This window comes from Coccinella septempunctata, chromosome 5 (assembly GCF_907165205.1).
Source record: "Coccinella septempunctata chromosome 5, icCocSept1.1, whole genome shotgun sequence".
Lineage (NCBI taxonomy): Eukaryota > Metazoa > Arthropoda > Insecta > Coleoptera > Coccinellidae > Coccinella > Coccinella septempunctata.
Genome location: NC_058193.1, coordinates 31557697 through 32707403, shown reverse-complemented (window position 1 = coordinate 32707403; position 1149707 = coordinate 31557697). Strand labels below are relative to the sequence as shown.

The window sequence follows — 1149707 nt, the reverse complement described above, 5'->3', positions numbered from 1 at the left end:
TACGACGAGTTTGTCGAACCCCGGCTCGTTATTAACGTTTACTGCACTTCATTTTATCGGTAGTTTGATTGTTTCTAGTTCTATGTCGAGTTTCACCGTTTAACCTCAATTTTTAGTTCATTTGGTGAAGGCAAGTGTTTCATTTATACGCATTTTTTTAGTTTGTGACTAGATGGAACACTCGCTTTCAACTTTTGAGTTGCACCGTTTCTAATTTATCCCATGCCCTTTTCAGTTCATTCTTTTTTCAAGTGTGGCCGAGTGAGAAACGCTTTTTTTTCGTTCATTTCCTGTCGCAGCCAAGCTCATGTTTCTATTAATAAAGCCGATGAATGGATCATGTCGAGTGCGTAGTAAGAGTTATCTTTACTACAATGACGAAGTTTGTTCCTCAACGTGAATATCTTGTGGATTATGCGTTTCATTGAATTGTAAGTCCTGTAAGTTATTCGATTAATTGCATCGTTCGTCATGTTATTCTAGGTGGGGCTTCTGATTCATGACATCGAATCTCCGCTCACACACTCACCACATGTGCTTGTAAAATCGGGCATTTCCTGTTTGAATTTTCGGTTGCGTTTTGACGTTATTTCTTACTTCCAAAGAAATTTTATCTTGTTTCGTTCTTTTGTAATTTCTATTATGTAACTGAGACGTAAATTGTATTATTTTTCCATTTTAACTGTGTATTGTTTGCATACTGAAAGCGGTGGAATCCTTGAAAAGAATAATGGCTTGGGATTGCATCCAAATTATTTTAAGCAACCGATTTCCTGGACACCTTCGCCTCTCCACAAAGGATTCATATCGTTTGGTCCAATGGCGGCTTTATTTTCGTCAATATTTCAAGGTACACTTATATTTCTCCATTTTTCTCATATTACTGAATTCTTGAAATACTTACGAATCTATTTCATTATAATAATCTTCCGAGAAGTTTGTCTTCGTCAGCGTCACGTGTTGAGAGGAATTATATATAATTAGCGATATTATTTGTGAATAAATTATGTTCAGATGAATAATACGTTATTCATACGTATTCTTCAACCAGAAAAATGGTCGAATATATTCTTCTTTGGTGATCTAGTTGTATGAGTTTTTTCAACATCATAAAGCTGGTTCAGCAAAGCAGAATGTATCTGACACTTCTTCACTTCAGTAAAATAATTACCTATATCTTAAAGGACCTATCTAGCCTAGGGGAGAAAAGATATCAGCTCGAAGGAACTACTGGTGTGATATGTATTTCTACATATATCACAGCCAGTAGTTACCTAAGAAATGGTGTTTTTGTAGCATTCTCCTTTTCATGGATGTCACTTGGTTCTGTAAAATTTACATTGTTTATTGCAAGGTAGGTAAGGAAGAAACCAAGATCGAAATGTTTTTCAAGGTAATAAGGACCAAAGAAATTATGGAGTCTGGATTGGATAGATGGTGCCATTTCACTGAATGGGTATTCAATTCTAAGGAACTCCTGGTGTGATATGCTTTTTTCACCATATCACAGCCAGTATTGCCTTAGAATTGATTCTCCATAAACATCAGTATGGGGGTGTGCAGCAACAACAACAAATTTTCTGTATGTTCTAATCTGTAGGATAGGTAATGTATATATGTATGTGAGTATTTCATCCATTCCTCATTTTCAGCACTATTTTCTCAACCATTTGTTGTTCTTTATTGTTCACTACCTGTAAAACTTTTTTAATACTGTACTATACTTTGTTTACTTTTATAAGTGGGTTGTTTTTGAAGGGGTAATCATGTATTTCAAACGAATATTTATCTGTTACGCTATTTATGATGACTTCAGAAATTCAATTGATAAAAGGGTTTTTACATTAATATAATGACATTATTTTTTTCAGAAAAGAACAAGCTCATACTACATTCACATAAATTTGTATTTTAACAAGAATTTTCAATAAATGTCTTGAAAGGCAATTAATCTAGTTCTTCTTAACTGCTTCCAGAATAATCTCAGAGCTAGGATCTTGGGAGTTTTACAAGATTTTTTTATATCCATTGCATTTTCGCCATTGGATAAAGTTAACGAAACATATCCTGTAACGTCTAGTATTATTTAATTATTTTGTCATTCCAATGTTGAGGCTTCATAGTAATTTTTTTCAGTTAAAAAGGGAACTGGGAGACAGCAGGATTATTTGATAGATCATAATAATATGTGATTGTATTTGTTTCATAAATTTTACTGAATATTTTATTTTGAAATTCTCGAATTGTAACCATAAAATGAATATGTATACTGAAAGATAATTGATAAGGTCAATAACATCTGAGTTATTCTGTACGAAGGTTACGTTGGCTTCAATATTGACGTGCAACAATTTCATCCATAATTTTCCCTCTTTCAGCTTTCCATCGAACAAGGCGTGATAAGAATAACCTCGAAGGAACTTCTGGTGTGATATGTCATTCAAAATATATCACAGCCTGTTGTACCTTCGATGAAAATTCTTATTTTCATCAATGCAACCAACAGAAAATGATACAGGTGTTACTTTAATATGTTTAAACCTTTACTACATGTCATCCATATCGGTGTATACTTCTTCGCACGTTTTCGTTAGTTTTTTAGTAGAAGCACACTCGTAATGTCCGCAGATATAACAGTACGGCCGATCCTTCGTTTGCATAATAATTTCGCTGCATATTTTGTGTTTAACTTCGTTGTCTGCCGAAGGACATGTTGGTTCGTAGCATGGCTCCTCCAGGTTTGCGCAGACGCACTTATCGTTCGTCACATCTTCACCCACGGACGTTTTGTGGCATTGAATTGTGTTGCAGATCACCTCTTGGTCTTTTGTGAATTCCGTTTGTTCATCCTTGCAGATACATACTTCTTGCTCTTCATCGTAGTACTCCATCGTAGTATCACCGCTCTGGTCAGACTTGTTCTTTTTTTTACAAGTGAGACTATGACATTTGACAGATATCGATGCATCTTTTGTGTTGCATATGCATTTTGTCACAGTTTCTTCAGAGGAAGTCTTGTATTCGTAGGGAGGAGGTACGAATAGTTTGGGAATCTTCTTCTTAGCCATCTTCGGATACTTCTTCTGGAACGGACATTCTGGAGCCAAGCAACTGACTTCTTGCGTCGTTGGCAAACCGCGAACCTTACAGATACATTTGGGATCGTATCTTAGGGGCTTCTTGTTTTGCGTTAACGTTTTAGAACCCCTTGGTTTCGATACGCAAGTCTTGGCGTCGCAAGGTGTGTCCGGTTCCAACCTGCACAGACAAGAACGATCGATTTTCTTCATTTTACACGTTTCTGAGATGCATCTAAACTCGTGCTCCGTCTCCTCGAAGTCCTTGGGACAGATGCAGGGTGGTGGATATTCGACATGCGTTTCCCTGTTTCGACATTTGTGTACTTTGCATATCGGCTCAATGTTAGCATCCTTGCAGACACATTCCTCATCTTTCGGGCCATGATCAACGCTCAACAACGACAAGTTGCTCTTGGTTTTCTCCCCGCCATCTTTAGCGTTGCATCTCTTATGACAGCTCACGATCTTCCATGGAGGTGCAGCAGAGCAGACGCATTTGTTGCCCTTTTCTACCGGTACCACTTTCTGTTTAACCTTCTCCTTTTCTTTGATCACTTTATCCAAGCTCATTCTGGATGTCGACTTGCCTCTACGACTAGATTTCCTTCCCAACATCAGTTCTTTGCTGCTAGATTTCGTTTTGAGAGTGGTCTTCATCACGCTGGTTTTCTTCTCCCTGAATTTCATGATGGAATCTGGGTCGGATTTTCCTGCGCAAACCTGGCAACGGCAGGTAACGTCGGTCCATACCATTTCTTCTTTGCATAGACAGGTCGAGGTGATTTCTCTGATGGGCGGGTGGCCTCTGAACGTTATTTTTTCATCGTCGGCGGTTCTTATTCTTATCCTCCTGTGATGGGGGCAGTTCCACGACTGACAAGTGGCTTGGGACCAGGGCAAATTCGAAGCGCATATGCATGTTGTGGAGATCTTTTTGGGCGTTTTAGTTGGGCAGACATCGGAGGTGCAAGGCGCTTCGGAATCCTCGGTACTGCATACGCAGTATTCATTTTCGGCTCCTTTGACTTCGGGGAATCCTGCAAGAAGAGGGTTGGTTGAGGAGCTAAACGTGGACATACGTCTCGGTTCGAAGGAACTCCTGGTGTGATATGTCTTTTTACATATATCACAGCCAGTTGTATTCTTGGAAGTGAGGTTTATGATCATCATTACCTGGGAAATTTCTATAACGATATTATAGATGTACATACGTATGGTGGGTGAGTTTGATACAGTTTCTTTTTTTAATGGGCCTCAAAAGATTTGATTCAATGAGATGATTTCATTATGACCATTATATGCCATAAATCACCAAAAATACTAAGAACCCTACTCTTGAAAGTATGTAAGTTGAACGCTCACTAATGAATATTTGACCATTTCAGAGAATAAAAGTATTCTTAATATTTTCTCATTTAATTAGCAGTTTTCGAAGAATTGGGTACTTTGGCTGAATGCAAAACTACTTGAGAGATTCACAGATGCCAAGTTCCATCAGATGTTGCCATAGTTCGTTATTAAAACTTAAAATCTTTTCATCTAGGCCGAGATGGAAAAAATGGTAAAGGAAAAAGGCTTCTCAATGACTTCAAGAATCTACTGCTGCATGTATGTACAAGTCAAAGGCTCATGAATAGTAAGTTAACTGTTGCGAAAATAATTATGTGATGATTCCTTGTCAAGAAATAATAGTTCATATAAATTCCCAGACCACTTGCTCTGTTTTTATAATATGCACTAGATGCGCACCAGTTTTACTAATGAAATTTTATATTACAGCGAAGTAGCACTGGAATGATTGTAGTGACATCAAAATATGCACTCACGCTGGACTAGTTTTACCAATAGAAAACAGACATTATATGGGAGTGAACCGGGAAGGCAATAACAAAAAAATTTGGTGTCCCATATGATGTTTCCATCAAAAATTTTTCAATGGTTTTATCTGAATGGGGAAAAAAGTTCCATGGGAAATAAACTTCAGGGGTGTCTTTTTCTGCCTCTTCCAATTATAGGGGAACTCCACCAAAGTTTTTTTAGCTCCCATAGAATGTCTGCTCAATCTCATCTCTGTCAGATTTCTGGTTTCTTAGAAGAAATTGTCTTCCTTAGGGAGCTGTATCTATCATCTATGAAAGACCCCTTAAATTTTTCGCCTAGGGTTAAAATTTGCTATAAAATGGTACTAACGAACGACAAGGCAAACCTATTCATGTTATTTGAAATATGTTGTAGAAGGGACAGCCGGATGGGGACAAAATTTCAGCCCCTCTACCTGCATGAAAATTTATTACAGTTTGTCTAAAACCATTCGTGCCTAAGGACTAGTTAACAAAGGTCATCCCGCATTTAAAATGACTTGTTGCTTTATTATCGCTCATGAAACATTTTGGGGTAGCTCCCTTTGATCCCTTTGTCAACGATAGATAGGGGCTTATAACGAAGGTTAAAAAAACATTTTCACACACTCTTGTGCGTCGTGACTCTAGAAGGGATTCGGTAAGTTACTGTTTCCAGAAAACCGCATTCTTTTGTGGGCCAGTGTGTTTCAACGATACCTGAGTTGTTTACATTCTACCTTTGGATCGGGCATTGTACCTGTTGCAACAAAAATGAAAGAAAACCAGTTCCATGGGTGATGAAGTAGGTATTTTTTATGAAAATAAGTGGACAACCGCCGAGTTCAGGAATGGAGTGCAACCTAGTGTTTTTAGACCTTATTCACTGCCTACGAGCAGTATTTTCAATCGGTGTATCATGTATAGGGATAATTATACCTGAAAGCATCCCGTTGGATCTGGTTCGGAATTCAGAGAGAAAACTATGATAATTCGTTGAAGAAATGTTGAAGTTGGAGCAGTGTATCGCTAACCTACGATTTGAAAATAGGCCCTATGATTTATATGGAGTGTTAACTGAAGATTCCCAAAATGCAGGAGCTAAATATTAGTATTTTGTTGAGAAATATGGGGTCAAATACGCACCCCTCATGAGACATGGAGTGTCAAAAGTAGCAAATCGGGAAATTTATCATTTTTTGACCAGAAATCAGCCTTTAAATTCTTTCTCAACTAATCATTTACACCCTGCATTGTGGTACCCATTATTGAAGTTATATAGGAAAAACCCATTATCGTTAGGCCCTTTAAGGGTTGTAGCACCCTTAATTCTAATTTTTTGATCTATTATTCCTAGAAACATTGCTCAACATTTTCGATTCATCTTGTATAACCAGAACCCTTGGGTCTTGCTATTTCATAGAATGTAATAAAACATTTCATAAACTACCAAAAAAAGAATCAAAACAAACTAAAATTTAATAGACCTAAATGTAAAAATTTGCTTTACCAATAAAGTAATATTATATTGTATGAATGTTTTTTGTATTATATTTCTAACCTTCTGTATATAGGGTTCAGCTCTGAGGCTTTAAGAAATATAAAAAAATATTAGACGAAAACAAAAAAAATTCGTTACCTTCAATCAGAGACCCGTGACTTATTTTATTTTTGCAGTTTTCACTGGGGCAAATAACGTCAAATGTCTTTGTGCACACGCAGATGTCCTCATTCACACCCAGTATGCGATTCAGGTTGAAATCTGAACTGCTTTCTTGCACTTTGACTTTGGGCATTTTTGCCGGACATGGATCGTTGACACAGGTGAGCTTGGTCCAGGGCTGGGGACTGAAGTTCTCACATATGCACGCTTCTCCTGATTTGGGGAAGAACTTTTCCGTAGAACCGTCTAAAAATAGAAGAACGAACTATGAAATCTCGAAGATTCGATTTTAGAAAAGGCAGGTTGATGTTTTGTTCCAATTATCATTATGCTGAAAATATATGAAGAATTTGGTATGACCTATTCAACAAATGCGAAGGACTTAGGGAAATGATTCCTCGATGAAAATAAGCATGGGTAGTTCCTATAAATTTTTTTCGGAATCGACCTCCCTTCCAAGATACAGCCTTTGGAAGGCGATGACGAGTTGACAGTTTTTGATTTTTTTTAAGGGTTCTAAAGAACACTGAGTCATAAAACTATACATAATATGAAGCACCAAGTAGATGTTACTCCTACAATTTTTTTTGAGTTTTTGCACTTGGGTGTAAGCCATTGCAATGCTGATTTTAAAACCGGAAATCCCAATTGGATTAGATGAATATAACAGAAGATATCGCAGATTGAAATTTGTAATTTTTGAAAAATGACATTTCCAAGATGAAAATCTAAACGAAGGGAGATAGGCTTTCGAAATTGCTCGCAATAGATTCAGCTGGTTTGAAAACCTATATTTCCATACCAAAATTTCAAATATCTGGCCCTGTTTAAGAGAAAATAATTTTTTTTGTTTTTCCACTTTTCATTTTCGAGTTGACTTCGAAGAGCTCTCCGGAATGCAATTCTCTATTGCATCATCAACTGTTTGGTTTTCTAGAATCTTCAAAACGAATTCGATGCACTCCATATCCTAGGACAATAATAGAACATCCTGATTATCAGATACAGTAGCAAATAGGTCATTTTAGGGGGGTCTAACCCCTTGCTCATTTTTGACCCAAAAAATCGAGATTTTCGATATCGGGTTTTTGTGCTAGGGTGGAAGCCTTGGCTACGCTGATTATAGAACCAGAAATCCCAATTGGATCAGATGAATATAACAGGAGATATCGCAGATTGAAATTTGCAATTTTTGAAAAATGCCATTTTCAAGATGAAAATCTAAACGAAGGGAGATAGGCTTTCAAAATTGATCGCAATAGATTCAGCGTGTTCGAAAACCTACATTTTCATACCAAAATTTCAAATATCTGCCTCTGTTTAAGAGAAAATAATTTGTTTTGTTTTTCCACTTTTCATTTTCGAGTTGACTTCGAAGCAGTGGCGGCTCGTGATCATGAGAGCTGAGGAGGCTAATAGTTTTCGAGGAGTGTTGGAACAAACTCTTATCAGTCAATAAAGTATACTTTTTCCATATAATAAAAAGTTGCCAGTTCTAAGACTAATTTTCAATGCAAGGGGATGCTATATGCTCCTTTGACTTGTTATGCCTTTCGATAGAACACGGTATATTTTTCAAATCTGAAAACCCCGTTTTGAACCATGAAGTATATTCTGTTTGATGAGAAAATAGTAAATATGGCCAGCAGAATAATTTTTCCCGTTTAATCGATCCAGTTAACCAATCACATTTATCGTACCAAACAACACTGAAACCTCTATTCTGACGATTTTCGGTAGACTTTAGTGTAATTAAATTTGGTGGAGGTCTTGTAAAGGTTTTAACAACGTGTACAGTTAATTCTCAATATTCAATTCCATTTTATTTTTTGATCCGTATCAGTACTTACCCTTAACGCCCTAACAGAACAACCTATCTTAACAAGAATATATCACAAATTTCCCGAAGTTCCAGTTCTCCACGAACTCGTTACATTCAAATTGAAAATTGAAATCATAACAACTACCGCCGGACAACGCCCCTACCGCCGGAGATCATGCGAATATAGTCGAAGACGGCACGAAAGAATCGATGGAGAACAGGGGAGCTGTGCCTCCTCTGGTACATTTTACGGGCGAATATGGTACAGTAAGTCAGCTGAATTGTTCGGCTAGTATGTGAGTCCAGAGAACGTATGCGTGAGTTACACTATCAACGGAGGCAGCAGGCCCAACGGCCTCCGTCCGAATAGGCAGTCCTAGGAAATATTCACATTCGACGACTCTGTAATCTGTGGACGCGGCGGACGCGTACGCGGCCGTTGGATTATATGATTGTTATGCTGGATTTTTATGAGCGGAGGACCGAAAAATGAACTAATTTTTATCTGAATATCTAGTTCAGGTGTTCGGAAAATTTATATAGAAAATAAGGACATGCCCAAAATGAATGTTTTTTAGCTCTAAGCTTCATGAGGAGGCTTAGCCTCCCTTGCCTCCTCTGACGAGCCGCCCTTGCTTCGAAGAGCTCTCTGGAATGCAATTCTCTATTGAATCATCAACTGTTTGGTTTTCTAGATTCTTTAAAACAAATTCAATGCACTCCATATCCTAGGACAGTAATAGAACATCCTGATTTTCAGACAGAGTAGCAAATAGGTGATTTTAGGGGGGTCTAACCCCTTGCTCATTTTTGACCCAAAATTTCGAGATTTTCGAAATCGAGTTTTTGTGCTAGGGCGGAAGCCTAGGCAACGCTGATTATATAACTGAAAATCCCAATTGGATCAGATGAATATAACAGGAGATATCGCAGATTGAAATTAGCAATTTTTGAAAAATGCCATTTCGAAGATGAAAATCTAAACGAAGGGAGATAGGCTTTCGAAATTGCTCGCAATAGATTCAGCGTGTTCGAAAACCTATATTATCATACCAAAATTTCAAATATCTGCCCCTGTTTAAGAGAAAATAATTTTTTTTGTTTTTCCACTTTTCATTTTCGAGTTGACTTCGAAGATCTCTCTGGAATGCAATTCTCTATTGAATCATCAACTGTTTGGTTTTCTAGATTCTTCAAAACAAATTTAATGCACTCCATATCCTAGGACAGTAATAGAACATCCTGATTTTCAGACAGAGTAGCAAATAGGTCATTTTAGGGGGGTCTAACCCCTTGCTCATTTTTGACCCAAAAAATCGAGATTTTCGAAATCGAGTTTTTGTGCTAGGGTGGAAGCCTAGGCAACGCTGATTATAGAACCAGAAATCCCAATTGGATCAGATGAATATAACAGGAGATATCGCATATTGAAATTTGCAATTGTTGAAAAATGCCATTTCGAAGATGAAAATCTAAACGAAGGGAGATAGGCTTTCGAAATTGATCGCAATAGATTCAGCGTGTTCGAAAACCTATGTTTTCATACCAAAATTTCAAATATCTGCCCCTGTTGGAGAGAAAATAATTTTTTTTTTCCACTTTTCATTTTCGAGTTGACTTCGAAGAGCTCTCTGGACTACAATTTTCTATTGAATCATCAACTGTTTGGTTTTCTAGATTCTTCAAAACAAATTCAATGCACTCCATATCCTAGGACAGTAATAGAACATCCTGATTTTCAGACAGAGTAGCAAATAGGTGATTTTAGGGGGGTCTAACCCCTTGCTCATTTTTGACCCAAAAAATCGAGATTTTCGAAATCGAGTTTTTGTGCTAGGGTGGAAGCCAAGGCAACGCTGATTATAGAATCAGAAATCCGAATTGGATCAGATGAATATAACAGGAGATATCGCAGATTGAAATTTGCAATTTTTGAAAAATGCCATTTCGAAGATGAAAATCTAAACGAAGGGAGATAGACTTTCGAAATTGCTCGCAATAGATTCAACGTGTTCGAAAACCTATATTTTCATACCAAAATTTCAAATATCTGCCCCTGTTCAAGAGAAAATAATTTTTTTTGTTTTTCCACTTTTCATTTTAGAGTTGACTTCGAAGAGCTCTCTGGAATGCAATTCTCTATTGAATCATCAACTGTTTGGTTTTCTAGATTCTTTAAAACAAATTCAATGCACTCCATATCCTAGGACAGTAATAGAACATCCTGATTTTCAGACAGAGTAGCAAATAGGTGATTTTAGGGGGGTCTAACACCTTGCTTATTTTTGACCCAAAAAATCGAGATTTTCGAAATCGAGTTTTTGTGCTAGGGTGGAAGCCTAGGCAACGCCGATTTTATAACTGAAAATCCCAATTGGATCAGATGAATATAACAGGAGATATCGCTGTTTGAAATTTGCAATTTTCGAAAAATGCCATTTTCAAGATGAAAATCTAAACGAAGGGAAATAGGCTTTCGAAATTGATCGCAATAGATTCAGCGTGTTGGAAAACCTATATTTTCATACCAAAATTTCAAATATCTGCCTCTGTTTAAGAGAAAATAATTTTTTTTGTTTTTCCACTTTTCATTTTCGAGTTGACTTCGAAGAGCTCTCTGGAATGCAATTCTCTATTGTATCATCAACTGTTTGGTTTTCTAGATTCTTCAAAACAAATTCAATGCACTCCATATCCTAGGACAGTAATAGAACATCCTGATTTTCAGACATAGTAGCAAATAGGTCATTTTAGGGGTGTCTAACCCCTTGCTCATTTTTGACTCAAAAAATCGAGTTTTTGGGCTAGGGTGGAAGCCTAGGCAAAGCTGATTATAGAACCATAAATCCCAATTGGATTAGATGAATATAATAGGAGATATCGCAGACTGAAATTTGCAATTTTTGAAAAATGCCATTTTCAACATGAAAATCTAAACGAAGGGAGATAGGCTTTCGAAATTGATCGCAATAGATTCAGCGTGTTCGAAAACCTACATTTTCATAACAAAATTTCAAATATCTGCCTCTGTTTAAGAGAAAATAATTTTTTTTGTTTTTCCACTTTTCATTTTCGAGTTGACTTCGAAGAGCTCTCTGGAATGCAATTCTCTATTGAATCATCAACTGTTTGGTTTTCTAGATTCTTCAAAACAAATTTAATGCACTCCATATCCTAGGACAGTAATAGAACATCCTGATTTTCAGACAGAGTAGCAAATAGGTCATTTTAGGGGGGTCTAACCCCCTTGCTCATTTTTGACCCAAAAAATCAAGATTTTCGAAATCGAGTTTTTGTGCTAGGGTGGAAGTCTAGGCTACGCTGATTATAGAACCAGAAATCCCAATTGGATCAGATGAATATAACAGGAGATATCGCAGATTGAAATTTGCAATTTTTGAAAAATGCCCTTTTCAAGATGAAAATCTAAACGAAGCGAGATAGGCTTTCGAAATTGACCGCAATAGATTCAGCGTGTTCGAAAACCTATATTTTCATATCAAAATTTCAAATATCTGCCCCTGTTTGAGAGAAAATAATTTTTTTTGTTTTTCCACTTTTCATTTTCGAGTTTACTTCGAAGAGCTCTCCGGAATGCAATTCTCTATTGCATCATCATCTGTTTGGTTTTCTAGAATCTTCAAAACGAATTCAATGCACTCCATATCCTAGGACAATAATAGAACATCCTGATTTTCAGATACAGTAGCAAATAGGTCATTTTAGGGGGTCTAACCCCTTGCTCATTTTTGACCCAAAAAATCGAGATTTTCGAAATCGAGTTTTTGTGCTTGGGTGGAAGCCTAGGCAACGCTGATTATATAACCGAAAATCCCAATTGGATCAGATGAATATAACAGGAGATATCGCAGATTGAAATTTGCAATTTTTGAAAAATGACATTTTCAAGATGAAAATCTAAACGAAGGGAGATAGGCTTTTGAAATTGCTGGCAATAGATTCAGCGTATTCGAAAACCTACATTTGCTCGTCAAACTTTCGTATATCTAACACCGTTTACCAGAGAATCAAATTTTAAATTTTTCCATTATTCAACTTTCGAACTAGGTTGTACCTAGCAGAAAAATCATAGTAGATTTGAACGTGGTACATAATCCGAAAAAGCAACCTTTCTATTGATAACACTCGACATTTCATCCACTCCGGCGCAACCGTTCGGTCTTGAGGAAGTTTCAACTGATCCCATATTTTTGGGAATTTTTCGAAGGTCAACTTGCGAGTAGTTTTTCTTCTAGGAAAATTATCGTAGATCAAAATGTGATACATATTGCCTCGTGCCTCGTCCTACAAGCCCCAATACACATTTACCTTGATCCAACATATTTTTCCTTGCGATTTCGACAAAGCTGGTCCTGCTATTCCTGGCGGCGGCCCTGTGGGGACAGACGCAAGTGTCCGATTCGCAAGGGCATTTGATGTTGGGGGCCTGGACTTCCACGGAAGACATCTGAGGGGCCGCGCTCTTCTTGGAGGAGTCCGATAAGGCGCCGCTTCGTTGTTGGGAGCCTTTCGAAGTGGTCTTCAGGATAGAGGGTAGCTTTTTGGCGCTTTCCTGTCCAGAAACTGGCGGTTTGGATTCGGTGGCGGGAACCCCCTCTTTAGGTATCGCTATCTTGGCTTTCGAGTGGCTCGCGGGCGGTTCCTTGGCCCCCTGATCGGTGGTCGACTTTTCGTGCACCCTGGTTTCCGCGGTTTGAGAACTGGATGCTTTCTTCGTCTTCATGGAATACCGTTTTTTGAGACTGGCTGGAAACAGGTGCGGAATTGTGGAAAAGCTTTTTTGATTTCAACGGTAGATTCTTGGGGTCAAATGAGACACTTTTTTCCTTCACCATTTTTTTTTATTCGGCCCAGATTGAAAGTTATAGCCAAAATTCCCTTCAGAATATAGGATAACAAGTTACATCCAAAGACTATAGAGTAATCTTCGGTTACATCTATGACACTACACACCTCTGTGGAACTTTCAACCAGGGTTGATTCAGTACCCAATTTTTCGAGTTTCATGCAGGGTGTCCAAGCCATGGGGCAGCAGTCGATTACTCAGATTCTATTAACTTTACAAAAATAAGTTTGAAATAAAACTTTCCCCTGTTTAAGTAGAGTATCTTGAATTTTTTAGAACTATACAAAGTGTTTCGTTTCTTCTGCACAGCTATCAACGTCGTGATTTTAAACCGAACACCCTATATATTGTTACATTTTTGAATTCCTTGTTAAATTTGAATATAAGTTTATCAATACAGATATGTCTGAATTCTCAACGGTTTTCGAGAAATTTGACTTTTTATTAATATTTTGACAGTTTCAGCTACTTACATGAAGGACTATATAGCTCTGTCCCTATTCTATGTAATTAATTCAAATTTGGACTGTGTCTAGTCAATAAATGAAACACTAACGGCCGGTTTCATAATCAAACCTAAAGTCGCTTTAATTTTAAAGCTTCCTTTAACCCTACTAAAAATGGCAGTAAAGGAAGCTTTAAGCTTAAAGTGACGTTAAATTCGATTATGAAACTGGACGTAATAATTTTCTCTGTAAATAACCATATTATATACAGGGCCCACGAAAACGTGTAGATCCATTATCAAAACAGAAATTCATCAAAATCTTCATATTTTTAATTGGCAACCCATATTTTTTCTGTTCATTATTTCAACATTTTTAGTTCTCTTTTAGTTGCTTCAAATAATGAAAAGAAGAAATATGGGTTGCCATTTGAAAAAATGAAGATTTTGACGAATTTCTGTTTTAATAATGGATCTACGTTTTCGTGAACCCTGTATATAATATGGTTATTTACAAAGAACATTTTTAGTGTATCATTTATTGACTAGACACAGTCGAAATTCGAATCAATTACATAGAATAGGAACGGAGCTATAGTCCTTATTTATGTAAGTACCTCAAACTATCAAAATATTAATAAAAAGTCAAATTTCTCGAAAACCGTTGAGAATTCAGAAATAGTTGTGTTATCAAACTTATATTCAAATTTAACAAGGAATTCAAAAATGTGTAAATATATAGGGTGTTCCATTTAAAATATTGAAGTTGAAAGCTGTGTAGGAGAAACGAAACACTTTGTATAGTTCTAAATAATTTTAGGAGATGCTCTAGTTTATTTGTTTATTTTTATTTATTTTTTTGTAAATTTAATAGAATTAGAGTCATCGACCGCTGCCCCATGGCACGGACACCCTGTAGATATTTTGTATTTTTGATTATCAATAAATTACTCGAAAACGGCGCATTATGAGAGAAAATATGAAAAATACTTTCATTTAATAAAACGTTCAAATATTCATTGGATCATCCTTTCTTTGTGGTTTTTCAACAGCCTATATATTTTCAACAGAGCCGAATTGTAAAAAATGGTAAAGGGAAAAACTGTTTCTTTTGTCCTCAGGAATCTTCTACTGGAGAAGGCTTAACCAAGAAGATATAGCTATAACCTCTTGGCTTAACCTTCCTCTCAAACAGGTCCGGATTTAGATTTGATAAGGCCCCAAGCTATTTGGTATAGGTATATGGGGCCCTTTAACAGTCCCAGTATATGCCTGTTCCAAATATAAAATAAACAGTTTATTATTTTCGTTCTCACTCTCTTCTATCTATTGTGAATTTTATACAAGTTTGTTGTGGACTAATGAATTTGGGATATGCCCTAAATAGGTCTACTATCACTTAGCGACAGTGTATGAAAAAGATTTTTACGTCCACTGAAATTATCCATCAGATCCATTTGTTCACTCCTGGGCTTCCATTCATTCAAGGACAGGATTACTGATTGCTGTTCCTCTGTGGATTCGACGCCCAGTTTATCCCTCAGCTCCCTAGTGAAGGGATCAGTGCAGTACTTGCATCTATCCCTTACATACAGCTGGAAATATAGGATAAATCGTTGATCTCACACATACAGGCTGATGACTAGAATGGAATTGTTATCCTTAGCATCTAGCAAACAGTAAGAGACGAGTATGTACCCATATTTTGTGTGGTGTGTGAAATACGCAAACAAACGCCCCTCCACATGGTATGGACGAATAATGGACAGCAGTAATAAAACTTTGAATCTAGTGCAAAAAGTTAATTTCCTCTCGAATATCCACTTCAATTTTTGAACAGCGTGGATTATATTGAAGCGTATAGACAAAACTGCGGATTTAAATTCAACTCCTGAACTGACCACTAGGCTAATCAAGTCAAAAACTCTCACTTTCAATTGATCAAGTTTTCTCTTCCGTATTTCTCTCAAAGCTTCGGACCATAACTTCGCCCCGTCAACGTTAAAGTTCAGCTTTTCCGTCCCAGCCGAGGATTTCTTGATTTCGCCGAGTGTTTCCTTGGACGACTTCGAAGACTTTCGCTTCTTTTTTTCCGCCGGTCTTTTGCCGTTCTCCAGAAGCGTACACTTGATCGGCGCCAAGTTTTTCTTCATGACGCTCTTCCAGAACTCGATGCATTTCACCGTTTCTGGATCGTCCACGTCCCTCGTCTGTTCGAAAGTGAAGGTCTGGAAACAGGTTGGTGAGTAGAGGCTTAGTTTGGCCATTATCTACGAATAAAGCTTTCCTACGAGGATAGACTACACGCTTTAAGCCTTGAGCAAAGCACATTTATCGTTCTGCGTATAAAAACCTGAAAATTCTGCGATTGATATACGTCAAGATTGTGAGACCAAAAATCGCTTATGGGGCAAAAGTCTAGCATGCCAAGGCAAGTCAGAACAGTCCTGGAAAACCTCTGATCTTGAAACGGGGTCGGATTACCTTGAATAATGATTCTCCTGACCTGTAACTGTCAACTTTCTCAAGTCCTTCATCTTCCGGAATGCTCGCAAAGGATATTCTGGAAGTATCCCTCTCGGGAATCCTCCTCAGAACAGTTATGTTCTCCATATCTGTATAGCAGACGCGGGAACCTTTTCTGAGACATTTCCTTATTGTTTGTACCTCCCCCGCCCTACTCGTCTTAGGTAGTATCTTCTCGGTACTCTTTAGTTTCGTTTTCGAACCGTCTGGAATTTCATTTTGTTTTGGGTCGATGGATTGTTTGCTTAAGTTCTTGGTTTTCGAAGAAGATACATTCCTATGATCACTTAAACTTCTTACGCCTAGGTTTTGTTGACTCGAGCTTCTAATAATCCGTGCTTCGCTCATGATTTTTCTCTTTTTAAGTATGTATTTGTGATGTTTTTCTGACAGTTTAATGATGGTGAATTCATTTTCGCTTTTTTTTTAATTTTTAAAATTTACGTATGTGTTCTGTGGGTTGGATCGCAACGTAATTTTTGCATTTATTTTATGAATATTCTAAGGGGGACTTTTCTGTCGGATAGTCTGGATAGTGGACGACTCGATAGTGTTTATTTGTTGCTCCCTTTACATCAAACTATTCAAATTTCAAGAGATGCATGAGCTTTTACCCAAAGATATTACACATCTTTACTTTTACCCAAAGATATTACACATCTTTGCTTTTACCGCTCTTATATTATTCAGTGACTCAGGACTCAGGTTAGTGATCACAGATTATCCGTCAGATTCAGGTTAGGATCATCTGTCAGAGTGGTTTCATTGAGGTTATGTTTCCTTTTCGCAGATTTTTTTTTGTTTACATTTAAATGGTTTAACAACTGATATGATATCTTCTCTTGGTCCTCAATTTTGAAATTGAAATCCACTTATTGCATGCATTATGGATGAAGAAAAAAGGCCATGTGGTCCTGGACCGTCTGATTTGCAAGAAGATCCTGAAGAACCAATAATAATATCCACTACCACTTCTGATTTGAAAGGCTGTAAGTAATAAGATAATGTGAGAAAATTTCGATGAAAAAAATAAAGTAGGACCTAAATAAATTGTAGATCATCCCAGAACTGGAATCAAAGAAGAAATTACTAGTCAGGTGAAGAAAGTGAAATTGTATCCCTGTATGAATCCGAATTTATCTAGTGAAGAAAATAAGGCTAAATTGAAAGAAGTATGGCAAAAAGGGAATAGTTTCCGGTCGGACGAAGTAGAGATTATAGTAGATCCGTTCAGAGTGTGTGTTATCGATAACTTTTTGGAAAGTCCGGATTACATTGATGGAATTCGTTCCGATTTCAATGTTTTGGATTGGAACAAAAGAAAGATGGATTTGTACGAATTTTTCCAATCTAAAGATCTAAAGACTTTGGATCTCGATTACATCAAGGGATTTTATGAATTGCTTAAAAAATCTGTTATGACATGGGCAAGTATTTTTATTGCAATAAGTAAATGAAACGATTCTAATGAATTTTTTCAGGTAGCAGAAATAACAGGCTATCCGCTGGAAGAAATATCAGCAACATGCAGCTGTTACACAAATACAGATTATCTCTTAGTTCATGATGATCAAAGGGAAGACAGAATGGTAGCTTTTGTATATTATATGACTAGTTCTAATGGCTGGGATTCCAGTAAGGGGGGCAGTCTGGATCTGTTATCTAAAGATGAGAAAGGTCTTCCAGAGAAAGTTGTTAGAAGTATTTTACCAAAGAATAATCAACTAGTATTCTTTCCAGTCACAAATGATTCTTATCATCAGGTAAGTTGTAAACATACATCTTTTGTCATCTAGTCTCCGTTTTTCAATTCATATAGGTCTTTCTTCTTTAGGTAGCAGAAGTTACCACCCTAGAAGACACCCGATTGACCATAAATGGATGGTTTCATGTAAGAACACCACCAGTCTTCCAATCTCCTCATTTTGAATATCCTGTAAGTAGCCTGTTTGGAAAAAGGGAACTGAAACCTGTTGAAAAAGACTTATTGCTTGAGTCTTGGATTGAAGAGAGTTATTTAAACAACGAAGATGGTACACTTGAGGATATTCAAAAGCACATTGAAGAGAATAGTGAAATCTCACTCAGAGAATTTTTTAGGAAAGAAGCTTTGGATGAAATCGAGCAGTGTTTGGAAATTATCGAAGAAAATGGTGAGTATGAATCATTTTGAGCTGAAATCCTTGTTTGAATTATTACAAATCACTTTTACACAACAACAGTATATAACAACAGTATGTATATGATTTGTGAAAAAAATTTTTATATTGTTTCACATTGAAATACTCCCTGTTTTTTTGTGGTGATACTTATATGAGTACTAATTTTTTTTTCAGGTGAAAAATGGAAAAGAGCTGCTCCTCCAAATAGAAGTTTATATGATGTGCTGGTAACCGATGACTCTTTGCCCCATTCATTAAAACGGTTTTTAGATCTTTTTCAATCGCAGCAGTTCTTCGATTATTTGAAAATTATTACTGATGTGAAGTTTAGCTCCATGAAATTTGAATTTCAGAGATGGTTTCCAGGAAGTTATTGTGTATGTATAAAGTTGTTTATTTAAAATCTTACCTTTCTGATTTTCACCAATTGATTCTAGTTATTATCTGATTACAATTGGAGTAAGGAAGAATTAGATGTTATTTTTTATATTCCATCTGGTGAGGTGGAGGGTATAGTTGGAGGAAGAACACAATATGTGAGTATAGATGAAGAAATACAAGAAGCGCTCATCACAATAGAACCTTTGAAAAATAGGATGAACTTGGTGTATAGAGATACGGCCAGATTTACAAGCTATTTCAGTAAGCAAAGTAGGTGCGAAAAGTTTTATTTGTTAATATGTACGTTTTCTGAATAAAGTGATTATTTGAGTTGTTGCATTTCCAACTTTCACTGATGAAACAACCAAAAATCATCTTTTACATGCTCCTTATTCTTGATATTGAATTTAGCTGCCAATAGTTGAATAAAACATAGACAATTTCAGTAAGAGATAAAGTGAAATTTTCTTATTCAATATTCCTCAGAAATATCGATTCTTATACTGCTGCTTTCTTCGTTAATTTGCAAGGTGTCCCATGTTTTGTTTCTTTTGAGTTATGTCCATTTCTCAACTTTGGAGATCCTTAATTCCTTCTTGAACAAATGGATTAAATTTTGCCATTTCCACCTGTTCCTCAACATTAAACCTTTTCAGATTAATTGTTTTATTATGCCAAGTATTTCACGAGGGATTTGGAATAATTGGGAGACAATCGCAATATGAAGGTAAGATTTTCATATTTTCTTCCTTTAACTGATTTTCTTTGTCAGCCCTTTCGAAGATAAAATCGGCATATATTTTGAGGTTCATAAATAACAGGAAAGAAATAGACTCAAGTCAACTCATATATTTTTTCTCATGATAATAACAAGTTTACAACAAATTTATACATCAATTTTAACACGTTCATTGCCCTGTGCACAGATATGCTATAATTATTGAAATTTTGTTTGCAGTTTGATGAAGCTTATCTGGGGTACTGTTGAGTTCAATGATATGTCATGCTTTATCAATTTTGTACTAAAAAAATTTTACAGGCGAACATGTTAAAAACACAACAGTTTACCAGAACCTAGTCATACATTTTGATGTACTGCAATCAAAACGACACATCTTATATTAACATACTGCAGATGTCAGCATTTGTTCACAACATATCTAATTGTAACAATTTTTGATAGAGAAATATTTCGATAAAACCTTCTCAAAAACAACAACTATAAGAATAGGAGAAATTCATCGGTTAAAAAAAAAGTCAAATAGAAAATATGAAGTTTATAGATACCACACCTATAACGAATATTAATAGACAATTCAGTCTTATAACGTTACATTCCCCTGATTTCACAGCCTGCTTCGAAAATTCGCATTCTTTTGAATATCTATAAAACAGCATCTGTGAAAAATGCATTATAAAACGATTCTTACATTCTCACACTCACTACTTTTCAATTTATTCATATGAAACAAAAGAAGTAATAGTTCTTCAATATTTATAATCATGTTGTTAGTATTACCACAGCAGTTTTTCATAGAAGCCATGGGGAACATAAATCTGGCAATGCCCACACGTTAAATGATTTTACAAATATTTGTTTTTACTGCTTTTTTCTCTGAGAGCTCACTTTGAACCAATTGAAGTATTATGCTTCTAAATAAACGACTGTGATATTATCAAGGCAACAATTTCACTGTCATATGTTCCCTCTAATCAGTCATCTCAATTACATCTCAGAAAAACTATTAATATATATTTTTCACAAAAAATCATCATTTTCTCTACAAAAATTTATAACAATTTTGTCTCTTTGATAAAATATTTTGTGTTTATCAAATTCATCTTGTATTTGTGTTAGGTACAACACAACACATTCAATAGTCTTCTTGAGGAAGTAAAAATATCGATATTTTTGTATGTCTTGTAAACAGAGAATGGCAAGAGAGACAGAATAAATATCCCCTTTCTCTTAAGTTTATGCATCCCTGAGAAACAGATCTTGGTGCTTTTATGAAACGAACTAAAGTCAATGCCAAGTTGTTCTTGGATAATCGCATTTGTATTTGGGGCCGTCCAAGGAGTTGTTGAAAGCTGGTTGAAAGTTTACGTTTATCGTTACAGGGTGTAGTATAACTTCATCTGAAATCTCGTAGCTGGGGAAATATGGCATAAGGGCCTTGTAGTCCACTGTCAGGGGTACGTAGAAGGATCCTTTGGTGTGCAACATGAAAATCGGTACTTTGAAGTTCTTCACGTTCAGACTATGCAGAGATGGATCATGGGGAGAGCAAGGGTTGGTGGTTTCATTGCTGGATGCCGACTCGAGTTTCAAATGGTTATTCGAGGATAAGGTACTGTCTGAGGGAGAGGTCCTGTTTGTATTTTCAGCGTCTGATGTTCTTGTACATGTTTCACTTGCTGGCGGGGAACTGTGCGACATACTGAAACATTAAAATATATTTTTATGAGTGATTTAGATTATTAGCAATTGCTGGAGAGCAATGAACAATCATCAGCTAGTACCTTCTATTTTCTATGCTGTTGAGAGAACTCCTCCTGTCGTCATCCAGTTTAGGCCTTTTAGGATTACTTTCCCCATTCAAATCCTGATTGAACCGCAATTTTATGTTAGTCTTGTATTTGTATGATATCCTCCCGTTTTCTCCATGACCATTTTCATTCTCTTCGTGGTTTGTTCTGGTCGAATAGGTGTTGTTATTATTAAATGTATTGTTATCTTTAGTGTTGTTATTGTTCTGTTCGATTTCGACTTTCATCGTTTGAAATTCAGGTACTTGTATCGGACTTCTGTCTACCATTGGTGGTCCTGATCCCATAAGTCTGTCGGTAACTGGCATATTTTGTGGTGCATGGCTGGATCGATGGGGTAGGTTTGCGCAATGTTTCTGTAGATGTGTGAGAAGGCGAACGCATATGGCTTCATTGGAGAAATGACCTTCTACTTCTACCATGAACCTCATGGTTTCTGACATGCATTCTTGGTAGCCTAACCTGAAAGATTGATAATTTTTTTGAGTTGGTAATATATAGGTATAGTCCAGTTTTAGACGGTAAAATGTAAATTAATCATTAATATTATAATTTTATGATCATGTCCTGATTTGCATGTAAAATTCGCTAGTTATTGGACTACATTGTACATGCTGTATATAAGGTATATTATCGTAGATTTGAATGTGATACATATTCTAAAAGAGCAACTCCTCTAGTAATGAATCTGAGAATTTCGCCCACCACGGTGCAACAGTTTGGTTTTGAGGATGTTTTAACTGAACCCAACTTTTTGGGAATTTTTCGAAGGTCATCTTTCGAGTCTTTTATCTTCCAGGAAAATTATCGTAGATCTAAACCTGATACATATTCTGAAAGAGCAACTCTTCTAGTATGAAATCTGAGAATTTCATCCATTTCGACACAACCATTCGGTCTTGACGAATCCTCAAGTGAAATTCGCAATTTTTGAAAAATGCCATTTTCAAAATGAAAATCTAAACGAAGGGAGATAGGCTCTCGAAATTACTCGCAATAGATTCAGCGTGTTCGAAAACCCATATTTTCATACCAAAATTTCAAATATCTGCCCCTGTTTAAGAGAAAATAATTTTTTTTGTTTTTCCACTTTTCATTTTCGAGTTGACTTCGAAGAGCTCTCTGGAATGCAATTCTCTATTGAATCATCAACTGTTTGGTTTCCTAGATTCTTCAAAACAAATTCAATGCACTCCATATCCTAGGATAGTAATAGAACATCCTGATTTTCAGACAGAGTAGCAAATAGGTCATTTTAGGGGGGTCTAACCCCTTGCTCATTTTTGACCCAAAAAATCGAGATTTTCGAAATCGAGTTTTTGTGCTAGGATGGAAGCCTAGGCAACGCTGATTATATAACCGGAAATCCCAATTGGATCAGACGAATATAACAGGAGATATCGCAGATTGAAAATTGTAATTTTTGAAAAATGCCATTTCCAAGATGAAAATCTAAATGAAAGGAGATAGGCTTTCGAAATTGCTGGCAATAGATTCAGCGTATTCGAAAAACTATATTTTCATACTCAAATTTCAAATATCTGGCCCAGTTTAGGAGAAAATATTTTTTTTTGTTTTTCCACTTTTCATTTTCGAGTTGACTTCGAAGAGCTCTCTGGAATGCAATTCTCTATTGAATCATCAACTGTTTGGTTTTCTAGATTCTTCAAAACAAATTCAATGCACTCCATATCCTAGGACAGTAATAGAACATCCTGATTTTCAGACAGAGTAGCAAATAGGTCATTTTAGGGGGGTCTAACCCCTTGCTCATTTTTGACCCAAAAAATCGAGATTTTCGAAATCGAGTTTTTGTGCTAGGATGGAAGCCTAGGCAACGCTGATTATATAACCGGAAATCCCAATTGGATCAGACGAATATAACAGGAGATATCGCAGATTGAAAATTGTAATTTTTGAAAAATGCCATTTCCAAGATGAAAATCTAAATGAAAGGAGATAGGCTTTCGAAATTGCTGGCAATAGATTCAGCGTATTCGAAAAACTATATTTTCATACTCAAATTTCAAATATCTGGCCCAGTTTAGGAGAAAATATTTTTTTTTGTTTTTCCACTTTTCATTTTCGAGTTGACTTCGAAGAGCTCTCTGGAATGCAATTCTCTATTGAATCATCAACTGTTTGGTTTTCTAGATTCTTCAAAACAAATTCAATGCACTCCATATCCTAGGACAGTAATAGAACATCCTGATTTTCAGACAGAGTAGCAAATAGGCCATTTTAGGGGGGTCTAACCCCTTGCTCATTTTTGACTCAAAAAATCGGGATTTTCGAAATCGAGTTTTTGTGCTAGGGTGGAAGCCTAGGCAACGCTGATTATAGAACCAGAAATCCCAATTGGATCAGATGAATATAACAGGAGATATCGCAGATTGAAATTTGCAATTTTCGAAAAATGCCATTTCGAAGATGAAAATCTAAACAAAGGGAGATAGGCTATCGAAATTGCTCGCAATAGATTCAGCGTATTCGAAAACCTATATTTTCATGCCAAAATTTCAAATATCTGCCCCTGTTTAAGTGAAAATAATTTTTTTTGTTTTTCCACTTTTCATTTTCGAGTTGACTTCGAAGAGCTCTCTGGAATGCAATTCTCTATTGAATCATCAACTGTTTGGTTTTCTAGATTCTTCAGAACAAATTCAATGCACTCCATATCCTAGGACAGTAATAGAACATCCTGATTTTCAGACAGAGTAGCAAATAGGCCATTTGTGGGGGGTCTAACCCCTTGCTCATTTTTGACTCAAAAAATCGAGATTTTCGAAATCGAGTTTTTGTGCTAGGATGGAAGCCTAGGCAACGCTGATTATATAACCGGAAATCCCAATTGGATCAGACGAATATAACAGGAGATATAGCAGATTGAAAATTGAAAATTTTTGAAAAATGCCATTTGCAAGATGAAAATCTAAACGAAAGGAGATAGGCTTTCAAAATTAATCGCAGTAGATTCACCGTGTTCGAAAACCTATATTTTCATACCAAAATTTCAAATATCTGGCCCTTTTCAGGAGAAAATAATTTTTTTTGTTTTTCCACTTTTCATTTTCGAGTTGACTTCGAAGAGCTCTCTGGAGTGCAATTCTCTATTGAATCATCAACTGTTATGTTTTCTAGATTCTTCAAAACAAATTCATTGCACTCCATATCCTAGGACAGTAATAGAACATCCTGATTTTCAGACAGAGTAGCAAATAGGCCATTTTAGGGGGGTCTAACCCCTTGCTCATTTTTGACCCAAAAAATCGGGATTTTCGAAATCGAGTTTTTGTGCTAGGGTGGAAGCCTTCGCGATGCTGATCATAAAACCGGAAATACCAATTGGATCAGACGAATATATCAGGAGATATAGCAGATTGAAAATTGAAAATTTTTGAAAAATGACATTTGCAAGATGAAAATCTAAACGAAAGGAGATAGGCTTTCAAAATTAATCGCAGTAGAATCACCGTGTTCGAAAACCTATATTTTCATGCCAAAATTTCAAATATCTGCCCCTGTTTAAGAGAAAATAATTTTTTTTGTTTTTCGACTTTTCATTTTCGAGTTGACTTCGAAGAGCTCTCTGGAATGCAATTCCCTATTGAATCATCAACTGTTTGGTTTTCTAGATTCTTCAAAACAAATTCAATGCACTCCATATCCTAGGACAGTAATAGAACATCCTGATTTTCAGACAGAGTAGCAAATAGGCCATTTTAGGGGGGTCTAACCCCTTGCTCATTTTTGACTCAAAAAATCGAGATTTTCGAAATCGAGTTTTTGTGCTAGGGTGGAAGCCTAGGCAACGCTGATTATAGGACCAGAAATCCCAATTGGATCAGATGAATATAACATTAGATATCGCAGATTGAAATTTGCAATTTTTGAAAAATGCCATTTCGTAGACGAAAATCTAAACGAAGGGAGATAGGCTTTCGAAATTGCTCGCAATAGATTCAGCGTATTCGAAAACTTATATTTTCATGCCAAAATTTCGAATATCTGCCCCTGTTTAAGAGAAAATAATTTTTTTTGTTTTTCCATTTTTCATTTTCGAGTTGACTTCGAAGAGCTCTCTGGAATGCAATTCTCTATTGAATCATCAACTGTTTGGTTTTCTAGATTCTTCAAAACAAATTCAATGCACTCCATATCCTAGGACAGTAATAGAACATCCTGATTTTCAGACAGAGTAGCAAATAGGTCATTTTAGGGGGGTCTAACCCCTTGCTCATTTTTGACCCAAAAAATCGGGATTTTCGAAATCGAGTTTTTGTGCTAGGGTGGAAGCCTTCGCGATGCTGATCATAAAACCGGAAATCCCAATTGGATCAGACGAATATATCAGGAGATATAGCAGATTGAAAATTGAAAATTTTTGAAAAATGCCATTTGCAAGATGAAAATCTAAACGAAAGGAGATAGGCTTTCAAAATTAATCGCAGTAGATTCACCGTGTTCGAAAACCTATATTTTCATACCAAAATTTCAAATATCTGGCCCTTTTTAGGAGAAAATAATTTTTTTTGTTTTTCCACTTTTCATTTTCGAGTTGACTTTGAAGAGCTCTCTGGAGTGCAATTCTCTATTGAATCATCAACTGTTATGTTTTCTAGATTCTTCAGAACAAATTCAATGCACTCCATATCCTAGGACAGTAATAGAACATCCTGATTTTCAGACAGAGTAGCAAATAGGTCATTTTAGGGGGGTCTAACCCCTTGCTCATTTTTGACCCAAAAAATCGAGATTTACGAAATCGAGTTTTTGTGCTTGGGTGGAAGCTTTGGCAACGCTGATTATATAACCAGAAATCCCAATTGGATCAGATGAATATAACAGGAGATATCGCAGATTGAAATTCGCAATTTTCGAAAAATGCCATTTCGAAGATGAAAATCTAAACGAAGGGAGATAGGCTTTCGAAATTGCTCGCAATAGATTCAGCGTATTCGAAAACCTATATTTTCATACCAAAATTTCAAATATCTGCCCCTGTTTAAGAGAAAATAATTTTTTTTGTTTTTCGACTTTTCATTTTCGAGTTGACTTCGAAGAGCTCTCTGGAATGCAATTCTCTATTGAATCATCAACTGTTTGGTTTTCTAGATTCTTCAAAACAAATTCAATGCACTCCATATCCTAGGACAGTAATGGAACATCCTGATTTTCAGACAGAGTAGCAAATAGGTCATTTTAGGGGGGTCTAACCCCTTGCTCATTTTTGACCCAAAAAATCGAGATTTTCGAAATCGGGTTTTTGTGCTAGGGTGGAAGCCTAGGCAACGCTGATTATAGAACCAGAAATCCCAATTGGATCAGATGAATATAACAGGAGATATCGCAGATTGAAATTTGCAATTTTCGAAAAATGCCATTTCGAAGATGAAAATCTAAACGGAGGGAGATAGGCTTCCGAAAATGCTCGCAATAGATTCAGCGTATTCGAAAACCTATATTTTCATACCAAAATTTCAAATATCTGGCCCCGTTCAGGAGTTTTTCCACTTTTCATGTTTGTGCTATATCCTCTGCAGTGAACTTGATAAAGAGTTCATTGATTCTCTGTCGCCTTTCAAAATTTCAAGTGAATCCATTAATATTCAAAGAATTATTAGGCGATAACCTTCATTTATACCTATCTGGACTAGTATAGTGACAAGGATTGAATATTGGACACGTGCCATGATTTCTCTTATGGCTCCACTTATTGTTATTAGTATATTTCGTAGATTCTTCATTGAGATCTTTTGAAGAAAAATAAAATTCACCTGAACTGTTCACTGGGGTCGGAGTCCTGCTGCAAGAACTTCATGTGCTTGATGGCCATCTCGATTATTTCAGTTTTTTCTATTCTACCCCTGCCTTTTTTCAAATATTCGGTCGGGATCAGCCGGGAGAGATCTGCGAGGCAGTTGTTCATGCGGTCCCTCCTTCTTTTTTCGATTATTCTGTGAGACATTGGATCTTGCTGAAAAAAAATGGGAAAATATTCAATGATCGCTTCATTTCACATTATGGGTCTGCGACTCCAAGTTTCTAAATAGGCCGGACGTATGTGTCGAGAATTTAAGCTCTCAGGACCTTTGAAGTGATGTGTAACCCGATCACATTCCATATGGTCAAAAACTACTGGATGGGTGGGTGAAATCCACATCAAAACTCTATACATATATACAAAATCAAGTTTGCTTACCCTTGTATTCTTATTTCTCTTGAAATTCCCGTACTCTAAATCGTCTTCGCTACAGTTGGCAGTCGAAAAATTCAAATTCCTGCAAATAATTTGATATGATAGGAAAAAGTCGATAATATTATATGATCTGATTACTTACGAATCGCAGCAAGGAAATATGCTTCGTTCTTCTTTGTGCTGACTATTTTCGTCTAATAGGTGATTCCTGAAAAAGAAAATTGATGTGAACCTTGCAAATCTATTGACTTGTGAAATTTTCATGATGATGGAGTTATGACACAAAAATAGTTGGAATTCTCCTAAGAAAAACCGGTTTTATACATGAGTTGGTGCTCTTTTGCATAGCAAAATATATGTAATATTAATATTATAAAACTCATAGTGACAATCATCGACTATAGACTTGAAACTTTTTAGTGTAATTAGTCCACACATTGGTTCCATTATCATGGAAAGAAAATTCTTCTAAGATCAATAGAATATGAGTTAAAATAGTCTGTTTGAACAGCGAAAGAAAAAAACGGGTTGCTTTATATTTTACACATTCTGTATATTGAGTTAATGTATTCGGGGTAGGTATAAACTCAATGATATTGAGCAGATTGAAATCTTAACAAATCAAATTTCAACGCTTTATAGTCTCTCCATCTTGGGTATCCAAATCAAACAATTCAAAGAAATATTCCAGATGAATAATAATCCTTTATGAGCAGTTTATATGAATGCTCCATCAGTTTTTAATGTCATTCCACCATAAAAAAAAAATACCAATGACTTAATCAAGCCAGTTCCCACGCGTCTTTAAAAAAATCACAAGGACAAAGAAAACAGCTCTTGTAGGTAGGTACTTGCTCTTGTATAATGGATTGATATTTTATTATGAATAGGTAATTCTTCGTTATATAACGTTGAATTTACTCTTATGAGTCATTCAAAGACGACTGCAAACTTTCTAAATGGCATAAATATCAAAAGTTTATTTTATTATTGTCGTTTGAAAATCATTGGTAATTGTGAATATTTTATCCCTTATATAAGTGGGTAGGTAAAACGCTTTCATTATAGAGAATAGTGGAAAAACACCTCTACATCTCTTTATCTCCCCAGATCAATAATTGTGACATATACGTTTTGATTATTGCAGTGCAGAATGATATCCAATTTTCACTGCTATTAAATCACATAACGATTGTTCCGCCCTATCATGATTTCAGTTGGTGAACTTAGGAACTCAATGAAATTAGTTTCAACAATGGAAATGTTTTCCACTGATTTTCATCTCAAAGAGCAAAATTGCGTAGTTTTTACTGAGGATATTTGTGCTCAGAAGGAGGTTGGCATTTTGTTTGTTACTCATAATATTGTTTGTTTGGAGTTTTTCTTTTAATCCCCAGAGAAGTATCTGCTAATGTTTTCAATCATGGGTTTTGAAAGGTCAACAATGTTATGAATTGGCTTTCTTCTACCAATGTACACTTTTATGGCTGGAAACCATAAGGATGAAATTCATACTTCATAATAGTAGGTCCGAAGGCTAAAAAGTAAATACCAGGAACTACATAATAATATATAAAATATTGTTATGGTTCTCTCAATGAAAGTTTACATTGAAGTGTATTTATCTGTATTTCCTTACTAATATTCAACCATGTACAGTGGTGAAATATTGTGAAACAGAACGATACAAATATCGAAAATTGGACCGCGTTACACAGGAGAGTCATCAAGGTAGGCAGTTTATCATGTTAAATGAGAAAAATGTCATACGTAGGAGGTCAAAATGTCGTTGATCAATTAAATATTGATTCCAAAACATTTTTTCGTAGGTGTTGACGACCTTGCCTATGTATTTCGTATAAATAATTCTCGATATAAAATCGAGTATTAAAACCATACCTTCAGAACAGGTCCGTACTCGAGGATATCAATCGAAAATGACGAAAACGAAATGAGAAACACTATTTCGTGTGGCAAACAGTCTTCTCTTAATTCCTGCAAAGATTGATAGTGGGGACCAAATGGCCAAAATAAGTTGAATGTTGGAGATTAGAAGGAAACTATGATGAAATTTATATAACAGTGATCCTCCTGTAGCTGTCGACTCTCATTGACTCATTATGAGGGTAAAGAATTGGGGAATAAACATGAAAATGGATTCTACTAGACGAGATTTTCTCCACTAATTATTTAGTTATGGAAATTGGAATGTTTTCATATTTTACTCGCTTTGAACTTGCAACTACTTTTGTGGCGGAGTAGCATAAGCTCGTTCAGCTCTAAAATTCGAAACTGTATGTAAAATTTGCAACGTTTCATTGGACAGCAAAAAACATCAGTGTTTTTCGACAAATTGAAGATTTGTTAGACAGTGTTCAATTTTGTTACTTCAATCTAGGTCCTCTAGCACCAATTTATCATTTCTAGCGTGATAGTAACAGAAAATTAGAAAAATTTTCAGTTTTATACAATTTTGCGAAACCATCGATTGTCACGAGGACGACCCTGTCCAGATATCTCTTTTTAAATCCGGCGTAATAAATTGGTCCGAAATTACGAATACGTGCCTGCATTCAAAGGTCAAATAAGCTATGAAATTATTGGAATTAATTCCACTTACCCTTCATAGTTAACGTGCAAATTTGTATTACTGCCCCAGTAAGACCTCTGCAGATTATTCATCGTGGAAAATCACAAAGTTATTAAGCGTGGAAAACACTGTTGCACCGGGAAAACGATCGGAAAATATCACTACAAACGCACTACGAAATGCACTTGTTTTGGCGCAATCACATTTCCTTCTATTTTCCGGACGTCCGAAAGGAACCTTCTTGGTTGGAAAGCGTCGGAAAATGGATCATTTTCATCGGGAAATGCGGGCAGGTTGTTAACTGAAGGGGGGGAAACCACCTTTCTCGTATCGTTCTCTAATAGGAACTGACTGGCGTCGGTATGAAAATGTGAAAACTCAAAACATTCTAGGCTGGTACACTGAATTACAATTGAACAACCTGACACGCCAATAGACACGTGAAGTCTATCTTCGAGCAATCCCCGACCTATTCGCAATCGTATGTCGCCTTCCAACAAGATACGTGACTGCGATGGCCAGTGCCGGACTCGCGGAAAACCTATCAGGAGAAAAATTAGCGTGTCCAAACGCACCCTATTACTATTATTTTTTTTTTTGGGATATGCACTGAGTTCATGTGTTATCGATTCGAAAATGATATGAAAACTCAATGAAATAGGCAAGAATAACAGCGTCTTTCAGTTTTTTTTCTGAAAATATCAAAGGCTTACAGATTTTTCTGCTTTTCCATCATATCCCATACATATTCAATGGTATTTGAATCCATTAAATGGAATTGTCATGTTGAAAAATTAATATATCTCTTAGCCACAACCCAATAACATCTCACGGAAAAACAAGACTTACCAAAGTCTTTATTTCTATGTTAGTCTCGTGATTATCAGCATTTTCATTTGAAGTTATTGGTTGAGAAAGTATTAATTCAATTTTCCTCAAGGCCTTTCTTCTTCTAATTACAACGAAACTAGAAGAAAACCAAAGATTATGGTGAGATTCTATTTTCGAGAGCTTTCCATCGAGCCCACACATGATATATGTTTCCAAGTTGGATGGGGTTGCAGCCCACTCAACCAGGACCAGTTCAATTCACTTTCCTACCTCTCAGAGCGAATATTTTAGCATACATACATACAGAGTTGGTAATCGTTTCCTGTCAGATGTCGCTAGAGTGTATTTTTACATCCTACATCATTCCATGTTCGTCGCGGAATGAGTTGTGTTGCTCTGACGATCTCGAATGAGACCGAAACCATGGTCAGCATCTTCTCCTTCTCGACGAGGTGGTACTTCTGTTAATACTTTAAAGATAAGTCGATATAGATCGTAATATTTATGATTTTATATCAGCAGGTATCTAACTTAATGTCTTTGATTTGATTGATCATTCAGAAGGCGAAGCCCTTGTATGATTCATTTGTACTTCCAAGGAGGTTTTAGAATTTCGGTGTTTGGTAAAATGTTATACTTCTTCAAGTATTGTATTTTGTTGATCATTTCTTCGAATCTTATTGTTCTTACCTCAAAAACTCTCACTTTGGAGACAAGTAGGTACTACAATTACCTATTTCAATAATGAATCATGTTTAGTTTAAATCCAAAAATCTGTATCAGTGAAATATATCAGAAAAAAAGTGGTCAAACAAGTTATAATTGTAGAGGTGTTCAATCTGCGACTCATTTACTGTCATTGAATAATGAAATAACTGCTCAAAATTTTCCCCTACTGGCGGTTTTCCGTAAATATCTGCTAGCGAAATCATTCGGATATTCTCGACAGTGAAGAATGATCGATTTCATGGAAGTTCCAGCACATTTTTTTCGAGTTAATCAATATGGTCGTCAGACTATTTTATACACCTAAATTGGCCAATAATTTACTCGTTTGTAAATGTCCGTAATAATGGTATAAATACTTTGTGCATATACTTTAGCGTTACCGTATTCATAGCTTATCGTTTCGCCTTGAATTTTTTTTTATCGAACAGAGCAATTCAGTTCCTGACTGGATATTTTTGGAAAGCAAAAATTATCCATATACAAAGTGTCTGTAAATAAATACGAAGGACTTCACTACATGATTCCTCGATGAAAATTAGCAGGGTAACCATAAGAAAATTTTTTTGTACAAAATCTTTCCCACGAGAACAATTTTCGAAGGAAAATTAATGCCTTCATATTATATAGATTTTTATGACTCAGTGTTTTTTAGAATACGTAAAAAAAATTAAAACTCTTAACGCCTTCCAAAGGCTGTATCTCGGAAGGGATGTCGATTTTGTATTTGTATTTTTCTTCGCTGAAATCCCTAATTGTGGATAACGTATAGTCCATTTTCGAGCGCTTTTTGCTACGAACAAGAAGCTCTATCATTTTGCCGAAATGTTCTGACGTCTGATACGATTTTCGACAAAATGTTTCAGTTTTGACAACTTGTAAATAAATTACTAGAATTCCGCTAATAGGCATTAGGGGAATTTTCATGAAGTTGATTTCTTAAAATCCCAATATCTTATTCGAATTCCAGGAAATTATTATGCATCTATACTATAGCTATATCTCGATTACGAAATCACTCTCGATGACCCTTGAATGCACTACACGAGTTTCTAATTATCGAAATATTTTCATCGGTTTAACGTTCTATTTCATTGGCCAATTTCCGAAATATCGATTAATTTAATCACGGAAAAATGCAGATGTGGGAGACAAAATTCAGCAGAGGACTTTACAATGGCATGTGTGTACTTATCAAGTCATCCGTTGATGATCGATTTCACGTTTGATTGAATTTACTCGATTGTTCGTGAAATTGAATTCGAGCCTTTTATGTATATTGAACGGGATTAAGATTCTTCAATATTTGTTTCACTACCTGTATTCAAATCTGAATAACTCGCCGATAATTGTAGAAATAGTTGTATAAAATATTATTATCCACCATCTATATGCATAAAGTCATCATAATTGATGCGTTTCCTTGATCATTATTCATAAACACAGATATTTTTCAAATGAAATGAGATATTTTAGAAAAGATCTCTTGATGGTGGATAAAGTATAGTATTCAACCCGCATGTACATATGGACATTATAACATGCACGTTGAATAATATACTACATCCTCTTTTAGCTCATTGTTAATGAACTCATAGTTTCAGTTTCATTTGATGAAGTATTTTTCCTTCCCCTGTGTACGTTTGACAGATTGGCCTTTATTAGTTATATGTATACACGGTGGCTCAAGTTATTTTGCCTGCTATCTAGAGGTGTATTTTTTCTGACATATTCTGTTAAATGAGACTGTAGAAGTGACTGATGGAGAACTGGAGATTTAGCTCCCTACTACCCGAATTTTGATACTACGCTTTTCTCTTATGCACAGGTGCATAAAGTAGATGGCCATCTACACCTAAAATGATTATTCTATATCCATCTTTATTCCGAATACTGACTGTTCACATTTTAATGCAACTTGGCATGTCCATTTTGCGCATCTGAGAGGAATGTTTCATTACTTTTTCACCATCAACACAAAGAATACCGATATTGATCTGCAACGCTGCTTTCTATCTAACACCATTCCAGCGGAATATTTTTAGCATAATAGAATGAAAATCAGCCAGACGCTCATATTGTGAAATGTAAAAGATCACGTAGGTCGTAGAGAGTTGTAGCATTCGTTGTTTTTCATTGATGGCGCATGATTGTAATCTTGAGTCACGTTTTTCGTAACGTGGGAAGCCACGTGATGTCGAGGCTGTTTGATAAGCTAGAGACAATGTTGCCGAGGTGAAACTTTCGTCTGTACCGTATAAAACATGCTTTTGAAGGCGAGCAGGGAATTTCAATTCTTTATTAAGGTCGATTTGTTGATAATCTGGATGCCATAACTCGCCTATTTATGGACGCTGTCGAACGTAAGGGTGATGCACAGAACAGACTTACTTTATGGGGTGATGGTCGATCGTTAGTAGGTGATTTGGCCCCCAATGAATCAGAGAAAATTGAAAAGATTTTCAAATCGTCTATTGTCATTTTGAACCCGAAACGACTAATTTGTTCGACTCGTAGAGATGAAAAGGTTACAAGTGGACTTTGTTCACGTGTAAATCAACTGTGAAATCTGAAATACGAAAACCCTTGATTAGATCACAAGGGGTCATTGGACACCCATTGCCATTCTTCTAAAACAAGCCTGGACTCGTCTAGATGTAGAATCTACACAACAATCAACAGATTCATCAATAAAATGGTTACTTGAGTTTTTGTAACAAACTGGCGAATGCGCCAAACTCTGATTACTTATACAGTATACAATATACTGAGTGCGTTGATACATTTTAGGGCATATCCGGTAAATGTACATTTCCTGTATACTGACCTATGAGAACAGTTAGGTTTGATATTTCTTTTGCAAAATAGTTTGAATCCGCGAGAACTGTATTGGACACAAAATGGCGGATGCGCATTAGTTAAAAATATAATCTAACGCTCAATAAAATTTCGGAGTTGTGATTCAGATAAGGCCGAAAATTACAACTATGATTTCATCGGACAAATATCATTCAGTCTTTCAGTCGGAATATTTATTATCCAGTTCCTGTCCATATTTTCTTTGCGCCTTTCCTTTGGGACTCCCTGTGTAATGTCACATCCTTGAGAAATGAATGAATAACGACTAGATGATAATATTCATATCCAATCAATTTTTTTCAGGAAAATGACAAGATCCGGAGAATTATATCACCCGTCGTTAGTATGCAATAAATCAACTTACGCAATAAAATGATGTTGATAGCCTTCATATTATTGTTTGCACACAGGTTGGAGTTCGGCAATTGACTTTTCGAATAGAAATATCAATTTTACTATTTTGAATCGGGATTAATCTTTATTCCTGTTCTTATCTCGGAGAAAAACAACAGAGGAGTTGTATTCTTTCTATTCTACTTGTATTCATTCTAATCTCGTGGTTCATTGTTGATATCGTTTTTCTTAAAACAATTATCGAAAGAGATTATAGAAGGACGAAAGAATTAAATCAAAAATTGTTATTTTGTGGAAGATAAAATATATTCCTTGCTCTTTATCATAAGAAATATTGATTCCATATCGAAATTTTCATTTTGGTACAAAAAATACCCTTATTATTTGAAAACTACCATCAAACAAGATGTGGCTTGTTTTGGGTGAAATTAATCAACTGAAGTTAATTGAAAAATATCTATAGAAACTTTTTTGCTGCAAATTAGATAACTTGCACACCGTGTATATTGGCTGAACCCGAAGTATTATTATATCCTAAATGGGGGATTTGGTTGCTTTTCGTGGGCTTTAAAAAAAATTTCACGTAATGCTGGAACTCAGAATGGTTCAAGCCGGAAGTCCAGGGCCACGCGAGGGGGAATAAAAAAATTCCACGGTTCGCAATTTAGATCACGTTCGACCCGAACGTTTTCGCGAAACGTGGATGATATGACGCGTATTGGAATTCTGAACGTGATCGTTACACAACCGCACGATTTTTTCTAATAGAACTGCGCTGTTCACTTTCAAACCTTCATTGCAGAACGAAAAACAGCCTCATAAATATTACTTTATTTCGTTATGTAACGAAAAAATACGACGATTAATGACTAGCTCGGTGTGCACGTGTATTGGAGGATTTTATGTAACTAAACACGTAGAATCCAAGAAAATACCAAGCTCCACGTTTTCCACACTCACGTAGATGGAAATTCACATGTGATCGCATGTATGGGGCGAACAGCGTTATCACAATGGTGAATATATCAACTATAGATTTTCCAGGTCCACCTCTGGTGGAAATGATTCCAAAATATCAGGAGTAAATAAATTCTTCCTCGTTTTTATCAAAATTGAAAATTTGTTGTGATAGAACGATACATAACGTTTTACTCAAAGTATTGACTATCACTATCTACTACGATGAAAATGGTTTGAAATCTACAGAAGTTCTTTTTCATAATTCAATAAGAGAATTGAAAACCGAAATTGGTGGATTCACTAGATCAAGCTCTCCTCAAATAAAAAGCTGTTCATCATCTCTCGAACTAAAAGTGAAAATTCTATGTGCAGGCTAGAATTCTTCTACAGTTTCATGTCAGCTTGTTATTACCCAACACAGATGGCTATGTGAAATAACGCATTTTTTGAATCGGTCAGATTTATTACAACTTCATTTTTAAGTTATAAATTGTATAATATCAACTTTTACATAGGAAATTGGTTTTTGGGAAGGTGAATAACTTTCCATATTGAAATTACAGTTATATAAAACATTACTACTACAATTTATTTCCATAGATAATCTGTATATATAAATGCTTGCATTTATATAAATCTTTCAAAGGTGATCAGAATTACAAATATTTTCCCGATAAAGCTCAAGAATTCTATAGGTCAACTTAATAAGTATTCAATAGCTTCAAATAACTATTTCCTAGATTGAAAATATGATTGTTACTGTTGTAATTTTCATTGTCACTACCTATATGAGTATATTGTGCAGGATGTGGAGTTTCAAACTCTATAATATCAGAATTATTCAACTGGTTCCATCAATCATGTTCATGATGTGGTATCTCCTCCAATTTATAAATTTTTTTATGAACAAATTATTTATTCTCAATATTGAGACTGAGATTATTAATCACATTTTTTTCAGTCATACCCTTTGTACTGATTGATAAATATTTTCAATAAGTTCTTAGACCTTCAATAATTCTCTTGAGTTCAGGCAAAATAGGTAATGGCCTTGCTGGCCAGATTTTACTACTTTTTATAGCAGTACTTTCTTTCTCTATTTTTTCTAACTGAAGTATATACGGGTAAATTCTTTGTTCTATCCACTCTGTGATGGTGAAATTATCGAAAACACCCTCCATCGCTTCGAAACTGTTTCTCACTAATGACAACATGTTATGGTATAATCTAGGAAGTTCAGAGACAATTTCCTCTATTCGCAATGGGGAGCTGAATTTTCTGCGGCTATTATAATCAGTCAGCCAACCCTTCTGTTCTTTTGTTTGTTTAACGAAATCTTTAGTTTCAGACTCGGCAGCATTGAGCTTGTGAACTAATCTAAAAATGTGGCTACCGGGGAACAAGCATCTTCCAAGTTTGTCCCAGAGAAAAGGATCGTACTCCAATGAAATGAAAGGTGATACAGAATTCTCTCTAGGACAACTCAGAGCAGATAGAAATATGGATTTGAGGGATGCATTGAAATAGCCATATGTAACTGCTGTCAAACTAAGAGCTAAAGAAGGTACTGCTGCTGGTAATGTCTCACATAAAATAGCAAAGTGGTCATATCTTTGCCATCCCGTTAGCACTAAACCGACAAAACCCCCTCTGAAATCTTCAGCTTGATGGGACATTAAGTCCAACCACCTTAGATTATTTTCAAGGTGCCTTTTAGCATCAGGAACATACAGACTCTCCCCAAATGCCCCCTTGAAGGCCGAAGCAGCCCAAACTCTTGGAAAAATGGCTGAATATTTTGACCAAATGAGAGGCTGCACAAACCGATAGATATCTTCTGCATACACCCAAATCATAGGTTCCACAAGTGCTCCAAGATTCATGTCTAGTATTGTCTGTTGAGAGATGTGACGGAGCATATCGTCCCATATTATAAGTTTCAGGGATGGAAAATTCTTTAGAATCATGGTACTAACATTTTGGACATGTCGTAAAAACAATGTTTCACGTAATTCTAAACGACATAATTCACATTCTGCCATTTGAAAGACTTCGTCACAACCAATATGGAGATATTTGATTTTTGGGTGTAGAGCCATGACCTGAAAGAGATTCGGATGTGAGCTTCCTGGATGATAATTTTCATGATATAGGATAATATAATTCAAATACTCACTACTAGGAATAAAAAGAAACCATGACAAACACTTTTATAAAGTGGGGAAATGGCACTATCACTTGCCCTCAATCAAAAATAATGAATTCTATAAATAAAACAACAAAGAAATCTTGAAAGAAAACAGGCTGAATCAAATGGGTTTCAAGTTTACCTGATTAACCATTTCTTTGATAAATTCGAGAGAACCGTTCCTCTTAGGACAGAGTGCCTGTGGACTATCAGGCACCTCTCTCAAATTCCGAAAATCTTGTAGTTTAAGAGCAAACTCAAGATGACCAAAAGTTTGTATCAATGGAATCACTTCCAAGTGAGATTCTTCAGCAAGATTCAAAATTTCAGCAATTTGTACTTTAGTATAAGAATTTTTTGCACTCATATTCCTCAAAACGCCATCATAAGGAAACATATCCTCATATTCTGGAACAAAACAATTAGGTATTATACAACAGCACTCATGTCATAATCCACACTGAATTTTTAAGGATGTTTGATTTTTAGACCCACCTATAAGTATTCCAGTGGCTCCTAGATTTTTTATAAATGGAAAAAATCTTCGATAATAGGATATTAAAGGTGGAGCACCCTTCAAATCGAGATGAACAAGTCTCTTTCTTGGTATGTATGGATTTTTAATGTAAGAGTTAACAAAAGGAATCCCCAAATTTTGCTCTGTTTCCATTGATGCTATATTCTTAACGGAATCTAAATAATTCAGAAAATTCTCATCTTTAGCTAGGATTCTCTCATGTTTGTCCTGAGAATATTCATCAACGTTTAAGTTATCACTGGATTCATTCTTGCTGAGGAAATTAACTCTACTCGAATCCATCGTTTCTTTCAACAGTTTGGGGAAGATTTGTCCAACAATTGGCTCAACATCTCTGTTGTAGTGTATACCAAATATTATCAAAATCAGGAGAAAAGCAATTATTAACATTGATGATTTTTTTCGCCTCACTGACGATATCAAATGTAATAAATATTTATTCATTTTTATTCCTGTGAATTGTTTATTCATACATTTTTTCAAATTCAAATTAAAGCTCTGCATATACCCTGTATACCCCTATTTCTGTTGCAACTTGTGCACAAAACAAACAGTCGTTGCGAATCATCTTCGAACGAAATATTTTAAAATGCGAACCAAACAACCTTTGTCCACAACACAGACCACGAACGACACAAATACACGGCGGTGTTTACAGGGTTGCAGGCAGGGGGTGAAGCGAGAAGAGATCTAACCTAAAATCAATAAAAATTTCCATTTATTCATTTTCATAAATACTCTTCCAGATATTTGAATGAATTTTTTATACTTAGTCCCAAGATCTGAAACTAAAAATATTCATTGGCGATGGACCGGACATCATTATTACTGAAATTACCTCCAATACGCGAATAAATGTATAAATGGAAATTATTAAAAAAAAAGCTCTATTGTTACAAAAAATAGGCAAAACAGTGAAGGGAAGTTAAAAGCTTCTTCGAATTCATAACCAGGCCGGTCTCCCTTTCAGGTTACAAACTCGCTATCGCTGCTGGGTTCCCATGTATACAAATTATTCTTCAGATAATTCCTGAATTTCAAATCAGATCAAGTTGAACACAAGTATTTGGTTTTAAAAAACCGCTTTAATGTTAGTGCAAAATTTGAGGTTCATCTGGCAAACAGTTTCTGAGATACATGGGTTTTTTCAAATTGTTCTATTTTATTGTTATATTTTATAATAATTCTTTTGTTTATTATATTTAGAGAAGACTAAAAATAACAAATTACGATTTTATTCCTATTGCATGTCTGGTGATCAGAAGAGGAGATAATAAATAAATTAAAATTCCTTATTCGGTCTTTATCCCATCATAAAATATTAACATAGTTTGAATTTTAGATTAAATTTCTTCATTATTATCATTTGGACAAACAATATTCTTTGCACTTCTTCGTTCAACCACAAGATTTTTGTTTCCAAAGCTTCTAAAAGGTTCAAATGTTTCATCATTATCTGAGCCAATTTTTCTATCTAAAAATTTTATAATTACATGTTAATATTTTTCTATAGAATAGTATTTGTTACGAACGGGGTTTTTCTTGATATTTTTCTTCTCTTCTCTTATTTCAGAATTCATGTGTTCTACCATATCTCCAATATTTGCCATTTTTGTTCTAACACATAGTAAAAAATCATATCTACAATTGAGAAGGATGAGTTTAGAAAATTTTTCAAGACTGAATTATAATGTTTACAAATCTACTCTAGCTACATCTTTGGGGGTTAAATACTCGGGGCCCCTAAAATTATTTTCGAAGCAAGTTATTCCTCTATCCAGGTTTTGCTGTTCTAATTCTAAATAATCCAGTCCATTGTTTAAAAATTGTTGATTACATTGAGCTCCGGTTACAGCTAAAAATATGTTTTGCAACTGAAATGAATTGATAGAGGTAGATATTGTAATATGTAATATGGAAATATGGATTTACATTTTCCTTGTTCTTTTCCACGAACTCTGTAAATGTTTCCACGACAATTTGATTTCTGAATATTTCCTCATAAGTGCAAAGTTCTTCGAAAGATTTTGTGATGAAATCATCAAATGCATTGAACGTGAATTTTGCTGACTGTGTCATGCTAAAAAGTAATTGTCAGGATTAAGATGTTTAAAAACATCAGTCAGGATGAACACTTGGATCAGATTTATGTTTGAATTGAGTAGATAATAAATTATTGTTATATTTGCGAATTTAGACCTTTACAATGCAACCCTATCAGTGTAGAGTAGGCAAGGATTTTTTTTTTGGCGTAGGAATAGTGGTGAGCTAGAAGGAGGCTTAAATCATAATTTTTAAGGATGGGCCCAAGGGATGCTGAGTCCGCCTCTGGATTCAGTATGCTCATAGAGAGCTGCTCTTCCTCATTTCATTTTCCACAGAGTTTTCATGAGTCATTTTTGACAAAAACATGACAAGAAAGATAATGGGGTTATGTTTGTTTAAAATTTTTTCCAATTATATTATTCCTTTTAATATGTATTTTTATTATGAAAAAATTAAAGAGTAAAATTGAGGAGGGACCCGAACTTTAGGTAGAGATTTATGTTATTGAATAATTCACATGAACTATGGAAGTTAATCCCCTTAGTGTAATTTTGGTCAAATCAGATAGTAAGGGGGATAGATTGTTATTCAGGTACCCTTTCAATGCTAAACAAAATAATGAGAGGTCAGGAGCAAGAAGAAAAAATCCATATACTCTAAATGTAGTTGAGGATCTGTTACAACCTCCACAATCTTCCTCCAATATTAATAAAGGGAACTTGATTGGTTTGGGCGATGAAGTATTATCTTCTTTATTTGCTGTCAAAATGGAGCTTTACAATAAAAAATTTGAACTTAAGGTGAACGACGTAAGGTTTGTTAGCCATCCAACACAACTTCAATTGAGAAATAAGCTAAAGGATGGCTCAGCTCATATGTTGATCAATATTGTATTTGCGTTACAAGCAGCAGCTAGTCAATCAGTAGGTAATAATATAATTTCAGTTCGATAGGTTGTTATTAGTAGGTAATTAAAAAAATGCATCTGATGTCTTTTAGTTAAGTGTTATCATGATGTAAGTCAGAGAATGGGAATTGCTTTGAGACATGAAGAAAGGAGAAGGGGATATGTTAGTGATCAAACGCAACTTATGACTTCTACTCACGATGATGGACTACAGAATAGCCAAGAAGCGTTTGGTATTATTTTGGAAACAAGTAGCCTAGCTAAAAATATTAAAAAAATATATGATGATCTCTGTGGCAATGGTGAATTTGTTAAAATACAACTTTTCCATATTCTCATTGGAAAAATTAATTTTTAGGACTCATAGATATAAGAATAAATGGCTGGATTCCTTTGAGTTTTTGCCTGCCACAGAAAGCTCATCAGTGCCATTTAGGAGGAAAAATTATAGAACCTGAAGATATCAACAGGTAGGCGTTTGAGGGTTTTTAGCCATTTACATTCTTTGAAATATGAAATTTTCAGATGTTTGAATGCATTACGACCCTATCATAGTCTGTTGCTGTTATATCCTGTGACAGAATTGAACGATTTCTGTTCTTTAGATGGTTCACCAACACTTAAGCGATTGTTATCTCAGTATTCTCCTTTAAAGAACCTGCAAACTTTAGCACTTGATTGTGATCTTACACTCACCCATGTAAGTAATCATAACATGTATATGATATAGATACATCTGTTGGTCAGATACAAACTAAAAATGAATCGACATCTTTCAGGTTTTTGAATTGACTGCTCATTTAGTGTATTGGGCAAAAGCAACAGTCATATTTCCTATTTGTTCCACTAATAAATATGTGATATCTCCTGATGCACGTCTTCATAGGAATTCCCCATTAATGGATAAATTCAGTGAAGCTTTTCCTGGACATAACCTATTGAAAGTAATCAGTGATTACTCCCTGCCAACGTCATTAGGGCAAAAGTGCAATCCGTTGTTCCACCCATCTAAGCAGAGTCATTTGGTGCAAACCATTATTTGGATGTTACAACATCATCTCCTTTTACAATTGCATACCTATGTTCAATATATGCCTTTGGATAATATGATGAGACCTTCAAAGTAGGTATCAATTGTTGTAACTATTGATTTTCAAACATTAATCACAATTGGTTACAAATTGGCTCATAAATTCTATTGAATAGTCCAATACGTGAACTAACTTGAAGACTGGAGAATTTGTAGCGCAACCTCTTCTTCAGGAATGGTTCATCAAAGCATAGAACTGTTAGCACACCACCTCTAAGAAGTAATACTGCAGTATCAAGTCCTTATCCTGAACATTCCAGAGCAGAATCTGAGAGTGGAACATCAACCGTTTCAGAAACACCAGAACCAAGAAGTGAAATAGATGTCATACCCAGAAGTATCATGTGAGTTTGAAAATGTTTATTGCAATCGGAATTCTTTATGAAAAAAATAACATTGATGGTCTTAAATCCTCAGTTTATATGCTGTATGATTACTTTTCTCAGGTTAGGTGACATGAGTTTCACTTCTAATGAAGAAGAAAAGCAGGATTATCAGGAGGAATTATTGCTGGACTTTCCCGATGAAGAAAGAAGTTCCGTTTTCAAGGTTCTTCTCCGTATAAAAAAAATGACACCCAAATTTATCTGGTATTTTACAGATTCCTGCGACTAATAATCCCGAAGATCTTCGTCTCTTCGCGAGGCTTTGTAGAAGAAATTACTTCAGAGGCGAGCATCACATCGAGGAAATAATGTATTTGGAGAATTTACGAAGGAGCCAACTCCTTCAACTTTTAGATAAATTTAGGGATGTTTTGTTGACTTACGAAACTGAAGATCCCGCCATAGCAATGTTTTCCTGTGCGTCATGATGTTTATGGAGAATGAGTGTTTAAAATTTTAATCGTATATTTTTCAAGTGTAAATTATTTTAATGCAATTTCAAGAATTTGTCACCAATGAAAATAATGTCAATAAATGATTTTTATATATAGTAGTACTTGCTTCAAGCGATTTTTTTACTGAATTTCTTGGGGGGAAGGTAAGATTCAACTTCATACACTAAAATGATTAGTGGAAAATGTCCAGTACTGAAAGAGTTTATAATTAAAAAATAACATAAAAAGCTAAATATGTACATATCTAATTTCAATTATACTAATCAATATCACAATTATGGAATATAACAGATGCATGTAGTCTTATCTAAAATTTCAGTCGTTCGAATAATACTGTGTACATAATTATCTACACTGAGTAAAGGAGAAACTTTTTATGATGAAGGCCTGAGATTTGTACTATATCAAATCTTCGTATCATCACTGTTTCCCACCTTGTCAACTTAGGCGTTGATATCGATATTCGGTTCATACCTGAAAAAAAAAAAGTAAATTAAAGGAATCCAGATTTTATTGTGAGTATATTGTGTTCAAAGTAGAACATAGGTAATTAGGGAAAAAAAGTATAATTAGGACCACATTATTCTTTTCACTTTTGAGTTGCTGTTGGAGTTTTTCTGGTTTTATTTATTATCATACGTTATATGACTCTATTGAAGAGGAAATATATTTATACATTTTACCCCTAACAGAATTATCTGTAATAACTTATAATACAGCTTTACTAGCTTTTATTCTGAAAAAAACTTGATGAATGTTTCATCCATTACCTGAAGACTTCATCAGCAGCACCATAGGAGTTTTTTCCAGAATTTTCTCCTAGCCTTCTTCTGATTCCGCAACGCTATGGTGATAGCTAAATCGAAGGCTTCTTTCACGAACATCCCTGTTCTTGCCGAAGTCTCTATGTATGGAGCATTCAACAATTCCGCTAAATTGATAGCCTCCCCACTGGAAATAGGCCTCTGTCCGTCAGATCTGAGCCTTTTGATCACTTCTGGGTTTTTGCTAAGATCCGACTTAGTGCCGACTAAAACTATAGCACCATCGCGTTTTGAAAGTTCGTTCGCCCATCTAGTAGAGGCTGATACGAAGGTTGAAGGGTCCACTGTCGAAAAGCAAAGAAGAAATATGTCTGAGTCTGGGTAACAAAGGCTTCTGAGAGGATCCAGCTCATCCTGAAACAATAAAAGATCTGGAAATATTCATATGCAGTTCGAAAGGCCTGCGAGATATCCAGAAACGACCTCGATGGTTTGAAGAGCAGATACGTTTGATGAGCGAACAGTTAAACGATATATTATCAAGCAGTATACCTAATTGATTTGAGATTGTCGAAAATATCGATCTTAACCATATAATTTTTGCGCAATATCATATATAATAAAATAATCGATACCTATGATGAATTTTTGGCGAATAAACAAAGGTAATCTATATAGCATCTACGCGATTATCATTTATATCGATTGAACAAATAATTGCAACAAGGTATGGAGCCACTGCCAAGGATCCTGAATAATTTTGCAATAGCAATAAAATAAAGATGGAATTAAATTCGGTTGTGAAACTGGATATGATGTAATCTCCTTATTGATTTTTTTTATTTCTTATCAAGTGAAGGAAATAATTTAAGTACTACTATTTCAAAGTCAGCAGAGTCTTAAATGTGGTTTTAACAATGGGATGAAACTAGAAATTTTGGAAAATTTATATATGAAGTTTCTGAGAAAAATATCAAAAATTGCTTTTCAGGTACCAGTGTACCACTAAATACCCAAACAAGGGGGCTGTCCAAAAAAGTTATATGAGACCCACTCTTAGTTTTCGGGACAGTAGCTTACATCACACAATATATGTTCCTCATTCTTGGTAAATATGCGAAAATAAGTTTTTATTTGTTCATAAATAACGTTGTTTACATGCACCCAATAAAAACTCATTGTCTTCCCTCGACCAATATAGTTAATTTCAATAATTATCGATGAAAAATTGATAATGACTCATCGTCAAGGTCCATATCTTCCGTGCCATTCAAAACACATCTGAATTTCAAATGAGAAAATTTGAATTCAATATCGAAATATATTTTCGAATGATATTGAATGCCCGATAAAGTTTCCCGTAGGAATTTTACTTCCAACTGAAGGCTGCCTAATTTCAACTCATTTATTCCGCTAAAGACTACATAATCTTATTTTGAAACACGATTCGAATGTGTATAATGAAGATCCTTAGGTGATGGGATGACCTGCTGTTACTTCCAAAGCTTTGAAAACCGGATTCATAATGAGTAACTTGAGTTATCATAAAACACCTGCCTGAACTTCTCGAACTGGATATTCCTGGCTATATCCTATGATGAAAAGCTTTCTACAACACAATATTCAATGTTTTTTTTTAATGGGAATCATTTACGAGCGTTCAAAAAAATTCGTCATCAAGAAGGCTGTTTTTTACTGTATAAAATGCTGTCAAATTTCAAAGCTCACTCCACGACAATTTCTTCAAGGTTCGTTAATTCGAAAGAAAAGATTCTTATTATCAGTTTTATTGGAAGTACCTATAATTTCATGTCTTTTGTACATTTGGACGATGGAAACCTCTCGAAGGCTTTCCCAGCAATATTCGATGCAAAGAAGCAACCTCCAACCGAAGATTATCAGCCTGAGTGATTCGTTCCCATTTTGCGAAAATTTATGGACCGTTTCACTTCTTGATCTGACTTATTTGTGGTCGGGATGAATCACTGGTGAGAGGTTGAATTGTACGATTACTCACACCAACTAATTATGCAGTGGACAGAGTCAAAAATAGAAATAAACACCTTCCTTTGTTGGTCTCCTCTTTGGAATAAGATTTGTTACTCAAATTCTATTCTCATTTGAAAGAGACAGATGCTCGTCGTAGTTTTTAAATTGTTTTGCAGTGAAAGTAGCCTCTAAATTAGAGCTGTTCACCTTCTTCACAAACGACGTTTCATTAATGAATATTTATATTAGAGAACAAAAAACTTGACTTAACATCCAAAAAATCTCAAGGTGAGCCTTGATTTTTGTGACTTCCCAGAGAAATCTTTAGAAAGCATTCAAAAAAGTGGCTGAGAAACTGGACCATAAATGTTTGAAAATACGACAGTGTTCTTCTGAAAACGCTTGGGTTGAAAGCATTAGACCAGGATTAGGTTATTTTCAAACCATACCGACTTTTAAATATCCTCTCTATTATAGACACCTGCAATATTCGCTAAACTAGACGCCCAATCAAATTTGGCAGATGGCAAATGGCCACGTTTCTGATTTCGGCATAATCACGTACCAAGTTTCAACTAGAAACCAGATACATATCTGGTTTCGAACCTACCTGGCCAGCTGTATCACAGAGTTCCATGGCTATCGGTTTGCCATCCACCTGTACTTCCACTGCAACAAACAAAGGGATGTTAGTCATATCATTTTTGCTCGTATTTGGTTTACATTGAGAGCGCCTCAATGGTTTTGTATAGCGATTCAGGGGAAATGATGGTTTTGTGATGTTCTTCATCAATACGTAAATAGGAATTTTATTTTGGATATGTGAAATTGAGCAATCTTATCTCTCCTTATAATCCAAACCAGAATTTGCACTATGGATTTCAGCTAGGACTTCCAAATGAACATATAAATTCACCCTTCAGTCCACTTGAGGGGTCCTCAACACCACTTTAAAGACAAGTGCTCTCCAAATTTAAATATTCAGCATTTTGTCGAGTGCATTGCACCTCAAATATGCCCATAAATTATTTCAGGGAAATGAGTATTCTAATTCGAATGACAAACAACAGGGGAAAATTCATCCGTGACCATTTTTATTATTTCCCTATCAATTTTGGAAGAATCATTGAAAATTAAGCTCAAAACTATTACTTGAAGCTATAAACGTTCATGTAAAAAGTCCACAAGAACTACAGATTTAATCATGGAAATTCTGACAATTAATTTCAAAATTCCGTCAACTTCCCAGGATTCCTTCTAATACTAGCATTGTATCTTTACTGCTGGTTATTATTTTCAGTTGAAAACACGTGTGAAGGAATCATTTTGGTGATTTATAGTTTCCATGAATGAAACCAGGTGCTCTTAAGCTTCCATACACTTATATCAATCTTAAGGATCCACTTTTTCTTCATTTCTTTGTGCACGAGTGTAACATAGGGCAGGTAAATCAGGAGCTATAGAAATCACAACATCTGTCGTTACCTCTTTCGAGCTAAAATCTTGCAAGGACCTGTATAAATAGGATCGGAACTGAAAATAGGCCTCGAACAAGGACTTAATCCAAATTCGGGTGATTCATTGAAAGCTCGATATTTTTTAAGGGAGATTCTGCTTTTTGTAATCTTTTCAAAATGTTTTCTGGCCAAAATGCTGTTTCGTGATTGAATGATGTACTATCAAAGTTTAAGAGTAGAAAAATATTTCGATCTTATCATAGTTTTGAACAGAGGTTCATATTTCTTCTTGAAACCTTTATGAATTGTTCAAAAACAGTTTCAAATTCTTCCTTAAAGGCAAGAATTCGTTACTATACGAAAAATCGTTTAGAACTCCTAAGGTACCTCGAATAATTTTTTAAATTAACTATAAATTCAACTTGAGGCATCTCCTTGGAGGTTTCAATAGGTTTTATTAGATCAAGGTCTCAGCCCATACATTATTATTATAGCTAACTGTGGTGGGGAAATTATTATGGGTAGGTATACTTATATTATGACGAAATGACGTATGGATAATAAGGTATTCTGATTATACAGTGATTGAACAAGATATAATAAGAGGTTTGGGATTGTACTGAGATTTTTTCAATTAAAATTTAAAAATAGTACTGCATCACAAGTTCCACTTGATCTTTCTCTTTTTTTGTTGTTGAAAAGAATGACTTTTATATTGATCTTTACAGGGTGATTGTTTATTAATGCCCTGTCCAACCTTCAACTATTTTGCTCCACTGATTTATAACCAACCGTCCTTCACAATCTAACAATTTCAATAAAAAATCACTTGGTTTTTTCTAACTGCTCAGAATTTCTATATTGCTCAGATATTTTCAAAATGATGGAGCAATATGTTCGTTCACATTTTTTATACTCAGATTCGAACCCAAATCTGACATTTTCCATTCTCAAACTCCGACAGAACTTCAAGGAAGGATATACGTAATCTGTTAGGAGTTGATCTGAGTAGTTTTGGCATTTGAGGTCGAAGGAATATTAGTTGTTAATCTTGAAACTGTCGCTTCCCATATTTGGTTAACAAACTTGAGAAGGAAGACCGATCCCAAATAAGCCAGCTAAATATATAATTAATCTCATTTCGAATCTTTGATAGAAGTGTTTTTTTTTCATTATTTGGTTTGATGGAGGTCATTGTTACGATAGACTGCTCGATAAATGACCTGATTCATGTGACGGACAACGATTTCAAGCTGTTCTTAGAATGGCATGAAGTGTTAATGGATATCTGAATTGAAAGCTCATTATTCGAATGATTGATTAATTTTTTCAGACGTAGTTAAGATTATATGACGAATACACATCATACTTTCGATTTCACTGGAATCGTTTGCTTAGTTTCTTAATCTGAAAATGCTATTGGGTTATTACTTTTTTGTTGAATAAATTATGTACCTGTGTGGTCTTCCTATTATATGTTCGACAAATTGAAAAACAGAATCAATATACTGATTGATTCTTTACAAGTGAAGGATATAGGAGAGTCAATAATACAAAAAAATCTCGAGGAAGGCATAGATTTTTGTCTTCTGATTACCCAAGAAGTATGCAGTATGTCAGATTTATTGAAACTCAAGTTTTGTGCTGTGAATAAGGAATTAAGTTGCGTAGTGTATTTCATAAGGTAGCGAGTTTATTAACCTATTAATTAGTGAAGTAGACGGGCAGTCTGACCTTTAAGGAATTGAAGAAATTAGTGTTAATAATATCAATCATTTCGCTGCCACTAAGATGGCCTTTATAGAACGGGACTTAAGGTAGATGAAATACGTTTGGATTTATTGAGGTGTTGAGAGCCATTAAGTCGAATATGCCACCTTCAGTCCATGAATAAAGATGAAATATTCCACCTTGAATTATCATCGATCGTAATGTATCAGAACTGGGATTTGAAGAGAAAGCCGATAAAGCAAGTGACAAAGACAAGTTTATCGTTTTTGGTTAATTAATGTATCAAACTTTTCTTCAAATTATTATTTCCTGGACTGAGAATGGGATAGGTAGAGTTTGAATGAACTCTATTCAAAATTCAACATCGCTACCTTCCTAATATAGAAGCTACAAAGGCATGATACCTTCTTATGAGGTAGATCTTGCATGATATCCAAAAAAAGAACTCATTATTATTTCATAAGCACCTCAGTTCACCGTAACCGATCTCTATGAGTCATCGCTCATCCTAGTTCGCCCTCATCTCATCAATTCTATCAGGTAGGCCGAATATGGACCCCCATCAAAAACGCCGACGCATTGGCGTGGTTATTTGGGGTACATCGGGGGGCGAAATCAGCAGTGTCAGTTAGTACAGCCCAAAATTAATCTGACCGTACACGCTAAGCTGTGTGTACAGAAAGGGAAGAAAAGTAATTTAGCTAGTTTCCCTTCAGTCGTTCCGGTTCAAGAAGTTCACACAGAGACAATGTGTAGATTAAAAAAAAGAAAAGAATACCTAGTCTGCCCGCAGATTTTTGAAAAATACTGATGATGAATCGATGAAATTATGTTCAAACAGTGGCATATGACATTGATCCCCCTAGCTCATGGCTTAAAACTACGACTACTAAGATTAGAAATGAAGTAGAACAAATACACTTCTCAACATTTCTTGACTTTTTCTCAAGACAAGACAAGAAGTTTATCATTAAGACATGAATTCTTGTCTTGTTGACCCCTAGATGTGCTGTGGTCCTATGAAATTGATAAATTGAAGTAGGCTGCGGATAGTAGCATAGGAAACCATGTGATATTGGTTGCTAAACCTCTCCCAGCTTCTCAAACATAAGGTATAAAATACAACCCGCAAAAAAATTAACGCACATTATGGAAATCTCAAATTTATTCTACAACTGAAGGTGTTCTCAATGATAATTATTTTTATCAATATTATGCATGCGCGTTGTCTTCACAGATGAGTCTAGATTCTGCCTCTACCATTGTGATCGACGTTCCCTTGTATACAGACGTCCACATGAAAGATATGCTCAGTGCAATTTCCTGAATACTACTGGTTTCGGGGGAGGATCGATTATGGTATGGAGTGAAATATCTTTGACTGCTCACACAGACCTAGTGGTCGTTGATAATGGAGCTATGAATGCTGATAAGTATATAAGGAACATTCTTGAAGAGCATGTAGTGCCATTTGCCTTATACACTGGTGAAAATTTCATTTTTATGGACGATAATGCCAGACCCCATCGTGCGCGCATCGTTCAGAAGTACCTTGAAGAGGTTGAAGTCTCTCGAATGGAATGGCCAGCAAGAAGTCCAGATCTCAATCCGATTGAGCAGGTTTGGGACAACCTCAATAGAAGGCTGAGAAGTTCAGAAAATCATCCAGCTACTCCTAATGACTTAAGGAATCCAACTCGGAGAAATCTGGGAAGGATTAGATCGGAACATTTCAAAATCACTTATTTTGAGTATGAACCGTAGTTGCCGTGCTGTGATTAACGCAAGGGATGAAAATACCAAGTATTAAATCACTTATCAGCATTTCAGTATTTTGAAAATTGTTCATTTCTCCTCTTTCAAATAAGATTCGGTGAAATCCTGAATTTTTCATCCATTCAATGTGTCTTGTTTCGTTCAAAACCTTCCCAATAGAACATAAAAATAAGTTATAAAGTCAATGTAGAGTTAACTTTCATTAAAATTGAGATTTTCAGAATGTGCGTTAATTTTTTTGCGCAGTGTAGTTTATAACTCAGTAGGAATTTTTACGTTTTTTTCATTTGATGGCATACAACTTCTTCAGATACAGAATTTAGGAAATGGAAATTGCAAAGGCGTTGAACCGTACAAAACAACATTATTCCAAGCCTGGCCACCAATTGCTTAATATGCTAATTATATCATGAAAATGTCAAAAGGAAGTTGTGTGAATCACTAAGAATACATAATGGAAATTAAACACAATTTGTGGAAACTTGCTTAAAACTTGATAAATCAGAAGATCATGAAAAAAACCTTGTTCATTTCACGCATAGGTTGTTTTTTTGAGAGTCTCTCTTTTGACTAACCTAAACTGACTGTGAAACTGCTTATTATGGCAACCCTTTATCGCACATGGGTGCTATTGGGCAGCAATTTTGGAACATTCATTGTTCCTTCTTTGCTGATTTAGGAAAAAACGTGTACAGAAGCAGATGTTGCCAGTTTTCTCTCAAAGTATGAGGGAAATGAGGTAAATTAACGTTGTATCGGCGGGTTAAAGGCCTCTTCTTGAAACTGCAGCTAGTAAGCTCGGCCGAGCTAGCGTCTGACGGTACAGTAACCCGCTATAAAGTACCCATGTATATGGTAGGAAATAAAAACACAAGAAGCGGAGATGTAAAGTTCAACTTTCTTTGTTCAATGATCGCGTTCGAATTGCCCGTGGCTGACCGGCGAAGAGAATGGAGGAACCGGCTGGCTAGCTGTCGGTTGCCACTAACACGAAGAGTATCTACGCTCACTTCTTCCATACCTGTAGCTTGTATTGAATGGCCTTTGACAATCATTTCGCTACCTGCATCCCCGACATCGGTAATATTTTTTGTTGATCTTCAACTTGTCGTTTGAGATACCGGTAGAGGTCCGATATGGGGGACTCTGGTGCAGGTAGGGGGTGAGAGGGTGTACTTTTGCACCTGGCGCTTGGTTTACTTCAGGCAGTTCGGGAACATTGTTTGTTTGGTCTCGAGTGGTGTTCCTTGAACGAATTTGTTCGCATCTAACTACACTGCGCAAAAAAATTAACGCACATTCTGAAAATCTAAATTTTAATGAAAGTTAACTCTACATTGACTTTATAACTTATTTTTTATGTTCTCTCGGGAAGGTTTTGAACGAAACAAGACACATTAAATGGAAGAAAAATAGGATTTTACCGAATCTTATGTGAAACGAGAGAAATGAACAATTTTCAAAATACTGAAATGCTGATAAGTGATTTAATACTTGGTATTTCCACCCCTTGCGTTAATTACATCTCGGCAACGACGGTTCATACTCAAAATGAGTGATCTTAAAATGTTCTGATCTAATCCGTCCCAGATTTCTCCGAGTTGGATTCCTAAGTCATTAAGAGTAGCTGGATGATTTTCTGAACTTCTCAGCCTTCTATTGAGGTTGTCCCAAACCTGCTCATTTGATTGAGATCTGGACTTCTTGCTGGCCATTCCATTCGAGAGACTTCAACCTCTTCAAGGTTCTCCTGAACGATGCGCGCACCATGGGAGTCTGGCATTATCGTCCATAAAAATGAAATTTTCACCAATGTATGGGGCAAATGGCACTACATGCTCTTCAAGAATGTTACTTATATACTTATCAGCATTCATAGCTCCATTATCAACGACCACTAGGTCTGTGCGAGCAGTCAAAGATATTAGACCCCATACCAAAATCGATCCTCCCCCGAAACCAGTAGTATTCAGGAAATTGCACTGAGCATATCTTTCATGTGGACGTCGTATACAAGGGAACGTCGATCAAAATGGTAGAGGCAGAATCTAGACTCATCTGTGAAGAGAACTCTTTCCCAATCGGCCTCTTTCCAATGGATATGCTCTCTCGTAAAATCCAAACGCACCCTTCGATGGGCTGGGGTAAGAGCTGGGCCACTTGCCGCGACACGAGGCCTTAAATCATATTCTCTGAGGCGATTTCTTATTGTCTGAGCACCTCATGTTTTTGCTCAAGCTGAATTTGAAGGAGGCGAGCGGTTGCAAACCGTTGTCTCAACGAAGAAACTCTCAAGTAACATGCTTGAATGGCAGTTGTTACCCGTGGTGTACCCTGTCCTGGTCTTCGGACATTCATACCTGTCTCCCTGAATCGCTGCAACATTTTGGACACACTTGTATGGGAAACTCCAAACCTTTCTGCAATTCTTGTGTATGTCCACCCTTCTTCTCGCAAAACTACCGCTTGGGCACATTCCTCTTGGGTCACATTGCGTGTTTCGCGTTGCATAACGATCGTGTGTAGAAAATCAAACGAAAGAAAAACTATTGATCACTAGAATTGATCGAGAACAACTGATTTTAGAATGGAGCCAATACATTCAAAATATGATAATATAATCTTTTTTTATTACTGCTGGGAAAAAACATCTGTATTGAAGAAAACCGTTGACAGTGGATAACATATGCATGCATAATTCTGATAAAAATAATTATCATTGAGAACACCTTCAGTTGTAGAATAAATTTGAGATTTCCATAATGTGCGTTAATTTTTTTGCGCAGTGTATTTACGAGCACTGACTTGGTTAGCAATAATATACAGTGTGTTTCTTCATCAAGAATATGGAGAGCCTATTCATAAAATCCCCAATAACTAATAACGAAATAAAACCTGCTGTAGATTTATCTAAATATCAGTTATGATGTTTCTTATCTGGATCGAGATCAATCACTGAGACAAGGCCAATGCACCATCCCCGACCTTACGAAAATAACACTGGCTGCTGTTTGAAAACTCAATCAGGTGCCAATTGAAGGTAAGCTCAATCTCGTTTCCTCAACTCACAATTATTAGCAGTTCCAGACGTGTTTCCATCGGTGTTTAACTATTCTAAATGAGTCATGACATGACTTAGAGACCAAACAATAGATATCGAAGCTGAATCGATTGTTTTACTCGGAATTATATTCGCAGGCACGATTATGATGAGCACCAATGATCGATACATTGATAACGGAAACGCAATTTTAATTATTGACGAACAGATGGGTCGATATACCATTTTTCGCTATGTAGTGACATTGAGGATTAAAATAGGATACGTCGTTTCCTGTGTCCTTTTAAGACGGATTGTGGTGCTCAGGTAATGAAACTTTTCCCTATGAGGATGAAGATATGGGGGGATATTGTTGATTTTCAATAATCAAGCTGCAAGAATCGACAAGTTGGAACAAGTAGAGGTGGATAGCACGTGATATAATGTTTTTATCTCAAGGATTCGAGATTCGTTTAAAAATTGTTGACAATCAAAAATGATTTGCTTTTTGATGTACCTGATTTGAGTACAAACTAATGCCGAATCGAAAAAGTGAAGATTATGCTTGTTGGAATCAATGACCTTCAAATCAAAATCGATTTGGTGCCGTAGCACTGACTTCCTCGTGATTTTGTGATCAAATCACACGTTTGGTTTTGCAGATTTCTCAATTGGATTTTACGGTATCGAAAATTGAAATGATCTCTCACTTAGTTGCTTGAAATTCATTAAGATTCAACTATATTTTCGATAATTCATTCGAAGTTTGCTAACAACTCCTATGGGGAATCCAAAACCTCTTTAGTATTTATTGTAAGTTGAACATAATATAATATAATCATGATTCGATCGTTATAGGTGCAAATCTCAGTATCACGAATTCTTGTCTGCTCTTGAGATTCAATCGAAACAGTTAACAACAGGTGACTTTCCTAATAGCTAGCAGTAATGACCATAATTTATACGTGCAATTGGACTTCAACATCAAGAACTGCATGTGGTCTGTGAATGTATCGAGAATCATCCTTCTATGTTGGCACTTTAGCGTTTTCTACTGAGAAAACTGGTTTGGAATGAAGAAAAACTATGGATCTATTGAGAAACGACCGGAAGTCGGATACAAATTAACATCGAATCAGATAAATTGGTCACGATAAGGCACAGAGTTTAATAGATCCTGATCGATCTATATCGACCAGGATTTTATTGAAATCTTGGCGAATTGGTTGTTGGGAGCGCTTTTTTAATAATTCGTAGCACGTTGTCACTGGGGTTTTATAGACCCCCTCACGTAGGCATGTGGTTAAAAGAAGAACAAAGAAAACGACTTCCGTTCCACCTGTGAAGCAGGCTTAATCGCATTGTGCAAACCAACCGCCAAAGTTATGATCTTATTGCGTTAACCCAATATAACTTTCTATTTAGGTGAATGCCAATTCTTTTTTTAATGACCGTTATTTGGCTCGTGGTAGACTGAGCGACGGCTTATTGACGAGGATTACAGAATACTTTCATTTTACTCAATTTCTAGCGCATAATAAAACGTGAGTTTATCCGGACTCGGTCGAGGACTTGGCATATTATAGATAATGATATTCAGTTATTCATTAGTTCGAGATTGTTCACATTAGGCAATGACCTTTCTGTGGACTCTTCTATTGAAGAAAGTGTTATAAAAGATATATGGGAAAAATTGTTTTGTGATAAGAGAGGTCTTCCTTGAGTCGTTATATTGTGTGCATTTATGATTAATGATCATTATCGGTGCATACTGTTTATGGTTTGTTTGTCGAGTTCAAGTAGGAAGACTGAATCGAATAGAATTGATAATTAAAAAACTATTTTATGAACTATGGGTGCTATTATATCAAATCGATTCGATTAGTCCAAAACTACCAGTTTTCTACACTGAAAGCCGTTAAGATCTGAAAAATAAAAGTGAATTATCATTTATTTTTATAAAAACTGAAAACCGCATTGCTTTTGATCGATGCAGTGATTTTCTGGCTGGATTATTAGATTCCTAATTCAGGGTGTGAAAGAATGGTTGCGAAAAATGAGGTGATTCTTTTTCAGGAAATAGTGTGGCTCTTGAACAACCCCTATTCAGATACAGCCCCCTTTAGATGACAATTCTGGTGGTATTCCCCTCTGTAATGTCAGCATAGCGTACAAGGTACAATAAAGTTCGACGATAATTCTAACCTATACAACTCACTCTACGTACCTGTTGATAAATTATTTTTTTTCCCAAAAACCGTCACTTTTAGCAAGAAATTACAGAGACCCTATCGATAAAAATGAATCCAGCTATCAAAAATTGATTTTTTAATTGTTTAATATAAATGAGGAATAACGATTCTTGCGAAACAAATTTTAAATTCCCCCATAGAATGCTCAGTTTCATATCACTCCTGGTTTTTAAGAATAAAATCAAAAATTGACTTTCAGATGCCATATTTAGGGAGCGTAACTAAACTCAATTTTTTTTTTATGAAAGACCCATGTAAGTATTCATTTACACTCCATATGTACAGATATATTGACTAGGGCTTGCCAATACACATTTTCATTTGTAGGCAGTGGACATTTTTGAAGTGATAAAATACCTATGACATAAAATGATATTAGGCTCAGTTTTGTTATTCGCAAAATAAGCGAGATAGTAACGTTGCATCGTTATACACTTTGAAAGGATGATCCTTGAGTTATTCAAATAATTTCTTATCTATCCAGATTAGCGAACAGAACAAATAATTTTTTGCGATAGTAGAAATTTTTCATCAAACAAGTTCAGACATAGTCATGTTTGCATTGTATTTTTCAGGCCAAAAGTCAAATTATGATTTTCGCATTTCCTGTATGCGTTACAAGTGGTTTCAATCATTTATCTGAAACACAACTTTCATAGGAAACGTCCCAAAACGAAAAGTTCTGAAATTTTGAGACTGTTCCAAAAGTTCCTATACGAAAACCTCCACTTTGAAATCAACAAATTGAGTCCTTCACTGGATTACCAAAAGATACGAATGTGCTCACTTAGAGACGTCCGCATTGATGCGAGACATTGAAAGATGCACCCTTCTAAGTTTCCTTTGTGCAGATTTTCGGATTTCCCAGATAAATAGCACATTTTACTCCTGGACCAAAACATCCGCGTAGAGCTACGCGCAAAATGCATCTTCCCCATTGTGTGCGAGCTTCTGATAAATCCACAAAGACGCCAAACCGTAATCACTATACAGGGAGGCTTCTACGTGATATAATAATGTAAACAAAGGGAAATTCAATTCAAACTGTTTTCCCGCAAGTTGCAGGCTTCGCGGATTTCAGAATAGAAGGGAGGCTGCTATATTTATATCCTCGATCTACTTATGATGGCGCAAAGTTCAACAATGGGGAAGATTTTGGGTGGATTTCCCACGAAGTGAACAGAGGGCATTATTTTGATACATGTTTTTGATGGGGAGGTGTTACATTGATGGAATATTGTTTCAAACCGTATGTGGAGTTGATCTATCAATATTACCACGTTTTTTCGAACTCATCGTCTGTATACTGGTGCTTTCTTACATTCGGTTGACATACATCAAAATACCTACACTAATACAGTGTGTCTCGTTGGAAAGAGATGAAGGACTGTTTCTGTTGATTCATAAAAGAGGGATCATGTTGTAGGTATGATGAAATCAAAATTACAAAAATGAACGAACATGTTATTGCTCTTTTTTGCATATTTCATCAATTTCTACCCAACGAAAAAGTTATGTTTTCGAAAACATTTGAACAGGGTTAAATCGAATATTTATTCAATGATTTCATCCACAGTTTGCAGTACTCAAAGAGCAGTTGATTAAATGATGAAATGTTACAGAATTCAAGAGGTACTTACTACTTAAAAATCAACTGTAGACAATTTCAACATCTTATTGTGTAAAATTCGTTGAAATTCACCCATCACTGCCAATTTAATATTTGTTTTTCGTATTTTTGAGAAAATTTCAATCTTCCATAACCATTTCAAGGCTACTTGCAACAATGAATATTGATTCACTGATTTTCAATTTCACAGTGTAAAAAATTAAGCTGGATGGCCAACTTTATTTCGAAAGATATTGAAAATCTTTGCAGTTCAACTCGAAAGAAATCTCTGTAAACGAGCAAAACATTTCAGGCAAGGTAGTAAGGTAGAAATTATGGGGTTTATACTTCTTACACAAATAGACCACCCATTACACGCAAGGTTTCATTTGAAGTACTTAAATGCTTTTATGAACCATGTCAAATACCTTTCCATTGTGCCTGGAATACTTCCTTTGACTCCGAATGGCAACAGAAATACCTAGAATATTTTACCACTTCTCTCAGTGAAGAGCTGTCGATTTTTGAAATAATAATTGTAGTACGTATTTTAGTTTATTTTTATCATTTTGCTGTCAAATTTTTTTCCACTTCAATATCTTTCCACATAATAATTCAGGGTCTTTATGATGATGACTCCAACATCATAGTGGACGTCTAATATTCTAATTTCAAAGATTATAGTACCTAATTTGGTTGTTTTGCAAACAATATTGAATGAGAATTGAGAATAGAGATAAGAGTTCAGTTCTTCTCTAATTTATTCAACGATTTCAACTATTATAATAGTTATTAATATTTTTTATTGATAAATACAAAATTCAATCAATAAACGACCGTTACTGTAATCATCAATGAAATCTGAGAATGTTGGATGCACCTACATCTCAATATATCCTCTAAAATTCAATATTGACTCATAACAAGCATCAAACTATGGTTTGAGTCCTGTTAGATGGATGAACAACATGCTCATCACCTCTCTATAATATTTATTTTAATTACAGAGTGCTCCACCTTACAATTTGCAAATGGTCAGTGCACAAAAACGATTTTTTCAAATATCCGGTATCTTCTACATTTTAAATTGCCAGCTCTGGTCATAGACCTTTTTTAACAGTTACACGGTGAATGATCGTTCACCCAGAACTTTTCAATTTCCATAAAGCATCGGCGAATTGAATTCGCATCAGGTCTCTGAACTGAACCTGAGGTTAATGATATTTTTTGATTTCATACCAGGCTGACGAATCGGTTTATTGTGAAAATGAAGAAAATAAGATCGTATATAAATGGTTCTTCGAATCATAATCGAAGCCATAAATATGGAGAAAAAGCAATTCAATTTGTTTTAATTAATTTGATCCCAACTGCGAAGAGATTATTTCTGCTACCCAGGACACTTCGGTTGAGTCCTCTCAGATAAAGAATATACCATAAGTATATAAACTCTCTGTGTCTGTTCAGTTGTTGTGGAATCATTATGTTTTTTCGTGCTTATTTTCATAGGTTCACGATATTAAAAGATCAGTGCAACAAAGGGTATACAAAACCATTTTTTTAGTTGATATTGTCCAGGGTTACATAATAATAGAAGACGTGAATACAATAATTATGTTCGCTCATGTCATATAAATGTATTTCCTGATAATCGTCTGTGAAACATCAAATTAACACCTCACGTAGAATTCCATGAAATGCAATGGTAGTTTCTGCAAATATATCCACACAAAGAGACAGGCGTCAGGCATCCATTTCTGAGAAATATGCCATTATATCCGCAGAGGCAATTTCTATCCCATTATCGCTTATACATCGACCAAGGTTCGTTTTTTATAGAATCCCATGGATAGTTGTTCTTTAGTCGGCAACTCTACAATCAATTATACCTGTAACTTTTTTAGAAATATGTATGAAGCTTCTTATAGTGGAAGTTTATCCTCTATATTTTCAAAGTAGATGAATGTTTTCTGCTTTCATTTTTATCTGGGACTTTCAATTCAATAAGACAATTATATCGATGTAGCTTCTTAATCTAGAGCAGAAACCATAAAACTGCTCTCAGATGAATCATTGGAGTTTACTGAAACTAGTGAATACACAAACTAGGTATCATAATGAGATTTGTCCCTGTCATAGCCCGTATCTTCCACATAAAAACTAGGAATTAGCGCAATAGGGATTTCCGAATTCATTATCTGAAGGTATTAAATCAGATCCTGCATTTTTATGAGGACTCCAAGTATTACGTTTCAGGAGATAAATTGGACGATGAGATGTGATCTAAGATAAGGTTTCCAGAATTGATGTCTGTAACTTGATTCCTAATGGTTTGTAGAACATCTTCTGCGCCATTAACTGGAAGGTTTTCGTTATTTTTCGACCTCTGTTTTGACGTCTCTGATATCGCTTTACCTTGTGTGTTGATCGAGTTGTTAAAAGGAACAATTTATTAGATGAAATATGGAAGGGAGTAAGATAGGAAGGAATGGAAGATGAGAAGGAGTTATGGACAGCTTCTTGAGTTTATTCGACGAAGAATGAAATGTAGGTACTAATCATATGTGATTTTAACATGAGATAACTTGACACTTTTTGGGAAATAATCATATTTTTCTGCAAAATAGCGTTGATTGTCAATGGATGCAAATCTATTTGACCTTTTCTAGGGACATAGCAACAATTCTAAGCCTGCTTCAGTTAGATACATTTATTACAACGACACTAGATTGATCTATCCTGATCTGAAGTGTCACTTCTTCAAGAATTCCTGCTGAATCACTATCGCGGCACGAGCTAAGTGATAATTCCATGTAAACCGTATTTGAACTTAAACCTTTCCATTTCACTCTTCCACAAAGCGAACTGCAATAACTTTGTTTTTACAATTTCTAATCTTGGACCATCGACTTCATTATTTCCTTTTTATCGCTCGAGCATCCCACTTGGATGTTTTACAATCATCTCCGGGCAGTTTAGACAGTGTGTTATTGCCTATCCATACATTTTTCTCCTTTGGGAGTATCAAACGAAGTCAACTTTCTCTTCTTGGGTCGAGGTAAAGACATTGAATCATCGTATCTTTCTTCGGGTTCCGACTGATGTTTAATAAACTACCTCCTTTCTAGTTGTATGTCAAATCGAACAGTTAAAGTCAGAATGGAAAGAGGCAGTTATATTTCTTACGATTTTGTGAATGATTGCGATAGTGAAGGTTGTACCATAGGTTCATTCATGGTTTGATTTGTGTGGAGATGATCTGAAAGTTGTTCTTGGTTCGTTGAACTTTCGCCTTGTTGAATTTTTCTTCGTCAGGGTAAAAAGATCAGGTTCATGATTTGTTAACTTCGGGACAGTTGTAGATGACCCCATTTTCTGAGAGAGAAGCAAATATGCGTTGTGGGCGTGTATTAATATGGATTGAGCTTTGTGCAAATTTTTAGGAAGGAGTCGAGTCTGTATGTCCTGTGGGATTTTTTTCTGTAGAACTGTGTATCTCTCTGTAATGGTATTTTTGTTGTTTATTTATAACTAATAAAATGGTAAGTTTTTCCAAAGTATAAGAGCACAACCCAGACGTTTTAGTATTGAAGTTCTTCAGGTGAGGTAGACATTGGATTCAATTAAAATGCAGACAACATCGAACATCACTTACTAATTAACTGCTATGGTAATGTATCCACTTGTTCGGTTATGGTTATCTCATTTGACTAAAAGATGTTACCTATCTCTGAATATTCAAGTAGTTGTTCGTATACAACAAATTACGTAAGTATCATTTGGTAGTTACCTTTATAAAATTATTGAAACCGCTTGATAACTATTTCACAAGAATCGAATCAAACTGGTTCGTATATTAAGCTGCATTCCAAAAGTGTAACAGTGGAAGTGAGTTCAGATTTTGACTATCATTGGGTCGAGGTATATTGATCACAATATATTTCACAACTGAATGCATCGGCTGGAACTTTTCAGAGCAGAAAATGTTGGATTTGTATTTGAGCAGACGAGGCGTGTATGAACACGGTTTGATCGACATCCGCAAGGTATACAGGGTGATGACAAATGTATGTTCACCAATGGAATCTCCAAAATATGCCAGATGTGAATTTTTTTTCTCGATAGAGAAAAGTTCTTGAATGTGATGTCTCTCAATTCTTGATATATCTTTTTTCCAGGCTTAGGTAGCATAGAATATCCGAAATATATGATATTTTGATATGGTTTATTATATCTTATTTCTTTTGTAACGAAAGTCTTAACGTCTTAAAATTGAATTGTTATTTAGTGGCTCCCTTTTATTGAAATGAATGAAAATTATAAAAATGTAGTAGGACTTATAAAGTAGGTAGGTCATTTGGATTTAAAAAAAGACTCTCTAATCCAAAAAAAAACATACTTGAGTATCGTGTTTCCTAGAGTTTTTCAAAGAAATTGAAGATGTACACCATAGTAGCTTCTGTGAAAGTGATTTAAAGTTGAAGAAGCAGCTATTGAACTGTAGCTTCTCTTCGAATGAGTTTGGAATTATCCAAAGCATAATAAATTTGTAGTTTTTTTCCATAAGATCAAAATCTTATATCAGTAAATCATTCACATTTTGGTTGCGGTAAAAATATAGGTACCTAATTATAACGAGATTTTAATTTTTGTTGTTTTCGAAATTAATAAATAAGCGTTGATAAAAATTGATAAATTGATATCTAGATAAGTTTATTACGATATGACTACTATTCTCACTTGAATGAACTTTCGCAAGCCTTTACAATGGTAGACCTCACAATAAAGAGAATGGTGAAGATGACTCCACATAGTTCAAACAATTCGCGTGAGAATAAAGAACAGTTTTCTGTGGGAATTTTTTGATTATCTAGCGCTTTCGAATCTAAATCGTCAAGAAGATCTATTAACCGTTTCATTATAGGAACTCTTCGAGAAATTTTCAAACTTACCGTTATATTTATCGTACGCTGTAGGAACATATTCGTATGGAAAACTGTGTGCACTATAAGAAGCAATCAAAGAGGTTTTCCCAACAGCATCATCCCCAACCAGAACGCACTTAATCTTATTCTTCTTCTTCATTTTTTCCTCTTTCTCATCCTTGCTCTTCTTGTTTCTTCCGCACGTGAAACTTATGGTTTTCTGCTGGTGCAGAAGGGGTTCCTTGTTGTAGCAGTGCAGGGTGACGTTACTTTGGGGGGGCATGTTGGGGTTGTGATAAGCGTAAGTTGAAGATCGCGGAAATTCTTGTGACAGACAGAGCGGCGCGTGTGACTTAAATCATGCTCCGACGAGGGTTTCGAACGAACTGGTAATCAGCAGAGAAGCGGATCGCACACTGGATTGGATTGGATGAGGAACAAATAACGGAACAACCTGCTACGAACAGAGATCTTGACGATCTTCGATCCAGGTGATTTCTTGTCGAAATGGGACTTTCAAAAGGCTCTATGTGCGAATATTTACTGAAGTCAGTAAAGAATGAGAGTTTTCCGGAAATTTTCTCAGTGGCAGAATGAAATCATTCATTGTTAATATCACGAACTGGATTAATTATTTTTTTTTAAGTGATAATATAGGTACGTACTTAAAAGAAAATGAGCTTCTCTCAATTGCGCCAATTTTTGAAAAGCTTCATGCCCAATTCTTTATTTAAGAACCTTCGTTGAACCGGTTTGGAGAATTAAAAACGATAGTATATTTTTCAAGGGCTATAGGTACTCACACGTATGCTATCGGATTAAGTATCGAACATATACAAAGCCATTTATTGCAGAAAACCCCCAAAATAATTACATTCTGCAAATTCTATTGGTTTTCGAAACTAGATGATAATATCCTGAGAATAAAAAAAAATTTTCTTGTAAAGTATAGGTACATGGCTTTTATGAATGCTTAATCAATTCTCTACTCAATTATACAGGGTGTAAATGAACAGTTGCCAAAAATTGGAGTGATTTTTTCTCAAAAATAGTGTGGATCTTTCATTTAGATTTTTTTTGAGTAGCCCTGTTTAAAAACAGCTCCCATAAGATGGCAATTTCGAAGTAATTCTCATTTTTTTTCTTAGAAACAAGAAAACTGATAGAAAGAAAATGAGCAAATAGGAAATAGTCTCCTAGATATAGGTCCCTTACTAAAAGTAATGGTTTTTAAGAATTTTTTTTATCTCCAGATAGATACGTAGTCGTATAGAATGAGATGATCTTTGAACTCAAAATATCCAGGCAAATTATTGAAAATGGAAGTCGACAACGACCGAATATTGATATCATGGAATTTAAACTTACTTTCAAATGTGCTAGATTCTTGAAATCAAGCGGACTCAAGATGATGCATGAATTTTGTGGTTTAATGAAAAATTGTTAGGTATAACACGGTTTTCAGATAAAGTAAATATTAATTTTTGTGAAAAGTCAAAAATACAATATAACGGTTACAAAATGGTGGAAAAGTATTTTTGACATTGAAGAACTCAAGATGGCATACTTTCCGTCACTTTTGCCTTTATAAGAAGTAAGAATGATGAGTAGGATCCAGATCCACATGAACTGACGAAAAATTATGGTAACTTCAAATGTCGGACCATTACTGCAGATACTGATCTATATTGCAGAATTGATTAAATTCGCGTGAAAGATACCATCTGGTATACAGAATTATCCTCTGTGGCTTAATGTAATAAAAATTGCGTTAATTACACTGTTTTTCCATACAGTGAAAAATGTTCTATTCGAAAATCGTTCTTTAACATCACAGATATCAGATGTGGTCGATATTTTTCCAACACATTGAAATGAATTTGATTTTATTCATAGTTTTGCTGAATTTGTCCCACCAGACGTGGTGCAAGGTGTGTTGGTTTACAGTTCCTCGATACCATAAGTGGTGCTTATGTGAGTTAAGATTATTTTTTAATGGGAAACCTGCTAATTTTCTTTCAGACCCAAAAATCTTTCGAAATAATGCGATTCGAATCTTGTTCTAACTATAAAGAAAAAGATCTACCGATGCAGTTGACGAGAGGTAGAAGATTGGGACACAATTACAACAATCGTAGTCTGGAATTGACGATGGTGATCAAAGAGACCATTGGTGGAAGAATCGAGGTAATTGGAAGTGTGACAAGCATTCGAAATAATAATATAGTAAACTTTTTAAAAGGGCACCATAAACCTTTGGAAATGCGATTTGACAGGATCACAGAGTTCCTGTGAATACTATGTGAAAGACCTGAAAGTGAAGAAGATTTGCGAAAAAATACCGATGAAAGATCAGCTTTGGAGTCCCTTCACCCAGAATATATCACCACAGTTGGATTGTCCCATGAAACCAGTAAGATTTGTTGGATTTTTTCAAAGGGCAATTTTATTTTCACACTGCTATTCTAAAATTTCGAATTTTATTTTTGAGTTATTCTACATTTCAAAAATGCAGGAACAAGGAATATGGAATCACTACCTATATTGAAAATTTGTACCCCTGATCCAGTAAATATGCACTATCTTTGATCTAACATAATATATGGAGGTAGCCTTTTCAAAGAAACTTGAATATCATCGCTTCATAGCCTTCTTGAGCAAATTTTTTTATTGAGAGATTAGATTTTTGGAGTGTACGAAGTGTTTGTCTTGAAATATTAAATTTTCTTTTCAGGATACTTACCATGTGAACTGTCCATTCAGTAACGATATATTTAGGTTCATGCCAGTTCCAACAGGAATATGGAAAGCAAGAGGACTGTTATTCAGCGACAATAACACTGTACTGTGTATAGATTTCGATAGCAGAGTATTGGAAAGAAAAGTTTGACAAAAAGTTTCACTTGCCAGAACAATTTTGTATGTCTGTATCCAATAAATATTCAGATCTTCATCTGGAATGATGATGATACTTTTACTTGGTGCTTTTATTTTATTGTCACTTAGCAATTACCTACCGAGTAATCTTACCCAACCTATCCTAACATAGCCTCACCTGATCTGACATAGTTTTACGCATCCTAACCTGATCTAATTCAACCTATGAGGCTTTTCGGCATTTTCTCAGAAAATTTATTAAAACCGAAATATGATATGAACCTATATACAACACTTGTGTGTCCCTCAGCAGTTCTGTTCTGTGAAAGTTATCAGTTAATCGGAAATGCCATATTTAAATGCTATGGAGTCAAAGAACAGTTGAACAATAATCACCAATATTTGAAACAAAATCTCTTCTTCCTTTGAAGAATTGGAAAAAGAAGAATTTCGTGTTTCATATTCCAAAAGTATTCTCTGGTTCGACAGGCAATTTACTTCATCTGAACGTCAAAACCCCAACATCAATTTCGGCCTTTACCATCAAAAATTCGCAATAACATGAACCAGCGCCCATTTATCTCTACCCAACTGAACATCTTCGACGAAAACCGATGCGTTTTTTGTGAGTCGAGCTTCAAAATCGCTAAAATTCAATTCCCATCTCAAACGAGGAAACATTGCAGCTCCTAGTATGATAGCAGGACAGCCAGTTATGATATCGCAAGAGCAGAACAGAAAGATCTGCGACAGTTTGACAACCGCCATAGCATCGAATCAACCACGAAACACTTCTTGCTTCTGCGCATGTTCTCCTCCAGTGTACCCGAATCAGCAACAGATTTGGTCATGCCCACTGCAGGCACAAAAGCAAGGGATACCTGGTGGCGTGGCTTTCAATTTTTCTCAGCCGAATTATTGCTGTCCACCATCTTGGTAATACGCGGAACTTTCTCCAAACTTTTTACTTCTAATCCTCGACTTCTCAGTCTTCCTTCAGTTTACACCCCTCCACCACCACCATGTCCTCAGGTCGTAGATTGTCCTCACAAGACTCCTCAGTCAATTTGTGTCGATTTCGGAAAATTTGGGATGGAAGCTATGGCATTCCAACAGAAATGTAGGCAACAATGTCAAGGATTCACTTATGACAAACAAGTGGGGACCAGTGACCAGGTTATCTTTCCAAAATGTAAGGAAAAACTCATCCTACAAAGCATATAAGAATCGAATATTTAACAGACGATAAGAACCTGTTAAAATCAAACTAAAATTCCTGATAACTCAAGATGAAAGACTATATTTTTATTTCAGGCAATACTTGCTGCTGCGGCGTACAGTCCGTGACTTTAAATGCTGAACAAAAAGAAGAATTATTCAATAAAATCGACCAAAGCGACTCAAAATCCAAACTTAAAATTTGCGCATGCGATCCTGTGGAGAAAAAACGATGTTGCTGTTTTCCAAAGCCAGATCCGAACAAATTTGGAAGTGTAATACAAGATTGTACTTCATGTTCGACAAGGAATAATGATTAATTCATTTCTAGGCCAAGAATCTCGTGATAGGTGAGCGAAAGGAGAGGTCCTGTAAAGATTACGATATAGTCGAGCAAGCCACAAGAGAGGCAGATGCTGAGGCTTACCTATGTTGCAATTGCTTGGATAAATGGAAGAAAGAGAATGAAAACAGGAGACCTTCATGTTTGAGTGAGTAAACTCAGTCTTTCAATCATGAAAATCATAAATCCTTCACAAATACCTGATTGATATTTCAGAGAAAAGATGTGAGTGCTCTGACGAGGTAAAAACCGAGTATTTTTCAGACTCTGAGAGTTAAGTTGTGTCTTTTCAGAAGCAGAAAGAGAATAAAGATGTTTCATTTTGTTTCCGAGGAAGTACTCTGGAAATAACCGAAGAGAAGAAAGCCATCAGACCAAAAACGGAAGAACAACCCATCGTCCAGTCCAAAATCGAATTTAAACAACCATCGTGTTTATCCGATGAGGACAAATCCGAGATAGTGAAACAGATCAATGAGATGAAAAGAAAAAGAAAAGGTATAGTGAAAATGGCACAAGATTTCAGAATAACCGCAAAAGATTATCTAGAACAGTTAGACAAGGATATAGACCATTACAGAGAACTATATAAAACTACCAAAAACGAAAAGAAGGAAAACTTCATACAGAGATATCGATGTGAGCATTTATTTGACAATTCTGAATTAGAAACAGTAGAAGAAAGAGAAGAGGAAAAATCGAGAAAGTGGATACGAAATATTAGATCTGCAGCGAAAACCAAAAAGGAGGACAACGAAATACATCAGCAGAAAGAAAATATTCCTCCACAACTATTACGTGAAACTGGCGAGGAAAAAGTTATCAAGATAATTCCTGCAGACAACGAAGAAAATGAAACGGCAGCTCCAAAATCTGTTGAAGAAAATTCACCACTAACAACTGAGCCTAATATTGAATCTTCTGATCCTGAGAACCCAGAATCCAAGTTTTATGATGAGAGGATCGAATCAAACCATGATTCCAATAAAGAAGAGCAGCCCTCTTTGGATGCGAGCTCAAAGAATGTTGAAAACAATTCGAATTCAGAAAAAAGAGAGAGTAATTCAGAAGATTCGAATGTCAGTCAGATGAGACAAATAGAAAATGAAAAATCAGAAGAGATTGCTCCTCCCAAAATCGATAATATGAATAATCTTGAGTCAGATGAAGTGGCAACTCCTTCCATATTCTCTGAGAAGTCTAATTTGGAGCCTGGAACAAGTCAAGGTGGAAAAGCTGATATTCCTTCAGACGTTACTGATGATGATAATATCCAGAATCCCTCTGAAAAAACCAGTTCTGATCAGATACAAACAGAAGAGAAAATTACATCGATAGAAGTAACTTCTCCAGATTCAGAGCAAGCGGTGGTTGTTGAATCTTCTAAAATGAATAACGCGAGCCAAAACTCGACTGATAGAAACTCCCCCAAAGGTGAAACCATCACTGAAGGATCCAACATATATGAAGAGAAAAACCTGGAAGCTAAAGAAGAGCTGTTTGAAGCTACTTCAAAGTCTGAAAATCCTGAAACGATTATAATCAACGATGGAAAATCTGGAACCAATAAGTCTTCAGAAGATGCAAATAACGTAACCGAAAAACAATCTGGGAGAAAAACAAAAGTTTGTGGTGGAAGTTGCTCGAAATACAGAGAAAATAAAAATATTGATGAAGGCCATGAAGGGAATATTGTTGAAAGTAAACTGGATAATAAAGAAGAAAACGATGAATTTTCTAACCGAAATAAATCAAAGGTTAAGCAAAACTATAACGAAATAAGTGAAAACAAAGATGCTTCAACTTCGAAAATGAACGAAACAAAACAGCCTGTTGACCATGTTTCATTTTCAGCTCAACAATCTGGGTCTGACGAAATCATTGTGATTAACAAGGAAGAGAAATCAACTTCAGATCCCCAAAAGTCGGATGATGGAAAGAGAGGAAATTATTGTAGCGAAAACAGTGCTTGCAGAAAAATCATTCAGTATATGTACGATCAAGATGATGATGAACCTAACAGAAACAGATGTGACATCAGAGAAATCTACGAATTTTGCAACTGTTGCAAGTGTTATGAAGACGATGGTATATGTTACAAAGAAAGCAAGAATTTAGTTTTCAAACCCTGCAGTAGAGAAAGAAGCACCACGAATTCGGTTGGAAATGTTCTGTCGAATATTTATTCTAGTGCCCTTGAGAAAGCTGGAAATCTCCTCAGTTTCATAACCAGTTTTAGATCGCCATGTTCATCTGGTCAGCCTTTCTACGAAAACCCACATATCTTGACCAACAGACAGGGCTGCGGTGCTGGTTGCTATGCCAGACGTATAAGAAGACATATTGCCAGTTTGAACGTGCCAAGAAATGTCTGTCCTTGCAGGATGGATACTAATAGATTCTGTGGGAAGACGTGTTATGATTACGATAACAATAGGTGGTACTCCTGTTGCGAAGGCTTCAATGATGGGCAGAAAGTTGTTAAGATAACCTTCAAGGAAACTGCTGAAAGAAGAACTGTTCGTTTGGAGAACAACTGTAGAAATAGTAGATACCATGTGGTATACGAATGATAATATATTTTTGATGTTCGTTTTATTTTCTTGAGATTTCTTTACCTGGATTTGATTACGTACAATATTTGCGGAAATAATAGATTCGTTGTTGAGAAGGTCCTTCAAGGGTGTATCGATTTTCGTTGTACTAGACCAGTGGCCAGCTCGTTCTCCAGGCATGAATTGCATTGAGCTGTCTGGACAGGTATGTCAGACAAGCGATTAACAATCTGGAGCATCTTTCTTACGCTTCGTTGAACATTCGAACCAATTTGGGGCAAATTTTCATAAATTGTCATATCGAAAGTATTCCCCGAAGAGTGGAATGCTTGAAAACGATCTCTTAAGGGACCAAACAAGTACTAGACTTTCAATTTTCCCTTCAGTTGATCGAAGAATATATTTTTTCCAAGATTGAATGGGAAAAAGAGATTTCTTATGGAGATTACTACTAGTGTTTGAGTCCCATGACGAGCTGAAAATGAATATTTTCAAGCTGTTGTTGATTCCTAAATTTTTATTCCAGAAAGAGTACGGTTCTCCAATATAGTACTCTGCAGTGATGGCAGCAGTGCAGATACTAGTACGTCCAGTGAATAGTCTCCATTGAAAACACATAAAAAAAGAATTTTGAACTTAACCTTGGTGAGTGTAGGTACAATCTACACATTCAAAATCAAATTCTGTGGATGCACTTCATATTCGAATAATCTTTCAAATTCTAGTGATGACGTCTCTGTAAAATGCAAAATCACCAAAACGGAGAAATTCAATATACAGCAGAAAGTTTTCTGAAAGAGCTGCAACGATGTGAAAAAATCTTCAAGACTAGACCATGCCTAGATATTTTGGCTCCAATTGAGAATAGGAAATCCAGAGTAGATGATGTCAATGTAAGTACTTGTTTGAAGTTATTCGTGATCTTATTTGTCCTTGGATATTTTTTCAGTTCAAAAGGATATCCAATGGAATACTTAGGCAGGTGTCATTGATGGAAAAGATGGACCTTAAGCTCTCAGAGTTTGGGAAATGGATGAGAGAGGCTAAGGACTTGAATGATGATATGAACCTCAAATACGATATTTCGAAATAACTATCGTTCAGCGCCTCCAATACTTTTTATGTTGTTTAGTGGTACATACATTGAAAACAATAAAAATGAATTTCTTCTTTTTATTTGGTTTGGGTAGTAATACATACTTGAAGTCAAAAGACTTTGAAATAAAAATTTTCACAGATTTTATACCTACTAATGAAAAATGAGTGTGTATTTCGAAAAACTAACTTGGAATAATTTGGTACACCTGGGATTAGAGAAAAATCCGTAATAACTGTTACATTCAGACAACAATGAAAGATAACTGCCTTACTTCTATTTTAAAACTGTATTGGTGTCAAAAGGTGATGAAAAGTTGAATAGGAAAATAAGAGCCTTTTTATAACAATAAATAAATTGTTGTTGATTCGAATTTCGACTATACTGCATTCTATTTATTCTATTTACAAAAATGATCACTCCATAATTTCTCTTGTCTCATAGAGTGAACCTGATATATTTGCTTCTCTCCTTTTATACTTCGAAGTTATAAAAATGCTTCCGAAAGCCGTTGTACCAAATCCAATCCCTATTGCTATTTGACCAGCCAAAAATCCAAATCTCAAGAAAATATATTCTGACAGGAGCGTGTAAATTATTGAAAATAAATATATCGAAACACTGAAGATAGTAGTTCCTAATGCTTCTGGTAAGGGGTACAAAACTTCTGTCGTATACTCGAAGGCTGTCACTGCGAGGCTTCCACCAAAAAACCTATAAGACATACCTTATATTTATATGTACCATTCATTTTCCATTGGAAAAACAAAAATCGATAGATTCAGTTTCAAGATTTTTCAGTGAATTGAGCTGAATGGAGGGGAAGCTGAATATTTTCTGGCATGTTATTTAAACTTTAAATAATATTTTGTATACAACAGGTGAGTTATAAATGTTTAGTCATTGGAAGGTTAAACTTTATTCTCATGAATAAATATTCATTCAACTGACTTGTTGTATAAATAACTATTATTCAGATCATTAAGCTTTGTATCCTGAAGTAACTATCTATATTAGATATTGGTTGGTCTATCGATGTGTTATAAATTGAAAATGCAGATAACTGAATCACATATTGCAAAAGTACTCACCCTGCTATAAGAAAAAAGGCACACGATGCGCCTAAGCATCTTTTTTGTAGGAAGAAAGTGAAAATGAACCACGATAAACAATTCATGGTCATCAAAAATAGCGTTAATTTCCTAAAAAATAATAGGACCTGCAGTATTTCACACTTTAATTGAAAAATACGACAGTTTCAGCCAAGTAGGTTACTTACTTGAATTCATGAGTTTTGTCAAGTACAAATCCGAATATCATTGACCCAAAAACACCACCGGCTAAGATCGATCCCATCAAGAGAAGACCAATGATATTTCCAACGTTCTGGGAAAACATAACGAAGAATAAATTTTTTTATTTCGTTTTTGCGTTCATTTTAATACATCAAAAGATGAGTGAGAGAATAATTCGCTCACCGGGATGTAATGAAGAAACACTTCATTTATTGTAAAACCAATGGAATTCCACAAGCCCCATGCTGTACCAAAACAATAGAGGATCAACAAGAAATCCTTATTTTTGAAATATTTTCCCAGCATTTCTTTATCAACTGTTTTTGTCTCTTCCTCGTGTTTTGCTGCTTGTGAAAGGCTTGGTGGAAACTCAGGCTCTGATCTGAAAACTAATTGAGGTTTTGAAGTTAATGTTGGTCGCTTATTGTACTTTAAGATGAACCTGGCAATGAAATATTATTGGATTGACTTTTCTTGTATGATTCTTCGATTATCCTACGAGACATTTCAACAACCCTAGACTGTCCAAAAAAAGTTTCTTCTATCAGAGCCACATTATGAGCTTTCAAGTTATGAAATACGAGGATGAATTGATATCACTAGTTAGCCTAGACCAGTTCCATGCATAAAAAAATATTGCGTAACCATAGCAACGAACAATATCTCATTAGAAGTGTCAGTGTGAAGTTTGAGGTCAAAAAAGTAAACCAGAGTAACTTGCTTCAGTTTTTTAGGATTGCCATGGAGTAATCATGATTTATTTTTGGTTAAGGGTGGAACAATAACCGGAGATTACTATTCGACATTATTGACCACTCTACGGGAAAAAATTAAAGAGAAAAGACGCGGAAAGCTATCCAAAGGTGTTTTGTTTTTGCAGGACAACGCCCCTGCACACAAATCTCATGTTGCCATGCAAAAAATTCGTGATTTAAGGTTTGAATTACTAGAACACCCCCTGTACAATTTCAAGTAATAAAGACTATTTCTTTTATAAGCAGAACGTTTATTCTTCGAAGCTCTACAATTTTACTGCTCTAGACAAAATCTTGTGTACTCTCCTCTTTTTTTTTATTGTATCTATAGCAACTGAACCCTTGATACTACGATCTTGCATTAGAAAACGGAACATTCTCCCACCTTGCTATTTTATAAACTTTCATGAAATAGCAACATTCGTTTGAACAATTAAAAACTACAAATGACAAAGTTAACCCGAACATTTTTTGACTGTTTGACAACCTTTTCGAGTTCTGAATATTCGACTCAAAATGTTATCTGCTCTTTCTGATACCTGAGTTTCATGCTCTTTATCTTTGATATTGGATATTTCTGTTTCTTCCTCATACGAGTCTAATTCTAATGGAAAAATTCTTTGAACTGACCGAAGAATTTCTCCTGCACTTGTACGTAAACGTACCAATCTTACCGAACCATCCTTACCAGGAAATAATTCCGTAACACAAGCTAATGGCCAATCTCCTCTTTTGGAATTATCATTTCCAACCAATACAACCTCCCCAACTTTCAACTGTCTCACGGATTGTGTTTTGAAACGATGTTTCAATTGACCAAGATACTCAATTCGAAACCTTTTCCTCAGTTGTTCACCTAACTTTTGCCTGTATTTTGCACGTCTGGTCAATTTACTACACTCGACAACATCGCAATCGTTAACACCAATTTCCTTTATATCTTGAATGAACATAGCTGGAGTCAAAGGACATAAATCGTCAACAGAATCAGACAAAAAAGTTATAGGTCTACTATTAATTACTGCTTCACAATCACACAATACTGTAAACATTTCTTCGAAGTTCAAAGAAGCCTTTCCTAGAGTTCTACGTAATAAATTTTTCAATATACGAATCAACCTTTCCCAAAATCCACCCCACCAAGGAGCAGCTGGAGGATTAAACTTCCATATGATCCTCTCCAAAGAACAAAATTTTGTCACAATGGACCAATCCAAACTCTTGAACATATTATAAGCTCCTACAAAATTAGTCCCATTGTCAGAATAAATAATTTTTGGACGACCCCTTCTAGCAATAAAACGACGAAGAGATTGTATGAATATTTCGGTCGAAAGAGATGTTAACAATTCCAGGTGAATTGCTCGATATACGGCACAGGTGAAAACAGCAATCCAAGCTTTCCGGCCGTCTCTCAAATGGACAGGTCCAGTTAGATCAATTCCGATCACCTCAAAAACCGAAACATCCCTAACACGATCTTCAGGTAGTGCACTAGGTAGTGTTTCCAATCTTTTACTCATAAACCTTTTACATATCACACATTTGGAAATAACCGATCTCACCGTTTTACGTCCACCAATAATCCAATATTTTTCTCTCAGCCGACACAACAATCCTTGAACACCTACGTGGCAAGCTCTTTCATGTTCTTCGCGTATCAATCTCACTACTAAGGGATGCTTGGGAAGAACAATTGGATACCGAAAGTCAAAACTATCTTCAAGATTTACCAACTTAGTTCTTATTCTCAAAACACCCGATTCATCCTTAAAAGGAAACAAACTCTTTATAGCATCATTCAAAGTACTAAATGAATCATGCTGAATCAATCTAAAAATAACCAATTCTGCATCATTTATCTCTTCAACTGATAAAAATCCACAATGTTTATCGTTAGGGTACCTACAATTATGAAGGAATCTTCTAATCCACCCCAACATGTAGACTGTTTTGTGGAATACTGAAAAATATTTATAATACCAGTCATCAGTATTGCTATTAACAACGCAAGAAATGGTAAACTTTTTCTTCTCTCGTGCTACTAACTCCTCGTCATAGCAGAAACTATCTGTTGGCCAATAACTTGCTGAATACCTCAACCATTCAGGTCCCTCCCACCATGCAGAATCTAACAATTTTTTAGCTGTGCATCCTCTGGAAGGTAAATCAGCAGGATTCATAGACCCTGGAACAAATCTCCATTGTTCCTTTGAAGAAACTTTCAAAATTTCATCGACTCTGTTACGAACAAATATAGCCCACTGTTGGTCTTGTCTAATCCAACCTAATACTGTAGAAGAATCTGTCCAAAAATAATATTCAGCATCATGGAAAACATTCGATTCATATAAATTTCTAACTAGACGCGATCCAATCGTCGCCGCAATGAGTTCTAAACGCGGTATAGACATCTTTTTCAAAGGAGCAACTTTGGACTTAGCTTGAAGCAACTGAACAACAACGCCCGATTCCGTCTGAATTCGCAAGAAGGAAACAGCAGCATAAGAAGATTGAGATGCATCACAAAATATATGAATTTCTAGTTTCAACCATCTGCTATTCTTGTAAGCTGAAAAGTATCGAGGGATTCTTATTGAAGACAAATATGATATTCCTTCGAACCACTTCAGAAATTCACTCTTGATTGATCCATCCAACTCATCATCCCAACCAATTTTCTCTTTCCATGTGAGCTGTAACAACAATTTGGGGTAAACAGTTACGGGACAAGTAAAACCAATAGGGTCAAATACTCTATGTGCTATCGATAAAATAGTTCTTTTAGTTATTTTCTCAAACTTCAGATTGCCCCAGTTACTGGAATTTATGGCTAATGTATCTTCCTCTCTATCCCATAGTAAACCAAGTACATTAGTAATACTGTCGATTCTATCAGATGGGTAAAAAGAACTATTATGCTCCCACCCTCGCAAATCAAATTTAGCTTTACTCATTATATCTTTAGCTCTCGAAATGAAATTCAAAAGTTCCTCCTCACTATCTACACTGGTTACACAGTTATCAACGTAGAAACTATTCATGAGCTTTTCTATAACATAACATGAAAAGGAACACTTGTCTCTCAAAGAAATCTCCAATTCTTTCTGTAAATGGTATTGAATTACAGCACCTAAAAGAAATGGGCTACTTATTACTCCAAACACTACTCGACGATGCCTGAACACACATAAGTTACCATCAGGTTCCTTCCACAAAAATCTTAAATAATCCCGTTCAGACTCACTCAAACCTATCTGAAGGAATGCCTTTTTAATATCAGCAACAACACCGTATTTTCTAAATCTGAATCGGAATAAAATTGAAGGAATCTGCTCAATTAAATTCATGCCCTTTTCCAAACAACTATTCAAAGAAGGACTGTGTTTCTCATGCGCAGATGCATCAAAAACTGGTCGAACTGGAGTAGTACTATTCATCTTCAATACTGGCCTGTGAGGTAAATAATGACCACTAATACCAGTCTCCCCGTGGAAAACTTTTTCAATGATACCTTCAGACAACCAATCTTTGAACACATCTTCATACTTTGAGTAATACCCATCTTTCATCAGCTTACTAATTGTAAAATTGAGTCTACGAACAGCCAATTTGTAATTTGATGGAAGCGGTGGATGTCCTTCGATCCAAGGAAGATGAACAACATATCTACCATCAGATTCAACTGCTACAGTTTCTTTAAAATGCCTCAATGCTGCTTGCTCCATCTCTTCTCTAGATTTTGATTCAACTGGATCCCTAATGCCTAAAATATCCAAATCCCATAAATCCTTGATTTTCAAATCATCTACAAGCATTGAAGTACTATACATAACATTACCAGTTGAAGTTTGATCGAAATTTGAAACATTATTTTTTCCCATCAGAGTCCAACCCAAAAACGTTTCAATTGCTGTAATTCCTGAAGGTAACTGAATAATTTTACCTGTCAATAATTTACCAGCAACATCTGCCCCTATTAAAATTTCTACTTCGAGTGCCTCATCGTCCCTTATGATCACATCATTATTCAATAAATTTTCTACTAGAGAACTTTGACACACGGAACCGATTCTACCACAAATTCTCTCCTGGTCTAAAGTAAGGAAATTGCAAAAATATTTTCTATCCAAATCGCACAAAAATATTCGATATGAATTGTGACTGCTTTCACCTGTATTCAAACCCCCAAATAAACAGTGAATAATTGTTTCCTCACACTGAACTGGTAATCCTAATTCTTTCGCTGTACGTTTCAAGACATAAGATCTTTGAGAACCTGTATCAATTAAAACTCTGCCTCGGCGTTCAAACCCATTACTTCCTCTGAGAATAACTACGAGTGTTTGTAAAAAAACTCTCGTTGTTCGAGTGAGACTAGTCAATGAATTTTCCTTACAAGCACTAGACTCGTTCGTTGGAAGTTTTGAATTAACGTCTGTCATTGGACACATCACCAAGTAATGCCTTTTTCGACATTTTTCACATCTCATGTGAACTTTACATTTCTTGGCAGTATGACCACGTCTGAGACATATGAAACAGTATCCCTTTTTTAAAATGAGCTGTTTTTTATCAGAAAGAGAAATACCTTGTGAATTCGAACATTCAAAACTCTTATGCTCTGAACGTCCGCAAAAAATACAAGAAACAACTTCGTTATTTGTGGTCACGAGTTCAGAAGCTGTATATGGAGTTGCTTTGTTGTTTTCTGTCGTCATCATCTTCTTCTGTTCCTTCGCCCTGGCAGATCCTACTCCTGACTTCGCCATTGAAACTTTCTCTTCATTCTCAACTTCATTCCTTATAAAATCCATAAGTTTCTTCACTTTGTCTTGAGATTTCGCTGCCGCTGTATCTGCCGAATACGAACGCTGCCATATCCGCAAGAGCTCCTCAGGAAGACAGGATTCTACCAATGGAAATAACATGGCTGAACATTTATCTGATGTGATTCCCAGTGATTCAAGAGCTCTCAACTGACATTCCAACTTGTCATATAACATTGACAGGGACTTTGTGTTTGATGTTAGTAATCCTATCAAATCTCTTATATATAATTCAATAAGGAGTTCTTCTCTTCCGAACCGGGACTTCAGAGCCTCAATTGCCTTAGGATAATTCTCGAAGGTGGGTGGAAAACTCTCCACGACAGTTCTTGCTCTTGACTTAGGTATTGTCGATAGAATTAGGTACTGAAATTTCTCCTCATTGTCCATGGTGGGATCTTCATGTAGTTTCTTAAATAATCCCCAAAAATGCAGCCAATCTCGAATATCACCACCAAACTTTTTCAACTCTATCTGTGGAAGCTTAAATTTTCTTTGGAGCGTACCAACTTCGCCTTCTGAGGAAGATATTTCGCGAACCTTTTCTGTGGAAGATGAAAATCTTTCTTTTATAACATTGAATTTCAATGAATATTCTTCCACACTATCACAGTCTGTTTCAATATCGGTGTCACTCATATTTTCTTCTATCATGAAGTTAAACACCTCCTTGTCTAAGGTCCTGATCTCTTCATATTTACTCTCCAGAACTTGAAAAGCCGCTTTAACTTCATCACTATTAAAATTCCCATTGGAAATCCGGCTTTCAATATTATTGTAGATCTTTGTGAAAATTCTTCGGTGTACTGTTCTTGAATGTGTGTCTTGAATGTGTCCTGTCACGGTCGCCAAAAATGTACAATTTCAAGTAATAAAGACTATTTCTTTTATAAGCAGAACGTTTATTCTTCGAAGCTCTACAATTTTACTGCTCTAGACAAAATCTTGTGTACTCTCCTCTTTTTTTTTATTGTATCTATAGCAACTGAACCCTTGATACTACGATCTTGCATTAGAAAACGGAACACCCCCCTTATTCACCAGATTTAGCTCCATCCGACTATCATCCCTTTCCTCAGATGAAAAAAAGTTTAAAAGGTAGTAAATTTTCTTCCAACGAGGAGGTAATAAAAGCTGTGGAGGTCTGGTTTGCAGAGCAAGAAGAAACATTTTTTTGAGAGGTCTAGAGACGTTGCAGGTTCGCTTTAATAAATGTGTCCATTTAAGAGGAGAATATGTTGAGTAATAAAATATTTTGACATTGAAATTTTGTTTGGTTCTATAGTAGGCTAAGAATTTCTCAATATATCCTCGTACAGCCCATTTCTCTCCATAACTCAGGATTTCGTGGATTGTACTTCTTGATAATAAAATCTTAATAAATTACCATTTTGTACTCACATAATAAAACGATAATGAAAATGAGAACTGAAGCCACATTATCTAATGTGAACATTTTGAGGAAGCCAGCTGCAACTTGCTCGTTATTCAATGTATCTGGCACTAAATACGTTGGTAGGGCAGACCCAATAGCCATACCTGAAATTTTTACTGTATCTTAACTTTTCAAAAAAATTTGAAATCGCAGTCTATGGTTCAACAAAAGAGTCATAGATTTTATCACTTACTCCATTCGCAAAATCTTCAATCAAATAACATAAATTAAATTTTTTTACCTAATTGTAAGCCCACTATGCCAACACCGCAGGCTATCGAAACTTCCTTGGGTCCAAACCAAACACAAGCAACTTTGGGTGGTAAACCCATCATGAAGACCTGAGCTACCCCACATATACATTGGGAGATCAGGATAATGTAAAACCTATCTGGTGATAAGGCCAGGAACTTGAGGAGATTACCAGCGGCTGTCAGACCTGTACTCACTATGGAGACCACCTTCAAATCCTAGAATCGGGAAACTTAAATACACTGATGGTTTTTCTGCATACCATTTCATTTTACGTGCTGCTCTATAAATCGTCCAACAGGAATGGCGAAAACGATATAAGAGAACATAAATACTAGACCTGTGGCATCACAGGTTACGCTGCCAACATTATAGTACCTGAAAAATACATCGAGGTTAAGTATGGTCGTATAAAGTTATTAAATATAAGTTACCTCTCAGTTATATTGGCTATGATGGTAAATTGGAAGATGAGAAAAAAATTCACGCAACAATATGTCGCGAAAATTAGAAGGATGATCCATCTATAAGGATCTAGAGCAATTGTAGACTGATCTTTAGCTTTAAGAGGGGTGTTTTCAGATGAAAACATTATAGAAGAAGCTTGGAATAAATTTTGTTGAGACTAATACCTCTGCATCTCTCTCCTTGAATCAGTTGTGCCAAATAGGAGAGGTTATCAGGTATTGTGGTTTTGATTAGATATTGATTTTTTTCCTTATATTCATCAAGTATGTCATTAGTTCACTTAAATATCTACCATAATCTTTAAACGCTTAGAATCAATGGATGTTCATAAATAAATACATGTGCTCCAAATTTCCTTTAACCCTCCCTTTTGATTCATTATCTACATTGAAAGCGAGCCAAAAAACGTAACACCCTTAAAATTTTAAGTTAACCTGCGTTTAGTGCAATTTACGGGATTTCATCTAACAGTACCAAAAATAAATTGAAGAAATCGAGTTGAGTTCGAAGGGTTGATATTGATATTCAGCAGAAAACATGAAAATCCTATTGATTCAATCGTTCATTGTGTGAATCAGATATTCGATTGCAATACTATCACATTATGAAAGTGAAATTCCTATTTTTCTTTTTGTGCACTCAATTATATGAGATTTAATGCTGAAGGATATAAGAAAATATTAAGAAATCTTTGAGAATAATGATATTAAAATATTTTTTATAATCACCTACATTGTAAGAATGTTTCTTTGAACTTTTTGGGAAGAATTATTTGTGAAATCCACTCCTTCTTTATTGAACTTCAATTTTCTGTGATAATTTAGGATACAGTAAGCTTATGCTGAGTTGAAAACTACTAGGAGGAAAATGAAAGATATTGATTTCTATCTAAAATACAATATATTTCTTATTATAATTTTATGGCAGTTTGTCAACCACACTTCCATAATTGCTTTTAATATCATTCAATAGATTTGCGTCCACTCTTTTGTAATCTGTTGATATTAGAAAACTACAAGCTGCAGCTATGGACAAAAATATCCCAAGTACTGTCTGCCCAGCAGTAAATCCTACAGTCTTGAAAATACACTCTACAACTAGAACGTCTATAATGGCAAAGACGTAAATGGCAGCGTTCAAAAGAGACGCACTGAAGGCTTCTGATACGGGATAGGTCATTTCTGTTGCATACTCGAAGGCTATCACCATTATACTTCCAAAGAAAAACCTGCAAAATTGAAATATATCAGTATAGGAACACTCACCAATATTGTTCCAAGTACTTTAATTTCAAATTTCACCATGTTGCTTTTCAGAGAATGAGTACTCACCCAGAAACAGGTATGGTTAACGACGTCATCAATAAAGACCCGACATGGAAAGATACGACTAAACAAACCCATGCAACAAGAGTTAAAATCAGAACAACATTGGAAACTTTTCTAAAATAATGAAATAAAAGTATTGAGTGGTTACATTCTGGGTCGAACTCACTTGAACGCATGCGTTTTATCCAATATGTAACCGAAAAGTATAGTTCCAAAAATGCCTCCTGCAATGATGCCAGACAGCACCAATATGCCAAGATATTTTCCATCAGCCTTGAAATGGAAAAAAATCAATAAAAATCATAAGGGTGTTCGACCGTATACTCACAGGATAATAATGCAAGAACATTTCATTTACTATGATTCCAAGACAGTTCCACACAGCGAACGACATTCCAAAAGTGATCAGTATTAATTTGTAATCTCTGTTCTGCATCAAACTTTTGAAGGCTTCTGAATATCCCATTTCTTGATCGCCCTTCAAGCGGCTTGCTTGTGAATGACTTGGTGGGCACTCAGGCTTTGATCTGAAAACTGATCATTGCATATCTACACATATAAAACCAAAGTTTGTTCGGTAGTGAAGTGATAACAAAGCGTTTTCTCTTGTAGTCCATTATGTTACAAACTACCCTAAGTACGACCCTGTCGTTCTATTTTTTAAAATGCTTCAGAAATACTAGAGAAATTTTCGTGAACTCAGATAGGTACTTACAACCAAGAAGATATATCTTCTTGCTTACAAGTAAGAGAATTTTTTAATAGGCAACATATATGAGCACATATTCTGCAATACAGTCATCTCTGTGTAAATAATTTTGTGCAGCTACATAGTTTTCGTTGGGCCAGTCTGTAGGCTTCACAAATTTGTGCTATTTTTAATATTTGTGGAAGGATTTTTCTGTTCTGAATCAAACTTTGAGAGTATGAAGCCACTAAGAGTTGATTACATGAATGAAAAACTTACACAAAATAACCAAGATGAGCATCGTGATTGAAACAACATTATCTACACCAAAAACATCAGAAAATCCCTCTGCAACTTCTTCCATATTTGTGGAGTCTGGTACCAACAATGTTGGTACTATACAGCCTAGAGCTAAACCTAAAAATAAGGCTTCAAGTAGCATGATACAGTAAATTGATACTACAACTAAAAAGTGAGAGTTTGATGGTACTCCTTTCTGGATTTCCTTTGCCATCTCCAAGAGACGAATTTTTACTTGGATTCTACCAATTTTTTTTTTACAAAACTGTACCTATTTGACATCCCATGACGCCTATCGCACATGCTATAGACACCTCCTCTGCTCCAAACCAGGTACACGCAACTTTCGATGGTATGCTGATCATGAAAACTTGACCAATACCACATATAGCTTGGGATATGATGATAAGATGAAATTTGTCGGGCGATACAGCAAATAGTTTGAGAAAATTACCAAAGGCTGTAAGTGCAGTGCTTATTACAGCTGTTTGTTTGAGGTTCTGGAAAAAAGTTGTTAAGAACTGATATCTGGTCAAACCTAAACTCTTCTCACATTTTTTTCTATGAAATGGCCTACAGGGATGAAGAAAACAATGTAGCATCCCATGAAAACCAGCCCTGTCGAGTCGGCCAAGAAGCTGTTCACATTGTAATATCTGAAAAAAGTACAAAACATGAAGGTATTGGAATCTTTCTTTATTTGCCAATAACTTTTCGTATAAGCGCGTACCTAACCATATCGTTTTTGTTTTATATTTGTATGGTGAAAATTTTCACATAATTCCTTATTGATTTATACAATCGTAAATCCAATTAGCCAAACATAAGAATTTACATCGTACTCTATCGTAAAATAGTTTTAAATTTATTTTCTCAGCAGTAAATGTCCAAAAATTTGTCACCCGATTGCAATATCACAAATAATTTCATAGGTCTTGAATCTGTGTAGGTGTTTTCAGCAATCAACCGTTGATCGAAACTGTTTGAAAATTTCCACCAATATCAAAAGTAGGAGCTTACCTTTCTGTGATATTAGCTATGATAGTAAACTGCATAAATAAAAAAAAATTCGTTCCACAATACGCAGCAAATATTGCAATTATCACCCATCTGTAGCTATCCAATTCTATCCCAGATTTTTTTTGACAACCCGAGCTCCCAATCTCACCACTACCATCCATCTTTATTTTGAAACAAATTGACTAGCACGTGTAGAATAACACGTGAAAAGAGGAACAACCTAGGTGTTCATATCAAGGAAATCCGAAAAGGATAAAAGTGTTATCAGACGAGCATTGAAACATGGTAGGAAGTTTTAATCACAATTTGATAATTTTCCTCAATTCGAATAACGCCCTCATTTTCATCTTTCACCCAAAACTGTGAGCTCCAGAATTTTTCTACTGTTTGTGCATTTATACTAGCGTATGTACCAAATTCCAGCGTTTTAGCACTTCAGGAAGTATCTTTTTTGATGACCATCAGTCAGACAATAGGTCAGTCATTCGTAGTGTTTTTTGAATATGAATAAAATCTGAGGTACGAATGTTATGCAATTGAAACTTCATATTTTCAATGAGTTCATCACTAACTGATATCTTTGTAAGAAAGATATCATCCAAACCCAAGTTATGAGGGTTCAAAAAACGAGAAAGCTCTTCGAAAAATATAGATATATCTCAGAGGAGTTCATATCTGTATAGGCTTATTATCAAATTCTTCACTACCCAGTAAGAAAATCTTATGTTCTTAGTTTGAGAATGGGGGAAGAAGAAGTCATACTCCATTTATGCTATGAACAGTAGGCGTATATCATCAAGTTTATTAAAAATATCACATCAATTATTATACCTATACTTCCTACACGATTGTAAGATAAAAAATTCAATTCAATACAGAATATACAGAAAATATTCATCATTGAACTTTTAGGGGAACAGTTTTATAAAAACTTGGATGTTTATAAAACGTACAACATTCATTGTGTATAGACAAAACAAACTATATACAAGTACAAACTTTCGCATCATTCGATTAAAAATTTCGGAACATATTTCATACGAACGAACTATGTGCAAATTTCAATTCATTTGTCGAATATGAATATTCAGGTTAGTATATTCAATCAGGCAATGAATACAATCATGGTCAGCTACCTCTTTTAAAATCAATTCATTCGTAATAAGCAGTTAAACATAAATAGAAATTAGCAACCAATGACACTTGTCTACCTATTATATGTCTTCTTCCCTATTCGCTACGTGGTTGCTTGACTAACATTCTTTTCAAATTGGAAGTCAAGAAATACGTCCCAGCAGTTATTCCACAGAATGATGCAAATGACATCGCATGTATCACTTTGAACAATTTATGGTCCAGTAAAACGCTGTATATTATTTGGTAGAAAATCGTTGCTGTACAGAGAATGACTTGAAGGACAGCTATAGGAACTACCTCCGACACTGGGAAAGTCACTTCTGCCAGGTACTGGAAACTGATGCTTACACAAGACGAGCAGAAAAATCTGAAATTTTTTTTATTAGTTTGTCGATAACACTGGGTTTTAAATTCGAAATTTAAGCACCATTAGCAGTAAACAGTAAAGATAGCTTACCCAAACAATATCATGGTCACGAAGGAAGCCCCATGCCATCTCATTTCAAAGCAGATGGCCATAGCTGCATAGCTCACAGCCATACAGAGGAAGATCATGAATGTGAAAAGCCTGAAATGAACAAAACACAAATTGATACATCCATTTGAAAAACTATTGTTGCATCGTGAAAGGTATATTTGCAAATCCAAGCTATACAGGGTGAGTCTTTGACTCGTACAAATATTTTAAAAGTAGATTCTTGAGGTCAAAAGAAACACTCTTTCTCCTACACCATTTTACCCGATTCGGCCCTGATAAAGAGATATAGCCATTTTAACTTTTCATAATGAGCTGTGCCACACCTGGAAGAACAAAATTACCTCCAGAATAACCAGCTAAATCTGTTACACTACACATCTGTGGATCTTTTAACCAGAGTTGTATTCAGCCAAAGTATTCAATTTTTCAACTTTCATTGAACATCAAATTACTCGAAAGCAGCGTATTATATGAGAAAATATGAAGAATAGTTTAATTTTACAAAACGTTCAAATATTCATTAGGTATCGTCCAACTTAGCTTCAAGAGTTGGGTTCATTGAATTTTTGATACTTTATGGTACGTGATGGTCATAATGAAAAAACTGGAAGACGTGGTTGATATCTCGTGTGCGAAAAAGATTCATCAAGTAAATCAAAAACTATATTCCAAAATTCGTTCCATTCGATAAAACCGTTCGTGAGATAGAACTAAAAATAATTTTTTTATGGTTTTTCAACAGCCTGTACCTTTCAAACCGAGCCGATTCGAAAAAAATGGTAAGGGAAGAAAGTGTTTCTTTTGACCTCAAAAATCTACTGTTAGACTCATTCTATAGATACCTTCACCCACGTCAAATGTATTGAAGCAGGTTGTTTTTTTATTATTTTTTATATTGACTCACTTATATTTCAGGGTTTTGTCCAGTATATATCCAAATAAATAATTTCCAATCATTCCACCAGAAATTGAGGTGATCGCAGTGATGTAGGTCAAATCAAGCAGAGAGTCCTGTATAAAATATGATTAGAGTAAAATGTTCATTGCAGTATCGCTGAACTTACGGGAAAATAGTTCAAATAGACGATGTTTTCGATGATCCCGAAAACAGTCCACAAGCCGCAGGCTATTCCATATAGAACTATAAGCGTTAAAAAATCCCTGTTGACAGAAAGTTCGAAAAAAGCCGTATAATAGTGTGTCTTGTGGTCTCCCACTTGGGCTTGCTGAGCACTGGGTGGAGTTGGAGGTTTGGCTTTGAAAACTGAAAGCAAAATAGGTAGACACTTCAAAAGGTATACTTATATGCATATGGGCACAAAAACACAAGTGCAGCTATAGATTCAAAGATACGTAAAGCTTGTCATGATTCAATCTAGTTAAGATCAGAATGATTTTGTTGAGGAAACTGCAGAATACGCTACTCACACGTCTGCAGTAGGGTCAATCCCTATCCAGCACAAGTCAGCTTGAAATTTATGAATTCATTTATAATAATTAATCGGTGACAATCAAATCTATGTTATTTTGGCAAACTTACATATAACAACTGCTATAAATGCGATACCACAAAAGATTGCATTGTATAGTAGCATCTGGTAAATTCCTTGTTGTATTTCGGCATCATTCTTTTTGTCTTCGACGAACAATATCGGGAATACAGCGCCCAACAACATTCCTTGAGAAAAAGTAAGGAAATAGAATAGAAATACCAGTAATAATGGTAGAAAACATTCGATTCACAAAAAAAAAGTTACCAATTTCTCCTCCAAACAGAGCTGCTGCGCACGCCCTGTTCTGTTCTTCCGCAGGAAACCAAACGGCTACAACTTTAGCCGGAAGCATTATAGTGAACACCTGCGCAAATCCGCATATGGTTTGGCCCACTAGAATGATTTTGAAATCTCTTTCGTTTGGTCCAGTTGCCAAGAGTTTTATGACTGCTCCTAAAAGAGTAAACCCAGAACATAGCAACCCGGCTATCCTTAGGTCCTGGAAAAAGTTCGAAAACACGTCCAATAAGTGGCTTCATTTTGGGTTTTCTTAAAAGGCAGCATGCAGAAATGGTTGTAGTAGACAGAAAAAAATCGCTTGTGATGAAAGAAAAAATCTTGTTCTTGTTGCATGTGGATAATTATAAAATTTGAAATTTAAAAGTAAATAAATAATATACTCACATGTTTCTCCACAATTCGAACAACTGGTGCTATAAATACTACTAATGCTACCATAAACGTTAATTGAGATAGACCAACCATAAAACTTGTAGTTTTGAAATATCTGAAAATATGGATAATAGTTTTTTTTAAAATAATTATTACTATTTATAAATTCAATTTTTTATCACATAATTAAGAATATCAAACATGTGTACAGTACACAAAACTTTTCGAGAAATGATTCTTGTGAAATTTTAATGTTACCACCAATATATAAGGCAACCCACAAAATATCAACTGATAGGCCTATACAAGATATTCAATAATTCACTTAGATTCTGAGACATTCATTTTATTTCCGAGTGAACAAACTGTGAAAAAAAAAACAATATGCAAGGGTATGTCGAATCAAACGTTTTACTGAATATCATGCAACATTAGTTATACCTTAGATTAGATTGATCAGATGGCTAGATAATCATGAATACACCTTATAAAATTAAAGCTTAAGGGAGTATCGCTTTGGAACTTTTTCTCATAAATTACAGTCGTGCGAATAAACAAAAATTGTCTCTCAATTTTTCAATTCTTAAAGTTTTTCATCAGCAAATTCCATAAACCGTTTCAGGGAAAATCATTTAAGTTTAGTTCTTCTTGAAATGAAACACTCTTCATTGAAGAGTATGTGAGGAATATGAAAATCTTCAGGTTTTTGTCACAAAACTCCTATACCTAAAGTGGACAAAGAGCCTTTTCTCAGACACCTTTTTTGAGAAGCTATGAGATTTAGAAACAAACGTGCCTTGAAATAGAATTAAAATTTTCTTAACGATTGTAATATTTTCGCTCACAAAAGTTAAGAGGTCCTAGTTTTTAAGCCAGTTTAACGAAAAAACTTTTCTTAACATTCTGATTATGAACTGAATTTAATTTACCAGCAGATACTAATGACATTTTTGTCATTATCACGAAAATTATGCGTGCGTATGTAACACATACAAACATTTCGGTGTTACTTACTCGTGGACCACATTTTCAATGATGGTGAATTGATTGAGTTGATATAGATTAGCACCTGAGTATAAGCCATAAATAATCACAATGAGAAACCTATATTTGTAAGTCTTGAATTGGTTCTCCTGTTGGTCAGTGGACCGGCTTGGCTCTATTTCCATATTTTCCATATTGTTTGATATCGCACGTTTCACTTGAGCCAGTAAGCATAACTGAAGGTAGATGTATTTTACGTCAATTTTCCATTGGTTGTCGGTGACTGAGCATGCGACAATTTCATTTTCGAAACTAGTTTTAAACGATATCTCTAGGAAATAATTAATTCGTATTATTCCTAATCTCAAATGTCTGAAAATGAGTATCGAGATGTATGTATTTATAACACCTTATCGAATGTTTTCATTCATCGAGACTTATCACTCATTGTTAATGGATGTATTTTTTATGACTGCTGAATATTTATGTAAATAAAAGGGAAAAAATTAGAACATATTTAATCTTCCTTCCAAAATGATTCATTTTGAAACAATTATTCTGGATTAACTTTCTCGTCTTGAACTGAGCATGTTGAAAGCTTTAAATCGCACTCATAACATTTTCAAAAATTCATTTCGAATGATGAAATAAATAATAGTAGGCTGTATATTATTGCAGTAGTGAAGGTTGCCAGCAAAAACCTTTGAATGAACACCAGAAAAAATGATCGATGAATTCTCATCTCTTGATTTTCAAGTGTTTAATTATCATTTTATTAGGAGAACCGATATGGGACACTTTAACCCAGAGGTGGAATTTTGCAATCTTGCTACCTAATCAGGATCAGAATCATCATGGATCTCCAAGTATTGAGAAACACTACAAGACCCTTATTTTTGGAAATCTCCCATAGGTTATGGAATTATTCGTAAAGGAAGATCTGAACTCAAGGATTTAGAGTTTTAGATAATTTCAATATAATTTTATTCGAATAATTAACATTCTTTCGTTTTATTTATTCATTTTACACTAAATTCTACGTATAACTTCATTTCGACACTTTATCACAATAATTTTGTTTGAATACTGATGAATATGTAGTTCCTCTTCATGGATTTTCCACAACTGAAAATTCAAGCAGCACAGGGAGTTCCAACTATAGCCTCGTCTATCTTCACTTTGAAAATTCTGTAGTTGGTTTCATTCGGTTGAAGAGCTTTATACAGGAAGGTTGGCATCTTGTCCGATAGGATCCAAAGGTTTCTCTCAGCATCAATCTGAAAATTCCAAAATCAACAAAGGAAAAGTGAAAGAGCTTTTGAATGAGATCTGTTGAAGGTGTTTCGATAGGATTATTGATAAATACTCAATTATAGGAGTTGTAATTGTGCTTCAATGTTGAATCAATGGCATTAGAAGTGTTAAATGCAAAAAGGATAGCTTCTTCAATATTATTTTCTGGCAATGTCATACAATAAGTCTTAGGATTAGAATGAATCTTTGAAATTTGCAGAAAAAAATGTGGTTACTTAGGCTTTACCATTCTTTTCTCGAAAAATTTGAAGGGATTGAATATTTACTGTGGATGAAGCTATTTTCACGTTCGTTTGTCCATTTCGAAGTGTCTACTGCAGAAAAACTGATGTATTTTTACCTTCAAATCGTTAGTGAAGATTAAACCTTCACTGTCTTGGGCCACTGTTCCCAGATTGTCAGGATTCAAAGGTTTCTCAACGTTCCAACAAGCTACCCCATCTTTATTCAGTTGAGTTAGGAAGAGGACGTTCGTTTGTTCGTCCAGATCAGAAGCAGATGATTGAGTCTTTTCTCCACGATTTCCTTCCAGCTGAAATAGAAAGGAGCGATGTAAAGTTCTATCGTCACTTTTTGTATCTGCATTCCTTTCTTCACTGTGCAACTCACCTTGAATGCATGGTAAGAGTCAGGACTTGTAGCCAAAGTTTTATTTCTCAGTATTTCAGTGGAAACCGAGAACTCTCTTATTCCAGCCAACGGATGGAAGAACATGGTGCGATATCTGGAATAATTGAAAAAACCTTGAAAATATTTGCCAAATATATAACTTCTACAACTACAAATCATAACTGAAGAAATCAAAATGTGAGATATATTCCATTTTCAATTACTTCAGATCAAAATTGTAAGAAGTCTCTTAACTTTCACCATCTGAAATGGAAATGAAATCAAATATTTTTTAACATTCTCCACAATCTCAATAACTTACCCATTAGGTTGTATTCTTCCTAAAGCCAGTCCAAACACACCATCCGTCCACTGGAAGTTGATACCACCGACATTGAAATCTCCATTCAGGGGATCGAAATAGAAGAAATTGTGCTTGATTCTCCAAGACTCGTTATCTGCCAGAGAATACACCACCACACCATATCCACCCAAGTCAGGAATATAAGCGAAGGCATCTTCGCATTTATCAGTATTCACATCCACTATCTGAAACGGAAATGGTCTTTTGTGAAACGAAATGAGCTTCATACCAAGTTCATCGAGCTATTATTTCTTCAGATTCCATTATTTGGTTACATCAAACCGAATATAACCAAATAATCTGGTCTTCAACAGTTAAGGATATTGCCCTTTGGAAAAACACAATTTCCATTTGAAATATATAAAGGGTGAGTCTTTGACAATTTTTTTAACACTAGATTCTAGACGTCAAAAGAAACACTTTTATCTATACCATTTTTTCCAATTCGGCCCTGATTTAAAGATATGGCCATTTTAAGTTTTCATCATGAGCTATGCCACTCCTGGAGAAATTTTTTTCAGAATAACAAGCTAGATCTGTGACACTACACATCTGTGGATCTTTTGAACACAGTTGCATTCAGCCAAAGTATCCAATTTTCCGAATATCACAGATATTTTTCATTTTTGAACATACAAAACATTCATAGTCACATTCATAGTCATTAAAAAGCATCCAACTTAGTTTTGAGAGTTGGGTTCTTTGAATTTTTGGTATTTTATGGTACCTAATAGTCATAATGAGGAAACTGGAAGATGTGGGTGATACCTTGTGTTCGAAAAAGATTAATCAAATAAATGAAAAACTATATTCCGAAATTCATTTCATTCTAAAAAACCGTTCGTGAGACAGAACTAAAAATATTTTTGTATGACAGCCTCTATCTTTCAAACCGAGCAGATTTGGTAAAAATGATAAAGGAAAAAAGTGTTTCTTTTGACCTCAAGAATCTAATGTTAAAATATTTGTACGAGTCAAAGACCAAATATCTTGCCAATGCGAAAGAACCTGAATTGGAGAAACCAAACGCGACTCAAAGACTACCAAAGGCTGGTGCAACAAATACACTTGACGAACAAGCTTGGAATGTACCTACTACTTCAACCATTTCAGAAATTTTACCATAATCTCTTCCCAAATTCTAGCATGAGCTTGTCGAGAATGAATTACCTCATTTCTTGAGTTACCTATCAGAAAAGGTCTCTATTGTAACAAGAGTAGTCAGGCGATGATAAGCTACAAGGAAATCTATGACAAACTCAATTCTCCACTCATTCAGATAACACTGGAATCTGGCTTTCGAATAAGGATTTTATCGGTTAGCAAAAACTTACGATATTTGCGAAAAATGAGTCTTCCTTCAAATCCGTAGGCTGCAGCACATAGCGTTTCAAGAGTTTGTCGGTCTTGAGGTCATAAATGAGGATGGCTGGTGTGGAGTGTTGTTTTCCTTCGCCCCAAATGTCAGCTAGTCCTGTGTCCATAACCCAGAGACGATCGCAGGCGTCAACATTGACACGGAACGTTGAGATTATCCTGGTTTCCCCTTGCGCATCTTCACCCTCTGGGAGGGTATTGGAGGACCAGTCTGGATAAGGTGTCAGGGATGGCGTTTTGTTGCTGGTTTTGAGGTCGATGTAGTTCAGGGTTGCAGCCACACCTTTCTTCCATCTGGAAATCGAAAGAAACGTAGGATTTTGGTATTATGAAAGATCTACACTGGGCGAAAAAATTAACGCACATTATCCAAATCTCAAATTTATTCTACAATTGAAGGTGTTCTCAATGATAATAATTATTTTTATCAGAATTATGCATGCATATGTTATCCAATTTCAACGGTTTTCTTCAGTACAGATGTTTTTTCCCAGCAGGAATAAAAAGAGATGATATTATCAGATTTTGAATGTATTGGCTCCATTCTAAAATCAGTCGTTCTCGATCAATTCTAGTGATCAATAGTTTTTCTTTCGTTTGATTTTCTACACTCGGTCGCTATGCAACGCGGAACACGCAATTTGACCCAAGAGGAATGTGCCCAAGCGGTAGTTTTGCGAGAAGAAGGGTGGACATACACAAAAATTGCAGAAAATTGGAGTTTCCCATACAAGTGTGTCCAGAATGTTGCAGCCATTCAGGGAGACAGGTATGAATGTCCGAAGACCAGGACAGGGTAGACCACGGGTAACAACTGCCATTCAAGAACGTTACTTGAGAGTTTCTTCGTTGAGACAACGGTTTGCAACTGCTCGCCTCCTTCAAATTCAGCTTGAGCAAACTCATGAGGTGCAAATTAGCACTTAGACAATAAGGAATTGCCTCAGAGAATATGATTTAAGGCCTCGTGTCGCGGCAAGAGGCCCAGCTCTTACCCCAGCCCATCGAAGGGCGCGTTTGGATTTTGCGAGAGAGCATATCCATTGGGAAGAGGCCGATTGGGAAAGAGTTCTCTTCACAGATGAGTCTAGATTCTGCCTCTACCCTACCATTGTGATCGACGTTCCCTTGTATACAGACGTCCACATGAAAGATATGCTCAGTGCAATTTCCTGAATACTACTGGTTTTGGGGGAGGATCGATTATGGTATGGGGTGGAATATCTTTGACTGCTCACACAGACCTAGTGGTCGTTGATAATGGAGCTATGAATGCTGATAAGTATATAAGGACAATTCTTGAAGAGCATGTAGTGCCATTTGCCCCATACATTGGTGAAAATTTCATTTTTATGGACGATAATGCCAGACCCCATCGTGCGCGCATCGTTCAGGAGTACCTTCAAGAGGTTGAAGTCTCTCGAATGGAATGGCCAGCAAGAAGTCCAGATCTCAATCCGATTGAGGAAGTTTGGGTCAACCTCAATAGAAGGCTCAGAAGTTCAGAAAATCATCCATCTACTCTTAATGACTTAGGAATCCAACTCGGAGAAATCTGGGAAGGATTAGATCAGAACATTTTTAAGATCACTCATTTTGAGTATGAACCGTCGTTGCTGAGCTGTAATTAACGCAAGGGGTGGAAATACCGAGTATTAAATCACTTATCAGCATTTCAGTATTTTGAAAATTGTTCATTTCTCTTCTTTCACATAAGATTCGGTGAAATCATGAATTTTTCTTCCATTTAATGTGTCTCGTTTCGTTCAAAACCTTCCCGAGAGAACATAAAAAATAAGTTATAAAGTCAATATAGAGTTAACTTTCATTAAAATTGAGATTTTCAGAATGTGCGTTAATTTTTTTGCGCAGTGTATTAAAATAGATAAACAAAACAAGTCAATTAGCCTTGATTGACGATGATCACCTACCAGCACCAGATAAACCAATAGTTTTTAAAATCTGATATAGGAAATTACTAACATATGAACTCCAACAAAATTCAAGAGGTTTTGGCCGAAAACATTCACCATTAGCGCTTTGAATTTGAATAAATGCAACCATACAACATTCTGTATACATGTATCGATTTCAATGCTTACACTGATTCCATTTCTACCCCTAAATTATGCCCTAAATCATTCAACTATCTTCTGTGTTATCATGTTATCAACCAAATCATGTTATTGTATGAATCGATTCTAGATTCAATTATGCATGATGAAGATGTATTCAAGAGAGGGGACATCATTCGTTGATTATATGTTATCAAAGATCTAGTAGACTATACATACTCACGAAACCGTTTAAAAGGCGTAACATTTGAATTTCCGTTATGATTTATTCTAGGCAGAATTTGTTCAATGGAAAACCTTAAAATTAGTAAGGGAGCTTCTTTCCTAAATCTGCATCATCACAGTTGAAGGAATGAACAAGGAATCAGCCTTTACAATTTTCGAAACTATTTATTCACACCCTGTATCACTGCAAATCGAAATTCACGGTTAATGAAATATGTGTAATGAAAATAAACAGTTATTGTGAATAAATTATATTAAATGGTTTATTCCTAGAACAAATTAGCATTGAATTGTTATTCCCAATTAAATGTGCATATTTTTCTGAAAATTCCACAAGGTTGTTCACATCAAATTGCTGCTTTGATTATCCTAGTTCTTTCGCAGAAATGCTTGGGAGTGTGAAAAAAATATTTAAATTTTATGTGATGCAACTCGAACGCTGTATAGAATAATTCAGTTTTTTTTCTTCATCGATGGGTGTAAAGTTGAACAATAATGCAATTATTTCGTAAAGAACGACAATTACCACAAACGACCAACTTTTATAAAATAATTACTTCTATTGCTATATGTTACAATTTTGTGCAGCATTGTACTTCATACGTTTCAACATTTTTGTTAATTGTCTCGTACTGAAGAAACAAAATTATAGGTTTACTCGAACATTAGTGGTTTTTAAATTTGGTACTTTCGTAATATCCTTGTGAAAACAGGATAGGTATAGAAAAAATTCTAATATTAGATTTGAATATAAAAATGGTTTTCTCAAAGTAAGTACCTGCTTCCTGATTTGATATTTATTTGGAGATTGATAAATATTTCCCATAGGTGACCATTTGATGATTATTATAACTTTTCCAAACCTGGACCCAATATTGAAAAGTTTCAAATAAAAATTCGAAGGAAAAGATGATAATTTTAAAATACAAACTGAATCATTTGCCAGAAATATTGCAAGATATTCTTGTTATACTTTTTTTCAAGTTTCGTCATTCATTTGAAAAAAATTGGATCAACTAAAATTTTTTATTCTGATCGAGCTGCTTTTGCATGAGATGTGGAAAAATTTACAGTTTCTTTCAAAACTGAAGAGAATTTTTTCGGTTCATTCCCATTTTAACCTTATGCAACTCAATTCTGAAGCTGTGGGTGTTACTATTTTGAATCAAGTCATAAATTTTCAAGACAAAAATACAATCTGTCTTCACTTTGCTGTGGGGTAAGTTAGGAGAAGAATTCAAGAATATCTATTGATATACAGGGTGTAAAGGAATAGTAGCGAAAAAATTGAGCGGTGATTCCTTGTCAATATTTTTTTTGAGAGCCAGTGCTTTAGCCTAAAGAAGAAACTTTTAATGTTTTTCTTAGAAACCGAAAAACTGACAGAAACAGAATAGGCAATAAAAAAATATTTCTGCTTTGAAGCGACTAGAACAATTTTTTTTGCTTTCGGTGGGTTTTTTTGAGCCACTACCAATCAAATTTTCCAACTCACCTAGGGACTGTGACGAACAGCTTATCGTTCCATCTATCCAATCCTAAGGGTAGGTTGTTCTCAGGGATGTATCCCCCTGCTTTGATGGCGGCTTCTTTCGTTTTTTCATCTGGCCAGTTGAAGCTCAATTCGTTCCATTCGAAAACGTTTTCTAGTTTTGCCGCGTCGATGGATGCGACAAAAACGGTAACCGCAAGAATTGTTAGTCGAAGCAGCATGATCACACCAACTAACTGATCTATGCTGTCGGGGAACAACTTTTAAACGATCACTAATAAGTTGGCGAAGGTGTTCCCTATAAGTGGGAGTTATTTACCGAAGAACGACCACGTTTAGGAGCAATGCTGTGTGTTGAGGACAGCTTTGATGGTGAGGATGCCGTTATGGAATGATAACTAGGGTCAACCCTCACCTCAGGCTTTTTGGCTTATGATTTTCCATGAAAAAGAGGAAATTAATGAAGTGCCTGTATACAATCTATACAGGCTGTATATACAAAAATGTTTCACCCTGAGCAACTAAAGAAAACAAACGAAATACCAATTTAAACGGAGAGAAGGGTGTACAAGGATATATTGAAAAATTCTCAGCCTACTATAGAACCAAACAAAATTTCAATGTCAAAATATTTTATTACTCAACTTATTCTCTTCTTAATTGGATGCATTTATTACAGCGAACCTGCAACGTCTCTAGACCTTTCAAAAAAATGTTTCTTCTTGCTCTACATACCAGACCTCCACAGTTTTTATTACCTCCTCGTTGGAAGAAAATTTACAACCTTTTAAACTTTTTTTCAGTTGAGGAAAGAGATGATAGTCGGATGTAGCCAAATCTGGTGAATGAGGGTGGTGTTCTAGTAATTCAAACCCTAAATCACGAATTTTTTGCATGGCAACATGAGATTTGTGAGCAGGGGCGTTGTTCTGCAAAAACAAAACACGTTTGTATAGCTTTCCGCGTCTTTTCTCTTTAATTTTTTCTCGGAGAGTGGTCAGTAATGTCGAATAGTAATCTCCAGTTACTGTTCTACCCTTATCCAAAAAATCAATCATGATTACTCCATGGCAATCCCAAAAAACTGAAGCAAGAACTTTTCCAGCAAATTTTTGGACACGAAACTTCTTAGGTCTCGGAGAACCAGAGTGTCGCCATTCCATCCATTGTTGCTTTGTTTCTGGATCGTAGAAATGTACACAAGTCTCATCCATAGTAACAATTCGGTTTACGAAATCTACATCGTTTTCAAATCGAGCACAGATCGAAGGCGATGCTTCTACCCTTGCACGCTTTTGGTCAACATTCAATCATTTGGGGATCCATTTTGCAGCCATTTTTCTCATATCCAAATTGACGTCACCTTTATGATGAACGCGTTCATATGAAATATTCAGTGCTTAAGATATCCGTTTTAGCCCAATTCGACGGTCTGATAAAATCATGTCATGAACTGCATCGATATTTTCGGGAACTGACACAGAAACAGGAAAATTTACCTCTTTTGAAGCTTGCAGTTCAATTTTTCACGGTCGCATACGAAGGACATTGATCACCAAGGGTATTAAGCATATCTTTCGTAAATCTCCTTACCTCTTAACCCTTTTAATACAGGTACTTGATGATGACTCGATACTCTAATTTTTCACAATTTCGGTGAATATCTTCTTTCTTTTAATTTATTTCGTGATTTTGGCTTACTTTTTTCACCTCAAATTTCACACTGACACTTCCAATGAGTTGCTATGGTAACACAATATTTTTTTTATACATGGAATTGGTCTAGGCTAACTAGATATCAATACATCCTCGTGAATTTCATGTCCTCAGTACTATTTACTATTTTGTAAAAATATGTTCGAACAGGACACTTTTTTATTCATACGCAACTTTTCATGAATAATTGATGGAAGGGGAGCCTACGGTGTTGAATGGGGAGACGTTGAGACTTGAAGAATTATGAAGACTGAATGGTAGAAAAAAATGAGGCATTTCATCAATGGGGTGAGCGTCTATAGGGTGTAAGAAGTCACGAATTGGGTTGTTCTGTGGGCCTTCAAAGCTTCGAATTGCTCTTGATTGCTTTGGCCCCCTTCGTTTAACTTCTTAAGTGTGCCTTCCTGGTCGCTTTTTATAGTATAATTCATCTATCGGTCATGAAGCGAGAAGTGAACAAAACTGTTAGGTACCTCCTACTAATGGATGTACGAACCTAACCTAATCTAACCTGGTGTTTCTTTATGACCTAACGTAGAAAGAAATGTCAGAAATGTGACATATCGATACATTCTGACCTTGGAATATAGATAGTTAGCCTGTTATCAGAGACAACCTGTCTCTACTGTTAGCTGTTATCGAAGAAATCTCAACGAAATAGGACAGAATAAAAATGCCTGTTTCATCTAGATCATTCGTAAATCGAAGGTGAAGATTTTTTTTTAAAGTTTGGCCAAACAAACTGCAACAAATTAAACGTTCGCAAATTATGGATGTGTACGCATGAACAGAGCAACCCTCTACAATGAGATAATGGTCGTTCCCAATAAGCTCCGATCCTCTGAAGAACTACAAATGACAACACAAATCGGATTATTTCGGATAATTTCACGAAAACCGTGATATTCAAAATGGGATCCAATATTTGGATAATAGCATAGATCCTATTATGCACCATTGTATACAGGCTGCAATAATATTAAAGAGTGCGAATAATATACCGGTTCCGATGGATTCAGTGCATGGCGAAACCTATTAATCGACCTGGTCATGTTGAAAGCAAGTTTCGTAATAACATTTAGGGGTCAACTGTTAAACTTTAGAACAGAGAAGAGTGCGAAATGCGCCGAAAATGGGACAAATTATACACTCGATGAATTTGGGTCTTCTTACTATACACATCTCATTTGAACGTGACAAGGGCTTTGAGAACTCGAGGGAAATATTTATTAGAATATCGAAAAAGCTCATTTAGATTTAATATGTATCAAATTTAGATCTACGATGATTTTTCTGATAGATACGCGTGTCGAAAGTTGACCAATTCAAACTAAAAATTAGTCAAGATCAAACGGTTGCGCTGAGCTCGAAGAAATTTCGATATTTATTACAAGAAAAGTTGATCTTTCAGAATAAGTACCACATTTAGATCTACGATAATTTTCCTGGAAGAAAAACTACTCGAACGTTGACCATCGATAAATTCCCAAAAAGATGGGCTCAGTTGAAACTTCCTCAAGACCGAATGGATGTGCCCAGATGGATGAAATTTTCAGATTTATTACTAGAAGAGTTGCTCTTTCAGAATATGTATTACATTCGGATCTACGATAATTTTCCTAGAAAAAAAACTACTCGAACGTTGACCACCGAAAAATTCCCAAAAAGATGGGGTCAGTTGAAACTTCCTCAAGACTCAACGGATGTGCCGAGATGGATGAAATTCTCGGATTTATTACTAGAAGAGTTAATCTTTCAGAATATGTATCACATTCGGATCTACGATAATTTCCTGGAAGAAAAACTACTCGAACGTTGACCTTCGAAAAACTTCCAAAAAGATGGGCTCAGTTGAAACTTCCTCAAGAACGAACGGTTTTGCCGAGATGTATGAAATTCTCAGATTTATTACTAGAAGAGTTGCTCTTTCAGAATATGTATCACTTTTAGATCTACGATAATTTTCCTAGAAGAAAAACTACTCGAACGTTGACCTTCGAAAAACTTCCAAAAAGATGGGGTCAGTTGAAACTTCCTCAAGACCGAACGGTTGTGCCGAGATGGATGAAATTCTCAGATTTATTACTAAAAGAGTTGCTCTTTCAGAATATGTATTGCATTCGGATCTACGATAATTTTCCTAGAAGAAAAACTACTCGAACGTTGACCTTCGAAAAACTTCCAAAAAGATGGGCTCAGTTGAAACTTCCTCAAGAACGAACGGTTGTGCCGAGATGGATGAAATTCTCAGATTTATCACTAGAAGAGTTGCTCTTTCAGAATATGTATCACTTTTAGATCTACGATAATTTTCCTGGAAGAAAAACTACTCGAACGTTGACCACCGAAAAATTCCCAAAAAGATGGGCTCAGTTGAAACTTCCTCAAGACCGAACGGTTGTGCCGAGATGGATGAAATTCTCAGATTTATTACTAGAAGAGTTGCTCTTTCAGAATATGTATTGCATTCGGATCTACGATAATTTTCCTAGAAGAAAAACTACTCGAACGTTGACCTTCGAAAAACTTCCAAAAAGATGGGCTCAGTTGAAACTTCCTCAAGAACGAACGGTTGTGCCGAGATGTATGAAATTCTCACATTTATTACTAGAAGAGTTGCTCTTTCAGAATATGTATCACTTTTAGATCTACGATAATTTTCCTAGAAGAAAAACTACTCGAACGTTGACCTTCGAAAAACTTCCAAAAAGATGGGCTCAGTTGAAACTTCCTCAAGAACGAACGGTTGTGCCGAGATGGATGAAATTCTCAGATTTATTACTAGAAGAGTTGCTCTTTCAGAATATGTATCACTTTTAGATCTACGATAATTTTCCTGGAAGAAAAACTACTCGAACGTTGACCACCGAAAAATTCCCAAAAAGATGGGCTCAGTTGAAACTTCCTCAAGACCGAACGGTTGTGCCGAGATGGATGAAATTCTCAGATTTATTACTAGAAGAGTTGCTCTTTCAGAATATGTATTGCATTCGGATCTACGATAATTTTCCTAGAAGAAAAACTACTCGAACGTTGACCTTCGAAAAACTTCCAAAAAGATGGGCTCAGTTGAAACTTCCTCAAGAACGAACGGTTGTGCCGAGATGTATGAAATTCTCACATTTATTACTAGAAGAGTTGCTCTTTCAGAATATGTATCACTTTTAGATCTACGATAATTTTCCTAGAAGAAAAACTACTCGAACGTTGACCTTCGAAAAACTTCCAAAAAGATGGGCTCAGTTGAAACTTCCTCAAGAACGAACGGTTGTGCCGAGATGGATGAAATTCTCAGATTTATTACTAGAAGAGTTGCTCTTTCAGAATATGTATCACTTTTAGATCTACGATAATTTTCCTGGAAGAAAAACTACTCGAACGTTGACCACCGAAAAATTCCCAAAAAGATGGGCTCAGTTGAAACTTCCTCAAGACCGAACGGTTGTGCCGAGATGAATGAAATTCTCAGATTTATTACTAGAAGAGTTGCTCTTTCAGAATATGTATTACATTCGGATCTACGATAATTTTCCTAGAAAAAAAACTACTCGAACGTTGACCACCGAAAAATTCCCAAAAAGATGGGGTCAGTTGAAACTTCCTCAAGACTCAACGGATGTGCCGAGATGGATGAAATTCTCGGATTTATTACTAGAAGAGTTAATCTTTCAGAATATGTTTCACATTCGGATCTACGATAATTTCCTGGAAGAAAAACTACTCGAACGTTGACCTTCGAAAAACTTCCAAAAAGATGGGCTCAGTTGAAACTTCCTCAAGAACGAACGGTTTTGCCGAGATGTATGAAATTCTCAGATTTATTACTAGAAGAGTTGCTCTTTCAGAATATGTATCACTTTTAGATCTACGATAATTTTCCTAGAAGAAAAACTACTCGAACGTTGACCTTCGAAAAACTTCCAAAAAGATGGGGTCAGTTGAAACTTCCTCAAGACCGAACGGTTGTGCCGAGATGGATGAAATTCTCAGATTTATTACTAAAAGAGTTGCTCTTTCAGAATATGTATTGCATTCGGATCTACGATAATTTTCCTAGAAGAAAAACTACTCGAACGTTGACCTTCGAAAAACTTCCAAAAAGATGGGCTCAGTTGAAACTTCCTCAAGAACGAACGGTTGTGCCGAGATGGATGAAATTCTCAGATTTATTACTAGAAGAGTTGCTCTTTCAGAATATGTATCACTTTTAGATCTACGATAATTTTCCTGGAAGAAAAACTACTCGAACGTTGACCACCGAAAAATTCCCAAAAAGATGGGCTCAGTTGAAACTTCCTCAAGACCGAACGGTTGTGCCGAGATGGATGAAATTCTCAGATTTATTACTAGAAGAGTTGCTCTTTCAGAATATGTATTGCATTCGGATCTACGATAATTTTCCTAGAAGAAAAACTACTCGAACGTTGACCTTCGAAAAACTTCCAAAAAGATGGGCTCAGTTGAAACTTCCTCAAGAACGAACGGTTGTGCCGAGATGTATGAAATTCTCACATTTATTACTAGAAGAGTTGCTCTTTCAGAATATGTATCACTTTTAGATCTACGATAATTTTCCTAGAAGAAAAACTACTCGAAAGTTGACCTTCGAAAAACTTCCAAAAAGATGGGCTCAGTTGAAACTTCCTCAAGAACGAACGGTTGTGCCGAGATGGATGAAATTCTCAGATTTATTACTAGAAGAGTTGCTCTTTCAGAATATGTATCACTTTTAGATCTACGATAATTTTCCTGGAAGAAAAACTACTCGAACGTTGACCACCGAAAAATTCCCAAAAAGATGGGCTCAGTTGAAACTTCCTCAAGACCGAACGGTTGTGCCGAGATGAATGAAATTCTCAGATTTATTACTAGAAGAGTTGCTCTTTCAGAATATGTATTGCATTCGGATCTACGATAATTTTCCTAGAAGAAAAACTACTCGAACGTTGACCTTCGAAAAACTTCCAAAAAGATGGGCTCAGTTGAAACTTCCTCAAGAACGAACGGTTGTGCCGAGATGTATGAAATTCTCACATTTATTACTAGAAGAGTTGCTCTTTCAGAATATGTATCACTTTTAGATCTACGATAATTTTCCTAGAAGAAAAACTACTCGAACGTTGACCTTCGAAAAACTTCCAAAAAGATGGGCTCAGTTGAAACTTCCTCAAGACCGAACGGATGTGCCCAGATGGATGAAATTCTCAGACTTATTACGAAAAGAACTGCTTTTTCAAAATATGTATCACATTTAGATCTACGGTGATTCTTCTTGGAGATACGCTTGTTGAAAGCTGAGCTCAGAAAATTTACCAAAAAAATGGGGTCAATTAAAAAATCCGATCTACCCCACGAACATAAGCTTTCGGATGAACCTATTCCAAGCCCGTTTTCGAACACTTTATGCCTTGGAAGTTTATAATCATCGAGGAAACAATTATCACCTGATCATTTGTGATAATTGATAATTCAGGAAGAAATCACTTTCCTCTTTGAAAAACCACGATCGGAACATAAATAAATACAATAACAAATCGTCATTACTGTCGGATAGAGTAGGTTAGGTATCATTGTCTGTGTGAAATCAACCGTGTTGCGGAGTATGCCTTGAATTACCATTTTGCGAGGTCATTCTGAAATGTTTCGATTCGAATTCATTATCAATAGCTCCTCGAATACATATTACGTATTCATGCAAATCATCCTTCCAATAAATACACTGTACCTTCGGTTCTTTTGAATACGACCATTATGGTGGGGAAAAACTAGTGAAAATGTTGATAATTTCAAGCTCCCTGCTTCGAACTTCTTTCAGTAGACCATAATCTCTCACTACATCCTATTTTGTGAACAAGAAACTCAACTGAATACTGAAAGCCATGACTTGCACACCATTAAATCTCGTATGGATAAACTCTCTTTCTTTACACTCCATGGATTCACGGTATTTAAGTGTAGCTTACGTGGATCGTTTTAATGAAAAAAATACATCATGAGCATAAAAGTCATTTTATTCAGATGAGCTTGGTGCCACAAACGTTCAATATCCTCAGATCTCAATTCTCCCTCAAAACACAGCTTTATACACCAATAAACAGCTGCACGCAGTCCAAGAGATCGCCAGTTGATCGATGCTATCAAAACTCAAACTGCCACATCCGAAAAACTGTTGAAAAGAAATCACTGAGCTAATTAATATTTCAAATACTCGAACAGAACCAAAAATTCAGTTCCTATTGTCGAATGTTCATCCATATCTGCAATTTATGGATGATTACATGTAATTATGAGGGATAATCACGCTCTTTTACCCTATAATTATCCCGGATCCCCTAATATAAAAGAATGGAACTGGGGGACATTTTTTCATTTAGAATTATGACGGGCCAAGCTTTCAAATTGGTAGTTTTATGGATGCTAGTGGTTGTGGTTGAGTCGAAAAAAAATTATTTTATAGATTTCGTCACAGATTTTCTGGACAGGCAGCATACTCCCACCAATGTGAACTCCTATCTTTGTTGGGATAAAAGTGAGTATGGAAGGAATTTTTTTTAATGATGAAATTGCTAAATATGCAGAAATACCAATTCGTTGAGAAAAAGAGGTGCTTACCATGGTTTTGGTCTCATTTGACCTCGTCTGAGCAACATAACTTATACTCCTGCAATCTAAGATCTATATGGATATGCGATATACCATCTTCGCTCTGAGAGTTATGGGAAAGTTAATCTAGTTGATCCTCATTTCTTGTCAGATAGGAATGCCACCGTACCAACTACTGATATCGAATAAATGGACCATCAATTAATTCCATTTTCGTCGGAATATGAGTTGTGTAGCTCTGACGAGGTCAAATGAGAACGAAACCATGGTGAGCATCTGCTCTTTCTCAACGAATTGGTATTTCTGTTAATACTTTGAGTGAAGGTGGTTGCTACTTCGATTTATGTAGTAGGTAACATTTGTTCATTTTCAATAAGGGGTTGTTTGTATGTATCTGAATTAATTTCGATTATTTTTCACTTGTCATACTCTGAAGGCGATATACGTTTTGAAACAAAATCTGCTTGAAAAGCTCTCGAAAAAATATATTTTATGCATATACCGATAAAATTAAACGAAAAATTCTTGAATAATTTGAATTTTTTCGTAACTTTCAGATGAAGTCCTCCTATTTTACACAAAATTATGGAATAGTAATTATAGGGTGAGATTTTTTACCCCAAATGGTTCTCTCATTGATGCATCACCCTTCAAAGAACATCAATTAATCTTGATTGATCTAAGCTGTGATGGCATTGAAAACATTTTACAAAAAGTAAGTTGTCTTGGATTTGTTTGAATTTTAACCATATTTCAATATTCCTCGAAAATATCAACCATATGAGATCTTTTTTTTTGTTACTTGTTACATATTGAACCAAAGAGTAATTATAAAAACACAAGGCAAAATTACTACAACAAAGAAAAGAAATATAAATGAAAAAGATTTTGCATAAAATATGTATAGAATTACAGTCGTAGGTTGCTATCCCTCAGCAGATAAGTGCTGCTGGAGTGAGGCCCTTGATATTTTGAATACGTTTTAATAATTAAATCCAACCAAAAAAACAATAATAATTCACAAATTACTGAATTCCTGCCGCCAAAGCTATACTTGTTTCAATATTGTTTTTTACAGGCTGATGATGAATTTCTCTTCAAACAACCTTATCGTTGGATAGTTTTCGGAAACGCATCAACTGTGGTTCAAAAAAATTTGAATATAGGTGTGGACAGTCAGTTCTTCGTTATAGAAGAAACGGCCGGAATTTTCAAAGTCACAGCTCATTATAAATATTCAAGAGAATCAAAACAATTCAATAGTGAACCGATAGCATTATGGGAGAAGGACAACGGATATCTGTTCTACAACAATCTTGTTGTTGGAAGGAATCGAACAAATTTGAATGGATTGACATTGAAAATATCATATGTACTCACGAATAAGAAGTCAGAGAAACATTTATGGGATTACAGGTCAATACTTCTGAATTTTACGTAGAATTATTCAAACTCTGAAAAATTTCACCAATCATCTCAACAAAATAGCTCTTTGAGAAACAATACTTGACTTTCCGGATCAGCATTATCTAGAAAATCAAAAGATATAGCCCTATGAAGATAGATTGATCTTGGAGATATCAGAAATATTGTAGATGAGATCTTGGAAACATTGGTTGAAGGAATCAATGGTAGAATGCCCCCACAAACTCTTTTTTCTCTCATTAAACGCTATGATTCAATTTTACTCCCAATTAACCTTTTGAACCTTTCAGATTGAGGAATTTTCATTTCAAATTTGTACAGTTTTGTGAATATACTCAGAATGTTCCTATTTCCACTCTATACTTTGAATCAAACTTTTCCTTTTGTCCTACTTTATGGCTCTATCATGTAAGATCAATATATAACCGATTCTATATCGAAAATTTCAGGGAGAGACATGTTGATACCATCAGTAAATTGAATTATCTACTGATTCACCACTTGACCGATTTCACGAATGCCACCAGACAGTTCATCGTGCAACCTAGCTGGGGATATAAGCAGAAAAACTCCTCATTCTACGATGGCATGGTCGGGGACTTACAAAAAGGAATCGCTGATTTAGGAGGTGGGAAATATCCAATAAGTGATATATGGAGGCATCCTAGATTGTTTCATTTCCAGGTACAGCTTCATTCTTCACCTACGACAGGGTTGCAGTCGTGGACTACATAGCAGCAACTTACAAGACATACATGAAATTCATTTTTCGTTCTCCCCCCCTATCATATGTTTCCAATTTATTTGCCCTTCCTTTCAACATCTACGTTTGGTACTCTTGCGTTGGCATTCTAATTTTGACCTGCATCGCCATATATCTCGTGTTATTATGGGAATGGAAAGATCCTTCTTTCAGGAAGAACTTTATAGATGTCGGAAATGATTCCATGAGACCGTCAGTGGCTGAGGTTGTACTTTTGGAGATATCCGCCATAACACAGCAAGGATCTCCTGTGGAACCCAAGAGTTTGTCCGGTAGGATCGCCACCATTATCATTTTTATAGCCGTCATCTTCTTGTACACGTCTTATTCGGCTAGCATTGTCGTTTTGCTGCAAAGCACGACAGACAGTATAAGGACTCTGGAGGATTTGTTGAATTTCAGGATAAAACTAGGCGTAGAGGATATCGTGTATGCTCATTACTATTTCAAGGTGCGATGTAGGTATACCAGATCCATTAACAAGGCGTGGTACAGAAACTTGCTATTTGTTTTTGGACCTCTTGTCCTTGAAGGGTACTTTATGTAATTCGTAGATTCTTGACCTGAATTGTTCTTCCAGACAGCTAAAGAACCTACAAGAAGGGCAATATACGAACAGAAGATAGCTCCAAAAGACCAAAAACCCAACTTTATGTCAGTGCAAGAAGGAATCAAGAGGGTTCAAAACGAATTTTTCGCTTTTCATGTAGAGCTTTCGACAGGCTACAAGGTGATTAGTGATTTGTTCAGAGAAAATGAAAAATGTGGCTTGCAAGAAATCACCTTTGTTAATTTGATAGAACCATGGCTGCCAATCCAGAAAAACTCCAACTATAAAGAAATAATGAAAGTGGGGTAAGTCGGTATGAAATAGGTTAAGTAGGTATCAATTAAAGCAAAACGGTGGTAAATATCAGGAATAACAGCTTATGCTCATCAATTGTTAGGTACCAAAGCTTCTTCAATCCTCTAAGCGTGTTGGTATGTGTGCTGAATCAACTATATAGTTCTCTCTTGCAGGATGAGGAGGATCCACGAACATGGATTGCAGCATAGAGAAGCGACCAGGATCTACACCAGAAAACCACCATGCAGAGTCAGCCATGGAAATTTTGGCAGTGTCGGCCTAATCGATTGCTACTTTGCTTTTATCATATTTGGGGTGGGATCTATTTTTACACTCGTAGTATTAGGAACAGAGGTACTGCTCTTGAAGTATATCGATAGAAAGAAAAGATCATCACCATTCGAAGTTGGTAATGGTCGATAGGATATATTTCTTCAAAAGCTGTAGTATTATTTTCAATCTATAACTAAATGAAGATAACAAGTCGTTAGTTGTAGTCTTGTGGATTACCTACCACTTCAGTTTACTTATTGGATGAAGATTATTATTGAATTTCTCAATAAATGAAATGCTTTATGCTTTATTGATTCTTCTATTTATTATTGCTAATACAGAAAGACAAGTAGACAAGAATGAAAAGGGGCTATTTATATGCAAAACAGTTTTTTTTGATGATCAATTCCGCTATAAAGAATGCCATACTGATGGCAAATCCGACACCAAAGAACAAGAAAGCAGCGTAAGTATCAATAAGACCAGCACTAACGAAAGAGCCAGCTTTGCTTGTACATTTGGGTTTTTCATTGAAGATTCTTCGTCTTTGTGCGTTATAAAATCCATGTTCTCTCATATGGACGAATCTGGAATGATGCAAGAAAAACAGATAGATAAGAGAATGAGTATACATTACTCACCCAACTCTCATGAGTTCTTTATAAGAATGATTTTTTGTAGCAATTATCCAAGGTTCTATTATGGTCGCATAAGAAATCTCTTGAAGTTTACACTTTTCGCTTTCTTGGAACGTATCACCAATCACCTTGTAGGCTGATGTGGATTCTGTGTGAAAAGCGAAAAATTCTGTTCTCATTTTTTCCACGCCTTCTGTTAGAGACATCTTATGTTTCTCTCCTTTCGGTTGGAGCTTCTTGAGGTAGATTTCTCTTCTCACTCTTTCCGAAGCTTTCTAGAAACATTTCAACATGGGTATCTGAAATATCGCAGATCTCCCCTGCTCAAAATTGAAGTGGATACTTTGCCTACATGTACTAATGTATAAGGAGACATAGAAAAACGATTGATATAATATCAAATTAGATGTCTACATTTTCGTAGTACCTTCTCTTATTGTATTCGGCATTGTATCAATGAAAGTTTCAGAAATATTCTGCCAAATGTGCGTCAAAGCATTGGTGAGTGACCGTAATGTATGCGGTGGGTCAGCTAAGCGGTGTAATTGCGGTCGTTGACAATTTAAGCTCGGCGTGGACAATTAACATAAAATTGTGGGAAAATTCTGCCACAAAACGATTTATACTTACGTCTGTGTGCAGGACGATATAGGACAAATTTTCCACTCCGAGATCAATGCCGGAATTCAACAGATCGTCCAGAGTGGTGATAACACTAGAAGTTGACTGTAAAAGAGCAACAATCATACCCGAGTAAGCGGTATAGAGAAACATGAAGGTGATCAGGGTTGAAAAAAACGCGATCCTTCCTGAGATACTTTTCAGTTCAGTGTCACTTCCTTGCTGGCTCACAATACCCATTTGAAGAATGGCCACGTTGTCCGCTGAAGGCCTTACAGCGTCGTGAGATGCCTGAATTTTTTTTCTGAAGTATTCTTCTTTCCATTCCCATCGAACAATAATGTACATCACGACGAAGGTTGAAACAGAAAGGATGAGAGATGAGTACCATACGTGATGGTGAAAGGGTCTTGTGAAGATGTTCGTGACGTAGGAGAGAGGTGGAGCCCTGAATATGAAGAATAGGTAGGAAGGGGTGTTTGGAGCAATGTAATCAAGCCATGGGAGTCGATCGCCAAGGAAAAAGAACGGCATCGCTGAAAAGTATGTTCCTATTAGTTCGACGCTTTGCATTATTCTTTGAAAAACTGAATAACAACCAGAGAGTTGAATCATCTATTTGAGATGCTATAACTGCATCTCCAGTATTGATCTAAATTGAAATCTTATGCTAGGGTGTCCTGTGTTAATAAAGTTTATAAAGACTATGCTGCAATTGTACTCCTATAATTCAGCTTGTTTGTGAAAACTCTCGAACTACTCAACCTATTCAGCTAATTTTTTTTAAATGGAGTCAATACAAATATCAATAATGATTTGCCTTCTACATTTTTCAGGACCTCTAGCACTTAATAGTCTGGGGAAGGTGCTGGAAACAAATAATTCCTGATATACATATTTGTATTGATTCCAATAAAAAAATTAGCGGAATCGACAGAGTAGTTCAGAAGTTATCACTAAAAAACTGAATTATGGGAGTACCTACCATTTAGAGGCACATACAGGGTGTTTTCAAAGGGAAGGATTTTTTTACAGAAGGTAGAACTCATCAAAATATGTCGTTGAACCAAAAATTGTCTTTATAAAATATCCAAGATGGCTGAGATACAACCCCTAGAAGTTCGAAAAAATTTCATTGAATTTCAAGTACGGGACTGTGGAAGGTGACTCCGGCATCTCAAAAACGAGACAAAACTTAAAGATATGGCTGGAAAATGAATGGTTCAGTACCAAGTTCATCGGATTAGATGCATCAGGTCACTTTTGAGAGAATCATAATTGTTGTATCGTGCAATTTAGGGTGAAAAAAAAGTAGAAAATCGAGGCAGTTTCTTGAAAGCGCTTATGTTAGTTATTATGTTGAAAATGTGCTATGATGTTTCCCAATTTCATCCCATTTTTACGACGATTGTTGGCATGTTCGAACAAGAATATTGTGATGGGCGATGGCCATTGTGAAAAAATTCGTGAATAATTTAGACTAATTTCATTGGTGATATTTTGAAGTATTATTCTATTTCTTACACTTGTGCCCTAAGTCTCTTCTGTCAGTTGGTATCGAAATGAGCCATTTCATAAAATCGTGTAAGTTAGTAAAAAATAATGAGAACAATTCGGCAATCTTAATTTTCATCAACACGTGAATATCGAACAAGCCAATATCCTAAATGAAACCACATGGTCGAATCAAGAGATAAGTTTTTCCCACTGCTTTGAGATAATTCAGCTAACAAACGGTCTAGGGTCGTATTAGGATCTATTTCAGTAATAATTTTCAATTTTTCATAGGTGATTTTTGGTGAAACGCTACATTTTGACCAGTTTTACCTTCAGTTGGAAAAAAGCCTCACTTTCAAATACACCCTGTATATCATCTCCGCAGTGAGGCGTCGTAGGAAAAGAATTAAAGCATTCTTGACCCGTCTTTGTTCACACCTGAGACAGAGTCAATAATGCTGGGACACCAAGTATAAACAATCCTGAAGAGTCAGCCCATTATAGAAAAATGTGGTCTCACCTCCCATGATTGCTTTTCCATCTCTTATTTCTTGAAGCATCACCATAAACAGTGAGTAGCTGGAGGAATTGTGTATCAAATAAGATCTGGATACGTTGATCACCGAAGTCAAAAGTTCAGTTATTGCATATGTGAATCTTATGGATGGGTCGATATGTGTGTATCTGAAAGAGAACATATTGCCTATTTTTATTTGAAAGAGAACAATAAGCATATTTTTCCCTAGGAGACTTGTTTGTCTTGATTTTCAATGAAAAGATCTTCGTAATTTTCTTGTGGCCCACTTCAACTATGAAAATACATCGGTATTTCTTCTTGAGAGTAATCTTACCTGTATTCTGCGACGGTTTTATAAGTGATAGGACTGCTGGCCCAAAAGTTAAAGGTGAACTTAGATCCGTTTAAATTCCTTCGAGATCCATATATGCTCAACGACTGATAGCTTCTGAAGGAACTCCCATTGTTCCATATGGCAACTCTGTTGTGCTGAAACTTCGTTGAACTATTACCAGTTTTGTAAATTGCCGTTACAATAAATCCATCTTCGCTCTTTTCCACAACATAAAAATTACTGTCCACTAGGGGTTGAAAATCAAAAGACTCGATTTCTAAAGTTGTTCCAAAAATTATCCATCTGAAAGGTTTCTTTAAAAGGCCCATCGTGGAGGCCTGAAAAGAAAGCTAGTACATTTTGAGTGACTAGTACTCCAGATTGAATTATCACGTTTTGTAGTATACTTTTGGTCTGAGCACAAACAGTATCGATTATGTTCAATTGGACTTCAGCGTCAAGGGGATGGTTAAGAAAATTTGTACCGTTATTGTTGGTCCTGAACTTGTAGCCTTCTCCATAGCTCATTCCCGATAGAGCAGCTAACTCATCTGAAAGTTAATGTTATTTCTGAAAGTTTAAATATATCTTGTCAAGAGTTAACTATGAAAATTTCAATAAAGGATGGTTGTTCGATTTTTGTGCCCTATTATGAAAGTTGATTGAATTTTTCTTTCTATTCCAGTAGATTTATATGTGAAACTAGTGATAATCTCAATCATCCCCAGTCGAAAATTGATAATAATGCCAAAAAATCTTTTATGTTACTTTTTTTCCAACACAAAATTGCATTTATATGATTTGGTTGTCCTTCCATACGTAAAAAATCACGAAGGAACTTTATTTTTTCTTGTGCACAGCAGTTCACTTTCAAATATCCACCACATATGATGAGGATAACTATAAAAGACGACATAGCTGGACAATCAAATAATTCAAGTTTGTTCTCAATTTATAAGAGAGGGCCTTTGGATAAGAAACGCCCATGCTTCGAAAGGCCATCAATTTTGTTTGGATTGTTATACTGAATTTTGTAATTTAGTGATGGAGAATTCATGAACTGTGTACCCTTAATCAATGCTTCTTATTCAATTGTTCAACACATTTCAATACTGATGAGATTATAGACAATCAGTTCGATGTAACTCCTGGAATTGAATTTCATAAATTAGAAATTAGTGTTCCGATAGAATTTGACAATTTTTGATTGATTTTTACCAATATTTTCTTTCAATCTTAGGAAGAAGATAAATATAATGTACACATCACTTGAAATGTAAAGGAAAGTTTTGTTATTTTGAATAAATAGTAGGAATTAAGAAAATTTATTAATTGAAATACTAGGGAACCCTATGCTCTTCTTTCTTTGAAATCTATTCGTCAATCTGTTCCAAATATTGAACAAAAAGTTCATGAATATAATATATACCCAAAATCGTTTATTTTTCCAAAAAGGACGCATTTGAGGTGACTACTTTGTAATAATGAAAAAAATGAATTAATTATGAAAAGAATGCTGGAAGGAATTGCACACCAGATGTTATCAGAAATATCGTTTTCTATTTGATTACACCATTTCTCTGGAAGGCAATACCAGGGATTACATTGATTTTTCTAATCATGAGGGGAAAGGTAAGTGCAATCACGTAAGTTTAGCGTTCATTTTCAATTTTCTTCTGAATTATTCATCTTCGTTCATAAAAATATGAAGTTTGCCTTTGCCGTGCTCATTTCGAAGAAGATCAGCTTGGTTAAAACAAATGAGTCGGTTTCAAAATGGTGTCACCCCTGTTAATTTTTTCAACGGTTTTACTCACACATCTCGTATCAGTGCTTAGTTATCAGGCTGATTTTCCCAAGTTCCTAGTTGATTTTCTTAAAATACAAGAGAACCCTGTTCACTTGAACATACACATGAATCCCTTAAAAAGTGAGTAAATTACTGAGCTTCACAAAAAGTCAAAACGAGAAAATTTTTAGGAATGTTCGCAAGAAAAGTTGAAAGAGAACTTTCTGCGAATCAAATCAAATCGAATATCAATACGAATATTGGGATTTTTCTATTGCTTGCTAGGGATGCAGCAGTTACAGTGAATCTGTTGAGCGTAGAAAGTGAAAACGGTGTGGAAATACTCAAAAATGTGAGTGATTTTGAAATAAATAATAAATTTCATTTCTACAGGAAAAATTTGAGGTTTCAATCTAGCGATCTTTCTAGTCCTCCCAAGGGATGAAAAAATTATAATACTGTGGAAAATTGAGGTACATTTTTCAATTTTCAGGCTGAAACACTGGGATATTTCAGGGCACCTCATAAGTGGATAATCTTTGGGAAAATCTCCACTCTGCAACAGTATAATTTATACTTCAGAGTAGATTCCAAAATATTCGTCTGCGAAGAAATGATGAGTGGATACAACGTTTCGGCTATTTACAAAGTGAACGAGAAAAATGAGCAATATCAGTTGAATTCAATTGGGTTATGGACTCAAAAGAATGGGTTTGTACATAACAGTCCACTCAGTATCTACAATCAAAGAAGAAATTTGAGGAAAACGACATTTACGTTATCATATTTATTCAACAGTCCTATAACTTATAAGACAATATTCGAGTACAGGTAGAATATCACGATCATAGTTTTATGATACTTTTGTAATTTATAATCTGCTTTCAAGCTACTGGTCTACTTAAACCATCAGACTGCAGTCTGATGTTCATGGAAATCATCATTTCCAAAAGAGTTAGAATTAATCAAATCAGACTTTAGTTTCACGAAAAACTCCTATACTATTCAAACTTTTCAGGATGACCCATATAGATAGTTCTCCAAGATTCACGTTCTTGATCACGCAAATATTGATTTCAATATTTAATGTTGAACCGAAATATATAATCCAAACTTCATATGGCAATCCAATAGCCAATTCTACAGAATACACGGGTATTATTGGAGACGTTAAGAGTGGAAGGGCTGTTATGGGAGGTAAGAAGAAAAATAAAAATAAAAGAACTTTATATCCTGACGAAAACCTGAAAAAGGAAGAAATTTTAACGCCGAAATGCTATGAAAGATAGCGAAGTCACTGGCTCTCAACAAAAGGTCCTCTTCTTCGTTCGGTCGGCATCGTTGGTTGAGTTATGCGGTACTGACGAGCTCAAACACACCTTCGATTTCGGCATGTTCTCCATGGCTATACTCAGAATGTAGATTTCTGATATTTTTCGATAATATTGAATTGGGTAAAAAGAAATTCATTATTTTTCAGTAGTGATGGATATCTCGTGAAGTATCTATCGAACAATTTCAAATCTATGTTCGTAGGAAAGGTGATATTCGGAACTTGAGCAAGTAACTTGCTGTTTCTTGTTTGGTCCATTCTGTTGTAAGTTACAAGGTGTTGAACATGGAAGCATTTTAACTTTTAACCAAAGCTGGCTTTAAAAAGTGATTTCCATGTTTCTCTTGCATTTCAAGATTGTGGAAATTGATCTCAAGGGTTTTTGAGAGGGGCATTATGAAGCTGCCTTCAAAATAGCAACTAATTATAGAACAAATTGGTGCAACTTGAAACAGCACCATCCAAAATAGGTCAAATAAAGTCTGGAAGTTCACAAAAAGTGATGAATTTCTTTTCCTCAACCCATTATGAGAATTCTGTGATACTCGACACACAACACCCTTGAAACACTGTGTATTTTTGATTTCCAGCTACTCCAGTATTTTTCGTAGCTAGCAGAGTTTCCTTCTTGGAATATATCGCTCCGAACACTAGATCGTACCTCAATTTCTACTTCAAATCTCCTCCCCTATCTTACGTTTCCAATATATTCGTGAAACCCTTCGACAAAAACGTGTGGTATTCCTGCTTTTTACTGACGGGATTAACACTCGCAACTATGTACGCAATACTGAAATGGGAATGGAAAGAGCCAGACTTCAGGAATCAAATTCAAAATATGCCTAATGCTACAAAACCAACCATCAGTAATGTCGCCATTTTACAAGTGGGGGTGATAAGCCAACAAGGTGAGTCGAACAAATCTTCCACGTTTCTCCTCGTGAGTCAATATTTTTTAGGGAGTGACGATGAACTCAAGAGCAGCTCTGGAAGAATTGCAATGATTTTCTCTCTGGTCGCTTTCATGTTTCTGTACACGGCTTACTCTGCCAACATAGTCGCCATCTTGCAGTCTACCAGCAATTCAATAAAGGATCTGAAGGATCTTTTGAACTCAGGAATTGACCTTGGAGTCGAGAAAGTACCTTATTTCGTGCCGTTTTTCAAAGTGAGTTTATCTTTTTTCTCAACTTCCTTCAAGATTAAAAAAAAAATCAAGAACGGCACAATAAAAATCTTCGCAAAAGGCAGCATTATGGGATGCATCAACATCAACGATATATCATGCCTCACAAATCTCTAGTTAAACCCTTGAATTTCGAGGTAGGGTTTGCAATAGTGTACATCAATGGTAAACTTAGAACATCGATGTTTGTGAAATGTATTAAAAGTAGATACCTACCTTTAGATAATATATCATTTGCATTCCTATTCGTTATGATTCACCTTCTGATAAGAATCATATCTTATTCCAGCATGCCCCTAATCCAATTGGGAAGGAAATCTATCAGAAAAAACTAAAACCAAAGGGGGATAAATTCATGATGCCCCTTTCAGAAGGTACAGAAAAAATGCGTACCCAGTTTTTTGCTTTTTACACCGAAGGAAGCTCGATCAACAAGCTAATGTCAGATTATTTCGATGAAGCTGAAAAATGTAGCATCAGAAAAGTGGAGTACGTAAAAATTAGGGAACCATGGTTGATCGCTCAGAAGCATGGCAGTTATACAGAGCTGCTGAAAATTGGGTGAGCTATCTACTGAATTTCATCTCCATATGGTTTCAATTTCGTTTACATACCTTCCAGGATGTTGAGATTACGTGAGCTTGGATTCTATATGGCAGAAAGGAAGAGAATTTTCTACGAAAACCCTACTTGTCATTCAAGACTTAGTCGCTTTTTCAGCGCTGGTCTTATTGACACCTATCCAGGCTTCTTGTTTTTCGGTGTAGGCTGTTGCATTGGATTTCTGGTCTTTTTCATGGAAATCCTTCTAAAGAAAATCAAGAGGAAGAAATTCACAGCTGAAAAAATCTCTAGAGGTTTATTCAAATTCGGAAAATGAGTTCATGGCTCTCCAACATCCAACATCTAACATAGTTCACCAGATTTTTTTTTTGTTCTTTCATTTTTCGTTTTTGAGTTCACTTTAGAGGGCACTCGTTTGCATATAGGTACTTTCATTATATACTCGCAAATTTAATTTCAAGTAAAATAGAGGGATAAACACTGCTAAATCTAAATGGAAAAGATTTCTACGGAGATTGATGTAAGTTATTAATTTTTTCAAAAGAGTCTTCTTTCATGTACAACAAACAATATGATCAAATACAATACACAATGATAACTATTTGATTGTGTTTTCCCACAATCGACAATGGACACACTGAATTGATTCAGAACTTCCCCAAACGTTTTCGTTTGCGTTTCTTCATCTCCTTGGACCTGAAAACACAGATTATTCATGAAATGAAAAAAAAATCAAAAATACTCAAACCTCAAATGAGCACAATGTTCAGCTACAAACAAGCAGAACGATATAACTATTCCACCGGCTAAAACAACTGCAGGTGGATAGCAATCTACGATGCCAACACTTATGAAAGTGTTTCCCCTATTAGTGCATACAGGTTTCTTTGTATAAATTGCGTCAATTTCCCTATTTTGAAGACCGCTTTCTCGTATGAGGAAGAGGCTGAAACAATAATAAAATTTAGGGCTGTTGGCAAACATGAAGTTTATGGAAATTTCATTACCCTATTTTGAGTGATTCTTTGAAAGAAGAGTTCTTCTGGATAGCTAACCAAGGATCCGGAACCTGAAGGAATTGAATTTCCTGTAGGCTACATTTTTCTCCCTCTTCAAAAAGCTCACCTAAAAGTATGAGTTCAGAAACAGCAAGAAAAATTTCATACTTAGAATACTCACCTACAATTTTATAACCAGGTCCTGTTTCCATGTGAAAAGCAAACAATCCTTGCCTCATGATTTTCACTCCCTCCAATATGGGATAGAATTTTGGAGGTTGACCAGGAGGTGCTACTTTCTTCTGGTACAAAGCTTTTCTTATTGGTTCAGTAGCGTTCTGAATTTCGAAAAAAAAGGTGAATTTCAAGTTGAAAACTCGAAATTACTTCAATTTACTGGGGAATCCCAATAGGGGACAGTTTCATAAGAAAATTATATACAACTCACTGGAAAGTAGAAGTGATTGAACACCGTATCATCAACACCAACTTCCAAGCGTGACTTCAAGAGATCCTCAAGTGTCTGAATGCTTTTGGATGAAGATTGAAGCAAAGCAACGATATTTGCCGAATAAGAAGTGTATAAAAACATCAGAGAAATGAATAGGAAAATCGTAGTTATCCTTCCTGGTAGGCTAAAGGGTATGGCGGAAGCTCCCTGCTGACAAAACGCACCAAAAGTCAATACAGCAATATCAGCAAAGGAATCTTCGAGCTCCAAATGAACAACCTGAAACACGTCCCATATCTCCTAATTAAATTCTTGAATGGTGGAAAATTTCTTACCCGGGAACCAATCTCAAATTGCTTTCGTCTTTTCTCCCACTTCACTATAACCAAGAGTGTTAAACCAGTGAGAAAAACCAAGGTGACTGTCGAAATCCAAACATATTTATCGAAAGGGAGCACGAAAACATTAGTCACATAGGATAATTTTGGTTCCCTGAACACGAATTTTGATCTGGTCTTCGTAGTCATTGCAACATAATCGATTATGGCAACGCGGTCTGCAGTGATGAACAGAGCTGTGCCTAGAATTCCCCTGTTATGAATTCCATCTGAAAACTTTTTGGTCATAATATTCACCTCCAATATCAGCCTTGTTCTTGGTCAGTTCCCCAATCATACCACTCCACTCAGATTTGTTGTTTTTGTATCCCCATGTTGATTCCACAGTGTAATGGAAGCTTGCGTTTACGAAATCGTACAAGTGTTTGACCAGAACATAGTTCACTTTGGCGATACTGTCGATATGCTTTTCTCTGAAATCATTTTAGTATAATTCTTGACACTAAGCATCACCAAATTATACATTTTAGCATCTAAGACATGAAAGCTGAAATATCTACTAAGCATTAAATAACAATGAAACAAAATAAAAACAATGCAATCAAACTGGACAACAAGAGATAAGAGAAAAGATGAATTTCTTCACCTTTTGTCCGTCAAATGCTTCAAAGACTCATTTCTAGTGATGACTATAGAACTCGTCAATATAGTTCCCATGAAATCTTTCCTCCTCCTATGTCTGTTCTCCACGAACTTCGGATCGAACACAAAACGTTCATCGAAGCTCCATTTTGCCATTTGCTCTTCGATAATGTCGGTGGAAACTCTATACCTGAATATTTTCTCCAGCGAGATGGTACCATTTTCGTTGAGCTGAGCCAAAGTAACATCGCTGTCCGCCAATATACTAGCGTTACTGAACAATGCGGTGATGTTACTGGTAGGTTGATGAAAGAGCAGCCATCTCAGAGGAGTCCGGAAGAAATTTAAATTGGAGCTCTGTAATTTTTCAATTTGATTGGGAAGTCGCTTAGGAAGGATACACCAATCTGCTTACCCAATTGACTATCTGAGGTGTACAGTCTAGATCTGCTATGAAAACGTATTTGTTTGAGGGAATGGGATACCTGTCGCTGTTTCCCATGTTTGCGATCCTAACGAAGTAGTTTTCTTTTTTGAAAGCCTTGATCAATGCTGAAGAATCTGAAGAAGCATCGTTAGTGAAAAACAAATCTAATTTATTTTTAGAAGTTTATGATTTGACTCACAAATCAATGTTTATTGAATTTCGACTCCATGAAAAAAAGAATATGTCTCTGGTTTCTTTTCTGCGAAGTATTAGCAAGCTTTAGGGTAGTTACAAAATGGCGAATGCGCATATCAGAAATAGTGTTGAAACCATGATTACCATTTACCGTTTGTATTTATATTGAATTTATTATTTCATATGCTCAACAATTTGGTTCCACGGGTAATAAATAAGTTACTACATAATAATCGATACTTACCTTCGATATCACAAGGAAATATACTGAACATACTCGAGAACCCAGTCAACTTTTTGAAATCTTTCAAAAATTCAGCCGATTTCAGAAATCCACAATTTGTTAAAACTGAAGAATTCATAAGAACAAACCCAGTGATGAGGATGATACCTCTTTTAGCCAAAAAATGTATTTTTCTCATTTTTCGCAGTATCTTCGAGAATTTTAAAAACGTAGTAACTCCTAAGTTTTCGTCTAATACATCCAAGACTGTTGGAAGATATTGAGAGCTTCTTTAAATATAGGGCCATATGGGGGATATCAAGATCAATTTGAATACTAAATTTGGAATAACATGAACCAAATTGATCGTTAGACGAAAGAAATTCAAGCAGAATTGCCTACTATTCTCTTTTTGTACGAAACTATTTTTATGGGTTAATTCATGTTTGCTCGAAGAATATTTTATTGTCGGAAAATTAGGTCAGACTTCTTCGAATAAGCGTACAAGTTCAAGGAAAGTTTTGGAAGGCACTAAACATATCTCACTTATGTAGTCTACTGAAAAAAATTTGGTGGAGTTGTTTTTTCAGCGCTTTTTTCAGGGAATACGATTCGATATAGGGAAAATCATAAGTATTATATGAATGGAAGCTCATAGTTACAACCAATTCAGCTCAGTTATATGGAGAAATTAAGTTAAAAAATAGATACGTTATTCATGTATGTAATTACCACAATGATGATAGGCTTTTTTGTCACATCACCAGAACCATGTATGGATAAGTAGTGTAAAATCGATTTATTTGATGTTGATGTATATTTGCTGAGGGACAGCATATCCTAGATAGAGCAATAGATATGACTCGTTTCGTATATGTACGGTTATTCATTTCATTCTCTCTGATAAAATCTATCATACGATATAGGCTCACACAAAGGAACAATATTTCATACAAAGCTTCGTAATGATGAATACAAGAAAAAAAATTTCACTGGAAATTTCATGTCAATCCAGGAATATTGATCATTGTCCAGTATGTTACCAAAACATGGCTTTGTTTCATGTGTTCCTATTCTGGTTTTCAGTGAGATTAGGCTCCATAATTATTGGCTTCATGACTGCAGTGAGCTATTGAGTTTTTCCATTTTTATTTGCACTTACCTTCTGCCTCATACATTTTAGATTCAAGGAACGATCTGGTTGGTTCATATGTTGCGAATGTTGAATGATAAACCCCATTTTTCCGAACATTTAAAAGTTGTTTCGGATGATTTTGGACTTCGTGGAGCTTTTTTCGAAGAATTGATCAGTGGTGTGGTTAATATTTTCATTTCTCACTACATTATTCGTCAGATATGCTGTTTTTCAGATCCTTCAACCCTGATTAGAAACTCTATTGTCTATTTTTCTTGTTTGATTATTTCTTCTATTTCCCTAATGTGGGGGGCAATACAGGTAAGATAAATGTTATTGTCATATGACTATGTGGTAGAGAAAAAGCTCAAATTATTAAGACCAAAAACAGCACAGTAGCGGTAGTTGTCAAAAAAAAAATTCTCGATCACTTTTATATGGACTGGCTTCACGAAAGAACTCTTCATATATTCTGTAACAAGGCACTTCGTTTATTCTTCATGAAAAATGACTTCATTCCAGGTTCAACTCAAATTCATGTATCCTTTTATTGCATTTTACGTTTTCTATATAGCAATTTTAGCCCTGCAGCTATCAGTTTTCATAATGAGCTTGAAATCAAACGAATCAGGACTTGGAGATATGATTTTGTATTCCAATTTGGGATCATTTGTTCTACGTAAGTTAGAATAAGATTATCAGACTTATAATGTCGAATAACTTGAAAAATTGGTTCTAGTGTTTTATCTTTACACTTTGGCAATTGTCGTCAGTTTCATCCAAATCATCAAAGATTTGAGGAAAAGATTGGAGAAGAAACCACTTTTAGTTAAAGAAGCCCAGAAGAAGATCAATACCATTCATGATAGCTACAATATGAAGGAGAATTATTTTCAGTATGTTAAGTCTTTCACGAAGTAAAACATGGACTGATTTCTGTGAAGAAATTTTAATACGAAATGACAAAAAAATACCTATACTCAAATGAGAAATAAAAATTGTATTTAAAAGAATTGTGATGTTATTTCTGAGGAAATGGACCTTGTGTGTATATTTCACCTTTCTATATTCATGAAGATTTCTTCATATGATTAGATTAGATTAGATACCTCCATTCGAATAAATGACTCAAAATGGCGAATGCGCTTAAAAATCAAATCCTATTGTTGAAATATGATTTATCGAAATTGACATCAAGAAACTGGTTCGCCTAACTGAATCCAACAAGGCAATGCTTTGCAATTAGTCATACACAATAAAATTGAGAAATCAGAAGGGTTTTGCTTTCGAAAAGATGTAGACATAGGTTTTACTGGTGGCGAAACTGTATGTACCATTTTGATTTTGCTTTTTGGTCCAAACTGTTGGCAGAATTGGAGAATTTTGATATTCAGTAAATAAACAAACAAGTGTCACTGCAGGGGGCAAAAATATTAAAGTTATTGAAATTTTGAGCATTTTTTGGTCTGCTTTGTTGTAAGAACAGTGTCATTGGTAATATTGTAATATTTTGCTGGTGCTTTTACTCATTGACGGTACTCTATTACTGAAAATTTATTATGAGAATATAATTCTCTGAAAGAAGAATGGGTAATCAATTAGTGAGCATTGCCCCTTCTCAGATTCTACCTGTAGAAAGATACTTGAATGATTATTCTACACCCGAATTGAAGTTTGTTTACGATAAAAGGTAAGTCATTACTTCAAAAAAGAAATCACATAAATATTGTTGCTTCTCCATAAAGAGAATAGACAATGAGGTACTCATGTTGATTTCAAAATTTATTTCAGTTTGGGTAGTACTAGGTTCTTAAAAGTTGCCAGAGCTAACTTAGAAGATCAAGAAGGGTCCATTGTAGTGAAAGTCTTTGCTATTCATGATCCATCTTTACCATTATCATCTCACAAAGAGAGAATTGAAGTGATCCGAAAAAAATTATCTAGCGCTGTTAATTGTATTCCATTTCAAAAAATTCTGATCAATGATAAAGCAGCCTTCATTATCCGGGAATATGTGAAGTACAGTTTGTATGATAGAATAAGCACTCGCCCATTTCTCTCAAACATTGAAAAACGTTGGATTACTTTCCAAATATTATATGCCCTCCATCAATGTCACAAGAATGGCGTGTGCCACGGTGATATCAAACTGGAGAATATTGCTATTACTTCATGGAATTGGGTACTTCTTGTTGATTTCGCTTCCTTCAAGCCCACTTACCTACCAGAAGATAATCCAGCAGATTATTCGTATTTCTTTGATACTTCAAGAAGAAGGATCTGTTACATAGCCCCAGAAAGGTTTGCAAAGAATGTGGTTGATGAAAATACAATATTGATCACGGAAGCATCTAATCATTCTAAGGATCTGACCCCAGCAATGGATATCTTCTCAGCTGGGTAAGAATTGGAAGAATATAAGAATTATTATGAAAATTTTATATGTTTTATTATCAGGTGTGCTCTGCTTGAACTGTGGAATGAACTTGATGTGCCATTTGAATATTCTGAATTATTAGCTTATCGGGCTGGCAAATATTTTCCTGATGAAGCTTTTGAGAAATTGGAGGATGAGAATCTAAGGGCATTAATATCTAGTATGATTGAAATCGATCCCTCTAAAAGACTTTCTGCTGAAGATTACTTGGCTGCAGAAAGGGGCAAACTGTTTCCTGAATACTTCTTCACCTTTCTTCAGTCTTACATGTTGATCTTCTCATCAACACCTACATTAACTCCTGATGAGAAGATCATGAGATTGAAGAATGATATTGGTAATATACTTTCATTTTTGGGCCCTATGAGAACAAGGGAGGAAGAAATGTCTGATGACGAGTATTTGTGGTATAATGATCACAAAGAATCTGAAGGAATGGTCCTCATCACTTCCCTTGTGACATCTTGCATAAGGGGACTGTATGAGTGTTCATCAAAGTTGTACAGCTTAGACATCTTACTGGAACTGGCCTATCATGCCAATAATGAAACCATACTTGATAGGATTTTACCTTATATAGTGAGTATTTCTGTGAAAATTGTTGCAGGATTATAAAATTCAAATATCTTTGCTAGATGATTTTAGCCAATGATCCAACACCTAGAGTGAAAATATGCGCTATCAATACCCTTACAAAAAGTTTAGGTCTTGTGAGACGAATAAAACAGATGGAAGCGAATATTTTCACAGAATTCATACTACCAGGACTCTCTCATTTGGTGACTGACCCCAATACCAATGTCCGGGCAGCTTTTGCCAAAAATCTACCGATATTGGCAGAAATCGCTTTCAGTTTTCTAGAAGAAATCAGGGATGACTTATTCTATGAAACGAATGGTAAAGAAGATGAGGATAAGAAGGATAATAGTTTCAACTATGAACTTGAACTGTTGGCACTGCATGAGAATTTACAGCATATCGTCACGACTCTACTTACAGATTCTCAGTCTCTGGTTAAACAGACTTTGTTGCAAAGCGAAATATCCAAACTATGCATCGTTTTCGGAAAGTCTAAAGGTAAGATTATTTATAGGTTGGGTGTGAAGTTTTTCAAGACAACTAGGAGATCTACGAAAGGTAAGTTTCCCCAATCAAAATTTCCGAACAGTTTTGTTGAATCTACTTCATGATGAGTCCTATGAAAGAATGGATAGGAACTTCACAGTCCATTTGAAGCCAAACATACAGGAAATAGTACAACGACCTTATGTTCAGCTCTACCATCTTTATACCTTGAACTACACTTCTCATCTTGTTAGACATCAGCTAAAAATTTGAATTTGCTTGCTCCCCCAATTTTCATCAGAAGCATATTAACACAAATATTATTTCAGCTAATGACATAATTTTGTCACATATGATCACTTTCCTCAATGACAAAGAAGATGTGGAATTGAGGTCACTCTTTTACGATTGTATCGTAGAAGTGGCTTCGTACATTGGATGCTACTGTTCTATTATTTTGACTCCTTTGCTCCTACAGGTGAATATTATCGATCTATCAAGATTGATTAGAGCGATTTGAAATTTATCGATGACCTTTTTGCAGGGCCTGAAAGACTCCAGTGAACTGGTCACCTACAAGGCTTTGATTGCTATGGCTAACTTGACTCAGATAGGTGTTATGAATAAATTTTCAATTTGCGAATTGATTTCTGGGACGGTCTGTTTTTTGGTTCACCCAGCGTTGAAGATCAGAAAGGCTGTAGTACATTTCATATCGATTTGTGGGTCTGTGATGGACGCCATCGATGTTCAAAGTAAAATCATTCCAAAAGTGGAAGTGTACCTGAGGTATCCTCTATTACGATTAAACAGGTTGGTGTTTTAGTCTCTTCATGTAAGACCGTTTACAAATAAAGAACTTTCGGACTGTCATTTCAAAATTATCTGGTCTACTTATAATCTACTATCCCTTTCAGATCTGAACTGATCGTTGAAGCTTTGGTTGATCCTATCTCTAGAGAAATTTACGATAGCATTATAGCCTACGCAGAGATAGATTTGCTATTAGACGTGTTAAAAAGGAGAATAGAATTGAGGAAAGGACTGATGAGTGTATCAACAAATGACTTGCAATTTCCAACTCTGAAAAACGTGAATATATCTCATAATTACTATGAATTTCTCTGAAATTTTTTCTTTCAGTTTGTTAAGAGGTTGGAGAACATAGGAATGAATGAGGACGTTGAGGTGTATATCGTAAAAATGGGTCCTAATTTGCAGAAAATTCACAAGCACAAAACAAACGTTGATGCTAGACTGAATAAAAGGCATGAGTTCAAAATGGAATTCAGTTCAGTGCAGTCCTCTGTTAAGGGTCATGTTCATAATTTGGCGGAGAATCACAGTCATCTGAATGTGAGGTTGGTTATTTCCAACCGTTTTGTAACTGTAATTCATCAATGTTGAGTTTTTCAAGGAAGTTGCAAAGGACCAATACATCCGGTTCCATAGACACCAATGTGAACTCAGATTGGAATTACAGTTCAGAGGTACTGAACAAACAATCGGACAGTACCAACTCAGGGGGCCCGCCCTCCAGAGCGACTAACAGCAGGCCATCTTCTCCGCATTTGGATAGCCATGGACAGTTTGGAAACACTGAAGCTTCTTCGAATATAAGTCTGCATGAGAAATCGTATATACAGTGTGAGTTTGACAAAAGTTTGAGTTTAATTTCAATTGGATCTACACAAAAATTCAATTGAGCCAGAATAAGAAAACATTATTTCAGGCGGAAGATCCAAAGCGAGATGTTACCTCAATTTGTTGAACGTCATAGCTAAGCAACAAGAAGATTACACCAAAGCAGTAAGGTGGGTTGTTCTGTGGGGAATTGAGTACACTGTGGGCCAAATTTAGGACAAATCAAATTTTATAAATGAACTAAATGTTTTATGAATGAAAAGGAATTGAAGTTACAAAATGAATGAACGAGTTCAGAAATAGTTGCAGACGTTGTAAATACTCGACAAAACACTTTTTTTATTTTATTTTTGCCTTTCGGTTCTATTAATCATTTAACAATCCTTGGAAAAGCGCCTACTACCAAGTGTTTTCACTTGACATAATTTGGGATTTTTTCTGTGTTTTGTGCATAATATTGATGGTTTGGTCACAGAACACTTCGGTACTTGATGTGTTTTCTGACGAAACCATAAATGTGAGAACAAAACCATAAAAGAATACCAAATTATGTCAAAACACTCCTTGGAAATACAATATAAATTTGATATCATCACTTGGATTTGACTGAGGATTTTCCAAGGATTGAGGCAACCGAAAAGCACAAAAAAAATACGTTTCATAGAAAGTATTATGTCCAATATTCACAAGGTTGTCAAACGTTTCTGAACTTGTCCGTTGATAACAGACATAATCATCTATGATTATGATTTATGATTCCAGTGTTGCCAATGGTGTTAATTTTTTAGGAGCTTCGAGTGGGCGGAGCAAAACGCATGGCAACCTCAGATGCCTCCACCCGATTGGCGGTTGAAGAGTAACCTGGTGGCTCACATGCATGAACACAAGGTGAAACTTTCAAACACTCGTACATTATCCCTTCTTCAAAATTTTTTTTTCGATTACTACAGGGTGCTATCACCAAACTGGCAACTCTGTCGGATACTTCGTTATTTGCTAGTTCTTCCATGGATGGATATGTCAGGTTGTGGGATTGCGCCAAGGTGGAGAAGAAAAGTATCGCTAATAGGTCTGTGCAGCAGTATAAAACGCAGAACGGAACTGGGGTGATTGGTATAACCACCTGCGATGGGGGACAGTCGGTTGCTTCAGCCAATCAAGACGGATATATTAACATCTTGAGGATAGATCCTGCTTCTAGCAGGTAATTCAACGCCCTCTATGAATTAACCAGCCCATCTTGTATAAGTATTGATAATTTTTCTGGTTTCATCTTTGCCCTTTTCCGAATAAAAGTTCCAATGTGTTGTTTTCAATCGGAGGAGATTCATTCCGAACTTTCTCGTAGGATGAACCTCTTGCAGTCGAAACGCCTCAATCTGGACGAAGAGGGACCACCCATGGACATCAATTGCATAGACTACGGTTCCCAGACAACCGTCATTTACGCAACGTTGCATGGTTCGATAGTCGGTTGGGACCTGCGTTGCTCTGGGGTGTCGTGGCGTTTGGAAAACAACTACAAGTACGGATTCATCACGACTTTCTGCCTGGACAAGCACCACAACTGGCTGACCGTGGGTACCAGGACCGGATACCACGTGGTATGGGACCTGAGGTTCCAGATTCCGGTCACCATAATGGAGCATCCTATACGTAAGGGATTTTTTAAATATCGAATACTCTGTAACCTTCAATGATGCGGACGGTAGTTGAATGTGAGGGATTCAATTGGATGTGTATAAATTTTTTTTTCAGAAAATATGAAGGTCAAAAAGGTGGTTAGTCACCCGACCAAACATTCATGGATCATATCTAGTGTGCAGGGCAACAACGAAATAGATATGTGGAATTTGGAAACTGCAGAAAGGGAGAAGGTGCTTTGGGGTAGTTCTTCTCCACCACTCACTTATTCACCAAAGAGCGAGGTGAGTAGTATTATTTTTCAAACATTGATGAGTATTCCAAGGGCTGTCCTTTCTCGCTCAGCCCCATAAAGCAAAACTTGATTTATGATTTTTTTTAACATTCCCTTTCAAAGTCATTGAAGGAAACTATTTAGAAAAACATTCCTTATGGGTGTTTCTACCTCATACAAATCACTGCTGTCGAAGTGATTGTGGACTCTGTTTGTTGGGATGTCCATGTAATACAATCGAAGGGGTTCTTCTGAGTGCGCCACCTGTAGAGGGATACCATGTTTGTAGAACTCTGCGATTCATTTTGCATTCATAATTTTGTATTCATAATTTTTTCTTTTCAACTGATACAATTCGTATTCGTTATTCAAACTATTGCCAAAAGAATAAGTTACAGTGGATTGCATAGAGGCGTTGACTTAGAGTCTGATTCTGTGGTTATTACCTCGCCTAAAACAAGTGAATTGAGATGTTGCTATCATTGCCTGCTAGATAGGCTCAGAGGGAAGAGAACAGCCCTCCCACATCTATATCGTTTGAACGTAGGGCCTCTGAGTTGGCGGATTGAACAATTTGCGCCGTTTTCCCAATTTTCAGGAGCACGTGAATGCGGTCTGCGCGATGCACGCAGGTTGCATCGACGGTTCGCCATTTTTGCTCACGGGAGGCATAGACAAGAGGATACGTTACTGGGATCTGTCGAACACCGAAAGTTCCTATCTGGCCGTTCCTAGTGCCAACGATCAAACCATCTCGCGTTTAGAATACTCCAGCAGGCTTGTGGATGGATCGGAGGTGACCCTAGAATCGATAGAGACGAGACCTATCAAGCTGAACGAGGAGAGTCCGCCAGAACCTCCTGCTATCGGGCACAAGGATACCATTTCGGATATCATTCTTTGTAAGGCGACAAACGTTTTCGTGGCTTCTGGGTCCAGGGATGGTGTGATAAAAGTCTGGAAATGAGGATGTTTATATTTTTAGATTTAGGAGTTAGATGTAGGAATTCCGAATCAGTTTTCGGAAATTAATAAATATTCTGACCTAATTATGTGTTTTCTTTCGATAAAACACGAAAACGAAAAGTTTAATCGGTTTAATGAACGTAAAAGAATGAGTGAAAGATTAGCAGTTGTAAAATGCTTTGTGATAGTCTATATGGGACACAGGAAGGTCTCAGAATGACAGGAAATGAGATAACTGGATTCGGAAACACTCTAGATTGAGGTCGATGTTTACTAGAAAAAACATTTGAAATTGTTCCAAGCCCGACTTATAACACTTTGCAAAACATTCACTTCTCGCTGGGAGAACCCTTCTTGTATCCACCCTTTGATTTGGTCAAGTTGCACAAGAGCCAAACGTCTTCTTGGCATGACTGACGCATCGATATTGCTTCTATTTCTTTCGATTTGCATCGAACTTATGCGTTCAAACGAGGAAAAAAAAACAACAGGTTCAGCAACAAATACCACATGGTTTTTCTGCCACCATAAAGCAGATTTAAGAGAGCGAGAGCTTCATACGGTAAAAAAATAATATGATAAAAACATCATAGTTAGGAAAACCCAGTTTTTCCTTAAAGAACACATATGTATACACATACACAACTCAACAAAAGCAACGAATAAAGAGGAATTTATGCATCAAATGTTGAGTAGTATAGTTCATACTTACTGTATAGTTGTAGCTTCCTCATTGTCAAGACTGTGTGAAGCTAGTGAAAAACACTTTTCTTGTGCGATAAAGAGCACGACTAAAAACAAAATCAGCACGAGTCACATCTTGCGTATCTAACAAAAATAAAAAACGTCAACTTAAAAATATATATTTACAATGCAAAGAATCCAAACAATCGTATTCTATAGCTTTCTAGTATGGACATATAGGGTTCCCAACTTGTCCCGGAAATGCTAGAGCGTCCACCGAATGTATCCTGCATATTGTCTTGTACCTTTCACCACCACCTGGGGAAGGTCCAACATGCCTACCGTAACCTCTCCTGTACCCATTCCCATAACTCCTTCTCACAGGCTGTTGATACTGCTGATAGTTCGTGTTCCTTTCAGGGTTGAAACCCAGAAGTTCGAAAAAAGACGGTGCTCCCTCAGCGCACACCAATATCGACAGACACACCACGAGAATCACGTACTTCATTCTTCTTTTCGTATATCGAAAACTATTTTCCGTTTAATTTCGAATTGTCCGACCGACAGGAAGATCTATCGTTGAATGAGCCGCTACGATGACCCATTTATGTTTAAATCATGTCTTATTTTTCGAAGGGAAGTACCTACGCATTTAGATCTCTCAGAATTGCAGATTAGAATTCATCCGCGATTTATCTGTTTATCGGCCGATGTTAAGGTCATTAACTCTCAACAAATTCATTTTATTTTAATATCTATGTTTATATTCAATGCGTGTGTTAGTTGCTAAAAGGTATTTATCAATAGGATCATCTGGAATTTTTGCATAATTTTGTCGTTGGTACTGCGGATTTTCCGTTTCCCCTTGTCCATATTACAAAATTCAAATAGTTAATCTGGACTCAATAGACAGAGGTTGAGATTTCAAATGGAATCAGAGATTACACTCTTGTTCCACTCAATTTTTGATTTGAATCTACCAATTCGGCTATATTCACAGTCGTATTGATCAATTTCTTTAAGGAGGGCGTCATTTTTTTTTTTTTGAGATTTAGGTACATAATTTTTGTTTTCGTCGACCTCAACAAAAATTATCACAAGTCTTTAGTTAGAAGAGTGGGACGTAGCCGAGGCCAGCAAACGGGTGAGTATTTACTTTCATAAAGGATTGTAGAGGTCGACGAGAAAATTTAATATGCATCTCGGCAAAAAACTGTCTATTGTATCGCCTGCGCATCGGCTATGGAGGGTAGTTACCCTCGATCATAATAGACATTTTTTGATCATGAAAGGAAAATTAAACGGAAAAAATTTCTAAAAAAGGTGTATTCGAAATTTTTCTTACATCCTATCTATAAAATTAAAAAAGACATTCCTAAAGATCGCAGTTCTGAGATTCACGTTTTTTGAGGCACCTCGTATTTGAAGGGTCGTCTTGGCCAAACTTTCCTCTTTAAAAGTTCGTCCTTCACCCTCAACAATTCATTAATCTCTTTCTTTAAGGGTTGAATAAAAGTAAATATCCATTCGTTTTTCGTTGAATCATCGTAGACTTCCAACAAAGCCTTCGACATATCATTTTCGATTTCCTTAATTTCTTGTCCTAAGTGCGACAAATGCGGGGCGATATTATAAATATGGCCCGGACTAGAAAAATTATGATGGATATTGTAACTCGACATCCAACCCTTGATGCTTGAACTCTTTCTCAGCTCCCGATAATCTTCCTCGAGCTGGTGGAGTCTGTACACATTTTCTAAGATATCGCTTCCTGGATACGCGCATTGGGGGCTTCCAAACGAAGGACCCATCAAGGCGTAGGGTTGTTGACAGTTCAGAATTTGGGCGACTTCTTTGGTAGGTCCAAAACGATTTTCCCCATCTCCGTCCAATATTTTCAAATTCATGAGGAGTGATGGAATTGCAACAGGCAACAATTCGCATAGTATGGAGAAGTGGTCGTATCTTTGCCAGCCTGTTAGTATGATTGCTTCGAATTTTAATAAGAATTTGTAATTTTCGACCACGTCCATCCAAGAACGGTGGTTCTGGTTGTAGTGAGAAACGTCAACAATGTATTGATCCACACCTAAAATTAATACATTATCAAGTCATATTTATCTGAAACTTTTAAACAAATGAGTGTCTCGATGAATTTTGAATTACACTTATCCTCTGTGAAAAAATATGGAATCTAGAAAGGTGAAATGGATGTAATGTAGAGGGAGATAATAAATGGAAGATTCGACATAATACTGGTCTATTTACCTGCAGCCCCTTTGAATGCTGAAGCAATCCACACTTTTTTGAATTGTCTAGAGTACTGACCCCAAAGTGACGGTCCTAGTGCGTTGAACACATCAGTTTCGTACTGCCAAACGACAGGTGTAATACCCAACTTATCAAAACCATTTACAGTTTCTTCTTCTGAAAAATTCCTCAGCATGTCGTCCCACATTAAAATCTTCAAAAGCGGAAATTTTCGCCTGAGGAAATCGCGAACGTTTTCAATATGCTTCAAATATAATCCTTCTCCTGTGATATTCTGGAATTTCATCCTTGTGATACATTCCTTACATCTTCCTAGATAATGTGTTTCATCAGCACCAATATGAATTGTTGCAGTGTAAGGATGTGCTTCTATAATTTGGGTTAGCATTTCACTTACAATGTGCAGTGATTTCGTATTTGAAGGACACAATACCTAGAATGGATCCGTTATTATTCGAAATTTTGTTTCCCCAAATATCAAAGTGATATCATTCATTTCATGGCTTAAATCATAAAATTCTCATAATTGTTTTTCCACAAATCAAATACCTTATTGTCCTCCTACCTGTGGAAATGCAGGTACTTCCCGCAACTCCCTAAATTCTTCTAATTTTAAAACGAATTCCAAATGACCGAAAGTTTGGACGAGTGGTACGATCTCCAATCGGTTTTTATCAGCTAAGTTATTTATCATATCAATTTCTTTTCTTGTATATGCATTGAGGGCAGATACGTTGTGAAGAATTCCCTTGAACGGAAAAGTGTCTTCATATTCAATAACCACACCAGCTACTCCATTTTTAGCAAGTAAGGGAAAAAGATACTCATAATAGGTTACTTTTGGTGGAGCACCTTTTAGATCTAAGTGAACAAACTTTTTTCCATTGAAAATTACTTTTTGATCCTGTTTTGTAAGTGGAATGGGTTCGTCCATAATATTTTCTCCTATCGTAGATTGCGAATAAAAAAAGTATATGTAAACTGAACACAGTCCAAACAATGCACAGATAAACAATAATACAACATATTTTATCGTCCAATTATACACCTTTCTGTATGCAACAAAAGGGATATGTTTTTTCATAACTATTTATAAACGTCAAATTATTAATCATTTGTTGTCATCACAAATGGAACACAAAAATTTAATTAAGATAATGCAGTAATTTCGTTAAAGATTTGAGTTGGAATTTGGAATGAAAAGATAAACTGAAACATGCGTAAACATTACTTGCTGATAACAAATTCTGGGGGCTGCCAGTAAATTCAATAAAACAAAACTTTGGAGTTGAATGGTTTTAATACGAGATATAATATACATACATTTAAAACAAAATTCAGAATTTGATATTAGAAATATTATAATTTTTCGGGAGCCAGGGAACTGAAAAATTTGAGGAATTTATAGGTTAAGAATTCTTCATTAATGCTACGTTAGAACTACGAAACAGAAAGACTACGACTGAAACAAAAAAGATTTTTTTTTATATTATTGGGTTCTTTCGATGACATAACGATCCGATTTTATCATTGGAAGTAATGAATGATAATAAAAATTTCGATGGAAAAGATGATAGTTTATAGCAAAGAGGAATTTCTTTCAGTTCTTTCTATTTGACCCATTGAACTCTAGAGAGTTCAATGATTTGACCTAAAGACATATGAACTAAAAGCACAGAATGACATTTTCTGTGACTGCACGCGTCATTTGATACAAATGGCGGATGTTGTATGTGAAAAGCGCCAAGTACTTGCAAAAAGTTGTCAATAAAAATTTAAATAATATTATTAATAGATATATTTGTTTCTTGGTTATTTCCAGGAAATCTCTGTGAGTGAGTATTGATATAACAATGGCATCTGATGAAGAGGTGGAGGAATCCTTTGCCGGTAAGTCTTGGTTGTTTACCGCTTTGTTTTTGAAGAGATAAATTTTATGCACTACTGCATTGTTTTAATTCAAAACAGTGAATCAAGTTTTCCGTAAGCATTTTCTTTTTTTCGTCACCTTGAAGAAAGTATCCTTGCAAGTCCCTTTTTTTCATCTAACTTATACATAATTAATTAGTGTTAACCAGTGCGCCTGTATTTTTTGTCTCTTTTCACTTATTATCTTTCACTCCTAAGCTCTGATAAGTAAGAAAGTGAAATGTGTAATTTTGCCAATTTCCTTCCTTATTTTGTTTGATGTTTTATTTGAAATCTTTCAGCAGAAGAAGATGCTGGTGAAGAAGGTTCAGGGAATCAAATAGAAAATGAGCCAGAATCTGAAGATGGAGCTCCCAAAGAAGTGGTAACTTGGAATTTTTTTTTTAATTCAAAAAGTCATGTGAGATTTGGAGAGTCTTGAGGAAAATTTTATTTTAGGAAGAGGATGATGACTATGAACCAGATGACAGTAGGAAACGTAAGAAGGGTAAGAAACGAAAAGCCCGAGGGGAAGACAAGAAAGGCAAAAAGAAGAAGAAAAAAAAGAAAAATGATAGTGGTGATGTAAGTTTTGGTTAATTGATTCAATCCAAGAATAATTCATTCGTTTACTTTGTAGGAGAGTGATTTTGGTGTGGAAGAAGAGAACGGTGGTGACTCTGACTATGGGTCAAGTAGGAAGAGCAGAAAGTCTAGGGGTTCTACTAAGCATTCTGCACCTCCAACACCTGTTCAAGAAAGCAGTGCTGCATCAGGAGGTAATTAAAAAAAAAAAATATTGTGCTAAATTTCTGAGGAAAAGAAAATATTTTGTTACTGAGATTTAGGAGCTCTTGATTGAATCATTTGGTGGCAGAGAGAAAAATAAATTGCTGTTTTAGGAATGCCCACCATTGATGAAGTCTGTTCAACTTTTGGACTAACGGATGTTAACTTGGAATATTCAGAATCAGATTTTCAAAATTTGACTACATATAAACTTTTCCAACAACATGTCAGACCTTTACTTGCTAAGGAAAACCCAAAAGTAACTATGTTCTTTTTTAAAGTTTTCACTTTTTTAACACAATTTCAATTTAGGTTCCAATGTCGAAACTTATGATGTTGGTAGCTGCAAAATGGAGAGAATTCTCGAACATTAACCCCCATTTACAACAGGAACAAGCAGCTGCAAGTACTTCAGAACCTGAATATTCAAAACCCACAAGGCCAAGAACATCAACTGCCAAGGTATGATTTTATTAGATGGGTTTCGAGATAAAAATGATGAATTTTATATTTTTTTATTAAAATAAGTACTTAATTGTTAATTAGATGGAGGAATATGATGATGAAGATGAAGAGGATGACGATGAAGATAGTAAAAAGAGGAAAAGAAGTTCCAGGGGAAAGAAGGGTGGAAAAAAAACTTCCAAAGTCCCCACTCTCAAAATAAAACTTGGAAAAAGGAAGAGAGGAAGTTCAGTAAGTCCAATTAATTCAAAATTGATTTTAATCCAACAATGATCGTTGTCAAGCCGCAAAAACTATGTTTGTATTATTTCCTTTTTAGGATGAAGAAGGTGAAGGCAGCAATGCAGGATCTGACAGAGATTCTGATGCAGAGTTTGAGCAGATGCTTCAGGATAATGATGATAAGGAAGATAAGAAGGCGGCAGAAGAAACTAAAGAAGAAGAAGGCAGTGAAGCTCAAGAAGAAGCCACCCCTCTTCCCAAAAAGAAGGCTAAAACAAAGTTTGGTAGCAAGAGTAAAAGAAGGAGGAGAACAACCAAAAAAGAGGAAGAGCCCTATGAGGTGAGTGGAACCCCCCTCATTCCTATATATAATTGACCCACATTCTGCCCAGTTGAGGTACAAACATGTATTTTTTTCCTTCCAGCATCAGGATTATTGTGAGGTTTGTCAGCAGGGCGGGGAAATTATTCTTTGCGACACATGCCCGAGAGCTTATCACTTAGTTTGTCTTGAGCCTGAACTCGAAGAAGCCCCCGAGGGCAAATGGAGCTGTCCCCATTGTGAGAACGAGGGCCCTGCCGATCAAGACGACGATGAGCATCAAGAATTCTGCAGAATCTGCAAAGATGGAGGAGAGCTTCTTTGTTGCGATTCTTGTCCTTCTGCCTATCATACCCACTGTCTCAATCCGCCCCTTACCGAAGTTCCCGACGGCGACTGGAAGTGTCCGAGATGCGGATGTCCTCCCCTCAAGGGAAAAGTGGCCAAGCTGTTGACCTGGAAATGGGTAGAGGACAAATCTAAGGAAGGGGACGACAAGGGAAGGGTTACGAGAAGACGAGAGTTTTTCGTCAAATGGCACGAGAGATCTTACTGGCATTGCGACTGGATCACTGAACTGCAGCTCGACGTGTATCATCCCCTCATGTTCAGGATATACACGAGAAAGTACGACATGGAGGAACCGCCGAAACTAGAGGAGCCGATTGACGACAACGATCTACGCGCCAAAAGGATTCTTTCAATGGGAGGTTCGAAAGACGAGGATCTCGAAGAAAGATTCTACAGATACGGAGTGAAACCGGAATGGTTAGTCGTTCACCGTGTTATAAATCATCGAACTATGAGAGACGGACGTACCCTTTATCTGGTGAAATGGAGGGAACTACCTTATGATCAAGCAACGTGGGAAGAAGAGTCTGATGAAATTCCCGGATTGAAACAGGCCATTGAATATTACATGGATCTCCGTGCGGCCTATACGGGCAACAAGAAGAAAAAGGGCAGGAAGGGAAAAACTCGCGAACTGATGGACGACGAGGAAAAAACTGCAGTTAGACGTTATACTCCCCCACCGGAAAAACCTACAACGGATCTGAAGAAAAAATACGACAAACAACCGATTTATCTAGACGAATGCGGCATGCAGCTCCATCCGTACCAATTGGAAGGTCTGAACTGGTTGAGGTATTCATGGGGCCAGGGTATCGACACAATATTAGCCGACGAGATGGGTCTGGGAAAAACCATTCAGACCATCACTTTCTTGTATTCGTTGTACAAGGAAGGACATTGCAAAGGCCCGTTCTTAGTCTCCGTACCACTTTCCACAATCATAAATTGGGAAAGAGAATTCGAAACGTGGGCCCCAGATTTTTATGTGATAACCTACGTTGGGGACAAGGATTCCAGAGCGGTCATCCGCGAAAACGAGTTGAGTTTCGAAGAGGGTGCCTGTAAGGGAGGCCGTCCTTCGAAAATCAGGGCTTCCTCTGTTAAGTTTAACGTTTTATTGACCAGTTATGAGCTGGTTTCTATTGATGCGGCTTGTTTGGGTTCCATCGAATGGGCAGTGCTGGTAGTGGACGAAGCTCACAGATTGAAGAGTAATCAGTCGAAATTTTTCAGATTGTTAAACGGTTATAACATCGCTTACAAATTGTTGCTCACCGGAACGCCGCTACAGAACAATTTAGAAGAATTGTTCCACTTGTTGAACTTCTTGAACAGTCAGAAATTCAACGATCTGGCTAGTTTCCAAAACGAATTCGCCGACATCTCCAAGGAAGATCAGGTGAAGAAGTTGCATGAGATGTTGGGACCGCACATGCTTCGGCGTTTGAAAGCTGACGTACTGAAAAATATGCCCTCAAAGTCGGAATTTATCGTACGAGTTGAACTTTCCCCCATGCAGAAGAAATACTATAAATACATCCTAACCAGGAACTTTGAAGCTTTAAATCCGAAAGGTGGTGGACAATCGGTATCTTTGCTCAACATCATGATGGATCTCAAAAAGTGTTGCAATCATCCTTATCTGTTCCCTGCCGCTTCAGAAGAGGCCCCCGTAGGCCCTCAAGGCAGCTACGAAGTCACAAGTTTGACCAAAGCTTCAGGGAAGTTGGTGCTACTTTCGAAAATGTTGAAAATTCTCAGGGATCAGGGACACAGAGTACTTATCTTCTCGCAGATGACCAAGATGTTGGATATTCTCGAAGATTTTCTCGAAGGAGAAGGTTATAAATACGAAAGAATTGATGGTGCTATAACGGGAACCGCCAGACAGGAGGCTATCGATCGGTTCAACGCACCTGGGGCACCTCAGTTTGTTTTCTTACTATCCACAAGAGCTGGAGGTTTGGGTATCAATCTAGCGACAGCCGACACTGTAATTATCTACGATTCCGACTGGAATCCGCACAACGACATCCAAGCCTTCTCCAGGGCTCACCGTATCGGTCAAGCGAACAAGGTTATGATTTATCGATTCGTAACCAGGAACAGTGTTGAGGAAAGAGTGACCCAGGTGGCTAAGAGAAAAATGATGTTGACCCATTTGGTCGTAAGGCCTGGTATGGGAGGAAAAGGTTCAAATTTCACGAAGCAGGAATTGGACGACATATTGAGATTCGGTACTGAAGAATTATTCAAAGAAGACGAGGGAAAAGAAGATGAAGCCATACATTACGATGACAAGGCTGTGATGGAGTTACTCGATCGTTCGAAAGAAGGTATCGAGCAGAAGGAAAATTGGGCCAACGAATACCTCAGTTCTTTCAAAGTAGCCAGTTACGTGACTAAAGAAGGCGATAACGAAGAAGAAGTCGACACCGAAATCATAAAACAAGAAGCTGAAAACACCGATCCGGCATATTGGATAAAACTGTTGAGGCACCACTACGAACAACAACAAGAAGACATCGCTAGGACGCTTGGTAAAGGCAAGCGTGTCAGAAAACAAGTGAATTACAACGACGGTGGCATGACAACCGACACCCGCGAAGATACCACATGGCAAGAAAATTTGTCCGACTACAATTCCGACTTCTCTGCCGGTTCCGATGAGGATAAGGAAGACGACGATTTCGATGAGAAGAATGACGGTACTGACCTTAGCCGTAGAAGTAGGAGGCGAATGGAAAGGAAGGAGGAAAAAGACAGGCCTCTACCTCCCCTATTGGCTAGAGTTGGGGGAAATATCGAGGTACTTGGTTTCAATGCTAGGCAGAGAAAGGCGTTCTTGAATGCTATAATGCGGTATGGTATGCCTCCACAAGATGCGTTCAATTCTCAATGGTTAGTGAGAGATCTCAGGGGAAAATCAGAGAAAAATTTCAGGGCATACGTTTCCCTATTCATGAGGCATCTTTGTGAACCTGGTGCTGACAATGCTGAAACTTTCGCCGACGGTGTACCGAGAGAAGGATTGAGCAGACAGCACGTTTTAACAAGAATTGGTGTTATGTCCTTGATCAGGAAGAAGGTACAGGAATTCGAGCATATAAATGGAGAATACAGTATGCCGGAAGTTATTAAAAAATCAATCTTGGAACAGAATAAGAAAGAAGCCCAAGATGACACAAAAAGTACGACAACCAGCACTAGTGCCACGCCAGCTACTAGCGCTGCCCCTAGTCCTGCTCCCACCCAAGTTGAAAATGTCGAAAAAGAAAAGGAAAAAGAGGAAGAGGATAAAGAAAAGGAAGTGAAAGTCGAAAAGGATGAAGACAAAGAGAAAGTCAAAGAAGCCAGTGAGAAAGAAAAGGAGCAAGAAGACGTTAAAACTAACACTGAGAAAGAAGGAGAGAAGGCAGATACTCCCCCGGAGAAAATGGAGGTTGACGAAGATGATAAGGTGAAGAAAGAGTCTGAAGAAATCAAGGAAGAACCAGAAAAAGAAAAGGAAGTCAAGCAAGAAGAAGACAAACCTACAGTTAAAAATGAAAATGAACCAGAGAAAAAACCTGAAGTCAAAAACGAAAAAGATGATGTAATAACCATCGATGAAGATAAAAAAGATAAGAGAGCTGAAGATGCGGAGGAGGCTAAGAAACGATTTATGTTCAATATAGCCGATGGAGGTTTCACAGAATTACACACTCTATGGTTGAATGAAGAGAAGGCTGCAACTCCAGGAAGAGAATATGAAATTTGGCATCGTAGACATGATTACTGGCTGTTAGCTGGAATAGTAACTCACGGCTATGGAAGATGGCAGGATATACAAGCTGACATAAGATTTTCAATCATAAATGAACCATTCAAAATGGATGTTGGCAAAGGGAATTTCTTGGAGATTAAGAATAAGTTTCTGGCTAGGCGATTCAAAGTGAGTTTCACTTTTTTATTTCCAATTGTTTCTATAAATGCTGTTTTAAATTTGTGATTTCTGTATTATTATTATTTTAATAATTTGTTTGTTATGTTTTCAAGCTGCTAGAACAAGCTCTTGTGATAGAAGAACAATTGAGAAGAGCTGCTTATCTCAATCTGACACAAGATCCCAATCATCCAGCAATGTCACTCAATGCTAGGTTTGCAGAGGTCGAATGTTTGGCTGAATCTCATCAACATCTAAGCAAAGAATCTTTGGCCGGTAATAAACCTGCAAATGCTGTTCTCCATAAGGTAGGTCTAAACTAAGACTTTAGTTTTCCGGATTTTCAAATCTTATTCCATTTTTAGGTCCTTAATCAGTTGGAAGAACTTCTGTCAGATATGAAGTCGGATGTATCCAGACTACCAGCAACACTTGCTCGTATACCCCCAGTAGCCCAAAGACTACAGATGTCTGAACGGAGCATTTTATCAAGACTTGCAGCTACTGCATCGTCTAACACTCAACCAGCTGGTGAGTTAAGCCTCTTTTGATAGTCGTTAATTTGATTATTCATATGGTGAGCAAACATTATGTATTATTGATACTCTTTATAGCCCAAGTGATGAGTCAATATCCTGCCGGCTTCAGTGCTACCAACCTTCCAGGATTTGCAGCAGCCGCTGCCAACTTTGGAAATTTCAGGCCGCAATATTCAGTGCCTGGTCAACCACCTACAGGTTTTCCTTCTTAAGTGATGTTGCCAGTGACTGGATTAACAGCCTTCTCTTCAAGACACAAAATTCCATGTTTATATTTTTTAAAAATAAGAGTTTCATAGTCTTAAGTAAGGATCTTATTTATTCAGAATGTAAAGTGTGTCCTGTGTTTAAATTTTCTTAGCTTGATGCTGGAAAACGATTGGTCCTTTGATTAATGTAGATAAAATAATGATTGATTTCCGAAAATTGTTTATTAAAACGCAAATTTTCCATTTTCGAATTTTTATTTATATTGAGGCTTGGATGTATCTTACTGTTCGAAGAAAGACTTATGAAAGAAGTATGACTGGAAAGTACTTTAAAAATGTTTTTTGTACATCTGGTCATATTTTTCGAAAAATTGTTTTTTTATAGGTATGAATAGTTTTGTTACAGTTGAAGGGAAGTACAGAAAAAGATGAAAAATTTTGGGCTAATTCTTTTCTATTAGAGCAAAATTTTTATTCTTTTGAACTGAACAATTGGGAATACTTCCAAAAGAATATATTACTTCGATCATAAAGAGGTTCTTGGTTTTTAGCATTCTTATAATAAAAAAATATTTAGAAAAAGTGAAGTTTATTGAATCCTTATCCTTGTTGAGGTTTTGTCAGGATTATTTGATGAATAAATCAACTTATTAAGACTAAATTAATCCTACAACCATGAGATGTTTTGGTAATTGGTTAAATATGAATTATTATTAAAATAGCGAGACCTCATATAAATTTGGCGAAATTGTCCTTGGACAATTGGAGCATTAGAATTTTTTTCGAATGCTCCTGTGTATTCCGTCGCGATTAAACCAGCTTCGAAAGAGCCACAAGGCATTCACAATCGGCCTATTCGTATAAATCTTCATAAATTCACTGCCATCAGGCAATTTCACAGCTGTTAAGAGCTGGTATATAAAATTGCTTGCATAAAAATTTGGTAAAACGATTTTTGGACGTCACCTGTGCAGCGAAACATTCCTCACCTTCCCCTGAACCTTCGAACTTATGTACAGGGGCAGGTGAAAAATGTTTAACCCTTAAAGCTGTATAGGGGACGTTCAAAAAAGTTTTTACCAAATTTTTTGATATAGATCAGCTCTTTATAACTACGAAATTGCCTAGTAGCAATTATTACTAATTTTTGCTGCGGCGGATATTAAAAGTCAGTAAGTTCCCAAACTTCATAATATTCAAGTTTAAATCAACATTGCATAAAAATCTCCAACATTTCAATTATTAAAATTCACAGAGAAGATAACAAATCACTGAACGGCATATCAGGTAAATTCTTAACCATTTTGAAGTTAGCTTTGAAAGTGTCTTTTTGCTTTTCAGTCGATAGATTTTTGTAAAAATCCGAACCAGCCACACACAATATTTCCCGGTCTTCATACTCGTATCTCTGTATTCTGGTCTGGATGTAGGGAAATAAAGCTGTTAACCACTGGTTTCGGCTAGCACTGATGAAAAAACAGGTCAAACACCAGGTTGCCATGGGATAGGAGAAATTTTGTGTGAAATTGGGCAGACTGAACACAATCCAGTCTTGAAGGAGTGTTAATTGATTCTGACGAATTGCACTTTGAAAAAGCTGGAAAAAATATGATATTCATCTATACTTTACATGGAGAAAGAACTCACATGAAACACAACTTTACTCAAAAACTTCTGGTGTGGTTGCTGTGCTGATAAAAACTCCCCTATTACTTTAGTCAAAATATCCGCTGGCGTGAAGAAATCGTCCAGTACTTGAGGTAATAAAGAACATACTATTTCCGCTTCAAAAATATATCCTCTTTTTATATACTCAAATAGCGCAGAGAATTTCTCCACTGTTTGTACTAAAATTTCTGGACTACTTTGTTCGTTGCTAGATTCAACATGCTCAGCGTATTCTGAAAGTAATATAACAATAAAGCATTTGGAAAGCGATATTCGTATTTCAGTACTCCCTTACCTATGTACATATAAGTGAAAAGTAACTGGATCGATGTAACTGCGATGAATGAATTTGAACTCTTCAGCCCATCAAATGCCACTTTCACAATTTTCTTACCGAAATTCTCCAAAATATTTCTTCTTTGTGCGATCAACCTCTGCAATTTCTGAAATAAAATTCAGTCAAGTCTCTACGATATGAAATGTCACTGAATTCCTGATAATTATACAACCAATCTTGATGTAAAGCTAAGTAATCTGACATTTTAAGATCGAATTTAAATAGAACAGCGACCCCAAGCTGTTTAGCAGTCAGGCAGCAAAACCTCGGTGAACCCCAACCCCTCATCCTCAGTTTTCAAGCAATCAGCTTAAAACACCGTATATCCAGCTTGATAAACTACTTCGTCGTTTCGGACCATGCTAAGATTCCGAGTTTTATCATTTTTCTGTTCAATTCTATTCATACCTGCATTACGAATTTGTATTCCACAATGCCTGTTGTGGATTTTGATACAACAGATATAGCATGAGAAACAGCATCTTCAACAAAACCAGGACCTAAATGCGTTTCATCTATATTTTCTATAATATAAAAAGCCACAGACCACATGGCTAATGTATGTTCTTGAGATTGAGGTATACTGCTGAAATTGATCAAACATGTAGAAATTTTAAACTTAAAAATTCACCACACATACTTGTTAGAAATAATAAGATTATTCTGTAGATACTCTACGGCACATGGAAGTATCAACTGCAATTCCTCAGAAATTCCTCCTATTGAAATGTTGTTCAGCTTACATCCTTCCAAAATAAATAACAACCCATGTAGACAAGCTAGCCTCGATGGAATATATGAACTTTTCAAAAATGTAGACAAATATTTTTTTACTGTTTCATACACTTCCAACTCCTTCAAAATAATTTTGAATGAATTTCAATCGCTTTGATATTAGTATAATATGTTACCGGATTCAAAATTGCAGCAGCTTTACAAACACCAACGATCAGATACAGATGCAACAGTTCATCCTCAACAGCATGCAGCTTCAGCAAGTCCATGAATAAATCCATCATCCAACTGAACTGAGATTTATCGGTGAAGAGATCAGAGAGCACTAAAATAGATATTACAGACTCGTGGAGTAGAACCAAAGAATTGATATTCTGAAAAAAATAATAAAAATTTTGGATACATTTTTGTACAAATATAGATGTTTTGTACCTGATACTGCAGAAGTTGTGTGAAAAAATCCTGTAGGAAATGTAAACACGAAGTTATGTCCAGTCCACTACATTCCAATACTTTGTCTCTTCTTTTTAAAACTTGATACGCCAAACACTTATCGTCAATGTTTTCTAAAATACCTAGAGCTATGAGGAAATATTTGATGGACATCTGACCAGATGGAAAGAAATTTTGCATGTTGGATTCATCAAATGGAATATTCATTTTGACATTTTTTCCCGAAAAATAAGGGGATCCATTGTACTTATTCCTTATGCAGGTTTGGATATCCTTCAATTTCTTCATGCTACAAGAAGAAAAATACGCATTCAGGACAAAATAATCTGAATCTTCGTTTTACAAACCTCATTTTATCCCCTAATATAGGTTCATCCCTGGAAACACTCAACAACACCGAATGGTTCTTTTTTCCTGGAACAGGGTAATACATTGTTTGGAAAAGCATTGAAGTGATTCCTTTGAGTGCTAAAGAAATGGTTGTATATATTTCGTTAGATTCTTCAGCACTGTTGTCATCAGATGGGGAATTGCACAAGACACTCAGTAAGCACATCCAAGTCTCTTCAAACTGCTGCCTTGAATTCCACCCAAGAAGTGTTATTCTAAAAAAATATGTATGGGAGAAAAGTCTAAATACAAGAGGGAAAAACTAAAAGTCCCTCATTAAGGAATTTAAGGAAGTTCACAACATTGGCACTCACCTAAACAGATAATCTTCTAAAATTTCCCGGTCTTGCAGTAATTCGACTGGTAGGGAAATAACAGGATTTTGGAAGGAAAATGAACTTGCATCTAGTCCCCTGTCCCATGCTTTAGAGGGTATCAACATACAGGAATTAAATAAGGATAATCTACCCAGAGAATTGATAATACTATTTAAATTAGATATAAAAAAATCAGGAATATTAGATTCTTGTTTTCTCGTCAAGAAAATCCAATTTATTAAGGAATAGAGATGTGAACAAGACTCGGCAATTTCGGAATTTTCGAATTTATTAATTATATTTTCGGGGATTACGCCACATGTTGACTCAAAACAATGATCTTCGTCCTCTGTTAAAAAAAGTTTAATTTTATATACATCAGAAATCAACGAGCAAGACCACGTAAAACGATCTTTTGAATTTAAATATGTGAAACATTTATCCTGTTTCAATATTGAATTCAAACAATCTAAACTGACACTCGTTAACATCACATCAAACGGTCTTTTAGTATCAATAATATAATTTATCAACCTGAATGATATAATATTTAATTTGATAATATTTGAGGAATTAACGTCATCTACTTCTAACAAGGGAATTTTTGGTACTGCTTTGAGGTAGGAAACAACACTAGGAATTAAATAACTGAGGATTTTCGACAATTCTGCAACACTCAAACATTCAGAGTTTAAGTTATGTTCTGATTTCCTGAACAAATCTTTCCCAGAGAATGAAGAAAAATTTCCAGACTGCAAAAGAGTGATTTTATATTTTTAGTTTTATTCTTTCAGCCAAAACAAATACTTTTTTAATTACTAACCTGATTTTGTTTCCAGAAATCTTCAACTATTCTATTCACTTCTTTACACATGTGTTGTATTGAAGCCTTCAGTATATCAGGAATTTCTTCCACTTGGTGATTTTGATGGTGCTCCACCCCACAATCTATGCAGTATTTTAAGATTTGTCCATCAAAGTATTCGCTTCCAATCAGTTCCAACTGTTCGGAATAAGTCAACATACTCAACATTCTGGCAACTTCTTTGCCCATTTTAACATTACTTAATTTGTGTTTTAACTGACTAAGGTACCATTCTTTATCGATGTTTAGGTCCTTTATTATCTCAGGATCTATAATTCTTCTCTGTGCAATAAATGGCTGTTTGAAATCATAAAATTTAATTCCCAGCTTTCCAAGAAGACCAAGCAATGATTCAAATCTGGAAATCATTAAAAGTCCTTTCACACCGAAGAACTACACACTACACTGCTCAACAATTGATGGGGATCCCTGACTTCCATCAATTTATTTCAGGAGTTTTTGCTCTTATAGAGCGAGTAGGAAAAGAAAATTATGAGAACAACTTAAAATATCCCAGTTTTTCCTGAAAGGACTCTGATGTTCCAGATAAATCAACGAAACCACGAATTAAGAGAAATTTATATGTGATCCCTATCAATTGTCGAGCAGTGTATTTGGAGATGTGGGATAGCTATTTTCAGAAACCAAACAATCTTACTAACTTGGTACAGAAGTTTTTTTTGTTGAGATTATGTGTTATTTCTAGAAGATCTTCTCGTTTCAACTGTCTATGGATGCTATCTGCAGACATCGTCAACAGCAACTCTACTTTTCTCGTAGCAAGTTTTGACACCTCTTTTATCACAGCAGAATCACTTATGTATATGAATTTATTCATTAACAATTTTATCATTTGGCCAGTAAGATTAGGATGAGTATTTTCAATGGCTTTTAGGACCTTCAAATTGAAGATCAACTGAAAAAAGGAATATATCATCTACCAAATGTAATATTAAACCATTAAAATAACATAAATGTTGGATTGAAAATGCCTGATCAAAAAGGCCAGAGAAAAAACACTTGAATCCACTTACGTTCGAATCTAGGATGTTGAGTTGCTGGCCAATATATTTCAAGAGCATACCGCTCAGTTTTGAATCCCTATGAATGAATGAAAAAAATTCATTTATCGGAGCCTCTTGATCTAGGTTTATAAGAAGCTCCAAATTATTTTTGAGTACCCAATTTACAATATCAATTCTTTTGGAAGAGTTTTCGCACTGCAAAATTGTATTAGTCAAAGTGTGTTGAAAAAATCCTAAGAACTCACCAGATAATCACAAAATACTATACTTCCACCAACTTTAACCACGTCTGTATTGATTGAACTCAAGAAAGTCATCGTTCTGAAATCAAACGGTGTAAGTTATGACCAGAAGAATTCAGGTGATTCAAACTCACTTTTCACCGTCTTCTAGTGGAAGTTGCAAATTACTGGACCAAAAAGTGAGATCTTCATATCCCAAGAGGGTTAGGAAATAACACCAGTGAAACGTTAAAGTTGGGTAAAAGAAAGTGAGGCTTTGAAAATACTCATTTATGGGTTGAATATTGATAGCATCGCATTCTTCCGCATATTTGCTCTTCTCTATCAGAGAAATAGCAACATTCGCAGTTTTACATAAGAAACCTAAACCAATACATATTGAGTGAAGCAATAAACATATTATTATGTTTTCTCTCACCTGACTGGAAATTATGGAGACAAAACATCATAAAAATTGAAAGCTCCTTAACGAAAAACACATCCTCATCTTCTTCCACCAATAACGTGCATTTTTTAGTAGCTAAAGACAGAGTTCGAAAAATAAATAAAATGAGTATTTTTTCGGGAGCGAGGTACTGAAAGAAATCTGCACTGTTTGTCACATTCAAGGGATCAGGAGTGACGACGATATTCTCAAAAACACTGCTTGGTATGAAATTATTCTTGAGTGCGGATATCTTCGCAAGGATAATATCCTCTTTCACCGGTGATAAAATAATTAAAACTGTGAGTATTCTTCCCATCCACCATGTGAAATATGTTATATCTTGATCCTGAAAAAAAATAAAAATGTAATCATTGAGAATGCTTGAAACCAGTTCACTCACTAAAGATGGTGGTTCTTGAAACAGCAATAATAAGATATCATCAATTGGACGAAAAACATTTGGATTCAGAGCGAAAATAAGCTTTCTCAAGGAATCAAATGATTCCATGGAATCCAACCTATATTTATTTCCGCTTAGAACTGCAAGAAATGAGTTGAACACACTTTGAGACCATCTTAACCACTTATCAGTATCGCTGCAATATTTGCTGTCATCCAATATCAACACAATCAATTCGACGATTTCGTGATATTCGATGAGTTTGAGAAGCATACAAAGAACAACTTCTCTAGTAGTTTCCAATTCTTTCAAATCAGGAGTGTTCAAAACGTTCCTGGTGAGAAATATATCTTTGACAATTGGTATAAGCGCAGGTATGCAGTGAGTCAAGGGACACTGACCACTCGCGGTCAGTCCATCGCACAACTGGATGATTTTGGGTATTCCTATAATACTTTTAGAATGTTGCTTGCTGTAGGAGAGTTGTACCAGGAATTGAAAGATTTTCGGGACAAGTTCTTCAGAATGCCTAGAACAAGATATTCCACAAAAATGTCCAACACGAAGTTTCTTCAAACTTACAAGATTTGACCTTCCTCGATGTGTACGAATTGATTTATAACGAAATTGATGAAGATTTGATCTGCATCCAACAAACAGTAATTTATTTTGAATTGGACGAGTTGACTCAGAAGTTGTAACACTTTTCCTTGAAGTTTAACATCGCTGGTAATGGTATATTGCTGGGAAGAATTAAATAATGAGATGAACATGAAATACACTAAACCTTGTGAATTTCACATTGAAGAAAAAACATGATTATTACTTCTAAAGATCTGATCACCATGGGTTCGAAAATTCTAATATAATTTGCAAGGACTTTGTCGAGGTTTGTAGATATATTAGCTTTTCTTTTAGCATTTCTGTGTAGGTAACCCATCATGGAACTGTCCCCATCTCCTTCCTTCTTATTTATATCCTTCAAAGCGTTTATAGATAAGGAGACTTCATTGTAAGGCTTCAGGAACATATGAAAGTAAAATCCAGAAGCATCGATTTCAGTCTACAAAACAAGCAATGAAAAGTAATGTTCAAAGAGGAATACAACAATTCAACCTTTTCAATTTCGTTTTCATCTTGGACCACATGAATTCCATTAGCTAATAGATTAGTTTCACATATAGACTTCAACAACTGTTGAACACATTCAACACTTCCTGAAGGCTCTATTCTGAATATGGAATTCAAATAGCTCAAAATTTCTTCGGCGATCGATCCAAATTCGGACAGACCACCTATTTCCATGAGTATCGAAAGACTCCTCAACGTTTCTTTCAACATGTTGAGGATCTTTTCTGAGGCAGAAGGTTCCAAGGAAGTCTGAAATGAAGCAACGATCCTTAATTTTTCATCAAAATTTACAATTTTAAATCAATACACTGAAAAACTACCCAAGATTAAAATTAAAAGAAGTTTTTCTCATTTACACACCTTATAATTACCATAAGCAGTCTTCAATGAGTCGTATATCTTCATATAATGATTTGAGTATGAAAAATTTCCGGCCAAATTCTTTTCCTTTTCTTTTTTTTCTGGTTTTTCTTCTGGCGTTTTCGTCGATATAATTTTTTTCTCTAAATCACTTTTTCTCCTTTTCATTGGGCTAGCTGTTGGTAAACTCAAAATAGCCGATTTCTGTTGAGAAGGCAGATGGATATCATCCACAATGTGCTGATAAATGCACAATATCTTGATAATATGTTTAAGGAAGACATCTGAAATATTCGAAAGGATAGATGATTCGAACATGGACCATTTTTTGGTTGGATCTTGTTCAGGCAAAGGTTTCAGAACACATATCGAGAAACCTAAAAGAGATCACGTAAAATTGGCAAATACAATATTGTAATTTTATCCACCTGCATAAATATTGGAACAGAGCATCAATAAGTTCCTATGAAAACCAATGTCGTACACCAATGTAGAATCGGTCATCAAGTCGATACATAATTCCAGCAGATCATTGGTTTGATCATTTTGTCTTGTATTTTTAGGAAAATGACAATTCCAAGACTTTCTGTAAATGGTACATGGGAATACTTGTGACAAGGTAGCCAGTGCTTGAATGGAACCCATCTGTAAAAAAATAAAATCAGGGATATCTTCGCAGACATGGAAATCAATCACTTACAATCATGTATTCATTATTAGGAAATAATGACATTTCTTTTATTCCATGTAGAACCTTCGACAATGACCATTCGATATCCTCTGAAGGCGCCTCATCAATTTTGTTGAATGGAAACGGCATATTTTCCACGAAATGTTTATAATTGAAGGGACATAACCAGGATTTGTTATAAAGGTTAGATAAAAATTCTTTCCTATACGATATAGCCTTCAAAGTTACTGTATTTTCGTGGGGAATTTCAAAGTACAATTGTGGGATCAATCTTGAATCAATAATAAAGAATGAACTTCCCAACCCCAACTGAATTCCAGTTACAGGGTGTCCAGGATAAGATGAAAAACATCTTCAAGAAAGATAGAGAGCACAAAAAATCCCATTATGTAGTATTATTTCTGAGTAATACATTGATATACAAGCTCTTTTTCTAATTTGAATGGAAATCGAGATATGCTCTACAGGACACCCTGTAAGTGATAATCATTCTTATCTAAATTAGGGCTTACCTTGCAATTGTGTTAGATGCAGCATTTCTCACTCGAACATCCGAGTCCTTCAATAACTCTTGCAAACCCAAGAGCATCTTGTTTTGGAATTTATTATCACCAGTTACATAATGTATATTTATAAATGGAAGATGGCACATCAAATCACATAAATTCACCTAAACAATTATATGTTTTCAAAAAAATACGATAATTAAAATTCATGTTACTTACTTTTACCAGCCAGTATGGATTATTGAACAGATCAGACAACTTCGTCAAAATGGGAATTACTTGTTTGCAACTTTGGCTTTCTAAGACATGATGCAAACATAGTTCAAGACTTTGAAGTGTATGTCGTATACATATTGAGGATTCGTCATTCAGTCCCTTGAAAAAATGAACTTGTTAAGTAAGGGTTATACAAGTTTAGAGATAAAATAACACTCACTTTTTTAAATGAGGTGACCAAAGCATCGAAATTCAAATCACTATTCTCTTCATCCTTTGAATGCTCCCGCAACCAGTCGTCATAGTGCCCTCTACTTTTAATAATAACAGACACCAAAAAATTAGCTAATAATATCCTTGTATGACCTCTCAACTGGGGATCATGGTGATCACAATACAATAAAATATCAGATATCGCTTGATCGATATCTTTCTGAGGTTTATCCACCGTTTTATCCAAATATTCAAGAAGAATTTGAGGATATATTTTCCCAATGGAAGACAGACATGTAAGAGCCGAAGATTTCACAGAAACTCTACATAATTTATCATTTATAAGATTATTTGGTACACCCTTTAGCAAGAATGATTTGACAAGTAGCCTACCGCAATATTTCAAGGGCACATCTGGGTCTTCAAATTGCCCAATTTTGATTTCCTTAAACATTTCAAAACAATGAAAATATCCCATTAACAAAAATGGATAAAAATCTGCACCTTTATGTTTGCATCGGTAATGTCTTCATTTGAAGAGCAATTTTCTGTGGAATTTGGAGTTCTTTCCAAAAGGTCTGTACTACTGTTGCTTGTGCAGGTCTTAATTGCATCGAATTCTAAAACAGATTCAAGATCGATTTGTGAAAGAGATCTCGATATTGTACTGCTGCCACTTTCAAGTGACTGGGATTTTTCAAGAGATTCCTTTGGCTTTCCTATGAGGTTAAGGGAAGATAATGTAAGTTTTGAGTGATCTATCCATTTGTTTATATCTGGCCTTAAGGAATCTGTCAGATCTGATTCTGACACCATTGTAGATTCAGAAGATATACTAAGTTGGCCTAAAATATATTTCGATAACAGGAAAAACTTTCATAAAAAATTTCCTACTCACTCAAAGATTTACGTTTATGTGCTGAAAACTGATAAGTAGTACATTTAGACAGACCAACTGGATTCAATAAAGCTTCTTTAAGCTCTTTTGTTGAATTTTGCAACAAAACATTCAAAGTTTCTAATGAAGAAATCACTAGGTTATGATCTTTGCTATTTATGTAATGAAGGCACAACTCGTAAATCTACGGAAGGTTAAAAATGGACAATATTGAAAACAACCGAAATCACTTCCGAGTCTGAAATATACCTGTAGAAGCTTTTCTGTTTTCAGCTCTGCCCATTCTGTTCCCCGCCTTTCTCTGTCTCTTATCTGGTTGGACTCCTTCAAATATTTTTTCCACTGAGGTAGAAGTGTTTTAAGAACCCCCATAACACCAAAAATTAAGTGGGTATCACAGTTTTCATTTAGTGGAAAAACAAAACCTGAAATTGAGTATCCTCCAGTTCAAAAATACATGTTTCTGAAAAAATACTCACCTAGTACAATATGTATACAATACACTATTGACAAATAAGGTTTTGGACAATTTAAGCAAATACTTTGAATGGATTGAGCAGCAGTTCTTTTGATAACAGCTGAGGGATTTGAAATGTTAGCCATAAAAGATTTAAGAAGGTTCTGGAATAAAATATATACTATGAAAAAATAATGGTTTCCAAGGCATTCATTAAAGTTACCTTGATATCATTATCGGTTGCGAAAGGTCCTAATACTTCAATGATTTTTGGTAGACTACTTGCTAATGTTTCATGTATTGATTCCTCTGGCCTTTCAATAATTCTGATTAAGCTAGGGAACAAATGAAGTATATAAGGTTTGCCTTTATGGGGCCTTATACTATGAGCTAGTTTCGAAAACCTGCTGAGAGCTGCCCTCAAAGTTCTGGCAGAATTATTTCTTTTGATTTCCTTATGCAATTCTATGAGAACCTTCGTGATATTTTCGTCATTCAACGCCTGCAATAAAAGTTGTGTAGAAAAAGCATGATAAACTTGATCATGTAGGTTTACCCTTATCATTTTATTCAAGGATTCCTCCGCAACCATTCTAATATCAGAATCTGCATCATCACAAAGTTGAAAGAGACTTTCCATTGTATAATTCAATAATGTGGGAAAAACGGTTGGGACTGTTGTTATTGCATGGCTGCTAATGCATTCTGTTATAACATGGCAATGGTGGATCTTTTCCTTTTTACTGAAAAATTCCAGGTACCTCTTTAATTATGCTTGAACTCATTCTTGTAACCGATAAAATGAATCGCACCCGAGCCAAGTTTCCTGCTATCTTCCCGCGGTACTCATTCAAATGTGATATCATTGAAACAATGAATATTTTAGATAACTTACTTATTTTCCGAGTTGCCATTTGAAATTTGTATTTTCTTCAACGATTCCAAAGATTTCATAAGCTTTTCCTGAGCCGCCATGTTAGCAGACTATTGAGATTTTGATCAAATATCGAATTTGCTAGGCCGCAGATGGAAATACCCAAACCTTTACGAGGAAACAATTTCCATTATTTGTATGTTTACATATCTGAAAACATGACGTGAGCTGTCGCAAAATGAAGGTTAAACGTCAAAATCATATGGGAGTACACAGAATTCGGTATTCAGTACTTGACTTAAGAACGGTTCAAAGCTTATGGCCTCATCCGAAATAAGGAATAATGGTTAAGGCAGATCTTGTGTTTTAATCTTTAGGAGCATGATACAGGATGTAAAGCATGCAGTAATATTTGTATAACATGTATGGGAATACCGTAAACTACATTAGTTCATCCGAACAACCATCAGAAAATCATGATAAAACATTGAATATATTTTTTGGAATTCACTGAACGGTAAATGTTCGTAATTTCCGAGGATATTCACTTTTTGCAGATCTTTTTAGTGGCTCCCAGTAGCGTCCTGGACTGGCGGAACCGCTGGAGACTGTTATTAGATTTCCTTTTCTAATATTTCTTGTCTGAATGAAGTTTCGTTTTTTTTTTCAAGATAGGTTATTGGAGTAACGAGGTTTCGAACCGTGCTATTTAATTTTTTCGAACACGCGTTTCAGAGCTTCACTTATATATATTTTCTTCATTTGAGGCTTTTCATTCGAGAATATTCCACAGTTTCAGTGAAGTTCAGGGGATTCTTCGTTGTCCGATAGATTTCCCCATCGATAAAATGTCCCCATCATGAAAATCTTGCGACATTTTGGCGAATAAACAGATGCCGCCCATTCAGAAGTAATCAAACTTAGGAAATCAATTAAATTTGAAAGGTTCGCGAAACATTTTGCCTCGCCGAAGGAAACGAAACCTCTGGAAAATTCTCGATAGAACCTTTCATTCCGAATTCTTTCTTCCGCATCACCAGTATTGAAAATTTAATCGGCTATAAAAGTTGTTTTCGGTTCGATTGATCTGAAAATTAAGGGACTCGTTCTAAACGATCGGAGCAAAGGCTTGGGGGAGCGATTTTTTAATTATTTTCGAAGCAATATTACTAGGAATACCAACGACTATAGGAAAAATGTTCTATATGAGCATAATTTTCATTATGGAAATAGCTACGATATGCAGAAGATGAATTTCAAAATGTGCGGTAGGGAGAGAATGAATTTTTCTGATATTTCAGAGCATTCTTCAGCTCAAAAATGCATATATAGTTTTTTAGATAGGTATTGATTTGATTTAATCGCCGATGCGTTATGAAAATCCATAATAAAACTGAAAACTGAAATACCTACAATATTTTCACTAGGATGAGTTATTTATTCAATCATTCATTTAATCACTTTAGTAAGTAAACTTTCACCTATTTGTAGATCCAGTTTCAGGGTACTAATGAACTCCATATTATCTGATGGCTTCAAAGAGGATAGCTTTTTGATCCTCCTTTTGAACCTATTTCTAGTAAAGGTACATTTTCTCATACTACAGAAAGGTACCAGGTCAATGAGAAGAGTTTTTTTCTTTTCCTGGCAAGTGTCTTCATTTCCTTTAACCCAAGTAACCCAGCCTATTTTGTTGAGATTCTTTTGGCACTCCCATATAATATTGTCTTTGCTATGGACTCCCTCATCTCACTAAATGTTTATTACATCTGTTTGCTTCGTTATCGTTTTTTCACTGTGGCATTTTCCAAATGTCTCTTTGATATAGTTACCTTTTAAGAGATGCTTCGTTTTTCTTTTATATTGTCGATAATATTCCATTTTTTATTGGCACCTCTTCTTATCACCAGCAAAAATTTCCCAAACCCTTACTGGCCAGTTAATCGAATAGCCAAACTGTTATTAAAATTTCATCGACCAACCTTCATGAAATAATTATGAACTAATCAGCTTTTCGGTTCGGACAAAATGCGTTTGGTGCTAATGTTAACGTTTGTTTATATTTGATGATCAGTTCACTGAACCAGAGTGGCATTATAGTTGGTAAGAGCAAAATTATGTTCCCAATATGGAATTGCTAATGAATTAATCCCACAACAATACCCATATGAGTATAGTGTTGTATCTGTGCCTCAAATTGAGCTTCCGTCTCCTCAGAATTCTCCCAAAACTTAAAGAGATATTCATGACGGAGTTAAGCTGGGATGGATGTCATAATGGATGCGAACTTTGTTGGTGCAAAACATTTTCCATTAAACATAATCTTCCAGCAGGAATTGAATCGATCAGGACATGGGAAAAGATCTGTGAATTTGATGAACTCTAGAGTTCATCCTTGTTACTCTTGCCTAATTTGTTAAATTTTCTTTCTCACTCCCATATCATCGATGACTTGGTGCTAACACAGAGAGACATGTGGGCATGCTGAGGAAGAAATTCAAAGATATTGGTACAATAAAGAGGTTTCATTTGATAGGCAAAATATCCCATTATTTATTATAAATATAGAAAAGGGTGAAGATGAAAGACAGTTTCGATTTTTTTTTTCGATATGACTCAAAATTCTTATTGTTTTGCTGCATCTACGAGGATTAATTGAAGAATTCTTAGCCTACTATAGAACCAAACAAAATTTCAATGTCAAAATATTTTGTTACTCAACATATTCTCCTCTTAATTGGATACATTTATTACAGCGAACCTGCAACGTCTCTAGACCTTTCAAAAAAAATGTTTCTTCTTCCTCTGTAAACCAGACCTCCAAAGCTTTTATTACCTCCTCGTTGGAAGAAAATTTATGACCTTTTAAACTTTTTTTCAGTTAAGGAAACAGATGATAGTCGGATGGAGCCAAATCCGGTGAATAAGGGCGGTGTTCTAGTATAATTCAAACCTTAAATCACGAATTTTTTGCATGACAACATGAGGTTTGTGTGCAGGGGCGTTATCCTGCAAAAACAAAACTCCTTTGGATAGCTTTCCGCGTCTTTTCTCTTCAATTTTTTCCCGTAGAGTGGTCAGTAATGTCGAATAATAATCTCCGGTTATGTTTTTACCCATATCCAAAAAATCAATTATGATTACTCCATGGCAATCCCAAAAAACTGAAGCAAGAACTTTTCCAGCAGATTTTTGGACACGAAACTTCTTAGATCTTGGAGAACCAGAGTCTCGCCATCCCATCGATTTTTGCTTTGTTTTTGGATCGTAGAAATGTTCCCAAGTCTGATCCATAGTAACAATTCGGTTTAAGAAGTCTACATCGTTTTCAAAGCGAGCACAGAACGAACGCGATGCTTCTACCCTTGCACGCTTTTGGTCAACATTCCAACATTTGGGGATCCATTTTGCAGCAATTTTCTCATGTCCAAATTGACGTGAACTATATGACGAACGCGGTCGTATGAATTATTCAGTGCTTCAGATATTCGTTTTAGCCTAATTCGACGGTCTGATAAAATCATGTCATGAACTGCATCGATATTTTCGGAGACTGACACAGAAACTGGCCTTCCCGATCGGTCATCATCTTCAATGGAAGATTTACCTCTTTTGAAGCTTGCAGTCCAATTTTTCACGGTCGCATACGAAGGACATTGGTTACCAAGGGTATTAAGCATATTTTCGTAAATCTGCTTACCTCTTAACCCTTTTGAATACAGGTACTTGATGATGGCTTGTTAATCCAATTTTTCACAATTCGGTGGACATCTTCTTCTATTGTTCGTTGCCATGGTAAGGCAATATTTTTTATGCCTGGAACTGGTCTAGGCTAATTAGATATCAATACATCCACGTACATATCTAAAAATCCCAGAAGAGCTTGCAATTTTTTTCTCGACAAAAGACAAGACAAATTAAACATGATTATTTGAGAAACTGACTTTGAAGAGATAAACCAATGTATGAAATTTGCAGCATTCCTCCAGGATTCTTCGTAATGACTTTACGAACCCTCTTTAATCAAATAATTCCTCTCCACCCCCTTTCTCAAGTCACAACTTGTTTCGTTCGACCTACGACAACATAAATAAGCTTCGTAAATGTCTTCGTGGTCTCATCAGTTCCTCCGCCTGTTGATATCCGCGAGACCCATCAAAACGTACGTAGTACGTAGCGTCGCGGTGCCCTATCGACGCCTCAGACGTCGGAAGCAGCAGGTGCCCTTCCAGTAGCGCTCCGAACGCGTTTCAGCTAGCTTCGAAGTTTAGCTACATAGCCGCGACAAGTTGCGATAGTTGCGAGGAAATATTTCTCTTGCGAGAAACGAAAAAAAAAATTTAATTCGCGGGATATGCTTTGAGAAAGTCGAAAATTTCGCATCATACGGTTGCCAGGAATCGTATAGACTTTGACAGTTCCGGAGACAGAAAGTAGAGATTTTTTTTAGGTGAGTTGATCCAAAGATTGGAAGGAATTGCGAAAGAAAGGAGTAAATTGCAATGAATCCATTTTCTGCTTAGTCTTTTGATGAAGGTATCAATGAATTTGGCAGTTTTCTTCTACACAACAATGTCGCAAGTCATCATTTTTTTCACATATTAGTCAAAAGGCCAGCAGTGCTTCTTAGAAAAAATACGTTTATGAAGATCATCCAATGATTCTAGCATTTTTTGGAAGATCAAAAAAATCAATAAATACTTAGAATAAGTATTTCTATCTCTCAAAATGAAACTACCCTGATGTACCTACACTTTTAAATATTTTCAATAAACTGGGTCAAAATAGAACCCTTCGATATTCATATTCAAAGTTCAATAAAATTTTCATTATTTTTCCGAAATTATTTTGTTTTCTTCAAGGAACAACTGACATTCTTAAGCAATTTCCGAAAATTACCAAACTGCACTAAAACAAACCGAACAGGATCATACCATGCTTTTAAATTCAAAATCAACTCAACAAATATAGAGACATATTCATTTTGATTACACTTTCTTCCTGGTATTCGATGTAACAATGTACTGTTAGCTCAGCATTAGCCAGCATAATTATTTTCATACATACCACAAATCACACTGGAAATTTTCATACTAGAATAACATTTTCTTGCGTGTTTAGAATATTTAATATGCATATTTTTGCATATACCTTCATAATTTGTGGGGCTTATAATGAACCGCATCGCTTTTTTAGGATTAACTGCGATTCAACAGAAAACTCAATGTTTTTTGTCCATATTTTGGAATGGGATAAATTTCGAACACTTTCTTTTTCTAGAACTATACAGGGGCGTCAACAGTGATCGATCGGTTGATAATCAATAAAAATTTTGGACTAGGATGATGGACTCACAGACGAATAAATTCTCTGAGTTCCTTTAGATAGTGCCAAGTTAATGTTCGTGTGAAAACTAGAGTGCATTGAAAATAAAAGGAAAAGTGATTATTTGGTTTCAAGTTTGAAAAAAAACAGCGTGTTTCTGTTCTTATCAGAAAGTATTCATCAACTTCAACGATCCCTATATGTTTCATATCTTGATTGTAGAAAACTTCAAAGCCTTTTGAAATTTCTGTATCCAACAAACTGTGAAGATCACAGATAGCTTATACTTGGAATACGTCTATATGTATTTTCGATTTTTTCTCGGAATTTGTTGAGTGATACCTTGACAACAAGGAATTGTATACGTGATTCCGCTTCAAAAACATTTTACGAACTTCATACAGAATGCAAGAGGTAATAAAGTTACCATTTTTGAAATCATTGCTTAATGATCTGAATTCGGACAGAATACCTACGTGATTTGATCGGTAATCTGATTACCTGTACCTCCATAGATACCTTGATTGAATTGTCAATCGATTCTCATACAGCGGTTACCTTCGTTAGTACTAATTAATGTATAATATTAGGAATTGTTCCGTGATGCACCTCTGTTAATTGGAATCGTGAAAATCCAGATATAATAAAGGATGTAGTTTTGGAATTATATCAATATACTTATGTTTTGGATCCGTTTGAACGTTTGCTGATGAAGACAGTGTGCTTTACTGAAACACTTCTCATTACTAAGACTTTGCCTCGGAAAAATTAAATTTAGTCATTGCGTTTAATCATTGAGTATTTTCTATAAAAGCCCGGTAGATGAAGAGCGTTTCTGGATACTTATTTTATATTTTTCTTCAATAATTCTTATTTAATATATATTTTTTTAATATATATTTTTTTTAAAACATACAAAGTTTTGTGACACGAAATTTTTTGACTCTCTTTCAAGGTTACTTAAAAAGTGGTATCCTGTACATAAAAATTTTCAGACAATTCCATTCTTATGCAATATCAGTCCTTTTATTATACCCGACAGGAAATTTTTGTGATGTTACAGCTGGATTTGATCTTGATCGATTCCAATAGCAAATTTACATGTTTCCTAGACGAGAGCCATTTATAACTTTCACAATATTCATAGCCAATAAAAATATTCGACCCGAAGTGAGATATTATCCTCTTTACGTTTTATATCTGTTTCGAAAATAACTTGGCAGATCATCATTCCTAACTTATTGATTGTATTGGTCTCTCCAAAAGAAATAGACTTGTTATATCATCGATAAGCCATCAATTTTTACGCAAAATGGAAAGATAACCATAAAAATCTCATGAATATTTCATTCTCGATGGGAAATTGGTTTTTTTGGGAGAAAATTGGGAAAATTTCTCTGGGTTTTATTATAGGACCTAAAAACTGCTTCCAAAGCTCGAACACCCTAGAATATTGAGACTCAATCAGATTTATTGAGAAGGGGTTGAAGTCTTTAATCAAAATTTTTGACTTTTAAGGAAGCCATATAGGTGTGAATAAAGTTGAATATTTCAGTTACGATAATCATTGATTAGGCTCACCAAGTGGATTCTGGATCATTAAACTATACCGTTACAGTTTCCCTCATATTGCTCTTCTTGCTTTTAAAATGAATCGCTTGACAGAAAATTGGCCCAAACATAAATTTCATCCCTTGTGGGGTCCAATATCGATTCAAACGATCAGTTCTAACAGTTGACATAAATTCACCCTCAATATATTATCTGGCGAATCTGCTGTGATTCAGCAACAAGCCTATCAGTAAAGATCATGATTTAGTGTCCCAGTCTCAGCCATTAATCGTAGCAACTTAGCATGGAACGGTCACCCTAGAATGTGTGCACTGATGCTCCATTTAATTACTTATCTTGCCCGATGCCTAATGTATTGAAATCGAATATGGGTTAGGTCGAAGTATCATTTCAGTGAGAAAAACGAGTTAGGTAGCTCTGTTATGGCTCATGGCGATGTCAGGGTCATTTTCCATCCCTGGGGATCCTTGGATATACAGCTCTCTTTTGTGTGAAGGGAATGTGTTGAAAGTTTATTCATTTCCTCAACGAATGAATGGAATTTCAGGAAATTCTCAGTGATTTTTGTACCACCACCAACAAAAGGATGATATGGGGGAGATTATTAATGTGAATAAACTGCTCATCAAAAGTTAAGGATATGGAATTAATTGTATGTTCTCTTCAAGCAGAGTTGTTACGTAAAATGTGCATCTTCGGAAGAGAATAACTATCAATATCTTGAACTTTTAACGAGTAGTTTTCAATGATGGTTGATGCTCCCAAATTTGAATCCTATAATAACAAAAAACTAATTTTTCTTTTCCCATTTTTTAAATTTCAGGAGTTAAAATCTCGTTTGATGGACGAACAACCCTGATTATTTTTTAATCATCTTATTTCCTGAGAAGCATTCATTTTCACCGATCGATAGATGGATCAGGGGTGGACAAATCAAATTTGGGTTACGACAGCGTGTTTGGAGCTGAAAATAGACGAAAGCGACCTGAAGAACGGGGAACTGCAAATGAATTTACGGAAACGTTTAATTGGAGAGTTTGCTCTGGTGTGAGGGCTGCGTACCCTGCTCATTCTCGGTCGCAGAAACTAAGTTCTAGTTGGGTTAATTAATAATTTTGACAGCCTCGTAGGTTCTGGACGAATTTCAATAGAATCGTCGTATCTTGCAAACAAGCCATGCAGTCAATTTTTCAACCATTTATGAATAACATCTTAAAAAGGGTCATCATTTTATCGAACGCCAGGAGAAGATACTTAGTGTCAGACAATGTTGCTTGGGGTGGTTCGAATATTCTTAAAATCATACTTTATTTCATAATTTTCTTGAAGCCAGTATAAAAGTATAGTTAACAAGAAGTGGATTCGCCTTTTTACTAGATCTTCTAGATTCTTCAATGTAAAGGATTGATTTAAACATAAATCAACAATCAATAATCAAGGAATACAAATCAAAATCGAATTGGGCATAAATATAGAAAATAATAACTCTTATAGAGGACCGTAATGAGCTAAGGAGTCAATCAACACATCATCAATTTTGTACGGATGACATGAGTAATATTTCTTACATTTGTTTCATTCAATACATTACACAAAAAACGAATTAAATTATACTTTCATTGAAGAACACTTTTTTTGAGTATACAGAGAATAGACAAGGTTTTTTCAGATCTATTTTTAATAGATTTCATTTCTTATTCTTGAAGTTAATCCGGATAAACAACCAAAAGGAAATATTTCTCCTATTTACACCTTTCTCAATTTTCAATGCAGAATATGGGGCCCCATATTGGACCGGTTCTGGAAGTCTTCCTCAAATGATAATTTAATCGATATATTAACATAGAATTAAGCATCCGGAATCAGAGACATTCAGATGTAATGGAACTTGGTAAATCTCGAAAAACCACATCAAGGATTTGTGTAATATGGTGCTGTGTGTTAATAGTTTTGTTTTATATGGCTTATTGCTTAGTAAGTTGATAAACTTTTATTCGAAAGATAATATATCCATATTTGATCAAGAAAAAAATGATTGTTGAAAATTTCTTCCAACAGAATTTTCTAACAACGATGTCTTTCATTGGAAGGACATTCGAAAAGTCGGGAAATGTCCTTGAATTAAGAGAAATATTTCTCCCGAATTATTTCGCTAAGTATTTGGATTTTCGCTCCTTCGTATTGAGTTAAGGATCAACGATAGTTAAGAGTAATGCCATTCCTCTTTTTATGTAGTCCTTTTAACACTCTTGGCCGATACGTATTTATGCCTCAGATGGCTCGTCTCTCTTGCGGCCGTAAAATCCTTGAGACACGATATTTCATCATGTTTGTAGTTAGGATATATAGGCGATAAATCTTTATTTGGTCTGATGGCAAAGAAGCTGCAGAAAAGTCTCAGCGTGTAGTTTTATAAAGAAAGGCCAACTTGAATTACGAAGAAAGATGTTTTTCATTATTCTTGTTCTTTCACGTTTGCAAAAAACTAACAATGGGAGAATTCAATTCTTTTCGAACCAGAATCCTTTTATATTCAGTTAAGGAGAGCATTTCATTAAGATTCGCTTTTATATTTAGTTGAAATTTACACACAAAATAATATCTTAGGTACCTTTTCACTATTTGAAAAAAATCTAACAATTTTTGTTTCAAATTATGCAACTTTATATGCATAATTGTCATGCACCTTCTAGGAAGGGTGGAGGGTAGTTAGGTTTCACTGAATAGCAATCCTAGCTTCTTGTATTAAAAATGAACTTTTGTTCCTGAGGATGACTTGGTCCTTAATTTCACATGAAAAGTAAATACAGAAGATGTGAATTTTGTGCGCAACTTTTTACTGATTCTGTATTTTGTATTTGAAGGCACTATGAAACAGAAGAAAATTGTTGACTCTATGAATGTTGCGACAGGTTTTATTGTGTTTCATTGATTAGAAAATTATATTTCTATATCTATTTGAAATTCACGACCCATTTCTAGAGTTACCCAGAATATACAGATGCAATCTTCGTTTCCGGATAATTCAGCTTGGAATCAGAGATAGACATAAAATGATGTTTCCTAGTCCAGATCAACATTTCGTTATTTACAACCCCAATCAAAACGACCGTTGGAATTCAAACGTAAAATATTATGGGTCCTTCTCTGTTATTGGACGTGTCCTTGTTACGATCATTATTCGGTTTCACCTTATGAGAATTGAGTATTGATCATAACAATAAAATATCGTTTTATGGAAATTGAATTCCGTTGGAAAGCAGGAAGAAATATAGTTAAGATAAATCACAAAGAGATACCTACCCAATAGCCACAGCCTTCAAATCTTCAAGATTTCCTTCATCTTTTGCCATAACTTTGGTAACAAATTGAGGCAGTTATTGTGGGGGGTCATAAAACTATGAATTTTTTCGTGAAATTTCATACTTTTTCTTTGAAATCTTATTATTTTAACCTGGAAAACTTTGCAGCACATATTTTAAAAGGATATTGATTTTTTTCTGAAGAGTAAAACAAATTCATTAAATTTTCTCAACTTTGACGAGCAGTCAATGGAATTTGGTTTGGTTGGAATGAACTTCAATTAATGAACCAATGTTTGGCGTTGCAGATATCCGTTGGGATAAACCCAATAGCCGTTAAAAAAACACTGCCCAGCATCCATATATTCCCCAATCAAAGATGACATGAGTCGAAATTTTAAGCTTTGGTAATTAGGTTACACCGTCATGGAAACGTCGTGTACAATTTTGGCACATCTCTCATCTCTCTCGGAATTATTGATTGTCAGTATCTGTCTTTGATCAAGCCCAGTCGACTGTTCAATCAAATCATCTGACCTTCCAACCATGTGTGCACAGTTAGGCACAAACGGCCATCTCTGATTATATATACGACTTGGATATGCGGCTTCCTATGTAAATATCGTCATTGATTAGGGTGGAATTTACTGAATGAGGTGAAGTGACGAGACACGCTGTAGCCTAAAGCCCGTTTGCAACAGCCGAGAATTCTCTGGAGAATTCTGTACAAAATTCTCGCAAGAAAAGGGCGGAGCCTATTTAGTACGCAACTGAACAGAGAATTCTACCGAAAGTGTGTATGCAACGGTACATAATTCACGGCGCATGAAATCTCGAGTAAATTTTCTAGAGAATTCTCGGCTGTTGCAAACGGGCTTAAGTCACATATGTTAGCCGACTGCGTAAGAAAATTACATAATCTTGAGGATCAGAAAGCGTTATCGATGTCTTTGGTCCTTGTGAGAAGCTTACCTCTTTCATATATTGACTAATGCATCTTGTCATTGTGTAAGATTATGTTTTGAATTCAAAATATTAGCATTTCATTGATATCGAATTCTCTTCCTTGTCCCTTCAAACTTCAAACTTGAAGGCATTATGAATAGCATCCTGAAAAGGATGTCTCGTTAAATATTTCCCGAAGTGTGCTTCGAAAATTCGGATAATTTTGGATAAGATAGGTATAACTTTCTGATCTTCACTGTATACACCCAATAAATAACACTTTACAGTTATTTGAGATGAGTTTTTAGTAAAATTTGCTTGTCTGGTTCCTTTTGTGCAGGAGTTATCCATTCAATGATTCAATCGAGTAAACCTGGGGGAACTCAGACTTTGAGTTTCAGGGAGGGATGCCCTTTTCATGACAGTTGCCGGAAACTGATGAGCAATTTTGTGCCAACTTCCGTCAACCGCAAAATGGTCCACAACCTTTCGTATACACTTACAGGACGATCGTCTACTGAAGAGGCAGTTGGAATGCTGTTTTTGCTGGTATATTGTGCCTTTCAACATCAATTCCCACTTCATCCAATTCATTACAAATCCACTTCTTAATCCGGAAGTGAACACTAAAGAGATGGATCATTAGTGGATAGAAAGGAAATTGATTTCCTGAATTGCTTTACCATTTCACCCAAGCAAGAATACAGACATTCGAAGAATATAATTTCTTCAATAAAAGCTTCAAATTTCGTAGATATAGACTACTCTCAATGAATACTCTTGCCGTTTTTCTAACAGAGAGAGGATATCTCCAATTCAAACTATGCAAAATATATGTACCTACCTATAAAATTAATGCAGGTGCAAAATGGTGAATGCATTGGTAGCCATCCTACAAGTAATGCTCCTGAATGATACACATTTTTCGACCAATATATCCCACCTCCAGGAGTGGATATGGTTAAAAAATATCACACATATATGTCGAATTAGCAACAGCAAACTTTCAGTTGAATTTCAATAGTTAAAACAAAGATATTTATCTGTAGATTGATTTTTTATAACGATAAGAATCATAATTCAATAGATTTAAGTATTGTTGACATGCAAATGATCAATAATCTTCCAATTAGTTTTATACCCTATAAATTTTCCTCTGCAATTTCTCACTAATACTATTGTATGAATAAAATTCAGGAGAGTAAACTAGACAATCTGGAAAATTACATATAAAATTTTTATGGAGTTTCTTCAGATATCTCTCATGGTCCTTCCATACTACACGGAAAATAGTTTTTTAAGCATATGTAAATGTGGATTTCCTACTGAAAATGAGTTCCCAACTGTATTGGAATCGAATGGTCTGCAGTAAAAGATCTGCTGAAATGGAGACGCACAATGAATACTAAGTTTTCGACAACTTTGAAAATACATAAAATGCTGGAATCACGTACTGTATACCAGTAAAGATTACCTGATATTCATTCATTTTATTGACACTAAAGTGGTTTTGCTCGTAGATGCCGGATTATATTTTTCGTGCGAAGAAAAACCCTCAGAAATCTCCACATAAAAAAAATGAGGTAGCCGAGTATGTTTATAGAATAGGTACGCCCTCAAAAGTGTATCATTTTTATTCTCGTCTTTCGAACATTCTGCAACGTATTTTTCACACAATGAATGGGGACTCATGGTTTTATCCTCATTATTTTCAACTATATTCAATTGACTGAAAAATAGTCAAGAATTTGATCGAGATATAAAAAAATGGGACTTAGAATATGCAATGATTAGAAAATTTTCAACACGAAAAAATCTCATAACAAGCAATGCTGATTATGGAGTAGAAAGTCTCACTTAGATCAGAGGAGTATAATAGGAAACATATCATAGAGATTTGCAGTTTTTGAAGAATATCATTTCGAAGTTTAAATTCTAAATGCAGGGCTTTTGAAATTGCTTGAAATAAATTCATCGTATTCGAAAACTTCCGTAGCTGTCTCTAAATCGTTTTTATTTTCCAATTATTTTTTTGATCAGTGACCCAATCCTTTACTATTTGACAAATGAAGCCCTATATATCACTGCTACGTGTCCCTAATACCCTGTTTCGATGAATGGAACAAATTGTTACAAATTGAATGAACACGTTCTGCCAAATCGTTCTAGGAATAATTGATGGTTCCCTAAATATTCTCCTGTAATTTGTACGGTACATTCCAAATGCTTCGGAGTATCGTAAATATATACAGTGCAAAATCCTCTCCATTAGCCTTTCTAATTGAGATTAATGATTTTGTACCGGCGGGACATAGGATAGATTGTTTGTTGAGAATAAAATCGTTTTTTATTTATGGGGAATCCGCAAAGATTGGAAATGCTTGCAAATTTCACACATAGGGTTAGATAACATTGGATTCTTCCTCAAAAACATTATTTCAAAATATCCATAAATGGTAATAATAATCCAATACGAGAAACAACACACGTAGGGTCAAGACCATTAGAAATCTTGTAATTTTTTCTATCAGATTCATAATTTCCTTGTACTGAATCCGTTTTGAGATACTGCTAGCGAAGGAATTTATTTTATTATATTATTTGACCAAAAAACTGTATGAATTATGGAACTAGACAGCATAATATATATCCAGATCTTATGTCCGAGGCACTCTCTAAAAAGTATGCATACATCAGAGTTCGAAGCTTCAGAATCGTTCAGAAAATAAATTCGTTCGTTATCGATAATCTGTTCACAGCGTGTACTTAATCATAGCTGTCAAAAGAAGCTTTCCTCATGCAGTATGGGAAGTTCATGTTGAGTCACATAATCAATCATATCTTTCTTTTACATTTTGGCATGCATTTATTCAATGTCTTATTCGACTTATAATATTGAACCCTTGATGCACTACGGTAATGTGAGTTGAGAACTTGAGCAATTTCTATTCGACTTTGAATTGGTAATTCATTGACTTTTTGAAATTCGAAAGCCCGATGAAAACCTATCAGTGAGATCGAAATTTGTTGCAATGATAATGAATAATTCAAGTTGACAAAAAAATTGAAAATATAGGGAGTTTTATTTGAGAAGAGGAAATTTTGTATCGCCACCCTGTATAATAATGAGCAAGCCTCAATTACTGAATTATTGAGGACTGATTTATTCAGAACAAATTTTATTTGGTAATTTTTGTTGTAATATCTATATTTACTCATATAAGATCACTTTTTTGTGGATACTCTATGTAGACCAAAATAGAAATATACTGCTCAACAATTGATAGGGCTCATGTATAAAGTTCTCTTTATCAGTGGCTTTTGCTGAGTTATCTAGGACATCTGTCATAAATGTGTTCTTTTAAGAAAAACTGTATTTTAGGCTGGTTTCTTTATTCATATATTATATTTTTTTCAATTTAAGAAGTTTTTCCCCTTTGATTAAACATCTTTCACATCCATGTCGCCAAAATCTGGTTATAAATAAATATTCCCTTGGTGAGTTTATCTTATAATCACAATATTTTGTGTCAACATGGTGGAAGATATCGCTCTGATTTCAAGTCTGAAGACAGAATAATCAGTTATGTATCAGTTCATCTATAATTCAGAACATATTCCAATTCATCATCTATGATTCCCTCTACGTCTGCCCAAAACTTGGACTTGTGTTTATAATAGCAATATCATCTATTTACCCAACATTCTGTTGACGTTCCTCCCACGAAGAGGAAATTATAACGTACACCATCTCTATTTCATCTCTTTCAATATCCGCCAAATTTTCTGGTATCGGAAAAATAAACAAGTTTTGGGTTGGATTGGAAGTGTTTGTACTCATATGTGAGTAGAATTGACAGCATATTGTATTGAATAGAGGTAGATAATTGGAGAGATAGAGTTGCATTGAAAGTATATCAATACATTCATTGGGTTTGCCAACATTCGGTTTTCACTGGCTATCTTTTTGTTGGGTGTTTTTCCTTTCATTATTCTTTCCATTTAATCCTTTACTCTCAATAGTTAGTACATTTATTTGTTCATCGTCTCAGAGCACTCATAAATAGCAATTTTTTGAACCATCGGTGGAATCTCTTGATGATTATAAAAAATAATATGACGTAGGTCTCTCAATAAGGATTAAATATCGAAGAAAATCTATGGCAGTTATTAAGTAGGTTTAAATTACAACTCGAACAAACATTTTTGTTCCTTAAAAGTTGTCAATTTTTCCTTTTCTTCAAAGGAATCTGTTTTTTAGGTTGGTTATCTATTTTCCTCGAATTAAAATTACCATAGAATCTACATTCTTTTTAGAATAATGAATTACGAGCACACGTAACTTTATTCGTATGATATATGAATTAATAATGGCATAATTCATCCTGTAAATCAAATTCCTCCAACACATAAAGTAAAAAAGCCATTCCTTTCACACATCATCCCTATTATATCCAGCATTTTCGTATACGCACTTGTTGCTATCTGAACACACCAGATGAATTTATGGAATAACTTCTGGGAACAGAATCCTCAGCTGAGCAAGTTTGTTTTCAGAATTTCCGTTTCCACCAGAGAATTTTCATTTGGTTTATTGAAAAACTCCGATGATGCCTACGCCTGGGTTCTCTGGATATATTCCGTGGGATATTACCGCATTATCGTGGGGTATATTATCGGATATTTTTATTTTTATATTTGACGTCTTCCTCTCATATTTTATTCATCCTGCAGGATAACAAGACGCAGCTGGGAATGCCCTGTTCTGTGAAGAATTTCAATATATTCGCAGGTTGATCTGGAGAGATCTGCTCTTTAGCTGATGGAATATTTCATTAGATAGTTCTGACACAACACCAACTGATGTGGTTATTATTATGTTAGTACGTAGAAGTAGGTCTCCAACTGATCAAAAAAGTGTGACATAACTCTCGAAAACTTGAGATGGATGAAAAATGGTGTAACTCAAAGAAATATAGTCCATTTTCAGACTCTGTCTCATGAATTTTTCATTTTTTCACTTTATATGGAAGCAAATTTATCTCGAAGTTTTTGAGAGAATCAATAGTCTATTTTGATATTTTTTTTTCATACCAAGTGTAGGTTTTCTTAATTTTATCATACTTCATTAATTGAGAGATTTTCGGAGACAATTATTGGCTGTTCCTTCTTCAAGTCATCATAACTAGTTTCATGCTTTTCTTCAAAGTAGTCACAGAGTGTCCTTAAGTACATATAATTTTTCAGGGTGATTTTGCTATATTAAAAGTTGGAAAAAGAGTAAACGGTTTAATAATTCACATATCTGTGAAAATCTGGGAAAATGAAGACCAGAAGTTCGACTGGAAAGCAAGACGTTCAGCTAAGTATTTTTCAAGTTTCGAAGGGTACATCCAATATAAAAATAATTGAGAAGTTTTTGGTCAAAAGGAAACCGCATACTCACTTTTTGGTATCAAAACATGGATCATTATTAGGAGCAGATCAGAGGAGCCTTTTTATCGTGTACAATTTTATTTTGAAGATGAAAGAAACTACTCCTTTTGAGGGATTGCAAACGTTGAATCCACATCTGAAGAGTAGTGGGATGTTATTAAATTCATGAGAAGCATCTACACGACACATATACTAGTGAAGTAGTAACTTTTGAATTATTAAGTGACTTTGTGTATTTCAGAAGTTTTCTACTCATATTCCTGGGATTTCTATAGGTATATTTTTATAATAAGTTGATATCATTCGAATTATGATCAGAGAAGGTTCATTTAGTGCAGCAGACCTCCTATAATAGGTTGGTTATATTAGATATTCATCTGATATCCGTATGATCAAGCTCAGGTGGATGCACTGAAAAGAAAAAAAAAAAAGGATTTCTCATATGCAGATTTGGTCTGATCAAGTGAAGAGTAATTCACGGAAATGAAAGAGAGTAATATCCTACGTTATGATTTGACTCAATTGAAGTAGGAAATTTGTAGTAAGAATATTATGTCACTGTGTATTGAAATAAAGAAAGCCTGCCTTGATATATTCCCTGTTGGTGACTGTAAAGGTCGGTAATCAACTGCATTTTCCCCGCTCGTAAAAAAAAGGTCGGCAGTATATTCCTTTTATATATGGGAATAAAATTCTAATATCTACATGTGAAAGGAAACTGTATTCGATATATGTTCCAGGTGATATTTGCTTCCATTTAATATCCTTCAGAATTCTGTTTACCCTTGATATGCCAACTGTTTCGAAAATATAACGACTGATATTAGGGGCTTCAACTTGTGTATGCATATTTGTCGTACATACATTTCGACTATAAGTTTATTTTGAAAATGAACCAATTATTTGACAAATATCGCTGTAATGGAAAAAATTTCGGATAATATTGTTGCTGTGCTTAGATGCTCTTGAACATATAATGGAAGCTGAAATCTTGTACAGGGTGTGAATGAATAGTTGTAAAAAATTCAAGTAGTGATTGCTTGTCGAATAATATTGTGGGCCTTACATATAATTGTTTTTGCTCATATATAGCATCTTAAAGATGGCATCTGAAAAGCCATTTTAAAATTTTTTCTTAGAAACCACAGAAGCACACTATTTTTGGGAATCAACCCAGCAAGTTTTGAAGTGACTTCCATTGTGAAACTCTGGGATTCCAAATATGAATTGATAGCAAATTAGGATAGAGGACATGGAAGGAAAACTGAAACAGTCATGAGAAATTTTTGTCTCAGAAGACTCTTAGTCCTTGATTCAAAATACCATACTCACATCTAATTGTTTCAATTCCAGAATGGGACACAACAAGCATCCGTGATGGACTTCAGGGAGGTCGGTGAAAACAAAACCAGCTTAGAAAGAATGGACCCGGATTATTTGGTGAGTCTTTCTATCGATAGAAACTGGGAGGATCAGCGATTCTTCTCGGAGAGCAACAAAACAATGAAACAATATGTTATTGCCTTTTTTGCCCTCGTTTTCCTAACGTTGATAGATAAGGGAGAGATGAGACGTAGGGTCCAATCGGTTTTAGAAAATTGTGGAATGCAAGTGATGGAATTATTGAGGTTGCTGGGTATAAAGGTCGGTTTCTCATACTTAAGGAAACATCTCTTTTGATTGTGGGTGGTTCGTTGTTAAATTTTCAATCTTGTCTCTCCAATGAATGGTTGAAATATTTCCAATTAGTAACGATACACTCTGTGAAGTCTCTGTAACTAGAAAAATGAATTTCAGAGGGAAATTTCAGAGGAGATCTCTACTAAACGCTTCACAATATATCATACACTGTATTTGCAATATTCTAACCACACAAATAAGTAGTAAACCTTCACTCAATGTAATCAAGACCTAAATTTCCTCACGATAACATGATTAAACTTCCTCGATACTAGGTTTCACCAAAATTTCTCATACGTTGATGTGGCTAGGACTTGTTTCGAACTCAAAGTTGTGGTAAACAGTGGGGGACTGTTAGGTACAGGGTTAAGTTCATTACACCCCTTGGTGACAACTTTTCTGCGAGCAATGCCACTTGTTTTCCCGCAATGCCAGATATACAACATTGATTTTCTCCAGTACAACGTGTTGAATAAAAAGTTAGCTAGGGTTCGTCAAGAGGCAAAAATTACCATGCTGGAGAATGATTACGTATGCGATAAACGTTTTTCCTGAAGATTTGGAAGCTTTACGAAGGGGTGAGCAGTAAACTGATGCGAAATTAGAGTTTTTTCTTCATCCCGTACAGCACAGTGTGGAGGGGATTGAAAGCTCGGACATTTTGAGATTATCTAAATTGTAGGTTGGGTTGCTGGACTAAATTCATGATTAAACATGGTACTTTTTTGTTAGAATTATTTTAATTTAAGTTCTGAGCCAAAAAATACTCATAATCTCTGAATGTAGTGGTGTTCTTTTATAACTCATGGATTATGGAGTAGAACGACAATGTTTTTCCACAGAATGTTAACGGAAGAAGATTCTATTTTCTCCATCTCCATATACACTGCTAAATAATTGATAAGGATCTGTGATTTCCCATCCTGTCATTTCAAGAATATTCACTTGAAGATGTTAATTTTGATCAGATACCAGAGTATATTCAGTTGATATTCTGGTTTAATTATCAGAAAAAATGAAAGAATAATGAGTTCCGTAGAAAATATGAGGAATTGCAGGTTTGAATAAGAGGTAAAAAATTAAATGAGAAGCGGTTGTATCAACACATTTTTTTACCCACCGTATGATTTGGTGAAACCAAACGTTGTGTATTCATTTGGAAGTATTTAGAGTCTGGTGGAGTATGAATGTGATGATGGAATATTAATTACTTCAAACTGGTACTTCTTTTTTGCTAAATGGCGAATGCGCCGGCAAAATTAGACAGCTGATTTAGCTGGTTTCTCCAAAAAGAACTGATGGAGAGATTGAACGAAAATTTCAGCTAGGAAATTTGTTTCTATTGTATCGCAAAAGAATGTGATATGGCCATGAACATAGTCAATTATGGAGAAATGTGAATTTTGCAGTGCAGTCAAGAGTGTTCTGGCAATTTTGCCATTCGAATACCCCTGTTGACATACATTCGCGCATACCTTATATCCCCGAACAAAAGGGAGATTCAAATCGAATCTATTTTCAGCAAACAACCTCGCCCAGACTCCTCCAACCAATTCTTCTCAGACGTGCTGCTGCATTCGACGAATCATATCTCATACTTTGGATACGTGCCCTTTTTCTTATACTTTTCGAAGAAACGAGAATCCACAGCGCTGGAGTGTGAATTTTTCCGGTAGACAATTGGCGGAATAATAACTTTGATCTATTCTTCCTGAAACCTAGGCGCTTGCAAAGAAATTATAGTTTCCGCGACACCGTCTTTTGATATTCAAATGGAATGTTATGTCACAAAGGAAGAATGGAAATTGAATTTGAATGGGGCTCCGGATAATATTATCTACCTAAAGGAAGTGCAGAATTGTTGAATATCTAATTTCGGGTAATTATTCATAACAAATCTTGAGGAACCTTCCTATTCTGTGATATAGTTCAAATAATGAGCATATGAACAATTTTACCCTTGAGTGCCTAAGAAATGTTCGTTACACGTATTCAAGATCTTCGTAGACGCTCAAAATGAATATTTATCAGTGAATTAGGGGAAAATTAGAATCTACAGATGTAGGAGGTCTTTCGACAGTAAGTTGGAAGAAGAAGTTGAAGATTCGAGTACCAAATTCAGGTTATCTCCAAGAATACTTTTCTGAAGTGAAGCTCTTCGATTATTGCGAAAAATCCCAGTCAATTCAATTATTGTCAACGCCACATTATTCTCTCAAAAGCTTTAGAAGAAGGAGGATATAGGGGTGTTTCAAGAATATGTCTGAATTTATTCAGGGAATCTGTCGAATTTTAGAGTTATCTTCATTCAATTATTTGGTTAACTGATGCCACAATCTACACTGCGCAAAAAAATTAACGCACATTATGGAAATCTCAAATTTATTCTACAACTGAAGGTGTTCTCAATGATAATTATTTTTATCAGAATTGTGCATGCATATGTTATCAACTTTCAACGGTTTTCTTCAATACACAATTCCCAGCAGGAATAAAAAAAAAATGATATTATCAGATTTTGAATGTATTGGCTCCATTCTAAAATCAGTTGTTCTCGATCAATTCTAGTGATCAATAGTTTTTCTTTCGTTTGATTTTCTACACTCGAACGTTATGCAACGCGAAACACGCAATTTGACCCAAGAGGAATGTGCCCAAGCGGTAGTTTTGCGAAAAGAAGGGTGGACATACACAAGAATTGCAGAAAGGTTTGGAGTTTCCCACACAAGTGTGTCCAGAATGTTGCAGCGATTCAGGGAGACATGTATGAATGTCCGAAGACCAGGACAGGGTAGACCACGGGTAACAACTGCCATTCAAGAACGTTACTTGAGAGTTTCTTCGTTAAGACAACGGTTTACAACTGCTCGCCTCCTTCAAATTCAGCTTGAGCAAACTCATGTGTTGCAAATTAGCACTCAGACAATGAGAAATCGCCTCAGAGAATATGATTTAAGGCCTCGTGTCGCGGCAAGAGGCCCAGCTCTTACCCCAGCCCATCGAAGGGCGCGTTTGGATTTTGCGAGAGAGCATATCCATTGGGAAGAAGCCGATTGGGAAAGAGTTCTCTTCACAGATGAGTCTAGATTCTACCTCTACCATTGTGATCGACGTTCCCTTGTATACAGACGTCCACATGAAAGATATGCTCAGTGTAATTTCCTGAATACCACTGGTTTCGAGGGAGGATCGATTATGGTATGGGGTGGAATATCTTTGACTGCTCGCACAGACCTAGTGGTCGTTGATAATGGAGCTATGAATGCTGATAAGTATATAAGGAACATTCTTGAAGAGCATGTAGTGCCATTTGCCCCATACATTGGTGAAAATTTCATTTTTATGGACGATAATGCCAGACCCCATCGTGCGCGCATCGTTCAGGAGTACCTTGAAGAGGTTGAAGTCTCTCGAATGGAATGGCCAGCAAGAAGTCCAGATCTCAATCCGATTGAGCAGGTTTGGGACTACCTCAATAGATGGCTGAGAAGTTCAGAAAATCATCCAGCTACTCTTAATGACTTAGGAATCGAACTCGGAGAAATCTGGGAAGGATTAGATCAAAACATTTTAAGATCACTCATTTTGAGTATGAACCGTCGTTGCCGAGCTGTAATTAACGCAAGGGGTGGAAATACCAAGTATTAGATCACTTATCAGCATTTCAGTGTTTTGAAAATTGTTCATTTCTCTTCTTTCACATAAGATGAATTTTTTTTTCATTTAATGTGTCTTGTTTCGTTCAAAACCTTCCCGAGAGAACATAAAAAATAAGTTATAAAATCAATGTAGAGTTAACTTTCATTAAAATTGAGATTTTCAGAATGTGCGTTAATTCTTTTGCGCAGTGTAGTTGGATATTTCAACCAATATCTTGTTTCCCAATAGATATAGCAATCTTTAAATGAAAAGTCTAACGTCCTGAAAGAAGGACCTGTAATAATAAAAACTTTGAATTGAGAAGTGAACTGCAGAAAAAGTGCTATAAGCTATCGAATTTGACCGCACTATTCCTGGGAAAACCTGAATGTGAAAGATGCTTTTTTTCACGCAAATCAATCGCATTCGAAATGAAATTATTCCCAAACACCCGTCCCTCCCGACAGATCTGTCACTGTCATACATCCCAGCATCTGGACATCCAGATTATACCGCATCAGGTGTGAAAAACGTTCAATTATTTGTTCAATATCACGCGGCTTGTGACAGATACCAATCAAAAATTACACGGAATCATGATTAATGAAAACAGAGGGAAACATAAACAACATTGAAAACGTGGGCGGTAAAAATGTGGATTGGTTCTCCCATTTACACGAAGATATCAGAAATGCGCAGTGTGCATCGAATGAAAAGTGGAGATTCTCAGAACATTCTCATTCATTTCGCGAATTTAAAGTTGAATCGATTGGAATGAGAGAGACTCCTGATCTGCACAGAAAAAGACGAAGGGGATCCAAAGGAATTTTTCTCGAACATTGAGATGAACTCGGAAACGAGGAATGATTCCTCAAACCAGGAATTCCATCCAAAATTTGTTCTGAATGAAGTACGAGGGAATCAAAATGAACCTTTTCTCCGTGTTGTACGTCAAGGGGGTGGAGGACTTTTTCGATACAAGAAAATCTACACAAGATATGTATTATTCATCCTAATATTAGTCCTCTTTAGTGGATAATTTGCGTACATGTGAAGGAAATTGAAAAAACGACTTTGTATTATGTATGTATGTACAGATGCAATTTAGATGTCTCCACTGTTAACCTGCTTAAAATGGCAACAGTAAGCAAGACTGATTAAGAGCGATAACACAGTAGAGAAATCAACAAAATAAAGATTCTAACTTGTATAGTCTGAAGGCTCAAATAAGGATATACTATCTAGTGGAGCACCCTATATCTTTTGGAAGATTGACCGTGCTGATAGGGTGAAACATCTTTCGAAGTAAAACCCCTACTGAACTGAAGGAATCTTTGAAATCTATCCAATCGTTTCAGAAATGATTCATTTGGAACATGAAATGCCTCTTGATTCATCGAAAAAAATGAAGTAACAGTTCCAGTTTGCTTTTTGTCAAACAGAACAATATTTGCTATCTTAACAATTGATAGCAACAATTCATTAACTCATTGTTGATGAAATTTGAATCTGTGGAACCTTATGTTTATTCATGAAGGTTCAGTATTCCTGTTGCAGAGTCAGAGTGTCCTCACGCAAAAACTGCTTTCGGCGATGCACTAAACACGCTAAGTTCTAATTTATAATCCTATTTCCGCTACTGAATCCCCTTTGGAAAATAAACGAATATTGCTCCGTGTTTAGATCTGCACAGACGTGACTTGAGAATAAATTGACAGAAAAGGATATATGTAGATAGGGATGATTCATTCAGATTCAGGATATGAAACAATATTCTCTGATAATTATTAATTTCTGGCGTGGCTGACATGAATCTGGAAACGTGATTGTGTTTATTTCACTCGAGTTTGAGATGAAACAGATAGAGAACCAGATAAAGTACTCAGGAGATTTTGTTCTTGTTAGACGCTCATGAAATTGTGGACTCATTCAGCCTATAGGTACTAAAAAAATGAACTGCACACCAACTATAATACAAAGCACAAAAATTAATAGAGATAGCATATAAATTTATCTTTATACGATGCTTTTGTTAAGTTATCTAGAACACCCTATTCATGTATTGAAACATCCTTTTCCAAGATGAGAAGCTAAACCAATAGTCACTCAAAACATTTTGCTTCTTACTAGATAGCTAATTACAAAACACTCAAAACAAAAACAAAAAGCTATTCATCAAAACATTTCCCTTATAAATCGATATCTCAGTTCTTAGATGTTTATAGAAGCAATGAACTGCATTGTTTCAACAATGAATGAATCCTAATTAATCCTGGAATCAACAAATACACTACGCAAAAAAATTAACGCACATTATGGAAATCTCAAATTTATTCTACAACTGAAGGTGTTCTCAATGATAATTATTTTTATCAGAATTATGCATGCATATGTTATCCACTTTCAACGGTTTTCTTCAATACAGATGTTTTTTTCCACCAGGAATAAAAAAAGATGATATTATCAGATTTTGGATGTATTGGCTCCATTCTAAAATCGAGTTGTTCTCGATCAATTCTAGTGATCAATAGTTTTTCTTTCGTTTGATTTCCTACACTCGATCGCTATGCAACGCGAAACACGCAATTTGACCCAAGAAGAATGTGCCCAAGCGATAGTTTTGCGAGAAGAAGGGTGGACATACACAAGAATTGCAGAAAGGTTTGGAGTTTCCCATACAAGTGTGTCCAGAATGTTGCAGCGATTCAGGGAGACAGGTATGAATGTCCGAAGACCAGGACAGGGTAGACCACGGGTAACAACTGCCATTCAAGAACGTTACTTGAGAGTTTCTTCGTTGAGACAACGGTTTGCAACCGCTCGCCTCCTTCAAATTCAGCTTGGGCAAACTCATGAGGTGCAAATTAGCACTCAAACAATTAGAAATCGCCTCAGAGAATATGTTAAGACCTCGTGTCGCGGCAAGAGGCTCAGCTCTTACCCCAGCCCATCGAAGGGCGCGTTTGGATTTTGCGAGAGAGCATATCCATTGGGAAGAGGCCGATTGGGAAAGAGTTCTCTTCACAGATGAGTCTAGATTCTGCCTCTACCATTGTGATCGACGTTCCCTTGTATACAGACGTCCACATGAAAGATATGCTCAGTGCAATTTCCTGAATACTACTGGTTTCGGGGGAGGATCGATTATAGTATGGGGTGGAATATCTTTGACTGCTCGCACAGACCTAGTGGTCGTTGATAATGGAGCTAAGAATGCTGATAAGTTTATAAGGAACATTCTTGAAGAGCACGTAGTGTCATTTGCCCCATACATTGGTGAAAATTTTATTTTTATGGACGATAATGAAGAGATTGAAGTCTCTCGAATGGAATGGCCAACAAGAAGTCCAGATCTCAATCCGATTGAGCAGGTTTGGGACAAACTCAATAGAAGGCTGAGAAGTTCAGAAAATCATCCAGCTACTCTTAATGACTTAGAAATCCAATTCGGAGAAATCTGGGAAGGATTAGATCAGAACATTTTAAGATCACTCATTTTGAGTATGAACCGTCGTTGCCGAGCTGTAATTAACGCAAGGGGTGGAAATACCAAGTATTAAGTAATTTTTCAGTGTATTTCGATAAATAAAAGAAAATAGTCAGCGTCGGTTTCCAAATACACGTGACTCACAAAGAGCTGCTTGTGTTACTCACATGCTTGTCCTCTAATGAAAACACTATCTACAAAGTGTATTATCAACTTTCATCTCTTGAAAGTTACTCAAGTAAACCAGCCCCATAATACGTATCCAATCTATTCCGAAATCGAATATGTGGAGGGAATTTTCCTCACCGTAATGTTTCCTGAATATCAGCGCTGTTGGGTTCCAGATTCAATTTTCTGACATGAAAGGTCAATGGTATACAGGAAATATCAGTTTTCAGGTACGAATAATCCTGATTTCCGCTGTTAATCACATTCTGCTGATCGAAAAATTGGTATTTCCAGTTCAGGTGAAAGCTATTGAACGATACGTGGAATGTCAAGCTCTAAATCGGATTTATACAAAGCTTCCCAGAGTGAATAAAAATAAGAGAATTTCCCCAAAAGATGCCAAAAAAAATAAGAAAAATTTCTCACCATCCATTGTGTTCTGATCGAAAAAAATTGACCAATGAGTTTCTGTCCGTCAGAGTTCATCCTTCAGTATTCCTCTCAGCTGAAGTTTTTCATCATTCTCATCATAAGTTATTTGTTTTATCCGGACATGTTCGAACCTGCCATCACGTCTCCTCGAACTAACCCTAAAACGTGACAACAATAAAAACTATTGCGCACAGGAAAGGAAGGAAAAACAGTCAAATTCTCGAGGCCACTATAAACCGAAAAACAGGCGTTCATGACGGAAATTATGATGTAATAACCCTAGCTATACCACTTTGATGGAGTCGAGTTTATTTCTTAGGAACCATCTCTGTCTTCCCTTGACGGGAATTTCCGCTTATAGCTCTAGGTTATATCCGGCCTTTTGTGATTTCTTTCTACCAGAAATGGGTCGATATGAAAATTTGTTACACACTGTTACAGGATTATTGAAATAAGCACCCTTGCTCCACACCCACAACTTCAATTCGATATCTTGGTCTCCTATGAGACTTGGTTTACTATTTAATAATTTCAGGGTTAAAATACAAGTACAAGAAGTAAGGGTTTGCAAATTCTACATCATCTCATCAGTGCACCTCACATCAATTAAATCCCCTCAGAATTGAGAACTGGGGTCCACAAATCTCATATCAAGAGGAGATACTTGAAGTTGTTTCGCATATAGTTCGAAACTTCACATTCTACAGAAGATAGGACACAATTCAGGATTCAGTGGATGATCGCGTTTCACTTGGTACAACATAGGAATTTCTAACGCGAAAGAGTAGCAGAACAAGTTCGGCAAACTCAAAACCCAAGGGGTGAATAGAGTTCGTTATAAATGTTAATGGAGACCGGAAAACAATAGTTTTCCTGAGATACCTTCCTGCACATTGACTTTGTTACGTTTCGTCCGTGTAAACATGTGCTATAAGATAAGAAGTTTTGCTGTTGATGAAACAATTTCATTCGACAACTCTTGAAATAAAAAGATAAAAAGGGGGATCGTGCTATGGATTTCCAATTTATTTATAATTGTTTGATACCTCATGAGCTCGTCTCAAGCTTTCTTCGATGCATATTTTCGTTGTGGCAATTTATGAAATTTTAGAAAAAATTGGTACAAAAATTGAGAAAAGCTCTAGTACTATGAAATACACTGAGCAAAAAAATTAACGCACGTTCTGAAAATCTCAATTTTAATGAAAGTTAACTCTACATTGACTTCATAACTTATTTTGTATGTTCTCTCGGGAAGGTTTTGAACGAAACAAGACATATTAAATGGAAGAAAAGTTCAGGATTTCACCGAATCTTATGTGAAAGAAGAGAAATGAAAAATTTTCAAAATACTGAAATGCTGATAAGTGATTTAATACTTGGTATTTAAACCCCTTGCGTTAATTACAGCTCGGCAACGACGATTCATACTCAAAATGAGTGATCTTAAAATGTTCTGATCTAATGCTTCCCAGATTTCTCCGAGTTGGATTCCTAAGTCATTGTGAGTAGCTGGATGGTTTTCTGAACTTCTCAGCTTTCCATTGAGGTTGTCCCAAACCTGCTCAATCGGATTGAGATCTGGACTTCTTGCTGGCCATTTCATTCGAGAGACTTCAATCTCTTCAAGGTACTCCTGAACGATGCGCGCACGACGGGGTCTGGCATTATCGTCCATAAAAATGAAATTTTCACCAATGTATGGGGCAAATGGCACTACATGGTCTTCAAGAATGTTCCTTATATACTTATCAGCATTCATAGCTCCATTATCAACGACCCCTAGATCTGTGCGAGCAGTCAAAGATATTCCACCCCATACCATAATCGATCCTCCCCCGAAACCAGTAGTAGTCAGGAAATTGCACTGAGCATATCTTTCATGTGGACGTCTGTATACAAGGGAACGTCGATCGCAATGGTAGAGGCAGAATCTAGACTCATCTGTGAAGAGAACTCTTTCCCAATCGGCTTCCTCCCAATGGATATGCTCTCTCGCAAAATCCAAACACGCTCTTCGATGGGCTGGGGTAAGAGCTGGGCCTCTTGCCGCGACACGAGGCCTTAAATCATATTCTCTGAGGCGATTTCTTATTGTCTGAGTGCTAATTTGCACCTCATGAGTTTGCTCAAGCGGAATTTGAAGGAGGCGAGCGGTTGCAAACCGTTGTCTCAACGAAGAAACTCTCAAGTAACGTTCTTGAATGGCAGTTGTTACCCGTGGTCTACCCTGTCCTGGTCTTCGGACATTCATACCTGTCTCCCTGAATCGCTGCAACATTCTGGACACACTTGTATGGGAAACTCCAAACCTTTCTGCAATTCTTGTGTATGTCCACCCTTTTTCTCGCAAAACTACCGCTTGCGTTGCATAGCGATCGAGTGTAGAAAATCAAACGAAAGAAAAACTATTGATCACCAGAATTGATCGAGAACAACTGATTTTAGAATGGAGTCAATACATTCAAAATCTGATAATATCATCTTTTTTTATTCCTGCTGGGAAAAAACATCTGTATTGAAGAAAACCGTTGAAAGTGGATAACATATGCATGTATAATACTGATAAAAATAATTATCATTGAGAACACCTTCAGTTGTAGAATAAATTTGAGATTCCCATAATGTGCGTTAATTGTTTTGCGCAGTGTAAATCTACACCTTTTCCAAGTGTATTTCAGAAATCGTCAACTGTATTTCAGATTAGTCAATTCGATTTCAGAAAGCGTCAATTGTATTTCAGATTAGTCAATTCAATTTCAGAAAGCGTCAATTGTATTTCAGATTAGTCAATTCAATTTCAGAAAACATAAAATGTAATTCAGATTAGTCAATTGAATTTCAGAAATCGTCAATTGTAATTCAGATTGAAGTATATGTATTTCAGAAACGGTCATTTATGATTCAGAAAGTACATAGAGATGTAAAAAAGGATGACTTATGTAGATGTCAGGTACATATGTATGTATGTCGAGATGTATGTAGACTTGTTACACTTGTATGGTTTGTGTTATAGGCCCCAGTTGTAATTCAGATTAAATGATTTGTAATTCAGAAAGTACGAATATCATTCAAATTACATAGAAATGTGAAAAAGTGTGAGTTGAAAAAGAGAAATTTTCTTCAGAACGTTGGCAAGCTTTCAATGAAGATTTGAAAAAAGAGATACATTTTGTCCAAATTCCCGCAATCACTGTTAAAACACTGAACTCATGGAATCTGATGTCAATGATACTGAATTCACGCGTTACGCGAGCAGCTGAAGAAGGCCTATACTGTTGCGTTATTTCTCTTTTCAATAATTGTATTCATGATTGAATGTAGGAACTGCTTTAATCTTATTATTCGTTCGTTTCTTCGTTCAATTTGTGAAGATTACCATCAATAACTACCAGAAGCAATCACTCCATGCTTCATGACTCATTCACGAAATCACGAACCCCTAAAATGTCTTCCAAAAAAAGATCTAACGGTTTTTCAAAGAACTTCAGTAATGTTTTTTACATTACATTAAACCGAATTTCCAAATATCACAGTTATCTCACTTTCAGTCTGATCTCGGGATTCAAGAGGATAAACCGTATTTCCAATAACCATTTCTGTAACCTATATGAAATGTGTGTAATTTCGAATTAGGATTTCCGAAATACAATTGACGATTTCTGAAATTAAATAATTGACTGATCTGAATTACAAGTGATGTTTTCTGAAATGCAATTGATATTTTCTGAAATTGAATTGACTAATCTGAAATACAATTGACGCTTTCTGAAATTGAATTGACTAATCTGAAATACAATTGACACTTTCTGAAATCGAATTGACTAATCTGAAATACAATTGACGCTTTCTGAAATCGAATTGACTAATCTGAAATACAATTGACGATTTCTGAAATAAAATTGACGATTTCTGAAATACATTTGGAAATGGTGTATACTGCATTCAAATTTATTTTAGCAGTCGGTTGGCCATGAAATAATTTTCTCAAGTTTTTGTAACTAGAACGAAGTTAGGTTGGCACTCATGAAATGTCGTTAATGTCATAACGCCGTTGCCACAACTAATATCCATTTTTATTACGAAAATGCCGAAAGTGATTGAAAAATGAGCCAGGTTTTCAGGAAGTGCTATTTAGAATTCAGGTCCGCTCATTCAAACAGTTATACCCTGATATTCTAAAATCCACAATACGTCAGACGCTAGCGAACAAATCAATGTAAGAGAATTTATAATATGATGTTTCATCTGAATCTAAACGACTTATATTTAAGCTGAATATTTCCACAATCAGAAAAATTGTGAATGAAGAGGATGACAAAGAATTTCCTTCTATTGGGAGACCCAAAAAAGTGGTGGCATTCGAGAATTTTATGTTTGAGTGAATTAATGCGAAAAGTTTACTACAGGATTTTCGATAAATGTCATCGGAGAATAAGTTCCCTAAAATGAATTTAACATTCTGTTATTGATTATCTGTTAATTCCTTCGGGAGATACCCATTCCCAACCACTGCATCATATGCATTTCATCTTCGGGTTAATATTTTTGAAATCTACAAATGATGTAAGCCAAAGAAGATAACGAACATTAACGCTCCTCAAGCTAGTGCGTATTATGATATTATACTGATCTCTTGTATTTTCCATGCAAATAACTGGATTTGGTATGCCTTCAATCAGTTTGTATAAACTTCAATTATGCTCGTAACATATTTTCCGAAGAGATTCGACATTGTGATAATATACGTAATAACAGAAACTTTTACGTAGAACGGGCAACATAGCGTTGATTTAAAACCCAAAAATGTTTTGACAAGCTTCATAACCCCACATTTTCGTACTATACAGAGTGAAATGTGTCAAATTTCCATGGCCAACCGACTGCTAAAATAAAATTGAATGAAGTATAGTGAAGGTCAAAAGTTGCACAGAAACTGTCTCTGACTGATGCATCCATATTGCTTGTCCATTCAAATCGAACTTATGCGTTCAAACGAGAAGAAAACTGCTTGAAGAGCACTGAGAATCTTATCAAATCTTAGGACGAAGGTGGAATTTCAAATTCCTCTTTAAATTCATCAATACCGACAGCGTGAATTTTGTCTGAGCCCACTCAAAATTCATTTTTATTTAGCGGCTTCGACGAATCTTATTTGGCCTGGAGACACCGTTGGGAATTGCTTGATTATGTTATTCAATTACCAGCCTCTTCAGGCTCCGGAGGTTCTCTGAACCCTCAAGATAAATGTTCGATAAAGCAATGAGCTAGCGATAACCTTCTTTCAATTACCGAGAACGAAATTTTCTGATTGCGAAGGGCACTGGACGCGAACTCATCTATAAAAAGAAAATCAGTCACCGCAGTCTTATAACTAGCTCTAAGCTACGAATTGTTTCACAGATTCCAATCATTAATAATGAAGAAATCCATTAGCTTGGCTGTTATAATACCCCCCATCTCTTCAGCCAACTTTGAAAAGAAGTAGATGAGTAATTAGTGCCTGAAAAGTATTAATCATGCAAAATTGAATGGGATTCTGTGTAATTGGTTTTATGGTCTGTCCTTGCGAGTTTTACGCCAGTTTGGAATTTTCATGCTCTGCCAACAAGGACTCGAGAAATTCGTGTTTTTCTGGGATACGTCCCTCATCTTTTATAAATCTGATTCAAAATTTTAACAGACAGCAAAAACACTAAGGAGCAGTGACTTATAATATCAAAACACTCTTCAATCTGAGTTTGACATAACATCATGTGAAGATGTACTCTTGAAAATACTGCATACATTCTAAATGAGAAGAAATTTCCTTTCTATTCCATGGAACTCCGAATCTCCTTATGACCCCATGGTTGATAAGGTTGATAAATTGGCACACGAACTAAACCTTTATTGAAATCTTCGTCACGTTTCATGCTAGATGGAGCTCAAGTACGAGCCATGTGTGGAAAATTGTAGAAACTATCCATTTTCTTCTATTCCCGGATATGATTCTCTTTTATGCTTCGTTCAGCTAGAGGAGGTTATTACTAGGACATGCCTTCATTTCTGTCCAGAATCATATGGAGAATACACCGTTCGAATACCAAATTTTCATTGGACTCACCATAGTATGAGGGACTTAAATGCTTGAATTGAAATGTCTCTCATCGAGGAACAAATAAATTACCAAATATTTTAGCCTGGTTCTCCAAATTCACAATCCAAAGCTTCCGACACATGCTGCATCATTAAACAACCCTTGAGATTCACTCTGTCAGCTCAGTTACAATAAACTATCGTTCTGAGTGTTTTGACTATTTTTAACTTTTTTGTTTTTCTTTTTGGCTGCATGTAGTTATTTATCGATTCTCTTCTCCATAATATTTCTGTTATATTTCTTTTTTCTCTTCTTATCACATATTTTACGTGGTTTAAAACTTATTTTTTTGAAAATCATATAATCTGTTTTCAGTTTATATCCATTGTTGTTTTCAATAAAAAAATATAGAATGCGTCCAGAATACTCTTGACAAAGGAGCCAGTTGTGCTGTCTAGTATATGGCTAAAATTTTCTTAGTGCTATTTCACTCATTATAATGTTTCGGTTGAAATAAAAAATCGTTCTTTCATTCTATAAGAATAAATAAGCTGTTATACTAAAAGCTTAGTATACAGAACCCCTTAGCTAAATATTGCTGCTCTTAAAACTTTCTGAGGACGGTCTTAGTTAAAAGAAGCTCCTCCTTGAAAATAATTGAGTTGAAAAGATATTTGTTCGAAGTCTATAGGTACCAATTTTTAGCCCTATATTGCTTCTGGTTATCCTAGAGCGTGTGGACGTTTTACGTCAACGCCCTGTATTGAAAATCGTGTCGAATGTGTATCAAAACCCTTATCCCATTCCGAAGCAGACCTTTTTTGAAGTCTGGGTGTTGAAATGAGTAGGATTTCAGGCGAATCCATACATCCCTCGCATCAGATTCAGGTTTTCATTGGGGCGTGTTAACTTAGCAATGCTCACAAGCCCCAAAACCTGATTAATGTAACCTTCACATTCAGCTTGAAGTGGAGTGATAACCAACATATCTGCATATATCCGTCTACATGTTTACGCTGAAATCTTATTCAGAACTTCCCTATCTCGCCCTCGCCTGCTTGACAAATGACAGGAATGGAAAGTGAAATAAATTCCTAGGGTGAGATTACTCGAGTGTTGATAAATGTAGATTCTGCTCCCGTAAATTGTGCGAGGAAAGAGGAGAATCTGAATCTGGCTCTTGGAGGAATTGAAATTTTATTTTTTTTCATTTAGGAGCACTCGTGACCCTTTTTGATTTACCGCCTGAACTCCGGATGCTGGCTTCTCATTATTCTCATCATGGTGGACGGTTTTTTCGGAGTTCTATGAAGTAGGAGCATCGCAATACACATTCTTCCTTATTTCCAAGAAAGTTAAATGAGTATCATAAATCGACGATATAATGCTTCATAATAATAATTATGATAACGATAATGAGAAAAAGAAGAATGATGCTAACCGAGGCTCACAAACATCACCCAAAACCCTTTATAAACTAACAGATAACCTGTGACTCCTGTGGGAAAGTGCTATTGTTAATGCCTGAGACAGTATGGGTCAGGAAATAAAGGGACTGCAAGGATATTTCCTCAACAAGGCTATTTCATTTGAACTCCATTGGGCAGTTTTTGATGTTCTACTCCTCTATTTTCGCAGATGTATACCGGGAGTAATAAATTTGCTCCCTCAAATCTGGAAGTGTTTTTATCTCCATTCAAATTATCCTCCAGCGATCCTCAATAAACACGCAACTTAAATGGATCGCAATATCTTGTTATATTCGCTGCTAGATTTATGAAGATTTAAGTGAAGTACAATATTTATTTACGATATACAGGGTGAGTCGTTGACTCGTACAAATATTTTAACAGTGGATTCTTGAGCTCAAGAGAAACACTTTTTTCTTATACCATTTTTCTGGAAAAACAAAATTCCCCTCAGAATAACCAGCTGAATCTATGACAATACACATCTGTGGTTCTTTTAAACAGAGTTGCATTCAGCCAAACAACCCAATTTTCCGAATATCACAGATACATATTTTTTATTTTTGACCATCAAATTACTCGAAAACGGCGCATTATACGAGAAAATATGAAGAATACTTTTATTTTACAAAACGTTCAAATATTCATTAGAAAGCGTCGAACTTAGTTTCAAGATTTGAGTTCTTTTTAATTTTCGGTATTTTTATTGTACGTCATGGTCCTAATGGGAAAACTGGAAGACGTGGGTGATATCTTGTGTTCGGAAAAGACTCATCAAATAAATGAAAAACTGTATTCCGAAATTCATTTCATTCGATGAAACCGTTTGTGAAATAAAACTAAAATTATTTTTTTTTAATGATTTTTCAACAGCCTGTATCTTTGAAACCGAACCGATTCGGAAAAAATTGTATGGGAAAAAGGCGTTTATTTTGACCTCAAGAATCTACTGTTAAAATATTTGTACGGGTTAAAGACTGACCCTGTATAAGTACATCGCAAATAAGTTTCCTTTGGGAATTCACATGTTCATAACTTTTTTCTGTTTAGATTCAATACAATTCAATTCGAATTAATACTCCGAAATGAACTGTGATATATTCTAGGAGGTGCTTAGCGTGAAGTAGAAATTTATATAAATCTCTGATACTTATCTACTCATCATTTTCCTTAATTTGATGAGGTTCACTCGATATCCCTCTATTGGACGATAAGAAACTCAATCAGTATTCTAGTTCGATATAGCTCCACTGCTGACGGGCAAGGATCTCTAAATTACGAAAATTCCTCCAAGTTTCTCGTCTTTAATGAGAATATCTTCCTGTATACCTCGGTTTCCACGTTCAAAACGTCGGGTTCGCTCATAAAGTCAAAGACAGACGATATTATGCTAGAAAACGGAATAGAGTACTTCATATGTGCGATTTGTATGAAAATCATTGAATACGTTGCTGAATTCTGAATATTTCATTGACAGGGTCAATGTTCCTTCTTCGCACTATCTCAGTTAGAGTTTCAAACGCTTGGTTTATTATTTTCCATTTCCATTTCCTTGAACAATTTCATCCTTTGCTCCGGATTATAAAAAAAATTTCACGACTAAAGCGGGTTTCTAGCCTGCTTCATAAAAACGGCACACTAAACACGAGATTAAAACTTTTATTACGCTGAAACAATCCAAGTAGACGCTACGCCGATTTCGGTTTATTATTTCAACTAATTAACTCCTCCAAACAACTGCAGAAAAGAAATGATCACTCCTCCATTCGTCATATCTAGGATTTTCCCCAAAATAACCCCTTGAAATTTGGCAATTAAATTGAGGAATAGATGATAATGGTCATTTAATTTCTAACGTTGAAAAAATAATCATTCCGAAAGTATGCCACAAAACTTCATCTTCACAAAGATTCTTGAGACAAAAAAATGTAACACCTAATGTATTTTTTTTTCAGAACTACAGGATGGAGACAGATGTTCTCGTGAGTACAAATCATCTTTTTTTTGCCTCATTATCTGAAAAGCCTCCATATCTAACAGAGTTAGGTAGAGAAACACATTGATGCACTCATGTGTAACTCAGCTTCAAATGTTTCCTCATTTATATGAAAGTAAGTATTCACTCGAAGAATACTCAAAGTGAATGTATTATATTACTTAGGTACTATTACCCACACAACATACCTTAAGGTCACAGTGAAATCTACAACAAAAAATCTATTACACTCATCTTTAGTAGGTACTGAGAGAAGAATCTGTAAAATTTTAACGATAATAAGGAAAACAAAATGTTTTTACTGATATGGCAAATAGGTTTTATTTATGTCGATTCTAGATTAGGCATTTCACATCTCATACCATATCGTACCTTCTCCTCAGCACTCTGGAGTGATATAAATCAGAATAAAATACCTTTTCAAGATAACAATATTCCTCTGAACCCAACCTACTTTCCTGATCATTATGCAAGATACTAAAAGATGAAAAATGTTGTGTGGTGACAGGATATCCACTCTGAAAGCGATAAGAATCGAATCCATTAGTGACCCTGCACTAGGAGGAGGCATAAACTTTGATCGACACTTCAATTATCAAAATCGACGGTCACATCATATATTCGGTCCTTTGTCGATGGGAAAGGATTTTTCCAGTTCATTCGAAAGAAAGTGGAAAGTGCATACTTCGAAATGATAGATTGTTATATGTATAGGTGAAATCTGGGGGAATATTGAGAAAATCCACAACCGTATGATGACCATGGAAGGTTTCTTAACTGAAAATTATTCATTTCATGAAAAATCTTCTCGGAAATCTTTTCAATTGGGCCTCAGTAAAAGTGTTCTAAGGACCCATCGCCAAAATAGTCAATACTATGAAGTTTCTCATATCATAAGTAAATCTGGATATTCGAGAGTTGCAGTATTTGATTCTGAGATTTATTATAAAAATGAATATGAGTGAGGGTTGAACGATTTATTTGTGGGTTCCCGGTGTTTCCCCTCTTTCAATATTCGTGAATTGAAAATATAGATGACACCCGTAAACTTCCAAAAGCTTCCGTCGGCTGTACGCCTTATTCAAATACGGAAGAAGCAGGAGACGAAGCACTCAGAGGATTGCAAACATCAACCACCTGAGAACGTTGTGGATAAGACGTGGAACAGCGATAATAGTTGAACACGGAAGTCGGAAGGATAAATAAAATGTTAGGGTTGAGTCTGAATTCACATCAGTGAAACGAGGAAGTTTCTAGGAATGAAATACAACCCTTCTCTTTCCTCATATGTAATGGCTAGTCCATTTTGAATGTGGGGCAACTGCGTTGTACAAGGTGACGTATTATCGAGAAAAACGTCCTTACAATTATAGGTCTATAGTTTCATAAACAGTGTTGAATTAACAATCATGTTTGATATCATTAGAGATAATTCCATGTTACAAGTAAGCCATAGTAAGAAAATAACGATAACTGAGAAAAAAAGGCTTTCAATTCCACTAGCAATAGATCAAGAGTGTCCCAGAACCATACTAAATAATCTGACCCTGAGTTAGAGAAAACCGAATTATTATGTTCCTAAAATCCAGTCTAAAAATGTTCTACCATCTCAAAAATACGATCCGGTATAATACTCAGCGGACGTTAGTCGAAAAAATAAATTACATCCTTATCCCCCACCCTGAAACCCTCGAAACCCACCCACGAACCGAAATTTTCCACATCAATCGATCACCAATATCTCCAACAACATTTTTCTCGCAATGATGCATTCCTCTGGGGTCCAGTTCTAATAACAGACAAATACTGCAATCCAATTCTTCTTCTGGAATACCGAAGCTAGACAGTGTATTCAGCCACTCACATTGATTGATGCTTCGTCTGAATGTTTCCAGAAAAGAAGTTAGAATGTTCAAAGGGGAAGGGATAATTGACTCTGGAAGACAAGGAACGTTTAAATTGGTGTGAATTTTTCCACTGAGGCGTTTCAGGAGTTGATCCCTCTCGTCTTACTCACTACTCGATTTTCAGTGTGTCTGGAAGGTCTCTCATCTCAATCGTTTTTACCGAACTAGGGGTTTATTGACTTGCCCAAAATCCAAGCTTAAATGTCCAGGACCTCATCACAAAATTTTGAACAAACACAGCTATTTAATAACTTTAATTAGTCTTATTCATATTATACGAGGATATATTGGAAAATTCTTAGCCTACTATAAAACCAAACAAAATTTCAATGTCAAAATATTTTATTACTCAACATATTCTCCTCTTAACTCGATACATTTATTACAGCGAAAGTGCAACGTCTCTAGACCTTTCAAAAAAAATGTTTCTTCTTGCTCTGCAAGCCAGACCTCCACAGCTTTCATTACCTCCTCGTTGGAAGAAAATTTACGACCTTTTAAACTTTTTCTGCAGTTGAGGAAAGAGGATGGAGCCAAATCTGGTAAATAAGGGGGGTGTTCTAGAAATTTAAACCCTAAATAACGAATTTTTTGCATAGCAACATGAGATTTGTGTGCCAAGGCGTTGTCCTGCAATAACAAAACACTTTTGTATAGCTTTGCGCGTCTTTTCTCTTTGATTTCTTCCCGTAGAGTGATCAGTAATGTCGAATAGTAATCTCTGGTTATTGTTCTACCCTCATCAAAAAAATTTATCTTGATTACTCCATGGCAATCCAAAAAACTGAAGCAAGAACTTTTCCAGCAGATTTTTGGATACGAAACTTCTTACTTCTTGGAGAACCAGAGTGTCGCCATTCCATCGATTGTCGCTTTGTTACTGGATCGTAGAAATGTGCCCAAGTCTCATCCATAGTAACAATTCGGACAATTCGTCTACATCGTTTTCAAATCGAGCACAGATCAAACGCGATGCTTCTACCCTTGCACGCTTTTGGTCAACATTCAAACATTTGGGGATCCATTTTGCAGCAATTTTTCTCACGTCCAAATTGACGTGAACTATATGATGTTCGTATGAAATATTCAGTGCTTCAGATATCCGTTTTAGCCCAATTCGACGGTTTGATAAAATCATGTCACTGCATCTATATTTTCGGGGACTGACACAGAAACTGGCCTTCCCGATTGGTCATCAATGGAAAATTTACCTCTTTTGAGGCTTGCAGTCCAATTTTCCACGGTCGCATACGAAGGACATTGATCACCAAGGGTATTAAGCATATCTTCGTAAATCTGCCTACCTCTAAACCCTTATAAATACAGTTACTTGATGATGACTCGATAGTCCAACTTTTCGAGTTTCACAATTTCGGTGGACATCTTCTTTCTTTTAATTTATTGCGTAACTCTGGTTTACTTTTTTGACCTCAAACTCCACACTGACACTTCTGATGCATGGAAGTGGTCTAGGCTAACCTAGATATCAATACATCCTCGTATTGATATATAGTTTAAAATGATGTATCTAACTCTGAAATCATATTCCAAATTTCGGTTTTTGACCTTGAATTTCATCAATAGCTCCGGTTACGAATAGAGCAAAAGGCATCAAGAAATGCTTTTTCGTTTCTATTTGCAGTGCTCACAAATCCTGGTGCCATATAACACCAAAGGACCAATCTAATCAATACCCTTCCAGACGGAAGTTTTTCAAACCTTCCAGAGAATTCAGAGTGCAGATAATACAAAAATGTCGACTCTATTTCCACCACCACTTCATTTCCTCGAGCATAACCGTAAAATGGTTTATATTGTTGGGTCAGAGGATGGCATCGAAGCGAAACATCTCTTGGGAAATACGTCTGATGTAATTGTCATCATGTTTCCTGATGAGGTGACGTAGCAGCTGTTTCGTGCAAGTTGGCCATTCAAGTTTAACTCCAAGAACTTGCGGGCAAACCCAAGTGTCTATCCAATTATCAGCATCAGTGTTCAATGCAACTGGCGAATTTACATTGTTATCGACAGTTTCTCTTCGAGTTTAATTTCGAAGTTTGCAGATTGTATTCTTCAGGTCAATTTTTTTATGGGGAATATCAATTGAAATCTTATTTCAGTATGAAATTCCATGTGAATGATAGAGAAATACCTCGAGTGCATGGCCGTAACCCATACCTTGTCTCCGATGACGTTATTCCAGATATTTCAAGAATGATTTCTCCGAACCTCACTCATAGACCCGCCTATCAATCCATAATCCCTCTTGTAGACTGCGGTTAGCCGTTGCGATAGGAAAATTTCAATCTCCAGCTTTCAGCAGAACATCGAAACAATCTCCGAAACTGCTGACATAATGTTCAGTCTGGTTGTTAATCCATTCCTGACATTTTAAACGAGTAGATCGTTAGCAGAGGATGTTTATTGGACAGCTGGAAATCTGGAGAGGGTAGCAGTTTCCGAAGTTAACATAATGAAATACCGAAATGAGGTTGCATATCCTGAAGGATTAAACATTATTATACCCCATTCCATATTCATCCCACAAAAATTCTTCAGTTTCAGTGATATTTCACTGATACAATGACATGTTTGTATTGTAACATTTTCGATCTTAAATTATTCCATTTCCTGTGAATATTGAAGCCCCGAGCTTCATGGAAACCTGTTGCATTGACCACTCATCAATGATAATGGTGTTAAAATCACGTTTAAATTTCGACAGTACGTGTTCGTCTGCTCGGAGTTGTCATAATCACGCCACAATAACTCATTTGCAGGAATGGCCAAATCAAATAGGGTGTGCGCAAATAAGCTTCGGCTTAGCATAAACGCCATCTACGGATGCCATAATTAGCAACAGGGAGTTGCACAATGAGTGTAGTCGTGTATCAACTCGTATTAGAAACGCCACATTTCAAATGAAAATGATGGAAATCTAGCATATACTGGTCTTTCAATGAATAGGTGCCACACTGCATAATTTTCATACGCTGAGGACTTTTTCTGAGTGTCATGTTCCTTATTATACTTGTAGAATGAACTGAAATTTAAAAAGAGAGGGTTGTACAAGGCCATACTATCTATTTTCTGGGAGTTTTCGAACAGGAATATCTTTCTTATCGAAAGCTGATCTTCGTAAAGTTCCCGAAAATATGGGGGTCAGTTAAAAAATGGTCAAAACCGAACGGTTGTGCCGAGATGGATGAAATTCTCAGATTTATTACAAGAAGAGTTGCTCTATCAGAATATGTATCACATTTCCATCTTCGCTTACTTTTATTGAGAGATAAACGACTCGAAAGCTGACCTTCAAAAAATCCTGAAAAATATGGGTTCAGTTAAAAATTCGTCAAAACTGAACGGTTGCGCCGAGATGGATGAAATTTTCAGATTTATTACTAGAAGAGTTGTTCTTTCGGAATGTTTATCATATTTCCATATACGGTTACCTTCATTGAGAGATAAACGACTCGAAAGGAAAACACTCCTTGAAAACGATAACCAAATTTCAAAATTGAAGCCCTTATAGGTCTTCCTTGTTGATCACCCCCTATAATATAGATCTGTGTTATTGCTTTTTTACATCAAGAGTCCCTCATGACATATTTCGCTGGTATCACTCTCATAAATGAAGAAATGTCCGACATTAAAATTTCATATGCTGAAAGGGCTCCCTTATACAACGGGCACATATCAGAATGACCGAGAGTGTATAGCCCCATTTTCCCTGGCATGAATGAAAGACATCTGTTGATTTTTCACCGGGAATCTGTTACGCCACGGACCATGTAGCCGTGTACAGGATTATATTGACGTTATCTATTTGTGGTTCTCCCCCTTCACACAACCCCTCCCTTGCAGACATCCTTCTACACCACTGAGCGGAAGATTCGATACCCATGGATTAGCTTCTCTGCCGGCAAGACATAAGCTCGGACAAATCCGGTGGATCACTTTTTTGGTCCGCCCTCTAGACCTGGAATTGATGCCATTAATCGATGTCTGCAGAAGATCTACTTGAGGGAAATAGTAGTAGGAAAATGTTCTACTTGTGGATACACACTTTTATCGATTGAGAACACAATAAAACAGGACTACTATACTCCATTCACTTTTATTTTAGCACTCGGTTGGCCATGGAAATTTGACACATTTCACTCTGTATAGTACGAAAATGTGGGGTTATGACGCTTGTCGAAACATTTTTGGGTTTTAAATCAACGCTATGTTGCCCTTTCTACGTAAAAGTTTCTGTTATTACGTATTTTATCACAATGTCGAATCTCTTCGGAAAATATGTGATGAACATAATTGAAGTTTGAACAAACTGATTGAAGGCATACCAAATCCAGTTATTTGCATGGAAAATACAAGAGATCAGTATAATATCATAATATACACTAGCTTGAGGAGAGGTAATGTTCGTTATCTTCTTTGGCTGAAGTTTGAATACGTTACATCAGTTGTAGATTTCAAAAATATTAACCCGAAAATGAAATGCATATATGATGCAGTGGTTGGGAATGTGTATCTGCCGAAGGAATCAACAGATAATTACAAGAATCTTAAATTCCTCAACAAAAATCGTTTTGCATCAATAAAAGTAAAAGGAATTAATGGAAGTTTCAAGTCAAGATGAACTTCACCTTTGAACAAAAATTTCACATGAATAAACAATCAACAGGACAACTGGCTCGTATTTGTGGCTGTTCATCTTAATACATTGATAAAATAATAATGATTAGGTATTTATTGGAACCTTAAGACATTTGCAAAATATGGGACAAGTCAAATGAAATATAGAAAAATCAATTTTCGGGAACTTATTCTACGATGACATTCATCGAAAACCCTTTAGTAAACTTTTCGCATTAATTCACCCAAACATAAAATTCTCAAATGCCATCATTTTTTTGGGCCTCCCAATAGAAGGAAATTCTTTGTCATCTTCATTCACAATCTTTCTGATTGTGGAAATATTCAGCTGAACTATAAGTCGTTTAGATTCAGATGAAACATTATATAAATTCTCTTACATTGAATATGTTAGCTACCGTCTGACGTATTATGGATTTTAGAATATCAGGGTATAACTATTTGAATGAGCGGACGTGAATTCTAAACAGTACTTCCTGAAACGCTGTCTCTTTTTTCAATCATTTTCGGCATTTTCGTAATAAAAATTGATATAAGTTGTGGCAACGGCGCTATGACATTAACGACATTTTTTCATGCCATCCTTACTCCGTTCTAGTTACAAAAACTTGGGAAAATTATTTCATGGCCAAACGACTGCTAAATAAATGTGAATGGATTATACCACTGCCTATGTGGTAGTCTAGACTCTACAAGTAGAAGTTGATCTTTGCTAGTAGTTAATGTAGAAAAAGTTGAATTGAATGAAAGCATTCCTCAAGTCCTCCAACAGATAGTTGTAGATTTATTTTGTTACATTGGTTCAATAAATGAGTTTTCACAGGAAATCAACAACTTTACACAAGTTTATGATTCGATTATTGTTTCAATTTCCCTATAAACTAGTAAGTAAATAGAGATTGAATAACCTATAGATACATATAGGAATAAATAAATTGTATTCTTGTGAAAAAATCTTTTGAGATGAACAAGTCGGAAAAATCATTAGTTTCTAACTATTTTCCATTATCGAGAAGCCACGACGAAAAAGAAAAACCTAAATGATGTTTCGAAGGTTTTAGATACAAACTCCATATCTCTATTATTCCATAATTCCCAAACTAGGTTAAGCGGTCACGGTAATAAGATAATTAGCAAATATTTTTCAGGGTGGAAATTCTATACATCGCTAATTCAGCATTATATCCCCCTGAAGTGGTTTGATGAAATTAGGTTGCTGATTCCCCTTTCCATTCGAATTCATGAATTACCTTTATCTGATACGGAAAAACTTCAGCTGTAATTCGAATACGACTGACAAACGAAACGTTTTAGACATTTAAAAGAGAAGAACAAAATCGCAATTTCCTCTATCTGCTCAAGTGTTCAATTCGTACAGCTGAAGGTGCCTGAAGAGAGGATTTACGAATAAATTTTAAATTTCAGTCGTAGAGAGGCAGTCGCAAGTTCAAATTATTGGATGAGCTGGGATTCCACTTGAGATTCCAGCTCTGGACCAGTTTGTCAAACAGTATTAATTATAATTTTTCTAGAAAATTCGTTATTTCTACGACAACTCTACTGCCTCTACTAGAGAAGACCTTTATCGGATTCTACACACTTTCTTCCAACAGGAGTTGGATTCAATTCAAATTTATCATCAAGTTTTTCATCCAAACACAGAGTTTTTGACGTGAAATTGCCCAATAAATGAATAAATCCTGTGAAAGATATCTGAGCTCATTTTTTCTAGCATTCATAAAAACCTGAATCTTTTCAAAAAGTCAATTCCGTTCTACCGCAACTATTCACTCATCTCCTTTTCCAGCGTATAAAATTTGAATGCCATCCAACCCAGCTCCAGTTTTAATTATACACAGGAAAAATTACCCACGTCTCCGAATGGGAATTTTGGAGCTATCCACTGTTTCATTCCACTTGATTGAAATAGTTCCAGTTTTACGAACTTTTCGCACAGATCTAGTTTCAATTGATGGTCGCGCTAGGTTTCTCGAGTTTTACTGTTGAACTTGGAATGTGGCTTTCTTGATTAGAATGAATTTCTCGGGAAGGAATCAGTTGAGGGGGGAGAAACAACGAAATGAGACATTATCGTAAATTCTGCTTGGCGAACTCTGGATTCAAATTCAGTGAGAGGGAAGGAATGGAGCTTGAGACATGAGAAATGTTTATATTCTGAGATTGGTGCAATCGCTCGGATGAATCGATCTATTTTATCCACACTTGCAGTGCATCTTCTTGATTTGATGTGATCGATTGATGGCTATCTTTCTTCAAATTGGAAAAGGGTTATTTCAAAGTCCCTGTTCTAATTCTGAAAACAAGGAAAATGTAGAAATCGAATCATTGAAAGAAGGAGATGTTGATAGCTGTTAATACCTACACTTGCTCAGTGCTGGAGTACTCATTCAGTATTATCTCTGAGACAACCACCAATTAAGCAGCCCTACAGGGAAAAATAAGACAAAATATCATCCTAAAAATCAATGTCTCAGGACATTCAAGGGCTTCAAGAATATTTCCTGTACAAGGCTGTTTCATCAGAACTTCATCGTGTTGTCTGTGATGCTGATAGTTGTTGAACCACCAACAGGATTACTTGAAAATCTTCGCACCAAAATGCAGAAACTGATGGAAAGACTCTTGCATGGTAGGGCTAAACCATAGCCTTCCAAGATATACAAGTATACAGGGTGAGCCTTTGACTCGTACAAATATTTTAACAGTAGATTCTTGAGGTTAAAAGAAACACTCTTTTCCTTTACCATTTTTTCCGATTCGGCCCTGATAAAAAGATATAGCCATTTTAAGTTTTTATAATGAGCTATGCCACCCCTGGAAAAACAAAATTACCTTCAGAATAACTAGCTAAATCTGTGTCACTCTGTGGATCTTTTAGACAAAGTCGCATTCAAAGTACCCAATTGGGTACAGTTGGGTGCAGTTTACTGGACAGTTTTTGCATAATTACTACTGCATTTAAAGTACAGCTTGCTGTACAGTTTCAGCACGTAACTGCCGCATTTGAAGTGCAGCTAGCTGTGCAGTTTTTGCAAAGTGCATACTGCATTTAAAGCACAAACTGCTGTACAGTTTAAGCACGTAACTGCTGCATTTGAAGTGCGGCTTGCTGTACAGCGATTGCAATACCATCGCTGTTTTTAAAGTGCAGCTGTGGCTGTATATCAAGTGCAGTTTGTACTGTACAGTAACTGCACAGTCCAGCGGGACATATACGGTCCTTTTTGGTGCAGTTACTGCATTACCGTCACTGCAGTCAAGTGAAGCAACGATGTGCAGTTTTTGAACAGTGACTGGATTTCAGTGTTTGCTGGGAATTTTCCGAATATCACAGATAATTTTCATTTTTGAACATCAAATTACTCGAGAACAGCGCATTATACGAGAAAATATGAAGAATACTCTGATTTTACAAAACGTTCAAATATTTATAAGATAGCATCCAACTTAGTTTTGAAAGTTAGGTTCTTTGAATTTTTAGTATTTTTATGGTAAGTAATGGTCACAATTCGAAAACTAGAAGACGTGGGTGATATCTTGTGTTCGAAAAAGATTCATCAAACGAATGGAAACCTATATAGCTAAATTTATTCCATTCGGTAGAATCGTTTGTCAGATAGAATAAAAATAACATCTTTTATGGGTTTTCACCAGCCTGTAGATATCTTTCAAACCGAGCCGATTCGAAAAAATGGTACAGAAAAAAGCGTTTCTTTTCACCTCAAAAATCTATTGTTGAAATATTTGTAAAAGTCAAAGACTTACCAACAGTGTCTCAGTAGCGGAACATAGCTGTTGTTATGGTTGTGCCACACATGAAACCATCCAACACATCACTAGGGAATTCTAGAAATTACCTGGCAAAGAGTACAAGAAAAGGCTTGATGCTGTTGCCAAGATTTTTCACCAAGAATAATTCATAAAGCATCAACTTCGAAGGTCAAAAAAGATGCCTTATCACAATAACCATCCTGATTCTGTATTGGAGAATGATCATCACAAGCTCTACTAGTATTGTAGGGTTCTAACAGACCGAAAAATAACTCACAATACATAGACTTGCCTAACAAAAATGAGAATAGAGCACTATTCATCGATGTAGCGATTCATTGAAAAGATTTTGAAATACAGAGTTATCGAGAAACAAACCAGGAGACAACGGAAGTTGAAAGATATCAAAAACCATCCCTATAGTCTTTTTATCAACATGCTTGTTACAGAAGGAAGAAACGATCAAAGATATCTATTGAGTCATGCAGAAAACAGTACTGGCAGAAATGGTCAGAAAAGTACTGAACGCAATAGTTTGATTCCATTTATGCAATCAGTTTTATATGAGTGGACTTGATTGAGATTTTCATTACTGAATAACCACTGGTATATCTATGGGAGATGATTCTCCAACATAAGGGTCCTGTAGCGTTCCTCGAACAACTGAAGAACAGAAGAATCATCACTTGGAAGACTGGACCTGGTCGAAAGATCCTCCCAGTCAAAAGCAAGATTTGACTATTATTATTTCGAGTACTGAAGGCATTTCTACCGACGATGGTGATCCTCCACCAAGATCAGCAGAAGATTTTTGAAGCAGAGATGATGTTCCTCCCAGTGCAATTGAAGGACAAGTTATATACCTATGATTTTTTTTTCTCATTTATCTTCAAGTCTTCGAATAAGTATCGATGAAAGCTTTATTATTCATTTTTTTTTCTCGTTTTCTGCTCTGTTCACTTTGTTTCAGATATAATATAATTTCGAGATGAAGAGAGGATAAAGAAATTTTGTTGTTGATGGAAAAGAAGCCCTTCAGTATTAAAAGCTTATTCTGTAAACATATTTATCATCGCTACACTACTCACGGGGAGACAGGGTTTTTTACTGAGGTTTTTCCCTAAGCTCTTGTATCATACTCCAAATTGTATGGTACCTCGTTACACTAACCTTTGCCCAAACTCATACATATGCTATATTGTTTGATAACCAAAAATGTATTGCTGACATTCAAAAGAATATACAGGGTGTCCGGGGAATAACTGTACATACTCATACCAGAGATAGAGTTGGACTAGCTGGTTACTGATTTACTCTGAAAAATTAATTTCTGGATTTCCCTAGAAAGCTACAGGGTGATTTTCCAACTTCATGGAAATACTTAGACCATCATAAAATCCAAACTTATTGACGGATATTATTGAAACTTGGGAGGTTATTGACACATGCTAAGGTCAAGTCAGAAAGATATCAATTATTTTATTATTCCAGGGCCAGACTCATTAATCTTCATTTGAAGTGTTCAGGAAGAAAAAAACATTGTGTATTTCGAATTACAAATAATTGATTCGCTTTTTAGAAAGAAGCTAAATTATGCTTCAATTTTTGGTATCGCTCAAAGTTGTCACATCAACAATTATTTTTTTATGAATTTTTGAATTTGGATAAAGTTCGAAACATTGAATTTTTCACCATGAAGAGAACTGAAAATCTCATGTTTGAATATAAAATGCGAAAGTATTAGTAGAAAATTCACAAAAAAGTTCAGTGTTTTAATAAGCACTTCAATAACGAAACAATAACAAATGAAAAAAACTAAAATACAGTAAAGAGTACCTAATAAAATAAAAATAGGGACGAATGAATTGCTGAGTCAACGTTATTTCAAAAGTGGTTCGAAATGAAAACCATTAGCATGTATACATTTCTCTTGCCGAATTTTCAAATTTTATACAGCCTTCCGAATCATATCGCCATTATTTCTTAAAATATCGCAACAGTTGATTATTATCTGTTCTTCAGCTGTTCTCTTGACTGGCTTTCTTCAGAATATACCGTATCCTTCAATTTTCCCCTCAAAGTGAAATCCGCGTCTGGTGGTGGCCACCCAGTATATCAACAAATTATTAGAGTCTTCTTAACCTTTAGTGACTTTTTTAAGGAAATTTATTATTTATTTTCGACCTGCACAAGATGACTAAGTCCTGTTCAGGTAAATAATTTGCAATTTTCGAACTTTATCCAAATTCAAAAGTTCATAAAAAAATAACTGTTGATGTGACAGAAGCATAATTTAGCCTCTTTCTAAAAAGCGAATCAATTTTATTAGTAATTCGAAATACAAAGTGTTTTTTTTACCCTGAACACTTTGAATGAAAATTAGTGAGTCCGGCCCTGGAATAATGAAATAATTGAAGTCTTTCTGACTTTACCTTAGCATGTGTCAATAACCTCCCAAGTTTCAATAATATCCATCAATAAGTTTGGATTTTATGATGATCTAAGAATTTCCATGAAGTTGGAAAATCACCCTGTAGTTTTCTAGGGAAATCCAGAAATTAATTTTTTATAGTAAATCCGTAATCAGCTAGTCCAACTCTATATCTGGTATGAGTATGTACAGTTACTCCCCGGACACCCTGTATATTTGATATGCTATTATTTTTTCTGAAAATTTAATGCAAATATCTTAAACGTGGTTAAAATGGACTTGGTGTTTCCTTTCCCCATCTTTCAACAACTCTAAATCGCGATTTACAGTGCTAACCATTTTTTTGATTACTGCGGAATGCTCAATCTCATTACTGTTCCAGACAGCTGTCCTCCATCGTCACTTCCAAGCATAACGACTCGTGGCTCGACTGGCAGTTTTTTATACTCTTAATTATGAATCAACATCACAATCCCGAACGTTTGCTATTCGATATCGCATCCCTGTCTCCACTTTACCACCGTTGCTCTCATACCGCGATCGGAGTATACACAAAGCTGTGCGGTCCCTTTGACGGCCCTAATTGTGAAATTCGCATACATCCGAATATAATTTCCATCCATCTTCGGTTTTCCTCCGCAGGATTGGGCCAACGAAGCCTGAACGGAAGCGGCGGTATTGGGGGGGATCCATCCCCCATTTTCCTTTTTATCAGTTCATTTTCCATTTTCGCCATCGGAAGGACGGGCCTCTAAAGTTCGTAGAGGCTGGGTAGCATTGGGTGAAATACGACCGGACGTGGAACTTTTCATCGTTCGTTTTGTCTTATCTTATCACCGGATTTATGTCACGCCACTGGTTTCAGTATAACCGATATGGGTATAAAACGCAGCAATTGTTTTTTAATTCAGATATATATATATATATACTTCATTCAATTTTATTTTAGCAGTCGGTTGGCCATGAAATAATTTTCTCAAGTTTTTGTAACTAGAACGAAGTTAGGTTGGCACTCATGAAATGTCGTTAATGTCATAACGCCGTTGCCACAACTAATATCAATTTTTATTACGAAAATGTCGAAAATGATTGAAAAAAGACAGGGTTTAGGAAGTGCTATTTAGAATTCAGGTCCGCTCATTCAAATAGTTATACCCTGATATTCTAAAATCCACAATACGTCAGACGGTAGCGTACATATTCAATGTAAGAGAATGTTTCATCTGAATCTAAAAGACTTATATTTCAGCTGAATATTTCCACAATCGGAAAGATTGTGATTGAAGAGGATGACAAAGAATTTCCTTCTATTGGGAGACCCAAAAAAGTGGTGGCATTTGAGAATTTTATGTTTGAGTGAATTAATGCGAAAAGTTTACTACAGGATTTTCGATAAATGTCATCGGAGAATAAGTTCCTCGAAATGGATTTCTCTATTTTTAATTTGACTTGTCCTATACAATGTAAATGTCTTAAGGTACTAATAAATACCTAATTATTATTATTACATCAATGTATTAAGATGAATAGCCACAAATACGCGCAAGTTGCCCTGTTACTTGTTTATTCATGTGAAATTTTTGTTCAACGGTGAAGTTGCATCTTAACTTGAAACTTCCTTCAATTCCTTTTACTTATATTGATGCAAGATGATTTTTGTTGAAGAATTTAACATTCTTGTAATTATCTGTTAATTCCTTCGAGAGATACCTATTTCCAACCACTGCATCATATGCATTTCATCTTCGGGTTAATATTTTTGAAATCTACAAATGATGTAAGCCAAAGAAGATAACGAACATTAACTCTCCTCAAGCTAGTGCATATTATGATATTATACTGATCTCTTGTATTTTCCATGCAAATAACTGGATTTGGTATGCCTTCAATCAGTTTGTATAAACTTCAATTATGTTCCTCACATATTTTCCGAAGAGATTCGACATTGTGATAAAATACGTAATAACAGAAACTTTTACGTAGAACGGGCAAAATAGCGTTGATTAAAAAACCCGAAAATGTTTTGACAACCACATTTTCGTACTATACAGAGTGAAATGTGTCAAATTTCCATGGCCAACCGACTGCTAAAATAAAATTTAATGAAGTATAGTTGGATTTACCATCTTTTCATGTACAGGATGTCCTGAAGTCGATGCAAAAAATTTGGTCACAGATTCTCGACACAAAATTAGGAGATGCCTTTTTTGATTTTTGCCAGGAGGCCTCCTCATTCAGAGTAACAGCTCCTCAAATTTTGCCCCTAAAAAAGTCTTTTTTCATCTCAGAATCCTATCATAAGAAAATCACTGGTGATGGACACCATCACTATACACTACACACACTACACTACACACTACCATCGGTATTCACTAGAATACCGAAGATTTCTCCGTTACTCCTCACTCTGTATATTATAATTTTAAAAGTCGAGTCACAAATAAAATTCACCCATTCATGTCATGATCCTTCAGAAAAAAAAAACTACGACCCCAGTAAGAGCATACCTAATTCAAAGGCGAAAAATGAATTTTCTCTTCATTTCGCGATAAATCAGGGTGGGGTTGGTTATGAAAACAAAACCTCGTTACTCTTTGGTTGGGGTAACTTCCTACGTTGCACTATTAACAAACGGCCAATGAACTCTAGACTGATAAAAGAAAACTGATTCAAGATTGTCATGACATGCGAGGTGGAGTGGAACAAATTGATGGTTTTCAAAGTTCATGTGAATTAATAAAAGAAACAAAGGCGTAACCGAGTAATCGCAATTCAGAACGAGTGGGACTTATGTTTACCTTGTACTGAAGTAAGGGCTTGTTTCCTAACAAGATTATACAAATCTCCATGAGAAAATCTTTCATACCTAGTTTTTTCTAGGGCATTAAATAACTGTTCTGTTGACTGTACATTATATGTTTCCGATTTCATTATCGTACCAGTCATAAAATAGCAACTTACACAAAAACAATTCGAAATTAATGCTGACCATCGAAATTTACTCAATTTGAAAATGGTACAGTATCCAGAAAACATATCTTTTAATATTCAAGAAGATATCAATCCAAGCATTCCAAATATGGAAGTGAAATTACAATATTTTGTCCACGACTGTTGAAAGATTGCTTTTAAACACTGAACTAACATGACTAACGCTGTTTTGAAACGCTCAATTCTCAATTCCCAAAGTTGACTCACTTAGGGCATACTTTTAAGAAGAGTCCCATTCTCTTAGATTCAAACGTAACTTATTCCATTGGCTGATTTACAAAATTCAGCATTCACATTATGAACACTATACATGACCTGTACATTTCAAGGGTCAATTCGCAGAATCATAAACGCATCAATGTTTCGCCAACGATTTGTTATTGAAAATTAATGCATTATCCTTATCTTTTATTTTCTGATCAGTCTCCATTACTCAACTCATAACTATGGTAATTGATGAAGTATTGAATTTCAATAGTTGAAGTTATACCGAATTAACTGAATTTCGAACACAAACATTTCAGTTTGTTTACATTTCCTACGGATTTGCTATAAGTTAGCCATGAAAATGTTAATCATTTTTCCTTCGAACTCAGGAGAAGGTAATCTAGATTTTCTCAGTAGAATTACATACGATAAATTGAAGGAGCTTGTGAGAAAGATAGAGTACCATTTATCTTTATATTCAAACCTATTCTGGATCGAATAAATTTGAAAAGACGCATCAGAAATCAGTCAGGTGATGATAAAGGTTATTGGGTTCTCCATGAGCATCGGCATTTAATCCTAGCAAACTTCGTATTCTAAAAGGCTCGTTACGTTGATTAAAGACACGTGCTCTCATCCTTCACATTCATCGGGATTATATTAGAATCGGCAAAGGAGAAACGTGTCCTCCTTGGAAATTAACCGGATGTGATGTGTGATTTGGGGAATCTACTAACGTAGCTCCGCCGGTGCTGATGTTGATTAGGTGTTCTAATTACTGAAGTATACTGATACCCGAATCAAAGAGGTAAATTATAGACAAAGGATGTTTGGAACGAGTCGAATCAAGCCTGATTGGGTTAATCGGTGGAGGTTCAAGTGTTTGTATACAGATCTGAACTTTCCCAGAATGTGTTTGTTCTTGTGGTTAGTTAAGTATTTATAGTGATAACTACAGCGTTTGGATATTCCAGTAGTTTGAATAAATTCCAACTACGCATTATTCATATGAGATAAAGAATATACAGACCACAAAAATATCACTTTTTCCTGCATTCAGACAATAAGTATCATGACGACCATATTTTGTGTGAGCTCTGCACATAGCATGTATCGCAATACTGAAAAAACATATTAGAAATATGGGAATGCCAGGTTCAATGAATATAATGCTCAGTTAGTGACATAAAGAAATGAATGACATGGGACTTGATCCAAAAGAAAACATGGCGTATACCGACTTGTAACTCGAGGATGATAAATCAAACGAACAATTCTTAACGAAGTGAGAAGAAACTGGGAAGTCTTTTCTTCTTTTCTGGACATTTTACGAATTCTGTGAATTATTTCTCATATTGTATTTCTGTGCTAGTGGTCTTCCATAAATCTCCAGATTCGTGACTTCCGCCCTATAAAAAGTCCAGGGAAGGAAGCTTTTTGTGAGTTGTTCCCAGAATGTGTGGAGGAATTCTCATATTCAACTTTTTTATTGCAGCTCTGGAGGGTCGTTTCGAGAGGGTGAATTGGCCAAACGGTGAACTGTGCTTTAATTTCCCAAAATGATCCTATCTGTCCGTTTATGATGTGTGGCATTTCTATATATATCTAATATTATCCTGCCTTACCGTTTGTTATACTAGGAGTTTAATATACCGAAGTAATAATGACGAATGAGGATTTTTGTTGAGATGAAATACTTGAACATCATCCATTGTCCTCATCCATTTTCAGAATCCTCATGAGGAATATAAGTGCAGTTCAAACCTCTCGAAATTTAGGTTGAGCTTGTATTGATGGGAAATACCAACTTCGAGTAGAATTTTGCGTATTATTGAGCGAGAATATTTGGAGAAAGCATAAAATATTGAGTAGATTCTCATAATAAACATCCTTGCACCTGCTGGTTCACATTCTTCCAACTTAAGCCTTAATAGTTAATCAAACCAATCAGTTACTGTGTTCATAGTCGATATCGTGGAATATTTCAGTCTCAAGTACTGATTCAGTGCTTAAAGCTATCAAAAAGATTCTCTAATTTTTTTAAATTGAATTTTCACTGATATTATGGAACTTTGATCAACTTTTAAGCCGGTTTAAACTAGAGGGATTGATTTTGGGAGTTTTTTATTTAAAGTACTGTTGAAAATTTCATTCCATTTTACATTTATTCCTCTTAATTATTTGAAATTGAGTAGAAGTTACCGAACGTATATAATAATGTTGTAAAGGCCAAACAGAAAGTAGCATGTTTATAAAATTCCAACAGCTGCAAATTGGTGAATGCGCCGGTACCAAGAGAATGATTTAAGACATTTCGAATGCTTCCGCTCCGAATACGCACAGTTTCCTTATTTAAAATATTCAGGCAGCGAAATTTCCTTTCAAACAGCCTGCCGTGATGAATACGCAGTGATTAAAACAGGAAATATTCAATGAATATCAAGAAAATTAAGGATTATGTATCTCAATTAAATTTCGCATTTCATTTTCGCTCTTGCTGTTGCTTGAAAGACTTCCAATCCGGTAATATAAATTTAATGGAGCCTAATAACGTCTCAGAAGATATGCTTGTCAGGGAGGTTTAGAAAGAAAATGGGAAAATAATTATGCAGACCGTGCCAGTGGAGAACTGAACGAAAATATGGTCAGAAAGTTCACCTTGAAAGCATTTTCGTATATATCTACCTTTTAGTAAATTTCCACACAAAGTACAATTTAGAGCATAGCAAAATCAATGCAATAAAACATTTTTATTATGATGTGAAATTATTGAATTAGAAATTTAACTTTTTTATTATTTATTATTTTTCATTTTGTGGTCACTTTTAGAAGTGGTTGATGTTTCTGAAGCATTTTCTGAAACATTCCTTTCTTTACCTGAAATAAAAAACGCAATCACACGAAAAAATTGACATGTACACTTCAAAAACTTCAATATCTTCTACAGTCTATATCATTGACCACAAGATGAATGAAAAAAGTGAAAATCCGAATGGATAAAACCTTTCCTGCATCGAGAAGGCTTCTATCCATTCAGTTAATGGGTATTTCACTTTCGAATTTATCAAATAAAGGTTTTCCTCTAAATATAACTTTCGTTTCTGTTTTTCCCAGAAGATTTACACCAAAATATATGGCAGCAAAGGCACTTTCTCGTCTCGTATCGAATAAACTCGTAATGTGTGTAATCTGAACATTTCAACAGAAACTCATCAACAACAGTATAGCTGTAATTATTGCCTGATTTATCACATTCAATTATCACGAATCTCGATCGATACTTCCACATTAATTTTCCACTGATGACCCTATCAAATAAAGATTATGAAAATAATTTCATCATACACTTGTGACCATTTGACGGTCTACAAATAATCAGAATAAAATTAAAACCAAACTTTCGTCCGCATTTTGGCGCGTGGGAGGCAGAAATTAAACAAACAATGGTCCAGAACGGAAACTGGGAAAGAGTTCCGAGAAGAATTTGGAAAGCCTGTGGAATCAATGAGACTTTTCTGAATCCCCCAAATATGGGATCCATAATCTGTGAAAGGAATGGAAGGTAAATATGGAGGAATGAAAATATTTTCCGTTCAGAAAAAAAGCTTTCAGAAGGGTAGGCAGATGTGATATTGAAAATGTGTGGGATAACATTTCATAAATGAATTTTATTCAATATTATTACCAGAATTCAGGGTATGCAACTTTCTCTTGTTGAATGAAAAAGGATTCCTTTTAAGTACAATATAATAATAATCAACTTCTGACATCTAGAACTGAAACTTCAACCCAACATTTTTGCAGTGCACATTTAGGGAAAACTGTTTCTTTGCTAAAACTGAAGAAAAAAAACAGAAAAAACAGTCATAATTTTCACCCTCTAATTTGTAAAACTTCTGGACAGTAGTAGTACATATAAGTGTATATTTATCATTGTTTCTCCCATACGTTGTTTTTTTTGAGTAACTTTATCTGATTTTTAAGAGCTTCATAATAAAAAAAAGTAGTGGCCAAACTTTTGCGTTCACAATTAATGGTCCAAATATTTCGACGCCATTTTTTTCATGACGCTATTCGAATCCATGGAATAGCTCGTTCATTTCAGAGAGAACAATAGGAGTGAATTCTGTTGGAGAATTCAACTTTTGCCTAGTTTTATCTGGGCCAAATTCAGCTGGACCGAACCCCCATCGTACAAATGCGGTTTTCAACAGCGTCAAACGCATTTGATCCACTTGGGAAGACCGAAAATATGTTCATTTGTTACAGCTCGGAAATCGTTGATGGCTGGCGAGCGAATTTGGGTATTTTCGAACACCCAGAGTAACTACCGTGACGTCGACAGATCATTCATGATAATATCGAATGCGATCAGTGCGAATGAAAATCCAATTAAGCATGAAGTAATTATGAATTCGTGTTGAGCAATTACTGCTGTTCTGAGCATGGCATTCGTTCAAGGCTTGTCCACTAGCTTCGTCAGGTTTTGTCACATCCATATTAATTCTGAATTCAACGAGTATATTCTCTTGAATCAATATCTACTGATGTTGAGAAAATATTTAAAGAGTCACTCTACTTCATTTCGAAGACTCTTCAGATGTTGAAACAGCTGGATATTTCCACAATCAGAAAGATTGTGAATGAAGAGGATGACAAAGAATTTCCTTCTATTGGGAGACCCAAAAAAGTGGTGGCATTTGGGAATTTTATGTTTGAGTGAATTAATGCGAAAAGTTTACTACAGGATTTTCGATAAATGTCATCGGAGAATAAGTTCACTAAAATGGCTTTTTCTATTTTTCATTTGACTTGTCCTATACAATGTAAATGTCTTAAGGTACTAATAAATACCTAATTATTATTATTACATCAATGTATTAAGATGAATAGCCACAAATACGCCTGTTACTTGTTTATTATTCATGTGAAATTTTTGTTCAAAGGTGAAGTTCATCTTAACTTGAAACTTCCTTCAATTCCTTTTACTTATATTGATGGAAGATGATTTTTTTTTGAAGAATTTAACATTCTTGTAATTATCTGTTAATTCCTTCGGGAGATACCCATTCCCAACCACTGCATCATATGCATTTCACTTCGGGTTAATATTTTTGAAATCTACAAATGATGTAAGCCAAAGAAGATAACGAACATTAACTCTCCTCAAGCTAGTGCATATTATGATATTATACTGACCTCTTGTATTTTCCATGCAAATAACTGGATTTGGTATGCCTTCAATCAGTTTGTATAAACTTCAATTATGTTTATCACATATTTTCCGAAGAGATTCGACATTATGATAAAATACGTAATAACAGAAACTTTTACGTAGAACGGGCAACATAGCGTTGATTTAAAACCCAAAAATGTTTTGACAAGCGTCATAACCCCACATTTTCGTACTATACAGAGTGAAATGTGTCAAATTTCCATGGCCAACCGACTGCTAAAATAAAGTTGAATGAAGTATATATACTTAAAATATTCGACATCAATCAATCGATTTTTTGACAACTGAAAGTTACTCGTAATTTATCAACCACATCCTTTTCTGAATCGTGGACCGAAATATGAAAAAAATTTAAAGTTGTCTACCAGATATTAACTAATGGGTATAGTTTCGAGTAAATCAGTGTGAAGTCGATCATTTTTAGTTTTTTCGAACGAAAATATAATGTAGGTAATCCATTTTACAGCATGCGATGCCGATTATTTCAGCAGTATACTATAGTTTATCATAGATAGCCAAGCCAGGAAATTTATTGCCGTGTCTGCTCAGGAGTGGCTATTCTATGAGGCTTGTATATTCATAAAGAACAGGCATCTATTTTCATTACTGTTCCTTTTTTGTCTCGAATAGTCGAATACTCAAGAGTAGACAATATATTTTCGGATCTTTGCAAATTGGAGAATGCGACGATATTACAAGTTTTGTTATTTGTTGCTAAACCTGTATGTCTCATGAGTATCCACCCATTTGCCATACTCTTGAAATGAAAGGATTTTCACCAGAAAATTAGATCGTTCATACCGTTAGTGATAATCTATTTCAGGAGCTTTCAGCCTACAATACCACTACACGCTCTCATAGCTAATCTGGTGTAAGGTAATATTCCGTAACTAACCGCTCTTGGGAGAAGATATAGTAATCACAACTTTGCATATTAACATGAATTTATATGCGTAGTTGGTTTAGAAGATAGTGTTCACTCACCTTCTAAGTGGTTGAGTTGTAGAGCAGCGCTTTATAAGCATGCAAAAACGGTATATGAATAACGGAAAAATGGAGTTTTAAATTATACCCTCCAGATAGAACCTTCAATGTTTCCATGTAATCTAGTGCACGAAATCATAGGAATAAAGCAGAAATTACAAGGAAATATTGGAGCGCCTGAAGCACAATGAGATTAATTGCATAAAAGTTATGGAAACTATTTTCGCTTATTTCGAAACGATTTCAACTTTTCATGACTGCACGTACTATATTGAGAATCACTAAATTTATTCCTTCATTAATAATTCCTTAATTTCTGAACAATATTTCATTCAACCGACCGAATGAAATGGATACAGAATAAAGTGGATACAGTTCAAGTTCAAGCTGAGTTTAAATTTGAACCCAGCACAACTTTGAGTCCAGTTTTCGTTAATTACTGAGATGATAATGCATGATAATCAATGATTACTACAATACTCTTTTCATATCAATATTTGGGAAGACTTTGGAAATCATGTATTTCTCGACCAAAATGCAATAGTAGAAAAATCAACAGTATTAGACGCTTAGGTTTGATAGCGAAATACAATTATTTTCAAGTGTATTTGTTGTTTTTATCCAAGTATGCAATCAGATATCTTACTATCCCAATACGGCAAATCCAATATATTCCAATGAGGAAAACTCCCACCCACTCAATAGATCTGGAGGAAGTTTCTTATAATAGCAGATTAACATAGGTATCCACATCACAGGAATCAATTACAGAATATCAACTGAATAATCACAGTACCTAGATACAATATTGATATAATAGACTTGTACCATCCACACGATTATGTTCAATGCAAAGATGAACAAATACCAGGAACGTACTCGTAATTATTATACTATTTGATATAACAGAATAATGTAATCAGAGATATGAGAAGCTTAGGACTAGAGCAAACTTCATTCAAACTTGTCATGTGATTACTCAAAAGATTAACTGAGATTTCCTGTCTCTTTCGGGTTGGTTCATTATGATATAGCATTGCATATACACAGCTCAAAAATTGAAATGGATTATGTGTTTTCAGGTTTCAATTATTTGCTGACAACTTCTTGCTCCCTTGATTATTGGTGGATTTTCAATGAATATCCTGTAGAATAAACGGGTAGACATCTAGTGGCTAAATATTCGTGCCTTAAACTAAGCATCCCTTCACTACCCAAAATATGTCAAATCCACGTCGTCGTGTTTGCATAATTCATGAGAATTTCAACAAACACAACAACAAAAAGTCCACGATGGGACGATAAAATTGTATACAAAACTGTCCGAATAAAAGTACCCAACCGAGATTAATTTCGACGTTGCTTGTGGAAACTTATGACAGCTATTTCGCAGTAACCCTTCAATCTGCGCATCCTGTACAGAAATGGGAAATGATGACGAAACTTTGCTAGACAGTATCAAATGGGAATTAGAATTTTACGCCCGATAATAATCCAGGCAAAAAAAAGGAGGGGTTTACTGAATTCCGCTTTACCGGAATTTTCCGGTGTAAGGGTAGCAAAAGTTACGGTGGTCGATTTATTCATGAATTCCGCAGCGATTTTTTCTCTGGACGTTAACAGGAATGCTGTTTGGAAAGGTCACAAAGTGCCCCTTGGAAATCCTTGTTGTTCTAGGGGAAATTGGGCATTAATCGGATTCTAGGAACAGAGAGAGGAGGAGATTTTTCTGAACATTGAAAATGAGATTTGACTATAGGTTGATTTGGTGATGCTTCATTCAGACAACGATTGAATGAAGGGAAAGAAGTAATGACACAGCGAAGTTTCAATATCGAACATAGAAGAGTTAATCTGACACAGCGATGCTTCAATATCGAACATAGAAGAGTTAATCTCCAAGGAATATCTCAATGAGGGCCATATAAGGATTGGTTTCTCCAACCACTTAATATGTACCTTATTATTAAGTACTCTTTTATTCCAAGTATAATTCGAAGCTTCAACTACCATTATAATTGTATTGACATGAACATCATCTGCAGACATACTACCTGAACTGGACTGAAAACTGTAGGCTACATAAAATAAACCGAAGCCTTCCAATAATACTATAAGTATTGGGTGATTACAAAGGATTACAATGCCTATTTCCGCTATCCTCACTTCTGAGAAATTGTGTTAAATCTGCACCCTTCTTAAAAAAAATAGACATGCTAAGTCTTTGATTCGTACATATATTTCAATAGCAGATTCTTGAGGTCAAACACTTTTTTATATATTATTTTTTCCGATTCGGCACTGATAAAAAGATATAGACATTTTAAGTTTTCATAATGAGCTATGCCACCCCTGGAGAAACAAAATTGCCTTCTGAATAGCAAGCTGTATCTATGACGCTTGGTATTTCCACCCCTTGCGTTAATTACAGCTCGGCAACGACGGTTCATACTCAAAATGAGGGATCTTAAAATGTTCTGATCTAATCCTTCCCAGATTTCTCCGAGTTGGATTCATTAAGAGTAGCTGGATGGTTTTCTGAACTTCTCAGCCTTCTATTGAGGTTTCCCAAACCTGCTCAATCGGATTGAAATCTGGACTTCTTGCTGGCCATTCCATTCGAGAGACTTCAACCTCTTCAAGGTACTCCTGAACGATGCGCGCACGATGGGGTCTGGCATTATCGTCCATAAAAATGAAATTTTCACCAATGTATGGGGCAAATGGCACTACATGCTCTTCAAGAATGTTCCTTATATACCTACTTATCATTCATAGCTCCATTATCAACGACCACTAGGTCTGTGCGAGCAGTCAAAGATATTCCACCCCATACCATAATCGATCCTCCCCCGAAACCAGTAGTATTCAGGAAATTGCACTGAGCATATCTTTCATGTGGACGTCTGTATACAAGGGAACGTCGATCACAATGGTAGTGGCAGAATCTAGACTCATCTGTGAAGAGAACCCTTTCCCAATCGGCCTCTTCCCAATGGATATGCTCTCTCGCAAAATCCAAACGCGCCCTTCGATGGGCTGGGGTAAGAGCTGGGCCTCTTGCCGCAACACGAGGCCTTAAATCATATTCTCTGAGGCGATTTCTTATTGTCTGAGTGCTAATTTGCACCTCATGAGTTTGCTCAAGCTGAATTTGAAGGAGGCGAGCGGTTGCAACGAAGAAACTCTCAAGTAACGTTCTTGAATGGCAGTTGTTACCCGTGGTTTACCCTGTCCTGGTCTTCGGACATTCATACCTTACCTGTCTCCCTGAATCACTGCAACATTCTGGACACACTTGTATGGGAAACTCCAAACCTTTCTGCAATTCTTGTGTATGTCCACCCTTCTTCTCGCAAAACTACCGCTTGGGCACATTCCTCTTGGGTCAAATTGCGTGTTTCGCGTTGCAAAGCGATCAAGTGTAGAAAATCAAACGAAAGAAAAACTATTGATTACTAGAATTGATCGTAGAACAACTGATTTTAGAATAGAGCCAATACATTCAAAATCTGATAATATCATCTTTTTTTATTCCTGCTAGGAAAAAACATCTGTATTGAAGAAAACCGTTGAAAGTGGATAACATATACATGCATAATTCTGATAAAAAAATAATTATCATTGAGAACACCTTCAGTTGTAGAATAAATTTGAGATATCCATAATGTGCGTTAATTTTTTTGCACAGTGTATATGAAAAACTATATTCTGAAATTTATTTCATTCGATGAAACCTTTTTGAGAAAATGAATTTTCTTATGGGTTTTCAACAGCCTGAATCTTTTTAACCGAGCTGATTCGGAAAAAATGGCAGAGGAAATAAGTGTTTCTTTTGAGCTTAAGAATCTACTGCTGAAATATTTTTACGTCGAAGACTCACCCTGTATTCACGATTGCTCCCTAAGAAACTTGGCCAAGGTTTTCATTACGTTGCAATATACAAATCATTCAATAGAGCACGTTGCACTCCCTGCTCCCTAGCTCGGACTGCCCTTGAAATCTTGAGAAACGTTTTCATAAAAAATCCATGAAAAGTTGTACAATGGATAATAGTATTCGCCCTTCAGCCACAGTTAGCCAAAGCAAGATCAACAATTATTTCGGGTGGCTTGTTAAGAATTGAAAGCACGGTATGTTGCCGACTGAAACGTTAGTTTCGGAAGGTATAAAACGGTTGAAAAGGGCTGAAAATTCCGCTGAAAACGAAACAGAAAAGAGCGTTTCCGACGTGAAATATTGCTTGAGAGCACTCGTGGTTCTAAACGACCCTTTTTCAGAACAACGCAGCCGGTTTTCATCTGAAGAACACTGCGGGTACACAATTGTATCGAAAGTTTTTAATTAATAAATTGCTGTATGCCCCAAATGAAATGTTTAGAGTCCACCTTTTAATTCGGAGCGAAACATTAAAGCCTGTTTCAGTAAAGATCTGTCAGAAGCACAACTGTTGATACTTTATGTGTTACATATTAAATATGTACACATATTTCCCATCGCTTTTATCTAGAAAATGCCTTGAGCAGAGACATTATGTTATAGGATGAAAGATTTCGATCATAACATTTTGAAAAAACAAAAAAATTTCATTTCCTTGACTGTAGTATTTCGTCTTGTATGTTTTCTCCTAAAATTGTTATGATCAAATTTCACGTTGATTCATTTCATAAAGAAATAACTCAATGAATCCCAAATTCGATGTCTAGTGAGGAGATTCCAGAAATTAGAAAAGCTAGAGCAAAACAAATGACACAACTCCGAGCTCTTTCTGGGAAACAAGGAATGATGAAAAATTTAGTCTCCTACGATCTTTCGTCTCTGAATTAGTAAAAATTGAGCTTTTGAGGATTTCGAAAACTTCTCAAAACTTTTTTGTACTTAAAGCAAGGAAACTAAAAGTTCTAGAAACACTTTTTGTGGTATAGATAGTGAAGGGGTGCATATTTGATCCCATGTTTCTTCACAACGAAGAATGACCTCCAGAATTTCTGCTGCATCTTCAGTAGTGAACACTCTGTATGAGAATCCCCTTAAAATATGATATCGCCTTTATCCAGAGCCGCCACTGACATAGTATACTTTTCGATTTCATAAATCTTCGTTACTGATCCAGCTGTCCAACAGGCAAATAAGGCTGCATTCTGCAGTCATGTCACAGATTTTTTCCATTCGCCCATAATAATTCAGACGTTAATATCCAGCATTTTAAGCCCCTCTCACGTCGAAAATAATGAGGTTAACTAGGGCCAACCGCAAATTTCAGTGGTGCTATCGCGATTCTGCTTAACGAGCCTTATATAATTTGCAACCCTCGAATATAATGTGAGATAATCATAAAGTCGGCATTGTATAGCATCTAGTCATTCTCCAGGGGTTGGCAATAAAACTGGGATCTTGTTCTACGCAATTCTGAACGCGAATTTTATACGTGAAAAACGGTATGGTCCCAGAAACTCGCATCAAATTAAGATTCAGGAGGTCAAAACGAAATCGAGATCTCACTTCATAATTTGTTATAAAGGGAGCACAAATCAGGTAGGAAAGCTGAAAAATTTCCCAAGTTTGACTAGGTAGGACTTTTACATTACTTAGATGATATTGAATTTCAACTAGAGATGCAGGGGATTATCCTTGGTCTATGAGCCACTGGCCCAGGGTATTTTTTTCAATCCCTTCTTGATGTACGAGGGTATATTGAAAAATTCTTAGCCTACTATAGAACCAAACAATATTTCAATGTCAAAATATTTTATTACTCAACATTACTTCACCAATGTATGGGGCAAATGGCACTACATGCTCTTCAAGAATGTTCCTTATATACTTATCAGTATTCATAGCCCCATTATAACGACCACTAGGTCTGTGCGAGCAGTCAAAGATATTCCACCCCATACCATAATCGATCCTCCCCCGAAACCAATAGTATTCAGGAAATTGCACTGAGCATATATTTCATGTGGACGTCTGTATACAAGGGAACGTCGATCACAATGGTAGAGGCAGAATCTAGACTCATCTGTGAAGAGAACTCTTTCACAATCGGCCTCTTTCCAATGGATATGCTCTCTCGCAAAATCCAAACGCGCCCTTCGATGGGCTGGGGTAAGAGCTGGGCCTCTTGCCGCAACACGAGGCCTTAAATCATATTCTCTGAGGCGATTTCTTATTGTCTGAGTGCTAATTTGCACCTCATGAATTTGCTCAAGCTGAATTTGAAGGAGGCGAGCGGTTGCAAACCGTTGTCTCAACGAAGAAACTCTCAAGTAACGTTCTTGAATGGCAGTTGTTACCCGTGGTTTACTCTGTCCTGGTCTTCGGACATTCATACCTGTCTCCCTGAATCGCTGCAACATTCTGGACACACTTGTATGGGAAACTCCAAACCTTTCTGCAATTCTTGTGTATGTCCACCCTTCTTCTCGCAAAACTACCGCTTGGGCACATTCCTCTTGGGTCAAATTGCGTGTTTCGCGTTGCATAGCGGTCGAGTGTAGAAAATCAAACGACAGAAAAACTATTGATCACTAGAATTGATCGAGAACAACTGATTTTAGAATGGAGCCAATACGTTCAAAATCTGATAATATCATCTTTTTTTATTCCTGCTGGTAAAAAACATCTGTATTGAAGAAAACCGTTGAAAGTGGATAACATATGCATGCATAATTCTGATAAAAATAATTATCATTGAGAACACCTTCAGTTGTAGAATAAATTTGAGATTTCCATAATGTGCGTTAATTTTTTTGCGCAGTGTAGTAACAAACAAACAGATAAGTAGAAAATTGAGTATTATAAGTTCAACTCGATATCTCCACTATATATGTATACAGTAGACGGACTTTTTCTCCTCTGTAAAGAAAAAAACATTTTTTTTTTAAGCCATTAATGTTGCAACTTCTTCTTTACTGTGAAATACAATTGAAAGGGTGTAAGCTTGCCGTTTTAGAGGTGCACATGAGTGAGAAAAAGATCTACATACGTGTATCTCCACTTCTTTAGAAGTCTATGAATAGTTTTCCTGATGAAAACCCATTTGAAAGGCGGCTAAACTTCTCTGATTCTCCCTTTTCCATCATATCCACTGCAAAAAGGGCCTCAGTAAGTTATTACGCAAATGAGGAAGTGAGGCAATTAAGGAGGACTATTTTGTGAGGATGTAATAACTGAACGCGCCTAAAATGAAATGACGGATCTGAATGGGATTGAAATGCTAGGTTCCATACTGAAAACAAGTTTTTCAGCGATGATTAGTTTTTCATGAAGCTCTTTCTAGAGCACATGCTCATTTGCGAAACTTTATTCTTAGTTCCCGCTCAACTGTAATCGGAATATCAATTTGTTAAAGTTTTCAACTTTTATCGAGAAAGTTTCCGGGCAGAAGAATATGGAATCTTCGCGATTTTGCAGAAGCGTGATAATCACTTCAGAATGGAAAGCCAACATTAGATGAAAATAGTTTCGCATTTATTTCAAGGTAGCTTGATTATCCGGTTGTTTTCCATTGTTAGGATTTGGGCAAATGAATTGAAAATTTTTATACTTAAATGTAGTAGATTGTATTATTATACAATCCTTCCATTATAATTTCATTCGAGATTTCAAGTTGATAAGTAAGAGTCTAATAATATTTGGCTGAGTAATTACTTATTTGAAAGTTGTGAACATTTTCCTTTATAAAATTCTTAATTAAATGGACTAGATTAAGGATTAACGAACAGCACGTGTTAAATAAAAAATTTAATAAAAATAAGTAAACAGGGGCTTGAAGATTTAGTCAAAATGGAATCTTGGGATTTAGGGTAGTTCATTTCTGCTTTGCACAAAAAAGTTCCCGACTTCTATCCCTTTATTTCACTGCATAAATTCAGAAATCTAAAAGGTGAATTCGATTTCAGATAGCTTCGTGAGATCAACTAGAATACAATTTTTAATACAATAAATAATAGAAATACAGCTCTAGTGCTTCAGGGCACGCAAATATTCAATCTAATTTCTAATATAAACGGAAACAACTGGCTTAGAATTATTCAATCTAGATAAAGGATACAGTAAATAAAGGTTTCTTCATCAATATTTATTGTATATGCATCTTGTATTCATTGTATGGGATGAAGTTTCAACAAACATAACGGAAAGATCAAATAATCCTTATGAATTATCCAGAGTGACTGGTTTTTTCAGTTCATAATATTCTGATATCCGAGTTCCTATTGAAAATACCTTAATTTTCATTGTCTTACTTCTTGTTTGAGTTTTGATTCATTGAATCCTTGGATCTTATGATTTTTTGATCTCTGTATAAACTTTGGAGTGTAATTATGAAAAGAGCTTTCTCCCTTCTACTTCATTTCAGAAAAGAGGCATGTTTCTGAAATATAATTGTGAAGACGATGCTTTTCAGTCCTACACACTGCAACGATGTGATGATAGAAGCGATAAAACCAAACTCTATTCCTTTTCAGATTCAATATCCATAATATAATGTATAATATAATAACTAAACGTAGAATAAAATTTGTAGTGACTAGTAACTGAACACTTTTTATTGTTTTGTACTATAAGTTGTCCTGAGGTAGAGTTATAATTACTTCAGTCGTTCTCAATTTACAGATTTTACGAAACCTCCTAAGCTATGGAAAGTGTAATGGAATTTATCCGTCAAGCTGGGATTGTGCCTCCAGGAAATTGAATTTGATTCACGTCTCCATCATAATTGAACTATAGTTGCAAATTCCATCTACGGCATATTGAAATTTTAATGTTCCAATGAGTGATAATCGATGTTCTGTATTAATTGATACCGAACTTAGCCTTTAGCTATTGGAGAAGATAATCCACATGTGACAAGAAGATATGATTTTTCTTATACCAATTGCAACAATAGCTACATTTCACTCTCATTTCAGAGTTGAATATTTTCTAAGCGATGTTCTCTTGGATGTAATTTCGTCATCGATGTATCAATAGGAACAACGCTTGAACCTCTCCCCTGTTGTCAGTTGCCACATAGCAGCCCTTAATTACACAATTCAAAGTCCATTCGACCCTGAGGAGTTTCCAACTATTTGCCCCTTCCTTGATGAACGCTCCTCAAAGATCGAAAGTTATGTAAATGGGGTAAATTTAGCAGTCCGGTAATTTGGCAATCTTCATCCTTGTGTCATATATTGTCGTCTCTGAGCGTGTTCCAAGTGGATCCATTCAGTATAAAACGGATGTCTTGACGATAACCGGTGTTCTACAATTTCCATCAGTGGTAATTTCAATCCGGGATATTACTGACATCGTAATCAGGCACGAGATGTAAGCTTCATAGACGTTGTATAAAGTTTGATCCTGTTCTCGGATGAGTGCTATATTTCTCATTGATTATGAGGAGAACTCAAACTAAACTGCCTCATAAAAGCTCATTTCACAAATTTTAAGATCATCTTGGGATGATAGAACATGTAATAGCCGATGTAATTTACGTCCATCAATAAGTCAATAAATTCTAATCGAACTGAACAAGTATTCAAACCTAAGTAAAAAAAAAACTAAGATGAGGAAGACATATTTCAATTTATCATATATCAACAATCGGAGAACAAAATCAGAAAACGTATAGAATAGATTTGCCATTTGTGTACTATCTCAACTATTGTGAAGCAATTCATTATCCAATTTAGCCACCACAATGAACTTCAACCCAACAACAAATAGTGGATGCTGCTGAAATAGATTACTGTTACAAAAGTACCATATTTGAATTCGAAATTTAAGGTCTACTCGAATTAATGATGATAATCCCTTCGGATGATATCTTTTCCTAGGTAAACAACCCTTCTCTGAGTTCACCTAATCCTCCATCAAGGAATGTGACCTTCTGATCTAGATAATTTGGCTCCATCAGCAACCCAGGTATTTTGGGGCAGATGCAGAATAGTCTAGACACGTATTGGATTCAATAAATCATCCAATAGCTCGGAGAAAGGCAGTCGATAATGATTACACACAATTTCAGGCTAAAGGAAAAGTAATCTATGATTTTTCCATGTAAGATGAAGGTTGCAAATTGGTGAATTCGCCAGCTACAATGATATGCATCTGAATTCTTACGACCTTTCACAATATTTTGTGAGAAAAATGAGTTATCATACTCCAAGGGCTAAAGATAATGAGTTATTTTATCTAAACATAAGATTTAAGATTTTATAGTTATTTAGGCAAATTCTTCGGGTTGCTTACGAATTTTCATTACATCAACTTCATGGCTGATCATGTGTTCGTTGCTCCATAAAGCGTTGAATTTTCACTATATAAAGTTTATAGTTCCCGATAACATCTACACTGCAACTGTATTTAAGTGAACGTGTTCAACATCCAATTTTTATGATTTCCTAGAATATATGTGTATTTATCCATTCCATTAAGGGATCGGTTACGAAACAAATAGGTATTGGGAACATTTTCCAATAAAATTCATGATATTTCTTCTCAATTTCATTCATACAGGTACCTACGAATTCTGCATCCATCAATATGAATATTATGAGATGGCATACCAGATTCCAGCAAGCCATTCGAGCATACATCATTTCATGGAGAGATATTGTACTTCGAGAAAGAAGGGATGCTGCATATATCTTTTTGTCTTCTTCAAAGCTGAACCATACCTTTTTCGACAAGTTAAGAAACAGATATTTTGACGAGAGAAGGAGACTGATTCAACTACTGCTGATGCTATTGTTCAGCTTGAACACGGGATATTCACCACTTGTAATTTCGACTAAAATTGCAATTTTATTTCCATGGAACATATTTTCAAGCTCTAGGGAGATTTGTTCAAAATGTTTCTCACCAGCATAAATGTTAAATCATAAAGTACATACATAAATATTCAATTCTTGCTAAACAAGGGAAACTTATGAATTATCCAGTAGGTAATAAAAATGTAGCTATCGCCACAGTGCGAAACATTCTGGTTGGCTTGTACATCCGGTGTGTGTTCGATGAAATTTTAGGTGGTGATATGTAGATTCTGAACAATCCACCATAGCCCATACGAGTCCAAAAATAGCTGAATTCGCGTTGTTCATTCCGATTCCTTCGGTCGTGAAAAATCTGTTGAATACATTCATTTCCATTCGAAGGGATATGTTCCAACATGTCCCAATCCGCGTAGTAAGCGATTTTCGAATTATATTCGATGGAGATTTATCGACAGTTACAAATTGAAGTCCGTACTTCTGTTTTGTCTGTTTTATGATGACGGAAATGTATCTGGTTTCAATCACGAGTGACGTATGAGAACAAGCGAGCACATGACTCAAATGAGAGCCCAAACGCCAGTTGTCATTGTGAAATAGTTCACATCAATCTTCATCGAACCATTGGAGCACGATTTACTATTTCTCGTTATTTTTGTGGATTGCATTCGAAAATTCATTATGTGTTAGTGTTTTATAAGTTTATTGTAGGCAGCATTGAATATTCGTACAATGTGAGAATTGGCAACAGACGAGGCAAGGAAAATTAGCATTTCTCTTCAGCAAAAATCTCAATGTTTGCGAGATAATAAGCATCTTTTGAATTTGTGAAAAGTTGCTATCTTTCCTTGGATTGACACAGTTCTTTAGAAATCAATACCAAGCTCTGAAAACTAGGTATTGCAGAAAACATGCTTACCACTTCCTTACGAAGCAATGGAAGTTTTATTATATCAGCTTCCACTGAAAAAACAAAGGGGTAAAACAACAGGGGATGCACATAAGACCAACATAGGGTTTTTATGCACCAAGAAAGATTTATCCTGAGTTGGTATAATTTCAGTGCAAGAATCGAATTGTTCATAGGTGATCATAACAAAAGCAAGAAAAGGACACTATGTGGAACTACTTGTATTTACTTTGGAAATGCGAAGCTTTTTACTTGCAAAGAAACCAGAGATTATTTAAAGTTGTCCAAGAAAAAGAATTAAGCTGATTAATAAGAGCTCAAAAACATCATTCAAATGCTCAGAAATATGTTGATCAGATATTTCATTCTGTTATTATGTCGTCTCGATATTATTCAATAATAACACTTGATTTCCATAAATTTGTGTATTCACTGTTGCTGACTGATAGGAGGAAACGTAGAATACATTATTATACATACATGCCGTGTTACAGTAAGGACCCTATCATTCATTATTCCGCTTTCATTTATCGTATAAATGTGACAGCAAGTTTCAACACAACAGAACGTTGTATTTTGAATACATACACTGGTATTTTCTCATCTGAATATATAAACATGTAGTAACACGTTAACAAAATTCAAGCACAGAATGAATTAGTGGAGATTACGCTTGTAACTTGGCAACCTACTTAGTCAATTCAAACGTTTCGTGAAATCATTGAAGAAATGTGAAAAGTTCAATATATTCCTACCTTATCGCAGTTCGAATAAACATTTTTCTTGAATTTTTCAATGATTTGATCAATCATCATCAGGTTCCGTGAAAAATAATTTTTACACATTTCTTTTCAATATTTGATTCCAAAAACTTTCTCTTTGGAATCATCCAATTTAACAAAGTTTTGTTTTATTCAAATTTGGTCATAAATGTCTTGAAGATCGAAATTGGATTTTTTAATTGATATATGAATCAAGCCAAACTTGTAATTACAAACTTAATGGTTGACAAAGGATATGTGATGAAAAATCAGATGAATATTTTTAGCCTTCGCATCACCTTCCACATTTTCACAGCTCTGATTCGATAGAATTTTTCCAAGAGTACCTACTCATTTCGAGGATACCCTCAGAAGAATAGCTGTGTTTGAACGCTCCACTTCATTTCGGAGAGGGTCAGGAAACTGATACTGAAATGGATTCCCGAGATGACTCCTGTCTTCTGCTCACTGTCACCTGTTCGTAAAGTCTATTTTCCGCTCCACAAAACTGAGAGATTGACATGAAGAGAAAGCGTAGTGAAAGTAAAAGAAGTAATTTTTCAATGAAACTCCCTACAAATAAATTTCTGACAATTGTGTGCGAAATTCGAATAATTTGACTCAAATCGCAAATTTACAGGGTAAATAAACAGTCGCGAAAAAATTCATGTGATACATAGCTATTCGAAGAATCAGTATTAACATTCTTTCTCTCTTCCTGAAATACATAGTTGTTATTTTGAATTCAATTCTGTAGTTGAATTTTTAGTAGCATTCATTGGTACACTACACAAGTTCGGGATACCTATCTCTTTTATATCTTTTCAGCGTTTAAATTAACTATTTGATTTTTTTTTAATTAATTGTGTTCTGATACGTTAATGGCAATTTATGGCAGAGTAAACCTCCATTAGATTTATAAATCCCATTAAACTACCTTTATGAATCATATATATTTGACAATTATATACTCCAGCAGCAATTTATGAAAGCAAAATTTATTATTTATGAGGTCAATTTTTATAGCAAACCGAATTTCATCAATTTTAAATATATAGCAGATTCGAACTACTGGATAGCTGTGTGATTTTCGGAAACCACAGAAGGAAACTATAATTCAATGTTTGGTTTAATAATTTTGACATTTCATCAATTTTCCCTGATGAATTGTTTGTTCGAATTGCTGAGAATCCATGAAATGTGAAATTTTTTTTCGGAATATCGAATTTCAGTTTCCTTCTGTGCTTCACGAAAGTTACACAGTGGTCAAGCAGTCCGAATTTGCTCTTTTCCCTTTTATTTTAAGTTTTTTCTTGATAACTCTGAAAGTCTACCTAATCTTTGTTCTGTAGATCATCGGGTATAAGGTATAACCATAATTGTAGGTTTTTATTTCAATGGAACCGAATGTATACATGTATTTTCAACTGTCAATAAATTCATTAATTTCCCATTTCACTTCTCTTTTCGAAGATGAATGAGATTGGAGGTATTCAACTATGGGGTCTTATACGAAATATGTCTCTGTATTATACGCCCCAAAGTTGCGCATAATCTATATTAATGAGAAGTTTGACGAACATCCAAGGTTCATACAACAAGTTTGGGAGAATATACAAAAGCATAACATGATAAAGCAATTTGCATCACTTGTAAATTTCCTTCAACATCAAGCAAGCGTTAAGAAAAGACATTGAACATGCAGGCAGGACTGTATTCGAATGTGCCGATCTTGAATCAAGAGTCAAGACGAAGCATTCAATCATGCATTTAATATTATTGACGTTTTTGAGGGGATATCTCCACCAAGCTCAACACGAGGTGTTTCACCGGAGTATTATGGAATATGATATTATATGAAGTATCATCGATTTGTTCCATCACAATTGTTGAAGGACGTCTTCCAAAGCAATTCAGTTTATACTCAAAAATATTGACATTGAATAGGAGTAAAGAAATGATTAGGTTATGGAAACTTTCCAACAATGGTGGAAAGTTGAGAAATAAAATTCATTCTGAAGTTTTCTCCAACAGTCCTCTTTCCAACAATCTTATAATTAATGTAAGCTTCTTATAATCCTTTTCATCAATGTAGAGGGTTGTATGATGGTGAAAAATGTACGAGATTTGTGTTAAGAAAGCGGTTCAGAGGTAGTTGAGAATCCAGAATGGAAAGAGAAAGGGTATGGTAATCTAGTAAGACATGACCTCCTTGGGTTCCTATGAATGAGTAGGGTAGAGAACAAAAGATCTACATGGTCGCAGTTCCCGGAAGGCTAACACAGCCATAACGACCCCTATTCAAATATTAATAATAACAGCGGTTCAGAGGTAGTAGAGACTGCAAAAAATTTCGGTCCTACCTTGTTAAAGGTAGCAATTTTGAGGCTATCGAACCAAAATTTGGCACGATTATGTGGATCCAAGGTATCTTGTAGTTCGTCAGAACAACAAGTTTTGAGAATGTCCACTTTTGAAACTATTGCTGTGGACAAGCTAAAGTTCGCAATTATGAATCTATCGATATAAAGTTTTCAGGTAGGTGTTCCCTTGTAGCCCATCGAATTTAGTCACATCTGTCAACAACACACTGTAGAATAAACCAAACTCTTAATTTAGCATATTATTCATAGAAAATTTTCTTCTCGACACTAGAAGCACTCGTGACTTCTTTCTTTACTCCATTCACATTTATTTTAGCAGTCGGTTGGCCATGAAATAATTTTCTCAAGTTTTTTTATCTAGAACGGAGTTCTCACTCATGAAATGAAGTTTATGTCATAACGCTGTTCCCGCAACTTATATCAATTTTTATTACGAAAATGCCGAAAGTGATTGAAAAAGAGATAGGGTTTCAGGAAGTGCTATTCAGAATTCAGGTCCGCTCATTCATATAGATATACCTTGATATTCTAAAATCCACAATACGTCAGACGGTAGAGAACATATTCAATGCAAAAGAATTTATATAATGTTTAATCTGAATCTAAACGACTTATATTTCAGCTGAATATTTCCACAATCAGAAAGATTGTGAATGAAGAGGATGACAAAGATTTTTCTATTTTTCATTTGACTTGTCCTATACATTGTAAATATCTTAATGGTACCAATAAATACCTAATTATTATTATTATATCAATGTATTAAGATGAACAGCCACAAATACGCGCCAGTTGTCCTGTTAATTGTATATTCATGTGAAATTTTTGTTCAACGGTGAAGTTCATCTTGACTTGAAACTTCCTTTAATTCCTTTTACTTATATTGATGCAAGATGATTTTTGTTGAAGAATTTAACATTCTTGTAACTTGTAATTATCTGTTAATTCCTTCGGGAGATACCCATGTCCAATCACTGCATCATATGCATTTCATCTTCGGGTTAATATTTTTGAAATCTACAACTGATGTAACGTATTCAAACTTTAGCCAAGGAAGATAACAAACATTAACTATCCTCAAGCTAGTGCATATTATGATATTATACTGATCTCTTGTATTTTCCATGCAAATAACTGGATTTGGTATGCCTTCAATCAGTTTGTATAAACTTCAATTATGTTCGTCACATATTTTCCGAAGAGATTCGACATTGTGATAAAATACGTAATAACAGAAACTTTTACGTAGAACGGGCAATATAGCATGGATTTAAAACCCAAAAATGTTTTGACAAGCGTCATAACCTCACATTTTCGTACTATACAGAAAGAAATGTGTCAAATTTCCATATCCAACCGAGTGCTAAAATAAAAGTGAATGGAGTATATATGTTGAACCCTGATCCCTCTTTATACCAAACGCGAACCATCGGAAAATCCCACAAAGGACATGCAAAGGACTACCAACTAGGGAAGTCTCATAGTCCCCAACAATTCCCATTTCCCCTCTCCTTTTGAGCAGTATGCTACTACCACCCTGGACTTCCGGATGATCAGGATGTACCACAATGCTCATGCATACTTCGTCATATTCCGATTAGATCCGTATGCAAATGAATTAATTCCATTTTCTCCGCGAAATTGGGATTAGTCGGTCACGAATAAATAGCACCATAATGCGTGAGAATCCAGCTTTATGGAACGAACTGAATAACCACAGAACTCCGGTGATGATTTATTTACGGGCATGTGTTCTGTTAACCGGAATATTTTGGGGATAAGTCCTCTACGATTGAAATGGGAAATGACTAGCGATTCACGAGCTGTTAGGTGAAGTGTTAGGAAGGACATTCGAGAAATACACTGCGAAACAATTGATAGAGATCACGCATAAACTTCTCTTTAATACTTACATGTGTTCTTTAGGGAATAACTGGGATATTTTGAGTTGTTTTTATGGTATTCTTTTTTAAACTCTGAAAATTCATTCATTCATTCATTGCTTCATCCCGTTACCGAGATTAAACCTACAAAAAGATTGAAAAAAATCGGTGTTATCCCAGGGCTATTTGCGACTGTGTGCCCTCCTGTGACATGATCTACAGATCCTTCCACACTCCATGCATGGGCAGTCACCAACCAGATCTGACCACCGCTGTATTCTTCTCGAGTCTCCACTATAATTGTGGACCAAAGACCTCCACTGTGATCTGTCTCACGCTAGTTGTTCCCAGTTATGATTGGCAACCACTGATTTTAGGGATTGATGCAGTATATCCTTAAACCACTTATACTGTCCTCTTGGTTTCCGAGCTCCCTCTGTGAATTCGCCATACAGAGCTATTTTGGGAAGCCTTGTGTCTTGAATCCTCAGAATGTGGCCGTTCCATCTGAGTTGGGCTCTCGTTACTTGTGTCTCAATTGTTGTACAACTCGCGCGCTGCAAGATTTGTCTTATATGAAGTTGTTGCGTTGTTCAAGCTGATTAATATGTCTCCTGTAGGGTGTCCAGCTTTCGCTTCCGTAAAGAAGCGTTGGGTGGACCACTGCTTTGTGAACGGCTGTCTTGGTTTTCAGATTGAGGTCGTGATTTTGAAACACTTTGTCCTTTAGCTTCCAGAATGCCCGTGATGCCGAATTGGTACGGTTGTGTATTTCCGTGTTCAGGTTAGCCTTAGTGTTCTGAAGCTTCCCAAGTATTTGAACTTCTCGATCTGTTCTAGAGTTTCATCCTCCATGGCATTCAAGAATAATCCTCATAGAATTTTCTTTTATCCCAATACTATGTTACACATATTATACTGAATAGTCAACAATATTACTTCTCATCTATAATCTGATATACAGACTGTCCCAAAACTAGTGAATCAAACGTCACACCACGATAGAGTAGACCAAATACTATTGAATGATACCAATGTTAGTTCAGCGAAAATATACCGTTTTCGAAATATTCAGAATTTTATGAAAATACCTAAAGTTGCCGATTTTCGAACTATTTTTTTCAATCACAGGGCAAGTTTGTGAAAAAGGATAGCGATTTTAAATCAGATAAACCCTAGATTATTGTTTCATTACACCCAATTCAAATTATTTCAACTAGTTCGAAAACCTAGGTAAATGTAAATTGAAACAATTGTTTTTTCTACATAATTTTTATTACTCAGAATAAACCCCCTGTATAGGGGTGATAATATGGGCGAAAAACGCTGTCCCTAATAACAAATTGGCCCTGTGGTTAGAGAAATAGACCGAAAATCGGCAATTTCAGGTTAGGTTTTTTTGGGAACGGTACATTTTCAACTAATGTTGCTGTCATTCGATAGTATTTGATCTATTCTATCGTGGTGTGACGTTTGATTCACTAGTTTTGGGACAGCCTGTCTATACATATAAACAATGATTTAAAATAAAAGAATATATAGCGCTGGCTCTTCACGCTCTTTGCTCAGATTAATTAATTTTGATAGTTGACAATCTCTTCATCCAACTTCTCCTTAATGACGGAAGAATTTGTACATAGATAATGGAATTCAGAATTGTAGAGTATGCTCATTGAAAGAAAAAGAGTTTGGTAATCTAGTAAGAACCTCCTTGGGTTCCTATGGATGAGTAGGGTACAGAACAAAAGATCTACATGGTTGCAGTTCCCAAAAGGCTAACACAGCCATAACGACCCCTTTTCAAATAATAATAATAATAACAGTAAGATACTAAAAATGTTTCTTAAACTATTCAAAGAGGATTTATGACCCGTGATTCATTCCTCCATTTTAACTGTCATTCTTCCATTTTTCCTCAGATATTTCTGACTAGCAAAATTTTTTCTTGTTTTCAAAAAGATAACAAGCATATATGTGGTGGATATTTTTTCTCAACAATCGATAGGATCTTTCGAAATCTGTAGAAAATTCACCTTCTCGAATTATGTTCAAATTCACTAATATATTTGAGACTACTTGTCCAGAAATCGTTACAGTATTGTTTATAATGAATAAACTATTCAAGATGTTTGTGAAATATGTCACTAGTCAATAACCTTTTCACTACCAACAGGTTCGTTACGAACACATAAAAATCTAATTAGTTCTATTAGTTTAAGTCATTACCTCTTCGATAGAGATAGATAAGAATAAATGGGAAAATTTCAACTGCCAATGATGACTCATGAAGAAGAATGCCAAATGACTATGAATATTATTGGATTTCTACTTCAAAATTGGTAACCTAGACTGTGTTTTTCAAACTTTTTCATGACATGACCTCATAGTAAAGAAAAAATTCGTTTTTTTATATCATTTATATGGTATTTGTGCGAATTGTCATGTTCATTAATTGCAAGCAAAGAAATCGCTTAAATTTATTATGAAAATAATTCTAATACTTTCCTTCGAGATTACTATATTATATTATATTAATCATTGGAATCTATATCAAATATGAGTGAGAGAGTGAGATTTTTTATAGACAGCGTATTATATATAACTATTACTGAAATTTTCGTCATATGGCGCATGTGAGGAGATAAAATTCTTGTATTTAACGTATGGAAATGAAGAGTTCAGTTGATTTCAGAATTTATTCGTGAAATATCAAAGTTATCACAGTAATAAATTGATTTCTCTAGTGATTTTCGGCACGAATATATTCACGCTCAACTACAAAATGAAATTGAGAATTAAATAAAATACTTACCAGTATCGTGGAATAAGAGCTTCTACTCAGGCTGTTTTAGTCGATCACAACACAACACAACACATATCTAAATAAGAATGGATATGAGTAAAATATTCAATACTTATGAATGGACAAAGAGGTATAAAAAAACAAGGCAATAAAAATTGTGAATATGTTTATTGGACAAATATACATAACGAACAATTCTCATCTCCAACCGAATTATTCTGCCTCCAATTTTTTGGAGGAAGTGGCAAATTCCTTAGTGGAGGTCCACGCCACAGCCACTTTGTCGGTGGTGGTGGTATCGTCAGGGATGGCGGTGATGGTGGAACGATGTACCTCTTCTTCGATGTACAGGGTTGGTTTTTCAGGGATTGCATCATACAGATCCAAAAGTCACGATAATTATCGATGGATGATCCTATTGGCGATGATGTGGATGGTGAAACTTCGTAAAATATTCTCGTTGGTTATTTCCTATATTCGAAGATTAACTTGGTGCAATGAAGGTATGGAACTGGCTGGTACTCCAACTAGTTGGCAAACTACCTAACACCTAACCGAAAATTTTCAGGTATTTATATTCACTACAGATGACACAGAATCTAGGAAATCTTGTGGTACCCCCATTTTTAATATTCTGACCAATCACCACAGTTTGAAGTACAATGACCATTGTGAGTGATTCACAAGGCATGCGCAGATATGTTAGTAGTTTCAATTGTTGAAGACAATAACCGAAAATGTGATGGTATTTGCGAGATCCATGTACCTACTGATTACCAACTTAGTCAGTGTTATTTGTATACTATTGTATCTATATGAATAAAAGATGCAATATGAACGAAAATAACTCAACATCATAATATTTACAATAGTTGATAAAGAAGAGTCTGAGTAGTTTCGGTTTGAAAGTAAACTTTGAGAACATTAATTATTACATTTAAATTGGTACACCTCCTACACACCCTGTATCAATTCAGCTCAGTTTGTCTTCTTTATTACAGATTTCCAATGAGACCAACTACACCATCATTCAAGAGGAGGATGATGCTGCTTCTATGATGTCCATTCTTATAGTGGGTAAGACAAATTCCTGTGTAATGAATTATATTGAAATCATATATCTCCTCTTTATTTTTCTGGAATATAAACTACCTCACAATGAGAATATGACTGTAGAGGAACAATATTTCAACAAAAAAACAATCATTATTTCCCCCAATATGGAAAAAATCTTTTTACTTCTTTTTGGAAACGAAAACCAACAAGTTATCTGATTTGCTCCCATAAAAGTGTTTCTAAATTATGTATCTCTCCCAATTCGGTATACTGAGTGTCCGAAATGAAAATGAATTCAAAGCTGTGAGTTGCTAACCAATAATAATGCCCCGCAATAAATCACAACAGCTTTATAATCAGTTCCTCAAGTCGAGGTTGATTTCGACTGGGAACACAAAAGAGGTGGACTAACTTGGCGCTTCGAGGTGTTCTAGACTTCGTAAATAAAGCAATTTGTATGGAAATAACGAAGGGGGGCGCGATGCTTGCAAAATGAAGAATCCCACCAGTGAAATTCTAAAAAAAACTTCCTCACTCCTTCGGAAATTAAGGGGTGTAACTGAATCAATTTCGTTCAAACTTACTTTGGGGAAATTCGATTCAATTTTTGGGATTGTTTCTTCAGTATACACCGGAGTAGGACTGTCCATCTATTTAAACGTTTCAAAGGTTCAGAAGACAATAGACTATTCGACCAAAAAACGATGTTAGCTAAGTTATTATTGAAATAATCATACTATTACTAATAAGAATGAAATTGTGAAACATAAATCATTTCTACACGCAATATACTGGCTGGTTCAACATGAAATCCCGTATTTGCCAGGCTCATACTTTTGCTAATAGGTACGTGGAAAGTAGCACTTGATAAAATACTTCATCATATTGCATAATACTGTAACTACAAAGCAACGATACAACCCACAACAGTCAATTTCCGCTCAGCGCATCCTCAAAACGAGCGTGCAAATTGACCCTCAAAAATTCAACGTGCCAGTGTGATGGAAAATTGCTAGAAAATTCAGCGAAAACCCTTCCCAAACATGCATGAGAACCCTGCCGCAGTTTTTGCTCGGGAATCGAAAAATCTATTGACATTCGGTTTATTCCCGAATTGAAGTCGAAGTAAACTAAAAGCTTATCCTCAGTATCATATTTATTCGTTATACTAACAAGCAGTAACACCGTACTGTGTAAACTGTTTCTTTTATCGAGGTTTCCGATAGTTAGGTTTGAGTTATGATCTGGCTGTGAGAAAATTGGAAATGCTTGAACGAAAACCTTGTGAGAGATAAATAAGTTTCCATTCGATAATGGTTCCATTTTTCTGAATTTTGAGTCTACGAGATAGGTCCTTCACTTAAGTAAACTAGTTGCTGGATACCGTTTAAGAAATTTCTTGAAAAGTATTCGTCTTTCTACATAATCCAAGATTATCGTAATTTTATCAGGATAGATCTCATAATACACTGCGCAAAAAAATTAACGCACATTATGGAAATCTCAAATTCATTTTACAACTGAAGGTGTTCTCAATGATAATTATTTTTATCAGAATTATGCATGCATATTTTATCCACTTTCAACGGTTTTCTTCAATACAGATGCTTTTTCCCAGCAGGAATAAAATAAGATGATATTATCAGATTTTGAATGTATTGGCTCCATTCTAAAATCAGTTGTTCTCGATCAATTCTAGTGATCAATAGTTTTTCTTTCGTTTGATTTTCTACACTCGATCGCTATGCAACGCGAAACACGCAATTTGACCCAAGAGGAATGTGCCCAAGCGGTAGTTTTGCGAGAAGAAGGGTGGACATACACAAGAATTGCAGAAAGGTTTGGAGTTTCCCATACAAGTGTGTCCAGAATGTTGCAGCGATTCAGGGAGACAGGTATGAATGTCCGAAGACCAGGACAGGGTAGACCACGGGTAACAACTGCCATTCAAGAACGTTACTTGAGAGTTTCTTCGTTGAGACAACGGTTTGCAACCGCTCGCCTCCTTCAAATTCAGCTTGAGCAAACTCATGAGGTGCAAATTAGCACTCAGACAATAAGAAATCGCCTCAGAGAATATGATTTAAGGCCTCGTGTCGCGGCAAGAGGCCCAGCTCTTACCCCAGCCCATCGAAGGGCGCGTTTGGATTTTGCGAGAGAGCATATCCATTGGGAAGAGGCCGATTGGGAAAGAGTTCTCTTCACAGATGAGTCTAGATTCTGCCCCTACCATAGTGATCGACCTTCCCTTGTATACAGACGTCCACATGAAAGATATGCTCAGTGCAATTTCCTGAATACTACTGGTTTCGGGGGAGGATCGATTATGGTATGGGGTGGAATATCTTTGACTGCTCGCACAGACCTAGTGGTCGTTGATAATGGAGCTATGAATGCTGATAAGTATATAAGGAACATTCTTGAATAGCATGTAGTGCCATTTGCCCCATTACATTGGTGAAAATTTCATTTTTATGGACGATAATGCCAGACCCCATCGTGCGCCCATCGTTCAGGAGTACCTTGAAGAGGTTGAAGTCTCTCGAATGGAATGGCCAGCAAGAAGTCCAGATCTCAATCCGATTGAGCAGGTTTGGGACAACCTCAATAGAAGGCTGAGAAGTTCAGAAAATCATCCAGCTACTCTTAATGACTTAGGAATCCAACTCGGAGAAATCTGAGAAGGATTAGATCAGAACATTTTAAGATCACTCATTTTGAGTATGAACCGTCGTTGCCGAGCTGTAATTAACGCAAGGGGTGGAAATACCAAGTATTAAATCACTTATCAGCATTTCAGTATTTTGAAAATTGTTCATTTCTCTTCTTTCACATAAGATTCGGTGAAATCCTGAATTTTTCTTCCATTTAATGTGTCTTATTTCGTTCAAAACCTTCCCGAGAGAACATAAGAAATAAGTTATGAAGTCAATGTAGAGTTAACTTTCATTAAAATTGAGATTTTCAGAATGTGCGTTAATTTTTTTTGCGCAGTGTACTAAAATATAATGATTTTCTACTAAACTTCATATATTCCCTCATCAACAACCACTATTTTTCGCATTAGGTATAACAATATGAGCCGGTCAGGGGAAAAGTGGTATAAGTCACAAATTCCGATTTTTGAGTTATACCGATATTTGGGTACCAAAGGCATTGATAGGTATGGAATATTTTGTTAATTAAATGGGTATAACTCGGTCAAAACGACGATTTGACTCATACCACTCATAAGAAGAATAATATGCAACCTTTGGTACCCAAATATCGGTATAACTCAAAAATCGGAATTTGTGACTTATACCACTTTTCCTCTGACCGGCTCATATAATGAAGAAAATAATTCTGACACAGAATAAATCAAATCAAAAAATTTTAACTTCCGGTTGGTTTTGAATACTATCAAATAAAAGAGCATAAGATTGATTCTTCGTAAATGGCCGTTTGAAACTTCTATTTATTCAGAATAGAAATGTAGTTAGTAATAATTGTAAACTCCTATTGAGCTTTTGATGCAAAATGGCGAATGCGCCGCTGCTACGTCTACATCTTTTGCTAATTTGAATATTCAGGTGCCTTCACGGTTGAATTATCCGATATGAATGCCACAAATGACATATATTGTGATTAATTTAGATCGAAAACACGACCAGTTTGTCTATCAATAATAACAGAAGATTTAACACTCATCTACTCGTATATTTTACAAGATATTTGGAAATTGTTGAAAGATTCTCGAATATTTACTTCGATTTTTTTTCAGGCGTATTCCTCGCGGTCCTCATATTCACATCTGTGGCTGGAAACATCCTGGTCTGCGTTGCTATCTATACGGATAGGGGTCTGAGAAGAATCGGAAACCTATTCCTAGCCTCCTTAGCCATAGCGGACCTCTTCGTTGCCTGTCTGGTCATGACCTTCGCAGGCGTCAACGACATCCTTGGCTACTGGATTTTTGGTGCTGAATTTTGCGATACTTGGATCGCTTTCGATGTCATGTGTTCAACAGCTAGTATATTAAATTTGTGTGCTATATCCCTCGATAGATACATACATATCAAGGACCCACTGAGGTGAGTGTAGTCTTGAAACTATTTACAAGCTTAATAATTCATGCTATGAAGTCACTTAGCAATGTCTTTCTTTGATTATCTTTTTCAGAAAGAATTTCAATATACGATGATGTATTGATATCTAGTTAGCCTAGATCAGTTCCATGCATAAAAAAATATTGCGTTACCATATCAACGAACAATAACTCATTAGAAGTGAAAAATTGGAGTATCGAGTCATAACCTGTATAGGGTTAAGAAGTAAGCAGATTTAGGAAGATATGCTTAATACCCTTGGTGATCAATTTCCTTCGTATGCGACCGTGAAAAATTGGACTGTAAGCTTCAAAAGAGGTAAATTTTCCATTGAAGATGATGACCGATCGGGAAGGCCAGTTTCTGTGTCAGTCCCCGAAAATATCGATGCAGTTCATGATATGATTTATATGAATATTTCATACGAACGCGTTCATCATATATTTCACGTCAAATGAAATGAGAAAAATTGCTGCAAAATGGATCCCCAAATGTTTGAATGTTGACCAAAAGCATGCAAGTGTAGAAGCATCGCGTTCGATCTGTGCTCGATTTGAAAACGATGTAGACTTCTTGAACCGAATTGTTACTATCGATGAGACGTGGGTACATTTCTACGATCGAGAAACAAAGCAACAATCGATGGAATGGTGACACTCAGCTTCTCCAAGTCCTAAGAAGTTTCGTGTCCAAAAATCTGCTGGAAAAGTTCTTGCTTCAGTTTTTTGGGATTGCCATGGAGTAATCATGATTAATTTTTTGGATAAGGGTAGAAAAATAACCGGAGATTACTATTCGACATTACTGACCACTCTACGGGAAAAAATTGAAGAGAAAAGACGCGGAAAGGTATCCAAAAGTGTTTTGTTTTTGCTGGACAACGCCCTCATGTTGCCATGTAAAAAATTTGTGATGTTGTGTTTGAATAATTACTAGAACACCCCCCTTATTTACCAGATTTGGCTCCATCCGACTATCATATCTTTCCTCAACTGAAAAAATGTTTAGAAGGTCGTAAATTTTCTTCCAACGAGGAGGTAATAAAAGCTGTGGAGGTCTAGTTTGCAGAGCAAGAAAAAACATTTCTGTTGAAAGATCTAGAGACGTTGCAGGTTCGCTGTAATAAATGTATCCAATTAAGAGGAGAATATGTTGAGTAATAAAATATTTTGACATTGAAATTTTGTTTGGATCTATAGTAGGCTAAGAATTTTTCAATATATCCTTGTATTTTAATCAGAAAACCAGCTCTCTATCGAATAAATATAGTGATTTCAATTGCCTATAATCGCTGGTGAGACACGTGCCTACAGCACCCCTTGCAAATCCCATTTCCGGCCTGTATATAACCACTCTTCAGTGCATGATCGTTACATAATGTACCATGTCGGTCGTGCGTTCCATAACCAATGAAATCGATTTCCAATTTTCCCATTCTATCAATCCACCGCTCACTTATCCTTCCATTTACCAGGGCTTGCTCCTCAACCTTCAGTGTTTTCGACGAGCATCATCCCCAATTTGCCTTTGGATCCCTCTCGCACGGCAGGTTACCTAATAATCCATTAAATAACTTCTTGGGGGAGATGGAGATATCACAACTTCTTACATCTTCGTCGAGATCTCATGTCGATAAATTGGGTCATTAAATCTGAGGGTATTTTCGGGGAGATGTGGACTTTACCCCAATCATCCTTTGGTGGATGCTATTCGATTTTTTCTGGAGCTGTTCGAGGCTTGGAAAAAATGATGCCAGGATCCTTATCCTTCTATCAGTGTATGTTGGAAAAATTTTTGCCTTCTCCCAAATGAAAAAGGTCTAAATTTAAATGAAATTCTTTGAGTATCTCGGTTGGAAATTGAATTGATGTAGCTCTCCTTTGTTTTTTGCTTTTATATACGGCTAAAATGTGCCTCTAAAACTTTGTTTTTGTGGTTTTTCGATTATATCTCCTGTAAGACTGCAAATTTCGGAGAAATGATATGATATGAATGTTCCAGAGCATTCAATTTCACGTTAAATGAAGTCTATCGCATATATTTCACACTGACCGTTTTCATGAAACACTTCCTCAAGATTTGACCAATTTTTCTAAATAGTTTTTTATGTATAGAATATATTTTACCAGAAATATTAATTATTCATCAATTATTTGACATATTCAAATTTTTTTGGAGTAATTTACGATCTATTATATATTCTATTGAAATCAAAAACGAAATTAACCTTTTGTTTGAAATGCGTGTATCCGAATCAGGCAGAGATTTGAGCTCTATTGGCTTCTGTAAAATTCATGCGATCAGAACCGTTAAATCATATGATGCGTTTCAGTTAGCACATTCCGAAATTTATAGGCAACGAGCTGAATAGATCTCAAAATTGCATAAATTTGCAATACATGAATGATATAGATATTCATTACCGATAGGCGGACATCCTGGATGAATTCACCAAATTTCAGGCATTCGGCCATTTACAGTGTGAAGAGACAACATTTCTCTTTTTAATTTTGTCATTTTCTAAACTAACTTGCGTTCAAAAAAATTCGTCGTCAAGTAGGCTATGAAATTTTGAAGGCTGATGTTCGGTGGCTGAACGTATGTCTTTCCTTGAATTACTTCATCTTCCCAAAATGTAAACAATGATGACATTAACCTATATATCGTAATTTTGTACGGAAAGGCACTTTTCAGAAAAGGTTACCTGTAAATTTCACCCAACGTTCGAAAAGCATTTCTTTCATTGAGTAAGATGACAAGAATCCAAACAATCTGAGGCGGTTAGAAAAGTTCTTCGTAAAAATTTTAACCGTCCACTATTTTCATACGTAAGAGACATGAATCTTGAATTGATCGTGGTAGTATGTTTTTTTGTAAGAAGGTTCTAGTTACTTCAGTCATATGAATAGATCACAGTAAGATTCTCGATAATATGTTTATTAATTCTCTATAAATATTGAATTGATTCAGTCATTACTGAAGATCCATGACTAAACTAAAAGAACCGAATTACATGAAAATAGCTATTGGACAATTTATTAAAATTCAATACAGCTATAAAAAGGCATGATGCTTTCTTCTTCATAACGTTCTGCTATTGAAGTTCCATAAAAGAAAGTAGGTCCACATTTTGCCTTTGACTGATGCATACTGTCAGTATGCATCAGTCCGAACTCCAATTTTTCTCGGATGCTACAAGGTTAGGTAATCACAACCTTTTCAGTTTTCTGATAACATGTCAATCTTTTTTTCAAAATCGGGTGGCATATGCCAACGGATACTCCATCCACTTGAGATAATATCTGAAGAGAGGTTTGTCGTTATTACTGAACTCTAGAGTTTTCTCTTTTGGTATACCACTTCCTTTTTTGTTTGAACATACCTGTTTTGTCAACACATCGCAAAACAGTACAATGGAAAAATTCATTCTTAATAATCTACTGCAACATAGGCTTCAATGAAGTCGCCGGAGCAGAATATTTCCATTTTCCTTAATTTTTCTTTCCAATTTTGAAGTAGAATTCAATAGTAAAAGTCTTTCACACGTCCGTAAAAACCATCTTTATAATTTGCTGATAATTTTAATTCAACAACAACCCAAAATGCTAAAATGACAGTTCACCTGGAAAATAGTAAAGCACGAGCTAAGAATTACCTTTAGACACGAAATATCGACGTTCAAAATTCCATAGCCTACTTGACGACGAATTTTTTTGAACGCACGTTATTTGAGCCTCTGTGCTCTCAAACCACAAACGTGAAGGAAGGAATTTCGATGATCAACTTTCGAACAAGCGTATCTCCCAGAAAAATCATTGTAGAGCTGAAAGTGAAACATATTCTAAAAGACCAAATACACTTTCAGTAACAAATCTCAGTGCAACCGTTTGATCTTGACGAATTTTAAACTGAACCCAATATTTTTTCTGGATTTTTCAAAGAACTTCTTTCAAGACTCTTATCTCCCAAAAAATTTCGTTCAGAATTGAAATTAATCGATTTCAGAGGACAAGAGCTTAATGAAGGAAAAAGAATATGATGAAAGCTATTTAAAATATCCCAGCTTTTCCTGAAAGAACGTTATGGATTATACGAAATTTATACGTGACCTCTCCATCAAATATTGAGCATTGTATTTTATTTTTATGGATTCTACGTGACTCTGTTACATGTTATCATTTTTCAGAATCTATTTATAATGAAATGAAGACCAAACATGTATCCAGCAATATCTTATTCTCGATTTACTGCCTTTGCCGAGACGGCAGTATCCCAAAGTAGTTCATAGGGTCTGAGCTGTACGTTCGACGAAATTTATAACGCTCATATTTGAATCCTGTAATCTCCAAAATGGCCGTCAGATCCGAAACCTCAAATCCTTCGAAAACGAGGAACCAGATACTGCCATTAAGCCCGATCCTAGGGGAGTTTGGATTTGTGCAACAGCATGCACTGCAATATACCCCGTTTCTCTTATTAAACAACGGCCCGTTTCATTAACTCGGCGTTCGATCGTGATGAACAATTAATCTTCCACATTTGTCATTTTTATTGCGCTCTGTTTGGTGGAAATCGAGCGAATTTGGGGACGCAAATTGAGCAGTTATAGAGTGCGGGCGAACAGGGGGCGTTCGAAACTTATAATTTCGGTATACTCATTACGAGAAGATTGGGTTGCGATGCGATTAATGAATTTCGAAGAGAGAAGTGCCATTCATTTAAAATTCTCAATTCGCTGGAACTCGGTTGCAAATTGGCGAATGCGCGTCAAATTAAACCATGCTTCTGCCATGGGGGAAGGCTTCTTCCTGAATTCTTCTATGTCTTATATGTGTGTCTCCCTCAGGTCGTTAAAAATACCAAGTTGATGTTCTGAAAGTCAAATTTACCAGCTATACGAGCATATATTGAAAAATTCTTAGCCTACTATAGAATCAAACAAAATTTCAATGTCAAAATATTTTATTACTCAACATATTCTCCTCTTAATTGGATTACAGCGAACCTGCAACGTCTCTAGATCTTTCAAAAAAAATGTTTCTTCTTGCTCTGCAAACCAGACCTCCACAGCTTTTATTACCTCCTCGTTGGAAGAAAATTTACGAGCTTCTAAACATGTTTTCAGTTGAGGAAAGAGATGATAGTCAGATGGAGCCAAATCTGGTGGATAAGAGAGGTTTTCTAATAATTCAAACCTTAAAACATTATTTTTTTGCATGGCAACATGAGATTTGTGTGCAGGGGCGTTGTCCTGCGAAAACAAAATACCTTTGGATAGCTTTCCGCGTCTTTTCTCTTTAATTTTTTCCCGTAGAGTGGTCAGTACTGTCGAATAGTAATCTCCGGTTATTGTTCTACCCTTATCCAAAAAATCAATCATGATTTCCCAATCCAATCCCAAAAAACTGAAGCAGATTTTTGGACACGAAACTTCTTAGGTCTTGGAAAACCAGAGTGTCACCATTCCATCGATTGTTTCTCGATAGTAGAAATGTACTCAGGTCTCATCCATAGTAGGAATTCGGTTTAAGAAGTTCACATCGTTTTCAAATCTAGCACAGATCGAACGCTTTTGGTCAACATTCAAACATTGGGGTATCCATTTTGCATCAATTTTTCTCATGTCCAAATTGACGTGAACTATATAATGAACGCGTTCGCATGAAATATTCAGTGCTTCAGATATCCGTTTTAGCCCAATTTGACGGTCTGATAAAATCATGTCATGAACTGCATCGATATTTTCGGGGACTGACACAGAAACTGGCCTTCCCGATCGGTCATCACCTTCAATGGAAAATTTACCTCTTTTGAAGCTTGCAGTCCAATTTTCTACGGTCGCATACGAGGGAAATTGATCAACAAGGTTTCAAGCATATCTTCGTAAATCTGCTTACCTCTTATCCCTTTGAAATACAGGTATTTGATGATGGCTGGATACTCTAATTTTTCGATTTTCACAATTTCGGTGGACATCTTCTTTCTTTTAATTTATTGTGTAACACTGGTTTACTTTTTTGACCTCAAACTTCACACTGACACTTCTAATGAGTTATTGTTCGTTGCTATGGTAACGCAATATTTTTTTATGCATAGAACTGGTCTAAGCTAACTAGATATCAATACATCCTCATATTATTATTCAAAATACAAAATAAAAATATACAGTCAGCCTGTTAGCTGTAGATAGAATACAACCAATCCAACCCAGTCAATTAATCGATTCAGAAACACAAGATTTTCAAATGTGTTACAAGAAAAACAGCCTCTTGTTGGGAATTGATGAAATCTGCGTAAGAAAGAAATCTTTGAGCAGGTCCTGATGACCACGAACTTGTATTACTTTGTATGAACACAATTATTCACTTTTGGCAATTCAGAGATAGTTATATTATCATCGTTTGTCTTTAATTTTTAATGGACTGGAATGTTTCGTGGGACCATCTCCAATTAAGTTTTAAAACCTGTAAAAAGACTTATTTGGAGTTTCGACTTCTCGCTGCTGATATAGTGAAAAACAACACCTGAAATATCATAAAAACGGTGTATTGACATTCTCCCACAAAAACATCCCATTTTATGCCGTTCTTCTATCCCCTTTTTACGGCTTATGTTATCAGATCTATAATACGTGGTGAAGCAATTATAATCGTCGTTAAATGTAATGGAAGTGTTGAATTGCTGAGGATATGGTTCTGAAGGTACAATTACAACGGTTCTAATGGATTGCTGTGTGCGAAAGACAGATACATTCAACAGAATACATTTACAATGAAAGCTCAGAGGCAGATCCATTGTCTTTCTCAAAGATAAAAACAGCATATTTGCATTTCTTCACCTTTCTGGGAGGAATTTAGAGCTTACGGAAACCAAATTGAAGTGGAGATATAAAGTTCAAAGTTCATTTGTAGAATGAGGAGAGGTTTTCTGTAATTTCATGCAATATGGTTTATGAATATCAAAAGTTGTGGAAGGAAGGAAGGAAGTACATAATTGGAAGAAGTTATTCTTGGGGATTATTCAAATAGAGTGACAATAAGTCTGTTTCCTGCCTTGACTCTAATCTTAGTGGCCCCAAAAAGCATCGGAATAAACGGTTGGGATCTGTAGGCCCTAGTGATTTATTACTTCCAGATATATTCAAAAATCTCTTATCAATTGATGAATTGTATATATTTTTGCGATGCTCCAGTGTATTTCTGGGCATTTCGAAAAATTTTGGTCAGATTACACTCTGAACTATGTTGAAATAGTTGCAGACCATTTCAGCTATTATATTTTTATCATAAAAGCAGTTAAGCTCTTATTCCTCTGATTCAACGTCTGAGAAAAACGTTATGACATATTACATATGATTATGTTTTTTACAACCCTTATTCTGATGAAATCGAGAATATTCCGATATGGTAAATTGGCCTAGGAATGTTTTATGCTTAGTTATTCAGGACCAAACACTCCGTCAGTTCTGGTAACATCTTGAGGAGTTAACACTTTCACTAAATTGCTTCTCTGAAATATTCTACATAACCTGAGTGCTCTCCCTCAACTCAAGAAGCACCAGAACTCGTAATTTTCAGGATAATGGCCTGATTATGCTGGTATCGTTTCCTTTGCGAAAACTGCCGGAAGAGATCCGATAAAAGAGCCGTTAAATATATCTTGTGGAGAACGTATCACTTGATGGTGTCTTGTCAAGTTTATTGGGAGAATTGATATCAGAAACGGTCACATTCCAGATGGAAAATATGAGGATTCGATTACGACAATCAGTATTATCTTCCCAGTGCATTTTATGGGTAGTTTAATAACATTTTTGGATGAATCTGTTGGGAGTGCAATCAAGTTCGAATATGTATGGTCAAAAATACATTTATTTCAGAAGAAAATGAATGAACAGACCATTCAAAGTATCTTTATCTTTTATCTCTGGCTATTACTTTTTACACCTCTTTGGCAACTCTCTAATTACATCTAGAAAAAAATATTACCTATCCTTTCAGGCGATCTAAGCAAGTACCCATTATATTTGACTAGGATCTCCATCCAGCAATGTCTTCAATTTTTTGTCAGTTTTTTTGGCTGACCAGAAAAATGCTTGGCTTCAACGCTGAAATCACGATTCTTGAAACCCTGAAAGCATTCCCTTCATAATTTATCATTTGGAGGATAAATCTCCCCAAGCATTCAATGCCTTTCGGACTTTTTACAATTGTGGCTGAGAATTGAAACCACGAGGAACTGCTGTTCAGTAGTCAGCACAGTATAAAAATCCAGGTTTTTGTATGAAATTCAAAACAATATAAAATGCTCATTATGGAAAAAATGCTTTTTCTCCTTATTTATAATAAAATGAACAAGAAGTACATATTAACTTCAGTTCAAGTGTTATAAGTTCAGAAAAAACTTGTCTCCTTACTGCAGCATTATTTTCTCTTCTCTCCAATTTACAATTCTGTCAAATTTCTCCCCCTAGGATTAATTATCCTGTTTGATTTACAGGACGTGAAGCTTAACCCTTGATCCCGTAAACATTGCAACAAAACCTTTTCAGTGCAAGGGGGATATTTCTACCCTTTTGCGAATTCAAAGAGGTGCGGTTTTCGTTTATTCAGCAGAGGCACGCTCGACACAAATGCAGAATTAGGAAACGCGAAAAGTGGTCGTAAATTCTGTAACACGTGTTTAGACTGCTTTAGGTGTTCTCCGGTAATTTCTGAGTCTGGGAAGATCAGATCGCAAGGTGGGAAATCCTTAAAAAAATGGCTGGAAAACGCATGTTATTTCCAAATCTCTTCTTCGACCCGTGATTTGATTTTAAAATCATGAATATTCATATTCAAATGAAAATAAACTGGCGATTGGATGTTCAGTGTATTGTACTTTGTTGAGGTTTCTCAGGAGTATCACGCATGTGTGTATTTATGTATTATACAATATAAAAAGTGTAATAGGGGAGTTGTGAAAAGGAATGATTCCTTGTCAAAAAATATTGTTTTCTTTTATATAATTATTTTTTTTTGATCAGCCCCAGCTCAAAAACAAGGTACTATCAGCAAGAATATACAGATAACCTACTCCACATTTACTCCACCAAACATTTCTTTATTGCCTTCTTGGTCCCTTAGATCTGATTTTCAATTTTCTGGTTTCTAAGAAGAAAATTGAAAATTTTTCAATGCTTTTAAGAGCCATTTTCATGGATCTGTAACTAAAGTGGGGCTTCCCAAAAAATCAGAAATCATATGAAAAACCCACACTTTTTTTATAGAAATCGACTATTCAATAATTCCATTATTCTTATGTTTATCATTCAATCTAGCACAGATTTTTTCTGAAACTGATTTTATTTGTTACCTCCCAACCAGCGTTAAGCAGAAAAATATACGTAGATTAAACTGAGTAAAAAAACCTCCGACGTTAGCGAAAGCGAAAAGTTTCAATTAATTACACGAGCGAATTCTCCAAGAGAGAATTTCAACTTCGACTTTACCAGGAAATCATCAAAAACAATTCAAGCAAGTCGCCGATTTCCTATTCGAAACTCCATCTGATACTATTTCAATTAAATTACTCAGACATTTATTCCTCGACTGAGATACAGTATGCAGATGTGTAAATTAATGTTCGTGTGCTGGTTTTATCATCTTCTGTCATTTTCCAAACGTACCACTAGGATGTAACAATGGCCCACATCTCGCAGAGAAAATTTACATGGATATTACAAAACGAACTTCTCAGAATTGAAGGGAGGTAAAAGTAATTTGCCTGGAGTCTCAGTCACACTATTTTATCAACAGATTCTACTCTTGATTGAAATAACATCTATGCAGTTCAGAGGTATTTGTCACAGATTGCTCCTGTTCTTTGTGAAACGTGTTTTATAAATGGGGGATGATGCGAGGATGGATTGACATCTAGTTAGCCTAGACCAGTTCCATGCATTTAAAAAATATTGCGTTACCATAGCAACGAACAATAACTCATTAGAAGTGTCAGAGTGAAATTTGAGGTCAAAAAAGTTAACCAGAGTTACGCAATAAACTAAAAGAAAGAAGATGTCCACTGAAATGTGAAAATCGAAAAACTGGAGTATGGAGCCATCATCAAGTACCTGTATTTAAAAGGGTTAAGAGGTAAGCAGATTTACGAAGATATGCTTAATGATCAATGTTCTTCGTATGCGACCACGAAAAATTGGACTGAAAGCATCAAAAGAGGTAAATTTTCCATTGAAGATGATGACCGATCGGGAAGGCCAGTTTCTGTGTCAGTCCCCGAAAATATCGATGCAGTTCATGACATGATTTTATCAGACCGTCGAATTAGGCTAAAACAGATATCTGAAGCACTAAATATTTCATACGAAGACGTTCATCATATAGTTCACGTCAATTTGGATATGAGAAAAATTGCTGCAAAATGGATGCCCAAATGTTTGAATGTTGACCAAAAGCGTGCAAGGGTAGAAGCATCGCGTTCGATCTGTGCTCGATTTGAAAACGATGTGGAGTTCTTAAACCGAATTGTTACTATGGATGAGACTTGGGTACATTTCTACGATCCAGAAACAAAGCAACAATCGATGGAATGGCGACACTCTGGTTCTCCAAGACCTAAGAAGTTTCGTGTCCAAAAATCAGCTGGAAAAGTTCTTGCTTCAGTTTTTTGGGTTTGCCATTGAGTAATTATGATTGATTTTTTGAATGAGGGTAAAACAATAACTGGAGATTACTATTCGACATTACTGACCACTCTATGGGAAAAAATTAAAGAGAAAAGATGCGGAAAGCTATCCAAAGGTGTTTTATTTTTGCAGGACAACGCCCCTGCACACAAATCTCATGTTGTCATTCAATAAATTCGTGATTTAGGGTTTGAATTACTAGAACACCCCCCTTATTCATCAGATTCGGCTCCATCCGACTATCATATCTTTCCTCAACTGAAAAAAAGTTTAAGGTGTCGTAAATTTTCTTCCAACGAGGAGGTAATAAAAGCTGAGGAGGTCTGGTTTGCAGAGCAAGAAAAAACATTTTTTTTGAAAGGTCTAGAGACATTGCAGGTTCGCTGTAATAAATGTATCCAATTAAGAGGAGAATATGTTGAGTAATAAAATATTTGACATTGAAATTTTGTTTGATTCTATAGTAGGCTGAGAATTTTTCAAAATATCCTCGTATTTTCGAAATTCATTTCATTCGATAAAACAGTTTGTGGGATAGAAATAAAAATAACATTTTTTTACAGTCTTACTGCAGACTGTATCTTTTCAACGCAGCTGATTCGGAAAAAATGGTTAAGAAAAAAAGTGTTTCTTTTGACCTCAAGAATCTACTGTTAAAGTATTTGTACGAGTCAAAGACTCACCCTGTATAACCAAATTTTGGTATTTTGTCTAGTCTAGTACCATAAACAGCCAAATAAATCAAGTAATTGGGGATACTCTGTAAAGCAACACTGAAAATTTGATTCAAGGCGAAAAGTAGTTCACTCTCGAACATCCACTTTAATTTGTGAGCAGTGTAGTTACCTGAGTCGATTATTTTCCACCGTTCCTCGTCGTGGAAACATTACGAGATAACGTCATCTTCATATGCCATTTAAAATCGCCACTTCTGCATGCGCGAGGAAAATTCAATTTTCAATATGGAAAGCCCGAGATGCCGTCTGAATTTTCTCGAGCTTCGCGAGCCCTCTTATTCCACAACTCCCCATTAATTGTGTACAGAGTCGAGATAAGATTCCAAATGGGATCCGCAGATTGCTTGATTGAGAGAAAATTTCAGCATAATTCTTAGCGGAAGTGCCAGAAATTGGAAAAAATTTCCGTTTTAGCTGGCAGGTTTAAGAGGCTGCCAATGAAAGTTTAATGTGGAGAGTGGATAGTGGAAATTGGAAAGGAAATGAGGAGGTCCATTGTAACTGGGGCGTTTCGAAGAAGAAGATGCTGACGCATCTTGTTATACTTACAGATATCTCGCTGGTGAAATTTTCAAATAGGCTGTAGGAACGTGTTTGCGATGGAATCATCCAGTTTTCACATTTTGCCGAATATATGAGTTGAATATCCGCGAAGAAAGCAATCATTCCACATTTTTCCAACCTTATTCAAGTGGTAGGAATGCAAAGTTTGGAGGTTTATGTTGAACAGACAACGCAATTATACCCAGAGAGAATTTATGGAAAAAACTACGAAGCATGTGTGAGAATCACGGAGATATTAATATTCCAGGGTAACAAAAACAGAGACCGGTCGTTTCCTCAGGAATAAAATGATTTCTCTTGTTCTTGGACGTCTAGTCCAGAGAACAGCTGACGACAAAACTGTTTCTTTCATCGGACTTGACAGGGCATAAAATTCCCTACTGAAAAGCACCAAAGGCATAAATTCCTCGGGATATGAATCATCAAATCGATATGAATATTTGAAGGTCCTTCACCATCTGTCGCTTCGCAGTATGTTACGAATCCTTTGTCCTCCACATTTCAATCATGACGTAGACGGAAACTTTTTTGGAGCCAGAAGTAAAGAAGTTTTTTGACGACGATTGGAAGCAATTTAGCATACATAAAAGTTTTCATCAGAAATCTTCAAAAAATAAATTTTTGTGAGAAACACCTATGCCTCGTGAAGGATAATTTTTTCAATGTTTCCAAATAGGAACTCCATTCTCTCCATCTGCAAAATCTAGAGGATGAAATATACCAATGGACAAGTTTGGCTGACTCGTCGGTTCAGATTGCATATTCTAAAGGACATATGCCTTATAAAGAACCTTTAAACATACACAATGATAGATGGTGTACCATATTCAAGCCATAGTACTGCTTGGTATCTTACTGGACTCCTTAAAGGAAATTTTTACCTCAGGAAGCACCTTAGGAGAATGTTTTTAGCAGAATCTGACGAGTGTAGATTTTGTGGGGAAAAAATCCTTTGGAAGCCATCCCAGATGCTGAAGTTCATTAGTACTTACTGTGCAATTAGAGGGCGAGCTGTAGGTGGTGTAGACTGTAGACTAATAGGGGACACAATAGATCGCTGATGAAATGTTAGAATCTTTTCTAATCTAGAGTAATTTCTGTCAAAATGATTGATTGATCGTTATTATCGTATCCTCATCAAAAGACCTAGAAAGATGTATCTGGCTTCAAAAACAGTCGCAGTACAATGCAACTTTCCTACAATCTACTATGTATAATAGTGTCACAAAATCATCATGATTACCTATAATGGCAACAAAAAGCTTCTTCCAGCCCTCCCTAGATACACCCATTCCTCTAATTACTCCTGATCAATCCGTCTTTCGAGATAGACAGCTCCAAAGATTGTTCGCCAGTTTCATTCAACTACACCATTTTCATGGAAAGCTGATAATCCGAAGAAAATGCGCTAAAATCCCCATCAGCTCTCAATCCCATTGAATGAATTAATTGGACGTTATCGACAAGGGAAAGAGATGTATTAGCTTCACACTGATCCGTTAATGATTAATTTATGAACACAGAATATCGATAACGTTAACCTGATTATGTTCAACAGATATTGGCATAAATAATGGAACAACACAATCGCGATCGACTGGAATTCCTATCGAAATAGGGTCGCACTGCTTTGACGATTATACGAGTCGCCAGGGCAATCCTGAAGAATTTTGATTGATGAAAATCCATAATTGAATTGCATTCTTAGCCTAGTATAGAACCAAACAAAATTTCAATGTCAAAATATTTTATTACTCAACATATTCTCCTCATGATTGGATACATTTATTTCAGCGAACCTGCAACGTCTCTAGACCTTTCAAAAAAAATGTTTCTTCTTGCTCTGCAAACCAGACCTCCACAGCTTTCATTACCTCCTCGTTGGAAGAAAATTTACGACCTTTTAAACTTTTTTTCAGTTGAGGAAAGAGATGATATTCGGATGGAGCCAAATCTGGTAAATAAGGGGAATGTTCTAGTAATTCAAACCCTAAATAACGAATTTTTTGCATGACAACTTGAGAATTGTGTGCAGGGGTGTTGTCCTGCAAAAATAAAACATCTGTGGCTAGCTTTCCGCGTCTTTTCTCTTCAATTTTTTCCCGTAGAGTGGTCATTTATGTCGAATAGTAATCTCCGTTTATTGTTCTACCCTCTTCCAAAAAATCAATCATGATTACTCCATGGCAATCCCAAAAAACTGAAGCAAGAACTTTTCCAGCAGATTTTTGGACACGAAACTTCTTAGGTCTTGGAGAACCAGAGTGTCGCCATTCCATCGAGTGTTGCTTTGTTTCTGGATCGTAGAAATGTACCCAAGTCTCATCTATAGTAACAATTCGGTTTAAGAAGTCTACATCGTTTTCAAATCGAGCACAGATCGAACGCGATGCTTCTACCCTTGCAGGCTTTTGGTCAACATTAAAACATTTGGGAATCCATTTTGCAGCAATTTTTCTCATCTTCAAATTGACGTAAACTATATGATGAACGCGTCCGTATGAAATATTCAGTGCTTCAGATATCCGTTTTAGCCCAATTCGACGGTCTGATAAAATCTTGTCATGAACTGCATCGATATTTTCGGGGACTGACACAGAAACTGGCCTTCCCGATCGGTCATCATCTTCAATGGAAAATTTACCTCTTTTGAAGCTTGCAGTCCAATTTTTCACGGTCGCATACGAAGGACATTGATCACCAAGGGTATTGAGCATATCTTCGTAAATCTGCATACCTCTTTACCCTTTCCAATACACGTACTTGATGACGATTTGGACGCAATCCCACAATAGCAAAAATTGGTTATGTACTTTCCTCCAGTTAGCCATCTATTTCTGTTTCCACCCCAATGCCTCTACTGTCTGTCTCACTCACTACCCCAAATTTTCCATCACCTACAATAATTGAAATTGTTGTGAAAAACTACGCCAATTTATGAAAATTCAGTCTACATCTCGAGCTTTCCATATTGAAAATTGAATCTCTTCCTTCGACCTGATCGAGCGTCAGGGACATGTAAGGGTGGTAATGGCGGTCTGAAATGGCACCTTGGCTGAGCCGGCACTCCCCCGGGACTGGATGAAACTTCATGGTGAAAAGGTTTGCAATTTCACTTACATATTGGGGACGGGATCCTGGAGGATGCACCGATATATAAAACGTGCCGGGAAATATAATTTACGTTCTGGTGAGAAATCTGCCGAGGGGAATCGAGAGGATAATTCCCAGAAGATAATTCTTTCGTACGCCGTTAATTTCGTTGGATTGTGCGGGGGATGAAATGTTCCCAGAAGGATATACGTGAATTTCTTCGGGATAGCTATGAATCGACACATTTCTGAGGCACCTTCCAACAGAAATATCAACTCTAATTTCGCACGAGTTCATTTCGTTTCTTTCCGTATTGTTTTCCCATTTTCGCAACGCTGCAGTAACATTTACAGTCATTTCAATAGCTTTTTAGCAGTATGGTGATGGCAGAAGGGTGAACTAGAAGCTGAGTGAGATTAATTTCACTGGAATAATGATAGTGAAACACATGTATTGATTAAATAATTGTCCTAGTGAAATACTTCTCATTCAGTTTTTTTTACTATCAATTCCTCTTTTCCTTTTCCTGGCTGACAAGACAAACATGAAAAGAAAAATTGCAAGATGCTAGAGCTATTTCATTTAATTCAAAAATTCGATTCTGACAAAAATAAATATAGGTAATTAATAAGTAAGTCATTGATATACAGGGTGACTCTTTGACTCGTACAAATATTTTACCAGTAGATTCTTGAGGTCAAAAGAAGCACTTTTTTCCTATACCATTTTTTCCAATTCGGCCCTGAACAAAAGATATAGCCGTTTCAAGTTTTCATAAGGAGCTGTGTCAACCCTGGAAAAACAAAATTATCTTCAGAATAACTAGCTAAATTTACGAAAGCGCTGGCGGGCCACACAAAAAAAAAATCCAAACGAATAATTCCGACTTGCTAAGTCAGAATTCTGAGTTACAAGTCGGAATTCCGAATTGCAAGTCAGAATTCTGAGTTACAAGTCGGAATTCTGAGACACAAGTCGGAATTCCGACTTGCAAGTTGGAATTCTGAGTTACAAGTCGGAATTCTGAGATACAAGTCGGAATTCCGACTTGCGAGTCGGAATTCTGAGTTACAAGTAGGAATTCTGAGATACAAGTCAGAATTCTGAGATACAAGTCAGAATTCTGAGATGCAAGTCGGAATTCTGAGATAAAAGTCGGAATTCCGACTTGCAAGTCGGAATTCTGAGTTACAAGTCAGAATTCTGAGATACAAGTCGGAATTCCGACTTGCGAGTCGGAATTCTGAGTTACAAGTAGGAATTCTGAGATACAAGTCAGAATTCTGAGATACAAGTCAGGATTCTGAGATGCAAGTCGGAATTCTGAGATAAAAGTCGGAATTCCGACTTGCAAGTCGGAATGCTGAGTTACAAGTCGGAATTCTGAGTTACAAGTCAGAATTCTGAGATGCAAGACAGTAGTGGGGCTAGAATTGGTCGCATGACATTTGCTTTCTTGCATTCGATTGTTCCCGAATCATGTGAGCAAAATGCCCTCTGTAGAGCAGATTTGTCTCATTCAAGGCATGTCTAGGCACATTTGGACCCTTAACCTATGCCTACCCTATCTCTTTTCTTTCAAAAGTTTTAACGGACGCTATTGATTCTGACAAGCTCACAGAGCTTCTGAGGTGTTCGTCATTACCTACGGGCAATCAGGATAATATGATAATATATAATATATCTGTAGTATCCATATATTCTCGTAGGGTGACAATAAGTCGATCGCTTCTTCGTGTTTTGACACGATTTCCGAAGGCTTCTCGCGAGCACTTTATAAAAATTACAGCCAGTTTCATAATCAACTTTAAAGCCTCTTTGATTTTAAAGCTTTTCCTTAACCCTACCGAAACTGATACCAAACGAAACTTAAAGTGACTTTGAACTTGATTATGAAACTGGATGTAGGAATTTCGATAAAATGCTCGAATCACTAAGCACTAAGAAAGGTTTTGAAAAGTTCCCTGGAGCATAATTCTCGGGAGTACAAAAATACTTGCTTTCATAAGCTCTGACCACGAAGCTTTGGGACAGCTCAGCTATGGTGCAACCGAAGAGAAAAATTGAATATCATTTCATTCATCCAAAATTCCTCCAAGAAGCCAAAAACTCATTCACAGATCAAATGCAAAAAAAAAGTCATTAGCCCTATTTTAGCCCTCCTCCTGCCTTGCATCTCAAAATTCCGACTTAAGAGTGGAAATTCCGACTTGTATCTCAGAATTCCGACTTGTATCTCAGAATTCCGACTTGTATCTCAGAATTTCGACTTTCATGTCGGAATTCTGACTTGTATCTCAGAATTCGGAGTTACAAGTCGGAATTCTGAGATTCATGTCAGAATTCTAACTTGCATCTCAGAATTCCGACTTGCAAGTCAGAATTCTGACATGAATCTCAGAATTCCGACTTGTAACTCCGAATTCTGAGATACAAGTCAGAATTCCGACATGAAAGTCGGAATTCTGAGCTACAAGTCGAAATTCTGAGATACAAGTCGGAATTCTGAGATACAAGTCGGAATTTCCACTCTTAAGTCGGAATTTTGAGATGCAAGGCAGGAGGAGGGAGTGGAGAGAGTGGAAATTCCGACTTGTATCTCAGAATTCCGACTTGTATCTCAGAATTCCGACTTGTATCTCAGAATTTCGACTTTCATGTCGGAATTCTGACTTGTATCTCAGAATTCGGAGTTACAAGTCGGAATTCTGAGATTCATGTCAGAATTCTAACTTGCATCTCAGAATTCCGACTTGCAAGTCAGAATTCTGACATGAATCTCAGAATTCCGACTTGTAACTCCGAATTCTGAGATACAAGTCAGAATTCCGACATGAAAGTCGGAATTCTGAGCTACAAGTCGAAATTCTGAGATACAAGTCGGAATTCTGAGATACAAGTCGGAATTTCCACTCTTTAGTCGGAATTTTGAGATGAAAGGCAGGAGGAGGGCTAAAATAGGTCTAATGACTTTTGTTTTTTGTACATTTGGAATTATTTTTCTTTGTGTGGCACTTCAACGCTTTCGTGATACTACACATCTATGGATTTTTTAAACAGATTTGCATTCAGCCAGAGTACCCAATTCTTCGAATTTCACAGATGCTTTTTAATTTCTGAATATCAAATTATTCGAAAACGGCGCATTATACGACAAAATATGAGGAATACTTCTATTTTACAAAACGTTCAAATATTCACTAGATAACGTCCAACTTAGTTTAAAGAGTTGGGTTATTTGAATTTTTGGTATTTTTATATTATAATGAGAGAACTGGAAGACGTGGATAATATCGATAAAGATTCATCAAATAAATGAAAAACTATATTCTGAAATTCATGTCATTCGATAAAACCGTTATGTGAACTGAAAATAACATTTTTTTTTATGGTTTTTCAACAGCCTGTATCTTTTGAACCGAGCCGATTCGGCAAAAATGGTATGGGAAAAAAGTGTTTCTTTTGACCTCAAGTATCTACTATTAAAATATTGGTACGAGTCAAAGACTCACCTTGTTGAAGCAAATATTACTCATGGAAGCTCTGAGCCTGAGTGCAGAATCGTTCTTCGTCTCACAATGAAATGCTCTATTCATTTCCGGCCGAATAGGAATAGCGTTCCAATTGTCATCAGCTCAAAATATCGGAAATGAGAAACTGCATCTAACGAGCAACTATTTCCCGCTTTGTCCTTGTCAATTTTCCGGCTCAGCCAAAGTTACACACGATTATTCCATCTTTACTTTCCAGGTACGGCAGATGGGTAACTAGACGAGTGGCCCTGGGAACAATTGCTGCGATATGGCTTCTTGCGGCTCTGATTTCCTTCGTTCCAATTTCGTTGGGTCTTCACAGGCCCCCGCAGCCTCTGGTCTACAATGCTGGGGGGCAAAATTACCCCACTTGCGCCCTGGATTTAACCCCTACGTACGCTGTGGTCTCCAGCTGTATTTCGTTTTACGTTCCTTGCATTGTGATGATAGGTGAGTAGAAGTTTATGTCTTCCATCTTGTGATAATCAACATATTAACCTAAGTCTTAAACCATGGAAATGCAAGCTCTGCCCTACCAACCCATGACATGAATGCTAATATAAATCTGCACTATTACTTATTTCTTTTCTCGAAATCAGGTATTATGGTATCTATAATACTGCGCAACTTCTTATCGATAGGAGTTGCTACTACAGTGGAAGTACGGCATTTTCCAAACTGCCGTACCTGGCTTAAATTGTCGTTGCATGGCAACCAATGATAATCAGTCTTATCTTCGCTTTTGTTGCCTGATCTTGAACGATCATCTATTTCAACATAACTGTAGATGTTTTTCTCAGAGTTTTGGATAGATTTTCAGTCGAGGAAATGGTGAACATAAAATAAGTATGTACACTGCGCAAAAAAATTAACGCACATTCTAAAAATCCCAATTTTAATGAAAGTTAACTCTACATTATCTTTATAACTTATTTTTTATGTCCTCTCGGGAAGGTTTCGAACGAAACAAGACACATTAAATGGAAGAAAAATTCAGGATTTCACCGATTCTTATGTGAAAGAAGATAAATGAACAATTTTCAAAATACTGAAATGCTGATAAGTGATTTAATACTTGGTATTTCCACCCCTTGCGTTAATTACAGCTCGGCAACGACGGTTCATACTCAAAATGAGTGATCTTAAAATGTTCTGATCTAATCCTTCCCAGATTTCTCCGAGTTGGATTCCTAAGTCATTAAGAGTAGCTGGAGAATTTTCTGAACTTCTCAGCCTTCTATTGAGATTGTCCCAAACCTGCTCAATCGGATTGAGATCTGGACTTCTTACTGGCCATTCCATTCGAGAGACTTCAACCTCTTCAAGGTACTCCTGAACGATGCGCGCACGATGGGGTCTGGCATTATCGTCCATAAGAATGAAATTTTCACCAATGTACGGAGCAAATGGCACTACATGCTCTTCAAGAATGTTCCTTATATACTTATCAGCATTCATAGCTCCATTATCAACGACCACTAGGTCTGTGCGAGGAGTCAAAGATATTCCACCCCATACCATAATCGATCCTCCCCCGAAACCAGTAGTATTCAGGAAATTGCACTGAGCATATCTTTCATGTGGACGTCTGTATACAAGGGAACGTCGATCACAATGGTAGAGGCAAAATCCAGACTCATCTGTGAAGAGAACTCTTTCCCAATGGATATGCTCTCTCGCAAAATCCAAACGCGCCCTTCGATGGGCTGGGGTAAGAACTGGGCCTCTTGCCGCAACACGAGGCCTTAAATCATATTCTCTGAGGCGATTTCTTATTGTCTGAGTGCTAATTTGCACCTCATGAGTTTGCTCAAGCTGAATTTGAAGGAGGCGAGCGGTTGTGAACCGTTGTCTCAACGAAGAAACTCTCAAGTAACGTTCTTGAATGGCAGTTGTTACCCGTGGTCTTCCCTGTCCTGGTCTTCGGACTTCCATACCTGTCTCCCTGAATCGCTTCAACATTCTGAACACACTTGTATGGGAAACTCCAAACCTTTCTGCAATTCTTGTGTATGTCCACCATTCTTCTCGCTAAACTACCGCTTGGGCACATTCCTCTTGGGTCAAATTGCGTGTTTCGCGTTGCATAGCGATCGAGTGTAGAAAATCAAACGAAAGAAAAACTATTGATCACTAGAATTGATCGAGAACACCTGATTTTAGAATGGAGCCAATACATTCAAAATCTGATAATATCATCTTTTTTCATTCCTGCTGGGAAAAAACATCTGTATTGAAGAAAAGCGTTGAAAGTGGATAACATATGCATGCATAATTCTGATAAAAATAATTATCATTGAGAACACCTTCAGTTGTAGAATAAATTTGAGATTTCTATAATGTGCGTCAATTTTTTTGCGCAGTGTATATAATTCATGTAGCAAGATTCGAATAGGTTATAATATCAACATGAATGTTACGCGAAAGACAATTATAACTGTTAAAATTTCAAAATGAATCCAGATCGATTCAAGAAGAAACAGCGATCTTCATCCACCTGTGCTAGCTGGATGGAAAAAATTGAAAGTGCAGCATAAATCATAGAATGAAATTGCAATTCAACCTTCAATTACCCCGTGGAAATGATAAGGTAGAATGAAGTTAATGAAACATCAATTTCCGATTAACTATCTGCCATTTCCATAGGAGAAGCTCCAGATCAAAGGGGAGCTCTAACAAACTGTGAATAAATAAATTTGAAAGGGGTTAACTCTTTTGCATTCAACTGTAATTGAAATGAATATTGGTTCATGCGAATAACGAAATTCAAATGAATTTTCAATTTGCCACACTATAATTTGGAACTCTGGGACTTTCATTAGTACAGTTCATAACCTAGTGGAGAGCAGGTACAATGGTGTACCAGATTTAAACTTTTTACCACTTTTCTTAGACCTAGTTTACGTATCCAAGTAAACCTTATTTTAATGACACATTACCTACGCTATCGTAGTTATATTATAAAACTCCCTGTATAGGATTTGATACAATAAAATAAATTCTGAATATTCAAAGAAATTAGAAACAAAATTATGGAAAACGTTCCATACATTTGATACAAATTCATTCGTCATATAACTTTCAAATGATACCTTCAATGAGTTCGTAAATCAATTTGTTTCTATAACTGAAAGTAATCATTACCAATTCCGAGGCAATGGCAAAAAATAAAATTGCGGTACATTTTCAATGTCTGATGGTCCTTTGTATCGATTTAAATTCGCTTTTCTTATTCGAAACGACAAAGCGACTGCGGGGTGGTTCATAATTACAGGGAAAACCGAAATTTGCACACAAAATGTTTCTGATGGTATAATTGATTTGCATTCGGTTTTATTCCAACTCAATTAGCAATTCTAACAGACCAATTCGTAATCGAATTGTTCAACTAAAAACAAATCACAAAGGACTTCGAAATGCAGGCTTTCGCTGAACCTCCTCAACATTTGTCAGAAGTTTTCTTCAAAGGTGACATGAGAAATGAGATGAGATGTTATAAGAGGTACAACGAACCTCCTTTAAATTTGCAAGATCGCTTTGAGGAATATATCTATGTATCAATCGACATTTGATAAATTAAATTTGAAAGTTATCTGAAACGTGTGCTTTTAGGAAAAACTGCAACATTTTGAGTTGTTTTTCCATGTTCACTTTTAACTTTATTAAGCTCTTACCCTCTGAATATTCAAATTAACTGTAGTAGGCTGCATAAAAAACCTTGTGGTATTTGTTGCTTATCCATTTTTTTTTTCATTTGAATGCGTAAGTTCGATTTGAATAGACAATAATTGAGAAAATGATAGCAATATGGATGCCTCAGTCATGCCGAGAAGACGTTTGGCTCTTGTGCACTTTGACTAAATCACACGGTGGTTACAGGATACAGAAAGTGTCCCAGTGGTTGAATGCATGTAACACAGTTCGTGTTGAGAGAATTCTTGTGTTTTCGACTCCGGCCCAATCTTCATTATCCCCCACAACTTCCCCCCTATGATTAATTCACTCAAAGATTACTTCTCGACCTTCTAATCGGGGAAAATTTAATAAAAACTTCCGACACCGAACGCAATCCCAATTCTTCATCGATTTCCACGATTAACAAGCGATTCTGGCCCAGAAAAACCGACGACTAGAAGTTCGGGCATATTTCCACCCCGAAGGAAGCAGGATTGGTGTTGGAGATCTTCAGGGAAGTTTTAAACTTCGTAGTATTGCTAAAACTAGTTCAGAATGGTTGGTTGGGGAACGCCGAAAATAAGTGCCTGAATTGGGAGTTATCAATTTGCATGTTTGGCATCTTCCCGGTTTCGAGGAACCTGTAGGATAGGATGCTGTGGAAACTTAGTTTTGAACGAGAAGAATCCTATTCGATTTCAAGTCAATCCGCTGAGATAAGGGTTCGCTTGGTGTTATAATCGGGCTTGGTCCCTACTACGCCAGCTTAGAGAAAAAATTAATGGTACCTATATTATTCAATTATCATAATATGATGGCCATTATTCAAATGAGGGGATCAAGGAGAGACTTGAGGATACAGTCTGAACAGCCACGAATGTCATAAAACATCTCATTAGTCAATGCTCAACTCCTAAGGGTCTGGAATTGTTATGAGAATTTTCAGCACAAATAAAATAACAGTAGAATCTTCAGGTCAAAAGAAACACTTTTTTCCCTTACCATTTTTTCTGAATCGGTTCGGTTTAAAAGATACAGGTTGTTGAAAAACCAAAAAAAAAAAAATTTTATTTTTAGTTCTATGTCACAAACGGTTTTATCGGATGAAATTAATTTCGGAATATAGTTTCTCATTAGCTTGATAAATTTTTTTCCAACACAACATATCACCCACGTCTTCCAATCTTCTCATTATGAGCATTACGTACCATAAAAATACCAAAAATTCAAAGAACTTTTGAAACCAAGTTGTCTAACGAATATTTGAAGGTTTTATAAAATGAAAGTATTCTCTTTTTGAAGAATACTTTTCTCGTATAATGCGTCATTTTCGAGTCATTTGATGTTCAAAAATCAAAAAGTATCTGTGAAATTTGAAAAATTGGTTACTTCGGTTGATTAAAACTCTGTTTTAAAAGATCCACAGATGTGTAGTGTCACATGTGTGTGTTTTCATTATGAAAACTTAAAATGGCAATACCTTTTTATAAAAGCCGAATCGTGAAAATTGGTGTAGGGAAAAAGTGTTTCTTTTGATCTTTCGACCTCATGAATCTGTTAAAATATTTGTAAGAGTCAAAGACACGACCTGTATATATGATGCTGTTATTCAAAAATGAATTAAACCAATTTTCTTTTCCATGTGTGGAATTTAGGTACTTGGAAGACCTGTTAGTGGTATTTGGCATTTGCCACTACTTCCTAGTTCCTATAGCAGTCATGAGAACGACCTCATCTTTGTTGAGGGGGGTACCAGGAGATTACTTGCTAATAAATCAATGGAACATTTTTATGAGACAATTTTTTTACCAGCACCCAGTGTAGACAATTAAAATGTTTCTAGTTCTACAACATTTGAATTTTGATGAGAATCATACTTAGATTTAGTTTCATAACAACATAGATATCAACATATGTTACCATTTCCATCGAAGAGTATAACATAATGCTTGGAGAATCATTCTTCTTCTGTTGATACCCCAAATGTTGGTGCGGATGTAGGCTGAATCATTTTAAAGCTAAAATTTGTCGAAATTTGTGCATCCAAAATATTCCCATCTGAATTTTGCTCTACAATACTTCAGCATAACTTCTTTTCCAGGTATCTACTGCCGACTGTACTGCTACGCCCAGAAGCACGTGAAAAACATCAGGGCCATCACCAGACCCATAGACCTGCCCGAAAGTCTGACCTGTAAAGGCAAGAGAAAAAGCGTGAAGCAAAACAAGGCCCTCCACATCCACCTCCAGAACCACCACAGCTCCCCCTACCACGTCAGCGACCACAAGGCTGCCATCACCGTCGGCATCATCATGGGGGTGTTCCTCATCTGCTGGGTACCCTTCTTCTGCATGAACATCGTGGCCGCTTTCTGTAAGACATGCATCCCCGACATAACATTCAAAATCCTAACGTGGCTGGGCTACTCCAATTCAGCCTTCAACCCCATAATTTATTCAATCTTCAACACGGAGTTCAGGGAGGCTTTCAAGAAGATCCTGACGGCGCACTACCCCTCCTGGTGCAAGTGTGGTTATCAGTCCGTGGCGCTGAATCAAAACGATAAATACGTGACTGATTACGGGGCTAAAACTGTTATTGTAAACGCCAGAAGGAACGGTTCTTTTGGGGAGTACTCGAGCGAGCACTTCAGCACCGAATCTGTGAGGCAGACTAGGGTCAACTCCACCGAGAAGGATTTTTACGGTGCGGACGCTAGCATCATTTGACATCAGCACAATCTGCAGGATACGATGGTGTAATGATTTTTATAGTCGCCGACTGATTCCGGGGTTCTGAAGGACATGAATGGAAAATGGTATTTCCATTCAATACTTCGGAGAATTTCATGTCTGATTAAAGATTAACCCTCCGATCCATGCAGGTTGTTTTCGGAAATTAAAATTTTGCCAAGCAATTTTCGAAGGCGTTTTCGACATATCAGTTTTTTGTGTGAAGTCAATACTAATACGTTCCCTAATATAAGTTTTCGAGAACGACCTGTAAAACATTTCGTAGAGAAGTAGAAAATCAACCCGGAGAAGATGCAAGAAAAATGAACCATATGCTAAAGGTGTATTGCTCTGTTTTGTGAGTATCTCTACGAAGGACAATCAAACCCAATATTAGCACTCTCACAAACTCGAAAATTTTGTCCATATCATAAAAGCCAAGAAAAGTATTTACAAAAATCGCTTGATTCTTGATTCAGTCGTTTGTAATTAACATTCGAAAGAAATATAACGTATCAATTAAATCAATTTCTTTTCAAATTTGATGTTGTAGAATGGGGAATTCTCCCCAATTTGGGTTATCACAGCATATAACATACAAGTAAACTGAATAATTATGAGTTTCATTCATGAATTTTTTGAACGAAAAACTCCATGAGTGTGTCTGATGAATCATTAATTAACTGGTAAAGTAAGACACACTTGTTTTTATAATAATATACTTTGACAATCGATTTCGGCACTAGGCCATCATCAGGTCAGCTGAAATATAAATAATACATGGATAATAAAGTTAACAAGACGTCAAATAACGTAAAATTTTACAAGTGTTTTGTTCACATTAATATTCTCTGATATACACGAAGCAATATATCACAAACTCACCGTCAATGAAACATGTACAATTAAAAGACATTAGATGTAATATAAAATTATAGTTTTCCTTTGAATATTCGTTTTCTACGTTAATTGTACATGTTTCATGACGGTGAGTTTGTGATATATTGCTTCGTGTATATCAGAGAATATTAATGTGAACAAAACACTTGTAAAATTTTACGTTATTTGACGTCTTGTTAACTTTATTATCCATGTATTATTTATATTTCAGCTGACCTGATGATGGCCTAGTGCCGAAATCGATTGTCAAAGTATATTATTATAAAAACAAGTGTGTCTTACTTTACCAGTTAATTAATGTTTCATTCATGAATCTTTCAAATGCAACGCGGAAACTATTCAAAATCATTCTTCAAATATGAGGCTTTAAGATTCAAATCGCAGTCCAAAACCGCATTTATGCCTTCAACCGTTTTCTGCAAATATGTATTTATCATTGAAAATGGATACATCATAAAAAATATTTCATTCGAACTGATTATAATCTATAGTGACACAATAATATAAACCTACCGTGAAAAATGGATACTCAAAACCACAAACAGGTTCCAATATTTCGATTAACATGCCATAAATAGTGGCATAAGTCGGCTTCTATATATTCATAAATTTCAAAGTTTGAATAGGGGTAGTTGATAATTGATATAATCGGGTTGAATATGCGTTCGTTTCAAATTAGAATCAATGCACACAATGAAATAATTCATTGAATTTCGTATTTGAAATCCTATTTTCAAACCTTTAAAAAGCCCATTCGGTTGAAAAATTTTATGTCTCCTGCAATTTTTTCATGAAACGCAAGATTCTTGGGGAAAACCTAAAACTGTGAAAGCACTGTTTTTAGGGGTGAAATTTAGGAGGCTGCGACTCCGAATGAGGGTCATCCTGGCAAGAATAAAAATTTGGGGTTACCTAATTTTGTCTGGGAGACCGAATTTTGTTGAATTCCAGGACAACCTGTCCTGTAGTAATCCATTACTAGGGAATCATCTTTTCTTTTCAATTCCTAATCACAATTCACAATACGCTCTAGAAGCTAGTAGCTTATCTTTCTTTTTGGCCCAACTTCCATGAATAACTATTATATATGTAAATACTTCAAATTCATTTCATAGATTAATTTTCCTACTTTATCACAAGGAGGAAATGGAAAACATGATGTACCCTATTCGTAGAGAGCTTTGAATTAATGATATTTTTCGAGAAAAACGTTGCTGTAGTTTCAATTCAGGAGGAGTTGAAAAACCTGTCCGATTCTTCTACTGGAATCTAAAATATTCAGTTAGACAGCATATTTCGAATATTGGATTTCCCTTCTCTTTCCATCCTCCCAATTTCTCAGCGATCTCTTCTCCAAATAGATTTGTCACTTCTCAAAGCTACGCGCTTCTCCTGATGCCGACTTATCCTTATCAGTTATCCCATATTTTCCGAAGCTTTACATTTCCTTATTTCTTTCAAACAAGCCGGGGAAAACTTTCCTCGAACGGTGGATTCTCGTTCTGCGAAAGAGAAAAGTTTCCGAACCCAGTAGACAGTTCCATATTGGGAAGTGTATTCAGGAGTAAAAATTTTTTATGAGTGTCAACGTAGAAAAACTTGAAGCCTTAGTTTCCGCAACAAAAACTATTACTTTGATGATTTATTCATGTAAAATCAAATATTGAGACCAGAATGGACTTCTACCAAACATAAAACATATTTTTCTGAACGCTATAACTTCCTCTACCCGCAGGTACCACATTACACACCCTGTATATAATATAATCATTACCAAAACAATTACTTGCATCAAAAACTTCTGATTCCCGATTCATTTTATCATCTTCTTTCCAGTCTATTCATTTGAAACCACCTATTCAATGAAAATCAATGATATTTGTTCCGAATAAACTATCCCGTATCCATGTGAGAACCGATAAAAATTAAAGGGATTTTGCTACCAACTGAGGCGAAATTTGTTTGTTGAACGTACAGACTATCGATAAATATGGGAAACTGATTGTCCTTAATGGAGGTTATCAAAGAGCAGTAATATTCCTGAGCGTAAATTGATTTCGTTTAGTGAGAATTTGAATTAAGTACTGAATTCGGTATCAACCGCTGAATTATTTCCTAAATATCCTAAGATTTATGTAAAAACAGGAAAATGAGAAACATTCTCTAGTCATATTGTGATATGTTTCTGTGAAAAACCAGAAACACTTCATCTCATAGATTTTTCAAGAGGAATGTAATATTTATCCAAATATTAATTTTTCGAATGGAAAAATGCTGTAGATAGCCCTTTCTTGAAATCTTATATCATAAGCTATTTAGTAGATCACATTGATCAAACTTTTCAGGACGTGAAACCTGGTGAATAGTGAATGTCAATAAAATTCATTACGAATGAGAATATATATAACAGGGTTGTTTCAAAAAACTGTACATTATTATGTAAAATACGAATATCTAAGCGAAACATAATCGAAAGAAGAAAAGCACCGCAGAATAAGTTAGTTGAAAATTGTAAACATTACTAGGATATTAAAATTTGTTGGTGAGCATATCTCTCTTGAAAACGTTTCTTATTCGAGCAAATGCTTTTTGAATCGGAATGAGGAAAACACTTGTTTTGTTGAAAAAAGCCATTTAAAGTCTTATTATCACAGGAGTTAAATCGCTATATTATTTTGCACTAGTAGAGAAATTAATACGTGTACAAAAAAATTCTGGCTATGTTGGTGCCTACTTTAAATTCCTTTCTGTTTCAACATTTTCGAAATTTTTTAATCACCCAACCTTCTTTCAACCAAGGTTCTCTGCTCTGGAATTTTCCGAAAAGCTAAATGTATTTTCCTCGTTCAGACACAAATCCTCTATTTTCGATGTAAATACATAGTTGATGTTTTTATCTATACTGAATGTAAAGAAAATTGTTGTAAATAAAATATTTCGTTTCATTAAATAGAAGCAGAATTGAAATGATTCTTTTATTTTGAATCCTTATTACTTATTAGCTATAGCAACTTAAGAAGACTCAATCATTCGATAAAGCAAAGGAGAAAAATGGGAGCAAAGATGCATTTTTTCAACCTTTTCAACATCGATAACTCTTTGACGGAGTCAACTCTAATTAGCGTAATTATAAGCTACGTCATACATTGGGGTCTCAGGATGAAAAATTGCCCGTGTTTCTCTTGTCCCTCATTAATACACCCCAAAAGGATGATAGGAAGAGTCAAGAGTTCCAATGAAAATTACATCTGTCCTTAAGGATTAAAATTCAATAAATGAAATATCGTTTCATATGCTGTTAAAATGGATGAAAAGTGGATCGTAAAAGGAACTGTATGAACATATTCAAACAATAAAAATGTGAATATCAATATGAATGCTATTTATCTCACTCAATTGAGTCGAATCTTTCGATCAGATTCCAGGAAAAGACCTTGTTATGTTTTAAAGTCAAACTAACATGTTTTCAACGTTCAGTATCAAAATACGAGACTCAAACTCGATTTGCAGTGCTGTAGAAGTAAGGGAAAATGAAATTTGTTGCACTATTATCATTATTTGGTGAGACACAAACGAAACGTATATGGAATAATAAGTATGCATTAAAAATTTTTTAGTTGTCTCAGGTTTCACCGAGAAAACTGAGAAAGAGTGGATTTCAGTGGTGGAAAACATCGGTTTCTTCCAGGCTCTAGCAATTCAGTACTTATCAATTTTTGATCCATGGAAGTGTCCACAGTGGTCTCCTGAAAATTTGGAGGTACGAATCGAATAAGATTTTTCACGAATTTCTAGTCCATTTTTTTCAGAAAGAAAACGATAAAGCCATTGAATGTGTCAAGAATATACGAAATAACAGTTCCTTTTGCGACACCTTTGTCCATCATTTCAAGCCTTGCGTTCAAGGACTGCTGGAGGAGGTCAAAAAATGTGAAGCACCTGACGAAATCGCTTTTAAAAACATGATTCTCGATTCGTCTGTTGAGGAGGCTAGATTCATATGTGGTGTTGATGGAGAACATATTTTGGGTTAGAGAACCCTATAATTTTGATAAGTCTTGACACGATATTACCTTCTAACAAAATTTTATAGTTGAAAAAATTCAATATTTCCACCCCTAGGAATTAGGATGCTCGAGATAAAGTTTTTTCCTGTCGTTGTATTCTTATGAATTTCTTTCCAGAAATATGGAATCCATGTGTTATTGATAGTGTTCAATTGAGCAATGGTTGCAGAAAGAACATTACCAGACCTTTGGGACACACAATATACCCAACAGCTATTTGTAGGTATGAAAACATCATTGCCAAAAAATTTATTCATCATGAAATCAGTTTTTACAACGAATGAAAATTTTAACAATATTCCTTCTGAATATTCATGGATTACAACAAAGGATTTTATAACCTATTATTTAAAAAACTCTTAGATGTAATACGAAAATTTTTCACTTGGTATATCGTTATTTATTGAAACATTATGTAACATTCTATTTCAGTAACTTCTCAAGCTTACAGAAATGTTTCGAAAACCAACTGCAACAAGAATGCCGAAATGAATTGACTAGAACTACCTTACATGATTTATTTTCTGTTAATGTTGAACCATGCAACGCAGTCATGATGGTATATTTCGAACTGGCAGAATATCTGCGTTGAATACTTAACATTGTGGTTGTTTCATCTACTTTCACCTTGAAAATTCAATAGTCACAAAGAAAATGTATATCTGAGAATTACATCACAAAAACAAAGACAATTTTTTGAAAACACAACAATTTGTGTTTCAAATTACCTATATCATCTTACCTCAAATACCAAATTTACATAGTACGTAGTTGATGTTTCTAAAACACTTGTCCAAAAATAATTGTTGAACAAGTTTTTTTCAAATAAAGAGTATTAGAATTCAGTTGACTATTTTTGTTCAGAGCCTACTTATCATTCAGAAATAGCAACTCAAAAGAGCCCCTAACCTTTTCGGAAGTAGCAGCGAAAACATATTAGGACAACTTTTCTCAAACAAATACATATACTGAAAAATGGTGACGAGCTGTTTTAGATTTTTGTGTGTACTAGGCGAATATTGACTGAATTGAATGATCAAAAAGAAGTCATCAGAACTAAAACCATTTTCGTTAAATATCCTGGGTCGTCAGTTGCATTTTCTGATCTAAAGCATCCTTTATCTAGAAAAGGATGATACGAGTTATCTATCCACCAACATGAACCTGTCCTCCATGGAAAGGTTCTGTTTGAGAGTTATTTTTCCTAATGAATAAAACCATTTGAATCAGAATATATGTTATATGTAATATTTTTTAATGTTACTGGATGAGCTTGAATTTGTTTATCCGCATTAAGAGAACGACCTTGTTTGGAGAATATTTATCGAAATCTTCTTGTTATCAAGCATCAAGTCTAGAATCGGAATATACTAACTCGAAATCGATTTGCAGTGCTTTAGACGCAAGCGAAAATGAAATTTGTTTTAATATTGTCATTTTTTGGTGAGACCACATGCGGAATGAATGGGATATTGACTAAAAAACATTCTTTTCAGTTTTGTCGGTTTTAGCAGAGAAAACCGAAGGAGAGAGAGAAGCCTCGGAGGTGGAAGATATTGGATTGGTCCATGCCTTCGTGATTAAATACTTGAGTATTTTTGTTCCATGGCAATGTCCACATGCTTCACATGAAAATATGCAGGTACCTACGAATCGGATTATATCTTACCCAACACTTTCATAGATTTTTTTAGAAGGAAAGAGGAAACGCTATTGAATGTGTTAAGAATATCAGTTTTAACAGTACATATTGCGATACCTTTGTCCATCATTTCAAGCCTTGCCTTCAAGGACTGCTGGATAAAGTTAAGAAATGTGATGATCCTAATTTCTTCTTATTTAAAAACACTCTTGACTCGTTTATTGAAGAGGCAAAATACATATGTAATGTTGATGGAGAACACATTTTGGGTGAGGGAACTCAGAACTATTTAATTTTTGATATTTCTAAACCCTCCAATATTCAGCTGAAGATGAGACCAGTAAATATTTACAGCTATATCTAATTCAGTGAAGGAAATTCGATCAATGTCAAACAATATCATTAATTTTCAGTTTTAGAAGGCAGGATGAAATTTTACTCGTTTTGTGTTTCTTCATCACTATCTTTATGAATTTTTCAATAGTTTTGAAATGAGGTTTTTTCAGAAATATCCAATTCATGCGTTGTTAAAAGTGTCAAAATGAGTTATGAATGTAGAAAGAACATCACAGCACCAATCGAAGACAGGAAAAACCCATTAACCCTTTGTAGGTGAGTGCATGAACACTTTTTATTATTCACAAAACATGTGATCACTCTATAAAACGCCCAAAAAAGTGATCAATATGAATTCTGGACTTGATATGGAAATCAATCGAAAATTGGATCATCAGCACAAACAAACATAAAAACAAAATACAGTTACCGATAACCTCGACCCTTGATTGTGCAAATTTCAGGAGGGATTATAAAATCTAAATTTTTTCCGGTGCTGTCAAGAAATTGACAATTTCAATTTCACGAAAATTTTTTTTGTGAAAATCTGTTCTATTTGTAGGGGCTTCCCAAGCCTGTTGAGATGTTTCGAAAGCCAGATGCAGCAAGAATGTGGAAATGAATTGACTAGAACAACCTTACATGATTTATTTTCTGTTGATGTAGAGCCATGCAACACAGCAATGATGATATATTTCGAAATCGTGGAAATGTTACGCTGATTACAGAATCATTATGGGTGTATCAGATTCACACTGATTTCTCCTGAAAAATGTAAATTTGTGAAATATATTTAAAAATTAAAAATACGCGAATAATGTATTGTGAGTTTCATAATTCCACCCAATAACAATTTTACATTATCCACTACAGGATTGATTAGAAGAAGAGGTTTTTAATGAAGAGTTCTGTGATCATCCCCTACACAATACAGAAAACGAAAAAATTTGGCGCGTTACCAAAATAATTAAAAAAAACGATACAAATACAATCAGAAAATTTTATTTGAAATATCTTAAGGTTCAGTGAAGAACAAGGACTGAAGAAGAAAATTCGGCATTCAACATACTCAAAGAAATTCCAGCAATAAATAGATACTTCGGGTTCCGTTAAATTCCTTGCTAAATTGACATTATCAGTTTTTTTTTAATTCTGAAGATCCTTGATTTGGAGGAATGTTAATAAAACAACAGAATAGAAAAATGTTAACAATGAGCTTTTGTTATAAGTGAGAACCTTACAAATTTATTTCGTTTAAGTCCATTGAATTTCCAGAAATATACTGAAACAAAACTCCTTTCAAGAAAGAAGATTCGAACATGGAAAAAGAAGGTCTGATTTTTAGGTTAGATAAATACTAATTTCTACGAAGAATCGAAATATTTTTTCCCATACCTACATATAGGTACCTACTGAAGAATGGTGTCGAAGTGTTTCAGTGTGGCAAAATTGGCAAATATTAACTGAACTGAAATCGTTTTCGTCAAATATCCTGGGTGCTCAGTTGAATTTACTGTTTTTCCAATTCCTCATGAGGAACGCTTGCTGCTGATCTAAGGCATTCTTTATCCATCAGGATGATAAGAGATATCTATTCACTAACATGAACCTGACCTCAATGAAAACCTTCTGCTTGAGCGTTATTTAGAACTTCGTAAAAAAGTATCATTTACTATCCGGAGAAAAGAACAAATATCAGTATACCTAATGAGAATGAATTGGAGGAAGAACAAACTTTTCCTAATGAATAAAACTATCAAAATCGGAATATATGTAATAATATTTTTGTTACACGATGAGTTCAAATTTGTTGATCAGAGTTTACAGAACGACCTTGTTTCGTGTCAGAGTCTGAAAATTTATCGAATTAGCCCAGTTATCTACTTAGGTCCAGAATCGAAATACAGAATCAAAATCGATTTGCAGTCCTTTAGATGCAAGCGAAAATGAAATTTGTTATAATATTGTCAGTTTTTGGTGAGACAACAAACGAAATCAATGGAATATTCAGTTAAAAGCATTTTTTTCAGTTTTGTCGGGTTTCGCAGAGGAGACCAAAGATAATTTTAAATCGGAGGAGGAAGATATTGGATTTTTCCAGGCCTTGGCGATTCAATACTTACGAGAATCAAGTTTTGATGCACAGAATTGTTCACAATCTTCACCGGAAAAGTTGGAGGTACGAATCCAATTCAATTTTACCCAAATTTTTCACAATTTTTTTAGGAGGAGAACAGGAAAGCAGTTGAATGTGTTAAGAATATCAGATATAACAGTACATTTTGCGATACCTTTACCCATCATTTTAAGCCTTGCATTCAAGGACTGCTGGATGAAGTTAAAAAATGTGCAGATCCTGTTGGATTCTCATTTAAAAACACTCTTCTTGACTCGTTTATTGAAGAGGCAAAATACATATGTAATGTTGATGGAGAACACATTTTGGGTGAGGGAACTCACAACTATAATATTTTTAGAAATCAGGGTGACATTTTGCTCGTTTTGTGTTTCTTCATCCCTACCTATATGAATTTTTCAATAGTTTTGAAATGAGATATTTTCAGAAATATTTAATCCATGCGTTCTTGACAGTGTGAAAATGAGTCATGAATGTAGAAAGAACATCACAGAACCAATCGTAGACAGGAGAAACCCAATAAGCCTTTGTGGGTGAGTGAACACTTAGATTATTCACAAAAAGGTACCTATCTATCAAGTGATCATTCTATAAAACGACCAAAAAAAAATTATCAATATAAATTGTGAACTTGATATGAAAATCAAACGAAAATTGGATTATTAACACAAAAGAGAAAAACATTTCGTGTTATAGGTATTTTTTTAAATAAGTACCTACTCAAAAACAAAATACCTATACTGCATTCACATTTATTTTAGCAGTCGGTTGGCCATGAAATAATTTTCTCAAGTTTTTGTAACTAGAACGGAGTAAGGTTGGCACTCATGAAATGTCGTTAATGTCATAACGCCGTTGCCACAACTTATATCAATTTTTATTACGACAATGCCGAAAATGATTGAAAAAACAGACAGGGTTTCAGGAAGTGCTATTTAGAATTCAGGTCCGCTCATTCAAATAGTTATACCCTGATATTCTAAAATATAATACGTCAGACGGATATATTCAATGTAAGAGAATTTATATAATGTTTCATCTGAATCTAAACGACTTATATTTCAGCTGAATATTTCCACAATCAGAAAGATTGTGAATGAAGAGGATGAAAAAGAATTTCCCTCTATTGGGGGAGCCAAAAAAGTGGTGGCATTTGAGAATTTTATGTTTGAGTGAATTGATGCGAAAAGTTTACTACACGATCTTCGATGAATGTCATCGTAGAATAAGTTCCCGAAAATTGATTTTTCTATTTTTCATTCGTCTTTTCCTATACATTGTAAATGTCTTAAGGTACCAATAAATACCTCATTATTATTATTATATCAATGTATTAAGATGAACATTCACAAATACGCGCCAGTTATCCTGCTAATTGTTTATTCATGTGAAATGTTTGTTCAAAGGTGAAGTTCATCTTGATTGAAACTTCCTCTAATTCCTTTTACTTATATTGATGCGAGATGATTTTTGTTGAAGAATTTAACATTCTTGTAATTATCTGTTAATTCCTTCGGGAGATACCTATTCCCAACCACTGCAACATATGCATTTCATCTTCGGGTAAATATTTTTAAAATCTACAACTGATGTAACGTATTCAAACTTTAGCCAAAGAAGATAACGAACATTAACTCTCCTCAAGCTAGTGCATATTATGATATTATACTGATCTCTTGTATTTTCCATGCAAATAACTGGATTTGGTATGCCTTCAATTAGTTTGTATAAATTTCAATTATGTTCGTCACATATTTTCCGAAGAGATTAGACATTGTGATAAAATACGTAATAACAGAAACTTTTACGTAGAACGGGCAACATAGTGTTGATTTGAAACCCAAAAATGTTTTGACAAGCGTCATAACCCCAGATTTTCGTACTATACAGAGTGAAATGTGTCAAATTTCCATGGCCAACCGACTGCTAAAATAAAAGTGAATGGAGTATATAGTTGCCAACCTTGATTGACTCTTGAATGTGCAAATTTCAGGAGGGATTATTATAATTTCTGATTTCTATTTCTAGTGCCTTCCCGGGCATGCAGAAATGTTTCGAAACACAGATGCAGAAAGAGTGTGTAAATGAATTGACTAAAACAGACTTACACGATTTATTTTCTGTTGATGTAAAGCCATGCAACATAGCAATGATGTTATATTTCGAATTATCGGAATACTTACGTTGACAGCAGGATTATCATTGTTCTCTCAGCTGATTTCAGATTCCAGATGAATTCTTCTGATAAATGTAGATCTGTTGAAGATATTTAGAAATTAAAAATATTCGAGTACTGTATTTGGAGTTTCATAATTTCACCTAATAACCATTCTGTTTCCTCTAGTACAGGATTGACACAATTCCCAAGAAAAGGAAGCTATTCTAAAGCATGTTTATTCTACCCAATATTCGAATTTCACAGAAATTTTTGAACGTCAAATTACTCGAACACAGAGCATTTACGAGAAAATATGAGGACTACTTTTATTTTACAAAACATTCGAATATTCATTAGACAGCGTCCAACTTAGTTTCAAGAGTTGGGTTCTTTGAATTTTTGGTATTTTTATGACACGTAATGGTCATCAGGAGGAAACTGGAGAAGATTCATCAAATGAATGAAACGCTATATTCCGGAATTCATTTCCGGATGATTAGGGTACCAATTTTTTGTAATTACAACGATGTTAATGATACAACAGAAAAGAAAAATATTAACAAGGTATTTCACAATGACGTTTTGGTATAAGTACATACAGTGAGAACGTAACAAATTCATTTGAATGAATTTTTAGAAATATACTGAAATAAAACTCCTACAAGAAAGCAGAATCGGGCATTGAATTAAGGGTTCAGATAAATGCTAATTTTTCACGACAAACCGAAATATAGGTATCTACTGAAGAATGGTGTCGAACTGTTTCAGATTTTTGTGTGGCAAAATTGGCAAATATTGACTGAACTGAAATCGTTTTCGTCAAATATCGTGGGTCCTCAGTTGAATTTACTGTTTTTCCAATTCCTCATGAGGAACGCTTGCTACTGATCTAATCCATCAGGATGATAAGAGATATCTATTCACTAACATGAACCTGACCTCAATGAAAACCTTCTGCTTGAGCGTTCTTTGGAACTCCGTAAAAAAGTATCATTCAGACTATCCGGAGAAAAGAAGAAATATGAGTATACCTAATGAAAAAGAATTGGAAGAAGGACATACTTTTCCTAATGTATGAAAATATCAAAATCGGAATAAATGTAATAATCTTTTTGAAATGTTACACGATGAGTCAAATTTGTTGATCAGAATTAACAGAACGACCTTGTTTCGTGTCAGAGTCTGAAAATTTATCGAAATAGCCCAGTTATCTACTCAGGTCCAGAATCGAAATACAGAATCAAAATCGATTTGCAGTCCTTTAGATGCAAGCGAAAATGAAATTGGTTATAATATTGTCAGTTTTTGGTGAGACAACAAACGGAATCAATGGAATATTCAGCTAAAAGCATTTTTTTTTAGTTTTGTCGGGTTTCGCACAGGAAACCAAAGAAGATTATCAATCGGAGGTGGAAGATATTGGATTGTTCCAGGCCTTGGCAATTCAATACTTATCGAGTTTTAGTCCACGGAATTGTTCACAATCTACACCTGAAAAGTTGAAGGTACGAATCCAATTCAATTTTACCCAAATTTTTCACGATTTTTTTAGGGGGAAAACAGGAAAGCAATTGAATGTGTTAAGAATATCAGATATAACAGTACATTTTGCGATACCTTCAACCATCATTTTAAGCCTTGCGTTCAAGGACTGCTGGATGAAGTTAAGAAATGTGAAGATCCTAATGGATTCGCATTAAAAAACGCTATTCTAGACTCGTTTATTGAAGAGGCAAAATACATATGTGATGTTGATGGAGAACACATTTTGGGTGAGGGAACTCACTATAATATAACTATAATATTATTAATATTTCCATTGAGTATCAACCCCCACCCCATTGTTGAATACTCGAAGATATTTCTAAACACTCAAATATTCAGCTGAAGATAACACCAGTGAATATTTACAGCTATACCTAATTCAATGAAGGACATTCGATCAATGTCAAATTGTATCATTAATAATTTACACTTTTGGAAATCAGGGTGACATTTTTCTCGTTTTGTGTTTCTTCATCACTACCTATATGAATTTTTCAATAGTTTTGAAATGAGTTATTTTCAGAAATGTTCAATCCATGTGTTCTTAAAAGTGTCAAATTGAGTCATGAATGTAGAAAGAACATCACAGAACCAATCGTAGACAAGAAAAACGTAATAGCCATTTGTGGGTAAGTGAACACTTATATATTATTCACAAAAAAGTGCCTATCTATTAAGTGATCATTCTATAAAACGACCAAAAAAAAATTATCAATTTAAATTGTGAACTTGATATGGAAATCAAACGAAAATTGGATTATTAACACAAAAGAGAAAAAACATTTCGTGTTATAGGTATTTTTTAAATAGGTACCTACTCAAAAACAAAATACCTATAGTTGCCGATAACCTTGATTGACTCTTGATTGTGCAAATTTCAGGAGGAATTATTATAATTTCTGATTTCTTTTCCAGTGCCTTCCCAGGCTTGCAGAAATGTTTCGAAACCCAGATGAAGCAAGAGTGTGGAAATGAACTGACTAGAACAGACTTACATGATTTATTTTCTGTTGATGTAAAGCCATGCAACGTAGCAATGATGTTATATTTCCAATTAGCGGAATTTTTGCGTTGACAGCATTATTATCATGGTTGTCTCAGCTGATTTCAGATTGACTCTGAATTCTTCTTAAAAATGTAGATCTGTTGGAGATATTTAGAAATTAAAAATACTCGAATATTGTATTTGGAGTTTCATAATTTCACCTAATAACCATTTTGTTTCCTCTAGTACAGGATTGACATCACAATTCCTAAGAAGAGCCTGTATATTCTGTTGAAATGAAAAGTTACTGAGAACATAGCCTTCATAACAGTTGAAAACGAAAAATGTTTGCATTTTTTCATAATTATTTAAAAATAAAATACAAAAAGAAAACATTCAGAAAATTGTATTTGAGATATCTTAAGGTTTAGTGGATCAATGAAAAACAAGGAGAAAATAAGATGCTTTTAAATCTGCTGTGTTTTTTGCCATTGCATTATGATTCTAATGAATATTAATGATAAAGACAATAAATAGGGTATTCAACAAACCCAAAGAAATAAATAAATTTCTACAATAGTTACCCATTTGGTATTTATTAAATTTCTTGCTGAAATGATGATCATCAAATTTTTGTGATTCTAAAGTTGACCTTGATTTAGGGGAATATTTTGATGAAACAACAGAACAGAAAAATATTAACAAGGTATTTCGCAATGAGCATTTGGTAAAGCTACAGAGTGAGGACGTAACAAATTTATTTGAATGAATTTAGGAAATGAAAGAATATTCGAGCATAGAATAAGAAGGGTTAATTTTCAAATCAGATAAATACTAATTTTTTACGTCCTGATTTTATATCAGGATCTTGAAAATTCTGAATATATGTATCTAAAAATAACAAACGGGATCAAAATAAGTAATGAACTGTGGGAAAATCCTTTCGAAGCAGATACAAAATATGAATTTGAAATATTTGCTATCTTATCATTGTAGAATTCGAAAACAACAAGAGAATTCCAACTAACCCTCGTTCATCAAAATATTTATTCTTTCGTGTTCAACGTATCAACATGAAAACACATCTAATTTTTCTTATACTAGGTAAAGCTTTTGAAATATTCTCTTATTTGTAGTTCGTCGAATTACTATATGCTAATTTCAGTTCTCAGTTCATGTTCTGAGGGAAATATATCTGATGATATTGAAGAAGATGTTGGAAGGGCTCAAGCCATATTGCTCTTCTATCTTACTTCCGTCGGAGTACGTCAATGCGAAACCCATTCACATGAAGATTTAGTGGTGAGAGAAAAATGCTCAAAAATACGATGTGAAAATTTTGAACCTATCCATTTCAATTTTCTTTGAATTCTCTTGGTTTAGAAAAATCGACTTGAAGAGTTTGTTCATTTTAACTTTTCGTTCTTAAAACGGCTAAAAATTTTTTTGTTTTTATATTTATAAGTAACCAGAAATTTTATACGTCTATTTGATTCTCAGTAAATATATCTACAATATAACTTCATAAATTACTTTTTTCATATTTTTTTCGAGCCCGTGTAAAATATTTTTCGATCTCAAGGAAAGTATTTTTGGACAACTTGAAAGCACTTTTTGATCTCGAAAAATAATTTTCCTCCTGGGTCTCAAAAAATATGTTTTCTCAGCGTTGAAAGCTGAGCTTTTTGATAAGTAAAAGTATAAAAATCTTCCCCATTTCCATATAGGCACAACAAACCAAAGCAATCGAATGCGTCAAAAATATTACATATGATGGTACCTTCTGCGAGAGCTTCCCAAAAAAATTTAAACCTTGTGTTAGTAATATCCTTGCTGAAAGGGGACAGTGTGATTCACCTTTTATGAATGCTCTCAAAAATTCTGTGATGGATTCAGTCATCGCTGAAATCGAATATCTCTGCAGCATTAATGGTGAACGTATCCTTGGTGAGAAAATTATTTTTTTTTCGTATTCCATCTGAAGTAAACCATAAAATTTTGGGAAATGAAGAGTATTCGCAGAGATAAATATATATTTGGTACTTTTATTGAATCAGGAATAGAGTGAAGGAGCTGAAGCGAAAAATTCAAAGCCCAAGTCATTTTTATCAACAAAACTTCATAATGCCTTACTGAAAAAAGATTTGAAATATTTGAATGATGCACAACATTATCCAAAATTTATGGAGAGTAGGTAGTAGACTTCCTTCATACACAAATTGAATTGAAACAGAAAAATAACTTTAGCAGTTGCATGAAGACATAATTATTATATTTCGTTTTGCAGAATTGGTGAACCCCTGCGTTATTACAAGTGCCTTGCAAGGTTACAAGTGTAAAACAGACGTAATGAGACCTTATCAAAGTTCAAGTTTGCCAGAAGCTTGCAGGTAACAAAACAAACTCAGTTAATCAAGCAAAACTCTCATAAAAATTCAAAAGTAGCGAAAATTTTTCTGAGCTCAGGAATTTCTCGAAAATTCAATAGTGTATATTTCAGGGTATTCCCAGATGTTCTGAATTGTCTGGAGAAAGAAATCAAAAATGAATGTGAAAAGGAACTTACCAGGAAAACACTCCATGATTTCTTTTCGGTTGAAGTCAAACCTTGCAACGTAGCAATTGAAGGATATATGGAACTGATTAAGTTCATATCTAGAAAATACGAATATATTCCAAAAAAAAATGGAAATTGCGAAAATTGTGGTTACGAGATAATTCAAAACAATTTGGAAGAGAATAAATAATAAAAAAATTCCATTCCCTACTTACTTGCGCTCTATTATTCAACAGAGTACCTAAAACGTGATTTTTCTGGATGTTTCAAAACTAATCTAGCTACTCTGAGAAAGTAGATTTCCTTGATACTAAGTACTGAGGGGAAATACCAGGATGTAGTGTGATTCCAACCATGAATTTATTTGCAATTTTAACTAAGGTTTTTGGGATTTTTCACAAATCTATGAATTTTTCACGATTCATTTCGTTTCGGTCTGATCATAAGGATGAACTTCAAGAAGGAATTCTGAGATGAGCTACAATTTTCGTACAATGTACAAAAAAGAAGAGTCAGTCATCAAAGATTTTAAATTTTAAAAGAATATTTCCAACTACGATCAAATATTATAATATAGATACATGCAGGTAAGTATTTAGATGTAAATTGGCTGAAATGTAAAAACTATTCATTTAAAAAACTGTTCTCACATTTTGTTCATTTTATTCCTCAGAAAATTCATATTAATGAACTTTCTATTTTTATTAAAATTCATCAATATCAATATAAATCACAATATGCACTCAACAACAAAAATAACTTATTTTTTCAATCGTATTCTTCGTCAAATTTCAAATTCCTGGTGAATCTATAAATCAAATCTAGCGACCATACAGGCTGATCGTGGGGCACCATATGACCGGCGTCTCTAACCAGAAGATCGGTAAGATTTCCAGCTACCTTAACAAAACCGGCTATGTCATTGTTCACGGACCAAATGTTTCTACTGGCCATCTTGTATTCTGCCGAAGACGAAAAATTCAATTTCTCCAGATAGTTCACCGTCAATGGATAAGCGACGATGATGTCAACCTGTCCGCTGTACAGAAGCACCCTGTAGTTGTCTATTAGCTCAGGCAAAAGGTGCACCACCGATTTCATGACGTCGCTGTTCAAAGCCTCATTGACGTCTCCGCCATCTTGGAATTTGGCGTTGCCGACGTGTATCGCCTTCCTTATCTCGCTGGTTTGGATGAAGGTGTCCATAAGAGGCTCGTCGTCTTGATCTTGGGCAAATAAGTAGTTGTAAACGTTGGTTATGCCCGTCATGCTCATCATTGTGTAGAGAATTTCGTCTTGTCTGTCTCTAGCCTCGGCGTATCTTCCCTGTTTTATCAAGTCAATGGAGTCGTCCCTGATAGTGTTGAGGAAATCCTTCGTTTTCAAATCTACAATACCGTGCTGATACAGATAATCTCCATAGTTCAGCTGGTTGATCGGGTCTGTCCAGCCGTTTCCAATTGCTAAGCCTTTGAGGTTCACCTTCAAACGTTCAGGAAGACCTCTGTTAGCCCTCAATATGTAGTGTGATATGGAAGGTATATAATGACCCCCGTAAGATTCCCCAGTGATGAAGAAATCGTTCTTCCTCAATTCTGGAAACAGCTGGAAGAACTGCTGGATTGCCTGGAACAACTCGGCGCTTACTTGATCCTCGTCGTGTGCCAAGCCTTCTGCGTCGGTGAAACTATAACCTGCCCCAGCAGGATTATCTATCCATATCATGTTATGCTTCTTCGTCCACGTCTCCTTTCGCAAAACCACATCTCTAGTGTTGTTCATCCTAAAAGGTCCATTTTCGGAGAACAGACCAAACAAAGAAGTAGAACCTGGACCACCCTGGAGCCATAACACGACAGGGTCATTGGCTGGGTCAGACTCAGAAGGGCAAAACCAAGCGAATAGGTTTGTGTTGTGCGTTTTGTTCACTGTGAAGAATCCGGTGTAATGGGTGATGTTTCCGAAGGCCTTATGTGTAACCCTGGATGCATTCCTGGCTTCTTGGATCCTTCCAGCTTCTATGTAGGGGGTTAAAATCAGGGGTTGACCATTGTCTTCGTCGGCTTTCACTGGCCGGGTTTGGATTTTTCTATAGAAATTCGGAAATCTACTCACGGAAGTGGATAATTGAAACAGGACACAGAGAGATAACAAGTATAGCGTCGAACAAGTCATGATTGCACACTATGGGCTTGAAAGAAGTGAGCATATTTCAATTAAAATCGTTCACGCGTATCATCTTATCATGAGTGTACTTTTGAGACTGTATTGTATTCAAAATAAAGCGTTCCAAGTCAAGTGCTGATGTCTCATCCAGAAGAATGAGGAAATATTATAGAGTATCTCGTATAGAGATCAACTCCATGACAAATTATGTATTATAAAGTATGATTGAATTGATGTGACCGACGATTGATGATAATCCATAATTAAAATAAAAACTGAATTGTCTGATTTTCACAGGTAAACTTGTTCACTGTCAGAGAAGTGTCGACGTGTAGTAGTTTAAGGAAGGTTTTTTCTACACCTTGCAATCATAGGGAAAACCTCAGAAAATTTTTTCGACTTTCTGCTTCCCTACTCAATTTCTGTCAGTTTTCTGGTTTCTGAGGGAAAAATGTAGAAATTGCTTTTCGAGTGCCATCCTCAGGGCAGTATCAATCATTAAGGTTAAAATTCATGAATATTTATGTTAAGATTACCTACCTTACGATTATTTGATTTCTTATTTCTAAACGATGAAATTTAACACATTTTTGTTTTTTAATTTTTTGCGAAGAAACGTTAGGGGATAATAAAACTCGGTAATATCGTTCAGATCTCTTTATTTTTGGTTTATCCTCCAGCAAAATTCTCCTGAACAACGTTATTTTATCAGGTAACAATTTAAAGCTCTTAAATTGACTAGATTCCCACGAAAAAGTCTTAACATTCTGAAAGGTCCACGAATCTTCGGGAATATTCAGTTTGTTCAAAAGGTTCGACGATAGACCAGGAACTATGGGTAGAAGTAGAACACCAGTTACTCTGAGAGTTTCCATGGTGAGATGCAAAACAGCATCTAGAGTATCCTTTTTCTCCGGAATTTTTCTCAACTCCCACGGCTTCATTGTTTCGAAGAACAAATTCGCGGAATGTAATGTTGCTACAATGGCATCGACCACTTTGTAGATTTTATATTCGTTATAGTTGGTTTCGCAAATGTCTGCAGAAAATAGAAAGGATATAGACAGATTCTTCATTCCAATAAAAAAAAAAATGTTAGTTTTTCAGTGTTTAAAGTTTCATTTATAGCATTTGTGGTTTTCAATTGATTATGTTGAATACAAATTACAAATAATACAGCGTCTCTATTGATTTTCCAGTTGAGAAAATGTTCGAAAAACTTTCTCCAACAAAATGAAAACTCATACGTATAAAAACAACCCTAGTAACGAATCACTGAAAATTTACCATAGGCTATTCGACATCTTAAATGAACTAACTGTTCCAACTAACGAGTTCGAAAGCGAAAACTTTTAACGAAGCAAAAATTTTAATGATGTTATTTATTTTTGAAATCAATAACTGAAACATTGTAGACTTGGAAGACCCGAAGCTATATACAGGGTTGGTTAGGGATGAAGTATAGAACCAAACGAAAACGATCTTTAAAAATATTAAACACAATTCTACATGATTTTTTTTCAGCAATCAATTACCAATTTCTTTACTTTGTTACTCACCAGGCAAATTCATCACGTTCTCCTTCAATTTCTTCGCAACATCCAACTGCATGATATCCTCGAAAACCTCACTCTGGATCGTCGGAAATTCTTGATTGGGGTTCAAAATTTCGCCAGTGCAACGATTCAGCAAGTTACCGAGGGTATCGGCCAGTTCTGCGTTCAACACGCGGATCGCCTTAGAATCGTTATAATCTGAAATTTTTTTCAATGTGACCCCAAAAGGAAAGAGCAGTAATTCAGGCTTGCCGAATGATATTGTGTATGTGTACAAATAAGTTTCTGATGTTTTCCATGGAAAATATTCAGCCTATAAATACCAGAGAAAGGCTCCGAGGTACTACCACTGGTCTGCCATGTGACAGCAATTACATCGCCTAACTGACCCACCGCAGACATTAAAACATCGAAAGTTTCCTCGAGCCTTTTGATCGATAACCTCATTTACACAATGCTGAATCGAGTAAGAGCACTACGAAGAGCTAGAGGAGACCAGATATTAACCATGGTAGAATATTCAAAACTCTTTCCTTACAAAGATGAACTCTGCCTGCTATTAATGTTTTATTCTAGTATACGAAGTTCGCTAGAATCAACGATTTTCTCTACTAATAAAAACTTGAAGCGAGAAACAAAAAATGAGAGTTCTTTCCTCACTCCTTCTCGTCCACAAAATATCGAACAATATTTGCCCGATGAGACTATATCGGGAAGACGTAACCAATCGCTTGGCCTACTATTCGGTTTTCCTCATCTCGTTTTTTCGCCAATCTTTATTCGAACGTCAGGTCGTTAGATTGATGTAATAACTTTGTCCGGGTGACATTGAATAACGTTGGAGCTTACCAAGGTCTGATAGACTATTAGCTATCGCGTGACCTTCGTGGCACATTTTTTGTTCCTTCTAAGGATTAACTCGAAGACAATAAATAGGACCCTAGTGTTCTTCGACGTGGTATAATAAAATGAGGATTTGTCGACCTATATTTTCAGAATATGAAACAGGGAGAAAAGTTTCAAAAAATTCGGTTTGCTATCAATGTCTCTGAATAACCTGGAGAAAACATTCAGATAACTCCTGCTAAACTAAAAAAAAGGCTCTATTGGATTTAATACTGGTTATACAGTTGAAGTTCAAGTCCAGTCCTCATGGTTGAACCTAGCTCAGGGTCAACTTGGCTTTAATCTGATCTGTACAACTGGACCTTAGATAAATTTCCAAACATTTTATATATGTTTTATTAAGTGACTGTTTTACTCACTTCCATCGCTGTGGGCCACTCCACCTCGAAGCAAAAAATATCTGAGACCTTCAGGGGTGAAAATTTCTGCTCGTTCGAATGGGTCAATCACATTACCTTTGGATTTGGACATCTTCTCGTGCGCAACAGTCCAATGGGAATGGCAGAGTAGTGTACGTGGTGGCTCCAGCTTGGCAGCGATTAGAAATGCCGGCCAAAAAATTCCATGGAATCTGCGACGAAGATTGAATTTTGAAATCGGTGAATATACTTCCAAAACTTTCGGGGGCAACGGGAAGTAAAATGTAATGATATACTATACAATAGTATACCTATTCATTTTTGCAGTAGTTAGACGTCAGGAATGGCTAGGACAACAGCAGAACTATCTCCTTTACTCTTACTCCAAACTTCTAAAGTTAAAATGATTTTAATGTGGAAAATATACCAATTGTTAAAATTGCATAGACTAATTGACGCCGATTTTTTTCAACACTCGTTAGTTCCTGATGAAACTCATTATGAGGAGATACATAAATTCTTTCCTAGTTATCTCCAAGGATTATAAACCTTGTCTTATCCCGCTGTAGGATTTTCTGGAGCCATGCAGAAGATTTATCTTTTCAATACTCAACCTTTTGCGCGATTTTAGTAACCGAACGTATTTCGTATAGACTTTCCTTATTCTTTTATTCCTTACCGATCAAATCTCATGACAACTTTCGCAAACAAATCTTGAAAAAAATCGAGTATGCAAAGCAAACATCATTCGAAATTCGATTAGAAAGCCGAAAGGAAGCAATCAAATGTCGGACTTACTTGAGAATGTCCTTTCCGATTACTTGTACGTCGGGTGGCCATTTTTTCCTGAATTCGCTGTCGTCCGTAAGATATCCAGCAGCTGTTAAATAATTCACGAGGGCGTCCAGCCATACGTAAACCGTTTGCGACTTGTCAGAGGGCACGGGAACACCCCAGCTGACTCGTGAAGATGGTCGGGAAACGGAAATATCGGGCAAATTTTCCCTCGTCACGAGATCCAATAAGATTTTGTAGAATTTTTTCGGTTTTACTGCATTTTCTGCAAAATAGAATCGATACTTGATTCGGCCGTGTACTTCCAATCCATGAGAGAACTCGATTTTTCCATTAAAAAGTATAGGGAGTATACAGGGTGTCCTCAAATGTGATGCTCATCAAAATGAAAAATTTCACCAAAAATCGCCTAAATAAAATATTCAAGATGGCGTAGCTATCATACCCCCAAATACAATGCGATTCCATGAAATTTTTTGCAGAAAACACGATCGTGTTCAGTAACAATCAAACAGTAGTAACTGAGTATAAAAATTTGTTGAAAAATAACTGTAGCCATGTCTTTCAAGTTGGGAGCCCTTAGCATTTCGCTCTGACACCCTATTGTTATGCCACTGGGATTGAGACACGGTATTGATCAGAGTGATATTAATGCTTATATATTTTTGCAAAGATAGATATATATCAGTCTTGAAAAAATCAAAAAATATTCTAAATATTCATTGTGTTAATGACTATCAAATATTGAGTATTCATCTAAATCTTTCACCAATAAATTATACTCCCGCCTATAATTATTTTAAACTTGAAATATTATTCCCATGCACTTCATTAGAAACTTGCGGCATTCTTACCGTTACCCTTCAACCAATAAACTAATTCGTCCTGGACCTGACTCAATCTGAATAAATAATTCTTTTCTTCTGTCCACTCAACGGGATGTCCGCTTTCTTCGGAAATCAATATTTTTTTTCCACTTTCATCTTCTACTTCTTTCAGTTGAGACGATGACAGGAAAGTTTCATCAGAAATGCAGTACCAGCCTTCATAATTTGCTGAATATATATGATCGTTTTTAGCAAGTACATTCTGAAAGTAATATAATATGTGTTTATTAGATAAGAATATCTATTATTTTCAGTAAATTTACCCAAAATTTATGAACAGTTTTCAAATGACTATCTTGTGATGTTCGTATGAAATTTGTGTAGGTAATATTGAAACATTGTGCAAGATTTTGATAACTCTGAACAATTCTATTGCAATATTCTATTGGAGTCATATCATTTTTGGCAGAAGCTTGTTGTATTTTTAATCCATGTTCATCAGTACCGGTACAAAATTTGATTCGTGTATTTCTGTCTTGCAGAACATGCCATCGTGCAATAGTATCTGCGATTATTGAGCTATACAAGTGACCAATATGAGGTTCTGAAAAATTGCATTTGTAAAAAACAACTAAAATTACTCAGCTTTATACTTTCCTGCATTTACATAATAGACTGGCGTTGAAATGAAAAATTTCGCTTTCTTGTTAGTTGAGGATCTAGGTTTAACTGAGGTTGAAAATCTTCTACCACCCCAGGAACGACCTGAAATATGCAAATATAAGTTTGTGAAAAACCTTAGGAGTCAACGACTTACAAGTTCTGTTAACAAGAAAGAGTGCCTTATTCATTATTCTTAAAAAATTTTCGGAAAATTATTTCATTATTTGTGAATTTGTTCTGGTTATTTGTGAGGTTAAATAAAACTAACCTAATTTTTGGAGAAGTGACACTTTAGGGTTATGTTTACTTTTGTATTGTCAATATTTGAATTTTGAGAAGCTGATTTCTTTTGCATCTTCTGAATGAAAGCGAGATCATTTTGATTATGGATGATCCAGGAATGAGCCTTTTCCAAGGAAAAGGTCTAGACATCGTAGATAATAATGAAAATCAAGAAGAAGCTGAAGATTTGGAAGAACAGATCCGAAGGCGTGAAGAGGTGATTCGACTTACTGTAAAAGATTTCTTGAAATAATTATTATAATATTCTATTTCAGTTGCAAAATTTATTAATTAATGCTTTAGACGAATTCAAATATGATGACAGTACCATGAATTCTTCTACGAACATATCAGTAGCCTCTGCTGAGTATATAGATCAGGCCTATAAAGATGTGCAAACACCTTACGAACAATTAAAACTGCTTTATGACATACGAATGAAAGAGATCCAAACATTAAAAGGGGAATTCGATGATTATAAGGAAAATATGGGAAGAGAAATGGATAGCCTAAAACGTAGATTAACTTTACAAGAAGCCGAAACATCTCAAGTAGAAATTTCCTTGAGGAATACTAAATCCCTTTTAGGTCAGTTGATGATTTTTTTGATTCGAACTTTTAATCGAAATTATTTCCCTTTCAGTTGAAAAGACAGACATTATAGCGACACAAGAAAAGAATTTAGCAATGAAAGATGAAGAAATAGGTTCTTTACAGAAAACCGTAGAACAAGTAAGTTTTTGTCTTCAAGCTGAGTTATTATTTTCTCATAATCTTTTTCTGTTCAGTTGGAATTTGATGTACAAGCATATAAATCAACAGTTGAAGAATTACAACTGAAATTTGCAATGGAAACTGGACCCTTCAATGTTGCAGCTAGGGTATTCAATGTAGAGGAATTGCAAAATAACCATAAGGAGCAAATTGAAAAATTAGAAGCTATTCTTGAGGAACAGAGAAGAAAGATAGAAATTCTAGTAAGGTATAGGACTAAATTCTCATCATTATTATAATCTTAATTATTTCAGGAAAAAGATAGAATTATTTTGGAGACTGACCTAAAAAGGACAATTGAAAATAGTAGTGAGAATGAGTCACTTCAGAACAATACAATAAAATTGTTGAATGACAATATAGAAAGCGCTCAAAACCAATGCAAAGATCTTCTGAATTTAGTAGAGATGTTGACTAAAGAAAATGAACATTATAGAAGTATGTATATCTTAAATTAACTTGTCTCATCTAACATGTATGAAATAACGAACTTTTCTAATTTTTAGATAGGATACATAAATTTGAATCTAGTGAACCAATTTTACTTTCAAACTCTTTTAAAAGAAAATCATTGGTAAGTGCATACCTAGTCAGAAGAATTTGCTAAACTAAGATTAATCTTAATGTTTCTAGGATTATGATACACTGGTTATCCATAACGAGAGGTTGAAAAAGATGCTTCTCGACAAAGATGTTGAGCTCACTACTCTCAAATCAAAAACTAGGTAAGTAAACATATTGTTACCAGTAGCTTTGGATAATTTTTTTATATTTGAGGTTTTATGAAAATGATGTAAAAGAACTATTGGAGTATAGAAAAATGAAGAATTTGTCCTTTTCAAACATACAATGCAGTAAGTAGATCTATCTTCTGTTGATTGTTTTGATGCATTAATATTTCTTTTTTTTAAGATCAACCTGAACACAGTCGAATACTCTGTGTGGCCGAACATGAGATGAGAAAATTACAAGATTCCCTGGTAGAGAAACAACAAGAAATTGATCAACTCACCTCAATAAATGTTGAATTGGAGGACAAGATAGAAAATATGATAAAACAAACCAGAAGTGACCTACAGAATCTCTCAAACAAATATAAATTACCTGAGCTCGAGACAATGAGTGAAGAGTTATTGAATGCAGAAGAAAAAATCAAGGAATTGCAACAAAAATTAGAGGCCTCTGAAGCAGAAATCGAAAGCCTAAAATCAAACAACAGTAATAAGGATTTGAATAATTTGAAATTGAAGCTTCAAGAAAGTGAAGAAAACATATTATCTCTGCGAAAAATAATTAAGGAGAAAGAGGAAAATAATGAAAACAGAACAGCTTTGATTGAGCAAAACAATATGTTGAAAAGTGAAAAACAAGAACTCCTGAAAATAATAAACGACTTGGAACATTATAAAACAAGTTACGAATTATTATACAAAGAATATAGCCAGCTTAGTGAACAGCTTAAAGAACTGGGTAGTGATGAAAAGGTAGAAACTAGAGACCTATCTAATCTACGGGAAGATTTGGAAAACTTTTGGAGTATATATGATCATAAACCACTTGCAAAGAAAGTTGTTGAAGTTAAAATTGGAAGTTGGATAAATCAGGTGAATTCCAACTGTATACTGATGAGAAAACTGAAAGAATCTGAATCAAAATGGAAAAAAGAAGCTGAAGAAAGTAAAGTGAACCTTAAAGAATCAGAAAAAGAAGTTGAGAAATTGACAGAATTAATAGAAGAACTAAATAACACAAAAATCTTTTTGGAAGGTGAAAAAAAGAATGCTGAAATTAGGCTGAAAAATATAGAGAATACTTTGAATGGTAAAATTGCAGAGCTTGATGCATTGACCAATGAACTCAACATTAGGAATAAAGAACTAGCTGATATACGGAATGAATTAGATACCTTGAAGAACGAAGATAAGAATGTAACAATGCGAACTTTAGAAGACGCCTCTCAGCATTTGGAGGAAGCAAAATCCGAACTCCTTAAATATCAAGAGGCTTTAAATGAAAAATGTGACTTACTGAAGAAATACGAAGTGCAAGTAGAGCAGTTGCAAATTGATGTGAAGAATACCAATGAAAGTCTAGAATCATCCCGAAAAGAAGTCGAAGAATTACAGACAACTATCAAAGAATTATTGGAGGATAAAATCGATAAGAGAACTGGGGAAGATGGAGATAAATGTATAAAAATCACAATAGTCAAAGTAATCAATTTACACATTTAAATTTTTTCAGGTGCCCCAGAAGATGATTCATTGTTCAAAGTTAAACTCCTCAAGGCAGAAGTCTCGATTCAGGAGAAATTGCGGAAGGAATATGAACGTAAAGTTTCGAAAATTGAGGAAACTTATAAAAACATATTTGATGCAAATCAGCAAAAATTGAACAGATTCAAGGAGCAGGAAAGACTTCATCGGGATCAATTGTCGGAAATATTGAATAAATATGCACAAATCATGTCTCCAGTACAGAAAGAAAATGCAGAGTTGAAAGAGCGTTTGGGACAAATTGAAGTGGATTATGTGGAAATGAAGAAGTTTGTCGAAATGTCCAAGAACGAGTACAATTTTATGATTCAGCAGATAAAGAGGGAGACGGAGGTAGATAAATCATGAAATAATAATCGAGAATTTCCTGTAAAATAATGTGATAAAAGTTTTTATTTTGACCATGTTTTCACTAAAAAAGAAAAACTTTTTTACATGTTGGAGATTTAAAAAATCAATAAGTTTACCTTATCTTCACAGCGAAGCTATTCTAATTTTCATATAAATTGTGTTTTAGGATACTTTGGGCGATTTCCATCATTTTGGTTTATTCTCTCCAACGTTTCGGTAAGCATTCGCCTCCATCTTCAGGAATTCCCTTGTTTTCAACCGAAGCAGGTTTCTTAGCTCACTATACTTCATTAAAGAAGTGCAGGATTTTGACAAATGAAGTGAACAACAACAGAATCCCTGAAAACGAATGCGGATCAATGCCGAAACATTGAAGAGAATAACCCAAAATCATAGAATTGGCCCTGTAAATCCTACTTTTGACGTCATCAAATATTTTATTTTGATATCTAGACTTTGACGATCAAATATATCTCCCATATGTTATGTTGTTTTGTGATTAAGAAAGTTTCAATACCACAGGGAGAAATAGATGCGTGGAAAAAGTGGGCAAAAAGTTTTGTCCAAGCATGCCTCAACTTGGAGAAGACCAATGCACAGTCCAGAAACACAGTTCTTAACTCTTTGAAAGAATGTGATCTGCAGGTGAATTTTGTCATGAACTCGTAAAAATTTTTTCACCATCCATTTTTAATTCCAGGTGCAATCTATAGACAGATATTTCGATGAGAAAATCAAACAGTACAAAAAAAAATATTTAGCCAAAACCAAATAGGAATCTTTGAGCTGTGATGTGTAAATTTGAATTCTTCTGTGTTAGTTCCAGCAATGGATTGAAACTTATTTATTGTTGTTTTATTTGAATATTTTTGTAACAGAACTGTTCCATTGAATTTTCTCAATAAATTCATTCTTAATTTTTCATGGAAGTTTTATATGAAATGCCGAAAATCACTTAAACGGTTTTAGTGTTATTGAAACACGCAATTTGGGAATGCAAAAGTTATGTTTCAACGACACAAACTTGACACAAGAAATTCTTTTGGAAAATCGAAAAGTACTGGGCCACACACAGAATAGGTTGATAATTATGAAATTTTCAAATGAATTGAGATAAAAAACATTGAAATGAATGTAGTCTAAAATATTTTCCTATAATTTATTGGACAATAATCTATAAAAATGTATTTCACTGAAATAAATTATATTAGAAATAAATATATCACATACTCTCAGAATTCACACTCACTCAGTAAAAACTGCACTTCATTCAATCAGTATACAACCAGAATTGGTTCCAAAAAGATCATACATTCGTTTCGGTTATTAATTAGAAGATATCTTACTTTTCTTTGTCTATCATTGGTTTTGATGACTATTTACAGCAACATACTAAGAGTTCTTTTATACTTATAAAAACGTATTTCAGTATTCTCTCCCCGAGAACAGAAACCAAACCAAAAAGTACCCCTAATGGGCTTAAAGCAAGTACTCCACATCATTTTCAGTTTTGTGAATAAAAATTAAAGAGCTTATTCTTCTCCAATTACTCTAAGACTATACCGTCATTTTATTAGAAGTCTATCGATAGTTATGACAATTTTACATTCTCCAATGCCAAGAACATTCAAAGATTTCATTTCAAATAACTGCTATAATAAGTATCAATTGATTACTTGTCTCCAACGATATAATACTAATAATATTTTTTTAGTGGAATCTTTCATATTATTCGGAATTCCCCCACTCCTCCAAGACTTATCCTTACTTATTATGTTATCTAGGGATACATACCAATAAAATATGTTTTCATACTTAAATCCCCAGCTTTTTCCCAGTAAATTTTTTCACAAGAATAGCATGAAAAATCAACATGAAGTGCAATGAGACCCATACTCAAAAGAATAAACCTAAACCCTTAAAATTTCCAGGGATTTGTTGTAACAAATAGCGATCCAGTCAGGCTGTGTGGCACCCCATTGTATCTGATTAACTTCGCCCTCTGCAGCAGTATACGCTAAAATGGGATCTTCAATCGCTCTTGGCATCTGTTGAATGTCCCAAATCAGGGCTTGATGGTCATCCCCAGCCGTACATATGTGGCAGCTGGAATGAGGGGCCCAAGCTATTCCATTAACACAAGCTCGGTGGTTATTCAGTTTGGCCACAGGTGTACAAGGCACTCTCACATCGAGTATTACCACCTCACAAGCATCCATAGCAATAGTCGCAAGGTAATTAGGATCTTGTTTATTCCAAGCTAAACGAAGCAATGGAGTATGAGCAGCATCCTCATAAATTATAGTGGAATGTTCCAGATGACGTAAGTCAAACATACGCACTGATCCATCCGCTCCAACTGATGCGAACATATCTCTTCCACCACCAGCCCTTGAAAATGCTAAAAAAACATATAGAATGTGGAGGAAATGATAATGATTGGTTCAACTGTACTAATCAAACCTGAAACATTACTAGTATGATGTAATATAAGATTTTGCTCACCTATATCGTAGACCTCTTTGTCATGGGCTATTAATTGAGTTTTCACATGTCCTGAAACCAAATTCACTCGTCCTAAGATCTGGCCTGTCTCCAGACCCCAAATTGTGCATGTTGTATCAATGGATGAAGTTCCAACTAAGTTTGGATCTACTTCATTCCAATCAAAAGAAGTTAATGGTGCACAGAAGTCAGAATTTTTATTATTATTAAGTACACATTCTAATCTTGTGTCAGGTTCACCGGCTCGCCAGACTCTTAAATAGTCGCCACTGAAACAAAATTACTTCCAGTCAAACTTCACTATGCTTAAAATGATTTATTACCTAGTCGCTAATAAATCAGGAAATACCCCTTTACTATCCGGAATCCACATTATCTTTGTTGTAGGATAGGGGTGATCAAAAGTGCTTTTAGCAGTGAATTCACTGCTATCTTCATCCAAAGAAACAATTTGTACTTTATTATTATACTCCTCAACGAAACTTCCAAGAGCAAGTCTAAACCTTTTATCTGGTCTAACAGACCAATTCATACTATACAAAGGCCATGGGGCAATGTATTTATAAATTTCCTTTCGTTTTCCACTAGGAACTACTCCAGAATGAGCCATTTTGTTCAATCTTAAGTTGTGTTATATTCGCCTCAGTCTACAAGTTGAAATTAAACAATGCAGATAACATAAAGATCTGCATGGAAAGCTCTGCTGACATAAAAGAGTCTCTATTATCTATATCTTATAATTAATGTTATTCAAATTCTCAGACTTATTCACAACATATATTTTCTATTTGTTATTTTCGAATTTCCGTGATAAATAAAACCTGAAATATCACGCAAGATTAAAATACTTTTGAACTATTCACACTAAACATCCAAACATGTCAGTTGAAAAAGAATTATTGAACTACCTTTTTTAATGATTTTGCCAGAATATGACAAGGTTTCCGAAAAATCTAACTTTTTCATCTAAAAATATCAATGAAATTCGCAACGTTAGGGCAGAATTATGTAATGATAATCCAAAATAACCTAATTTATTTCAAAATTTCAGTAAAACGGTCTGTCACAGTTCACAGAAATGTATCATCTGCGAGATACGCAAAATTTTTTAAAAGTAGTAAATAACTATATATTTGTGTTCTGTGGTAAATAACTTGTCAGATCATCTTCGAAAATTTCCACACATTCTAATAAAAAATATGAGTAGCTGGGAAAGAGAAAAAGATAAATATCTCAAAATGAGAGCAGACGAGAAGCATAAGAATTCTATTTCACTTGAAAAAATTCCTACTTGGAAGCATATGTCTGAATCGGAAAAATTGCCGAATCCAGTGAAAAAAATGGACAATTGCCCTATTGATGCTAGTTTGAATGAAAAATTAGCAGAAAAAATATCCATATTTGAGGGTGATATCACTAAATTAGCGGTATTCATTTTGTTCACCTTTTTTGTTTCTACTAACATATCACCCTCGTATTCATTTTCATCATTCTTTTTCAGATTGATGCTATCGTTAATGCAGCGAATTCAAGTCTTCAAGGAGGTGGAGGAGTTGATGGTGCAATTCACAGAGCAGCTGGTAGTTTTCTTAAATTAGAAGGTGCTACTCTAGCTCCTTGTAAAACGGGAGATGCTAAGATAACTGGAGGTTACCAGCTACCAGCCAAATGTAAGTTTATTCGACTACCAAATTCCCATTGTACTTTGAGAACTTTTTTCAGATGTGATCCACACAGTAGGCCCTAGGTTGGATAGAGGCCAACTAGAAAATAGTCATGTTCGTTTACTTGAGAACTGCTACAGCAACAGTTTGCAGTTACTTGTTTCAAAAAATTTGAGATCAATTGCCTTTCCCTGTATTTCTACGGGTATATATGGTTATCCTAATCTACCTGCAGCACATACTGCAGCCTATGAAGTTCGTAAATTTTTAGAGAAGGAGCATACCAAAGTTGACAGAGTGATCTTCTGCTTATTCTTGCAACAGGATAAGCAAATATATCGAGAGGTGTTACAAAGCTATTTTCCCCCATCTCATTAATTTTTTCTTTTTGTATTTATTTATAGTTCTTATTCGTTATTGATTAGTTTGATATAATAAATGACTGAAAACTATCAATTCTTATTTTTGACTAGGTCGAGAGTTTTGAAAAAACTGGACCACAGGTAACCTAGAAAACTACCTACTATCAAATCAGAGGAATTCATCAAAGTTTTCATTTAAATTTAAGTACTTAGCAGGAAAGACTAATCTTTGCTTAGCAGTGTAGAGACAAGCCACAAATTATTATTTTCAAACTACCCTGGACAGGGTACATATGAACTACTACTTATCAGTAGTAAAATCGTAGGTGTAATTGTGGATAAATTTATCATAGAAATAGCGCAAGCATGTACATCCCTGGCAAATATTTGAAATTTTTGCGCTATTTAAATAGTCGCAATAAGTTCCATTGGAAATAAGTGAATTTGCAAAGAATAATGAGTAGCTGGGAGGAAGAGAAGGACAAATACCTCAAATTACTCCCTGAAGCGAAGCAAAAAAACTTCATCCGTTTGGAAAAAATACCCACATGGAAACATTTGTGTGAATCCGAAATTTTGCCGGATCCAGTTTTTATGAAGGATAACTGTGCCTTAGATATAAGCAAAAATGAGATACTAGCGGAAAAAGTTTCTATATTTGATGGGGATATTACTCTGCTAGCGGTAATTTTTATTTCTAAATTTAATTCGCTCCATTAATGTTCATTTAAATGTCATTAGGTCAATGCAAGTTTTCCAAAACGTGCGTTCAAGTTTAACTAAAATGATAAATAATAAAGTCATTATTAAATGTTTTTTTTCAGATAGATGCAATTGTTAATGCAGCAAATTCTTCACTTTCTGCCATTGATGGTCTCAGCGAGACAATACACAATATTGCTGGGCCCTCTCTTGAACTAGAATGTAGTACTTTAGCACCTTGTAAAACTGGGGAAGCTAAAATAACCGGTGGATATAAATTACCTGCTCGCTGTGAGTGATAATTGTCCCCATATTGCACAGATAATTATTCAGTTTTTTTCATTGAAAGGATATTTACGCTATTTGACTATTGATGAAAAAATCAAAATTAATCTTACTGGTCACTGTGTATCATCGAGAATGTCCTCTGGAACATATATTTATAAAACCTGCAGTATACTTGTATTGTGAGTCGAGGAAAATTATTATATCATACGTTTTTTTTACAAGATGTGATTCATACGGTGGGCCCACAAGGAGAATATCCTGAAAAATTGAAGAGGTGCTATAGGGAGAGCTTGGAATTGCTGATTTCGAAAAATTTGAGAACCATCGCCTTCCCATGTATTTCCACTGGATCCAATAATGGATATCCCAATCTACCAGCCGCTCATGCAGCAGCTTATCAAGTAAGGAAATTCTTGGAGGATAATGGTGATAAAATAGATAGAGTGATTTTTTGCCTGATGTCAGAAAAAAACAGGAAGACTTACAGAGGAATACTTCAAACGTATTTTCCTCTTTCACATTAAAATAATTTTGTATATGTCAGAAATGCAGAGTTTTAGTAATGTAAAATGTTTTGATTTTTCTTCAAATTAATAACTTAGTTGAATAAAATAGTGAAATCAAATTATGACATTTTTCTGCACTATCTTCCCTTCAATTATTTCGTGGATATAGGTATGCGGTATGTAGATCAAATATTTTTTCGAATAAGAAGCTTTTTTAAATGCAGTAGAAACCAAGCCGCCATTCTCCAAATCTATGATTATTCTTCATGAAAAAAAGTAATTTTATTGCATAATACTTTTCCTACGCCTGACAATTGTGATTGGCTGCGGCAATCATACATACAACGTTGGTGTAATATATCAGTATGATGTGTTGCCTATATCCGTAGTTTCGCGTTAGAACAGTATGATGTGTTGTCTATATCAGCATTTTCATGGCTAGTCCTTAGTGTTCAAGATTTTAAGGAAATATGGAAAATGCTTAGTGAGAATTACACGACAGAGATTGAAATATTTATTTCATTACAGAGCAAATTTTCTCTTAAGTATAATAAATATGCCACAATATTCCTTCGTCCGCATTTAATATTATTGGCGGATCGAAGAGACGACTTTGATCACATTTTATTTAATCTATTTGCATTGTCATCGCTTATTACTTATTAGTACAATAATATAGCGAGAGGAAACGTATTTCTTTTCCCATTTTAATGTAATTTAATACATTAATAATAAACTACGTGATTTTGATATGTGGCATAAAACAAAAATCATCCAAATTCTGCATATATAAATGATAATATTCAGCTAATCAATTATTTAACCAGTCAGAAACATATTATTATTGATAGAAATCCCTATCCACTAGTGCTTTCAAAACACAATTTCACATATATATGTACAGTATGTTGATTTTCTAAAGGAAATAAAAAACATTTAAAAACTAGAATCATTGATTGAGAAACCGAAAATTATTTTTGAAAAGGATCATATTATCTGGACAAAATAAGGATATGATTATGTTTTATGCAGTCACATATCCTCACGCTCACACATTAATATGAATATAGAACAAAGAGATCTTAACAACTATATATCACACACTCTTTGGACGATTTACAGAAAAATACAGACCAGAATATTTTGAGCTTAATGCACATCGATATTTAATTATGTATTTGTGTTTTATGACATTCACATTATTGGTATTTATACGTATTATTTACAATTAAAATACATAACTTTAGAGTTTGTACAAGCAGCACCGTAGTATTTTTAAATTAAAATATTCATCCATTGATGTGGTATATGTACACAGTATACAATATGTTGAACAATTTACTAATGGCAAAGCCAAGTATCAATTGAATATCAAGAGGATATATCCAATGACACTGGGATTTTTAGAGTTAGAGAGTTTGATCAAAGGGGTAACAATCATAATATAATGCCATAGATGTTGTTATATATTTCAAGTTCTCTTTCCTTCGATAATTTCATTTCGTGATTATGCTTTGACGGTCGATTAATTTCCAGAATAAAATTGTTACATTGTGTGAATGGCCCACATATCATCAAATAGGAGCGTCATATCTTCCACCTAATACATCAATATCTCATCTTTCTTTGCATAAAAAGCTTCAAAATTATATGAATCAACTTTGTAGTTTTTTTCTGCACTCCAAGCAGTAATAAAATTGATTGATCGAACATAGTTGGAAAACTCCATTCAGAAGATAAAACTTGCCTTTAGGGTCATTTGATCTAAGACAAATATAAGAAAAATATCGAGAATTAAAGGACATATGTTCAGGAAATAAAAAAATATATAAATAAGTAAAGAGAGAATTTTTTGAAATAGGTAGGTATCGTTTCATAGCAGGTCTAAGCAACAGTTTGTGATCGAAGCAAGTTCATCGGCAGTTTTATGATCATCTCCAAAGATTTTGTTAAAATTTTGTACATATTTCAGGTTTTTTGCTTTTATGTAAATATAGTAGCTTAGATTTTATTTCGAAGAGGTGTTCTGCAATCTTCCATAGAAAATGATTTTATGGCATTTATAGCTATGAAATTATTGATTTTTCCTGAAATCGAAGTACCGACATATATAGGGTGTATATGTATAGTTTTGAAAAATTTCAGGACCTACACCATTTGTTGACAAGGATTCACCCCTTAAATTCTTTCGCAAGTATTCGTTTACACCGTATACTATATGTCACTGATGAAAACAGATGTCATTGAAGATCAGACATATAAGGAGCTTATGCCTGTTTGCACGGACTTAGTGCAGGCTTAACGTTAAGGCTTATTTATTTCTCTGAATTTTATAGCATTTACCATAGCAATCACTTTAACGTTTAGCCTATATATCTTAAATAAGTCTGTGCAAATGGGCATGAGAGCGTATTTCATTACATCAAATAGACCTATTTATAAATACATACATATTTAGTTGCCAACAGTTCAATCGTTCATCTTCACTTTGAACATCAAGTCATTAATACCGAATGCCAGCTTACCAATAGCCGACATTCCCTTTATTTGTCACCTGGAGTCAGAGGGATCTCCCCCTGGATCGCTCTCCTCGCCCAGGGAATTACCCTGCCTGTTGTAGCTGGCTGACCTGAAGTGCCTCTCTTGCAGCTGTGATCCAGCCGAGCCTCTCCTCGACCCCTTGCCGTTGCCACCTTTGCAGAAGCACTTGCAGATGATCCGTTTGAAGGCGAACCGGAAATCCTTGCTGAACAGCGCGTAAATCAGGGGGTTTATGGCACTATTTACATAACCTAACCAGAATAACACAGAAAAAACTAGCGGGTGGATGCAGTCCTCGCAGAAGGCGCGTATCAGGTACATGGTGAAGAACGGCAGCCAGCACAGGATGAAACCACCCACTATTATGCCGAGGGTCTTGGCGGCCTTGGTCTCCATCCTGAAACGTTTCACTTGGAATTTTATGTTGCGTTTACCCATTTTCCTCGAGATCAGTTTGGTCCGGCCGTCTTCGCTTACCGTTGACGGGGATGTGGGGGGTCTTTCCAAGCTTACTATGTCGCTGTTTGGAGTGAGAGCTCTTCTAGAGGATCCTGAAATAGCAGCGCAGATTTATGTGAAGGGTATATTCACAGGAGACGTCAATTCATCTAAACATATGGAAAAATCATGGAAATTGATGAGTTTGAAAACGAAATGTCTCAATTTTGTTGCTTGATACCATTTTCAAGAACTGTTTTGACATAAAACCCACAACAAATAGGCATAGCTCGAGAATGGCAAGTAATGATAATAAAATTAGGACCTGATGTAAAAAATTGTAATAAAAAATAACGAATTGTAATGGGTATGCTTTCAGTTTTGGCTGATGTAGATTCACTGCCCCAAAGACCTTGTCACTTCGTTATTACAACACACTATGGTCATTGAACATAAAGGTGAATACTCAAAGCAATTTTACAGAAGTTGCAAAATGGCGTATACGCCGGTACTCAAACGGACTACCGGACTTAAAATTGTTTTGTGTTTTTGTTGCTTGATACCATTTTCAAGAAGTGTTTGACATAAGACCCACAATAAACAGGCATAACTCGGGAATGGCAAGTAAATATAATAAAATTCGTACCTGATGTAATAAATTGTAATATAAAATAACGAATTGTAATAGGTATGGTTTCAGTTTTGGTGGAGAGATTTAACTGGTGTAGGTTTAAGTCATTGCGGTTTTCTACCGAAAAAGACCTTGTCACTTTGTTCTTACAACACACTATGGTAATTGAATATTAGGTTGAATACTTTTATTAGAAGTTGCAAAATGGCGTATACGACGGCACTTAAACGACCTACCTGACTTGTAGTTGGTGTTTCCTCATAATAGATTGTTTTGTTGTTTGGACTTATTATTTTTGGAACAACTGTCTAGAGAATTTTCGGTTTTATGAGAATTCAACTCATAAATTTCATTGGGAAACCTTATGTTATTTTCAAGCGTTGATAAGTAGTTTTTGTCAGTTGAAAAGTTTGTTTTATAAGCCCATGGTTGTATATTATATACATACTCTAATCATAAGATGTCAGATTCGACCTGAATTTCATTAAAAAAAATTCACATTCTTCACAGGATAATATATAACTGATGTATGCTGTGCTGTTACATGATTTCAGGAAAGAAAAAGTAACACGAACCATCACAAATTGTAGTTGACGTTATAGCAGTAGAAATGAATTTTCGATTGAGTACAAATATAGAAATAATAGTTTTCTGTTCTTGTATTGATCAAGGCTCCAAAGCATGGAAAAACCGCATGCAATTGTCATTAATATTGTACATGGAAGTATCATGAGTTAGTCCTTACTGAAACGTGAAAGCGGGCATATAGGCTATCGATTTTACTGCTGATGATTTCTTCATCGACTAAATTTGTCCACATAACAAGCGTCTGACGTTTTTCAATCTAATGAGGGACTTTGCGTCACCAACAAGAAGTGGGGGAATTAAAGTTGCAGTTGATGTTACAAAATAATTTAAGAAAGGGATTCATCTTTTTTATGGTGAAGCAAACCTTTAATTAAACGTATAATAACACTGAGGCTCATCTTCAGAGGGGTTAAACTCACCTCCACGATGCACCCTAAGCCTGCCATCACTCCTGGAAGAATTTTCATCCATCTTGTCACCGTTGACGGAATATCTCACAGTGTAGCTACTCGGCGAGGTCGACATCACCACTGGCAGGTGATTTGGAGGTGTCGGTTTGAGGGTGGATAGGTTTTCGCTAGACGGATAGCTGACGCTAATTTTTATCCTTTCGTGCCTCCTGTTCGAAGGGCTGGGACTGCCACTGCCTAGGGTGGTCAACGTGCTGCTACTTCCGTTGCTGTGGGGAGATCCAGTGCAATGATGGCGACGTTCTGTAGAACCCCTACCCCTGTGTATTCGCAGAGTGAGGCGTTGCTCGTCAAATCTGTTTCTGAGACCCTTGGAGCCTGAAAAAGAGTTATAATTTATAACATTATAAGAGATAAAAGAGTCATTGAGGACTGTAGACATAACAGTAAACTTCAAACAGTGAAAGAGTGATCTATGTAATCAATGGCGGTTGCAGGAGTCAACTTTCAACATGCGTATTTCCAAGAAAAATCATCGTAGATCTAAATGTGATACAGATTCTGAAAAAGCATCTCTTCTAGTAATAAATTTCGAAACATAATTTAGCTCCGTGCCACCGTTCGGTCTTGACGAATTTTTTAGTGAACCCACCTTTTTAGAAATTTTTCGATTCTGAAAGAGCAGTTCCTCTCTTGGAACCTCCTCTGGAACCGCTATTGCAAGTAATTAGAGTAATAGTGATTAAAATTCAAAGGTTTTCGAATGCTGCAGCCAATATTCAAAACATTCGAAGGTCTTTGTGAGACTAGTGCAAAATATAAATAGAAACGAATAAAAAATTGCAATTAATATGAAAAATATTCGAAAAGAGATAATGAGCTCGAGGTCCTCATTCATTTCATTACTTCGAAATGTATCGCGATGATAACATGCAGGTGCAGCCATTCAGAATTGAACCAATTAATCAACCCTCCCTGTAGAACTTCGCTGCGGCTATTCGGCCAATATTAGTCTACCAACTTCCCTTGTGAACCCATCAAGGTATACTGATATTGAAACATCGCCCAACTCTTGCATCCGACCTATTCACTTGTTCGCATAGCCAGTAATTGAGTGATTGGATAAACTAATATTGTTCGTCAATTGGAAAACCCTCCATACGTCAATTTAATTTTCGAAATGCTGCGTTGATTTGGTGCTAACCGTCGTTTTTGAGCTATTTCCTGGCCAGAATTACATGCTTGGAGATGGATTTTTTAATACTCTTTGTACCAAGGAAAGATCTATTACTAGTAGTGCACAAGTTCAAAAAACAGAAAATCCAGACTGAATTCCTCACATTTTTGGGTTTATTAACGATTTTTCAAAAATTTCTTTGGCTTCCTGTGGAATGATGAGGAATTCACGTGCCACCTATTGAAGAATGAAAAAAATTGAACTGTTCATTGTCGGGACATCCTCTACACGAATTTATGATTGCTAACCGAGTTGAGGAACTGCAGGTACACGAAAAATCTTCAAAAGATTCCAACTTCCACGTGAATTCAACATTCGCGTCCCCCACCATGATTACCGTAAAACTTTCTTTCATACGTACACAGTGTTCGCCTAAATGAAAGAGCCTAGTGCTTTTGTGAAAATATCAGGCGAAACTCTCCAAGTTTCATGTGGGTAGAATGACAAGAGAGCACTTCCCGGACTCTCAAGCGAAGGCGCATACACGTACTTTACAGAAAATAACTACATCATACACCACGTAGTTGTATCATTTGTCGTCCAACAGAAGATAGGTGTAACATTAATTAAACGTTAGAAACTCGTTGAGGTGAGGAATGGCGAGTCGTTACATCCGCCGTATACTTTTTCGAGGATGTTTAGGTGGTTTAATTGAGATGGAACAATTTTAGTTTTCTCTTAAAATAATGTACCTACTTTTTACTGAACATTCAGTTGGAGATTCTGATGAAAATTTTCAATGTCCTATTGAGGGAATGCCAACAACATTTAAAAACCACGTGACACTAATGGCTTTGCAGGTCGAAAAAAAGTTACAATTGCTAACAAGCTAGAAATGGTTTCAAATATGGGAAAGGTGAAGTTTGTTCGGACTTTTTTTTGTTTTTTCGCAAATTTCACTCAATAGAATGAATGCATCGCACAAAATATATGTTCTCGCTTCTCTTAGAGTCAAAAAAGTAAACCAGAGTTACGCAATAAATTAAAAGATAGAAGATGTCCACCGAAATTGTGAAAATCGAAAAATTGGAGTACCGAGCCATCATCAACTACCTGTATTTAAAAGGGTTAAGAGGTAAGCAGATTTACGAAAGATATACTTAATACCCTTGCTGATCAATGTCCTTCGCATGCGACCGTGAAAAATTGGACTGCAAGCTTCAAAAGAGGTGAATTTTCCATTGAAGATGATGACCGATCGGGAAGGCCAGTTTCTAAGTCAGTCCCCGATAATCAGGTCGATTCTGTTTGGAAATAGTTATATGGTTATAGAAAAGATATTGCTATCACAGCAAAGTTTGAAAAACTGGTATTCCAATCATTGATTTTGAGCAATATGATCTGTCAATTTCGAGAAGATCTTGTAATTTCAGTTTGCTATATCAGCAACATCATTTAAGTACTTGCTATTTCATAACAAAGTTGAAAATGGCAGTGAATCTCTTGTTTCTACATTTCTTCCAAGCGTTGGAAATTTAGAAAATAGGCAAGTAATTATAAACATGCTTCGTTTTAGTAACTTTTTGGAAACCTTCATTTGAACTTTTCATTTATAGCGAAAATATGAGACTACATATTTCTATATATTAGGACTACATATTTCTATATATTAGGGCACCAGTAATCCATTTGAATTGCCTGATGAAAAGTTTCTGGAATTGTTTCGCTTGAATAAGGAAAGAAGAGTTGAATGGATTAGTTGAGGAAGCGACCAGTGAAAATACAGTTCCTTTTTACCTACAAGTGAGTGAAAATCCATAGAGAATTTCTAGGAGATTAATTATCAAATCAATTCCATCTGATTTCTTGTTGTTTTTTTATTTATAGACATGATGCACAGTTCAACCAAAAACTCACAATCTAAATACCGAATAAAACATTAAACCAAAGAGTATCAATTCATGATACTCTTTGATTAAACACAAATTATTCTTCTTTTCCAAAGAACAATTATAGAATTACGTGTTCTTTTCTATGAAATGAGAATCTTACCCTTCAAAACAGTGTTGTCAGCTCAAACATTCGATTATTTTTCAACAATATTGCTATGGCCAAAACTTATAACCAATCTTGCGTAAAACGGTGAAACAGAATATTCGTTCGCTCAGTCAGATTGCTATATTTTATTATTATAACAATGTTGAAGGTTTAGCAATGTTATAACAAGATGCGAACAGAATCGACCTGAATATCGATGCAGTTCATTACATGATTTTATCAGACCGTCGAATTGGGCTCAAACGGATATCTAAAGCACTGTATATTTCATAAAAACGCGTTCATCATATAGTTCACGTCAATTTGGACATGAGAAAAATTGCTGCAAAATGGATACCCAAATGTTTGAATGTTGACCAAAAGCGTGCAAGGGTAGAACCATCGCGTTCGATCTGTGCTCGATTTGAAAACGATGTAGACTAAACCGAATTTTTCTCATGTCCAAATTGACGTGAATTATATGATGAGCGCGTTCGTATGAAATATTGAATGCTTCAGATATCCGTTTAAGTCCAATTCGACGGTCTGATAAAATCATGTCATGAACTGCATCGATATTTTCGGGGACTGACAAAGAAACTGACCTTCCCGATCGGTCATCATCTTCAATGGAAAATTGACCTCTTTTGAAGCTTGCAGTCCAATTTTACACGGTCGCATACGAATGGCATTGATCATCAAGGTTATCTGCTTACCATTTTACCCTTTTAAATACAGGTACTTGATGATGGCTCGATACTCCAATTTTTCGATTTTCACAATTTCGATGGACATCTTTCTTTTTTTATTGCGTAACTCTGGTTTACTTTTTTGACCTCAAACTTCACACTGACACTAATGAGTGACGCAATATTTTTTTATGCATGGAACTGGTCTAAGCTAACTAGATATCAATACATCCTTGTATGTACTGTATAATGTTTTATAAGAATTAAATTCCTTCAAGATATTTCTTCTCATGTAAACAGTACCAAATGCAAATTCGTCACAGCTGAAACGATACAAGTCGATCGTAAATCAAAATTAACTATGTGAGAATTTCCCTTGCGAGGTCTCGCTAGCGAGCGCACAAATACAATAATTTGTAGAGCTATTTATCTACCCTCTCTTGATACTTTCCACTCGGCTACTCATTTGCTCCATTCGTCTTTGTAGTCTGTCTTCCCCGACCGCTTGGGAACCTAGACGGCAGTCGAGGAATGGAATATTCCTGCCCCGGAGGTCATTCTGCAAACAATTAAATGGCCAAACAAGCCGATGAAATTAGTGGTGTACCTTTCCTCCTGCAATTGTTACCCATTTTCGGGCAAATTAGAATTGCGTGAGCTTCTTTGTCGGTACGATCACATGCAGCGCGTAAATTTGACTGCTTGAATGAGATTCGTTTGTGTTGGGATTTTTGGCTGGGGAGTTAACATCAAAGCGTCCTGGTTCTTTTCAAGAAGTTCTGATGACTTCCCGGACGAAAATGGGGAGTTTTTTCGATTCGAGAGAGCGTGAACAATCGGTGGTTTCTGTGATGATAGTTTTCCATTCTTTCTCTACATTTCGGTCTATACTTTTTCCATCAGTCTACTTTTTCGGATTGAATTCTATGGAGTTATAGACATCGAGATTGAAAATAACCAGCGCATTCGCCAAAATGCAACGTGTTCTAATTTGGCCAGAAAAATTTCCAGAGAAGGCACAGCTTATTATGAAAACTAAAACTGGCTATACAGGGCGTTTGTTAAAAATGCGAAGAACTAAGAGAGATGATTCCTCGATGAATATAAGGAGGGGTAGTTCCTATAAGTTTTTTCGAAATCGACCTCCCTTCCAAGATACAGCCTTTGGAAGGCGATGTTGAGTTGACAGTTTTTAATTTTTTTACGGGTTCTAAAAAACACTGTATCATAAAACTATACATAATATGAAGCACTAAGTGGATGTTACTCACACAATTCTCTTAGATCTCATAATTTAATTATAAATGGTTGAAAGTAACAATCCCTTATAATTTACCTTCAAAAATTGTTTTTGTGGGATGGATGTTCGAAAAATAAAATTCTCTTATGGTTTACCATTCAATTCTGGAGAAAAAAAGTCTCTTGCAAAATTTCGATACAGTCGATACTTTTCTCGGAATAAATTAAAACTTACAAGCAGTTCTGATCACTGTTCATTCCATTTCATCAAGTGTTCCATGGAACGAGATCTAAAAAATTGTGTTAGTAACATCTACTTAGTGCTTCATTTTAAGTAAAGTTTTATGACTCAGTGTTTTTTAGAACCCGTAAAAAAAATTACAAACTGTCAACTCGTCATCGCCTTCCAAAGGCTGGATGGGAGGTCGATTTCGAAAAAAATTTATAGGAAGTACCCTGCTTATTTTAATCTACGAATCTTTCCCTAAGTCCTTCGTATTTGTTTACAGACACCCTGTATATTTTTATCAGGGCCAAATCGGAAAAAATGGTATAGGAAAAAAGTGTTTCTTTTGACCTCAATAATCTAGTGTTAAAATATTTTTACGAGTCAAAAACTCACCCTGACCTGACGTTATTCACATTATTAATGTTCATATATGACCTTCTCGAATCTAGAGTTTAGCAAAATCAAATTTTGTTGGTATAGAGGAAGAAAGAAGGTGGTGTCACTGTGAGGTGTATCGTACCTCGTGTAATTCATCTCAAAATCTGACTGAGAGCGAAGGAAGATCGCTCCTCATTATCAAACGTAAACTGCAAAATCCGGGGATTCAAAGCGGTCCCAATTCACTTTGAAGGGGACGAATTAGAATCGGAAGATAAAGAAAACTCGAGTAACACTTAATTTGACGGAAATTAATAATAGAAAATCCAATGAAACCAATCCGCAAGGAAGGAGACGGAAGGAAAACTGGAAAGTTCCCAACAGAAGACAATTTTGTAAGAAATCGGAAAACCGAGTTATATTTCTAATTAAATTTTCTTTGAGATTGCCCAGGTCGCTATTCGATTAGTCCATTTCCGGAGTAAATTTCACCGGATACTTACCGACTCGCAATTTTCCTCCGGATGAATTTATGAATGGAATGAGGCAGGAGGCAGGAGAAGAGATCATTATTCCTTGGGTATTTCGAGGAGGAAATTCTATTATTCGCGGAATTGACATCCTCGCCGAGGGACGTATATCTTTGGATGCATCTCGACGTTTCGGCTTTCATCGACTGATCATTATTTTAATGCATATTCAGCAGCATTTTCCCTGCATACGTCGTGTAGTTATATCGAAGGAATCAAATGCAATAAGACGATTGCAACTTCCTATATTATGAATTGATTTCTATTCGATAGACGTCATTATATTCATTTTGTACTTCGTTATAGGCGAATTCTACCTACAGATGATTAGATCTTATATTAGGGAACAGGGAACTTCGTTCTGAGTGACTGCTCATGAATCATGCCCTATTGAGTTCATTTTAAAGTTTTTCCTCTTTGAAAATCGCACTACCATCACACTCTGCCATCAGCCTAGGAGTGGGGAGAGATCAATTGATCATGTATTTCTATGATATACTTCAAAATTGGATCTGAAAAGGAATATACGACGATATATTGAAAAATTCTTAGCCTACTGTAGAACCACACAAATGTTGAATGTCGAAATATTTTATTACCCAACATATTCTCCTCCTAATTGGATACATTTATTACAGCGAACCTGCAACGTCAAGAGGAGAATATGTTGAGTAATAAAATATTTTGACATTGAAATTTTGTTTAGTTCTATAGTAGGCTAAGCATTTTTCAATATATCCTAGTATTAATGCGACCCAAACCAAGAATCACATAAAATATCAACCTTCAAAATCCATAGCCTACTTGACGACAAATTTTACTCCGTTTTCTCTTATTTCTGAAGGGAATATCAAAAAACAAAAAATTCTCAATTCACGTCAGATCTATTCTTATTTTGGACGACTTTCTACGGTCAGATGGATGCGAAGGTATAAAATAATCCAACCCAATCGAATAATCGAATGACGGCACTGGCTCAGGTCCACCAACTTCTTGCGAGGGCCTCGAAATCGATAGCTGTAAGTCGACGGAGCGTAGACGCACAAAAAACCGAATATCGTATCGGGCTGGTTAAAAAACAAAAAACCTACGGAAAACTGAATGCAACGAACGGAAAAGTTCATTCATGCGGAAAATGGATAATCTGTTAAGGGTTTCGCCTCTGGTTGATCCCCTTGTATAGGAATGTTATTAGATTCGTATCTTCGATTTTTTCGTTCACTTCCAACAGGACAGTTTATCGATATCGTCAGGGGTGACCAGAGTAGTCGTTCGGATCGACGTGGAGGAAACCTCTATTGCTTTATGAGACTTCAAGATGCACAAATTGCAATATTCTAATAAATATAGTAGGTAGAGCTTTCATTGCAAATATCTTGCAAATATATTGCGACTGTGTGCCTCCTGTGACCGAAGAGACCCAACCGTGACCTACAGATCCTTCCACACTCCGGGCATGGATAGTCACCAACCAGATCTGACCGCCGCTGTATTCTTCTCGAGTCTTCATTATAACTGTGCACCAAAGACCCCACTGTGACCTGTCTAACGCTAGTTGTTCCCAGTTGTGATTGGCATTAACTGATTTTAGGGATTGATGTAGTGTATCCTTAAACCGCTTATACTGGCCTCCTGGTTTTCGGGCTCCCTCTGTGAATTCGCTATGCAGAGCTATTTTGGGGAGTCTTTGTCTTGCATCCTCAGGATGTGGCCGCTCCATCTGAGTCGGGCCCTCGTTACTTGAGTCTCAATCGTTGTACAACTCGCGCGTTGCAAGAATTCTGCATTTGAAACTTTTTGGAACCATCTGATGTGCATTATCTGTCTTAGATGACTTTGTTGCGTTTGTTCAAGCTGTTTAATATGTCGCCTGTAGGGCGTCCAGCTTTCGCTTCCGTAAAGAAGCGTTGGGAGAACCACTGCTTTGTAAACAGATGTCTTGGTCTTCAGATTGAGGTCGTGATTTTGAAACACTCTGACCTTTAGCTTCCAGAATGCCCGTGATGCCGAATTGATACGGTTTTCTATTTCCGTGTCTAGGTTAGCCCTAGTATTTATGAAGCTTCCCAAGTATTTGAACTCCATTGTCGTGAATTACACAGCCCTCAACCCTCTTCCATACTTACGTACGTAATATACCATTTTCTACAGGAGTCCTGGCTGCATCCTCGAAAAACTACGGCCCGTAAAAACGGCCCTAATCCCTAGATTCGAAATCCTCAAGGACCGCTCGAATGAATTTCCAGAATTCCTTTTCGGAGTTAACACCCACTCTCTGCCGATAAACGTTTCCGGGGTTATGTAAAGCTACCTGAGAAATCGACTAACCGTTCCAATTTTACGGCAACCGCATAGATCCGAAAATTCGCCCGCTTGTTTCAATTAGCCAATAAAAGTTCGGCAGACGGGGATGGACGCAAATCCAGAAAATGAAAAGACACGGACAGGGAGGATAATGTGACTCAGCCCGCGTTATCCTGAATCCTCCGGATTATTAGTCCGGAGATGAAGGATAAAATAAATGTGCGTCTACGCATGGAGAGGAGATAGAATTCGTTACAATTTTCTCGAGGACGGCCTGGTGGGTGGAATGAAAAAATATCCAGACGTACAGTAAGACGTAGTAAGAAATGTGGAGAAATCTATACCTATAGGATGTTTTCCCAGACTAAAAGTCGAAAGTTTCCAATCCTGCTGTGTGTGGGGAAAGACATTCAACCCAAGTGTAAATTAAAGTTAATAATTGAATCTCTAAATTATAGGTAGGTATACGATTATATATTGAAAAATTCTTAGCCAACTATAGCACTAAACAAAATTTCAATGTCGAAATAATTTATTACTCAACATATTCTCCTCTTAATTGGATACATTTGTTACAGCGCACCTGCAACGTCTCTAGACCTTTCAAAAAATTGTTTTTTCTTGCTCTGCAAACCAGACCTACACAGCTTTCATTACCTCCTCGTTGGAAGAAAATTTACGACCTTTTAACCTTTTTTTCAGTTGAGGAAAAAGATGATAGTCAGATGGAGCCAAATCTGTTGAACAAGGAGGGTGTTCTAGTAATTCAAACCCTAAATCATGAATTTTTTGCATGGCTACATGGGATTTGTATGCAGGGGCGTTGTCGTGCAGAAACAAAACACCTTTGGATAGCTTTCCCCGTCTTTCTCTTAAATTTATTTCCGTAGAGTGGACAGTAATGTCGAATAGTAATCTCCGGTTATTGTTCTACCATTATCCAAAAAATCAATCATGATTACTCCATGGCAATCCCAAAAAACTGAAGCAAGAACTTTTCCAGCAGATTTTTGGGAACGAAACTTCTTAGTTCTTGGAGAACCAGAGTGTCGCCATTCCATCGATTGTTGCTTTGTTTCTGGATCGTAGATATGTACCCAAGTCTCCTCCATAGTAACAAGTCGGTTTAAGAAGTCTACATCGTTTTCAAATCGAGCACAGATCGAACCCGATGCTTCTACCCTTTCACGCTTTTGGTCAACATTCGAACATTTGAGGATCCATTTTGCAGCAATTTTTCTCATGTTCAAATCGACTTGAACTATATGATGAACGCGTTCGTATGAAATATTCAGTGCTTCAGATATCCGTTTAAGCCCAATTCGACGGTCTGATTAAATCATGTCATGAACTGCATCGATATTTTCGGGGACTGACACAGAAACTGGCCTTCCCGATCGGTCATCATCTTCAATGGAAAATTCACCCCTTTTGAAGCTTACAGTCCAATTTTTCACGGTCGCATACGAAGGACATTGATCACCAAGGGTATTAAGCATATTATTGCGTAGCTCTGGTTCACTTTTTCGACCTCAAACTTCATACTGGCACATCTAATGAGTTATTGTTTGTTGCCATGGTAACGCAATATTTTTTTATGCATGGAACTGGTCTAGGCTAACTAGATATCAATACATCCTCGTATGTCTTAAACTCTTCGGAACCAATTTTCAGCTCAATATTGACGCTAGTTCTTCCAGAATTTCCAAGAGAAGGTCAACTTCACCCTGTATATGTATACTCGAATCGATATTTCATAGTGATTCTCTGAAATCACAAAAAAAAACACTTTTGATGACCGGCGCTATTCCCTTTCAGATTGAAACGATGCACTTAATCACATTCAATCAGGTCGTGAATATTTCTTGGGTAAGGGGATAAAGATCCCCTTGGAACCTTAGCCTCTGCCCTGGGGGGGTGAATCTAGATTAGCGCCTAAACAAGGGAAAAGTAACGCAAGAAACGTGCCTAATTTGGCAGAGACAAATGGACCAATTCACCAGGTGGAAATGGGGAAAAACCGGAAAGTTCTTGAAAGAAGAAAGTTTCTTTCGAAGTCATTTTTCGTATGGTAGTTCCTTTGATGTTACTGAGTTAGTCATTTGATTAGACTGTTTTATATTTCAAAAAGTGGAGAAATAAATCTTTTCATCGGTGTTTTATCAGGAAAATCTCGAAATTTATTAATGAATAACATTGTTACAGAAGATGGAATGTAGTAAATGAAAATTTTTATATGGAAACTGCTGTGTATTCATCACCAAACGATGGTGCTGGAGATTTCTTCCCAACTGATAGGTTAGTTAAAATTTTTCACAGCTAATATTTCATCAAAGCTCCAAGATCATTCCATATTTAAACAGTTGATTAAGTAGGGCATATTCGTGGAAACGTTCAAAAAATAATTCTCACTTTGGCTCACTTGAATAAATAATGAAATTACACATTTTTCGCATACTTTTTACCCTTTTCTTGTTAAAGAGTGTGAATGATTTTTCAACATTAAGTTGAACGAATAATTAGAATTTGCTTATACACTGCTCAAAAAAATTAACGCACATTCTGAAAATCTCAATTTTAATGAAAGTTAACTCTACATTGACTTTATAACTTATTTTTTATGTTCTCTCGGGAAGGTTTTGAACGAAACAAGACACATTAAATGGAAGAAAAATTCAGGATCTCACCGAATCTTATGTGAAAGAAGAGAAATGAACAATTTTCAAAATACTGAAATGCTGATAAGTGATTTAATACTTGGTATTTCCACCACTTGCGTTAATTACAGCTCGGCAACGACGGTTCATACTCAAAATGAGTGATCTTAAAATGTTCTGATCTAATCCTTCCCAGATTTCTACGAGTTGGATTAGTAAGTCATTAAGAGTAGCTGGATGATTTTTTGAACTTCTCAGCCTTCTATTGAGGTTGTCCCAAACCTGCTCAATCGGATTGAAATCTGGACTTCTTGCTGGCTATTCCATTCGAGAGACTTCAACCTCTTCAAGGTACTCCTGAACGATGCGCGAACGATGGGGTCTGGCATTATCGTCCATAAAAATGAAATTTTCACCAATGTATGGGGCAAATGGCACTACATGCTCTTCAAGAATGTTCCTTATATACTTATCAGCATTCATAGCTCCATTATCAACGACCACTAGGTCTGTGCGAGCAGTCAAAGATATTCCACCCCATACCATAATCGATCCTCCCCCGAAACCAGTAGTATTCAGGAAATTGCACTGAGCATATCTTTCATGTGGACGTCTGTATACAAGAGAACGTCGATCCCAATGGTAGAGGCAGAATCTAGACTCATCTGTGAAGAGAACCCTTTCCCAATCGGCCTCTTCCCAATGGATATGCTCTCTCGCAAAATCCAAACGCGCCCTTCGATGGGCTGGGGTAAGAGCTGGGCCTCTTGCCGCGACACGAGGCCTTAAATCATATTCTCTGAGGCGATTTCTTATTGCCTGAGTGCTAATTTGCACCTCATGAGTTTGCTCAAGCTGAATTTGAAGGAGGCGAGCGGTTGCAAACCGTTGTCTCAACGAAGAAACTCTCAAGTAACGTTCTTGAATGGCAGTTGTTACCCGTAGTTTACCCTGTCCTGGTCTTCGGACATTCATACCTGTGTCCCTGAATCGCAGCAACATTCTGGACACACTTGCATGGGAAACTCCAAACCTTTCTGCAATTCTTGTGTATGTCCACCCTTCTTCTCGCAAAACTAACGCTTGGGCACATTCCTCTTGGGGCAAATTACGTGTTTCGCGTTGCATAGCGATCGAGTGTAGAAAATCAAACGAAAGAAAAACTATTGATCACTAGAATTGATCGAGAACAACTGATTTTAGAATGGGACCAAAACATTCAAAATCTGTTGACATCATCTTTTTTTATTCTTGCTGGGAAAAAACATCTGTATTGAAGAAAACCGTTGAAATTGGATAACATATGCATGCATAATTCTGATAAAAATAATTATCATTGAGAACACCTTCAGTTGTAGAATAAATTTGAGATTTCCATAATGTGCGTTAATTTTTTTGCGCAGTGCATTTTGGAAAGCCAGGTTGAGCCATTGAGTATTTACCCTCAATATTCAATGGTTGAGCTGATGATACAGGGTCCTGCAACAAGGACACCTCCATACCCACTGACATGATCAATATTTCATCCATTCCCGTGAAATTACCAGATAATTAATAAACAACCTCTCCTGCACAGAGAACCACAATGGCTGGTCATGCAAAATAGAATAATAGAGCAAAACACCACCAGGTGTGTTATAACCACAATTTCGCGCATAACCATGAAAAATTCAACGAGCATTGTTCCAAATTGGCCGCCCAATTTATATTCTGCGAAGCAAGGAGCCGCGTATAAAACGCTCACTAAATTAAGAGATAACTTGAAAGAATAGGTTTACAGAGGACTAGACAACAGCAACAGAGAAAAGGTTATTTCGTTCTTGCTGGGGAATAAATAGGTCAACTAATTATTAGCACAGAGCTCGCACATAGTAGAATCGGTGTGAAGTACAAATATACCTAAATCTTTGGCAAATACTGTCTTCGCCGGCAAAGAGAAAATTATACGAATTCGAAGACATCAATGATGGGGGGACATCTGGGGAATATTTACAGAGCAAATGGCAAATGGAAATGCTTCTGGGAAAATATATATTCTAGAAGGGCATTTCATAAAATATTCACCAGTCGTCGTTTACAGTTAATGGAGAATTCATGAATTTTCGATTCGAAAGTTTCTGTAGCTAATAAATGGAAATGCTCGAATCCTCTAATCTAATTTCTGTTGTTATTTGAAAATATGATTTAATAGCGACTTCATTTCTACTTGTTATTAGGCAGATTGCTGAGATCAAATCATTAATTTCAATCCTATAATATTATTTGCTTGAAAGCTAGCTTTCTCTGTGGGATTATAAAAAAGGCTAAATAGGGATGAGGTCGTTGCGATGTTGAAGATCTAATCGAGTACTATATGATCCTAAAAATACAATTTTCTTGAAAATGTTCACACGAAGCTTTACATGTAATCATTAATTCAACCTTTTGCGTGTAAATTTGGATGGAATAATATATGCATATTCATTTGGACATTTAAAATTGTGCCAATCCCTAATTTTTTTCACTCATGATCCCCGAAAACAACCACAGTCGGTATCGAAATTCGTTACAGTAGATAACCAAATTTTCCATTTATAAACCAAACGCCTGGAGCTAATAAAACAAAGAATGACGCAATATGGTATTCAAATTTGTATTCATTCATTAATGTATTTCATCCCTAGCATAACTAGTTAGTTAAGCACAGGCTTATACCTGGTTATGGACTTCAAGCTTGTTTATTGTATGTTTAGTAAAAATGAATACAAATAGGCTGAATGAGCATTAAATTTGATGAACTCCGGAGCCTGATTTATACTGCAACATTATTCGAGCAATTATGAATGAAAACGATGCAGTTCTGAATAAAACATCGAATGAATTTTATTTTGTATCTCGAATTCAAAGGTTTTTTTGTTCAACTGTTGGTCGATCTTCCCATAAAGTATTTGGTGTTTTCAGATGTTTGAAAAATCCCAGTATCTGGTGCCCAGGGGTGGCGTAGCCAGGAAAAGTTAAAATGGCTATATCTTTTCATCTGAGCCAGATCGGATATAAGGGGTGAAGGAAAAAGTGTTTCCTTCGACTTCAAGAACCAGACATCCACTGCTTTTATTACCTCCTCGTTGGAAGAAAATTTACGACCTTTTAAACATTTTTTCAGTTGAGGAAAGAGATGATAGTCGGATGGAGCCAAATCTGGTGAATAAGGGGGGTGTTCTAGTAATTCAAACCCTAAATCATGAATTTTTTACATGGCAACATGAGATTTGTGTGCAGGGGCGTTGTCCCAAAGAACCCAACTCTTAAACGTAAGTTGAACGCTCACTCCTGAATATCAGACTATTCTGGAAATTAAATCGATATTAAAAATAAAAAATATCTGTGAAATTCCAAAATTGGGTACTTCTGCTGAATGCGACTCTGTTCAAAAGATCCACACGTAATCACATAACACATTAGATGTATGGTGTCATATATTTAGCTTGTTATTCTGAAGGAAATTTTGTTGCCATTCAGTGGCGGCCCGTCAGGGACGGCAGGGTCGGCAGTGCCGACCCAAAATTTCGCGAGCAGCAAAAATGTGAATTCTCACTTGTGTAAAATAATGATGTATTAGCAATTCTCCAAACATTACATAGCTCTCAATAAATTTTATAAAAATATTAGGTAGGTATATGATATCTGATATCAATGGAATATGGAACTTCTTTGAAATACGCTGTTTCAATTCAAATCCCTACTCGGTCCGTAGACAAAATACGCTCATCTCCAATCGAGCTATGAAGATAGCGCCGCAGATGCCTTCTCTAGCGACCGAGTGACCGACCGTTCGTTCTGTTCATTCAGATACGGCATGCCGAGTCTAGATTGTAAACTTATCGAAGGAGCGCTAATATCAATGAGTCAAATTGCTTCAAACTTGAATAATTTTTGTTGGAATTTCATTCGGATAACAATTAAAATTAGATAAGCCTCTTATTTAATGTTTTTTCCGCCAATATCCGATAGTTTCAGTTTCACATAACAAATTACAAGAGATCGCTGTTATTTGAAACGAAATTTTATCGTATTTGTTAATTTTTATAAACGTGAGTGCTGAATATATAATACTAATTAAATTCCGATAATTTTTCAAGAACTTTTCAAAGAATAAAGACCAAAACTATGATGAAAGTTGATATTGTTGGCTCAATACTTCGCACGGTGTAGGACATATAGGTCCGGCAGGCAGCGACCCTGCCGACCCTAGAATGCCTCTCTTCGGTAACTCGAAGAATGATCGTTCGGGATATCTCGATTCTATCGTTTGCGCTCGAGGTGATGTTAATTTCTCGCAATTCTCAATTTCGTTAGAATGCACTTTTGTTTGTTTTTCCAATTTTATTTTATAGATAAGCATTTTTAAAGTATTTTTATTTGTTATATATATTTTCGGTTCTTATTTTCATATTTGTTCCGAAATTATGTTTATTTTTCAAGTGGTATGCAGGGCTAAAATAGTTATTTCTCAATCATTTTTTTTTTCCGGATAATCTTCAGAGATTATTGAAACAGAAACAAAAATTTTGGCGAAACTTCACTATAAAAAACTAACGCACCCAGTGCAGTACCCCATGGTGATGTGGAAACCTGCATAATCATAATACATAGGTATAGAAAATATTTGAAAAAAAAAATATATATATATATCTGCCGACCCACGATAAATATGCTCGAGCCGCCACTGTTGCCATTATATTGTTCCGTGTTTGTTAACTTCGAGGAATGTTCTGAGGAATAGGGAATACTCCTTCTGACGAAAATGATGTATTTTTTATGAAATACCTTTGAAACGTCACATTTTGAAATAATCATTTCAACCGTTTCCCAAAAAAAAAAATATTTTAAGTACTTAAAAATGAAAAATGAAAATGAATATTTAAAATTTAAGGCGTTTCGTTCCTATTGCACAAGTTGGCAACATCGACTGAAATATGCGTTGATAATAAAGGACAACAAATACACTATCTTGAGGAGATAGACAAAGGTGGCTGTCTATGAAGTCTGCGACTAACGAGGAAGGTCATAAAATTTTATGGGATTTTTATGGCCGGTTGCTTGAGGCTCGCCAGTGAGTACGCGCCTAATAATGGCTGTAAATCAACAGCTGTTATTTTATAAACAAGCCATTTTATTTTCTAGTAGGCGCTGTTGTCAAATCGTAAACTAGAAACGAAGCGATTTAAATAGTTTCCGCGGTGCATTTGGAAAATTCATGAATGAAACTCATAATTATTCAGTTTAAACTTGCATATGTTGTGATAACCCAAATTGAGGAGAATTCCCCTTTGAATGGGTTATGTTTGAATCTGGTAAATCTTGTACGAAAGGAAATAAACGAATGATCATTTAAATGAGAGATGAATATCAGCTCATTTTCAAATGACTGACTCTTTCAGAGCCTACTGTTGGTATTTATGTATGAGTCGAAGCACATCCTGTATAACTCTCGAAAAAATTGTCAGGTACGCCTTAATTATCAGTAATTTTTTATGTCCATACGGGGTATCCCTCTCAATCAGAAGAAGAGGCGCCCCCATTGTATTTCGGTATATTATCAACGGGGGCTAATTTCTTTCGTAAACAAAGGTACAGAGCTGAAACAACATAAATCCCAGGGGCCACCCCTTAATTGCCTGACCTTTGGTGGTCCTGAATCCCTGATTAATCGCACGAGTAGTCCTGACGGCCGCTCTGTAGATCCTCCAATAGAAGAAGAGCATCACGAACATCGGCAAATAGAAGCTGCCCAGAGCGGAGTAGACGACGTAGCCGGCTTCGTTAGTCAGTTCGCATTTCCAGGGACACAGTTGCTGTTCCTGGGGCGTCGCGGCGGACGCCGCGGCGCTGGGCGTCGTGTGCTCCATGGTCGACGTTTCGTGCGGAGCGTCATCCTCTTGTACCTGTAACAAAGGAGGCAGGCTCTGTCACTGGCTAAAAATAGAGGGAGCAGGGAGCCTCAGGATTTTATACGTACAGGGTGTCCGCGCCATGGGTCAGCGGTCGATTAATCTGATTCTATTAACTTTACAAAAGAGAATTTCGAATGAAACTTTCTTCTTTTTAAGCAGAGCATCTCCTAAAATTGTTTAGAACTATGAAAAGTGTTTCGTTTCTTCTACACAGCTATCAACTTCATTATTTTAAATGGAACACCCTATATATTTTCACATGTTTGAATTCATCCTTGTTAAATTTGAATATAAGTTTGATAACACAACTATGTCTGAATTCTCAACGGTTTTCGAGAAATTTGATTTTTTGTTAATATTTTGACAGTTTGAGGTACTTACATAAAGGACTATAGCTCCGTCTCTATTCTATGTGATTGATTCAGATTTGGACTGTGTCTAGTCAATGAATGAAACACTAAACATTTTCTTTGCATATAACCATATTATATACAGGGTCCACGAAAACGTAGATCCATTATCAAAACAGAAATTTATCAAAATCTTCATTTTTTTGAAAAGCAGCCCATATTTTTCGTTCGCCTTTAGTTGTTCTAAATAATGAACAAGAAAAAATATGGGTTGCCATTCAAAAAAATGAAGATTTTGATAAATTTCTGTTTTGATAATAGATCTACGTGTTCGTGGACCCTGTATATAATATGGTTATTTATGAAGAAAATTTTTAGTGTATCATTCATTGACTAGACACAGTTCAAATTTGAATCAATTACATAGAATAGGGATGGCGCTATAGTCCTTTATGTGAGTACCTCAAACTGTCAAAATATTAACAAAAAGTCAAATTTCTCGAAAACCATCGAGAATTCAGACATAGTTGTGTTAGCAAACTTATATTCAAATTCAACAAGGAATTCAAAAATGTAAAAATATATAGGGTGTTCCATTGAAAATAACGAAGTTGATAGCTGTGTAGAAGAAACGAAACACTTTGCATAGTTGTAAACAATTTTAGGAGATGCTCTACTTAAAAAGAGGAAAGTTTTATTTGAAACTCTTTTTTGTAAAGTTAATAGAATCAGAGTAATCGACAGCTGCCCCATGGCGCGGACACCCTGTAGATGTTAGATAGCTGAATCATCACTTGTTAACATGAATCTGAGCAACATACTGATAGGTACTAGGTATCGGAACATTTTTGGGAGTTTTCGAAAATGAACTTCCTCTCTGAAATACTAAAGGACCTATGCAACTTTCAGTTATACAAATAACAGCCTATACCACTTCCTTATTTACAAGGGCAAACCTAGTATATCTTTGCATCGTTGGATAGCTGAGGCGATAGCAATTTCAACCTTGGGAAAAAACCTAATGGTTTATGAGCAATTAGGATTCTTATGGAAAATATGATGAAAACTGAGGCCACACTTTTCGTGATATTTCTGAAGGGGCTTTTTTCAATTTTTCTTTTACCAGTTTCAATTTTGCCATTCTGTAGCATTATAACGCTGTTTGCTGTTTGGACAAGAGATGTATAGGGTGGGCAAAATTCATTGTCTACTGAGGTGATCTCGAGAACTATAAGAGCTAGAAGCAAGCGGATGACACATTCTCTTTTTTTATGACTAATCCGAATCCAAATACAGACACATGACACATTTCCGAGTTCTTTTTCAGAGAAACAAAGAATGGTGAAAATCGTAGCCTCCTAGTATTTCCAAAAGTTCTCATAACTTTTTTGTCTCTGAAACTTGAACCTTCTTCAATTACTTTTTTACGTAGAATCCTCTGACGAGCTGAAAATTTCTTTTTTTCTGTTCTAGATTTCAAATCATTAGCCAAACCTTCATTGAATTTGTTATTTCTGAATTGGAAAAAAATCGTCAGTAGATTCTACGCATTAAAGTGCGTTCAAGTTTGAAATCTGACACCTGAAGACTCAGAGAAAGTTATGAGAAATTTTCGAAATCGTCAAAATCTGATTTTTTGCTAATAACTCAAAAACGATGTATCGTAGGCGGTTGGGGTTTTCACCATTCTGTGTTTCTCTTGAAAAGGGCTCGGAAATGTGTCATCCGTTTTTTTCTAGCTCTTATAGTTCTCGAAATCCCCTCAGTATATAATGAATTTTGCACACCCTGTACATTTCGGGTCCGAACAGCAAGCAGCGTTATAATGCTACATATGTTTCTCATTTGAATCAAAAAAAATTCAGAGTATTTACAGTGAAACAGAAAGTACAGAAATTACGAACGAAATGGCATCAGATATGTCATGGTACCTACTTGCCTGCAAAGTTTCATAAATATAGTTCTAATGATATTTATTTGTTGGCATCCCAATTCTGTAGATTAGTTAACACCTGATCAAAACTTTCTCAAGAGTGTCGAAGAACTTGGATTCTAAGAAATTTCTGTGTATGTAATCATTATTGATTTCCTTTCTGAAAACTCAGTACACATTAAACCTTTTCAACACATCATTGAACAATCTCAACTCTACATGTAAAATTTATTTTAATTATTTCAATGATACATAGAACAAGTGTTCTACTGTAACTGAAACTAGTAATTTTAAACTCATCAGAGGGCTTTATTGTGTCCCTCCTATTGAAAACCCATTCCATCATCCCCATCCTACAAAAATGTCATTTCCAAGTGCTTCAACAATACACGTCGAATGAAATTGTATCGTGTCATTCGAAAAATCCAGTTTCCCAACGTCCACCCTTTTTGCTCTCAACCGGATTCCCATCTAATTAATTCTACATGAGTTTATGATGGAGTAGGTTGGGAATGTAAATTACCGCTGCCATTTACAGGTATTATAATCTTAGCACAGATCCCATCCATTGTTGAAGGGCATTAATAATCAGTATTCCACCCACTCAGGACAGGGGGTAGGATTGAAAGTTCTCGGATTTGGGGTTAACAAGGTGATTTGCCAGAGGTGGGGGTCTGTCGAATTGATGCTGTGCTGATTTAATTATACTGGGAGTACAAATTAGTTGTCTCGAAAAAAGAATAATGCTAAGGTCACTTAATGCCAATTTCCATCATGAAAATCTATAGATAGAGGCTCATAAATCCCACAAAATATAAGAATTTCCTTTCATACTTCTCAAATTTCTTCTGAGGGGTAAAAGTCCTTCTTTTTCCTAGCACAAGCGAGTGATGTTTCAATCTGGATGTCTGGAGGGACCTAGAGACTGATTGCATATCGGAAATAGAAAGTAAATAGAAGGTGGGAAACCTGAGAAGTCTACGGTAATACCTTTTTCTTCCGTAAATCACTTCTCCGAGCCAGTAAACAAGATTGCGTGTTTAATGGTGCGAAGCTTCACGTCAAGAAATATTCGATACGATATCGACAGGATAGAGATAAATTTCATCGGGCATATTCTTTTCCGATGACTTTTATTCGCGAGGTGAATTTATAAATTGATTGGAAAATCCACGATATTGGGGTTCGATGAAGAGGCATCCCCACCAGTGAGGTTTTTAATGAAGGAAAACCTCGGGGATGATATCGAGTCGATTGAAATTGGGTTGCACAAAACTTGCATTATGAGAATCAACTTCTTGACTACTCATTTACCATTTATGGTATTCGATTCTTGAATAAATTTTGTAAGAAACTGTAGATCGGATTCGGGATCATTGTCTCTCATCAATACAGTGTAGCGTTAAATAGACTGCTCCACATGAGTTAGGGATATTGACTCAAATTGCAGAAAAATATAGTTAAAATAAGATTTTTGTGATGAAAATTCGATTTCAAGTTGCGAATTAATTTTAGCCTCTAGGTCTGCAGCGTATACAGGGTGGTTAAGAAAAATCGAGTGAAATAATGAAATTTTATTCCCAGAGAATTCAAGCATTTTAAGACTATCAATACAATGTATGGCCTCCAAGGGCATCAATAACAGCTTGACATCATCTTTGCATACTACACACGAGGTTGTTGAACATTTCTTGAGGAATTTTGTTCCATAAACGAGGCAGAAGCTCTCTCAGATCATTTAAGGATTCTGGGGTAGGTTGATGATTATCTAATCTTCTTTGGAGCATATCCCATGCATGTTCTATGCAATTCAAATCTGGTGAGTGCGGAGGTATTGGTAAATGTGGAATACCAAGCTCCTCGCGCGCATTCTCAACTATGGCTGCACGTTGCGGTCTAGCGTTATCGTCTAGAAATTGAAAAGTTTTACCAATAGCAGCGTGAAAATTTGTCAATGCTCACTATAGTGTAAGGCGGTCATATTCCCAGGACAAATGTGTAGATCTGTATGCCCGTTGAAACATATCCCGGCCCATACCATAACACTACCCCCTCGGAATGGATGACTTCTTAGACATAGCGACGATTACGGGGTATGCGTGGGATTGTCCATACCCTTATTCTTCGAGAATCTGAAAAACGTCCATATCTGGATTCATCAGTGACTCTAAAACGTCGTCTGATGGTTTCGATGGAAACTTGGACCTCATCTGCATTTTGAAGGGTATTCCGTAGCATTCTACACGTAGATGTAGGGTTTCTTCTCGCCAAAACGGTAATGAAACGATCCTGAGCAGGTGTTGTTTTTCGTCGCCCACCAATCCTTGGTTTTTCCAACACGGAACCTGTCTCCCTGAACCTATTCCAAAGTCGAGATATCACACTTTGGCTGACTTGGAGCCTTTCCGCTACAACAACCTGAGTTAGGCCAGCCTGTAGCATGCCGATAGCCCTATTAGCCTCAGCGTTTGTTAATTTACGTCTTGGCATTTCCAGAAAACTCGTTTCAAATCGAAGCCGTTGATAAACTGACTTCATTTCAAAATAAGAACATTCATGAAGCATATGCAAAGAACCAAACTTCAGAAAAAAGGCGACCAGATTGACGAAATGTCTCATACTGATTTTTATTGGATCGATTCAAGTTGTTATTGAGTTTTAAATGATTTTACAGCGATTTTCTCGAAGATTACATAATTTCAAAAACGATTGAATACGATATCCCTAACTATTGTGGAGCAGTTTATTTGAACCGGAGGATGGGGTCTTAAGAGATATCAATATTGAATATAGGATGTTAGCCCTTAATTTGCCTTCAAAATGATTCATCCTCACTTCACTTGTCTTTTGAAATATGACGACTAGGCAAGAGACAAACATTAAAAGATTGTAGGGGTTGAAGGTTGGGCTTCGTTTTCTTCTTCAGAACGACAAACACGGAGTTTTCACACAGCATAGGTACTCAAAACGTGGTGGCCTTTCCAGATATCAACGTTGTTTTGACACTGCCCGAAGCAGGTTCATTGGTGGTTGAAACGTAAACAAAGGGGACATGGCGGCGACACAGATTTCGCATTTTATCAAATCCCCACTGCAGCTCCGCAGGTCCGAGACCGATCCATACCTTCTAAAAATAAATGGTCTACTTCCCTCAAAATATTCGATTAGTGCTTGCTTGCGGACGACTGGAGCTTGTCAAAGAACACGATGTAATTTCGATAGTACGCAGGGGATTCTAGAGAGGCGATGTGATTGATTGAAATAACCGGAATATAATGGGATGTCTCCACTGAAAATGGGATTTGAGGGTAATTGGTGAGAATGGGACACCTAGGTCAATGTTCACAGCCGCCTCAAATGTTGAGGTGATTGAACCGTAGCTGGGGGAAATTGAAATTATTATTGACAACCGATAGGGGTAGGAAGAAGTGAAATTGAGAAAATTTGCGCTCCTCCTCGGAATTACACCCAGAGCGTTCACCCATCCAGGTAATGAGCTCACCTAACGCTGCTTAGTTATATCTATATACCTAATTGGGATATAAGCTATACGTTTAAAAACAAACTACTTTATAACTATTTCGTATTTGAAAGAGCAACTCTTCTTGTGATAAACTTCAAGACTTTTCATCCATCTCGGCACAACCGTTCGGTCTTGAGGAAATTTTAACTAAATCCCTTTTTGGGAATTTTTCGGAGGTCATTTTTCGAGTCGATTATCTTCCAGGAAAATAATTGTAGATCTGAGCATGATACATATTCTGAAAGAGCAACTCTTCAAGTGATAAATCTGAGAATTTCATCAATTTCGGCACAACCGTTCGGTATTGACGACTCGAGTGAGATTTGAAATTTTTGAAAAATGGCATTTCCAAGATGAAAATCTGAACGGGGAAACATAGGCTTTTGAAATTACTCGTAATAGATTCAGCGTATTCGAAAACCTATATTTTCATACCAAACTTTCAGATATCTGACACTGTTTAGAAAAAAATCGAATTTATTGTTTTTCCAATTTTCATTTTCCAGTTCACTTTGAAGTGCTCTCTGGAGTGCTATTCTCTATGGAATCATCAACTGTTTGGTTTGGTGGAATCAACAAAGTAAGTATTATACACTCCATATCCTGAGACAGTAGTAGAACATCCTGATTTTCAGGCAGAGGAACAACTATGTCATTTTTGGGGGGTCTAACCCCTTGCTCATTTTTGACCCAAAAAATCGAGATTTTCGAAACTGAGTTTTTATGCTAGAATAGAAGCCTTATCAACGCTGATTACGAAACCGGAAATCCCAATTGGATCAGACGTTAATAACAGGAGATATCGGGCCTGTTCCGATATTGCTGTTAGTACTGGCCCGCAATCGAATAACAATAGAACTCGAACGACTGGGCCAATAGGCATCGTTTCTGAAATACTGACAGTACTGTTCAGCAATATCGGAACAGGCCCATCGCATATTGAAATTTGCCATTTTTTGAAAAATACCATTTCAGAGATGAAAATCTAAACGGAGGGAGATAGGCTTCCGAAAATGCTCGCAATAGATTGAGCGTATTCGAAAACCTATATTTTCATACCAAACTTACAGATATCTGACACTGTTTAGAAAAAAATCGAATTTATTATTTTTCCATTTTTCATTTTCCAGTTCACTTTGAAGTGCTCTCTGGAGTGCTATTCTCTATGGCATCATCAACTGTTTGGTTTGGTGGAATCAACAAAGTAAGTATTATACACTCCATATCCTAAGACAGTAGTAGTACATCCTGATTTTCAGGCAGAGGAACAAATATGTCATTTTTGGGGGGTCTAACCCCTTGCTCATTTTTGACCCAAAAAATCGAGATTTTGGAAACTGAGTTTTTGTGCTAGGATAGAAGCCTTATCAACGCTGATTACGAAACCGGAAATCCCAATTGGATCAGACGGTTATAACAGGAGATATCGCATATTGAAATTTGCCATTTTTTGAAAAATGCCATTTCAGAGATGAAAATCTAAACGGAGGGAGATAGGCTTCCGAAAATGCTCGCAATAGATTCAGCGTATTCGAAAACCTATATTTTCATAACAAACTTTCAGATATCTGACACTGTTTAGAAAAAAAGTCGAATTTATTATTTTTCCATTTTTCATTTTCCAGTTCACTTTGAAGTGCTCTCTGGAGTGCTATTCTCTATGGAATCATCAACTGTTTGGTTTGATGGAATCAATAAAGGGAGTATTATACACTCCATATCCTAAGACAGTAGTAGTACATCCTGATTTTCAATCAGAGGAACAAATATGTCATTTTTGGGGGGTCTAACCCCTTGCTCATTTTTGACCCAAAAAATCGAGATTTTCGAAACTGAGTTTTTGTGCTAGGATGAAAGCCTTATCAACGCTGATTACGTAACCGGAAATCCCAATTGGATCAGACGTATATAACAGGAGATATCGCATATTGAAATTTGCCATTTTTTGAAAAATGCCATTTCAGAGATGAAAATCTAAACGGAGGCAGATAGGCTTCCGAATATGCTCGCAATAGATTCAGCGTATTCGAAAACCTATATTTTCATACCAAACTTTCAGATATCTGACACTGTTTAGAAAAAAATCGAATTTATTATTTTTCCATTTTTCATTTTCCAGTTCACTTTGAAGTGCTCTCTGGAGTGCTATTCTCTATGGCATTATCAACTGTTTGGTTTGGTGGAATCAAAAAAGTAAGTATTATACACTCCATATCCTAAGACAGTAGTAGAACATCCTGATTTTCAGGCAGAGGAACAAATATGTCATTTTTGGGGGGTCTAACCCCTTGCTCATTTTTGACCCAAAAAATCGAGATTTTCGAAACTGAGTTTTTGTGCTAGAATAGAAGCCTTATCAACGCTGATTACGAAACCGGAAATCCCAATTGGATCAGACGTATATAACAGGAGATATCGCATATTGAAATTTGCCATTTTTTGAAAAATGCCATTTCAGAGATGAAAATCTAAACGGAGGGAGATAGGCTACCGAAAATGCTCGCAATAGATTCAGCGTATTCGAAAACCTATATTTTCATACCAAACTTTCAGATATCTGACACTGTTTAGAAAAAAATCGAGATTATTGTTTTTCCATTTTTCATTTTCCAGTTCATTTTGAAGTGCTCTCTGGAGTGCAATTCTCTATGGAATCATAAACTGTTTGGTTTGGTGGAATCAACAAAATAAGTATTATACACTCCATATCCTAAGACAGTAGTAGAACATCCTGATTTTCAGGCAGAGGAACAAATATGTCATTTTTGGGGGGTCTAACCCCTTGCTCATTTTTGACCCAAAAAATCGAGATTTTCGAAACTGAGTTTTTGTGCTAGGATAAAAGCCTTATCAACGCTGATTACGTAACCGGAAATCCCAATTGGATCAGACGTATATAACAGGAGATATCGCATATTGAAATTTGCCATTTTTTTAAAAATGCCATTTCAGAGATGAAAATCTAAACGGAGGCAGATAGGCTTCCGAAAATGCTCGCAATAGATTCAGCGTATTCGAAAACCTATATTTTCATACCAAACTTTCAGATATCTGACACTGTTTAGAAAAAAATCGAATTTATTGTTTTTCCATTTTTCATTTTCCAGTTCACTTTGAAGTGCTCTCTGGAGTGCAATTCTCTATGGAATCATAAACTGTTTGGTTTGGTGGAATCAACAAAATAAGTATTATACACTCCATATCCTAAGACAGTAGTAGAACATCCTGATTTTCAGGCAGAGGAACAAATATGTCATTTTTGGGGGGTCTAACCCCTTGCTCATTTTTGACCCAAAAAATCGAGATTTTCGAAACTGAGTTTTTGTGCTAGGATAAAAGCCTTATCAACGCTGATTACGAAACCGGAAATCCCAATTGGATCAGACGTATATAACAGGAGATATCGCATATTGAAATTTGCCATTTTTTGAAAAATGCCATTTCAGAGATGAAAATCTAAACGGAGGCAGATAGGCTTCCGAAAATGCTCGCAATAGATTCAGCGTATTCGAAAACCTATATTTTCATACCAAACTTTCAGATATCTGACACTGTTTAGAAAAAAATCGAAATTATTGTTTTTCCATTTTTCATTTTCCAGTTCACTTTGAAGTGCTCTCTGGAGTGCAATTCTCTATGGAATCATCAACTGTTTGGTTTGGTGGAATCAAAAAAGTGAGTATTATACACTCCATATCCTAAGACAGTAGTAGTACATCCTGATTTTCAGGCAGAGGAACAAATATGTCATTTTTGGGGGTCTAACCCCTTGCTCATTTTTGACCCAAAAAATCGAGATTTTCGAAACTGAGTTTTTGTGCTAGGATAGAAGCCTTATCAACGCTGATTACGAAATCGGAAATCCCAATTGGATCAGACATATATAACAGGAGATATCGCATATTGAAATTTGCCATTTTTTGAAAAATGCCATTTCAGAGATGAAAATCTAAACGGAGGGAGATAGGCTTCCGAAAATGCTCGCAATAGATTCAGCGTATTCGAAAACCTATATTTTCATACCAAACTTTCAGATATCTGACACTGTTTAGAAAAAAATCGAATTTATTGTTTTTCCATTTTTCATTTTCCAGTTCACTTTGAAGTGCTCTCTGGAGTGCAATTCTCTATGGAATCATAAACTGTTTGGTTTGGTGGAATCAACAAAATAAGTATTATACACTCCATATCCTAAGACAGTAGTAGAACATCCTGATTTTCAGGCAGAGGAACAAATATGTCATTTTTGGGGGGTCTAACCCCTTGCTCATTTTTGACCCAAAAAATCGAGATTTTCGAAACTGAGTTTTTGTGCTAGGATAAAAGCCTTATCAACGCTGATTACGAAACCGGAAATCCCAATTGGATCAGACGTATATAACAGGAGATATCGCATATTGAAATTTGCCATTTTTTGAAAAATGCCATTTCAGAGATGAAAATCTAAACGGAGGCAGATAGGCTTCCGAAAATGCTCGCAATAGATTCAGCGTATTCGAAAACCTATATTTTCATACCAAACTTTCAGATATCTGACACTGTTTAGAAAAAAATCGAATTTATTGTTTTTCCATTTTTCATTTTCCAGTTCACTTTGAAGTGCTCTCTGGAGTGCAATTCTCTATGGAATCATAAACTGTTTGGTTTGGTGGAATCAACAAAATAAGTATTATACACTCCATATCCTAAGACAGTAGTAGAACATCCTGATTTTCAGGCAGAGGAACAAATATGTCATTTTTGGGGGGTCTAACCCCTTGCTCATTTTTGACCCAAAAAATCGAGATTTTCGAAACTGAGTTTTTGTGCTAGGATAAAAGCCTTATCAACGCTGATTACGAAACCGGAAATCCCAATTGGATCAGACGTATATAACAGGAGATATTGCATATTGAAATTTGCCATTTTTTGAAAAATGCCATTTCAGAGATGAAAATCTAAACGGAGGCAGATAGGCTTCCGAAAATGCTCGCAATAGATTCAGCGTATTCGAAAACCTATATTTTCATACCAAACTTTCAGATATATGACACTGTTCAGAAAAAAATCGAATTTATTGTTTTTCCATTTTTCATTTTCCAGTTCATTTTGAAGTGCTCTCTGGAGTGCAATTCTCTATGGAATCATCAACTGTTTGGTTTGGTGGAATCAACAAAATCAGTATTATACACTCCATATCCTAAGACAGTAGTAGAACATCCTGATTTTCAGGCAGAGGAACAGATATGTCATTTTTGGGGGGTCTAACCCCTTGCTCATTTTTGACCCAAAAAATCGAGATTTTCGAAACTGAGTTTTTGTGCTAGGATAAAAGCCTTACCAACGCTGATTACGAAACCGGAAATCTCAATTGGATCAGACGTATATAACAGGAGATATCGCATATTGAAATTTGCCATTTTTTGAAAAATGCCATTTCAGAGATGAAAATCTAAACGGAGGCAGATAAGCTTCCGAAAATGCTCGCAATAGATTCAGCGTATTCGAAAACCTATATTTTCATACCAAACTTTCAGATATCTGACACTGTTTAGAAAAAAATCGAAATTATTGTTTTTCCATTTTTCATTTTTCAGTTAACTTTGAAGTGCTCTCTGGAGTGCAATTCTCTATGGAATCATCAACTGTTTGGTTTGGTGGAATCAACAAAATAAGTATTATACACTCCATATCCTAAGACAGTAGTAGAACATCCTGATTTTCAGGCAGAGGAACAAATATGTCATTTTTGGGGGGTCTAACCCCTTGCTCATTTTTGACCCAAAAAATCGAGATTTTCGAAACTGAGTTTTTGTGCTAGGATAAAAGCCTTACCAACGCTGATTACGAAACCGGAAATCCCAATTGGATCAGACGTATATAACAGGAGATATCGCATATTGAAATTTGCCATTTTTTGAAAAATGCCATTTCAGAGATGAAAATCTAAACGGAGGCAGATAAGCTTCCGAAAATGCTCGCAATAGATTCAGCGTATTCGAAAACCTATATTTTCATACCAAACTTTCAGATATCTGACACTGTTTAGAAAAAAATCGAAATTATTGTTTTTCCTTTTTTCATTTTCCAGTTCACTTTGAAGTGCTCTCTGGAGTGCAATTCTCTATGGAATCATCAACTGTTTGGTTTGGTGGAATCAACAAAATAAGTATTATACATTTCATACCCTAAGACAGTAGTAGAACATCCTGATTTTCAGGCAGAGGAACAAATATGTCAATGTTGTTTTTCCAAGGGTGGTGGTTCTTTTGCCTCAAGAATCTACTGTTAAAATATTTATACGAGTCAAAGACTCACCCTGTATACTTTGAGGAAGTCACGTACTCTCAGGACATGCACTTCCACATATTTGGAAGGTGTTTGATGGAGCATGAGCTCCTTATAACCGATCTGTTCTCAGAAGTAAGTATTAGGTTTTCACATGGACTACAAAGGACTGCCCTTTATATCGAATATCGCCATCTTATGTGGAGATGGATCCGGTGAAAGCCGGAACGACCTGCATTTCCTTTTCGCACAGCGCTAAAGCTATTTTCAGCCTTTGCAGGAGAGGAGAAAATTTGTAGCCGATTGCATTCCTTCGCGTCAACGGCTTTTTCCTTTGCTGGAATCCGTCGGATTTTCCTGGTTTGTCCCGGAATCCCATTCGATCGTTTTCCGTGTCGAACACGTTCCCGGGACGACGCGGACGCCATCCGCCCTGATTTGAAATGTCGTCGACCGTCCTGTGTTTGTCGTTTAATTGAAAACAGGTGCAGTTTTGGAAAATTTCATGGGGGTCCAAACAACTCGGTCGATGGGGTGGAATTTCCTCCCTTGCCTGCGGTTCCAGATCGGAAAATTCTCCATCGAATCGTCCCCTGCAATTTTTTATATTGCCAATCAGCAGATCAGTTCAGTGGCGGCTCGTGAATATTCATCAGGAGTCGGCAGACTGATAAATTGATACATTCATCACCTTATCAGTCAATTATGTTTAGATTTCCAACAAACAGCATTGAATTTTATAGCTTGATGTTTCGCCATATTGCTCACGTCAATGATAGAGGTACGAGGAACATCGAAGTTTTCGGGTCGTAAGAATGAATTTAGCCATTCGAATCTAGGCAAAAGACATTTTGCCAACCCTGTTTATTGAACCAACAATACTACATCTATTAAATGAGCAGTAACTTGAAAGTTATGGAGCTATCTAAGAGGGCAGGAAATTATCGTCGTTATAATAGAATGTTCACCATGTATACTCATGAAATTCAGGAAATAACAGATGAATTGGTCAAGGATAGTCATGATCTCCAACAATATACTATGTCAAACAGACAAAATCGGTTATTCAGCAAGGAAAAACGAATAAATAAATTATGAATTCAATATTTATCATAAACTGAAAGATAAATAACCATAAAGCCGATAGAGGAAGAGGAACACCCTGTACATATTCGGTCCAAACATCAACAACACCATTTCCAATTGTTATTCAGAAATAATCAATTCAAATTAAGAAAAAAATCACTTTCAGATTTCAATTATTATTATTTATATTTCAGAAAATATCAATTGTAATTCAGAATCAAATCAATTAAATGAAGTATATGCGTTAACAGATAATACTGACGATTAAAACAGATTCAGAGATTTCTGGAGAATAAAAAGGTTGGATAAGAAACGAGGCGCCTATTTGAAATGAGGAAATAGGATCATGTTCAGACTTTTTGCAACACCCTACACAGGGTGAGTCTTTGATTCGTACAAATATTCTAACAGTAGATTCTTGAGGTCAAAAGAAACACTTTTATCCTATACCATTTTGTCCGATTCGACTCTGATAAAAAGGTATAGCCGTTTTGAATTTTCATAATGAGCTATGCCACCCCTGGAGAAACCCTTCAGAACAACAAGCTAAATCGATGACACTACACATCTGTGGATCTTTTAAACAGAGTTGCATTCAGGCAAAGTACCCAATTTTTCAAATTTCACAGATACTTTTTGATTTTTGAACATCAAATCATTCGAAAACGAGAAAATATGAAGAATACTTTTATTTTAAAAAACGTTCAAATATTCATTAGATGTCGTCCAACTGAGTTTCAAGAGTTGAGTTTTCTTTTTATGGTACGTAATGGTCATAATGAGAAAACTTGGGTGATATATTGTGTTCGAAAAAGATTTATCAAATAAATGAAAAACTATATTACGAAATTCATTTCATTCGATTAAATCGTTTGTGAGAACCAAAAATAACATTTTTTATGGTTTTTCAACAGCCTGTATCTTTTGAACCGAGCTGATTCGGAAAAAAATGGTAAAGTAAAAAGTGTTTCTTTTGACTACAAAAATCCACTTTTTAAATATTTGTACTATTCAAAGAAATTTTGAACCATAAAACTTTTGTATGAATATTTTTTCTACAAGTTTGCACAAAAAAATTGAAAAGAGGCAGCTACTGAGCTATCAAATGTAGACAATCAACACATAACCTTGAATAATATTCGTACTTTCTGAAATACGAATGACGGTTTCTGAATTACAAATGACTAATCCGATTGATAAAACTTTGATGCCACACAGCTGAAATAGGTTTCATGCAGGGTAAAAGGTTACCATACACATTGGGAGAGTAATTGCATCCTTCATTCCAATGCTGTTAAGGGGCGGATGACACACGTCACACCAGAACAAATTAACGTCATTGGAATAATTCTTTCTCTTCCATCAAGCCTCGAAAATACGCGAAAAAAAAAAACAACTGGCGTAATCCAATTGAACATTCCCCTTCGGAAAGAGAGCCAGCTCGATAGGGTATTCCGCCAACGCAGCTTGCATCAAATTCATAAAATTATCACGTCAAACTTGATGACATCTAATTGGAAGTATCCACAAAGAAGCAAGTCCAATTTGATTATATATTCGAGTTGAATGCGAATTCGTACTAAGTGATCCGGTGCATATCTAAATGGTAAGCTGATGATAAAGTTGTTGAAATCCCCATTGCCTTGGTCGGGTTTCAGAAGAGATAATTTGTTATATGAGGGAAATTCCAGGAGGAATCCCATTTCAACGATGCTTAAATAATACATAAGTGTTGCAGTTCGTGGGAGACTTCAGAGAACTTATTGTCTTATGGTGGGTTTTTGCAGCCTTCCTAAGAAATAAGACCTAAGAAAGGAAATAATCTGATAGAATGATGACTATTCATATATTACTTTGTTAGGTTCTAAGGAACGCTGAAGAACTTTTGATTTTACTTGACATATACAGGGTGAGTCTTTAACTCGTAAAAAATTTTTAACACTAGATTCTTGAGGTCAAAGAAAACATTTTTGTCCTTCACCATTTTTTTTCGAATCGGCTCGGTTTAAGAGATACAGGCTGTTGAAAAATCATTAAAAATTTTTTTATTTTTAGTTCTATCTCATAAACGGTTTCATCAAATAAAATGAATTTCGGAATATAGTTTTTTATTTATATGATGAATCTTTTTCGAACACAAGATATCAACCACTCCTTCTAGTTTTGTTATTATGACCATTACGTACCATTCAAAAACCAAAAATTCAAGGAAACCAATTTTTGAAATCAAGTTGGACTGTATGTAATGAATATTTGAACGTTTTGTGAAATAAAAGTATTCCTCATATTTTCTCGTAGAATGAGCCGTTTTCGAGAAATTTAATGTTCAAAAATAGAAAATATCTGTGAAATTCGAAAAATTGGTTATCTCGGCTGAATGCAACTCTGTTCAAAGGATCCACAGATATGTAGTGTCACAGATTCAACTAGTTATTCTGAAGGTTATTTTGTTTTTCCAGGGGTGGCACAGGTCATTATGAATAAAATAAATATATCTTTTAATCAGGGCGGAATCGAAAAAATGGTATTGGAAAAAAGTGTTTCTCTTGATCTCAAGAATCTACTGTTCATTTTTAAGACTCGAAAATTCACCCTGTATGTTAATATGTCCGTACAGAATTTGCTAACCATTTTACAGCCATTTTATATATACACGTATAAAAGTAAGTATTTAGGAAAAGAAAAATATTAACAGGTTGACCCAGATGTGCGTACAAGGTCCATTACTTTTTGGATGATCGTTATATCGACAATTTTGTGGCAAAACCAATAATATAACAAAAATATGGTTGACCTTAAAACAAAACAGAACCTAGGTGTATCTCATTTTCGGACAACTTGTATAAATATGAAAATTTAAAATTTTTTTAATATCAACATTGTCTGGCGACTATGTGACAAGACAGAGACCACCTTTTCGAAGGGCTGCAGTGAAAATAAACGGATACCCGATGAACATGACAAAGAAACCTGTCGACCACCGCAAAACCGAATAAAATCCAGACTTATTCCGGACAAATCCTACAAGGATTGTTGAAATGCACGTTTCTATTTTGATGTAACTCACTTAACCGTCTATGGAGCATTATATATTCCTGGCTAACCCTCTTTATCGCTTGGGAGGACACATGTCGTTATAACTCACCCCAAAGATTGGGGTAAGGGGTTGTCGCCAAGGAGATCCGGGTGAAATATGTCGCGGAACTCCAGATAAACTCACATCTTGGCAAGAAAAATTACGTTTGGTTCTGGAGAGAATTATTGCGGGGGAATCTAGTTCACCTGGCTGGTTCGTGTTCATTTGGAAACTTGAGAGGGGCATGCATCGAAGCATTTAACCGATTTTAGCAGGTAATCATGAAAGAAAAATTTCTCCTAGTTCATCTAGACTTCAAAAAAAAATTTGTTCACAAAATTCGCATTTTGAAATAACTTTAGAGGTGTGCATCGAATGTTATCAGTTTATTGTTTATTTGTAGCCTATTTCATCTAGTGCATCACCTGATGTCGAGTCTGCAGGAATTTCAATTGGATTTGAAGGTATACAGGGTAGAACTGAAAGTTGCAATTTCCTCTGAATTTCTGAACACCTTGTGGAGGTACCTAATTAATGACGCAATGATGGGTCTTTAAATAAGTTTTTGAAGCCAGATCTTCTCTTAACATTTTCCTGTTTAATTCAAGTCAATAGCTCTTTCCTGAAAGTGAATACGGTTTTTTGAAAGAAACTACACTGCGCAAAAAAATTAACGCACATTATGTAAATCTCAAATTTATTCTACAACTGAAGGTTTTCTCAATGATAATTATTTTTATCAGAATTATGCATGCATATGTTATCCACTTTCAACGGTTTTCTTCAATACAAATGTTTTTTCCCAGCAGGAATAAAAAAAGATGATATTATCAGATTTTGAATGTATTGACTCCACTCTAAAATCAGTTGTTCTCGATCAATTCTAGTGATCAATAGTTTTTCTTTCGTTTGATTTTCTACACTCGATCGCTATGCAACGCGGAACACGCAATTTGATCCAAGAGGAATGTGCCCAAGCGGTAGTTTTGTGAGAAGAAGGGTGGACATACACAAGAATTGCAGAAAGGTTTGGAGTTTCCCATACAAGTGTGTCCAGAATGTTGCAGCGATTCAGGGAGACAGGTATGAATGTCCGAAGACCAGGACAGGGTAGACCACGGGTAACAACTGCCATTCAAGAACGTTACTTGAGAGTTTCTTCGTTGAGACAACGGTTTGCAACCGCTCGCCTCCTTCAAACTCAGCTTGAGCAAACTCATGAGGTGCAAATTAGCACTCAGACAATAAGAAATCGCCTCGGAGAATATGATTTAAGGCCTCGTGTCGCGGCAAGAGGCGCAGCTCTTACCCCAGCCCATCGAAGGGCGCGTTTGGATTTTGCGAGAGAGCATATCCATTGGGAAGAGGCCGATTGGGAAAGAGTTCTCTTCACAGATGAGTCTAGATTCTGCCTCTACCATTGTGATCGACGTTCCCTTGTATACAGACGTCCACATGAAAGATATGCTCAGTGCAATTTCCTGAATACTACTGGTTTCGGGGGAGGATCGATTATGGTATGGGGTGGAATATCTTTGACTGCTCGCACAGACCTAGGGAGCTATGAATGCTGATAAGTATATAAGGAACATTCTTGAAGAGCATGTAGTGCCATTTGCCCCATACATTGGTGAAAATTCCATTTTTATAGACGATAATGCCAGACCCCATCGTGCGCGCATCGTTCAACAGTACCTTGAAGAGGTTGAAGTCTCTCGAATGGAATGGCCAGCAAGAAGTCCAGATCTCAATCAATTGAGCAGGTTTGGGACAACCTCAATAGAAGGCTGAGAAGTTCAGAAAATCATCCAGCTACTCTTAATGACTTAGGAATCCAACTCGGAGAAATCTGGGAAGAATTAGATCAGAACATTTTAAGATCACTCATTTTGAGTATGAACGTCGTTGCCGAGCTGTAATTAACGCAAGTGGTGGAAATACCAAGTATTAAATCACTTATCAGCATTTCAGTATTTTGAAAATTGTTCATTTCTCTTCTTTCACATAAGATTCGGTGAAATCCTGAATTTTTCTTCCATTTAATGTGTCTTGTTTCGTTCAAAACCTTCCCGAGAGAACATAAAAAATAAGTTGTAAAGTCAATGTAGAGTTAACTTCTATTAAATTTGAGATGTTCAGAATGTGCGTTAATTTTTTTGCGTAGTGTATTTTGAAATGTTGGGCTGTTGGGTAAAAGTTCCATGCTTCAGATTTGATGATCGGTCATCTGGGTCTCGTCTGGTCATTTCACATGCAAATTCTTTTAGTGTTATATGTACAGGGTGGACATTCTCATTTTGATAGCAATATGAAGCAATTTGGGATACCCTTCTATACTAATCTTTATAATGCGAACCTTCAAACCCCAATGTTTGAAAATCAACTCACCGATAATTGATACTTCTATCGAAATTCCGAAAATCTACTAAATATTTCCGATTCCCATTCGAAGACTTCCCAATTCCATTAATTGGAAGGCAGGATCTTCCATACCTACCTTTCGATAAACGCAGAGATATTTACTTAACAACATCATTAATGCAAAAATTTCTCGACGGAGCACTGCGTTCGTCGGATTGTATCGAAGCCCTAAATGAGGCTTGTAAAATGCGGATCCCAGCTGGAAGCGGGGTTTTCCTATCAAACTGCTTGATTATTTCAGGGAATGATATTCCCGTTGTTAGTGAGGATGTTTCATTAGGGAGGCTGGTGTAGTTTTCGAACAGGAATCGATTACTCCCATAACTTTAATTAATTCCTTGCTTGAAAACTCGAGAGTATTTGCTGGGATATTTCGTAATGTGATCTTGAGATCACAAACGATGCTGATTATTATATGATACACACAAAAAAATTGACAAAATGTGTATTCCTTCACAAGTCATCGTTGTTATAATTTTCGCATTTTCAAATAACTTCACTTATTCATTCAAATGATATAAACCATTAAGTTTTTCTCAAGGTTGAAATTGCTATCGTATCAGCTATGCAACTATGCAAAGATATACTGGGTGTACCCTTTCAAATAAGAAAGTGGTATAGGCTGTTTTCTGTATAACTGAAAGTTGGATAGGTCCCTAAATATTTCAGGGAGAAAGTTCATATTCGGAAACCCCCAAAAAAGTTGCGATACTTGGTATCAGTATGTTGCTCAGTGGAAGACAGAGCAGACAACATCATTCATTTCGTTTTTTTACAGATTTATGTTCAACAAGTGATGGTATCCAGTATGTTGCTCAGTGGAAGACAGAGCAGACAACATCATTTCGTTTTTTCACAGATTTATGTTAAACAAGTGGTGGTTCAAGTATCTAATAATATCTACAGGGTGTCCGAGCCATGGGACAGGGGTTGATTACTCTAATTCTATTAACTTTACAAAAAAGAATTTTAAATAAAACTTTCCTCATTTTGTAGAGCATCTCCTAAAATGATTTAGATCTATACAAAGTGTTTCGTTTCTTCTGCGCAGCTATCAACTTCGTTATTTTAAATGGAACACCCTGTATATTTTTCCATTTTTGAATTCCTTGATAAATTTGAATATTAGTTTGATAACACAACTATGTCTGAATTCAACGGTTTTCGAGAAATGTTACTTTTTAACAATATTTTGATAGTTTGAAGTACTTACATAAAGGACTATAACTTCGTCCCTATACTATACAGTTGATACAAATATGGACTATGACTAGTCAATAAAGAATACACTAAAAATTTTCTCCGTGAATAATTATATACAGGGTCTACGAAAACGTATATCCATTATCAAAACAGAAATTCATCAAAATCTTCATTTTTTTAAATGGCACCCCATTTTTTCTATTCATTATTCAAACATTTTTTGTTCGCTCTCGTTGTTTCAAATAATGAACAGAAAAAAATATGGGTTGCCATTCAAAAAAATGAAGATTTTGATGAATTTCTGTTTTGATAATGAATCTACGTTTTCGTGGACTCTGTATATAATATGGTTATTTACGAAAAGAATTTTTAGTGTATTCTTTATTGACTAGACACAGTCCATATTTGAATCAATTATATAGTGTAGGGACGAAGCTATAGTCCTTTATGTAAGTACCTCAAACTATCAAAATATTGTTAAAAAGTAAAATTTCTCGAAAACCGTTGAGAATTCAGACATAGTTGTGTCATCAAACTTATATACAAATTCAACAAGGAATTCAAAAATGTAAATATATATAGGGTGTTCCATTTAAAATAACGAAGTTGATAGCTTTGCGGAAGAAACGAAACACTTTGTATAGTTCTTAATAATTTTGGGAGATGCTCTACTTAAAAAGAGGAAAGTTTTATTTGAAACTCTTTTTTTTAAGTTAATAGAATTTGAGTAATCGACCGCTGCCCCACAGCGCGGACACCCTGTATATGATATTGTACAGAAGGTATATTAAAAAAAACTATTTTCCTACAAAACTCACCTTATCTCGCCAACCTATCAGTGGTGGAAAACATATGACGAAGCTCAAGATCCATAGACCGGCTATAAGCCATTTCGCTCTCTTTCTAGACATAATGCTGGGGTAAGTGATCGGTCTAGTGACAGCCACATATCTGTCCAGAGAAATGGCACATAGGTTCAATATGCTGGCCGTGCACATCCAAACATCCAGCGCCAACCAGATCTTGCACCAGACATTGCCGAATATCCAAACCTTGAACAGAAAAATGGTTTTAAAGAGGCAAAAATCAATTTCCAAGTGCATGTAACAAACAATTATTTCAGTACCTATACTCCATTCACTTTTATTTTAGCAGTCGGTTGGCTATGGAAATTTGACACATTTCACTGTGTAAAGTAGGAAAATGTGGGGTTACGACGTTTTTCAAAACATTTTTGGGTTTTAAATCAGCGCTATGTTGCCCGTTCTGTTATTACGTAGGTATTTTGTCACAATGTCGAATCTTTTCAGAAAATATGTGACAAACATAATTGAAGTTTATACAAACTGATTGAAGGCATACCAAATCCAGTTATTTGCATGGAAAATACAAGAGATCAGTATAATATCATAATATGCACTAGCTTGAGGAGAGCTAATGTTCGTTATCTTCTTTGGCTAAAGTCTGAATACGTTGTAGATTTCAAAAATATCAACCCGAAGATGAAATGCATATGATGCAGTGGTTGGGAATAGGTATCTCACGAAGGAATTAACAGATAATTACAAGAATGTTAAATTCTTCAACAAAACTCATCTTGCATCAATATAAGTAAAAGGAATTAAAGGAAGTTTCAAGTCAAGATGAACTCCACCTTTGAACAAAAATTTCACATGAATAAACAATTAACAGGACAGCTGGCGCGTATTTGTGGCTGTTCCTCTTAAAACATTGATATAATGATAATAATTAGGTATTTATTGGTACCTCAAGACATTTACAATGTATGGGACAAGTCAAATGAATAACAGAAAAATCAATTTTCGGGAACTTATTCTTCGATGACAGTGGTTGGTAATAGGCATCTCCAGAAGGAATAAACAGATAATTACAAGAATGTTAAATTCTTCAACAAAAATCATCTTGCATCAATGGAAGTCGAAATAATTAAGTTTCAAGTCAAGATGAACTTCACCTTTGAACAAAAAGTTCACATGAATAAACAATTAACAGGACAACTGGCGCGTATTTGTGGCTGTTCATCATACATTGATATAATAAAAATAATTAGATATTTATTGGTACCTTAAGACATTCACAATGTATAGGACAAGTCAAATGAAAAATAGAAAAATAAATTTTCGGGAACCTATTCTACGATGACATTCGTCGAAAATCCTGTAGTAAACTTATCGCATTAATTCACTAAAACATAAAATTCTCATCTGCCACCTCTTTTTTGGGTGTCCCAATAGAAGGAAATTCTCTGTCATCCTCTTCATTCACAATCTTTCTGATTGTTGAAATATCCAGCTGAAATATAAGTCGTTTAGATTCAGATGAAACATTATATGAATTTTCATACATTGAATTTGTTCGCTACCGTCTGACGTATTGTGGATTTTAGAATATCAGGGTATAACAATTTGAATGAGCGGACCTGAATTCTAAATAGCACTTCCTGTTACCCTGTCTCTTTTTTCAATCACTTTCGGCATTTTCGTAATAAAAATTGATATCAGTTGTGGCAACGGCGCTGTGACATTAACGACATTTCATGAGTGCCAACCTTACTCCGTTCTAGTTACAAAAACTTGAGAATATTATTTCATGGCCAACCGAATGCTAAAATAAATGTGAATGGAGTATACATAGATAACTTCAGTACTCAAGAAAATGTTCACGTACACTATAATGCGACGATGATGGGTTATCAAATTCGACAAGACAACGACAAATAAAATTCTTTATGTTGTGGTATTGAATGGGCAAAACTATCCAGTAAAAACAAAAATAATTGGGTAGAAAACTTCTCCGAACGTTTCTAGAAAAAAAAACTGACGTGCAGTCTAGATTTTCCTTCAGAAACGAACAAAACGCGCAAATTGCAGAACCAAAAGTAGGCTAATTATTTGACTAATCAAAAGAAGAGAAAAGTGAGTGGATTTCAAAGAAATATCGCGCAAATAAAACATCCATTCAAACCTTGAGAAAAGTGGTTAGGTATTAATTCCTATTCACCAGTAACTTCCTGGGCGTAGCATTATATCCCATTGAAAAAAAAAACTCGCACGTAAAAAGCCTTCGCCAATTGAGTGGGATGAAGCAAATTGAAAATTAGAGCGTCGGTCGGTCGGCCACCCATAATTACTTTTTAATGTTTCGCTACTCCTGAGGGAACTGAAAAGAAGATCGATAATGACAAACGGTGATTTCATCCGTCATATCTATTGGTCTTTCACCGGGAAAATTTTCTCGGACAAGGTTCGCTTTAAAATTAACTTTCCTCGAACGTGGCTTGGATACACTGCTCAACAATTGAGGAAAACCTCTTCCAAAAGCAGTTCTTTAAATCATAAACTGTTTTGAATAACTTCGACCTCTTCCCCCTCAAACAATTGGGTCCAACGGAGTTGACAAACCTTTTCTCCTAAAAGAGAAAGTTAATAAAAGCCACGAATAAAAAAACTTTACGTGTTATCCCTATCAAACGTTGAGCAGTGTTAGTTAATTAAAATCAAACGCTAATGGAAAATGGAAAAGCCACCCACACTCTTCATTCATATAGATTCAACTGCTTAATATTCAACTCCCCTGACCTATTCATGAATCAGAACGTTTTGATGCAGAGAAGAATGATAATAACGAATGAAGTCAACGAAAACTCCCGAATATCTTTGGGAGGAAGGGAATGAGGTAATGCTAAGGATGTTTATTCTCATTCTTAGCTGACGACTTTTTTTCATCTAGAATGGAACTGGTAAATTACTTTCTTCTTTCCATTATATCAATGCTATTTACTTGAGTGTTTATAAAAGAAACTCATGAATATAAATGTGGAAATGCTTATGGCAGAGGATTCGTCTGTCTGGAAATATTTTATCAGGGGGGTTATAACAAGTTGTGACATTTTATGTTATCGACCGGAATATGGAGAAATAAATGGATGTATTGATATGAAGGCTAAAGGTATAATAGGTACGATATAGTGCACAACAAATAGTAAGGAAATATATGTAAAAATATATAAAATATATCTGAACGAAGGGGTATAGGCTTTGGGAATGTTCGAAAACCTACATTTGCTTACCAAACATTCGTATATCTAATACTGTTTACCAGAAAATCAAATTATTGATTTTTCCATTATTCAACTTTCGAGTTAGGTTGTATTCAGCAGAAAAATCATGGAAGATTAAAACGTGATACATACTCTGAGAGAACAACCTTTCTAGTGATAAATCTCGACATTTCATCCACCCCGATCTTGAGGAAGTTTCGACTGAACCCAACTTTTTGGTAAATTTTCGAAGGTCATCTTTCGAGACGATTATCTTCCAGGAAAATTATTGTAGTTCTAAACATAATACATATTCTGAAAGAGCAACTCTTCTAGTAATAAATCAGAGAATTTCATCCATTTCAGCCTAACCATTCGGTCTTGACGAATTCTCAAGTGAAATTCGCAATTTTGGAAAAATGCCATTTCCAAGATGAGAATCTAAACGGGGAGAGATAAGCTTTCGAAATTACTCGCAATAGATTCAGCGTGATCGAAAACCTATATGTTCATACCAAAATTTCAAATATCTGGCCCAGTTTGGGAGAAAATAATTTTTTTTGTTTTTCCACTTTTCATTTTCGAGTTGACTTCGAAGAGCTCTCTGGAGTGCAATTCTCTATGGAATCATCAACTGTTTGGTTTGGTGGAATCAACAAGGTAAGTATTATACACTCCATATCCTAAGACAGTAGTAGAACATCCTGATTTTCAGGCAGAGGAACAAATATGTCATTTTTGGGGGGTCTAACCCCTTGCTCATTTTTGACCCAAAAAATCGAGATTTTCGAAACTGAGTTTTTGTGCTAGGATAAAAGCCTTATCAACGCTAATTACGAAACCGGAAATCCCAATTGGATCAGACGTATATAACAGGAGATATCGCATATTGAAATTTACCATTTTCTGAAAAATGCCATTTCAGAGATGAAAATCTAAACGGAGGGAGAAAGGCTTCCAAAAATGCTCGCAATAGATTCAGCGTATTCGAAAACCTATATTTTCATAGCAAACTTTAAAATATCTGACACTGTTTAGAAAAAAATCGAATTTATTGTTTTTCCATTTTTCATTTTCCAGTTCACTTTGAAGTGTTCTCTGGAGTGCAATTCTCTATGGAATCATCAACTGTTTGGTTTGGTGGAATCAACAAGGAAAGTATTATACACTCCATATCTTAAGACAGTAGTAGAACATCCTGATTTTCAGGCAGAGGAACAAATATGTCATTTTTGGGGGGTCTAACCCCTTGCTCATTTTTGACCCAAAAAATCGAGATTTTCGAAACTGAGTTTTTGTGCTAGGATAAAAGCCTTATCAACGCTGATTACGAAACCGGAAATGCCAATTAGATCAGACGTATATAACAGGAGATATCGCAGATTGAAATTTGCCATTTTTTGAAAAATGCCATTTCAGAGATGAAAATCTAAACGGAGGGAGATAGGCTTCCGAAAATGCTTCCAATAGATTCAGCGTATTCGAAAACCTATACTTTCATACCAAACTTTCAGATATCTGACACTGTTTAGAAAAAAATCGAATTTATTGTTTTTCCATTTTTCATTTTCCAGTTCACTTTGAAGTGCTCTCTGGAGTGCAATTCTCTATGGAATCATCAACTGTTTGGTTTTGTGGAATCAACAAAGTAAGTATTATACACTCCATATCCTAAGACAGTAGTAGAACATCCTGATTTTCAGGCAGAGGAACAAATATGTCATTTTTGGGGGTCTAACCCCTTGCTCATTTTTGACCCAAAAAATCGGGATTTTCGAAATTGAGTTTTTGTGCTAGGATAAAAGCCCTATCAACGCTGATTACGAAACCGGAAATCCCAATTGGAGCAGACGTATATAACAGGAGATATCGCAGATTGAAATTTGCCATTTTTTGAAAAATGCCATTTCAGAGGTGAAAATCTAAACGGAGGGAGATAGGCTCTCGAGAATACTCGCAATAGATTCAGCGTATTCGAAAACCTATATTTTTATACCAAACATTCAGATATCTGACACTGTTTAGAAAAAAATGAATTTATTGTTTTTCCATTTTTCATTTTCCAGTTCACTTTGAAGTGCTCTCTGGAGTGCAATTCTCTATGGAATCATCAACTGTTTGGTTTGGTGGAATCAACAAAGTAAGTATCATACACTCCATATCCTTAGACAGTAGAAGAACATCCTGATTTTCAGACAGAGTACAAAATATATCATTTCAGGGGGGGTCTAACCTCTTCTTATTTTTGACAGAAAAAATCGAGATTTTCTAAATCGAGTTTTGGTGTTAGGGTGGGAGTCTTGGCGATGCTGATTATAGAACCAGAGATCTCCATTGGATTAGAGGAATATAACCAGAGATATCTCAGAGTGAAATTTGCAATTTTTGAAAAATGCCATTTCAACGATGAAAATCTAAACGGATAATAGTCTTCCGCAATTGCTCGCCCAAGACTAGAAAGTACTATACATAAACTTTGATTATGTGTTGAATTGTCACACACTATCATTCTCAATCAAAGATAATGACCTACATAAAGGAAATAATGAATGAAAAGTACACTTCAATAATTTCCTACATTCTCATTCATAAAACAAATTAACAAGGATCAAGATTAAAAAGTGAAACAAGAAACAGGAAATAGCGTTAATTATACCTACATGTGAGATAACAATTGCTATTTTTATCACGAGCCATTTTTCACGAACAATAATACAAAAGAGCGTGAGATACCCTTTCAAGTGGATTTAATAAATGCTTATCGTGCTGTTGGGTAATTTTTCGAAGAAATTAACATAGTGATATCAGACCTATACCGCAATAGATTCCGAGTAACTTCATGTTCTGGTTGTTACCTTCGTGATTATTTTCAATTTGTATGTCAAAAACTGAAAAGCGTGTTTCATTTTGGAAAACCAATTAGTTTAATGCTGGAAAAGAAGTATAGTTGCTTTTTACCTTAGGGAGGATGAAAATTGTGATCTGCTTTTGCCTTAGACTCTTTCTTTTGTCTAAGGCTTTTGCTATTTAGTGAACACTGATACTTTGTTTATGGTAAAATAGGTTTGTATAGCTTTCCGCGTCTTTTCTGTTTAATTTTTTCTCGTACAGTTATTGTTCTACCCTTATCCAAAAAAGCAATCATGATTACTCCATGGCAATTCCAAAAAACTGAAGCAACAATTTTTCTAGCAGATTTTTGGGCACGAAAATTCTTAGATCTTGGAGAACCAGAGTGTCGCCATTCCATCGATTGTTGCTTTGTTTCTGGATCGTAGAAATGTACCCAAGTCACATCCATAGTAACAATTCGGTGGTCTGATAAAATAATGTCATGAACTGCATCGATATTTTCGGGGACTGACACAGAAACTGGTCTTCCCGATCGGTCATCATCTTCAATGGAAAATTTACCTCTATTGAAGCCTGCAGTCCAATTTTCACGGTCGCATACGAAGGACATTGATCACCAAGGGTATTAAGCATATCTTTGTAGATCTGCTTACCTCTTAACCCTTTAAAATACAGGTACTTGATGATGGCTCGATACTCCAATTTTTCGATTTTCAAAATTTCGGAGGACATCTTCTTTCTTTTAATTTCTTGCGTAACTCTGGTTTACTTTTTTGACCTCAAACTTCACGCTGACACTTCTAATGAGTTATTGTTCGTTGCTATGGTAACGCAATATTTTTATATTCATGGAGCTAGTCTAACGGCCGGTTTCATAATCAAACATAAAGTCGTTTTAATTTTGAAGCTTCCTTAAACTCTACTAAAAATGACAGTAAAGGAAGCTTTGAGCTTAAAGTGACTTTAAATTTGATTATGAAACTGGACGTAAGCTAACTAGTTATTAATACATCCTCGTAGAAACTTGAGACTTTTGAGAAATATAAAGGGTATAAATGAATACTTGCGAAAAACTTAAGGGGTGATTCCTTGTCAAAAAATCATATGGTTCTTTCGTATAATGTTCCGGTTTTTTTTTGAGGAGCCTCCTAAGAGGCTTCTTAGGTGTATCTAAATACAGCTGCCTAAAGATGGCACCTCAAATGACACAGTTATAACTGATGAGCATAAGTCATCAGACTTGAAATATTCCTATTTCTTATCAAACTGCATCATAGCTACTCGTAAGGAGTATTCATGAGGATTATTTATCAGCCATTGCACTAAAAGCGTCTGGGCATAGCGATTGGAAAAGCAACTCTGCATTCTGTGGTGTGATGTTTCATCATCACCTAAAATTCTTTGTTCTTCCTTTTCGAAATCGTATTTGTCAGCGTCCTTTTATAGCCACATTCAAGTTTCATTGGAGCAGGACAAGGGTCCTCGACAACTTCAATTTCTCTTCTTCCAACTCGGAGCCACATAAATAATATATACCGGGAGGTAATATTACGTTTACGTTGAATATCGCCTTCCGACAAGTGAGGACTGGCTCGGCCAACTGCACATGATAAATTATCGTAACATGACGGCTCGCCATCGAGTGCTCATGAAAATTGATGTCGTTTTTCTCCGGCTACTGCGTCCTCGAAGAAATACGGTCTCGGTAAGATGATACTGGTAACTCATATAAAAGAAAAATGAGAAATGTGGCCTTTAAACTTTGTTACGGTTAACTCACGCCACCAGCGTCTAACGAACCTGAACTGGAAAAACTCTGGTGTCAGATTGTTGAATAAATTGGGGGAAATATGAGGTAGAAGGCAGAGATACAACAGGGAGATATTGAAGATGAGGGATATACTGCTCCACAAAAGTTTAGGAAGTTCAGACATTTTGTGATCATGTCAAAAGTTGCTGGTTGATTCTTGTACACCAAATGTTCATTCATGAGAGATCGAATGTCTACTCTCTTACATCTGAATGGTTTTTTCTCCTCGTTTGATGACTCCTCAGTTTCGGGCAAGTTCTTGTCGTTGCGAATTTTGGATCAGTTGGATCAACTTTGATTCAAAATCTGAAAATTTGTTTTGCAATAATGCCAAAACGTGAACTCAGAGCTTCTCAAGCCAAAAGTACTATTGGTATGATCGAGAAACTGTAAAAAAGACCGAGAAGTGGACGCCCAAGATCTACCACTCCTGCACAAGATCGATTTTTGACTGTGCCTTCCTTCAGAGAGCCTTTGAGTACTTGTCGAATCATGCAACGGCAGCTTTTGAACGCTTGTGGTATTTTGGTTTAGATTGAAACAATTCGTCGAAGATGTTAATCTACATTCTCGACTACTTTTAAGAAGGATTCCACAATAACTCAAAATCAAATTGATTGGAATGGAATAAGCACGTAATTGGAAGGATCAACATAGGTCTATACAGAGTGAGTCTTCGACTCGTACAAATATTTTAACAGTAGATTCTTGAGGTCAAAAGAAACGCTTTTTTCTATACCATTTTTGCCATTAGGCCTGATGAAAAGATATAGCCATTTTAAGTTTTCATAATGAGCTGTGCCAACACTGGAAAAACAAAATAACATTTAGAATAACTATACTTCAGATTTATTTCAGCAGTCGGTTGGCCATGAAATAATTTCCTCAAGTTTTTGTTACTAGAACTGAGTAAGGTTGGCACTCATGAAATGTCGTTAATGCCATAACGCCGTTGCCACAACTTATATCGATTTTTATTACGAAAAAGCCGAAAGTGGTTGAAAAAAGAGACAGGGTTTCAGGAAGTGCTATTTAAAATTCAGGTCCGCTCATTCAAATAGTCCTGATATTCTAAAATCCACAATACGTCAGACGGTAGCGAACATATTCAATGAGAAGAAAGAGAATTTATATAATGTTTCATCTGAATCTTATGACTTATATTTCAGTTCAATATTTCCACAATCAGAAAGATTGTGAATGAAGATGATGACAAAGAATTTCCTTCTATTGGGAGACCCAAAAAAGTGGCAGCATTTTGAGAATTTTTTGTTTGAGTCAATTAATGCGAAAAGTTTACTACAGGATTTTCGATTAATGTCATCGTAGAATAAGTTCCCGAAAATTTATTTTTCTATTTCTCATTTGACTTGTCCTATACATTGTGAATGTCTTAAGGTACCAATAAATATCTAATTATTATTATTATATCAATGTATTAAGATGAACAGCCACAAATACGCGCCATTTGTCCTGTTAATTGTTTATTCATGTGAACTTTTTGTTCAAAGGTGAAGTTCATCTTGGCTTGAAACTTCCTTTAATTATTTCGACTTCCATTGATGCAAGATGATTTTTGTTGAAGAATTTAACATTCTTGTAATTATCTGTTAATTTCTTCGGGAGATACATATTCCCAACCACTGCATCATATGCATTTCATCTTCGGGTTAATATTTTTGAAATCTACAACTGATTCAACGTATTCAAACTTTAGCCAAAGAAGATAACGAACATTAACTCTCCTCAAGCTAGTGCATATCATGATATTATACTGATCTCTTGTATTTTCCATGCAAATAACTGGATTTGGTATGCCTTCAATCAGTTTGTATAAACTTCAATTATGTTCGTCACATATTTTCCGAAGAGATTCAACATGTGCTAAATACGTAATAACAGAAACTTTTACGTAGAACGGGCAACATAGCGTTGATTTAAAACCCAAAAATGTTTTGACAAGCTTCATAACCCCACATTTTCCTACTTTACACAGTGAAATGTGTCAAATTTCCATGGCCAACCGAGTGCTAAAAAAAAGGTAATGGAGTATATATGTACCAGTCTGACTCACCCTCTATAGATGAAAACATTTTTGATATGCCCATTACAGACTATTTATTTATTAGAAATGAGGAATACAACAGACTATTTTAAGTCCACTATTGTATTCACAATGGTATCCATGGTAGACTTCTAACGCCTTTCAATATTAACAGTGCCAAAAGACTCGATAACAGTGTTGGTGACGAAATCGTATTAATTGGATTATATTAATGTGAACCAACAAACCTTCATTCCTGTTGGTTGCCCCGTTTCGAAAACCTCGCAATTCTTTCCGTTTCATAAGCTCTGAAGCCCACGACAATTGCGATTTCCAGGTTAATATCACGGCATCTACTCTATCAGTGTAAACGGAAATAACTCCCGGAATTTATAGCTGTTTTTATCTTATAGTTGGCGAGTCTGAATGGGCCAGTTCAAATAGAAAATGAAGGTAAATATTTCATGTTTGTTCAACTAAATTGAAAACGCCCATCAGGGAATGCGATGTATTTTCCATGATTTATACGGAATACCTCCGCCGGTTCAGGTTTTGGCCGAAGATGCACTTATCGAGATTAAATGAGAGCACGTTCATTCATAACGTTATAGTTGGGGAGATGATGAAAATTTTCATTTCGTTATGTCCTCGTTGGATTATGATTTCATCCGCTCACCTGAAATGATTGAATAGACAGTGGATTTGGCATTGCACACGTTTCTAATATGCAGATTTGCGGACATCAACCACGGTCTGATAATAAACGCCTTATTCGCACAACTTTCGATCAGGTTGTTGAAGAAGCCTTGATCAATTTCTCTCCGAAGGTGCGGTAAAAGCTGTTAGAGAATTACACGACTCTACAAAAAATTTTTCGTTCTTTGTCGTAACGTTTATACTAGGATTTTCCGGTTAATTATGCACAAAAACGAAAAGAAAATACCTTTTTTTGGTATAAAGTTTGCTTTTGTGATAGTTATAGTATTAATACTCATTCTTCATTTTTTGTTATAATTTTTAATAATTCAAAAACCGCGCGATGAGAGTGGGGTGTTTACCCTTACAAAGTGTCACTAGTGGGCACTCGAGTAATAAACAACGATAAGGTGTTGTTTACAAGCCCAGACAAACTTCAAATGTGGTCAAGAAAGTGTAAATACGATGCTGATGCATTTTGTTTTATATGTGGTCAATCTATATTAATAAAAGAGGATCTATGGTTTACTTCAAAATGCTTTATTGTTCAAACGATCGCACCAAATTGGACAATTCTTTTTTTGTTGTGTTTATTATTGTAAGGGCAAGGTTTATATAACAAAATATTCCCAAAAAAAATTGTACAGAACAGAAAAAAAGGCATTCCTTTTTCTTACGACCAATCGAGCAATCATGGAGTACTTATAGATTTTCGACACATTTTTGTTTATGGAATATCATCCACAGCACGTCTCCTTTACTCATATGCCACATTGTCACACAATCACGATGAGTTAGTTATTATTATCTACCCTAGAAATAATTTAAATGGCAAAACTAGGTTTGCCGGGTCAGCTAGTTTATTATAATTCGTGACGTGAAATACGAATTAAAGACATTTCACGTTCTCTCTGAAGCCTATGAAGCATATTTTGACTTTCCTGTTTGGAATCAAGAGAAGCCATGGGCACTACATGTTGCTTGTAGTTATTGTAAATGATATCGTTGAATCAGTCTCCTAAACATAGAAGCAAACTTTTTCATGCCATATCTATATTTTTTTTTCGTCTAATTAGGATCTAAACTATCGAAATTTTATGCTTTGCAGTCAAAGTCAAATTTGGTGTTGACCCGGGTTATTGAAGTGTATGTGGAGGCTATTAATGAGAATCCAAAGCTCTTGGCAGTTGATCTCAATCGTGCTCAATGGGATTGAGATCTGGCTAGGCCAAATGCGGAATACCATACTATGAATTTCCAGAGCTTCATCGGCATGAAATAGAGGAATAATATAAAAGACTTCATTGACTGCATTGATGCCGAAATGAATTTCGGCATATAGTTTTCCATTTATTGGATTAATCTTTTCCAAAACAATATATCACCCACGTCTTCCAGTTTTCTCATTATGACCATTACGTACCATAAAAATACCAAAAATTCAAAGAACCCAACTCTTGAAACTAAGTATCTAATGAATATTTGAACGTTTTGAAGCATAAAAGTATTCCTCATATTTTTTCTTGTATAATGCGCCGTTTACGAGTAATTTGATGTTCAAAAATTAAAAGGTATCTGTGAAATTTGAAAAATTTGGTTCTTTGCCTGAATACAACTCTGCTTAAAAGATCCACAGATGTGTATACTTCATTCAAATTTATTTTAGCAGTCGGTTGGCCATGAAATAATTTTCTCAAGTTTTTGTAACTAGAACGAAGTTAGGTTGGCAAACATGAAATGTCGTTAATGTCATAATGCCGTTGCCACAACTAATATCAATTTTTATTACGAAAATGCCGAAAGTGATTGAAAAAAGAGACAGGGTTTCAGGAAGTGCTATTTAGAATTCAGGTCCGCTCATTCAAATAGTCATACCCTGATATTCTAAAATCCACAATACGTCAGACGGTAGCGAACATATTCAATGTAAGAGAATTTATATAATGTTTCATCTGAATCTAAACGACTTATATTTCAGCTGAATATTTCCACAATCAGAAAGATTGTGAATGAAGAGGATGACGAAGAATTTCCTTCTATTGGGAGACCCAAAAAAGTGGTGGCATTTGAGAATTTTATGTTTCAGTGAATTAATGCGAAAAGTTTACTTTCGATTTTCGATAAATGTCAGCGGAGAATAAGTTCCCTAAAATGGATTTTCCTATTTTTCATTTGACTTGTCCTATACAGTGTAAATGTCTTAAGGTACTAATAAATACCTATAATTATTATTATTACATCAATGTATTAAGATGAATAGCCACAAATACGCGCAAGTTGCCCTGTTACTTGTTTATTCATGTGAAATTTTTGTTCAAAAGTGAAGTTCATTTTAACTTGAAACTTCCTTCAATTCCTTTTACTTCCATTGATGCAAGATGATTTTTGTTGAAGAATTTAACATTCTTGTAATTATCTGTTAATTCCTTCGGGAGATACCCATTTCCAACCACTGCATCATATGCATTTCATCTTCGAGTTATTATTTTTGAAATCTACAAATGGTGTAAGCCAAAGAAGATAACGAACATTAACTCTCCTCAAGCTAGTGCATATAATGATATACTGATCTCTTGTATTTTCCATGCAAATAACTGGATTTGGTATGCCTTCAATCAGTTTGTATAAACTTCAATTATGTTCGTCACATATTTTCCGAAGAGATTCGACATTGTGATAAAATACGTAATAACAGAAACTTTTACGTAGAACGGGCAACATAGCGTTGATTTGAAACCCAAAAATGTTTTGACAAGCTTCATAACCCCACATTTTCTTACTATACAGAGTGAAATGTGTCAAATTTCCATGGCCAACCGACTGCTAAAATAAAGTTGAATGAAGAATAGTGCTACAGATTTATCTAGTTACTCTGAAGGTAATTTTGTTTTTCCAGTAGTGGCACAGCTCATTATGAAAACTTTAAATGCCTATATCTTTTTATCAGGGCCGAATGGGAAGAAATGGTATAGGGAAAAAGTGTTTCTTGTGACCTCAAGAATCTACTGTTGAAATATTTGTACGAGTCAAAGACACACCTTGTGTAAATAACTTATCGTAAAAAATAGGCAGACTCAAAAATTTTTCCCTCTAACTAAAAGCATTTGATTTAAGTGGGATAGAATTGAAGAGTCCATAAAAAACGATCGGGTGACGAAGAAATATCACCCCTTGAAATAATTGATGGTTGAAGCCTTACCTTGAACAATTCTCTCCCAGTCGAGAAGGGCAAAACTGCCACCCCCACCAGAAGATCGGCCACGGCGAGAGAAACGATGAAAAGGTTGGTGACGGAGTGTAGTTTGGAGGAGTACAAAACAGCAGCAATCACCAAACAGTTTCCGGCGATGACCATCACATTAAGGAGGGCCAGAGCGAAAAGCTGAACGAGCAAGTGGGAGTCAGCCCAGTTCACACTTCTGAGGATGGCCGCACAAGCGGTAACATTTAATGTATTTTTCATCACATCCGGCCGGGGTACTCAAGACACATTTTCCCGTTAATTTCACTTCTTTCTCCCCCTATTTCCCGGGTCTGGGTCACGAAAAAGCGACCGTACGAGTCTTAATAACCGACCATGCTTGTTCGTACTGATTCAGTGATGTTCTATTGATTCCTTAACGTTCGGAGCACGCTTAATTAGGAAATTGATTCCGGTAGTTTTTCATTGTATGCTCGGAGGTCCACAAGGTGCGTTAGTTTCGTTTCGATTAGGGTGGCGAGAGGCATCGCGAGAACTACAGAATTGAAGAGGCGTTAGAGGCTCCCTGCCTTGGTTTGTGATCGGTCAAAGTGTCGAACTGGCTTAACGGATTGGAATTTCTTGACCTGAATAGATGAGTGTATTGGGCGAAGGCTTCCTTTGAGTCCATTATCCAATACGTAGAATCTGAAACAAATTTTCTCATGAAAATAATCGAAAAACATACAAAACGTATTTTAAAATCTTCAGAAATTGTTATGCCCAAAAGAGTCTAGTTTTTGAGACCCTTTGCTCCAACTAAGTTGAGCGAAAAATAGACGGGGACTGCTAATAAGTGTTTAAGTTTGCCCAGCTACATATATAACTTCCACGGGTCTTTTGGTATATTGGATTTTCACCCAAATATGCAAAGGTCTGTATGTTAATCGTGCAGGGCATCTTTCGCTTTAAAAAACATACGTAAAGAGTTTTCAATTTATAAGTAATAGTTATGGCTACAACACTCTAGTTTTCGAGACCTTTCAATACCTTTTCACCAATTTAACTAGGCAGCAAATGAAATGGGACAGCTAAAAAGATCCCACCTTTGAGTAGCTACGAGGAAATATTGAAAAATTCTTAGCCTACTATAGAACCAAAGAAAATTTCAATGTCAAAATGTTTAATTACTCAACATATTCTCCACTTAATTGGATACATTTATTATAGCGAACCTTGCAACGTCTCAAGACCTTTCAAAAAAAATGTTTCTCCTTGCTCAGCAAACCAGACCTACACAGCTTTTATAACCTCCTCGTTGGAAGAAAATTTACTACCTTTTAAACTTTTTTTCAGTTACGGAAAGAGATGATAGTCGGATGAAGCTAAATCTGGTGAATAGGAGAGGGTGTTTTAGTAATTCAAACCCTAAATCACGAATTTTTCGCATGGCAACATGAGATTTGTGTGCAGGGGCGTTGTCCTGCAAAAACAAAACACCTTTGGATAGCTTTCCGGGTCTTTTCTCTTTAATTTTTTTCCGTAGAGTGGTCAGTAATGTCGAATAGTAATCTCCGGTTATTTTTCCACCCTCATCCAAGAAAATCAATCTTGATTACCCCATGGCAATCTCAAAAAACTGAAGCAAGAACTTTTCCAGCAGATTTTTGGACATGAAATTCTTAGGTCTTGGAGAACCAGAATGTCGCCATTCCATCGATTGTTGCTTTGTTTCTGGATCGTAGAAATGTACCCAAGTCTCATCGATAGTAACAATTCGGTTTAAGAAGTCTACACGTTTTCAAATCGAGCACAGATCCAACGCGATGCTTCTACCCTTGCACGCTTTTGGTCAACATTTAAACATTTGGGGATTCATTTTGCAGCAATTTTTCTCATGTCCAAATTGACGTGAACTATATGTTGAACGCGTTCATATAAAATATTCAGTGCTTCAGATATTGTTTTAGCCGGATTCGGTGGTCTGATAAAATCATGTCATGAACTGCATCGATATTTTCGGGGACTGACAGAGAAACTGGTCTTCCCGATAGGTCATTATCTTCAATGAAAAATTTACCTCTTTTGAAGCTTGCAGTTCAATTTTTCACGGTCGCATACGAATGACATTGATCACCAAGGGTATTAAGCATATCTTCGTAAATCTGCTTACCTCTTGACCCTTTTAAATACAGGTACTTGATGATGGCTCGATACTCTAATTTTTCAATTTTCAAAATTTCGGTGGACATCTCCTTTCTTTTAATTTATTGCGTAACTCTGGTTCACTTTTTTGACATCAAACTTGACACTGACACTTCTAATAAGTTATTGCTCGTTGATATGGTAACGCAATATTTTTTATTTTTTTTTTATGCATGGAACTGGTATAGGCTAACTAGATATCAATACATCCTCGTATATGTAACTGCATTATATTATCAACGCAGGATATCAATCGTCTCAAGAAACATAGATGAAGTATTTTCAAATTATAGGAAATTATCCTCAATACCCTTTGCACCATCTTAACTGAGCAGCAAATAGAGTGGGACAGCTTGAAACTGGTAATGTTTGAACAGCTATAACTTCGACATTACTTTGTCGCTGTTCGATTTTCAACCAGAGATAATTCGATATTAATCGATATATCCATTTTACACCCTTCACGATGATCTTCACCCCTCAGCCACTGGACCAAGTGGGGACATCGCCTGGTTTCCAAGACTCAAAGCACTCTAAATTGAACTAAAACCGAAGTTCGCAAACTGGTTTGTTCGTAATGGAGACTCGGGATCCATGTATGAATTTTCGGATTCGCTTATTAAGGCCAATTCACACCAACTACTTCGACAGTGAAACAATAATTAAGTGGTATTTATGTGTTAACAGAAGTTTCAAGTTTAGGAGATCGAATAAGACCGCTGGCGCTGGTAGTTCCCTCATCTCGGAGTTTTAATAGTTACGGGGGTGTTGGTGGAGTTTGGTACAGTGCGCTAACATTGATTTTCCATATGGAATATGATGAATTTAGGGTGGATAGTGCATATAGCCAACAAACTACCCCCATCAAGAATGATTTGACATTCTGCATTCTAGAAATATCGCTATAATTGTAGCTGGGGATTCTGTTCTTGTAGTTAAGGGTGAATGTATTTTCAAATACATCCTTTTTCAAACCTTTGTTTGGTCCTGAGTTAGGCCCTCTACTTTTCCCAAATCCTCGCCAAAAATAGAAAATTTTTGCTGCCTTTCCTTCACATCCAGTACATTAAAATGAATTTAAAAATACCCTTCGACAGAGGCCAACAATTCAAGGATAATGCTTTGCATTTCGGGGAGAAAATTGAAAATCCAACATTACCAGAGTATACTGCATTCACATTTATTTTAGCAGTCGGTTGGCCATGAAATAATTTTCTCAAGTTTTTGTAACTAGAATGGAGAAAGGTTGGCACTAGTGAAATTTCGTTAATGTCATAACGCCGTTGCCACAACTAATATCAATTTCTATAACGAAAATGTCGAAAGTGATTGAAGAAAGAGACAGGGTTTCAGGAAGTGCTATTTAGAATTCAGGTCCGCTCATTCAAATAGTTATACTCTGATATTCTAAAATCAGTCAGACGGTAGCGAACATATTCAATGTAATTGAATTTATATAATGTTTCATCTGAATCTAAACGACTTATACTTCAGCTGAATATTTCCACAATCAGAAAGATTTTGAATGAAGAGGATAACAAAGAATTTCCTTCTATTGGGAAACCAAAAAAAGTGGTGGCATTTGAGAATTTCATGTTTGAGTGAATTAATGCGAAAAGTTCACTACAGAATTTTCGATGAATGTCATCGTAGAATAAGTTCCCGAATATTGATTTTTTTATTTTTCATTTGACTTGTCCTATACATTGTAAATGTCTTAAGGTATCAATAAATACCTAATTATTATCATTATATCAATGATGAACACCCACAAATATGCGCCAGTTGTCCTGTTGATAGTTTATTCATGTGAAATTTTTGTTCAAAGGTGAAGTTCATCTTGATTTGAAACTTCCTTTCACTTATAATGAAGTAAGATGATTTTTGTTGAAGACATAAACATTCTTGTAATCATCTGTTAATTCCTTCAGGAGACACCCATTCTCAACCACTGCATCATATGCATTTCATCTTCGGGTTAATATTTTTGAAATCTACAACTGATGTAACGTATTCAAACTTCAGCCAAAGTAGATAACCAACATTAACTCTCCTCAAGCTAGTGCATATTATGATATTTTACTGATCTCTTGTGTTTTCCTTGCAAATAACTGGATTTGGTATGTCTCAGTTCGTATAAACTTCAATTATGTTCGTCACATATTTTCCGAAGAGATTCGACATTGTGATAAAATACGTAATTACAGAAACTTTTACGTAGGAAGGGCAACATAGCGTTGATTTAAAACCCAAAAATGTTTTGACAAGCGTCATAACCCCACATTTTCGTACTATACAGAGTGAAATGTGTCAAATTTCCATGGCCAACCGACAGCTAAAATAAAAGTGAATGGAGTATACTTTCGCAGCTATAGGCCCAGTTGCAGGAAAGTCCATTAAGATTTGATGTCCTATCAAAATTTAAAACTGTCATTTTTGAGGGGTAAAATGGAGGATTAAGATTTTAATGAAGTATTAAATTTTAATGGACTTTCCTGCAACTGGACGATAGTCAGTTAACTTAGGTAAATTTTCAGCTGTCCCACATTTGCAGATTTCTATCCCACATTTTTACAGATTTTTATGATTTAAGAAATAAGAAAATCTCCGTGCATTTTGATCAGCTTCTATTCGATCCTTGATATTAAAAACTTAATTAAATGATTTTGACTAGAATGAGTTATTTAACCAAAGCATAAGCATCCATTTTGCTCACAATAGCATCTCCAAAGTAAAAATTTTGAAATCTGCATTGTCTGCATTTTAGGGGTGGTTGTAATTCTCTGTGCTCGATTGCGAAGACTCATCACCGAAATTGCCGATTCGAAAACTCAGATATTAATATAAAAGCTTTCAGGACGCTTCCATGACGAATGGCTCCCGAAAACGGGCAATGAAAATTCACTCCGCCATCACAAGAAGACCGAATGCTAATTTCCAAATGAACCCACACAACTTGAAAGAAGAGCAGGAACCGATAGAGCTACGCCAAAAGTCGGAAATATATCCAGGCATCTCGGGAAGATTTATATCTGCCATAACAATCAGGTTCTGCAGGGGCCCCTCACTTGTTTTTAGCTACCGTTGTAAACACCCACATTTCGCTGGATTTATGGGGCTCGCAGATATTGAGCCAGTTTAGAATCAGCCGGGGGTACCCTGTCTATTCGAATGCTGAGGAGGTTTTCGTGGCCGACTTCGGCGAATGTAAAGTGGAAATGCCGAGAATTCGGGAGACTGCATGAATGGCACATTTTCATCGACAACGGGGATTTTCGATAGGGGAAAGATATCAGCGGAGTCGTCGACGATTTTTTCCACCGAGAAAATTGGGCTCGTATTGGAAAAACCGTTTCAATAATTTTCTTTACGTCGGTATTCGAGTTGTGATGAGAATAATAATAATAATGCACAAGAATAGTATTATAGATTTAGTTAAGGAGCTCTTTAGTACAACACAACTCAATCAACGATAGAGATCTAACGAAGTCCTTAAACGTCTTCAGAAAACTAATTAAACAGGGCGAGTCTTTGACTCGTACAAATATTTTAACAGAATATTCTTGAGATCAAAAGAAATACTCTTTTCCAATACTATTTTTTCAGATTCGACCCTGATAAAAAGATATAGCCATTTTTAGTTTTCCTAATGAGCTGTGCCAACCGTGGAAAAACAAAATTAGCTTCAGAATAACTAGCTAAATCTAGGACACTACACATCTGTGGATCTTTTAACCACAGTTTTATTCAGCCAAAGTATCCAATTTTTCAAATTTCACAGATACTTTTCTTTTACAAAACGTTTCAAGTGTTGGGTTCTTTGAATTTTTGGTATTTTTATGGTACGTAATGGTCATAATGTAAAAACTGGAAAACGTAGGTTATATCTTGTGTTTGAAGAAGATTCATCAAATAAATGAGGAACTACGAGGATATATTGAAAAATTCTTAGCCTACTATAGAACCAAACAGAATTTCAATGTCAAAATATTTTATTACTGAACATATTCTCCTCTTAGTTGGATACATTTATTACAGCGAACCTGCAACGTCTCTAGACCTTTCAAAAAAATGTTTCTTCTTGCTCTGCAAACAAGACCTCCACAGCTTTTATTATCTCCTCGTGGGAAGAAAATTCACGACCTCTTAAACTTTTTGTCAGTTGAGGAAAGGGATGATAGCCGGATGGAGCCAAATCTGGTGAATAGGGGGGTGCTCTAGTAAGTCAAACCCTAAATCATGAATTTTTTGCATGGCAACATGAGATTTGTGTGCAGGGGCGTTGTCCAGCAAAAACGAAACACCTTTGGATAACTTTTCCAGTAGATTTTTGGACACGAAACTTCTTAGGTCTTGGAGAACCAGAGTGTCGCCATTCCATCGATTGTTGCTTTGTTTCTGGATCGTAGACAGGTACCCAAGTCTCATCCATAGTAACAATTTGGTTTAAGAGGTCTACATCGTTTTCAAATCGAGCACAGATCGAACGCGATGCTTCTAACCTTGCACGCTTTTGGTCAACATTCAAACATTTGGGGATTCATTTTGCAGCAATTTTTCTCAAGTCTAAATTCACGTGAACTATATAATGAACGCGTTCGTGTGAGATATTCAGTGCTTCAGATAACCGTTTTAGCCGAATTCGACGGTCTGATAAAATCATGTCATGAACTGCATCCATATTTTCGGGGACTGACACAGAAACTGGCCTTCCCGATCGGTCATCATCTTCAATGGAAAATTTACCTCTTTTGAAGCTTGCAGTAGAATTTTTCACGGTCGCATACGAAGGACATTGAACACCAAGGTTATTAAGCATATTTCGTAAATCTGCTTACCTCTTGACTCTTTTAAATACAGGTACTTGATGATGGCCCGATACTCCAATTTTTCGATTTTCACAATTTCGGTGGACATCTTCTTCCTTTTAATTTATTGCGTAACTCTGGTTTACTTTTTTGACCTCAAACTTCACACCAACACTTCTAATGAGTTATTTTGTTCGTTGCTATGGTAAACCAATATTTTTTTTACGCATGGAACTGGTCTAGGCTAATTAGATACCAATACATCCTCGTATATTCCCAAATTCATTCCATTCGATAAAATCGTTTGTGAGATAATAAAAATAACATTTTTTATGGTTTTTCAATAGCCTGTATCCTTCAAACCCAGCGGATTCGGAAAAAATGCTATGAGTAAAAAGTATTTCTTTTGACCTCAAGAATCCACTCTCAAAATATTTGTAGGAGTCAAAGACTCACCCTGTATAAAGTTACCAAATTGACCTTATATATATGCTCCCATAATCTTCAACGTTGACGAGAATGGAAAGCTTCCTCCTCCACATCCCACTGTGATGTGGTGATATATTTCATTTTGTTCGACAACGTAATATCCAATTTCCTTTGTTAGCGCCCGCACTTGAATATCGGGGCACTTACCCTGGGCCAAGTTGGAACAATTAATTGCAAGAGCGCCTGAAATGTTCATTAAGATGACAGTAATGTTTGGGGAGCTCTTCGCCATCTTTCCACGGCCACCTTTTCAATTTCTCGACGCAATTAACAATTTTTTCTTTGAAACCGTGGGATCGAATGGAAACTCATCAACTCGTATTCGATCTCATGAATTTTCAATCAGGAAAAGTATCAACAACGATCGAATATTTCCCTCAAGTTTTTTGTGATCTCGGTGTGATACGTAGAATCCGTTTTTTGCTGTAAAGGAAAAACTTCATGACTCGATCTCGTCTCTTTGGAAAAGATTGTTTGGAATAGGTTCCCTCCCAAGAAGTAAATATTTTGACAATCATTTTGGAAAACCACGCAAGTGACGCAAGAAGAATTGGGATGTGGAGTAGGTTAGTTTTCATCAAAGCTGTTGAGTTAGTATTCCGAATTTTGGGAGAATCTGACAGTATTTTTCGTTAAAAAGCTTATTCAAGCAGGACTCTATAAGATATTTGTTTTGGACTCAAATTCTTTGTCTTCAAGTTCTTTTGGCTGACCAAAAAGAGTTGTGTCTTTCACGATGAAATCACCATTATTGAAGCAAATGTGCTTTAGTTAACACATATAGTTGGGGAAACCACGATGCTAAATCGGGATTTACTCGAGTGTCGTGGAAACCTAGTGGATTCTGAAGATTAGATAATCGAAAGAAAAAAAGATTCTATGATGTATGCACTTTCAGCGGTGGGGAAAGCGTCTGTAGGTTTTCGAAGATGTAAGAAGAAATCGTCAGGTGTACATACTCGAGAGTGTCAGATTAAGATACTGTATATACCCTACGTCTCTGATAATAAATTCATGTTAATCTGCCAGTTTGCGTGGTGGGACTGGCCGTACAGAAGAGTCAGAGTTTCAGAGGAAGCTACTTTTCAAGATACTGACAATTCGGACGTGACGCAAGGTCACAGCAGTCCTTTGAAAATGCAGAAAAAACCGTTACTTGTACATACTCGAGCGTTTCAGATTTTCATACAGATGGTTAATCTCGATGTTGCAGATGTGTTGACCCATTAATCTGACACTAATCAAGGGTGGTTTCCTTTATCTGACAGTTTGAAAATGATAACAAGGCATTTTTTTTAAATATCTCCTTTCCTGTACCTCTAATCGTTTCTGTATTCATTATGAAAGTTGTAGATAGAAAAATTCCATACAACTTTTCTGTCTGAAGCAATCTTGCATACTCTTAAACGTTTCCGAGCTAGAGGGTCATGAGCACGAGGAGCTTAGTCACACATGCGAAAGGCCAAGGTCAATGTAGAAACCCAGTCTGATGTACATTAATCGCCATATATCTCAAAAACGTTTGGACGTAGAAAAAATTGCTTCAGACGAAATTTGTAGAAAATATTATGCTCTCCAACTTTTATAATGAATACGAAAACGATTTGAAGCCCAGGAGAGGAGACAATTCGAAAAACCTAATTTTTGTGACCTTTATGGCCAATTTTTATTGTTTCGGCTTGCTAAAACTGTCAGATCATATTTTTTCCGTTATTCTTGAATCATCAGCTTCAAAATTTGAAAAAAAGTCCCCATGCTCGAGAATGTACACGTGACGTTTTTTTTTGAAAGTTTGGCGCCCTCCCACACAGTTTCGTCAAGCTTAAATAGTCAGATTAAGAGAATGTATTCTTTTCAACATGTAATTAACCATATACATTCTAATCTGACACGCTCGAGTATGTACAATGATCGTTTTTTTATTACTATTTTGACAGGCTGTCCTTGACAGTTCCCCCCTATATACAGGTCTAATTTTTGGTTGGTACAGGGTCCAAGGTATCTCACCATATATTAATCTGAAACGCTCGAGTAAATTCCCTGTTGAGCTCTCCAACTAATAATCGACATAGTAAAAAACAAGGTTTTCGTACAAAATTCAAAGTTAAATGAACTGATTTTTGTGCACTGATGTGTTACCTTTCTGCAACCATCAAAACCTGCTACTATGAGACATTGATAACAGCCAAAGCCACTTTTGAACCGAAAATATCGCTGGTAGCTGATCTATCAAAACATCGATCGGAAATACTTCAGGATCGGCATCAAAACGTTAAACGTACAGAATCGCTGAAAATTCGCGAATTCCGCAAACTCTAAATCCAATTCCAATGACAGCCTGCGGTGGATTAATGACTAAATAAATAACAAGATCGATGATAAAGCCAGCATCATCCATTTTTCAATCGCAATTATACAGATAGGAATCGGCTTTGCTCCGTAAAATGCCCACTCTTCTCCTCTTTTCAGGGCTCCTGGATACGCGGTTTCGGTAAATGCAGACGTGGATATTGATGTTGCCCATTAGGTTCTTCATAGGAGATTCGGCGTGAAAAATGAAAGTTCATACCATTTTCGTGCCATCACCATATATATTGAAACGTTCCATTCCGATGAAATTGTTCCGGGGAAGACTAATCCATTGCGATCTTCATTTCTTTATTCCCGTAGAGGGTCTGCCTTTTCGATAAAGCCCACCGAAAATATTTCCCGATTGGAATCAGAAGAGTGAATTGTGTGGGATGGAAATGGAATGAACATTGGAAAATGCAGGGGTGGATAGAACTTTGATTGCACTCGTATGGGTTGACCTTACAAGGGATTATTAAGAAAAATATTTTGTAACTTGAGCCGGTTTGCAACAGCCAAGAATTTTTTACGAAATTCTAGCAACAAAACGGCAGAGATTATTTTGTATGCAACTGAACACTAAATTCTACCGAAAATACATGTGCAACTGCACAGAATTCACTGCGTATGAATTCACGAGTAAATTCTCTAGAGTATTCTCGTCTGTTGCAAACGGGCTTTACGATAAGTTTAAGAGGAGTTTTAAAAAGTGTCAAAATTAGAATAAGTACCCTTTTGCCCACCTAGTTGGGGAGCCCAAGAGGGAAATTCGGGATATACTCGAGCGTCGTGGAGACCTAGTGGATTCTGAAGATTGGATGATAGAAAGGAAAAAAAGGTTCTATGATGTATGCACATTCAGCGGTGGGGAAAGCATCTGCAGGTTTTAAAAGATATGAAAAAAATCGTCAGGTGTACTAATCAGGGGGGTTTCCTTGATTTGACTGTTTGAAGATGATAACAAGTCATTTTTTTTTAATATCTCCCTTCCTCTACCTCCAATCGTTTCTGTATTCATTACAGAAGTTGTAGATAATGAAATTCTATACAACTTTTGTATGAAGTGATTTTACACACTCTCAACCGTTTTCGAGTTATAGAGGGCAATAAGTGTGAGGAGCTTAGCCACATATGCGAAAGGCCAAGGTCAATGTAGAAACCCAGCCTGATGTATATTCATCGTCATATATCTCAAAAACGTTTGGACGAAGAAAAAATTGCTTCAGACAAAATTTATAGAAAATATTATGTTTCTCTACGAAATTCTAGCAACAAAACGACAGAGATTATTTTGTATGCAACTGAACACTAAATTCTAACGAAAGTACATGTGCAACTGCACAGAATTCACTGCGTATGAATTCACGAGTAAATTCTCGAGTATTCTCGTCTGTTGCAAACGGGCTTTACGATAAGTTTAAGAGGAATTTTAAAAAGTGTCAAAATTAGAATAAGTTCCCCTTTGCCCTCCTAGTTGGGGAGCCCAAGAGGGAAATTCGGGATTAACTCGAGCGTGTCATATAAGGGAAGATAATTTGGACCCTCTACAGTATCTTCACCAAAAAAAAAGGCCTGTATATAGGGGGAATTGTCTAGGACATCCTGCAGAATAGTAAAAAAAAACGATCATTGTACAATTGGTACATACCCAAGCGTGTCAGATTGAGATATACTTATGTCGTTAATTTCATGTTGAAAATTATAAATTTTCTTAATCTGACAATTTGAGTGGACGAAAATGTGTGGGAGGGCGCCAAACTTGCAAAAACAAACGTCACGTGTACATTCTCGAGCGCGGTGGCGTATTTTGAAGCTAATGATTCAAGAATTACGGAAAAATATAATCTGACAGTTTCATCAAGCCGAAACAATAAAAATTGGCCATAAAGGTCACAAAAATGAGGTTTTTCGAATTGTCTCCTCTCCTGGGCTTCAAATCGGTTTCGCATTCATTATAAAAGTTGGAGAACATAATATTTCCTATAAATTTCGTCTGAAGCAATTTTTTCTACGTCCGAAAGTTTTTGAGATATATGACGATGAATGTACATCAGGCTGGGTTTCTACAATGACCTTGGCCTTTCGCATGTGTGGCTAAGCTCCTCACCCTTATCGCCCTCTAACTCGAAAACGGTTGAGAGTGTGTAAAATTACTTCATACAAAAGTTGTAGAGAATTTTATTATCTTCAACTTCTGTGATGAATACAGAAACGATTGGAGGTACAGGAAGGGAGATATTAAAAAAAAATGACTTGTTATCATCTTCGAACAGTCAAATCAAGAAAACCCCCCTGATTAGTACACCTGACGATTTTTTTTTACATCTTTGAAAACCTGCAAACGCTTTCCCCACCGCTGAAAGTGCATACATTTTAGAACCTTTTTTTCCTTTCTATCATCTAATCTTCAGAATCCACTAGGTCTCCACGAGGCTCGAGTAAATCCCGTTTTAGCATCGTCGGCTTTCCAACTATCTGAATTGCCTAATGAATATTTTCTAATCAAGACTATGTAGAATATGTACCTAGACGAACACTCAAGTATTCCAAACTCGTAAAAGATTTTTTTTCATTGATTTCCGAATCGACAACATTGGGGTTTGGGTTGTTTTGTGCGCTAACATCGTCCCTACAAATCCGCATACGATAACCTAATCTCTTGCACGATTCCACTCATGGATCATGGAAGGGAATCAATTGAATTTATGATGATTTGATTTAATGCTCGCAAATGGTTCAGGAACTGAAATTCCATAATGGCCATATTGGTAGTCGTGTATTAATTAATATCTATCTGGAATACCGCATTTACTGTGATATCCTCAGTTTCGAAACGTTAATCTGCAAATTGCCAGTTGTTCCTGGGAAAACAAATTCAAAAAATTTTTTCATTTCATGCAATTTTGAATTCTCTTAAAAATTTCAGTTCTGCAATCGTAAATTCGCATCTAATCTTCATGGTGCGACTTATATTTCACCGATTTTAGTTGAAAAATATACGTTTCGAGTATGAATATAACTATAATAGATATGTCTCGGTCGACAACAACTACAAAAGTTCCTTTTTCGTCCTCTTTATCATCCTGATTGAAAATTACAGCACAACATGCTCACACCCCTTGCGCTTCTCACTAAAATTCCCACGGGATCTCCCTTTCCGGGTTTTTCATTGGAAGAGGGAAACACCCGGTGAATTTCAAATGATAACTTCCTCGACACATCCGCCAGAATATGAAAATTTCAGTACCTACATCGTAGGCAGAATGCAGTCAATTATGAAAGTTCCAAACGAAGTTTTTACGCAACTGTGGGAATTTCAGACTCGTTAACTGCCGCAAATTCGGGCTATAACGGGGTAGTTGGGCAGAAATTATGGACAGACAGTTCTGGAGAGTAGAGACTGTGAAGAATTACTCTATCTCTTCATAGAATACGCTACCATACAGCCTCTAGCTATAAATCAGAGTCATTGACGTAATGTCACTATAATACTCTGCTCAAAAAAGTGGATTAATCGCAGTGCAATATGTTCTCGCCACTACAAGGATATATTGAAAAATTCTCAGCCTACTATAGAACCAAAAAAAATATCAATGTCAAAATATTTTATTACTCAACATATTCTCCTCTCAATTGTATCCAATCATTAGAGCGAACCTGCAACGTCTCTAGACCTTTCAAAACAAATGTTTCTTCTTGCTCTGCGAACCAGACCTCCACAGCTTTTATAACCTCCTCGTTGGAAGAAAATTTACGACTTTTTGAACTTTTTTTCAGTTGAGGAAAGAGATGATAGTCCGATGGAGCCAAATCTGGTGAATAAGGGGAGTGTTCTCTAGTAATTCAAACCCTAAATCACGAATTTTTTGCATGGCAACATGAGATTTCTGTGGAGGAGCGTTGTCCTGCAAAAACAAAACACCTTTGGACAGCTTTCCTCGTCTTTTCTCTTTAATTTTTCTCGTAGAGTGGTCAGTATTGTCGAATAGTAATCTTCGGTTATTATTCTACCCTTCTCCAAAAAATTAATCACGATTACTCCATGTCAATCCTAAAAAACTGAAACAAGAACTTTTCCAGCAGATTTTTGGAGACGAAACTTCTTAAGTGTTGGGAGAACCAGTGTGTCGCCATTCTATCGATTGTTGCTTTGTTTCTGGATCGTAGAAATGTACCCAAGTCTCATCCACAGTAATAATTCGGTTTAAGAAGTCTACATCGTTTTCAAATCGAGCACAGATCGAACACGATGCTTTTACCCTTGCACGCTTTTGGTCAACATTCAAACATTTAAGGATTAATTTTGCAGCAATTTTTCTCATGTCCAAATTGACGTGAACTTCTTGATGAACGCGTTCGTATGAAATATTCACTGCTTCAGATATCCGTTTTAGCCCAATTCGACGGTCTGATAAAATCATGTCATGAACTGCATCGATATTTTCGGGGACTGACACAGAAACTGGCCTTCCCGATCGGTCATCATCTTCAATGGAAAATTTACCTCTTTTGAAGCTTGCAGTCCAATTTTTCACGGTCGCATAAAAAGGGCATTGATCATCAAGGCTGTTAAGCATATCTTGGTAAATCTGCTTGCCTCTTAACCCTTTCAAATACTTGATGATGGCTCGATACTCCAATTTTTCGATTTCCACAATTTCAGTGGACATCTTCTTTCTTTTGATTTATTGCGTAACTCTGGTTTACTTTTTTGACCTCAAACTTCACACTGACACTTCTAATGAGTTATTGTTCGTTGCTATAGTAACGCAATTTTTTTTTTCATGCATGGAACTGGTCTAGGCTAACTAGATATCAATACATCCTCGTATGTCTACTCTAGCTCGCCATCCAGTTCCAGAATTCTAATGAACTCTACTATATCTGATGCCTTCAAGGATATAACCTGCTCTTACAAATTTTTTTCGTTGGCTTGCAATAACGAGGCATTCCTACACCAAGTGATCCTCACAGAATCTGGATTCCTGGATTAATGCTAGAACGTTTCCCATTAGGTGTCTCCTGATGCACAACATCCTGTAAGGTATCCAGTTAGAAAAGGGAACCATCCAGATCAGATAGCACGGAATCTTTTCAAAGACATTGCCCTTAGGTACCCATATCCTGCACCAATCCCATAAATAAGCTTCGAATCATTCGCGAAACGTTAGAAAATGGGATTCCAACGAAGTATCGATTCTTTTAAGTGAAACTATACAATACAGGCCGGCCGAATGAAAGGCACTAAATGAAATATTGGCATTCGCCAGGGATCACGAACTCTGGGCTCAACTTCGAATAAGGGCTGGAATCCGTGTTCTAATAGCATGTCCGCTTCTTGACCAGTCACGATCCATTGTCGTACGTTATTTTCTGAGCTCCAGGAGTGCTAGTGATACCCTGGAAGTGGCTCAAGATTGCACGTTGGTATTATCAACACGCAACTAACTGGCTCCAGTATTCGGGATTTTTACCTTTTTCATTGGGATTGGAAAGACATCGTCATTCTCTCTATGTCTAGCCCATGAACTTACTGTGCCAAAAATACAGGAAAACTGTTAAATAAAATCGAATTTGAAAAATTCTCAGCTGATTTCACAGAACGTCTCAGAATAGAAAAGGAAGTAATTGATTAATTAAGATTGGGAAGAAGCTCTCTACTGAGAAAAAACTTGTATGAACATCCTGTATATTCCCATTCCTCGTTCATCATATTATTGAATTCGAAACCTAATAATCCTCGAACACTGAGTAAATATACATATGGAGGGAATGAATGTAATGAATCTTTTGATTACTTCCATGTTTAATTGAATTCTACCACGCTCCTCTTCTTACAATAATGCAATCGAGATGGGGGCATGTATATGAATATTCTGATGTCCATTTACATATAACTTCTATATTGATTTATATCAGAGTTCTGTTGGGTTTATGCTACAACTAGTGTGCATATAGAACTGTTTTGTGGAGCTGTTTTCCTATGACGAATCTATGCTTTGATAATGATTGAGGCTTTTCCCTCGTCATTTCGAAATTTCAATATGCGATATCTCCTGTTACATTCGTCTGATCAAATTGGGATTTCCGGTTATATAATCAGCGTTGCCTAGGCTTCCACCCTAGCACAAAAGATCGATTTCGAAAATCTCGATTTTCTCCCCTAAAATGACATATTTGCAACTCTGTCTGAAAATCAGGATATTCTATTGCTGTCCTAGGATATGGTGTGGAAAGATTCAGTTTTGAAGATTCTATAAACCGAACCGTTGATGATTCAATAGAGAATCGCACTCCAGAGAGATCTTCGTAGTCAACTCGAAAATGAAAAGTGGAAAAACAAAAAAAAATATTTTCTCCTAAACAGGGCCAGATATTTGGAATTTTGGTATGGAAATATAGGTTTTCTAACACGCTTAATGTATTGCGAGCAATTTCGAAAGCCTATATACCTTCGTTCAGATTTTCATCTTGGAAATGGCATTTTTCAAAAATGGCGAATTTCACTTGAGAATTCGTCAAGACCGAAGGGTTGTGCCAAGATAGATGAAATTTCCGGATTTTTCACTAGAAGAGCTGCTTTTTCAGAATATGTATCACGTTTAGACATACGATAATTTTCCTGGAAGATAAACGACTCGAAAGATGACCTTCAAAAATTACCAAAATGATGGGGTCAGTTAAAACTTCCTCAAGACCCAAAAATTGTGCCGAGATGGATGAAATTCTCAGATTTATTACTAGAAGAATTTCTCATTCAGAATATGTGTCACATTTAGATCTACAATAATTTTCCTGCAAGATAAGCGACTCGAAAGATGACCGTCGAAAAATTCCAAAAAAGATGGGGTCAGTGGAAACTTCCTCAAGACAGAACGGTTGTGCCGAGATGGATGAAATTCTCAGATTAGAAGAGTTGCTCCTTCGGAATATTCATAACTTTTAGATCACCAATGATTTTTCTAGGAGATACACATGTCGAAAGTTGAAAATTCGTCAAGACCCAACTAAATAAGTATGTATTTGGCACTGTATATTGATTTAATGATCTATATAAAAGTATATGCTTCAAGAGGAAGTTTCAATACTTTCAGAGTAATGGAACTTCAGTACTTAACTGCAGAAAAATAATTCATACTTCAGTGAGTTGTAAAAAGGTTGGCAGACATCATGAACGAATATCACACAAAGAAAAATCTTATGAGCGCACTTTCAGTGAAAAAGCACTGAAAGTTCAAAGGAGTTCCTTTCACGTCTCTCGAAATTATACGACATTACCAGTTTTATGAGCTGAAGATTCAATTTCGATCTTGAGAGTATAAAAGTTTCCCACAACATCCCCGAGTGTACACAGGTCAGATACTGTTACCTCGCAGCTATTCACCCGGAGTTAGACACATGCTTTCTGGAAATTTATTGGGGAATATCGACCGCCATTCCCACATGGAGACTTTCGTAGAGTGCACGAGAATACAACGTGAAATTAAGTTATCTCGTTGATATAAGGCGCATTCGCCAATTTGTACCGAATCTATTCTTCATTCGGTCTAGAACTGGAATTGAAGTTTCCTTGTGCTTGTGCACAATAGACATGTCGGTGTTTCTCATATTTAGGTCCTCACATACTCAATCAACAATCTTAACCGGAAAAAGAGAATCTGCTTGTTTAATTTACCATCTAACATAGCTTTTTGAAATGTTCTTCCACTTGGTGATTATAAGCAGCTGTTTCAGGAATTTGTTCTTTAAAGTCGAGTGACTAGAGTCCTCGAAGAAGTGCTTTAATCAGTTGATCAAATTTTTACTTTCTGGCTTGATGCACGACATTATTACACAAGTTTCGATGCATCTGAGAAAGCTCATATACAGGGTGGCCATTTGAAAACGAAACAGACGAGATTACAGACGAAATAAATTTTTTCGGTAGAAATGCTCGGACAGGTCGATTTCTGTTTCGAGGGGGACAACTTAAGATGTAGGTTACGGACGCATAGCGCTTCAACCCTTGCTACTACAACCCTCACCCCCAATTTTTGAATAGGGAAGATGAAGGAATGATACCTCATTTGAAAGGTATTTTTATACTGATTTCAGCACAGTAATTGTTTTTTCATTTTATGCAGTAGTTCCCGAAATATTCTTTACTAAGTATTTGAAAATGAAGTGGTGTTTTCATGGCACTTGTAGTGTTTTTTTGTGAAAAATCGACATTTTGAGCTTCAAAACAACCATGACTGTGGCTTCCTTTGAAGCCACAAGTTGATTGAAGAATTCTGCGGTTCTATTCGCACATTGATTGTTTGCAAAAAAAAGTGAAATTATTTCCACCCGCTCTGCAATTGAATAAACCATGTCGAACAATGAATTAGAACACATACAAGTCTCGATTCAAAACTAAGAATAATTCACATGTCAAAGAACCAGTAAGCCAACTTAATGATCTGTTCGTAATAAATGAAAAATTATCGATTCTCATTTTTTTGAAAAAGATATGAATTCAATAATCAACAAAATGAAAACATTATTGAAGCCAACTGAGAAAACACTTCATAATTAAGTCGGAAATCGTTTCACGAATTGGGACTGGAATATTTCTGTGGCATCATTAATGATTTGATTTTCTTACCTGGTAATCTGATTAGAGATATTGTACGTATTTGGACTTTTTGGAGATTTCTATCGATCAAGTGTTACCGCATGTTATTGGAAATACCGCAAATTATATCGAAGATAATTTAGATTGAGTTTCAGCAAGATTGAGCTCCTTCGCAATACGCTTTGTTTGTTCGACATCTTGATTAAAGATTTCTATGTCAGTGGATTGGAGGAAGGAAGCCACAGTTATGGTTGTTTTGAAGCTCAAAATGTCGATTTTTCACAAAAAAATACTACAAGTGCCATGGAAACACCACTTCATTTTCAAATACTTAGTTGAGAATATTTCGAGAACTAATGCATAAAATGAAAAAACAATTACTGTGCTGAAATCAGTATAAAAATACCTTTCAAATGAGGTATCACTCACCCCATCTTCCCTATTCAAAAATTGGGGGTGAGGGTTGTAGTAGCAAGGGTTGAAGCGCTATGCGTCCGTAACCTACATCTTAAGTTGTCCCCCTCAAAACAGAAATCGACCTGTCCGAGCATTTCTATCGAAAAAATTTATTTCGTCTGTAATCTCGTCTGTTTCGTTTTCAAATGAAAGAAAAGTTTTTTTCTAAGACGGTTCTGTTATAACGGCTGTGTAATTTCCATGTTCTCCGAAGCTTATCCATAGCAAATTCCCACTGCATTTCGATGAAGGATAGGGCTGGATATTCTCGGGGTGAAGCTGTTTACAACAGTGATTTTACCCCCATTCCAGTTCATTTTATATTGAAATCTGGAATGTATGAAAGAAGAATTCAGAAGCATGCATAAAAAATGGGGTGAAGGGTGAAGAAGTACATTGAAATTGATAGATACAAATTACGGAGTGTGCAGATGTAAACAATTTCGAAAAAGTATTTTCGAAATTGTATGAACATATGGAATTTTTCAGAACACAAAAAATAGTTTCGAATTGAAAGTTGATATATTTTAGGGGATCATTTTAAGTGTCAAACCATTGGAAAATTTCAGGTCAACATACGTGCTATAATGCACGTTAATTCAATTTAGAACTCAAGTAATATTGATATTTTTTCGTAGAATGTCCTTCTACCTTCTGTTTTGTAGGATTCCGATGTTATTTTTCATCATTCTTTTCAACATATTCATTGCAACTTTTTTATATGAGCCACAAATCGATAGGTTTATAATTTATTCGGGCATGTCCTATTCATCGATAACTTCGAACTTAAAGGACATATATACCGAAGAAACTCATATATCTATTAATTTCGTTTCCAGCGGTAAATTTCAACTGTAAGTCTATCTGTAATCCACTATCTCAAGTAATGCATTCTGTTATCCATAAATAATTCCCTGTGATTTTCAATCACGATCATTCTCAACTGTCACGAACTTTGTGGCCATCTAGATGAATATTTCATCGGGTACCAAATTCGAAAAGTAGTTTTCCAAGTACGGCTCAGAGAAAGAAATAAGCTCCCAAGTTTGACGTACATTGGGTTATGGAAGTATTGATTATTATGGTATAAGAAGATTGGGGAAGGACTACTAGAACTCAAAAGTGGATTTTTTTTATTTATCGAAACGAATAAGTTATCGAGCATATAGATAAATAATTTTATCTTCCTCAGTACCTGAAAGCTTCATCCATTCAAAGACGGTGCAGTAACTGTTTGGGGAGACATTTGTTACAAGGGACTTACAGAATTGTTGGGGCTTGGTGCTAAATGAATGCGCAGATTTATACATGGTGAGTCTTCGTCTCGTACAAATATTTTAACAGAATATTCTTGAGATCAAAAGTACCTTTTTTCCTATACCATTTTTTCTGTTCCTGCCCTGATGAGAAGATATAGACATTTTAAGTTTTCAAAATGAGCTGTGCCACCCCTGGAAAAACAAAAGTACCTTCAGAATAACTAGCTGAATCTGTGACTTTACACATCTGTGGATCCTCTAAAAAGAGCTGCATTTGGTCAATAAACTGAATTTTTCGAGTTTTACAGATGTTTTTCATTTTTGAACATCAAATTACTTGAAAACGGCGTATTATTCGAGAAAATATGATGAATACTTTTATTTCACGAAACGCTCCAATATTCATTAGATAGCGTCAAACTTAGTTTCAAGAGTTGGGCTATTTGAATTTTTGATATTTTTATGGTACGTAAGAGTCATAATGAGAAAACTGGAAGACGTGGGTGATATCTTGTGTTCGGATAAGATTCATCAAATAAATGAAAAAATATATTCCGAAATTCATTTCATTCGATAAAACCGTTTGTTTTATAGTTTTTCAACAGCCTGTATCTTTCAAACCGAACTGATTCGGATAAAATGGTGAAGAAAGAAAGTGTTTAATTTGACTTCAAGAATCTACTGTTGGATTATTTGTATGATTCAAAGACCTGTATAGAGCAAGTCATTGACAATATTATTACTTTGTTTCATGCTGCTTTTGGGACAAATTAAATAACTTTTGGCCAGGCCCAGACTTCAATTTCATTGAACCTGCTTGGAATCAGCCACAAAGAGCTTTGGATTCTCATCAATAATCTCAACGTACACGAAAACGGTTTTTACTTCAACTCTGTAAAGAACTTTTTCAATTCTTTGAGTGTACCGATTTTGTACTACAAATACCTTCTAAAGATAAATTTTCAACTGTTAAAACTGCGGAGCTCATGAAGAAATGGGCAAGAAAATGAGCTATATAAGTTAGTAAACTTTTTAATTCCTCATATTTGAAAAAATGGTGAAAAAAAACAGTCTCAAAATTTCAGACGTTTGTGGAGCTGAACATGTTTTCTATTCCACCGAAATGTGGCATAAATTTAGGGCCAGCCTCTATTTGGGAAGAAGTTCAACCGAAACACTTAAGCCTTGGAGGACCCGCGATCCATATCAGGCGCCTGATCTGATTTGTACATAAAAAGAAAACCCGAAAACAGAAATGGAAATCCAGTTATCTCCGGAGATCCATAACGACAAATTCGACTGGCAGGCCGACTAAGGCGACGTAGAAAATGTTAATGTGAAATCCGCTAATTTTATATATCATCTCGCAGCGGAAATCCCAACGAGGACGAATGAAAGAAAGCTTATTCCAGAGTGCGGATTCTTGCACTTCTCCTGTCCGCCCTAACCGGTCCCTTTTTCATGAATTCATTACGGAAACTCTCAACGACTTCTCGGTCTCGTAAAATCCTTAAATTGATTTCGAGATCGCTTCCATTAGCGAACTTCGCGAACGCCACACTCGAGGTATTTAAATTTATCAATAAAAACTTACATTATTCATGCGTAATGAGTATTTTACTGGAACGAGGCTCGTTTACGGAGTTTACTACATACATAGGTTCGAACTTTTGCACTTAAACTTTTCCAGTTACAGTCCACACTTGGACATCGACGGCGAACAAAAGTCACAGTTTTCACTCGATGACCGAAAAAAATCGTTAGAGGTCGGCTTTATTAGCTATTTATGTACCGAAATTACCTTGAAATTTCGGTTTTATCGTTTGCTTGGAATCATAATGGTGATAATCATTTATTCACATTTCTGAAGTGAATAGATCGTACTTTATCAGTAGTGAGAAAGAGTTTTCGCCATTTCTATCAAAATTAGGAATTTCTTATGAAATAACCCGTTACAAACGCTGTTCGAACTCAAGGAAGTTGCGGAAAGAGTTTTTGGAAAAGGAAGAAACCAAAATAAAAGCAATCTGGAGGAATCTTCCATGAATGAATCATTCCAAAAAGTTCCTCCGGAAATTTTAAAACTGCAAGATCCAAGAAGTATTTGGATCTCACTGGCTTCCTCACAGAACTTGACGCCTTAGAAAGCACATGATAAGAATGGGGTTATCAGAATCTGACGAGTATACATTCTGTGGGGAAAGCAGAAAACTCCTGTTCACCTGGTTAAAGAATGCTTCGCCATTGAAAGCCTGCTCAAGGAATGTTCGAGAAGAATGCTTCTTACCATTGAAAGCCTGCTCAAGGAATTGGTCGAGAAATTATAGAAGGACTGTGGACTTAGGGTCCTTTCGTTTGCAAAAAAGTGTAGCACTTTTCTACACTCGATTTGATTTACACCAGTGTAGAGGAAGTGTAGTTTATCTTCACATAGTCCAAAGGAGATAAACTACACCTCCTCTACACTGGTGTAAATTCAATCGGCAAATCAATAGTAAAATCGAGTGTAGAAAAGTGCTACACTTTTTATGCAAACGAAAGGACCTTTAGCCTCCTTGAAGCCCACTCAGATACTGGAGTTCATTGGAACTCTGCTAGAGGGCAAGCTGTAGGGGATGCAGTTGTGAGAACAGATCTGATGGGGGCACAATAGACCCTAAGCTCGCAGTGAAATGTAACTCCCAATAACTGCCTCGTCATTGCAAGCCAACGAAAAAAACATGTAGGAATCCATCCCATATAGTAGAGTTCATTAGAATTCTGGAACTGGATGGCGAGCTAGAGAAGATATACGAGGATGTATTGATATCTAGTAAGCCTACACCAGTTCCATGCATAAAAAAAAATATTGCGTTACCATAGCAACGAGCAATAACTCATTAGAAGTGTCAGTGTCAAGTTTGAGGTCAAAAAAGTAAACCAGAGTTACGTAATAAATTAAAAGATAGGAGATGTCCAACGAAATTTTGAAAATCTAAAAATTGGAGTATCGAGCCATCATCAAGTACCTGTATTTAAAAGGGTCAAGAGGTAAGCAGATTTGCGAAGATATGCTTAATACCTTTGGTGATCAATGTCCTTCGTATGCGACAGTGAAAAATTGGACTGTAAGCTTCAAAAGAGGTGAATTCACCATTGAAGATGATGACCGATCAGAAAGGCCAGTTTCTGTGTCAGTCCCCGAAAATATCGATGCAGTTCATGACATGATTTTATCAGACCGTCGAATTGGGCTAAAACGGATATCTGAAGCACTGAATATTTCATACGAACGCGTTCATCATATGGTTCACGTCAATTTTGACATGAGAAAAATTGCTGCAAAATGGATACCCAAATGTTTGAATGTTGACCAAAAGCGTGCAAGGGTAGAAGCATCGCGTTCGATCTGTGCTCGATTTAAAAGCGATGTAGACTTCTTAAACCAAATTGTTACTATGGATGAGACTTGGGTACATTTCTACGATCCAGAAACAAAGCAACAATCGATGGAATGGCGACACTCTGGTTCTTCAAGACCTAAGAAGTTTCGTGTCCAAAAATCTGCTGGAAAAGTTCTTGCTTCAGTTTTTTGGGATTGCCATGAAGTAATCATGATTGATTTATTGGATAAGGGTAGAACAATAACCGGAGATTAGTATTCGACATTACTGACCACTCTACGGGAATAATTAAAGAGAAAAGACGCGGAAAGCTATCCAAAGGTGTTTTGTTTTTGCAGGACAATGAATCTGCACACAAATCTCATGTTGCCATGCAGAAAAATCGTGATTTAGGGTTCGAATTACTAGAACACCCCCCTTATTCACCAGATTTGGCTTCATCCGACTATCATCTCTTTCCTCAACTGAAAAAAAGTTTGAAAGGTAGTAAATTTTCTTCCAACGAGGAAGTAATAAAAGCTGTTAAGGTCTGGTTTGCAGAGCAAGAAGAAAAAATTTTTTTTTAAGTCTAGAAACGATGCAGGTTCGCTCTAATAAATATATCGAATTAAGGGGAGAATATGTTGAGTGATAAAATATTTTAATCTTGGAATTTTGTTTGTTCCTCGTAATCCCGACAGAAACGAGTGGCGCGAAGTTTTTTCACGCTCCGGAAACTGGAAATTCATAAACCAATTCGTTATTACCATTCAATGAATTATTGTCGGCGCGAAATGATGACGGCGTTAGGCCGATTGTGCCTGAGCGTTAATGCCGTAAATAGACTCATTGGTCTGGCATGATTCTGTTAACTTTGAACCGGCTGAAATGCCAAAATGATTCAATGCCCCGGGCGTCCTCACCGTATCCAGGAAAATATTCAAAGCGAAACGAATGAATAAAAAGGTCGGACCAGGAGAAATGGAAATGTTGGAGTTCGAACGAGATTTATAGACGGCGAGCGCCGTTTTATTGGGAACTTTTACGCGTATTCTCTTCAACGAAAAACGGATCTGATTCTTTTCTCCGACAGGATTAAGTGTTACTGCAGGGGAAATCGCTTCTTTTCGCATGCTGACGTTATATAAAAGGAGTGGGCGGACAGTGAACACAATTTTAGCGGTATCATCTGAGTTAGGTACCTCTGAAAGTGACGGTATTCGGTTGGTCCACTGTTCAACCAACAGGAGTCCATCAGAATTCGACATCGAACAGGCTTCTTTTGAGAATCACCCCAGGAAAAATCAACCCCACAACGAAAATTGCTGATTTTCAGTATTTTCTACCTACCAGAAGGTGAATTTCGGAACTAATGTTAATTTTCGCTTCATATCGAGGATTGTTCAATTAATGAGCTCAAGATATCAAGGAACAACAAAGTTCTCATGATTTTTAACCGGTTTTAACAAGAAGAACACAGGGATATCCATTGATTCGAAAGATTAATCAAAAATTTCGACAGGCACTATCCTTACATGTATTATATATATATAAACAAGGAAAAAAATTTCTTGAAAAACAAATTTCAAAGGTGACTCTCTCTACCCCTTCATTGAGCTGCATCTAAGCAGGGGCTACTCAAAAATAACCTGCGCAAAAAAATTAACGCACATTATGGAAATCTCAATTTTATTCCACACCTGAAGGTGTTCTCAATGATAATTATTTTTATCAGAATTATGCATGCATATGTTATCCACTTTCAACGGTTTTCTTCAATACAGATGTTTTTTCCCAGCAGGAATAAACAAAGATGATATTATCAGATTTTGAATGTATTGGCTCCATTCTAAAATCAGTTGTTCTCGATCAATTCTAGTGATCAATAGTTTTTCTTTCGTTTGATTTTCTACACTCGATCGCTATGCAACTCGAAACACGCAATTTGACCCAAGAGGAATGTGCCCAAGCGATAGTTTTGCGAGAATAAGAGTGGACATACACAAGAATTGCAGAGGTTTGGAGTTTCCCATACAAGTGTGTCCAGAATGTTGCAGCGATTCATGAGACAGGTATGAATGTCCGAAGACCAGGACAGGGTAAACCACGGGTAACAACTGCCATTCAAGAACGTTACTTGAGAGTTTCTTCGTTGAGACAACGGTTTGCAACCGCTCGCCTCCTTCAAATTCAACTTGAGCAAACTCATGAGGTGCAAATTAGCACTCAGACAATAAGAAATCGCCCCAGAGAATATGATTTAAGGCCTCGTGTCGCGGCAAGAGGCTCAGCTCTTACCCCAGCCCATCGAAGGGCGCGTTTGGATTTTGCGAGAGAGCATATCCATTGGGAAGAGGCCGATTGGGAAAGCGTTCTCTTCACAGATGAGTCTAGATTCTGCCTCTACCATTGTGATCGACGTTCCCTTGTATACAGACGTCCACATGAAAGATATGCTCAGTGCAATTTCCTGAATACTACTGGTTTCGGGGGAGGATCGATTATGGTATGGGGTGGAATATCTTTGACTGCTCGCACAGATCTAGTGTTCGTTGATAATGGAGCTATGAATGCTGATAAGTATATAAGGAACATTCTTGAAGAGCATGTAGTGCCATTTGCCCCATACATTGGTGAAAATTTCATTTTTATGGACGATAATGCCAGACCCCATCGTGCGCGCATCGTTCAGGAGTACCTTGAAGAGGTTGAAGTCTCTCGAATGGAATGGCCAGCAAGAAGTCCAGATCTCAATCCGATGGAGCAGGTTTGGGACAACCTCAATAGCAGGCTGATAAGTTCAGAAAATCTTCCAGCTACTCTTAATGACTTAGGAATCCAACTCGGAGAAATCTGGGAAGGATTAGATCAGAACATTTTAAGATCACTCATTTTGAGTATGAACTCTAACCGTAAACTCACTGAAATATGTATGTCCAAAAGAATCTAGTTTCTTGAAGGGAGTTCGTTATCATTACAATTTCCATTGGTGAAACTGGTGCATATTCCTCTACAGAGTGAGTCTTTGACTAGTACAAATATTCAAACAGTAGATTTTTGAGGTCACAACAGAACTTTTTGCTATACCATGAAAAAACAAAATTACTTTCAGTAAATCTGTAACACTAAACATCTGTGGATCTTTTAAACATTCATTCATTCATTAGATAGCGTTCAAATCAGTTTCAAGTGTTGGGTTCTTTGAATTTTTGGTATTTTTATGGTACGTAATGGTCATAATGGAAAAACCGGAAGACGTGGATGATATCTTGTGTTCGGAAGAGATTCATCAAATATATGAAAAAATATATTCCGAAATTCGTTCATTCAATAAAACCGTTTGTGAGATAAAAATAACATTTTTTAATGTTTTTTTTGAACAGCCTGTATCTTCAAAACCGAACTGATTCGGAAAAAGTGTTTCTTTTGACCTCAATAATCTCCTGCTAAAGTATTTGTATGAGTCAGAGACTCACCCTGCACTTCTATAACGAAATATTCATAGAAGGCACTCTCTTGGTGAAGGATCTATAGGCCAAAAAGTTTGGACTCGATAAATGACGTCCATCTTACTTGGAATTCGATCAATTACCAACAAGAAGAGGAATTCCGTTGCACACTATCCATCCTACAACCATTTTCAATTAGTCCCAACCAAAACCCTTTCAGTCTATTAATATCTAAGTTGGCTGTGCCCCTTTATCGAAGATCGAACACTGCTAATTTCATTTTCAGCGCTTAGTTATACCTGTCAGCTTCTATTAGCTTCATATATATTTCAATAAGCGAACTTTGAAAAAAGTAAAATGTCTTCTTTGTTTAGCTACAGGCGATACAAAGGCTCCATTTCTGTGAAATTCATCGCTTCAGATGTTTCACATCTTCTAATAGGGGTGTAACTTTCAATGGATCCTTTTGACATACAAAGACATTCGCAGTCAAAAAATCATCTTAAAAAAATTCAATCACCAAGATGATATTCTCAAACATATCAGCGGCTACAGAGATAAAAAACTTCGTACAACTATAATGAGTTTCTTCAAACAAAGATCAAGTTGTAATAATCAAGAGGGGAGGTATTGAGATAATTGTCAAAATTGAAATATATTTTAAATTAACCCTTCATCCTCATCCCTGCAATCTCGAAATTACTTAATTACAGAGGAAGAAGTTTACAAAGATTAAAAAGATTGTAATTAGCTTTGGAATTAGCCAGGCACTCGAACCAATATAGAATGAGGACTCCACTCAAATGACAACGGCTGTATTTTGCGATGGGATTTGGCAAGATTGGAGCAAAATATCAGGGGGTTTTAAAGGAAACTGAATAAGGAACAATTCTGACATTTCAGGAAATATTAGAAGGAAAGTGTTCCTCAGTAGGTACTGTAACCAAGGCTCACCTTGATCCATATATGCAAACATTGTCCTTAGTTTGACAGAGTCATATCCTATCTGCTTCTGAAATATTTCGCACAATTTAAAATCGGAACATAAAATGACACAGAAAACAGAAACTATATATAGGTGTTAAATGAATTTTTCACAATATAATATAATTTTAGAAAAATGTATTAACTGCTGAACATCCACGATATCTCATGCAACATCGGGGCATACTCCTTACAAGATGATCGATTTTCTATTGATACTTCATCCCAGGCAACTTGTACCTGTCGAAGTATTGGAAATTTCTCAAGTTTTGTTCATAGCTCAAATCTAGAAATGATAGGCCGATTCTGTTTTCAACATTTCCGTTTCTTTCTAGCTCTGACAGTTCTTGAGATCCTCTCAGTAGAAAACAAAGTTTGCCCACCCTGTACAACGAGACCTTTACCAGAACTAAAGCTTATAACTTAATTGGTGAGCGAGCAACCGTATCGTTCGGTGAATTTTCCCACGCATCAGGTACCCACTCCGCTCCTGGATTCCCGGGTCTCACTACGGCCTTTGCATCTTACAGTTTACTTTTGGCCCCTCTTCCCTAAATCAATTCAGCGGCGAAGGTATTTGAATACCTCCACTGCGACTTACCACATCTCCTTCCGAATCTACGGTGTGAAATTCTGGTTATTTCTGCGGCGACAATATTTTCGCGCTTTATTCATCCCCTCCAGAATAAGGGATGTACGATTTGCAGATTCTAATAAAAATCCCGCAGGTATTGTTGGTGAATGCTACGGGGATTCGTTCTATATCCTCTGGAAATTGCAGTTTCAATCGCCTCTCTCTTCTAACAACACTCATAGCGGTTTATTGTACACGAAATTAATTGATGTAAAGTGATTTTCGAATCTTGGGTAACAATTTGATTTTAAGGGATATGTACAAGATATTTTGGCTACAGGGTATTTTCCCCAGAGTTTCTAGGAAATTCACCTAGGTAATTTTTTTCACGAGCACTTTATATTTATATTGCGCAAAAATTATTAAGGAGGTGGAGTTCACTCCAAGATGGAGAAGAATAATGAAAGCTTGTCGAAACAATAAAAACCTTACAAAAGCAATTAATACCTAGGCTGGCTCAGTACTGAGCTACTCAGTCGGTATCATCTCTTGGACTACCATCGATTTAGCAACTTTACAGAGAAGAATCATTATAAAGATCTACCATAAAGCTTAATAGAACGAACAGAGATACCACGACACCTTGGGGGTAGAGGAATTGTTGACTAGCCAACCATATGTCTCAGGAACTTGGAGCACTTCTATAATATTTCCTGAACAAGGCTGCTTCATCAGAACTTCATCGAGTAGTCTGTGACATTGAGAGTTCTACTCCATTTAAGCTGCAGCAGGACCACTTGAAAACCGTCGAACAGTCTGCAGAAAGCAACATGCAGAGACTGATTGGCAAACCTTTGCATGGAAGGCACCAGTACGAGGTCAACCATGATTACGTCGACATATCTGCGTCGAACTGACTGACTTCCGGAAGGTTGATTCCCGAGACAGAGGGCTTCATCCTTGTCATTAAGGATCAGATGATTCAACAAGGAACCACCTGAAATATATTGCCAAGGATGCCTCAGTGGCGGACGATAGCTGTCATTATGGCTGTGTGACACATGAAACCATCCAGCATATCAGCAGGGAATGCCAGAAGTTTTTTGGCAATAAAATACCAACTTCTAAGGTCAAAAATGTTCCCTGTTTCATTTACCTACCATCCAGATGGTGTATTGTATCTACTAAGAGAAAAGCGTATGTTTGCTTATTTCACACTTACAAAATATGGTCCTCATGACACTCAATGGCTTTATTTGAAGAAAAAAACTATCGGTCATTGTAGGTGTATAATATTTTGCATTTACTTTCGCAATCTTACAACGATATAACTTCAATTTTCCATCTAATTTTTCGAAAATGAGTCATGCTCAACCTAGATCTGATCTAAAGTATTAATTAAGTTTACGCAGTAAACTGCTCTACAAGAGTTAGGGATATCGTACTCAATCGTTTTTAAAAGTATGTAATCTTCGAGAAAATCGCTGTAAAATCATTCAACACTCAATAACAACTTCAATCGATCCGATAAAAATCAGTATGAGACATTTCGTCAATCTGGTCGCCTTTTTCTGAAGTTTGGTTCTTTGCATATGCTTCATTAATGTTCTTATTTTGAAATGAAGTCAGTTTATCAACGGCTTCGATTTGAAACGAGTTTTCTGAAAATGACAAGACGTAAATTAACAAACGCTGAGGCTAACAAGGCTATCGGAATGCTTCAAGGTGACCTAACTCAGGTTGTTGTAGCGGAAAGGCTTCAAGTCAGTCAAAGTGTGATATATCGACTTTGGAATAGGTTCAGGGAGACAGGTTCCGTGTTGGAAAGACCAAGGCTTGGTGGGCGACGAAAAACAACACCTGCTCAGGATCGTTTCATCATCGTTTCGGCGAGAAGAAACCCTACATCTACGTGTAGAATGCTACGGAATACTCTTCAAAATGCAGATGGGTTCCATCGAAACCATCAGACGACGTTTGAGAGAGGTGAATCTAGGTTCTAGACGTCCATTAAGAGGAGTCCCATTAACACGTGACCATAAGCGTCTAAGACTGGAATAGGCAAGGCAACATATCAATTGGAAAGATCAATGGCGTAGTGTCCTTTTCACTGATGAATCCAGATATGGACGATTTTTAGATTCTCAAAGAATAAGGGTATGGACAATCCCACGTATACCCCGTAATCGTCGCTATGTCCAAGAAGTCCATCCATTCCGAGGGGGTAGTGTTATGGTATGGGCCGGGATATGTTTCAAAGGGCGCACAGATCTGCACATTTGTCCTGGGAATATGACCGCCTTAGACTATAGGGAGTATATCATTGACAATGTTGTTCCAAATTTTCACACTGCTATTAGTGAAACTTTTCAATTTCTAGACGATAACGCTAGACCGCACCGTGCAGCCATAGTTGAGAATGCGCGCGAGGAGCTTGGTAATCCACATTTACCAATACCTCCGCACTCACCAGATTTGAATTGCATAGAAGATGCATGGGATATGCTCCAAAGAAGATTAGATAATCATCAACCTACCCCAGAATCCTTAAATGATCTGAGAGAGTTTCTGCCCCGTTTATGGAACCAAATTCCTCAAGAAATGTTCAACAACCTTGTGTGTAGTAGGCAAAGAAGATGACAAGCTGTTATTGATGCCTGTGGAGGCCATACATTGTATTGATAGTCTTAAAATGCTTGAATTCTCTGGGAATAAAATTTCGTTATTTTACTCGATTTTTCTTAACCACCCTGTGTATACGCTGCAGATCTACAGGCAAAAATTAATTTTCAACTTGAAATCATATCATTATAAATTTTCATCACAAAAATCTTATTTTAACTATATATTTTTTTTGGAATTTAAGTCAATATCCCTAACTCATGTGGAGCAGTTTAGAATATGAAAGTAATTTAAAGACTGTTAACAAGTTCAACAATTGTTTCAAGTTATTCGTTCACGAAAAATTTCTGCGTTCCCTCCAGTGTTTCCTTATCTTTCAGAGAAAAAAATTCTCAAAGCAAGTTTCTGGACAGATTTCCACGAACGGATGGGGAAATCGTTACAACCAAGATTATTCCACCGAAAGGAACAGAGGTTACAGCACAAATTTCAACTTCACCAAGATTCTTTTCCCGATTATACTTCATAAACGGCGAAACCGCGGAAAGTTGAAAGTTCAAGAGATATTAACCTCGGAAAACTTACGGAAACACCTCCAATAAGCTTAACGAGGCTTCAGCGGATCAGGACAAACTTTTAAATTCAGTAAACACATGTCCTGGGGGAGAATTTCAACGTTGGCAATGATGAGATGCCAGAGTAGGTATCAATTTTAGCCAGTAGCATGTGAATTTTGCTACCTTATACAAGGTTGATCTTTGACTACGAATATTTCAACAGTAGATTCTTGAGGTCAAAAGGAACACCCATTTTTTCCGTATCGGTTTTGTTTAAAAGATACAGGCTGTTGAAAAACCATAAAAAAATGTAACTTTCATACTCCATTCACATTTATTTTAGCAGTGGGTTGGCCATGAAATAATTTTCTCAAGTTTTTGTAACTAGAATGGAGTAAGGTTGGCACTCATGAAATGTTGTTATGTGTCATAACGCCGTTGCTACAACTAATATCAATTTTATTACGAAAATGCCGAAAGTGATTGAAAAAGAGACAGGGTTTCAGGAAGTGCTATTTAGAATTCTGGTCCGCTCATTCAAATAGTTATACCCTGATATTCTAAAATCCACAATACGTTAGTCGGTAGCGAACATATTCAATGTAAGAGAATTTATATAATGTTTCATCTGAATCTAAACGACTTATATTTCAGCTGAATATTTCCACAATCATAAAGATTGTGTATGAAGAGGATGACAAAGAATTTCATTCTATTGGGAGACCCAAGAAAGTGGTGGCATTTGAAAATTTTATGTTTGAATGAATTAATGCGAAAAGTTTACTACAGGATTTTCGATGAATGTCATCGTAGAATAAGTTCCCGAAAATTGATTTGAATTTGACTTGTCCTATACATTGTATATGTCTTAAATTACCAATAAATACCTAATTATTATTATTATATCAATGTATTAAGATGAACAGCCTCAAATACACGCCAGTTGTCCTGTTAAGTGTTCATTCATGTGAAATTTTTGTTCAAAGGTGAAGTTCATCTTGACTTGAAACTTCCTTTAATTCCTTTGACTTATATTGATGCAAGATGATTTTTGTTGAAGAATTTAACATTCTTGTAATTATCTGTTAATTCCTTCGGGGGATACCCATTCTCAACTACTGCATCATATGCATTTCATTTCGGGTTAACATTTTTGAATTCTACAACTGATGTAACGTATTCAAACTTTAGCCAAAGAAGATAACGAACATTAACTCTCCTCAAGCTAGTGCATATTATGATATTATACTGATCTCTTGTATTTTCCATGCAAATAACTGGATTTGGTATGCCTTCACTCAGTTTGTATAAACTTCAATTATGTTCGTCACATATTTTCCGAAGAGATTGGACATTGTGATAAAATACGTAGTAACAGAAACTTTTACATAGAACGGGCAACATAGTGTTGATTTGAAACCCAAAAATGTTTTGACAAGCGTCATAACCTCACATTTTCGTACTATACAGAGTGAAATGTGTCAAACTTCCATGGCCAACCGACTGCTAAAATAAAAGTGAATGGAGGATAGTTCTATCTCACAAACTCCTTTTGACCTCAAAAATCTACAGTTGAAATATTTGTACGAGTCAAAGACTCAGCTTCCCTGATTTTCTCGTATAAAGCGTCGTTTTCGAGTAATTGGTTCAAAAATATCTGTGATATTCGGAAAATTGGGTACCTACTTTGGCAAGTTTGTTTAAAATATACACAGATGTGTAATGTCATAGATTTAGCTTGTTATTCTGAAGGTAATTTGATTTCTCCAGGGGTGGCATAGCTCATTATGAAAATTTAAAATGGCTATATCCTTTTATCAGGGCCGAATCGGAAAAAACGGTCCGTATGTTCAATAATGGGTTATTGCAACTCATCTGATGTTGTGTGGTAAAACAAGATAACACCCCTAGATGGAGTCTGATGGACGAATCTTGGTGTGGCGAGAACGGGGTCAATGGTTTAATGAAGATGAAATTCAGAGAAATTCTTCTCCGGATATACCACAGCATCAGATGATTGCTGGAAGATCTTATACTGAAATCATTCTAAAATCAGGACAGGCACAAATAGTGGAGTGTGTTTTGTGATTTAAAATAGGCATTTTTCTACAAAATAGTACCTAAATAGCGAACATATCAATTTTGTGCGTTACTGCTCACTCCCTCTGTATTTGTCCAACATATTGTCTGGGAGATGCTGGGCTGATCCTTTGTTCCGGATCCCTTTTTCAGAGCCGTTCTGAAAAATAAGCAAGGCAGAGGGACAAAAGCACGAAAATCCGTGGAATAGGTGGGAGAGCTGGGATTATTTCATTCCGGCATTGCATCTGCTGATTTATCACATTTAATATTATTTCACGCAGCCAGATATCTAATTACACGCTTTTACGCGTACGTTGTTTCGGATGATTCAAATCTGATTAGTTTTCCAGTTATGTAGAGGCGCATCGAAACCAGAAAATTCGTATCTGGTCCAACAATTCTTGATGGACTATTTCATCATAATACGTTCTGTCATACATACCGATGGATTTTTCGCTGGAAGGATGCGTGTGGTGGAGTCTATTTACACTGCGCAAAAAAAAATAAAGCACATTATGGAAATCTCAAATTTATTCTTCAACTGAAGGTGTTCCCAATGATAGTTATTTTTATCAGAATTATGCATGCATATGTTATCCACTTTCAACGGTTTTCTTCAATACAGATGTTTTCTCCCAGCAGGAATAAAAAAAGATGATATTATCAGATTTTGAATGTATTGGCTCCATTCTAAAATCAGTTGTTCTCGATCAATTCTAGTGATCAATAGTTTTTCTTTCGTTTGATTTTCTACACTCGATCGCTATGCAACGCGAAACACACAATATGACCCAAGAGGAATGTGCCCAAGCGGTAGTTTTGCGAGAAGAAGGGTGGACATACACAAGAATTGCAGAAAGGTTTGGAGTTTCCCATACAAGTGTGTCCAGAATGTTGCAGCGATTCAGGGAGACAGGTATGAATGTCCGAAGACCAGGACAGGGTAGACCACGGGTAACAACTGCCATTCAAGAACGTTACTTGAGAGTTTCTTCATTGAGACAACGGTTTGCAACCGCTCGCCTCCTTCAAATTCAGCTTGAGCAAACTCATGAGGTGCAAATTAGCACTCAGACAATAAGAAATCGCCTCAGAGAATATGATTTAAGGCCTCGTGTCGCGGCAAGAGGCCCAGCTCTTACCCCAGCCCATCGAAGGGCGCGTTTGGATTTTGCGAGAGAGCATATCCATTGAGAAAAGGCCGATTGGGAAAGAATTCTCTTCACAGATGAGTCTAGATTCTCTACCTCTACTCTCTAGATGCCTCTCTACCATTGTGATGGACGTTCCCTTGTATACAGACGTCCACATGAAAGATATGCTCACTGAAATTTCCTGAATACTACTGGTTTCGGGGGAGGATCGATTATGGTATGGGGTGGAATATCTTCTCGCTCGCACAGACCTAGTGGTCGTTGATAATGGAGCTATGAATGCTAATAAGTATATAAGGAACATTCTTGAAGAGCATGTAGTGCCATTTGCCCCATACATTGGTGAAAATTTCATTTTTATGGACGATAATGCCGGACCCCCTCGTGCGCGCATCGTTCAGGGGTACCTTGAAGAGGTTGAAGTCTCTCGAATGGAATGGCCAGCAAGAAGTCCAGATCTCAATCCGATGGAGCAGGTTTGGGACAACCTCAATAGAAGGCTGAAAAGTTCAGAAAATCATCCAGCTACTCTTAATGTCTTAGGAATCCAACTCGGAGAAATCTGGGAAGGATTAGATCAGAACATATTAAGATTACTCATTTTGAGTATGAACCGTCGTTGCCGAGCTGTAATTATCGCAAGGGGTGGAAATACCAAGTATTAAATCACTTATCAGCATTTCAGTATTTTGAAAATTGTTCATTTCTCTTCTTTCACATAAGATTCGGTGAAATCCTGATTTTTTCTTCCATTTAATGTGTCTTGTTTGGTTCAAAACCTTCCCGAAAGAACTTAAAAAAATAAGTTATAAAGCCAATGTAGAGTCAATTTTCATTAAAACTGAGATTTTCAGAATGTGCGTTAATTTTTTTGCGCAGTATATTTTAGCAGAGCAGCGACGTCAGAGATCAGGCAGAAACATCGTTGTCACACTCTCAAAACTATTTCCTTTTTATAATGATCAATCTATCAGGTGAAGAGTTATTTGTGTTAGAGAACGTAAAAAATATGAAAACACTTTATGTGATTACAAACGTTCCACAAATTTAAGATGAGAATTTTTTCAATACGTTTGAATTTTTGACAGTGGGCATGACGAATATGATGTATCGATTCTAATGCGATACAACATTATAACAGAAATAGTTTTCCCATTCGAAAATAATGAAGATTAATGTGCCCGTAGAGTATACCTATTTATCTTGACTTTCCAAAGGTACATACTCGTAGTTCGAACCCACAAAAGGCTCACCTCAATGAATTTTTAATGATACTTTTGTGGCAATATCGATACTGACACTATGAAGTTACATCAATAGAGCTAATGTATCAATTATCCTAAAGCCAACTCTAATTTTCTCCTTCTACGTCGAAGCTAAATTAGGGAACGTAAAGTTCAACGATCCCTTGCATCGATTCCAAATGGTGTTGTTACATTTCTCTCGAACACCCCATTTCTGAACTGGGGTTAATTTGATATAGATTATAATTCTGTATTATAGCGAAACAGGTGTAGTGGTTAAATAAGTCATCCGAGTGAAAATCAGTATCTATTTGAGATTATAATTCGATTGCTCTTATGTATATCTCTCAATCTGACTACCGTGAAATATACAGAGTGAACAACAATAAATGGACACAATCTATACTCATTCACTTTTATTTTAGCAGTCGATTGGCCTTGGAAATTTGACACATTTCACTCTGTATAATAAAAAAATGTGGGGTTATAACGCTTGTCAAAACGTTTTTGAGTTTCAAATCAACGCTATGTTGTCCGTTCTACGTAAAAGTTTCTGTTATTACGTATTTTATCACAATCTCGAATCTCTTCGGAAAATATGTGACGAACATAACTGAAGTTTATACAAACTGATTGAAGGCATACCAAATCCAGTAATTTGCATGGAAAATAGAAAAGATCAGTATAATATCATAATATGCACTAGCTTGAGGAGAGTCAATGTTCGTTATCTTCTTTGGCTAAAGTTTGAATACGTTACATCAGTTGATTTCAAAAATATTAACTCGAAGATGAAATGCATATGATGCAGTGATTGGAAATGTGTATCTCCCGAAGGAATTAACAGATAATTACAAGTTACAAGAATGTTAAATTCGTCAACAAAAATCATCTTGCATCAATATAAGTAAAAGGAATTAAAGGAAGTTTCAAGTCAAGATGAACTTCACCGTTGAACAAAAATTTCACATGAATATACAATTAACAGGACAACTGGCGCGTATTTGTGGCTATTCATCATAATACATTGATATAATAATAATAATTAGGTATTTATTGGTACCATTAAGACATTTACAATGTATAGGACAAGTCAAATGAAAAATAGAAAAATCAATTTTCGGGAACTTATTCTACGATGACATTCATCGAAAATTCTGTAGTAAACTTTTCGCATTAATTCGCTCAAACATAAAATTCTCAAATGCCACCATTTTTTTGGGTCTCCAATAGAAGGAAATTCTTTGTCATCCTCTTCATTCACAATCTTTCTGATTGTGGAAATATTCAGCTGAAATATAAGTCGTTTAGATTCAGATGAAACATTATATAAATTCTTTTACATTGAATATGTTCGCTACCGTCTGACGTATTGTGGATTTTAGAATATCAGGGTATAACTATTTAAATGAGCGGACCTGAATTTTAAATGGCACTTCCTGAAACCCTGTCTCTTTTTTCAATCACTTTCGGCATTTTCGTAACAAAAATAGATATTGTTGTGTTGTGGCAACGACGTTATAACATTAACGACATTTCATGAGTGCCAACCTTACTCCGTTCTAGTTACAAAAACTTGAGAAAATTATTTTATGGCCAACCGACTGCTAAAATAAATGTGAATGGAGTATACTTAGATATATCCACTAATCTCTCAACGTTCTTCCTATGTATTCTCAAAAAAGTTGCGCATTCAATGTGTATACTTACATAATAAAACCAACACCAAATATCCTTTCAGCCTTTGGTTGGTTGTTTGTGTTGGAACAACTTGAATTAGCAGCGAAAAATGTGGAGAATTTGGCAAACATGCCAGAAACTCATTCAATATTTTATTCATGTGACACGACAGTCGATATTTCATTGAGAAATATAGCAATTCCTGAACTTATCTCAAAGGAATATTTTTTCATTGAATGGAAAGAAAACAGTTATTTGTCAACATGAATAACATTTTTTGTGCTTTTGATGTTACGCTATCTATTCACAAAAAGGATTTTGTCATTTCCGTGGACATTTCTAGTGAACTGAATGGAATTATTTATGATAAATCATTCACAATGGGTGTCTAACCCTGTCCCGTTTCAGTTATTGATGAAAGGATATGATCATTAGGATTCTAGGATTCAAAAGTTCATTCACAATTACCTACACCGATAGGTAGGTAGGTGATTAAAGCATAGATAAAACTATTTTTGGCATCATTTCCAATATGGATTTCAGATTACTTCAAAATGGAAGTTTACAAATTCATTTTTCAGATGCATTGATATCGGTTGTAATTTAAGCTACTTAGTACCAACAGCCATACCAAATTCAAATGAAATCTTAAGAGTCGGGAATCATATTAAGAATATATTAGAATATTGTCTACTATTGTTAATCGCAGAATGCAATGGTTAATTATTTACCATACATTTTGGGATACCTGTATACAGGGTGAGTCTTTTGAGGTCAAAAGAAACCCTTTTTTAAACCATTTCTTCCGATTCGGCCCTGGTAAAAATATAAGTATAGCCATTTTAAATTTTCATAATGAGCAGTGCCACCCCTGAACAAACGAAATAACCTTCAGAATAACTAGCTAAATCTGTGACACTACACATCTGTGGATCTTTTAAAATGAGTTGCATTCGGTCAAAGTACACAATTTTTCGAATTTCACAGATATTTAGTCATACATCAAATTACTTGAAAACGAGAAAATATAAAAAATGATTCTATTTCACAAAACGTTCAAATATTCATTAGAAATCGTCCAACTTAGTTACAAGAGTGGGGTTCTTTGAATTTTTAGTATTTTTATGGACGTAATGGTCATATAGAGAAAACTGGAAGACGTGGGTGATATCTTGTATTCGAAAAAGATTCATCAAATAAATGAAAAACTACATTCCGAAATTCATTTTATTCGATAAAAATGTTTGTGATAGAACTAAAAATAACATTTTTCAACAGCCTGTATCTTTTAAACCGAGCCGATTTGGAAAAATTGGTATAGGAAAAAAGTGTTTCCTGTGACCTCGAGAATCAACTGTTAAAATATGTGTACGAGTCAAAGTCTCACCGTGTATACTAGCATTGAGTATTAAACTCATTACTCAATGATACTGGAAAATGTTATTGCTCATCAAGTGAAAATACGTTGAATCACATTCAAATCCTTGAAGCTAATCGCGATTTATTTTCCTAGAATTGATTTTAGGCCCCTAGCTCATTATTGCCGTTTCTGATTCATGGATATCATTACACAGGCAGTTATCGAAAAATCGATTTGGTTGCGCCGGCTGTGAATTATTCTCGACAACTCGTTGATGTCCGTCCTCCATTCCCTAAACAACGCAATGAAGTAATTGGCCCTTCTATCGCATTCAGGTGCATCTCAATGCCACATTCAATAGGTTGGATCAAGCGTCCTCTGCAGGAAGTTTAATTCCCAATAGTCAGAGTGACGTCGCCAGAGGCAACGTCATTGAAGACAATCGGGAGAATATCCTGAACCATTTAGTATACGTGGATCTCGACTGGCAGGCCTTTTATTCGATCGAAATTTAATTACTTCTGTGCTTGAAGAAAGTGACGTGAAAATCCTGCTCGTAATGGAAGGGAAAAGGAGCTGATATGTCCAAAGTTGACGCGCAGACTCCTTGATATACGCGCATTTGAAACGAGTTTAGTCCAACCTCGGTTATCTTCTCTCAGGCATGCGCAATTTTGTACCTTATGTCATTGAATTTAGGTGACCAATACTTGATACACATAATTTAACCTGTATGAGTTCTCAAGATCATATATGATGTTAGTATTTTTGAAAACCGTGTGTTTATTTTCCTGTGTTTCGTACAGTACGCAGTTTGGAGCTCAAGATTATGGTAAAAAATAGTGGGTACCAAAAGTTTTCAACATTTTACCCATGTCATGTTGACCAGTGGAGCATTAGCCTAACGCGAGATTCATCATCTGAAAAAGTGCATGAATTACTGGAGATGTACAATGCATACTGAACTACCTAATTTCACGAGCGATTATAAGTAATCACTTATGAAATTTCTCGAAATTGCATGAAGTTTATAATCGAGTTGCGTGTAATAATATGCACATAGTAAAGAGGAACGTGATCGGAACATTATAGGTGTGATCTACTCAATGAAGATTTACAACAACACCAAAGGACGCCATAAAAATGTTTATTGGGAGTTAAAAATAATGCAGTGAAATTTAAGGAATCCGAACTTGATTGGATTGCACTTAGATCATGCATCATCCTATAGAAACGGAGTTCTGTTCTGTGGATATTCTGAGTAATAATTATTCATTTAGGGTTAGGGTTGTGTAGAATTCATTCAATACACAATTTCATAAAAATTTTCAGAATGTTGAAATTTTTTGATCACAACTAGACAACATGGTATGATGTAAGGGAAAAAAGTGTGTGCATAGAAGGTCTGAACCAATTCGATTTTTGTGACTTATTGTAGATAGTGACGAAACACAAGAGGCAGGAAATTCAGGAATGCTAAAGTTACTGTAGCATTCCTGAAATTCTCTGATCAATTATGGAAATCTGTTGAGCGATTGTAGAAATTTGTACAGAACAACTGAGAGATAGGGAGAAACACTCAACATATATTTCGTTTCAGATCTCAGAAATATGAGAAAAAAAAAACAGAAAAGGATTTAAACTATTATTCATTCATTTGTGGAATGATGATTAATGATTACATTTATGTTTCTTCAGCAGTGCAGCAGAAAGTCTAAAGAAGATAGAAAGTCCAAACCGCAAAGCTAAAGCCACCTCGTATAGTAAAATTGAACGAAAAGATGTCGAAAATATACTAATTACCTCGGACAAATTAATTAATATTTCGAATAAGATCAGATGACAGACGGAGAAGCTGCTCAAACGCCAAATGTTGAACAGAGGGCTCCATTTATATGATGAATTTTGTTCCTCGAAGAAATTAAGATTATTTTGCATTTAACTCTCATTTCTTGAGTTTAATTATGAATTCTGATGAGGTTTCCCAGGTTTTTATTCATTATACGAGCATTATGATCCGAGTTTGAAAGGAAATGGATATTTTTCGAGAGGATCGGAGATGGAATAGAATTGGTTTTTCATGTTCAGGTTGATTTTTCCGCAGAAATGAACGGAGATCAACATTTTCGAATTGAGAAACCTCGGCAGAAGATCAAAGGAGTTTCTTGATAAATTACTGAAACATAATCACACTTTTTGCACAGGCATTCAGGGTAATGCACTACAAAGGGTTTTTCCAGGTTTTTTTACGTATCAATCTTAGGGTGTCTATTGGGAGCTGTTAAAACTGGCGAGTATACTCCATTCAGATTTATTTTAGCAGTCGGTTGGCCATGAAATAATTTTCTTAAGTTTTTGTAACTAGAACGGAGTAAGGTTGGCACTCATGAAATGTCGTTAATATCATAACGCCGTTGCTACAACTAATATCAATTTTTATTACGAAAATGTCGAAAGTGATTGAAAAAAGAGACAGGGTTTCAGGGAGTGCTGTTTAGAATTCAGGTCCGCTCATTCAAATAATTATACCCTGATATTCTAAAATCCACAATACGTCAGACGGTAGCGAACATATTCAATGTAAGAGAATTTATATAATGTTTCATCTGAATCTAAACGACTTATATTTCAGCTGAATATTTCCACAATCAGAAAGATTGTGAATGAAGAGGATGACAAAGAATTTCCTTCTACTGGGAGACCCAAGAAAGTGGTGGCATTTGAGAATTTTATGTTTGAGTGAATTAATGCGAAAAGTTTACTACAGGATTTTCGATTAAGGTCATCGTAGAATAAGATCCCGAAAATTGATTTTTCTCTTTTTCATTTGACTGACATTGTCCTGTACATTGTATATGTCTTAAGGTACCAATAAATACCTAATTATTATTATTATATCAATGTATTAAGATGAACAGCCTCAAATACACGCAAGTTGTCCTGTTAAGTGTTCATTCATGTGAAATTTTTGTTCAAAGGTGAAGTTCATCTTGACTTGAAACTTCCTTTAATTCCTTGACTTATATTGATGCAAGATGATTTTTGTTGAAGAATTCAACATTCTTGTAATAATCTGTTAATTCCTTCGGGAGATACCCATTCCCAAACACTGCATCATGTGCATTTCATCTTCAGGTTAACATTTTTGAAATCTACAACTGATGAAACGTATTAAAACTTTAGCCAAAGAAGATAATGAACATTAACTCTCCTCAAGCTAGTGCATATTATGATATTATACTCATACTGATCTCTTGTATTTTCCATGCAAAACTGGATTTGGTATGCCTTCAATCAGTTTGTATAAGCTTCAATTATGTTCGTCACATATTTTCCGAAGAGATTCGACATTGTGATAAAATACGTAATAACAGAAACTTTTACGTAGAACGGGCAACATAGACCATAACGTTGATTTAAAACCCAAAAATGTTTTGGCAAGCGTCATAACCTCACACTAACGTACTATACAGAGTGAAATGTGTCAAAGTTCCATGGCCAACCGACTGCTGAAATAAAAGTGTTCTATCTTACAAACTTCTTTTGACCTCAAAAATCTACAGTTGAAATATTTATTTTCCATGCAAATAACTGGATTTGGTATGCCTTCAATCAGTTTGTATAAACTTCAATTATGTTCGTCACATATTTTTCCGAAGACATTCGACATTGTGATGAAATACGTAATAACAGAAACTTTTACGTAGAACGGACAACATAGCGTTGATTTAAAACTCAAAAATGTTTTGACAATCTGCACAACCCCACATTTCCGTACCATACAGTGTGAAATGTGTCAAATTTCCATGGCCAACCGAGTGCTAAAATAAAAATGAATGGAGTACAACAAATATTGACGGGATGGAAACTGTGAACCAATTTTCAGATGATTTGGAAAGCTTGGGCAGTTTCAACACCAAGATCTAGCGTTTCTCTAATGGTTTAATAAACTGATACTTTTGATATGAGGGACTAAAGTGGCAATTTTAATCCCTGGGTGATTGAAAGTAGAAAAGTGCTTATAATTATTTCAAATTTAATGCAGAATCCATATTTCTACCTTCCATTTTGTATTTATAGTTATGTTTACGGCGGACAGTTGAAGGCTAGAGATTTTTCATTAAATTTGAAAAAGTTATGAGCACTTTTCTACTTTCATCCCATCGGGGATTAAAATTGCCACTTTAGTCCCTCAAATGAGGGATCAAAAGTATCCCTTTGTTCCCTAAGGAGCATAAACATATTTTTTGTCTAGGAAATCATCATTTGTAAACCTTCCACATCCCTTCTTTCATGGATCCTAATATACATCTCGTAAACCTCCCTAATCGCACAATTCCACGTCTGCCCACCCTTCGACATTACAAAATTGATTAACCTTTTTCTCCTCTCCCGTACAGAATAACATAAAGTTTGAGGTGAGTTCCATACACGTCTCCGGAATTTCAAATCGACAATTCGAAGAAATCCCCGGTCTGTCCTACCTGCGCTACGGTGAAAAAGTTTTCAGTTTCCAGAATGGGACACTGGAGAAATACTAAATAGACCTTTTACCGAACTTGAAGGGAAAGAGTGATAGCGTGAGCAGTTCTGCCCAGGATCATCTCGCGGGAAGTTTCAATGATGGCCTCATTTGCCTTTCGAGAGAGCAGGTCCTGGTTATTGAATGGGATATGTGTGAGAAACGGCCGTTGATGGGTGATAAATCGAGCCGTGTGAATTATCTTTAATCGATAGTCGTTCAGAATTCATTGCTGAAGATGCCTCTCCTTATAGATGCAGCTTCTTGAATGGGCTGATTGAATACGAACTCAGTATTCAATTTTTTCCGTAGAAAGGTGAAAAGTATGTGTATTTTCAAGTACTCTCTGAGAAAGGAGGCATCCAAAGTGTGGAAATTGAGATTCATTTTTTCAGAAGGCTCAAATACAGGCTGTTCCAATGAAAACACCTCGATTTTCGACTTTGAAATGAAAATGTGTATAATTCCCGTGATTTTTAATAGGGATGAGGGGTGTAACTAATTTTGAAGATCGTATCTAGTAATATCTGACCCTAAAATTTCGCTTGAAAATAACCGTCGATAATGAAAAAACAGGGAAAATAGTGAAAGAGGCAATGTGGCATTTATCTTGGGAATATTATTCGTATCAGACATATTTCAAATGTACACTCCATTCACATTTATTTTAGCAGTCGGTTGGCAATGAAATAATTTTCTCAAGTTTTTGTAACTAGAACGGAGTAAGGTTGGCACTCATGATTTGTCGTTAATATCATAACGCCGTTGCCACAACTAATATCAATTTTAAATACGAAAATGCCGAAAGTGATTGAAAAATAAGACAGGGTTTCAGGAAGTGCTATTTAGAATTCAGGTCCGCTCATTCAAATAGTTATACCCTGATATTAGGCTTGTTCGTAGAGAGGTTCAAAACGGTTGTGAACTGTACAGAGCACCCTAAAAAGGAATTGCGCTTGCTCTGTACAGTTCACAACCGTTTTGAACCACTCTACGAACAAGCCTAATATCAGGGTATAACTAGAGAGGTTCAAAACGGTTGTGAACTGTACAGAGCACCCTAAAAAGGAATTGCGCTTGCTCTGTACAGTTCACAACCGTTTTGAACCACTCTACGAACAAGCCTATTCTAAAATCCACAATACGTCAGACGGTAGCGAACATATTCAATGTAAGAGAATTTATATAATGTTTCATCTGAATCTAAACGATTTATATTTCAGCTGAATATTTCCACAATCAGAAAGATTGTGAATGAAGAGGATGACAAAGAATTTCCTTCTATTGGGAGACCCAAAAAAGTGGTGGCATTTGAGAATTTTATGTTTGCGTGAATTAATGCGAAAAGTTTACTGCAGGGTTTTCGATGAATGTCATTGTAGAATAAGTTCCCGAAAATTGATTTTTCTATTTTTCATTTTACTTGTCCTATACATTGTAAAAGTCTTAAGGTACCAATAAATACCTAATATAATTATTATTATATCAATGTATTAAGATGAACAGCCACAAATACGCGCCATTTGTCCTGTTAATTGTTTATTCATGACGTGAAATTTTTGATCAAAGGTGAAGTTCATCTTGACTTGAAACTTCCTTTAATTCCTTTTACTTATATTGATGCAAGATGATTATTGTTGGAGAATTTAACATTCTTGTAATGATCTATTAATTACTTCGAGAGATACCCATTCCCAACCACTGCATCATATGCACTTCATCTTCGGGTTGATATTTTTGAAATCTACAACTGATGTAACGTATTCAAACTTTAGCCAAAGAAGATAATGAACATTAAGTCTCCTCAAGTTAGTGCATATTATGATATTATACTGATCTCTTGTATTTTCTATGCAATTAACTGGATTTGGTATGCCTTCAATCAGTTTGTATAAACTTCAATTATGTTCGTCACATATTTTCTGAAAAGATTCGACATTGTGATAAAATACCTACGTAATAACAGAAACTTTCACGTAGAACGGGCAACATAGTGTTGATTTACAACCCAAAAATGTTTTGACAAGCATCATAACCCCACATTTTCGTACTATACAGAGTGAAATGTGTCAAATTTCCATGGCCAACCGACTGCTAAAATAAAAGTGAATGGAGTATACCTACTCCTCCACTATTTTAACTGTCATTGCGTTATCGATGGAAATTCTGAAGCGAAATTTCAGGATCAGACAGTACTCGATACTGTACAACAGGTATGCAATACCCCTCATCCCTATTCAAAATCAAGGGGTTGTGCTCACCCCCGTTAAAGGGTTGCAGTTCCGGGAATGCAATGTTCTCCCTCGAATCAGAAATTGACGGATCTGATATGAGCGATTTTCCACATTTTCATTTTAAAGGGATTATTGATGAGTACGTATTCACCTATGTTGTGTAAATGTTTTGCTGTTACTCTTCATCATTCTTCAACATTTTCATTCGATGCGAAACACAAACAAGTTAAGTATAACAAACGACCATCCTGTGCATGAATGAGTTCGTTTCGACTTAATCGTAGTAAATAACATTGAGTTCTTCAGCGAAAATTTTTTTCAAGTCTTGAAGCAGCAGAAATTTTGATTTTTATGAAACTCAGTTTACATCTGGAGAAATCAGTGGGCATTTTCACGAGCTTGTACCGAAACCCATTGATCAAATAAGTAAAATAGTCCTTGTGTCATAGGCACCCAGTATTTATATGCGGTGTGTGTTGTGTTGCCTGCCGATGAGCGATGTATTGCGCCTCTGTTTTACTGTTTTTGCTTGTGCGTTTGTTTCTTTTTTTTTATTCTTATCGGCATCGCATATTGGGGAGAAATAATACGCGTTGATCGTAATGAAGGTTGATTTCTTTAAGCGTGAACCCGGAGAATAACCGATTATCATAGATTTTGGAAGTCATTGAAATTGGATTCAGGTCATTCTTCTAGGTATGTAAATGAGACGCTGAATTTCCTTTTTTTTATTCTGTCATTCTTCTAGAAATAGATCTTAATCGAACATCATTGATTTTCTTCATATTTTTGGCCAACTCCAACGACCCTGAATAGCATTACTGTACATCTTGGCGCCCAACGTGGGGCTAAATTATGGAGGAACGAAATTACAATTTACGATCCAACAAAGAAGTTCTGATGAAAAACAAGGACTCGTTGTCTGAAAGTGAGGTAAAACTTCCACCAGAAGATAACACTCATCATGAAGGTAGGAACATTCCGGAAGTGATTGAGGAATGCTCAATGCCAAGTGCTGAAACCATAGTTCATAAAGGTGCAATTTCGAGACCAAAATCACAGAATGCACATATCGCTTTTTCTGACAATCTAACACCGAAATCTGGACAAATTCCGAACTTACATCAACCAATTCCTAGAAAAATATTCAGAAATGTACCAATATATAATGCTTATTCATTTCCTCAAAATGCTGGTGCAGAGAGTTTGGCGTATCAGGCTGCTGAAAGTAATCAATTCAATATTTACCAGCAAAATCCTAGCAATAATTCACAGATTGATCTCAGTGTATTAATTCAGAAAATTGTAGTTGATACAATCAGTAGTATGAAAATTAGTTCAAATGCATCCGATGAGAATTTTAGTTTTAAACAATGTAGTGACACCAATGTACAGGGTGGTCTGAATCCAAATACTCTTCCAACACAATCAAACCTTCCTGTACACAATTCACCTTTTTCGCTGAGTGATGTAAGTAAGTTGATGCCTAAATTTGATGGTGAAATTGATAAACAACCTCCGGAGTTCTTAGAGTTTTTTGAGAGCAGTATTGACGTTACAAGAATTCCGTTCAGTCATATAAAAGTACTTTTAAGTAGGGCGTTTGAGAAATCGGCTAAGCTTTGGTGGGATGCTTTTTCAGTCAGTTTCGTTGATTACTGCAATTTCAAACGTGCGTTTTTGTCACACTTTTGGGATATTAGAAGGCAGAGAAGGATTAAGGATAAGCTGGAAAGTGGTCAGTATAAAGCAGGAACATTTGTTAATCATTTTAATTACTGGGCGTCGATGACACGCTATTTACAACCTAACTATTCACCTTCAGAGTTCATAGATTTGATAGCGCCACATTTTCCCCCCAGTGTATCTTGTGTACTCTTGGGATGCACAAACTTTTCAGATGCAGTATCTAGATTGCGACATGCAGATGAATATTTCAAAAATTCTAATAACAATAATCATAGAAATTTCAGTGATCAAAAAAGAATTTCTGAACAGCAAGGCGGTTCAATTTCGGAATTTCAAGCGAAGAAAAATTTTGAGAGAAAAGGGACTTTCAAAAATGTTTCGTGCGTACAACTAGATGAAGATAATTCGGGAAACGAATTGCTCCCCCACAACTAAAACCATGTGTGGGGGCAAATGAAATAAATTTAATCTCAGTCAAAAATAATCCATTACAAGACTTGTTGGAGGAGGAGTGTGATTTTGAGCATTCTCCAGAACAAGATAGAAGTCCTTTAATACTAATAACATTTTATGGATTGCATTTTCTGGCTTTGATTGATACGGGAAGCAACGTTACGGCCATTTCTGTGGATGTGTGGAATCAACTTTGCAATGTTGGGGAGTCGATTCCTTACTTTGCTGTCACTGGTGTTAGAGTAGTAGGTGCCATAAAGGCAAAATCTCAGAAAGTTTCTTTACAAGCGCACATAGATTTTCTGCTAAATGGTGTGAAATTTAATTTTGAATTTTTAGTCATTAATGGTTTATCTCAACCGGTAATTATTGGTTGTGATTTTTTGCGGCGTTTTGAGGCTAATATTTTGTTGTCCCAACGTACTGTATCGTTGAAGTATAGAGGTGAGGTTTTAGTTGTAAAGGAAGTCGACAATCATAATATGACGTTTTCATCTGAAATACTTTCAATGTCGAAAATAACGAGCAAAGTTGTACCTGATAAAAACATTATAATTTGTAATGAAGATAACGGCGGTTTGTCAGTTGATATGGATTTATTTTCTGAAAGTGACAGAGTTGAATTTTCTAGATTGCTTGCTGAACATAGTGATATTTTTTCGAATATACCAGGTCGCACATCTCTGTATTCGTGTAAGATTAGATTGAGAGATGAGTCTGAATTTTTCATAAAACCATATCCTATTCCTATAGCGCATAGAGAAGCAGTTAATACAGTCATTGATCAGATGATTGCTTGGGACATCATAGAGAGGGCAAATACACCTTTTGTATCACCCATCATGACAAGTTTGAAAAGGGATGGCGCTGTTCGTCTGTGTCTTGACGCCAGGCATTTAAACGATCGCATGGAATCAGACTTTGAAAAACCGAAACCAATTCAAGAAATCATAAGCTTGGTTTCTGGAAAAAAATATATGTCGTCAATGGACCTAACGCATGGATATTGGCAATGTCCGTTAGATGAATCCAGCAAGAAGTACACAGGTTTCATGGTTGGTACGAAGATCTACCAATTCAAGGTGTTACCATTTGGATTAAAAAATGCTACAAGTGCCTTCACTCGATGCATGGATTCTGTTTTTGGAAATGAGTTCAGGGAATTTTTGGTGGCATATGTTGACGACTTACTGGTTATGTCTGAATCTTTTGATCAGCATATCGAACACCTGAATAGAGTTTTCCTACGACTAAGAGAGGCAGGCCTCACTCTCAAGAGAAATAAGTGTCATTTTTTTCGTCAACGGATAAATTATTTGGGATATATTTTGACTGGTGAAGGAGTACAGCCAGACCCAGCTAGAATTCAAGCGATCTCGGACTTTGAACGTCCCATTTGCAAGAGGAGTTTGCAGAGATTTCTTGGTCTCTGTCAATATGACAGAATTTTTTCTGCGAAATTTGCGGAGATCACTGCACCACTTACAGTTCTCTTAAGAAAGAATGTTTCTTGGAGATGGGGTGATAGTGAAGAAGGTGCGTTTCGGGCTTTGAAACAGGAACTGTCCCAGAAGGTAATGCTGTACCACCCAGATCCTGCTCTTCCGTGGCATGTCCAAACTGATGCAAGTGATGTCGGCATAGCTGGATTGTTGTTCCAAATGGTTGATGGTGAAAGAAGGATAGTGGCCTGTGCATCACGCTCATTATTAGATCGTGAACGTAGATATGGCGCATATGAGAAGGAAGTTCTCGCGGCTCTGTGGACTATTCAGAAATGGAGGGTATATCTTTTAGGAGGAAAATTCACTCTTTATACAGATTGTCGAGCAATAACCTATATCACATCATGTAGGTTGCTATCACCAAGAATAACTCGGTGGGCTTTGGCGCTGCAGGAGTTTGATTATAAGGTTGTTTACATTCCTGGTGCTGAAAATGTTCAGGCTGATGCGTTGTCGAGGCATGCATGCTTTAGACTGTCATCTCCTGCGGAAAAATGCTTCGAGATAAATGCTTCTGATCTATTGAAGTTCTCCAAGCAGTTCTTGGAGAATCTGAAAAATATTAAGGACTATCAGGAAAAAGATGAGAAATTTTCAGCCATTGTAAAGTGTATGGTGGACGATCCAAAATTGCAGAGGCAGTTTTTCTTGAACAAGGGTGTTCTTTACAAGAGGTCAAGCGAAAATGACAAAATGTTGCTGTGCATTCCCTCTGTTTTGATTAGTGACTTTGTGAAGGAATATCACGCGGTTCTTGGCCACTATGGAGTGTACAAAACTTGGATGGCTATGAAGAATGAAACGTGGTGGTCCAATATGCACCGAAAGATCAAGCAGATTGTAAAGAGCTGCTCGGTGTGTCAAAAGGCCAAGATGTCGGTCCTACCTTCACCACCACTGCAGAATATAATACCTGAGGGAAAAGATGACATAGTTGCCATGGACCTGTATGGACCTCTCATACGCAGTAGAGGTGGAACACAATACTTATTTGTGATAATAAATCTATTCACCAAGTATGTAACGCTGTATCCTCTTAAAAAGGCCACATCGAGAGCTCTTCTTACGAGAATGGTGAAAGACTATTTTCCTGAGCATGGAAGGGTGAAACGAGTACTGCATGACCAAGGTACGCAGTTTACTTCTAAGGTCTGGAAGAAATCAATGGAGGATATTGGGGTGAAACTGGTGTACACTTCCGTTAGACATCCCTCGGCAAACCCATCGGAGCGAGTAATGAGGGAGCTTGGAAGGTTGTTTCGAACATATTGCTCGGAGCAGCATTCGCGATGGGCATATGAGGTTCCCAGACTCGCAAGGATTCTGAATGAAGTGATTCATGAGTCAACAGGCTTCTCTCCTGCTGAACTCCAGTTGGGGTCCCCCCAGTTGAGGCTATTGCCTGAAGATCTGCAGGTTGATCGTGACGAGAAATCTTTAGACAGCAAGCTCTTCCTTGCGGCGGAGCGGTTAGGCAAGAATGCTGTGAAGCGTGGTAAGCGTTTTTCGGGTAGGAAGTCTACTCAGTTTCAACCTGGTGATCTGGTTTTGTTGCGTGCGAATGTTGCTTCCTCTGCAATCAAAGCGGAGACAAAGAAGTTTTTGCTTTTGTTTGAGGGACCTTATAGGATAAAGAAACAGATTCGTGTTCATACTTATCTATTGTGTGATGAAAGTAATGTTAACAAGGAGCGAGGGATTTTTCATGTCTCCCATTTGAAACCATACATTCTACCAGCTCCTGATTCGCGAGTTTGCCGGTCTCAAGAGCTTGGGGGGCAAGATGTACCGAAACCCATTGATCAAATAAGTAAAATAGTCCTTGTGTCATAGGCACCCAGTATTTATATGCGGTGTGTGTTGTGTTGCCTGCCGATGAGCGATGTATTGCGCCTCTGTTTTACTGTTTTTGCTTGTGCGTTTGTTTCTTTTTTTTTATTCTTATCGGCATCGCATATTGGGGAGAAATAATACGCGTTGATCGTAATGAAGGTTGATTTCTTTAAGCGTGAACCCGGAGAATAACCGATTATCATAGATTTTGGAAGTCATTGAAATTGGATTCAGGTCATTCTTCTAGGTATGTAAATGAGACGCTGAATTTCCTTTTTTTTATTCTGTCATTCTTCTAGAAATAGATCTTAATCGAACATCATTGATTTTCTTCATATTTTTGGCCAACTCCAACGACCCTGAATAGCATTACTGTACAAGCTCCAACATAAATATTTATGAGTAACTAATTTTCGTCTCAGTCTTGAATTTTCCCTCGACGCAGAGTTGAAAAGATTGAAGGGACTCCTGAACATTCTCCTTTTTCTCAAGCGATTTACTCTTAGTCGGTCTCCACCAAAGATTCTCATATTTCTCAGGAGAAAATGTTTACCTAGGAGGACGGTAAATAATAAGAACGGTGCTGGGGCTATTTCCCTTGCATGCTGGCGCTTGCTCTCTTCCAAAAATGATGCGAGATGTTGAAATTTACAATTTCAATTTCACAATTCCACTCAGAAGGTATAACCGTAAAAAGGTGTCTTACATGGGGCTGAATTTCAGTTCCAGCAACAGATTTCAGCTGATATATTCGAATGTGTACGTGTTCCCTCTTCGAATTGGTTTCAGAATGGATGTAATAACTTTTGCGGGATCAGAAAATAATCTCGCATTGAATGAAATATCGGATGTTTCAGAGAGACTGAAACGTTGGAAGGATCGAAATACATTTATGTATATATATTGTCGATTTAAAAAAAATGGTCATTCTGAGGAAAATCGCTGAAAGTTATCCAAAAGTGTTTTGTTTCTGTAGGACAATGACCCTGTACAGAAAATCGCATGTCGCCATGCTAGCAATTCATGATTAAAGGGTTCCCATTACTGCATTCCTATTTTCAACCCATCTGGCTCTGTTCTACTATCATTTCTTTCCTTCAGGGAAAAACGAAGTTTGAAGGGTCGTAAATTCTCCTCAAGCGAGAAGGTGATAAAAGCTGTGAGACCCTGAAATTTGCTTTCGAAGAGTGTAGAAGCGATGCAGTATTTTTCCAATGAAAATATTCAATCGAAGTAACAGTAGTTACCTATGTTGAATAATGAAAATTTTGAGATTTGTTGGTTTTCACAACAGCTTAGAATTCATCCACGAACATAATTTTTGATCGTAATTTCATCTATGCGGGAAATCAATTACTAGCAATCGTTTGCGGTACATATCTGAATGAAATTTCATGCATTTTCCATCTTCAATCGAGCGGATGTCAAAAATCCGGAGTACAATATTTACACATTCCATTATTTTAGTCCGATGATGGATAAAATTTGCATTGAAATGTTCCATCCATTTTTTGACGGGCGTAGGATATCACATTCGTTTTTCTGGTTTTGAAATATGCCAGATATTCAATAACGATTGAATACGTTGGTTTTTACACGTATTCCTCAACAAGAATTCGTAGGAATAATATCATAGGTGAGGTTTTGTTTGGAAAACCATTCAGTGTGAGTCTTTGACTGGTAGAAATATTTCAACAGTAGATTCTTGAGGTCGAAGAAACACTTTTTTCCATTACACATTCACAGATCTGTAGTGTCAGTTATTCTGAAGGTAATTTTGTTTTTACAGGTGCGGCACAGCTCATTATGAAAACTTGAAATATCTTCTTATCAGGGTCGAATCGAAAAGAATGGTTTGAGAAAAAACAGTTTCTTTTGACCTCAAGATGCCACTGTTAGAATATTTGTAGGAGATAAAGAATCGCCCTAAATATTTTTTGCTTTCACGTTATAAATGAAACCTCATTTTCGGCTCTTTGAATTGGTGCCTACATATGAACATATGTTCTTCAATGAAAACATTTTCTTATTTTTTTTGAACTGACCACTAAAACAGTGTAGACCCCTCTTGAGTGGAATATTTGCGGAAGTTTAAGATTTCCACAAGTTGTCTGAATTTGAACTAAAAATATTTGAGGATCTGGTCGTAGAGGTAGAAATAATGTAAAAAATATCATAACAACGTACATCCTAAAATGCAGTGACCCTAGGCAATCCCACGAAAACCTTATGGAAAAATCCTCTTCAACTGAATTTCATTCACGAGAGTGGAGAGCTAAACCTTATTTGAATGAAAAAAACTAAGAACAGGAAGGTCTTTCAAATGAAGTATAACTTACCCCATCTTCCCTATTCAAAATATAGGGGTTGGGGTTGTAACAATGAATCGGTTTTGAATTTGATAATGGCAGTAGTCTTCCTGGAATCAGAATCAACGTGTTTTTGTAGAATTCGGTTCTGTCTACCTACAGAGCCACTGTTTCGTTTTTAATGGCCCACTCCGTATAATATTACACGTACGTAGATTAGCCACTTAAATTTTTGAGTGGTGTATTTTCTTTGGACTTCTCCTTCGGTGTTTGAATTGATTTTTATCGGTCGAGATAGTAGTGACAACTTGCCTTGGTATGTGTCATCCTATAAGTACATCCGTGAGTGATTTAAGCATTGTCAATCATTTTACGACTCAATTTCGACCATGCAAAGTGAAAACCGTCCCCGTGGCGGGCGGCAATAAACAATTCATAATGATTCCAATTGGACACGTACATTCGAAATTTGTTCTTTACGACCAATGTAATATGAATTTATTACAACCGCAAAGATGGGAAATTATAGTACGCTGAATGAAAATCCGATTTGTTCTGTAGGGAAAATTGGTTCGCCTTTATCCCCATTCGGAATGGTCGAAGTTAGTGAGAATGTTTTGAACTTTATGATATCGATTTTCTAATATTAACTACCATTTAACGTGCCTCCAACCTGGGATTAAGTTATACAATGCTTTGATTCACTGCGATTTCGTGAAAATTCGGCGTAATTGGGAAGAGGCACGTTTACAGATCGTGGTTTTCGTATTTCGGTCGAATTGGAAAGATTTTCTGAAGAAAGAGTTCCGATAAATCATTCGTAGGCTCCAAAGTTTGATTTGGCCGCGTACTTTTTTCTCAAACTAACTTTTCTTCAATCAGTGGAGATTCGTATGACATTTGGTATACAGTGAGAGTCTCTAACTCGGAATAAATCCAGTAACTCAAAGACAATTTTTTGTTGTGAGCATGCTGGGATAGGTCAATTAGTATGTCAAATTCAAATTGCTCATGGTACTTTACGACATGCGCTGTACAGGGGTGTCTATAAACAAATGCGAAGGACCTAAGGAGATGATTCCTCGATGAAAATAAGCAGGGGTACTTCCTATGAATTTTTTTCGAAATCGACCACCCTTCCAAGATACAACCTTTGGAAGGCGATGACGAGTTGACAGTTCTTAATTTTTTTTACGTGTTCTAAAGAACACTGAGTCATAAAACTATACATTATATGAAGCTCTAAGTAGATGTTACTCACGCAATTTTTTTAGAACCCATAACTTTATTATTAGGGGTTGAAAGTAACAACCCCTTATGAATTTCCTTCAAAAATTGTTTTCGTGGGATGAATTTTCAAAAAATAATATTCTCTTATGGTATCCCATTCAATTCTGGAGAAAAAAAGTCTCTTGCAAAATTTCGATACAGTCGATACTTTTCTTGGAATAAATAAAAACTTACAAGCAGTTCTGATCACTGTTCCTTCCATTTCATCGTATGAGCGTTCCATAGAACGACTACCTCCTGCTAAAATACAAGCATCAACTCTCTGCCTTTTAGACCTTCGTTGTTATTTTCAACCCCTAACAATAAAGTTATGAGATCTGAAAAAATTGTGTGAGTAACATCTACTTAGTGCTTCATATTATGTATAGTTTGATGCTCAGTGTTTTTTAGAACCCATAAAAAAAAACTTTCAACTCGACATCGCCTTCCAAAGGCTGTATCTTGGAAGGGAGGTTGATTTCGAAAAAAATTTATAGGAACTACCCCTGCTTATTTTCATCGAGGAATCATCTCCCTAAGTCCTTCGCATTTGTTTATAAACACCCTGTATATCAGGATATTTCCCTCTGAATAAGTTTGTTTCTCAAAAAACCAACAAAACTGTAAAAATCCTCGATCAATACGGTGCTACTCTACTTACATGCCTTTATGCTATGAATTATCCGGTATCCTGGGTTAAAATGATTATTGATTTTGCACCAATTTTTATTTCGATGTTACTAATAAAACTGTGTACAAATGTGGGGTAGGTGTGAAAAGTATGATATCGATATTTCATAAGACATACCTGGGTTTTTCATATATTTCTTCTATACTCCTTGCGGTGAGAAAATCATGTAATCAAGTCTATAGTAGTTACTCGCTCTCGTGTATTGATTCCCTTTTAATATTACAAGAATATCAGAACTCCGAGTTCAACCATATCAGGTTCTTTTTCTCACAAAGAAAATCTAGCCTGGACATTCTCTACGCACGCAACAATAACCACTATTTTCAGTAGAATTCTTGTTCAGTGGGAAACTACACCGTTCCGGAATTCGTTGCGAGTAAAACGAATGTTATTAGATACGTCTGCTAGTTAGTGTTAAGCGACTTGCTTATTTTTGAATATGGAAATCTAGTCAAACATCCAGAATTGAAAACGAGTGTTATAATGATATTATTTTACCAATATTGAATTGATGTGGCCGATACTTGATGAAAATCCATTATTGAACTAAAAACAGATTTATGATTTTCATTTATGAGTTGTTAAATCAGTGGCTGTCACGGGAGTGATTTCGGGTTCTTCATGATTTGACAGTTACAATTTACGTTGAAAAATTTTTGTTAATTTTCATCCAGCATAACTTCTTAATTAAATATTGTATCATTCTCCAGATTTCCCAAAAATAACAGTTCATACTCTAGGAAAAACTACTATCAAAATGATAAAAATTCTATGTTCCTAATTCTCCTCCATTCTAATATTCGATGAACATCAATAATATTCTTCTAATTTCCCTTTTCATAATATGCATGTCTCCAGCCAACTTGAAAATACGGAAATTTCAATGGCAGCATTACGAATCCAATTAAATTTACAATTTAAAACAATCATTGTGAGTTGATAGTAGTATAGTAGTAGTGAAAAATATTCTCTACCTACCATACCTTTCTGGCGGCGTATTATTCTGTGAGCTCACCGTTTTAATTAGTTCTTTTTACTGTCTGAAACGATGGGGAAATTACCATTTGAAAAATTATAGACCAAAAAAAAAATTGCAAAATGATATTCTAGCCCTACTGACCCCGGAAGTAAGGACTCAGCATCATTTAAATGCAAAATGGATTTAGGTTGAATTTCATGGAATTTTGCTGTGATTTAGTTTTTCGCATTGGCACAAAAAATTGTATGACCAGTTTAACCTATGTAAAAATTACAGGGTCACCTTGGAATTCTGTTTTTTTTCTGTCCAAAATTTTAGGCTGCTTCAATACTGAAGTATTGAAGCTTATCGAATCAAGAATCTTATCACACTATAATTTTAGACACATTCTGAGGCATTGTGGATATCACTTATATTCGAACTGGGTTGAAATGAGCGCTTAAAACGGGTATAAAAACTATGGTTAGATAAGAACGTCAATTATCGAATTGGTCCAGCTAACTAGACGTTGATCTTGCAGATCCCACAATTGAGGAGGCAAGAATTTTTCAAGGATGAATAAAATTTGCATATAATTGTTGTTTGATAAGTTCTAGAAAATCAATCGATTATAATTGGAACTATTTGAAATCAAAAAATTTTTCACCATACCTAAAATTGGCCTTAAATTGTGGTTTGATGAGGTACTTGATAAACAATGGATTATTATATTAGTCCAGCTAATGGTGAAGCTAGCATAATAATTTTCTAACGCTTCAAAGGAAAATATCAGTGGGTTCATATAAGATAAGAACCTAAAATGAGCCTTAATTGAGATGTGATCAAATTCTTGATAAATCTTCTATTAGCTCCTAGGTTCTGATAGCTCAACGTTGAGCTAGCAAAACCCATGACTTCTCTTATAATTGGAGTGCAAAAATCTTTCCATAAGGTTAATAAATCAGTCTAGAGTTATGGCCAGAAGAAATTCAAAAATTCCAAGTTGATTCTGATATTTTTATAGTTTGTAGTTTTCGAGATACCCAGTATCGAAGATTGTACAATATCACGATATTTCTCATCCATTTCAATCTTAGGGGCAAACGTAACCCTATTTTCTAACTGCTCTGTGAAAAGTTATTAAATCATTAAAATAAATTAATTTATATCATGATTGAGTGCAGTTTATTCGGGCTTAATTCATTAACACAAGAAAAGTCTCACTGGTTGGTTTAAAATCAACCGAATCGAAATTAGAGCACAAAAAAAATTATAATAGATAAAAGATCACCGGGATCTTGTGCTTTCTCAATTCTCGAAAATTTTGAACAGAAAGCTTCACATTTCATATTTGACACCTTTTATTTCGAGACTTACGTCCAGTTTCATAATCCAATTAAACGTCACTTTAAGCTTAAAGCTTCCTTTACTGTAGGGTTAAAGGAAGCTTTAAAATTAAAGCGACTTTAGGTTTGATTATGAAACCGGCCGTTAATGATACGATTTTTGTGCCCATTGACATTTTTTCCGAGATGTCAAAACCTACAACAAATGCTGCCATTGGAATTCTTGTAGCGCCAATAGGCATTATAAAAAAGTTGAAGCCTTCAGGTAAAGAAACAAGATAGATAAAAATAACAGAAATTATCTCGAACAGGGCTGAGTAATGAAAAAAGGTTTCTCCACATTTTTCGTAGAAACTTCTCTTACTGAACACCCTGTATGGATAATCTTGATTCTTGGCCTGGAGGGTGAGTACCAGAAGCAAATACCGAAAAAACCATTTGGAAAAAGCCGAAAACTCACAGGAAAATTCATTTGAGCCGAGGCATCGTCCAAAATTCAAACAAAATCCGGTTGGGAACAGTCCGCGCGTCCTCAAGGATCGCGATTTGGCGCCAAACGCCGGCCGTCCACATAAAACTGCGTCGACACACTGACTGACTGGGCTCTTTCGCTCGAGAACGCCAGCCGCGGATGCCCGTAGCGTCGCGACGGCCCACCATCGCCACCGACGCAGCGGCAAAACCCGGGTGAGTATTGGAAATCTTACCACTATTGGACCCCTGTTCCCGTTTTCTAATATCTTCCCAGGGACCGACAGGAAGAGAGCTTTTATTTATTTTTCCTCGTGGAAGATTTGGGTGATCAAGGATTCCGCTGTCGCGTATATAGAAATACAGAATCTGTCAGGGGGGTGATAGATTTGTTAGTTTTTATCTCTGGAGGGGTGGAAATTGAATGTAAAAAATTGACGCATTCTCGGAGAGTTGGGGGACTTTGAGATCTCAGATATTTCATGCTTGCTGCCAAATTGTAACAGATTACAGTACACGACGATGAATGTTCGTGAGGCATATCTGGAATTATACTTTAAAAGTTACTCCATGATTTACTGAATAACAAAATGCGGCCTCTAGGTGCATGTAAGTAGAAGGTAGGCAAAATTCGATGGGATTAAATGGCAGCTCTGAAATCATAAGAGCCAGGGATAAATGGATGTCATGTTTCCTTCCTCGGTTTTCAAAAGACGGATAATGGTGAAGTTTGTGTGATATCGAAACACAAATGTAACATCTGCAGTCACTTTTTAATGTAGAATTCAGTAGAATATTTTTTCAGTCAGTGGCTCAAAAGTTATTTCTTTTTTTTAATATGAACCCTGTATTTTTTACATATTCAAGTCCCATATTTTTCCTGATATACCAAAAATTCAAAAAACCCAACTCTTGAAACTGAATTGGACGCTATCTAATGAATATTTGAGCCTTTGATGTTAAAAAATTAAAAAGTATCTGTGATATTCGAAAAAATTGCGTATTTTTCTGTATACAACTCTCTTCAAAAGATCCACAGATGTGTAGTGCACAGATTTAGCTTGTTATTCTGAAGGTAATTTTGTTTCTACAGGGGTGGCATAGCTCATTATGAGAACTTGAAATGGCTATAAATATCTATTCATCAGGGAGAAAATGGTATAGAAAGAAAGTGTTTCTTTTGACCTCAAGAATCTACTGTTAAGATATTTGTATGAGTCAAAGACTCAATCTGTATTGTATAATATACAGGATGGGCAAAATTAGTTGTCTACTGAGGGGATCTCGAGAACTATAGCAGCTAGAAGAAATCGGATGACACATTTCCTAGCTCATTTTCGGAGAAACAAAGAATGGTGAAAACCACGGCCTCCTACGATACTTCGTTTTTGAGTTTGACAATTTCGTAAAGTTCTCATAACTTTTTTGTCTTTGAAGTTACAAACCTCAATCTTGAACCTTCTACAGGCACTTTTCTTCGTAGAATCCACTGATGGGCTCAAAATATTTTTTCATTTCGAATCATTAGGTTAATTTTCATTTTTTTTAAATGCAAACTTTTATTGAATTTTTTATTTTTGAATTGGAAAAGAATCTTTTGTCAGTAGATTCTACGTATGAAAGTGCCTAAGAAGGTTTAAGTTTCAGATCTGTAACTTCAAAGACAAAAAAGTTATGAGAACTTTTCGGAATTGTCAAAATCTCAATTTTCGTTTATAACTCAAAATCTATGGAAAAAAGAGCTACAGAATTTGTCATCCGTTTTCTTCTAGCTGCTATAGTTCTCGAGATCCCCTCAGTAGACAACGAATTTTGCCCAACCTGTACAATATAGCTACTTCACAAATATCGAAATGGTTCAGCCCTTCTATGGAGTTTTTTCTTTTATGTTCTAAAAATTTGATTGAATTGAATTTTGACCTCAAGAAACTACTATGAAAATATTTGTACAATTTAGAGACTCACTCTGTATAATAAACGTCGTGTCTCTAATTGTTTTACCTCTCCAACTATACTTCATTCAACTTTATTTTAGCAGTCGGTTGGCCATGGAAATTTGACACATTTCACTCTGTATAGTACGAAAATGTGGGGTTATGAAGCTTGTCAAAACATTTTTGGGTTTTAAATCAACGCTATGTTGCCCGTTCTACGTAAAAGTTTCTGTTTCTACGTATTTTATCACAATGTCGAATCTCTTCGGAAAATATGTGACGAACATAATTGAAGTTTATACAAACTGATTGAAGGCATACCAAATCCAGTTATTTGCATGGAAAATACAAGAGATCAGTATAATATCATAATATGCACTAGCTTGAGGAGAGTTAATGTTCGTTATCGTCTTTGGCTTACATCATTTGTAGATTTCAAAAATATTAACCCGAAGATGAAATGCATATGATGCAGTGGTTGGCAATGGGTATCTCCCGAAAGAATTAACAGATAATTATAAGAATGTTAAATTTTTCAACAAAAATCATCTTGCATCAATATAAGTAAAAGGAGTTGAAGGAAGTTTCAAGTTAAGATGCAACTTCACCGTTGAACAAAAATTTCACATGAATAAACAGTAACAGGGCAATAACTTGCGCGTATTTGTGGCTATTCATCTTAATACATTGATGTAATTATAATAATTAGGTATTTATTAGTACCTTAAGACATTTACATTGTATAGGACAAGTCAAATGAAAAACAGAAAAATCCATTTTAGGGAACTTATTCTCCGATGACATTTATCGAAAATCCTGTAGTAAACTTTTCGCATTAATTCACTCAAATATAAAATTCCCAAATGCCACCACTTTTTTGGGTCTCCCAATAGAAGGAAATTCTTTGTCATACTCTTCATTCACAATCTTTCTGATTGTGGAAATATTCAGCTGAAATATAAGTCGTTTAGATTCAGATGAAACATTATATAAATTCTCTTACATTGAATATGTTCGCTATCGTCTGACGTATTGTGGATTTTAGAATATCAGGGTAGAACTATTTGAATGAGCGGACCTGAATTCTAAATAGCACTTCCTGAAAGCCTGTCTCTTTTTTCAACCACTTTCGGCATTTTCGTAATAAAAATTGATATTAGTTGTGGCAACGGCGTTATGACATTAACGACATTTCATGAGTGCCAACCTAACTTCGTTCTAGTTACAAAAACTTGAGAAAATTATTTCATGGCCAACCGACTGCTAAAATAAATTTGAATGAAGTATAGTAGATAATCTAAATACCACTACCACACCCCTTTCAATCACCTTCACAAATAAGGCTGTGCCAGTACTAGTATAGGTAAATTAATAAATATGAAGTAGTTATGGATATTCTCATAATTTCCTCATTTCCGAACATCTTCTCGAATATCTGGAATGAAAGTGATCTTCAAAATCTCTCATATCCTGACACAACATAGAAGCATGAAGTTCATCATCATATCATCCTGTTAGTACATGCTTCGGCTCATCACCCGATTTCTATTTTTCTATTTTTCTTTTCAATTATTTCAGGGAAAAAGAATTCTTGTTTATTTGTTTGTATGGTAGGGACACTAGCTAAAGCTCAGGTTAAACTTTCATCTGAAGTAGCGTACAGGCAAGACGGACCTTCAAGGACCGTTCGAGCCTCTGCTACTAAATGTTTATTTGTATGTAAATGATGAAGTGAATTATCCATATATGCAGATATTTAATGTCAAACAAATTGTATAGAATGCAAATAAACTATTATTATTATTATTATTATTATTATATTATCAGTGAAAATGACCTGCCAACTTGACCAAACTAGTTTTCGAGTTTTTCATGGTAAGAACAATTAAAGATACGACATATATTATATATTCAGAATCTGAAAAAAATGTTGGACTGGAGTTTGTAAAAATAACATAGAGTTTATATTAAAAAAAATGAAATTTACCACTATGTCACTGAAATGGCGGACTGAAAAAAATCTTTGACAACCCAACTACATTCTACATGAAAAAGTGTCTGTAGAAGGTAACATTTGTTTTTCGATATCACTGATACTTTACGAAATAGAGGCAACAGTACGAAGAGCCGAAAAATGGAGTTTTTCCTTATAACTTGAAAACAAAAGAAGATAGAGGGATGCGGTTTTGGCCATTGAAAATCTTTTGAAAATCGAGGTCTGAAACATATAATCCATTTTTCCCTAGATCTTACAGTTATAGAGCTGTCATTCAATCCCATCGAATTTTTCCCACCCTGTACAGAAGAGAAGTTAACGCTTCTGAATCCAACTTTTATCGTTATTCACACCAAAAATAGCAACTGGTCGAATCGGGTCGGAGAATTTTATATCAAATGGTCAAGATAACCGATATCATTTTCAGCAACGATTGTTGGCTTCGGCCCAGTACAGCTTCAAAACTCTCGCCAAATGATTCCATACGACGCAGGAGACAATTGCGACCACAAATTCCCGGCGGTTACCTACGCCGATATCAATCTACGTAATCCTGAAACACATTCTGAAAGCGCGTTTGCTTCGAACAGACATCAAAACTGAATTCGAATGCACAGATAAACCGTGGAAATTTCAAGATCCCTTAATGCCTTAAGCACTTGAAAACACAATCAAGGGCTTTGAGCTGGCAAAATTCGTGGAACGTTAAAGCCAGGACAGCTGCTAGATATTGGAATCTTGCCCCGGTGAGCTAAGGCCGCCCACACGCCCACTGAGTAGTTGGAACGTGCACCCCAAAAAAAGTATTCATTGAAGGAGGATGAAGTGTGTCAATTTGGTACCACTCTTAATATCTGATACCTTGTTTTGAAGGTAATTCGATTGCCTCATCAAAAATACTGTATCTATGTACGAGGATATATTGAAAAAATCTTAGCCTACTATAGAACCAAACAAAATTTCAACGTCAAAATATTTTATTACTCAACATATTCTCCCCTTAATTCAATTAATCGTCTCTAGACCTTTCAAAACAAAAATTTTCTTCTTGCTCTGTAATCCATACCTACAGCTTTTATTACCTCCTCGTTGGAAGAAAATTTACGACCTTTTCAACTTTTTTCAGTTGAGGAAAGAGATGATAGTCGGATGGAGCCAAATCTGGTGAATAAGAAGGGTTCTAGTAATTCAAACCCTAAATCACGAATTTTTTGCACGGCAACAAGAGATTTGTGTGCAGAGGATCTGTCCTGCAAAAGCAAAACACCCTTGGATAGCTTTCCACGTCTTTTCTCTTTAATTTTTGCCCGTAGAGTGGTCAGTAATATCGAATAGTAATCTCCGGTTATTGTTCTACCCTTATCCAACAAATCAATCATGATTACTCCATGGTTATCCCAAAAAACTGAAGCAAGAACTTTTCCAGCAGATTTTTGGACACGAAACTTCTTAGGTAATGGAGAACCAGAGTGTCGCCATTCCATCGATTGTTGCTTTGTTTCTGGATCGTAGGAATGTTCCCAAGTCTCATCCATAGTAACAATTCGATTTAAGAAGTCTACATCGATTTTCAAATCGAGCACAGATCGAACGCAATGCTTCTACCCTTGCACGCTTTCGGTCAACATTCAAACATTTGGGTATCTATTTTGCAGCAATTTTTCTCATGTCCAAATTGACGTGAACTATATGATGAACGCGTTCGTATGAAATATTCAGTGCTTCAGATATCCGTTTTAGCCCAATTCGACGGTCTGATAAAATCATGTCATGAACTGCATCGATATTTTCGAGGACTGACACAGAAACTGGCCTTCCCGATCGGTCATCATCTTCAATGGAAAATTTACCTCTTTTGAAGCTTGCAGTCCAATTTTTCACAGTCGCATACGAAGGACATTGATCACCAAGGGTATTATGAATATCTTCATAAATCTGCTTACCTCTTAACCCTTTTAAATACAGGCACTTGATGAAGGTGATATGACCTTTTTTGATAGTACTTCCGAGAAGAAATTAGAACAGAAATAGAAGATAAAAATTATTCCTCACCTTTTGGAAAATTTAAACTTGCACATCTTGGCATACTCAAATTCTTGTACTCCTCTGAGATGTGTTTTATACACAACTGACTTTAAATGACCTCATAGAAAAAATCTAAAGCTGTCAAGTCTAGGGAGCGCCATTCAATGATACTGCTCTGAGAAAATAAGAATACTGAAAATGCAGCAACAAAATGCCTATTCATTTCCAGCAGAAAAAGTTACGGCTGTAAGAACTTTTCTAATATGAATGAACTGCGCAATTATACACGAAAAGATAAGTAATTTCAAATAAAAATTGAACTACTCCAGTATTTTTATACAAAATAGTAAATACCGAAGATGTGAATTTTGTGCGTCCCTTTTTACTTATTATGTTCATTCTTTTACGTACCCTCCAATTTATCATTCGAAAAACATGTAAAAATATCAATTCAAATGAGCATGCACAGTACACAAAGAACGAATTATCAAGATGTAACTTAACTCCTGAGGAATTAAGCGATATCTCAGTTTTCCTCTCAAATTTCGCTTGTGGTTTGCTGGCTTATATTAAATTTCAGATTCAGTATGATTTTCAGGATATCAATTTCGGTATCTTATATACAGGTTGATTCCCGAACATATATATTTGTACAGGAGATTGAACCTCATATGCAGGCGCATTCGCCAATTAGCAACCAACACCTGGGAGAAAAATGCGAATTTTGAATATTTCCTTCTTCTTATCTGCAAAACTGAAATGTAGAAAATGGAAAGTTTTACACAATTAACTGATTCAATGTTATCCAGATTCAAAAACCATATTGATTTCAAAACTTTTTTCGAAGAATAAAAATAATGCTCATTACGAGATAGTTTTCCTAATTTTTTCCACAATTTCACATGAAATTTTTCAATAATTCAAAGGTATTTATTCGTCCCCATCATACTCATAAACATACTCATCATTTCGCCTATAGAAAGCGTGGTTCCAACAAACAATCGAACAGATTTGAATGCTCGGCGAAACCTTATATTCTGAACCAACCTTGTAGAGTTTCACTTCCTAGAATTTCCCCTTCCCAAACTTCCGTCAAGAAGCTGTGAATATTTCATTTCGCGAATTAGCACCCGCAAGAGCGTTTCACAAAATGGCTTAAGACAATGGAGTTATATGTTACCCTATAGTTCGATAAATATACAGCTGTTAAGTGGCATAATGAGACAGGGGCGTACAACGAAGAGTGAAAGGGGCAGATGGAAACATTGGAGATACAGAACGTATTCACAAAATCTTGATGTATTTCTATATCATCATCAACGAATTAAAAATCACAAACTACTTTCAGTGGCCCAGAACGAATCTGTAATATTATGTAGATAAATGTACCTACAGGCAGGAATTTCAGGGGAAAGAAATAACAGAAAGAGCAACATCCGGAATCTTCGTGTATTGGATCATTCCAAAAAGTTTTTTCGAATATCTATATCCCCGAGATCTAAGAAGTACGAGGATGTATTGATATCTAGTTAGCCTAGACCAGTTCCATGCATAAAAAAATATTGCGTTACCGTAGCAACGAACAATAACACATTAGAAGTGTCAGTGTGAAGTTTGAGGTCAAAAAAGTAAACCAGAGTTAAAAATTGAAAGAAAGAAGATGTCCACCGAAATTGTGAAAAACGATAAATTGGAGTATCGAGCCATCATCAAGTACCTGTGTATTTAAAATGGTTAAGAGGTAAGCAGATTTACGAAGATATACTTAATACCCTTGGTGATCAATGTCCTTCGTATGCGACCGTGAAAAATTGGACTGCAAGCTTCGAAAGAGGTAAATTTTCCATTGAAGATGATGACCGATCAGGAAGGCCAGTTTATGTGTCAGTTCCTGAAAATATCGATGCAGTTCATGACATGATTTTATCAGACCGTCGAATTGGGCTGAAACGGATATCTGAAACACTGAATATTTGATACGAACGCGTTCATCATATAATTCACGTCAATTTGGACATGGGAAAAGTTGCTGCAAAATGGATCCCCAAATGTTTGAATGTTGACCAAAAGCGTGCAAGGGTAGAAGCATCGCGTTCGCTCTGTGCTCGATTTGAAAGCGATATAGACTTCTTAAACCGAATTGTTATCATGGATGAGACTTGGGTACATTTCTACGATCCAGAAACAAAGCAACAATCGATGGAATGGCGACACTCTGGTTCTCCAAGATCTAAGAAGTTTCGTGTAGAAAAATCTGCTGGAAAAGTTCTTGCTTCAGTTTTTTTGGGATCGCCATGGAGTAATCATGATTGATTTTTTGAATAAGGGTAGAACAATAACCGAAGATTACTATTCGACATTACTGACCACTCTATGGGAAAAATTAAGGAGAAAAGACGTGGAAAGCTATCGAAGGTGTTTTGCTTTTGCAGGACAACGCCCCTGCACACAAATCTCATGTTGCCATGCAAAAAATTCTTGATTTAGGGTTTGAATTACTAGAACACCCCCCTTATTCCCTAGATTTGGCTCCATCCGACTATCATCTCTCTCCTCAACTGAAAAAAAAGTTTAAAAGGTCGTAAATTTTCTTCCAACGAGGAGGTAATAAAAGCTGCGGAGGTCTGGTTTGCAGAGAAAGAAGAAACATTTTTGTTTGAAAGGTCTAGAGACGTAGCAGGTTCGCAGTAATAAATGTATCCAATTGAGAGGAGAATATGTTGAGTAATAAAATATTTTGACGTTGAAATTTTGTTTGGTTCTATAGTAGGCTAAGAATTTTTCAATATATCCTCGTATTTAGATTATTAACCAAAATAATTTACTTAGATAGTCAGCCTAGCTGCTCACATAACATGTACCTATAGTAGGTATTGTTCTACAGTTCATTTACGTGGATGTACCTCGAAGCCAAATATCATTTCATCCGAGAATCAACGTATAAAACGCCAAAGAGTAGGAAATTCAGCGTTGAAATAACATATCTCCAGGAGCTTTTCCATACATACGTATCCTGTTTGCGCTGTGACACAACTCATTTTTCAGCTGCCTTCTTTTTCATTATACGGATGGGAGTGCTTCCCATTTTCTTGGGATTTTCACTTTGTTCGAAAGTTGAACGTTCGGTGGAGTATTTTATTTTCCGCGAATTAAACTGAGACTGAATAATCTGTTGGGAAATAAGCGTTTTAACGCTCTTTTCATCGGAAACAATAGCCGAATCTCATTGCTCGCTTTCAAGCGTGCCGAAGTAAACAACGGAGCGTTTATAAAAGACAAGACGAAAAAACATAATTCTCCTGAAAATTCAGGGTTTTGTCTCCGTCCTTTGAGGCGCATTTAAATGGGTAGAGAAAAATGTCTGAGATATTCCTATAACGATAACGGTTTTTTTCTAGTGTCTTCTGAGCTCTCCAGTCACTCCAAATTTTATTCTGTCAACATATTATTCAGAATCTTTCAACAGATCCACAAATGTGGAGTGTTATAGAAGTAGCATAGCTTGCACAACATTTCGATATTGAGGAATAAGTTTGAAATAAACCCAACTTTTTGGGAATTTTTCGAAGGTCATTTTTCGAGTCGATTATCTTCCAGGAAAATTATCGTAGATCTGAATGTGATACATATTCTGAAGGAGCAACTCTTCAAGTAGACAATTTGAGAATTTCATCCTTTTCGGCACAACCGTTCGGTCTTGAGGGAGTTTCAACTGACCCCATCTTTTTGGGAATGTTTCGATGGTCCACATTCGAGTAATTTTTCTTCCAGAAAAATCATCCTAAATCCAAATGTGATACATATTGTGAAAGAGCAACTCTTTTAATAATAAATCTGAGACTTTCATTCATTTCGGCACAACCGTGCGTTCGTCTTGACGAATTCTCGAGTGAAATTCGCAATTTTGAAGAATCCCATTTCCAAGATGAAAATTTTAACGAAGGGAGATAGGCTTTCGAAATTGCTCGCAAAAGATTAAGCGTGTTCGGAAACACCTATTCTCATGCCAAAATTTCAAACCTATTCAATTTTTCACAAAGCAATCATCAGAAAAAAACATCTTGTAGTTTTTAGTGAACAAATATTTCCACAAAATACTTGATATGAGTCCACTTGTGTGTATAATAAGCCAATCAATGTCCAATAATTCGATGGAGCACAACACATCCCCAAATATACGTCAACAGGCCATGCCACCATTCCAGAGAGATTAATTCCCTTTCAAGTCACTTCCCACGTACAAGGATGTCGACGTAGAGTCACCCCCTATTCATATCCAATTATAATCAGATCATTGTCGCAGAATAGTCGAAAAGGGAATATATTATCATCATGTGATATATTCGACGGTGCATCGGATATACGTTATAAAACTTTATGTTCATATGTGTTTCTTCGCTGGCGTAAAGTGATTCAATCGCTGGAAAACAGGAAATACGATCTGCTGAAAATTGAAGGAGTGACTGTGAAATGAGTTTCGGGGGGAAAGAATATAGCTGTTATGCCCGACAGCTCCTTTTATACACTCTGAGCAACGAGCTCGATGAAATTTTGAGATTTATTACTAGAAGAGATTTTTTTTTGCAATATGTATCACATTTGGCGATGCTGATTATAACACCGGAAATCCCGATTGGATCAGACGTATATAACAGGAGATATCGCAGATTGAAATTTGCCATTTTTTGAAAAATGCCATTTCAGAGATGAAAATCTAAACGGAGGGAGATAGGCTTCCGAAAATGCTCGCAATAGATTCAGCGTATTCGAAAACCTATATTTACATACCAAACTTTCAGATATCTGACACTGTTTAGAAAAAATTCGAATTTATTGTTTTTCCATTTTTCATTTTCCAGTTCACTTTGAAGTGGTCTCTGAAGTGTAATTCTCTATGGAATCATCAACTGTTTGGTTTGGTGGAATCAATAAAGTGAGTATTATACACTCCATATCCTAAGACAGTAGTAGAACCTCCTGATTTTCAGGCAGAGGAACAAATATGTCATTTTTGGGGGGTCTAACCCCTTGCTCATTTTTGACCCAAAAAATCGAAATTTTCGAAATTGAGTTTTTGTGCTAGGATGAAAGCCTTATCAACGCTGATTACGAAACCGGAAATCCCAATTGAATCAGACGTATATAACAGGAGATATCGCAGATTGAAATTTGCCATTTTTTGAAAAATGCCATTTCAGAGATGAAAATCTAAACGGAGGGAGATAGGCTTCCGAAAATGCTCGCAATAGATTCAGCGTAATCGAAAACCTATATTTTCATACCAAACTTTCAGATATCTGACACTGTTTAGAAAAAAATCGAATTTATTTTTTTTCCATTTTTCATTTTCCAGTTCACTTTGAAGTGCTCTCTGGAGTGCAATTCTCTACGGAATCATCAACTGTTTGGTTTGGTGGAATCAACAAAGTAAGTATTATACACTCCATATCCTAAGACAGTAGTAGAACCTCCTGATTTTCAGGCAGAGGAACAAATATGTCATTTTTGGGGGGTCTAACCCCTTGCTCATTTTTGACCCAAAAAATCGAGATTTTCGAAATTGAGTTTTTGTGCTAGGATGAAAGCCTTATCAACGCTGATTACGAAACCGGAAATCCCAATTGAATCAGACGTATATAACAGGAGATATCGCAGATTGAAATTTGCCATTTTTTGAAAAATGCCATTTCAGAGATGAAAATCTAAACGGAGGGAGATAGGCTTCCGAAAATGCTCGCAATAGATTCAGCGTATTCGAAAACCTATATTTTCATACCAAACTTTCAGATATCTGACACTGTTTAGAAAAAAATCGAATTTATTGTTTTTCCATTTTTCATTTTCCAGTTCACTTTGAAGTGCTCTCTGGAGTGCAATTCTCTACGGAATCATCAACTGTTTGGTTTGATGGAATCAATAAAGTAAGTATTATACACTCCATATCCTAAGACAGTAGTAGAACATCTTGATTTTCAGGCAGAGGAACAAATATGTCATTTTTGGGGGTCTAACCCCTTGCTCATTTTTGACCCAAAAAATCGAGATTTTCGAAATTGAGTTTTTGTACTAGGATGAAAGCCTTATCAACGCTGATTACGAAACCGGAAATCCCAATTGAATCAGACGTATATAACAGGAGATATCGCAGATTGAAATTTGCCATTTTTTGAAAAATGCCATTTCAGAGATGAAAATCTAAACAGAGGGAGATAGGCTTCCGAAAATGCTCGCAATAGATTCAGCGTATTCGAAAACCTATATTTTCATACCAAACTTTCAGATATCTGACACTGTTTAGAAAAAATTCGAATTTATTGTTTTTCCATTTTTCATTTTCCAGTTCACTTTGAAGTGGTCTCTGAAGTGTAATTCTCTATGGAATCATCAACTGTTTGGTTTGGTGGAATCAACAAAGTAAGTATTATACACTCCATATCCTAAGACAGTAGTAGAACATCCTGATTTTCAGGCAGAGGAACAAATATGTCATTTTTGGGGGTCTAACCCCTTGCTCATTTTTGACCCAAAAAATCGAGATTTTCGAAATTGAGTTTTTGTGCTAGGATGAAAGCCTTATCAACGCTGATTACGAAACCGGAAATCCCAATTGAATCAGACGTATATAACAGGAGATATCGCAGATTGAAATTTGCCATTTTTTGAAAAATGCCATTTCAGAGATGAAAATCTAAACGGAGGGAGATAGGCTTCCGAAAATGCTCGCAATAGATTCAGCGTATTCGAAAACCTATATTTTCATACCAAACTTTCAGATATCTGACATTGTTTAGAAAAAAATCGAATTTATTGTTTTTCCATTTTTCATTTTCCAGTTCACTTTGAAGTGCTCTCTGGAGTGCAATTCTCTACGGAATCATCAACTGTTTGGTTTGGTGGAATCAACAAAGTAAGTTTTATACACTCCATATCCTAAGATAGTAGTAGAACATCCTGATTTTCAGGCAGAGGAACAAATATGTCATTTTTGGGGGGTCTAACCCCTTGCTCATTTTTGACCCAAAAAATCGAGATTTTCGAAATTGAGTTTTTGTGCTAGGATGAAAGCCTTATCAACGCTGATTACGAAACCGGAAATCCCAATTGAATCAGACGTATATAACAGGAGATATCGCAGATTGAAATTTGCCATTTTTTGAAAAATGCCATTTCAGAGATGAAAATCTAAACGGAGGGAGATAGGCTTCCGAAAATGCTCGCAATAGATTCAGCGTATTCGAAAACCTATATTTTCATACCAAACTTTCAGATATCTGACACTGTTTAGAAAAAAATCGAATTTATTGTTTTTCCATTTTTCATTTTCCAGTTCACTTTGAAGTGCTCTCTGGAGTGCAATTCTCTACGGAATCATCAACTGTTTGGTTTGATGGAATCAACAAAGTAAGTATTATACACTCAATATCCTAAGACAGTAGTAGAACATCCTGATTTTCAGGCAGAGGAACAAATATGTCATTTTTGGGGGGTCTAACCCCTTGCTCATTTTTGACCCAAAAAATCGAGATTTTCGAAATTGAGTTTTTGTGCTAGGATAAAAGCCTTATCAACGCTGATTACGAAACCGGAAATCCCAATTGATTCAGACGTATATAACAGGAGATATCGCAGATTGAAATTTGCCATTTTTTGAAAAATGCCATTTCAGAGATGAAAATCTAAACGGAGGGAGATAGGCTTCCGAAAATGCTCGCAATAGATTCAGCGTATTCGAAAACCTATATTTTCATACCAAACTTTCAGATATCTGACATTGTTTAGAAAAAAATCGAATTTATTGTATTTCCATTTTTCATTTTCCAGTTCACTTTGAAGTGCTCTCTGGAGTGCAATTCTCTATGGAATCATCAACTGTTTGGTTTGGTGGAATCAAAAAAGTAAGTATTATACACTCAATATCCTAAGACAGTAGTAGAACATCCTGATTTTCAGGCAGAGGAACAAATATGTCATTTTTGGGGGGTCTAACCCCTTGCTCATTTTTGACCCAAAAAATTGAGATTTTCGTAATTGAGTTTTTGTGCTAGGATGAAAGCCTTATCAACGCTGATTACGAAACCGGAAATCCCAATTGAATCAGACGTATATAACAGGAGATATCGCAGATTGAAATTTGCCATTTTTTGAAAAATGCCATTTCAAAGATGAAAATCTAAACGGAGGGAGATAGGCTTCCGAAAATGCTCGCAATAGATTCAGCGTATTCGAAAACCTATATTTTCATACCAAACTTTCAGATATCTGACACTGTTTAGAAAAAATTCGAATTTATTGTTTTTCCATTTTTCATTTTCCAGTTCACTTTGAAGTGCTCTCTGGAGTGCAATTCTCTACGGAATCATCAACTGTTTGGTTTGATGGAATCAATAAAGTAAGTATTATACACTCCATATCCTAAGACAGTAGTAGAACATCTTGATTTTCAGGCAGAGGAACAAATATGTCATTTTTGGGGGTCTAACCCCTTGCTCATTTTTGACCCAAAAAATCGAGATTTTCGAAATTGAGTTTTTGTACTAGGATGAAAGCCTTATCAACGCTGATTACGAAACCGGAAATCCCAATTGAATCAGACGTATATAACAGGAGATATCGCAGATTGAAATTTGCCATTTTTTGAAAAATGCCATTTCAGAGATGAAAATCTAAACAGAGGGAGATAGGCTTCCGAAAATGCTCGCAATAGATTCAGCGTATTCGAAAACCTATATTTTCATACCAAACTTTCAGATATCTGACACTTTTTAGAAAAAATTCGAATTTATTGTTTTTCCATTTTTCATTTTCCAGTTCACTTTGAAGTGGTCTCTGAAGTGTAATTCTCTATGGAATCATCAACTGTTTGGTTTGGTGGAATCAACAAAGTAAGTATTATACACTCCATATCCTAAGACAGTAGTAGAACATCCTGATTTTCAGGCAGAGGAACAAATATGTCATTTTTGGGGGGTCTAACCCCTTGCTCATTTTTGACCCAAAAAATCGAGATTTTCGAAATTGAGTTTTTGTGCTAGGATGAAAGCCTTATCAACGCTGATTACGAAACCGGAAATCCCAATTGAATCAGACGTATATAACAGGAGATATCGCAGATTGAAATTTGCCATTTTTTGAAAAATGCCATTTCAGAGATGAAAATCTAAACGGAGGGAGATAGGCTTCCGAAAATGCTCGCAATAGATTCAGCGTATTCGAAAACCTATATTTTCATACCAAACTTTCAGATATCTGACATTGTTTAGAAAAAAATCGAATTTATTGTTTTTCCATTTTTCATTTTCCAGTTCACTTTGAAGTGCTCTCTGGAGTGCAATTCTCTACGGAATCATCAACTGTTTGGTTTGGTGGAATCAACAAAGTAAGTTTTATACACTCCATATCCTAAGATAGTAGTAGAACATCCTGATTTTCAGGCAGAGGAACAAATATGTCATTTTTGGGGGGTCTAACCCCTTGCTCATTTTTGACCCAAAAAATCGAGATTTTCGAAATTGAGTTTTTGTGCTAGGATGAAAGCCTTATCAACGCTGATTACGAAACCGGAAATCCCAATTGAATCAGACGTATATAACAGGAGATATCGCAGATTGAAATTTGCCATTTTTTGAAAAATGCCATTTCAGAGATGAAAATCTAAACGGAGGGAGATAGGCTTCCGAAAATGCTCGCAATAGATTCAGCGTATTCGAAAACCTATATTTTCATACCAAACTTTCAGATATCTGACACTGTTCAGAAAAAAATCGAATTTATTGTTTTTCCATTTTTCATTTTCCAGTTCACTTTGAAGTGCTCTCTGGAGTGCAATTCTCTACGGAATCATCAACTGTTTGGTTTGATGGAATCAACAAAGTAAGTATTATACACTCAATATCCTAAGACAGTAGTAGAACATCCTGATTTTCAGGCAGAGGAACAAATATGTCATTTTTGGGGGGTCTAACCCCTTGCTCATTTTTGACCCAAAAAATCGAGATTTTCGAAATTGAGTTTTTGTGCTAGGATAAAAGCCTTATCAACGCTGATTACGAAACCGGAAATCCCAATTGATTCAGACGTATATAACAGGAGATATCGCAGATTGAAATTTGCCATTTTTTGAAAAATGCCATTTCAGAGATGAAAATCTAAACGGAGGGAGATAGGCTTCCGAAAATGCTCGCAATAGATTCAGCGTATTCGAAAACCTATATTTTCATACCAAACTTTCAGATATCTGACATTGTTTAGAAAAAAATCGAATTTATTGTATTTCCATTTTTCATTTTCCAGTTCACTTTGAAGTGCTCTCTGGAGTGCAATTCTCTATGGAATCATCAACTGTTTGGTTTGGTGGAATCAAGAAAGTAAGTATTATACACTCAATATCCTAAGACAGTAGTAGAACATCCTGATTTTCAGGCAGAGGAACAAATATGTCATTTTTGGGGGGTCTAACCCCTTGCTCATTTTTGACCCAAAAAATTGAGATTTTCGTAATTGAGTTTTTGTGCTAGGATGAAAGCCTTATCAACGCTGATTACGAAACCGGAAATCCCAATTGAATCAGACGTATATAACAGGAGATATCGCAGATTGAAATTTGCCATTTTTTGAAAAATGCCATTTCAAAGATGAAAATCTGAACAGAGGGAGATAGGCTTCCGAAAATGCTCGCAATAGATTCAGCGTATTCGAAAACCTATATTTTCATACCAAACTTTCAGATATCTGACACTGTTTAGAAAAAATTCGAATTTATTGTTTTTCCATTTTTCATTTTCCAGTTCACTTTGAAGTGCTCTCTGGAGTGCAATTCTCTACGGAATCATCAACTGTTTGGTTTGATGGAATCAATGAAGTAAGTATTATACACTCCATATCCTAAGACAGTAGTAGAACATCTTGATTTTCAGGCAGAGGAACAAATATGTCATTTTTGGGGGGTCTAACCCCTTGCTCATTTTTGACCCAAAAAATTGAGATTTTCGAAATTGAGTTTTTGTGCTAGGATGAAAGCCTTATCAACGCTGATTACGAAACCGGAAATCCCAATCGAATCAGACGTATATAACAGGAGATATCGCAGATTGAAATTTGCCATTTTTTGAAAAATGCCATTTCAAAGATGAAAATCTAAACGGAGGGAGATAGGCTTCCGAAAATGCTCGCAATAGATTCAGCGTATTCGAAAACCTATATTTTCATACCAAACTTTCAGATATCTGACACTGTTTAGAAAAAATTCGAATTTATTGTTTTTCCATTTTTCATTTTCCAGTTCATTTTGAAGTGCTCTCTAAAGTGCAATTCTCTATAGAATCATCAACTGTTTGGTTCTCCAGAATCTTCAAACCAACCGTATGAAATGTCTCCCTGTCAAAGTTTACCTCTTTTTGCATTTTATCAGATCCAAGATATTAAGGGAGGTACCTACCATATCAAATTGACACACTGTATATGCAAAAACAAACTGAAATATCCCCCCAAGCACCTCTCTCTCTATAAACCCGTCATATCATTGACAAGTGATTTAATACACGAAGAATACTCATCAACACTCGGACAACTCACTCTTTACAAACATAAACTCATTAGGGAAGAAATGAAATCCGCCATCAGTTCAATGCACACGACTGCTCTTATTGATGCGAATTTAAATTAGTCGAATAGAACCCATATTCTCCCATCAGAGGAGATGTGGATTACAAAATGTTGGCCCCCAATAAAATGTGGTTTGCTGAAAACAACTGTCAGGTACAGAGTTCGCTCGGTTTACGTGTTTTAATGGCTGGGGTTTTCAGGACAAAATGTCATATATGCGAATCCTGTTATGAAGCATGGTAATGAGGGTGTCTGCTAGAAAGTGCGAATTTTTCACAAGGATGCGGCGTTAATTGACAATAAAGCGTTTCTACGGGTCACTTTTTTATCGTTGCCTTGATTTAATTAATGTAATGTGAATTATGAGCCGGAAAGAATGATAAATTGGTTTAGGCAACTTTTTTCAGGAAGGTTTTTTCATGGGAGGTTTTTAAATCTCAACCTCTGAGTATACCAGATCAGTGCATGTTACAGGGGGAGTAAGGATCAAGCTTCAGGTGCTTCGGACACATGAAAACAATGAAATATTTTTATCCATAAATATAAACACTATGCTTTTTTTGCATATTCCAGTCCTATGATGAATATATAATATTCATAGTGTTTTTTATTATTCTTCCAATATGACTAGTTCGGTTAAGTTGGGAGGTAATATTTATTGATAATATGATAGTGAACTTAATGCTTCTTTATTGTGTCAGGTTAAATTCGCTCCACTTCCTTCACAGCTCATGATATGGGTTTTCAACCAAAAACGTGATAAAATTTGATTAACTTCATCGATGAGAAATGAATACTCTAGAATCGGTCGCTTAGAAACATGCACGTCTATCGATAAAACTCGTAACTGTCTTTAATCTGTCGAATTCTTCGAACCATGAGTTTAGAAAATATACTGAAAAAAGTTGTTCAGGAGATAAGCAGGGAGTTGGTGCACAGGAATATCCACATCAAAGAAATATTCATCAGATATTATGTGAGTTTCCATTGGAATAGAGTAGACATGATAAGGTGCTTTATTACCAGAATGTTGAATATGAATAGAGAGTAGAGGTTGATACATATTAGGTATATCAATCTGATAGAATTTCATCAAAGGAGGTTATTAATTAACCAGGGCGAGCTCGTAGTGGGTTGAAAACCACGAAGCTTATCCAGGAAACATATCGCTTCCTGAAAAATACGCAGGACATGGTTGATGACAATTCGAACCTGTTCAGTCCCCAGCAGGTTTCATGCTGAGCCATTTAATCGATATCAGGTAGAATTCATTACGCTGTAGTTGCTAATTATAAGGCCACAACCATACGTTCACTTGAAACAGTGGACAATAGGAAACTAGGGTGATGGATATCGAAAGTTGATTGATCTCAACTCAAAGTTTCGAAATGATTTGATCTCTCTTTAAAGGAGGCAAAATAAATCTGAAATAACACATTTGATTTTTCTATGTATCAAAAAATATTTCAGATTTTTGGGAAAGAGTTTATGGTATAGTTATACTCCTGAAATATAAGTTCACATCATCACTAACTTCTAATTTTGTTGCTTTCAATGATTAATCTATTGCAAAGTTCGCTATGCGAAATGCGTAATTACGAGGATATATTGAAAAATACATACACTTAACTTCTTAGGTCTTGGAGAACCAGAGTGTCGCCATTCCATCGATTGTTGCTTTGTTTCTGGATTGTATAAATGTACCCAAGTCTCATCATTGGTAACAATTCGGCTTAAGAAGTCTACAACGTTTTCAAATCGAGCATAGATGGAACGCAATGCTTCTACCCTTGCACTCATTGTCAACATTCAAACATTTGGGGATCCATTTTGCAGCAATTTTTCCCATGTCCAAATTGACGTGAACTATTTTATGAACGCGTTTGTATGAAATATTCAGTGCTTCAGATATCCGTTTTAGCCCAATTCGATGGTCTGATAAAATCATGTCATGAACTGCATCAATATTTTCGGGGACTGACACAGAAACTGGCCTTCCCGATCGGCCATCATCTTCAATGGACAATTTACCTATTTTGAAATTTGCAGTTCAATTTTTCACGGTCGCATACGAAGGACATTGATCACCAAGGGTATTAAGCATATCTTTGTGAATCTGCTTACCTTTTAACCCTTTTAAATACAGGTACTTGATCATGGCTCGATACTCCAATTTTTCGATTTTCACGATTTCGGTGGACAACTTCTTTCTTTTAATTTTTTGCGAAACTCTAGTTTACTTTTTTGACCACAAACTTCACACTGACACTTCTAATGAGTTATTGTTCGTTGCTATGATAACGCAATATTTTTTTTCATGCATGAAACTGGTCTAGGTTAGCTAGATATCATTACATCCTCGTATATCAGACGAGACTTTGTGAGTTCCATTTGAAAGTGAGGTGTACTTTTTCTGTCAAAATGACATTTGAGTAGGGGATATTCACGACTAATGAAACTACGGTACATGTATGCAATTTTCCAGCAGTTTTTGTCTGTTTTAATCACCATTCTAAGCTCCTGCATGTTGGATACGATGAAATCGTGAATAGCTTCGTTTTTACGACGAAAAAATAGAAACATTTATTAGGCAGGTACTGAGGAAAGGCTTTCGCAAACCTGCAACACACATTTACAGGAAAATTCGCAATTTCCCATCCCTTTCCGGAAAACAATATTAAATTTTCAGTTTTCAATGGCGTATTGTTTTAGACAACGTCTCCTCCCGGGTTTAGCAGGGGGATGCGCTCGCGGCAAACTTGATTATCCCGATTCCAGGGAGCTTCGTTTACTTTCTATTCATAATGCAACCGGCATCGATTCCTCCTGGCCAATCTGGGGGGATTACTCTGAGGTTTTCTCACACGAAGGTCGGTTAGAACTGCCGTAAATTCGCCTCTTATGGATTAGCGTCCGAGACTTCGTTCCAGGCTCATTACGAATGAGATTTCGCGTTTTCGTGCGTTTTATTTATTCAGCTAAGTCTGGAAGACACACTGATGAACGAATGCCCAGGAGAGGAGTCCACAAATGAACAATCAGTCTAAAAATTGCCAGATGAGGATGCAGGAGATTCTTCCCCACCTTCTGAAGTTCACAAGAAGCTGTTTAGCACTCGGTCATGGACCTAGGCTATTGTCTTCCCTATTGGGAAGAGCTCAAGTATCCTTCATACCAAAAATAGAGAAGAATCTTGCAGATCCTTTTGCTTGAAGTAATGGATAACTACTTAAGAAAGCAAAATCTGGATGAATAACCACTTCACAAATGTCATCGTACAGAACAAGCAACAGAGACTGCTCTGTATCTGTATGAACTGACTGAATTCATTCAGAATACTCTCTAGGAAATCGCAATGTGTGTCTTCTTTGGCATATCGTTCACATAAATCCACCATCAAATGAATACGAGGATGTATTGATATCTATTTAGCCTAGACCAGTTCCTTGCATAAAAAAATATTGAGTTACCATAGCAACGAACAATACCACATTAGAAGTGTCAGTGTGAAGTTTGAGGTCAAAAAGGTAAACCAGAGTTACGCAATAAATTAAGAGAAAGAAGATGTCCACCGAAATTGTGAAAATCGAAAAATTGGAGTATCGAGCCATCATCAAGTACCTGTATTTGAAAGGGTTGAGAGGTAAGCAGATTAACGAAGATATGCTTAATGTCCTTCGTATGCGACCGTAAAAAATTGGACTGCAAGCTTCAAAAGAGGTAAATTTTCCATTGAAGTTGATGACCCATGGGGAAGGCCAGTTTCTGTGTCAGTTCCCGAAAATATCGATGCAGTTCATGACTTGATTTTATCAGACCGTCGAATTGGGCTAAAACGGATATCTGAAGCACTGAATATTTCATACGAACGCGTTCATCACATAGTTCAAATCAATTTGGACATGAGAAAAATTGCTGCAAAATGGATCCCCAATTGTTTGAATGTTGACCAAAAGCGTGCAAGGGTAGAAGCATAGCGTTCGATCTGTGCTCAATTTGAAAACGATGTAGACTTCTTAAACCGAATTGTTACTATGGATGAGACTTGGGTACATTTCTACGATCCAGAAACAAAGCAACAATCGATGGAATGGCGACACTCTGGTTCTCCAAGACCTAAGAAATTTCGTGTCCAAAAATCTGCTGGAAAAGTTCTTGCTTCAGTTTTTTGTGATTGCCATGGAGCAATCATGATTGATTTTTGGATAGGGGTAGAACAATAACGGGAAATTACTATTCGACATAACTGACCACTCTACGGGGAAAAATTAATTAATTACATGTAAAAGATTGAGAAACTGAAGCCATAACCCCAAGGCCATTTAAAAGTTTCAACAGAAATCAATCGACTATAAACTCTGAGTTTCATTTTTTTTTCTATTCGGCGTAATACTGCGCACCTTGTTTCTGGCGACATTCCAAAGTTCGTCAATTATTCGTCATGAAAGTTCAATATCCCCTATTTCTTTCCCTAATTGAAACCGGAATCTGGATCGATAAATCAACTGGACGTTACTACTGTCGCAAATTCGCTTCTGAGAGTACCGGTTACCTTAATTCATTAAGGTAGGACGAAAGTGCTTGTAAAAAACGTCTGCAGCCTCCTCGCTTATTCAAACTTGGCTCCACGAAGAAAAATTTATTTTCCGCATATTTCCGAAAATACCAATTCGATCCAGTTGAGAACTAGTTCATGCAGCTAAAATAAAGTTTTCAAGGTTCGTGCGAAGTTTGAGGCTAATACTTTCTGACATGCGAAATTTCTACAAGAATTTTGTCGGTACTCCAATGATTTTTAACCCAATGGAATGGGTATTTTGTTAATAATGAGAGGTATAATCGAAGAAAACTATAATTTCCAATAAACACGTGTATGGAATGTCGTAGGGGACGTTTAATTTAATAGTTTACTACTACTCTCCTGTGTTTTATATACAAACGACTTTGTATGTCTTTATACGAAAACATCTAACAGATTAATGTCCAAGCAGGAAGCTAAAGAATTTCTGGAATGAAACTAATAGTCTTCTTCCTTATAGTTATTTAATATAGTGACAGGTTTAGTGGAAGCTGACAGCTCCACATCTTCAGACCTATCACAAAAAACACATCAGTAAAACAAAGGGGACAAAACAACAGACATTACCGATACATAAACTATTCCAACTTAAGATTAAAGGTAGAATACATGAAATTCCTCAACTCTCAACTACGTCGAAATAAAAATCAACGTCAAATCAATGTTTTTATTACGACGTAGTTGAGAGTTGAGAAATTTAATGTATTCTACCTTTAATCTTGATTTGGAATAGTTTATGTATCGGTAATGTCTGTTGTTTTGTACCCTTTGTTTTACTGATGTGTTTTTTGTAATAGGTCTGAAGTTGTGGAGCTGTTAGCTTCTACGAACCGGTCACTTTATTAAATAACTATTAGGAAGAAGACTATTAGTTTCATTCCAGAAAACATCTTAGGATAGGGGAGAGTAGTGGCCTCATTCACTTCCAACTAGATGGAGCTCCAACTCACCTCTTTCATCCAGTGAGGTAATAACTCAGTGATCCTTTTCAATGAATGGACACGACGCTCCCCAGATTTGACTCCTCTGGATTTTTCTCTCTGGGGACATTCAAAATCGTTTGTGTATGAAACATATCCCCGAGATTTAGAAGAATTGAAAGTAAGAACACGAATAACCTACAGAGAAATTCAAGTTGAAGTTTTCGAAAACGCAAGGGCCAAATTTAAAAATAGGTTATATTTTAGTTCTCAAAATAATGGATAACATTTCGAAAATCTCTTATAGTAAAATATTATCATGTCAAATACGAGAGATATTGCCTGTAGGTATTGGAGGTAATCTAGAACACCCTGTTTTAAAAATCTGCCATTTTGACCGAAGTTGACCAAAGAATCTCAAACTAACGTCTTTGATTCGTACAAATATTTCAACAGTAGATTCTTGAGATAAAAAGAAATACTTTTTTCTGCTACCATTTTTTTCGAATCGGCTCGATTTAAAAGATACAGGCTGTTGAAAAACCATACAAAAATGTTATTTGTACTTCTCAAAAATGTTTTTATCGAATGAAATGAATTTCGGAAAATAGTTTTCCATTTATTTGATGATTTTTTTTCGAACACAAGATATCACCCACGTCTTCCAGTTTTCTCATTAAGACCATTACAATAAAATACCAAAAATTCAAAAAACCCAACTGTTGAAACTAATTTGGACGCTATCGTATGAATATTTGAGCCTTTTGCAAAATGAATGTATTCTTCATATTATGTTCTAGTATAATGCGCCATTTCCGAGTAATTCGATGTTCAAAAATTGTGAAATTTGAAAAATTGGGTACTTTGACTGAATGCAACACTCTTTAAAAGATCCACAGATGTGTAGTGTCACAGATTTAGCTTTTCATTTCGAAGGGAATTCTATTTCTCCAGAGTGGCATAGCTCATTATGAAAACTTAAAATGGCTATAAATTTTTATCAGGGCCGAAGTTGAAAAAATGGTATAGGAAAAAAGTGTTTCTTTTGACCTCAAGAATCTACAGTTGAAATATTTGTACGGGTCAAAGACTCAGCTTCTCTGATGCAAGATTCTTAATAAACGGAAATTATGAGAGGCAGAAAAAACCTAAGAATGTCTTTGATCTTTAGGTGCAAATCATAGATTATGTAGTTGGAACCAAATTGGTCCTCCGATTCTGTTATCACCACTTTTACGCCTCCCACGATGTAAGCGAGTTTGAAGGAGCGTTCAGAGGTCGGACAAAAAAAGCATTCCTGACAGAAGTGGCAGGGCGAGCGGCCAGGAACGCATTGAAGGAAACGGCTCCACCTTCGAAGGAACTGGATTAGCGTTTTCGTGACTAATTCCCCGAAATTATTCAAATTTCCACGCTAATGCCATGTCGGATAAGATCTTCGAGGGCGTCGCCGCAGATCGAATGAGGAACTTAATTAACGGAGATATTCCACTTGTACACAAGGTTCGAGCTTCAGCTCCACGAGGACCCACGTGTGGGGGACCGGGCATTAGCATAATGACAGGGAGTGGCGGGCGACGATTTAAAAAGCTAAATTTCGAAATTGATCGTGACTATCAAAGATCCCACAGGCGAAGGTTTATGCCTTTTTTATGTATGTGCCCTGAACGGAAAGCAGAAGAATGGTTGCATTCTTATTTAGAATTGCTACAGATTGAATATCATCAGCTGGTGGCGCGTTCCACGATTTTCCTGTTCGTTTAAAGAACAATAAATAGTTTCACATACAGGATGAGTCTTTGACTCGTAGAAATATTTCAACAGTAGATTCTTGAGGTCAAGAGAAACACTTTTTTTTTATCACTCTTTCCGATTCGGCCCTGGTAAGAAAATATAGCCATTTTAAGTTTTCATAATGAGCCTACTACCCCTGGAAACACTAAATTACCTCCAGAATAACACAGATGTGCAGTGCAGTTAAACAGAGTTGTATTCAGCCAAAGTACACAATTTTTCAAATTTCACAGATACTAATTTAATTTTTGAACATCAAATTACTCGAAAACAACTCATTATACGAGAAAATATGAGGAATACTGTCATTTTACAAAACGTTCAAATGTTCATTAGATAGCGTCAAACTTAGTTTCAAGAGTTGTGTTCTTTGAATTTTTGGTATTTTTATATTACGCAATGGTCATAATCAGAGAACTGGAAGAGGTGGGTGATATCTTGTGTTCGAGAAAGATTCATCAAATAAATGAAAAACTATATTCCGAGATTCAGTTCATTCGATAAAACCGTTTATAAGATAAGAACTAAAATATACATTTTTTTTTATGGTTTTTCAACAGCATGTATCTTTGAAATCGAGCCGATTCGGAAAAAATGGTAAAGGAAAAAAGTGTTTCTTTTGACCTCAAGAATCTACTGTTAAAATATTTGTAGGAGTAAAAGACTTATCCTTTATATGACGTTAGTTTGAGATTCATTTGTCAACTTCGGTTAAAAAGTGCAGTATTTAAAAAAAAGGGTGTTCTAGATTAATTATATCCTATACCTACAAGCAATATCTCTCGTATTTGACATGATACTATTTTACTATAAAAGATTTTCAAAGTGTTATCCATTATATTGAGAACCAAAATATAACCTATTTTCAAATTTGGAAAACTTCAACTTGAATTTCTCGGTATGCTTTTTGTGTTCTTACGTTCAATTCTTCTAAATCTCGAGGATATGTTTCATAAACAAACGGTTTCAAATCTCCCCAGAGAGAAAAATCCAAAAGTGTCAAATCTGGGGAGCGTTGTGGCCATTCATTGGAGAGCATTAGCTAGTTATTGCCTTACTGGATGAAAGAAGTGAGGTGGAGCTCCATCTAAGTGGAAATAAATGAGGCCACTACTCTCCCCCATCTATAAAGACATTCAAAGTCGTTTGTATATAAAGTAGAGTAGTAGTAGACTATTCAAATCTACGTCCCTACGACATTTCATACACGTGTACATCTGTGTTTATTGGGAATTATAGTAGAACTAAAAATAAAATTTTTGATGGTCTATATCTTTCAAACCTAACCGATTCGAAAAAAATGGTATGGGAAAAAAGTGTTTCTCTTGACCTCAAGAATCTACTGTAGAAATATCTGTACGAGTCAAAGACTCACCCTATATAATGCTGTAATGGTTCGTTTTTTGTCCCCTTTTAAGATAAAAAATTAGAAGATGCGGATGTTGATTTCGAACACGCATTTTTTGTTTCTACATCTTCAGAGATAAAAAAAAATTATGAGAAGTTTCAGACAATGTATTCTATCCACTACGTGAGAGACTGATAAATAGTAACCCCTTTTCACTTCTTTCTAGGCTGGCCTTCTCGCGCTGGACCCGTCGTGGGGCATTTCTAAGAGTGTACTACATAATCGCCACAAAATACAGAAATTCGTGAAATATGTCACCATGAAACTTGCGAATCAGTTCGATCCAGACATTATAACTATGAAGATGCAGCTTTATTACAATCTGAACTGCGAGGACCGAGATGTGAGTATCACGTACAGAAAGATCATTTCTAAAAACAATTAAACTTGAGAAATTTTTAAACGATTTCGAAGGTTTTCCACAGAAGTAAACCCATCCAAGTGCTGAATGGCCACCACACTAGAACCGCCCTTGCTATGATTTGAAATGTTGGACTTATTGCAAAAATTGACTGCTTAAGTTATTCGAGAGGACAGAATAACAAAACTTAGCTATTGCCATAATAATGGAAAACATTGCACTGTTCAAACGTTTTCAGTAATCTCCTTCTATCAATTGCAATAATGTTCTCGTTAAGTAAAAATACTGATGATCATCAACCTTGAAAAAGGCAAAATGTTTCGTGAATATAATTTATCGCAATGAACATTCTGATCTTAGCAGGAGAATTATTTCTTCAATTAACTGGCGCATTCGCCATTTTGCAATAGCCATGAACACTTAAAATGTAGCTCGTGAAGTTGAAGAACTAGTGAGTCAGGTTAGTCAGGAGATTATATTATTGCAGATTCGCTTATAAGTTATATTCGGGTATATTAGAGTAGGTTTGTCCAGTATCGTCGGGTGGATTGAGTAACTCGATGGTACTGTTGCCGGTCCCAAGCCCGGATAAAGGAGGAGGGTTGTAGCAGCAGGCTAGCTCCCTGCTATATGTGAAAAACTCAACTTGCTAAAAAGCCTAAACATCGCCTCGGAAACATGGACGGATTCACTGGTAAACGACAAAAGCAGAAAAAAAGGATAATGAATATGGGAACATGGAACGTACAGGGAGTAAAACACAAAATCGACATGGTTGTATCAGAAGTGGAAAAACTTGGAATAGATGTGGTTACTCTCACTGAGACAAAGAAAAAAGGCAGTGGTACAGAACGAATTGGTAAATACCTTCATATTTACAGCGGTGTACCGAAAGAAGAACGAGCCAAGAGAGGAGTATCCGTTCTATTAAAGGCAACACTTAAGAACAAAGTAACCAACTACGAAATGATCAATGAGAATATATTGACGGTAAACATCAGGATTCATCAACACGATCTTACCCTGATTGCGGTATACGCTCCTTCCGATGATGAATCTATCGCTAACAAGGATTCATTTTTCGAGATCCTCAATGAAGTTATCAACAAAATTGGGAATTCAAGAGAAATTATTATGATGGGTGATTTCAACAGCCGAACAGGACGAGTATTCAACAGTGATATTGTAGGCCCATTCGGAAAAGATCAAATGAACGATAATGGACATAGACTCATACAATTATGTGAAACTAACAACATGAAAATTACCAACGGCTTTTTTCAACATAAACATATACATCGGTACACCTGGGAACAACCTACACGTAATCTTAAGTCGATAATCGATTACTTTATCATCAAACAAAATTCAAACATACAGATGAATGACGTCAGAGTACTAAGGGGAGCTTTTGGTGGCGGATCAGATCATTTTTTAGTACGGGCCAAAGTATTTTTTCCAGCAAGGCGTCAGGTAAGGAGTAGAGATGATGAATTTATTGGCTTACATAAACTGTCACATACCGAATATAATCTCGATAGCTTTATGCACGACAGCACAGTGTTATTATACCAACAACGACTAAATAGTAAGCTAGTAACAGACATTCAAGAACGAACATTCCGCGAAACCTATGATAATATCATTTCAAGTATACACGAAGCTGCTCAAGAATCGCTAGGAACAAGAAAACAATATGAAAGCAATAAATTATGGTGGAATGGAAAAATTGCCGATTTAGTAAAACTAAAGAAAGACTTATATCTGAAATGGTTAACAACAAAAAACCCTAATGATCTCGAACAGTACAGGATAATAAAACGTGAGGCAAGAAAATTAATACAAAAAGAAAAAAATCAGCTTTGGGATAAAAAATGTAATGATGTCAATGCTTACATTGGAGGACGGAAAAATGCGGAAGCTTGGAGATTTTTAAAGTCGGTTCGAACATCACATAAAGAAAAAGCCCCTCTGCAGGTAATAAAGACTGAAGCTTGGGTAAATCACTATAAAAGGTTGCTGACCGAGGACAGACAGGAATATTTGAGCAGATCAACCCCTGAAGAAATATCTATACAGGGTGAAACGATTGAAATCACGGAGGATATGGTCAAAAAGGCCATCAAAGGTTTGAAAAATGGGAGAGCTTGTGGACCTGAAGGCATATACACTGAACTCCTTAAGAATGGAACAGAGAAGTTATTCAGAATGATAACATATATATTCAACTTATGCATTAATGGACATCCTGTACCTGAGCAATGGAAATCGGCCTATATAACATCCATATATAAGAAAGGTGATAGAAAACGATGCGAAAACTACAGAGGACTATCAGTAACTAGCACATTCAGTAGACTGTACGGAAAAGTATTACGAGATCTAATAGAGGAAGAATTTAAGGATGAGGAGGAAGAAGAGCAAAGTGGATTTCGTGCAGGAAGAACATGTAATGATAATATATTCTGCCTCAAGCAGATTATTGAGAAGAAAACAGGAACTAACAGAGAAGTACACATTACATTCGTAGATTTACACCAAGCCTACGATACAATTCCAACAGAAAAACTTTGGGAAGTACTGAAAAGCACAAACATCAACCACACTCTGATTACAGCTCTACAGAATCTATACAATGGTATAAAATCGTGCATAAAAATAGGAAGATATGTTACTGATGAATTCACTGTCACTAAAGGTTTGAGGCAGGGTTGTTGTATATCACAGACATTGTTCAAAGTATATGTGGCAGCGGCCTTGAAACAATGGAAAAGAAAAGTTCATGGCATGGGAATAGAACTTAACAACACAACCCTCTATACCCTGCAGTTTGCCGATGATCAGGCAATAATATCCAATGATAAGGAAGATATGGAATATATGGTACGCAAACTAATTGAAGAGTACGAGATTTGGGGTTTGAAGGTCAACATTCAAAAAACCAAGTATCTGTGTGTCGGCGGAGAAGCAAGTGATCTCACGATGAATGATGGAAAAATAATAACACACTGCCAGAACTACAACTATCTGGGAGTTATTTTTGACTCGACCGGAACGGACAATCATGAAATAGAGAGAAGAATAACCACAGCAAAAAAGGCAATATCCTGTCTCAACGGCATATTATGGAATAAAAATATAACTAAAAGAAGAAAGTTCAACATTTATGAAACCTTAGTGAAAAGCAGTCTATTGTATGGGTCAGAGAATTGGAGACTAACTGAAAAATATAAGAGAAAATTGGAAGCAGTTGAAATGGACGCAATGAGAAGATCGCTCAGGATATCAAGGAGGGAAAGAATCAGAAATGAGACCGTTAAAGAAATGATGGGTATTGAAGGAACCCTAATGGATGACATCGAGAAAAGACAGCTGATATGGTACGGCCACATACAACGTATGTCAGAAACGAGACTCCCAAAGCAAGTAATGAACTGGCAGCCCGCAGAACGTAGGAAGAGAGGAAGACCAAAGACCAGTTGGAAACAGGGCGTCGTTAAAGCTATGAGCACAAGAAACTTGCAAGAACTGGACTGGGAAGATAGAAGAAGATGGAGGCAGGGCGTCGGACAACGTCGGAAGACGTTCTGAACCGGCATATATATATATTGTCCAATAGTTTGATTCGCCTGTTAGCTAGAAAGGACTATTATAAGGAAACTCGCCAGTTTGGTTTGGTTTTAGGACTATACTGTTAAATCGCAAAGAAAGGGAGAGAGTAATTCTATTTTGCTCTTTCGAATAACTTATACAGCCATTTTACTATATATGAGGCACATAGCTTCATCAAATCATTGAAGAATTATCCAAAATAAATTTCATTCAACTTTTTTTCTGTACCACTTATATTTCGCATACTAATAGCATATAATAGGGTGTTAGCTCACCGACACACTTCATCCCCATAAAAAAACGATTCTATATGTGACTGTACCTTACACCCATTAATAAATGCGATATTTCCGCAGGAAATGATAAAGAAACTGAGGTCCCAACTAACCGCCAAACTGGTGCCCCTCCAGAAGGACATCCTAAGGGTGAAAAGTGTGGGAACGGCGGACACGAAGCTGATGCGAAAATTCTACAAGAAGCTGATTTATTACATGGCCCTGCACTCCGGAATGGGAAACCCGTCCCACGATAACGTAAGAGCTTTTTGGGGTTCTGGAATCGAAAAGAAACCGTGGCAGTTGCGACTCTTATCTCTCTCTCAGTTTTCGAATTTTAACGGCCGCGGGGGCACGGGATTTATGCACGAGGGTATCCTGAAATACGAACCTTGTAAAAATGAAAAATTTGGCACGTAAATCGTTCCAAAAAACAGATGCGTGACGCCCCTTGGTTCGGTTGTTTGTTCCAGTTTGTTGGTGTCAGATCTTTCGTTCAGATACTCTTCGTTCTTCTGTACTACGGAGAAAAAAAGAGTTCTTGGACATTGTACAGGGTGTCCCAGAATGAATATATAACCCCTCGTTTTAGAACTATTAGCTGCTTTAACTGAATAAATTTGTTTTGAAGTAATGCCTAGACGTACGAGGATGTATTGATATCTAGTTAGCCTAGACCAGTTCCATGCATAAAAAAAATATTGCGTTACCATAGCAACGAAAAATAACTCATTAGAAATGTCGGGGAGAAGTTTGAGGTCGAAAAAGTGAACCACAGTTACGCAATAAATTAAAAGAAAGAATATGTCCACCAAAAAGTGAAAATCGAAAAATTGGAGATCGAGCCATCATCAAGTACCTGTATTTAAAAGAGTCAAGAGGTAAGCAGATTTACGAAGATATGCTTAACCTTGGTGATCAATGTCCTTCGTATGCGACCGTGAAAAATTGGACTGCAAGCTTCAAAAGAGGTAAATTTTCCATTGAAGATGATGACCGATCGGGAAGGCCAGTTTCTGTGTCAGTCCCCGAAAATATCGATGCAGTTCATGATATGATTTTATCAGACCGTCGAATTGGGCTAAAACGAATATCTAAAGGACTGAATATTTCATACGAACGCGTTCATCATATAGTTCACGTCAATTTGGACATGAGAAAAATTGCTGCAAAATGGATCCCCTAATGTTTGACTGTTGACCAAAAGCGTGCAAGGGTAGAAGCATCGCGTTCAATCTGTGCTCGATTTGAAAACGATGTAGACTTCTTAAACCAAATTGTTGCTATGGATGAGACTTGGGTAAATTTCTACGATCCAGAAACAAAGCAACAACTCTGGTTCTCCAAGACCTAAGAAGTTTCGTGTCAAAAAATCTGCTGGAAAAGTTCTTGCTTCAGTTTTTTGGGATTGCCATGGAGTAATCATGATTGGTTTTTTTATGAGGGTAGAACAATAACCGGAGATTACTATTCAATATTACTTTACAGGAAAAAATTAAAGAGAAAAGCTACGCGGAAAGCTATCCAAAGGTGTTTTGTTTTTGCAGGAGAACGCCCCTGCATACAAATCTCATGTTGCCATGCAAAAAATTCGTAATTTAGTGTTTGAATTACTAGAACACCCCCCTTATTCCCTAGATTTGGCTCCATCCGACTATCATCTCTTTCCTTAACTGAAAAAAAGTTTAAAAGGTCGAAAATTTTCTTCCAACGAGGAGGTAATAAAAGCTGTGGAGATCTGGTTTGCAGAGCAAGAAGAAACATTTTTGTTGAAAGGTCTAGAGACGTGGCAGGTTCGCTGTAATAAATGTATCCAATTAAGAGGAGAATATGTTGAGTAATAAAATATTGTGACATTGAAATTTTGTTTGGTTCTATAGTAGGCTAAGAATTTTTCAATATATCCTCGTAAAGCGGATAAACCTATACTCCCGACTCCGTTCAATTTTATGAAGGCACTCCAGTTGGTAATGGCGAAACATAGAAGTAAAAGGCACATTATATGTAAATAAGCATTAGCAAGAAAAACCTGCATTTTTCGCGATTCAGAAAAAATGCGAATCAGTGAAACTGTAAGCATTCAATGAATGATTAAATATATGAATATCATAAATTACAGGGGATGAATATTACGAAAACACATTCATATTTGATCACACATTGGTTATCTGTTCAATGATGAAAATTCCCATTTATATTTCCCAATTTGTGGTCGCATGAATACATTTTGATATAACTCCGATTTCATCGGCACGTGATCACGTGAACCTGAAACTTCCGAGGCATGTTTCTGTTCTAGGAAGCATCGGAGTTAGCAAATTAGCAGTTTATTCTGTATCAAAGGCCACGTATTATGTTGTATGGAATTGTTGGAATAGTTGTTAGGGGAGCATTGATCGACGATTATTAGTTTATCAATTAATCCAATAACTCTGATGCAACTTCAATTCGTAACCGATTCAACGGAAACGCAAACAAACGGATTCGAATCGAATTTCATCTCAATTATCGTACAATTGGATATAAATTATATCTATTGATGGGATTAAAGTGATTCGTAAAATAACCAGTCGGTGAAAGGGGGTATAAGTGAATTCATCGGGGTTGTTATAATATACGGAAAACTGATTAACGTTTGCCTCCATTCTACTGTGTATTTCGCATGAAAAACCAGATACGCATACACTATTTATGTTGCATTCCTCTCTGAAACACGACAGCTTTTTTCGAAGTTTACTATAGAGTTATTGTTTTTTTTTATGCATGGAACTGGTCTAGACTAACTAGATATCAATACATCATAATATAGCTGCAAAGTTTTTGTGCACTGCACTTATTGTGACATATTTTCTAAGGTGATAAAACAATCGGAGGGTGTATTTCAACTTTATAACTGCTCCGTTTTCTGACTTTTTGGCAGTCAGAGCTAAGATCTACCCCTATAAAGGTATCCATTGACTAACTCCTTTCGATTTACGATAACCAGGTCTTCAAGGAAATCCAGACAGCCCTTCGTAGTGTAATGACAGATCAAGAAATCAGGGACTACATCAACAGATCGGCCTCTGACAAGAAAGAAAGACTGAACGAATTTAGCGAGTTGGTCGCCGGTATCAGACTGTTCAACAGGTTTTGCGGAAAAAGTGGCGAAGGAATTGAAGATGGTTGGTATTACATTAGGAATTACTGTGGGTCTTTGATAAATCTTGAAACTAGCTTTCTCTGGCCCAATAAACACTTTATTTGTCCGTTTTTCTGAAATTTGTGAAGAAATTCAGAGTATCACTTATGATTTAATTGGATTGCGAAAGTTAAATAGCAATATATTACGATGAGTTTATAATTTCCGTGAAATATAAAAAGGATATGGCCCACTAAAATGAGCGAGCATAAAAATCCTAATTTTTGGGTGTTACAGTTCCGAAAATGCTGAGAAAGGCACTTGCAGCCATGCAGCAGGAATTGCAGAAATTGCTGCTTACCATAATGCAGAAGGTTAACGTTCTAACGACAATACTGGACATCCACTACGTCCCTGTTAAAATCAAATCGAACTCTTATGAGATGCATTTTGTCGATATGCCAGAAGGTGTTTCGATGAACGATGTGGAAAGAATAAAGAATCTTTTAATAATGTACCGACAGTATGAGATATTCATAAGGTAAACCAATTTAATTTATTTTGTATGAAAATCTTACTGCAGTCTCACTCCTATCTGCGATACGATCTTTTTGAAAGACAATCTAAGCTTTGTAGCTCAGTTCGAGTAAATAGAAAGTTCAAATTTAAACATACTCCTGCTTTCTGAATGTTTCAGTTAGGATTATAAAATCCTAATATATAGGTAGACCACGCTATAGAGGGTTTTTCATTTCCCTCTTCGAATAAGAAGTTTCAAAGTAGTTTCCTCTCAAACATATAGCTTATATTAAAGATAAACCTATTTGTATCAAAAAACACCTTACAGAATTACAAATATAAAATGTCCCTTCCCCCCTCAGAATCACTCCAGGAGCCGCCACTGTTTTCTGTTTCATAGTTTACATTTATAAAGCCATTGCGTAGTATTTATGACGTCGTTAAACAGACACTAATTCAAGTGGTGGAGTCACACCTACTGTGACTTTAATAGGATGATGATGATGTTTTTATTACATTTTGAAAATGGTACAAGACCCTTTTTTGCTGGAGACGATAGCGCAGTATTAATAGGTCGTAAAACCTGACAGCTGTTGAGGTTTTTCGCCTTCAAGTGCTGTACCTGGGTACTTCAGCACAGCTGTAACTTTCAATAGGATGACCAATAAGCAAATACTTCAGTGGTATAATTTAGTTTATGCATCTCATTTTCCTCACATAAAATAGAGAAGTACCTTTTAAATTATTTTATACTCATTGATTGCTTTTAAGTTTTCGTTTCGTTTGACTCTGTTCATTCATTAAGTACCCCACATCACTTGTTTGGAAAATGGCTTTCTGTTAAATTTCCTCTCTATATACATATTTTGTGGGCGGTTAGCCATCTGGCTGATATACGGATAGAATGAATGCCAAACTATTAAAAAAAAAACCTTTTCAGACAGCTAATGTCCAAAATGACGAAAATAGAAGACCGGGAAGAGGAAATATCGGAAAAACTGAAGAAAATGTACGAAAGAATCAACGATAGCGTACAGTACATGATAGCAGTACCAGCCTATCAAATTTTCGTAAGTTTGGTCGAGCCTCTTATATAATACTTTAAGGCGGGAAATCTTGTTCTTGAAACAAAAAAATATGGGTGCTTTGATACTCAGAAGCTCCTGCTACCTGCTCCTATCCAAGTAGAGTCCTGTCAGTATTAACCGCTTTCCATCGAAGACGGCGTTGGCTAGTTCGATTCAGACCATGTAACACTTGTTGATATAGTCCATATCTGTGGGTGACATGCGTCTGAATTGATTCTTTTCTGATTATTGCATTCCTGTCTCCCTGTTTTAGGCATTATCTTGTTTTCCTTGTAGCCAATGTTCAGAGAACTGGCAAGAGTATGGTTCCGCATGCAGGACGAAGCGCTGCTGCTAGGAAAATATAACGATATGCTTGTAAGTCTGGCGATATATGCGAAACAGATAGTATACCCTGACTATGAAAGGCAAGACTGGGTCATCGAGCAGCTCCTAGGAGGGTATCAGCCTGAAACGGACGCTGAGAGGATGAGGGCGCATTCAGGAACAGCCATTGTCCCATCCGAAGATCCGGACTTCAAGGTGGTACGTCCGAACCAATACGAGAATTTCAAGAAAATCGATTTCGAGGTAAATGTCCTGAATCGTTTCAAATTTCACTCCACGAGACAGAGAGATTAACACAAGGCGAGCTTACCACTAAAAAGAGCCAATAAGCCTTCCTAAAGTAAATAATGAATCTTGCAGAACTTCCAGAAATCTTTTTGGTAACAAATACAGTAGTTTTTAGGTTTTTGCCCTTGGAAAATGGTGGAAACTGATGGAGCCCTCATTGCTGGAAACCCTAAAATAGGTTTTGTTGAGGGTCACGGCAAACACTACATTTTTTCACAGCCGATGGCTATGAACATGTTCAACGCTGATAGTAAATTGTATGAAGAATAAACCCGTTAAAAATTTAATGAGGACTTGAGTATTTCGTTTCAGATGCATAAACAGGGCTCTAGAGTTATTCAGAAAAAAGCCCGAGATGATTAATTTCTTAGGGGTTCAAGAGGACCTGATAGCAGTTAAAGATATAGAAGAGTAAGTTTTTTTCGCCGAAAGTCGTCCAAGACGTTTTTGAAAATATGCTATTGACCCAAATTATAAGGAATCCTTGGTTTTAGAACAACATTTTTCACATCATCAAGCTGAAATTCTTTTCATGAAAAAGTATTCCCAATTCTGCCAATCAAGCTACAGTACAGTGGCTACAGTAGTACTTTGGACCACGTGTATTAAACCTATACTGAAATTTAGCCCTTTACATTAGTCTTTGACTTGTACAACTTGTACCTACAACAAAGTAGATTCTTGAGGTCAAAAGAAACCTTTTTTTCCGATTCGGCCCTGATAAAAATATCTAGCCATTTTAAGCCACCCCTAGAATAACAAAATTTCCTTCAGCATATAAGAATAAGCTTAATCTATGACAATAGACAATGGATCTTCCAAACAGAGTTGAATTCAGCCAAAGTACCTACCTACCCATAAATTTTCGAATTTCACAGAAATTTTTTATTTATAAGGAAACTCTGTTTACGTCTCCCATACAATATTTTCAGACTCATTCCCCCCGAGGAAGTTGAATTGGAAACTTTTTCTGTAGAATGTCAGACTTTAGACCACCCAATACCATCAAACATCGACCTAAACTATAAATGGAACATCTGGGATCTCAAAAGAGAAGCGCTTCTGCTGGTAAATTATTTTTCATTATATAATATAAAATATAATATATCCCTCTGGTTGAATGATTTAGCAACTTTAAATATCCATTAAATACATATCTGACGGCGATAAAATGAACTTGATAGTTATTTTTGTTAGAAATAAAGTGGCTGAGACGCCTCTATCTGTTTTCAGGCCCAACTATCGCACTGTAAAACGTCATCAACTCAAACAGAAGAATGTGCAGGACTATGCCCCGCTACAGTTCAAACTTACGATCTTAAAGAACAAGGAGTACAGACCAAGAGAGACCATGGAACTAATGTTCCTAAGCCTTTGCAGTATCTGTTTGGATTAAGAGGAAGGAGTGATGATAAGCAGATGCAACTAGAACTCACAGAAACTATAGAACACAGCTAAATCATAGTATTTATTCAATAATAATATTCACATTTGTTAAACAAAATTTCAACGCTCTGGCATGGATAATATTCACAATACATATATTCTTATTTTTAACGTTTGAGTTTCTGAATCCCGATTGACTCAACTTTCTGCAAAGGGTACATATATTTATCACAAAATTATTCACATTATTTATAAACCCATCTTGACATTCGTGTTTTTTCATGATGGAACTATAGCATCTTTGAAAGCAATTGCAGTAACTGCTTTTTGATGACCAGCATATTCTCTTTCGATATTTCCATTTGATACATTCCATAACCTAACCACACCATCAGATGAAGCTGAAAATAATTTTCAATATAGATATCACTGGTAATATTAGGATAGCCAAGTATATTCAATCAATGTCTTACCAGAAAAAATATATTGATCGTCCCCACTGAATGCAGCATCCCATACCCATCTTTGGCCCTCTTGTTTTAATTCTCGAATTAAGGAATAATCTTTCATCGACCAGATTTTCAGACTTTGATCCCCAGATGTTGTGGCCAGTAACCTAAACTCAAACAACTTCAGTTCTACCCGAAAGAAAGTGAAATTTTTACAGTATACTATGCTAATAATTGATTTGAGTAAAGTAAAAATTACACAGAGAATACTCACGAAGAATCATGACTAAACAAAACCTTGAGAGCATATTTATTATGTGCATCAAATTTAAACTTTGGTTTGATTTTTGTTGGTTCTTCAGAACTGCCTTGTAGTTCCCAGATGTAGCATCTACCTTTAGAATTCACACTTGCCATGTAATGTCCTAAAGGATCTATTGCTATACCCAAGATCATTGCATCTTGCTCAGGAATCTAAAAAACATAAATAACATTCAAACTGTAAACAACAGAATAATAGTGAACCTACAATCTGATCTGTCTGATCGGTTTTTAAATCCCAACGATGTATAATTCCATTCTGATCTCCTATGAACAATTCAACTTGATTAGGGTGCAAAGTAACACTAGTGATTGGATTGCCAGCATTATAACATCTTGGGGCTTGAGTTGCAGAATCTTTTAAATCCCAGATTCTAGCTTTGCAATCTTCACCACCAGAATACATCCACTTGGCATCCTGTTGAAATCCTAAAATTCAACATAATAACTTTTCAAAGAAGTGCCCTAGATCGATAATTTCCCGTTTTATGTAGACCTATGTACCTCACCTATATCTGTAATATTCTTAGAAGCTCCTTCGAAATTGATCACAGGACTGGAATTGTTCGTCACCAAGTCATACATATATATATGTTGGTAAGATGCAGCTGCAAGGTACACCCTATCCGGAGTTACTTCTAGAGCATTAACTTGCTAGAGAAATTCAAGAAAGCATTTCATTCAGAATTATTTTAGGCAGTTAATTAATTAGTTCTTACTCTTACAGAATCTGCATGTTGAACAGTTCGTTTACAGAATCCAGTATGCGTTTCCCAAAATTTGATGGTGTGATCATATCCACCAGATGCTAAAATTATTGAATCTTTTTCCTCGTAGTTTCTCATTATGATAGATTACATGTAGTTTAACTTATCACTTTTTCTTGGTGCCTTCGAGATCGTAGATATTGTAAAAAAAATATATCAGCAAAATCGGTAAAAAGTGAGGTTAAGACGAGCTGTCAAATTGAAAATCGATGGCTATGTTCGGAAAACTTACAGATACTTCCATTGATCAAACGAAAAATTTTTAGTCGGAAAATTAACTTTTATAACATTTTCATCTGAAATTGATCATCATCATCATTACTAAAATCCACTTTATGGCATATATATTATAATCGACAGATCGCAAGAAATGTATGAAATTGTTCTCTTTCAATTAAGTGTTCGTACATGAAATTGGAAAGTGTTAGAAGGTGCTCTGCAAAATATTAGTATATTACATCATATAATCATAATCATTATCATAGGTAAATGATAATTTTCTCTTCGTAAGTTGATGTTGTAATACTTGAAGGTATTGGTTGCTACCTCATGAAGAATGCATATTATACATATAATAATCAATAATATCCTTGTTTATAGACCTTGTTTATATAAACAAGGAAATCTTAAATGAGGAGCTGACGCGGTATACAACAATTTTTTTTTTCGAATTTACTTAAAATGGCCAATCAAAAGGCTGCTTTTCAAACATCGGTTATACCGCCTTTGTGAATTTTCCCTCCTTGCTTATATTGAATGAAATGTATTTGAGCATCTCACTCCAACAAAAACCGAATAAAAGCCGAATATTATCCGCAAAACGTAGCTGCGCAGTGCACTTCTTGAGCACTGCTGCACAAACATATCAGTGTTGATCTTTTATCCTTGTTGGTTGTGTTACTTCTCTATTCATCGACATGGCTGATATATCTGAAGAAGAGCTGCAAAAAGAAATTGCCGGTAAGTTACTATAATTTCAACATTATAATAGATTTGTTTTTCGCATCCACAAAACTGAGGTCCTAATTTTTTTCTAACAATTTTTTTCCTCTGCAATTTCTTGGGTTGACGGTGAAAATCAAAGGGTTTACTCTTGGGCATTATTTTTGCTCAGGTTCCGTGTAAACAATGGCTGCTAGACGCTCTGTCAATGAAAATGCAGAAGGAACTTTGAAATTCGATTTCCTCTGAAAGTTCACTTCGTACAATTGTGATGTACGCATGAAATCGTCTTAGAATTTTTTCGTCTTTAATCTGATGTCAGAGACTTTCGGTGATATCTTGTATTTATAGAGTTTACGTTTTGAAGAATTTACTTCGAGCGGCCCAAGCCTAGAAGATAACGCTATTTACCTTGCTTTATTCCTGCATATCAAATATAATTTCGCAGTAAACTATAGGGTTCATTGTGAATAATTTATTTCTCCCATTTTTAACATTGATTATATCTGAAACAATTTGCATCATTTTGTTTATTATGTAGATCGGCTTTAGAAGCCAAGCGCCAATCTTGTGCACCCACACACAGGGACAAAGCGAGGCCTGCAGCAGAGACAAGCTTGCAGTTTCTCTCGAATGAATATAAAACTAGTTATAGAGACTTGTTTCAGAAAATTTTGGCGCTCGTTTTTCGCCATTTTATCAACTGGAATTCACAAAATATCGATTGTTTTCGCCAATATTCTGTATTTCTTCATTTTTTCGACTTTAAGAGGTTATCTAGTGAAAAACTATTGATTGAAGTAGAAATGTTTAATTTTTTAATTACCCTGAACAAGAGCTGAAATAAAAAATTTAAGCATTTTGATAACTAACCTTCAGCCTTTTTGATAGTTTATGGATAACACGTATCAACGGGATAATATTTCAAAATTTATTTCCCCTGTAATTGATATTTTTGGCCCAAGGTCTATCAAATTTCAATATGAACTTGTGAAATTGTGTTACATTCATAATTCACTAACAGTTGGAAGTACTTGACATATCAGTGCAAACACTGCAAACTTATCTACTCTACTGATAGCAGTAAACAATGCATCAACAGGATAGATTATCAAAGACATTATAAAGATATATAGGTACCTTAAATAGTTAAAAAATCATCGAATTATTGCTTATAAAAGCTGATGGATTAACTAATAATTATCAAATCAACATACATTTTTTCATGTTCAAATTTGAAATTCCATATCTATGTTTAATAACTAAAAAGCATAATTTTGTTGAACAGCAATCCTTGAGGATGCTGATCTGTCTAAAACTTCTGTAAAGAAGGTTAGACAAGAGCTTGAGAAGAAACTAGACTGCAACCTTCTATCCAGGAAAGAAGAAATAGACAACTTAGTGATGGAATTTATAGAAAATAAGAAGAAGGATGAAGAGGAAGATGATGAAGAAGAGGATGAGGAGGAGGAAGATGAAGAAGAGGTAAGTTTCAACCCCAATTATGTGCCCACAAATGGATTTCACAAGATATTGCTTTCATGTTTTCATATAAATATTTTGTCAGGATTCCGACTCTGATAAGAAGAAGAAACGTGGGTCGACTGGAAAGAAACCTCCAGCCAAAAAGAGCAAAAAAGCTGTTGCAAAATCTCGTCCCAAAGATGATTCCGAGGATGAAGATTCAGACGCAAGTGAGCCATCTAAAGACGGTGACTCTGAAGAGGAGTACTCTCCAAAGAAGTCCAGCAAGGGAAAACCTTTCAAGACCAGGAAACTGCCTCCTAAGAAGAAGAAGGGTTCCGAGTCGGACTCTGATGAGGATTGGGGAAAAGGACAAAAGGCTAAGAAGGGGGTATGTAATATTTTTTAATTTTTTCTGTTGGATGATCTATAACTAAATGTTCTACAGGGTGGAGCAAAACGTGGAGGTGGAGGTTATACCAAACAAATGACACTTTCAAAAGAATTAGCTGCTCTTGTTGGCCAAGAATCCATGGCAAGGCATGAAGTTGTCAAGAAAATGTGGGCAATCATTAAAGAACGGGATTTGTATGACCCAAATAACAAACAGTTCGCTATCTGCGATGACGCACTCTTTAAAGTAATAGGAGTCAAACGCTTCAGAACATTTGGAATGATGAAATATTTAAAAAATCATTTCATTTCATAAATGTTTTCGCAAAATTCCAACATGTTTTATAATAGTTATAAGATAAATTTTCAAAAACAAAACTTAGAATGTGTGTGTATTCTTGTATGGTGTTGAACTGATTTGAATTTATTGTTTTGAAAAAAAAAATTGTGCACTATGCAATTTTCTGTAAACCTCAAGTTATGCATTTTAGATTGTATATTGGTTCAGAATGAAATTTGTGATAATTTTTAAATCATTAGGATTTTGGAGACATATTGTGTTCAGAGATAGTTCTTCAATAAACTTACACTTCAATTTTAGTTTTTGAATGCCCTTTACCCTGACAATCATCTGTAGCACTTTTCGAAGTCGTCAAAGAGATGAAATAGTTAAACAAGGGAAAGTTGTACAATAAAAATACACTTAAGGATTGGGATATCATTTTTCGGTTTTTTTCTATGTAATTTCGAAAAATAATCTAGATAAAAATGAATGATTTGATTAAGGGGTTGGTTGGTAGATGATACTAAAAGTATTTATTAAAGAATTTTATTAGAAAAAAATTTGATAATACTTTTAAAATTACAACGTAACAATCATATATAAGGTTCATACCACACAATATCACCCCCTAAACACCCACTGACCAATTTCATATGCACAGGGTTGAATTTACAACAAACAACCACATCCTTATGGTAATCCGACATCTTAACCAATGTGCAAAGTTTCTTAGATTCAGTGGGCAAACAATAAGGTAATTCTTGAGCTCTTTCACTAAACCCTAAAATCCTAACTCCCCTTTTAAATGGAGAACATATCACTCGGCCGTCTTGGGAAAAACAAACTTCCTTGATAAACCCTTTTCCCACACTCTCTTCTTTCATATAATGTGTTAAACGGGGCAGATTCCTAACTAATTTATTCTGATAGTGTGGATATTGTCTGAGGAAAGTTTTATAAGTGTTTTGACCCAGCAGGCCGCTGTTCATTGATCTGAAGGGCTGCAGGTCCCTACTAGTATGAGGCATCGAGTTCCTTTCGGTATTCAATAAGTCATTTGTCACAAAACCCACCCATAAGTCGGTTGGTTTGTAATTGTTACTGAAACCTTCATCATCTGTGTCAATCAGTTCATTGCTCTCATCAACCGTTACATAGTCTAAGTAGTCTGATGGCTCTCGTAGTTGAATATCGTGAACACACGTCCACTGAAAAAAAAAATATTCTAGGATTTCTCCTGAAGACCTCCACTACCTGTACGTATTTCAGCTAATAATTTGAAAACATATTGCCAGATTGTTACATAACACTTACATCTTCGCTCTCATCTGCATTAATATTTCTAGACAATGCACTCCAACCATGAGGATGAATTTGAAGCGAGCTGATCACTTCTGCTCTATTAGGAAAATCATCAATGAATTCAATACGATTTCTTCGCCTACTTGGGTGAAACAAGAAATTATAAATGTTCCCAGCGGGAAAATTCTGTTCAGTCAACTGCATCAATCTGTAAATGTCTGGCTGAAAAAAAAAATTGTCAAAATCTCAAATCCAATGACAAAACTAATTTATATATTTGTATTTCATTGAATACATACTTTTTCTCACATAATGATTCAAATAAAGAAAGAAAAATTTCAAGAACTCACTTTGAAACTCCCCAGATCACTAGATAATGTGGATAGTTGCAAGTTATGTATAATTATCATGTATCCACTAGTTGTTGAAATAACCATTTTTTCACCATCTGGTGTGAGCTTAGTCCTCATGATTCCATTCATAAGAAGGGCAGTATTATAAGGGGTATTGTTTTCACTGTCTCCTTTGATATCCCAAGTGTAAACACTTCCATCAAAGGCAGATGTAACTAATAAATTTTCCGATTTTGAATACTCGATATTTTTGACCTGAAGCAATAATCACAATTAATAATAATAAAAAAAAGGTTGTTCCCCAGAGAGATAGAGAAACTCCTTATGGTTACCTACCCAATTTCTATGTCCATAAAGAGACCTTGTCTCTTTTCTTAAATTCCTCAGGTCCCATAGTTTAATAGTTTTGTCATCTGAACAAGTAGCAAATGTATATGTATCTAAAAATCTACATACAAACTGATAAGTGAATGGAACAGAAACTTTGCTGTTTTTGGATAGTAGATCACTACAACAATAATAATGATAATCAATATTTGCAGTCTCTTACCTTACACAATTAACACAATTAGAATGTGCCTCTGTTATAGTCTTGAAACATTTTTGAGTAGCAGCGTCATACAAGAGTATGCTTTTCTCCTCACAAGCTGCTACTAAGATTCGTCTACAATTTCAATGCTATTAGTACTTTTCGAGATATGATTTTGAAAAATAGGAGTTTATTCTTACCCATCATTACTGAATTCTAAATTAAACACACCACCATACTTTCTTGTAGTTTTTTGTTTTTCTACGGTCTCAAATTTGTCGAAATTGGTGTAGAACTTCGCTGAAATGAAATCATCAAAGCCAAGAGGCTTACCCAGACCTAACTCTCGATGTCTGATAAAATCGTGTAAAGTCTTAGTGAATTTTATTGGTTGAGAGGTTCGGCAAGGTCTTCTGGGACTCATTTCATTGCCCTTTTCGAAATTATAATATCAAAAGTTATTTAAAAATTTGATATTTTTAAAGCACATTGATAAAGAAATATTTATATTTTGATATTTGACATTTGTGACGTAGTCATAGACTTGTGACAGCACTGACAGGCGACAGAGAAGTAATTTTGATTTTCATCTTCGTGTCTGGTCTTAGTTTTACAGGAATTTTAAATTTGAATTTACCTTTAATTATAGAATCATGGAGGTAAAGGTAATATTTCCATGATATTGTTAAAGTATAACAACTTGTTACTCTTTGGTATTATTAGATCTACGGGATTGCCAGTTTCCATAACCATATTTGGACGACAGTAGAAAACCAGGTGTGTCTTGTACATTGAAGTCGTTTTTATTATTATTATTATTGTTCTTCTGAACATAACATACTAGTTATTCCGAGAATTTTGAAATTGAAATCCGAAGAAATGGCGAAAGCAAAAAAGGTATTGGAAGAAGCAGTGGAATCGAATATTTTGGAGATAGATCTAGTTGATAGAAACATAAGTTTATTCGAAGAATTACCAGGTATATTAGATATGAATCATATCACAAGATTGACCCTCAGTCATAACAAAATAGCTGCTGTACCACCTGGTCTTGCCAATTTGACAAACTTGGAGATTTTAACACTTTCGAATAACATAATTGAAGAACTACCACTATCATTGTCTTCAATGCCCAAGTTGAGAATACTGAACCTTTCAATGAACCGTTTATATAACTTGCCCAGAGGATTTGGTGCTTTTCCAGTTCTTGAGGTTCTCGATTTGTCCTATAATAATTTAAGTGAAAAAACTTTACCTGGGAATTTTTTCATGATGGCTACACTTCGAGCATTGTACTTGGCAGATAATGATTTTGAATATCTCTCAAGTGACATTAAAAACTTGAAGCAACTTCAGATATTAGTTTTGCGAGAGAATGACCTGATTGAGCTGCCGAGAGAGATTGGTGAATTAACTCGTTTGAGAGAACTCCATATTCAAGGAAATCGTCTAACAATACTGCCTCCAGAAGTTGGCAATTTGGATATGACCTCAAATAAGTCAGTTTTCAAATTTGAAGGCAATGAATGGGTAAACCCTATCAAGAAACAGTTAGAACTTGGTTTGAGTCATCTGGCGGAATTTTTGAAGAGTGAGCAGTATAGGATATTGTTCAACAGATATTCAACCAATAAGCCTCCAGTTCCTCCTCCTTGTGTTGATAAAGCAAAGAAAATTTCTAGAATTCGCTGAAGAAATTCTCATTTTGTATTGTGGTTGGTGCTTGTTTTTATCACCAAATGTTCAGTTCTTATATCTACTTATAATTAATTTTTTAGAGTAAATCCTTCTATATCTTATTTTTGTAATTCCACTAAAAAATTCATTGTTGAGAATCATTTCCCCCTTTTTTAATAAGTGGAAATATCGATTGCTTAGTCATGGATTCAAAATTTGTATTACTTTACTTACAAATATTAATATTCCTGACTACCAGACAATTCTCTTGGATAGCTTAGATCTATTTGCCTTATGTACTAATATTTTGCCTTAGAGATGATTGTGCCTTATATTGAAAACCCAGACAATTTTATAACAAATGATTATTTTTATATCTGTAAAATAAGATTTTATTGTTGATTTAATATTCAGTATGATGCTTGAACATTAAACTAGTCATTTTACCATACACATGTTTTTTTGTTAGGTATTGCACACTTTCACATTACTATTATAAAGTTGTTCCATTGTATTCCGGGTGATTGAGTTGGGACAGTTGGATTCGAAGGGCGATTTGAAACAGTTTTTCGCTTTGATCAAAGTACTGAAAAAATTTTGTTAATCAGTTCATTCAAAGAAAATAAAAAATGAAAGTCCCTACTTAAAAGTAAGAACATGATCCACACTATATTTCTACAAGGAATCATCCCTTCAATTTTTTCATTTATACCCTGTATAATGATGAAATTGTGTTTAAGCAGACAAATACTTATGTGGGTAATGAATATAATCATGAACTTGCCAAAATCAAGCGTACAACTCCAATACCTACCTGCAAACTATTGAGAGTATTGTGTCATCTTTCTTGTTAACAGAACGTAAGTCGTCCTCAAATTGGCGTATACATTTTCCAGTTTCTCCCCTTTTATTAGAGAAGAAAGTTTCAAAAACGCAAGGATTGACGATTTCTGTGAAAATGTATGTATTAATAATAATTATATCTAATAACATTCGATGTTTCAACTTTACCATGATTTTTTCATAAAAAAAATATTTTACTTACCGAATAGATGCTCTCCATCTGCGTTGCACATAAAGGATGCTTGGGCTACCAAAGAAGTAACGATAGCATTCGCAAGACCTTTCTTACGATGTGTCACACAAGATTCAATAGCTTCCACCAAGGTTTTTGTGTTTTCCTCGAAATGGTTTACGAATAATTTGCAAAATGAAGTATTCTGTCTTGATATGGCCAACGAGTGCAACGTTTTTCTATATTCCGTCTGAAAGAAATTGAAAGAAGAGCTCAATTAATGGGTTTCCAGAATATTTAAACTAATTTTCAGTAGATTAATCGTGTTCTCGTTTCCTTAAACGAACAAGAACCAAAGAAATCATCAAGTTTTTTAGTCTTACATCAAGTAAAGTTTCAGTCGATCTACATTCACTACCATTTATTGTTAAGAGACCTTGCAAAACCATTTTCATGAAAAACCCTGCATTTTCTTCATCGCTTCTTGGGTTTTCAATTTCAGCCAAAGATTGACCGAGGATGGCCGCTGAAATATTGAACTTTAAATCATCGTCAGTTAATGGAAGAATGTTAGAAGAAAATTCAAAATCACATATCGATATAATACTCTAATTGTCTGTATGCAGTTAATTTTTCAATTGATGTTAATCCAGACAGTGAACTACGTCTAAAGTAAATGAATAATCTGATTTTCGAATATCAGTGAAATGAAAATAAGTAACTACACACTGACCATACATTATATAAAACCATGAAATTATGTGATAGATTAACAGGCATATTTTTCACTTCCATTGAATATTTTCTGTATATTGTTTGCCAAAGACCAAAAGGAACAAACGGTACCAAAAGGAAAAAATAAAATAACAATTGCTTCAGCGAATATGAAAGAGTAAAAAAATAATCATAATGATACATTTTGTCATTTTCTTAAATGAAGAAAACATTCCAATAAATTATTTGGTCTCTCATAATATTATTTTATATTTATGTTTTATTATATTTTCAACTTACCCAGAAACAGAATTACAGCGATCGACTTCATTATTCTGTATATATTTTCGATTTGATTGTGTTCGCAACAATTGATTACCTATATAAATTTTTGACCAATGTTACACGATAGGATGATTTATTATTGTGGAGAAAAATTATTCACCGAATTTTCGAGTAAACCATAATAATGATAGCAATATGAAGGAGAAATAAACAAGGTCTCTGTATCTATAAGAAGATAAACCTGGAGAACTCTGAAATCATATAATCATTGGAAATGGACTTTATTCAATATTTTCTAGGATAATTAATCTTGCATAACAATTAGGTGGAAGAATGAATTTATGTTCGGTTTTCCTACATAAGAAAATCAGCAAATAGAGATGTGCTAAGGGTTACCTAAGATTCTTAAGAATATATTTTTCCTATATATACCAAATGAAATTATTCCAAAACTGGAAATTTTAAACTCTGCTTCGTTGATGAGTTCAAAAGGCCTTTATGAGTGCATGTAACAGGATATATACAGAGTGTTCCAACTCAAACGAGCAACCCCGTATTTTTTCTTATCCCATATATTGATCTGAAAAATTTCCCGAAACACGTCGACATCTTTTGACGTACATTTAAGGCTTGTATGAGCAAGAGGGGGAGCTTCAACCCCTCAAAATTGAAGAGGGGGTACAGGGGTTGAGTGATAGTTCATTTGAAAGGTCTTGGAAGCCTCTTTAAAACGGTTTACACATGAAAAATATAATTTTGATGAACCGTTTTATCCAAAAATCTAATTTTTTGAATAGTATGGAAATTTCTTGATTATGGTATCCCGAAGATGATCAATTCGCTGAAATCATTAGTGAAGGACATTCGATTGGAATTTGGCTCTGAAATTATTTCGAATTATATCGGAGAACTTCATATCAGGTGACCTTTCGAAAACAGATAAACAAGACAAGAATCAAGAAATATTTTGATTCCTATTCTTGCAGTTAATTTACCGAGCGCATAACTACGTTTGTACCAGTCAATATGAGATTTCTAATTCTTTCTGTACTTCTTCTGGGAGGTGAGATTTTATTTCGATAGTTAATGATGGAAAAAATAAGCCAGATTTGTCTAAATGGTTCGTTTTTTTTTTCAGTTTACCAGGAAGTTTCTGCCCAATACTCTCCAGTTGAGCTTTTAAGAGCCCTCAATGAAATTCGTGTAATATCAGTCATATCGAATAAGATAGGAACAAGTTGCAAGAATAAGGATGATTTTAAGGTGAGTTTTAATAATTTTTTATGAGGAAGCCATACATACAGTCCAGGAATAAATCGCATGTTATTTTCTTCCTTAGCAAAAAACCGAGGATATGCTGCAATGTTACATGAGTTTCAAAGGGAAAGAAACTGTATGTGGTACCGTAAAGAACAGCTTGGAAAATTGTACGCAGCCTCTTGTCACATCTTTCGAGAGTTGCGTTGATCCCAAATACCACGATATCCCCAAATTCATAGTCGAAATTGCTAAATCCGCGGCAGACTATGCTTGTAAAACAAAGGGAGAAAAACTTATTGGTATGTATACATACAACTCTTCTAGTAATAAATCTGAGAACTATACAGCGATCTCGGAGCAACCGTTAGTCTTAACAAATTTTTAACTGACCACATCTTTTTGGGAATTTTTCGAACGTCAACTTTCGAGTCGCGTATGTTCCAGAAAAATCATCAAAAATCGGAAAATGATACACATTCCGAAAAAGCAACTCTTCTAGTAATAAATCTGAGAATTACAGCGATCTTGAAGCAACCGTTCGGTCTTGACGAATTTTTAACTGACCCCATATTTTTGGGAATTTTTCGAAGGTCACCTTTCGAGTCGAATATCTTCCAGAAAAATTATCACAGATAGAAAAGTGATGCACATTCCTAAAGAGCAACTCTTCTACTTCTAGTAATAAATCTGAAAATTTCATTCATTTCGGCACAACCGTTCGTTCTTGAGGAAGTTTTAACTGACTCCCTAACTGATCCCTATTCTCTTTGTCCACTTTTTTTCTTTTTCAATTTTCCATCTTTTTGTTTATTTTCAGAGCTTCTGCATCCATGTGTTACCAAGTTGACCTTCAAGAAGAGCGATGTTTGCTTGAAGTCATTCAAGCAGAAAATAGAAAATATCGAAAACGATAAGGATATCACAAACGTTAAAACTGATCTTTGCAAGTAAGTACAAATTTCACTTATAATGACATCAATGGTAATTGATATATTGGGTTCGAAAATTTCATCATTTCTTCATTGTATATTTTCATTACTGTAAAGAAAAATAAGGGAGATGCTATTATGTGAATTTTTCAGATCTTTGGAGACCACAAAGGCATGCATTTTGAAGGATTTCAAGAATGTATGCCATAACGACTTCACTCTTGACGCTGTGGTAGGAGTTTATGATGCCATCATAACGAAGCCTTGCAAACATATTTGAGATGAAGAGTTATTATGTCAATGTCAAGTGAACTCTGAATTTTGTGTATAATAATTTGAATGAAACTTCTGTAGATCATTAATAGCATTGTTATCAAATTAAATACTGAGCTTATTTTAATATTCCGATTCCGTTCACTGAGATAATAAGGTTTAAACAAACTCTGCAGCCTTAAAAGACATTTTGTCTTAAGGTATACCATTAGGTATACCTATGAGTTTTATTACATTTTATTACAACTGGTATCTAATTTTCCAGCACCAAGGCATTATATATATCTCATCTACCTACATTTATTCTAAAAACCCTGATCCTTCACCATTTTGATATATTTTTGGAACCAGAACTTCAAGGAACCATTCGTAAGAAGGCTTAGTAGCACAGAAACGCTAGACTGTCCTTATCAGGCCCTGGATTTTAATTTTTAATATTGAATAAGGAGCTACTCTTGTAAAAATTTTTATTATTCTTAATATTATCACAATTTTTTCTTTTTTAAATCACAAGGTTCAACTGTAGCTTTGTATATTCCTCTAACTGTATTAATTGTTATGTTATTCGGACAATTGCTCTCAATTGTGCCGGTGAGACATCTCTCCAGTTCAGAAGAAGCCCTGTGAATTAAATTTGTTATTTGAATATGCATTCAGGAAATTCACTTTTCGATATCAAAGAGGCATTGCTTTATGCAATTATTCAGATGCTTATTACAGAATTACAAATAACCTTTAATTAAGACGCTATATTCACATATATCTTTCACTTTCATCGAATTAATTTCAGATAAACCGGATAATGAGGATTTTCATTATTCTTAGTAGAGACACTCACCTACAAAATTCATCGGTCAGTTTTTTTTCCACCAAAAATACGGACTGTACATCAATCACGAATCTATTGATGCAAGGCTCTTCAGATTCCAGTGATTTCAGAAAACAGGGATTTGCCAATTCTGTAATCATTTTGCATATTTTACACAAATATATTGAATGCGTCATTTCTCAAAAATGATTTGTGTTCTTACCAAGTAAATGCGAAGTTTCGATGTTACATATAAATTTAGCTTGAGTAATGGCTGTTTCTATAGACGCCTCAATGGCACCCTTAAGTATTACATTTTTGTTGCATTCCTCTATCTTCTTTCCTAATGGCTTCAAACATCTCAGCCAATCTTCGGCTACAGATTCACAAAAAGAACCAGATACGTGAAGATCACCTATGCAATTGACAGCTTCCGTCTTTGCCCTCTAAAAAAATCGATCCTGCTTCAAAAACATTTTCAGATTTGGACAAAAATATGCATAAAACAAGAACTTTTTTGAGTGAATACATAGCTATAGACGAATTTGGGACAACAAGTGAAATTCATTAATCGATTTAATAATTTCCACACCTACTTACCCTCACAGTTGGGCTTATTTTTGTCGAACAATTGTCTCCTGCCATCAAAATAATACTCTCGAGAATGAAGAACTGTACAAAACCAATTTTCTCCATATTTTTCCTTTCATCTTGTGTGAAAGCATATAGTTGGGCCAAACAACCTACGAAATTCTTAATGCATAATCTAAAATGTTATCTTCTAGTACCTCAACTAAGGTGATCCACAAGTGTTTAATGTTCAATTAATTTCAACACTTTTCATCATGTGTTACTAATACTTACCTGAAAGTAAAATCAATATCAAAGTTTTCATATTGTTTATGAACACTGCCAACACGTAAATCGAATTTCACTAATGTTAATAATTAATAAAATGTTCAAGAGTTAATCTTCATAACCTTTCGATATCGATAACTCATTTATCTCATAGAGTGGATGCAAGGTTCTCATTAAAGGATGTATAATTATGGATCTGTCCATTTCTTGAATCAATCGAAATTCATTGCATTTCAATTATTAAGTTAGAAAGGAAAGTAGTTAATAGAAATACTCATTTTCCAAATTCATTGTTTGAAGTGCTGTGAAGCTCTCTATATAGTCAAAAAAATCAGACCGTTTTTCGATAAATTATTCCAATAATTACTGCCTGAATTTCTTCAGGCAACAGGAAGAAATGGATGAATGAAATTTGGAATGAAGATCGACTACGATGTTTAAAAACATCTCAAGCTCGACAGTTTTCGATAGTCCTATAGCAGAGTGACATTTTGATCGATTTTAAAAGATAAAAATGAATAGTTTTTCCCTTAGCAATCAAATAAATCTAGGCATATAAACAGAGAAAAGTTTGAAATGAAGAATCAAAAGTCTACGAATGGCTTTTATAAGCCCACTAGAGATCTCATTCATTATCTTTTCAACCTTTGAATTCAATTGCATGAGGTAATATATGATCAAGTGAATAAAGATAATATCATATCGAGAAATTCAAGAAGTGTCTTTTCTGAATCTGAAAACAATAAGAATTGAAATTAAAATTCTTGGGATCGAATCCATTAATGAATGATGCATTTTTTCGAAGAGAAAATTGTTAATAAATTCATTCCCATTCAATTTCAACCGAGCAAATTTATCCCCCTTGTAGTCTTATTGAATAATGATGTAAATGCTCTTATCCGGACAAGGCGTAATATAAAAAATATATGTAGGTAGTCCTGAATGTTGTAGAGTAACATATAGATGTGCTAAAAGCTGTTTTTTGAGGTAGGTATGGAATATTAATATTTTACTGTTCGATTATGAATTTACTTAATAGTTAGTAAATACTGTTTTCATCTTCTGAAGATGGATTTTCAACTGAAAAGATGGTTAGTTAACGTGATTACTATTATATTATTATATTTTCATAATGAGCTGTGCCACCCCTGGAAAAACAAAATTTATTAGATTAACTAGCTAAATCAAATTAATTTCAAGGGTTGGGTTATTTGAATTTTTGGTATTTTTAGTATACGTTACGGTCATAATGAAAAACTGGAAGGCGTGGGTGATTCTTGTTTTCGAAAAAGATTCATTAAATAAATGGAAAACTATATTTCTAAATTCATTTCATTCGATATAACTGTTTGTGAGAACCAAAAATAACATTTTTTATGGGTTTTCCCATAAAAACATTCTACATTATTGATTTAATGATTCCACAATTTCATTTACGAACTAATCAGTAGAATAAGCGCCTAATAATTTATACAAGTATTCATTGCTTTCAACTTTGTTGTTCTGAAAGATGATAAATATCGTAAAATAACAAACCAATTCCATCAATAATTAGTACAGATGCAATAAATCACAGATTCACGTGTAAATATGGAAATATTCATGAATAAATACACATGAAAATAGCAAAGGATTTGAATCATCTAATCCAGATGATTCCGAATATTATGAACGACGTACGGATTCTTTAAATTCCTTCTGGTTTCTTTTCAACCAAATATTAAAGAAAAATTTGAAATTCTAGATTGTCAGTAACAAATGGAAACAATATGTAACATGGGTAAATTAAAGAAACAAAAGAAGCGACTACACGAATATTCAACTTGAAAGAATAGAAGAATATAAGATTCAATGTGTAGTTAGGTTTCAGCTTTAGCAAATAATGAAATAACAAAAAGAGGCAATCGCAATGACTGAAATTGTCTAGCTTATAGTGTCAAGAGTTAAACAATGTATAGAGTATATAAAAAAAAATTGGCATTGAATCATTCCATAACTATTTTTTCGGGATGTATACTCAACACTTCTGGGTAGTTAAATTTTTCATCTCTATTAAATGCAGAATAAAATATCTTCGAATGGAAAAAATAGCAAATAGCCTGCTGAACATCTGCCAACACCTCTAAATCTCCAAACAAATAAAGTTAGAAAGTAATGAACTATTAAAATTGGAGAAAAGTATCACTGAATATCTGGAAACCCCCTAATCATTACTCATCCAACTGATTATGCAATGAATAATCGATAAATTTCTTGGAAATGATCGCAAGTGAATTTTTATAGACAATAATATCAAATTCTTGAAAACCTGCTGGATGTGCATTTTCTATTATCTTATTCCCTTGTACAAATTGTGCTAATTTACGATACCATACAATGATTCTTCTGATCTGATAAATATATTCATCTATATCTCGGTGAAAAAACAAAAAACTGATAATTTTATGTAATTACTAGTGAACTGTTGATCTCCCATCTCTGGAAGGATTCTTTTCTGAGATATAGGGTTATCTCCAATAATTCTGTTTACGATTACAAATATTTATCGCTTTATTTTTGATTAATTAACACCAGTTGCAGGGGTCTCACATATATATATTTAAAAGAAAAGCTAGGACCTTGGCTTTTTGATTAGTAACAGACCGCTCTCTGTTCAAAATGAAGTTCTTCTTGGTTTTCGCAGCTCTCTTCGCAGGTGAGTGTCATCCTTCTCTTTCATGTGAGGTTCAACTCACCAAGTAGAATTTTCATAATTAATTTTTTGTTGAAAACGTGAGTTTACATTGGGAAAAATTACATTTTTCAGTTGCCTACTCCAGGCGTATCGAGTTGAATCAACTCGTTAACAGGATTCAAGACTACTCAAAAAGGATTGAAAAGGCAGATTCTTCCTCCGAGGAAATAGAAGATCTCTTGAAGGATGGTCTTAAGGAAGTTACTGGCCAAATTGAATTAGCCGTTTGCAAGAGGAACTCGACCAAGTTATACGTAAGTAATAATGGGGTAACTCATGCAGCATTCGACAGTGTAATTTTGGAAATTACAGACAAGTTCTATTTACAAAAACACTTAATTTTGCTAATGATTTAAGTTCATCATCTAATCGAATTTCTTTTCCAGGATGCAGCTCTGAAATCCATCAAATGTGCAAAGGAATCGAAATCAGAAGGAGTCATCTGCGACAGTCTTGGTGCTGAATTCAAGAAATGCATTGAGCCAATCGAGAAAGTTTTCGAAGAATGCCTGGAAGCTAAATTCCACGACATTCCAAAACTGATCATTGACGCTGTCACTTCTACCACTGAATACCTCTGCAACTCCAAAGTCAGGGACATTGTCGGTAAGCTCATCAAAACTATTCATAATTCGAACAAGGAGAAGAAGAATATCGCACAAGACCAAAGTCTTCCATTTGCATGTCCATAGCCATTTGTCGCTCCCACATACCCTTATGAATGTGAGTACTCACCTGTTTGCTAGCCTCGACTATGTCGCCATAGTTGCCAATCCCCTCAGCTCGATAAAAACATCGTAAAATTGAATTTTCAATTTGATTTTTTAGAGCGAGTGTAATGTTGCTCCAAAATGAGAAAATGAGAAAAATATCAGTCAATTTATCTTTCAGAACTGAGCAACCCCTGTGCAGCAATCGAAGTTGATAATCTGAAAAGTTGTATCACTGGAATCGAGAGCAAAATAAAGAACATCAATGCAGTCACCAACTTGAAGACTGAACTTTGTGGGTAAGTACAGTGAAATGATATATTTTTTATCACAAAAATCATATATTTCCTAACATTTCCTCGTTTCTTGGAAACCCATATGGGATTCAGTCTGGAATGAAAATCTAGAATTTTCTTCAAGATTATTGAAAATTTTCGTTAAAATCTTGAAGGAGAAAAACAATTTCAACAATAGTTAATAACTGTTGGAAGGGTGGATAAAGATGTGCATATTTATTAGTCAACTGATTGTCTTCTTTCATATTTAACAGGGAAGCTGTGAAACAGAAAACTTGCCTCCTTGAACAGATCAACAAGAATTGCAAGAACGATTTGACCAAGAAGAGTTTCAACGACCTCTACGAAGCAGCAATCATCAAACCCTGCTCTGCCTGAGTTAAAGTTCAAATTCTAATGTTATAACTACAATTTTTGTATTTGTGTGTATGAAATAAATAAACATCTAACAAATAAACTGTTAAATTTTTTATGGAAAAATACGAAGAAAAACTTATTTCACAGAGTGTTCCATGAAGACGTGGATCATTTGCCGAAATACATGTTGAGGAATTAAGGATTCTATGTATACAGAATGTTCTTGGGGATATATTTTCTGCTTTATCATATGAGAACACATGAAGCGTGTTTGTAATTACTTCTCCATGGAAGAGAACAGAAAAACATTCAAAAACCCTGTGTACGTTATATTTATATACATATAATCCTGTATAAACGAAAAACTTTTTTTATAAATATCATATCAAGTCTATACAATAAGGCTTCATATCATTGTTTTGATCTCTCTTTATAGAAGAAAACTTATGCTTCAGCTGTGGAAATCGTTGACTTCAACAAAATATAACCGAGTCATGAAACTCCTGTTATAAGTAGCAAAATCTGGCCGTAAACGTAATGATAAATGCTCCTAATGAATTTCCAATTTCCAGTATTATTTTCATGGAAATCCTTGGGAGAATCACGGAAATTTAATCGAATAAAGCTCAAATGGTCAATAAATTACTAACCGATTTGGAACCATGATTAGGCATGAAAATAAAATATTCATGGTTTTATTTGTGGGTTATGAGCAATGAAATTTCTGATAACTGCTGAATCAATTTCACGCCAACTATAAAAATTCAAGTCGTCCCTTATCAACTATTCGACCCATCAGTGATTTGGATATTCTAGAGCCGTTATGAAAACGCCGTTCGCATTGTTAGGATTTTTTTTCTTGATGAGTAAGTAAATCCTCCCCTCAATTCACTGTGTTACAGAAAAAAAAAGAATAGTTTCTGCAAAGTATGAGAATACTCTCACGAAATTTATGTCTGATATACTTTTAGTTCTTCATCAATTTGAACCACTACATTCGCAACCTCAAATGGAAATGAATGATTTTCAGGATGCTGCTATTGGGAAAATGAAAACCTCAATTGCCAAGCATCGCTCGTTTTTGAATGAGGAAGACGCTGACTACGCGGTAAGTATCTATCAATGAAAATTTCCAAAACGCATAATAGCAGATTTTCCAAAAATTAGTAGGTGTATTAGTGGACGTTCCATATAGCCTGGTAGTTCTTTAGACATCAATAAAATTGAAAATTTTTGATACATAATGAAAAAAATTGAGCGGGAGCTCTGTACAAAGAATTGATAGATAGAAATACTGATCATAAAATTTCCAATAAGTTCGAACTTCTAATTCTTTATAAAACAGATGAGATCACCTTAATTGTGATATCATACAGGGAGTTCAGTAACTACTTTGGGAAGTAATTCTATACGTGAAATGCAACAAAAATATGCCTACCTAGTGAATAATTATAGTGGCGCATACAGAGTCTGATTTTGGGGGTTGACTGGCAAGTTTTAGGGGACTGGCCTTAACTATCTACAAGATAATGAGCGAAAGGTTGATACCTAGAATATTGCAGGTTACAGACCTGAAAACTTCAGGAATGTGAGTATCTTTCGTTATAAAAGCAATGATGAAAGCTCTTTTGAAGAATTCTTGTTTCTCGTCTAAATTTATTCAGTCCATTTGAGCTGTAAAATAAATTTTAACAGTGGAAAATTAGCTTTCATTCGTTGAATGCTAAAGCAATGTTATCTAGAGACGCAGTTCTCGCGCTACAGGTCCGGCCTAGCTTCGTTAAAATATTGCAACCGCTAGTGTTCACTTAGAAGAGTATTATACACAAACCCACAGAGATTCTTAATCTGAATTTATTGGGGGAGGAAGAGCTTGCTCACAAATGAATTTTTTTCCAGGAAATCATCGAGGCAGTAATGAAGTGTATCATGCACCCAGCTGAAATTATTTGTAATACGAATAAGATGGAGCTGAACGATTGTCTGCGTCCTCTAGAAATAATTTTCAGCAGGATATCGGGAACAAGATTTGAAGGTTTCGTTGAAATGCTCCTGAAAGCGCTCAGTTCGGTCAGAGATTACATTTGCAATACGAGATACGAGGATTTATTCGGTAAGTAGAAAAATGGACGTTTCGATATATGGCATCGTTAGAAACATATAAATTTCAGAAATGATGAACCCTTGTATAAATTACGAGCTGGCTTCATTAACGTCATGTTGGAAGAATACGACAGAATCCATACGCATACGGAGTCATGAAGAAATAATCAACGCGAAAGAGGAGTATTGCAAGTAAATGTTCAATGTCCATGATCCCTCGTCTCTTGTTCAAAGTTTTCTTGAACATCTTCCATTTCTTTTATCTAGCAAAAAATTTCTATTTATCCCCATATGGAGATGAAGATTTTCTTTTTGCTGCGACATTTTTTGCACGATTGCATGGATGAGTACCATCCTGCAACTGCAGTTCTTCTCGACAACTAATACACTGCTCAACAATTGTTAGGGTTCACGTATCACAGAACACACCCATACTGACTTACTTTATGTCACGTATAAATTCCTCTCCATTCCTGGATTTTGTTGATTTATCTGGAACATCATCTGCTATGATGATTATGATTATGATTATGATTTATTATCTGCTATACATATGTGTTCTTTTAGGAAAAACTTCTTTCCTTACTTTATCAAACTTTACCTACTGCAATTAATCGATTTCAGTGTGCAAAAGGTTGACGAAGTAAAAAAGATTGAAGAAACAACTTGAAATATCCCAGTTCTCGCTAAAAGAACACATATAGGTATAACAGTGTATAAAAATACGAAAATTGTGACTCCTTTCAAAGGATCTGTCGAACTGAAAGAATAACACTGTCTAATATTTATGCGGTTCATTTTTTTTTTATTTCAGAGCTCTTGAACATAATGCTGAGTGTACCCTGAACATGGCTTTAGCTGATTGCCAAGATCCAGACACGATAAAAATACTATCTGAAATGTACAAGAAATTCTTTATCGATCCATGTCACCCTTGAGGTTTTCGATATCGAAAGCTTCCTAAGTTGAAACTTATGATATTCAAATAAAAAAAATATGGTACCAAATAAGAAATATTGCACCTTGAACTACCATAATTTATTATGATATAAATTAAATAGAATTATTAGAATTATTGGTCCAAAAAAGATGGGTCAGCAGAAAAACGTGGGAAAGGGTAGGTACTTTACTGTAGTAATATTGCTACACATCTACCACAACCAGTGTGGACTAATTTCCAAGGACTTCTTCCTTAAAAAAACATTTAATATCAAACAACTCAAAAAATTTACTTTCTCAACATAACACATTGGACACAAAAGCGGACGACGTCAATCTAATTCATCGTATTCGGTTCTGGCTGACTTAATGGCAGAACAGGCTGGTAAACCGCATCTGTAAAATGGTACATCTACAACATCACCGTTTCCAATGCCGATCACTTTTTCCTGGGCTTTTCTCTGAAAATAATTTTTCTTTATTTCTCAGCAACAAAAATGTTTCGACAATTCACTTTCGCGACTAAAAATAATTCCAATGAGGCGAACTGCAGTCCATGATTTCGCACTTTTTGACTCTTCCCAGTATAGCGTTGCGTAGTGGGGATGTACTCCCCCTAATATAAGGAGTGGCTAGAGACTTGCTTCAATAGAACTCAACCTGCACGCCCCCTTTTTGTGGGTACCTACCCTAAAAGGCCCATATTACCCTTGTATACTATCAATTAACCGTAAAGCCCTCAGATGCTAGAAAGATCATCTCTGGAGGGTAGTACATACTCCTCTACGAGTACCTTTAAGAAGTATAAGTACTTATTTGATATTTGTGATCGACCTCACAATGAAAAGAGTGAAAATTCAAATTCGATCAGATTAACCATTTCATGCCTACAATAAAAAAGGATTCTTCTTTATTCTTTATTTTCTGTTTATATGAAGTGTTAATTCTTCTCCAATATTATCAGTTGTAACTCTAAGCTACGCGCTTCATTTTTAAAATAATAACTTGAAAATTAACGCTGCGCTATGAATAATCACTGTCGTTACAAATTGGCGAATGCTCTGACCACAAACTAATGGTGCCCACACATGGGCAGTTTTGAGCCAATTTCCTGAAAACAAAACGTGGTCCACGTACACACAATCAAAGATTATTAATCTTATCTTTACACACAGTACCAGTCCACGATCGGTAGTCGATATAAGATGATGATCAGAACTAGATTAGAAAAAACTATTTGTTGTATCGAATATACAACCTTTAGCTATGAAGGATATTTTAGACTGTTCTATTTGTTGTTCTTCGTCTTTATTTATATACTTATTCATTCAAATTTAGGAAAATCAACAAGATGTATTAGTTTGATTTGAATATTGTGTGTTTGTCAAGTTCTAATTTAGGGGTAGGTTATGAAATTAGAGCTGAACTAAGCATCAGTTTCACAACATATACAAATCGGGAAGTAATTATATATGAAGAACTCGAGATGGTTTTTGAATGAAAAATCATCATTCTGAAGTCTGAAGTATCGAAAATATTTTTGGCTCTGTGCTTGTCAGCTATATGCAGTCAAAGTATCGAAGATGATTTTCGTAAATTCTTTTCGACTGCTTGTCCAATCGGAACTGATCAACTTATTCCCCAGCGAATGACGGCTTGAATTGAAATTTGTGTCAACATTAAAAGTTTATTGCAGTATTCTCTCCAGTCAGTTCTTACAGAAATTGAGGAAAGGGGTGCATAAAAACGCCATTTTGAATATATAATTCGGGCATGATAAATCGGTCAGATAGCCCACCGTTTCATGTAGTGCCCTACTTTTATACAGGGCGAAACACCAGAAACCGATCAGAATCAATTTCAGAACAGTTTTCGTATCGGAATCACTTACATTTCCCTTTTTATTACTTTTATCCGACGGTTTTCTTTTTTCCGGTTTGCTGCTCCTGGACGAACCTCTGGATTGCTTTTTTTCTGTCTGACTGGAAATTGACGATTTCGATTTGGTCTCCCTCAGATGTTTCATTTTTCCAGCTATTTTCTTGATGTTCTGCCTGAAAACATAGGAATGCCACTTGAAAAAATGGACTTATCGACATTTTCATTTAAGGTCATTTGCGAAAAATTGCAGTGTCTTTTCGACCACCTGTAAAATGATTCGAAAAACTTGTATATACCTTGAGCGAGTATCATCAATCATCATTTTCCCTCTTCAAATAAGAATAAGTGTAGTTTTCTTTCATATAGCTGATATCATTACAATTATATAAAGACACATTACCTATTTTATATCAACAAACACTTTACAGAATTTCAAATACACTGCGCAAAAAAATTTATGCACATTATGGAAATCTCAAATTTATTGTACAACTGAATGTGTTCTCAATGATAATTATTTTTATCAGAATTATGCATGCATATTTATCCACTTTCAACGGTTTTCTTCAATACAGATGTTTTTTCCCAGCAGGAATAAAAAAAAGATGATATTATCAGATTTTGAATGTATTGGCTCCATTCTAAAATCAGTTGTTCACGATCAATTCTAGTGATCAATAATTTTTCTTTCGTTTGATTTTCTACACTCTATCGCTATGCAACGCGAAACACGCAATTTGACAATTTGAGGAATGTGCCCAAGCGGTAGTTTTGCGAGAAGAAGGGTGGACATACACAAGAATTGCAGAAAGGTTTGGAGTTTCCCATACAAGTGTGTCCAGAATGTTGCAGCGATTCAGGGAGACAGGTATGAATGTCCGAAGACCAGGACAGGGTAGACCACGGGTAACAACTGCCATTCAAGAACGTTACTTGAGAGTTTCTTCGTTGAGACAACGGTTTGCAACCGCTCGCCTCCTTCAAATTCAGCTTGAGCAAACTCATGAGGTGCAAATTAGCACTCAGACAATAAGAAATCGCCTCAGGGAATATGATTTAAGGCCTCGTGTCGCGGCAAGTGGCCCAGCTCTTACCCCAGCCCATCGAAGGGCGGGTTTGGATTTTGCGAGAGAGCATATCCATTGGGAAGAGGCCGATTGGGAAAGAGTTCTCTTCACAGATGAGTCTAGATTCTGCCTCTACCATTGTGATCGACGTTCCCTTGTATACAGACGTCCACATGAAAGATATGCTCAGTGCAATTTCCTGACTGGTTTCGGGGGAGGATCGATTATGGTATGGGGTGGAATATCTTTGACTGCTCGCAAAGACCTAGTGGTCGTTGATAATGGAGCTATGAATGCTGATAAGTATATAAGGAACATTCTCAACATCACTCCTGGAACTGCCACTGCAACGAGCTCGATGAATTTTGGAGATTTATAACTACAAGAGTCCCTCTCTCAGAATATGTATCACAACGACTTTTCTGGAAGGAAGTTGTCCATCGAAAACTAGCGAAAAAGATGGGGTCTGTTAAAAATTCCTCAAGACCGAACTTGTTGGCTATATAAAGAAAAAAAATTACTCACTGTGTAGTTTTTTGCAGGATTTCGTAAGATTCAACAGACGCACTATCCTTCTCGGCCAATTCCAAGTCCGATGGGACCTGATTCGACGACAAAGACCGCAACTCCCTGAGCGCCTCAATTTCCTTCGCCAGTTTATCGATGCTCTCGCTTGAAAAAAAAAATTGTACAATATTTCCCAGAATTCGTCGTGATTTCGACATTACTCTTTCGATTTCAGATCGGTTTCCGTCCTCTCCTGATCCGCTTTCATCTGGGAAATTGTGTCTTTGAGACAGTCGACCTGCGATATCATATCCAGAAGGTACACGTGTAGCTGTTTGATCTCCTCATGCGGCATTTCCTTGTCCAGGAATCGTTTGGAGGGTACTCGAGATGCGGACTTCTCCATTCGGTCAGTTTTTTCGCTCACACTGTTGGCCTCGCAGTCAGACTGGTCTTGGACCTATATCGAAACATAATTCTGACAAATTCCCAGTTGGTAGTCGCATTCACGAGATGGCATTTAAATTTGAACACACAGTTGAACGAGGGCTGTTCTCTTTCCGTTTATTGCAAAAAAACATTGAGTCTATGCATTTCTGCATCCTGGAAATCATACTTGAGAACTTTTTCTACTGTAGTTTGTTCATTTATTTTTGGACTTCGTCGTGTGGAGCAATAGATATTAAATCCTGTATTTTATCCTTGGAAATAAGGAGTTAACACAGGTTAGGTCTGGACAATGCTATGATTTACCCGTTTTTTCTATAATTTGGACTCTCAATTAACGACTCAATGGTTCAAGCTTCGATCAGTGGTTATCTTGCAAGATGGACTTATGGTGTTTTTAGCGAACTGTTTTGAAGAACCTGCGATAAGCTTACTGTTGTGGTAATATTCTTTGCAGTTGCTGCCACCATTTATTCGTGTTACCTGTATTTCATCCAGTATACTAGGAGGCTGTTCGTTCTCCAGGATCTTCTCTGTTCCTCCTGGATGATGTTCTTGTGAAGGAGCGTTAGACGTCTCGTTGACTACTTCAGATGGCGAATCCAAGATCTGCATAATTTCTTGCTCTGTTGGAAAATCGACTAATTGAGAAGTAGATTTTTTCAAGAGGGCTAATATTCCATAATCCTGTATAAGATTGCTGCCTTCCTTACCTTCGACTGGAAACTGCACCGATTCGTCAATAGTCACAGTCCTGGATATATTCAGATCGGTGTTGGTTCCCCTAGTCATGATCTCTTCGATAGTTTGTAGAATTTTCTGGAATGCCGGATTAACGTATGCATCTTCTTCCACATCTTTTTGCGATCGATAATTGAGCTCTTTCTTATGTTCCATTTTTTTATTCCTTTCACTTTCCACAGGTATGTATTCCTCTGAAAATTTCTCTATAATTCCTTCGGAATTCGATCCTTTGGCTTCCATGTGATAAGATGCGCTACGACTACGGAATTGAGAAAAGATGAGATGGAAGGGCACTGGCGCATCCGCCAATTTGTACTGTTTCATCTACAGAAAAATCTAAATATTTCGAACATTGCAAATCTAAACAGGAATTGAAGCAAATACATTTTCACAATCAACATAGAAATTGGTGAAATCACCTTTGAAATCTTGTTTCGGAACAGTACGTAGGTTTTGTCGTCTGCTTCAGGTCCAAATTGATGTCAAGGAGGAATTTGGATTCTACCGAATTCGCGTTCTTCTTGTTCATTTTAGCAACATCTCTTCGGCTATCGTAAATTTCCTCGGCAGATTCGCAATCGCCAATATCGAAGGTGGGCATATGAAGCTCAATTTTTGTGTTCATCGAGCCTTTCTTTCTGTACTCGAACTTGTTATCGTTCAAAAGTGTGCATTCAACACCTGCAAAGCTCAAAACGGTCGAAATAAGGAAAATTTCGAAAGAACATCACTTCCAGTAGCGGCATTTCAAGTCAATTGAAAAAAGTTTGAAAAAAATGTGTCTGGAAATCAATTTGCTTCAATAATCTCTGAAAATTTCGGTAGACTTTCTTTGCCTAGATTCCTTAAGCTTTAGGGAATCATTGGAAATTGCCCAGTTCAACATAGAACCTACCTTTTGATGCTAATTTTCTGTTCAATGAGTTCGCATTGTACAGTTTCGCAGTTTGAAGCGTGTTCTGCAATCTTTTTATCATCATATCTTTCTCTAAGAGCGATTGCTCCATTTTATCATTCTTCACTTTCAGGTTCATCAGCACAGATGCTCCCTTATCTTGCAAATTCTTAGAGAAACCAAAGAACTAAAATTTTTGCATTCGCAGTTTGAAACGTAAGTAAAAACAAAATTTTACCCTTTTCGAACTGAGGAACTCATCGAGTTGCTTATCCCGTTTGATCATCTCGTCCTGTAATTTCCGTATTTTCACTTTCAAAATTTGATTTTCACTACAAACGCGGGCTATGTGTTTGCGCAAACTGTAAATCTCTGTTCGGAGATCTTCTTCATCCTGCAATGCGATTTCTTGTATGAAAGAATAATAGCTTCCGGGAAATTGCAAAACTCACGAGGTCCTGACGCAACATAATCAGTTTTTCGGGGGTCTTTTGAAAATTCGACTGAAGAAATTTTAAACGTCGCCAAAAATGAAGTGATGTCAACTAGACACGCCAAATTTGATTTGTACTCTCTGACGATTGGTCAGACAGCATTAGCTAAGCAATTCTACAAATTTTGAATATAGGATCTTGACTTATCAGGCTCATTGTTTGAAAAATTTGTTCATATGAAAGTGCTTTTTACGTTGCTCGATGATGTTGCTATTTTTACCCAATTTTTTGGTCAGGTAAGATTGTGGGGACAACTTCAAACCAGAAGGAGACTGTGGTGACAACTTTTCAAATCTTTCCAATAATTTAGAAGATTTCATTAGTGATTTGAATATATTTTCATCTTCATATTACACATTTGTCTTATGTCAGTGAGTAGAACATATTGAAATGAATTAGTATATTTCCCTTCTTGTTTCACTACATTGGAATAAGGATAAAACAAGGTTAAATAGAATGAAAGACATGCATTCGATATGAAATTTATTTCCTTTGTAAATATATCTTCATTTATTTACATTCAGTACATACACTCAATTGGTGCTTTGTCAACATAAAACCATACATTGAAAATTATTATGTTCAATTATAATAATGATCTTTCAAAACCTCATAGAAATTATGACAATCAATTGATATAAATGAAATCTCTACCCCTTTAAGGAACTCCATAAGCTATTATTATAATAGCACCCAGACAATAGTCATCACCTGTTCAACCAAAATTTGCAGCTTCGTATTCCAATATCAGTGAAAAAAATTATTCAAAATAACCTTTTTTGCACTATGTAGAACACACAAAAGCAGAAAAACAGAAAAGCGAACCAGACTAGGATTTTATCAGTGAACTCCCTCCTCCCATACTTAGCTAGGAGTTTCCCTGATTGTGTAATCGCACCACCAGTTACTTTCAGTTCCTCCTGTGTCCCGTATATGCTATCTGAAGAGCTTATTAAGGTGTCCAAGGTGTCAGCACTCTGTTTAGTTGTATCGGCAAGCTGTCTACTAACTGCCAAAAGTTGATCAGTTATATTTGATGATTGCTTAACAAGACTCTCCTTATCACGTTTTTGACTCCTCAGTCTAAGGCCAGATTCCTGACTTCTACTGAACAGTTTTTGTTTGGAATCCTTCTCAATTTTCAGCATCGTCTTTATATTTGCCTTTTTAAAATAATCCATTGTACTGAAATCATTTGATTTGAATTTGGGTAATTCCAAACATAATTACTGATACTGACATTGAGTACTGAGATTTTATCACAACTCAGAACTCACAAAAACGATATAAACTCACCTAGATAGCTGTTCTCTGTAGAGTATTACCTCCTTCAGTAGGTTAGAATCTTTACTTTCATCTGCCATTTCCAAAAATTTATCAATGTGCTCCCTGAGAGAAGCAATTTTAGATCTACCCACGGAATTCAGTTTATGAAGTTCCGATAATGGTCCCTCACATTCATTTATATCCTAGAAATACAAGAATGAAATTATGTTGGAACAGAAGCTTATAGATCGAACTTACTTGAACTATGGCTTTTATTTGAAAACTACTTTCAGTTATGTTTTTTCTCAAATTTTCCAATTTAAAATCTGTTGAATTCATTTTGGAATGTTGAAATGTTGGAATGAGATATTTTTTAATTTCATAACAGTGACTAATCTAACCTCCAAAATCTACTTGTCAAAATAACCAAACATTTGATGGAATGCATCGAATATTAAATTGTTCTTCTTCTATCTTTTAATGTGCCTGGAACTGTTAGTGTAACCATATATTTTAATTTTCTATGGTAACTACAGGACCGGACTAACATATCATAATCGGTACCAAAAATTTGAAATTTTCAAAAAGAAAGGGTAGAACCACTGGTCATGCTCATCCGAGCCAGAAAATATCATGTTTCTGACACATCCTTGCATTACTCATTTGATTTAGAATTTTTTCAGTTTTATCGAAAGGGATTTTGGAGACTATTACAAGGACAGACTCTCAGTTCATTTCCAGAAAGATTTTTCAAAAAAATTTATTATCAAAGACAAACATTAACAGTTTATATTTTGTATTCCATGATGGATAATTATAGGCACGTTTTTGATGGGAATCATGCATCTTCAAACACCCATCATGATAAAACTTGGACTATTTAGGAAAGGTCCTCCAACCTGGAAAAAATTAAAATTCGGTATTTCATAAAGATGCTATTATTATTAAACAATGCGGAAACTGAACCCACTTGTTCAATAAGTCGTTTAAAATTCCCAATAACACATTTAATATTAGAAGTATCGATAAATCAATATAACTCACTGGGAAACTTTGATTTCTGGTGTTTCTTTCAGCTCGTTGGATGACGCATCTGCAATAGTTTTGCATTTTGATGAAAAGGCATCGTAAAAACCAAGAATAGCCTCTCTGGAAATTGGGCTTCCACAGGAAAGGTTCAAATGGGACTTCAAACATGGCCTCATGTAATGCAATGTACTGAAAAGATATTCGATTCAAGGATAACCATTACAAAAAAAAAACCTCTAGGACTCACCTGCAGATATCTTCAACTCCTACTCCATTCTTCTCATACCTGTGGAATCTCATTCTGAGTTTGCGTCCGCAAACATCCAAAGTGGGGTTTGGTTTGTACAAGCAGGTGTTTCCAAGTTCTTTAGAGAATTTTAGAAGGATAATATATGATTGAAAGTTGCATATATAAGATTCTTGTACTCACCAAAAATATGTTCTCCGTCAGTTTTGCAAATGTACTCAATGCCTTGGAGGAATGATTTCAAGATGAAATCTGGGATTTCCTTGCTTCCTTCTGGCATACAATCCTTGACCACTTTCATCACAGGCTCTAGGCATTTTGGCATCTTATTCTTTATGATTGAACAGGAAGTTTCAGCTGTTTCGTCAATTTCATTTCCGCAAGTTGTGACTTCTTCGATGGCTTTCTGCAATAAACATTTGAAGGGTTTTTTGCAATGTATAGTTACAGTGGTGATGAAATATTGAGATCACTGATTGCGATATGATTGCATGCTGATATGTAACCCATACTGCGATGGATGCATGTCGTCATGATTGTGGGACCAGAAATCGCATTTATAGGGCAAAAGGTACTCTGGCATGCCAAATGCCAAGGCAAGGTAGAACAGAACTATAGGAGAAATTCTCTACAGAATACAATGGCTAGCCTGTGTGTTATTTCATTTTGTCAAATATTACAAATAAAGCGAGTTTTACTGAAGAAATAATTACTCATCCTCGTTATCAACTCTGTAACAAATAGAGAAGCTGATGTTGATTTATTCATATCACTTTCAGTGCTTATAATCTCTAGGCCTTCATTGATATGAGATTGATCAATGGTAGGGTCACAGGAATATTCTTTATCCTTTTCAGGCCAATAAACGACCACCACTCAAAGTTCACTCTTTTCTGAGATCAACAAATCATTTAAAGCAATTAATATGCACACGGTCTTTATAATAATTCGATAGTTTCTTGAATATAATTTCTCTGAATTGAGGAACTTAGATGAAAAATGATAATTACGAAATGTATAAAAATGGAATAAAAGATACAATTTCTGCGAGAAGAAAACGATTATTTTAATTTTATCGCACTGAATGGACAAAATCTCCGCATATCTCTTATTGAAGAACAACATAAAATACTCTACCTCAAACTTCAGCTTCGAGCCTGGACAAATTTGTTCCATCCTTGAACCCACTTCATCGATAGCTTGTTTCTCTTGAAGGTATGTTTCAACATACTTCAACTTGTGCATAATCTGATCGTTGCTTGAGCAAGCAACATAATTTAAAGCTACAAGCAAACCAAAACGTTACAATTTGAAATAATTCGAAATAGGACGAAAACTTCATATATGAATCAACAACCAATTTTATGTCCGAATAAGCTCTCTGTTCTCGAGATAAAGACATTTGTTTTCAAATTTTTCCGAAACGTTTTCGTCATATCTTCTGAGTGGTACATGATCACTGAACAAGACTATTTTTTCCAGAAAGTGCTGTCTTTCAAGTAGTATTTTATCAATAAATAAAAAAGTTTCATTAACTTATTTCATTATAGCAAAAAGGCGATTTTAAATTCTATTTATTTCAACTGTTAATCAATATATTTTTTGCACTCTTTCTTTTAACTGTCCCATCACTTAGGGTGATATAATATATAATAATGTGAAACTTTACCTGCAATGCAGCATACCACAAAGATGAGTACCTTCATTTTGAACACTTTAACAACACTGAACACTTCGATCCGAAATCTATTGGAAATTGATAAAGCAGGTCATATTAAATTGACCCCTGTTTATCATTACGAGTTCTAGGAAGAATTAAATGGAGATTTATTCCAGAAAACAGGGATTGTGTGCAAAAATCTCACAGATAACCTCTGGAAAAACCGCTCCTATAGACTATCAAATCTGAATTCTTAGAGCAAAATAAGCATCACATCAATATATATTATCCATTGATTAATTAATTCATTGGTCACATTCCGCATTTTTCCATACTCGAGTTTCGTATGAACTTGTTTGCGTAAATTATGATTCATGCAATTTTTTTCTGTTTATCCTAAATTTACCGCTTCTTAAACTGATATTCCTGTGGAAAAATTAACTGAAAAAAAGGACAGACATTCATGTTGACTTTCACGCATACTGGGTGTCCCAACTGCAATCAATCAAGTGTTTTTTTTCCAAAACTGGACCTGTCAATTGTATTGAAGAATGAAATTATTCGAGGAAATCATTGATCAATACACGATTTCAATTTTATCAATCATTGAGACGATTTGTTCATAGTATCTGGTATCGAGAATAATTTTTCATTTACTCCTTGTTACTTAATATTTCTTATTATATCTTAAATTTTTCTATAATAGAAAATCCATAGATATAACAAAAATCATTTATTCAGTAAAAATATTTGGAATAACGATAATATTTATATTTTACTTATCACAAAGTTGACCTGTTGAAGTTTACAGTTGACTAAATAAGAGGATAATACACAAAATTTCGTTATGTTGTATTCAAAGATCAAGATCAAACATTCAGTTTCCGTGGAATTATTTTTCGTTGATATTAGATAATCTAAAGGTGAATGTTCGGAATTTTCAACAGATAATCCTCTCAATACTCTCCATATTATCAGCATTCAAGAATTTTCAATATTCTTGAGAATTTTCACACAGAAGATGCTAGTTCGCAATTTTCATTATATTTAGTTTTTTCGCCATAAAAAGTACGCCCTCTTTGTCTCATTCGGATGTAAATGAAAAGATCGATTCAGTACAAAAATTAATTTAATTAATTCAAGATACACAATCATACTTAGAAGTATCACATCATCTACATATGAAATCTGCGAGATCTTTTCAGGTTTACAAAAATGAAATATTTTATTTTTGAGTCCATTTCACTTTCTCTATTATGTACATTTTACTTCAATAAAAAGAAGTAAGGCCTACTGCAATATATACAATTTATATTTAAATGAAATTTTCATAACTTTGTGAACGTAAAAATTTATTTACATTATTTTACAAACTATACAGAACTATCATATAAGTAAGGAGACTCCATCAGGGATTTTTCACATCCCTTCCAGTCCTCCTCAAATATATACGGGGTTTGTATAAATCCTCACTGGAATACCGCTGACTGGCTCCTAAAAAATGAACAAATTTATGAATAAGTACAGTTTCATTGTCCAAATATTGGGGTGGATAATTTGTTTCAATTTTTGAGCAGTGTGAATTTTATTCTCCAGTAATGGCTGTAGGTTTAATATATGAACAATTAAGAGTCAATTGGAAAAACAAGATTGATTTTCCTTTCAATAATGGAAATTACAATAGTTATACAACGAATGACATCATCTGAAATGTATGATACTTGAAATCAATTAAGATTTGCAGATGCTCATTCAATTGATACTTTTCATGAATTATTCCAAGAAGTAATAAGATGAGCCCTTCATCTCAACATATACTCCTCCAATTTATTATGTTTGTGAATGAAACAGCTTTCAAAAGACCAATAATTGAATATTCTTCTTGGAAACTACCAAAAAGCAACAATTTTCGAAACATTTCACTCACTAATTTTCTTTTCGCTCGATTTGTCAGCTGATCTATTCGTCTTCGTATTGACTTGATTTTCAACTCTTTCAGGTGCATTGCAGTTGACGCCACTCTGTCTTCCGCTCTTCATTTCTGGTGATTTGATGCCCAGATTCATTTCTTTCATATGTTCCTGTTCGGCATGACCAAATTTAGTAGTTGTTTTACTATCTGAAATAATTTTCGGTGAAAATTAGCAGCCTTCATAAATGTAACGAATAATATTATACTTGTACGGGGATGGATTTTCTTGGTTGTCGGCAATAATTTCTTCGGGTTCGTCTTGGTTTCTTCAACTTCGAGCCGTTTTGATGCTGAAAAAAGGGGGTAGATGAAAAAATTACCCCATTATAAGGTTCAAAACAAAATTGTTCTCTATGCTAATGACGGTTGTTGCGGTTTTTTCTGATTGTTGTAGGGTCATTTACGCAGAGCACACTGTGGAATTTCGTTCACATACCCAGGGAACGTTTTTAGGGGCAGATATGTTAAAGTGTTAATCCTCGCAATGTATTTCCAATTCTTTTATTGCATCTTAGTCCCAGATCAGATAACCGAGTAACTCCTTCTGTATTATATCATTTTATTGAGGGTTGAATCAGAGAAAATGACAGGGGAGGGTTTCTAATCATTGCTGCAAAATTACCAGTTTTTTTTAAACCAAATTAAGTAATTCTACTGCTTCGATATTGTAAGAGCATTGTAAAGATAACCTGTAAAACCTTCTGTATGTAACAACTATACCCCATAATCATTATATAGGGTGTAAATGAATAATTTCGATTAAATTTAAGGGGTAGGGTTACATATATATTTTTGGGTAAACCCTGCTTAGATACAGCCCCCTAAAGATGGCAGCTGAAAAGCAATTTTAATTTTTATCTTTTTTCTTTTTTTATCTCAGATGAAATTTTCAGGTAACTTGGAGAAGACTACCTGGGTTGTTTTTTCTTCAAGGAAAGGATAAATTTTTCGCCATATTTCCCTATACGACCTCAATATAAGGTGACTTATGGTAAATTTACTACTGACATTAAAATTGCAAAGTCAAAATAATTCATATAAATTTAAGCAATTGTTCATTCAGAATTTGAAATGAAAGTGGAAAATCTCCAGAAAAAAACATCTAGAAAAATATTTTATTCTCATGTTAACAGTCATAATAACAGTTTGAAACAATATGAATGTTAACTGATAATTCTTCTCCAGACTGGTTAGACTTCGTCAATGCATTCTGCCTTCATCTACACAAACTAGTGTAGTCTTCTACAACAAACATATTTCTCAGAGGATTCGCTCATCAGATCCATTGTAATTCCGTTCCTTCATAGTTCTTTCTCCACACCCTATTCATACTTTATCCAATAGCCAAGTTATTCCTTTCCAGACTGTAAATGAGAAAAATTAGAAATTAGAGATAGGAAAGTGTCGAATTGAAATACTCTCAACAACTAAAAACTATAATTACATAATAAATACTTACTCACCTTTCAGACAAAAATGATTCCAACATAGAAGGGACTACTGAGTCACAATCACTTTTATCCGATAATTCATCATAAAAAAACGTACATGTGTTTGCTAGTTCGATAAAATCTCAACAAGACTAATAGATAATTTCCTAAATAGATAAAGTTTGGTAGTTGGGACACATAGTTCCCCTGATTCTACTATTTGCTATGATTTTTTTACTTATTAATTTCAAATATGGATTTAACAGATAACTCCAAAATTGGAAATGAAAAGAATATTCAAACCGTTGTTTACATTGTTTTACTCAACGAGATTAATTCAGGAACCTACATAATGAAAATTCCAAGACGGCAATTTTTACAGTAGAATTGAGTGTCACAACGGAATGACTGTTCAATTCGATCCGGTGTACTAACTAAAGATTAATTCAAAATCAAATACTGTAAAAATCAAAGTTTCAATAAACATGAACAATTCAGCTGGTATCTACCATTTTTACCCAGCAGCTAACTCTCAATAACACAGAAAAACGTTTTCAATCAAACTCACCTGAATTCTCGAAATTATTGTTAGAAACATCAGTTTTCCAGTCGATAACCTTCCGTTTTCTAGTTTGGTCCTCATTTTCATGTTTCTTACTATAAAATTCTAAATTTGTTTCTTTAACTATTGAAATTTCATTCTCCAGAATGTTGATAATGCACTGAATAAAATTCAAAGATCGATTGTTTGAGCGCTCTAAGCCCTTACATACATCCCCCTTACTGTCCAAACAAACTTCACAAGAATTCTGTAAACTGTATATATCAATATCCTGAGAAATTGTTTCCTCAACAACTAAATTATTCTCTGTGTGTTCCCTACTGATAGTTTCTTCTTTATCTAACACATCCAATATCTCATCATCATTCTTGACACTGTTTTCTAGAAGCTGTGAATTTTCTACTTCTTCTAATTCGTCTTTTATGTTATCCTCTTCAATTTCTACAGTATTCGTAGTTTCTGTTACAGGATCTGCTTCGCATTCTAAGTTTTCTTTATTTTTTATCATTTCCTCAGTTAGAGCATGTTTACGAAGCAACACTATGGCCCTCTGTTTAAAATCTTTGAAATTCCTAGGATTCACATCATCAATACCAACATCCTTAGATTCTACTTCTTCGACATTGATTGCTTGGGAATCTGTGGACTTAGAAAGTGCCGGTTGCTCCGAAACATATGCTGTAACATTAGAATCATTTGGTGTGTTCTGATCTTGTAGGCCAATGTTGATATCTTCCACTTTTTCATTATAATCTTCGCTTACATTACTATTCACTATGGATTTGTTTATGTTGGAGTATAGGTTCTCTTCTAATTCGTCCAAATTTTCATTTGAAGCTTTTTCTTCAGCCTCTGCCATTTCATAGATCAAACTTTTCTCTTGTTCAACACGATCAGAAACTTCACTCACAAGCAGAGTTTTTTCATCTTTCGTTTCGAAAGAAGCCTCTTCTTCGTCCATATACGGACTCTCATAAGAATTGTAATCTACATCAGTTATTTGTTCCATAAACTTGGCTTCAAGTGCATTCCATTTAGCCATACTAATATTTGAAGATGAAATGAATTCGTCTATATTCACAGGCGTGGATTTAGAAGCTTGTGCCTTTTGGTTTTCATCCGTTTCCTCATTTTCATCGCCATGCTCCTCTTGTTCTTCTTTTTCCCTTTTAATATCCTTCGTCAATTCATCGATTTCTCCCATGATAAATTGCACTTCTGAATTCTGTGGATCTGTTTTGATCACACCATCCAACTTTTTGAGTAGCTTACGTATTTTCATTATTTTCATGGCTTCATTCAAGTTCGAAGCAAATTTTGGTACTTTTATTCTTTGCATTTCCATAAAAGCCTTGTTAGTAGCCTCTTCATGCTGATCCTCGGCTTTATCAGAATTCCCGGAATATCCAGAGCTGCCCTCGGAGTTCAAAGTAGAAGAGTCTTGACTTGTCTGCTGCGTTGAGTAATCACCATTACTGGTTTGTGGGGACACATGAGGTCTTTTACTACTTGACGGACCATCAGAATCACGATCTGAAGATCTCCCTCCATTTCTCTTTTCCTTTGAGCTCTGATGATCATCTTTAGATCTCCGTTTCCTTTTCCTCTCATCCTTTTCATTCTTTTCCTCTTTTTTATGTGAGGATTTGTATTTATCATCATCTTTCCTACTTTTAGAATCCTTTTTTGAACTTGAAGAACTATGAATCTTTTTGCTTTTGTCAGATGTTTCTTCTTTACTACTCTTGATATGACCTTCTTTATCCTTTTCTTTTTGGCTATCTTTTGAAGACTGACTATCTCTTTTTTTGGATGATGAACTTCTCTTATCGTCCCTACTTTTGTCACTTCTAGAAGATTCCTTTTTATCTCTTCTATCATCTTTTTTTTCAGCTTTATCTTTTTTCTTCTTCTCGCTACTTGAACTGTCTTTTTCTGAGGAATGTTTCGATTTCCTGTCTTTGTCATACTTTTTATCTTTATCAGATCGATGATCCTTATCACTTTTTCCTTTATCTGATTTAGGTTTGTCTTCTTTATCTTTAGGTTTGCTATCCTTATTCTTATCTGTGAGTTTTGGTATTTTGTATTTTTTTTCTTCAGTTTTTCCATCCTTTTCTTCTGTCTTAGGTTTGTCAGATCTCGACTTATCTCTTTCTTTGTCACTTCTTGACTTTGATCTATCAGAGGAAGAATGATATTTATCCCTTCTCCCATCTTTCGATTTGTGCTTAGTTTCTTCTGAAGTCTTTTCTGAGAATGTTTCAGGAGCATTGGTAATTTCTTCTTTGTTTTCAATATTATTCTCAGAAATTTTTTCATCACTTAGTATTTCAGTTTTAGAATTCGAATCTGATGATTTCTGAGACAAACAAATGTCTTCTAATTCAAGTTTCAGAGTATTTTCTGGAAGGGACATCCTACTTTCTGAGCTGTTGAGCGACATAACAGAGTCTTGCTTCAAACTGTTGTTAGAATCGTGGCTTACTACAGCTGAAAAATTAAATATGTCAACTGAAGAAGTTCATTCAATTTAACAAACAGGAAGAAGGGATGCATTTACTGAAAATATTCACCTGAAAGAATTGAAGACTGTGAATCAATTGAATTTTCTTCTTGCATAATTCTATCATTATTATCTAATCTTGGGGACATTTCTTCAACTTTAATTTCCTTGATTTCTTCTTTAGGGAAATCTTTTTCCTCAGGTAATTCAGGGGATACAGCTTCCAAATCGTTGGGTAACAAATCGTGAACCGTATTTATCTCCAGTGGTGTAGTGCTTTTCTCCTTAGGTCTCTCAATCCCCAAAAATTTGTACATCACATCATCAACTTTTGGTATAAAAACTGTATTTATTTTTGGGTTCACAACTTGATCAACAATCCTCTCAACTCCTGTCTCCAAAAAGCCAGATCTATAAATATTAAATAATATATGGATGTGAATAGGTTCTGTCAGGTAAAAAAATTAATACTCACTCATGAATATGCTTGCGGAGCATTTCCCGTACTTGATTTTTGTTCATATCTGGGGTCCAAGTTTGTTCATTGAGAAAGCTGGTTACACTACCTTCTACTCTTTGCCTCAAATTCTGATAAGCAGGTTTAGTATCTACATCTGAAATGCATTCCTTCCTGAACTGATCAAATATTCCCTGTGATTTCAATTCCTTCACTATTTGTTCGACTAATCTGGGATCACCAGGGAGAAAATTGCACATAAGATCCATTTTAAGTAATGTTTACTTAGAAAACGACAACTATTCGTACACTTTTCAGTAATTCTAACACAAAAACAGAGACAAACTCTGACAAAAACAATTTCTAATATTTCTATTCATAGAAAATATTGAAAGGTGCAGCTAGATCACAGAATCGTACAATAATTTGTCCCATTCTTTTTCTTCTATGTTTTAGCCAGGTATTTCATGATTCTTCTGACAAAATTGTAGATGACGATGATATTTCGTAAAAATACATAACACATTTCAATTACCGAATAAAATAATGGATACAAAGATGTCAATTTATTTCAACTGAGGTAATTCTCACATAATGAATCAAACTTTTTTTACAAAAGATTATATTGTACTCTATGTTTTGAGGAAGAGTGATCTATGTTCGTCCCCGCATCCATTTTGAATCCTTTTCCTTCAAGGAAAACGTGAGGGTTGTGAACGTGGCAGATTCGAAAAATATCCCAAATTACTGGAATTTTCTTATATTTATGTTTAGGAAAACTCGATAATAAACCGAAGAGATGGCTCGATACGGTCAGAGACCGGAAAATGCTCTTAAAAGGGCTAATGGTAAGGGGCACATGTTGGTTAATTTAACATATGACAATTTAGCTTCTTTGAACAATGACTTCATCGGCATTTTTACATTTCAGAATTCATTGGAGTTGGAAAGCCGGCTAGAGCTTTGGATACTTTACAAGAAGTGTTCAGGAATAAGAAATGGGCGTACAATTGGTCAGAGTCGGTTTTGGAACCGATTATGTTCAGATATTTGGAACTATGTGTGGATCTCAAAAAGTCACATATAGCGAAAGAAGGTCTCTTCCAATACAGGAACTTATTTCAGTCCGTAAATGTCGGCTCCTTGGAAAATGTCATTCGGGGCTACTTGCGTATGGCCGAAGAAAGAACTGAAAATGCTAGGGAGCAGTCAGCACAAGCTGTCATTGATATCGATGACTTGGATAACTTAGCTACACCAGAAAGTATACTGTTGAGGTATTGCCATTTTCATTAAAATCATCAAACCAGTGCATGAATTCACAAGTAAATTCTATAGAGAATTTTCAAACAAGTTTTATAGGGATTTTTCATCTTGTTAAGAAAAACGATAGTGCTTTTTTCCTATGCCCCTATCTTAGTGACAGCATTTCCAGTTTGTAAAGCTGGTCCTCATTCATTTGAACTCAATTAATTGAAGTTTTCTCAATGTTATAGTGCTGTTTCTGGTGAAGATGCCCAAGATCGTTCAGATCGAACCATTTTGACACCATGGGTTAAATTTTTATGGGAATCTTATTGCCAATGTCTGGAGTTGCTAAGAACAAATGCTCATGTGGAAAATTTATACCACGATATTGCAAGGATGGCTTTTCAATTTTGCCTTAAATACAATAGAAAAACTGAGTTTAGAAAGTTATGTGATAAGCTAAGGAAGCATTTAGATGATATTTGTAAACTACCTACTCAGGTCTCAAACGTCAGCATTTCAAAACCAGAGACTCAGCAATTAAACTTGGAAACAAGACTGCATCAGTTGGATTACGCTATTCAGATGGAATTATGGCAGGTGGGTTCGTGATTTTGATTGAAAATTTTCAGTTTTCTAATATCTGTTTTTAGGAAGCATATAAAGCTATAGAGGATATCCATAATCTGATGAACATTTCTAAGAAGATGCCAGTACCGAAAACAATGGCTAATTACTATCAAAAATTGGCAATGGTTTTCTGGAAAGCTGGAAATTACCTCTTTCATGCTGCTGCATTGATCAAACTCTTCCAATTATCGAAGGAAATGAAGAAAAATATCACTCCTGAAGAATTGCAAAGGTATGGATCTATTTAGCAATTGATTCCTTTCGTTTTATTGAAATCCTGAACATTTTTATCCTTCAGAAGCATAACTCTTTTTTATTCTCAGGATGGCATGCAGAGTTCTCTTAGCTACATTATCGATACCCCTTCCATCAGCGCACCCTGAATTTGATAGATTTATCGAAACTGATAAGTCACCTCTAGAAAAAGCTCAGAAATTGGGTGTTTTACTTGGACTCTTCCAACCCCCTACCAGGGCAAGCTTGTTGAAAGATTTAGTGAGTACTTTTCGCCCATCAAACCATTCTTATTATGAAATAACTACATTTTGGATAAAAAAAAAGTGATTTTGAGATATATCAATTTCCTATTAATCGTTGTATAGGTTCGCGTGAATGTTGTTGCCCTTGCTACTACCCAACTTCAAGATCTTTACAATTGGTTAGAGGTGGAGTTCCATCCTTTACTTCTTTGCACAAGAGTGCAGACTGTGATCAAATCCATATCGCAAGAAGAAAACACACAACTGCAGCAGTACATCCAACCATTGCAAGACGTTACTTTGGTGAGGCTAGTGAGACAAGTAGCCCAGGTTTATCAGACGATTGAATTTGATCGTTTGATTGAACTGTCAAAATTCAGCAACGCTTTCCACATGGAGAGATTGCTGGTTAATTGCGTGCGTTACAACGATATGCAGATTCGTATCGATCACGGTAAGTTGGATTTCAACATGAAATAATACTTTGAAACACACCAAGAAATCTTTCGCAGGCAAGAGATGTGTCCACTTCGGTATAGATCTCAGCGAGAGTCAGCGTGAGGAGAAACCTGAAGGGCCAACACTCCAAGTTATGCCCAGTGAACAGATAAGAAACCAGTTGGTCAACATGTCTATCGTTCTTCACCAAGCCATGGGCGTCATCAATCCTGAACGCAAGAAAAGCGAGAGAGATCACATGCGCAGTATTATGGTACAGAATTACCATGAAAATAAGGTCAGACAGCACCAGAAGATCTTGCAACGTCATAAGATCATCGAAGATCGCAAGGAATACATAGAACGTCTGAACACCGTAAGGGAGGAAGAGGAACAACGTAGATTAGAGGAGATTCAGAGGCAGAATCAATTGGCCGAGAAGAAACGTTTGGAACTCGAAAGGGAGGAGAGAGAGAAGAAACGGGCCATGAATGAGTACCAACAAATTAAAGACAGACATTTGAAGGAAAAGCTGATGCAAATCAGTCAAACCGGTCATGGACAGAAGATGCTTAAGAAAATGGACGAAGAGGTAAGTGTAACCAATTGTATGTATCGTGGATTTTCAGCAATGTTTTCTTCTTGTAGGATATCAAGAAATTGGATGCTGATCAAATTGCGGCCAAAGAGGCCGAAGAACTTCAGAAGGAGAGACGAGAATTGCAGGCCAAATTGAAGTCTCAGGAGAAAAAGGTGGATTACTTCGAGAGGGCCAAACGTCTAGAAGAAATACCCTTGCTGCTGGCTTCTATAAAAGAGAAGCAACACCAAGATCAGAGTTTCTGGCAACAACAAGAGAAAGAGAGGGTTGCTTTGGCTATCGAGGAAAGGAAATTGGCCGTGGAGACCAGAGACAGACTTGCCAGAATGAAACCTGACAAGGTAAGTCAAAAAAATGTGCAAACTTGATTATTTATTTTTTAGCACACACATACTTAATGTTCTGTTCTCATTTTTTTCAAGGATGCCTTCCTAGAAAAACTGAAGAAGGAGAGAAACATCGTGTACGAGGATAAACTGAAGGAGTTCGAGACCATGCTGGCTCAAGAACGCAAGAAGCGTCTCCAGAAGAGGAAAGTGGAACGCAAAGAGGACAGACGTATCCAGTGGTATGTTCCTGATTTTTCCAGTAGTTTACAAATTTTCATCGGTACGTGTTTTCAGGCTGAAAGAGAAGGAAAAATACGAACAGAAGAAACGGGAAGAACAGAGAAGGAAGGAGGAAGAGGAGCGACAGAGGTTGGAGGAGCTGGCTCGTAAAGAGCAAGAAGAAAGGGAAAAGTTGGAGAAGGCGGAGAAAACGAGGAAGAAGAAAGAGATGGAGGAGATGTTGGAAAGAACCGCCGCCAAGCAGAGGGCGCGTGAGGAGGAGATTGAGAGGAAGTTGAGGGCCGATCGGGAACAATTGTCCCAGCAAGTCAAGGGTAAACGGAAATTTACATTCTCGATCATTCGATATTAAATTATTATTTCTTATGATTGCAGAAACGACCGAAACGAGTTCCTCATGGAGACGTGGCGATCCGAAACCGGCGTCTACTGATTCGGGTGTTTACAGACCCAGTGAGTAATTCGTAATATTTGTTACTTCTGTTTTTTAATTTGCTCATTTTATTTCTAGAATTCACCAGAAGCGAAGATGCCCCATCCCGTTCATCAGAAGCTCCATCTTCTGGATGGAGGAATCAGAGAGGCCCGCCACCAAAGAGGTTGGATGATGGTAGGAGCGAGCCAAGTAAGTGTGCATGATTTTTTCGGATATTATTGTATCGAATTGATGTGTCCAACACTCGATGAAAATTAATCAATTTTACCATTTTTTCGGATCGACTGAAAAACCATAAAAAAAAATTATTTTTAGTTCTATCTCACAAATGGTTTTATCCAATGAAATGAATTTCGGATATACACTGCGCAAAAAAATTAACGCACATTCTGTAAATCTCAATTTTAATGAAAGTTAACTCTACATTGACTTTATAACTTATTTTTTATGTTCTCTCGGGAAGGTTTCGAACGAAACAAGACACATTAAATGGAAGAAAAATTCAGGATTTCACCGAATCTTATGTGAAAGAAGAGAAATGAACAATTTTCAAAACACTGAAATGCTGATAAGTGATTTAATACTTGGTATTTCCACCCCTTGCGTTAATTACAGCTCGGCAACGACGGTTCATACTCAAAATGAGTGATTTAAAAATGTTCTGATCTAATCCTTCCCAGATTTCTCCGAGTTGGATTCCTAAGTCATTAAGAGTAGCTGCATGATTTTCTGAACTTCTCAGCCTTCTATTGAGGTTCTCCCAAACCTGCTCAATCGGATTGAGATCTGGACTTCTTGCTGGCCATTCCATTCGAGAGACTTCAACCTCTTCAAGGTACTCCTGAACGACGCGCGCAGGATGGGGTCTGGCATTATCGTCCATAAAAATGAAATTTTCACCAATGTATGGGGCAAATGGCACTACATGCTCTTCAAGAATGTTCCTTATATACTTATCAGCATTCATAGCTCCACTATCAACGACCACTAGGTCTGTGCTAGCAGTCAAAGATATTCCACCCCATACCATAATCGATCCTCCCCCGAGATCAGTAGTATTCAGGAAATTGCACTGAGCATATCTTTCATGTGGACGTCTGTATACAAAGGAACGTCGATCACAATGGTAGAGGCAGAATCTAGACTCATCTGTGAAGAGAACTCTTTCCCAATCGGCCTCTTCTCAATGGATATGCTCTCTCGCAAACTCCAAACGCGCCCTTCGATGGGCTGGGGTAAGAGCTGGGCCTCTTGCCGCGACACGAGGCCCTAAATCATATTCTCTGAGGCGATTTCTTATTGTCCGAGCGCTAATTTGCACCTCATGAGTTTGCTCAAGCTGAATTTGAAGGAAGCGAGCGGTTGCAAACCGTTGTCTCAACGAAGAAACTCTCAAGCAACGTTCTTGAATGGCAGTTGTTACCAGTGGTCTACCCTGTCCTGGTCTTCAGACATTCATATCTGTCTCCCTGAATCGCCGCAACATTCTGGACACACTTGTATGGGAAACTCCAAACCTTTCTGCAATTCTTGTGTATGTCCACCCTTCTTCTCGCAAAACTACCGCTTGGGCCCATTCCTTTTGGGTCAAATTGCGTGTTTCGCGTTGCATAGCGATCGAGTGTAGAAAATCAAACGAAAGAAAAACTATTGATCACTAGAATTGATCCAGAACTACTGATTTTAGAATGGAGCCAATACATTCAAAATCTGATAATATCATCTTTTTTTATTCCTGCTGGGAAAAAACATCTGTATTGAAGAAAACCGTTGAAAGTGGATAACCTATGCATGCATAATTCTGATAAAAATAATTATTATTGAGAACACCTTCAGTTGTAAAATAAATTTGAGATTTCCATAATGTGCGTTAATTTTTTTGCGCATCATCTTCCTTTAGATTTCAACGTTCTTTATTTCTCCTTTATTACTCATGCAATTTTTTTTAGTTTGTTTGTGTTTTTATGTAATTAGCAATTAGACTGGCAAAAATACTACTATTGAACATAAATACTCAAAATAATTTCATAACACACCCTATATTGATGATTTCGGACAACAGATCACCTTGTCAATTTTTCCCGCTTCTTGTGTGCTATATTCGAACTAAAGACAACCATTGGTCCATCTGGGATCATCTGTCGATTCATCAGTTGTGTATATGTCAACTTATTTGTTACAGAACGCGAAGAACGCCCAAGGAGAGATTTCCGCAGAACCGACGATAAAGAGGAAGGAGGCCGGGGCAGTTTCCGTCGTTCAGACGACACCAAGGAGGAAGGGGGCCGCGGCGGCTTCCGAAGACCCGAAGACGGCAGGGACGAAGGAAGCCGCTCCGGCGGTTTCCGTCGAACCGACGAGAACAGGGAAGATGGAGGAGGCCGAGGCGGTTTCCGAAGGACCGAAGACAGCAGGGAAGAGGGGGGCCGTGGGGGCGGCGGCGTATGGAGAACCGGACCGCCCGACAGGCGCAGGGAGGATAGGGAGCCCCGCGATAGGGATTTCCGCGACAGGGACGAAGGTCCGAAGGACGCGAGCTCCTGGAGGCACAACCGCAGGACGGACGACGACCAGGCGGCCCCATCCGCTTATCGCCCGCTCGGCAGGTCGATGAACAGGGACAGAGACGGACCTAGGAACAACGGAGGGGATGCGCCCCCCAAGGAACGCGATAACTCCGATTGGAGGAACGGCAGGAAGGCCGGTGGCGGCGATGATCAGACCAAGAGAAGCGGGCCTGAGGAAAAGGAGGCTCCTCCTAAAGAAAAAGGTAAGGATTTACGATTATTATCATTGAAACAAAGTCTTCAAGGCTCAACTCTTGTGGCTTCCTATCTGTCGGGAGTTTTCCTCCGAAAGGAGCACAGAAAGTAGTCTTAAGAAGTCCAGGATTCTCATCGGGGGACTGTCCTCAAAGCCCGAGGTATAAAAACTCCTAGCATCTGAGAGGAAACTGCTAAGCCTGGTTCCATTTGTACGAAAAAGGACTTACAGGTTTTTCTTTGTACCGCTGGTGCAGAAGCGCTGTTGAACATATTCTATTCACTTTATTTTAGCACTCGGTTGGCCATGGAAATTTGTCACATTTCACTCTGTATAGTACGAAAATGTGGGGTTATGACGCTTGTCAAAACATTTTTGGGTTTTAAATAATAGCTATGTTGCCCTTTCTACGTAAAAGTTTCTGTTATTACGTATTTTATCACAATGTCGAATCTCTTCGGAAAATATATGACGAACATAGTTGAAGTTTATACAAACTGATTGAAGGCATACCAAATCTAGTTATTGGCATGGAATATACAAGAGATCAGTATAATATCATAATATGCACTAGCTTGAGGAGAGTTAATGTTCGTTATTTTCTTTGGCTAAAGTTTGAATACGTTACATCAGTTGTAGATTTCAAAAGTATTAACCCGAAGATGGAATGCATATGATGCAGTGGTTGGGAATGGGTATCCCTTGAAGGAATTAACAGATAATTACAAGAATGTTGAATTCTTCAACAAAAAATCATCTTGCATCAATGGAAGTCAAAATAATTAAAGGAAGTTTCAAGTCAAGCTGAACTTCAGCTTGAATGAACAATTAACAGGACAACAGGGTCGTATTTGGGGCTGTTCATCTTAATACATTGATATAATGATAACAATTAGGTATTTATTGGTACCTTAAGACATTTACAATGTTTGGGACAAGTCAAATGAAAAATAGAAAAATCAATTTTCGGGAACTTATTCTACGATGACATTCATCGAAAATCCTGTAGTAGTAACTTTTCGCATCAATTAAACCAAACATAAAATTCTCAAATGCCACCACTTTTTGGGTCTGCCAATGGAAGGGAATTCTTTGTCATCCTTTTTATTCACAATCTTTCTGATTGTGGAAATATTCAGCTGAAATATAAGTCGTTTAGATTCAGATGAAACATTATATAAATTCACTTACATTGAATATGCTCGATACCGTCTGACATATTGTGGATTTCAGAATATCAGGGTAACTATGCGTTATATATATGAATGAGCGGACCTGAATTCTAAATAGCACTTCCTGAAACCCCGTCTTTTTCAATCACTATCGGCATTTTCGTAATAAAAATTGATATTAGTTGTGGCAACGGCGTTATGACATTAAGGACATTTTATGAGTGCCAACCATACTCCGTTCTAGTTACAAAAACTTGAGAAAATTATTTCATGGCCAACCGACTGCTAAAATGAATTTGAATGGAGTATAGTAACCTTACTGAGTTAAGGACAACACAACTAAAAAACCCAAAATCCACTAATCCTATGTTGGCATGCCGAGGTAACTTCCTTGAAACCCAGATGGCAACACCTTTAAAAATTCCTATGGTGAGAGGGACTCCTTGCTCTCGACTCATAGCATTTTTGTCTCTCCAACTCCATGTAGATGAACTAGGCCACAGTTCAGTATAGATGAGGCGTAAACGAAAATATTTTGGGGTAAATGTTGGGCTGTGATCAAATTACTGAAGCACGATTCTTTTGCAGCTCGTGAGCAACCAGAGAAGACGCAAGAAGATGCAGATGGTTGGTCCAGGGTGCAAAAACGTCGTTGAAATTCAACTGATATTTATCTCTATTATATACCTAATATATTCATTCAATGTTCATTTTATTAGGCGAAAAATGGAATTATAATTTTTTTTCAACGATTTGAATAAAACTTATAATTGTGAATGCTTTTTGTGCAAATCTGTAAATTCTTGTGATTTAATGTTGGAATGGGTATTTTAAACAATAAACTATTATGTACCATGATTTTTTTCTTCCATATTTTATCAACCCCAAGTGAATAGAAAGTTTTTCAGCCACAATCCCACAGAATGAAGAAATAAAAACTCCGCCGTTTTTCCTTATCTAGTTGTGAGGATTTCCTCAAAACTTGAGAATTTTCAACCTCACTTTGGAAACTTCCCGACTTCTTTGACCTAGACTCTTCCTTTCTACACTCCATTAATCCACGATACTGCTCGTGATTAGGTCTAACACACAATTGTTTTAGTATTTTATATTTTTCTAATACTCTTCTAGTTATAGATCTGAGTTTACGGAGAGGTTCTGGTCGAAACTGGGGATGCATTAATAGTCAAATTTCGATTTGAAAGAATAATAATCAAAACTTCATTTATTGCAGCCAATTATACAGTTGAAATATGTACATTACTTGATGACTATCGCAACCTAAGTCAAATAATTCTATAAATGAAATCATGCAGATTGCGTTTCATTGATATCTCGAAATTTTTCAAAACTGCCCAATTCTACATCAAAATATCGACAAATTTCCATTATCTCCAAGATGCGTAGTAGAAGGCTCTAACAACAATTTATCCAACGGAACTATAAATCGAACTAATTAATTAATGTCTGTACTCCTCACAGTAAATGGCAGTAGTTTTGCTAATTTTCATTTGATATAATTAATTTTATAATATTTCTATTTGTTTCTGGTCACATTAAAATCTCTATGTTCAATCTCAATATGTTATCAATTACTAAATATGAAACAATTATATTTACAAATTAGTGATTTAATCAACAACAACAACCTTCATGTGGGTTCATGTAAGTGCATAAATTCTTCCAAAGCACGGGGTATCTGATTCTTGTATGGGACTCCGTATTTGGATATGGCCGTTGCACACAAACACTTCAAACTCACGTAATCAAGAATTGGAATGGGAGAATTGGTGTGATTATTGTGTTCCATAATTGAAGGAGTTGGTACCATTCCTTTTCTATTAGGTTGGTCTATATGTGCTCCATAATCCAGTAGCAGTTTAACATACTAAAAAAAAAAAAATTGGTTGAACACAACAGTACTTCTATCGATCAAACAAAAACATACCCGAGTAAGGTTAATTTGGTCTCTACAGGAAAATGTTGCAATGTGAAGCGGAGTAGAACCATCTTTATTTTTAGCTGTCACAGAAGCACCATTCCTCAGTAGTAGCTCCAATACCTTTCTTCTCGGAAAAACTGCCTGCAATCAAACAATTATTCAGTTATGGTCGGATAATCAATGTACAAAAGCAATTGTTCCATGCAAGACAGAGAACTAGACTAATTACCACTGGTTCTTCCTCGATGAAATAGCTGGACCAAATCGTGTTCATTTTAGAAACACACAGATGGAGTAAACTGTCCTGAGTTCCCACAGTCCTAGGATCTATTTGTATAAGAGATTTAACATGTTCCTCCACCAAATCTTTCTGTTCCTTAGAAACCGCATTCTCTATCATCAAATAAATCAAATGTGTTATACATTTCAGTATTTTGTCGAAAAAATCAGCTTGCCGTTTATAGACTGGACGAATTGTAAGCAAGTGTCTTACTTCTGAAAAGAAAATCATCGATTTGAGTCACAATTAAAGCCATTCTTGTAAATTTACATACCTATAATATCATCTGTCAACAGCTTGTAAGTTTCAAGAATATCTTTGAACCTCTGCATTGCCTCCAACCCATCGGCAGGCAAATGTTTCTCATTAAAATCAATCATGAGCCGAACTAGAGCTTGGGCAGTGAAACATGTATCCGAATATAGAATAGAGTCTTTTCTCGTTCGTATCTCAAGAGCCCTACGCCATAAATGAATGCAATGTTGATGACGGACCATATCAGCATATGATGCTCCTCGGTACATCAATCTGTGGGAAGACAATTGCAGGAATTTTACCATAGTAGTATTATAAAATTCAAAGTTGTGAAATTAGATTGATCCAATTAAATGACCTTACCTGAATATTGTATCTTTATGGGTTGAACCTAAAATTCTTTCTGCAATCAATAAACTCTGTATACGAATTGCATCCAAATCTCCACTCATATTTTCAAGTTCTTCCATTGATTGAAACTCTCTCTGAAATCTATAACTTTCCAACAAAGGCATCACAGGTTGTTTAGGAAGTAGACCTGGTACATAAATAAAGAATTTCAATCAGCTTCCACCTGATATTCAACTACAAGTTTCTATTCGTGGAAATACTCACCATGGGTTTCCCTAATTGTCAAAGCTAACCTCCAATACTCCAAAGCCTTGAATGTGTCATTATGCTCATCTAAATATGTTGCCCCAAGTAATTCATGGGCATTTGCCAATTTTTCAGAGCTATAGGAGAAATTTGTGGTAAGATATTCAAAGATTCTACCTGCCCCTTTTAAACAAGCTGTCTGTAAGGCATCATCACCATATCTAGACCTGGCATGGATGTTTGCACCATTTTTCAGCAAAAGCCTAGTTGTCTCAAGCCTAGAAAAACATCCCTTAGAAGTAAAGTAGGTGTGATTGTCAATATACCAACTAAACATGCACTTTTCCTACTTAAAAATAAATTGTTTTCATTGGGAATCAAAAAAAGAGAAAACTATAAATAACTTCAACATACCTGTGCTCTTGAATTGCATAGTGTAGAGCCGTTTTATTCTGTATATCTCTAGCATTCACATCGGCCCCATTCCTCAACAAAAATTCACATAAGAGGGAACTTTGTACAGAGTTAATCAAACAAGTACCACCATTATAGTTCGGCAAGTTAATGTCTGCTCCATGTTCTACTAAATACTTGACAACTTCAAGATGTGTCATAAAACAAGCTGATCGAACTGGAGTGGACCCTGTATCAGATACTGCATTTATATCCGCACCTTGTTTGAGCAAGAATTCAACAACTTTCAATTTTCCTGATACGGCTGCACACCAAAGAGGAGTTACCATATGGGTTGACCTATTAAAAAATAGTTGTATCATATCCGAAGAGAACTGCTAGCAGTTTTCATATGTAAATATGTAGCCACATACCTGTCATCAGCAACTTCATATAATCCCCTCTGTTCTATATTTGCATTGCAAAAAGTAATCAAGTATTCTACAATTTCAGTCTGGCCTCTTCTACAAACCACAAACAAGGGAGAGCAACCTCCATCTGATCTATTGACAATTTCAGATCTTTCTTGTAACGATAATTTTGATAGTTTATTCCTCAAAGCGCAAGAAAGTCGAGATCCTGGTGCTAACTTTCTACATTCATTCATTAATGAGAGGAATATGATATCTTTGTCGTGTAGATTACCTAACTTAGGTAGTTCCCACATTTTTCTCAGTTTTTTTAAGGCTTCCACGCTTAAATCCTTTGTTTTCACCAGTTCTTATGACTTTCCTTCATTTGGTGTTTTTAAATTAATCCTTCTCGAACTAGTTGTCAAAATGTCAAAAAAGCAAATAACATGTCACAATGTCAAATGAAAATCACTGAATAATAATTGAAAACTTTGCACTTTGCACTCACCAAAAACCTTCGCAAAAACCCGTGGGAACGAAAAAACCTCACCAGAACACAGATCTCTGCTACAACCACAGATAACAGAGTAGAAGCATAGATTAATTTACCTCTGGTTGAAAATTAAATAAAATAAATAATCAAAATATGTAGATAAATAATTAAATTTATTTTAGAAGGGAACCAACATTTGCATTAATTGGTACTTTATGTAATTAAATCCAAAGTTGAATTCTTATAGAAGTATCATATTAGGAAAAACTTACAAAATGAAATTATTTCGCTTATTTGTTCATCAAAAAAACTTTAGTGGTATGTTAAGGATAAATTGTGATTTCAGTCTTCACCATTAAAGATTTTCAGAGGAAGACCTAATCATAAATCCAAAAGATCTTCCGGAAGCCAAAAAAGGTGATATTGTGGAAATATATCATCCACCACCAGAAAGTGATAAAACGAAAGAAAATGAAGAGGAGAACCCCAGATTACTTTTACAAATCAAAACGTTATCTGAAGATTTATTACCCACCAAAGGAGTCGCTAAGGGTGAGATTAAACAGTAGAACTTGAATGTCGTCATGCTCATGGAATTTTTTCTCAGATACTTTGAGTGTGGAGCAAAGTATAGCAACAACATTTGGCTTGAAAATTTATAAAACTGTTTCTGTAAGAATTGTCAATCCAGCTGATGTAGCCTTAGATTCTATTGAATTGACTTTCAAAGATCAATATATGGGGAGGTCAGAGATGTGGAGACTGAAGAATTATTTGGTAATATATATTTGAATTTTTTGCATATTAATTCATCAATTGGGAGGAGAGTGTTTCTTTAAATCTAAATGTATTTTCTAAAATATAATATCTGGGTTTCTGTTATTGTAGAAAGATACCTGCATGTACATGAATAAAAAATTAGAATTTTGCGGTGGAGCCATTCGGTGCCAAGTGTATGAAATGTGGGCACAGGGTGAAAGGGTAGCTTGTGGAGTTCTCACTGAAGATACCAAAATTGTTTTTCGATCATCAACTTCAATGGTGTACCTTTTCCTACAAATGTCATCTGAAATGTGGGATTTTGATATCTATGGGGACCTTTATTATGAGAAGGCAGTGCATGGATTTTTGGCTGATTTGTTTGCTAAGTGGAAAAAACACGGCAGTAATCACGAGGTTACCATTGTTTTATTTTCAAGAACATTTTATGAGGCAACAAGCTTAGAAGAATTTCCCCAGCATATGCGAGAATGCTTACAGAAAGACTACAAGGGTCGATTCTATGAAGATTTTTATCGGTAATTGTTCACAATAGAAATGTTAATTCTTGGAACTGACATTCTAAAATATTTCAGTGTGGCTGTTCAAAATGAAAAATATGATGATTGGTGTGGAATTTTGGTCCAGTTGAGGAAAATATTTTCTGAGTATTTGAAAATTGTTCTAGAGTATCATTCCAGACCTGATGTAACTATACCTCCAGCGACAAATAGCACTGCTGCTCAAGGCAATTTTCTTGAAGTGCTCAATATGTCTCTTAATGGTACTCATATCTGCATATGTGTTAAGAGATATTATTGGTTTATTCTTGATATTCTTTTTAGTGTTTGAAAAACATTATCTTGACAGAAGTTTCGATAGAACTGGGCAATTGAGTGTTGTCGTAACACCAGGTGTTGGAGTTTTTGAAGTAGATAGGGAACTCACAAATATAACTAAACAAAGAATAATTGATAATGGTGTTGGAAGTGATCTTGTTTGTGTAGGAGAACAACCGTTACATGCAGTTCCACTCTTGAAGGTATAAACAAGCTAATATTTTATAATTATACCTTTCGAATGATTATTAAATCATTCTAGTTTCACAATAAAGATGCACACAAAAATGTACCCGATGATTACTCAATGCCTCACTGGATAAACCTTTCTTTCTATTCATCGAACAAGAAAATTCCGCATTCAAATTTTGTGCCTCGAATCAAGTTACCTCCTATTTCGAAAACCAAAACAAAAGTCGTGCCGGAGGATGAATATATTCACAAATCCTTTTTTGACTACGATGCCTATGACGCTCAGATATTTCAACAGCCACCTGCTCATTCTATTTCTGAAGTACAGTAAGTTGAACGTTTGGAATCTTGCCATAATCTTAATTGTGTTTAAACTATTTACATCTTTCCTGTTTTTAGTACTGTTCAGAGTAAACTGAGCTATCGCTATAAACGTAGTTCTGGCAGTTTATTGAATGATGAAGAAGCTGCCAAATTCAAACGTAAGTTGTCAGATCCCGACATGCAGCAAAAAGGTAGCTCAATAAACAGGTCAGAACCAATAGCGATACCTCCAGCTCTTACAAGTCCTGTTATTTCTCCACCAAACGAAAGTGAGTATCGAAGATGAATCGAGACGTAACACCAAAAAATTTTAATAATTTTTTCTTCAGTGGATAGAGATAAAGAAATATCTCCACCTATTCGTATGGTGGTAGGTTCCGAAGGATCTCCACCGCTTGAATCTAAAGCACTCATCAACCCTTTCGATCCAACACACGTTACGATAAAGTTAACGTCGAACCGTAGAAGATGGACTCATATATTTCCCAAAGGTGAAGTGAATTCATCAAATTTCAAGATAGAAATCGAAAACACTGTCAAATTTTGAATGTTACGAATTGTTTCTGTTGATTTTTGATATTTTTTCAGGGCCTACTGGTGTTCTCATACAGCAACATCACTATCAAGCGGTTCCAGCTCAACCGCAAGAAGATAAGCCAAAAACTGCTACTGATAATTCATCTTTTTGTATGACTGAAGCTTTGCATGAATGTGAGTTTCATTCTTGTGAAGAAAATATTAGGAATTTTTCTCTTGAAATAAAACTTTGTTTGGGTCTACAAGATTTCAAAATCTTTTGCTAAATAAATGTCTCAGACTTCCTTTCTTGTCCAGAGAGTGAATAAACATATGCAACACTAGAATCTCCACTTGAAAATTGACCTTCAATTACTACTTCACTTTTCCAGATCTCAAAAAAAAACCGAATATTTCAACCCCAGGAAATAATACCTCCGGGCCATCAAAAAACCCAAGCAAAAGCACACTTCTTTGGGGTGCAACAGGGGAGCAAGAGTGGACCCCTGCATTAACCACAGGTAGTTTACATTCTAAATAATCGTTTTCATTTTGGTTTGATAACATAGATTTCACATTCAGATCAGAGTCCGAAGAAATATCGGGAAAAAACTATTCTGACAATTGAAATTTTGAATTAGGTTGCATGATAGATATTCATCTAGAATGATCACTGAGATGTATACCATTTTTTCGAAGTAATTATTAATCTTCAATTTTAACCATTTCTTCAGTGAGAGTTTCAAGTAACTCACAATTCACTAATACTGTTTTGATCTTTTTATATTTTTTTTTCATTCTCTATTAATTGCAAGAGTAATTTGTTGAACAGAAAAAAAAAATTGGGTTCTCTTCGAATTACATAACAAGCGCCGAAGAAACACATATTTCTCTCCACTCTCAGCCATCTAAAGTTGATAATGAATTTTAGAAATGAATCAATTCTGCTTGCTTTGGCAAGTAATATGTCCATATACTGGTGGTATGGTAAATAGCTATATCAACATCAGTTTTAAATAATATAAGAATGATTGTTCTCAGTTTTTCAGTTGAAGCAGCAAATATACATATAATATAATGTAATCCTCACCAGGATAAACAAATCTATTTTTTGAGAATATTTAAGTCGCCGCTAGAGACCTTTCATTAGACCTTCCTAAATGTTCCCATTTGGACTCATTCACCTTTGTTCCATGTGCATCTTCATCGTCTGTCTGTCTGTCCCGGATACTGTGGATTATGAAGTCAATGAAGTGCTCATAGGTTTGATTTTAAGATTTATTACAATTTATTCTACCTCTCTGGAATATAGTTTCAGTTCTATTAGCTTTGCTTGAAAAGTAGTTTCTCGGAAAATTGAAATGTGAATGTGTTAGCTTGTGTGCTTTATTGTGAATAATGATCATTTATTTGCATTCACTGAAAATACACTGCTCAACATTATGAGAAATTGGTCCTTATCAATTCTTGAGCATTGTCTAAGTTGGATGTGAATAGATTTTTATTGATGTTTGTGTATTTAATCATTGCATCTTCTTCATTCATTCATATAACATTCACCTATCCCAAATAACACAGTCACTAATTTGAACTGAATCTTTTCCCTTTGTATTTGTTTGCATGATTTCGTTATTCTCATTTTTATTTTACCTTATTAACCAAACGACTTATAGATTAGACTCAGTGTAATTTTCTAGTGGGCTCGTGAAAAGTAGGTTGTTCAGAATTTGTTCATTATCGAATACAGTTTAGGGATTTGCCATTAATATATTTTTTACGAATAGGTGTGGATTGGAAATCTCTCACTATCCCAGCATGTTTGCCAATAACAACAGATTACTTTCCGGATGAGAGAGCTTTGAACCTAGATTACGTTGTTTCGCTGTATAGCTTAGTGCCAGATAGTGTGTCTGCCGATTTCGCTCAGCAGAGGCCTACATATAGAAAGCTCTTGACTACAGAAGAAGTATTCAGGGAATTAATCTCTCAAAGATTGGCCCAAGGTTTCCAATTGATAGTTATGGAAAATAATGAGAAATCCAATAATTCGCTGGCTTGCAAACAAAGTGTTGTTAGAACAACCACAACGGAAAATGAAAATTCTTACTTTTTGTCCATTGGTAGACTTTTCCACAAAATATATCTATCAGGAAATGCTATATTCGTCACTAGATATAGACCCAGGTAAGAACATGTTTCTGTTTTGATCAGTTTTGTTGTTCTGGAAAAATCAGTTGATTTGCGAATCTTGTATATTTTAGGCATCCCTATCCAGGTTTTAAATATCAATATAGGTACAGATTTCACGCTCCACATCATGATAAATATGAAGAATCCTACGCCTTGTTCACAACCGAGAAGTTGGAACATTATAATTGGAACTACTTGGATCATTACATCTGCACAGGAGGAGATTCTGAGTTTGTTTTAGTGGAAGCTTTGAAATATTGGAGGTAAGGCGTAACGACGCATTTATTCGCTTATTTTTTCATTTTCCTCTACAGATTTAGAGTTTACCTCGTACCGGCCAATAATCCAGCAACGAAAAAAATTATCGAAGGACATCCCCATTTCAATATTTACACCTTACCCACCGCCACAGACTATCAAAATATGGTAGAGGGTTTCTTGAAGTTCCTTGAAACAGCCATAAATAAAATAAAAAGGACGCAAATTTGCAAAAAACCAAGGGTTCGTTGAGAATATCAAACTAATACTATTATCCTAATACAATTTCTAATTTTTGTTTTTAATATTTTGCATGCTATCTGCTTTTTACGCATGTTGTAGATGTCTTTGAACATAACAAACAACGCACCTCTTCTCCAACCAAGACGCAATAGTATGAGCAATTTCTTACAGGTAGATATCCTTATTAATTAAATTTCTTACTTTTAAATAGAAATAAGAATGTTTTGCCAATAAATTACGTTCACTATTGAGTTGATTAATCAGGCCTTTTAGTGAAGTTCAGATGATATTTCTTTCTTTCCCCATAAGGAATCATTTTAAAAGGTCCAATTGATGTTAATAAATTTTCTTCCTCTAGTTTGCTTTCTAGTTTTAAAAGCACAATTATTAATTACTTCAATTTTTTATTTTCCAACGTTACAGATTAAAATTACTACTGTATTTGCTTTGGTAGATTGTTATAATACAAATAACTGATTCTTAAAATATTAATCATTATTAAATCAGCTGTCTCTAAGGTATGTGTCTTATAGTAAATGTATTTCTGCTTGTTCTTGATTCCTTTTCATATTGAATTGAAACATTGATTATTTTGGTATTTTTGAATACAGTTTTTGTTTGTTTTTTGCATGGAGCATCCAAAATATGTTGTTTAATCGTTTATGAGTTGTGTTCTTTTAAAAACTGATTTCAGAATGAAATATTCTTTATTCGAATTAATAAATATGTTCCAGAATATGAACAGTTCCCCTTTCCGTGAACGTATGGACAGTAACCGGATGCCTGATAGACCTCGGCTCAGGTTTGACAAGAATTTTTTTTCAGCATTTTACAGCTTGGAGTGCAACAGAGTTTCTCTTAGTATCACTAGGTTTTCTTCTTGTAGTGACTAACATTTATTCTCAGATCTAATTTTGTCACGTTTTGCATTCTCTGCTTACTACACTTTTTTTCACTGCTGATTTGCTTGCAGACTACATCACGATCTGGTGATAGATTTGTACCGACATCTTTTAGGTTGGTATAAATTCTTCCATCGTTCAAGATTTCTGATTGATATTTGAATAAAAGCATATTTGAATTTGATTGTATCTTTAAAGCATTCTTTTTTGAAAAAGCCTGATTTGTTTTTGTGATTGAGCTTTGAAATTATTAGAACAAGTAGAGAAATTTTTATGAGTTCGTTTTTTCTTCTTTTCGAGTTTCAGAATATCGAATTGAACAGAATGTAATAACATCAATAAATTTTCGCAAATTTTTCCTAGAAGGTTGTGTTTACAATTGAATTTAATACAGTAATTTCAACTCGTCTCTTTTATTCTTGATATTTTTATATCCAGAACTTCTTTCACAACTTTTATTGTATTCTACTTAGATAACACATACTGATATCTTCTGCCTTTGTGTAAAACTGATAATCATCTTTTGGATTAACAAGCTTTTGAGGTAGTGCTATGTTTTGTTTCCAAGTAGATAGTCGATTTGTGCCCTAAAAAATTTGATATTAATACACACTTCCATTGTAGATCTGGATCGAAAGTAGATCGTAGCAGAACAGCCACAGTGGCCCAAGATACCGGTACCTCAGAATCACAGGGGGTCGATGTTTTCTCAGAAGAAAGGTTATTTTGAGTTTTTTTCCCTATACTTCGAAATAATTTCAACCCGATAATGACACTCGTAATTTTTTTGTCTTAAAGCTCATCCAATTCCTGTCCGGTTCTGAAGTCGTCCGCTTCAAATCAAGAAATCCTCGAAGCCATGAAACATCCTTTAAACGGAGTATCTTTCATCAACATGCAGCAGAACCTACCGAGTTATACATTTGTAGCAGCTGAAGCTGTTACATGGCTGATAACTCACATGGAGGGTTCGATAAACGTTGAGAAGGCAGTTCAGATCATGCAGGGTCTTCATAGTGAGAATATCATTTGCCACGCATCAGGAAATAGGGGAAAGATGTTCGAGTTTGGTTTTTATCTCTTTTATATTTGTGGTCTCAATGATAAAGGTAAGTAACAGATTTTTTTTTATTGACTGGGATGTATTTCATGAATTTAATACTTATGAAGAGGATAAAGATGCTTTTCAACCGAATGGAGACCTCACCACTTTTGAGAATGAGTGGTTGGAGGTGGAGATCAAATCGGCCTTGCATTGGGGCATACAACAGACGCCGACGAATCTGAGCCCTACTCTCTACACCACTGGTGAATATGGGGTACCACACTTCTTGTGCGAGGACATCAACGTGGATTATGCGGAGGAAGACATAAAAGGTGAGATTTCTCTTGAATTCTAGACTTTCATCAGGCTGTTTACTCTCATTTGTAAGCTCATGTAGTCAATCAGTCGTACTGACTTATCTAGGTGGAATTTAAAAATTCCACTTAATGTTTGGGGGGGGTTTTGGGCGGTTTTGATGATCTGGAATAATTCTAAGTCATCAAGATTCACGAAAAAGAATGTTCTTGCGCAGTCGATCATTTGAAGTGCGCAATCGGCAGTGCATATACGTTTAGTCCTCAACAGAGCACTTATGATAACGTTGTTACAAAAATTCGAGCGACAAAAATGTATTCAAACATGCTCACCTTGGAACTAGTGGACAGAGTATTCGCCGATGCTTACAAACAGGAGAAAAATGAAACAGATTCGGGTGAAACTGCCTCTCAGCAGTCCGACAGTACTTCAGTATCAATGAAAAATTCTTGGAGGTCCTCGATATCGAGCATCGACTCGTTGGATCACATGGAACTGCCCAGAAGTTCGAGAAGTTTCTGTTCCGACTTCAAGCAATTCGAACCCGAGAATGTTTTCCTCACGGTTAAAGATGGCAATACCCTTGTTCTGCAAGGGGAACAGGAACATTTAGGCGACAAGCAGGGTGTTGTAGTCAGGCACTTCTCCAAGAGGGAGATAATTCCCGAGGATTGTGATGTTTCCAGGATGCGCATGCAGCTCTTGAAGGACGGCGTTTTAATTGTTACAATACCGAAAAGAAGGAAAGGGAGCTCTGACGGGCAAGGATCATCGTCGGATTCGACTACAACTACAATCGTTTCGGGAGAACAAACACCACGTTCTAAGTTACCGTCTCTCGATGAAGATGTGGAGATGAAGCCAGCAGAGGGTGATCTTTAGAGAAATATATAATTATGCAATCGCAAAGTGAATAATCGTTCTAGAACTTTTTATACTGAGGTGAATTCTTGTGTGTTGCCATAACGAGTAAGCTCTCATTTCGATATTACTCATCTGTTTATTTATATATATTTTTTTGTTTTATCTAATGAAGTTTTTTTTCCATTTCCTCCGATTCCTTAAAAAAAAAATCAAGATAACACGAATATGTTTTGCGTAAGGTTCATATACAGGAGGTCCAGATTTGGACGTCATGCGTATTTCAGAACGACAGTTTGAACCCAATGGAGTACTTCTAGTAAATTGTCCTAGACTTGAAATGAGTCGCAAATAATCTTTGAGCCCATATCAAGAATGGGTTCAGAGAGCTTTTAAAATTCTCATTTGCATTCCCAGCTATCTTGTATGTTTTTCAGTTTGGTTATTCGTTTTAGGCCCACTCTTCAGAAGGATGAGATTGGAAACTGACGTGTCGAATAAAAGTGATAGAGTTGAATGGGGGCATGTTAAGTATCAAACTGTCTTCAGGCCTGATCAAGCATATGAATTCATAATAGAATGGTTGACATCTTCCGGTTCTATCATAGCAGAACTTGTGAGTATTTATCAGTCTTGCTGGCGGCAAAATAACTCCTGAACCATTGGGCGAATTTGAACTATTTACGAACGTTCAAAATTTCACTATTTTCTATCAGAAGTTACAGTGTTCATTAGGGACGGACATTTATTAAATCATTTTATCTTTGAAGTATGTAGCAGGATAATGTAGTGGATGTTATTCTGGAACCATTTTCTAGTGGAGGTCAGCGTTTCTAACAGTGTTGTCGTTTTCTTCCAGTTGAATAGTTGGAATCGTAAAGCTCAGAGTTGTGGTCTACAAATGATACCTATTCCTCATGATCCATTGGCGCTCCCTTATTCTGACAAATCTGATCCGTTGAGAGGGCCTATATATATTCCATTAAATACAAACTGTCTTCAGAAAGACGATCAGCTCTTTAAAGGTGAGGTTATCAATGCGAATCGCCAAATAGAATACATTGCTCAAATATCGAAGTGGATAATTTGCGTAAAATATTAATGTATGAAGGAAAAAAGCCCCATGAGTTGCAAGAGACCATTATAGCACTTAGTAACCACAATATCATATAGCTACTAGAAAAATTCTTGTAATTTTTTCAAATTAAACCATTAATTGTCGTGAGGACCATATTTTGTGTGTGACTGTAATACTCAACTCTTCACATGGTATATACAGCAATACTAAAAATTTGATTCAAATGCAAAAAGTAAGTTTTCTCTTGAATATCCATTTCAATTTTTGAGTAGTGTACTTTAGATTTCAATACATGTCCTATAAGAGATCAGAAATGTAATGCTAATTGGATGTAACAGATTTTCCAGAAGATACAGCCGCAGAACGATTATTCCTTTTCCAAGAAGCTATTGTGCAACGGTTCGGTTTCTTGAATTGCCATTCTGAAACCACCAATTCTAGTAGTTCATCATCCAGAGAGCATCACTACGTGCATTGCACAGGGGCAGTTTTTGTTTTGTTCTCGTGTACATCGACCAGATCTAGGAGCAGAGTTACCTCCATGAGCAAAGGTAGAGCCAGTGGTAGATATTCCGTACATGCAGATATAGTACCCAGTCCCCATGAGGCGTACATCACGAGACATGTGAGCGGAAAGAATAAAGACGACTATGATAACTCTAGAAAAGTGAGTATATCCTACATCCTAACCTCACCTGTCAAGGATTAGGATAATAAAATGTCATTGTCATTGTCAATTGCAAAGCAAATGAGAAAATTTGAGCTGCAGTTTATAATTCCTTTTTTAGTTGGGGTACCTATGGTCCTGGAACCATATGGTTAGTAAGAGATGGCGCTCAAACCAGGCTGTTGATAATAATTATCTTACAAGGATGCTGAAGGATTTCAGGGAGTTCTGTTCGAACGTAGACAATAGACTGCAAGCATTTTTGGATGAATGTTGGGAAGTAAAAGTGGCAGCTTCTGCGAAAAATATCTCACTTTGATGTTGTTTCATAATAATTTATCTTTTTCTAACAAATTTAAATTCTCAATAGAATTGTGATAATTTATAGGAGTTGGAATATTGATGAGAACTCCTCCTATCTGTAGCTTAAGAATTAAGAAATATTTTGTCTGTTTAATAATTTTTTTTTTCATCCTTTCCACCACGTTTATCGGAATCAAAAAGAAGAGACTAGATTAACCATAGACTAGACTATGAGATGAGCAAAAACGTTAGGTTCTAAAACTTAAACTATGCTTTGGAAATGTGTTTAAATGAGACCTATGAACGTCCCGACATATTGGCAAAGATCCTCTTTGATGAAAGATTTGATTTGATGAAATAATTTCTTGATCCATTTTCCTTCATAAAACGAAATGGAACCTGCCCTTTTAGGACATAGAAGGTTTATGACAGAGACAGGTTGTCTCTGGTTGATGTCATTTCACCGCTCTGTGAATCGTGATTTCGTTAACCGAGTGCGCCCGAAACTCGAAGATAGATGTTTGTTGAGCGAAGTTAGAATAGAAAGGCCAGATGTTTTGATGTTTGTCAACTAGGTCGAAAGAACTACGAAAATATATGATAAATATTATGAAAAACGTAAAAAAACGGACGAGTCGTTAGACGTCGCGTTTGTTTTCAGTTAAGTTTATTGAAAATGAGTTAGGACCAGAGGATTAAACAATGGATTGGTTTAAAAGTGAACTATTTCTTCTTTTATTGTTTGTGTCTAGTGTTTATAATGAGGATATTCAATCGTATCTAAATGGAGGTAAGGCCCCAAAAGGAATTGCATGTCTTATTCACTGCAGCATTCGTTCAGCGAAAAATTTTAATTCAGAATAAACCAATACCTTTTGAGGAGAAGGGGCACAGTGAACTTCTTTTTTCATTTCTTGGAAGTGTGACAAACAGGCCTGGTATTAGAACAAGTTGAACTTGTATACGTTTTATTTTGGTATACCTTTCTGGAAATTCATCTTATTCTGGTTCGCATCAACATTGCCTGGGAAATCTTGAAGTTTACCTGTCCTATTGAAAAATTGATTGAGTGACTCATTTCAGAAGTCACCCAACCTGCACTACCTATATCAATTATTCCACTGAATCATTTCTCCAATTTTTGTAATTGGAGCCTATGATTCACAGTGATTGCAAAAGGTCAACAGAATTTTGTACAAATTCAGCTAAGAGTAATATCTAAATGTTTTTAACACATTGGCAAACATAAAAGTGAAGCATTCAATAAGGTTGATTAAAAGTTTGTTTCTTGCTTATTTGTGTTTTTATGAATTGATTTGTAATTGTTACAATATGAAAATTCTGGGAAAAATATTATACCTGCCTTGTTCTGATACAGCAGGACGAAGTTCATAATATTTAAGTATACCAAATGTTTTATACAAAGGAATTTGTTCAAAATATGCTATACCTGAATAAAATACAGCCATAAAGAGGTATTTTGAACTGTTACTCTTCTAAATGCTAGTAAACGTAATTTCGCATTTTTCCCAAATAATCATCTATTCCTTGTTGAATTTCGTTACTATTTAAATTAACATTCATACCGTTCGTAAATGAATTTTGACTCTTAAAATTATCATTTCCAGTGCAGTAACTGTTTGCATAAAAATCAATTGAAAACCTTGAACGCTCTGTTTTAATTTGAAACGTATGGATACAGGATATGGTTCATTACTTTTAAATGTTTATCATTTCTGTGCAAACTGTTAAGATTACTATTAACACCACCACATTTGTATTGGCCAATAATTTCACGCAATCAATTCATTCAATAATATCAAACCAAGTCACTGTTGGAATGAATAGATTCCATTTACAAAAATAATAGATTCCATTTATAAAAATGAAAGTAGAGGCATTGTTCCTCCCTCTTCAGTTTCTATGTGTATGTATTTATATTTTTTTGAATTGAAATTTATCACCAAAAATGATTGTAGATATTAAGATTTATGAAACTACTATGGGGCGAATTGAATATGGTTGAAAACCATGAAGGCAAGTGGGTGAATCGGAAAATTCATATTCGAAATCATTTTTATGAGGCCAATATTATTTGCCTGATGTGTTTTCATTATGCAGCGTTAATAGTGGCTATTTGAAGCTATTTGATCAATATATCTAGACCTATTTCTTCATTTGAAGTGTCCAATTCTAAAGGTACAAGATACCAGCTTCGAGTTTCAGGAAACAATGAAAACAGTGTTCTTGAGACGTGTAAAATGAACGATAAGGAATATGCCCCCAGATTATTTTTAGCTCCAGTGGAAATAAAGTTGCAGACAGCCAGCTGCGCTGGAAGCTGAAATGCAAAAGCGTTAAATTGCCTAGTCCTTTGCCAATTTCGAACGCAAAAAAATGCTGTATATGTCTCAAGGATCATGTCTAATGGACCTGATAAAAAAACGCTGAGTTTCAACAAAAGGGTCATACAGCTGAACTTGAACGGGCGGCAATGAATAAAGAAGTTTTAAATTGAGAAAATGATAACAGAAAATTGCAATAATATTTTCAAGTCTTTTATCACGATATGTTTCACTTCACTTCCTCTTGTTTTTATTCATGTTGATATGCAAATTGCAGCACAAAGAATGATGGAAATTTTTGCGGACATAAAAATGTTAAAATTAACAGAATTTAAAATTTTTTTGCTAGAACCAATGGCACGTGGTATGCCATAGGTCCCTCCTGGAATTATTCTGTTTCAAGCAACCTAACCTTCGCAATCTGGGGTTGGCAAAGAATGCACAACATCCCTTAAAAAAATCAGTGCTAAATGTTAATTAATAGGTGTCCTACTATGCCATACTATTCTTCCTAACAGTTGAATATTATGTTATGTTCTTTGAATCTATTCATAGATATTTTTAATTTATTTGGTATCAACGAATCGGTTGCTTTGTTGAATATAAATATTCATACCATTGATTTCATCAAGATAATTATTTGTTTGTACCTTATATAATTTAGTAGTTGTACTGGTACTACAAAATACTCGATGCAGGTAATATCTAGTCATGGGGGCATACAGAAAGATTAGGATCGCTGAACAAAAGATTTTGTTCTTGTGTATCATTCAGCTAAACAAATCATGTGACTTTCTGTATTGTTGGTATAAAATTTTACTCACGAGCATACGCTGTCTGTATTGTTCGAGAATAATAATTATTAGGGCAATTGATTCAGTACAGCGCATAATACCTAATATTATGTAGTATCAAGCATTTTTATTAATTATGAGAAGAATACTCGGAAGAATATCAGAGTCAGAGGCTTCAAAGCGAATAATTCCGAATATTTAAATCTCTTGTTTGTTGGAGGAGACCCTGAAACGTCACATTCAATCTATATTTTTTCCTCGATTTTTTCTGAAAACTGAAGTACATTATGTTTACTAGAAAGAAGATGAAGGGGTCAGATAACAGATCCTAATGAAAATCATGTAATTCATAAACTCGTTTATAAAGCATCAACAAATACAAGAATAATGATAATTCTCTCTTCTATTATAGCCGGAGAAAAAAAAATCTTCGAGGGTTATCACAACAAGAATTCTTTCAATCCCCATGACAGGTATTTTTGGATTTTTGGGTGTGGCAAAAACAATATGAAAACAAAATATGGGTGTTTCAACGCAGGAGTGTATTTTGCAGTAGTGCTTAGGTATTTTAGATTGTCAGTTGTGCTATTTTTCACCCTCATACTAACGACTACACTTAACCTTATTTTAAAGTGATACTGATTGTTTTCTACACGGTATTTCACGATAACTCTTCTGGTCAATCGAATTACTTTCACGTACCAAAGGAAATGGCATGCCATTAACTTGAATGTGTAAATTAGTGACTAGGTCAGCGCGAAACCTGATATTTTATCAATTAGCTTGAATGGAAGAAAAAACTGTTGAGCTTGTGATATCCCACAGTTCGGAGGCATGGTGAAACGATTTTGTTCGTTACATAAAGTGGAAAACATTCACCAATAAACCTTGTAGTTAAAAACATTAAAAAAAAAAATTGAAAACCTTCAAAAATCTCAGATATCTTCCGAATAAGAAACAGATAAGAAGGACCATTCCTTCGCGAAATGATGAACCTTTTTCTTCGATCTCTCGAAAAGGCATGCAAACCGTTGAGGATGTTCTCTTCTGCTTACCACATTTTGCTCTCAACTACTTCCAGGTAGTTTACATCCTAACATCTTGACTAACAGCTGCCGATAGACCAGGTGCAGAAGCACGCTCGCCTCAGGTACAGCGTCAATCTTTCTTTATAATCTCGAAAAATCTCAGAGATGCTTGTCGCTAATACACTGGCAAATTTACTTGAATTCACATGTAAATTTTATCTTCATCTTACAAAAAAACGATTCTTCATGGATTCTAAATGGAGATGTACATACAGGGTGGTCCAACGAAAACTTAACACCTCGATTTTTCTACTTTTAAATGAAAATGTGGACCCTTCAATTTCACTTGATTTTGAATAGGGATGAGGAGTGGTTATGATGGTTTAAATCATTGAAAACTGGATTTTTGTATTGAATTCCCGAAGAGTTTTCAAGTCTTCTGCAGTTTTTCGGATCATTCTACAGTTGGTCCGAAAGACACTGTGATTTTTCGAAAATGACCCTTAAAAATTGTCAGCATTCTGAGAAATTCGAATTATCTTTTCGCTAATTACCTAGAAGACGATGATCGGTGAAACGAGATATGAAAAAGTGAAGATAAATGATGGAGAAAACAACTGCAATATTCAAAGCAACCGTCCCTCAGTTTCATTAGGAAATTCGTCCAGTATAACTAGACTTTTTTATTGATAACAACATGAATCCAACGGATTCCCAGAATGGATCTCGAGGTCAGCATCCTCCTAATTTATCTTTCCGTTGGTCTGCGAATTTTTTTAGATTAACCGCACACGAACTAAAGTATTTTTTCCATCATCATATATCTACGAATTATTATTCCCTCTCTGAGGTTCACGTGAATATGCCTCCTCTTTACTGAGTGTGAATTTCGGTTGATTATTGGAAATAATGGAAAGATATAATCAACTATTGAACTCTATGGAAATAAAGAACGACAATGTATGGAATAATTCAAAGAAATCTGATTTCCGATAATTTTGTGCATAAACAAAGCAGATGTCGAACAAAGAAATTATGAATAATGTACCTGAATGAGAGCATCATTGTTTTGCAAGCTGCAAATAGAGAAATAGGGCTCGAAAAAATTTACAAGGTGATTTACAGCCCCTCAGGCATGGGCTTTCAAGAATAGTTTTCTATTATTATCTCCGAAACCTCCCCTAATTTGATAATCAAAACAAAAAGCAGTCCAATGTTTTGATAATCATAAACGAACATTCAAAAGCAAAAGGGTAACAATAAAATACGATTTATCACCGCACCCTGTATTCAAGGTCTAATTACCAATTCCGTTTTCAATAAATATGTCCATCAATTTCCATCGGGAAAATATTGATTGCAACTCAACGATTGGTTTATTCGGTTTATTGAAATGAACACGCTGCTTTCATTAAAAGCGGTTAAAAATAAAACTTATAAACTCAGCGATGCGGTTAGTTAACATGCTGATTGAATTTGATTCCATCAAATATGTATTTGTTGATATTGGGTGCGATTAAAGAAAACAAACTCTGTTACGGTGTCCAACACCGCAGGTGTAATTTAAAGTTTACTTGTTGTATGAGAAATGAATATTAACTTCCTTGACTATAGGTACATTTTTGTTTTGAGTTAGGTAACAATATTTTATGTTATTTTCGGTTTACTTCTTTCATTGGGTCTCGTGAATTTTTGCTCTGTTTTGTGATAGCAAGTCGTGTATGGATTTATCTGTACACATTCTTGAAATAAACATACACCTCTATGCTAGGGGCTTTAGGGAAAAAATTACATTTTTGGGAAATATACAGGGTGAGTCTTTGACTCGTACAAATATTCTAACAGTTGATTCTTGAGGTTGAAAGAAACACATTTTTCCTATACCATTTTTTTCGATTCGGCCCTGATTAAAATATATATCCATTCTAAGTTTTCATAATGAGCTATGCCACCCCTGGAAAAACAAAATTACCTTGAATAACTACACATCTGTGGATCTCTTAAACAGGGTTGCATTCAGCATAATTTTTCACAGATACTTTTTACTTTTTGAACATCAAATTACTCGAAAACGGCACATTATACGAAAAAATATGTGGAATACTTTTATTTTGAAAAACGTTCAAATATTCATCAGATGCGGCCAACTTAGTTCCAAGAGTTGGGTTCTTTGAATTTTTGGTATTTTTATGGTACTTAATGGTCATAATGAGAAAACTGGAAGACGTGGGTTCAACAGCCTATATCTTTCAAAAAGGTCGATTCGGAAAAAAATGGTAAAGGGAAAAAGTGATTCTTTCTACCTCAAAATATTTGCACGAGTTGAAGGCTCACCTTGTATACATAAATGGAGGAATTTCAGCGATATCTTTAACCAAAAAAGTTTCTGACCATCAAGTCATAGGTCAGTAGGGTTAGTTTGGACAAATTATAAAAAACTGAAGAAATTATTGATGGAGAGGCTTCAGATCTCAATATAAGTATTCTAGGTAGGACTGAGAATTTCTAAAAAATATTTTAGAGCATGTGAGTCATGTGTAATCAAATGCATATATCTCAGACTACCACAAGGTCGAAAAGACGTGGCAAATTTCACACAATGGTTCACTATATTCTAGTAACGAAATAGCAACAGAATAGAAGAGATCAAATCAATTGAAAAAATATGTTCTTGGTAAGAGTGTTGCTATAAATATTATAATAAAAAAAGCAATAAATTCTTCGGTCGCAATTTTTTCATAATTGAATGCTTATTCTACTGGACTGCCAGTCCGTCAGTTCAGTGGCGGTCCAGAAGACTTATGAGGAAGGTATTGGAAATATGTATGTCACTACTGATATTGGTAAAAAAAACTAAATGTATGAGTACCAATTGTCGTAGGAAAAAACAAATAATCCTGACTCGTCTTCATATACTCTATTCACACCTGAGTGCAGGGACTCCCTGTATACTAGGCTCAGGACAGCCATCTTCGTAAGTGCATCTCTAATGATGATAACACACCTTGCATGATAATATATATGCAAATATTCATGGAAACTCCAAACGGATGTAGAGCTTTAGCTTTTCAATTCCCATTTCTGTATCATGCACTCTGAATTAATTGCTTATTGTAACTAATGGGAAGCGTCGAATCGTGGCGATATTCAGGCTCCAAACAAAGAGTAAAAAAGTGCAGGAAACAGTAAAAAGCCCGACCGGAGCGGTGTCAGCTTCCGGTGTGGATGGAACCAGACGTCACAGTCTCGTTTCGAATGCAACGCCAGATCGGATGACTGTGTTGCCTGCCCTTTTCTGTTATGTTAAAGCGCTCTATAAAAAGCCCTGATGAAGACGACCAAATTGCCGTTTGATTAGGTGAAAATTGGCGTTTGGGTTGGGCGGACTCGTCAATAAAAACCTGATGATGTCACTCGGGCAATTCCGAAACCATTTCATTTTAGTTAATTTACTTTACTTCACTCCTCTACTCTGGTTTGTTTTACTCCACTCAACTCTACTGAACTCTACTCTATTCTACTCAACCCCACTCCGATCTGCTCTACTCTCCTGTTGTTTAATTCACTTTTTGTATTCTGAAGTCTTCCATGGAAATTACCCTTTCCAACAGTCAAAGTTTCGTGAAAATTGATAATTATAATTATAAATAAATAAAATTATAGAAATTCGGGAATTACTCGAGCGTGTCAGATTAATATAAGGGGAGATACCTTGAACCCTGTAGAGTACCTGTATCAAAAATTCGACCTGTATATAGGGGGAATTGTCTAGGACAGCCTGTCAGAATAGTAAAAAAAAAACGATCATTGTACAAACTCGAGCGTGTAAAATTAAGATATATGTGGTTAATTACACGTTGAAAAGTATATATTCTCTTATTTTGACAATTTAATCCTGACGAAAATGTGTGGGAGGGCGTCAAACTTGCAAAAAAAAGGTCACGTGTACATTCTCGAGTGCGGTGGCTTTTTTCTTATTTTGAAGCTAATGATTCAACAGTTACTGAAAGTATAATTTGACAGTTTCAGCAAGCCGAAACAATGAAAACTGGCCGGAAAGGTCACAAAAATCAGTCTTTTTCAATTATCTCCTTTCCTTGGTTTCAAATTGTTTTCGCATTCATTATAAAAGTTGTAGAGCATAACATTTTCTACTAAATTTGTCCGAAGCAATTTTTTCTACGTTTGAACGTTTTCGAGATATATATGGCGATGAATGTACATTATACTGGGTTTCTACATTGACCTTGGCCTTTCGCATGTGTGGCTAAGCTCCTCGCCCTTATAGGCCTCTAATTCGAAAACGGTTAAGAGTATGTTTACTTCAGACAAAAATTGTATAGAATTTCATTATCTAAAACTTTCATAATGAGTACAGAAACCATTAGAGGTACAGGAAGGGGGATATTAAAAAAAAATGCCTTGTTATCATCTCCAAACTGTTGGATTAAGAAAACCCCTTACAGAAATACTGAAAATTTGATTCAATTGCAAAAAGTAAGTCTTCTCTCGAAGACAAAACAAAAACAAATATACCTACATCCGAAAAGACTTTCGAAACTATCATTTTGAATTCAGTTACATTGCTCTCGTTTTGAAGAAGAAATTATTGCAAAACATTATGTTATATCACAAAGGGCATCGGTTTTAGTGTAACGGTACTAAGCTGTCTCAATCTAGGTCTCAATAAAGCGCTGAACAAAACTCCTATTATCGTTTAGCTAAAAAATGACCCAAAGTTAAAAGTCCAAAAAAGGACTTTGGTTGAGAATATCGTAAGCTTTTGGCACACAACATAAAATTTATGCGGTCATCTTCTTCATCTTGCTCTGAAGTCGAAACATAAAAGTATTTGGGTTCAGATATAGGTACTTAGTTCCGATTTTTATGGAATAATCTGACGTAGTAACATTATGTCTTTGCAAAAGAATTTTTTCTAAATTGGAGGAACAAAAAGACCGTTTAAGTTCGCAAGGGGTTTTTTTTAGTATTTTTTCCTCCTTATTAACCGAAGGAACAATTGTCTAGACAGGACATCCCGAGGTTAATAACATAGCCGCGATAAGAAAATCATAAAATGGTTTTTCAACACAGACGCAATTGCAACATTCAAGAGGATGTTTCGCGCGGTTTCTGATGTTATCGAATGTCGAACCAAATCTCAAGTATATTCGACGCAGTCCATGATTCAGAAACTTCAGTTTGTTTCTGGGAACAGATTATAACGTTTTTTTCCCGTGACGCACCCAACCGGTTAAAAAAAATTCGATTCGCCGAATAAATTGATCAAGTATTCATCGAAGAAGCTCCAGATGAATCTGGGACGCCTGAGAAGATGTAGAACTGCATCTCCAGTTATGCATCAGCGATTATTAGATAACACTTTCTCCGAATTTTCTGTAACGATTGCGAGACCTACAGGTCGATGAAATATCGAAAATTGGGTGTCGGGTCCAGATTTTAAATCCACTACGTAGAAATCGAATGAAAACTTGATGGTATCGAAAATTATGAGTTGGTTTGAATAGTATCTAATGCTTATTGTTAGTCACTCGAACAATATATTATCTAAAATCAATGTTATGTGGTCCACAATGGGTATGTATCGATAAATAGGTACACGTGTGGGGTGTTCTCAGAGCTGGATCCTTGCTGACACTAGGTGAATTTCTTCACTTTACTTTTCGAATCTGGGAACTATGAACCTTTAACTTCATCATATTTTCTTTGGTTCAGGAAAAATTGAATAGATATCTTCTCTTGCCTGGTACTTGTTCTGTCAACACTTGTTACTTGTAGATCAGAGCAATTTTTTTTTCGTCCAGATTCATGTACAGTGTGGGCAAAATTCGTTGCCTACTGATAGAATCTAGAGAACTATAGCAGCTAGAAGAAAACGGATGACACATTTCCGAGGTCTTTTTCAGAGAAACAAAGAATGGTGAAAACCGTAGCCTCCTACGATTTTTCGTTTTTGAGTTATTAGCAAAAAATGAGATTTTGACGATTTCGAAAAGTTCTCATAACTTTTTTGTTTTTGAAGTTGAAGATCTGAAACTCGAACCTTCTACACGCACTTGTTTAAGTAGAATCCACTGACGAGATCAAATATTTTTTCAGTTAGAATCATCAGACGAACTTTCTTTTTTTTTAAATGCAAACATGAATTAATTGAATTTGTCATTTTTGAATTGAAAAAAAAATCTTTTGTCGGTAGATTCTACGTATAAAAATGCTCAAGTAGGTTCAAGTTTCAAGTTTCGATGAAGAAGAGAGAGTTCTAGAGTGCTTGATCGTTTTCTGAAAAAGTTCTGCAGTAATAAAAATGAAAAGTTTTTGACTTTCGAGAACAATCATTTAGAAAGAAAAAATCTGCTAATTATACAAAGAACCCACACTTTCTTTTGACATGGAATTACACCTTAAATTCTTCTTCACCCTGTAGTTTCCAGAGCCTTCCAGAAAATCTAAACTTCATGTTTATTATTTAAAATAACTGAAAGCGAACAAAAAATGTTCAAATAATGAACAGGAAAAAAATATGGGTTGCCATTTAAAAAAATGATTTTGATGAATTTCTGTTTTGATCATGGATCTACGTTTTCGTGGACCCTGTATATAATATGGTTATTTACAAAGAAACTTCTTAGTGTATCATTTATTGACTGGACACATCCCAATTTTGAATCAATTACATAGAATAGGGACGGAGCTATAGTCCTTTCTGTAAGTACCTCAAACTGTCAAAATATCAATGAAAAGTCAAATTTCTCGAAAACCGTTGAGAATTCAGACATAAATGTCTTATCAAACTCATATTCAAATTTAACAAGGAATTCAAAAATGTGAAAATATATAGGGTGTTCCATTTAAAATAACGAAGTTGATAGCTGTGCAGAAGAAACGAAACACTTTGTATAGTTCTAAATAATTTCAGGAGATGCTCTACACAAAAAGAGGAAAGTTTTATTTGTAACTTTTTTTTGTAAAGTTCATAGAATTAGAGTTATCGACCGCTGTCCCATGGGGTCTTGTATAACCCATCTCATTGGGAATCGCATGATTTTTTCGAAAGAATCTTGCTTGGCGCCTATCGCAACCACTTCTCCTAATCAAAAACACGTTTATTTTCAATCCCATTATCTACGAATCGACGCCAAATATTTCTTCCTCGTTTTTTCCGCCTTCAAGAAAGGATATAAGCCATTCCAGATAATGAGGGATTAATTTCCAGTTGGGGCGTGCAGTGGGTTCAACGCTTCTTTCGACAGTTTATTTCGAGCGCACGCTCAGCGCCGATCAAATTCACCATGACCAAGTTATGATACATGCAAGAACAATAAATAATTTTTGTCGTCTGCGTATTCCCCGTCAACGTCCGCGGTGACTAAACTGTGAAAAATCATCCACTTCTTCCGCATGCTAATTCTCGACGGCTATTTTTAAATCGGAATTTGGGCCTGATCAACGCACTACGCTGTACTTGGAGTACGAGCGGTATTTCCGTTGCTGGATCGTTGGAATATTAGTAATGAAGAAATCATTGGAATAAAGATCTGTTGGATCGATTATGAACAGATTCATTGATTGCTTTCGAATGAACCGAGAAAATTCGAGCAAACTCGAGTGAGAAATAGAATAGCGCTGTTTTTTCGAGAGGGCGCCTTCTTTGGGAGTTACACCCTTTTTTTGTAATCTGTGAACAACAAAAATGAGAGACTAGAAAGTTTTTCAATTGGCTGTTTTACCTAGGTTGGGGCCTTCAGCTCTAATAATAAGATGATATCACAGACGAATGTGACTCAATTTAAGTGATTAAGTTAACGTCTATTCTTTCAAAGAAATTCTAGGTTACTTGATCTTATAAGCAATTACTTCAATGAATAAATGCGATGGGTTCAGGATAATGAATCCAAAGGGATAACTTGGATGCTTCATGTCGTATTATGCATTCATGTTTCATTTTTCTACATCCATAAGGTTCAGTTTCCCCTGATAGGTACCAGAATTATTGGAAAGGGTTATTTCTACCAATCTTTTCAGTATTAGGAAATCATTTTGCTCGGAAGGAAATGCGTTCTCAGAAAAATACCTTTGGCGATCAATGTCCTTCGTATGCGACCGTGAAAAATTGGACTGCAAGCTTCAAAAGAGGTAAATTTTCCATTGAAGATGATGACCGATCGGAAAGGCCAGTTTCTGTGTCAGTCCCCGAAAATATCGATGCAGTTCATGACATGATTTTATCAGACCGACGAATTGGGCTAAAACGGATATCTGAAGCACTGAATATTTCATACGAACGCGTTCATCATATAGTTCACGTCAATTTGGATATGAGAAAAATTGCTGCAAAGTGGATCCCCAACTGTTTGAACGTTGACCAAAAGCGTGCAAGGGTAGAAGCATCGCGTTCGATCTGTGCACGATTTGAAACCGATGTGGAGTTCTTAAACCGAATTGTTACTATGGATGAGACTTGGGTACATTTCTACGATCCAGAAACAAAGCAACAATCGATGGAATGGCGACACTCTGGTTCTCCCAACACCTGAGAAGTTTCGTGTCCAAAAACTTCTGAAAAAGTTCTTGCTTCAGTTTTTTAGGATTGCCATGGAGTAATCATCATTGATTTTTTGGGTAAGGGTAGAACAATAACCGAAGATTATTATTAGACATTACTGACCACTCTACGGAAAAAAATTAAAGAGAAAAGACACGGAAAGCTATCCAAAGGTGTTTTGTTTTTGCAGGACAACGCCCCCTGCACACAAATCTGATGTTGCCATGCAAAAGATTCGTGATTTAGGGTTTGAATTACAAGAACACCCTCCTTATTCACCAGATTTGGCTCCATCCGACTATCATCTCTTTCCCCAACTGAAAAAAAGTTTAAAATGTCGTAAATTTTCTACCAACGAGGAGGTTAAATAAAGCTGTGGAGGTCTGGTTTGCAGAGCAAGAAGAAACTTTTTTTTTGAAAGGTCTAGAGACGTTGCAGGTTCGCAGTAATAAATGTATCCAATTAACAGGAGAATATGTTGAGTAATACAATATTTTGTCATTGATTTATTGTTTGGTTCTATAATAGGCTGAGAATTTCGTAATATATCCTCGTATTATGAAATTTCTAAATTCACATTCATTGTAATAAGTGTATTCATACTCCTTATTTAAATTTTCTTTTCAAAAAGCGTAAAAATTATTGAAATCTGCAAAATGAGAATATTCAGACATGTATTATGCAGGTATCAATCAAATATTGTTTTCTACGTTACCATAAACCTATTGGGTTCTTTTACCGAGTGACAAAGAAAACAAAACACACTTTTTGGAACTTCTGGGTTTTGACCATTCAATGCAAGATTTTCGTAGTTCACCAATTTTTATCAGCAACAAAAATGTTTTAACTAATGCATAGTGAAATAAAGGAAGAGTTTGACTTTTGTGTGGAATTTGCAGCATTTCTTTCTTATAACAAACATTATATGCGTGAAATTGAGCGTTTTTTCTGTTGGTAAAACGAACGCAGATCGCTGAAACATGCCCCCCTTATAATTAAGAATTCGCAACAGGAAACACGGCATCCACCTTCTTTCAATTTCCACGGTTCGCAACTAATCATCGTTATTCCGATATCACCTCGATTAACCGAACGTCCAACGGAGGAAGTAGAGTTCCGTTCTATTTAATCCTTCTGAAAGCGTCGGTTTTTTTAACCCACACGCTCCCTCGACGTGTTGCTCATAGATAAGGACAGCCCTGGAAGGAATCAATTCAAAGTCTACGGAATATACTGCTCCACAAAAGATAATGTTCAGAAAATCACCCACCTGATGATGCTATTGTGATAGCGAAACACGTGTCGTGGTTTAAAAACTTATTTTGTGAAGATCCTATTATCTGTTTCACGTTAAAATATGGATTTCCATCAGTATGGGCCACATCAGTTCAATACAAGTTCTTGTCGTTTGCGTTTTTAAGAATTTTGGATCAGTTTTACGTTCTTACAATAAACTTTGGTTCAGAATCTGAAAATTTGTTTTGCAATCGTGCCTAGACGAAAACTTCTCAGAGTTCCCATTAGTCAAATTATGTTCGGGCCAACAGCTTTGAGTTCATCTTGGTAAATTTACCCTAGTTACCCAATCTTGTGAGACCTTGTAGAAAATTGGTGTGAAATAATGGACCCAATTTGGAATAATAATATTTAAACTATTCAAACCTATGACCATGACCGTGAGAAATTAGATTGGAATTGTGCAACAATCGCAACTTGAATATAGTTGTTGTTATTGAGATATGAATTGTATTACGACAGAAATAATTTTTTTTCGCTTTGTCTGTAGGAAATCAAACTGGATTTGTCGTTTTTCCCTTGGGCTAACACAATGAGAATTCCTTCGAGATGGATTACGAAAAACGAATAGTAAATCATTCTGCGTCGTCTATACTTTTGATGCCAAAAAAGTTCCTTGAAGACTTTTGAAGTTGTTCGTTGCTTCATTCGTAACAGGTTCAGTTTTTTCAAAGTTTTATCATTTTTTGTGTAATCCAAACTTGCTCTCAGTATGTGGCGATTTGTTTATCAGGGCAACGAAAGTTGACGAGCGGTTTGAATTTTAATGAACGAAGTTTAAATGATCTCGTTTAGTTAGCAAAATGGTTGCGGAATTTAATGACCGGTTGGAATTGAGAGAAAGTGCTCTGTATGAGTTACAACCTAGATAGGATTTACAGAAAGAACACTTGGATAATAATTTTTTTCTGAAATTTACCTCCGCACGAAATACAAGGCAATCCTCAGGCTTTTCCTGAAAAAAAAATTGGGAAGTGTAAGAAAAAAATTGAGGCAGTAGGAAAATGATACGATAATCCTTGAGAAACTATTCGTCTACTCTGTATTTATAGGGTGAAAATATAAATCAACTACCAGACGAGTTCCCCATATTTCATTTCGTATTCGTCACCGAATATATCTTTCATCCCTCGATAAAGTGAAGAATTTTACACCTACGAAGGCCCAACAGGGACCCATCTAAACAAAGATCGGTCCTGTAGACATCTCAATGGAACGTGGAAACAAGACTCTTTCTCTCTCTTCATTCTTCAATCCCCATTGCTATTCTAGACTGGGAGCACGTGTTCTATTCTCACAAAATAAAAATTCAAGATTGCCACATTTAACGGTAATACACAAATGTTGGGAGGTTTCTACAGGGTCTTTATTTATAAATGACTGACGCAGTTGGCTTGGAATTTCAAAATTGAGTCCCAGCTTTTGATGGGTATTCTTACTTTTAATTCTTATATCTCCAGGTTGTGTTTTATACACAACCGATTTTAAATCCAAAGGTGTCAAGTCCAAGGAGTGTGGTGGCCTCATTAACTTCCATTTGGTGCCATTTTTTCTGATGGAGTTTTTTCTCATCTTATTTTATTTTGGCATCTATAACACTCTGTCGAGAACCTTCATGATCTGACAACATTGTTCGAAGTGATCCGGATTGGATGAAACAATACACGGGTAATTCAAATAACCAAGGGGGGATCAAGAGTGGAACGTTTTACGCACTTGAGCTTGAGCCTAATTGAGTTCAAGTGTTGCGAGATTAGATGCACAAAGGTGCACTTTAATGGTCTTATGAGGTCATGGGTCAATTTCCAACTGTTCAATTCCAAGTGCAGCTGCTGAAGAACGAACGTTGTGATACGTCATTTTCTCATTAGATCAAAAAAGGTGAAAAGATCGAGAAGAAACGTTGACTTCGATCTGCTTTGTCGAGTGAATCGACAGTTATGTCATTAATTGCCCAATAAAACTCCGTTTTCATCGTTCACTGATATGAACTCGTTCAAATGGATTCTCAGTTCATCGAGAGAGAGGAAATCTTGAACTTGGATTTGATGCTAGTGGACTGACGCATAAAATGCTTCAATTTAACGAAAAATGTTGAAAATTTCGCACAACAGTTCATTATTTCCAACTGAACTGCTCGCTGAGCTTTTAAACATTTTCAGTGATCCCTACATAATGTTATGATTGTAAAAAGTAGTTTTGATGCAGCATGGAGCACTTTCAAATGTATAAAGGGTATAACTACACTGCGCAAAAAAATTAACGCACATTATAGAAATCCCAAATTTATTCTACAACTGAAGGTGTTCTCAATGATAATTATTTTTATCAGAATTATGCATGAATATGTTATCCACTTTCAACGGTTTTCTTCAATACAGATGTTTTTTCCCAGCAGGAATAAAAAAAGGTGATATTATCAGATTTTGAATGTATTGGCTCCATTCTAAAATCAGTTGTTCTCGATCGATTCTAGTGATCAATAGTTTTTCTTTCGTTTGATTTTCTACACTCGATCGCTATGCAACGCGAAACACGCAATTTGACCCAAGAGGAATGTGCCCAACCGGTAGTATTGCGAGAAGAAGGGTGGACATACACAAAAATTGCAGAAAGGTTTGGAGTTTCCCATACAAGTGTGTCCAGAATGTTGCAGCGATTCAGGGAGACAGGTATGAATGTCCGAAGACCAGGACAGGGTAGACCACGGGCAACAACTGCCATTCAAGAACATTACTTGAGAGTTTCTTCGTTGAGACAACGGTTTGCAACCGCTCGCCTCCTTCAAATTCAGCTTGAGCAAACTCATGAGGTGCAAATTAGCACGCAGACAATAAGAAATCGCCTCAGAGAATATGATTTAAGGCCTCGTGTCGCGGCAAGAGGCCCAGCTCTTACCCCAGCCCATCGAAGGGCGCGTTTGGATTTTGCGAGAGAGCATATTGGGAAGAGGGGTGGAAATACCAAGTATTAACGTCCAGTTTCATAATCAAATTTGAAGCCACTTTAAGCTTAAAGCTTCCTTTAATGTCATTTTTAGTAGGGTTAAAGGAAGCTTTAAAATTAAAGCGACTTTAGGTTCGATTATGAAACCGGCCGTAAATCAATTATCAGCATTTCAGTATTTTGAAAATTGTTCATTTCTCTTCTTTCACAGAAGATTCGGTGAAATCCTGAATTTTTCTTCCATTTAATGTGTCTTGTTTCGTTCAAAACCTTCCCGAGAGAACATAAAAAATAAGTTATAAAGTCAATGTAGAGTTAACTTTCATTAAAATTGAGATTTTCAGAATGTGCGTTAATTTTTTTTGCGCAGTGTATTAGAAGAAAATTTAACTAAGCCACAACATGAGAAAATAAGTTCATAGTGTCAATAAATAACGTTTAAAAACTGAATGAACAATGAATCCTTAAGCGATCCGTTCTGTTATGTGTTGTTAACAATTATGCCTTTTGTTCCAGATTCTCGACATCCAGCTCTAGATTTCCACGACCATACGATAGTAGAACCCATATTATACCATGGACGACATAAAAGAAGAATAGAATCAACGAAAGAATCGGTAATTACTCATGTCATTTCTTCCCTCCAAAATTGATTGGACAAACTCAACTTCTTTCTCCATTTCAGAATGGCCTTCACGCGGAGCATCTTCTGATAAAGTTGAAAATCTCCGAGGAAATTTTCCTGCTCGATCTCGTGCTCAACAAACAGCTGCTCTCCAGTGGGTTCTTCCATAGGTACCAGAAAAACGGCACCGATAATGTCCATCGACATAACAGTGAGGTATGTAACAAAATTAGCAGTCCTTTGTGGTGAAATTGAATAATTGGGCAACGTTTATGAAGCAGTACGAATAAAACAGGTTCGTTGGCGTTAAACAATCAATTTGGACTAAACTGTTTAATGTACTTGAAAATTTGGAATGATCTTGTTGTTAGGGTGTGAATGAACAGATTAATTAAAGAGCCTGTAACGCCCTGTATCTTGGAAACGAAGCATTACCAGACAGAGGCCTTCAGGACCTTTTCATCTCAGAGATAAAATATCTTGAATTTGTTCGCAGTGATAATGAAACACACTGTATAACGAATGTACTTGTCTAATAGAATGGAAATTGGAATTCTATTTAAAAAAATACCTCCTATGTACATTTTCTGAAAGATTTTTTATGATTCAAGATCTTATACGATGAGTATTTCAAGAAAACGATGTTAAATTTGTGTTAAGTAAAGAGTTCAACTACCTTAGGGTGTAAAAGGATATGACAGAAAAATTCACCATCTGGATAATCCTCTTATTACTGGGTGTTCTCATTCAATGACTCCTAGTATATTGTAATGACAACGCATATTTAATTAACAAACTTGCCAAACTAGAACCTGGAATTTGATAACCCTATTTCGTGAAATTCCACCCGGGCTTCATCCCCAATTAACTTGCTGACCCACCCTGAAACTTCACTCCGCCAATTTCCTTTGTTACACCTGTTCCTCGTGACTAAACCTCGCTTTGAATCGATAGAATATTCGTACTGGACATAAATCCGCCAACCCTTGTTGACTAATTGCCAGCGCGCCCTTAGAAAAGGTGTGCAATTCCTATGCTTCGGACTTCTCAATACACCAATTAACCTTTGTAGGACTTGGACCTTTGCGAGTACTATGGAAAGGTGAGAGATAGGCCCTCCTCCTGGGCTGCAATTTCAACATGCAACGGACTGGACGGAGTTATATATGATGGAAAGGAACTTCATTACATCTCAAGCCATGTTGGCAACCTAGATAGTAAACATTTTTTGTACAGCCATTCTAACTTAGCGGAAAACAATAAAACTTGCGGGTACAAGGGTAAAAATGAGGAAGAGGAACACCATCACAAACCTATACTCAGGGTAAGTTTTTGAATTTGTTCTCTCTTTACTTCGACAAGGTTTCGACTACAATGTCAGGGCTGTAGAACAATGTATCTTTGCAAAATCACTTTTTCTAATAAATTTTCCAAAATAGATGGAATTGCAGTATAAATTGCGTAGCTGTTTCCACATAAAAGAGTGGGAACAATAGCAAAACCTAATCTTCTCTCAAGATTGCAAATCATTATTCACCATTAGCAGCGTGGATAGAAACAAAATGATGAAAATTGTCCAATTAAGAGTTCAATTAAAATGATAAATATGCATGATATTAACTCCTAAAGAATATAAAGGCGGATTAGGAAAGTGAGAAATTTTTTACCATTTATGAATTGAATGGAATATATTGGCTGATTTTTCACTTCAGTGAATTTTCACTGTTCCACTATGAATTCTACATAACAGCTGCTAAAGCTATTTCATCAGGTGAATTTACAAAACTAATAACTAAAATTGAGGTCTTGCTATCATTTAAGAATACCTTCATTTCTCGTTTTCGAAATGTCTTAATTTCTAAGCTATTCGAGGTTTTTACCTTCATATTATTAGTCAAGGATTAATAACCATGCACTTTGGAATGACTTCGTTAATTATTCTTTTTTTTTTCTAGTACAAAAGAGATTTAGATCATAGTGAACTGATTCGTGGACCTTACAATGCGAATAAGGAATCAAAATACGTAGAACTAGTTCTAGTCATAGACAATAGGGAGTATAAGGAATTAGGAGAGAGCAGACAGAGAGTTATACAACACTGCAAGACTATCGCCAACATTATAAATGGAGTAAGTATGATCTTCGAGTAATGATACCGTTTACTCATTTGATGATAAATTTTTCTATCGATTCATTTTTTCAGCTGTATTCTCCGCTCAATATTTTCGTAGCTCTAGTAGGTGTAGTGATATGGACAGAGAGGGACGAAATAAGTTTTTCTAAGAATGGGGACGAAACCCTCACAAATTTTTTACATTATAGAAGGGAAAAACTTATCAAAGAGCATCCAAACGATAACGCACAATTATTAAGGTAATATAAAGTGATACACATCAAATTTCACAAGTACCAATAAACCATCTTGATTCCAGTAAGTTCAGTTTTGATAACGGAGTAGTCGGCAAAGCACTTAAAGGTCCGATTTGTACATACGAATACTCGGGGGGTGTGAACACAGATCATTCTCCAGTTATCGGACTGGTAGCGACAACTATAGCCCACGAAATGGGACACAATTTCGGTAAGAAGTTGAGAGTTTCAACTAACTTCCCTTTTTTATACTCTGTTTTTTTTTCAGGTATGGAACACGATACAAACGACTGTCAATGTCCAGATTCGCGTTGCATCATGGCCCCAAGCAGCTCAGCGGAGGCCCCAACGCATTGGTCCTCTTGCAGTCTGAATTATCTTCTTCTCGCGTTCACCCACGGCATGGATTATTGCTTGAAGAACAAGCCTAAAGCGCTGTTCGACAGTCCTGTCTGCGGCAACGGTTTCGTCGAACCTGGCGAACAGTGCGACTGTGGTTTACCCGAGCACTGTGAAAACACCTGTTGCAATGCCACAACCTGCATGCTGTATGCCAACGCTAGCTGTGCCACTGGGGAATGTTGCGATCTGACTGTAAGTTGATTTGTTGCAGATGTCATCTATATTTTTAGTTGGTCTAGCTAGCGAACCCTCTTGACTCGCCTGCAGTCGCTTGACGAATTGTTGTACATTCGTTGACTGCAGGTAGTGGTTAAATCTGGGAGAATGGGTGTGTAGAAGCCTGTAGAGTGAGTGAAGTTTGATTCAGTCAGGACAAATGGCGCATTGAAAATACACTGCGCAAAAAAAATTAACGCACATTCTAAAAATCTCAATTTAAATGAATGTTAACTCTACATTGACTTTATAACTTATTTTTTATGTTCTCTCGGGAAGGTTTTGAACGAAACAAGACACATTAAATGGAAGAAAAATTCAGAATTTCACCGAATCTTATGTGAAAGAAGAGAAATGAACAATTTTCAAAATACTGAAATGCTGATAAGTGATTTAATACTTGGTATTTCCACCCCTAGCGTTAATTACAGCTCGACAACGATGGTTCATACTCAAAATGAGTGATCTTAAAATGTTCTGATCTAATCCTTCCCAGATTTCTCCGAGTTGGATTCCTATGTCATTAAGAGTAGCTGGATGATTTTCTGAACTTCTCAGCCTTCTATTGAGGTTGTCCCAAACCTGCTCAATCGGATTGAGATCTGGACTTGCTGGCCATTCCATTCGAGAGACTTCAACCTCTTCAAGGTACTCCTGAACGATGCGCGCACGATGGGGTCCGGCATTATCGTCCATAAAAATGAAATTTTCACCAATGTATGGAGCAAATGGCACTACATGCTCTTCAATAATGTTCCTTATATACTTATCAGCATTCATAGCTCCATTATCAACGACTACTAGGTCTGTGCGAGCAGTCAAAGATATTCCACCCCATATCATAATCAATCCTCCCCTGAAACCAGTAGTATTCAGGAAATTGCACTGAGCATATCTTTCATGTGGACGTCTGTATACAAGGGAACGTCGATCACAATGGTAGACGCAGAATCTAGACTCATCTGTGAAGAGAACTCTTTCCCAATCGGCCTCTTCCCAATGGATATGCTCTCTCCCAAAATCCAAACGCGCCCTTCGATGGGCTGGGGTAAGAGCTGGGCCTCTTTCCGCGACATGAGGCCCTAAATCATATTCTCTGAGGCGATTTCTTATTGTCCGAGTGCTAATTTGCACCTCATGAGTTGGTTCAAGCTGAATTTGAAGGAGGCGAGAGGTTGCAAACCGTTGAACAAACTCTCAAGTAACGTTCTTAAATGGCAGTTGTTACCCCTGGTCTACCCTGTCCTGGTCTTCGGACATTCATACCTGTCTCCCTGAATCGCTGCAACATTCTGGACACACTGGTATGGGAAACTCCAAACTTTTCTGCAATTCTTGTGTATGTCCACCCTTCTTCTCGCAAAAATACCGCTTGGGCACATTCCTCTTTGGTCAAATTGTGTGTTTCGCGTTGCATAGCGATCGAGTGTAGAAAATCAAACGAAAGAAAAACTATTGATCACTAGAATTGATCGAGAACAACTGATTTTAGAATGGAGCCAATACATTCAAAATCTGATAATATCATCTTTTTTTATTCCTGCTGGGAAAAAACATCTGTATTGAAGAAAACCGTTGAAAGTGGATAACATATGCATGCATAATTCTGATAAAAATGATTATCATTGAGAACACCTTCAGTTGTATAATAAATTTGAGATTTCCATAATGTGCGTTAATTTTTTTGCGCAGTGTATTTCTCAAATCAACTACGCGGTTTCGCTTAAGACCCCATCCTCCAGTTGAAATGTCTTAACACTACACTGTACTGATGAGCGGACAATGATCCCGAACTTAGTCTACAATTGTGTTTGGATCAACCTCTCTGGGATTTCCTACGCTTGTTCATGGCTAGCTCGCATCGTTGGAATCTAGCAATAACGAGCATCGAATTTCTTCTTGCACTCACCATGAAGAAGTCATCGTTTGATGTGTAAATTTCTTTCAGACTTGCATGCCCAAAAATGCCGGAGTTCTCTGTCGATCAGCGGACTACGAATGCGATTTACCCGAATACTGCACTGGACAATCCGAGTTCTGTCCTCCCGATGTCTATAAGATGGATACCGAAGTTTGCGACAACGGAAAAGTACGAAACATATTTTCTCAAACCGAAAGTTTGTCTACGTTCATCTCATGTTTCAGGCTTATTGTTATCATGGATTCTGCAGGACAAGAACGGACCAATGTAGGTTGCTCTGGGGAGAAACTGGGAAGTCCAGCGATGAACAGTGCTACAAAATGAACACCAAGGGGACCAGACACGGAAATTGCGGTTATAACAAGTTCAACAAATCCTTCACGAAGTGCCAAAATGAGTAAGTTGGACTCTGGAGATCGACAGTGGAAACGTCTGACCTGTATTTTTTATAGGAGCGTATTATGCGGCATGTTGCACTGTAGACATTTGAACGAACGTCTAGAATTCGGCATGGAGACTGTCGCCATTTTATCCCAGAGTTTCATCAATTCCAAGGGCACAATTATACCTTGTCGAAACGCCATCGTGGACTTGGGGATAAATCAGATAGATCCAGGATTGGCACCCGATGGGGCCTCCTGCGGTGACGGCAAAGTAAGTCGAACAATAATCAAGAGAGTATAAACTTAATTTGGTAGAATACCTATCAATTCGTTTGAGTACCAACGAAAAGATGCCAAATAGGGTTGTATATCAACAAATGCTATTATATCTGAATAGAACTAGCCACACCCCATCATTCAGGGTCTTTCTGTTGGTTCCCCATTGTAGACAATCAAAGAAAGCATTATTCAAATATGGTTTTTTATTTTTATCAGATGTGCGTGAATCAGAAGTGCATGAGTGTGGAAAACCTGAGGAGGGAATGGGTAACTTGCCCCAACGATTGCAATAACAACGGATGGTGTAACAACTTGGGACATTGTCACTGCAAGGAGGGCTTCGCACCTCCAGATTGTGAATATCCTGGAGCCGGAGGTTCTGAAGATAGCGGGCCAGCCAGTGATCCGAACAGTAAGATACTTTTGGCCACTATACAGTCTTTTCGGTTTTTACTGCAATATTCACTACAATGATAACACGGGCTAGTAGAAAAGTATTGAGAATCAGATGGTACAACTTTTGAATGATATTAAAATAATATTTAAATGTAGGGCCAGTAATTGAACATTCTCACATACTTGATAGATATTATGAACATCTATCTGCTAGCCTGCGTACATATTTTCTTCAATTCTATTGCCATTTTTATATTAAGAGCCTGCTTTATTCATTCTTCTAATTTTAATCGCTGCTAAACAAACTGCAGTGCTATTTCAACCTTCATTCCGACTATAGACAAAATAACATGAAAAAATGGCAAGACCTAACAGAATTTTTGATGGCTGTAGGTAGGATCTTGGTGGTATATGGTTAAAATTATGTTGAAATACACTGCTCAACAATTTATAGGAATTATATTTACGTTTCTCCTTATTTGTGGCTTTTGTTAAGCTATCTGGAACATCTCTAATATTTTTTTTATACATGCGTTCTTTTAGGAAAAACTGGCGTAAAAATCATGTGGTATTTGTTGCCAAACCTTTTATTCTCGTTCAAATGCATAAATTTTGTTGAAATTGATAATAATTGAAGAAATGGAAGCAATATCAATGCATCAATGCTGAAAAAACGTTTGGCTCCTGTGCAACTTGACCAAATCATCAGATGGATAATTAAGAAAAAATTTCTATGTATCTCTTCATTCTTATGCTTGAAAAAAAATACAGGAAGATCAACATGCTCCAGTATCTGATCAAAATAAACATCGTGCGCCGAATATTCCTGAAATAAAATGACGGAGGGTCAATGATCCTTATCAATTGTTGAGCAGTGTATTTTGATTTGATTTCTGCATAATACAGCTGTGTCCAAAAACCGCCAAAAATGGACTTTCCCATTTTTATGAACAATCACCCATTTGGTATTTATAAATTCAAAACTTATTCCTTTTTGTACCAAGAAGGATTTTATCTGTTCTGGCATATTTTCTCATTTTGATTGAACTTTTTTTTCAGGAAATCAAGTCTACGTCCAACTAATGTTTATCGTCTTTCTGGGCATAATACCAGCTATAGCTCTTTGCGCGTTCATCTACTATTATCTAAAGAGAAATAGCGTCTATGGAAGCCATATGAAGAGCCTCCCCTCAATGTATGTAGCTTTGAATTGTATCGAAAACGGTTTTCAGCATGTTCTCGTAGCATGTGGGTGTTTTGACAGCTTCAGAAACAAAAATGGTGGTGGTAGTAATAGTGGTAATGGTAACATAAACGACGCGACAAAAGAAAATAGTACTTATTCTCACAGTAGGTTCAAATCGCCCCCTGTTGTTATTCATCAAACTGGCGTTGTTTCTACGACGAATCCTGAAGGGATTATCAAGAGTTCCGCGATTAAAGACGGTAGGAAAAGTTTGAGGAGCAACGGAAATGTTGATCCCAACAGTTTTCCGCAAATAGCAGTTATCAGTTACCCCGGTAATAATGGCGTTAATGTTAAGAATTTGATCAGAGGTTTCGACAATGATAATTTCACAAATGCTCAGTGATTGGACGTTTTTCTTGGGTTTAGAGTATCAATTCTTATGTGCAATATCCGTGCAATTTTTTTTTAATGAAATATTGAAGTTTTCTTCGTTAATTCTCTACATTAATTCGTTTAAGTATTGAAAACATCCTTCAGATCAATTATTTACAATGTTGCTCATTTATGTCCTTAATATAACATATTAAAATGTTGAATGAATTATCAGCCTTTAACGTTGAGTAAGCAGGCATGAATCGATTGATGAGAATCCGACTGTGTACACAATTGTTGAACCTAAAAATTTGGTGGTGATTCTTGAACCTGCCTTTCAATGCAATAAGATAATTACGTCCAAACTGAGAAATATGTAGGAAAAGACAATTTTTTGAGACTTTTTTTCTTCTACGTCAAAGATTGATGAAAAATTCGGAGCAGACATGTGTTGTGCTTGATTTTATGGTGAGGAAAAGAGATTGGATGTTTTTATTCATTTTTAGAGCGATTATTTCCAAATTTATGGTTTCTTGTTAATTTTCTCAATAGAACCAAAAAGCTTTACAGCACTCCAACTATGTTGAAATCTACGAAGTCCACAGTCAGTTACAACAGAGGCAGACTAAGCCAAACCTTTTCCTATTTCTTGATGATCTCGTGCAGAAATAATTTTATTCAGTCTTTTACCACCATTTCAAAATGAAATTGTGAAGTGGTGCTATAATTTTATTTTGATCATTTCATTCATATTATAACCAAGAATTTGTTTTTGAATAATTTTTATAGCAGTCAACATCTCAGACAAGCTCCCTCACTGACTGTAAATAAGTTCTCATTAAAATATAATACTCTAACTAAAGATTAATACAACCAGATATATTAGCTGATTAAGCCTGATCTCCTACTATTTAATGCATGTTTGTGTAGTTTTTACTGTATCTGAATAAAAATTAGTTTCACTTTTTCATACTGTTAGTTTTCTTTCCGATCATCATGTGCACCTTCGTTTCGAGATGAAGATTTCAATTTATTCATATCCTGAATTTCTTTCTCTGGTGATTCAACACAGCTTTATTAATCATCTTCATTTCCAAATGATGAATGTCAATATATGTCGAATAATTATCATTATTGTTTTTCATCTTCTTGTTTTGTCTTTTTACATTTGCATGATTTCTCGAAAACATACATGAATTTTGGGTGTCTGTCTAATGTCCTACAGTTTTGGTAAGTATGCTTTTTTCAGCATTAATTTTCCCGAAAAAAATAACATTTTCATGCATGAAAGAGTCAGCTAATCTCTTCGTTTTTAACAAAACTCAAATCAGCGTTTCATCTGAAACATTTCCTACGATCCGCTCCATGTAAATTCTTCTTGCAGATCCACGTCCCGTCAGTTGAAATCGATAGAGGATGGTAATGGAGGTAAGGGCTTCCTGGATCAAGCCAAGAGAACCGAAGATAATCATTCCCTCCTACATGGCGACTCCTCCAGCCCTGTCGGCTTCCAGATAGGTTTCTTCGGACATTTCAAAATTTCGCTAACGCCCGCCAAATTAGACGCAGACAAGCGTAAAGTGCTCAGGCCGCCGCCTCCTATACCTTCGGCACCGGCACTCAGTGAAATCAATGCGAACGCCGTTAACGACCCTATAAGACCCGCCCCTGTGCCACCACCCTCTGGTCTCGTTCAGAAAGAAATCGAACCGGTGAGAATAGCGCCGCCTCCACCGGTGGTATCTACGTCGCAGTTGCAGAGAGCTGCCGCCCCACCAAACACGTCAGTACCGCAGGAAAGCAGTTCTGCGCATGCCACTCAGGGTACTACCGCTGGTTCGATCAGTACCTTGAGATCGAATTTCTTCAACAAACCCCTACGAGCTCCATCTTTTAAGAAGAATTTGATAGGTAGTGCTTTCGCTCAACAGTCCCAAACTTCCTCGGCGCCAACCCTACCTCCCCCAAATCCAAATCATTCAGCGAGGCCGATAATATCATCGCCAGTTCTTGAAAGTTCAACCTCCACAGCCAAGGAGTTGATGTCACCACCCAGAAAAACCCCAGTTATACCCGTCAAACCACAAATAATAAACACTGAAACCAGTGTGAAAAGTAGAGACGTCGATACAGTTTCGCCAACCTCAATCAACAATACAGTAACTTCTACCAACACAAACACTCTGAAGAAACCTCCAAAAGATAACGCTATATCGTTGAATAGAATCACCTCGTTCTTGAAACCCAACGAGAAAAAACCGACTTTACAACATAAACCGTCGCAAATAAAAGCGAACAAGATTGGAAGAGAACAACTCCGCGCTATGGAAATATCCAATCCTATACCGCAATCTCAGATTGCCGGACCTTCGGTTCCGGCCAATTCCCAAGCAGCTCAGGCTGTGGTGATGCGTTCCAAGAGCATGAGAAGCGGAGATGTGAGCAAGAGACCTCCGATTCAAACCTTCGGTTCGATGAGGAATCCGAACGGTTTGAAAAGGCCTGTAAGCATACCGTGTGGAGCTAGGCCCAAAATTCCACCACCCCCAAGGCCTCCACCTTTCAATCAGCCTCAAAACGAATACGCCGATTGTTTGAACCAACAAGACAATTTGGATAGTCCATTGAGTACCGATAACATTTACGCGGTTATAGAAGAATCCCCAATTAAGATCCCGGAACCGACAAATGGTAACGATTCATTAGGTCTTCTTGGAGAGATTGTGTCCGAAATCAAAAATAGAAATTTCGATTCCATCTATTCAACCTCTACCTTAGCCAGGAAGAAGAAAGAGGAAGAAATGAAACAAAAAGAAGGTGACAGGGATAGTTTCTCCATCGACATGGAGAATGCTTACAGCAATATGGGCAATATGAAATCCAGTGCCAGCTCCACGTCTAGTGGTTATATCCAGCCTAACACTCAAATTTCAAGTGGTTACGTCCAACCCTCAACCCTGCATAAACCAGTGGAAGTGGCCAATGTGAATGAGGAAGTCAAAGAGGCAAAACCAGAATCAACAGAGAAGAAGGGAATTAAAAAAATGAATTCCAAAGACAAACTCCCGGTTGAAACGAATAATAAACCTAAGCAAAAAGAGTCTACTACAGCAAATAAACAGACAACTCCAGTCAATTTGAGGAGTAGAAGACCATCCCCCAGTGGTGCCACAAATAGAAACAGACTGACTAATAATAGTCCCGATTTGGTTACTAGCTGTAACTCAAAGTCAAATAAACCACCTGATGTGTTAAACCGGGCAAACACAGCTCAAAAAAAACCTACAGTGAGCGTTAAACCTAATGTAAATAATACTGCCAAGACTGCCTCGAAAGTTGGTACCAAACCAGTCACTGGTAGGATTTTGCCAACTAAGAAATCAAGCGATGATCTTAAAGCTGACAGTAAAAAAGTTGATACAACTTCAGGAAAAGATTCCAAACCGGTAGTTAAAAATTTGCCAAATCGTAGTAATTCTAGAGTTGCTGCTCTACAGCAGAAATTTCAACAATAATAAACAATTTTGACAGGGTGATACAGCTCCAAATTCTATTCGAATTGTAAATTTGACAACCAATAAAGTTGTTTTCAGAGCTATTTTATTATACTTCGAAATACTGAACTTAATGTCGATAAACGAATTATTACAATCTTTTGATCGACGATATTATACCAATTTGAAGAGATGAATTTCGGAAGTTTAAATATGACGTTCATATTTGAATCGACTGCTATAATATCGAAAGAAACTGCTTTTTATCACTTTTGGGAATGAATTTGAACAGTGATATGAGATACGTCCATGAATTTATTTCTTCACTCGTAACATCACATTTTTACGGATTATTTACTCTTATGTACTCTTACCTACAAAATATCATTCTTGAATTCAAAGATTTTGAGAAAATGTCAGTAATATTCATGATCATTTTGCATTAAGTAAGGGTGAGGGCTGGCCTTGGGAAAATATAATCCATTATTTTCAAAGAATCGCTCGAATTTAGGAAGAACATACATAATTTTGACCAAGCCTTTCAAAAACTGTGATAACTTTTTGTTTTAAATTTCGAATAAAATTGTTTGAGAATCGTGCGGCATTGAATCAAAATCTTGGATCGAGTTTTGAAGTAAGTACTGATGAACAGAGCATTGTTTAAAATGCTTGAATCTCAAAAAAATTCCATTTTTCTTAATGCTTCATTTAATATTTGGAAAAAATGTATGCGAATTCTATATTTCTCTACATAATTCTTTAATTACTATAAATAATGGTAGCTGTGATTCAAGAGATTCGTTTGGAAATGAATCAATTTAGTTTTATGGCTTTTATTGAAATTATGGTAACTAGTATATATTCTGGTATTCTATCTTATATACCTTGTATAAGACTTCAATGGTTTGATGGAAATTGATAACATTCATCTTTCAAAATTTACTCATACTCATGGCAACTTTTAGTGAATTTACGGATATGTGAAGATGTTTTTCTTTTATATTCCTTTTCATTTAGGTAACATTTCTTTGTTTATTTAAAAGACAATCAAGATGGTCGGATTATTCTTAAGAATGTACATTCATGTTATACATATAGGATTAACTGTTTGAAACTTTTTTGTATATAAAAACCAAAGAATTAGTTTCTGATGTGAATAGGTACGTTATTTCATTATAAACGTTTGTAAAACATAATTTGAACGAATATATATTTATTGCAAATCTTTTTCTATTTATTTCCAATTATCTACCCCACCATCCCCACTTTCAGCAGAATGTTAGAAAGGTATTGTTTACATCAATTCTTTATTTTTCACTTGATGTTTCAGATCTTTTGAGAAGGGTGCTGGAAACTAGTGAGCCATCTGCTCTAACTGGTTAAAACTCTGAACTCTGTTTCAAAAAAGAATAGATAGTAATTTATTCGAAAAGGTTTTTGTGTAAAATTCATTGCTATTCAATGAAGAAATGAGAAAAAAAATCGATTTTTCATAAAAGTGTCGTGAATTGCCATTTTTTCAGGATTTTATGGAAACGCTCAGGGAACTATATAAGAGAAAAAAAAAATTTATCAAGTCCATGATGTCTTTTATCTGAGGCAATCCATAAAACCAGTTTTACATACGATATATTTATGTTCTATTGGAAGAGGACTTTTTACTGACATTAAATTATTCAATGTGCAGATGATTGTGACTTTTATTCCCAATGAAAGAAAATTGCTCCGTACAGCATATACTAAATAACAGAAAATAGAACACCAAGTAGTCTTATAAGAAACGATCAGTATTTCAACCATATCTACAGAGAGGTTTTTGTGTTGTCGTCTGTTCTCATAATACAGAGTGGGCAATTGAAAAAATAAATAAATAAAATTTATTGAATAACTACACTTAGTTCAGCTCGAAGCAAAGTCTTCGGGAAGAAACACCTGACATCTACCATGAATATTTCATATCTCTACCAAAATTCGGAAGCTATCTTCCATATGCGTAGATATGAAAAATGTTATCATACATCAGGTTTATACGATCACTTTTAAAAGCGGAACCAATGTAGCACATACCGAAAAGCCAGATAAAACAGATAAGTAGATAATAATCCGACATGAATCAAATGCTTAACTGTTTTCAGGTCATAATAATCGTTCATTTCTACCTTTTTAATGAGTAGTGTATAAATACAAAATGGTTCAGTTCAAAAGGTCCTTAGTGTTGTCAACATGTTTCCTTTCTGGGGCCGCCAGTATAATTTCCTTCGTGTCCCTTTTTACCCAGGGATGGGTTTACTTTGATGGGCGCTTTTCTTCACAATCTGATAAATCAATAACAACCTTCAATTATGGTCTCTTTGGTGGAACGTACTACCAAGGATATGGGGCTTTGATGGCTGCGGATATTTCAAGTAATGTATTTCGCTTTCCTGTTGCACCTTGAGCATTATAATCCAGCGTTTCATTGGGTAACATTGGTTCATAGGGAGGATGATTTAATTTGATTGTATAAGTTCAAGTTTCAATATTGGATTAGTTTTTCAGAACGGCTTTCATCTAGTAACAATTTTTACAAGAAGGAAAGCTTTTTCTGAATAGATATGAGTTTTAGCTCTCTACTTCCACCCATCCCAGAGATTTGTTTTATAAAATTCAAAAGTTAAACTCGCTTCCAGTGACCTGCTCCTACTCTAAAAATGCTTGTGCCGTTCTTTGTGCTGAAAGTTCAGACAAAGAAAGTGAACTTTTGGATGAATTGTATGATGGAACATTGCATACTTGGAATGTATTAAAATGTGCCCACACCAGATCTTTGACTGAACTCAGGGAGAGAGAAACTAAAGTGAGAATGGCACTACAAGTATTCTACGAATCCGAAGGTAAGGCTTCAACAGATCCCATCGAATGTTTTCTGATGAACCCTTGAATTTCGATAAGTACCTAATCTAAAACCCAACTTGAAGTCAGAGAAAAATTATTTTCTTCCTTTCAGATGATAGAGTGTTCATAAACGCCTACGCCTATCTATTCACGATGATATTTTTGATAATATCATGCTTGATAGGCTTGATTTGCGCCGTATTGTCAGTGTGGAACACTGCAGCCAACCCTGTTGAGGTCTATTTCAACATTTTTGGCCTTTACATCTACAACGGCCTAGCCTTTGGAAGCTTGCTGATTGCTGTGATTATTTGGGGCGTTATGTTTTGCAGCACATTGGCTGATCATCCTTCTTTCATTCTGTCTATATTAGGACAATTAGTGGCCGATAGTGTGTCACTTGGATGGTCTTACTGGTGAGCGATTTTGTGATATATAGGGTATAGTCGATAATTTTTAGCTAGACAAATAAGACAATAAGATCGTTCGGAAACATCTTTCACCATGCAAATGAATCCTTATCTAAATACCCCCTATCTTTGGTACACCCTGTATTTATACTGTAAACCCTCTGGTGATCGCGATGATGTTATTATATTTTCAACTGATATTTTCCGCATTTTCTCTGTTCGAATTTCAATGATGATGTTTGTTTTGCAGGATCAACATGATTTCCCTTTTACTTTACGCTAGTTCCATAGGTTTGTTATATTTAAGAAGTGTTTTATTAGCAAGGGAGCCACAGTTGAAAGGAGAAATTGAAGACAATGCACCCGCTGGTATACTGTTGTTCTAGACTGAAAAAAAATTGTGATATTCTGATGGTGTATTTTAAATATTTATGTATTAAATAATGATAAAAAAGATAATGTTCGTTTAATTTTTCCTTCGTTAAACCAAAAATTGATTATTATCTGCTTGAAAAACCTTCCAGAAGCATGATCATCGATATCTAGATAGCGTAACTATTCAATATAGAGGGTGAGTAAAAAGTAACTCAAATGAAATTCATATCTTCTATATTTTCAGAAGAATGCTGACTCATATTACGCAACTTTTCATTTATAAAATTGAGTAATTTGAGACCCTAATTTTTTGACCTTATTTTGTTACTGTGGATGATTACGTCATATAGAGGAGGTTTTTAATCAACCTTCGTATTCATTATCTGGCTCAAAAAGTTGGTAGGTATTGCCATTTAAAAATCTCAACTCCTGTATGCTCACTCTGAAAGATCCACTTATACTTACAACACCATACTTCCTCATTTCCGTCTTATGTTCACCTCGAGGAAAATATTGTGGAGACGCCTATGTAGGAGCAATACTCGTTCTTTACAAGGCATCAAACGCAGACTGAATCAAAAGAAGCCCACCATCAAGGTTGGAAGAGAAAGTAACATATTATTCACTATGCTTGAATAATAGTCATCAGTACATTCATGCAATTTTTAATCTTTTTCTTCGAAAGGTGACACGTTTTGAAGAGTTTCCTTCACATGACATGCCAGAGTGTTGGTTAGTGAGAGTTCCAGTGCCAAAAATGATCAGAAAGAACTGAAAAAAATGAATCTTTTGTGGATTACCATATGTGTATTTTATGCTAGTTACTCAGGTGAGTGAACCAAAATTGAAGGTTCATTTTGTCTACAGAAAGAGGCGAAATATAATTGAATATCATGCAGCCTTTCAATAGTAGTACTTTCTTTGATTTCCAGTTAGAAATTATGCAGAATTTTTTTTTATTTCCCTCTGGAAGGTTCATGACTGAAAATTTTTGAAATTAGATATTCCTTCATATTTCATAGAAAGCAACGATTTGTTCTTTTCATGAAATAATAAGAAGATTTGGAAATGAATCATCGTTTGTTCTCTTTCCCCGCCCTTTGTATTTTGGGCAAAACCATATCTCATATAAATTTATTTCAGCAAAGTGTCAAGAAGATGATGAAGGCCCCTACAAAGGCAAATATCTTGGAAAATTGAACTCCTATCACCACCAAGTTAGTGGCGATATTTACGTGATTGATGAATATTCCATTCTCTTGTCATCATTCAGCTATGATGGAAATGGTGCTGACACATTTTTCTGGGCAGGGGCGTCCAACAGGCCTGGCCCCCAAGGGTTCATAGTGCCTGATGAATATGGGCAGTAAGTCAGAAACATTTATGTTTATACGAAAGCAATTCATATGCATAACACTCGCTGATATTCAATCAACAAAGGCTACACGATCTAAATCGAAGTAATAACAGAAATACCATTTCGTAAAGGAATAGTAGTTGCTGATAATTTCGGTCCCATTTTACCTCGTCAGAGCAATACAACACATACCTCGACGAAATCCAGTCCTCATGCATTCAGTACGTCTCCACGACGCTCGAGTAATGGTATGCAGAGTCCCTAAGGCCTAAGAAAGAAAAGAATCCAATTGGGAAAAGGCTATCACTTGAATGTTATTTGCCAATGGGATTGTTCCTTTCTTAGGTTTTGGTTTTTTAGTCACTCTGCATAAACCCCACATTCAGCATCGTGAGCATAGACAAACTCGTGAGCATGTTGAGTTTGTGCAGTTACTAAGAACTAATGCCCAAGAAGCACCAACTAATTGTCTGATTAGATTAGTACCCTAGCATAAACTGACCATAAGTAGTAAACAAATACACAAAAGTGTAAACTATAAAGGAGTACCTCTGTAGAATGCGAACATTTATAATGTTCGGTATACCGAAGTAAATTTATATTGGATTTTTTCTCTTTTTTTGTCAGCACTAACGTCTTAGAACGCTATTTGAACAAGGATTTAACCCTTTCCCTACCCGACAAGAAAAAAATCACGGATATCCGATGGTTTGCAGTATACGACATTTGGAGTCAGAATACTTTCGGCGATATTTACATCCCTGAAGAATTCGAACCACCCACGATTCAAACCGTCGGTCAGTTGACAGGAAAAAAGAACAATGTGTCTTCTGGCGACATACAAATTTTGGACGCGAAAACCCTAAAAATAAAATTTTTTGAGTACGATGGGAAGGCTAAGGATGCTTACTTTTGGGTAGGGGTTGGACCACAGCCAGGACCAAAGGGCTACAAGGTACCTGATGAGAAAGGATAGTGAGTAGAAAACTTTTCACTCATGTATTGATGTAAAATATACGAATTCTCACAGCTTAGAACCGATAAGGAGCTATAAAGAGCAGACCATAATTCTGGAACTCCCTGGTGACCTCACAATTTTCACTATTGATTGGTTCAGTATATACGACCATAGTACCAACGAAAATTTAGGTTCTTTCATAGTGCCAGATGGTCTAAATGTTCCACCGTCTTTAGTCAAAATAATAGTAAGTATACCCAAGAAATTTCCTTCCAAACCTAACGTTGATTGGTGGGTTTAGAGCCATAAGAATGAGTTACCAAACTGCCTTCAACTCCATAAAGATTTTCAAGTATCTTGGGAAATTTTCGGGCCACAAATCACTATCCAGTTGGCTGGAAACGTGGCTGAAAACGAGTACATGTCTTTTGGCATATCAGGGTCTCCTAGCCAAAGTCAAATGTTGAACTCGGATGTTACTGTGGCCTACATAGATGGATACAGAGGGTTTGCAGCTGATTATAACATTTCTGCGTTAACACCGGTAAATAAGGCGAATTTTTCCTGTAATATTTTCCTGAACGTTTTCAGTTTTAGTGTGTCAAGATTCTGGGACAGTACAAGGGAGTTTGTAAGGATGAATTGGTTGGTGGTCAAGATAACAATCAACTTCATACAGCTGTCAGAGAAAATGGAATTAATATAATAACTTATCGAAGATTTTTGATATCGCGTGAGTATATATCCGTTAAAGATATTAGTTTTATGCTATTCATTGAGAAATTTAAGGCACATCTATATTTTCAACTCTCCATATCTCGTGAAATGATCCCTTGATCAGCATACACACAATATCGTGTGTTTGTTTTCAGCGGATAGTGGCGACAAAGAGTACCAAACAGACCAGCCTTTGTACGTAATTTGGGCCTTGGGTAAATTAGACAAAAACAAAGAGCCAGCTTTCCATGACAAGTACCCCAAAGCGAACATCTCAATTCAGGTGAACCCCAAAGAACCAAAAAACAATTGTTTCGCCTTTACCAGAGACGAAACCGGCAGAAAAAACAAGACGGAAATCTGGGATAAAGGCGAGCTAGACGGCAAGGCTTCCAGAGTGTTCAACGCCTATCTTGGTCCATCCGGAGGCGTGAAAGGATACCAAGGGTTGACAGGTGAATCCATCGATTTCTAAATTCGTTTGGGGTGATAATGGTTGAATTTACAGGACAACCTCCGACTGCCTTGGCTTGGTACATCAACGGCATGCTAGTGCCAGAAATTTGGCTCAGGAGAGGTTTGACCTACGCTTTCAGGGTTTACGGGGGTAATAATCCCCATATGGCTGAATTGTACCATCCCTTGATTATAACAGATGAGCCTCACGGTGGTTTCGATAAGTTGACTGATGAGCAGCAGTCCAAGATAAGGGTTTTGGCCGGAATCGAGTATTCCAGAAGGGGAAGACCAAGACCAACTTCAGGTAGGTAATTCCCATAGGTGGAAGTTGTAATCAATTCGTAGCACTAAACAACAGATGGCTTCGAACTTGAGGTATATTGTGCTCGATCATCTTCAAAAATTTTACTGTTGGGAACCTGAATGTTGACAAATTCCCTGATAACCAACTCGAAACCCAAAAAAGTCGAAAAATACATATATTTCCTTTCCGACAATTCATGCGCTTCGATTGGCAACGTTGTTCTACGTTACTATGGTGATAACTGAGGAAAGCGACTCTCTCCTCAACTCTATTGGCCCGCGCTATTTATGATATTGACAGCGTTGCCGAATTGATAAGTAGAAATTCTTTATTTCGCGGTAAGATTGATGAGTACAATATCACTTTGACCTTAGGTATATGGTTCCTTGTGAATATAAGGGTGGAGTTGAATGGATTTTATTGAATTTTTTTCAGCTGGTCCCTTGTGCCTTGCCCGTCATGCGGAAGACAGAGATAGAAGGTTAGACGATGATTTTCCATCGTTCAAGAAATACAACCGTTCCTTGGTTTATACCTGCGAAAAGGGAGATCCGGCCATTTTGGAATTCACACCAAACACTTCCTGGCCAGACATCGTGTACTACAATTCCTTCACTCAGTCGAACATGGGATGGAAGATACATATCATAGACACGTTCTCGAGCTTCTCAAAATCAAATGGAATCCCTCGATGTGCGTTGTCGTATGTCTTTATGACTATATCTTTATTTGTTTGTCATTTGAGATTATTCAACTGCTTATAGAAATCTTCTTAGTGTTATTTTATTTATTTTGAGGATGTGTTGCGCTGTGACAATTGAGATTATAATTGAGTTAATAATAAATGTGTACTGTGTATCTGCTATTTCAATATCCCAAACTCAAAATATCCTACACAATATACGTTTTCAGAAAGACTCAAAAATTCCTACGAAAAAGTAGGAAAGTTTTGAAAATTGTGGATTTTTTCATCTCCCAGATTTCCTTCAGTTCGGATTCATTTGAAAGTTCGATTTTTCCAGATTTGAATACCTGCAATTTTGAAACCACGCTGTATAGGAATTAAGGAACTGACAAAAAAACTTAATCCTGAACACTATGCTAGTATAGTATGTGATGATTCATTTGCTTATTCATGAGATACTCGAATCACCCTACAAAACAGCAACAAACTAAAATATACTCCAAATGCATCTAAAATAATGGAAATCTCTTTATTTCGAAATGATCAATGAGATAAAACCTATCTACAACAAACCTCAAGTGTTTCATTCGATCGAAAGATATCTGACCGTGATAAATATGGTCCTGTACTGTGTACTAGGAATCATCATCAATCAAGATTAGAACAAAAATCGAAAGTTCAGTTGTTTTCAATTAATCGAAGTTCATGCTCAGTTTTTCTCATCATGATCCAATTCATAACTGGTGTAGCTAGATACATCATATTCTTCCTCAACTTCATCTTTGTGGTAAGCCTCGTATATTTTCCCATCGAGGAACTTTTAAGAAAAGAAAATGTCGAAACGAACATCTCCATTTCGTGTTTCAGGTTTTTGGTGCGCTATTGATATTATTCGGACTTTTACCGATTGTGAATGGGGGTTACGACAGTACCTACAGCAAAATTGCTATTGCTGTAGGTAGTATAGTTTTCATCATATCCTTTCTTGGTTGCTGTGGTGCTGTCAGAGAAAACAGGAACCTCTTAACAGCAGTAAGTACACAATGGAATCATACTTAAAATAAGAACACTCAGTATGTAGGCAATTTCCTTATGACTGCTATGAATGTGGTGAGAGTCTGTGTCATATTTGGTTTGTTTGTCCTTTTATAACTCCCGAAATAGATATTAGATTTTGATGGGCATTTCACTAGAGTTTAGAGAATTTATTCGAGAAAGTTTTCGCGTGAAATTTATTTCTACATAATGGATATATGAGGGTGTTTTGTTTTCTACGTCACTACGTATAAAATAAGATTCCAATCAGATACTGGGTGTTCTTTGTTTAGTATCACAATATCAAACCAGTAGGTACCTACCTGGCCATACTACTTAATTTAACTTTTCAGCATGCTGTGATTCTCATCCTTATGTTCATCCTACAAATAATAGTAATCTTGGTTGTAATATTAGCAGATATCAACGACAGTTACGGAAATATTGACGATAAACTCAGCAAGTTCATATATTCGACAAATGAAGATGAATTGAGTATCGTGAGAGACTTGGAAAAATGGGTTAGTGATTTTTTGCTTATACCTCAGCTCCTATCATTGAGTATATAAGGTTGCGGTTTATTAATACTTACTGGGTCTATCCAACAATGTTGTTCAATTAAATTTATACAGCTTGGTTGTTGTGGCGTACACAACTCAACTGACTACACCGACAGAGGATGGCCTTTGCCTGGATCATGTTGTGGCGAATCTGATGATGTAGACTCGAAAAACCAAAGGACTTGCATTGAGGGAAAGGAGTATACGGATGGATGTGGGCCGAAATTCAGGGACTACATTAAGGATAATTACAAATATGTCACATGCATAGTGATTGGGTCGGCAGTTTTTGAGGTGAGGTATTTTCGATGAAACAACATACAGTGTGGTCCAACGAAATAGATAGATTTCTGGCTCAAATTGAAAAATACTTTTTGTTTAAATAATTTTAATGGAACAGCATCTTTCTGATTATTACAAATGATTTCACCTTTATTTTTACAGCTGTTCGCAGGGATCTTCACACTTTGGACCAGAGATCACCTCAGTAAATAAATGTTAAGAAACCATATTGTCAGACATCTTGTTCACAATGAGAATGTAAAATTATCATCTCAAATGCCTAGTTCACATTCTTACTTGTGAAAAAATAAACTTTGGAGTTGGAAAAGCACAAATAACTTTTTTTTCATTTAGACATTTATGAATCTTGAAATCGAATCCATTCTCGTCTTTTGCGTTCGGATCTGCCCCGCTTTCAATCAGAAAGTTCACAATGTTTTCGTCCAATTCCAGGATGACTGAAAAATAACACCAAAGATAAAACTAGGGTAGTAGTAACTTCTTCATAGCTACGGGGAGTGCAGCTTCACATAGCTTTCGAGTCGTTTATCTCTCAATAAAAGTAACCGTAGATGGAAATGACCGTTCGGTCTTGAGCAAGTTTCAACTGATCCCATCTTTTTGGGAATTTTTCGATGGTCAACTTTCGAGTAGTTTAAATGTGATACATATTCTGAAAGAGGAACTCTTCTAGTAATAAATCTGAAAATTTCATCCATCTCGGCGCAACCGTTCGGTCTTGGTGAATTTTTAACTGAACCCATCTTTTTCAGGATTTTTCGAAGGTCAGCTTTCGAGTCGTTTATCTCGCAATAAAAGTAACCGTAGATGGAAATGTGATACATATTCTGAAAGAGCAACTCTTCTAGTAATAAATATGAGAATTTCGTCCATCTCGGCGCAACCGTTCGGTCTTTACAAATTTTTAGCTGAACCCAGCTTTTTCAGGATTTTTCGAAGGTCAGCTTTCGGGTCATTTATCTTTCAATAAAAGTAACCGTAGATAGAAATTTGATACGTATTCTGAAAGAGCAACTCTTTTAGTTATAAATATGAGATTTTCATCCATCTCGGCGCAACGGTTTGGTCTTGACGAATTTTTAACTGAACCCATCTTTTTCAGGATTTTTGGAAGGTCAGCTTTCGAGTCGTTTATATCTCAATAAAAGTAACCGTAGATGGAAATGTGATACATATTATAAAAGAACAATAACTCTTCGGGTAATAAATCTGAGAATTTCATCCATCTTGGCGCAACCGTTCGCTCTTGACGAATTTTTAACTGAACCCATCTTTTTCAGGATTTTTCGGAGGTCAGCTTTCGAGTCACTTATCTCTCAATAAAAGTAACCGGCGTAAATGAAAATCAAAATGTGATACATATTCTGAAAGAGCAACAGGAACAGCATTACTGAAGTACCTACCGACTTGACTTGAATCAGTGCGAAAGACTTTGTCAGGTTTAGGACATCATAAATGGCCTCAAGTAAACGAGAGGTTCTTGTAGAAGTTTTCAACCATAAAAATTGTAATAAAAAAAATTTCTTGCCTGCAAAAATGCAGGCAGGTCATTTCATATTTCTATTAGCTACATACAGCTCGCTAACAATGAAGAAAGAATTTATGTTTTTGGGCCTCGAACAGTCATAAATAATGATTATTTCTTCATGAGAATGACATTAATTTTGCTATGAATTGTTTATCCAACAAATAATCTGGTTTTGTCCCAACTTCTAATGACTATAGTAGCATTTTAGGAGTTGTTCTTTCAGATTTATTCCAATGTTACCGATATTTGTAAGAATGTCGAAAAATTTTTGGATGCACCCAAAAAAAAATCAACCCAGGTACATCTTATTTATAGTTACAGTTGAATATTTCGTCAAAGGTCCAATAATACACTCCTAAAATTCTTTCTTCGTTCGTTCGTTTACCTGCTCTGTGCAACGGAGTCAATCCATTTCTATCTTTGGCATTCACATCAAGCCCCAAGCCAACGAAAAACCGTATCAATTCACCACTTCCTGAGTTAACAGCATTATGCATCACACCAAGTCCGTTGATGTCTACATCATCTAATGGCGCCCCTTTATTCACAAGAAATTTGGTTAGTTCAGCGTAACCATGAGAAACCGCCACTAACAATGGGGTTTTTCCAGAAAACATCAAAGGTTTTTTTATATTAGCTCCTAAATGTAACAGGAGATTGGCCATTTTTATATCATTATCTGTTATGGCTTCAATCAGCGGAGTGTTAGATCTCTTGTTTTCTATTTCCAAGAGCTCTGGTCTGGAAAAAGTTTTGTGCATAGAAGGTATAATATCAAACAGGCTACAATTAATATAAAAATTGCTGAAATTGGCTTGAGGGGGGTCAAAGGAAAATAAATTACAAATTTGTTGAGATTTTGTCCGATTGTAGAAGGAAAATATGAAAAATCTACTGGAAAGGGTAGGTATATGATTATCGAAGTTGAATATTTTATTAAACCAAACTGCCAGAAGTTACATGCCGATTTTTTCACAATAAATGGTCTAGGATCGTAGGTAGTAGAGATATCTGCACGCAGGCCCTTTCTGTTAAGGCCTGAGGGTAGTTTTAGTCTTTTATCTGTGGGGTAGTACCTACTTGGAACAAAGCGTTGTCTCTGACCGTAGACAAACAGACAAAACATAAGCCAGCAGCAGAGACAAAGTTTGCCTCTGTTGTTTGCAAAGCGACCATCAGTGAATATTTGGAAATATTTAGTAAAACCTATTCCATAATGAATAGTCTTGCACATAGATGTCCTATGTTATTTGACCCTATTTTCGTTCCTCGTATAAGAATTGCACCTAAGGGATCTATCGTTAATCCGGTAAGTTAAATTAATCAGTACTCCGCCATTTCTAGTCTTAACAATGAACTATTGAGGGTACTCTACCCTCCATACAACGAACATTGAAATAGCACGTGCTATGGTGAGAAATATTAACTACATCTTTATTTGTTTCAGGTGGAATTGGAATTTGATGAGGGGCAAGAAATTGACGATTGTCCAATATGTCTTACGCCTATGCATTATCAAACCCTGGCCTCTCCAAATAATTGTAGACACATGTTCTGTTTTGTTTGCATCTATAAATGGTGGAAAATCAGAAGACATACGTGTCCCTCGTGTCGTCAACCTTTCAGCGATGTTGTTGCCAAAAGAAGGAAATTACCACCGACCCCAAACCCTCATTGTGTGTGGTTGGCCGTGTTACTCTGTAATCTGTGATATGAACTGTATAGCTTTCACCCATTATTTTGAAGCTGAAGTGGGGTGAAGCCCAAAACTTCGCTTTCTGATGTCTCATGTCTAATCCTTTCCAAAAAGAGATGCTCCTAGGGATCATCTAATTTGGGACACCTGTACAGTCGGTGCCGTAACTTTACTGGCAAATTCATCGCACGGATCCCCCTTAATATGAGAAAGCTATGCTCGATGTTTTTCGGCTATGGAGTCCGCGACATTCTTCCCGCTCTGTTACCCTATTGTTACGCCACTGGCCAGTGGAGCAACTTACAAATCGGTTTTTTTGAGCCCCTCTTACAAAAAATGAAAGAGCTCGGAGTTCAGGGGCTAGTGGCATTTTGCTCTGCTTACCTGTCGCTACACACAGATTACAGAGTAGTTACATCACTCAACCGTTTGGGAGTTTTTCATGTTCATTTACCTGATTTTTATGATCTTCCTTATCGTAGCGAATTTTTGTGAACGCATTGCACTAAATAAATGTCTCGTTGTGTATGTAACTCCTTCGCTAGTTGCACCTTTGAATATATGCCACTTGGAATCAGTTGATTTAACTCTGAAAGTGTAAACTTCACAAGGTGCTAGGTTTTGTACAGTAAATGATGTTTTTTGTCCTCTGAAAATAGAATATACTACTACTACATACCAGTTTGTTTCATTAGATATATCCTAAATGTTGTGTTGCTTGGAGATTGTTCGTTTAATTTTGGCTACTGTTACGGTATATATACAGGCTGTCTCAAAACCGCTTGAGATATTTGAACCAGATTTGGTAAAAATGGATATCTCATTAAAGTGATTATTTCAGAATATCTCGTCTTCAGTAAAAAATTGAGAACCGTTATTGAAAAAAATGCCCGCGTAGAGTATTCGAACAATTAATTTAAGACATCAAAAAACAGGAATTGTTGAAAATCCCCTTATTGTTCCAAATTTTATCATGTTAGAAAATAAAATAGAATTTTTCCGAGTTCAATTCAAAGCTGAATTTTGAGTTGCGGTGAAACCAGATATAATTTCAGACAATATACCCTGTAAAGTATTTTGCGTCTGCTTATGAACCATGACAAAAATCCCTTTGAACAACACTGCAATACAATTCTTCCAATTTTTAAACCTTCTGCTAATGATTGATTCACCCACCTTACCTGTACAAAGTATGCCATTCTTTGAATTCATTCAAAATTTGAAGACAATATTCATTCTCTTCATTACCCCAAGAAATAAATAAACTGTTTTCATTTTGTTGTTCAGTATTAGCATGAATCATCTTACAATAATCTGTTTTGAAGTATAATCTCAAACTGATACATCGTATTGATCAAACACTTATATAAATAAATCAATAAGGTTGAAACCAAGGGAGGCCGATTATGGTTGGTCAATCCACCCCATGTGGATACCAGGTTCAGCTGGTAAACCACAATGGTTGCATTCACAAACTTACTCAGAGCAAGCTCTGATTACCCGAAGCGTTCACAAACGTACTTTTAGTTCCTCAGAGTATGGTCTCTGAGCATGACCATACTTATACTCTACTCTCGGAGTAAGTTTAGGAACACACCCATTTATCGTTGACTATACAACAAATTTTAGCATCATGATAGTTTACCGCACATAACGGAATGCTTTTAAATAAAACCCACATATAGAAACAATACTTTAATGGGAAAAGATCAAATCAAAACATATCTGGTCAGTCATCTCAATTAAAAAATTTCAGTTTTTCCAATTCAATTGCCTAAAAAATGATAGTAAAACACAATATATAAAAACTACTTTAATGAGATTAATTATTTACAAAACAACCAAATCTTGGAATAAATTATGAAGAGACATCGAGTGACTTTTTCACAAAGATCAATTTCATCAATGGAATTTTCGTACAAACAATCCTGAAGTGTTTGTTACGATAAGAAACTATGTGAAAACAAATATTCAGTATAAAATAAGATACATTCTGACTTAACATAAAATGGAATTAAATACTAGGAGTCTTACTTCTTATTGGCTTTGTTTTTCACTGGAGTTTTACCCTTTGTGTTATTTGTGGTTTTGGCTTTTTTACTCTTAGGTTCTTCGTCTTCCTCATCTTCTTCCTATAATAAAAGTTGGAATTAAAAAACTTATTTATTGTATATCAACTGCAGTTACACGAAGATACTTTAAGTGACAGCATAAAAGTGAGGTTATGTGAGATACTACAAAATCTAAAAAGATTTTGTGTACCTGTAAGGTGGAAATTGAGGTTAGGAAAGATTTACTACAGTTGAGATGCATTTATGAAGTCTGGCTTCAGATTATTTTATGCTTTTTACTTACAGCGCCTTCCTCGCCTTCTTCATCTTCATCCATTTCATCAATTACTTCTTCCATATCGTCAAATTCTTCCATAGAGGAACCAATTAAATGATGACCGATAATATGAACTGGACCACTACCTTGTACAAGAGTAAAAGTGACTGGTGGATCTGGGAAAGACAAATCCAAAAGTACTTGATTGTTAGGTCCACCGGCTTTCAATGTAGCTACTGGAATTTTCACATGATCTTTCCATGTCATAGCTTCCACCTGAATAACATTTACTTCTCCATCAGCAGCTTCAGGTCCCAGTAAAGCTTGTTTGATGATAAGTTTGTGTCCCCCATTGAAATCTTCAGAACCTTTACCTTCTGGGTCCCAAACTTCGCTAGATTTAGCACCCTTGAGAGTCAAAGCTGAAAATTTGAAATATTACCTAAGCAAGGTTGTACATGACGAAAACTCAATAATGGCGCGCAAAAACCGGCATCACAACAAAGCGTTAATTTCGGTTTACTGTGGATTTACGTTGAAAATACTCATGAAACCTACTAAATATACTAAAGAGAATTAAGTACATACCATAAAAATATTCATCGGCCATGATTTCTTAGAGATGTAAATTGATTATGGAATAATTACACGTGATGGAAAAACAACCTATGGATGCTACAGCAACGAAGAACGAGAGAATTATCAAACACAGATAATGGCGTACAAATTGCTATGGCGCGTTGCACTTCGATTTTGCGCAGTGTGAAAAGTGGGGGAATATTGTAAACCAGAGACTTTTCAAACGGATGATTTTTTTGGACTAGGAATTTGAATAAAATAACCAAATGGATGATCATTTCAGTAATCTTCATAAAAAATATTTTATAATAATTGAAATTCTTCGTTCCATAATGAATATCAAGTCAAGTGTTTCCAGTAACTTTTACGTAAAGAACAATCAAATAAATCATAGAAAAACCAACTTATTTTTTCTGGTTTTTTTGCTGAACTGTCACATTGGCAGAAGAGTAACCTAAAAATTTTTTTCAACATTTTTCAAAATAGAGCTGTTATTGCACCATTTTTGAGATGAATTTCAGAATAACATTAGTATTTGCTCTATTATTGCAAACAGGAGTATTATGCAATAATGAAGAGGAAGATGATATATTCATACCAGATTCGGAATGGAAAGAAATAAAACAAGGTAGGAGTACTTGGGTAAGAAATTATTTTTATGAATACTTGTTTCCTCCTGTTGATTCGAGGGGCTCATTCATTTAACTATTTTTCAGGACAAAAAATTCCATCTGGTCTTCATGTCAGAATAAACCTTCAAACAGGTAAAAAAGAGGCCAAATATCCTGATGACCAGAGAAATCAGGCATTGGTGGTTACTGAAAATGATGAATTAAAAGAAAAAAGTGATCCTTCATCTGCACGAATTTCTATAGCGGAAATCAAAAAATCTTTGAAGAAAATAAAAAATGACGCGAATAAAGATAATTTGAAGACTATGAAAACAAAATTTAGAAATTATGAGGAGATAAAGAAGGAACTGGGGCATATTCAATTGACTCCTAAATTAGACTCTGAGGTAATCAGAGACTTGATGGTAGATTTCAGAGAAGAAATCAGTGGTGCAAAAAACAATACAAGATTAAAAAATATTCTTGAAGATTTGGAATACCTGTCACACCAAATTGATAATGCAATAGAATTTGTGAATCAAAATGGTTTCAAAAATTTGATTTATGCTAACTTGAATCAAACTAATTTGGATATAAAAATCATTACACTAAGACTTATGAGCTCCTTGATGCAGAACAATCCTAAAGTTCAAATTCATGGTTTAGAGACAGGATGTATAAGTGAACTTTTGAAGGTGTTGAACTTGGAGAAGAATATTGAAGTTAAGTATCAAGCTGTGGGAGCTTTGAGTTCTATATTGAGAAGGTTTCCATTAGCCCAGAAGAAGTTTTTAGAAAATGGAGGCTTAACAGTTTTTTCAAAGATTTTTGAGGAGGCTGATATAAAAATGAATGTTAAGTTACTCACTCTAGTCGTAGATTTAGTGAGTGAGCATCAATATTCTTCAGCAAAGGATGGCAGTGAAGAAGCTTTGAAGCAATATGAAAAGATCAATATGGAAGAAAAATTAATAGAAAATAATTGGTGTTATAATATAAACAAGTTACTTTATTCAATTGTTGCTGCAGATGAAGATAATCATGATTTTGTGGAGAAATGTTTGAAATCCATGAACATCCTGAGAGATAAATGTGCAACTGGATATGATTCAAAAATATTGAATTACTTGTATCAAAAATATAATAGGTTGGGATTGGATGATATAGAAGAAGATGAGGAGTATAGTTTAAGTAGTTATTTTTCAGAATTGAAGGAATTGTGTCATGACTTATTGCAAGCCAATAAATCTAAACAAAAGACTGAACTCTACTTGAAAACTTTTATTTCTTTCATAAATCATTCTTCACTTACCAGTTTTGGTCATTAATTTCTTTTCAAATTATTATCGAATATAAATTATTATATTTAGACATTCATATAAACAAGAGTTTCAAGGGTTACACTTAATGTTGAATGATATTTTTTAGGCTCAATTTAAGTGAAATATTCGAAACAAGCTTTTAGAAACTCAATCTGAATCAATTCTACATAATGGCGTTCATGTAAAAAATATCACTAAAAAAATATTAAGAAGAAAAGTTCAAACTTCAGGGGCACTTGCGATCTATCTGGGCTTTTCCACATTCTTGATATTCCTGCATAGACATCCACATTTGCTGGAAAGTACCAATTGAAGCTAATATAGATCCTCCCACCCAGGCACCAAATCTCCTTTCTACAGTACCATTGGCAGCTATCATTTTTAACCTCATTGAGCCTGGTGTCCTTGATGAGAGATCTTTGCTCAGTCGGTCACTGAATCCCTAGAAAAAAGATATTGTTCAACATATGCAAGCACAAGAAGCATCTTTGCAATTACCTGTACAAGAGAATTCCCTCCAGTTAACACCACTGAACTATATAAGGCTGGACGAATGTCTACATCACACATTCCTGCACTGGTTGCAGCTATAAAATAATATACATTTCTCAATTAGTAGTGTATTAAAAACCTTTCGATAATTCTTACCGATGTATCCTGCTCCAAGCATTGCATGATCAAATAATCCTTCTGCTAGCTTGAACCTTTCTGGGCCAAAATCTTGATGGTAACCTGTAGGGAATTCATGATGTACCATGGGAATGCTAGCAGCAACTCTTTCATCATAAGGAGACTCTGATACCTGGAGGAAAGATTAAAAATATTGAATAATCCAGAAATCTGTATATGAAGATACAAAATCATTTGAATTAAATTTTACCTGTAGAACACTTTGCTGGAAATCCTGTACAGTTTTTCTTGTCATATAGGACATCCAACTATTGGTTATTTCTAAAGGAAAAGTTTTCTTGGTATATCTTGGTTTGTCTTTATCCCTAATTACTTCTTTGTTTGCTATCAATACTGATGGAGTTAAATCAATTCCTAAGCTTTCCAACATTTCTCTAGCTCTCAAAACTAGGTAATCCCCACCTTTAAAAGAGAATATTAATATCATTCTCATGAGTCTGACACAATTTATTACCTAAAGGAGATTTCACAACTGCATTTGAAATAACATAACCATCTAAGACAGGCACTGCTGAAGTGTGAGTGGCCCCACTGTCAATAACAAGAGCTGTTGCCCTTCCGTTTGCAAATGCAGCCAAAGCTGCATTCTTTACCAAATAAAATGCTGGTACTTTATACTTTTCAAACATAATCTCAGTTAGTTTTTCACGTTTTTGTCTCTGATTCCAAGGTGATTCAGAGAACAGAACTGGATGATAATGTGATTCAGATTGGATGATCTAGAAACGAACTCTTTAAGCAAAAGATGTTAATTCTTGGAGATCCACAAACCTTTGAGTAAGAATAATCCATCATTTTTTCAAAATAATCCCAATTTTCAATCATACCATCTTTCATATAACTATGAAGTTCCATATTTGGTCTAGGTTTATGTAAGTATATAGTATCAATATAGTATTTCCATGCTGAAATTCAAAATCAGTCAACGAATACAGTCAATATTTGACATTGTGGCCTCAGAAGACGATGCATTTTATGTGCACTCAAGACTCACATGAAGGGGTTGAAGAAACATTGCTGTCGTCTGCTTTCGCTTCTGGTTCCAATTTTACTTGTTCAGGTGCTACCCCGATAACAGAAGGTATTTCGGCCTTAGGAGTGTCTTCTTGAGCGTATCCTACACGTAAAGAATGATGTCCAGGATCGAAGACTAAAGCTCCTATTTCATCACCACCATATAGCATCCCGCTACTCATTTTAATTATGTTTTTTAATTCCTGTTTAAATAATTAAAACATCGACGCTTGATTTTGAGGTTTGTGAGCTTCTAAAAATTTCTAGGTTAATTCAGATTTGTTTATTGTTTTGACGTTTGTCTGGGTAGGTTACACAATAGTCAAAATCGGAAAATTGAGAAAATTTACTATGAGAAAATTGATTGAGGGCTGATTTTGTTATACATCAGACAACAATGTGAAAATTTATTGTTAAATTTTTTGAGATGGATGTGGTTGTTCAGATATCAAGATAATTTGGTAGTATGATTAGTTGCCTGTATCGAAATGTTCTAGGCGTAGCGAATCCACCATTTATAAATTGCTGAGTTTTACTTTTGTTCGAAATTGCTAGTATGCATAACGATGAGGGACTGCTGATTAATAAATAGGATTATCCCTGACAATAGTGGTGTTTGATTCTGAAATAAAATGAATAATAAGAATTGAGGGTTCGCTTTGAGTTTCCAATGAATACTAAATGATAGCCTCTCTTTATAGGCAAGACATAATGACAGAAACGATGATAGAGAAAATTGTGAGAAAACGGAGATGTTCAAAATATAATTCTTCATCATATCATTCATCAATATTTTGACATATAATAATTGTTTCGAAGCATTGTTCCGAATGGAAACTAAAGGGTTACAACCATATATTATACATGGTTTCAACATATTGATAATTGTTTTGTGCGTACTATGGTTTCCATTATAACTTTCTACACAAGATCCATTAATAACTGTGATGTGAACTCCTAAAGGGGCGCTTCTCCGTTTGCTCATTATTCTCCCGAAAGGGGACAACCCCACAGTTTAGGGATATTTAGCGATTTAGGAAGCATTAAAACATTACTCTAATGGTCTTTGCGCTACCCCTCTTTTATCGATTTGTGAAATATAATCTAATAATTTTCGGCGTATAATAGCCATGGGAGTTTGAAAGAGAGGAATTTCAGAGGAGGCTTTTTCTAGTCATCGTTTTATGTTCTCAAAGATTTGTGTTGAAAGGTTCATTTATAATAATTTCGAAGATTTGAGTTGATGAACTGAAAGATTCATATTGAATGTACTGATGAACTTGTTTGAATGAACACGTTTTCAATATTTTCCTATCAATAGATTGCTCTGAACTCTTTGGAGTTTGGAGCAACATTAGTTCTTTATTACACTATTCATACTTGAGCACTTCGTAGAAAATGCAAGTTTTCATGTGAATGGAGATGTTTGTCATCCATCCTCTACGAAGGATGGAGGGTATTTGGGTTTTTTGAATGGCAACCCTTTTTGTGCCAGTTATGTATACACCTTTTATTGGTGAGGATGATCAGGTTATGAATATGGTTTTTTCAACCTATTTTTCATAAGGATGGAATGGTTAAACTAATCGAATTCCAATTTTCACCGTTTTTAGATGTACTTTGAGGTCATTACTGTAAAAGTGATTCGTTCTTTCGAAGTTTGATCAAAAACCTATACCTTTTTTACAAAAAGCAAAACAGACACATTTTTTCAGAATATGATTCCTCTGCCCAAATGTCGACTTTTCAAATTATCTTATTGAAGGAAAGGAATGGGGAGTTATAATCTTTGTTTTTTTTTTGATGTGGTCAAAAATTTATCCAAACATTATGGAAATTGAGGAGCTATATAAAAGATTTCAAAAAATGTACTTGTCGACTTTCTGTCAGGTAAATTTGAGGCATGAACTCCATAAAACTTTACGGATGTACCTGCTCCTTGGTCATCCTATTAAATCCACAGCTGTGCTGAAGTACCTACTTGACTTGAATTAGTGCGATAGACCCACAGATTACAGAGTAGATAGATAGGATAGACCTCAACGTGTGTCATGTTTTACGACCTCATAAATACTACGCTATCGACTCAAGCATACAAGGAACAAGAGGTTGTGGTTGAGGTGTTCAACTATAAAAATGCAATAAATCCCTAGTTTTTTTGAAGCAGAATAGATATTCTACATTTTTATTATGATTACACGTAAATGCGCTGAAAGTGTAGAATGCTCAATGATGTTTCAATTATGAACTCTTGAACTGCCCTTAATAATGATTATTTCACCATAAGAATGTCATCCCAGGTTGTTAGGTACAATGGGTTAGTAAAACATTAAACAGACTACGTCATAATGACCTTTAGTTTTGTTTTTTTACTTTTTTGAATATCACAATAAAGAAATTGAATAATAAACATTTTGGCTCCTAACTTCAGGTGCTGTAACTGGCAGGAAAAGGGGTTTTGAACAAAAAGTTAAACACCTCGCAAAAAAATTAACGCACATTCTGAAAATCTCAATTTTAATGAGAGTTAACTCTACATTCACTTTATAACTTATTTTTTATGTTCTTTCGAGAAGGTTTTGAACGGAACAAGACACATTAAATGGAAGAAAAATTCAGAATTTCACCGAATCTTATGTGAAAGAAGAGAAATGAACAATTTTCAAAATACTGATAAGTGATTTGATACTTGGTATTTCCACCCCTTGCGTTAATTACAGCTCGGCAACGACGGTTCATACTCAAAATGAGTGATCTTAAAATGTTCTGATCCAATCCTTCCCAGATTTCTCCGAGTTGGATTCCTATTTCATTAAGAGTAGCTGGATGATTTTCTGAACTTCTCAGCCTTCTATTGAGATTGTCCCGAACCTGCTTAATCGGATTGAGATCTGGACTTCTTGCTGGCCATTCCATTCGAGAGACTTCAACCTCTTCAAGGTACTCCTGAACGATGCGCGCACGATGGGGTCTGGCATTATCGTCCATAAAAATGAAATTTTCACCAATTTATGGGGCAAATGGCACTACATGCTCTTCGAGAATGTTCCTTATATACTTATCAGCATTCATAGCTCCATTATCAACGACCACTAGGTCTGTGCGAGCAGTCAAAGATATTCCACCCCATACCATAATCGATCCTCCTCCGAAACCAGTAGTATTCAGGAAATTGCACTGAGCATATCTTTCATGTGGACCTCTGTATACAAGGGAACGTCGATCACAATGGTAGAGGCAGAATCTAGACTCATCTGTGAAGAGAACTCTTTCCCAATCGGCCTCTTTCCAATGGATATGCTCTCTCGCAAAATCCAAACGTGTCCTTCGATGGGCTGGGGTAAGAGCTGGGCCTCTTGATGCGACACGAGGCCTCAAATCATATTCTCTGAGGCGATTTCTTATTGTCTGAGTGCTAATTTGCACCTCATGAGTTTGCTCAAGCTGAATCTGAAGGAGGCGAGCGGTTGCAAACCGTTGTCTCAATGAAGAAACTCTCAAGTAACGTTCTTGAATGGCAGTTGTTACCCGTGGTCTACCCTGTCCTGGTCATCGGACATTCATACCTGTCTCCCTGAATCGCTGCAACATTCTGGACACACTTGTATGGGAAACTCCAAACCTTTCTGCAATTCTTGTGTATGTCCACCCTTCTTCTCGCAAAACTACCGCTTGGGCACATTCCTCTTGGGTCAAATTGCGTGTTTCGCGTTGCATAGCGATCGAGTGTAGAAAATCAAACGAAAGAAAAACTATTGATCACTAGAATTGATCGAGAACAACTGATTTTAGAATGAAGCCAATACATTCAAAATCTGATAATATCATCTTTTTTTATTCCTGCTGGGAAAAAACATCTGTATTGAAGAAAACCGTTGAAAGTGGATAACATATGCATGCATAATTCTGATAAAAATAATTATCATTGAGAACACCTTCAGTTGTAGAATGAATTTGAGATTTCCATAATGTGCATTAATTTTTTTGCGCAGTGTATAAAAGACTCCCCATAACTTTGGCTGAAAAATCATCTTCGAAATTTTACGCATGAATTTAGAAACACCCCGTATAAGGAAACAATGGGTGCAAAAGCGTGCTGAAAATTATAGTAGGATTAGATTTTTGGTAAGCTGTTTGGCTCTGTCCATCTGGCAAAACTCCTGACAAATGTTGTTGCCCTATCCCTTATATGGCATTATGGCAACAAAGCCGGAACAAAACACAACCGATCTCTTAAACAACCTCTGATCTTCTGAGGGAAAATCTAGACATATATACCCCACAATCCGTCCTCGCCTGATGATACGAAGCAAAGACATTCTGAGGAAATTTTCGGGCGAATTTTCCCCATCGCCAGGATCCCGCAACCACCCCAAACCACCACCAGTCGACAACGTCGCTATTCCCGGTTACTTCTGCACGAAAACCTCGCAACAGTAGCGTAAAGAAAGGGGGTGTTCCAGGCCTGGAAACGCCTTCCTACCGCCCCCACAGGAGGAATTCTGGAAACAGTGTCTCCCAAGCGTCCGCCAAAAACGCTGCTTCTCTCGAAGAGAAAGCTGCCCGGTCACTTTGTCGTGGTGTAAATCGAAGAAATGATACAAGAGTCGAATGACGAGACCTAAATTGCTCCTATGTTGAAAGCACGTCGATGCCCGAGAACGTAGTGAATGAGTTTCTGAAGCGTGCGAGTTTTTAGATAATTTTTTTTTACTGGTGATCGCCTCCTCTGAAGCCATTGGATTTTGTAACATGATAGATAGGAAAGGAATCGTTTTGGCGGTAATGCTCCTCGTCTATGAAGGTGAGTGTCCACTGCCTATGCGGAAATTCTCAAAAAATGTGAAATTTTCAAACTTTAAATACCCATTCAATGGTATATGGTATGTAACATTTGTTATTACTGCTAATGATTCACTGCGCCCTTTCGATAAATGGTATATAAGTATATAAGTATAATATACACATGTCCATATAATGTAATATATTTTGGAATGTGAATAAAGAGTTGAAAAAACAAGGAAAAACATTCAAACTGGCTCGTAAAATTGATCTTTGGAAAGCTTAGGCCTAAGGCCCTTTTAAAACGACCTCCAAAAGCCTGTACTTCTTCGATTAGAGGTATTCTGTGAGGATTTGGCAAAGACAAAATCATAATATGTAGGAATTTTTGAATGAGCCAAATTTTTTTAGGATGACAAAAATATAAATAAAATTGCTTTCTTTTGCTACTGCAAAGTACAGGTTTTTGAGGGTAATATAATGTAGGGTCTCTAATTTTTTTGAATATTTTGATCTCTGAAATCACGTCTTGAATTATATTCAATTTAAATCCAGAAAAACTGAGCTGCCTCAGGCAGAGATATTGCAATCCTCAAATTCATGCGAATTCTGCTCAAATTTGGGTTTTTCCTGCGTTACCTATATACAGTATGATGTTGGAATGATTGACAATAAATTTTTCCTTGAGGTAATGTTTTCATGTTTCAATCCTCATATACAAATAGTTGATTGGAATTGGAAATGAAATGGTTAGTTTTACCTAAACAAAGAGCCAAGCGACAGACAGCAGAAGATAAATGTATGAACATAATGAAAAAATGGGTCATTTGAGACATATAATGGATAGAGCTTCTTATACATACTATCACTTAAATCTTGAATGATGGTTTCAGAAAAACCCAAGGTTTTCGATATGTCAGATTACTCTGGTCACCTACTATCAGAAAATATTTATAATCTTCATCACCCTATGTAATGTTTGAGTTTGAGTCGATTATTTTCAGAACTTTTTTGGCATACCCTTGATTATTTGTTGTTATACTAAACTTTATTGTTCTTGCATAGTTTTGTAGTATCTGCTAGCGATTTCGAGCAATTTTGAATGATTTTCTCGAAATATTGTCATAAAAAAGTAAGTTGTGGTGAATTAATTCATTGTATGTTTTGACATATCAAATTGAACTCGGTATTTCTGTTAATGAGTGTGTTTTCACAACTTGTTTTGATACCAATCCAAAAATTCATACTTTAACACCCTGTATCTCGAAAACGAAACGTTCCCATATTTATGGGACTCTCTTCTCTTAAAATTACTTGAGGAATATTCCCTCTTCTTTTGTACCCCCAATTTAGGGACACCTTTATATACAGAGTGTAGTGTTGTAGGTAAATAAATAAATCAGAAGTATTTTCACTTACATTTCTGTATCGAAGGAGAAGGAGTCTGCAACGAAATTGCTATTAATTAAATTCAATATTAGGAGGAGAAACAACTGGACAAAGTCGATAAGAATCATAGCTAAGATGCAATATTATCATATGAATGAAAAGTAAAACGTTTTTTTCAACATTTATTTGAATGATATTCTGATATTTTACCTCGAGTCAATATCTTTCGATGAATATTTCCTAAAGATCAAATTTTATCATGTTTTATTTTCAAAAACTATTTTTACGAGTTCAGATAGTATCAAAATGTTTCCAATCGAAGAATATTTTGAGCTTATGCTGATTAACATGTAATTGGGAAAAATATTCAAAGATAGATGACGTAAACACAATCCAGCTTCCAGTGCTTGAAAATTCAAGGGCTCTAGTAAAACTTTTGTAGATGTATATTCGATATAAATCACTTTACATTTATTTATTATACTTAACGATCACATAAGCTCACAACACGACACGTGCGAAACCCATCTTCATTTCGAAGACAAATTTACGCATCTGGACCATCACCAACAACGAGACATTTTACTATTTTCACCATCAACATCACCTGGGGACATTCACGAAAGACGACCGTACTCATAAGACAACAAAACTTGATCATTTCGATTTATTGGTACACCCTAACAGACCTTCTTCTCATTCGGACAGTCTGGTGGACATCCTAGCGTCGGCATAAACACGCAAATCTTCTGGTCTGGCACCTTCACAGCTGCCCCGTAGCACTGGTAGGAAAAGCTCTCTGGCCCTTCCTCTTCCTCGCCAGAGCCATCGGAGTCGTTTCTGGCATACTTGTTGCGAAGCCTCTTCATCAGATGCTTCCCTTGGCAGTATCTGCTGGGCAGGCAGGTGGGTGGACTCTTCAGGCACTCTGGGGATCCTTGGCAGCCTGTCCTGAGGCAGTTATCTTGGAGACCGTTCTTCCTTTCGCAATCGCAACCTACGTAAAGTATGCCAGCCCTGAGCTCTCTGGACTTGGACTCGCCAAGTTCCTTGCCTAGGTTGACTTTGTTGGATTTTTTCTTACCGCCGTTCGTTTTGGACTTATAGCAGACCTGGAAGGAATATCATGATAAGGATCTTCCATCAAAAACTGGCTTGACATTGTGCGGTTAGATTGTTTTTGTTTATCGTTTGTCTGAATTTCGATTTTACAGTAGTTTATATAGAGGAAATTCATTCATTCATTCATTCATTGCTGTATCCCGTTACCGGGAATAAATCTACAAAAAGGTATCGTGGGTGCTCTGAGATCCACCCCTACGGCAGCCATGGTTGCCAAGGAACTTGGGAGAATGAAAATTGTGGTGGAATAATTCACCCAAAACTCTAGGGACAGACTTGCATCTCGAGGAGATGATTGTTCAGTACTTATGCGGCTTAATGCAAAAGGGCCTCAGACTTATTGAACAATGGTGCTTGCCACTGAGGTTAAGAATTGACCCAACCATGACCACAGTAACCCCATTCACACCCAAAGGGAAACTTCCAGCTATAAAATCCATCTCTCTAAATGGAGAGTGGAAGTTCGAAGCCTTCTATCTACCCTACTCATTCATAGGAACCCAAGGAGGTCCTCAATGGTGTTGATAAAACCGACAACATCTTCAGGAGCCTTGGGTGTTACCTCGTGAGTATCCAAGACCGGTTTTCCCCAGCTCTGGACACTTGCATATCATTTTTGCTTCTGATCCACAGAGCCTACAAATCTTTCATGACTTTCCCATACGGTACAAATGATATTTGTAGTTACAATGCCCCGTCAGCAGTCCCACCATCACCCGAAGCTCAGCTCGTGACAGCTTCAGCAGCTTTCTGGTGTAGGTCGGTAAAATCATCACAAATATGACTGAGTAAGTCCAGGAGTCTTCCTTCAGAGGGTGATTCTGTTGTTTAACTCCCTTTTCAAGCCTACAGAAAGGCTCAGGTCCAGCAGGTGTTAACCTTGATGCTCTTCTCGAAGTTTATCAATTCCTTCAACAGCACAATGCCCTGGTAGTCACTTTATTGCTTTTGGCCAGTTGATCTTTTGTAATATGATTCTCCCATGTCAGTAGAGATCCAAGTGATCCTATTCACACGGAAAAGGAGACCAGCTATAGAATCCGAAGTTGAATATCTTGGAATAAGCTTATATAATTAGATTCTGTGAAATTAGCTGCTAGTAATGCAGTAAAGGCCTTGATGGGATGCAGAAATCTAGCTGGATGTAGGCCAAAAACACTGCGACGGTTGTACGTCATGATTTTGAGACCAATCATCACTATGGTGCAATGGTCTGGCAGGACAAGGCAAGTGAGAACAGTACGAGGAAAATATTCGATAGAATACTAGATAGAGGCTATCTTGGGTTTGCACCACTGGAGCTATGAGAACCTGTCCAACAATGGCACTGGAGATCATCCTAAGAATATCAAGAGTTTGTTAGGGGAAAATTAGGAATCCTAGACCTCTCTGACTAAGTACATCCCAACGGTTTATCTTCCCAGTGACGAGGCGTTAAAGAAAGCATTCACTACGATGCTATGTAGAGAGGAAGACTAAGAAAAGATACACCCCTTAAAACCTCAAAAATATTGCCTGGACATTGTTGTCCAGGAGGCACCTGATGAGAATGGTAAATGAGGTAAATCCTTGAATCCATTCTAGATATTGGACTTCATTAGAACTCTGTAGCTGTAGACACCATGGGACACAAAAAAATTTAAGATCGCAGTGCAACCCTTTGAAATCTAGAATCAGTACTTACCAGTATGTCCGGAGATTGTAGGGGTTGAGGGGGTTTGCACTGGGGCGGACAACATGGGACACAGTTGGTGACGCATATTGGGGTGTAGCAGACAGGTTCTGCCTTTGGGGTTAGTTCTTCCTCCAGAGAGGACATGAGGCATTTCAAGTGGCCGAGAAGTTTCGTACGTTTTTCTGTATCGCATTTCGTTGGTACAGCGAAACATTCTGCCATTTTTCACTGGGAATTTGGAAAAGGGACCGATTCAACTGAAATTTTGATGAGGATTCCGAAAACGAAACTGACTTTACTGAAATTTAGATTTTGATAAATGTCATTTTTGGAGCATCGAAATTTTGGGAGGCGTTGAAATATGAAGTCGGCGGGGAGAGCCATAAGAATGAAAAAATACAGAGAGAGAGAAAGTTCTGCGCGCTTGTACAAATCCATAGTCATGGTGGTTACCCATCCAGACATCAAACTCGTCCAAAGATGCTCGGATAAAATGCATTTCAAAAAAATTCAAAATTGACGGAATTGAAAACAAGCAATTGGTGTTAAAATAATGTTTGGTAGGTTCTTGCCTAATCTGGGAGTTGAGTACAGAGTTTCTTCAATTGAAATGAGTCCTGAATGCCTATCCGAACATTGCTTCATCGTGCATGAAATACAGGAGCTGTAAGATAGATTTCGCATTGTTCCGGACAATTGAAATGTGCGTACCCACTTGCTCAATTGATTTACAAATGAGACAACAATTATAATTATACAAAATTCTCACGTACTTATTATAACGCATATATGCTTTACTTTCACCGTTAATGAAATCGTTCAAGTGAGGTTCAACAAACCGATGAAGAATGAATAATAGAAATTTTTTTTTGCGTTTATTTGGAGCGAACCTTCAGTTTTAATTGATGTTTAAGTACCACCAGTTTGTTGTTGGCCTGAAAAACTATGGGTCAATGACAAAAGATTCTGGTTACTCATAATAATTCAATAAAAATAATTGTATAACGAAAAAAGCGTATGGACTATCTTTTTAGATACCATGATTATTCCGATGATGGTAACCTATTTAGGAAATAGTTTATTTGAAAATGGCGCATGCGATGTTGCTATCGATTTTCCCATTTCCACATTTCTACATCTGCCCTCTGAATAGATTCAGCGATTGTTAAATTTCACAATGGAGAAAGCCACGGTTTCAAAAGGAACACTGCGTACATTTTTATAATACAATAATAAATGGAGAACTTAATATACGAAGGAGGGATAATGGAGCACGAAATAAATGCCCTTTCTTTCTAGCAATTGTCGAGGTTTCATGAAGAAAGATTCAAATTTCGTGAAACAATCTCATTTTGAAGTTGTACGGCTCATATACAGGGCTAGTCTTTGATTCGTACGAATATTTTAACAGTAGATTCTTGAGGCCAAAAGAAACACTTTTTTCCTTTACCATTTTTTTCGAATCAGCACGGTTTGAAAGATACAGGCTGTTAAAAAACAATAAGAAAATGTTATTTTTAGTATCTCACAAACAGTTTTATCGAATGAAATGAAATTTGAAATAAAGTTTTTGATTTATTTGATGAATCTTCATCGAACACAAGATATCACCCACGGTTTTTTTTCAGTTTTCTCATTATTACCATTACCATGAAAATACAAAAAATTCAATGAACTCAACCCTTGAAACTGAGTTGGAAGCTATCTAATGAATATTTGAACGTTTTGTTAAATAAAAGTATTCTTCATATTTTCTCGTATAATGCGCCGTTTTCGAGTAATGTTATTCTGAAGGGAATTTTGTTTTTCCAGGGGTGGCATAGCCCATTATGAAAACTTAAAATAGCTAAATCATTTTATCAGGGTCGAATCGGAAAAAATGGTATGGAAAAAGGTGTTTCTTTGGACTTCAAAATCTACTGCTAGAATATTTGTACGAGTTGAAGACTCACCTTGTATATGAGGCATTTTCTTCTCAAAAAAATCGACGTTTTCTTCACTAGCAGCTATCTCAATATGCCTATTCTACAGAAGCTTACTTCTAGAGAAGATTTTAACAAACCTACACTCTATAATGTCCTCATTTAGAGAGAGATGGATTTTGATTATTTCCTCGAAGTTTTCAGATAGGTTGGTGGAAATAACATTTATTTTTATCTTCAATAGAAGCAGTATGATCCAGAATAGGATTAATTCTCAAGGTCACTTCAGTGAATCAGGAAATGAAAAAAATATGAATTCGATTCAATTAAATTCAAATAATTCACGATGGCCTCGAAATGCACATGCATGGAGATTGTAACATTGAAAGATGTGATTTCTTGGGAAATCCATTTGGAAGGAATAATAGGCGATAATTATCAATTTTTCAAGATCATCTTGTTCGTTGTAGGTATATTCTAAAAGCTTATTCCCCACATTGAGTAGATATTTGTCTTTATCAACTTCTTGAATAAAAATCCTTCATTGTTTGTCAACTGGAGCATTTCCTTTCAAGAACTGTCTTCATTCCTGACCTGAATTTCAACAATATCAAGAGAAAATTGTGTCAGCTCTTTGTGAAGACCTCAACATCATAAGAAACCTTCAATCAATCAGAAATATAGGTTTGGTCATCTAAATATGTCCCGAAATTAACGAAACAAAATTTGGTCACTGATTTCTCGAGACACAATTAGGAAACCCTTATGTTTAATTTTCGCCAGAGGATCTTCTTTTTTGAATTTCGCCCCTAAAAAGAGTGTCCCTCTTTTTATCCCAAGAGACTTTTTACTGGGCCACAATTGAACCACAAAAACAAGTCGAATAGTTTTGAATCCACGTTACTTTGTGTACAATTTGCAGGGCTGTTTTCCAGTTCTTGATTCTGGGAGTTTATCACTGCAGTGAACTAAAATAGGTTTTCCGTGAGAAAACAGGGATGTGCAGAAAAGGAGACGACACTAACGAACTACCATACCTCGATAACGTGTCCTGAAACGCCGTAACAAAATCAATTTACCACTCTCGCCAATTATTGCTAGCAAAACTCCGATACAAGGTCATAAAATTCCCTATAATGCGTGGTGAGCTGCCTTTACGCCCCTACACGTCAGCAACCCTAGTGGGAATCCACCCTAGGGCTAGAAGCTCGCATGACAATATTATTTGATTTATTACACTGTCGCGTTAGATTCCTACCTTCTTTTTTCCCGTTTTTATGTGATTTATCGGATGGTGGTTATGGCGGGTTTTTGAGGGTAGTGGAAAACTGTCACATCTGGTTCTTTCTATTTTGTAACGGGCGTTCAAAAAAATCATGGTCAAGTAGATACAATTTTGTTGGCTGATATCGTTTTCTGCCTTTACAATAAAATTTTAGAGTTTTCTTTCCAATTCAAGACCAACTATCAAGTAAGCTTTTTGTAATACAATAAAAGCATATTGAACTTATAGCTATTTTCTTTGAAATCTACGAAAGCGCTGAGTGGACATGCAGAACAAAATATAAATATTCTTCTAGTTTGAACTGGCCATCAAAATATTTCTCGCTTATCAAAAATCCTGATGAACTGAACCTGGCGACGGTTTTTCGTTGAAATCATGGAACTGTCTTATAACTCTAATGAACAGAAGTATTTAGGGGATTAAACTGAAACTAGGGGATTCCCTATCGATTATCCTTAGACCCTTGGTTATCGCTTTCCTACATGAATGGCCTTCTGGTGGGGTGAACTTAGCAAATGGATTGTCTTACGAATATTGCTGGGGTGATCCAACGAAGGGGATGCTGTATTCGTTCTCTTTCGAGATTCACGTACCTTTATAATTTCAACGTTGAATTCCTAGTTCATTTTCCTCTCATTAATTTCGAATTTGTTGCTCACAAAGCAAGAAATTTTTTGAAGTAGAATACTTCATAAAAATAAGTACGTGATGTTTAGATTTGTATTGTAAATCATACAGTTTCCTCTGTAATGAAGTGCAACATGATGAAATTATAGATAAACATAAAATAGTATGGTATAAACTAACTATTACTTTCGAACACATATAATCAAGTTTCAATAATATACCACAGCCTACATGATAACTAATTTATCGTGGATGCCAGATGCTACTTGATTTTTGAGTATTTTTCAGCTTCAGTAGATTTGTCATTGTGGCAGAAGGGGCTACATTTCAACCTGGAAAGATATTCGACAAGAATAATGAGATAAATCTACCAAATTTTTTTTTTATTTCCAGGTATTTACAGTTAGAAGACTACTAAGTAATGAGTAACTAATAATTTTGGATAAAAACGAAATAGGGCATACTCAACCTTGAAATTATTCCAACATTCATTCGAAATCCCGCATATCAACCACAATAGTTCTTTCGGTTTGATTTTCATCGTCACCTATAAAAATAAACAAGGAAATGATGCTTTGGTAGATGTGGAAAATCTGAATTTATTATCTAACCAACAAATAATCATCGTCTAGACTAGAAGTTGGGTCATTGCCTCGTTTGCAGAGTATGAAAACTGAAGGAAGTTGAAATAATTCGACATAATTATACAGGGTGTCTCAGGATTAATGGGAATCAATAGGGATGTAGTTTCAGAACCTCAAAATGAGACGAAGTGTTTTTATTTAGTCATGGCCTGAAAAGCTCCTTTGAAGAGTTACGTTGCTGACGACTGAACCTCTCTGAAGCTGAAATTTATTCCTGGGACACTCTGTACACATTTTAACAAATCAATATGGATTCTTTTTACTTCCCTTTTTCTTTACAGGAATAGGTAGATAATTTGAATAAATGGCACACTTTTCTACGAAACGAAAGAACTGAAATTATCTCAATTTCGTTTCTTATAAAACAATACGATTTTTTCCATTTGTATTTCAATGGGCCTACTGGGAATGGCAGGTGATAAGAATAAAGAATAAAAATTTCGCTTCGTTTTGTGACGTTCCCTTTTGCTCCACTAAACAGGAATAAGGGATGATGTCCTCAAGGGCAAAAAAATTTTCGTTTTCCATATTCGATGGCTGAATAATGTTTCCGGAGATCCTTTCAAGAGAAGACAGATCTGTCCAATCTATCATGAAATGTAGGACACTCTATGACATAGAAATACTAGATTGGTGTGTATTCACTTGGGTAAAAATTCATTTAGGTCATCAATCTGAGAAGAATGTTTTGAAATTTGATATTATAATATCTACTGATCATGTTTTCTTATTGTAGTTTCGTGCATTCGCCATTTTGCAACTCTGCGTTTAAGTGATGGACATAATTTTTTGAAATACAGATTGCCCAATCGGCTCGGTTAAAAAGATACAGGCTCTTAAAAAACCTTACAAAAATGTTCTATTCAGTTCTATCTCACAAACGGTTTCATCGAATGAAATAAATTTCGGAATATAGTTTTTTATTTATCCGATGAATTTTTTTCGAACACAAGATATCCCCCACATCTTCCAGTTTTCTCATTATGACCATTAAATACCATAAAAATACCAAAAACCCACAACTCTTGAAACTACACTATCTAATGAATGATTTTGATCGTTTTCGAGTAATTTGATGTTCAAAAATTAAAAAGAATCTGTGAAATTCGAAAAATTGGGTACTCTGGTTGAATACAACCCTTTTTAAAAGATCCACTGATATGTAGTGCCACAGATTTTGCTTGTTACTCTGAAGGTAATTTTGTTTCTCTAGGAGTGGCACAGCTCATTATGAAAACTTAAAATGGCTATATCTTTTTATCAGGACCGAATCAGAAAAATTGGTATGGGAAAAAAGTGTTCCTTTTGACCTCAAGAATATCTAAAGTTAAAATATTTGTACGAGTCAAAGACCTAGTATACTCAATAACCTAAGGCATAATTATTGAGGCTGTGAAATGTTTATATTGGAGATTATACAATGTGAAATGTTTCCTTTGTTCCAGGAGCTTTATGCGCAAAACATCCTGAACCATATTATGGGAAGCTGATAGGCAAATTGAAAAATTTTGCCCATGGCATCAAAGGTACAGCGTATGCCATCGATGAAAGTACGATTTTCATCAAAAGCTTCTCGTACGATGGTATGGGCCCTGATGCCTACTTTTGGGTAGGAAACTCTCCCAGGCCAAGTCCTGAGGGTATTATTGTAGCGTATCCTGAAGACTACATCGGGAGGTAAGTTAAAAAAATCATCTTTTTGTGTTGTTTTGTGTCGTTATAGTTTGGAATCTGATACACAGTCTTCAGAAATATATTTTTCCATTTTTCGCTAATCATTCTGCAGAAATCTGGCAGAAAGACGTGACAATTTCATCAAATAGGGGTAGATTTTTGAAAATCCTAAAATTTCACTTCAAAAATCAGCCAGGGTTCGAAATTTGATGTTCTTGAGTGTAATTCTAATGAAATATTTAGGAAGGCGTTATAATATTTTTGTTCCTTTTTCGAAATGATGAGTAGTTGTTTTCAATCTACGTTTTTTTTTAATATCTGCAAAAATTGATTCATTGCGATTCTTCAGAAAAAATATAGCAAATTTCCTCTAATTTATTATGTCATTATGAAGTCGTGTAACCCAAGATAATAATTGTATCGTACAACTCGAAAATTAGGGTATCCCTAGGGAGTTGCTACAAATATTTTAAAGGGGAGTTTGAGCCCCTCCCCAATTATCCTAATGGCAATAACCGTATCCTCTGAATGATTTAAAGAGTATCTGAACATTACAGAAGATTTGGAAACGTTGGGGAGGGAATTCACCCTAGCAACAGTGGCGTACGGAGGGTGATTTGTTTTTTTGCATTCCAATACCTAAAGAGACGAATGCAGGATATAAAGCAGATTCGGCTATCGTTCTTATATAATTTTTCTTTTTCATTTTGTCAAGATACAGGGCGTTGAATATATTCCACATAAATAACGAACTCAATATTTTCGAAACGGCTTGAAATATTTTATGAAAATGGTAACCTCCTTAAGGTGATTATTTCACGTTGAATACCTAGTGTTTAGCACTTACAGTGGCGTGCGTACTGGCACTGAATTTCATATTTTTCAAGAAAAAAATAGAACGCCAGTGCCTTCATTCAAAATTACGAGGACGTATAGATATCTAGTTAGCCTAGACCAGTTTCATGCATTAGAAGTGTCAGTATGAAGTTTGAGGTCAAAAAAGTAAACCAGAATTACGCAATAAATTGAAAGAAAGAAGATGTATCGAGCCATCATCAAGTACCTGTATTTAAAAGGGTTAAGAGGTAATCAGATTTACGAAGATATGCTTAATACCCTTGGTGATCAATGTCCTTCGTATGCGACCGTGAAAAATTAGACTGCAAGCTTCAAAAGAGGTAAATTTTCCATTGAAGATGATGACCGATCGGGAAGGCCAGTTTCTGTGTCAGTCCCCGAAAATATCGATGCAGTTCATGACATGATTTAATCAGACCGTCGAATTGGTCTAAAACGGATATCTGAAGCACTGAATATTTCATCAAACGTGTTCACGTCAATTTTGACATGAGAAAAATTGCTGCAAAATGGATCCCCAAATGTTTGAATGTTGACCAAAAGCGTGCAAGGGTAGAAGCATCGCGTTCGATCTGTGCTCGATTTGAAAACGATGTAGACTTCTTAATCCGAATTGTTACTATGGATGAGACTTGGGTACATTTCTACGATCCAGAAGCAAAGCAACAATCGATGGAATGGTGACGCTCTGGTTCTCCAAGACCAAAGAAGTTTCGTGTCAAAAAATCTGCTGGAAAAGTTCTTGCTTCAGTTTTTAGAGATTGCCAGGGAGTAATCATGATTGATTTTTTGGATGAGGGTAGATTAATAACCGGACATTACTATTTGACATTACTGACCACTCTACGAAAAAAAATTGAAGAGAAAAGAAGCGGAAAGCTATCCAAAGGTGTTTTGTTTTTGCAAGACAACGCCCCTGCACGCAAATCTCATGTTGCCACGCAAAAAATTCGTGATTGAGGATTTGAATTACTAGAACACCCCCCTTATTTACCAGATTTGGCTCCACCCGACTATCATCTCTTTCCTCAACTGGAAAAAAGTTTAAAAGGTCGTAAATTTTCTTCCAGCGAGGAGGAAATAAAAGCTTTAGAGGTCTGGTTTGCAGAGCAAAAAGAAACATTTTTTTTGAAAGGTTTAGACTTTAGAGACGTAGCAAGTTGTATCTATTGGGAATAGAGAAAGTTGGAATATAATATGTATATTGTTTGATGAACCTTCATGTGAAGCATGCAGCTTTTTTCATCTGAATCTAGCAATTCTCAGATCGGGAAATTTCTCAAATAACGAACCCCATGTGTTAAATTTACACCGTTTTATCATGCGCTTCTCTCCCTTTTGTGAGATTGACAAAGAAATAGCTGACGGAACATCTGCAACCGAAATCCGAGCGAGTGGAGGGGGGAGAATCATCTGGGGGATGTTTTGGAGGAAGAAATACAGGTTATTTCCATGGAGCCGCGTCATTGTTCCGTCCATGGTTTCTCCCACGCAGTTTTCGGGTGCAAATCTGAGAATGGATTCTACGGGAGCCTTTGGGCCTTGCAGTTTATTTAATGAGAGGGAGTCGGGGGAAGATGTATAACAGCGATAGTCGCCCCATTTGCATCTAAATTGATACAATAGAATGAAGCACGCCTGTCAGTCATCCAAGGAACGCAGTGAGAATGAGAATTCGGCTAGGAGCAGTTCACATGAAAATACGAGAAGTAGAAATTGTTATTACTGATCGAAAATTCTATATAGATCGATCTGTATTCATCCTTTCGACTTGCGATTCATGTATAAAGCCCGTTTGCAACAGCCGAGAATTCTCTGGAGAATTCTCTACAAAATTCTCGCAAGAAAAGGGCGGAGACTATTTAGTACACAACTGAACAGAGAATTCTACCGAAAGTGCGTATGTAACGGTACATAATTCACGGCGCATGAAATCTCGAGTAAATTTTCTAGAGAATTCTCGGCTGTTGCAAACGGGCTTAAGAAGCTAAGCATCATTATTGGTCCCTTAAAGGAGCTGTGAAGTTGTAAAGATGGTCATATACTACATTCACTTTTATAAAAGCACTCGGTTGGCCATGAAACGTGGTAAGTTTGGTTCTACGATGTCTTACAACATCTTAGTTGGCACTCATGTAATGTCGTTAATGTCATAACGACGTTGCCAGAATATCAATCAATACTACAGAAATGCCGAAATTGATTGAAAAAGAGCAGAAAAGACAGAAGAATTGATAGCCGCTCATTCAAATATTAACCCTGATATTCTTAAATCTACATTATATCAGACGGTATCGAACATATTCACTTTAAAGAAATTTTAGCTGAATGTTACCAGAATCAGAAAGATTTTGAATAATGAGGATGATAAAGAATCTCCTTCTATTGTGACACCCAAAAAGGTGGCATTTGAGGACTTAATTTCTATAAAAGACCTGCAACGCAAATTTTGAATAACAGGGTGACTTTGACTCGTACAAATATTTTAGCAGTAGATTCTTGAGATCAAAAGAAATACTTTTTTCCTATATCTACCTTTTTTCCGATTTGGCCTTGATAAAAAGATATAGCCGTTTTAAATTTTCTTCAAAGATTATAGAGTTAGGTTAGGTATACCTAACTCTAACACCTGACTATATAATCTTGGATATTCATAATGAGCTGTGCTACCTCTGGAAAACAAAATTGCCTTCAGAATAACTAGCTATATATGTGACACTACACATCTGTGGATCTTTTAAGAAGAGTTACATTCGGTCGAAGTATCCAAGTTTTCAAACATCACAGATATTTTTCATTTTTCAGCATCAAATTACTTGAAAACTGCGCATTATATACGAGAAAATATGAAGAGTACTTTTATTTTACAAAACGTTCAAATATTCATTAGATAACGTCCAACTTATAATAGTTTCAAGAGTTGGTTTCTTTGGATTTTTGGTATTTTTATGGTACGTAATAGTCATGATGAGAAAACTGGAAGACGTGGGTGTTATCTTGTGTTCGAAAAACATTCATCAAATAAATGAAAAACTATATACCGAAATTCATTTCATTCGTTAAAACCTTTTGTGAGATAGAACTAAAAATTTTTTTTTCAAATGATTTTTCAACAGCCTGTATCTTTTGAACCAAGCTGCTTCGGGAAAAATATCAGAGAGAAAAAGTGTTTTTTTTTTACCTCAAGAATCTACTGCTAATTTGTCAATATTGAGTCAGAGACTCACCCTGTATAAGGTTCATATATCTTATGAACATTGGAAAAAGAGTTTCTTTGGACCTCAAGAACATACTGTTGGAATATCTGTCAAAGACCCTGTTGAATTGGAAAAATGAACACGACAGTATTGACACAGTACTTAATTATGCGAAAAATAATTATCTAATTCACCATGTGAGAAAATAGATTTTTCTATTTTTCATTTGACTAGTCCTACACATGGTCAATGTCTTAAGGTACCAATACATACCTAATTATTATTATTATATCAATGTATTGAGATGAACAGTCACAAATACGCTTCAGTTGTCCTGTAAATTGTTTATTCATGTAAAATTTTTGTTCAAAGGTGAAGTTCATCTTGAGTTGAAACTTACTTTAATTCCTTTCACTTATATTGATAATTTTTGTTGAAGAATTTAACATTCTTGTAATCATCTGTTAATTCCTTCGGGAAATACCCATTCCCAACCACTGCATCATATGCATTTCATCTTCGGGTTTATATTTTTGAAATCTACAATTGATGTAACGTATTCAAACTTTAGCCAGAGAAGATTACGAACATCATCTCTCCTCAAGCTAGTGCATATTATGATATTATACTGATCTCTTGTATTTTCCATGCAAATAACTGGATTTGGTATGCCTTCAATCAGTTTGTATAAACTTCAATTATGTTCGTCACATATTTTCCGAAGAGATTCGACATTGTGATAAAATATGTATTAACAGAAACTTTTACGTAGAACGTGCAACATAGCGCTGATTCAAAACCCAAAAATGTCTTGACAAGCGTCATAACCTCACACTTTCCAGTGTGGAACGTGTCAAATTTCCATGACCAACCGAGTGCTTTCATAGAAGTGAATGGAGTATAGTTATCTGGCCAACCTGAGAGAGAAGGGATAGAGAAAGGAAACTGATATCAACCACCTGATAAATATCAGGTGATAATTGAAATGAAACTCAAAAACAACATTCTTGTTTGGAGAGAAAATAGCGAAAAAAATCATTCAGCCACTTTTTTTTGGAACGAATAAACTAGTGAGAGTGTAGTTGTGTCTGCAGGAAAATTCCTGTTGAATTTATTTTCCCAAAGATAATCTTCGATTCGCGATCGACATTCCACTCGTATCGAAATGGAGTTGTTTGGGGGGGTGACATAAAGCGGAGGAAAAACGCTAAAGCGTTTTCGCATCTTCTCTACGGCTTCTGCCGACACTACACAACCGACACACAAGGGGTGCAGGGGGTGGAATCTGAAAAGTTAATAAAGACGTTAAGCTGACTTGATCATCACAATCGAAATAGACCCTCACAGGGGGGGCGGTGGCCGCCCTCTAGATTTCCCTCTGCGGATCTGCCGTTTAGGAGACAGGGCCGAACCGGCCCTTTAGCTAAAATTAGTAGGTGGTCAACAAAAAGAAGTTTCAACCGTCTCTGGGTTCAGCAAACTTTGTTCAGTTGAGCGTGGAATCTTTTTAGCACTAGTGGAAGTGCTGCACATACTCAGGGAGATGGAAGAGCCAGAGCTACAACCTATTATTGTTTGTTGCGGCAACCTCTGTCAACAATTTCTGTTACCGCATAGAAATGCTTGGCATTAATCGAATGGATTGACCCACTGCCTCTCCAGATCAAAATTGTACCAAATATGTCTTGCCTACAATATCACAGCAATTACACCGCCCACCTGACCCACCGCAAACATTCAAATTTCATCGACCACGGTGCTACCGTTCTGTCTTGACGAATTTTTAACTGACCGCATATTTTTCAGGATTTTTCGAATTTTGAAACAAAAATATCGGGGGTTGTTTGTTAACCCTTTTTTTTTCATTTGTCCAGGTACCGTTCTAGTTTTACACTTCCCGAAAGTTTCAAAGATTGATTTCTATGGTTCTGTGGGTGGACAAATGAAGTAATTGGGTGGACAAAAGTGGACTAACGTTGGACAAACGATATTTACCATCGTTTTCGCAATTTGGGTGACCCGCTCAGAAAATAAACCGAAAAATTTTATTTTTCCATATCTCTCAAACGGTGCGTGGACAAATGAAAAAAAGAGTGGACAAACATGGACCTACGATGGACAAACGATCCTGAAATTTTGGTTTAAGACTTTTCATTTGGGCGTGCCAACTTCACATAGCTTTCGAGTCATTTATCTCCCAATAAAAGTAACCGTAGAAGGAACTGTGATACATATTCTGAAAGAGCAACTCTTCTAGTAATAAATCTGAGAATTTCATCCATCTCGGCGCAACCGTTGGTCTTGACGAATTTTTAACTGAATCCATCTTTTTTCAGGATTTTTCGAAGGTCAGATTTCGAGGCGTTTATCTCTCGATAAAAGTAACCGTAGATGGAAATGTGATACATATTCTGAAAGAACAACTCGTCTAGTTATAAATCTGAGAATTTAATCCATCTCGGCGTAACCGTTCGATCTTGACGAATTTTTAACTGAACCATTCTTGACGAATTTTCAACTGAACCCTTTTTTTCAGGATTTTTCGAAGGTCAGCTTTCGAGTCGTTTATCTCTCAATAAAAGTAACTGTAGATGGAGATGTGATACATATTCCGAAAGAGCAACTGTTTTAGTAATAAATCTGAGAATTTCATTAATCTCGGCGCAACCGTTCGGTCTTGACGAATTTTTAGCAGAACCCATCTTTTTCAGGATTTTTCGAAGGTCAGCTTTCGAGTCGTTTATCTCTCAATTAAAGTAACCCCAGATGGAAATGTGATACATATTCTGAAAGAGCAACTCTTCTAGTAATAAATCTGAGAATTTCATCCATCTCGATCTTGACGAATTTTTAACTGAACCCTAATCTTTTTCAGGATTTTTCGAAGGTCAACTTTCGAGTCATTTATCTTTCAATAAAAGTAACTGTAGATGGAAACATGATACATATTCTGAAAGAGCAACTCTTCTAGTGATAAATCTGAGAATTTCATTCATCTCGGCGCAACCGTTCGGTCTTGACGAATCTTTAACTGAACCCATCTTTTTTAGGATTTTTCGAAGGTCAGCTTTCGAGTCGTTTATCTCTCGATAAAAGTAACCGTAGATGGAAATGTGATACATATTCTGAAAGAACAACTCGTCTAGTTATAAATCTGAGAATTTAATCCATCTCGGCGTAACCGTTCGATCTTGACGAATTTTTAACTGAACCATTCTTGACGAATTTTTAACTGAACCCATCTTTTTCAGGATTTTTTGAAGGTCAACTTTCGAATCGTTTATCTCTTGATAAAAGTAACCGTAGATGGAAATGTGATACATATTCTGAAAGAGCAACCTTTCTAGTAATAAATCTAGAATTTCATCCATCTCGGCGCAACCGTTCGGTCTTGACGAATTTTTAACTGAACCCATCTTTTTCAGGATTTTTCGAAGGTCAGCTTTCGAGTCGTTTATCTCTCGATAAAAGCCACCGTAGATGGAAATCTGATACATATTCTGAAAGAGCAACTCTTCTAGTAATAAATCTGAGAATTTCATCCATCTCGGAGCAACCGTTCGGTCTTGACGAATTTTTAACTGAACCCATCTTTTCGAAAACTTTTCGACGCGTGTAACTTCCAGAAAAATCATCGTAGATCCAAATGTGATACATATTCTAAAAGAGCCACCTTCTGGTGACATTTCGAAGTTTCATCGACCTCGGTGTAGTGGCGGTTCCAGGAGTGATGTTGGGGTGGGGACATAATTTTATATGTGAAATTTCGCAAGGTGTTAGTTGATATAAGATAAATAGATTTATCTTTAAGATTGCAATATACCTATGCTATATTTTTTGGAGGAAAACTCATTCATATTTGAAGAAGGAAATAAAATCATCATCCCTTAACCTGATTCTCCCAGATACCCCCCTGTTCGAGGTTCGATATCCCCGTGTCATCGGTTGTGCCTTGGGGTTGATCGCAGGGCCCGTCTCCTCCCGTATGTGGATATCCCCGTCCCCCTTCGTCGTAAGCCACCCCGAAATTCAATCGTGGTTGAAGTAATAACGATATACAGCCGCCCCTCTCAGACTTACCACCTCAACAGGCCGTTAAATTGATCTGTTTCGCGAAAATACGGCGTTTATTCAATTTTTTCTCTAGGAAATCTCTCTTTTGTTCCAGCAGGGATCCCCCGGTGTTGAAGGCTTACAATAATACTGATGTGATCCTCAGACTGCCTGGCGGCAAGAGAATCAGGGACATAAAATGGCTTTCGGTCTGGTGTAGGCGATTCACCGTAAGTACCCTTTGGGATTTTCATCAATATTTGCTTGTTTAGCTCGAAAATGAATCCAGAAGACACGAAAATATGTCATTATTCTCTTAAAAGTCTTCTGTGTTACATTTTGTTCGATTATATTGAAAAATACTGAATATACAGGCGCTAAATATACAGTTGCGAAAAAATTTTACAGGTGATTCCTTGACAAAAAAATAATGTGGCTTTTTCACGCGCTCACTAATTCATTATTGCAATTCTGAGATTATGCCAGCCATATACGAGGATGTATTGATATCTAGGTAGCCTAGACCAGTTTCATGCATAAAAAAAATATTGCGTTACCATAGCAACGAACAATAACTCATTAGAAGTGTCAGTGTGATGTTTGAGGTCAAAAAAGTAAACCAGAGTTACGCAATAAATTGAAAGAAAAAAGATGTCCACCGAAATTGTGAAAATCAGCAGATTTACGAAGATATGCTTAATGTCCTTGGTGATCGATGTCCTTCGTATGTGACCGTGAGAAATTGGACTGCAAGCTTCAAAAGTGGTAAATTTTCCATTGAAAATGATCGATCGGGAAGGCCAGTTTCTGTGTCAGTCCCCAAAAATATCGATGCAGTTCATGACATGATTTTATCAGACCGTCGACGAATTGGGCTAAAACGGATATCTGAAGCACTGAATATTTCATACGAACGCGTTCATCATATAGTTCACGTCAATTTGGACATGAGAAAAATTGCTGCAAAATGAATCCCCAAATGTTTGAATGTTGACCAAAAGCGTAGAGCAAGGGTAGAAGCATCGCGTTCGATCTGTGCTCGATTTGAAAACGATGTAGACTTCTTTAACCGAATTGTTACTATGGATGAGACTTGGGTACATTTCTACGATCCAGAAACAAAGCAACAATTGATGGAATGGTGACACTCTGGTTCTCCAAGACCTAAGAAGTTTCGTGTCCAAAAATCTGCTGGAAAAGTTCTTGCTTCTGTTTTTTGGGATTGCCATGGAGTTAATCATGATTGATTCGTTGGATAAGGGTAGAAGAATAAGCGGAGATTAATATTCAACATTACTGACCACTCTAGGGGAAAAATTAAAGAGAAAAGACGCGGAAAGCTATCCAAAGGTGTTTTGTTTTTGCAGGACAATGCCCCTGCACACAAATCTTATGTTGTCATGCAAAAAATTCGTGATTTGGCTCCATCCGACTATCATTTCTTTCCTCAACAGAAAAAATGTTTAAAAAGTCTGATTTGCAGAGCAAGCATTTTTTTTAAAGGTCCAGAGACGTTGCAGGTCCGCTGTAATAAATGTATCCAATTAAGAGGAAAATATGTTGAGTAATAAAATATTTTGACATTGAAATTTTGTTTGGTTCTATAGTTGGCTAAGAATTTTTCAATATATTATATCCTCGTATTTCGAATTGTGACGTTATATCAAAAAGTGAGGAAGAACTCTCTTTGATATACTACTGCAGACGACATTAAAAAAATTATTCTGTCAGCGTAATAACGAAGATAGTTCAAACCTATATGGTTTCTACCTATTGTAAAACATTTTTTTTATTGCCTTCTCGCTTTCATAGAGTGTCAGTTTTCGTATGAAAATTGATTTTTTCATTGACTCATTATTCAATTAATTCTGGAATAATGTTCGCCATATTCTGAGCGATGCGTCTCTGTGTAACTCTCGCTTTGATACTTTACAAACTAAATTTCTCATGAATATCCGAAATAAATGCGAATATGTTACTCAAATTCGGTTTTTTCTCGCACCCTCAAATGGAACCACCCTTTATTATGTCCCCCTTAGCGTATCACTCTCAGCAACTAATGTGTGGAGTCCATTATGCACTGGTGTCGCATTGACGTCACGCTAAACTGAGTCCATTTGTTGTGAGGGTGTTTGATACATCATTCTTTCGTGCTACATCGAAATCACCCCTAGAAGCTTCTTCCTGGATAGAATTTCCACAACCTCATGAATTATTCCGATAGGAAAGTAGCTACCCTCCCCTAAAAATAAATTGATTTAATCGAATCAACTTGCTCATTATACGAAAAACTGAAAGTACCCATAAAGAATTCCAGAGACTGTCTGAATCTGAACGAAATCAACTGGTCTATTCAAAAATCAATTAATCATTTGAAATGCTTGAATTTCTTCGAGTCTCTATGATATTATTTGGTTAGACACCATATCCATATATGTTTAGTTCATTATTTTTCTCGATTTTGTTACCAACATCCAACATGGATGTTTATCTTCATTCGTAATAAATTTTACCCAGGTTTTACACATTTTCAACATTTCTTAGCAAAATTCCGAACAATCAAAATACGTAAAACTTATAATATCCATTTAGAAGAATATAAATTCAATGAAATATCGTTGTTTTGTTGATAGAAACTTCTCTATTCCAATTTCTCTGAGAATTCCTTGAATAGGAATATTACGCAGCCATTTATTCCCTTCTCTAAGGAACTCAATATTCCTTTGGAAGATGTTTTGTATCACGAAGAAAAAGTATCATTGGGACTCTACTAAGAAGATTGATATGAGCGGCTTATTGAACGAATGAAATGGAACCATTAAATTGGAACTGTTATGTCTTTGAAAGGGTTTCAAAACCTTCGGTCAAACAAGCAACGTCCTCTGTTGAGTAGGTTCATAGCCTATAAAATATGGCAAGAGAAATAACATCGAAACATTTTGATGCTATATTGATAGGCAGTCACTGTCTGTGGCGGTTTTAAGAAATTTAGGAGGTGGAAACTAAAATTTCTACAGACAGTTTCGGTGAAAAGTTTATTTATCAGATCACATTATATCATTGAGGGATATATACAGGGTGTTTCCAAATTAGACGTGAACTTTAGAGGAGGTGTCAGTATCACTCATTTGCTGTGGTTTGAACCATATTTATTGATGACCGAAAACCAACAGTTTCGGAGATACCTATATGAGTGGACATGAGAGAAATTGCTGCAAAATGGATCACCAAATGTTGACCAAAAGCGTGCAAGGGTAGAAGCATCGCCTTCGATCTGATGTGCTAGATTTGAAAACGATGTAGACTTCTCAAACTGAATTGTTACTATGGATGAGACTTGGGTACATTTCTACGATCCAGAAACAAAGCAACAATCGATGGAATGGTGACACTCTGGTTATCCAAGACCTTAGAAGTTTCGTGTCCAAAAATCTGCTTGAAAAGTTCTTGCCTCAGTTTTTTGGGATTGCCACGGATTTAATAATGATTGATTTTATGGATGAGGGTAAAACAATAACCGGAGATTACCATTCGACATTACTGATCACTCTACGGGAAAAAATTAAAGAGAAAAGATGCGGAAAGCTATCCAAATGTGTTTTGTTTTTGCAGGATAACGCCCCTGCACACAAATCTCATGTTGCCATGCAAAAAATTCGTGATTTAGGGTTTGAATTACTAGAACACCCCCCTTATTCACCAGATTTGGCTTCATCCGACTATCATCTCTTTCCCCAACTGAAAAAAAGTTTAAAAGGGCGTAAATTTTCTTCCATCGAGGAAGTAATAGGAGCTGTGGAGGTCTGGTTTGCAGAGCAAGAAGAAACATTTTTTTTGAAAGATCTAGAAACGTTGCAGGTTCGCTGTAATAAATGTATCCAATTAAGAGGAGAATATGTTGAGTATTAAAATATTTTGACATTGAAATTTTGTTTGGTTCTATAGTAGGCTAAGAATTTTGCAATATATCCTCGTAGAAACTCAAAATTCATTGAAATAAGGGAAAGATCATCAAAGAAACAAACTTTCAAGCAACTAAAAATCGAGAAAGATACAAGCATTCGGCATCTATAGAATCTCGGCTTCAAAGAGAAGACTGAAAGGCCAACGAAAATTGGGAGAGTTCATTCCATTCATTTTCATAGCATCGTCGTATATAGCCAAAAGAAAAATTTAATATCGAAAAGTTCAATGGGGGGAGGACACTATAGTCGATCGATAAGCTGAACTCCGTGTAATGAATAGAAGAGTTCAAAGGATTTCGAAATTAGAATCCTGGTGTAATTCAAGTTGGGTACAGCTATATATAGTTTCAGTCATTCAGTACGGTGCGATATTGGAATAGTAATTAAGTCTGATAATTATGACAGTGTCGCCCACCAATCTGTTACGAAGATGCCATTCTGTTCATCGAAATATTCTGTTATTAATTAGTTCGGCATTATTACTATCAGGGGGGCCCATTAATCATTTTCATATGAATTGAACTGTAGTTGTGAGCATGCACTATATTGTTGGCAGAGAGTGCCTGCAGGAAGGAATGAATGAAGAGGTTTCATTCTTGAAAACATTTGTATTCGGAAATATTCATATATAACGAACCTTTTTTTCGGAAATATGAATAATCATAAGATGGACATCGCCTCCAAAATTAAATTAGGTGAAGAATAATTGAAATTAATTCAAAGCAAAACAACTCATACGAAAATGGAACGATTGATGGCCTTTTATTCGAATTCAGTAGTCACTATGGTGAGGGATAGAGTCTTTAGCGCCATCTGACAGGAAACAAGGACAAACTCATTTGAGAGTTGTGAAAGTGAGTGAGTTGGTTCTGGGGGTCCACGAAGACCTCCGAAATTCAGTTGGTTTCAATGTTCAATTCAATATTTTACTTATAGAAGGTGAAAGTTAAAAGCTGAATATTTTAGAAAATTTGGAAAATAATAAATGTATACTCCATTCACTTTTATTTTAGCACTCGGTTGGCCATGGAAATTTGACACATTTCACTCTGTATAGTACGAAAATGTGGGGTTATGCCGATTGTCAAAACATTTTTTGGTTATAAATCAACGCTATGTTGCCCGTTCTACGTACAAGTTTCTGTTATTACGTATTTTAGCACAATGTCGAATCTCTTCGGAAAATATGTGACGAACATAATTGAAGTTTATACAAACTGATTGAAGGCATACCAAATTAAGTTTTTTGCATGGAAAATACAAGAGATCAGTATAATATCATAATATGCACTAGCTTGAGAAGAGTTTATGTTCGTTATTTTCTTTGGCTGAAGTTTGAATACGTTACATCAGTTGTAGATTTCAAAAATATTAACACGAAGATGAAAAGCACATGATGCAGTGGTTGGGAATGGGCATCTCTCGAAGGAATTAACAGATACCCAACAAACACAAAATACAGCAACTGTACATATACTGCACTACAAATGCCACCAGAATGCAGTACAGAGATTGCTGTACTGAAACTGCACAGTTTCTGTATTGATAATTCTGCATTTTCAAAAGGCAGTTTTTGATGTACAGTAACTGCACAGTTTCTGTATTCATAATTCTGCATTTTCAAAATGCAGTTTGTGATGTACAGTGACTGCATAGTTTCTGTATTGATAATTCTGCATTTTCAAAACGCAGTTTTTGATGTACAGTGACTGCATAGTTTCTGTATTCATAATTCTGCATTTTCAGAATGCAGTTTGTGATGTACAGTGACTGCATAGTTTCTGTATTGATAATTCTGCATTTTCAAAACGCAGTTTTTGATGTACAGTGACTGCATAGTTTCTGTATTGATAATTCTGCATTTTCAAAACGCAGTTTTTGATGTACAGTGACTGCATAGTTTCTGTATTGATAATTCTGCATTTTCAAAACGCAGTTTTTGATATACAGTGACTGCACAGTTTCTGTATTTGCAATTCTTGATTTCAAAAATGGAGTATTTGATATAGAGTTAATAATAGAATCTAGAATAATAATTCATACGAATTCCTAAAACTTAAACATATACCTTCTTCAAGAAGTTGAAAATTCGATTATGAAGGTTAAAGAGACATTTCATAAACAGATTTAATTCAATAATTGAAGACTCCGTTCATTACCAAAATATGGATTATACCCATGATAGAAGAATACTTCATCGCACCATGGTGGTACCAAAATTAGCCAAATGATGGCATCACTGCTCTTGACGGTTGCGATCACAGGGTAGCATACACGTCTATTGCGGTGCAGCATACGCCAAACGATGGCGCCACCGGCGACGCATTACTCCATGTCCTCTATGTAACCAGCGTTTATAGCAGGCACGATCTACGCTGTCTCGACGATTGTCGTAGCTAACTCCTATGGTTCATTAATCTCCACCCCTAAGAGTAGGCTATGTCCCAATTAGCGTGAAGTCACCTTTGCGCTTACCGCAAATTTCTGATTTGCAGAATAGATTTACTGTTTATAACTAGGAAACTTCTCTAATAGAATATTGTTTCGTAATTGCAAGTTTCGATATAGTTTTTACACAGTGACTGCTACATTTAAAGTGCAGCTACTGTATAGTTTGAGCACAGTGTCTATTGTATATAAAATACAGCTTGCTGTACAGTTCTTGCGTGAACAAACTGCATATAAAACACAGCTAACTGTACAGTATTTGCAGTGACCACTGCATTCAAAGTACAACTTGCTGTACAGTTTTAGCACGTCACTGCTGCATTTGAATTGCAGCTTGCTGTACAGTGGATTGCGATGCCATCGCTGTTTTTGAAGTGCAGCTGTGGCTGTATGTCGAATGCAGTTTGTACTGTACAGTAACTGCAAAGTCCACCTGGACATATACGGTCCTTTTTGGTGCAGTTACTGCATTACCGTAACTGCAGTCAATTGAAGCAACGAAGTACAGTTTTTGTACAGTGACTGCATTTCAGTGTTTGCTGGGTAATTACAAGAATGCTAAATTCTTCAACAAAAATCATCTTGCATCAATATAAGCAAAAGGAATTAAAGGAAGTTTTAAGTCAAGATGAACTTCACCTTTAAACAAAAATTACACATGAATAAACAATTAACAGGACAACTGATGCGTATTTGTGGCTGTTCATCTTAATACATTGATATAATAATAATAATTAGGTATTTATTGTTACCTTAAGACATTTACAATGTATAGGACAAGTCAAGTAAAAAATAGAAAAGTAAATTTTCGGGAACTTATTCTGCGATGACATTTATCGAAAATCCTGTAGTAAACTTTTGGCATCAATTCACTCAAATATAAAATTCTCAAATGCCACCACTTTTTTGGGTCTCCTAATAGAAGAAAATTCTTTGTCATCCTCTTCATTCACAATCTTTCTGATTGTGGAAATATACAGCTGAAATATAAGTCGTTTAGATTCAGATGAAAAATTATATGAATTCTCTTACATTGAATATTTTCGCTACCGTCTGACGTATTGTGGATTTTAGAATATCAGGGTATAACTAAATAGTTATATTCATATAGTTATATTATATTCAAATGAATGAGCGGACCTAAATTCTATATAGTACTTCCTGAAACTCTGTTTCTTTTTTTCAATCACTTACGGCATTTTCGTAATAAAAAATTGATATTAGTTGTGGCAACGGCATTTCATGAGTGCCAACCTTACTCCGTTCTAGTTACAAAAACTTGAGAAAATTATTTCATGGCCAACCGACTGCTAAAATAAATTTGAGAAAAGTATATGTTAACGCAGGTCTCACTCCACGTCCAGCTTGACCTCAATAACTCCCCATTATTGAATTTGTGTACAACTAATTCTTCTCTTTTAGTTGCTAACTAAAACAAACAAACAAAAAAACAATTAAAATAGCATATAACATAAAAAGAAGAAAAACATTTTTGAAATCTGAGGGAAGATGGTATTTTTGATGCCATCAAAGAATATAGATTTCATCATGCAGAAATAGAAAGTTGATATAGAATGTTTGCTCTTCTATATTATTATTTAACGACCGATCCTTCGATTTGTACCTGCTCTGTAATTGCTCTGAACGTTCTGGAAACTTTCATTACCTCCTATAGATATTTGGGAGCAGAGTAGATTGCTACTATTTCAACAGTAGCTTCTTGAGGTCGAAATCAACACTTTGTCCTTTACCATTTTTTCCGAATCGGCTCTGATAAAAAGAGTTGTTCGTAAGGTATAGCTACCCACCTTAAACAGGGTGAGTCTCTGTCTCGTACAAATATTTTAGTAGTAGATTCTTGAGGTCAAAAGAAACACTTTTTTCCTTTGCCACTTTTTCCGAATCGGCTTGGTTTAAAATATACAGGCTGTTGAAAAACCATAAAAGAATGTTATTTTTAGTTCTATCTCACAAAAGGTTTTATCGAATGAAATGAATTTCGGAATATAGTTTTTCATTTATTTTATGAACCTTTTTCGAACATAAGATATCACCCAAGGGTTCCAGTTTTCTCATTTGGACCATTACGTACCATAAAAATACCGAAAATTCGAAGAACCCAAATTTTGAAACTAAGTTGGACGCTATTTGATGAATATTTGAACGTTTAATGAAAAGTATTCCTCATATTTTCTCGTATAATGAGCCGTTTTCGAGTAATTTGTTCAAAAATGGATAGTCACCAACTACCCTCATGAAGTCGGGCGCCCTGCGGGCGGCCCGTAACGCGAAACCTCCAACCATTTTTATAAATATTCTATGTTCCATTTTCTTTTAGTATATATAACTAGATCTGGCCGCCGCTGTATCCTTCTCGAGTTTCCATTATAACATTGTACCGAAGACCTCCACTGTGAACTGTTCAACGCTAGTTGTTCCCAGTTATGATTGGCATTAACTGATTTCAGGGATTTTGAAACACTCTGACCTTTAGCTTCCAGAATGCCCGTGATGCCGAAATGATACGGTTGTGTATTTCCGTGTCCAGGTTAGCCCTAGTATTTATGAAACTTCCCAAGTATTTGAACTGCTCGATCTGTTCTAGAGTTTCATTCTCCAGGCTGATATCTGTTTGAAAGCTTTCTGGTGGACTTACAAGGATTTCGGTTTTGTCGATATTGAGTCTAAGGCCTAAATCTTCGTATATATGTTTATAGGTGTCCAGCATTATTTGCAGATCCTCTGGGCGGCTAGCTATAAGTGCGCAGTTGTCTGCATATTGAAGTTCCGTGATAAACTTTGAACGGGTTTTTGCTCTGAGGCGCTTCAGGTTAAATAGGCCTCTATCAAATCTGAATCTTATTCCAACACCTTTTACAGGCATACTCATGTCAGCAATTATCGAGACAGCTATGGCGAAAATATTGAACAGTAAAGGCGCTAACACGCAGCCTTGTTTTATTCCAGAGTTAGTTAAGAAATGGTCGGTTGTAGAGCCATTATGCTGTATTCTGGTGGTGTTGTTGGTGTGAAGGCTTTTACACACTTCTAAGAAGGCGTCCCATGATTTTCCACAGCGCTCTCCGATTCATCGAGTCGAATGTATATTTTGTCGTTCGGTACCAACAATTTCAGTTTACCTTCACCCATGAGGGTGCGCTATTATGATAGTGTCATGGTTAAATAACCTATGTTAGGTATGTAAATCATATAATTCTGGTTTCAGAAGAATTATTTCATTGAATTCTCAAATCATGACGAAGGATGAAGTTTCTTTCGGACTGCCCTGTTCTACGACGAACACAGGGCTGTGGAGGCGATTCAAACCCTCAATCTCAGCATTATCCCCCGTGAATATGACGTCGTTCTGTCACTAATTCGAACTGATTATGGCGAAACCTCCTGAATAGTCGAAATCCCGTTTGAAAATGCTCCCGCGAGACATGGGAGGAATTCCGAATCGTAAAGGGCTCGTCTGCGGTCTGTTTAACAGTTATTCATCCCCCACCCCCAACCACACACGCTGTCCCCTCAAGGGTGGTGCCTCCAAGCCCCGGGACCGGAGTTACAGTGTCGGCGGTATCGACCTGCGCGCGAATGTTTGAGAGGACGCCGATTTCGGCGTTTTCTGGTCCCAGCGTTTTCGGATTTCCAGACATTTCGCCCCCAAAATGGCTGCGACGGTCAGGTTAATTTATCGGAGTCGGTCAGGGCCGAGAATATTCTGTTTACGCACCAGGTAACCGTCTCTCGAAGGGGTCCCAATAAAAATTCTTTGTTGTCGTGATAAAAGGAGGTAATTTTGGTCGCTAGGAGGGTGCTATCAGTCATATCTCTCCCTTAAAACTTGTATTTATCTCCAGAAGATATTCCATCTTGATATCCACTCACAACCGAATTGAATTCTAGAGATCTTGCATGTGAAAAGAGCTGCTACTTCAGGAAAGATATATATCTACTTTTAATATTCATTAGATCTAAGGAAACTATCAAATTTACTGTTCCCTTATGGTAGACCCACCAAGAAGAAGCTTAGCCAACTCTGGCCTTGAAAGCATCCTTCAAATGTTCAATTGGAAGGTCTTCGAAGAGTCTCTCTTTGATTGCACTGCAAATTGATTCATGCCTTCAACTCTCCAAGAAACTCTAGGTCGAGCAGTTCGAATGCTTGCCCAAAACCAAAACGGAGGAGTTCTTGCATATTGAAAAAGCTGCTACTTAAGGAAAGATACATATCTACTTGTAATATTCATCAGATCTAAGGAAACTAGCAAATTTACTATACTCTTCCTCTTATGGAAGACCCAACTCAACCCAACATAAGCTAAAGAAGCTTATGCCAACTCTGGCCTTGAAAGCATCCTTCCAATGTTCAATTGGAAGGTTTTCGAGGAGTCTTCCTTTGATTGCACTGCAAATTGATTCATGCCTTCAACTGTCCAAGAAGAAAAACAACCCAAATAACTGTACCTATGGGCCACCAAATAAATGACATATTTCTGATATTTCCCCAAATGAGTGGCTCAATTCCAAAAGATACGCAGAACGGTTGACTTTCATGATAACCTTCGCACCATTTCGAAAGCTCATTTGAGAGTATTTCGTTGAATTTTTATGTCAATTGATCCATGTCTACTAAGAAATGTATGTTCTTGTCAGTTTTTGGTGGACTTTTACAGGGTGTGACCCATTCCGCCATTATTCAGATCATAACTAACAAAACCAAATCCTGGTAAGTCCGCCAGAAAGCCTCCAAACAGATATCAGCCTGGAGGATGAAACTATAGGTCGAGCAGTTCGAATGCTTGCCCAAAACCAAAACGGAGGAGTTCTTGCATATTGAAAAAGCTGCTACTTAAAGAAAGATACATATCTACTTGTAATATTCATCAGATCTAAGGAAACTAGCAAATTTACTCTACCCTCTTATGGAAGACCCAACAAAAAGCTAAAGAAGCTTATGCCAACTCTGGCCTTGAAAGCATCCTTCCAATGTTCAATTGGAAGGTCTTCGAAGAGTCTCTCTTTGATTGCACTGCAAATTGATTCATGCCTTCAACTCTCCAAGAAGAAAAACAACACAAATAACTGTACCTCTGGGTCAACAAATAAATGACATAGTTCTGATATACCCCCAAATGAGTGGCTCAATTCCAAAAGATACGAAGAACGGTTGACTTTCATGGTAACTTTCGCATCATTTCGAAAGCTCATTTAAGAGTATTTTGTTAAATTTTTATATCAATTGATCCATCTCAACTTAAAAATGTTTGTCTGTTTTTGGTGGACTTATACATGGTGTGATGAAGCCATTCCACCATTATTCAGATCGTAATTAACAAAATCAAAGTCCGCCAGAAAGCCTTCAAACAGATATCAGTCTAGCCTGGAGGATGAAACTCTAGAATAGGTCGAGCAGTTCAAATACTTGGGAAGCTTCATAAATACTAGGGCTAACCTGGACGCGGAAATACACAAACGTATCAATTCGGCATCACGGGCATTCTGGAAGCTAAAGGACAGAATGTTTCAAAATCACGACCTCAATCTGAAGACCAAGACAGCTGTTTACAAAGCAGTGGTCTTCCCAACGCTTCTTTACGGAAGCGAAAGCTGGACGCCCTACAGACGACATATTAAACAGCTTGAACAAACGCAACAACCTCATCTAAGACAGATTATGCACATCAGATAGTTCCACAAAGTTTCGAATGCAGAAGTCTTGCAACGCGCGAGTTGTACAACAATTGAGACTCAAGTAACGAGGGCCCGACTCAGATGGAGCGGCCACATTCTGAGGATGCAAGACACAAGACTCCCCAAAATAGCTCTGTATGGCGGATTCACAGAGGGAGCACGGAAACCAGGAGGCCAGTTTAAGCGGTTTGAAGATATACTCCATCAATCCATGAAATCAGTTATGCCAATCATAACTGGGAACAACTAGCGTTAGACGGGTCACAGTGGAGGTCTTTGGTCCACAGTTATAATGGAGACTCAAGAAGAATACAGCGGCGGCCAGATCTGGATGGTGACTATCCAAGCCCAGAGTGTGGAAGGATCTGTTGGTCACGGTTGGGTCTCTTCAGTCACAGGAGGGCACACAGTCGCGAGTAGCCCTAAGAAATTATAAGTTTGATCGCACCGATAGTTCTGTTTTTGAGTCTTTTGTAGATTTATTCTCGGTAACGGGATACAGCAATGAATGAATGAAGATCATCACTGTGGTTTCCATCATCAAGTCTGATGTTCCTTACGAAATAACGATTTTGTTTTTTGATACCTAATAATCATATCAAAAACTCATGCAGCTCTTCATAAACATGAGTAAAATTACAACGAAACTGAAGAAGTTCAGCAGCAATTTCCTTTCTTTTTCAGGTAGACTTTGGGGAGGTCTTCATACCCCCTAATTTGGAGGTTCCCAAACCTCGTGTGTTGCCAGAATTCAAACGACTGGCACATGGACTGAGATCTGACAATATTAGTATCTTAGATGCCAAGACTTTTTACATACCCAATTTACACTACGACGGAGCAGGACCAGACGCCTATTTCTGGGTTGGAAATGGGTCAGAACCCACACCCTACGGTATTAAGGTAAGTGCACAATATTTTTCGAAAAATCATCGAGTCTTTGGAAATAATCAAGAGAAACTCAATGCAACGACTCCAATCCAACTGGACTTGAAATTCAACGGGTTCTACATCAACAGTAGATTCTTGAGGTCAAAAGAAACACTTGTTTCCCTTACCATTTTTCCCATTGAGCCCTGATAAAATGATATAGCCACACCTGGAAAAACAAAATTACCTTCAGAAAACATCCTGGAATGAACAGATTCAATTCTTCAACACTTTCATATCAGCGTTTTCCATAAAGACTATTTCCAAAAAGATTTTCGTATTTCTTAATGAGTTGAACACTAATTTTTCGATACTTTGGGAAGGTTCCAAATGAAATGGGCTCTCTCGATGTGCTCAGAGGGTATCAGGGTGAAGATATCGAAATTCAGCTACCAGGATCTTTAACAGTGTACGACGTGGATTGGCTAGCAGTTTGGTGTGTGAGATACAGGCACAACTTTGGTCATGTGATGATACCCAAGGATCTGGACGTGCCACCAGCTTTGGGACAGACCAAAATTTCGGTGAGTATCTAAGTGGTGATGGCTTTTTTGAATTATAGTGAAATAATAAGAAGATATCCTCCAATAGTAACTATTATTTCCTACGATAGTGAATTTTTTTATATATTACGAAATGGAGCATATTTTCTATGAATTGATGAATAAATCTAATATTCTCTGCTGTACTCATAAAATCATATGACTTGATTTTTATACTGATAATAATGAATGCGATATGATTAATTCAAGTAAATTCAAGAATGATTAATGACCAGCAGACAATATTTCATACCTTTTGGAATGAAAAAATTCTGATTTGAAAATTAAGCGAAATTTTTGTTTTCTTCCATTCCACAGGGACGCCTCAGAGAGAGTAAGTTGCAGAAATACTTAGATAAACGTGATGAAGCATATAACTTTATATTTCATCTTAAAAAAATTCAAAATTTCTCTTCATTTATGGATATAAACTCTTAAAATTCAAATGTTTTGGGTTTATTGGAGTAAAATATATTTTGAAACTGTATATAAATCATCAGTCATGTGTTTTCTCTCTTATTCCTCATGGAGTTAGGTCCACGATGGAATTTAGTGAGGAAGAGGTATTCATATAAGAAAACACCTCAGAAAAGTTATTTCGTCCATCCAATTGTCACAGTTAGTGGAGATAGTTGAATTCGAATTGAATTAGGAATATTATATGACATGAATTGAAGAAAAACATGAAAATAATTTTGAGTATCAAAGAAATGAAAACAAAAAAAGACTTACCCATCTGTCGATTATTGGACTTTTGTACTTTTTATTCGATGTAATCAGTTGTTTTATTCATTTAACACATTTCTCCCTTCTACCATTGAGTATTGATGGGGTTTATGGTTAATAGTTATACCTAGTGTTATTCTGATTTTTATAATTCTCACATATAGAAGAAATAGGCGAAGCTGAAGAATGCTTTAATTTCATTCCATAAACGAAAGTTTTGTATAGAGCTCTAATCTAATTTTTGCAGACTTTGATTGTTACTTTCGAACTATAGATCCATTCGAATATAACATCAGTTTTATCCCTTTCCACTAGATATTATAAGTGGTAATTTGGAAAAATTTTAGATTGATTGTTTGGAAATTTTTTTTGGCTAATGCAATTTCAGTTTCATGACGTGTTCTGTGTTTTTGCAGCCGCCTTGGTGGTATAATCCTGTAAGTATGCTTGAGATCTGATTAGTAGAAACGCTCAGGTTTTATAAAAAATTTCTCTCTCGTTCTATGTATAGTTTTTATAGTAGGTAAAGCTTTTTCTTAGTCGACAGAACTAACGCATTGAGAGGTAGGTGAGAATAGAATTATTGTAACAGTGTTTTGAACACTATAAAAAAGCTGAATATCTGCAACCAACGGTTATTGTCAATGTGTTAATTAACACTTAAGTTGTAGAAAATCGATCTTTTAATTATGGATGTCATATGGTAAAATACATATTTGCAGCCAGCTAGAGGATTGGAAATAATCGATTTCAATAACTTGTTTCATTTATGAAGTTGATAGAGAATCTATCTATTGAAGTGTTCGTTCATAAACTGGAGAAACCCAATAAACATAAAATTTCGAATATCTAGAAAGTCTAGAAACTAATTTTTACAATTGTTGTGATTGAATAATACGATGAATAAAAGAAATCATTGCCTACCTGACTCTCTAAGGTCTAAACTTTTACATTTCTGGATATTTTGATGATAATCTTTTTGTTTCCACCATTTAGCCAAATGAAATTCGAAAACTAATGATAAAAATAAATATAATCGGTATATAGAAGTGAAATGTGAAGCTTTAATAGTATTAAGGATAATATTTCAGGCTTGGAGATGAGATGTAAATAAGAAATGTTCATAAATAGTACAATGATTATTCCGCTTTTGTTAAATTGGTTTTTTTACTTTAAAGACGAGCACTAGCCCCAAACCTACGGGGGCAAGGAATTGTAGAGAGTTCTTGGACAAAAGGTTGCAAGTGAACTGGGAAATCATCGGAGATTTCATTGAAATAACACTATCAGCTAAGATCAGGGAAGATCAGTATGTAGCTTTCGGACTATCAGGAGCAGAAGGAAGGGCTCAAATGGTAAGTTTTATGATGATCTCAGGTTACAGCAGCATTCATTTTGAAGAAATAACGACTGTGTATATTATTCATGTCCAGTGTAATCATATATCATAAAAAATATGCAAATTCTTCAGAGGTAAAGTATTTAGGAATAAAATACCAATATGTAATTGAAAAATTTACCCTTGACAGATCGGTGGTGACGTAACAGTGGCGTTCTACGATACCGACAGCAGGACATTCAAAGCCATCGACTACTACATGACCCACACGGCTCAGTGCGACGGTAAATCTGGAGTTTGTCCTGATGAGAGAATAGGGGGTCGAAACGATGTCACCCTGATTTCTGGAAGGAGGGATAATGGTGTTACGACCATCAAATATAGGAGGTTGTTGCAGACTAATGAAGCTGTGAATGACAAGTGAGTTTATAGTAATCTACGGAACAGGGCTGTGAAAATTTTCATTAGATATAAATACCCAGAAAAGTGGTTGAATCTTCGTTGGTAATTGCTCAAGGAAATCTAATTTAAAAGCGAAGTTCAACAGTGCAAATCACAGATAATCAAGTTTCTCATATCCAAACTATTAATTCGGGTTTTGAACTCAGTTGGGACTTTCAGTTGAACTGGAACTATTATGAGGAACTTTATAAGATCGTTAATCATTGTAGACTTTCCCTTCATTGCGATAATATGTACGTTCTTGAGGTTTTCGAGATGAAATCAGAGACTGTTGAGTTATGACGTGGTGATTTATACGAAGTTATTTATCCTCCATTTAAGATATTCTCGCCTGGTTGGAGAAACGAAAATTTCGAATAGGTTTATTATCATGACTAAAAGAAGTTATCTGATCTCAACATTTTTTCTGAATCTTTTCCTGGGGGCTTGGCAAAGTTTTTGTCTTAGCTGATTTTCTGTGGACTTCATTTACTATCTGGACCCCTGAAAATGTTCTTTCTTCTGGCTCAAAAAATAGTTCGATTAATTTATTTCAGGCCAATACCTTCAAGTGGTGAGGTGAGCGTTATAGCAGCTTTTGGTCCCCTGAATTCAAGAAAAGAGGCCAACGCCCATTCCATGACTGATAAAACGAAGGATGACTACAGAATAGATTTCAGCACAATGGACGACAATGACTGTTCTGTGACTTTGGTGGACCTAGTTGATACTTCAGGGCCAAAACCTTGGCCTCCTGCGATGATTATTGGTGAGTTCCAACAGGAAAAATTGAAAACTCGATTCGATTATGTATACCCCATTCACTTTTATTTTGGCACTCGGTTGACCTTGGAAATTTGACACATTTCACTCTGTATAGTACGAAAATGTGGGGATGACGCTTGTCATAACATTTTTGGGTTTTGAATCAACGCTATGTTGCCTGTTTTACGTAAAAGTTTCTGTTATTACGTATTTTATCACAAAGTCGAATCTCTTCGGAAAATATGTGACGAACATAATTGAAGTTTATACAAACTGATTGAAGGCATACCAAATCAAGTTATTTGCATGGAAAATACAAAAGATCAGTATAATATCATAATATGCACTAGCTTGAGGAGAGTCAATATTCGTTATCTTCCTTGGTTTGAATACGTTACATCAGTTGTAGATTTCAAAAATATGTATTAACCCGAAGATGAAATGCATATGATGAATGGGTATGTCCCGAAGGAATTAACAGATATAATTAAAGAATGTCAAATTTTTCAACAAAAATCATCTTGCATCAATATAAGTTAAAGGAATTAAAGGAAGTTTCAAGTAAAGATGAACTTCACCTTTGAACAAAAATTTCACATGAATAATCAATTAACAGGACAACTGGCGCGTATTTGTGGCTGTTCATCTTGATACATTGATATAATAATAATAATTTGGTATTTATTGGTACCTTAAGACATTTACAATGTATAGGACAAGTCAAATGAATAATAGAAAAATCAATTTTTGGGAACTTATTCAACGATGACATTCATCAAAAATCCTGTAGTAAACTTTTCGCATTAATTCACTCAAACATAAAATTCTCAAATGCCACCACTTTTTTGGGTCTCCCAATAGAAGGAAATTCTTTGTCATTCTCTTCATTCACAATCTTTCTGATTGTGGAAATATTCAGCTGAAATATAGGTTGTTTAGATTCAAATGAAGAATTAGATAAATTCTCTTACACTGAATATATTTTCGCTACCGTCTGACGTATTGTGGATTTTAGAATATCAGGGTATAACTATTTGAACGAGCAGACCTAATTCTAAATATCACTTCCTGAAACCCTGTTTCTTTTTTCAATCACTATCGGCATTTTCGTAATAAAAATTGATATAGGTTGTGGCAACGGCGTTAAGACATTAACGACATTTCATGAGTGCCAACCTTACTCCGTTCTAGTTATAAAAACTTGAGAAAATTATTTCATGGCCAACCGACTGCAAAATTAATGTGAATGGGTTATATTTTCATGTGAAAAAAACACTGAACACTGCAAGCTAAGCGAAATGTTTTAATGTCGTCTTTCTGATAAATAGCCAAACTTAAACCTTCAATATTATGAGAAAGGAATTCATATTTCCAGGTGAAAATACTCTTTACGCAAAGATTGGACCTACCGGAGGTAGAAGGGGCTACACAGCCATCACCCATTTTCCCTCTTGGGGCATCGCTTGGTACATCAACGATCTTCTAATACCCGAAATCACGGTCGAAAGGGGTCAGACGTACACTTTTATCGTCGAAGGGGGTAACGACAAAACCAACCCTTCGAAATATCATCCCTTCTACATAAGCGACTCGCCTGAGGGTGGTTTTGGACAAAAGAGCCCCGAGGATCAAGTGAAACAGAAGGTATGTGCATTGAGAGGTATATTGCGGGAATTTTTTCCTGAAATTTATTCATAGAAAACGTTCATTTATACAGTGTGTTTCAAAATTTTAGGGGTACCTATACAGGGTGAGTCTTTGATTCGAGCAAATATTTTATGAGTAGATACTTGAGGTCAATTTTCCGATTCGGCCCTGATAAAAAGATATACCCATACAACAGAGTTGTATTCAGCCAAAGTACCCAATTCTTCAAATTTCACATAAATACATACTTTTTCAAATTTTGAACATCAAATTACTCTAAAACGGCGCATTATACGAGAAAATATGAAGAGGACTTTTATTTTACAAAACGTTCAAATATTCATTAGTTAGCGTCCAACTTAGTTTCAAGAGTTGGGTTCTTTGAATTTTCGGTACTTCTTTGATACGTAATGGTCATAATGAGAGAACTGGAAGACGTGCGTGATATCTTGTGTTCGATAAAGATCCATCAAATAAATGAAAAACTATATTCCGAAATTCATTTCATTCGATGAAATCGTTTGTGAGAAAAAACTAAATATAAAATATTTTTTATGATTTTTCAACAGCCTGTATCTTTTAAACCGAGCCGATTCAAGAAAAATGGTAAAGGAAAAAAATGTTCCTTTTGACCTCGAGAATCTACTGTTAAAACATTTGTACGAGTCAAAGACTCACCCTGTATAAGGTAGGTAAGTATAATATAGGCTTATGAAATTTTTTTCCATAGATTTTTGCTGGCGTGGGCTATGACGCCAACGGCATTCCCTTCCCGACAGCAGCAGGTAGATATTGCGAATATGTCCACAAATCCATCGATATGTCCACGGAAAGTGAATCATTCGAAGATTATTTCAAAACTCTAAATCTAGAATGCGAAGAGGGAGAACCTGCCTTTTTCAATTGGACCGTACCAACTGACGCACCAAACGAACTCTATTACCAGGTAAGAAATCAAATTTCTTAATTGGCTACCCTGTATATATTCTTGCCGAAAACACTCCCGAAAAATTCCGAAGACTCAAAGCCTCAATATATCTTCACCAAATATTTTTGGATACGTCGTTTATCAGGTATTTATGTCATTTATAGTGCTATACCCACAACAACCTAGGGTGGAAAATAAAAGTTGTAGACCCGGGTTACAATTCACAACATAATGCCAAAGACAAAGCTACCAGCCTTCACCGCAACAATATCTACATTACAGGTGTAGTCATGGGTTTTTTGACAATAATAACTAATATTAAAACTAGATGTTATATTTTTTAATATCCTGTACAATTATATCTATATCCATTGTTTTTATATGAAAATGTTAAGAGTATCATATTTGATGTGTTGACTGACATGACTTTGACAATATGATCTACAGTTTATCGATGAAAATCAAACAAAATTGTATTGAAGATTGCGATTCTTCAAAAAAATATGTCAATATATTTGAGATGAATGGGTTGAGAAAGGTGAAAAAAAGGAATATTAGGACTTCGAAATTCAAATATTGATTTGTCTGCGTGTAAATTCTTGAATACAAGTTTCTGTTCTGATCTCTGTCCACCAGGATTCCGAAGATAAATTTTTCACTGCACGAATCTGTACATATCATTCGTATATACATACATTTCATATTGTAATAATCCAGAATTGGTAGAGGTATTGCGATCATTTTGTCTACTAGATTTAGATCTAGTCAGTCTTATCGCTAGGCACATAAACTTTAGCTTTTGCAAATGTTTTCCAATATTTTTTATTTGGATGTGCGTCTATTTAGAATCGTTAATTAAAATGTATTGAAGTCAATTTTTACAACTCCGACAATAATATTTCAATGAAATATGAAACTTATTTGAATGTATATGTAATAACTTTAAGCTAACGTAACTATTGTGAAATAATGTGCACAAATAACGACAATAATTTTGAAATTTACAATTTATTGTAAACTACTTTCAATTGTGACAATAATGAAACATTTTTAATATTTAATATTTATAGTGTTAAGTCCTCAGATAGGGATTTATATGGATTTTTTGGCCTCTATGTTCGAGGAAAGTGATTGTTCCGCCTGAATACGAAAAATTCGGATATACATTTTTCTATTTTTAATGTCTTTATGTTGATGGAACTAATTAACGTATTCATATATTCCGCAACTTTTTCAAATCCAACTTTGGGTCGGATGAAAATTTGAAATGAAATGAAACCTAGTTTCATTGTTGAACTATTTGTATATGTAGTTTCTAAAACATTTATTACCTTGATAAAAATAATAATTTTATTTCTCTTGTTATATACAAAATAATTTGTTGAATATTTTATGTGATAATTCCTATGTTAAATGAGCAAAGTTGTATATAATAGCGAATTTAAACGAGTTAGTTGCTTTTTAAAGAATTTTCCAACCAAATAACGATACATTTCTCATTTATCACAACACTCGATAAAAAATTAAGGAAATGATAAAGTTTCAAAAAATATTGTAACGCATTATTTTTCGACATTCTGTAAACGCAGATGAAAAACGATAAAAATTTCTTTAACTATAAATTGGAAAATCTTGAAATTTGAAAATCAACATAACAACATATCTGAATTTACACCTATTTGAATAAAATGATGTTGAGTGAGTGGCACATTCCGAGAAGTATTTTCTCATCGTTTTTTGTAATTTGTCATCAGAGTCTTGAATAAATCAATTGAGGAATCTTCAAAAGTGTTTTTTATTACGAAATTTCCACTTTTTGTCATTAAAAATTTTCATACTTGTCAAGAATTTTTGTCAAGGTATGTTTGAGCATCAAGTTTTACGAAAAGTTATTTTTTATATCTTTGGGGGGGGCTTAAATTTTTTTTTACGAAAAACATTTCTACACAAATATCATTATTTTATTATTACAGTTTTCATTCGATCACTTAAAATTATAATAAATAAGGTCAATAAGGTATAAAGGAGTGGTATAAATACAAAAAGAATTTCAGTCGTAATTTCACCATCAAAGCAAACGATTGATGTGAAATCAATACAGCATTATAGCTCCATTTGTCTTCTCCTCAACTACTGATATCACTTGTTCAATGTCGTCGTCACTGTTAGCAATGCATATAATGAAAATGTTGCATAAGATTGCAGCTGCAGCTCCAGTGACACACCTGAAATACCCAGTTTCATAACGTTCATTAAAATTTAAATCTTCAATGTATATTTCTACAATATTTGTTGTTTGAAAATTGAAAGGTTTTAGAAGAACACTCCGCTAGAAATTGTCTATTATTGGATGTAAAAAATTTCAATTATCGAATTCGGCAGAATTGTTTTGGCTCTGTTGATAAAATAAAACAAATCTTCGTGAAAGATGGTAGGTAAGTACAGAAAAACGACTTTGGCGAAGCAGTGGTGAAATGCTAAAGACGTCCTATGTAAGAGTCTATTCGGTTTTTCCTTACCAAAATGAGTATCCCAGCTCAGCCATACCATCCGAAGACCACATGTTATCTTTATCTTCCCTTGATAAAACATTATATTGAAGTTTCAGATAGAACTGTACCAACCAGAGAATTATTGCAGCAATTTGAGCAAGCACTAAAAAAAAATTGAAATACATTTAACTTCTTCAAACCAAACATTTTAAAATATGCTGTAGGTATTACTCACAAGCCAAAAAATTCCAAAGGTACAACTTAACCGATCCCTTGGTGTATTTTGATCTTCTGGACACAGTAACTATGGCAAAAACTGCTGCTAGTGCTGAGAAAACCAGGCTGCCACAAACTGCTACCACGGTGCCCAACCATATTCCGTAACTCATGAACTCTGGCTCATATTTTAATAGGTGCAGAACTGAAAAAAGAATTCCACGTTTAAGTATCTTTTGTTGCAGAATGTTGTCACCAAAAGCCTCTTTGAATATACATAAATCACTCTTTACTTGAACCACCCACAAACAAAAACGGCTCGAGAACTGTGCCTTGTGGAACCCCATAATTTTGTAAAATGGGAATTTTTCACAATTCACATATTGAAAACTAATAATAAACTTGACAATACCATCCACATCGTATGTTCTCCATCCATAAGCCACGTTCAGTTCCTTCTTGCCATCGAAAAGACCAAAATTGATGACTCCATCGCTCTCCAAAGGATTCGATGTCCGTTTGGCTCTCGATGTTATCCAAAATTTTGTTCCTAGGCTGACAATCGTTAGGGCCATGGCAAGGCATGACCCAAAGAAGGTGATGAATATCATTCCTCTCTTCATTAGACTCATGTTTTCAACATCCCTGCAATACCTAAAAAGAGATATCAATTTTGAATTCAAATATTCAGACGAGAATGTCTCTCAAGGATAAATCATAACTGGATTTGAGTTACTTTTGAATCAAACATTTCCTTTACTAGATAAAGAAAATTCAACTGATTTTAGTTTCGTTTTGGCGATACGTCATGAGCAAGATACAAAATGTGAATTGTAAGTAGAAGAACTGCGTTCGCCTACTTTTTTAATTGAGTATTCTGTATTCTACTTAATTACGCTAGTTGAAAACATCTCCAAGTGAGGACCTACATAAGTTTTGTGGTAAAATGAAACATGCAACTAATAGGTAATCATTGTTTTGTTGATTTCTAAATGAGTAGGATAAAAATTATATATAGGATGAAATTCCTATAAAAGTTGATTCTCTTATTTTGAGATCTCTTTCAACCTTGATTATACTTCCTTCGTTTCCTCAATATATTTCCAGGGACTGTTAAACATCCGGTACAGTAAGTCGATGATTAATTAAGAGAAATTAAAGATGACGATATTGTTGAGATCATATCTTTATCATTCCTACCTAGATAAATGAATGTGCAAGAGAAATCAGGATGAAACATAGCGAATATTGTTGAGAACGCTAAAAGGAAAAGTTACATTGTTCTTTGACGAGTATACTTATAAATTTGTCCCACTAATTTATTTACCTCTCCATAAATTCTACTGAAAATACATATACTCGATTTTAACAAATAAAAAGGGTTTGAAAGAAAGACACTGCTCTGTGTAGGTTCTGAAGTTCTTTCAATAATAGTTTGGGGAACAAGAAATCCATTATTTTTAGGTATCTGACTGATGTAGTGATGAATATACAGGGTATTTCACGAGCGGTTGGCCATATCCTAATGATGAATGAGGGTCATCTAGGCCTTTCAGAAAAGTTGCTTCTTTTGCAATGGCCATTATAGATTCGGATATATAGGGTGCTTTATGGATTATAGACCCAAGTTAACTGTCAGACCCATATATTTCGTCACTATATGAGGAAGTGTCCAGACTTCCTTTGAAAAAAAGACACAATAAATAAAAACAAGGAAGTTTTTGAACACGTCCTCGGTTCTAGGTTACAATGAAGCGGAAGTAGTATTTTTTCAACGCTCAGTTGATCTCGATTCGTTTTCACCATGTGATGAGCTCACAAATTGATCTGCAAGTCTTATAGATCCAGACAATGAGAAGTGTGAAAGACAATGGTAACACTAACAAATTACGAAATTATTATGTCAACTGCATTTTTCATCTTTTTACAATAACACCAAGTTGTTTCGTAATCGTTTACTGGGAGTCGATTGCCTTATAGTCTTTTAATGAACGAGAGATGTATGTGTGATGAAATTTTCTCAGTGTTAGAAGTGAGTAGACGATCCGAAGGAGCAAGATTGGTTTTTTGAGAATTTCATCCCTTAGATTGGGTGGATTGAATATATGATTCACAGCACTAACACGTTTGTTGACTCTTTTTCAAATCTCTTAACAGGAATTTGAGTTTTTAGTTATGTAGTTTAGTGAAAGATTCAAACAAAGACTCAAAGATGAAAATAAATTAGTTGAAGTTGGATTAGTTTCTCGAAGCTTAGAACAAGTAGATATAATGTTTCTCATCATAATATTGATCGCTGATATTTATTGGATGAAAATTTTTGTATTTGAGAGTTTCTGATGAGAGGTGTATCATACGTTGGTATCTAGGAATATCAAGATTATAATAAAAACACATTAAAGAAGTTAATTTTGAGCTTAAAAAAGGAAAGAAATTTTTCTCAATGAACTTTTCCTGTTTCTCTTTCTTGATATTATTCAAAGGAAATCTCTCTGATACCTTTTTGGAACTCGTTTTGAAGAAAACAATAACCCGTTTTCATTACAGAGTGAAGTGATAGATAAATTGAGTATAAATGAAATATTGGTCAGTCATGTTCTAAGATAGTCTAATCGTTGCCAGTCGAAGTTCACCACAAAATTTCTCGAATTTTTCACTTCTCGGAAAAATTGAAAAGTTAGAAGAGGGGGTCTCCTATATTGATTTCGAGAATCTGTAACCAATTTTGTTGCATTAATTTGAATTGAAGAGAATGTCAAATAGAGTTAAATAGACATTATTTTCGCTGCTTTCATCCAAAGATTAGAAAACCTTTTGTAGGAAATATAATTTCTACTGAACTGGTAGATATACCTTCTATGTGAATGGTCATTCAAAGTATATTAGTTGTATTTTTCTATTACCTACAATCACAGAAATATATTCCTTCATCTAGATGAATCGAAATTGATTGTCGATATGTGATTGTTGAAAAAATTGAGGTCAATAAATTAGTCTCAATAATAGCACTTAATAAATGGCTGAGGACTAAAGATATGATAAGAATTTGCAAGATTGGGGTCGATGGAGATTTAAAAGATTTAACCCACTGTCTAATTTCTGGCAGACCTGTTTATAGTCAATCACTGTACCTATAATAAAGGACACAATAATTATAGCCTTTTCTTTCTAGAGTCTCATAAATTGACTTTCCACTGTAGGTCAAGATGGTAAATCGATTAAGAACTTTATGAATTCGACCAACTAGATACTGTTTTTCTTTGGAAATGAGTTCTAGGTTTCTCGATAGATTATAATGTTATGGGTGCACTCACCAACTTCGGGAAATTCCAATATCAAAATCGAGGTTTCATCTTAACGCAGCATCGAAGTCACCACACTCCATTACTTATCCATGTCTTCTGGACGCAAATAACCGTGGTATAATTATCGAATCCTCATCAAACGGCTATTCTTTGGCCCGTAAAAAAATCTCGAACAACTTTCGTTCACACCCACGGATACAGATCGTAAAAAATGAAACTTTTTCAGCGACCTCTCACAACCGTCACCTGGCATCTACCACGAACAGTACCACTGGTCAAATGTACCAAGAGTGGGTACCTACGCCATTTTCGTGCCCGTAACCTTAAAAATGTTGCACCTGTACGCATGTATCCGTTGATCGAGGTGAGCCAGGTGAAAACAATCATCAAATCCATTCACCGTAAAATCGAAAATATCCATGTGTGATCTCCATGGAACCGAATCACCATGGTGGACGTGCAGACAATTTGGAGGGCCACCCAGTAGCGTAGAATAGAGTGCTATCTAACTCTCAGATTGACCTCACTGTACACTGGGTTACTAAAGATGCTTATGCGAAAAACATTGATATTTTTTAAGAACCCTGGCGTCTTCTGTTTTATTGGGTCTAGAATTGTGTGTTCAAAATTTCTCACGTTTTCGTTTTCAAAAGAGCAAGTGCTATTCCGTTAAAAACCATGAAGTATTTATAAAAAAAGGTACTCTTGTTGTGCCTAGGAGATTTTACTCGCTCAAACATGTAGATAGGCACAAAGCTCCTTTTGGCACCAAGAAGACAAATAATTTTTTAAATTAGGTTGTTAGCCCTCTGAATTAAGTTTCCATGAAGCTATTTTCTGCCTCTCTCTCTCTCTCTCTCGTTGTATTTTTCAACGTGACCTATTGGAGTACCTAATACATATTAGTTAGGTCCGTTCAGGACCCTATAGTGAAAAAATCATTTTTTAGATCAGTTATTTCTCTAGTTATTATATTTTTGTATAAGTCCTCTTCGTTTTCCAAAAAGTTGAGTTGAAGAATACTCTTGCGATTTTAGTTTTTGTCAAATCGAAGGCATAAACTGAAATTTTAATTTTGTTTTAGTATTTCTGAAACTGAAACTAAACTGTATCCTTGTTCATATAAACAAGGACTTCGTACTAGAGAAGTGTTCTTTAGCGCATCCGCCATTTACGGTAACATTGAAGAAATGAACATTGATGCTTACATTTCTCTAAAAGAAATGAAAGTTACTCAATGAACCTCATACTCGATCACCTATGAAAGAACTTATATATGCTCAAACTAATATATTTCGCTTGTTTGTCTTGACAATGAATAATTGTATAGTTGACGATATTTTTATCAGAGGTTAGAGGTGAAGGAGATAGGGGATGTATGAAAAAGCCCATTAAATAAATGGCAGATTTATTTATAACACAGTCCATATTCTTATAAACATATTGCACTCGACTTGGCTTATATTTATAAAATCATATTTTCACATCAGTGAATGATGAGTCAAAAGTTTTAAAGGAAAATAATTTCATTTCTTATGAAAATATATCAAAAATAAAAAATATTTATTATATTTTTCCGACGATGTACTCATATAAAATTCCTGTAATACGTCCAAGACTTCCAAGCATCATATAAATATAAAAGACCTACAAATGATCCGAGAATCTGAAAGAATATAAAAATAATTCAAATGACTTCAAGACCATATTTCAAACTTACATAAGCAGTACTAACAGCTGGATAGGCATTTACTGCAGTAGACATTAGGGCAAGTGGCTGTAAAAACATGTTAACAGCATACCCTAGATATGAACAACTTGTAATGTAACTGAATGCTGCAATACCATTGAAAGCTGTTTCCTGAAATTAAGAAACATTTATAGTAGATTATAAATTCGATAATTTTTTTTTAATTTCCTATTATCTGTGTAAAAGTGGGGTAAAAACAATAAAAAAGAGAGAAAAATTCAAAGTATTTTATTTCACAAACATATTATATACAGTAAAAGAGCCATTGTCAGTTCGTAATTATTTACATTATCTTTGAATCATGAACCAGACCTTATGAAGAACAAATTTATGAAGAATTCTTAATCTTATCTGATATTGCATTAGTATAGAAGAATATACTATATTATGTTTGTTTAAGTGTCAATCCCCTGAATATTCCCTCCAATTTTCTAGAACTTGGTCTATGTTTTGGTTCACTAGAAGTACACATATTTATCAAATCTATGATATCTTTATAGACAACCATATCGATATGGGGATATTCTATTGAGTCATTCATTGCCAAAGCATCAAATTCTTCTTCATCTTCGTTTGAGATATCCATTGACTCCATCATATCCTCGGTAATTGGTATTGTTAACGTTAACATTTCTTGTAAAACAAGTCCAAATGAGTAGATATCAGCCTTACTGCTAACTTTTTGGGGAAATTTCATAACTTCAGGAGGGGACCACATTGGTGTACCAGTATATTCATATTCATCCCCTGCTTTTTCTTCATCTATTGTACCATCTTTCTTTAATGGTAAGCAGACACCAAAGTCACATAATTTGCATATGTTAAAATCTCCTTTTATCAGTATATTGAAAGATTTTATATCACAATGCAATATGAGAGCAGTATTATGCAAATAATTCAAGGCACTACTTATATCGAGACCAACTTTAATAATGATGTTCTTAGAATATGGTGACAATGGACCATTCTCTCTCCTTTCTTCAATCAGATTTCCCAAACATGCTGAGCATTCTTCCATGGCCAAAATATTACCAGCATTTGATTTTAAGTGAGCTCGAAAACCCACTATATTTGGATGTTGCAATTTTCTCAAAACTTCGGCTTCCCATTTCAACCGCTCATTGAGATGAATATCCCCTTTTTTCGATTTGCTCAACTTCTTGATTGCCCATGGTGATCTTATTTTAGAAGCTAATGGCGACCTTTGGTACTCGTACACACACACACCTTGAAAAAACTAGCGTATTAGCTCCAAGAACCGGTAAAGATTTAGCATCTAGTTTACCTGTTCCAAAACCTATTTTCTTCATAAACGGAGAGGGTGGAATCAACATAGTTTTTCCAGTTTTATTTCTAATTGGTGTTGATAAAACGTTATCCTTTTTATCCATTTTTCAAAGTTTTATTTATTTTTGCGTTTTTTGACCGTTAAAATTTCAAACATTCACAGAAAACGTCAAAATGTCAAATGAAACAAGAACAGGGGGACCAACCAGAGTTTATCTCCAGTCATGCCAACATTAAAAACTCTCTGTTCTTTTAGATTATTTTGATAAATCAGAAAAATACACCAATCGAATATACAAATAATAAATTATATGTGTACATCGCATATTTCATTTGATTTTTTGGAATTTGGATATGCTCCCGAATTGCGAATGCAGGGGGTAAAATCGAAAACTTCATTGAGGATTCCTGAAAATTGGGCGAAAGCAATTCAGAGGTATCATAGATACTTACGAATAAAGATTGCCTAATCAATCCAAGGGATCTAGGTGAAAGAAGGTAACATAATATAAGTAAACCTGTCGTCAAAAAACTCCACGAGGCTGTGGTCAGGAAGGATTGATAAGAGGAGCCTATAGTCAGAGCATACTGCGTCCCAAAATTCAGCACCAAGGAGTGGCATATCATTCCCAAAAGCTGAAAATATACAAATTTTCAGTTTTATCTCGCAATCATGTCTTCAAATCGTCTTTCATATATGTATATCGAATTCTTTGAATGTTTGAATATTTGGTGAATTCTCCCGTTTGGGCAGCAGTAAATACTGTGGTTTAGGCTTCCTTCGAGCTTTTCAAAGTATTAAGTGTTGCATACAGTTACACGCATTCATTGGTGATGAATGAACGTAAACAAAGAATAATATAAACTTTCACAAAGTCTAAGCGGATACTTACAACTTCTAAGGTTTTGACTACTCCTATTTCCGTTTTTAAAAAGTTCACATTGACACAAGTACAACACCTAAAACATCCACAACATCCAATACCGCCTTGTGAATTTGGCATCACTACAATTGCTGGTCTCATATAAAGATGTTAGATCTGATAAATTGTTCATGAACTAATGAGTTTTTGCGATACATACAAACAAACGTGGGTTCTGGATCGTGACAGTGTGAATGTTCGGGTAGGCATTTTAGGGACGAATTTCAACTATGGGGTATTTAAATCTATTTTTGGACAGATTATTTAAATTTAGAATGCTGAGATTGAATGGGCACAGGGACGTAGTAGTCTTAGTAGTCTATGTATCTAGATTACAGACATAGCAAGAAGATGAGAAGATTTCGAACAACTTTTCACTACTTTATTTTTTTATCTACAAAGGGCAGGGTAGGGGGTAAACGTTTGAATGATCTGAAAAGCTGCTTCAAAACACGATATATAAAAATTATTTTTATACATCCTAAATATGTAGGTATCACATTTCCATCTACGGTTACTTTTATTGAGAGATAAACCACTTCGAAAAATCCTGAAAAAGATGATGTGTTCAGTTAAAAATTCGTCAAGAGCGAACGGTTGCACCTAGATGAATAAAATTCTCAGCTTTATTACAAGAAGAGTTGCTCTTTCAGAATATGTATCACATTTCCATCTTCGGTTACTTTCAATGAGAGATAAACGACTCGAAAGCTGACCTTCGAAAAATCCTGAAAAAGCTGGGTTCAGTTAAAAATTCGTTAAGACCGAACGATTAAGAGTTACTCTTTCAGAATATGTATCAAATTTAGATCTAAGAATTCTAAGATAATTTTCCTGGAAGATACTCAACTCACAAGTTGACCATGGAAAAATTCCCAAAAAGATGGGTCAGTCAAAACTTCCTAAATTTTTGCAAGAGGAGTTGCTGTTTGAAATAGATATGGGAGAAATATCTTTTCGAATATGGAAAAATGATTTTATTCCCACCTTCAAATAATAATAAGTTTCACAGTAGTTTTCTTTCAAACGTATCAAGTAGGTATATTACAGTTATAAGGATATATACCTATTTTATATCAACACCTTACAGAATTTCAAATATAAAATTATGCCCCAACCCAAAATCACTCCTGGTACCGCCACTGTACTTCTTGCATGCACCTAGGAAATAACTATGCATACAGTCATTGCAAATCAAAAATACGAATATTTATATATTTATTTCACATTTGTAAAACACATAAAAAACTGTACAAATAAATAAGTACATATTTGTAAAACATGATGATTTCAAAGTATAAAATATACGAATTTCAAAAATATGATTATTATAATGTAAATACACTCCATAATCCTACTCTGATGGTTTTTGTGGATGATAATGTAAAATGGTAAGAAAATATGTTTATTTGGTATTATTATTGTAGGTGACGTATAGTAGAAAAAAAACTATCAAAAGTAGTCCTTAACAATATACCTAAGGCACATAATTTGCCAAAAATCTCTAATATTTCTTTATTTGTAAAACATAAGTTTGTAGATATTGTAGATATATCTTCTCCTCTTGAATGAATGCAGTGTACATTGAGTAAAAAACTATATTATCTCAAAACTAAAACGAAATATTCATTTCTATATCTTCCAAATTTTGAGTCAATGCAATAAATTATTCTTAATTCTTGGTTATTATACAGCTGTTCTGTTCTGAGTTCAGTTTATGAAAATTTTAAACCCAATCAACACAAAATGAATCTGCAGAAAAAATAATAATTAGCTCAAAAATTGTTTCCATATAAATTCGATTTTTTTCCAATGTTCCATCTTTACAATCCTCTATAATCTATAAGTCCTCATAGCATGGACGGTACTCAACAAGTAGAGAACGGTTATTACGAATCCAAGTATCTGAAAAAAGTCGATTTTTTTAAAATTCAATCAACAATGTCGGTTGATTTTGAGTTGAAAATTAAATCAGTTGAATCCATTTTACTTACGGCCGCTGCAAAGTAGCATTCGTAGTGGTTGTCATATCTTGTATTCGAGTAATGATTTACTTCAATTATGAATGTTATACTAGCTGCCAGATAAAGAATAAAAGCGAACCCATGATAAACAACTTCCTGCAATTTTTTCAAATTTTTAGTTACATACACTTTTTCTTGAATACTCAAAAGGAACTTACATAAATTGTCTTCGGTAGCACAGATGCTGTTGAAATTGATATCATACATGACAGTAATATCAAAAATGTACCGATAAGAAATGCCACTGCTGTCAATAGGAAGAATGTTACAGGGGTGCGATATAGGTAGGAATTATAATAATAACTAACAAAACCAACCACTACAGCTCCAAGGATCTGAAAGAGAAATTGTTTTCAGTATATAAAAATTAGTTTTCATTCCTAGATACAAATTAGTTATTTTTGTTCATTATATACAATGCGAGTCACTAACTTATTTGGGATAACTTTTTATGTGATATATCACAACTATAGTTGAAATCATGGCTCTTCTCCTCAAAGAAAAAGTTGTAGATCTGGTGGAAGTTCAAGTATTTTTTTCACCATTTATAAACTAATATGTATATCGAAATTTTTTTCCTTCGATTCCAAATCTTCACCATAAAAGAATATCTCATAACAGTATATAAAGGTGCGTAATACATCAATGCATTTTTCTGGAAGATTAATGAGGTTGCATTATGAATATGACATGAAAAATTTTCTCCGATGAATTATAACGATCAGAAATACTTGAAACTTCCATTTATAGAAGTCGTACGATTGTAGGCCTAGGTCAAATTGGTAGGAATGATGTCATGCATAGGAGCTACATTGAAACATGGGAGACACAACAATACACCACCTTGTAAATTGAATTCTTTCCACAAGGATAATTCGTCACTTGTTCCAAATGAATAAGAGTATATTATTTGGAATTCTCGAATTCTTCAGAGGATTCACAGAAACATTTCAGTCTTTAAGTGAAAAATGATCGTTTTTACCAAATTAAAAAGTAAAATTTACAGTTTGAAATAAGGCCGAAATATTGAAAAATAATGCATTTCAGATAAACGTTCTCCAATTGTCGACATTATTCACATATTGCCATCATATTAATTGTGAGATATGAATTCCAGACAATATTGAAAACACTTCAGAAATCAAGGAAAAATCTATTTTCTCAGGAAATTTCCTTCCTGTGTCTTGCCCCAAAGTTACCAACAACATAAACGATATTTTTCGGAAAACTTGTATTTCTCGGAAGTCAATCTCTTTCATCATCTACATGCATATCCATCAGGAAATTTATCCGGGATTATTTCTGTTTTATATCCATCGGAAAATCTTTGACGTCAATCACGTTATTTTTAGAGAATTATAACACAAAGTGCACGATGATGAAATGAAACTGATTCCGATTGTTGAACACAATCTTACTTACCATTTGAAGAAGTTTGAACAGGCCAGGCCATGTCTTGAAATATCCTGTGTTTATGATAATTGCCGATGTGGTCGTAGTTGTGGTTGTTCTGGTTACAGTTACAGAGTGAGACATTCTGTCGATTTCTGAAAAAGGAGTTTTTGAAGGAAATAATGATACTGGAGCAAAATCACACAGATCAACACATTTTCATCATATAGTATTATCGAGCCTAATGCGATGCCATCAGTATTTTCATTTTCATTTGCATTTTGAGAATGGGAAAAGTGAAATCACAGAATCACCCATGCATCATCCATCAGCTATTATACTGGCTTGACTCCCCTAAGAACAATTTTATTCCACATATTTCCAAAACTACAAAATATTTCCTGGTATACGGATTTTTTTTGGATCTTTTTTATGATGATACGATCCTACCATTTCAATTCAATTGAACTGTATCGGTATTTTTCAATATAATATAATATTGAAGAAAAAAATTTCTGATTCCTGAAACTTCGAAACCATTCCGCAAGAAAAAGGGAGGCTATGAATGAATCACTGTGTCAAATTTGCGTTTTTTCGTTTAATTCAAAATTTGATTGGAAAATCGAAGCATCATCCGTTGAAAGCGATTTCACTCACCTCTTATTTTCGGATACCGCACCTACTAATTTCAGTCACGCAAATCACAATAACCTAAGCCAGCAGCAGACATGACTGAGGAAATGAAAATTTAACATGACTCATATCGTGATCAATATTTACTTAGTAAGTGATGAATTCATTCGTATACCTCCTCAAATGAAGATGATAAGTTGAGCAGTGGAATGTGAAGTTTTTATCCGATGAATTTTCGATTGTATGTTCATCAATTTTGAGGTTCTGGTGGCTTTGATTTCTTTTCCCATTTGTCTGGTATAATATAACATATCAAAAAACCTGTATTGATATGAATTCTCTGAGTATTAATAAACGGAAAAATGAGCGATTTATAGTGAAAAGACTGTGAGATTTTGACTTCTTTCTTGGATTGAAAGGATTGTATTTATCCTGATCTTGCAACAGGATTCATACTTTTGAAATAGGTCGAAAAATTGCTCAATTTTTTTTGAGGTTCAGCCATAACTTTTTGTGCCAGAAATGACTCGACTTTTTGTTGCTGAGAATTATTTGACCATTGGTTTTTCTTAATAAACCCTTTTTATTAAGGGGATCGTATTTTGGAGAAAATTGAGCATATTTTAGGCGAAATTGATGTATATTTGAAGTGCAACAAAACATCTATAAACTATGCACAGAATTTTTGGGTTATGATTAAAAAAAGAATCAACAACTACCGAACTTTCGAGGAGTGTGCATAACTAAGTCCTAAATTTTTTATTTTTGAGTAAATTTGAGGTGAAAAGTTACATGTTCGAGCTTCAAGCATTCCTCTGCAAATAATGTACTTTGAGTGGGAAAAAATTATGGATTAAAAATAGCTTGCATCATACGCAACATATTTTAATATGTTAAATTTTCAAAATCCAAAAGATTCCGATGATGAATGTATACTTAAGCAAAACTGAATTTTGAAAGAAAAAGATCAATAATTATTTATTTAAAATTGAGAGGGATAACCTGAAAATTAATATTTATTCAGTTAATTAATTTATCTTCATTTAATCGAAAAAAAACTTACGCTACAATAAATCGCTAAAGAGTGCTTGTACACAGCCAACACTAACCTCTCATGAAAGGCGAGTTTATCGTTATTTTAACCGTGGAAGAATTCAGACTGAACGGTGCTAGCACAAAATCGTGGATAACCCCGCTTGGACAGGTGGGTGTGACTGGGTTTGGGTTATAACCCTCTTCGACCTTATAGTAGTTGACCACGAAAACAAAGGTGTACAAGGATTCACTGATCGACGAGTAAGTAGAACGAGCCACCAGGGAGCATCCACTGAAAATTCACGCATTCTGCGATATTTTCCGATCTGTTATGGTCTGACCTATTTCCTTCACTCCTACGCTCTAGCCTGCTGACTTATGTGCATTTATTTATGTACTTACTGGACGTGTAAATGAGATTTGTGAAATGGCCGGATGGAGAGGAAATGTGTGTGTGTATATTGATTTATAGATAATTTTTCCCCATATCATCAGTTTGTGTCGAGGGTCCTGTCGAAAAGATTTTGTGATGATTTTATCCTAGAGCAAAAAACTTGCTTCACCCACTTCTGAAATCATTACAAACAGGGCAATTTCCAAAAGTATATGAGCAATTTTGAATTTCGAAGCACAGGGCACAGTTTTTCAAGAAACTACAAAATATTTATAGTTTAGAACGAAAAGATTCCACTTGAATTTCTGCAGTTATCTAAGGTTGTCGAATATTCCAAATATTTTAAGTTAATTTTGGTTTACTTTGAGGACGATAGAATTATTTTGACTTGGAAAAGGCTTCTTTGATCGATATAATCCAATTTTTGACGAAATTTTTTCGGAATATTGGTCCCAGTTTCCGGAAAATATAACCTGTAAAAATATTCTTACAATGATCCAATTGAAAGAAAACTTTGGTTGGAATTTGAAATTTTGAAAATTACAGTTGAGAACTGAAAGGCGATGTTAGAATCTACCACCAGCAGGATAAAAAAATCAAAAGGAGACTTATATGAAAGATAATAAACAACTTCATCAGATAAAAAGGCTAAAGTTTTGAAATTCTTTAAAGCTACTACCACCCGAAGTTCTTGAGCTGAAATATCCGCTTATTGATAATTGTGAATTTCTTTTTACTCACACAACACAGTAAGGAATCAAATTGATAAAATAAAATATAGGAAAACGAAATAATATTTAGTGATACTGTTTATCAGTGTAATTGATGCATCATTTATTTTAGTGAATTTTATGTTAAATTTCTTGAGTTGTTATACTTACTTACATACTTCGTTTTCTGGAGTTCAAAAGAGGACTTTGATTTATATTATCATTCTCTCATATAATTTTTCATTTAAAATCATATTCATGTATCTGAGTGTTGGAAATGTTTGTGAAATCAATGAGAAAACACCTTCTTTGTATCTAATATATTAAATAATTTCAAGATCCATTTTTTGCCATATTAGATTCGAACTGCTTTTTGAACAATTTTATTCTTTATAATACCGTCTAAACTAAAAGTTTGAGCTGGCAAATGATTTCAGTAAAAACTTATACGAATGCTTCGAAATCTTACTGTTTTCACATGATTTCACATGATATTTTTATAGAATGGACTATTTGATCTATTTTAAAATCTCAACATTTTACAATGGTTACCATCATATTTATATTTAACACAAATAAAATTTATTTCCGCCCTACTGGTCTTCTATTTTCGCTGAAGCAAGTGATACTGAATTTACTTTGTGAATTTCGAAATGTTTCCGAATATAATCTCCAATTCATTCTCGAGTTTCAGCAAACCGAACAAACTATTATACTATTTTGATATTAGGTACAAAATCAGCTCCTATATAATAAATTGCTAGAAAATCACAACTCAGTTTTCGATTGAATATATGATGTGAATGGCTCAAAATATATTTGAATAATATTGTTTTTCTTGAAATATAATCGTAATTTAATGAAGATACAGTTAGAAAAATCTTAAACTAGTTATTTACAAACAAAATATTGGAAAAATAGAATTAAGTCTTAAATTTAACATATAAATGCCAATAGCAGTTAATTATAAATATATGTAACAATTATAAATAAAGAAAAAGAAGTAGAAATGGGGCCACACAATAAGAGATAATAATAAGTGCACTTCTGGAAAATGAAATATTTGAGACAAAATCTCCTACTTCCTAAGAAATTGAAATCGAAATGGAAACACTAAAAAAACGACAAAATAAAACGAGAACAGGTTAAAAATCTTACAAATTACAAACTTAATTTATTGATTGAATACTTTCGCTCTAGTGATGTTGATTCTGATTGTCGTTTAGGTTGCTTCAAACATATTCCTACGAACAACTTAGAAATCAGTCGTTGGTCCACATATATTTACAGAAATTTTGTTCTTTGGAGCTGGAACAACCTTCAGTTTCTGTTTTTCCATTCCAAATACAACAGATAAGACGCGAAAGCATAGACGCCTGTGTTTATCATTCCGAATATCTGAAAAAAAAATTTTTTGTAAGTACCTAGGTATATACAACAAAACTTTAATAATTTGATAAAACTAATATATTCAAATCTAAATTAAATGAGATGATATTCTCATAGCATTCAGTTTTATAGTGAAAGAAACTTTCTTATGCACATTTCAACAGTTTAAATTCAACTAATTCTATAATAAGAGAAGAGAGAATAACATAAGCAACATTTTTTATAATTTTGCCACAACATTCCGAAATGGAAGGACCAATCAGCAAACAATCAACGCAGTGTAAGGATACTTACGCCTGCTGTAATATTGACTCCTTTGTAATGATACCTAGAGGACCAGGTGATAAGCTGCACTATAAAACCCAGGAAATATAAAAAGGTGACTACTCCCGTGTTCAGAAATTCCTGGAAAAAAGGATAATCTCATATGAGTTACATTCATAGTAATTTATTGAAACTTTATTGAAATATAGTTTGGAATTATTTATTCTCTTAGACTCACTGTTAGAATCCAGTTGATAGGAAAATTTGTTGCTTCCCTTACTCCTAAGAAGTAAACGAATATCCATATCAGTGTGAGGACGAAAGATATTGTGACCACAAGAAGGAAAAATCCTGTTCCTGTTTGAGGGGGTGTTGCAAAGGACATGCACAAGATTCCAATGATCTGGAAAAAAAGGATTTGATTAATTTTCGTGTATTTGCCTTATACAGGTTGTTTACTGATGAAGCACAAAGGTGCAGTATATGTAGATTCTGCCTCAAACCTTGTTTGGAAACTTTTTGTTTGTTTTTTCGATACTATTCTGAACAAAAACTTAGGACGTCTGCCAACTATTATCAGCCAATTACTTCACTGTAATGAAATGTTTCTTTCAATAATATTCAGAGCGCCCAATATTTCTACTATGAGTTGTTACAGGCTTATCCATTCATTCTGGTACACACTGTATACGTAATAAAATTTTTATGCGGACTCATAGAACCTAGAACTGTTGAAATAGACCATGCACCTGCTAGACAGGTAATTGCACATAACTATTATAATTTGTGTACCTGCTCAACCTTAAACACGTAATTTTCTTTATTACTGCTTCCCTGGTACAAAAATGGTTTATATGCTTGATTGAAACAGTTCAGATGCAAATTGTGATTAGTCATCCTTCTTCTCATTAGAAGTAGTTGACCCATAACATGAACCTGAGGAGTTTTTTTATTGGGGGACGGAACAATAGAATTGGTTAGGCATAGTGCATTCTAGGCTTCATTCAAGCACGCATCTATAGTATTGTATGTTTCCTGATTCGAACTTTCATTTAGTTCTGAAGCTCATTTCACACTCCTCTTGAACAATTACTTCATTTTGCACTACACACCCCAGAAAGCACAGAAAATTTCACGATCTTTTATAGAAAGTATCCCAGAATTTTCAACGATTTGAATGAGTAGAATCCACAAGAACATAGGATAGGATTATGGAAAAGAATTGCAAATCTTTGCTGACTCATACATTTTCGTTTGTCGAGATTTTTTAACAACACTATGAATAACAGTCCTTGAAAATTGTAAATTTCATCAATGAGATGTCTCTACACTAATTATCCCTAGCAAAAATTGAAGTCAACATTTGAACGACTTGTTTTTGGACCAGCGTGTTCAGCATAAGCAATTTATGTGTAGTAGTTTCAGAGATGAAGTTTTGAATTTGATTAATATCGTCAATGAGACCATATATCAGGTAGGATGACAATTTTATTCGGGACTGATTTATTGGTAACAATAAACCATCATAACACGAACGTAGGAGTGTCAAGATACTTTCTATTTCGTTTGCTTCGGAGCTCATTTTCGGAAATGACTAAATCTAATAATCTAAATAATTTGCCTGTTCTAAAGATATGGGCTATATTTGTCATAAGATTAACGAGATATGAATATGTTTCCTGTTGAAATTAATGGATTTTCCACAGTTATATTACCAATCGAAATTTTCCTATTACACATGGAAAAAATTTAGTCGGCAGTAAAAATTTGATTCCCAAATATCTGATTCTTAAAATAAATATTGATGCTGGTTGTCTGAGGTAAATATTAAGTCATTGTTTACCCATAAATTGCTGCTATTACACATATAATGAGTATATACCTACTTTATTCTGTTTCGATTCCATTTATCTTTAGAGTTTTTTGTTCAAATACTAAATAACAATGATGCATTTCAGTTGAGCAAGGGAGAAAGGTATTTATAAGCCATCTTCGTGTAGATTTAACAGTACTTTCGTGTTATTTGATCATTTTTAATTTGACATTAATGTTCGCGCCTTGAAAGCGGTCCCCGATGTTGCAGTTGAATCTATTTCTGAACCCATACACAATTCATTCCATTCGTCGCAAACAATGCAAGTAGAGTTCCTTTGCGACAAATATTTTATCATTACTGATAACGCACCTTGTGCTTAGTGAACGTAATGCTGCTATATTATTGCCCAGAAAGAATGATCGATAGAAACGAGGCATTCAATAATTTCTTTGTTGCCTCGAGGTCACGAACTGAAATGAAATCCATCAGGAATGAAAATGGTAACAATTGTGAGGTAGGGGCTAAACTTTTCGAGTCGAAATGTAAAAAAATCTTCTTTACTCAGAGGAATTATTAAATAATGCTGGAAATTTCGCAAAACCAACGATTTTTCAATTCTTTCATTAAAGTAAAACCGATTTTTTCTGGGAAATTATGGGTTTTTATTATCCAACAATTGAAACATAAATAATGCCAATAAATCTGCTTCTGAAAAATGTGTAACTTTGATACAAGAATCGAACATTATCTGACAACTTTCCTCCTAGCTCTCAGTTGCAATTGCCCAATTTCAAGTGCTGGAAAGTCAGCAATAAAATGCAGAATATTGTGAGAATGCCAGACTTATGAAATCTGAGATTCACAGTGTAAAAATGAATAGTTGCAAAAAAATTTAAGGAGTGATTTCTTGTTGAAAAATAGTCTGGGTCTTTCATATAATTTTTTTTTTGAGCAGCCTCTGCTAATATATACAGGGTGTCCACACCATAGGACAGCGGTCGATTACTCTAATTCTATTAACTAAAAGAGTTTCAAATAAAACTTTCCTCTTTTTAAGTATAGCATCTCCTAAAATTATTTAGAACTATACAAAGTGTTTCGTTTCTTCTGCACAGCTATCAACTTCGTTATTTTAAATGGAACACCCTATATATTTTTACATTTTTGAATTCCTTGTTGAATTTGAATATAAGTTTGATGACACAACTATGTCTGAATTCTCAACGGTTTTCGAGAAATTTGACTTTTCATTAATATTTTGACAGTTTGAGGTACTTACATAAAGGACTATAGCTCCGTCCCTATTCTATGTAATTGAGTCAAATTTGAACTGTGTCTAGTCAATAAATGAAACACTAAAAATTTTCTTAGTAAATAACCTTATTATTATATACAGGATCCACGAAAACGTAGATCCATTATCAAAACAGAAATTCATCAAAATCTTAATTTTTTTAAACGGCAACCCATTTTTTTTTCTGTTCATTATTCAAACATTTTTTAATCGCTTTTAGTTTTTTCAAATAATGAATAGAAAAAAATATGGGTGACAATTAAAAAAATCAAGATTTTGATTAATTTCTGTTTTGATAATGGATCTACGTTTTCGTGGACGCTATAAATAATATCGTTATTTACAAAAAAAATTTTTAATGTATCATTTATTGACTAGACACAGTCCAAATTTGGATCAATTACAAAGAAAAGGGACGGAGCTATAGTCCTTTATGAAAGTACCTCAAACTGTCAAAATATTAATAAAAAGTCAAGTTTCTTGAAAACCGTTCAGAATTCAGACATAGTTGTGTCATCGAATTCATATTCAAATTCAACAAGGAATTCAAAAATGTAAAAAGATATAGGGTGTTCCATTTAAAATAACGAAGTTGATAGCTGTGCAGAAGAAACGAAACACTTTGTACAGTTCTAAATAATTTTAGGAGATGCTTTTCTTAAAAAAAGGAAAGTTTTATTTGAACCTTTTTTTGTAAAGTTTATAGAACTAGAGTAAACGACCGCTGCCTCATGGCACGGACACCCTGTACAAAATTCCCTAATGATGGCACCTGAAAAGCAATTATTTTCTCTTAGAAATTTAATTTTTTCGCAATTATTCATTTACACCCTATTGTAATCTATAAGTATTGAAATGTTATTGACGTTTCTTATTAGAAATACCTAATATATTTCAATGAACAACTAGAAATGACCAAACTATCATGAAACAGAATATGTGTATCCTCTGGAACGACCTTGATCTCGAATAAGACGACCAGTAGACATAAATAGTACGTACCTACGTCAAATTGAAATGAATCCTGTAAAAACAAAGAAACTTCACACCTATTCCATTCAGATCCGACAAAAATCAAGCTCACATAACTCGGTGAACAGAAGAAATCGGTCGACCTAACATAACGGATGCGATGGACGTGAATTCTTGAGCATTTCATCCAGTTATGGTATCGGAAATCCAGTAGCAAACCCATCTAACTGTGAAATATAGAATGTGATGAAAATATTCCAAATTTGATCGCATTCAACTGCATGTCACCGATTGGAAATGAAGAAATAACCTTGTTTTTGAGAAATTAAAATCGAAGTATTCATTTACCCTCTGTATAAAGTATACTAGAGAAGAATCAGCATTTCTTCTGATAAAAAAATTGGTATTACAAAAAATTCTCCATATGATCTCTATTTCGATGAAAGTTTCTTGTTTTGAGTAGTAGAAGGGTGTTTCCAAAAAGAACTTGGACCATAGAAAGAATGAATGTAACATCTGGTTAAATATTGATTTATTTAGATGCTGCAAACCTCCTTTCTGCATGCCATTTTTTCAGCACTTCAGTACCTTCGAAAAATGCGATAATTTTCCGAAAATACATTGATATTTGGTGGAGAATGCTAGTGTAGTCCATCTGATGAATTTCCAGCTAAGTATTTTCACCTTGAAAGCTTCTTATGTTTTCTGACCCACGAGATCAACTTTCCACAAAAAAGATGGTGAAGAAAATTCCACTGTATCGCACGCGCATCCCTTATCAGAACTGCTTGAGACCACAATCGGTCTCAACTTCTCCATTTGAGGCTAGTGACGCAAGATTTAACCGCCTCTGGATGCGATCATCCCAACCGATCAATAATTCATGATTTCATGCAGATGATCCACACAATGGCGAAGGTGGAGAACGTGGGTTCCATGCCCAGTCTATGGCGTAACCAGCGAAACGCGTCTGTTGACCATATAAGCTGTTTTCCGTCGACTTCAGTCGTAGGTATTTGATGCCATTTAACCCAGATATATCCGTATATATTTGCTCTCGCCTACCAGCATCCTCACCCACTTTAATTTCATGAACAACGATTCGTGAAAATACCTACAATATCATGGGAAAATGACCTTCTTTTAACTTCAATGAACATGGGAAAAATTGGAAAATTTCCGGTAACTTATCGGTCAGAAGTTTGTGATAAAGTGGTAGATAAATAATGGCAACAGTTTCTTGATACCACAAATGGAATAGGAATAGAGGACACATAGCCCTTATTCTTATCCCAACCAACAGAAAAACTGATACTGATAACTTGTAGTAAACTTATTATTGTCACTTGTTATTATGGTTTTTCTTATCTTTTCAAATTGCCTAGGTACTGGCAAGGCAATGAAATTCTTAAATTTTGCTCAATAAAAATCCGTTCCCTGAGGAATAAATTTTTGGAAAATAACGTGCTTGAATCAGATAACACTCTGCAGAAGAGATTTCCACCAAAATAAGCTATAAACGACAAAATCCTTGTTTGAAATCTCAATGTTATCTCCTGCTTGAAACACTAAACGTTTTCACTGTATGAAAAAAAGTAATAATGAAGGAGTCCGTTTGTTTGGCCAAAGTTTCATGGTGTAATGATCCCCATTATTTCTATGCAAATAGGCTCACGAAATCGCAATAAATTATGCTCTATGCACCTGACATTTTCAATCCTCATCAACATCGTGCGTGTAGAAACTACAACATGAGAGATGGACCCAAAACTGCAAATTCTGAAAAAACTAATAGACGCACAACGCATCGAACAAGAAAAGAAGAAGAAAGAAGAAGAACTTTACACTTTGTCCAAGGAAATCTGCGAAATGAAGAGAAATCTAAGCATCTTCAGCAGTGATTGCGACAAGTTGAGAAATGAGAACAATTCTCTCGAGAAGGAAATAGCGAATCTGAGGATCAACAAGGAAATCATCGATAATGAAGTGGTCCTTTTGGAAAAAAGTATCGTTGAACTGACGGAAGAACTTAGTACTTGCGAGAGGGAGATGTATGAGGAGAAGGAGAATTTTTGGACCCAAATTGACAATTTCGCGAACGACATAGTTTCCACCATTGACAATGAGAAGAAAGCAGAGTTTGAGGGTTCAACTGAAAGGAAAACTTTGGTCAAGAAGGATTATAGAGAGAAAAGGTTGAGGCTGAAAATGTTACAGGGAAAATTCAGAGGTCTGGAACTTCTGGAAAAGCTCCAGGAAAAGAGGTTAAAGCAAATTGAAAAAGTGTATAGGGTTATCGATCAGAATCGTTACTCGTAAAATTAATAATAAGAAATATCAAGGTTAAGAAACTCATGCAGTTATTTTATTAATGAATGTCGCATTAATATAAATATGAAAAAGATCATAACGTAGTTTTTATGTAGGTATAAGTGTATCAGTGTTATTATCATCATCATTTGAAGGTAAGTTATTGAAACTACAATTTGTAGTCTTCGTGAGTGATGAGATGTTTTTACCTGCTTAACTTTTCATGGTGGTGATCGATTTCCGATTCTCTTCAACTGAATAATTGATAACCTTCAATGACCCAGTTATTTTGAAGGAATACGAAGTTTTACTGTAATGAAAAGTGAGGAAAACGCTGACGAATCAGGGTGGTCACCTATTTATGTAGGTAATGACCACCCTCAAATTTTCTGGCAACTATTTATTCACACCCTATTATATACATAGGTAATTGTTATTTTTGTAGTGATGACTACAAGAATTTTTCGAAATTTTGCTAAAATGAATGCCAGAAAGGTGATGGACAAAATTTCGAAAATACTTCATCACAAATAGATCTGTCTTGACGAAGAAATAAAACATGATTAAATATAAACAATTGGATCCACTCCAAATGTTGAAAAAAGACCACTGGCAGCGACATTTCAATCGACACTAAAAGAACGAAAAACAAACGAAACAATCTGAAATCTTCTGAAACAATTATTGTTATTTTTAGTGACCGTAAGTGATCAAATCTTAATCGGACTTTGCGTAACAGTGACGTATCGGATTGGAAAACTTGTCCTATTTGAATTATTTCAGGAATGTATTTAACAGTCTTTCAATTTATTCTTTACCGATACATGCATATACATAGTCGTATAACTGTTAATACGTAAAAGGACTGGGATTTGTAAGAAGTGATCATGTGATTATATTGCGATTGTAATTTGCAAGTTGCATTAATTGAGAATGGTGTCATGGTTTGCATATTTGTCCTTCATGGGGGTTGTTCAACTTCCATACGTTATAAGTCCCACACTTGATTGAAAATTGAAGCATACAGGGTATCCCAGAATTAGTGGAAGAATGATGGAACAGGAATTTCGGAAAATTTCACTGTGCAATCACTGCAAGAGTTATGGATTCTAAGGGACACAACAATAGAAAGGGTTGTTGCTTTTCGTGAGAACGTTATAAAATGACATGGAAACGATAACATAATTAGTGTTTACCTACTAGTTGGATGTCGGTGTAATCTAGGATGCGTTGCAATTTTGACCTTGCATTAATAAGTAATGAACTTACACCGTACAGTCCGTAGATGATTTCAAACATACTTTCTTGTACCTCTGGAATCATGTTTATTTTTAACCATTTGAATAATCCAGGTGGGACAAACGTGATTCGATGAAATGAGAGAATTTTTATGTCGAGATTTCCATGCAACTTGATGGGTTTCAGAAGGTTGTGGAATATGAAATTTAGACTATATTGAAAGAAGAAGAATGATACAGAAAGGAAATAGGATATCACAAATATATGTTTAAGGTTTTTTATCTGTAAAGCGTGATGGTTGAAACTATACATACAGGAGGTGTCAACATCACTACTCGATAACTCTGATATCATTTTTGTTTTTATAGGAAGGTCCGAAAGTGGAGAAACACGATACCACCCTTCTTTTCCAAATAGGAATACCCAATTTTCATCATATTATGAATCTACATGGAATTCTGATTCCGACATACCCCACTTTTCATGATTTATATGTGTCTCCCTTTTTTTTCGGTGGTCTTCATCTTTATGAAAATATTTTAGGCCCAAAATCAATTTTGAAAACTATTTATTTTAGCCCTAAAATGTTTCCATAAAAATGAAGACTACCTACAAGGCAATGTGATAGACAAAAAAATTCAGGGCACGCCATGTTTTGAAGGTTATTTTGAATAATCGCAGTGCAAATAGGTAAAGAAAGGTCTATAATGTTTGCAGACGCTACACCTATAGTGAATTTTCCAGATACAGACACCCTGGTTCGAAAAAACTAGCCAGAGAGCCACAGATTTGAAAATTTGAATGGAGCAAGGATCGAACAGTTACCTTTACAGATTTTTTTAGTTATTTCTCAAATTTTTACGTGAGGGTCTTGAATATTTAAAGATTTTGTGTCGCATGAATCTATCTTTAGTGAATTTTCCAGATACAGTCACCCTGGTTCGAAAAAACTTGCCAGAGAGCCACAGATTTGAAAATTTGACGTGAGAAAGGATTAAATATCCTTTATACAGATTTGAAGAAATTTGAGGCATATGACGCGAATACGCAAATTTAATTCGCACCTTTAAATTTCAACCGTGCCCTTAACAGTCTGATGGAGGGAAATATTCAAAATATAGTTTTATACTCACAAATTCGGCAATTTTCAACATTCCTGGGGTGGTTTTGAAGTACTCCAAGTTCATCTGTATCCATCCGAACCGCGAAGGTTGAGGGCCACCCTGCGTCGTATTTTTATTCGCATTGTTGTTCGCGGGTACTTGCTCAACATTCACCACAGTTTCCGTCATCATCAACGAGAGAATTAGGCTTTAAAGCGGCCACGAAAACTAGAACGTCCGTTTCAAAGAACACCTGTTCGTATGACTCGATAGAAATCGCTGAAATAGATAAACACTCGACCGCTATTTTGAGTTTTAGTTAACTGTTTCAAATGAAATTTCTACCGGAGTAGAATTGATGTTAGAGGTATTGCGCTGCGCTTGTGTGCTGGTGCTGTGGAGTTTCTGCCGTTCACTGGGTCGCTTCAAAAAAGGTGCGGACGTTTACAGTTCGTCCCGCGGTGCAAGACTGCCTTATTTGATTCATTACAATTATGTTGATGAGTAGGAATAGGTAGTAGCATTGATGCCTGGTCTGACTATCCATCGTGATAACGAACATCTAACGCACAATTCGCTTATGACATAAATTGGGATTCAAAATCGTCCTTATCTGGTAAACAGAATGACCATTAATAAGATATTCAAGGTTTTGTCTGGAATGTCTTTACCTATTTTCACTTAGAGATATAGGTACATGTTTTCTATGACTAATAGGGCCAAATAGCACCTTTCATTCGAAAACCCTGACTTGATGATGGAGGATCAGGAGATCAGGTGCTTGAGCCAAGGGCATGTATCTCCTTGACGTTAATTCTTAGGTCTTTCGGAGAAACATGTAGCAAAGGTTGCGAATTCAATGCAAATAAGCATCTCTGTCCAGATTTTCTTGATGCAAGTCATGTCTGGAGAGCGAGCTGACCAATCCATCCTTTCAATAGTATGTGCTAGTGAGGATCAGCATTATCGTCAATTAAAATGAAATTTTCACCAATATCTGTAGCAAACAAAACGATTATTGGCTTAGTTATTATATCCTTACATATCTTTGGCTGATCATATTAGCGAAACAACCAACTCTGCGATGAAACCTTCTCCTAAAGCACTTCTGGGAACCATAAGCTGTTCTGAATACCTTCGATCTATGTCCAATTGCGGTAATCCTCGGCCTATAGTGTCGTACGCGTTCTCTGTACTCCCTATTCAAACTGGGATGCTGTGCGAGCCTTCGTCATCTCAAACCATATCTACCATACGAGGATATATTGAAAAATTCTTAGCCTACTATAGTGTCAAACAAAATTTCAATGTCAAAATATTTTATTACTCAACATATTCTCCTCCTAATTGGATACATTTATTACAGCGAACCTGTAACGTCTCTAGACCTTAAAAAAATGTTTCTTCTTGCTCTGCAAACCACACCTCCACAGCTCTTATTACCTCCTCGTTGGAGGAAAATTTACGACCTTTTAAACTTTTTTTCAGTTGAGGAAAAAGTTGATAGTCGGATAGAGCCAAATCTGGTGAATAAGGGGGGTGTTCTAGTAATTCAAGCCCTAAATCACGAATTTTATGCATGGCCACATGAGATTTGTGTGCAGGGGCGTTGTCCTGCAAAAACAAAACACCTTTGGATAGCTTTCCGCGTCTTTTCTCTTTAATTTTATTCCGTAGAGTACTCAGTAATGTCGAATAGTAATCTCCGGTTATTGTTCTACCCTTATCCAAAAACTCAAGCATGATTACTCCATGGCAATCCCAAAAAACTGAAACAAGAACTTTTCCAGCAGATTTTTGGACACGAAACTTCTTAGGTCTTGGAGAACCAGAGTGTCGCCATTCCATCGATTGTTGCTTTGTTTCTGGATCGTAGAAATGTAGGTTTTTGGGTAGCTTCAAGAGCTGTTTCGGCTGATATACGAGAGTAGCAAGAAAGCATTAAAAATGCTGCCTAGTGATGGGAAAACACTCCAAATAAAATGTAATGTTTCGTGCTTTTACTTCTTCCACCATAAAAGGATTTTTTTCAAACAGCAGGAATTATCTGAGAAAACTCTTGGGGAATGCAGCTTCCAGGTACATTGAAAGTAAATAATAGGTTTTAAGTGCGAAGAAAGGTATCATCTTTTACGATCAGCATAACCCAAACACAATGAAAGGTTATACATTTACATGGTTGAAATAAACACTTCCTTTTCAGTGGAACATAGTGTATGTGGCATATACAGGCAACCAACGAAACAGCTCCTGCTATAAAGTATTGCATATATGACATCCTGCATTCACCATTCATTACCACCACATTCACCTTTGTTTCCAATGGAATGTCAACTGAATGGTGGTACAAAGAATGGTACCATCTCTTCCACTCCTTTTGAACTCGGTTCAGTTGATCAAGTACCTGTCTCCGAAGGCATTCTCATCTCCCAGTAACTTGCCTTGTCCTACTTGGAATGTTTTCCTTCTTGGCTCGTATCATAACAAATATTCGCTTCTCAAATGTGCGGTCGTTTGATTTTGATGTTTATGGACACTAGTTGGAGCTGAAGTGCAGGAAGGAGCATTTAAAGTGAGTGTATGGGAACCTTCACTTTCAACGCGACATTTGATTTTTTCGTTTTAGGTAGTTCAGAACGCTCGTTTGCATTTTATTCAGTACTTTCCCATTTGAGAGTACTGCAGAGCAGATATGTAGATGCTGATGGTCAACTTAAGACAATCAGTGTCGTAGCCTATTATCTTTGTCGTTCTGTTTAGCCTCATGATTTTTATTACTGATTTATTTCTTCGCAAAATTGTAGTTTAATTTAATTTAAAGAGAAGGAAGTTAACCTATAATTTTTCTATTATATACAGATGACAATGATTTATCAGAATTCCATTTTCCATTATGGGATAAGGGGTATTTCCATTTATTATATCATATTTTCCACATATTTCGAAGGAAGACTGAAATGTCGTCATAGTTTCCCTAAATTATAATTTCAAATACAGAAAATTGATATAACCAGGGACTCTGGATTATGCATTATGAGAAAATGTGTGAAACTGCTATAAAAGAACAATGAACCTCTTCCATAAGATGTGGCATGCTATGTTGATTACTTAATAATGTTCGCTAATGATTCACGTTTTTTTCACACGGGAACGAATGGATCTCTATATTACCTCTGATGCACAAAAATAATGCATGCGTATATATACATATATGAACATATACATAATATTTTTTTCGGCCAAATGGAAAATTTCGGTTCTTATTAGAACTGTGTTCGGGGCAAAATAAGAAGGACCAAAAATTTATTGTCGTAAAATCTGCTTTGAACGATTCTTTTATAAGCCCACCATAGGCAAACACCACTAGTAAACGTGAATATCAGGACGTTTCTTTGACTCTTAACAACCTCAATTGTTTCCATAAGAAGCATATACACAAGAGAAGGTTTCGCACTTCTTTTCAACCCTTCATCATATGCCAAGCATATGATAAGATTTTGTAATGTGGTTCTGAAACCACGTCAGGAACTGGCACCAATAACTAAAAGCAGACTACCACTGGATTGCTGTCCAAGAGTCTATCAATCAGAAATCCTCGCAATCAAAAGATGTTTCAAAATGAAGCTACAAAGAAACTATCAGAAAGCCTTATTCTGACAATAAGGAAGGCTTCGATTACAGCACTGGGCAATCATCAATTTTGCGATGGTATACGAAAGAAAACTCAACGAATAGTCAAGAATAAGAAGGTTTAGTTGAAGAAAATGAAGAGGCCAGAAAAGGAACACGAACTCCTTTCATTAGTCCATAACATTTCTGTTGTATAGGTCAATGTACCTACAGAAAAAAAAATTGGAGAAGGAAAAAACCGAAAGAGAATTTCTCTGAGGAAATTTTCCGAGACTGGAAAACACCAAAAAGTTCCCTCAAAACTTCAATATTGCGAGATCTTAGAAGTAGAAGGAAGTCTAAAATGGTATCAGAGCAGTGATCTCCTTGCATGTCTGTTCAATAAGAACTCATGAATTATGATAGAGGAAATTGAACAAAATGAATATATACTTTCTCACTAATCATAACACATGCTGGAAGTAATTATTTATCATTATTATCTCATTTCACTCTATCAACATAATGCACATCGATTCAAATATTTTCCTTGGACTGAATTTTGGTTAAACATGATTCACAGTTTCCAAATAAGACATAATCAATGAAAGAAGTGTAGACCTATGCAAGTATGGGCCAAAATATGCACCACACACTACACTTGACCTATACATTCATTGACTTGGATTGGATCTTCAATTTCGAATATCGATAAGTAGAGGGTATGAATATGCTGCCCCCACAAACGATAAGGAAGTTCAGAAATTTTGGGACTGTTTCAAAAGTTGCCATTCTATTCTTGCCTACCAAATGTTCATTATGAGAAATCTCTTGTAAAGGTGTTTATAGACTGTGGTTGATGTTTTAGAAGGCCTTTTTTTGTACTAGAAATACTTGTGAAACTTACAAAGAAATGGTCAAAAAAATGAGTTAGATTAGGGAGAGCAAACATTTAGATTTCTCATATTTGAAAAATTGGTGAAAAAAATTGAAACTTTTGAAAAAGTCTCAGAATTTCTTAACTTCCTTAACTTCTGTGGAGAAGTGTATTTGGAAAAAGGGAATCATATTTGACTACCATTCGCCAGCTGTAGCAGTTGGCAATAAAACATACTCTTAAGATCATCTTCTTTTCCCTTGTCTATATAAGAAAAACTAAGAGGTCTAATTACATATGGTCTATCTTCTTCATTCAGATTCGCCTTTCCTTCAAAACAACGATGAGGCAGAGCCTTTATGACAACCCTCTCTTCTCAGTCATCTACGACTACCCATCTCACCAAGGAATAGTACTAGACGGCCTAAACACCCTAAGAAAACGGGAAGAACTGATAGACGTCACGTTGATCGTCCAAGGACAAGCCTTCAAGGCCCACAAGGTGGTCCTGTCAGCATGCAGCGATTACTTCCGAGCAATGTTCACGGACAACATGATAGAAGCACACAGGAAAGAGATCCGTTTGAACGGCATGAACGCCAAAGGGTTCCTGCTGGTACTCGAATACGCCTACACCTGCAGAATCACTCTCAACTTGTCCAATGTACAGGACGTTCTGGAGGCTGCTTCGCACGTCCAGATGCTGGCCTTGATCCAAACCTGTTCCAACTATTTGGAAGCCGAAATCGACATCGACAACTGCGTGGATATTGCAACGATATCAGAAACTTATTCGCTGACTGCGCTGAAGATGGAGGTCTACAGGTTCATGAACGAGAACCTGTCGAGTTTTTCGAAAACGGGGGAGTTTTACAGATTGAGCTCGTGTCAGTTGGAAACGCTGCTCGCCTATGATTTACCTGTGGACTGTTCGGAATACGAAGTACTGAAGGTTGTGGTCAATTGGTTCTTCTACAACACAAATACCAGGTAGGTTGTTTTGATGTTCAGTGAGGGTTTTTGATCTATTCAACTTCAACAATTTGTACTTCAATAAATACAAGGTTATCTTGAAACCACCAAGCCCAAGGTGAATCAGCCCCAGCTACCCAAAAGTTAAATCTGCCAAAAAGGTAGAGCTATGGGCTAACCACTGTAGATCTAATGCATTATCCAAATATTTTCCAGGTCAAAACTTGACATATCTCAGGCAGCCCAGATTTTCCGCCATGTGCACTTCAGCGACATACCACGCAAGAGGTTACACACAATCCTACAAGAAATCAACGAGAATAACAACTGCGTCTGGGAACTGTACAGGATAGTAGTTTCGGAAATATACAACCAGTTGAGCACCAAGGACAGCAAGATCCTCACAAACCTCCTGAATCCTCGAGGCCTGGAACTGGCTGTGGTGAAAATAGGCGGCTTTGGAGTAGGAGGAATAACCAACGAAATAACCTACAAGTTTTCCTCCAGGTCCAAATGGAAACACCTCACCAAGATACCCCACGTGGAGCAGTGTAATTTTGGAACTGCGGTGTTGAACAACGACTTGTTCGTCATTGGTGGATGTTTCAATCAGTTCATGCAGGAAAACGTTCATCCGTTTGGGTTCAAGTACAACACTTTGCATAACAAGTGGACTACCTTGAGCCCCATGAAGGTGGAGAGATGCAGGTTTTCCTTGAATGTCGTGGAGGGTAAGATGTATGCTGTTGGTGGTGTTACAGAAGTGGAGGAATTTGGCAGCAACGTTACTTGTACCTGTGAGTGCTATGATCCAGGTAAGATATCAGATATACCATTTGACAACCTCTCAAATCTCATTCGGTTATTGTTGAGATCTCTGCTAAGCTCTTGTCTCTTGATGTTCAGTTAGGGGAAGGAATTACAATGAAGAAGTCAACTTGTATCCAACTGTATTTCATAATGTACCTATATGATCTTAAAACACCCATCTTTGAGCTTAAGAATATGCGGATTGTGGATTCTGAAGACCCTTTATTTACAGCATCTGACGAATGGACAATGATCGAACCTCTTCCCATCTACCTCACACAACACGGTGGTGCTACCTATGAACAAACCACAACCTCAAAACTGTTCATTTGCGGTGGCATTGAAAGAGATTCTACCCACTGCCAAAACTCTATGTATTGTTACGACCTCCAAGCAGACAAGTGGACACCCTGTGCACCAATGTTAACACCTCGGGCCGATCATGTTGTTCTGTCCATCGACAATTTTTTATACGTTTGTGGCGGTTGGCAAGAAGATATAGAAACAGGGGCTCGTACTCTGGTGGATACAATCGATGTATACGATGTTGAAAAAGACTGTTGGTCGGTGAAAACGAGGGTGCCTACGCCTAGGTTTCATGCTGGAATAGTGAGCATCTTCAGGAAAATTTATTTCATTGGGGGGTTTCACTGTGACGCCATGTTCGATAAAAATACTGCTGCCATAGAGTGTTACGATATTGAAAATGACTTTTGGTCGACTGAGAACAAGTATCCTGAGGACATCTGGGAACATACTTGTGCTCTGTTGTATATTCCCAAATGTAGGAATGGGATGGATGTTATTTCTCAATCGACGGATATTTCATGACATGGAGGATCGCCAGTTGGACAACAAATGATAAATACTTTGGAAACAAAGGGACAATTCGAAATTATAATATATAATGGCAGCTGTGATTGTTTTAGATTTATTTTAAGTTTTAGCAATGACACATTTACCTGTCGAACTTCCCAAAAAGTGCTCTTGAGCAGAAGTGTGGATGAAGAGATTTTGAATTCTGTTTCGTATTTTTAATTTCTGCAGGAATGCAAAAGTTTTCAAGTTTTTTGGATATTATATGTAAATGATGAGGAGTTTTTCTGATAAGAAATCAGATTGGTTGTGTGAAATAAAATGTGGAAACTGCAATAGTTTGCATTATGTAAAATAACATTTGCCAATAAATGAACTTTTTATACAATCTCAAACAAAGCAATTTTTTTATGACTAGTTATTTTTTTTTATCCTGGGTCTCGTAGGTATCAAGGTGGTTCCTTTTTTCTAGTCCTTAGCTAGGGCTGGAGAACTGAGATTCTTCTTCATGTAGGCTTGCTTGGTCATATGCCACCATAAGCACCCAACTATTAAATTCAATTTCAACCAAACGTAGGAAATGAAGCCTTTTGGCAATAAAAATGTTTCTTTAGGCAGTTAAAAGAAAAAGAAAGGTTAGTGCATGGTTTTTAACCAAAACACTCAAATTTTCTGCTAACGTCAAAATTTTGGAGAACTCTAGCATCGACCTCAATTTCGACAGGATTACTCCATATGGACGGTGTTAAGGATAAGTCTATTGATTTTGGTGGATATCTGAAAACTCACCTGGATAATTTTATTGTTTGTTTTACTTCTTCTGAAATGCTGCAATAATTTCACAGTCTAAGAACCGTCAGGACTGTGATGCTATAGCAAACTCACAACCTAAAGCAATTCTTACACTGTGAGGTAGCAAAAGGATCACAGTCTGAGCGTTTCTTAGACTGTGAGGTTGTATACCTTGTTTAGGTGCTATTGGTGAAAACAGTCACCTACAAAACAATGCGTCTGCCGAATCAATGATTAATTCATCACGTCCACTGGTTGAAATATAGAAATAAACTCTCTATTCATCACCTTTTTTATTCAGAAATAAATTTGAATTTTTTGTTCAGATTTTGCCCTGACAAATAATATTGGAGGGTTTATAATTGAATACTCAGTAGTGTTATTGAATGATAGCTGATGATTCTACGACATTCATGTAAGTGCAGGGAAAGAATAAAAAAATCTGTGTACGAATTAACAAGGATTTATTTTGGAATGTTACAACTTTATGAAACAATATGCAAAACCACTTGTCCTTTTTTATGATTCAACATGCATTCTTTCCTGTATTTGTGCATGGTTAAATAATTTCATTGACTAGAATTATATGAATCACAAATATTCAATCTGAATACAACACATAGAGACAAACTTCATAATTGGTAACAAGAATAACTACCTAAAGTTTGAAAATCATCGATGTTTCGGGAGAAATGAAGGAAACCATGAATGTGATAACTCCTGAGGTATCTCTCAGTCGCTCCAGAGAAACGGTTGTAGGCGACACTAAATTCAGAACGTCCTATAGTCCAATATTTCGATTTTTTCCCTAAGTTGACCACATTCACGATATCCATCAAGTTCTTCAACTAATAAAGATCAGAATACTCAAGAAACATTACATAATTATAAATATGACTGGAGAATTATAAAATTCTAAGAAAAATAAATTATTATATACAAAAGCTTACGAATATTCAATGTACAATATTTGGTTGTAGTTGCGTAAATAAGACACAAAGAAAATAAAATGAAATACTGTTAAACATAGAACCAGTATATCAAACTCCCCTTCTATTCGTTAAAATTTCTATAAGAAATCTAGCAAAACCCACCTATTTCACGAGGAGGGCAACACAAAAAATATTAACCAGGCAGTTTTATCAATTGGGATATAAAAAATTTCGTACTGTCAGTTAAACGATTCTGCCAGGCAATTTCTCACCCCTTTCTTCAATTTCGAAATCTGAAGTCTGTAAAAAATGGATTTCCTCCCATTACGGATCCATTCCCGGCCACTCTACTCAAGCTAAACCCACGTAATGTTCAACATTATTTTTCTGTTTGAAACTCAAATAACAACCCGATCCATTAATGGATCGAATGCATTAGGCAGCACTCACAACAACACAAAATGCATTACGAAGTGTGAATTTCCACTAATAACTTTTTGAAAAACGTACAAAATAAGTCCTTCACCCTGTATGCAGCGCTCAACTACTCGATGCCGAAGGTGTTTGTTTCTTCGACCGCCAGCAGCAACTTCTCGTATAGTATTTCGGAAGTCGGATAGGCTGGCAAATCTAGCCTGTTGAAGCATGTGTGCGCTCTTGGAAGACTGTTCGGTTTTCCCCATTTCTCAATGCAGAACTTTCTGTGGCCTATTGAGCCTCTCAAAGCGGAGAAGCCCTCGAAGGGTATACTTGAGGTTCCAGTGACGAACTGGAGGAGTCTTAATCTCTGTTCATTGGTGAATCTGCAAGGAAAATATACTCGTTTGATATTGAATCGAAATACGAGGATATATTAAAAAATTCTTAGCCTACTCTAGAACCAAACAGAATTTCAATGTTAAAATATTTTATTACTCAACAAATTCTCCTCTTAATTGGATACATTTATTACAGCGAACCTGCAACGCCTCTAGACCTTTCAAAAAAAATGTTTCTTCTTGCTCTGCAAACCAGACCTCCACAGCTTTCATTACCTCCTCGTTAGAAGAAAATTTACGACCTTTTAAACTTTTTTTCAGTTGAGGAAAGAGATGACAGTCGGATGGAGCCAAATCTGGTGAATAAGGGGAGTATTCTAGTAATTCAAACCCTAAATCACGAATTTTTTGCATGGCAACTTTAGATTTGTGTGCAGAGGCGTTGTCCTGCCAAAACGAATCACCTTTGGATAGCTTTCCGCGTCTTTTCTCTTAAATTTTTTCCAGTAGAGTAGTCAGTAATGTCGAATAGTAATCTCCGGTTATTGTTCTAACCTTATCCAAGAAATCAATCATGATGACTCCATGGCAATCCCAAAAAACTGAAGCAAGAACTTTTCCAGCAGATTTTTATACAAGAAACTTCTTAGGTCTTGGAGAACCAGAATGTCGCCGTTCCATCGATTGTTGCTTTGTTTCTGGATCGTAGAAATGTCCCCAAGTCTCATCCATAGTAATAATTCCGTTTAAGAAGTCTACATCGCTTTAAAATCGAGCACAGATCTAACGCGATGCTTCTACCCTTGCACGCTTTTGGTCAACATTCAAACATTTGGGGAACTATTTTGCAGCAATTTTTCTCATGTCCAAATTGACGTGAACTATATGATGAACGCGTTCGTATGAAATATTCAGTGCTTCAGATATCCGTTTTAGCCCAATTCGACGGTCTGATGAAATCATGTCATGAACTGCATCGATATTTTCGGGGACTGACACAGAAACTGGCCTTCCCGATTGGTCATCATCTTTAATAAAAAATTTACCTCTTTTGAAGCTTGCAGTCCAATTTTTCACGGTCGCATACGAAGGAAATTGATCACCAAGGGTATTAAGCATATCTTCGTAAATTTGCTTACCTCTTAACCCTTTTAAATACAGGTAAGCACTTGATGATGGCTCGATACTCCAATTTTTCGATTTTCTTAATTTCGGTGGACTCTGGTTTACTTTTATGACCTCAAACTTTTAATGAATTATTGTTCGTTGCTATGGTAATGCAATATTTTTTGTATGCATGGAACTGGTCTAGGCTAACTAGATATCAATACATCCTCATATAAGAGCAACCACCTTTTTTGTGCGAATGTGAGCTGATAATGAAGTGTCTGGTACATATAATGATTAAAATCAGCAAGCCCCCCCATATCTGTTCCAAATTTGGTTAGTTGTATAATGTTTAACATAGTTCAGCTGCTCTTGTTAGACAAAAAATTCACTCGTGTTTGGCATAAGGCTCATCTAAATCTCTTAACAACAGAGGACTAACTGCCTAGAAACGTGGCCATTCTACTCAAACTGTGCTTACCTCTCTATGGCTTGCCAAAACCACACCACAACCGGATGCTGATCGTGGTAGCCACCTCTATATTCCGTATTATGCCTCCAATCTGCAATGTCGATTTCAGCCGTACCAGCTATCACCAACTCCAACTCTCTAGCATCGAAAACGCTAACTAACCTAGGGTCGACCACTTCATAAAAACCTTTAACAAGAGATTCAGTCTGCTCTGACACTCCACGTTCAAGTCTCCATCTCACTATCCTCTCTAAGTATTCCTGAGAAAAAGAAATCAAAAATAAAAATCGTTCTCGATTTTTTTCTTCTTTCGCTTTACCTTCTTGTTCTTTTCGGTGACTGGAACGTTGCGTCCACCAGGTTTGAGTTCCCTCTCTAAAACCTGCCCGAAGACCTCTTCTGTAACGGCAAACGTCAGTTCCAGCTCTCCCTGTAGGGAAACGTCGTGTTCTTTGATCCACTGCAGGGACTGGTGAAATTCGAAATCTAGGCTTTCTAGATCTGACAAGGCGACCGGCAGCCGAAGCAGGGCTTTGTAGAAGGGCCTCGTGAAGAAGGCGTCTAGAAGGTACTGATGGACTAATGCTAAACCGATCAATCTACCGCTGAATCTGAACCTGAAACAGGGGAAAGAAAAAATAAACCTACTGATGAACGTGGTGAACTATGAGATCGACTGAGTAATTTGGAAGATCTGGAAAAGCTTCATAATCAGAATAACTGATAAGCCTTCAGCTTGTGGAATGCAAAGGCATGTACACATGTTTTGGATGTAAGAAGGGGTGCTCACCAGTCGTGGTAATTATCAACGAAGGCTGACATCGGTGAAATTTGAACAGTATAAGTATCATTCGCTGAATATTCGAAAAGTCCGTAGTAGGGGTTGAATAGCTCTCTAGAAAGCAGAAAGAAAAACTCCCTAGATGGTCCTCCGTAGTCCAAACCCTCCTCGTTATCCCACACAACACACAGCTTCCCCTTCTGCAGCTCTTTCTTATTGGCGGACATGATTCTTCTGAAGGCGTCTTCGAGCAGATGGTCTCTCCTGATGTTGAGTCTGCAAAAGAAGAAAAATTCGATGGTCATCTCATCTCTCATCATATGGAAGTTTTCTGAGAATGGTCAGAAATCGTAGGAGGTATCTTGAACTCACTTGAATTTCCCAGGTCCTTGTCCATACCCTTTACTCTCCAATTTTCTGTAGAAATTTCTCAATTTCGCTTCGAAATCTCTCTTATAAGGAGCTGGTACCCTGTGTCTACCGAGTCCAGGGGACGCTATAGGAGAGGGCTGAGGCGAGCTTCTAGGACTTCTTGCGTTGGTCGTCTGTCTGCTGTCTACTACTGGCACATAAGACATGATCTCCTGCTCGAAGAGGCTGTAAAAGAAAGGAACGTTAGTGGTAGGTCCTTTTGAACTTAGAGTTTGCGGTGACATCTAAAATTCTAAATATATTCCGTCTAGTCCACTGGAGGAAAACAAAAATAGATCTTTCCATAGCAATATACAAGGAAGAGACGACTGGACTCTCATGAGCGTAGGTGTAATATCTTGGCATGCTTGAATGATTCTTAGAAAGATCAGAGGAGGGAGATCCTTTCCTTATTATCCCAACATTATTCTTTCAATTCAGTTTTACCCCTAGTTGAAATAACATGGAGGAGATTGATTTCTGAAAAAAAGTTAGGTATCTATCTTTGATGTGCTGATTCGAAATGCTTTGGAACTCATAAATTAAAATTAGTACCTAGTACCTAATATGTTATTTTTAGCGAGTGAGTGGATTCTTCGATAGCGAATAGGTTTTACGTTCTTCATTTTGTTATTATCTTTATGGGAAAAATTAAATTTATCAACTGGTACAATTATTACCAGTTTATCTTCATAAATATACTCCATTAACAAACATTAGCTTCTAGATATTCATGAAAATAAATAAAAAGGGGGTGTGGTATAGGTATATTAAAATCGAGGGAAACCCATGAATCCATCGTAATCCTTATCAATTTGGAGATACATATTAATTGCGAAACTATAGGTGCGAATAGATATGTGTCATATCCTGTATATGATAATAATTATTTAGAACACGATATCGCTTCACTTGAATTTTTCTACAAGTTACTTCACCTTATTTCAATTATAAATAATTTCGATTCAAAAACATAAAATTTCTAAGATAGCCTGACCAAATTGGTCATTAGACATATTTTCTCAATAATAATTGATATTTGTCGCAGTAGGTATTAATATAATAAGAAGAAAACAAATTTTTTTTGAGTACTGAAGATATTAGTGTATACCTGGCCAGTTTTTCGAAACCCCTGGATTTCATCGCATAAACACGGAATGATGATAACGTTTTAATTATGGGTTTAGAAAAGGGCAATAATGTACATACAGACCAAGGTCGGATCAGGTCAAAACCAGTTTGGGCCACGCTGTTGAAATTAGAGTTCATTCGGACTGGGCACATCTTAGTAAAATGGAGAGAAAAATCGATATCCAGTGTCATGTTTTGATTTTGGCCTCCAACATATCTACATATCCAGAAACAGTGAAAATTTTGTCCCCATGTACAGGGTGTCTGTGCCAAGAGGCAGTGGTCGATTAATCTAATTCTATTAACTTTACAAAACAGAGTTTCAAATAAAACTTTACTGTTTTTGAGTAGAGCATCTCCTAAAATTATTCAGAACTATACAAAGTGTTTCGTTTCTTCTACACAGCTATCAACTTCGTAATTTCAAATGGAACACCCTATGTATTTTAACATTTTTGAATTTCCTGTTGAATTTCAGTATCAGTTTGATGACACAACTATGTCTGAATTCTCAACGGTTTTCGAGAAATTTGACTTTTTATTGATATTTTGACAGTTTGAGGTACTTACATAAAGGACTATAGCTCCTTCCCTATTCTTTGTAATTGATTCAAATTTGGACTGTGTGTAGTCTATAAATGAAACACCAAAAATTTTCTTTGTTAATAACCATATTATATACTGGCTCCACGAAAACGTAGATCCATTATCAAAACAGTAATTCATCAGAATCTTCATTTTTTTAAATGGCAACCCATTTTTATTTCTGTTCATCATTTAAAACAACTAAAAGCGAGCCAAAAATGTTTAAATAATGAACAGAAAAAATTATGGGTTGCCATTTAAAAAAATTAAGATTTTGATGAATTTCTTTTTTGATAATGGATCTACGTTTTCGTGGATCCTGTATATAATATGGTTATTCACAAAGAAAATTTTCAGTGTATCATTTATTGACTAGACATAGTCCAAATCTGAATCAATTGCATAGAATAGGGACGGAGCTAGAGTCCCTCGAACTGTCAAAATATTAATAAAAAGTCAAATTTCTCGAAAACCGTTAGGAATTCAGACATAGTTGTGTTATCAAACTTATATTCAAATTTAACAAGGAATTAAAAATGTAAAAATATATATGTTCCAATTGAAATAACGAAGTTGATAGCTGTGCAGAAGAAACCAAACACTTTGTGTAGTTCTGAATAATTTTAGGAGATGCTCTACTTAAAAAGAAGAAAGATTTATTTGAAACTCTTTTTTCTAAAGTTAAGAGAATCAGATTTCTCAACTATATTTCATGCGAGTTGAAAACTCTCAAATATCCACTATTATAATAGAATAGGAAGAGTCATACTGAGGGGAACGTTGTTTTTATGTCAACAAATACGAAGATAGTGCAACGTTTTGTATTGATAAGATGTTTGGGAATAAGAACTGAAAACTACTTCATTTCGACTTTATCAACATGGCGTTCACGTGATCGACGTCTGCCGAATGAATTGGTACGTTACTAGGTCTTAGTTCTTCTCTATGAACATGGTGAGTTTATGCAGAGTTACTGAGAACTAATACCCAAGAAAGGGACCAATCTAATTGATGGACGTTGTGTATGTGTTTGCCATTTGCCTATGCGTTTGGTCCCTAGGTATTAGTTCTCAATAATTCTGCATAAACTCACCAAAACACACCCTAAGGCACATGATAACATAATATACTCAACCTCCTGTCATGGATTCTGAAATACCTCTATATCCTTTAATGGAATTATCTTTGGAAGTTTGGGTTGTGCATTCCCTTTCCCATTTTTCCTTTTCAAGTGTTAAATGTTCGCTGTTATGATGTAATTGGTCAGTGGCTCTGACATTAAATCCTCTCATAACCTGCATCTTCATGAATATGGCATCATGGGCTAAAATAGCAACTAAATCACTAGATGTACAGTTTTGAAATCTGTGCTCAAGTACCCTAGTTGGGCACGTTCTTATAGATCTCGTGATGCACCTACAGGCTCTGGAGGTCCATAGAAGAGCGGTGGGTAGAGCAGCAGATCCTCTTCCAGAGAGTGGTCAACTTTGAGAGCGTATTGCTCGGTCCACGATAACAATGTATTTACGTAGAACGCCAAATGATTCAAGAAACATAACTAGGAGATGATTCGACGACCAGGCATGCAGATATTCCCCTATCAATTTCGAGAAAACTAAATAACGATTCGAAATTTATCACAGAAACTAACAGATATAAATCGAGTAGTTCTCCACAATCTAATTCATTCACTCTTCTTATCTCGAGCGATTCTGTTGGAGCGAAACGCAGCTTGTGGCCGATAGCTTTGTTTGAGGAAGATTGGAATCCAGCAGGGTGATCATTAAACATTGTTCGATCGTTAGAGGAGAGGAGAAATTAGCGCGGAAGAAAAGTATCCAAATTGGCCTCCCCGGAATCTATCTTCGCATGTTCGAGGGAACGTTTTCAATTTCTTGGAATCGTTTTGGGGCCAAGTGAACCATCGATTCGCCAGGTTTTCTAGTTCTTGATTTATTAGGAGCTAGCTTAGATATCGAGCTGCGCGAAATGCATTATTCTGGACTGTTGTTAGTTGCACGATGAATATGATTTGTTGGAGTTGCCTGGGCGAATATTTCAAGTACAATGTACAATCATTTCACGTCAACTTCACAGTCTTATGAAAATTTCATTTGTAGATGAGAAACACTGAATTTCGGTAATTTCAAAACGTTATACTAGATTTTGTGCCAAATTTTATACATTTCCGTCTAGTAGTTTCCGAGAAAACTCTGGGCGGTGGATTAAAAATACCCATTTGTTTTTAAAAGCTATACGAGGATATTTTGAAAAATTCTTAGCCTACCATAAAACCGAACAAAATTTCAATGTCCAAATATTTCTTTACTCAACATATTCTCCTCTTAATTGGATACATTTATTACAGCGAACCTGCAACGTCTCTAGACCTTTAAAAAAATATTTCTCCTTGCTCTGCAAACCAGACCTCCACAGCTTTTATTACCTCCTCGTTGGAAGAAAATGTACAACCTCTTAAACTTTTTTTCATTTGAGGAAAGAGATGATAGTCGGATGGAGCCGAATCTGGTGAATAAGGGAAGTGTTCTAGTAATCCAAATCCTAAATCGCGAATTTTTTGCATGGCAACATGTGATTTGTGTGCAGAGGCGTTGTCCTGCCAAAACAAAACACCTTTGGATAGCTTTCCTCGTCTTTTCTCTTTGATTTTTTCCCGCAAAGTAGTCAGTGATGTCCAATAGTAATCTCCGGTTATTGTTCTACCCTTATCCAAAAAATCAATCATGATTATTACTCCATGGCAATCCCAAAAAATTGAAGCAAGAACTTTTCCAGAAGCTTTTTGGACACGAAACTTCTTAGATCTTGGAGAACCAGAGTGTCGCCATTCCATCGATTGTTGCTTTGTTTCTGGATCGTAGAAATATACCCAAATCTCATCTATAGTAACAATTCGGATTAAGAAGTCTACATCGTTTTCAAATCGAGCACAGATCGAACGCGATGATTCTACCCTTGCACGCTTTTGGTCAACATTCAATCAAACATTTGGGAATCCATTTTGCAGCAATTTTTCTCATGTCAAAATTGACGTGAACCATATGATGAACGCGTTCGTATTAAATATTCAGTGCTTCAGATATCCGTTTTAGCCCAATTCGACGGTCTGATAAAATCATGTCATGAACTGCATCGATATTTTGACACAGAAATTGGCCTTCCCGATGTTCAACAAAAAATTTACCTCTTTTGAAGCTTGCAGTCCAATTTTTCACGGTCGCATACGAAGGACCTCGATCACCAAGGGTATTAAGCATATCTTCGTAAATCTGCTTACCTCTTAACCCTTTTAAAGACAGGTACTTGATGATTGGTCGATACTCCAATTTTTCGATTTTCACAATTTCGGTGGGCATCTTCTTTCTTTTAATTTATTGCGCAACTCTGGTCTACTTTCTTGACCTCAAACTTCACACTGACAATTCTAATGAGTAACGCAATACTTTTTTATACATGGAACTGGTCTAGGCTAACTAGATATCAATACATCCTCGTAATGTGAAGAGAAGGAATCCTTTCAATTTTATCGGCGGCAATGTGACAAAACTTGCCATTCTTATCTCAGAAGGGGGTACATATTCGATGCCATGTTTCTTCAAGAAATATTGATATTTCCGAATAGGAATCACCTCCTGCAAGTTGGCCGCATCTTCAGCACACACCCTGTATTCAATTATAAACTATCCACTTCAGTTACCGCGGAAACTACAAGAAAAGGAATTTGTTTTACTTCTCCTTCACTTGAATGCATTAGAGAATGAACGCTACGTTTTTTAAACGAATTCAAACAATTTCACACAATTTCTCCTGACTCATAATCACCATCCCAATTAATTCAAGTGCTACACTTCGTTTAATTTTATTCGAGTGAAACGATCAACTCATGTGAGGAAGAAAGCAAAATTTCTGTTTCGAAAAGAAACAGCTCTGAATCTTTAGTTCGCTGTTTTCAACAGTCATCGGGATGTGTACAAAAAAGATCCACAATTCGACTGTAGTAAACCGTACAAATAAGGATGTTTTGGAAGTTCAACTGGTCGCCATCGAATGCGATAGTTCAGAGGGAAATTGCATAGATTAAGGCCGAATGAAACATGGATGTAAGTAGCTTTGATGATTCCCTAACGATTCTGGTGTATAATTTATCGTAGTGGCTTACAAGATAACACAATTATACAAACCGGTCAGAAAACTGATGCTCGCCTTTCTACTTAAAGGCTTCTTTCGATTTGAGCCATCCATTTGCGTAGAAAGACTACATTTCCGAGGAACCTTCGCTTGAAATAACATCCTCCAATCTTCTTGTACTTGGTTTTTGAAGGGAAAATAAGGTACGTATCATTCAAAGATGAAAGGGGAACTCTTCTTACTCATAATTTCTGTACAATACTGTATTCATCTAGGTACTCCCAGCAGAAAATCAGAAAATATTATAGAGTGAAGAGAATAATGAAAGTATTTCTCAAGATCACAGACAGAGGAGAGAACTTCGAAAAAGGGTAGAATTTTTTTTAATTGATATGAACTACATCGAAAAGGAATTGAAGAGACAGCAGTCACAAAAATAAAATAATGAAAATTGTGATTCAGTTTAGTTTTTCCAATTGGCCTGAAAATGACGATATGATCAAAATATAAATAAAAATCAAATGGTGAGAAGTACTGACACAAGTACTCGCTTGTAGCCATATCTGGCAGTATACAGATACAGTTACACTAAAGGCGAGGCAGATAGTTGAAGATATAAGGTAAGGAGGAATGAAACAGTATGCATATTGCATTGGACACTTAACAATATTCAAAATGAAGATCACTAAACTTACAACACAACAATGAGAATGTTCAAACTCCTCACATTCACTCAAAAACTATTCCTCTACATTCTTGGGTATTTTTCTGGGAAGCAAAATTCGAAGAAAAGCATTCTGTAGCATAAACGTTCGGTTTAAAATGACCCCACAATAAAAATCCTTCTGGTCCTTCATATTCATATTATTTATTGATATATTGCATCGTTCTGCACATGAACAACATTAATTCATCAAATTTAATTGCAGGAGAATGTGAGGGAAAAATCTAAAAGGTATAATTTGTACTATTATATGCAAAGGTAGCTGGATTTAATATGAATTAGCTCCTTGCAACATTCTTATCAGTATTATGTTCAAGGAAGTCAAATTAAATCAGCGATTATTGAGAAAATGCACCATTCAATTATTTGAAGTCCACGAATGAAACAATTCACTGACTGTAAGTTCGTATGAGATTCAAGTTGACAAGAATTAGGTACATCAGGTAGAATGTGGACCACGCAAGGGAGAAAAGTAGGTAGGAACAAGTACCCTCAAAATAACAGGTGGAAAGAAAAAAGGTGGACTCGATCAAACAATGAATCAGGTAGGTACCCTAACGGTAGGTACCTACATGAAAAGATTTAGAAAACACGTGTTCCAATTTGTTCCATATCTAATCCTTCAACATCGCTCACTGCTTTCATTTCGCGAATTGGTTTCGAATGTCTTTTCTACCAGGATAGATTCAAAAGAAGAAAGGGGAAACCAGTGGACACGCAAAATTCGAACAATTGAAGCTCTTCGAATTCCTACTTTGAATCGTGAACAGAGATGTTAAAAGGTAACAGGTAATTTTTTTCTATACATACAATAACGGTTTCAGTCTTTGAAATCACATGGAACAACGTATTTTTGAGCCATACAGAGTATACTTTTTAAACAACCCTTCATTATAATTCTACAATTCATTTTCTGAAATTTTTTGCACCTATCAATTTTGCTATGTTTATTTCATTTCTATTTTTTTAAATTGTTCTGTCATTAGGTTGAATTCTCAACTATTGCAGGCTAATGAGGAAATGAGATTTCACCAATAGCAATTCCAAGTTGTTCGTCTTCCATAACAGAGGAATTCCTTGAAAAGGTTATAATTTTTCATGTCAAATTTGTTTTTTGTGAATTTTCAGTTTTGATTTTTTTCAAGCCTACTTGACTAAGATTTTTTGACCTCACGTTATAATTATGGGACATTTGATATATGATCGTGCTCATTTAGCACCTTATATTGACTCCAGCTCCAAGTTATATTCCATATGGGGCAAAACCTTGAATAATCCGTCATTTTCATCGGTGGTTTCAGCTTCTTGTGCGTTAGTGTCAATCTCCTTGGCCTTGTCAAGGACGAGAACTCCGGGCACGTATAAGAATGACCGGAAACTATTCAGATTCTTCAATATACCCCAAGTGCCGGAGGAAGAGATAAATCATAGGTGGCATGATAGGAAAGCGAAGAAAAAAATTTCAGTCGCGTGTCTCTGTGTCATTGACACGACCCCTTGACTCTGAGGGGTTTCTGGAAATAGGCGAAACGGGGAAATGAGAAGAAGACCCGGAAAATGAATTGGAAATATGGTGATACTACGTTTCACAGGTTTTCGAGGTATTTTTTTTTGGGAAATGCTGCCCATTTCGCTAAATTCGATCTGTTCTCAAGCTAGAGTCAAACAAAAGTGTTATATTGAATGTTTCTGCGACAGTATACAGGGTGAGATTTCAACAGTAGACTCTTAAGTTCAAAAGAAACATTTTTTTCCAATACCATTTTTTTCGATTCGGCCCTGATAAAGAGATATAGCCATTTTAAGTTTTCCTAATGAGCTGTGCCACCCCTGGTAAAACACTGGTCTAAAACACCCCTTATGTTCCAAGTTTCACGAGCTTAGCTCTGCTAGTCAAACTGTGGTTAGTTAAAATTTCATTCTCAATGTCAAATATTGTATTAATATTGTTTAAAAATATGGAAAATATTATTGACTATCACTCAAACTGAAATGAAAAATAAATTTTAATTTGTCCCATCACTCCCACCTTGAAAAACACTTCAGTAGGATTTAAAAAGTCCTTTTTTCGACAAATTACTTCACTGACAAACAATGAAAGTATACTAGACCTGAATCTAACTCCCCTAATATTCACCAGTTCTAGGAGGCAGTTGTAGTGATAAAAGATAGATAAAAACTACAACAGTTCCATTTTAAGAGAGATAAAATAATTTTGAAACATACTAGTCTGTTCCGGCCTCTATCATCATCACTAATTTGAAAATTTCAGGAGTATTAGTTGATCAATATAAGGTTAGAGACCAGTAACGTATTTCATAAAACGTTTGAAGGGGAAGTAACTTTTTGTTAGCAAATTTCTGCTAGCCTGAGCTTTGGAGAACATCAAAGGAACCGACATCAACCGATCAACTTCCTCCATATAGCGTGGCGAATTCAAAGTTTTTGTTTGAGACTTTGTATTCCAGCGCATCTATCTCACCGTTTGATGGATTATTGAAAATTGGCAGAAATCAACTTTTTTCATACTCGATTGTAGTGATTTATAGATGGGAATAATAGACCTAAATATAAAATGAATAATTCTCAAGATTTTTATTTTTATGAATAGACCGAAACGCAAACGTTCTTTAAGAAGGATCATTTCACGAAACCTCATTAAAAAATAACCTCCCTTGATCTGTGACAACCGAAATAAATATAATTCTCGATTTCATATTCGAAGTAAATGAAAGTTTTATTTTAATTATTGTGAGATCAAGTGAATGATTTGCATTGTCTTACATATTACCTTGTAGGTAGTACCCACCAATGAGAAAATTTTCTTGCTGCATATTACGTATGAATAAAACATATATACATATGTGTGTATTAATAATCTCATCAATTCTGATACGTGTGTAATTTCAAACCTTGATTGTAAATTACAATCAATTGAAAAAATAGTCCGTCATAATTGCAGCTATTTATAAACTAATTACAGAGGGTTGAGGACTGAAATCAATTAAAAATCAATATTTTCTATTGACTTCAACTGTATGCAATGATTTAAGTTCAATCTCTTGATGATAGTTTGAGCTTGAATTTCTTGGAAGATAATTAATTAATTGAGAAGAGATTAGGATTTCGTAAACTAAGATAAGGATATCTGAATGCAACGGAGGTTTTAGGTTATATTGGTTGAGAATTTTTTATTTTTTTTTGAATCTTCACTTTAATCTGAATCGATCAGCAATGTGTGAAGGTCGATTTAAATGCACATCTCAGAGGAGTAGGTTATTGTTAAAAACTAGAAGTTAATAACGATAAGAGGACATATAAAATTCATCAAAGGTATTTAAAAGCGTTCTCGGATAAGACGAACTTATTTTGGATCTGAAATTTTCGGAAAAATGTTTCACTGAAGATATATGATCAACATTGTTATTTGTTCCAGATATCTGAATCTGTGAGGGAATCTTAAACCATCAGCACATATCAACATGCACCTAGCTAGAAGAAAAAGAAAAAATATAAATTGCCTATCCAGGTTGGCCTAGCAGTGCAGAAATATGAAATTACATATATGTATAAAACCAGTTTTTCTATTCAAAAGACTCCTCGACAATAAAATGCATAATTTATTTTTTCTTCCAAAAAATGACTTTGTCATCTTCTCAGCACTACATGCCATAGTACTTTGAGAAATTTTGCGCTGTAGAGAAAAATTGGAACCCTTAACAAGAAGAGTTTCAGTCAAATGGTGTAATTTGATGACAATGTGATCAGAAAATCAAAACAGTTCGATGAATTTTAGGTAAACATTCCTCTTGAATGAATTGCAGGGTGTGCAAACAATTTAAGAATTGATTTACGCATATACCTTTCAAATTTTTCAGGATTTTCGAAGAATTTGATAGAAATTCACAAATATTTTTTTTTCTATGACTACAGCAGGTAAAAGATTCTTGTTTAACTGATTGTGATTTAATAAGTGTAATTGATGTTTTAAATTATATTATAGAATCATATACGGCAATGATTGCCATAAAAAATATATTTCACTCATCGACATTAATTTATCGCTAAAAATTAATGTTGACTTCTTAATTGTGAGAAATGGCCTGTCGTGCTTTTTGAAAAATGTGCTACATTCGGACTCCTCAAAGTGAGAAAACATTGTATTTTCATCAACTTACAGACTGAATATGACTCCGATCGTTTTTGTAACTATTCCCATCTTGGCACCGAGTCACACAGAATTCACTCAGGAAACGTTAAAATTCCAACCTCCCTCCCGGCAAATGTCTCGGCCACTTCACCCAGTACCGCACAGATCACCCTGTTTACATTTTCCGAAATTTCCCGTTCAGAAAAACCCCGGAAAGTACACTCGGACGGCTGGAATCGACTTAATTGAAACTACCCCAGAGATTGGCTCCGCTGGCGTTCCTCATAATAACATTTTGGTCCTTCGCGGCGGATTTGTTTACATGTTCTACGCGCGTTTCGAAGCAACGATGCGAGCCTGTTTCACGATAGGCCAGCGCACTCTCCAATTTCCACTCGTTTACTATAAGTCTAGTTTTAGCCTTTGGGTACTGTCCAGGATCGTAGAGGTGGAGGTGCAGCAACGGTCAGAAATGGTTCAGTTGGGTTAGGATGAATGGGCGATGGTGGGGGAAGTGACTTATCTCGGACTGAGCTCGTTGACTCGGCGGGTGCTGAAGTACCCAACTGCAAGATCCGATACGTTGGGATTCTTTCAATAAAAGGCGGAATTTGGAATTTAACGACAGCTTTAAGCGGTTTGACAGTTGAAAACTTCCAAAGTCGACCGAAATTTGATTTTGAAAAATGTTTCACCATCCAGCATAACCTTCTTCATTGATTGATTCTTGTTTCTGCCTCAACAAACTATGTGATTTTCAAAGTTTAAATAGGAAAGAAATGACCAACCGAAAATTCCTTACAAGAATAATCCAACTGGATTGATTCTTAATCATCCCTTCCATTATGCCTTGCCTCAAAGTGTTAAAAAACATACGCCTGTACCATTAATTTCATTCGTAAAAATGTGATATAGGTAAGCATTGTCACAGGCGATGTTTCCTTTATTTTTTCTTCAAATTTAAAGAGAATGATGCTACTTAATATCTTGATCAAAACAGACATATTTTTCCATGAAAAGCTAAAAATGAAAAATAAACTTTGGGGTACCGAGAGATTCATATTTTCGTGGAATCGTTGCCTGAAATTCAGTTTGATGAACTCCATTGAATGGTAATGATCCCATTTTAGAGAATAAATGAATAAATATCCGTTCAAAACTTAGCTCGAGCACTTCACGAAAGGTGAATGAGAAATTTCACCTATTCTATCATCAATTCAACATAAAAAATCAGGTAACTGTTAGTGAATACGTGAATATTTATGTATTTAGAAGTAAAACGAAAATTCAGGCATTCAAGTCGATTGAATTAGCCCTCTTTAAATCGAGTTTCTGAGAAAATCTATCAATTTGTTGATATTGTTATCTGAGTGAAAATAATTGTGTTGGTGCATATCTACTAGCTGTATTCGAAATTTGATTGCATTTACGACTTTGCATATTTGAAATGATCGAAAGTCAGCAACTGCCAAAATGATTATTTCGGTTGGATGCACTGATAAGATGTGCCAAAATCCCTAAATAGGACCGAAGATGCTTCGCTAGAATGTGTCTACCACGACAAAACAACTACACGTTCATTTGCATCAATTTAAAATGCTGGTATGTTCACTTTTATTAGTCATCTGGGCCTATGGATTATGAATATACAGACGATTGTAGGCTTGATATCCTTAATGATATTATTAACAGCTGTTAGAGTTCAATTTTCGAAAACTATGTTGAATTATTCACAAAAACTTTTTTCATTTCGAATTTCCAATAATTTTTAAAGCCCGACCAAATTTGATGTTCTTGGTGAGGAATTATGGTGAAATAACCGAACTTTGAGCAATGTGAAATCACATATTCTATGTATGAAGAAAAAGTTAACTATTCAGTTGTTCGTTCAGAAGTAGTGATAGGTCATACTGAATAAAATTCCAGAGCAGAGCAAATCTCGAGACAAAGCATCAAGCGCAGCACAAATCAGGAATGTTTGTCCATCTGACAGAGGACCAATTCAGAAAATGATACAATCAAAGTTTTGACATCTGCCCATTTGTCGAGAAACCCGATACGGCCCTGCGTTAGGTAACCTGAACTATTTTCGTTTGCCCCATCAATCGACGGAACACATTCCACCTACTTCGGGTTCTATAATAGAGCAGAAATAGGGGTCTACCTAAATCGAAGAACTGTAATCGTCTTCTTCGAATATGAAACGAAATTTACGATTTAGAATCCTACACGGCAAGGAACTGGACGCTGGAGGCTATATTCATTAAGTGTATAGAAAAAAGAGTCCACCTGTATTATCTACGTATGGTATACAAAGCCAGAATTTCTTCACGTGCTATTTGCAAGAGACTCACAGCTTATTATACGAACAGAGTGTGAAATCTGAATCCATTTCTTATTTTTTACACTACAGTAGGCTCTATTTTATATAACCAAAACTTAAGAGAAATATTTGAAATTCAAGCCTAGGAAGAATGCGCACGAAAATTAACGCACATTCTGAAAATTTCAATTTTAATGAAAGTTAACTCTACATTGACTTCATAACTTATTTTTTATGTTCTCTCGGGAAGGTTTTAAAAGAAACAAGACACATTAAATGGAAGAAAAATTCAGGATTTCGCCGAATCTTATGTGAAAGAAAAGAAATGAACAATTTTCAAAATACTGAAATAAGTGATTTAATACTTGGTATTTCCACCCCTTGCGTTAATTACAGCTCGGCAACGACGGTTCATACTCAAAATGAGTGATCTTGAAATGTTCTGATCTAATCCTTCCCAGATTTCTCCGAGTTGGATTCCTAAGTCATTAAGAGTAGCTGGATGATTTTCTGAACTTCTCAGCCTTCTATTGAAGTTGTCCCAAACCTGCCCAATCGGATTGAGATCTGGACTTCTTGCTGGCCATTCCATTCGAGTGACTTCAACCTCTTCAAGGTACTCCTGAACGATGCGCGCACGATGGGGTCTGGCATTATCGTCCATAAAAATGAAATTTTAACCAATGTATGGGGCAAATGGCACTACATGCTCTTCAAGAATGTTCCTTATATACTTATCAGCATTCATAGCTCCATTATCAACGACCACTAGGTCTGTGCGAGTAGTCAAATATATTCCACCCCATACCATAATCGATCCTCCCCCGAAACCAGTAGTATTCAGGAAATTGCACTGAGCATATCTTTCATGAGGACGTCTGTATACAAGGGAACGTCGAAAACAATGGTAGAGGCAGAATCTAGATTCATCTGTGAAGAGAACTCTTTCCCAATAGGCCTCTTCCCAATGGATATGCTCTCTCGCAAAATCCAAACGCGCCCTTCGATGGGCTGGGGTAAGCGCTCTGGGCCTCTTGCCGCGACACGAGGCCTTAAATCATATTCTCTGAGACGATTTCTTATTGTCTGAGTGCTAATTTGCACCTCATGAGTTTGTTCAAGCTGAATTTGAAGGAGGCGAGCGGTTGCAAACCGTTGTCTCAACGAAGAAACTCTTAAGTAACGTTCTTGAATGGCAGTTGTTACCCGTGGTCTACCCTGTCCTGGTCTTCGGACATTCATACCTGTCTCCCTGAATCGCTGCAACATTCTGGACACACTTGTATGGGAAACTCCAAACCTTTCTGCAATTCTTGTGTATGTCCACCCTCCTTCTCGCAAAACTACCGCTCGGGCACATTCCTCTTGGGTCAAATTGCGTTGCATAGCGATCGAGTGTAGAAAATCAAACGAAAGAAAAACTATTGATCACTAGAATTGATCGACAAAAACTGATTTTAGAATGAAGCCAATACATTCAAAATCTGATAATATCATCTTTTTTTATTCCTGCTGGGAAAAAACATCTGTATTGAAGAAAACTTTTGAAAGTGGATAACATATGCATGCATAATTCTGTTAAAAATAATTATCATTGAAAACACCTTCAGTTGCAGAATAAATTTGAGATTTCCATAATTTGCGTTGATTAATTTGCGCATTGTATATTCCTTATACGTAGAAAAACTGTTCACCCACATTATTAGCGTATGAATCGCATGATATACAAATCCAGATGAAATTTCAAGGAATATAAATGGAACTAGCTACACAATAGAATGAAATGGGTAAAAACTGTAAACTAATGAATTTTGCTTCACTAGGGTAAAACAGAATACGCCTATAAATCTTTGTAGAGCAAAGTTGAATTCCAAATGAAGCTTCCTCACTAATAGACAAATAAATTTGAGAGAAGGTATTAGTTTTTTCCCTGTGAGAAGCAGCAGGTAAAATCTTTTTGATACATTTTAATCCATAATTCGCTGATGTATTTTTTATGGTTTAATTTATCTGCTGATCGAAATAAATACCCATAAAAACATTCGATAATTTCCTGCTGGATATTGGAATATTCATTTTACAAGAGCTCCTTTTTTACGAGCCCTTATTAAACTCTATAAAATACAGGGTTGGACATACCTAAGTCCGGAATGAAATTAATAATTTTTCAACCAATAATTCAAAATCATCATCAATAAAATTGAGTGTTTTTCCTCAACCCTTTAGCGTTGTTATAATTCCTGTTGAAATAATTTCCCCGCTGGAAAAACAATGGAAAAAAGGCGAAATTAACATCGATCGGAAAACGTCTTCACAATAAACGGACCTTCTAATAACACCGGGCAAAAAAGACCTCCTGAACGATTCCGTAATAAGTCTTATCGGATATTAACATAAAAAAAATGTATAATTTTCGCTCTATTTGTATACCAGATGGGCTCCGCACGAACTCAACGCGTTGTTGTTAATTTTAGAGCGGAGCACAGGATGCAATATAGACAAAAATAAAAAGTAAAACTCACCTTGGATGCGGTGTTGTCCAGTGATTATGCGACTACGAAATTAAGGAAACAGTTGTCTGGTATATCATCGTAATCATATTGGAAGAGCTGTTAAATACCAATAAATTGAGGGTTGACTAAATGAAATGCACCCAGTTTTATAAAAGAGTTGATTTCTCCAAAAAATACTGAATACTTTTGCATTATTCTTAAGAAGAAGGAAAATAATATGAACCCCTGAGAAAGTCTAGACAAAACTACAGGAGACCATAAAGTTTATCATAACAACAAAGCTTTTTTTCACATTTTTCACAATTAGTACAAGTGGTTCCCCAAAAAAAAAGTTCTATGGAGGAAAACAGGGAACAGTGTTCCAGAAAATACATCACCCTGTAGATTTGCTATCGGAATTTGCATGTCACATGGTGTGAACTATCAGTTATAATACTTATGCCAATTTTCAGTTGAATATCTTGTGAAGTGTAGATACTATAAGAGAAAAACTTGTAAAAAAAAAATTCTAACTTTAACCCCCTGTATCTCGAAAACGAACCGTTCGCGGTCCCATGTTGATGAGACTATTTTTCTTGAAATTACTCAAGGTGTCTCCTCTTTTCGTTTGTACCTCCAATTTAAGAACACACTGTATAGAATTGCAGGTTGATAGCAGATGGAATACTTCCATTCCATCTTTGGATGATGATTAAATTCACCCACACAAACTTCTCATAAACTTATCATTGGCAAAGTCAAAAAAAACGACCAAGGCACACCATTACAAATTATTATTAATCATAGGTATAAAATCATGAAACAATAAAATTAATATGCAATTATTCACTTTTCAAGTAGAATCCCAATTCACTCATCCGACCTTTTTCTATGACACTCATTACTTCGAAAATTAAGCATGAGAAATCCTCTATATTTCGCTATTGTCTCATCGAATCATTTTCGAATTTGAATACGTTAATAAATCGTATTATAGAATACGCCAGATGAAACTGAAATTGGATCCAGAGGTCAGAAGGCTAAATGCCTTATTGTTCTGTTCACCTTATAAGTATCAATTTAAAATGACTTAAGATCGAGTGTGGATGCGGTTTTTAAGTCACGTTCGGAAAAAATCGAACAACGTATCACAGTTTAATTGTATATATGATTCATTTTCCTGTTGATTCAATTTTTTGCGATTTCAATTAGATCGCAAGGTCTCTTGTATATCATCGAAATTATTATGCCATTCGTCTACTCTACCTTGAACCTTTATGCTATGGACAATTCTAATCAAAAGCACCCATAGCAGATGTTGGAAAACGGTTTCCCTTGGACAACAGAACCCAAAATTATACAAGTTATCCCTCGATGGATCGTCTACTAGGCGTCTATACGAGGATGTATAGATATCTAGTTAGCCTAGACCAGTTACATGCATAAAAAAATATATTGCGTTACCATAGCAACGAACAATATCTCATTAGAAGTGTCAGTGTGGAGTTTGAGGTCAAAAAAGTAAACCAGAGTTACGCAAAAAATTAAAAGAAAGAAGATGTCCACCAAATTTGTGAAAATCGAAAAATTGGCGTATCGAGCCATCATCAAGTACCTGTATTTAAAAGGGTTAAGAGGTAAGCAGATTTACGAAGATATGCTTAATATCCTTGGTGATCAATGTCCTTCGTATGCGACCGTGAAAAATTGGACTGCAAGCTTCAAAAGAGGTAAATTTTTCATTGAAGATGATGACCGATCGGGAAGGCAAGTTTCTGTGTCAGTCCCCGAAAATATCGATGCAGTTTATGTCATGATTTTATCAGACCGTCGAATTTGGCTAAGGCCCGGTACTTTCACCTTCGAATAAATTTTATTCAACGAATAATGACGTACCGACATTCGATCTATGACAAATAAACTCTTCTAATTAAGTCTCAATGACAGATTTATTCGATGAATAACACTATCTGAAAGTGAAAAGACTGCATTTTTACTTATCCTAAGAATAAGACTTAATAAATGGGAATAAATTTATTTATTCGCACGTGAAAGTACCGGGCCTAAAACGGATATCTGAAGCACTGAATATTTCATACGAACGCATTCATCATATAGTTCACGTCAATTTGGACATGAGAAAAATTGCTGCAAAATGGATACCCAAATGTTTGAATGTTGACCAAAAGCGTGCAAGGGTAGAAGCATCGCGTTCGATCTGTGCTCGATTTGAAAACGAAGTAGACTTCTTGAACCGAATTGTTACTGTGGATGAGACTTGGGTACATTTCTACGATCCAGAAACAAAGCAACAATCGATAGAATGACGACACTCTGATTCTCCAAGACCTAAGAAGTTTCGTGTTCAAAAATCTGATAGAAAAGTTCTTGCTTCAATTTTTTGGTGTTTCCATGGAGTAATCATGATTGATTTTTTGGATAAGGTTAGAACAATAACCGTAGATTACTATTCGACATTACTGACCACTCTTCTTATGAAAAAAATGGTGAAAACAATATGTCACACTGTTTTTTTATTTCTGCTGGTTACGTTTTTTTTACCATTTCAAACTCTGCTATTAAACAGGGTAAGTCTTTGACTCGTACAAATATTTCAACAGAATATTAACCACATGAGGGAAAGGTACCAGATTTGTTCTAGTTCAATAGCTACTGCTACCCTTCTACAATACGCCATATTTCAACCCCCCCTTGAAATACCCACGATATATCATCGATAAACGTGTGCGAACCTTTAGATACAGGTTTCGTATTCAGCTGTAACTTCCTGCTGGTTTCATTTCCTGCAACAAATTCGCCTTTGGTCTTCATTACGAATAAAAGGGCTTCTTTTGTACGTTAGTTAGCGAATGTACTTGCCCGTTGAAAGTCAATTACTACATTTTCCTTCTCTCTTTTCGACTCCTAACCGTCAGTGTTTGTATGACCCGATTAAATGTTGATTGCGCTACGTTAGTCATTCATATAGGGAAACCGCCACATGTTCCTCCAGTATGTTTGTTCGAAGATTATTCATTCGATAAATTTAAATAAATTATACTTGGGATTAATGGAAGAAAATATCTCGTTTCTCCTATGTTCGTTGAGGAGATACGCTGAACAAGCTATTCACATACAGGCTGTCTCAACTAAAAAAAGCAGCCCTCGTGTGTTTTCGTCCATAGAATGCCTAAATTTGTAACTTTCATGTTGGATGAACACATATGAATTTCAAATCATGAGGGAAATATTTCATTTCATTTCAGCGGAATGCAGGGAGCCCACTGAAAATAATACTTTCTTCAAAAAAACCTTGAAAAAAAGCTCTGATACTAGGAAAAAGTAGTAATTTTTCATCCCTCGAAATCAACCTACTGAGTCCATTTCATTTCAGGCTGTACTTTGAAGCACAACCTTTTTTTGTTACCCTTTTCAACAACTTCAATTCCTCACGATACGAAAATATTATCAAGAATAAACTGGTCCAGATACGGACAAAAAGAAACAACAAACAAAGTAGCTGTTCTTGATCAGCAAAAAAAAAATAATATGAATTGAAGATTGATTAAAATATTCCCAAGAGTGAGCAAAATTTTTCCATTACGCAACAGAAGTCTTTATATGGATTCAAATGAGACATATTTAATTAGGTATGTTAATGACATCCAAGGAGACTAGGAATTAGCAGATCATAAAATAACAAAAGAATTCATTTAAAACCGAAGTTGAGGAATTTTAAAAGAGCTTTTATGTTCTGATTCTCGCACTTCTTAATGTAGGAGTTAACAATGAATCATTTATCTGTTCTTGCATAAATATCCTATTGGAAAAATCAACAAAAAAATCTCCTGGAAAAAATTTTCGTGATCATGAAATCAGCACTATTCATTTAATTCTGAAAATGGTATTTTTTAACTGTGGCTGTTTTGGCCGATAGTTCTCTGTGAAAAAAATTACTCGAAGAAACAATAATTAAAAATTCATCTCACCATGTTTCAGTCATGATCAGATAGTTTCGTCATGATTTTTCAAATTCTTATGATATATTTATGTTTGTTAATGTAGGTATTAGTCTATATTTGGAGTTTTGTCTATTTTCAGCATCTTGAAAGTACGAATCAAAGCCAACTACTCCTATTTAGAGATATCAATCTGTGGAAAATAGTGTAAATTGCAGGTTTACTCCTAAATCATACAGCTCTAAAGCTGTTCGAAATGATATATTTGTGTTTCTCTCTTGAAATATACATTTACATCGAGATAAATCACGCACGCACATAAACATTCGTACATGCTCCAATTCATATTTCGCAGAAACCGGATGAAAAAAAGCTTTTATTGTCATATTTGATACGTGCCGTTATTCTGCAAAGATAAGACGATTTTGAGTGAAACAAACCAATGAGACAAGACGGTGGTAGACTTGAATGAAGATGTTCCATCAATGAAATCCGAACTTGCAATGTTCATACAAACACCGATACAATTTCACATTAAGTTTCATATGAATTGAGACATCAAGAAAACAGACACTTTTTCGTTTTTATATGATCATAATTTATTATAATGCAAGCGGTCGTGAAATATTATATTATTCAACCAGCATGGTCTTGTTGTCATGTGAGTAGAATACTCTATTTCAATATCACTATGTTCAGAGGTTCTGTCTGTAGTTATGATCATTGAGTTTGATAGATCGGGGAATAATGGCTCATAAATCATATCACAAGTCAGTACTCAATATTTGATATTCCACAATCAGTGGATAAATGCTCAAATATCCAGTGATTTATTAACATTACCTTAATGGTCAACTTCACTTTATGAATCGTCGTGGATTAAGATTTATTTTTCGAATCGTCTTGGTTATTTCTTGTAATATGAGGCCCTGTTGATTTCGTAACATAATATTGAAACAGTGAATCAGTATTATTTGATATTAGATTAAATTTATAGAGGAACAAGAATCGAGGAAGCATTCATAATTTTCGGTTGGTGCATCTTTGAACTCGTGTATCTCCTGCACATAAACAACGATCACATGTTGTTTATTTATTTGTTTTGATAAGAATAAGTAACGGACGGAATAAACCGAATGTTGAAAGATAATATTCAAATCATAACGACAATTTGGGAACGGCGGTTGAACATATTTTCAAGTCTGTCTTTTTCTACAGGATGACCTTATATATAGCTTCCGGTTCAGTATTACAATCAAGTAGGAAAAAAGGCGAAAATGCGTAGAGCTATTATGATTTTTAAACTGAATCTCATTTTAGACATTATATCAATACGTATGACCCTAATGTTTCACTCCACCCTCAAAAATAAGTAGCCTGAAGTCACTTCGAAAAAGCCTGGTGCGTGTGGAGCGAAAAGATTGAATATTTTTTGAACTACTGTGAAATTTCCTGGTAATCTTTTGTCTTTGTTCGATTCCATAAAGAAGCTGGGATGGTAGACAATGTATTGCCAGTTGGGCGATCATAACCTGGGCCATTTTGATAATTAGCTCCAGAGCAACAAAAAACACCGATTTTATCAACAAGATATTGAATATCATCGACGATACCAATCTAACTGTGAATAATTTAAACGCTTGATCGCTTCAGGTGAAGCGTTATGGTTATTATATGACATCAGGGTATACAGAGGGAGTAAAAAGTAATGAACAAGCCTTTCTATGAGTTTAAATTACGCTAATTCACTCTATGTGGAGGTTTATTGAGTTTAGGACCACTCTTTATGCAAAAAATTCATAGACCTTTCGTTGCTGAAGATGATTTGGTCATGATAGTTTTTTTATCAACCCTTTTCTATCCTAGTCAATGTCAATACACTTTAGGAGTGATTAATGTTTAGTCTTATCGAAAAAATGTATTTCCCCAGAATAAAAATTGAAGAATTAACTGCATTAAAAACAACAATGACAAAAATGAATAAACATGTAAGTTTTTTTATCCTTCATCAATTACACGCCTGAAAACAGACATTTTCTCGATAACAATTCAAAAACAACAGTACTTGCTCCTAATAAGTATTTTATCAACTTCAAAATACATGAAAATGTCCAAATTTCATCCCCGTGATAAAAAAGATTTGATGAAAAACCACAGCAAAATCAGGTCTATCCATTTCTGGCACAGAAAGTAAGGGTTGCCATGAAAAAAATTCAACCACCCTCCACTTGTTGTTGAGGGTGGATAACAAACTCCGCAATGATACATGAAAAGGTGATTTGAAATAAAATGTAAGTGCTCTACCCTTTTTTTTCTATAAAGTAGTAAATACCAAACATGAATTTTGTCCGTTACTTTTCACTCACTATGTATATCGATACATCTCTCAAGGTTTACGTTGGTGTACTCAATATAATAATTATCAAACGCTCTCAATATTTAGGTCACTGTAAGAATCCCATGAAAACGATTTATGCACTTTTTAATTACACGTATGGTGGGAAAAATCTTGATTGTTAATGAGATATACGAGTAGCTTGAGTGTGATTACATAAACATTTACGAGCCTAGCACGGTTCTGAAGTAGGTACAATTTATGCTCAGGTGAAAAGGGTACTTACATTTTTGTGAAAATAGGAGAAGAAAACCAACATGACTCACCTGAAACAAAAAATTTCAGTTAAGCTATACCCAATGGCAAAAATATGAATCTTCATATTATTTTATGGAGGTGGCTTATATGCAAAGTGATTGGGTAGAATTCCAAATGAGAGCTGATTGAAGAGTGCTTGCACACGATTTTACAACAGACTCTCAAAAAGCCAGTCTTTTTCTTTTCTCTAATCATTCTGAACCTTCGAAATAGTTTTCCTTCGTTTCAGATTTCAATAGCTAATTATCTGTTATTCCACCTTCAACAGCATAAGAAACAAATTCAAAATTGAATAGAATAAGAGATTTACTTCTCTACTCTAGGCTAAAATAGTTCAGTTTAAAAGAATTCCATTTGAAAAGTAGACGACTGGGATACAGCTTGAAAATTTCAATATGGGAGTCAATTATTACTATGCATACATAATTTCACTACATAATGTGACACAAATAGCCACTGCTAGCAATTCCTGAATATTTTCCTTTCGAACTCATTCGAAGCCATTTCCAGATCCCTAAATACGTATCCTTCTCTTTTCGACACAAGCTAATAAATATTAATATAGGACAAACATTATCCAAACAACGTACATGCTGAAATCATTGTTTTTATTTGAATAGGAAACGGTTAACCGAGTTCAAGAAATCCCTAACATTCGACGTGATGTTTGATACAGATCCATTTCCTGCAACAAATGTCGATCGAAAATAGGTCTAACCTAATTTCCTTTCGCATCAGCTAATTATACGCGAAACTGCAGATGCTGCCGAGCTATTTGGAGATATGTCGATGAATCCGGTGATGACATATTTTTGGACGGGTTTCAAATTCAAGAAATCTATTAAAATTCGAGAATCTAATTCATTTTTGGTGATATATGTCGTGGGTTTTTTTGAATACATTATGTCAAAGACTGAAGAATGATTAATGAAACAATTCTTCCACTTCTTCGTTTTTTAGCTGTCCTAACTGTCTGCTACTAAGGAAGTCTTGGGAATTCCAATATTCAATCAGAAATTGAAGCATGAATTTTTTTGAATGGGATTGTTTTAGTTAGGACACCATGTATGCGCTGTGTAACTCTCTAATTAGATACCTTTTAAGAATGTTTTCCTCTATATAAATGACAGAATACCTCACGCAATCGAAATATACATTCAAGGCAGCCACCCCAATGATGGTCAAATATTTAATTGATAAATGACGACCTGAAAATTTCATTATCTTATTAGCCGAAACAGCTGCAGAGCTTCCGTCCTGCGAATATTCAATGCCGAAACTACAATTATATACGTTTAATATTCTTTTAAAATTATTCATGCCTGCTATTGGCTTGGTTTCATTATGTAACTTCTGACTGCTATTTTAATATCGCAATATACAGGAAAGTTTATAGGTCAACTTTCAAGTCGCGTATCTTCCAGGAAAATCATCGTAGATCCAAATGTGATACATATTCTGAAAGAGCAACTCTTCTAGTCATTTCATCTACTTCTTCACAACCGTTCGGTTTTTAGGAAGTTCTAACTGACCCCATCTTTTTGGGAATTTTTCGATGGTCAAGTCGCGAGTAGTTTTTCTTCCAGGAAAATTATCGTAGATCGAAATATGATACATATTCCGAAAGAGCAAATCGTCTAGTGATAAATCTGAGAATTTCATCCATTTCGGTACAACCGTTCGGTCTTGACGAATTCTCAAGAGAAATTTGCATTTTTTGGAAAATGCCATTTCCAAGATGAAAATCTAAACGGAAGGAGATAGGCTTTCGAAATTGCTCGCAATAGATTCAGCGTATTCGAAAACCTATATTTTCATACCAAACTTTCCGATATCTGACACTGTTTAGAAAAAAATCGAATTTATTGTTTTTCCATTTTTCATTTTCCAGTTCACTTTGAAGTGCTCTCTGGAGTGCAATTCTCTATGAAATCATCAACTGTTGGGTTTGGTGGAATCAACAAAGTGAGTTTTATATACTCCATATCCTAAGACGGTAGTAGAACATCCTGATTTTCAGGCAGAGGAACAAATATGTCATTTTTGGGGGGTCTAACCCCTTGCTCATTTTTGTGCTACAATGGAAGCCTTATCAACGCTGATTACGAAACCGAAAATCCCAATTGGATCAGACGAATATAACAGGAGATATCGCAGATTGAAATTTGGCATTTTTTGAAAAATGCCATTTCAAAGATGAAAATCTAAACGGAGGGAGATAGGCTTCCGAAAATGCTCGCAATAGATTCAGCGTATTCGAAAACCTATATTTTCATACCAAACTTTCAGATATCCGACACTGTTTAGAAAAAAATCGAATTTATTGTTTTTCCAGTTTTCATTTTCCAGTTCACTTTGAAGTGCTCTCTGGAGTGCAATTCTCTATGAAATCATCAACTGTTTGGTTTGGTGGAATCAACAAAGTGAGTTTTATATACTCCATATCCTAAGACGGTAGTAGAACATCCTGATTTTCAGGCAGAGGAATAAATATGTCATTTTTGGGGGGTCTAACCCCTTGCTCATTTTTGACCCAAAAAAACGAGATTTTCGAAATTGAGTTTTTGTGCTAGGATGAAAGCCTTATCAACGCTGATTACGAAACCGAAAATCCCAATTGGATCAGACGTATATAACAGGAGATATCGCAGATTGAAATTTGCCATTTTTTGAAAAATGCCATTTCAGAGATGAAAATCTAAACGGAGGGAGATAGGCTTCCGAAAATGCTCGCAATAGATTCAGCGTATTCGAAAACCTATATTTTCATACCAAACTTTCAGATATCCGACACTGTTTAGAAAAAAATCGAATTTATTGTTTTTCCAGTTTTCATTTTCCAGTTCACTTTGAAGTGCTCTCTGGAGTGCAATTCTCTATGAAATCATCAACTGTTTGGTTTGGTGGAATCAACAAAGTGAGTTTTATATACTCCATATCCTAAGACAGTAGTAGAACATCCTGATTTTCAGGCAGAGGAACAAATATGTCATTTTTGGGGGGTCTAACCCCTTGCTCATTTTTGACCCAAAAAATCGAGATTTTCGAAATTGAGTTTTTATGCTAGGATGAAAGCCTTATCAACGCTGATTACGAAACCGGAAATCCCAATTGGATCAGACGTATATAACAGGAGATATCGCAGATTGAAATTTGGCATTTTTTGAAAAATGCCATTTCAAAGATGAAAATCTAAACGGAGGGAGATAGGCTTCCGAAAATGCTCGCAATAGATTCAGCGTATTCGAAAACCTATATTTTCATACCAAACTTTCAGATATCCGACACTGTTTAGAAAAAAATCGAATTTATTGTTTTTCCAGTTTTCATTTTCCAGTTCACTTTGAAGTGCTCTCTGGAGTGCAATTCTCTATGAAATCATCAACTGTTTGGTTTGGTGGAATCAACAAAGTGAGTTTTATATACTCCATATCCTAAGACGGTAGTAGAACATCCTGATTTTCAGGCAGAGGAACAAATATGTCATTTTTGGGGGGTCTAACCCCTTGCTCATTTTTGACCCAAAAAAACGAGATTTTCGAAATTGAGTTTTTGTGCTAGGATGAAAGCCTTATCAACGCTGATTACGAAACCGAAAATCCCAATTGGATCAGACGTATATAACAGGAGATATCGCAGATTGAAATTTGCCATTTTTTGAAAAATGCCATTTCAGAGATGAAAATCTAAACGGAGGGAGATAGGCTTCCGAAAATGCTCGCAATAGATTCAGCGTATTCGAAAACCTATATTTTCATACCAAACTTTCAGATATCCGACACTGTTTAGAAAAAAATCGAATTTATTGTTTTTCCAGTTTTCATTTTCCAGTTCACTTTGAAGTGCTCTCTGGAGTGCAATTCTCTATGAAATCATCAACTGTTTGGTTTGGTGGAATCAACAAAGTGAGTTTTATATACTCCATATCCTAAGACAGTAGTAGAACATCCTGATTTTCAGGCAGAGGAACAAATATGTCATTTTTGGGGGGTCTAACCCCTTGCTCATTTTTGACCCAAAAAATCGAGATTTTCGAAATTGAGTTTTTATGCTAGGATGAAAGCCTTATCAACGCTGATTACGAAACCGGAAATCCCAATTGGATCAGACGTATATAACAGGAGATATCGCAGATTGAAATTTGGCATTTTTTGAAAAATGTCATTTCAAAGATGAAAATCTAAACGGAGCGAGATAGGCTTCCGAAAATGCTCGCAATATATTCAGCGTATTCGAAAACCTATATTTTCATACCAAACTTCCAGATATCCGACACTGTTCAGAAAAAAATCAAATTTATTGTTTTTCCATTTTTCATTTTCCAGTTCAGTTTGAAGTGCTCTCTGGAGTGCAATTCTCTATGAAATCATCAACTGTTTGGTTTGGTGGAATCAACAAAGTGAGTTTTATATACTCCATATCCTAAGACAGTAGTAGAACATCCTGATTTTCAGGCAGAGGAACAAATATGTCATTTTTGGGGGGTCTAACCCCTTGCTCATTTTTGACCCAAAAAATCGAGATTTTCGAAATTGAGTTCTTATGCTAGGATGAAAGCCTTATCAACGCTGATTACGAAACCGGAAATCCCAATTGGATCAGACGTATATAACAGGAGATATCGCAGATTGAAATTTGGCATTTTTTGAAAAATGTCATTTCAAAGATGAAAATCTAAACGGAGCGAGATAGGCTTCCGAAAATGCTCGCAATAGATTCAGCGTATTCGAAAACCTATATTTTCATACTAAACTTTCAGATATCCGACACTGTTCAGAAAAAAATCAAATTTATTGTTTTTCCATTTTTCATTTTCCAGTTCAGTTTGAAGTGCTCTCTGGAGTGCAACTCTCTATGGAATCATCAACTATTTGGTTTGGTGGAATCAACAAAGTGAGTTCTATACACTCCATATCCTAAGACAGTAGTAGGACACCCTGAATTTCAGGCAGAGGATCAAATAGGTCATTTTAGGGGGTCTAACTCCTTGCTCATTTTTGACCCAAAAAATGAGGATTTTAGAAATTAAGTTTTTATGCTAGAATAAAAGCCTTATCAACGCTGATTACGAAACTGAAAATCCCAATTGGATCAGACGAATATAACATGAGATATCGCAGATTGAAATTTGCGATTTATGAAAAATGCCATTCCAAGACGAAAATCTAAACGGAGGGAGATAGGCTTTCCGGAAGGCTTGCAATAGATTCAGCGTATAGGAAAACCTAAGTTTTCATACCAAACTTCCAGATATCCGACACTGTTTAGAAAAAATCGAATTTATTGTTGTAGTTTTTCTTTCAGGAAAATCATCGTAGATCTAAACGTGATACATATTCTGAAAGAGCAACTCTTTTAGTAATAAATTTGAGAATTTCATCCATTTCGGCACAACCGTTCGGTCTTGAGGAAGTTTCAACTGACCCCATCTTTTTGGGAATTTTTCGAATGTCAGCTTCCCAGGAAAATCATCGCAGATCTGATTGTTATACACTCTAAAAGAGCAAGTTTGAAATCATTCGAATTATGGAACACCTAGTAAAATGACATTGCCTGTTATGGAGAATGAAGACTCCATTCCTGACTTCATAGGCGAAATCTATACACCTGCATTTGAAGAGAGCCGAATTTCTTAAGTAGTTCATCACCTTGAGTGCAGACTGAATCAATTGGTAGTATTCATAAGGTGTGTTTTAGTGCACAAACTAATGGGCCACTTCCTTTAGAAACAATGGTGAGGTCGATTTAATCAATAGGAGTAACCGCAGAACAAATTAGAGATGTTGAGCATCATAATTCCTCCAAATAAAGTATCTGATTACTTAGACACATTCTTGAAAATCGTTCAAACACATGCTGATATCCAATTCAATAAAGAAATCTAGAGATGCAATATAAAATCACGCATTTTCACAGCAACTACTGAAGGAGTTGAATACAAGATAAATAACAGTCCTATCTATTGGTTGACAAATTCGAAAGGTTTAAAATTAAGAAAGAATAAATGAGAATCATTTCTCATAAACCCTGGATCTGTGAAAGTCTGAATGTTTCAAAGTCTGAATGTTTAAAGAGTATGCCGCTGTTCTCTATCCAAAATCAAGAATTTGCTTCTTTGCCAAATACTCCATAACGATTCGAAAAACCACCTAATTCGATATGCCCTATGAAAAAAAATTGCAATATGCCCGAAGAACAATCTTTGAGCACTTGATTTCTTCCCTCGAATAAAGAATTCGTCAAAATTGGAAGAAAACATCTAGAAGATGCGAAAACGGTACGTCACTGGTCATATTCAATCGTGAACGCTCAGTCGAATGTTACGCTTATGCATGTGTCGTTCCAGTTGCCAAACACTGAATCTGAGGCTATGATGGTCGCTGTATCATGCTGGAAGACGTCAGACTTCCGACAATTCTTTTTGGAAGGAATATTTCGACGAATGAAACGGTAACTGGTGTCTTCTAAGGTATGAACAAAGTTGGTGATTAAAAATAGAGTTCGGTAGTCTTGGAACATTTTTTATCTAATTCTGAGATGCTCTCAATGAGCATCGAATTTGGGACAGCTTGTACCCACCTAATCAAAGTCGTATCACGATTCAAATACCCCATGGCTTTGGTTCGAAACCCACACAAACAATGAAATCTACCGAAAAACATAGTACTGCCGTATTCGGTTCGAAAATGATTAAATAATCGATTATCGCTCGGTATGGCTGAAGCCTAAAACACACACGTTTCCGGTGGACCGCAAATTTTGCTATTCCGCTAATTGATTTCGTAATTACAGGAGGGTTAACGATAACAATGGAAGGTTAAGGTTCAACTCATTACGCTGTGACCCAACTTCCACGGCAACAATTCTCTCAAGCTGTTAAATATTTATTATGGTGTCCTGTTTGTTGTTGATCCATTCAATTACGATTTCCATATTCCAGCAATGAGCGACTACTACCCAGTGGAAGTATTTTTTTTCAATTGGTAAGAGTGTTACTCGTTTATGAATAAGTCGGGTTTGAAGGCCCCAATCACAGTCAAGGCTGCTCAGTTGATCGTACTGAAAATGACCGTTTTGTGATACGGATAATTATAATTGTTACAAAATATGTATTGGATTACGAAATGAGGAACGTGATCCAATCATTTCTGGATATAAAGGTAGGTTGTACCTTTACTGATCTATTTACAGGTGCTATTAAGTGCTAATCGAGAACTGGACATGTTTGCGATCGATTTTCTCATTTTTTTTCCTTCCACTATGAATCATCGAGATTCATACGTAGGTATGCAGCATGGAGTGAAAAAATTACGAATAGAAAAAGGATTTGGCATATTCAATATTGTAATACGTGAAAATTGTTAGGTTTTTTTTGTAGGTAAGAAACAAGAAAACATTCCTTTGGTTGGCTTGCAATAGCGAGGCACTCTGTCACCACGTGATCTGCCTTCCATCTACCCTCGTCAGTTTCTTCTAGACCCATTCACATTGAAGGCTTCATAAGGCTACAGCCTGCATAAAAGACGCTTGGACAGCGTCATAGCCTAGCCAGTCCCTGAGGGTGGTGGTTTTCGAACCATGTTATACCATTCGATAATATTTCTTTTCAGGATTTGGTGGATGAGTTCCCCTTCCAATCTTCCTTTCTGCTCAGCAGCAAAACTGTTTCCAGATTTGGATTATTCAGGAAAAAGGAGACCAATAATGTGCCATCTGTTTTCTTCTAGCTGCTATAGTTCTCCAGATCCCCTCAGTAGGCAACGGATTTTGTCCACCCTGTACAAGGTTTTCAATGGATTTTATTTCAAGACTTTCGTAATCGAGAACGTACCATCTTCCAATTAACATGATGAGAGTACGATGTCCAATTATACGATCGAGCAGTTTTCCTTCAAGCTGATAAATTGAATTGAAACAAACTATCTTGAAATTGTAATTTTCTATTCTTAACTCTGTGGCATTTTCTTTATACGACAGTTTTGGGTGAAATCCCACCCACTGCCTGCAGCAAGCAGGATAATTTTTCTACATATCTCGTCCCCAGAACAAAAAATACAAATGAGATTTTTGGCAGTCCAGTATCATGTCCCAGAATCTAGTTGGATTCGTTCTTTTTATGAGAGAGAAAATTCACTGTTTTCAATTGAGAAAAGTATGAATTAGATCAATTAGGGTATATAGATCGACACTGAAAGACAATTCACTTCTTAGACGAATACAGCGCAACATGCAAATGAGTCTTAAGCTCCAACTGGTAGTAAAAGTGAGTCATCTGAAAGATTCAAACAAAAATCCACCGAAAGATATTAATTTGAATCACCCGACGATTACTTAAACCCTCCCGTTGACTCATTATAGGATTATAGGGTTCTCCCCCATTTATGGTACACGTGTAGTGCCACTATAATACACCCGAAGGGTCAGTTGAGGTCAGAGCATACTCTTGCTGATTAATGCTGCATTTGAACGAACAGAAAACTGAATATCAGACATGCTTGGTGCATTATGACTGTCAACTATTTTTTCGGAAACCAATGCGGTAATTTTCGATGAAGAGATGGAATAGGATTTTCGTTTATCCAACATTGCCGCTTTAAAAACCCAACCCCACTCTCACCTCTTTCTATCTATAACAATCTATCGATCGATTTGACCTGTAGAACTTGAATTAATTCGATGAATACAGAAATAGTTCGTGTAGATTTTGCAAATCTTACGTTGCCATTTCCAGAATATACCGCCGAACCATTTCAACTGCCGAAAAATTCGTTAGATGAACATCCGGCCGACCATGCATACAATCAACTCACGACACCTGTTGCAGTATTTTTTCGCTTTGTCAGAATCGGCGAAACGGAAACGCCAAACTGCTCCCCTAACAGACCGGAAACGCAAAATTTTGGAGACCCTATCGAAGACACATTATACAACAACGCCCAACGGAAGAAGTAATTACAGATATTATCTAGTATCTGGATGGGACTTTACATTATAAGGTCCTTACCTCGTTAAGATTCAGTTAAAAGCACCATTCATTATATACAGAGTGTCTAATTCAAGCTCTCTTTGAGACTTTTCAAAACAACATCATGAGAACCAGTTGCTTGAGCAGGGGCTTATTTTCAAGTGAAAATTTCATTTTATCATCCTAGCTCCTGAAGCTACTATCCGCAAATTACAAATAGCATAGCGAATGTGCCTCGTGTGGCACTTAGATGTTGTCAGTGTTATTGTGGTACACGAATTTTTGTATAATTATTTGGAAGAATTATAATGACCAATATTGTTAAGCCATATCATCACTACTACAATTTCGAAGATTTACTTTGTTTGAAGGTAAACTCCTCCTAAACTGCTCATGTATGTATATGAAAGGAAATGAAAAAAACGAAGTAGTTATGAGATTTACTAGCCCCTGAAATGGCAACAGTAAACAAGATCGCTTCAAAACGACAACATTATAGAGAAAAGAACAACCTGGTGAAGTTCGTAGGTTTAAAAAAATTCATTCTGTTACGAACCTAACCTAGAAGTCAAGGTTTAAAATTAGGCCGGACCTGATTTGGCTCTGCCTAGTGCTCCTACTCTATTCGGCATTGAGTCGGTGGGGTAATCAATGAAAATATGAGGAAATTTTGGCCGAGAGTCCGTCGAAACATTGGCTAACCATTGTAATGTCTGCGGTGGGTCACATAAATGGTGCAATTGCTCGAACATTGCAGGTCAGACATGTTCTATACAATTTTAGTCTGGAAAGGCAACGAGCCAATCTATTTAGTTGCCACGCGATCTTTGCACAATTCTAGCCTGTGTGGACGAGCATTATCGGCAATTAACATAAAATTGCATAGCTTTAAAGCTATGCTATCTGTTCCGGAGTGTTCGACCAGTAGCTTTTCGAAATGAACTATTAGGATCTTGTGCAGCGCTTAAAGCTCTTGCTCTTCCAACCTTCTACCACCACTATCACGATAGTGATTCCGCGCTCTATTAACTACACTTTGCGAAACCCAGAGACGGTCAGATACTTCTTGTTGCGATAAAACTTCGTTTAACCTACACGCTGACTGGTAGCGCCCACCAAAGTAGCATAACACTGACATGGCACATACATGACAATGGCGAAGCATAATAATAACTGACACTTCACTCAGATATCTGAAAATTATAAATCGCCTTTGTCATGTATGTGCTATGTCTTTACTACGCTACTTTGGTGGGCGCTCCCAACTAACTGTTTAAGTTGGAAGCCTTCTAACGCATGTTTAACTCGTGATAATTAATCTACAATTGATACTACACAACATCAGAAGAGTTGCGAAAGCCCATTATCGCACATACAACAAAATCGTCATACACTTTTTTTGTACTTGAGCCAGGACCATATTTTGTGCGTGTTTGTACATCAACACTCAAAACATTTGATTCAAGCGCTAAACGTGAGTTACAAGTTTCAGAAACCTATCCAAGTGACTTATGAATCAAGTTTACTCACCTGAGAAGAATGGTCAGATGGATGTCATGGCTCAACCTGTCCAAGGCGGCAGTTCCCTCCACCCTCACAGCGTTGACCTTATCCCTGAGCGTAAGCGAAGTACCAATGGGCGGATGCCTTTCTCGCAGTATATCCAAAATGTTCGGCTGACGTAAAAAAGCGACTACTTTATCGTTGTAGGCTATGGGTATATCGGGCAGATTATTAACAGCGGCGCTTGCAGACGTACCCGTCCTTGGTGGTGGTGTTGGAGCCTGAAATGAGGAATCTTTTGAACGTGATTTTATCAATTTTAAAGGGTATATTTGAATTAATGGTGGATGTACCAACTCAGGTTAGGAAGAGACGAAAGCACATCCACCATATATTTAACTTACTTGTCCTTCCTCTGAGAACCTTCTAGAGAAACAAGGGGATTCTGTAGGTACCCGAGGATCCATATAAGTTGTTTTCTTGTGAGTATGGTCAATGAAGAATTGCTAAGAAAGTTAGTAAGGTTAATACACTGTATCTACAATGGTTTATTTTAAGAGATGAGGCTAATTTCTACCGAAGCATACTAGGCATGATCTAAGCAGAATAACTGTTCTATTTTGAAAGTACCGGTTCACTTTGAAGGATTTATCTCATTCCGAAAGATTTAAGATACCTATACAGGGTTTTCAAAGGCGAGTCTTCTCTTTGAAAGAGGGTGAACTCATCAAACGTTTGAGATGAAAAAATCACCTATGAAAAAGATTTTAATAAGGGTCTAAATCGTGAGGGATCTGCATTATTGTTAAAAAGCAAAATCCAAAGAAAAACCAACCCCTGACTGATATATCATTGAAGATGAAAGCCGTCATCTTGAATACTCAACATAGGTGATGTCTAGCGAAATGTTTTGACCAGCTTTTACCAGAGACACCAGAGGAAGTCTCTGCTTTTACCTAAAAAAGACTTACCTTTGGCAAAACCCTGTATTGAACGAAATAGATGTAATGTGAAAGATCAATTAGCTCATTTACGGAAGTTAAACTCAAATAAACAGATTATGGTCAATTTCCCAAATGAAAAGCGCTGTTGCAGATGTTTGAAATGATATTTAAATCTATTTTATTGTGCAAGCACGTAGAATTATGAAATAAACTGTAACCAACCTTAGAATTCCTATCTTTCTTGGTGTCCCATCCTTGAGGTAAGTCCAGGGAGGTATCGGCGAACAAATTGACTAGAGCCACCAATTCTTTGTTGTGTTGATACTTTTCGAAAGCATTAGGATCTCGTCTGATCCGAACAATCATGTGTTTCAAGGTAGGGTTCCTATTGTAAAGCGATAAAGCATCCTGAAAAGGAAATTGAAATGAGAAATTCACCTACTGCATACCAGGCATATAAATTAACATATAAAATATGCAAGTACCACTCATTCAGCAAGTTTGATTTGAGAAAATTTGCAGTTGGCACAAGTAGTTCGGGATGCCATTTGAAAAATCTCAACAAACTTCTACCCCTCGTAGGTCGATCCTTCCGAAACTATTCCTGAAAGATAAAAAATTCAAGGATCTGGAACTCACTTGATTCATATGCAATATGGTGAAAAAATCCGGTCTTGTGAGCAACCTGCATCCGGGAGGAGCTGCTGAGTAGTCCACATTCTCCAATCGCACCGAGCTTATTGTTCTCCTGATGCTTTGGTATCTCCTATCTAGCTGCCTCCTGTGCTGTTCTGCCCCAACGCTGCTGGAAATCGAGCTTGCGTTGCCTCCAGGTCTGGTCCAAGAGGTTGTTCTGGTAGCATGGTCAATATAAAAAACTCTCCCATGGCTATCCATTCTTGCCTCCCAAGCTGGAACGAAAACCACCTTAAGAATTTACTGCGAAAAGCTATATCTGATGATTTTCTTCCATACTATCAGATATTTTAAATTAATGATGATAGGTAGCCTCAATTTGTACTTACATGGTGGCAGCGGCTCCTCATGTTCAACTGGATTCTCCGGAACCGTAACTATCCTATGATTCCTCTCCGGAATGGACGGTAACCTAGTTACGCTCAGCCTCTGTACCGGTAAAGGAATGCCACCGCTAGCCTCACCATCCTCGATACCGTCGCTTGGAAGCCTCAACACAGGTTTTGGTCGCACGTCCGGGCTTCTTGTATCTATGTTCCTCAACTCCGACATGGCTATGATGCTCAACCTAGGGTTGTCCTTGGCAGACTGAAGGTTTGGATCGTTGTGAGAGCTCGATGGGACCGACCAACCGTCCAGGGTTTCCAAATTTCGTATATCCGCCTTTCGAACTTCCGAATGAGATGAGGAGGCGGCCCCATCAGTGGACGGACTGGGGTACTTGAGGTTGGGAGGCTTCAATTCGGTCTTCCTTATGTTTCTGGAATGGTGGGTAGGCGTGGGTGGACAAACAAGAGCGTTACCTGTAAAGAAGATAGGTAAATAGTGAATCTTGATGGACTTATTCCATTAAGTTGGTTTACCTGAAGTGCCAGCAACCCTAGCCAGCGCCTTGGAGTGAGGCTTGACGACTTGGGCGATGTTCCTCTGCGCATGATCCCCAGAAGGCGACTGGTGACCGCAGGCTTCATCGGAATCGTCCATCTGGAACTGCTGCGGCGATCCTAACCTAACAAGCGGCCTGTGGGACAAATTGACTAAGTGGCTGCATTCGCCATCGACTATATCGATAGAACTGCTGCTTTGCGTGGAAACTGAACTGTGGTTTTCCATTCTGCTTAAATCTAAATGAGCATTTTGGAGACTAGAATTATCACCGAGGCTCTTTGAGAGAGCCGTGGTTATGTAGTTGTCAGAACCTATGTGTATTTCGCCGTTGGCTCTCCTGTCCATCTTGGATTTGTGGCTGGGAGTGGCTACCTGAAAAGAGAATTAGTTCTATTATTTCGACACCAAGGAGAAATTTTGAGCGCACAATTTTTGTAATGTTTGCTATGTGTTCATATGGACCTTGTCTCCCAGCCATTCAAGAAGTTTTTACGAAGCATTATCTTTTAATCAAGTTTCTTGACAGTTTGATTTAAACTAGGCCAAGTTTGGGAGCTTTAATACTGTGAGATCTAAGAGGTATCTGGATCTTAGGGAAAATATGACGACTGGCGAGTTTCAAAGGGCTTTAAAAAATGGTGGAAGTCAAATCACGGTGCCTAATGAATACTAAAGAGCATAAAGAGCCCTTTCTCATCAACCTGCCTCCACCACAGTCCCCTATATATGAAAAATCATGGTAAAAACTGGAAGACTTACATCAGCGTCCGACAATGAGCTCGCAGTGGATGTGGTAGAATGCGTCCTATGATCCTCATCCGTATCAACCAGCTCAAACCCGAACGTGTCCTCGGGGTTCTGCACTTTCTTTGGTTTCTTCTGCCTGTGCACCAACGGCGGCACGAAATTTGTACTGACCGCGTGCGACCTCTCCAGCGGTCTGTGGGAGGAACTCCTGGGGGGCAAGGGAGGTGCTGAACCGTCCAACGGATCTGAACAACCGTTGGCCGGGGTGGTTATGTCTTTGGTTTCATCGGTGGGCGAGGGAGAACTGTACGACGTCCAGATCTGGTAGTACTCCTTGCTGGGAATCTTCAAATTCTGCTTCGATTTGATCTTTTTCTTCGTGCCGCCCATGTTCGTGGATTCCGACCGGACCAGACCAGTCGATTTCTTCTTGACGCCCAGCATCATCTCGCTGTTCTTGCTGGTGAGGTCCTCCAAGGAGTTAGAGTTTCTCAAGGCCGGTATTTCAGTCTCGTCTTGGAAGGCCGTGTTTTCTATCCCGTTGAACTTGCTCTTGTGCTTCAGCTTCAGGAATCTCTTCAGTTTCTCCGAGGGTTTAATGATCAGGGCGTCCGTTTCCGCCAGGTAATCTAAGGTGGTTCCATCGTAGTATCGGAAACAGAGGAGTTTTTCGCAATCTGAAATGGTGTAGATCAATTAGAACAGGAAACATAAGCGAAGAATGAGTTTCAATTAAAAAGTGCAAACATAGAGTCATTCGGGGTAACTGAGCGCAGTGGGTAAGTGTGCGCAGTGCGTATATCTCGACTGTGCAATGTATGAAAGAGGGGTTCATTTGGGTGAAGCAAGGGCGCAGAATCGCCATATTAGTTTTTCATAGGAGTGCGCCGTGCCACGTTTCTTTAACTTTTTATTTGCAATCAATCAAATTCACTAGTTTTCTTGTTAATTTTTAGTATCTCTGCACATTCTGCCAGGTCCAAATTCCGAGTCCCTCAGTGTTAAACAATATTTTATTCGATCATGGGCATATTAATCTAAATATATATAAAAAAAATTTTAGATTCTCTTAGCTGCTCAACTCTATAAGAACGTCAATTCAAATTTTGGCTTACTGGGGAAAGTGTGCGCGGGTAAGTGTGCGCATAGATTCTTTATATGGGCATTAGTTCAGTGAGGAATAAATTATGACATTGTTGATTTTCTTGGTTAAGACTCGATCAATATTGTCCTATTTGTTCAGAAAAATATGAAGAGCCACCAACAGGGGAATGTATCAAGTGTTGTGTTCACCAGGAATTGTGGCACGAACAATAATGCAGAGCTTATAAAAAGGCGCTTCTGTATTGACAATAAACAGCATTTCTCTAATATTGTAACATTTTTATGACATTATTTTGTAATTTGTTTTGATTGTGTGGTTCACTAAGCACTGCGTTCACTTACCCCGTGAGGGTGCGCACACTTACCCGCAATACGGGGCATGTGAACGCACTCCGACTTTCTCTATTAAATTCTTGTTTGCGGAAAGAAAACGTTTTTGTTTGTTTGCTTTTTGATGTTTTCTTATAGATTAGAAAATTCTCTATCTTATGAATATGTTTTAATTTTCCTAGCTTCAACATTTGAAACAGGGCATGGCTTGAAACGCAAAAGTGCGCACAGTTGCCCCGAATGACTCTATGCCTCAATTTTTCAGCAGTGTAATCAGTACTGAAGAGGATTTTGCACAGTTTCAGGAGCCGAATTCAAAAGTATAGAATCAAAGCACAACAGAAACTGTTTGAGCCATATTTTATGTACCAATTTAAGTGTTATTTTCCTACCTGTATGTTTCGGTGGAATATCCAGAAGCCACATGGTACTGCCTTGTTGATCGCCCACTTTCTGCCTCGAGAGGCACTCTTCAGCGCTCTTGGACTCTGCAAGAAAAAAAAATCAATGTCGAAACAAACCAACTTATGTGCTGGGATGGAAAATCCAATTGGCCTATTTTCACAACTGACCTCTCGACGATCTAACTTTAGAGTAAACGCGTTACTTTGTGGATTTGATCGCTTTTTCGAATCACAAAGAAGGGGATGTAGAAAATGATCGATTTTCACAGTGGAATGCGCCTTTTCAATGAACTCGCTCGATGTGGAATAGCTCCTGACCGGAACTCGATGAAAATCAGGAAGCGGATGAATCAGTCCTTTATTAATAACAGTTGTTGTTATTCAGGATACATAATACTTCTGTTTCGATTGACCCTGACATATTGAACAGAACATGGAACAATAAATATTGATAACTAACTATTGTGCCTTCAGGACGTGATTAAATCCGTGCAGATAACATTGCTGAATGATATTGACAGGTACATAGGTCCTTTGATTCGAGCCAAGGAGATATAGGATATGTCTCCTTGCTTCGAGCACCTAGGGTTCTGTTCGCCGAACAATGATGGGTTGTTCCAAATCAAAAATTTCTTGGAGCGATAAACAAAAACAATATCGATTTTACACAATGGTTTATTGAATTGGGATTCAGATTGAATGAAAAAGTCCAAATAAATTTTGAAAACTATGCACTGAATCTCACCTCTTTCAAAAATCTGTACTAATTTTTGATTTTGTTCATATAATTTATGTTGTTGAATAAAGGTCTTTATTATTATTCATTTTAGGCCAGAAACGTTTCCATAAACTTGGATACTAGGGTATCCAACAGACAGAAAATGTTCAGGGCATTCCATTTTCTTAAAGGTCATTTTGGAAAAATTGGAGTGGCTTTAGGACCATCTGTAGAGCGATCTGAAAGACTACAGAATACTTGAGTACTCTTCGGGAATTCGATTTTAAAAGTCCTACATCTATCTCGAACAATTTTCAAGATACTATCATAATAGTATAATTTCCAAAAGTTATAGATCGACCGAAATTGAAGTCATCCTGTATACAGTGTATACCTTCCGTATTTTCTTTCGATAATAGCAGACTTTCGTTCAATAGCGATTTTCTCCAAATCGTTTGAAGATACCAGAAAATATCACCTGTAGATTTTCATTATTTTTTTCCATGTCCGATTATGTGAAAGCTTTAGCTCAATGCATGTTTCAAATTTGAGCAGAGGTTAGAAAGTTGAAACTAAAAAAAAATTAACTCCATTCGATTAAATACAAAGTGATTCATTGGTAAATGGGTAAGGGCTAAGGATAGATGAGAGTTGAGTCACAATAACCTATATTTAAAGAGTCTACCTATCTTTATAATCAAGATGCACAGTGTTTTATTGATTTTGTCAATTTCTTCTATCACCCAAAACTTTCGAACCACCCTATATAATTTGACGATATTTAGTGAGTTTGTCCTCCACAACAACTAGTTCATTCTGAGATAGTAACATGAATTTTTTTCAGGTCTGACCTAGAAAAAATTGATAAATAAAATTCAACCAAAAATCTTATTTATCAGTTTTTCCTAGGCTGGACCTGGAAGAAAAAATAGGTACTTCGTCAGTATGAACTAATTGTTGCGTAGAATAAATGTACCAAATATAATCGAAATATAAAGGATGGTTCGAGAGTTATGGGTAATTGAAAAAATTGGCAGAATGAGTAAAACACTATGTATCTTGATTATAAAGAGGGATAGGCGATTTAAATATAGGCAACTCTGCATCCCCTCAGTGTCCTAATCTACCCTTAACTTCCGCTCATTTACCAATCTAGCCCGATCTATAAAAAACTGCAAGAGCTATAAGGAAACTAAAAAAATTCCCTCCAACACCCTGTAGCTCCGTAACTAAGCGTTTGCGGACCTATCTTCATATAAACTTTGCGCCTCAAGATTACACAGGGAATAACCCTTTGAATTATTGTAGATTAAATACTGAAATTGACAGATTTCACTTACTTGTCCTGCATAAAGGGGCCATAATGAGCTCCAACGTAAATAGATCAGATATATCCAGAGAAATCTAACAAATTTGTATTTTCACTAAGACACATACTCTTGGTAAACCCTCACACTTCTACAACTACTAATTCTACTACTATTCTCGACGTAAAAAAAGGCATGATTCACGTAGTTAGTCAAAGGCTTTTCTGAATGAACTGATCCCCGTCTTTCAAGAAATCGGGATCCTAGTGCGGTTTTCAGAATCGACATTCCAAAGTTGAACACTTCTTCCGGTTTAGTGAGCTCAGAGACCGGATATAGGACGTCCGATGGTGCCTGCTCGAGGTACGCAACACAGGGTTGTACCTGGAAATTTAACCTGCAGGAAATACAGACCCAAACATCGGTCTCCTCGGTAGAAAGAATATGGGGTCATGATTTCGGTTTGACGTCTCATAAAATCTATCGTAATCGGACATAAAATGATTAATTGTCCAATAAGCGCGGAATTGAACTCGTTTCCTACTATTATGAGATTCGTAGGATAAGCTCCAGCAAATTTTTAAAACCAAAGGAATGATTTTATAAAATAGCGAAATTCTTCGTTATCATTGTTCACCATAAATGGAATGTTAAGGTAGGTGATGTGTCATTTTATAACTGACAATTTTTGAGAAGTGTGAACACACTTAAATGGATGGGTCCTAAAAAAAATTGTATGGCTAGTTACTCCATGAATAAACCATGTCAAATGTCAATATCTCACGATCTAATCATAACAACTACAACCTACTACAAGTCAAATTGTATAATTGTATTCCGAATTGACCAGTACGGACCTGGAGGAGGTGACAAAAATATAATAGTTGGTTCCGGTTTTCCTCAGTCTAGGAAACATCTGTTAACTTTAAACCAATAAACCAACCCTAAATGAAAGGGATGTTGAAATATTTGACTTCTATTTGTGGCCAGAGCAAAAGTAAACCCCAACAACAATTGACGTAGCAGAAAGCTGCAGATTCATGGTAAGGAGTGATTTATGGCATCTATTTTTTTCGATAGTGAAACTGTAGGTCAATATTTCGATAGAACTGAACCAACAGATTCGTTATCAATTGGAATTTTAATGAATAGGCGTGTGTTGATTGCGAAAAATATGGTTGCTCAAATAGGTCGTATTTTATTAGCAATATTCAATGAATAATAAACATTTAGTTTCATATTTTTCGATACGTGTAATTTTTCGAACCCTTATGCAGGTTGAGTTTCTATTTTAACAGTAGATTTTTGAGGTCAAAAGAAACACTTTTTTTCCTATACCATTTCGTTCCGATTCGATCCTGATCAAAAGATATAGCTCTAGAAATTTTAAGTTTTCATAATGAGCTGAGCCAGTCCTGGAAAAACAAAATCACCTTCAGAATAACTAGCTAAATATGTGATATTACACATTTGTGTAGTGTGGTACTATATTCCGAAATTCATTTTATTCGATTTAACCGTTTGTGAGAAAAAACTAAAAATATCATTTTTTTTATGGTTTTTCAACAGCCTGTATCTTTCAAACCCTGCCGATTCGGAAAAAATGGCAAAGGAAACGAGTGTTTCTTTGGACCTCAAGAATCTACTGATAAAATATTTGAACGAGTCAAAAACTCATCCTGTGAACTACAAGCAAAAATCTCATCGATTTTTTTATAATCTGAGGTACACACGTTTGAGAGTGGAAAATTGTATGAATTTTTTACTTTCCTACTCTCTCTTTCAAAACTGACATTAGATGAAGAATCATTATATTATTTTGAAGAGTGTGATTTTAACTTGGGACAGCGATTTATCTATGCATGACTAAACGGTTGCAGATTCTTCTTGTTGAGGTTTTTTCTGGACACTTTTTTAGTTGGTCCCATTCTCACCCTGTATAAAAGGCACAAATCCCACTGCAAAAATACTTTTCCATGACCACAACATTATGAAGCAAATGTAATTTCAACTCGAACAAATCTCATCGTAGGAAACCTTCGAAAAAAGTCGAAGGAATTTATAGTCTTCATTGTTTGTTTCTTTCCGGACAATGCAAATGTCAGCTCGACGGAAGAGAATTAAAAAGCGTTCTGAACGAATTACTATTCATTCTAAATGGTCTCGGTAGTTGGCTCTGTACCCTCCTAACATCCTCCCAGTTTTCTCATGGGAACCCAAGCATTTCCTTGGAACTCCAGGAAACCGATGGAAATCTTTGGTACTCCTCAGAAGGAGTGCATATCTAACCCAACGTTTATGCATGAAATATTATGTTAAACGACAGGAAATCAACTCCCGTATTTCCACCATGTGTAAAGTATCATTTTATCAACACCTACGAATTTCGAGAAATAAAAGCTTATGGTGGTAACTTTTATAATAGTACAGGAAAATTGCAATTCTGAGCAATTTTTAGTGTTATATAGCTTGCAGAAATCCTTGAATATTTTCGAGTACTGGAGAGGTGATCGGATTTTGTATTATTTCTCGAAATTTAATATCCCAGAATGAAAATTCCATACCACGCTCGTTAGTAATCACTGGAAATAATTATTAGGAGCACCAATTAACTTCCTATACATTCTGGATTTCCGTCAATGGAGTAATTGGCCACACTGAAAAACAGTAATTTCATTGATCCACAATGAGACATGATGAGAGTGAGGCCTTCAATTCATAAAGCAGCGTAGGTGCAATCAAGATTAAAGATTGAATAACGAATTATATATCACAAGTTGCCTGGGAGATTTTGACCCAGTTGATGGGTTCATTTATCTCGTTGAATGACCTCTCAATGTCGCTGCCAGAAATATGAATGAAGAAGGGAATGCTATAAGGAGATTGTTGGAGGCAAGATAAAATTTCCGAAGACTAGGATCGTAAACATACAGGGTTATCCAACGAAAACTAAATTTACGAAGATATGCTTAATACTCTTGGTGATCAATGTCCTTCGTCTGCGACCGTGAAAAATTGGACTGCAAGCTTCAAAAGGGGTCAATTTTTCTTTGAAGATGATGACCGCTCGGAAAGGCCAGTTTCTGTGTCAGTCCCCGAAAATATCGATGCAGTTCTTGACATGATTATATCAGACCGTCGAATTGGGCTAAAACGGATATCTGAAGCACTGAATATTTCATATGCACGTGTTCATCATTTAGTTCACGTCAATTTGGACACGAAAAAAATTGCTGCAAAATGGATCCCCAAATGTTTGAATGTTGACCAAAAGCGTGCAAGGGTAGAAGCATCGCATTCGATCTGTGCTCGATTTGAAAACCATGTAGACTCTTAAACGGAATTGTTACTATGGATGAGACTTGGGTACATTTCAACGATCCAGAAACAAAGCAACAACCGATGGAATGGTAACACTCTGGTTCTCCAAGACCTAAGAAGTTTCATGTCCAAAAATCTACTGGAAAAGTTCTTGCTTCAGTTTTTAGGGATTGCCATGGAGTAATCATAATTGATTTTTTGGATAAGGGTAGAAAAATAACCGGACATTACTATTCGACCTTACTGACCATTCTACGGAAAAAATTGAAGAGAAAAGGCGCGGAAAGCTATCCAAAGGTGTTTTGTTTTTGCAACACCCCTGCGCACAAATCTCATGTTGCCATGCAAAAAATTCGTGATTTAGGGTTTGAATTACTAGAACATCACCAAATTTGACTCCAGTTTAAAAGGTCGTACATTTTCTTCAAACGAGGAGGTAATAAAAGCTGTGGAGGTCTGGTTTGCAGAGCAAGAAGAAACATTTTTTTCAAAGATCTAGAGACGTTGCAGGTTCGCTGTAATAAATGTATCCAATTGAGTGGAGAATATGTTGAGTAATTAAACATTTAGACATCGAAATTTTCTTTGCTTCTATAGTAGGCTAAGAATTTTTCAATATATCCTCGTACATTCATCTTTTTACTTCCGAGCTGATAGTAGATGAAGAACCCCCTAAATTTCATTTTGTTGTGCGCAATAAGCAGTCAAATGCTTATGATATTTCCATCAAAAATGGTCTTCATAGTCTGTTACTACAGTGTTACTAAGAACTGATACCTAAGAAAGGGACCAATCTAATGGCGAGCTTGTGCAGAGTTACTGAGAACTAATATTTAAGTAAGAGACCAATCCAATGGCGAATTTATTTATTTATTTATGCATGTACATTTCGCAGAAAGTGAATAAAACATAAATTTATGCAGAGTTACTAAGAACTAAGACCTGAGGAAGGAACCCATCATTACTCTTCTTTCTCTGACTCAATTTCGAAGTTATTTATCTATCTAAAAATGACCAATTGCTATGAATCCGATTATTGTGACAGAACTTGTAGCATGCCTAAGTTTCTTCTTTGGGTTTTCACGAAACTGCAAGGTTTTTTCAATAGATTAAAAGTATAATGAATTCCATTGATTAATGATTGAGGAATAGGTTTTCTCCCCACATTTTCTGTCAAAAATCACTTCCGCTGGCCGTGTTTCCTGGGGCCGGAAACGCTACAAATGCAACGCTTCTCGCCGGATATGCTTCGCAACATTTTGTACAAATAAACACAGGAAATTTTAGCGTTAAACATAAACAGCCTGGGTATTTTCAGCAGAATTTGCGTACATCGGTTATAATTATGTCTTTTTATACGTAATAACTCACCGGTTTGAGGACCACTTCAACTCTTCCATCGCAAATGGGGGACCATTAGGTATTCCTGGAGAGGAAGTGATGGTGAAACATAGAAAAATGTCTGAGAATTGTCGGTGCTCAATTATTCATAAATGGTTCGAGCTCACACGACGACGCTCACAGCTGATACTTCACGAGATATTTCTTCGAAATTGGAAGCACACTACGTATTTTTTTCAACTCCATTCATGGAAAAACTTTTTCAACGGGTGCAATACAACAAAATTTGGTCACAGATTCTCGAGACAAAGTGAAAAGACACTTTTTTTATTTTTGACAAGAAGCACCCCTTTGAATTTCTATGGTATAGGTATAGAAAAAAGTATTTCTTTTGACCTCAAGAATCTACTATTGAAATATTCGTATACGGAAGTAAAATTGGAAAAGTTGTTTTCATTATCAATTTTCCAGGTGCAAAAATTCATTTAGTAAAAGAGAATATTATGTAAAATAAAAAAAAAGTTTTTATGAATAAATTGTGTTTTCCTGATTCTGAAGGATTCATAAGTACTAAAAAATGAAGAAGGGATATCATTCCTGGAATTTTGCCAGTTTGCTGAAACGGTGCATTACCAGATTTACTTTGCCTTTGAGCTCGAGTATATTTAATCGTTCAATAAATCATTTTATTCATGTCGCTCATCAAAATCCTCCGAAGATATAAATAAAGCTTCAATAGCTACGACAGGATGTGTCAATTGCTAACGGAAATTCGAAGTAGATTTCGGAAGTACGCATCTCGTGATTTTGCGGTTGACGCAGACAAAATTAGCCGTCCCACCCAACAATGAACTCCTCGTTCCGAAAAGCTCTTGAAATTTGATACTGACCAAAACGTGCATTACCAGTCGTTGGAATACTGTTCGAAGAAAAAGCGGGGTCTTGTTCTCTGGGTTGAACACTCTTTGAGCTCGATGACGCAGAAGAACTGGATATGATGACGTATTTTAGACAAATGCAGAAGTTGAACTTAAGCTATTACCCAATCACAAAAAAGAATATTGAATTTCTTCATTATGATCCTACTTTATCAGTCCTTGCTCCATAGGTTAGTGTCAATAAAAATCCCGACCTTTTTGGAGAGGAAATCCATGTCAACATCGACCAGTTCCTATTGAAAAACAATTCACATAGATCAGAAATTCTTCATCTTCCCATAATATCAATTCTACCCTATCATATGTTTTTGCAAACAAACAACATGAGCACAGTAAATGTATGCCAAAACAATGCCCTACTTTCGATAGGCACGCACTTATTTTTTTCGATCTGATTTGCTCGGTTTTCACTGTCTCTTGCTAACTCAAATATATTGGGGCTACTGAAGATAAATTTCTCATGGCTTCCAGAAAATAGACTGTACGAGGATATATTGAGAAATTCTAAGCCTACTATAGAACCAAACAAAATTTCAATGTCAAAATATTTTATCCCTCAACATATTCTCCTCTTAATTGGATACGTTTATTACAGCGAACCTGCAACGTCTCTAGACCTTTCAAAAAAAAATGTTTCTCCTTGCTCTGCAAACCAGACCTCCACAGCTTTTATTACCTCCTCGTTGGAAGGAAATTTACGACCTTTTAAACTTTTTTTCAGTTGAGGTAAGAGATGATAGTCGGAAGGAACCAAATCTGGTGAATAAGGAGGGTGTTCTAGTAATTCAAACCCTAAATCACGAATTTTTTGCATGGCAACATGAGATTTATGAGCAGGGGCTTTGTCCTGCAAAAACAAAACACCTTTGGATAGCTTTTCGCGTCTTTTCTCTTTAATTATTCCCGTAGGGTGGTTAGTAATGTCGACTAGTAATCTCCGGATATTGTTCTACCGTTAGCCGAAAAACCAATCATGATTACTCCATGGCAATCCCAAAAAACTGAAGCAAGAACTTTTCCAGCAGATTTTTGGACATGAAACTTCTCAGGTCTTGGAGAACCAGAGTGTCCCCATTCCATCGATTGTTGCTTTGTTACTGGATCGTAGAAATGTACCCCTCTCATCCATAGTAACAATTCGGTTCAAGAAGTCTACATCGTTTTCAAATCGAGCACAGATCGAACGCGATGCTACTACCCTTGCACGCTTTTGGTTAACATTCAAACATTTGTGCATCCATTTTGTAGCAATTTTTCTCATGTTCAAATTGACTTGAACTATATGAGAAAGCGTTCGTATGAAATATTCAGTGCTTCAGATATCTGTTTCAGCCCAATTCGACGGTCTGATAAAATCATGTCATGAACTTCATCGATATTTTCGGGGACTGACACAGAAACTGGCCTTCCTGGTCGGTAATCATCTTCAATGGAAAATTTACCTCTTTTAAAGCTTGCAGTCCAATTTTTCACGGTCGTATACGAAGGATATTGATCACCAAGAGTACTAAGCATATCTTCGTAAATCTGCTTACCTCTTAACCCTTTTAAATACAGGTACTTGATGATGGCTATATACTCCAAATTTTCGATTTTCACAATTTCGGTGGACATCTTTTTTCTTTTAATTTATTGCGTAACTCTGGTTTACTTTTTTGACCTCAAACTTCATACTGACACTTCTAATGACTTATTGTTCGTTGCTATGGTAACGCAAATTTGGTCTGGTCTAGGCTAACTAGATATCAATACATCCTCGTATCTGGATTCAGCTATAACTCCCATCACAGAATGCCTTATACAAATGTGGGAAAATATGATGCAATAAAACCTTTTTTCCGTACAGTTGTATTTTCTCAAATTTTGACCTAACTTAACCCTGATGCACATACCAAAAACTGTTGTATAAATTCATTATTACTAGATATTCTGTTCTTTATGTCACATAAAGTATAATTAACTCCAAACAGCAGATTGTACAAGTCAAGCAGGATGAAATATCCGAAAGGTAGTAGCATGATCTCCTGCCATAACTAGCTCCTCCAATTACCGGTCTCGAACTGTCAAACGACACAATCTGCGGCAATTTTCGTGGCTAATAACTGAGGAAACAGATACAATAACCGACAATACGTTTTAGATTCACAGCAGCACGCAAATAGGCAAGTTAAATAGGCTCGTTTCTTATATTCCGTAGCGGAAATCCTAAACGGGCATCTAATATCCTTTACGGTTGATAAAAATATACTTGCGGATCTGATTTGCGATGCTTGTTATCTGATTACCGAGAGGAGGGAATCGGTTCTCACGTGTGTGGACAGAAATAACTCCTATATCGATTCGAAATAGCGAAAATATTGAATAACAGAAATGAAACTGTTTCGAAATGGAAATTCAATAAACGCCGGCTCATATTCTAAATTTGTTGAAATGTCTTCATAAAAAACAAACAAACCTTGTCAAGCTAAACAACACAAGTGACAGTGACAGTTGATGACTTTCCTACCATCCTGAATGAAGTTCAGGAAACAGTAACAGGAATTTTTCTCGAAAAATACTTAGATCTTCGAAAATATTCTAACTGTATCAATAAGTGCCTACCAAATAAGAGTCCCTAAGCATCTTTTTCAACATATATAGGGTGAGTCTTTGACTTGTACAAATGTTTTAACAATAGATTCCTGGAGTCAAATGAAACACTTTTCTCTTCACCATTTTTTCCGAATCGACTCGGTTTAAAAGATACAGGCTGTTGAAAAACCATAAAAAATGTTATTTTCAGTTCTATCTCACAAACGGTTTTATCGAATGAAATGAATTTCGGAGTATAGTTTTTCATTTATTTGATGAATCTTCTGCAAATACAAGATCACACCCACGTCTTCCAGTTTTCTCATTATGACCATCACGTACCAAAAATTTAAAGAACCCAACTCTGGAAACTAAGTTGGACGCTATCTAATGAAATTTGAACGTATTTTAATATAGAAGTATTCTTTATAATTTCTTGTATATTGCGTCGTTCACGCGTAATTTGATGTTCGAGAATTAAGAAGTATGTGTGAGATTTGAAAAATTAACTGAATACAACTCTGTTCAAAAGATCCACAGATGTGTAGTGACACAGAATTAGCTTTTTATTCTGAGGATAACTCTGTTTTTTCAGGGGTGGCACTGCTCATTATGAAATGTTAAAATGGCAATCTTTTTATCAGGGCCGGTTCGGAAAAAATCTTGACCTCAAGAATCTACTGTTGAAATATAAATATAAATACGAGTCAAAGACTCAGCCTGTATAGTAATAAATCTGCAGCATCCTGAGAATTTTCTATGAGTAGTGCTCTGATATTATGTATTGTCATTACCTAACTGCCTGGGAACCTATAAACTTCTCCTCATCCTCCAACCAAGTACCTTCAGGCCCAACAAGATTTACCAATCGATGAGCGGCCTATACATATTAATGTCAAGAAATTACTGTTGTCCGGAGATCGATCACTTCCGTCTAGAAAGCTACTAGACTGAATGATCAAGTTCAATCTGCAATTTAAACCTGCGACATACTTCGTCTGGGTGTACTGAGAAAAGCATACCATACTTTCAATAGATGATCACGATCTCGAAACTTTGGAGTGTGAGAAATGGACCAAAGACAAGGTTCTTCGGAATACAACCACCAACATTAGCCATCGAATGAATGGATGAAAATGGAATATTTCTATCATATTTATTTTATAGGGCTGTTGGTATAATCGAAGAGGAAGATGTTGCGAATTTCTTTTAAGTTATTGAAAGCGCACATTCATAAATATCGAGAAACTGGCAACGTGACAAATAGACCGAGAAATGGCTAAGCCTAAGATCTACCATACCTGCACATATATAAACATATATACGAAGCTTTAGGCCTTAGACTCAATATCGACACAACCAAAATCCTAGTAAGTCCGCCAGAAAGCCTTCAAACAGATATCAACCAGGAGAATGAAACTCTAGAACAGGTCGAGCAGTTCAAATACTTGGGAAGCTTCATAAATACTAGGGCTAACCTAGACACGGAAATACACAACCGTATCAATGCTGCATCACGGGCATTCTGGAAGCTAAAGGTCAGAGTGTTTCAAAATCACGACCTCAATTTGATGACCAAGACAGCTGTTTACAAAGATGTCGTCCTCCCCAACGCTTCTTTAAGGAAGCGAAAGCTGGACGCCCTACAGACGACATATTAAACAGCTTGAACAAACGCAACAACGTCATCTAAGACAGATAATGCACATCAGATGGTTCCACAAAGTTTCGAATGCAGAAGTCTTGCAACGCGCGAGTTGTACAATAATTGAGACTCAAGTAACGAGGGCCCGACTCAGATAGAGCAGCCACATTCTGAGGATGCAAGACATAAGACTCCCCAAAATAGCTCTGTATGGCGAATTTACAGAGGGAACCTGGAAACCAGGAGGCCAGTATAAGCGGTTTAAGGATACACTACATCAATGCCTAAAATCAATTAATGCCAATCATAACTGGGAACAACTCGCGTTAGACAGGTCAGAGTGGAGGTCTATGGCGCTCAGTTATAATGAAGACTCGAGAAGAATACAGCGGCTGCCAGATCTTGTTGGTGACTATCCATGCCCGGAGTGTGGAAGGATCTGTAGGTCACGGTTGGGTCTCTTCAGTCACTGGAGGGCACACAGTCGCAATTAGCCCTAAGAAATTATAAGGCTTTTTTATGTCTTTTTGTAGATTTATTCCCGGTAACGGGATACAGGAATGAATGAATTCCTGCACAAGATCGGTTTCTGACAGTGTCTACCAGTAGAGAGACTTTTAGTACTTTTCGAATCATGAAACAGCTGCTTTTGGAAGCTTGGGATCAGCTATCAAACACTTCAAGAACTCTGGAGAGAAATGGATCAAGGCTTCTTAATTCAGAGGCCCTACTACTTTTCACTGAACTTTTTTTTCATATTTTTGAAACTGATTTCGTACTATAAACTTTACCACTTTCTCTTCCGGCTTTCTTCTCTCACTCTGTCTCCTGAGCACTCTCTACCAAGCTCTCTTTCTCTTATCTCTGTTCCCCTCTAACTTTCTATCTTTTCCAACATCTATAAATCAGTAAAACGAAGGTGGTATGTGATGCCACAAGGGTCATTTTCACCACCGTTGAAGGTTTTTCAACAGTTTGGCATTGATGTTCGTTACAGAGATGAACTGGGATGAAATATGGAAAACAGGCGACATTAAACTTTCCAAGATTCCCTTTTCGAGAAGGCCGTGCAACCCAACGCCCCCTCCGATCTAAAATGTGTTTTTTCTCCAAACAGTTGTAGGTTTTCAATTTCTCCTTGCGTTCCATTACATTTGGTAACGAACGGCTGAATAATTTCCAACCACCCACAAAAACGATATCGAGAGGCACGTATCATAAGGAGATGGATGAGAGGCGGTTAAGGGGCAGCTGGTGGGCAGCATTTAATTGAGTATCTTTCACCGTGAGATGAGAGAGCAACAGGTTGATTGTCGGTTAACGAACAACACATATCGGAATATGCGGAGACACCTCTGCTCGATTTTCATTTTCATAGTCCACGCTTGTCGGTCAGTTTTTCAAGGCGTCCCGAAGGCGTGTGCGTCTGTGGGCTGCAGTTATGGCCTGGCACGGAGCAGGGACCGTCTGCGTTTTTATGCCGTAAATTCGGGTCGGAAAAAACGACAAGTATGGGCGATTTTTCGGAAAACAGGTGCATCGAACGTTCTATGGACGTTCCCAACAATTTTTATGAACGCAAATGTCATGTGTCAACCATAGAGTTGTTAGATATCACAGACAAAGAAAGAGAGACATGGACCGAGCAATTACAGAAAGAGAGAGAGAAATGATCGTCAGGCCAAGACCTGTCTCTTTTCTATTGACATAGACGTCAGTATGGACCAATCAAAATTCTAGAAGAAGACAAGTAGCTGACCTGACGTTCTGTTTCTCCTTGTCACTTTTTTTGACAGTATTTCATGCACAGATCGAAAGGGAATGCTCAGTCCATGTCTCTATGCCTATGTTATAGATACATAACTTTCGACAGAGGAGATTAATCTTTTGAAAAGCCAGCTAAAAGGGGTAATCGTTATGTTTAAGGGCCACTGGCATTCAGATCGCTTATACACATGAGTCTTTTTTCTGTCTGGGGTAGGCAAGTTCTTGAAAAGACAAGAAGCAATTTCTGAATTTCAAGGCAAGACCATGAATACGATAATACGTGTTGATTTGTGACAACGATAACATATTCTAACATAAAATACCCCAAGAAATACCTGTTCCTAATTATTTTCTGCTACAAAAAATATGAATTCAAAATAATTAATGATAATCTGGTTGAAACTCCAATTGGAATCTAGATTTGCAATTTTTTCTTCCAGGCATACACTTTTTTATGTTTATGATGAAAAATGGTATAATTTTGGCTTATTTATCATTTTTGCCGTTGGTACATGTGTTCACTTGAATTACAAATTGAAAAGTTTTACTGTGATTTTTGCCACTAGTACCTACTAATATCTTGCATTGGTGAATGATGCTGCTTTTTCATTTTTCTGCTGCTTTCGCAGATACGGTTTCAGATTCAGATTTATCATTTTCACTTGCATTAGTCGCTTTAGTTTCACTGATCATTTTATAATTTTACTAAAACTTACGTTTCTCTCTATTGCTTGTTAGTGAATATTCTGAGTCAGAATCGGAGCCAAATGGCTCAGCAGACGTTCTGTTTATGTCAATGTCACTTATGGTAAAATAAGACTACCACTTTGTGATAATCAAGAGTATGTACAGAAAGACGTCGCAATTCAGCTCAAAGCCCATTGGAAGGATAATGACGTAGAAGGTGGCAAATTGAAATTCAATTGACAGAACTGGGTCCGTTAACAGTGGCGTATCGATATATAGTAATAGGTTAAGGTTAATAGAAGATAATTTAAAATAACTTTCATGCCAGAACGTTGTTATTATTTAAATTGCACTGCCTGATTATATGATGAACATTTTGAGTTCGTCACACAACAAATGAACCACCAGATTGGAATCACGATGAACGGTGTCATTGGTTGATCAAGAAATTTTTTGAGACAAGACAAGATTGAATATCTCAATAAAACGTCAAGACAAAATTTTTTTAAATTTCTCGACTCTTTCTCAAGAGAAGGCAAGAAGTTTGTCATCAAGACAAGAATTTTTGGGAATCTGAGATCAAATTTTGTTGCGTTGATTTCGGGACTCCCTGTATAAACGCCGACCGCTTTTTTCGATTCACAATCACGTGGTCGAATAGACCATTCGTTATATAACATCTTCAAGTTTTTCGACTCCTACCGATAAACCGAATCCAAGCTAACCTGTAGGACCAAAATATTTACCAATTCATCGATTTGAACGACTCGTTTAACAGTTTGTCGGTCGACCGGCTAGTTAGTGGGTTCCGATTTTTTTATGAATCAGCAGTTCGCAATGATTTCCTTTCGCGGACTTCCGGCCGTATTACAATCGACTGTTCGAATGGTAGAAAGCCGATTTTTCTGCATAAATGTATCTGAATGGGCAATTGTACTCCATCGAGTAACGGCGATCAGTGGGTCATATAGGCCTCACGATTTATACCTTGTCCGTAAGGTTCAGATCACGATTATCGGTTAATTAGTTGCAATAACCGATCCCCGAAATTTTCTGTTGAAAATAGTAGGAACGGCAATGGTCAATCAGTTTTAATTTGAGCACGTTTATGCACAGCCTCTACACCACTTTTGCATGCACCTGCCACTCGCCAGAAGTGGCTATTTGATTCCTGCTGTGTAGAAAAGGAAAAAAAACCATCAAGGACTTGAGGTCCATCCATTCGTGGCACCAAAATTTAGGGTTGTCATTCAAAAAACCAAACTTCACCCCTCGTATACAGGTTGCATCACAAAGTGATCAAGTCAATTATAAATGAGAAGTTGTGTGATTTAAAATGGAAATGGATCTGTTTGGATAGTTTTCTGCAAACCGTATTTATGGTTTTTTTGATTAACTTTTTGATCACATATTTTTAAGTGAAAAAACTGTGAGAATTTCTACATTTTCGAAACTACGGAAATTCTTAGCCTACTATAGAACCAAACAAAATTTCAATGAAAAAATATTATATTACTCAACATATTCCCCTCTTAATTGGATACATTTATTACAGCGAACCTGCAACGTCTATAGACCTTTCAAAAAAAAATGTTTCTTCTTGCTCTGCAAACCAGAACTCCACAGCTCTTATTACCTCCTCGTTGAAAGAAAATTTACGACCTTTTAAACTTTTTTCCAGTTGAGTAAAGAGATGATAGTCGGATGGAGCCAAATCTGGTGAATAAGGGGGTGTTCTAGTAATTCAAACCCTAAATCACGAATTTTTGCATGGCAACATGAGATTTGTGTGCAGGGGCGTTGTCCTGCAAAAACAAAACAACTTTGGATAGCTTTCCGCGTCTTTTCTCTTTAATTTTTTTACGTAGAGTGGTCGGTTATGTCGAATAGTGATCTCCGGTTATTGTTCTACCCTTATCCAAAAAATCAATCATGATTACTCCATGGCAATCCCAAAAAACAGAAGCAAGAACTTTTCCATCAGATTTTTGGACACGAAACTTCTTAGGTCTTGAAGAACCAGAGTGTCGCCATTCCATCGATTGTTGCTTTGTTTCTGGATCGTAGAAATGTACCCAAGTCTAATCCATAGTAATAATTCGGATAAAGAAGTCTACATCGTTTTCAAATCGAGCACAGATCGAACGCGATGCTTCTACCCTTGCACGATTTTGGTCAACATTCAAACATTTGGGGATCCATTTCGCAGCAATTTTTCTCATGTCCGAATTGACGTGAACTATATGATGAACGCGTTCGTATGAAATATTCAGTGCTTCAGATATCCGTTTTAGCCCAATTTGACGTTCTGATAAAATCATGTCATGAACTGCATCGGTATTTTCGGGGACTGACACAAAAACTGGCCTTCCTGATCGGTCATCATCTTCAATGGAAAATTTACCTCTTTTGAAGTTTGCAGTCCAATTTTTCACGGTCGTATACGAAGGACATTGATCACCAAGGGTATTAAGCATATCTTCGTAAATCTGCTTACCCCTTAACCCTTTTAAATACAGGTACTTAATTATGGCTCGATACTCCAATTCTTCGATTTTCACAATTTCGGTGGACATCACACAAACAGAGTTGTATTCAGCAAACATTTTTCGAATATCACAAATATTTTCTGTTTTTGAACATCAAATTACTCGAAAACGACACATATAGGAGAAAATATGAATAATACTTTCATTTTACAAAACATTCAAAATTTCATTAGCGTCCAACTTAGTTGAAGAGTTGGGTTCTTTGAATTTTTGGTATTTTTATGGTACGTATTGGTAATAATGAGAAAACTGGAAGACGTGGGTGATATCTTGTGTTCGAAATAGATTCATCAAATAAATGAAAAACCATATTCACAAACCGTTTAATTCGATACAACCGTTTGTGACATAGAACTAAGAAAAACATTTTTTATGGTTTTTCAACAGCCTGTATCTGTTAAACCGAGTCGATTCGAAAAAAAAGGTAAAGGAAACAAGGGTTTCTTTTTTTTATTTGAGCATTTCATACTACTTTTTCACACCCTTAAATTTTCTCACAACGGTCCATTTACTCCCTGTATATTTTATCCTTCAAAACGGCATTCCCACTGAACTATCTTCACTTAGTTCGAAGTAAGAAATGACATAACAAATTCGCAATAAAGATGTCGAAAAATGTCACCCGAAGCCTGTATAAGTGGGAAGCGAATTTCATGATACACTTTTCTCTGCTCATTATCATCTAACAATTCACGCCAAACAACAATGAGGTTGTACCATGCATATTTCCCACATTTCACCTTGCATTATATTGCAATAGGGTTCAATAACACCTCTATGCAGTAAACTGTAACAGATAATTTGAATGAACGTTGGTTGGTGAGTGTATCGTTTCAATTGAAAAGCTTGAAAATATAACAATGGTCGAGAAAGGAATTAGTCATGTCTATTCGATGACAGGGTCACCGAAGCCGAAATGTATACAAAAGGCGAAAATTAATTTTCAGGAAGATTTGAACGTGTTCGTAGTAGTACCCTTATAAGCAACCCCCTATATACCCTATAAGTAGAAAAATATCGAATAAAACACTTTTATCCTTAACCATTTTTTCCGAATCAGCTCAGCAGTTTAAAACATACAGGCTGTTGAAAAACCATAAAAAATGTTATTTTCAGTTCTATATATTAGGTCCTTTCGTTTGCATAAAAAGTGTAGCACTTTTCTACATTAGTATTCGTTTGCTGATTGAATTTACATCAGTGTAGAAGAGGTGTAGTTTATCTACACCTCCTTTTGACTATGTGTAGATAAACTACATTTCCTCTATACACTGATGTAAATCAAATCGAGTGTAGAAAAGTGCTACACTTTATATGCGAACGAAAGGACCTTATATCTCAGATTCGCTTTTATCGAATGAAATATGAAATGGATTTCGGAATCTAGATTTTCATTTATTTGATAAATCTTTTTCGAACACAAGATATAACCCACGTCTTCCAGTTTTCTCATTATGACCATTACGTACTATAAAAATACCAAAAATTCTAAGAACCCAACTCTTGAAACTAAGTTGGAAGCTGCCTGATCAATATTTGAACGTTTTGTGAAATAAAAGTATTCTTCATATTTTCTCGTACAATAAGCCGTTTTCGAGTAATTTGATGTTCAAAAATTGAAAAGTATGTGTTAAATTTGAAAAATTGGGAACTGGCTGAATACAACCCTTTTTAAAAAATCCACAGATGTGTAGTGTCATAGATTTAGCTAGATATTCTGGCGATAATTTTGTTTTTCCAAGGGTGGCACAGCTCATTATGAAAACTTAAAATGGCTATATCTTTTGATCAGGGCCGAATGGGAAAAGATGGTAAAGGAAAAAAGTGTTTTTTTTTACTTCAAGAATCTACTGTCACGATGTTTGTTAGAGTCCAAGACTCACCATGTATATAGGCACTTTATTGAGGTTATCTTTGTCAGTTTTCGAAGAATATAGATTTTTTCGTCTCAATGTAAGGCAGCTTTAGAAAGCCACACGACAGCAGTCATGGACAATTAAAAATTGAAAATATGGAGTTTTTCATAGCAATTAACGCAGAAACCAATTACGCCAGCAATGCATAGAGTATTTTTTCGAGTAAACAAATTGGCTTTTCCCATACAGAAAAAATATTTAACTCTGGAGTATACATAGTGTCCATAATTAATTTTCAAACATCAACTACAAAAAATTGTCAAAAACTCTCTTTTTTCAAATTTCTACATCTCGTTGAACGTAAAAATTAATTTCGGAACTATCTTCATAAGGTTTTCCAACAACTCAACCTGATAGTTTCTCAGCAATTTTCTTCCCGATCGGTCATCATCTTCAGTGGAAAATTTACCTCTTTTGAAGCTTGCTCTCCGATTTTTCACGATCGCATACGAAGGACATTGATCGCCAAGGGTATTAAGCATATCTTCGTAAATCTGCTTACCTCTTAACCCTTTTAAATACAGGTACCTGATGATGGCTCGATTTTCCAATTTTTCGATTTTCACAATTGGACATCTTCTTTCTTTCAATTTATTTCGTAACTCTGGTTTACTTTTTTGTCAAACTTCACACTGACTTTTCTGATGAGGTACTGTTCGTTGCTTTGGTAACGTAATATTTTTTATGCATGGAACTGGTCTAGGCTAACTAGATATCAATAAATCCTCGAAATCTTTCTTACACGCTCGAGTATGTGCAATCATAGTTTTTGTACTATTCTGATAGGCTTTCCTAGACTATTCCCCCATATGCAGGTCTAATTTTTGGTAAAGGTACTCTACAGTATCTCTCTTTAGGTAATGGTATCCATTTGTTTCGGTCAGATTTCGACAAAATATCCTCAAGGTTGAATTCGATCGCCCTGTGTATCCCTACTCTGGCAGCATCTTAATTGACTTTTTATCCTGCGATTATTTGGAACGTCCGTATAGATTGCGTCGCCCGTCATTTCCGGTTATCCGGAGGCTGTCTATGCACATGTTGCAGCTAGCATTTCCGGTAGTTCCTACTTCGTATTGCACAGGAAACACAATAGTGTGACATCATGCCTCCATTGAGGAGGCACGCCGACCATTGTTTCCTAATAGAAAATGACACGGTGTTCTTAGAATTTTCCAGGGTGGTAAAGACGGAGATCACCTGGAGATTTCACGGTAACGTTAGACAGATGCCGAAGAGATAAGTCAATAGAAGCTCCCGTTCGTAAGATCTCTATTTTGCGTCGGTTAAATTGATCATTATCCAGTAGTTCTGGGAAATTTGGTCGATGGTAATTCAGGCAGAATTTTATACAAGAAATTATACAATTTTTTCATCCGATAAGTTTCTGTTGGTTGTACAGTGTATGTGATTGTTTTACTCAATAGCTATCTCTTACAAAAACGTTTGAATGGGCAAATATGTAATATGTTTTATGAGCATATAGTAACAGGAAATGTAATTTTTCAATAAATCTTCGTAATTACATGTTGAAAAGTATACATTCTCTTAATCTGACAATTTAAGCTTGACAAAAATGTGTGGGAGGGCGCCAAACTTGCGAAAAAAAAACGCCACTGGTTCAATGAAAAGGATCAATATTTCCATTTGAATGTATATATCAGTGGTAATATTTTGAGTTATTTACGATTTCGAAATGTTCGAAATGATTTCGGAACGATCTAAATATCAATCGTTGCGGAATTCCATACGTTTCCCCAAGAATTCATCCTTTTAGTGATGAATCGTTATGATATTATTGAAGAATGCAGTAAATGGGTTGCTATTCAGAATGGAATCCACTTAGTTCGAATAAATAGGTTGGTGACTAAACGATGTTGTTGAGGATTCATGGAAAATTCTTAGCAATCATGAACTTCAAAGAAATAAATTAAGTTTGACGCGTATCAGCCGCTTATGGAACGAAAAAATGAGTGAAAAAGTTGATGTGGAAACGGGAATTTTCGCGCAGTTGTTCTCAATCTAAATCATAATTAAAACTGTTACATATCTGAGTACTCAATTCATCTAGCTTTGATAAGAAAGAAAATATATGCCAAAAAATACTGATTCCATTATTTTCAAAACTATTGCTTCGTTGTAGGTAGGTTTTCATGGGAAAATCGAAACATTCTCAACGCTGGAAACTATCAAAAACTCTGTTAATGTTATACCTATGTATTGTCCACCCTATGAGATCAAATTTTTCAAAACCGAAAAGATGAAAAAAATCAGAAATTGGAGAAAGATTTTCGAAAAGTGAAAACCAAAACACAAAAATCGTGAGTGGTATGAGTTGAGGATAACCATCAGACTACCAAACGAGAATCATGCCTACTTATTTTTTTCGAATGACATAGTCAGAAGCGAATAATAACGGTGAAATATTCCACGAAATAATGCCCATAGCAGATATCTACATACTACATCCTACCACGTGCGATGCGTGAAAATTTCCCAGCTGGGCTCTCAGTTTGTTAAGTCAACTCAACACGCAACTCTATGTCTCCATAATATCCATATCCATCATACTCGGATGTTATCTAGTAATGGAATGAAATTACTCCCACGTATATCCTGATATCACGATCCATTAACTTGTTGTCCCCAGAAAAATTCCCTTTTTATTCAGTTGATCTAACAATCTGACAACGTAGGGTGATTGAGGGGTTGTTGACAGGTTCATAGCTTGTTCCTGTCAATTTTCTTTGTAATGTATTCGCATTTATCGCTGGCTACTACTTTTTCTCCTTCTGAGGCAATTTTTAAACTCTAGCTCGGAAAAATGCCTCGTCTCTTGAGGCAATTCAAGCTGAGACAATTTTCGATTTCTGCGAAAGAAGTGGTATTTAGAAGGGGGCCAGCTCAAAAAAATATATGACAGACCCACACTATTTTTGACGAGGAATCAACTCCTAAATTTTCTCGCTATGCTTATTCACCCTGTATATTCGCTACGTGATATTCACGAGAAACCTGACCGAAAAATTACCATATTCCCGTGAATAAATTCCTAATCGATATCTCGTATGGCTTCGAGCGATCCATCACCAAGACTCAGTGATGTATACGTCAATTCAATTTGCGAAGGGTTTGTGGAAAATTGGAAGGTTCTTTCTCGGTTTTTCTAATTAGTCACACACACCGGTCGATGAAGTGACGCTGAAGCGTGACTCAATTATGTCGATGAGGGTTACAGGTCATACTTTCATCATCTAATGAAATGGGAAAGAGAGTTCGCAGGAAGTGAACAATTAAGGTACCACCATCTTCGTGCTTGGGCCCATTGTGGCATCGGTGCGATTCAGTAACGGCTCGACCTAGGGGAAAATCCATTGGTTTATTTTTTTTCAATATACAGGGTGAGTCTTTGAGTCTCAGGAATATTTCGACATCAGTGGAGTCTTGAGGTCAAAAGAAACACTTTTTTCCTGTACCATTTTTTCCGATTCGGCTCTGATGAAAAGATATATCCATTTCAATATGAGTTGTGCCACCTCTGGAAAAACATGATTTCCTTCTAAATAACTAGTTGAATTTGTGACACTACACATCTGTGGTTCTTTTGAACAGAGTTGTACCAAAAGAGCAAAATTTTTCAAATTTCACAGAAACGAGGATGTATTGATATCCAGTTAGCCTAGACCAGTTCCATACATAAAAAAAATATTGCGTTACCATAGCAACGAACAATAACTCATTAGAAGTGTCAGTGTGAAGTTTGAGGACAAAAAAGTAAATCTAAGTTACGCAATAAATTGAAAGAAAGAAGATGTCCACCGAAGTTGTGAAAATCGATAAATTGGAGTATCGAGCCATTCTCAAGTACATATCTGTATTTGAAAGGGTTAAGAGGTAAGCCCTTGGTGATGTCCTTCGTATGCAACCGTGAAAAATTGGACTGCAAGCTTCAAAAGAGGTAAATTTTCCACTGAAGATGATGACCGATCAGGAAGACCAGTTTCTGTGTTGGTCCCCGAAAATACCCATGCAGTTTATGACATGTTTTTATCAGACCGTCAAATTGGGCTAAAACGGATATCTGAAGCACTGAATATTTCATACGAACGCGTTCATCATATAGTTCATGTCAATTTGGACATGAGAAAAATAGCTGCAAAATGGATCCCCAAATGTTTGAATTTTGACCAAAAGCGTGCAAGGATAGAAGCATCGCGTTCGATCTGTGCTCGATTTGAAAACGATGTAGACTTCTAAAACCGAATTGTTACTATAGATATGAGACTTGGGTACATTTCTACGATCCAGAAACAAAGCAACAATCGATGGAATGGCAACACTCTGGTTCTCCAAGACCAAAGAAGCTTCTTGTCCAAAAAACTGCGGGAAAGGTTCATGCTTCAGTTTTTTGAGATTGCCATGGAGTAATTATGATTGTTTTTCTGGATAAGGGTAGAACAATAACCGGAGATTACTATTCGACATAACTGACCACTCTATGGGAAAAATAACTAAAGAGAAAAGACGCGGAAAGCTATCCAAAGGTGTTTGTTTTTGCAGAACAACGCCCCCGCACACCAATCTCATGTTGCCATGCAGAAAATTCGTGATTTAGGGTTTGAATTACTAGAACAGCCCCATTATTCACCAGATTTGGCTACATCCGACTATCATCTCTTTCCCCAACTGAAAAAAAGTTAAAAAAATCGTAAATTTTCTTCCAACGAGGAGGTAATAAAAGCTCTGGAGGTCTGGTTTGCAGAGCAAGAAGAAACATTTTTTTTGAAAGGTCTAGAGACGTTGCAGATTCGCTGTAATGAATGTATCCAATTAAGAGGTGAATATGTTGAGTAATAAAATATTTTGACATTGAATTTTGTTTGGTTCTATAGTAGGCTAAGAATTTTTCAATATATCCTTGTACTTTTTAATTTTTGAACATCAAATTGCTCGAAAACAGCGCAATATAAGAGAAAATGTGAAGAATACTTTCATTTAACAAAACGTTCAAATATTCATTAGATGGCTTCCAACTTAGTTTCAAGAGTTGAGTTCTTTGAATTTTTGGTATTTTTATGGTACGTAATGGTCATAATGAGAAAACTGGAAGACGTGGGTGATATCTTGTGTTCGAAAAAGATTATTCAATTTAATGAAAAACTATATTCCGAAATTCATTTCATTCGATAAAACCGTTTGTGAGATATAAATAAAAATAACATTTGGTATTTCAACAGCCTGTATCTTTTAAACCGAGCCGATTCGGAAAAAAGGGTATAGGAAAAGAATGTTTCTTTTGACCTCAAGAATCTACTGTTGAAATATTTGTACGAGTCAAAGACTCAGCCTGTGTAGTACAGAGACGCCCTTTGCCCGCTCTCGATTTCTGAACAGGAAACATCGGATAGTCGTAAATAAGAGCCCGAGCTAAAATCGCTGGATGTTATTCTCATTACGTTGCGAATATCTTGTTGACAAGACGAAAATATTCCAACGTAATAATAATTTCCTACCGCATTGTTTATTATGACAGTACGGACCTGTTTAGCGTCTAGAGACAGGATATCGTGGGCGAAACCATAAAATTCGGTCCCAAAGTGACCGCCGCGCGCCAGTTGTTTTCCACCTTCGTCGATTCTTTTTAACAGTAATTGTTTTTCGAGGTCCAGGTAAAATCGTCCCTATCCAGCGAATCGATTAGCCGCCAGAGGCTCGAGTGCGATTTTTTCCGAGGTAACAGTATCGCTGTGGCGTTAATCTATCCCACTATTTTTAGAGGGAATACGCGGAGATCGAAAACAACTCGGTTCTGGGAAAACAGCGCGTATATCAATTATGGAACGAGACACGTGGAATATTTTACAATTCATTAATGGAGAAATAATACGAAGGAGAATGCGCAAAAATTCTGATAAACTTTAATTCCACGAATGAATAGAGTCGTGCTGTAATGATGTTTAAATTATTTTCATAAAAAATGAAGCTTTTCAAGGGAGGCTCGATTTGGTTTTATTTTGACCACAATAAGTCTACCTAAGTTTCAACTGACCCCATCTTTTTGGGAATTTATCGATGGTCGACCTGCCAGTAGTTTTTCTTCCAGGAAAATCATCGTAGATCTAAATATGATACATATTCTGAAAGAGCAACTCGTCTAGTAGGAAATATGTGAATTTTATCCTTTTCGGCACCACCGATCGGTCTTGACGAATTCTCAAGTGAAATTTGCACTTTTTGGATAATGCCAATTCCAAGATGAAAATCTCAACGAAAGGAGATAGGCTTTCGAAATTGCTCGCAATAGATTCAGCGTGATCAAAAACCTATATTTTCATACCAAACTTTCAGATATCTGACACTGTTTAGAAAAAAATCGAATTTATTGTTTTTCCATTTTTCATTTTCCAGTTCACTTTGAAGTGCTCTCTGGAGTGCAATTCTTTATGGAATCATCAACTGTTTGGTTTGGTGGAATCAACAAAGTGAGTATTATACACTCCATATCCCAAGACAGTAGTAGAACATCCTGCTTTTCAGGCAGAGGAACAAATATGTCATTTTTGGGGGGTCTAACCCCTTGCTCATTTTTGACCCAAAAAAACGAGATTTTCGAAATTGAGTTCTTGTGCTAGGATGAAAGCCTTATCAACGCTGATTACTAAACCGGAAATCCCAATTGGATCAGACGTATATAACAGGAGATATCGCAGATTGAAATTTGCCATTTTTTTGAAAAATGCCATTTCAGAGATGAAAATCTAAACGGAGGGAGATAGGCTTCCAAAAATGCTCGCAATAGATTCAGCGTATTCGAAAACCTATATTTCCATACCAAACTTTCATATATCTGACACTGTTTAGAAAAAAATCGAACTTATTATTTTTCCATTTTTCATTTTCTAGTTCACTTTGAAGTGCTCTCTGGAGTGCAATTCTCTATGGAATCATCAACTGTTTGGTTTGGTGGAATCAACAAAGTGAGTATTATACACTCCATATCACAAGACAGTAGTAGAACATCCTGATTTTCAGGCAGAGGAACAAATATGTCATTTTTGGGGGGTCTAACCCCTTGCTCATTTTTGACCCAAAAAAACGAGATTTTCGAAATTGAGTTTTTGTGCTAGGATGAAAGCCTTATCAATGCTGATTACGAAACCGGAAATCCCAATTGGATCAGACGTATATAACAGGAGATATCGCAGATTGAAATTTGCCATTTTTTGAAAAATGCCATTTCAAAGATGAAAATCTAAACGGAGGGAGATAGGCTTCCAAAAATGCTCGCAATAGATTCAGCGTATTCGAAAACCTATATTTCCATACCAAACTTTCAGATATCTGACACTGTTTAGAAAAAAATCGAACTTATTATTTTTCCATTTTTCATTTTCTAGTTCACTTTGAAGTGCTCTCTGGAGTGCAATTCTCTATGGAATCATCAACTGTTTGGTTTGGTGGAATCAACAAAGTGAGTATTATACACTCCATATCACAAGACAGTAGTAGAACATCCTGATTTTCAGGCAGAGGAACAAATATGTCATTTTTGGGGGGTCTAACCCCTTGCTCATTTTTGACCCAAAAAAACGAGATTTTCGAAATTGAGTTTTTGTGCTAGGATGAAAGCCTTATCAATGCTGATTACGAAACCGGAAATCCCAATTGGATCAGACGTATATAACAGGAGATATCGCAGATTGAAATTTGCCATTTTTTGAAAAATGCCATTTCAAAGATGAAAATCTAAACGGAGGGAGATAGGCTTCCAAAAATGCTCGCAATAGATTCAGCGTATTCGAAAACCTATATTTCCATACCAAACTTTCAGATATCTGACACTGTTTAGAAAAAAATCGAACTTATTATTTTTCCATTTTTCATTTTCTAGTTCACTTTGAAGTGCTCTCTGGAGTGCAATTCTCTATGGAATCATCAACTGTTTGGTTTGGTGGAATCAACAAAGTGAGTATTATACACTCCATATCACAAGACAGTAGTAGAACATCCTGATTTTCAGGCAGAGGAACAAATATGTCATTTTTGGGGGGTCAAACCCCTTGCTCATTTTTGACCCAAAAAAACGAGATTTTCGAAATTGAGTTTTTGTGCTAGGATGAAAGCCTTATCAACGCTGATTACGAAACCAGAAATCCCAATTGGATCAGACGTATATAACAGGAGATATCGCAGATTGAAATTTGCCATTTTTTGAAAAATGCCATTTCAGAGATGAAAATCTAAACGAAGGGAGATAGGCTTCCGAAAATGCTCGCAATAGATTCAGCGTATTCGAAAACCTATATTTTCATACCAAACTTTCCGATATCTGACACTGTTTAGAAAAAAATCGAATTCATTGTTTTTCCATTTTTCATTTTCCAGTTCACTTTGAAGGGCTCTCTGGAGTGCAATTCGCTATGGAATCATCAACTGTTTGGTTTGGTGGAATCAACAAAATAAGTATTATACACTCCATATCCTAACACAGTAGTAGAACACCCTGATTTTCAGGCAGATGAACAAATATGTCATTTTTGGGGGGTCTAACCCCTTGCTCATTTTTGACCCAAAAAAACGAGATTTTCGATTTTGAGTTTTTGTGCTAGGATGAAAGCCTTATCAACGCTGATTACTAAACCGGAAATCCCAATTGGATCAGACGTATATAACAGGAGATATCGCAGATTGAAATTTGCCATTTTTTGAAAAATGCCATTTCAGAGATGAAAATCTAAACGGAGGGAGATAGGCTTCCAAAAATGCTCGCAATAGATTCAGCGTATTCGAAAACCTATATTTCCATACCAAACTTTCAGATATCTGACACTGTTTAGAAAAAAATCGAACTTATTATTTTTCCATTTTTCATTTTCTAGTTCACTTTGAAGTGCTCTCTGGAGTGCAATTCTCTATGGAATCATCAACTGTTTGGTTTGGTGGAATCAACAAAGTGAGTATTATACACTCCATATCACAAGACAGTAGTAGAACATCCTGATTTTCAGGCAGAGGAACAAATATGTCATTTTTGGGGGGTCTAACCCCTTGCTCATTTTTGACCCAAAAAAAACGAGATTTTCGAAATTGAGTTTTTGTGCTAGGATGAAAGCCTTATCAATGCTGATTACGAAACCGGAAATCCCAATTGGATCAGACGTATATAACAGGAGATATCGCAGATTGAAATTTGCCATTTTTTGAAAAATGCCATTTCAAAGATGAAAATCTAAACGGAGGGAGATAGGCTTCCAAAAATGCTCGCAATAGATTCAGCGTATTCGAAAACCTATATTTCCATACCAAACTTTCAGATATCTGACACTGTTTAGAAAAAAATCGAACTTATTTTTTTCCATTTTTCATTTTCTAGTTCACTTTGAAGTGCTCTCTGGAGTGCAATTCTCTATGGAATCATCAACTGTTTGGTTTGGTGGAATCAACAAAGTGAGTATTATACACTCCATATCACAAGACAGTAGTAGAACATCCTGATTTTCAGGCAGAGGAACAAATATGTCATTTTTGGGGGGTCTAACCCCTTGCTCATTTTTGACCCAAAAAAACGAGATTTTCGAAATTGAGTTTTTGTGCTAGGATGAAAGCCTTATCAACGCTGATTACGAAACCAGAAATCCCAATTGGATCAGACGTATATAACAGGAGATATCGCAGATTGAAATTTGCCATTTTTTGAAAAATGCCATTTCAGAGATGAAAATCTAAACGAAGGGAGATAGGCTTCCGAAAATGCTCGCAATAGATTCAGCGTATTCGAAAACCTATATTTTCATACCAAACTTTCCGATATCTGACACTGTTTAGAAAAAAATCGAATTTATTGTTTTTCCATTTTTCATTTTCCAGTTCACTTTGAAGGGCTCTCTGGAGTGCAATTCGCTATGGAATCATCAACTGTTTGGTTTGGTGGAATCAACAAAATAAGTATTATACACTCCATATCCTAACACAGTAGTAGAACACCCTGATTTTCAGGCAGATGAACAAATATGTCATTTTTGGGGGGTCTAACCCCTTGCTCATTTTTGACCCAAAAAAACGAGATTTTCGATTTTGAGTTTTTGTGCTAGGATGAAAGCCTTATCAACGCTGATTACTAAACCGGAAATCCCAATTGGATCAGACGTATATAACAGGAGATATCGCAGATTGAAATTTGCCATTTTTTGAAAAATGCCATTTCAGAGATGAAAATCTAAACGGAGGGAGATAGGCTTCCAAAAATGCTTGCAATAGATTCAGCGTATTCGAAAACCTATATTTCCATACCAAACTTTCAGATATCTGACACTGTTTAGAAAAAAATCGAACTTATTATTTTTCCATTTTTCATTTTCTAGTTCACTTTGAAGTGCTCTCTGGAGTGCAATTCTCTATGGAATCATCAACTGTTTGGTTTGGTGGAATCAACAAAGTGAGTATTATACACTCCATATCACAAGACAGTAGTAGAACATCCTGATTTTCAGGCAGAGGAACAAATATGTCATTTTTGGGGGGTCTAACCCCTTGCTCATTTTTGACCCAAAAAAACGAGATTTTCGAAATTGAGTTTTTGTGCTAGGATGAAAGCCTTATCAATGCTGATTACGAAACCGGAAATCCCAATTGGATCAGACGTATATAACAGGAGATATCGCAGATTGAAATTTGGCATTTTTTGAAAAATGCCATTTCAAAGATGAAAATCTAAACGGAGGGAGATAGGCTTCCAAAAATGCTCGCAATAGATTCAGCGTATTCGAAAACCTATATTTCCATACCAAACTTTCAGATATCTGACACTGTTTAGAAAAAAATCGAACTTATTATTTTTCCATTTTTCATTTTCTAGTTCACTTTGAAGTGCTCTCTGGAGTGCAATTCTCTATGGAATCATCAACTGTTTGGTTTGGTGGAATCAACAAAGTGAGTATTATACACTCCATATCACAAGACAGTAGTAGAACATCCTGATTTTCAGGCAGAGGAACAAATATGTCATTTTTGGGGGGTCTAACCCCTTGCTCATTTTTGACCCAAAAAAACGAGATTTTCGAAATTGAGTTTTTGTGCTAGGATGAAAGCCTTATCAATGCTGATTACGAAACCGGAAATCCCAATTGGATCAGACGTATATAACAGGAGATATCGCAGATTGAAATTTGCCATTTTTTGAAAAATGCCATTTCAGAGATGAAAATCTAAACGGAGGGGGATAGGCTTCCAAAAATGCTTGCAATAGATTCAGCGTATTCGAAAACCTATATTTCCATACCAAACTTTCAGATATCTGACACTGTTTAGAAAAAAATCGAACTTATTATTTTTCCATTTTTCATTTTCTAGTTCACTGTGAAGTGCTCTCTGGAGTGCAATTCTCTATGGAATCATCAACTGTTTGGTTTGGTGGAATCAACAAAGTGAGTATTATACACTCCATATCACAAGACAGTAGTAGAACATCCTGATTTTCAGGCAGAGGAACAAATATGTCATTTTTGGGGGGTCTAACCCCTTGCTCATTTTTGACCCAAAAAAACGAGATTTTCGAAATTGAGTTTTTGTGCTAGGATGAAAGCCTTATCAATGCTGATTACGAAACCGGAAATCCCAATTGGATCAGACGTATATAACAGGAGATATCGCAGATTGAAATTTGGCATTTTTTGAAAAATGCCATTTCAAAGATGAAAATCTAAACGGAGGGAGATAGGCTTCCAAAAATGCTCGCAATAGATTCAGCGTATTCGAAAACCTATATTTCCATACCAAACTTTCAGATATCTGACACTGTTTAGAAAAAAATCGAACTTATTATTTTTCCATTTTTCATTTTCTAGTTCACTTTGAAGTGCTCTCTGGAGTGCAATTCTCTATGGAATCATCAACTGTTTGGTTTGGTGGAATCAACAAAGTGAGTATTATACACTCCATATCACAAGACAGTAGTAGAACATCCTGATTTTCAGGCAGAGGAACAAATATGTCATTTTTGGGGGGTCTAACCCCTTGCTCATTTTTGACCCAAAAAAACGAGATTTTCGAAATTGAGTTTTTGTGCTAGGATGAAAGCCTTATCAATGCTGATTACGAAACCGGAAATCCCAATTGGATCAGACGTATATAACAGGAGATATCGCAGATTGAAATTTGCCATTTTTTGAAAAATGCCATTTCAAAGATGAAAATCTAAACGGAGCGAGATAGGCTTCCAAAAATGCTCGCAATAGATTCAGCGTATTCGAAAACCTATATTTCCATACCAAACTTTCAGATATCTGACACTGTTTAGAAAAAAATCGAACTTATTATTTTTCCATTTTTCATTTTCTAGTTCACTTTGAAGTGCTCTCTGGAGTGCAATTCTCTATGGAATCATCAACTGTTTGGTTTGGTGGAATCAACAAAGTGAGTATTATACACTCCATATCCCAAGACAGTAGTAGAACATCCTGCTTTTCAGGCAGAGGAACAAATATGTCATTTTTGGGGGGTCTAACCCCTTGCTCATTTCTGACCCAAAAAAACGAGATTTTCGAAATTGAGTTTTTGTGCTAGGATGAAAGCCTTATCAACGCTGATTACTAAACCGGAAATCCCAATTGGATCAGACGTATATAACAGGAGATATCGCAGATTGAAATTTGCCATTTTTTGAAAAATGCCATTTCAAAGATGAAAATCTAAACGGAGGGAGATAGGCTTCCAAAAATGCTCGCAATAGATTCAGCGTATTCGAAAACCTATATTTCCATACCAAACTTTCAGATATCTGACACTGTTTAGAAAAAAATCGAACTTATTATTTTTCCATTTTTCATTTTCTAGTTCACTTTGAAGTGCTCTCTGGAGTGCAATTCTCTATGGAATCATCAACTGTTTGGTTTGGTGGAATCAACAAAGTGAGTATTATACACTCCATATCACAAGACAGTAGTAGAACATCCTGATTTTCAGGCAGAGGAACAAATATGTCATTTTTGGGGGGTCCCCTTGCTCATTTTTGACCCAAAAAAACGAGATTTTCGATTTTGAGTTTTTGTGCTAGGATGAAAGCCTTATCGATGCTGATTACGAAACCGGAAATCCCAATTGGATCAGACGTATATAACAGGAGATATCGCAGATTGAAATTTGCCATTTTTTGAAAAATGCCATTTCAAAGATGAAAATCTAAACGGAGGGAGATAGGCTTCCAAAAATGCTCGCAATAGATTCAGCGTATTCGAAAACCTATATTTCCATACCAAACTTTCAGATATCTGACACTGTTTAGAAAAAAATCGAACTTATTATTTTTCCATTTTTCATTTTCCAGTTCACTTTGAAGGGCTCTATGGAGTGCAATTCGCTATGGAATCATCAACTGTTTGGTTTGGTGGAATCAACAAAATAAGTATTATACACTCCATATCCTAACACACTAGTAGGACACCCTGATTTTCAGGAGAAGGAACAAATATGTCATTTTTGGGGGGTCTAACCCCTTGCTCATTTTTGACCCAAAAAAACGAGATTTTCGAAATTGAGTTCTTGTGCTAGGATGAAAGCCTTATCAACGCTGATTACTAAACCGGAAATCCCAATTGGATCAGACGTATATAACAGGAGATATCGCAGATTGAAATTTGCCATTTTTTTGAAAAATGCCATTTCAGAGATGAAAATCTAAACGGAGGGAGATAGGCTTCCAAAAATGCTCGCAATAGATTCAGCGTATTCGAAAACCTATATTTCCATACCAAACTTTCATATATCTGACACTGTTTAGAAAAAAATCGAACTTATTATTTTTCCATTTTTCATTTTCTAGTTCACTTTGAAGTGCTCTCTGGAGTGCAATTCTCTATGGAATCATCAACTGTTTGGTTTGGTGGAATCAACAAAGTGAGTATTATACACTCCATATCACAAGACAGTAGTAGAACATCCTGATTTTCAGGCAGAGGAACAAATATGTCATTTTTGGGGGGTCTAACCCCTTGCTCATTTTTGACCCAAAAAAACGAGATTTTCGAAATTGAGTTTTTGTGCTAGGATGAAAGCCTTATCAATGCTGATTACGAAACCGGAAATCCCAATTGGATCAGACGTATATAACAGGAGATATCGCAGATTGAAATTTGCCATTTTTTGAAAAATGCCATTTCAAAGATGAAAATCTAAACGGAGGGAGATAGGCTTCCGAAAATGCTCGCAATAGATTCAGCATATTCGAAAACCTATATTTTCATACCAAACTTTCAAATATCTGACAGTCTTCACGAGATATTGTTTTTTCTCTGTTTTTTAAGGCAAAACTAGGTGAAAACCTTCGAAGAAGGTTCCTAGCCAGTTTTACCTTGAAATTTCCGGTTATTTGATGTTGGGATTTCCATTTTCAATCGACTATCTTTCGCAATCAATGTAGCCTTTACCCTGTGATCAAAACGATCAATATTGTCTCCAACATAGAATATTTCATGGAATTACATCCCCAATACTAATTCCATCGTATTTTCATCCTGGACGAACGTGAACAGAATTTCAATGATCCGAGCAGCTTTTCCAACTTTCTACTCCTTGTTACCTCAGCCCGCACCGATTCACAGGTAACGCTATTGCTATTAATTTTTTTTTTGGTCAGCTTTAGCCCACACCAAGCGCCTATTAGGTCGTCAACCCACTGGCATCTTGCTCAAATGTTAATTTCATTCAGGCCACAGTGTTGGTAGCACGATCTGAATAACAATTTTCGAATCGAATATCTGGACAGTTTGCGATTTTCATCGAATAATAAATAATAGGAGGCTGCTTCACCTTTTCACACGCTGGTTCTTTGTGGAATCCCCGTATACCAAGTCCAGAGGTTGGGATATTGAGGAATCCTCTCACGCGACAGTGAAAATGAAATATGTACCAAGCGTAGGTGTAGGTATGTTACAGGCATGCACCTACAGCTTTCGGACTGGTATTTTCATGAAATTTCTACGATTTGAATGCAGTTTTTTACTTGTTTTTCTTTCACGAAAGGATGAAAGGAGGAACGCTGGAACGTGACAGATACACCCTGTACATGATAGGCAAAATTCGATGATATTGAATGACAGCTCTGTATCATATTATCAATGAAAATTACCTGCCATCTTGACCGAACTAGTTTTTGAGTTTTTTTATTGGAAGACCAATTAGAGATACGACTTATTTTAAATATTCTGAATCAGAAAAAATATGGGACTGCAATATGTAAGAGTAACATAGAGTTTATATTTAAAAAAATGAAAGTTGTCACTATATCACTGAAGTGGCGGACTGAAAAAAATCTTTGACTACGCCACTGCATTATACATGAAAAAGTGTCTGCAGAATGTAACATTTGTTTTTCGATATCACTGATACTTTACGACATAGAGGCACCAGTACGAAGAGCCGAAAAAATGAGTTTTCCCTTATAACTTGAAAACCAAAGAAGATAGAGGCATGCGGTTTTGGCCATTTTCTATCTGTTGAAAATCGAGGTCGGAAAAGTGCCATCCACTTATCCCTAGCTCTTACGGTTACAGAGCTGCCATTCAATCCCATCGAATTTTGCCCACCCTGTATATTGGGACATCGTGATCCATTATTCCTTCCCGCATAGAATAACAATGGTCCAAATTTGTAACCGCTGCCATAAAGACAATCCCCTCGAAAGCCGACCATTTCCGAGCATAAAATCATTCTGTCCGACATTAATGCGTTTGTAAAATAGAATGAAACGGGATATCCCATTCATAAAAACCAAAACGATATAAACCTTGATGTGAATCGCCTTTGAACCGGCATGATTCAACGAATTGATATGGAATAATGTTTAATACTTTATCTACTTAGGTAATGTATCCGGTGTCGTTTGGTGCCTTTCACTTTTGCCATATAGAGGGTGTTCTAGCAGGCCTGTGAAATCGGTCTGTATGGACGGTAGGCTGTATGGGCAGGTCCGTAAGTTGAACATCGAAAAAAATGTCTAGAAATTCTACATTTATGGGGAAATGACGAAAAAAGGTAAGTCAGGTGTCTGTGGATTATTGGCACGTAGTGAAAAATACGTAGAATTTTATACGAAGCTTGCCAGGCACTAATCCTCCAGAGAAATGTTTTTTTTCTTCCTCCCCCTGAAATTCTTTCTTGTGGGTACATTTTAAGTATCCAGATGCATAATATGCATGCCAAAGCCTGAGTACACCATAGACATAGAGACATGGACTAAGCAATATCAGCAGGAAATTGGCTATTGTATAGAAAGAGAGAAATGATCGTCAGGCCAATACCTGTCTCTTTTCTGTTAGCATAGACGTGAGTGTGGACCAATCGAACTTGCCAGAATCGTAAAAAAAAAACGATCATTGACACAAGGGCGAGTCAGATTAAAATATATTTGGTTAATTACATGTTGAAAAGTATATATTCTCTTAATCTGACAATTTATGCTTGAGGAAAATGTGTGGGAGGGCACAAAACTTGCAAAAGAAGACGTCACGTGTACATTCTAGAGTGTGGTGGCTTTTTTTTTAATTTGAAGCTAATGATTCAAGAATGACGGAAAAAATATAATCTGACAGTTTCAGCAAGCCGAAACAATAAAAATTGGCCACAAAGGTCACAAAAATCAGTTTTTTTTAATAATCTTCCCTCCTGGGCTTCAAATTGTTTTCGCATTCATTATAAAAGTTGCGGAGCATAACATTTTACACATATTTCGTCCGAAGCAATTTTTTCTACGTTTGAACGTTTTTGAGATATATGGCGATGAATGTACATCAGACTGGGTTTCTAACTTGACCTTGGCCTTTCGCATGTGTGGCTAAGCTCCTCGCCCTTATCGCCCTCTAACTCGAAAACGGTTTCCAGCATGTAAAATTGCTTCAGACAAAAGTTGTATAAAATTTTATTATCTACAACTTTCATAAGAAACACAGAAACGATTAGAGGTACAGGAAGGGAGATATTTAAAAAAAATTCTTGTTATCATCTTCAAACTGTCAGATTCAAGAAAACCCCCCTGAGTAGTGTAAGATTAATGGGTCAACACGTCTGCAACACCGAGATTAACCATCTGTATGAAAATCTGACACGCTTGAGTATGTACAAGTAACGTTTTTTTTGCATTTTCAAAGGACTGTGACCTTGCCGTCCGAATTGTCAGCCTTTGGAAAAGTAGCTTCCTTTGGGTCCAATAAACATATCCTCTAAAAATCTGATACGTTCGAATTTTTTTTTAGCATTTTCAACTCTTCCCTACGGACAGTCCCACCACGCAAACTGTGAGATTAACACGAATTTATCGTCAGAGACACGTAGGTCATATACAGTATTTTAATCTGACACGCTCGAGTATGTACACCTGACGATTTTTTCACATCTTTAAAAACCTGCTTACTCTTTCCCCACCGCTGGAAGTGCATACAACATAGAACTTTTTTTTTCCACCATCTGATCTTCAAAATCTTTAGCATCGTCGGCTCCTCAACTATTGAACTAATGGCAACAAGCACCCGTGTATGGCAGGCTATACGACTCTCACAGTGGTCACAGAGAAATACTCTTCTCTCGACCTTCGAGTCATGCAAAATCGATTTAAAAAAAGCATCGGATAAAGCCGACGTTCTCGCTAAACATGCACATATCCATTCCGCATGAATAACGGAAATAGATTACTTCTTGCAGCCAGCTAGTCTCCGCATCAGACTGTTTAGCATCGGAGGAATTCAGGGACCAATTTCAATTCATACTAGATTAAATTCAATTTAGAATTCGACCTTCGGCTAATCCACTGAAATAAACCATTCATGAAAATAAATGGATCGAGAAGGCTGTTGCGTCTACGTCATGGCGAATAAACAAAACGACTTCGTTCTACCGGCAAATTCTGAGCACTATTCTGGGCACGTACGTAACTGTCGAGCGTTCATCAGGAAATTTTTCATTTATATACTCCGTTTCCTTTCGATCGAGTTAGAGGTTGTGCTCCGAAGGTGGATCTTGATGGCTTCAATCTAATTCGTCAGTGGAGAAGAGCACTCCTGAATAAGTCTATGGGAATGCTAAGAAAAATTGCTGAAGGGAACTGGCAGCTGCTAAAGAAGGATAGATCTATCTAACTAAAACATATATAATCACCAAAATTTATGTTGGTGATACTGTAGTTTATAGTTTGGTAAGGAGGTTACATTTCACTGCGAACTTGAGGTCCATTGGGTTCTCCATCAGAGCTGTTGTCAAAACAGCGCTATCTACAGCTCTTCCTCCAGCTCCATAGTTCCAATGAACTTCAGTATCTGAGAGGGTTCAAGGAGACTAAGTCCTCATTCCTCCTATACTTTTCTCATCCAAGCATTCCTTGCGCAGGCTTACCAAAGAAGTGGCATCCTGTAGCCAGGTAAACAGGAGTTTACTCTTCTTCCCCACATAATCTGATAAGCCCATTTTCATCGTATGCTTTCTAAGGAGACAATATCCTGTGAGGAAGCTGGTGAAGATACCTTCAGTATCCAGTGTTTGTCTTTTGCTTTCTTCCTTCTACAGCAACTCTTTCTAATAGATGCATTCCTACACCACAGATAGGCTCTGGACCAGTAAGTGCCATTTGTGGCCAGTCTGTTGGATTCCTCGTTCAATTTGATTCCAGAGAGACCTGGAACCCAAACTGAAGATACCTAAGGTGATACTGTAACTATCACTGCGATTTTCATATAATGTCCACAGTGGTTCCTCAATACAGCAACTGTAAATTCACCACTGGCTGCCATATCGATCACTTGGCACTGCTACACCAAATTGCAGACTGTTTAAGGAGTACCCTGCGTCATCCAAAGGTCTATTGTGCTACCGCATTTACAGCTCGCCCTTCAGTTATACAGATCTAATGAACTCTACTGCCTAGGATGACTTTGAGGTGGTCATCTCCCTTCTACGAGTTCTTTGTCCAAAGCATTTTTGCGTTGACTAGCAATGGTGAGGCATTTCGTCACCAGATGCTCCGGTGTTTCCTACTCCTCCAGACAGAAGCTGCACTTGCCAGTTTCTGCTAAATCCATTTCCTTAAGGTGCTTCCTTAGACGACAATACCCTATGAGGAAGCCATTGAGGGGATGCTACAAATTCTTATTTTGTTCAGATACTTTCCAGATCTTGCACTGCTTAATAAGCTTTTGAATTTGTCCAGAACTGGCCAGAGTTCATCTTTTTGTCTATTGACAAACTCTGTGTTCGGCTCCATTATTACCATCCTTGAGTATGCTTCCTGAATGTTCTTGTTTTGAAATTAAGAAAGTTTATCAACGGCTTCGATTTGAAACGAGTTTTCTGAAAATGCCAAGACGTAAATTAACAAACGCTAGGCTAAGAGGGCTATCGGAATGCTACAGGGTGGCTTAACTTAGGTTGTTGTAGCGGAAAGGCTCCAAGTCAGCCAAAGTGTGATATCTCGACTTTGGAATAGGTTCAGAGAGACAGGTTCCGTGTTGGAAAGACCAAGGCATGGTGGGAGACGAAAAACCACACCTGCTCAGGATCGTTTCATCACCGTTTCGGCGAGAAGAAACCCTACATCTACGTGTAGAATGCTACGGAATACTCTTCAAAATGCAGATGGGGTCCAAGTTTCCATCGAAACCATCGGACGACGTTTGAGAGAGGTGAAGCTAGGTTCTAGACGTCCATTAAGAGGAGTTCCATTAACACGTGTCCATAAGCGTCAAAGACTGGAATGGGCAAGACAACATATCATAGCGTAGTGTCCTCTTCACTGAAGAATCCAGATATGGACGATTTTCAGATTCTAGAAGAATAAGGGTATAGACAATCCCACGCATACCCCGCAATCGTCGCTATGTCCAAGAAGTTCATCCATTCCGAGGGGGTAGTGTTGTGGTATGGGCCGGGATATGTTTCAACGGGCGCACAGATCTACACATTTGTCCTGGGAATATGACCGCCTTACACTATAGGAAGCATGTCATTGACAATGTTGTGCCCAATTTTGACGCTGCTATTGGTGAAATTTTTCAATTTCTAAACGATAACGCTAGACCGCACCGTGCACCCATAGTTGAGAATGCGCGCGAAGAGCTTGGTATTCCACATTTACCAATACCTCCGCACTCACCAGATTTGAATTGCATAGAACATGCATGGGATATGCTCCAAAGAAGATTAGATAATCATCAACCTACCCCAGAATCCTTAAATGATCTGAGAGAGCTTCTGCCCCGTTTATGGAACCAAATTCCTCAAGAAATGTTCAAAAACCTCGTGTGTAGTATGCAGAAGAGATGTCAATCTGTTATTGATGCCCGTGGAGGCCTTACATTGTACTGATAGTCTTAAAATGCTTGAATTCTCTGGGAATAAAATTTCGTCATTTTGCAGACCTACAGGCTAAAATTAATTTGCAAGTTGAAATCATATTAATATGAATACTTCATCACAAAAATCTCATTTTAACTATATTTTTTTGCAATTTAAGTCAATATCCCCAACTCATGTGGAGCAGTTTATTTGTAGGAGTCAAAGACTCACCTTGTATTCTTTGGAACGGTAAAAAAAGGTTGTTGATTGAACAAGATAGCTATTGCTGCCAGAAAATCAACTGGCATGATTTCCTGTAGCTGAAATTTGCTCGGAATTCACTCCAACATTCTAAAATATTGGGTAAAAAGTAAAATTTCATAAACTCTGTGAAGATTCACCCTATGATCCTTGCCGAGCATTTCATCGACCTCTTCAGTATCCGCAGTGCCTGTTTGAAATGGAAATGTCCATAGGAAAATTAAAATTTAATCAGCGATCGCAAGGTCAAGACTGAGGATGGTGCGGAGGTATATAGAGGCGAGCCTGTTCGTGCTTATCCTGGCACAGAGCCAGTCACGATTTGGCGTGATATTTTTTCAGATCCTGAGCGTAGTCGTGAATCCCTAATGATCTCCGATTCGAACTACATCCTTTGGTAATTCTAGGGAAGTCTTCTCGAGCCCATAGACGTCTATCGGAAGAAGTCATCTAACGTTTTTTTTTTGTGATGAATTACAGTCTCATCAGAAGAACCTGATTATGGTGGTTTAGATAGAAGACACGACCTGATATCGAGAAAATGTTCACTTGATTTTGCATCCTTAACTAATACTCGCTTGGTTCTTGAACTGATCAAAGCGACAACAGAAATATTATAAGTTTGAAGTTAGGTGGAAAGTAGAAATTATCAAGCGAAGGGTTTGATATTAAGCTGATTGAAACTGCCGATGTCGTTGCTTCAAGTATTTAGGTGAAATATGATGAAAAAATGTCCTGGAGAAGTAAACTTCTAATGGACACTAAAGAACAACATATATTTTTTGAGTGAAAGAACTGAAAAATTTCACTTGAGTCGATCATGAATTACTGAATGCAGATTTTGAATGATAAATTAAGGAAGAACTTATTGTGGCTTCCACACTATATATTATGAGCATGTCTTTTAGATATTTGTTCAAATCATAAGCATTGTATCAAGTGTGTTATTTTTAAAAATTGCACTTCAGTGTTTTCTTTCATAATGGATATACAGGGTGTCCCAAAACTAGTGAATCAAACGTCACACCACAATAGAGTAGATCAAATACTACTCTCGAATTCTCGATTGAAACCAACATTAGTCGAGCGAAAATGTACCGTTTCTGAAAAAAACCTAACCTAAAGTTGCCGATTTTCGAACTATTTCTTCAATCACAAGGTCAATTTGTGGATAGCGTTTTTCTCCCATATTATCACCCCTATAGAGGGGGTTTATTCTGAGTAATAAAAATCATGTAGAAAAACAATTGTTTTAATTTACATTTACTTAGGTTATCTACTTGAAAAAATTTCAATTAGGGGAGATAAAAGAATAATCTTAGTTCAATATAATTTAAAATCGATATCCTTTTTCACAAACTGGCCCCGTGATTAAGAAAAATAGTTCAAAAATCGGCAACTTCAAGTATTTTAATAAAATTCTGATTATTTTGGAAACGGTACATGTTCGTTGAACTAATGTTGGTGTCATTCGATAATATTTGGTCTACTCTATCGTGATGTGACGTTCGATTCACTAGTTTTGGGACAGCCTGTATACAGGGTGGGTCTTCGACTCGTACAAATATTTCAACAGTGAATTCTTGAGGTCAGAAAAAACACTTTTTTTTATACCATTTTTTCCGAATCGGCTCGGTTTAAAAGATACAGGATGTTGAAAAACCAAAAAAAAATTTTATTTTTAGTTCTATCTCACAAACGGTTTATAGACTGAAATGAAACTCAGAATATGGTTTTTCATTTATTTGATTAATCTTTTCCGAAGACAAGATATCACCCACATCTTTCAGTGTTCTCATTATGACCATTACGTACCATAAAAATACCAAAAATTCAAAGAATCCAACTCTTCAAACTAAGTTCGATGCTATCTAATGAGTTGTTGAACGTTTTGTAAAATAAAAGTATCCTCGCATTTTCTCGTATAATGCGCCGTTTTCGAGTAATTTGATGTTCAAAAATAAAAATGATCAGTGAAATGAGAAAAATTGGGTACTTTGACCCAATGCAACTCTTTTTAAAGGATCCACAGATGTGTAGTGCACAGATTTAGCTAGTTATTCTGAAGGTTATTTTGTTTTTCCAGGGGTGGCACAGCTCATTATGAAAACTTGAAATGGGTATATCATATTTTCAGGGCCGAATTGGAAAAAATAGTATAGGAAAAAAGTGTTTATTTTGACCTCAAGAATCTACTGTTGAAATATTTGTACTAGTCAAAGACTGACCCTGTATAATTCATACTATATTTCGAATAAGAAAAGAGAGTAAAGATAATAGTTTCATTCGAAATCACATAAATTTTTCCTTGAATTCTTCCAAGGAATGCTCAGAAAATTCGTCTATGTGTACACTGAATGATGCCATATATTGCAAGGCTAGAAATCCAACATCAAAAACAAGATACAAGTGCATTTCACTCGACAAAAACCACATAAAAAGCGCAGAAAAGCACAGCAGATTACGAACAAAGTTTCATTGTTACAAAAATCATCGAAAGATTTCTGCCTCAAAAATAATGAACAGACAACATCGTTCAATGAAATATAGTAGCTTCGTCCCGAACCAACTCTTAATGCGAAATAGATTAACAAATTTTTATCAATGGCGAGATTCTAACAAACCGTAGGAGTTCCTTCTTGACCATTCAATTCATTCCGAGAACGAAGAGGCACAAATTAGTACCATTAATTTAAGGCAAGATACGTGGGTCCTGATTTAAGCGATGCCATGATCGACGACGAACAAATTGTACGAGTTTCAGATAAAAACTTCCTTTTTTAACAGAAAACGAGTATTTAGATGTACATATTACAATAAACGATATATAGTGAAAACATTTTTGGAAAATGGCTTGTACAGAACATCTCCTTCGCACAATAACACAAGCTCCTGAAATGTGAGTAGAGTGGATGGTCGATATACAGGGTGATTGATGGAAACTGTCCCCTGGAAGTTTTGGGAGATCTATAGTAATGATATTGAGTTAAAAAGTTGTACCGATCCAAACTATTTTCACAGGAGAGCCACAGTATACTATTTCAAATTGCACATTCAGTAGTTTATGGTATCAGAGAGCCCATACAAAAACAATGTGCCATACTTGAAGTATAAATTCACAGCTTTTTGACGTGAATATAGATTGGGCGATCACACATTGTTATTGTTATGACAGAACGTAGATTATATGAAGAAAAATGTTGTTGAATATTTGAGATCAGGTTAATAGCAGAATTTTAACCCTTTTTTGCGATCACAAGATCAACAGACGACAGGAAAAGGACGAAACAAGTTTCACATAACAATACAGCCCACTACAAAATGTCAGACTTACGTTGCGCCTGAGAAAGTCGACGGAAGAAGAATCATCCCATAGAACACGAACACGTAACAACTGTCAAAAGCGAGGGTGTCAACTGTCACGGGGTTATCTCTCGGCGAAACGTCAAAAACAGCCTAAAACAACGCGTAAACCGTAGAACCGCTAGCGTCGGTGGTTCCCCAGCGCTACAGTTTTTACAACTGAACATTTGATCATCGGCACACGCCTCAATTCATTCATCGCCGCTATTCATGAACGAGAAAGCCGAAGCTGGTGGGGGGAACGGACACCGCGGAAGGGGAAGGGGACTTCATTCATAATCGCGCGACCTTTACGCGGGGCAGGGCGGGAGGGGGGACAGATCCGGTCTCACGGAACGGGCGACGTAAGAAATTGGAATTTCACGTTGACATCGTAAGTTTCATTGTGTACAGGGTGTCCGCAAGAAAAAGAACCTTCTACAGGTCTTCATAAGTGATTGTAACATCGTAGTGGTGTCAATTTTGAAATTCTATGATATTAATTCAAATCCTTTAATTAAGGGGCAATACAGAATGATTAGAAATAGAGAGTAATGTACAGGGTGGGCGAAACTTGTTGTCTACTGAGGGTATCTCGAGAACTATAAGAGCTAGAAGAAAACGGATGACACATTTCCAAGCTCTTCTTCTGAGAAACAAATAATGGTGCAAACAGTAGCCTCCTACGATTCTTCGTTTTTGAGTTATAAGCAAAAAATGAGATTTTGACGATTTCGAAAAGTGCTCATAACTTTTTTGTCTTTGAAATTACCGATCTGAAACTTCATTCTTAGGCTCTTTTATCGCAGTATATATTCGCTTTATCTGACAATTTATGCGTGTCGAAAATGGGGTAGGCGGGCGCCAAACTAGCAAAAAAAGTCGCGTGTACAGTGTGGGCAAAATTGGTGATACCTGAATTACAACTTTTTCAACCCAAAGTGATGGAGGAAAATAAATGTACCATTCTTGTCATCTTTTTTCGAGAAACTAATAATGCCATAAACTGCATTACTCTATCTTCTTTTGTTTTCGAGTTATAGGTCGGAATTGAAATTTCAACTTTGGTCATTATCTCCGTTTCTGTTTAAGCTAGGATGTTGAAATGAAAACATTATACAGACACTTTTTGGATAGCACTCCAGTGATTTTTCCCAACGGGTAGATTTTCTGAGCTATAACATAAAGATGTATTTTTTCTTATGAAAACAATAGTTTGAAATGACTTAGAAAGACTGAGGGTGATGTATGATATATTTCTGAAACGGTAAAAGAATGGCGATTCTTTCTAAGTCATTTTAAACTATTGTTTTCATAAGAAAAAACACAACTTTATGTTATAGCTCAGCAAATAAACCTGTAGGAAAAAATCATAGTAGGCCACTGGATTGCTTTCAAAAAAGTGTCTGTATAATGTCTTCCTTTCAACATCCTAGCACAAACAGAAACGGATATAATGACCAAAGTTGAAATCGCCCAAATTTAAATTTTGGCCTATAACTCAAAAACAAAAGAAGATAGAGGAATGCAGTTGATGGCATTATTAGTTTCTCGAAAAAAGACGACATGAATGGTACATTCATTTTTCTCTATTCAGATTCAGTAAAAATAAACAATAAGAATTGGCCATAAAGGTCACAAAAATCAGTTTTTTTCAATTATCTCCACTCCTGCGCTTCAAATTGTTTTCGCATTCATTATAAAAGTTGTAGAGCATAATATTTTCTACAAATTTCGTCCGAAGCAATTTTTTCTACGTTTGAACGTTTTTGAGATATATGGCGATGAATGTACATCAGACTGGGTTTCTAACTTGACCTTGGCCTTTCGCATGTGTGGCTAAGCTCCTCGCCCTTATCGCCCTCTAACTCGAAAACGGTTAGGAGTATGAAAAATTGCTTCAGACAAAAGTTCTATAGAATTTCATTTTCTACAACTTTCATAATGAATACAGAAACGATTAGAATTACAGGAAGGGAGGTATTTTGAAAAAATCTAATCTTCAAAATCCACAAGGTCTCCACGACGCTCGAGTAAATCCCGATTGTGCATCATCGGTTCCCCAACTATCATATTTTCTCGTATAATGCGCCGATTTCCACTAATTTGATGTTCAAAAATAAAAAATTTCTGTGGAATTCGAAAAATTGGGCACTTTGGCTGAATGCAACTCTGTAAGGCGCAAATTGTATGGGAAAAAAGTGTAATTTTCATCCCCAAGAATCAATCTTCTGTTAAAATATTTGTACTAGTCGAAGACTCCCATTGTATTTCATTTGAAATGATTGAAAAAAATAAATGAATTGTTATTGTTTTTGTAAGGAGTGCAATTGGTGGAAGAGACCTTGAATGTTTAAATTTGTTTGAGCAAAGTTATCAACAAATACCCACGTGATCCCAATGCAAATATCCTTAATTTCGAAATTAAGATTACAGCAAGGAAAATCGGATAATTTACCTATTTGTTCCTAATAAATAAGGAATGCATCAGCTGGAAAAATTAAACACCCATACATTTAATCAACAAACACCGGTAGTATTTCAGTGTTTGTGGTGGATACATAGAGCCTGAGTCAACTGAACACGAAATGACATGATCATCCGTGAAATGGAGACAGGAAATGTCACCTTTAATGTCGATGCGATGTAATCTTCAAACCTTAATCTAATGAATTTTAGTTGCACGAAAAAATCCATATATGTCCCCTTCAAAAATATTTTAGTCAAGAGATCATGCTGTGAACTTGCCCCCAAGGTGGTATGTAAGCCTCATCGAATCAATCCCCAGAACCTCCCACTTCTTCCCATACCCAAGCTGGAACACACCTTGTCCAAATTCTTGAAATCGGCAGAACCGTTCGTGACCCATTGCGAATTGACAACAGCACGAGACGTTTGTCAGAAATTCTGGAAACACGAAGGGTATCACATACAGCAACTGTTGATCCAAAGAGCACGAGCGTCCCACAACTGGCTGGACGAATGGTACTTGAAATGCTCCTACCTATGCAACAGAGAAGGCCTTCCTATGAACACAAGCCCTGTGGTTACTTTTCCCACCGAGAACTTTGCTTCCAGATGCAACCAAATCAATTACGCCGCTAAGATTATCCTGGGAGTACTGAAATTTAGGCAGTTGATCCAGGAGAGGAGACTGCGTCCGGAAACATGGAGGAAGTACCCGTTGGATATGGGGGTTTACAAAAGGTTATTTTCGCACACTCGAATACCAAAGGTTGGTTGTGATGAGCTAGTCAAGCAGGATCGAGAGTCTCACCATATAATCGTGGTTTACAACAATAATTTCTTCAAACTCGTTGTGACGAACGACGAGGCAAAACCTTTGAGTCTTCCACAATTGTTGACGAGGTTGGAAGATGTTTTGGAATGTGGCTACGCAAGAGGGGAACCTTTCGGTATTCTAACATCCATGAAGAGGGATAGATGGAGTAAAGTTTACGCTCATATGAAACAGTTGCCGGAAAACGATGAGTACTTGGAAGATATTCAAAGAGCCTTATTCGTTGTTTGCTTGGATGAATGTTCCCCATTGACATTAGGTTCGGAGGAAGATAGAAGGTTGATTGCTTGTCTGAACGGTTTTCATGGACATGGTCCAGCAGCCAACGCTGCCAACAGGTGGTACGACAAAACTCTGCAGTTTTTCGTTAGTTTAGACGGTTCGGCTGGTATAATTTTCGAGCATAGTCCGGTGGACGCTATACCACTGGGAAAAATGGCGGATTTTTTAGTGTCTTACCTGAAGGGAGAGGAGTGGTTGCACGTCCCCTTCTTGGAGCTTTGCGAAAAGCCCAAACTGTTGAGTTTGATCAGTTCCAACGATACCAAAATCGCTATGAAAGAGGGGTGCGTCCAAGCTCAGGAGAAGACCAACACCTTCAGCTGCCAAGTGCACCAATACGACAAGTACGGCAAGGGTTTCTGCAAAGACCACGACGTTAGCCCCGACGCAATAGTACAGCTAGCCATACAGCTCGCACACGTGACCGTCCACGGGAATTTCGTGGCCCAACAAGAAATAGCAACCACGAGAAGATTCTTCCTTGGTAGAAACGACGTGGTCCGGTCTTGCAGTTGCGAAATGGTGCGGTTCATAAAGTCCATAGATGATCCGCTGATTTTTCTGCGGGACAGGTTCGATTATCTCAAAGAAGCGGTTAGGGTGCATCGAGACTTATGCGAGGATGCCATGGGGGGAAGGGCGATCGACTGTCACTTGTTCGGATTGATGATGGCCTGCAAAGAGGCCGGACTGCACTTGCCCAAGGTCTTCCAGACCAGGGCGTATCTGAGGAGCAGTAAATTCAAGATCCTCTCGATGCAGGTACCGATGGAGAGCGACTGTTTCGTGTGCTACCCGCCAGGATGCCACGGCGGCTACGGCGTCTGCTACATTCCGAGAAGAGAAGACTTCAACATTTGCGTGACCTGTAGGAGGAACGACTGCGATACGAACTCCAAGAAGTTGGTGGATTATTGGAGTTGCGGAATGAAGAAATTGTCGGATATTTTGTGTGGGTATGAGAGGCGGAAGAAAAAACTATGTGATTAACGTTTTTATGTACGGACTGGGTATTCTGTCCAAACCAATATAAAATTCGGGGAAATTAAGATTCAAGTTTTTTTTCTCCAGATCTGAATCAAGGAGTCAAATCAAATGAGGCTCTTTGCCCCATGAACAATGGCACTTGAACGATTAAAATCTGAAAGTAGAAATAGATTCAAAGCATTCGAAAACCTTCATTTTCATACCAAATTTTTGGATTTCCAACCCTATTTTTGATCATTTTCCATTCGTCATTTTTAAGTATGTAGTTGCTTTCTGCGAGCTGTCTTTAGTACAGTTCAACACGTTCGTTTTAAAGAATCTTCGAGTCAATTCCCATTATTTTAATATGCTAGGACAGTCATAGAATGCTGTGATTCTTATGGAGAATATCAAATCAAGGAGATTTCAGTGGGATCCCCTTGAACATTTTCAACCCACGACTTAAAAATTTTCGTAGAGAATTTCATACAGCTATTGAAGATAGAGAAATGCTGATTATAAATCCGAAAGTTTCAAACAGACGGAATAAATACAACCGGAGATATAACGTTTTGAAATTTGCAATTTTCGAGAAAAAGCGATTTTGAGCGTGGAAAATCTGAAAGATGGGAGATAGGCTTCCGATTTTTCTGAAAATAGATTCAAAGCATTCGAAAACCTTCATCTTCATACCAAATATCTGGATTTCCAACCCTCTTTCTGATTTTTTCAATTTCCATTTGTCATTTATAAATATGTAGTTGCTTTCTGCAAACTGTCCTCGGTACAGTTCAACACATTCGTTTTAAAGAAACTTCGAGTCAATTCCCATCATTTTAATATGCTAGGACAGCCATAGAATGCTGTGATTCTTATGGAGAATAGCAAATCTAGAATATTTCAGTGGGATCTAACCCCTTGGACATTTTTGACCTAGAACTTCAAAATTTTCGGAACGGATTCCATACAACCATTGAAGATAGAACAATGCTGATTATAAATCCGAAAGTTTCAATCAGATGGAATAAATACAACCGGAGTTATAACGTTTTGAAATTTGCAATTTTCGAAAAATGCCATTTGAGCAGTGAAAATCTGAAAGAAGGGAGATAGGCTTCCGACTTTACACGCAATAGATTCAGCGTATCCGAAAACATATATTTCTATAACAAACTTACGAATATCCAATACTATTATTCAGAATTTTTTGATTTTCCATTCCTCAGTTCTCTCAGTTCACTTTGAAAGTCTTCCTTGAAAACAAATGGCTATTGTCTTCGACTTTCAAATCAATTTCTATCATTTATACAGAGTGAGTCTTTGACTAGTACAAATATTTCAACAGTATATTCTTGGCGACAAAAGAAACACTTTTTTTACCATTTTTTTCGAATCGACTCGGTTTAAAAGGTAGGTACAGGCTGTTGAGAAACGGTAAAAAGTGTTATTTTTATTTCTATCTCAGGAACGGTTTTATCGAATTAAATGAATTTCGAAACAAAGTTTTTCTTCTATTTGATGTATCTTTTTCGAACGCAAGATATCTATCACATCTTCCAGTTCACTCATTATGACCATTACGTACCACAAAAATATCAAAAATTCAAAGAACCCAACTCTTGAAATTAAGTTGGACGCTATCAAATGAGTATTTGAACGTTCTGTAAAATAAAAGTATTTTTCATATTTAATCGTATAATGCGCGGTTCTTGAGTTATTTGATGTTGAAAAATAAAAATTTCTGTGAAATTCGAAAATTGGGTACTTTGGCTGAATACAACTATGTGTCAAAGATTAAGTTAGTTATTCTGAAGAAATAATTTCTTTCCAGGGGTGGCACAGCTCATTATGAAAACCTAAAATGGCTATATCTTGTTATCAGAGCCAAATCGGAAAAAATGGTATAGAAGGGAATATTTTTTTTGTACCTCGAGACTACTTAAAAAATATTTGTACGAGTCACCCTGTATATCGTAGAATGGAAATAGAATGCTCCAATTCTTACGGAGAATAGTAAATAGGTCCAAACACTTGTTCATCACGTTTCGAATGTGATCATATACTTCAGGGTTGATAATGTGGCAATACTGATTCAAGAATGCGAAATTTTCAATCTTAATGAACAGATTTTTCGAAGACTTGCAAGGCTGACCATAACGAAAAACAATAATTTCCGAAAAAGTTGTTTGTTCTTGCCACAAATTCGTGCTTGAACAAAATTCCGTTTATTCAATCGTGAATTCACCAACCGATTATAAACATACAAACAATACTCCATTATTTCAGCCTAACGTGTAGACCTCCGTCTATACAACTTTATCTCAACCGAGACAATAAATAATTCCAATACCAATTGATCCAAACTCAACATTAATCATTCAACAGTTCCGAGTACTAGAGACAGGAGACCGTTTATGAATGGAACGCGTAGATAATGAAGAAATACAGAATATTGTGAATTTACATGGCTTTAACCCTGAAAAGGACCTAGGAAGGCACATCCAAGGAACGCTATATAGAATGTTCACTAGACTAGCGATGCAGACAAAATTCAAGAGGTGATTTCTCGTCTCAAAATATGGGCTCAAATATGCACCACATCTGAGATATTTGATGTCAAAAGTGGGTACCTACTTTTCTCACGTTTTCGTTGATAAAATTCAAAAGTCCAGTTTATCAATAGAATTGTATTATTTCTACTGTTCTACTTTGTTGAGTGGCGTTTTTGCCCTTTCTAGAGACTCAAAACTGCTTATTCTCTGAATCCCTTCCAATTTTATCATGTATCTGTTAGTATTTCATTAAAATTGAAAGACCGCTGGGAATTTTTCGGAAAATTTCGCCATACGTAAACACACTCGTATACTACAACAACGGGCGTCCAATTCCTGGAATCCTTACGGAAATCAAGTTGTCGACGTCCTGTTCAACTTTTATTTATATCTCTAAGAGTACTTCATCGAACGTGCTCGGACTTGGTATGAGGGGATTTGTCCACCATCAAGAATTTTCGTATTGAATCGAGTGGCAAAACTTGACACTGACACAATTTTGATCAATAGAAAAAATCGCAAACCCTTCAATTGTCGAGAATTCTTTTTCCTTCTCTATACGCTACCAAGGACCAAGTTTGCAAATTCTTGAGTTTGTCACTGAAGCCTACAGCTCCCAGTAGAATCCAAAACTTGATGGGATGTGTTAAAAGTTAATTTAACATTTTCATTCCGTTCTCGATAAAAAACTATCATTATCAGAAACAAAGGACCAATAAAGAATAAGATTCATGTCAGTCTTATCCCAACTGTCAATTCTCTTTGCTTCATTTCCGATTTCAGTTTATCCATCCAACCCAAAATTCTCCGTTTTTTTCATACAAATAAAATCAAAAACGTCCACATGTACCTCTCCAAAATCCAAAAAATCGTGAATGATGGACTAGTCAAAATTACCAGAATTGCTAGAAATTACAGTAACGGAGATTGCGTGGGGGTTAGAAGATGCAATCCGCCACTCATCAACCCTCAAAACTTACCCTACTTGCCGATACCCAAACTGGAGAACACCCTCCACAAATTCATCAAATCGTGCGAGCCGTTCGTGAGTTATAAGGTCATAGTGGAAACCAAGGAAATCTGCGAGATGTTCCAGAAGAAAGAAGGGAAGTATCTGCAGAAGTACCTGATCTCCAAGGCCCAGAACTCCTACAATTGGCTGGATGATTGGTATACCCAGTGCGCTTACTTATGCAACAGAGATTCTTTACCCATGAGCACAAGTCCAATCATGACTTTTCCCCCTCAGAAATTCAGGAAAACCTACCAGCAGAGGGAGTACGTGGCTAAACTCATCCTAGCCATATTGAAATTTAGGAAACTCTGCTATTGCAACAAGTTACCGGTGGAAACCTGGCACAAATACCCTCTGGATATGGGCGTGTACAAGAAGCTGTTTGCCAATATTCGCTTACCCAAGCCAGTGTGTGATCAGCTTTATCATTATCCCAACTCTCAACATATAATCATCATGTACAAGAACAATTTATTCAAAGTTAAAGTTATGAATAACTGTGGGGATCCCTTGAGCTTCAGACAACTGACAGAGAGGATTGATGAGGTGATGACCAGAGGTAAAGCCACAGGTATTCCCTTTGGTCTTCTCACATCGCTGAATAGAGACACTTGGGCTGGTGTGTACGAACACATGAAAGATATAGGAAACAATGAGGAACTCCTGGAACACATCGAGAAATCCATGTTCTTGATAAACATAGACAACCCTCCACCTTGTCCAGTTTGTGACGATGAGGACAGAAAACTAAATTCCTGCCAAAATGGCTTTCATGGATATGGCCCCAAAGTCAACGGTGCTAACAGGTGGTACGGAAAAACATTACAGTTCTTCTCGACCAGAGACGGATGTTCTGGGATAATATTCGAGCATAGCCCAGTAGAAGCTATACCGTTAGGAAAAATGGCGGACTACATCTTGAACTACATCGCTGGCGATGAGTGGCGTGAAGTACCTGATATAATACTGAGAGAACGACCATTGAAAATGGATTTTATTCCATCGGAAGATATAATCAACGCTATGAACGACGCGTCTGAACACCTGGAACAAAAGATGAATAATTTCCGCATTGACATCCTACATTACGACAGATTCGGAAAGGAGTTCATCAAGGAGAACAAACTGAGTCCAGATGCCATAATCCAGGCGGCCCTTCAATTCGCCAACTTGAGACTCCACAACAGTGTAACGCCCCAGCACGAAACCGCGTCCACCCGACGTTTCTACATGGGCAGAACCGACACCATCAGGTCTTGCACGAGGGAGGTGGTCAGATTCTTGCAAAACATGTCTAGAGTCACGACGCCAACGAAAGAGAAGTTCGAATTGCTGCAAGACGCTGTTAAGAGGCACCAGCAGATCACGGCGGACGTGATGATGGGTAGGGGTATCGACCGTCATCTGTTCGGTCTGTTGATGGCGTCCAGGGAGCTCAAGATTCCGCTGCCGAAGCTGTTGAGATGCGAGGCTTATCATAAGAGCGGGAGGTTCAGGATTGTGACCAGGCAGAATCCGACTAAGAGGAACTGTTTCACTTGTTACTCCCCTGGTTTGGACGGGGGTTATGGTTGCTGTTATAACCCGAGGAGTGAAGACATCAATATGTGCGTGACTTGTAAAAGATCGGACCCTGAATGTCATCCTGGGAAGTTCTTGGATGCTTGGGCTTGTAGCATGAGGAATATTGCCGATTTGATACTGAGGTATAAGCTCTACCAGAAAGAATGCTTCAGTAGAGGGAAATGTTCCAAATGTTAATACATCTAGTTTGTAATTACAGCGAGAAATCAGAGGAAGAGTTTTTTCCATAAACCACAGAGAGATAGAAAATAAAATACCTAGTATTAATAAACTTATTAGAGAGAAGAATTACCTTGGCTCATTCTTTGTCACTTGAATCTATCTAAATCTATATTAAAAACGCTTTCTTCGTTTGGAATCGAACAAGTCATGCGAAGAAACAAGATGAAAGGAAGGAAATTCTTTTCGGAGTGTTAAATACGTTATGCGCCCGTAATAGAACCGCCAACTATCTTAGACCACAATGCTTTCAATCCGATTATATCACCGGAAGCGAAAATTGGCTACTTCCGACCTTATTTTCGGATGTATTTCAGAATCTATTATTCACCTATTGACAAAAACGGCCAAATGGAGAATTTCGTCCAAGAATCACGTCCCGAACTCTGAACACACCATGGTCGGGCTGTTTTGTGAATAGAAAAATTGAAAGGGATTGCCTAAGAAAATATGGGTTTGTTTGTATTCGTCAGGTGTACGCTGTCGACAAACATACCGCTCCGTAACAACAAAAAACTAATTAATTCACCACCATAATTCGAATTGCTCGACAAATATGTACCTATCCGTTAATATACTGCTCCACAAAATATTGCGTTTAGTGTTTAGAAATTTTGACCGTTTCATAAGTTGCCGATTCTTCTCCGCCAAGAGAGCATTTATGAGAAATGAAATGTTCACTCTCTTACATCTGAATGATTTTGATAACTTTTTCCGAGGTTTTTCAATTTCAGACGAGTTCTTGTCATTGCGTTTCTAAGAATTTTGAATCAGTTGTTGCTTCAAGTACCTACAATCAACTCTGATTCAAAATCTGAATATGTTTTTTGCAATAAAGCCTAGATTTAAACACTGCTGATGAAACCAATAGGGGTATCATTTCCATGTCCATCGGCTGCCGTAGGTTAAGACCTATTAGGAAATTGAGGCAAACTTCAGTTTTATCAAATTTGATTGACCCAAAGTCGATTCAGAGCATTTTAAGCTCGATTTTAAGGAGCACAGCATTTTTCAACCTAACTTGACTGATAAAGTCATAGGTGGCGATTTGGCTCAGCATAAAGAGGCTGTCTGGGCTCTTTTCTCTGAGTTCTGATCTTCTTTTTATAAGGACCAGTAGGTAAAGCTCCAAAATCAAGAGAATTGTATTTCATATGAGCTAGAAGCACATCCTTGTTCGGAGATTGTTGAGATAGTACCTAAATGCTTAGGATAGAAAAGTTATTTAGAAAACAAGCTGTAAGGAGTACTAACCTTGGTAACACAGAGCAATAAAATCATCCTCCTTTTGGTTCTGAACATTCCAGCGAATCAACCAGTTCCCATCCTCAGTAACCCTGGCCAACATCCTGTTTTCACAGCCTTGACCGAAAGAATCCTCGTAAACGTAGTCCGAGACATATTCGCGGCAATTTTGAGCCAAACTCCTCTTCAAAATCTCGTGCCTGTTCTCCGTTTCGCACACTTCTTCAGCTTGGGGATCCTGCACCACCGCAACCGAGTTCCCAATAGAGCCAAGTGCTGCCTCATCTTCAGATACCAATGCGGTAGCATTTTCTTCGGCTTCTTCTGAAGTGGATGCAACAGGATCGTCTTTTTTAGCGGTTTCGTCAAGTTGGTTTTCACTCTCAGTTTCTGTCTGATCCATGTCAGGATATTGAAAAATACAGAAAGTCCGGAGCGCCTTCAACTGAATACATAGGGCATTGGGAGGCTGTTGCTATGGTGACAGACATCCTGACGACACCATATCGAGACTGGATGTCTAGGTCTTCATTCAAGGAAAGAAAACGTAATCAAATTTTATTTCTGGGAACATTTCTATTTTCCATTCTAGGAATTATCATAAGAATTCGATACCTGGTCATTTCTATCCTTTTTTCAATGATATTTTAATTTCCAGAGTGTAAAACTAGCACTTTTTTATCCACATGAATTTTTTCCGATAGTACCTTTTCGTCAACTCATCAGAATAAACATAAACATATTATTTCACTAAAAACAGTAATGCAGACCCTGCGACAACTATTATTTACACTGCACACAACAAACTTCAACCTCTCCTCCTCATACTTCACAAACAGCTGATAGGTTGTCAAAAGCGATTAACTGAAACTATTGGAGATAGCCGTAGGAAACTGTTGTAGATAAAAAACGAAAAGGAAACATTTTTTTTGGAAAATACCACCAACAGATGGCAGGAGCGGCTTTGAATTCATTAATATTAATGTGTCAATGTCAAAACAGTATGTCACTAGTGTTTGGTTGTAAATTTTCGAGCAGTGATCTCTATTCATAAATATTTTATTTCATCTAAATATGTCCAAGAAGCAAGATGAATTTGATGACAGTGAATTCGACTGGATCAACATCAAGAAAAAATATGAAACTGTTCCGGTCACTCAATCCGAGAAATTGATGAAGAAATTGAAGGAGAACCCATTTGTACCTGTAGGTCTGTGTATTTCACAAAGGAGAAGGAATTTTAATGCCATTTCGATATTTTAGGTGCTATCCTGACTACAGTATGTTTGTCATATGGTTTGTATAGCTACAGAACAGGAAAAGCCAAAATGTCCCAACTCATGATGAGATCTAGAGTGGCCGCTCAGGGTTTCACAGTATTTGCTCTCGTTTTAGGTATCGGGATGGGTTTGCATAGTAAATGAGATGAGTGATATACATGTCGATAGAACTTCTGAGATTTTGTTAATTATATAAGATGAAAGTTAACATGTTTCATTATGACTATTTTCACCTCCTCTATGTTGCTACAACCTTCTACACTTTGAGTAAGAGCTCTTATTCAACTTACGAAATAGTCCAATTGACTCTTACATAAACAAAAAAAAAAAAGATTTGATGAAGCATTTAATGTGAATCATCCCCACAATCAGAAATTTCTTTGATAGCTTGATGCTTCATTTCTGGTTTATACAAAATTACAGATTTCAATCTAAGATAAAAGTACAGATATTTGCCTCACAGATTTACAGATTTCTGCCTTACACTAGATACAGATTTCTGCCTTGTACAAAATTACAGATTTCAGTTTTATACAAAATAGCAGAAATCTGTAAAAATTGCGGAAATCTGTGAAATTTCAGAAATCTGTAAAAATATTTTGCAGAAATCTGTAAAAATTGTAGAAATCTGTAATGAAATTGCAGAATTCTGCAGGAGTATAACACAGAAATCTGTAATTCCTTACAGATTTCTCTTAGCCTTAACATTATAGATTTCTGCCTTGAATTCCCGGCTTATACGTGCTTCAAATCATGATCAATAGATGGCGATCGTTGAATAAATGTGGATTATTTTAGTAGCGTTTATCGTATTCTTTTTACCTGTCCTCTTGCATTCCCATTCCTTCCATTTCTAGTCTTGTCAGTATGTCGTAAGAAACTTGGAGTCAGTCGCCAGAGAGCATAGCAAGCGGGCGCTTCGCGTTTGAATAGCTTGATTTTGTTCAATCGATTCAATGTATTTTTGTTCTGTGATTCGTGTATTAATTCCTGTGTCCTACAATTCTCGAAAAAATGATCGGGGAGTAGTTGGCTGCGAAAAATTTCTGTGTTCACTATTTTTAAAAACCTAACCTCCCCCAAAGTTGTTGCTGGATATTGTGAAGTTATCCATTGTCAAAAGTGTCAAAAAAAATCTTTCGAACTGGATTTTTTTATCAGTTGATATTAATTGAAGAGTAACTTGAGTGAATTTGTGATTATTGAAAATGTCGAGGTTCACTAGAACCAGTGATGGTCTCCTCAAGATCGAAGAATGTGATATGGTTAAATTGGTCCACAAAAAGCCCATAGTGGAGGTGTATGATGTCGAAAAGATACCACTCGGAAGGTCAGTTTTCGCCTTATAAGTTATCCTACATGCAGTTTGGAGATTGCAAAACAATTATTTCAGAGATACTGGAATGTTTTCCTTTTAGTTCACATATGTTTACTCTGTTAATTCCTCGAAATGTTGTATCAGGAAGAGTTTGTGATGATCAGAGGTTACATTGATATTTTCCAACTCGTCCATCTGATCATTTTTTCTTTATTCCATCATTAATTATTTGAAGTTGCTCAAGGTTCCATACTCCAATGGTTATTGTTTGAATAATATTCGATCAAAATCTAATCAGATTATCATTTGTAACAAAAATAGAACTGATACCTAATCTTATCAGGGTTCCATAGGTTCCTTTCAGCTTCACACGTTTTTGCTGTTTTCCAATAGTATATAAGAATTTCCATACTATTTTCTTGTAATAAAAGAGCAATTAGAGTATTCCTCGGAGTATCCACAACGCAAATAAATAATAGATTCTAGCATTTATAGTTCGTATATTCAGTTCTGTTCTCGGTTTTGTTTGATCAAAACTTTTCTGGAGATAACTGGAGCAGGTTCTTGTTCTGAGATGGAACGACCTGTATTGTTATTTGTAAAACACGAAATAAAACTTCATATTCGGATGCATATCTCTATGCATCTTGATAACGTGTTGCTATTGCTCTTTAATCAATTATTGTTAACGCCAAACGAGACGCCAAAGCAGGAGGATATTTCCTTGGATATTTCACAATGTTATCATGTACATTACCCTTTAGAAAGTCTTTAATCATTCATTTCAATCTTCGTAAAAGGCGAGGTAGAAGGTATATGCTTTAATCTCGGCTTTAATTTTCTTCAACTTTCGATGTAGGTGCAGATCTAGCTTGAGATTGATGTGCCCTCGGCTGTACCTCTCAATACCTTCAATTAGAATCTATTGAAGAGTAGGCAATATAAATACCTTCATAGTCAATTTTTATTACACAACGTACATAATGAGCTTTTGCTGATTGGTAAACAGTGAAAACCTTGGTGTAAACATAACAAAAAGTAAGGAGCTTCCAAAACAATTTTCTAACACCCGTAAACCTGACAATGATATTTTATCGTTATCATTAATTGTAGTGAATCTGAAAGAAAAGCACCAAATGGTATAGAAGAAGCTGAGCACCTCTTCCCAGCACAGGATATTGAACTTCTAAATTCCTAAGCCTATTTGACGACGAATTTTTTCAAACGTTATTTATTCTTTTTGCTTCTCTCTACCATAATTGGTGGAAGTTTTAACCTCGGTTTTAACATCCACCTACGCATTGATCATCGAGCAAGATTATCGTGAGAATATGAAGAATCTCACCTTATTCACGGTGCATTATTGTGTGTACACAACAGTACTGTGAGACATCTCTTGTAGCCGCGGCATTCGTTACCGTGTGATTTGTAAATATTGCCCATTTTTAGTCTCGGCTATTTTGTCGTAACACCAGGCGATTGTTGTTCTTGTTCCTGTGGGTGGCATTTTCGTGTTATGTGGGCAGTTGTTACATATGCGGCCCCCAATTTCCGAGGTGTCACGAGACAAGATCGATGTCTTATTCCAACAGAAGACAAGTTATCGAAGCTGCGATGTAATATGTGGTGTATAAATCACGATATGGTGTACCTGGCTATTAACACCTACTCAGTGTGACCGATAAAGCTGGAATAGGTTGGGGAAAAATTATGGTCCCTAGGAACCGTTGGAAATTTCCGAGGAAATTTCGGAAAGTTATTAATGGAGAACCCCCCCTGAAATATTTTCATACTCCTTTATATTCCCGGTTATATCTTATGTGATGGCGATTTCAACATGATACAGGGTGTTTAAGAGAAGATCATCAGGAGTTGGACAAGTCGAATTGATCTCGGAACTCAAGATTTTCAAATTACAACCTATTTTTTTTTTAGTCTATTCTATGTAGAAAAGAAGTGGGTAACTTAAACACATCTCGGTAAACACAACAAATACCTGATTTGAACACCTTCAGAGTTATCAAGGAAAAACTTGAAATGAGGAATGTAAAACCCTTATTTCAATTTTTTCTCTAATAAGTCTTGACAGTTTTGAATTTGGGTATTGTGTTTTCATTGGCAACCCCTTCTTTTCTCACGAGTTTTCCTACTTTGAATCGACTGAAAGAATAAGAAATATTTGCTGTAATTTGAAGACACATAATTTGGTTGTTCATGAATCAAATAATGCCAAAACTTTCCTTGAAAGTACAACATACATTTTATATCAGCATGGCGTTTTCCCAAGGTGTTGAATAGAAGACACAAGTCGAGGCACAAAAAGAATCTGAAGAAAATACGTTTCCAGGTCATAGGAAATAGGCTCACGAAAATACAACTCAACTTTCTGTCCAGATACGAGTCCTAATCTGAAATACGGTCAAAACTGCACGACGAAAAAATTCGCTTCTTTTTTTCTCCGATTACAAAATGGGATTTCGCAACCGTTTACCGTTGTTTTGCATAAACTGGCAATTTGCTCTTCGTCATCGCTGCCCCTCGATGTAATTCCGAGAATATTAATTCACATATCTACATTATGGAATTCGAACGAGGCTCCGTTCTGCGGAATTTTCGTCATTATGCAAACGACTCCTATGTGCCCCGTAACCTTGGGAATCGACATATGTATGAACTCTCCTCGGGTTTTCTTTTTAAATTTACTGCGACCGCGTTTCGGATCGAACGAGCGACGATAAATTCGTCCGAGTGAAAATTAAGGTAAGCGCACATACAACGGCATCGGACAGACGGTACGGATCGGAATAAATTACTTTCAATGGAACTGAATGGAGCAACGCACATTAGTGCGGACGGCAAGCATCGCATCCGACGGAATTGAGGAACGAGAATCGAATTCCGACCGATGCGTGCTGTGCCGGCCGATCCCGACAATGTGCGATACCAATCGGAGATTGCCGCGGCATCTGCGTCATTTTACAAGTCTCTACATGCAGCGGCTTGTACGGGTAGTCATACGAAATACGAATTCACGGCAGAAGCATGAGTTTTCAGGAGAACTTAATACTGCGCGTACAAAATTATAATGAATTATACAATTTGAGTGACAGAAATTATAGCAACCATTTTTTTTTCGTCCTTCATCAAGTCCGGAAATAAATGAACATATTCTCCAAAATCCTTTCTTTTTTACATATGTCATGTATCCACATTCGTCTACGCTTCCTTCGCTTTTGAAACTCTTCTTCCTCCAGAACAAACGCTAGTTCCTCACCGCTTGAAGACATATTCGCAACTAATCTATTCCTCCGGCGATTCCGATGTTATATGTGCGATACCTTCATAAAAATTCCGCCGCTGCCGTGCCGTTCCTTCCATGCCGTCCGTCCGATGCCGATGTATGTGCGCTTACCTTTACATGTCACATTCGCTGTGTTTATGTTTTGGTAGAAGTACCTGGAACTCTTGTTTGTATGGGCGTTGATCTCAAGGTCTTGAATGGGCCGTTTCCACAATGCTTCCTCTCGGGTAATGTTCGGAAAAATTTCCGAAATCGACGTTTGAATAATATGGAAGAAAGTCCTCACCAGGAGAGATTCATTAAGTAATTTTCAGAAAAAATGGCCCATAAACATGGGATCACAAATGTTTCGTCGAGTGTTTCGTTTACAAGATACAGAGTGTTTAAGTTTGAATTTTTGGATTGATATCAAAACAAGTTGTGAAACACATTCATTGTTACAATGGGGAATTCTCCTCAATTTGGGTTATCACTGCATATGGAAGTTTGAACTGAATAATTATGAGTTTCATTCATGATTTTTTCAAATGCACCGCGGAAACTATTCAAAATCTTTCTTCAAATATGGGGTTTTGAAATTTAAATCGCTTGGTTTCGAGTTTACGATTTGGCAACAGCGCCTAGTAGACAATGAAAAGAACAATGTCCGATCAGCTTGTTTATAAAATAACAGCTGTTGATTTACAGGCGCGTACTTACTGGCGAGCTTCAACTGCAACCGGCCATAAAAATCCCATAAAATTTTACGACCTTCCTCGTTCGTCGCAGACTTCATAGACAGCCATCTTTGTCTATCTCATCAAGATAGTGTATTTGTTGTCCTTTATTATCAAGGCATATTTCAGTCGATGTTGCCAACTTGTGCAATCGAAATGAAAAGCTTTAAATTTTAAATACCCATTTTTATTTTTCATTTTTAAGTGCTTAAAATAATTTTTTTTGGGAAACGGTTGAAATGGTTATTTCAAAATGTGACGTGTCAAAGATATTTCATAAAAAATACATCATTTTCGTCAGAAGGAGTATTCCCCATTGGATACTAAGTGGCCGGTCCATATATGTAAAATTCCTGAAACTTAGGGGTAACCGTAGTTACCACTTTGAAATTCTATACAGGCTATACAGGATGAGTCGGGGTGAGTCTTTGACTCAAACAGATATTTCAACAGTAGATTGTTGAAAAACCATGAAAAAATGATATTTTTAGTTCTATCTCACAAAAAATTTTGTCGAATGAAATGAATTTCGGAATATAGCTTTCCATTTATTTGATGAATCTTTTTCGAACACAAGATATCATCCAAGTCATCCAGTTTTCTCATTATGACCGTTACGTACCATAAAAATACCAAAAATTCAAAGGATCCAACTCTTGAAACTGAGTTGGACGCTATCAAATGAATATTTGGACGTTTTGTGAAACCAAAGTATTCCTCATATTTTCTCGTATAATGCGCCGTTTTCGAGTAATTTGATGTTGAAAAATTAAAAAGTATCTGTGAAATTTGAAAAATTGGGTACTTTGGCTGAATACAACTCTGTTTGAAAAATCCACAGATGTGTAGTGTCACAGATTTAGCTAGTTCTTCTGAAGGTAATTTTGTTTTTCCAGGGGTGGCACAGCTCATAATGAAATAAACCCATAATAACCTAGTGTTACACATATGTAACGCAAATTTCACTGGCAACTCTATTTTATTTCTCAGTAACTGTAGCTATTAGCTCCAAACTATTAGCGTTACATATATGTAACACCAATTTTCTCAAAAACCATACATTTTTCAAACAAAAATTGAGTTGTTTTTGTCTTGTAGACTCCAATAAAGGGTTTTTATTCAATTAGAATAATCATAGAAACCCAGGTTATTAAGGGAATGGTTATAGCCGCGGTTATAGCTTTGCTTGCAGTGTTCTCGTGTGCGACAAATGTCTTCTTTGGATTCAGCAAGACAAACATTCGATAAAACGAAACGAAGAAGCTCCAGCGCCCTCGTCTGGCCGAAACAAGGATCATCGTCCTTCGAGACGATGCAAAGGACGCGCCGCGGTATTTTCAACAGAAGGAACACAGACGTGAAATCGTGTCGGAGGACCAGTTTCAGCGCGACCGTTCCTGGAATCGCAAAAGAGCCAAGAGGCACACCACGACTCGAAGAACGGGCCCGAACGATTCGAATAAAACGGACGGCAGTAAATTCGCACGAGTGGAACACGGCGGGATCAAAGTTCTACCCCTTTCGGAACGCCGCTGATTATCCACCAAAGTTTCGTAACGTACCGTAAAATGAGCAAATTTTGTGCCACTTTTAGGGGGGTTTGAACTGAAGGTTCCTTTATTATCGAGTTGACAGGATTGGAATTTTACGTGACAAGTCAAGACTGATGATTTTTTTCCGATGGTCATCGATTGTTGCCACCCTGTACATTGGGAGTAAACGTGATATCACATTCTGACTATGATAGAGGCATAGTTGGGTAGCCCACAATGCTAAATCGGGATTTTGAGGATTTTCAGGGGATATGTTGATTGGGCCCAAAGAAAGGTACTTTTCAAGAGACCGACAATTCTGACGTGAGCAAGGTCACAGCGGTCCTTGGTAAATGCAAAAAAAATCGTTACTTGTACATACTAGAACGTGTCAGATTTTCATACAGATGGTGTTGCAGACGTGTTCTCCCTTTAATCTAAAATCTGACACTAATTAGGATGGTTTTCTTAATCTGGCAATCTGGCAGTTCGAAGATGATAACAATGCCTTATTTTTTAATATCTCCCTTCCTGTACCCCTAATCGTTTTTGTGTGTACGATGTAAGTTGTAGATAATGAAATTCTACACAACTTATGTCTGAAGCAATTTTTCATATTCCTAACCGTTTTCGAGTTAGAGGACGATAAGGGAGTGCAGCTTAGCCACACATGCGAAGGCCAAGGTCGATGTAGAAGCCCAGTCTTATGTACATTCATCGACATATATCTCAAAAACGTTCAAACGTAGAAAAAATTGCTTCGGACAAATTTTTCAGAAAATGTTTTGCTCTACAACTTTTATAATGAAAGCGATAACCATTTGAAGCCCAGGAGAGGAGATAATTAAAAAAAACTGATTTTGTGACAAATTTTTGTTGTTTCGGCTTGCTGAAACTGTCAAATTATATTTTTTTTGTTATTCTTGAATCATTAGCTTCAAAATAAGAAAAAAAGCCATCGCGCTCGAGAATGTACACTTGACTTTTTGCAAGTTTGGCGCCCTCCCACACATTTTAGTCACTCTTAAATTGTCAATACTTTTCAACTTGTAATTAACCACATACAGGGTGGGCAATCCATAACTTCCCACCCCGAATTCTGAGCTTTGGGATGGAATAACGAAAAAACGCTCAGACAGGTCAAATTTTGTGTAAAAGGGGTCAAATAAGGGTGTTCAAATGAGTTTGATATCACTACCCCTCTAGCCGCAACCCCCAACAGCTCTCATTTTTGAATTGTTGTTATTGATGAAATACTGAGTCACTCTGTATAATAATAAAGCGATGAAAAAAAATACACTCATGCAGGAAATTGAATTGCCTTTCCAACAAGGTGCTGCTCGACCCCTTTTCCCTATTCAAAAATGGGAGCTGTTAGGGGTTGCGGCTAGAGGGGTAGTGATATCAAAGTCATTTGAACACCCTCATTCGTCCTCCCTTTCAACAAAATTTGACCTGTCTGAGCGTCTTTTCGTTATTCCATCCCAAAGCTCGAAATTCGGGATGGAAAGTTATGGATGGCCCAGCCTGTATATCTCAATCTGACACTCTCGAGTATGTACAAAGATCGTTTTTCTTACTATTCTTACAGGCTGTCCTAGACGATATACAGGTCTAATTTATATTATTCTGACATGCTCGAGTAAATCCCAAATTTTCCTCTTGGGTAAAAAATATGCATCTATGGAAAACATCAACATCTTCAACTTTTGACAACCAGTTTATTTTAGTCTTTTCATATCCTAGGCCAAATAAATGATTCATTTTTTCTCGAGTTTTTCCTCCATTCCAAGTGTGCGATGGGAATGAAGCTCGTGTACCAGTCAACGTTCGAATATTACCGCTCAACGCAAAAAATTAACTCCTTAATTGAGACGTTGTTGTCTGGCTCGCCGAAAGCGAAATGAACCAGTTTCTCATTTCATTCATCGTCGCTCATTGTTCAGTTGCCCGAGAACAAATTAATTAGCGGCACATCATTAACGCATCGCGCATTACCGTAATTATTTATCGGGCTCATTTTGCGAACGGTGTGTATCCTTCGATATTATACGGAGATACGAGCGTCTTATCGGATGATAATTCGACGGTAGCCTCAATTAAGGCGTCCGGCTAATTAGGGTTTCTCCCATATATCAGTTTATCTGCAGGTTTGGATCGCCAATTGTCGGATGTTGGTGAATTCTGCAAGGTTGATGGTGATGGATGGAATGCGAGATGTATTCTGAAAAAGCAGCTCTTCTAGTAACAAATCTGAGAATTTCATCCATCTCGGCATAAGCGTTCGGTCTTGAGGAAGTTTTAACTGAACCCAAATTTTTGGGAATTTTTCGATGGTCATCTTTCGAGTAGTTTTTCTTCCAGGAAAATTATCATAGATCCAAATGTGGTACATAATCTGAAAGAGCAACTCTTCTAGTAATAAATCTGAGAATTTAATCCACTTCGGTACAACCGTTCGGTCTTGAGGAATTCCCAAGTGAAATTCGCCATTTTTGAAAAATGCCATTTCCAAGATGAAAATCTGATCGAAGGGAGATAGGCTTTCGAAATTACTCGCAATAGATTTAGCGTGTTCGAAAAGCTATATTTTCATACCAAAATTTCCAATATATGGTCCAGTTTAAGAGAAAATAAGTTTTTTTGTTTTTCCACTTTTCATTTTCGCGTTGACTTCGAAGAGCTCTCTGGAGTGCAATTCTCTATTGAATCATCGACTGTTTGGTTTGGTGGAATCAACAAAGTGAGTTTTATACACTCCATATCCTAAGACAGTAGTAGGACACCCTGATTTTCAGGCAGAGGAGCAAATAGGTCATTTTAGCCCCAAAAAATCGGGATTTTCGAAATTGAGTTTTTGTGCTAGGATGAAAGCCTCATCAACGCTGATTACGAAACCGGAAATCCCAATTGGATCAGACGAATATAACAGGAGATATCGCAGATTGAAGTTTGCAATTTTTGAAAAATGCCATTTCGAAGATGAAAATCTAAACGAAGGCAGATAAGCTTTCGAAAATACTCGCAATAGATTCAGCGTATTCGAAAACCTATATTTTCATGTCAAACTTTCGAATATCTGACACTGTTTAGGTGAAAATAAATTTTTTTGTTTTTCCAATTTTCGTTTCCGTGTTGACTTCGAAGAGCTCTCTGGACTACAATTCTCTATTAAATCATCAACTGTTTGGTTTTCTAGAATCTTCAGAACAAATTCTATCCACTCCGTATCCTAAGACAGTAATAGAACATCCTGATTTTCAGACAGAGTAGCAAATAGGTCATTTTAGGGGGGTCTAACCCCTTGCTCATTTTTGACCTAAAAAATCGAGATTTTCGAAATCGACTTTTTGTGCTAGGGTGGAAGCCTAGGCAACGCTGATTATATAACCGGAAATCCCAACTGGATCAGACGAATATAACAGGAGATATCGCAGATTGAAAATTGCAATTTTTGAAAAAATGCCATTTCCAAGATGAAAATCTAAACGAAGGGAGATAGACTTTCGAAAATGCTCGCAATAGATTCAGCGTGTTCGAAAACCTATATTTCCATACCGAAATTTCAAATATCTGGTCCTGTTTAGGAGAAAATAATTTTTTTTGTTTTTCCACTTTTCATTTTCGAGTTGACTTCGAAGAGCTCTCTGGAGTGTAATTTTCTATTGAAGCATCGACTGTTTGATTTCCTAGAATCTTCAGAACAAATTCTATGCACTCCATATCCTAGGATAGTAATGGAACATCCTGATTTTCAGACAGAGTAGCAAATAGGTCATTTTAGGGGGTCTAACCCCTTGCTCATTTTTGACCCAAAAAATCGAGATTTTCGAAATCGAGTTTTTATGCTAGGGTGAAAGCCTAGGCAACGCTGATTATATAACCGGAAATCCCAATTGGATCAGACGAATATAACAGGAGTTATCGCAGATTGAAAATTGCAATTTTTGAAAAAATGCCATTTCTGAGATGAAAATCTGAACGAAGGGAGATAGGCTTTCTAAAATGCTCGCAATAGATTCAGCGTGTTCGAAAACCTATATTTCCATACCAAAATTTCAAATATCTGGCCCTGTTTAGGAGAAAATAATTTTTTTTGTTTTTCCACTTTTCATTTTCGACTTGACTTCGAAGAGCTCTTTGGACTACAATTCTCTATTAAATCATCAACTGTTTGGTTTTATAGAATCTTCGAAACATATTTCGTGCACTCCATATCCTAAGACAGTAATAGAACATCTAGATTTTCGGACAGAGTAGCAAATAGGTCATTTTAGGGGGGTCTAACCCCTTACTCATTTTTGACCCAAAAAATCGAGATTTTCGAAATCGAGTTTTTATGCTAGGGTGAAAGCCTAGGCAACGCTGATTATATAATCGGAAATCCCAATTGGATCAGAGAAATATAACAGGAGATATCGCAGATTGAAAATTGCAATTTTTGAAAAAATGCCATTTCCGAGATGAAAATCTAAACGAAGGGAGATGGGCTTTCGAAAATACTCGCAATAGATTCAGCGTATTCGAAAACCTATAGTTTCATGCCAAACTTTCGAATATCTGACACTGTTTAGGAGAAAATAAATTTTTTTGTTTTTTCCACTTTTCATTTCCGTGTTGACTTCGAAGAGCTCTCTGGACTACAATGCTCTATTAAATCATCAACTGTTTGGTTTTCTAGAATCTTCAGAACAAATTCTATCCACTCCGTATCCTAAGACAGTAGTAGGACAACCTGATTTTCAAACAGAAGTGCAAATAAGTCATTTTAGGGTGGTCTAACCCCCTAGCTCATTTTTGACCCAAAAAATCGAGATTTTCGAAATCGAGTTTTTGTGCTAGGGTGGAAGCCTAGGCAACGCTGATTATAGAACCAGAAATCCCAATTGGATCAGATGAATATAACTGGAGATATCGCAGATTGAAATTTCCAGTTTTTGGAAAAATGCCATTTCAACGATGAAAATCTAAACTGAAGGACATAGGTCTTCGAAAATGCTTGTAGTAGATTCAGCGTATTCGAAAACCTATCTTCTCGCCCATATTTTGATACCAAACTTTCGGATATCCTAACACTTTGAGCGAAAATCGAATTTTTTATTCTTCTGGGAGGGCTCTCTGCCAGAAAAACCATCGTAGATCTTAATGTTCTATATATTCGATATAGAATAACTCTTCTAGTAATAAATCTTGAAATTTCATTGACACCGATGCAACCGTTCGGTCTTGACGTATTTTTTTACTGACCCCATCTTTTTCGGGATTTTTCGGAGGTCAACCGGAGGATAGCTCTCATGTGGCATTCAGCTATGACGGTACTGTCCTCCACAATACTTAGGGGAGAATAGGCTTCACCAGGAGATTGTGGTGCAGTGTCAGAGGATGTGTTTGTGAATTTGGTCCAAATTCAAGATAGTCGACACAATCCGTACTTGGTCTTTCCTACGGTGTGCGAAATCTCTTTGTTCGACTGTCCACCAGAGAATCGATTCGCACTGACTCATCTCGCCAGTGCGGCAGAACCTTGAAAAACCGCTCTTTTACAACGGACAATCGGTGAATCACGTTCTTCCCATGTGTGTTGTTCGACGTTGCGGAACTCGACAGAAAGACCGTTGCTAGCTATAGGTTGTTATACCCTCCAGGTCTTCTTCTTCTTCTTTCACATCGGGTCGAAATGTGGGCCACGTTTCCAAACCAACCAAACGCAGGAATCTTATGCGGGTCCGCGTGTCTGTCCGGAAACGATTATTTTTTAACTAGCGTCTATATAATCAATCTTAATTCTGGCACTCGTGTATCGGTGGTACAACCGTTCCTAACCTAGGTCCTATCGGAGTGACTGCCGTGTGCTGGTGACCCCGATTATGGAAAGAAATTCGTGATCTGCACTCTCCAACGCATCATCGAACAATTTGAGATGAAATTTTACTAGTAGAGTCATTCGGGGCAACTGTGCGTACTTTTGCCTTTCAAGCCATACCCTGTTTCAATTGTTGAAGCTAGGAAAATTGAAACATATTCATAGGATAGAGAATTTTCTAATCTATCAGAAAACATCAAAAAGCAAACAAACAAAAACGTTTTCTTTCCGCAAAAAAGAATTTTATAGAGAAAGTCGGAGTGCGTTCACATGCCCCGTATTGCGGGTAAGTTTGCGCATCCTCACGGGGTAAGTGAACGCAGTGCTTAGTGAACCACACATTCAAAACAAATTACAAAATAATGTCATCAAAATGTTACAATATTAGAGAAATGCTGTTCATTGTCAATACAGAAGCGTCTTTTTACAAGCAGTGCATTATTGTTCGTGCCACAATTCTTGGTGAACACAACATTTGATACATTCCCCTGTTGGTGGCTCTTCATATTTTCCTGAACAAATAGGACAATATAGTCGAGTCTGAACCAAGAAAATCAACAATGTCATAATTTATTCCTCACTGAACTAATGCCCATATAATGAATCTATGAGCACACTTACCCGCGCACACTTTCCCCAGTAAGCCAAAATTTGAAATGACGCTCTTATAGAGTTGAGCAGCTAAGTGAACCTAAAATTTTTTATTATATATTTAGATTAATATGCCCATGATCGAATAAAATATTGTTTAACACTGAGGGACTCGGAACTTGGACCTGGCAGAATGTGCAGAGATGCTAAAAATTAACTAGAAAACTAGTGAATTTGATTGATTGCAAATAAAAAGTTGAAGAAACGTGGCACGTCGCACTCCTATGAAAAACTAATATGGCGATTCTGCGCCTTTGCTTCACCCAAATGAACCCCTCTTTCATACATTGCATAGTCGAGATAAACGCACTGCGCACACTTACCCACTGCGCTCAGTTACCCCGAATGACTCTACTACTTGTGAGCCAGGAAATGTGCTTTTTTTGGGAAGCTTCTATGATTTCCACTGACGACAATCGAATGAAAAGAGATGAAAACAGTTTCTGCGACCTCTACCCTGCGACAGAAATAGTAAAAGTCTGGTAGAATATACTGGTCTTCGAAAATTGTCCAAGTTCGCGATATTTATTATTTTCTGATGCAGTTTTAGCATGTATAGGATATTTCAACAGTAGATTCTTGAAGTCAAAAGAAACACTTTTTTCCTTTACCATTTTTTCTGAATCGGCTCGGTTTGAAAGATACAGGGTGTTGAAAAACAATAAAAAAATGATATTTTTAGGGTTATCTCACAAACGGTTTTATCGAATGAAATGAATTTCGGAATATAGTTTTTCATTTATTTGATGAATATTTTTCGAACCCACGTCTCGCAGTTCTTTCATTACCACCATTACGTACCATAAAAATACCAAAAATTCAAAGAACCCAACTCGAGACCCAACTCTTGAAACTAAGTTGGGCACTATCTTATGGATATTTGAACGTCTTGTAAAATAAAAGTATTCCTCATATTTTCTGGTATAATACAAAACTCTGTTTAAAAGATCCACAGATGTGTAGTGTCACAGATTTAGCTGGTTATTCTGGAGGTAATTTCCAGGGGTGGCACAGCTCATTATGAACATTTAAAATGGCTACATCCGAGACTACATCTTTTTATCAGGGCCGAATCGGAAAAAATGGTATATGAAAAAAGTGTTTCCTTTGACCTCATCTATTGATCAAATATCCGTACGACTCAAAGACTCGCCCTGTATAATGAGTACTTCAACAAAAAATTGAAACATTTTTCGAAGGTCATCTTTCGAGTGGTTTATCTTCCAGAAAAATCATCGTTGATCTAAACGTGATACATATTCGGAAAAAGCAACTCTTCTAGTAATAAATCTGAAAATTTCATCCATTTCGGCACAACCGTTCGGTCTTGAATAAGTTTTAACTGAACCCAACTTTTTGGGAATTTTCGGAGGTCATCTTTCGGGTCGTGTATCTTCCAGCAGAATTATCGTAGATCTAAACATGATACATTTTCTGAAAGAGCAACTCTTCTAGTAATAAATCTGAAAATTTCATCCATTTCGGCACAACCGTTCGGCCTTGAGGAAGGTTCAACTGAACCCAACGTCTTGGGAATTATGAAGACAGTGTTTCCTTTGACCTCATCTACTGTTGTAATATTCGTCCGAGTTAAAGACTCGCCCTGTGTAATGAGTACCTCAACAAAAAATTAAAACATTTTTCGATTGCCGTTTTTGCAGTTTGGTTGTGCGTCAGAAACTTCTTTTGGACTGGTTGGTTCTTTGGACCAACATTGCTCTTCGATGAACAGATGATCCTGAATTTTTATTTTTGAATTCGAGTGTGCCAACTTCACAGAGCTGTAGTAGCCAGCAAGCGCCAGACCTGGAACAATGAATTGTTAGTTAGAATTTATGGCCCCGCATAAAAGTGTACATACACTACACCCATAGGCACACACGTATAGTACGTGATTCTTCGTGACTTTTCTACCCGAAGAACGGCTTTGTGCCACGTCGAGAGTTACGGGGAAACAATGGGTTAAAATCGCCGTGTCTAGAGGGCCGCTATGTTTATTTGTTGGTGGTCTTTTTCTTCTGGGGAATTATTCCTATCGCGTCCCGTACGCGTGTCCTTCACGTGAAAAAGTCGTGATTAGTAGTGGAAAATGTTCAAGAAGTTTAATGGAAACCACAATATAACAATTAGCCCTTTCCCTGTCCTCCTTGTGAAAAAAGTTCCAATTGGCAGATTAATTCCATGTCGATTTACTTTTTTGCGAATAAGAGGTTTCAATCCAGTCTCCAATTCCCCACTTTTCCTATCAGCAAATCGTGATATCTCCATGGAAATTACAGGGTCATTTTCTAATCGCGCAGCAATTCTTATCTATTGTCGTTCTATTTTGTCGATCCTACGTTTCCATCTACGATGGATATTTAATTATCTGACCCAATATTAGTTGGCAGTTTTTATCCATGTTCAACGGAGGTCGCTTCTTTTTTTAAGTCATAATTAATAGGTTGTTATCAGTTTGTATGCGGAAAAGAAGGGAAAATGCAACTGGAATAATATTCGATGAAAAAATCAAATTTAATTTTCGTATTCCTACGTAATTTAACTCATTAGTAAGGGAAACTGAGGAAGGTGACAAAAATGAGTTTTTTTTTTAATTATCTCCTCACCTGAGCTCCAAATCGTTTTCGCATTCATCATAAAAGTTGTAGAGCGTAACATTTTCTACAAATTTCGTCCGAAGCAATTTTAGTTACGTCCAAAGATTTTTCAGATATATGAGATATAAGCTCCTCACCCTCATCACCCTCTAGATCAAAAACGGTTTAGGGTATGAAAAATTGCTTCAGGCAAAAGTTGTATAGAATTTCATTATCTACAACTTTCATAATGAATACAAAAACGATTAGAGGTACAGGAAAGGAGATATTCTCAAAAAACTACATTGTTATCATGTTCAAAAGTTTGAAAAGCATGTCTTATCGGAAGCTACGATTTTGATATTACCAAGAAACGTCTGTACCTTCCGGATAAGTTGTTTTCTCCTATTCAGATTCCGATGGGACGTGTTTGCGTTTCCTCCTGTATAATTTTCATTGACCGGTTTTATACCTACTTCATATCGCATCACCGTTATAGTACGCGTTGTACAATATGGTCGAAGAGAGCAGATGTCCGATCCTCGATTGGAAAGGTGCAATTTTAAGGTGGGTATAGGTCGCGTATTCGAAGATCGATGATTATTTTGTTCAGTATGTCGCGGTGGCCTAGGAGTCGCTGTGTATTGGATGGTCAGGTAATTTCGATGCATCCAAGCGAAAGGAATTCACGATAATTGAAAACGATTTAGAGCCATCGAGGGAGCACTTCTTCGGTTTGGAATTGAATTGAACGTTTTAGTGGGGCTGTGACGTTGCAATGTTGGCGAAACTCTTCTTATTTGAATATTGATGGAGGGATAATTTGGTAGGAGCATTCCTTACTTCTTGGATTTCCTCTCCCAGCATCTGAAACACGGGTAAAGGGTTGTAGATTGTCTATTTTACCCCCTATGAGAACTGTTCTTACCTCTACAGGCCACACCATCTATTCGCCCTCCAGTGTCAGCGTTCCCACACAGCTGGTGTGAAGACGTCAGGTATAAATTGACGATCTTCGAAAAAATTCACTTGAATTCACAGCTTTCTATTTCTGCAGAGGAATTGGCAGAAAATCCATTGACAGTGCTCAAAAATGGAAGTGTATTATCTAGAGTGAACTTACTTCCTGCACTCCAATCCAATTTTCAGAAACACGATATAGTCCTCATGACACTCAATGGCTTTAATCGAAAAACTTATAAGAAACTCATTCGGTGTTGTGTGATATTGATTGTGGAATAATTTTCACGAGCTGAACCTTCGTTCAAAAGCCCTTCAACTTGAACAATTAATGTTAAACGAAGGTTAGCTCATCGAGAAGTTGCTAACCGTCTACGGGTTTTGCGAATTATAAAAAGTAAAGTTGGAAATCGCTATAGTACTGGTGGAAATGCTGCATTTACTCATGGGGATGGAAGAGCAAGATCGACAACCGTCGCATAAGATCGGCTAATACGACTACCTGCACGACGAAACCCCTTCTTCGAAGCATCCCAAATTAACTGCTCAGTCTGATAAGTTAGCGATAGCCAATGCTTTGACGGACATTCGGCAAAATATTCCCCAAATTTTCATTGATAACTCCCTCGATAACTCCATTGACAAAATGTAGAGAAGAGAAATAGCACTACGGAGAGCTAAAAGAGGCTTCAGGCGATATAAACCGTGATTTTAAGGTGCTTATGACAGAAAGAAACTTTTTTAAGCCTGTGGACACTAGCTGGTAGAATCTTTATTCTGTTAATTTCTCAAGTATGTTGTCGTTCTAAAAAAGCCTGCTTGCTGTTACCATTTCAGGTAGGTTAACTTTTTCTAGACAACAAATTTAATACATATCATAATCCACTTAAATTTTCGAGCAGTAGAGTCATTCGGGGTAACTGAGCGCAGTGGGTAAGTGTGCGCAGTGCGTATATCTCGACTATGCAATGTATGAAAGAGGGGTTCATTTGGGTGAAGCAAGGGCGCAGAATCGCCAAATTAGTTTTTCATAGGATTGCGCCGTGCCACGTTTCTTTAACTTTTTATTTGCAATCAATCAAATTCACTAGTTTTCTTGTTAATTTTCAGCATCTCTGCAAATTCTGCCAGGTCCAAGTTCCGAGTCCCTCAGTGTTAAAAAATATTTTATTCGATCATGGGCATATTAATCTAAATATATAATAAAAAAATTTAGGTTCTCTTAGCTGCTCAACTCTATAAGAACGTCAATTCTAATTTTGGCTTACTGGGGAAAGTGTGCGCGGGTAAGTGTGCGCATAGATTCATTATATGGGCATTAGTTCAGTGAGGAATAAATTATGACATTGTTGAGTTTCTTGGTTAAGACTCGATCAATATTGTCCTATTTGTTCAGAAAAATATGAAGAGCCACCAACAGGAGAATGTATCAAGTGTTGTGTTCACCAAGAATTGTGGCACGAACAATAATGCACTGCTTGTAAGAAGGCGCTTCTGTATTGACAAAAAACAGCATTTCTCTAATATTGTAACATTTTGATGACATTATTTTCTAATTTGTTTTGATTGTGTGGTTCACTGAGTACTGCGTTCACTTACCCCGTGAGGGTGCGCATACTTACCCCCAATACGGGGCATGTGAACGCACTCCGACTTTCTCTATTAAATTCATTTTAGCGGAAAGAAAACGTTTTTGTTTGTTTGCTTTTTGATGTTTCCTTATAGATTAGAAAATTCTCTATCTTATGAATATGTTTTAATTTTCCAAGCTTCAACATTTGAAACAGGATATGGCTTGAAAGGCAGAAGTGCGCACAGTTGCCCCGAATGACTCTATTTCAAAGGATACCAGTGAAACAGACCAATCAAACGGGAACCTCCCGCACCTCAGTTCTTAAGAACGTCCAAGGTATTTATCTCTCTTTGTTCGCTAGCCCGAAGCTAATGACGGAGTTCTCAAGGTTCCTCGGCCTATCTACGATTAGATCGGCGAGATTATCGATCGATAATCACGACCAGATAAGTAAAGACGTCGTTTTGACGCGAAAATTCCATCTTAATCGCTGTGACCCCGATTGGTTTTTGGGCGTTGAGCGATCTTCAAGAAACGAGGTCGTGTTAAGAGGCCCTTAGTTTTGAAGCGTATATTGATTGCAGCCGCTTCACGACTTGCTCCACATTTGGATGGTCCGAATTCTGGCAGCTGTGAGTGCGTTGTTCTTTTGCGAGTCCTATTTTTCATATCTGCGTGAACACAAAATCTTGTTTTATACACCGACCAGCTTCAAAACGTTACTATTCTGGAGTAATATTATCGAGAACCACTTATGTCGAGACTTACCTATACTCCATTCAAATTTATTTTACCAGTCGGTTGGCCATGAAATAATTTTCTCAAATTTTTGTAACTAGAACGCAGTAAGGTAGGCACTCATGAAATGTCGTGGCACCGCTGTTGCCACAACTAATATCAATTTTTATTACGAAAATGCCGAAAGTGATTGAAAAAAAAGACAGGGTTTCAGGAAGTGCTTTTTAGAATTCAGGTCCGCTCATTCAAATAGTTATACCCTGATATTCTAAAATGCACAATACGTCAGACAGTAGCGAACATATTCAATGTAAGAGAATTTATATAATGTTTCATATAAATCAGAACGACTTATATTTCAGCTGAATATTTCCACAATCGGAAAAATTGTTAATGAAGAGGATGACAAAAAATTTCCTTCTATTGGGAGACCCAAAAAAGCGGTGGCATTTGAGAATTTTATGTTTGAGCGAATCAATGCGAAAAGTTTACTACAGGATTTTCGATGAATGTCATCGTAGAATAAGTTCCCGAAAATTGATTTTTCTGTTTTTCATTTGACTTGTCCTATACATTGTAAATGTCATGAGGTACCTATAAATATCTAATTATTATTATTATATCAATGTATTAAGATGAGCAGCCACAAATACGCGCCAGTTGACCTGTTAATTGTTTATTCATGTGAAATTTTTGTTCCTAGGTGAAGTTCATCTTGACTTGAAACTTCCTTCAATTCCTTTTACTTATATTGATGCAAGATGATTTTTGTTGAAGAATTTAACATTCTTGTAATTATCTGTTAATTCCTTCGGGAGATACCCATTCCCAACCACTGCATCATATGCATTTCATCTTCGGGTTAATATTTTTGAAATCTACAAATGATGTAAGCCAAAGAAGATAACGAACATTAACTCTTATCAAGCTAGTGCATATTATGATATTATACGGATCTCTTGTATTTTCCATCCAAATAACTGGATTTGGTACGCCTTCAATCAGTTTGTATGAACTTCAATTATGTTATTCACATATTTTCCGAAGAGATTCGACATTGCGATAAAATACGTAATAACAGAAACTTTTACGTAGAACGGGCAACATATCGTTGATTTAAAACCCAAAAATGTTTCGTCAAGCTTCATAACCCCACATTTTCGTACTATACAGAGTAAAATGTGTCAAATTTCCATGGCCAACCGATTGCTACAAAAAAAGTGAATAGAATATATGTATTCATTCCTTTCATCAATTTACAGCAGCCTTGACGTAGCACTAAGCTCCAACGTCCAAACTAAACCTAATTTCTCCAACGAAATGAACTATGAACAATCTAAATACAGTACCAAAAATCATTTCCACACTTTTTTGTCAATTCTTCTACGCTCTCAGGTGGCTGTTCGCATGGATCAACATGATAATCCGCAATAAGGAAGCACAGCAGCTTTCAGAACCTCCCGATTCGCGAGATGAGATTTTTTTCGACATTCCTCATCCAATATCTCTAAATCACGCGAGATGCAGTCGGCATCAGCCTCTGAAGCCTCGATTAGGATTAACATGAAGCAACAAAAAAATAAGGAAAAATCGACGCTTAATTCGATTTCCTGATGCGTCACGATACCGGGACGGGCGGTAAAAATGCGCGTGCTCAGCGGCGCCGATCGTAAAACCGTGAATTATGGAACGGGGAAATGAAATCAATTAAGAGTTTACGTTTTCTATATATATATCGTTTTATTGGCCGTATACACAACCGCGTCGGCGATGATAATGATACGAAAGGTGAAGGATGTAGGGGAAGGGTTTAATTGGATCTCATTCTAGCCCGTAGTGCTCGATTATGGAATTATATAGTATGGAACGGCAACAGTTCTACAGTGGGATATACAGGGAGAGTCTTTGACTCGTTCAAATATTGTAACAGTAGATTCTTGAGGTCAAGAGAAACACTTTTTGAGTTGAAGCTCGCCAGTAAGTAGGCGCCTGTAGATCAACAGCTGTTATTTTATAAACAAGCTGATCGGTCATTGTTCTTTTCATTGTCTTGTATTCGCTGTTGCCAAATCTTGAACTCCGCACAAAGCGATTTAAATTTTAAAACCCCATATTTGAAGGATGATTTTGAATAGTTTCCGCGGTGAATTTGAAAAAATCATGAATTAAACTCATACTTATTCAGTTTAAACTTGCATATGCAGTGATAACCCAAATTGAGGAGAATTCCCCATTCTTAGAAATGCCACATGCACTTAAATTTCCCTAACCCCAGTCAGAAGACGTCTTCATGAAGTCAGTATAACATCAAGACCTGTTGGTGGTCTTCTATTATTTCGCAATAATGAATCTACAAGTGGATGTAGTGGCGTTTCTTCACTTTGAATCGATTTATGATATCTTCCATCTCGTCAACAGTCTATCGGAACAAAATAATTCATTTGATTTCTTCTCATCAGCCTCAATTCGTCTCGTTTATCTTCAGCCCTATTGACATCCAGTATAACACCGTAGATATAAAGGAACGATATGAACTTCTCGTAAACAATGATAGAGAAATCCCACAATGGTCTTGGATACCGTTTCCTAATCATAATTCTCGATTCATTTGGATCGTTTCCTCAATAAACCCAGCAGGTGGATTCGTTCTTAGTATCCTGTCTACGGTCCTCACAGTGCCCACATCTGGCCTGTTTTACCACGTGCGAAGCCGAGGACCAATCCGGATAACGATAAAGGTTGCGATTCCTACATCATCCGTGCAAAAAAGTCGTTATAATTTTGTAGATAACATCTGAACGGTTTCGGGTATGAATATTGAAAAGACCATTGGTATTTTTATCGGATCTGGATCTAATTGGATTGATTGGAATGCTGTCGGCGCTCTATTTCGGTGCAAATTTATGAAAATACGGGATATTCTGTAGCTGGGCAGATGACGATGCTAAATCGGGATCTACTCGAGCGTTTTGCAGACCTAGTGGATCTTGAAGATTAGATGCTAGAAAGAAAAAAAGGTTCTACGATGTACTTTCAGCGATGGGGAAAGCGTCTGTAGGTTTTCAAAAATTGTCAGGTGTACAATTCGGACATGACGCAAGGTCACAGCGGTCTTTTGAAAATGCAAAAAAAATCGTTACTTGTACATACTCGAGCGTGTCAGATTTTCATATAAATGGTTAATCTCGGTGTTGCAGATGTGCTGATCCATTAATCTGACACTAATCAGAGGGGGTTTTCTCAATCTGCCAGTTTGAAGATGAATGCATTTTTTTTAAATATCTTCTTCCTGTACCTCGAATCGTTTCTGTATTCATCATGAAAGTTGTAGATAATAAAATTCTATACAACTATTGTCTGAAGCAATTTTTCATACCGTTAACCCTTTTTGATCAAGAGGGTGATGAAGGCGAGGAGCTTAGCCACACATGCGAAAGGCCAAGGTCAATGTGGAAACCCAGTCTAACATATACTATTCATCGCCATATATCTCAAAAACGTTCGAACGGAGAAAAAATTACTTCGAACAAATTTTTAAGAAAATGTTATGCCATTCAACTTTTATGATGAATGCGAAAACAATTTGAAGCTCAGGAGAGGAGATAATTCAAAAAAAAACTGATTTTTTAAGCCCACCTTTTATTGTTTCGGCTTGCTGAAACTGTCCGATTATATTTTTTACGTTATCCTTGAATCCTTAGGTTCAAAATAAGAAAAAAGCCACCGCGCTCGAGAATGTACACGTGACGTATGTTTTTGCAAGTTTGGCGCCCTCCCACACATGGTCGTCACGCTTAAATGGTCAGATTAAGAGAATATATACTTTTCAACATGTAATTAACCACATATATCTTAATCTGACACGCCGAGTATGTACAATGCTCGGTACAATGATCGTTTTTTTATTACCATTCTGACAGGCTGTCCTAGACAATAGAGAATACTCCTTCTGACGAAAATGACGTATTTTTTATGAAATATCTTTGAAACGTCACATTTTGAAATAACCATTTCAACCATTTCTCAAAAAACATTATTTTAAGCACTTAAAAATGAAAAATAAAAATGGGTATTTAAAGTTTAAAGCGTTTTGTGAGAATTGTACAAGCTGGCAACATCGACTGAAATATGCCTTGATAATACAGGACAACGAATGCATTATCTTGATGAGATAGACAAAGATGGCTGTCTATGAAGTCTGCGACGAACGAGGAAGGTCGTAAAATTTTATGGGATTTTTATGGCCGGTTGCAGTTGAAGCTCGCCAGTAAGTACGCGCTGTAGATCAACAGCTGTTATTTTATAAAAAAGCTGATCGGACATTGTTCTTTTCATTGTCTTGTATGCGCTAATGCCAAATCTTAAACTCCGCACAAAGCGATTTAAAATCCATATTTGAAGGATGATTTTGAATAGTTTCCGCGGTGAATTTGAAAAAATCATGAATTAAACTCATACTTATTCAGTTTAAACTTGCATATGCAGTGATAACCCAAATTGAGGGGAATTCCCCATGTATACAGGTTTAATTTTTGATCGAGGTACTCTAGAGGGTCCAAGGTATCTTCCCCTTATATCAATCTGACAAGCTCGAATAAATCCCGAATTTCCCTCTTGGGCTACCCAACTACTGGTTAAACTACCTTAGTCTAGTTGTTTGAGTGAGCTTGTGCAAATTGATGAAGATTTTTCTCACCAACAGAATTTTTGTGGTCATGGAGATGGTCTTAGTCCTGTTGGTTTTATGTGTTATTGCATCTGTTTCGCGTATTATATTGCTAATAGATGTAGGTCACCTTTGGCATGTATCAGAGGCAACACGACCGCCTTCTGCCTTATTTTCGAATCTGCCCAACCCACCCTTCCAACAAGATGATGCCTGACCACGTGACGACAGAATTACGTTGGGTAATTTTGAAGACAATCGAGTCGTTTGCCTTTGTCCAAGATTTATGGATCTTTTACCCATGTAAAGCTGCACTCCTTTTATCCCATCCTCCCCTGAGGTACAAGTTGCCTGTGATGATACACCTCAACAGAAAATCGATCAGTCTGGGCCCGGCCTGGTCCACATTCGACCACAAACCATTCTATCGACCAGCACTTCATGAGCCATGAACCCAGATCGATGCGGTTCTCTTCGAGTAGCAAAAAACGGAAGATTTGGTCACCGGAGCCCTGTTCTAATCCTCGGATCTGTACGCTTTCGCTCAGCTGCCGTTGACTAATCGACGATCGTGACCGAGCAGATCATGAAACGGCCGTTTTTCCTCGATTCGTATAACGACCGGATTAATTTAGAGACCCGATTGGCATCTTGGACCGTGGCGACCTCGGTTTCGTGCACGATTTTGCCTATTGCTAAACTGTCGATGGTTGTTGGAGAGGGGTGCGCCACTGATTTTGTGTGCCATTGTTACGGTATCAGATAAGAAATCGAATATTTCGTATGTTACTTTGTCGTCCTTGAGGTATCCAGAATATACAGGGTGAGTCTTTTACTCGTACAAATATTTCAACAGTAGATTCGTCTAAAGAAACTTTTTTCCTATACTATTTTTTCCGATTCAGTCCTTATAAAAAGATATAGACATTTTAGGTTTTCATAATGAGCTGTGCTACCCCTGAAAACACAACTAGCAAAATCTGTGACACTACACATCTGTTGATCTTTTAAACAGGGTTGTATTATGTCAAAGTACCCAATTTTTCAAATTTTACAGATACATTCTATTGTTGAACGTCAAATTACTCGAAAACTGCGCATCATACGAGAAAATATGAAGAATACTTTTAGTTTACAAAACGTTCAAATATTCATTAGATAGCGTCCAACTTAGTTGCAAGAGTTGGGTTCTTTGAATTTTTGGTATTTTTATGGTACGTGATAATGAGAGAACTGGAAGACGTGGGTGATATTTTGTGTTCGAGAAAGATTCATAAAATAAATTGAAAACTATATTTCGAAATTCATTTCATTCGATAAAACCGTTTGTCAGATAAAACTAAAATTTTTTTTTTACGTTGTTTCAACAGCCTGTATCTTTCAAACTGAGTCGATTCGGAAAAAATGGTAAAGGAGAAAAGTGTTTCTTTTGACCTCAAGACAAGAATCTACTGTTGAAATATTTTCACGAGTCGAAGAATCACCCCATTTTGTCCACCCCGAGGCCCACCCTAAACATATGGGCAAAATTCGTTGTCTACTGACGTTACCTCGAGAACTACAAGAGCTAGAAGAAAACGGATGATACATTTCGCAGCTCTTTTTCAGAGAAACAAAGAATGGTGAAACCATAGCCTCCTACGATTCTTCGTTTTTGAGTTATTAGCAAAAAATGAGATTTCGACGATTGATGAATGTTTGCATTTAAATGAACGAAAGTTCGCCTAATGATTCAAAATGAAAAAAATAATTTGAGCTCATCAGTGAATTCTACGTGGAAAAGTGCCAGTAAAATGTTAAAGTTTCAGATCTGTAACTTCAAAGACAAAAAAGTCCTGAGAGTTTTTCGAAAACGTCAAAATCTCATTTTTTGCTAATAACTCAAAAACGAAGAATCGTAGAAGGCTACGGTTTTCACCATGCTTCGTTTCTCTGAAAAAGAGCTCGGAAATGTGTTTTCTTCTAGCTCTCATAGTACTCGAGTTAGGCACTATATATAGAGTCATTCGGGGCAACTGTGCGCACTTTTACCTTTCAAGCCATACCCTGTTGCAAATGTTGAAGATAGGAAAATTAAAACATATTCATAAGAGAATTTTCTAATCTATAAGAAAACATCAAAAAGCAAACAAACAAAAACGTTTTCTTTCCGCAAAAAAGAATTTAATAGAGAAAGTCGGAGTGCGTTCACATACCCCGTATTGCGGGTAAGTGTGCGCACCCTCACGGGGTAAGTGAACGCAGTGCTTAGTGAACCACACAATCAGAAAAAATTACAAAATATTGTCATCAAAATGTTACAATATTAGAGAAATGCTGTTTATTGCCAATACAGAAGCGCCTTTTTACAAGCAGTGCATTATTGTTCGTGCCACAATTCTTGGTGAACACAACACTTGATACATTCCCCTGTTGGTGGCTCTTCATATTTTTCTGAACAAATAGGACAATATTGATCGAGTCTTAACCAAGAAAATCAACAATGTCATAATTTATTCCACACTGAACTAATACCCATATAATGAATCTATGCGCACACTTACCCGCGCACACTTTCCCCAGTAAACCAAAATTTGAATTGACGTTCTTATAGAGTTCAGCAGCTAAGAGAACCTAATTTTTATTATATATTTAGATTAATATGCCCATGATCGAATAAAATATTTTTTAACACTGAGGGACTCGGAACTTGGACCTGGCAGAATGTGCAGAGATGCTAAAAATTAACAAAAAAACTAGTGAATTTGATTGATTGCAGATAAAAAGTTAAAGAAATCTGGCACGTCGCACTCCTATGAAAAACTAATATTTCAATTGTGCGCCCTTGCTTCACCCAAATGAACCTCTCTTTCATACATTGCATAGTCGAGATATACGCACTGCGCACACTTACCCACTGCGCTCAGTTACCCCGAAGGACTCTACATATGTACTTATAATTTCAAAGTTCTTTTTTTTCAGTTCATTGTAAGGCAACAATGTTTTCTACTTGACTTGCTCCCGACAAATTAGTGCAAGAATTTACGCAAGAGAAAATCGTTTATTTCAATTTTTCAATTGATTCTGTTCCAGAGATTGGGAGTGAAAACCCTAAAAAGTTTCAGAAAATGCATTTCCCTTCAGTCGGATAATTTCTTCGATAATTTCCGATTACATGCAATTCTAGTACCTCGCTCGCTGAACTTACGAATACGATACAGGTTGTTTGCCCTCTTCGAACTCCACGACCCCTTTCCCGTCACGGTTGAGAAAAATCGAAACTAGATCGCCCATTCTAAAAACACACGAGCCGACTACCGCGGTTACGCTCCGCGAGAACACCAGTAAATTTCAACGGGTATTGGGTTTCCTTCGGTGAAAATCGAGAAAGGACCGCGGAAATGGGGGATACTTTCGAGAAAAAATCTCGAGCCTTATTCCTCTTACCGACTTCTGTGGGTACCGTTCTAAACCTATTAATATACTGTTGAAGGTCGTCGTTTTACTGGCTCATGTACAATCTCGGCCATAATAACAATTAACGATTATGTATGTGAGAGATTACGATATCTCGAAAGGACACACCCAGGGCGTTTTTATATCGGGCTTGTTATAGGGCGACAACTACGATTCCAGGCGAGGATAATGGACATATATTGTCCGCACTCATGGGAGCATTCTCATCTCGTAAAACATTCAACAGGTACTATTATTTGTATATAGTGTCAATATTTTTAGTATCTCTCTTCCTTCTCGAATTTTCTAATGGTCAACAAACCAGGGAGAAGCCTGAAGAATAGAATAATAACTTGGAAGTTCGGACTTGACCAAAATCTTCGAAAATCATAAATTTTTTTGAGATACATACTCAACCTATATTTGCAATTATTTCCATTAATCCTGGGACACCCTATATAGTCATCATTCCAGACTTCGAAATACAATGCCCAAAAATAGTGGACGATTTCCGTAGATGTAATGATAGCAGTATACAGGATGGGCGAAATTCTGGGAGGATCTCAAAAACTATAGCAGCTAGAAGGAAACGGATGACACATTTCCCAGCTCATTTTCGGAGAAACGAAGAATGGTGAAAACTACAGCCTCCTACGATACTTCGTTTTTGAGTTTGACAATTTCGTAAAGTTCCCATAACTTTTTTGTCTTTGAAGTAACAAACCTGAAACTTGAACCTTCTACAGGCACTTTTTCACGTAGAATCCACTGATGAGCTCAAAATATTTTTTCATTTCGAATCATTAGATGAACTCTAAATTTTTTAAATGCAATTTTTTATTGAATTCTTTATTTTTGAATTAGAAAAAAAATCTTTTGTCAGTAGATTCTACGTATGAAAGTGCCTAAGAAGGTTTGAGTTTCAGATCTGTAACTTCAAAAACAAACATGTTATGACGACTTTTCGAAATAGTCAAAATCTCAATTTTTGTTATAACTCGAAATCTAATAACGATAGGCCGACTATGTTTTTATATTTGGATTAGTCATGAAAAAAGAGAATGTGTCATCCATTTTTTTCTAGCTGCTATAGTTCTCGAAATATTCTCAGTAGATAACGAATTTTGCTCACCCTGTACAGCGCTTGGCTGCCATCGATCATTTCCTGTATTGGGCGTCAGTCAGACAGTCGTCCAAATCGAAACATTATATTGGTTTCCCATTGAACAAATGTACCCCGGAAGAAAGCCAGGCCTAGGTTTTTTTCCCGAGTTGCCTTCCCAAATAGAGAAACGACCAAACGTCCGTTGTGACCATATAGTAAATCGGTCCAAATAGGTCCGTGTATAACGGAAAAGTACCCTGTCTGTACGTTAGTTCGTTCGCATTAGCATAAGTAAAAGAACGTTATATAAATGATCTTGTATGAGAGGTGGAATAACAATGCAGGAAACAAGGACGTTACTTTCCTTCTACACGATTTAATCTCGATCGAAAATGGGAAATGTGAAATGGTTAACTGATGGATATTCGATATTCTATTCGATATTTCGCATGTTAACCGATCGACGATGATTGGTTTTGGTTATCTGATCGCCTTAGTTAACGACGATAAGAAAATCCATCGAGCAATCTTACCTACTTCCTATAGAGGACGAAACAAACAGTATTCATGTTTTATTGGTCGACTCACGTGGTATAATTTTAATGCTCACTCCAATGTTTGGGAAGTGTTGATGTGAAGGCCGAGGTAAGGGTTGTTCGTGTTAAGAATACAAGAATATGAAATCGGCCAACTGCGACTATCAGTTTTGAAGGTTAAACCAATAAGACCTTGTTTTTTTATCAATCAATAAGTCTTCAGTAATAAGACGGCTCTGACCTATTGGTCTGCCTCATTTTGGTGTTGTTATTTTCTACCGAATCAGTAGAGAAGCATGAAAAGATTAAGTCAAACAGCTTCTTAAGCTAGAAGGTCCCACTTGGCAGCAGGGACTGGTGTCCTGATTATTGGACATCACGCCAATATATCTATAATCTTAGGAAAGGAAGTAGTTCCGTCAGAAATGTTTACCGTTCTTGTCTGTATGCTAGAGAATATTTGCAAAGGATTCAGCAAACACATTCACATACATTTCGACAGTGACAAAACACTGAAATCCATGTTTAAAAGTAATTTTATGCCAGTAGTACGCAGAGGTTTCTGGTAACCTTAGGATGGATGCATTGTCTGAAAATAGTTCCATTGTGACGTAGCTCGATAGGACACTTTTCTTTAATTGGTGCTCAGAGAGTCATCCCAGGCAGAAGGCAGTTTTGGATGCTGTCCTCAAACCTCACAGCCCTTGAAGAAAACTTTGGTGACCTGTGACCTGATATAATTTGTCCAAACTAGCATTTGTTGGGCATAATATACAAGAGTTGCACAAGATAAATAATTATCTAATGGATAATTTTCCTCAATTTGGGTTATCACAGCATATGCAAGTTCAAACTGAATAATTATGAGTTTCATTCATGAATTTTTCAAATGCACCACGGAAACTATTCAAAATCAATTCAAATATGAGGTTTCGGAATTTAAGTCGCTTCGTTTCTAGTTCACGATTTGACAACAGCTCCTTCTAGAAAATAAAAAGAACAATGGCTTGTTTATATTATAACTGCTGTTGATTTACAGCCATCATAAGGCGCGTTCTCACTGGCGAGCCTCAACAGCAACCGGCCATAAAAATCCCATAAAATTTTACGACCTTCCTGCTCGTCGCAGACTTCATAGACAGCCATCTTTGTCTATCTCATCTAGATAGTGCATTTGTTGTCTTTCATTATCAACGCATATTTCAGTCGATGTTGCCAACTTGTGCAATAGAAACGAAACGCTTTAAATTTTAAATACCCATTTTCGTCACAAGGAGTATTCTCTATTGCCCATTCTGTGAATAGCGAAAAAATATTATGATACCATAGCAAACACAAGTAACTCTATAAAAGCGTGAAGTTTCAGTTTGAAAAGCCAAACCAGAGTAGGCACAATAAAATTTGAAAGAATTGACGTATGTAACCATCTTCATGAAGCACCTATCGCTATTAGATGGGGTTAAAAGGTGAGGAGATTCTTCGAGATATGCTCAATACCCTTGGGAAGTGTTAGGAAAGTGTCGGATCTTCAACCAGTATCTCACGTTTTCGTTTTCACCGTGTATATCATCGATAGGATTCGCGTTATGAACTAATCGCTCAATTCAACGAAAAAACGATCGTTTTTCCGGTCGTCTAACTACATATTTCGTATGATTTCGTGGCTAAACTTTCACCGCGTTCAGTACGTTATCTCTAAAAAAAAAAAAATTCCGCTTATTCCGTAAGCGTTTATGAGTGTGTATACTCGGTACAACAGTCGATGATATCATGCTTTAGAAAATGGCAATAATTATAATCCTGCGGTATGGGATAACCATTAGGCGACAAACACTAACGTAATGATATGGCATTATCGTTATTTTTACACCATTGGAGAAAGAAACTAATTTCACGAGGCGGAAATGCTTTGCAGTATTTTCTATCGGCTAAATAGCGAGCTGCGCCAAAATTATTTGTTTTTCTGAGAGTTCCTTCGTTTTGAACTCTCTGGTTCTACAGGGTGAGTCTTTGACTCACGTTCAAATATTAACTGTAGATTCTTTAGATCAAAAGAAACACTTTTTCCTCTGACCATTTTTTCCAAATCGGCTCAGTTTGAAAGGACTGTTGAAAAAACATAAGAAAGTGTTACTTTTAGTTCTATTTCACAAACGCTTTTATCGAATGAAATGAATTTCGGAATATGGTTTTTCATTTATTTGATTAATCTTTTTTGAACACAAATATCACTCTCGTCTTCCAGTTTTCTCATTATGACCATTAGGTTACCATAAAAATACCAAAAATTCTAAGAACCCAACACTTAAACTAAGTTGGACGCCTTCTAATGAATATTTAATGTTTTGTAAAATAACAGTATTCTTGATATTTTCTTGTGTTATGCGCCCTTTTCGAGTAATTTGATGTTAAAACAATCAAAAAGTAACTGTGAAAATCGAGAAATTTCGAGTATCGAGCCATCATCAACTACCTGTATTTAAAAGTGTTAAGAGGTTAGCAGATTTACTAAGATATGCTTAATACCCTTGGTTATCAATGTCCTTCGTATGCGACTGTGAAAAATTGGACTGAAAGCTTCAACAGAGGTAAATTTTCCATTGAAGATGATGACCGATCGGGAAGGCCAGTTTCTGTTTCAATCCCCGAAAATATCCATGCAGTTGATGACATGATTTTATCAGACCGTCGAATTGGGCTAAAACGGATATCTGAAGCACTGAATATTTCATAGAATTCCATCGTAAAGTTCACGTCAATTTGGACACGAGAAAAATTGCTGCAAAATGGATCCCCAAATGTTTGAATGTTGACCAAAAGCATGCAAGGGTACGATGTAGACTTCTTTAATCGAATTGTTACGATGGATGAGACTTGGGTACATTTCTACGATCCAGAAACAAAGCAACAATCGATGGAATGGCGACACTCTGGTTCTCCAAGACCTTAGAAGTTTCGTGTCCAAAAATCTGCTGGAATGGTTCTTGCTTCAGTTTTTTGGGATTGCCATGGAGTGATCATGGTTGATTTTTTGGATAAGGGTAGAACAATAAGCGGAGATTACTATTCGACATTACTGATCACTCTACGTGAAAAAATTGAAGAGAAAAGTCTCGGAAAGCTATCCAAAGGTGTTTTGTTTTTGCAGGACAACGCCCCTGCACACAAATCGCATGTTGCCATGCAAAAACTTCGTGGTTTAGGGTTTGAATTACTAGAACACCCTCCTTATTCACCGGATTTAGCTCCATCCGACTATCATCTCTTTCCTCAACTGGAAAAAAGTGTAAAAGGTCGTAAATTTTCTTTCAACGAGGAGGTAACAAAAGGTTTGGAGGTCTGGTTTGCAGAGCAAGAAGAAACATTTTTTTTGAAAGGTCTAGAGACGTAGCAGGTTCGCTGTAATAAATGTATCCTTTTAAGAGGAGAATAGGTTGAGTAATAAAATATTTTGACATTGAAATTTTGTTTGGTTCTAAGTAGGCTAAGAATTTTCCAATATATCGTCGTATAAGTGAAAACTCATTTTTCCTTTCGTGAAAAGGTCCATTGACGAACTCAATATTTATTAAATAAAAGTGGTCGTCTAGGTCCTTGTCTCGGTCCTTGTATTGGGCATGGTCGGCTGAAGCCACAGCTCCGTACTCCTTTAGCAGAGCGAAAAACGTCCGAAGGAAGCGATAAACCGGGGCATTATTCAACATCTCCTTACATAAGCATCATTCTTCCTCTAATTGAAAATTTATTCAGAGTGAGCGATCCCCAGACCGAGATAAGAGGCTGTTTGCCGGGAACAGAGCCGGAAGTTCGGTTCGACGAACAGAGGAAACGAACCACCAGCAAAAAGGAACGTCGGTCTCGGACTCCTTCATCCGTAGGTGAGCGAAGGAAGCGCCGGCCTTTGCGGTTTTTATGTTTACCCGCTAAAAATCGGATACGTCACGCCAGCAGCGAAGTACGTGATTAAATTGACATGTAAATATTGAAAAAATGAAAAAAAGAAGTGCCGTGAACTCGTGAGCTGTCGCGCACTTCGAATTCATAACCGGAGTGGTCACCCATCCAGATACTTAACTTGTCCAAAGCTGCTTTTAGTCCCAGGAAGTATTTCGGAAAATACGGACTTGATGAAGTTGAAAACTATTACTTGGCCCATTCATTTTCGAAGGTTCTTCTAGAACCTGGGAAAATATCGAGACTTGAGGAAACTACTCAGAAAATCTCAAATACTATAGACTATATTCCTCTGTTTTTCTGGTTTAGTGATTCGATTCCATTGAAATAGAGCAGGATGGATAAATTGACATTTTTTATTGGCCTTCGACACATATTATGTTGACTAATTGTCTTGTTTTTTTTTTTCAGGTAATTATAGTTTTTCTCGTTCTGGTTCTCCACGAATTTATCTGGTAAGTTTCCATGTAGTTTCATGGTTGGTACAATATATTCGATGAATAAATTTCGTAGAGTTCGTTTACAGACGGTCTTGGAAAAAGAACAAATATTCTCTTATCTGAGGAAATTACAAACTTATTCATGGAAAATCCTTTCATATTTTGGTCTCAGTCGACCTATTCTGAAAGCTGTAAATATATACATATATTCTTTTGATGAAGAGCATTATGATTTTTAACATCAAAAAATAATTCTATTATGAATATAAGATGCAGTTTCAGCAGAGCTAAACGTAATTTTGCGTATGATACAAAAGCTTAGGGAAAAAATGCTGCAGATAAAGCCATAGTGTAAATGAAAAAAATTGAGGGGTATTTGCTGATCGGAATCTACATTCTATACACGGTTTTATACAGATTACTCGGTAAATTCTCAACTGGGCCGAATTTCGCAAAATTCAAGTAGAAACTAAACAAATAGCTCTGTTGTGGATGTTGAGTCGTCGATGTTACGAAAAATCCAATTCACGACGGAACATTAATTACGATCAACGAGCGCGAGACAAAAAAAAAGCGGGCCAGTTACAAATCGACTCAGCGGTTTCGAAATTTTCACGCCTCATCGAATCCATTTCGCTTCTTGCTTTCGGAAGGGTGTGATCTAGGTAGTTGAACCTCGGGCGTTTTCGTTTGGCAATCGGGCTATCCTAATTTCGCCGGATTAGACTCCTGCGGTCTAATTAAAATGATGGTAAGAGGCCGATAGAAACCTACAGTGAGTCGAGGAGGGTATAGGTTACGTAAGAAACCCGCGGTGGTCGGATTTAACATCGTCGAGACCTTGTCGTTGGTATCCACCAAGGTGATTCTGATTACCGATTAAGAATGTATTGTTGGGGCTTCATTTTGTCCATCTAGAATGTTCACGGTGCGTTATAGCCTCTTCGGGATCACAAGGCGTGTTAATTGCGGTTGAAAAGGTGAAACCTTAGGGTTATTATATTTCGTGTGTACAGGGTGAGCAAAATTCGTTGTCTGACTGGATCTCAAGAACTATAACAGCTAGAAGAAAACTTATGACACATTTTCGAGCTCTTTTTCAGGGAAACAAAGAATGCCGAAAACCGTAGCCTTCTACGATTGTTCGTTTTTGAGTTATTAACAAAAAATGAGGATTTGACGATTTCGAAAAGTTGTCATAACTTTTTTGTCTTTGAAGTTACAGGTCTGAAACTCGAACCTTCCACAGGCACTTTTTTCGTAGAATCCACCAACGAGCTCAAAATATTTTTTCAGTTCGAATCATTAGGTGAACCTAAATTCAAACATTCAGTGACTTTGTTATTTTTGAATTGGAAAGAAATCTTTTGTCAATAGATATAACATATAAAAGTGCCTAAGAAGGTTCGAATTTCAGAACTGTAACCTCAAAGACGAAAAAGTTATGAGAACTTTTCGAATTCGTCAAAATCTCAATTTTGTTTATAACTCAGAATCCCGAAATGATAGGCCGGTTCTGTTTTCAGATTTGGATTAGTCAGAAAAAAAGAGCTCGAGAATGTGTCATTAGTTTTCTTTTAGCTTCAGTCGTTCTCAAGATGGCCTCAGTGTTTTCTCGGTGTTTATGCTCCTTCCAGATCCATCGAAACTTTTTTTCCGATCGTGATAAGCTATTGCACGATTTCAACGAAAGTATGTGCCAAATTCGAGTTCGTATCTGGACTCTCCTATATTCAATCAGGAGGTTTACTGAACTCGCTTCGAATTTCACTTTAATCAGACGTTTCGATAACGTGGAACGTATACACAGAGAACGGAAGAATACCTTGGTGTTCAATGAGTAGCTGAAAAGTCGATATGTGTGTGGGGTCATGGTCTAGAATTGGATATCTCAACTTGACCTTCGTTACTCCTGCGTGTTATTTTGGAATTTTTATGAATGAGGAGAATTTGGTTTATTGATAAACTTGTTTGATTTGTAGTTTTCGATATCTTACAAATTCGTCTCTAATTCAATAGACATTTGATAATCCTGGTCCTGGGACATAGAGGCGTCTTTAAAAAGGTATTTTTCCATTTGTTTCAGTACAGAAACGAAGTCGAATGCAGATATTAACAAAAGTATCACAAAATTAGAAAAACTCAAATACCGAAGCTTAAACCATTAAAAAATCTTAAAAGTCATCTTCATTTTTATAACTCGTCGTTGGTTTTTTTGGGAAACAAAGTTTTATGTAATGTCAAAATTCACATCGTGGCATCTAGAAAGGGTTCTTATGAAGACGAGCTTGGCAAACACAGTGTTAAGACACATGTATAGGTTATAAATTCATCGATACTGAGTTCTATTTTCTATGTCACTGGGTATATTCTGCTGCAAATAAGTCACAATATAACGAAATATGAAGTTAAACAGAGCGACACTGTTGAATTTATGCAGAACCCTCGTTCTTTACCTTGACACAATATTAAATTTTGGGTCATCATAACAGAGACATATCCATAGTTCTTGCTTATATTAGTCGCGATCAGATCATGTTTCAACTTGTTTCGTCTTCATCCGCATCTTACATCAAGTACGTACTGAAGAAGTTCGTCATTGACCCATTCGAGTGGCCTGCGTTCTCGACCTATTTGCGAAAAGTGGTAGACGTAGACACTCGAGAGTTGCAAATGGCGAGAGCAGGCATTTCAAAAGAAACCGTAAGAGCATTTCAAGAGGGTCATACTGAAAGTATCACCCTGTATATTGGGAGTGTTTCGATTGGGAGTGATACAAGGACACGAAATTTTCGAGCATTATTTTCGAAATGATTCATGAGATTTCATGCTCTTGTTGGTGATGAATTCATCATTCAACCGCACAGACAAAATCGTTGGGTGATATACAGATGCGCGTGCCCTCTATCGCCAGGCATGCGTATCTGCTGCCTAAGCCGCGCTTGATTCCGTAGATCCCTTTTACAGAGATTGATCGACAGTACTGGCAGAAAAATATTTTCTTTTTCACAGTTTTCATTGTTATCGTTTTCGTCCTCGAGGGACACCCTGTATAACACATTTCTGCCTTGTTCATTAGGTTCTCGTCTTGGTCATATGCGCATTCCGATGAGCGCTAATCGATTCGTCTCATTAATTCGATAATCTCCATGTCCGCGTACCTAGCGTCGTCCTTGTCAAACATCCGTTTGACGCCATCGCCCTGTCGTTGTTAGCCAACGGACAATCGGAGCGATTCCTCGTTTATTGACGTGTACCTGACGTTTTCCGCGTCGTATCTTGCCGCACGACCGATCCCAGATGCGTTCTGTACGCGAAAAGGTCAAGAACTGCTCGACTATCTTCATTGTTGCAGGATTCCCTCTTTAGTTCGCCCTATTCGATCGAATCTGGAGGAATATGGATCTGATATCTTCCTCGGCGCGTGGCTAACTACAGTGTATTTAGGTTATAAGCGTGTGAGCTTGCGCAAACGCCTTTATGTGTTCTTTCGCTTGCGCGCGCTATCGTCTTTGCGCAAGTGGGCGCATGGCTGCACTTGTAACGATAAGGCTATTCGTTTTGTCCTATTTTCATACCCTATCCGTTTCGTTATATGTATTGGTACAAAGGAAAATGAAGTTTGGGAAAACTAATCTCATGCATTTGAGAATCCGAGAAAATGCAAACAATTAAATGATTTGGTACTGAAGCAATAAAGCCAAGAAAACGCTCAGACTGTCGTCTTCATAATCCTTTCATCGAATCATTCTGTTTCACGCGAGAAATAGAATTTCTTATAGTTGGCAAAAACAAAGGTATCTGGGCAATTTTTCATCCGTATTTTGTCGCTTTGAGTCCGAATTATGGATATTCTCACCTTTAACGAGTCGACTTGATGGCTATCATACATAAAGACCTGTTTTTCTGAAATGTTTTCGAAGACATGGTTGACGTTTTTATATCTACGGGATGAGGGGTTAAACCTTGTTTATATTCGTGTTTTTAATTGTATACGACCTGAAAACATGGATTTGCTCCGCCTGTCTTGGCATTTCACATTTTCAAGCTAATGGTTCAAGAATAACGAAAAATATATAATCTGACAAGCCGAAACAATACAAATTGGCCGTACAGGTCACAAAAATAAGTTTGTTTGAATTATATCCTTCCTTGGGCTTCGAATCGTGCAGGCATAAAATCTGTGGAGCATAACATTTTCTACAAATTTTGTACGAAGCATTTTTTTTACGTTTGAACGTTTCTGAAATATATGGCGATGAATGTACATTCGACTGGGTTTCTACATTGACCTTGGCCTTTCGCATGTGTGGCTAAGCTCCTCGCCCTTATCGCTCTCTAACTCGAAAACGGTTAATAGTAAGTAAAATTGCTTTAGACAAAAGATTTATAGAATTTTATTATCTGCAACTTTCATGATGAATACAGAAACGATTAGAGGTTCAGGATAAGAGATTTAAAAAAAAATGCGTTGTTATAATCTTCAAACTGTCAGATTAAGAAAACCTACCCTGCTATGTGTCATATTGATGGGTCAACACCGCGAACTGTCAGATTAACATGAATTTATTATCAGAGACACGAACGGCATATACAGTATCTTAATCTGACACGCTCGAGTATGTACACCTGACCACTTTTTTTTACATCTTTGAACATTTTTTCTCTCTGCCATCCTGTAGGTCTCGAGTAAATCCCGATTCAGCATCGTGGGCTCATCAACTAATCGTAACAATTGGGAATTCTCCTCAATTTGGGTTATCACTGCATATGCAAGTGTAAACTGAATAATTATGAGTTTCATTCATGATTTTTTCAAATTCACTGCGGAAACTATTCAAAATCATTCTTCAAATATGAGGTTTTGAAATTTAAATCGCTTCGTTTCTAGTTTACGATTTGGCAACAGCGCTTACTAGAAAATAAAAAAAAACAATGTCCGATCAGCTTGTTTATAAAATAACAGCTGTTGATTTAAAGGCGCGTACTTACTGGCGAGCTTCAACTGCAACCGGCCATAAAAATCCCATAAAATTTTACGACCTTCCTCGTTCGTCGCAGACTTCATAGACAACCATCTTTGTCTATCTCATCTAGATAGTGTAGTTCGAGGTGTAGATGTTGTCTTTTATTATCAACGCATATTTCAGTCGATGTTGCCAACTTGTGCAATTGAAATGAAACGCTTTAAATTTTAAATATCCATTTTTTTCATTTTTAAGTGCTTAAAATTACTTTTTTCGGGAAACGGTTAAAATGGTTATTTCAAAATGTGACGTTTCAAAGACATTTCATAAAAAATACATCATTTTTTCGTCAGAAGGAGTATTACCTAGTCTCCAACGTCGAATTTTACGCATTTTCCGGATGCCCGTCTCCACGCTAATGATCCGATCTGACATGTTCGAAAAAAAGCGCCAATCAAACCGCTCACATTCTCCCGTCAATTATTCCGACGAAACCTACCGCTGCGTGACCGTCGACTGGTAGAAGAAAAAAAATGACAAAAATAACAGGAAGATATTCACAAGATCCCGAACGTCCGTGGTCCAATTAAGCTTTATGCTACCAACACGACATTCCTGCCCGTCGTAAAAATCGCGGTAATGGCCCCCACGTAGCCCCCCCCGTCCGTCCGCCGGCGTAAACGGAAATACGTACGTACATGGGAACCGGATCGAAATTCCCATGGTGCGTAATGTTCTTGTCGGTCGTTTTACGTGTTACGTACGCGATTACGCGTCTCGGGAAAAGGGCATTGGCGTAGACAGGTAGAGGATGGGTGGTCATCTCCCTCCCTCGCTACGCCAATGGCAAACGCTCGTCACCTCAACGTGTCCTGATAAATTACCCATTCTTTTTTCAATTCTGAATCCAATATTTTAATATTCTAGTTTTTAAAAGCCTACTGGGATGTCAAAAGTTGGGGAAATTCACACGAGCGTATCAGATTAATAAGATAAGGGGCGATACCTTGAACACTTTGGACTTTAGAGTAGCCCTACCAAAAATTGGGCCTGTATAGGTGTAAAGGGTTCTAAGACAGCCTTGGGTAGTAAAAAAAATCGATCATTGTACATACTCGAGCGTGTCAGATTAAGATATATGTGGTTAATTATATGTTGAAAAGTATACATTCCCTCAACCCCGGTTTCACAAAGTTTGATCGGGGAATCAACGCTTGATTGACGTATAAACGATTGACGATAATTCAGTCATGAGCATTCAGAATATCATTTTCGCATCAAATTATGATCTAAATACGGCCATTCAATGATTCGCAAATGATGCTTCCTCGAAATATTCGGAAATGCAAAGGTCTCGATGATTTTGGTTGATGAAGCGCGGGTTGCATACAACATTCTTGGGAATCGAACCTTTTTTATTTTTCGAACGATTTCAAGCCGGGTTATTATTTTTTTTTGACTGATTTGAGGTCGTAGATCACGAATATGTTATTAGATTTCTCCTAGGATCAGTATTTTGGGGAATGAATCACTTTCAGTGTAAAATTTCGAAAAAAATTGGTCAACTTTGAGGGGCTGTACCAGCCAGAAAAAAGGCACTGGGCATAAGCTGATTTTTTTGGTGACAGATTGGATCTTTGCGAATAGAAAAAACCACATTTCATTCATCTACCGCGAACAGTTTAGTTTTTATGATTTTTTCTGTGAATCTCCAAAATTTTTGATATTCTATCGACTATAACTAGAAAAATAAATTTTTTCAAAAATATCTGTTTGCATATTCGTGTTCTACGCCCTGAAATTAGTGCACAGTATGAATTTGGTTTTGATCGGAGACCAAAAATATTTTTCGAAAAATCGCAATTTTTTCCATGCATATGTATGGAAAATTTGGAAAATTTTCGAACTCTCCGATTTCCACCAAAATTGGAGTATTAACTCAATCGAAGGCGTAGATTACGAATATGCAAACAGAATTCTGCTGAAAGAATTAGTTTTCAAGTTATGGTCGATGGAAAATCGGAAATTTTGGACTTTGGCGGATAAAATCATAAAATCTAAACTGTTCCCGGTAGATGAAAGAAAGTTGGTTTTCTCTATTCGCAAAGAACCAATCTATCACCAAAAAAATCAGCTTATGTCCAGTGCCTTTTTTATGGTTGCTACAGCTCCTCAAAGTGACTTTCACATCGTTGATCGGGCAATCAAAGTTTTGTGAAACCCGCGATTAATCTGACAATTTAAGCGTGTCGAAAATGTGTGGAAGGGCGCCTAACTTCCAAAAACGAAACGCAGTGGCTTTGTTTCTTGTGTTGAAGCTAATGATTCAAGAATATCGGAAAAAATATAATCTGGCAGTTTCAGCAAGCCGAAACAATAAAAATTGGCCTTTAAGATCACAAAAGCAAGTTATCTCCTCTCCTGGGCTTCGAATCGTTTTCGCATTCATTAAAAAAGTTGTAGAGCATTACATTTTCTACAAATCTCGTCCGGAACAATTTTTTCCATGTCCAGACGTTTTTGAGATATATGGCGATGAATGTACATTAGACTAGGATTCTTAGACTTAGTAGATTGACCTTGCCCTTTCGCCTTCGTTAAGCTCTAGCTCGAAAACGGTTGTCAGTATGAAAAATTGCTTCAGACAAAAGTTTTACAGAATTTTATCATCTACAACATTCATTATGAATACAAAAACGATTAGATGTACAGCAAAGGAGATGTTTAAAAAAAATCATTGTTATGATCTTAAAACTGACAGATTAAGAAAACCCCTCCTGATTAGTGTCAGATCAATGGGTCAAAACGTCTGCAACCGTCTTTATGAAAATCTGACACGCTCCAGTATGTACAAGTAACGATTTTTTTGCATTTTCAAAGAACCGCTGTCACGTTCGAATTGTTAGTCTCTTGGAAAGTAGCTTCCTTTGGGTTCAATCAACATATTCTCTGACGCAGACGCTTTTCTCACCGCTGAAAGTGCATACATCATATAACCTTATTTTTCTTTTTACTATCTAATCAAATCTAATCCACCTATGTCTTCACGACGCCGAGGGACATACGAGCGCTTTCGTCTGGAACTTTTTTTTCTCGTCCCGAATCTGGGACACTATCTTTCTCTCTGAATCTCGACGAATGCAAATGGAAGCTGTGCAATACCTACTCTTGTGTGGCCCCAGGTGTCCGTTCCACTTTGAACACCTCGCATCACGAGCCAGTCGGTCATTTCCATAGAGAAATGGCGAAAAACCGCAACGCCTAACCCCAACGACCCGAACGCGGTGAGAAAGGATCAGAGATCCCACAGAAACGAAAAGCTTTATTGCATCGTTTCTTATAACGAACGAACGTGGAAAATCACCTGAATTGAAAAATTTCGCACGTGAGCAGTTTTGTGAGAAGTCAAAGATATACGAGGATGTATTGATATCTAGTTAGCCTAGACCAGATCCATGCATAAAACGCAAATATTGCGTTACCAAAGCAACGAACAATAACTCATTAGAAGTGTCAGTGTGAAGTTTGAGGTCGAAAAAGTAAACCAGAGTTACGCAATAAATTAAAAGAAAGATGTCCACCGAAATTGTGAAAATCGAAAAATTGGAGTATTGAGCCATCATCAAGTACCTGTATTTAAAAGGGTTAAGAGGTAAGCAGATTTACGAAAATATGCTTAATACCCTTGGTGATCAATGTCCTTCGTATGCGACCGTAAAAAATTGGACTGCAAGCTTCAAAAGACGTAATGTTTCCATTCAAGATGATCACCGATCGGAAAGGCCAGTTTCTGTGTCAGTCCCCGAAAATATCGATGCAGTTCATGACATGATTTCATCAGACCGTCGAATTGGGCTGAAACGGATATCTGAAGCACTGAATATTTCATACGAACGCGTTCATCATATAGTTCACGTCAATTTGGACATGAGAAAAATTGCTGCAAAATGGATCCCCAAATGTTTGAATGTTGACCAAAAGCGTGCAAGGGTAGAAGCATCGCGTTCGATCTGTGCTCGATTTGAAAACGATGTAGACTTCTTGAATCTAATTGTTACTATGGATGAGACTTGGCTACATTTCTACGATCTAGAAACAAAGCAACAATCGATGGAATGGCGACACTCTGGTTCTCCAAGACCTAAGAAGTTTCGTTTCCAAAAAATCTGCTGGAAAAGTTCTTGCTTCAGTTTTTTGGGATTGCCATGGAGGATGGATTTTTTGGATAAGTTAGAACAATAACCGGAGATTACTATTCGACATTACTGACCACTCCTGGGGAAAAAAATTAAAGAGAAAAGACGCGGAAAGCTATCCAAAGGAGTTTTGTTTTTGCAGGACAACGCCCCTGCACACAAATCTCATGTTGCCATGCAAAAAATTCATGATTTATGGTTTGAATTACAGAGAACACCCCCCTTATTCACCAGATTTGGCCCATACGACTATCATCTCTTTCCTCGACTGAAAAAAAGTTTAAAAAGTCGTAAATTTTCCTCCACCGAGGAGGTAATAAAAGCTGTGGAGGTCTGGTTCGCAGAACAAGAAGAAACATAAGCAGACTGATGACAATAAAAAAACAACCAAAGATTTTTCCTGAGGAAAACAGCCCGTAGATTGAGAAAACTTCCAACGCTCACTCAGAATAATTAAATTTCTTCATTCAATATGTAGATCGAGAGACATTAACAATGTTCAACTTTGTCCCATAATAATAGCGTAGTTTAATCATTCTCGTTGCGCAATGCCTATCATAGAAAGAAAACGGCAAAGTCGTGAGACTTAGAGGCCATTAAAAATTGTTCACTCCACCTTGCGTCACTGCAACGTTGCATGATGACAGTTAGTAACCGCGGTTGTTCGAAACCAACGACTGGGTCAATATATTTTCTGAACCATTAAGCTTCCTTGAGGAAAAAAATTCCTTCGGAAATATGTGCAAATAGCGTTTTATCTCACCGGCGGCTATTGTGATATCACCTTTTTCTTTTGTAGTCTTTGGTACCGCGCATATATGTGATTAACGTCGCTCATTGTTTGTTAATTTGTGCGAAAAAATTTATGGCACAGTTCCTGGTACAAGAGGCGCGACTGGTGCATGCACTTTGTTCGGCCTATTACGAAATGGGAGAAAAAATAGTATATAATATAATCAATAGGTTATAGGTTTTCTATGACAGTATATTTAAAGGTCGACTTTTTCCTTGCATACTGATTTTATCACCTCTCGCTCTAGCGAACTATCAAATATTAAGTTATCGTATCGTAAAGATTAAACTAAAAAACCCAGTTCACCAAGTTTCACTGTTCCGGTTAGATAATAGAGCGGTTGTTCCAGATATACAGGGTGAGCCTTTGAGTCGTACAGATATTTTAACAGTATATTCTTGATGTCAAAAGAAACACTTTTTTCCTTTACCATTTTTTCCGAATAGGCTCGGTTTAAAAGATACAGACTGTTGGAAAACCACGAAAAAATTTTATTTTTAGTTCTATCTCACAAACAGAGTAATTTGATTTTCAAACATTAAAAAGTATCTGTGAAAAAATTGGGTAGGTACTTTGGTCGGATACAACTCTATTTATAAGATCCACAGATGTGTATTGCCACAGATTTAGCTAGTTATTCTGATGGTAACTTTGTTTTTTCAGGGATGCACAGCTCAATATGGAAATTTAAAATGGCTATATCTTTTTATCAGAGCCGAATCGAAAAAAATGGTATAGAAAAAAGTGTTTCTTTTGACCTCAAGAATCTACTGTTGAAATAATTGAATGAGTCGAAGACTCACTCTGTGATTTTGTGGATTTGTGATATTACGTACGATAGTATACTTCATTCAAATTTATTTTAGCAGTCGGTTGGCCATGAAATAATTTTCTCAAGTTTTTGTAACTTGAACGAAGTTATAATAGGTTGGCACTCATGAAATGTAGTTGATGTCATAACGCCGTTGCCACAACTAATATCAATTTTTATTACGAAAATTCGAAAACGCCAAAAGTGCTATTTAGAATTCAGGTCCGCTCATTCAAATAGTTATACCCTGATATTCTGAAATCCACAATACGTCAGACGGTAGCGAACATATTCAATGTAAGAGAATTTATATAATGTTTCATCTGAGTCTAAACGACTCATATTTCAGCTGGATATTTCCACAATCAGAAAGATTATGAATGAAGAGGATGACAAAGAATTTCCTTCTATTGGGAGACCCAAAAAAGTGGTGGCATTTGAGAATTTTATGTTTGAGTGAATTAATGCGAAAAGTTTACTACAGGATTTTCGATAAATGTCATCGGAGAATAAGTTCCCTAAAATGGATTTTTCTATTTTTCATTTGACTTGTCTTATACAATGTAAATGTCTTAAGGTACTAATAAATACCTAATTATTATTATTACATCAATGTATTAAGATGAATAGCCACAAATACGCGCAAGTTGCTCTGTTAATTGTTTATTCATGTGAAATTTTTGTTCAACGGTGAAGTTCATCTTAACTTGAAACTTCCTTCGATTCCTTTTACTTATATTGATGCAAGATGATTTTTGTTGAAGAATTTATCATTCTTGTAATTATCTGTTAATTCCTTCGGGAGATACCCATTCTCAAACACTGCATCATATGCATTTCATCTTCGGGTTAATGTTTTTGAAATCTACAACTGATGTAAAGTATTCAAACTTTAGCCAAAGATGATAACGAGCATTAACTCTCCTCAAGCTAGTGCATATTATGATATTATACTGATCTCTTGTATTTTCCATGCAAATAACTGGATTTGGTATGCCTTCAATCAGTTTGTATAAACTTCAATTATGTTCGTCACATATTTTCGAAAAGATTCGACATAGTGATAAAATACGTAATAACAGAAACTTTTACGTAGAACCGTCAACATAGCGTTGATTTAAAACCCAAAAATGTTTTGACAAGCTTCATAACCCCACATTTTCGTACTATACAGAGTGAAATGTGTCAAATTTCCATGGCCAACCGACTGCTAAAATAAAATTGAATGAAGTATACGTGTAGTTACCATTTCCATTCTGACCTGTCAAAAAAATAACGAAAAATGCACTAGTTTGAGATTGGGGAAAATTCAACGAAGAACTTCATAAATTACGTTCATTCGCATAACGCGTCAAGTATAATTCTGTGTCAGATACGTTTATCGAAACGGACACTTCCACTAACCTTACCGCAACGACTTCCTCATAAAACACCGCAAAACGGGAAAAAACCCGATATCAATTCGACATTTTTCCCCACTAAACTTCATAATAATTCAATAATTAAAAGGATTCCACTTCGTTTTTCGTTAATTGCCTACATTAACCTTGGTCTACCCGCATTTTTTTCGAGCGAACCAGAACGTATGAGCGAGTAAATATTGACGCTGTCTCATTAACCTTATATGTGCGAGAAGGTTCGGATAAAACGACGTTAAACTGTTGAAAAACATAATGCATAATTGAATATTCATATTTCGTAATGTTTTTCTCCACTTCCCTGATCTCGCCGAGACCGATCAGGAAGCGTTTGGGCTAATTAAATTTGATCAGGTGGTCGAAAACAACGCGATACTTGTCCGTCCACTGACCGTTTCCACTTTTGAGAGTTCCTCAATTTCGAGCGTTTTTCCTAGAGATTAATACCACATTGGTTTGCTATGTCTTCAAGATATTTTGAGGATCGTCCAAGTCTTCAAATATCATTTCGAAAACCCTGATGAAAGTTCCCGAACAGAAAATTCGGAAATTTTTTATGCTTTTCCATTTTTCATCATAAAAAAAATGGCTAAAAGCAAGGAGAATTATGACAATTGCTGCAAGATTCTCACGCAGCTCTATTAGTTGGGGAGCCCAAGAGGGAAATTCGGGATCTACTCCAGCGTGTCAGATTAATATAAGGGGAGATACTTTGGACCTTTTAGACTACCTCTACCACAAATAAGACCTTTATAAAGGGTGGTCCAGATCGTAAGCAAGAAATTTTAACCACGTATTCTACATCAAAAATAAGCCATAGTGTGTCATATAAACATATGTCGAGAAATGTTTCCTCTCCGAGATACGGGGTGTTAAAATTATAGAAAAAAAAAAGTTTTTCATTGATAACTTTCACACCTCTTGAAATATTTTTATGAAATTTGAGACATAGGTTTTGAGCGTCAAGGAGCACTTATTGCATAATATCATTTCTTTTATATTCTACCAGTGGCCCCCGTACTGCAGCGAGACTGAATATTTTCAGTTAAAAAAATGATACTCCACTGGTTTTTTCCGATAAAAAAATTACTATTTATATCCTTATTTAATTTGGAGCAAATTCGGTCTCCTGACTTTTTGCTGTACGAGGCACCGTTTCCGTTTAAAAAAATTAAACATATTCTAATGCATGTAGAAATCGCCAAAATTTGTTAGACGTCAATGTGAATTATGTGTTCAGCAAAATGATTCATTCTTCGAATATCTTCTTTAAGTTTGTTTCGAGTGTGGTTGTTAATGCTAATGTTTTCTTAGTTACACGTTTCGTTCACAAAAATAGTCTTATTATTATTATTATGTGCCTACCGAGGTACCTTCCATATCAAATTTTGGCGATTTCTTCATGCATAAGAATGTGTTTTATTTTTTTAACCGGAAACGGTGCCTCGTACAGCAAAAAGTCAGGAGACCGAATTTGCTCCAAATTAAATAAGGATTTGAATAGTAATTTTTATTGTCGGAAAAACCAGTGGCGTATCATTTTTTTTATCTGTAAATATTCAGTCTCGCTGCAGTACGGACGCCACTGGTATAATAGAAAAGAAATGATATTATGCAAAAAATGCTCCTTGACGCTCAACGCTCAAAACCTATGTCTCAAATTTCATGAAAATATTTCAAGCAGTGTGAAAGTTATCGATAAAAAACATTTTTTTTCTATAATTTTGACACCCTCTGTATCTCGGAGAGGAAACATTTCACGACAAATGTTTATATGACAAACTAGAGCTTATTTTTGATATAGAATACGTGGTTAAAATTTATTGGTTACGATCTGGACCACCCTGTATAGGGAGGGATCCTGCACAGTGGATACGAGACTACTGAAGAACCTTCAAAATTGGGAAGAAGAGTTGATACAGACGTATCAAAGGAACCCTGGCTTCTCCGAAATGTTGGAGATTTCAGGAACCCCAGGCAGCTCAAACTGCAAACGTTTGAGAGAGAGGTTTGTATACATGAATTGTAAATTTTCTAGAGAATTTTTTTCCTAGATCAATACTTAAGTGTTCTGTGTAGATTTAACGGTAGATTCTATAGGTTTTACCCCCTCTTTTCAACTATTCGTGATTTTCCATTGAAACACATTCGGCGTAACCTATTCGAAAAGGTGACGTGATTTTTTCGTTTCTCTTGTGCCGGCTACACCAACGCAGCCCTTGACTGCAACAACCGGTTACGTCTACGAAATTACAACCGCAAAATTCATGAGATATTTGAACGGGCGACAGCGCGCCGCCAAAACAATGGATTTCGTGGTCAATTTGAATCCACAATGAGAATGTTGCAACGTCTAGGTCTATCATCAACCGAGATAACACAGCAATTAGCCCCGTTTCCCGCCAGACGTTTGTTAATTCGGATTTCGCAACTGGGCGAGGTCCCTTGCGCCATTTTTTCTGATCTTCGCCTGTTTCAAAGGATCTTTGTTTTGGTCACGAAGATCTGGCGATGCATGCCCCAGAAATTCCCATCGGCAATGCGAAGACTTGGCCCAGTGGTGCAAACAAAGAACTTGTTTGGCTTGGTTATTAGTGGTGCAAATGAAAAACATGAGCCATACTTGATTGTCGTTATGACTCATGCTCCATAGAGGAAGTGTCATTCAATACCGTTTCCCTCAGTGGAAACGGAAAACAATGCAATTATTATTGGAAACTTTCCATTGCAACTAAACTAAGCAGCAAATGAAGTGGGACACCTAAAAAATTGACCAAGTCTGACTAGTTATAACTTCGTTGATAATATACCCTGAGATCTAAAGCCTTATCTTTCGCCTTTATAGGGATAATTCTCCTTCAATATTTTGTTGTTATACAGGGTGTGAATGTAAACTTATGCAATTTTTCAACTGTACCACTTCATTTGCTGCTTAGGCTTAGTTTAGTTGGACTGACCCAACGATCTAAACTTTAGGCCAAAGATTATATAGGTCTAATCTTTGTTATAGGTGTTTGACTGATAGTCAAGTAGATTTGACAGTAGATTCTACGTATGAAAGAGCCTAAAAAGGTTCAAGTTTCAGATCTGTAACTTCAAAGACAAAAAAGTTATGAGAACTTTTCGAAATAGTCAAAATCACATTTTTGCCAATAACTCAGAAACGAAGAATCGTAGTTAGTGGAACTTTGACAGGTTGCCCAAAGGTGCTGTGGGATGACTCTGTCGGAGGATCATGTGCTTACTTGAGGAGGGGCGAAAAACCTCAAACCTTTTTCGATTCTTCGCTCATAACTTATGAACTAAGCGACTTTCGACCAAAAAGTTCATTTTCTGAGTTGTATAGAACATTGAATTTATTACGATTTTCCAAAACCTAACCTTAATCGAGATTCAGTCGAAGTTAGAGGTTCATCCAATTATGTATCGTCAGTTTTGTGGTAATTACGGAAATCCCACAAAGGGAGAAAAATCCACAGACCAAGCGTCTGTTTTTATGAAGTGTAGTCAAGTGTGGATCCGGTAGTTGGAATATAATTGATATAAGACAGATGGTAATCTACACAATAATGCATGCTGTTGAATGAAAAAATACTTAAATATGCTTAACTCAGAATGAAAAGACCTTCCGAATGAGGTATCACTTACCCCATCTTCCCTTAGGATTTTAACGCTTAAAGTTGAAACGATACGTTTTTGAAACTTGATGGCAGAAGTTTTCCCCTGAGAGCAAAATTCAACGTGCTTGAAAGTTTTGTATGTACATAATGAATGTTCGACTTGTGCAACTATTTTAACAGTAGATTCTTGAGGTCACAACAAACACTTTTTTTCCTATACCATTTTTTGCGATTAGACCCAGATAAAAATATAGGTATAGCCATTTCAAGTTTTCATAATGAGCTGTGCCACCCCTGAAAGAACAAAAATACCTTCAGAATAACTTGCTGAATCTATGACACTAAACGCCTGTGGATTTTTTAAAAAGAGTTGCATTCAGCCAACGTACCCAATTTTTTAAATTTCACAGATACTTTTCAATTTTTGATCATCAACTAATACTTATTTTTTTTTCAGGTAATTATAGTTCATTGCATCAAACTTCGTCAAAAGGTGAATTGGGTGAGTGTAGGCGGTTTATCCTATTTTCCCTTTATACTTTGGATAAGTTCCCATCGTTGCTGCATCGATCATTGAAACACGGCGATATTTCTCTCGCACAAAGGCGCGACACTCCTATGAAAAATTGGAACAATGAGCTTATTTGGCAACCATTATCGATTTACCATTGCAGAACGTGACTAGCGATCTCCGCCGAGAGAAAAAAAAGGCCTATTCTCGACGGCGTCGAGACCTATCCACGAATAGGGCGTTGTGTATTTTTCGAGCCCCAGGTGCCCCATTGCATCGGTGCAGTATGGGGCACTTTCTACGCCGAAGGTTCTATGGAGATGCCGACGGTTTTGTATATACTAGATCGTTTGGTAACGCTCGCCTAGTAGTAAAAGTCATGATCGTGATCTCTATTAGCAATTGAATAATTGTTCGGTAACTTGCAGGTTAACACGATGACGAAATAGTTTCATGAAAATGAGACGAACCTTTGGAATATACAGTATACAGGGTGTTCCTAGATTGAACGTACAAACGAAAAGGGGAGATTCCTTAAGTGAGTTTAAGAAAAAAAAGTCCCATAAACATGGGGTCGCAAACGTTTCGTTTTCGAGATACAGAGTGTTGAAGTTTGAATTTTTTTCAAGTTTTTTTCTCATAGTATCTACACTTCACACGATATTCAACTGAAATTTGGCATAGATATTACATTTTAGAGTTCCCACCACGTGACTTGGCAATTTCGATAGAAGATCTACAGGGTGATATTTTTTCTGGAACACTGCCACCTCCTGTTCTTCCGCAGAACTTTTTTTTGGTGAGCAACTGTCAATTTGAAAAACTGTGAAAAGAAGCTTTTCGTATACTAAACTTTTCGGTCTCTTGTAGTTTTGTCGTATCTACCAACGATTTCGAGAAAAAAACTTGAAAAAAATTCAAACTTCAACACTCTGTATCTCGAAATCGAAACGTTTGCGACCCCATATTTATGGGACTTTTTTTTCTTAAACTCACTTAAGGAATCTCCCCTTTTCGTTTGTACGTTCAATTTAGGAACACCCTGTATATACATATACTGGTGACGTACGGCTAATTGGAGATAGAGGACCTCAAACTGAATGAGAATTTAGGTTAGGTTGGGTTAGGTTCGTTTCGGAGATATACGGTGATTTATGAAAAAAAGCTAAATCTATAAACTCCCATATCTTCGTTGATATATATGGTTAAATTTTGGATGATATTTCACAAGCTTTTTCCTATAGGCATTCACCGTCAGCACAAGAAAAAAAAATAGACAAAAATGGAGGCCCGTATTAAAAAACTTCAATTTACTCGTCAGGTGAGGAATATCACACGATATATGAGATAAATTAAATTCGAATAGAAATTTGAGAAGAGCGGAAAAAAATGATGAAAGATCTTTTTCTTGTTTAAATAGCACGAATTTTCTATTGCTTTTATGATGTGTTGAAATCGGAATATTACAATATTTCCATAATCGCATGTAAATAATATTTCTGATAGAACAAACACTGCCTGTTAATTGGTTCCAAAAGAAGCTTCTGTTCAAAAGACTGACGATTCAAAAAAAAATCGTTACTTGTACATACTCGAACTTGTCAAATGTTCATACAGATGGTTAAACTCGGTGTTTCAGACATGTTGACCCATTAATCTGACACTAATCAGGGGGGTTTTCTTGATCTGACAGTTTGAAGATGATAAAAAGGCATTTTTTCAGATTATCTCCCTTCCTTTAGCTCTAATCGTTTCTGTATTTATTATGAAAGTTGTATATAATAAAATTCTATACAACTTTTGTCTGAAGCAATTTTACATACTCTTAACCGTTTTTGATTCAGAGGGCGATAAGGGCGAGGAGCTTAGCCACACATGCGAAAACCCAAGGTCAATGTAGAGACCCAGTCGAATGAACATTCATCGCCATATATCTCAGAAAAGTTCAAACGTAAAAAAAATTGCTTCGAACACAATTAGTAGAAAATGTTATGCTCTACAACTTCTATAATGACTGCGAAAACAATTTGAAGCTCAGGAGAGGAGATAATTCAAACAAACCTATTTTTGTCATCTTTATTGCCGATTTTCATTGATTCCGAGATTGTTTTGGCTTGCTGAAACTTTCAGATTATATTTTTTACGTTATTCTTGAATCATTAGTTTCAAAATAAGAAAAAAAGCCAGCTTGCTCAAAAATGTACACGTGACGTGTTTTTTTTTTGCAAGTTTGGCGCCCTCCCACAACTTTTCGTCACATTTAAATGGTCAGATTAAGGGAATGTATACTTTTCAATGTATTTAACCCCATATATCTTAATTTGACACTCTGCATTATGTACAATAATCGCTTTTTTTTCACTATTCTGAAAGGCTGTCCTAGACAATTCCCCCTATATACAGGTCTGATTTTCGGTAGAGGTACTCTACAGGGTCCAATTATCTCTTTTTGTATCAGTCTGACACGCTCATTTGCCTCTTGGGCTCCCCAACTACATCTCTTCTACCCTAGTTCTTCTTATCTCCTCACTAGACATTGAATTTGGGACACCCGGTACGGATGATGACGTACCAACGGGAGTCGAATCACCTAATAACGAGATCGTACCCAAAAAGGACCTGTCGCTGAACGACGACAGAGTGTTCAGGAAGCGGAACCCAAGTATGACTAAGCCACCGTCTATGATGAATAGCTCGACGATCTGAATTTCTTCAGTTTCTCACCTATAACGCCATCGTCTGGCGACTTAGGTCGGAATTCTTAATGGTCGTTGTGGGTAAAACTGGCTGAGGCCATAAATCTGTTTCGGATCCCGGCCTTGGTCTAGGCCAAGCCGTTGGGAATGGCGGATTCACCTTGGGTCTCAGCTGGCGAAGCGAACCGTAGGCATATCTACAGGGCGTTCGACTAAATACCTCGTCGTGGAGGCTACATGTGATTCTGACAGTTGATCTCGTGTGTTTGACAATCCGGTCGCAGATCTGTATTCGAATCATCGAGAACTCCACTGTGACATTCCTAAACAGTATTATTATTTCAATAACCTTGACTTTAAAGAATTGAAGTTCTTCTGATAAGTTGGAGGAATCAATTCACAACTAAACTCAGCATGCACTGATATGGTTTTCGACTATTCTTAATCTGGAAACCAAGCCGAAAAGTACTTTCGATCACAGAACATCAGCTGTCAAAATTCCACAGCCTTCTTGGATACCAGTATCATTGAACGCTTATTTGAGCGTTATTTCGGCTAGTGAATTCGATTCATCGATTAAACAAACCCTTTCAATTCGTGAAAATATTCAGAGCACGCAATATCGCTGTACGAAAAGCAATCGCTGACTGTTAAATACCTCGATTAGATCGTAAAAGTTAAGGTGGCTTTGCCGGATGTGCAGCAGGTGCAGTACGGCACCTGCCTTAGTTCCTTGAAATTCTGCCACCGAAAAGCATTCGGTGACCCGATCCATCGTCGGATAACCGATCAACCAGCTCATGCCAGTTCAAGCATGTAATTACAGAGCGAATTGAAAATTAAGCGTTTTTTGCCCTGCACAAAATCTGAAGGTCGCAGAACTCGAAAAGGAAAAAATAGTTAGATCTGAGGGATGTCATGAAATGGCCAGCAAGTTTTCCAGATTTCATTCCTTCGAATTTCTGTATAACTGAAGTTTCAATACGGCTTTGATCGCTCAGATCAATATAAAACAGCGAATGCTGAGTAGCTGCTATGCAAAACTTCACACTAGCCGCTCAATTTTTTTTTCGTCTGTGTGCATGTAATCCCATCACGCTTCGTTGTGGGTCTCGTACATCTGCGCCTTCACTTCTACTCGGATTAACTCGGTCAAACCTCCTGGTCTGCGAATAATATATAGGCGATGTCACATGCCATACCCATACGATAATCGAGTACCTAACGCCACCCAGATTGTAAAAACCGTGAAAAACGTCGTTCCGCTCGGTCGGAGGATATACAGGGTATAACAGACAACAAGAAAGGTGATGGACTCCGACGAGAACACATGGAGGGTTCAAGAAGGGTTTTTGGTGAATTCTTGATGTGGTGTGATGTGTATAAGGATGCAACCTTGGCGATACGTGAGAATCTGTCATAATTTTGTAGCAGATCTGAGAGGGTATTTGTACTGTTTTCCCAGTTTTAGACTGTCGTCTTATATTGTTCTTCTCCAAGCTCACAAACGGGTTTAGAAGAAGCAGGTCTAAGCCTTGATGTCTCCTCATTTCTGCCAACACCACAAAGCATCAGATTGGATAGCTTTTTCTAGGACTACTTGTCGAGTTTCTACCGAACTGATTGTCAATTGTCAGAGTGTCAATGACAATGGTTTTCATCGTAGTCTTCAGCTAGTGATGGAAAATCTCCTCTGTTTTCAGAAGAACATTCCTCCATCAGTCATCCTAGTGACGCTTTTTCTTTGATCAGGTGTTCTAGGAATGCCAAAGGAAACCTGTGTTGGAAAATCGTCTACCATAGACTCAAAAGTGATTGGAAGTGAGCCAGTGAGATCTCTTTTCCTTTCAGCGTTCACGCCTGGTTCGGTCTTCGATGTGAGAAGCAGGTGTCTCCTTTTCTTTTTCATTTCTGTCAACACCACAAAACATCAGATTGGATAGCTTTTTCCTAAGACTACCTGTCGAGTTTCTACTGAACTGATTGTCAATTGTCACAGTGTCATTCTCACTGGCAATGGCTTTTTCATCGTAGTCTTCAGCTAATGATGAAAAATCTCCTCTGTCTTCAGAAGAACATACCTTCACCAGTCATCCTAGTGACGCTTTTTCTTCCATCAGGTGTTCTAGGAATGCCAGAAAAAACCTGTGTTGGAAAATCGTCTACCATAGACTCAAAAGTGATTGTTACTGATTTGAATTGTGGAAGATGGGATTGGAAGCGAGCCAGTGATATCTCTTTTTCCTTCCAGCCTTCATGCCTGGTCGGTCTTCGATCTGAGAAGCAGGTGTTAACCTTGATGTCTCCTTTTCCTTTTCATTTCTGTCAACACCACAAAACATAAGATCGGATAGCTTTTTCCTAAGACTACCTGTCGAGTTTCTACTGATCTGATTGTCAATTGTCAGGCTGTCTTTTACAATGACAATGGCTTTTTCATCGTAGTATTCAGCTAATGATGAAAAATCTCCTCTGTCTTCAGAAGAACATACCTTCATCAGTCATCCTAGTGACGCTTTTTCTTTGATCAGGTGTTCTAGGAATGCCAGAGCAAACCTGTGTTGGAAAATCGTCTACCATAGACTCAAAAGTGATTGTTACTGATTTGAATTGTGGTAGATGGTGATTGGAAGCGAGCCAGTGAGATCTCTTTTTCCTTCCAGCGTTCACGCATGGTTCGGTCTTCGATCTGAGAAGCAGGTGTAAACCTTGATGTCTCCTTTTCTTTTTCATTTCTGTCAACACCACAAAACATAAGATCGGATAGCTTTTTCCTAAGACTACCTGTCGAGTTTCTACTGATCTGATTGTCAATTGTCAGGCTGTCTTTTACAATGACAATGGCTTTTTCATCGTAGTCTTCAGCTGATCTCCTCTGTCTTCAGAAGAACATACCTTCATCAGTCATCCTAGTGACGCTTTTTCTTTGATCAGGTGTTCTAGGAATGCCAGAGGACTCTTGTGCTGAAAAATCGTCTCCCATAGACTTAAAAGTGGTTGTTACTGATTTGAATTGTGGTAGATGGTGATTGAAAGCGAGCCAGTGAGATCTCTTTTTCCTTCCAGCGTTCACGCCTCGATCAATCGTTCAGACGTATCGTTTTCTCCTGGGAGAGGTCACTGTGTACCTGTCAAAGGATGTCAGTCGATTTCTAGCTCGATATCTGCTCATTTAACGCGCGCGTTTCTGCGCCAAAACTCGTTCGACTCGGCTCAGTTGGAATCTGAATATAATCTCGAGGACTTTCACTTCGTCTCCGTACAACACCTTTCGTGTCCGTTCTTCCCGCAGTAATGATGCGGCACGAAAAAATGGTGCTTTACGATGCAAGTGAGCCATTGCAAGTGCTTAGAATGCACTCACATACGTATACGTATATTATACCTTTGGGTATTGAAACATACTCTACTTTGATGGGTTTTTCTTCAACAAAGTTTTCAACGAAAAATGGTGGAAACAGTGTGCTATCATCAGGCAAGGATCTGCAGTTCTTTACGTCCGCCTGCAGGCTACTAGTACTGTATGTTGCTCTGCATATTGATTGTATCCTTATATCATATTCTGGCGACGGCATGCGGGCAATCGTATAGTGTGTGGGCCCCATTAGATCGAACGGCCTCATATTCAACCGCATGCGGCTCCCGCCTTGCGGTCGGAAGTAAAGTGTTAACGGGGCTTCAGACCTACCTCATCATTCGAAACCTATCTATACCGTATGAAATATGTGATAATGTCTCAATCATTCGGTGAGCATTTCAAGTACTTATCGATTTTATGCACGCTCCAATTGAAACGCCCGTAAAATATCGCTAAATTCCTGTCATTTTCCGACGACTAATGGAACCGATCAGGGCTGGCAATGACGGTTTGATCTGAAGTTGAGTTTACGACCTCTCAAATACTAATTGAACGCAAGAACTCGAGTATTAAGTGGCGAATTTGGCACGGTGCTATCGTATCTCTCTCTCTCCGGTGTCCTGTTATGCCAATAAATTGCAATTTCGCACTTCTAGACTGGCGACGTTAGGATAACGTTTTCATGAGTTAGACGCGGAAAAACCGTTCGTTAGATTATTTAATCGTCCATACCGAATGAAACCGAACCGTAAATTGAATCGATTTCGATAAGCGGAACCGCTTTTCGTCTTCAACTTTGTCCCTCGAGCCTTCAAAAGTCATTCTAGACATTCTTTTCTACTTGAAGCACTTCGAACTGTATTTCCGAACGTTGGTATACATTGTTTCTGGTCCACAATTAGTTCGGAGCTTGTTGGAACGTCAATTTCGATGCCGGACCCAGTTTTGAACTGGTTCATGACCGTCAAGGAGCAAAACCAGTAGTATAAATTAGTTCGATACGTTTTTTTATAGTCCAAAATGTATGCAGGTGATGCTTTCTTATGACAGAAGGTAGAACTCATCAAAATAAGTCATTCAACCAAAAATTGTCTATATGAAATATCCTAGATGGCTGAGATACAACCCCTAGAAGTTCGACATAGTTTCGTTGAATTTCAAGTACGGAACTGTGGGAGGTGACTCTGGCATCGCAAATACAACAATGAGTGGTTCAGTACCAAGTTCATCGTATTAGATGCGTCAGGTCACTTTTGAGAGAATCAGAATTGTTTTATCGTGCAATTTTGGGTTAAAAAAAATGTAGAAAATCGAAGTAGTTTCTTGAAAGTGCGTATGTTAGTTATGTTGAAAAAGTGGTATGATGTTTCCCCATTCCATCCCATTTTTACGACGATTGTTGGAATGTTCGAACAAGAAGATTGTTATGCCCATTATGAAAAAATTCGTGGATGATTTAGACGAATTTTATTGGTGAGATTTTGAAGTATTATTCTATTTTTTACACTTTTCTGCTAAGTCTCTTCTGTCAGTTGGTATCGAAATGAGCCATTTCATAAAATCGTGTAAGTTACTGAAAAATAATGGCAACAATTCGGCAATCCTGAGTTTCCATTGTCATTAATACAAATATCGAACGAGCCAATATCCTAAACGAAACCACATGGTCGAATCAGGAGATGAGTTTTTTCCCTCTGCTTTGCGATAATTCAGCTAACAAACGGTCTGGGGTCGTATTAGGATCCATTTCAGTAATCATTTTCAATTTTTTTTCAACTTTGTCATCTTGAAAGTTTTGTATAGGTGATTTTTGGTGAAACGCTTCATTTTGACCAGTTCTACCTTCTGTTGAAAAAAGGGTCACCTTCAAATACGCCCCCTGTATATGCCAAAAAAGATGAACTATAAGATCATTCAAAGTATTCTTCAATTTTCGAATTACATGCTTCGTTTTTTGAGGCGATTCCAGTTGACAGCTAAAACATCATTCTTTAAACGTTGAAAGCATTCCCTGTATGCTTATTTATCAGTTGGAGCTTTGGTTGGAGCATTGCCAGCATACATTTCCACAAGAATTCTATGCATTTCAGCTGCTTTTTTCTTCCAATTAAAGTGAAAACTAAAACCTCCTGTAAATGCTTTCCATTCAACACATAACGTAATATATTGATTACAGTAAAAAACAGCGTTTTTATATCAAATTCAAAGCTGTATGGACGTAATATTAGGGACTGACATAGCTAACCTCTTAAGCCACCAAACAGCTGCCACTGTAAGCCAAATAACAGTCAAAACCATTTTCTCCTCTTATGTTCTCCCAATATCGAACTCCTTAGATTGCTGTTTGATTTTATGAACATTCCACGTTTACACGTTACATGAACAAAGCTCATCGTATAACCCATACGATCCGTTGTTTATATTTCTCCGTTTCAATAACAATAAACTCTTCAAATTCAACGAGGTCACGCAATTGATTCAAATAATGATTGATTGATACGAATCTAACGGTCCCATTCGTTTCGAGCAATTTGAATCTGTTATTCCATAATGTATTTATTCAATTCCTAACATGCGACGATGCATGTAAAAACTCTCTGTTATTGTCAATAGACGACCCACGTCGGAATCCATAATATTATGAATCGTCGATTAGATTATGTAAATTATTCAATTTTCTTCTTTTTTATCGATTTATCGCTCTCCTAAACCGATCGTAAGGTGTCATTGCTTTATTTGGCTAACTGGCTAAGCGGTTATGAATATTCATTTGTATACAGGGTGAAGCTTTGAAGGGCGCCGTCGCTTTAACACATTTTCTTTATTCTTCCAGATACACTGCGCAAAAAAATTAACGCACATTATGGAAATCTCAAATTTATTCTACAACTGAAGGTGTTCTCAATGTAATTATTTTTATCAGAATTATGCATGCATATGTTGTCCACTTTCAACGGGTTTCTTCAATATATATGTTTTTTCCCAGCAGGAATAAAAAAAGATGATATTATCAGATTTTGAATGTATTGGCTCCATTCTAAAATCAGTTGTTTTCAATCAATTCTAGTGATCAATAGTTTTTCTTTCGTTTGATTTTCTACACTCGATCGCTATGCAACGCGAAACACGCAATTTGACCCAAGAGGAATGTGCCCAAGCGGTAGTTTCGCGAGAAGAAGGGTGGACATACACAAGAATTGCAGAAAGGTTTGGAGTTTCCCATACAAGTGTGTCCAGAATGTTGCAGCGATTCAGGGAGACAGGTATGAATGTCCGAAGACCAGGACAGGGTAGACCACGGGTAACAACTTCCATTCAAGAACGTTACTTGAGAGTTTCTTCGTTGAGACAACGGTTTGCAACCGCTCGCCTCCTTCAAATTCAGCTTGAGCAAACTCATGAGGTGCAAATTAGCACTCATACAATAAGAAATCGCCTCAGAGAATATTATTTAAGGCCTCGTGTCGCGGCAAGAGGCCCAGCTCTTACCCCAGCCCATCGAAGGGCGCGTTTGGATTTTGCGAGAGAGCATATCCATTGGGAAGAGGCCGATTGGGAAAGAGTTCTCTTCACAGATGAGTCTAGATTCTGCCTCTACCATTGTGATCGACGTTCCCTTGTATACAGACGTCCACATACAAAATAAGCTCAGTGCAATTTCCTGAATACTACTGGTTTCGGGGGAGGATCGATTATGGTATGGGGTGGAATATCTTTGACTGCTCGCACAGACCTAGTGGTCGTTGATAATGGAGCTATGAATGCTGATAAGTATATAAGGAACATTCTTGAAGAGCATGTAGTGCCATTTGCCCCATACATTGGTGAAAATTTCATTTTTATGGACGATAATGCCAGACCCCATCGTGTGCGCATCGTTCAGGAGTACCTTGAAGAGGTTGAAGTCTCTCGAATGGAATGGCCAGCAAGAAGTCCAGATCTCAATCCGATTGAGCAGGTTTGGGACAACCTCAATAGAAGGCTGAGAAGTTCAGAAAATCATCCAGCTACTCTTAATGACTTAGGAATCCAAATCGGAGAAATCTGGGAAGGATTAGATCAGATCATTTTAAGATCACTAATTTCGAGTATGAACCGTCGTTGCCGAGCTGTAATTAACGCAAGGGGTGGAAATACCAAGTATTAAATCACTTATCAGCATTTCAGTATTTTGAAAATTCTTAATTTCTCTTCTTTCACATAAGATTCGGTGAAATCCTGAATATTTCTTCCATTTAATGTGTCTTGTTTCGTTCAAAACCTTCCCGAGAGAACATAAAAAATAAGTTATAAAGTCAATGTAGAGTTAACCTTCATTAAAATTGAGATTTTCAAAATGTGCGTTAATTTTTTTGCGCAGTGTATTTCAACACAAGGAAAACGTTGGTATTTTTCGTAAGAAAGTACCGTTCACGTCTCATTCGGTTGATTGTTTCCGTACAATGCACATTCGCTAAGAAACAAAGCCAATAACTCCTTCAAACGAGACTCCATTCACTCTAATAATGTCATTGAAACCCTATCGGTGATCTCTGAAAGATCCATATACATAGGCATAATTTCCTGCTTCGTATGATGAACGGAATTTTTCGCAATTACAAAAACAATTGCTGAACTATTCGCGGAATGCACACTTCGATAAGTGTATCATAATTCCCATTCATTGTGCTCCATTCCAACAATGAAATGAAACAATAACAGCCAGATATCGTCCGAGAAAAAAAAACATAATTGTGCTAGTTTACGACATTTTTGACGCCCATTCTCTCTCACTCTATATAAGCTGGCCAAACGGAAAATGCGATACTGTTCACTAGTCGATCTATGCTTTGTGAATTGAGGGTCCCTGTATTTAGATTTACACGGCGAGCCTTTGACTCATACAAATATTGTAGCAGTAGGTTCTTGAGGTCAAAAGAAAAACTTTTTTTTCACCATTTTTCCGAATCGGTTCGGTTTCAAAGTTACATGCTGTTGAAAAGAGGGACTCACCCTGTATAATAACATAAGCGTCGACATAAGCTATGAAGTTTTTTTTCAGATGATGCTCCTTACATTCAAATACAGCTGATGTCACGCCTTGTTGACATGGATCAAGCAAGTTTTCAATAATTCGGAAATTGTTTCTATTCGAGAAGTTAGCTGAGGATGCCGCATTAAAATCTGTACCAGAAAATTCCAGAAATCACTGAAATTAGTATTGTAGAGAATAGGAAGATTGCCTTATGATTGGGAAGAAAAAACCTAAATCAGATAGGGGAGACTGGGGAGGGTTGATACGTTTTTTGGAATTTTTATTCTGGAAACTGAATTATATGAAGAAGCAGGACTTTTCTTATATTATATAATTCTTCAATTAATCGTTCAACAAAATAAATATAGAAGTCGCAAAACATAAACATCTTATTCTGTACAGAACGTTGAACACAAAAACATGCAAACTGTCTCAAGCCTCCCCACATATGGGAGGATTGATACGATGTACTGGGAGAGTAATCGAGAGGATTATTCAGCTCAGTAGGTAGGTCAGCAATGATACTGGCTTACTTTGGTCCTATAGGTGTAGAAAAATCTGGAAATTGTCAGTTAGTCACTTCCACACAAGAAAAGTCGGCCTCGTTAAATACATGGGGATTGTACGGTTTTTAAAAATCCCTTTGATATGTTGGATGGTGAAGACGCCTTCATGTAGGCCTATCCAACTAGCTACGGAATATTTTTTGAAGATGATACATGTATCAGGCCTCCCCACGACAAATGTCTCAAACCTCCCTGAAAGCAATTTTTAAAGTGATTTATGTTTTCATCTTATACCCATATATTTTGAAAAGCGAATAAAACTGTAAATTGAGTAGTTTTATGCATATTTCCCAGTGAAATATTTGTTTATGCCGAAGAATTAATGCATGATCATAAAACCCTTAGGCAACTTGAGTAAAAACTTACAATTTCTCACCTCGAAACACTCTTCGTTGAATATTTCACAAACAAACTACTGTTAGCCTTACATATTAACGTCACGCAATGCCCTCTGCCAAAGAATAGTGTTCACTAGTATAATACTTTTGAAAACGGCTACAGATCGCGGATATAAGCCTGTATCAAGCCTCCCCATGTATCAATGCTCCCTAGTCTCCCCTATAAGAATGCTATGCAACGAGTGATTTCCATCCAACAAAAATGAACACTTCCATCAACTTTTCCCATAATCAACATAATTGTTTTTAATCACATTACTCCTTAGTATCATCTCGTAGAACGTTTAATTGATGCCATCTTTGTCCGATGCTGCGTTTTCGAAGAGCGCACAGTCCGGTTCCACCCGTACCTACCCGTTTATGCGTTTTCTAATTAAACAAATGAAGGTATGTCGATAATGACAGAAGTACGCACTCCCGACCGTTCAACGACCATAACACTCGTTACGCGCGCGGTTCGGTTTTTGATCTTTGCACCGGTCGCCATTAATCCCGACCGTCGGCGTCTTTGATCTTGCTCGCGCGGTCGGTACCGAAGTCGCCATCGTTAAAAATATTGATAAGTTGCAGACACCGAGGTCGTTTCGCTACTAGATGTACCAGTTGGATCGACGGGGTTGTCAAGTGGAAGACAGACCTGAAATCGCGAGATTTTCCTGAAATTTTGTCGCTGAGTTTCTGGAATTTATGCTGAAGCTTTCAGTTTTGGAGGAATTTGAGTTTTTCTCTACCGTTCACGCAGGTTATAAGGGCGAGTCTTTGACTCGAACAAATGCACTGCGCAAAAAAATTAACGCACATTATGGAAATCTCAAATTTATTCTACAACTGAAGGTGTTTTCAAGGATAATCAGTTTTATCAGAATTATGCATGCACATGTTATTCACTTTCAACGGTTTTCTTCAATACAGATGTTTTTTCCCAGCAGGAATAAAAAAAGATGATATTATCAGATTTTGAATGTACTGGCTCCATTCTAAAATCAGTTGTTCTCGATCAATTCTAGTGATCAATAGTTTTCCTTTCGTTTGATTTTCTACAAAAAAAAAACACGCAATTTGAACCAAGAGGAATGTGCCCAAGCGGTAGTTTTGCCAGAGAAGGGTGGACATAAACAAGAATTGCAGAAAGGTTTGGAGTTTCCCATACAAGTGTGTCCAGAATGTTGCAGCGATTCAGGGAGACAGGTATGAATGTCCGAAGACCAGGACAGGGTAGACCACGGGTAACAACTGCCATTCAAGAACGTTACTTGAGAGTTTCTTCGTTGAGACAACGGTTTGCAACCTCTCGCCTCCTTCAAATTCAGCTTGAGCAAACTCATGTGATGCAAATTAGCACTCAGACAATAAGAAATCGCCTCAGAGAATATGATTTAAGGCCTCGTGTCGCGGCAAGAGGCCCAGCTCTTACCCCAGCCCATGGAAGGGCGCGTTTGGATTTTGCGAGAGAGCATATCCATTGGGAAGAGGCCGATTGGGAAAGAGTTATCTTCACAGATGAGTCTAGATTCTGCCTCTACCCTTGTGATCCACGACGTTACCTTGTATACAGACGTCCACATGAAAGATATGCTCAGTGCAATTTCCTGAATACTACTGGTTTCGGGAGAGGATCGATTATGGTATGGGGTGGAATATCTTTGACTGCTCGCACAGACCTAGTGGTCGTTGATAATGGAGCTATGAATGCTGATAAGTATATAAGGAACATTCTTGACAGCATGTAGTGCCATTTGCCCCATACATTGGTGAAAATTTCATTTTTATGGACGATAATGCCAGACTCCATCGTGCGCGCATCGTTCAGGAGTACCTTGAAGAGGTTGAAGTCTCTCGAATGGAATGGCCAGCAAGTAGTCCAGATCTCAATCTGATTGAGCAGGTTTGGGACAACCTCAATAGAAAGCTGAGAAGTTCAGAAAATCATCCAGCTACTCTTAATGACTTAGGAATACAACTCGGAGAAATCTGGGAAGGATTAGATCAGAACATTTTAAGATCACTCATTTTGAGTATGAACCGTCGTTGCCGAGCTGTTCTTAACGCAAGGGGTGGAAATACCAAGTATTAAATCACTTATCAGCATTTCAGTATTTTGAAAATTGTTCATTTCTCTTCTTTCACATAAGATTCGGTGGAATCCTGAATTTTTCTTCCATTTAATATGTCTTGTTTCCTTCAAACCCAAGAGAACATAAAAAAAGAAGTAATAAAGTCAATGTAGAGTTAACTTTCATTAAAATTGAGATTTTCAGAATGTGCGTTAATTTTTTTGCGCAGTGGATTTTTAAGGTCGAAAGAAACACTTTTTTCATATAGCAGTTTTTCTGATTCGGCCCTGATAAAAAGATAGAGTCCTCTTAAGTTTTCTTAATGAGATGTACCACACCTTTTTCCTCGAGTAAACCCAACTTTAACGACGATAATGAACGAAAAACGGAATTTCCATCGGTCGGACTAAAAAGTACAATGGCAACAAACGTGTCCCATTTTCACCTCCGTATTAAGTATACTGTTATCTCTGTTTATCTAGATGTTATTTCAGCTCGGTAACAATGGCATCTTCACACGAACGGCGGGTTAACGGACACTAATTTTTTCGACGTAATAACGTAAATAATGGCGTCTTTGATATGCAGTTACACACACAATGTGGCGGAGTTCGTACAAGACGTAATGCTATATCGATCCACGTTTCAATCAGATTTTACGAGCCATGAATGAACGCGAAACTAAACTGATTTTCCGCATTTTGATGTGAATTGTTCGAGTGGGGAACAACGACGCAAATATACGGCCAAAGGGTTATTGATTGAGTATTTGTGAAGAGAATTGTGGCTTTAAATTCGATAGGTTGACATGCACCTTCGGCTGTGTATGGGAGACAAACTTCAGCATCCTAACCAAGCGTTGATAGAGGAATGAATGTCCCGAAATTAACTCTACATTGACTTTATAACTTATTTTTTATGTGCTCTCGGGAAGGTTTTGAACGAAACAAGACACATTAAATGGAAGAAAAATTCAGGATTTCATCGAATCTTATGTGAAAGAAGAGAAATAAACAATTTTAAAAATACTGAAATGCTGATAAGTGATTTAATACTTGGTATTTCCACCCCTTGCGTTAATTATAGCTCGGCAACGACGGTTCATACTCAAAATGAGTGATCCTAAAATGTTCTGATCTAGTCCTTCCAGATTTCTCCGAGTTGGATTCCTAAGTCATTAAGAGTAGCTGGATGATTTTCTGAACTTCTCAGCCTTCTATTGAGGTTGTCCCAAACCTGCTCAATCGGATTGAGATCTGGGCTTCTTGCTGGCCATTCCATTCGAGATGCGCACACGATGGGGTCTGGCATTATCGTCCATAAAAATGAAATTTTCACCAATGTATGGGGCAAATGGCACTACATGCTCTTCAAGAATGTTCCTTATATACTTATCAGCATTCATAGCTCCATTATCAACGACCACTAGGTCTGTGCGAGCAGTCAAAGATATTCTACCCCATACCATAATCGATCCTTCCCCGAAACCAGTAGCATTCAGGAAATTGTACTGAGCATATCTTTCATGTGGACTTCTGTATACAAGGGAACGTCGATCACAATGGTAGAGGCAGAATCTAGACTCATCTGTGAAGAGAACTCTTTCCCAATCGGCCTCTTCCCAATGGATATGCTCTTTCGCAAAATCCAAACGCCCCTTCGATGGGCTGGGGTAAGAGATGGGCCTCTTGCTGGACACGAGGCCTTAAATCATATTCTCTGAGGCGATTTCTTATTGTCTGAGTGCTAATTTGCACCTCATGAGTTTGCTCAAGCTGAATTTGAAGGAGGCGAGCGGTTGCAAACCGTTGTTACCCGTGGTCTACCCTGTCCTGGTCTTCGGACATTCATACCTGTCTCCCTGAATCGCTGCAACATTCTGGACACACTTGTATGGGAAACTCCAAACCTTTCTGCAATTCTTGTGTATGTCCACCCTTCTTCTGGCAAAACTACCGCTTGGGCACATTCCTCTTGGGTCAAATTGCGTGTTTCGAGTGTAGAAAATCAAACGAAAGAAAAACTATTGATCACTAGAATTGATCGAGAACAACTGATTTTAGAATGGAGCCAATACATTCAAAATCTGATAATATCATCTTTTTTTATTCCTGCTGGGAAAAAACATCTGCATTGAAGAAAACCGTTGAAAGTGGATAACATATGCATGCATAATTCTGATAAAAATAATTATCATTGAGAACACCTTCAGTTGTAGAATAAATTTGAGATTTCCATAATGTGCGTTAATTTTTTTGCGCAGTGTAGTATTTTCCTTTTACAGAAAAGGCTTTTCAGCTAGGCCAAATCACCGAACTCGCCTGAAATGAATCTCTCCGAAAATTTGGTATATTTTGAAGAACTTCTATGAGAATTCTGATTTTTCTGAGGATTTCGAGAAAATCTTTCAAATTTTTTTTCTCGAAATCGGTAGCAGATGCGAGAGAGACCATAATATTCAGTTCAACAACAAAGCTTCCTTTTACATTTTTTCAAATTATCAATGGCCCACCAAGAAAAAGTTCTGGAGGAAAACAGGGAACAGTGTTCCAGAAAAAATAACACCCTGTAGATTTGCTATCGAAATTGGCATGTCAAATGGTGTGAACTATTAATTTAAATATTTATGCCAAGTTTCCGTTGAATATCTTGTGAAGTGTGGATACTATACGAGAAAAACTTGAAAAAAATTCTAACTTCAACACCCTGTATCTCGAGAACGAAACGTTTGCGGAGCCATGTTTATGGAACTTTTTTTCTTGAAATTACTCAAGGAATCTCCTCGTTTGTACCTCGAACAATAATATAGAATAAAAGTGCCTTCTGCGCTTTAATTAGAAATAACCATCGCAGCTTCATCGGTCTAAATTTCGATACAGCAATGATTTCCGGACCGACTTTACGGTGGCCGACCGAATTCCGTTCGGATTTTCGTGTCAATGTCACGAGAATCGATTCGGTAATTGAATTATCTGTTGAAATTGAAAACAACAGTTGTTTCGTTGCTGAATCGATGAGATCCCATTAGACGTTATGAAATATTCATCAGGGGACCATTATGTGGCGTAACTCGGCAGGAATAATAGAATTTCAATTTAATCATGAGATGGACGATGGCGCGATATATCCATCGGTTTCAGCTGAATTAAAGCCGAGGGAAAATTAGTTTCGTTTTCAACAAACTTTCATGGACAAAGCGGCTAACCTTTCTTAAGATATGACTACTGGGAAAATGTAAAAAGAAGCTTTGTTTTTATACTAAATTCGATGGTCTCTTGCAGTTTTGTCGAATCTGCTACTGATTACGAAAAAAAAATTCAGTTAGTGATCATTGTTTATTTTGACACATCAAATTAAACTCAGTATTTCTAATAATGAATATGTTTTCACAACTTGTTTTGACACCGATCCAAAGATTCAAATTTAAACACCCTTTATATCGGAAACGAAACGATCCTGTTTAGGGGACCTTTTCTTCTTAAAATCTCCCCTCTTCGTTTGTACCTCCAATTCGGGAACACCCTCTATGCACAATTCGGTTCCGCCGACCTATACAATTGCTGTTTCGGTTTTAATGGCCCACTCTGTATAGAAACGTTGGAAACTGAGTTAGCTAGAAGCTGCCTGTTCCCCTTTCCTAGCAAAATAATGACCCAAAATATTCAAGGTTTTAATCTGGTGCTGTGCTACTCTGTACGAAAACTTCATGTAAATTCCGACGATTCCATAAGAGGTGCTAATCCTCGGATCTCATCATTATTCCATGCTCGCAATCCCGATAATGAAACAAGACAAATTTATTCGCGAAATTAGCATTAGGTCCAGATGGAAATTAGCATCCTTTTGCAACGCGCGCTGTACAAACTGTACGATATTTCTCGTTCTCTGTGTCAATGTTTGATTTTGTCACGATAGCAGCGTTCGTTTCGTCAAAGATTCTCTCGTTTGAACTCCAAACCAAGGATAATAACACTAGAATCTATATTGGCGACTAGCTATATCTGATAAAACGAGGATAAACCTACATTGCGGAATGCTATTCATTCTGAAATGAGCATTATCGGTTGATTCCACCACGACGGTGTTGTACAGGGTGTCCCCGCCATGGGGCAGCGGTCGATTACTCTAATTCTGTTAGCTTTACAAAAAAGAGTTTCAAATTAAACTTTCCTTTTTTTGTAGAGCATCTCCTAAAATTATTTAGAACCATACAAATTGTTTCGTTTCTTCTGCACAGCTATCAACTTCGTTATTTCAAATGGATCAGCCTATATATTTTCACATTTTTTAATTCCTTGTCGAATTCGAAAATACGTTTGATAACTATGTCTGAATTCTCAACGGTTTTCCAGAAATTTGACTTTATTAATATTTTGACCGTTTGAGGCACATACATAAAGGACTATAAGTGCGTCCCTATTTTATGTAATTGATTCAAATTTGGACTGTGTCTAGTCAATAAATGAAACATTGAAAATTTGCTTTGTAAATAACCATATTATAAACAGGGTCCACGAACACGTATATCCATTATCAAAACAGAAATTTATCAAAATCTTCATTTTTTTTCAAAGGCAACCCATATTTTTTTCTGTTTATCATTCAAAACAACGTGAAGCGAACAAAAAATGTTTAAATAATGAACGGAAAAAAAAGGGTTGCCATTCAAAAAAAATTAAGATTTTGATGAATTTCTATTTTGATAATGGATCTACGTGTTCGTGGACCCTGTATATAATATGGTTATTCACAAAGAAAATTTTAAGTGAATCATTTATCGACTAGACACAGTCCAAATTTGAATCAATTACATAGAATAGGGACGGAGCTATGTTATTACCTCAAACTGTCAAAATATTAATAAAAAGTCAAATTTCTCAAAAACAGTTGAGAATTCAGACATAGTTGTGTTATCAGACTTATATTCAAATTTCACAAGGAATTCAAAAATGTGAAAATATATAGGGTGTTCCATTTAAAATAACGAAGTTGATAGCTGTGCAGAAGAAACGAAACACTTTGTATAGTTCTAAAGAATTTTAGCAGATGCTCTACTTAAAAAGAAGAAAGTTTTATTTGAAACTCTTTTTTGTAAAGTTAATAGAATTGGAGTAATCGACCGCTGTCCTATGGCGCGAACACCCCGTATCAGGACCTGGGGCGAAGAAACTGTTCTGAACTTTTCCCAATCGACAGTTATTCTATCGTACTGTGAGAACTTCCCTAGAGATTCAAAGAAAAACAACTTTTATTGGAGCCGATTGACTTCTGCAGTATTGTGATGATGTTTCACACCAAAATGGAGGAAGAATATTAATGAAAAGTCTTCCATCGAAAGTTTATCTCAACAAGTAATCGTTAACAGTCTCTGGGTTCTGCAAATTGTAGTTAGTAGAACGTAAAATCGCTACAGTACTAGTGGAAGTGCTGCATTTACTCATAGGGTGGAAGAGCAAGAGCTATATCCGTTGCACAAGATCGGCTAATACGAAGAAATTCCTTCTTAACTGCACCCCGAAGTAATAGCTCATTTCGGCAAGTTACTGGAGCCAATTCGAGGGCTGTAAGATCCCTCAGAGTGGTCCTGGACGGAGGAAGGATGTCAGAAAGACGAACCAAATTACAACTGTTTCGTGTTGCAGTTTCAGAAGTTTCAATTGCCCTATTGATCTTCTGCAATAGGAGATGGTACCCGAAAATCGTTTGCATGTTTGATAAATCAATCAAAGTTGTAATTGACGTCAGGCAAACTGGAAAAAAAGTTTGTTGAAGTTGAGGTCGCGCGATACGAATGCGACTTACTGAATCTCGTGGCATCGGTGGATTCCTCACGTAGTTCCGGTTCCAGCGCGTCCGAACAAAGAAAACAAACAATAAAATTGTAGGTCGAAAAGAGCTCGCCGAGAAAGAACAGTTAATGAACCGACGACCGTCTCTTATCACGCAAAATACAAAATTCCCATGACATATCCGACGTTTATCCGGACAAGAGCGAGTTCTCGTTTGGCTGGTTAACGGTAAAACAGCTGGGACTATCTTTCTCGACGACGCGGGTTTGTTGTGGGTATTCATTATCTTTCGCCTTATTTCTGTGCGTTCGCTGGAAACAGTAGTAGTCTTTTGTCGGCCGAGAGTAATGACCTTGACGTTTGCACAAGATGAAGAAAAAACGCGAACAACGTATTGAGTAACGAGGACGATCGAGGCGTAGATTGCTGTCGATGTCAGTTTGCCAAACTGAAGGCGCTGCGAAGAAAAGAAGCTCTGATGTATGCACCGTGTGTTCATCTAGGCTGTCTTCTAGTTTTTTGTTTCGCGAAGGGTAGACCTTGATACGGGGAATACCGTGGATCAATGGTGTGCAGAGAGAGAAGATTAATTCATTCGGTACTTGAAAGAGTCAAAGATCTCCTGGAAAGCTTTCGGCGCCAAAGAGTTTAAAAGTCTGGATGCTCTAGGTATAAAGAGCGGTCGTATCGGAACGTTCTAGGTGTCTGACAGCTATCTGGGTGGATTCAGCCGTTCAGCGAGTCTTTCTGAAGGGTTTCTCAAGGATTGGCTACAAAGAACATTGGCCTAGGAGGTATCTGTATAACAGTGGAAGATCTGCCACAGCTTGTAGAAGCAACAGAGGAACCAAGAAGTTTGGTAATGTTGGGGTCTCATTTCAGATGAAAAGCCTTCTAAAGGTAGGCATACTGGCTAAGTCTGATGCTCCTGAAACGGCGCTGGGCATATGTCATACTTCTGTCAGGAGTTCCTTCACTAGATGGGTAGGCAGGAAGTTTTCCTGGATCACAGGAAGTGGTGTCAGGCAAACAAGGCTCTTCATTCAGAGCGTCTCCTTCAAGCCTCAAGTTCAAAAACTCCTGGGCCTTGGGAGAAAACAGCTGATTCTGGTGACCAGGTTTAATAAACACCTGAATAAAATGGGACTTATTTGCTGTTCCTTGTGTAGCTGCCGCAGGAACACTGATTGCTTACTTGTAGTAACCTTACAGAGTGAAGAAGAGATCACCTAGAAAACTGAACACCCACTATGCCGGCCAGTAGCACCTACAGTCTGTCGACTTGTGCAATTTCTGTTGGATTTTTTTAAAATTTGTTACAATTGCAATGATTAAGGTATTCGAAGTACATATAAGAAAAAAGTGTCTCTTTTGACCTCAAAAATCTACTGTTAAAATATTTTTAGGAGTCAAAAACTGACCCTGTGTAATTACAATTTTGCCTTCGATTTCGAATGAGGTCACCTGATAACAAGAACCCTATGCGATAAGCAATAATAGCTCTAAATTTTGTCGCTATGGTAAAAGAGGTTTTTTTTTGTTCTGATCAGCAATTTTTCTGTATTCGACGAAAATCTAAGTGAGAAAAACGCTTGGCGAATTCAAATCTTCAACGCGTTCCGATTTCAAACTGGATCGTTTGCTGTATCCATTCAGATTAGAGGACGCGATTCAGCTTCTCAATTGGGACACGCTTCCATTAGATAGATAGCATTGTTTGAACAATTTCAGACTGTGAAGTCGTTCTCGAAATAGGAAGCGGTTTATACATTGCCAATAGATGTTCATTGTCCCTGACACAAAAGGAATTGAATGGCGAAAACATAACTGGCTGATTTAAAGCCAAACTATTCCAGTTATTATCTCTCTGAAATGCTACGGAATAGATGGATCCTTCTCTCAACTGTATGAAATTCTCCATCTTTGTCCCTCTGATTTTAAATCTTCAGAGAAGAATGAGAGAGAACATATGCATGTTGTGGTTTTCGACAATGAACTTCCTTATTTTGTATGGGACGACCAGTAATTGAAAAATTCTAAACCTACTATAGAACCAAACAAAATTTCAATGTCGAAATATTTTATGACTCAACATATTCTCCTCCTAATTGGTTACATTTATTACAGCGAACCTGCAACGTCTCCTAGACCTTTAAAAAAAATGTTTCTTCTTGCTCTGCAAACCAAACCTCCACAGCTTTTATTACCCCCTCGTTGGAAGAAAATTTACGACCTTTTAAACTTTTTTTCAGTTGAGGAAAGAAATGATAGTCGGATGGAGCCAAATCTGGCGAATAAGGGAGGTGTTCTAGTAATTCAAACACTAAATCACGAATTTTTTGCTTGTCATTATGAGATTTGTGAGCAGTGGCGTTGTTCTGCAAAAACAAAACACCTTCCGCGTCTTTTCTCTTTGATTTTTTTCCGTAGAGTGGTCAGTAATGTCGAATAGTAATTTCCGGTTATTGTTCTACCCTTATCATGAGAGAGGCAATCATGATTACTCCATGGCAATTCCAAAAAACTAAAGCAAGAACTTTTCCAGCAGAATTTTGGACACGAAACTTCTTAGATCTTGGAGAACGAAAGTGTCGCCATTCCATCGATTGTTGATTTTTTTCTGGATCGTAGAAATGTACCCAAGTCTCATCCATAGTAACAAAGCGGAAGTCTACGTCGTTTTCAAATCGAGCACAGATCGAACGCGATGATTCTACCCTTGCACGCTTTTGGTCAACATTCAAATATTTGGGGATCCATTTTGCAGCAATTTTTCTCATGTCCAAATTGACGTGAACTATATATGAACGCGTTCGTATGAAATATTCAGTGCTTCAGATATCCGTTTCAGCCCAATTCGACGGTCTGATAAAATCATACCATGAACAGCATCGATATTTTCGGGGACTGACACAGAAACTGGCTTTCCCGATCGGTCATAATCTTCAATAGAAAATTTACCTCTCTTGAAGCTTGCAGTCCAATTTTTCACGGTCGCATACGAATTACATTGATCACCAAGGATATTAAACATATCTTCGTAAATCTGCTTACCTCTTAACCTTTTCAAATACAGGTACTTTATGATGGCTCGATACTCCAATTTTTCGATTTTCACTTTTTCGGTAGACATCTTCTTCCTTTTAATTTATTGCGTAACTCTGGTTTACTTTTTTTGATCTCAAACTTCACACTGACACTTCTAATCAGTTATTGTTCGTTGCTATGGTAACGCAATATTTTTTTTTACGCATGAAACTGGTCTATGCTAAATAGATATCAATACATTCTCGTATCTCTGCATCCTTAGATAGCTGGTTGGATGACAATTTCAATAGAATGACCTTGTGTAAAAGCTGAACGGTTTATGGGTTAGGAGGATTTTTATGAAAAATAAGGGTGAAAATGGGACTTTTTTGAATATTTCTGTTGAGGTTCTTTTTAAAAGTCACTACCAATTTCAATTGAGTATTATTACACTGTTAGCCTCGATGTTTTCACATCGATTTGAACGAATCAATTCATCAAAACATCATCAGATTTCCAAATTAACACCAATATTTTTTGTTACATATTTCATTCGATTCTACGTAAACGAGAGGAGATAACTTTCAGAGTTGTCAAGGAAAAATTTTAAAGGAGAGGAAACTGCAATTTCAAACTGCTCGATTAGTCTGTGATCTCTGGAAACCACAGATGGGAACTACAATTGAATTTTCCGATAAACCAATTCTCATCACTGAAATTCTTCAGACGCCTCCTTTAAAAAACTATGTCAAGCTCGTAGATCATAAAAAAATAGCTCCGCTGATGGCTGTCCTTCCATTACGAACCAACTATGCTACACACCTAATTAATTCAGATTATATTTTCCCGTCGATACTACTTATCCGGGCATCAATCGATGAATAACCATCGTGGACCTGAAGGTGCCTCGGGTGTCCTAATCTGGGCCGTCTTGAACGTATTCGACGGTTTACTGGGTCATACCAACACAAGAGACGTTCTGGTTCTGATCGTGTTTACACACGTCCGACTGGACGATCGATACAAACAATGCACAAAGCGACAAGATAAACGCGATTTTCAATGGAGGTTTTTCCGCGAAGAAGTTACATCTTGTACAAGGAAATTACGGCAAACAATAGGTATTGTTGACGTGGAACAGGACTTGTTACATATTTCGAATAATAGGGGGACAAATAACTGTATGTTTGACTACTTAACGGTCATCGAGCGATTCAGTTCTGGACCTCTGCGATGAATGATAGATTGGTGTGAATATATTCAGTGACATGTGAATTGGAGTATTGGAAAGGGAACTTTTGAATGAAATGATAAGCGCCCTCTAAAAAGGCTTATTTCGAAAGACATATGTAATTGATCTAGATACTTCAAATCATGTATTAGATACTTGCGAGGATGTATTGATATCCAGTTAGCCTCTAGACCAGTTCTATGCATGAAAAAAATATTGCGTTACCATAGCAACGAACAATAACTCATTAGAAGTGTCAGTGTGAAGTTTGAGGTCAAAAAGTAAACCAGAGTTATGCAGTAAATTAGAAGAAAGAAGATGTCCACCGAAATTGTGAAAATCGAAAAATTGGTGTATCGAGCCATCATCAAATAACCGTATTTAAAAGGGTTAAGAGGTAAGCAGATTTACGAAGAGCTGCTTAATACCGTTGGTGATCAATGTCCTTCGTATGCGACCGTGAAAAATTGGACTGCAAGCTTCAAAAGAGGTGAATTTTCCATTGAAGATGATGACCGATCGGGAAGGCAAGTTTCTGTGTCAGTCCCCGAAAATATCGATGCAGTTCATGACATGATTTTATCAGACCGTCGAATTGGGCTAAAACGAATATCTGAAGCACTGAATATTTCATACGAACGCGTTCATCATAATGTTCGCGTCAATTTGGACATGAGTAAAATTGCAGCAAAATGGATCCCCAAATGTTTGAATGTTGACCATAAGCGTGCAGGGGTAGAAGCATCGCGTTCGATCTGTGCTCGATTTGAAAACTATGTAGACTTCTTGAACCGAATTGTTACTATGGATGAGACTTGGGTACATTTCTACGATCCAGAAACAAAGCAACAATCGATGGAATGGCAACACTCTGGTTCTCCAAGACCTTAGAAGTTTCGTGTCCAAAAATCTGATGTAAAAGTTCTTGCTCCAGTTTTTTGGGATTGCCATGGAGTAATCATGATTGATTTTTTGGATAAGGGTAGAACAATAACTGGAGATTACTATTCGACATGACTGACCACTAGTGGGGAAAAAATTAAAGAGAAAAGACTCGGAAAGCTATCCAAAGGTGTTTCGTTTTTGCAGGACAACGCCCCTGCACACAAATCTCATGTTGCCATACAAAAAATTCGTAATTTAGGGTTTGAATTACTAAAACACCCCCCTTATTCACCAGATTTCGCTCCATCTCACTATCATCTCTTTCCTAAACTGGAAAAAGTTTAAAAGTTCGTAAATTTTCTTCCAACGAGGGAGTTATAAAAGCTGTGGGGGTCTGGTTTGCAGAGCAAGAAGAAACATTTTTTTTGAAAGGTCTAGAGACGTTGCAGGTTCGCTGTAATAATTGTATCCAATTACGAGGAGAATATGTTGATTAAAAAATATTTTGACATTGAAATTTTATTTGGTTCTATACTAGGCTGAGAAGTTTTCATTATATCCTCGTAGATACTTGTTATAAAGTTTCAATGAACTACTACCTCTTAGTAAGGACCATTTTTTTGCATTCACATAGAAGGCTTGTGCCCCAAAGAATGTAAAATCGAAATTTTTCCGAAGCACAGATGGAAAGTCCCTTCTTATGTGCTCGTCAATATTGCTCCGTTTGATCTCCACTACATGAAAGAAATGTGCTGAACAAATCTTTACGAAGAGCTGGAATCAAACGCAGCATCAAAAGAGTAGTTAATGTACTGTTGTTTAATTTATCCCTTCAAAGGAAGACAGTAGATATGTGCTTGGCTTTATAGTGAAAGACCGTTTGTGGAATATTTCGCCTAAACATTCTATTCCTTTCAAGTTTCGAGAAGTTGTAATAATTCCTTTTTTCTAATATTCCCTTTGTTTTCAGGTGAGTCCAAATCTCTGAGAGTGTGATGAGCAAATGGGTAAGAATTTTTACGCATTCACGATCTATTTATATTCCTCGAAACCAATTTCCTTCACTTCGCCTAGATGGGGATATAAATATTGTACAATTTCACATGAGTTGGATGTGTCATGATTTAGGTACCGTGATGAATTCGTAGATGTCAATGTGAGTCATGTGAGAGGTCCATTATAGTCGCCACGTTTTTACGATGTGAGCTGCCATTTACGTCTTCTTGAGTTGGAGAATGTCGTGTGGACTTTGGACCGCTAAACGGTTGGAAATTACAAGACGCTTCATTCAATAACCGTTGGCAGAAGTAACATCTGTTCTTCTGGGGTGTGAATGAGATTTTTGAGTATCGGATCTTGCTCATTTAAACTGTACTCCATTCACTTTTATTTTAGCAGTCGGTTGGCCATGAAAATGTGGGGGTTATGACGCTTGCCAAAACATTTTTGGGTTTTAAATCAACGCTTTGTTGCCCGTTCTACGTAAAAGTTTCTGTTATTACGTATTTTATCAATATGTCGAATCTCTTCGGAAAATATCTGACGAACATAATTGAAATTTATACAAACTGATTGAAGGCATACCAAATTCAGTTTTATTTGCATGGAAAATACAAGAGATCAGTATAATATCATAATATGCACTAGCTTGAGGAGAGATAATGTTCGTTATCTTCTTTGGCTAATGTTTGAATACGTTTCATCAGTTGTAGATTTCAAAAATATTAATCCGAAGATAAAATGCATATGTTGCAGTGGTTGGGAATGGGTATCTCCCGAAGAAATTAACAGATAATTACAAGAATGTTAAATTCTTCAACAAAAATCATATTGCATCAATATAAGTAAAAAGAATTAAAGGAAGTTTCAATCACGATGAATTTCACCTTTGAACTAAAATTTCACATGAATAAACAATCAGCAGGACAACTGGCGCGTATTTGTGGCTGTTCATCTTAATGCATTGAGATAATAATAATCAGGTATTTATTGGTACCTGGAACCTTAAGACATTTACAATGGATAGTACAAGTCAAATGAAAAATTTCATGAGTGCCAACCTTACTCTGTTCTAGTTACAAAAAATTGAGAAAATTATTTAATGGCCAACCGACTGCTAAAATAAATTTGAATGCAGTTTACAAATCTGGACGTCAAAGGAAACAATTAGAAATAGCTGAACTTTTTTCAATTTCATTCGAAATGAACGATTACCATCGAGTGAGCTAATTTCGAATCTATCTACGAAACTTTCATGGCAATCCGTTACGTCATAGGGCGGCTATTTCAAAAGCGCACGTCCAGATAGATACACAAAACCTTGAACGTAACATGCTATCTGCCTCGGAACCAACAGCGGGCAAAGTGCGCACAAAGACCAGATAAAACAAGAACTAAAAAAATAATGCAACAAATACGCCCGCCGATAATGCATAATTATCGCATATCGTTGTTATATACAACCATTATTAGTCACAGCAGTCATGCGATCGGTATCTTTAGGGAAAAACATTCCTTCGTTTCACTACCGATAAGAAGTTGTATGTTGGTCACAGGAAAAATTCACGGAAAAACCTTCGCTTTTCCAGTTGGGACGATATCGGAATATCATTCACTTTTAAAAGTTTCCACTTCAATGGTTTATGCCGTAAAAATACTAAGTAGTAAAGACAAAGTCGTCTACATCGAAATCTTTCATCAGTCGACGGATAAAACGCAGTATTGGAAAACATTTCTCATTTTGTTGATGCTAGCATAGACTAATGAATCCCAAACGAGAGAAATTCCTGTTCACAATTCGGCAACGTCGTCAATTGTCATAAATTGAGTGGGCCAATAGGGTGAAAGTCTAGAGTTGCGCTCTTTCTATGCTTCAGTTGTCACCATAGTAACCAAGTGCCACGTTGCCAAACGAAGTGTTATAACAACGGAACGGAAATATTTCTATTTTCGAGTTTCAAGTTTGTTGTCGGTAAATATTGTCTACAAGTGGAAAAGGAGGGAAAATGACATTTTAATGTAATGGTCTGCGATGGTAAACGAATGTTTTCCTTGAAGCGTTGCCATTCGAAGTGTGACTAAAGTGTCAATCGTGCTCAATTTCTTTAGAATTGAGAGTCTTAAACCTGTAACCTGCTCTGTGTGGAGTAAATCGAAAATTCTTCTCTAGGCACTGCGCGTACTGACCTCGGTCACTCCAGTGGAAAGTTCCGCACTTTCCACGTTATCCAGTATCGATTCCATTAAGCTTTCTATCCGCCATAGAAACGACACGAGACCTTAGGCGTGTGTGTGTATATCGGTGGAGACGTCTGGTCTGGCGCCTGAGGATTCACAAAGCCATCAGACAAAGAAGAAGAGAGCTCGGTGGCGAGTTCATGTGTGTGTTTTGCTATTCCCATTGTGAATGCCGACCGACGTTAAGATAGATGATGACGCCAATGATTGAGAGGAAGTGCTAAAGTTTCTTCTCCCCTGATAGGAGACTGTCATATGCAAGTAATTCGATGCTCGTAGCAGCTTTGGCGTGACGTTAGTTTTTTTTTGTGCGACATACGATTAAGAAAATTGTCGCAGTATCGTGCTATTCTCGAAAGTATACAGCGTGATTCTTACCTATAACATTAATTCTAACAGTGGATCTCACTTAGAAAAATTAACTTACTTATCTTTTGCTCTGATTCAGAATCTTCGTGTAAAGAAATGCAAAACCTGTCGAAATCATCGTAGGTTAGATTGAAAGAAAATATGAGCCAGTGTACAACGTAGAAAATCAAATAAAGAAGACAATATTTCTGCGATGGATGCAGATGACGAGTAAGGAAGTTCATTGTCACTACATACAATAATTTTACAAAGAAGTATAAACTGAATATTCAGATTTTTTGACAATGGAAGAATGAATGGATGAAGATGGTTTCGATTTCCATCGTATATTCATCAATCCTAGCACGGTATGACAAAATTACTCGTTGACAATTCGGCATCATTGTCAGTGTTTATGAATAGCCAATAGAGTAAAAGCTGAGGGTCGCGTTCTTGCGTTATCACCATAGTAACGTAGTCCCACGTTGCCAAACGAGGTGCAAGAACAACAAAACGGAAATATCCATATTTCTCTGGTTTCTTCGATTCTCAATTCGGTTATCAGTGAATTTTGTGATCATAAAGGCTGTGTTAAGACAAAACGGTGTTCATCTTTCAAAAAATCAATCTGCTCGGTATTTATCCGCACACATAATTTCGAGATGCATTGATAGAACCGATCTGTTCGAGAATCTGCCACAGACCCTTCTTAGACCGAGCAGAGACAACAAATAGATCGAACGAGTCGTGCTAGCAGAGCCGCAACACGCTCGCTCAACCTCCAGGTTCCGTCCTATAAATAGAAAATTTTTTCGCATTCCTCTGTGTTCCGCTCCGGCTCCGCCGAAGGACTAATGGGAAACCGAACCTAGGGTCAGGGTTGAAGGAAGTCCTACAACCTTTCAGAGTCGCGCTACGGGGGACGCAGGAAAATGCACGCGGTCGTGTGAATCTTGGATCTTAGACGTTGGCTCGCTTACGATTTTCTCTCTCTTATCCCTACCTGCTACCGGAGTTTGCAGAAACGCTGGGAACGGAAATAATTTTTTTCGTCCGCAGACACTTTTCGTCCGCTGTAGTCATTATGATAGGGCACGCTACTGATTGAATAGTTTCTTGAGTTCACGATTTTATGAAAACTCAAGTGCCTGATGTAATTATAACTGTCATTTGCTGTTGTGAAATTAATTCTTCACCAAATACGATAGATTTTTACAAGTGAATTAAGACAGTGGTTGCTTAGGCCAGCAAACAGGTGACTACTTACTTTCATATAGGTTCAGAGTGCTTTAGAGTCGATCGAAGAGTTTCAAAGCGCTGTGAAAAAAAGGTTTTTTCCCAATTCGAGGAAGGATTCTAACATCCTAAAGTAACGTTGGGAAGTTTACTGTGACAGTGGCATTTTCCTGCTGGAAAAAGTAAGGTCTTCTCATACTGAATTGAGGCACGGAATACCAAAGTGTCAATTAAGATGAGTGGAGGGATCATTCATGGAGTTGACGGGGGTTAACTGATGCAGGTTGGTACCGGCTCATCACTACTGAGAAAAGTTGCCTACGATCAGCAAAGCCTTGGTACCGACTAAAAATTGCAGACCCTGAAGAACAAGAAGAGCCCTTCCGCACTTACCTGCCCCCATCACAGAGCATGTCCAACATCTCTATGTTTATGTTTACATCTACTTCATTTCTTTTCATTGCGAGGTTTATTGTATTTGTGTTTGGTGTAATAGAGTTTTGTTCGTTTTGAGAATCGAGTATCAAGAATTTCGTTGTCGACATGACTGGAAATTGTGTAATTCTTGGCAAATATGCTGAAAAAGATGATTTCAGATGAGGGTAAACGTAGGTAAACAAAAACATGTAGATGTTGGTCACAGAAAGTTCTCCTTCGTAGCTGCGCAATGCGGTATCTTCTCTTTCCTCTATCTAGGTATCCACCCTGGCAAAAAACTGTCTGTTTGCTATCATCAACTTGTAGGCTCAACTATAATGGACAGTTTTTCGTTCTTGGTACGGGGCACCATTCACTGTTGGGTTAAAATTAACAGTGCTGTGCCTAAGGTGGCGTAAGGACACAGCAACAAAGCCTACACAGAACACAACTGGTTCTCCGAACTCGTACAAACTCACAGAGCTTCTGAGGGGTTCTGCGGTACCTAAGGAGAATCAGGATAAAATAAATAACTATTCTCATACATAACATACGTTTCCTTTCATTAAAGCTCCATACGAATTCAGACGATGCAATTTTCCAACTTCATGGCTGCTCTACGTACAGCAGTAACTCAAGGGGGATATTTCATGGCTCACTCGTTCACGGTTCGTTTCGCATAGTTTCGAGCTGATGCCCCCTTTCCACGAACGGCAACAATGAATGAGGAGCGACAATTAATAATCGAGTTCCAGCGAAACCGCATATGGCTCACGCTAAGTCGTTTTCCAGAAGGTGCATAGAGTAGACGTTTTATACGTCTGGAGACGTAGGTAGAGTATCACGTTCGGTCTAATTTGACGGTTGGAATGTTTCACGGATAAATCATCGAAGGATCGTGATTTTTCCGATATTTCGTGGATGATCGGCCGAACCAAGTATGGAGGAATTCCTAAAGAGATAGGTTCAGCACGATCGGACCTTAATTTTACCCTTTTTTGGCTACCCGCATGCGAACTAGGGGAAAATAAGAAATATTATTTTGGGAGTGAGATAGGAAAGTATTCGGAAGGAAAAGTTGGAATTGAGGAAGCTAGTGTTGTTTCCTTCCACCTTCAACTTTCATCAAAACCTGGGGGACGCCAAAGTTCGTAAATTGAATCTTGGTAATCTAGGATAGCCCAGTGGCAGAGCAGTCAATCGACAATCATGAGATTGTGGGTTCAAGTCCTACCTGGACTCACTTTTTCTAGGAACTAATTATACAGGGTGGGTCTTTGATTCGTACAAATAATTAAACGGTAGATTCTTGAGGTCAAAAGAAACGCTTTTTTTTCAAACCATTTTTTCTGATTCGGGACTGATAAAAAGATATGACTATTTTGAATTTTCATAATGAGCTGTACCGAACCTGGAAAAACAAAATTACCCTCAGAATAACTAGCTAAATCTGTCACACTACACATCTGGGGATCTTTTAAACAAAGTTGAATTCAGCCAAAGTACCCAATTTTTCAAATTTCACATATACTTTTTAATTTTAGAACATCAAAATACTCTAAAACGGCAGATTATACGAGAAAATATGAAGAATGCTTCCATTTCACAAAACGTTCAAATATTCATTAGATAGTGTCCAATTAAGTTTCAATAGTTGGGTTCTTTAAAGTTTTTGTATTTTTATGGTACATAATGGTCATAATGAGAAAACTGGAAGACGTGGGTGATATTTTATGCTCGAAAAAGATTCATCAAATAAATGCAAAATGAAATTCATTTCATTCGATTGAACCGTTGTGAGAACTAAAAATAGCATTTTTTATGGGTTTTCAACAGCCTGTATCTTTAAAACTGAGCCGTGTCGGAAAAAATGGTAAGGGAAAGGAGTATTTCATTTGACCTCAAGTATCTACAGTTGAAATATTTGTACGAGTCAAAGACTCACCCTGTATATTTTGTTTGGGTTGATTTTTCTTTCAGTTGATTCAACATATTTTCAACTCTAGACGGAAATAGATGTCTTCAACGCTGACTTCGCACACGTGACATGCTTCTCAACGCTCGTAAAATGAGGCAAGGGCTTTTGGTATCGTCACTGATGATAAACAAATTGATCTACCACGATAACTCTGAAAGAAAATCATGAGGACCATCTACCCATGTATCAAGCAGTGGCCAATGATGGACGATACTTCGAATGAAACTTTTTGTATTGTTTTTTCACAATTAATGCGTAATATTCGATGGACAACGGTGGATATTGAAATGGCCAACAGTAAGCAAGACTTCGTTTGAGAGATAACATGGTAGAGAAATGAATAGACGAGGTTGAATATCGTATATGGCCTCTTATACAATACTTTATACAGCATTGTATCAATGAGGTTATCAATGAAAGTTTGAGGAATGTTTCGCCAAAAATGTCTGACAAAGCATTGGCGAGCTTTTGTAATGTCTGCGGTGGGTCAGATAAGCGGTGTAATTGTTGTGACATTCCAGACCAGAAATTCAGTTCCGGAAGGCAGAATTGATTTTGAGCACGATTTTTCTTCATCTGTAAATCCGAGCCAATCGTTCGCGACCATCTTCGCGCCACGCCTACTATTTCTACGAAAACCTTCGATCATCCGGAAAACCGTGAACGAAGTAGGCTACAAAATTCAATGATTCACCGCGGCATAAAGTTAATTCTAATTAATAACTCTCAGAACCTTCCGCTCGTTCGAATCCCAACTAACACATGTAAACGTCGAATAATAACGATGATAAATATCGAAAAACCCATAAATAACCACAATAAATCACGGCTACGGTCGCGTCGGCATACGATCGACTTTTTGCATTGCAAAAAGGCCAGATCCGACGAACGGAAAATGTCCAGATAAGTTCCTAGATACGGCCAGCGAATCCAGCGATCGCCCACGCACCTTTTCCCCCCACCCCTCCCCTTCGCGTTCGAAGAACAAAGAACTGTAACGAAAATAAATATAAACAGATAATTAATTTGAGCTACCTTGCGCTTAGCATTGAGATAAGCCGTGGAAATTAGCATAATAATGATGTAGTGCAATAATAGTGGAGCGTTGAAAAATGCGCATAATGAATTAAAGGTGGTTCTCGAGTGCGCCAGACGGTCGGGTGCAGAGGACGTAGCTACGGACATTGTGCATCTATCAAGATCGAATGAATTACATGGTGGGTGATGCAAAAATGTCCAGATAGAGCTAGAGACGGTACGGGGCGATCGTAGATTGCTGGAATCGCCAAGGGCGAGGTAAAAGACGCTTTGGTTGGCCATCTCAAATTCCCATCCGTATGGGTTGGCCATCTTCGATTAGGTATCACGAACCGTCGCGTCAAAAGTTGTCTCGGCCTCTTGGTCCCCTTTTCCCGTCAGATGGCGTTAGGGTGTATTCCTTCACCATACAAACTACTGGCTTCGAATTAAGGAGCCATCAATTCTTTCCATTTTTGTCGATGGGTGAGTTGTGTTGCTCTGACGGAGTCGAATGGAACCGAAACGGTGGTCAGCATCTACTCTTTCGGGACGAGATGGTATTTATATTAATATACATACTTCGAATGACGGGTCAGATTTCAATTGAAAGTAGCAGTTCTTGATACTTTTTCTTTATTTCAACAAGCACTTTCGGCATTTTTGCAGCGTAGGGAAGTGGAAGTGAACTCGTTTCAGGTTGGCACTCACTCCGTTCTAGTTACAAAAAGTCAAGAAACTTATTCCATTACCAACCAAATGCTTTTATGAGAGTGAATGGACTCTCATATTTTGTATTTTGAATGAAAAAGTTGTTCGAAAAACGCAGCCTGAACCGAAATTGACCATGTAAATCTGCAGATTTTTACTGGTACCTTTAGTTGGGGAACCGACGATGCTGAATCCGGATTTACTCCAGCGTCGTGGAGACCTAGTGGATTTTGAAGATTAGATGGTACAAAGAAAAAAGTTTCTATGATGACTGTCAACGGTGGGGAAAGCGTCTGCAGGTTCTCAAAGATGTAAAAAAAATTGTCAGGTGTACATACTCGAGCGTGTCAGATTAGGATACTGTATATGCCTTATTTGTCTCTGATAATAAATTCATGTTAATCTGGCAGTTTGCGTGGTGGGACTGGCCGTACGGAAGAGTTGAAAATGGTAAAAAAAAATTGAAGAATTTCAGATATGTAGAGGATATATCAATTGGACCCAAAGAAAGCTACTTTTCAAGAAACTGACAATTCGGAGATGGTTATTCTCGGTGTTGCAGACGTGTTGACCTATTAATCTGACAATAATCAGGGGGGGGAGGTTTTCTTAATCTTAACACATTGAAGATGACAAGGCATTTTTCTCAAATATTTCCCTTCCTGTACCTCTAATCGTTTATGTAGTCATAATGAAAGTTGTAGATAATAAAATTTAATACAACTTTTGTCTGGAGCAATTTTTCATAACCTCAAGGGCGAGGAGCTTAGCCACACATGCGGAAAGCCAAGGTCAAGTCAGTCTAATGTACATTCATCGCCATATATCTCAAAAACGTTCAAACGTAGGAAAAATTGCTTCGGACAAAATTTGTAGAAAATGTTATGCCCTACAACTTTTTAATGAATGCAAAAACAATTTGAAGCCCAGGAAAGGAGATAATTCGAAAAAACTGAATTTTGTGACCTTAATGGTCAATTTCTATTGTTTCAGCGTGCTGAAACTCTCAGATTATATTTTTTCCGTTATTCTTGAATCATTAGCTTCGAATTAAGAAAAAAAAGCCACACGCTCGAGAATGTACACGTGACGTTTTTGTCTGCAAGTTTGGCGCCCTCCCACACATTTTCGTCACGCTTAAATTGTCAGTTTAAGAGAATGTATACTTTGCAAGATGTAATTAACCACATATATCTCAATCTGACACGCTCGAGTATGCACAATCATCGGTTTTTTTATTATTCTAACAGGCTGTCCCAGACTATATACAGGACTAATTTTTGGTAGAGGTACTTTACAGGGTCCAAGGTATCTCCCTTTATATTGATCTGACAGGGTCGAATAAATCCCGAATGTTTCCATCATGGGCTGCCAAACTATTACAAAAACTCAAGAAACTTATTCCATTGCCAACTGAATGCTTTTGTGGAAGTAAACGGACTATAGTATCGGAAATGGCGAATAGAAGATTTCTGAATGGAAAAACTGAACATGAACGAAAATTGACTCTCTAAATCTCTAGATTTTTACTTGTACCAAAAAATATCGTACTCGCTCTGAAGGTTCCGATCTCGAATCCAAAAAAATTTGGTTTCCTCTTTGAAATTTCACGGGATATTCGAGAAACCGTTTCAAAATCGACGTAATCGATATCATTTAACTAAATACAAATTATAGGGTCTTCGGAGACCCCACATGTAGCTTGTAACTTAAAATTCACCGGAGGGCACCATATTAGCAATTTTCGGAAGTGATTAGCGAGGCCCAGAATGCAGTTGTGAAACTGCCCGGCGTGGAGGATTTCCATCGAAATTAATTCGAAGCACAAGCCAGAGGGGTTTTCCTGTCGATTGTCCCATACGTCGTGTTTATTAATAGCTGTAACGGATCGGACAGATATATTATATTTCTTCCATATGTTCATCAAATAACGTAGTGATTACCGGTACAGTTACTCGAAAATATCGCTAATGGGGACGCTAATATCGACGATTTCACATGAGGATAGTTGGATAGTACCAAGGTTGAACGAATCGAAGAATATTATGGTCTCTGATTCTGTGGTCCGTCCATTAAATACACTCCTGAACAATTGATAGAGATCGATGACCTTTCGTCAATTCATTTCAGGACTTTTTCCTTCAAGATACTAGAGTATATGTAAGATGTCTAAAACTCTGGTGTATTCACTGATTCGATTTTGTTTTTAATTTCGTGGGGATATGGGATCAGTTTCGTTTTTTCCACTGTAGGTAGCGCTGTTTAGAATTTGACAGAGCATTGTCATTTGATATTTGAAAATAATTTCCTACGACGTACGAATATGTTGTATTTATTAGCGATTATTGGTGTGTGAAAATGTATTAGTTTTGAGAAAGGGGTGTAGAACATTCATTTATTCAAAATGTCGTTCAGTAAGTTCAGTTTTCCATATGGACAATCAAGAGCTACAACTAAGAATTCGGTGTTGTTGGAATTTGAAGCAGAACCAAATCAGATGAACGAACATTCGAGACCGATATAGCTAAGTTTTATGGAAACTTCAGCAATATTTCAAAGAAACTGTATTGGAAATATGTTAATGTGAATTATGAGCAAGTATTGAGAATCAGAAATACATAAATCTATTCGAGTCTGTTACTTCAAATATTCTTCCTGAGTAGATATAGTGAAAATTTCCTTTCCGTCAACTGAATGTATTGGATATTTGACCAATCAACTGTGTTTTATTAAAATCATATTGAATTACCCCCTCACGAATTCGAGTTGTCAAACGGAAATTATCTTGAAGAACAGTAAATCCTCATTCGAACCCTTATTCGATAGTGTTGAAATATTGACAAATTTGTTTTTACAACGAAAATTGAGCTGTAAAGCACAAATATTCCTTAACAGCTGACAAAATGCACCAGTTCAAGTTCATATTTTGTACTCGTTGGACGTTGATCGACATTCGATATCAACGCAAAACAAAATAAAACGAGAGATCATTGGACTTCCTTTGGTAGAACAAGGATAGAACGAAGCAAATGACATGGTGGCGCCGCCACGAAACTGATCCCATATCCCCGATTTTCTGAAATGTGGATGCTTTCAAAAAGTGACAAGTGCACACACCAGTGTTTTAGTCATCTTAAGTATATGTATACTCCAGTCACATTTATTTTAGAAGTCGATTGGCCATGAAATAATTTTCTCAAGTTTTTGTAACAAGAACGGAGTAAGGTTGGCACTCATGAAATGTCGTTAATGTCATAACGCCGTTGTCACAACTAATATCAATTTTTATTACGAAAATGCAGAAAGTTATTGAAAAAATAGACACGGTTTCAGAAAGTGCTATTTAGAATTCAGGTCCGCTCATTCAAATAGTTATACCCTGATATTCTAAAATCCACAATACGTCAGACGGTAGCGAACATATTCAATGTAAGAGAATTTATGTAATGTTTCATCTGAATCTAAACGACTTATATTTTAGTTGAATGTTTCCACAATCAGAAAGATTGTGAATGAAGAGGATTACAAAGCATTTCCTTCTATTGGGAGACCCAAAAAAGTGCTGGCATTTGAGAATTTTATGTTAGAGTGAATTAATGCGAAAAGTTTACTACAGGATTTTCGATTAATGTCATCGTAGAATAAGTTCCCGAAAATTGATTTTTATATTTTTCATTCGACTTGTCCTATACATTGTAAATGACTTGAAGGTACCAAAAAATACGTAATTATTATAATTATATCAATGTATTAAGATGAACAGCCACAAATACGAGCCAGTTAATTGTTTATTCATGTGAAATTTTTGTTCAAAGGTGATGTTCATCTTGACTTGAAACTTCCTTTACTTCCTTTTACTTATAATAATCCAAGTCAAATGAAAAATAGAAAAAGTGCTAAAATAAGTGAATGGAGTATATTTTCGATGGAACAATTGATGAAATTTTGGGAAAAATTGATCCAAATATCCAGCCAAAGCCTTAGAAAGCTTTTCCAGTCTGTCAACCGGTTGTTCTGGAGATGACATTTGCCTAGACTTCTCTGCCCAGCAATGCTCGATGGAATACAGGTCTGGAGAGCGTGCTGGCCAGTCCATCCTTTCAGTGAAAATGAGATTTTCACTAATAGCTTCATTTCTCGTATTAATAGCTGGTCATACTAGCATACTCTGGGACCAAGAATGTAGTCAGTGTGGCAGTTTTTCCTGAAAGAACACATACATAATAGATTTTCAGCTCACTAATAAAGAGGAATTTGTACGTGACTCCTATCAATGGTTGAGCAGTGTATTAACACGTTGAAAGTTTCCCGGGGAAAATCATTCCACATCAGCTGTAAATAATGATGATGATGAGGTGATTTATAACGAATCCAATGGATAATCAAAAGATTTTTCGTTAGCATTTGAAGAAACAATAAATGATCGAAGACATTCATACTTCCTTCGGTCCGAGTAAATAATTCAGATTGTGTAACTGATTCCATTATAACTGTTGAAAGTGACAGTGAAAATGTCAGACGATAATTCCGAATACCGTTGCAGGATTGCGTTTTCGCATTCTTATACTTTGACTATAGATCACATCAATAAGTTAAGGCCTGCAATTCTCAACGTTCACAGAATCGACCATATTTTGCCTGTTGATCGCTGTAATTTTTCATCGTATATTGCAATACAGGGATAAATTATTCAAAAATTATGTTCAATTTCGTATAACACGCTCGTTGACCAATATTGGTATAGCGGTAATTCCATAACTCACAAAACAGTCGCTGTAATTCATCGAAAATTGGAGCTCGTGTATTGTTGCTAGGAGATATTCAGAGGATTTCAGATTGAAGAGTAGAAAAAGCTGTAATTCATATTTTCCTTATTCATGGAAACATGAAAAATTACAATGAAAGATGATATTAGCTGTAATTTTTCAATTTACAGTGTAATTTGGCAGTGAACATCGTAATCTGAACAACCCATAGAAGGTGCTCTTCTGAAATATTGGCTGTAATTCTTCAGCGCGAGTAATATGAAGTTTTCGAAACTGGTACTCAGAATGTTCTGAAGAATTACAGCTTATATCTTAGTCGACTCAAATATGACGAATTACAGCGATATCTGCTCGTAACGGTGAAGAATTACAGCGAAAAGTTATCGGTAAGTTTTCATGACAGCTTGTTGTTTGTGCACTGAGAAACGCAGCTGAACTGTGCTTTATGTTACTACACTTTGGTGACCACAAAAATATGTACAGGCTCACTGAATTCGGTTTCCCAACATACAATTCATTCATCTTAGCACAATTTTATTAGTGTTTTTGTACCGTTTTCTTTCAAAAATTCAAGAATGTAATGTTGTGATGATCGATAGAGGAAAATATCTCTCCCTTCTTCATTCCAAAGGACCAAGTATGTATTCCTAGGCGGTAACCTTCTTATGCCGATAAAACAACACGCCCTACCTCGTGAACTTTAACTGCATGTTTCTCATCGACCTCAAAAAGGAACGATTTCGCTCCCATAAGTCACAGTTAGATCGAAGACTTCCTGGACTACATTTATCTCCCTGCCCCTGTTCAGGAATTCAACCGAACCCCGATCCGGTGAAAGGATTTAACGTTCCCAGCGAGGAAGGATTGTTGTCGGAATGATGTAATCTCCACGGCTAATCCGTTAACGTCCTTGCCGCGGGCAGAATCACTCCGGCGAGCGGATCTCGAGAGCGTTCTTTCTTGTCAATCGAGATGGCTTCAGTCGCTCATTATAGTTGAAAAAGAAAAAAGGACGTCACTCCGCGATACCGGTACTATTTTCGCTGAAATGAAGATAATAAGGAGGAATTATAATGATAAATTATGAAGTGCCTTCATTTATACTGTTCTGTACAGGATGTCCAGAAATTAATGCAACGAATAGATGGATTCGGTCTTGTCCATTATCCATTTCCCTAGTTTTACAGTTACAAAGCCACCATTCAATCCTATTAATTCTTCCCAGCCTGTACAGGGTGGGCAAACTTCGTTTTCTACTGAGGGGAACTCGAGAACTATAGGAGCTAGAAGTAAACGGGTGACACATTTCCTAGCTCTTTTTCAAAGAAACAAATAATGGTGCAAACCGTAGACTCCTAAGATTCTTCGTTTTTGAGTTATCAGCAACAAATGAGATTTTGACCTTTTCGAAAAGTTCTCATAACTTCATTGTCTTTGAAGTAACCGATCTGAATCTTGAACCTTCTACAGGCACTTTCTCACGTAGAATCCACCGACAAGCTCAAAATACTTTTCATTTCGAATCATTAGGCTAACTTTCGTTTCTTCAAATGCAAACTTTTATTGAATTTGTTATTTTTGAATTGGAAAAAGTCTTTTGTCATTAGATTCTACGTATAGAAGGTTCAAGTTTCAGATCTGTACCTTCAAAGACAAAAAAGTTATGAGAACTTTTCGAAATCGTCAAATACTTATTTTTTGCTAATAACTCAAAAACGATGAATCGTAGGAGGATATGGTTCCCACCATTCTTTGTTTCTCTGGAAAAGAGCTGCGAAATGTGTCATCCGTTTTCTTCTAGCTGATATAGTTCTCGAGATCCCCTCAGTGGACAACGAACTTTGCCCACCCTGTACAGATTTTCCCTAGATGTAGATGTAGATTTTAGGGAGGATTGCATTATGTTCAGATCAGAGCTGTTCTGGCCACTAAGTCGTCTATAGCTAGCCCTCAAGTCAAAGTCATTAGTGGTCAGTTTGCCCCAATGCCCAGTTTGTGCCCTGAACTGAAAGGGGTAGTACGTTCACTCTTACTTCGACCGAAACACATCAGCTAGAAGCGTGCTCCACATTAATAAGACTATCCAACACCTTGTTGGAGATAACAGAAACGAATAGATGAAACTACAGTGAGATGGAGCATCCACCTTTGATTTCAACACCCAATTCTCCGAATCACAGAAAATCTCCTTCGTGAGAAGAAGAATCAAGGTCCACGTTTGATAATTTGCCTACAAGCATTTGGCAAGTACCCACAATCGATCTACAGCGTCCCGAAAGAGATCATACAGGCGTTCGACAAACAATGCATATCGATCAAGTTCATCTGAACGGTAGTTGCGTAACCGATTGTTGATCACTATTTTCGCGACCGGCAAGAAGAAAGACAGCGTAGACGACTGGCGGCCTGTCATCGACCTGGAATGTCGACAGATCGGCGTGCAGTCATACCGTCGTGCCATAAAGTACATGGACGGGCGGGCGGTATGCTGATGGTCGACTCTTCCAGATTAAATTTAGAGGGTTTAAGAGCGGGGTCTGTGCCAAGAACCTGGGAATGCAGCGGAAGAGGAAGAAGAAGGAGATTCCGAGGATTAGATCGTTGACCATGAGAGTATTCGAAGACGCTGGGAAGCCAAAGCCATCGACAGAGTGGATGTGACTTCATGTTCAAAAGTTCTCATAGCTTTTTTGTCGTTGAAGCTACAGATCTGAACAGGAACTTGAACCTTCTACAAGCACCTTTTCACGTAGAATCCACTGATGAGCACAAAATTTTTTCATGTAAAATCATTGAGCGTTTTTTCGAATGCAAATTTTTATCGAATTTGTTATTTTTGGATTGGAAAAAATCTTCCTTCAGTAGATTCTACGTATAAAAGTGCCTGGAATCTGTAACAAGGAGTCTGCAGACAAAGTGAGGTTTGGTTCAGTATTTGCGTGACAGGTGGCGCATCGTGATGAGATATCTCAAAACGACGCCCCGAGATCGCTTAAGACTACCATCCTCCGTTCGGAAGATTCAGCTGTACACTTGTACAATACTCTTTCCCTTTTTGTATCAAACACAAATTATGAGAACTTTTCGAAATCGTCAAAATCTCAATTTTTGCTCATAACCCATAAACGAAGAATCGTAGGAGGCCACGGTTTTCACCATTCTTTGTTTCTCTGATAAAGAGCTCGGAAAATGTCATCCGTTTTCTTCTAACTCTTATAGTTCTCAAGATCCCTTCAGTGGTCAACGAATTCCGTCATGACTGAGCTAGCAGTGACGAATTTTCGTGGATATCGCGAGCCAACTCCTGAATAATGCATGCCTCGAATTTTTCTTCGGTGCGTCGTCTTATACACGAAAACAACGGCAGGTAACACTCATGAGTTTCGTGTAAATCGACGTGGACACGTAATCGATTCTGTGTGTACAAGGATAAATTCGCGCTATCTGATCGTCGTTGTGTGGGTACGTTCGCTCGTGATTCCGCAAAATGGCAAACGTTACGACGAACGTGAAAACTTTCGTTAAACAATCGACTGGTGGTTCTCTTTTTGCTCACGTAGAATCGATGGACGGGAAACGTCCACCCACCGATGAAATTGAATGGCTAAATTTCGGCTGAATTATGCCAATGCACGATGTTGAGAAGGAGCTCATTGATTTTGGAGGAAATCGGAAAAACGGTTTTCGAGTTATTCGAGTTTAGAAAAAGTTATGGGCACGATTCAGATCGTAATTTTGATTTTGTAGATGTGAAATTTTGCACGTTGGTGCTCACCTGAAGCGTTACTATGAATCCTGATTTTGGTCAGAATCGATGTAGCCGTTATGCAGTTTTTGAAATTCACCGGAATTTCTCGTCTATTTTTTTTTGGTCATCAGGCATAGGGATTTTTCGAACGAATTTCATTTCTGGTTATGACGGAGAGTATGTACTTCTCGCAAAAAAATCCTGATGCTGTCACATCCTATACAGGATGGATCTTTGATTTGTACTTATACTGATTGAGTCTTTGACTCGTACAAATATTTTAACAGTAGATGGTTGAGGTTAAAAGAAACACTTTTTTCCCTTAACGTTTTTTCTGAAAAGGTTCGGTTTAAAAGATACAGGCTGTTGAAAAACCATAAAAAATGTTATTTTTAGTTCTTCTATCTCACAAACGTTTTATCGAATGAAATTAATATCGGAATATAGTTTTTCATTTATTTAATGAATCTTTTTCGAACACAAAATATCACTCACGTCTTCCAGTTTTCTCATTATGACTATTACGTACCATAAAAATGCCGAAAATTAAAAAAACTCAACTCTTGAAACTGGACGCTACCTGATGAATATTTAAACGTTTTGTGAAATAGAAGTATTCCTCATATTTTCTCGTATAATGCGCCATTTTCGAGTAATTTGATGTTCAAAAATTAAAAAGTATCTGTGAAATTTGGGTACCTTGGCTGAATACAACTCTGTTTCAAAGAGCCACAGATGTGTAGAGTCACAGATTCCATAATTACTTTCAGAATAACTAGCTAAATCTGTGTCATTACACATCGTGGATCTTTTAAACAGAGTTGAATTAAGCCTAAGCACCTAATTTTTCAAATTTCATAGATACTTTTTAATTTTTGAACTTCAAATTACTCGAAAACGGCGCTTTTTACGAGAAAATATGTAAAATACTTTTATTTTACAAAACATTCAAGTATTTTTTAGAGAGCGTCCAACTTAGTTTCAAGAGTTGGTTTCTTTGAATTTTTGGTATTTTTATGGTACGTAATGGTCATAATGAGAAAACTGGAAGAAGTAGGTGATATTTTGTGTTCGTAAAAGATTCATCAAATGAATGAAAAACCATATTCCGAGTTTCGTTCCATTCGATAAAACCGTTTGTGAGATAGAACTTAGAATAACATTTTTTTATGGTTTTTCAACAGCCTGTATCTTTTAAACCGAGCCGATTCAGACAAAATGGTAAGGGAAAAAAGTGTTTCTTTTGACCCGAAGAATCTACTGTCAAAATGTTTGTACGAGTCAGACTCATCATAGGATGAGTTTACATACAAGTCACTGACTCTACCTGCATGAAAGCGGTACTTGACTAGTTTATCCCGACGAAAGGCTCGACGTTTTTCCTCGCGATTCTCGGAATTTTCAAATTAATCGCCATCATCGCGAGCGATAAAATAATTGTGACATCAATCGTGCTGGCTCCGCGTACCAATTTACGGCCGCAAATTAAGGAAACTGTCAATAACCGTGCGCCGTTATTTCAGTCAGCCGACCGGCGAGAATTTCGGCCGTAACATCGTTCGGATCATAACCTATAAATCTTTCGGGAGTATCGAAGATAAACGGCCGATTTCGCAGTCGCGGGACAGGTAAATTCCTCCGGTTCGAAAATAACCCCGCCAGTTGATGCCCTCCCCGTGTACGGGGAGAGGATTATCGTCTTTCAACGTGTCATAAATGCGGATTCTGGAGTCGCCGAGACGTTTGATTTACGCGCGCAGGTAACTGCAGCTATTCAAGAGGCATTCGGACGTGTTGTCGCGCGACGTTTTTGAAATATCGCATCGCGGCGTATTTACGACTGCTTTTCGGATTGCACGTCGTTTCCTCCCACGCGAAATATCTGTCACAGTTTCACTTTTGGCTGTGTTCCCTCGAACCCCGATCTAAATGCACTCCGTTACAACCCACCTATCGTACCTAGTTCTACCACTGCTGGAAGTACGATTTTCTGGCTGGCGTGCAAACACGTTGGGAGCAGAAATCAGAGTGGTGAATAAGTGTGCTTTTTCCCCTATTCTAATCAGCTCTATCACTGCTGGGAATGCGACTTTCTGGCTGACATGCAATCCCGTTAGGAACATAAATCAGAGTGTCTGGTATTTCATTTCCTGAGATCATAATTCTAGATTTTTCACAGGATATAGGTAACGTGGATGGTCCAAAAACTAAACCCAACTGATGCCGACGTTCCGCGGATATATTTCCACTTCTTCAACTTTGCTCTGAGGAAGTGGAAATGTATCCGCGAAACGTCGGCATTAGTTGGGTTTAGTTTTTGGACCATCCACGTTTCCTATATCCTGTGAAAAATCTAGAATGAATCAGAGTTATTAACAAGTGTGCCTTCTTTCCTATCCTAATCAGTTCTATCACTTCTGGGAGTACGATTTTCTGGCCGGCGTGCAAACACGTTGGGAGCGGAAATCAGAGTGGTGAACAAGTGTGCCTTTTTTCCTATCCTAATCAGCTCTATCACTTCTGGGAGTGCGACTTTCTGGCTGACATGCAATCCCGTTAGGAACATAAATCAGAGTGTCTGGTATTTCATTTCCTGAGATCATAATTCTAGATTTTTCACAGGATATAGGAAACGTGGATGGTCCAAAAACTAAACCCAACTAATGCCGACGTTTCGCGGATATATTTCCACTTCTTCAACTTTGCCCTGAGGAAGTGGAAATGTATCCGCGAAACGTCGGCATTAGTTGGGTTTAATTTTTGGACCATCCACGTTTCCTATATCCTGTGAAAAATCTAGAGTAAATCAGAGTTATTAACAAGTGTGCCTTTTTTCCTATCCTAATCAGTTCTATCACTTCTGGGAGTATGATTTTCTGGCTGGCGTGCAAACGCGTTGGGAGCAGAAATCAGAGTGGTGAATAAGTGTGCTTTTTCCCCTATTCTAATCAGCTCTATCACTGCTGGGAATGCGACTTTCTGGCTGACATGCAATCCCGTTAGGAACATAAATCAGAGTGTCTGGTATTTCATTTCCTGAGATCATAATTCTAGATTTTTCACAGGATATAGGAAACGTGGATGGTCCAAAAACTAAACCCAACTAATGCCGACGTTTCGCGGATATATTTCCACTTCTTCAACTTTGCCCTGAGGAAGTGGAAATGTATCCGCGAAACGTCGGCATTAGTTGGGTTTAGTTTTTGGACCATCCACGTTTCCTATATCCTGTGAAAATCTAGAATAAATCAGAGTTATTAACAAGTGTGCCTTTTTTCCTATCCTAATCAGTTCTATCACTTCTGGGAGTACGATTTTCTGGCCGGCGTGCAAACACGTTGGGAGCAGAAATCGGAATGGTGAACAAGTGTGCCTTTTTCCCAATCCTAACCAGCTCTATCACTGCTGGGAGTGTGACTTTCTGGCTGACATCCAATCCCGTTAGGAACATAAATCAGAGTAATGAACAAGTGTGCCTTTTCTCCTAACCTAATCAGTTCTATCACTGCTGGCAGTAAGATTTGCAGACCCATTAGAAGCAAAAACCAGAGTGGTGAACAATTGTGCCCTTTTGACCTCATCCTTTTTGGTTTTTTCGCCTGGAGTACGATTTTATGGCTGGCGTGCAAACCCGTTAGAAGCACAAACCAGGGTGGTGAACAGTTGTGCCCTTTTTGCCTCATCCTTTTTGGTTTCTTCGCTGAAAGTGCGATTTCTGGCTGGCGTGCAAGCCCGTGGAATTTTCACTTAGAATTTTTCTGACCGCCTCAGATTTTTTGGATTTTCATGATCTGACCCAATGTAGGAAATGCTTTTCGCACGTTGGGTGAAATTTAGAAGTAACTTTTCAGCTAAAGAGTGCCTTTCCACTTTCCATACAAAATTACGATATATAGCTCGGTTCTATCGCAGTTGCCTGGTGGATCTTATGCCCTCAAATGGAAACTATGCTAGATTGTTTGACCAGGAATTATTCTACGGGTAGCTTGCCTGTAAGAGTGATCTTACAATAAAGCATTATCCTTCGGAATTAGAGTCACGTGACCGCGTTCGAATTCCTCCCCGTATACGCTGCATGCCCGCGTACTATTCTCGGAACCCTTCAAGTTTTCTTGGGCGTAACCGGGGACTTCCCTAAATGGAACGACAGAAGAACGGCTAACGGTCAGGTGCGCTGGATCTTCGGAAGGACTACGGACTACGCTGAACGGTGACGACAGAGAGAGCCAGTCGTGAATTATTCATCGTTGTCCGGCGATAGAGGTGACGTCATTCACCGCCGGGTTTCGACCCTTGAAATGGAAGAATTCTGGATGTGACCGGTGCTGGGCAGAAGCAGATAGTGACCTCGACGAAACAATGAAAAATACAGGTTGTAAATTGGAAATTTTGGGTTTTGATGAATTCGAATTGAACGCCCTGTACATTTCTGGTCCAGGAAGGACATAGCCTTATTGTTCATTAGTAACGATAAGCCAGAAACAATGCGAATTTCAACGATTTTCGGCACATCTTTTTGGCTGGCGTGCAAACCTGCTGGAAACAGAAACCAGAATGGTGAACGAGTGTGACTTTTTCCCTATCCTAATCAGCTCTATCACTGCTGGGAGTGCGACTTTCTGGCTGGCGTGCAAACCCGTTGGAGGCAGAAACTAGAGTGGTGGAAAATTATTTGGCACCCTTCCCCCTTATCATTTTTGGTTTATCTTCGCTGGAAGCACGATTTTTGGCTGGCAGGCAAACCCGTTTGAAGCAGAAAACAGAGTGGTGAACAATTGTGCACCCTTTTCCCTTATCCTTTTTGGTCTCGCTTCTCTGGAAGTAAGATTTCTGCCGGCGTGTAAACCCCTTGGAAGCAGTCAACAGAGTACACGACCGTTTCTCCACTTAGTGAATTCACCTTCTTTGAATTGCTAATTGTATTTCATTCCGAGGAAAAGTAGATTGAAGTAGACTGTTCCTATTCCACCTATTGTATTGCGCTTTTCACTTTCACTTTTCACTGGTGCCTGTTGTGTTTCTTGTCGCGAACCAATGAGTTTTGACATTCACTAGTAATCGCTAACACCCCAGATAACACGGAACCTTGTCTTCTAGCTCAGCCATCTTGAATGACGATTTTCGGTGAAATAACGTATTTCGATGACTACTACCTTCTGTCAAAAAAAACCTCACTTTTGAAAACATCCTGTATCGAGTCGAGGATTCCCAAAAGCTCTCGTGGACCTGGCATCGAAGTTCCAAAGAATTTCTCTCGAATCGCGTCTGTTTACAATCCCAAACAAAACACATTGTACCTAAATTCGGGAACGTCGCCGTCGGAATTCCCGAACGTACAAAAATACGACTCATTAGAGACGTTGAGCCGTGGAATGAAAGCCTCTCGAAAAATCCGATAACCGACTCCCGTCTAGTAGGCATTAGTCAGAACAAATTAAGATTTGTATCCGGGCCTGTTGCGACCGATTTATAACAACGGATTGGGAAACATTTCACTTTTTCCAACGCGTATTATGTACGGGTGGGTGTTCGTCTACGACGACGGAAGAAGCGGAGGAATAGACGGTTAATTAGAGCGTTGATTTGTCGGCGTAATGAATAAGGACGGTAACAGATGTCGGGAGGCATCAAACGAATTGGCGGTGCGAGCAGGAAGTGGCGAAATACGTCGCCAAATCATCAATCCCGATTGTGAATTCGCGTGTGGGGCTTCGATTTTCTGTTTCACGTCGAGATATTGAGGCGCCTTATCGAATTCCTTGCCATTGGAGTGGACATCGACACTGGGGGTTGTTTTCCTTCTTGACTTAGAGGGAATGATGCTTCTTTCGAATGGGGAATTTTAAACTGAATAAGTATGAGTTTAATTCATGATTTTTTCAAATTCACCGAGGAAACTATTCAAAATCATCCTTCAATATGGGGTTTTAAAATTTAAATCGCTTTGTGCGGAGTTCACGATTTGGCAACAGCGCATACAAGACAATGAAAAGAACAATGTCCGATCAGCTTGTTTATAAAATAACAGCTGTTGATCTACAGGCTCGTACTTACTGGCGAGCTTCAACTGCAACCGGCCATAAAAATCCCATAAAATTTAACGATTTTCCTCGTTCGTCGCAGACTTCATAGACAGCCATCTTTGTCTATCTCATCAAGATAATGCATTTGTTGTCCTTTATTAGCAAGGCATATTTCAGTCGATGTTGCAAACTTTTGCAATCCATATGAAACGCTATAAATTTTGAATACCCATTTTTATTTTTCATTTTTAAGTGTTTGAAATAATTTTTTTTTTGGGAAACGGTTGAAATGGTTATTTCAAAATGTGACGTTCCAAAGATATTTCATAAAAAATACATCATTTTCCTCAGAAGGAGTATTCCCTATTAAAATTATGTTTATCCCCTATTGATATGTGGTTTTCGAGGATTATTCATGGAAAATTTTGTTCATTTCAATCGGAAATAAAAAAGAAAATTATTTTTGATACTTCTCAGAAAAGAAACCAATTTAGGCTTTGCGCCCATACCTCATCAATTTCTAGTATCTTACATCTGAAGTGTGGATAGATGGTTCGTTTACTAGTAAACATGATGTCAGATAGAAGGTTTCGTGTTTTTGTTGATGATAACAGTAGTACTTTCAAAACTTTGAATAACCGTCTTCCACAAGGATCAGTTTTAGTGCCTCTTCTTTTCAATTTATATCTGTGTGATACCCCTACTACTTCTTCTGAGGAATTTATATTTCGGGGAATTACTTTTTCGAGTGGCGTTGGCGTCCCAACCCAAATAAAACCGAGGTTTCGTGTTTCCATTTGAATAATCATCAAAATTATAGAAAATTGAGTGTCGTTTTCGGTAATTCTTTTTTGGAACCTAGTTCTACCACATTTTCTGGCTGGCGTGCAAACACGTTGGGAGCAGAAATCAGAGTGGCGAACAATTTGACTTTTTCCCCTATTCTAATCAACTCTATCACTGCTGGGAGTACGACTTTCCGGCTGAAATGCAATCCCGTAACTTCAATCCGAAATATCTAGGAGTTAAGTTGGATTCCTCGATAAATTTCAAAGCCCATTTGGAAAATTTGCGTCTAAATTTAAAAACTTAAGGGCTATTCATGCAGTTTTAGAATCATTTTTTAATTGAATTGTGAATTTTAGGTCATTTTGACATATAGAACTCAATTTTATTATCTCACAGAAAAAATCGTATGCTACCTCGTTACGCTAATCACTGCTAAAACTGTATCTTATACACAAGAAAATAAAAATTGAAATGCTTTTTATCGAAAGTATACCCTCACTTCTCATTTACACCCTGTATATTCATATTGATGGAACTGAACTTCCAAACAACTTATGGCAGTGAAGACCTCATTCTTCCAAGAATCTGGTTCATATAAATTCATAACTAATCTCAATGTATCCAGCAGAATGGAAAAATCAAGGTCGAATGCCATTTTCGAAGACTGCCTCCTGTATTGCAGAAGCTGGTCGACTTGTTTTCGGTGGAACTTTTATAGAAATGGAAGTTTTTATGGCGATGCAACACCCACCAGATCTAGTTTCCTAAATTCGTCGACTACTACTGGAGTGAAGAATAAAACGAAAAAAAAACCAAGCTCATGAACGAAAGATGTAGAAACAGGAAAAGACTACCAAATTTCACGTCTGAAATTTGCAATTGCTAAAAGACCAGGGAGAATGCTGTAAGATCTTTGATATCACTGTCTGCGGCATGGAGAAATAAAGAAGTTTTTGAAACAAATAATAAGTTAGAAATAACTATGAACTCAAAAAGTGGGAACAAACACTGCCAACAGCTTGATCTAGTTATGGAAATAAGACCAACTTTTTCCAATCAGCTCCTTAACAAGACCCAAGCAATTCGTCGATATAACTTTTTTTTTTTTTTCATGAGATCGAAGAGGCGGTCATCAAAGTGACATATACAGAACTACATAATTCATCGCAGAGGTGAACGTTCGAAAATTATTCATGATTTAATGAGCTCAAATTCAAATCCTATTATCGAAGGATTAATACGCGATATTTCATTGGAAATTCGATTGCGTGGGTCGGGCAGTTTGCGGTAAATTTTCACAATACCTGGCTCCGAGAAGGGGCCAAATTAATTATCACCCGGCTTTAAACACCTTCGAGATTTTTTTTATCGTCGACGCCCACAACACAAGAAATTTTCATGTTGGAAGTCCCCTAAACGCAGGTTAAACTTGTAGCAATTGATAGTAATCAACTCCAGATGTGTTTCAGTAGCCCATTGTCGCACATACGCACTACAAAAATCATTAAAAGCCATCAAATATCAGGAGGACCATATTTTGAGCATACGCCTTCACACATGGCATGGTATGGGGAGTCCGGGAGTGTTGAACCCCCTTTTCAGTCTGAAGCCACTTAAATTGTATCTGTAAATGGTAGCAACTCATCTTTATGCGTGAAGATATCATGCCCATATAGTTAACGATAGATGATAGTAGAGTGACAGTGAGATGAATATTTTGAGCACAGCAATTTTTTTTTAGGAACCGAAAATTGGCTCATGTCTCCCTAACCCATGGGAGAGTTGAACAGGGGGCGAGGGAGACTTGACCATAAGTTTGGTCATCAGGAAACCATTGAAAGAAAACAATTTCCAATGACCAACGATTATCTATGTCAAGGTTTTCATCATCAGATGTATCAGCATATGAAATACATATTTTCTATTTCAGAGTCACTTTAATTCACTTATTTTCGAGATGTTTTTCACTTTTTTGAACCTTTGTATATTTTTTCATATTTATTTTCATTATTCAATTTGCTTTTTTTGATGCGAACTATTTTCTAAGCTCAGTGTAGGAAACTTGGACCACTGATTATGTCTCCAGACCATAGCATGGGTCAAGTCTCCCGCACTCCATTTTGGTCTATTCAGCAGATGTTTTCTTGAAACATCTACAACTATTATTAAGAAGGCTCATCGTTTGTAAAACAATATTAATCAATGAAAGCAATAAAACTAAATAACACCACGCACCTATGAAACTTTTCAGACAGTGTAACAAACAATAATTATTCAATTTCTTACTTTCCTAACAACAAAATCACGTTCAACCCTCTCACTCCCAAACTGTTCTGATGGCGGCCAAAATGAAGCCGCCTACTAGTTGTGCCTTGTTACGAGTATGACGCAAGCTATTCACGATACCGGTAGCGCGAAATTTGAATTGAAATACACTGCGCAAAAAAATTATTGCACATTATGGAAATCTCAAATTTATTCTACAACTGAAGGTGTTCTCAATGATAATTATTTTTATCAGAATTATGCATGCATATGTTATCCACTTTCAACGGTTTTCTTCAATACAGATGTTTTTTCCCAGCAGGAATAAAAAAAGATGATATCATCAGATTTTGAATGTATTGGCTCCATTCTAAAATCAGTTGTTCTCGATCAATTCTAGTGATCAATAGTTTTTCTTTCGTTTGATTTTCTACACTCGATCGCTATGCAATGCGAAACAATTTGACCCATGGAATTTGACCCAAGGAATGTGCCCAAGCGGTAGTTTTGAGAGAAGAAGGGTGGACATACACAAGAATTGCAGAAAGGTTTGGAGTTTCCCATACAAGTGTGTCCAGAATGTTGCAGCGATTCAGGGAGACAGGTGTGAATGTCCGAAGACCAGGACAGGGTAGACCACGGGTAACAACTGCCATTCAAGAACGTTACTTGAGAGTTTCTTCGTTGAGACAACGGTTTGCAACCGCTCGACTCCTTAAAATTCAGTTTGAGCAAACTCATGAGGTGCAAATTAGCACTCAGACAATAAGAAATCGCCTCAGAGAATATGATTTAAGGCCTCGTGTCGCGGCAAGGGGCCCAGCTCTTACCCCAGCCCATCGAAGGGCGCGTTTGGATTTTGCGAGAGAGCATATCCATTGGGAAGAGGCCGATTGGGAAAGAGTTCTCTTCACACACAGATGAGTCTAGATTCTGCCTCTACCATTGTGACCGACGTTCCCTTGTATACAGACGTCCACATGAAGGATATGCTCGGTGCAATTTCCTGAATACTACTGGTCTCGGGGGAGGATCGATTATGGTATGGGGTGGAATATCTTCGACTGCTCGCACAGACCTAGTGGTCGTTGATAATGGAGCTATGAATGCTGATAAGTATATAAGGAACATTCTTGAAGAGCATGTAGTGCCATTTGCCCCATACATTGGTGATAAATTCATTTTTATGGACGATAATGCCAGACCCATCGTGCGCGCATCGTTCAGGAGTACCTTGAAGAGGTTGAAGTCTCTCGAATGGAATGGCCAGCAAGTAGTCCAGATCTCAACCCGATTGAGCAGGTTTGGGACAACCTCAATAGAAAGCTGAGAAGTTCAGAAAATCATCCAGCTACTCTTAATGACTTAGGATTCCAACTCGGAGAAATCTGATTAGATCAGAACATTTTAAGATCACTCATTTTGAGTATGAACCGTCGTTGCCGAGCTGTAATTAACGCAAGGGGTGGAAATACCAAGTATTAAATCACTTATCAGCATTTCAGTATTTTGAAAATTGTTCATTTCTCTTCTTTCACATAAGATTCGGTGAAATCCTGAATTTTTCTTTCATTTAATGTATCTTGTTTCGTTCAAAACCTTCCCGAGAGAACATAAAAATTAAGTTATGAAGTCAATGCAGAGTTAACTTTCATTAAAATTGAGATTTTCAGAATGTGCGTTAATGTTTTTGCGCAGTGTATTTGAGGTGGTTCAAGTCTCCCGGACTCCCCCAAGTACTGAAAATTTTATTTTCTAAGTGCAAAAGGTGAATTTTCTCTCAAGTATACAGATCAATTTTTGAGCAGTGTGTTTTATTTTTCTTCTTCGGCCTATTTCGGGCAATTCTGCCCTTTAAGATCTCTTGTATTTACGTCTAATAATAATCCTTCAGGAGGCCTTACAGTTACATTACTGCAGTAGCGCTATATCTGCCGGATATGACTGATGGCACTTCGGAACCCTCGTAAAGGATAACGGACCAAAATGGAAGATTTTCAATCTCATCTCCTCTGTTATCGTTTCCAGATGCCCCCATAACTCATTCGTTCGTTTAAGGAGAAACAGTCTCCGCACTTATTTGTCACAAGTTGATGGCGATATAAATTATTAATTGCATATAATAACACGTCCGTAATACCGACATCAGCCTCCATGTGAAAGGAAAGCACCAGACATGGAAAAAATGATCGTTAATATTCAGTCCGGCTCGTAACTCATAATTCAATAATTGCGGAAATCGCTAATTGTCCCGCAAAGATATGGACATAATTAGGGGGCTAATTGTCACGCGGAAGAAAAATGAAAACTGCTCGACACTTTGGTCAGTGATGTGCGCCATGAGGTGCGTTATTAATCATCACCCACGATCGACGTTTATATCGAGAAAGATAATCGCGTTAAATAAGTGTTTTCCAGCTGGAAAAATCGAATAATTATTATGTTTAACACTCACTGTGAAAATTTCTATACTCCATTCACTTTTATTCTAGCACTCGGTTGGCCATGGAAATTTGACACATTTCACTCTGTGTAGTACGAAAATGTGGGGCTATGAAGCTTTTCAAAACATTTTTGGGTTTTAAATCAACGCTATGTTGCCCGTTCTACGTAACAGTTTCTGTTATTACTTATTTTATCACAATGTCGAATCTCTTCGGAAAATATGTGACGAACATGATTGAAGTTTATACAAACTGATTGAAGGCATACCAAATCCAGTTATTTGCATGGAAAATTCAAGAGATCAGTATAATATCATAATATGCACTAGCTTGAGGAGAGTTAATGTTCGTTATCTTCTTTGGCTAAAGTTTGAATACTTTACATCAGTTATAGATTTCAAAAATATTAACCCGAAGATGAAATGCATTTGATGCGGTATTTGGGAATGGGTATCTCCCGAAGGAATTAACAGATAATTACAAGAATGTTTATTCCTCAACAAAAATCATCTTGCATCAATATAAGTAAAAGGAATTAAAGGAAGATTCAAGTCCAGATGAACTTCACCTTTGAACAAAAATTTCATATGAGTAAACAATTAACAGGATAACTGGCGCGTATTTGTGGCTGTTCATCTTTATACATTGATATAATATTAATAATTAGGTTTTTATTGGTAACTGTAGACATTTACAATGTATAGGACAAGTCAAATGAAAAATAGAAAAACAATTTTCGCGAACTTATTCTACGATGACATTCATCGAAAATCCTGCAGTAAACTTTTCGCATTAATTCACTCAAACATAAAATTCTCAAATGCCACCACTTTTTTGGGTCTCCCAATAGGAGAAAATTCTTTGTCATCCTCTTCATTCACAATCTTTCTGATTGTGGAAATATTCAGCTGAAATATAAGTCGTTTAGATTCAGATGAAACATTATATAAATTCTCTTACATTGAATATGTTCGCTACCGTCTGACGTATTGTGGATTCTAGATTATCAGGGTATAACTATTTGAATGAGCGGACCTGAATTCTAAATAGCACTTCCTGAAACCCTGTCTCTTTTTTCAATCACTTTCGGCATTTTCATAATAAAAATTGATATTAGTTGTGGCAACGGCGTTATGACACTAACGACATTTCATGAGTGCCAACATTATTCCGTTCTAGTTACAAAAACTTGAGAAAACTATTCCATGGCGAACCGACTGCTAAAATAAATGTAAATGGAGTATAAATACTTATTGCTGAAACGGTTTAATTCATTTTTTCTTTCAAACGTTCCTCATACGAGTACTCGTATTCCAAGTTATATTATTAGAGACTTGCACTTCATATGAACATAAACGTGCTCGTATAAACTGCTCTTTTGTTCGGAGAAGGTGTAGGGGAGGTTAGTAGATGTTTGTGTATAGTTTATCCAGCAGCATTAAATCAATCAATTCATTTTCATCCCATTAAAATCCGCCCAATTCAATCAACGATGAAAAAGTCGAAGGAATTCCTGAGCGATGGCATTGTTGTTGGCATTTTCGAGTGTTTGTCAGTGAGAAGGAGACATCGTTTGCATCTCGAGAAGTGCGACTTGCCATTTAAGTCGGTCGTAGGCGTCTTGCCATATTTTCAAAAGTTATAAATCGTCCTCAGACCGAAGGCAACGAACTGGCCTTAACTTGCATTGTTCTTAATGATGCATTAAATTTATACGAGAAGAAACCTATACAAAGTTCGAGCACGTGAAACATTGTTATAACGCGGTTATGTAAAGATAATAAATACTACTTGTTTGTTTTGAATTTTATTGGAGGAAAATAACCGAAACGTGGGTTCTTCTGATTCGGGGCAGATGGAATTCACGACCTGTTTTCTGCTTCAGCTTTCACGATTCTATAACGATACGAGGATGCATTGATATCTAGTTAGCCTAGACCAGTTCCATGCATAAAAAAATTATTGCGTTACCATAGCAACGAACAATAACTCATTAGAAGTGTCAATGTGGAGTTTGAGGTCGAAAAAGTAAACCAGAGTTACGCAATAAATTAAATGGAAAAAGATGTTCACCGAAATTGTGAAGATCGAGCCATCATCAAGTACCTGTATTTAAAAGGGGTTAAGAGGTAAGCAGATTTATGAAGATATGCTTAATACCCTTCCTTGGTGATCAATGTCCTTCGTATACGACCGTGAAAAATTGGACTGCAGGCTTCGAAAGAGGTTAATTTTCCATTGAAGATGATGACAGATCGGAAAGGCCAGTTACTGTGTCAGTCCCCGAAAATATCGATGCTGTTCATGACATGATTTTATTAGACCGTCGAATTGGGCTAAAACGGATATCTGAAGCACTGAATACTTCATTCGAACGCGTTCATCTTATAGTTCAAGTCAATTTGGACATGGGAAAAATTGCTGCAAAATGGATCCCTAAATGTTTGAATGTTGACCAAAAGCGTGCAAGGGTAAAAGCATCGCGTTCGATCTGTGCTCGATTTGAAAACGATGTAGACTTCTTAAACCGAATTGTTACTATGGATGAGACTTGGGTACATTTCTACGATCCAGAAACAAAGCAACAATCGATGGAGTGGCGACACTCTGGTTCTCCAAGACCTAAGAAGTTTCATGTCCAAAAATCTACTAGAAAAGTTCTTGCTTCAGTTTTTTGGGATTGCCATGGAGTAATCATGATTGATTTTTTTGATAAGGGTAGAACAATAACCGGAAAATAATATTGGACATTACTGACCACTCTAGGGGAAAAAATTAAAGAGAAAAGACGCGGAAAGCTATCCACAACTGTTTTGTTTTTGCAGGACGACGCCCCTGCACACAAATCTCATGTTGCCATGCAAAAAATTCCTGATTAAGGGTTTGAATTACTAGAACACCCCCCTTATTCACCAGATTTGGCTCCATCCAGAAAAGACCACCTAATCCTGTGTGAAATGCAGAAGGACCAAAATGACATCAATAAACAAAACGCAGGATACACCGATTAAGCTCCTCGTGCACTTCGCGGTGATCGATTCGGTTCGAGAATAGATCGGATCGTTTTTAGAACGGTCGCCGAGACTCAGGAATGCCACTTTCGATCGGTGGCAATTACGGCACAAAGACGTGCGTTTCTGTAAAATTGGCAAATGCTGGCCCTAATGCAATCCTCGCGCGGGTTATGGAAAGACTAAAAATAATGAGACAGTCCGCAGACATAAACAAGTCGACATTCCTAATTATTTTGACGTGGGAATGCGAACGCTCCTCGTTTTCTGCTTTATAAATAGGGTGAATCTGGAAGGTAATTAGGGTCATCGGCAGTCGGAATGCCATTCAGGAGAGGCTTATCGAAGGGAACTCCTTAGAACGGGAATCGTGGCCTGGCACAACACAACATTAATTTTCTTATAGCTAGGGACTCCTTCGAGGATATATTGAAAAATTCTCAGCCTACTATAGAACCAAACAAAATTTCAATATTTTATTACTCAACATATTCTACTCTCAATTAAAAAAAATATGTTTCATCTTGCTCTGCAAACCAGACCTCCACAGCTTTTAGACGTGTTTATCCATTAATCTGACACTAATAAGGGAGGGTTTTCTAATCTGACAATTTGAAGATGATAACAAGGCATTTCTTTCAAATATCTCCTTTCCTGTACCTCTGATCGTTTCGTTATTCATTATGAAAGTTGTAGATAATAAAATTCTAAACAACTTTGGCTCAAGCAATTTTACATACTTTCAACCATTTTCGAGTTGGAGGGCGATATAGGGGAGGAGCTTAGCCACACCTGCGAAAGACCAAGGTCAATATAGAAACTCAGTTTAAGGTACATTCATCACTATATACCTCGAAAACGTTCAAACGTAGAAAAAATTGCTTCGGACAATATTTCTAGAAAATGTTATGACCGACAACTTTTATAATTGAAGCCCAGGAGACGCGATAATAAAAAAAAACTGATTTTTGTGACTTTGGAAACTGTCAGATTATATTTTTTTTCGTTATTCTTGAATCGTTAGCTTCAATATAAGAAAAAAAGCCACCACGCTTCTTGCAAGTTTGGCGCCCTCCCACACATTGTCATCCATCATTATCAGATTAAAAGAATATATACTTTTAAACATGTAATTAACCACATATTACTATACTGACAGGCTGTCCTAGACAATTCCCCTTATATACAGCCCTAATTTTTGGTAGAGGTACTCTACAGGGTCCAAGGTATCTCCCTTATATCAATCTGACACGCTCGAGTAATCCAGAATTTCCTTCTTGGGCTCCAAAAACTATAATCATTCCATATTGTTTTATGGTTATGTTTCGATGGGAAACAGCTCGTACTGCTGAAAAAGTATGCATACTTGAAAGATAACCCATGCTGTTCGTATTGGGAATCAGAACGGAAGTCCCTATTATGGATTAGAAAACAATTACACTCGAATTAAACGTTGCATTTTCTTCAAATAGTAATCGAATATTTCTGGGTCAGACGGTAAACTCAACAATAACAATCGTCAATGGCCTGCAAGCTTGCGTCCATTGTTTGAAATTCGAGACACGATCGATTTCATTTTCATCGACGAAACGGTTGAATGAATGTTCTTGAACCCAAGCAGCGTTTCCGAAAGAAATTCGAATTTTTTTTTAATCGATATCCCCTATTGCCGTATCTTTGTTTCTTTATCTTTATTTAATTGGATACATGTATTATAGCGGACCTGCAACGTCTCTAGACCTTTCCAAAAAAATGTTTCTTCTTGCTCTGCAAAACAGACCTCCACAGCTTTTATTACCTCCTCATTGGAAGAAAATTTACGACCTTTTAAACTTTTTTTCAGTTTAGGAAAGAGATGATAGTGATATGGAGCCAAATCTGGTCAATAAGGGGGGTGGTGTAGTAATTCAAATACTAAATCACGAATTTTTTGCATGGCAACATGAGATTTGTGTGAGGGGCATTGTCTATGCCTCCAATGCCTGCATGATGCAAGATCAGCGTTCATGCAATTCGTCGAGAAATATTGTCGTATTGTTGCCTTCTTTTTGAGTTTTCGTGAGGTATGGATTAAGACTGCGCAAATACGAATAAAAAAAAGTCCATTCCGCGATTTCACCACGCACAACGAAGCATATAATTGCGCTTTCTCCGAATCATTACAGTTTATGCAATTTTCCGATACATCCAGCCTCCCACGTGACATAATTCACGCGGCCACCGGCAAATGTCATAACCCAATAACGAAAAATTTACATCTTTAATGACCGCTATTGGACGACGCATTGCTCAATCGTCCATATTGTAGTTCATAATCGAATTATTGTATAACTTCCAAATGCATCACGATAGAATATCGAGTGATCTATTAAAGGTCCAGTACCGTGCCTATATTCATTTGTACTGTCATCAGATGGAATAGTTTTCTGTACGAGGAATTGAATTTAATTTCGTTTGTGTATGGAAATTGAGATTCGAAACGTGTTTTGCTTTTTCGCAAACTATCTATTTTATTCGTGTTACGTTAGGTTGCATCCTTGGACTTTCAATTAGTATGATGGAAAAAATGACGTAACTGTTTGGAAAAACGAATTGTTTCACTTTCTCCGATGTTACTCATACATCGCGGTTGCTTTGTCGTTCGATCGGTATTGGCTCATGTCCCCATAAAAAAAGGACCTATGTATGGGTTATAATCATGGGATAGCCAAAAACTCTTTCACTGCAATCTTTTTTTTTTTTTGGTGTAGCAGGGGGAAAATCTGCAAGTCAGACGAACCACCCTCTCCTGAGGGGAACAAGTATGGGGTTTCTCACACTCCTGAGCTCGAGACCCACTAAAAACCCTTAACTGCTTCTTGAATTTTGGTTCCGGGCATTTGCCTATAAACCGTTCTTCTCTTAGTCGGTTTTCTTCTCGCACACTATCGTGCTGGGATTTATGTGTTTATCCTCTATTGGATTAACACTTTATTGAATTTCTCAATAAGTTTCTGTTGTTATTATAATCTCTTTTTAATTGATCTCTTGGTCTCCTTCGGTAAATTCGCATTCTCCTTATGTCTTCCTCTGGGTCGTAGTCCACTAGTCTCCTGAGTTCTTGATTCGGATGGTTTTTCGCTGTTTCGAATAATTTCTCTGCTTTTCTGTTCCTGAATTCCGTTATGGTTTCCTATTTTAGGTCCCTATAAATCTGTCTATTCCTGACAAACCAAGGTGCATCGATTGCACATCGTAGCAGCTTGTTTCCAGTGGCCTGAATTCGTTTGATGTGGCCCTTTGCCGCGAAACCCCAGGCAACTGATCCATAAGTCAGTTGAGGCCTAGCAACGGCTTTGATTATCTTCAATTTTGTCTCTTTCGACATGTGGCTTTTTCTTCCTATTAAAGGGTAGAGTCTATTCATCGCTGCTTTAGTTTTCTCGATTGCTTGTTTGATATGACCTTTCCAAGTAAGTCCTTTGTCAAGCGTTATTCCTAAATATTTGGCTTCATTTTTCCAGTCGATTTCTTCGCCGTCAACTTCTAGATTCGTTGTGGGTCGCAGTCTTCTTTTCTGTAATAATATTGCTTGGCTCTTTTGTCCATTGAGTTTGATTTTCCACTTTTTGCACCAGTCATTTGTTTCGTCAATCGTTTCTTGTAGAACTCGTTCTATTACTTCTGGGTTGCGGTGTCGAGTTGCTATGCCTGTGTCATCAGCATATAACGTTAGCATGATTCTTGGATTCTTCGGAATATCGTGAATGTATATGTTGTACAGAAGTGGCCCAAGTACTGACCCTTGGGGTACTCCAGCCTCTATATCTCTTGTTGTGGAGCATTCTCCTTCCACTTTCACGTGAAATCTTCTATTTTTGAGATAATTCCGGATCAACTGGCATATTTTGATCGAATATCCAGCACATCTCATCTTATATATTAATCCTTCATGCCATACTCTGTCGAATGCTCTGGCAACGTCAAGTAAAACAAGACCTGTAGCTTGTTTATTTTGGAATCCCTCTGTAATGTATTCTGTGAGCCTTAATTATATTTCACTGCATTCGATGCTAATGGGTGATTTATCTGAACCAATCAAAAGCTTCAATATGGCAAGATAGTCCTCAGTTAAACCGAGAAGCACATGACACCGAAGAGTAGTTAAATCAGCACCCCATGAAATACCAGCTAGTTTATTCCAAGTTTTTAACTTCAGACGCGAATTTTCAGAATGGACTTTGAAATTCAGCGAGGAATACAGCTCAACTCCTAGATATTTAGGATTGAAGTTTCGTTCCAAGAAGAAAGAATTACCGAAAACTACACTCAATTTTCTATATTTTGATGATTATTCGAATGGAAACACCAAACTTCGATTTCATTTGGGTAAGGACGCCAACGCCACTCTAAAAAGTAATTCCTCCGAATTTCAAAATCTGTAGATAGATTATTCTCTTTATATCTAAAATTAGAATGACGGAATGCGAGGGCAATATCATCAGCGTATATAAATTTATCAGAAGAAGTTGTAGGGATATCACACAGATATAAATGGAAAAGAAGAGGGGCTAAAACTGATCCTTGTGGAAGACCCTTATTCAAAGTTTTGAAATTATCATCAACAAAAACACGAAACCTTCTATCTGGCAGCATGTTTTCTAGTAAGGGAACTATCTTTCCACACTTCAGATGCGTATGAAGTTTGAAAATCACACCTTCGATGAGAACCAAGTGGGTTTCCACTGGTTCTGTTCGAGGGCCTCAGTTTTTTCCGTTGTTAAATCGATAAATATGTTCTTTGAAAGTTTTATCCATTCTTGAACCACATGATGTCTATCTAACGATATTTTCACAACGTGTTTTGCATTTTTCTATCCAATCCAGCCGCGCCCGTCAGACAACGTTCTTATTCGTTCTTTAAAAGCGTGATTAATTACTTTTCTAACTTAGCAGCTCTCGCTAAGGATGAATGATGAATATACGCCGGCCATATTTATCAGAATTGTATCCATACTCCGTGTTCCGACCAGTGTCCAATTATTTCTTATTTATCGCACTGATTTTATTCACGCACTTATCCTCGTATATCTTCGAATGGAATTAGAAACTAGTTTGCATTTGTGAGAATTGTTGTTAGATGCAACTGCGGAATGTCGATGAGCATCCAGATATGGCGGTCGTATGGCATCTTTGGAAAATCTTGAGAAATGATGTCGTATCTTCAATGTCCTCTTTTACACAGGCTGTCCCAAGCAGAATAAGCCACCTGGCGTAAATCTCACAAAACTGATTCTCCGAAAATGTTGATAAGCTGAAAGCTTTCTTGTTAACGTTCAGGCGTAAAAGTGAACACTTGGCTTCTTCGATTCCCGGCATGGGAAAATCAATTTCCGCCGCTTCTAGATCTGAAATTATCCAATCGCCGGAAGCTGAGACCATAGTTGGATGATAATATGATTCATAATGCGATCGTGTCAGAAGATGCCAGTCATTAGAAACGTCCTTTGAAGGTAACATTAGGTATAGACGGATCATTATTGCACGCCTTTACGAACCAATTCCCGGTCTAATTGGTGCCTGGTTCGGTTCCTTGGTAGCTGCTTCCTTGGTGATGATCTACAGAACGACCTTGAAAGTCGTCTCACTAGGTTCTGCAAGATGGTGATGTTGAAATTCGGATATGTCAGATTAACAAGAAACACATAAATCTAGAGTTCAGATGATGGAGAAAGTATGAATATTACATAATACTCGACATAATATGTACAGGGTGTGCCCCACAAAATTCGCTCGCAGATTCTCTCGAGACAATTTCACCCCTAGAATAGTCTTTACTTTTTATCTCCGAATCTGGTCATACGAAAATCGCTGAATTTGGTACACAGGGGTTTTATTATATAATAAAATATGAGAAATCTCATAGTGCTACCAATTCTGACGATAGACCTTTTAAGACACTTTCTACAGGGCCGTAATGTCTTTGGGACAACTAAACATTAACCACGTATTTAAATTCCTTGAAAATTGTTGAATCGTTGGAAAGCCCACTCAATTGGAGTAACCTTCTTGTCTCTGGAATTTTTTTCATGTAGCATTTCAAGATTCGTATGGATTTCTACTTGTTTTTTTAGATTTTCTCAAAAATCATGCGTTTCGTGATGAAATTGGAGGGGACAAGGAAGTTTTTCAATTTGATGGGCTCTCTAATGGTTCGAGTAATTCAAATACGCGTTCAATTCCGAAGTGTTTGATAATTACAACTAGGTTTATCTGAGGAATGAAACTGAAGTTCTAATTGATATTTTTTTATGTTTCAGGTGAGAGCATAGATCAGTTTATATCGATAATACGAAACTAATGGCGTAAGTAGATCACACTGCATTCTTGATTTTCTGTCATCTTGAGCCCTGTCTAGTTTTTGGTTTTCAATCTTCTTGGAATCCAAAGAATGAATAAAAATTTGGAACTTATCAATTTCATTATCAATAAGGTAGTTAAAAATCACATGAAACAAATACAATTTCAATCGGAAGGAATTCTTTATTCTGCTATATTATCTGGAAAATTTATGATTACCTTCTATATATTTAACGAGTCGAAAATAAAAATTGCTAATTATAAATAAACAATTCTGTCTTTATGGATATTCCTAGAATTAAACCTTCGATATTCATAAAATCGAGCAGAAAAAAACATAAAGATTAGGGTACCTACATCAAAAGGTCGCGGTACAGTTAAATCGCCCACAAAAAATCATACGAAAATTGGCTGTTGAATGAACCAGTGGGCAGCAAATGGACCATAAAAATTTGAAGTAAGTACCAAACGTAGGCTAACAACATTGAATGGTTCTTATACACGAGAGATAGCCGAATAAGCCAAACCCAGTGATCCCTTATCATTCAAGAGTGAACTAAGATAGAATTATACCTTTTTAAGAACAGTTTACCGAAAAGTTGGTGAGACTTGAATTCAAATACCACGATGTTAAATGTAACATTTTTTTAAGGTTTTTCAACAGTCTGTATCTTTTAAACCGAGCAGATTCGGAAAAAATGGTAAAAGAAAAAGTGTTCCTTTTGATCTGTTGAAATTACGAATCAAGGACTCACTCAACCTGTATACATATGAAAGAAACGAATGCTCGATAAAATTGAACTTTTGCCTGAGATTATTTCAATAAGAGACGTAATAAATAATAACATCTTTGTTTTTAGTTTTATAAAGTTTATTTACTGTAAATTGGCAAGTATCAGGTGGTGCTTCCTATTTTGAAAATCCAAATAATTCGTTGACGCAGTAAAAAATCAACCTTTCCGTGAAATTATAAATAGATTCCAACCATTCGAACAGCCTTCTTTTCCAAATGAAGAAATCTATCACCGGAAACTTGGATCTTGCTGTGCCACCCACCGAGGTCGATCTCTGATGGCAGACTCGCTTATATACAGAGGGAGAACTTATTTGTTCGTATCGCGTTTTACGACCGCCGGTCGCTATCCGAACAGAGATCTCCTATTCAGAGACCGTGGATACGGCCGTTGGAAATGGTCAGCGATGCCATTTATTTGTTTACCTCGATGAAGATCTCTCGACCTTGGAAAATTGAGTTTTCCTTTTACGAAAACGAAAACAAGGTCTCCGTTTTGAAATCTAAGGCGCAGATCGAAAGAGCGTAGATGAAAACACTCTGCGTTGATCGAAAAGGTCGAAAGTAAGTGCTGTGGTTATCTAGCTCCAAAGCACAATTGATAGTTTAAGGAATGACGATTCTGACGCCATATTTTCTTGTTACTAGTGTACTTCCGGTTTTGCCCTTCAACTCTTCAATTTGAATAGCAGGCTCAGTATATTCTTGCTCGTCAATACCAGGACAGATTCGTCGACGACCGCATAGAAATGCTCGCTGCCTTTTCAGACCAGAAATGTCACAGCAATTACACTGTTTAGCCGACCCACCGCAGACAATACAGCAGTTAGCTAAAGCTCTTATGGGCATTTGGAAAAGTATTCCTCGAACTTTCATCGATAACCTCATTGACATAATGCTGAATACTAAATAGAGTAAGAAGAATGGGAATCATTAGTTTTTTTTTCGATTGTTTAAGCCTAATGCTTCTAAAAGTCTGCAGATACTTCGAATCTACACTTTCAACGTCTTAATTATGACATTCCAACTCTAACCATCATCCCACACATACACGTACACCGATATAGAACCGTAAGAAATGAAACATCAATATTTCATGAGTCGTTCACCGTGATATCCGCAACTTCTGCCAGGGAATCATAATGGGTCCTCGATTTATCGAGGATGAAACATGAGTGAGTCGCGTCCTGGCGCCACGAGCAACAGTTGCCAGCGTCTAGACGCGCGCTATGAGACGCCAGGCCGACATTTTATAAAGAGATTGTCGGGGTTTTCCGGTGATAATTGCGAGGTCCGGAAAATTATTGACTCAGACTTTCAGTTAGGGCGTTTGTTTATGGGGTGAGACCTAGGGACTGTACAGGGTGGGCAAAATTCGTTTTCCACTGGGGGTATCTCGAGATAGTTAAGAGCCTCCTACAATTCATCGTTCTTAAGTTATCAGCAAAAAATGAGAATTAGAAAAATTCTCATAACTTATTTGTCTTTGAAGTTACAGATCTGAAACTTGAACCTTCTACAGGCACTTTTTACGTTGAATCCACTGACGAGCTCAAAGCATTTTCTCATTTCGTATCATTAGGCTAACTTTCGTTTTTTTAAGTGCAAACTTTTATTTTGTTTGAATTTGTTATTTTTGAATCATAAAAACTTTCTTTTGTCAGTAGATTCTACGTAAAAAAGTGCCCAAGAATGTTCAAGTTTCAGATCTGTAACTTCAAAGACAAAAAAGTTATGAGAACTTTTCGAAATAGTCAAAATCTCATTTTTTGCTAATAGCTCAAAAACGAAGGATCGTATGAGGCTACGGTTTTCACCATTCCTTGTTTATGTGGTAAAAAGCTCGGAAATATCATCCGTTTTCTTCTAGCTCTTATAGTCCTCGGGAACCCCTCAGTGGACAAAGAATTTTGCCTACCCTCTACAGGATGTCAAGAATGAAGTCAGTCGAAAAACTAGATACCTTCGGAACGGATGACATTTTTGAAAAACCGATGCTTTTCCACAAATCTGCGACTAAAGAACTGCGTGGAAAAATATAGGGTGTCCCATTTGAAAATCACCGACGTTCCTCTATGTCTCTGAAATCGTGATTAATCTCTCTGATCCGTTACGAGTGTCACAAGAATAAACATAGAAAGTACTGAAGAAAAGATTTTGAAATTTTTGGAATATCTGGAAAATCAACCAAGATAGGTATAGCGATATAGCAAAAATTTGAAACAGAATCGCTTTGTAACTCGAGAACGAATCCAGATATACAGGGCGAGTCTTCCACTCGTACATATAGTTTAACAGTATATTCTTGAGAGCAAAAGAAATATTTTTTTTCTTTACCATTTTTTTCGAATCGGCTGGGTTTAAAAGTTTCAGGCTGTTGAAAAATCATAAAAAATTGTATTTTTAGTTCTATCTCGCAAACGCTTTTTCGTATAGAATGAATTTCGGAATAAAGTTTTTCATTTATTCGATTAATCTTTTTCCAACACAAGATATCACCCACGTCTTCTAGTTTTCTCATTATGACCATTACGTACCATAAAAATACCAAAAATTCAAAGAACCCAGCTTGGACGCTATCTAATGAATATTTGAACGTTTTGTAAAATAAAAGTATCTTCGTATTTTCTCGTAAAATGCGCCGTTTTCGGCTAATTTGATGTTCAAAAATTAAAAATATCTGTAAAAGTGAAAAAAAAAATTGGTACTTTGGCTAAATACAACTCTGTTTAAAAGATCCACAGATGTGTAGTGACACAGATTGAGCTAGTTATTCTGAAGGTAATTCCGTTTTTCCAGGGGTGGCACAGCTCATTATGAAAACTTAAAATGGCTATATCTTTTTATCAGGGCCGAATCGGTAAAAATGGTAAGGGAAAAGAGTGTTTCTTTTGACCTCAAGAATCTACTGTTAAAATATTTATACGAGTCAAAAAATCACCCTCTATATCCATGATATGGCCTTCTCCACTCATACTTTCGAATTCGTGAGATTCGATCAATCGGTAAGCAACGTTCTTCATTTGGGCCGCCTTGTATGTGACGCACGTGCTCTCGCAATAGTCCAATTAACGTGGCTAATCGAAAATCTCCATACGAATCCCGAATCCTTGACCGCAACCTTTTTAAAAAGTACCAATTTGCGGTCTCGCTCGCCATCTTTAACGGACGAGAATTATTACGTAGGTGCCAAACCTATTAATTCCGAAGGAACGATTGCCGCGATCAAAATAAACGAGCACATCGTTTCGCTCTGATGACTTATTCGAGTCGACCGAAAAGATCGCGCCGATACGCAGAAGCTGCCAAAATCCAATGATAATAGGGTCGGTCGTTCATGGGTCGATGAAAAAAATTTGTTCGACTGATTGAGATGTATCCAAAGTGGGCTATTCGGATGATTGTGTCGAATTTCGGAGGAAATAATGAAATACGAGGATATATTGAGAAATTCTCAGTCTACTATAGAACCAAACAATATTTCAATGTCAAAATATTTTATTACTCAACATATTCTCCTCTTAATTGGATACATTTATTACAGCGAACCTGCAACGTCTCTAGACCTTTTAAAAAAAAATGTTTCTTCTTGTTCTGCAAACCAGACCTCCACAGCTTTTATTACCTCCTCGTTGGAAGAAAATTTACATTACATTACATTATTACATTTTAAACTTTTTTTCAGTAGAGGAAAGAGATGATTCTCGGATGGAGCAAAATCTGGTGAATAAAGGGGGTGTTCTAGTAATTCAAACCCTAAATCACGAATTTTTTGCATGGCAACATGAGATTTGTGTGCAGGGGCGTTGTCCTGCAAAAACAAAACACCTTTGGATAGCTTTCCGAGTCTTTTCTCTTCAATTTTTTCCCGTAGAGTGATGAGTAATGTCGAATAGTAATCTCCGCTTATTGTTCTACCCTTATCCAAAAAATCAATCATGATCACTCCATGGCAATCCCAAAAAACTGAAGCAAGAACTTTTCCAGCAGATTTTTGGACACGAAACTTCTTAGGTCTTAGAGAACCAGAGTGTCGCCATTCCATCGATTGTTGCTTTGTTTCTGGATCGTAGAAATGTACCCAAGTCTCATCCATAGTAACAATTCTGTTTAAGAAGTCTACATCGTTTTCAAATCGGGCACAGATCGAACGTGATGCTTCTACCCTTGCATGCTTTTGGTCAACATTAAAACATTTGGGGATCCATTTTGCAGCTATTCTTCTCATGTCCAAATTGACGTGAACTATATGATGAACGCGTTCGTATCAAGTATTCAGGGCTTCAGATATCCGTTTTAGTCCAATTCGACGGTCTGATAAAATCATGTCATGAACTGCATCGATATTTTCGGGGACTGACACAGAAACTGGCCTTCCCGATCGGTTATCATCTTCAATGGAAAATTTACCTCTTTTGAATTTTGCAGTCCATTTTTTACGGTCGCATACGAAGGATATTGATCACCAAGGGTATTAAGCATATCTTACCTCTTAACCTTTTTAAATACAGGTACTTGATGATGGCTAGATACTCCAATTTTTCGATTTTCACAATTTCGGTAAACATCTTCTTTCTTTTAATTTATTGCGTAATCCTGGTTTACTTTTTTGACCTCAAACTTCACTCTGACACTTCTAATGAGTTATTGTTCGTTGCTATGGTAACGCAGTATTTTTTTCATACATGGAACAGGTCTAGGCTAACTAGATATCAATACATCCTCGTAGAGCTATAATAACTATATTTTTGTTATCCAACACATAATTGAACTTTGGCATTTTAATATTTACGAACAGTAGTTTTTCCCAGAAGATTTTGGGTACATATTGCACAATCTACTCCAATTCTCACAGAATTAGATTAGGTCCGATGATGGAAGTTTCACCGTAATCTAATTACTCCATTCCACTTCCTCGTCGTTAACGTAACGTTTGTCCAATACGTTGAACATGCAAAACTGCTATTCGCTTAAGGAAGACGAACAATTACTTCATTGCGAAAGTGTCTATGAGGCAGGTACCAAATTCTGCAGGCAGTGAAAGTAATTTGCGGGCGAATTCCATTTTCGTGATCAGTAGTTCTAATTATTATCTATGGGATGATTGGGTATCTGTCGAAACGTCGATGATTCAGTGTTCGCGAAGGGGATCATCGACAAATGGGAAAAATGGAAAGTGAGGGAAAGTTCCTGGGATTACATCGATATGTTATGGATGATGAACATCCCATAAAGTTCGGTTAGGTAAACTAATTGAGCTTAAAAATTCCCCTAATTCAGTTAGGTTCAATGCAGCTGGTAATCGCTGTTATATGAATCTTTTTCCTTCCTGGATTGAAGTTAGCTTTTGATGGAGGGTTTCGAAATTTTGGCCTTAAACCTTCGGAGTACGAGAAACTAGAACGGAGTTAGGTTGGCATTTATCAGACGGTATCGACTTAAGAAAATATCTATTATATTTCATCTTAATCTGGAAAACAGGGTGCATGAAAGAGACGAAGCGAGGGACGAGGCTGTCTTAGGTCATGTAGCAATGGATCCGACCTTGAGTACTAGGAAATTGTCTGGTATATCTGGTGTTTCAAGCACAATAATAACGATAATCCTCAAACAACATAAATTTCATACTCATAAGATACGATTGATCCTATAGAGCTTGATATGTGTCAAATTTCCAAGGCCCACCGACTGCTTCCATAAAAGTGAATGGGCCATATAGTTGGGAGCCGAAGAGGGATATTCGGGATTTACTCGAGCGTGCCAGATTAATATAAGGGGAGGGACATACCTTGGACCCTGTAGAGTACCTCTACCAAGAATTAGACCTGTAAATAGGGGGAATTGTCTAGGACAGCCTGTCAGAATAGTAAAAAAAATCGATCATTGTACATACTGGAGCGTGTCAGATTAAGATATATGTGGTTAATTACATGTTTAAAAGTATATATTCTCTTAATCTGACAATTTAAGCGTGTCGAAAATGTGTGAGAGGGCGCCAAAGTCACGTCACGTGTACATTCTCGAGCGCGGTGCCGTTTTTTCTTATTTTGAAGCTAATGATTCAATAATCTGACAGTTTAAGCAAACTGAAATAATAAAAATTGGCCATAAAGGTCACAAAAATCAGTTTTTTTGAATTATCTCCTTCCCTGGGCTCCAAATCCTTTTCGCATTCATTATAAAAGTTGTAGAGCATAACATTTTCTACAAATTTTGTCCCAAGCATTTTTTCTACGTTCAAACGTTTTTGAGATATATGGCGATTAATGCGGGGTGTTAAGCGATACATGCTGAAGCAAAAATTCACTCGTTGGAAAATAGTACATTCTAAGGTTCAGTCACAGACAACACTAAAATTTTCGTGACTAATTTCGAAATTGTCTTCATAGAAATACCTTGTCATTTTGACAATTGTAGATTAGACTGGGATTCTAGATTGACCTTGCCCTTTCGCATGTGTGGCTAAGCTTCTGGCCCTTATCGCCCTAACTCGAGAGCGGTTGAGAGTATGTAAAATTGCTTCAGACAAAAGTTGTGTAGAATCTTATTATCTACAACTTTCATAATGAATACAAAAACCATTAGAGGTACAGGGAGGGAAATTATTCGAATAAAAGGGATTTTTATCATCTTCAAAGTGTCAGATTAAGATAACCCCTCCTGATTAGTGTCAGATTAATGAGTCAACACGTCTACAACACCCAGATTAACCATCTGTATGAAAATCTGACACGCTCGAATATGTATCAGTAACGATTTTTTTTTACATTTTCAAAGAACCGCTCTGACCTTGCGTCACGTCCAAATTGTTAGTCTCTTGAAAAGTAGCTTCCTTTGGGTCCAATTAAGATATCCTACAAAAATTTGACACGCTGGAAATTTTCTTTTACCATTTTCAACTCTTCCGTACGGCTAGTCCCACCGCGCAAACTGTCAGATAAGCATGAATTCATTATCAGAAACACGTAGAGCATATACACTATCTTAATCTGACACGCTCGAGTATGTACACCTGACGATTTTTTTTACATCTTTGAGACCCTGCAGACGCTTTCCCCACCGCTGAAAGTGCATGAATCATAGAACCTTTTTTTCTTTCTACCATCTGATCTTCAAAATCCACTAGGTCTCCACGACGCTCGAGTATATCCCGATATAGCATCGTCGGCTCCCCAACTAATACTTCCCCAGTCCCACCCTGCCTAACCGAACCAATCCAGAAAACCATTTCCTATCAGATTTACCGCCGTCATAACCGTAGGAACAGTAGCAATTCGGTTTTAATCTGCGCGTACGGCTTGGCGGGACACGCATCTACATCGAGATAAACTCCGCTTTTAACGCCCCTCCGATAGCGCAGTCGGCGTGAGCCATAAACAATGGACGAATATAAATGTGGGAATAAGACCAATAGAGCCGTTTCCGGTTTACGATACGGACCAATAAAGCCCAGCAGCCAGCTCTAGTCATGAGGTCAGTAACTTCCTTTCCCGACCCTCTCCGCCATCCCCTCCGAAAGCTCCGAGCTGTTTGATCAATATGGCAGCTGATGCCATCTGGCAGAAAATTGGGTTCAATCCCCGAACAGATTTTGTGCACGGGATGTTTGCTGCCACTTTACTCGGGTCACAAAAATGCTCTAATCTTGACCTTGTATTCTGGAGAAAGATGGCTTAAGAAATAAAGGGTGTCCTTGTCTTATAACTATTTTAACAGTAGATTCTTGAGGTCAGAAGAAACACTTTTTGCTTATACCATTTTTCCAATTCGCCCCTGACAAAAAGATTCATAAAGCTTGATCGGAGAATCAACGCTTGATTGGAGAATAGACGTCAATTTGTTTTCAATCTATAATTCAGTCATGATCATTCAGACAATCATTCTCGCATCAAATTATGATGTTCGTACGTCCATTCAACTATTCTCAATTGCTATTTTTTCATTATATTCAGAAATGAAAAGGTTTCAGTGATTTCGTTTTAAAAACCGGGTGACTGTCAAATCGTTGATCGGACAATCAAAGTTTTATGAAACCCGCTGATAGCCATTTTAAGTTTTCATTTTTCCTATATGTACCATATTTTCCGATTCGACTCTGACAAATAGATTAACGCCGGGTTTCATAAAGCTTGATCGGGGAATCAACGCTGATTGGAGAATAGACGTCAATTTGTTTTCAATCGATAATTCAGTCATGATCATTCAGAATAATATCATTCTCGCATCAAATTATGATGTTCGTACGTCCATTCAACTATTCTCAATTGCTACTTTTCCATTATATTCAGAAATGAAAACGTTTCAGTGATTCTGTTTTAGAAATCGAGTGACTGTTAAATCGTTGATCGGGCAATCAAAGTTTTATTTAACCCGCTGATAGGCATTTTAAGTTTTCATAATGAGCTATGCCACCCCTGGAGTAACAAAATTCCCTTCAGAATAACAAGCTAAAGCTATGACACTACACATCTGTGAATCTTATGAACAGAGTTGCATTCAGCCAAAGTACCCAATATCCGAATATCTTGAACATCAAATTACTGGAAAACGGCGCATTATACGAGAAAATAAGAAGAATACTTTTATATTGAAAAACGTTCAAATATTCATTAGATAGCGTCCAACTCAGTTTCAAGAATTTAAAATGGCTATATCTTCTTATGAGGGCCGAAGCGAAATAAATGGTATAGGAAAAAAGTGTGCCTTTTGACCTCAAGAATCTACTGTTAAAATATTTTAAGGAGTCAAAGACTCATCCTTGGCGTTGGCGATTACGCGCGACGATGTGTACCGCGCGTTGTCGCGCGAATATCTGAGCGCGATATCAATCTGTCGATATTTCCTCTAGATTCTAGATAATTCCCTTTCTACAGGCTGAGTTCGCGACAGGAAACTTCGCAACTATCCGATAACGTTCTGCCTGGAATCCAGCGATCAGGCGTGAACTTTTATAGCGCAAAAAAACCCGTGTAATTGGGTTTAGACATGGACGGAAGCCATCGTCCATGATGGGGAATTCACTCGAGGAAAAAAGACTGCAAGGAATTTCGCTTGGTGATTGCCGGTAGGCAGCAATGTACGTCCCATGATATGCCAGTACCTTTCACTCGCTACCGTTGAGCGTTCGACAAATCTTGTGGGTCGAACGGCGTAAATACAAGTCGTACAGATGTACCTCTTCGAGATCTTCGTCTTGTCTTGCCGGGTGACGACGTTTTCGATTTTCTCCATAGGATATCATGTGTCTGTAGATCATGCCTGCACCAACGAGAGTTGCAAGACGAGTCGGTTAAGGATTGTGGACATGGCGCTACAAATAAATAACCCCAAACAGCTGTGGTGCAACTCTCTGGTTTCGGAGAGTTGACAAAATTGTCAAAAAAAGCCAAAACCGCATCATTCTGGGACAGATCACAGTTTCAGTCGATCCGAGTCGAAAGACCATCCTCCGGCGCGCTTCTGGCGGTTGGTATTTATCGCACCGAGAGTAGAAAAAATGCGCTAATCGCATCGCGGATTATTGTGTTCTCACGCGAGGTCGTTGGCTAGGCCACCGCGAGGGGTCAGCACCGATCCGCGGGGATAATGATGATGGAACGTCCCATCTGTGCACGAGTTAATGATACGGCCGCGGATCGTCCACCGCCGACGGCTATGACATCACGTGCATCCACGGCATCTGCCGGGTAATGCCCGTACGGAATGGGACACTGGATTCACGAAATATTGTTATGGCGAAAATTCCGCGAAGCTCGGTAAGTCGCGTACTGCGAATTGCAATGAACGTTGCATCGCTTTCATATAATATGTACATGGATGGCATTATTGAGGATGAAGGGTGCTGAAGATTGCTCATGATAATGACCTTGTGCTTGCGGACAATGAACGAATGAATAACTTAGAGTGATCATAAAATCATTGTGAGGAAAACTTTATTGTTCATGGCAAAAAAAAAGCTTGGAAGTTAGAGAGGTATTGAAATTTATGATGTGGCAATGATCTAGTTCCTCATGATAATGACCCAATCTTGACATGAATGAATAACTTGCAGTGATCATAAAATCATTGTGAGGAGAACTTTATCGTTCATGGCAAAAACAAAGCTTGGAAGTTAGAGAGTTATGATAATGACCCAATCTTGATATGAATGATAAAGAAAGGGTTCTTGTGGACAATGACCAAATTATTTGTGATGAGGATTATGAACCGCCCTTCGTGGCAAAATGAAACTAGGAAGTTACTGAGATACACAGTGGATGGACAAAGCGTATTGAGGATGAAGGGTGCTGAAGATTGCTCATGATAATGACCTTGTGCTTGCGGACAATGAACGAATGAATAACTTGCAATGATTATAAAATCTTTGTAAGGAGAACTTTATCGTTCACGTCCAGAACAGAGCTTAAAAGTTAGAGAGGTATTGAAATTCATGATGTGGCAATGATCTAGTTTCTCATGATAATGATCCAATCTCGACATGAATGATGAAGAAAGGGTTCTGGTGGACAATGAACGAATTATTTGTGATGAGGTTTATGAACTTCCCTTCTTGGCAAAATGAAACTAGGAAGTTACTGAGATATCACAGTGGATGGACAAAGCGTATTGAGGATGAAGGGTGCTGAAGATTGCTCATGATAATGACCTTGTGCTTGCGGACAATGAACGAATGAATAACTTGCAATGATTATAAAATATTTATAAGGAGAACTTTATCGTTCATGTCAAGAACAGAGCTTGGAAGTTAGAGAGGTACTGAAATTTATGATATGGCAATGATCTAGTTCCTCGTGATAATGACCCAATCTTGACATGAATGATAAAGAAAGGGTTCTGATGGACAATGAACAAATTATTTGTGATGAGGAGTATGAACTTCCCTTCGTGGCAAAATAAAACTGGGAACATTGCGGACAATGAACGATTGAATAACTTGCAATGATTATAAAATCTTTGCAAGGAGAACTTTATCGTTCGTGTCAAGAACAAAGCTTGGAAGTTAGAGAGGTATTGAAATTTATGATGTGGCAATGATTTAGTTCCTCATGATGATGACCCAATCTTGACATGAATGATAAAGATCTGCCTGAGGTGAAAAAACTGCTTGCTCCTGAGAGGAAACAGCTGAGTCTGGTGACTGGTATAGTGACCTTGAAGAAGAAACACAACATCCACTATTCTTATGGCGAAAGAGACTCCTCTCTGGTGATTTGTGGCGTTTTTGTGGGCATGTTCTGTGAGTCTCCCCAGCTACAAGCAGACGAACAATGGGCCACAAGGCCTCACTTCATCCTGGTGGAGGCACCGCACTTAGAAGAAGATGAGAAGAAACTCTTAAATGACTCGGCAACTGCCGGGTTGTAAATGTAGTTGTTGCCAATGCAGAAAAAGAATAATGTCAGAGAGTGAGCTGAAAGGGCATTCAGGCCAGTTCCAGTAGCAGCAGCTTTCGAGAAGCTTCAACACAAAATCGAAGGTGTCTAGATATGAGAAACTCATCTATTCATCATCTATGACACCATGACCGCCATCCACCGAAATAGCAAATGACAAAGAGCCGAGAAACAACCTCAATCACTTTCAGATGAAGACGAACGTAAACATTCGGATGATTCATCTCGCGCGAGCGATCAGCTTCCCATAAACCTTGAACCTGGCGATCTCGCGGTCCATCAAACGTCGGAAATGCCAAAGTCAGAAACCGTAAACAAACGAAAGCGGGCGATTTATTGGCAGCAAAACTGCCAGGAAATCCGGCCGACGACCTTCGGCGTTTTCATCGAGCGGGAGCAATAAAACGGCGAAACGCGACGCGAATGTCCGAAATCTATAAACGGACATCCTTATCGATGGTCAGTTATGAAAGGACGAGGCGCTGGCCCGAAATAGCACGCGGCTATACGGGAATAGCACGGCGTTATTCATACCTAGCGAGCTATTACGGTCATTGAGCCAATATCGTAGGGGCCTGCCAAATATGCGGCAGGAATGCGCGCGACAAAACGGGACGCGCTCTCCGGGAATGAAGAGGCAAATGGTATACCACTAAATTCCGCTCGGAAAGTGAGTATATCGCCATTTGAGGATGTAATGGGCGGAAATGGGGAGCCTGTGGGGAAGAAACCGTTCGACAATTGTCTGTCAAAGCATTGGTCAACTGTTGAAATGTCTGCGGTGGGTCAGATAAGCGGTGTAATCGCTGTGACCTTCGATTTTGGTCTGGAGCGAGGTCTGGAGAGACATGGGAGCGATCCATTCGGTGAATGCCAGCATGCAATTCCTATCTTGAACGAGGAAATGACAAATCTCGACTGATTCGAGAAACAGAAACTTCCTCAAGACCGAACGGTTGTGCCGAAATGGATGAAATTCTCACATTTATTACTAGAAGAGTTGCTCTTTCAGAATATGTATCACGTTTAGACTTTCGATCATTTTCCTCGAAGATAAACCACTCGAAAGATGACCTTCGAAAAATTCCCAAAAAGTTGGGTTTAGTTAAAACTTCCTCAAGACCGAATGATTGTGCCGAAATGGATGAAATTCTCAGATTTATTACTAGAAAAGTTGCTCTTTCAGAATATGTATCACTAGGAGCCTGTAGGGAAGAAATCGTTCGACAATTGTCTGTCAAAGCATTGGTCAACTGTTGAAATGTCTGCGGTGGGTCAGATGAGCGGTGTAATCGCTGTGACCTTCGATTTTGGTCTGGAGCGAGGTCTGGAGAGACAGGGGATCGATCCATTCGGTGAATGCCAGCATGCAATTCCTATCTTGAACGAGAAAATGACAAATCTCGACTGATCCGAGAAACAGACCACGCACAGGCGGGCCTGACTTTTTCGACCCTTCTCTCCACGCGAACGCAGCATCAACGCCGCCCCCGGCCACGTCCACTGGAACGTAAAGCGGTTATTAATCGCATATTTCCTCGGTTGATAATGACGTCCGATATTATTAGCTCGGTCGGAGATGTCCGATAAATATGAATGAATAAATAAATAACGTAAACATTCGTACACCCCTCGGTGAGATCGCCGGCGAAGATCTAGTGTACTGACGGATAGTAATTGCTCAGCAATTTGCATATATCTTTTTCTTCTGTGCCAGACGCGCGTTCCAGAGGTGCCCGGTTCGGTCGTAACATCGAGTCGCTCAGAAATTTTGAGATTTACTTCTAGAAGAGTTGATCTACCATGATTTTTCTGTAAGATACTCGAAAGTTGACCTTCGAAAAATTCCCAAAAAGTTGGGTTCAGTTAAAACTTCCTCAAGACCGAACGGTTATGCCGAGATGGATGAAATTCTCAGATTTATTACTCGTGAAGATGCTCTTTTAGAATATGTATAACGTTCAGATCTACAATGATTTTCCTGGAAAATAAACTACTCGAAAGATTACCTTCGAAAAATTCCCAAAAAGTTGGGTTCAGTTAAAACTTCCTCAAGACCGAACGGTTGTGCCGAGAAGGATGAAATTCCCAGATTTATTACAAGAAGAGTTGCTCTTTCAGAATATGTATCACTGTTAGACCTACGATAATTTTCCTGGAAGTTAAATGACTCGAAAGATGGCCTTCCGAAAATTCCCAAAAAGTTGGGTTCAGTTAAAACTTCCTCAAGACCGAACGGTTGTGCCGAAATGGATGAAATTCTCTCATTTATTACTAGAAGAGTTGCTCTTTCAGAATATGTATCACTGTTAGACCTACGATAATTTTCCTGGAAGTTAAATGACTCGAAAGATGGCCTTCCGAAAATTTCCAAAAAGTTGGGTTCAGTTAAATCTTCCTCAAAACCGCACGGTGGTGCCGAGATGGATGAAATTCTCAGATTTATGACTAAAAGAGTTGCTCTTTCACAATATGTATCACGTTTAGACCTACGGTCATTTTCCTCGAAAATAAAATACTCGAAAGATGACCTTCGAAAAATTCCCGAAAAGTTGGGTTCAGTTAAAACTTCCTCAAGACCGAACGGTTGTGCCGAGATGGATGATATTCTCAGATTTATTACTCGAAAAGATGCTTCTTTAGAATAAGTATAACGTTCAGATCTACGATGATTTTCCTGGAAAATAAACTACTCGAAAGATTACCTTCGAAAAATTCCCAAAAACTTGGGTTCAGTTAAAACTTCCTCAAGACCGAACGGTTGTGCCGAGATGGACCAAATTCTCATATTTATCACTAGAAGAGTTGCTCTTTCAGAATATGTATCACGCTCTAGTGACGGACATACATTTTCCAATGTTTTGAGGCTTCGCAGTTGGGACGCGGCTTACCGAAGAATACAATCCAACAGGTTATGTACCCAGGATGCTAGATCTATCGCGTATCTCGTACGTAGTAACCCCGTTCGTGCATCTCGTGCATTCGATCGCTAATCGTCGAAATTGCCACGTTGTTGCGCGTATTTTACCAATCTGCCACGGCCGTTTTACGTAACTAAACAAAGTCGTACCACTCGGGGCGGTCGGTCGGCCGATCTCTGAGCCACTTCCTAGAATTTGCTCACGCAACTACAGCCGCCCCCGATTTCTGCGGAATTATCTTCCGTTAGCCGCGATCACGATCGTTCGCTTATGGTGATGCAGCACGTCGGATTCTGCACGGTCGAAGAAGATGGTGGCAGAGGTGAATCGTGACCCCGAAGGATTTTACCACGCCCTGGTCGAGCCGACGCTGCTATCGACGATCGATCTGCTTCGACCTACCCGGTTTGATTGATCGATGTTTGCTGATGGAAATCTTTAGGCTTTCCAGGATTGTCTGGGTGCATTTGGGCCAGTATTTGCTCATTCCTCTTCGAAATCTATAGCATGATCCATGAGTCCTTCTGGCTTTGGAACGTCTGCCATGCTGGACAGAAGATAGAAGCTAGAATTCGCAGTGTCAGCATTGTAGTCAGCAAGTACTCGAAGACCCTCCATAATAGATCAAGTAAGGAACTCTGAATCGCCCATAAAACCGACAGGCAGTAACATACAACTATTTGGATACCTGTTCACCATTTTCAGGGAAGAACATGGTGAAATAGACACCCTCAACTGAGGAAGAAAATGTAACATCATTTTGTGTGATATACCACAGTGGTATTGGAATAAGATTCAGATTTGATGGAGGCCTGTTTAATCTGAAGCGCCTCAGGGCAAAAACCCGTACAAAGGTCATCACGGAACTTCAATATGCAGGCGACTGCGCACTTATAGCTAGCAGCCCAGAGGATCTACAGATAATGCTGGACACCTATAAACATATATACGAAGCTTTAGGCCTTAGACTCAATATCGACAAAACCAAAATCCTGGTAAGTCCGCCAGAAAGCCTCCAAACAGATATCAGCCTGGAGAATGAAACTCTGGAACAGGTCGAGCAGTTCAAATACTTGAGAAGCTTCATAAATACCAAGGCTAACCTAGACACGGAAATACACAACCCTATTAATTCGGCATCACGGGCATTCTGGAAGCTAAAGGACACAGTGCTTCAAAATCACGACCTCAGTCTGAAGACCAAGACAGCTGTTCACAAAACAGTCGTCCTCCCAACGCTTCTTTACGCAAGCGAAAGCTGGACACCCTACAGGAGACATAGTAAACAGCTTGAACGTCATCTAAGACAAATAATACATATCAGAGGGTTCCACAAGGTTTCAAATGCAGAAGTCTTGCAGCGCGCGAGTTGTACAACATTGAGCCCGACTCAGATGAAGCGGTCACATTCTGAGAATGCAAGACACAAGACTTCCCAAAATAGCGCTGAATGACGAATTCACAGAGGGTGCTCGGAATTTTTCAAATTTCACAGATACTTTTCAATTTTCGATCATAACATTACTTCATAACTACGAAACAGTATCTCGTAAACCAAAATATCAATAAAAACTCTCCTTGCGTCATTTCTAATTCCATAAAAAAGGAGCACACAAATGAAAATTGGGAAATACCCTCCCAGAAGTGCCCAAAATGGGATACCTTGAACACCTCACAAATCTGTTCGCCAAAAAGGGTTTAAAATGAACAAGTAGCTCTACCTTTCTATGATTATCCACATTTTGAAACGTTACATCCTTCCCTAAACGAGAAACAGATGAATAGAAAAGACATATTCTAATGGCTAACGCCATCTGTCTGGTGGGACAGTTATCGGCCCTTCCCTTTAATTTTACAGGTTTTTTTACCAATTCTATCACCCTCTTGGCTTCTGAAACCTGCAACTGCAATAATATTCGGCCAAAATGAAGTTGAGCGTTCATCGAAAGTAAAACTTTTGCTGGCAGTCTCCTCACAAGATTAACTTGTGCATCAGATGTCGACGTTAACGACACCCGGGGCTTTCTCCCGACGAAAACAATAAACACACGCACGAAATGTCAATTTCTCGTTGTCTCGCTCGAAACAGGATGTTGTTGTCCTCTGAGGCGCCATTAACTTCGCGTTATGCCTCGAAAAAAAAACGTTACATTCGCGAATTCGAGATGCAAAAGTTGCAGGGAGAGTCGGGCTCGTTTTTCGATATTTAGCGAGGACTTTCACCTGGCGATGCTGCGTGCATGTTGGGAATTTCATCCTACTGTCGGATTATCCGACTTGAAATACATACAGGTGGTCATAGACGGTTTTTCTGTTGTGGATATGCTCGGAAAGATCGATTGATGTTCGAAAATGCCCTCTTTTTGATGTGAGATGTCATACAGCGTGTCCCAAATATGAGATATGACGTCATCGATGATTTTTTCGAATGAAAATCCCAATTTCTTACGACTATTCTTGAAGGGCTGCAAATGCGTGCCAAAAATCAAATTCTTATGCCTTGTCGTTCGGATATATCAGGATAAATCTCGCATTTCGGCAGGAAAAACTAAACCGCGGAAAAGTTCCGACAGATTCCACCGAGCTGACTCACTGCAAACATGCCAAATTCTTTCGCGTTTGGCCATATCTATTTCAGGTGCGTAGTAGTAAACATTCGGCGAAGTTACAAACAACATTTACGCTGGCATCCTTTCAGATATTTATCCCGGAGCGGCGTCGTTCGAATATTTGGCGAGTACTGCAAATGTCACGATTTATAAATTCCCGAGTGTCAGAATGCGCGGATAATTAGGAAAGGTAATGGCACGCTTGTGGCGGAAAAACGGGACGGGCCAAAAACGGTTTCAACCGTGAAAAATTCCGATCTGGCGCTGAACAAGGGGACTCGGGATAGGATGGACAATCTACAGGGTGAGTCTTTGGCTCACACAACCGTTCGGTCTTGAAGAAGTTTTAACTGAATCCAACTTTTTTTCCTTTATTCTTGAATAAATAAATAAATAAACTTTTTGGGAATTTTTCGAAGGTCATCTTTCGAGTGGATTATCTCCCAGGAAAATTATCGTAGCTCTAAACGTGGTACATATTCGGAAAGAGCAACTCTTCTAGTAGTAAATCTGAGAATTTCATTCATTTCGGCCGAACCGTTCGGTCTTGACGGATTCTCAAGTGAAATTTGCAATTTTTGAAAAATGCCATTTCCTGAATGAAAATCTAAACGGAGGGAGATAGGCTTTCGAAAATGCTCGCAATAGATTCAGCGTGTTCGAAAACCTATATTTCCATACCAAAATTTCAAATATCTGGCCCACTTTAGGAGAAAATAATTTTTTTTGTTTTTCCACTTTTCATTTTCGAGTTGACTTCGAGGCGCTCTCTCGGGTGCAATTCACTATTGAATCATCAACTGTTTGGTTTTCTAGAATCTTCGAAACAAATTCTATGTACTCCATATCCTAAGACAGTAATAGAACATCCTGATTTTCGGACAGAGTAGCAAATATGTCATTTTAGGGGGGTCTAACCCCTTGCTCATTTTTGACCCAAAAAATCGAGATTTTCGAAATCGAGTTTTTGTGCTAGGATAAAAGCCTCATCAACGCTGATTATAAAACTAGAAATCCCAATTGAATCAGACGTATGTAACAGGAGATATCGCAGATTGAAATTTGCCATTTTTTGAAAAATGCCATTTCAGAGATGAAAATCTAAACGAAGAGAGATAGGCCTCCGAAAATGCTCGCAATATATTCAGCGTGTTCGAAAACCTATATTTCCATACCAAAATTTCACATATCTGGCCCACTTTAGGAGAAAATAATTTTCATTTGTTTTTCCACTTTTCATTTTCGAGTTGACTTCGAGGAGCTCTCTCGGGTGCAATTCACTATTGAATCATCAACTGTTTGGTTTTCTAGAATCTTCGAAACAAATTCCATGCACTCCATATCCTAAAACAGTAATAGAACATCCTGATTTTCGGACAGAGTAGCAAATAGGTCATTTTAGGGGGTCTAACCCCTTGCTCATTTTTGACCCAAAAAATCGAGATTTTCGAAATCGAGTTTTTGTGCTAGGATAAAAGCCTCATCAACGCTGATTACGGAACCGGAAATCCCAATTGGATCAGACGTATATAACAGGAGATATCGCAGATTGAAATTTGCCATTTTTTGAAAAATGCCATTTCAAAGATGAAAATCTAAACAAAGAGAGATAGGCCTCCGAAAATGCTCGCAATAGATTCAGCGTGTTCGAAAACCTATATTTCCATACCAAAATTTCAAATATCTGGCCCACTTTAGGAGAAAATAATTTTTTTTTGTGTTTCCACTTTTCATTTTCGAGTTGACTTCGAGGAGCTCTCTCGGGTGCAATTCACTATTGAATCATCAACTGTTTGGTTTTCTAGAATCTTCGAAACAAATTCTATGTACTCCATATCCTAAGACAGTAATAGAACATCCTGTTTTTCGGACAGAGTAGCAAATAGGTCATTTTAGGGGGGTCTAACCCCTTGCTCATTTTTGACCCAAAAAATCGAGATTTTCGAAATCGAGTTTTTGTGCTAGGATAAAAGCCTTATCAACGCTGATTACGAAACCGGAAATCCCAATTGGATCAGACGTATATAACAGGAGATATCGCAGATTAAAATTTGCCATTTTTTGAAAAATGCCATTTCAAAGATGAAAATCTAAATGAAGAGAGATAGGCCTCCGAAAATGCTCGCAATAGATTCAGCGTGTTCGAAAACCTATATTTCCATACCAAAATTTCAAATATCTGGCCCACTTTAGGAGATAATAATTTTTTTTGTTTTTCCACTTTTCATTTTCGAGTTGACTTCGAGGAGCTCTCTCGGGTGCAATTCACTATTGAATCATCAACTGTTTGGTTTTCTAGAATCTTCGAAACAAATTCTATGTACTCCATATCCTAAGACAGTAATAGAACATCCTGATTTTCGGACAGAGTAGCAAATAGGTCATTTTAGGGGGGTCTAACCCCTTGCTCATTTTTGACCCAAAAAATCGAGATTTTCGAAATCGAGTTTTTGTGCTTGGGTGGAAGCCTTGGCAATGCTGATTATAAAACTAGAAATCCCAATTGGCTAAGACGAATATAACAGGAGATATCGCAGATTGAAAATTGCAATTTTTGAAAAACTCCATTTCCGAGATGAAAATCTAAACGAAGCGAGATAGGCTTCCGAAATTACTCGCAATAGATTCAGCGTGTTCGAAAACCTATATTTCCATACCAAAATTTCAAATATCTGGCCCAGTTTAGGAGAAAATAATTTTTTTTGTTTTTCCACTTTTCATTTTCGAGTTGACTTCGAAGAGCTCTCTGGGGTGCAATTCTCTATTGAATCATCAACTGTTTGGTTTTCTAGAATCTTCGAAACAAATTCCATGCACTCCATATCCTAAAACAGTAATAGAACATCCTGATTTTCGGACAGAGTAGCAAATATGTCATTTTAGGGGGGTCTAACCCCTTGCTCATTTTTGACCCAAAAAATCGAGATTTTCGAAATCGAGTTTTTGTGCTAGGATAAAAGCCTCATCAACGCTGATTATAAAACTAGAAATCCCAATTGGATCAGACGTATGTAACAGGAGATATCGCAGATTGAAATTTGCCATTTTTTGAAAAATGCCATTTCAGAGATGAAAATCTAAACGAAGAGAGATAGGCCTCCGAAAATGCTCGCAATAGATTCAGCGTGTTCGAAAACCTATATTTCCATACCAAAATTTCACATATCTGCCCCACTTTAGGAGAAAATAATTTTTTTTGTTTTTCCACTTTTCATTTTCGAGTTGACTTCGAGGAGCTCTCTCGGGTGCAATTCACTATTGAATCATCAACTGTTTGGTTTTCTAGAATCTTCGAAACAAATTCCATGCACTCCATATCCTAAGACAGTAATAGAACATCCTGATTTTCGGACAGAGTAGCAAATATGTCATTTTAGGGGGGTCTATAACCCCTTGCTCATTTTTGACCCAAAAAATCGAGATTTTCGAAATCGAGTTTTTGTGCTAGGAAAAAAGCCTCATCAACGCTGATTATAAAACTAGAAATCCCAATTGAATCAGACGTATGTAACAGGAGATATCGCAGATTGAAATTTGCCATTTTTTGAAAAATGCCATTTCAGAGATGAAAATCTAAACGAAGAGAGATAGGCCTCCGAAAATGCTCGCAATATATTCAGCGTGTTCGAAAACCTATATTTCCATACCAAAATTTCACATATCTGGCCCACTTTAGGAGAAAATAATTTTCATTTGTTTTTCCACTTTTCATTTTCGAGTTGACTTCGAGGAGCTCTCTCGGGTGCAATTCACTATTGAATCATCAACTGTTTGGTTTTCTAGAATCTTCGAAACAAATTCCATGCACTCCATATCCTAAAACAGTAATAGAACATCCTGATTTTCGGACAGAGTAGCAAATAGGTCATTTTAGGGGGGTCTAACCCCTTGCTCATTTTTGACCCAAAAAATCGAGATTTTCGAAATCGAGTTTTTGTGCTAGGATAAAAGCCTCATCAACGCTGATTACGGAACCGGAAATCCCAATTGGATCAGACGTATATAACAGGAGATATCGCAGATTGAAATTTGCCATTTTTTGAAAAATGCCATTTCAGAGATGAAAATCTAAACGAAGAGAGATAGGCCTCCGAAAATGCTCGCAATAGATTCAGCGTGTTCGAAAACTTATATTTCCATACCAAAATTTCACATTTCTGGCCCACTTTAGGAGAAAATAATTTTTTTTGTTTTTCCACTTTTCATTTTCGAGTTGACTTCGAGGAGCTCTCTCGGGTGCAATTCACTATTGAATCATCAACTGTTTGGTTTTCTAGAATCTTCGAAACAAATTCCATGCACTCCATATCCTAAGACAGTAATAGAACATCCTGATTTTCGGACAGAGTAGCAAATAGGTCATTTTAGGGGGGTCTAACCCCTTGCTCATTTTTGACCCAAAAAATCGAGATTTTCGAAATCGAGTTTTTGTGCCAGGATAAAAGCCTCATCAACGCTGATTACGGAACCGGAAATCCCAATTGGATCAGACGTATATAACAGGAGATATCGCAGATTGAAATTTGCCATTTTTTGAAAAATTCCATTTCAAAGATGAAAATCTAAACGAAGAGAGATAGGCCTCCGAAAATGCTCGCAATAGATTCAGCGTGTTCGAAAACCCATATTTCCATACCAAAATTTCAAATATCTGGCCCGTTTTAGGAGAAAATAATTTTTTTTGTTTTTCCACTTTTCATTTTCGAGTTGACTTCGAAGAGGTCTCTGGGGTGCAATTCTCTATTGAATCATCAACTGTTTGGTTTTCTAGAATCTTCGAAACAAATTCCATGCACTCCATATCCTAAAACAGTAATAGAACATCCTGATTTTCGGACAGAGTAGCAAATAGGTCATTTTAGGGGGGTCTAACCCCTTGCTCATTTTTGACCCAAAAAATCGAGATTTTCGAAATCGAGTTTTTGTGCTAGGATGAAAGCCTCATCAACGCTGATTACGGAACCGGAAATCCCAATTGGATCAGACGTATTTAACAGGAGATATCGCAGATTGAAATTTGCCATTTTTTGAAAAATGCCATTTCAGAGATGAAAATCTAAACGAAGAGAGATAGGCCTCCGACAATGCTCGCAATAGATTCAGCGTGTTCGAAAACCTATATTTCCATACCAAAATTTCAAATATCTGGCCCACTTTAGGAGATAATAATTTTTTTTGTTTTTCCACTTTTCATTTTCGAGTTGACTTCGAGGAGCTCTCTCGGGTGCAATTCACTATTGAATCATCAACTGTTTGGTTTTCTAGAATCTTCGAAACAAATTCCATGCACTCCATATCCTAAAACAGTAATAGAACATCCTGATTTTCGGACAGAGTAGCAAATAGGTCATTTTAGGGGGTCTAACCCCTTGCTCATTTTTGACCCAAAAAATCGAGATTTTCGAAATCGAGTTTTTGTGCTAGGATAAAAGCCTCATCAACGCTGATTACGGAACCGGAAATCCCAATTGGATCAGACGTATATAACAGGAGATATCGCAGATTGAAATTTGCCATTTTTTGAAAAATGCCATTTCAAAGATGAAAATCTAAACAAAGAGAGATAGGCCTCCGAAAATGCTCGCAATAGATTCAGCGTGTTCGAAAACCTATATTTCCATACCAAAATTTCAAATATCTGGCCCACTTTAGGAGAAAATAATTTTTTTTTGTTTTTCCACTTTTCATTTTCGAGTTGACTTCGAGGAGCTCTCTCGGGTGCAATTCACTATTGAATCATCAACTGTTTGGTTTTCTAGAATCTTCGAAACAAATTCTATGTACTCCATATCCTAAGACAGTAATAGAACATCCTGTTTTTCGGACAGAGTAGCAAATAGGTCATTTTAGGGGGGTCTAACCCCTTGCTCATTTTTGACCCAAAAAATCGAGATTTTCGAAATCGAGTTTTTGTGCTAGGATAAAAGCCTTATCAACGCTGATTACGAAACCGGAAATCCCAATTGGATCAGACGTATATAACAGGAGATATCGCAGATTAAAATTTGCCATTTTTTGAAAAATGCCATTTCAAAGATGAAAATCTAAATGAAGAGAGATAGGCCTCCGAAAATGCTCGCAATAGATTCAGCGTGTTCGAAAACCTATATTTCCATACCAAAATTTCAAATATCTGGCCCACTTTAGGAGATAATAATTTTTTTTGTTTTTCCACTTTTCATTTTCGAGTTGACTTCGAGGAGCTCTCTCGGGTGCAATTCACTATTGAATCATCAACTGTTTGGTTTTCTAGAATCTTCGAAACAAATTCCATGCACTCCATATCCTAAGACAGTAATAGAACATCCTGATTTTCGGACAGAGTAGCAAATAGGTCATTTTAGGGGGGTCTAACCCCTTGCTCATTTTTGACCCAAAAAATCGAGATTTTCGAAATCGAGTTTTTGTGCCAGGATAAAAGCCTCATCAACGCTGATTACGGAACCGGAAATCCCAATTGGATCAGACGTATATAACAGGAGATATCGCAGATTGAAATTTGCCATTTTTTGAAAAATTCCATTTCAAAGATGAAAATCTAAACGAAGAGAGATAGGCCTCCGAAAATGCTCGCAATAGATTCAGCGTGTTCGAAAACCCATATTTCCATACCAAAATTTCAAATATCTGGCCCGTTTTAGGAGAAAATAATTTTTTTTGTTTTTCCACTTTTCATTTTCGAGTTGACTTCGAAGAGGTCTCTGGGGTGCAATTCTCTATTGAATCATCAACTGTTTGGTTTTCTAGAATCTTCGAAACAAATTCCATGCACTCCATATCCTAAAACAGTAATAGAACATCCTGATTTTCGGACAGAGTAGCAAATAGGTCATTTTAGGGGGGTCTAACCCCTTGCTCATTTTTGACCCAAAAAATCGAGATTTTCGAAATCGAGTTTTTGTGCTAGGATAAAAGCCTCATCAACGCTGATTATAAAACTAGAAATCCCAATTGGATCAGACGTATGTAACAGGAAATATCGCAGATTGAAATTTGCCATTTTTTGAAAAATGCCATTTCAGAGATGAAAATCTAAACGAAGAGAGATAGGCCTCCGAAAATGCTCGCAATAGATTCAGCGTGTTCGAAAACCTATATTTCCATACCAAAATTTCACATATCTGGCCCACTTTAGGAGAAAATAATTTTTTTTGTTTTTCCACTTTTCATTTTCGAGTTGACTTCGAGGAGCTCTCTCGGGTGCAATTCACTATTGAATCATCAACTGTTTGGTTTTCTAGAATCTTCGAAACAAATTCCATGCACTCCATATCCTAAGACAGTAATAGAACATCCTGATTTTCGGACAGAGTAGCAAATAGGTCATTTTAGGGGGGTCTAACCCCTTGCTCATTTTTGACCCAAAAAATCAAGATTTTCGAAATCGAGTTTTTGTGCTAGGATAAAAGCCTCATCAACGCTGATTACGGAACCGGAAATCCCAATTGGATCAGACGTACCTATATAACAGGAGATATCGCAGATTGAAATTTGCCATTTTTTGAAAAATTCCATTTCAAAGATGAAAATCTAAACGAAGAGAGATAGGCCTCCGAAAATGCTCGCAATAGATTCAGCGTGTTCGAAAACCTATATTTTCATACCAAAATTTCAAATATCTGCCCCTGTTTAAGAGAAAATAATTTTTTTTGTTTTTCCACTTTTCATTTTCCAGTTGACTTCGAGGAGCTCTCTGGGGTGCAATTCTCTATTGAATCATCAACTGTTTGGTTTTCTAGAATCTTCGAAACAAGAATGGTCCCAATTTCATCTCTCATAAACTTTTCAATAAGTTACCTGTGGAGGTTAAGAGGCTCAATCCTAAAGAATTCAACAAAAGAATCAATGAAATATTGACGACAAATGCATTTTGGAGTGTGCAGGAGTTCTTGTCCAGTGACCTGACATCTTTTGAAATAAATTATTGAATATTTACTATATTCCTTATTTTTGATTGGAATGGTATATTGTGTCCTCCCAAATTTGTAGTGTCCAGGTGTTTTTTTATTCTTGTTAAATGTTTTTTATATAATTTTTGACTGTGATATGAGATGGTTAAATCATCCTATTCCTATTTTGAAATATGACTTGTGCAATACAGTGTATTTTGTAAAGTAGCACCAATAAATTATCTTATCTTATCTTATCTTATCTTGCTCATTTTTGACCCAAAAAATCGAAATTTTCGAAATCGAGTTTTTGTGCTAGGATAAAAGCCTCATCAACGCTGATTATAATACTAGAAATCCCAATTGGATCAGACGTATGTAACAGGAGATATCGCAGATTGAAATTTGCCATTTTTTGAAAAATGCCATTTCAGAGATGAAAATCTAAACGAAGAGAGATAGGCCTCCGAAAATGCTCGCAATAGATTCAGCGTGTTCGAAAACCTGTATTTCCATACCAAAATTTCACATATCTGGCCCACTTTAGGAGAAAATAATTTTTTTGTTTTTCCACTTTTCATTTTCGAGTTGACTTCGAGGAGGTCTCTCGGGTGCAATTCACTATTGAATCATCAACTGTTTGGTTTTCTAGAATCTTCGGAACGAATTCCTTGCTTTCCATATCCTAAGACAGTAATAGAACATCCTGATTTTCGGACAGAGTAGCAAATAGGTCATTTTAGGGGGGTCTAACCCCTTGCTCATTTTTGACCCAAAAAATCGAGATTTTCGAAATCGAGTTTTTGTGCTTGGGTGGAAGCCTTGGCAATGCTGATTATAAAACTGGAAATCCCATTTGGATCAGACAAATATAACAGGAGATATCGCAGATTGAAATTTGCAATTTTTGAAAAATGCAATTTCCAAGATGAAAATCTAAACGAAGAGAGATAGGCTTTCGAAATTGCTCGCAATAGATTCAGCGTGTTCGAAAACCTTAATTTCCTTACCAAACTTTCGTTCATCTAACACTGTTTACCAGAAAATCAAATTTTTAATTTTTCCATTATTCAACTTTCGAGTTAGGTTGTATCTTCTATCTAGCAGAAAAATCATATTGAATTTAAACGTGATACATACTCTGAAAGAGCAACCTTTCTAGTCATAAATCTCGGCATTTCATCCACCCCGGCGCAACCATTCGATCTTGAGGGATGAGGGAGGTTTAACTGAACCCAACTTTTTGGGAGTTTTTCTAGTCGATTATCTTCAAAGAGTTGGGTTCTTTGAATTTTTGGTATTTTAATCCTACGTAATGAGAAAACTGCAAGATGCTGTATGATTGTATTCGATTATTTTTCAAGCTGATATACTTTTTCGTTTTTTTTTTTTTGTGAGATCGCGAACGGAGATACCACCTCGTGACCACGTACCTTTTCCCCCCCGCGGACATCACTGCTCGGCAGTAGGTCGCCGGTAGTCGTCGGACGGGTGAAATTCTCCGGTCTCCTATCCCGAAAAGACGAAATATAATCGATTACCGGTCGCCGAACCGGTTGGCAATTACACGAGAAATTGCACGCGGATATGAAGCTCTCGATTCATGAAAACATGAATATGGAGGTGAATGCAAGAGTTTAAATGCCTCAGCGACGGATTCCTACGTCGCAGAACGGGTTATTATACGTGTCAAACGCAGTGGCGTAGGTATAAGGAGTTACGATTTGAGTGACTTCATATGTGGGGTATAAATGTGCCTTCGTTAGGGGGGACAATTCGGAAAAGTGATGATGGGGTTTTGCATTTCTTCAACTGGCCATATCTCGCCAGATATTCGTTGGAAACTATGCTATAAAGAGCGTTTTTCATCAGGAATGAATGGTGCTGATGAGGGTCACATTCAATTTTATATTAATTCATTCTATGGCAGTCAAAAACTCTCCGCTTATACAGCATCATTTTTGATTGAATTGTTAGTGTGTTATCCTCGAAAATTAGACATATTCCGTCGTGTACTTTCATATATAACTCCTTAAATCTACTAAATTGTACTTGATCATTTTCCTCTGTCTTTTGTAGTTTCCTTAGCGTCAGCCTTAAAAGCCTCAAATCAACAGCTTCTTTCTCTAGTTGCTTACGAAAAATCGACATTTCTCTTCATATTGTGGGACTAAATTCTACACGAAACCTCTCCTCGAATGGTTTTTGTACACTGTAATGAAATACCCATCAAAATCGGTCATTTGGTTCCGAAGTTATCTAAAGACAAACAAAAACATTTATAATACATTATCCAACATAGTAAAATAACATTTATCACAATCAAATATAGCCTATGTCACTCAGGAATAATGTAGCTTGCTTATGGTGGAAGAATTTTCAAAATCTGTTGGGTAGTTCCAGAGATTACTTCCTGCAAACCTACAATGATATAATAATTATCAGAATGAGATAGTAGTCCTTCCTTTCTTGCCTAGACATATCCATATATCGATCATATCAGGGCTGAAGGACGTGGTTTTTCTGCGAGTCTGTGGGGATAGATAAAGAATTTCCTTACCAACAGGAGCATTTATGTGGTGGTACCACAAGGCTCAGTTTTGTCACCTATCCTCTGATCCATATAATTGATATCAGTTTGACACAGAGAGCGTCAGCTTTGCCGATGACAGCACGTTGATGTATTCCTTCAGCAGTGGCACACCTTTGAGCCCCGTTGAATCTCACCTCCATAGACGCCAGCTAATCAAAGACAGCAAGAATCTGAATTCAAAGGGATCTGGTAAAATTCGATGCCTGGAAGACCCAAACTATAGCATTTTTTCTGAAAACCCAATTTGTGACTACTGACTTGATGATGGAAGATCAGATGCTTCGGCTAAGGAACTCCATGCACCTCCTTGGTGTGACTGTTTTGGTTCCGTTCATAACTAGAACATTTTCACTGCCAGACCATATTTTTCTTGTTCAGAAGGCCCAGAGCAGATCAGATGTGAATACTACCTGTTCGTTTGAAGCTCATCTTCCAAGTATTCATTAAAACCCTTCTATACCATCCATAAAAGGGCAGCACAGCCCTGTAGACTGACGAACATCGCAAACTTACACCTGTTCTTTAGATATTGTCACCGTCCAGCTACAGGAGACGATGCTGGCTGCTGCCAAAGTTTTCCGCTTCTTAGAGAAATTTTTTTTGCTTTCCCTGAAGATCTACATACGTGGCAATCTAGACACCCATGATTTATTACTCACTAATTGACCTGCAGTCAAAAAATAACCGTAGGGCTTGAATCAAGCAGTCTGTATTCCAACTTTCATACGTAACGCGTCCTAGAGAGAATTTTTCCGGGTAAAGTTTCGAGAATTTCACCGCGTTGGCGACAACGGACGGCTGGGGCCCGTGGGGCGCTCCAGAACAGGTCCCCAACCGATTTTTCCTTCTTTTTCTTCCTCTTCTCTCAGATCGCCCGTTTCGATTAGACGAGAAACGGCCTCGAATGACCTTGGTGGCCGCTGCAGACCTGCTGCAACTAGCCTAACTGATCTTCCTCTCGTTGCTCGGCCAATAGCCCCTGAAATTTACGGTTTTCAACGTTCGCTGGTCGGGGTCTGAACGACACAAAGACGAGTTCGCCAGCCGTACAGAAAAACCGCAAAATTTACTCACGAATTCGGCAGTTGGAAGGTCGTTCTTTTTGTCTTAGTTCGAGGAGTTTGCCGAACATTTCGTGTGTCCTTCACGAAAAAACACACAAACCTCGACAAGTTTGTTCATTGAACAATGAAAATCGAACATTTGTGTCCACACGTATTCAGATAAACGAAGAAATTTGAAGGTATTGGTGGAATTTTGGGTTCTGAGAAAATCATAACATTTTTTGAGGATTTTCAACAGCCTGTATCTTTTTAACCGAGCCCCGAATTGGAAAAAATGGTGAAGGAAGAAAGTGTTTCTTTTCACCTCAAGAAGCTTCTGTTGAAATATGTGTACAGGGTACATTATTCTTGAAGATATAAAGTTTGTTGTCAGTGAAGAAGTGCCTGTAGAAAGTTTTTATCGTTTTCAGATATTTTCGAAAATAAAGGAGTTATGGCAAAATACAATATTTAGTTATATCTCAAGGCTGGCCAAAGATAGCCATCAAAAAACCCTAAAGTAACAACTTTAAGGAGAAAATTGACCGTTCACAACTTGTGCTATCTTGCCTAAGTCGAAATTTCAAATCGAATTATTACAACGGATCTTTTTACAGATACAACGTGTATGACTGTTCATGACTATGTCGTTTCCAGTAATTGGCAAACATAGTCGCACGTTTCACGAAAAATTCCGCTAATTATTCCGTCATATACACGATGTTTAACATCGTGATCATTCCCAAGAATATTCGTCAAAACGTACGCATACTTCGTTTCAGCAACAACTTTCGAACAGCGCAACTTGAATTCATCAACGTCGATTCGATTTCCAGAATCGAGGTCAGTTTTGAAGATTTCGAGATCTCGATCGTAATTTATAGTTTGTGAATGAACAAATTCAGTTTCCTTGTGTTTAGTTGAAAGGAAAACCCTAACGACATAGCGGTACTTGGTCGTTTCGCAATTAATTCTAATCATGTATGTAGCAGTTATTCTAATTCGTACAACGTGAATTCATGGCACGGCTATGCTTTTTCTTTCGGTTATTCGTTGAATGGGTAAATAGCGTAAGAGTTACGTAATCGAGTAGGTATAGCATACGGTTGACTGATTAGGATACTCTCTCAGCGAAATATCTTTTTAAGATGTGGTGTTTTGCTAGTTTTGCTACAGTTTTCAACAAATGTTTGATGAAAGTTCATTTCGAATTAGATAAAAACTGTATCTTCAGGTTATTACAAAAATAATATTCTATAATATCAGCTTTCAAATAATTAGGCAGAGAGGGCAGTACAAAGTTAAAAGATCAGCAGATTTACGAAGGGTATTAATACCCTTGGTGATCAATGTCCTTCGTAAGCGACCGTGAAAAATTGGACTGCAATCTTCAAAAGAGGTAAATTTTCCATTGAAGATGATGACAGATCGGGAAGGCCAGTTTCTGTGTCAGTCCGCGAAAATATCGATGCAGTTCTTGACATGATTTTATCAGACCGTCGAATTGGGCTTAAACGGATATCTGAAGCACTGAATATTTCATACGAACGAGTTCATCATATGGTTCACGTCAATTTGGACCTGAGAAAAATTGCTGCAAAATGGATCCCCAAATGTTTGAATGTGGACCAAAAGGGTGCAAGGTAGAAGCATCGCGTTCGATCTGTGCTCGATTTGAAAACGATGTAGACTTGGGTACATTTGTACGATCCAGAAACAAAGCAACAATCAATGGAATGGGGACACTCTGGTTCTTCAAGACCTAAGAAGTTTTCTGTCCAAAAATCTGCTGGAAAAGTTCTTGCTTCAGTTTTTTGGGATTGCCATGGAGTAATCATGATTGATTTTCTGGATAAGGGTAGAACAATAACCGGAGATCACTATTCGACATTACTGACCACTCTACGGGAAAAAATTAAGGAGAAAAGACGCGGAAAGCTATCCAAAGCTGTTTTGTTTTTGCAGGACAACGCACTGCACACAAATCTCATGTTGCCATACAAAAAATTCGTGATTTAGGGTTTGAATTAATAGAACAACCCCCTTTCTCACCAGATTTGGCTCCATCCGACTATCATCTCTTTCCTCAATTGAAACAAAGTTTAAAAGGTCGTAAATTTTCTTCCAACGAGGAGGTAATAAAAGCTGTGGAAGTCTGGTTTGCAGAGCAAGAAGAAACATTTTATTTTAAAGGTCTAGAGACGTTGCAGGTTCTCTGTGATAAATGTATCCAACTAAGAGGAGAATATGTTGAGTAATAAAATATTTTAACATTGAAATTTTGTTTGTTTCTATAGTAGGCTGAGAATTTCTCAATATATCCTAGTATATGCACGCAAATTATCAACCTTTGAGCAGCATAGTTAAAAAAGCTCAAAGTAGTATTTTTAGCCATATCTCACAAGTGTGACATTTGTAGCATTTTCGCAAGTGATTTCTGTAGATCATACGAATAGTAAATGAACATTCCTTGATGATTCTATCCTCTCACAGGAGAGATTAATTCTGTATTATTCTATGAGGAGGAGAAACACTAATATTCATATATTTTTTTTTTTCAGAGGAAAATACGCCACAGTATGCAGGGCCGTACACAAAACGACGGGCGTTCAATACGCCGCGAAATTCGTGAAGAAGCGACGAAGAAATCTGGACCAAATGAAGGAAATAATACACGAAATAGCGGTTCTGGAAGAATGCGCTTCTAGCGACCGAGTTATCCGTCTACACGAGGTGAGTTGGAAGGAAAAAACGGTCGAAATTTGGCCCTCACATCAAGGGGAACTCAATACTGATCACCCTGTTCGAGCATATTCACCACAAAAAAAGCTGCCCTTGCTTTACTGAATTTATTCAAAGTGAGAGACTCACAGTTAACCCTAGCTTCATTGATTCATTCAAACGAACACACATTCCTGAATTTTTCCAGTATCAATTTCGATGCAGCATCCTTGGCGAACTTCTACATCTGTACCATAATATAAAATTTTCTCCCAGGTGTACGAGTCAACGACCGAGATGGTCCTGGTGTTAGAACTGGCCGCTGGCGGCGAGCTGCAGCACATCCTAGACGGCGATAACTGCTTCGAGGAGGTGGAGGCCAGGAAGGTGATGCGTCAGATCTTGGAGGGCGTAGCCTACCTCCACAGCCGCAACATAGCACATCTCGACCTCAAACCGCAGAACATATTGCTGGCGACCGAGGACTCCTGCGACGACATCAAACTCTGTGATTTCGGCATATCAAAGGTGCTAGAGCCTGGCGTCAAAGTACGGGAAATATTAGGTGAGTGTCGCAGCCATCTTGTGCCGCCTACAGATCAAAGCGCGAACGCAAACTATGCTTTCGACCCTAAGGAACACAAAGAGCCCTCCCGCACCTACCTGTCCCCACCACAGTCCGAGCAATGACCCTTCGAAACTAGCTCTAGCATTATTCCTTGTGATGAACCCTGAGCTGCATATAAAAATTGAAAGGATAATGTCCAGATGTAAATAAAAATCAAGTGCATGTACAAATCCTTGCGATAACAGAATAAAACGATCATTCCTTAAATACGTGTAGGAAGAATTGACCCTTTCATAGACGCGGTTCGAACATCGTTAAGTGTTTATTTTAAACGTAAAAATCCGCTATGTCAGCACCGGATATACGTGTGGAAATATAAAATTGATCGCGTTGTTCGTGTAGTTAACATCTCTCCTCTTTCAATTTATTGCCATTTCCCAACCGTTGTTGACTTATTAGAGAACTATTTATGTTAAACGATGAGAACCGGCACACTCATGGCGCCAATACCTCTAAACCCACTTTCTCGTTCATTCATAATACATTGTGAATTGGATATTTATTTATTCTCCCGCTCAGCCTAGATGTATACCAAAAGAACGTTGTTGTGACATAATAACGATAACGAGCTGTATCTCGGTTTAAAAACTTCGGCCTTCATAATTTGAGATGCTCTATGAATGGCTATGTAGACGAGTGCGCCACCTATGGCCGAATAGGCGGACAAACTGCCTTAACCGCGCGGTAAGGCCACAGTTTTCTGTTTAATAGATATGAACCACTAGAGAATTCAAAAAGTAATATCGTCCTCTTTTTACAGGTACTTTAGACTACGTAGCGCCAGAAGTACTTAGTTATGAACCAATCAGTCTGGCAACCGACATTTGGTCAATAGGAGTGCTCACCTACGTTCTTTTGTCAGGATTCAGCCCCTTTGGTGCCGACAACAAACAACAGACCCTCCTCAACATATCCCAGTGTGCCTTAACGTTTGAGCCAGAACACTTTTCTGACGTTTCTAGTGCCGCCATAGATTTTATTAAAAGTGGACTGATACTAGACCCCAGGTGAGTTGTCAAGGTTTTGTATGCTTCTTTTTATAGTGATACAGTAAAATCGCCTGTAATCAGTCGCCATTTTAGGCATACATGCTTCAAATCAATGGCAGATGATTTTATGTAAGAAATCTGTTATTCCCTACTTGGTGATGCTCACTCAGTATGCACTACGTACTTAGTTGTTGTCTAATATCTTGTGACTTTGGCTCTTCAGTTTTTCCGCATAAATTTATTAGCAGCCAATTTCATAATCAATTTTTAACTACTTTCTATTTCAAGGCTGGACTACCGCCTAATTCAAACTCAATTTCAAAGCTTCATTCATTTTAGCTAGGACAAAAGTAGGCTTTTAAATTAAAGGCACTTCAAAATTGATCATGAACCTGACTTTAAAAGAAAATTGAAGAAACTTGAAGAGTTATTTATGTACCAAGAACGAAAAACTGGAAATCAGGCGAGAGAATAAACAGTTTGTATTAACTCAATACTTTAAATACTCAAAGGTATTATGAAACTGTGTGAAGACTTAACGTTGCGTTTAAATTTCTGATGTTTTAATCTGTGGGACAGATTGTAGAAATGAAAAATGATTATCAATTGTCATTGTTAATTTATAACTTTGTAATTACAGAAAACGACCGACGATCCAAGAGTTGCTCGATCATCCTTGGATATCCCTCAAATCGAACATCTCCTCCCTGATAGTGAAATCGACGTCCGAAAGTATTCAAGTGACCCCCCGCTCGACCCCGATCAGCCAACGAAAGAGCCTGAGCCACGTGAACGTGTCAGCGCCCAACACAACGCCCATAAGCCAACGGAAAACCTACCTCCAAACATCGGACAATCTGAACGGACCGTTCGAGGGCTCGCCGAGGAGTGCCTACCAAGTTCCCAACAACTGCCTGTGCTCCCAATGCGGCACCACATGCAGACACCTAACCCACACACCACACGTATCGAAAACTGCCATCACGGTTGATCGGGGAATTTTGTGCTAGCTCAAACAGGGAGAGCACACTTTTTGATAGTATCCTTGGCCTGAGGAAGAATTGGATAAGTTTTTTTCCAAGCTCAGTTTATGGAAGCACATGAAATGTAGGTTTGTAATATTTGTGCCTTTTGATGTACAATCTCTTTATGAAATCGAAACATCTATTTATAATATTAGTCGTAATACATGTATGTAATTATCTTTATTTATGAAAATTCGTGATATACAAAATGGAGAACATTTCAGTCCTTAATTAACTGTGGAATTCTTATTTTCAATGTAAGTGTACTTTTAGAATGATATTTGAATTGTGTCCAACAAGTAAAGTATTTTAAATTACTTTTCGTTATCGTTTACTTATATGATGAATCATAATTTTCATCTATTGTGTGACAATCAGAAAATCAGTGACAAAAATAGCACTATAGTTCCTTCATCGAGTCAAATACCACTGTAATAGGCTGCCACCGATTCGAGTAGGACCATTTGGTGATAATTACATAAGCGAGATATGATAAAAGAGTAATTTATAGTCGTTATCATGGTATCTTAGTAAAATCAAGAGTTATTTTTGACTTTCATTATTCAAAATGAATCTAATGACATCAGAATTTACAAATAATGAATTGGATAACAGAAAAAAAATTATAGAAGTTTCAAAAGGAACATAGTTTTACAATTCCAATTGACCTTGTACGTGGCTAATTAATTCCCCTTTCATTTCAGCATATTCCTCAAATAATGAGCTTGTTAAAATGTTATATTGTCAGTTGCATGTTTGTAAAAATAATTTATGAAAAAATAATGGTGAATATTCTTCAATATTTCCTCTGACCAATTTTACTGCATCTGTTATGTTCTTAAGCATTTGAGAGAACTTCATTACTCTGTTTAGTACCTTATGATTCCAAAATCTCAAATGTCGAACATTTTGGGTAATTGTAAAATAAATAGTTTTATGAAGTATTTTGGTAATTTATGTTTTTTGCTTTAATGTTTCGGTTAGTGAGTTAAAATAAAGTATTCTATTTTGTTGTGAATTTGATTCGTTTTTTAATCCTTTCATTACATGTATTTTAATTTGATAAGATATATCCCCTAAATCCTATATTTAATAATTTCCTTTGCTCCCCAATTTTCAACTTAAATATTAAATCAAGAGTCTAAGACCTTTGCTGATTTCATTACTTTCAATATTAACACAGGTGAAAACTAACAAATAAAGCGATGCGTACGTCGTGGAAGTTAATTATGTAGAGATATTTTGAAATATGGTGAATAGAAAAATCCAATAAAAAAAGAGCCTAATTTTATAGTTAGTTTTGGGCTGTGGAAAGAGATAAAATCGGAATTATATTATACCAACAGTGAACTCAATATCTTTATATAATTCACTGATACCCTTTTTACAGAAGCACGATTTGCGTTACTGTTCAATAATTTTTCGTACATTCGTGAGCAGTCCGATCTCACTCTATGAAGCTTCGTAAAAAGAAGAAGAAAATAAACATTGTCAATGTGTCAGTGCTCTGGCATGGCATTTGACAGTTCTGACATGAAATATCTTCATCTATTTCCCAAATGAAATTTAATTATATTTAAAATAGTTAAACCAGGAAATATTAAATGTGAGCCTATAACTAGAAACCTTAAAGCGAATCTATGATAAACTTCTAATCGAATCGCTAAAGTAAGTAATTTTCTCTGATACCCTCCTTGAAAAATCGATAAACAACTTGAGTTTTCTTCAACCCATTTGGCAAATTATAGTTCCGTCTTATTTTAGGGCACAAAATGTACAACGGAATAGGTTTGGTCACTCCGAGAGGTTCTGGAACCAACGGCCATGTCCAGAGAAATTGGGCGCTAGTGAAACCTCATGCAAAAGATAAGAATCATAAATCGGAACAAGAGCTAGCAGCTTTAGATGTTGCATCTAATAAACAACCCAATAAAGAAATCTTGGACCATGAACGGAAGAGGAAAATGGAACTTAAATGTGCGGAGTTCGCTGAGATCCTTGAGGAACAAGGGTAGGTTTTCTTTTTGGAATTGCTGGATTATTTTGTGTTTATCGTGAACTTTTTCAGGTATCCGGAAGGTGTGATCACCAACAAAGTGAACAATTATAGAAGTATGCTTATGAATCAAGATAATGGCAAACTGGAGAAAAATGTCAATGAATGGGGAAGAACAAAGTGAGTATTAGTTTTGTTTGTTCAGAGTAAACAATGTAGTTTTGAAATCAACAGAATCTGATAATAGATTCCTGCCCGACATAAGCATTATGCTTCAAATGGGAAGAATCAACTGCATTGCTATGAGATTTAAGGGCTATACTTCTGTTTATACCTCTGCAAAACCATTTTTGAGCAATTTTTCCACATAACTCTTCTATATATATTGTCCACAACTGAATACATAGAGCAAATACTTTTAACGAGATTACATTTTCTTCCTCAGAGTATGCCCTCTGAGCATGGTCATACTCGTACTCTATTATCGGAGTAACTTTGTGAATGCAACCTAAAAATTCAGGTTTTGGTGAGAAAATCAATGTGAATAGAATTAAAGGTTAGGTTAGGCTTCCTTGGCTAGAACTTTGATAAGGTTAAAACAGAGCATAATACGTTTTATTCATCAAAATTTCAGTCCTCGTTAAAGAATTGACTAGTTTTTTGGTTAGGTCAGTCAAGGATGGAATAGTGAAAATATAATGTCTTTAACATGAGTGAATTCATCAAAATCCCGAGATTGAATCTTGTTGTTCTCAAGAAGAAAAGAATCACATTCAATGATTTTGAGAAGATATTTTAAATGGAAGCAGTGTTGTTGCCCATAGTTTCCATAATTGAAATGGATTTATTTTTCTATTAGTTTAGCATATTTTATCCACCAAATATTTGATTTTCTCAGATGATTTTAATAGTATCTTGGTGATTTTGCTTCATGGCAAAGGACAGCAAATTCAGGATTCTGATGACCTAAAGGTTAATCTTTCCCAAAAAAGAATAATTTATTGAAATGTTGTTAATGTAATGAGTTAACCTTGATTGACCACAAATCAACAATAAATTTTGAACGATTTTTTTAAATCAAGGTATTAAATTTATTGGATAAAAAGTATCTTCTATATTTATCCGATCTATGAAGTATAATTGGAATTGTTTTTTTATTTTTGAATAGGGTGTGGAAGGAAATGAAACATGTATCATGAATTTTTTTTTTCGGAAATATTGAATGTTCATTGGCCTATTTTTGTAAGAGTAACCTATTTCCTGTTGAAATCGGTCCAGCGTCTTGTGACGAAGCTTAGCGTCGTGTCCTCATCAATTATTGATCAGGACCGGGTGCGCAACGAGATAGAAAACGGCGCATCCGTTGTTTTCCCAACAAAATTCGCAAATCGCGCCTTCCCCATCCAGTGCGAAACGCGAAATGACCCGACGAGCGTCTCCCGCGCCTCTCGGCAACAAAAAGACGTCCCGACGACGTCTCGCCTCCTAATAGTCATGTAATAATGACCAGGGTAAACACAAAATCAGATATGTCTTCCATTTAAAAAAAATCTCTGATATTCAAGTGTGATAACAACGTCTTCCAACAATAGACTTAGCGTTTAAGGATTAGATTTAAGGAAATTCGATTAGTGTTATCGGTGTTTTTATTGAAATAAAAAAAATAAGGTCCGAGATGTTTTACGGGGGTGGGAAAAACCGTTACCATCCATCTCAGAACGAGAAGGTTATAATAGAGAGACTGTGGAAAGGGGCATTTTGCCAGGCATTGGTTGCGACCAAAGCGGCCCCGCAGTTCAGGAAGTACATGAGAGGCAAGCAGCATCAGCAGAGATGCTGCTGCCATTGTCACTGCGGGGATGTGGTTCATCCGCAGAACAATTTGCACGAGAAGATGCCGCCCTACTACGGCAGGAAGAAGCAGAAACAGATGATGAGATCGGTTGTGAGGTATCTACTATCATTTTCATCTCTGCGAGATTAGATAAAGATGGCGCAATTCACTTTGTTTTCGTTTTAATCCCGGCTGGGATATTTTATCTGTCGTTTTTTTATTAGAGTTTACTTAACATAGTATAACATTGCTGTAACTTGATGTATGCCATCAAACAATAGAGGTTTATTTCCCAATGAGGTGAACAAGCAAAGAGTCTATAAATACCGCCAAAAATGGACACTTTTTTGGGTTTTCACAAATATCTTAGAAGGTATCGAAGATTTGATTTGAATCGTTTCTCCCTCGATAATACTGTGGTAGAAAATTCAGAATCCAACATAACCATTGTATATGCTACAAGATCGTTTGATTTTTGACTGAAAATTTCCAGAAAAACTCAATTTCTATGAATTCAGAGCTGGGTAATCTTCAATGGAAGGATATCATGTAGTTCAACTTCGCAAGATGGTTTCTGTCCGATGTGTAGTTTTGAACAATCTCCCTTCAAACAATTTGAGGGCTCATCTTGCAAAATTTATGGAAAATAAAGAACTTCAAGTCAATGAAGCCTTCAAATTAAATGGACTTAAATTGGTTAAAAAATTGGCAACATTATTTTTTATACCAGGCGTACTTGGCCTCCTGTCGCACCCTTATAACTCAGTTATTTCGAATAATTTCCCCAAGCGAAGTTATATAGAATGCGACAGGCAACTTGAGGCACCTGGTATAGGTTATTCACCTGAAAAGTTGGAAGTGTAATGAAAATTTCTCTGAAAGTTGCTCCAAATGGTTGACTTTCAAGCGTTTCCAGCATTTTCAACACATTTATTACTTCTCAGGGGAAAATAGTATACAAATTATATATTCTCAAAAAATACGGAAATTAATTATTCAACTCTTCATTCCACCTTATCATTTAAAAACAGCCGTGTTGTTTCAACGGGCCAGGTTGTGAGTCACGCTGTGCCACCCCTAAAAACGAGCAAAGAGGGGGATGATATCGATTTTCAAGTAGAATACTTGACGGACTCACGCTTTACTAGAGCACGCTGCGTATTGAATGTTGTTTTGCTTTCATTTGTGGTAAATAGAGCGTATTTTTAGAAGCCAACAAAATGATTATCGTCCTATTGTCGGTAATATTAACCGTTTGTACTTTTGAAAACCTACAGTACGACTGTATATAAACCCGCTTTTTCACACTAGGAGTTTCCTGAAAATCTCGTGATATTTTTTTATTTTTGCCGTGAACATGGTCTGTTGCAATCTCGAACACGAAACAGAACTGAAAAGTAGGGGGTATGTATGAAGTTTTCAATAATATATTCTCATATCATTTTGTTTTATGCCTTTTTTTTTTGGTGGAAGATTTATTATCTCATAATGAAATCACAACTTTTTCTGTAATCTTTTTTCTCGAAATTAGAAGTTATTTTTTCTATTTCAGCGTAACCGAAACTCATCAGGTGGCCGAAGCACAACAGGAGAAGAATGCCAGGCTGAGAAAAGCTTTCGGCATATCCGAATATTTTGTCGATGGCAGCAGTTTCGATCCGGATCGTGAGGCCAAGGAGAAAATTGCAGAGTCCAATGCTATACAAGAGATGGAACTGCAGAAAGCTATGGAAAAGGAAAAGGAAAAAGAATTGGAGAGAGAACAAGCAACTCGATATCAGCTAGTGCACACTCCGAGTCCTGAACCGGTGGAGACAAAAGTTTCGAAAAAGAAAAAGAGAAGGCGTAAAGACAGGTGAGGAAATGAAAAAAGTCTTCATAATATAATAGATCTCCATAAGGATAAAGAGTGGATTTTCAGAATTATGACACAATTTTTTTTTTTTAGCGAATCCAGTGAGGAGCCGAAGAAGAAGAAGAAAACTAAGAAAAAGAGAGAAAGGTATTTTATAGGATAAATTTAACAGTGTAGCATAATAAAAAGAGCAACTTACCTTTTAGCCAACAATAAAAAATTGATTCCTAAAAGGTATTTAACATTATAGAATTCTTCACAACAAATTTCTAGTAAATTACAAAACAGCTCTTTTTGTGTACAAATATCCATGAGCAAAACAGCAATGAAGCAGAAAGTAAGCACATTTTATCTGCAGTTACAATGGTTGACGGTTGTTGATTGTTTGAAACATTGATTATTTATTTCCATATAGGTATTGAAAACTTCACATAAATAAACTCTCATGTCTTCATATCGGAAATATTTTTATGTTGCTTGCTTTGCGTTCCTTCTTTGCTGTTTGTTACACACCAATTATCGTAGTAAAATGCAAAACAATTATTGCATAGCCTAAATAACTCGCATACTAATTTTTTGGTGGTATATTTTTTGGCGTTCTTATGTCTCAGAGATGGCGAATGTCAGGTAATGTTGTGGTTTTTCGTTTTCTTATTTAATTATATTTTAACCTTGCGTATGTCTAGCCGACTCGACTGAATCATCTGATTTGGATTGAAGGTGCGTTTCAAAGCAATTTAGAAGCAAAATTCGTTCAGATTTCTCAGTAAAATGGCAGTATCTGCTGTGGTTATGGAAGCATTTCAGAGAATGTACTCTTCTTTTGATATTAATCACTCACGAATGTATAAATCATCAAATCTTGAGAAATAATTCAGTTTGGTTCACTAGGGCACCCTCTATTTCAAGGCCAGTTTGTCCTTGACACAATCTTTTTTGAAGAAAGTGCAAACAAACTTGAAATTTTCGATTTTTGCTAGAAAAGAGGCCTTGGAATTGATGACAAACCACGAATTATTTTGGATCACTTGAGTATATTCTCGAAATTTCCAATTTTTCACTCGGAAAGCTTCTACGACCTCTCAAGTTGATTTTCTTCTTTGTTTAGATCTACAAAAAACAAGGACAAAAAGAAATCCAAGAAAAAACACAGGCATTCATCCGTTTCTTCCGATCAAAGTGAGCATTCAGAGTCTTCCGATGATAACGAATCAAGCGATGATGAATCGGCTAAGAAACAAAAGTCAAAGAAGAAAGAGGTAGGACTATGTCTTCAAATATACACAGAGCTTGCTTGAAATGTAGAATATAGATTCACTTGGTTATGCCTTCAACATCCTCTCCGTTTTCGTTATCCTTCCGGTTTTCTAAATTTTTAATTTCAAGTGCAATATTTTCTCTACCCCCGTGCGTTTTTACCAACTTTCCCTCATCCATTTCAGTTTCGAGAGTCCCACCAGTGCGGTAAAATGAATTTCTCCCCTGCTATTGGTTGAAAGTGATTTTTCTTCCACTGGTGCTCGAAAGTGATGATCTAGAAACTGAAAAGAATGAAGGAAAATGGAGAAAAAAAGGTCGTAGATAAATAATGCATTAAGTACATATCACTTTGCGGAATTGTTAGAAAAATAACTATTGCATGAATGCCAAACTTCTGTTGATCAAAGTAAACATTGTTCTGTTTGAACCTTGCCGTCATTTCATAGGATAACCTGAAGTGCTTGCCCTTAAACTAGTAAGTATCATACAGCAGGATTGGAAAATAAGCATGCTTAAAAAATGGAATTTTGAGAAGCTGAAAATCCATTTTGAACTTGTCAACCTTTTCAAATTTCTTCATCCCAACTTCCTGAATATTTTAATTTCAAAAAATAAACTATTATTTTTTTTGTTCAGAAAAAGAAGAATTCCAAAAGGAGAAGATCCAATTCAAACTCCAGCTCTGACGAAAGGTTTGTTATTTGAAACTTGTCCACATATACCCTTTCTAAATATTTCCTTCAGTATTCCAGATAAGAAATCTAAACATGAGAAGAAAAGGGAGAAAAGCGTATCGATAGAAAGATCCAGAAAAAGATCGTTGGACAGGAGCACCAAGAAAACGAAACATTATTCACCAGAAGTGGAAAAGAAGGAGAAGAAGCATGGATCTCATACTCCAAAAAAACGCAAGCACTCCAAAGAGAGAAGTAGATCCCCCAAGAAATCAAGAGGAAAATATGAAGAGCATAGTAAGAAATCTAGAAAATCGAGGTCTTTATCATTAGATTCAAAGAGAACCTCTCACAGAAGAAAATCGTTATCGCCTTATGAATCCAAGAAATCGAGGAAATCAAGGTCAAGATCACCATCATATAAAAAGAAATACCGTTCTAAATCACCTGAAGAAGAAAAATTGTTAGATAGTAGATCGAAGTCATATGATTCTAAAAAAAATCAACGCAATGTTGGAAGAAACTCACGTTCAACCACACCAATAAGAAAACAAAGTAGATATGAAAAAAGCAAAAAGACTGAAGTCCCTAGACGATCACCTAGTATAGGAGATAGATATTATGAATCAAAAAAGAAATCAAGAAGATCAACTAGTCATTCTAGGTCGCCACTCAATAAAAATAACAGCAAAAAATATGAAATTGAAGAAGAAAAATATGATAAACAAGATTATTCTAAAAAAAAATATCTGCCCCATAAAGATGGAGATGATGAAAGAAAAAAGGAAAAAAAGAAAAATAACAGAGAGGGGAGGAACCAGAGTGTTGAACGGAGTCGATCTAGGGATAAGAATAAAGAAACTAAAATTATTTCGAAGGAAATTGAGAGAAACAAAAGAGATTCTTCAAAAGTTAGGAGAACTGAAAGAAGTAAGAGCCGTAGTAAAAGTATTGAATCTAAAAAAACATCAAACTACAAAAAAGAGGATGAGAAAAAATTCGAATCAAAAAAATCTAGATCTCCGGAACCTATCAAATCACCTGAGAAACGGCTAAATTATAAAGATGCAGAGAAATTTGAGCACAAGAAATCAAAATCGCCTGACAAAAAAGCCAAGGAAATTGAGAAACAGCATACAAGAAGCAGATCAAATTCCCATAAAACCGATAAATATGAGAAGACAACAACAAAGGAGAGAAGTACGGATCGTGACCGAGGCAGAGATAAAAGTTCAGATAGAAGTACCGAAAGAACTCAACGAAGGAAAGAAGAAATGAATATTGATAAGTTCAGAAACAGTTCTGTTACCCCTCCCAGACCTACTAAACGAACTAGAAGCCCTTCTGAGAGTTCACAATCAGAAAAAGAAGTGAAAAAATCTTCAAAGCAAATACACGATAAAAAATCACATGAGAAATCTCCTAAACTCTCAAAACCTCTACCAGTTGTCAAATTGAGGCCTTCTTCTTCGGAAGATGAAATTCCTGCGGATGATTTAGAGCGAGAAGACGAAGTGGAAGATAAGGATTTGAAAATCCTGCGTTTGTTAAAATATGACCTTGCGGCGAAAGCTAAAGACGTTCTTGAAAAAAAAATTCAAAAAGGGAAGTCGGAATACGAAGAACGTCTCAGCAAATTATTGGAAGCAAGAAAGTCGAGTATGGCAAATGAGAAAAAAACCATTGAACCAAATGTTTTTGATATTAAGGTGTTACCACTAAAAAGAGATATTTCTAAGAGTCCTGTACAAAGTAAAAACTCTAAAGATATTTTTGATATTTATTCTGAAAACAGAAGGGATAAAAGTTCGAGTAAAGCTTCCTCAAGAGATCGAAGTGACTCAAGACCTAGAGATAAGAGGAGTAACTCAAGGACAAGGTCTCCAAGTAGTAAGGCTTCCTTGGCTGCTAAAAGTAAAAAATCAAGGTCTAGGAGCTCATCTCGATCAAAGAGCAGGTAGGTCACTTGAAACTATTTTTTGTTCATCGAATTATGAATTTGTTGTTCATAACTGAAATAATCACTGTGTTTTTAGTTCCAGAAGTAGAAGTAATTCATCTTCATCAAACAGCAGTTACTCAAAATCATCAGGATCTCGATCAAGGTCTAGGTCAAGATCATATTCCAGTTCATCATCCTCATCCTCCTCTTCTAGCCGTTCTTCCAGGTCAAGATCCCCATCTATCCCCAGGAGGCATGGGTCACCCTCATTTCTTGACCGCAGACGGATAACAAGGTAGGAATTGGTGTTCACTTGGAGCTAGTTTACAATCAAATCAATCAGATTCGGCTCATTTAAATTATTCAAAAATTTATTCTCATAGTTATTTAGAGAGTAATATTATATTTCACTGTATTCTTTTTTGCATTCACAATGGTTTTTTTTTTCATTTGTAGATACTCTGAAATAAATAAATGTTCATTATTATAGTCGTTTTGTTTATGAATTAGCTGACTAGCAGCTTATGAAGTTTTATTTTGAGAAGGTAAGTGTATTGCATGGCTGTTATTTTCCGTTTTTATTTCATTTCTGCGCATGTTTTTTAGGACTAGGTGATTTTCTCAACAAGTTATTTTATTGGGAGAATTTTTTATGTAAGTAGATTAGACTGTGTTCCATGCTTGTTTTATGTGGACTTTGGTTAACTAATGGTACTAACAATCCTAACCTCACTAAACTCGCTGATTAGCGCAAGGAAGCGACCCATCCCATATCATCGACAAACACCAAGCTCTCTTTCTTCGAGAAGTAGCTGCAGCAGTTTGAGCCCTTGGTACAAACGGAGGTCAACTTCTAGATCTGCCAGCCCGTTCTCCAGATCTCAATCAAGGTCTTCGATCAAATCAACAAGATCTCCATAACACTTTGTCAAAAGCTTAGAACTAAAATTATTTGCTAGTATAATTTTGAATTAGCAATAATCTAATTTTTCCAAGAAGAGCTTGGTAACAGTTAAGGAATGATCTTAGTTTTATGCTGAATTATATTATGTAATATAGTGGTTCAACAAGAACTAATCTAACTGATATATTTATCTAGAACGTAGTTGTATATTTAAAATAGTCTAATCAATACTAACTTGGTGAAAGGAATATAATTTTTGAATTATTAGAAATTATACTCCTTTGCACAATTTGTGCAATAAGTGAAAACTGAGCCTTCAGTATGGGAAGCTTGAAAGTCTTGCAATAATGAATTTCTTTGGGAATCAGGCTGAGATACTCAGCTCAGATACTACATTACTATATGATATAATTGTAACATGAAAATTTTTATTAAGATTAATGTTATATACACAAAAAAAATCCTCAATATTCTTAGTGCAATTTAAGTGAATTTTTCTAGTCTATATTATGTGTGATAATTTTATTTATTTATTATTATTTATTCTATTTATTCACTAACTTATTTATCAATAAAATGTGCACAACTCATTTATTGTGAGTTAACCCAAATGCTTTGCTAGTTTTTTTCCTATGGGGCATTCTGTTTGTTACTCAATTTGCTTGGTTTCCCCTTCCTCATTGGAGTGCTGAACTTTTTGCAAGTACCACAGTTGCAGAGTGAGTCAACAGAAATTTTGGGCTGGGAAAATGATTCAATCTTTGCCAAAATAGACTCTACTTAGCGCATAAGCTAATTATTTTTTACTTTATAGGTTTCTCTGAAAGTGGTGGTTTTGGGCTTATTAGCCTATCTTCAGTGTAGGGTGTAGTGTAGCACTGTAGTCTCGAGTGGAACAGATGAAGCCATGAAATTTATTTTTTGTTCCCGGTATGTATATTTATAATTGAAACAATTGACTGGTTCAGGAGATATAATTTATTTAAAAAAAAACAATACAAGACCTGAATCTGTTATTAACGTTACTGAAATCTAATTTATTTTCTAAACAAGTTTGATAATCGGAAAATATTTACACTGATCAAACACAAACTCTGGAGGATTAGTTGAATCCTTTTTATGTCCCCCGGCCAGCAACTTCAAAACAATAAAATTGGTTTTACAAATTTTTATTAATTCAACCACTTCGCTCTCTTGCGGTATAGTCTCTAATAGCTGTCTTGCCTGATGAAAATGCTTACAGCCTCCAATGTAGAGATAAGTGCTATCTACAGGCTGATGCTGGAAGTTCTGTAAGGACGTCATTTCGCGAAACTCGGCGTATTGTACAGGCGGTGGTGTTAGGAGATTCTGAAAAGGGGCGAAACGGTGTTCATACCTAACTTGTTCACAGTCGAATTGGGGGTTTGGCACTTGAAGTTTGCCTTCGAAACGAAAAGCTAACAAAGCCTGGAAAAATGAAACGTTTACAATATAATTTTACACTTGATAAAGAGAGGACGTCTTACTTTATAATATCCTCCACACATATTTTGCAAAGCTTGATAATATGCTATGTCTTTCATATAAGGCCTAGGTTTTTTCTTATGCTTTGGCTTCTTTTTGTTAGCGTTCTTTTGTTTGTTGGTGTCATTCATCAAATCGTTCTCTACTAAGAAACTATCAGCTCTGGTGAGCGCAGATATCAGCCATCCATACAGAAATTCGTAAAGATACCTAAATAGCAAATACACTAAATGAAAGAATAAAACAATTAAAGAAATTCACTAACCAATAAATGTAATAGAACTCATGGGCAATGTAAAGTTGCAATTCGAACCCAGTCAGAAGGTACATTATCATGATTCTCAAGGTGTGATACAAAATCCAGGTGCCAAAACAGGCCAAATGCTGTCTTGACACGTTGGAACTCGCTGCAATATTATGGAGAAATGCGTCAACTCTCTCTGCCTAGAAAAAAAATTTACAAAATTTTTCCCATGTGACTGTATGAACTCACCTCATCTTGCAAATTGCTGAAATCTTCCAAGAGATGTGCCAATTTGTCTCGCTGACGCGCCCTGTTATGGCCACAAAGTTGTAGGAAGTTCGAGAATGGTCTAACGCAATGCGTCAGGAAAGAATCTACATATTGTTTAGCCTGTGGAAATAAACAATGATAAATGAGTTGATTTGTCAGCTTTTCATTTCATTTGAAGGAAGTTGACCTGACTGAGAGAAAAATATACCTGAGTATTTCCTTGAAGACTTTTCACAGTCAATGAAGGTGGGGCAATAAAAGATTTAACAGCATCTCTTAATTGTTCCTTCATGAATTTGCTGTTATTAACTAAAATCAATGAATTTTACGAATATGATAATACAATTAAATCATTATCTTTACCTGGATAAACTAACTGCAAAGCTGATCTAGACAAAATACATGGACCAGTTTTGCTATATTCGATAAAGAAATCCTAAAATAATAATTGTGTAACAATATGTTTCTTCAATATACTTCTATATCTCACCAAAACTTGATTCAAGCCATTGGTTGTCGACAACCTACAAACAATTTTCAGTCTATCTAACATTTCTTCAAAGTAAATTAATGCTTCTTTCTTTGGTTTGATTTTTGTATATCTTGGGAAAGTTGGGGGCAACAGTCTTTGATTTATCATAGGTTCAAATCCTAACATACTTGATTTTCCATCTATAAGAATGACAATTTAATATAGAACCAAATTAATTGAAGCAACTCCTCACCTTCTATTCCCTCTATTCCAAAATCTACTGTATTTTTCACATGTTGCAACATGTCCAGTGCTGTATTCAACAATCTTATGTTATCTACATTATTCAACTGATTTTCTTTACGTAAAGAAAGTAATGACTGATATAGTGCTTTTATGAATTTTATGCGAGAGTGTTCTGCTTGGATCAGTTCAGCCTGAAGAAAACATTTTGTACTTATCCTAATGACCAATACTCATACTTACATTATCTGAGGATTTCAACTTTTTAGACAGTTCTTCTTCTATTTCTCTCAACATTCCCGACATTCTTTGTTCAGAAATTTCAGGAACTAAGTAATATCCATACTGCATAGGCTGAAAATCCTCCTCTTCATATACCATTGCCCTGAAAGAGTTTGAATAACACTATGGTACTAGCGTACAAAGATGAGCAGAACTTTAAAGCTTACTTGTGTATATAATCTTTGAGAATTTCTACGAGCTTATACACAGATAATGAAAATACTTTCATAATTCTGTCTTCTATCATGTAAGGTTTATGCAGATATAAATTAATGAAAACGGTTTGTGCCAATGAGTGCCCTTCCAGCCAAGAAACAATGCAAGCAAGTGTAGTATCAATGATTCCTATTCTTTCTTCGCTGGTGAAATCTTTCAATTTCAAGATATTTTGCTGAAATAACCTTTTTATTTTGAATCTCACAACTGAAACGTTAAACAAACCTTGACCTGTTCATCGAAATCCATAATATGTTTAAAGCCTCTATTGCACATCATTCCTGCATCCATTTTGGGATCCATCATTTCAATAGCTGACATTGCTTCAAATAACCCGAACATATCATCATGTAAAAGTTCCCCCAGAGCTAAATCTAAATAAGACATATTTTCTTAACTGAAAACAAAACAGCCAATACACAAACCTTTAACAGAACCCATGAATTCATTTGTTATATCGTTCCAATTGTATACATGGTTTTTTTGTCTCATGAGTACAGTCATTCCAGGTTTTTCACTATAAAGAAAATATAGTTATTGATGATTTGAATTAAATACGGATTTTTATACCTTGAGCTAGGGGCAGATTCAGTTGCTGAAGAATCCATTCTTTTCCATTCAATTAAACCAAGATTTCAACTAGTTTAAGTAATATATCACTCACGTAATTGAGATCTGGGTTTGAAACATGTGAAACTAATGGAGTAGATTTTACGTATGAACAATTTCGACTAAAATAATAAAATACTAATAATCGTTAGAGGTGAAATTTATTTATAACAAATTATAATTATTTAGAAATGTCTAAAATATTTTTGAGGTTATGTTGTTTGTATGACAAATGACGGGTTCAGAAAATACAGACTACAGAGTAAGAAAAAGATTACCCCGAGGTGGACAAGAATCAGGCTTTCGTAAATACATGTACTTTCCGAATTTAATTTATACTTTTGAGCGAGGAAATAAAAACCCCCTCGAAAACTAAATTCCCCTGCGGTTTTTGAGAGAGCCATCACTACCTCGTCCAAAAATACACGTCCAGAAGGGAACACTGATCTGTTTTGAATAGTTACTTCGCCAATTTTACTTTATGAGTATCGCATTTTTATCGATGATAAAACCGCGTTTGTGGAGAGGAAAGAACAGACTTTTTATGACTCGATTCATTTAGATATTCCTTTTCCAACTATTAAAGACAGGGATCTCCATGTCTTCGTCTGGATGAAGGTAATGGTTCGCTGTACTGCTGCCTACTTTTTATTATCCCCAATCCTGTCTTGGCTATAGTGTCTTGATATTCCGACATCCCTGTTCTAGGCGCAAACCATTCATCAACCAATGTTGGAGTCCTCGTGAAAGTAACAGTAGGACACACGTCAATTGCTGGTCTTGGAAAAGCGTGATATCTGAAGATATGGGGATCTCTATATCCTTGACCTATGCCTATAGCTTCAGTTTTCACTGGAACACCTACAGGTGAGTCTATGTCAGCTTGCAACTTCCTATATTTCACCAAATTCAGTCCTCGTTTGGTGTAATCGGTTTGGTATATGGTTTCCATTTTGACATCATCCGTGTCGCAAGGGTGGTCCAGCACTTCTCCAGATAGTAGTGCCATTTGATTGTTGAGCTCCTCCAGCTCCTTGTAGAGCATGTTTTCCTTTTTTGCCAGCATTCTGTACCTGCCCATTTGAGGATCGTACAAGTGGGCATCGCAGTGGCAGTATGGTTCAACCAATTTGGCGACATAGTAATTGTTGGGTTTTGTTCTCTGAGGTGGCTGAGATGGTCTGCTTGTGAGCGGTTTCGGATAGGGCCAGGTGTAATCATTCTTGCTCATGGTGGCAAAGGCATCTTGGCCGACAGTCATGTTGAACTGAGGGTGGACAATTCACGACACTGAAATATTGACGGAAATCGGGGGACTGGAATTTTTTACATACTCCACTATAAACTCGTAATATTCAAGCCCACATTGAATTTAATGAAGTAGAATTGTCAGTGAGACACCTACAGTTTCGAAAATGTGTTCTGTCTGACAGCTCCATCTTTTTTCTTTTTCTATATGTTTCGGAAGTCACTCTTGTGAGTTTTCAAGGCATCCAATGATAATTGGAGAGGCAGATTTATTTTTGAAGGATACTTTCATTTCCTAGGAATAAGCTCTTTACATTTTGAACATGCAATAGACCATGTTAGTGGGTCATAACCCCTTACTAATTTATATCCATCAATTTGAAATTTTCAATTTCGACTTTTATATTCACACGAAAGCCTGAGCTACATCTTCCAGGATTTCTTTTATAGAACCTATGACCTACCATACCTACCTATCTATACCTATTGCAGTTTTTTTCGAAGAAAATTTGCGTATCAAACTTAAATTTCTCAATAAAAAATGTGAAGCCTTTCCGTGTCACGTCCAATGAATATCAATGAATATTTTATCGTTTGGGATTGTTGGCATTGGAATCACCATAACAACGTTTCCTTGGCATCAACTAAAGATTTTCATTTACGCACTATAGTGAAGAAAGAACCCACCAACTACTATAATTTAACTGAGTGAATTGAAAATCCATTGCGATGTGCCTTAGCAGGTGTAAAGTTGAATAATTTGGGTGAGATTAATCATTTGAGTCTTATGGTTTTATGGAAACTCAGTATGGGCATTTTCAGGCTAAATCAATATGGCGGAACTACTGAAGTATAGGGTGAAAAAGAAATCAAGGAAGAAATGCAGGAATTACTGAGGTTTAAGCTCATGTTATTATTCACGTTTTCATAGATTCAGTATTTTCAAGTGTCCAGTATTCGTATTAATAATCAATTCAATCAAAAATGATGATGATCCAGCTGTTGCATACATTGAGAGAACTTCCCTACTTTTTAACGGTCCTTGAGAGAAATATGACGTATTTGAGGAGTGTGATTTTGTATATTGGAAATTAATTGATTCGTTTTCATGTCATAAGTAATGAAATTGTTAATTCATACATAAACCATGCAAGAGTCAGTTAAAAAGTGAATTTTTTATATGTTGAAAGGAAAAAAGACGTTTTTTCACCGTAAAATATGATTTGGGATTTCCTAATGAATGAAACGGATTGAGTACTTATAAATAAATAAACCATGTATCTGTTAATTCCACACAAGCATCACTTTTGAATCTTTACACGTAGAAAAAAATCCATATCTTTTATGGAAATTCAAATGAAATATTTTCTTGAGCTCTTTCATTATCACCAGATTCCACGAATAGTTTAGAGTTATATTAATATACCGATGATATTCTCCACAGAAGCAATAGCTTTCTGCACCAGTTATGAATAGGTATCCTACTGAGTACGTAGATTCTAATCCTTTGAGGAACATGAAAATGAACCCTTAGAAATGCCGTCCAATCAGTGGTATCATTATTGTGATTATATACGCATAATCTATACAATTTATGATACCAACTAATATAAGAGTAGTTTATTAATGTAGTTGGTAATGATCTAGAAATAAACACATAAGAATGTAAATAAGTGGATTATATGAATAGATAATAATTAACGAATTGGTGTAAGTTCATCTTCATCTACTTCTGCCTATATGTATAGATTCCTCAAGAAATTTTTAGATGAGAGGATATCAATAATACAGGGTGCTCCTAAATTGGAGGTACAATAGAAGAGATTTCGATTCGTTTTCGAGATACAGGGTGTTTTAATGAACTTTATAGTCTCTTGTAGTTTTGTCGTATCTGTTACCGATTTCGAGAAAAAAAATTTTGAACGATTCTCTCGAAATTCTCTGGGACACCCTCTATACTGAGTGACACAAAATGGAACACATGCCTACGCAAGGTATGGCACAACTGATTTCTACAAGATATCGCTTACAATCATTTCTTAGAAATATATGTGAATAAACCTCCGACTATTTGAATAATGATATATGTGCGTTATTCAGTGAGATCAAGCAATTTCCCTTGAGTCATCAGATCATTTCTTAGAGGCGAGAGGGGGAGATCCATATGTTTATCCGCTTAGTTTTTTACCTGCCCGCTAGGTAGCAGTAATAAATGAACTGCATTCCATTGTTATTTACCATTCTGATCCAACAGTTGGCGCACCGTATTAATACTCAAAAAATAGTTGAATACTCGCGCCATTCAATGTTCAGATATAAGGCGAATTCTGTAAATCATGATCTCGAAATCCAGGAAACAAATTATGACCAGAGACCAGACTACACAAAGAAGAACCTTTCCGTTCTGTTGAGTTTGGTCTTATCCAAGAATGATAGTTGAACTTTAGAATATTAATGTCCAGGTGTTACTAATTTTTGTCACATAATTAGTGGTACATGGTGCTAAGAGCGACAGAAGAACCTTGGCGGTTAGGCTCTTTCGTTACGATGCACGCGCACTGGCATAGGTAAGCGCGAACCAGGTAAAACAGTTGGAGGGGGAAAAACAAGTTTGAAATTTTTAGTTCGTAAAATGCCAAGATAGTGAAAGCATTATTCAACCGTTCAGCATTCGCAGCCATATGATAATGCGAATGCTCCCTTTATCAATAAAGAATGACAAAATAACAATGTGGAGAACTGTAGAAAATATATCGCTCCATCATCTGACTTAGTTCGAGGTAACATCCGTTCAAATACGTTAAAATCTAACGAACACCGTCGGCAGGTGTTTAAAGGTGAACACAGACAATCGAGAGTGTCTTTCAGTCAGCGAAATGGCCAGTTTTGTGAATATTTGAGTTGTGCGAATAATTTTTGTTGAATATGAAGGTGACCGTGTGTTTTGGTAATGTGAGAGTAGTTGTGCCATGCGGAAATGGGGATATATTTGTTAGGGACCTGATCAGAGAGGCTACGTTGCGGTTCAAAAAGGCTACAGGAAAGGTAGATAGAGCCAGTTTGTTTGTATTGATAGTTTTTGGTTATGTTTTTGAGATAAACCTAAGATTGGTTGTTCAGTTAACTCAGCCACTGTTTGGATGAACTATCGCTCCATTAAATATGATAAGAATTTTGTTTCAAACATTGGTCTTTTGTGCCTTGCTCATTACAGGTTTTTCAGGGATGAGAAATACCGCATTTTATTCGTTTATTAGCATTATCAAATATTCGTGATAATTTCTTTGGATAAGTAACGCAGCTGAGAATTTCTTCAAGATTATTCCACAATTTTTTACATTTCTTCCACTTGATATGCAGAGTGCGCTTTCAAGTGTAACTGTTAATTTTTCTGATCTAATCCATTATGCTCGGGTAACGTTTTTTTCGAAAACAATAGAAACAATTTCATGATTGTTTGCCGTCAAATTAGATGCAATTAACATATTCCTATTAAAGATTGTAACCTGCCTAGTGTTCTATTGTCGATTGTTCGAAAACACAGCTACATTTTGTGATTCAAAGCGTTTCTGTCGATTTTGTTAAAAACCGTTATCATTGAATAAAAATTCACAGAAATGCCGTCTTATTGATATTATGCCAAACATTCGTTGTGAATAATTAGTATTATATCATACGAACATTAATTTTACTTTACCAGACGACATAATTGTTATTTTATATCTTTCGTTTTCAATCTCATTCATGCTCAAGTTTGGTTTTGATGGGAAGAATATTTTGTGTGGATCTCGTATGTAAAAGTTGAATTTTTTACGACTTGATGAAAAATGATCCAATTTCACAAAATTGAAGTTTCAGTGTCCACCTTACTGAATATTAATCGAAATAGTTCTACCTTGTTTAAAAAATGATGTTAGAATGAGCAACGTCGGTTTCATGGTCAATATTTATTTATATGGAGCTCGTATCTCGACCTTGAACTCTATATTTGGTTGAAATTTGTTTTTATGGATCATTGAGTGTTTAACTGGAATTTGAATGAAAAATGAGGAACGCACTGACGCGAAGTCTGTAGCTTTTGCTCTCGTGTTTGAATTATATTGGAGCGATCACCCATCCAACTGCTTCACTAACCGAACGCTGCTTAACTTCCCGGAAATAAATTTTACTGAATAACCACAAAAATGCAGATCATATAGAAAGTTTGTTTGCTGAATCTTTGAAAAAATCGACCATTTCTTCGATATCCAGAATCGACAGTTTTTATAGACAAAAATTATGAACTCTAATCTCTCTAATACAGATTGTTCGAACGTTCCTCAAGCTTTACACAAGGTCGAATATCGCCAATAATTCTTCCTTATTGATCATGGTTTCTACGTTTCGAAAAGAGCATAGAGCCGGTCGTTTATGTATACCTAGTCGACTCTGGTATTTTCCGTTTCACTACTCCGTTTGACTTCTAGAATTCCTCGCATTCCGAGGCATCTGGTATGTTCCCCATCTTCTCGAAAAGTCACTGCAGTCATTTTCTACTCGAATGGACAATAATAACGTAAAAAGAAGAACGGTAATCCGGTGCCGATGGCGTCGGGTCTAGTTGTCTTTTGTTTCTCTCGTAAAATGAACCACTCCGGTCGAGATGGTCATCTTCGTCTCGGATTTCTTCTTGCGCAAGGGGTCTCGTGTTGCTAAATCGATTTCTTGGCGATTCGATTGAAAAAATAATGTTGCTGAGAAATTGTCTGACGGCTAGGTTATACAGAGTGCCTATCTGAAAAGGTACCACCTCAAATACCTCTGCCCCTATGAAAAATCATACAAAATCCAAAAAGGGGCAAACTTTGGTTCGTAGGGGGATATTTATCAATTTCTATAATCCTTGTGAGCTTGACCACAGCAACCACTGAAATCTTAATTGGGAAGTGAGTGACATCTTGTTTCGAAGCTAACTCGATTCAGAATCTGGATTCATCCCTTAAGATATCTAATGTTACTCCATTCAAGGTCCCAGTTCAGTTGTTCTCTGCACTAAGCTAGTCCATCACTTCGTGGCCTAAGAGTGAAACGTAGAACAAACACTTATACAAAGTTTTTCCAAGACTGCTAATCAGTGAGCTTGAGTACTCCTGGGATAGTGGTAGGCATATTCTACCCCTAGCTCTTTTTATACAAATAATCCCAAATTGCTTGATTGATTGATTGTTTCTGGTACTAGATAAAGTAATACCTGGCTCCATTTTCTTGAGAAGTCCATTACTGGAATTGGAAATCGTTTCAAGATATCTTCAATTGTCTTGATGATATAACCACATTTTGATGTTTTGTCTATTTCGAAGATGTGACATCACTTTTTTGTTTTTGAAAATATCTGAAAACGATTAAAACTTTCTTTCACTTTTTTTTCGGGAATACGACACCATATTCCACTTCTTTATCTCTTGTACTTAGGTTGTTTTTTCCATCCCTAGTACAAAAGATAACAAAAAAATGGATATAGTGTCGTATTCCCAGAGAAAAATTGGCTGAACAAAGTTTTCATCGTTTTAGATATTTTGAAAAATAAAGAAGTTATGACAAATTTTCGAAATCAGCAAAATATCAAATTTTGGTTATAGGCACTGTTGCCAAATGGTAAACTAGAAATGAAGCGATTTAAATTTTAAAACCTCATATTTGAAGAATGATTTTGAATAGTTTCCGCCGTGCATTTGAAAAAATCATGAAGTTTAAACTTGCATACTGTGATAACCCAAATTGAGGAAAATTCCCCTTTTTTCTCATAGTATCTACACTTCACAAGATAGTCAACTGAAATTTGGCATAGATATTACATTTTAGAGTTCTCACCACGTGACATAGCAATTTCGATAGAAGATCTACAGGGTGATATTTTTTCTGGAACACTGCCACCTGTTCCTCTGCAGAACTTTTTTTTGGTGAGCAACTGTTAATTTGAAAAAATGTAAAAAGAAGCTTTGTTCTTATACTGAACTTTTCGCTCCCTTGTAGTTTTGTCATATCTACCACAGATTACAAACTGGCCTTCCTATCATAGTTACGAAAATTTCGAGAGAATCGTTCAAAATTTTTTTTCTCGAAATTGTTGGTAGATACGACAAAACTACAAGAGACCGTAAAGTTTAGTATAAGAACAAAGCTTATTTTCACATTTTTTCAAATTAACAGTTGCTCACCAAAAAAAAGTTCTGCAGAAGAACAGGTGGCAGTGTTCCAGAAAAAATATCACCCTGTAGATCTTCTATCGAAATTGCCATGTCACGTGGTGAGAACTCAAAAATGTAATATCTATGCCAAATTTCAGTTGAATATCTTGTGAAGTGTAGATAGTATGAGAAAAAAACTTGAAAAAAATTCAAACTTCAACACTCTGTATCTCGAAAACGAAACGTTTGCGACCCCATGTTTATGGGACTTTTTTTTCTTAAACTCACTCAAGGAATCTCCCCTTTTCGTTTGTACGTTCAATTTAGGAACACCCTGTACACAGGTCTAATTTTTGGTTGAGATACTGTACACTACAGGGTTCAAGATATCTCCCCTTATATTCATCTGACAAGCTCGAGTAAATCCCGGATTTCCTTCTTGGAACCAACTACAAGGCGTTATTACTTCATCATCTCACTTCGAAATAAAGTTCACATGACCACAGAAGGTTTGGTACGGATTACGATACTCATCCACCCTTGATCCAGGGTAGTTTGTCCATCCATTCCTCCAATACAGCAGCACTTGCCCCGCACCATCGAGATCGTATTGAATCTTCATCCTCGTCCACGGCGCTCTGTCCGACCTTCGTGGAAACATCGTCCGGCTCTAAGGTCACCGGAATTCCACCGTGTACCATCATCATCCCGCCTCGACGGGGCGAAGGCTGGTCGAACGGAACATCATCGGAACGGGGCAATCCGTGTGGTTTTTGACTGATCGTTCGCTCCGAAATTATCTCTGATTACGTCGTCGTGAGTTTGTACGTTTTTTTTTGTTCGGGCTCCTTCTGCGAGTCGCGCATTCGTCATTGGTTTATGTTAATCACGCGTTTCCGAGTACGATGCGGAATAATAACATCTTCGTTTCTTTTCGTCGAATTTTGGGCCGGGGTAGGCGTGGTGGATGCAGGAAATCCAGATGTAATCAGAGCGGGATCGAGGAGTCGATCAACGGTACAAGAAGGGATTTTTTGTTGGTATTATTGTGATGTTGTAACTTATGTATAGCAGGCGTTAATGTTGGGCTTGGGGGAAAACGAGGTTTCACGAAATGGAGGCGCTCTGTTGGAAAGTCAACAATGGGGAATTCTCAATTTGGGTTATCACAGCATATGCAAGTTTAAACTGACTAATTATGAGTTTCATTTCATGAATGAATGAGGTTTTAAAATTTGAATTGCTTCGTTGCTAGTTTACGATTCGGCAACAGCGCCTACTAGAAAAAAAAAGAACAATGGCTTGTTTATAAAAAACAGCTGTTGATTTACAGCCATCATAAGGTGCGTATTCACTAGCGAGCCTCAACAGCAACCGGCCATAAAAATCCCGTAAAATTTTACGACCTTCCTCGTTCGTCGCAGACTTCATAGACAGCCATCTTTGTCTATCTCATCAAGAAAGTGTATTTGTTGTCCTTTATTATCAACGCATATTTCAGTCGATGTTGCCAACTTGTGCAATAGAAACGAAATGCTTTAAATTTTAAATACCCATTTTTATTTTTCATTTTTGTGTACTTAAAATAATTTTTTTTTTGAAAACTGTTGAAATGTTCCGAGAAATGTTCATTTCAAAATGTGACGTTTCAAAGATAAGCCATAAAAAATACATAATTTTCATCAGAAGGAGTATTCCCTGTTGTCTAGGACAGCCTTTCGCATGTGTGGCCTTATCACCCTCTAGCTCGAAAACGGTCAAGGAAATGAAAAATTGCTTCAGACAAAAGTTGTATAGAATTTTATGATCTACAACTTTCATAATGTATACAGAATCGATTAGAGGTACAGGAAGGGAGATATTCTTAAAAAATGCTTTGTTATCATCTTCAAACTGTCAGATTAAGAAAACCCCTCCTGATTAGTGTCAGATTAATGGGTCAACACGTCTGCAACACCGAGATTAACCATACCATCTGTATGAAAATCTAACATGGGCATAGTACGAGGATATGTTGAAAAATTCTTAGCCTACTATAGAACCAAACAAAATGTCAATGTCATAATATTTTATTACTCAACATATTCTCCTCTTAAATGGATACATTTATTAGAGCGAACCTGCAACGTCTCTAGACCTTTCAAAAGAATGTTTCTTCTTGCTCTGCAAACCAGACCTCAACAGCTTTTATTACCTCCTCGTTCTAAGAAAATTTATGACCTTTTCAACTTCAGTTGAGGAAAGAAATTATAGTCGGATGGAGCCAAATCTGGTGAATAAGGGGGGTGATCTAGTAATTCAAACCCTAAATCACGAATTTTTGCATGGCAACATGAGATTTGTGTGCAGGGGCGTTGTCCTGCAAAAACAAAACACCTGTGGATAGCTTTCCGCGTCTTTTCTTTTCAATTTTTTCCCGTAGAGTGGTCAGTAATGTCGAATAGTAATCCCTTATCCAAAAAATCAATCATGATTACTCCATGGCAATCCCAAATAACTGAAGCAAGAACTTTGCCAGCAGATTTTTGGACACGAAACTTCTTAGGTCTTGGGGAACCAGAGTGTCGCCATTCCATCGATTGTTGCTTTGTTTCTGGATCGTAGAGATGTACCCAAGTCTCATCCATAGTAACAATTCGGTTCAAGAAGTCAACATCGTTTTCAAATCGAGCACACAATACATCCTCGTATTTATAAATTCGAGGGATATCCTGAGGTTATCTATCACCTCAAGGTAGATGTTAAAAATGACTACATATTTCGTTACATCGTAAAAAAAAAGTAGAAGTATTTTATTCTTCCTCCAACAAAAAACTGAGAATAACACTTAGTATGACCTAGTAAAAACCAATACAAAAACAATCTCCCACTCTCAATAGAAAATATAAATAAAAAATACTCCTTCCTTCCTTTCACTCCAGGTAATCGTCCGGTATATCCTCCCCCTGCGCCGCCCTAACTATCATGTTCTTGTTCAGCGGCTCCTCCCCGATGAACGTCCAGAAATTCTCCATACATTCCATTTTGTGGGTGTCCCTGTAGGTCTTACAGACTATGCAGCACTCGACGCCGAAGAAGGTTGGCATGAACTTGTTGTACTGCACCGCCAAGTTCTGACCGGAGGCTGAATGCTGTATCATCACGCGAGACCTGGGGCTGACCACCGAACCCGACGTTTCGTAACGTACGTTCGGGTTCCAATCCAGCAGCTTGAATCTAAAAAAATCGATTAAACTTTAGATCTACCAATCTTTCCCACCAAATCCAAGGTACCTGCACTGATTGTCAGCAATTTGTGACATATGAACCTCCCTCTCAACGCCAATAGCACCCATGGAGATGCTCTCACATCGCAGATACAGCGGCACCTTTCCATCGTCTGCTATCTGTATGAAGAAGTCTTTTTCGTACAAGACCGGCTCTCCGCATGCGTCATGGTCGCATCCTACTAACTTGAAGGTGTTCCTCACGCATGGCAACTTACCCGCCGCTGCACTCACCGTACAACCGTGCGTCAGTTCTTGCACCGTGTCTATCTCTCTGTCTGTGACGACTCCAGACAAATAGAGGCCCTGGACGTTGCCTGGAACCAAAGAAAAGGGTTACTAATGGTCTTCGTTGAGTTTCTATGTTTAGGATCTCAGGGCTGCAGACAACTCATACTTTCAAATACCCCAAGAGCCATGAGACTGGCCTTTCAGTCAAAAGACCTCAAAAGTATCTCTATTTTGACCCATCCAGATCATGTTGCTATGGAGCATCTAGATTTGTGATAAAAGGCTATTGTTTTCCTGAATATCTCTCGGCTTTCCGTCGATTTACTGTTCTGGTATACCAGAACCAGTTTGGTTGGTGACTAGTCCATGTTGAATAACATAGCTAAGCTCGTATGTCATTTCTTTCCTATTCCTATTGTCCTAACTCTCTTGAAATCCACTGAATCCATGCTAAATATGAGCCTTGTTTTTGGTCATTGCAATGAAACATCTCAGACCCTGGTGCCATTAGAGCCTCAGACTGAATTCTAGAGGCAGCAGAGCAGTCAGCATGAAAATCTTCTGATACTCTCACTGCTTCCAGGATCCTTCTGAAATCCACTTGATCCAGTCGTTCTAAAACTCTGGATTTCCCGGTCACTAAGAAGTTTTTTATGTGCTAGTATAATAAAGCCTTCAGAAGCAAGAATCACCTTTCTCTCTAAGCTCAGGGGTCAATAGATTGGGAACATCTAGAGCCTTTATGCGATAATTATAGCCGTGCTTCAAGAATTCGGTGTCTGTGGACAACCGAGTTGGTCTCAACAAATTCCTGAACATCTTCTTGGTCTTCTGTATGAGAAGGCTGCACCTTTCTCCCTTGTATTTGGTGTAAAGAATCATGTGTTCCTGCAGCGCTTTATCTTCGAACCAGTTCGATATTCTGCATGGGGCACCGTATATAGTACGATTCTTCAAGATTTCCTCCCTCTCCAGCTGCTCCCTCTTCATCTTGTATTCCATTTTGACCCTTCTCGTTCACAATATCGAAACTGAGACTGATTGTCACCTTGGCAGAGATCAGTTTGACGACCGAACCTTCAATTTTTGTTGTTTTTGTATTTCCTCGAAGTCGTGCCTTTTTTTCGTTAGCAATGATCGAGCCTGAATCCCAGAAGAACAGGGAGGAGAGGGAGGAGATGTTCTCGATAAGACCGGCCTTTAACGCGCCCTGCAAGCTGGGAAACTGGAACGAAGACCTGTTCCTGAAGGAGGAACAGACCACTTTTGCTGCGTACAAAAGGGAGAGGGGCCAGATGCTGCTTCAGAAGACCAGGAAGATGTTCCGAAACCTGTCCAGACCGTTGCAGCTGTCTCATTCTCTGGTGATGTTGAAATATGGGGAAAACTATCAGATAGTGGCGCCGGATATACCGTGCGAGAGCAGTAGATCTAAGGTGCGACCGGTGTATCTGGCAGGTTTGGTTACTGAGAGGGAGATCGATACCAGACAGGAGTTTTCTCATGGATCTGTTATTGTGGGGTCTGTGGATGGAACCCCTTGCGTCAGGAATACTTTCAGATTTGTTGGTGAGATTCTTTTCCTGTTTTTCTGACGAATCAATCAGAAAATTGTGGTATCTTTCACATACTTGTTCCTCTTCAACTTGGCAAAAGCAAAATTTGGCTCAGGTGTCTCTAATTTTCGAGTTTTGAGCCCAAATCCATATGGTTAATGATGTCTTGATTCACCAGAGACATATCTGATCCCAGGATGATAAACGATTGTTGTCAAAGGTTTTTAAGACCCAACTTCAACATTCAGTCTAGTTCAGTTCGAACATCAGAGGAGAATTTCATACTTCTGCCTTCTGTGATAGATATTATCACGGTCGATGCTTCACTGAGCTACAGGATGTCATGCCTGCTGCTGCCAGATTATCACGCAACATTAGTGCTGCAATTCCTTCAATAACACCAAGAATTGTTCACTGAAAATTCTTCTTTCATCGACTGGAAATTGATTGGACACCTTTTCAATTTCAGCAATTCAAAATGAGTATAAAGAGGCTGCCAGTTTCAGTCTAGGGCACCAACCAGGTGGTCTGGATTTTTAGTTTTGGCACAGAAATCCTCTATATGACATTCAAACCATTATCCTTCTTTTAAACCTTACGATAACTTCCACAGGTTGTGATAGAAACAAAACCGGCGAGCCCTTAAACTACGGCGACCACTTCTACCTGCAAATCGTCGATGCTTCCACGGACCCCCTGTACGTACAGTGCGAAAACACCTTCCCCCAGCTGGGCTTCCACCTCAACCCCACCCTCTCCAAGTACACCGACGCCTACTGCCGCTTCAAGATGCTGCACTTCAACCCAGCCGTGAGGTTCGAGCACGAGGGCTCCTTCGTGAAGGCCAGCGAAAAGGTCGTCATCCAGAACGTGTCCACTGGCAAGAATCTGGCCGTGGAGAATTCCCTGGTCACCACCTTCTTCGGCAACGAGTACGTCATCAGCTGCCACACCTTCAGGGACACGCACAAGATGGAGACGGCGGAGAATATATGGAAGGTGGTGGGAGAGGATCTGCCGAATATAAATGCGGTCGTGAGGGCGGCCAAGGGCGAGGAGGTGCCGGACGAGTTGATCAAGTGAATTGGAAATAAATGATCGATTGTGTTGTTGTTTTTTTATTCTGGAAGATTTTAAGATTTAAAGAAGTAGTGATTCTCCTGGTAAAATCAGTTGGAGAAGCTTTTCAATTGTGTGCAAAGATTCTTGAAATTATCCATTACCATCGGGTTTGTTCTTTAAGAGGCAGAAATATTTGTAATCGAAAGAGGTGTAGAAAAGAAACTATAGAAAGGGCGATCAAAGCTCTGATATGAAAGAGACGAAGCGAGGGACGTAGCTGTCTTAGGTCATGTAGCAATGTATCCGACCTTTAGTACTAGGAAATTGTCCGATGTATCTAGTTTTTCTGCACAACAATCATGAGAATCCTCAAACAATATAAATTCTATACTTATAAGACTCCAGTTCTGTGGTCAGTGAAATGATCAATATCAAAACTACATGTTCGATATCTGTTTTTCGAACGAGTGTTCATACTACCTAAACGGCATTGTAAACTGGATTTGAAGAAGGGGACCCAGCCACCCAGATCACCTGATCTGGCTCCACTGGACTGAAATCCAAGATTTACGCTACCCAGCCTGAGTCAATGGATGATTTGCGAACTCTGATCATTAATGAATGACGTCAAATTACACCAGAATGTATATTGATGTTACCTGGTAATTGGAAGTACTCGCTCTTATTGGTTTTTGGTAAATGAAGTTATTTGGACATTACATTAGACGAAGGCCAGAAGTGAGTGTTCAAACAAACGGCGTCAGAACAGGAGTTTTTGTTCTTAAACTAGGAAATTGATTCTTTTATCTCGTCAATTGTGTTATCTTGGGATATCTCTACCCAGCACTTGAGCACAAGGTTTTCTCTACATTTGACCGTATGTTGGGCGGTTTTTTCGGAGTAAGTCCATCATTCTTGACGTGTGACATATTTCGTTACACCCCTGAGACGTCTTAGAATAAAGCTCGCCCCTATGGCTTCTAATTGTGTGGATATCATCATCTGTAATCCAACACTTGAAAAACGCATTTTTCGGTAAGTACCTATAATACACCAATACACAGATCTCCTTTGTACGCGTCGGTCAGATCTTTGTAACGCAATATCCTGACGAAAATGAGACCGATGGAACATGTTGGAAATGTCGTTAATTCGTCGTGAAATATCGACCTGTTCCAATGTGGGACAGCGTTTCCGGTTTTCGGAAACAATTCGGACCTAGGACAATGCCAGGCGACTTTAGCGAGGCGCCAAAAAGGGTCCAGTTCAGGGGTTCGACGAATGGTCTTTTGTTGGACAATTGACGTCTCGAATTTCCGAAGATTTTTAAACTTTGTAACTTTTTCCGACAGGTTTTAAATATCGAATTTCTTCGGGGAAACAATCGATATTTCATTGGTTCAGGCTAATTTGACGTCTGCAGATTCAGTTATGTACGTGAGAAATGCGAAACAGAAAACAAATCTTTTGAACAGGTCTATCCCAGAGTCCATGGACCCACAAGCCCTCTGGGTCTACTTCAAATCAACAACTCGTACAAGTTCCACTATGAGTTGACAAGCTAATACTACACTGCGCAAAAAAATTAACGCACATTCTGAAAATCTCAATTTTAATGAAAGTTAATTCTACATTGACTTTATAACTTATTTTTTATGTTCTCTCGGGAAGGTTTTGAACGAAACAAGACATATTAAATGGAAGAAAAATTCAGGATTTCACCGAATCTTATGTGAAAGAAGAGAAATGAACAATTTTCAAAATTCTGAAATGCTAATAAGTGATTTAATACTTGGTATTTCCACCCCCGAGCGTTAATTACAGCTCGGCAACGAAGGTTCATACTCAAAATGAGTGATCTTAAAATGTTCTGATCTAATCCTTCCCAGATTTCTCCGAGTTGGATTCTTAAGTCATTAAGAGTAGCTGGATGATTTTCTGAACTTCTCCGCCTTCTATTGAGGTTGTCCCAAACCTGCTCAATCGGATTGATATCTGGACTTCTTGCTGGCCATTCCATTCGAGAGACTTCAACCTCTTCAAGGTACTCCTGAACGATTCTCGCACGATGGGGTCTGGCATTATCGTCCATAAAAATGAAATTTTCACCAATGCATGGGGCAAATGGCACTACATGCTCTTCAATAATGTTAGTTATATACTTATCAGCATTCATAGCTCCATTATCAACGACCACTAGGTCTGTGCGAGCAGTGAAAAATATTCCACCTCATACCATAATCAATCATCCCCCGAAACCAGTAGTATTCAGGAAATTGCACTGAGCATATCTTTCATGTGGACGTCTGTATACAAGGGAACGTCGATCACAATGGTAGAGGCAGAATCTAGACTCATCTGTGAAGAGAACTCTTTCCCAATCGGCCTCTTCCCAATGGATATGCTCTCTCGCAAAATCCAAACGCGCCCTTCGATGGGCTGGGGTAAGAGCTGGGCCTCTTGCCGCGACACGAGGCCTTAAATCATATTCTGAGGCGATTTCTTATTATCTGAGTGCTAATTTGCACCTCATGAGTTTGCTCAAGCTGAATTTGAAGGAGGCGAGCGGTTGCAAACCGTAACGTTCTTGAATGGCAGTTGTTGCCATTCAGGTCTACCCTGTCCTGGTCTTCGGACATTCATACCTGTCCCCCTGAATCGCTGCAACATTCTGGACACACTTGTATGGGAAACTCCCAATCTTTCTGCAATTCTTGTGCATGTCCACCCTTCTTCTCGCAAAACTACCGCTTGGGCACATTCCTCTTGGGTCAAATTGCGTGTTTCGCGTTGCATAGCGATCGAGTGTAGAAAATCAAACGAAAAAATAAGAAGAAATACATACAGCTCAGCAAATATACCTGTTGGAAAAAATCATAGTTCGCCACTGTATTGCTATCAAAAAAGTGTCTGTATAATGTTTTCATTTCAACATCCTAGCACAAACAGAAACGGATATAATGACCAAAGTTGAAATGGCCCAAATTTAAATTTTGGCCTATAACTCAAAAACAAAAGAAGATAGAGGAATGCAGTTGATGGCATTATTAGTTTCTCAAAAAAAGACGACATGAATGGTACATTCATTTTGCTCTTTCTTGTTGGGTTAAAAGGTTGTAATTCAGGTATCACCAATTTTGCCCACCCTGTACATTAGATCTCTTGGAAATTTGGGAGAGATAAGGCAAATAGATCTTAATTTTTAATGAATGGCCCACTCCGTACACACTTGTATCATAATATATACCATTATTTTTCGAATGTTTCATAAGTAATTTTTCAACCCCTAGAATTGGTCCACTGTGGTCAGAGCTGTGAGCATCGTAGACGGTTTACTATCGGTTATAATCAACCGGAAATATGTAGAAAATCTAGGACGTGGTTATCCTGCGATATGCGCTATAGTTGATGCGAACCTCATCACAATTACCTATTGATCGTACGGCAATGAAGGGTGGGGAACCCCAAATCCTGTTAGTGGCGTACCTTGGGGGCAACGACGTAAGCAGCTGCAATGACCGTTGGCTTGTCACGTGTGCTCTATCACCCCGTCCCAATACTCCCAATCAGACAGGAAATAATACCACACCGGCTCGATTCTCGTATGCTCGTTTTTGGGGGATCAGTACAAACATCCGTTGCGAGCGCATTTTTTTTTCGTCAGAATTCGCAAGCGTGAAGAGGCCTGCAGCGGTTCTACCTACTTATTAGACAATTTCGTCATTCATTCATCTTTATTAGCGGGCAGTTTCGTAACGTAACTTGTTTTTCGAGAGATTATTGAATTTGTAATAGATTGGTATCTAAGAATCGAAGGCAGGTCGGTTTATGTTCGGTTTTGCAGATCTTGAATCGAATAATGCCACTGGCACTGGCAATATTATGTTTTTATCGATCGAATTCAATTATGCAACTCCGTCGGGAAGAGGGTATATAGGGTGAGTCTTTGACTCTTAGTCGGATTTGTACATACGAGGATGTATTGAAAAATTCTTAGCCTACTATAGAACCAAACAAAATTTCAATGTCAAAATATTTTATTACTCAACATATTCTCCTCTTAATTGGATACATTTATTACAGCGAACCTGCAACGTCTGTAGACCTTTCAAAAAAAATTGTTTCTTCTTGCTCTACAAACCAGACCTCCACAGCTTTTATTACCTCCTCGTTGGAAGAAAACTTAAGACCTTCTAAACTTTTTTTCAGTCGAGGAAAGAGATGATAGTCGGATGGAGCCAAATCTGGTGAATAAGGGGGGTGTTCTAGTAATTCTACGAATATTTTGCATGGCAACATCAATCATGATTACTCCATGGCAATCCCAAATAACTGAAGCAAAAACTTTTCCAGTAGATTTTTGGACACGAAACTTCTTAGGTCTTTAACCCTTTCAAATACAGGTACTTGATGATGGCTGGATACTCCAATTTTTCGATTTTCACAATTTTGGTGGACATCTTCTTTCTTTTAATTCATTGCGTAACTCTGGTTTACTTTTTTGACCTCAAACTTCACACTGACACTTCTAATGAGTTATTGTTCGTTGCTATGGTAACGCAATATTATTTTTATACATGAAACTGTTCCAGGCTAACTAGATATTCTGTGTATGAACACAATTCTTCTTTCGAATCACTTCAAATACAGGGTGAGTCTTCGATTTGTACTAATATTTTAACAGTAGATTCTTGAGGTCAAAAGTGTTTCTTTTGACCTCAAGAAGAATATACTGTTAGAATATTTGTACGAGTCAAAGACTCATTACTGATTGCCTATGACAGTGATAATCTCAATGAAGTTATCGAAAAGTGTGACACTGTTTGGAATAACCAGATCATATTTATATTTCCTACCAGCGCACCATCAGAAAAGTGAACAAGTTTCAAACCGGGCTAGAATTCCCAAAATGAAAATAATAAATCAGGACATGACGTCCTGTATCTTAATCAGAATCTCTCGTATACTCTCTGTAGCACCACAAGAACGAGATTCGACATTCTGTTTGACCAGATATCCGTGAGGCAATAGAATATAGAAAGGCTACCGTCGATTTTCAACAATTTCAATTTTCAACGTGAACACACGTGTACATTCGTTTTGTGGTCGCGCCTTAGGCGATGCAGCTCAGAATGAAGAATTCCCGTGACATGATTCATTTGTATTTCTTATTATTATACCAGTTTCTATTCGACTTGGCAGAGGCCAATTAAGTAGATATGTACATGGGTCAGGTAACATTACGACTAGGCGATAATAAGATATCATCATTTCTTTTTTACAACACTGTCTACCACATGTCAAAGTTGGGGAAAATATAATCGAATTTTTTGTGGAGTTGTTTTGGGAGACGAAACGTTGTCTTGATGTTATAAGTAATGTCATCTCCATTGGCAGATGACCATGACAGCTCGTTAAGTTTGATGGAACCCCACCAAAAATCCTAAATTTTCCAGGAAAATTTGTCCTTACTGGCTGTCTCAAATTTAGAAATTAATATAAAAAATCCCCTGCTGGGTGGTTTGACATTAAGCTTCATTCATGTTCAGGAATCGTTTACAAAATTGTTTATTGTTTTCCCTTTTTCCTTCCCTTCTATCCAGTGGAATTTTCCACTTGCCATTTGGAAGCTGGGTTTTCGAGGAAACAGAGATTTCCCAAGCCTCTAAATCAGCTGATTTTCCTCTCTTGTATCTTCTACTCGGTGGTTACGAAATTAGTGCCTATACTCCATTCACTTTTATTTTAGCACTCGGTTGGACATGGAAATTTGACACATTTCACTCTGTATTGTACGAAAATGTGGGGTTATGAAGCTTGTCGAAACATTTTTGGGTTTTAAATCAACGCTATGTTGCCCGTTTTACCTAAAAGTTTCTTTTATTGCGTATTTCATCACAATGTCGAATCTCTTCGGAAAATATGTGACGAACATAATTGAAGTTTATACAAACTGATTGAAGGCATACCAAATCCAGTTATTTGCATGGAAAATACAAGAGATCAGTATAATATCATAATATGCACAAGCTTGAGGAGAGTTAATGTTCGTTATCTTCTTTGGCTAAAGTTTGAATACGTTACATCAGTTGTAGATTTCAAAAATATAAACCCGAAGATGAAATGCATATGATGCAGTGGTTGGGATTGGGTATCTCTCGAAGGAATTAACAGATAATCACAAGAATGTTAAATTCTTCAACAAAAATCATCTTGCATCAATATAAGTAAAAGGAATTAAAGGAAGATTCAAGTCCAGATTAACTTCACCTTTGAACAAAATTTCACATGAATAAACAATTAACAGGACAACTGGCTCGTATTTGTGGCTGTTCATCTTAATACATTCATGTAATAATAATAATTAGGTATTTATTGGTACCTTATGACATTCACAATGTATAGGACAAGTCAAATGAACAATAGAAAAATCAATTTTCGGGAACTTATTCTATGATGACATTAATCGAAAATCCTGTAGTAAACTTTTCACATTAATTCACTGAAACATGGAATTCTCAAATGCCACCACTTTTTTGGGTCTCCCAATAGAAGGAAATTCTTTGTCATCCTCTTCATTCACAATCTTTCTGATTGTGGAAATATTCAGCTGAAGTATAAGTCGTTTAGATTCAGATGAAACATTATATAAATTCTCTTACATTGAATATGTTCGCTACCGTCTGACGTATTGTGGATTTTAGAATATCAGGGTATAAATATTCGAATGAGCGGACCTGAATTCTAAATAGCACTTCCTGAAACCCTATCTCTTTTTTCAGTCACTTTCTGATGAAGCTTGGTATCATCTTTCTTGATATGTCAACTCGTGAAATATTTGAAGCTATTTGAAACTTTTCTCATGGAGACACCAATCTCTACCCCACTTCATTCAACTGGATTTGTGTATCAATGCTTTTAGTCAAAGGCGAATTGTGAGGTCAATTTTTTGATGGAACTTCAACAGCAGAACGTTATTAAAAAGAAATTATCACAGCGTCTATAGGTGAAATGGGCACACAAACACAGCTTAGAAACCTAAGGTCAAGGGCCGATTCTGAAAAACATTTCCAAGACTACTTTTAGGAACAAAAATTTTCTCCAAGATCGTGTGAACCTACATAAAACACCATGATCATTTGAAGAATTGAATTTTTCAAATACCTCTTCGATTTGGATCAACTGAAGACTAGAGTCATCAAGAATCGCCTGTTAAATCTTCTTAGTTTCATGGCAAACCTATGTGGTTCTTCGAGAAGAAAAACTATTACATATTTTTATTTTCTTCTCAAACAAAAGGGTGGATCATCAACTGAATTCCAACCAAGAAGAAAAATAACATCGCTCCACCCATTTTCGTGGCCTCATTGATAACCAACACCCGAATAGCATTCAGCACATTATTCATTCAGATAACACCTCCATAACGATTAACATTTATTCATGGAAATAGGAACGATTTGCAATTTGCGTCGTGATTGTTCTCCACAGACGCCGCGGATAATGACAAGTGGAATCGAGAAAGGAATCGATTATGTACTCGATTCTTCTCTGCCTTTGTAACGTGATGCGAAAAAGGCTCTGTATATTGCGAAAAGGGACGTTTGTAAATGCTCGCAGAACGTTGCATCGGAATGACGATGTCAGTTACAGGATGGATCAACTAAAACACGGCATATTTATTATGGAAAACTCTTCGAAAAATCTGGGGATCTATTGTTGCCAACGAAAGTGCCAAAACACATTCTACTGGTTCAAAATACATTCTACTTGTTCAAAAACCAAAGATAGCTGAGGAATTGGAATTCCATTGCGACCAAAAATAAAATTTGCTAATATCGATTGTGCGTCTAGCTCCGGTCTAGCTATAGAGCGTGTTTTAGTTGGGACAGCATGAAATGCTCGAATGCTTTTTCCTGTGAGAATCTCCATATCTCTGCCTTTGTTAAGAACGAGAGTGAAGAGTAAATTCCTCTCGCGTTTATATGGTAGGTAATATCGTATATGATACGGTCTGCTAAACCACGCATTGATGATAAGTATTGTTGTGCATTGCGTTATATGAGATCATTGTCGATTTGCTATTATACTCAATCATTTCATTTATGAAGATTCTAACTTTAACTTTAACCTACGGCTACACTCAAGTTATTATGTATGTATAGTAATGAAAATGAAACTGTGGTCTTGCAGGATTCCAACTACACATCTTCCAAGAAATTGTAGTGGATCCTTGAAACGCTATACGAACAAGTACAACAGTTGTCAAAAAATGTTCAATTGAATCCTCATACAGGCAATGAGCCTTTGTTCAAAATAGAGTAAGCAATAAAAATTGTTCAAATGCTTTCGAACAAACTCATGCTGAAAAGTCTTTACAAATCAAGGATTCATCCTGTATATATCCAGTTATGATTCCACAAGGTCATGGTCATATTTCACGTGGATACAACCATGTATATCTTCATACCAACAAGTACATCCAGCATGTTCTCATTTTTCATGTATAACTTTCAGTATACCGCCCACCTAAGCTCCATGTAATAGATACATTCCTTGAATTAATAATATCCCCCTTCTTGTAATTCTAATTTCGTTTTCTTTTTCCAGGTAAATCGACATCATGCCCGTCCGATAAATGATTCATGCGACATACCATCGCCAGCTATGCGTATGTATACTCTTATCTTGTTCGTGAAAAGTTTACCAATAATATTTTCATCTGAAAACGTGATTCGTTAATGGTCAGAGCGAGTCGAAACAATAAACGACGGAATTATTGTTATTTCAAGGTTGGCACCTTTGTTAAGAACTATTGGAAGTTTGTAAATTGCTGGCCGTCCTGTTGTACAAACAGACTCTGATACTACATATCGTGATCCTCTGTAGGTGTCATCTATCTCCCTTTAAAATGTTTGCCTTCTTATCCGGGACACCCTGTATATTGTGTTATAAGACCATACAGAGGACCATTTTTTGGGAGTTAGAAATGGACACTCAGACATCTTTTATGCATAGAAGATTCTGAGATGCTGGGTGTTTCTTGAAAAAATAATACACTGCGCAAAAGAATTAACGCACATTCTGAAAATCTCAATTTTAATGAAAGTTAACTCTACATTGACTTTATAACTTATTTTTTATGTTCTCTCGGGAAGGTTTTGACGAAACAAGACACATTAAATGGAAGAAAATTGAGGATTTCACCGAATCTTACGTGAAAGAAGAGAAATGAACGATTTTCAAAATACTGAAATGCTGATAAGTGATTTAATACTTGGTATTTCACCCCTTGCGTTAATTACAGCTCGGCAACGACGGTTCATACTCAAAATGAGTGATCTTAAAATGTTCTGATCTAATCCTTCCCAGATTTCTCCGAGTTGGATTCCTAAGTCATTAAGAGTAGCTGGATGATTTCCTGAAATTCTCGGCCTTCTATTGAGGTTGCCCCAAATCTGCTCAATCGGATTGAGATCTGGACTTCTTGCTGGCCATTCCATTCGAGAGACTTCAACCTCTTCAAGGTACTCCTGAACGATGCGCGCACGATGGGTTCTGGCATTATCGTCCATAAAAATGAAATTTTCACCAATGTATGGGGCAAATTGCACTACATGCTCTTCAAGAATGTTACTTATATACTTATCAGCATTCATAGCTCCATTATCAACTACCACTAGGTCTGTGCGAGCAGTCAAAGATATTCCACCCCATACCATAATCGATCCTCCCCGAAACCAGTGCTATTCAGGAAATTGCACTGAGCATATCTTTCATGTGGAAGTCTGTATACAAGGGAACGTCGATCACAATGGTAGAGGCAGAATCTAGACTCATCTGTGAAGAGAACTCTTTCCCAATCGGCCTCTTCCCAATATATATGCTCTCTCGCAAAATCCAAACGCGCCCTTCGATGGGCTGGGGTAAGAGCTAGGCCTCTTGCCGCGACACGAGGCCTTAAATCATATTCTCTGAGGCGATTTCTCATTGTCTGAGTGCTAATTTGCACCTCATGAGTTTGCTCAAGTTGAATTTGAAGGAGACGAGCGGTTGCAAACCGTTGTCTCAACGAAGAAACTCTCAAGTAACGTTCTTGAATGGCAGTTGTTACCCGTGGCCTACCCTGTCCTGGTCTTCGGACATTCATACCTGTCTCCCTGAATCGCTGCAACATTCTGGACACACTTGTATGGGAAACTCCAAACCTTTCTGCAATTCTTGTGTAGGTCCACGCTTTTTCTCGTAAAACTACCGTTTGGGCACATTCCTCTTGGGTCAAATTGAGTGTTTCGCGTTGCATAGCGATCAAGTGTAGAAAATCAAACGAAAGAAAAACTATTGATCACTAGAATTGATCGAGAACAACTGATTTTAGAATGGAGCCAATACATTCAAAATCTGATAATATCATCTTCTTTTATTCCTGCTGGGAAAAAACATCTGTATTGAAGAAAACCGTTGAAAGTGGATAACATATGCTTGCATAATTCTGATAAAAATAATTATCATTGAGGACACCTTCAGTTGTAGAATAAATTTGAGATTTCCATAATGTGCGTTAATTTTTTTGCACAGTGTAGATCACCAATAACCCATAATTTCACAAACATACTGAGATGCTTATTATTCATTGCTCGAAGCGAAGAAAAAAACGGACAACAATAAGCTAGAAAAAATTACTACACGATAAAGGTAATGCTTTATTGAATAGACACTTTCAGCTTTATCGATACACTTTCGAAGGCACTCAGTTTTTTCCATAATCTTGGTCATTAGTCAAGTCGTTAACCACATGTTATACCCATGAATCACACACAAAAGATTATGTAATTTTTTTTCGTATCTGTGCATCTTTCATCAAGTGCCTCACAAACATTGCACCTACTCTGTTCCAATTCTTCAGCTTTATCGCCTCTCCTAGATAAACTGAATACATATCTTTATTAGATCACAAATTCCTAGGCACACAATGCTTGCACCTATCAGTAGAAACCAACGAGAAATAATTGAATCGTCCCTCTATGTAAAATTGTCCATGAGTAGGATACCTTTCTGGACCCACTGAATTATTTGAGAATAATAAAATTACACCGGATTTAACGACCGTCGAAATGAATACAAACAAAGCTCAGAGGGCCATAATCCTTGGGACACTCCAACATTTCTATTGTGAGGTCGGATACCAAGAAATTCGTTTGTGGGAGTACCCCCTGGTTAGCTCACGATACCACAGCGTAAGCTCTGGAGACACCTAGGGCCAAGCAGAACCGTATTGCACGTATTTGCCACATGGACATTTCGTAATTTTCAATTCATTGTCCTAAGTGATGATTCTATCCCAAGAAAGTCACGGTATAAGAATAGTTAACTTTTCATTGAGTATACGGAGATTTCTGCAACTTACAGACATTGGCGGTTCCAGTATTGATTTTAGGAGGGTGGTATAATTTTATATTTGAAATTTCTCCCAAGTTCTCAAAAAGTAACTCTTCTAGTAATAAATCTGAGAATTTCATCCATCTCGGCGCAACCGTTCGGTCTTGACGAATTTTTAACTGAACCCAGCTTTTTCAGGATTTTTCGAAGGTCAGCATTCGACTCGTTTATCTCTCGATAAAAGTAACCTTTGATGGAAATGTGATACATATTCTAAAAGAGCAACTCTTCTAGTGATAAATCTGAGAATTTCATCCATTTCGGCGCAACCGTTCGGTCTGAACGAATTTTTAACTGAACCCATATTTTTCAGGATTTTTCGAAGGTCAGCTTTCGAGTCGTTTATATCTCTCAATAAAAGTAACCGTAGATGAAAATGTGATACATATCAACATTTATCAATAAAATATTTCTATTTCTGAATAACAAATGCTTTTTGGACGTCGGTAAAAACCATTTCTATAATAATTATAGCCATCCAGAACGCTAATCTGGGAGTTTACTTGGAAAAACGTACAGCAGAGGCTAAGAATTACATTTAGACACAGAATATCGACCTTAAAAATGCCATAGCCCACTTGACGAATTTATTTGAAACCAAGACAGTTCGAGGGCCTTTCTGTAAACCAAAACAGCGCAAAGCACCAATAAAAACGCCGACTTCAACGCTCATTCAAAGAAAAATACAAATTCCGTTTATTACAAGTGGATGCCAAGTACCACCACGAAGCGTTTTTACGAGCAGAAAGTTGGTACTATTGAAGCGTTTTATTGCATAGATTTCAGACTGAGGCGACGCATCCTGTCAACTTGATCCGCCGTGAAATGAGGAATTTCGAAATGCAACCTTAGTACGTACCTGGAGCGACCGACAAAATTACAGACCAATACTCGTATTGTTTCGTCTGAGCCTTTGTCAAAGTATCAACTCGCACCTCATTTCCAGAAGATTTAAGGATTGGAATTCATAAGCTCTCTGGTCACACTCTTATTGTTTTCTTTGGTTGGCGCACCTCTGTTTCGTTTTTTGGTAGGCAAATGTTCTGAAAGGGATGAGAGGAATCCAAAGAATTTCGAAGGGTTGCAATTTTTACATTATAAGTGAGATATCTACTCTAGATGACTTAATATTCTTAATATTTCAAAATGTAACCAAAGTTTTTTTAATTGTGTGTCTTCATTATTGATGAGATAGGGGAGTAGCAGAGGATCATATATGGTCCTCTGATAAGTCAGATAGGGACACTCAAATCTACTAGTTTCTGGGATGTTCCCAGACAATCATAGAAAATTCCAACCCCTATAATTTCTAAACTGGTGAATCGATTCAGATGATATTTTGCAAGCTCTTCGACTCTTCGAGACTCTCAAAAGAATCCTGAAGCGAAAATCAAGAAAAAACAGTACTGGATCATAAATTTTTACGCTAGAGTACCAAAACATCCCTTTGTGTATAAAAAGAATTTCATTCTCAGTTTCGCGAAGAGAAGATAAACCACCAGGGAAATCAATGATCAATTATAGTGGTAGAAATTTATGTATTGAGAAGAGTCATTTGAAAACAAAATATCTCCATTTATCATTAAAAAATCAAATAATCCATATAATTATCATAATAATCGACTGATTCCAATGATTTTTTGAATAATGGGGTGCAGGAGAAGAAAATGCTGTCGAGAACAAAGCATTCAATTAGTATTACAAGCTTGCAAAATACCATCAAAATGAATTGGACATTCTCTGAAAATATTGAACTGACGCGACGTGGCCAATACTACAAATGGAATCCATAACTAAACTGACAAAACTGTATTACATAATTTTCATCAGCATAAGTTGCAGAGTTGTCCATAATCGAATTATTTGCTGGAAATGTACTCCTCTTTGCTGAAAACGATCTTCTTCTGACAGATTCAAAGAGTTATTCAAAATGAAAGGATCGTCGTCATTAATTTGATGAATTTTTTCAATGATACTAGTCTTCAGTTGTTTCTTATTAAAAATAGGTATTTGAAAAATAGTATTCGTGAAGGAAAATTGATGCTTATGAGCCGATACAAGTCACTGATCCACCCTGTACAGGGTGGGCAAAAAAAATGACACATTTCAAAGATTTTTTCAGAGAAACAAAGAATGGTGAAAACCGTAGCCTCCAACGATTCTTCGTTTTTGATTTAAGCAAAAAAATTAAATTTTGACGATTTGGAAAAGTTCTCATAACTTTTTTGTTTTTGAAGTTACAGATCTGAAACTGGAAACTTCCTAGGCTCTTTTATGCGTAGAATCTACTGACAAAAGATTTTTTCCCAATTCAAAAATTACAAATTCAATAAAAGTTTGCGTTTAGAAAAACCAAAGTTCGTCTAATGATTCGAAATGAAAAAATATTTCGAACTTGTCATTGGATTCTACGTAGGAAAGTGCATGTAGAAGGTTCAAGTTTCAGATCTGTAACTTCAAAGACAAAAAAGTTATGAGAACTTTTCGAAATCGTCAAAATCTCATTTTTTGCTAATAAATCAAAAGCGAAGAATCGTAGGAGGCTACGGTTTTATTTGTTTCACCGAAAAAGAGCTCGAAAATGTGTCTCCCGTTTTTTTCTAGCTTTTATAGTTCTCGAGATCCTCTCAGTAGACAACGAATTTTGCCCACCCTGTACTTACAACATTCGCCAAATTCAAAAGCGAATCGACTTAAAATGAGTGCTACTGTTCTCAAAAACAGGAAGCATCGGATTAGCTTCTTCATTAATCATCCTCTAGCTATTACTACCATAATAACTGTTCGCAAAGACAATCAACAATCATCTTGCCGCAAAGAACATTAGAACACAGGATAGATTGAATGCCCTCAGATCAGGCAGCGGAATTTTCAGGATTATCTGATCATTTTTACCGTTTCCCCGTTCGATTCTGAAAGTATCAGAATAGGAATGACTGAAAATTGCAAAACGCGTTCAGGTCGTTTTGGTTGCGTGATAAAGTTTAGGTTATCGAAGTTCTCTGAACCCATTCACTTCTGTGATTTCTTTGTAAAGTGTGCGATAACTTGTGTAAAGTGTCTACCTTATATGTGTGGACTGCATAGATGAGTGTATGAAAGTGTACACTGCGAGAAGGCCAGGTGGTACGTTGACAATGCAGCTCATAGACAAACTGTGCAGCTCTTGGCTTGATTTGTTATACCGGGGGGGGTATTTTCCCGGCGATGCTTGTGTTGCGATCTCACTACACATGGTGAATCTTTGACTCGTACAAATATTTTATCAGTAGATTCTTGAGATCAAAAGAAACACTTTTTTCTAATACCATTTTTTCCTATTCGGCCCTGATAAAAATATATACTTATACTTCATTCAATTTTATTTTAGCAGTCGGTTGGCCATGGAAATTTGACACATTTCACTCTGTATAGTACGAAAATGTGGGGTTATGACACTTGTCAAAACATTTTTGGGTTTTAAATCAACGCTTTGTTGCCCGTTCTACGTAAAAGTTTCTGTTATTACGTATTTTATCACAATGTCGAATCTCTTCGGAAAATATGGGACGAACATAATTGAAGTTTATACAAACTGATTGAAGGCATACCAAATCCAGTTATTTGCACGGAAAATACAAGAGATCAGTATAATATCATAATATGCACTAGCTTGAGGAGAGTTAATGTTTGCTATCTTCTTTGGCTGAAGTTTGAAAACGTTACATGAGTTGTAGATTTCAAAAATATTAACCCGAAGATGAAATGCATATGATGCAGTGGTTGGGAATGGGTATCTCCCGAAGGAATTAACAGATAATTACAAGAATGTTACATTCTTCAACAAAAATCATCTTGCATCAATATAAGTAAAAAGAATTGAAGGAAGTTTCGAGTTAAGATGCAACTTCACCGTTGAACAAAAATTTCACATGAATAAACAAGTAACAGGGCAACTTGCGCGTATTTGTGGCTATTCATCTTAATACATTGATGTAATAATAATAATTAGGTATTTCTTAGTACCTTTAGACATTTACGTTGTAAAGGACAAGTCAAATGAAAAATAAAAAAATCCATTTTAGGGAACTTATTCTCCGATGACATTTATCGAAAATCCTGTAGTAAACTTTTCGCATTAATTCACTCAAACATAAAATTCTCAAATGCCACCACTTTTTTGGGTTTCCCAATGGAAGGAAATTCTTTGTCATCCTCTTCATTCACAATCTTTCTGATTGTGGAAATATTCAGCTGAAATATAAGTCTTTTAGATTCAGATGAAACATTATATAAATTCTCTTACATTGAATATGTTCGCTACCTTCTGACGTATTGTGGATTTTAGAATATCAGGGTATAACTATTTGAATGAGCGGACCTGAATTCTAAATAGCACTTCCTGAAACCCTGTCTCTTTTTTCAATCACTTTCGGCATTTTCGTAATGAAAATTGATATTAGTTGTGGCAACGGCGTTATGACATCAACGACATGAGTTAGTTTCTTCGAATTTTTGGTATTTTCATGGTAAGTAATGGTCATAATGCGAAAACTGGAAGACGTGGGTGATATCTTGTGTTCGAAAATGATTCATGAAATAAATGTAAAACTATATTCTGAAATACATTTCATTCGATGAAACCGTTCGCGAGATAGAACCAAAAATAATTTTTTTATGGTTTTTCGACAGCCTGTATCTTTCAAACCGAGCCGATTCGAAAAAAATAGTAAAGGAAAAAAGTGTATCTTTTGGCCTCAAGAATCTACTGTTAAAATATCTGTATGAGTCTAAGAGTCACCCTGTATTTCATATTATATGTTCTGCGCGTGAATAAAAGCGTGATTGGAAAATTCAAATAGGTACGGGGTGTTCCGAATTCGATGCTCATTGAGAGCAAAATGTCATCCGTTTCAAGATGTTCAGATTTTCGACTTCAAAACTGAAACAGTCATTTTTCAGGAACGCCCTGTAACTCGAGAATGAATCAAGATATCTATGATCTGCTTTCTGATATTTAATTATTTCGAAAAAAGAAATAGAGGGTCCTTGAAGATTTCTTCTCTAAGTCTTATAATTCTCGAGATGCTCTACACATGACCCATTTTGTGGATTAGTACCTATACAGTGCGAGTATGGCAATTCTTTCTTATAACTATTCTGTACAGTAACTCAATGAAATATGTAATTCAGTCAGTTTAAGAATGGATTGTCAAGGTATTTTTCTATTCATCTTTTATCAAAAGTCCGCCTTCAATCTCTTTCTTGAAAACTTCATGAATCAAATATATAAAATTCCCAGATGTCGTATCTGAAAGTTTTCAAGGGGAGATTATAATTTTTTTTGTAGCTACTCATCCAAGAAACATTTTTTTCGATACATCGCAAATATTCTAGGTTCATTTCGTTTTTAATGCGATGTTTCATGAAGGTTTATGTATAATATTTTTATTATTTCCACTCCTCACGACAGGAGATACGCAGGTAAGCACAGAAAGGAAGCAGGTGCATTGTTTCTTGTTTCTCTTCATTTATTACACTCCCTCGTCCCTGCCCAATCACCCCTCCCTGCCTCTGGACAAAGAAGAAGAAAGAACTCTCAGATAGGCACGGGCAATCCACCTGTTATTCTTTCTCTAGCTACCTGTACAATCGTCTTTTTTTCCTTCGCTCTCTGAAATTCCCATAAACCATATTTAGGGCTCCTTTCTCGAAGGACCATTCAACCTGTTCGCTATTTGAATTTACCCACGATTTAACACGTTTTACTGATATTAGTTCTCAAAGTTGATCAATTGTCTAATGATTATTCGAACAATCTAAACTAAGTTGATAATGTAGTAGGTTTATTTGGGATCTGTTAGCTCCAAGCCACAGTTATTTATTAATACGTTTCTCTATCACATGAGTATCTTATTCACACGTTTCCTCAAGAGAATCGATACATGCCTCATCACCTAATGAAGTGAATTGACGTGTACAATAACCACGCTTTGTCCTCCTATCTATTTCTCTTCCTGGAAATCTTGATTATGACCTAGATTACGAAAACGAGTCAAAGATTGCAGTTATCAAGACCACACGACAATTTGAGGTACTATTCTTCCTTTTCAACAAAATATTAACGCCTTGAGGAACAGTGAAAAGCTTTCCGATCATTTTTATATTCAATTGTCCATTTTCAAAACGTTGGTAGATTTGAGATACAACCACTGGATAGTCTTATTCAAGGTAGGCAGTATTTTCAAACGCAAACTATCAATCTACAAACGTTCGTTATGTGAACCACCTAGCTTTTATCGATTTTATGCATTAGGGTGAATTAATTCGTGGCAAATTCGATAGAGTCAGGCACAGAGGGTTGTACCAGGTCAACAGCATTGAGGTAGGGTATAAATACCCTTAGTTACACATTTTCGTTGCGAACTGTTCGTTTTTCTAATGTTAAGTGAATTCTGGCGATAATATAAATTTTTTATGATTAATCTTAGGCGTAGGTACTGAATACAAATAATATACTCATTCCTTGTCATTAAAAAGACATGAACTAATTCGAAAATGAAATAATTGAGGCAGTTTAAAAATTGAATAGAGTAGCATCTTATCGAGTTAAGAGTCTACGTATGAGATCTTCTGCCCTAGAAATAAAAATTTCAACTCTCCTTTACTTATTTTCGCGTCAACGCTAAACGAAATATGGGATAATCTGATGGTTCGAATGAAAGAAGATGGATGCGCATTCTTGAAATGCTATATTTCCCGATGATAGTCAATGAACGTAGGTTGATGAAAGAAAAAGTCCAACCAAGGCGACACTACGCCTATAAATAAATCGATAAGGTGATACCGTGGGCGTTTTACAGTTTCAGACATGGAGAAATGTTATTACATTATTCGCATAATAATTGTTGAATGGCTCTCTTGATATCGTCAACCTCTGCTACCGCATTTAATTTCTCAAGACATCCCGAAGATTCGAAGATTTCATTTCATGGGAATCTGTGAAACGTCGCTATAATTAGTGCAAGACACTGGAAAAAAGTTTTATAGTGTCCAGAAAATGTAACAGAAGACAGAATATTCCACATAGAGTAAAAGGCACGTATTATTTTCTCTACATAAAAATAAGGGACCATAAAAATCGTTTTCCCCATTGTCTTCGCTGTTTATGGAAAAACGAGACCGCCACTATTTTGCGTTTTATAGTAAAACGCCCGATTTTGCTCCGCGCATTATCGTTCAGAACGTGATTTCTCGACAAACAACCTAATTTCGCGTTTATCTCACCAACCCATATGGTAATTTTCACAATCCGAAGGACTGACTAATCATTGGTCACATGCCGACAACAATGCCTTACGTAAATGGTAAACATTGTTCGATTAATATTTGTTCTTTGTGAATGAATCACTGTTCTAGGCTAATTTGCAATTTCCACTCATTGCGGTGTGATCATGTGTTCAGAAACCTACGATTTATTCGTTTATCCGAATTACTGATATCCTTCGTTGCAAGGATTTTGAATAATAGTGTTTGAGGCTGTAGCGCATTCACCAAAAAATCTCACCTAATGAAGTATTGGTGGATGCGCTATCATTAAGTGTTTTTGCAACGAAACGATTCGATAAAGAAGTTGTTTCGCTACTTGATCTATGGGTCATTTAACCGACGACTTGTGGGAGTTCCTAAACCAATATCGCATTACGGTTAATGGTTATTCCGGTAGCGTATAACATCAAAGTATGCATTGTTTTCTGACGCATTCACACAACGACGTCATTTGAACGGTTATCTGAAATGGTTAAATGACGCCATCGAATCAAATGAAACCCTAAACAAGGAAACATGAACTGCCATTCATAAAAGAACTTATCGAATATGGAAATGTGATAAAGTACTAGCATCCTTACTGTAGTGAAGGGACTTTTATATAAAACTCCATAGAGGTTTTTGAGAGTGAATTTTGTTGTTGCTGGGATTGCTTCTTTCAAAAATCAATTATGTATGTAGGTCCTTTCGTTTGCATAAAAAGTGTAGCACTTTTCTACACTCAATTTGATTAACACCAGTGTAGAGGAATTGTAGTTTATCTACACATAGTCAAAAGGAGATGTAGATAAACTACACCTCCTCTACACTGGTGTAAATTCAATCAGCAAGCGAATACTAAAATCGAGTTTAGAAAAGTGCTACACTTTTTATGCAAACGAAAGGACCTTGTGTTATTATGTTGTTTTTTTTTTTTTTTCATTAAATCAAATCTCATTGTACTAGGTACCCTAGAATGTTCAAGACCAAATATTGAAATGATGTACATAAATATTTTTAGCAAAATCGAATAAAATATCATTACCATGAATTTCATTTGATCGAATGATGACAAAAGAGCGTTTTCCACAAGAAAAATGTATTATACCATCTTACAGGGGTCATTCTGTGGAAGAAATTAATCTGAATAATTAATAAACGCCTGTGAAAGAATTTTTCCTATTTTTCATACAATTCTTCCAGCACTCTTCGTTTGTATTTGAATATATTTTCATTGCTCACGCGTAAATCAAAAATTTCTTCACCAGGAATAGTCATTTCATTCGTCTTAGGTTTGCGTTTACAATGTTTCGAAGATTGCTTATATTTTTCTACCATTCACCTTCATTATCAGATTTCATCACTTTCGAAAATGGTATCACATATTTATGAAAGAAAAGAATAGGTCCCAACATCGAAAAATATTGTCGTTTCCATAATTCCAAAGAGCTTATTGGAATGATCGTATGACTATCAAATTATATTGACAAGATTGCCGCAGTTTGCATGAAGGCGAACAAGTCTGATACCAAAATGACAAATTTTGCAGACAAACTTTGAAAATACTGAACTTGTACGTCTCTCTGAGAATAGGCTTAACATAATACTTGCCGATTGAGGATGGTCTGTATAGTGTGTTGCCTACACGCAAACTAAGGCGCAACATTTGCTCGCACGGGGACTATATCAATGTCAGGCAACAATTCGTACACGGAGCTTGTATTTTCAGTTGCATCGTATTGAAGATAAATCTTTCAACTATTTTCTTTATTCCAGGTGGGTTTCCGAGTAATTTCAGGTCATACCAGTCACGTGAGTAAAAAGTATACATTATGTATAGGGTGGGAAAAATTCGATAGAATTGAATGGTATCTCGGAAACTAGGGAGGAATGATTACGAAGAAAGTTTTTAATGTCTGAGAGTTTAAAATTTTAAATGATTACACCTGTTTCGCAATTATTATGGCATCTTCAGTACTCGGGTATGTGAATCCTCATCAGTTTCTAGTTCAATTATGGATTTTCACAGAGTAGTGGCCACGTCAATTCAAAACATTCCGACTACCGAAATATTATAAAAATATTTTAAAATGCGTTAGTGTTTTCTACCCTTTCAGGCTGTTCTTCTTGAAAATGATTGGGTTTAGAGAGAGTACCTCTTTGAAACAAACACTCCTTTTCGGAAAATGAGGTTTTCAGCTGCAAATTTACATCTTGGGAGAAGGTATTTTTGACAGGGCTGTTTTTGTTGAAAAAATGTGCAGGGGAAGAGATATTTCGTTAGATGATTGATATGTTGGTATAGTTTTTCATATTTTTAAACGTACTATTTGTTCTAGTGGTGTTTTCAGGGGTTACCACATCTTGAAACTTCTCGCAGGGTGCAAATTTGGAAATCTCTTATGATATTCATATTGGACCACATGTTCTGCCCGAAATATTTATTTTTTGGCACAAGGAATTACTTCCTGGATATTTATCGCATCTTTGGTTCGGTTTGGTCGCATGTTGAGTTCCTTTTATGTGCTCTAAATATTGTGCTCGGCTCTTAAATTCAAGAGGACTAATCTACTTTTTTATCCCTCCCCACATTCCCACGTTCTGTCCGACTCTTTTGATTCGGAACGATTATGCTCCTCCAACCACTGTATTCACTCCCATTCAGGGCTCTCAAGAAAACAGAACACGCATCCGAATTACGTAGTAGAAGGTATTCATTGTACTACAACCTCTCAGCTTCTTGAAAGACGTCATTGTTCTTACGCCGAAAATAATCAACATTCTAGATGTGTGGTAGCGTGAAGTATGCGTCCTCAAAAGATCACTATCTTACCGATTACCTTTCTGAGCAATTAATGCAGTTTTCATTGTCGGTTCTGCATTTGTACATCTCCTTTCTGTTTCATGGAAGGAATGTGATTAATTATTGTCGCTTTCACTGGAGTTTGGTAGGAAGTTGACCATTAGAGAAAAATTCGCAGGATATCCACATGGAGATTTATATATGTTGTTTTAACCAGTTTTTTTAGGTGGAATAGTAGCTCATTAACACTTGCCTCCTCACCTTCGAAAAAAAACCATTATCATTTCATATATACTTCTTCAATGTTCAAATGACTCGAGCTTGTTTTTAATTAGAGGTATAAAATTGAGATCTCAGTTTTATCTTCCTATTTATTCGCGTTCATTACAACTTATATGATGAACATGTCCCACTGCATGCCATATTTTCAATGGGAGTGGATATTTTTTCGCAGTATTTCGAAATATTTCTGACTCTTATACAGGGTGTCCTGCGCAATGGTCGATTACTCTAATTCTATTGACTTTACAAAAAAGAGTTTCAAATGAAACTTTCCTCTTTTTGTAGAGCATCTCCTAAAATTATTTAGAACTATTCAAAGTGTTTCGTTTCTTTTGCACAGCTATCAACTTCGTTATTTTAAATGGAACATCCTATATATTTTCACATTTTTGAATTCCTTGTTAAATTTGAATATAAGTTTGATAACACAACTATGTCTGAATTCTCAACGGTTTTCAAGAGATTTGACTTTTTATTAATATGTATTTTGACAGTTTGAGGTACTTACATAATGGACTATAGCTCCGTCCCTATTTTATGTAATTGATTCAAATTTGGACTGTGTCTAGTCAATAAATGATACACTAAAAATTGTCTTTGTAAATAACCTTATTATATACAGAATCCACGAAAACGTAGATCCATTATCGAAACAGAAATTCATCAAAATCTTCATTTTTTTAAATGGCAACGCATATTTTTTTTCCTTTCATTATTTTAATATTTTTTGTTCGCTTTTAGTTGTTTCAAAGGATGAACAGAAAAAAATATGGGTTGCCATTTGAAAAAATGAAGATTTTGATGAATTTCTGTTTTGATAATGGATCTACGTTTTCGTGGACCCTGTAAATAATATGGTTATTTCCAAAGAAAATTTTAAGTGTATCATTTATTGACTAGACACAGTCCAAATTTGAATCAATTACATAGAATAGGGACGGAGCTATAGTCCTTTATGTAAGTACCTCAAACTATCAAAATATTAATAAAAAGTCAAATTTCTCGAAAACCGTTGAGAATTCAGACATAGTTGTGTTATCAAACTTATATTCAAATTCAACAAGGAATTCAAAAATGTAAAAATATATAGGGTGTTCCATTTAAAAAAAGAAACAAAACACTTTGTATAGGTGTAAACAATTTTAGGAGATGATCTAGTTAAAAAGAGGAAAGTTTTATTTGAAACTCTTTTTTGTAAAGTTAATAGAATCGACCGCTGTCCCTGGGCCCAGACACCCTGTATGTTTATACAGGGTTGGACATAAGCCTGGAATAAAATTAATATTTCTTCAAGCTTTAACTCAAATTCAAACGCTGGCAACCAAATTGAGCTTTTTTTCCAACCCCTTATCTGCAACCTCATCCAACTTCCGTGTTTCAAATGAAAACATATATCATATAACTGGTACTATTTGATGTTATTGTTCAAATTCTTCCCAGAAAAATCTGAAAATATACAGTTGAAGAAACGTTTTCGTGCATTGTATGGAAATATATCTGACACTCCTGACTCACATTCATGAACACAACAATAATTCTTACCTGTGTTTCTTCCATCTTATATGCACTCTGCTGGCATTTTCCTTGGAATTCGATCTTCGATTTTAATCCTCACGATGATAATTAATAGTTAATTATCGTAATGCTCGTGTCGGTTGCATATCATAACAACTCGTGTTCAGTCGATAGTGTTTACTGTCGCGAATTAAGAATATATTAGACTTCGAGGAATGTGGTTGGCCAGGAAGTTTATTAGAAAGATAATAATTTGATTACAGACGGGGAGTGACTTTTCCCTGTCGAGAAAAAGGATATTACAAGTTGAACGTGGTAAAATGTGCATGTTTTGCATCTGGTAAAAACTACTTTCGAATAACAGTAATGCAGAGATTTGAAATGTAAACGATAGTATGGATTTTTGCGAATATTATTCCTCTGTATACTTTCATCATCGAGTTTTTAATAAACTCTGGTTGTTGAGTTTCAATTTAAACCACAGCAGCGTTGAGAGCTTCAGAAAGCTCCTAACTTTCTTTAGGAATATACTCGACAGAAATCTTTTTTCGTATATTTCCTTTTAGAAGATGTTGCTCTTTTAGAATAGAAGTTTCCAAGAAGTTTTCCTTTAAACTTATAGGTTATATAACAATCAATTATAAAGACATACAGGGTGTCCCAAAACTAGTGAATCAAACGTCACAGCACGATAGAGTAGACCAAATATGTATTATCGAATGAAACCAACATTATCAACGAAAATGTACCGTTTCCAAAATAATCAGAATTTTATCAAAATACCTAAAGTTGCCGATTTTCTAACAATTTTTCTTAATCACAGGGCCAGTTTGTGAAAAAGGATATCGATTTTAAATTATATTGAACTAAGATTGTTGTTTTATCTCCCCTAATTAAAATTATTGTAGTTAATCGATAACCTAAGTAAATGTAAATCAAAACAATCAAACAATTGTTTTTTCTACAAGATTTTTATTACTCAGAATAAACCCCGTCTATAGGGGTGATAATATGGGAGAAAAACGCTATCCTTAACCACAAATTGGCCTTGTGATTGAAAAAATAGTTCGAAAATCGGCAACTTTAGGTTAGGTTTTTTCAGAAACGGTACATTTTCGCTCAACTAATGTTGGTGTCATTCGATAGTATTTGATCTACTCTATCGTGGTGTGACGTTTAATTCCCTAGTTTTGGGACACCCTGTATAATCAAATCCCTTTCGATTCACACACCATGTTCTCATTCAGTTTGGTCGGTTGAGAAAAATACTTCTGAAGAGATGTTCTGCTCTTGGATTAGACCATAAGAGGAAATTGCGACTATAAGTCGTATTGATCGGAAAAATATCACAAAAAAAATTGCTTGGCATTCCGTTCCAGCAGTTTCAGTCTGCCACTCCTGCATTGTTGAAGTTGTCGACTTCCTCTCACATCGCATGTTTGAATAGGATGGCGGATTGTCATGTGTGCTGTACGTATTTGTATGTCGTTGCACAATGCATGGAAATATGAGTTATTTCAGCGATGTGTACACTGTACACTATGCCCGATGTTGAAATTTAGGATTATTTAGTTTCGCTATCCTACTCGAACATGAGAAAGCTGTTAAAGGAATTGTTCTGCGTTATTTTCGTATCTCGCTGATATACCTAATTGCGATTTGTTTGTTTATGGTTAGTCAACGTACAGAGTGTTCCAAATTCGATGCTTTTTCGTTACCGTGTCAGGTTAATGGAAGGGGAGATACCTTGGACCATAGATATAGAGACATGGACTGTGCCTTCCCTTCCTATCTATGCATGAAAAAAGGTCAAAAAAAGTGACAGAGAGAAACGCACGTCGGGTATGCAGTTGTCTTTTTCTAGAATTTTGATTGGTCCACACTCATCACTATGTGAACAAAAAGAGAGACACGTAAATGCCCGACGATCATTTCTCTCTTTCTATAAAAAAGACAATTTCATGCTGACATTGCTCAGTCCATGTCTCTATGTCTATGCCTTAGACCCTCTAGAGTACCTCTACCAAAAATTAGACCTGTCTATAGGGGGAATTGTCTAGGACAGCCTGTCCTGTCAGAATAGTAAAAAAAAAAACGATCATTGTACATACTCGAGCGTTTCAGATTAAGATATATGTGGTTAATTAGATGTTGAAAAGTAAATATTCTCTTATTCTGACAATTTGATCGTGACGAAAATGTTTGGGAGAGCGCCAAACTTGCAAAAAAAAAAACGTCACGTGTAAATACTCGGGTGCGGTGGCTTTTTTCTTATATTGAAGCTTATGATTCAAGAAAAACGAAAAAAATGTAATCTGACAGCTTCAGCAAGCCGAAATAATAAAAATTGGCCATAAAGGTCACAAAAATCAGTTTTTTTGAATTATCTCCTCTCCTGGGCTTCAAATTGTTTTTGCATTCATTATAAAAGTTGTAGAGCATAACATTTTCTACAAATTTTGTCCGAAGCAATTTTTTCTACGTTTAAACGTTTTTGTGATATATGGCGATCAATGTACATCAGACTGGATCTCTACATTGACCTTGCCCTTTCGCATGTGTGGCTAAGCTCCTCACACTCATCGCCCTCTAACTCGAAAACGGTGAAGAGTATGTAAAATTGCTTCAAACAAAAGTTGTATAGAATTTTATTATCTATAACTTTCATACTGAATACAGGAACGAGTAGAAGTACAGGAAGGGAGATATTTTTAAAAAATGCCTTGTTACCATTTTCAAACCGTCAGATTAAGAAAACCCCTCCTGATTAGTGTAAGATGAATGGGTCAACACGTCTGCAACACCGAGATTAACCATCTGTATGAAAATCTGACCCGTTCGAGTTCATCATATAGTTCAAGTCAATTTGGACATGAGAAAAATTGCTGCAAAATGGATCCTCTAATGTATGAATGTTGACCAAAAGCATGCAAGGGTAGAAGCATCGCGTTCGATCTGTGCTCGATTTGAAAACGATGTAGACTTCTTAAACCGAATTGTTACTATGGATGAGACTTGGGTACATTTCTACGATACAGAAACAAAGCAACAATCGATGGAATGACGACACTCTGGTTCTCCAAGACCTAAGAAGTTTCGTGTCCAAAAATCTGCTGGAAAAGTTCTTGCTTCAGTTGTTTGGGATTGCCATGGAGTAATCATGATTGATTGTTTGGGTAAGGGTAGAACAATAACTGGAGATTACTATTCGACATAACTGACTACTCTATGGAAAAAAATTGAAGTGAAAAGACGCGGAAAGCTATCCAAAGGTGTTTTGTTTTTTGCAGGACAACGCCCCTCCACACAAATCTCATATTGACGTGCAAAAAATTCGTGATTTGGAGTTTGAATCACTAGAACACCCCCCTTATTAACCAGATATGGCTCCATCCGACTATCATCTCTTTCCTCAACTGAAAAAAAGTTTAAAAGGTCGTAAATTTTCTTCCAACGAGGAGGTAATAAAAGCTGTGGAGGTCTGGTTTGCAGAGCAAGAAGAAACATTTTCTTTGAAAGGTCTAGAGACGTTGCAGGTTCGCTGTAATAAATGTATGCAATTAAGAGGAGAATATGTTGAGTAATAAAATTTTCGACATTGAAATTTTGTTTGGTTCTATAGTAGGCTTAGAATTTTTCAATATATCCTCGTGGCTCGAATAAACGAAGTGCAAAACTCTGAGTTTAGACACCACGTCTGGTGCAATCGCCAGTCCGAACACTCACACCGAATGTTTACCATTCGATAGGATGTGAAAACACACGAGTCAAAGACCCCCATTTATTTCGTAACTTTGGGGTTTCGCATGATTTTTTTTTTCAGTTCGTTTCGACTGTTGTAGGTACGAACGTAGCCAACGTCTCGTCGAGAACGAGCCCCTCCACAAGGTGGGACCGGCGAGATACGCGGTACCATCGTCCGTGGTAGTTCGCGCCGCGACAGGTGAACCGACAGGTGGACTACGACGGCTCGTATACAGGGTGTGTAACGCGCGGAGAGTGTGGGTGGAGATTTGTCGTTTTTGTGAGTTTTCCTGGTTGGTTTATTGTTTTTGACGGAGTTACGAGCTATGTCGCGTGGAGGTTATTCTCTCACGTACTACACGGTGTAGTACGAGATGGATCGTATATAAATTTGCATCACCGTTCAGTGTTTTCGTGTGCAAATTTACCGAGTAAGAGAAGAACGAAGATTTTCGAAGTGTTTTTCATACTGAGTATTTTGATTTGTTATTATCTAATTCTTCATTGATGGTCAAAACATAGGAGGGCCTACAAAAATAATAAGAATAGAGAACAACACAAATTAATGGATCAACTAAATCCATATTAGGAATACAAGAAAATTTATATGAATTTTGACGGATTGTTTGGAGCTAAAATCCTTAAAATGAAGAAGGATAAATTTCCTCATATTGTCAATTTTCGAACAATCAATTTGCCACAGCTCACAGCACACTCATTTTGAAAAATTCAAATGGCTATATCTTTTTATTAGGGGCGAATCGGAAAAAATGGTATTATAGAAAAAAGTTTCTTCAGATCTCAGAACGCACACTGGATATGTAGTTTATTCCTTTCAAATCAGAAAAGGTTTCCCTTCAATTCGGAATAATTTGAATGAGGATATTCTGAATCCTTCAAAAATCGATGAGCCAATGAAGTTCATAGGTAAAGATATTCAGGAATAACTCATAATTCTGATAATTTACATTTGAAGACATTAGCTCAACTTCGAATCAGGTACCTATTCAAAATTCTCACAGTGCAGTTTAATGCACTGCCTCTAAAATCTACTCAGTTCCTATTTAGTGGGCCAACTTTTCATCCGTTTGTATTCGAATCATCCTTCAGTATAACTTTGTTGAATATGATAAAATAAAAGCGTTAGCTTGCTTCAGTTGACGTAAAGATAAACAAACATTGTTCTGAACTATCCACTCCATTGAACATCATTCGCAATAATTATGATAATGACATTTTATTACAGCAAATTCGAACGTTAATTTTCGAAGGTTTTCTTCGAAAATTTCCAGACACGAAATAAAACAACAATAATCCTTCGTTAGAGCACGAACATAACACTGAGAATTGTCAATTATTGTTGAAAAAACTTCGTGTATTCGACTCATGAAATTATCCAATCGTGAAATATCTACTTGTTGTGGAATATGAGAATGGTAGTGTGGTTTTGTACTCGTGGAAGCATTGAATTCGATTTGAAAATCATGCGGAAAATATACATTGAAATTTATCGTTGATCTCGAAAGCGAACTCATAAAAAACTTCAATTCCTTGTGAAAAAATAAAATAGACATTCATCAAGTGATTCGATAGATAAAGCCAAGGTTTTATTTAACTCTGGTACTAGAGAACTTTTTCAGAAATTTATAAATGGGGGAAAATAATGACTGAAATCAGAAACATAGATACTAACAGCAAAAAATCGAATACTATGAGAGTCTTCATTCTTTCATTTTACTTGAAATAAACTAGGATATCAAGTAAGCATACTGTGGTATCTGATAAAAATGAACAATTTGAAGGGAACATTCTTGAAATAAATTCATGGAAGGTCAGTAATCTTTATCAATTGTTGAGCAATGAATTTTAACGCATTTTGGGGTAAAAATGAAATGAAACTTTTTGAAATTCTTCTCTGAGAAACGTTTCAAGATGAAACATGTTATAAATGATTTTTTCGTCCCATAATTCAGAGTAACTCGAGTAGAACTTGTTGGTCAGCGTTTGAGTGACCAAGAACAAAAGAACCCTTCGAATGCAGCGTATTGACAGATGCGTAATTAAAATTTTAACAATTATTTCACCAAACGCGCATAATCAGTCCGCATCTCCATGAACAATGGGCGTCATTTCAAGCAAATTGTGTAAACACCGTGTTAATAATAATTGGGACGAAAAATTCCTGAGAAAATGTCGAAATTTTTGATTGTTTGGATCTGATAGAGAATGGACAAGTTTTCGATTGTTCTCTTTGAATTCACCGCAATCTATAGGTATAGAATAATTGATAGCGTTCCGATGTGTTAATTGTTAATTCGATTTTATCATTACTGGAATTGTCGATAAGGAAATCGATAATAATCGTAGTTCAGTGCATCTGAATCATCGTCTTAAACCGTCATTAAAACGTTTCAGGAGTATGACGATAGTATATCAGAAAATTTCCCAAATTATTTGCCTTTAAAAAAATTCTGCAAATTAAGGATGATCCTTTCATTGTAAATAACGTCTTGGAGGAAAGAGGACATTAACACCAACTACTTTAAATATAGAGAACTCTTAAACATGAAACTCATTTTGCTGTAATCATGTAATTAAGTAACTAGCTCTTTATATTCCAAATAAAAATATCTTCCAATGTGTGCGAAAATGTACAAGATGTACTATTCAAATCGACAGACTTTTGAGTCAATTTCCAGTTGAGTAAATTTGTAACGAAAAATATGGCTTCAGAAGCGTTTGAAATATGGTCCTTCTTGTATTGAAGGTATTTTTATCTCAACCCTGTTCAATAAAACTGAAAGGGAGTCCAATTTGGTAAAATGGAGATTGACCGTAAATATTTACTCATCCTAGGTACCTACTTTTTCACCGTATGTGCTTGTCTAACAGTTACCAAGTAGGTATATTCACCAAATGTGAAAATTGGATTCTAAGCATGATCCGCTATAAAGATGATCACTTTCATGTTTAATTTCACCACCATAATCAGCGTGTAAAATCGAGAAAACAATCGACAAACAGGTTGCCCAACAGAAATTTATTGTTTTGGTTATAATTGATTCGATAAGTACCCACTGTAAAAGGTTATAAGATCTCCCAACTCCGAAGGAGCGCCAATACAAGATTAGCTTTCACATTTCCAACCTCATCCTCTGTTTTTTCTTCCCACGTTTCCTTTCATTCACGTTGCTACCAGCGATTAAAAGTTTTGTGGGTACACTTGTGGGGTTTTCGAAAATTTGTTTGTTCCAACTCACAGTTTGTTTGCGTTGATGTAGAATGTAAATATTTTCTGAACGTTACTGTTATTACACCTTTTATGCGTGATTATTTGAAAACTCCGATAAGAAAAGTTCTACAAGTAGTCCACGAGAACAATGATATTTATGAATTCAAAGGAAAAATCTTGGTGGAATGTTAGAGGATTTCAATAATGATATAACACGTTTCACCTTGTTTCGAGACTAAGGCGGTATGAAATTGGCGTCAGAAATCGTTCAATAGAGAAGTGAAGAAATTTATTGTTTATTACTCTGGTCTGGAAAAAATTGCATATTCCTTTTATACCTTAAAACATCGATGTTTTCTTTCTTTCATATTCGCATCCAGTCTTCATTATCATTCCCACGATCATTCGTCATGTAATTCTTGGATCCCTATCCCAAATGCCCAGCTGTGTGGTTTTCATATTTTCAATTGTGTCACGCTGTATATCCGATTTCACCAGGCATCTCCTTTCGATGCGGGTGCTGGTATTATCGTCAAATAATTCTCGCATACTTTCATTTACGATCGACAAAGAACCATCTTACTATCCAAGCTTTAATCTCACAAAAATGATGTAAGGTCCCGTAATGACCGGATTTATATTCGGTAGATCGCTGACCCCGTAGATCGGTCAATTTGAGCTTCTCGGCATTGCAAGGATCTTGGTATGTTTAGCAAGTGACCAATATTTGCATTACGGTGTCTGGTCGACCACGTACCCAAGCAAATGTTTATAGAAAACTGTTATGTGTACCTGAATATTTTATGAATTTTAACCAGTGGAGTCGCTTTTAACCGATGGAATTGCATGTGGAGTTTCACATCATCTGATTTGTGGGAAAATAACCGATTACTGGACTTTAATTAGTTGTTATTAATTTTCAATTTGAATCTTTCGAAAAAACGGATATGTTTTCAAGTTATGTAGACATGTAGACTCTGAATCTTGATTGACGATAGAACCAAACAAAATTTCAATGTCAAAATATTTTATTACTCAACATATTCTCCTCTTAATTGTATACATTCATTACAGCGAACCTGCAACGTCTCTAGACGTTTCTTCTTGTTCTGCAAACCAGACCTCCCCAGCTTTTATAACCTCCTCGTTGGAAGAAAATTTACGACCTTTTAAACTTTTTTTCAGTTGAGGAAAGAGATGATAGTCGGATGAAGCCAAATCTGGTGAATAAGGAGGGTGTTCTAGTAATTCAAACCCTAAATCACGAATTTTTTGCATGGCAACATGAGATTTGTGTGCAGGAGCGTTGTCCTGCAAAAACAAAACACCTTTGGGTCATTTCTCTTTAATTTTTTCCGGTAGAATGGTCAGTAATGTCGAATAGTAATCTCCGGTTATTGTTCTACCCTTATCCAAAAAATCAATCATGATTACTCCATGGCAATCCCAAAAAACTGAAGCAAGAACCATTCCAGCAGATTTTTGGACACGAAACTTCTTAGGTCTTGGACAACCAGAGTGTCCTCATTCCATCGATTGTTGCTTTGTTTCTGGATCGTAGAAATGTACCCAAGTCTCATCCATAGTAACAATTCGGCTTAAGAAGTCTACATCGTTTTCAAATCGAGCACAGATCGAACGCGATGCTTCTACCCTTGCACGTTTTTGGTCAACATTCAAACATTTGACGATCCATTTTGCAGCAATTTTTCTCATGTCCAAACTGTCCTGAACTATATGATGAACGCGTTCGTCTAAATTATTCAGTGTTTCAGATATCTGTTTAAGCCCAATTTTCGGGGACTGACACAGAAACTGGCCTTCCCGATCGGTCATCATCTTCAATGGAAAATTTATCTCTTTTGAAGCTTGCAGTCCAATTTTTCGCGGTCACATACGAAGGACATTGATCATCGAAGGTATTAAGCATATCTGTAAATCTGCTTACCTCTTAACCCTTTCAAATACAGGTACTTGATGATGGCTCGATACTCCAATTTTTCGATTTTCACAATTTCGGTGGACATCTTCTTTCTTTTAGTTTATTGCGTAACTCTGGTTTACTTTTTTGACCTCAAACTTTACACTGACATATGCATGGAAATGGTCTAGGCTCTAGGCTAACTAGAAATCAATACATCCTCGTATGTGAAAAGATGATAGGTACTCGTTTCAAAAATATGAATAAATCTCAAAAAGGAACTCAATATGTTCAATTCCCTATAAATATTGATTTGATGTGGCCAATACTTGGAAATAGTTGCTGGAAATGTCCTTCTCTTTGCTCCAAACATATCTCACATCTTTTTCTGACAGATTTAGAAGCGTTATTTGAAAGGAAAGGATCATCCTTAATTTGATGAATTTTTTCAATGATTCTAGTCTTCAGTTGGGCCAAATGAGAAATAGGCATTTGGAGAAAAGAATTCTTTAAATTAGGTCATAGGACAGTTCACCTGAAAAATGGTACAGTACAACCTAAGACTCAGACACAGCAAAATTTCATAGCTTTTTGAGTACGAATTTTTTTGAACGGACGTTCAAATCTTAACTTGATGCTTCCATAATCTAATCAACATGTCTCAATCATTTCGTTGATTGATACACGCTCTGGTTGGTCTTGCACAGCTATAAAAGATCATGATCTATTTGGCGCTGAATGCAGATTCACCTATACCGCTTTGCATAATCGATAATTATATCGGGCAGTGGCGTTACCGTTGCAGTTTCGCCAATTTTCACGTGCACCCTTCAAATTAGCCCCACATCCATTATTATCGATCAAAAGTGGAATAACTGACTAGCGTCTACGTGGAAACGGGTATCTTCACGATCAGTCGGATCAATTAGCAATCAGAGCCGTATCAGACGTTGATTATACAGGGGGAACAACGTATAAGGCTGCACTTTTCACATCGTTGGCTACGAAAAAGGAGCGGACAACGGAAACAACGGAAAACTCACAGGAAGTTATTAAATATTCAGGTATGGGCTTCACGCGAGGATGCGGCAGGGATTATAGAGTTTGTGCGATCAATTTCAGATCCATACTGTCTATGCCCAGCGGTTGCACCCGCTAAACAAGGTGAATACGAAGGAGAATAATAGAACATAAGAAAATGAACAGTCTTTCTCCAATGAACTTCAGTAGGTTCTTGAGATCGAAAGAAACACTTTTCTCCTATACCATATTTTCCGATTCGGCCCTGATAAAAAGATATAGCCATTTTAAGTTTTCATAATGGGTTATGCCACCCCTGGAGAAAAAAATTCCCTTTTAAATCTATGACACTATACTCCGTTCACTTTTATTTCAGCCTTCGGTTGGCTATGGAAATTTGACACATTTCACTCTGTATAGTACGAAAATGTGGGGTTATGACGCTTGTCAAAAAATTTTTGGGTTTCAAATCAACGCTATGTTGCGCGTTCTACGTAAAAGTTTCTGATATTACGTATTTTATTAGAATGTCGAATCTCTTCGGAGATTGTGACGAACATAATTGAAGTTTATACAAACTGATTGAAGGCATACCTAATCCAGTTATTTGCGTGGAAAATACAAGAGATCAGTATAATATCATAATATGCACTAGCTTGAGGAGAGTTAATGTTCGTTATCTTCTTTGGCTAAAGTTTGAATACGTTACATCAGTTGTAGATTTCAAAAATATTAACCCGAGGATGAAATGCATATGATGCAGTGGTTGGGAATGGGTATCTCCCGAAGGAATTAACAGATAATTACAAGAATGTTAAATTCTTCAACAGAAATCATCTTGCATCAATATAAGTAAAAGTAATTACAGGAAGTTTCAAGTCAGGATGAACTTCACCTTTGAACAAAAATTTCACATGAATAAACAATTAACAGGACAACTGGCGTGTATTTGTGGCTGTTCATCTTAATACATTGATATAATGATAATAATTAGGTATTTATTGGTACCTTAAGACATTTACAATGTATAGGACAAGTCAAATGAAAAATAGAAAAATCAATTTTCGGGAACTTAATCTACGATGACATTCATCGAAAATCCTGTAGTGAACTTTTCGCATTAATTCACTCAAACGTGAAATTCTCAAATGCCACCACTTTTTTGGGTCTCCCAATAGAAGGAAATTCATTGTCATCCTCTTCATTTACAATCTTTCTGATTGTGGAAATATTCGGCTGAAATATCGTTTAGATTCACATGAAACATTATATGAATTCTCTTACATTGAATATGTTCGCTACCGTCTGACGTATATTGTGGATTTTAGAATATCAGGGTATAACTATTTGAATGAGCGGACCAGAATTCTAAATAGCATCTCCTGAAACCCTGTCTCTTTTTCAATCACTTTCGGCATTTTCGTAATATTAATTGATATAAGTTGTGGCAACGGCGTTATGACATTAACGACATTTCATGAGTGCCAACCTTACTTCGTTGTAGTTACAAAAACTTGAGAAAATTATTTCATTGGCAACCGACTGCTAAAATAAATGTGAATGGAGTATAATATATGAAAATGAAAGTTTAAATGAGTTATGTTTGATTCTGGAAACTTTTGAACGAAATGAAATAAATAACGATAATGAATGATAACATATTGTAGATGAATATCAGAGCTAATATGGATGGTTGCAAGGTGAATTCATTTTTATTATCGAAAATGAAATACGAATCAAGTGTAGAATATGCAATATTTGTCGCCAAAAATGGTAACTCATATATTGTATTATAAATCCTACTTCGTCGATCAGGTGTAATGGAAAAAATGAGTTTATGCTTGTTTTTCTAATATTAAATTAATTTCCATAATTCGATCGAAAGCAAAATGTTTCTCTGCAACATAATATGAAATCCTCTTTCAGAAAAACATAATAATTATCGCGAAAATCAATTCATCCTGTCTGGTCCGTCGATCGGGATCGTGAAATGTCAACCGCTTTTTCCTGTGCCTCTCTCTCAGTTTTGTTCAGAAGTAGAAATCCATATATGCGCCTCCTAGAAAGGAAACAAGAGAACGATATCCGGTGGAGTAGTTTTACTCCGAGAAGGAGTAATTAGATACTTGCCCGGTTTGTTATTGAAAGGAGTTGGCAGTTTCTTTGGAGAGGAGTCCGGTCTGGCTTTCTACGCTCACGATTATGGGAAATATACATATTTTTGAAATTATAATTTGTTCTCACAACCATTAGACGGTCGATACTTTCGTATATATCACTGGTTTGCGGCTTCTTCGACAATGGCCCATTAGAGAGTCACCATTATACTTTGCGAGACAGCTCTGGACCATTCAATGGGTTGCTGAAGTGATAAAGAGTCACCTCAATGCATATTAAGTCCTAAAGTCATCATCGATCTTCAGCTACCGTGAATTCACAAATTTCTCTAAGAAAACAACAATGTTTAGACTACCTATACTCCATTCAAATTTATTTCAGCAGTCGGTAGCCATGAAATAATTTTCTCAATTTTTATTACGAAAATGCCGAAAGTGATTGAAAAAAGAGACAGAGTTTCAGGAAGTGGTATTTAGAATTCAAATAGTTATACCCTGACATTCTTAAATCCACAATACGTCAGACGGAAGCGAACATATTCAATGTAAGAGAATTTATATAATGTTTCATCTGAATCTAGACGACTTATATTTCAGCTGAATATTTCCACAATTAGAAAGATTGTGAATGAAGAGGATGACAAAGAATTTCCTTCTATTGGGAGACCCAAAAAAGTGGTGGCATTTGAGAATTTTATATTTGCGTGAATTAATGCGAAAAGTTTACTACAGGATTTTCGATTAATGTCATCGTATAATAAGTTCCCGAAAATTAGTTTTTCTATTCTTCATTTGACTTGTCCTATACATTGTGAATGTCTTAATGTACCAATAAATACCTAATTATTATAATTATATCGATGTATTAAGATGAACAGCCAGAAATACGCGCCAGTTGTCCTGTTAATTGTTTATTCATGAGAAATTTTTGTTCAAATGTGAAGTTTATCTTGAAACTTCCTTTAATTCCTTTTACTTATATTGATGCAAGATGATTTTTGTTGAAGAATTCAACATTCTTGTAATTATCTGTTAATTCCTTCGGGAGATACCCATTCCCAACCACCGCATCATATGCATTTCATCTTCGGGTTAATATTTTTGAAATCCACAACTGATGTAACGTATTCAAACTTTAGCCAAAGAAGATAACGAACATTAACTCTCCTCAAGCTAGTGCATATTATGATATTATACTGATCTTTTGTATTTTCCACACAAATAACTGGATTTGGTATGCGTTCAATCAGTTTGTATAAACTTCAATTATGTTCGTCACACATTTACCGAAGAGATTTGACATTGTGATCAAAAACGTAATTACTGAAACTTTTACGTAGAACGGTCAACATAGCGTTGATTTAAAACCCAAAAATGTTTTGACAAGCGTCATAACCCCACATTTTCGTACTATACAGAGTGAAATGTGTCAAATTTCCATGGCCAACCGAGTGCTAAAATAAAAGTGAATGGAGTATACTTGGTTTTAAACGAGAATCAGATAATATCGAATAACTTGGCGAAAAATTGAATTTTCACGTTCTAACAACTCGATTTTTGATTCCAGATCTTCATTTTCAATGACCCGCACTCTGTACAAAAGCCAAATGATCATCCTGTATCCACATATATGTATGTGTATCTTATGTTATCCTCGAACGACAAAACTGCATTAGAAACCATGCTGAATTCTTCCTAGTACTCGGAAATCCTTCATTTACTTTCAAACTTCCTATCAGACTAATGAAATTCTACACAGCACCTTTACGAGTAAAAGTTTTTGTTACCAACTCTGTTTCTTACTTTCTCCGTTTTCAATAGGCTTGTTGCTATCAGAAAACCGATAATTTATCGTTGATTATAATTATTGTTGGCCTTTGCAGCAGTTGCAATCAACTATGATTGGAAAACATTGTGATTTCCTCGCACAGAACCACGGATACTGTTCAATAGCAAAAAGTGGCAAAGAATATGAGTAAACATATTCACATGTTCATGAGTAATTTTTCAATTAAGTAAAATACCGTTGAAAAAATCAAGGTTCAATCGTGCCTAAAACCTGTCACAAACTACACCAAACATTAATCACAACCCTAATAAAGCAGTTTAACTAACTAACGACCAAACTGCGATTTACCATACAAAATTCGAAGTCAAACACAAATTTCTTATAGAAGAACTCAATTTCATGTTTCAGCATCGCTCATTATGAAACTTTGTAATTTCCTGTCTTCAGAAATTAATGTACGAATAGAAGTATGGCACAAGTGTTTGGTGACGAGTGTAATCATCAATTTGTCTCGAACTAAATGGGGTTGAAGCTGATATAGGCTATTAACTTCATTAATACTAACGGGTTTCAGGCATAAACTCATCGTTATTTCATTAACAAGCTCTAGTTACCGAGTTTAAAATGGAATACATAAAAATTCCAGTTGCATTTTCTACCAGATTTGAATCAACTTTTACCTCGAATGCCGCCAAATGTGGCACACTCTTTATGGAGTTTTAATTTTTGACCGAGATGCACGGGCAATTCATAAATTTGGTAATAACCTCAATGAAATTCGTAGTTTACTCGACATCTTTATATTTTGATTAATAATGGTACTGATTATTAATTCCTGTCCGTTCCATATCGAATATTTTTACTTTCACGAACGATGATAAGAATAAATAATCAATTAATCTCGATTGGATTTCTCAATGGAACAGGAAGTGTCTGTGGAGAATGAGATTTCAGTGGAGTTATTCAATCTTGAAGGCTTTTTTGATTCAATAATCATTGAAAGATGAGGAAAGATTAAATTCTTCATTCCTCTTCTGGACAGTTATTCTCCCCAACGTTTCGGCAAACATTTTTCAGCCCTCTTCAGGGATTGTCTTATTTGAACCTATCCAGGAGGCCTTTCAACCGTTTGAGTCATCTGTGAAGGGTAAAATCCTGTCAGATCGCTTCGTTAATTTCTCGTATGCGTGCATCCAGCTAACGAGTTACACCCTGAGAAGAAATCTCATGGATTGAATGACGCACGAACACAGCTAATGAGCGAAATGCAGATTTGCAACATTGTCCGACTAGTTATAGTAGCATAGGTTCAGGTGAATCGAAAAAAACGACAACGGTATTTCACTGATGGAGGAATGCATACTTTTAATAATAAGACTATCCAGAGACAGAACGCCGCAAACTATGGAAATAACTGGACCTTTCACCGCAGAAATTTTCTCGTAACTTGATTCAGAATAGAGTGGCTTTCGTGCATGCTTCTGTAGATTGAAGTAGAGGCTGGTGTGACAAAGCAACGTTATGTATGAAGTTTTATCGAGAGACCTAATCGCAGTACAATGGAAAGGTGGAAATATTTTGACCAAACAGAGAAAAAACAAAACGTTCAATTATTTTTTTCTGATAACTCAATCATCATATGAACATTTTTTAAGAGATAGCTAACCTAAGTGAGCGATCTCTCAAAAATGCCACCAATTGAGCGAATTCGGCAAGTGAAACTAATTAAACATAATTTCATCAGGAGTTCGTAGGAAATGAACCTATAGAGGGTTAAAAAGTGGACAAATTTCCTAGGTGCAGCATGTCATTGAATATACAGGGTGAGACTTTGACTCATACTAATATTTTAACAGTAAGTATTGATAAGAAGATAAGAAGATATAGCCATTTTAAGTTTTCAAAATAACCTTAACAATGAGTGCTAAATCTGTGACAATACACATCTTTGGATTTTTTAAACAGAGTTGTATTTATTCAAAGTAACCAATTTTTCAGATTTCACAGATACTTTTTATTTTTTGAACATCAAATTACTCGAAAACGGCGCATTATACAAGAAAATATGAAGAATACTTTCATTTTACAAAACATTCAAATATTCATTAGATAACGTCAAACTTAGTCTCAAGCGTTGGGTTCTTCGATTTTTGGTATTTTTATGGTACGTAATGGTCATAATGAGTAAACTGGAAGACGTGGGTGATATCTTGCGTTCGAAAAAGATTCATCAAATAAAGGAAAAACTATATTCCCAAATTCATTTCATTCGATAAAACCGTTTGTGAGATAAAACTAAAAATAACATGTTTTTATGGTTTTTCAACAGTCTGTATCTTTCAAACCGACCCGATTCGGAAAAAATCGTATGAGAAAAAAGTGTTTCTTTTGACCTGAAGAATCTACTGTTAAAATATTTGTACCACTCAAAAACTCACCCTTTATACAGTGCGAGCCACTCTGCTGTAATTCATAACTTGATTTTTCTATACTCTAATCTCTGTCTTGAGATCTTTCTCGATGCTCCCGACATAGCTCGTAACGCGTACCTCACGAATATGTATAAAGTTTCGATATTTATCGATCATCCTCAGTGCTGTGATGTGAAATGTTCGACGCATGCCAAACGATCAACGCCGGACCAAAATGCTCGGAGGTTGCCGAAAAACTGGTTCAATTGTTCGGCTGGAGGCACACCTACAATGTGGAAAAACTGCAGAGGAACGTACGCGGCAGATCTACCACCAGAATCTCCATAACCAAGCCCACTAGTCAAAAATGGTGCCCTGCCAAAGTGAAATCGGTAAGAAGGGTAGAAAGTAATGTTGTTTATTTATTTATTGGAAGGAAACAGTGCTTCCATGAAGTATCTCGTGAAACACCAGGTACATCGGATAATTTTCTAGTACTAAAGGTCGTATCCATTGCTACATGACCTAAGACAGCCACGTCCCTCGCGTCGTATCTTTCTTTTTGTTTCCGACTAAACCAGTAGCGTCAAATTTGGCAGCCAATTGCACAACGTAAATAGAATTAATTTCAGTCCAACTTAGGCTATGAAATTTTGAAGCTTGATATTTTGTGTCTAAACCAGCTTCTAATGTAACATGTCCCAGGAAAACTGTCAGGCTAAGGTCGAATTGTTGTTGTATTAATTGTAATAATGCATTGTCTTTGACGTACGCAAACCATGAACTTGGGTTAAAATTCGTAGTCCCACAACCTTCAAAATTTCATAGCCTACTTGACGACGTAGCCAGACTTTTTCAATGAGCTTTCCTGTTGTAGAAAGCTCACGTTTTTGTTCCATATTCTGCCAGCAACGAAAGTTGAAACACACGAAACGTGACCCGTCAATTGACAGATACGCGTGAGAACCAACCGATAAGGGTGGACAAATTGAGTTTCCCTGTCCCTGAAATGAGTCCTCGACCATTTTTTCAGTCTCTAGAAGGAGATCGCATTCGTCAAGTTGAGAGTTCTCGAGGAATTTTAAGTTCTTCCTCGATTACCGTCTCCACTTATCTAATGGCACAGATAGCGACACCCAAAGGCCTTACCGATCAAGATAAAGTGGGTTTATGGAACGAAATTCTATGGTCATCGAAGCGTTCAGAAAATCAGTCGGAATTGCTCCCGAGAGTGGAGTGCAGTTTGCTCGCATTGCAAAACGATAAATCACATTGTAAAAGGATATGTCGAAGCCGTTCGTGATTTGGTTGTAACTTAATCAAAGAACTTCCGTCCATTGTTTTTTATTGGCAGCCTGGTTTTTCTCTTTTTTTCCTCAGGGAGTGTGTTGATTCGATTTTGTCAGATAATTCTGGAGAATTTGAGTTTCATTGGAAGTATTTATGTTGAAATGAAATTTAGGTATTCGTACATTTATAAAAAAAACATGGGTTTCAAAAAGTATGTGTTTTCAATGTGGAATGTCTGGAAGGTTCTTAACATCCAATACCTGCATGATACCAATAAAATGTCTATCAATTAACTAAGCCTTTTGTCTGGGAGAAACAAGTATGAGAACTTATGGTACCGTCTGAGGCTGATGTATTGCAGTTCTTTTGAAACTAGTATTTGCATATTCAACTACCTCGTTGAGTGTATTTTAATTACTTAATTGCGTAGAGATAGAGTTTGCTCAAGGAGATTTTCACAGTTGATAATGTTGAATATGGATGAATGACTGCAAAATATACTGTTGTCGACGTTTTACACTGATCTGCAATGTACTTCATGAATTTGATCTGAAAATATATAGACAGTAGAGAATACTAGGATGTATTGATATATAGTTAGCCTAAACCAGTTCCATGCATAGAAAAAATTGCATTACCATAGCAACGAACAATAACTCATTAGAAGTGTCAGTGTGAAGTTTGAGGCCAAAAAAGTAAACCAGAGTTACGCAATAAATTAAAAGAAGGAAGATGTCCACCGGAATTGTGAAAATCGCAAAATTGGAGTATCGAGCTATCATCAAGTACATACCTGTATTTTAAAGGGGTAAGGGGTAAAAAGATTTACGAAGATATGCTTAATATCTTGGTGATCAATGTGCTTCGTATGCGACCGTGAAAAATTGGACTGTAAGGTTCAAAAGAGGTAAATTTTCCATTGAAAATGATGACCGATCGGGAAGGCCAGTTTCTGTGTCAGTACCCGAAAATATCGATGCAGTTCATGACATGATTTTATCAGACCGTCGAATTGTGCTAAAACGGATATCTGAAGTACTGAATATTTCACACAAACGATGGATCCCCAAATGTTTGAATGTTGACCAAAAGCGTGCAAGGGTAGAAGCATCGCGTTCGATCTGTGCTCGATTTGAAAACGATGTAGACTTCTTGAACCGAATTGTTACTATTGATGAGACTTAGGTACATTTCTACTATCCAGAAACAAAGCAAAAATCGATGGAATGACGACCCTCTGGTTCTCCAAGACCTAAGAAGTTTCGCGTCCAAAAATCTGCTGGAAAAGTTCTTGCTTCAGTTTTTTGGGATTGCCATGGAGTAATCATGATTGTTTTTTAGGATAAGGGTAAAACAATAACCGGAGATTACTATTCGACATTACTGACCACTCTACGGAATAAAATTAAAGAGAAAAGACGCGGAAAGCTATCCAAAGGTGTTTTGTTTCTGCAAGACAACGCCCCTGCACACAAATCTCATGTTGCCATGCAAAAAATTCGTGATTTAGGGTTTGAATTACTAGAACACCCCCCTTATTCACCAGATTTGGCTCCATCCGACTATCATCTCTTTCCTCAACTGAAAAAAAGTTTGAAAGGTAGTAAAATTTCTTCCAACGAGGAGGTAATAAAAGCTGTGGAGGTTTGGTTTGCAGAGCAAAAAGAAAAATTTTTTTTGAAAGCTCTAGACACGTTGCAGGTTCGCTGTAATAAATGTATCCAATTAAGATTAGAATATGCTGAGTAATTAATATTTTGACATTGAAATTTTGTTTGGTTCTATAGTAGGTTGATAATTTTTCAATATATCCTCGTATAACGCAAATTGAATATCGATATAGATCATTAAATTTTTTTCGTGTGTTTGCTTAAATAAACATAGTTGGAGGGTTTATTATAATGAGGAAGATAATACATACGCCTCTTGTCCATTTTTTTCATCTATTTCGGTATTTTCGAATAAAAACTTGAAGATTTATTCCATATTATTTTATTTCATTCTTTTCAATAAAATCTAATATCACGCCTTTCAAGCCTGAAATAAATCGGCACAATTACCCTTTCAAAAAAATGCAATGGTCATTAATCAACTGATGCACGATAACCAACATGAATTGATCAACTCTATCGCCTCTATATGATTGTGCAGTAGCTGAAATCGCCCGCGTGAAATACATTAATATAATTATAAAAATATAAAATGAATATGGTATATCTTCATCTCATTTTCTCTAACTTTCAAATCCAATATGCTCAGGTAGAAATTCCTTTATTCTCAGTCCAGTAGCAACAGAACGCAGGTGATGTTAAAGTATAACGTCGGGTAGTTGGCGGTATTCTTCTTTGCTGTGAATGTCGTGCGTTTAAAATGAAATTTCTGGAATAAAATGGTGAAACCGTACAGACACAGTGCCATTTTTGAGACTATTTTGGAAACTGATGAAAATTCGGTTCACGTAAGCAGCTATTTATGAAGTATTCATATTTTTACACTATCCTTTACTTTCCCATTCGAGTATTCTCTTTTCCCATGTATAACGCACGAGGATTCACGAGAATCGAAAAAAATTGATAGGTAGGCTACGGAATTTTGTCTGTTTTTCAAGATTTTGTGTTCGAAAGTAATGCTTAGCTTGAGCCATATGGTTTCCACGTTGAAAATAAGTGAACAAGTATGTATGGTACTATCTTCTATTTACGTTTTTTTATTACTACTTATAAGAGTTAGGGAGTAGATTAAAATATTGAGCAATGAAAAAAAGATACAACCCACCCACAAAAATGAAGAAATCCTGTATAAATCCTTCGTTTTTGATGACGCTTAGGAACTGTTGAACATTTCTTCCACAAAAGATCAGTGAATGAAGAAAATAGAGTAGGTACATAATATTGAACAAACTTATGTGGGTGCATTCTGTGAATTATATGACTTTTTGCATCTCCACATAATTATAATTTTACCCATCTTACAGACCTGGAGTTCCATGAACCATTTGTTATTATTAGCTCACGAGGCCTATTGTTATAACCACCGTCGCAATTCGAAGAACCACCAACTCTTCTTTCGTGTATCATATTGATTTCCAAACGAGAAACGGATACGTTGACTTCGGCATTAACAGTTCATCAGAACCAATTGTTGTTCTTCGCAACAAATGAGTTCGGTCCTCTCTTATAAACAAATAACGCTGACTCATAAACGGCGGAATCTTGACCAGGTAGAATGGGTCTATGGACGGGATTCCCTGACGTCACTTTGATCGATCAAAGATGAGTTTGGGGAAATCCGACCTTGAGGAGGACCATTTGACCGGTCCACATCAGGCCGTTCTAGACTCGACAGATAATAATGCGTTGGAATTAATTTGTGGATGAGCTATATACGAGGATATATTGGAAAATTCTTAGCCTACTGTAGAACCAAACAAAATTTCAATGTCGAAATATTTTATTACTCAACATATTCTTCTCTTAATTGGATACATTTATTACAGCGAACCTGCAACGTCTCTAGACTTTTCAAAGAAAATGTTTCTTCTTGCTCTGCAAACCAGACCTCCACAGCTTTTATTATCTCCTCGTTGGAAGAAAATTTACGACCTTTTAAACTTTTTTTCAGTTGAGGAAAGAGATGATAGTCGGATGGAGCCAAATATGGTGAATAAGGGGGGTGTTCTAGTAATTCAAATCCTAAATCACGAATTTTTTGCATGGCAACATGAGATTTGTGTGCAGGGGCGTTGTCCTGCAAAAACAAAACACTTTGGATAGCTTTCCGCGTCTTTTCTCTTTAATTTTTTCCTGTAGAGTGGCCAGTAATGTCGAATAGTAATCTCCGGTTATTGTTCTACCCTTATCCAAAAAATCAATCATGATTACTTCAAGGCAATTCCAAAAAACTGAAGCAAGAACTCTTCCAGCAGATTTTTTGACACGAAACATCTTAGGTCTTGGAGAACCAGAGTGTCGCCATTCCATCGATTGTTGCTTTGTTTCTGGATCGTAGTAATGTACCCAAGTCTCATCCATAGTCACAATTCGGTTTAAGAAGTCTACATCGTTTTCAAATCGAGCACAGATCGAACGCGATGCTTCTACCCTTGCACACTTTTGGTCAACATTTAAACTTTTGGGGATCCATTTTGCAGCAATTTTTCTTTCTCGCAATATTTTTTTATGCATGGAACTGGTCTAGGCTAACTAGATATCAACACGTCCTATGTCTGATGGGATCAGATTCACTCATCATTGGATTGATTGGTTTTTCGTCACAGTAAAATAAGATAGAGATGCTTGTTATTGTTTGAAATGGAAGAGCTCCATTCGTTTATCTTCTGGTGATCTCACCAGGAGGTCACTGGTGAAAGAAGATGTCAGAGTAGTGTCGTCTAAGAAGCTAACTATGATATTCTCGATTAAACTGAAGAGATTGTCCATACGGATCAAGAATATAGTGAGTGACAAGATTGGGGGCTTTGAAAAGATTGTGTTACTATGTATTCGTGGAGTATGTAACTTTGGTTGTGTGTGTACTTCGAAGAAGTGGATTGAAGACAGAACGGTGAAAGCCATCGACTAGATCACCCTCTCCAACTAATCGATACCGTTTTACCTATCGATAGTTAACGTTCCTCTCGATTAGTCACGCCAACTGTAGACTTTTTGTTCTCGTTTTATCGCCCTGTATAATTATGAAGATAATTGGATATACACGGTAGTGTAATGAGGAGGTGCCCACTTTATTAGGCGATTTCAGGAACGCCTTCTACGAACAACCGAGTTTATAATTAAAATCGACGCTATAGCGGATGCGGTAAATGAATTTCGCGATTTTTTTGCGACACGGAAAAAGGAGCCTGTAAAACTCGTAGCGGATGGAAACTCGTATCAAACGTGCATGGAGTCGATGCAGCTAAATCCTAATCATGTTTCGAGAAATAGAAAACGAAGACAGATTTCACAATCTCTCCTGACTCTGAGAATCGAAATCCATCTATGAATATTGATGGTTCAAAACCACGATTAGAATTGACGCTGTAGTATTTGAAGCCAGAACCAAATGATCAAGCTGCCACGATGCTTTGGGCTTTCATCTACTCAATGTTAATTTCCTTGATACACTGTGTGTCTTGGAAACACTGTAGATTGTAGATATAAGGGGTGTCTGCAGGTTAAAACCTATTGCGCCCCTCATCACGAGTTTCTCAAACTAGGAGGCCAACACACACAAGAAAGGGACAACTTTCTGGCCCAGAGCCTTTCAGTGGTATAGGTCTCATGTCCAAATTGACGTGAACTATATGATGAACGCTTTCGTATGAAATATTCAGTGCTTCAGATATCCGTTTTAGCCCAATTCGACGGTCTGATAAAATCATGTCATGAACTGCATCGATATTTTCGGGGACTGACACAGAAACTGGTCTTCCCGATCGGTCATCATCTTCAATGGAAAATTTACCTCTTTTGAAGCTTGCAGTCCAATTTTTCACGGTCGCATACGAAGGACATTGATCACCAAGGGTATTAAGCATATCTTCGTAAATCTGCTTACCTCTTGACCCTTTTAAATACACGTACTTGATGATGGCTCGATACTCCAATTTTTCTATTTTCACAATGTCGGTGGATATCTTCTTTCTTTTAATTTATTGCGTAACTCTGGTTTACTTTTTTGACCTCAAACATCACACTGACACTTCTTATGAGTTATTGTTCGTTGCTACGGTAACGCAATATTTTTTTATGCATGGAACTGGTCTAGGCTAGCTAGATATCAAAACATCCTCATAATGGTGAGGCTTTCCGTCACTAAAGGATCTGTAGTTTCATCCACCTGCCCATAGAATCTAAAGTCCTCAGTTTCTGCTAGACCCTTTCACATTAGTACATTTACATTCTGTGGCAATAATTCCCAGCAAGTTCATTGCCATCATTACCTCAGATTCCCAATAATTTACCTTCTTTTGTAATCAATGTGTTATCAATGTGTTGGATCTCCTACTTCGTTGTCTTTCATGTAAGGAATTTGCTGATAGTCTGAGTCTTCTAAGCAGACGCAGTAGTCCTTCTTCCTGGGAGACTGTGGTATGTCAATCGACCAATTCGAACCGACTTGGCTGAAAATTTCGACACTGGCCTTTGAACAATTTCCGATTCGTTAAATCTTCGCACACGGCCGTCTTCAATCATTACTTTCACTGAGATCTAGATCCATTTCGGGCTGGGTTTCATCATTCAACATTCAACTCTCGCATTCCCTAAGGCTGTCACGTCTTACAAATGCGTAAAAATCGATGGTCAAGTTCAAAAGGATTTCACTTTTACTGTCGCGAATATCGGCATGGTTCGAGTTTGTCGACCCTGGGCGCTTTCCTTTTTTTTTCCTCCATGTATGGGACCGAGATGAGTCGTTACGTAAGAGATTCGAAATCTGTGGTTCGTTGCTGGAGGTATTTCGAGGTACATACCTGATGCAATTCGATGAAATTTGAGATTATGTTAGTTTATCAGAAGTTGGTATTGAATTGTAGATAAGTTAGGCATTCTTAAGCTGTTTTGTCATACATATCTACACTAGCGCAAAAAATTGAGGGATGAAATACGATTTTCAGGTGATTCTCTTCGGTTTATGGGTGTTACTGTGAGAAAAATGGTCTTACAGCAGATTTGAAGGAAGTTATCTTTGGCTATCCATTACTTTCTTCCATATTTCTGCCCAGTTATGCCTCAAAAAATGTCTCAGCGATTCAAACATACGAGGATGTATTGATATCTAGTTAGCCTAGACAAGTTCCATGCATAAAAAATATTGCGTTACCATAGCAACGATCAATAACCCATTAGAAGTGTCAGTGTAAAGTTTGAGATCAAAAAAAGTACACCAGAGTTACGCAATGAATTGAAAGAAAGAAGAGGTCCACCGAAATTGTGAAAATCGAAAAATTGGACTCATCATCAAGTACCTGTATTTAAAAGGGTTGAGAGATAAGCAGATTTACGAAGATATGCTCAATACCCTTGGTGATCAATGTCCTTCGTATGCGACCGTTAAAAATTGGACTGCAAGCTTCAAAGGAGGTAAATTTTCCATTGAAGATGATGACCGATCGGGAAGGCCAGTTTCTGTGTCAGTCCTCGAGAATATCGATGCAGTTCATGACATGATCTTATCAGACCGTCGAATTGGGCTAAAACGGATATCTGAAGTACTGAATATTTCATACGAACGCGTTCATCATATAGTTCACGACAATTTGGACAGGAGAAAAATTGCCGCAAATGGATCCCCAAATGTTTGAATGTTGACCAAAAGCGTGCAAGGGTAGAAGCATCGCGTTCGATCTGTGCTCGATTTTAAAACGATGTAGACTTCTTGAACCGAATTGTCACTATGGATGAACTTGGATACATTTCCATTATCCAAAAACAAAGCAACAATCGTTGGAATGGCGACACTCTGCTCCTCCAAAACCTAGGAAGTTTCGTGTCCAAAAATCTGCTGGAAAAGTTCTTGCTTCAGTTTTTTGGGATTGCCATAGAGTAATCATGATTGATTTTTTTGGATGAGGGTAGAACAATAACTGGAGATTACTATTCGATATTACTGACCATTACGGGAAAAAATTGAAGAGAAGAGATGTGGAACGAGGAGTTAATAAAAGATGTGGAGGTCTGGTTTGCAGAGCAAGAAGAAAAATTTTTTTTAAAGGTCTAGAAACATTGCAGGTTCGCTGTAATAAATTTATCCAATTATGAGGAGAATATGTTGAGTAATGTTTTGACATTGAAATTTTGTTTGGTTCTATAGTAGGCTAAGAATTTTTCAATATATCTTCGTATAGAGAACGTTTCAATATATGTATATGATATGTCTTCTTCTTTTCCTCGATAACCCTGATGATGCCGTCAAACTTGGGCCTTCAACGGAAGTATCTTTTCTCGGATGTGAGGACTCGGACAAAGGCTTAGATTTCGGTTAACGAAATTAATTTCACGCTCTACGATGCACTTTATAGTCGTTAGTAAGAGTCTTCGTACTTTAGGGTCTGCTAAGCATGTCCTTGAAAGACGACCGGCTGGATATTTTCCAGCCTGACGCAAGAAAAACTCTGGTGTATCTCTAGAGACCTGAAGACATAGATTACGATCATCCTCTTGCCTCTTTCGGTCGTAATGATTCACGGTTTCATTCTTCGGTAGGTGATTGAGGTGGGAATCCCTGAATCTTATTCAGTGAGTACCTTTGACAAGTGACATTTAGTATTAATGAATTCATTACAACAATTTGTAAATAAAAAGAGGGCTGTTATTTCCTAGTTCGTTTATTTGATAACTTTTTGTCAATCTAGCCTACCTTTGTCATATGGCAAACAATTAATAGCCACATCTGAACACACATATGTAGGTACATAGTGCAACTCTGCTCGCAATATAGATTTCTCATAATTGATCTCGGCCTTCGACAAAGGATTCCATTCGTCTATTACATTCCTATCAAGAATGCAAATTGCTCAACATCATACCGTAGTGAGAACGGTTCAATTGTTGGAGAGGAATTGCTTCTTGAATGGCTTCGTATAGGAGGACTGTGAGTCTGGCCGCAGATGAGAGCGTTCCTTTTTAAATTATGCCTACCTGAGGCTTTGGATTCAGGTGCTCTCGATTGCGAGATCATACGGCGAACAGGAAGCTACTCAACACGCCAATTTCAAGCAGAATACAAAAGTAAATTAATAAAACTACTGGTTAGCCATATCGGTTTATATTTCTTATTGACAGTACCGTAGATGAACTTTTTTAACAAATGCAACTCATCAAATTGGAAAATCAAATAAATTTAGTATAAATATGTCCGCAGAATCATCTATGACCATCATGCAATCTTCATGTTTTGTTGCCCAGAAAAAAAATACATTAGAATCGATAAAGAAACCCTTGAAAGATGCGTCAATGGTCATTTTCAGTTATGAATGCCCAGTCGAATGTTACGTCCATGTCTGTGAAGACAGATTTTCACCTTTTTCCGATTCAAGACTATTTCTCTTATTCATTGCAGATCGAGAAATCACGTTAGGACTGTGATAGGTCTTACGTTTAAAATTTACTCAGTATTGATATTCGAAAAGCCCTTTATTCGCTTCTGACTCTCATATGAACCATCCTTTGAAAGATTTTACAGGTTATTTGTGTGCGTAAATAGCCTATAATTTTTCACTGTTGTTTGACCCCCCTCTGTCTCTATTACCAGTCACCTACAGTTAACAACAGTTTGTGAGAATTGAGAATTATCATTCCATCATGTTTTATCGTCAATAAAAAGTAATGTTAGCGTACTTTTCAATTAAAAACGTGTTTTCCTTCTGCCTACACATTTCTTCATGCTCTCTAGTGGCCAGTACAAACTGCAACGTTTTCTGTTCACCAATTTATTTTCACAATATACATGTACAGTAATTTATATACACTTTTATTAAAGTCTACATAATTCGTGGCTCTATAACTCAGCCTCTAAATTGCTGAGCGTTTCTTCTATTCTACTCTCATCCAAATTCCTAACACTTCTAGAATTCACTGAGGCTCGGGAATGTACTGGAAGGCGACAGGGGCGTACTGGGTCCCTGGTTACCACCCTACCTATATTATGCCTTTACTTCTGGATGTGAAATTGAAATTTTTTGTTTTTTCCAGGGTCCAGCCACTTGGGTATCCGTCCACAATCTCCAAACCCAGGGTGGCGGCATCTTAGATCCGGACGACAAACTTTGCGACGTTGTTGACGACAGGGAGCAGATCCTAGCTACCTTCGAAGATGGCGACGGTCCTCATCACGGAGGTGGGGACGGAGCAAGCGGAAGTTCCGTTGGCACCGGAAGTCCTGACATATTTCACGTGAGTTGATTTTAACCGTTGATATTCGAACAGGCCAACGTTTGCCCTACCTTGAAGAGGTGGCAACGTAACTAGGGATGAGTTCCAAAGAGACCCAATGGTCTTTTATTGTGGCATAGAGGGAAGAGCCTCGAAAGAAGAGGAATTACCCTGAAGGATTCTTCCAGGGCTGGATCATTCCAAAAAGTTCCTACAAGATCAAAAAATGATCTGAAGAATGGCTTCATGGGCTATAATCTATCAAAATGGAGAGGTGTCGTGTCTGTAATGATTTACAGTGCCTTGTTTGGGCACGTTATCATGGCTCCAGTGGTACAAACATAGGCTAACCTTTGTATTCTATCGAGCACAAGGGTTTTCTCACTGTTCTGACTTGCCTTGGCATGTCAGACTATTGCAGCCTTAAGGTAGGGTTATGAAGTTGCTGTAGTCTTAGTTGGATTGATGTTCCACCTCGGTAGGCCTGTGGAGCAGCTCATCCACTACTAGGCTCCATAGAAGGAAGCATATTACACCTTCTTGCCTCCTTGAGATTGGGAATAGCTTTGATAGAGGTGGTTACCCACCAGCTATCTCATACATCCATTTGATAATGGTAACCTAGTTACTCACCTCACCATTGGCAGAAAATGCCTTGGTTTCCTTGGAGTCACTCCAGATTCTGGAGCACAAGCTGTAAATGACGTAGCTGTGTGAATACATCTGATTGGGGGCAAAATCAGTGCAGTGCATCATCGCAGTAGAGTGCACCTCTCAAAAATTCTACAATCATAGAACCAGCTGTGAATTGTTGAGTGCAGACTGCAGTGATCTCATGGTTGGCAAAAATCACTGCTAGCACTGAACCTTTATGCGATGCAGCAAATATTGTCTGCCCCAAATAAACTGTCTTCTAATTCCCTCATTTGTGTGTTCTTATTTTACCTTCACTGAGAATACTCAGAGCCATATAAACACCCTCCTCCTTTGAATGGAGTATCAGATCGTAAAAAAAATTTTTTAACGTAGGATGGCGACAAGTACGGCTCCACCTATCCCCAGACGGACATCGAAGTGACCGGCGAGCAAATCGCCAACGGAATACCTGGATCCTTGCAGGTGCGAAGGGGGAGTGAACCGGCCCTCAATCAGCTACCCCCTGGTCCACCTTTGCCGACCGCCGATAACACGAAGAGGTGGAGCGCGGCGCCTTTGATATCCGAACCACCGCCATCTCTCGGCTACAATGGCCACTACATCGAGGACGAGGACTCGACGGGATTCAGAAGAATGCAGAGGGACGGCAGCAACCGGCTATCCATGCAGTTCTTCGAGGATGGAGCAGGGTAAGCGTTCAGTTTTAAGGGTATTGTTGGGTTTCTCTCCCCACCAGATACCAGCACTGTAGTTTGTTGAATTACGATATAAGTATCATGAAATCAGGTACTTGAACAATAATTTTCTACAGATTTAGGTGGGCCGATGCAGCTGAGAGGGCTAAAGCTAGGGCTCATACAAGTACATCACTTCCAAGGGAACACAAACGAAAAGAACCTCTTGGACAAGCAAATAACAGCACGAGTCCTGTGCCATCAATGGACCAGAGGTAATTAAGCAAAAAATTTAGTTAAAGAGTACCTATTAAATAATATAAATTTATTTTAGCGAGCTTATCGTGATAAGAAATGAACCTGGTCCTCTGGGTATACATGTCGTACCGGATTATGATATTTATGGAAAGGATAGGGGTCTCCTTGTCCAGGGGATAGAGCCTGGGGGAAGAATTGACAGGGATGGTAGGCTGGCAATCAACGACAGGATTATAGAAATCAATGGGCAGAATTTACTCAATATGCCTTTTCAAAGGTGAGACTGTTGTTTAGTGACATCTTATCCAACAATGCGTTACATACAATTGTGTTTTTCAGGGTTCAGGATATGTTCAAACTTTCCCTTACTTCGTCCGAACTCAGGCTGAAGGTTGTGAAGGATTATACCTTGAATGGGATCAAGAAGCAGTTGAGCTGTCACAGATTCGCAGAGGACAAAGATTCTTCCATGGTGGAATTCGAACAAAAACGTAAATGTTTGTGCATTCGTTTTATTAATCATCAATACTGACTGCTATTTTTATTTAAGAGTCACCCAGTTCATTTTCACATATTTTTTTGCAGATACCCCGAACACCAAGGTAGCCACCGTCTCACCAACGAAGAAATTACCGACTGGTTCGAAAAATCTGAAAACTCTGCTCACGGCGAACACCAGAAAAATAGGAAGAAAGATCGAGATTGAATTAACGAAGGGTCCACATGGGCTAGGGTTCAGCATCACAACTAGGGACAATCCTGCTGGCGGGAACTGTCCTATTTACATCAAAAACATCATTCCTAAGGTATTATTCTTCTATTGGAAAATACATACTCTAGCTCTCAACCTCAGCTTCCACTTAAATCGTCAAAAACATAAAAGGAGGCTGGGAATGAGGAGAAACCTCTACCCCCATAGGATTTTTTCTACAAACCTACTGGATTTTGTACTCATAACCCTTGTTTTGCTGCTGTTTTGGCTCTCATATTGTGATGTCTCTGCACCTCGGTATATAGACCTATATGGTCTAGAATAATTTTCTTGTGCTGTATTTCCCTGTTCAGGCCATGAACCCACTACCATTCAAGCTACGAGCTGGCTCAATAGTCTTGAGTAGATTTTACAGGGTGATTCACAGTCACAGTCAGTTTCTGCTGTACCCATTGCTTCCTAAAGACAATGCCCACCTTTTGGGGATCCAGATACTGCCAAAGGAGCTTTTTGGTATTATCCAGTCTTGGAAGCCACAGTAGTGTTTCCTGTGGGTTTTTCTTTCTCCTGAAACTCTTCCTTTTAGGTACATTTACCCATACCACAGTTCTTGATCCTTTTCTGGCAACTGCATGTGTTTTGTGATCAGTGGATATTGCATTGATTAGCTTGTGAAAGGCAGAAAAAAGTAAGAAATAGCATTCACAGGGCGCTGCTGTAGAAGACGGCCGTTTGAAGATAGGAGACCGGTTATTGGAAGTCAACGGTGTGGAGATGACCGGAAAAAGTCAATCAGAGGCTGTTGCTGTCCTCAGGAACGCACCTCCAGGTAGCAAAGTCAAAATCGTGGTGTCCAGGCAAGAAGACGTTGTGGACACTGAAAATGAACTCCCAAGGATAATTGTAAGTTTAACTGCATCTTATGTTCACTGTAATTTTCTAGTATTTTCATCAGTTATGCACTTGTTTTTGATATTTTTAGTAGAGATTGGACACAATTTTGTGACTCTAAAGTAATTCATTATTTTGTATAGATTGAGTAATTTATGAATGCAATTTAGGCTATAACTATATTCTGTATGTCTCAAATAATTCCTTGCATCATAGGTAAAGAGGTAAAGAGAAATTTTGTGTTTGAATGATCTGAACCGTGCAAAAAGTTTTTCTAGTAGTTCCCCTCACGTTTTTCTTGAACACACAGGAGTCCGAAGCACAAAAATCGACCGGCGAGGCCGTAGAAGTACCAAGTAGAAGTAGCGACACACCTCCAACAATTCCTCCCTTACCTCAGAGCCACCTTCAAGCCCTACAAAATAGGACTCCTGAAAGGGGAGGGACTGTCGCCAAAATAGTGTCTCAATTTCAGGACACATCGACGGCGTTCAATGTAATTAGAAGCTTTATTAGTTATTGTTCTGCTTTTATTTGTTTCGTTGCCTGCAAGTTGTTCATCATCAGAGATTTTCTTCATATATGTTAGTTTGGAAATATAATTTGGTACTTGGGGCAACTGAACGAACGCTTAAACGGGAAACAATGAAAAATTCGTTAGTATCAACAATTTTTTTTGTTTTCCCATCACAATTTGTCTAACATCAACTTCGCTTTAGAAACTTATTTCAACTCACCACGTAAGGAGCCCCTATTTGGAGGGTTTGAATCATCTTTCTACTTTTACGTCAGTTGCATATTCTCTTCTGCCTGTTAACACTGCAAACTTGATGTTTCCATCCAATTTTGAATTGTATTTCCAGCCGCCTGAGAAGTTGGACGACTCCATGATTTTCCCTTGGAAACATCGTGAAGTTCTCACTTTCAACATCCCGGTTCACGACACGGAAAAAGCCGGCCTCGGTATCAGCGTCAAGGGGAAGACGAGCGGCAACCAGGACCTTGGGATTTTCATCAAGAGCGTCATCAACGGCGGCGCGGCGTCGAGAGACAAAAGACTGCAGACGAACGACCAACTGCTCAACGTGAACGGCATTTCGCTACTACAGCAATCGAACAGCGACGCCATGGAGACCCTTAGAAAAGCCATGTTGCATACTGAAGGTCCTGTCCCGGGGAATATCACGCTGACCATAGCGAGGAGGGCTTCATCCCCGCCTCCGGTCAATAGGAATTATTCCGTCAGCAGTTCCTCGAGCAATCCGAATCTCCTGAACTCCAATGAAGGTAATTCGACTTTATAATTCGTTTTTTAATGATTTCTGCCGATTCAAGGCTATACAGACGAGCCGGGGCGCAGCCGAGGTTGGCAAACAAGCGAGACAATAGACTCGGCTACGTCGCCGTAATTGTCAATTTACTCAGCTCTGGCTGGAAGAGTGTTACTGACATCCATACCGCTTCTTGATCATAATGAGCACTGATATTTGAACCAAGTAGTAATTTCACTCATAACATCTAGCAGATTTTGTGAAGAATTGATTTGACAATATCAAATGACAGTTATTTTAACAGATATTTGTTTTTATGAAACCCAGGATTCACGAAATCGATTCAATCACCGGACTTGTATTAGTATCTTAGTGACAAACAGCGGACGAAAAGAGTTTACGGACGAAAAAACTAGTAGAGTAGATGCTGACCATGTCCGGGTCTTATTTGACATCGTCAGTGTTACACAACTCTCACTCCGCTGAAACACGGATACATTTTGACGGACCCTAATATAAAACTAGCAGGATCTTCTGAGTATTGTAAAGTACTCGAGTCCATCTATTAAGTAACAAGATCCAACTCAATTTCTCAAGATCGGAACCCAAACGAGAACAAAGGCATATACATGATGAATCTTTGGCTCATACGAATATTTTAACAGTAGATTCTTGAGGTCGAAAGATATAGGTTGTTAAAGTGTAGTATGGCCAAATCTTCATTTAACATTGCTGAAATGTACATTTCTCTGCAGGATCTGAAATATTCCAATCGAGCGATAGCAGCGACCCCTCCAAAAACAATTCCGGGGCCAGTAACGGCTCCACCAACACTGTGATCTATAACCCATACATCCACAGCAGAGAGAATTCGCAAAGTCATAATTTGAACCCGATACAAAACTGGAATCCTGTGATAGACCGATTGGTCGGAAATAATAATAAGAATAGCCAGTTGAGGAACGAAAGCTACTATAAGGTGAGAGCGATCTGGATGGGCTTAATGTTGGGGTTTGTGTCACATTGAACTGTTTTCAGGCCACTCATGATACTTGGAGCAGCAGTATGTTAGCTAACAATCAATCTTTCGATAGTCATCATTCTACCACCACCGTTAGCTTGAACGGGGGCGAGCCTATATTGATAGAGGATGAATATGGGTCGAGGGTGCTGAACCAACAAAGTACCAGGTGATTATAAGTTTGTTTATATTTCCTAATTTTTTGTGGTTTAAATCCCTTATCAAAATTTGAGCATTATTTGGCTTAAAGCTTCATTACTTCTCTTTATTTGCAGAATAAATGTACATATGACGAACAAAATGAATCTCTCGAACGGAAGCATCCCGGAAAGCAGAAAGGACCACGAGCCCGACGGCAAGGCCAGTTTGAACAGCGTCACCTGCGACAACAGAAGTACCGAGTCATCACAGACCACCATACAGAGCGGCACCGACGCCACTTACGCCAGTCAGTTGTCCCTGGAGAATCCGAAAGGGTTCAGCAGGGACGCGTTCGGGAGGCAGAGTATGTCAGAGAAGAGGCATGCTACACTGGATGCCAAGAGTACGGATACGTACCAGAGAACGAAGAAGTTACGGGAGCAAAGGACCAAGGAGAAAGACTGTAAGTGCTCCACGTCATTACAATGAGAGATTTTCCAACAAGTTGTAACGCTATCCATTGAAGCGAAGGAAAGGGGATTGAATTTATGATTGCACAGGGTGTAATCATAATTCAATACTCACCTCTACCTTCGTATGTCTTCATACAACACCAAAAGTGAACCAGATAGAAAGAGTAGGAGCTCTGTCCTGGTTCATATTAGAAGATGTGCCCAAATTGTCTATTTTAATTTTTTGGCAGTATAGTTTGGGAGATAGTAGTGTTTGAGCATCGAATATTTGTGACCACCCTAAAGGGTTTATTATCATATGATTTCTGAGTTTTAAACAATACTTTGTCAAAAAACTTGGCCAAAAATTTTTCCCTGAATATGTATTTCCTATGCAATGAATGGCTTTTTTTGTACATGTTATGTTGAATACGAGGATGTATTGATATCTAGTTAGCCCAGACCAGTTCCATTGGTTCTATAGTAGGCTAAGAATTTTTCAATATATCCTCGTATTATGCTTGTTTCACTTGGTGTTGTTTTTCAATCGCCTCATGTCGTCTTCATCGTGCTAATACCTTCATTCTCTTCATTTTTAACAGCTAATTTGGTACGTGTTGGGTCGGTGGAATCGGTCATGAGTGTTACACGAACTTCAGAACATCCAGAATGTAAGCATCATTTTTCTCAACATTCTCGCTTATCAATTATCTAAACCCACGAATTGCAAATAAAATACTCTTCCTATGATTCAGATGCAGACAAGTTAGGTCAACTGGGACCCTCGTTGGGAATGAAGAAGTCGTCAAGTTTGGAGTCATTACAAACGATGGTCCAGGAGGTAAGGTTTTTTTCAACAGGCATAGGTTGGTTTTCACTGAATTTGTCTTGTTCAGATACAAATGCAGGAAGAGGGAGATCCAGCTTACAGCTATCGGGGTCCTTCTGGAGCGTTGAAGGTCATCAGGGGACGAGGATGTGAAGAGAGTTTCAGGGCTGCCGTTGATGATAGAATCGTCGACCCTAACCATCGTAGTGAAAAATCCCCTAAGAAACATTGGCTGTTGGATCCACCAACCGATAGCGACAAGGAAATTGAAGGCTTTAATAATGTAAGAGGAGGTCCCAGACAGTCCTCGCTGAATGCTGCTTTGGACAACAAACATAAATCGGCCAAGAAAAAGCCTAGTATACTCAAGGGGATAGGCTCGATGTTCAGGTTGGTGCTGAAATTGTTTCAGTCGAAAAAATTCATACTAAAATCGACTTACGTAGGTTCGGGAAACACAGGAAGGTGGATTTTCCCAACGTGGACCCTCACTATCACCACAGCAGCGAATTCGACAATTCTTCCATCCAGAACGCGGAACCGTCCGAAGATCAGTCTTCTTCCCATTCTTCCGGTCAGCAGAAACAGCCCGAAGGTCATCAGGGCCACCCTTCGGAAAGGACGCATGAGCAACAGGACAAATCGCAACAGTTGCAGCAGCAACAGCAGCAGCAGCAGCAACATATGATCAGACAGCAGCAGGGTAACGTCCAAGCCAATAATCGTGAGGGACAACAGGGTAACATTGGTCAACCTCTTTATCAGAGGCATTTCGTTCATCGTCACGCCGAACAAGTTCAGGTAAGGAGTGAGATCTTGAGCGTTGAGTTTCTTCTGATGTATCCTACATTTTTCTGAGCACAGGTTTCAGGATAAGTTTTAAAGACTCATTCTGAGCTGGACAGTACTCGGTAAAAATTAAACGAATACTTTACTCTCGAGAAATGGGTACATTTTTAGTAAAGTACTAGGTACTTGTATCCGTACATATTCGGCGAGAGTTTCTAATTCCTGTTTTTTTGATAGGAGTACTTTTTCGGACTCTTGAGTACATTTCTGGTGTTCTGCATACGGTACTCGATACATTTTCAACAATGTACTCGGTATCCGTTAATATTCGGTGAAAGTATTCAATAACCGGTTTTCCTTACAAGTAGTTTTTCAGGACTCTTGAGTACATTTCTGTTATTCTATACTTGGTACTGGTTCAACGAAGTACTTGGTACATGTATGCGGTGAAAGTATCCAGTACCTTTTTTATTTGAGTACATTTTCCGGACTTTCTAATATACACTGCGCAAAAAAATTAACGCACATTATGGAAATCTCAACTTTATTCTACAACTGAAGGTGTTCTCAATGATAATTATTTTTATCAGAATTACGCATGCATATGTTATCCACTTTCAACGGTTTTCTTCAATACAGATGTTTTTCCCAGCAGGAATAAAAAAAAAGATATTATCAGATTTTGCATGTATTGGCACCATTCTAAAATCAGTTGTTCTCGATCAATTCTAGTGATCAATAGTTTTTTTTTCGTTTGATTTTCTACACTCGATCGCTATGCAACGCGAAACACGCAATTTGACCCAAGAGGAATGTGCCCAAGCGGTAGTTTTGCGAGAAGAAGGGTGGACATACACAAGAATTGCAGAAAGGTTTGGAGTTTCCCATACAAGTGTGACCAGAATGTTGCAGCGATTCAGGGAGACAGGTATGAATGTCCGAAGACCAGGACAGGGTAGACCACGGGTAACAACTGTCATTCAAGAACGTTACTTGAGAGTTTCTTCGTTGAGACAACGGTTTGCAACCGCTCGCCTCCTTCAAATTCAGCTTGAGCAAACTCATGAGGTGCAAATTAGCAGTCAGACAATAAGAAATCGCCTCAGAGAATATGATCTAAGGCCTCGTGTCGCGGCAAGAGGCCCAGCTCTTACCCCAGCCCATCGAAGGGCGCGTTTGGATTTTGCGAGAGAGCATATCCATTGGGGAAGAGTTCTCTTCACAGATGAGTCTAGATTGTGCCTCTACCATTGTGATCGACGTTCCCTTGTATACAGACGTCCACATGAAAGATATGCTCAGTGCAATTTCCTGAATACTACTGGTTTCGGGGGAGGATCGATTATGGTATGGGGTGGAATATCTTTGACTGCTCGCACAGACCTAGTGGTCTTTGATAATGGAGCTATGAATGCTGATAAGTATACAAGGAACATTCTTGAAGAGCATGTAGTGCCATTTGCCCCATACATTGGTGAAAATTTCATTTTTATGGACGATAATGCCAGACCCCATCGTACGCGCATCGTGCAGGAGTACCTTGAAGAGGTTGAAGTCTCTCGAATGGAATGGCCAGCAAGAAGTCCAAATCTCAATTCGATTGAGCAGGTTTGGGACAACCTCAATAGAAGGCTGAGAAGTTCAGAAAATCATCCAGCTACTCTTAATGACTTAGGAATCCAACTCGGAGAAATCTGGAAAGGATTAGTTCAGAACATTTTAAGATCACTCATTTTGAGTATGAACCGACGTTGCCGAGCTGTAATTAACGCAATGGGTGTATGCGGGACTGGATACTATTTAAATAAAGTACTCGGTACTTGTATTCTTAATATTCGGCGAAACCGACAAGTCCGAACTTGGTTCTATAAGATATAAGAACCTGTTCTTCAGAAATTCAAATAATTTTACTCAGAATAGACCACTCGATAGCATGTGCAATGAGTGAAATATAGTACTTACTCATTCTTCAGTTATTCAAAGAAACTAGGTACTCTGTACTCGAGTACTCTTTGTCAGTACCCCTTAGCCCAGCTCTGGTCTCATCTCAAGATGTTTCCTAATTTTTTAAGTCTTTTGGTATTTTCATAATAATCGAGATTTACTTCGAAAGTTTCTGACAATGATGATTATATAATTTATCCCTAACTGTAGATGGTCTACCTGCTTCCTAAATCCTTCATCTTTGCAAAGTTGTAGCTCCTTGAACATGTTAGTCACTTTCCTGTCGCCCATATTCTTGCTGAAGCGCTTATATTATTATGCTTTGTATATTTAACGTAGAACCTTAACTCGAACCTAAAAATTCCTTCGGTATGATAAATTCCTGCGATATGATAAATTACTTAGTTGGATCCATGATAGAAGTATATGGGGTGCCGCAGGGTTATATTGTTGGACCAATTTTCTTCCTTATTTAGTTGAATATCACGCTGTAAAGTTGATACAAACATCTTCAAGTTCTTCAAACTTGTGTATTTCATCTAACATGGTACCAATACATGAATTAATAATGAACATTGTTGCCCAGGTGATACCTGAGAACTCTGTGGCACCACCTGTGAAATATCGTAATAATGGGGAAGTACAAAGGAGATCCGATAGAAAATTACACGAGCAACGCCAAGCAGCAAGGCATTCTTATTATCCCCCAGATGAAAGGGAAAATCTATACGAACATAGACAGCTAAGGAATGAACCGACATATGGTGAATACGGTAGACCGGGCAGTCGAACCGCTGTGACTGATTCAGTGCCATTTACCCACTACGTTAACTATAACGAGCTGCAAAGCCACCTAAGGTGAGAACTCAATACGAATTTATTATGTGGCAATGGGGGCTCTATGTTTTAAACGGTCTCCATGGATTGGTATGCACAAAATTGTTACTAACACCACCTTGCATGATTTCCTTCACGTTTTGTCTATGTTACATGTTATCCAAGCTGGCAATTCAATGGCAGTATTGTTCCTATGACGATTCGCATTCATAAAAATTTCAGAATACTGCGAAAAACTGATTTCAAACACTAAAAATTCATATATTTCAATTGGGAATCATAAACGGATCGCGCCTTATGGCAGGAGAATGATAAATCTCACTCTTACAGTAGGGAAAGTGAATTGAGTGGCTCTTCGCTTCCGTCAGATGGCGGTAGGGTGTATTCCGTCACCATACCGACTACTGACATCGAATATAGGGGCTATCAATTCGTTGTTCCATTTTCGTCGAGATATGAGTTGTGTTGCTATGACGAGGTCAAATGATACCGAAACCACAGTCAGCATCTACTCTTTTTCGACGAAATGCTATCTCTGTTAATACTTCGAGTGATGGTGGTTGCCACATCGATTTTTTGTTGATTTTATATCAAAATTAATTTCGTTTATTTCAATTAGATTAAAGATGTGAAAAACAGTAAGTATTGCGTTCTCAAAAGGGTTAAAAAATTTATCGAACGGAGTGATCCCAAACTGATATATCAATATTTCTATCGATGGCTAGTTCCTAAAATAGTGAACCATCGTTCAGTTTCTCACCCCCATTGTATGTGTAATATTTTGTGTTTTGTATCCCTCAGCAATCGGAAAGAACCCTTGTCTGACAGTCAAATAGTTCAGATGCGTCTGCAAGTGCAGCAGCAAAGGTTAAAGGTGGAGGAAGAAAGGTATGCACCAAAGTCTACATGCATGTGATGTGTTTCACTAATTTTGCTTCTTGTTGTCCATTAATATTTTCACGTATCTTGCTGCACTATTTTTACTTTGTGAAAACACTTTTTCGAATGGTTGTGGTGGCTTATTTCAAATGGTCTTGGGTTCGGTTTGGCCTACTTGAAGTTTCTGTAATGCTGACTAGAAAGAGGTAAGATTATTCGGTAGATAAATTCGTCATTGACGTACATGCTCAATTTCAACAGGTGAAATTTTGCTGTAATGGGGGTTTCCAGGTATTCATGATAGGAACCTGGAATAAATGGAATAATTCTTGATCACAATAATCATTGTGAAGTAGTTATCTTGTAACATTTAGGTGGGACGAATGGTTTATGCAGCCTTCATAAGAAATAAGGAATCAACATAACTAACAGGTGCGATGACGTAATCGCCATCTGCCAATGTTGAACAATAACTTGAATCTGCGTCTTAGTTCTTATCAAGACTGTATAAACCTACCATTACTGTAAATACACAAATAGTAAAAGTGTGAACTGAAACATGCTGATTGATATTGTCATTAAAACACCCAGTAACAGTTGGAATATTTTAATGGTTTTGCTTACTCAGGGTAAGACAAGGAATTTTATGCCATATCTGTAAGTTGATTTGTTCTGCTTTCTCGCTTTCTGTGGAAAAAAATGTCACAGGGTGAATCACGAACTGTTTCAAGAAAGTCAAAGGACAAGAGCAAGAAGCAGAGGATTCGAAAAATTATTGAAATTTTCCAACCATTAGTGGCTGTTCTTATTTTGGGTATTTCGTACATTCACCGGATTTTTCTCGGTACCAGCGTATCATTCTTTTGTGTAATGCACATACATTTGTAGATATTTTGTACAATAACATTTCTTATAAAATGCAAAGTGACACCTAACCAATGATTTCTGTCCTTACAGTCGAAAACAACATCAGTATCATTCTCAACGTCAGACAAAGGCGGATTCCCAAATACGACCTATGTCTAATTTTTACGAGTATGAAAGTGTCCAATCTATATTGAGCAACCGCGGTCGGTCGAATGCCCCTGCCCAATATGCCAAGCAATCATCGTCGGGTCATCATTTCCAGGATATGAATTCCAATTCCCTGCCTAGGAACCAACAGGGGCAACTTCCCCAAACTCGCGGCAGTCAAAGAGGTCCTTTTGTGACGCAGGTCACTATCGGTGAACAGAACGGTACAAAAGTTTAGTGATGATTGGTTGTCCAATGAAAACTGGAGCCCAGATGGTTTTATATGTCTCTCAATGACAAGGAGGAATATTTCCTATTGTTGGTGTACTTTTTCTTGCTCCAACTTCAATTCAAGAAACAGGTTTTTTCCACTTACTTAAGTTGAAATATCCCCAAGAATCCAAAATTCAAATATTCTCGAATTTTATTATTTCAATAGAGAAAATTATATATATCATAATATGAAAGACTGATCTTATTACAATCTGTCTTTAATTTAATTTACTTTTGAGCTTTAAACATACAACACAATTTTTTTTCAATTATTATTTTACATTGTAGTGAAAATGATCATTCCATCTCCAAAAACTAATTGGTAATATTGTCTACTCTATATGAGTCGCTTTACTCGATGTGTTTTAAATTGAAGTGACTAAATATTTTCTTCTTCTGACTTTCATACAATTCTTTTATGTTGAGTCAGTGCCCAAAATTTATAGACAATATTGAACTGTAATTTATCGATTATTTTATTTATACATCCCTTCTTTCTATTGTTTTGTGAATTTTTAAATAAAACTCTCACATTCTTATTCAAGGGTGATGCAGCATTGATTGCAATCTAATTGATGTAAATAACACTTTTTTTTGTATATTTTATAATAATTGCAATTTTTACTCTAGGATTAATTTCGAATACAATGTAATTTCACGTTTTTCAACGATCATCACGATCCTTGTATAATTTTATTACTCCTAAGTGTTATACATATTATGAAATTGTTGCATATTGAGGCGAATCGATTTGCCAGCTCAAAGTGTCTTCTATTAGATAGATTTTATAAAATTGTATGTAAATAAACAACATATATTTTTTATTGTAAATAAACAACAAATTTTAGAACATCTTCTATTGAAAACTGCGCATTAGTTATACATCAAAATTATTTTCTCTAAGCTGAGTGACCTTGCAGGTGAGTTGTATGTTTATATAGAGATATTATCGGTAGGTATATATATACTAATTTTCTAAGCATCGATTGGTAATGGAAAGATAAGAAAATCAGCTGATTTAGATGATCGGAAATTTGCGCGAACCGCTGCGTATTGAGGGCCGCGAAAAATGCCAAAACAAAGACGGAGCGTGCCCAGCACATGCTCTCGAATCAGGTGCCAGAAATTCGAGATTGACCACAGATTACAAAGAAAAAATCAGTAGTAGCGTTTACCAAACGCAAATGTATTAAATCATTGAACTCTATGGAGTTCAATGTATTAAATTTACGTCAGTTTGACAAAAATGAGGTTAGCACCGATCACAGAGAACGGCCTCGGTACTCATGAAATTTATTTGATGGTTTTTAAGATAAATCGACCGAATCTCCTGGCCTCTGGCCTGCTAGTAATTGCCTTAAAGAGATCTTCATTATTATCATTGTATGATGATTGAAGAGAATCCGAAGGATTTTTGAAATTAGTTTATGACAGGTAAATTATGTTCTTGTCTATGGTTGTAGTTCGTATGCTTCACTTTCGTAGTTCTTAAATCACTCATTATTTATGATTCATCAAAACGTCAAAACAAAATGAATTTTTTCAAGGATTTTCATGGTAGAAGATAAAAAAAGCGATTTAAATTTAAAACCACTCCTACAAGTTTTAAAATCATAAAAAATGGGTCTGTTTGGAAAAAGTCCTGAGAGGGATCCTAAGGAAATGGTATGATTTTTTTTATTGTGCGAATTTAAACTACAAGGAAGTTGCATACTTCAGGTTAATCAGTGGAATCATAAATTGAGGAAAGAAGGTTACCAATTGGAAAGGCAAATCAGGGGTGAAAATTCGATGTATTTGTAAATAGTCCAACTCATTGAACTTCTGTTATTTGTAGCGATACAGAGGGAGGAGGAAAAAGTTAAACGTTCTCTCAAGGAAGCGGCAAAGAAAAATGATAAAGACACATGTCTTATATTAGCAAAAGAAATATTGAGGTCAAGGAAAGCTATAAGTAAAATTTACACATCTAAAGCTCATATAAATTCGGTTATGCTTCAGATGAAAAACCAACTAGGTGAGTAGTTTTCTTAATAGTAGATATTGACTTGTGGAGACATTTTTACTGATTATTAATAAGAGCCAAATGTGGATTTTATCATTGTTTTATTACCTTTTCAATTTAATAATCTTAATCTTAATACTTCTAACATTTGGTCCAGTATTGTCATATCAGTCTTTGTTTGGGAAGTTCATTTTTATTTTTGATAATCACTTTCACAGCAACTTTAAGAGTAGCTGGTTCTCTTGCTAAGTCAACAGAAGTGATGAATGCTATGCAAAGGTTGATCAGAGTACCGGAAGTAGCTCATACTATGCAGGAAATGTCTAAAGAAATGATGAAAGCTGGCATCATAGAGGAAATGCTGGATGAAACCTTTGAAGATATGGAAGAAGATCCAGAAGGAATGGAAGAGGCAGCACAGAGTGAAATTGATAAGGTTCAAATACTTTCACAACTAAATTCTTGGGGTAAGGCTAAGAAGGCTATTTTTTCCAGGTGCTTTGGGAATTGACGGAAGGTAAGCTTGGAGAAGCACCAGCACCCCCTATTTCTGAAGGTGCTTCTGCAGAAGTGAGTGTCCCAGCAGCATTAGATTTAAGTGATGAAGAGAAGGATGTAGATGAAATGGAGAGTAGATTGGCTGCCTTGAAGTCCACATAATTTGAGAAAATGAATATGACTATCTTTTATATAGGTAACACAGCTTTAAGAATTTTTCAGATTAGCAAGTGTAAGATTTTAACAGAAAAGTCATGAGTTGTAATGCTTTTTTCTTACTAAGTGCCCTTGACTGGAGTTATTTTATTCGTAAACAGCTTAACTCATTAATTAAATTAATATAGTGGGTTATACTGTTTACAGCTTTCAAGTACCACAAATATTTTGAAATAGATATTATTTCCTTATAATTTTTCCACGCTGTTGAATAATTTATGAAGTATTAAATTATGTTGATCATAGTCTCTAGAAATATAATGTTTTCTGAAGCTTTCGAATTTTTTATATTTATTATATAAAAGTTGGGTATTTATTTCTCATAGTTACACTTACATGAGTTTCTTATAAAAACACAGGTATAACATTATTCAGTTTTATAATTTTGACAACTGCTCAGAACATTTTCATAATCATTTTTTGTTAAAAGTCCTGATAGCACTTCTTCTGGTGGACTTCTGAAGTTTTCTGGGTGTATTAGCGCAATATATCCTGTACTCTTATGTTTCTCTATTGATATGGAAGGATTTTTCACAACAGCTGGATTGATATCAATTAATCGTCCTTTAATACCGGCTTTTACTGGGTACTTATTTCCATCTGTAGTCTCTATGAAACATATAACTGAATCTCTTTGTAAGCGTTGAGCTTTCTTCTTATATTTTCCTCCTGTAGAATTTGCTAAACGATCTTCTTTTCCAACTTTGAAATCAAATTGTTTTATTGATTTGCCTTCTTGTATAATGGAATGACCTTCTGCTAAGAATATCATACACAATTTACTACTGTACATACTGATACAAGTGTCCAAATTCAAGTTTTCTTTATTGAACTCAACACAATAACGTTTGGTAAAACTTCTTTCATAGTAAGGTGGGTATTCAGCTATACACTTATCGATGTCGTCTATTTCGTAAATATCAGGAATATATTTCTCGCCAAGAGACATCTTTCACAAACAAAATATTCAAAATATTTTTGAAATTAACGTCAGATTCAAGAAGGTTAGACCAGAGAGTGCACTTCTATTTTTCTAACACAGAACTTTTCATAGAAGATATGACAGTTGTAACGTGTTCTTCATCGGGTTATGTTTACTTATTTCGTAAAACCTAAATAAATTATTATTGCTTGAAGTAATATTTATTTCTAATCTAAGGTACAGAGGTAGAATTTATTGATCGAGGAGTTTTCATTTGATTTTTCAACTGCATTTTCTGAAAACTGGAGTAGTTCAACTTAAAATTGTAGGCGCAGAGGAATTTGACAAGTGTCAAATAGTTCTGCATCGGCGTAGCACAGACGCATGCTCTGTTTCTCAACAAAACAACCAGTGACTGTTTGACAGTGGTAGGCGGTAGCTATCAACTGTAATATAACTACAACTACACAATATTAGAAATACGAATGTGCTCACAATATTGACACTAACATCATAGTTGGACTATTTCGTTACTTGTGTTATGAACAGTGAGAACATTTAGATTATCAAGAAGTGGTTGTGTTTCGCTCATTGTGATACTTCGAGAATTTAAGGAATCGTTCAAACATTATGTTCATGAAGTGATTTATTCGGTTCGATACTATTCAGCAGATCATTAGTGCCGTTAAGTGTCTACTGGAAGGATTCTTTCTGAAATGTCTCAATTTCAGAGACGTGAAGAATTACATTACTAATAAATTATTTTCGATTGTAGTTGTTAAGTGTAAAGTAAACTGTGGTGAAATATTAATTCGTTTCGAAAATGCGCTGATGGAATACAATTCTTGGTGTACGGTCCTATTCAATGGACACATTGTGCTATCGTATATTTTGTTTAAATCATAATGTCGGGAACTCATATGAATAACGATCAAGAGCATAAATCGCCAAGGGAAAGTGGCGAGGATTCTGAGGACGAAAGTGAAATTTTGGAAGAAAGTCCCTGTGGAAGATGGCTCAAAAGGAGAGAAGAGGTGAGTGTCCCATGTAATGACCTGTAAAACAGTCGATATTGTCAACATTTCCGCAACATCTGCAATTTTGTGACGACCTAACCTAACTTCTGTTACCAAGCCGTATCGGCTGTCGAGATACGATCTCATTAGCAACATTATAGGCCGCATGCTCCTTTAACGTCATAAAATCGATTTTTCGCATTCCTATTTCATTTCATTCCTCAAAACGTAATCTGCAGAATCTATAATGATGTTTTATTGATGTGTAACTTGGGTTCAGTATTTGTTAATGTTAAATTGAAGGGAACTGACAATAAGCGACCTGCTTGATCTTGTAGTAGCATATCTTTCAAGTTTATATTTAGAATAAATATAAGAACTATGACCGCCTGAATATATTTAACCGGTTTTTATCAGCAACATGTTTGTGGCTACCAAGGTATTCGTATTATCAAACAAGTGCTCTACTGAAAATGATGAGTAATCAAGAAAGTTGAGATAGTTTCTGAAAATCAACTGCTCCTCAGAGATGAAACAGTTTTCATCAATGTCATCTCAAATGTGGACTGTAACTTTTATTTGCAATATTACTTGAATGAAGGGGGAATTCCAAAATATTACTGTTTGTCTTTTGAATTCCTTGCTAGTTTCAAACCTTGTGTTAGCTGTTTTTAGATGTTCATTTCAGATACATAATTTGACTCATCAAATTGGGTCTTATTCTTGGAAATACATATTTTTTTAAAGCTAAGAGCTTGAACTAAAAGATTCTTCGCAGATATGCCCCAAATTTCATGGGAAATAATGACCAACAAAATTATTGGAATTATGTGCCATTTATGACCTCGATTGTCCAAATGTTCCACCTAAAAATAAACTCTTTTTGAGACAAAACTAACCTTCGGCTTCGTACGAAATACGGCCCCAAATTACGGTGTAGGCGGATATCGGCTAATTGATTTTGTCGAAGGACATCCCAACATATTAAACGAGCTGGAAAGTGCTTTTCTCGACCTTGACCTTGTCAGACAAATTGGCATCCAGCTTTCTGGCGTCTAATAGCAACCGAATGTATGTTGTTAATGAAATGATTCGGAAACATTTTCTCAAAGTATTTTCAGCTCGATTTTGGGACTTTATGTATCCAAATATTATTTACTTTATTTATATTTTCTACCAAAATGAGAATTGGTATTGCATGGATGGAGCTGCTCGATCGTGGTATAATATTTTCTATTTTCTACCTTTAGGAATGTAACTCCAGATATTCCGTTCTGTATTTTTATCAAATTCTTCATTTCTCATTCAAAGATACAAGATTTTATACATTTTGTGGCATACTTTACAGGAAATTGTAACGAGGGTGAAAAAAAATTCAGCAGTAGACTTTGGGATGTTATGGTTATGTTGAAGGTTGAAATACAGTTTCTGAACGTAATGCTGAGCTAATATGTTTTATTTGTATACTTCAGTAGTTATATTTCAGAAACGGTAAAAGCTTTTGAACACCTTTTTTCATTCCGCTAGCGAGAAACAAGCGTAACTATTATCAAACTGACCTCGAATAATTTTTATCGAATCCACCATCATTTGAACTCTTGAAATAGTAATTGAACTTGGACCTTGATATAAATTTCCGTTATATCATGCACTCAACAGCGTTTCTAGAGTCAGATTGCGAAAAAAAATCGTAATTAAATCCTTTTGATCGGGGTCAACGATCTCCCATGTTGGGCTAGACAAAAATCTGTTATCGACCATCGAAGACTTGGTTTATCTTCGTTGTAGATAAAATGAACGGGAGTTACGCGAATCGATTTATTATAAACAAAGACATACCACTTTATGTATCTATATTTATAGACCATCATCAAAAGTAAACAATGAGGCGTTTCTATAATGGGAGTTGGAAAATGTTCGAACGAAACTACGCAGTTTAATCGATGAAAATGAAATTGTGGTATACACAAGTAGAGATTTTGTTAATTTTTCGAAAACGATGGTTCAATGATGAATTGGAAAATTGTTTGTTACAAAGGAAAATGTGGTCTTCAATCATAGATATAGGATCTAGATGTCCGTTAGGTATACATTGTTCTATGGTGATGTTTTCATAGGCTAATAAGGACGAAAAATTGAGGACAATTTGGAGGATATGTTTTTGAGAAGCCAAAGTTCTTGCCTGTATACGAACAATCGTGAGTCACACGAACGTTCACCGTCTGAGTCATAGATGTACATTCCATCGCGTTCTTGTATTGCGGAACGAGTCACTTATTTAATAGAATTCCGTGGTATTGCTATGTCGATGTAATGAGCACGGTCGGTGTGTAGGCGCCATTCAAATCAACCTCAATGAAGGAAAAATGGCAAAAATTACGTTCGATAAATGGCTGGGGAATTTGACATGGTCACCTCCTCTATTCGCGAACGAGTTGGCGTTCACTTTTGGACATCCCTCGAATTGATGCTCTGTGGGTATCCGAAATCTATGGTTCTAGGATTTTATCCATAAACATAGAGACTATATGTGGGTATCCGAAATCTATGGTTCTATAGGATTTTATCCATAGACAATTAGTCTGTATGTCTATGATTTTATCGAAATTTTACTGCAGTTATTATATTCCATATGGTCACTTCCGGATGATTCAAAGACGTCTGTATCGATTGGTAATTCCACCGAGACAATGCGGTTCTCCTGGCTGACGGAACGTGCCCGGGGCCGTGTCGAATGGGAACGGAAAAAGAAAAAGCCGGCGTGTCCTTGGAAGTTTTCCAAAGCGCCATAGAATTTTTTCTTACTTGGAAGAGGCGCCTCGCGTTCGTCACTGCGGATATCCTCAGAAATCATTGTTTAAGGTAAGGCTGCGTAATTTCCTCCGACGTCATTTTCCGTCTGTATGAAGGTTCATAGAAATTAACAGTCAGGTGGGTTAACCATAGACTTATTACGGATCATAGACATAAATGATTAGTGAATTCTACGGTTAACTCCATAGATAAAAGAAAGAGTTTTTTTTCTGTGGTTGATTCCCATGTCTTTTGACCACCGAATTTGGCTGACTGGCTCTGGATCATAGATATTGAGGATAAAAACCGTGTCTAATGTTTTGCTACTGGTATTGTTGGTTGTCTAGGACCTGGACTGATAATGTAAGATTCACCATCAAAGTTTTAATCTGTGGGGTTTAATTGGCAGTGTTTTCGTAGAACGAATTTTGAATGTAGTCACGATCGTTGGACTTCCCCAGCTCGCCTAATCATCCTAGGAATTAATTTCCTTTTCGACGTACCTAACGTGAATTCGCCCGTTTTTCTGCGTCGCAATTAGAACGCAATAATTTAGAGTGGCGATTCATCATGGCGATAGCACGAAAGCGAGAGTGACTGATACGACGAAGGTCGTCGATTCTTTGGTTCGATAATTCGTTATTTTCGAGATGGAATTAATCATCATCGATTCAATTTACTCCACGCGGAATCATTGAAGGTAACTACCTATTTACCTTTCGATCGACTTATTGTGTTTTTTCGCTGTGCGATTTCCTCTCGATGAGGATGAATCATCTAGTGAAAAACGTAAATAATTAACGTTGATGGGAAATTGGTATCTGAATGGCGCGTTTTTGATTATCAGGTAATCTTGAGTCTCGAATTTGTATACAAGGTGATTCATTGGTCAATGGGCGGAAGCTAAGGGTAGATAGAGGACATTGAGGTGAGTCAGAGTAATCTATATTTGAAGGGTCCATCGAGGGGTCTATATCTCTTCATAATTGAGATACAGAGTGTTTTATTGGTTGTGCTCTTCTTCAATAAGCCGTAACTTTCGAACTATCCTATATACACGCACATTCTGAAAATTTCAATTTTAATGAAAGTTGATTCTACATTGACTTTATAACTTATTTTTCATGTTCTCTCGGGAAGGTTTTGAACGAAACAAGGCACATTAAATGAAAGAAAAATTCAGGATTTCATCGAATCTTATGTGAAAGAAGAGAAATGAACAATTTACAAAATACTGAAATGCTGATAAGTGATTTAGTACTTGGTATTTCCACCCCTTGCGTTAATTACAGCTCGGCAACGACGGTTCATACTCAAAATGAGTGATCTTAAAATGTTCTGATCTAATCCTTCCCAGATTTCCCCGAGTTTGATTCCTAAGTCATTAAGAGTAGCTGGATGATTTTCTGAACTTCTCAGCCTTCTATTGAGGTTGTCCCTAACCTGCTCAGTCGGATTGAGATCTGGACTTTTTGCTGGCCATTCCATTCGAGAGATTTCAACCTTTTCAAGGTACTCCTGAACGATGCGCGCACGATGGGGTCTGGCATTATCGTCCATAAAAATGAAATTTTCACCAATGTATGGGACAAATGGCACTACATGCTCTTCAAGAATGTTCCTTATATACTTATCAGCATTCATAGCTCCATTATCAACGACCACTAGGTCTGTGCGAGCAGTCAAAGATATTCCACCCCATACCATAATCAATCCTCCCCCGAAACCAGTAGTATTCAGGAAATTGCACTGAGCATATCTTTCATATGGACGTCTGTATACAAGGGAACGTCGATCACAATGGTAGAGGCAGAACCTAGACTTATCTGTGAAGAGAACTCTTTCCCAATCGGCCTCTTCCCAATGGATATGCTCTCCCGCAAAATCCAAACGCGCCCTTCGATGGGCTGGGGTAAGAGCTGGGCCTCTTGCCGCGACACGAGGCCTTAAATCATATTCTCTGAGGCGATTTCTTATTGTCTTGAGTGCTAATTTGCACCTCATGAGTTTGCTCAAGCTGAATTTGAAGGAGGCGAGCGGTTGCAAACCGTTGTCTCAACGAAGAAGAGTTTCTTCGTTACTTGAGAGTTCAAGTAACGTTCTTGAATGGCAGTTGTTACCCGTGGTCTACCCTGTCCTGGTCTTCGGACATTCATACCTGTCTCCCTGAATCGCTGCAACATTCTGGACACACTTGTATGGGAAACTCCAAATCTTCCTGCAATTCTTGTGTATGTCCACCCTTTTTCTCGTAAATCTACCGCTTGGGCACATTCCTTTTGGGTCAATTTGCGTGTTTCGCGTTGCATAGCGATCGAGTGTAGAAAATCAAACGAAAGAAAAACTATAGATCACTAGAATTGATCGAGAAAACTGATTTAAGAATGGAGCCAATACATTCAAAATCTGATAATATCATCTTTTTTTATTCCTGCTGGGAAAAAACATCTGTATTGAAGAAAACCGTTGAAAGTGGATAACATATGCATGCATAATTCTGATAGAAATAATTATCATTGAGAACACCTTCAGTTGTAGAATAAATTTGAGATTTCCATAATGTGCGTTAATTTTTTTGAGCAGTGTATTTTGATGATATTTAGTACGTTTATTCCCCGCAACTACTAGTTTATACTGACGAAGTAAATGATTTTTTTTCAGGTTCGGCCTAGGAAAAATTCATGAATTCATACCTTGTTTATCAAAATTCCTTATATTTGATATGATATTCGAGAAAAGGGGAAAGAACTAAAGGGAACAAGGTACGAGGATATATTGAAAAATTCTTAGCCTACTATAGGAGCAATGTCAAAATATTTTTACGCATATGTTTGCGTATTACCTCTTCACCTACCTCATGCATGGTTACCCCTTAGAGTCTTCGGGGTAACTGAGCGCAGAGGGTTAATGTGCGCAGTGCGTATATCTCGACTATGGTATGAAAGAGGGGTTCATTTGGGTGAAGCAAGGGCGCAGAATCCCCAAATTAGTTTTTCATAGGAGTGCGCCGTGCCACGTTTCTTTAACTTTTTATTTGCAATCAATCAAATTCACTAGTTTTCTTGTTAATTTTTAGCATCTCTGCACATTCTGCCAGGTCCAAGTCCCGAGTCATTTAGTGTTAAACAATATTTTATTCGATCATGAGCATATTAATCTAAATATATAATAAAAAAATTTAGGTTCTCTTAGCTGCTCAACTCTATAAGAACGTCAATTCAAATTTTGGCTTACTGGGGAAAGTGTGCGCGGGTAAGTGTGCGCATAGATTCATTATATGGGCATTAGTTCAGTGAGGAATAAGTTATGACATTGTTGATTTTCTTGGTTAAGACTCGATCAATATTGTCCTATTTATTCAGAAAAATATGAAGAGCCACCAACAAGGGAATGTATCAAGTGTTGTGTTCACAAAGAATTGTGGCACGAACAATAATGCACTGCTTGTAAAAAGGCGCTTCTGTATTGGAAATAAACAGCATTTCTCTAATATTGTAACATTTTGATGACATTATTTTGTAATTTGTTTTGATTGTGTGGTTCACTAAGCACTGCGTTCACTTACCCCGTGAGGGTGCGCACACTTACCCGCAATACGGGTCATGTGAACGCACTTCGACTTTCACCATTAAATTTATTTTTGCGAAAAGAAACCGTTTTTGTTTGTTTGCTTTTTGATGTTTTTTTATAGATTAGAAAATTCTCTATCTTATGAATATGCTTTAATTTCCCAGCTTCAACATTTGAAACAGGGTATGGTTTGAAAGGCAAAAGTGCGCACAGTTGCCCCGAATGACTCTACCTATCCAACAATCATGATCTTGGGGTTTTCCTATTCCAGTATCCAGTGTCCCATTGCCACATCTACATTTCCAATGATTCTTCCAATCCCTGACGAGATACGCCATCAGGATGTTTTTCAGAGTGATATCTAATTTAACGGTTCGCCGATCTAGGCGAAAAAAAAAATTCGGGCATAACGCACGGAAAACAGGGAGCCCATTATCGCCGGTGCAGACCTGCGGGCATGCCAAGCGCATTTTGGCGTCTGACAGCCGTTTTTAAAATAGCGGACGCCTCGCTATTTCGGAATAATATAGGCGCCGCGGCATTTTTCGAAGAGCCGCGGCAACTCTAGCCGAATTCCGAAACGGGTTGTCGTCGGGGGCGAAGGGCGGGGGAGGACGCGAATCCCTCGGGATGACTCACGGGGCTTTCAGCGGAACATGACCGCCTGGATTATTTCTGGATATGATCCAGGGGAAACGTTACGCACCGGAAAGAGAAAGTGAGGGAGATGGAGAGTATGGGTGAACTTTTTCTTGAAGGTTGGTTTTCCTATAGAGTCATTCGGGGCAACTGTGCGCACTTTTGCCTTTCAAGCCATACCCTGTTTCAAATGTTCGAGATAGGAAAATTTAAACATATTCATAAGATAGAGAATTTTCTAATCTATAAAAAAACATCAAAAAGCAAACAAACAAAAACGTTTTCTTTCGCAAAAAAAAAATTAATAGTGAAAGTCGGAGTGCGTTCACATGCCCCGTATTGCGGGTAAGTGTGCGCACCCTCACGGGGTAAGTGAACGCAGTGCTTAGTGAACCACACAATCAAAACAAATTACAAAATTATGTCATCAAAATGTTACAATATTAGAGAAATGCTGTTTATTATCAATACAGAAGCGCCTTTTACAAGCAGTGCTTTATTATTCGTGCCACAATTCTTGGTGAACACAACACTTGATACATTCCCATGTTGGTGGCTCTTCATATTTTTCTGAACAAATAGGACAATATTGACCAAGAAAATCAACAATGTCATAATTTATTTCTCACTGAACTAATGCCCATATAATGAATCTATGCGCACACTTACCCGCGCACACTTTCCCCAGTAAGCCAAACTTTGAATTGACGTTCTTATAGAGTTGAGCAGCAAAGAGAACCTATAATTTTTTATTATACATTTAGATTAATATGCGCATGATCGAATAAAATATTGTTTAAAACTGTCGGACTCGGAACTTGGACCTGGCAGAATTTGCAGAGATGCTAAAAATTAACAAGGAAACTAGTGAATTTGATTGATTGCAAATAAAAAGTTAACGAAACCTCGCACGGCGCACTCCTATAAAAAACTAATTGGGCGATTCTGTGTCCTTGCTTCACCCAAATGAACCCCTCTTTCATGCATTGCATAGTCGAGATATACGCACTGCGCACACTTACCCTCTGCGCTCAGTTACCCCGAATTACTCTACCACAGAAAAGTTCAGCTCCTATGGAGGGTGTTTCTTCTTGAGAAAGCCAGAAGGTTTTATTGCAGAACATCGAGAATTTGCTGTAGAAGATGATTTGAGAAAAATTACTCGAATGCACCTAAAAAACGCCCAAACCGAGAAATCACTTGAAAAATCCGGAAAAACTAGGGAAAAACCAAATGAAAAAGCGACCCTATAGTCCCTGTACGGCGCAAACCGAAACCACTGTAATACCATAGCTATTAGGTGAACAGGTCATCCAGGAAGATCAGTAGCAAATAAACAAGATGATTCATTAGTGAATGAGCAGAAGTTAAGAGTAGATAGAGGGCACTGAGGTCAGTCAAAAAGGCCTATATTAAAAGGGTCCATTTCTCTCTATGCGCAAGATAGAGCTCGATTAGAAAACGATGTAGAGTTCTTAAACCGAATTGTTACTATGGATGAGACTTAGGTACATTTCTACGATCCAGAAACAAAGCAACAATCGATGGAATGGCGACACTCTGGTTCTGCAAGACCTGAGAAGTTTCGTGTCCAAGAACCTGCTGGAAAAGTTCTTGCTCCATTTTTTTGGGATTGCCATGGATTAATCATGATTGATTTTTTGGATAAGGGTAGAACAATAACCGGAGATTACTATTCGACATTACTGACCACTCTACGGGAAAATATTAAAGAGAAAAGACGCGGAAAGTTATCCAACGGTGTTTTGTTTTTGCAGGACAACGCCCCTGCACACAAATCTCATGTTGCCATGCAAAAAATTCGTGATTAAGGGTTTGAATTACTAGAACACCCCCCTTATTCACCAGATTTGGCTCCATCCGACTATCATCTCTTTCCTCAACTGAAAAAAGTTTAAAAGGTCGTAAATTTTCTTCCAACGAGGAGGTAATGAAAGCTGTGGAGGTCTGATTTGCAGAGCAAGAAGAAACATTTTTTTGAAAGGTCTAGAGACGTTGCAGGTTCTCTGTAATAAATGTATCCTATTAAGTGGAGAATATGTTGAGTTATAAAAAATTTTGACATTGAAATTTTGTTTGTTTTTATAGTAGGCTAAGAATTTTTCAATATATCCTCGTATACTATGCCTGTTTTCTGAGCTCGTTTGATAGCCATCACTTAGTTATTAGTTCGATAACTTTAACGAATAGACAACTTGTCGTTATTTTTTTGTGAGTTTCTGAGGTCAATTTCAATGTTTTAACAACTGTAAATCACAACTGGTGGATTGCTATAGTAGGCTAAGAATTTTTTTTCTTCCTCTTCGGTTACCCAATGAGCAGTTCGTCAAACAGCTTTCCATGACGTAACGTCATATGGTTCGCGCTACCACCAGCTTGGCAGAATTGAACGCGTCGTCGTCAGCAATTGTTCTGCCCGCGAGATAAAACAAAACATAAACATTTTTATAATCTTCGATAATTACATTATACATGCTGCGTTTGCATTACGGATAATGCAAACAAACGGAACGCTAACGCGATAAAATATGACGTGATTAGACAGCGAATATACAGAGACGAAAATTATATTGTACCTGCCGGTCCAAGGTGAGAAAGAATATAAATCATTCCGAAGGATTATTTATTTTAAATATTTTCTTTTCGTGGGTACACCGACGGTCAGACAAGGTCCGATCGCTTCGGGTTTTAGCAAGGATGAGACTACCCCCCTGAAATCGATGATAGTTCACCAGTGCCGTATCATTATTGGAAGGATAAGGAAAAGGTTTCGATGATAAACTAAAAACAGGAACTGCATTTATGGATTTATCTGCAGCGTATGACACCAGTATGGAAGGATGCAACAAAACACCTTTGGATATCTTTCCGCGTCTTTTTTCTTTAATTTTTATCCCGTAGAGTGGTCAGTAATGTCGAATAGTAATCTCCGGTTATTGTTCTACCCTTATCCTAAAAATCAATCATGATTACTCCATGGCAATCCCAAAAAACTGAAGCAAGAACTTTCCCAGCAGATTTTTGGACACGAAACTTCTTAAGGTCTTGGAGAACCAGAGTGTCGCCATTCCATCGATTGTTGCTTTGTTTCTGGATCGTAGAAATGTACCCAAGTCTCATCCATAGTAACAATTCGGTTTAAGAAGTCTACATCGTTTTCAAATCGAGCACAGATCGAACGCGATGCTTCTACACTTGCAGCCCTTTGGTCAACACTCAAACATTTGGGGATCCATTTTGCAGCAATTTTTCTCATGTCCAAATTGACGTGAACTATATGATGAACGCGTTCGTATGAAATATTCAGTGTTTCAGATATCCGTTTTAGACCAATCATCATCTTCAATGGAAAATTTACCTCTTTTGAAGCTTGTAGTCCAATTTTTCACGGTCGCATACGAAGGACATTGATCACCAGGGGTATTAAGCATAACTTCGTAAATCTGCTTACCTCTTAACCCTTTTAAATACAGGTACTTGATGATGGTTCGAAACTCCAATTTTTGGATTTTCATAATTTCGGTGGACTTCTTTCTTTTAATTTATTGCGTAACTCTGGTTTACTTTTTGGACCTCAAACATCCCACTGACACTTCTAATAAGTTATTGTTCGTTGCTATGGTAACGAAATATTTTTTTTTATGCATGGAACTGATCTAGGCTAACTAGATATCAATACATCCTTGTAAACACTAAACTTTATGGCCTCTTGTAGTTTTAGTGTATCTGCTACTGATTTTGAGAAAAAAATTTTGAATGATTCTCTCGAAATCCTCAGAAAAATCCAAAGCGTCATAAAAATTCAGTAGTAAGCTGTGGTGAATATATTCATTGTTAGTTTTGACACGTCAAACTAAACTTTTTTGTTGAATATCTTGTGAAGCGTGAGAGAAAAACTTGAAGAAACGAATCGGTCCCATGTTTATGAGAATTTTTTTTCTTAAAATACTCAAGGAATCTCTTCTCTTCTTTCGTACAATTTAGGGAACAGCCTGTATAGTGAACATTCCATTTTGCTCTAAAACTTATGCCTTTCCATACCATTATTTTTGCAGTATCTATTACAGATACATCAGGAATTCATCGACAAGATTAGGATTCGATCTACAGGGTGTCCGAAGCGGTGTTTGACCTCTTTAGTCCGGCGCCAACTGTCCAATCATTATCTCGTGCTTTTTTTTATCGCACCGGCGGTTCTATGTTGTATCAGTCGGCTCCAATTTTAACTCGTTTCGCAATCTGTTATCCACGGAATTTCATGTTAGAACATCCCGTAAAATCGGAGGAATGCATGTTAGCAGCGTGCGAGAGAATAGAATTATCGCATTGTGCATCGAAAGAGATGCTGGCTGCTGTTCTATTTCCGAGGATGATATAGCGATGTCGCTAAATAGACAGGCGCTACGATGGAATTCCGACTGTAGGAATTTCACGGATGTTTTGTAATATTTCGAATGTCAACGGCGAAGCAATGCTGCTATCGGAAGATTCAAGATGCGGGAGCTGATTGTGGTAGGGAAAATGTCATCACGTACCCTATATCGAAAGTAGGCTGTGCAAGCTGAGTTCTTCACGTTTTCTATGGTATTTTATTCCAGCAGACAGTACAAGAACGACTTCATTTCAGTTTCAAAAGCGGCAATGAATTTGAAGCACAAAACAAGGGCCATCCTTGCCTACTCTCCACGTCAATTCTCCTCAATTTGGGTTATCACAGCATATGCAAGTTTAAACTGAATTATTATGAGTTTCATTCAAGAATTTTTCAAATGCACCGCGGAAACTATCCAAAATTATTCTTCGAATACCAGGTTTTAAAATTTAAATCGCTTCGTTTCTATTTTACTATTTGGCAAGAGCGCCTACTAGAAAAAAAACAGTGGCTTCTTTATAAAATAACAGCTGTTGATTTACAGCCAACATAAGGCGCGTACTCACTGGCGAGACTCAACAGCAACCGGCCATAATAATCCCATAAAATTTTACGACCTTCCTCGTTCGTCGCAGACTTCATGACCAGCCATCTTTGTCTATCTCATCACTATAGTGTATTTGTTGTCCTTTATTATCAACGCATATTTCAGTCGATGTTGCCAACTTGTGCAATAGAAACGAAACGCTTTAAATTTTAAATACCCATTTTTATTTTTCATTTTTAGGAACTTAAAATAATTTTTTTTGGAAACCACTTGAAATGGTTATTTCAAAGTATGATATTTCATAAAAAATACATCATTTTCGTCAGAAGGAGTATTCCCTATTGGATAGAAGATAAATACGGAGATTTTTCGAGTTACCATAAATAAAATTGAAATTTGAGAGTCTCTTGCTTCTCTGATGACCAGGTTGGGCGTACATGCTGATTTTCTTCCCGAACTTAACGAGATAATTGGAGATTTTTCTCGAGGGTCAAGAGCATGTCCGTGGTCGATAACTCAACTGGATCAAGCGCGAAAGACGACCGTATATTGTATATATTGTAACAGCCCACGGGCGGCTTCATTCGCATCGCATTATCATAAATATTTTCATCCGCATTGAGGCATACAGGTTAAATTATTTCTTTCGTTATAAATTGCATTAGTTGAGAGCGGGTTTATTTTTAGCCGAAGACGCTGTCGCCTGTCTCTCTCTCTCTTTGCGTCTCGTGCAGATACTGCTTCTTTTCTGCCTGTATCTCGGGGCCCCAGTCGGCTGGCTATGTAATGAAATTTAGGCATTACTTGATGGCTTCTAAGCAAGACAAAAACAGAAATAGGATTCCACTTCTATTTTGTCCTTCCAGTCTAATCACTGGTTAGCTCTCTAAAGCCATATTCAGACTAGGCTAGGAGTTCAGTCGTATAAGAAGAGTTGGTAGCTTAAGCACCCGCTACTGTACTAGTCTACCAAATTCTTGGTGTTCGCACAAGAAGATAGTCGCTCAGATGAGTGGATGCTTCTTGTGTTGCATAGAATCAAGATGATCCAAACTATTGGTTGTCTCTAACAACATCCGAATGTCTCTACCAACGCTAGAATTTTTCTGAGTAGCGAAGTCAAGATTCAAACTGTGAGGTTTTGTCCAAAAGTGAGGGAGAACTCTCTTTGATTTACTACTTCTTTAAAAACGCTCCAATTATGAAGTCGTTAGACTTGCATTCGGTTCCCAGCTACCCAAGTAACACCAAGATTGTAAATACGCCCATCAAGTATCTCAAATTATTGGGTGGCTCTAACAACACTGGTCAGCTGGGCTACGTCATTATTATAGGGTTAATTCAAGTGGAAATGGGTCTGTTTGTACATTTCTAACCAGCAAATTATAGTCACTCGATTAGTTCCACTATTCGGGACGTCTAGGAAGCCATCGAATCAAGAAGTGACATTTCGATACTGACAGAAAAAGATTTGACACAGGTGCAAAAACTCACTAACAAAATTCTTCCAAATTATTCACAAATTTTCTCACAATTATTGTCATCAATGTCATCACAATCTTCTCTTTGTACCAAACCCCCAAAAATCTTACCCCACGTAGAAATGGGGTCAAACAGAGTACCTAGCAATAATAGCATTTTGTCGGTACAAGCATTTTCATGTGTCTCAATTTACTACACCGTTTTCACCTCAGATCGCACAATTTTTGCAAGGCAGATAGACTCAGATGAACCATTGTAAACAATGTCGGTCCAGCCATATATCTCTGTTATCTATCGTTTTTTCGATGCCGGAGTGGCCTCCCACAGTCCCGTACTTGAAATTGAATGAAATTTGGTCAAAATTGCGGATGTTGTAGTTCAACCATCAAGAATATTTTATACAGGGTGAGTCTTTGACTCGAACAAATTTAACTGTAGGTTCTGAAGGTCAAAAGAAACACTTTTTTCTATACCATTTTTTCGATTCGGCGCTGATAAAAAGATATAGCCATTCTATGTTTCCATAATGAGCTGTGCCTACCCTGAAAAAACGAAATTACTGGGCAAATCTGTGACTCTACACATCTGTGGATATTTTGAACAGAGTTGTATTCAGCCGAAGTACCCATTCTTTCAATTTCACAGATACTTTTTAATTTTTGAACATCAAATTACTCGAAAACGGCGCATTATACGAGAAAATATGAGGAATACTTTTATTTTATAAAATGTTCAAATATTCATTAGATAGCGTACAACTTAGTTTCAAGAGTTGGGTTCCTTGAATTTTTGGTATTTTCATGGTACGTAATAGTCATAATGAGAAAACTGGAAGACGTGGTTGATATCTTGTGTTCGAAAAAGTTAATCGAATAAATGAGAAACATATTCCGAAATTCACTTCATTCGTAAAACAGATTGTGAGATAGAACTGAAAATAACATTTTTTATGGTTTTTCAACAGCCTGTATCTTTTAAACCGAGCCGAGACGGAAAAAAAAGGTATAGGAAAAAAGTGTTTCTTTTGACCTCAATAATCTACTGTTAAAAAAAATTGTACGAGTCAAAGACTCGCTCTGTATACGCAATTTTTAGTGAAATGACTTATTGCGATAACTCCTACCTTCCGACAAAAAAAGTCTCACTTCTGAAAACTCCTTGTAGCAGTATAATTGGAAATTAACGGCATACATTATTGAATTCTGAAAAAAGTACCTCCCCAAGCAGGTCTCGAACCTACGACCCTCTGATTGCCGGTCAGGTGCTCTACCCCCTGAGCCACCAATGTCGCAATTTCATAGATGTCTGTATGCCGTTAATTTTCTGACATTAAAAACCCTGTAGAAGTTCAGAACTTCTGGGATAAATTGTCGAAAAATGAAAAAAGCTCGTCAACACCTCGTTCTTCTGCCCCTAATTTCGAGACAGTCGTGGAACCCCAACTTCGCGTTGCGTTCGCGATTTCGCTACTCGCAACTGTTCAAGGTCGTCCGACCCGCTGGGTCAACGTACGGGACGCCGATGTGCACATTGCACGCACGCACGGACGGGCGGTTCCAGCCGTCGTCGGAGGGGACATAGAAACGGGCTATCTCTTCTCCGATCTATGCGTCACCATAGAGTCGGACGACCGGGAATTCTTCTCGCCCGATATGGCCGTACGGAATGCGTTTCTTTCGCCGGCGAATTTCGAGCGCCTGGAAATGTTATACGGGGCGTCGCTCGTGAAACATGAAACTTTCAGTTTTTCCCGAGATAACAGTTCTTGAGAGACTGCCGGGGATCGGTTTCGCTCTCGGAAACTGATCGTTTCCAGATGCGTGTGTGGATCGGCGATGGAAATATCTTTATTGGACATTGGGAAAAGTTTGTCGTCGAGTGAGCTGCGGAATCTTGAAATTCACGAGGAAATTGTGAATTTTTTTCTTTTTCCTACAGTTATATTTCTCAAATTTTGTTAGATAACCCACCTGATACTAAGACACATGTACATATACAAAAATTTATAATAAATTCGTTAGTACTACGTATTTTTTTTTCGTGTCACTTAGTATAGGTACAGGCTGTCCTAAAAGTAAACCGCCACGTGTTAGCGTTAGCCAATGAATTCAAAAATAACCCCATATTTCTGTAACTATAGGCCTGAATGGCTTCGTTTTGTATTCACAGGGTGTTGAATTTCAATGGAAATCACTCAAGTTAATAATTTCGAATAACTTTCAATTCGACAGTCATCTCTACAAAAATTGCTCAAAAATTGTGTGCATTACTTCTAATGGACGCTTTTGAGCCTCTAATTATTGAGCTCGTTATTGAGTTAGCTTAGTTAAATGGGGAATTCTCCTCAATTTGGGTTTTCACAGCATATGCAAGTTTAAACTGAATAATTATGAGTTTCATTCATGAATTTTTCAAATGCACCTACCATTGAAACTATTTATGATCATTCTTCAAGTATGAGGTTTTAATTTAAATCGCTTCGTTTCTAGTTTACAATTTGGCAACAGCGCCTACTAGAAAATAAAAAAACAATGGCTTGTCCATAAAATATCAGCTGTTGATTTACAGCGATCATAAGGCGCGTACTCCTGGCGAGCCTCAACAGTAACCGGCCATAAAAATCCCATAAAATTTTACGACTTTCCTCGTTCGTCGCAGACTTCATAGACAGCCATCTTTGTCTATCTCATCAAGATAGTGTATTTGTTATCCTTTATTACCAAGCCATATTTCAGTCGATGTTGCCAACTTGTGCAATAGAAACGAAACGCTTTGAATTTTAAATACCCATTTTTATTTTTCATTTTTAAATACTCTAAAATGGTTATTTCAAAATGTGACGTTTCGAAGATATTTCATAAAAAATACATCATTTTCGTCAGAAGGAGTATTCCCTATTCAAAGAACCAAACTCTTGAAACTAAGTTGGATGCAATCTAATGAAAATTTGAACGTTTTGTAAAATAAAAGTATTCTTCATATTTTCTCGTATAATGCTCCGTTTTCGAGTAATTTGATGCTCAAGAATTAAGAAGTATCTGTGAAATTTGAGAAATTGGGTATTTTGGCTGAATAAAACTCTGTTTAAAAGATCCACAGATGTTCATTGTCACAGATTTAGGTTGTTATTCTGAAGGTAATTTTCCAGGGGTGGCACAGCCCATTATGGAAACTTAAAATGGCTATATCTTTTTATCAGGACAGAACCGGAAAAAATGGTACAGGAAAAAAGTGTTTCTTTTGACCTCAAGAATCTTCTGTTGAAATATTTGTACGAGTCAAAGACTCAACCTGTATAGCAAAAATACGGATTGTTTCACTGGTTGTAATGATGCTTGTGCATCAAGAGACTCTTTTTCTCGAATGAGTTGCATTTATGACAAAGCGTACCGTTTTTCATCGAGTGTTTCCACTGAACTTCAACAGGCCTTGTAAATTCGAAACGAGCCGTTTTGGCCTGAAGTCTATCAAGAAAAATTGGATTATTTTTCGATTTGAATTAACGCCGGTTCATTTTCGGGACACCCTGTATATGTACAAGTCTAGAATTCACCTCGTATAAATTCTGTCCGTAATTCAAAACCAAATCGATTTCATTCATAAGTATAGACGTATATCTTATCACACAAAAGTACGAACATCTGGTGTCAGACGTCATCGGGAGGTTGCTTGACCTCCGTGTCATTTCCGTAGCTGCCATTCCTGCGGTCGCTTCGCCTACGGTTACGTGTTTTCCATCACGAAGCTGGTGCAGGACGACCCTGATGTTGTATCTTTCAATTATCATCAACGCAGATCTTTTTCGGAGTGGTTCATCGAATTTTTCCCCGAAGTTTCTACCCAGAGAGGAGTCTGCAGGCTTCAAAAGGGTCCCTTCCTTGTTACAAAGACCTTGAAATCAAGGTTCACCTTATGGTGGGGTCTCCTCTAATCCTTCGTAGTTTTCTTACTGTATTCGGCATTGTGTCAATGAGATCATCGATGAAAGTTTGGGGATTTTGTGCCAATTGACCATTGGAGAGTTGTTGTAATGTCTGCGGTGGGTCAGGTAAGCGGTGTAATTGCTGTGTTATTGCAGACTATACAAATTGAATATAATTTTGGTCTGGAGATGCAGCGAGCATGAGGTTGTCGAAAAATCTGTCCTGGTATGGACGAGCATCTTCGATTATCATAAAATTGTCGCTGTGTGGCAAAGGCAAACCCACACTGAGCCACCACCGAAAAGAGTTGTTGGCGTCACGAAATGTTCATAATACCGTTGACCCCGTCCTCGTCGCACCAATATTCGCTCATCAAGACTCATAAAGCTCGAATCCTTCACATCTTTGGTCCTCATGGCGTCGAAGTTATGCAAATAAACGTAACTACATTCCCTTTCATCATTTTCATGTACGGTTTTCCGGTTTTGCTGGTGCTATGGGGGAGCACCCTTCCGCTGTTTTCGTCTCGTCGGGTACTCTAGGATTTTCCCTTTCATCAACAACAACTGGATAATTGCACAACAAAACGTGGGTCCTTAACGGAGCGCGACCTACACTATCGATTCTCATTTTCCTACACGATCACTTTCGCCCCTAGCAACGGCATCTTGACCGGAAAATGTCGAACTTTATCCTTGCGGAATGGGAAAATAACCAAGGACGCTCAATTAACCCCCTTATGGGGTGTCTCGGGGTTTCGATCGCGTGGCGGTGACGTTATGCGCAATAGGTAATACTCTTTCTGACGGATATTATGTATTTTTATGAAATATCTTTGAAACGTCACATCTTGAAATAACCATTTTAGAGTACTTAAAAATGAAAAATAAAAATGGGCATTTAAAATTTAAAGCGTTTCGTTTCTATTGCACAAGTTGGCAACATCGACTGAAATATGCGTTGATAATAGAGGACAACAAATACACAATCTTGATGAGATAGAGAAAGATGGCTGTCTATGAAGTCTGGGACGAACGAGGAAGGTCGTAAAATTTTATGGGATTTTTATGGCCGGTTACTGTTGAGGCTCGCAAGTGAGTACGCGCCTTATGATGGCTCTAAATCAACAGCAGTTATTTTACAAACAAGCCATTGTTTTTTTTATTTTCTAGAAGGCGCTGTTGCTAAATCGTGAACTAGAAACGAAGCGATTTAAATTTTAAAACCTCATATTTGAAGAATGATTTTGAATATTTTCCGATACTCATAAATATTCAGTTTAAACTTGCATATGCTGTGGAAAATATTTCGAACGATTCTCCCAAAATCCTGTTTTGACATATCAAATTAAATTTTTAGTTTCGAGGAGTACAGGTAGTAGTAGATACTATAAGAGAAAAACTTGAAGAAAAAAACTTTAATACCCTGTATCTCGAAAAGGAATCATTTTCGTTCCCATGTTTATGAGACTTTTTTCTTTAAATTACTCAAGGAATCTCCTACTTTCTTTTGTACCTCTAATTTAGGGACACCCTGTGTAATGGTCTTCAATATGTGATATTATTCCAGTAAAAATACAAATGTATACTCATCATGAAAACCTATTGATGACAAACAAGAACTATTTATCGATTTTTTTATATCAAAAAAATACAGATCCAAATGAATTGAAACTCGGTATATAGTGAGCACCGATACGGAGAAAAAAACTCCACAAATTAATCACGACACTCGATAAAATGCGTTTTCACTAATGGAAGAAATCGTTTAAACGTATGTGACGAAAAAGGAAGGAGCTTTATTTGGTCTAATGTTGAGCGATAAAGATCAATGTCTCCGGAGAGAAATAGAAATTTCCTCGAAGTGATGTGAAAGCGACATTGATGTATAAAGGCCACACTAAATCTGTATCTCTCTCGATTCTTCAAGCATTGTTCGAGTCTAGAAATGCAATTCTTGGTAGTCTCAGCCCTTTAAGAGGTCGATGTGAATACAATTTTTCTAGATTTTGCTGAGAATATTGAAATGGAATTTCAAATACTTCAGATTTGTCATTTTGGTAATATGAACTTTTTTATGATTCTCGTTGAAATTTCACTCTGATTTGGGGAAACTGTACTTGCATTGAATAAATTTTGGTCATTCTGATCATCAAGTCTACCCAGTATGCATATCCACTTCGGATATCCTTCTTGAGAATCTTCTGGAGTGTTCCTTGTTAGTATACGATAAGTTTGAGGTCTTCATTACCTGTAGGTGGACTAAAACAGCCATTCATTTCAGACTCTTAGTCCTGGCTGATTGTAACATCGCAGTTGGCTGTGCTGCTCTTTACTATGATGTTTAATGACATTTATCACAGATCGACCAAGATACCTATTATGGGTGAAGTGATATTATATACTGGTTCCCACAATTTCCATAATAACAAGATTGAATATTCGATACGAAAATAATCAGCTTACGATATAGATAAATTCTTTTTCGATGGCCTCTGCTCCTCTTTTTCCAATTTCTCCATGGTTCGAATGAGGTTTCCCTATAATTATAACGGGATATAAGGATATTGGATGTTAAACCTTCATTAGGCCATTTTGCCATCATTTGAATAGCACCGATGTACCTTGATACTCACAACTTGAAATCACTTGAGCATCGTGGATCAATTCATCATGTTTTTCATTCAGATTGAACGTCAATGAACCCACTACGACCGGATATTTCGTAGGTATATGTTATCACTACTTGTATAACCACGTCCTGCTATTTCCACGCATCTGTATCTTTCGATGTTGGGTTGTACCTAGTAGATGAGAGGAAGTACAAAGTGAATTGGGTGAGGACTAGGAAGTTGTTGAGCGAATTGGAATGTCGTCTTCCTTGATGTGGAGAATTTTGCCTTGATTCTTTCTAATGAGTAACTGTTGAGAAAAATCTTGATGAATTGGGTGTTATGCTTTACCACTACTACTACTAGGCCAGAGGCTTTTCACTTCAGAAGTGAGTGTACATATCTACCTATTCTGGTAAAAATATCGGAAATATCTGAAAGTTTTGAGAAATACTGGAAATATCTTAGAAATATCTTCAATGTTTGAGAAATATCTCAGAAATATCTGAAATATTCGAGAAAACCGAAATATTTCCGAAATATCTAAAAAATTTTCGAAATATCTCTGATATATTCGAAATGTTATGTGATATACAGGAAATATCTCAGAAATATTGGAAAATTCCAACAAACATCTCAGTTTATTCGAAAAATTCTAGAAAACATCGTGGAAATGAGTTCAGGAATACCGGAAATATTTCAGAGCATTGTTTCTCCGAAAAATCGGAAAAATTTTGAAAACCTATCCTAACATATCGAAAAATTCTAGGAGACATCGGAAATATTTGGGAAAACACAAGAATTTCAGAAATATTTGAAATTTTCGAGAAATATCTGAAACTTTCGAGATATTTCTCTGAAATATTCGAAATGTTAGATAAATACAAAAAATGTTTCAGAAATATCGGAAATATATTCGAGAAAACCAAAATATTTCAGAAATAGATATCTAGAACTTTTGAAAAATATCTCTGAAATATCTGAGATGTTGAGAAATGCAGCAAATATCTCAGAACTATCGGAAATATTCGAGAAAACCGAAATGTTTCTGAAATATCTTAAACTTCTGAGAAATATCTCTGGAATATTCGAAATGTTTGTGATATACAGAAATATCGGAAAATTTTAGCGAACATCTCAGATATCGGAATTAGCTTCAGGAAATATCGGAAAATTCTTGAAAACCTATCAGACATATCGGAAAATTCTAGGAGACTTTGGAAATATTCGGAAAGCCGAAAAATTTCAGAAATATCTAAAAATTTTGATTTACATCTGAAAGTTTTGAGATATTTCTCTGAAATACATATTCGAAATGTTAGAGAAATACAGAAAATATCTCAGAAATATCGGAAATTTCTAGAAACATATCGGAAATATTCGAGAAAACCGGAAAATTTCAGAAAAGAAGTCTAAAACTTTTGAGAAATATCTTTGAAATATCTGAAATGTTGAAAAATGCAGGAAATATCTCAGAAATATCGGAAAATTCTAGCCAACATCTCAGAAATTTCGAAAAATTCTAGGAAACATATCGGAAGTAATTCAGAAATAACCGAAATATCTCAGAAACTTCTTAAATATCTCAGAAGCATCGGAAGTATTTTAGAAATATCGAGATATTTCAGAAATACCAGAAATAATAGGAGTTTTTGAGAAATATTTAGGAAATACCGGTAATATCTCAGAAATATTCGAGAACTATCTGCCAAATATGAATTATTCTCTGAATGTCAATCAGAAATGTGAGGAAATATCTGAGACACTTCGTAAATATGTATTAAATATAGGTACCTTTGAAATTGTATTGAGAAATTCCAGAAATATTTTTTTAAGAGGTTTAAAAATTTTCACTCGCCAACCACCTTAAATTATTATTTCTTTTCGTTTATTCTTCTTCATCATCTAAACAAACATGAATGATACCAGAGATTTGTAGAAAAGGCAATGATACTTGCAAATTTTTAGTAAATAAACTGAATAATGAAGAACTTTTTTTCTTCAATTGATATTTGGAATGGTTACAGATCTTGAAGGTTTTCGTATTATTTTAATGGGCTTTTCCGTGAAAGTTGCGGCTTTTTTTGTCGTATTCCAAAACTTAATTATTCATACAAAATCAAGTACAAAATAATCATCCGGAATCTGTAATCTATGGAAAATCCGTTTATATCTTTTTTTTCTTGTTCTGCCCGTTCAAATTCTCCAGTTGGTGCGTCTTCAATCGCGTCCAAATGGAGTGAATATTTCATGGCAGCTCTCCGATAAAAGGAATTCAATAATTATTCATGAGACGGACGATGCTATCCTCTTCCTTCGAGATAAGCTCTTCGCTTCAACGCGTTTCATACCGCGATATTGCAGACGTTCTCCCGGTCCGGTCGGTCGCTTAAAAATTCGACTAAAAATAACTCGGATAAATCATAAGAAACGTGCTGAGCGTCAGAATTAATGAATCAGGAGCGATTCAAGAGCATTTCGAGATAATGACGCGTTCACTGTACGTTATGTACAGGTTGGGACTCCTTTTCGTCGCCTACTTGTCTATTTTCGAGTCCTGTTATTCACGCGTACTCACGAACGCGTTCACACGTACCTACGGTATCACGAATCGTCGGAAATGACGGATCCGTCGGAACGTTCCGTTATTTATCACGATTCTTGTACCAGTGGCGGTTCCTGGGAAGATTTTTGGGGGAGGGGGCATAATTTCATATTTGGAATTCTGTGTTTGTTGATATACAGGGTATTCCTAAATTGAACGTACAAACGCAAAGGGGAGATTCCTTAAGTGAGTTTAAGAAAAAAAAGTCCCATAAACATGGGGTCGCAAACGTTTCGTTTTCGAGATACAGAGTGTTGAAGTTTGAATTTTTTTCTCGAAATCGTTGGTAGATACGACAAAACTACAAGAGAACGAAAAGTTTAGTATAAAAACAAAGCTTCTTTTTACATTTTTTCAAATTAACAGTTGCTCACCAAAAAAAAGTTCTGCAGAAGAACAGGTGGCAGTGTTCCAGAAAAAATATCACCCTGTAGATCTTCTATCGAAATTGCCATGTCACGTGGTGAGAACTCTTAAATGTAATATATATGCCAAATTTCAGTTGAATATCTTGTGAAGTGTAGATACTATGAGAAAAAACTTGAAAAAAATTCAAAATTCAACACTCTGTATCTCGAAAACGAAATGTTTGCGACCCTATGTTTTTGGGACTTTTTTTTCTTAAACTCACTTGAGGAATCTTCCCTTTTCGTTTGTACGTTCAATTTAGGAACACCCTGTTTAAAAAAATTTGTATGCTGTATGTTTGAAAGGAAACTACTTCGAGTTTTATTCGTATTTGAAGAGGGAGGTAGAATCATTTTAACAGTATGTGTATTGTATATTCTGAAAGGGCAACCCTCCTAGTAATAACTTTTCAAATTTCGCTTATTAGGTACAACACTTGTCATTCTCGCATGGAGTTTTTCATGTTATATTTTCACCAAATGTCCATCCTCAAGATATTACCTTCCACGTTCAAAAATTTACGGATAACCTTCTGACAAAACTTCTTTTCAAAAGACCTACGATAATAATTTCTACGATTTCATGTAAACCTTAACGGTCAAGTTTTCCTCAATCGATTTCTCATTAATTATGACCGATTTTTCTAGCACGCAAAACACTGAAATTTATTAACGCGTATCGTTCTTGATAAGTCGGAACAGGACCTCAAGAAATACGCTCATAATTATTCTCTGAGGTAGGTCAGACCCCACCGTCTACCGTCGTAAATACAAATAGACTTGTGCGATTGCCAAGATTGTAATAACATTTTTACGATTATTAAATATGTACTTAACTAACCTGACGCTGTTCGTAACGGAACAAGATGAATCTTTTTCTCGATTCGTACTCGTACTGTAGCTCTTTCCTCTACCTCCACCACGCCCTGACTTATTGTTCGTTCTCTTGTGACATTCGCGCAAGAAATAGTCATTAGATCGCGATCCGCGTGTGTGTGGTGTATCGCCATATCACCACCACCGGAAATTCCAATAAATATATCCACGCCTTTCTCCAGACGTAACACGTAAATAAATACGCCCTTGATTCGGATCTCTCTCGCCTTTCTTGTAGAAATGCACACAGCCTCCAACGTCTGGTTGATATCACATGGGGAGTGTCTGATGAGAATAAACACTCGATCTGGTTATAATTAATGCGGCAGTTTTTGGTTCCTCATTAATAAAGCACAAAGAGTACAGGGTGGGCAAAATTCGTTGTCTACTGAGGGGATCTCGAGAACTATAGCAGCTAGAAGAAAACGGACGACACATTCTCGAGCTCTTTTTTCCTGACTAATCCAAAACTGAAAACAGATTCAGCCTAACGTTCATAGATTTTGAGTTATGAACGAAAATTGAGAAATTGTCATTTTTAATGAAGCTGAATAACTCGCTTATTTGAACTCGTATTCGAAATCTGTTGTTACATTCTACAGGCACTTTTTTATGAGGAATTCGAATATGATACCATAAAATTTTTGGATCCAGTCATTTTCGAGATACGACAGGGATTTTTGATTTTTCAAATGTAAACTATAGTTGAAAGTTCTTTCATCTTGCTGCAATTTTTTTGCTGATTTCAAAAATGTATCATATGTCGCTATTCACATGAATATAACGTAAGAAAAAAAATTCAATACTTTTTTCTGCTTTTCGATTCACTGTTGAATTTTCAGTTGACTGGCGTAACCATAGCGACCGTTGAAAATGCATTATGGTTCGTGAACTCCACATAATCCTAATCACCGACTGACAAATAATTATTTCTTTTATATATCGATGTCGTGATCGATATCCTTTTAAAGAGAGTAAAAGACTTTCGTCTGATTATTAAAGAAGAAAATTTATTCAATTATCCTTTTTCTATTTATGAAAGAAACTTTAAGAGTCAGTAATATTATAAATAAAATACAATAGCTATCTATAATTATAATTTTTACAGAAGTAAGATGATGAAAAATAGGTACTTCTGTCAACGGTAGTGTTCGAATTGTGAACCATCGTAAGATAAGCATGCCAAACATCGCGAGAACAAACGATGGCAAATTCATCCTCGAAATAATCTGTGTTTTCAATCAAAGAGGCTCAGATTCACAAAATATAATGCATATTCAACGGTTGCTATGGTAACCCAGCCTACTTATAATTCAACAAAGAATCGAAAAGCAGGAAAAAGTATTGAATTTTTTTCTCCTGTAACATTCATGTGAATAGCAACATATGATACATTTTTGAAATCAGCAAAAAAATTGCAGCAAGATGAAAGAACTTTCAACTATAGTTTACGTTTGAAAAATCAGATATCTCTTTCGTATCTCGAAAATGACTGGATCCAAAAATTTCTTAATATTATATTTGAATTCCTCATACAAAAGTGCCCGTAGAATGTAACAACGGATTTCGAATACGAGTTCAAATAAGCGAGTTATTCAGCTTCATTGAAAATGACAATTTCCCAATTTTCGTTCGTAACTCAAAATCTATGACCATTTGGCTGGATCTGTTTTCAGATTTGGAATAGTAAGGAAAAAAGAGCTCGAGAATGTGTCATCCGTTTTCTTCTAGCTGCTATAGTTCTCGAGATCCCTTCAGTAGACATCGAATTTTGCCCACCCTGTACAGGGTGGGCAAAATACGATGGGATTGAATGGCACCTCTGTAACCGTTAGACTAGGGAAAAATTGATGCCATGTTTCCGACCTCGATTTTCACAAGATTGTTACTGGCCAAAACCGCATCCCTCTATCTTCTTTTATTTTCAAGTTATAAGTGAAAACTCATTTTAAGGCTCTTCGTACTGGTGCCACTATTTCGTAAAGTATCAGTGATTTCGAGATTTACTTCAGTCAAGTTGGCAGGTCATTTCATGCACATTTAGGGGGGTCTAACCCCTTGCTCATTTTTTACCCAAAAAATCGAGATTTTCGAAATCGAGTTTTTGTGCTACTGTGGAAGTCTAGGCAACGCTGATTATAGAACCAGAAATCCCAATTGGATCAGATGAATATAACAGGAGATATCGCAGATTGAAAATTACAATTTTTGAAAAATGGCATTTCCAAGATGAAAATCTGAACGACGACAGATAGGCCTTCGAAATTGCTCGCAATAGATTCAGCGTGCCTGAAAACTCATATTTTCATACCAAAATTTCAAATATCTGGCCCAGTTTAGGAGAAAATAATTTTTTTTGTTTTTCCAGTTTTCATTTTCGAGTTGACTTCGAAGAGGTCTCTTCAGTGCAATTCTCTATTGAATCATCAACTTTTTGGTTTTCTAGAATCTTCTAAACAAATTCTATTCACTCCATATCCTGAGACAGTAATAGATCATCCAGATTTTCAGGCAGAGTAGCAAATAGGTCATTTTAGGGGGGTCTAACCCCTTGCTCATTTTTGACCCAAAAAATCGAGATTTTCGAAATCGAGTTTTTGTGCTACTGTGGAAGCCTAGGCAACGCTGATTATAGAACCAGAAATCCCAATTGGATCAGATGAATATAACAGGAGATATCGCAGATTGAAAATTGCAATTTTTGAAAAATGCCATTTTCAAGATGAAAATCTGAACAACGGCAGATAGGCCTTCGAAATTGCTCGCAATAGATTCAGCGTGCCCGAAAACCTATATTTTCATGCCAAACTTTCGAATATCTGACACTGTTTAGGAGAAAATAAATTTGTTTGTTTTTCTACTTTTCATTTCCGTGTTGACTTCGAAGAGCTCTCTGGACTACAATTCTCTATTAAATCATCAACTGTTTGGTTTTCTAGAATCTTCAAAACATATTCTATGCACTCCATATCCTAAGACAGTAATAGAACATCCAGATTTTCAGGCAGAGTAGCAAATAGGTCATTTTAGGGGGGTCTACCCCTTGCTAGTTTTTGACCCAAAAAATCGAGATTTTCGAAATCGAGTTTTTGTGCTTGGAAGGAAGCCTTGGCAATGCTGATTATAAAACTGGAAATCCCAATTGGATCAGACGAATATAACAGGAGATATCGCAGATTGAAATTTGCAATTTTCGAAAAATACCATTTCCAAGATGAGAATCTAAACGAAGGGAGATAGGCTTTCGAAATTGCTCGCAATAGATTCAGCGTGTTTGAAAACCTATATTTTCATACCAAAATTTCGAATATCTAGCGTAGTTTAGGAGAAAATATTTTTTTTTTTTTCCACTTTTCATTTTCGAGTTGACTTCGGAGAGCTCTCTGGAGTGCAATTCTCTATTGAATCATCAACTGTTTGGTTTTCTATAATCTCCTAAACAAATTCCATGCACTCCATATCCTAAGACAGTAATAGAAGTTCCTGATTTTGACAGAGTAGCAAATAGGTCATTTTAGGGGGGTCTAACCCCTTGCTCACCCAAAAAATCGAGATTTTCGAAATCGAGTTTATATGCTAGGGTGTAAGCCTAGGCAACGCTGATTTATATAACCGGAAATCCCAATTGGATCAGATGAATATAACAGGAGATATAGCAGATTGAAAATTGCAATTTTTGAAAAATACCATTTCCCAGATTGAAATCTGAACGATAGGCTTTCGAAATTGCTCGCAATAGATTCAGCGTGTTCGAAAACCTATATTTTCATACCAAAAGTTCGAATATCTGGCGTAGTTTAGGAGAAAATATTTTTTTTTTGTTTTTCCACTTTTCATTTTCGAGTTGACTTGGGAGAGCTCTCTGGAGTGCAATTCTCTATTGAATCATCAACTGTTTGGGACTGGAATATGTAAAAATAACATAGAGTTTATATTTAAAAAATGAAAGTTACCACTATATCACTGAAGTGACGGACTGAAAAAAATCTTTTGCTACGCCACTGCATTGTACATGGAAAAGTGTCTACTGAACGTGACATTTGTTTTTCGATATTACTCTATTACGAAATAGAGGAGGCTCCGGTACGAAGAGCCGAAAAATGAGTTTTCACTTATAACTTGAAAACAAAAGAAGATAGAGGGATGCGGTTTCGGCCATTAACAATCTTTTGACAATCGAGGTCGGAAAAGTGCCATCCATTTTTCCCTAGCTCTTACAGTTGCAGAGCTGTCATTCAATCCCCTTTGAATTTTGCCCACCCTGTACACGAAGAAAAACGTATTGGGATCACCCTAAACTTCTGAAGATGTTTCCTCGTTGTGTTTGTATTAGCGGCAACTATAAACGCCCAAGAGATATTACATTACAACACTCGTCAAATCGGCCGAGTGCATTCGTTTTTCCCACATTGGACGCTTTCTTTTTGACCGTTTGAGCAGCTCCTGGGCAGCTCCGGTGCATCTCACTCGAGCACCGACGCGTTCTTTTTGATTGGGGCGTGAAGCACCGGAGCAGCTCGCGTTCCCTTCCCCTGCCCCCTCTTGCACCAACCGAAATGCTGGTGCACGTCGAGGGCTTGAAGCCCGTAAACAAACTTTTTGGTTATGTTTACATATGTCAACAAATATTAGAAGTCGTGTATTGTTGAAATTTGTGGATTAATACTATAAAAAGGCTGTAATACACCTTATGGACCACCTAAGATTGATTTTTTCGTCAATTGAAGCTGTCAGTTAGTTTTTTTGTTGAGTAAATGAATAAAGAATCAATGTTATATGGAATTAGAACTGAATGATTTTGAATGAAGATAGGATTCGTTCTTTCAGGTTTGAAGAGTGAACTAATCATTTTTTTCATGAATGCATAATTTTTAGAGATTGATCAAATGAATAAACGACAAGCTTTAGTTTACTAGCGCCCATCAGTGAAAATGTAGCATTTCTTTTCAAATAAGTTGATATTTCACGTACTTGAATGCAATTTTCGTAAAATCAGAACACTCTTTACCTACTTTTACCAAAGAGGATTATTAACGAAGCTTTAAGAGATGAAATCATTGTTAAATAATTTTTTCAAGTTTTATATCTACAGACATATCCAGTATTTCGTATATTTTTTACTCTCCATAGCAAAGAAAGGGTAATGTTTACCCGGTAAATCAAGTTTTGCAACTAAATATATGACAATAGATTTCGAAAAAATAATGAAACTTATTAATAATCAACGACTTTAACGTCAAACTGAAAACAAATAATCCAAAGAACCGCGAATCCGGACTTGTCTCTTGTCATTTTGCTCAACAGCTGATCATCCAACTCGCTGCGCGCAGTTGGCGCACTAATAACCGTTTTAAGGCAAGCGCACATACAACGGCATCGGACGGACGGCATGGATCGGAATAAATTACTTTCAATGGAACTGAATGGAGCAACGCACATATGGGCGGACGGCAGGCATCGCATCGCATCGCATCCGACGGAATTGAGGAACGAGAATTAAATTCCGACCGATGCGTGCTGTGCCGGCCGATCCCGACATATGTGCGATACCAATCGGAGATTGCCGCGGCATCTGCGTCATTTTACAAGTCTCTACATGCAGCGGCTTGTACGGGTAGTCATACGAAATACGAATTCACGGCAAAAGCATGAGTTTTCAGGAGAACTTAATACTGCGCGTACAAAATTATAATGAATTGTACAGGGTGGGCAAATTTCGATGTTTTAGCACTACAGAAAGCTGCTAAAACATCGAAATTACCCGTTTAAAAGTAAACCAGAGGAGATAGACAAAATCTGATACCCCATTCTCGTTCTTTTTTCTGAGAAACTTACAATAGTAGTAGTGATTTTTGGCCACTTTCTTTTGTTTTCGAGTTATAAGCAAAAATTGGAAAAATGGCGATATCGAAATAAATTTATATCTCCGCTTATACTGATGATAGAGCTCTGAAATCGAAACATTATACAGGCACTTTTTTACGTAGAATCCAGTGGCGTGCTCGCCTTTTTAGCAGGAATTTTAATTACGAAGCTATGATCCAAAGTATGGTTTTTTAAATGGGAACCCTAGTTTTCTGTGCAATTTTTGGAAAGCTTAATTTTTACTGATTTCAAAAATATATAACATCATATGGTTTGTATCAATATAAATGATAAAAAATGGTCAAAAACCTTTTTTCTCAATATTTCTATGGTTTCAACTTTTGATGAGCACAGAAACATATAGCATCGTATGATTACCACTGTCTCCTTCTTTAAGTCTTTTCATTATTATGAAAATTTATTAAATATATCTGATTCAAATTTTGTGAAAATTGGTAAACTGCATAGAAAGAATGACATTGCTGGAAGGAGACGGCTTTTGTTATAGGAAACTCTATTTTTCTGTGCTCGTCTAAATTTAAAACCATAGAAATATTGAGAAAAAAGGTTTTTGACCATTTTCTATTATTTATATTGATACAAACCATAAGATGTTATATATTTTTGAAATCAGTAAAAATTAAGCTTTCAAAAAATTGCACAGAAAACTAGTGTTCCCATTTAAAAAAACAAAACTTTGGATCATAGCTTCGTAATTAAAAATCCTGCTAAAAAGGCGAGCACGCCACTGGATTCTACGTGAAAAAGTGCCTGTATAATGTTTCGATTTCAGAGCTCTATCATCAGTATTAGCGGAGATATAAATTTATTTCGATATCGCCATTTTTCCAATTTTTGCTTATAACTCAAAAACAAAAGAAAGTGGCTAAAAATCACTAGTAACTATTGTAAGTTTCTCAGAAAAAGAGAACGAGAATGGGGTATCCGATTTTGTCTATCTCCTCTGGTTTAAAAGCTGTAGTGCAAAAACATCGAAATTTGCCCACCCTGTACAATTTAAGTGACAGAAATTATAGCAACCATTTTTTTTTCGTCCTTCATCAAGTCCGGAAATAAATGAACATATTCTCCAAAATCCTTCCTTTTTTACATATGTCATGTATCCACATTCGTCTACGATTCCTTCGCTTTTGAAACTCTTCTTCCTCCAGAACGAACGCTGGTTCCTCACCGCAACTAATCTATTCCTCCGGAGTCCGGCGATTCCGATGTTATATGTGCGATACCTTCATAAAAATTCCGCCGCTGCCGTGCCGTTCCTTCCATGCCGTCCGTCCGATGCCGTTGTATGTGCGCTTACCTTTATTTGGAACAGCTCAGGGGCGAGAAGCCCGGAGCTGTACCGGTGCATGAAGCACCAAAAAGAAAGCGCCTTTTGTGTACACATTTTAAGTAGCGTGAGTACCACATTTCCTCGCCGGGCCATTAAAATGGACGAATGAACGCGAAAACATTAAAATTCAATAGGCAGGTTACCCATTCAGTCGGTAAACCAACGTAACCTTGTACAGTTCCGATGTATTTATACTCGCTCAACTTGAAATAGGAACGACTTCTTGATAAAGTCGCGATAAAACTCCTCGATGCGTTTCGAAAAATCGGAAAATACGTATCTGCGCAGTTGGACGTTTAAGGGGGGCCGTAGACGGGAAGATTTACCCTCGGAAAATAGTAGATTTCACCAGAAGCGTTAGCATTGTTGAGGAAAGATTAAATTGTTAACTAACCATAAAATTTCAATGGACGTTCCTGCAACTGAACGATTGTCTAATGAATTATGCTTATGCACAATGCTCGTCTCGAGAAAATTGTGAATGGACTATTGGTTTCAATAATTCATCATCGATGTTGCGGTGTTTGGATTAAATCTACATAAAATGCAGGGTCGGACAGAGTTTCAAGAAAAAAAATTCCGTGTTTTTCCGAAACTAATATATTTTATTTTGTTTCAGGTAATTTATATCACTTTCACTAAGAAGACAGCCATATCGACTTGTCGGAATGGCAAGGTCAGGATAATAATTGTACCTCTCATTGAGATTTACATTTATCTTTCTTCGCATGATATTTTCGTTGAAAAAAAAATCGAAATTCCATATTCGGAAATATAAATTTCTGAACAATCTTTCATAGTTTAATTGTATACAAATGGTCTGCAACAGGCGAAGTTCTTCAAAAAAATGTTTGGCGAATGGTCTATTTTAAAGTTATTTACATCTCGTGAATGCTCTTCTCGAAGCACAAAAATACCATAACTGTTTCTTCGATTAGGGAAAGAACTTACTGGTGTTCCGATGTTAAGGTTGCATTATAATTTGTCGTGCTATCTAGATCTGAGTAATTTGGCGCTGCTAATTACTTTATTCGTAAATGCGAAGAACAGACACAATAAAAGTACAGATGAATTTATATTTAGTAAATGCTGGAACTATGATTTCATTATTTATCATGACTGACGGTCCTCCAATCTTGAATAATTCAGAAATAAACCCACGAAAGTGTTTCAATTCATTTATGAATTTAAGTACCATTCAAAATATGATTCATTCCAGCTTTTATCAGTGCAACAAGCTCATCTATCTGAGATTTTATCCTGAAAATTGTTGTTAATTTTTTCTCAGATGCGTTCGGGAAATAGTTTAAAGTTTCGTAAAATTCAAGATAACAAGACCTCAATTATTTCGCAACTTTTGATTTGACCGGATTGTGTATCAAAATAGAAAATGATGCGATCAATTCAGTTCGCTCATTGGATTCTAATTTGATTGCTTTACTCATCTACTATGCGCGATCCAATTACTTTTTCGATATCGCAAAGTCCTGTCTATCGTTTTTCCAATCAGTTTTGGAATGACCAACGTATGTGGAATTTTGGACGCGCCGATTGATGAATATTTTTTCGATCTGATTCATTTGATTAATTTTCGTTAGTTTTTTGATATCGCTGACTGCGGTTCGTTATTTTTGATGAAAAACAAATGGAAATTGGAAACAAATTCTGAATCATTGAAGAATTCATAGAACAGATTTAAACTTTTGAGGAATATGAAGAATTATACAGGGAGAGTCGTTGACACAAACAAATATTTCAACAGTATATTCTTGAGGTCAAAGGAAACAGCTGTGTTGCTCTGACGAGGCCTAATGAGACCGAAACCTTGGTCAGCATCTGCTCTTCTTCATTGCCTTCCTGTTAAGGCGTTATCATTCTTTCGTTATAATTTGTTTTATTCCTTTTTCCTGTAATTGGGCTTATAACCTATTCGAACAATAGAAGACGACTCTCATTCGCCATATTTTTCAGTTAATATCACATGATATTCAGAGTTCGAATGCGCTCGATCGTTTCTGAGTTACAGGCACATAGAATTGATCCGGCGAGAATTTCAAATTCTGCCCATGGAAAGGGTCAAAATGAAGACAGCTAATTCCATAGTGGCTGCATGAAAATGTCTGTAAACTTTACAGCAACTTGCAGTCGGTATAAACAATGAGAATACCTTTCCGAGAAACTCTAGTGTGGCTAACGAAGATACTCATTTCCCATATATCCTCATGTTCAAGGGGTTACTTGGCTTATTAATTTAGGTCTCTATGATCACAGACCCTAAAGAGAATCTGATTGAATTCAGTGCTTTCAGTAACGATCTTTCCAAGTCTTATTCGGCCCATTATCGGGCATACAGACAGTGACAGAAGCAAACTTCGAAATCGGAAGCACTCCTATGTATATTTCGGTACAAGAACTAACCATATTTCATCCTGCCCCTAGTCGACTTGCATCAACACGTCGCTGCTGAATAATTAAAGGGCCATCTGTTCGTGACGTCTCGTATGACACACTGTTTACTCACGACGCGAACAAAAATGCTGTTTTTTTTTCTACGACTTTAATTCGGGCGTATCATATTTCCATGCCTTATTATATCACCTGCGCGTCACGCTGCGGATCTCAAGGGGATGAAAAAAAAACCTTAATTTCATGAGGAGCAGACAACATCGGGTAATCCTTGGCGGATTCGCGTGCGTGGGAGGCTACTCCGTCTATAGCCTCGGTTTATTTCTATTTCCCTGGAAGTATTAAGCGTACGAGGCGATAATTAGAGAGGGTCGGCAAACAATGAAGCCGTAAAAAATGTGTAACGCGATGCGGAATGTGTTCAATACAAATTTATGCTTCACGATGCTTTTTATTGCCATATTAATTCAAAAATGTAGAGGTGAATTCGTCCCATTTTCAAGATGTACACTACGCAAAAAAATTAACGCACATTCTGAAAATCTCAATTTTAATGAAAGTTAACTCTACATTGACTTTAAAACTTATTTTTTATGTTCTCTCGGGAAGGTTTTGAACGAAACAAGACACATTAAATGGAAGAAAAATTCAGGATTTCACCGAATCTTATGTGAAAGAAGAGAAATGAACAATTTTCAAAATACTGAAATGCTGATAAGTGATTTAATACTTGGTATTTCCACCCCTTGCGTCAATTACAGCTCGGCAACGACGGTTCATACTCAAAATGAGTGATCTTAAAATGTTCTGATCTATTCCTTCCCAGATTTCTCCGAGTTGGATTCCTAAGTCATTAAGAGTAGCTGGATGATTTTCTGAACTTCTCAACCTTCTATTGAGGTTGTCCCAAACCTGCTCAATCGGATTGAGATCTGGACTTCTTGCTGGCCATTCCAATGGAGAGACTTCAACCTCTTCAAGGTACTCCTGAACGATGCGCGCACGATGGGGTCTGGCATCATCGTCCATAAAAATGAAATTTTCAACAATGTATGGGGCAAATGGCACTACTTGCTCTTCAAGAATGTTCCTTATATACTTATCAGACTTCATAGCTCCATTATGAACGATCACTAGGTCTGTGCGAGCAGTCAAAGATATTCCACCCCATACCATAACCGATCCTCCCCCGAAACCAGTAGTATTCAGGAAATTGCACTGAGCATATCTTTCATGTGGACGTCTGTATACAAGGGAACGCCATCACAATGGTAGAGGCAGAATCTAGACTCATCTGTGAAGAGAACTCTTTCCCAATCGGCCTCTTCTCAATGGATAAGCTCTCTCGCAAAATCCAAACGCGCCCTTCGATGGGCTGGGGTAAGAGCTGGGCGTCTTGCCGCGACACGAGGCCTTAGATCATATTCTCTGAGACGATTTCTTATTGTCTGAGTGCTAATTTGCACCTCATGAGTTTGCTCAAGCTGAATTTGAAGGAGGCGAGCGGTTTCAAACCGTTGTCTCAACGAAGAAACTCTCAAGTAACGTTCTTGAATGGCAGTTGTTACCCGTGATCTACCCTGTACTGGTCTTCGAACATTCATACCTGTCTCCCTGAATCGCTGCAACATTCTGGACACACTTGTATGGGAAACTCCAAACCATTGTGCAATTCTTGTGTATGTCCACCCTTCTTCTCGCAAAACTACCGCTTGGGCACATTCCTCTTGGGTCAAATTGCGTGTTTCGCGTTGCAAAGCGATCTAGTGTAGAAAATCAAACGAAAGAAAATCTATTGATCACTAGAATTGATCGAGAACAACTGATTTTAGAATGGAGCCAATACATTCAAAATCTGATAATATCATCTTCTTTTATTCCTGCTGGGAAAAAACATCTGTATTGAAGAAAACCGTTGAAAGTGGATAACATATGCATGCATAATTCTGATAAAAATAATTATCATTGAGAACACCTTCAGTATAATAAATTCGAGAAATTGGGTACTTGGGCTGAACACAACTCTGTTCAAAAGATCTACAGATGTGTAGTGTCACAGATTTAGCTAGTTATCCTGAAGGTAATTTTGTTTTTTCAGGAGTGGCACAGCTTATCATGAAAATTTAAAATGGCTAACGGCCGGTTTCATAATCAAACCTAAAGTTCCTTGAATTTTAAAGCTTCCTTTAACCCTACTAAAAATGGCACTAAAGGAAGCTTTAAGCTTAAAGAGACTTTAAATTTGATTATGAAACTAGAAGTATATCTTTTTAACAGGGAAAAATCGGAAAAAATGGTATAGGAAAAAGGTGTTTCTTTTGACCTCAAGAATCTACCGTTAAAATATGTGTACTAGTCAAAGACTCACTCTGTATAGAGGCTAGATGTCTTCATAATACAGAGCGAATTGAAAGTATCGCACCATATTGCCTTATTACAAACTTGTCCTTCCCTCGCGCGAGACAAACGCAAAAATTCGCAACGCTGCTATCATTGCAAAACAAAGAGATCGTCTCGAAAAAGTAAACACGGGGCCCCATTGTTGACAATACGTTGCACAGTGAAACGTGAAAACATTAGCATGTGACTACCAATCACGTGGAAATTATCGATAAGTAATACCCGTACTGCGTCATTGCAATCCAGATGAGATCACCGTTTAGTATCTCATTCGTTCCAGTGTTTTGTGGTGCATTTTTTTTTTCGTATCTCGTTCAAGGTTTTCTGGATATTTCAGATTGAATTGGAGATGCGAGGAATGCGATCGGAAACGTATTATGTAACAGGTTGGGAGGATAGCCAGGTAACGGGGTATTCTGGTGGTGAACCTCGGTGAACCCCATAGGAAAGTGGCTAAAGAAAAATTTTCCAGGGAATGTAACAATGCAGAAACTACACAAATCAATTTTTCACTGTATATACTCTGCGCAAAAAAAATTAACGCACATTCTGAAAATCTCAATTTTAATGAAAGTTACCTCTACATTGACTTTATAACTTATTTTTTATGTTCTATCGGGAAGGTTTTGAACGACACAAGACACATTAAATGGAAGAAAAATTCAGGATTTCACCGAATCTTATGTGAAAGAAGAGAAATGAACAATTTTCAAAATACTGAAATGCTGATAAGTGATTTAATACTTGGTATTTCCACCCCTTGCGTCAATTACAGCTCGGCAACGACGGTTCATACTCAAAATGAGTGATCTTAAAATGTTCTGATCTAATCCTTCCCAGATTTCTCCGAGTTGGATTCCTAAGTCATTGAGAGTAGCTGGATGATTTTCTGAACTTCTCAGCCTTCTATTGAGGTTGTCCCAAACCTGCTCAATCGGATTGAGATCTGGACTTCTTGCTGGCTATTCCATTCGAGAGACTTCAACCTCTTCAAGGTACTCCTGAACGATGCGCGCACGATGGGGTCTGGCATTATCGTCCATGAAAATGAAATTTTCACCAATGTATGGGGCAAATGGCACTACATGCTCTTCAATAATGTTCCTTATATACTTATCAGCATTCATAGCTCCATTATCAACGACCACTAGGTCTGTGCGAGCAGTCAAAGATATTCCACCCCATACCATAATCGATCCTCCCCCGAAACCAGTAGTATTCAGGAAATTGCACTGAGCACATCTTTCATGTGGACGTCTGTATACAAGGGAACGTCGATCACAATGGTAGAGGCAGAATCTAGACTCATCTGTGAAGAGAACTCTTTCCCAATCGGCCTCTTCCCAATGGATATGCTCTCTCGCAAAATCCAAACGCGAATCAAAGACTCAACCTGTATAAGTACTAAGTTATAGAAACTCCAGTATTCTTGACAACAATATTTTGTATTCTTTTGATTAGGACTTTTAGACTCACTCACGAAACATAATAACATAACGTTATCTAGTTAGAGACTCTTAGAGGTCATGAATTTTTTCCTTTGAATTTCCATTCGTAATAGTGAAAGTGGATATATTTCCAATTCTTCGACAATGATAAACCTCGTGTAAAATTACCATTTTTCACTCAGGAAAATCCATGAGTCAGGGTGATTCGTTTGGCACCAGACGCAAACCGTAGGAGTGTCTTTATTGCCAACCCACTCCTATCATTATTAGCACCACCTCGATACAAAGAACAGGGTGTGTGACATTAATATTGGATAAAACGCACACATACGAGGACAATTCTGTAATGTTTCGCGCGTATTGTGGCCATTTGAAAATTGGAGAATCCAGCCTATCAAAACTCTTGAAATTTGCTCTGTATATTCTGAAGCCATCTGGAATTTTAAACTTCATCTAAAGTCTATCTGAATTGAAAAAAAGACGTAAATAAGTCATTTATGCTCCATCAAATTGATTCTGAAACCGATGAGCTTCAAAATTAACAAGCCAAATCACTAATTTTGTGGCAAGGCTGTATCTGTCGCTACTTTCTCGCTTGTTAGAGAACGTGGGCTACGCTATGAAGGGAGCTCAAGTCACAGGGCTTGTTACCAATTCGTGAAGCCCAAGAGGGGTCTACACCGTTTCAGTGGTCAGTTCAAAAAGCGAAAAGCTATATTATGTTACGTTAGAAACCTCTTTTTATATGGGGTATAAACCCCATATATAATATACACTGAGCAAAAAAATTAACGCACATTATGGAAATCTCAAATTTATTCTACAACTGAAGGCGTTCTCAATGATAATCATTTTTATCAGAATTATGCATGCATATTTTATCCACTTTCAAAGGTTTTCTTCAATACATATGTTTTTTGTATTTGATGAATCACAAGATATCACCCACGTCTTCCAGATTTCTCATCAATCAAAGGTTCAACAATATTTAGGTCTCCAGAATTAAATCAACAAAACTTTTTTATTTTTGAATATATTGGAAAAGTACTAGATGGGAATCGTGAAATAGACGGCGTGAATATCGTTATTTAAGGCAATAATATCATTATGAATGCTTGTAATTGAATTATCGATTAAAAATAAATCGAGGTTTGATTCCATGGTCAGGTTTTGTAAAACTAGGCATCAGCGTTTATTTGCTGATACGATATTTGACGAAAACACTTAATAATTCATGGAAATCCGAATGATATCCAATCATATAGTTTATTGATTCAAATTTAAAACAATGGACGTTATCAGAATGTTCGAGAAACGCTTCGACCCATGTCAATTTTACCCATAATATGGCATGATGGATGGTAATTTTTGAGTAGGACTGGGTGGTCCATTTGTATATTGCGAATAGCTCTGGGCAAAACTCACTTCCGCTTCCGACAAGTTGTCATAACGCTGTATATACACGGTGCGCCCCGATAGGAATGATATACCGCCTTTCAGTTTATGATCTATAAATCAAAATCTATATTCATTGTTGGACGTTACGTCCACGCAGATCTGTGTTTATTGAACACGTATACCAGGTCCGCTCGTTAAATAAACTAGTTTCTATATTTATGATCCAAAGCCCGGGTTATTGACTTCTACAATTCTTCTCATTGTCGATATCGGGTACGAAAAAAATTATAATACACCCCTGAGCTTTGCCCAGTTTTCTTAAATGAGACGCAACTAATCTATTCTATTTGTTGAAAATTTCGTACATGAAAACCTTGCGAGTCTTTCTCAGCTAAGGACGAACAAGAAAGTTGTCAAAAATTCTCTTTTTTTTGGATAGTTTTTGGAGTGATGCTATGCCTGGAGAAACAAAACTCCCTTCAGAAAAACAAGATAAATCAATGACACTTCACATCCGTGGATCATTTAAACAGAGTTGCATTCAGCCAAAGTACCCAATTTTCCGAATATCACAGATATTTTTTCATTTTTGAACCTACGAGAAAATATGAGGAATACTTTTATTGTACAAAACGTTCAAATATTCATTAGATAGCTTCCAATTTACTTTCAAGAGTTGGAATCTTTGAATTTTTGGTATTTTTATGGTACGTAATTGTCATAATGAGAAAACTAAAGACGTGGGTGATATCTTGTATTCGAAGAAGATTCATCAAATAAATTAAAAACTATATTTCGAAATTCCTTTCATTCGATAAAACCGTTTGTGAGATAGGACTAAAAATTACATTTTCTTTGGTTTTTCAACAGCCTGTATCTATTAAACCGAGCAGATTCGGAAAAAATGGTAAGGTGAAGAAGTATTTCTTTTGACCTCAAGAATCTACTGTTAGAATATTTGTAAGAGTCAAAGACTCACCCTGTATATTCGATTCACATACAGAGGAACTTTGTGGAAAATGGGAAAACCTTTTTGGGCCACAGTATTCATTTCTTTCAACGGGCAAAACCCAGAAACACCACTTTAAATGAAACATTCTTCGAAAATTTATAATTTCATAAATTTGTAACAATTTTTCAACAAGAAAATCATCCAAAATTATCTTTTGTTTGGATATTTCGAAAACGATTCAGAGGACTCTCGTAGAAATTCAAAATACTTCTTGAAAAATGTGCTTTTCTTAATGGAAAACCCAGAATAACCTCTAAAGATAGAGCATTTTTTGAAATTGGATTCTCATCTACCACCTCCACATACACTTCAAAGGCTTTTAGTGCAATTCTGGAGATAAAAAATGATCAAGGCTACTTAAATAATCTGATCGATGTGGTTGATGAACTTGATTACTTCAGTATTTTACAAATGCTAAAAATGAATTTTAATATTATGACGCAGGTAAGTATGAGAAATCAAACAGAAAAGGGTCCCTCCCATCAAAGGACGTGTCCCCAGTCACGTAGTTAAGAATAACCGCTACCGTGTGAGCACCCTCATGATTGATGACTCATTTATCGTGGCACTTAATCTGAACGTACCCAAAGCGTAGGACGACGACTTGAGAACGTCTATTATGGGGGGCATAATTCAACATCCAACAGCTTAATACTATTGGTGCTCCTCAAATCCATCTTGGGAATTTCAATTGTTGTTATGAATGCAGATAAGGGTCCAATAAAATTGGGCATGTAAAATAGGGTCCGGATTATTTCTCTACATGTACATATTATTATGTTTGTTTCCTTTCAGATCAAACTATAAAATGGATCATGATGAATAATTCTTTTCATTTTAGAAGAAAACTTGCATAGTGTTCCTATATTGGAGGTAAAAACATGGAGGAAAGATTCCTTCTGTAATATTTAAAAAAAATCGTTTCGTTTTCAATTGCCCACTCCGTATAAAATAAGTGAAAACCGCTTCTGGGTCGATAGATTTTGTAGGTTTGCCTTATTGAATGTGACTCTCGAATGCATTAGGTTCCACAGAGTTTCTAACGGCAAACAATGTTTCCTCAATTAATTGGCTAACAATCAATTATCATCTTTTTAACGAGCAGTCGGAGAATCCGTTCTTATTTCTGGTCATTGAAGTTGATGAATGTCCTATTCACTTCGACTACAGATTCATCGAATTCATGAATGGTTGAGCAAGATTTGTTCGCTATTGGTAAATGTCTTGAACCTTCTAAAAATGCTCATGATTTGTGGGTTTCTATTTACTTATTTAGAAACTGATCTATATTTCTAGTGAAATACATCCGTCGTAGTCAGAGAAAGTGGCCTATACAGGGTGAGTCTTTGACTCGTACAAATATTTTAACAGTAGATTCTTGACGTCCAAAGAAACACTTTTTTCCTTTACCATTTTTTCCGAATCGGCTCGGTTTAAAAGATACAGGCTCTTGAAAACGTCTCACAATCGGTTTTTTATTGAATGAAATGAATTTCGGAATATTGTTTTTCATTTATTCGATGAATCTTTTTCGAACACAAGATATCACCCACGTCTTCCAGTTTTCTCATTATGACCATTACGTACCATGAAAATACCAAACATTAAAAGAACCCAACTCTTGAAACTAAGTTGGACACTATATAAACTAAACGTTTTGTAAAATAAAAATCTTCTTCGTGTTTTTTCGTATACTGCGCCGTTTTCGAGTAATTTGATGTTCAAAAATTAAAAAGTATCTGTGAAAATTTGAAAAATTGATAGGTACTTTGGCTGAATACAACTGTTTAAAAGATCCACAAATGTAGTGTCACGAATTTAGCTGATTTTTCAGAAGGTAATTTCGTTTTTCCAGGGGTGAAAAAATGTTATGAGAAAAAAGTGTTCCTTCTGAACTCAAGAATCTGCTGTTAACATATTTGTACGAGTGAAAGACTCACCCTGTATAAGTATGACCCATAGATTGGTGAAGATTCCTGTTACAAAAAGTAATTTACCAAATAAAACAGATATTGCTGACATGAACAATACTTATACAGGGTGTCTCACCGTGAACGGATCATAGGATTGTACTGAAAATTTTGGTACTACGGTTTACGCTTCTGAGCTATCTGACTAAATATTTTCAATGCTGCGGCGTTAACGCTTATACGAAAAAATACCACTAACTTCGTCATTTCAAATGATTGAGAATATTTTAGTCAGATACGCCACCCTGTACATACATTCCAAATCTGAATCGGTCGGAATGTTAAGTTCGTAAAAGTGGCGATATAATGAAATTCCCATTCACGTAAGGATGCCAGCTATTTTACGACACCTTTATGGAAAAAGAAGTAAGAGATGACTTCGGTATCCCACACACAAATTTACGAGATTAATTCCATACTCGATAGACTTTACGATAGCCGTTCGTGTTTCCGAAGTACTTAAAAATCATTATTATAGATAAACGTCGATAATGAAAACAACCTTCGACCTCTGGAGTACTAGAGAATTGCGATGTAGTATTTCGTTTCATTCATCATGAATAGTACTGAACAACCATGGATAACAATCATTGCCGACGGTTCAATTTCCTATCATTTTCCAGCAGTTTCTATTCGAATTACAGTTAGTAAATTTTTTTGTCGTTTACAATATCCTGTTATAACGTTGCATTTTGCAAGATGAGCTAGGGATTGAGCGAAAACTACTGATCCTACAGAAACCATAAGAGCAGTTGAACTGTTATTCTCTATAATTCCCCACAAGATTGTTTATCAAGCTACAAATTGGTGAAAATTATGAATTTTCAAAGAATGGTCTATTTTGAGAGGTTATTCCGGATTTTCTGGGTTTTTCAAATTACTCTAGAAGTATATCGATTCTGTCATTCCTTCTCAACTATCCTCAAACTATTTTCTTGTTTGAAAACTGCTACAAGTCCATGAAAATTGACAATCGGAAAAAAATATGGTACTGGAATATGTAAAAATAACATAGAGTTCATGTTTAAAAAAATACAAGTTATCACTGAAGTGGCGGACTGAAAAAAATCTTTGACTACGCCACTGCATGCTACATGAAAAAGTGTCTGCAGGATGTAACATTCGTTTTTCGACATCACTGATACTTTACCGAATAGAGGCACCAGTACGTAGAGCCGAAAAATGAGTTTTCACTTATAACATGAAAACAAAAGAAGATAGAGGGATGCGGTTTTGGCCATTAACAATCTTTTGAAAATCGTGGTCGAAACAAGCCATTCATTTTTCCCTAGCTCTTACAGATACAGAGATGTCATTCAATCCCATCGAATTTTGCCACAAAACGCTTCGAAAGATCCCTTAGATGATATCCAATATAATAAATTGTCAAGTATCGTGGATATCCCAAATGTGATGAATATCTCTAAAATCTCAAACGTCAAGCGAAACGAATTTAAACTCCCGTCCCACGTAGATCAAAACGAAAAACGTCCATGCAGCCAATCCCGAATTAATTTTTTTTTCTTTTCAATTTTGAGGCCTGACGTGATCTGGCATTCGACGAAGAAAAAATCTCTAGAACCCATTAAGAAGATTGATACGTCTGCTCGTGTGTATCTCCTCGTCCCATCTCATATATCGAAGGTACCGATTGAGATATTACTTTCCCGTTTAAAAATATCCTCTCGGATCTTACATCTGAATCGCGTTACGTACAGGACGCAAGAGTAAATTGCAAGTTTAACGACCATAGGGAACATGCCAAAAATTCCCGCTGAAATTCCCGGCTTCTACGGTGGTATCGGCGGGTAGAAAAAAGCGCATTTCCCATCTTATTGGCCTGTCGCCACGTTAGGTGCATTTTTTTGTCTTTTTTAGCCTCGAGCTCGTACGTCAGTTCGTCGAGCACATGTGTGCTTGTTTCTCGGTTGAAACGGATTCGTTGAAAGGTATTTGACAGGTGTCGTTTTTGGAGGATGGGCCAATTGGGAGGTCGGGAGAGTTCTGGAGATGTTATTCGAAAGATTCGCTACGTTTTGAATAAATATTCCAACTTTCTCGTTCGAAATGAAAAAATCAAAGAAAAATTGATTGAAAAAAATAAAATAGGATACTGTTAGACTCACCCCTGCCGTTTCTTTTCGAAACGCCCATTTATGAGCAGATCGCTAACCTCACCCATGAATAAATATCCCAACTTCTCTTTTCCAAGTGAAAATCGATTAAATTTATGTAAAATACTATACTTACTCCATTAACTTTTATTTTAGCACTCGGTTGGCCATAGAAATTTGACACATTTCACTCTGTATAGTAAGAAAATGTGGGGTTATGACGCTTGTCAAAACTTTTTGGGTTTTGAATCAACGCTATGTTGCCCGTTCAACGTAAAAGTTTCTGTTCTTACGTATTTTATCACAATGTCGAATCTCTTCGGAAAATATGTGACGAGCATAATTGAAGTTTATACAAACTGATTGAAGGTATACCAAATCCAGTTATTTGCATGGAAAATACAAGAGATCAGTATAATATCATAATATGCACTAGCTTGAGGAGAGATAATGTTCGTTATCTGTTTTGTCTAAAGTTTGAATACGTTACATCAGTTGTAGATTTAAAAATTTTTAACCCAAAGATGAAATGCATATGATGCAGTGGTTGGGAATGGATATCTCCTGAAAGAATTAACAGATAATTACAAGAATGTTAAATTCTTCAACAAAAATCATCTTGCATCAATATAAGTAAAAGGAATCAAAGGAAGTTTCAAGTCAAGATGAACTCCACCTTTGAACAAAAATTTCACAGGAATAGACAATTAACAGGACAACTGGCGCGTATTTGTGGCTGTTCATCTTAATAAATTGATATAATAATAATTAGGTATTTATTGGTACCTTAAGACATTTACAATGTATAGGACAAGCCAAATGAAAAATAGAAAACTCAATTTTCGGGAACTTATTCTACGATGACATTCATCGAAAATCCTGTAGTAAACTTTTCGCATTAATTCACTCAAACTTAAAATTCTCAAATGCCACCACGTTTTTGGGTCTCCCAACAGAAGGAAATTCTTTGTCATCCTCTTCATTCACAATCTTTCTGATTGTGGAAATATTCAGTTGAAATATAAGTCGTTTAGATTCAGATGAAACATAATATAAATTTTCATACATTGAATATGTTCGCTACCGTCTGACGTATTGTGGATTTTAGAATATCAGGGTATAACTATTTGAATGAGCGGACCTGAATTCTAAATAGCACTTCCTGAAACCCTGTTTCTTTTTTTCAATCACTTTCGGCATTTCCGTAAAAAAAATGATATTAGTTGTGGCAACGGCGTTATTACATCAACGACATTTCATGAGTGCCAACCTTACTCCGTTCTAGTTACAAAAACTTGAGAAAATTATTTCATGGCCAACCGACTGCTAAAATAAATGTGAATCGAGTATACGTACTTTCGGTAGAATTCACTGTTCAGTTGCGTACGGAATAATCACTGCCATTTTCTTGCCGAAATTTTGTAGAGAATTTGAAAAATTGAGTACTTTGGCTGGATACAACTCTGTTTGGAAGATCCACAGACGTGTAGTGTCACAGATTAAGCTAGTTATTCTGAAGGTAATTTTGTTTTTCCTTTCATTATGAAAGTTAAAACGGCTATATCTTTTTATCAGTGCCGATCAGAAAAAATGGAATAGGAAAAAAAAGTGTTTCTGTTGACCTCAAGAATCTACTGTTACAATATTCGTATGAGTCAAAGACTCACCCTGTATATGAATACGACAGTGTGGATCCCTCCATCATGGAAAATTACACATCGAATTGTAAAAACTTTGTAGTGCATTCAATGAATGATAGCTGGAGGATAATTGCATAGAATACCTAACAGTAAAATTGTGGTCATCGTGTGACTGCCTTAGTCAATAACCGAGTTTATTGTCTTGAACTCTCTCTCCCATTCTAGACGACCACCTGTTGCTGTTTACAATCAAGCTATCGGCCGCAGGGAACAACGCATGGGTTTTCTTTCACGTTGAAGAGACGTGAATGAAGAAATTCGAATTCATTAGAGTAGCCAGCCACTCGAGTGCCGTAGTCAAAGAGATGCTGCTGCTCATTCTCCTTCGAGTGGGAAATGCAGGAGGATGCTTTTGAACGATTCATCATTTGATATATGTATTATCCGTTATTCTCAGACTCTCTGCGATGATACCCAGAAGCGCATTTGAAGCCCTGCGGGAACATTAACCATGCAATTTAACCAGTTATGTTGAGCGAAAAAAAAGGATAGTTTTGTAGTGCTACTAAATTCAAAATTGGAGTCTTGATGTACATATTACAGATGTAGAATAAGTGAATATAAGGGATTCGTCAGTGAGTGGAGGAGAAAACTACTTCAGACACTTCGAAATGAGAAATGTATACAGGGTGTCCCAAGCCCAATACAACAAAATTGGTCACAGATTCTCGAGACAGAATTATGAGCCTCCTACGTCCTATGATTTCGGTCAGAGGGTCTCTTTGGGAATTACAGCCCCCTAAGAGAATAGTATTTTTTTTTCATCATCAAGTCTTAGGAAAATCACTAAGTTTGGTACACAGTTGGTACACATTTTTCTAGGCCATAATGTATTTAAAACCAACCAACATTCACAGCGTATTCGACTTTGAAAATTCAAAAGCTTTAGAAAACCAATTCGATTGAGAAATGGATCGTGAAACGCAAGAATTTTGAGAAAAATCTAAAAATGTGATCAACAAGTAGAATTCCATATTAATCTCGAAATGTGTTAGATCACATCTTTAGATTCTTCTCAAAAATCTGACGAAATGCCAAGAGGTATTCATAATTCATTGTCGAACAAAAAATTCAAAAAAATTGAATGAGGAGAACAGCATCGTATTGAGCGAAGATAAGCGAGAATGGAGAATTCTCCTCAATTTGGATTATCACAGCATAAGCAAGTTTAAACTGAATAATTATGAGTTTCATTCATGGATTTTTCGAATGAACCGCGGAAACTCTTCAGATCATTCTTGAAATATGAGGTTATAAAATTTAAATCGCTTCGTTTCTACTTTACCATTTGGCAACAGCGCCTACTAGAAAATAAAAAAAACAATGGCTTGTTTATAAAATAACAGCTGTTGATTTACAGCCATCATAAGGCGCGTACAAACTGGCGAGCCTCAACAGCAACCGGCCATAAAAATCCCATAAAATTTTACGACCTTCCTCGTTCGCCGCAGACTTCATAGACAGCCATCTTTGTCTATCTCATCAAGATAGTGTATTTGTTGTCCTTTATTATCAACGCATATTTCAGTCGATGTTGCCAACTTGTGCAATAGAAACGAAACGCTTTAAACTTTAAATACCCATTTTTATTTTTGATTTCTGAGTACTTAAAAGAAATTTTTTTGGAAAACGTTTGAAATGTTTATTTCAAAATGTGACTTTCCAAAGATATTTCATAAAAAATAAATCATTTTCGTCAGAAGGAGTATACACCTTTCCGAGAAGATTAATATTAAAATAGATGAATGATGAACTACACTTTGGCGTTCTTTCTGTAAGTTTCATTTAAGAAACAATAATTGATTCAAGTATAACTGTAGAAAATCATGTTTCCCAACACATTACTTCATTAAAAAAACTATTGTTTCGATACTTTCATCGATTAACACGCTCAACTTAGCCTGATTCCTCCACCTATATCTGATTTAACACGAGAATCTTCTCTGAAACTACTCATGGATCGAGAAACACCACGCCTTGTACTGTGCCACAAAAAAAAAACTTACAATTAAAAAATTCAACCTTCTTATTCCGTAGTCTCGGAAAGGAGTCCTTCCACTTAATTCACACCGAATGATCCTCATAAATCTAGAACTAATTGGTCATTCCATTTTCATACGGCAATTGGATTCTCCATTAAGAAAGACCAGTCCATCTAAATGCAAATTCCGAATCTGCCAGAATGTGAACAATGTCCGACAGCAGACGTAGACCAATGCTGGTTGTTTTTTCAGTCTATTTGATGATGGAGGGTAGAGAGAAGGGGAACAAACTACGAGGCGTTTGTGGCCGAAAACTGTCCTCAAAAAATTTGAAATATGCCACGTGGCAATGGCAAAAGATGAAAAGAAATAAGACTTTTTTACGTGAAAGTATTCGTGGAAAATCATTTCTATTGTCGAGAGCTTTTGTAAAGCAGTATACTTCGCATAATGAGCATTAGTTTTACTACCTCCATTATTAGTTCCAATATCCAATTTTACCGTTATGTAGTGTAGTAATCCTTGTATTTTTCTAACATTTTTATTATTTCAACTTGGAGCCCAATATTTTGCACCTAAAACAGTCGTAAATATCCTCGCATTAATTATTGCTGCTGAAAGTAATTATCATAAACATCAGGTCTTATTATACGTGACTGAGAAAGTTAAAAGATGAATATTAATAACGTATATTTAACCTTGACGGGAGAATCCATTATTTCGTGGAAAATTGTTGTTTGGAATTAGCGATAAGGCTAAAATTGACCAGAATCTTGGCAGAAGGTCCTGCTAGTCTCGAAGTATCAACATAATGAATTGATTTGGGTCAATATTGACAGGATTTATGATATTCATTCCCTCATGGAATTCGAAAACCTTTTGTTGTATCTTTATGTTTTCTTGGAACAACTTGGATCAACAAGTATTCTTCTTTCGAAGGATCAATTCACACCTGTTTTGCTCGATCCTGCTCTAATTATTATCGATCATCTGGCACGTTCTAGATAAGTTACGTTTCGCAGAAATTAGATTATATCGGTCAATAATTCCCAGATAGAGTGTTCATTGACATTCTCGACAAATAACTGTATTTTACACTGTAACGTTTTATCTATCCGGACAAAGTTTAGCGAGAGATCGTCGTTGAAAATGTTAATGTGTATGTTAATGATCGAGATTAAGGAATTTCAAGAGATTTATTTTGATTTACACCGTAATTTGTTAGAGATGGGAACATGACTGTGGAATTTGATAGCGTGATATACACTGGATATTCTCAAAACAGACAGAATTACTGAACGGTTTTTTATTTTTTGAATTATTCAACAAAATACCAATCTATATACGGGGTGGGTCTTTGTCTCGTACAAATATTTTTATGGGGTGTAAAGAATCACTTTTTTTCTATACCATTTTTTCCGATTCGGCCCTGATAAAAGATATTGCCATTTTAAGTTTTCATAATGGGCTGTCCCACCCCTGGAGTAGCAAAATTGCCGTCAGAATAACTAGCTAAATCTGTGACTCTACACATCTATGGATCCTTTAAACAGAGTTGTATTCAGTCAAAGTACCCAATTTTTCAAATTTTACAGATACTTTTTGAACATTAGATTGCTCGAAAACGGCTCATTACACGATAAAATATAAAGAATACTTTTATTGTACAAAACGTTCAAATATTCATTAGATAGCGTCCAACTTAGTTTCAAGAGTTGAGTTCGTTGAATTTTTGGTATTTTTATGGTACGTAATGGTCACAATGAGAAAAATGGAAGATATCTTGTGTTCGAAAGAGATTCATCAAATAAATGAAGAACTATATTCCGAAATTAATTTCATTCGAAAAAACCGTTTGTGAGATAGAATAAAATTTTTTTTTAGGGTTTTTCAACAGCCTGTATCTTTAAAACCGAGCCGAATTGGAAAAAATGGTAAAAGAAGAAAGTGCTTCTTTTGACTCCAAGAATCTACTGTTAAAATATTGGTACGAGTCGAATCGTGGTATTGAAATCCAGTTTTTTTTCAGATATTTTCAGTCTGTATAAACTAGTAGGAAAATTTTCGTTCTCCACGAGAATGAATGAAAAAAGAACCCGCCTATTTGGCACAACAATTTGATCGTTCCTTCTAAACGACTTTAAACTGTGTGTGTCTGCACTTTGTACATAACAACAGGATGTTACAATTTATTTTTTATTGTCATTTATTCGCCTATGACCTCGACCGCAACGGCAATGAAGATTAAATTCAATATTTACACTCGTGATTGCTCAAAGGAGCCAGTGGATATTCAGTAGACCGTTATTGTTTATCTTTATCGATTAATTGATTAATTTTTCGGTGGTGAAGTACAAGGTTTCACTCGATCATATCAATCGTTTCCGCATACTGGAAGATGAATAATTTCGTATATGAACAACTTGAGATATTGCAGACTTTACACTTGATCTCAGCTTCAAGCACTCTTGATTATTAGTGGATGAATCATGAGTAAAGTAGGTTTTTGACGAAAACAATAATTCCAGGTTAATTATTCTCAACTATGCAGGGGGTTTACTGAGGGAGCTGGGAAATGCATTTCCCTTCCTTTTCGACAAACAGTCCTGGGTTTCAGACAATGAAGTTTTCAGATCAAAGTTGTCCGAATCTAAAAGCGTTGTCTATCGCTCCTTGAAGATCTCCTTGTTTTTTTTCCAAACGATCGACTTTGAACGACAAAAATTGTATTTATATCGAGGATGAGTTCGAGACAAAAATAAAACAACAGATGGCCTGTCCTTTATGTGCGTTTTCGTGAAAGTTCGCGTACGTAAAAGTGTTACAAATTGCATAATTCTCCTTAAAATAAGCGTGGCAGTCAATTGCGTGTGAATATTATGAAAACAGACGTCTGTTTTTGCGAAGTGAGACGCTCAATTCTTGGCCGATACAGCTGACTGAACGTCAGGCTTGTATCAGGGTGCTAAAAAAAATCAGAAAAAAAAAAGTTGGTTGTGTATAAATATAATAAAATCAAGGGGTTAAGAGGTAGGCAGATTTACGGAGATAGGCTTTATACCCTTAGTGATCAATGTTCTTCGTATGCGACCGTGAAAAATTGGACTGCAAGCTTCAAAAGAGGTGAATTTTCCATTGAAGATGATGACCGATCGGGAAGGCCAGTTTCTGTGTCAGTCCTCGAAAATATCGATGCAGTTCATGACATGATTTTATCAGACCGTCGAATTGGGCTAAAACGGATATCTGAAGCACTGAATATTTCATTCGAACGCGTTCATCATATACCTAGTTCACGTCAATTTGGACATGAGAAAAATTGCTGCAAAATGGATCCCCAAATGTTTGAATATTGACCAAAAGCGTGCAAGGGTAGAAGCATCGCGTTCGATCTGTGCTCGATTTGAAAACGATGTAGACTTCTTGAACCGAATTGCTACTATGGATGAGACTTGGGTACATTTCTACCATGTAGAAACAAAGCAACAATCGATGGAATGGCGACACTGGTTCTCCAAGACCCTAAGAAGTTCCGTGTGCAAAAATCTGCTGGAAAAGTTGTTGCTTCAGTCTTTTGGGATTGCCATGGAGTAATCATGATTGATTTTTTAGCTAAGGGTAGAACAATATCTGGAGAATACTTTTCGACATTACTGACCACTCTACGGGCAAAAATTTAAGAGAAAAGACGCGGAAAGCTATCCAAAGGTGTTTTGTTTTTGCTGGACAACGCCCCTACACACAAACCTCATGTTGCCATGCAAAACATTCGGGATTTAGGGTTTGAATTACTAGAACACCTCCCTTATTTACCAGTTTGGCTCCATTCCACTATCATCTCTTTCCTCAACTGAAAAAAGGTTAAAAGGTCGTAAATTTGCTTCCAACGAGGAGGTAATAAAAGCTGTGGAGGTCTGGTTTGCAGAGCCAGAAGAAACATTTTTTTTGAAAGGTCTAGAGACGTTGCAGGTTCGCTGTAATAAATGTATTGCAATTAAGAGGAGAATATGTTGAGTAAAAAAATATTTTGACATTGAAATTTTGTCTGGTTCTATAGTAGGCTAAGAATTTTTCAATTAATCCTCGTATTCGTTCTGTATACCACATTCTATCTGTTTCGTGAAATACTTTCGCCAGAAAAAAGAAGTCCCGACCTGTTCACTTTCAGATCGATAGTAACGTTTTCTCGCACTGTGTGCATTCATAACCGATTTGGCTGCAATCCAGAAATCTATCAAATCGTTTACATACAGGACGCCAAATCGACAATGGCAAAACAGGTGTGTCCTTCAATGCGGTAACGTTTCTGAACTTACCTACACACGTATTCGAAATAAATGCCCACCGAAAAACGAGACTGGCCCGACCTTGAGGTTTCAAAAGAGGGCTGGGTGTCGACGAGGTGAGAATTTCTTGCCTCTTGTGCGCTTTCTACTTTCTTCTCTCAATTGGGGTGTTTCAGGTTGTGATGGAATCTTATTGTTGTGAAAACGACTCAAGATCGTAGAGCTGCCATAAAAAGTCTTCAGTTATAATTATTAGGGGTCTAGGCAGGTTGTTTCATCATCGAATGTTGATCCTGAAGGATTATAATCCTTGGATTTTTTAGGGACAATTTTTTTATATGAATTTGAGATTGGAACCGCTTTATTTCACAATAAAAATCCTCTGGCATCTTGGACATCACCATGTGGAGTGAAACACTTTGAAATTCTGACTATCTCACCTAGGAATAGCATAAAGGAAAGCCTTTTTTTAGCGGGCGTACCGATGCCATCATGTGACGTCTCTGTGTAGAAAATTTCCCGTGCCCTGTTACGGTTTCAGATGTTATAATCCATTTTTGAATGGATGACATCCGACCTTTAACCAACCTTTCCTGTCGCTAAACACATTGCCATAGTTCTGACGTAATATCCGTCCTTTGGGCGGGTTGTAGCTGCCTACTCGGATATTATGTTGATGGATTCGAACCGACCTAAAAAAAAGGCTAATTTTGCGAGACCTCCATTAATGGGTTAACGAAGGGCAGAAAGGTGTTTGTCGTACTGAGGGATGAAAAATTATTTTCACGTCGATTTCTATGATCAGATGTGAATTTAGATAGATTTCCTCGAAGTTATTCAGACATTGAAGGGTTACAACCTTTCCTGACAAATTTCGAATTAATCTGAAGAGCAGAATGGACCAAAATTAGTTGCAAGAATTGATCTGCGTAAACTAGGTACACAAACAAACGTTGAAAGTTGAATAAAAGCCTGTAAGAAGTATCTGGTGAAAGTACCACGCATGAGACGAAAGCAAGAAAAAATTTCGTATGTTGGGTGCAAAATGGTGGATGCGCCAGACACTTGGATATAATTTTTTTTTTTAATTAAGTTTGGAGGAAAATGTTGAACTTAACAATATTATCTGTTGTGGCATTAGTCCCTTCTAAACCTTTATTCTTAAGCCATTATACAAGGTGAGACTTTGACCCGTATATTTTAACAGTAGATTCTTGAGGTAAAAAAAAAACACTTTCCTATACCATTACATATTTCCGAATCGACACGGTTTTTAAGATACAGGCTCTTGAAGAATGTTATTTAAAGTGTTTAAGGTGTTACGAAAAGTGTTTCTTTCAACCTCAAGAATCTACTGTTAAAATTTTTGTGCCAGTCAAAGACCAACCCTGTATATCTCCATTGGCGATACCAAACTCCAGCACAATCACCTTTTCATCTCGTTGGTTCGCTACATTCATGATATCTCGCATAATCTTCAAAGATTCTCCTTTAATTGAGATAAGGCTGGCGCCAGGATCAATCGAAATACTATATATTCGAATTTTTTTTTTATTTTCCGAGAAATATCAACTGATAAGATACCGATTCTGTCCCCGGTGTTTTCGTATAGCAAAATTGTGACTGTTTGTTTTCGCTGACGTCAATCGATTGCGATTGTTTGAAGTGCTTCGAGGGGACCCTAAGGGTTGGGACGGTGACCTAGTCTTTTAACTTTTCGCAGTCGGCTGAATTTTATCTGCTGATACTTCTGTGGAAACACAGCATGACTTCTTCCGGTAGTTCTGTTCCAAGGAGGAATTTTGGTGTTTCGAATTCCTTCTTTCAGTTAAAAAAAAAGGATCAATCACGTCCAGAAATGCCAACCTGTGTAATACAATGTGTTCCTAGGGAAATATTGCGATTTTAAGAAAATCAACCTTGTTGTACAGGATGGGAATATAGAAAAGAGAAAAATGTTCGTTTTTTGGCTAAGGATTTAGAAATAGTGCTGGCCTTACAAAGTTTGTCTTCTCTTTGTGTCCTCCTAAGGACCTCTGCTATTGTCAAAAATGTTTGTCTGTTTTGCAATTGACTTAATTTGCTGCTTTGTTTAGATTCTAGCCAAACGGGGATGTTCGAATGAAACCGATTTTGTGGAGTTGAGGTATCATATCTTGCTCAGATGGCTAAGTCATACAGGCATCTTATACAGAGTGTTCGTTAACAAATGCGAAGGACTTAGGGAGATGATTCCTCGATGAAAATAAGCAGGGGTAGTTCCTATAAATTTTTTTCGAAATCGACCTCCCTTCCAAGATACAGCCTTTGGAAGGCGATGATGAGTTGACAGTTTTCAATTTTTTTTACGGGTTCTAAGAAACACTGAGTCATGAAACTATGCATAATATGAAGCACTAAGTAGATGTCATCACACAATTTTTTACAGATTCCATAACTTCATTATTAGGTGTAGAAAATATCAACCCCTTATGATTTTTCTTCAAAAATTGTTTTCGTGGTATAGATTTTCGAAAAATAAAATTCTCTAATGGTTTCCCATTCAATTCTGGAGAAAAAAAAGTCTCTTGCAAAATTTCGATACAGTTGATACTTTTCTCGGAATAAATAAAAACTTACAAGCAGTATACGAAGGTCTATGAGGCAGAGAGTTGATGCATGTATTTTAGCTGGAGGTATTCTATGGAACACATACGATGAACACATATTTTCCGAAAATCTATCCCACGAAAACAATTTTTGAAGGGAAATCATAAGGGGTTGGATTTCTCAACCCCTAATAATAAAGTTATGAGATCTAAAAAAATGTGAGAGTAACATCTACTTAGTGCTTCATATTATGTATAGTTTTATGACTCAGTGTTCTTTAGAACCCATAAAAAAATTAAAAACTGTCAACTCGTCGTCGCCTACCAAAGGCTGTATTCTGGAAGGGAGGTCGATTTCGAAAAAAATTTATAGGAACTACCCCTGCTTATGTTCATCGAGGAATCATCTCCCTAAGTCCTTCGCATTTGTTAACGAACACCCTGTATAAGATGCCTGTATGACTTAGCCATCTGAGCAAGATATGATACCTCAACTCCACAAAATCGGTTTCATTCGAACATCTCCGTTTGGCTAGAATCTAAACTAAGCAGCAAATGAAGTCAATTGCAAAACAGACAAACATTTTTGACAATAGCAGAGGTCCTTAGGAGGACACAAAGAGAAGACAAACTTTGTAAGGCCAGCACTATTTCTAAATCCTTAGCCAAAAAACGAACATTTTTCTCTTTCTTATATTCCCATCCTGTACAACAAGGTTGATTTTCTTAAAGTCGCAATATTTCCCTAGGAACACATTGTAGGTATTACACAGGTTGGCATTTCTGGACGTGATTGATCCTTCAGTTTTTTAACTGAAAGGGAGAATTCGAAACACCAAAATTCCTCTTTAGAAGTCACGCATTTGTTTACAGACACCCTGCAGATAACTCCCACAAGCTTCGAGTTTCTAGAGCCAAAGTGTTTCACACATAAATCCAGATGTATCTAGACAAATACAGTACATCGCAAATGGGACTCGCAGGACCAACAAAAGCTCTCTTAATTGCGGCAAAACCTGACAGCCACTCAAACCGCCATTTACGTCTACCGATTGATTGGCGTAAACGATACCTCCATCGTCCTTGGGAGTTTTTCTTAATGGGGCCCCCCAAAACGGTACATCCTACATGCCGATTATGGCTCAGCGAACCGCGATCGATATCCTTTTGCATCATCCGCGACCTTCGGGCAATTTTTCACGTTGAGCAGAGCCGTTCAACGCGAGCTGAGCAACAGATGAGACTATATAAGTTCTTTGTTCTCTCGGGGAATGTCCTCTCTTTTTGTCTGCAACAATTTCTAGTGGAAGATAATGAATTGTTGGCATTTCTCGTCGAAGGAAACGTGAGAAGGTTGTTAACACGTGAAAACGAAGTTCCGGTGGCGATGGGGTGCCGCAAGGCTGCGTTCTGGGAACCTTATTTATCGGAAACGTTTCTGGTTGCGTGTGGGAAGGCATAAAACGAGGATGGTTCAGTGGGCTGACCTAAATATGGGCAACATAAGCCTCTATGTCTGGTAGGAGTGTCTTGTTCCTATCAGCTTATTGTTGAGCGTTTTGTGATCCTGAAATTTCGCTTCAAAATTTCCGTCGATAACGAAATGATAGGTAAAATAGTGAAAGAGTACTTAATTTTGTGATTAGTTCATTAAATGCTGCAAATGGCAACATTCACTTCCATGCAATAATATAAGTTTTGTTGAAAACTTTCACGTACATTACTCAAGATTTCTGGTGTAATTTAACGGCATTCATTAATGATCCAAGTTCGCAAATCATCCAGTGATTCAGGCTGGGCAGCGTTGATCTTGGATTTCAGGTGACCCCATAGAAAAAAGTCCAGTGGAGCCAGATCGGGTGATGTGGGTGGCCACTCAATATGTACCCTTCTTCCAATCCAGGCTTGAGGAAAATTTTCATCTGAATAAGATTCAGATTTGATGGAGGCCTATTTCATCTAAAGCGCCTCAGAGCAAAAACACGTTCAAAGTTTATCACGGAACTTCAATATGCAGACGACTGCGCACTTATAGCTAGCAGCCCAGAAGATTTCCAGATATTGCTGGACACCTATAAACATATATACGAAGCTTTAGGCCTTAGACTCAATAACGACAAAACCAAAATCCTGGTAAGTCCGCCAGAAAGCCTTCAAACACATATCAGCCTGGAGAATGAAACTCTAGAACAGGTCGAGCACTTCAAATACTTGGGAAGCTTCATAAATACCAGGGCTAACCTAGACACGGAAATACACAACCGTATCAATTCGGCATCACGGGCATTCTGGAAGCTAAAGGTCAGAGTGTTTCAAAATCACGACCTCAATCTGAAGACCAAGACAGCTGTTTACAAAGCAGTCGTCCTACCAACGCTTCTTTACGGAAGCGAAAGCTGGACGCCCTACAGGCGACATATTGAACAGCTTGAACAAACGCAACAACGTCATCTAAGACAGATAGTGCACATCAGATGGTTCCACAAAGTTTAGAATGCAGAAGTGTTGCAACGCGCGAGTTGTACAACAATTGAGACTCAAGTAACGAGGGCCCGACTCAGATAGAGCGGCCACATTCTGAGGATGCAAGACACAAGACTCCCCAAAATAGCTCTGTATGGCGAATTGACAGAGGGAGCTCGGAAACCAGGAGGCCAGTGTAAGCGGTTTAAGGATACACTACGTCAGTCCCTAAAATCAGTTAATGCCAATCACAACTGGGAACAACTGGACAGGTCACAGTGGAGGTCTTTGGTACACAGTTATAATGGAGACCCGAGAAGAATACAGCAGCGGTCAGATCTGGTTGATGACTACCCATGCCCTGAGTGTGGAAGGATCTGCAGGTCAAGGTTGAGTCCCATCAGTCACAGGAGGGCACATAGTCGCAATTAGCTCGCAGCTCGCACCTTTTTTTGTCTTTTTGTAGATTTATTCCCGGTAACGGGATAAAGCAATGAATGAATGACACCATTTCAATTTTACTACAAATTTACAATCGCTTTGACACACTTGAAACACCTAAGGTAAATCATAACATAGTCCGTCTACTTTTTTGGACGAAAAATTAATACTTTTTGGACAAACTTTTTTATTTTCAAGTCGGAAAATCGCGGCGTCAAGTTTTCGTTGGACTACCCTGTATAATTCGGTTCTGCCGACCTACAGAAGAGCCGATTTCGTATGGTTATCTCGGTGTTGCTAAACAGAACCAAAGTATTCGGCTACCTAAACAAATATCTGGGCCGAACTTCTCGTCTGGTCCGAGACAATAGAGTCGATTAAACTGACAATCAGGTCCCGTTTCTTGGTCTTTAGATCGGATATCGCGAACTGTTAGCTAGACGGCAATGAGTCACGGATTCCGCGGATGGAGAGACTAGATCGCAGACCAACGTTCTCTCGGCAATGTTTACGGTAGACCGACTTGGTTTCTAGCGAATTTAAACCATATCGAGAACGGTGCGGCGCGTATATGCATGCGGGACCACCTCCTGTTTGGGGAAATGACCCTCTCGTGGTCCCATTACGCAGACGGAGACTGCTAGAAAGTCAATGACTTTCACAATGCCCAAACGTATCGGAAATGATGGTCAATGAACGGCTTTTCGCCGATGACCATGCTGAAAGTGATCGAGAGATGATTGAGAGATGTGGCGAAATGAAGATCGATAGATTGGTATACAGCCTTTGGCTCGTAGAAATATTTTAACAGTAGAATCTTGAGGTCAAAAGGAACACTTTTTTCCTATACCATTTTTTCCGAATCTGCTCAGTTTAAAAGATACAGACTGTTGAAAAACCATAAAAAAATTATATTTTTAGTTCAATCTCACAAACGGTTTTATCGAATGAAATGAATTTCGGAATATAGTTGTTATCAATTCATTTGATGAATCTATTTCGAACACAAGATATCACCCACGTCTTCCAGTTTTCTCATTATGACCATTACGTACCAAAAAATACCAAAAATTCAAATAACCCAACTATTGAAACTAAGTTGGACGCTATTTAATGAATATTTGAACGTTTTGTATGTTCAAAAATTAAAAAGTATCTGTGAAATTTGAAAAATTGGGTACTTTGGTTTAATGCAACTCTGTTTAAAAGATCCACAGATGTAGCTTATTATTCTGAAGGTAATTTTGTTGTTCCAGGGATGGCAGAGCTCATTATGAAAACCTAAAATGTCTATATCTTTTTATCAGGGTCGAATTGAAGAAAAGGTAAAAGAAAAATGTGTTTCTTTTGACCTTAAGAATCTACGGTTAAAATATTTGTACGAGTCAGATACTCGCCCTGTATAGAAACGCACGAACACGTCCATTTTTACCGGTGTGAACCTAGCAGACCGTTTCCAGCAGACCGTTCGACGGAAACACCCGAACGCGGTGACCAGTGGCGTACAGCCAAAATTTTATAACACGGAAACTATTCGCCGGAGCATAACCATATTTGGAATGTAGGACCTTCATATCGACGTGATTAACCACACAAAAAATCAGCGACTCGCATAGGGATCCAGGGGGTGATTCGTCATCCCCTAAATTTCAAAATTCGATAACACGGAGACTATTTGCCGGAGCATAACCATATTTGGTATGTAGGATCGTTATATCGATGTGATTAACCACACAAAAAATCAGCGACTCGCATAGGGATCCAGGGGGTGATTCGTCATCCCCTAAATTTCAAAATTCGATAACACGGAGACTATTCGCCGGAGCATAACCATATTTGGAATGTAGGATCCTTATATCGATGTGATTAACCACACAAAAAATCAGCGACTCGCATAGGGATCCAGGGGGTGATTCGTCATCCCCTAAATTTCAAAATTTTATAACACGTGAACTATTCGCCGGAGCATAACCATATTTGGAATGTAGGATCCTTATATCGATGTGATTAACCACACAAAAAATCAGCGACTCGCATAGGGATCCAGGGGGTGATTCGTCATCCCCTAAATTTCAAAATTCGATAACACGGAGACTATTCGCCGGAGCATAACCATATTTGGAATATAGGATCTTTATATCGATGTGATTAACCACCCAAAAATCAGCGGCTCGCATAGGGATCCAGGGGGTGATTCGTCATCCCCTAAATTTCAAAATTCGATAACACGGAGACTATTCGCCGGAGCATAACCATATTTGGAATGTAGGATCCTTATATCGATGTGATTAACCACACAAAAAATCAGCGACTCGCATAGGGATCCAGGGGGTGATTCGTCATCCCCTAAATTTCAAAATTCGATAACACGGAGACTATTCGCCGGAGCATAACCATATTTGGAATATAGGATCTTTATATCGATGTGATTAACCACACAAAAAATCAGCGACTCGCATAGGGATCCAGGGGGTGATTCGTCATCCCCTAAATTTCAAAATTCGATAACACGGAGACTATTCGCCGGAGCATAACCATATTTGGAATATAGGATCTTTATATCGACATGATCAACCACAAAAAAAATCAGCGACTCGCATAGGGATCCAGGGGGTGATTCGTCATCCCCCAAATTTCAAAATTTTATAACACGGAAACTATTGGCCGGAGCATAACCATATTTGGAATGTAGGATCTTTATATCGATGTGATCAACCACACAAAAAATCAGCGACTCGCATAGGGATCCAGGGGGTGATTCGTCATCCCTTATAATTCGAAATTCGATAACACGGAAACTATTCGCCGGAGCATAACCATATTTGGAATGTAGGATCCTTATATCGATGTGATTAACCACAAAAAAAATCAGCGACTCGCATAGGGATCCAGGGGGTGATTCGTCATCCCCTAAATTTCAAAATTTTATAACACGTGAACTATTCGCCGGAGCATAACCATATTTGGAATGTAGGATCCTTATATCGATGTGATTAACCACAAAAAAAATCAGCGACTCGCATAGGGATCCAGGGGGTGATTCGTCATCCCCTAAATTTCAAAATTCGATAACACGGAAACTATTCGCCGGAGCATAACCATATTTGGAACATAGGATCTTTATATCGACATGATCAACCACAAAAAAAATCAGCGACTCGCATAGGGATCCAGGGGGTGATTCGTCATCCCCCAAATTTCAAAATTTTATAACACGGAAACTATTGGCCGGAGCATAACCATATTTGGAATGTAGGATCTTTATATCGATGTGATCAACCACACAAAAAATCAGCGACTCGCATAGGGATCCAGGGGGTGATTCGTCATCCCTTATAATTCGAAATTCGATAACACGGAAACTATTCGCCGGAGCATAACCATATTTGGAATGTAGGATCCTTATATCGATGTGATTAACCACACAAAAAATCAGCGACTCGCATAGGGATCCAGGGGGTGATTCGTCATCCCCTAAATTTCAAAATTTTATAACACGTGAACTATTCGCCGGAGCATAACCATATTTGGAATGTGGGATCCTTATATCGATGTGATTAACCACACAAAAAATCAGCGACTCGCATAGGGATCCAGGGGGTGATTCGTCATCCCCTAAATTTCAAAATTCGATAACACGGAGACTATTCGCCGGAGCATAACCATATTTGGAATATAGGATCTTTATATCGATGTGATTAACCACACAAAAAATCAGCGACTCGCATAGGGATCCAGGGGGTGATTCGTCATCCCCTAAATTTCAAAATTTTATAACACGTGAACTATTCGCCGGAGCATAACCATATTTGGAATGTAGGATCCTTATATCGATGTGATTAACCACACAAAAAATCAGCGACTCGCATAGGGATCCAGGGGGTGATTCGTCATCCCCTAAATTTCAAAATTCGATAACACGGAGACTATTCGCCGGAGCATAACCATATTTGGAATGTAGGATCTTTATATCGATGTGATTAACCACACAAAAAATCAGCGACTCGCATAGGGATCCAGGGGGTGATTCGTCATCCCCTAAATTTCAAAATTCGATAACACGGAGACTATTCGCCGGAGCATAACCATATTTGGTATGTAGGATCGTTATATCGATGTGATTAACCACACAAAAAATCAGCGACTCGCATAGGGATCCAGGGGGTGATTCGTCATCCCCTAAATTTCAAAATTCGATAACACGGAGACTATTCGCCGGAGCATAACCATATTTGGAATATAGGATCTTTATATCGATGTGATTAACCACCCAAAAATCAGCGGCTCGCATAGGGATCCAGGGGGTGATTCGTCATCCCCTAAATTTCAAAATTCGATAACACGGAGACTATTCGCCGGAGCATAACCATATTTGGAATGTAGGATCCTTATATCGATGTGATTAACCACACAAAAAATCAGCGACTCGCATAGGGATCCAGGGGGTGATTCGTCATCCCCTAAATTTCAAAATTCGATAACACGGAGACTATTCGCCGGAGCATAACCATATTTGGAATATAGGATCTTTATATCGATGTGATTAACCACACAAAAAATCAGCGACTCGCATAGGGATCCAGGGGGTGATTCGTCATCCCCTAAATATCAAAATTCGATAACACGGAGACTATTCGCCGGAGCATAACCATATTTGGTATGTAGGATCGTTATATCGATGTGATTAACCACACAAAAAATCAGCGACTCGCATAGGGATCCAGGGGGTGATTCGTCATCCCCTAAATTTCAAAATTCGATAACACGGAGACTATTCGCCGGAGCATAACCATATTTGGAATATAGGATCTTTATATCGATGTGATTAACCACACAAAAAATCAGCGACTCGCATAGGGATCCAGGGGGTGATTCGTCATCCCCTAAATTTCAAAATTCGATAACACGGAGACTATTTGCCGGAGCATAACCATATTTGGTATGTAGGATCGTTATATCGATGTGATTAACCACACAAAAAATCAGCGACTCGCATAGGGATCCAGGGGGTGATTCGTCATCCCCTAAATTTCAAAATTCGATAACACGGAGACTATTCGCCGGAGCATAACCATATTTGGTATGTAGGATCGTTATATCGATGTGATTAACCACACAAAAAATCAGCGACTCGCATAGGGATCCAGGGGGTGATTCGTCATCCCCTAAATTTCAAAATTCGATAACACGGAGACTATTCGCCGGAGCATAACCATATTTGGAATGTAGGATCCTTATATCGATGTGATTAACCACACAAAAAATCAGCGACTCGCATAGGGATCCAGGGGGTGATTCGTCATCCCCTAAATTTCAAAATTTTATAACACGTGAACTATTCGCCGGAGCATAACCATATTTGGAATGTAGGATCCTTATATCGATGTGATTAACCACACAAAAAATCAGCGACTCGCATAGGGATCCAGGGGGTGATTCGTCATCCCCTAAATTTCAAAATTCGATAACACGGAGACTATTCGCCGGAGCATAACCATATTTGGAATGTAGGATCTTTATATCGATGTGATTAACCACACAAAAAATCAGCGACTCGCATAGGGATCCAGGGGGTGATTCGTCATCCCCTAAATTTCAAAATTCGATAACACGGAGACTATTCGCCGGAGCATAACCATATTTGGTATGTAGGATCGTTATATCGATGTGATTAACCACACAAAAAATCAGCGACTCGCATAGGGATCCAGGGGGTGATTCGTCATCCCCTAAATTTCAAAATTCGATAACACGGAGACTATTCGCCGGAGCATAACCATATTTGGAATGTAGGATCCTTATATCGATGTGATTAACCACACAAAAAATCAGCGACTCGCATAGGGATCCAGGGGGTGATTCGTCATCCCCTAAATTTCAAAATTTTATAACACGTGAACTATTCGCCGGAGCATAACCATATTTGGAATGTAGGATCCTTATATCGATGTGATTAACCACACAAAAAATCAGCGACTCGCATAGGGATCCAGGGGGTGATTCGTCATCCCCTAAATTTCAAAATTCGATAACACGGAGACTATTCGCCGGAGCATAACCATATTTGGAATGTAGGATCTTTATATCGATGTGATTAACCACACAAAAAATCAGCGACTCGCATAGGGATCCAGGGGGTGATTCGTCATCCCCTAAATTTCAAAATTCGATAACACGGAGACTATTCGCCGGAGCATAACCATATTTGGTATGTAGGATCGTTATATCGATGTGATTAACCACACAAAAAATCAGCGACTCGCATAGGGATCCAGGGGGTGATTCGTCATCCCCTAAATTTCAAAATTCGATAACACGGAGACTATTCGCCGGAGCATAACCATATTTGGAATATAGGATCTTTATATCGATGTGATTAACCACACAAAAAATCAGCGACTCGCATAGGGATCCAGGGGGTGATTCGTCATCCCCTAAATTTCAAAATTCGATAACACGGAGACTATTCGCCGGAGCATAACCATATTTGGAATGTAGGATCCTTATATCGATGTGATTAACCACACAAAAAATCAGCGACTCGCATAGGGATCCAGGGGGTGATTCGTCATCCCCTAAATTTCAAAATTCGATAACACGGAGACTATTCGCCGGAGCATAACCATATTTGGAATATAGGATCTTTATATCGATGTGATTAACCACACAAAAAATCAGCGACTCGCATAGGGATCCAGGGGGTGATTCGTCATCCCCTAAATTTCAAAATTTTATAACACGTGAACTATTCGCCGGAGCATAACCATATTTGGAATGTAGGATCCTTATATCGATGTGATTAACCACACAAAAAATCAGCGACTCGCATAGGGATCCAGGGGGTGATTTGTCTTTCCTTATATTTCGAAATTCGATAACACGGAAACTATTCGCATGGATCCCTATGCGAGTCGCTGATTTTTTGTGTGGTTAATCACATCGATATAAAGATCCTATATTCCAAATATGGTTATGCTCCGGCGAATAGTCTCCGTGTTATCGAATTTTGAAATTTAGGGGATGACGAATCACCCCCTGGATCCCTATGCGAGTCGCTGATTTTTTGTGTGGTTAATCACATCGATATAAGGATCCTACATTCCAAATATGGTTATGCTCCGGCGAATAGTCTCCGTGTTATCGAATTTTGAAATTTAGGGGATGACGAATCACCCCCTGGATCCCTATGCGAGCCGCTGATTTTTGGGTGGTTAATCACATCGATATAAAGATCCTATATTCCAAATATGGTTATGCTCCGGCGAATAGTCTCCGTGTTATCGAATTTTGAAATTTAGGGGATGACGAATCACCCCCTGGATCCCTATGCGAGTCGCTGATTTTTTGTGTGGTTAATCACATCGATATAACGATCCTACATACCAAATATGGTTATGCTCCGGCAAATAGTCTCCGTGTTATCGAATTTTGAAATTTAGGGGATGACGAATCACCCCCTGGATCCCTATGCGAGTCGCTGATTTTTTGTGTGGTTAATCACGTCGATATGAAGGTCCTACATTCCAAATATGGTTATGCTCCGGCGAATAGTTTCCGTGTTATAAAATTTTGGCTGTACGCCACTGGTCACCGCGTTCGGGTGTTTCCGTCGAACGGTCTGCTGGAAACGGTCTGCTAGGTTCACACCGGTCCATTTTTGATTCCGAGGCGACAATTTTAATGGCTTACTCCGTATAAAGGAAAAAATAACAAATCGAAAGTTTTCCAATTAGCAGCATCGCCAGCTATTCGACGAAATATGAAATATTGTTTTTCTGCACGAGGACGAGGTCAATATTGACTGATATTTGGAAAACAAGATGAGTCTGCCGCTAATTTCGAAGCAAATATTTACTTTTACTTAAAACGCCAAGAGATAATCGCAATTTTAACAGTTTCTAAAAGCAATGCATCGTTTCCCAAGCTGCATCGTATCGGGACGGTGCCAAGTAATGAATTACATGCTAGAGAGTCGAATGAACGTTCGAGGATTTTCGTTTGACCTGTAAAAATGTCGAATTCCGAAGGCCTCAACTGATCCTAAAGGAGAATAGAAACAGTTTGAAGGGTCTGTCATTCATTCATTGCTGTATCCCTTAACCTGGAATAAATCTACAAAAAGACAAAAAAAAACAGACTTATGATTTCTTAGGGCTAATTGCGACTGTGTGGTCTCCTGTGACTGAAGAGACCCAATCGTGACCTACAGATCCTTCCACACTCCGGGCATGGATAGTCACCATGCAACCAGATCTGGCCGCCACTGTATCCTTCTCGAGTCTCCATTATAACTGTGCACCAGAGACCTCCACTGTGATCTGTCTAACGCTAGTTGTTCCCAGTTATGATTGGCATTAACTGATTTCAGGGATTGATGTAGTGTATCCTCAAACCGCTTATACTGGCCTCCTGGTTTCTTTGCTCCCTCTGTGAATTCGCCATACAGAGCTATTTTGGGGAGTCTTGTGTCTTGCATCCTCAGAATGTGGCCGCTCCATCTGAGTCGGGCCCTCGTTACTTGAGTCTCAATTGTTGTACAACTCGCGCGTTGCAAGACTTCTGCATTCGAAACTTTGTGGAACCATCTGATGTGCATTATCTGTCTTAGATGACGTTGTTTCGTTGGTTCAAGCTGTTTAATATGTCTCCTGTAGGGCGTCCAGCTTTCGCTTCCGTAAAGAAGCGTTGGGAGGACGACTGCTCTGTAAACAGCTGTCTTGGTCTTCAGATTGAGGTCGTGATTTTGAAACACTCTGACCTTTAGCTTCCAGAATGCCCGTGATGCCGAATTGATACGGTTTTGTATTTTCGTGTCTAGGTTAGCCCTAATATTCATGAAGCTTCCCAAGTATTTGAACTGCTCGACCTGTTCTAGAGTTTCATTCTCCAGGCTGATATGTGTTTGAAGGTTTTCTGGCGGACTTACCAGGATTTTGGTTTTGTCGATATTGAGTCTAAGGCCTAAAGCTTCGTATATATGTTTATAGGTGTCCAACATTATCTGTAGATCCTCTGAGCTGCTAGCGATAAGTGCGCAGTCGTCTGCATATTGAAGTTCCGTGATAAACTTTGTACGGGTTTTTGCTCTGAGGCGCTTCAGGTTAAATAGGCCTCCATCAAATCTGAATCAAAACCTCTTACAGGCATACTCATGTGAGCAATTATCGAGGGTCTGTATTGTGGTGAAAAAAGACAGAAGAGAGTCGACTACTAATCATCTAACGTATGTTGCGGTTTTTTTGTCGTTCATTCAGTAAAACGAGGTTTATTGGTAACGGAGATCTCGGCAATCCTTTTTCCTTGAAAAAAAAATTGAAGAAGGCAGTTATCGCCGCTCGCAATGAAAGGTTTCTAACGTGGAGAAAGCTGCCTTTTTGAGTGCATTCGCCCGTGCTACATGTGGGTGTTAGAAACGAGTGCCTTCGCGTATAAATCGTCCTGAGACGAAAATGTCAAGATACCGCCGATAATCCGACAGCTCATTATTCACCGTATTCCACTGTTGCTTGGATATTTTCACCGGCCGGTATTTATTGGCCGCAGTCGATAACCAGAGGTGCGGAAAAATCTCAGATAATAATGACTCCTTCGCTCGGGCACTTTTTTGAACCGATATTTCCTGATCGACGAAGGTTGAGCCAGAATTTCTGATTTACACAACATCGGCAAACATTTCAACGTGTGAATCTAAATACAGGGTGTCTCATGAGTAAAGTTGTATATGCAGCTATCAACTTCGTTATTTTGAATGGACCACCCTATATATTTTTACATTTTTGAATTCCTTGTTAAATTTGAATATAAGTTTGATAACTCAACTATGGCTGAATTCTCAACGGTTTTCGAGAAATTTGACTTTTTATTGATATTTTGGCAGTTTGAAGTACTTACATAAAGGACTATAGCTCCGTCCCTATTCTATGTAATTGATTCATATTTGGACTGTCTAGTCAATAAATGATACACTGAAAATCTTCTTTGTAAATAACCATATTATATACAGGGTCCACGAAAACATAGATCCATTATCAAAAAATAAATTTATCAAAATCTGCATTTTTTTAAATGACAGCCCATTTTTTTTCTGTTCATCATTCGAATATTTTTTGTTCGCTTTAAGTTGTTTTAAATGATGAAAAGAAAAAAAAATGGGCTGCCATTTGAAGATTCTGATAAATTTCTGTTTTGATAATGGATCTATGTTTTCGTGGACCCTGTATATAATATGGTTATTTACAAAGAAACTTTTGAGTGCTTCATTTATTGACTAGACACAGTGCAAATTTGAATCAATTTCATTGAATAGGGACGGAGTAAGATGTCTAAAAATATGGTGTATGCACTCGTCAATTTTTGAATGGAATGACATTAGACTAAATCGAAAATGAGAGATTCGTTTCGTGGCGGCGCCACCATGTTCTACCCTTGTTCTATGAAAGAAAATCTAATGATACTCTCTCGCTTTATTTTTCTGCGTTTTTATCGATCACAGATTACAGTCATCTCTGTGTTCCTGATCCATCAAAGAATCAGCTGTTAACGAATATTTGTGATTTACACTTGTATTTTCGTTGTAAAAACGAATCTGCAGATATTTCAACACTATAGAAGGATACGAAAGAGTACTTCTATTTTTCTTCAAGATAGTTTTTGTTTGACAAATTTTATTCGTCAGGAAGACAATTTAATATGATTTCAATAAAACACAGTCGATTGGCGAAATATTCAATATATTCAGTTGACTGAAACGCAATTTTCACTAAATCTTTGAAGAATATTTGAAGAACAGACTCGAACAGATTAACATATTTCTGTTTCTTAATACATGCTCACAATTCACATTACTTATTTTCAATACGGTTCCTTTATTGCTTGAATATTGCAGAAGTCACCATAAAACTGTTAGCTCTATCCGTGCCGAATGTTCATCTGATTTGGCTCTGCCTCAATTTCTAATAACAAAGGGTGATAGTCCAACAACACCGAATTCTTAGCTGTAGTTCCTGATTGTCCATACAGAAAACTGAACGACATGTTCAATGAATGAATATTGTACGACCTTTCTCGAAAGTAATACATTTTCACACACCAATAATCGCTTATAAATACAGCACATTCGCAAGTCGTAGGAATGCATTCAAATTATTTTCAAATATCATTTGACAACTGTCAATTCCTAAACGGCGCTACCTACAGTGGGAAAAACGAAACTTATCTCTTATTTTCGAAGCGGGAAAAACAAAATCTAATCAGTGCATACACCATGTTTTTAGAGATCTTAGGACGGAGCTATAGTCCGTCATGTAAGTGCCTCAAACTGTCAAAATATTGATAAAAAGTCAAATTTCTCGAAAACCGTTGAGAATTCAGACATAGTTGTGTTATCAAACTTATAATCAAATTTAACAAGGAATTCAAAAATGTGTAAATATATAGTGTGTTCCATTTAAAATATCGAAGTTGATAGCTGTGCAGAAGAAACGAAACACTTTGTATAATTCTAAATAATTTTAGGAGTTGCTCTACTTAAAAAGGAGAAAGTTTTATTTCAATCTCCTTTTTGTAAAGTTAATAGAATTAGTGTATTCCTAGAAATCCTTTTTGAAAATTCATTAATATTGGCTGTTGACGCCTGATGTTTTCCCTTATTTTTAACAATCAATCTGTCTTTGTTCTAGGTGGAACAGAGAGATGTCCCTGGCATCGATTGCGCCTACCTGGCCATGGACACCGAAGAAGGGGTAGAAGTGGTCTGGAACGAAGTCCAATTTTCGGAACGTAAGAATTTCAAGAATCAGGAGGAGAAGATCCAGTTGATCTTCGAGAATCTCACCCAGTTGGAACATCCGAATATCGTCAAGTTCCACAGATACTGGACGGACACACACAACGACAAGCCGAGGGTAAGGGAACCTTCTTTTTTCATCTATAAAATCGTTAAAAATGTGGGCTGAGAAGATACAGTTTGGCCAATGAAGAATACAGTATGAATATGTTCGATTTAATAATCAGGATCTTTCATTTCCGCGTCATTTTATATCCAGGTTGGAGTTGTGCTACTCTGATGAGTTCAAATAAGGCCGAAACAATGGTGATCATTACTCTTCTTCGATTGAACACTCTATCGGTTGGCACTTGGATGGTTCTTTCGATTCAGATGATAACATTGGTAGATATTTACCTATACCACATGCTGTTATTGTCTTAAATATTTTCTATGACTAGATTTCTTGATGAAAATTGGGAAAATTACCCCTGTGTCCACTACAATCACTACATCTATCATATCAAACTACAACAAGTGTTTCGCTATCATAATATTATCTTGAGGCAGTGAACAAGAACCTGATATACAGAATGGGCAGAATTCGTTGTGAACTGAGTGGTATCTCGAGAACTATGAAGGCTAGAAAAAAAAAGGAAGACACATTCTCAAGCTCCTTCTGCCTGAGTAATCCAAATCTGAAAACAGAATCGGCCTATAGTTTCTAGATTTTGAGTTATGAACAAAAATTGAGAAATTGCCATTTTCAATCATGCTGAATTACTCGCTTGTTTCAACACCTACTCGAAAATCATTATGACATTCTTCAGGCAATGTTTTATGAGTTATTCGAACAGGATTTTATTGAATTTTTCGATCCAGCCATTTGCAAGACTCCGATATTTCAAATTCTAACTAAATATTTCATGAAAAAAAATTTCAAGAATCCTCGACCACTTTGTTGCAAATTTTGAGAAAGTCTGCATTGTATATCACGAAAATGAAAACAGAAACTCCAAATTGCATTTTATACGTCTCGAAATCGCCTTCTCACACTGATCGTAATATTATTCCTATTTATATCTCGATATAAAATTAGTTATGATTTCTACGAAATGCTTGAATTTCTTTCGAAGGGAGCCAAAACCTATATAATTTTCGATCAGTCCTCTTCAGTATGATGCTGTGGAACCATTCCAAACCGTAATTTGGCAATCGGATTTTTTCTAATTGATTCATATTTCACTTTTGCGTTCACGATCATTTAGGCCAGATGGAAATCCCAATTGGTCAATCCCTAGTTAGTGCGAATATCTATCTATATGATCGCCAACCGACTAATTTAGCTGAAATTCAACCGAGAAATGTAGCATAGGCTTTTCTTTGATCAGTTTTAGTATACTTGAAAAGAGTTTTCGTCTGGGATAAGTTTTCAAATTTATGAAAAAGTACCTGTCCAGGCGGGACTGGAACCCACGAGCTCTTGATTGCCGGTTAAGTGCTCTACCACTGAGCTACCAAAAGGACAGATATACCATCGACCCAAAAAGAACCACTATTCAAAGAATACAGTGTTGAAGGCCAAGCTGAGAAACATATAAGTAATAAATGTTGGTTATTTCGTAATAGTTGAAATGCACAATTAATCAAAAAAAGACCCACACTATTTTTTCACCCTCGAATTCAAACTATTCATTTATACCCTGTATAGTATAGAAGAAAGATGAGAATCAGTTCCAAAGGCCTACTACTATCAGGCCTAAAGGTTCAGCAGAAAATCCCTGTATTTATACCGCGAAAATTATCGAAGTGACATATTGATCACTAGAACAGGTTTCGTTTTTGCTGTGTGCATTGAATTCGGCTGAATCAAGTGTTAGTAATTTCGTAGTATCCTATTTTTATAACAGTTAATGACATTTGAAACTCCGTCTCGTTTATTTTCAGTACGATTATTCAACAATTGTTTCGTGTATTGTTTTCAGATCTCACTTTGACCGTATTATTCATCTGATCACAACGCGAATATGTGTCAAAATTGGTCGACACACTTTCAGTGATCCCAATAACCAACTAAGGGATGATTACCCTCATATCTTCCGATAATAACCATATCCTCAATTATAACCCCTCGAAAAAGAACTTATTTTAGTAATTTAGTATCAACACATGATCATCTCATTTTTTAATTTATGAACTGACAGAAAATTAAATTTTTCATTCTTGAAGCTCGCTCTGAGCGAAAAGAAACAAATTGAAATAAATCCTATCGTTAACTGAATTGACTGTCCCAGCACCTCTTCTACTCTAATTGAACACCAATAATTTCTACTCTCCACACTCCACATGATCCGTAAGGCGTAATGGCCCAAACGGGTACAATGTAAATATCATTCACGTGATATTCTGAAACTGATTACGCATAAAGGTCGATTAGTAGCAGCTCATTGTTCGTTCGTTAGCCAATAAAACTGCTGTTACCAGAATTATTACAATTCGTACACCCGACGCTACCACTATCTGAATTAGCGCTCCCAAATTGTGATAACCAGTGAAGAGTTAGGTGGCGCCATCTACCGGTTCGTAAACAAACTCGCGAATCGAATCGATGATTCGCTTCCCGGCGTGGATGCAGGTTGAAACGTGGGGTTTCCTATCGAATTGAAATTTTTAATGCATCGGATTAGTAGTACTTATTGATTGGTTGGAGCTGAATGAATTTCATCGATGTCTGAGGAATTCCGCGTAGAACACGATGATTGATGGCGTCAATTCGCGCCTGGATCGATTTCGAGTATGCAACCAGTAATAAGCGATGATTGAAAAACGTGTATTTTTAGTAATCTACTTGCTAGTTGGTTGTAACTTTCTGTATATTGAAACGAGTAGACAAGAATTTCTCGATTCTTCAATGTTATGAACTCTAGAACGGGATCTTCAATTTTTTTTTTAACTAGAGAATCTTCTCTAAATTATTTCAAAAAAATTGGGTCACATATTTCCAGGACAAATTGAGGATACCCAATTTTTTTGCCAGGAAGTTCGACGTTTCGCCCGTTTTAATATCTTCATTAAATAGTTTTTTTTTATTGCAGGTCATCTTCATAACGGAATACATGTCTTCGGGCTCCCTCAAGCAGTTCCTAAAAAGGACCAAACGTAACGTGAAGAGACTCCCTTTACAGGCCTGGAAGAGGTGGTGCACACAGATCCTCTCAGCCCTAAGGTAAATATTTCTTCAATCATTGTGTACGACATGGGTAACACACATGATTTCGCTGTTCTATTTTAACCATAATCTTGGATTCTAGTGTATATTTGTCGCATATTGTCTAGTTTTAAGTGTTTTCCTTCCACGGCGACCAGCCTTTGTAAGTACGTCGGTTGTCGTGGATCATTATTGGTATTATTATAGATTGATGATATAACCTATGCCATTGTTGTATTTTATCGGGTTTCTTGTATATTTTATTGTACCTAATACAGTGTGTTCACAGTTTCATCGTAAAGGTAAGTGAGTAAATGAGATTGTAAATTCTGACTAATACTTCTCTTACAAGATTATCTTTGGGGACAAACTCAAAGCAGTAGTTTTGTCAGTTCAGATTTAGAATGACCCCCTCGTGATTGTTGAACAATTCGGTCCCTTATACTACTGCTTCGATTTGTCCTTCGAAAAAGATCAACACAGTGCAGCGAGATCAGAAAGGTGGGCAGCATCCTCAGTTCTATGATCTGCAGTCTGTTTTCTTTCCAGTTACTTGCATTCCTGTTCGCCACCAATCATCCACGGCAATCTGACCTGTGATACGATATTTATACAGCACAATGGCCTCGTCAAAATCGGATCAGGTAATCAAACAAACTACGACAAATAAAAAATGCAAAAATTAAAATTTTGTCTCTCTCCCAAAAATTACTGTATGCTCTCCATACGATCAGAATCGAAAAAAGTACTATGTCTTTTTTTTTCATTGATGGAGACTCGTCAGCTGTATAGTTTAACGTTAGCGACGACGGGTCGTTGCGAGCTCTGCAGATTCTAACATGTCACATCTTAATCTTTGTACGTATACACTCAGTTTGTCCTTTAATCCACACATTTCATCGCTTCAAGTTTTAACTGCATCTTACGTAGGATCAGGATTTGAGGTGGGAGGATTTCTGCATTGCTCATACGGGGAAGGCCAGGTGGGTGTTCGTTAATCCACCCTTAAAGGTCAGGCCTTTGCAGGGAAAGGACGTTAAGGTCGCTTCTTGCAGGCGCCCAAGGCTTTTAACGTTGGATATTCTGTAAAACGTACTTACCCAACGTCTTACCCCAATCATTTTCGATGACTTTCGATGTATGTCTTCGACTTAGCATCGTACGTGGGGGTGTTGAAGACTTGTTCATCCACTCCAGAAGTGACATTTGAATTATCCTTAGTTCAAATCTCCCTCGGAAGTAATCCATCTCTAGGCACAGAAGTTGGAGAAGAGTCGAATACATTCAAGCCTAAATCATTTCTGCTATTCAGATTCAGTAATTATCCGGCAACGTGAAATGCTAATCTCATTATCGAGAATGGTTGACGATCTGTTTCGTTGCTAACGGTTCACTATCAGCCTTCCATTTAGCTAGAAACTTAGTTAACTAATTGCCGTTTCTCCGTTTTCTCTAGTGGCTCCTGATTCCATCAATCATCATGTTAAAACATGCCAGGATAATTTCAAAAATATGCATTTCATCGCTCCAGAACACCCTAGTAAGTAGCTGGAGTTGAGACTTTTTGTTCGTTGAGAAGATTAACTGCATGTTTGTGTTTCTTGCATTGGTTTGTTTGTATAATGAGGATGAATGTTACATTTTTTTGTTGCTTTATGTATACTAATCGCTCTGTTGTTCGTTCCTTTTTTGTATCCCACTTAGTGGTTGAATTTCTGCGCGGTATAAAGGATGAATTTCACTGAATATTTTAATAAGAAATCGCTACGAGATGGTAACAATAAATATCGATGAAAATCGAATGATAATGGAAATATACAGGGAGAGTCTTTGACTCGTACAAATATTTCAACAGCAGATTCTTGAGGTCCAAAAAACCATAAATAAATAAAAATTTTCCCATTTCGGCCCTTCTAAATTTTCATAATGAGCTGTGCCACTCCTGGAAAAACAAAATTACCTTCAGAAAAACTAGCCTAATTTGTGATACTACACATCTGTGGATCTTTTAAACAGAGTGGTATTCAGCCTAAGTACCCAATTTTTGAAATTTCACAGATACTTTTTAATTTTCGAACATCAAATCACTCGAAAACAGCGCATTTTACAGGAAAATATGAAGAATACTTTTATTTTACAAAACGTTCAAATTTCCATTAGATAGCGCCCAACTTAGTTTCAAGAGTTGGGTTCTTTGAATTTTTGATATTTTTATGGTACGTAATGGTCATAATGAGAAAACTGGAAGACATGGGTGATATTTAGTGTTCAAAAAAGATTCATCAAATGAATGAAAAACAATATTCCGAAATTCATTTCATTCGATAAAACCGTTTGTTTGATAGAAGTAAAAAAATTTTTATGGTTTTTCAACAGCCTGTATCTTTCAAACCGAGCCCATTCTGACAAAATTGTAGAGGAAAAAAGTCTTTCTTTTGACCTCAAGAATCTAGTGCTAGAATCTTTGTACGGGTCAAAGACTCACCCTATTATATTACAGTGTGGTCCAACGAAAACCAAACACCTCGATTTTCCTGCTTTAAAATGAAAATGTGGAAAATCGCTGGGATTCACTGATTCGACGGGGAACAACTTTTCCGCTCTTTGCATCCCCGTAACTGTAACCCCCTAACGGGGGTGAGCACAACCCCTTGATTTTGAATAGGGATACCTGATGTTGAAGATCTTATCGAGTACTATCTGATCCTGAAATTTCCCTTCAAAATTTCCATTGGTAACGAAATGACAGGTAAAATAGTGGAAGAGTACCTACATTTGTGATAAATCCATATTATAAAGTTTAATCTTCTTCAATTTATTGTATCAGTTGCAGCTGACATCACTCTCCTACTAATACTCGTTATGTGCTGTTTTACCGCTTATTTCACGCGAATAGAAGCTGTGTTTGATGTTGAAACTTTAAAATAAGGGGCTGCCTCCTTTCTTCTCATCAAATTTGTTATTCATTCACCCCATTCGTTCTTGAAACTCAGATATACAAGCATGCTGATGATCCACTCATGAATTCCAGGTGTTCATGACTGATGTTCTCCTCAATTTTTTTTCAAGGTAATATGGGACCTCCCATGGATATCTACTCCTTCGGAATGTGCGCTCTGGAAATGGCAGCGTTGGAAATCTTCGGCAACGGAGATTCTGGCAACAAGGTGACGGAGGAGAACATCAAGAAGACGATAGAATCTCTAGAAGATGAACAGCAGAAGGACTTCATACAGAAGTGCCTACAGACGGAACCGCAGGACAGGCCCACGGCCAAGGATCTACTGTTCCACTCGCTGCTCTTCGAGGTGCATACGCTTAAGCTGCTAGCCGCCCATTGTTTGGTTAGAAAGTCCGGTGAGTATTCTCTACACTCCACACCTGTATTGCGATCCCCGAAGCCCATTTGAGCAATTTTCTCATCTTAAAGCCTTTTTTGGTTCGTTCTTCCACCTTAGGTTAGGCTTTAATGATACCTCTTGCAGCCAAAAAGTTTCAACTAACTGACTCATCTATAAACTGTGGCTCTCTAGACTCTACGCCTTTATTGCGATCCCCGAAGCCCATTTGAGCAATTTTCTCATCTTAAAGCCTTTTTTGGTTCGTTCTTCCACCTTAGGTTAGGCTTTAATGATACCTCTTGCAGCCAAAAAGTTTCAACTAACTGACTCATCTATAAACTGTGGCTCTCTATACTCTAAACCTTTATTGCGATCCCCAAAGGCCATTTGATCAATTTTAACATCTTACAGCCTGTTTTTGGTTTGTTCTTCCACCTTAGGTTAGGCTTTGATGATACCTCTTGCAGCAAAAAAGTTTTCCACCTAACTGACTCATCTAGAAACTGTGGCTCTCTAGACTCTACACCTTTATTGCGATCCCCAAAGGCCATTTGATCAATTTTTACATCTTAGAGCCTGTTTTTGGTTTGTTCTTCCAACTTAGGTTAGGCTTTGATGATACCTCTTGCAGCAAAAAAGTTTTCCACCTAACTGACTCATCTAGAAACTGTGGCTCTCTAGACTCTACACCTTTATTGCGATCCCCAAAGGCCATTTGATCAATTTTTACATCTTAGAGCCTGTTTTTGGTTTGTTCTTCCACCTTAGGTTAGGCTTTGATGATACCTCTTGCAGCAAAAAAGTTTCCACCTAACTGACTCATCTAGAAACTGTGGCTCTCAAGACTATACACCTTTATTGCGATCCCCAAAGGCCATTTGATCAATTTTTACATCTTAGAGCCTGTTTTTGGTTGGTTCTTTCATTTTAGGTTAGGCTTTGAAGAAACCTCTTGCAGCAAAAAAGTTTCCCACCTAACTGACTCATCTAGAAACTGTGGCTCTCTAGACTCTACGCCTTTATTGCGATCCCCAAAGGCCATTTGATCAATTTTTACATCTTAGAGCCTGTTTTTGGTTTGTTCTTCCACCTTAGGTTAGGCTTTGATGATACCTCTTGCAGCAAAAAAGTTTCCACCTAACTGACTCATCTAGAAACTGTGGCTCTCTAGACTATACACCTTTATTGCGATCCCTAAAGGCCATTTGATCAATTTTTACATCTTAGAGCCTGTTTTTGGTTTGTTCTTCCACCTTAGGTTAGGCTTTGATGATACCTCTTGCAGCAAAAAAGTTTTCCACCTAACTGACTCATCTAGAAACTGTGGCTCTCTAGACTATACACCTTTATTGCGATCCCTAAAGGCCATTTGATCAATTTTTACATCTTAGAGCCTGTTTTTGGTTTGTTCTTCCACCTTAGGTTACGCTTTGATGATACCTCTTGCAGCAAAAAAAGCTTTCCACCTAACTGACTCATCTAGAAACTATGGCTCTAGAGATTCTCGATAAAATGATGATATAGTTAGAATGTTGCTATCCCCAACAAGCTGGTCAGGTACATACACCTAGGGAAAATGATTAAGAAGTACTAAAGAAAAAAAAAACTTTATTTGGTTACCTTTATGTTACCTAAATTCCATAGTTTCTAAGAAAGGGGTAATTTAACTGATCGTTTCAGAACTTAAGAAACGCCTTAAGTTGCTGAAATCTACGAAAGCTTATTTATGATCCAAAGTCAGTCATGTGAATTCTACATTCTTTCAAGTCTTTGACTAAGCATGTACTCAGCCTGTTTGAATGTTTGTGCGTAGTAATAGGACTGCCAGCTCGCCATCCTTGAATTTTGTCATTTGGCAGAGCGTCAATCTGATAAATATTCTCGAATAATATCTGTACCCTTGACGCTATACGTTCTCGCAAGAGTTTTGGTGGTTATAGTTAGTGTAAACAAGTGAAATTCGTAATTCGTTTTGTTGAATTACCGATAAAATGTTGGAATGCGACTATTATTCGGCTAATTTTAGATTTTCGGATATATTGTCTATGTGATGTTTCTATTTTTATATCTACGTTTGGCTGGTGAGGTCACCCGTTGAATTTTTTGGCTTGATTTTTTCTAACTAATCGTTCTGAACCGTTTAACAATCGAGTCTCACATTACTTAAGTTTCTCCCACATTATCCATTTTTGTCGAAATGGGCAACGATAGGCCGAATCCATCATCATTATTCTCTAAATCAGAAACTGGTTCTGCCTATTTGGCAGAGAACTACAAAAAACTTTGGATTCTCATCAACCACCTCCCGTACACGCAGAAACTTAGAAACCGAAAATCTGAGAGAAATTGATCAAGGCTACTTCAATAATCTGATCGAAAGCATGCAAAGGCATTGTCAGGCTGTTGCTGATTTTCGAGGAGGCCACACTATTTAGTGAACTTTATTTTTTAAATTTTTTGACATAGTATATACTGGTGATCATGACTATCCCTGACGAATTTGTCTGTTATTTCCTGAATTTTAAGTTTGTACATGGTGAACATTCTTTTATAACACTGATTACTTCAATAACTTTAAAGTTACTGTCCATTGTATTGATGTAGTATTGTTGGTTGAATACACAGGGTCAGCAGAATGTAGTTTGCCGTACTTGGGGGTTTCCTACCGAAAGATCATCGGTATCACTCGCTTCTCGTAGTTGAATCTAATCTAACGACGTGAAACCTTCAATAATGTGTTTTTAACCGACCGCAACTTTTCGTTATTTTGCCTCACTTGAGAGGGACACGACCTGCAGACTCCTGATAAATATTCACGAGCCGCCCCTGGTTGATTATCAATTGCACGACCGAAAAATTGCATCCAATCGACCAATTATAATTCCATAAAACTCAAAAGTCATGTCTGGCATCGGCATTTATCGCGTGAACCTTTCATAGGTCAATAAAAACGCACGTTCGATGGATGTACCGCACCGTCTGGTAGTTCTTTCTCGGTTTAAATGGATAGCAACAATAAATCCCATGTGATTCGTGAATGTTAATAACATTAAGCCGCGATTACGAATCAACGATGTAAAAGTATGTTGCAGTCGATATTTTTTCAAAGTCAAAACAAGTTTGTTTATTGACAGGTGCGTCATTGTTGATTTGACGTCTAATGTCACTGGTGTCCTTCAAGGCTCGGTGTTAGTGCCGAGAATGTTTTCTTCATACAGTTTTTTTCCACGATTTTCCTCATCGCTTGATGTTTAACCAAGGTCTATCTTTCTTTGGGGAAACTGTGACTAGTCGGCGAAGAAATTAGTATTGAAATTGGGTACCCATTTCTAACCGTTCATTAAAAGCTCCCATACCGTTACTATAGGTGTTTTCGAACGCTTTGTTTTGTGTGCGGTAAATATTTTGATACTGACTTATCTTATCAGGGCGTGCGAGGCAATAATTGAGAAAAAAAGTTAATCGCTCACTATCCCTCCCTCCCATTTAACGTTGCAATCGGCGAAATTTTCTAGCGTCATGCATTTTCCATTGGCTGTCCGCTTGGGAACTATCGGAAAATAATGGTCGATAGCTTTGTTCGTGTTGCTCGATGGTAATTGATCGATTTTTTTTTCAAGCCAACATTTCCGAAACCATAACGGATGAGCTGATGCAGAGGTGGTATGGACCCGATGTTATAGTTGCAGAAGTTAGGAGGGACGGACAAGACCCCGTCCAGATGAAAATGGCCGATGTCCAGAATACGGAAAAGCTAGAAAAATTCGTCGAGGACGTCAAGTGAGTTTTTTATGCTTTGATCGAAGGGGGTAACTTTTCGGATAAATGTGGTCGCTTCAAAAGTTCATCCTATTTATGTAGGTATATTTTTCCGATGTTGGCAATCATGTACATATCTGACAGTTTTCCGATCTCATCTTCATTGGGATAACAAAATGGAATTTTATACTGAAATCGAGAGTTTTTAACAAATTCGTTGCTCATTAGGATATTTATACGAGCCAAATAGCTAAAACTGTAGAGAACAATGCCCAAACTTAATTTCGAATGAATTACTAGACTAGTTGTGAGTTATAATTGAAGTTTCAAAAGATTAGATAAACCTTAAATTAGGGGAGAACTAACTTACACTTATCAATTAAAATAAATATGGTTGTACCTGATCAACTCAGTGAAACTGCTTCATTCGTGAATATCATGAAAAAGTATCAGTTGAGAATGACTGAATAGATAGTCCTGAGGAGTACAAAACATTCCATTCAATAGTTTTGACATCGAATAAGGCCTTGAAAATTCTTACAGCATTTACGTTCAAAATTAATACAATTAATGTCGATTCGTTCGTTTTAACTGAGAACATAAAAAGTACTACAAAATTAAAAATTTTTTATTGATTATATGCACTGCTCATTTGTTTTCTTGTCCAAAAATAGTGTGAGTCTTTCATACAATTGGTTTTTTTTAGCAGCGCCTGCTTACATACAGCTACCTGAAATTTTTTTTATCATTCTTTAAAACCAGAGAACTGACACAAATGAAACAGACATTCTATGAGAGGGAGAGAAGGCAATGAAAAAATTTTTGAACAGGTGCGCAGCTTGGGTTGTATGAGCTGGAATTCTCTCTCGAACTTAAATTCGCCTAGTAGGCGGGCATCGAGCTGATGTTGTAGTAGATTGCCTCTCACTCCCATTTCTGTCAGTTTCCTGGTTTCTAAGAAAAAATTAATAATACCAACCTGAATTCCACAAGTCAAAATCTTGCTGAATTTGATGTTACCAGTTCTTAATGATGAAGAGAGTATACTTCATTAATTTGATCATTTTCCTTGATGAATATGATGAATTTTCGGTGAAGATTATTAGTTCAGCCAAATTTTCGAATGCACCTCATGAGAATTTTTCAACAGGAACGGCATATACCCCTTGACGGCCTTTGGTGCGAAACTGCCTCCCCCGCCCAGATCCAGGGCTATTTCTCCGGAAATGGCCGAATCTGTGAAATCTGTGACCCCAGAGCCCGTAGACATAGAAAATAGGAAGATAATTAATATGATGTGCGATGTTAAATCCAAAGAAGAAACCTGTGATTTAGTTGTGAGTTTTTCCCAGAATACGATCGTTATTTCAGGACGTCGTCATTTGCATCTTCTTTTTTACAGTTGACAATTGTGCTAAGGATGGATGATAAAATGAATAGGCAATTAACAAGTTGTATATCTCCTTCGGATAGTCCAAAGGAGCTAGCTCAAGAACTCGTTCATTATGGATTCATAAACGAGGTAAGTGCATTTACACTTGGCGTTATCAAAAAAATCTAGGATATTGCAACAGTTTTTTTTTGTCGTTTCAAAGAAGAGAGTTTTCAGTTTTGACTCAGTATCAACACTGTCAGCATTCATTCTTATGTGTTCAGCGAAGTCCTCCCATTCATGAAAATCTTCAACCCTATTCGGTTTTTCGTCAAATCCTTTCATCTCATCACTTTAAATGATAAATTACGGCTTTGCCGCAGGTTGACCGTGATAAGATAGCAAGTCTGATCGAAGAATCTATGCAAAACCAGTGTCCCGCATCTCTCCACAACAGCCCGGTTCATCACCAGAACAACAACACCGTGAGCTTTCATTCCATGACGCCTGCTACCCTAGACTTAACGACAGCGAACGGCGTCGCTGTCACGCAACAGCCCCCCAACCTAGCGACGCCCCCCATAGGTATAGTTAACTCGACCCCCCATCCAGCTTCAACGCAAGTGCCCATGCATACCACTAGTTAGTAAAAGGGGGCCCGAAGTAACTTAGACTAGCCATTTCTGTTCCGCGTTGGAAGGTCGTGGATACTAGAGGTAAAATAAGAAATAGTTCACAGACGGTGTTCCCCTCTCGAATTAAGACTATTTACTTTACGCTCTGAATGAGATTGGAGTCAGCTTTACTTGGCTGGTGATGAAGTATTGAATTTTTTGTGGACTTCTTATTGTTCCTTTCTAAAACCACCCAAAATTGGGATAATGTGTAGGTTTCTCCCCCATGTAATCGTCAAGTCAACATTTTTAAGATTAAAGTTCTTATCTGATACAACTGGTTTGATTTTTCTTGAAAGTTTGATACAATCACAACCTTTTTTCGGCTGGAACGGAAATACTTCAAAAATTAGTTACTTGAACTGAGCACCCAAAATTATGTTTATATCGATTAGCCCTTTTGAAAAGAAACAACACTTCAGATAACTAGAGAACTCCAATCTCACTAGTTATTGAAAATGCTAAAATACTATTCCTAGATCTCGAAATTTTCATGTCGCTTCATGAAGTGATCGAAAATTTCCTGAAATGTTCCATTATGATGTTGAATAATCGTTCGCAATCATGTTTTGGCGTTAAAACTGTGGCCATCATCAATTGATTGTTAATCTTGGCTTAACATCCATCGCTGGCTATGGGTTTGAAACAAAGTCAAGAAAGATTAAACAAACGTTTTAATCAGTTAGTTCCATTTGGTGTTTTACTAGTTAAAATACTTGACTGGATATTCTGATGAACATTTTCACTGATGAAATTTTCATGAAAGTCTGTTTTGATGTCAAAACGTGAATCGGCATTTTCATCTAGAGAGCCACCGCTTTCTCTTATTGAAAACTTTCTATTGAAATGTGGAGTTGTTTCTGATTGATGAAAATTTATATAGGCTGTTGGAAGACTGTAAAATTCTGGACAATTTGCTAGTCATGTGAACATGTATGTATTCTGTGATCGGAGCTCCAATGGACTGTTTTTTATTAAATATTGATAGTTTTGTAGGTTTCATACTATATATGTGATCTGTTTCCTGTACATTATAATTTTATTAACCGGAAATCACATAGCTCCCTTGTTAAACGACTGAAATCGTCTCTGAGGAATAATTCCTTTGAAAATTATCATTTGTGTTGTGTTCCTAAGTATTTTTACAATTCCCAAACATCTCTTCATAATTTTTCACCATGAGATTTTCCTCTGAGGAGATTTCCTGGCTTCAGCTTGTGTTATGTTCAATACTCGTGCTGCAAATGTTTTCTTGTTTGCCCTTGAGACTGATGTATTTATATATATATAGGCATATTGTAGTGATAGTCAAAAGTGAAACCAGGGCAGGACCAATTCTAAACTGGTATGGTTAGAACCTTTGGTCACATAGAAAAATGGCATGTCTTAATTAAATTAATTTATTCCTCCTCAAAAGGGTGTCTAAATATTTTTAAATATATCTATTCCTTCTGGTTAAAAGGAAGACTTCCGATCTTTCCAAAAATGATGCTTTTTAGACGATTAATTTTTTTAAGACATGCTGCAGTGGAGATGATTTGTAAATAATGAAGGAAAGTTGTAGATAAATATTAGTTTTTTTATTCAGAAAGAGAACCCATAAAAGTTATAATTTATTGTACCACTAGAGAGTTAGAGAGCTCTGTTGGAAGTCCTGTGTGATGTTACGCTCAAAATCCAATAAGTCTAGAAATATCTTTTTAAGTTTGAAGGAGTCTGAGAAAACTTTAATTCTTGTACTTGATATGTACGATTCTTGAAATATTCTTCCTAGTAAAAATCTTTTTCACTCCTTTAAACCTCTAATTTCTAATGCCTACTACTGTTTTAAATTCTTCTAAACATTTCAATCCTTCAGAGTACAGAATGAACGAATATGTAGTCTAATTTGGGACGGTAACACATTTATTACCACGTATTGCGAGGCTTCACAAAACCCACAGTTTTCAAATACAATGTATTGTTCTTCCTGGAGTGAATCAAACATGCAGATTCCAAGTTTGCCTTGAAAAACTGATAAAAAGATTCCGAAATTGAAAATACGTTTTTTATAACTTCGACAACAGTACTCAATTTTAGAAAAAAAATCCCTATACTCCTCTGCATGGTTGTTCAAATAATTTTTGCTCATATTGAGCAGTCAGTTATCAGAAACGTCATAAACAGAAAAAAAGTTGCATTTATAGCTTCGCTGAAATGAATTTGCCATGATGAAATTATAACTATTTGAAATCTGAGCATCCCACATAAAACATTAACATTCAAAATATTTAAAATGTTTGACAGATTCAAAGGTGCATTAAATTGTTGAATATTTTATTTATTTAAGATGTAAAATGACTCATAAGCTAGGTGGTAATTTTTATTTTACATTATCATCAATTTGAAATTACCCCATAAGTTAATTGTATTATATTATTATAGTAATATATCACAGGCTGTTTAACTGTATACCCAATTTAAATTAAATTGATTGAAAATTATGCCTTCTGTTAATTTCTTTAAATCTTGTATATCTTCATTTTTATGTCACAAAAATATTCATTTTTATGTTATATATTTTTTCTAGTTCTGATTATTCTTTGTATGCCATTTGAAATATAATAAAAGCATTCATATGTTTGCCATATTTGATTTGAATTTCACGAATAACGCTCTCCCTTGTAACAGGATATGAGTCCATAGAGGTGAAGCAGAGTGTAATAAAGGATTAAGGAAAAATTTGTGTTGGGAGCAAGCAAATTAAAAAAATTTGGTAATTTTTCCAACACCAAATGAACTAACTCATCTTATCAATGTCTTCAACTGTATCAAGCTTCTTGAAACTGTGCATTCAACTAGGTGTACAACTGAAAATATATTAGAGACAATCCATCGAAGTAAAGGAGTAAAAGACATCACGAAATCATTAAGAAAAAGTTTGTGGGAACGAAGCAAATTCATTCGTAATTTTCTAATACAAAATGAACTAGAAATCTGGAAAGGTTGGTCAGAAAACAAAGGGATATACGGGGGAAGTTGGAGAAGTTTTTGAACTAAGTATACAGGCAGAACATAAAAATTTTAACGATTTATACCGGGTGAGCCATAAAAAGTCGACCAAAAATTTTACAGGGGGCATCCAAAATTTTAGGGTCCCTCTAATTGTGTTTCAGTATATGTATCTGTCTCTCTCTGAGCAGTGCACCCAGAGAAAGTAGGGTGCCCCCCGTACACCGTCTAAAGCCCCACTGTTCTCGTGAGAGAACTTGAGGGGCCCCCTCAGGTGTGGGGGGCGGTCCCTCATGGTGGAGAACTGTACTATGTACTAGGGTAAAGTTTTCTGTAAATTTGGTGGATGCGCTCGTTGCATCACGAATGTGAATAAGTAGCGCATCCACCATCTCTACATTAGCCTAAATAATAATAACACTGTACTTTATTCTGTGAAATGGCCAACGACCGAAGTCCTTCAGCCTATTTATCATTGAATTGGTGAAATAAAAAATACATAGAATCAACAATAAAAGAGACAAAGGGATAGGCAATAATTTGGGAAATACTGCGCCAGGGTAATGAAAAGGCATGTCAGTTGAATATGTATATATTTAATTATCAGGATTATTCCTACAAGGAAAAATAGTATTAATCATTCACACAAAGACAGTGGTCTATTTACAACACACAAAAATTTTTGGTGAATCCCAAGACATCTGATTTCATATTATGAAATACTTAAAGAAATGAATTTAGTATTTTTTTATTGGAAACTTTTGAAAGACTGGGTAATTATTGAATGAAACTATTCGACCAGAATATCTAGGTAGCATTGCAGAAGTTAATGTCACAAAAGTTTGTCTGATATTTGACATTTTTCATAAACTATTACATTTTCCAGTGCTGATGCAACATCATTTTTTCTTTGATCCATTGGAAATAAGAAGAGAAACACGTTATCCGGTGAGTTCAGAGATCAACACATTCGACTGAATCCTAATTTCAATTGTATCTCTAGAAACAGCAAGACTTAAACTACGGCCTTTCAACCCAAGTTGGGAATTGGTTTGAAGAACGTCAGACCTATAAAAAGAATTTTTTCAAACATTCGTCATCGTATTCCAACGATTTCACTCCAAAGCCATACTCCAAAGTTGAAGCCAATTTCATTTGGTCGGAAAAATTCAAATCAGAAGTAAACAATACGGACGAATTTTTTGTGTGTATTCACTTGCTGAATTTTCAGGGAGTAGATCCAATCGTACACACCAGATATGGATGCTTGGACCACCCGAATTTTTTCGAAAATTTTTCTACGACTTACGATCTATCTTTCAACCACTACCCGAAGTGGTACAAACACTGTGGCAACATTAATAGGAAGTTGAGGTTACGAACACTGCAGTACGAACCACTTGATGACTACATAGACAGTTTTGTGAGTAGAGATGTCCTTGAAAGAAGTCACATTAACATTCAGTTCATTCAAAGGATAATATAACCAGACAAGGGTTAGTAGAGCAGAAGAAAGATGACTGGTGCCAGGACAAGTGGAGCTCATTTTTCACCCAAAGAACACATAATCAGGAAACGTTCAAACCGCCATCTCAACAAGACTACAATTTCGTTCGACATGCACCGCCAAAGTAAAGTATAAGAACAACTTTTTTATCAGTAAAAGTAAAAGTCAAAGGCTCAACTTGTAAACTTTCTTTTTTTCTGTTTACCGAGTTCATTTTTTGATAGGATCAATAAACGTTATTATTATTATTATTTTCATAATTTCAGGTGTAATTCCAGTAGATTCTATGCTGCAAATTTGAATGCAGCCAAACAATTGTTGAGAGATGGTGTACCAGCCTATACTGTTGTACCCAGTTTCGATTTAGTAAGAGTCCCAACGGAATCAAGATGTGATCCTTTAACTTGGGAATGTCCCAAGACCAAATAAAATATATATTATAAAATTTAAGAAAATATTACTTTTGTATATAACATTATATAATATACAATATATTTTATACTGAACCTGCTTTAGTTTTCTACTTATTCATTCTGGGTAAATACGTTTAAAGAGAAAAGTTATTATGCTCGAAAGACTCAAAAACTTTTCATAGTTTTCCCTCACGGTAAATTCATATATGAATACCTATATTGTAGAATTTAAGTTTTTTATGAAGATTACAACATTTGGATGGATAAACACAGGTTTCCCAAAATTTTTTCATCAACCACTTTCCACTCACTCAGTTTCTGGGATTAATCAACAAAAAAACATGCAGACATCTCTGTTATATTGTATTTCTTGGAAATGTAATATAACGTGTCAAGGGAACCCCTGAATGCAAGTTTTATGAAATGACAATCCTTCCTAACGTCAAAGTGACTGAATAAATATTGTTTTCAATTCGCTTTTCGTAATAATATTTATATAATATTTTATTTACTCCAAGAGAATGAATTTTTTCAATCTCACATCGTATGCTTTACAAGAAGTCAATAAACCTGTGAAGTAAGTCAACAACACAAACTTTCCGAACAAAAAATATTTCGATGCATTTTCAGATTCACTCTGCAACAATGGTATATAGATAATACGACCGCAACAAGAAATAGCTTAGCGCAGCAGGAGCTAGCTGATAAAATTATAGCAGAATCGAATAGGGTAAGAAAAAAAACATATAAAACAATGTTAAAAGTAGATCTACTCTCGAAGTAATAATAGCTGCTGAAAACATTTTTAAGAAGGGATTTCGTTATTTCAAAAAACTCGCAAACGGCTGTACCGATTCTGACCAAAATAAATTGCGATTTTGAAAAATTTTACTAACACAAATTTTTACTTGTTTCTATAAGTATTTTTCCATTTGAAGAAATGTTTTCCATATTGATACGCTTTTCATCTCAAGCTGACTGATGAAATTGATGAAGTTACGAGAACAAACAAACAAGAAGTTGACCACAAACTAGCGGAAAAAGTGAACCAGATCGAGTTCTTAAAAAACGAAGTGGAACTTCTGCGCAAACAAGTCGGCATGGAAATAGACACCTTGAACCTTTTTCTGATTCGTCTAGAAGACACCCAACGCGGTCTGCAAGAAAGCTGCATGGCTGTTTGTATGAAGTGTCTTTACTTTAGAGATCAAAGGATAGGCATTGACTTGGTGAGATGCAGTTATTGCAAAAATTCTATATGATTAGTCCATACACAACCAGAAACTTTGGGTTTCAGTGTATTGATTATGTTCAAAAAGAACTCCAACACGAAGCCAACGTCATACAAAGTGCCCAACAGCTTGTGAGCAGAGCTTATGGACAAGTAACTGAACAAATAAGAGTTCTTCGTTCATGTCTCTATTTTATCGACAGAGACTTGGAAGATAAATCCAGAGTATTAGAAATAGATAGCGACAATAAGGATTTGAGAGAAACCAGTCTGAACTTGAGCATGTACCATGGGCATACGAAGATGGATGTTGCGTAAGCAATTAAAATATGTCCTACAAATTTTGAATTCGCTCTCATAGAATGATTAATCCCATCGAATTTTACCCAACCTGTACAGAACAAAACTGGATCACGAACATTGCTTGCAGAACCATAACAGGCGAAGAATGGGAACAACAATCCATGAAAAACATTGAAACAGCCGCGAAAGAGGTGAATGCAGCCATTCAACTACGAACATTCATCAACGTTATACTCAAGGAGGCAATAGAGGACTGTATCAGTCAATACAATTTGGTAAATGATGCATTCAAAAGGAGAATTGAGGAAACGAAGTTCGTGAAGAACAAACTAGAAATGGATCATAGTGAGGTGATTATTTTCAGTATGATAACTCGATAGACCGAATATACAAATTGGACTTTCCCTAAAATTATTCAATTTCTTTGCAGATAGTAAGGCAAGTGAACGAAATGACGCGAAACATAACTAAGCTCGAGGTAGCTATCACAGAAAAGGAGGGATTCATGGCGTTATCACACACAAGACTGGGTAGAAGAGCTCACAGACCTGGTGCCGAACTTTGCAGAGACATGGTTGATACATCTTTGATAGAAGAAGTAAGGGTAATGAGGAATAATATTGCAAAATTACAACATATGCTCTGCGAGGTAAAAAACTATTTTATTCTAATAAAAACTTAATTTTAACTATCTGATCGATTTTTTCAGTCCCAAGCATCTTTGAGATATCTTCTAAAATGTCAAATCTCAGTGGAAGAAAATTTAAATATCAAATTAAATACTTTGAAGATAGACGAAGTTAACTGTATGACTTTACGTGAAGGAATGAATTATAAGTTTTATTGAAACATCACAGGTTTCTAAGATGAAGACTTCAGTATCGACGTTTTTTATGTATTTATGTTTATTTTTTATGAATCAAGTATTTGTACTGCTTTTGTAATGAGTAAATATTTAAATCAAACCAATGCAATTTAATGATTAGTTTATGTATATATATATGGATTAATAATAACAATAAATTGGCAAATATTTGTCTAACACAGCCTTAAAATAGTACAAGTCATTCCATTTGATCAGATTATAGTCTAGTTTTGGAATGTGAAAAAATTAGAATAAAATCCAGGTGAACTTGAAAGTTATTGCATTCAAAACAAATTCCGAATCACTTAAATGGACGTTTAAGAGATATTTTAATTACCTCGAAATTCTGAAAAGTTGACTAATTTTCTGAAAACAGTTGTATTACTTGAATATACCAGCAAAAGAATAATGTCAAGGTGATATTCGATAGTGCTAATACTCTAGGAACATTTAAGAATTAATAAATAAAACGTAATTTAAATATAAAGGATAAAAAAATCTTAAACCCAATCGCCTAATACTGAACATGATTCCTCTGCATAACTATACCCAAGATTCAGGCAGAATGTGGTGAATTGTCTGACCTGGGGATAATTATAAATTAATTTTTGGAAATAGAACTACCAAAATGCCGAAAAATTATTCAATCAAACCTTTACCTCGAATGTTTGGCATCTTTTTCGGGTTTATTAAGATCAGAACTTGTTTGTTTGGAAGATTTGTGTGGTCTTCTTTGTATCAACAACGATGGTGTCCAACTGAAACCTATAAAAAAGAAAAAAATGATTCCACTATGGAATTGTCTTGATGCTCCGAGTGATGGTGGTTAGCTAATTTGACTTAGATTGTAACATTTGTTGATCTTTAATAATTTTGACAAAATGTGATGAATATTTTCTATTTACCATTAGAGGAAGAAGGCTGGACCATGCCATCCACATTATCGCCAAGTGGAGGTGGAGAAAGAGGATTTGATGGCAACGTAAATTGTCCACTACTAGAACAGGCTGGTTTGAACTTGCCCTTGTCAACAGAAGTTTGCATAGTTGCATCAACTTCACTGAGCGAATTCGCATGATTTGAAGCAGAGGAAGAATGAGAGGATGGGTAATGGTGGGTGTTCCATTTTCTTTCTTTACCTTCCCTCTTTTTATGCTGTTGCTGATCATGTTCAGGGTAAACGTGAATGGACTTCAGAAAGCTTTCTAATGGCCCCATCACAGACTCCTAAATGAGATGCCCATGTTGTATCAGCACATACAATATACACATAAAAGAAGAGCTTCATTTTACCTTTGTACTCTGAGTGAGTGGAACAGTCTCACTCCAAATTTTATTTGAACCATTCTCCGAGCATTCTTTCGGAACCACAATCGGCTTAAACCGTTGTTTCAATTTCTTTCTTATTGAAAGATCCGAGACACTTGAGCCTGCCACTTGCTCTGCAAAAATTTCAAATTAATATTGATCGAAAACTCCTGTTGCGAAGTCTACCTTCTGGTTTAGATGACGGTGAGGATTGTCGTTCCAAAAATGCGGAATTCATGTTGGAGGATGAAAAATCTATCAGAGAAGTACTGGCTGAAAAGTATCAGGTTTTGTACAAAGCTGTAAATAGCATCTTCATGAAAGAAATACCAGTATCAATTGACATTCCTCCAGATCGGGCGATCCTTGTTGTGTCTGTAGGCATCTCCATGTTATCGAATAAATAGAGTAATTTCATTTTATCCTCGAAACCGCATTGGAGTGGAGAAGCAGGTGTTGCAACAGGACTCTGCTGCCGGACCATACCTTGAGCCATAGAAAACTCTGCATACTCAACATCATTTTCACCTGGAATTTCATTCAAAGGAAAAATCGAATTATTCTGCATTCTTAACCAATATTTCATGTACAATTGTAGAGTTTGTCATGCATCCTCTGTCAAGTGCATGTTGAGTTCTTAAATGGGAACCCTAGTTTTTTTTGTCAGCAATGGATACACTTTCTATTGCTGAGGATCTATTGGTCAATGTGGGATTTTTTATCAACCATACTTTTGATGTAGGTATGTTTCAACTTATTGAATTCGAATTTTTTATACAGGATGTTAAGGTTAAGATATGGATTATCTCGAAACCGGAGAGTAGTAGAGTAATTTGTAGACTAAAGCAATTAGTGCAGCAATTTTTGATATCACGATATCCGATGAGCTTTTGGTTGTCGGTCACGTGACATCAGATTGAAATTATTTATGGGACAACATATTCAGTTTGGCGTTTCTATGTTCCTTCCGAGAAAACGATTCAAACAAACTGTAGTCCATAATAAGAACTACAGCTCCTTGAATATCCTTCGTCCCACGAAAAATATGACAATTAAGGAATTGCCAAAGAATACACAAACCAGAAATTTTTTTAACGGGTTGAATTTACCCCTCTCTGAAACAGGTTTAGAGAAAACTATTTTTCGCTATCTCTTGTTAACAAAGTCGGTTTAATCATATGTTTCATTTTCCTGGGGCATCACATTGTACTCTGTGCCGTACTTGAAATACGATGAATTTGAGGGGGTGCTTACCCCCGTATGGGAGATTTTTTGTGGAATTATACAATACAATGAAGAATTCTTTGAAATTTTCATCATATACAAAAAAAATCAAAATCAAAAAACACATGTACGCCTTGTTATATGAATGCAATATATTCAATAATATAAGTACATGTTCGATAGAATTGAATCAAAAGGTATACAAGAAAAACCATTGTTATAGGGACAATTCAGGACTACCAGGATGTAGGTCTTTCTCGACAGTTTGATTGTCAGGCTCAGGGAGTTCAGATGTTTGGTAACAGGAAACGGGAGGGGTAAATCTGGAGTGGATACTATCACCACCTTGAAATGAATAAGTCATTTAAACTCCTCGAATCTTTGGGTGAAAAAATCAACCAGTAATATCATCATTAAAAGTTGAAATAGAGGTGTTAATCGACTCAGAACACCGACCAACAACAAAAATTTCGCTGTTTATCAGAGTTCCAGACAAACTCAATAACAGTAAAAAAATGGGAAAAAACAGTGTTGATCATTGTGATATACATTCTTCAATCCTCCCTGCAACTTAAATAGTATGTCTCCACTCATTACATACAAATTATCTAAACCCATAAACTTACCATCAGCTATATTTTTTTTTGACAAAGGAATAAAAATCTGTCAGAAACGCAAAAAACAATTTTTCTTCTCCTCTAGATACACAGCAATAGTACTAAGATCTTTCTCTAGAGACGACTTACCTGACATAGTCTCATCATCAACATCATTCTCGTCATTAGAGTTTTCATCACCAACTGCCGTATTGACTTCTTGACGGTCAAATTCATCCATTAAATTTCCCGCTTCACTCAGGTCCTGAAAATAAAACATTCCAATAAGAAGGAAAATTGATTTCAGTAAATGCACTTACGCTGTCACTACTGCTGCATATCAAGGTTAGGGAGACCGTGGAGTTGAGCAGATCTGGAGAACTGACCGATGTACCCAATCCCAACATGTGCCTATTATCTTGAGCGGAATCTTCATTATGGAAATTAGTTTCCCTGCTAACGTTCGAAGAAGGAGACTGCTGCAACTGAAGACTCATAGAAGTAGAAGACGAAGAAGTTGCTAAGGGGTCACCAGAAGAGCAGGGGCATTCATTATTATCCATTACACTTCTTGGTATAGCACCTCTAAAAAAAAAAAATAAGAATAAACTAGTTAGCCAGTAGATCTACCAAATTGTTAGATGTTTGTTTATTTGTAGATACACTTGTTCGAGAAATTCATCTCATCAAATTGGAAAAAATACATAAAATAAAATTTGTATAGACCATTGAAAGAACAAAATAGGAAAACCTGAAGTTAGACATATAGCATGAAGTTAATCGTACAACGTGAAGTTAGTCGTACAACGTGAAGTTAGCCGTACAACGTGAAGTTAGCCGTACAACGTGAAGTTAGCCGTACAACGTGAAGTTAGTCGTATAACGTGAAGTTAGCCGTACAACGTGAAGTTAGCCGTACAACGTGAAGTTAGTCGTATAACGTGAAGTTAGTCGTATAACGTGAAGTTAGTCGTTTCACGTGAAGTTGTATAACGTGAAGTTAGTCGTATAATGTGAAGTTGGTCGAACCCCGTAAATTCTATGATTTCTTCTGATGACACGTGAAGTTTTGAATATTGCCTACTTTCGTAATTTTTTTCAAATAATTCCGTTGATTGTTAGTCAGAAAGAAAAACTGCATTCGGCGAAGAGGTTCCAACTTGCGACATATGCTAAAGTAAAACTCCACTTTGTATTGGCGACAATTGCATACAACAAAATTGAAGACACTTTTTCAACTTTACCCGATTTTCGGCTATTTCTCGTATTTATTGCAGATCGAGAAGTGACGCTAGAAATATCATTCCGCTACCAATCGAAAGTTCAATTCTCCGACTATCCAACTACAACTATATCATCACACGTCGACTATTTTTCCCGACGGTATTCTCAGAATTTCCAACATATCTTTCCGGCAAATATTATGACGTGACCGATGGCGTCGTCACATGACCCATTTTCTAGACTAATTTTAGGAAAAAAATTCACAGGGTGATAATGTTTACTTACCCGTGCATAGGATTCATAGATATCACATTTTTAGAACAGTTCATCATGTCATTGGAGAGTACGTAAGATTTTTCAGGAACTTGACTCAAGGATGAAGAGGCTACAGCAGTATTACTCGCTTCTCCTGAATTGGACATGCAAGGAATATTATAAAGGCTTTTTACAATTCCAACCGCCAAATCAGCAGTCTGAGTTGATGATCCCAAGGTTGCCGCTACAGCATTCCTGGAGATTTCGGCAGCTAAGCGCTAAAGGGAAATAAATAAATATTTAATCCATTAAATCAGAATAATTATTAGTTTTAAAAAATATAACAGAAATTACCTCCTTCGACTCATTTATTTGTGAAATGTACTGGTTTTGTACAGTCCGAAGTTGATTTATGTACCACTGCTGATCCCGACAGCGTTGGTAAAAAGTGGGAGCTCTAACTTGAAATCTAGAAAGAAATTTGAGTAACTTTCATGTCATGCAATGGATCCACTTCTCTCACCTCAAAACCAAGGTATCTAGAGTCACATTCAAATAACCCTCACTTGCCAACAGGTCCAGCCTAAAGAATCTATTGTAACCCCAACATTCGCCAACTTCAAAGTCTGAAGCAAACTCTCGAACAATATTTTTCGAAACGTCACGACTAGCTTGGTGGATCATTTCTACTCTATATTCGTACCTGCAGGAAAAAGGCAACAAACTTAAAACATTAAAATGTTATATTTAGCTTAAATATTAGATATTGAATCGAAGGTAAACAGTTCACCTCCACCTTGTAGTTTAACAACTATTGTTAGTGAAAATTATATAATTCCGTTTTCAGTATTTGAAATGGCTTACTTGGATGTTTCCGGATAACCAGCACTCAACTCCAAAAATACAGATAGATAATTTCCCCTTACAACCCCATTACCATCGGGATAAACTTTCAGCCTCCAACAGAGACCATTACAGTGAAGAGGTGTCGAATACACAGGATCCGCCTTGCGTTGTAGCTGAGAAAATCCATGCATCACAAATGTACTGCTGTCATATGCCGGAACTATTTCACTGTGGAAATCTGCTGGTACTGGAGCAGTGACAAAACTTTGCATTGGTTTTTTGCGAATTGAATGAATCATTCTGCAATATTCAGTATGGTTATTATCATGTTATTGTCCGATCATAAGAAATTTCATTTTCAAGGTTTCACTTACCGAGAAAGTTCACCGCTCTTTGTGATCAGTTCAGATTTTGTACTAGAGTGTAATTGATGCTCCACCTCGTGAAGTAAATGTTCTAACTGTTCTGTTTCTTGGGTCAACGAGTCCTTTTGACCCATCAAGGTGAGCAATTTCGTCTTGAGCTGAGAATCAAGCCTGGCAATCATGAGTTCAACAGCATTCCTGATTTCTCTGACTCTCTCGTCTTTTGCTGACCTGACCTTTAAGAAAAGAAAGAAATGATGTAAAAAAATTAACTTCATATTTTCTTGTCTAAAGCCCTTACCGATTCTACATTCCTCTCAACTTCTTGGACAATACTTATAAGCTCCATAAGCCTTCTCCTGAGCTGGGCGACTTCGTCTTTTATCTGGGTCACATGCTGCTCATAAACCTCATCCAAAGGTTTGAAGGTATGACCAGAGTGAGTACCGCCCCAGAGAGCACACTGATGACAAATACAACAACGGCAAGTCCAGCAATAAACTGAGAGCTTCTCCAAATGAGTAGGACACCTTTGATCAAAAATATTCAAAGATGACTAAACCTCCAAATTTGACAAAAACCATTTGAGAAATTGGACATCTCAGACAAAGATATGAAGAAATATTGAAAAAAAATCAAGAACTCACTTATCACGGTCATTTTCGTCCCCTCTACTGCTATTGAGACTGACAGCTTGAAGTGTATCTAATTGCTGGGTGACTTCTTCGACCCAGCGGCAGTTCACCAGTTCATGTAAATGTAGTGATGCTCTACAATGGGGACACTGAGACCTCTGCTCTGTTAGCCACCTCCTTATGCATGTGTAACAACACAGTTTAGAGCAGTGAGGGCACAAATGAGCATCTCTGAGCTTTTCCATGCATATAAAGCAACGGAAGACCTCAGCCAGTGTCTGAAAAATTATTGGAAAAACGCAAAATGGAAATAAGAAACTAGGAAATAGTTGATATAACAATAAACAATCAAATATGAACACAAAATTATCTTCAAATAATAATTCACATACACTGATTTAAAAAATTGATACAAGTCAATATCTTAAACATGCGAACTAATGAATGTAGCCTTTTCAATAATTGGTTGGAGTTATGAAAAAAAACCCACAAACTGAGCTCAGAAAAGATGGGAAATAAACAATGCAACATTATCAAGAAAATGAGTCTTGTACAAAACGTCAGATTTTTTTAAGAGTTCCACATTCATTCTTATACTCATAATAAAATAATCTACTGTGAACCAAATCTCTTGAAAAAATCCTCAAATCAAGCTTACCGACTCTGATATCGAGCTATAACAATCCATAGTGAAAATTTGGATTTTTCACACAATAAATTACAAAAAACTATCAATTTTGACGTACATTGTTTACTGTTACTGTTTCACTACCTAGGAAACAAATTAACTAGTTCGACTTAATTCTTAATTTTAACTTACCTCCACACTGTGATCATCATTCTTGCTTCCTGGTTTATTTCGAGTGGCCATTGAAAGCCTTTTAATTAAGAATGTTAATCAATTTTTTGTTTATGTTGACATTTATCCCTGTTTTGAATTCTGCACTTTTGAACAAAGAGCTCCCAAAGATGTTAAACCAATGACAGAAGACAGACCCAGGAGTCACTGAACTATTTTGTTTTGTCACCGATCATAGAAATGTTTCCATGCTCTGCGTATTCAGGATCAGGACCGGAACGGGAATAATTTTCCTTCGAGGAGAACTACTTTCAGACGAGGTTTTGTGTAATAAATGAAAAGGGTAAAAAAACCCAATACATAATTGTAAAGATCTGCACCAAGTGTCACTTCATAAAACACATACAAAAAGTTCATTAACTAAATCCGCTCGCGCCAGAATATAATTCAATTTTCAAAAATATTAATAATCCGATTAAAAAATGTCCCTCCACCTAGTAATAAACAAGCCGATCGCTTCCAACGACGTTCGAATTGAAACTGAATCATTTTATATAAACGGGAAAACGTGATGAATCGGAATTACGTACCTATATAATTATATAATTGGATGATAAATCCACCTCATCGAACATTTCGGGTAATTTAGAACTTTAACTAAGAAATGTACAAAATTTTATATATATTACTGCCTAAAAAAAATGTATGAGCTGGAATCTATCATTGAATATGAAATATATTGTTATAAAGACATCGATATTTTGTTTTATTGCGCTCCAATAACAATATGTGAAAGAAATCTATACAATAGATATATTTCAAAATCCTATTTATTTTTGTAAATGATTTATAAAGTTCCACCGTATTTCTTTTTGTTATACTTTATAATGATGGGATTGTAAGGATTGATTTAGATACACGATATGAAATTATATGAAATAAGAAATTCAAGACTTCGTTGATAATAATTGTGGACATTTTATTTGAAAAGTTTCAAGTTTATTATCAAAAAATAATTAAATAAATATGAATTATCAAAAAGAGCTTCTTAAGAAAGTTTTGCCAACCATTTCTCCAAATTGTCAATATCATTTTTCCCATTTTTCGAATGATGTGCAATCGATCCAGCAAATTCCACATTTAATATAAAATTGTGGAAACTGAAATCCTTACTGCCATCACCCAAACTCAATTTCTTTGAGTTAGGATCCAGATTCTCTACTTGTAGAGATTTAGTATTTTGAAGAGTGTTCCTGAAAAAATTATTATTCAACACCTTTGTGTGGGATATAATGTATGTAATACTTAACACTCACAATTCTTTTTCAAACATTGCTTTGATGGCAGTGCACTCTTTAGCCAAGGTATGATCTTGTTTATTACATAAAATGAGAATATTAACTTTATTCTTCCTCAATACATCATCACACAAAATATTGTAGAGATACTCAGCAGCATCTTTCAATTCATCTTGAATTGCTAGGGAATCAACCACAAAAACGATTCCTTTTGTAGAATTCTTGTGTTCATCTATATATTTATATCTGAGTCTCTCATGACCAGGAATATCGACGATTTTCAAGGACCCCTATGAAATGAGAATATGTTACAATAAATAGGTAATGAAGAAACTTCAATATAAACATACTTTATTGGAAACATATTCTCCAATATTCGCTTTGATGGAAGTGAAGGATTGAACATCTTTTTGATGTATTAATAGAGAGTGTAATACGGTTTTTCCACTATCGCATATTCCTGTTAATAGTATACTTCTTCGAGTGGTTTTGCTGCGCTTGTATATAATGTAAATTACTGCAAAATAAGTTTTTGAAAAAAACAGAAAAATCATATTATCCTTCACTCAACCTATTGAAATGAACACGATTATTAGAGCTAATAAAATCTGCTGAGTATCATCCATGATAGGGGTATGATTTCTGTTATTTTCCATTTAGAAATACGAAAATTTCATTTACCAGATGTTTCTGTAAAAAAAAGGTTAATTAACTAATCAAGAATCGACCACAGATAAAAATATTAATATTTGATCAAAGAGTTGTATCAGAGACAACCTGTCTCTGGAATCTCTGGTTGGCTCTTATGATTTGACAGCCGATGCCAACTCCTAACCTCTTCAATAAAAATAAACAATGAACTTAACCTCTCTTTTTTGTGGATACTGGAATTAATTTTTCAAATAAAAATGTTCACCTTTGGATTTTCTCGTGATGAAAATGATAAAGTAGGTATGGGAATCAATTAAATGATTTATGAACAGAAACATAGCATTATCTTGCAGTTGAAAATATCAAATCATCCAAAGAATGCGAGGAAGTCGAAATTAAAACAAGCAGAGAGTTGAAGGCTCAAGAATTTGAAAAAATAGATGAATATTTGAAAAGCTATAGCTTGACATATAAAACTTACAAAGAAAAAATGAGATTTATTGATAATATTGATGTGGTACTAGAGTTGCTCACAAGTGAAGATGACCTGTCACAGATTATAAAAGCTGAGGAAAAACATTCCGATCTCCTACCAGGCATTTATGAAGGTTTAATGTTCAGATATACATCTTGTAATGCTTACAATTGAATGTTTCTTGTAGGTGGTTGTAAAATTTGGGAATGTACTCATGATTTAATCAACTTTATTGAGAATGAGCAAAAAAATCTGTTTGAAAGGAAAGTCTTAGATCTAGGATGCGGTGCTGGATTGATTGGAATAATGTGCATGATTAAAGGAGCAAAATGCTATTTTCAAGATTACGTGAGAACCATGCCACAGTTGTTTTCTAAATTGATTGCAAATTAAAATTTCAGAATGATGAGGTTCTAAGATATGTAACTTATCCCAATATCAAGGCAAATTTAGAGAATATTCCACAATTCGACTTCAACAGATGTAAATTTTTTTGTGGAGATTGGCTCTCCTTTTCAGAACTTTGGCAGAAAGAATACTCACCTGAAGATAAATTCGATTATATTTTCACAAGTGAAACAATTTATAGTCCCAATAATTATATGAAGCTGCACAATATTTTCCAGAACTTATTGAGCCCATCTGGTGTTATGTATCCTTTTTTCCTGGAAAACCTTTTTTTTTAATCACACTGTTAAGTAATTTTAAGTACCTATGCAGTCCTCCTAAGTCAGAGATTTATAGTATTGGCTGATGGTGATCACATTGCTATAAAGATTGGTAACTTTGATCTTAGGAATGCTGCATATACTCACCATAGTTAAAAAAATATTAGTCAACCTGAGAATTTCAAATAATAATTTTTTTCAGCAACTAATTAATTCCCATATAGTGATTTATTTCTGTTGTTTCAATTGCGGGTAAGGAAGCAAATTTCAATTAATCATTTATTATTTAACATTAGAAATATTATATTATACAAAAGAGTGATTTGGAAGATTTTGATATATTGGCAGCACCAGTTTTTCTTCACTATCAGATCGAAATTAATGAATATTCCTAAGTATCTTCTAAGTAAAAATGTAATTAACATTCTACGAGATTGTCTGATGAACAGTTATTCAATTATTGAAAAAAGATGCTCCAACTCATCTCACAGAGATTATTTTTGCAATATCACCAAGCCTTTGATTTTCTAATATTCTTACTGAATGAAATTTTGAAGTGAAAATTATCTAAAATTACTTTTTCATTAAACTATATTTACTTTCTCATGTAAATGGTGTTATCCTTTCTGATAGCTATTCTAGACTACAGATTTATATTATAAGCGTAGTATCTTAGACGAAAATGATTTTCGAAGTGTACTTCGGAACTTTCAACCAATATCTATAAGTAAGAAATGAGTGAATGAGATGTGTATGAACAGAGACCAAAAAAGTCAATGTGCCAGACAAAAAACTCAAACTTCTCAAGCGTTCATTATATATCTTCACTTTGCTATATTTAGCAGCGTTATGAATATAATGCTCCATAATTATATCGAGAGTTCCACAATAAAATGTAATATAATTTAATGTTTGAATGTACCTTAAAAGGTTGATGAAGATATTCTATTAGTTTTATTTACCTATTAAAAATTTTTCTTACATTCACTCTCAGATTGTTAGCAGCAAAAGCCCACTATTTCGGCCCCGGCGGTGGACTTTTTGATTTCAAGAATATTTTAGACAAAGAGGGAATCTTCAGTTATCAAACAGTATGGTCACACACTAACGGTCTTGTAAGAGAAATCCTCGAAATAAAATTTAAGTAAAATTTGGATAGTTTTGTAAATTTAATAATAAATTCATTCATAAATGTCAATGTATCTTATTCAATATCAACAACGGGGAAAGGTGTTATTGCAGTTAATAACATTCCAGTTCTAAAATTCTAAATCTGGCAGAAATTGCTGTTGGGCTACAGATGATAACTCCAGGTCTATGGCTTTTGTATCGTCATAGAGTGCTGGAGCTTCACAGAGGATAGCAAAGGTCCCAACAAGGGATGCTATTATGAACAACCAGAGGAAGAGACGATCTAGCACCATAGCAACAAAACCCCAATCTTGATCTTCCTGTGGAAATAGATAACGGTGGTGAGAACCCATAGAAATCAGAATATATTTATGTTTTATGATTTCTGTGTAACACCTCTGAGGAGAATTTCGGTTATAGAATGCTCCTCATGGGAGGAGTTAAAAATGTTTCTCCTACTTACTGCATTGAATTGATCTTGTCTCTGAATGTGGTGTTGAATAAACATAACATTATGTATTGCTTTCTCAAGTTCAAAAGGATATTTCTTTCTTGTACTTGAGTCACTTTCATCTAGTCCAGAGAACACTGATGGAAGACCGTTGTATCCCAAACGACCCCCAAGAGCGCCTGCAAAACCCCTTAGTCTGGAAAAAAGATATGAATTGCAAAAAATTATAACTCAACAGTCATCATGATGTGTGCCATTAATGCAAAATATTTGAAGACGTGATTTTTCAGCCTAAATTGGAGAAAGTCTCTCGAACAATTTAGAAATAAAATTATCGATCATAATGAATAAAGGACAAAAATTAATTTAGCAACAATATGGCTTACAAAAAAGGCTCACTTTCTTTTCCTACGAGAGTCTTTTACTACTGGAGTGCTGATTTACACTTTCATGCGCTTTACTGCATACCAAATACTATGAAAATTATACGTGCATTGCGGGGAGTTTTACCTGTTCCTTGTAGTTGAAGAATGAAGCCCATTGCATCCTCCAACTCTATGCCTCGATGAACTAGACGAGGAAGAGCTCGACGAACCGCTCGAATCCATGGACCCAAGCTCGTTCCTTTGCATCATGAGCCTGCTGTTTGGTATTTTATTGGCAGCGAGTTCAGTCAAAAGGTCCTTCGGTACCCTCATCAACAACAACTTGGGCACACTCTTTATGAAAAAATTCCGCACCCAAGGTGCCATTTTGTGAGTGCTCGGTTTTCTGTAGTGAACGTTCAGGATTATGATGGTGATCACTACTGAAAGGGCCACCAGCACCATGGTGAAGAGGATGTATTTGCCCAGTAACGGTAGGGCAAGGGATGTAGAAGGTATGATTTCGGAGATGAGGAGGAAAAACATGGTTTGCGATAGGAGGATGTTGATACATAACGCTATTTTTTCGCCGGAATCTGCTGGCAGGTAAAATACTAATACTGATAAGTAGGAGATGCCCACACATGGAACTATCAGGTTGACGGTGTAGAACAACGTTTTTCTTCTTAGCGTGATGTTGAAGAAAATATCTGAAAGGGAAAAATATGAAATTCTGATTGTCCCAAATGAAATTCATATATTTTTGACGGGAATGAAATGATTATTATTATTTCCCAACCTTATCTAGAGAGTTCTTTAATCTTTTTATTACCTGGATATGGTTCCGCGCAGCAAGGATAATATTTCTCATGTCTTTCTGCTGGAACACCCAGTATATCCCACTCTACACTGGGATAGTATTCCCTGAGATCTATGCCAACTTCTACTTTGTTCTCTCCCACCTTTTGATTTATGTGTTTCAGGTCTATCTGAAATTTAACATAAATATATAAGTCGTTTTTCGTCAACCCAGTTATGCAAATGAGCGTTTCTGAAAAAAATTCTATAGATTTGTTTAAAATAGTCGACCCCGCAATGAATTGGAGAACTGGGCTTATTTGAAATCTGGATGAACATTGTTGAATCATCGAAGAATTCTCATTTTTTCTTTTCCTTCATGATTGAATATTCAATCCTGAACTACTTTCTCCTTGAATAGTTGCCTTAGTACAAATTAGTTTTGAAAATATAAAAATACCAACAAAAAATGGAAGTATGCGTGGACAACTCATTGTTCTTATTCTCATAATATCGTAATCCTAAAACGTCTTTATATCCATCACCATTTGTTTGCTCACCTGGTTTCCATCGTATGTCCAAGATCCAAACTTCATGAAACATGTTTGTTGGTCAAACGGGAAATATCTCACGTCTATTTCGCAGGATGACTTGAAAATAGCTGGAGGTGTCCATAAAACTTTACCAGTATGACTCAGAACAGCTTTGGTCATGGTGGTAACCACATACTCTCCATCTGCACTACAATCAAGAAAAAAATTTGGACTCAAAATATTGCCTAGCTGTAATGTTGCAATATGCAGTAATTGAATGAGAATTTGTATACAGGGTGTCTACCAAAAATGCTGCGAAAGTGAAAGACGTTCTTTGACCATAATGTTAATAGTTCGTGAAAAATCATGGGATCAAATCTGTAACCTTTTTGAAATATAGGGTTTTTGTTGACGAAATTGGAAGTAAAGGAAAAATTTGATGAAATTTTCGATGTGTAGTCTTTCATTGTCCTTAACAAAAAAAGAGAGTAAGCCAACCCTAAAACCACCCTAGCAAAAACCGCTGAAATCCCTTAGACTCTTTCTGTTATCTAAGTGAAAACCTCATCGTGTATCAAACCTAAATCTTAAGGTATGCTTCATAAGTTTTCACCAACTACCTATTGTAATTCATTTAGCTAGGACACACTCTCTATAATATCGACTCTTACTTGTTATAAAGAACAATATCTGGCAGCCATATGTGTTCAGATGGCACGTAGAGCTCTGTGACACCACCATACTCCTGGGGATCCCATATAAACTTATGATCTTGCCATTCCTGGAAAAAAGTAGATGATACTCACAAAAATTGGGGAAAAAATTAAAGTTGCACTCACGTGTTCCAGCCAAACGTTCGTAGTCAATATCTGATCCTTCAAATTCTGAAAAATGGGAGGAAAATTAGGTTGTTATATTATTATCGATCAAATGCATCAATGAAGAAAGATCGAAAACGCAAAATTTACAACTTTACGAAGGCAGTGATGGATGGAGTCATGGGGTGAGAAATTGATGCTTCACGTTCCAAACAACAAGTTGGTAATTCAAAATAAGTATATGCATCTAATATCAAGAATCTCCTGCTTTTAGTGAACATAAAAATATATTTTTTCCTTTTATTTTTTCATTTTGAAACTTGGTAATGGTTAGTTCCTATTTTTTCATCTTTTGCGTTGAACAAATTACAAATTTCGTTTTTTGTTCACCTCAACACTGAATTGGAGATGGCCAAAAGCGTCTATTACCTAACATATAGAATTTTCTTCAGTAGAAAATCTGAAGATAAAGAAACAAGAGAAATTATCGTCCATTGAAGACACTACTTGAAAATCCAGGAAAACTAGGGACAACCAGATAGAAACAGAACATAATAAGTTAGTTTATCCGATAAAACGAGAAGTAGTGGCAACAAATTCGATGTGAGGATACCATTCAAGACTGAAGATACCTTCAGGGACACCCTTACTCGAAACGCTCTGTACAAACAAGAATAAAAAGTAGCTCAACGAGGAAAATATGCTTGAAACTAAGACCATATATGATTAAATGAGATGAAGTCTGATGGTCCCCCAAAAATCCGAACATATTTGGAGAAAATAAACTAAAATCAAGTTTGAATACGAAACTTTCAACTGAAGCAAAATGTTTACTGATAATTTGATGAACCGAAGTGACAAATCTGTATGTGGCGAATGCTTGACGAAAAGTTAGATGGAATGATCGACAAAGATGGAAATAATTCGATAATTATAGTTTCAATTCGGGATTTAAGAAATCTTTGGGGTTCAGACTGAATCAGCTCACAATTCCTTACTTAAGATTTTTTAGGATAATTCGAGGAAACTGAGCGAAAATAAAGAAGGATAAAAATAAACCTTTGATCCCGACAAATTAGTGAGATGATATCAATTTGGTGGATGAATTTCTTGGTTAGACACGCCCCCCAAAAGTCTTTTCTTCTGATGTATTGTCAGAGATTGCTTCGCATAATTCCCTTAAATCTCATGGTATGAATCTATTTCTACTCATAAAATTATCTTTTTTCTTGCAATTAGCGCAGTCTTATTGTCCCCTACAAAAGGGTATATAACTATTGAGTTATTTTTGGGTTCATCTCAGGAGATCCCCACAAAATTTCCACCACTTTTCTGGTAGCGTTAAACTGCAAACTAACCAGCTCGATCAGCTGAGAAAGCCTCAGCCCCAATTTCACCAAAACAGTATCCGTATTATTGCTGACTGGCCTGATGAGTCTATTGTAGTTACTGAGCAAATCGTCGTACAGTCTTTTGGCATCGGGATTCGTACAGCTCTTCTTAACACAAAAAAACAACAGGAGGTACACTTCGAACAAAAGTCGCATGATAAATCACAACCGTTTTTTCTTTCTCGCTCCGAAGATCATCCTCGTGGCGTTGAGGATGCTGGGAGCCACTGGACCCGAGTTACTCCCATCAAACGGGGGTGTTGGAGGGAGGAATCAATACGGGAGATGCGGTGCGCCGTTGCGACAAGGAAGAACCTAATTCTACGATATTGTGTTGCCGTTTTACACCAGTAAATTACCATCGAGGAAGTAGTTAGTTGATATTAACCCGATAATAGGAAAAAACGATTTTTCTCAACACGAAAGATTCTAATCTGTGAAGGATGACACACCTGTAGTCCTGTGAAGCATCAGGGGAATTTATGGACTTCACTTGAGCTTTATTTTCATTTCAATAAACCTTTCAAAAAAAATGTTTCTTGCTCTGCAAACCAGACCTCCACAGCTTTTATTACCTCCTCGTTGGAAGAAAATTAACGACCTTTTAAACTTTTTTTCAGTTGAGGAAAGAGATGACAGTCGGATGGAACCAAATCTTGAGAATAAGGGGGGTTTTCTAATAATTCAAACCATAAATCACGAATTTTTTGCATGGCAACATGAGATTTGCGTGCAGGGGCGTTGTCCTGCAAAAAAAAACACCTTTGGGTAGCTTTGCGCGTCTTTTCTCTTAAATTTTTTCTCGTAGAGTGGTCAGTAATGTCGAATAGTAATCTCTGGTTATATGCGAATACCCTCATCCAAAAAATCAATCATGATTACTCCGTGGCAATCCCAAAAAACTGAAGCAAGAACCTTTCCAGCAGATTTTTGGACACGAAACTTCTTAGGTCTTGGAGAACCAGAGTGTCGCCATTCCATCGATTGTTGCTTTGTTTCTGGATCATAGAAATGTACCCTAGTCTCATCCATAGTAACAACTCGGTTTAAGAAGTCTACATCGTTTTCAAATCGAACACAGATCGAACGCGATACTTCTACCCTTGCACGCTTTTGGTCAACATTCAAACATTTTGGGATCCATTTTGCAGCAATTTTTCTCATGTTCAAATTAACGTGAACACTATATGATGATAGCGTTAGTATGAAATATTCAGTGCTTCAGATATCCGTTTTAGCACAATTCGACGATCTTCACACTGACACTTTTAATGAGTTATTGTTCGTCGCTATGGTAACGCAATATTTTTTTTTATGCATGGAACTGGTCTAGGTTAACTAGATATCAATACATCCTCGTACAAGTTAGATACACGCAGTTTATTATAATTTTAGAGATCCATCGTAATCCACCCTGGAATATTCATTCTGTAGAGCTAATTTCACATGGTGGATGATCATAAATCTTCCTTCCCAAAATCTGTCATCGATTTAAGAAAAAAAATCAATTGATACTTCACCCTTTCACGGAACCATTCAATAACGAACTCCACTTATGCAAGTGGAGCTTCCCGGATCTACCTGGATTCAACCCTTGGCGATGACTAGCAACTAGTCGAGAATAAAAAATTAAAAATTGTTATTATTAAGAATCAGTCCGTTACGCCAAATTTGCAACTCATGATTATTCATGTTCGGTGATTCTCCATCGATTAAAATTGGCCGATTGATTTCAACCCTTCTTGAAGGAGCCGTTCCTTTAGAGAGGGTTGATGAATCCATCACCCCTTTGATCGAATCAATGATCTTTCCGGGTCTGTGCGATGACTTGACGGTTGTGTATCGCTTTCAGATAATTCAACTCAAAGGAAAAATGCATTCTGAGATTGATTATCCTTTGAAGGAGGGGCACGAAGATTCAATAGGTTATGGTGTGATGGATGCAGACTTATTATTCATTAATTTTTGTTCATTTTTTCCTAGTGATACCCACAACATTTTGCTCGTCCTAGTAAGGGTACTTTACATCTATAAACTCGATTTTATTTCAACAGAAATATTTTTCAAATATGTATAAAAAAAAATACAGATTTAACCATTTCAAACCCCATCATTACGAAGTTAACCACAGTTCTATACTCTTCCCAGTTAATGGACCAAATTTTCTGCAATATCAGGAACATACAGGGTGTAGGTAAATGATAACTCCAGAATCAATTCCAAGAATAAAAATACAGAGTGGGCCATTGAAAACGAAACAGACGAGATTACAGACGAAATAAATTTTTTCGATAGAAATGCTCGGACAGGTCGATTTCTGTTTCAAGGGGGACAACTTAAGATGTAGGTTACGGACGCATAGCGCTTCAACCCTTGCTACACTGAGAAAGCAATTTATTAACTATAATGCATATTTATTAATACGTAATATGGGCTTTATTCGAATATGGCGTAATGAATCTTTATTTCTCAGAAATAAATGCTTTATTGGAGATCCTTAAATAAATATTTCTTAATGATTAATATATTGAAATATATTTATTAATAATGAATTGATTTTTTTGTTTATGTATAATAAGCTCCGTTATTAGTAATAATGAACATTCTTAACAGTTATTATCAGGTTTGTTGAGAGATGAACCTATTGAATTCAGTCAATCAATTTTTAATTTATTATTACAGATGACAAATTCGAAAAAGCTTGACATGTATCATTATCATCATCACTCAATTTAAAAAAAAATAACAAAAAAATACAAAATAAGTCATAGACATATCATCAGCACCATAAAAAATAACCAACCTTCTCCTGTGTCTGATTGAATCCTCAAAAAATTAACCTTTTTCGAATGGGGTAATCTTTCCTCCTCTAGAATGTTCTCCACATAATTAAAAACACTCACTGAACCCACATCACTTCACTTCACTCCACTCACTCTTTTTAACACCATAAACAGGAAATTATTTGTAGAAACTGCTCTTATAAGCTTGTTCAAACTCTCAAGCCACAAGAAAACAAAATCAGCGATCTATAAAATTCAGAATAATCTGGAAATCTGCCTGTATTGCATCAAATTTCAATAGTAGACTGAATACTAGAACTGACGCTTTTCTTGACCAATAGAGACGCTTGCCATCTATTGGTCGACAAGATTCGACAAGTCTAGAATGATTTCATAGCTGGCAAATAATTTTTTTTTGATGTTAACAAAAATAAATTGATTATTTATAAAACTATATATTTCTGGGAAATAAAGGTTTAGACTAAGATAACAAAACGATGTTCATTTCTATCAAATAAACAATATTTGGACCAAATAAATTAGGCTTTAATAAATTTCTCATTAACTATAAATAACTGAAATTTCTGAATTTCTTTGAGGGAAATCACGTTTATTTATTATTGGCTTATTAAATTTATAGTAAATAAATTCGGATCAAATAAATATTTATTAAATGTAAACCATATCATTTTTCTCAGTGTACTACAACCCTCACCCCCAATTTTTTAATAGGGAAGATGGGGTGAGTGATACCTCATTTGAAAGGTATTTTTATACTGATTTCAGCATAGTAATTGTTTTCTCATTTTATGCATTAGTTCTCGAAATATTCTTAACGAAGTATTTGAAAATGAAGTGGTGTTTTCATGGCACTTGTAGTGTTTTTTTGTGAAAAATCGACATTTTGAGCTTCAAAACAACCATGACTGTGGCTTCCTTCCTCCAATCCACTGAATCTTTAATCAAGATGTCGAACAAACAAAGCGTATTGCGAAGGAGCTCAATCTTGCTGAAACTCAATCGAAATTATCTTCGATATAATTTGCAGTATTTCCAATAACATGCGGTAACACTTGATCGATAGAAATCTCCAAAAAGTCCAAATACGTACATATCTCTAATCAGATTACCAGGTAAGAAAATCAAATCATTAATGATGCCACAGAAATATTCCAGTCCCAATTCGTGAAACGATTTCCGACTTAATTATGAAGTGTTTTCTCAGTTAATCAACAAAATGAAAACATTATTGAAGCCAACTGAGAAAACACTTCATAATTAAGTCGGAAATCGTTTCACGAATTGGGACTGGAATATTTCTGTGGCATCATTAATGATTTGATTTTCTTACCTGGTAATCTGATTAGAGATATGTACGTATTTGGACTTTTTGGAGATTTCTATCGATCAAGTGTTACCGCATGTTATTGGAAATACTGCAAATTATATCGAAGATAATTTCGATTGAGTTTCAGCAAGATTGAGCTCCTTCGCAATACGCTTTGTTTGTTCGACATCTTGATTAAAGATTCAGTGGATTGGAGGAAGGAAGCCACAGTCATGGTTGTTTTGAAGCTCAAAATGTCGATTTTTCACAAAAAAACACTACAAGTGCCATGAAAACACCACTTCATTTTCAAATACTTCGTTAAGAATATTTCGAGAACTAATGCATAAAATGAGAAAACAATTACTATGCTGAAATCAGTATAAAAATACCTTTCAAATGAGGTATCACTCACCCCATCTTCCCTGTTCAAAAATTGGGGGTGAGGGTTGTAGTAGCAAGGGTTGAAGCGCTATGCGTCCGTAACCTACATCTTAAGTTGTCCCCCTCGAAACAGAAATCGACCTGTCCGAGCATTTCTATCGAAAAAATTTATTTCGTCTGTAATCTCGTCTGTTTCGTTTTCAATGGCCCACTCTGTATATTTTTACCTATCATGAGTCATGAGACTAGGAAAAGGGTCTCAACTAAGGGTTCATTTGGGACAACCCGTATATAACTAGCTCATTTAAATTAACCATACTTTGCTCTTGTTCAACAATTAATTCGGGTCCAGCACAGCTTCCGTTTCCACAAGCACTTGTACCACGAATCCGTCAGTGACCAAGTTTTCCAAGGCTGCGCCACTTCCTGCTCGCCTTTGTAGTGAGAATTTATACGCTCTGGATGATCGCACCAGCAGTTTGCGAGTCATTGTTTATGTTCGCGTGATGCCAGACGCCAAGGATCAATTTAATGGCGGTTTTTTGTAGAGGATAGGTTGACCGTGACATGCATGGATTTCTGGAGAATTGCAGACATCTGAAGCTGGCTGGTATTCGACCAATAAACAGTAACTGATACATTCCTGCTTCGATCAAATATTTTTTTCCATATTCGTTTTCACGTTTCAATTTGAAAAGCATTCAAGATCCAGGAGGCATTCAATAAATCTGCATTTTTCTACTATGCCCATATGTAATGCTAATTTGGAGGTGGTTTTTTAATTTAACTTCTTTTGGGATATTCTGGGTAGGTGTTCACACAATTAACTTCATTATCCATAGACTTCCACTGACTTCTTGATGAGTTCTGCATCTCAGGGGAAATTAGATCAACTCATCAGAAATAAGTACGAAACAAATACGAGGATATATAGAAACATTCTTAGCCTACTATAGAACCAAACAAAATTTTAATGTCAAAATATTTTATTACTCAACATATTCTCCTCTTAATTGGATACATTTATTACAGCGAACCTGCAACCTCTTTGAACCTTTCAAAAAAATGTTCCTTCTTGCTCTTCAAACCAGACCTCCACAGGTTTTATTACCTCCTCGTTGGAAGAAAATTTACGACCTTTTAAACTTTTTTTCTGTTGAGGAAAGAGATGATAGTCGGATGGAGCCAAATCTGGTTAATAAGAGGGGTGTTCTAGTAATTCAAACCCTAAATCACGAATTTTTTGCTTGGCAACATGAGATTTGTGTGCAGGGGCGTTGTCCAGCAAAAACGAAACACCTTTGGATAGCTTTCCTCGTCTTTTCTCTTTAATTTTTTCCCGTAGAGTGGTCAGTAATGTCGAATTGTAATCTCCGGTTATTGTTCTACCCTTATCCAAAAACAATCATGATTACTCCATGGCAATCCCAAAACACTGAAGCAAGAACTTTTCTAGCAGATTTTTGGACACGAAACTTCTTAGGTCTTGAAGAACCAGAGTGTCGTCATCATTCCATCGATTGTTGCTTTGTTTCTGGATCGTAGAAATGTACTCAAGTCTCATCCATAGTAACAATTCGGTTTAAGATGCCTACATCGTTTTCGAATCGAACACAGATCGAACGCGATGCTTCTACCCTTGCACGCTTTTGGTCAACATTCAAACATTTGGGGATCCATTTTGCAGCAATTTTTCTCATGTCCAAATTGACGTGAACTATATGATGAACTCGTTCGTATGAAATATTCAGCGCTTCAGATATCCGTTTTAGCCCAATTCGACGGTCTGATAAAATCATGTCATGAACTGCATCGATATTTTCGGAGACTGACATAGAAACTGGCCTTCCCGATCGGTCATCATCTTCAATGGAAAATTGACCTCTTTTGAAGCTTGCAGTCCAATTTGCACTGTCGCATACGAAGAACATTGATCACCAAGGACATTAAGCATATCTTCGTAATATACTTTTTTGACTTCAAACTTCACACTGACACTTCTAATGAGTTATTGTTCGTTGCTATGGTAACGCAATATTTTATGCCAAAGATTATAGAGTAGAAAGATAGGAAACGCCCTCATATCGCTAGTACTAAAAACCGACTACATTTTGGCCAGTGAAAACACGCGTGACAATGAGATGGCGCTAAAAACGCACTGTCAATACAGAAAAACTTTTTGATAACAGTTTTCTGTTTTTTGATTGAGGGGCGCGAAATTCGAATTCTATTTCTAGTATTGCATTCCAATATTGACTTTGTTTCTATCAGAAAACAAACATCCTGAGCGACAAAACAAAAGTATGATTTTGCTTTGTGATCAGGATGTTAGTTTTCATCTAAATATTGTTTGGAATCAATTGATATCAACGAAAAACGCTGTTGGATGTGCTATATGTTTATTTGCAATTCATACAAAATTTACAGAAATTGAAATAGTGGGCAATAAATGAAGCTTTTACTAGGACACTAAAGTATATGGTGATCTGCTATACGTCGAAGGTGTTGTTTCTGTACAATAGGTTGTTCTGAATTAATGAACTTGTTGTTGAATTTGTAAAATATACATATATCAGAAATTAATATGAAGCAATATTCAATAAACCATCATAGCATATATATTCCAGATACTTACATATGTCGGTATTATTTAAAGAATTTTCAGAACCACACTTAAAAAAAAAACTTGCAGACATATGCAAGACCTGTATGTCAGTATAGTTTCTTGGTGCTTTTTTTTTGATTTCTTTATGATATGGTCTCTTCATGACACAATATATAAATTGATTAATGAATGAACAAAACACTCACAGCAGGTTTCATAAAACTTTGACTTTCTGAACAACAATTTGACAGTCACTTGGTTCCCAAATGGAAATCAATAAAACCTCTGCATTTCTGAATATATTGAAAGAGTAGCAGTTGAGAATCATTGAATGGACCTATAAAGATCATCATTTTCACTTAATAGGCCGTTCATGCAAGGGATGCTTTCTGCATACAACAATTTACGTCGATGAACAGTTCTCATTTGACCTGCAGTGAAATGTTCATTGCACATGGTGTAGTTAGTAGTGTTTGCTGAAGTAATTGTCTTCAAGCCCTGAGAATTTTATCCACTTCGGAGCACTGAAAATAAGAATCAATGAATGACCGATTCACATGTTACGACTTTTAATACTTACGCTTCCATTTTCCTTAGTTGAGTGAAAAACTTAATCACGTAAAATACATTTTATTATTTGATCCACCGTTCTCCACCATTCAATAATTTTCGAACAATATTTTGATGTTTTCACCAAGAAATAAGACAAAAAACTCCAAAAATCAGCAACTAGAACGAGCCAGATAAACAAAAAGCGGAATGAGAATCAAAACATTCAAAACCTCTTCGATCAAAATTGACGTCTGAAATCTTAAAAAATGTCATATATTTCTGCAAATGGCACTCAAATTAATATTTTAACCAGTCCTAGCGTTTTAAAAACACGCGTGACACACAGATGTCGCTCAAATCGCTTTAGTCGCCTCGTTTCCCATCTTTCTACTCTATAATCTTTGTTTTATGCATGGAACTGTTCTAGGCTAACTAGATATCAATACATCCTCGTATGCTCCACAAAAGTTAAGGTACTAAAGACAGATTATATGATTTTCATAAAAATTTGTTGTTAAGCCACGAAACCCTCTTCAGGTGTGTATACCTTCACCCCTCTGAAGGTAGCCATGTATTCCGACTACGATTAAAATGTTCTGTTGTTCTGTTCTGTCTTCTGTTGTTTAGATCATTTTTTGTTATTGTGGTGTTGGTGAGGATAACTTTATAGAGCACTTTCAGTTCGACTGTATGTTCTACTTCGGAAATCTAAGGTGTATTTTCCCGAAAACCACGCGCAAAACCCATCGAATACATTCCTGGCTCTTTGTGGTCAGAGTCCACTAACTCCTGGTGCCCTGCTGGTGTCTTTACACAGCCTCGAACCGCCCGGCAATACCTGGGGCTTCGAAGGTGATGCAAAAGATAACGAGCGAGTCTTTAACGATGGCGGCACGCGTTTGAATTACTGATGGATGTGTCTCTCGTACCTGCCTCCTCCAGCTAGTCGTTTTCCTGCTGCATACCATTCGATATAGCCAGTGTCGTCGTAGCTGGTGCTCGCCTGTGGCAGCAGGAAGGGAATGTAAAAGTTGTAGAGCTAATTTCTTGAAACACCACGAAAGCAGAGGTCTTATATTTATCTAATAGAAAATGTTGTCGTTTTCAGTGGTAAAATTACTCGAAATTATCGCAGATTAATCGAAATGAATAATAAATCTGCTCATCCTCTTGTGTTTCAAGTTTGTGACCCAAAAAATAAGGGACTGAAGATTAAATCAATTAAATCAGGAAAATTACTGAATTACTCAACCTCAGTGTTCTCTTTCTACTCTTAGCTTCCACCCATTTACCAATGAATCCTTGTATGAGTTATGTTTAAACATTTCAACGATTTTTCAAGATTTAAACCAATTTTCAGCCTTCTTTATGGCCACCATTCATTGAAACACATCTAAATGAGATACACACTTATAACATGTCAGTTTGCACTATTCAAAATTTTTGGAATAATTTTAGATACATTCAAGAGTGGTTCGAGCAGTTGACCAAATTTGAGTGACCCGTATTGGCTTACATAGGTACATCTGACAGACAAATGGGATTTTATGAGGCAAGTCTGATTCTTGGCTACGCCAATGCGTTTGGTCCGTGGTACACTCGGCTCTACGGCGTATCTTGTTCTCATATTATATTTTACTCTATTTTTCTTTATATCCTATTCGCTTATTGTTCGCAGCAGGAAATTTTCCTTTCAGCAGAATAAGACCTGAAAATAAACCAATCTCTAACGTTTCATAGAATAAAACGAATTTTTCACATGGGCCAGTCTGATTAATAATTAGATTTCACTTTCTCGGAATCTTATATCATCATATTATAATTGTAAAATTGGGCAGATAGGAATATGACACCACAGCTGTTTTTAATTTTCGAAATCTTACAGCGTTAAGTCGTAAAATCTGGAGGACTTTAGGAGCCTGCATAAAACGTTTTTAGAGACGGAATATGGGAACTTCCTTGAGCAATTAATCATTGTTTAACGACTAAATAGAAGTCCTTGAATGATATTCTTTTGAAAACCCGAAAGAGATGGGGGCAATATCGGACAAAACTTCACGGGAACTTCAGGGAAGTCCATTTTTGTCCATCACTTTCTTCATTTGTCCACCCACAGAACCATAGAAATGAATCCTGAAAAAGCTGGGTTCAGTTAAAAATTCGTCAAGATTGAACGGTTGCGCCGAGATGGATGAAATTCTCAGATTTAATACTAGAAGAGTTGCTCTTTCAGAATATGTAACACATTCCCATCTACGGTTACTGTTATTGGGACATAAACGACTCGAAAGCTGACCTTCGAAAAATCCTGAAAAAAAAGGGTTCAGTTAAAAATTCGTCAAGACCGAACGGTTGCACTTATATTAATGAAATTCTCAGATTTATTACTAGAAGAGTTGCTCTTTCAGAATATGTATCACATTTTCATCTACGGTTACTTTTATTGAGAGATAAACCACTCGAAAGCTGACATTCGAAAAATCCTGAAAAAGATGGGTTCAGTTAAAAATTCGTCAAGACCGAACGGTGGCACTTAGATGGATGAAAATTTCAGATGTATTACTAGAAGAGTTGCTCTTTCAGAATATGTATCATTTTTCCATCAACGATTACATTTATTGGGAGATAAACGACTCGTGAGCTGACCTTTCAAAAGTCCTGGAAAATATGGGTTCAGTTAAAAATTCGTCAAGACCGAACGGTTGCGCCGACATGGATGAAATTCTCAGATTTATTACTAGAAGAATTGCTCTTTCAGAATATGTGTCACATTTATATCTACGGTTACTTTTATCAAGAGAAAAACGGCTCGAAAGCTGACCTCAGAAAAATCCTAAAAATGCTGGGTTCAGTTAAAAATTCGTCAAGACCGAACAGTTGCACTTAGATGGATGAAATTCTCAGATTTATTACTAGACGAGTTGCTCTTTCAGAATATGTATCACATTTTCATCTACGGTTACGTTTATCGAGAGATAAACTACTCAAAAGCTAACTATCGAAAAATCCTGAAAAAGATATATACAATTCATTCCTTAAAGCCGTTTTTGAGATAGAAAAGAAAGTAATATTTTTTATGGTTTTTCAAAAACCTGTATCTTTTAAACCTAGCCTATTCGAAAAAAATGGTAAAAGAAAAAAGTGTTTCTTTGACCTCAAAAATCTACTGTTAAAATATTTGTACGAGTCAAAGACTCACCCTTTATATCTAATATATCTATTCTCTCTAATAAATTCATTAATACTCGATGTTATTTTTATATGTGCTTTAGTATATTATGGCATTATCTAGAGTGAACGAAAAGGAACGCAAAAAATTCACATATTTAAAAAAAATTCCGTCCAGTCAATTTCATTCTAATTTTCAAGTTTTTCATGTATTTTAGAGTTAATCAAATTGACTATAGAATTGATTGGATGTTTTTTAAGTGTTAACGTCTATCATCTTTTTTGTAGGATGGTAATTGACGAAGGAAGGTCCATTAATTAATGTATTTGTGATTTTTATTTCAGATACATATAATAGTTTATAAATAATGACTACCCTATAAAAATGGCATGTTTTCGATGTCACTTGAAATACATCAATCACTCCTAAAACATGAGTCATCGACCTCCAAATCCACAAAAAAGTAAATATTCGAATTCAGCTGACTGAATCCATCTCAGACCTTCATTCAGGACCGTCGGCGGACTAGTAGCAGCATCCTGCAGCGGCGTGAAAAAAACTAACGACCTCATCCAATCCGTCGCTTCTTTTTTTTTCTCGTTACATAAATTCCTCACATCGACTCGCACAAGGGCATCATCACCTCGACAATAATCGAGTAACAATGCGGTTCCTAGTCCTCTCCAATCTCAAACTCTCCGTATCTCATTACCGCTCGGAGATATCCGGCGATATAAAGGGTTCATTATTATTATGATTTTTTTATTTGGGGAGCCGACCGCCACGTATTCCGAGCCTCGTCCAAATCACAGTAAATAACGGCCTGGTATACGCTCGGCCGATCGAAAAAAAATGATCGGAGTCATGGTCTCTGAAAGTACGTGTACCATCTCCCGGTTGTGTGTGTGGGACGAGCGTATTAACTCGCCCGGAGATGCTTCTGAAGAATGCCGCCCTACGAAGAGGCCTCTTGCTTCTTTTTTGTTGCTTTATGGTGTCGTTGCGAGGCTTCGCATATTGCGGTGTCCGAAAACGCGGCCATATCCGTACGGATCTGACCAAGAAGTTTCGATGTCGAGGGTTGTTCCTATGCATCTATCGAAATTTGCGTTTCAACGAAGTTCGAACTGGTTCCGGACTGTTGGACTAGTTCCCAACCGATTCTGGATTTGTGAAAACAGTTCTTGACCCTAGGCAAGAAGTAGATTTGGATTTGGTTCAATGTTTCACGAATTCTCTATTTGGCTAACCCCGAGCACTCCACTCCAATTGGAATTAACACCAAAAATTAACCTCATCGATTTTTCATGAAATGATTTCTACCTCTCGAGAGTGAAACACTACGAGGATATATTGAAGAAGTCCTAGCCTACTATAGAACCAAACAAAATTTCAATGTCAAAATAATTTACCTATCACTCAACATATTCTCCTGTTAATTGGATACATTTATTACAGCGAACCTGCAACGTCTCTAGACCTTTCAAAAAAAATGTTTCTTTTTGCTCGGTAAACCAGACCTCCACAGTTTTTATTACCTCCTCGTTGGAAGAAAATTTACTACCTTTTAAACTTTTTTTCAGTTGAGGAAAGAGATAATAGTCGGATGGAGAAATCTGGAGAATAAGGGGGGTGTTCTAGTAATTCAAACCCTAAATCACGAATTTTTTGCATGGCAACACGAGATTTGTGTGCAGGGGCGTTGTCCTGCAAAAACAAAACACCTTTGGATAGCTTTCTGCGTCTTTTCTCCTTAATTTTTTCCCGTAGAGTGGTCAGTAATGTCGAATAGTAATCTCCGGTTATTGTTCTACCCTTATCCAAAACATCAATCATAATTACTCCATGGCAATCCCAAACAACTGAAGCAAGAACTTTTCCAGCAGATTTTTGGACACGAAACTTCTTAGGTCTTGAAAAACCAGAGTGTCCCCATTCCATCGATTGTTGCTTTGTTTCTGGACCGTAGAAATGTACCCAAGTCTCATCCATAGTTACAATTCGGTTTGAGAAGTCTACATCGTTTTCAAATCGAGCACAGATCGAACGCGATGCTTCTACCCTTGCACGCTTTTGGTCAACATTCAAACATTTGGGGATCCATTTTGCAGCAATTTTTCTCATGTCCAAATTGACGTGAACTATTATGATAAACGCATTCGTATGAAATATTCAGTGCTTCAGAGATTCGTTTTAGCCCTGATTCTGATCTAATCCTTCCCAGATTTCTCCGAGTTGGATTCCTGAGTCATTAAGAGTAGCTGGATGATTTTCTGAACTTCTCAGCCTTCTATTAAGGTTGTCCCAAACCTGCTCAATCGGATTGAGATCTGGACTTCTTGCTGGCCATTCCATTCGAGAGACTTCAACCTCTTCAAGGTACTTCTGAACGATGCGCGCACGATGGGGTCTGGCATTATCGTCCATAAAAATGAAATTTTCACTAATGTATGGGGCAAATGGCACTACATGCTCTTCAAGAATGTTCCTTATATACTTATCAGCATTCATAGCTCCATTATCAACGACCACTAGGTCTGTGCGAGCAGTCAAAGATATTCCACCCCATACCATAATCGATCCTCCCCCGAAACCAGTAGTATTCAGGAAATTGCACTGAGCATATCTTCCATGTGGACGTCTGTATACAAGGGAACGTCGATCACAATGGTAGAGGCAGAATCTAGACTCATCTGTGAAGAGAACTCTTTCCCAATCGGCCTCTTCCCAATGGATATGCTCTCTCGCAAAATCCAAACGCGCCCTTCGATGGGCTGGGGTAAGAGCTGGGCCTCTTGCCGCGACACGAGGCCTTAAATCATATTCTCTGAGGCCATTTCTTATTGTCTGAGTGCTAATTTGCACCTCATGAGTTTGCCCAAGCTGAATTTGAAGGAGGCGAGCGGTTGCAAACCGTTGTCTCAACGAAGAAACTCCCAAGTAACGTTCTTGAATGGAAGATGTTACCCGTGGTCTTCCCTGTCCTGGTCTTCGAACATTCATACCTGTCTCCCTGAATCGCTGCAACATTCTGGACACACTTGTATGGGAAACTCCAAACCTTTCTGCAATTCTTGCGTATGTCCACCCTTCTTCTCGCAAAACTACCGCTTGGGCCCATTCATCTTGGGTCAAATTGCGTGTTTCGCGTTGCATAGCGATCGAGTGTAGAAAATCAAACGAAAGAAAAACTATTGATCACTAGAATTGATCGAGAACAACTGATTTTAGAATGGAGCCAATACATTCAAAATCTGATAATATCATCTTTTTTTATTCCTGCTGGGAAAAAACATCTGTATTGAAGAAAACCGTTGAAAGTGGATAACATATGTATGCATAATTCTGATAAAAAAAATTATCATTGAGAACACCTTCAGTTGTAGAATAAATTTCAGATTATTTCCATAATGTGCGTTAATTTTTTTGCGCAGTGTATATTTCTCTGATACATCCGACTAATCGTTTCCCGTCAAAATCGCCCTCATCTTCCCCACACATCCTCCGACGTTATTATCCACGCAAACAAACTTCCTCCGACACCCGCCACCCCCGCATCCTTTTTTATTCGAAAGTTACCCGCTTGATTTCCAGATTATCTTCCCACAGAACACCTCAAGCGTCTCCTACGTTGGCGCATCGCGTTCGAACGGAAAAAAAGATCGGACATCCCAAGGTTTTTCCTGTGTGTGTAATTCGAAGAGCGAAGGATTTTCGTTTTTGCGATTTCGCAGAGTTGGACAGGCGCCAGTTATATCTGTTTTTGCGCGGGCAATAATTAGTGGTCGGGTACGAATTTTATACAGTCGATCGTGGCGAAGGATATGTATATTTTCCGCCTAAATAATGCGGAGTTATTAGGAAGCCGAAACGCAGGGCTGGATCTAGGATCGATCTCTTCGAAATATTGATAGTTTCCCTTGGATTTTAGGACTCGTTTTTGAAAACGGGCATTACACTGTCAATTTAAAGAAATATGCAGCTGATATGCATAGATTACTTGTAGAAACATATGCAGAAAGGAAAATCACCCTCATATGAACTTACATTACAATAATTCAAGTTGTTTATTCGGTAATCACTGATGAATGAAGTAAAATTATAGCAATACATATACTCCATTCACTTTTATTTTATTTCAGCACTCGGTTGGCCATGGAAATTTGACACATTTCACTCTGTATAGTACGAAAATGTGGGGTTATGAAGCTTGTCAAAACATTTTTGGGTTTTAAATCAACGTTATGTTGCCCGTTCTACGTAAAAGTGTCTGTTATTACGTATTTTATCACAATGTCGAATCTCTTCGGAAAATATGTGACGAACATAATTGAAGTTTATACAAACTGATTGAAGGCATACCAAATCCAGTTTTTTGCATGGAAAATACAAGAGATCAGTATAATATCATAATATGCACTAGCTTGAGGAGAGTTAATGTTCGTTATCTTCTTTGGATAAAGTTTGAAGACGTTTTATCAGTTGTAGATTTCAAAAATATTAACCCGAAGATGAAATGCATACGATGCAGTGGTTGGGAATAGGTAACTCCCGAAGGAATTAACAGATAATTACAAGAATGTTAAATTCTTCAACAAAAATCCTCTTGCATCAATGTAAGTAAGAGGAATTAAAGGAAGTTTCAAGTCAAGATGAACTTCGCCTTTGAACAAAAATTTCACATGAATAAACAATTAACAGGACAACTGGCGCGTATTAGTGGCTGTTCATCTTAATACATTGATATAATAATAATAATTAGGTATTTATCGGTACCTTGAGACATTTATAATGTATAGGACCAGTCGAATGAAAAATAGAAAAATCAATTTTCGGGAACTTATTCTACGATGACATTCATCGAAAATCCTGTAGTAAACTTTTCGCATTAATTCACTCAAACATAAAATTCTCAAATGCCACCACTTTTTTGGGTCTCTCAATAGAAGGAAATTCTTTGTCATCCTCTTCATTCACAATCTTTCTGATTGTGGAAATATTCAGCTGAAATATAAGTCGTTTAGATTCAGATGAAACATTATATAAATTCTCTTACATTGAATATGTTCGCTACCGTCTGACGTATTGTGGATTTTAGAATTTCAGGGTATAACTATTTGAATGAGCGGACCTGAATTCTAAATAGCACTTCCTGAAACCCTGTCTCTTTTTTCAATCACTTTCGGCATTTTCGTAATAAAAATTGATTTTAGTTGTGGCAACGGCGTTATGACATTAACGACATTTCATGAGTGCCAACCTTACTCCGTTCTAGTTACAAAAACTTGAGAAAATTATTTCATGGCCAACCGACTGCTGAAATAAATGCGAATGGAGTATAGGTACCTCTAATTTCAAGTTCCAAAGAGACCCCTTATGCATAAAACACACCCGAGTCCCAAATATCAACGATAGAACAACAAATTCCGAACATCTCGCAGCCGTACAAATTTCCCGAGTCCCGCCCTGCCCCGAAATGGTCCATGCTCTCATCCCGGAGCTCTCCGCGATCGTTACCCGGTTCGGTAACTCCGTGTGCTACTCAGCCGCTCCTTGCCGGGCTCCTCGAGCCGGTCTTATCCAGCGTCGTGTGTTGGCCTTCGCGACCTCTCGCGGCGACCGATGAAGCGTGCGTGGCCGGTCTGGCCGCGGGTGGCGATGTCGCACGCCGCCTGAGACTCGCGCGCGTTCCACGTTCTCACGGCCTCGACACACCAACACACAGACATCGGACAGGGCCGGCTCGGGAAGTTTCGGAAGGGAATTCGGGAGAAGTGGTTGATGAAATTCGAAAATGTGGACGTATCTAGTTTCTAACTGAATATGTTGAGCACAAAAAATTTCACTCATTATATTACATAACTTTCAACTTCACGGACCGTTTCAGCTGTTTGTTTTGATGTGTATTTTAATAATTTCGATGAGTTTTTGTTCCATTCTTATTAACTGCCAGGTATATCGCAAAATATGTGGTCTTGGTGTAATGAATTTATGTTTCAAAAAGCTCTCACTTTGGTCCTAACGATGTTTTTACTTCATAAATTCTGAAATGGTTACCATAATCATTAAAATGTTGAGTATTATTTGAGGATAACAAGACACGTTCTTGCTTGATTCCCTTTAATTTTTCGATACTACTAAGGTTGTAGTTCACAATGGGTGGGTTACCCTTATCTGAACATACATAAGTCTTTTGTTATCGTTTATTTGAAACTTTTTCTCGTTCTCTTGAAAAGGGATTTCGATATATTAACTAAAAATCAAGCCTGTTCCAGTAATTCGTAATTCTAGATAGATCTGTTGGTATTTTCAGAGAATAACAACAGTAGGTAAGGTGGTGAACCAACATTGTGGACCACTGCTTTTAAATTAGTTTTAGGGGTGAAAGAATACCAAGTGTTATTTCATTTGTTATGATAGAAATTGAGGAGCCCTAAGGTAGGTAGAACCCTCAATAAATCAATAACCGTTTTTAGGCGTAAGTCTATCAATCCTAGAAATATCACTAGACATTTCCGATTCCATTTATACAGGATGAGTCTTTGACAATACATTCTTGAGATCAAAAGAAACACTTTTTTCCTTTGCCATTTTTTTCCAATTCGGCCCTGATAAAAAGATATAGCCATTTTAAGTTTCCTTAATGAGCTGTGACACTCCTGGAAAAAAAAATTACCTTCAGAATAACTAGCTAAACATGTGTCACTACACATTTGTGGATCTTTCAAACAGAGTTGTATTTAGCCATAGTACCCAATTTTTCAAATTTCACAGATACTTTTAAATTTTTGAACATCAAATTACTCTAAAACGGTGCATTATACGAGAAAATATGAAGAATACTTTTATTTTACAAAACAAATATTCATTATATAGCGTCCAACTTAGTTTCAAGAGTTGGGTTCTTTTAATGTTTGGTATTTTCATGGTACGTAATGGTCATAATGAGAAAACTTGAAAAAGTGGGTGATATCTTGTGTTCGAAAAGATTCCTCAAATGAATGAAAAACTATCATCCGAAATTTTTGTGAGATAGAACTAAAAATATTATTTTTTCATGGTTTTCAAACAGCCTGTATCTTTTGAACCGAGTCGATTCGGACAAAATGGTGAAAGTAAAAAGTGTTCCTTTTAACCTCAAGAATCTATTGTTGAAATAGATATTTGTAAGAGTCAAAGACCCACCCTGTATATCCTCCGATAGAGGGATAGAGAAGCGAAAAGATTTTTGAAAATTATGATTCGCAGTTTTTTATTGATTTTGTTTTCTAGGTTTATCTATCTTTAATTACTCAACAGTTCTCTGAAGAAACCATAATAGGTATCACAGCTTAAAATAATGAAAAAACGAATTGGTGCCTTATATAATATAAAGGGTATGCAAGTTACCTCTAGCCGAAGTTGACGAAGTGATTCAACAAGCAATTTGAAGCAAAAACGTGAAACATACTGCTCCACAAAAGTTGAGAAATTTTTTGACCATTTCAAAAGTTGTTGTATCTTGTGCACCACATATTCCTTTATGAGAAATTGAGTAATCAAATGTTTACTTTCTTATATCTGAATGGTTTTCTGCTCCTCGTTTGATAAATTCTTTAGTTTCTATGAATTTTGAATCAGCTATTGTTTAACGTTTCCAATTTTCGAGTGAACTGATTTTGTGCTAGAAATATGAATGAATTTCCACCCAGTGCGAAATTTATGAAGATTGGGCTAAAGAATAAGTTAAATAAGTGAGTAAACGAAAAAAATCTGAGACTTTTTCGGATTCCTTTCCCAAAAATTAACCAGGAACAGTTGAAAAACCAAAACGCTAGTTGGCCTGTGTGATTAATCGGCGACAAACCGAACACTTTTCCTCAAAACACGAGCCGCTTTTAAAAATAATGCCTCCACCTGATCCCCATTATAAATCACATGCTACCGCATTACCGCAACGTTGTCGCGGTCCATCATGTGGAAAAAGCGACTCGTGTACGTCCTTCCCCATCCTTCAAAAGAAGAAATAACACACCGCATCAATTAGAAGCGAGCAATTCAATGGAACACTTAACGCTCCTAAGGTGTAATTATCCAATATCGTTAGGAGAAACCGTCTAAAATTATCCATGCACGCTTTGATTCGGTCCTGACCGTTTCTTTTCTCAGCGTACCACGCAGTGAGTCACCTAACAACGTAAACGCATTACTATTTACACCTTCTTTTTCATTTGAATAATCCGAGGCCTATCTCTTCGGCTCTGTAGCCCAGATACCTTATAAGTATTATAAAATTCTCAGAGCCTGCCGCCCGGTGCCTCTCGCTTTTATAATTGCCGACGAATGATGCTATCATCCACTCGACCGCTATTACGAAACGTCGCCGTACAGCCGGGTACATATTTTCAGATCTCGAGAGATTTATAGTTCGTATCCTTATTATTATTAGTTGTGGACGCTTTCAGGCTTATATAATTTCGCCGATTTGCGAAAGAAGCGCCTGCACTGAGAAGTGTTATTGCTGATGATGGTTCGGCCGTATTTGGGAGTGGAATTCTGAAAAGTGGCTATTTAGGAGGCGATTAGTTTTTGAGGTGCCGCTTAAGAAGTGTTGTGGGCTTCAATACCCATTCGGGTTATGGATTTTTACGCCAAGATCATGCGAGGCGATGCAGAAAATTGAATTTGCGATAGGTTTATTTAACTTCACAGTTATCATCCTGTACTAATTTACAACCGAATCGAATCAGTTCGCAATTCCGCACATCTAGTTCGTAACTAGTTCTGAATGATCAGTTCGAAACTGTTGAAACACAAACAGAATTTCATATGTATACTCCATTCACATTTGTTTTAGCAGTCGGTTGGCCATGAAATAATTTTCTCAAGTTTTTGTAACTAGAACGGAGTAAGGTTGGCACTCATGAAATGTCGTTAATGTCATAACGCCGTTGCCGCAACTAAGATCAATTTTTATTACGAAAATGCTGAAAGTGATTGAAAAAAGAAACAGGGTTTCAGGAAGTGCTATTTAGAATTCAGGTCCGCTCATTCAAACAGTTATACCCTGATATTCTAAAATCCACAATACGTCAGACGGGGTAGCGAACATATTCAATGTAAGAGAATTTATATAATGTTTCATCTGAATCCAAACGACTTATATTTCAGCTGAATATTTCCTGTATTTCCACAATCAGAAAGATTGTGAATGAAGAGGTTGACAAAGAATTTCCTTCTATTGGGAGACCCAAAAAGGTGGTGGCATTTGAGAATTTTATGTTTGAGTGAATTAATGCGAAAAGTTTACTTCAGGAATTTCGATGAATGTCATCGTAGAATAAGTTCCCGAAAATTGATTTTGCTATTTTTCATTTGAATTGTCCTATACATTATAAATGTCTTAAGGTACCAATAAATACCTAATTATTATTATTATTATATCAATGTATTTAAATGAACAGCCACAAATACGCGCCAGTTGTCCTGTTGATTGTTTATTCCTGTGAAATTTTTGTTCAAAGGTGAAGTTCATCTTGACTTGAAACTTCCTTTAATTCTTTTCACTTACATTGATGCAAGATGATTTTTGTTGAAGAATTTAACATTCTTGTAATTATCTGTTAATTTTTTCGGAGATACCCATTCCCAACCACTGCATCATATGCATTTTATCTTTGAGTTAATATTTTGAAATCTACAAATGATGCAACGTATTCAAACTTTAGCCAAAGAAGATAACGAACATTAACCCTCCTCAAGCTTGTGCATATTATGATATAGTACTGATCTCTTGTATTTTCCATGCAAATAACTGGATTTGGTATGCCTTCAATCAGTTTGTGTAAACTTCTATTATGTTCGTCACATATTTCCCGAAGAGATTCGACATTTTGATAAAATACATAATAACAAAAACTTTTACGTAGAACGGGCAACATAGCGTTGATTTAAAACCCAAAAAAGTTTTGACAAGCGTCATAACCCCACATTTTCGTACTATACATCAGAGTGAAATGTGTCAAATTTCTATGGCCAACCGAGTGCTAAAATGAAAGTGAATGAAGTATCTATATACGATGCTGTTGTCATTGCTACTCCTGTCTACAACATCAAGCCCTAGCCTCCCATTTACAGGGTGAGTCTTTGACTCGTACAAATATTTCAACAGTAGATTTTTGGGGTTGAAAGAAACACTTTTTTCCTTTACCATTTTTTCCGAATCGGCTAGGTTCAAAAGAAACAGGCTGTTTGAAAATCATAAAAAAAAATATTATTAGTTCCAGTTCACAAACTGTTCTTTCGAATGAAATGAATTTCGGAATATAGTTTTTTATTTATTCGATGAATCTTTTTCGAATACAAGATATCACCCACGTCTTCCAGTTTTCCCATTATGAACATTAAGTACTATAAAAATACCAAAATGCAAAAAACCCATCTCTTGAAACTAAGTTGTATACGCTATATAATGAATATTTGAATGTTTTTTTAAAATAAAAGTATCTAGTGAAATTAGAAAAATTGAGTACCTTGGCTGTATTCAGCTCTGTTTGAAAGATACACAGATATGTAGTGTCACAGATTTAGCTAGTTACCCTGAAGGTAATTCTGTTTTTCCAGGGTTGGCACAGCTCATTATGAAAACTTAAACTGGCTATATCTTTTTATCAGGGCCGAATCAGAAAAAATGGTATAGGAAAAAAGTGTTTCTTTTGACCTCAAGAATCTACTGATGAAACATTCGTACGAGCCAAAGACTCACCCCACATAAAGTCAGGAACAAACTGATAACATAAAAATATCATTGATTTGCCTAGCTAGTTTTTCACTATGTATCAGAAGCCTGATAACTTTTTCTGAACGAACCTGTTCGTTTACTCATTTAATAGCTGTATATATCGATTCCGGCATGACAAAATTTATTTTGAGGCTTACAAAGCACATACTGATAAGGAACAATTAACCAATCGTGCAGTAAAACTCCTGTTCCAAGTCCTGATTTAAGAGCGGTCTAGCGTGTCGTAAAAACACCGGCAGGGACTAATTATCATCATCACGCGACTATGATTGAAATAGTGGCGACAATCATGAGCAAACAGATTGCTAGCGGCTCTTTTGAATGTCGCTCCGCTTGGTGCAAAAATAGAACGGCAAACTATTTTCGGCAGGATCACATGCATATAAATATTTGAAGAAGGATCCGAACAGGATCAAAGTATTAATGCTACTGATAATGCTTTCGCGAACATCGTAGCCTCTAATTCTAGTCGACTGATAAAATATTACTATAGATCTTATCATAAAACATCATAAAGAGAAGATGTTACAGCCAGCCGAAGTCGTTTTCGACATTATTTCTATCACTATCTGACAATTTCGGATTTAAAGTTCATCTATGGAGTATGGACACTCACACAAATAATGACATACTTGAAAATCAGGTGTATTATCTCCTTGTAGTCTTTATATGAAAATTTAAAAAGGATTCAAGGTTCAAGGTTGTTTCACGTTTTTCGAAATCTCGGGAGTTTTCTTAGAAAACTTGAATATTTACTCCATACGATTATTTTTAGAAACGAGACTAGAACTAGTTTATTATGACCAAATCTTTTCTATAATACAGGGTGAGTCTTTGACTCGTACAAATATTTTTACAGTAGGTTTTTGAGGTCAAAAGAAAATCTTGTTTCCTTTACAATTTTTTCCAAATCGGCTCAGTTCAAAAGATACAGGCTGTTGAAAAACCATAAAAAATGTGATTTTTAGTTCTATCTCACAAACGGTTTTATCGAATGAAATGAATTTCGGATTATAGTTTTTCATTCATTTGATGAATCTTTTTCGAACACAAGATATCACCCACGTCTTCCAGTTCTCTCATTATGACCATTACGTAACATAAAAATACCAAACATTCGAAGAACCCTACTCTTGAAACTAAGTTGGACGCTATCTAATGAATATTTAGGCGTTTTGTAAAGTAAAAGTATTCCTCATATTTCCTCGTATAATGAGCCGTTTTCGGGAATTCGATGTTCAAGAATTAGAAAGAATCTGTGAAATTTGAAAAATTGGGTACTTTGGCTGAATACAACTCTGTTTAAAATATCCACAGATGTGCAGTGTCACAGATTTAGCTAGTTATTCTGAAGGTAATTTTGTTTATCCAGGGGTTGCACAGCTCATTATGAAAACCTAAAATGGCTATATCTTTTTATCAGGGTGGAATCGGAAATGATGGTATAGAAAAAGATTGTTTCTTTTGACCTCAAGAATCTACTGTTTAAATATTTGTACGAGTCAAAGACTCACCCTGTATAAAAAGTTTATTTAAAAAAACACGTCCATGAGAAAATCATCCCTAGAAACGTTAGATCAATCCATTTCAGCACCAAAAAATACGATTGGCATTTGTAAAAACTCAACCACTTTGCACCCCTCGCAGAGGGTACATGATAACCTCCTCAGTTACACAGGGTGATTTGAAAGGTGAGGCTTCATTCTTAACGACTGGTAAAACCCATTAAAACAACATTCCACCAATAATTGATAATTTCAGAATGACGAAGTTAAAAAAATCATCGATGGTTGATATTCTTATTATAGTTTATTTCATGTTTGATATACTAATAACAAATCGTTTAGTTCCAACAGGTTTAACAGGAGAACACAATAATCTCATGACAATATTTCCATTATATAACATACCTACCATAATTAATCTGGAACTCATTGCGAATGGCAAGGTACACAATCAACAAAAAAAAATACCAACTCAATCTCAAGATCAGCTCATAGAGCCGTGAAAATAATAGGACTTCAAGATATATATTATTTATGCACAAGATGGTTTCATATGCTACAGAGAGAAAAGGTTTCATATTCATTCCACTCCTTTATTTGAAAAAAATATGTCTCCCATGTTTTGGTGTCATTCAATTATGAGTACTAACTCAACTATGAGCGCGTGGGCAGCAATACCAAGCAAGCATCGGTACCACCTCGAATCAAGTAAGTTCCAACGCGTAATCCTTCGAAATAATTATAAATAAGCGAAGCAATCTTCCGAGAATCAAAGGTCTTGGGCCAGTGAGATCATGACTTACATTCTGAAGACTGAAATATTGTCATTGCCCATTCACATGTATCACCTTAATGAAGGCCGTTCAACCGCAGTGCCGTTGAAAACCTTGCAAGTTACACGTACGACTCTGATTTCACGATAAATAAAATCGACAGCCTCGTATACCTACACAAAACGACAAGATATGTTAGTCCCCTGGAAATGCCGAACAGATGATTTATGAATAAAAGTAAATCTTCGAAACGTTCTCGTCTTCTGGGACCAGTTCCACTGAAAAAATAGCTACACGTCATTCTTCAGATCCAAATAAACCAAATTCCTCTTTCTTAATAAAAATATATTGGACCCACAGGAACCTTAGTCAACTACGTCTTAATTGCCATTTGGAGTTAAAATGCTCATGTGATTAAATGTGTTGTAACAATCGTAATGTAGCCAGATTTTTATATGGCAAGATGACACATTACGCTCCTGCCCAATTGCAGCTATACAGGTCATTTTGGACTTGTCATTCTTAGGCCTTTTCCTGGAATACAGGTTAGCCAAATTAGCTTAGCCTGAATTGAGAATTCGAGACTAAACAGAGCATTCTGGGATTCTGAAAGAATGCAAAGAGATGGATGGTGGTCACAGACAATCTACCTCTGAAACACGAGTCTGAAAACTACATTGCATCGAAGTGCCAATTGTGCCAAAAAAATTGAAACAAAGTTTAACCTCTGAAGAAGTCATACTCTAGCTCTTGAAGGTGATTCATTCTTCCCACAAAATTCCATTCATTTTCCATCGATGAAATATTGAGGGAGCCACTATAAGATTCAAAAACATCCTTCATTTACGGCCTTATTTCAACTTCCAGAAGACTGTCGTAGATCAGATGCTGACTTGACTTGGCACTACGCCTGAAGCCACTCTTGGCAGCGCACACTGTAGCCAGTTAAACGATTCATCGAACCAATTTTTTCGATTCCCCGAATAATCGTAAAACGAAGCTGATATCCGCAATAAGTCCGTAAATCTCCGAGCTGAATTTCCCATCATTCCTCTAAAAATGCGACACGCTCAAGAACGATGGCGATAAATTTTATCCACCGACACAACGCCTAGTTCCCGAGATTGGTTCTTGATTCACCGTGTCGACGACGTTTTCTATCATTATGATCGTAACCATTTTTGATGCTGCTTCCTCAATTTCACCTATATGAATGAAGGCCGAGCGGCCTTTGACGTATTCACGCTGTATGTGTGGTCCACGGGCCCGCTCACGCCGATCAAACGAACGTTTCTGTCATTATGATCTTACTCCAACATCGACCATCCAGTCCTACACAGGAATTATGAACGGATTATGCGGACAGGCCCGAACAGGGAAATTTACAAAACACAAGAGATTATGATGTTGGAAAGATGTATGCTTGCTCCTCATTATTATTATTCTTAATTAAATAATGAATGAATAAAAGCAACAAGTTCAAGATCTCAATTATAAAATTGATCTTAATTGAATTGTAATCGTTGAAATGAGCCAAAAACAGTCATAATTATATCACTTTGGCCACAATTCCAGAAGCACTTTCAATACCGTAACTCTTCTTCATTTATTAAAATATTCATAAAAACTGATGGTCTAAGTTATCACCATCAGTTTGATATCCATACAGTCTTGCACAACTTGAATATGAGCTAAAAATAGGATAGCAAAAATAATATTACTTTGACAACGAACAATTTCAATTCTGCTCCAGTTTTTTAGAGGACCACAAACATATTTTACTTACATATTTGTCTAGTACAGGCAATTTTCAACAGATTCCGAAACTGAAAAACAAATCATGACTCATGATCCATTCATGTTTTCATGCAGCCGTACTTGAAATGTCAAATAATGACCTTGGACTTGAGACTTGAGGGATGATAGCTCTACCATCTTGAATATTTTATAAAGTTAGATGATTTTTGTCAAGAATTAAACTGACCTTTGAAAACGCCCTCTATAGTACAGGGTATCCCAAATTGCTTGATTTTAGCTGTGTCTAGTACCTACTTCTAGACTAAATATGTAAAAACGTGGAAAGGAGTCCTAGGCTCGATTTTCGTGAAAAGTCCATTAGTGGAAACCGCTTCACGAAATCTTCATTTGTCTTGAAGATACAACCCAATTTTGATATTTTGTCGATTTCGAAAATATGCCATATCTTCTTCATTTTCGAAAATATCTGAAAACGATAAAATCTTTCTACAGGCTTTTTGCACTAATGGTAAAAAAAAAACAACTTTTTGCATACTTTTTTAATCTCATATCATACCAAAACAAAATACCTTTTCAAAAAAATATAGGTATATCGGAGATATATTACTTACATGACAAGGCAAAATCAGCATAAAAATGACTACTGAGTCTCATCTGTCTCACATATATTAATTTCTGAATGAAGTGGACATTTTCAGGACTCCAGTCATAAATATTGGTGATTTGGAGCAGAGAATCAGGAACGCCATCAGAGACTATGAATTCTGTTAGAAAAAGATGTGTAATTTGTTTGCAGAGTAATGGTACATACTCAATTTGAGAATTTTTTATGAGTTATATTAAAATTGATTATAGAAATTCTGCTCGGTATTCATTAAAATTGTTTGTAACATGAATTACATGATTTTATTGGAATAATAGATGTGAATTCTGTTGAAAAAAGATGTCAAATTTGTTTACAGAATGATGGTACTCAATTTGAGAATTTTTTATGAGTTATATTTGAATTGACTATGGAAATTCTATTCGATTTTTATTCAAATTGAGTGCAACACGAATTACATGATTTTATTGAAGTTCTAGATGTTTCAGCTAACAAATGAAATTCTATGAACGGAGACTTTCAATTCGTATCATAGAGATGGATATTTATTTGCAGTGGACAATTTTGTGGTCAATGGTTTCATAGAATTCTGTCTAAAAATGGGATCACTAAAATAGTGATTTTGCCTTGAGTAAAGAAGTAATATATCGACATAAATATACATTTATTAATGAAAAGCAATTTTTTTTGTACAATATGAGCTCAAAAATAGATAGTTAGTTTTTTTTCCACCCTTAGTACAAGAGATGAAAAAGTAGTTGAATATAGTGTCGTATTTCCAGTGAAAAAGGGCCTGTAGAAAATTCTTATAGTTTCCAGATATGGTACGAATTCGAAATCAACAAAATATCTAAATTTGGATATATCTCCAAGTCAAATGGAACGTTTTCACCTATCTAGTAGAGTACCAGAAATCGAGCAATTTGGGATAATCTGTACATACTACAAAAGAATGGTTGATTGACTTACTTGTCAAACAAAACATTTCCCCAGTCCTATCCTGCGATAATTGCCAGTTCATTTACCAATTTTCAGAAACGGTTAGTGCCACAAACGCCGGCATAATTAAAACGTAGAAGGCTCTTCATTTAGTTTCGCCGCCTACTTGTTGGCTTCCAAAATTAATTTATTCCTATTTTCAACTTCGTTCTTTAATCTGTTTAATTATATGGCAGCCGAATGAAGGTGTTCATCGTATAATTGGAATGGTAAGATCGAGCATTAACCACGTTCGTAGATTTCAGGTGTAGCTAGGGCATTATAGAAGGAAACGCTTCATTGGATTTTACCAGCAAGTGTACCTATCGTGGTTCTGTTCTCTAATATAAAGCTATAATACTGAAATTCATCTATAATTACGGATATTATCGCTTGAATGAAAAAACGCTGATCGACAGGCACAGTTGATAGTTATATGGGGTGTTAGTTTGGTAATTACAACCTTCAGTAACCTCAATAATGAATGGAATTTTTGAGGCTACATATGTGTCAGTTCATTTCTTCAATGAACCTTTGGTATCGAGTACGAAATTTATAACTCCGCTCTGAAACTTCAACAGTTATCTAACGATTTGTGAGAAGTAAATTCCGGAAAACCAGAAAAATCAAAACCACCATAGAGTGCGGGAAAATGCAGTAAATCGAAGACTGTTGATGCAGGTGTCTTCGAGAGTGAACCATCATACATAATTTGCAATAAAGAGGAAGAAGCAGCCTACCATATCGTCTTCAATATGTATCCCGATAAAGGAAGTACAACCATAACTGGGATCCAGCAGCTCAGATCATGGATCTTCTTCTTTGCAAAACCCAAAACTAAATTCGTTGTTTATTTTTGAGAAATTCTATTCGGTTATTCGAAATATCTTTCCCACGATCAAAACAATTCCTTGCATTTGCTATAGCGGATAAATCCACGCTATATAAAACAATTATTTCTGCGTTCCAAGATCGGTATTCTCCATGACAAATTGTTCGTTCTTCTCTTTCTCGCGGCAAACCCAGAAATCCGATATTATGAACTGATAGCTAATCTTCCACGCTGAAACAAAGGAATGGAAGCCCCAGAAAGCAGATTGACCGTTTGCTTCTCGACAAAGATCGTGAGAAACTTGAATATTTGACTTGTCTGAATTAATATTTACTTCCTGTCGTATCATTGTGCTATTTAATTACCGACACCTATTGGATTGTTTGAAATTAGATATAGAGAGCATGGGAAACCAACATTGGAAACGAATGTGAAGAGTTCAAAAGCTGTTTGTTCAGTTTGCTCACGATTGGAAGTCCTATTTGGTGTTTTGATATGAACCCCGGTAAGGGGATGCAAACTGCAAACGATCATCGATATTCTAGAAACATCACTGGTACATTTGTTCTCGAATCGTAATATACTTGAGTGGCATATGCAATATAACACCCAACTCTGGAATAAAACAAGGCTGCGTGTTAGCGCCTTTACTGTTCAATATTTTCGCCATAGCTGTCTCGATAATTGCTGACATGAGTATGCCTGTAAGAGGTGTTGGAATAAGATTCAGATTTGATGGAGGTCTATTTAACCTGAAGCGTCTCAGAGCTAAAACCCGTTCAAAGTTTATCACGGAACAATATGCAGACGACTGCGAACCTATAGCTAGCAGCCCAGAGGATCTAAAGATAATGCTGGACACCTATAAACATATATACGAAGCTTTAGGCCTTAGGCTCAATATCGACAAAACTAAAATCCTGATAAGTCTGCCAGAAAGCCTTCAAACACATATCAGCCTGGAGAATGAAACTCTAGAACAGGTCGAGCAGTTAAAATACTTGGGAAGCTTCGTAAATACTAGGGCTAACCTAGACACGGAAATACACAACCGTATCAATTCGGCATCACGGGCATTCTGGAAGCTAAAGGTCCGAGTGTTTCAAAATCACGACCTCAATCTGAAGACCAAGACAGCTGTTTACAAAGCAGTCGTCCTCCCAACGCTTCTTTACGGAAGCGAAAGCTGGACGCCCTACAGGCGACATATTAAACAGCTTGAACAAACGCAACAACATCAGATGGTTCCACAAAGTTTCGAATGCAGAAGTCTTGCAACGCGCGAGTTGTACAACAATTGAGACTCAAGTAACGAGGGACAGACTCAGATGGAGCGGCCACATTCTGAGGATGCAAGACACAAGACTCCCCCAAATAGTTCTGTATGGCGAATTCACAGAGGGAGATCGGAAACCAGGAGGCCAGTATAAGCGGTTTGAGGATATACTGCATCAATCCCTAAAATCAATTAATGCCAATCATGACTGGGAACAACTAGCGTTGGACAGATCACAGTGGATGTCTTTGGTACACAGTTATAATGGAGACTCGAGAAGGATACAGCGGCTGCCAGATCTGGTTGGTGACTATCCATGCCCGGAGTGTGGAAGGACCTGCAGGTCACGGTTGGGTCTCTTCAGTCACAGGAGGGCACACATTCGCAATTAGCTCCAAGAAATTACAAGTCTGTTCGCACCTCTAATTTTATTTTTTTGTGTTTTTCGGTAAATTTATTCCCGGTAACGGGATACAGCAATGAATGAATGAATAACACCCAGTATTAATGAATTTATTGAAACAATCATTTCTTGCATACAAATGCTTTTAGGATAGAAGTAATCGACCAAGCTCTCTTAACCCTAGTTTTCTTATTACCAGTACCTTCCCTGGATAGGCCATAGACAGAATATCTAGGGAAGGTACAATTAATGAGAATTAAAAGTCAGAGATTCTGGTTCTGTCTAAACAAGTACATCTCATTAGCGAACCTACCTGGTGATGTTATTATTATGAAAGTAAGCATTGAGAAGAACTTTAACACGATGCTATGTAAAAGGGAAATATCGCAAAGGGATACACTATCCAAAATTTCAAAGTTAATACCATTAAATGGTATACAGATGGTTCAAAAACCATTATAGAGGATGGCGCTGGAATATACAGGTCAAGCACCAAGTGCTAGGCTGCTCGAGTGTTTTTCAGGCAGAAATACTTGCAATCGATAGATGCGTAGACGTAAACCTAGAAAGAATCTGTCAAGGATGTCTGATAGTCAAGCCGGTATCAAACCACTGAACTCCTACGTATCGACTCAAAGCTAATATGGGAGAACCAAAGGAAACTTAACACAATAGGCAAAAACAACAAGAGCTCCTGGAGCACTTTGGAAACAAAGGTTACGAGGAGGCTAGCACTCTTGCCAAAAGGCACAAACGCCACTTACTGGCCCTTCTGTGGTATAGGAAAATGCATCTATAAGAAAGAGTTTCTAGAGAAGGAAGAGAAGCGCTCTGAGGAATCTTCCAATTTTAAATTCAAGATCCAAGAAGTATTTTTATCTGAGTAAGAATGAGTAACGCCTCCTCACTGGCTTCCTCACAGGAAGCATACGATAAGAATGGGCTTATCAGAAACTGAAAATGTAAATTCTGTGGGGAAGATGAGGAATCTCCTGTTCACCTGTTTACAGAATGCCTCGCCATTACAAGCCTGCGCAAGGAACGTCTTGGACGTGAAAATTACAGGAGGAATATGGACTTAGCCTCCTTGAAGCTCTTTCAGATACTGGTCTTCATTGCAACTCTGGAGCTAGGGAGCGAGCTGTAGAGAGCACAATTGTGAGAACAGCTCTGATGAGGGACACAATAGACCTTAAGGTCGCAGAAATGTAACCCTCTTACCAAACTACATTGGAAGGAAGCTTCTTGAGCTCATGGAGCAACTCATCCATTTCTAGGCTCTTTAGAAGGACGATATATTACTGCTCTTTGAGTTTTTCTGGCTTTAACACATATGGTTTGATTACCCAGGGGGATGGGGTAACGACACGTCCAACAATTTGTAAATCTATAGGCACAGACCTGTTAATTTACCAGAGAGTGATTGTCCATTCTCCTTCCTTTCTCTTCTAGCTTATGGTTCGAAATCCGGCCCTCCAATTTTGAGCATACGCCCTGGAAGTTAAATCTCGCATCGACAACACGTTATTCTGTACTTTTCCTTCGAAATCTGCCACCTTCTTCAGCGAGAATACATTTGATCGATAGAATCCCTGCATCGCGGGATTGGATACTTATCAACGAACGCCCAGCATCGGCATTACTCATGCGAAACGTCTTGTAGATTTTTTTTTGGGTCCCTGAAGTCCGATACGGCGTAGACCGACTACTTGGGCGGTCACGTGGCGACGTGTTCCAACAACACTCGCCAAGAGCATCGAGACCTACGCGTCCGTCGGTCTGCCAAGTGATAAATGCGGCAAATGATGGAGGAAGCAATTATTGCAGAGGAGTATTTGGCGCTGGGCGGCAGCTCGTGGGTTTTGTTTGGTTTGGGCGTACGTGATTCAACGTCGTGTTTTCCAAAAATTGGGAACGGTTAATTTTATATGGCCGCGGATAACGACATTTCCTGTGTCTTACAGATTAATGTTTGTGGATGGGTACCCATCTACATTGCGCAAAAAAATTAACGCACATTCTGAAAATCTCAATTTTAATGAAAGTGAACTCTACATTGACTTTATAACTTATTTTTTATGTTCTTTCGGGAAGGTTTTGAACGAAACAAGACACATTAAATGGAAGAAAAATTCAGGATTTCATCGAATCTTATGTGAAAGAAGAGAAATGAACAATTTTCAAAATACTGAAATGCTGATAAGTGATTTAATACTTGGTATTTCCACCCCTTGGGTTAATTACAGCTCGGCAACGACGGTTCATACTCAAAATGAGTGATCTTAAAATGTTCTGATCTAATCCTTTCCAGATATCTCCGAGTTAGATTCCTAAGTCATTAAGAGTAGCTGGATGATTTTCTGAACTTCTCATCCTTCTTTTGAGTTTGTCCCAAACCTGCTCAATCGGATTGAGATCTGGACTTCTTGCTGGCCATTCCATTCGAGAGACTTCAACCTCTTCAAGGTACTCCTAAACGATGCGCGCACGATGGGGTCTGGCATTATCTTCCATAAAAATGAAATTTTCATCAATGTATGGGGCAAATGGCACTACAAGCTCTTCAAGAATGTTCCTTATATACTTATCAGCATTCATAGCTCCATTATCAACGACCACTAGGTCTGTGCGAGCAGTCAAAGATATTCCACCCCATACCATAATCGATCCTTCCCCGAAACCAGTAGTATTCAGGAAACTGCAGGAAATTGCACTCAGCATATCTTTCATGTGGACGTCTGTATACAAGGGAACGTCGATCACAATGGTAGAGGCAGAATCTAGACTCATCTGTGAAGAGAACTCTTTCCCAATCGGCCTCTTCCCAATGGATATGCTCTCTTGCAAAATCCAAACGCGCCCTTCGATGGGCTGGGGTAAGAGCTGGGCCTCTTGCCGCGACACGAGGCTTTAAATCATATTCTCTGAGGCGATTTCTTATTGTCTGAGTGCTAATTTGCACCTCATGAGTTTGCTCAAGTTGAATTTGAAGGAGGCGAGCGGTTGCAAACCGTTGTCTCAACGAAAAAACTCTCAAGTAACGTTCTTGAATGGCAGTTGTTACCCGTGGTCTACCCTGTCCTGGACTTCGGACATTCATACCTGTCTCCCTGAATCGCTGCAACATTCTGGACACACTTGTATGGGAAACTCCAAACCTTTCTGCAATTCTTGTGTATGTCCACCCTTCTTCTCGCAAAACTACCGCTTGGGCACATTCTTCTTGGGTCAAATTGCGTGTTTCGCATTGCATAGCGATCGAGTGTAGAAAATCAAACGAAAGAAAAACTATTGATCACTAGAATTGATCGGGGACGACTGATTTTAGAATGAAGCCAATACATTCAAAATCTGATAATATCATCTTTTTTTATTCCTGCTGGGAAAAAACATCTGTATTGAAGAAAACCGTTGAAAGTGGATAACATATGCATGCATAATTCTGATAAAAATAATTATCCTCGAGAGCACCTAGAGTTGTAGAATAAATTTGAGATTTCCATAATGTGCGTTAATTTTTTTGCGCAGTGTATTTTTCAGTTTCAGGCAAGTTCTTCTCGTTTGAGTTTCTAAGAAATATCAGTTATTGTTTTGCGTTCTTATAATCACCTTGATTCAAAATTTGAAGCGGCTTTTAAACGCCGAAAAATGAGTTTTCACTTATAACTTGAAAACAAAAGAAGATAGAGGGATGAGCTTTTGGCCATTATCCAATTTTTCTGAATATCAATTTTCTCCTAGCTCTTATGGTTACAGAGCTGCCATTCAATCTCATCGAATTTAGCCCACCCACTATATTTGATGGCCTGCTCAAATGTACATACTTCATAGATGGATTACATATCTGCTAATACCTAATAGAGGGTACAAAACCTTGGTTCAAAAAAAAAAAACCAAAATCAAAAGAAATAACCTTGAAAACTGCACAAGATGAAATCTGTACCAATTTCGAAGTTAGACCTTCCAGCCAAAAAGTGTTCGAATTCATATTAGCAAATTGGACTTAATAGCCCCTTCGACTCGTCCCGCATCAATTAAAAGCGAATTAAAACCGAATCTACCCGATTTTCCGAGAAACCGTCGTTTCTCTATCCCTCAGCGCCATCATTTGGTCCAATTTAATAACCGAATAACGTGCGCATGCAAAATATTCCCGTCCCAAATTGAAGGGTTGTCCGGACATACCTTATGGGACCACCGTGTAGATTTATTCTATTAAGTTATTCCCCTAATAACTGGGACAGGTGGTCTCAAACGAGAAAAACCCGGTGGTTAACTACTACCAACCTGAGGAAACTATAGCAATTTCGAAACGTTGTTAAATTAAGTCTTCAAATATGGACCACACAAGTGGCGGGGAGCGTACCGAATCTGTGAAACAATGGCGTAGGACGGCAAATTATACAGCGTGGTCGAGATTGCGAAACGAATGTTTTGTGATTTGACCTAGTGATTAAAGATTTCGGGCAGGTGCTGATGCTGCCCATCAGACGGCCGGCGTCGATATTTGAATTTGACAAAATGCGCGAAAGATTCAAACAAATTTCATACTGCCTTTGTTGCTTTTGGCATTTGTCTATATGGTGTCAACACTGCAACTCTGTTCAAAAGATCCACAGATGTGTTGTGTCATAGATTTATCTTGTTATTTTGAGGGGGAATTCTATTCCTCCAGGGATGGCATAGCTCAAAACTTAAAATGGCTGTATCTTTTTATAATGACCGAATCGGAAACAATGGTGGGTATAGGAAAAAAAATTTTTTTTTACCTCAAAAATCTACAGTTCAAATATTTGTACGGGTAAAGGGTAAAGACTCACCCTTTATAAACATTTTTTCGTTTAGAATACAGTGGCATAATGAAAGATTTTTTCAGTCCGCCACAAATATGAACCCCATGTTTTTTTCTGATTCAGAATATACAGGGTGTTCCTAAATTGAACGTACAAACGAAAAGGGGAGATTCCTTAAGTGAGTTTAAGAAAAAAAAAAGTCCCATAAACAAGGGTGCGCAAACGTTTCGTTCTCGAGATACAGAGTGTTGAAGTTTGAATTTTTTTCAAGTTTTTTCTCATAGTAATACATTTTTTGTGTTGATTATACGAGTTCATCGAATCTTTATGAATCATCGCTACAGATCAGGAAAATTTCCACAAAAACTGACACTGAATTCATTCACCACAAGTGGCCTTCCCATCATAATTTGGATTTTCACGAGGATTTCGAGAGAATCGTTCAAAATTTTTTTTCTCGAAATCGTTGGTAGTTACGGCAAAACTACAAGAGACCGAAAAGTTCAGTATAAGAACAAAGCTTCTTTTTACATTTTTTCAAATTAACAGTTGCTCACCAAAAAAAAGTTCTGCAGAAAAACAGGTGGCAGTGTTCCAGAAAAAATATCACCCTGTAGATCTTCTATCGAAATTGTCATGTCACGTGGTGAGAACTCTAAAATGTAATATCTATGCCAAATTTCAGTTGAATATCCTGTGAAGTGTAGATACTATGAGAAAAAACTTGAAAAAAATTCAAACTTCAACACTCTGTATCACGAAAACGAAACGTTTGCGACCCCATGTTCATGGGACTTTTTTTTCTTAAACTCACTCAAGGAATCTCCCCTTTTCGTTTGTACGTTCAATTTAGGAACACCCTGCATAATAAACGTCGAATCTGTAATTGTTCTTCCAATAAAAAACCCAAGTTGGCAGGTCATTTCATTGATAATATGATAATAAACTTTTGCTCCCAAATTGTGTCAGGTTATTAAATAACACAGGCTTTGCCTTTAGTGGATTTCCTTAGGTTTATTATTCGGTTATTAAAATTGTAACAACCTTGTAGATTTCAAAGAATAAACCTCATTATTATTACTAATATGAGAGACTGTGAAGATCACTTTCATTCCGGATATTTGAAAGGATGAAAAATTTTCCAATATGGAATGAATCACCTTCAGGAAATTTCATAAACCTGGATTCAACTGAATATGTTCCGAAACCTTTCCAACTAGTAGATAATCTCAATACTAGTACCACAGCCTTTTCAAACACCTTCACAAATAAGGCTGTGCCACTACTAGTAGAAGTTAATTGGTAAATATGAAGTAGTCATGGAAATTCTCATAAATTCCTTATTTCTTGAGCATCTACTCGAATATCTGGAATGAAAGTGATCTCCAAAATCTCTCATAACCTAACACAACATAAGAGCATGAGGTTAATTATCATATTATCAATGAAAATGAACTGCCAACTTAATCGAACTAGTTTTTGAGTTTTTTTTTATTAGAAGAACAATCAGAGACACGACGTATGTTATAAATTCTGAATCAGAAAAAACTATGGGACTATATCACTGTGACGGACTGAAAAAATTCTTTGACTACGCCACTGCATTCTACATGGAAAAGTATCTGTAGAATGTAAGATTTGTTTTTCGATATAACCGATACTTTACGAAATAAAGGCACCAATACAAAGAGACGAAAAATGAGTTTTCACTTATAACTTGAAAACAAAAGAAGATAGAGGGATGCTGTTTTGACCATTAACAATCTTATGAAAATCGAGTCGCGCCAACCATTTTTTCCTAGCTTTTACGGTTATAGAGCTGTCATTCAATCCCATCGAATTTTGTTTACCCTGTACAGGGTAGGCAATTTCATGGTTATATTCCAAGTCAGAGAACAGCATTGTAAAATATTATTTATGTTGCAATTCTCCACTCATTTGAAATAAATTCTTTCATGTAAATTAGTGGAAATACCCCTTGCCCGATGAATAATTATGGGAGTCCCAATTGTCAACAAAACCGTCGATATTGTTCAAAGTCTCACTGAATGGGAAATGCCGCTCTGACCGAACACCTTGGTAAGTACCAAAACCTATTTATATAATCCAAACGTTCCAACTGAAAGGTTATCGGTTAATAAGCCCAAATTATACATACAGTCGGCTTCGAAGAAAAAGAACCCATGTCAATGTATGTAAAATAGTCGAAAACATCATTTTACATAAATCAACTTCTGAAATGAGAACGTGTATGCATTCTGGACCGTTTCGTAAAAGGGAATTGTTTATTCGATTTTTGAAGTTCATTAACATATGTAAAAACGAAGCGATGTGACTGGACTTGGAGAAAGGTATTATTTCAACATTCACAATGGTAGCGCTGTATAACAGGAAAACGCTATTATGTACAAGTTTTTTCCTACTTCGATATCATATTCAATTCTGACACCTTCAGTTCGTAGTATTCACGAATGTCAAGGTTTGAACGATCTAATTTTGAAAAACATTGAAAACGTTGATCTAGTGATTAATATAGGGGAGACTGGGGAGGGTTGATACGTTTTTTGGAATTTTTATTCTGGAAACTGAATAATATGAAGAAGCAGGACTTTTCTTATATTATATAATTCTTCAATTAATCGTTCAACAAAATAAATATAGAAGTCGCAAAACATAAACATCTTATTCTGTACAGAACGTTGAACACAAAAACATGCAAACTGTCTCAAGCCTCCCCACATATGGGAGGATTGATACGATGTACTGGGAGAGTAATCGAGAGGATTATTCAGCTCAGTAGGTAGGTCAGCAATGATACTGGCTTGCTTCGGTCCTATAGGTGTAGAAAAATCAGGAAATTGTCAGTTAATCACTTCCACACAAGAAAAGTCGGCCTCGTTAAATACATGGGGATTGTACGGTTTTTAAAAATCCCTTTGATATGTTGGATGGTGAAGACGCCTTCATGTAGGCCTATCCAACTAGCTACGGAATATTTTTTGAAGATTATACATGTATCAGGCCTCCCCACGACAAATGTCTCAAACCTCCCTGAAAGCAATTTTTAAAGTGATTTATGTTTTCATCTTATACCCATATATTTTGAAAAGCGAATAAAACTGTAAATTGAGTAGTTTTATGCATATTTCCCAGTGAAATGTTTGTTTATGCCGAAGAATTAATGCATGATCATAAAACCCATAGGTAACTTGAGTAAAAACTTACAATTCCTCACCTCGAAACACTCTTCGTTGAATATTTCACAAACAAAGTACTGTTAGCCTTACATATTAACGTCACGCAATGCCCTCTGCCAAAGAATAGTGTTCACTAGTATAATACTTTTGAAAACGGCTACAGATCGCGGATATAAGCCTGTATCAAGCCTCCCCATGTATCAATGCTCCCTAGTCTCCCCTACTCCATTCAGTTATATTTTAGCACTCGGTTGGCCATGGAAATTTGACACATTTCACTCTGTATAGTACGAAAATGTGGGGTTATGACGCTTGTCAAAACATTTTTGGGTTTTAAATCAACGCTATGTTGCCCGTTCTACGTAAAAGTTTCTGTTATTACGTATTTTATCACAATGTCGAATCTCTTCGGAAAATATGTGACGAACACATTTGAAGTTTATACAAACTGATTGAAGGCATACCAAATCCAGTTATTTGCATGGAAAATACAAGAGATCAGTGTAATATCATAATATGCACTAGCTTGAGGAGAGTTAATGTTCGTTATCTTCCTTGGCTAAAGTTTGAATACGTTACATCAGTTGTAGATTTCAAAAATATTAACCCGAAGATGAAATGCATATGATGCAGTGGTTGGGAATGGGTATCTCCCTAAGGAATTAACAGATAATTACAAGAATGTTAAATTCTTCAACAAAAATCATCTTGCATCAATATAAGTAAAAGGAATTAAAGGAAGTTTCAACTCAAAATGAACTTCACCCTTGAACAAAAATTTCACATGAATAAACAATTAACAGGACAACTGGCGCGTATTTGTGGCTGTTCATCTTAATACATTGATATAATAATAATAATTAGGTAATTATTGGTACCTTAAGATATTTACAAAGTATAGGACAAGTCAAATGAAAAATAGAAAAATCAATTTTCGGGAACTTATTCTACGATGACATTCATCGAAAATCCTGTAGTAAACTTTTCGCATTAATTCACTCGAACATAAAATTCTCAAATGCCACCACTTTTTTGAGTTTTCCAATAGAAGGAAATTCTTTGTCATCCTCTTCATTCACAATCTTTCTGATTGTGGAAATATTCAGCTGAAATATAAGTCGTTTAGATTCAAATGAAACATTATATAAATTCTCATACATTGAATATGTTCGCTACCGTCTGACGTTATGTGGATTTTAGAATATCAGGGTATAACTATTTGAATGAGCGGACCTGAATTCTAAATAGCACTTCCTGAAACCCTGTCTCTTTTCTCAATCACTTCCAGCATTTTCGTAATAAAAATTGATATTAGTTGTGGCAACGGCGTTATGACATTAACGACATTTCATGAGTGCCAACCTTACTCCGTTCTAGTTACAAAAACTTGAGAAAATTATTTCATGGCCAACTGACTGCTAAAATAAATGTGAATGGAGTATAGAAAACAGAACCCCAGTATTAATGAACTTCCAGGGATACTTACAACTTTTTTGTGTTATCGTCTATATTTCAAGAAATAAACGAAATCAAAAGGCATGGCTCTACTATTTCAAAGGACTTATCTTATTCAAATTATGTGAAAACGTTTTCATATTGATCATAAACCAAAAGTATTCTGACATTAATCCTCCATTCAACACCGAATCAGGATGTCAAACCCCAGGAAAGGATGGTGAGGTACCGTTATTTTCTATGAATCCGGAATTTCTTTACAACCATCAACCATGCCACGCGCTTCTGCTAAAGCCAAGAGCACGTCCATAGCGTCCCCACAAAGGTCCCTGATTAAAAGTCCGATAATAGCCCTGGGACGCAAACAGGTAGACAAAAAATTGTCTACCTAGTTAGGGGATTATCCCTTGAGGTCGTGATTCTTGGATTTGTACCACCAGGGGAGCACGCCGCCTAGAAAAATTAGGTACTGGTTACTGGTGAACCAACAGACAATGTGGTCAAGTTTCTTTGTATGCGTGTCTGTGCATATAAGTGCTGTCTCAACGTTGGCAAAGTTGACGTTTATTGACGCATACTATGGAAGAATAGTATAGGTTGATTTCTTTGAGATATTGCTTTGTTGTTTCAACTCATTCATGGCAGAATAGGGAAAACACTTTTTCGAAAAGTGAATACCTCATCGTTGAAAAGAATAAGCATCCTTTTTGATTGCAAGTCTTCCAAAGGATTGTCTTATCCCACAACTAACTAACTTCAGAAAATCCAATTTCTTAATCGTTACACTGAACTAATTTAGAACAGGACATAGATCGACTAGTTATTCGAAAAGCTTTTAGAACCTTATACTAGGATATATTGAAAAATTCTCAGCATACTATAGAACCAAACAAAACTTCAATGTCAAAATATTTTATTACTCAATATATATTCTCCTCTTAATTAGATACATTTATTACAGCGAACCTGCAACCACTCTAGAGCTTTAAAAAAAACCCAGCCCTCCACAGCATTTATTACCTCCTCGTTGGAAGAATATTTACGATCTTTTAAACTTTTTTTCAGTTGATGAAAGAGGTGATAGTCGGATGGAGCCAAATCTGGTGAATAAGTGGGGTGTCCTAGTAATTCAAACCCTAAATCACGAATTTTTTGCATGGCAACATGAGATTTGTGTGCAGGGGCGTTGTCCTGCAAAAACAAAACACCTTTTTCCCGTAGAGTGGTCAGTCATGTCGAATAGTAATCTCCGGTTATTGTTCTACCCTTAACCAAAAATTCAATCATGATTACTCCATGGCAATCCTAAAAAACTGAAGCAAGAACTTTTCCAGCAGATTTTTGGACACGAAATTTCTTAAGTCTTGGAGAACCAGAGTGTCGCCATTCCATCGATTGTTGCTTTGTTTCTGGATCGTAGAAATGTACCCATTCATAGTAACTATTCGGTTTAAGAAGTCTACATCGTTTTCAAATCGAGCACAGATCGAACGCGATGATTCTACCCTTGCAAGCTTTTGGCCAACATTCAAACATTTGGGGATCCATTTTACAGAAATTTTTCTGATGTCCAGATTGACGTGAACTATATAACGAACGCGTTCGTATGAAATATTCAGTGCTTCAGATATCCGTCTTAGCCCAATTTGACGGTCTGATAAAATCATGTCATGAACTGCATCGATATTTTCGGGGACTGACACAGAAACTGGCCTTCCCGATCGGTCATCATCATCAATGGAAAATTCACCTCTTTTGAAGCTTGCAGTCCAATTTTTCACGGTCGCATACGAAGGACGTTGATCACCAAGGGTATTAAGCATATCTTCGTAAATCCACTTATCTCTTAACACTTTTGAATAGATCAGGTACTTGATGAAGGCTCAATACTGAAATTTTTCGATTTTTACAATTTCGGTGGACATCTTCTTTCTTTTAATTTATTGCGTAACTCTGGTTCACTTTTTCGACCTGAAACTTCACACTGACACTTCTAATGAGTTATTGTTCGTTGCTAAGGTAACGCAATATTTTTTTTATGCATGGAACTGGTCTAGGCTAACTAGATATCAATACATCTTTGTAGTTGCTACTAAGAGTTTCTTTGAAGATGCTGTAAAAATGCTGGATGTGATACCTCTTCCAAAGGGTTGTCTTATCCCACTCCTCCCACCTTTCTTACAAGCCTTCTTCAATTAAAAATGCACCCTACGTGTAATTCATGGGTTGCTCTACCAACACCAATCCGAAAGCATGAAACCACCGAAGGACAACAACGAACAAAGTTGTAAAACTAATATTTAAACGTGACAGTCATCACAGTCGCACTTATCCCCCTCAATCGGAGTCTCGTTTTACGTAACCTCCATCGTAGTTCTATTAATTCCAGTCAGGTTCATTTAACCTCACCTTGCGCCGAAGATAAGCAAAGAAAATAGCACGGAGTGCTCACCTACGTAGGTGAGCGGTAATGAAGATATATTTAGTACCTGCCACGTGTTCGTCTGGATTATTGGAAACGCGTGCTTCTCATTAAATATTTTATTAGCGCACGAATACGCGTTTAGAATCTCAATTGCGTTCCACTTCGGTTGCCACCATGACTCAAAATTGACTTTTTCGATTGAGCGTTGACGTTCGATGCGAGATGACAGAAATCGTCAGGTCTGTTTGAACGCTCCAGTGGTCACGATCTGCTGTCGAATTTATTGCTTCATCAATTTTTATGCGTTTCGATATTGATGGGTTTGAGTTAAGATTGCGGAAAGTTGAAGGTTTTCATATGAATTCACCTTGTTTTTGCTCCTCTCCCGAATAAACGGCTTATCTGTCCATATTAGAGTGTTGAAACTCAAAACCATTTCACCCTAAGGTGGTAAAGTGTTTCGTTTCTTCTGCATAGCTATGAACTTCGTTATTTTAAATGGAACACCCTATATATTTTCACATTTTCGAATTCCTTGTCGAATTTCAATATAAGTTTGATAACACAACTATGTCTGAATTCTCAAGGGTTTTCGAGAATTTCGACTTTTTATTAATATTTTGACAGTTTGAGGTACTTACCATAGAAGACTATAATTCCGCCCCTATTCTATGTAATTGATTCAAATTTGGACTGTGTCTAGTCAATAAATGATACAATAAAAATTTTCTTTGCAAATAACCATATTATATACAGGGTCCACGAAAACGTAGATCCATTATCAAAACAGAAATTCATCAAAATCTTCACTTTTCTAAATGGCAACCCATATTTTTCCTGTTCATTCTTTGAAACAACTAAAAGCGAACAGAAAAAATGTTTAAATAATGAACGGAAAAAAAATGGGTTGCCATTTAAAAAAAATTAAGATTTTGATGAATTTCTGTTTTGATAATGGATCTACGTTTTCGTGGACCCTGTATATAATATGGTTATTTGGAAAAAAAATTTTCAGTATTTCATTTATTGACTAAACACTATCCAAATTTGAGTCAATTACATAGAATATGGACGGAGCTATAGTCCTTTATGTAAGTACCTCAAACTGTCAAAATATTAATAAAATGTCAAATTTCTCGAAAACCGTTGAGAATTCAGACATAGTTGTGTTATCAAACTCATATTTAAATTTAACAAGGAATTCAAAAATGTAAAAATATATAGGGTGTTCTTATTTGCAATAACTAGGTTGATAGCTGTGCAGAAGAAACGAAACACTTTGTATAGTTCTATTTCTCCTTTTTAGCCTTCTAGTATGATTTTTTCAACTCCTAGTCAATCTCATCGTAAACGACTATCCGAATGTTGTTAAGAATGAGGAATGAGTTAATTGCTCTTTAACACTTTCAGTTTAAATCCTTCACAAACTTGGTCCTCACTGTCCTCAGTATTTGGTTATAGAACGTCATTAAAGAAGTTTAATGTCAAAACTGTGAAACTCATTGAATCGTTTCATTATTTCAATTCGCAGACAGAAACCGAATAGCTACCAATAAAAGGATCATAAAGAATCCCTTGTAGTATACGAAGTGTCGAACACATTCAAACAACTCAATTCAACCGAAACAACTCCAAATCTACCAAAATATGAATTGATTCTAATAAATTGAATTGGAGACGTACATGGTGTTATTTTTAACACCTAATAATAAAGTTTACAGATCTAAAAAAATTGCGTGAGTAACATCTACTTAATGCTTCATATTATGTATAGTTTTATGACTCAGAGTTTCTGAGAACCCGTAAAAAAATTGAAAACTGTCTACTCGTCATCGCCTTCCAAAGGCTGTATCTTTTAAGGGAGGTCGATTTCAAAAAAACTACCCCTGCTCATTTTCATCGAGGAATCATCTCTCTTAGTTCTTCGCATTTGTTCACAGACACCCTGTATAAGCTGGGATCATCTTCGAACTTAAATTTACTCAGTAGCCGGAGATCATGCTGACATTATAGGGGAACACCCAAGATTATTTCGTTCAATTGATGAAAGCATTAAATTATCTCAACTGGTGGAAAAACACAATTTCCTGTGCAAGCGTAACGCCATGTCATTTCATCATTCACTGATTGTAGGTTATCATCCGCAGCAAAGGTCGTATCTAAAGTCAGAAAATGACGACAAATTTCAGCCGGAGAGAACAAAACAACCTTCTCATCACATCAGTAGTCGGTACTTCCATGAGATAAATCCGCGAACCGTCTAAACATCACCTCATTTTTGCATCAGTCAGTAAGGACAATGACGCACGAGGCTAGTGGGAAAGGTTAAAATCATCTGGCGAGCCTGACAAATAACGCAGGAAAGAGTCCACGTGCATGATGGACGTTCATGAACCTGGTCACGAAAATTTCGTATAATTTTATCTACTCCTGCTACTGGCACGTGTCGTCCGTCCATTTATCCATATCATGGGATAGATAAGATTTGTCGAAATATCGAAAAAACGTACGATGCTATATCGGGTTTCGATAACACCAAATATACTGAACAGTGCACGTAAATAACTATGGAAAAACCAATTTCTTGATCGTTACATTCAGATCGACTAGTTTTGTGAAAAGTCTATTAGGATATTGAAGAGGTACAAACGAAAAGAGAGTGTGTGATTTTAAGGAAAAAAGGCCTATAAACATGGGACCGCAAACGATGCGTTTTCGAGATACAGGGTGTTGAAGTTAAAATTTTTTTCAAGTTTTTCTCTTATAGTATCTACACTTCACAAGATATTCAACTGAAATTTGGCATAGATATTCTAATCGATAGTTCACACCATGTGACATGCCAATTTCGATGGCAAATCTACAGGGTGTTATTTTTCTGGAACACTGTCCCCTATTTTCCTCCAGAACTTTTTTTGGTGAGCCACTGTTAATTTGAAAAAAATTAAGAAGAAGCTTTGTTGTTATACCGAACTTTTTGGTCTCTTCTGGTTTTGTCGTATCTACTACCGATTTCGAGAAAAAAAATTTTAAACGATCCTCCCGAAAATCCCACAAAAATTCAGTTAGTAAGCTGGGGTGAATAATAACATTGTTAGTTTTGGCACATCAATTTAATCCAAAAATTCAAACTTAACACCCTATATCTCGAAAACGAAAAGTCCTATATTTATGGGACTTTCTTTTATTACTTAAGTAATCTCTTCATTTGTACCTCCAATTTAGGAATATCCTGTAGTTGCTATACAGTTTTATTAGAGATGCTGCGAAAATGTAGGATAGGATTCCTTGTCTGAGAACCTGGGGTCAAATATGCACCTCTTTTGGGATGCGAAAGATCGAAAATGGGAACTTTTTTACGTTTTCGTTTATAAAATTTCTGAACAAGAAAATGAGGCATACGCCTACGTTTTGGTGGTGCTTCTACCCCCTTAAAATCACGCCAACTTCTCGCAAGATTCAAATTTGTTGCTGGAAACCTCATTCTATAAAACCTTGGAGTGCTTTTTAATGAAGGTATCGTCGTTATAATCTTAAATTTCAAAAAAAACTCTCTTGCTTTCAATTTCATCGAAGAAAACGTTAGAAAAGACCTTATTTGTGGCACCACGTTTCTTCAGGAATCATTGTAGTCACGGCCTGTATTTTTTCAGTCCGCTGTATATAATTTTTCGTCCTCTATGGCTCTTCCAAAAGCCCCAAGTCAACGATTTGGTTCTAACTTTCTCAAATAAAAATGAAATGGCCATATACACCTGCTATATATGTACAGGGAGTACTAGTTTTCGAGTTTATTCAACACTTTTTCCGTTCTTGGAGGGAGTTATGGGCTTCTGAAATTTTTCGAGGGATTATGAGGAGAAGATCTTTGATATGCACTAAAGGTCAAAGTGAATGAAAAATAAAAGCAAACACGTTGCAAAAAATATACATATATTCATATAAATATCTCAACTTAACAGTACAAGACGCTGTCTTGGAAGACTTCATGATCTTGTTGCTATATAAGGCACATAAATTCCAATTCTCTCCTCAAAAATATAATATATGTATTTACATATGACATCTTATTTACAATATATACATTCTCGCAATCAAATATACAAATTTCCCGAAAAATAAGAGCTCCAATCGTGAAGTACCGACTCGTTGGGTGATTCACAAAACCTGTCAAGTAATGCAATCCAACGAGTAAGCTATACAGTTTCGTTTAATGGAATTTAGATTGTATAAGTTTATCGAATTGATACTCTATCACAGAGACTTGAATCCAGAAGAAAGGCTTCCAAAATTATATCTAGAGGAACCTTCACACAACTATCACAACCATAAAAATCACATCGGAGATAGTCACCAAGGTCTCCAAGGTTTCTCGACGACTGGCTGCTCGTTCTTCCTCATCACCAACGATAGCGGTCTAGGTTGGTAACAGTGGTCGACTATAGGTTCTGGCGACGCGCTCAGAGAGTAATTGGAGGATCCACTGGAAGCTGAGTGCGTAGAGGAAGTTCTCTGAGGTATGGGGACCAAAAGAGGCAACGGGGAGGTGTTTGTGGTCCTGGTGTGGGTCTGGGTAGCGGAAGTGGGCAGAACCAAGGCCAGATCACCGTTTGGCAGTCTCGTAGGCACCAACTGCACACCACCGACGCTCCCGTTGCTGAAAATGATGCCGTTGCCGTGTTGTACCTGCTCCAGACTGGCGCCGTTGTTCGGAAGGATGTGGACCTGGACCTGGGCCACTTCCTGCGATTTCTGGTTCTGGTTCAGGCAGTTGGTTAGGTGCTGCAGCAACCGCCTGCGTACAGTGGGGTCCAGCCCTGAGAACCGACCAACCTCGGTCACACACTCGCTGAATCCGGCCCTGAATTTGTTGAGGACTGCAGGGTCGGTGGCGGCAGACATGGCGACCTGCTGACTCTGGAGGTTTTGCAAGTGTTTGACCGTCATTTCCAGGATGTCGGCCTTTTCCAGTTTGGAATGTCGGGCGGGCTGTAACAAAAGAATAATGAATTGGTGTTTGGTTAAGGAGTGAAGAATTTTTCGGCTCGTTATTTCCAATGAAGAACCTTCGTTTTGGAGCACTCGAAATAGGTTTTTTTTCATTAATTATAGGCGTTAGAGATAGCCTTTCATTCATGCAAGATGTTTGAAAAAACCCACGTTCTCAAAGTACTAATTGTTGCCAAAAGCATTTTTTTTAATGGCAACCCATAATTTTTTCTGTTCATTATTTGAAACAACTAAAAGCGAACAAAAAATGTTTAAATAATGAAAAGAAAGAAAATATGGGTTGCCATTTAAAAAAATTAAGATTTTGATGAATTTCTGTTTAGATAATGGATTTAAGTTTTCGTGGACCCTGTATATAATATGGTTACTTACAAAGAAAATTTTTAGTGCATCATTTATTGACTAGACACAGTCTAAATTTGAATCAATTACATAGAAAAGGGACGGAGCTATAGTCCTTTATGTAAGTACCTCAAACTGTCAAAATATTAATAAAAAGTCAAATTTCGCGAAAACCGTTGAGAATTCAGACATAAATGTCTTATCAAACTCATATTCAAATTCAACAAGGAATTCAAAAATGTAAAAATATATAAGGTGTTTCATTTAAACTAACGAAGTTGATAGCTGTGCAGAAGAAACGAAACACTTTGTATAGTTCTAAATAATTTTAGGAGATGCACTACTTAAAAAGAGGAAAGTTTTATTTGAAACTTTTTTTTGTAAAGTTAATAGAATTAGAGTAATCGACCGCTGCCCCATAGTGCGGACATCCTGTATAACTCTGAAACTATTGAACGGATTTCACCCCTCAATGAATTCAACGAGCAAAACGTTGTATAAACTATCTCAAAATCTTTCAAGCCTCATTGGAAACAACAAACCAAGGAGCCGGAACCACGGATTCAAGCAATCAATTAACACTTACGTCTTTCTTCATGGCGTCCAAAATGAGCGTTTTCAGCTCGTTCAGGCAGTTGTTGATGCGGGCTCTTCTCCTCTTCTCCATGATTGGCTTGTTACTCTGAAAAAGAGAAAGGACGTGTTGAGCGTGGGAAACAGGCACAGAGAGACGGAGGCATCAAGAGGCAGATCAAGGCATCATTCAATGCCGCAATAATTACGGTAATGATTCCGACAGTGCACCGCTGTAGAAAGAGCCACACGAGCTAGGCGGTGTTGAGCTTCTGGTCAAAGCTGCATTCGAAACCAGCAGATGTTTAAAAGAGCCGAGAAGGCAAGTTAACACTGGAGTTTGGCTCTTTGGTACGATGAGTTTGCACCAATATACAACCTGAAGTGTGCTTCAGGACGAATTATACAGGGTGAGTCTTTGAATCGAACAAATATTGTAACTGTAGATTCTTGAGGTCAAAAGAAACACTTTTTTCCTATACCTATCATTTTTTCCAATTCGGCCCTGATAAAAAGATATAGCCATTTTAAGTTTTCCTAATGAGATGTGCCACCCCTGGAAAAACAAAATTACGTTCAGGCTGAATCTGTGACACTACACATCTGTAAATCTTTCAATCAGAGTGTGTACCCAATTCTTCATATTTCACAAATACTTTTTCAATTTTTGAACATCAAATTACTCGAAAACGACGCATTAAACGAAAAAATATGAAGAATACTTTTATTTTACAAAACGTCCAAATATTCATTAGATAGCGCCCATCTTAGTTTCAAGAGATGGGTTCATTGAATTTTTGGTATTTTTATGGTATGTAATGGTCATAATGAGAAAACTGGAAGACGTGGGTGTTATTTTGTGTTCGAAAAAGATCAAAAGAACAAGTCAAAAACTATATTCCAAAATTCAATTCATTCGATTAAACTGTTTGTGAGATAGAACTAAAAATAATTTTTTTTTTAGGTTTTTCAACAGCCTGTATCTTTTGAACCGAGCCGATTCGGAAAAAATGTTAAGGGAAAAAAGTGTTTATTTTGACCTCAAGAAGCTATTGTTAAAATATTTGTACGAGTCAAATACTCACCCTGTATAAAGCTATTGTTTGTAGCTGGGATTTCGAGAACCGCAATTCATGGAATATCACAATATGCCATCTGAAAAAGATCTCCGAATCCGAACATTTTCTGTATCTCTGATACTCTGATTCGATCATTGCACACGTAAATAAAGACAAAAATAACCTGTATTATAAGAAGTTCTTATCGCTTTGTCTAATCTAAAAAAAAATATTAACGAAAATTACCTCTTTCCGCTTTATTCTACATAAAATGTCTTGGAAAGTATTGAAAGAATCGTTTCACGATAAATTGAACAGTCGTAGTACAGAATTGAAAAATGTATACGTATACAAAATCAGGAAAAACCTCTTAAGATAGGCTCTGAAACAAAGAATCTAGTGGAAAATTGTCGATAAAAAGATGTAGTCCGAACCATCGGACTGTTAATTATTGTTGTACATAATTAAAGGGCTGATCTATTTTACAAACGGCATTTGGAAGTAGTTCCTCTCTCAGGTGAAAATACAAAATGAATACAATAATATCTACTTGCAGATGCCGTTTACCAGATAACACCCTTTGATTCCCTACCAAAACTAGATTTTCACAGAATATCTCTGGTCAAATCTAGATATATCATTTGAAAACAATATAACAAGTCGAATTAGTAAAAAGGCAGAAGAAAATTTAATGAGAAAATGAGCTTTTCACCAAAGATAGCCCCATTCTCGACTTTTCTTACAAGGAAAATATTTCGCAAACAATTGACTTATGCAATGTCTATCAGATAATGATATTTATCATTATTATCGGAAAACTACGCGTTTGACTCGATTCATCAACCAGAAATGACGTTGGAATTATTACGATAAACTTGAAGCGCAATATTTGGAGTAGAAATTTAATCTATGGCGTTTCACAGAACAGTGAACACGCTTCTATTTTGTCGCAGACACAGAATAAAGAGTGGAGGAAGTAATCACTATAGCTAGAAGGAAGCCTTTTCTCCTCATACCCAAGCAGTCCTTCAAGTATACTCGGAAGCATTTGACTAGTTGACCGACGCCGGCGTTCGGTCTCCGGTCGTATGGAGCAGTCGGCTAAAGGATAAATAAGACGAGCGAGATAACAGATCTGCTGGCATTTGATCGATCTATTTTCGTTTTCATGCCAATTTGAACAGGCAAACCGCCAGTTTTTCCCCGTTAGGCCAGTCGTTTATTTCGAAAAGTCGCACGTGACTCGGACCATCGGAGAGAGATTGGTCCAGTTGGTATTTTCTGGCAGGTAACGATTTTTTTTCGTAATCGTGTCGAAGTGATCCGGGACATAAATATTTCTTGGCGTTGAATCGACGTTATAATTCATCTGGGACAAATTTAATATTCGATAATTGGAAATGAGGAAGGTATTGACGTGAATTCAAGATAGAAATTTCCGAAAATACGGAATCAATCGAGTTAAAAAATAGTATTTGGCTTTGAAATGATGTTTTGGAAATCCGTACAAAATTTGAACATTATCCTACGATAAATTTCCGAGATACAGAATTTATTGTTTTGTCTCTATATAGTGATCCCCAGAGATTACACATACAGAGTGAGTCTTTGACTTGTACAGGATGGGCAAAATTCGTTGTCTACTGAAGGGATCTCGAGAACTATAGCAGCTAGAAGAAAACGGACGAAACATTCTCGAGCTCTTTTTTCTTGACTAATCCAAAACTGAAAACAGATCCAGCCTAACGTTCATAGATTTTGAGTTATGAACGAAAATTGAAAAATTGTCATTTTCAATGAAGCTGAATAACTCTCTTGTTTGAACTCATATTCGAAATCCGTTGTTACATTCTACAGACACTTTTTTATGAGGAATACGAATATGATATTATTAAATTTTTTGATCCAGTCATTTTCGAAATACGAGAGGGATTTCTGATTTTTCAAATGTAAACTATAGTTGAAAGTTCTTTCATTCTGCTGCAATTTTTTTGCTGATTTCAAAAATGTATCATATGTCGCTATTCACATGAATATAACATAAGAAAAAAAATTCAATACTTTTTCCTCATTTTCGATTCACTGTTGAATTTTTAGTAGGCTGGCGTAACCATAGCGACCGTTAAAAATTCATTATGGTTTGTGAACTCCACATAATCCTATGTGAACTCAACCTTCTATTATAGGAATCAGCGACTGTTGAATAATTATTTCTTTTATATATCAATATAGAGATCGATATCCTTCAGAAGAGAGCAAAAGACTTTCCTCTGATTGTTAATAAAGAAAATTTATTCAATTATCGTTTTTCTATTGATGAAAGAAACTAAATGAGTGAGTAATATAAATAAAATACGATAGCTATCTATACTTATAATTTTTACAAAAGTAAATAGGTACGTCTGTCAACGGTAGTATTCGATTTGTGAACCATCGTAAGATAAGCATGCCAAACATCGCGAGAACAAACGATTAATCATCGAAATATTTATTGAGCAATCCGTGATTCCAATCATAGAGGCTCAGGTTCACAAAATATAATGCATATTCAACGGTTGCTATGGTGAGCTAGCCTACTTATAATTCAACAGAGAGTCGAAAAGTAGGAAAAAGTACTAAATTTTTTTTTCTTGTTGTTATATTCATGTGAATAGCGACATATGATACATTTTTGAAATCAGCAAAAAAAATGCAGCAAGATGAAAGAACTTTCAACTATAGTTTACATTCGAAAAATCAAAAATCCCTGTAGTATCTCGAAAATGGCTGTATCAAAAAATTTAATAATATCATATTCGAATTCCTCATAAAAAAGTGCCTGTAGAATGTAACAACGGATTTCGAATACGAGTTCAAATAAGCGAGTTATTCAGCTTCATTGAAAATAACAATTTCTCAATTTTCGTTCATAACGCAAAATCTATGAACGTTAGGCTGGATCTGTTTTCAGTTTTGGATTAGTCAAGAAAAAAGAGCTCGAGAATGTGCCGTCCGTTTTCTTCTGGTTGCTATAGTTCTCGAGATCCCTTCAGTAGACAACGAATTTTGCCCACCCTGTACATATATTTTAACAGAAGATTCAAAGAAACACTTTTTTCCCTTACTATTTTTTCCAATTAGACTGGAAAATATACAGGCTTTTGAAAATCAAAAAAAAAATGCAAATATCAGTTGAATCCCACAAACGACTTTATTGAAAGGAATGAATTTCGGAGTATAGTTTTCTATTGATGTAATAAATCTTCTCCGAACACATTATGACCATTACATACCATAAAAATACCAGAAATTCGAAGAACCTAACCCTCAAAAATGACTATTTGACCTTTTTGGAAAATGAAAGTATTCCTCATACTTTCTAGTATAATGCGCAGTTTCAGAGTAATTTGATATTAAAAAATATCTGTGAAATTCGAAAATACATAAGATTTCAGGAGATTTAATTGGACCAAAACGAGAATTCAGAGAGCAGACAGGGTCAGTAAATACCAGAGATAACATCAAAGCGTTTTCAACATTTGAAAAATAATTTTTTGGAGGGCTCTACTTCCCAGATTACAAAGCAGTTAATTCTTCCAGAAGCCTTTAACGACGTCGATAAAATTTCGAACTTCTCTCATTTATAATAATTTTCAAAATCAATCGAATAGTACGCGTACGTGAGCATTCTATCAGCAGTTCGTATCTAATTCTTGACCTAAGATAATCCTGTTACATATTTCACGGCGGTTACATTTTTCCAACTATCCTCATCCTGTTTTGAATATGTAAAATCGCGTGATGCCTCTCATCACAGTTATCTCCAGACGGGTTTAAGTATCTCGCGACAAACAATCGTCTGAAGATAAACTGTAACGTCTCGATTATTAATAATTGAGTGCTCCAGAGAGTCCTTCATGCGTGCAAAGTGTGAAGAGGGTCGAGACATCAAGGACGTGAAAATTAAGCATAAAAAAAGGTGCCAGTTTTACTAATTAGTCTGTTATTCAAAGTACCCCTTTTCAATTTTTCCTGTATTTCGTAATTATATACAGGATGAGTCTTTGACTCGTACAAATATTATAAGAGTAGATTTTTGAGGTCAAGAGAAACACTTTTTTCCTATACCAGTTTTTCCGAATCGGCCCTGATAAAAAGATATAGCCATTTTAAGATTTCATAATGAGCTGTGCCACCCCTGGAAGAACAAAATAACCTTCAGAATAACTAGCTAAATCTGTGACACTAAATTTCTGGGGATCTGGAGAAATAGAAGATAACTTTTATTTTTCAAAACTTTCAAATATTCGTTAGATAGCGTCAAACTTAGTTTCAAGAATTGGTTCTTCGAATTTTCGATATTTTTATGGTACGTAATGGTCATAATGAGAAAACTGGAAGACGTGGGTGATATTCATTTCATTCGATAAAACCGTTTGTGAGATAGGACTAAAAAATAACATTTTTTTGGTTTTTCAACAGCCTGTTTCTTTCAAACCGAGCCGATTCGCAAAAAATGGTAAAGGAAAAAAATGTTTCTTTCGATCTCAAGAATCTACTGTTAAAATATTTGTACAAGTTAAATACACGCCCTTTACAGGATGGCCCACATAGACAAAAATTTTTCGAGTTGATTTTCTTAAATCGCGAATTTCATTCAAATTCGAAACTTTTTTCGCGAATTTAAGATTAAAAAAATACCATACCAATGATTGAGTGGGATACTATCGTGATAGTGAGAATATACAGGGTGTAAATGAATAGTTGCGAAAAAATTAGGAGGGTATTTCCTTGTCAAAAGAATAGCGAGGGATTGAAAATTGCAGATTCTATCTTTAGGGGGCTATATGAGGGACCAGCACTATTTTTTGTCAAGGAATCACCCCCCAAATTTTTTCGCAACTATTCATTTACCTAAACCTTGTAAAGAGGCTAACACGAAGGCTAAGATGAATCATATCAGGGAGATAGAAGGTAAATTTCAAAGAAGAAATATCTCTCAATTCAGACCTTCTCATGCAAATTAATCCACGATTGGAAAAACAGAAAAACTCCAAAATTTGTTTTTTGAGGACTCAAAAATATGTCTGGGTAAAATTATTCACTTCACAAAAATCAATTTGAATATCTCAGATAAGAACAGTCAATTTTGTGGATCTTTTTTCCACAAACTGTTCGAATTCTGCTCTGAATGATCTATCAGTAAGACTGATGCGAAATATCAACGTATAGCCCATACAGAAAGTGCGGTTCATATATGAAAAAAAAAAAATCAACGAAAATTTTAAAGTGTTTCTGGTACGCATTCAAAATTCCAGCTCTCTTCATCGTCAGAAATATGATAGCCATTAACCTAATGAAAATTTCAATGCGGTTCAAATAATTACTGCCAATTTGCGAAAACCTTGTGTTAAGTACCACGAAACTCATCGAATAACAAGTCCGGTTCGATTGTTACAATTTCACCAGGTCTTCCTGTAACATCCAAGTAATTCAGCGCAATTTGCAAGGAAGCGTTAATTTATTCAAACAACAAGTGCGTCAATGCATTCATTGTTAGATACGTACGTACACGATTTTACAATTTTCCAGGGAAATTTTCCAACGAATTATTTTTAGAAAGCACGGTTTTCCCCGATAAAAAATTTTGAAAATAACTCGATTAGAGTTCCATTCGAATATTTCCATGAAATAATTAAAAATTTATCGTGAAATTAAAATGTCAACATCGACGAAAATTTGCTACCGAATTATTTCGCATTGAATGAAGCTTGATACCTTAGAAAAATTATATAAAATTTTTTCAACTTACCCTGCGATTGTCGCTCGCTTTTTTGACTCCGTGTAATCCATTTTCGGAAGGGTTAATAGTGGTTGAAGTCGGCTGCACCATATTGTCAATATATCACAAGTAAACACAGTTCGGCACTCAATTTATTTATTCAAGTAAACTCGAAGGGGCTGTCGTGTAAAAACCCTCGAATCACAACGCAAAAAGTCGCGATCGCTGAAACTTCGACGATCGTGTGCCGCTTGCTGTGCACGCGCTGATCCTCCGTTCAGAGCACTTAACGCTCGCCGGCATAAACGAAAATGATTACAAGAGTCCGGTTCGGTCGGGCTCACGCTCAACACGCTCGTCTGTTTGGTAGTGATTTTGGAGAGGGGGGTCACTTGTTCCCTTCGACTTGCGTCCTGCACCTTGTTTGAAGTTTTACCGACTCCAGGTATGCTGACGAAAAATATACCGATAGGATATGGTTTCCAGTGAATAACTGCCTCATAAGATCATCGAGATTGAAAGGGTGCAGGCTGTCACTTTTATTCTAATGCGAGTTCAGTTAAATTCATCGTCAAGTAGGCTGTGGGACACTGAAGGTTGATAGTCTGTGTCTGAACTTGATTGTTTGACTGAGTCACTTCATGGTCCCGAAATGATAATAATTCAACAATAATTACATCACCCTATAATGCAATGCGATTAATGGGACAAAATTAGGAGATCCCTTTTTTGTTTTTTGCCAGTAGGCTCACTCTTTTGGGGTTACAGTCCCCTGAATTTCACCCCTGAAAGTAGTCTTTTCTTTTCATACCAGAGTTTTATGGTATGCGAAATATCATCACAATAGTGCCATCGACATTGGCTATGGACACTTTTTTCTGGGCCACAATGTCTTTGGAACCACTGGAGGTTTCCATGAAACTTGTCAAACCGTTAGAAAGCCCATTAAATTGAAAAGTTTTCTTGTCTCGCGTTCAATCAAATTGTTAGATTTTTTTCAAAAATTCTTCGTTTTTCGGAAAAATTGCAATAGACAAGAAAGTTTTTCTATTGGATGGGCTATAATGATTCAACAACTTTCAAGGAATTTCAATGCGAGGTTAATGTTCAGTAGTTCCAAAGAGATTGTGGCCAGTTAAAAGTGTCAATACTGGCAATCGCCAAAATAGGTAGCACTATGAGATTTTGCATATCGTAAAACTCCTGTGAACAGGGTTATTGGGGTATCAGCAGTTTTTTAAGAAAATTATTTTTCCTTTAGCTCGAGCTTTCGAGATTTATTGTTTATCTTTTCATCAGGAGCACTAAAATTCGAAAAGAAACATCAAGAAGACACGACAATACAACTTCTGTGTGCCAAATTCAGTGTTTTTCGTATGGACGGCTGTAAAAATTAATATACCTACAGGGTATTCCAAATTGCTTGATTTTGGCTGTTTCTGGTTCTTCTAGACTAGATATCTGTCATAACTTCCCCATTTTCGAAAATGATTTTCACTGGGAAAACGACACTATACAGTCTTTGACTTGTAAAAATAACTACAGTAGATTCCCGAGGTCAAAAGAAACACTCTTTTCCTATACCATTTTTTCCGATTCGGCCCTGATAATAAGATATAGCCATTTTAAGTTTTCATAATGAGCTATGTCACTCCTGGAAAAACAAAATTATCTTCAGAATAACTAGCTAAATCTGTGACACTACACATCTGTGGATCTTTTAAACAGAGTTGTGTTCAGCCAAAATACCTAGTTTTTTAAATTTCACAGAAAGTTTTTCATTTTTGAACATATAAAGAATATTTTTATCTTTCCAAACGTTCAAATATTCATTAGATAGCGTCCAACTTAGTTTCAAGAGTTGGGTTCTTTGAATTTTTGGTATTTTTATGGTACGTAATGGTCATAACGAGAAAACTGGAAGACTTGGTGATATCTTGTGTTCGAAAAATATTCATCAAAAGAATGAAAAACTATATACCGAAATTCATTTCATTCGATAAAACCGTTTGTGAGATAAAATTAAAAATAATTTTTTTATGGCTTTTCAACACCCAGTTTTTCAAATTTCACAGATACTTTTTGATTTTGGAAAATCAAATTACTCGAAAACGGCGCATTTTACGAGAAAGTATGACGAACACTTTTATTTCACAAAACGTCCAAATATTCCTTTGATAGCGTCCAACTTAGTTTCAAGAGTTGGGTTCTTAGAATTTTTGGTATTCTAATGGTACGTTATGGCATAATGAGAAAACTGGAAGACGTAGGTAATATCTTGTGTTCGAAAAAGATTAATGAAATAAATGAAAAACTATATTCCGAAATTCATTACATTCGATAAAACCGTTTGTGAGATGGAACTTAAAATAACATTCTTTATGGTTTTTCGACAGCCTGTATCTTTTTAACCGAGCCGATTTGGAAAAAATGGTAAAGGAAAAAAGTATTCCTTTTGGCCTCAACAATCTACAGTTAAAATATTTGTACGAGTCAAAAACGTCTTCTGTGAAATGAATGAGGGAGTCGCTTTATAAATAACGAAAAATTGGTATCGGAATGTCTCAGACGTTTGGTTTGTTGCACAAAAGATTAATTTCAAAGGAGGGTATCCCTCATAGTGGGCGTGGGAAGTGGTGAATGACACGAACCCTCTCCAAAACAGCATGTCTCCCCAGAGCACACGTTTCGACCTTTTAGGGACCTGAAACTGAACATAAAGAGAACCGACGAATTCATCATGTCATTTATTACCGTTTTCTTCGACAGTACTTCCGTTTCAAGTAACTTCGGGATCGATTGACTAGATCACGAAATCTTGTGACCAGAAAATTCTTCAGGGCATGGTTAAACTTGAGTTCAAAACACCAGGAGGTACTATAGCTGGTGTGCATGAAAGTTTTTACTTTGTTAGACAACAATTAGCAATAACGACTTACGAAGAAGGATTTTTTAATATCAATTTTTCATTATTAATCGTTGTGTTTCAAATATTTGTAGTGAAAGAACATAAAAACCTTCAGGAACAAGAAAAAAAATATACCATTACTAGCATAATCGATCTAATAAATATTACTGAACGCAGATTATGATTATTGTCTTAATCAACAAAAATTAACAATTTCATAAGCAATCTCATAATCTCTTAGTTTTTCGGATGCCATTTTGTTAAAACATGACTTGATGGTTATTTTTCACCTACGAAACAAGCATATTCCTCTCTCTCTTGGTTTCATAAACCTTGAATCTCAAAATATGTCCACAGAACTTCGGGTAGGTACTCACCTTTTTGTCTCTGTTTCTAAAATCACCCCAATTTAAAATGGATGTCTTTATTGTGGGTTGTAAAATGTTGCATTGACGAGGTTGGCGGTTGCGTAAAAAAATAATGGAATTAGAGCAGTTCCAGGACCCTGAAAACACGGAAAAAACCTCGGTTACCTACCTGCTCGCAAAAAAATTTGCATATTATACTATCTAGTTCCAGGAAAGTCGAATGCCTCGGTTTACCTGATGAAAAAAAACGTTTGAGTTGTTTACAACTTCTAGGTTTTATGAATTCGTCATGGTTTGGTTTATTGGTTTACCATTTTTTCAAATGGACGTTAAAAATAGACATTTGAGATGGAAAAGTTTCCGAATATTACAAAATCAGGTATCTGCATATAGTAGATCCAAAGATGGTCCTCAACGAACAGTTTCAGTGGCAAAATACCGTGGGAGTAAACTTGGTATCACTAACAATGAATAAATTTCCCATTTGCACTTCTGTTGGCATTGTCATCTGATTAAAAACTCTTGGCTTGGGGGTTTAAATGCCCCATATGGATTTCAGAGGTACAGGATGATTTATGGAAGAATGGTAACTATGAACTCATATAACTTCCATAATATGGCAACATTTTCGCCAATACCCTTATGGGTCAGTAAAAGTCCCAATCCTCATTCTGTTTGAGGACAGTTGTTCCCTACGTCACCAGTAACGCTGTATAGAGGGTGAAGATATGAATGTGGATCTCTGAAATAAACTACCACTACAAAAATCAGTTTTTTCATCTATTCCTCAATTTGACCGCTGACCTCCGTTAGGATTCAAGGACCTTTCTGCACTCATGGTGGTATGAACCAGCCTGTGGGCACAGGTTTCAAGTTTTAACTGCACCTACTGGATCGCCCCTCATTCCAAGCATTTTTGCGGAAGCGAATACAGTTGTTGGACGGTATAATTAGCGAGTCGTAGACGAGACCATCCTATATATCCTTGACGTGTGTCAACCGGCGTGATTTAAAGAGCTGAACGTGGTCGTCGACAAATCTTCGACAATTCATTATGGACCGAAAAGTTTTGATTGAGTATGTTGGTTGGAATTTGGATGAGTTCGTGTTCAGAAAGTCATTTCACACTCAATTATGATACATCTCTTGTTCGGAGTTATTCGTTAGTTTAGCAGAACAGAAGTTGAGATCTGACTTTATTCGGTTATGGGGGTTGTCGTATTTGTGCGTAATTCTTCAAGGGGAAGTAGTACCTACAATTCGAGATCAAGAGAAACGACATTGGTTGCTTTACAGATGATACATCAAATAAGAAAATGAGTCACATCTTTGAGCAATAGCCTGAATTACGTACTGAGTCAGTTAAAAAGTAGAAATTACCACAATAGAGGTAATATTAGGTAATTGAATAATTTTCAGTTATTCCTGAATTTCAGCGTAATTTTGGCATATATCGCTATAAAAATCTTTGCAATATACAAAGAATTGAATCGCTGATGTCAATTTTTATCGAAATATGTCGAAAAACCGTCGAAAAATGATTGTGAAAACAAGTTTTATTGACACTAAAGTTCAAGTTTTTTTTCTCATAAAAAAAACTAAAGTAGAAAAAAAAGAAAGGGGGTGACATCAAGACGTCCTTTAATTTCAATTTAAAAAAAATCAAGGCTTCACGTGAGAAATTGAAAGCGTAAATTAGGAACTAGTGAATGCAGTTTTGGAATGGAGATGTGAGAATTGAGGTATTATTATACTTCCCTTTAATAATGTAATGAAAACACGCTACACAGTGTGAGTCTTTGCCTCGTACAAATCGTCTAACAGTAGATTCTTGGGGTCAGAAGAAACACTTTTTTCCTTCACCATTTCTTCCGAATCGGCTCGGTTTAAAAAATCCAGGTTGTTGAAAAGCCATAAAAAAAATTATTTTTAGTTTTTTCTCACAAATTTCACAAACGGTTTTATCGAATGAAATGAATTTCGGTATATAGTTTTTCATTCATTTGATGAATATTTTTCGAACACAAGATATCACCCGCGTCTTCCAGTTTTCTCGTTATGACCATTACGTACCATAAAAATACCAAAAATTCAAAGAACCCAACTCTTGAAACTAAGTTGGATGCTATCTAATGAATATTTGAACGTTTTGTAAGATAAAAATATTCCTCATATTTTCTCGAATAATGCGCCGTTTTCGAGTAATTTGGTGTCCAAAAATGTAAAAGTTTCAGTGAAATTTGAAAAATTGGGTATTTTGGCTGAATACAACTCTGTTGAGAAGATCCTTAGATGTGTAGTGTCGAAGATTCAGCTAGTTATTCTGAAGATAATTTTGTTTTTCCACGAGTGGCACAGCTCATTATGAAAACTTAAAATGGCTTTACCTACCTTTTTATCAGGGCCAAATCGAAAAAAATGGTATAGGCAGAAGTGCTTCTATTGAACTCAAGAATCTACTGATAAAATATTCGTACTAATCGAAGACTCACCCTGTATAAATGATTTTTCACGAATACTTTCACTTCACATGTCCAATCTGAGGATATCTCAGTCCTGTTTATGTAAATAAATTCAATTTTTCGTACTTCGTCCAGTATCACAGATTTAGCTAGTCATTCTGAGGGTAAATTCTGTTTATCCAGGGGTGTCATTCTTTACCATTGGAATTGGAAAACAAAATTACCTAAAGAATAACTAGCTAAATCTGTGACACTATACATCTGTGCATCTTTTAAACAGAGTTGTATTCAGCCAAAATACCCAATTTGTCAAATTCCACAGATACTTTTTAATTTTTGAACATCAAATTACTCTAAAACGGTGCATTATACGAGAAAATATGAAGAATACTTTTATTTTACAAAACGTTCAAATATTCATCAGATAACGTCCAACTTAGTTTCAAGAGTTGGGTTCTTTGAATTTTTGGTATTTTTATGGTGCGCATTGGTCATAATGAGAAAACTGGAAGATGTGGGTGATATCTTGTGTTCGAAAAATATTCATCAAATAAATGAAAAACTATATTCCGAAATTCATTTCATTCGATGAAACCGTTTGTGAGATAGAACTAAAAATAACATTTTTTTGAGATTTTTCAACAGCCTGTATCTTTTAAACCGAGCCGATTAGGAAAAAATGGTAAAGGAAAAAAGTGTTTCTTTTGACCCCAAGAACCTACTGTCAAAATATTGGTACGAGTCAAAAACTCACCCTGTATATTGTTTAAGTTCGAGTTGAAAATGATCTCAAACGATTGGGTTTTGAAATTTTCATAGTTCACGTTTCAAAACGTCTTATAGTCATCGAACAACGATCTTCCCAGACATCGATTTCAACCGTCCAGTTCCAAAACGTCGAGAACCAAAGAAAAACGCAAAAAAAAAATCATATCCCAGTGGATCCCCCAACAGATGTCCCAAAAAACGCGGTGCGATCAATCAAAAACGAGCATCCACCTGTTGCAACATCCATAGTTCCCCGTCCCACAGGTGGTCAGTGCGCGGTCCAGTGACGTACGCGCGGGGGGGCGCGCAGGGGGCCCGTCGAGAGCAATCTCGTGTCTGGCTCGCGGCCCCGATCACACGTGCCGATCGCGTCACGCTCGCGACTGTGGGAAAGCCCCGCCCCGTCCGCGGGTGGCTATCTCACAAAGTGCCGATGTCCCCGTCTGCCCCCCTTTTAGCCCCCCGCTCGAGTGACCGTCACGGACTCTCTCGCGTGAATCAGATGAGATGCGAAGGTTATCTGATTCGGGCTTGGCCCGGCTACGCTGCTGAATCACGAGCCGAGGTATACAGGGTGGGCGAATTTCGTTTGTCTACGAATGGGGACTTACAGTCTTTTATCAAATGCAAAAAAAAATCGTTAGTTATACATACTCGAGCGTGTCAGATTTTCATGCAGATGGTTAATCACATTGTTGCAGACGTGTTGACCCATTAATCCGACACTAATCACTGGGGGATTTTCTTAATCTGACACGTTGAAGATGATAAAAATGCATTTTTTCAGAATAAATCCCTTCCTGTACCTCTAATCGTTTCGTTATGCATTATGAGGATTGTAGATAATAAAATTCTGTACAACTTTTGTCTGAAGCAATTTTACCTACTCTTCACCGTTTTCAAGTTAGAGGGCGATAAGGGCGGGGAGCTTAGCCACACATGCGAAAGGCCAAGGTCAATGTAGAAACCCACTCTAATGTACATTCATCGCCATATATCTCGAAAACGTTCAAACGTAGAAGAAATTGCTTCGGACAAAATTTGTAGAAGATTTTATGCTCTACAACTTTTATGATGAATGCGAAAACGATTTAAAGCCCAGGAGTGGAGATAATTAGAAAAAACACTGATTTTTGTGACCTTTATGGCCAATTTTATTGTTTCGGCTTGCTTAAACTGTCAGATTATATTCTCATAACTTTCTTGTCTTTGAAGGTACATATCTGAAATTTGAACCTTCTACAGACAATTTCTTTCGTAGAATCTACTAATGAGCACAAAATATGTACGTATTTGGACATTTTGGAGATTTCTATCGATCAAGTGTTACCGCATGTTATTGGAAATACTGCAAATTATATCGAAGATAATTTAGATTGAGTTTCAGCAAGATTGAGCTCCTTCGCAATACGCTTTGTTTGTTCGACATCTTGATAAAAGATTTCTATGTCAGTGGATTGGAGGAAGGAAGTCACAGTCATGGTTGTTTTGAAGCTCAAAATGTCAATTTTTCACAATAAAACACTACAAGTGCCATGAAAACACCACTTCATTTTCAAATACTTAGTTAAGAATATTTCGAGAACTAATGCATAAAATAAAAAACAATTACTGTGCTGAAATCAGTATAAAAATACCTTTCAAATGAGGTATCACTCACCCCATCTTCCCTATTCAAAAATTGGGGGTGAGGGTTGCAGTAGCAAGGGTTGAAGCGCTATGCGTCCTTAACCTACACCTTAAGTTGTCCCCCTCGAAACAGAAATCGACCTATCCGAGCATTTCTATCGAAAAAATTTATTTCGTCTGTAATCTCGTCTGTTTCGTTTTCAAATGGCCACCCTGTATAATTCGGTCCTGCCAAGCTGCAAAGCTGCTATCAAAGGCCCTCTCTGTTTAATGTAACCCCTTTTGGAGCTCAAAAAGTATTAACTCCAATTCATTATTTTTTCCTATTCACGAGTATCAGATACCGAAGAGCGATCACCCTGTATATACCGTAATTCTTTCCTCCATATATAATGGAGGTCACATGCCTACGTGAGACGACATCTCACATGTAGTGGCGAGCCTATGGAGATGCATTTCTACCGTGGGATAATGCTGCTGCCCAGCATCCAAGCCCGCCTTTAATCTTTTATTCCTTTTTCCACTAGCCGCATGACGTAGGCGCTGAATATTAAACACTTTGGCGGTTCTTATTCAGATGATCCAAGATGAAGAAGCAGATTCGGAAGGAACGCTTAAGCATCGGTTTGTATCTTTGATAATCTCGAAAAAACTAGGAGCTGGTACCATTAAGAGTACCTATGGGGGTTCAACAACCCTCAACATAGTTTTGAGTGGTCACCACAAGAAATAGTCGGCTTATACAGTTAGCGGCAGAGCCGATTGACGTGTTTCGAAGGAATATAAAAGAAAGGATCTACATTGTGGTCCAACGAAAGCTTAACACCTCCATTTTCCGGCTTTAAAAAGAAAATGTGGAAAATCGCTCGGAGAGGTCAATTCCTGATTCGACGGGGAACAACTTTTCCGCTCTTTTCATCCCCGTAACTTCAACCCCCTAACCGGGGTGAACACAACCCCTTGATTTTGAATAGGGATGAGGGTTGTTGTGATACCTCTGGTTGAAGATCTTATCGAGTACTATATGATCCTGAAATTTCGCTTCAAAATTTCCATCGATAACAAAACGACATCGAAAATAGCAAAAGAAAGAGGGAATGTGGAATTTACGAGTATCTTGAGAATATTATTCGTATCCCACACATTTAAAAAAAGGTATTAGAGAAGTGTATGAAATAGACGAAGCGGGGGACGTGCCTGTCTTAGCTCATGTAGCAATGCATCCGACGTTTAGTACTAAGCAGTTGTCCGATATATCTGGTGTTTCACGCACAACAATCATGAGAATAATGTTGTAAAATCGTAAAGTCATTGATAGGTAATCTTGAATGAAAACTCTTGATTTGTGACTACCAGTACTTTACTCTTCTGTTTCAATTGTGTTGGATTAGTTGGGTATTTTATTTATTCTTCTCATTGCGCGATACTCTTGAAGAAGGAAGTATAAAACTACTTGTTGAACATCCAAAAATGAATTGTCCATTGTGGTAGTACCTTATTGTTACTCCCAGCTCTCAAGAATTAAGCTGATTTCGTTGTAAGACCTTAATGCAAAGCTTGTGTTCAGAAATACCTCATTTCCGCCCAGATTTCAGTATGTGGAAATGATGTAATGTAACACAATGTGCTTTAAGGATGAGGCAGAAGAAAACACTCTTCCTCTACCTTGTGCCAACAAAGAAATACAATCTAGGTGGAATTCCATAGTTTTTGATCATTGAAGAGTTTTCATGTGACTTAGATATATTGACCAAACATCAGTCAAGATCATTGAAGTAAAAGGTGCTTTTTACATACGCACTGGAAACATTTGAGACCTAGAATAAGTAGTAAATATAGTTTGTCTATGGTAAATATTGCGTTATCATAGCAACGAACAATAACTCATTAGAAGTGTCAGTGTGAATTTTGAGGTAAAAAAAGTGAACAAGCGTTACGCAATGAATTAAAAGAAAGAAGATCGAAATTGTGAAAATCGAAAAATTGGAGTATCCAGTCATGATCAAGTACCTGTATTCAAAAGGGTTAAGGGGTAAGCAGATTTACGAAGATATGCACCCTTGGTGATCAATGTCCTTCGTATGCGACAGTGAAAAATTGGACTGCAAGCTTCAAAAGAGGTAAATTTTCCATTGAAGATGATATATATATATATATATTCTTTTGATATAGAGCATTACAATCTTGAAAAGCAAACAATAATTATAGCATGTGTATGAGTTAAAGTTTTAGCAGAGGTTAGCGTAACGGGGTACCATACAAATTGGTGTATGATACAAGAGCTTAGGGAAAAACCTCAGTAAAAAAACCCTTTCTCCCCGTGAGTGTAGTGGATTGTAATTGTTCACGAAATAAGCTGAAATATTCCATATTGAAGGGCATCTCGCACTGCAAAAATTGATTCTTTCTCCAACAAAAGGAAAATCCAGAAAGAAGATGATGACCGATCGGGAAGGCCAGTTTCTGTGTCAGTCCCCGAAAATATCGATGTAGTTCATGACATGATTTTATCAGACTGTCGAATTGGGCTAAAACGGATATCTGCACACTTACGGCCGGTTTCATAATCAAGACTTTGCTTTAATTTTAAAGCTTCCTTTAACCCTACTAAAAATGACAGTAAGGGAAGCTTTAAGCTCAAAGTAACGTTGAATTCGATGATGAAACTGGACGTTAATATTTCGTACGAACGCGTTCATCATATGGTTCACGTCAATATGGACATGAGAAAAATTGCTGCAAAATGGATCCCCAAATGTTTGAATGTTGACCAAAAGCGTGCAAGGGCAGAAGCATCGCGTTCGATCTGTGCTCGATTTGAAAACTATGTAGACTTCTTGAACCGAATTGTTACTATGGATGAGACTTGCGTACATTTCTACGATACAGAAACAAAGCAACAATCGATAGAATGACGACACTCTGGTTCTCCAAGACCTAGGAAGTTTCGTGTCCAAAAATATGCTGAAAAAGATCTTGCTTCAGTTTTTTGGGATTGGCATGGAGTAATCATGATTGATTTTTTGGATAAAGCTAGAACAATAACCGGAGATTACTATTCGACATTACTGACCACTCTACGGCAAAAAATCAAAGAGTAAAGACGCGGAAAGCAATCCAGAGGTGTTTTGTTTTTCACTACAACGCCCCTCCACACAAATTTCATGTTGCCATGCAAAAAATTCGTAATTTAGGGTCTGAGTTACTAGAACACCCCCTTATTCACCAGATTTGGCTCCATCCGACTATCATCTCTTTCCTCGACTGAAAAAAAGTTTAAGAGGTCGTAAATTTTCTTCCAACGAGGAGGTAATAAAAGCTGTGGAGGTCTGGTTTGCAGAGCAAGAAGAAACATTTTCTTTGAAAGGTCTAGAGACGTTGCAGGTTCGCTGTAATAGATGTATCCAATTAAGAGGAGAATGTGTTGAGTAATAAAATATTTTGGCATCGAAATTTTGTTTGCTTGTATAGTAGGCTGAGAATTTTTCAATATATCCTCGTATTAACGATTTTTAGGTGATTTCCGAAAGATCGCAGTGTCATCGAGCCTTCTATAGAATGATTTGATGAACTGAGGCAGAAAACTCTTCGGGAATTCAATGAAAAAAGATACATTCAACATGAACCATCATAACAATGAATTTTTTTGGAAAAATTGGCCGTCAAAAGGGTGCACAGAAAAATTACAATAAGTAGGTAATTAACGACTGACCCTATATGAATATCTAGGGGTCTTATCGTTTATTACATAAAAATTACATGATAGTTCGTTGCCGCCCAATTATTTTTCGTTTTTCAGTACGAAACAGCCGATTAACCTGAATTGGGAGATTTCGGTTCTTCGATAAATATCGCGGACCACGAAACGCCCCTTGCGGAGCCCCGCACGCAGCATCATCCTCCGGACCGCGGTGAATACGATCGCCAGACAATTACCCGACTTTTTCCACCGCAGCATCCTTTGTATTCTGTTCCTTGTTCCTGACAAAATGAAATGTATGGACCACAAGGCTGAACCAGAGAATTCGCGGTTCGCGAGATCCTTCCCGAAGCCGCCTCATGAATTATTCATCAGCCGATTTACGCGCATCGCTTCTTCGATTTCGGTTTCCAAGAAGGAGCCCAGAGACTTGTTTGTTTGGCTCGGCCCGTTCCGTGCCCCTGGTTTCACATGATACTCCGTTGTGACTTACGACGGTGACGTCACTGGTAGTAAACGACGTGGGTCGATAGAGGATCACACACGCGCCGGCGGTGTTGTCGAGAGAGGCGATTTGTAGGAGCCAAAACTGGAGACCAGATGAAATTGTATCGAATTTCCATGAATTAGGAAACATGTATTAGGTTAGACCTATAATAAGTACGGTTTGTACCGTGTATCAATGGAGTGTAGAGAAAGGAATCCTTGTAGGTCTGGAAGTCTGAGCTGTCTCGGGAAAGCGTCCCTTGGCAGAGAGTTCCAAAGTCTGGATGCCCTAGGCATAGATAGGTGCTATACGAAGATATATTGAAAAATTCTTAGCCTACTATAGAACCAAACAAAATTTCAATGTCAAAAGATTTTATTGCTCAACATATTCACCTCTTAATTGGATACATTTATTACAGCGAACCTGCAACGTCTCTAGACCTTTCAACAGAAATGTTTCTTCTTGCTCTGCAAACAAGACCTCCACAGCTTTTATTACCTCCTCGTTGGAAGAAAATTTACGACCTTTTAAACTTTTTTCAGTTGAGGAAAGAGATGATAGTCGGATGGAGCCAAATCTGGTGAATAAGGGGAGTGTTCTAGTGATTCAAACCCTAAATCACAAATTTTTGCATGGTAACATGAGATTTGTGTGCTTGGGCGTTGTCCTGCAAAAACAAAACACCTTTGGATAGCTTTCCGCGTCTTTTCTCTTTAATGTTCTCCCGTAGAGTGTTCAATAATGTCGAATAGTAATCTCCGGTTATTGTTCTACCCTTATCCAAAAAATCAATCATGATTTCTCCATGGCAATCCCTAAAAACTGAAGCAAGAACTTTTCCAGCAGAATTTTAGACACGAAACTTCTTAGGTCTTGGAGAACCAGAGTGTAGACATTCCATCGATTGTTGCTTTGTTTCTGTATCGTAGAAATGTACCCAAGTCTCATCCATAGTAACAATTCGGATCAAGAAGTCTACATCGTTTTCAAATCGAGCACAGATCGAACGCGATGCTTCTACCCTTGCACGCTTTTGGTCAACATTCAAACATTTGGGGATCCATTTTGCAGCAATTTTTCTCATGTGTAAATTGACTATATGATGAACGCGTTTGTATGAAACATTCAGTGCTTCAAATATCCGTTTTATCCTAATTCAACGGTCTGATAAAATCATGTCATGAACTGCATCGATATTTTAGGAGACTGACACAGAAACTGGCCTTCCCGATCGGTCATCATCTTCAATGGAAAATTCACCTCTTTTGAAGCTTGCAGTCCAATTTTTCACGGTCGCAGACGAAAGACATTGATCACCAAGGGTATTAAGCATATCTTCGTGAATCTGCTCACCTCTTAACCCTTTTAAATAAAGGTACTTGATGATGGCTTGACACTCAAATTTTTCGATTTTCACAATGTCGGTGGACATCATCTTTCTTTTAATTTATTGCGTAACTCTGGTTTACTTTTTCGAACTAAAACTTCACACTGACACTTCTAATGACTTATTGTTCGTTGCTATGTTAACGCAAATTTTTTTTTATGCATGGAACTGATCTAGGCTAACTAGATATCAATAAATCCTCGTACAGCCGTGCTAGATGATGAGATTCAGCTGATCGCAGAGATTTTCCGTGATGTTCCTCAAGTCATGCCACAATAGAGGTTAGCTCCAAAGAAAATAAGCCATGGAAGTATCTATAGAACTTGTCCGATGATATACCAGATTTCTTTGAGTCTAATTCTGCAACTGCTACTTGTGCACTTTGGCTGAATGCAACTCTGTTTAAAAGATCCACAGATGTGTAGTGTCACAGATTTAGCTAGTTATTCTAAAGGTAATTTTGTTTTTCCAGAGATGGCACAGCTCATTATGAAAACTCAAAATGGCTATATCTTTTTATCAGGGCCGAATCGGAAAGAATGATATAGGATGAAAGTGTTTCTTTTGACCCCAAGAATCTGCTGTTAAAATATTCGCACTGTATACCGTCAGATTCCCTTGCATCATTAGGACTGAAGAACGATCGAATCATTTCTCTATTAAACTGAGAGAATTCTCTTCTGCTATAGTCTAGTGGAAACACCCCTTCCCTTTCAAAAAAGCTGGCATAGGAGTCTCTTTCTCTAGGTGCTTTTTCTTCAAACAAAACTATAATTTCCTCCAAAAATCTTCAATCTACGGAGGATATTGCGCTTCAATTTGAACACATTCAAGACTGCACAAAAGGATCCTCTCGATCTACTGATTTCCAACACGGTGACCGGCAACACCGCCTGATTTCGAAACCGGACTGCATATAATTGAAAGGACTAAGAACCATCCACCCATGTGTATTTCCAAGTGTGTGTGGTCGCTGGTAACCACCTACCTACCGGATATATTTAAGGAAATGTCTCAACGTCAAATAGCGAGGACCCGTTTCAAATAGAGGACGAAATGTCACAATATATCGGCCCGATAGAAGTCAGCCCGGATCGGCTTAGAGTTCAATAGACGTCTAGACGCAGGAGGTGTCACGTTGCCCAGTTGTCCGACGTTAATGGACGCTTATTAATATACAGTTATTATCGCGACCGTTTTCTTCAGGTCGCCAAGAATTATTTGAACAGAAATTAACGAACGCCAAGGTTGTCTCCTCGCGTATACGCGGATCTGGCACTCTGTTTGGCGGGCAAATTGCTACAGCTACATCAATTAGCACGATATAGACTATGGGGCTTGCTCCTACACACACGACTACTACGATCATGAACTACACTGCGCATTAACGCACATTCTCAATTTTAATGAAAGTTAACTCTACATTGACTTCATACTTATTTTTTATGTTCTCTCGGAAAGGTTTTGAACGAAACAAGGCACATTAAATGGAAGAAAAATTCAGGATTTCACCGAATCTTATGTGAAAGAAGAGAAATGAACAATTTTCAAAATACTGAAATGCTGATAAGTGATTTAATACTTGGTATTTCCACCCCTTGCGTTAATTACAGCTCGGCAACGACGGTTCATACTCAAAATGAGTGATCTTAAGATGTTCTGATCTAATCCTCCCCAGATTTCTCCGAGTTGGATTCCTAAGTCATTAAGGGTAGCTGGATGATTTTCTGAACTTCTCAGCCTTCTATTGAGGTTGTCCCAAACCTGCTCAATCGGATTGAGATCTGGACTTCTTGCTGGCCATTCCATTCGAGAGACTTCAACCTCTTCAAGGTACTCCTGAACGATGCGCGCACGATGGGGTCTGGCATTATCGTCAATAAAAATGAACTTTTCACCAATGTATAGGGCAAATGGCACCACATGCTCTTCAAGAATGTTCCTTATATACTTATCAGCATTCATAGCTCCATTATCAACGACCACTAGGTCTGTGCGAGCAGTCAAAGATATTCCACCCCATACCATAATCGATCCCCCGAAACCAGTAGTATTCAGGAAATTGCAATGAGCATATCTTTCATGTGGACGTCTGTATACAAGGGAACGTCGATCACAATGGTAGAGGCAGAATCTAGAATCATCTGTGAAGAGAACTCTTTCCCAATCGGCTTCTTCCCAATGGATATGCTCACTCGCAAAATCCAAACGCGCCCTTCTATGGGCTGGGGTAAGAGCTGGGCCTCTTGCCGCGACACGAGGCCTTAAATCATATTCTCTGAGGCGATTTCTTATTGTCGGAATGCTAATTTGCACCTCATGAGTTTGCTCAAGCTGAATTTGAAGGAGGCGAGCGGTTGCAAACCGTTGTCTCAACGAAGAAACTCTCAAGTAACGTTCTTGAATGGCAGTTGTTACCCTATCCTGGTCTTCGGACATTCATACCAGTCTCCCTGAATCGCTACAACATTCTGGACACACTTGTATGGGAAAATCCAAATCTTTCTGCAATTCTTGTGTATGTCCACCCTTCTTCTCGCAAAACTACCGCTTGGGCACATTCCTCTTGGGTCAAATTGCGTGTTTCGCGTTGCATAGCGATCGAGTGTAGAAAATCAAACGAAAGAAAAACTATTGAGCACTAGAATTGATCGAGAACAACTGATTTTAGAATGGAGCAGATACATTCAAAATCCGATAATATCATCTTTTTTTATTCCTGCTGGGAAAAAACATCTGCATTGAAGAAAACCGTTGAAAGTGGATAACATATGTATGCATAATTCTGATAAAAATAATTATCATTGAGAACACCTTCAGTTGTAGAATAAATTTGAGATTTCCATAAGGTGCGTTAATTTTTTTGCGCAGTGTATGTCTAAAAACCGTCGAAATATTATTGTGAAAATAAGATTTATTGACACTGAAATCCAAGTTTTTTTTCTCATAAAAAACAACTAAATTGGAGAAAAAAGAGAAGGGGTGACATCAAGACGTCCTTTAAATTCAATTAAAAAATATCAAGGCTTCACGTTACAAATTGAAAGTGTTAATTAGGAACTAGTGAATGCCGTTTTTGAATGGAGATTCTTGAGGTATTCCCCTTAATATTTTTGTTCAGAGTCGTGCGAGAGGCGACCCCTTGTCAATTTTTTCCCCCTTCCCACACATTTCGAAGTTATCCCAAAAGTCAACCTCGGCATCATCACAACCCTAAAATGATAATATCCCTTCCGACGTCACAAAGCCGACACTATACGGCCCCTGCAATAAACGAGCGTTCCGAAGGTCCTTATGCCCAGGAATCTCGCTTTACAATGCCAATTTCTGGTTTTTATGGTTCCACGCTGTAAATATTTTATTGCGATTGAGTTCAAATTACCGGGTCATTATCGGAGATAACTGTACGGACGGTCGAAATTGCGAATTCCTGTCGGCGAGATACGTGGCGAATTTTTTTTTGGCATTGTCGTGTTTTGCGGAGAATGACCAAGGACGCTGTGAGGGAAAGTCATTTTTTCGAAGGGTCGGTCGTATTGGTAATGCAAGGTCGAATACGAAGTGGTGACTTTTCGGCTACAAGTGAAGGTAGTAAAAAAACTCGTTGCTTTTTGGTTTATTATGGCCAGTAATAAATGTTCGGCACTAAAAGTTTTAAAAAAGTTGATACCTATCCTGAAGATTATACCGTTTATGTTTTGGGGCTTTTCCTAACAAATCTGATGATGATACCATAAGCTTGTGCTTTAAATCGTTCAATGAGAGAGCAAATGGGGTAAAAAAATATTTGATGATGATAATATCATGATGTATACTCCATT

The 1149707-nt window shown here is 36.6% G+C and overlaps 87 protein-coding genes and 2 long non-coding RNA genes across 137 annotated transcripts; 45 read left to right on the top strand and 44 right to left on the bottom strand.

The window, feature by feature from the left end:
* Positions 1-2505: 2505 nt before the first annotated feature.
* LOC123314332 lies at positions 2506-16658 on the bottom strand. Its single transcript, XM_044899527.1, has 6 exons — positions 16200-16658; positions 15647-15943; positions 15145-15310; positions 12733-13170; positions 6558-6827; positions 2506-4117 (listed from the first exon to the last, which is right to left on the bottom strand). The coding sequence occupies exons 1-6, from the start codon at positions 16587-16589 to the stop codon at positions 2547-2549; spliced, it is 3132 nt and encodes a 1043-aa protein (XP_044755462.1). The 5' UTR covers positions 16590-16658; the 3' UTR covers positions 2506-2546.
* Positions 16659-16997: 339 nt separating this feature from the next.
* LOC123313213 (prolyl 3-hydroxylase sudestada1) lies at positions 16998-19123 on the top strand. Its single transcript, XM_044897973.1, has 6 exons — positions 16998-17230; positions 17298-17668; positions 17723-18004; positions 18076-18394; positions 18578-18780; positions 18841-19123. Exons 1-6 carry the CDS (start codon positions 17128-17130, stop codon positions 19099-19101), a joined length of 1539 nt encoding a protein of 512 aa, XP_044753908.1. The 5' UTR covers positions 16998-17127; the 3' UTR covers positions 19102-19123.
* Positions 19124-19618: 495 nt separating this feature from the next.
* On the bottom strand, positions 19619-30589 carry LOC123314566 (transcription factor cwo). The gene is made up of 6 exons (XM_044899915.1): positions 30154-30589; positions 27676-27741; positions 27537-27615; positions 27112-27311; positions 21308-21796; positions 19619-21225 (listed from the first exon to the last, which is right to left on the bottom strand). Exons 1-6 carry the CDS (start codon positions 30213-30215, stop codon positions 20811-20813), a joined length of 1311 nt encoding a protein of 436 aa, XP_044755850.1. The 5' UTR covers positions 30216-30589; the 3' UTR covers positions 19619-20810.
* Positions 30590-36468: 5879 nt separating this feature from the next.
* Positions 36469-39369, bottom strand: LOC123314563 (hexosaminidase D-like). Its single transcript, XM_044899913.1, has 3 exons — positions 38537-39369; positions 38184-38449; positions 36469-37955 (listed from the first exon to the last, which is right to left on the bottom strand). The coding sequence occupies exons 1-3, from the start codon at positions 39081-39083 to the stop codon at positions 36846-36848; spliced, it is 1923 nt and encodes a 640-aa protein (XP_044755848.1). The 5' UTR covers positions 39084-39369; the 3' UTR covers positions 36469-36845.
* Positions 39370-39861: 492 nt separating this feature from the next.
* On the bottom strand, positions 39862-40780 carry LOC123314568. Its single transcript, XM_044899918.1, has 4 exons — positions 40512-40780; positions 40278-40453; positions 40112-40220; positions 39862-40053 (listed from the first exon to the last, which is right to left on the bottom strand). The coding sequence occupies exons 1-4, from the start codon at positions 40656-40658 to the stop codon at positions 39901-39903; spliced, it is 585 nt and encodes a 194-aa protein (XP_044755853.1). The 5' UTR covers positions 40659-40780; the 3' UTR covers positions 39862-39900.
* Positions 40781-40990: 210 nt separating this feature from the next.
* Positions 40991-43561, top strand: LOC123314565 (GATOR complex protein NPRL3). Its single transcript, XM_044899914.1, has 8 exons — positions 40991-41552; positions 41625-41834; positions 41891-42002; positions 42058-42232; positions 42312-42655; positions 42796-42966; positions 43069-43171; positions 43224-43561. The coding sequence occupies exons 1-8, from the start codon at positions 41150-41152 to the stop codon at positions 43434-43436; spliced, it is 1731 nt and encodes a 576-aa protein (XP_044755849.1). The 5' UTR covers positions 40991-41149; the 3' UTR covers positions 43437-43561.
* Positions 43562-43648: 87 nt separating this feature from the next.
* On the bottom strand, positions 43649-63429 carry LOC123314567 (cell division control protein 42 homolog). Its single transcript, XM_044899916.1, has 4 exons — positions 63034-63429; positions 46827-46885; positions 44234-44641; positions 43649-43937 (listed from the first exon to the last, which is right to left on the bottom strand). The coding sequence occupies exons 1-3, from the start codon at positions 63287-63289 to the stop codon at positions 44246-44248; spliced, it is 711 nt and encodes a 236-aa protein (XP_044755851.1). The 5' UTR covers positions 63290-63429; the 3' UTR covers positions 43649-43937; positions 44234-44245.
* Positions 63430-64649: 1220 nt separating this feature from the next.
* On the top strand, positions 64650-65927 carry LOC123314270. Its single transcript, XM_044899437.1, has 4 exons — positions 64650-64937; positions 65029-65193; positions 65249-65419; positions 65741-65927. Exons 1-4 carry the CDS (start codon positions 64851-64853, stop codon positions 65894-65896), a joined length of 579 nt encoding a protein of 192 aa, XP_044755372.1. The 5' UTR covers positions 64650-64850; the 3' UTR covers positions 65897-65927.
* A 444-nt stretch (positions 65928-66371) lies between these two features.
* Positions 66372-70042, top strand: LOC123314386 (uncharacterized protein PF11_0213-like). Its single transcript, XM_044899654.1, has 7 exons — positions 66372-66508; positions 66570-66819; positions 66873-67075; positions 67198-67376; positions 67433-67592; positions 67661-67686; positions 67738-70042. The coding sequence occupies exons 1-7, from the start codon at positions 66445-66447 to the stop codon at positions 70015-70017; spliced, it is 3162 nt and encodes a 1053-aa protein (XP_044755589.1). The 5' UTR covers positions 66372-66444; the 3' UTR covers positions 70018-70042.
* Positions 70043-71475: 1433 nt separating this feature from the next.
* On the bottom strand, positions 71476-80327 carry LOC123314291 (feline leukemia virus subgroup C receptor-related protein 1-like). Its single transcript, XM_044899465.1, has 8 exons — positions 80096-80327; positions 79937-80039; positions 79651-79879; positions 79376-79513; positions 72574-72779; positions 72375-72481; positions 72187-72297; positions 71476-71809 (listed from the first exon to the last, which is right to left on the bottom strand). The coding sequence occupies exons 1-8, from the start codon at positions 80251-80253 to the stop codon at positions 71512-71514; spliced, it is 1350 nt and encodes a 449-aa protein (XP_044755400.1). The 5' UTR covers positions 80254-80327; the 3' UTR covers positions 71476-71511.
* LOC123314290 lies at positions 73405-78370 on the bottom strand. Of its 2 annotated transcripts, none has more exons than XM_044899463.1 (2): positions 77737-78370; positions 73405-75333 (listed from the first exon to the last, which is right to left on the bottom strand). In XM_044899463.1, the coding sequence occupies exons 1-2, from the start codon at positions 78362-78364 to the stop codon at positions 73601-73603; spliced, it is 2361 nt and encodes a 786-aa protein (XP_044755398.1). In that variant the 5' UTR covers positions 78365-78370; the 3' UTR covers positions 73405-73600. The 2 variants fall into 2 exon arrangements, with proteins under 2 accessions (XP_044755398.1, XP_044755399.1); XM_044899464.1 differs by lacking the exon at positions 73405-75333 and adding an exon at positions 75735-75841.
* A 683-nt stretch (positions 80328-81010) lies between the features above and the next one.
* LOC123313597 (feline leukemia virus subgroup C receptor-related protein 2-like) lies at positions 81011-83825 on the bottom strand. The gene is made up of 8 exons (XM_044898545.1): positions 83466-83825; positions 82999-83101; positions 82717-82945; positions 82425-82562; positions 81786-81991; positions 81624-81730; positions 81461-81571; positions 81011-81357 (listed from the first exon to the last, which is right to left on the bottom strand). Exons 1-8 carry the CDS (start codon positions 83624-83626, stop codon positions 81048-81050), a joined length of 1365 nt encoding a protein of 454 aa, XP_044754480.1. The 5' UTR covers positions 83627-83825; the 3' UTR covers positions 81011-81047.
* Positions 83826-84231: 406 nt separating this feature from the next.
* Positions 84232-88628, bottom strand: LOC123313845 (uncharacterized MFS-type transporter C09D4.1-like). Its single transcript, XM_044898905.1, has 8 exons — positions 88260-88628; positions 87258-87360; positions 86838-87072; positions 86621-86758; positions 86145-86344; positions 85985-86091; positions 85060-85170; positions 84232-84969 (listed from the first exon to the last, which is right to left on the bottom strand). Exons 1-8 carry the CDS (start codon positions 88421-88423, stop codon positions 84696-84698), a joined length of 1332 nt encoding a protein of 443 aa, XP_044754840.1. The 5' UTR covers positions 88424-88628; the 3' UTR covers positions 84232-84695.
* A 568-nt stretch (positions 88629-89196) lies between these two features.
* LOC123314178 (protein yellow) lies at positions 89197-95948 on the bottom strand. Its single transcript, XM_044899301.1, has 6 exons — positions 95689-95948; positions 91851-92187; positions 90475-90701; positions 90153-90267; positions 89884-90075; positions 89197-89506 (listed from the first exon to the last, which is right to left on the bottom strand). The coding sequence occupies exons 1-6, from the start codon at positions 95904-95906 to the stop codon at positions 89363-89365; spliced, it is 1233 nt and encodes a 410-aa protein (XP_044755236.1). The 5' UTR covers positions 95907-95948; the 3' UTR covers positions 89197-89362.
* A 7831-nt stretch (positions 95949-103779) lies between these two features.
* On the top strand, positions 103780-107462 carry LOC123314113 (glutamate receptor 1-like). The gene is made up of 7 exons (XM_044899231.1): positions 103780-103930; positions 104562-104719; positions 105083-105420; positions 105879-106057; positions 106114-106643; positions 106773-107047; positions 107213-107462. The coding sequence occupies exons 1-7, from the start codon at positions 103780-103782 to the stop codon at positions 107460-107462; spliced, it is 1881 nt and encodes a 626-aa protein (XP_044755166.1).
* Positions 107463-107682: 220 nt separating this feature from the next.
* Positions 107683-118501, bottom strand: LOC123314112. Its single transcript, XM_044899230.1, has 15 exons — positions 118225-118501; positions 117876-118051; positions 117576-117820; positions 117238-117519; positions 116971-117127; positions 116799-116916; positions 116540-116737; positions 116456-116487; positions 111688-111837; positions 111313-111470; positions 110920-111257; positions 110589-110752; positions 108581-109107; positions 107954-108225; positions 107683-107899 (listed from the first exon to the last, which is right to left on the bottom strand). The coding sequence occupies exons 1-15, from the start codon at positions 118374-118376 to the stop codon at positions 107683-107685; spliced, it is 3186 nt and encodes a 1061-aa protein (XP_044755165.1). The 5' UTR covers positions 118377-118501.
* A 1613-nt stretch (positions 118502-120114) lies between these two features.
* Positions 120115-121121, top strand: LOC123314111. Its single transcript, XM_044899228.1, has 4 exons — positions 120115-120189; positions 120420-120521; positions 120723-120879; positions 120940-121121. Exons 1-4 carry the CDS (start codon positions 120115-120117, stop codon positions 121119-121121), a joined length of 516 nt encoding a protein of 171 aa, XP_044755163.1.
* A 460-nt stretch (positions 121122-121581) lies between these two features.
* Positions 121582-128313, top strand: LOC123313503 (phosphoinositide 3-kinase regulatory subunit 4). Its single transcript, XM_044898414.1, has 15 exons — positions 121582-121890; positions 121992-122600; positions 122658-123216; positions 123273-123714; positions 124032-124180; positions 124247-124515; positions 124620-124794; positions 124846-125063; positions 125120-125349; positions 125435-125516; positions 126135-126234; positions 126297-126550; positions 126695-127002; positions 127105-127274; positions 127863-128313. Exons 1-15 carry the CDS (start codon positions 121787-121789, stop codon positions 128229-128231), a joined length of 4038 nt encoding a protein of 1345 aa, XP_044754349.1. The 5' UTR covers positions 121582-121786; the 3' UTR covers positions 128232-128313.
* A 1917-nt stretch (positions 128314-130230) lies between these two features.
* LOC123313935 (hexosaminidase D-like) lies at positions 130231-132397 on the bottom strand. The gene is made up of 3 exons (XM_044899045.1): positions 131751-132397; positions 131183-131618; positions 130231-131003 (listed from the first exon to the last, which is right to left on the bottom strand). Exons 1-3 carry the CDS (start codon positions 132267-132269, stop codon positions 130312-130314), a joined length of 1647 nt encoding a protein of 548 aa, XP_044754980.1. The 5' UTR covers positions 132270-132397; the 3' UTR covers positions 130231-130311.
* Positions 132398-132889: 492 nt separating this feature from the next.
* Positions 132890-140161, top strand: LOC123312768 (chromodomain-helicase-DNA-binding protein Mi-2 homolog). 2 transcript variants are annotated; one of them, XM_044897243.1, is made up of 12 exons: positions 132890-133075; positions 133399-133478; positions 133553-133678; positions 133734-133872; positions 133996-134141; positions 134195-134344; positions 134429-134578; positions 134667-134909; positions 134995-139179; positions 139284-139478; positions 139536-139701; positions 139785-140161. In XM_044897243.1, the coding sequence occupies exons 1-12, from the start codon at positions 133039-133041 to the stop codon at positions 139919-139921; spliced, it is 5754 nt and encodes a 1917-aa protein (XP_044753178.1). In that variant the 5' UTR covers positions 132890-133038; the 3' UTR covers positions 139922-140161. The 2 variants fall into 2 exon arrangements, with proteins under 2 accessions (XP_044753178.1, XP_044753177.1); XM_044897242.1 differs by having other exon boundaries at positions 133396-133478.
* Positions 140162-141094: 933 nt separating this feature from the next.
* LOC123312945 (huntingtin) lies at positions 141095-152365 on the bottom strand. Of its 2 annotated transcripts, none has more exons than XM_044897539.1 (32): positions 152145-152365; positions 151806-151992; positions 151473-151751; positions 151272-151413; positions 151042-151217; positions 150793-150976; positions 150399-150739; positions 149902-150339; positions 149685-149840; positions 149472-149629; positions 148969-149230; positions 148697-148913; positions 148269-148645; positions 147894-148157; positions 147604-147840; positions 147360-147520; positions 146778-147306; positions 146369-146723; positions 146085-146313; positions 145954-146029; positions 145718-145903; positions 145346-145599; positions 144642-145041; positions 143816-144570; positions 143459-143716; positions 143091-143400; positions 142835-143032; positions 142564-142778; positions 142332-142509; positions 141882-142029; positions 141566-141819; positions 141095-141515 (listed from the first exon to the last, which is right to left on the bottom strand). In XM_044897539.1, the coding sequence occupies exons 1-32, from the start codon at positions 152222-152224 to the stop codon at positions 141168-141170; spliced, it is 8352 nt and encodes a 2783-aa protein (XP_044753474.1). In that variant the 5' UTR covers positions 152225-152365; the 3' UTR covers positions 141095-141167. The 2 variants fall into 2 exon arrangements, with proteins under 2 accessions (XP_044753474.1, XP_044753476.1); XM_044897541.1 differs by having other exon boundaries at positions 142332-142506.
* Positions 152366-229222: 76857 nt separating this feature from the next.
* On the top strand, positions 229223-260054 carry LOC123313809 (dopamine receptor 1). 4 transcript variants are annotated; one of them, XM_044898835.1, is made up of 5 exons: positions 229223-229485; positions 230357-230432; positions 234175-234484; positions 253328-253560; positions 258887-260054. In XM_044898835.1, the coding sequence occupies exons 1-5, from the start codon at positions 229474-229476 to the stop codon at positions 259513-259515; spliced, it is 1260 nt and encodes a 419-aa protein (XP_044754770.1). In that variant the 5' UTR covers positions 229223-229473; the 3' UTR covers positions 259516-260054. The 4 variants fall into 4 exon arrangements, with proteins under 4 accessions (XP_044754770.1, XP_044754772.1, XP_044754771.1 ...); XM_044898837.1 differs by lacking the exon at positions 229223-229485 and adding an exon at positions 229790-229923; XM_044898836.1 differs by lacking the exon at positions 229223-229485 and adding an exon at positions 229942-230026.
* A 3794-nt stretch (positions 260055-263848) lies between these two features.
* On the top strand, positions 263849-265538 carry LOC123313810. 2 transcript variants are annotated; one of them, XM_044898840.1, is made up of 5 exons: positions 263849-263979; positions 264036-264178; positions 264228-264447; positions 264603-264708; positions 264930-265538. In XM_044898840.1, exons 1-5 carry the CDS (start codon positions 263949-263951, stop codon positions 265075-265077), a joined length of 648 nt encoding a protein of 215 aa, XP_044754775.1. In that variant the 5' UTR covers positions 263849-263948; the 3' UTR covers positions 265078-265538. The 2 variants fall into 2 exon arrangements, with proteins under 2 accessions (XP_044754775.1, XP_044754774.1); XM_044898839.1 differs by having other exon boundaries at positions 264918-265532.
* Positions 265539-265767: 229 nt separating this feature from the next.
* LOC123313473 lies at positions 265768-267283 on the top strand. The gene is made up of 5 exons (XM_044898370.1): positions 265768-265928; positions 265982-266127; positions 266180-266396; positions 266634-266739; positions 267026-267283. The coding sequence occupies exons 1-5, from the start codon at positions 265898-265900 to the stop codon at positions 267183-267185; spliced, it is 660 nt and encodes a 219-aa protein (XP_044754305.1). The 5' UTR covers positions 265768-265897; the 3' UTR covers positions 267186-267283.
* Positions 267284-268279: 996 nt separating this feature from the next.
* Positions 268280-273488, top strand: LOC123313910 (27 kDa hemolymph glycoprotein-like). Of its 3 annotated transcripts, none has more exons than XM_044899014.1 (5): positions 268280-268440; positions 268494-268642; positions 268690-268909; positions 269028-269133; positions 270629-270898. In XM_044899014.1, the coding sequence occupies exons 1-5, from the start codon at positions 268398-268400 to the stop codon at positions 270786-270788; spliced, it is 678 nt and encodes a 225-aa protein (XP_044754949.1). In that variant the 5' UTR covers positions 268280-268397; the 3' UTR covers positions 270789-270898. The 3 variants fall into 3 exon arrangements, with proteins under 3 accessions (XP_044754949.1, XP_044754950.1, XP_044754951.1); XM_044899015.1 differs by lacking the exons at positions 268494-268642; positions 268690-268909; positions 269028-269133; positions 270629-270898 and adding exons at positions 272121-272263; positions 272311-272530; positions 272827-272932; positions 273219-273488 and having other exon boundaries at positions 268287-268440; XM_044899016.1 differs by lacking the exons at positions 268280-268440; positions 268494-268642; positions 268690-268909; positions 269028-269133; positions 270629-270898 and adding exons at positions 271907-272066; positions 272121-272263; positions 272311-272530; positions 272827-272932; positions 273219-273488.
* A 750-nt stretch (positions 273489-274238) lies between these two features.
* LOC123314434 lies at positions 274239-276059 on the top strand. Its single transcript, XM_044899723.1, has 5 exons — positions 274239-274392; positions 274454-274590; positions 275016-275235; positions 275576-275678; positions 275789-276059. Exons 1-5 carry the CDS (start codon positions 274362-274364, stop codon positions 276033-276035), a joined length of 738 nt encoding a protein of 245 aa, XP_044755658.1. The 5' UTR covers positions 274239-274361; the 3' UTR covers positions 276036-276059.
* A 432-nt stretch (positions 276060-276491) lies between these two features.
* Positions 276492-278158, bottom strand: LOC123314432 (venom serine carboxypeptidase-like). The gene has a single exon (XM_044899721.1). The coding sequence runs from the start codon at positions 278018-278020 to the stop codon at positions 276614-276616; it is 1407 nt and encodes a 468-aa protein (XP_044755656.1). The 5' UTR covers positions 278021-278158; the 3' UTR covers positions 276492-276613.
* Positions 278159-278532: 374 nt separating this feature from the next.
* Positions 278533-283430, bottom strand: LOC123314431 (methionine--tRNA ligase, mitochondrial). The gene is made up of 8 exons (XM_044899720.1): positions 283272-283430; positions 283112-283219; positions 282778-283058; positions 282482-282716; positions 281631-281892; positions 280833-281044; positions 279571-279765; positions 278533-279050 (listed from the first exon to the last, which is right to left on the bottom strand). The coding sequence occupies exons 1-8, from the start codon at positions 283303-283305 to the stop codon at positions 278548-278550; spliced, it is 1830 nt and encodes a 609-aa protein (XP_044755655.1). The 5' UTR covers positions 283306-283430; the 3' UTR covers positions 278533-278547.
* Positions 283405-287721, top strand: LOC123314430 (myosin-1-like). Its single transcript, XM_044899719.1, has 12 exons — positions 283405-283616; positions 283675-283987; positions 284043-284131; positions 284188-284376; positions 284428-284611; positions 284680-284747; positions 284807-284898; positions 284951-285027; positions 285086-286363; positions 286418-286782; positions 287323-287445; positions 287501-287721. The coding sequence occupies exons 1-12, from the start codon at positions 283503-283505 to the stop codon at positions 287573-287575; spliced, it is 2967 nt and encodes a 988-aa protein (XP_044755654.1). The 5' UTR covers positions 283405-283502; the 3' UTR covers positions 287576-287721.
* A 224-nt stretch (positions 287722-287945) lies between these two features.
* LOC123314433 (DDB1- and CUL4-associated factor 7) lies at positions 287946-290159 on the bottom strand. The gene is made up of 3 exons (XM_044899722.1): positions 289629-290159; positions 289306-289574; positions 287946-289201 (listed from the first exon to the last, which is right to left on the bottom strand). The coding sequence occupies exons 1-3, from the start codon at positions 289913-289915 to the stop codon at positions 288711-288713; spliced, it is 1047 nt and encodes a 348-aa protein (XP_044755657.1). The 5' UTR covers positions 289916-290159; the 3' UTR covers positions 287946-288710.
* Positions 290160-290453: 294 nt separating this feature from the next.
* Positions 290454-291421, top strand: LOC123314429 (ADP-ribose glycohydrolase MACROD2-like). The gene is made up of 3 exons (XM_044899717.1): positions 290454-290732; positions 290807-290975; positions 291028-291421. The coding sequence occupies exons 1-3, from the start codon at positions 290505-290507 to the stop codon at positions 291345-291347; spliced, it is 717 nt and encodes a 238-aa protein (XP_044755652.1). The 5' UTR covers positions 290454-290504; the 3' UTR covers positions 291348-291421.
* A 289-nt stretch (positions 291422-291710) lies between these two features.
* LOC123313528 (ADP-ribose glycohydrolase MACROD1-like) lies at positions 291711-292946 on the top strand. Its single transcript, XM_044898451.1, has 3 exons — positions 291711-292015; positions 292156-292324; positions 292544-292946. Exons 1-3 carry the CDS (start codon positions 291788-291790, stop codon positions 292843-292845), a joined length of 699 nt encoding a protein of 232 aa, XP_044754386.1. The 5' UTR covers positions 291711-291787; the 3' UTR covers positions 292846-292946.
* A 1568-nt stretch (positions 292947-294514) lies between these two features.
* On the bottom strand, positions 294515-349795 carry LOC123314313 (octopamine receptor Oamb). The gene is made up of 5 exons (XM_044899500.1): positions 349130-349795; positions 335286-335519; positions 314338-314599; positions 297445-297813; positions 294515-295919 (listed from the first exon to the last, which is right to left on the bottom strand). The coding sequence occupies exons 1-5, from the start codon at positions 349391-349393 to the stop codon at positions 295378-295380; spliced, it is 1671 nt and encodes a 556-aa protein (XP_044755435.1). The 5' UTR covers positions 349394-349795; the 3' UTR covers positions 294515-295377.
* Positions 349796-425998: 76203 nt separating this feature from the next.
* LOC123313258 (cilia- and flagella-associated protein 206) lies at positions 425999-445026 on the top strand. Its single transcript, XM_044898060.1, has 11 exons — positions 425999-426153; positions 434045-434221; positions 438208-438384; positions 441113-441290; positions 441545-441788; positions 442707-442836; positions 443131-443424; positions 443578-443726; positions 443782-443880; positions 444402-444537; positions 444703-445026. Exons 1-11 carry the CDS (start codon positions 426055-426057, stop codon positions 444925-444927), a joined length of 1908 nt encoding a protein of 635 aa, XP_044753995.1. The 5' UTR covers positions 425999-426054; the 3' UTR covers positions 444928-445026.
* On the bottom strand, positions 444919-446777 carry LOC123313260 (target of rapamycin complex subunit lst8). Of its 2 annotated transcripts, none has more exons than XM_044898061.1 (6): positions 446345-446777; positions 446135-446279; positions 445834-446054; positions 445579-445778; positions 445329-445471; positions 444919-445256 (listed from the first exon to the last, which is right to left on the bottom strand). In XM_044898061.1, the coding sequence occupies exons 1-6, from the start codon at positions 446468-446470 to the stop codon at positions 445135-445137; spliced, it is 957 nt and encodes a 318-aa protein (XP_044753996.1). In that variant the 5' UTR covers positions 446471-446777; the 3' UTR covers positions 444919-445134. The 2 variants fall into 2 exon arrangements, with proteins under 2 accessions (XP_044753996.1, XP_044753997.1); XM_044898062.1 differs by having other exon boundaries at positions 446351-446770.
* A 421-nt stretch (positions 446778-447198) lies between these two features.
* Positions 447199-449786, top strand: LOC123313261 (upstream activation factor subunit spp27). Its single transcript, XM_044898063.1, has 4 exons — positions 447199-447352; positions 448623-448819; positions 448902-449189; positions 449247-449786. The coding sequence occupies exons 1-4, from the start codon at positions 447310-447312 to the stop codon at positions 449505-449507; spliced, it is 789 nt and encodes a 262-aa protein (XP_044753998.1). The 5' UTR covers positions 447199-447309; the 3' UTR covers positions 449508-449786.
* A 220-nt stretch (positions 449787-450006) lies between these two features.
* LOC123313063 (DDB1- and CUL4-associated factor 10 homolog) lies at positions 450007-452206 on the bottom strand. Its single transcript, XM_044897756.1, has 6 exons — positions 451859-452206; positions 451680-451793; positions 451466-451577; positions 451127-451384; positions 450789-450998; positions 450007-450682 (listed from the first exon to the last, which is right to left on the bottom strand). Exons 1-6 carry the CDS (start codon positions 452080-452082, stop codon positions 450068-450070), a joined length of 1533 nt encoding a protein of 510 aa, XP_044753691.1. The 5' UTR covers positions 452083-452206; the 3' UTR covers positions 450007-450067.
* Positions 452207-452420: 214 nt separating this feature from the next.
* LOC123313064 (ras suppressor protein 1) lies at positions 452421-453786 on the top strand. The gene has a single exon (XM_044897757.1). It carries the CDS (start codon positions 452538-452540, stop codon positions 453348-453350), a length of 813 nt encoding a protein of 270 aa, XP_044753692.1. The 5' UTR covers positions 452421-452537; the 3' UTR covers positions 453351-453786.
* LOC123313065 lies at positions 453684-455574 on the bottom strand. Its single transcript, XM_044897758.1, has 5 exons — positions 455365-455574; positions 454734-454876; positions 454381-454600; positions 454150-454285; positions 453684-453921 (listed from the first exon to the last, which is right to left on the bottom strand). Exons 1-5 carry the CDS (start codon positions 455393-455395, stop codon positions 453801-453803), a joined length of 651 nt encoding a protein of 216 aa, XP_044753693.1. The 5' UTR covers positions 455396-455574; the 3' UTR covers positions 453684-453800.
* Positions 455575-456249: 675 nt separating this feature from the next.
* On the top strand, positions 456250-457938 carry LOC123313060. Its single transcript, XM_044897755.1, has 5 exons — positions 456250-456412; positions 456488-456612; positions 456689-456908; positions 457427-457556; positions 457692-457938. The coding sequence occupies exons 1-5, from the start codon at positions 456376-456378 to the stop codon at positions 457816-457818; spliced, it is 639 nt and encodes a 212-aa protein (XP_044753690.1). The 5' UTR covers positions 456250-456375; the 3' UTR covers positions 457819-457938.
* A 325-nt stretch (positions 457939-458263) lies between these two features.
* Positions 458264-459725, bottom strand: LOC123313396. Of its 2 annotated transcripts, none has more exons than XM_044898268.1 (5): positions 459484-459725; positions 459220-459385; positions 458843-459065; positions 458650-458770; positions 458264-458432 (listed from the first exon to the last, which is right to left on the bottom strand). In XM_044898268.1, the coding sequence occupies exons 2-5, from the start codon at positions 459313-459315 to the stop codon at positions 458297-458299; spliced, it is 576 nt and encodes a 191-aa protein (XP_044754203.1). In that variant the 5' UTR covers positions 459316-459385; positions 459484-459725; the 3' UTR covers positions 458264-458296. The 2 variants fall into 2 exon arrangements, with proteins under 2 accessions (XP_044754203.1, XP_044754202.1); XM_044898267.1 differs by having other exon boundaries at positions 459220-459362; positions 459484-459723.
* Positions 459726-462045: 2320 nt separating this feature from the next.
* Positions 462046-463674, top strand: LOC123313395. The gene is made up of 5 exons (XM_044898266.1): positions 462046-462172; positions 462284-462465; positions 462598-462817; positions 463103-463220; positions 463472-463674. The coding sequence occupies exons 1-5, from the start codon at positions 462136-462138 to the stop codon at positions 463593-463595; spliced, it is 681 nt and encodes a 226-aa protein (XP_044754201.1). The 5' UTR covers positions 462046-462135; the 3' UTR covers positions 463596-463674.
* A 605-nt stretch (positions 463675-464279) lies between these two features.
* On the top strand, positions 464280-466684 carry LOC123313397. Its single transcript, XM_044898269.1, has 5 exons — positions 464280-464440; positions 464546-464682; positions 465474-465687; positions 465746-465869; positions 466492-466684. The coding sequence occupies exons 1-5, from the start codon at positions 464398-464400 to the stop codon at positions 466613-466615; spliced, it is 642 nt and encodes a 213-aa protein (XP_044754204.1). The 5' UTR covers positions 464280-464397; the 3' UTR covers positions 466616-466684.
* Positions 466685-466887: 203 nt separating this feature from the next.
* Positions 466888-472739, bottom strand: LOC123313394 (autophagy-related protein 23-like). 3 transcript variants are annotated; one of them, XM_044898265.1, is made up of 10 exons: positions 472610-472739; positions 472396-472551; positions 472158-472326; positions 471682-471943; positions 471232-471521; positions 471002-471159; positions 470293-470531; positions 470090-470236; positions 468508-468670; positions 466888-467077 (listed from the first exon to the last, which is right to left on the bottom strand). In XM_044898265.1, exons 1-10 carry the CDS (start codon positions 472625-472627, stop codon positions 466949-466951), a joined length of 1731 nt encoding a protein of 576 aa, XP_044754200.1. In that variant the 5' UTR covers positions 472628-472739; the 3' UTR covers positions 466888-466948. The 3 variants fall into 3 exon arrangements, with proteins under 3 accessions (XP_044754200.1, XP_044754198.1, XP_044754199.1); XM_044898263.1 differs by having other exon boundaries at positions 472158-472344; positions 472610-472738; XM_044898264.1 differs by having other exon boundaries at positions 471002-471144; positions 472158-472344; positions 472610-472738.
* Positions 472740-473121: 382 nt separating this feature from the next.
* On the bottom strand, positions 473122-474528 carry LOC123313710 (vesicle transport protein SEC20). The gene is made up of 3 exons (XM_044898693.1): positions 474176-474528; positions 473948-474120; positions 473122-473836 (listed from the first exon to the last, which is right to left on the bottom strand). Exons 1-3 carry the CDS (start codon positions 474254-474256, stop codon positions 473416-473418), a joined length of 675 nt encoding a protein of 224 aa, XP_044754628.1. The 5' UTR covers positions 474257-474528; the 3' UTR covers positions 473122-473415.
* A 128-nt stretch (positions 474529-474656) lies between these two features.
* Positions 474657-477022, bottom strand: LOC123313709. The gene is made up of 6 exons (XM_044898692.1): positions 476863-477022; positions 476331-476476; positions 475377-475599; positions 475194-475311; positions 474962-475135; positions 474657-474816 (listed from the first exon to the last, which is right to left on the bottom strand). The coding sequence occupies exons 1-6, from the start codon at positions 476897-476899 to the stop codon at positions 474798-474800; spliced, it is 717 nt and encodes a 238-aa protein (XP_044754627.1). The 5' UTR covers positions 476900-477022; the 3' UTR covers positions 474657-474797.
* An 862-nt stretch (positions 477023-477884) lies between these two features.
* On the top strand, positions 477885-480803 carry LOC123313530. The gene is made up of 3 exons (XR_006537746.1): positions 477885-477921; positions 479719-479806; positions 480296-480803. It is a non-coding gene; the product is annotated as an uncharacterized LOC123313530 (long non-coding RNA).
* Positions 477965-484136, bottom strand: LOC123313529 (biorientation of chromosomes in cell division protein 1-like 1). 2 transcript variants are annotated; one of them, XM_044898452.1, is made up of 6 exons: positions 483799-484136; positions 483394-483734; positions 480824-483310; positions 479032-479115; positions 478781-478972; positions 477965-478347 (listed from the first exon to the last, which is right to left on the bottom strand). In XM_044898452.1, the coding sequence occupies exons 1-6, from the start codon at positions 484047-484049 to the stop codon at positions 478262-478264; spliced, it is 3441 nt and encodes a 1146-aa protein (XP_044754387.1). In that variant the 5' UTR covers positions 484050-484136; the 3' UTR covers positions 477965-478261. The 2 variants fall into 2 exon arrangements, with proteins under 2 accessions (XP_044754387.1, XP_044754388.1); XM_044898453.1 differs by lacking the exons at positions 477965-478347; positions 478781-478972; positions 479032-479115 and adding an exon at positions 479923-480189.
* A 312-nt stretch (positions 484137-484448) lies between these two features.
* On the top strand, positions 484449-492974 carry LOC123313271 (eukaryotic translation initiation factor 3 subunit A). Its single transcript, XM_044898091.1, has 14 exons — positions 484449-484628; positions 484712-485057; positions 485277-485628; positions 485682-485890; positions 485982-486153; positions 486261-486591; positions 486650-487167; positions 487224-487517; positions 487599-487744; positions 487800-488059; positions 488121-488198; positions 488257-488370; positions 490364-490951; positions 492705-492974. The coding sequence occupies exons 1-14, from the start codon at positions 484580-484582 to the stop codon at positions 492770-492772; spliced, it is 3525 nt and encodes a 1174-aa protein (XP_044754026.1). The 5' UTR covers positions 484449-484579; the 3' UTR covers positions 492773-492974.
* A 333-nt stretch (positions 492975-493307) lies between these two features.
* Positions 493308-496439, bottom strand: LOC123314596 (protein fem-1 homolog C). Its single transcript, XM_044899972.1, has 8 exons — positions 496018-496439; positions 495605-495943; positions 495209-495468; positions 494957-495131; positions 494613-494866; positions 494288-494553; positions 494065-494199; positions 493308-494004 (listed from the first exon to the last, which is right to left on the bottom strand). Exons 1-8 carry the CDS (start codon positions 496308-496310, stop codon positions 493768-493770), a joined length of 1959 nt encoding a protein of 652 aa, XP_044755907.1. The 5' UTR covers positions 496311-496439; the 3' UTR covers positions 493308-493767.
* Positions 496440-496592: 153 nt separating this feature from the next.
* On the top strand, positions 496593-507135 carry LOC123314594 (GATOR complex protein Iml1). Of its 5 annotated transcripts, none has more exons than XM_044899969.1 (24): positions 496593-496807; positions 496859-497041; positions 497097-497266; positions 497378-497787; positions 497845-498032; positions 498094-498290; positions 498350-498606; positions 498679-498872; positions 498933-499094; positions 499192-499314; positions 499512-499640; positions 500365-500382; positions 500904-501303; positions 501381-501572; positions 501624-501810; positions 501910-501981; positions 502784-502827; positions 503337-503432; positions 503511-503821; positions 503883-504089; positions 505389-505549; positions 505793-505958; positions 506350-506678; positions 506800-507135. In XM_044899969.1, the coding sequence occupies exons 1-24, from the start codon at positions 496765-496767 to the stop codon at positions 506995-506997; spliced, it is 4437 nt and encodes a 1478-aa protein (XP_044755904.1). In that variant the 5' UTR covers positions 496593-496764; the 3' UTR covers positions 506998-507135. The 5 variants fall into 5 exon arrangements, with proteins under 5 accessions (XP_044755904.1, XP_044755902.1, XP_044755903.1 ...); XM_044899967.1 differs by lacking the exon at positions 502784-502827 and adding an exon at positions 502545-502612; XM_044899968.1 differs by lacking the exons at positions 500365-500382; positions 502784-502827 and adding an exon at positions 502545-502612.
* A 328-nt stretch (positions 507136-507463) lies between these two features.
* On the top strand, positions 507464-536823 carry LOC123312903 (disintegrin and metalloproteinase domain-containing protein 12). The gene is made up of 14 exons (XM_044897480.1): positions 507464-507771; positions 524470-524570; positions 524639-524794; positions 525651-525902; positions 526534-526707; positions 526782-526951; positions 527011-527159; positions 527217-527542; positions 529515-529655; positions 529712-529884; positions 529940-530141; positions 530366-530561; positions 531605-531740; positions 533491-536823. The coding sequence occupies exons 1-14, from the start codon at positions 507684-507686 to the stop codon at positions 535619-535621; spliced, it is 4395 nt and encodes a 1464-aa protein (XP_044753415.1). The 5' UTR covers positions 507464-507683; the 3' UTR covers positions 535622-536823.
* Positions 536824-537642: 819 nt separating this feature from the next.
* LOC123313783 lies at positions 537643-539343 on the top strand. The gene is made up of 4 exons (XM_044898794.1): positions 537643-538005; positions 538270-538473; positions 538587-538890; positions 539135-539343. The coding sequence occupies exons 1-4, from the start codon at positions 537789-537791 to the stop codon at positions 539268-539270; spliced, it is 861 nt and encodes a 286-aa protein (XP_044754729.1). The 5' UTR covers positions 537643-537788; the 3' UTR covers positions 539271-539343.
* Positions 539344-539830: 487 nt separating this feature from the next.
* On the top strand, positions 539831-543912 carry LOC123313782 (protein Skeletor, isoforms B/C). Its single transcript, XM_044898793.1, has 9 exons — positions 539831-540088; positions 540403-540625; positions 541244-541591; positions 541647-541821; positions 541876-542118; positions 542172-542307; positions 542447-542746; positions 542800-543054; positions 543490-543912. The coding sequence occupies exons 1-9, from the start codon at positions 540040-540042 to the stop codon at positions 543816-543818; spliced, it is 2058 nt and encodes a 685-aa protein (XP_044754728.1). The 5' UTR covers positions 539831-540039; the 3' UTR covers positions 543819-543912.
* Positions 543913-544364: 452 nt separating this feature from the next.
* Positions 544365-545954, top strand: LOC123313413 (tetraspanin-3-like). The gene is made up of 5 exons (XM_044898286.1): positions 544365-544526; positions 544607-544771; positions 545128-545295; positions 545407-545628; positions 545779-545954. Exons 1-5 carry the CDS (start codon positions 544464-544466, stop codon positions 545827-545829), a joined length of 669 nt encoding a protein of 222 aa, XP_044754221.1. The 5' UTR covers positions 544365-544463; the 3' UTR covers positions 545830-545954.
* Positions 545777-547859, bottom strand: LOC123313414 (putative ankyrin repeat protein RF_0381). Its single transcript, XM_044898287.1, has 2 exons — positions 547551-547859; positions 545777-546074 (listed from the first exon to the last, which is right to left on the bottom strand). Exons 1-2 carry the CDS (start codon positions 547828-547830, stop codon positions 545902-545904), a joined length of 453 nt encoding a protein of 150 aa, XP_044754222.1. The 5' UTR covers positions 547831-547859; the 3' UTR covers positions 545777-545901.
* A 2684-nt stretch (positions 547860-550543) lies between these two features.
* On the bottom strand, positions 550544-551939 carry LOC123313408 (nucleoplasmin-like protein). Its single transcript, XM_044898280.1, has 3 exons — positions 551778-551939; positions 551217-551611; positions 550544-550993 (listed from the first exon to the last, which is right to left on the bottom strand). The coding sequence occupies exons 1-3, from the start codon at positions 551797-551799 to the stop codon at positions 550892-550894; spliced, it is 519 nt and encodes a 172-aa protein (XP_044754215.1). The 5' UTR covers positions 551800-551939; the 3' UTR covers positions 550544-550891.
* Positions 551940-552206: 267 nt separating this feature from the next.
* LOC123313406 (nucleotide exchange factor SIL1) lies at positions 552207-553707 on the top strand. The gene is made up of 2 exons (XM_044898278.1): positions 552207-552396; positions 552485-553707. The coding sequence occupies exons 1-2, from the start codon at positions 552279-552281 to the stop codon at positions 553705-553707; spliced, it is 1341 nt and encodes a 446-aa protein (XP_044754213.1). The 5' UTR covers positions 552207-552278.
* On the bottom strand, positions 553646-555692 carry LOC123313407 (actin-like protein 6B). Its single transcript, XM_044898279.1, has 7 exons — positions 555386-555692; positions 555163-555296; positions 554846-555110; positions 554582-554793; positions 554350-554503; positions 554200-554288; positions 553646-554143 (listed from the first exon to the last, which is right to left on the bottom strand). The coding sequence occupies exons 1-7, from the start codon at positions 555585-555587 to the stop codon at positions 553928-553930; spliced, it is 1272 nt and encodes a 423-aa protein (XP_044754214.1). The 5' UTR covers positions 555588-555692; the 3' UTR covers positions 553646-553927.
* Positions 555693-559935: 4243 nt separating this feature from the next.
* Positions 559936-599849, top strand: LOC123313779 (protein Skeletor, isoforms B/C). Of its 4 annotated transcripts, none has more exons than XM_044898788.1 (12): positions 559936-560209; positions 570297-570528; positions 578752-578863; positions 591428-591646; positions 591997-592197; positions 593358-593378; positions 594120-594296; positions 594471-594700; positions 595279-595490; positions 596862-597130; positions 597864-598079; positions 598226-599849. In XM_044898788.1, exons 1-12 carry the CDS (start codon positions 560158-560160, stop codon positions 598403-598405), a joined length of 2121 nt encoding a protein of 706 aa, XP_044754723.1. In that variant the 5' UTR covers positions 559936-560157; the 3' UTR covers positions 598406-599849. The 4 variants fall into 4 exon arrangements, with proteins under 4 accessions (XP_044754723.1, XP_044754722.1, XP_044754725.1 ...); XM_044898787.1 differs by having other exon boundaries at positions 578749-578863; XM_044898790.1 differs by lacking the exon at positions 593358-593378.
* Positions 562007-564705, bottom strand: LOC123313781. Its single transcript, XM_044898791.1, has 2 exons — positions 564383-564705; positions 562007-562688 (listed from the first exon to the last, which is right to left on the bottom strand). The coding sequence occupies exons 1-2, from the start codon at positions 564593-564595 to the stop codon at positions 562257-562259; spliced, it is 645 nt and encodes a 214-aa protein (XP_044754726.1). The 5' UTR covers positions 564596-564705; the 3' UTR covers positions 562007-562256.
* A 155-nt stretch (positions 599850-600004) lies between the features above and the next one.
* Positions 600005-604561, bottom strand: LOC123313417 (clarin-3). Its single transcript, XM_044898289.1, has 5 exons — positions 604084-604561; positions 601182-601423; positions 600789-600974; positions 600581-600716; positions 600005-600286 (listed from the first exon to the last, which is right to left on the bottom strand). The coding sequence occupies exons 2-5, from the start codon at positions 601399-601401 to the stop codon at positions 600154-600156; spliced, it is 675 nt and encodes a 224-aa protein (XP_044754224.1). The 5' UTR covers positions 601402-601423; positions 604084-604561; the 3' UTR covers positions 600005-600153.
* Positions 604562-605465: 904 nt separating this feature from the next.
* Positions 605466-608358, bottom strand: LOC123314268 (protein singles bar). Its single transcript, XM_044899435.1, has 4 exons — positions 608005-608358; positions 607565-607747; positions 605795-605935; positions 605466-605740 (listed from the first exon to the last, which is right to left on the bottom strand). The coding sequence occupies exons 1-4, from the start codon at positions 608134-608136 to the stop codon at positions 605663-605665; spliced, it is 534 nt and encodes a 177-aa protein (XP_044755370.1). The 5' UTR covers positions 608137-608358; the 3' UTR covers positions 605466-605662.
* LOC123314267 (lymphokine-activated killer T-cell-originated protein kinase-like) lies at positions 606038-607273 on the bottom strand. The gene is made up of 2 exons (XM_044899434.1): positions 607110-607273; positions 606038-607051 (listed from the first exon to the last, which is right to left on the bottom strand). Exons 1-2 carry the CDS (start codon positions 607213-607215, stop codon positions 606210-606212), a joined length of 948 nt encoding a protein of 315 aa, XP_044755369.1. The 5' UTR covers positions 607216-607273; the 3' UTR covers positions 606038-606209.
* Positions 608359-609240: 882 nt separating the features above from the next.
* LOC123313265 lies at positions 609241-613481 on the bottom strand. Of its 3 annotated transcripts, none has more exons than XM_044898078.1 (5): positions 613147-613481; positions 611481-611605; positions 610217-610393; positions 610029-610154; positions 609241-609939 (listed from the first exon to the last, which is right to left on the bottom strand). In XM_044898078.1, exons 2-5 carry the CDS (start codon positions 611592-611594, stop codon positions 609868-609870), a joined length of 489 nt encoding a protein of 162 aa, XP_044754013.1. In that variant the 5' UTR covers positions 611595-611605; positions 613147-613481; the 3' UTR covers positions 609241-609867. The 3 variants fall into 3 exon arrangements, with proteins under 3 accessions (XP_044754013.1, XP_044754011.1, XP_044754012.1); XM_044898076.1 differs by having other exon boundaries at positions 613193-613481; XM_044898077.1 differs by lacking the exon at positions 613147-613481 and adding an exon at positions 612108-612260.
* A 1570-nt stretch (positions 613482-615051) lies between these two features.
* LOC123313921 (CKLF-like MARVEL transmembrane domain-containing protein 4) lies at positions 615052-625141 on the bottom strand. Its single transcript, XM_044899030.1, has 4 exons — positions 624640-625141; positions 616114-616278; positions 615906-616016; positions 615052-615620 (listed from the first exon to the last, which is right to left on the bottom strand). Exons 1-4 carry the CDS (start codon positions 624799-624801, stop codon positions 615543-615545), a joined length of 516 nt encoding a protein of 171 aa, XP_044754965.1. The 5' UTR covers positions 624802-625141; the 3' UTR covers positions 615052-615542.
* A 1770-nt stretch (positions 625142-626911) lies between these two features.
* On the top strand, positions 626912-632083 carry LOC123314215 (kelch-like protein 26). Its single transcript, XM_044899355.1, has 4 exons — positions 626912-627181; positions 629415-630085; positions 630284-630882; positions 631110-632083. Exons 2-4 carry the CDS (start codon positions 629439-629441, stop codon positions 631706-631708), a joined length of 1845 nt encoding a protein of 614 aa, XP_044755290.1. The 5' UTR covers positions 626912-627181; positions 629415-629438; the 3' UTR covers positions 631709-632083.
* An 849-nt stretch (positions 632084-632932) lies between these two features.
* LOC123314590 (E3 ubiquitin-protein ligase HECW2) lies at positions 632933-729379 on the bottom strand. Of its 6 annotated transcripts, XM_044899957.1 has the most exons (15): positions 729146-729379; positions 728540-729056; positions 674682-674777; positions 672868-673532; positions 672084-672480; positions 671550-672023; positions 671164-671435; positions 670747-670932; positions 669985-670086; positions 669608-669861; positions 636908-637132; positions 636545-636811; positions 636074-636371; positions 635764-636014; positions 632933-634220 (listed from the first exon to the last, which is right to left on the bottom strand). In XM_044899957.1, exons 2-15 carry the CDS (start codon positions 728931-728933, stop codon positions 633962-633964), a joined length of 4140 nt encoding a protein of 1379 aa, XP_044755892.1. In that variant the 5' UTR covers positions 728934-729056; positions 729146-729379; the 3' UTR covers positions 632933-633961. The 6 variants fall into 6 exon arrangements, with proteins under 6 accessions (XP_044755892.1, XP_044755894.1, XP_044755896.1 ...); XM_044899959.1 differs by lacking the exons at positions 728540-729056; positions 729146-729379 and adding an exon at positions 717359-717563; XM_044899961.1 differs by lacking the exons at positions 728540-729056; positions 729146-729379 and adding an exon at positions 674862-674880.
* On the top strand, positions 719961-721984 carry LOC123314592 (carnitine O-acetyltransferase-like). The gene has a single exon (XM_044899965.1). The coding sequence runs from the start codon at positions 720035-720037 to the stop codon at positions 721937-721939; it is 1905 nt and encodes a 634-aa protein (XP_044755900.1). The 5' UTR covers positions 719961-720034; the 3' UTR covers positions 721940-721984.
* On the top strand, positions 725259-727512 carry LOC123314591 (carnitine O-acetyltransferase-like). Its single transcript, XM_044899964.1, has one exon. The coding sequence runs from the start codon at positions 725312-725314 to the stop codon at positions 727241-727243; it is 1932 nt and encodes a 643-aa protein (XP_044755899.1). The 5' UTR covers positions 725259-725311; the 3' UTR covers positions 727244-727512.
* A 140-nt stretch (positions 729380-729519) lies between the features above and the next one.
* Positions 729520-730018, top strand: LOC123314593 (HIG1 domain family member 2A, mitochondrial). The gene is made up of 2 exons (XM_044899966.1): positions 729520-729740; positions 729794-730018. The coding sequence occupies exons 1-2, from the start codon at positions 729605-729607 to the stop codon at positions 729952-729954; spliced, it is 297 nt and encodes a 98-aa protein (XP_044755901.1). The 5' UTR covers positions 729520-729604; the 3' UTR covers positions 729955-730018.
* A 642-nt stretch (positions 730019-730660) lies between these two features.
* On the top strand, positions 730661-878459 carry LOC123313329 (death-associated protein kinase related). 3 transcript variants are annotated; one of them, XM_044898174.1, is made up of 5 exons: positions 730661-731140; positions 874640-874811; positions 875076-875364; positions 876188-876434; positions 877057-878459. In XM_044898174.1, exons 1-5 carry the CDS (start codon positions 731019-731021, stop codon positions 877424-877426), a joined length of 1200 nt encoding a protein of 399 aa, XP_044754109.1. In that variant the 5' UTR covers positions 730661-731018; the 3' UTR covers positions 877427-878459. The 3 variants fall into 3 exon arrangements, with proteins under 3 accessions (XP_044754109.1, XP_044754110.1, XP_044754111.1); XM_044898175.1 differs by lacking the exon at positions 730661-731140 and adding an exon at positions 870055-870149; XM_044898176.1 differs by lacking the exon at positions 730661-731140 and adding an exon at positions 870069-870145.
* A 490-nt stretch (positions 878460-878949) lies between these two features.
* LOC123313247 (serine/arginine repetitive matrix protein 2) lies at positions 878950-888252 on the top strand. 3 transcript variants are annotated; one of them, XM_044898033.1, is made up of 10 exons: positions 878950-879109; positions 879206-879452; positions 879510-879617; positions 882824-883126; positions 883220-883273; positions 884235-884385; positions 885023-885078; positions 885131-887017; positions 887097-887297; positions 887752-888247. In XM_044898033.1, the coding sequence occupies exons 2-10, from the start codon at positions 879214-879216 to the stop codon at positions 887921-887923; spliced, it is 3171 nt and encodes a 1056-aa protein (XP_044753968.1). In that variant the 5' UTR covers positions 878950-879109; positions 879206-879213; the 3' UTR covers positions 887924-888247. The 3 variants fall into 3 exon arrangements, with proteins under 3 accessions (XP_044753968.1, XP_044753969.1, XP_044753970.1); XM_044898034.1 differs by lacking the exons at positions 878950-879109; positions 879206-879452; positions 879510-879617 and adding an exon at positions 880851-881387 and having other exon boundaries at positions 887752-888252; XM_044898035.1 differs by lacking the exons at positions 878950-879109; positions 879206-879452; positions 879510-879617 and adding an exon at positions 882614-882675 and having other exon boundaries at positions 887752-888250.
* Positions 888253-888866: 614 nt separating this feature from the next.
* On the bottom strand, positions 888867-891955 carry LOC123313806 (N-alpha-acetyltransferase 35, NatC auxiliary subunit). The gene is made up of 13 exons (XM_044898831.1): positions 891710-891955; positions 891565-891656; positions 891365-891513; positions 891091-891314; positions 890885-891026; positions 890652-890835; positions 890417-890598; positions 890290-890362; positions 890135-890235; positions 889906-890046; positions 889678-889856; positions 889415-889622; positions 888867-889355 (listed from the first exon to the last, which is right to left on the bottom strand). Exons 1-13 carry the CDS (start codon positions 891745-891747, stop codon positions 888951-888953), a joined length of 2118 nt encoding a protein of 705 aa, XP_044754766.1. The 5' UTR covers positions 891748-891955; the 3' UTR covers positions 888867-888950.
* Positions 891893-893183, bottom strand: LOC123313807. The gene has a single exon (XM_044898832.1). The coding sequence runs from the start codon at positions 893007-893009 to the stop codon at positions 892329-892331; it is 681 nt and encodes a 226-aa protein (XP_044754767.1). The 5' UTR covers positions 893010-893183; the 3' UTR covers positions 891893-892328.
* A 437-nt stretch (positions 893184-893620) lies between these two features.
* LOC123313731 lies at positions 893621-894701 on the top strand. The gene is made up of 2 exons (XR_006537766.1): positions 893621-893760; positions 893819-894701. It is a non-coding gene; the product is annotated as an uncharacterized LOC123313731 (long non-coding RNA).
* Positions 894702-895611: 910 nt separating this feature from the next.
* Positions 895612-969136, top strand: LOC123312845 (partitioning defective 3 homolog). Of its 12 annotated transcripts, none has more exons than XM_044897377.1 (21): positions 913902-913949; positions 925781-925816; positions 955821-956021; positions 957030-957346; positions 957469-957606; positions 957666-957866; positions 957929-958086; positions 958175-958395; positions 959001-959204; positions 959503-959688; positions 960056-960479; positions 961219-961442; positions 961502-961653; positions 961760-962088; positions 962680-962748; positions 962833-962918; positions 962974-963296; positions 963353-963707; positions 966226-966497; positions 967278-967364; positions 968313-969136. In XM_044897377.1, the coding sequence occupies exons 1-21, from the start codon at positions 913917-913919 to the stop codon at positions 968605-968607; spliced, it is 4311 nt and encodes a 1436-aa protein (XP_044753312.1). In that variant the 5' UTR covers positions 913902-913916; the 3' UTR covers positions 968608-969136. The 12 variants fall into 12 exon arrangements, with proteins under 12 accessions (XP_044753315.1, XP_044753310.1, XP_044753312.1 ...); XM_044897372.1 differs by lacking the exons at positions 913902-913949; positions 925781-925816 and adding exons at positions 932481-932628; positions 945022-945230 and having other exon boundaries at positions 957929-958080; positions 959010-959204; XM_044897370.1 differs by lacking the exons at positions 913902-913949; positions 925781-925816 and adding exons at positions 932481-932628; positions 945022-945230 and having other exon boundaries at positions 957929-958080.
* On the bottom strand, positions 901937-903722 carry LOC123312847 (cilia- and flagella-associated protein 161-like). Its single transcript, XM_044897381.1, has 3 exons — positions 903353-903722; positions 902437-902746; positions 901937-902379 (listed from the first exon to the last, which is right to left on the bottom strand). The coding sequence occupies exons 1-3, from the start codon at positions 903660-903662 to the stop codon at positions 902076-902078; spliced, it is 924 nt and encodes a 307-aa protein (XP_044753316.1). The 5' UTR covers positions 903663-903722; the 3' UTR covers positions 901937-902075.
* Positions 903710-905322, top strand: LOC123312848 (cilia- and flagella-associated protein 161-like). Its single transcript, XM_044897382.1, has 2 exons — positions 903710-904229; positions 904830-905322. Exons 1-2 carry the CDS (start codon positions 903794-903796, stop codon positions 905297-905299), a joined length of 906 nt encoding a protein of 301 aa, XP_044753317.1. The 5' UTR covers positions 903710-903793; the 3' UTR covers positions 905300-905322.
* Positions 969137-970146: 1010 nt separating the features above from the next.
* On the top strand, positions 970147-971633 carry LOC123314231 (charged multivesicular body protein 3). Its single transcript, XM_044899377.1, has 5 exons — positions 970147-970307; positions 970362-970422; positions 970480-970659; positions 970866-971083; positions 971143-971633. Exons 1-5 carry the CDS (start codon positions 970263-970265, stop codon positions 971305-971307), a joined length of 669 nt encoding a protein of 222 aa, XP_044755312.1. The 5' UTR covers positions 970147-970262; the 3' UTR covers positions 971308-971633.
* Positions 971634-971723: 90 nt separating this feature from the next.
* LOC123314232 (protein Abitram-like) lies at positions 971724-972360 on the bottom strand. Its single transcript, XM_044899378.1, has one exon. The coding sequence runs from the start codon at positions 972308-972310 to the stop codon at positions 971729-971731; it is 582 nt and encodes a 193-aa protein (XP_044755313.1). The 5' UTR covers positions 972311-972360; the 3' UTR covers positions 971724-971728.
* Positions 972361-972688: 328 nt separating this feature from the next.
* On the top strand, positions 972689-1057312 carry LOC123312800 (nuclear receptor-binding protein homolog). 3 transcript variants are annotated; one of them, XR_006537683.1, is made up of 11 exons: positions 972689-973317; positions 1042251-1042475; positions 1045432-1045562; positions 1046094-1046188; positions 1047001-1047084; positions 1048614-1048901; positions 1052506-1052665; positions 1053795-1053981; positions 1054047-1054166; positions 1054400-1054732; positions 1055574-1057312. XR_006537683.1 is itself a non-coding variant. In XM_044897299.1 (10 exons), the coding sequence occupies exons 1-10, from the start codon at positions 973189-973191 to the stop codon at positions 1054661-1054663; spliced, it is 1683 nt and encodes a 560-aa protein (XP_044753234.1). In that variant the 5' UTR covers positions 972689-973188; the 3' UTR covers positions 1054664-1057312. The 3 variants fall into 3 exon arrangements, 2 of the variants coding, with proteins under 2 accessions (XP_044753234.1, XP_044753235.1); XM_044897299.1 differs by having other exon boundaries at positions 1054400-1057312; XM_044897300.1 differs by lacking the exon at positions 1047001-1047084 and having other exon boundaries at positions 1054400-1057312.
* Positions 1057313-1058467: 1155 nt separating this feature from the next.
* Positions 1058468-1059694, top strand: LOC123314200. Its single transcript, XM_044899331.1, has 5 exons — positions 1058468-1058629; positions 1058685-1058861; positions 1058913-1059104; positions 1059158-1059312; positions 1059455-1059694. Exons 1-5 carry the CDS (start codon positions 1058573-1058575, stop codon positions 1059615-1059617), a joined length of 744 nt encoding a protein of 247 aa, XP_044755266.1. The 5' UTR covers positions 1058468-1058572; the 3' UTR covers positions 1059618-1059694.
* Positions 1059695-1060022: 328 nt separating this feature from the next.
* Positions 1060023-1061996, top strand: LOC123314197 (tektin-1-like). The gene is made up of 7 exons (XM_044899327.1): positions 1060023-1060178; positions 1060232-1060331; positions 1060576-1060830; positions 1060899-1061146; positions 1061263-1061485; positions 1061566-1061784; positions 1061845-1061996. Exons 1-7 carry the CDS (start codon positions 1060123-1060125, stop codon positions 1061980-1061982), a joined length of 1239 nt encoding a protein of 412 aa, XP_044755262.1. The 5' UTR covers positions 1060023-1060122; the 3' UTR covers positions 1061983-1061996.
* Positions 1061997-1062108: 112 nt separating this feature from the next.
* Positions 1062109-1069448, bottom strand: LOC123314194. Of its 2 annotated transcripts, none has more exons than XM_044899322.1 (16): positions 1069274-1069448; positions 1068466-1068731; positions 1068120-1068348; positions 1067828-1068054; positions 1067472-1067753; positions 1067131-1067310; positions 1066962-1067076; positions 1066638-1066885; positions 1065449-1065713; positions 1065279-1065393; positions 1063639-1063836; positions 1063495-1063581; positions 1063294-1063442; positions 1062906-1063227; positions 1062660-1062765; positions 1062109-1062584 (listed from the first exon to the last, which is right to left on the bottom strand). In XM_044899322.1, exons 1-16 carry the CDS (start codon positions 1069322-1069324, stop codon positions 1062557-1062559), a joined length of 2868 nt encoding a protein of 955 aa, XP_044755257.1. In that variant the 5' UTR covers positions 1069325-1069448; the 3' UTR covers positions 1062109-1062556. The 2 variants fall into 2 exon arrangements, with proteins under 2 accessions (XP_044755257.1, XP_044755258.1); XM_044899323.1 differs by lacking the exon at positions 1069274-1069448 and adding an exon at positions 1069112-1069256.
* A 758-nt stretch (positions 1069449-1070206) lies between these two features.
* Positions 1070207-1071283, bottom strand: LOC123314201 (signal recognition particle receptor subunit beta). Its single transcript, XM_044899332.1, has 4 exons — positions 1071122-1071283; positions 1070901-1071067; positions 1070569-1070840; positions 1070207-1070505 (listed from the first exon to the last, which is right to left on the bottom strand). The coding sequence occupies exons 1-4, from the start codon at positions 1071204-1071206 to the stop codon at positions 1070301-1070303; spliced, it is 729 nt and encodes a 242-aa protein (XP_044755267.1). The 5' UTR covers positions 1071207-1071283; the 3' UTR covers positions 1070207-1070300.
* Positions 1071284-1071357: 74 nt separating this feature from the next.
* On the top strand, positions 1071358-1073542 carry LOC123314198 (histidine protein methyltransferase 1 homolog). The gene is made up of 5 exons (XM_044899329.1): positions 1071358-1071501; positions 1071555-1071809; positions 1071864-1072024; positions 1072078-1072328; positions 1073339-1073542. The coding sequence occupies exons 1-5, from the start codon at positions 1071459-1071461 to the stop codon at positions 1073490-1073492; spliced, it is 864 nt and encodes a 287-aa protein (XP_044755264.1). The 5' UTR covers positions 1071358-1071458; the 3' UTR covers positions 1073493-1073542.
* On the bottom strand, positions 1073495-1139259 carry LOC123314196 (acetylcholine receptor subunit alpha-like 2). Of its 3 annotated transcripts, XM_044899326.1 has the most exons (9): positions 1138912-1139259; positions 1135460-1135587; positions 1076462-1076506; positions 1076294-1076403; positions 1075650-1075830; positions 1075124-1075280; positions 1074437-1075001; positions 1073939-1074122; positions 1073495-1073795 (listed from the first exon to the last, which is right to left on the bottom strand). In XM_044899326.1, the coding sequence occupies exons 1-9, from the start codon at positions 1138925-1138927 to the stop codon at positions 1073604-1073606; spliced, it is 1578 nt and encodes a 525-aa protein (XP_044755261.1). In that variant the 5' UTR covers positions 1138928-1139259; the 3' UTR covers positions 1073495-1073603. The 3 variants fall into 3 exon arrangements, with proteins under 3 accessions (XP_044755261.1, XP_044755260.1, XP_044755259.1); XM_044899325.1 differs by lacking the exons at positions 1135460-1135587; positions 1138912-1139259 and adding an exon at positions 1093998-1094048; XM_044899324.1 differs by lacking the exons at positions 1135460-1135587; positions 1138912-1139259 and adding an exon at positions 1077799-1078088.
* On the bottom strand, positions 1123347-1132755 carry LOC123314199 (protein hairy). Its single transcript, XM_044899330.1, has 3 exons — positions 1132205-1132755; positions 1125369-1125464; positions 1123347-1124419 (listed from the first exon to the last, which is right to left on the bottom strand). Exons 1-3 carry the CDS (start codon positions 1132283-1132285, stop codon positions 1123781-1123783), a joined length of 816 nt encoding a protein of 271 aa, XP_044755265.1. The 5' UTR covers positions 1132286-1132755; the 3' UTR covers positions 1123347-1123780.
* Positions 1139260-1149707: the final 10448 nt, after the last annotated feature.

Excerpts from the sequence above, each read along its gene's own strand:
- LOC123313395 (XM_044898266.1), top strand. The coding sequence starts at position 462,136 with ATGAAGTTCTTCTTGGTTTTCGCAGCTCTCTTCGCAG. Across the intron at positions 462,466-462,597 it reads GGAACTCGACCAAGTTATAC|GATGCAGCTCTGAAATCCAT; the intron begins GTAAGTAATAAT and ends TTTCTTTTCCAG. Across the intron at positions 462,818-463,102 it reads CAAAGTCAGGGACATTGTCG|AACTGAGCAACCCCTGTGCA; the intron begins GTAAGCTCATCA and ends TTTATCTTTCAG.
- LOC123313597 (XM_044898545.1), bottom strand. The coding sequence starts at position 83,626 with ATGGATGGTAGTGGTGAGATTGGGAGCTCGGGTTGTCAAAAAAAATCT. Across the intron at positions 81,731-81,785 it reads TGTTCTTGCATTATTATCCT|GCTGATGGAAAATATCTTGG; the intron begins GTGAGTATACGG and ends TTCCATTTCAAG. Across the intron at positions 81,572-81,623 it reads GATAAAACGCATGCGTTCAA|AAAAGTTTCCAATGTTGTTC; the intron begins GTGAGTTCGACC and ends TCATTATTTTAG.
- LOC123314566 (XM_044899915.1), bottom strand. The coding sequence starts at position 30,215 with ATGAATAATCTGCAGAGGTCTTACTGGGGCAGTAATACAAATTTGCAC. Across the intron at positions 27,742-30,153 it reads TTGCACGTTAACTATGAAGG|GAATCACCTATTAGACGAAA; the intron begins GTAAGTGGAATT and ends TTTCTTTTTCAG. Across the intron at positions 21,226-21,307 it reads AACAGCATAGAAAATAGAAG|TATGTCGCACAGTTCCCCGC; the intron begins GTACTAGCTGAT and ends TTAATGTTTCAG.
- LOC123314178 (XM_044899301.1), bottom strand. The coding sequence starts at position 95,906 with ATGCTGCTTCGACTAACAATTCTTGCGGTTACCGTTTTTGTCGCATCC. Across the intron at positions 92,188-95,688 it reads CTGTTCGTCACAGTCCCTAG|ATGGAAGAAAGGTGTGGCTG; the intron begins GTGAGTTGGAAA and ends TTCGATTTCCAG. Across the intron at positions 90,268-90,474 it reads GGAAGAATACAACCTAATGG|ATATCGCACCATGTTCTTCC; the intron begins GTAAGTTATTGA and ends CAATTATTCCAG.
- LOC123314231 (XM_044899377.1), top strand. The coding sequence starts at position 970,263 with ATGGGTCTGTTTGGAAAAAGTCCTGAGAGGGATCCTAAGGAAATG. Across the intron at positions 970,423-970,479 it reads ATTGGAAAGGCAAATCAGGG|CGATACAGAGGGAGGAGGAA; the intron begins GTGAAAATTCGA and ends TGTTATTTGTAG. Across the intron at positions 971,084-971,142 it reads CACAGAGTGAAATTGATAAG|GTGCTTTGGGAATTGACGGA; the intron begins GTTCAAATACTT and ends TATTTTTTCCAG.
- LOC123314596 (XM_044899972.1), bottom strand. The coding sequence starts at position 496,310 with ATGTGGGAACTACCTAAGTTAGGTAATCTACACGACAAAGATATCATA. Across the intron at positions 494,867-494,956 it reads CATAAAGATACAATATTCAG|ATTGATGTACCGAGGAGCAT; the intron begins GTAAGGTCATTT and ends GTCTTCCCACAG. Across the intron at positions 494,200-494,287 it reads TCATCGAGGAAGAACCAGTG|GCAGTTTTTCCGAGAAGAAA; the intron begins GTAATTAGTCTA and ends GTTTGATTGCAG.
- LOC123314197 (XM_044899327.1), top strand. The coding sequence starts at position 1,060,123 with ATGAATTTTTTCAATCTCACATCGTATGCTTTACAAGAAGTCAATAAA. Across the intron at positions 1,060,179-1,060,231 it reads GAAGTCAATAAACCTGTGAA|ATTCACTCTGCAACAATGGT; the intron begins GTAAGTCAACAA and ends ATGCATTTTCAG. Across the intron at positions 1,060,831-1,060,898 it reads AAAGGATAGGCATTGACTTG|TGTATTGATTATGTTCAAAA; the intron begins GTGAGATGCAGT and ends TTTGGGTTTCAG.
- LOC123313417 (XM_044898289.1), bottom strand. The coding sequence starts at position 601,401 with ATGAGTCTAATGAAGAGAGGAATGATATTCATCACCTTCTTTGGGTCA. Across the intron at positions 600,717-600,788 it reads CCTTTGGAATTTTTTGGCTT|TGCTTGCTCAAATTGCTGCA; the intron begins GTGAGTAATACC and ends ATTTTTTTTTAG. Across the intron at positions 600,287-600,580 it reads GAGCTGGGATACTCATTTTG|GTGTGTCACTGGAGCTGCAG; the intron begins GTAAGGAAAAAC and ends TGGGTATTTCAG.
- LOC123313258 (XM_044898060.1), top strand. The coding sequence starts at position 426,055 with ATGAGTTTAGAAAATATACTGAAAAAAGTTGTTCAGGAGATAAGCAGG. Across the intron at positions 434,222-438,207 it reads TGAACTGCGAGGACCGAGAT|GAAATGATAAAGAAACTGAG; the intron begins GTGAGTATCACG and ends ATATTTCCGCAG. Across the intron at positions 442,837-443,130 it reads TACCAGCCTATCAAATTTTC|CCAATGTTCAGAGAACTGGC; the intron begins GTAAGTTTGGTC and ends TTTTCCTTGTAG.
- LOC123314267 (XM_044899434.1), bottom strand. The coding sequence starts at position 607,215 with ATGGATAAAAAGGATAACGTTTTATCAACACCAATTAGAAATAAAACT. Across the intron at positions 607,052-607,109 it reads GAAAATAGGTTTTGGAACAG|GTGTGTGTGTGTACGAGTAC; the intron begins GTAAACTAGATG and ends AGTTTTTTCAAG.
- LOC123313529 (XM_044898452.1), bottom strand. The coding sequence starts at position 484,049 with ATGGATCTTATGTGCAATTTTCTCCCTGGTGATCCCAGATTAGTCGAA. Across the intron at positions 479,116-480,823 it reads CAATAATTTCGAGAATTCAG|CATCAAAACGGCTCGAAGTT; the intron begins GTGAGTTTGATT and ends CCCTTTTTTCAG. Across the intron at positions 478,348-478,780 it reads ATCGAGCGAAAAGAAAATTA|GAGCCAGTCAGCGGTATTCC; the intron begins GTGAGTGAAATG and ends TTCATTTTTTAG.
- LOC123313473 (XM_044898370.1), top strand. The coding sequence starts at position 265,898 with ATGAAATTTGTTTTAATATTGTCATTTTTTG. Across the intron at positions 266,128-266,179 it reads CTTCACATGAAAATATGCAG|AAGGAAAGAGGAAACGCTAT; the intron begins GTACCTACGAAT and ends AGATTTTTTTAG. Across the intron at positions 266,397-266,633 it reads TGATGGAGAACACATTTTGG|AAATATCCAATTCATGCGTT; the intron begins GTGAGGGAACTC and ends AGGTTTTTTCAG.
- LOC123314199 (XM_044899330.1), bottom strand. The coding sequence starts at position 1,132,285 with ATGGTGCAGCCGACTTCAACCACTATTAACCCTTCCGAAAATGGATTA. Across the intron at positions 1,125,465-1,132,204 it reads AAGCGAGCGACAATCGCAGG|AGTAACAAGCCAATCATGGA; the intron begins GTAAGTTGAAAA and ends TCTCTTTTTCAG. Across the intron at positions 1,124,420-1,125,368 it reads TGGACGCCATGAAGAAAGAC|CCCGCCCGACATTCCAAACT; the intron begins GTAAGTGTTAAT and ends CTTTTGTTACAG.
- LOC123314200 (XM_044899331.1), top strand. The coding sequence starts at position 1,058,573 with ATGCAACATCATTTTTTCTTTGATCCATTGGAAATAAGAAGAGAAACA. Across the intron at positions 1,058,630-1,058,684 it reads GAAGAGAAACACGTTATCCG|AAACAGCAAGACTTAAACTA; the intron begins GTGAGTTCAGAG and ends TTGTATCTCTAG. Across the intron at positions 1,059,105-1,059,157 it reads ATGACTACATAGACAGTTTT|GATAATATAACCAGACAAGG; the intron begins GTGAGTAGAGAT and ends GTTCATTCAAAG.
- LOC123314432 (XM_044899721.1), bottom strand. The coding sequence starts at position 278,020 with ATGACTTGTTCGACGCTATACTTGTTATCTCTCTGTGTCCTGTTTCAA.
- LOC123313260 (XM_044898061.1), bottom strand. The coding sequence starts at position 446,470 with ATGAGAAACTACGAGGAAAAAGATTCAATAATTTTAGCATCTGGTGGA. Across the intron at positions 446,055-446,134 it reads TAAGAATATTACAGATATAG|GATTTCAACAGGATGCCAAG; the intron begins GTGAGGTACATA and ends GTTGAATTTTAG. Across the intron at positions 445,257-445,328 it reads CGATCAATATATTTTTTCTG|CTTCATCTGATGGTGTGGTT; the intron begins GTAAGACATTGA and ends AATTATTTTCAG.
- LOC123312800 (XM_044897299.1), top strand. The coding sequence starts at position 973,189 with ATGTCGGGAACTCATATGAATAACGATCAAGAGCATAAATCGCCAAGG. Across the intron at positions 1,047,085-1,048,613 it reads CATCGCTCCAGAACACCCTA|GTAATATGGGACCTCCCATG; the intron begins GTAAGTAGCTGG and ends TTTTTTTTCAAG. Across the intron at positions 1,054,167-1,054,399 it reads ATTATGGATTCATAAACGAG|GTTGACCGTGATAAGATAGC; the intron begins GTAAGTGCATTT and ends GCTTTGCCGCAG.
- LOC123313528 (XM_044898451.1), top strand. The coding sequence starts at position 291,788 with ATGAGTAGCTGGGAGGAAGAGAAGGACAAATACCTCAAATTACTCCCT. Across the intron at positions 292,016-292,155 it reads GGGATATTACTCTGCTAGCG|ATAGATGCAATTGTTAATGC; the intron begins GTAATTTTTATT and ends GTTTTTTTTCAG. Across the intron at positions 292,325-292,543 it reads ATATAAATTACCTGCTCGCT|ATGTGATTCATACGGTGGGC; the intron begins GTGAGTGATAAT and ends TTTTTTTACAAG.
- LOC123312903 (XM_044897480.1), top strand. The coding sequence starts at position 507,684 with ATGGATTGGTTTAAAAGTGAACTATTTCTTCTTTTATTGTTTGTGTCT. Across the intron at positions 525,903-526,533 it reads ATCACAAACCTATACTCAGG|TACAAAAGAGATTTAGATCA; the intron begins GTAAGTTTTTGA and ends TTTTTTTTCTAG. Across the intron at positions 527,543-529,514 it reads GGGAATGTTGCGATCTGACT|ACTTGCATGCCCAAAAATGC; the intron begins GTAAGTTGATTT and ends AATTTCTTTCAG.
- LOC123313806 (XM_044898831.1), bottom strand. The coding sequence starts at position 891,747 with ATGGATTCTTCAGCAACTGAATCTGCCCCTAGCTCAAG. Across the intron at positions 890,236-890,289 it reads TTTGCAGTTAGTTTATCCAG|TTAATAACAGCAAATTCATG; the intron begins GTAAAGATAATG and ends CATTGATTTTAG. Across the intron at positions 889,857-889,905 it reads TCAGCAATTTGCAAGATGAG|GCAGAGAGAGTTGACGCATT; the intron begins GTGAGTTCATAC and ends TTTTTTTTCTAG.
- LOC123314332 (XM_044899527.1), bottom strand. The coding sequence starts at position 16,589 with ATGAGCGAAGCACGGATTATTAGAAGCTCGAGTCAACAAAACCTAGGC. Across the intron at positions 15,944-16,199 it reads CAGGAGAATCATTATTCAAG|ACCTTCACTTTCGAACAGAC; the intron begins GTAATCCGACCC and ends ACCTGTTTCCAG. Across the intron at positions 13,171-15,144 it reads GATGGATAATTTCAGTGGAC|CCAGTCTCAAAAAACGGTAT; the intron begins GTAAAAATCTTT and ends ACCTGTTTCCAG.
- LOC123313063 (XM_044897756.1), bottom strand. The coding sequence starts at position 452,082 with ATGAGTCCCAGAAGACCTTGCCGAACCTCTCAACCAATAAAATTCACT. Across the intron at positions 451,578-451,679 it reads AATTGTGTTAATTGTGTAAG|ATTTTTAGATACATATACAT; the intron begins GTAAGAGACTGC and ends GTTTGTATGTAG. Across the intron at positions 451,385-451,465 it reads TTTATGGACATAGAAATTGG|GTCAAAAATATCGAGTATTC; the intron begins GTAGGTAACCAT and ends TTATTGCTTCAG.
- LOC123313414 (XM_044898287.1), bottom strand. The coding sequence starts at position 547,830 with ATGGCCAATCTCCTGTTACATTTAGGAGCTAATATAAAAAAACCTTTG. Across the intron at positions 546,075-547,550 it reads GACTCCGTTGCACAGAGCAG|TCATCCTGGAATTGGACGAA; the intron begins GTAAACGAACGA and ends GTTATTTTTCAG.
- LOC123313779 (XM_044898787.1), top strand. The coding sequence starts at position 560,158 with ATGATAGATAGGAAAGGAATCGTTTTGGCGGTAATGCTCCTCGTCTAT. Across the intron at positions 560,210-570,296 it reads AATGCTCCTCGTCTATGAAG|GAGCTTTATGCGCAAAACAT; the intron begins GTGAGTGTCCAC and ends CCTTTGTTCCAG. Across the intron at positions 594,297-594,470 it reads CAGAAGGAAGGGCTCAAATG|ATCGGTGGTGACGTAACAGT; the intron begins GTAAGTTTTATG and ends TACCCTTGACAG.
- LOC123314201 (XM_044899332.1), bottom strand. The coding sequence starts at position 1,071,206 with ATGGAAAATAACAGAAATCATACCCCTATCATGGATGATACTCAGCAG. Across the intron at positions 1,071,068-1,071,121 it reads AATCGTGTTCATTTCAATAG|TAATTTACATTATATACAAG; the intron begins GTTGAGTGAAGG and ends CTTATTTTGCAG. Across the intron at positions 1,070,506-1,070,568 it reads GCAATGTTTGAAAAAGAATT|GAACACTCTTCAAAATACTA; the intron begins GTGAGTGTTAAG and ends TAATTTTTTCAG.
- LOC123313406 (XM_044898278.1), top strand. The coding sequence starts at position 552,279 with ATGAATTTCAGAATAACATTAGTATTTGCTCTATTATTGCAAACAGGA. Across the intron at positions 552,397-552,484 it reads ATGGAAAGAAATAAAACAAG|GACAAAAAATTCCATCTGGT; the intron begins GTAGGAGTACTT and ends ACTATTTTTCAG.
- LOC123314429 (XM_044899717.1), top strand. The coding sequence starts at position 290,505 with ATGAGTAGCTGGGAAAGAGAAAAAGATAAATATCTCAAAATGAGAGCA. Across the intron at positions 290,733-290,806 it reads GTGATATCACTAAATTAGCG|ATTGATGCTATCGTTAATGC; the intron begins GTATTCATTTTG and ends ATTCTTTTTCAG. Across the intron at positions 290,976-291,027 it reads TTACCAGCTACCAGCCAAAT|ATGTGATCCACACAGTAGGC; the intron begins GTAAGTTTATTC and ends AACTTTTTTCAG.
- LOC123312845 (XM_044897368.1), top strand. The coding sequence starts at position 945,036 with ATGTTCGACGCATGCCAAACGATCAACGCCGGACCAAAATGCTCGGAG. Across the intron at positions 958,087-958,174 it reads ATTCGAACAAAAACGTAAAT|ATACCCCGAACACCAAGGTA; the intron begins GTTTGTGCATTC and ends ATTTTTTTGCAG. Across the intron at positions 967,365-968,312 it reads TTAAAGGTGGAGGAAGAAAG|TCGAAAACAACATCAGTATC; the intron begins GTATGCACCAAA and ends CTGTCCTTACAG.
- LOC123313247 (XM_044898033.1), top strand. The coding sequence starts at position 879,214 with ATGTACAACGGAATAGGTTTGGTCACTCCGAGAGGTTCTGGAACCAAC. Across the intron at positions 879,618-882,823 it reads AATGAATGGGGAAGAACAAA|CGTAACCGAAACTCATCAGG; the intron begins GTGAGTATTAGT and ends TTTCTATTTCAG. Across the intron at positions 883,127-883,219 it reads AAGAGAAGGCGTAAAGACAG|CGAATCCAGTGAGGAGCCGA; the intron begins GTGAGGAAATGA and ends TTTTTTTTTTAG.
- LOC123313809 (XM_044898835.1), top strand. Across the intron at positions 230,433-234,174 it reads GATGTCCATTCTTATAGTGG|GCGTATTCCTCGCGGTCCTC; the intron begins GTAAGACAAATT and ends ATTTTTTTTCAG. Across the intron at positions 234,485-253,327 it reads CATATCAAGGACCCACTGAG|GTACGGCAGATGGGTAACTA; the intron begins GTGAGTGTAGTC and ends TTTACTTTCCAG.
- LOC123314313 (XM_044899500.1), bottom strand. The coding sequence starts at position 349,393 with ATGAAAAATACATTAAATGTTACCGCTTGTGCGGCCATCCTCAGAAGT. Across the intron at positions 314,600-335,285 it reads TGATAGGTTGGCGAGATAAG|GTACAAGAGGATGACGCTCC; the intron begins GTGAGTTTTGTA and ends CCTTTGTTACAG. Across the intron at positions 295,920-297,444 it reads GCTTAGGGTGCATCGTGGAG|GATCCTCTAGAAGAGCTCTC; the intron begins GTGAGTTTAACC and ends CTGCTATTTCAG.
- LOC123313271 (XM_044898091.1), top strand. The coding sequence starts at position 484,580 with ATGGCTCGATACGGTCAGAGACCGGAAAATGCTCTTAAAAGGGCTAAT. Across the intron at positions 487,518-487,598 it reads CCAGAATGAAACCTGACAAG|GATGCCTTCCTAGAAAAACT; the intron begins GTAAGTCAAAAA and ends ATTTTTTTCAAG. Across the intron at positions 488,199-488,256 it reads TTCGGGTGTTTACAGACCCA|AATTCACCAGAAGCGAAGAT; the intron begins GTGAGTAATTCG and ends TTTTATTTCTAG.
- LOC123313261 (XM_044898063.1), top strand. The coding sequence starts at position 447,310 with ATGGCTGATATATCTGAAGAAGAGCTGCAAAAAGAAATTGCCG. Across the intron at positions 447,353-448,622 it reads GCTGCAAAAAGAAATTGCCG|CAATCCTTGAGGATGCTGAT; the intron begins GTAAGTTACTAT and ends TTTGTTGAACAG. Across the intron at positions 448,820-448,901 it reads AGGAGGAAGATGAAGAAGAG|GATTCCGACTCTGATAAGAA; the intron begins GTAAGTTTCAAC and ends ATATTTTGTCAG.
- LOC123314430 (XM_044899719.1), top strand. The coding sequence starts at position 283,503 with ATGGATGATCCAGGAATGAGCCTTTTCCAAGGAAAAGGTCTAGACATC. Across the intron at positions 283,617-283,674 it reads AGATCCGAAGGCGTGAAGAG|TTGCAAAATTTATTAATTAA; the intron begins GTGATTCGACTT and ends ATTCTATTTCAG. Across the intron at positions 284,612-284,679 it reads AGAAAATGAACATTATAGAA|ATAGGATACATAAATTTGAA; the intron begins GTATGTATATCT and ends TCTAATTTTTAG.
- LOC123313710 (XM_044898693.1), bottom strand. The coding sequence starts at position 474,256 with ATGAATTCAACAGATTTTAAATTGGAAAATTTGAGAAAAAACATAACT. Across the intron at positions 474,121-474,175 it reads AAATAAAAGCCATAGTTCAA|GATATAAATGAATGTGAGGG; the intron begins GTAAGTTCGATC and ends TTGTATTTCTAG. Across the intron at positions 473,837-473,947 it reads TACAGAGAACAGCTATCTAG|TACAATGGATTATTTTAAAA; the intron begins GTGAGTTTATAT and ends AAATGATTTCAG.
- LOC123313060 (XM_044897755.1), top strand. The coding sequence starts at position 456,376 with ATGAGATTTCTAATTCTTTCTGTACTTCTTCTGGGAG. Across the intron at positions 456,613-456,688 it reads AGAATAAGGATGATTTTAAG|CAAAAAACCGAGGATATGCT; the intron begins GTGAGTTTTAAT and ends TTTCTTCCTTAG. Across the intron at positions 456,909-457,426 it reads AAAGGGAGAAAAACTTATTG|AGCTTCTGCATCCATGTGTT; the intron begins GTATGTATACAT and ends GTTTATTTTCAG.
- LOC123314290 (XM_044899463.1), bottom strand. The coding sequence starts at position 78,364 with ATGGACAATGAGGAGAAATTTCAGTACCTAATTCTATCGACAATACCT. Across the intron at positions 75,334-77,736 it reads TGAATGTTCGAATTCACAAG|GGTCTATGAATCCTGCTGAT; the intron begins GTATTTCTCTTT and ends GATTTGTTCCAG.
- LOC123314431 (XM_044899720.1), bottom strand. The coding sequence starts at position 283,305 with ATGAATAAGGCACTCTTTCTTGTTAACAGAACTT. Across the intron at positions 283,220-283,271 it reads CTTTCTTGTTAACAGAACTT|GTCGTTCCTGGGGTGGTAGA; the intron begins GTAAGTCGTTGA and ends TGCATATTTCAG. Across the intron at positions 281,893-282,481 it reads TTATTGGTTGAAGGGTAACG|AAAATGCAGTAAAACCGAAA; the intron begins GTAAGAATGCCG and ends TCTATTTTGCAG.
- LOC123314592 (XM_044899965.1), top strand. The coding sequence starts at position 720,035 with ATGAATTTTAGTTGCACGAAAAAATCCATATATGTCCCCTTCAAAAAT.
- LOC123314591 (XM_044899964.1), top strand. The coding sequence starts at position 725,312 with ATGTACCTCTCCAAAATCCAAAAAATCGTGAATGATGGACTAGTCAAA.
- LOC123313396 (XM_044898267.1), bottom strand. The coding sequence starts at position 459,514 with ATGAAAACTTTGATATTGATTTTACTTTCAG. Across the intron at positions 459,363-459,483 it reads GATATTGATTTTACTTTCAG|GTTGTTTGGCCCAACTATAT; the intron begins GTAAGTATTAGT and ends AGAATTTCGTAG. Across the intron at positions 458,433-458,649 it reads CTGACCGATGAATTTTGTAG|GGCTTCTTCTGAACTGGAGA; the intron begins GTGAGTGTCTCT and ends TTTAATTCACAG.
- LOC123313845 (XM_044898905.1), bottom strand. The coding sequence starts at position 88,423 with ATGGAAAATATGGAAATAGAGCCAAGCCGGTCCACTGACCAACAGGAG. Across the intron at positions 87,361-88,259 it reads ATTGAAAATGTGGTCCACGA|ATATTTCAAAACTACAAGTT; the intron begins GTAAGTAACACC and ends CCATATTTTCAG. Across the intron at positions 87,073-87,257 it reads TTCGAATTGTGGAGAAACAT|GACCTAAGGATAGCCGGGTT; the intron begins GTGAGTATATTA and ends AACTTTTTCCAG.
- LOC123314196 (XM_044899324.1), bottom strand. The coding sequence starts at position 1,077,987 with ATGCGACTTTTGTTCGAAGTGTACCTCCTGTTGTTTTTTTGTGTTAAG. Across the intron at positions 1,075,831-1,076,293 it reads GATATTGTTCTTTATAACAA|TGCAGATGGAGAGTATGTGG; the intron begins GTAAGAGTCGAT and ends TCTTGATTGTAG. Across the intron at positions 1,074,123-1,074,436 it reads TCTTCAACTACAAGGAACAG|ACTAAGGGGTTTTGCAGGCG; the intron begins GTAAAACTCCCC and ends TCTTTTTTCCAG.
- LOC123314232 (XM_044899378.1), bottom strand. The coding sequence starts at position 972,310 with ATGTCTCTTGGCGAGAAATATATTCCTGATATTTACGAAATAGACGAC.
- LOC123313413 (XM_044898286.1), top strand. The coding sequence starts at position 544,464 with ATGATCCAATTCATAACTGGTGTAGCTAGATACATCATATTCTTCCTC. Across the intron at positions 544,772-545,127 it reads ACAGGAACCTCTTAACAGCA|CATGCTGTGATTCTCATCCT; the intron begins GTAAGTACACAA and ends TTAACTTTTCAG. Across the intron at positions 545,296-545,406 it reads TGAGAGACTTGGAAAAATGG|CTTGGTTGTTGTGGCGTACA; the intron begins GTTAGTGATTTT and ends AAATTTATACAG.
- LOC123314198 (XM_044899329.1), top strand. The coding sequence starts at position 1,071,459 with ATGTTCACCTTTGGATTTTCTCGTGATGAAAATGATAAAGTAG. Across the intron at positions 1,071,502-1,071,554 it reads TGATGAAAATGATAAAGTAG|TTGAAAATATCAAATCATCC; the intron begins GTATGGGAATCA and ends ATTATCTTGCAG. Across the intron at positions 1,071,810-1,071,863 it reads CCTACCAGGCATTTATGAAG|GTGGTTGTAAAATTTGGGAA; the intron begins GTTTAATGTTCA and ends TGTTTCTTGTAG.
- LOC123312847 (XM_044897381.1), bottom strand. The coding sequence starts at position 903,662 with ATGGAATACAAGATGAAGAGGGAGCAGCTGGAGAGGGAGGAAATCTTG. Across the intron at positions 902,747-903,352 it reads CCCTGAGCTTAGAGAGAAAG|GCAACGTCCAGGGCCTCTAT; the intron begins GTGATTCTTGCT and ends CTTTGGTTCCAG. Across the intron at positions 902,380-902,436 it reads ATTGCTGACAATCAGTGCAG|ATTCAAGCTGCTGGATTGGA; the intron begins GTACCTTGGATT and ends CGATTTTTTTAG.
- LOC123313407 (XM_044898279.1), bottom strand. The coding sequence starts at position 555,587 with ATGAGTAGCGGGATGCTATATGGTGGTGATGAAATAGGAGCTTTAGTC. Across the intron at positions 555,111-555,162 it reads TGGATTATTCTTACTCAAAG|ATCATCCAATCTGAATCACA; the intron begins GTTTGTGGATCT and ends GTTCGTTTCTAG. Across the intron at positions 554,144-554,199 it reads GAGGGAATTCTCTTGTACAG|GGATTCAGTGACCGACTGAG; the intron begins GTAATTGCAAAG and ends TCTTTTTTCTAG.
- LOC123312945 (XM_044897539.1), bottom strand. The coding sequence starts at position 152,224 with ATGGCGGCTCAGGAAAAGCTTATGAAATCTTTGGAATCGTTGAAGAAA. Across the intron at positions 151,752-151,805 it reads CCTTGAATAAAATGATAAGG|GCGTTGAATGACGAAAATAT; the intron begins GTAAACCTACAT and ends CTTTTATTGCAG. Across the intron at positions 146,030-146,084 it reads CCACTAGAAGACGGTGAAAA|AACGATGACTTTCTTGAGTT; the intron begins GTGAGTTTGAAT and ends GTTTGATTTCAG.
- LOC123313810 (XM_044898839.1), top strand. The coding sequence starts at position 263,949 with ATGAAATTTGTTGCACTATTATCATTATTTG. Across the intron at positions 264,179-264,227 it reads GGTCTCCTGAAAATTTGGAG|AAAGAAAACGATAAAGCCAT; the intron begins GTACGAATCGAA and ends CATTTTTTTCAG. Across the intron at positions 264,709-264,917 it reads TACCCAACAGCTATTTGTAG|TAACTTCTCAAGCTTACAGA; the intron begins GTATGAAAACAT and ends ATTCTATTTCAG.
- LOC123314291 (XM_044899465.1), bottom strand. The coding sequence starts at position 80,253 with ATGTTTTCATCTGAAAACACCCCTCTTAAAGCTAAAGATCAGTCTACA. Across the intron at positions 80,040-80,095 it reads ATAGCCAATATAACTGAGAG|GTACTATAATGTTGGCAGCG; the intron begins GTAACTTATATT and ends TGTATTTTTCAG. Across the intron at positions 72,482-72,573 it reads TGTTTCTTCATTACATCCCG|AACGTTGGAAATATCATTGG; the intron begins GTGAGCGAATTA and ends ATGTTTTCCCAG.
- LOC123313064 (XM_044897757.1), top strand. The coding sequence starts at position 452,538 with ATGGCGAAAGCAAAAAAGGTATTGGAAGAAGCAGTGGAATCGAATATT.
- LOC123314433 (XM_044899722.1), bottom strand. The coding sequence starts at position 289,915 with ATGGCTCATTCTGGAGTAGTTCCTAGTGGAAAACGAAAGGAAATTTAT. Across the intron at positions 289,575-289,628 it reads CCTGATTTATTAGCGACTAG|TGGCGACTATTTAAGAGTCT; the intron begins GTAATAAATCAT and ends ATTTTGTTTCAG. Across the intron at positions 289,202-289,305 it reads CAAAGAGGTCTACGATATAG|CATTTTCAAGGGCTGGTGGT; the intron begins GTGAGCAAAATC and ends ATGTTTTTTTAG.
- LOC123314270 (XM_044899437.1), top strand. The coding sequence starts at position 64,851 with ATGTGGTCGATATTTTTCCAACACATTGAAATGAATTTGATTTTATTC. Across the intron at positions 64,938-65,028 it reads CCCACCAGACGTGGTGCAAG|ACCCAAAAATCTTTCGAAAT; the intron begins GTGTGTTGGTTT and ends ATTTTCTTTCAG. Across the intron at positions 65,420-65,740 it reads TGGATTGTCCCATGAAACCA|GATACTTACCATGTGAACTG; the intron begins GTAAGATTTGTT and ends TTTTCTTTTCAG.
- LOC123313782 (XM_044898793.1), top strand. The coding sequence starts at position 540,040 with ATGAATCTTTTGTGGATTACCATATGTGTATTTTATGCTAGTTACTCA. Across the intron at positions 541,822-541,875 it reads CGTCTTTAGTCAAAATAATA|AGCCATAAGAATGAGTTACC; the intron begins GTAAGTATACCC and ends TGGTGGGTTTAG. Across the intron at positions 542,747-542,799 it reads AGGATACCAAGGGTTGACAG|GACAACCTCCGACTGCCTTG; the intron begins GTGAATCCATCG and ends TTGAATTTACAG.
- LOC123313935 (XM_044899045.1), bottom strand. The coding sequence starts at position 132,269 with ATGAAAAAACATATCCCTTTTGTTGCATACAGAAAGGTGTATAATTGG. Across the intron at positions 131,619-131,750 it reads AAGTACCTGCATTTCCACAG|GTATTGTGTCCTTCAAATAC; the intron begins GTAGGAGGACAA and ends GATCCATTCTAG. Across the intron at positions 131,004-131,182 it reads AGCATTCAAAGGGGCTGCAG|GTGTGGATCAATACATTGTT; the intron begins GTAAATAGACCA and ends TATTAATTTTAG.
- LOC123313781 (XM_044898791.1), bottom strand. The coding sequence starts at position 564,595 with ATGGCAGAATGTTTCGCTGTACCAACGAAATGCGATACAGAAAAACGT. Across the intron at positions 562,689-564,382 it reads TACAATCTCCGGACATACTG|GTCTGCTATAAGTCCAAAAC; the intron begins GTAAGTACTGAT and ends TATTCCTTCCAG.
- LOC123313921 (XM_044899030.1), bottom strand. The coding sequence starts at position 624,801 with ATGATGACGGAAACTGTGGTGAATGTTGAGCAAGTACCCGCGAACAAC. Across the intron at positions 616,279-624,639 it reads TGTTGAAAATTGCCGAATTT|ATCATTGGAATCTTGTGCAT; the intron begins GTGAGTATAAAA and ends CTTTTTTTCCAG. Across the intron at positions 616,017-616,113 it reads CTATCAACTGGATTCTAACA|GAATTTCTGAACACGGGAGT; the intron begins GTGAGTCTAAGA and ends CCTTTTTTCCAG.
- LOC123314268 (XM_044899435.1), bottom strand. The coding sequence starts at position 608,136 with ATGAGACCAGCAATTGTAGTGATGCCAAATTCACAAGGCGGTATTGGA. Across the intron at positions 605,936-607,564 it reads TGATTAGGCAATCTTTATTC|GAAACAGCTTTCAATGGTAT; the intron begins GTAAGTATCTAT and ends TCTTAATTTCAG. Across the intron at positions 605,741-605,794 it reads CAGCTGTTAGTACTGCTTAT|ATTCTCGGATCATTTGTAGG; the intron begins GTAAGTTTGAAA and ends ATATTCTTTCAG.
- LOC123314594 (XM_044899967.1), top strand. The coding sequence starts at position 496,765 with ATGAAATTATTTCGCTTATTTGTTCATCAAAAAAACTTTAGTG. Across the intron at positions 501,304-501,380 it reads GTCACTAGATATAGACCCAG|GCATCCCTATCCAGGTTTTA; the intron begins GTAAGAACATGT and ends TGTATATTTTAG. Across the intron at positions 501,573-501,623 it reads GAAGCTTTGAAATATTGGAG|ATTTAGAGTTTACCTCGTAC; the intron begins GTAAGGCGTAAC and ends TTTCCTCTACAG.
- LOC123314590 (XM_044899957.1), bottom strand. The coding sequence starts at position 728,933 with ATGGATCAGACAGAAACTGAGAGTGAAAACCAACTTGACGAAACCGCT. Across the intron at positions 674,778-728,539 it reads TATTGCTCTGTGTTACCAAG|AGTCCAAGAGCGCTGAAGAG; the intron begins GTTAGTACTCCT and ends TTTTTCTTGCAG. Across the intron at positions 669,862-669,984 it reads GGTTCTCAGAGGAAGGACAA|GCTCCAACACCACCACCAAG; the intron begins GTAAGTTAAATA and ends TCCTCATTTCAG.
- LOC123314215 (XM_044899355.1), top strand. The coding sequence starts at position 629,439 with ATGAGGCAGAGCCTTTATGACAACCCTCTCTTCTCAGTCATCTACGAC. Across the intron at positions 630,086-630,283 it reads TTCTACAACACAAATACCAG|GTCAAAACTTGACATATCTC; the intron begins GTAGGTTGTTTT and ends AATATTTTCCAG. Across the intron at positions 630,883-631,109 it reads CTGTGAGTGCTATGATCCAG|CATCTGACGAATGGACAATG; the intron begins GTAAGATATCAG and ends CTTTATTTACAG.
- LOC123313910 (XM_044899014.1), top strand. The coding sequence starts at position 268,398 with ATGCAAGCGAAAATGAAATTTGTTATAATATTGTCAGTTTTTG. Across the intron at positions 268,643-268,689 it reads CTTCACCGGAAAAGTTGGAG|GAGGAGAACAGGAAAGCAGT; the intron begins GTACGAATCCAA and ends CAATTTTTTTAG. Across the intron at positions 269,134-270,628 it reads AACCCAATAAGCCTTTGTGG|TGCCTTCCCGGGCATGCAGA; the intron begins GTGAGTGAACAC and ends TTCTATTTCTAG.
- LOC123313397 (XM_044898269.1), top strand. The coding sequence starts at position 464,398 with ATGAAAACGCCGTTCGCATTGTTAGGATTTTTTTTCTTGATGA. Across the intron at positions 464,683-465,473 it reads AGGAAGACGCTGACTACGCG|GAAATCATCGAGGCAGTAAT; the intron begins GTAAGTATCTAT and ends ATTTTTTTCCAG. Across the intron at positions 465,870-466,491 it reads GCGAAAGAGGAGTATTGCAA|AGCTCTTGAACATAATGCTG; the intron begins GTAAATGTTCAA and ends TTTTTATTTCAG.
- LOC123313213 (XM_044897973.1), top strand. The coding sequence starts at position 17,128 with ATGGATGAAGAAAAAAGGCCATGTGGTCCTGGACCGTCTGATTTGCAA. Across the intron at positions 18,005-18,075 it reads CAAATGATTCTTATCATCAG|GTAGCAGAAGTTACCACCCT; the intron begins GTAAGTTGTAAA and ends TTTCTTCTTTAG. Across the intron at positions 18,781-18,840 it reads GGTTTCCAGGAAGTTATTGT|TTATTATCTGATTACAATTG; the intron begins GTATGTATAAAG and ends AATTGATTCTAG.
- LOC123314194 (XM_044899322.1), bottom strand. The coding sequence starts at position 1,069,324 with ATGGCCACTCGAAATAAACCAGGAAGCAAGAATGATGATCACAGTGTG. Across the intron at positions 1,065,714-1,066,637 it reads TCTATGAATCCTATGCACGG|AGGTGCTATACCAAGAAGTG; the intron begins GTAAGTAAACAT and ends TTTTTTTTTTAG. Across the intron at positions 1,063,837-1,065,278 it reads TGATGATGAGACTATGTCAG|GTGAAAATGATGTTGAGTAT; the intron begins GTAAGTCGTCTC and ends ATGAAATTCCAG.
- LOC123314112 (XM_044899230.1), bottom strand. The coding sequence starts at position 118,376 with ATGGCAAAATGGAGCTTCGATGAACGTTTTGTGTTCGATCCGAAGTTC. Across the intron at positions 116,488-116,539 it reads GAACATTGTGCTCATTTGAG|GTCCAAGGAGATGAAGAAAC; the intron begins GTTTGAGTATTT and ends CTGTGTTTTCAG. Across the intron at positions 107,900-107,953 it reads AAAGAACTCATGAGAGTTGG|ATTCGTCCATATGAGAGAAC; the intron begins GTGAGTAATGTA and ends GCATCATTCCAG.
- LOC123314111 (XM_044899228.1), top strand. The coding sequence starts at position 120,115 with ATGGCTTTGTTTCATGTGTTCCTATTCTGGTTTTCAGTGAGATTAGGC. Across the intron at positions 120,522-120,722 it reads TAATGTGGGGGGCAATACAG|GTTCAACTCAAATTCATGTA; the intron begins GTAAGATAAATG and ends ACTTCATTCCAG. Across the intron at positions 120,880-120,939 it reads TTTGGGATCATTTGTTCTAC|TGTTTTATCTTTACACTTTG; the intron begins GTAAGTTAGAAT and ends AATTGGTTCTAG.
- LOC123312768 (XM_044897242.1), top strand. The coding sequence starts at position 133,039 with ATGGCATCTGATGAAGAGGTGGAGGAATCCTTTGCCG. Across the intron at positions 134,579-134,666 it reads AAAGGAAGAGAGGAAGTTCA|GATGAAGAAGGTGAAGGCAG; the intron begins GTAAGTCCAATT and ends TTTCCTTTTTAG. Across the intron at positions 134,910-134,994 it reads AAGAGGAAGAGCCCTATGAG|CATCAGGATTATTGTGAGGT; the intron begins GTGAGTGGAACC and ends TTTTCCTTCCAG.
- LOC123314565 (XM_044899914.1), top strand. The coding sequence starts at position 41,150 with ATGGAAGTTAATCCCCTTAGTGTAATTTTGGTCAAATCAGATAGTAAG. Across the intron at positions 41,835-41,890 it reads TGATGATCTCTGTGGCAATG|GACTCATAGATATAAGAATA; the intron begins GTGAATTTGTTA and ends ATTAATTTTTAG. Across the intron at positions 42,967-43,068 it reads GTCATACCCAGAAGTATCAT|GTTAGGTGACATGAGTTTCA; the intron begins GTGAGTTTGAAA and ends TACTTTTCTCAG.
- LOC123314386 (XM_044899654.1), top strand. The coding sequence starts at position 66,445 with ATGAACCAGCGCCCATTTATCTCTACCCAACTGAACATCTTCGACGAA. Across the intron at positions 66,820-66,872 it reads TATTGCTGTCCACCATCTTG|TCTTCCTTCAGTTTACACCC; the intron begins GTAATACGCGGA and ends TCGACTTCTCAG. Across the intron at positions 67,687-67,737 it reads GATGTGAGTGCTCTGACGAG|AAGCAGAAAGAGAATAAAGA; the intron begins GTAAAAACCGAG and ends GTGTCTTTTCAG.
- LOC123314593 (XM_044899966.1), top strand. The coding sequence starts at position 729,605 with ATGTCCAAGAAGCAAGATGAATTTGATGACAGTGAATTCGACTGGATC. Across the intron at positions 729,741-729,793 it reads GAACCCATTTGTACCTGTAG|GTGCTATCCTGACTACAGTA; the intron begins GTCTGTGTATTT and ends TCGATATTTTAG.
- LOC123313408 (XM_044898280.1), bottom strand. The coding sequence starts at position 551,799 with ATGGCCGATGAATATTTTTATG. Across the intron at positions 551,612-551,777 it reads GGCCGATGAATATTTTTATG|CTTTGACTCTCAAGGGTGCT; the intron begins GTATGTACTTAA and ends TCAAATTTTCAG. Across the intron at positions 550,994-551,216 it reads AAGAAGGCGAGGAAGGCGCT|GAAGAAGATGAGGAAGACGA; the intron begins GTAAGTAAAAAG and ends CTTTTATTATAG.
- LOC123314567 (XM_044899916.1), bottom strand. The coding sequence starts at position 63,289 with ATGCCCCCCCAAAGTAACGTCACCCTGCACTGCTACAACAAGGAACCC. Across the intron at positions 46,886-63,033 it reads AGCGTACGATAAATATAACG|TGGAAGTACAGGTGGATGGC; the intron begins GTAAGTTTGAAA and ends TGTTTGTTGCAG. Across the intron at positions 44,642-46,826 it reads TCTGTGATACAGCTGGCCAG|GATGAGCTGGATCCTCTCAG; the intron begins GTAGGTTCGAAA and ends TTATTGTTTCAG.
- LOC123313394 (XM_044898263.1), bottom strand. Across the intron at positions 471,944-472,157 it reads CAGAAAATTAGCATCAAAAG|GTGTTGAATGCACACTTTTG; the intron begins GTAGGTTCTATG and ends TGAGCTTTGCAG. Across the intron at positions 471,522-471,681 it reads TCCGAAACAAGATTTCAAAG|TCGTAGCGCATCTTATCACA; the intron begins GTGATTTCACCA and ends TCAATTCCGTAG.
- LOC123314568 (XM_044899918.1), bottom strand. The coding sequence starts at position 40,658 with ATGACACAGTCAGCAAAATTCACGTTCAATGCATTTGATGATTTCATC. Across the intron at positions 40,454-40,511 it reads TGGAAAAGAACAAGGAAAAT|TTGCAAAACATATTTTTAGC; the intron begins GTAAATCCATAT and ends AATTCATTTCAG. Across the intron at positions 40,054-40,111 it reads AAAATATCAAGAAAAACCCC|ATAGAAAAATTGGCTCAGAT; the intron begins GTTCGTAACAAA and ends TAAAATTTTTAG.
- LOC123313503 (XM_044898414.1), top strand. The coding sequence starts at position 121,787 with ATGGGTAATCAATTAGTGAGCATTGCCCCTTCTCAGATTCTACCTGTA. Across the intron at positions 125,350-125,434 it reads TGAGAAATCGTATATACAGT|GCGGAAGATCCAAAGCGAGA; the intron begins GTGAGTTTGACA and ends ACATTATTTCAG. Across the intron at positions 126,551-126,694 it reads ATAGATCCTGCTTCTAGCAG|GATGAACCTCTTGCAGTCGA; the intron begins GTAATTCAACGC and ends ACTTTCTCGTAG.
- LOC123312848 (XM_044897382.1), top strand. The coding sequence starts at position 903,794 with ATGATCGAGCCTGAATCCCAGAAGAACAGGGAGGAGAGGGAGGAGATG. Across the intron at positions 904,230-904,829 it reads GAATACTTTCAGATTTGTTG|GTTGTGATAGAAACAAAACC; the intron begins GTGAGATTCTTT and ends TAACTTCCACAG.
- LOC123314563 (XM_044899913.1), bottom strand. The coding sequence starts at position 39,083 with ATGCAGAGCTTTAATTTGAATTTGAAAAAATGTATGAATAAACAATTC. Across the intron at positions 38,450-38,536 it reads AGCCACTGGAATACTTATAG|AATATGAGGATATGTTTCCT; the intron begins GTGGGTCTAAAA and ends GTTTTGTTCCAG. Across the intron at positions 37,956-38,183 it reads TCAAAGAAATGGTTAATCAG|GTCATGGCTCTACACCCAAA; the intron begins GTAAACTTGAAA and ends AATCTCTTTCAG.
- LOC123313807 (XM_044898832.1), bottom strand. The coding sequence starts at position 893,009 with ATGACTGTCGGCCAAGATGCCTTTGCCACCATGAGCAAGAATGATTAC.
- LOC123313329 (XM_044898174.1), top strand. The coding sequence starts at position 731,019 with ATGTCGAGGTTCACTAGAACCAGTGATGGTCTCCTCAAGATCGAAGAA. Across the intron at positions 874,812-875,075 it reads GAGTTATCCGTCTACACGAG|GTGTACGAGTCAACGACCGA; the intron begins GTGAGTTGGAAG and ends ATTTTCTCCCAG. Across the intron at positions 876,435-877,056 it reads GGACTGATACTAGACCCCAG|AAAACGACCGACGATCCAAG; the intron begins GTGAGTTGTCAA and ends TTGTAATTACAG.
- LOC123314434 (XM_044899723.1), top strand. The coding sequence starts at position 274,362 with ATGAAAACACATCTAATTTTTCTTATACTAG. Across the intron at positions 274,591-275,015 it reads ATTCACATGAAGATTTAGTG|GCACAACAAACCAAAGCAAT; the intron begins GTGAGAGAAAAA and ends ATTTCCATATAG. Across the intron at positions 275,679-275,788 it reads AGTTTGCCAGAAGCTTGCAG|GGTATTCCCAGATGTTCTGA; the intron begins GTAACAAAACAA and ends TGTATATTTCAG.
- LOC123314113 (XM_044899231.1), top strand. The coding sequence starts at position 103,780 with ATGACGGGCCAAGCTTTCAAATTGGTAGTTTTATGGATGCTAGTGGTT. Across the intron at positions 104,720-105,082 it reads TTGAAAACATTTTACAAAAA|GCTGATGATGAATTTCTCTT; the intron begins GTAAGTTGTCTT and ends TGTTTTTTACAG. Across the intron at positions 105,421-105,878 it reads AAACATTTATGGGATTACAG|GGAGAGACATGTTGATACCA; the intron begins GTCAATACTTCT and ends CGAAAATTTCAG.
- LOC123313709 (XM_044898692.1), bottom strand. The coding sequence starts at position 476,899 with ATGAAGGTACTCATCTTTGTGGTATGCTGCATTGCAG. Across the intron at positions 475,312-475,376 it reads TGACGGAGAACATATTTTTG|AACTTGGAAACACCTGCTTG; the intron begins GTGAGTACAAGA and ends AATTCTCTAAAG. Across the intron at positions 475,136-475,193 it reads GGAGTTGAAGATATCTGCAG|TACATTGCATTACATGAGGC; the intron begins GTGAGTCCTAGA and ends ATATCTTTTCAG.
- LOC123313265 (XM_044898076.1), bottom strand. Across the intron at positions 610,155-610,216 it reads TGCTACCGAAGACAATTTAT|GAAGTTGTTTATCATGGGTT; the intron begins GTAAGTTCCTTT and ends AAAAAATTGCAG. Across the intron at positions 609,940-610,028 it reads AATGCTACTTTGCAGCGGCC|ATACTTGGATTCGTAATAAC; the intron begins GTAAGTAAAATG and ends GACTTTTTTCAG.
- LOC123313783 (XM_044898794.1), top strand. The coding sequence starts at position 537,789 with ATGGTTCAGTTCAAAAGGTCCTTAGTGTTGTCAACATGTTTCCTTTCT. Across the intron at positions 538,474-538,586 it reads AGTATTCTACGAATCCGAAG|ATGATAGAGTGTTCATAAAC; the intron begins GTAAGGCTTCAA and ends TCTTCCTTTCAG. Across the intron at positions 538,891-539,134 it reads TCACTTGGATGGTCTTACTG|GATCAACATGATTTCCCTTT; the intron begins GTGAGCGATTTT and ends TTTGTTTTGCAG.
- LOC123313065 (XM_044897758.1), bottom strand. The coding sequence starts at position 455,395 with ATGAAGTCGATCGCTGTAATTCTGTTTCTGG. Across the intron at positions 454,601-454,733 it reads CGACTGAAACTTTACTTGAT|ACGGAATATAGAAAAACGTT; the intron begins GTAAGACTAAAA and ends AATTTCTTTCAG. Across the intron at positions 453,922-454,149 it reads ATACTCTCAATAGTTTGCAG|TACTTTGATCAAAGCGAAAA; the intron begins GTAGGTATTGGA and ends AAATTTTTTCAG.